Source organism: Lissotriton vulgaris, chromosome 2_1, assembly GCF_964263255.1.
Source record: "Lissotriton vulgaris chromosome 2_1, aLisVul1.2, whole genome shotgun sequence".
In the NCBI taxonomy this organism is placed as follows: Eukaryota; Metazoa; Chordata; class Amphibia; order Caudata; family Salamandridae; genus Lissotriton; species Lissotriton vulgaris.
The window spans coordinates 1,326,384,533-1,327,228,431 of record NC_141687.1 but is presented as its reverse complement, the minus strand read 5'-3'; the positions used below and the strand labels follow the sequence as shown (position 1 = coordinate 1,327,228,431).

Sequence of the window (843,899 nt, the reverse complement as noted above, 5' to 3'; positions counted from 1 at the left end):
GTATTACTTAGTTATTAATTACACCACACTAGATGTAAGCACTAAGAACAGTGAGTGGTGAATTCATGCCCTATATTGTTATCATTGGACAAATGGGTACAACACTTTGTATGTCTAAAAAAGATGTTGCTAATCCTTGTGCCTCAGATTATAGATGGCAAACAAGAAAGTGATGTGTGCAGTGTCTAAGGTATATAGACAAAGTAGAGCCAGAAAACTGGTCAGAACTTGGCTAGAATAGAAATCATAGGCTACCCCATGGTATGTCATCGTTAAGCCCAACACGGTTGGTGCCCAATTTGAACACCCACTTTTGTTCTTTTAACAAGAGGAATCTACCTATGTCAGTGATATGTGCCGGGATGCTGTGTTGTTCAATCACGGTCCACTGGAATGCCGTAGATGGATGGCGTGCCTCCAGGAAGTGATTCGTCAATTTGGTTGCTTGCCTCTTGCACCTGATGGTGCTCTTGTGTTCAGATATTCTCACTCTGATCTTCCGAGTGGTCATCCCCACTTATTTGAGGCCACAGGGGCATGTAATTAGGTACACCAAATTATCACTATTACAATTCGTGAATTTATTTTGAATCCAAGGTCGTGTTGTGCCTATATCTATTTCTGTGGATTTTTTTGTTTGTGGGCAAGAATGACACAAACCGCATGGATGGTGACCTGTCACTGGGGGAAGGTCCCATAATGTACCCAGAGCCCTGGGTTCTTTCATACGTGGTCTAGTGTGAATCAGACGGTCCCTAAGGTTGGGACCTCTTTAGAAGGAAAAAAGAGGCGTCTGTATTATAGACTCGTGAGAGGGTTTTTACAACCTTAGCCCTCCATGAGAAATACAATAGATAACACCATCAATGGTCTTAGAAGGAACCCAAATGATGAAGGGCGGTTCCGTGTGGTGACTGATGGGCATCCTCATATGATCACTTGTTGGGTTTAATATAAGGGTGACCCTTGTCTTTATAATTTCATTTCTAGCATGGTATTGGAAGTCCTCTGTAGATGCACACCCAGCGTTCTTGTTCTTGTTATCCCAGACCCTCTGACACTCTTTGTCTTATAGTACTGTTGGGGTCGTATCAGAGTGTGGTCTTTAAATCCCCTTTGACCCTCCATAAATGTATGTTGTTGTTGCTAGTTGTCTGCATGCCACAGCCACTCCCTCAGAGCTGGTGTACACCCACACCACACCCATCCAGCACACATGTCACAGCACATGTGACCCTGCCAATAAAAAGGGCCGGGCTCACGTGCTCTACGCCATTTCCTACCTCTCTCGGGGTGTATCCGTGTGGTATGCATGTAGGCATGGGGCCCAGGGACCTGCGACCATCGGAAGAATACAGAACCCCCGAAACGCTGCTGGAATAGGAGCAGGGAGGCCGACAGTACACATAAAGTGTGAGGATAATCCCCTACATTATATATGCATCAAGACAGAAAAGCCAAATAAAAAGGCCATCAACACAGCGATTTGCCAGTCGATAAAGTCTGGCTAAGAAACAACTAGACATACAAACCAAATTCGGTGGCTCCTATTACCAGAGCGTGAGCACCATCAATTATTATAGAAGATATCAGAATTCTTCTATCACATTCAGAACCAATTAATATGCAGCTCACCTAACCCGGATCATACAATTGGGCCCCCGTCCTTCCATGATTAATCTGGAGGAAATAAATAACCCCAGAACTGGTCCTGAAGAAGGTTTTTTATTGTTACTTCCAACCGAAATGCAGCGTCGACCCCTGTTCTTGCGAACATTTTAATCAACATTGTATATTTTTTTCTGATTTTCTATGTTTTTAAGTAATTGTGTAAAAAAAAATTTAGGACTGTATGAATAGCACTCTTTTGAATAAACGCACAAATGCATAACTGAAAAACATTTTGCCTGTTTTGCCTAACCTGATCATAAGTGGAATCACATGTGATATGTATGTGTATTAGTCGTATTATCGTGTTGTCCTATAGCTAGCTTTATATCTTTCTACCATTGGCGGTTTTGATTTATTGTGAGATTGGTATTGTTGGAAAAAGGGTTGGGGCACTACCAGATTATTAACAACACCCTGTGTGGTCAGCTAGAGGGACCCTCTGTGTTCCTTATCGTTGTGAGCACAGGACCTGCAAGTATGGCATTTGCAAAATCCACTCAGGATATGGCTAGTGATTGGACCCCTGCTCTGAGATCCTTTGGTTTGATGCGGTGATGCATTTTCTCCCATAATTAAAGATGAAGTTGATCGTGGAGCCTTGAGTAAATTCCAGGTGTATACCAGTAGGTGAAGGAGTAGGATGATATCCCAGATTTACTGAGTTCCAAATGGAGGGTTTGAGTTTCCTATTGAGAGAAATTAGCAAGTGTAGGAATGTGTTCTTTTGTGGGTTGAGAAGGAGGACGTTCCTCACATCCACTACTGCATTTTACCTAAAGTACCAATGGACACAGGGGCATATTCTCAAGGAGCTATCGCAGAGTTAGCGGCATATTATTGCAGCCAAAGTTGCGATAAAGTTATCACCCCATTCACAAGCTGGTGCGAACAGTCCATAGCACCAGTTTACCTGCGATATTAGCTGCAAAAATAAACCGACGACCCCGGCAACTATCACTAATGAGATGCAGAGTAGGCGTTCCTGTGCAAAAAGCCACAGCAACACCACTCCGCCGCATTCTCAACGACCAGCCAGATTGGCGATACGACCACAAAACATGCAATAAGGCGCGCTAGCAGCAGGAAATTAACATCTGTTCTGATCTGGTGCAAAGCCGGATGGCACCCTGCACCGCAAAAAGGAGCCCAGCCCACAGCCACACCTAAAGAACAACAGATGCCATGGAGCTTCTGAGCATGCAGCTCGGAGCCCACACAGACCCACAACACCCACCGCCACCACCCTCAGGCATGCCACCACCCCCGGTTCCCCCCTGCACCCCCCCCCGGACCACCACTGAGGCAGCGCAGCCACAGACCGCGGACCTTCAGAAAACGCACCAGCCTCAAAGACATGACACCAGAGTACGTTATTGCCCACTACAGGCTCAAAAGGATAACCATCCTCCGCATCCTGAAAATTATTACCCACAGGCTGACGGTACCACCACAGCGGACAACCAACATCCCTCCGCAGACAAATCTGCTGGCTGTGCTGCATCTGTTGGCCTCTGGTACCTTCCAACCAACAACAGCCAGAGTCGGAGGAGTCTCACAGCCAGTCCTATCAAAATTCCTCGAAACTGTCCTGGATGCATTTGTAGTGAATGTAGGCCCTGCCTTGTGCACAATGCTAAGTTAGCATAAGCTTATTAGAAGTTTAAACGCCATTTTGCCCTTTTGGCACTTTTGCACACAACACTACATGTAACTGTTGTTGTAAGTTTGACTGCGTGAATATCTTCACATGAAAATGGCTTGTTTTCAACATCCCTAGACTTACACCGCGACCTTGGTCTGCACAGTGAGTGCTAAAACCTCCAAGGTTATCATAACAATGTTAGCTGTTTTTCGGGCTGATCGGCTCACGCTTAGTCACAACATACACGCAGCTGCAGCTAACTGAAATTCTGGCGCCTTTAATATGGCACTGCATGCATGATTTTGGGCACTTGGAGAAATTCTGTTTCCAGAGAGCGAGAGAGGTTTTGCAGACCATGATGTGATTCACCTCTGCTGATTTTGGAGGTATGGGGTCTCCGATTCAAGCCTAAGAGACCTTCTATATTTTATAAAACTTAGGGGTAGATGTAGGTAATTTAAATGTACAGATTCAAAATACCGAATTTTACCGATTCGGTATTTTCAAATCGGTAAATTCTATGTGGGTAAAAAATCGGTAAAAAATACTGAATCGTTAAGATTCGGTATTTACCCAATTGGTAATTACCGATTCGGTATTTGCCATTCATTCCTATGGGCCTGGAGGCCCATAGGAATGAATGTCAATTACCGAATCGGTAATTACCGATTCAGTAAAATTGGGAAAAAGTCAAGGGTGGCAGGGTGGCACTTTGACCCTCTGTTGCACCCCTGATTAGTACTTATGTGCACATGTGGCACACACATATGCCCTAAGGGCATGGATGTCTGTCACATTGCACAGGTGTAAATGCACAGATTTGCATTTACATAGGAATTTGTTATTTACCACCAACTAATAGTTGGTGGTAAATAACGAATCCTTAAAGCCCAGAAGCACTCTTTGAAGTGCTTCCTACATTTCATTTGCCGATTCGGTAAATACCGAATCGGTAAATGATGATTCTGTAAATACCGAACCGCTAAAAAACGATTAATTATTTACCAAATCAGTAAATGTGCCTCCTACATAGGAAAAGTCTATTACCGGTTGGTAACGGCCGATTTCGGCCATTATCGACCGGTAATAGCCTTCCTACATCTGGCCCATAGTTCCTAGCCCAGGAGGGTGGCATACAAGGTACTATAGGACCTTTTTCCACTATCATTATAATATGATTTCTCCTTTTGTGTTTTATGGAATTGTAACAATGGTGCTTGTATTATTTTTAATGATATGTCTGCTTATGTTGGCAAAACTACTGCATCTTAGAACACGCCTTGATCCCCACCATTCCCAAGATTAACCTAAGTTGCATGTTCTGGGTTGTCTAATCATTGGTTCCTTTGCTAGAGGACGAAGAGCTAATGTGACACTGATGCTAGTCGGTTAGGGGTTCTAGGTACTGAGGTGAGATTTTTGGTCCACCACAATTCACTGAAGTCCTGGGTCTCTGTGCACAGTTCTGTGTATTAGCAGAATCCCTGCAACACCATCATAAGCTTGGTACCCCAGTACATATACTTCCCCAGACCATGCAGGAACAGCTGGAGACCAAGCAAGGCTTCTACACCACAGCTGGATTCCTGCATGTTTTGGGGGCAACAGACTGCACACATGTCCTACTTGTGCCCTCTGCCAACACTGCACACAACTACCGCAACAGAAAGCACACGCATTCCATCAATGTGCAGGCAATAGTGGACGACTGGGGACTCTTCACCAATGTCATCGCCAACTACCCAGGCAGTGTGCATGATTCCTTCATCTTCCGACAGTCCATCATCGCCCAGCGCCTCCAGGATGGCACCTATGACAATGCATTGCTCATTGGTAAGTACCAAATGAACACACCACACACCTCAACACCACAATTATGCAACTCACAACTCTGGTAATGTGCATGTTACAAACTCACATACAACATGCCAAACAACATGCCCACCCACCAGACACGACAGCACAACTTACTGTGGGAACCTGGGCTAGCCATGTACACAATCCATCAACGGCATGGCACCTCTGCCACACAATAGCAGATTTTGGGGATAGGTGGGAACCAGACATGCGCGAAGGGGGTAAGTGGCCAATGAATGAGAATGTACACAATGCCAAGTGTGGCGTGGATGTGCTGGGCAGACTGCAGTATGCAGACCGCACACATATCCATGTCGACAAACAATGCTTGTGTTAGGAGTGTAGTTGAAAGTGGATGCAACCATGTCACCCCAGCCAGTGGGGAAGATTGCGGAAATGTAGCTTGTTATGTCACCCCCTGTAAGCATGTGCGGAGTGGGCTGGTCCAGCATACGCCAGACCAGCACAGGGGTGTGAATAAAAAGCATGTAGCTCTGGGCGTGGTTCTCTTCCTGAATGCCCAATGTCTCTGCCAGGGCAGCGCCTCTCACTCCGCCATGAAGCTGAAGCCGTTGCTGTGAGCAGTATTGCCTGCAATCCTGTGCGCCTGCTGCATCCCGTGTCTCTGGTCCCCGAAACCGTCTTGCCCGCCCCTACGCACTCAGGCCACAATGCCCAACTGTCGACACCGGCGTGTGTCGGAGAGGGCCCACCACGTGCCCGTGCAAGCTCCAGGCCCGAGTCCCATGACCTTGGCAGCCTCCTCAGACCATCACGGCCTCCGCGACACAGGCCCGCAGCACTCCATTCTCATTGACGTACTCCACCGGACTGAGTCTTGATTACACCCTGGCAGAGTACATTATTTAAGGCTGAAGTTATGTCACTATACTCTCTTCAATGTGGTGCCACCAAGGCTGTGCATAGGACTCTCACCAAACGTGTCTGTGGGCACTTGCTGACTGTGGGCTTCGTCCTACACTGCGGTCCTGCAGGCCTCACACCAATCCAAAGCAGTCCGTCACCAGCAGGAAACGGCATAGTCGCTGGCTAAACACATGCTCAGCTCTGGTGCCACTACCCATGTCACCCACAAATCTGATACAAATGCCATTCCAACGTTGTGGGTTAGAGATCCAGGAGGGGATGGCTCGATAGGGGTTAACCCACGCTGACCGCAGCCTCTGTCCAACTAAGTAGCATTTTTGTAACTGAGTCTTGATATCTTCATGACAGTGTTCATGTCACAGTAAGCAAGGAGAGGAATAAGAGAAAGACGCGCTTCAGTCCGGAGGAGACAAGGCTCCCCTTTACAGAGGTGATAGAACACTACCAGTAACTGCACTGATGCCACTGACTCTGTGCAGTGCATACCTACCACACGTAGCTGTGGGCCTCTGATGACATCTGGCTCCGGCACGCACTGCGGTGGGGTAGGTCACACATTTTGAACAGAGTCTAGCCCTCTAAATGGCAGAGTCGATGTCTTCATACAGGCCTCTTTCCAGACTGCATCCCCTTCCAGCTCTGGTGCCCCCGAGTGTGTGCCCTGAAAATCATGGTCGATCTCTGTTTGTACGTCGGTGGCATCTGGGCCCATGGGCTGGAGGTTGTCGTCCTCTACATATATCTGATACTGACATGGTGGAAACGTGGAGTCTGTAGCATTAAACTCCGCCATTTGCCTTTTCCTGCTTGCTTCTGCCCTCTGCATCATGCCCTGGAAGGACACTTTCCACTGTCCTCCGCAACCCTCCACGATACTCCCCTTGGACATTGACGAGTACACACACAGCTCGCATGGCCCTGCCTCAGTGCACCGCAAGTCACTGTCCCTTGCCGGCCGCTGTGCATCTGAGGCCACAAACTCTGTGCTGCTCAAGTCAGGGACACATGATGTCCATACCTTGTACTGCTGATTGTCTGCTTACTGCTGTGGTTGTTGCCAGCACCACCTTACGCCTGAGTGGTGGCTTACACTGTAAAAATGTGCGTTTCCATACTAGTATCGATGCCCGGATGGCTGGCGCAAGTCGCCTATTAGTTCCCATTCTGAATAGTTACCAAAATAAAGAGACGGGCGCTGGGAGCAGGAATCACAAGAACAGAATTTATTTCTCATGAGGAGAGCCTGTCATTTCAGACACGAAACAAGGTGTCATCGGGAGGTGCTCTAACAAGTGAGCTGAGACTCCGTCTTTTATACCTTACAAAACACTTGGCATTACAATCACAGCATTGTGAAACAAAGAAAAGACATCCCCATAATCCTCGTGTCAATCCTACCCCACATGTGTTCACAATAGGGACCCTTGACCTGCTGATAAGAGGGGAGGGCAATCACGCAGCTGAGTGTTCCGTCAACTGTTTAGGATGTGTGCGCCTGATCATAGCCCAGGGGGTGGGGTGGCCAGGATCAATAGTGGGTCCTTTGAAGAGGAGTGACTTCATACAAAAAAAGGGCAGTAAATGGTATCTCCTGGCTTTAGGCGAAGGCCTCGGACATGTGTGGTCAGTCGGACTCGGGGGAAGGGGTCATCAAAGGAGTAGTATTCATGCCGCGTGGACAATTGAGTGCGGAGGGAGGGCTTGTCAATAGAGGGGCATTCATGGAAGGAAAGGAGGTGTTGGTCAGGCGCGGCCGTGACTACCAAGGACAGGGTCTTGCAGAAGAAGGTTTATGACTTGCCCGTGTGAGGGAGAAGGGGAAGGGGGAGCCAGGGTGTGCACAGGGACAGAGTCGCACAGAGAGAGAGGTCTTATGACTCATGCATGAGAGAGCGGTGGTAGTCAGGTGCAGCTGGGGAGGGCTATGTCAGCTGAGGCGAAGGATGCCTCTTCAAGAGGGAATGGGGGGTTTGCGTGGGTCAAGCAGAAGGGCTGCCTTTCAGGGCAGGGTCGCGCAGAGGGAGAGGGTTTCATGGTTTATGCATGTGAGAGAGAGGGGGGGGGTTTCAAATACGCGCAGAGAGGAAGCCGGTGTTTCTAATCTTAGGCGGGCAAAAGGCTAGGGTGCCTAAAATGGCTGTCATGTACACATGGGTACAGGCCTTTGCTGACAGAGTGATGCAGTCAATGCTTTACGGTATTCATGGTGCATGCAGGGAGAGGGGTGGGAAAAGGGAAATGAACGTTGCTTATGTACATCAATATTTCTAATTTTCTACAGTCGCCCCTTTTTACATAGCAAAGTTCATTTTCGTAATCGATGAGGGTACATATAAACAGGTGCGGTCGAAGAATTAGCATTTGTCAATACTAACATATGGCATATAATCATGGACAGTTGATGTGTTTGGCAGAATGCAGCACATAGGAGATTACATTTGTCGAGTTCCTGTTATTTCAAAGCACTACATAGCATAAATGTTTCTGACTTAAAAATGTGACCAATGAACATTTTGACCAAGTAGTTGAGGGCGGAATTCAGTTCAATACACAAGATCTCTTCGTCACAGTGTCTTTTTAGTAGTGAGCCATCACTGGTAGGCTCTAGTCCGTGTCCTTTTGTTGGCGCTGTTGAGCACCGGCGGTGGAGCTATAGGTCCAGCTCGGATTTATCCTTACACGTTGCAGGGTGCGGTCAGTCCTCTGCTGTTAGACCACAGTCCTGTTTCCTAAACAATCCGTTTGGCGGCGCCTTATGCTCGGCACCTATATTTCCGTGGCAACACCCTATTCCCATTTGAATGCAGTTCTTCCTTTTGACAACAAGTCACGGGGAAAAGAGGGTGCGTGTGGTTCAAATAGTCGATAGGAGAGAGAGTGGGGTTGGGTCAGAGTTCCTGGGACACACACAAGGGACCAGGGGAGCAAAGGATAACAAGCAGGCAGGTCCATCAATCGGGCCCAAAGAAGGGGGACGGAGACTCCAGGCACACGTGGGTTTAGCAGACGGCATTTTCCACGTTTGAAATTGCTGTCTCGTCCCGTATCTTGTTGCTCTGCAGCTCCACCTTTGGTCGAGGTCGCATGTATCTCAAGATCTGCAGCCAGGCACGTCCGACCCTTCTCCTCCGATGATCGCAAATCTTTGAATAGGTACAAAACAAGTTTTTAGAGAACTGACAGAAGAAGTCATTTATGCAGGTGAATTCCTCCCTCAATCCTGCGCACTTGGGAGATACGCTCTTCGGCCACAGTCAGAGGTCTATTACCAAGCAGTGCATATGTCAACATTCCTACTGTGTTCATGCCAAGGGTATTCATCGTCTATTCATGACATAAATTTATAGAAATAATATTCCCATCAACTGCGCATTTCATCAATTTCAACATTTTGGAACTTCCAGTGTAGACTTGCCTTTCAAACCCAAGCCTTTATCAGTCTAACATTTCCCTTCAAGGCTGGCTAACCCTTCCAAACAGGGCGGGGGCGCTATCATCGAGAGTCAGGAAAAACAGGTTTTTCTCGAGGGACGACAGTTACTCATGGTCATCATGTTTATATCCGGGACAGCAGCTGGGGTCTATCAAATGGGGCGGGGATGCTTCGGGCGCTCGCGCTCGGGTGCAAAAAGAAGGGGGGGGGGTAATCTGGGCGTTGGGGGTCAAGCTGGACGTTGGCGTTCGTCTCTGATGAACAGAAAAATAAGGTGCCATTGACATACAGTTCCCCTATAAAGGCCAGATTGGGGGACCTTAGTCGTCTTACCTGTCCTTTCCTTCTCAGCCAATTCGAGTTCATTCATTTTGCGGAAAGGAGAGGTAGTAATATGGCAATATACAATCATTTTAGTTTTCGGTCAATTTCGCTGAACGCCTTCGCGTTCAATAATTATCCAATCAGACTGGTGCCTGCGAGGCACGATTTTACCATAAAAAGGAAGAGGAAATAAGGAGACTCTCATAGAGTGAGAGTCGTCCGCAATCTAAACGAGCCATTTGGTACACGCATGACATGTAGAGAGAGAGAGAGAGAGAGAGAGAGAGAGAGAGAGAGAGAGAAAGGGAGAGTCGTGTACAAAAATAGGTCATTTAGTGCGTTCATAACACAGAACAGTAGGGGGTCAGGTAACGGAGAGACGTAAACAAAGAAAGAACACAAACCCCTACAGTACACACACACACAAACTCAGACGAAGGAAGACAGTACATGTATTACATATATAAGACATTCACAACAAAACAGAAAGCAATAGTTGGCCAACAAGATCTATATTTTTTATATCCTATTTATCTTTTACTATCCTATTTACCTACGTGCTTAGCTCTTTCTACCTTTCCCTCCTTTTCCCTCCTTTTCCCTCTCGCTTGTTATCTCTTCGAGCGCTCTCAATGGCCAATACTCACACCTTGGTTAGTCGATCAGAAATGAACCTGGTCGCGCTATTTACCCATGGTTGGATTTTAAACCATTCTCCAGTTTCTTCCTTTGGTGGGAAGTTCTTCAGGCTGAGGCAACGGCAAGTATTGATGGGGAGAACAGTCGGACAGCTTGGCTAGGTCTATAAGAGTGTGAGAAGGGGGGGGGCAGTACATTTTGAACATCCGCAACATTTCTAACTTCCCAGATGGGTGCAGTCGTGGTAACCCTTACCCGTGTACCTTTCTTTTGACCTTTCCCTACCTAGTCAAACGTCTAGTTACATTCTCTAACGTGTTATTTCGAGCCAATTTTCGTCATACAGTACCCGTCAAGTCTCTATGTCAGTCCATCCTCCCAGTCGCTATGTTCTAAGGAGGAACAGTCATGTTAAGTCTACGTCTTTTAAAAACTTATCGTCATGAGGCCCATGCTCATATTTCCTTCTTCCCTTTTTCGTCGGTGGTTCGATCATCGTCCTCCCATACTTCAGCCGATGTTCTAACGCGACCTGCAGAAGGGCGGAGAAAGAAGGGGGGGTGGGGGCAGCATTCAAACCACATCAGCATGCAGTAATCCGGAAATGTTTTTACCTACCACATACTCGTCCTATCTCCACGTAGTGCATTTCTTTGCCATCTCGGCGTTTAAGCCTAGAGGGACCAGAAATGTCAGATAGATAATCATTGACGGTCTGCGTATCTACATGAGTTACTTGGTCGTAACCCCTTTCGGTTGGGTGCAAGGGTGGCGGTCAGGTGGCATTTCTGTGGTATCGCTTTAAGGCTTCTAAAACACTTTTCCGGCTGCCTGTGACACATAATGTAGCTGCTAAATATCGGGTCCTTTTTGACCTTCAGCCTTCATCATACTTTCTCGTTGCTCATAGTAGTAATACATTCAAAACTCATTAATGCAACCGCTACAACTATGCTTTCTTTTTCAAAAAATACCTTTAATAAAAAGTGCTGGTGTATAAATACAGGCCTACAACCCAGTGGACCGGCCACGGAGCAGATTGGAACTGTACATAAGAAGAACGAAGTTGGTGGCAGTTCATTGCATAAAGTGCGGCAGTGCAATAAAATCGTATCGAACTTTACTACAGAGCAAGCATGATGCATATCAAGAATTCAGGTTTTCAATTAATTCATTAATTCATTATCCAGATGCTCGTTCACTGTCTAAATTACACCAATTCATTGTTCCCATTCATAATTAGTACCCACCCTAAATCAGTTCATTGTCCAAACACATGATCAATATCTGTATTGCTTTCTTCTCTAAGCACATAATCACTATCCATCTTATCGACTTTCATTGTCCAAAAATGCATACATATCTCAGAGCATCAATATTCGAGCAATCCAGGTGAACAGGGAGTTCGAAAGTTTTTGTTTCGTGTATCGGCGCCATTTTGGGCAAGGTCAGGCAGGTTCCGGTATAGTCAGAATGTCTCCAATGACTCATGGTTGGACCAGAACCCTCCGTTGGCAAATTCAAAAAGTTTTTCGCAATGTGGTAACAGTCTAACAAATGGACCATCAGTCAAAGAGTGGGGAGGGCAACAACAATTTTCCTACCGGGTCATTCTGGTGTTCCACCGGAACTGAACAAGTCTGTACCTTGGCTATGTTTTAGCCATTTCCAAACTGAGGCTGGCGCCGGCAGGAGTGTGTCGATGTCGCGGGTCCCAGTGAGGGGGACGGGGGCACCCATGCAGAGGGGTCGGGGGGCCCCCCCGGCTCTCATAGAATCTTCAAAGTTGAGGAGAGAAGGCATGGGGCGTATGCCCGCCCCAGGCAAAAGACCGTTTTTCGATGTGGACCCTCTTTAAGTAAGAGCGTTGGGGTGTCGCTGGAAGCCTCCACCTGGAGGGAGGTGGGGGAGGCTCGTTCGCGCCACCTCCCCCTTCCAGCGACCCTTCGCGAACCTCGGCTCCGCCGTTTCGATATTGGCCGTGCCGGCTATTGAAGATGGGGGGGGGGTCGGTGGCTGAGGCAAGACAGCCCCCCCCCCTTTTTGACATGTGGCGGGACTACCTCCAACTCTCCAGGGGTGGACATGTGGCGGGACTACTTGCGCTTGTCCAGGCGTCGGCATGTGGCGGGACTACCTGAAACTATCCAGGAATTTGACATGTGGCGGGACTACCTGTAGGCGCCGCCGTCCTCGCTTTGGCTTCGGCCTTCTTTGCGGGCCGGACCAGGCGAGAGACAGAGGGGGGGGGTGGTCGGTGGCTGAGGCAAGACAGCCCCCCCCGTGGCCTGCAGGGCAGCAGAAGAGGAGAGAAGGAGAGGCCATCACGGTTTTCTGGGCCGTCCGCCCCACAGCCTCCCCTTCCGACTGCGGCCAGGCGAGCCCCGCATGCCTCGAGGCCTCGCCTACCGGATGGGCGTAACCGCGGACCTGTTGCACTTCGGGAGTTTCCGGAATGGGGGTAGGTACCTATTGATTTGTATCTATTTCATGTGGCTGTTATTTGGGCGTGGTGGGCAATGAGGCAGACATGTTTAGGGCAGGAATGGGCAACGGAACCTAGCTACCTCGTGGCTTGCCTTGGTGTCAAGCTTGTCTTCCCTCGCCATTTTTATGTTTCTTATTACGGGTTATTTCTAACGTTTCTTATTTTATTTTTAGCGAAGTTGATAACTCCTCAGTGGCCTACTGATTTCGCTCAACTCCTTTTCTTGTATTTTTATGCCATAACCTATTATAAGTTATAGCGACTAGTCCACACTTAATGAACATGTCCTTATTAGGTGTGCCCTCCAGTGGAGCTGGATGGTTCATCTCTAATAAGCGGTCCGGGCTAAACAGGCTACCAATCAGTGGGGAGAAGATAGGCATGACGGATTACAACGGGGACAAAAGTCTGCACTACCTATCTTATCACGGCGGGCAAAGACTAGACAGAATATTTCTATTCTCCGTTGTTTGCAGGCGGTGAATACCTCAAAAGAACCAATACCGAACACTTAATGTACGGTCAATCAAACAATCAGTGGTGAGAATAAGTAGGTACGACGTGTTAAAGGTTTGCGTTACCTACCTTTTCGCTACCTACAAAGAGAGACCTTGTTCTTCCCTGTTTGTAGACAGAGAATCTCCAGACAATAATCCACGAACAATAGTTCGGGAAACAGTGGGGGAGGAAGATAGCCACGACGGATTACAATGGGGACAAAAGTCTGCGTTACCTATCCTTCACTGCTTGCAAAGGGAGAGCCTGTTGTTTCTCCGTTTGCAGACGGTGAATCTCCAGAGGTACCAACAAAAGAGTAATACTAGTATTATCCAAATCAAACAATTATTTCACAATTTGTCGCATTTACGCGACCTTACCCGGACCGGACCGTGTGGGCAGTTCTTCGCCTTCCTCCTTCCAGCGCCCGATCGTTCTCTTACTCCATGATTCTACCGCAGCAGTCCTGTGGGATTCCAGTCAGGACAGTGGGTCACTCAAGAGAGGTCCGTTCAGAATTGGTGAAGTTCGTTCAATCGGCAGCCGGACGAGGGCCCTCTCAAGGCAGGTATACTCCGATCATTTAGATGTTCACCTCATCGTCTGGATCTCTCTTATTGCACCTTATGTCACTGATGGACCCCGCGTTGGGACGCCAATTGTAAAAATGTGCGTTTCCATACTAGTATCGATGCCCAGATGGCTGGCGCAAGTCGCCTATTAGTTCCCATTCTGAATAGTTACCAAAATAAAGAGACGGGCGCTGGGAGCAGGAATCACAAGAACAGAATTTATTTCTCATGAGGAGAGCCTGTCATTTCAGACACGAAACAAGGTGTCATCGGGAGGTGCTCTAACAAGTGAGCTGAGACTCCGTCTTTTATACCTTACAAAACACTTGGCATTACAATCACAGCATTGTGAAACAAAGAAAAGACATCCCCATAATCCTCGTGTCAATCCTACCCCACATGTGTTCACAATAGGGACCCTTGACCTGCTGATAAGAGGGGAGGGCAATCACGCAGCTGAGTGTTCCGTCAACTGTTTAGGATGTGTGCGCCTGATCATAGCCCAGGGGGTGGGGTGGCCAGGATCAATAGTGGGTCCTTTGAAGAGGAGTGACTTCATACAAAAAAAGGGCAGTAAATGGTATCTCCTGGCTTTAGGCGAAGGCCTCGGACATGTGTGGTCAGTCGGACTCGGGGGAAGGGGTCATCAAAGGAGTAGTATTCATGCCGCGTGGACAATTGAGTGCGGAGGGAGGGCTTGTCAATAGAGGTGCATTCATGGAAGGAAAGGAGGTGTTGGTCAGGCGCGGCCGTGACTACCAAGGACAGGGTCTTGCAGAAGAAGGTTTATGACTTGCCCGTGTGAGGGAGAAGGGGAAGGGGGAGCCAGGGTGTGCACAGGGACAGAGTCGCACAGAGAGAGAGGTCTTATGACTCATGCATGAGAGAGCGGTGGTAGTCAGGTGCAGCTGGGGAGGGCTATGTCAGCTGAGGCGAAGGATGCCTCTTCAAGAGGGAATGGGGGGTTTGCGTGGGTCAAGCAGAAGGGCTGCCTTTCAGGGCAGGGTCGCGCAGAGGGAGAGGGTTTCATGGTTTATGCATGTGAGAGAGAGGGGGGGGGTTTCAAATACGCGCAGAGAGGAAGCCGGTGTTTCTAATCTTAGGCGGGCAAAAGGCTAGGGTGCCTAAAATGGCTGTCATGTACACATGGGTACAGGCCTTTGCTGACAGAGTGATGCAGTCAATGCTTTACGGTATTTATGGTGCATGCAGGGAGAGGGGTGGGAAAAGGGAAATGAACGTTGCTTATGTACATCAATATTTCTAATTTTCTACAACACTACCCAACACCCATCCAGCACAGGCGTCACTGGAGATGCGACCGTGGCAATAAAAGGGGCTGGGCGCACGTGCCCGTAGCCAGTCCCACAAAGTCACTCAGTGTGTCCGTGTGGTCATTATGTATGCATGTGGGACCGGGGACCTTCCACATTACATTGTGCTGTGTACAGTGTGTGCAACCATGTCACCGCAGGCAGTGGTGTAGACCTGGGACATGTAACCGTGTCGTATCTTCATGTGTGCGTAAGCAGGGTGGACAGGTGTACAACAGTACTGCGTAGGGGTGTGGCTCCTCCACACGAGGATCTGGGTGTGGTTCAGCATGGGTCTTGCCAAGGATGTGGCTGATGCGTGTGTCTCTGTTGTAGTGTCTGCACTACACGTTCCGCAATAGACAATGTTGCTAAGTAGCATGCCCCCGGTGTGCGTGGTCGGCCGAAAGGGCAGATGGGGAAGGGATCACACATGCCAACTGTTGTGTGTGTCACTATTAGCGCAGCATGAGCCACAGAGGTACCCTCAACTGCATGTCGAGTTCAGCCAGGCAGGTTCTCTACATCTGCGACAGCCCTGTCCTTGCAATGGCCACATTCTGCGCACCATCATCACTGTGTCGAACTCAGGCTTGTAGACATGCGCAGACAGGCATGTCAATGGTGTGCCGTAGGGGTGCATGTGATGTAATCACCTGCGCACACTAGTGAATGTGCTCGGAGGGGAGGTGCAGCAGTGAGGCTACGTTGTACACAGTGATGTAGCTCATGTGCAACACACAGTACATGGCCTTCAGGAATCACTAGGTCACACATATCACACACCAATGAACCAGTGAGCCTGACAACACATCATGCAGTACGTAGTTGTGATTCATATCTCTCTGCACTGTCACAGGTGACCAAGGATAGGCACTCTGCACTTGGATGATGACACCCCTCCGAGCCCCGAACACACAGGGCCAGAGGCAGAATAATGTGGCCCACAAACGCACCAGGGGCATCGTGGAGCGCATATTTGGCGTGTTTAAGTCACGTTTCAGGTGCCTGGTTGTCACAGGTAGTAAGCTCCTGTACAGCCCAGACCTTGTGTGCAAGATGATCGTTGCATGTTGTGTGTTGCACAACATATGTGTACGCAGCAAGGCCCCATGGATACAAGTGCCAGATACACTGGAAGATGATGATGAAGATGAGGCAGGTGGAACACACTCCACTGCAGCTGTAGCAGGAATAGCCCGTAGGGACTACATCATTGTAATTTTTTTTCTCTGGTTGATATCACATTGTGTGGATCCTTAGCAGTCATGGCATAGTACGTTGACTGACCACAAGCCCTGCATGTGCTAATAAAAGCATTCCGATACACATTCCCTGCGTGCATTTCTCTCATCTGTACAGGCACTTCACTCAGACAAGTGTGGGTGCGGCTTGTTGTGCTCACTCATCTCTCCGAGTCGAGTGGTCGCTCCCAGCATCCCCCTGCTGGCTGTGGTATCGTAGCGCTGTTCTGCCTGTGCCTCTGCCGATTAGCTTTGCCTGCCGCTTTGCATAATATCACTGTATTTACTGTTGGTATAACTGTTTTTGGTGATTCATTGTGTTCAGCGCGTCTTAAGCGTAGCGCTCCGCTCTGCTCCCCCCTCCGCCTCCATTTTAGACTTGTTGTTGTTGTCCTCGTGTGCCCGCCCCGCCTCCCAGCTGAGACGCCCTCCCACTGCACTGAAATAGCGCTTCTCCCCCTCAGCGCGCTGTGACTCACTCATCTCTCCGAGTCGAGTGGTCGCTCCCAGCATCCCCCTGCTGGCTGTGGTATCGTAGCGCTGTTCTGCCTGTGCCTCTGCCGATTAGCTTTGCCTGCCGCTTTGCATAATATCACTGTATTTACTGTTGGTATAACTGTTTTTGGTGATTCATTGTGTTCAGCGCGTCTTAAGCGTAGCGCTCCGCTCTGCTCCCCCCTCCGCCTCCATTTTAGACTTGTTGTTGTTGTCCTCGTGTGCCCGCCCCGCCTCCCAGCTGAGACGCCCTCCCACTGCACTGAAATAGCGCTTCTCCCCCTCAGCGCGCTGTGACTCACTCATCTCTCCGAGTCGAGTGGTCGCTCCCAGCATCCCCCTGCTGGCTGTGGTATCGTAGCGCTGTTCTGCCTGTGCCTCTGCCGATTAGCTTTGCCTGCCGCTTTGCATAATATCACTGTATTTACTGTTGGTATAACTGTTTTTGGTGATTCATTGTGTTCAGCGCGTCTTAAGCGTAGCGCTCCGCTCTGCTCCCCCCTCCGCCTCCATTTTAGACTTGTTGTTGTTGTCCTCGTGTGCCCGCCCCGCCTCCCAGCTGAGACGCCCTCCCACTGCACTGAAATAGCGCTTCTCCCCCTCAGCGCGCTGTGACTCACTCATCTCTCCGAGTCGAGTGGTCGCTCCCAGCATCCCCCTGCTGGCTGTGGTATCGTAGCGCTGTTCTGCCTGTGCCTCTGCCGATTAGCTTTGCCTGCCGCTTTGCATAATATCACTGTATTTACTGTTGGTATAACTGTTTTTGGTGATTCATTGTGTTCAGCGCGTCTTAAGCGTAGCGCTCCGCTCTGCTCCCCCCTCCGCCTCCATTTTAGACTTGTTGTTGTTGTCCTCGTGTGCCCGCCCCGCCTCCCAGCTGAGACGCCCTCCCACTGCACTGAAATAGCGCTTCTCCCCCTCAGCGCGCTGTGACTCACTCATCTCTCCGAGTCGAGTGGTCGCTCCCAGCATCCCCCTGCTGGCTGTGGTATCGTAGCGCTGTTCTGCCTGTGCCTCTGCCGATTAGCTTTGCCTGCCGCTTTGCATAATATCACTGTATTTACTGTTGGTATAACTGTTTTTGGTGATTCATTGTGTTCAGCGCGTCTTAAGCGTAGCGCTCCGCTCTGCTCCCCCCTCCGCCTCCATTTTAGACTTGTTGTTGTTGTCCTCGTGTGCCCGCCCCGCCTCCCAGCTGAGACGCCCTCGCCCCTCCCCTTCCACCATCCATATATGACAGCTGTTACCGCGCGCAGCGTCCACGCGCAGCGACCGCGCCCAACCCGCGCCGAAGCTGCGCCAAAGGTAAGCCCGTCTACGCCCGTCCGCGCCTGGACCGCGCCCAGCGCCAGACCCCCTGCCCCTCGCGCCGCCCAGCCCCCCCGCATTACCTACGATGCCGCCACCCTCCTAGCCCTCAACCCCGGTCGCGCCCCCAACTGCATCCAAGCCGCTCCAGGACGCACCCATGGACCGTTCTCCTGCCTCTCCTGCAAATTCATCGGCACCGTCAACATCTCCGCTCCGACAACACCACAGATTCCCGACCCCAACCACCTACAATGCATACTGCTCAACACCCGCTCGGTCCACAGGCACACCATTGAACTTTGGAACCTACTAGACACCATCTCTCCAGACGTCGCCTTCCTAACGGAAACATGGATGAACGCCTCCTCCGCCCCGGACATCGCCATCGCTATCCCTGACGAATATAAGATTACACGCAAAGACCGTACCGACCAAACAGGAGGAGGAATCGCTATCGTCCACAAAAAATCAATCCGCGTCTCAACCAGCTCTGACGCCAACCTCGCCAACTCCGAACACCTCCACTTCCAGATCCACATCGACCCCAAGACCACACTCAGAGGCACCCTCCTCTACAGACCACCAGGACCCCGCGCAAAATTCAGTGAAGACATCACGGACTTCATCACCCCACACGCGCTCCCCTCCAAAGACTACATCCTCCTGGGAGACCTCAACTTCCACCTTGAGAAGATCAACGACCGCAACACCGCCAACCTCTTAGACAACCTCGCCAACCTCGGACTTAAACAACTGGTCACCTCCCCCACCCACATCGCAGGGCACACACTCGACCCCATCTTCACCTCCAGCAACCATGTCTCTTTCAACCACACTACGGAGCTCCTCTGGACTGACCACAGCTGCGTCCACTTCACCTACAACAAGCCGCAACCCATCATCCACCTCCATCCAACTCTACAAAGAAACTGGAACAAAATCTCCACGGAACAGATCTCCTCATCGCTCCTTCAAACCTCCCCAGCCCTCTCTTCCAACGCCAGCGAAGCCGCCTCCAACCTCACCCTTTGGTTATCCAACACCGCAGACACCTTAGCACCACTGAAAAAACGCCAACACAAAATCAAGAAGGCCTCATGGTTCAACGAGGACCTCAAGAAATCCAAGAAACTATGCCGCTCCCTTGAAAAGGCCTGGAAAAAAGACTCATCCACCAGCAACAAGGACGCCTTCAAAAACGCCATCCGTACTCACCACCAACTGATCAGAAAAGCCAAAAAAACAGCATTCAAGGATCGACTCGACAACAACGCCCACAACAGCAAGGAACTTTTCAACATCGTCAAGGAATTTTCCAACCCCTCGACCAACTCCAACGACATCACCCCCTCTCAAGCCCTCTGCGACTCCCTAGCCTCTTTTTTCCACAACAAGATTGCTGACATCCACAACAGCTTTGACAACCAACCCGGAAGCCAACCCACCCTACCATCAGCTGACTATCCTCCCCCCGTTAACACCCTCAACGCCTGGAACCCTATCACCACTGAGGACACCATCCGCCTGATGAATTCCATCCACTCTGGATCCCCCACAGACCCATGCCCTCACCACATCTTCAACAAAGCAGATTCCGTCATAGCACCGCACCTCCGAGACGTCATCAACTGCTCCTTCAACTCCGCTACCTTCCCAGAAGACTGGAAACACGCTGAACTCACCGCCCTTCTGAAAAAACCAACAGCAGACCCCACCGAACTCAAAAACTACCGCCCCATCTCACTTCTTCCATTCCCGGCCAAAGTCATCGAGAAAGCGGTCAACAACCAGCTCGCCGCCTTCCTCGAGGCCAACAAATCCCTCGACTCCTCACAATCTGGCTTCCGTGCAAAGCACAGCACTGAGACCGCCCTCATCGCAGCAACAGACGACATTCGAACTCTACTGGACAATGGAGACACAGTCGCCCTCATCCTCCTCGACCTCTCTGCAGCCTTCGACACAGTCTGCCACAGCACCCTTTTACAGCGCCTCAGAAACATCGGAATCCAAGGAAAGGCACTGGAATGGATCACCTCGTTCCTCTCCGGAAGAACCCAGAGAGTCCGCCTCCCACCATTCAAGTCCGAGGCCTCTGAAATCATCTGCGGCGTACCACAAGGATCCTCTCTCAGCCCCACCCTCTTCAACGTTTACATGAGCCCCCTCGCGACCATCGCCCGCCAACACAACCTCAACATCATCTCTTACGCGGACGACACTCAACTGATCCTTTCTCTCACCAATGACCCCAGCACCGCCAAAACTAACCTACACGAAGGAATGAAAGAAGTCGCCGAATGGATGAAACAAAGCCGTCTGAAACTGAACTCAGACAAAACAGAAGTCCTCATCTTAGGTAAATCCCCCTCTGCATGGGACGACTCCTGGTGGCCGGAAGCCCTCGGAAAAGCACCCATCCCGACAGACCACGCACGGAACCTTGGCGTCATCCTGGACTCTTCACTTTCAATGAACAGACAAGTCAGTGCCGTATCCTCATCCTGCTTCAACATCCTTCGCATGCTCAGAAAAACATTTCGCTGGATCCCCACAGAAACAAGGAAAACAGTCACCCATGCTCTGGTCACGAGCCGACTGGACTACGGAAACACCCTCTACGCAGGTACCACCGCCAAACTACAGAAGAAACTACAACGAATCCAAAACGCCTCAGCCAGGCTAATATTAGACATCCCACGCAACGAACACATCTCTGGTCACCTTAAAGACCTACACTGGCTACCCGTCAATAAGAGGATCACTTTCCGACTGCTTACCCACGCACACAAATCACTCTACGACATCGGACCAGATTGCCTCAACTCTCGACTGTCCTTCTACACCCCCTCCCGCCAACTTCGATCTTCCAGCCAAGCTTTCGCCACTGTCCCTCGCATCAACAAAACCACCATGGGAGGCAGATCCTTCTCATACCTGGCTGCCAAAACATGGAACTCACTCCCCGCCTACCTTCGTCTCACCCAGAATCATCTAGCGTTCAGAAAACAACTTAAAACGTGGATATTTGACAAATAATCCCCCTCCCCTCCCCAAGCGCCCTGCCCTCCCCAAGCGCCTTGAAACCCTCTGGGTATGTAGTGCGCTATATAAATTTTATGACTTGACTTGACTTGACTCAATTGAGGGATTTTTTAATGGATGATGGGTGTGTCACCTCTGTGCAGTGAGGCTGTTAATGGTGTCACATAATCGAACGGCCAGTTCCGTGTGTCACAGTTGTGTAGGTATCCCGCTCTTCGGCATTTCACATGTGTCCCAAATCATTCCATTTTGGCGGTCATATGTGGTCTACAAGTGACAACAGGGATTCTTTTCTGCTCTTGATATGTGCCGCCATGATGCAGGGATGCATCCAGTGTCTCAGGTCCCACGACATTGGCAACATGTACATAAGGAGGAGTCACTGCCCCTACATTAGTCTGTGCTTTCATTCTCGTTTGATCATGGACATAGCACGTCGGTGTGCAGGGGGTGTTGTTTGTCCCTCTGCAATGTGAGGGGGAGATGCGGCTTCACGGTGTGTACCATGTTTGTTTCCGTATTGGCTCAGGTTACATTCTGAATGCATGCCGATTTACATTGTGGCTGTTTGTGGGGAATTGCATATCTGATTTGGACAATGGTCATTTGTTGTGCGTCACAGCTGTGGGGTTGTGCTAGCACATTGTAATTTCACAGTTTATTTACTCTGCTTTTATGGTGCTTTTTCCCACCAGACTTGTGGGATTTGCAGGCTGGTTGCTGGTTTTTGGTGCTTTTCGTACCGCGATTGGCCTCATTGCAAGTTTTTTTGCGTCCTGGTTTCGCATTTTTGCAGAGTGGCATTGATTTTAACAAGGACATTTGAAATGTTATCTGGTGACTATCGCATGGTAGCACCGTGTTGAGAATGCTTGGTTAACACAGAATAATTTTCCCGCAATAGACTGCGATGTTGGAAGTTGCGTTAAGTAACTTTTGCAATGGTTATCACACGTTCTTGAGAATATGCCCCACAGTGTAGTGTGTGCTATATAAATGTACGAAGAAGTGAAATTCCGCTGCACTCCTGGGTTAACCAAAGGTATTCTTTTAAAGTATATAAGAAAGTGAAGTCTTTTAGGGTGCTCAGGGTAATGCTCTTACTGTCCAGGAAGAGCAGAAACGTGAAAATATAGGAAGAACCCTGTAGGCACAGGGTGGTTGACCTGAGCACACCTATTTGCTATAATGAGCCAGTGTACTCCAAAGGTACTGTTCAAAAAAAGTTTTATTCACTTTTTTCTTTGTAAGGTAAATATATTCAAAATTCCGCTCAAAAAACTGTTTTTCAAGTCATTGTCCAATAATGAGCAAATTATCATTCATGAAATGAAGCTTGTCCAAATTATTCTCATTCCATACGGTAGCATCACATATACATATCCTTGCCCCACCTCACCACTGCATTCTGTCCATCAACTGGAGTTTTTGTATTTGTCACCCCGAGTGGGATGGGTATGCTCAGACGCGAGTCCCATGCTCTCCACACCACTGGAGTCAAGCTATCATGGCTGAAGACGGCTGATAGCCAGAAACCGGTCCTAGGATGCTTGATTCTGATCCAGGAAAGACATGGCTTGGCAGTTCGGGCTGGACTGTTCCCATGAGGCACAGAGTCAAGGCTGATTTGCACATGGCCATGTCTGAACTGGGGTGATGTGGAGTGCAAAAAAACTATGGATTTAGGCCCAGATTTCTGTACTGGGGGAATGTATGACATTGTTCTGCATTCTGTCCATCAACTGTGGTATTAGCACTTCTTGAATTGGGAAACAATAAGCAGAGTGGCACAGGCTGAGAGGAGCATACCTGTATGCTTGGTGAGGAGAGATGAGAGAGGACAGCAAGGGATTGAGAGAATTTGATTGAAGAGGTCAGGGATAAGCTGAAATGTAAATTGCAGAAGAGTAGTGTGGACACGCTAGAAGTGAGTGTGAGCCAATGGTGAGGGCTTCTGTTAGAACAAAGGGGAGATGTGAAAGATGAATGGGGGGACCGGAGAGGTGTAAGATACAAATAGACAATAAGTTGAATGGAGAGACGAGGTGAATGAGAAGTGCTGAGGGGAACTGGTGGTGACGGGGCCAGAGAGGCCATGAGATAAATGCGAGAGACTGTTAGAGATGAGGGCAGTAAAAAGACAGAATGGCAAGAGGTGATTAAAGGTGAAGTGAGAGGTTGAATAAGGAGAGTTCAGAATTGTAAAAAGGGGTGAAAGAAAATGGCCTGCAAAGTGAGAGAGGGGTCCAGGGTTGGGAGAGGAGAGAGGGATGGAAGGGAGGGAGTGAGTGGAAAACTGCATTGGAAAACTGTTTACCTCTGCAGAAAACCGCAAGGGTTTTACGGGACCCCTGATTCTACAGGCCAGGGCCAGACGAGCTTCTAATGTGGCAGCATGTATTCCGGCGGAGTGGAGGGCCCTTCACAAAGGTTGACTAGAAATCTTTCTGAGGTTAATTTCAGTATTTTGGTTATAAACAGGTACTGATGGGGTGATATCTTTCCTCAGTGTTACTGTGTGTAAAAAAATAATTTCAAAATAATGAAGCAATGCTATCCCAAAATACGCTGCGTCACGTAACATAATTTACATTTTCTTCCCCCACAATTTAGTCAAGCCTGTTGCGTAATTTGGTCCTCAACTGCCTCATAATTCTAGTAGCCCTGCCTACAGGTTTAGAAATTTTTGTCAGGAGGGGGTCCTTACACCTCAAAATGTTGACGGGGGTCTCGGCATCCAAAAGTTTGAAGACCTCTGCATTAAACAGTCTCACCATTTTGACTCTTTTCTCGTCACTTGCAACAAGCGGCTACTGTCAGCATAACGATTCTCCACGCTGAAACATTTGAAGTGGGCTACTTTCTCATTGTGGCATATACGAGGCTTTCAAAACATGTAAAATGTCGCCCTCTTCTGGATTTTTAGGATGCTGTCTTGATAACCATAATTATAAAAAATCTGGATTAAAGATGCTTATTTTTTCTTCATTATAATAATTACAGTCTTCCAACCCATTCCTGTTTTAAACATTAGCCCTACGTTCCCTTCTACGCCAATGTTACTGCTCTAAGCATTTCAGATGCATCGTTCTAATGGCACGATGGGAGAGAAAGGGGGAGGGAACATTACAGAGAGGTTTGAGGTGGTATGGTTTGGGCAAAGACCTGTGGCGGTGACTGTGTTGGGATTATAACCTCTTGCAATGAAGACATCACCTAACCTTGTGTGACAACAAGCACACAAAGTGGTCCAGGGTGATTGAAATGCTTCTTAAGCAGCAAAGTAATTGTACATGTGGAATCTGGATTTGGTGCTGGTTGAGTTGGCCCTGAAAGCTGAACATTTTATCGTGGCTGGTGATCTCAACTTTCGTTTGGATGATTCATCCGATCCGGCTGCCACCAAACTTTCTGAGGCGCTAACCCCTCTGGGACTTGTCCCTTACCTTCAGGAGCCCACGCATGAGAAGGGGCACACCCTTGACCAAGTGTTCTCGTCTGTCCCTCTTGAGGGTATAGAGGTTGCTCCTGTCCTTTGGTCAGATCACTTCCTTGCCAAATTTGTCATCAAGGGCATAGGTAAGTCAGTGCCTACCCCTGCACATCAACAGGGTCGTGTCCATAGGGCACTCCATCGAGTAACCCCAGAGATGCTGGCTCAAGCAGCTGTGGCCCATCCCTGCCTCCTATCAGGCGACCTAGACAGGGACTTGCAGACCATGCAGGATTGGTTTTTGGACAGGCTAAACGATCTCGCCCCGGAAGTAACATCTCGCCCGACACCGAAACGGGTCTCCGCGCCCTGGTTTACCGCTGCACTGTCGGCTACGCGGCAGCAGTGCAAGGTAGCCGAAAGAGCTTGGCGGGCACGATATGACACTGTTGCCAAGCTGACCTATAAAACGGTGGTCAAGGCTTATCACCGGGACATTCGCCTGGAAAAAAAAGCGTATCTTGCCAGGAGAATTGATGCTGCTTCCAACTCCTGCAAGGAGATATTCTCCATCGTGAGAGAATTCACCTCACCTTGGTCGAACATCTCGGACCAAAAACCATCTGGTACCTGGGCGGCGGATCTTGCTGACTTCTTTACGAGCAAGATCCAACGCATCCAGGAGTCATTCCTGGTACCAATGTCTGTGGGCCAAACTGAATGTGATATCACCACATTGCCGCAGACCGGGCCAAGGGCGACGTTGAGTGTGTTTCCTCCGATCTCTGCTCCGGACTCCCTGGCTCTAATGGGCAATTTAAAATCGGGTTCTCCCCTTGACCCATGCCCGGCTAAATTTCTAGCGAAAGTCGCGGAGGTGATCAACCCGCTGGCTAATCCGCTTTTGAATCTGTCGCTGAGGCTAGGTGTGGTCCCGCAAACCTGGAAGCAGGCGATGGTGATCCCTTTGCTTAAAAAATCTGGCCTAGACCCGAAGGCCCCAGTTAATTATAGGCCCATCTCTTTGCTGCCGGCCCTCACGAAGATTCTGGAAAAGCACGTTCAAGGCGTGCTCTCCAATTTCCTTGAATCTAATGAGATCTTGCACCCCACCCAATCGGGCTTTCGTCCCCATCTTAGCACTGAGACTGCGCTCCTGGAGGTTTCGGAAACCATTAAAGGGGTTCTGGACTCTGGGGGCAAAGTCATGCTGGTGATGCTAGACCTGTCGGCGGCTTTCGACACCGTTCCCCATGATGGTCTCCTCGCAAGACTTCGCGAGATAGGCATACGGGGGACGGTGTTCGACTGGTTTTCTTCCTTTCTTGTCGGCCGCCGGCAAACGATCTGGGCCCCGCCTGATTCCGCCGTGATGCCGCCTCTGGGAGTCGGGGTCCCTCAGGGCTCTATTTTGAGCCCGACCCTCTTTAACATCATCATGACCCCGTTGGCGGCACTGGTGGAGTCGCATGGTGCCCAGATCGTATCCTATGCGGATGACACCCAGCTCCTCTTCTCTTGTTCGAGAGGAGGCTACTTTGATGGGGAGAGTATTCGGGATTGCCTTGGGGCTGTTTTTCATTGGTTCCATCTAAACAGCCTCAAGTGCAATTCCGACAAGTCCGAAGTACTTTTCTTTGGGTGCGACACCGAGCCTGACTGGCAGTCTTGGTGGCCACAGGATATGTTCCCTCCATCCTGCTCCTCTCAGGTTGCAAAGAATCTGGGGGTGAAGCTGGATAACAGGTTAACCTTGAAATCGCAGATCCTGGGGGTGTCTGGCATGTGCTTTGGCATCCTTAGGATGCTGCGGAGGTTTCTTCCTTTGTTATCCGTGGAACATAGGACGCTGACAGTTCAGGCTCTGATTGGGTCCAGGTTGGATTATTCCAACATTCTCTACCTGGGCCTTCCCGAGTACCTGCTGCAGCGCCTTCAAGTGGTGCAGAACGCCGCGGCCAGGGCTATCTTCGGCCTTAGTAGGCGCTCTAGTGCCTCGGGCTTGCTGGTAACGCTACATTGGTTGCCCATTCGCAAGAGGATCGCCTTTAAGGCTTTGACCTTGGTCTATAAAGCTCTTCACAAGGGGGGAGCTAAGTACCTCCAAAAGAGAATGGTCTTTTATCATCCGACCAGGTCTCTGAGGTCGGAATCCCTGCACCTTGCTGTCGTCCCTCGGGTAAAGAAAGCGCGCCTTGGTGGGCGCTCTTTTGGAGTGCTGGCATCTCAGCTATGGAACTCTCTGCCGCTGGCCCTGCGGGGTGCCACTAGCTTATTGGCTTTTAGGAAAGGCCTTAAGACGTGGCTTTTTACTCAGTAGCCGTTCTTTTTGGTTTCTCTGGCTCACTACTCTTTTAGTTTTTCATTTGGTGTTATGTTATTATGCTGCAGTCTTCTTGTCTTTTCCAATAAAAGCGCCGGGACACTCTTTCTGAGTAGCCGTGCGCTATAAAAATGAACCAATAACATAACATAACATAACATAACATCACGTACCCCGAACGTTGTGTCACAGGCATATTGCAAGTCATTGACACGTTCTGGGACCAGATAGAGCAACATGTCGGAAGGACGTTTTCCTTTCCATGCTCACAAAAACTACCAATAAACACATAAATACACAATTTTAAATTTGATTCAAAGACTTTTTAGGCATTGTATTTGTGACCACCTAGGTTAGTTCTGTAGTTCCAAATGTATGGTAAAATGCAGGTACCCTTAGATAACTTGCACTAAACCTCAGCGTTGCAATAAATACACATTTCAAATAATTATGGATTGTCATGCTGAGGAAAAAGAAAAGTAGATGAAAATGAGTGTTACTTTTACCTGTTTAAGAGACTGTTTGATCTTCTGATCATGCAGTTGTTTTTCAGTATCTACTGACACTAGTGGTTGGCATTGTGATGTGACATCCGCTTTATGATACATTTTTACAGTAGTAGAGTGATGTAATTTTAATATTACAGGTGAACACGATTTTAAAGCTAGATTGTAGTATATGGGATAAAGTTCAAGTGATAAAGTTATAGCACATAAAGGCAAGAGACTACTGGTCAAGTGCTATTATAACATCATGATACATTAAGATAACTAACAATATGCATGTTATTGTACATTTGGGGTATTTTATTCCTTAGAATACACAATATTCATGGTTGACAAAATAGTTATGTTTTTTTTATGTGACAAGTTCTACCAGTCTTGACTATTTGAAGAACTAAACTTTGAATTCACAGATTAGGACACTCCTGGTGGTAATGGAAACTTTAAAACTACAAGTCATAGATTACAAAAGATGTTGGATTAGACTCCTGGGGCCATATTACGCATTGTCATTGTTTGCGCCGGGCGCAACTTTTAAAAGGTGCCCTGGGCAAAAACAATGACAATGTGCCCTATTACAATGTATTGAAATAAGCAAACAGGATGTCTGGGGGGGTTATTTTGATTAGAGTTGTGTTAAACCTTAGACCATTAATTCCAAAGATTTTAAACTTTCTTTTTCTTAAAAACTTTTGCTAATCACAAGAAAAACATCAATAACTCAAAAATAAGCGAAATAAAGCTTAAAAACTTTGGAATTAATGGTCTAAGGTTTATCACAACTCTAATCAAAATAACACCCTCTGGCATCCTGTTTGCTTATTTCAATATTGAGGTGGTCCAGTCTGGGGAGTTACAGACCCAAGCCTTGCTTGATCACACTATTACAATGTATGGCATGCCCCCAGGGCAGCCGCTCCGTGTTTTCACAGTGCAGGCGGCAACCCGTCTGCTCTTTTAAAGGGGATCAGAGATCCCCTTGCAGGTGGGTGCAGTCAGTGACTGCACCTGACTGCAAGGGGATGTCTGGGGGGTCCATGGGACCCCCTCCAAAGGGCTGCCTTCAGGGTGCGCACTGACAGTGTGCCACCTTTTAGATGGCATATCGTCAGTGCGCCTCCTGAGGGCTTCTTTGCCTCTGTGCCTGCATATACAATAAGGTGCCGGCGCAGAGAAAAAAGGGGTTACCTCATTTGCATGGGGGCGTACTCCATGCAAATGAGGGGGTGCCTCCTAAAGATAGCGCTAGCGCTTTATGTGCGCCAGCACTATCGGTATTACAGAAGAGAACGCACAAGCATCTGCAGTCCCTTCTGTAAAACCAAAGTGCCTCAGGAATGCATAAATTGGGTGCAAATGCCAGTTCTGCCCTCAGGGCACTTATGTAATATAGCCCCTGGACAGCTTAATGCATCAATAATGGCATAAAGCTTCTTGCATGTTAGTTATTAATTACATGTGCCTTTTTTCCATGTGGGCACCTATACAAAAATATAAATGGGATTTCTTGAGCAACTCATCGATGGAAACACAAAAGAGTGATTTCTGTGCTGACAGACCAACACATTCGGTGTACATTGGGCCTTCTAGGTCTGGAGAGGGAAATGAATGGTGTCTTGTTCCCACTGCTAACAGGCCTAACTGGGCCTTCGTTGCAGCCCTCTCGGTTCTGCTATGTAACCTCGGAAGATGGGAAGGGGAATGAGATTGTCGGAGTGAAGTGTTCTGCACTTTGCTGCGCAGCCCCAGGAGATGGGCTGGTACCATGGTGTCACTTCTCACTTGTCATGAATTAATAAATGTGACTATTGAGATTTTGGCTTATGATAAGCACGTTCTAATATCAGAATGCACTTGTAATAAGACAATTATTGACAGGTTTGGACAGGGAGATTGCTGCCTCATTTTAATCAGAAGACAATTAGATACAGATTTTCTTTGCCTATTGTAGACTCATTAGTATTATACGGTAATTAGTTATCCTAAAAGTTGAAACTTTACTTGTTGCTCAACGCTGGCTTGTTGAATTTATTATACTTTTGGAACTTTGCCCTATCCCAAAAATATAGCTACTGTAAAAAACAGAGTTGAGACCTACCTACCAAAGACTATTTCACAGGTAAGTGAAAGAAAGAAATTTAGCATAATTAGTTGATAAAATGAAAGGACACATTCTAAGGGAAGTCAATTTGTACAAAACAAACATATGAAATGGGAAATAGTAAATTGCAATGACAGCTTTCCACCTGTTATATGTCGTGCAAAACACCAAGTAGGAATAACAGGCAGTGCTGAACGGTTTAGGGCAACTTTTACGTTTATAGATAGCTGCCAACTGGTCAGGTGTCACGACGGTCATCTTATGCCAAATCTTGCCTTTTAGCCAGCAGTACTTTGGATTCAGTGACCTGTTACAATTTTCCTATTGTAAACAGGACCCACACCCTTCAGCACACAGTGTGGCTGCCTAAACAACTATTTAAGTTAAATTATGTAGGATGTGTATGAATTCGCTATATTTGCTCTTCCTGTGGCTAGCACAAAGGTTTGCGAATATGCAAAGTTTCTTCACTGCTGAGTTTGCAATGTTTTTTCCCCAAACCTTTCAAGTTCAAAAAGTACGGAACGCTAATTTCAGGGAAAAAGTCACGCAAAGGTACATTGTGTTGAAAAATCATTTTTATCTGAGAATTCTCTTGCCAACAAGATGCTGTGGGAAACGTTGTTACCTCAGCCCAAAAAAAGGTTTGGAAGAATTTTCATATACAGGTATAGTTTTAAGAGAAATTGAATACATCTTTAACCTTTGCAATGTACAGTGTTTATAACCTTCCCAAAACTGTGTATTTGAACCCAAACGTTGGTCAACTTCAGCCCAGCATGCAACAGGAAACGTAGCAGTTTAGCATGTAGAGATGCAGAATACTGTGCCAATCAAATGTTACTTTTTCAGTTACTCAAGTACAGATACCCTGTGGAGATACACCAGGAACTGAATAATTATTTGAAGTTGTCAGTGAAATAGCCTCGTTTTTACTGCTTCAATCTGAGGTATCTAAGATTTGAACTTATTATAATTAATAAATGTTCGACCTTGTATCTGGGTTTGGGTAACCTCCTGACAGGGTAGACCAGTGTTCCATGTCCAGAGGTCTTGTTGTCCTTCTAACTAATGCTTCAGATTTTTCCCAAGCGAGCTTCAAGTTGTTCTGACACATCTAATAATTGATCTCATGTGGACACGTTTCTAAGTTGGTTGGGTTCAAGTCTATATATTTGCTTAGCCCACAAAAGATCCACGTGCCATATAAACATAAAATCAAAGGATATAACTGTAACGTCTAACAGATGATATTACAAGTGAACACAGGTGCACAGTGTTTAGTGTATCAGTGTCCAGAGACTGTTTCATCGTGGGATTGGGAATGGCCTTTTCAAACATTCCCTGACCCAGTGGAGGAAAAAAGTGTTGCTGTTGAAAAGTTTTTCCTTTATAATTACAGGAAGTTAAAAATAAAGTGCAAGAAAACTGCTGTTAAAACTAGGTTTAGGGGTGAAACACCTGTACAAGACAACATTTTTTGTGAGAAATTTCTCCTTTAGGCAAACTTTATTAAACTTTCAAAACTACTTAAAGCTGGACAATGCCACCCAAACGATGAAACTTAAAACTGTACGCATCACCTTTCTATAATTTCTACCTGTTCAAGACATTCCAGCATGGTCACGTACGTGACAATGTTAGAGATCACTGACGTAATTAACACGATATCAGACATCCTACACTGTCACCATCCACCACTGTTGACATCGCCCAATACAGTAAAATAACTGGTTCAATCCCTCAGGCAGGGAGAAAGTATGCTAGTGTGTAATATAAGATTTTATGAGATGCTATTTGGTCTATTAGTTGTGGTACAATAATCAAACCTAACAAAAGGGCAAAGGACAGTTTCATCAACAGTCAATTGACTCCTTGACAAGGACATTAACTCTAATATTTTGAAAAGTGTAAGGTATTTTTTTCTTGTAATCCCTTAAAGATAGTGGGAGAAAAGCATCCCACAATGAACCAGGACTATTACTTGCAGACAGAAGGCGTCTGGTACTGCTGAGGAGTAATTTAGTTTAGTTTTACTAATGTATGTACGCACATTTCTAAACCACAGGGCTATCTAGAGAGCAATGGAGTGTTAAATAAAGACAAGCGTCCACGGACTCGGTTCAGGAGCATTTACAATGTAATACAATGTTTGAAAGTATTCAGAGTTGTTGGGACCGGTTGTTTCTAAGTGTAGTGTTCTTCGAAGAGGTGAGTTTTCTGAACCATTCTGAATCACAGAAGGGCTGTTGCAAATCACATGTTGACAAAGATGCTGTTCTAGATCCTGGCAGCTTAGATGGAAATTGAGGTCTTTTGGTTTTAATTTTTTGCAGCGTGATGGTTTATGGTTAATGATTTCTGTTTTGCCAGCTTCCCTCTTTGTCTTGACTTTGTGCAGGTTGATTCAATTGATTTCTAAAATTAATTTAACAGTGTGTTTGTTGACTCTATCTAAAATGTATCTTGATGAAATAGTGCTAAGTTTCTCTGAGGTGGGGGTCGCCTGTTTGCCCAATACTCCTGGACTTCTGAACTCTATTCAAACCTATAAAAAAATTTAGGGGGAAAAGTACACAACAAATCCTGCTAACACAATGATTCTTTTTTCTAATTCTTTCATATGATAGAGTCCTAGTGGAAATAGTTTATCACTAAAATGGAGATTGTTGTGGCTAGAGACGGAAACAAGTTTGCCTAATATATCTGGCAGTGTCATAGCAACATGGCTGAAAACATTCACGCCCCCAATAGCTCGCATAGTTGAGACCGATTCTGTTTGCCAATGCTTGTTTGCTTACACCAGACTATGTGCAGATTGAGTCCAAGCCTGGAATGCCTCCATCAAGGGGCTGCACCAGAGACCAGTTGCTCAAATCCAGGGCCACTTGTATTATGCAGCAGGAGAGGGACAACTTATTCGGCAAGGTTGAGTAAATTATGTAACAAGTACAAGCAAACTATGCGGCATAATGCAATACATTTTGAAATAGTATTACTTTGTTATTTCGTATTTTTTTTAACTTGGAAACACGGTCTGCACATTGGTTTCAGCTTATTAGTACCAGTTTAATACACAAATATAGCAATAATAGAACGTGACCAGTCCTGCTTTGTAAAGGGATTTTTGCTGCACAGCAATAAGTGTTACTGCATTTTTAGTAACCTTTTAACCATTTAAGCTAGAAACAATTTTTCTTTGTTAAAATCTGAAGATTATGTGGCAGGTGATAGATTATGTGGCAAATGTGGCAAAACTATAACTATGCAAAAATCACTGCAGGTGCACAATATCATAATTCCAGTGGCCCTGCTCATATCTGATTAAGCAAGTTACCATGCAACCTAAAATCCCTCAACACAACTTTTATAACTTTTGAACCCATTTCAGAGGTTATGCATTATGAGCTAATTTTGCATTTTAAAAAATAGGCCCTAAATTAAAAATGATAAGCCCTCTTAATTGATGGTTCCATCCTTAGATAGCTCCTAGTTTGGTTCAGTTTATTTATTTCTATAACGCAGCAATGCCATGGTTCCCTGCTTCTAGGTGCCAAGCAATACAGAGCATCTCGCAGCAGTTGTTTTTTGCTTTGGGACTCAGTGCTAATCAGGACCCGCATTTCACCGGTACGGACTTGGCAGGACTCAGCAGGACTACAATCATGCCAACGCAGGACTGCGAGGACCAGCAGTCTCAGCTTTTGCCACAGCTGGTGCTTCTTGACGCCCATATCCCGCCTGCTTGCTGTATATATACACGCCCCTACCACGGGACGCGCGGGCGAAGCCCGGGCCAAGGGCGGGCCCGTTTTAGCCAGTTCTAGACCGGAGGAGACCAGACCGGGCTATTCCTCTTTCGTCTGCACTAGAATGCACACCTGTCGTCTGGTTTTATGTAAGTACTCTTGAGAGCGAAGATCTGTATCAGTAGTATGGCTGTACGTGAAAGGAAGACTAACTGCAAGTGGCCAATTAACAGGAACACTGGATAACTTCATAATTAGAGGTAATTCTGTTATTGACCAAGGGATAATTCTAATGGAGCGCCGGGTTTCGCAAGACCTAGCCATGGCCAAACGATCCTCCATGGGTCATTTTGCAAATGCCCGTACACCCGAGCACAATAGATGAGCCAATGCAACTGTCGTCCCAGTGATTCTACATACCTCACCCATTTTACAGGAGCAAGTTTATATTTCCCCAGCTGCCCATTCACAAACACCGGAGGCCATAGAGACCACTGTTGCCTCAATCCCGGTTATTTCTCCTGAAAGATCCAATACCCGACAGCTACGGGAGAGACGTGAGGGCGCGATATCCAAGAGGAAACGGGTTGCTGCCACCGCTGTTGGAGGCAGGAAGCCTAAACTTGCTAAAGGTTCGGGTAACAGTGATATAACATCTAAGCACAAGGGGTCAAACGCACTGAATGATACAAACAGCTGTGCGCCACCGTTATTGACTGTAACGAGCCCAGGACCAGCTTCCGCAGGTGTGGCTAAAACCATCAGCTGAACAATGGTGGCTCTGGGTCCCCTGTTTCTAAAATTGGGTGCTTTATTGAGATCTTCACTTGAACCACTGGAAGAGAGACTCAGGTGCATTGAGCAGCAGCTCTCCCAGATTGAACAAGTCACACGGGGTATTGTGGACAATACAAAGTCAAATAATCCGCATTCGGGTAATGTTCAATTGAATACTGTACTTGATGGGACTATAACACAGAAACCCCTCCTTTCTGCTGTGCCATCTACTTTAGACATATCTACTGTACCAATGGCAAAACCTGATGCAGTCTTGCCAGTATTTACGAATACCTCCAGAATGGGCACTATAGCAACTACAGCAAAATCCAAAGAGAGTGTTTGGGATTTATCTGCAGTGGTGTCTCAGGGGGACTGTAGAATTGATCTGCCCCCTGAAACGAGCCCATATCTGGTAGTATTGACAGGTGTTCCCGAAATAAGCAACCCCAGTCAGGAATCATTTATGTCCTTAAAAAATAAAGTGTCCCACTGCCTCAATAATAACAGACCACTACCTCCTCACATTACCAGTGAAATATTGATGGTACGTAGGCTTTTCTGGGAGGGTCATAGCCCTAAAACTACTAGAGGCGATTGTGTCTTGGTAAACTTTAAGGATCCCCGCACTGTGGAGTATATCTGTAAATGGAGTCGCAACAGTCCTGGGACAACTATGGATTCCTGCCCATTGTCATATTTTTATCCTTCAACCAACTTGTTAGATTGTGGAGGTGATTGGTCCCTGGTGATGCACCATGGGGCGGGTAGGGTGGAGAGGGGATGGTATGGGTGGCCAACTGCACAGAGCCACATATTCACCCAAAACAGGTTCAGCGGCTTGGAAATGGTCTATTGACTACAGCACACCAAGGTGGAAACGTCGGGCATCACTCATAGTAGGTGTAACACCAATTCTGGTGTAGCTGTGGAGTCATTCAGTAGCCAACTATCTAGCGATCCTCCCGATCTTCACCTTTATACCCAGGGGACCACCACGGTAAATAGCGAAGATGGATTGGGGAGCACAGTGTTGTCTCACACACTGGAGTCCCCCCATGTAGCCGCGAGAGAAAGGGCACCACTGGGGTGTGATATTATCATTCCTAATGTTACCAAACTGAAGTGCCTGACAATATTGTCATGGAATGTGGCAGGTCTAACGCACAAACTAAACTGCCCAGATTGGGGGTCCCTGGTAGATAAAAACAACATTTGTCTCTTTCAAGAGACCTGGGCCAGGGATGAACAACACAGAGTGGGATTTGCCTCTTTCCATGTACCTTCTAGATGGGGAGGGAAGGGACGACCGTCAGGGGGCCTTACCATCTGGGTTGGTCTGCACTTGGGCTGCATGGCTGAGACCTTGGTCACACATTCTGATGATGTCCAGTGTATTGTTCTGAAGTGGCCAAATTCCTTTAAACTTGCCATCGTGAATGTCTATTCACGTCCGTTAAATATGGCCACTGAATCCGCCACCATTGATGAGTTATCGCATTTTCTGAGTACTCTTTCTAGTGATTCTCATCTTTTGGTGGCTGGGGATCTGTACTGCCACTATGAGCCCCTTTTGGGGATGAGTGAAGGTGCTCTCTTGGGAGAGGATGACTATTGGGCTATTCCTCCATGTCAATCCCCATGTCCTAAATCATGGTCTCCTTTAGCGATCCAGATTACGGCCCTAACTTTAAACAATTCTATAAGAGCCTGCAACGGACGAACACCGTCTGATACTGCATCGATGTGTACCTTTAACAAGAGGGGTCAAGAATCTCGCCTTGACTACATCATGGTTGAAACACGGATGTGGTCTAAGGTTATTGACCTTAAGGTAATCCCTAGGGTCGACAGTGATCACAATGCACTGAGCCTGGAGATGGTTTTTCCTGGGCCAAAGGAAATTTTAACCCCAGACGTGGCAGACCAAGGTGACAGGATGACAATAACAAACGACAGACGCAGGGTCAAGTGGGGGAAAATAGTGGAATCCCCAGATAAATTTGCTAAATTATACAATACAATCCTTCCTCTGTTTTTGGAGGTTGATGCTCTAAACACCCAACCTCTGTCAACAGATTATAATGAAAAATTAAGGTCCCTACACTCGGACCTGGTCTCTAGCCTAGCTGAGGTTTTTAATCCCCAGGCCCCCAAGAGGAGGAAAAGGCAACCAGTTTCTTCCTGGTACAACTCAGCATGTAGAAAGGCCAAGTCGGAGCTGGTTACAGCTCTCAAGACTGGGAGTAATAAACCTAAAATCCGTGAATTGAGATTGTATTACAAAGAGTGAATGGGGCAAGCAAAGAAGGATTGGGATTTGGAAAGGTGGTCTAATTTAACCACCCCTTTAGACTCGAGGGATGCATGCAGATTCTGGTCAATAGTCACCACAGGTTCTGGAGAACCAAAATCTGCCATAGAACCCAATATTGACGCATTGGTGTGGGAAGATCATTTTAAAGTTTTATATTCAATTGAAGCAGGTATGGAAAGTAGTTTGGCACCCGTAGTTCTAAATGACCAGCAGGAGGAGCTAGAGTTTACCTTGGAGGAGGTGTGTCATGCGATAGGGAAACTGGCAGCGGGAAAGGCCCGGGTCTTGACAAACTCCCGGGAGATCTCTTTAGGCATAAACCCAGGATTTGGGGCCCTTATCTGCGCATTGTTTTTAATGCAGTTTTGAGAGGTATGGAGGTACCGTGTACTTGGCTGGGAGGGATGTATGACGTTACTCCGCATACTTTTACTCCGCATACCGTTACAACGCGACTTTTACAACGCATACCATTACAACGCATAGCGCTTTGAGGTGCTGGATAGTGGTAAGTATAATTTACTATTCTAACTCCAGTCCCCGTGGACCCTAGGGAAGGTGTTGGATAGTAAATTATACTTATTCCCTATCCTAGAGCGCCCCCCAGCGCAATGCGTTGTAATGGTATGCGGAGTAAAAGTCGCGTTATAATGGTAGTGCGGAGTAAAAGATGCGTTGTAACGGGTGTATACCGGCTGGGAGCAGAGATAGTCCCGATCTATAAGAAGGGTTCTCCTCTGTTCCCGGTCAACTACAGTCTCATCAGCCTCATTGACGTTTCGCAAAAAAAATTGCACGGCTCGCCCTGGACCACCAGCTGGCATGGATGGAGGAACACGAAGTCCTTAGCCCGTTTCAGGCGGGGTTCAGGAGGGAAACTTCCACCATGGACCAGATCTTTCGCCTAATACTATTGTATTGGAAAACGGCAAAGATTGAGGGTGGCAGCCTCTACATGGTGTTCGTGGACCTCCGGTCCGCTTTTGATTTAGTGCCCCGGGGGAAACTGTGGCTGTTGCTTCGGGAATTGGGTGTTCCACCCCAAATCCTGAATGTCTTGATGAGGTTACATGAGGGGAACTATGCGCTGGTAAGATGCGGGAGGAATGGGGCGCTGTCACCCAGGTTTCTAGTTGGCAGGGGGGCATTTTGGCACCGACCCTGTTTTGCCTCTATGTAAACGGCGTAATCTCACATCTGGATTGTGTCCCCAATAATGATGCGCCTAGGTTTGCTGGCAGGAGGGTGCCGGCGATCATGTTCGCTGATGACACCCTCCTGCTTTCCAAGTCCCCCATGGGGATCCAACGAATATTGGATGGATTTGGGGATTTTTGTCAATACCGTGGCCTGGAGATAAATGCTGATAAAACAAAATGTATGATATTTAATCCCCCGGCATCCACCCGCCCGAATCCTACCCTGGGTACTGTGAGATTGGAAAGGGTTACGACTTTCCAGTACCTAGGGGTTATACTGCATGAAAATCTGTCCTGGGGACCGCAACAAATAAAATCGCAAATAAAATTGTCCCAGTTGGCGGGGGGTATTCTCAAAGTTTCCAATACATCGACATTTAAGCCAGTGAGCCTCGCACTGGAGATTTATAGGACTCAAGCAAGGGCCGCGGCCCTCTATGGTGGGGAGCTATGGGGGCATTTTTGCAGACCTCAAATTCCCAAAAAGGAAACAAAATTTATTAGACAGCTACTTACACTCCCGCAAAGCACCCCGCTTTTCCCCTTAAGGCTAGATTTGGGGCTGAGACCCATAGAAGATGAACTAGTACTAAAACCCCTCAGGTTCTGGTGTAGGCTCTGGACAGCGCCAGATCTGCTGAATTATAGGCAAGAGCTTAAGCAAATACTAAGCTATAATAATGCAGAAAAAATTCCTTGGCTTGTGTTCATAAAACATGAATTTTTAAGATTGGGATTATCTGCTCTGTGGCAGGATCCAGAAAGGGGCTGCCGCGAGGTCTCGCGCAAGTTCCTTACTAGGATTTTTATGGATAAAAGACTTAATTCTGTTTTGTACGACTCGCATGCTGGTACCTTGACCAATTCCTTTTTAGCATTCAAAGTTTCGTATTTTTTTGGAGGATTTCATGGAACTTGTCTTCCCGATTTTAGCTAGGAAACTTTTTATACAATGGAGATATGGCACTTTACCCTTAAGAGCTTTTACAAGCAAATGGTCAGCCTCTACTAATAAGTCTTGCCCAGGATGTAGCTCTGATGTAGAGGATGAACTTCGTGTGCTCTTCTTCTGTCCAGTTTATAGCAAATCCAGGAAGTATTGCCTAGTACCTCTATGCAAAAATGTGGGTTTTATGCACTGTACACACGCTTTTAGAATTCTAAAAATTGATACTTCTAGACACATCGTATTTGCACTTTCTAAGTACTTGTTAGCTATGTGGTTCAAACGACGATGCTTAACAGACAGTGAATGCTAAGGATTAAATATCTATAAGTTATTGGACTGCAAAAATGTATATTATACGCTGTATTAATTTTATCATTTATTGTGTCTATTCAATTGAATTCTATGCATAATCTCCTTTTAAAATATTTTTATCTTTGTACTCTTTTATGGAAAGAACAGCCGAAATAAAGAATTTAAAGAAAGAAAGAATACAGAGCAAAACCACTGAACTCAGAAGAAGAGAAATGCATCAGTCTTGCCGCAGATCACTCATCATTAAACGCCACTGCCTATGCTAAACCAAATGCCCAAGAAAATCAGCAAATGTATTAAACAACCAAGTATGTTGTCCACTAGAAGCAGTCCCGTCTTTATTTCACCTGTAGTGTATGCAAATCGTCCAAAATGAACAACCAAGGTACTTTTAAAAACACACGCTTCTAGCAACAAAACAGTAGGGCATTTTTACTGGATGGGGTCTAAATTTCATGAAGGGGTTACATATAATCAAAATGATTCTCCCCAAGGATTTCAGGTGATATGTGTAAGAATGTTTTATTTGAAAAACACTTCTGATCATAGCATAATCAAGAAACATTTAATAGAAAATGAAAAGCTGGGACTGAGGTTCTCCACCAAATTTTCAGAAAATGGAATCCATTTAATGGGTTAATATGTTAAAGAGCCTTCACACCAGCAGCTGTCCAGCACGATAAAAATGTTATGTGTAAATTAAGGTTCTAAAAAATAACAGATTTTCTTGTTTTTGTAACTTCATTCTCTTCCTCTGCCTTTGCTGGTCTCTACTTTCTCATATTTTCGTTCGGATCATGCAACAGTTTGACTTCTGAGTGGCAGTTATATTCTCGGAACACTTCATCTTTTACACGAGGTCTAAAACATACTCCACCACAACATGTGAAATTTTGGGGTTGCGTTCCCACCATTCACAAACAAGTGTGAGGGGGAATCTTCTCCTAGAAAATAACCATACTCCTATCTGAGGAACAAGAAGCAGCCATGGTTGAAAAATTATTTCAAGGGAGCATCATGGTCATTATTCATGACTTTCAGGATAAACTTAAATCTCCCATGAAACCAATTTTCATCGATGAATGAAAGAATCCCGCTTAAAAAAAAAGTCCACATATTTTTCATATAGGCTACTCTTCTTGATGCACATTTTTATAGGACAAATGAGGTGAACATTCCAATCATGCCTTCGGAAGGGCTCTGGGGGAAATAATTCATAGCCTCTTTGACAACTGGTACAACTACTAGAATGAACTGTTCAAAGAGGCAGCCTTAAATTCAAAACGACGAATCATAATGTGACCTCACCACTGTCAGTGGTTCCAAACAACCACTTAACAAGGTTTCATACTTGTCTCTGGTGTAGCCTGTCAGGTACATTTTGGCAAACCCTCTTAACACTTTCTCCATTCTGGGGCCATTAAAAGTGGCTAACCAAATGTTTTCTGGTTAAATGCAGTCAATAGAATTTCATGATTTAATTGCAATATTTCAAGATTTAAGATTTATTTGCAATATTAATCCTCTTTGATTGTAGTGCTTGCATGGTTTGGGCTTTTGGACTCACTTTGTAGGGTGGTATTCACCCATTCTAATCTAAATAATCCACCCACTTCAACCTTATGTCGGGTTGGTGTCTACCTTCAAAGGGCAATCTTAGACTCCATGTAGAAAACAAAAACTACCTTGTTGACTTGAGATTTTTTTCTCTCAGGAAATCTAGCAACACTGGGTCTCTTTCTGTAATCGACCTTTTTTTTTTACTGAAGCAGCCTTCAGCTTAGAATTCATTTTCTATATAATTAGACTCACCTGGAGCATTAGCGTGGTGCATTGTTACCACGGCCACACCAGAGAGTAAGTCAGTGCATTGCCAAGTGGCACTCTAGCACTAGGAGATGGTGCACAGCAAGATTTCCATAGCAGATCTCCTCTATAACCTAGGATCCTCTCTGTTTAGGGAAACATCTTCTGAAATCCTAGCATAAAAGAGGACTTCCAAGTAGATAGTGCTCCATTTTCCATGTTTTCCATTGTGGTCTGAATTTAAGTAATTCTTCTGGACTGTACTAAGGGTCACAGACTTCCAAAGCAGGACCTGTGGTCCTCGAGTTGAAGCATTAGCCTCTCATGGCTAGATATTTGGATTATTGCTTTCTCAGAAGAGTTTGCTTTCAGGCGGATGTGTTGTTTTAGTATTGAGACATTTTTCACCATTTAAGTCATATTGCCATAGGTTCTGGATGTGAAGTGGAATCTTGTAGAATTGACAGTTGATGCAGAGGAGTCTGAGGTGGAATTAAGTGAATGTGTTTACCAAACTTACTTTGGTGCAGAGTGGTATGTTTCATTTGGCGATAATTCATGGATCATATTATAGTGCCACCTCCACACTCTGTAAGGTCTGTACCCAGCTGTGCAGCATCAACACTTTCAGTTTTGTCTTCTCTACAGAAGTACTTCAGATCTTCAGAAGTGGTTTAAAACTGGACTTTCTGCAAGGCTATTGCCATTAGAGGGTACATGTTAACCCTCTGCACAGCAGTGTATCCTATTTTCTTCTCAGAGCAGGTGCATTTCTGGGGTGCCAAGTCCGGCCTTTATGCATTTCGGGAGCCTTCAGAGGCCCAGTTAAGCCCAGTCACTGTGTTCCAAGTATCCTGTTGACATCAGAGGGGCCTGATGCTATTGCTTTTACAAGTAACAAGTGGCGGCAGCAGCCTTGGAAACAAATGCAATCGATTTGCATGACAGCCATCTTTTGTGTATGTGTATGTCCATTGAACGAACTGCATCAGGCCCTGGCACGTGCTAGGCTTTATTCATGCAGACTGTTTTGGGGAACCTGTTCTTTAAGACTGAACTGCTTTCTTCAGACATTTTCGAGCTGACGAGTGAATTGATTCCCACTGGATTGGTTACAAGGTTCATTTGCTCAAACTTTGAAATGTGGTGCTCAATATTTGGGGACTATCTGCTTTTCATGCAGAAGTGTGCCACGGAAGAATCTTCACTGTGCAGTGTAACCATACTGTGTTCAATGGTACGTTCTGAGGAAAATCTGGGTTTTGTTTCAAATTACCCCAGTGGTTTATAGCTTGAATCGTACATCACAAAGTGTTTACCAATGGATCGTCCCAATTAAAAAAAAACTGCCTAGGTGGAATCTCATCTGCAACCCCTATTGTTTTGTTTAACTGTACTCCATTATTGTTACATTCATACATGTAGGTTGAGAGCAACGACCACACAAAACATGATCCCTCCTCCGTCGCTCCTCATGCATCCAGGTGAGCCATCAGTAAAATGGGGCAGGTGGAAGGAAACATTTTTAAATTGCACTAGAGTTTGCAGCACTAGTTTAAATGCTGAGAGGAAATTTACACTTTTATTTCACACTCTAGGAGTTGAAGGACCTACCTGAATTGTCACATAAAGACGAACAAGGTTTAAATTAATTCAAAGTTGCAGTGGAAAAACATAGATGTTTAGTCAAAGAGGGAGATCCCTGGAGTCGAATGATCGACTGGTAACTATTGGCCTTTCCTATGTCCAAATTAAGAACATCATCAACCATAATTGGAAGATTTTAAATAGTGGCTCAGATGTTACCCCGCTGGAACGTCCACTATATGCTTACAGGAAGAACAAGAACCTGAGATCAAACCTGGTGTGTACGTACCGAGAGGACAGGATAGAGACCCAAACCACCTTGAGTGGACAGAAAGCAACAGGTAACAACAAGTGCGGAAACTGCTGTATATGTGAGTTATGCATAGTAACCAAAACAGTAGTACACAATGATATCACACATACAATTACCACTCTGAACAATTGCCGGACAAAAAATGTGGTATACATGATTCTATGCCCATGCAATCAGGCATACATAGGTGAAACCGGTAGAGAAGTGAGGCTCAGAATAGGGGAACATAAGTCTGCCATAAACACCAACAAAGAAAATGCCCCACTTGTGTCCCATTGGAAAGAAAATGGACACACGACTAAAGACCTCAGATGGGTCATCCTGGAAAGAGTTAGAGAACTCACAAGATCAGGAGACAGCACTAAAAGACGAAAATTACAAGAACAATGGTACATGGTGAAATTTAACACCATCAGGAAAGGGTTAAATTCCAGGGAAGAGTGGGAGGCCCTCATTTAGGCAGCCTATTACAACGCGGGACCATCTCTCCACTCTCTGTAACAATAGCCCTATATTATAGAATGATAAGCTCCGATAGTAATAGAATCCCTATTAGCGAGGTTCTCCTTCAATTATAAATATATAGGAGACCAGGAATCGATATACCATACAGAGGGAAACTAACCAACACCTCTCTCTGACTGAAAGTGGTCTTATAAAATATAAAATGCAGAGGTGATGGTGCACTTAGCGAGGGAACAGGGCAAAGTGGCCCAATGGTCCAAATAACAACACTAGCCGGGTATTTATATGACACAAACATATGTGACCAGCCGTTTTTCCAACAGACTCAAATATAAACACATGTGTGACTGGGAACACATATACCAAACAGAGGGATAATATTCTTGATTAAATATTGTAATCAGACCGAAAGTAAGCGACCATAACACATAGGACACACCATTCCAAGATGGCGCCCGGAACGAGGAGATATAATAAGCCGGCCCATTGGTCTAAATAGTACCATAAAATGTGTCCGTGCGCAATGCTAAACTATCATTACAGCCGTCCACATGTTCGGACGCTCTGCTGTAATATCATCTGAGCTGTCTATACGCAATACCAGCAAGCGGAAACAAATACGGGGCGCAAAATTTAAAGTCCGAGCGCTGTACTCGCGAAACATAAACATACGCCGCTGAGACGAGTACGGACATTACATTTATGAAAAAGGAGCTCGCAATATGAGGAGAGGCAAATATATATTCAGCATTGAGTGGAGACAAAAATAAGGAATATGCAGGTTGAGCTTATGATCCACAGTGAGGCACCTAACCCCACTCCAAGATGGCGCCCACGCGCACATAGGTCTCGAAATCAATAGACCAGCGCGACCATGGCCAGGTGCAACCACTTTAGCAATTAGGGTGAGATATAAGGGCACACACCAGACACCACACATTAGATCGAGGAGACGAACGAGGCAGAAGCAGACACGCAGCGCTAATCTGGTAAGTGCAGCTAGTGCCTTTGAGAGAGAGGATTCCACTCTAGATATTACTAGTGATGAATAGGGCAGTATACCCTGAAAGTAAGTGTAATATGGGATAACTTTAACCCTATACCCTCTTGTAGCACAAAAGGGGTTAAAAATAATTGGGCACAATCCATTAATGGCCTTTAATAGAGACTGTGAGTCAGTCTTGAACATGAGTAATATGAGGCAAGCAAGCTACCCCCCCCCCCCGAGACTACACAACAGGGGCAACTAATAGGGAACTGTACATCATAGCCACAAATGAAGATAGAGGGGACTCATTAGCATTAAAAAGATGAGAGTATAAAGACATAGAGGAGTTATTTTAATCTCTCAGTGTCTGACTAAGTAAGAACAGAGGAGAGCGCAGAATAGTGTCCCAGTACTTAAAATAAAATGTAACATATGACTATCCAACACTTGTTTTCACTCTGCAGAACATATCCAGTTCATGAAAAGACTAAAGAAATAGTATGCCCGTTCTGTGAAGGTTTTAGAATTTTACCAGGTAAGACACCCCTACAAAAAAGGTACTAGACTTGACTAGACTTTATTATAGATGCAAGAGACTTGAATAAACGCCTGACAATTTCAGAGCGAGGAAACCCAAGACAAGGAACTCCTATCCGGAGAGAGAGGTAAACACATGACCCCGTAGTCTAGTTTATGAATTAGGGCATAGGATATCCCAACTCATTCCTAATACAAGTATGTGGTCACTCGACAGAATTCTTACCACTGATGCAAGAGACTTGAATATACGCCTGTCAAGCTCAAAGTTAGGAAAGCCAAGACAAGGAGCTCCTATCATAGGGGAGAGGTAACTATATAAATCTAGATACCCGTCCAGCAGTCAGGGTAAATATACACCCCAACTTATCCCTAACAAAAGTCTGTGATTCTTTAACAGAAGCCCACACTATTCCAGAAGTCAATGGACACTTAAAGCGGTCTACATCCTGATATGCCCCATACCTGATCTATAAGGTGAGAACACATATCTCATTATCCCCATAGATACCCTGACCCCCGGTGAATGAAATGGTCTTCCACATTGAAATAAAGACTCGGAGGGATTAAGATGGGACCTGGGTAGTGGGCACTATACGGAAAATTAAGTAACTGCATATCCAGGGTAAAATAAAAATAGTACATGGATACTTTGTGAACAAGTGTATGAACGCTCCGGAGTTACAGCAGTGGGCGACAGCTATAATACTGAGCCAAGCCAATGGCACAAGTCTGAATTAAATGTACAAGCGCCAGATTAGAGAGAGGAATGGCATTGATACTCCTGATGGGAAAGCTATATACTAGAGACCCATCCTCTAAAGAGAAGGAGAGAATAGAGTCTTTTGTATGATAATTGATTTTGCATATCTCTCCATATATATCCACAGATATGGTGGACCCATCCATTGCTTGAAACCCCAGAAAATAAGAAGTCCTGAGGAAGGTGCAACCAAATCCAGAGTACAGCACCGAAACGCGTCGACGCACTGTTTGTCTTTTTTGAATAGAATCCAATGAGGGCCGCATAAAACTGTAGATGGGTATTCCATTCCACCACTAGAGTTTTACAACAGCAAAACGGATTTAGGCCATTGGGTCGGGTAAATGATAGTGACCTAGACATCTGGTTGGCCACATAGAAATTCAGGGGTTTTTGTGACTATATGTAGTTTGTTGTCTATTTACAGTGAATATGCTTTGAATGTGTCTTTGTTTATCATTTATAGCTATATTACGTTTGTGAAATATTGTTGAATATTATGGTTTATTTTTAACCCTCCAAAGTATCTTCTTACTTGGATTTTAAATTGTGATGCAAAAAGTATATGAATTTATTCTGTTTTTTATTGTATAATTGATTGTTATTTTAATAAAAATAGACTGTAAACGATTCTATTTCAGTGTGGAAAACCTATTTCTGTGTTAGTTTAATACTCATTGCAGTCTGTGACCTTTTCTTTGCACATAGGAAAGGCCAATAGTTACCAGTCGATCATTCGACTCCAGGGATCTCCCTCTTTGACTAACTGTCTTTCTACCCTGTTCCCTGGTGAAGTGGGGTACCCTCTCCTTTCTGAAACCAGTTAAGTACAGCCCTGTGCTGGAGAGTTTAGGTTTTTTGTGCAGACTATCACGGTTTTTTCCTAATCCAATAAAACAGTATAGTCCTTTTCCAATCATCCAATGGACACACTAAAGACATTTGGCTTTAGTGAAGAGCAACTCAACAAAATATTGAGCTCCAATAGAGGCAGCAATAGTATTACAGTAATCCCCAATGGGGGAGAAAAATGGAATCAACTAATTAACCTAAAAAAGAAGATCATTAGAACGGAACTGCATGCCGATTTTATGACGCAGTATGTGAGGGCAGGGAAGATACCAATAGGTCTCCAAATACGTAATGAGCCAGGGTTATTTGTAGACAATCCAAAGTTCCTGGAAACATGGACTTTCATCTGTAATAGGTGCAGCAGGGACCTAATGCTCCTTATTATCGAAACCGCTCAAACCACGGTCTTGATAGAAATAAAAGAGATGGAGGAATTAGAGAAGGCTCTGTTGGACAGCAATATAGTAGAAGAGGCAAAAAAAAGGTTGGAAGAGATAAACCAAGATATGAAGGGATATTGTGAATACCTAACTAATAAGAAAACTCAAAAACTCAGAAAAGACATAAACAAATTTAGCCAGGAGGTGGTTTATCCATTCTTGAGGAAGGACTACTATACTGAGAAGGCAGAATATAATAGGAATGAGGGACCCAGACCTAGATTCCAACCCAGATTTCAACCTAGGAGACCCAGGCATGTACATTTCTCAGGCACATCTGAAAGCAGTATCGAGGAGGAGGAACTATGCAGAGAAGAGGGAGAATACACAGGACCCAACAGGGAGTATGAAACCCCTTTTTTAGATCAACGCCCACAGAAAAGCAGAGGGAGCTTTCGGGGCAGAGGGAGAGGACAATACCCGAGGAGAACAGCTCCCAGAGAGCAGGACCAGGAATACCAACAGACCCCGGCCCCTCAAGAGTACAAGAGAACCAGAAACAAAGTGTACTGGCACTAGATAGGACACCCATCATAAATCTAAGTAACAGAGCACTTACACAAACAGAACAGCAAGTGCTAGGGATGGGTTTTAACTTTGTACCAACCACGGGCGTAAACAAATTTCAATTGGAAAAGGACCTGAGGGCCTTCTTCCGCAAAATACGCCTACGCCGTTTCTTTGAAAATAGACCTGTGAGAGAGCAACCCCAGGATTCAGGTTTGAGATCGAAATCAACTTTTACCCCAAGTCTAGGAATGGTTGACAAGAACTTAGAGACCTTTGAGTCAATTGTAAAAATAGAAATAGGTATCCTACTGGAGAAAAAGCACTTCCAACAGCACAACATCAGTAAAGCTCAGAGAGAGGCTATTAAATCCCTGTCAGATGACAGTAGTATAACTATAAAACCCGCAGATAAGGGGGGAGGAGTAGTTGTATTTGATACATCAGATTATGATCAAAGAGCACTCGAACTCCTTTCCAACGAATTACACTATTCAAGAGTCTCACAAATGAGACTAAAGAAACTGCAAAAAGATGTAGAGACACTACTACATAAAGCCCTAGAGGAGAATAAAATCACTGAGGAGGAATGGAAATTCCTCAATAATACCAACCCAAAAACCCCGGCGTTCTACGGACTACCCAAGGTCCACAAGAGTCTAAATAACCCTCCGTTGGGACCAATAGTAGCATCAATTGACTCCTTGTTGGAACCCTTGAGCCAGTACGCTGATAGATTCCTCAAGCCCCTAGTAGCAGAACAGAAATCATATATCCGCGATACGGCCGATATGATAGCCAAAGTGGAAGGGATCCCCTTTGATGAAAGAAATGAACTGATGGTGACTCTCGATGTAGAGTCACTCTACACCAACATACCACAAAGGGACACCATTGTGGCAGTCAAGAACCTCCTAGAAGAGACAGAGATACGAGGTGGCAATAAAGAGTTCATTGTCCAATGTGTATCGATGGTCCTACTTAACAACATTTTTCTCTTCAAAAAGGACCTCTATATACAGAAGAAGGGGACCAGTATGGGCGCAACCTGCGCGCCAAGTCTGGCCTGCATATACGTGAGCCTGTTTGAGAACAGACACGTGTACAATGAAGTGAGCCCATTTTTTGAAAATATCCGAAATTGGGCTCGCTTCATTGACGACATATTCTTCATATGGCAGGGACCGGTAGAGCTATTGGAAGAATTCCTCAGCTGGCTCAACCTAGGGGATCCTAACCTTAAATTTACAGCAACACACAGCAGGTCCAAGGTTAATTTCCTGGACATATGTATTAAGAGCCATGACCAACAGCTGAAGGTGGAACTGTACAAGAAAGAGTCCGATAGGAATACAATCTTACACTACTCTAGCTATCACCCCAAGAGCCAGAAAGACTCGATACCTTTTGGTGAGTTTCTCCGTCTTAGGAGAAATTGTACGGACTTAGCAGATTTCCACAAACACGCCCAAGAGATGAAGAAGAAATTTAAGGACCGAGGCTATCCCAAAAAATTGATTAATCATTCACTCAAGAGAGCACAATGCTACAATAGGGACTGCCTTATCAAAAAGGCAGATAATAAAAAGACGCAGGATAAAATAGTGATGGTGAGCCAACATTCAGTTATAGCCAACCAAATTAAGAACATCATCAACCATAATTGGAAGATTTTAAATAGTGGCTCAGATGTTACCCCGCTGGAACGTCCACTATATGCTTACAGGAAGAACAAGAACCTGAGATCAAACCTGGTGTGTACGTACCGAGAGGACAGGATAGAGACCCAAACCACCTTGAGTGGACAGAAAGCAACAGGTAACAACAAGTGCGGAAACTGCTGTATATGTGAGTTATGCATAGTAACCAAAACAGTAGTACACAATGATATCACACATACAATTACCACTCTGAACAATTGCCGGACAAAAAATGTGGTATACATGATTCTATGCCCATGCAATCAGGCATACATAGGTGAAACCGGTAGAGAAGTGAGGCTCAGAATAGGGGAACATAAGTCTGCCATAAACACCAACAAAGAAAATGCCCCACTTGTGTCCCATTGGAAAGAAAATGGACACACGACTAAAGACCTCAGATGGGTCATCCTGGAAAGAGTTAGAGAACTCACAAGATCAGGAGACAGCACTAAAAGACGAAAATTACAAGAACAATGGTACATGGTGAAATTTAACACCATCAGGAAAGGGTTAAATTCCAGGGAAGAGTGGGAGGCCCTCATTTAGGCAGCCTATTACAACGCGGGACCATCTCTCCACTCTCTGTAACAATAGCCCTATATTATAGAATGATAAGCTCCGATAGTAATAGAATCCCTATTAGCGAGGTTCTCCTTCAATTATAAATATATAGGAGACCAGGAATCGATATACCATACAGAGGGAAACTAACCAACACCTCTCTCTGACTGAAAGTGGTCTTATAAAATATAAAATGCAGAGGTGATGGTGCACTTAGCGAGGGAACAGGGCAAAGTGGCCCAATGGTCCAAATAACAACACTAGCCGGGTATTTATATGACACAAACATATGTGACCAGCCGTTTTTCCAACAGACTCAAATATAAACACATGTGTGACTGGGAACACATATACCAAACAGAGGGATAATATTCTTGATTAAATATTGTAATCAGACCGAAAGTAAGCGACCATAACACATAGGACACACCATTCCAAGATGGCGCCCGGAACGAGGAGATATAATAAGCCGGCCCATTGGTCTAAATAGTACCATAAAATGTGTCCGTGCGCAATGCTAAACTATCATTACAGCCGTCCACATGTTCGGACGCTCTGCTGTAATATCATCTGAGCTGTCTATACGCAATACCAGCAAGCGGAAACAAATACGGGGCGCAAAATTTAAAGTCCGAGCGCTGTACTCGCGAAACATAAACATACGCCGCTGAGACGAGTACGGACATTACATTTATGAAAAAGGAGCTCGCAATATGAGGAGAGGCAAATATATATTCAGCATTGAGTGGAGACAAAAATAAGGAATATGCAGGTTGAGCTTATGATCCACAGTGAGGCACCTAACCCCACTCCAAGATGGCGCCCACGCGCACATAGGTCTCGAAATCAATAGACCAGCGCGACCATGGCCAGGTGCAACCACTTTAGCAATTAGGGTGAGATATAAGGGCACACACCAGACACCACACATTAGATCGAGGAGACGAACGAGGCAGAAGCAGACACGCAGCGCTAATCTGGTAAGTGCAGCTAGTGCCTTTGAGAGAGAGGATTCCACTCTAGATATTACTAGTGATGAATAGGGCAGTATACCCTGAAAGTAAGTGTAATATGGGATAACTTTAACCCTATACCCTCTTGTAGCACAAAAGGGGTTAAAAATAATTGGGCACAATCCATTAATGGCCTTTAATAGAGACTGTGAGTCAGTCTTGAACATGAGTAATATGAGGCAAGCAAGCTACCCCCCCCCCCCGAGACTACACAACAGGGGCAACTAATAGGGAACTGTACATCATAGCCACAAATGAAGATAGAGGGGACTCATTAGCATTAAAAAGATGAGAGTATAAAGACATAGAGGAGTTATTTTAATCTCTCAGTGTCTGACTAAGTAAGAACAGAGGAGAGCGCAGAATAGTGTCCCAGTACTTAAAATAAAATGTAACATATGACTATCCAACACTTGTTTTCACTCTGCAGAACATATCCAGTTCATGAAAAGACTAAAGAAATAGTATGCCCGTTCTGTGAAGGTTTTAGAATTTTACCAGGTAAGACACCCCTACAAAAAAGGTACTAGACTTGACCAATGTGATCCTAAGACAAAATAAAGTGAGATTACGTATTTTATTATAGATGCAAGAGACTTGAATAAACGCCTGACAATTTCAGAGCGAGGAAACCCAAGACAAGGAACTCCTATCCGGAGAGAGAGGTAAACACATGACCCCGTAGTCTAGTTTATGAATTAGGGCATAGGATATCCCAACTCATTCCTAATACAAGTATGTGGTCACTCGACAGAATTCTTACCACTGATGCAAGAGACTTGAATATACGCCTGTCAAGCTCAAAGTTAGGAAAGCCAAGACAAGGAGCTCCTATCATAGGGGAGAGGTAACTATATAAATCTAGATACCCGTCCAGCAGTCAGGGTAAATATACACCCCAACTTATCCCTAACAAAAGTCTGTGATTCTTTAACAGAAGCCCACACTATTCCAGAAGTCAATGGACACTTAAAGCGGTCTACATCCTGATATGCCCCATACCTGATCTATAAGGTGAGAACACATATCTCATTATCCCCATAGATACCCTGACCCCCGGTGAATGAAATGGTCTTCCACATTGAAATAAAGACTCGGAGGGATTAAGATGGGACCTGGGTAGTGGGCACTATACGGAAAATTAAGTAACTGCATATCCAGGGTAAAATAAAAATAGTACATGGATACTTTGTGAACAAGTGTATGAACGCTCCGGAGTTACAGCAGTGGGCGACAGCTATAATACTGAGCCAAGCCAATGGCACAAGTCTGAATTAAATGTACAAGCGCCAGATTAGAGAGAGGAATGGCATTGATACTCCTGATGGGAAAGCTATATACTAGAGACCCATCCTCTAAAGAGAAGGAGAGAATAGAGTCTTTTGTATGATAATTGATTTTGCATATCTCTCCATATATATCCACAGATATGGTGGACCCATCCATTGCTTGAAACCCCAGAAAATAAGAAGTCCTGAGGAAGGTGCAACCAAATCCAGAGTACAGCACCGAAACGCGTCGACGCACTGTTTGTCTTTTTTGAATAGAATCCAATGAGGGCCGCATAAAACTGTAGATGGGTATTCCATTCCACCACTAGAGTTTTACAACAGCAAAACGGATTTAGGCCATTGGGTCGGGTAAATGATAGTGACCTAGACATCTGGTTGGCCACATAGAAATTCAGGGGTTTTTGTGACTATATGTAGTTTGTTGTCTATTTACAGTGAATATGCTTTGAATGTGTCTTTGTTTATCATTTATAGCTATATTACGTTTGTGAAATATTGTTGAATATTATGGTTTATTTTTAACCCTCCAAAGTATCTTCTTACTTGGATTTTAAATTGTGATGCAAAAAGTATATGAATTTATTCTGTTTTTTATTGTATAATTGATTGTTATTTTAATAAAAATAGACTGTAAACGATTCTATTTCAGTGTGGAAAACCTATTTCTGTGTTAGTTTAATACTCATTGCAGTCTGTGACCTTTTCTTTGCACATAGGAAAGGCCAATAGTTACCAGTCGATCATTCGACTCCAGGGATCTCCCTCTTTGACTAACTGTCTTTCTACCCTGTTCCCTGGTGAAGTGGGGTACCCTCTCCTTTCTGAAACCAGAAAAACATAGATGTGCCATATATCCCGTGTCTCAGTACCATACTTTAAAGATATCATTTTAGTCCCAGAGTCGAAAAAGATAATGAATTCGTGAGTATGACATCAGTTTAAGGAAATTAACATAGTCTTGTCAATTTGGAGCGTTAATTGAACCTGACCAGCATCCTGAAAGATAGTAGTGCACACCAAGGTAAGTAGGAGTAACACATCCTCTTTATTCCACCTCAGGCAACTCTCCATCAACTGCCATTTCCACAAGGATCCTCTTCACTTTCCAGCATCTCTCACACTGACCTTAACCCCTTCCATGCTGGTGACGAACCCCAGCCGTCATGCACTACGGTGCTCGTGTGCTGATGACGGCTGGGGTTCGTCATGGCCCGCCCGTGTTCGGCCGGCGGCCGCACACGGGAAAAATCGCGGCAGCATCGAAGGGGTTAATGGTGACATCAGAGTATCAGTGCAGATGCCACGCCTTCCCTTTTTTCTTTAAAGAAAAAGTACAAACACCATACGTCAAATTATAAAAATAAAACTTACTACCAAATACTACAAAGATATTTCATACAAATTCTTTCAAAAAATTATAGTGATTCTCTTGGAGAGTAAAGGGCTAGAAGGACTGAACTCATGGGACAAAGCAGTTACCAAATTTCAAATGGGGTTGTTTATTATTGAATGTAGAAGTACTCTTCTCAGTAGTGGAGTTTGATTCATTCAGCTACTTTAATTAGATTCCAGATCCTACCATCCGCCACCTTCACTGCTTTTTTGAAAATCTTAACTAGCCTCTTTGGGTCAGAGAACTTAGACCAATGTTTTGAACCAAGCGGGGCAAGTATTTTCATTCAATCCCAAATACCACCCACCTTTTTATGTCTTTTTTAAACTTTCCTATCATCAAACTAGTACATTTAGTGTTTTCTTCACTCATCATTCACTGACACACTCATCCAAACTTTGTTTCTTTGCACCCTTTCAGCAGCTAACGTAGAGTTTGATTTCCTTCCCCTAAACAACTGAAAAGGTAGTAGCATGCAGAGCTAGTCTATATGCTTCCAAATAGGCTTGAACTTCCCGCTTCTAATCAAGCCCACAAGATTTAGGAATTTAGTTTTCTTCTTTTAAGGTTTTGTTAAATCTCCCTTCCACGACAATAGCTTGTGCGTGACAGAGAGGCAACCTCGTCTGAATAATGCCGTAATAACCCAAGCACGTTTTACTTCATAAGAACAAATTGAACTCTATTGTCTATCATCATATTATTTGGGATGCTTTCTCATTTTAAAAGAATTTCAAGAAAATGTATAACTGTCCCCAGCATTTCTAGACAACAAGACTTGACTGTTTAAAACATTTAATGTATGACATTTTAAGTCATGCTAAGGGAAGGAAACTAATCACAATTAATTTATGTGCAAAATAACAGAATGTTGTAATATTTCTCCCTTCTTTTTTGTCATATTTGTCTTCCATTAGTGTATTGTGTTAGTATTGTTTCTTGTTTTTGCTGTCTCGTTATTTGTGGGTATTTATTTGTGGAATGAATGTATTGAAAGGTGCCAGGGCGTTGAATTTCGGTATTAGTGTGGTGGGCTCCACTGTGCCTAGATGTATAGTAATTCGTCTTTTTGCTACTTAAGGACTTTTGGAATGTGTTGTATTGTGATATATATATATATTTATTTTTTTATACGATGACTACAATAAACAATCTATATTTTTGATAAACTCTGGATGATGACACTGATGATTCTCTACATGTCTGAGTAATCTCATTGTGGTAGATACATATAGGTAGAAACAAGATATCCCTTGGTTATTCCCCAAACAGTGCAAAAAAGCTCTACTTACATTAGAGTAACAAATTCCAACAAATAAAACTCAACAGCCCATGTAATAGAACTAAAGATACAATCTTAAATTCCAAAGGTTTTTTTTATCACCAAAATATATTTTATTTTTAAAAAGCAAGTTCATATATCACAAACATATCATAAAAACAACCACAATAGCTATCTATCTCTAATTCCTATACACTTGCACATGTTGCCTTTGCCAGTGTGTCTGTGACAGGAGAACCGCTTTCGGCTCCGTTAATCTATGCAATTCAGTACGTAGAGGTGCAAGGCATGAGCAGATATCACTATTTTGCAGCTCCTGTCCTTGAATGAAGATGGCGGTAATGTCTTTATATAGAGAGTATCTAAATTCAAACACTGAAATTTGTTGTAAATCAAGATAATAATACACAACTGAGAGGGAGCGACAAAATAATTCTTTATTAAGCTGAGGGGCAAAACGCTTAAGCCACATCAATCGAACTCATCAGATAATCTGGAAGAATGCAATAATTAATTGAGAGAATGGGCTGGAAGAACGTTATGTGGATGAAGTGACTATATGCATTCTCTGATTTTAATAAGGATTCATGTCAAGGGCAACTCTACAGTGCAATAAAAAGAGACTTATACTAATTGTCTTGAAAAAGATGGGACATCAATAGAACCATCGAAACGCGTTGACACACCGCTTACATATTTCGTGGAAGTAATTGGTTTCGTAGACACTGAAAGAATATATTGTATCCAGGCGTAGTTACATCATTGTTCCAACGAATATGTTCTGTCAATGACAAAACATATTGTCTTTTCTTTTCTCTCTTGGGGGGTATGTGATGTACTGTTGTATTAACTATAACATGTATTGATTAAAAACATTTTTTACAAGTGTATAGGAATTAGAGATAGATAAATATTGTGATTATTTTTATGATATGTTTGTGATATATGAACTTGCTTTTTAAAGATAAAATATATTTTGGTGATTAAAAAAAGAAACCTTTGGATTTCAAGATCTTATCTTTAGTTCTATTACATGGGCTGGTTGGGGAATAACCAAGGAATATTTTGTTTCTATCTATCAGTAGCACCCCATTCCCTTGGTGAGGCATAAAGGGTCCCTCTCTTTTTTACATACGTAGATACATATATACACACTATTACTCTATGATGACTTGGTAAGCATCTTTGAAATATGGCGAGATACTCCACCAACTGAATCTTTTTCAGGCAGTTTGTTTGTCTCTTTTGGTATACCCAAAGACAGGTCAGCAACACATCCTAAATCCGGACAGCTTAAAAAAGATACACTACTAAAAATAAATAGGGAGCCGAGATCTCACCTTCTAAATGATGAACCAAACCCATGGCAGGCTCTTGCCAAGGCCCATCAGGTAAATTTCTAAACACCAAAGTAGGAGTTCTTGTTTTCTGAATTTTGTCACTATCCATTTACTGATGACATTATCTAATGTTCCTTTCCACTTCTAAAACAAAAACAGGCTACCAAAAATCAGAGCAAATTCTTGCCCTTTGACTTTACCCGAATGTCCTTCATGACCAATGTCAAAGATTTTTTTATCAAGCTATCTAATCTACCAAATGGTACCAACCTGTCCCACCCCATATAAAAAATTCAAAGATAATTCATCCGTGACAATCCAATACTGCTGGGTCGAATAACACACCATCCTCTGATTCAGCCCGTCCTCACTCTGATATTTACAGTACATAGCTAAAATGTAATCCTGATCAGGTTCCATTTCCACCCAACCTACAATGGAATTCCACTCATAATACAAGACATATTCAGTAGTCCACACATCACCTACACATCTAGCATTATCTTCATCCACCTTCATAAGTATAAAGAGGCAATCTGCTGCACTAGTATCTACATCTGGAATACCCTGTACCGAAAAAATATATTCTTGAAGTTATACAACCCACTTATATGTTCTGGCTGGAACCATATCTAAGGCTTTTTTTCAAACAGTTCCAAGAAAGGCTTGCGATCTATCTCCACAGAAATAGAACCCCTCAAAAAGTATCTGAATTGTTTTGCAGCATAAATCACAGCCAAAACTTCTTTTTCAATTACATGTTAATTCTTCTCTGCTCCTTTTAAAGTTCTAGAGGCATAGGCACCAAGCCTTTCCTCTACTTCACCATCGCTTTGTTCGCCCTAAGTTGACAGGGTATGCCCAGATGTGGGTCCCTTGCTCACTTTGCCACTGGATTCAAGATAGTCTGGCTGATGAGGGTTATGTACCTGAAACCGGTCCCAGAACTTTTGTTTCCGGTCCTGGAAATACATGGCTTGGCAGTTCGGGCTGGACTGTTCCCATGAGGCACAGAGTCAGACTGATTTGAATATGGCCATGCCTGAACTGGGGTGGTGGAGTGAGCTAAAGAATGATGATGGATTAAACCCAGATCAGTTGACTGGGGTGAGTGTTTGATTTGCTCTAACGCTCAGTCCATCATCCCCTTTGGTATCGCTTAGTTTGCTCTAAGTTGGCAGGGTATGCATAGACGTGGGTCCCTTGCTCACTTTGCCACTGGATTCAACCTAGCCAGGCTGATGAGGGTTATGAATCCGAAACCGGTCCCAGGATGCTTGTTTCCGGCCCAGGGAAGACATGGCTTGGCAGTTCGGGCTGGACTGTTCCCATGAGGCACATGGTCAGACTGATTTGCATATGGCCATGTCTGAACTGGGGTGGTGGAGTGAGCTAAAGAATGATGATGGATTAAACCCAGATCAGTTGACTGGGGTGAGTGTTTGATTTGCTCCAACGCTCCATCCATCATCCCCTTTGGTATCGATTTGTTCGCCCTAAGTTGGCAGGGTATGCCCAGACATGGGTCCCTTGCTCACTTTGCCACTGGACTCAAGGTAGCCTAGTTGATGATGGTTATGAACCCAAAACCGGTCCCAGGATGCTTGTTTCCGGTCCAGGGAAGACATGGCTTGGCATTTCGGGCTGGACTCTTCCCATGAGGCACAGGGTCAGACTGATTTGCATATGGCCATGTCTGAACTGGGGTGGTGGAGTGAGTTAAAGAATGATGATGGATTAAACCCAGATCAGTTGACTGGGGGTGAGTGTTTGATTTGCTCTAACGCTCCGTCCATCATCTCCTTTGGTTTATTTTTGTTCACCCTAAGTTGGCAGGGTATGCCCGGACGTGGGTCCCTTGCTCACTTTGCCACTGGCTTCAAGATAGCCTGGCTGATAAGGATTATGAACCCAAAACTGGTCCCAGGAAGCTTGTTTCTGGTCCAGGGAAGACATGGCTTGGTAGTTCGGGCTGGACTGTTCCCATGTGGCACAGGGTCAGACTAATTTGCATATGGCCATGTCTGAACTAGGGTGGTGGAGTGAGCTAAAGAATGATGATGGATTAAACCCAGATCAGTTGACTGGGGGTAAGACCTTTACTGCTTGTATCTGTTATTTTTCTGGTCTATTTTCCTGAAATATATGACTTTAATCCAGAGCACTTCTAATTTTAATTTTACAACTTCAAACTCCAACATACACTCTTGGGCCCACTTTGCTCCCTTATTACATAGTACTCTTATTTGTTTGTTTTTGTCAGAGAGATTGAGCAAGAAACAGCTACAAAATTCAACCATCGCATTAAATGAGAGTACTTTTTCCTGGTTACAAGGTGTAGAACATTGTAAATGGTGTTTACTCAAGCTTGCTTTGGTTTTACTCCCATGATAGATATAGTGTGACCAAAAACTAATATCGCTTCTCTCCCAAACAAACACTTGTCAGCATTCAAAGTAAGACCAAAGATCCAAAAATCAGAGCATCATCCTGAAAACAAAGCATACCATTAATATTATCCGACATAGACTTTATTATTCTTTGAAAAACCAAAGCAGCTGAAGCAAGAACAAACAACATTCTTAGAAATGTGAAATACCTGGTAGGTGTTAAAAAGCTAGCAAGTTCTTTAGAACCATGATGCAATTTCTTTCAATGTTAAGCAGATACCAAATTCAAGGTAGTGAAGAATGTGGCATCTGCTACTGTAGACAACATTTCTATGACATTTGCTAGAGGAAACTGGTCCACTATAATTTCTTTATTTAGTGCCCTTAAATCGACAGTCAGGTTGACCTATTAGCCTTGCTACCTACAACATCAGGAGCCAAACACTCTGTAGGCTCTATGGGCGTTATTACCACCCTTTGCTGCAATCTTTCCAACTTTTGACACACAGCATCATGAACACCTAAAAGCATCCTTCTTACTTTTGCAACCACTGGAACTGCATTTGTCTAAGTTTAATGTGGTGTACATATTTTTCTTCACGCAAACTAATGTGTAGTAATCTGCGTCTTACATAATGCATCTTTATTGACCTTGTTCTCTGTCTGATGCTCTGACCATATGATGTCATTTGGAATGTGGGGAATGTTGGGACTGGTGAGTGAGCAGTTGGAGAAGATGGGCTGAGCAGCCAGGAGGCAGCTCCTGGTGGGGCGTATATTGGAGCTTATTAAGTTGTAACTTGAAGAATAAACTACCAACTACACAAGCTGTCTACTAGACGTCATTGATTATTACACTGGCGACAATTTAAAAAGGAGAAGAACTTACGCCTGGAGAAAAGAAGAATATTTGGCAGCTACTGGAGCTGAAGGTACTAATATTACTAAAGACATTGAACTATTTAGGCTATCTGGCACCCGCCCCACCAGCGACCCTGACAACGGTCGCCCTAAATAATTTTAGGTGCCAGATCCACTTGTGGATCTGCAGGCCTTTTTTAAAACTGTGAAGCCCAATGAAGAGGTATGTGCTAAATCAACCTCAAATTGTCACGAACGCTGAATGGGTGTGGAGCGCTGTTTTGAAATGTACTGTGATGTAGTGATGTCGGGTGCACACACCGAGCCCCGGTAGGGGCGAAGGTCATGCCCCGGTGTTGAATTCTCACAAGGCTCCGGTGTGCCCTGAGAACAAATGTGGAGAAAACTGCAGTCAACACCAATTTACAGTTTCAACTGTGAGCAATGATCTATTAACTGATGACGTCCAGTTAAACTGCAGTAAGCCCCAATGTGTGGTGATTATACTTTCTGAAAGTATGCCATGGGAAAAGGCTAATTAAGACAATAATGAAGTGAGTGCCTCGAATGTGATCACAGAACTTGGGAGTTGCGCAATGGTTTGAAGGAAAATTAAATGCTTGTTAATATTACGTGGAGTGAGTTATGACAGTTATCATTCAAATGCCTCCGGAGCCAACATAAAGGACACATGCTTGTCGCATGCTGCTTACCGAACTTGAGAACCTCCATGCTGTCCAAGCTTCGTGTTATGGAGAGGTGCATGCTGTTGCTGCAAGCCATCCGGCGCACCGTCACAACGCATCACGCCATCTTTGGATTGTAGTCTACGGGCCTTTGCACAGTCTATTGTAACTGTGCAGTGTGTGCCACCCACGACTGATGTCTCCATGGTATTGAAACGGAATTGCAAGAAGGCCCCAGTTTGTTGTCGTGTCTCTGTGCTCTGTAGCTGACCTGGATTGCCATCAAAGTTAATTTCGTGAGTCAAGTACTGGTGCTAAAGATGATTTTAATGTGAGGGTTGCCATGAGAATCGCTGCCTGAAGATCGTCACATGTACTGTTATTTACACTAATTGTAAACTACATAGTACCGAGAATGTCGCTTTGGAAAACTTCGAACTAGTGCAACACCACCATCTTCTGGCTATGGAGCGCAATTGCACCAAGAAAAGAAATTAACTAGTTCACTCAGAGAGAAAGGGGAATTTAAAACTGGAACAGTAATGAAATATTGCTATAAGGAGTTAGAGTGTGGGTCAAATGAAATGAGAAACCCAGAACTGTACTGTGTGAGAGGATTGTTAAGTATTAAGTGACTCACTTGTTTGTTGTGATGCATGTGATGACTGCTAAGTTACTCTGCTTTTTATTTGCAACGTGTTATATTCTATATTGATACTCAATGTGTATTTTCATTTTATAGTATTATTATATGGAGGTGGATTCCCCCTTTACAAATATTTGGGAGGGGACTGCGAGTGTGTTGTTTATAGGGAGGTGGATTCCCCCTTTACCATTATTTGGGAGGTTACTGCGTGTGTGTGGTTTATAGGGAGGTGGATTCCCCCTTTACAAATATTTGGGAGGTTACAAATATTTGGGAGGTTACTGCGAGTGTGTGGTTTATAGGGAGGTGGATTCCCCCTTTACAATTATTTGGGTGGTTACTGCGAGTGTGTGGTTTATAGGGAGGTGGATTCCCTCTTTACAATGATTTGGGAGGTTACTGTGAGTGTGGTTTTTAGGGTGATGTTAAAGTCTGATCTGATATTTAATGTCACAGGGAAGGGTTTTCCTTTATTACAGTGTTTTGTAAAGTTACTGGTAGTGTGTGGGAATGCAGTATGTTAACAGATTAGTATTGTGAGAGTGGGAGTCCCTGAACGTGCTAAAGTAGGGGTAAGTGTATGTTATATCACAGTGCGTGCAGTAGAGGGCATGTGATATTTCCTGGTCCCGCTATTTGTTTACATTTATGATTACTATTTTACTGTTTATTACTTGCATTGTTATTACTGCATTACTATTATTACATTTTACATCATAATCATTATTATTAGTACGGTGTTCTATTACGTTTATTTCTGGAATGTTGACCTATATGTGTATATTATTGGATTTTGTTAATTATTATAAAGGGGAAGATGTGCAGTAATCTGCTTCTTATGTAATGCATCTTCCTTGCCATTGTTCTCTGTCTGATGCTCTGGCCATATGATGTCATTTGGAATGTGGGGAATGTTGGGACTGGTGAGAGAGCAGTTGGAGAAGATGGGGCGAATATAGGAACTTATTAAGCTGTAACTTGAAGAATAAACGACCAACTACAAAAGCGGTCTACCAGACTTCATTGATTATTACATAACTCTTTAGTGAAAACCTCAGGAAACAACGATGAAAAATAAGCACACTCATTCTCCACCTGAGAACACATGCCTGAGGTTGAGCATAAGGATCTAGACAGATTCCAAGATCTTTCTGATGGGGCCACCCTTAAATACTATACTCCTTGACATCCACATAAATCTAACCTAATGCCTGACATTCATCTTATACAATTTAGTTTTGTTAATTAACGTTTTCCAAAATAATGCTCAGATAGGACCAAGAATCCAACAAGATTTCCACCAGCTCATCATTCTACAGCGCCACTTTAGTACGGTAATCTAGGTTTGTGTTGCCAACTCACCCTACAATGTTTTCCATCACTTCCTTCACCATATTATTTTCATATACCTTATTAGAGCTCGTACAACATTTATGAAATTTTCCTGTCCATCGACATCTGTTACAAGTCACTATCATTCCTGAAAACTCATCACTAGTGGCAATTATTTTTGTAATTTGATGTACGGTATTTGTACTTTTTCTTCAAACAAAAAAAGTTAATGATCTGTGGTATCTGCATGATACACTGATGTCCCCATTGAGGTTACATTGTCAAATGTTCTGGAGGGAACCTTGTGGAAATGATAGTTGGAGATGTGGCTGAGGATGGATAAAGTGGACATGCTGCTAATACTACCTTGGTGTGGGGTGCTATCTTTCAGGATGCTGGTCAAAGACAGGATTCATACTCATGGTAAAATACTCTGGAATTAATGATTTTCAAAGCAAGTTCTTTTTCAAGTGTTAACTGATTGAATACTATTCTTGAAATCAACCTAAAAAGATCAAACAATGGTTACAGTAAAAAGGTAAATGTCCTTCTTGCTAACTAATACTAGCAAAGTATAACGTTCTGCATATTACTGCACCATACTCAACACTGTTGAAGCCAACATTGTCCTTCTGGAACATCACCATTAAACAGCGAACTTGTGTGTCTTGCAACTCAGTTTCAGCTCCATCTGGAGGGTGGGCTGAGTAGTGCTAGCAAACCTTTACACCCCCTTAATGAGAAGGGTTAAAAAGTAAGGATCATCGAGACATAACAAAGTTCGAGCCCAGTCTTAGGGAGGGAATCTAGTAATTAAGATGAAGCAGAACCAGTCAAAGACGTTCAACTAACTCCAAGAGCAAGTGTTAGAGGGGTGCATTCTTAATGCTGCTGAGTGACGAACGGGGGGTCATTTTGGATAGGATCTGAATTAGCATCCTAATGGTGAATGGGTTATAGCTATGCCCCTTTCGCTAGCATTGAAAATGTACAGCGTTTCATCTGGCGTTTCAAATATTGTGGGTTTTAAATGACTTACCCTGTGTGTCATATAGGAATTACTAAATGTCTTTGTCTGCTATGGACGACTTATTGACTGATGTATTCATCTGTGAGTTAGCATCAGCTCAAAAGGAGACATGCAGTAAATAAAAAAAACATACATCCATTTTGCCATGGTAAATAACTGCAGACATAGCATGCCTCACATGTAGGAGCTTCTGAAGAATGGGGCATAAAAATGATTTAGTGTGTGGGAGATTTGGGCTCCCAGCTTCTGTTGATGGGACTCCAACTTTGTTTATGGGGATACTCGATAATTAAAGCAGTTACAATACACACTTAGAAAAAAAATTAATCAACGGCTACATGCCTCAACTCTCATCCAGTACCACAGGGTCAAACGTATTCCCAGAGGACTACACATAGCACTAAAACCAATGTTATTCAAATTTAACAAACCCTTTATGATTAAATGGTATGCCATATTGAACAAGTGTTCACTAGATCTGATACTTTTAATTGCAGAGGAACTATCTGATATACTTAAGGAATTAGCCACGGAAATTCAGGATTTAAAAACTAATTTAGGAACAAGGATGACCACAGAGGAATTGGACAAAACTCTCAAGGAGGTTAAACAACTATTAGAACAACATGAGAAGGAGGTGAATGAACGTAAATGACGAAAATTTCGTAAAGACACGATTGATTATAAACTGATGAAGTTTATACATGGGCGGAGGTATATGCGCAAAGACTTCCATACAAAAAAAACACAAGCTTCAACCTCTGAAGAAAGTATTGCAACCGAACAGGACACCTTACCATCTAGGCCTCCTATCACTGTTCAGTTAAGAACTCCAGAGGAAGCAACCACCAGTGGGACATCGAAGCAGGCTTTTTTACAGACGAGCAACCATCCACCGGAAGGAACAGATGGAGAAAAAATAAACGAATCAGAAGGGGACAAGGTTAAAAAAAAAAAAAGGGGGAGCAGACGGAATCGGTAGAAGACTTGGTTATGAATGTTTCAAGTATCACATTATCATCAAGCAAACAACGTATTTTGAACAAAGGCATGTCCTTTGTTCCAACTTACCATACGAAGGCTCTAGAATCAGAAATTGCCCTGTTCAAATTTATGCGAAAGCTTAGACTTCGATGGTCTTTTCACCACATACCTCAAGAACCATTGATTTCAAGACCAAAAAAAGTGTTCAAGCCCAAAAGTACTTTCATATCACCAGTTTCTCATAAAACACTTGACCTGTTTGAATTACTGGTCAAAAAGGACTTGATTCACATACATAAAATAGACCACACGCAATGTAACTTGTCCAAAAAGGAAATAACTATCATACGTGAAATGAGTACCAACAAAGATTTAACGTTCCAACCTGCGGACAAGGGAGGAGCGCTAGTAGTAATGGATACTACTTACTATGATCTGAAGGTTGCACAACATGTCCAAGATACCAACACCTACATCCTTTTGGAGTCTGGTCCCACTCAAATTTTTCAAGCCACACTGCTGCAAATTTTGAAAAAAGCAAAAGATCTAGCTTGGATAGATGACAACACTTTCAAATATCCGATTACGGACTATCCAAAAAGACCACATATGTATATGCTACCTAAAATACATTAGAATTCCATCGATCCACCTTTCCACCTCATTGTGGCAGGATGTGGTTCCCTGCATGAACCAATAGGTAGATTTCTTGATTACCACTTGCAACCGTTAGTACAGCAATGGGTGTCATACATGCAAGATACAACTGACTGTCTAAATAAACTAAACAACATCACTTTGCAGCCAGACACAGAGACTTGGTTAGCTACAATAGATGTTTCAGCATTGTATACTTCGATTCCTCATGGGGAAGGCATTGAGGCCGTAGAATGGATGCTACTGAACCATCATTATGAAGAATCCCTGAATATCTTTTTATTAAAGATTCTACAATTTTGCCTCTATCATAGCTACTTTTCATGGAAACAACAGTTCTACCTTCAAAAGACTGGAACATCTATGGGTTTTACTGGGGCACCGGCGTATGCCAATATCTTCATGGCTAAATTTGAAAACACCCACATTTTGCACAATCACAATTGGTCAGATCACTTGTTACTATACATGCGATATATTGATGATATTCTAATCTTATGGCAAGGTATACGAGATCAATTGGAAGATGCAATCTGCACACTGAATAAATGCCATCCCCAAATCAAGTTCACTCACACGATTGACGCTGCAAGTATCAACTTCTTAGACATCCAAATTGAGAAAACACAGAATATACTGAGAACTAGAGTCTACAAGAAAAAGACAGACCAAAATAATGCTTTGCACTACTCTAGTTTTCACTCAATGAGTCTAAAGAATCATTTACCGCTATCCTAATTTATCAGAATCAGACAAATCAGCAGTGATGCAGAACAAGCACAAATGGACATTGAGGAATTAGCAGGACAATACAAAAGAAGAGGATATCCAACTGAAGTTTTGGAAAAAGCTCAACTAAAGGCCCTAACTTTCGAAAGAGCCAAGCTATTAGCAAAATCTGAGAAACCACCGCAAAAGAGGGAAGTCTGTGTCTTAAAATACTCGACAGCAGCCGCTAATATCAAACGTTGCATCCTCGAGAGGTGGGAACTGATAGAACAAGAGCAGGATTTCAAGGAGATTTTTACGGGCAATCCCATTTTTGCCTACTCACGCTCTAAGAACTTACGTGAGATCTTGAATAGGAACAATGAGGCACAGACATCTACAGCAACTAGAGGAATGCGGCAATGTTATAACTGCAGCCACTGTGGCAATGTGATTGTGGGAAATGTCTTCATGCACCCACATACAGGCAAACCTATTAAGTTGCAACACACCTCGGACTGCAACTCTAGTCTAGTTATATATGCCATCAAGTGCCCTTGCAGACTAGTATATGTCGGCAAAACAACCAGAAAGGTAAAAATCAGGCTAACAGAGCACAAATCCACGATCAGAACAGCAAATGAGAAATCGAGCTTAGCATCACACTGGGCTGAACAAAAACACACTATTCCACAGTTGAGGTACACCATATTAGAGCAGTTGTTGGCTCGACCGCATGTTGACCCACATAAACAGTTGGCACAAAGGGAAACCTTTTGGATAAGGTTTTTAAATACAGTGAAACCCTATGGACTGAATGATAACATTGAATTCATTTGCTTCTTATTGCCAATTTCAATTTAATACTATTAGCCACATGTACACACAACCAGACTGATATGCTTCCAGCAAAGTGATAGTTACCATCTCATACGTAATGTAGATCGGAAATACAAGCCCATCTCACATAGTTTTTGGCACATATTGGTAGCAGGAGCAGTTTTTAAATTACTATTTTTGTTAAATACTGTTTTTGTAATACTGCTCGTTTTTTCACCGTTCTTTTTATGGGTCAGACTGCAAGTATTTTTTAGTAGGTGAATGAAACATGATCTTGAACAATATTAGACAGATAATGTTATGTTGAATTTGCAATGTTTGAATGAAGTTTTAGTCGCACCATTTGCGCTAGTCTCTACAATAACAGAAGTACGTAGCATAGTCCGCTTTCGAGTTTCATTACTCGAATCAAAAACGCGGAAGTAAAATCTAAGAACCGCGCATGAGTTTTGAAACCGGCGTTTGCCAGAGAGCTATCCTAGAGGACGGGTGTCACCGAAACGAGCACAAGCTAGGATGCGTTTTAGGCACTGAGGCACATTTTAACAGTGTATCCGCTTCGGCCAATAGAGCATACGAATAATGTGTTTATCCTCTTGCAGTTTACACAGATAACACGAGACTCTTCAAAATAAAGACCGATCAGGCTGTTTCAAGTCTCGGTTGTAACGCTGAATATACATGTGAGCCTTTTTGACATCAGTACCTTATAAAAGCACAAGTAAATTGGCAATTGTGTATATTGATCAGAATTTCAGGCACTCTCTTTGCAGAATTTTTCTTAGTATACTGGTACAAACTCATCTGGTATTTCCGTCTATGGCAGTAGGTAAGATTTAGGCTAAATCTATTTCCACAATTGGCTTGGGTTCTTACACTTGGGTACCCACTTTAGATTTTTACACTTAGGCACCAGTATCAGTTTTTCACCGGAATCGGATATACCCCACTTTTGTTTAGTTAACTGCACCTATGGTTAAATGGGCAGGAAAGAGGTTCATAGCACCCTGGTTGTGCGCACATTCTGACTGTGTTTTAGTTGTTTATAGAACATGTGGAACGCGTTTGAGCTGGTGAAACCAATTCATGAGAAATAATGTACAATAATGTATATAGAAACACAATTATTCAATATAAATGTCCACAGCAATTTATAAAGATAAAAAAATCTTGTTTTGTTTTTTGTAAAACATTGGTTACATATGTGATTATAATTTTTGCAGTGTTCCCCTGATGAAGGTGCACACACCGAAATGCATTGGGAAGCGATGGACGCATTACTGAAAGATTGGAATTTGTGAATGTTTAAATCTGTAAAATTGAAAACTCAAAAACTTTACTCTTATGAAATTTGAATACAGAGCACCAACTATTGTTTTCTAGTTGTTTTTCTTTGTTTTCTTCTCGTCTCTCAACGTAACTTGCTTTCATGCTGATAACATTACAAATTTTGTCTAAAATGGGCATGACCTGTGAGACTTCACATTGTTTTTCTTTTTCTTGTTGATTGACTATCACGCAAATGATAAACTTTGTGAGGAATTTGGATCACCATAATAGAAAATAGTTTGTTAAGAATTGAATTACTGCACATAGCAGCATACATTCATGTTAATGATTGATAGCACCTAATAGGGCAATTCCTTGAACAGTGCACCCTGGTATTTAAACACATTGTGTTTGAAATTCATAGTGATACTCGAAAGAAGCCATTAAGTGCAAATGGCTGCGGGCGAAAGGAAGTTATATACAGAATCATTTTGTAAGCCCAACAATTCAACATTCGATTACACCCGAGTACTCCCCTGCACCTTTGCCCTATTCATATTTGTACATCATCCATGCAAACTATCAGCTTTTTATACATTTTCTTCAAGCATCTCAGGGGACCCCTGGTAACAAAAAGAAAGCCCAGTCGAGCTGGGCATTCCCCAGACAGCATCTATTTGGCCTAGCATTTCAGAGATGGCATCTTCGTAAAATGTACAGGAGCCAAAATCACAGGGTAATTGCCTGCCAGACAAACAGAGATGAAATGGGCACAAGTCACATAGGGGTGACCTGCTGAACTCCATTGTTTCTCCTCAGTCCTTTTACAAACTCTCTCTCCAACATAGATCTTTGCCACGCTGAATATATGATGGACATGTTAAAGCTGGAATGGGTTGTGATAATCCTATGCAGAAGGACCTAGTTGATGTCTTGGTAGTTCTTTCTTTTAGGTCTGGTCTTAAACAGTGCAGCTGTCAAACAGACCTATTACTTAAAATATACACAGAATGGGCTTTGTTCATGCCACTTTCAACAACTGGCTTTTTTCAAATAGCCACTTACCTGGCATTAATGTGCTTTTGCACATTCAATTCAGATCTAACTGCTTTGCCAATGTGTGGAAATTCAAAGAATGAAGATGTTAAACATCTAGACATACTAAAAAGACATTCTACATCTATTTCTGCAGAAACGCTATCAAGTAATTTTACTAGCCTTTTACTCTGGAAACCTGCCCGAGTTTGTTAACTTCCAGGTGCTTTTTATGATTTTAAATATGTTGTACCAACGTGATATATAGCCATAACCCGTGGTCTGGTTTAATCAAGTAAATAATATTGTTAAAAAGATGCCAAAACATTCAAAGTCAAACAGATTAACTTTTGCTTAAAAGACTCACAAAAAAGCATTAGATAAGAAAAAACATTAATGATTTTTAATAGAACAATTTGATAACAACATCTATAAAAATCTGACAGATTATGACATGCATGAAAGAAGCATCAATCTGCCACGACTGACATTTGGGATTCTTTTGTGGAAAAGTTTATAAATGTAATACTCTGATAAAGGAGCCTGCATTCCTCCTGTTCAGAGAGCTGTGGATGTATTTACCAAAGATGGTAGACAAACAACTCCTCGTCAAAGTTTAATCTATAGTATAGTTGTTGATGCTATGTCAGTCCTTTGGTGAGGTGAAAAAATGGCGATCCCTTACATCTTGTACGCCTTTTCAAAGACAAGGGTCACTCTAGCCTCTTCATAGTGATGATCGCGTCTACTTGCTCCTAATATTGTTCTGAGGGAATATTTACAGAGCATTTTAAAATAGACGAAAGTATTCCACCAATAAAAAAGCCTACGTGGACCGCGCAGATTCTTTCCACTACATGCACTCAGTGGAGTGGATTTTGAGACGTTTGCTTCCATGTGATTGGAGAATGGTATCGTCTCTCGCCAGACACTTGGTTCTTCTCTATCCGTACGCCATCCATACCGAATGACAGCATCTGCAATGGTTACATTCTTGGGTGATGTACATAGCCTACATCTGTTGTACATTTGTTATCAAACAAGGAGTATCTTAAATAATTTAAGAAACCTGCAGGAAATGGAAGATGGGTAAAAATTAGTCCACCTTACTCAAAACATTGGCCAAAGGGAACAGGAGATCAGAGTGAGAAAACTTCCTTGACAGTTCGTTGACTTTTTGGGGTAAAACACAGGAGGAATTAAAATTTGCCAAAATGGATCCAAATTCTTGAGCAAGTATATTTCCTATGTTACAGCCCAGTTGGTCCCTGTTGGCTATCAGAAGAGCTTGAATGCTGCTCCTTTCCTTGACTTTAGGATCCCCAAACCCTTGCAGGAACTATGGAACAAATAGGAAAAGGGTGGGTGGCCCAATAAACCCTTGCGAGCTTGGGCTGAAATATGTTATAAAGAAAATTGCTTACAAGGGAATTGTAATTTGGTTATATTCAGAAACAGGAGGTTGGTCTGAAAAAGGAATATGCTACTTACCAGTATGCATCTGTTCTTGGCATAGAGGGCTGCAGAGTGGTACATTATGAATAGATCGCCATCTGGTGTTGGGCTCGGATGATTGCACTTTGTTTTTCTCTTGGAGAGTCTTTTGTATCTTGGTGACTCCTCCCTTGGTTGGTAGTGCGCATGGGCATCGGCTCCATCCTTAGATTGTTTTGCCATAGTAGGGTTAGATGGAGTAGTGTAGTAGAATACAGATAAGAATGCCCATGTAAGTGTATCTAAATAAGATAATGTTGGAACAGACACAGGTTTCCGGGGAGGCTGGGAGGGCATGTACCACTCTGCAGCCCTCTATGCCAAGAACAGATGCATACTGGTAAGTAGCATATTCCGTTCGAGGCATATGGGCTGCAGATGGTACATTATGAATAGACTATACAGCAGTTCTCTCCCTAGCGGTGGTCGCCCGTGTCTGTTGCAACTGTCTGAAATAAAGTTTTTAATACTGCTTGTCCCACTCTAGCTTGTTGTGTTGTGTGCACATCTACACAATAGTGTTTTGTGAAGGTGTGCGGTGTAACCCAGGTAGCTGCTTTGCATATGTCATCTAGTGGAATGTTTCCCAAAAATGCCATAGATGCTCCTAGTTTACGTGTAGAGTGAGCTCTAGGAGGAACAGTTAATGTTCTCTTTGCTTTTAAGTAGCATATTTGAATGCATTTTACAATCCATCTGGCAATGCCCGCTTTAGAGATGGGATTGCCCTTGTGTGTTGGAGAAAACGCAACAAATAGCTGTTTTGTCTTTCTGAAAGTTTGTGTTCTTTCTATGTAGTACAATATGGCCCTTCTAACATCTAGTGTATGCAGGGCTCTTTCTGCTACTGTTTGTGGTTTTGGAAAGAAAACCGGTAATTCCACTGACTGATTGATGTGGAATGCTGAAATTACCTTTGGTAAGAATTTTGGGTTTGTTCTAAGAACCACCTTATTTTGGTGTAACTGCATAAATGGTTCTTGAATTGTAAAAGCCTGCAACTCACTTACTCTTCTAAGTGACGTGATAGCTATGAGGAAGGCCACCTTCCATGTGAGGAATTGTATTTCACACCTATGCATAGGTTCAAAGGGTGGCCCCATTAGTCTGGTAAGTACTATGTTGAGATTCCAGACTGGGGAATGTGGTCTTCTTGGTGGAATGACTCTTTTGAGTCCTTCCATGAAGGCTTTAATTGCTGGTACTTTAAACAGGGAAAGATGTTGCCTGTTTTGTAGGTACGCCGCTATAGCTGCGAGATGAACTCTTATAGAGGTGTATGCTAAGTTACATTGCTGCAAGTGTAGTAAATAGCAAATGATTTGTTTAGTGGATGCGTCCAGAGGGTTGATGTGCTTACTGTTACAGTGTATAGCAAACCTTTTCCATTTTGCTGCATAGCATGCTCTGGTGGTAGGACGTCTTGCTTGTTTAATGATTTCCATACATTCTGGTGGTAAATCTAAATATCCAAACTCTATGACCTCAGGAGCCAGATCGCTAGGTTCAGTTGTTTGGGATCTGGGTGCATTATTTCTCCATGGTTCTGTGTAAGATGCATGGGTAATAATCTTAGCTTTTGATGTGGTACTTGTGAGAGTTGTAGCAGTGTGGTGAACCACGGCTGCCTTGCCCACGTGGGTGCCACTAGTATCATTGTCATTGAGTGTTGCTGCAGCTTCCGAACCAGTAACGGAATTAGTGGTAGAGGAGGGAACGCGTAAGCAAATTTGTTTGACCAATTTATCCATAGTGCATTGCCCTGGGACCGTTGGTGTGGGTACCTGGATGCGAAGTTTTTGCATTTTGCGTTCTGATGATTGGCAAACAGATCTATCTCTGGTTGCCCCCATTTTTGGAAGAATGGCTGCAGTATTTGGTCGTGCAGCTCCCATTCGTGTACTTGTTCTGACTGTCTGCTTAGGATGTCTGCTATCTGGTTTTGAACTCCTGGTAGGTGTTCTGCTAACAGATAGATCTTTTGAGGAACGGCCCATCTCCAAATGTCCTGTGCTAGTTTGGATAGTTGGAGAGAGTGTGTCCCCCCCTGTTTTTGAATATAATACATTGCAGTCATGTTGTCTGTTCTGATCGGGACTGCCTTGCCTGTAATTTGCATTTGAAAAGCTTTTAGTGCTAGAAATACTGCTAATAGTTCTAGGTAGTTGATGTGCAGTTTCTTTTGCTGCACACTCCACTTCCCCTGCACTGTGTATTTGTCCATATGCGCTCCCCATCCTGAGAGCGATGCGTCCGCTGTTATTATCACTTGTGGAATTGGCTCTGGGAACGACCGTCCCTTGGAAATGTTTTCCGTGTTCCACCACTTCAGAGAGCGATACGTCCGGTCGTTTACCAACACCAGATCTGTAATCTGACCTTGAGCCTGATTCCACTGTGTCGCTAGACACTCCTGTAGTGGACGCATTTGTAGTCTGGCATGTGGTATTAGCAGTATGCAGGAGGACATCATGCCTAATAGTTGCATAAACACTCGTGCTGGTAGTGAGTGTTGTGGTTGAAATCTTTGTATTAACCCGACCATTGTTTGTATCCTGATTGGGTTGGGGTATGCTATTGCCTTTTCTGTGTTTATCGTAGCCCCCAGGTATTGTTGAATCTGATTTGGTTGCAGGTGTGATTTTTTGTAGTTCACCGTGAACCCTAGGTGGTGCAGCAATTGAATTGTCTTCTGTGTGTTGTGAAGACATTCTTCTTTTGACTTGGCCTTTATTAGCCAGTCGTCCAAGTATGGGAAGACATGTATTTGTTGTCTTCTTAGGTGTGCTGCCTCCACAGCTAGGCATTTTGTGAAAACTCTCGGTGCTGTTGTGACACCGAATGGAAGGACTTTGAACTGATAGTGTTGTCCTTCTAATACAAACCTTAGGTATTTTCTGTGGGCTTTGTGAATTGGGATATGAAAGTAAGCGTCTTTTAGATCCAGTGTAGAAAGAAAGTCCCCTTTCTTCAGTAAAGGGAGTACTTGTTGGAGCGTGACCATGTGGAAATGCTCCGAATTTATGTAAGCATTGAGAGGTCTGAGGTCTAATATTGGTCTTAGGGACCCGTCCTTTTTGGGGATCAGGAAGTATAGAGAGTATACTCCTGTTCCTTGTTGATCTTTTGGGACTTTCTCTATTGCATGCTTTTGTAGAAGTGCTAGTACTTCTTCTCTTAACAATGTCAGATGATCTTGACTCATTGGACGCTGTTTGGGGGGGATGTTTGGTAAATGTAAATGTAAATGTAAATGTAAATGTAAATGTAAATGTCAAGGTATTTGTAGAGCGCACTGTCACCAAGCGGTTTCCTGGCGCTATTACTCATACCGCTGTGGAACCCCTCCTGGCTTTCCCTGTGAAGTGTCCACTCCTGGGCACCCCAGGGTGAAGCCAGGCATCCACAGCGCTGTTGGGGCCGGTGGGGTAGCTGTGAGTTCCAGGCAATAACCATGTTGGATAATTTGTCTCACCCACTTGTCTGATGTGATGTTCTCCCAGACAGGTAGGAACTGTGATAGACGTCCCCCGACCGGTGTTATGTGGTCTGGGGGAAGTTCTATGAAGTCACTGTTTTGGGGTTGAGGCGTTGCGGTTGTTATTGTTTCCGCGGCCTCTACCTTTGTTGTTGTTACCTCTGTAACTGCCTCTTGAATTACCTCTGGGTGATGTTGGTGTGAAAGAGGTGGATTGCTGACTTGTTCCTGTATTCTTTGAGCCCCCTCTATAGGTGGATCTACGAAAGGAACCTCTTTGTGTTGGCTGTTGCAATGCTCCCATTGACTTAGCCGTTTCTGTATCTTTTTCCATTTTTTCTAAGGTCTCATCTGTGCTTGAACCAAACAGTGTCTTTTGATCAAATGGTTTATTCAGTAGGGCCGTTTGTACTTCCTGTTTGAATCCTGAGATTCTAAGCCATGCATGTCTCCTTAACATGACACTGGTGTTGATAGATCTTGCTGCAGTGTCTGCTGCGTCTAGGGCACACTTAATGGAAGTATTAGTTATTATTTTACCTTCCTGTAATAACTGATCTGCCTTTTTCTGATGTTCTTTGGGGAGATGTGTGATGAGTTTTTCTAATTCATCATAATGTGCCCTATCATAACGTGCGAGTAGTGCCTGTGTATTGGCTATACGCCAGCTATTTGCCGCCTGTGATGCTACTCTTTTGCCTGATGCATCTATTAATTTTGACTCTTTATCAGGTGGAGGAGCCTCTCCTGTAGATAATGAGTTTGCTCTTTTACGAGCGTTTGAAACCACCAGCGAGTCTAGAGGTACATGCCCTTTAATAAATATTGGATCCTTTGGAGCCGCCTTATATTTTTCATCAATTCTTGGGTTTAACACCCTAGCCCTCACTGGGTCTTTGAATATTTCTTCTGTGTGACTGAGAAGACCCTTCAACATAGGAAGAGTACCTGATGTTCTTTGTGCATTAGGTAGCGTCTCTAACAGGAAATCCTCTATTTGAGGTTCTGTATGTATATCTACTTTATGATATTTTGCTGCCCTATTAATGAGCTGCACAAACCCTGTGTTATCATCAGGTGGTGAAGGCTTTGAGGGATATAACTCTGGGTCGTTGTCCTCATCTGACCCTACGTCATAATTTTCCCATGGGTCATCCTCATCTGGGATGGTTTCTTCATCCCCTTGAGGTTCTCCCTCCCCTAGATCACTGTCTACATCAGACTGAGGTGTAGATGGTCTTGGTGTGGAAGGTGTAGGAATATTTGGCCTAGTGTGAGGAATAGGAGAAGAGGGTGTGACTTTAGGTCGAGGAGAAGCAGGAGGAGTTATGTTTGTCCCCATTGTTCTCTTTTTTGAAGGAAGAGATTTATCTTCTGTCTGTTCATTCTTTCTCTTCTTCGTGACCACTTTGCCAGTTTGCGGATCGATAAACAAGATCTTTTGTTTGGGATCTGTCTGTTGCTCCTGAATCGGTACCGAAGGTCCTGGTTCCGAAAGGTGCTTATGTTTTCGATCGTCAGTGTTTGGTGTTTTCGGCACCGAATGTCTACTCGATTCCGACTTCCTGGGCATCGAGTGAATCTTGGACGACGAATCATATTTATGTTTCGACATGGAATGTTTCGATACCGAGCTTTCCTTTATATGTAGCCTCGGTGCCGAAGTCGATGTCGCCCTTTTCTCGGATCCGACATGGTGGGAGTCCGAGTGTTTTGGTTTCAGTTTCGGTTTCGTTGCCGGGCCCGAGGGCGGGGCGTCGGAAACTTTTTTCTGCGGTTTGACCGGGCCCGAAGGCGGGGTCGTTACCGCACGGGGTCGGTTTTTCGGTAAGGGGACGTCGTCACTCACGGTTTGTTGCTCGATGAGTTCTTCAACCTCCGACTGGTCCCCTTCCGACCCCGACTGATCCTCTTCTTCCTCAATTTGCTCGTCTCCGAACAGCTCCGGGATCGCCTCCGACTGCATTCTGGAAACCTCGTGTCTTCGAGCTCGACGATTTCTAATCGTTAGCTTGGAGGAGAATGCTGCGCAGGCTTCGCAGTCCCTGGATTCGTGTTCAGGCGATAGACAGAGGTTGCACACCTCGTGTAGGTCCTTTTGTGGGAACTTAGCACCACACGTTGGACATTTTTTGAATGGAGTCCTTTCCATGGACTCCGGGCTTGACTGCGTCGAGAAAGGCCTCCTGTTCGTCGACGTAGATCCAAGTTTTTTCTCTTCGATTTTGAATTTGCAACGCGTCGGAATGGAAATGAAACGCGTTCGATAACAATACCGTCGAATTGGAAAGGGAATACGCGCCGATAAATCACTTTTCTCTGAAGTTGATCTGGAGCGTCTCGATCCTCATCCGAACCCGATGGCGGAAAAAAACAATCTAAGGATGGAGCCGATGCCCATGCGCACTACCAACCAAGGGAGGAGTCACGAAGATACAAAAGACTCTCCAAGAGAAAAACAAAGTGCAATCATCCGAGCCCAACACCAGATGGCGATCTATTCATAATGTACCATCTGCAGCCCATATGCCTCGAACATGTAGTACCACCTTAATTCGATTTAAACCTGTTTGTGTCTAATTAAGGACTCATAAATTCCAAAAGAGGTAATAACTCATAATGACAATGACAAATTAAGTAAGTGGTAATAACTCATAATAGAACAAGCTACACGGGAAGTAGAATTTGTAAAATATCACTTTATATCAAAATATCATTTCATAGGGTACAATTTCATTAAAATCTGTGCAAATTAATCAACAAAATACAGGTGGACAAGACATAGATTAGTTGCTCTTAAAATCCACTTGCGTTGTGGCCCACTCTTTATAGTTAAATCACAGCCGATCTTGATCAATGAATACAAAGGTAGCGCTGTGACGACTTGATCAAAACAACAAAAGATGTGGACTCATGTGTCGACGTTTCGGCCTCATAGTTGACCAATCCTCAAGGCCATCCTCAGGACTAACAATCTTGTATAAAATGTGACCCCTTCCTGGGTCTCCACTTGATCGTGGTCGACCACGTAGTTCCTTTGGGACCCTCAGTTCAAGGTTTACCTGTCTGCTTTGTTGAAATGAATTCTCGGAGAAGCTGAAAGGCGTAATAAATCCGCATCCAAAGTTAAGGTTTCCTGGTTCAGCAAAAACTCTAGCAGAATGTCGTTCGTCGTGGCGTAGTCTCAGAAGATCGTTTGGAACTATGGAACATCACATATATTGGAGGTAAAGTTTTCTCGTTAGCAGCACTGTGACTTCTCTTTTCTGAAAGCCATAACATCGAAAGATTAGGATTGAAAAAAAGAAGATAACTTTTATCCTTGGATCCCTGGAAGCTTGGTTTGAGTTTGTTCGATTCCACATTGCTTGTGTTCGACTCTGTAGCAACATGCTTGCTTTGGCTGTTTTGATAAGCATTCATCACCTGCAGCAATGTGAATCTTATTATTGCTACTCAAGCTCTCAGCAGCTTTTGAAAGTGGATTTAGCCTTGGTGTGTGGGTGTAAATCTTAGATTAAAAAAGATAATTTAAAGTTTGGCGATTCAAATGAACCACCACAAACTGGCAGTTCACCTTCCCAAGGAAGGTCATAGAGATTGAAGCCCAACCCTATTTAGGACAGAGCGGGGCAACCCCTTTAAATTTTCAAACCTAAGTCTACCATGTAATATTTGGAGTTCATGGGCAGGAAAATGAAACAATTTCCGCAGCTTGCATGGAGAAAACTCCCTTTACAACAGGGTCTTTGTTTTTGTGTGTTTGTTTCTGAAAAATAAAGGAGGTTGCACAGCAGGACCAAAACAATAAGGCAAACACTCAGTAAACTTCTTCATTCAAAGCAAACCCTGGGGAAGAAGAGGTCAGAACCTCCGATGACTTGGCTGACTAGCATGGCAGCCATCAGCCTCTAAATGACCCTCTAAATGTTCTTATTTTGAATGGGATGTTACCAATAGGTCCCCACTGAAGAAACTTCCTTGAAACCAAAACCAGTGTCCCCTCAGGGCTTTGCTAAACCGATATTCTTGTCCTTGACATTCTGTCATTCAACTGCAAGAGTACTGAACTAGGCTTCAATTACTAAATTAAACTGTAAGACCATTAGCAATGTTGAATAAAACCCAAGATCAAGAAAAGGACAACATATACCAGATACAGAAGATCTGCAATTCGACAACTCAAAGCCTGTTTCTCTCTTAGACCCTCCGCTTCTAACATCCCACAATTGTCAGACTTCAAAGCCCTATCTCTTGAAGACATTGCTGGCAAACTCTACTCCCACAAGGACCGCTCATATGAAAATAGTGTCTCACCTTCATACTTAATCAAAGCCCTCTCTGGAGAAGCTACCACAGGTATGCTCAGACGTAGGTCCAGTGCTCACTGTCCCACTGGAACCAACCTACATCCAACTGAAGAGTCCTAATATGGGCAAACATGGTCTTGGGTTGGTTGAGTTCTGGTTCATGAAGGACCTGGCCTGGGAGTTTGGGCTGCACTGTTCCTATTGGAAAGGTCAGGACTGGTCTTCATATGCCTGAGACCAAATGGAGGCGGCATGATGGGCAAATGAACAATGGGCTGGAATGCTACCAACAGCGACTTGCTGCAAGCATCCTACCATTCTCTTTTGTTTGTTTTTATCTCATGCAAGTCATTTTCCCAGAAGCTCTCCAGAGAGAAAGTTTCCCTCACTCCTGAAGAAACCCAAACTAGACCCTAATGACCATGCCAATTACTAACCCATCACTCAGCTACCCTTCATCAGAAATATAATTGAAAAAGCAGTATACGCTTAACTTTAAGACACATGAATATCAACTATTGCCAGCATGATTGCCAATTTGGTGTATGCTGACTCTGCTGAATATAGGCAGTTAAAGTACGAATCATAGACAACCTCCCCTTGACAACAGATAAAGCCTCCTGATATTGCGGGACCTATCATCCACCTTTAACGCCGTCATCCATCACACCCTCATCAACACAATGAAGTCTTGAATGGGAACATTCTTCACTGGTCCTCCTCCTGCCCATCTAACCAATACCACACCATTCATTTGGAAGTCTCTAGATCACAGAGGATCCCTATAACCTCCAGTTCCCCCAAGGTTTCATCTTGTCCTTCCTCATCTTCAACTTTTACAAGTAGTCCCTTGTATCAAAACTCATCTATATACTGACAATGCGCAGCTGTACTAGAAAGCCTCCTCTCCTACACTGATCCTATGCTGCAAACACTGCTTACACTTCATTCAGACCTGAATGTGCAGGACCTATCTGAAGCTGAACCCCACCAAGACAGACTCCCAGTTATTTTCCAAGGGCAACAAGCAAGAGTTAGTTCACACCTGGTTCAATGACATGGAGCTGGACACATTCAAACCTCAACTTTCACCGGTCACTACATTGGACAACAACCTCACCCTAAAGGAACACATTGCCAAGCAAGCAAAGTCAGCTTGGTAGCATCTTTGACTTCTAAAAAAAATAAAGGTTGGTACCATGCAGAAGTGGTGTGGTTTTGTAAAGATGAGTGCTTTGGTGATGCATAGAAAGCACAACTGAGGACGTTTGGCACTCTGGAGGTGTGCATGGGGAGCTACATCCACCTGCAAATTAGTTGACATGGGGTCTGGAACACAAGCGGACCCGTGCAGTTCAAGCGCTGGGATGGAAGTAGATTTATGGGAACCTGAACCTGAAGAGCCTTTCAGTGGAGTGCTTAATGACTATTATCTGGCACAAACGTGAGTCATATTTGTTGTAAGCTGTTTATATCACTGTGGTCAATCGCAGCTGACTCCACTTATTATTAATTTACCCTTTGTCACAGTTGCAGTTGTCGGTGCACAGAGCAAGTCATTTGGATGAGACAATTTTGTTTTATTATTCTTCATCTTCATTTGAGGCCTTCTAGAAAATTCAACTGTTCAACAACTCAGTAGCAGTTTTAAAATGATGGCGTAAGACGTCCAAAGCCTGCGCGCAGTCTTACCTTCTCTTTGGGTGCCGCGCAGTTTCCAATGTCTCTGTGTGCAGGGTACAACACTTTTCTCCCAGAAAGCAACAAAAAAGCTGCTCTACATGTACTGTGGCATGTAGATGGTGGTACCCCCTTATCCGTCACGTCCTGCGCTCCAAACTGCCCCCCCTTAAAGGCATCCTACTTGCCCCAGCATACCTCTTCAAGGAACTAAAGAAATAAGACCACATCACCCCCAAACTAATAAAGCTCCACTGGCTCCCCTTTCCAGCCTGCACCATTTTCAAAACCAGTCATATTGTTTTCAAAGCAATCACAACTAGTGTTCCTTTATGTTTGGCTGTGAAGCTCATCATCTCTGGTGGCTGTAGGCACACCCACAGTCGGGACACCCTCAAACTGGAGGCACAGAAGTGGAAAAAGAAAAAACATCCTTCTCTATATGTGGACCCAGGATCTGGAACAACATCTCTGTATCCGTCAGGATCACCCCAACCCTAGTTGATTTAGGAAACAGTGGAAGATGCACCTCTTAAAAGGACACCACATCATGATGGCGTGGTATTTCACGTTTGCTCCCAGAACCCAGTTTCCACATGTACCAATTGTTGACTCCATCTTTGCCTTTCACTCTGTACACAGCTCCGCTACCCTTGTGACAATGTTTTGACTATGTTTGTGCTGCAGAATACCGCATACATACATATATTATGAGAGACAGGTTGACTTAGGACCATCAGAAATGTAAGCAACTTTTGTAAAATTCAGAAAAGTTATTCACTTTGTTTTTATTAAAAAAATGCAAAATATCTTGTACCCTAAATGTACACTAAATGTGCCCTGTCCACCTTTCTTGAAGCAACTAACTTTCTTAGAGACATGAAAGAGCAAGTTCGTCCGGAGTTCTGCCTGTTTACTGTCCCCACACGATATGCTTAACGCTGCGGCACAGCACTTCATCACTGAGTTGCAAGTCTTAAAATACAAAAAAATGATGGCTGGAAGTAAAGGTGTCCCTGTCTCCTTCTTCTCATGAATCCCACTATCCTGCTCTGCAAAACGCACACATGCAGGAAGGCAGTCAGCAAGGCTGCAATCCAAGAGCTGTAGACCACGCGGAGGCCAGTAAGTTCTCTTTCATGTGCAAATAGAAGACTGCAGCTCTTGCTTCACGTTATTGTCGATTCAAGCATCCTGTCTTCCATATTTCACAAGCACTCCTACAATCAAGTAATTCTCTGAATGATTCCACTCCTCTTGGACATGATCAGTCGATTGCTCCATTATATGTCTTGTTGAGCATGTTGTAGACCATGTCCACATTGTGCGTCGAGATTGGTTGCCTGTAAAGTGGATTGGTTGCCTGAAAAAGGAAAAACAAATGTATTACCAAAAAGAAAATTAAAATAAAATATTTGAAGTTTACCTAAACAGCCTTTTGTACTGTACTATGGATCCGGTGGTACAATATCCTGACATGAAACCCTGCACTGTTAGGTTTTAAAGATATTTACATACACATAATCTGAATTCCACTTGAATAAATCACATTTTCCTTATGATGGCAAATGTTCACTGGCACAAGTGCATGTATGTTATCAATTAATTTTTTCATTTATATTAAATATTTGCCTCTTTGATTTTTATGTGCTAAACAATGTCAGAAACAATGAACTAGTGGCTCCACTCCTGCACCTTAATATCTATACCTAATCAATCCTGAAATAGCAATATCCATTAGGGGAATCTAAGAGTCAGAGGAGCAGATTCTAGGGCAATGGATATGGTATGCTGAAGGTAGTGGCGTAACACAGGCCCCTGCAGCCCTTGGGGGTCCCCTCAGCACAGAACTCTGGCCGGAGCGCCCCTGATAGGGTCCGGAGGGGGTCCATCCACATACCTTGCGGGGGTCCTTTAAAGTTGTGTTACGCCAGTGACTGAGGCCCCCTGAGACTCTGAGACACTACAGCAGAGGAGGGACTGGGGGCTGCATGGATACCAGGCACTGGTGTTGAACAATGGAGCCAGACCCAGTCTGTTAAACGATAGACTGCTCGCAGACCCCGGTATGCTAGCATTGACAATAGTTCCCAGAAGCAGTGTGGAGGAGGTGAGGGGCACAGAGTGATGGCAGTGGCTGGAATGAGTGTCCACCATTTTGAGATGTGGCTTGTAGCGGAGTGGCAGACCACCCTGTCCAGAGAATATGGAGCAAGGCTGCCAGAATTTGCAGTTGGCGATGCTTGTTGTCTATTAGAGAGAGTGATATCTGGAAGGTCCCCTCTGAATCCTATGAACATTTGAAATTAGGAGGTGAGAGTTTAGCGGCAATATGCATACACATTAAATCATTTGCGGCCGACATGACTCCCGGGTGAGGGCTGGTGGGGGGTAATTTAAAAATAAAATAAACGTACCTTTACGGGTCTCACATTGTCTCCCTGCTCTGCTGCTGTCCTGCCTCCGGCAGGAACCGGAAGCAGGCTGGCAGCCTCCCTCCCCTAAGACAGTCACAACGCTACAATGGCAGTGTTGTAATTGGTCAGGACGCCGACCATCCAGGCGCCTACATGTAGGCTGCATTACAGCCTACATGGAGAAAGGGCAGAGTGCGCATGACCTGGGGCCGACCAAACCGCCAGCGCCCTCAGCAGTGGGCAAGCCACTCCACTCCTGCCCTAGAGCAGACCTGCCCACCTGCCCGCCCCCAACCAAACACTTCTGCTTTCTCGCAGTGTGAGAAGCAGAAACATAAAATGGTAGCTTTACCATTTTAAGTTTCTGCTTTCGCACTGCGAGAAATCAGTAGGGCGACGCTCATCCGCCCTAGAGGAAGACCCGGCCCTGCAGTAAATATTGAGTAACCGGGAGCATGGAGAACATGTGGATGGAAAGGCATGCTTCAAAACAGATCTTGACATGGAATTAAAGGCCAAGCAGATGGCAAATATCACCAGAAAAAGAGAGAGAGAGAAGGTAAAACAATTTTATTTCATTTTCATAATAGTACCATACAAAGATGTATGCAGACGTAATATTATGGCAATGTGTGCATATCCATTTCACACCAGGATCAGTGTGTCATGGCACAAAGAGAGAAATGGTACATAATCGGCTCTCTGGAATGGTTTGGACTGTAGGGAAGTAAATTAGGCTGAGATCATGCCTCTCATTGGACGAAATCCGTATTTCACCGGAAGTATGTCAGTATTATCATCTGTAATCCAAGCTTGAGGGCCAGTCACTAGTATGGAACGCTGCTGTCCTTGGAAATTGGTTTAAATTGTGAGGCGCCAACAAAAGCACATTTAAAAGGGAAATGATGTTGACAATTTGAATCTACTGCCTTTGCAAATTCTACTGCATTCCACGTGGATGCTAATTCAGCTCCCTCCCATTTTAGCTTGCATTCAGACTGGGAGCAGGATTAGACCGCCAAAGGTCTCAAAAAGAGCTTAGAACAGCAAGAAAGATCAGTCTCACTTACTAAGGACTGACCTTTTCTAAGGAAAGGATACATAGGAGCCTGATAGTATTCAGCTAGAGAAGCATTCAATCCCAGGGGTACCAACAGCTCACTCCATCCTGGAATTTGAAACTAAACTACTTACGCCCGAGCTTGAGATTCGGGTGGGTTTAAGGAACCCTGGAAATGTAAGGGAGAAAATACCGGCTTTTGAATCTACAGACTTGAAATGTTAGCTCCAGTAAATCTGCTGTTGTCTAGCATTTGCCTTTGAACACAAAACACTTCTATTATCCTCCCTTCGGCGACTGGTACTCCACAACGGCAAGGACACGAATTCTCATTGTTTTAATTGAACAGACTGTCCACTAATAGGTGGGTTTGTCAAAATGATGAACACAATAACAAACAACCTGAAATACGAGCTCTAAACCATTTAATGTTTTTGTACAACCCACATTATAGCCAATGATGATAATAAAGTACTTGCTACAATTTATTTTTTTAACTTACTCTTTTTTATGTACTATTATGGCTTTCATTAATCATCAAGAATGATACCAGAGTTGTTTGTGGGAAAGAGACCCAAAAGGGAGAAATAAGTGAGGGTGGACACAGCAATGCTAGAGCCTGGTGCACAAGTGGAAAGCCCATATAAGTTGTGGATTCAGGATCTAGAGTGCCGATCCCCTTATCTGCACTGCGCCTCCTTCCCTCTCTAAGCGTCCCATACTTTCAGCACCCTTCACATGCCATTTGGAAGAAGGTGGGGACTCAGCTCCCTCAGTACTCGTCCTGTGAGTCATCAAAAGGTGGCAAGCTGCTCTAAATGCCATCTGAGAAATAATAGAAGGGGGGAGAGAAGGAAAGTGAAGACAGAACGAACAATACACTTACCTCCAGGGAGCAGGGTTTAACATGTAACTGTTGAAGCAGAATAAGAGGGATACACCCTTTATATCATGAGGTACATACATACATACATCTGGGCGTTATGGGCTGTCGGTTTCAACATGGTCATGTTTTACATGAACTAATGTACCCAAAGAGGAGGAGACAACATTAAGAGCCCCTATTAAAATCATATACTTGTTATAACGCAAGACAAAATTGACAATTGAAGGCTGACAACTTATTCTACCCTGAAGTTTAATTTTGCTCTTCGTTGCAGAATGATTCCAGTTGGCAACGTATATGTCTGGGTATTGCCAAGTGTGACTCTGACAATAACCATGCCTAATCTGGCAAGTCATTAGTAAGCCATTGAACAACATTCCTTGTGTATGACCTCTTAAGTAGTCTTTGTGATGTGCATAACACTCCGTGAGAAAGTGCCATCTTTATTGCATTGGTATGCCCCCACTTTTTTCTGAACTGCTGATGTGCTTTGACTGAGTGTGCTCTGGGTTCCTTCCAACCAGGTACCCAGGGCCTGTGTTCCTTCTCTAAAACTGTGTTGAAACTAAAACCCAATTGGCATCCCTGGCCACCTATCAGCCCCTAGTAAATGGTACCCTAGGTACCCAGGGCATGGTGACCAGAGAAGACCCCTGAGAACTGCAGCACTTATTGTGCCACCCTCAGGAGCCCTGTACTCCGACACTCACGCACTGCCTTTGCAGTCTGAGTGTCTAAGTAACAAAACTAAAACAGAGAGTCGACATGGCACACATCCCTGTGTGCCATGCCCACAGAACCCACTGCCCTGGCATACTTTAGTCACCTCTCTAGCTGGGTGCCCTATGCCAGAGGAGTGGGCACAGGTGCATGAGCCCTGTGCCCCTACAGTACCCAGGTCTATTCCTGGGCACTGTAAGTGCAGTGATGCCATTAAGCAGACCCTCCAGGATTTCGCGATTTGCAAAAAAATAGCGAAATCTGCAGTTTTGTAAAAAGGCCGCGCTTTTTACAAAAGTGGCCGCAAAATCGATGGTCGGAGTGTCAGGGTAGAAATACTAACAATGTAAAGGGCACATAAGGTCATGTAACACCTGGCTGTAACCGCAGCCTGTGAAGTCAGCAAATGCATTGATAAAGCTTCCGTCCTTATCGAGACATCGCTGCAGGAACCCTGGGTGGTTGTCTGTTCTGGAGCCTGTAACTCGCTGGGGTCCACAGATGCTGAACCTGCCGCTCGGCCTCTTCTCTGAGTAATGAAGAGAAGCGTGGCCCCACCTTAAAAAGATAAGAACTCAATACTACTGGTACGAAAAAAGCTTTAGAGGAGCAAGATTTAGAAAGGGCTTGCATTACCTGTTGGTTCAGCTAAAGATCACTCTGGCAGGGAAAGTCTGGCTTCTGTTCATTTTCAGACACAGCTTCCTACAATGTAGAAGTGTGCTTGCCTGATTCCGGAGGTAGGGCACTCCAACTTATGAGATGAGCCCGAGTTGACATTCAAAAACGTTAAACTAATTCTACTGCAAGTCAAACTAACTGATAAATGAACAGTAACATCACAATTCCAATTGAAGTAGATCACTCTCAAAAGAACAGCTCGCACTAACTACGCTCGTGTATGGAAGCCCCAGCTAGTGATTTTGACAATTTTTTCTTCTTTTTTTTTAAATCTGTCCCGAGGCTGCACTTTAGAGGGGAAAATGTCCCAAAAACCAACATTTTAAAGCAATGTGGTTTTCTTTGTCTTTTTTCGACCCATTTCACAGGGGAACCAATGAAGGTAAAAAAGAGAGTAAGTGCCGTTTCTTGAACTCAAAAGGGCAGATCTACGAGGAAGTGCCACGGCGTGGCACCGCAAGCCCTTTGGCTGCGCCACACTGCAGCACTTCCAAAGCACAGGGATGCAACATATTTACAAGATTAAGTTGCATCTCTGTGCTTCCCCCTGCGCTGGCGCACAAAATGCAGCCATGCGCCAGCGCAGGCACCCTTGCACCATGGTGCAAGGATGCCTGCGTCATGGGGAGATTGTTTTTGTGCAGGAAGGAGTACCTTGTGCAGGAAGTGGCACCTTCCTGCACAAAAACAATCACTGCAGGCATTTTCCTCCTTCAATGCGTGCTGTAGAATGCAGCACGCATTGAAAGAGGAAAAGAAATGAGGAGAAATGAAAACATTTCTCCTGGTTGCACCGCGCTACGCCACCTCTAGGGTGGCGTAGCATTCACACACATCTCCAGATTTACGATTTCTCGTAAATCTGGAGATGTGTCTTATTCCATGGGGGTTGCGTGGGAACACCCACAGCAACACCCATGAAACGCCCCTTCAATGCAAAGTGCTGCGTGTGAAGGGGCCGGATTTATGAGGAGAGGAAAAGCCACGCAGAATGGCTTTTCCTCTCCTTGTAAATATGGAGGAGCCCCCTGAACCACCAGTACATCACGAAAAGTGACGTACTGGTGGCGCAGGGGGCTTGTAAATCTGCCCCATGGTTTTCAGCAGGTGAGGAAGAGTGAGTTAAAGACAGAATGAGGGGAGAGGGAGAGAGAGCGAGATAGGGGAGCATTTTTTTCTTTTAAAAAGAAATAATTTGGGCGTGCTGTGGTCAATTTTTGTTTTGCTTTTAAAAAGAAACAAACATTATTTGCCGCTAAAATGCAGCAAAATTTCAATTGTTGTGCCGCTAAATTCATGTTTTTGCGCCGCTAAATTTAATAATTTATGCCGCTATAACCTGGGGGGTCTGATTAAGAGTATATGGTGCTGGGAGGTTATCATTACGAACTCCACAGCACCATAATGGCTACACTGAAGACTGACAAGTTTGGTACCAAACTTCTCAGCACATTAAAGCCGCACTAATGCCAGTGAGGTATTTAATGTAAAGTGCACCAGTGGGCATCTTAGAGATCCCCTCTGAAACCTAACCTACAATCCACGTCTGGGTTTAGTGGCTGCAGAGGTTGCCACACAGCAGACATGTTGCTGGACCCCCGGGTGGAGAGCCCCGCTCTCCTGGGCCTGCAACAATGCACATCCTGGGCGAGGTGCTAAGTATCTTCCCCCAGGATCGCCAGGGAGAGCTTCAAAGGCCTGCCGTCTCGGTGAGCTTCTCCAGACCATTTGCTGTACCCAGCAACTGGCCCTCAGCAGTTCTGACCCCCACTCTGGTGGGAAGACTGGCGGGAAAAACTACATCAGGAAGGGGGGGGGGGGTGCCAGCCTGTGCCAACCCCACCCCTCAGGTGGGGGAGACGAGGTGAAGCACAACCCCGGGCTCCGGCCATCTTGAAGATGGTGAGCCCTGCCCAATCCCAGCTAGGCCCCTGCCCCCCTCCCACAGGAGAGGAGCAGGCTAGGGGGTGTACCCACCCCAGGACAGGGACCTATTGGTCCCTGCCCTTGCCCTACCTGTAACTCCCCTAAATTCAGTATTTAGGGGCTCCCTAAACCTTCCTTCCTCAGATCCCGATACAAAAAGAAGAAAGAAGATCAAGAAGAAGAAGATCCGCCGTGCAGCTGCTAACAACAGGACGACAACAACTGACTTGGCCCCAACCCTACCGGCCTGTCGATCCTGGAACCTGCTCTTGCCTAAGTCCGGCAACTCCTGCAGACAGCAACCTTGGGACACCCAGAGGACCTGTCTGCCTAGACCCTTAAATACTGGGACTCCCATAAGCAGAGGCTCTGCTGCAACAACCCCCCTGGTGCCAGCCAGGAAGCTCCGGACCAGCCCACTCTGCACCCGCCGAGCCCAGCCCGTGCCAGAGTGATCCAAGACCACGAGGATGTCCCCCCGGCGACTGGGACCCGAAGTCTAGTGCCCAAAGACCCTCCTTGATGAACCAGACGACGCTTGCAGACTCAGAACCAGGGGCCCCCCAACCGCGAGCAGCTGAGGGTAAGCTTTTCCGACACCCAAAGGCACCCCTGCACCCGGCACCCTACAGCCCCCTGCTCCTACCTTTGAGGTACCTACCTGTGCTCCAAGATCCCAACTTACCTCTCAATGTGCTGGTCGCCCCAGGAGAGTCTCCACCCCGAGCCTGCAGCCTTTGTTCCCTTTTGACCTTTTCCATTGGATAACATTGAGCAACCGACGGCTCAAAAGCACCCTGCACCCGGCCGCCCGAGCACAGCTGACTGTGCCACCTTTGTCCTATCCTGCTTCCCCCATTGCCCTGAGCAAGTGACCAGGAGCCCAGCTCCCACAGCCGCGTTGCCTGCTAGCCAGCAGCCACCAACCAGAGGTCCTCCGTCCCCCATTGGATAACATTGGGCCTAACTACCTCTGCACCCGGCTGCCCCTGCGCCGTTGAGGGTGAACCAACTGTACCTACCTGACCCTGGGGGGACCCCTGAGTCTATGCCCAGAACCACAACTTCACATGTCGAGGACTCACCAGGAAACCAGTAACTCACTTACCTGTTATTGAATAACATTGGCTGGTTTGACTCGAAAAATATTCTGTCTACTTTTGAAAACTTGAAATATTCCTATAAAATCATCCGACTCCCGAATTCCGAAATACTCACCTGTGATCAGGAGAGGAGCCAGTACTGTACCTTATAGCCAAGTGCTGAAACGCAAAAGTAATCCCTAGCGGGTTTACTAGTAACTTGGATTTTCTCCATAGGAATCCATTGTCTGCTTTTCTATGACATTTCTTCTAAGTGTCTACTTTTGAAAACTAGAAATATTCTTTAAAAATCATACGAAATACTGAAACGTAATTACTTACCTGTTTTGAGTTGAGACCCCAGTGCTGGCCCCAGGAGACCAGTACTGGATTACAAAAGTAACAAGATCGTACTTTACCTGCAACCTGAATTTTCTCCCGTTGGATAGCCTTGCCAGATTCCTGTTGAAAAGTTTCCAAGTGTGAACTTTTAAAATAGCTTTTTATTCCTGAAAAATCACTACAATACCTAAAACGTTTTTGCTAAACTGATTTCAGCTTAGACCCCAGGACTGAACCTAGGAGCCAGTCCTGGGATTACTGAAGTAATCTACAAAGTAATCAACTGTGTTTATATAAGGAAATCCTTTGAGCTCAATGCTAAATTGCGTATAGTATTGTGTTGCCTACTGCAACCCCTGCAAAGTACTCATCTGAACCCTCTCATATTGAGAGCAGTATATTATTGATGCCTGTTGGGTCTAGAAATAAAATAACTTTATCTTTTGATATAAAAACAATTGGCCTGGAGTTCAGTCTTTGAGTGTGTGAAACCTTTTGCTGACTGAGTGATTACAACAAATGGTTTACACTGTCCTCTGGTACTGCCTTACTGCTCGACCAAGCTACCACTTTAGAGAGTAAGGTCACACCTGGCTTTAACCTCTGTTATACCTCTGGGGTTTGTGGACTCTATACACACTGTACCTTATTCTGGTCCAGTATATATAGAGCCACTTTCTCACACACTCCCTCTGTCCTGCCTGGCAGGTATACTAAAGATATGTGTATAACATTACCTATAGATGGCTAAGGCCGTATGATGCGTTTCCCGGCGTGACATCCTCCTACAAAAGAGAATTCACTGATGCCATGTGGAATAATTAATTGATGGTCTAGGACATGGTCAATGCAATGCGTGTTTTGTTTTGCTATTACTTTCAGTGGAAATACTCACCATTTCATATCTGGCCCGAGAGCGCTCATTCTGAAATCTTGCGAATTCACGCCTGTCATGAATGGTGACCAGAAGCTTCCAGACAGCAAGAAGAGCCAATCCAATCAAGATAATGCTGCCAACCACGGCCAGCAGGACAATTAGAGCATTTGGAGCAGTGGCACATTCTGTAGGAAAAGAATGGATTATGTCACTAATCTCATTTAAGACAAAAGCAGTTACCGCCCAGCAGTTGCCCATGTCTACCTCCTTTTTTTCTTTTTTTAAACTTTATTTATCATTTTTAATAAAGTGTGCACATAACATATTTTGACAGGTCACACACATCACAAGTGTAGAAAACTTAAACAGTGGACCTTGTACATTGAACAACATGACATACGTCCATGAAGCGCAAACCGATCTTGGTCTTCAACCGGTGCGAGGTCTCTATGAACTGGGTCTACACGCATAGGGGGATAAGGTGGTGAGTAGTCGCGTTAGCTCTGAGGCTCTGCGGAAGAGAGGATGAATAGCAACAGGCGTGCAGCATTGGTATTTGTCAACTATCCCCCCTATACGGTTACCCACTTCCAATACATGTCAGTCGCTGTCAGTTGTATTGGAGTGAAGCAAATGTGTACGTAGGGCTGCCAAATATCTTGTGGGCAGGAGGTTGGTGGTTGTAACTGAGCGTACAGTTCGCTGCCCGTGTCACAAAAAAAGAGGCACTTGAGCCAGCATTTGATAGTGGCGTGTTGTGTGCCTCCCAAATATACAGCGACCTCAGGTTTTGCAAGTAAGATTGTGATTGCGACAAATCAGCGGGTTGCCTTTACCCCCTGTCTACCTCCTTGACCCTAACTGTGTGACTTGTAGAAAGCAGAGCACTTAATTGGCTGGCACATATCTTTCTCAATCTGCTTCATTGCCATGTGCTATACCACAGTGTTGCTTTGTTTTACTGACCACAATACTGCATGTGCCTTAATATGTCATGTGTATCCTAGTGAGAACTATACAAATTGCACGCATTCTCACAATTGCATGGCCTAACTTATAGCTAATCTTAAGATATGTTCATGATCATTCATAAGTTCCAAGACCAGAAGCTCTATGCACTGGAGCTGAAATGATTAAAACCCATGATGAATAGCTAAAGCATATAGTAAGGATAGTCTCCTCTGGCAAACTGATCACGTTGATCTATTCATTCTACATGTGTTTGATAAATGAGTCCTTGCTGAACTATTGCTTTAGGTTCCCTTTGCTTGATGGGTTGGTCTTGTTTTCTATTAGAACCATAAGGACTGAACATATGAATGGACTTAGGGATATATTTACATGCATGCTAGTGATCCACTGTCGTACACACTGTGTAAATACCTATTCTCCCTCTCCTTATTCCTCTTCCCACATCCGCTTTTTTAAAAAGAATGTTTAAAGGAGTGCTTTGAACTTCCACCTTTTACCATCTTTCGACAGCAATGAGAACAGAACGGCATGGCCTGTTTTAAGAATATATACCATTGGGTTAGAATGCCCCTGAATAACAGAACACCATACCCTACCCCTTCAATCAATATCCATTAGAATTTAAATCCATTCCCCCACCCTGCATTGTTTTCTGGTATTATCTGTATTTGATATGCTTTAATTACACAGCTTGACAGATAACATATTCTTATCATCTGCATTATTTACACTTGTTTTGTTACTGGAAAAACCCAATAAAGAATGATTAAAATAGATATTCACAGAAAAAAACCAAAGGTACTGGGATGTTTCAGTTAAAGGCTACAGGGACGTTGAAGTTAAACGCAGTTAAGATGGAGGTCCTAATCCTTGGCAAGCAGACTTCAATGTGGTCCTCAGCCTGATTGCCAGAATCCCTGGGTTCCTTTCCTCAGCCTAACCCTAAGGTTTAAAACTTGTGTGTTTGGTTTGACGATAAAGTCACTTTTGAGAGTCAAATCACAGCCTTAGCAGGCAAGTGTTTTGGCATTATTAGATCTCTCAAACGTTTTATCCATCTCCTAACATTCTCGGTCCAGAAAACTGTGATCCAGGCTTTAGTGGTCTCTCTGGTGGACTATTGTAACATCTTCTATTTGGGAGCCTCTCAGGCTACGATCAAGAGACTCCAATGAGCACAGAATTTGGCGGCTCGCCTGCGGCTAAACTCCCCAAGCGTGCATCTATGCGTAGGGCACTTCAGAAACTGCACTGACTCCCGGTGGAAAACTGCCTTTCTTTTAAGACCCTATGCTACTGTTATAGGATCCATAGGAAGATTGGGTCAACGTATCTACACTCTTCTCGCTCCAACCTCAAAGGGCCTCAGGTCCTCGTGGCACTACTTTTGCATGTTCCTAGAACCAAGAAAGCTTGCACTGGTGGTAGATCTTTTTGCTTTCTTAGTGCTAAACTCTGTAATTCCCTTCCGCTGCAGCTGAGGCAATCCCCGTCAGAGCCATAGTTAACCTCATGGCTGCTAAGGAGATTTTCCTGGTGTGCTGGATCCTTAGTAAATGGGTGTGGTCATAACGGAACGGTTCAGTCATGAGCACAGCTCAACCGATGCTCATGACGGAACCGTTCCGTCATGAGCATCGAAGGGGTTAAACAAAAACCTTAAGACTTGACTTTTTAAGGCTCCCATCTCCTGTTTGTCTCCTCAGCTTGTTTCCAACTGCTCAGTGCTGGGACACTCCTCGCAGGAGTAGCAATGTGCTCTATAAAATGTGTATTATTAGTATTATTATTATTATTTAGTTAGGTTGGCGTTTTACCCACACAAAAACCACAGAAATATAGCAAGTATACTTATACTTATAGCTATACTTATGTAAAGAAACTAAAACTCATGGCCTAAAGTTACTCTATGGCCCAAGTTATAGTTTCTTCAGATAAGTATAACTATAACTGCTGAATTGATATGGTTTTGTGTCAACTTGACTAGAACGTCCTTATAACCTTTCTTTTTTTCTGTGAATTTCTATGGGGTTTTTTTCATGGACAGTAATACATTTATTTATTTGAAGATTTATATAGCACAAAAAGGACACTTTCAGTTGACAGAGCACTTTACAGAGGTGTACAAAAGTATGGGATAGAACGAGAAGACATATAGATTCAATACATAAAAATTCAATATATACAAAAATAAACGTGTAACACTAGGCAGTAATATACTTGCACATAAGGTAAACAGAGCGAAAGGAGTACACAGACTAGCAAAAGTCCAGCCCCAAGCATATTCCGGCATGATAAGGGGCTACGTATACATAATTTCTATACGATAATACAATCACTGATGGTCTGGGGCACGCCGTGTGCTCAACGCCCTCCCCCTCGCATGCACCCAACCCTAAGCTGCGCATGGCCTTTGGTCGTGTGTGGAGGCGGTATGGTTTGTGAGTGGGTGAGGTTTTTTCCCCACTAGGCCTGGGAGCAGAGGGCTTCCTGTCGATCCCCAGGGGGTACTTGTGGGATGCCCTACGAGTACCCACAGGTCCTCGATTCAGGCCCCAAAACTGTTATGGGCACTTTCTTGCACATGAGAGGTCCCTCAGGTGTCCTATGGGGTTAAGATACACCTATCCTGACCCCTTATATGTTTTGACATTTTGTTTTTCCTTCTCCCGGGCCAAGTGACAAACAAAATGGGGACTGCAACTTTCCTGTCAGGTTGTGGCCAACTAGTGCCTTGCTTGCCCCCAGACCCGGAGATCCCCATGAGTAGATCCGCAGAGAATAGGTGTACCTAGATACATATAAATTATTTCTTCAATAACTCCTAAACTACAGATTTACTCCAAATCACAGAAAGCACAATCTGTGGACCAAGAGCTAGCTTTCTGCCAAATTTGGTGTAATTCTGCTCAGAGCTTCAGACTGTAGACGTTTCCAAAACGTGCAAAATCCCCATAGTCATTCCACGGGGAAAAAAAGTTTAAGGGCCCCCCCTCCTTTTTTTTCTCGGCTCCCGCTTCACGAATCACCCTAAAACTTTCCAGACAGCAACTAAAGTAACTTGTACACTACTTTGAAAATGTTGTGAAGATTCGTCACAAGACACCCAAGTTATTGGCAAAACAAAAAACGCAACGTCTATGGGAAATGTTGCTCCTAATTACAACTACCTACTGGCTAGCATCAGTAGAAGATATATATATATATATATATATATATCACAATGCTCGCCTCCTAGTAGAGTGCAACGACTTAAAATGCTTGATTATTAAATAAATTGGTTTTCATAAATGTTTTTAATCCTCACTCCTCTTGTATATAATTGTATAGTGGATGTAAATAGTGATGTATGTGTTGTATGGTTTCTCACCTTTAGCGATTTTTATGACTTTTTCACAGGTCCCTGATTAGTGTCAAACAAAGAGTGGGATGCAAACTGATAAGACTAACGGAGTATGAAAAGTGGAGGTACGAGTGGGCACGTGAAGACTTTGATGACCAAAGGTTGATAGTTGATTTTTAGTTTACCCACTGGGGTTAGACTTGACTGCCCACTGGGCTCAATATGGCAAATAGGATTATCTATAATTACAGCTAATAGGAGATGTCAATCAATCAGGAGTTTGTTAAAGCGCAACTACTCACCCGTAAGGGTCTCAAGGCGCTAGGGGTGGGGGGGGGTGCAGGTTCCATTCCATCAAGGAGGGGGTTTGTCGAAGAGCCAGGTTTTGAGGTTTCTTGCGAAGATGGGGAGCGATGTTGTCTGTCTGAGGTGGAGCGGAAGGGCATTCCATGCTTTGGCCGCGTGGAAGGAGAAGGAGCGGGCTCCCGATCTGGTCTTTCTGGTGCGGGGGACCTTGGCGTAGGAGAGCTGGGCTGATCGAGGGTCCTTTGGGGTGCGTGGAATTTGAGCCAGCTGTTCAGGTATGCTGGTCCGGTGCTGTGGAGGGCCTTGTGTGCGTGGGTGAGCATCTTAAAGGTGATTCTCGCCTCGACAGGTAGCCAGTGGAGTGTGCGCAGATGCTGGGAGATGTGGTAGTGTTTTGGCAGGTTGAGGACCAGTCTTGCAGCGGCGTTCTGGATGTTCTGTAGCTTGCGGATGAGGTCGAGTCGAGTCTGCTGGTGACCAGGGCATGAGTGACTGTCTTTCGGTCTTCGAGTGGGATCAATTTGAAGGTCTTACGAAGGAGGCGGAGATTGTGGAAGCAGGAAGATGAGACTGAGTTGATCTGGCGGTCCATTTTGAGCTCGGAGTCCAGGATGATTCCCAGGTTGCGTGCGTGGTCTGTGGGGGTTGGCGGGTTTCCGAGGGCGGTGGGCCACCAGGTGTCGCTCCAGGCATCGGGGTTTGGGCCCATGATGAGTACTTCTGTTTTGTTGGTGTTTAGTTGTAGGCAGCTGTTTTTCATCCATTTGGCGACGGCTTCCATGCCTTCTCGAAAGTTGCGTCTGGCGGTGTTGGGCTCGTTGGATAGGGGGAGGATGAGCTGGGTGTCGTCTGCGTATGACACGATGTTGAGTCCGTAGGTTCTGACGATGGGGGCAAGTGGAGCCATGTAGACGTTGAAGAGCGTCGGGCTGAGGGAGGAGCCCTGGGGGACTCCGCAGGTGGTAGGTGTGGGGTCTGAGAGGAAAGGGGGGAGTCTGACCTGTTGCGTCCTGCCGGAGAGGAAGGAGCAGATCCAGTCGAGGGCCTTGTCCTGGATTCCTGCATCGTAGAGTGTGCGTATTAGGGTGCGGTGGGAGACTGTGTCGAACGCCGCTGATAGGTCTAGGAGGATGAGGGCTACTGTTTCTCCTTTGTCCAGTAGGGTGCGGATGCCATCTGTTGCGGCGAGGAGGGCGGTTTCCGTACTGTGGTTTTTTCTGAAGCCGGATTGGGAGGAGTCGAGGATGTTGTGTTCTTCAATGAATGTGGCGAGTTGGCTGTTGATGGCTTTCTCGATGACTTTCGCTGGGAAAGGGAGCAGGGAGATGGGTCTGTAGTTTTTGAGGTCGGTGGGGTCCGCTGAGGGTTTCTTCAGGAGGGGGTTGACCTCGGCTTGTTTCCAGTCGTAGGGGAACGAGGCGGTCGCCAGGGAGCGGTTGATGGTGTGGCAGAGCATGGGTGCGATGGTGTCAGCGGCTCTGTTGAAGATGTGGTGGGGGCAGGGGTCCGTGGGGGCCCCTGAGTGGATTGACTTCATTGTCTTCAGTGTGTCTTTGGTGGTGAGGGCTGTCCAGTCTTCAATCGCTGGTTTCCGGGTGTCGGGGGTGGTTGGTGAGGGTTCAGTGTGTTGGTTGTCTTCGTCGAAGTTGTCGTAGATGCTCTTGATTTTGTGGTGGAAAAAGGTGCTGAGTTTGTCGCAGAGGTCTTGTGAGGGAGGGATGTCGGTAGACTCGCTGGTGGGTTGGGCGAACTCCTTGATGATGCTGAAGAGTTCCTTGCTGTTGTGCGCGTGGGTGGAGATTCTGTCTTCAATCGCTTTTTCCTCGTTTCTCTGATGAGTTGATGGTGGCGGCTCTGAAGTTGTTGTGGGCTTTTGTGGATTTGGTGTTTCTCCAGGCCTTTTCGAGGCGGCGGCATGTGCGCCTGGACTCTCGAAGTTCGGTGGTAAACCATCTGGCTTTCTTGGCACGGGTATTGTTGTTTTTCTTGAGGGGGGCATTGGTGTTGGTGCTGTCCGAGATCCATCTATGCAGGGTTCGGGCTGTGGTGTTGGGGTTGTCGTTTTCCGCGATGGTTGGGGTGGAGTTGTTGAGTGAGGAGATGAGCTGGTCATCGGTGATTTTGGTTCAGTTTCTTTGTGGAAGCAGGTGCTGGTGTCTGTGGATGGTGGGTGTTCTGAAGGTGAAGTGGACGCAACGATGGTCGGTCCATGGGAGTTCGGTGGTGTGGCTGAAGGTGATGGAGTTTCCTGTAGTGAAGAGGGGGTCGAGGGTGTGTCCTGCTGAGTGCGTGGGCTCGGTCACAATCTGGCAGAGTCCAATGTTGTGGAGGTTGTCCAGGAGGCATGTGGTGTTGGGGTCCAGTTGATTGTCGAAGTGGAAGTTGAGGTCTCCCAGCAGGGTGTAGTTGGTGGATGCGATGGCCTGCGGGGAGATAATGTCCGTGATGGAGTTGGCGAAGGGTCCGCGGGGTCCAGGGGGCCGGTAGATGAGGGTTCCTCGGAGGGCGGCAGTGGGGCTGGCCAGTATCTTGAAGTGAAGGTGTTCCATCAGTTCTGTGGACTAGTCAGGGAGTGTGCTCAGGCGGAGGATGTATTTGTGGACGATGGCGATTCCTCCTCCTGGGTGGGTGGGGCGGTCCTTCCTGTAGATCTTGTATCCTTGGGGGATGGCGATGGCGATGTCCGGTCCTGAGGTGCGTTGGTCCAGGTTTCGGTGAAGAATGCTACGTCTGGGGTGGTGCTGTCGAGGAGGTCCCAGATTTCTGTGGCGTGTTTGTGGAGGGATCGGACGTTGATAAAGGATGCAGTGCAGGGTCTTCGGTTCGGTTGTGTTCTTGTGGGCGGGTTGTGCTGGATCCGTGTTGTTGGAGGTGCTGCAGGTGTGCCGGCAGCGGTGACAGCTGAAGGGTCCATGGGTGTCGGCTGGTGATGCTAGCTTGCAGTTTTTGTTGCAGCCTGGGTTGAGTGCGTGGAGTGTTGCTGGGTCGTAGCGTTGGCGGGCGGAGGTTCAGGGTTCCTGGTGCTGGTTGCGGACGGGTCGCAGATGGGCGCAGACGTGCTTGCCTTTGACGCGCCTTTGGTGCAAGGGATATTTATCTTAGAAGAATGGGAAATTGCTAACATGGGCTGTATTTTTTCTAAACATTCACCAGCACAATCAATTAGGTTAGCCATTAACCAAACTCATTATTTTGCAATGGGTGGTGCGTAAGTCGCTATCACACATAGCTTTTGGTCGCACAAATAGTACAAAATACTAAAGTGCAATGCATGATCGTGCATGAGCAATGATTCTTGTGACAGCATGTACCAATGACTCTTGCTAAAAATGTTTGGATTTACAACTATAACAAAATATATGATGCATGCATTGCATGTTTATTTCAATGAAATGACTTACGATGTATCTCGTTACACAATTCTGTTGACAAAACAAGTCTGTTTTTCTAGCTCCGTAAACGTTCAGATACCTTGAATCTGTCTTCACTAGCTATCACGCAAAGGTGTGTCCCATGATATGTTATAAACACTGTGATTTGCATTGCATACAAGGAGCTTGTCTACGAAACGCGTTGAGTGACTTGGCTATAAAATAAAAAACACGCTGAAAAGGATTATCCGTGGCACAGGCATCGTTTTTGGGAAACCGGCAAAACGATTGTGGTAGATTTATCGCACAGTGGCAGTCACCACTGGGTAATTATAGTTACGTTAACATTTCCATTGGAAATCTGTTTTATTATGTTGCTCATAACGTTGGCCCAGTTAGATGAATCACCACAAAACTTTCCAAAAAGGTTCTACTTTTTGACTTGTTTGTGTTTTGGTGTGATCCATCGAGTGTGGGCCGAGAATTAAGGGAGGCCCTAAAACGCAAAACATCATGCTTTTTCCATATATTTTTTTAGGCAGGGCTACAGACAAAACTGCTGAACAGAATTACACCAAATTTGGCAGGGAACTGGATCTTGGCCCACAAGGTGTGCTTTCTGTGATTTGGTGCAAATCTGTTCAGTAGTTTTTGAGAAATTAAAGTTAAAACATAATTGTATATCTGGACAGTTGTGTCCACAAGAGGCTCACAAGAGTCTTGCGGGAGCGCCAAATTAAAATAAGAGCATTCTGATTGGCCCTGGGAGCTTTATTTCCCTTGGGCCATCTCACTCCTGCAGGAACGAGCGCTCCGATTGGCTGCCAGCACCATGAGAAAAATGTTGCTGGCTGCCATGACAGGACTTGGAGACTTAGTCCCTTGTCCTGAAGCTAACAAAGAAAACAACATAAGGGGGCAGGGGAGAGATACTCTCCTCCCTAATACGGCATCATCCATGACATGTTCTGGGACATCATTTATGACATCACTGATGACATCATTCAATTAATGTGTTAGTGTGGTTTATAGTTTACCATAGTGGTGGGAGGCTACCACATTATTTTCTATCTTATTTTGTATAGTCTGTGTCCAACTAATGGGTCTAATGGTTTACAAACTGCATGTGCTCCTAATGCATCATATGTGAGTAGAGATATTGAACACATTATAAATCTGTGAATTGAAGAGTAACTTTGTGTGCAGTTGACAGTTAATGTCTTGTGGCCAATATGTTCCACAAAAGTTTTTTGGTTTGGCAGAAAAAGTTTCTACCAGGGCAAACATTCTACATAGTAGATACTAAGTATTGTAAGTATGACAATTTCTACATAAGAAACAAGACTATGTGCACGAACTTATGTGCTTCTTTTGCTTCACAAATGGGCTATATGTAAAGTTTTCATCACAGTATGAAGGCTGCAGGTATTGTGATCTTTAGCACATTTAGACCTTAGTTATTTTAAGCATTCAGCATTTTTTTACAAGTATTTTATAGAGTGCACATTGTTGTTACTAGACACTTTTTGATACTCATTGGTGTATTTATCATGAGAGTTTCACTGTTTGTACACAGTGTGGTACTGAGTAAACTCTCTCCATAGAGTAATCACGGTTTACAGTACCCACGTTTCTACTCCTATCAACTTCATTTTTTCAATGTAGGTCAGTGACTGTCAGGGGTATGACACAGACGAAAGATGTCCATAGTAGGAAACTAATTTTGGAACAGACGTGGAATATTTTGAAGAGCTTGGCTTTCTCTGAACAGTAGTAAATATATTAATTACAGTGTGCAATTAGTGTTTCCCGTGTATCTGTGGTTGACTGTTAATGTGAACAGGGTTACCTGTGTCACTTTTGTACATAACACATGCTTGCTACACCTAAGGAAGATGTATTTGTGATGGCAGTAATGATGCTTCGTATTATTCAGAGTCATTTTGTACTTACTTTCAGGCCTCTAATACTTACTAGTTTATAGTGTAATGTGTACAAAAGAAGCTGCATGATGTCACCAGTAACATCATCAATGATGTAATTTGAGATGTCATCCGCAGTGTCATAAATTATGTCAAAGAACATGTCATGAGTGATGTAATATGTGAGGTAATAAGCAGAGCATGGTGGGGTACAAGTTATAGTTAGCACCGCTAAAGCTAACTGGTGAATTTCTGTGTTTTTTAGTTGAAAACATATTTACCTAACTATAACTTTACTTAAACCTTTGTTTTTTCAGTGAATTATATATACACATACATACATACACATACCCCGCCACTGGAATGATTCGCTAGGTCATCAGTCGGAAAGAAGAAACAGGCTGTGACTGCAGTCAGAGACCGGGTCGGCCCAGGGGTGTAACGCAGGTCCCATCAAGGGGCCCCAGTCCTTCATAGTTTCCCATTCCGCCCATGGTCAAGGTCAGTGTGTGAAGTATAGGAGACAGGGATCCCCCCATTACATTCTGCAGGGAGAGTTATCACTTTGTGTTACACCACTGAGTCAGGCTGGGCTTTAGGGCAAATACACACTGGCCAAAGGGCTGCTCTGACAGGTCAATGTATGGGTAATTTCTTTGGCTGTTTGTGGGCCTGTTTATGTTCTGAGCCAGTTTTTACTTTTAGTTTCCCTGATGTTATCACAAACATTGCCAGCAGCAAGCACAAACTATGCAGTCTTCCATATCTTGCAAAATACCCATCCAGTGTTTCATTACAAGTGTAAATCTGCCTCAATTTGCTAACATGGGCCACTTTTTTAGTTGTCTGATACACTAATGGGGGCCTCTTCTACTTTGGTGCCTGGGCTTGTTTTCTGTTCCAGCCCAACCCTGGTCCAGGATGGAACCTACTTCCTTGTTTGAAAGTCAGTGTACAGTGGTTCCTCACAAGATAAAGTTAGATTGCTCTGATTCTCACACTTAGCCATTGAAAGGCAAACCAATGACGATGAATTTGGGTGGGTTCAAGCAGACAGGGTATTGGACCTAACTAGGCCTAGTATCTGAGGAGGATGTACATCAAAGGTGCTCAGATAATTTTCAGAGCAGGGGTGCTGACATCAAAGTTTCATCATAGAAGTCATGGGGATTGTACAAAATCCAAGCGTCACAAACAGAATAAGTGTAACAAATGAGACACCCTGATTCTGTGGGACTATGGTATGGGTGTAGTATGTGGCCAATGGTGCACTTTGGAGCACACTATTGCAAATGTATTATTAAAGCATAGTGTGAAAGTGCACTGTTATTATAGACAGCACATTTACCTTTGAAGTGGTCATTAAACTTGCACAGAGATGCCGTTTTACCGATAAAAGTATATAGCGCAAAAACGATACTTTGTGGAAACTAAGTTTCAGCAACTATTTATAATTTGTGCATCATCAAGTAGACGGTCTTGATTTGTTTTCATCCTAATAATATCTTTGCTTCCATTACACCTCAGATTTACAAAAAAAAAAGCTTAGTTTGTACTTTCCTAACTGCTGATATTTATAGAAATAAATTACATCCTATCTTACACACTCCCTCTACTCCAGCAAGATTGTCACATTGTTTACTTCACAAAATCCTCTCACTTTGTAGTCCGAGAAATAAAACTAAACACCAATCTCCATGCCAAAAGAATAAGTAGCACATTGTCAGAAAACATAGTCTGACATTTTACCTTTGGCTTTGAACGTGCAGCAAATGTGACAAGCTAAAACTAAATGAACTCCAACTGTGTTATTTTGAAACTGCCACACTACCCCCTTTGCCCATACTTCCAGCATCTACATTTTTCATGGCAAACATATCCATGCATGCATAGATTTATGTAAACAGACATATGGAGCAAAATCTTGTTGAAGCACAGCAAGTTAAGGTGTCAGAATGTATCTTAACTTTTCGCCTTTGATATGATGTATGTTTAACCACATGTTTACCCAGTGTTTTCTCAAGAATTTTGGGGCATTGGTTAAGACCTATTTTGGGGTCACCTGTTAAGAACAACTTTGATTTGTATTACCTACTGCATAATGCTAAACAAACTTTCAAAAATTGGGTCAATGAAAAATAATTGAGATACGCCTTCCCAAGGACCCCCTAAATCATTAGGATGACGTTAGGCAAAGAAAGAAAGAGATAGAAGTAGGCTGAGGGGGCAACTAGACATACAGATATGAATGGAGGTGAGACAGAGAGAATGTTTACTTTTGTAGAGGTCCCTTGCAAGGTGGGGGCCCTTTCAATTGCCCACATGCCTTAAAACCAGTGACGGCTGGTGACATTTGAAAGTAGTGAGGCGTAAAAGTTGGGGGATGAGTGTTGCATTGTGAGGGAGCCAGACTGACTTAAGGCGGGTTTGGGGTGGGGTTGAGGGTCGTCCCCATGAGAAAATGTTGAAAAAGGGGGTGGCAAATGGAGTATTTTAAAGCAAATTTGAGAAAGCAACAAAATCTATTGTGAACATGAAGTCTTCAAATATTAAAATACATTAAAAACTGCCCCATAAGGTCTGGCAGACCAGTTTTTACATTTGATTTCCCGGATTTTAAGAGAAACACTGCATACAGCAAGCATAAATGCATGTTCTCTACCCTACCTTGTAAAAAAAAAAAAAATACTGCCCTGATTTGAAAACCTACAATGGGTTTTTTTCTTAGCTATTTATTCAGTAATGAGTCCACTGTAATTCTAATACCCGCCCCACAGTTTATTATCTGTCCAGGTCCAAACAAGCCTGCTGCAATTAACTTTGAGGAGGTAAGAAGTGAGATGCATGCATTACTAGCAGTCCTCAAGTGTCTAAATTCTGTGACTGTTAGCGGGCATTACTTTCTTGAAGTTACCATCAGTGACATTAGGATTTTATGCAAAGAGGATGAGGCTCTTTTTGTGTCTACAGCACTTCTGTAAGCAGAAATGCTACATCAGCAATTCGTAGGATAAGCTTTGGAGGCTAGTGGGACCAAAAGGGCAGAGAATTTTATGGATAGAAAAAGCCAGAGAGAGAAATTACTTTACCCTGGCGGCTTCCTATCTGTTCCAAATGTGTTTTATATTGCACCAGCCCGCCTTGGGCCATCCTTCATTTACTAACGCACACACTTATTTACCTAAATAAATCATGATGGTTTCTTATTGTGGGCAATGAAATGCCGGTTCTAAAATTCTATAATTACCGGCGAGCAGCATTTGTAGAGTCAGCGCTCCAGTGTTTGGATCGGCGTGATGACGTAGCACGCCGATCCACCATTTTAGGTGAAGCGCGCGAAGGCTTCAGTACGGGTGCCGGAGCCAGAGAAGCAACAGGCTCGGCGCTCTCTGTAAGGTTGTGAGAAATAAACACGGACATACAGTAGACGTTGGTCGTGTCGTCTGTGGGGGGATATCCTGGTACTTTACAATGGCGACGAGGCTCGGATCGTGAGGAAGAAAAAAAAAAAACTGAACCAGGAATAAAACAAAGAAAAACGAACCCACGTGCAGACCGAGCAAAATAGGCAGAGACACCCACAGTACAGCGCACGCTGGACAGGGTGTTGACAACGCTCCACGACCACAGAGAGCGCGGCAGGGCCGTGATTGCACTCCCGGTGCTGCAGAGTGCACGCTACCACCCAAGACTCCAGGTACAAGGGGCCCCAAAACATAGGAAACCTGTGCAAGAAGGGCAGGGGCGGCGGAGCTCCTTTAGTCCACGACAGTAGGGCGGCTGGAGCACACAGCTACACGGCCAGTGGCGGACAGCACAGCACAGACACAGGACCACCGGGACCTGTTGCATACCCAACTGGGGAATAGCACTGGCGACCTCAGGGGGCCATTGAGACCGAAAAGAGAAGGGGAGGATAACGCACCAGGGAGCCCCAAGGGACAAGGTGAGACACCACCAGGAGAGAAGTGCGAAACCATGTGTGCGCAGGCGTCCTCAACAACGGCACCCATACCATTTCTACCCAAACCAGGTGAACCCCTAATGAAGTGGGAGGACTGGAGGGAATATATTTCCAACTACATTGAGGTGCTGGAGGACGAGAATGAGGAACCGTTTACAAGTAAAAGGAAAAGGAGGATACTGCTTCATAATTTGGGCCCGGAGGGGCTGAGGGTGTTCAAGAATCCAGTACCCAAACAGAGACAGGATAATGATGATGATGTATATGCTCATGCGATAGAAGAACTAAATGAACATTACAGGCCGGCCGTCTGTGTCTCAATTGACCGATACAACTTCCAACAACGGAAACAGGAAGAAGGGGAATCGGTCGATGAATATGTTGCGGGACTCAAAAAGTTGGTGTCCACGTGCAGATATGCGAATTTCCATGACTAATTCATAAAGGATCAGATAGTGATGCACACGACGAGTAAAGCGGTGCAGGACAAGTTGTGGGCCAATGGGGACTCCTCCCTGAAGGAGGTAATGGCGATCGTCAATAAAGCAGAATTGGCAGTGATGCGCAAAGGCAGCAAGAAAGGAAACGCTGGCCAGACCCATGGTAAATAGAATTGAAGAGGAGGCCCCCAGAAGAGATAACCGGATCAAGGGAGCACCACAGAGAGGCCCGAACAAATGGCAAGGAAATCCAGGACCGCCCGGGAACCACTCGAAGGCGCCAAGAACAGTGTTATCAGTGCGGCAGCATGACCCACGAAGCGCATGATAGGAAGTGCCCGGCATTCCGCGCCAAGTGCCTGTTCTGCGGGATCGTAGGACACTATGAGAAGGTGTGTCGGGGGAAAGTGACCAGGAATGTAGTGAAATTTGTGGACCATGGGCAAGATGACCAAGAAGGAAGCGGTCATGATGTGGAGGACGCAGTCCTATGTATCTACGACCAGGTGCTGTGTGTGGACACCAAGAGATCAAGGAAACCAGTGCTGGACATGCATATTGGAGGAGTGCCAATCAGCATAGTGGCAGATTCGGGGTCACCTTACACAATAGTGCAACGGGCGGTATGGGATGAAAAGTTCAGGCCACAACTGGGGCCAGAGTTGGAGCGGCTGGACATACGGCCAGTAACGTATAATGGAGACCGCATACCCATGGTGGGTTTCAGACCACTCAAATTTGAATTCAAGGGACGCTGTGCCTACTGCAAACTGTATGTCTCAGAGAAAGGACCGTCGGTGCTGGGGTGGATGGACGAGGGTGACCTAGGCATCAAGTTAGACCCAGGAGGTGCGGTGCAAGTCTTGCTAACGGAGCCGGAACAATGGCCGAACCTGGAGAAATGGAAGAAAGACTACCCAAGAGTATTCGGCGGGAAAGTAGGTAAGCTGGAGAGGTTCACGCATAAAATCATCCTGAAAACAGAAGCGAAGCCGGTAGCACAAAGAGTGAGAAATGTGCCATTGGCGGTGAAAGAAGCAGTGCAAGTCGAACTTCAGGAGCTGGAGAATAAGGGCATAATTGAGCCTATCACGTGCGCGGAGTGGCTGGCGCCATTGGTGGTGGTGATGAAACCAAGCGGCAAGGTCAGGCTCTGTGTGGACCTGCGCGAACTAAACAAGAACATTGTGGTGGAGAAGTTCCCGCTGCCACGCATTGAGGAGATGTTGGCAAACACCAGAGGAATCAAGTGGTACTCCACTATCGACTTAACATCGGCCTACCACCAGATAGCGTGCATCCGGAGAGCAGGAAACTCACCTCGTTCATCACACCCTTTGGGTGCTACCAGTTCTGTAGGATGCCGTTCAGGCTGGCGTGGGCGGCTGTAGTATTTCAAAAATTGATGCACCAACTCTTCAAGAACATGGAAGGCATCCAGTACTTCCAGGACAACATCCTGGTGATGGGCAAGGACAGAATGGATCATGACGCTAAGCTGTCTAAGGTATTGCGAGTGTTGGAAGAAAGAGGATTAATGGCGGAGTGGGAGAAATGCCAGCTAGGAATGGAGAAGGTGACCTATCTAGGACACGAGATTGGGGTACAAGGGATCACCCCGAAGACAGAATATGTGAGGGCCATCTGCGAGGCGCCACCACCGTCCAACAAGGAAGAGGTCAGGTCATTCCTAGGAATGGCCGAATATTTCAGCAAATTTGTCTCCCACTTCGCAACAAAGACCCACCACATGAGGCAGTTAACGCGGGAGAAGATGGTGTTCAGATGGACGGAGGAAGCCCAAGGAGAGTTTGAGAACATAAAGAGAGACGTGCAGGCAATACCGTTGCAGGGATACGATCCTCAGGGGAGAACAATCCTCACCACCGACGCCAGCAACAAAGGACTGGGCGCAGTTCTGATGCAAGACAGGGGGCAAGGAGTGGTGGAGACACTGAGCTTAGCATCCCGAGTGCTGAGTGAAACGGAAAAGAAATTCAGCGTCATGGAAAAAGAGATGCTAGCCGTGGTGTGGGCTGTGACCAGATACAGACAATTTCTATGGGGAACAAGATTCCAGCTGAAAACAGACCACAAGCCCCTGGTAAAGGTACTCACGTCCAGTGGACATGCTAGTGCCACTCCCAGGATTGCAAAGATGACATTGAAGCTCCTAGAATATAGATACGATGTAGAATACATCCCCGGCAACAGCAACAAGGTGACAGATTACTTGAGCCGGGCGGCATCAATGGAAGTTAAAGAAGAGGATCAAGAGGCCATGGAAGAAATGGTAGCGCTGATGGAGGACCATGAAAGGGTCATCAGCAACCAAGAATGGGAGGAAGCCTACAGAGAAGACCAGTATTTACAGGAGGTAATGAAATTGTTGTAATACTTTATTCGATACATGTATCATAAAAGTACAAACGTAAAAAGTAATAACGGATTAATAAAATAAAAAATATATATGTTCTATAAAGAATGATTTGACTGCGGTCTATCTGTTTTCTTGGTCCTGGGTATTCATTGGATACTGCTCCCCCCTAACCAGAACTGGATCCCACGTGGGACCATTTATTATCTTCCTTGGCACGGTGATCTTTTCTATTTGCTTATGTGTTTTCCCCTTCGTTCCTGCCTACATCATTTATTTGCCCTGGGGAACCCCCTTCTATCTCATATGGGGTGGAAATGGGGTCATCGTGTGGGGCATGGGGGGAGGTGGGAGGGGTTTAATTAAAGAAAATAAAACTTACCGTCCCGCACCACCTTGCTTCCAGATGGGTCCTGCTCAGTCGAGGATGGCATTACGGGTGGGTGGAAATGGAGTTGTCGTGCCCCGGAGGGAATGAGGGGGGAGGGGTTTAAGGCAAAGAAAAGATATAAAATAAAGTAAACTTACCGTCCCGGAGACTCCCGACTCCTGCCGTTCTGGTTTTCAATTCCTGCAGTGTACGTCTTCAGGAAGGCTGCAGGCAGCCTCCCTCCCCTCCAACGTAGCGCTGTGATTGGTGAGGCCGCTGCCCCACCCGGGTCATTTTCTCTCTGTATGCAGCAGCATACAGGGAGAGTGGGCGGTGTTGCTCCAGGGTAGGGGGGAGTGGCTTGCCCACTGTTCTTCATACTGACTGTTTGGACGACCTCAGGCTGCCCAGTCAGTATGAAGAACAGTGGGCAAGCCACTCCCCCCTGCCCTCGAGCAGGATCGCACACCCCCAACCAGAATCTTCTGCTTTCTCACAGTGAAAGAAGGCAGAAACAAATGGTAGTTATTACGGTAATAACTACCATTTGTTTCTGCCTTCTCGCACGGCGAGAAAGCAGGGGGGCGGCGCCCAAACGCCCCCATAGAGGAGCCGCCACTGCTTAAAACGTCTCTGGGGTTACCGATGCATAATGCTCCAACCCCAATTACTGAGCAACGTGCGCCCTCTCTCCTCTCCAATTCAATATCAATTTACTGGCATAGCATGGCTCAGTCAGTTTTCCAATTCTTGGATTTCATTGGTTCCATGATCTCTTTCTCTGTCATTGCTTCCTTTGCGCGAAGTCTTTCAGTTGACTGTGCTTCTAGGCGATGAGGTAGTGGATAGAATGTCTGTTTGCTGGGCTTCCAGGACTTATAGCCACTCCTTTACTGACCTGAAGTCAACTTTTTTTTGCCGGACATGAAATTGTAAAGCACATGGAAATATACAGCGACCTCCCATTTTCTACCAGGACTGCACATATGTGACCAGTTGAATGGTTTTTCGCTTCAGTAAGGTGCTAGAGTCGAAGTCTTGCAGAGGGTCAGTTGATCATCTCTGAACAGAATATGGTCCAATTTTCTCGCTTCAATTGTTTCTGTGGATGGAGAGAAAGAATGGCAACAATATTTCTTGGACGTTTATCTCCATTGGCCAGGTAGGGCCAATGTTGTTCTCTCTACACTGTTTATGGTACCCTACTTCGTTTTAACCCCTTCCATGCTCATGACGGAACGGTTCCGTCATGAGCGTCGGTTGAGCTGTGCTCATGACGGAACCGTTCCGTCATGAGCCGATAGGCTCATTAGAACCTTCAGCACAGCGCGAAAATTCACGCTGCGCTAAAGGGGTTAAGAAGCAGTAGGCTTGCAACACTAAACTATGCCTGTCCCTTCCACTTCCGCCATAGCATTCTAAATAAACACATTGTCTCTTGTGCTCAGTTTTGAAAGACGGTAATATTTCAGATGCAGGGTTTTGAATTGTAGATACCATATCCTTGAACTTGTTATCATCCACAGATGCCTCAGCGATCACTTTCTTCACCTTCTTGTCCACCTCAATCACTCTGCTCTTAATCGCGTCCATATCGCAGGCTGAACAAACCTCACAAAAGCTTTTCTTCTCCTTTCATTTCAACTCTTTCTTCTGTTTTATCCAGAACTCATTGAGATAGGCTCAAAGGTCCATTTCCATGCGAAGTCATCATCCCACTTGGAAGGCTTTTCGCACAGCTTCCTGTGTGATGCATTGGTGATGCCTCCTGCTGTCATTTCAAACCTCGAATCGCTGTTTATCCTCTTGTGGCCTATAGGAACGTCCTAGTATCTCTATCACATTTTTGTTTTAGACACTACTTACCATGCAAATGTGTGCGGTTCCCTCAACAATGGAGTGTTTTAATAGCAAAGGGGCCCAACTGGGTATTTCTTCTGTACTTCCATGGACTGCGGACTGTCATATTGCCCATATGGATGTGTGAAGTGATTACAGGATTATGGAGCTCGAGAAATGCCCCATTTGGCACTGTCCAACAATCTTCTCAGTGGTGCCAATCAAAAGGGGAGTCTTGCGGCAAGGTAGCTTTATGGGACTGTGGCAGCTTAGCTTTAAATGTGGGTAGGTTAGTGACAAGTCTTGCTGTGGTAATGTATGTTCTCTGTATCCAAATAAAAAATAAGAGTCGAAATCGGGTGTTACAGGACACAGTGCGTATAAGCGTGAGAGCCTCCTGCCCATGTGTCAACTGCATTTTGCTGCAAATTTCCAACTTTGTATGTGTTGTCACTTGCTGTTTAGTTGTGTTCCTTCTTGTGGCAGTGTGCAGCCTAGGGATATCGCCCATTTAGTAACCTGCTTTAATCAACAACTTACGCATTCCAGTCATTTGTGGGATCTCCTGGATTAAATTAATTAATTAATTAATGTTTGAGCTTGTAAAGTGCACTGCTACCCGTAGGTTTCCTGGCGCTGTATAACGCTGGGGAACCCGTCCTGGCTTTCCCTGTGGGATGGTCCCTGCTGGAAGTCCCCAAGGTGGAGTCAGGCATCCCCGGCCTTGATGGGACCGTTGTGGAGATTAGGCAAGCTAATGCCCAGAGTTGTCGAGTGGGACCCCTGATTAGAGTAGGCACCGAAGCGAGAGAATTATCGAGTCCGCTGACCCAAGTCCACGACCCTGCCGCATCGGGAATTGAACCCTGGTCCCAGCCGACTTCTGCTCCCGGGTCTGCCGCCTCTAACCAGTGAGCCACACCACTGCACCCCTAGATTTTTTTGCTGTTCTTTCCAATGTTTAAGGAAATGCCCTATGTCGAATTGGAAACCTCCACAGCTCTTTCCAGTGATTCTAGTGTTCCACTTCCATGTAGGCCTCCAGCTGCCATGCAGCCTCCTTCCTTCCCGCTGGTCACATATAATCGCTTAGTCAGCGAGTCAAATTCAGATAGAAGCCAAATGGGTACATTCTGTGAGTAGGGTAGCCTACTTCCACATCTTGAATTGTACAATCATTACACCTGCAACATGTAGGCTACTATCAGCAGGCTTTAGAGCCACTTTAGATAAGTATGCTGCAAGCTCTTCATTTGTCACTGATCCACTCAGTAAGTCTTTATCTGTTCCAATATATTTGCCCAAACAGCCTGCTGCAAACTGAAAATGTTCTACCGGATACTAAAGTGTACATTTTAGCTCTGCTCCCTTTTCCCTACAAATGTAGAATAGTTAGGGCTGTTTCAATTGTATGAGGCTTGGTTTTGGGTATCCTGTATGGTGCATTGAAATAAGTACAAGCATCAATGCAGTGCAATCATTTTCTCTATTGGTATTTTCCCAGCCATTGATAATAAGGGGGAGATCTAGAAATCTAAGGATTTATTGACAATTTATGTTCCTAATTAAACTACCCAGATAAAGTTCCTGACACTTAACATGTGTATGTTTGTGTGTGTATGTGTGTGTTCGCATGTGTGCGTGACCATGCTTCTCAGATAGTGGAAAGTTACCATTTCCCATGGCATGTCCGTTTGTGGGAGATTATCTTTAGGGGCATTAACTAGTGCTGTTAATGGGAATAGCAATGATTATCTCGGTTTATGCCTGACTTCTCTAAAAAGGGTCCAATGTTCTCATCAATAATGCCATGAATATAAAAGACATAGTATAGAAAACCAACAGGTCATCTGCATATAGCGACACCACACTTTTACGATTCTGTATTTCTATTGTCCATTTACTCAGTGAGGATCTAAGCTTGCATCCCAACATTTCCATTGCCAAAGCAAATAATAATGGATTCAACGGGCAGCCGTGCCTTGTGGCCATCTCCAATTTTCATCGCTTTTCAGGTTTTATTAGTTCTTCCAATTGGGCTCTGTTTTATTGGATTAGTTGTTTGAGGCCTTGTGTGGTAATGATAGGGTACTCTCCTGGTTCCCCTCATCATATATGATTAATGTATAATCGCTTATAGAATGTAGGAATGACTGTGCTTATTTATTCTTGTGCATTGTGTATATTTCCTAGATTGTCTATCAAGGAGGTAATATTAGTGGGGGCCCTCTCCTTTTTCAATAGCCAGGCCAGCAGTCTCCCTGCCTCATCTCCCCTGTGCAATAACTGCTGGAAACATTTATTCTGCAGTAGCTCCTTCTCCACTATATTCTATAATAGTTGAGACCTTAGTGTTTGCCCCACCTCTTTCTGCGCCCCACTCACTCCTTGTGATCTTTGTAATCTAGATAATTCTTTTATTTGGCATATAATATTCTGTCCAATTGTTTTAACAATGACATTGCATGGGGAAGCACTGTAACTCTTATTAGCACTTAAAAGCATCCCACTCTTTCCCCCTGGTGCTGGCAGTACATTAAAATAATTTTCAATTTCAGTTCTTATTGTCTTTCAGAAAACTGCATCCTTCAGTATTGATGCTGCCAGTTTCCGTATTGGTGCTCTAGCTCTGTAATGGCCCATACTGTACCTGAACAGCACCGGGGAAAGATCAGATAGGACTCTTCCCAGGTACTTTGTGTGACATACTTTATATAGTGCCTGTATCATACAACATGTATTCTAATGTAGGTAGCATATAACTGCATGGTGTGAGTATTCCCTCTCTTTGGGGGTATGTTTTCTCTTTATCTCCACAAAGTCCTGTTCCGACATAACTCGCTTTAATACTGTTGACATCCTTTCTTTGTATGGAGTGTAGCCAATCCATAATACCTTCCTACGGACAAATAAAATGTCCCATCCATATAATCGTTGATCTCAATTATGGCCAGCAGATGTCAGTGCTGCACAAACTTGAGGCTTTTTCCACTGGGTTGCGTATAATATTAAACCACTAACTAAACTCTGTGAAGTCTCCAAGGCTATTGAATACGAATCTGTCACTGGACTGTATCACGCTGTTGTCTTTTACCGCTGAATCATGAAACAAGCTATCCTTTCTTACGGTGGAAAATATATTGCAAATGCTCGGCTGCTAAAGACAAGCAACACATTTTATTATCTTAACCAAAGGAGAACTTGGCTGCTTGCTGCCTTATCTTCGACCCCCCCCCCCCCACCCTCCCTACCGTAGGTTAGTCGACTTCTGTTTACATCCCCGCTTCGCAGCCGCGCATGCGCCACTGACACCCACCTGGCTCCTTCAGAACGGTCAGGACAGACTTCCCACTGGCGTCCTCGGAGTAGGTGAATCTCATTACGCAGTCATTTTCCGTTTTGTAAACGCACTGAACCGCCTCTTCGTCAACGGTGTCTGGAAAAAAAGCAAACATGGACATTCCTTAGGCATCTGCAGTGTAATTGTTGGCAGAACGTGGCTCTGCGCCACTATTCGTAATAAATGAGCAGCCTAAAGTCAAATTACCGAATTTTCATGCTGTGACATAACGCTCTGGCTAATGTTATTGCTGCTCAGCTGTTTTTGACCGGGGGAGGGCGAGGGGGGAGAAGAGACTTTAGGAGAAACTGGATTTGAGCAGGGTATTTATTTCTTGGAACAGTGCTGCTCCAGGGATTTAGAATTCCTCTATATGCGAGAGGTTTTCCTGTTGTTACATATGGAGCGCATTAGGCACCGGGTAAAATGCCTGAAATAGCCGATAATGTTAACTCTCGGAAGGAAAAAACGCAACACTGTAAACCCCTCTACCCGCGCTCCACAAGTAGGCGGGAGGAGAGGAAATGCGTGTTTGTTTAGGTTCCCTGATGCGAAGAGCGGAATAGCTGTTTCTCCTCTGGCCAGCACAGTGCATGTCCTCTGCAAATTCTTTGCGGATTTGGTTACGTTTTGTGCCAGACTCCCCCAATCACTAAGCACAGCAAAATAAATCTATATAATTTTGATACATGCCACTGGAACAATTCGAGTGCTCTCCTGCTTAACATTTATGTATGATCCCTCCAATTATTGGCCACTCTTCCCCACTTCTACAGGAATGCAGATGATACTCAGTTTATCACTCGGCTAAAAAGTTGCTGTCTTCATCAGCATCAATCTAGTTTTCTTGCCAAGGAAGGATGAGTGGCCACTGGCTCAAATTGAATGCTGGTCAGAAAACAGTGGTGGTGGTTGGCAAAGGACTTGAGCCCTAACTGGACAGGTACTGATTCACTCACCTGGGACCCTGGGCTGTCCGTATCTCATTTATAGGCAGGGCCAGTGGAATTATGCGATTGGACGGCTGCAGCGTTTTTCGCATAATTGTAGATTTGACACACTTCCCATTCAATCTATTATCTGCTGCATAATCAGCAGATTTTGACAAAAAAATAGTTTTTAGCGCAAGCGGTCCAAAAGTTACTGAAAACTCAGCAACACATGTTGCTGTGCAGTAGAGGGCCCTTTGTAAAGTTTGTCTGGCCACCTTTCCATAGCTCATTGCTATATTTGGGTGTTAATTTGGTACTAATGAGGTCTAGCCCAAGCCCAGACAGTGTTAACAAGTGTAACAAGCATTGGAAATGCAATAGGTCTCGCATTAGGAAAGTTTGAGCTATTGGTATTGTAAATGACACTTTTTTTATTTATGTGTTGGTTTTGAAAGTAGGAAAATTAATAGCTTTGTCAGTTACAATGTCAATAGTTTTAACTTTTGCAAATGTGACACCTATAGCATTTGTAATGCAATGTGTGTTGTATTTACGTGACTTAGATGTATTGATATTACAAATAACAATGGCTTTTAATTTTGTAAATAATTAATACTTAAATAAAAGTTATTGTAATTTATAATGGCAATAGCTTAAACGTTTGTAAATAACTTTTGTGAAGATTATGTTCAGTGTATTTTATTGTGACGACAATCCAAGAACATTGCATTTGCACCTACACACACAGAGCCACACACATGTAGATGTGGTGGTGGTGGATCTGGGGGATATGGTGGTGGTGGATGTGGTGGTGGTGGTGGATGTGGTGGTGGATGTGGTGGTGGTGGTGGTGGATGTGGTGGTGGTGGTGGATGTGGTGGTGATGGTGGTAGATGTGGGGGTGGATGTGGTGGTGGATGTGGGGGTGGTGGTGGATGTGTGGAGGTGGTGGAGGTGGTGGTGGTGGTGGTGGTGGAGGTGGTGGTGGTGGTGGTGGATGTGGTGGTGGTGGTGGAGGTGCTCGATGTGGTGTTGATGTGGTGGATGTGGTGGTGGTGGATGTGGTGGTTGTGGATGTGGTGAAAGTGGTGGTGGATGTGGTGGTGGAAGTGATGGTGGTGGGTGTGGTGGATGCGGTGGTGGATGCGGTGGTGGATGTGGTGGTGGTGGATGCTGTGGTGGATGAGGTGGTGGATGAGGTGTTGGTGGATGCGGTGATGGATGTGGTGGTGGGGGTGGATGTGGTGGTGGTGGTGGTGGTGGATGTGGTGGTGGTGGTGGATGTGGTGGTGGATGTGGTGGTGGTGGTGGATGTGGTGGTGGATGCGGTGGTGGTGGATGCGGTGGAAGTGGTGTATGTGGTGGTGGATGTCATGGTGGATGTGAAGGTGATGGATGTGATGGTGGATGTGGTGGATGTGGTGGTGGATGTGATGGTGGATGTGGTGGTGTTGTGGTGGATGTGGTGGTGGTGGATGTGGTGGTTGTGGTGGATGCGTTGGTGGATGAGGTGGTGGATGAGGTGGTGGATGTGGTGGTGGTGGATGCGGTGGTGGTGGATGTGGTGGTGGATGTGGTGGTGGATGCGGTGGATGTGGTGGTGGTGGATGTGGTGGTGGTGGATGTGGTGGTGGTGGATGTGGTGGTGGATGTGGCGGTGGATGTGATGGTGGATGTGGTGGTGGATTTGATGGTGGATGTGATGGTGGTGGTGATGGTGGATGTGGTGGTGGTGGATGTGGTGGTGGATGTGGTGGTGGTGGATGTGGTGGATGCGGCGGTGGTTGTAGTGGATGTGGTGGTGGGTGTGGTGGTGGTGGGTGTGGTGGTGGGTGTGGTGGGTGTGGTGGTGGTGGGTGTGGTGGTGGTGCTGGTGGATGCGGTGGTGGTGGATGCGGTGGTGGTGGATGTGTTGGTGGTGGATGTGGTGGTGGCTGTGGCAGTGGATGTCATGGTGGATGTGGAGGTGATGGTGGATGTGTTGGTGGATGTGGTGGTGGTGGTGGTGGATGTGATGGTGGATGTGGTGCTGATGGTGGATGTGGTGGTGGATGTGGTGGTGGATGCGGTGGTGGTGGATGCGGTGGTGGTGGTAGTGGTGGATGGGGTGGTGGTTGTAGTGGATGTGGTGGTGGATGTAGTGGTGGTGGGTGTGGTGGTGGTGGATGCGGTGGTGGTGGATGCGGTGGTGGTGGATGAGGTGGTGGATGTGGTGGTGGATGTGGTGGTGGATGTGGTGGTGGATGTGGTGGTGGTGGATGCAGTGGTGGATGTGGTGGTGGTGGATGTGGTGGTGGTGGATGTGGTGGTGGTGGAAGTGGTGGATGTGGTGGTGGATGTGGTGGTGGTGGTGGATGTGGTGATGGATGCGGTGGTGAAGTGGTGGTGGATGTGGTGGTGGATGCGGCGGTGGATGTCATGGTGGATGTGATGGTGGATGTGGTGGTGGATGTGGTGGTGGATTTGATGGTGGATGTGATGGTGGATGTGGTGGTGATGGTGGATGTGGTGGTGGATGCGGTGGATGTGGTGGATGCGGCGGTGGTGGTGGATGCGGTGGTGGTGGATGCGGTGGTGGTGGTAGTGGTGGATGGGGTGGGGTGGTGGTTGTAGTGGATGTGGTGGTGGATGTAGTGGTGGTGGGTGTGGTGGTGGTGGGTGTGGTGGTGGTGGTGGTGGATGCGGTGGTGGTGGATGTGGTGGTGGTGGATGTGGTGGTGGATGTCATGGTGGATGTGTTGGTGGATGTGGTGGTGGATGTGGTGTTGATGTAAGACTGGTATAATGTAGGCATTTAAGAGAGTAGGGTTACATCATGGTGCCCGCGGAGGCAGCACACACAGCCTGGTGACACGAGAGACAAGGAGAAACACGGCCGTCAAAGTGAAAGTACGGCCGGCCGGCTGAGGGCATTGCTGTGGGAGGGGGGATGAGAAATGCGACACGGCAGGCAGGGGAGGGGGCGGAGCGGGGAGAGCGGCTAAAGTTGGGCACTGTAGTGTGACGGCCTCCCGTCCTGTTTGTCCAGCAGCAATGAGGATTTAGCAGTCTTTCACGGACGCAGACATGAACATGTGCATTAGGAAATGTGTTAATGAAAACTAAAAGTGATAAAGCTAGCCTACTGGAAACGTTCACCCACGCCATTTTGACAATTATTTTTCTTCACGACAAAAACAGAAAGTCTGCAACTTAACTTCTAGGTCAACAAGCACACGTGTGAGTAGTTTCTAGATGCAAAATCACCTTTTTCATTTGCAGACTTAATGCAAACCATGATTCAGGTACAACAGATCATATAGAGTGAGGGGCTTCTTTTCCAATTCAAACGCTTCTTGTCAACTGTGCACGTAAAGCACTGTTTGGGTTACACTGCCAAGACTCCAGCATGATGGCAACATCTTTACTACTGCTGGAGAAAAATTAACTATGAAGAAAAACGATTACCAGATCACATATGTGTCCCGCTGCCAATTTCAAAATGAATCTAAAGTTAGTACCCACTCTGTGACGGGAACATTGTCCCAGTATGAGAGTCTATCTGCCACCATCTGGACATGGTGCTACAAATTATGTTTGGAGCCTCCGATGAGCCATGACTAAACAATGGATTCTTTGTACAACATGAACATCTGCAACCATGGAACTATGGACCTGACCCTTATCTAAATGCAAAGATCAATCATTGCAAAGCGAAAAGGTCTCGTCTTTGTGATCTATTGGTTTCGCCAATTGTTTTAGCAACGCAGTGCAGAGTGGCTAAAGTTGGAAAAAAAATAATAATAAGCTTTTGACATGGCTGCCTGCGTCGTTTTGTAAGCATGCGCACCATAAATGCGTGTAACGACAAAATGGCACAGGCATACAAGCCGGCTGGCTGAGGGCATTGCTGTGGGGAGGGGCGATGAGAAATGCGACACGGCGGGCAGGGGAGGGGGCGGAGCGGGGAGAGCGGCATGAGGGTGTGAAGCAGCAGGGGAGGAGTGCTGCTGGCAATTGACTGGCGATTTGATGATGTGCACGCGCATTTTAGGTCAATGCGCTTGCGCATTGACCTAAAAGCCACGGGCACAGCATCAAATCGCCAGTCAATCGCCAGTCTAGGTAAAGCTTATTTAAGCCCCTATAGAGCTTCGCCAGCTATGCGCATGCGCACAGCAGGCGAGCCCTAAAAATGGGAAAATAATGAAACAATACTATAATAAAATGTGCCACATTACACTGCATAATTTGCCTTTCCTTGCTGCATAATTTACTCCACCCTGCCGCACATTTTGGTCCTCCCCTGCCGCAAATTTCCAGTGTTCCTGCCTATAGGTACTATAAATTCATTTTAAACCTTAATGTGATTCCCTAAGTATCTTAGCCGGTTTCTTTGTGCGAATATCATCTGTGCAATTTACATAAGATTCTACCCAAGCGTAAGCATGATTGCAAGAGATTGGCTCGAATTGTCTCTCTTTTAGACTATTCCAACTTCCTGTACTTGCCAATTCCTAAACTTTGTCTTCAACACTTTCGGGTTACTGAAAACAAAGCAGCTTACATGCTTATTGGTTGCACATGCTTCTGCCACTCAAACCCCCTTTTTCTTAACATCTTTGTTCACTCACTCAGCACTATGAAACTGTTTGGTGTATGAGTGCTAACTTAATTGATATTAAACATACCATATAATTCCATTACATAATTTAACATAATTTCTGCATTACTTTAGATTGAGAGCATTGGAGATCATGGCAGTGGATTCTCCAATACACCTGGAATCACACCGAACCCCTCCCCAGCAGGCCCCATATACCTAACAGTCGGTAAACCCTTGTAAAAACAACTTGGGAGGGCCAAATGTACTTAAATGTTGCCTACATCGTGGAAAAAGGCACTCTCCTTTCTCTGAAAGTATTTTTGGACATGTCCATTTTAACAAAATATAGGTTAAATTGTCTCCCTGCATAAAATTCCAGATGACTAGTTACAAAAGTATAACACTGGGACCCGTCCCATGGGCTTTTGGAAAATGGACTGTATATGTACAACCAACAAACTACAAGGGATAGTCTGATGGCTAAACACAAGAACAACTAAATACAACAGATCCAACCAGATACCAATTGCAAGTTCCAAGATACAACTGGAATTTTTTCACCAGATTTCATTAGAGATCCAAAAATTCACCAGGCTGCAGCTAGATTCAATAAAGCATGGGTGAGTATTGTCCACTGAAAGTTCCACTAGTGCTGCATGAGCATCTATAGATGGTCAGTGTTAAGTCATCATCATATGTCCTTTATCTGGTTGAATAAAACCATAAAAGGCACATTATAAAACATTTGAAACAGAGATACAATAAAAAATGTGTAAATTCATTTTGAGAAATAGTTTCTAGGTAATACTAAATTGTGTGGGAAATTACAGTCCACCAATACAAGTCTAAGCGTGTTTTTAAAAATCCATAATATTATAATAAAATTGATAAAAAGTGTTCAGAAGAAGCATCCCAAAGCTAAAACGATTTAAAAAGAGGTCAAGTAAAATCCTCAATAAAAAGGGTACTAAACGAATCATAAATACATATAGGGACCGACATCGACAGCACATTGGTGTCGGTCCCACCGACATCTGCCCCTGCTGTCCGCCTACAGCATTAATATGCAGCGGGCAGAGGCATCAGGCGAAAGGACCGTCCACTGCTGTTCCGACGGGCTGCTTGAGCCAGTTGGAGCATCGGAAATGCTCATGATCCCTTAATGATGGCGGCTCGGCTGTCGGGATCATGATGTTATTTTACGACAGCCTTTCCATGTCGGCCTTTCCGACATGGAAAGCCCGTCGGAAAATTACTTTGGGGGCCCCTAGCAGGGTCCCCTTACCTCCTGGCCCTCCGCTATGAAGATTGGGGGGAACCTATGGTGCCCCCCTAAACGTTTCTGCATGTGTGGCAGGCAGTGCATTGTGCCTGCCACACGGTGCAGGGATTTCACAAACATCCATTTTTCAATGGAAGCTTGTGCTGCGGGTTTTCCGCCCATCGCACAAGCTTCTTGCTTTCTAATCCTGAGGTCGAAACCGCCGACCTAAGGTCTGGGGGCACCAGACCGATACAGTCCACACAACATCGTATTCAGCCCTTAAGTGTGCACGGAAAATGCTCACTGTTTTAAAAAGCATTCGACCTAATATACCATATTGCCGACAGGTATCTAACAATTTAATGCACCACGCAGTCTCTTGTGTTGGTTTTAAATACTCTAAGAGCTGTGTGGCGGTCCCTAAACCCGAGAATTTTACAAAAGGGAATAATCCAGCATGAGCGTTGTTTAGCATAGCGCTTACAGAAAAAAAACAAATGGGTCAATGTTTTCTGGTTCTTGACAACCCAACGGGCACAGATTTGAAATGTCTCCCTTTTTCATCCAAGAATGGGTAAATCTAAATTTTACATAAAGTGCATGGGCAGCAGGCTTGATAACCACATTCAGGTACTGCTTATACTCAGGTACATATTTGAACAACAGGAGAGAATCTATCAGGGTACCAGGGGATGCAACATAACGTTTTACTCCTAATACAAACTCGGATAGGACATTTCTGCTTATCCCAGGCACCTTAGGGTAATGCAGAAGGCTGCAGCTCAAAAACTTCCAGAAACAACTTGAATAGCCAATTTTTAATCGGACAAGTCAGGGTATGTGCCGCACCAAGGTGATCATCCAGTATGATTCTAATGCAATCCCTATAGGGACCTAGATCCTCATTGGTCCAGAGGCAGAGTAATATCTCGCCTACCAAAATATGTTTGTTTGTGTGGTACTCACCAAGAACCTCCACCGTCACAATTTCATCCTTGCAGAGTTTTTGGCAGGTATGGTTGTCAGCCAGTCTGCCTGAGCTGAACAGGCGGCACTCAATGCAATCCCTACGAGTAGAGAAAAGGCAAAACAAATTGTTAGTCACGATTTGGGCTACAAGGATTATTATATGATAGCCACACAGTAGGTCTATCACTTCAAGCCTCTGATTTAATGGATAAGTCTGGGAGAGTTCTAAGGGCTTGAAATGGTGCCTGTATTCCCATATCCTTGAGGACTGTACGGAGGTGTGATAATCTGGAATTCACTGTGCACTTCGGCCACAAAATTAGCCAAGCTTTGCAGCTCTCCTATCCAATTTGTAGTTATTGAAAAACATTCAAGGAATGTGCAAAAAATAATGCATAACATAAAAATGGAAGGGATATTGACGTTATAATTTTTTCACATAATGGTACACATAGATCAGATCCTAATTCTACCGTGCTGAAAACTAAAAATTGGTCAAGGGACCAGTTTAGAGCTACAGAGATTTGATGCAGATGTAGCAGATCTCATTTTCACAAATATGGTGATCGTTCTATATTTATTTTACAGTTTATTTTGTTAAAAAAAATTGCCCCTGTGCAGTGAATTATCACAAAACCAGTATTTTTTTCTCTATTTTTCTAGGTTAAGATTTTGAATCTCTTTTCTGCCACATATCAAAAACTCAAATAGTACCACTGTAAATTAGCATTGGCAATACAAATATATCTGGATTATCAGTGAAACTGCCTTTCGTGTCTTTGATAGGTTTAGGCACTCATGCATGCCCCCTGTTACTCATAATTTACACTCGTGCACCAACGCATCTATCCATTCATCCATCCACTGACTCATTCTGCAATCACCCTCGGACACAAGTGTGATAAAAACATGAGAGAGCGCAAAACCGAGTTAGAAATTGTAGGGGTGCATCATATTCACAAGTAGTCAGCATCCACATATATAGAGGACTTACTAACTGTGTTCAATTATAATGTAGGGTTAAGAACGAATGTAGTTGGTATAGAATTACACTAAGAGCTAATGTAATGTGCTTTAAAAATCGATAATGCTGTTTTAAACTAGAGATGCCGTTTGCTGTGGAGTATTTCACTAATAAGAGAGTGTTTAATAATTCACCATTGCGCTTTTATTCTTGCTTATTAAACTCACAGTTGTAACGTTAAAAGTGATTAAATGGCTTAGGTAGAGAATTGTACTTTGCATTAAAGAATGGTGTTAAGGAACGTAAATGTATTGCTTATGTTAGCCTGTTGGTGCACATAAATGTGCAGAGGCCCATTTCATGGAAATTGTGTAGGCCTGATTTAAAATGCCTTGTTGCAGTAAATCGTAAAATGTATTTGGAGAAAGCTGCCTCAGCTAAAGTCATTTGCAACATTCAGAATTTGTGAGCCGATTCACATGCTTTCCTTTGCAGGTGCAGAACTAAGTAGATAAGGTAGTAGAAGGGCCCATTGTGTATGAGAGTCAGGATGCTAGGCTCAGACGTGGAGGAGTAACTGAGGAATTCAAGAAAGCAACGTGAAGCGAAGAAGAGCCTGGGACCCATGGACGTTTTAACAGACAAGGATGGAGAGGTGCCATAGTGGAAAATTCTGGAAACCAACACCTTCTCGAGAGGCGTACCTGAAGGCGTGTCGTTCGCATTGTGGGGTTTTGTATTAGGGACAGCACCCCGAGGGTGGAGTTAGAGCAGATGGGCTGAGCAGTCAGAGAGAGAGGTTGGTCAGGCAGAGAGTTAGCTATGACTGAGTAGCCTGAAGATTGAGCTTGGAGGAAAGTGAGTGAACTCTTTAAGAGTCACCACTGCTGACACCTTTTTCTGAATGGGATATTGTTAAGTAGGGATGTCATCTAGAGTAGTGTAGGGACAGACTAACCTGGTTTTTTTTTCCTTTTATAAATGCTTACTAAAACTCAGGTTATTGCAATTCTTGTTAGCCTGATGATTCTTGAACTAATTCTGGTATTATTTCTGAGCCGTCTGAGATTTTTTCGTAGAATTATGTTTGTATTTGTTCCTGTTTATCTTTTGAATCTTTTACTGAGATGTTTATACATTCAGTTGTTTTTGGCTTTATAATAAATTTTTGAACGTAGTTCCTAGTCAGTTGTTCTTGGGGGGTACAAGGGGGAATTTGTTGAAATTGACTAATCATTGTTTACCTAGATTTCCAAATTCGCTCTGTGACAGGTAAAAAGGTCTAGTCGACCTGTGTTCGGGATTCTGGAGACTAGTAAACCAACTCTAGAAATAAAATCCCGCCCTTCCAGTTGGTAGCAGAGTAGGATGGTTTCCTTCTAGAGTGAGGGTGATCTAGATTAAGTTAAGATTTCCCCAAGGCCCATAGAGATCTAGTGATGAGCGTCCAGGAAACCGCGGACGGAGGATGGCGTTCCATGGAAACTGACGGAGAGTGACGGTGCGCCGGAAAGCAGCAGGTCGTAAGAGAGTGAGTATGAAAAGGGTCATGCGTTGCTAGATTGCGGTTACGTTGAATTGTTGTGTTGTGTTGTATTGTCTTGCGGAGTTGAATGCCTGTAGTGTGAAAGGAGAGCAGGTTGTGAGCGCGCGCAACCGGTGAAAATCTAAGGCTCAAGGAGAGTTTAAGGGGTTCGGGTGTATCGAACACTCAGAGTAATTGTCGACCATTGTAAGGGGGTCATGAGGTACCATTGATCGCCCGCAGGACCGAGATAGGGGGAACGTATGTGTGAGTGTGTGGTTAACGGACGCTGGTCGGAAGTTGCCGTGTTTGTAACCTATCAGTTGAGGCGATTGTCCGGTCGTTTCGTGGACAGACATTTGCCAGTTCGGTGACAATTACAGTCAGACTGTGGACGTACAGTCAAGGAAGTGGTTGCTTGGTCGGAAGTGATCATTTCAAGTGTATGATTGGGACGCATGCGTGACCGGGAGACGAGCTGAGAGATGAGGGGAACTGCTGCGAAGCGGAGGCGAGTGACGTCAGAGAGAGCCGCGCTGGGATAGGGCGGTTAGTGTGGAGCCGCGCTGGGATAGGTGGAGTGACGTCAGGGAGAGCCGCGCTGGGATAGGACGGTTAGTGTGAAGCCGCGCTGGGATTGGTGGATTGTCATCGAGAAGTAAAAGAGCGCTGTAAACAAAGAGACGTTGTGGTTTTCATCATGAAATGTTTAAAAGTGTTGCGGAATTGTTTCAAAGGTGAAAAGAAGTTAGAACCTCGGGGTGGGGAAGAGGCTCCACCCGAGGATACTCCAGCCCATTACATGGCTACGAATGTTGGATTGCACACCATATTGTGGCTTGAGAACTGGTGTAAGATGACTAACAGAAGCGAGGAATTGACCTTTCCTAGATACGGAACGTTTAAATTGGAAGTGCTGTATCGGTTAAAAGCGACTATGGCTTCTTTGCGGCCTTTGCCCAGACCAACACAGTTTGAAGCGTTGAATGCGTGGATCAGGGCAGCCCATGAAAAGAACAGAGATAGGAGACAAGAAAGAGTGAAAAGATCAGTTAGGGCGGTCCAGGATGCACAGTGGGATGCACTGGCTAAGAGGTGGAGAGTGCAGACCATCGAAGGGGACAGGTTGTACCCGTTGTTGGTCAATGCAGGGGATGTGCAGAGAAGGAGTACCGAGGATGACGACAGTGAGACAGATGATAGCCTGATAGAGAGACTACTGTCAGAGAGACCACCTCCATATAATCCTGAGATAGAGGGAAGACCAACAGCAGCAATGGACAGGGAAGCTTCTGTCGTGGACGGTGGCGTCCCACTGGTGAGCGGTCTGGGCCCCTTAGGGGGCAGGTCCGGCTCGGTGGAGGGAGAAAGGGCACCTCAAACTTCCCCAGAGGCGAGAGTAGTGGAAAGATTTACGGTACAAAATGTACAAAACAAAGAGGGTGTTGATTCTCAGAGATTGCCAGACGCTCCTACGGTACCAGTTACTATAGGTCCCATAGTATCAGTGTACAATCCAGAACAAAGACAAGGCGAAGGTCTGCCACCGAACGACAGGGAGAGAAGTGTCAGCGAAGGGAGGAGTAATGGGGCAGACGAATGGAGCCAATTACCAAGGCCTGTGGAAAGGAGCACCCCTTTGGCAGCATCGGCAGACTCATCTAGAGAGCAGGGGGGTTTGAGAGGACCGATGGATCTGAGAGGACCACGGCCAAGGTCGCTTAGGGAATTAAGGCCTGATTTGAGAACTTGGGAGACGGTTGTGGATACCCAGAGCAACAGGTCGAGGGATGATTTTGGCCACGGAGGTCAGGGAAATAGGGGGGTGTCTCACTGCACGCCAAGCGGAAGCAGGCAGGAATGGGATCGCGGGAGTGTGGAAAGTAGGGGAATGTCCAACCAAGCACCTAGCGACAACAGGTCGGAGTGGGACCGCGAAGGTTGGGAGAACCGAAGGGTTTCCCATAAGACACCTGAGGAAGAGAGACGAGTGAGTCAGGACTGTGGGAGAGGGGACTCTAATGGAACATTGAATCAGGGCACATTGAGGGTGGCAATAAAGGCAAGAAGGATTGATGAGCTGAGACTCAAGTCAGAAGTGGAGGAAATAGTGGAAGGGACATTACCACTAGAAAGGATCGAACTTTACGAACCAGATGAACTGTTGTTTGTGGCGAAGGATGTTACCCGAAGGGCTAGGACAGCTCATGAGAAATTGTCTGAGTTAGCGAACAAGTATGCTGTGGACTTGACAAGGACGAAAGCATTACAGGGTGGCCATAGGTTGCAGTACTCGGACCAAGATCTTGAGGAAAAGAGGGTGATCGGATTAAAAACCCGCATCAGGGAACTGATTGTGGTACTCCGAACATGGGTCCAATTGGACAAGTGGGAGGAAAGGTGGTCAAAGAAAAAGTGTTAGGCGAAGCGCTACTGAGGCATCTCCGGGAGGAGGGTTGATGCATGTGGAGGCGTACCCCTTGTGGGAGGTGGCTCATGGGGGATATGTACATGTACCCTGGAGTAGGGGAGATTTGGCTGCCTTTACAAACTCATTTCCGAAGTTACGTGAGAGTCCGGTGGAATGGTACAAACAGGTAGAGAGGTTCGTTAAGATCTCGAAAGTATTGTGGATTGATCTTAATACTCTGTTTGACATTGTGGTTCCAGGGGACCTGTGGATAGCATGTAAGGTCAGTGTTGAGTGGCCCACAGTGGAGCCAGACCGAGACCCCGCCACAAATGGACCCTCACCCAGGGTGATGGTAAAGTATGAGCAAGTGATCACGTGGTTGAAAACTAAGGTACCACCACAGGACATCGACTGGGTGAAGATAGATCGAACTAGGCAGGAACCAAAGGAGACAGTTCACGAGTACTATGAGCGATTATTGCAGATATTTAAGCAGTACAGCGGATTGGATGTGATGGATCCAAGGGACATGGGACAGTTTGTATCTAAGTTTGTTCTAGGATTGAGACCCGATATTTGTCTCATGATACAACAACGTTTGATCTATTGGCAGAACAAGCCCCTAGATGAGATCTTGAGGTACGCCAGGTACTGCAGTGACGAGATAGACTCTAAGTCCAAGAAGCTCAAAGATAAGCTGATGCTAGTTCAAATGCAATCGGGAGGACAGGGTCAGTCAGGGGGTGGAACATTAGGAAGAAAATCAGGTGGTCAGAAAAGAGACAATGAAGACGGTACGAGACCGAGGATAGATCTGGCGACTCTGAAGAAGACGACTAAGTGTCATCAGTGTCACGAGATCGGACATTGGAGACGCGAGTGTCCCCATAACCCAGAAAATCAAGGACAAGAAGAGGAAGAGGAGGAGGTTCAGGCCCCTACAGTGCAGAAGGTAGCAATAGCGAAAGTTAAGACGACTAAAGGGGGGACTTCAGCTCCTAAAGTTCCGGTTCCCCAGCCACCGAAGATTCCGGCAGGGAACAAGGTTTACAAGCAGATGCCTTTCATAGTCAAAGGGGACGAGTGTTATTACTTTGACCCAGTGACGGGAAGACGCCTGAGTGGGGGGGAGGATTGTACCCTCGGGGCAGTTCTGGAGGTAGATCAAAGAGGACCATTCGTAGAGGCCGATGTGGATGGCCATCCCACCACCTTTCTGGTTGATACGGGTGCTACCCGGTCTACTGTACGATCTGCAGTGGTCCCTAACCTACCCCTTTCAGGACAGACTATCCAAGTTGTAGGTGTTGCAAACAGGAGAATGACGAATCCACTGACTGAGCCAGTCCCCGTGAAGATAGGAAGTTTTAGGGATAAGCACCAATTTGTAGTGTGTGATTCCAGTCCTGTGTGTCTGTTAGGGAGGGATCTCCTGTGTAAACTAATTGCACTATCTACTGTACCCCTAAGGGAGTGGAGTTGCAGACAAACAATGATGATGCTGCCTTTAAGGTTGCAAATGCGCATGTATGTATAGAACTGTATCCAGCCTTGACTGTGGAGGAACTCCCTTGGGATTTGCGAGAGACAGTTTCACAGGAAGTGTGGGACTTTACAGGAGAAGAGATCGGTCTGATTAAAGGAGTAGAGCCAATTAAGATTCAAGTGAAGCCGAATGTTGAGTTCCCAAGAACACCCCAATACAATCTGACTCCAGAAACGATTGCAGGGATAAAACCCGTGATCGAATCCATGATTAAACAGGGAATTCTGAAGGAAGTTATGGGCAGTCCATGCAACTCCCCGATCATGGGTTTGCAGAAGCCTAGCGGGAAGTTCAGGATTTACGAAAAGTGAACAACATAGTTGTTCCATGCTGTCCAGTGGTACCGAATCCATCAGTGATACTGTTTCAGATACCGTTCCAAGCTGAGTGGTTTACTGTGATTGACCTTTGTCAGGCTTTCTTCTCGATTCCATTGCAGGAGGAGAGCCAATATCTTTTTGCGTTTAAGCTGGAAAATCGAGTATTAACGTGGTGTCGTATTCCTCAGGGGTATACAGAGAGCCCATCAATCTTCAATCAGCTGCTTAAAAAGAATCTTGAAAATCTAGTACTGCCGCAGAGCTCTGTTCTCGTACAGTACATAGACGATCTCCTTGTTGCGTCAGAGACAGAAGATGCTTGTAGGATTGACACCATTGCCTTGTTGAACCATTTAGCAGAAAATGGACACAAGGTGTCCCCCAGCAAGTTACAGTATTGTTTGCCTGAAGTACAGTATCTGGGTCACAGGATAGAGAAGGGAAAGAGGAAAGCGTCGCCTGTCAGGATTGAGGCGATCATGAAAATGATGGTGCCTTCGACCCAGAGAGAGGTTAGGATGTTCTTGGGGATGGTTGGCTACTGTCGCCAGTGGATTGCCAACTTTTCGCTGAAAGAGAAACCATTGCAGAAACTGACGCACAAGGATGTAAGTGATCCGGTACCATGGGTCAAAGACTGTATGATGGCTTTTCTTGAGCTGCAAGAGGACTTGTGTCGCGCTCCGGCTCTGGGAATGCCTGATTACACCAAACCATTTTCATTGTTCTGTTGTGAGCAAGAGGGATGTGCTTTGGCAGTTTTAGCGCAAGATCATGGAGGTGTCCGTAGACCAGTTGCTTATTTTTCGGCTACCTTAGACCCAGTAGCCGCAGCGTTGCCCGGATGTCTCAAATCCGTTGCCGCAACAGGTGTCAGCATTGAAAGGTGTGAAAGCATTGTGATGGGTCATCCACTGACGGTACATGTTCCTCACTCAGTAGAATTGTTGATGACCAGGGCTAAGACACAGCACTTGACAAAGAATAGGCTCACACGCTACGAGCAGGTTATACTTGCTGCGGAGAATGTGACCCTTAAGAGGTGCTCGGTCTTAAATCCTGCTACCTTGATGCCATTACCAAATGTTTTAGACGATGATTGTGAAGACCATGATTGCCTTGATGTGACTGAATTGTGTACCAAGCCCAGACCGGATATTGTCGATGAGCCATTGGTAGACCCTGATGAAATTTTCTTTGTCGATGGTTCATGTGTAAGAGACAGCTGGTTGTGTCAAAGGAGAGTTGGATTTGTGGGTTTCGGCTGATGGGAGAGCTGTGTTGCCGAATGAGCTGGTGAGTCCGATGGCACGACAGATACATGGTCCTGCACATCTGGGAAGAGATGCGATGATGCGAGTGTTCAGACAAACGTGGTATAAGCCAAAATTTAGAACGGCTGCGGAAGCGGTATGTCAGAGGTGTGTTACATGTCAACAAATGAACGTTGGGAAAAGAACACCAGTCACACTGAGTCACATTGGGAGGTCCGGTGGACCCTTCAATAGGATGCAATTGGACTTCATTGAGATGCCGAGGTGTAACCGCCTCAGGTATGTCTTGGTGATCGTGTGTGTGTTTTCCAGGTGGGTTGAGGCATACCCAACATGTAGGTGCGATACGCTCACGGTAGCAAAGTTATTGTTGAGGGAGCTAGTGCCACGTTTCGGGGTTCCGACCTCTTTGGAATCAGACAGAGGGACGCATTTTAATAGCGAAATCGCGAGAATGCTCTGCTCTGCACTGAACATTGACCAGAGACTGCATTGTAGCTATCGACCAGAGGCTTCTGGCATAGTGGAGCAAGTAAATGGAACACTCAAGGCCCGAATGGCGAAAGTGTGCTCATCTACGTCCCTGAAATGGCCAGATGCTTTGCCGTTGGTGCTAATGAGTATGCTCAGTATACCAGACAGGAGAACAGGTCTCTCACCGCACGAAATATTGATGGGGAGGGCTATGAGGCTACCCTCTGTTCCTTCGACAGCCTTGCTGAATATCACAGATGATTTGATTCTTGACTACTGCAAGGGACTTTCTGATGTCATCCATTCTGTGTCTCTTCAGGTGCAGACTGCTGAAATCCCGGCTTCTAGAGACCTTTGTCACGACCTGTGTCCAGGTGACTGGGTCCTGGTGCGGAAGCACGTGAGGAAAAGCTGCCTGGATGTGCGCTGGCGAGGTCCGTTTTAGGTTATCCTGGTGACGAACACTGCTGTGAAGTGTGGAGGATTGCCGAACTGGATCCATGCTTCTCACACCCGACGAGTTCCAGCACCTCTGGAAGAAACAGCTCCTCTCGTAGATGAAAATCCAGCTGTGGAGGAAGATCCACTAGAGGGGACAAGTCAAGCTGTGGGGGTGTCTGAAGAAGCTGGTAGCTCATCTGATCGAGCTGAAGGAAATCACGACGACAGCGACTCTGAGTCTACCACTGAATGGGGAAGTTGCTGTGAAGGTGATTCGATCACAGAGCAAACTGAAAGTAGTGATGAGCAGGGTGTGCGAACGAGAAGCAGAAGAGTGAAAAGCGCAGAGACACGTTGGCCTGAGAGGCGGAAGCGATTGAACCTAAGATTGGCTTCCGAAAGAGATCTTGCCCCTGTTTCTGAAGATTCTGACCAAGGGGAAGGTGAACAGGAAATAGATCAAGGAGGTCCAAGAAGATCAAGGAGAGTGAGAGTGCCTTGTCGAAGATACGCCACTCCTGAGTGGACCTACCCTGTGACAGATGCCCGGTGTGCTGAGATCAGGGAGGGTGAGGGCTGTGACAGTGACTAGTATGAACCCAAATGTCAAGTTGGATGTGGTGTTGTTAGTACCAGGACTTGAGATCGAAGGAATACTAACACTCACAGTTCCTAATCCACCTTATCTAAGCAAGATACGTGATTTAATCCTGAATAGACTGATTTTTCCTACATTTGGCCCAGAAATACCATCTCACGAATCGATTGTGCTTCGCATGGAACTTTTGGAATACGTGCTAAGTGCAGTTGGAGCAAGTGTGATCATCGATTATTAAATACTTTTTGTAAATAGCTGTTGAACTAACCTAGAGCCGAGTGGAAGAAGAAGAAATTTAGGGACTTCCCACAGAGGACGGAGAAGGGTTAGGGTTGTCTGATGTTGATGTAAATAAAAGATCTAAAGACTACAAGTGGATTTCTGCTTCCATGTGTGGTTCGAGAACTTTCAAAAGCCAAGAAAGAGACTTTGTGTTGTTGCTGAGGACGAACTACACTGTTCTGAGACCATGGAGGCTGGAAACCCGACTCGTAGAGCTAAGGGCATTGTAGGCACACTTGTAGGAGGAGTTATACTTTTTATTTTCTTAGTAGTTATAGTTTCAGATTTAGTGCCACACGAGCAGGCAGTGGAGGTTGAGGGAACACCGACACCTACCACTCCTAGCAAGAAAGAGGTTAACGTAGGAGCTGAGAAAGCTTTGCTATTAGAAGAGAGCCGTAGGTTACATGTAGATCTGTCTAAAGGCAATTTTAAGCAGAATGCGTATGCAAAGTTGTTGTAGGAGTACATTGATGCGATGGATGCGAAAGACTGTTATGTGTGTATGCAGTTGCCGGCTTCAGTAGAAGAGGGTATTAAATACCATCACCTTACATTAACATATGGAATTTCATGTAGTTTGCTGCTTAGCATATTTTATGGGCGAAATCATTTTGAGTATTTCTTTTCGAATTATGATGCTGTGCTTCCAGAAGTCCCTGCTTATAAGCACCTGAATAAGTTTGATTATTATAAGTCAGAGGACAGACTTGGATATTTTTTCATTCCAACACAAGAGTTAGACACCACATATGCTCACCGACACAATTTGACATGTTTGTTATCAGAGACAGAGAAAAGGTTCATAGAACAAGTAGAGGACAGGTACGAAAAGCAGAAACGGTTGCGAGATTCAGGACAAGGTAAAGTTGATTGGACGGATGAGGAGAAGTTGCACAAGATAAAAGGGAGTTATGGTCCGATAGCTCTAGATGCGGTACAGAAAGGGAAGTTGTGCCTTCACAGACCACAAACGTATTATGAGAATGTGTATGTGGGTCATGCTACATATGAGCACACTTTCACATTGGAGTATTACACAAAGGATTTCTTGCAGAGCGTGGTGCAGGTGATTCCTACAGTGTATTTTGTCTGCGGAAAGAATGCGTATGTGCGATTGCCGGAGAAATGGCATGGGACTTGTTACCTAGCGATTATTTTTCCCAAGATATACCATACTGAGGATTTTGCTCTCTTGGAGGGAGGACATCAGACAAGAGTAAAGCGAGGGGAAAGTGCTGGTGCGATAATTGGAGATGTGTTTGGAGCAGCGATACCCATGTTGGGAGTGATTCTGAATTACGTGAAGATACGGCGATTGGCAACTGTGGTGGATGAACTGTCAATGAATACAGCTAAGTCATTAGTGCTGGTTGAGGGTGAGATGTTGTCGATAAGGACGATGGTTTTACAAAACCGTCTTGCCTTGGACGTCCTCCTAGCAAAAGAGGGAGGAGTCTGTAAACTTTTGAAGGTCCAGGAATGTTTCACGTATATTCCAGACCATTCTAAGGATCTGGAGAAATATATAAGTAACATTACTGCCATTCATTATGAAATTGAGGATTTGACGCAAGAGAACGTATGGGAGAAGGTTGGCAAAGGATTTGGAAAAGTTGGAAACTGGTTTGCAAACCTGGGAAAGAGTTTCCTTGGATTTGTACTGAAACCCCTCATCATAGTTGTGGCAGGTGTGATTGGGTTGTGGGGTTTGGTAAGAGTGTGCAAGTGGTATAGATCAACTAGGTTGGAGAGATCGATGAGAGCGTAAGAGCAAAGAATGGAGAGACTGCAGGACAGTCAATATCAGAGCTTGAGAGCGATGGAGATGTTCAAGCGAGGGAAAGTGGCGACAGGCTCTGTATAACTCGGTTCTTACCTTTAGGGATGGTGTGGTGATGGTGATGACACAGGTCATCAAAGGGGGGAACTGAGAGAGCGCAAAACCGAGTTAGAAATTGTAGGGGTGCATCATATTCACAAGTAGTCAGCATCCACATATATAGACGACTTACTAACTGTGTTCAATTATAATGTAGGGTTAAGAACTAATGTAGCTGGTATAGAATTACACTAAGAACTAATGTAATGTGCTTTAAAAATCGATAATGCTGTTTTAACCTAGAGATGCCGTTTGCTGTGGAGTATTTCACTAATAAGAGAGTGTTTAATAATTCACCATTGTGCTTTTATTCTTGCTTATTAAACTCACAGTTGTAACGTTAAAAGTGATTAAATGGCTTAGGTAGAGAATTGTACTTTGCATTAATGAATGGTGTTAAGGAACGTAAATGTATTGCTTATGTTAGCCTGTTGGTGCACATAAACGTGCAGAGGCCTATTTCATGGAAATTGTGTAGGCCTGATTTAAAATGCCTTGTTGCAGTAAATCGTAGAAATGTTTTTTGGAGAAAGCTGCCTCAGCTAAAGTCATTTGCAACATTCAGAATTTGTGAGCCGATTCACATGCTTTCCTTTGCAGGTGCAGAACTAAGTAGATTAGGTAGTAGAAGGGCCCATTGTGTATGAGAGTCAGGATGCTAGGCTCAGACGTGGAGGAGTAACTGAGGAATTCAAGAAAGCAACGTGAAGCGAAGAAGAGCCTGGGACCCAAGGACGTTTTAACGGGCAAGGATGGAGAGGTGCCATAGTGGAAAATTCTGGAAACCAACACCTTCTCGAGAGGCATACCTGAAGGCGTGTCGTTCGCATTGTGGGGTTTTGTATTCGGGACAGCACCCCGAGGGTGGAGGTAGAGCAGATGGGCTGAGCAGTCAGAGAGAGAGGTTGGTCAGGCAGAGAGTTAGCTATGACTGAGTAGCCTGAAGATTGAGCTTGGAGGAAAGTGAGTGAACTCTTTAAGAGTCACCACTGCTGACACCTTTTTCTGAATGGGATATTGTTAAGTAGGGATGTCATCTAGAGTACTGTAGGGACAGACTAACCTGGATTTTTTTCTTCCTTTTATAAATGCTTACTAAAACTCAGGTTATTGCAATTCTTGTTAGCCTGATGATTCTTGAACTAATTCTGGTATTATTTCTGAGTCACACTTGAAATAATGGGGCGACCTTTCACCCCATTTCCGGACACACAGCGATAATGGAAGCATTTCAATAATGCAACATTTTGAACCAAGTTCATTCCAATGTTTATTTAAAGTTCATCAAAGTTGTTCACGGTATCTAGGATTAATCCATAGTCACGTGCGAGGCGTTTTACTTTCATCACTGTAACCTCAAAAGCTACAGACATGCCGAGGCCTTAATCAGTAGCTAGGAGTGTATTCAAGTAATCTTCATAATTTCATCACGATAACCCAATGCATTTCGGGCCTTAACATGGCCCTTCGTCAGGGGTATTTCTACAATTAAAAAACAATGTTTTAATACAAGAAGGTGTATCTTTGTACAAGTTTTACCACATTTCAAAGCGCTTATTTCATTACCCATTCAACGTTTTCCCGCTAATCATGACCAAAAAAACGTCACTAAATTATTGATAAATGTCTAGGTTTCCCTCCCTTAATCATCCTCACTCTCGTAATGTATAGTACATCCCTGTGTGATTATCGTTAACATACAAGATACAATATAATACCTCTGTTTAATTTCGAAGCTAATTGTGTCTATTTCTATACAGGTGCACAGTCGGAGACTGTAATTCGGTTGTTTTTTGAGCAAAATCTTTTCCATCGCGTTCTTACCTTTACAAGCATCCATCTCATTCCCTCCCAGGTGGTTGACTAGCTGTGTTTCACCCGCAATTTACTGTTTAAATACCTACGTTCAAACTCCGCCCCAAAGTGGCTCTTCGTAAATCTATGTTTCCCACTGCTCTCAATCTGCGATATCCTGACTCTCTCACCAAATGCCCATCCTCATTTCGTTTGTTTATGTTCAATATTTAATATTTAAACTAGCTGAATACAAACAAAGGAGATCCTGTGTTATACGGTAAACCTGCATTCTTCCTAATGATATTGTACTACTATTCCCACCATGCATTACGTTCACTATCCTGAGTTGTCTGTGTCGTACCTAAACATCAATCTAGATTTCCCCGCCCACCCTGTTGGTCTAAACAACGTTGATTTGAAGGTATCGCATGTAGCGTGTTTTGCGGGTTTACCGTATAACACAGGATCTCCTTTGTTTGTATTCAGCTAGTTTAAATATTAAATATTGAACATAAACAAACGAAATGAGGATGGGCATTTGGTGAGAGAGTCAGGATATCGCAGATTGAGAGCAGTGGGAAACATAGATTTACGAAGAGCCACTTTGGGGCGGAGTTTGAACGTAGGTATTTAAACAGTAAATTGCGGGTGAAACACAGCTAGTCAACCACCTGGGAGGGAATGAGATGGATGCTTGTAAAGGTAAGAACGCGATGGAAAAGATTTTGCTCAAAAAACAACCGAATTACAGTCTCCGACTGTGCGCCTGTATAGAAATAGACACAATTAGCTTCGAAATTAAACAGAGGTATTATATTGTATCTTGTATGTTAACGATAATCGCACAGGGTTGTACTATACATTACGAGAGTGAGGATGATTAAGGGAGGGAAACCTAGACATTTATCAATAATTTAGTGACGGTTTTTTGGTCATGATTAGCGGGAAAACGTTGAATGGGTAATGAAATAAGCGCTTTGAAATGTGGTAAAACTTGTAAAAAAGATACACCTTCTTGTATTAAAACATTGTTTTTTAATTGTAGAAATACCCCTGACGAAGGGCCATGTTAAGGCCCGAAATGCATTGGGTTATCGTGATGAAATTATGAAGATTACTTGAATACACTCCTAGCTACTGATTAAGGCCTCGGCATGTCTGTAGCTTTTGAGGTTACAGTGATGAAAGTAAAACGCCTCGCACGTGACTATGGATTAATCCTAGATACCGTGAACAACTTTGATGAACTTTAAATAAACATTGGAATGAACTTGGTTCAAAATGTTGCATTATTGAAATGCTTCCATTATCGCTGTGCGTCCGGAAATGGGGTGAAAGGTCGCCCCATTATTTCAAGTGTGTTTCACAAGTACGTGGTTTTCGGCAGACCACGATTCTGGGCCAGCACGCAAATAAACACGAAAGCAACGAACTAGTGACTAAACCGGTGTGCACTCTGTCACTCCCCTTTTGGATTATTTCTGAGTCGTCAGAGATTTTTTCGTAGAAATATGTTTGTATTAGTTCCTGTTTATCTTTTGAATCTTTTACTGAGATGTTTATACATTCAGTTGTTTTTGGCTTTATAATAAATTTTTGAACTTAGTTCCTAGTCAGTGGTTCTTTGGGGGTACAAGGGGGAATTTGTTGAAATTGACTAATCATTGTTCACCTAGATTTCCTAATTCGCTCTATGACCGGTAAAAAGGTCGAGTTGACCTGTGTTCGGGATTCTGGAGAATAGTAAACCAACTCTAGAAATAAAATCCCGCCCTTCGAAACACAAACCTCAACAAATGCAAGATCAATTAAAATAATACAAGTAGAAAAAGAAAACATGCTGTCGCCTAAACATGGTAGGCAAAGGCTTGCAATAATGAAATTAAACATAGCAGCAGATATCCATCTTACTGAGGTATTGTAAAAAGTCTATCATTGCATTAAAATTCCAGCATGGCAGCAACATTTAGAACCAACGTGTTGGGACACCTTGGAATTGTAGAAAAATGATACACTATGGCAAAAGCATTCCATAATAGTCTTTGTTTAGAGGAGTAGCCACTTGGGATGCGGCACACTTCAAATGAAATGAGCAGCAAGCAAGTAAACCGTCAGCACTGCCTGGAGAGCTGTAATATCCTCTTGAAAAACATTAGAATGAAAAGATGAGAAGCAAAGAAATGAAAGGGAAACAATGGAAAGAGAAACTGAAGCACACTCATTTTCAGATGGATGAACACACGTGATCAGAAAATGCAGTCCTTCAAACTACCCCGTGCAGTATGCTGTCCTGGATGGAAGCAGAGTGTAAATGACAGATAGAACAATATGGACCTGATCTGACCCAAAGGCCCTCTCTTTATCTATATGGATATATATTTATATACATTGGTGGTCAGCAACATGGCTGAGTAGGACGTGTGCCTGCACAGCTCCGGCATACCTCATTGATCCTACTGATTTCAAGGTGGCCCGTAGTCCTGCAAACCTACGTTTCACCATCCACGGTGGTCCCTGATCCCCCCTGGCAGACTCAGTGGGTGGTCTGAGAGTTGGGAGAACCTGTTTTCTGCAGAGGAGAGGGCGAGCTCGGAGCCCCACCTCGTTGTGGGAGGGCCCCCCCACCCCTGAGAGATAAGGAGAGCGTCGGGGTCCCCGAGAGGCCGGGGTACGTTGGGAGGAGGCCAACATCAGAGCGGCCCAGCGGAAGGAGCGTGTGTGGCCTGCTTCAGCCTCCCTTTCCTGCCCCCGCCTCACTACACCTGAGGGGTGAAAGACTAGGCCAGGAGGAGGCCGCCAATCGACTCTGGGTGGCGGCGGAGGGCACGGCCCGGTCCGGAGTTTAAGCTTGCACCCCCACCAGGATACGGCGCCACAACAGGAGCATTGTGGGTCGCTAGAGGAGGATGGTAACAGCGAGAGGGCACTGGCGCAGCCTCTAGAACCGGGTCTCCAGCCCCTGTGTGGACTTCCTATAGTGGAGGGTGCAGGGCCAGTGCCATAGGATGCAGCTACAGTGAGCTCCGGGGGACCCTATGGAGACTGCCAGCTGAAGAGGCGAGACCCCCACCGGTGTCCAGTTCCACCCTCTGCACCCCTCGGTTGCCTGGCGGGAGATATGACGAGGGGCTTTCCTGGGTGACCAAGAGAGGGGACCGTGTGGTGACTGGTGTGAAGCTGAATTTGGAGGGCTGGCCTTAAGGGGGATTGCGAGGACAGTGAGAGACTGAAAGATCCTGAGGGATCCTTCTACAGGATAAGGGGTTACCTGAGTGTTATCAGAGGATAGAGCACCATGGGCAGGAAAGACAGATCCCAAACCCCCCCGACAGGGTACTTTGGACCGTTACACCACAGCGTCCCTCTCCCAGAGGTTGACTCCTCGGGAGCCCATGCAGACACGGCCCTACTGATCGGGGCCATACAGGCGTCACATGAAGACATACAGGCGTCACGCATAGCCCTGGAGAACAAGATCGTGGAGGTGGGCAGGGAAGTCACGCTCTTGTGGCAGGACTTTCGAAACTTGACGGAGCGAGTGAAGGAGGCTGAAACTAGACTGGGGGAAGCTGAAGACACTATCCAGGACTTGAGGAAGGGTATGGCAGAGCTTCAATCCTCGCATAAGCAGCTCCAGTGGAAGGTGGACGATGCAGAAAACGGAGCCAGGTGCAATACCCTCCGTTTTGTGGGCTTTAGGGAGGGAATTGAAGGGACCAATATGGCGGAGTTCCTGCACTTTCTCAAAGGATAAGTTCTCAACTTGTTTTGTGATAGAGCAGGCCCATCGGGCACTGCTGGCTAAGCCGCCGGTGGGTGCTAGGCCACGGCCAGTCATTGCCCACTTCCTGAATTTTTGGGATAGAGACATGATTTTAAGGGAAGCTAGAAAGATAGGGGAAATCCGCCTGGAGAACGCACAGATCATGATCTTTCTGGACTACAGCCAGGAAGTGAAGAAACAGAGGCGCTCCTTTGATGCGGTGAAGGCTAAATTGAGGGACCTCCACATTCAGTACATGCTCATATTTCCTGCAAAGTTAAAAGTAATCTATAAGGAGAGAACATACTTTTTTCAAAACCCGGAAGAGGCTTGGCAGTGGTTGGAGGAGCGCCCCCCTTTGACGAGGCATGCGTCAGGGGCTCAGAGGGTATCGGATGTGGGGAAACCGATCGCCAAAATCACAGAGACTGGGGCAGAAACGTGGAAGCCGAAACGCGGTGGTAACCACTTATACCGTAGAAGGATCCGTACGAAGGAGGAGGCGGAGCCCTGCCTCCCTTGACTCCAGTCGGCTGACTGGCTCCAGGTTCCACTGCCTTGCCAGGAAAGCACGGTCAGAGGGAGAGGGAGAGCCTGGCGGTACCTCCTCAGAGGGTGAAGACATGAAGGAGCAATCTCTGCATCCCCTAGTAGTGGCGATCAACGACATGGAGCAGGAGACTGCACAAGCGACGGGGACATCTCAGGGGGACCCCCTGGAGTCTAATTTGTGAAGATGGGACAGGTCGGACTGACCGAGTATTGACTCAGTGGCCGGGGAGCACGCAAGTTGGACAACCCCCTACAGTTTGCTTTGTTCTCTGTTCTAAATTCCTTTATTGTTCTTACCTGCTCGCAAGTATACCTGTGCAGGTTCCTTTGTTAAAGGTTTCAGAGTGGGTTTCTTGTCTTTTGGGGGAAAGATTGGGAGGGCGACAGACCTCCTTCACCCGGAAGGCCTAATCCCGGTCTCTGGATGGCGATGGGAATGGAGGGGAGAGGGGGATGGGGAGAGGGTTGTTACGGGGGGAGCCATTCTGTTTCCAGGGTGGGGAGGGGGTAGTTTTGGATGAGTCTACATTTTGGTTGGGGATGTTTGTTCAGTTTTTTAAGCATGTCATGGCTGGGACCGTCGTCCACGCCTGTGATCCCAGTGCCAACTCCTGCTGACATTGAAAGTTCTATGGTCTGAAGTCCTCTATATGGCTAGATCGTCACAGGACAGAGGCCCAGGTTAATAGTGGTGCTAAAATCCTTATTTGGAACGTGAATAGCTTGGGCAACAAGGTTAAGAGGGGGTTAGTACAAGCTTATGTGAAACGGATTTGGCCGGATATTGTCCTGCTGCAGGAGACGCACCTTCAGGGCACCAAGTGCGGCTTCTTGGCAAGGGGATCCTACAGGGTGCTAGCGCACGCGGGGTACACAATGGGCTCCAGGGGGGTTACCATCCTGATTAAGAAGACTCCTCCCTTCGTGGTCACGCAGACTTGGATGGACCCACTGGGGACTTATGTGGGGGTGCGGGGAACATGGGGACGACAGGAGCTTACGGTCATCTCCGTTTATGCACCACCAAAATTACAGGCCAGGACCCTGTCGGCATCACAGACATACTACTGAACACGTTGGATACCTTGCAGGTGGTGGGAGGGGATTTTAATGACGTTATGTCCTCTATACAGGATAGGTCGGGTGCAGACCTAGGGACACTACTCCGACCCTTTTGGCTAGAACCATCTGCACCCTTGGACTAGTGGATGTCTGGAGCTGGCTGCACCCGTATGTCAGCACCTTTTTGTATTTCTCAGGGGCCCATAAGGTGTACTACAGATTAGACTACATTTTTATGCTGAAACGGGCTCTATGTGTGGAGGACGCGGCAAAGTATCAAGCTAGAGGAATCTGGGACCACTCGTCTCTTCTGGTGCAGTTGGGGGGACGACGTGTGTTGGGGCGAGGAGCTGGCGGCTGTCTGCATGAAATCTGCAGAATAAAGATCTAGTGAAGGGTCTCAGAGCGGATGTGAAGGTATACTTAGCTGAAAACGTGGGTTCGTCAAGGGGTAGTCCTTTGGGAAGCCCTGAAGGCGGTTCTACGGGACAGGGTCCAGAATAGGCTAGCCTTTGATAAGAGGAAAGTACAGAAAGAGGTACAGACTTTAGAAACTCAGATATCGGACTTGGAACGAGACCATGTGGCCGACAAAGACCCTCAGACTCTAAGACGGCTTCTGGATAAGCAGCGACAATATAGGGATCTGGTGACGGGCGAGGCTAAAACGCAGGCGCTGGCGACTTTACATAGGCTGTATGATGTAGGGGATAAGGCGGGGAGACTCCTGGCGTGGTTGAGTAGGAAAGAGAGAGATGCCCGATGGGTCGAACAGGTGAGGGACGAGCAGGGGCAATTGCGGCGAACAGATATACAGATAGCTCAAACCTTTGCTGCCTATTATGGGGCTTTCTATGAGGCTAGGGACCTGGGTACACTTGACAACACAATGGGATATATGGCCCAAATTGACATCCCCGTTCTCTCTGATGATGACCAGCGGGACTTAGAGGGAGATACAACTATAGATGAGATTAAGGAGGCCTTGACCAAACTCCGTCCGGGAAAGTCCCCAGGCCCCAACAGGTTTCCTGTTGAATTCTTTAAAAAAACGGCGGATCTTCTTGCACGCCACCTCTTGGCACTGTTTGAGGGAGCAGCCCAGGAGAGCATTTTGCCGCCAGACTTACGTTTGGCCACAATTGTCCCAATTTATAAGTCAGGTAAACCCCCGAGGACTGCGTGTCATACCGCCCTATATCTCTCCTGAATGTGGAGGTTAAACTCCTGGCAACAATCTTAGCCCTCCAACTGCGGCGGGTGATTCCCGACGGGCTTTCTGCCGGATAGGGCAATTAGGTTGAATCTCAGGAGCACCCATAACTGGTTGATGGAGGTGCAAAGGTAGGACTCCCATTTGTTTTTATCCTTAGATGCTGAAAAGGCGTTTGACGCAACAGATTGGCCCTTCCTCGAAGGAGTGCTGTCCAGGTTTGGATATGGACCCAAGTTCAGGCAGTGGGTGCGGTTACTGCATACGGATCCAAGAGCCAGAGTTAAAGTCAACGGGGTGCTATCGGAGGATTTTCCCATAAGAAGGGGGACCAGACAGGGTTGTCCCCTGTCCCCGTAGCTCTTTGCCCTAACCATAGAAGTAGTGGTGTGCGAAATTAGGCAGAACAAGGATATTAGGGGATTCAGAATAGAACAGATGGACCCGCATGAGGAAAAAATATTTCTATATGCGGATGACGTCCTCTTGTATATCACTCATCCTGTTACCACAATCCCGGCGTTGTTCTCTACACTGAGCCGTTATGGCGTACATGCTGGCTATCAGATAAATTGGCTTAAGTCAATTTCATATGATCCCCGGGGGGGGGGGGGGGGGTGTGGGGGGGGTACTGGTCCTATTTGCCTGGGGCACTAAGAACTACAGACGAGGGATTTGTGTATCTGGGGGTGTATATGACCCTGGATAGAAGCCTCTCATACTAGAGGAACGTCAAGCGGGTGGATAATTTTGCCGAGGATGCTGCTAGGTGGAAGGCGCTCCCCCTCACGATCTTAGGCCGCGCTGCCATGTTTAAAATTATTACGCTGCAGAGGTTTGTGTACGCCTTTCAAAATTAATACTTCTCACTTCCTCGTCAGGTTTTCACCGATATAAACGCAGAGCTGAGATCTCTGCTATGGCTGGGGAAACAGTCCAGGGTAGCACTGGGAACTCTGCAAAGGAACTAGTATAACGGAGGGATTTCCCTGCCAAACATCGAAGCCTATTACTCGGCGCAACACCTCACCCCCATTAATGACTGGCTACATACCCCGGCAATACATCCCACGTACTGCCTAGAGAGGAGAACTAGGACGCGGCGCACCTGCCTACACTATGTATATGGGGGCAAGGGGAAAGAGCGACTGCACCCAGCTACTAAGGTTATGCTAGGGATACGGGAGAGGGCGACTAAAGCAATTGGCTGGCCTAATACACCGACGAAACAGACCCCAATATGGCATTGCGCTTGGCTGAAGGAGCCCAACAAGCTGCGTGGGTTCAAGAGATTGGATGAAATCGGTATCTCCGTACTGGGAGATCTGATGAAGAGGGTGGAACTAAAGTCCTTCCAGGTCCTGAGGGCGGAATTTGGGCTGCACCACACACAGTATTTTTAATATGCGCAGCTGCACATGTGTGGCGGGCGGAGGAGGCGCTGGCTGAGCCCTTACCAGAGTATGCACCGCTTGAGGGGCGACTGTTGCAGGAACACATCCCGTGTAAGGCAGTTTCCCTGACCAACAAAACATTGATCAATAATATACCGGATGGGCTGGTAAAGCTCAGAGAATCGTGGGAGCAAGATGTGGGGGAGATGGATACAGTGGATTGGGAGGCTGCCCTGATGCACCCGAGGGAAGTCGCCATCAAGTCCTGCCTGCGGCTTATCCAGTATAAAATCCTGCACAGGGTGCATTATGATAGGGTACGTTTACACCACATGGGGAGGGCTAGTGACACAAATTGCCTCAGATGTGGTCAGGAGAGGGGGACTTTTGACCATACTGTCTGGTTGTGCCCCATCATACAGATGTACTGGGCGGAGGTCCTGGGGGAGTTGGGGGAGGTCCTGGAAGTCACTCTGCCGCTAGATCCCAAATTGTCGCTGCTAAGCATAACAAATTATATTGACCTCAGTCGCCCACTCATGATCTTTATAGTTCTGGCTCTGGTGGTGGCTAAGAGGGATGTGGTGCGGGCGCTGGGGGCCCCTACCCCGCCGAGGTTGGATGAGTGGAGGAGGGGTATGGACCTATACATGGCAGCAGAGAGGGTCATGTTCAAGGCAAGGGGGTGCGCTAAGAAGTTTAATAGAGTATGGGGGAAATGGCGCAGTTACCATGGATTGGACGGGGGATTGTGAACAAGTGAGGGAGGGGTACTCGGCTGCTCTGGTTGGGAGCGGGGCTAACTTGGAATGTGTTTTAGCATCCTGGAGCTCTTGGGGAAGCAATGCACAGCCCGTTCCAGAAAAAGAAAGGGGTATGGTTTTGCGAGAGGGGGTGCGGGGGGATGAATGGTGGTGGCTGATGGTTTTCTGTGACATGCTTGTTGCGTTTATGTACTGTAAAACGCAAATAAAAATATTCCAAAATATATATATATATATTTATATACATTTATCTATGTATTATTTAATGATATTTTTATTACAATATCCTGACAGACAACAAAGAAGAGATTCTAACAAGAATTATTGTGGTGCATCTCCTCTTTCCCTAGAATTTCTCGGAGGCAGTAAACACCACCAAAATCCTTTCCTACAAAGGTAATCTGCGACACTTCATATAAAAAAATACCTATGTGTAGGCTGTATACAGAGAAATACCAACTCAGCTTAAATGGCTTATGGACTGCAAAGTATGCTTTCACAAGTAATATGCCAGACTTACGGTGCATATCATAACTTTTCATAAGAGAAAGATCAGACCTATTGCATCTTAAATATTTTTCCTAATGAACCAATCAGGCTGCCACCTGTTATCCTTGGCGTGTCACTGTGACAAACTGAGGCCTCCTGTAAAGAGTTTAAGCTTTCCCACAAAACATCAATCAGTTACACAGTCATTAACTGCATACATAGCATATAAAATTAGAGTTGGCAAAGCAAAAAACTATCTCTCCCAAGAGGGCCCAACAAGGATTTTGAGAGTGGAAATCTTCTACACCCACAGTTTGTCAGAGGGGGTAACCAACACTAAAACCCTTGCCTACGGCAGTAATCTTTGAGATTCCATGTAATAAAATACCTATCCGAAGGCTTTATTACAGTTTAATAATAATCTACCATTAAATGGTTATTGACTAACATATGCTTTTCACAATCAGTATATAGGGCCTACTGCCTTTATCAAAACTTGCATTATAAACAATGAGACCTGTAACCTTTATCATTGTCTTGTCAAATAAACCAACTCTCCTTGTGTTGATCATAGAGGCCTTCCCACAAGGCAACTATCAGGTATACTGCAATAAAATTACAAACATATATCAAAGACAGTTGTCAAAACAATATAACATTGGTACTGATAGAGCCTAATAAGGATTAATATAGTACAAATCATCTACCTCCTTGGTTTGCACAGGTGGGTCATCAAGACCAAAGCCATGGTCTACTACATGAATCCTTGAGGTCCCAAGTAGCAAAATACCAGCCGACAGCCTTTAGCACAGTGTAAAACAATCCGCCCATAAAGCCTATTGTTTTTAACACATGCTTTTCAGAATAAGTGAGGCCTACTTGCTTTGTCAATACTTTTCATTATAAACAGATTACACCTAAGGAAACTGACAAAACTTTTCCAGTGAACCAATAGTGCTTATCAATGGCTTGACACTACATACAACATAGACCTGCTGAGGTTTGCATACAGTGATAACTATTAAGCATATGAATATATCGAAAATTACAGTTGGCAAAACAATTTAAATCACCTCTAAATAGGACCGGACGAGAATCCTCACAGTAAAGATCTACTCCTGTGCTTAGTCAAAGGGGTTGACTAACACCAAAACCCTTGCCTACAACGGTAATCTGTGAAATTACATGTAACAAAATACCTGCTTCAAGGCTTTGGCGCAGTGTAATACCAATCCATCCTCAAAAGCATTTTGTCGTTAACACATGCATCTCAGAATAATTTGGTCAGGACTCCTGGCTTTGTCATAACGTTTCATAATAAATAGATCAAACCTAGGAAAACTGGAATGGCGTTGCCCAATGAACTAATGAAGCATTTACCATTGGCTTTACATCCCACCCAGCACAGGCTTTATTAAAGAGCAAATAAACTGTAATGTTATAATATGCATGGTAGCTGACAAGCTCATAGAAACAATACAGCTTGCAAAGCAATATACACCCCCTCTTAACAGCGCCTAACAAGAATCATCACAAAGAAAACATCCAGGGCTTGTCAAAGTTGGTGTCCAATGCATACTATGAGATTGATTACATGTAACAAAATACCCGTCCATAGCCTGAAACACAATGTGATAACCACCAACTGGTAAAGGCTTATTGGCTTTAACAAATGCTTTTCACAGTTAATAAGGAAGACTGTCTGCTTAAGTCATAAGGTTTATGAATAAGTCGACTGTACCTATGTCATCAGCCATAATGGTTTCCAGTGCGCAAATCAGGCCTATAGCTTAGAGCCAAAATCCGACAGACGAGCCCCAATTGGGTTCCTTAAGTTCCGGTTCAGGGAGGGTCTGGGTTGGTAGTTCAGGCTAGACTGTTCCTACTGGAGAAGGACCAAGGTTGATTTACAGATAGCTAGGTCTCATCTGAGGTGGCATGGTGAGCAAAATAATGAGGGCCTGGAATGCTCCTCAGGAATAACCAGTGGCTGAGATTAATTCAATCATTCTACCTATTGCTGTTTTATTTACTTTAATGTCACACTCTGGTAAGCTGAAACATTCCCTGTAACAATATACCTGTAATTAGGCTTTACTATAGAGTAATAATGCATACTTAAAATATATTGACTTTTACACACTAAATACGTCAAGCCTAGTGCCTTTGTCCTAACATTTCATAATAAACAGATCAATGCAAAAAGTGCAGTACATGCAGTCTCTCTAGTGGAAGCTCACACATTTGGCCCAATCAGATACTGTACTTGGGAAAAACTAATGTGGATGGAGCCTAAGCACCTCTCGCAGTCGTACTGGGAAGGCTCTATTTTGACAAAAACATAAGGCCAGGTGACAGTTGCACTTCATGACAGACCTAAAATCAATGTAGATTTGTGCTACCCTGAACATCCATACTTCTCTCAAACACAAAGATGCACCCCGAAATCCAAAGTTAATGATGCAAAGGGGAGGGTGTTGGGACTGCAATACGCTCCTCATTACATCCCTTTTATCATTTGTACTGCCAGAAAAAACAGTGTAAATGATTTAGTTATCTAAGACACTTTAACAGCATCACAGTGTCTTGTATGCGTGTGTCCTCCTGAAAGTTCAAGCTCAGGCAGGCTACTGCTGCTGGCTAAGGCAGGTTGATAAATAAGCAAAATAATCACATCTGTGTGGAGAGGAAGCACTTTTTCTATGCAAGGATATACTTTCTGCCCAACCAAAATATGTATTCTTGGCTATCAGCATGTGGACAAAGCCAAAACCACTCTCTGTAGTACTCCTAAAAGGTTTTTTTATTTGATTACATTAGGTCAGGCAACATCTGCGCTGTCAAGACAGACCTAGAAATGATCTGTCCAACAAGTTCTTTGAAATTTTCAGCTGGTCCTTTAAAAAAAAATATAATAATACGTCCGTGATTTTTCTCAGTCACCTACTGAGGCAACAAATGCATATCTTTTGAAACTAGGTGATGCATTTGAACTAAATTATTACCTGACCAAATCCCATGTTAAACTTCTAAATATTATACACCAGTTCAATGTTGTCATTAGTTACTATATATATTTATATATATATATGAAAGGATCTACCTTCTAAACAACACTAATATTTTGATGAAAAAATGAAGGCAATGTAAAAATCTATCAACAAACAGGTTGACCTGTTGTTCATGAAAGTTTAGCAATTTCCATTTTTTACTGTGCTCGCACAACATGTTAAGAGACTTTCATTTCGAAAAGACTATGTCAACACATAATGCTCCAAGTGGGCACAAATCTAACAAACCTTTTGGTGCCACAAGCATCAGGACAAGTGGGGCACTTCTCGCACGTCTCCCCAAAAGCTCCTGGCTCCACACAGTGGCATCTTCCACATACACAGTTGCCCCTGTCACTGCACATCTGTCCATCGACTGACACACAGCTGTCGGTTTCTGTTGAGCAGTTGCAGTTGTCACCAATGTAGCCTGCGTGGCATTTGCACTCCCCACAGTGGCACTCTCCGTGACCTTGAGTCAGGAAGAAACAAAATGCTAGTTCAATCAAAGTATCATTAAAGCATTAAAGTGTTTTCTTACGTTCATTTCACTGTATTTTGGTAATAACTTGGAACTTCAACTTTGCACTGTAGTAATATAGTCTTATATCTCACTGTAGCATGCTATACCGGCCATTAAAGACCCACTCCAGTGTCCAGGCCATTAACATGAGAGCAGGCCTTTAATTGCTGGTATATCCTGCTACGGTAGGCTATACGGCTATTCGTCTTTTCCACCCCAGGAGGGCAGAATGTCCAAAGCCTTTGTTCCACAGCACTTGCTGTGACGGTTCAACAATTACAGCCACGTGCTCAGGGTCACAGCAGTTCACTGTTGAACATACACAGCAAGGTATGTGAAAGGAGCCTGGTGTTAGCCCCTGTTTCTCCCTGGACTTGGCTAAGCTGCTTTTACTTACTTACTTACTTACTTGTTTAGCTGAGCCTGGGAAACTAAGGAACTGACAGGAATTGCCTCCCACCTTCTGAGGCTCTAGTGACACTGTGAGATATGAGAGGGGGAAGGATCAAGTGTGCAATGGTCAACAGCCTCTGCCTCTCATTTTCCCCAACCCAATACACATATCCTGGAGAGGCAGAGGCACAGGCTGTGAATTGGGACATTGTAAGCTTGAGAGCATCTTTTATAGGTTGCTGCAGCTCTATTATCTTCAAAGGAGCTTTCAACATTGCTAAGTTCTAATAAAAGTTTAACCCACATAATGAGCTTTACTGGGCCACATTTACAGGTGTTATGGTGATATCATAAAACACAAAGTCGAAAAATGAGTGGTTTGTAAATGTTACTAGAACCCCAAGATAGTGACATTGGACCATATTAGACAAGTTACTCTCAATGTATTTATTTTATATTTTAGCTTGTGTTTGGGACAGTTAGCTGTAAAGGGATGTTTTTTTTAAACAGGGAATCCTTTATTGGAAACAGTAGGTTAAATACCAGACAAAACTATTTAGTTGAAATTAAAAGAAACGCAAAAAAGAATTAAGTTAAAAGTGTTTAGAAAAAACATCCTTGCTTTGTTAAAACACGTACATTTTGTCAGGGGTGAGATTGATGAAGCTGTTCACTGCAATGTGCCTCTTATAACTTGAACTAGAAATTTCTGGTTTTGTTTTGCTTACATAAATATAATTCTAATTAAACAATGGGCAACTGTAAAGATACAAAGAGTGGTTTGTTGTTATTATAAAGGTGAAACCGATATTTCACTGGGTAATGTTGCAAAATATATATACATATCTATTAATCTACAGATAGGCATATTTAGATATATATGTATATAGAGATATAGATGTAAATTACCTAGTAGTGGTCGCCACTGTGTAGTTATAATTTAGTCACTGTTTTCATAGCAAGAACTTTGTTTGTTTTACTAATAACTTTGGCACCATTTTACGAATCTTCATAAAACGTAACAAAAAAAGGTTCACCCACATCTGCTCTTTCATGGAACATTTTGTGGTGATCCTTCAAGCGGGGGCCGATAAAAACGTTGTTTCCCATAGGAAATTTTGAGAAGTGATTCTGTAATGAACGGCTAAACATAATTTCCTCAAATTTGGCAGACATATAGAACTTTACTCCAAAACCGTGGTCCTCATTATTTGGTGTAAATATATTCAGGAGTTTTTGACACATTTACACTCAAAGAGGTGCTAGTGGGGTTATGAAGGGGCTAAAATTATAGTGACATCTAAATGGTTGGTGCTCTAGCAGTCTTGCAGAATTGCAATTTTAAGAAGTAGATTCCTCTGATTGGCTGAGAAGGATTAAAAAAAATATATATCAGTCATACCGGTACCACGGGACCGAACGATCAGATTGGCTGACTGCAACATGAAGAAAAATGTTGCTGCCACCAACATCTTGAAGCAAAAGTAAAAAAAAAAACCACAAGTGGGCACCATAGGGGTACCATTAACCCAAAACGTTTGTGCTGCCAGAGCCATGGGCCAAAATAATAAGATAAAAACATAAATGTGTGCATATTTATACTGGACGCCTAAAAAGGCATGGAAGTGCCCGCAATAGCTTCAACAAGTGAAGTTTACAAGGTCTCGCGGTACCGCAGGCAGCGCTTAATCTGCAGTACCGTGGGACTCCAGCAGGAGCCATGGTACTGTGAGACCAAGCAAACTTCAACAATTGAAGCTTGCATGGATTCACAGGACTTCAGATAGCGCTTTAGCTGTGGTATTGCAGGGTACTGCGAACAAAAATAAAAAATATATAAACAAGGACAATGGATGGCGGGGGTCATGATGAATAACCTCAGAAAAGCTTAAAGTGATGCTATTGCTAGGTATAGTAACAAGATCTTAGGTTACATTGATAAAACCTCAGAAATTCACTGAAAAAACATAGGTTAAAGTGATGTTATAATTGGCATGGTAGTAAGATTTTAGCTTAAGGTTTAAAAATTCTAGAAGTTCACTGAAAAAACAAAGGTTAAGTGATGTTAGGTGTTGTGATAATATAAAAACTAAGATTTACAAAGCAAAAAAAACCTTACCCAACTATAACTTAACCCTAGTGTTTTTCAGTGAATATATATGTTATGTATTTTTATATTACATGACTTATTAATTAATTTCAGTACTCTTTAGAAAGATTTAGAGCATTTGTGAGCCATACATTAAACATGCTTTGTTTGCCTGAGACTGCGGATATGTTTGTCAATGTTTTGAAAAACTGGTATTTTTGTTGGGGGATAATGTGCCACTTCTTAAAATGTGTTGTGTGCTGCATTGTGCATTATTTTGAATTAAATTTTAAATACAAAGCACATTGTAAGGGAATTCAAAACGTGCATTCCAAAATGTGCTTTTCTTTTGTAGTACATTGACACTATAGAGTAGGTTTAAAAAGACGTATACATTTATTTATTTATTTATTTGCGTGTTTATACCGCGCTAGGATCACCTCCCGAAGGAGTATCTCCGCGCCTTTGGCGACCAAAAAAGAAAAGCAAATAGCGGACCCTAACCATAAACATAGATCAATTTTGAAAAAGGAATGTCTTTAATTGCTTCCTAAAAGGAAGGTGGTCCTTGCACTGTCTCAGAAACAGTGGGAGGCTGTTCCACAAGGTTGGACCAGCAACCGTAAGAGATCTTCCCCCTTGTCTTACTTTTCTAAATTTTGGAATCTGTAACAATGCCTGCTCACTAGATCTCAAAGAGCGTGTCGGTGTGTACCAGGAGAATTTCTTAATCAAATATGCTGGACCATTTCCCTGTAGACACTTATGCATTGTACAGCAGATCTTAAACTTTACCCTCTGTTTGATGGATAACCAATGTAACTTCTCCAGAAGGGGTTTAGAGGGGGTGCGAGAGGGCTGGTTCAGGACCAGACGGGCAGCAGTATTCTGGACCACCTGGAGTCTAGAGATTACCGCTTCATTTGTTGACAGCAGCAACCCATTGCAGTAGTCCAAGCGACTCAATACTAGGGCCTGCACCAAAGTTCTCCTAGTAGAGTCTGGTAGTAGAGGAAATACCTTTCGTAGCATCCCGATGATATGGAAGCAGGAGCCCACCACTTGATTGCTATGATGTTTTAATGAAAGCTCCTGATCAAGTCGGACGCCAAGGTTTTTCACTACCTGCTTGGGCTCTGGAGCCGGGCCAAGATCTTGAGGCCACCAGTCTGGGGTCCACAGAAGTTTGGCCTCACCGAACAGCATCACCTCCGTTTTTGCAACATTACACTGCAGGAGGTTAGATGCCATCCAGTGTGCCACCGCCTTCATCCCCTGAGCAAGGGAGTTCCTGACCTCCACCGTAAGGGTCTCAAAAGGAAAGAGGAGTTGGGTGTCATCTGCATATGACACAGGAATAAATCCATACGATCTCATGATGTTAGCTAGGGGGGCCACATAGATATTAAAAAGAGTAGGGCTCAGACAGGAGCCCTGTGGCACCCCCTTAGAGATCTCCAACTCCTCTGACCGATAATCCCCCAGGGTGACCCTTTGGGTACGACCTGTCAGGAAACTCCTCAGCCATGACAGCGCCTTGCCTTCCAGGCCGATGTTAACTAGCCTGGTTGTCATGATGTCGTATGACACGGTGTCAAACGCCGCAGACAGATCCAGCAGAACCAGGATAACAGAATGACCTTTATCCTGGAACATGCGTAGATCGTCTGCGACTGACAGCAAGGCGGTCTCAGTACTGTGTCTTGGTCTAAAGCCCGACTGGGATGGATCCAGACCGCCTACTAGCTCAATATAGCTGGATAGGTGGCGATTTACATATTTCTCTATAATTTTCCCCAAAAAGGGGAGAAGAGAGATGGGCCTTAAATTCGCCAACTCCGTCCAGGGAATGGCAGTATTTTTCCTCAATGGCCTTACTAACGAAAGAATATAAAGTGCAATGTGGGACAGTAACATTTTTCTGTCAGGGTTCTGTGTTTGCAATATTTATTTTCACACACTGGGGAGGATTCATTGGTAGATGCTTGCATAGGTCAGCTTATCAGGTATTCAGATTAATGTTCTAGGAGCAGCACTGTCATTGTGAAAGCATTTTTAACCAGTAATGAAAGAATGACGAAATGTTATGTTAAATATGTTTATAGGTTTATGGAAGTTAAATATCCTGCAAATAAAGAACTGTGAATTACATAAAATAATTCGCTGTTAGATCTCTTTACTGTGAAAATGAGCTTTGAAGCATACCATAGTAAATACATTATATATATTACCTACTGGCGGTCGCCAGTAGGTATATATAGTTAGGACCTAGTTTCCATAGGAAATCCGCAACATTCTATTTGGAATAACTTTGGCATCGATTGAGGAATTTGCGTGCAATTTTCCAAAATTTTGGCCAGCTCAGTTCTGCTCCTTCCCTAAAAGTTTTGGGGGGATTTGTCCAGCAGGGGCTGAGAAAAAACGGGGGTCCCAAAACGTGTTTTCCCCATGTTAATTTCCATGGGACGTTTAGACATGGCTACAGCCCGAACCGCTGAATGGAATTACATCAAACTTGGCAAAATTGTAGGGACTTGTACGCAGAAGTGCCTTTTGTTTAAATGGTGTAAATCCCTCCAGTAGTTCCTGAGAAAATCAAAAGAGAAAAATATATATCTATAGCAGCTTAATGTAAGCTTACTGTTAGCTTCCTGTACTCTGTACCATTCCGAGCACGAGCTGCATGCTGATTGGCTGCCAATGTCTGTCAACACTCCAAACCAGAAAGTGTTGGCAGCCATCTTGTGCCTCGGTAGACTGAGTCACAGGAAAGCAGAAAAATAAAGGTGCAAAACACGCAAAGGGAGCAGGGTAGAAGCACCCTGACCCCCTAGGCCTGCTCAGGGGGTCCCACAAGGACCCCCCAGGCCCCAATTTTTTATTTTTATTTTTTGAAAAATCGCGGGGTACGAGAAAGTACGCATACGGTGCGCGTACCCCGCGATTTAAAAAAAAAATTAGGGCCTGGGGGGTCCTTGTGGGACGCCCTGAGCAGGCCTAGGGGTTCAGGGTGCTTCTACCCTGCTCCCTATGCGTGTTTTGCACCTTTGTTTCACTGCTTTCTTGTGCCTTGGTTCCACCGAGGCACAAGATGGCTGCCAACACTTCCTGGTTTGGAGTGTTGACAGACAGTGGCAGCCAATCAGCATGCCTTCCCGAGAAAGCTGGATGCTCATTGGCTGTCAACACTTCTAACCAGGAAGTGTTGGCATCCATCTTGTGCTAGTGTTGACAGACAGTGGCAGCCAATCAGCATGCCTTCCTGAGAAAGCTGCATGCTCATTGGCTGTCAACACTTCTAACCAGGAAGTGTTGGCATCCATCTTGTGCTCGATAGACAAAGGCAAAAGAAAGCAAAAAAACAAACGTGAAGAACACAAAAAGGGGGCAGGGTAGATACACCCTGACACCCTAGGCCTGCCCAGGTGGTCCCACAAGGACAAAAAAGGACCTTTTTTTTTTTTTTTAAACGTGATCTGTTTTTTAAAAAATTCTCCCCCGGGGGGACCAAATCGTGGGGGCATAGTGATAAAGAAGTGTGGAGGGTCCACAATCCCCCCACACTTCCCCGGGGACCGCCGCCCCCGAGGCAAAGCATCGCAGCCCCTTGGGGAATACTGCAGGTTCTAGGTGGGCTAGTTGGCCCCCAGGGAACCCCAGTATGCAAGGGGAATTAGTTACCCCTCTGCAAACACGCCCGGGGCTGCGTTGCAGAGAGGTGTAAAAAAGGGTGTGGCCTCATTACACCTCTCTGCAATGCAGCCCACTGGCGCATACTGGAGGTTCCAGGTGGGCTTGTTGGCCCCCAGGGACACCCAGTATGCAAGGGGAATTAGTTTCCCCTCTGCAAACGCGCCAGTTGGCTGCGTTGCAGAGAGGTGTAAAAACAAAAAGGGGGCAGGGTAGAAACACCCTCACCCATCAGGGCTGCTCAGGTGGTCCCACAAGGATATTAACTTATTTAAACGTTAGCCGGTAATAGAATTAGCATTTAGAAAACCTTGGAAAATTATTGAAAAAAAACATAGGTTTCACGCCTGATATAGTTAGGAATTAGCATTTAGAAAACCTAGGAAAATTATTGAAAAAAACCATAGGTTTCAGGCCCTATATAGTTAGGAATTCGCATTTAAAAAGCCTGGCAAATTCACTGAAAAAACCATAGGTTTCAGCCCTTATATAGTTAGGAATTAGCATTTAAAAATCCTTGCAAATTCACTGAAAAAACTATAGGTTTCAGACTTTATATAGTTAGGAATTGGCTTTTAAAAAACCTTTGAAATTCACTCAAAAAACTATACGTTTTAGGGGTGTTCTAGTTAGCTGGACATTTCACTCATACAAAACCATTGAAATTGCTCCTATATAGTTAGTTGTACTAACTATATTTCGCGCACCCGCAATCCACTGCTGACGATGTCACATATTACATCATTTATGACATCGTCAGTGACATCACTGATGACATCTCAAATGACATCAATTTCACTTGCAGTGCAGCAACTTCATTTTCCGTGCTGCGTTGCATGACTCTTTGAAAATATGCGTTCACTATCAAAAAGTGGCTGTCCCTGGATTCACAGCCCGAGAGGGTCAATTTCTTTGCGACCTCACCTACAGTGACCGATTTAATAAATTTGTCACTTTGCTGTGGTGTGTCTAAAAAAGAAAAAGAAACAAACTACCATCCACAGACCTTTCATCCACAGAAAAAATGTGAAAAGGAAAGAAGGCACCTCACGGTAGCAACACCATTAGGGAAAACTGACTGGTACTCGCCAGGAAACCCGCTTATCATCATTGGTTACCTTCTTTCCAGAAAGGAAATGTGCATGTGTGTTTAAGACAAAAGCCTCAACCCAATGAAAACAAAAGGAAGAAACCTAAATGTGTAAAAATAATCCACGTGTTCACGGATCCTGTGAGAACAAAAACAAAATCCTCACCAATAAAAATTGGTAAAGCTTACTTGCTGCTGATACTCTTTATTCCTTGCTGTAAGCTTTTCCACATTAAAAATGACTCCTATCCAGTCATAATCAATAACAACTAGCCAACATGTTTCGTTGCGGTTATCAAATTTAAGCAACTTCGTCAGGGCTAGGGATCCAAAATGACGTTTTTATGAGAGATTTGCATCAAACCTGTGGTGGTAGTAACAAAATTAACAAAAGACAAGAAAGGTAAAAGGGGCTATACCTGCAACTCATTCATACCAATTCCAATGTGCCATAGTGTTCCACATCAATGTTTTAAAATTTCACAAAAGTTTCATACCATCCGGTTGCGTCACTACAGCATACCGGCAACCTCAATGAAACGGAAACAACGCATCACACGATCGCGCATCCGTCGGGTGACTGCCAACGGGTCTTGTCACCTGTAGGAAATTAAAACGGCAGAACAACCCCATGACCATACACTATGGATCTTGTTAATACTTGCACCCCTCGTTTGAGAGATTCTTCACATCACCCATACATCAAAGGAAGTCTTACGACTTCAGTCTGTGCAGCAGTGGAGATATCGGCTTCGTATGCGAGTGAAACCACCTCCGTAATAACCCACTGATGTGTAATTATGGCAACACTTTCATTGTGGCAATTACCCGAAACCTCCCAAATAAACACACCAACGTACTCACTTCCTTAACTACCATTAAAACTCTTACCGCGACCTCGGACTTGTGGCGTTTCGAATCATCCGGCCGCAATGTCTGCAGCTGCGGACAAAATAAACATAATGTGACGTGTCACGTACCGTGGCACGTACTTGGAGGTCACATGGTTGAGGCGCCAGGGCAAGTCATGACGGTCGCCATGATAGAATGGGAAGAAAATGTAGTTAACTAGCTCTAACGGTCTAACGCTCCTCTACTAAGGGAGCAATGCACAGACATACCCCATCACTACAAATGTTACTGATATCGATCGGAATCTGTCAGTTCTATGATCTCAGTGATGTTAAAAGAATATTTAAAAAAAAAATTCGGCAAGACTACATTGATGCCCTGCGTTCATTAATAGTGGTACAACTCTCATTTCTAACACATTCGACTATTATTGAAGGGTAATGGGAACCGAAGGCCATTGCGCTTCAACCATACTTATCTCCACAATTTCGGATAAAGACATTTCTTGGACCTAATTGCCATCCAAAATGCAGGGGTGATAGAGAACTGGGTCGGTGCGTACATCCAAGTTACTCAACGAGTTAGAGGGCACTCCAATGCTGAAAAAGGGCGGTGCACAATGCTCAACACCAATGCCAACAATGACTGCATCGACAGGCTAGAAAGACACTGGATGTGTACTCAAACGGTTCAGCATGCGTTACAGTCATTATGTGCTAGTAACAGACTAGAGTTCTAATGACTGCTGATCTTGTTCCACTCAATAAGGTGATTGAGCCCCACCCTGTCAGTTTTTTCTGAAAATATCCATTTAGCCTCTTTTCTTGCCAGGATCAACTCGATGTTGTGTGTATCCCCAAGAATCCTATCAAGGACAGTCCACCTCAGATCCCTGGGGTCATGCTGCTTCTCAACAAAATGCTGGACCAACCTAGTGGTCAATCTCTTAGCTTTCAAAGTACTGAGAGGCTCCTGTATCCGTACTTTGGTCTTCCTTGATGTCAGACCAATATAATGAAAGCCGCAACTGCATGTGAGTCTATAAATAACATTAGTGGTGTTGCAGTTGCTAAACTTAGTTAGAAACCATTCTTGTCTACCGTAAAGCATCACACTTTTAGTAGCTTTTGTCACAGCACAGACTGAACATCCCCCACATGGGTAATGTCCAGAAGGTAAAGTAGAGGACTCAAAGAGCGAGAATGCACTAGCTTGTCCTTAAGATTCAATGCTCTTTTAAAAGCAAAGCGTGGCGGTGGCCTTTTACTAGTAGGGGTGTCCAAAATGGACCAATGTTTCCTAACTATTTGTCTGACTCTCGTTGCTAGTGGGTCAAACGTTGTCACTACCGGCAAACACTCAGATTTAGTTTTTACATTACGTTGGAGCAACACTTCATGCGGTGTGTTGAGTGCCCGTATGCGTGCCTGTTTAATGATTTTACCAGGGTAACCCCTGGTCTGTAGCTTCTCCACAAGCTCCTCTGATTGCTCAACAAACTTCTCCGTCATTGAGCATTTGCGTCGGTAGCGCAGAAACTGCCCCATGGGGAGATTATCCCGGAGGGATCTGGGGTGGAACGATTAATAATGCAAAAGGGAGTTACTATCACTGGGTTTCTGATGGACGTTGGTAACCAAAACATGGTCCATGGCTACAATATCAACGTCAAGATATACGGCCTCAGAATTGCTGTAGGTCCATGTGAAAAGCAGACTATCATCCGCCTGATTGAGCCAGGAAAAGAATTCTGTGAGCCGCTCCTCTGACCCGGTCCAAATGCAGAGAATGTCATCCATATATCGTCTCCAAAGAGAGATATTCTCTTTGAAGGGATTATCCGGATGGTAAATGACATTCTCCTCAAACTGGCCTACATAAATGCAGGCCAGAGTGGGAGCAGAGGTAGCCCCCATCGAAGTACCAGACACCTGTAGGTATAGCTGGTTCTGATACTCAAAAAAGTTTTTGGTGAGGGCTAACTCAATGCATCTCAAAACAAATGACTGGGGGTGTCATAAAACCAGTCCATACCCCCCAGAGCCCGCACTGCTGCCACCAGCGTGGCATCTTGGGATATGCTAGTATACAGCGACTCGTTGAAAATATGCACTAATCTGTGTGATTACAGTTCATCAATGTATACATCTCCTTGTGCCGTTACTCACATACCTGTCAAAATGGTGCATGCTTAAAAAACAGATACATGTGCAGTTATTATGTGCTCTATCAATATATGTATATTACATATTGATCGACATGTCCGGGTAATGTCTGCCTAAAAATATTTGACTTTCATGGCAACTCAGAAACATTCATAAGAATTAAACACAGTGGGGGAGATTCAGAAAACTTCTAGGGTCTTGTCTGATTAATGCCTCTGAAGAGCTGTAAGTTGTACTTTCAAAAAGTATGTATGATTTACAAGCATACTTTAAACATGCAGATGAGTTGTCTATGTGTGCAGAGTGCACACAATGAATGCACTGGGCATACATAGTTCTGATCTTATATTAGAATAGTAGGGGTTTCAATAGGAGTAGTTGGGACAGTGCATTTGAGGTGTGCACAGTAGCAGCTTTGGGTGTGTTCTCAATATTTCCCAATGCAGTTCTGCACTTACCTGAACAACTAATTCAGACCGGAATCGTCGACTTGTATGTGGTATTTGTGCAGTGCAAGATTGCCCACCCTTTATACGTCACAAATACATCACAAATACTTAACAGATACATAACATGAATGTGAACTTAGAACACATTTCTTCTGTGGTTTAATTAACTAATGTAAGTGTTGTACTTGACATCATTATTAAAGAGTGCATTCACTGTAGGATTAGAGAATTTATTTTTATTATGTGTTTTCCCATAACTGATAGAGCTAATAATTGACGTCTAAATGAATTAAACCATATTCATGTAGTAGCTAATTTACTTACTATAAAGATGAAAATCGACTTTCATAATGAGCGCTTTAATAGTCTGAATGGATTTTTTGTTCATTAGAAAACAAAATAGAAACCAAACTCCTATATGTGGGATGTGATTTCACTTAAAACGATAATATGTTTATGACAATACTATGAGAATGAATGACAGAAGCAAGAAAATAGAGATGTATGAGAAAAGAACTGTCAGAAAACAGCAAACTAGGTAGATAAAGAAAGAGAAAATAGAAATAAGAGATCATATAAAGCAAATATCAAAATTAATAATGAAGAGATTATTATACCCAAATGTAACATACCAAAACCCTAGCGAGAGATATATGTATAATAAGCAATACTAGTAAAATAATTACTAAGACACTAATTATATGAGGTAAATCCGAAACAGTAGATAAATGCAAGGCAGATAATATGCATATTTTAAAAGATAACAACATAATTAAAGAACAAGCTATAACTGTGTATGACAAGAGTATGAAGCTGAGACACAGAAGGAAGAAAGTAGAGATGGAAGGGAAAAGAAATGTAGGAAAATAGGAGAGTAGGCATATAAAGAAAGAGAGAAAATGACCTGTAATATAAAAAGGAATATAAATGTTGAAGAAATACGCAGGAAGAACAGAGAAGGACGACAGATAAGAAATAAAATAGCGAGAATGTGGGTAGGAAGCTCTGAAAAGAGGAGAAACAGGAAGCAAAAACAAGGCATGAGAAATAAAAAAGGAGAGCAAGACAAGTAAAAAACCAGGGAACGGAGTAGAATAGAAGAGTAAGAAAAAACAATGAAAAGACAAAAAAGTGTGCTTCTAGGACAAATACCATGAGTAAAATAGACAAGAACAATGCGAGGAAGAAAGATAAAATCGAGATTAGTATGGATAGAAGAAGAACAGAATTAGCACGTACATTCCAGAAGGAAGACAGGTATAGAACTAACAAACACAATAGAAGCAATATAGAAAACAAGCAACCCACAGAAGAGTAGAGAAAATATTGAGAGAATATCTCAAACGTGGGAACGAGTGAAACAGAAGAAAGGGAGGAAGAGTAGAGAGAGTGAAGGAAGAGAACATATCGCACATTTAAGTGGCAACATCAAACAGAAAACATCAGAACACAGAGAAACATTAAGAACGGTGGACCATCATGCCACCACCCAGATCTAAAAAGACAAACTTAAGAGATCTGAGAGAGAACAAACACATTACAGGCATGGACATCCATCTCAAGTGCCGGGAGTACTAGGAGTACGCGAAGCGTCCATTTGAAGCTCCATCTGAAGCTCCATCTGATTGTCCAAAAAAGAGGCCAGGTCAGCAGGCTCATCGAAAACTCTAGAACGGCCTTTGAAGGTAATTCGAAACTTTGAAGGACCAGAGAAGGAAAAGGGGATATTCATCTCAAATAATCGCTTCCGTAGGTTTAGAAAGCCCTTCCGTCTTATCACCGTGTCTCTGGCAAAGTCTTGAGAAATGGAAATACGATGGCCATTCCAGGAAACATTCTTAACCTTCCTCATGTGCGCCAAAATTTGCTCCGTATGTTGATGACGCAGTGGCTTAAAAATTATAGCCCTTGGTTGTGAGGCCGATTTGGAGCGGAAGGTGGGGACACGATGTGCCCGCTCTATCTCAAAATCTCTTTGGAAAGAAATTTGCAATGTAGCAGGAAGCCAATTGGATATAACCTCAATCATAGAAAGAGCCTCTTTCTCAACTTCCTCAGGAAGGCCAAAAATGCGTAGATTGGATCTACGATTGCGATCCTCTTGCTCAGTGAGGTCTCTCCTCAATGCCGCCATTGAACGCAGTTATAGCTTGTTCCTTAATTAGGTTGTTAGCTTTTAGAATATGTATTGTATTCGCTTCGCAGTTATCTACTGTTTAGGTTTTATCTCACATACTTACTTTGTTCTTATTTATTCTACTAATGTTGCTTATTATAGATATTTCTCTCGCTAGGATGTTGTTATTCTACACTAGAGTGTAGTAATCTTTTCATTATCAGTTTTATTATTTACATTATAATGATGTTTTGCGGTACTATGTGTTCCTTGGTACCAGTTCAGATCTTCCTGCTATTCGCTACTATATTTTAGTATTGGGCTACTGTTATCACCCACGTATGCTCCTAGTACGGGTCCCTTGCTCGCCTTTTCCACGTTCTCCCTTGCATGATGTTGGTCTTTTTTAGGCCTCCCCTCCTGCTTCTTTTCTCTCTTCTTTCTATTCTCTTTTCATCTCTTCTTTCTCTTCTTCTCTCCTGGTCCTCCCACATGGACGCTCCCTCAGTGTTTCTTTTGTTTAATGATTGCTCCCTTGTATTTCTGACGTTGGTTCTTTTTCTGTTATCAGTTCGTCTTCTTTTTACCCCTCTTGTTTTACATGCCGGGTTTAAATGTGTTATCCCTTAATGTTAAGGGTTTGAATCACCCGGTGAAGAGGTCAAAAATTTTGGATTACTGTAAGTCTCTCTCTGCAGATTTGGTTCTTTTTCAAGAGTCCAAGATCACTAATAGAGAAGCGTTGTTTTTGAAGAAGGAATGGGTTTCGGATGTTTCTTGCTCTGATGCCTCTGGCAAACGGAATGGGGTTGTTACTTTAATCTCGAGGAAATCTGGTTTATCAATACTCTCTTCTGATCACGATTCTAATGGTCGGTGGTTGTTATCTAAATTGTCGGATGGACAGCACGATTTATATGTTATGAATATCTATGCCCCGAACGTTGATGATCCAGCTTTTTGGAAATCTATTACCAAAAAGTTAAATAACACCCCACACGCTGGTAATCTCATTGTTGGTGGCGATTTTAATTTACCGATGGACCCTCTCTTAGATAGGAATTCTTCGTTTCAGTTTCGCCCTCCTAAATCCCACAAACAAATGCTTAACATGTGTTCCATCTCTCATCTTCACGATATCTGGCGTCTCCATAATCCCACTGGTAGTGATTTTTCTTTCTTCTCTTCGCCTCATTCCTCCTTCTCTCGTATTGACTATCTCCTAGTTCATTCTTCTCTTGTTTCATCTTCTTCCTCTCCGCTTATACACCCTATTTTGGTCTCTGATCATGCTGCGGTCACTTTTACTCTATCATCCTTTGCCCCTAAATCACGCGCTCGTTCATGGAGATTAAATACTGAAGTCTTGCATGACCCTTCTCAGGTTGATGAATTTTCTACGGCTATAGATACTTTTTTCTGTGAAAACGAGGGTTCTGTCTCTTCCCCAATCGTTCTGTGGGACTCCTTTAAATGCACTTTCCGGGGTCAGGTCATTAAATGTATGTCCAGACGTAATTCAGCTATTAAGAAAGAACTTACAGATTTGTCAACTGAAATCAAGACTCTGGAAGCTTCCTTTCGGCATTCTAAAGATCCGACTTGCTTACAACAAATTAAGCTACTAAAATACAAATATAATACCATTGTCACTAAAAGGGCTCATATTGGTGTCCAAGCACAAAAGTCCAAGAAGTTGCTCTTAAAGAATCGGGCTGGGAAACTTCTGGCTGCTACCTTAAAATTTCAAGATTTCTCTTTTAAGTCCTCGCAAATCTCTTCTATTACGGACCACACCGGCTCTAAACGATTTCAAACAGGGGAAATACTTGAAGTTTTTCGCGACTTTTATAATAACTTATATACCCCTTCTAACCAATCCTCTTTTGTCCAATGTCAAGAGTTTTTGAAATCGGTTCCGACTCAGTCGGTCCCTGAGGAGGATCGTTCTTTTCTAAATAAACCTATTTCCCCCGAAGAAATAGTGTCTGCGATCAAGGCTACTCGTTCTGGTAAAGCTCCTGGCCCTGATGGCTATCCAATATTGTTTTATAAAACTTTTCTCCCTTCGCTTGTCCCTAAGTTGCAATCGGTCTTTGATTCTTTTGTTAAGGATGGATCTGTCTCTGGTACGGCTGCTGAAGCCACCATAGTTGTGCTCCCGAAAGAGGGGAAAGATCATTCGGATCCTAAAAACTACCGACCTATTTCTCTCCTTAACATGGAAGCAAAGATTTTTGCTAAAATCCTGGCTAAAAGATTAGAATCCTTTATTCCCCATCTTGTACATCCTTCCCAAACTGGTTTTGTAAAAGGTCGTCTTGCAAGGGACAATATACGCACATTCTGTCATATTATTGGTGCTGCCAAGCGGTCTCAACTTCCTGCCGCGGCCTTGGCCCTTGATGCGGAAAAGGCCTTCGACAAGGTCTCTTGGCCATTCCTTCGTGCTGTCTTATGCGCGCATAACCTTGGAGACTCTTTCATTAATATGGTAATGTCTTTATATTCCCAACCTAAAGCTAACATTAGAGTCAATGGTGCTATGTCTTCGTTTTTTAATCTTCGCCAAGGCACGAGACAGGGCTGTCCCCTATCCCCACTTTTATTTGTATTATCTATTGATCCTCTTCTTCGTTTGATTGACCTACACCCTAATATTAAAGGTTTTTCTTTTGGTTCTCACTGTCTTAAAACCGCCGCATACGCGGACGATGTTCTTATTTTCTCGGATGATATCGCCTTGGCCATCCCTGCTATTTCTGACACCATCTCCTTGTTTTCAACGGTCTCGGGCTATACCCTAAATAAGGATAAGACAGAGATGTTCCCTCTGAATGCCTATTGTTTTCCTGCTCATATGGGCTCGGCTGGCTTTAAGTGGCAATCTAAACATCTGAAGTACCTAGGAATTTATTTCTGTTCTACTCTTCATGCCACCGTTGCGTATAATGAATCTCAGACTCTCCTCAAAGTGCGTCGTCTTTTGGATTCATGGTCTCCGAAACATATCTCATGGTGGGGTCGCTTACAAACTCTAAAAATGATGATCACGCCGATTATTAATTTTGTTTCCTCCATGCTTCCGCTTAAATTATCCGATTCCTTTTTTCGAGAAATTGATGGTCTGACTTCTAAATTTCTGTGGAATAACAAACGGGCTCGATTAGCATATAAATACTTGCGTCGACCTTGTGATATGGGAGGTTGTAACTTTCCTGATTGGGAAAAATACCAAACTGCCTTCTTGGCCTCTCAGGGTGCTTTTTGGTTTTCTCCTCCAACTCGTCATATTCCCTCTTGGCTGCTCATAGAACAGGAATTAGCATCACCTCTACCTATTGCCTCTTTCTGTACTACATCTACTTTGCATATTCTGTTCTCCCGTTCTATCATTATTGATACAATTGCTGCGGTCAAGAAATTAGATAGGAAGGTGGCTATTCCCCTGCATAAAACTAGGTGGTCATCTATTTGGAGAAACTCCACAATTAAGCTTAATATTTCTCCCACCCTCATGTCATACTGGGCAGAAAAAGGAATCTCTCTTGTTCAGCATCTGTATAATGATTCCGGTGATCCATTACCTTTCTCTACCTTGGCTCACAAACACTCTTTAACAAATCTTGACTTTTATACCTTTCTTAAAATCAAGGTAGCTGTTTCTAAAGTCCGTCTTCACCCCTCCTCCTCCACCATCTCGCTTTTCCACATTTGGCTCAAATCTGGTCATGTTGCCTCCAAAATCTATAAATTTCTGTCCTCTGCTTCGCTTCCTGAGCAGACGGTTGCGCAACAAAAATGGTCACGCCATTTTGATCACAACATCACGGACCATATTTCGTCCGAAGCTTGGCAATCTATTGGTAAATTAGCTCTCCGTAATAAAATAGCTCCTTCCTTAATGCAATCTAAGTTTTTCTCGATCAATCTCCTCCATTGGACGCCTGGGCGTCTTCATTCGCTCAACCTTAAAGACGATGATCTCTGCTGGAGTTGCGGTTTGGTGGCTGGTGATTTTCCTCATATGTTTTATCATTGCTCCTTACTTAAACCTTTTTGGGACCTCATTCAGAAACATTTATCTCTTATTTTTAACATTGAGCTCCAACTTTCCTTTCCTTTAGTTTTATTAGGCCCCTTGGCTGCTCCTATTCCTCTCCCTTTAGACCAGTTGGAATTACAGTTACTAGATCTTCTCTTGACTGTAGCGGTCAAAATCATTCTTATGGAATGGAAATCCTTTTCGTCTGTCTCTTATCATACGTGGTGGGCGTGGGTATCCTTTTTACGCAGTGCCCACACCTCGGTTGACCAAGCACACCTTTCGCCTTCCATTTCTAAAGGGGTTTGGACAGCCTTGGACGATTATATGGAGTTGTCCTCGAATGGGTTGGTCCCTCAGTTCCCTTTTGATTTATCTGTTTAACTGTTGTCTATTTTTTGTTCTACATTGGGCCAGTCCTGTGGGATTCCTTCTTCTTATTATTTCTTCTTTCCTGTCCTCTCTTCCCTTTCATCTTTTCTATTGCTTTTTCTTTTCTTTCCTACTTTCTTTCTTTTCTTCTGTTTCCCTCCCTTGTCCCCATCCTTGAATCAGAAGGTGATACATTTGTTTATTGTTTGCTAAAGGCCTATACTTGATCAGATCATCTACCTGTCTTCGATTGCTTTTTAATTTTAGTTACAGCTATTTTAGTTACTTCCCGAGTCAAGCACATGTTTGTATTTTCTCTTATGTCAAAATGTATCACTTATATTGTATTCGGTTTTTACTATTGATATCATTATCTCTCTTAATAAAATCTTCTTGAAATCAAAAAAAAAATAAAATAAAATAAAAAAAAACAAAAAAAAACGATAATATGTTTATGGAATATGTGTATTCATATTTGATCTATTTGATTTAAATGTAGTGCCTAGTCATACTGGCACATGGGTATTTTGAAAATATTCTTGAATGTTACGTGTAAGGTAAATGTAATGCACTCAAACTTATATTCATTGGCATTTAAATGTGCACACGCATATTAAATGTGCACTACTGAGTTAATGCTTTAAGTTGTCCTCAGTAGGCCTGTATTTCACCATGCTGAATAAATTCAGTTTTCCATTTTCTGCTAGAGTGATGTTTTTTGCAGGTATTCACATGCTTTTTTAGTTGTAGAACCGAGACATTACTACCCTAGAGATAGGGGAGGAGCCTGAGAAGAAGACCTTGATGAAGGAACATGAGGAACACCAGCATCAACTGAAATGCCTATTGAGCACATGCTGTGAACTGAAATATGTGTGAGAAGATGTTGTTCCCATGTACAGTGTGAGACTTTCCTCTGATGTTGCAGTCTGCAACATGAGAAAGGAAGAGAACAATGGACACCGGATGATGTGTACAAAGAGGGTAGTACCTAGAGAACGTTTGTGTTATACTTAGTGTTCACCCCATTTGAGATTGAGATTCTCTCTTGGAGCCTTCTAGCCCTCTCTTTGCAGATCCCTTCAGAAACCCCTTGACCAGAGGTACTATCAGATTATCTCCTGCTGAACCCTTTCTGCAGAACCTATGCAGATCTCTCTAGCTGATATTCTTGCAGACCTCTCACCTGATTCTCCACTGCCTGTAGACTTATAGACATGTTTATCTCTGATTCTTTGCGGAGTGTGTCTTAGGTTAACACCTACTCTCGGACTCTTAGAATACTCTAGATTGAGCTTCTGAGATGCTGACCCCTTTCCTACTTATTTTTTCCTTGCTTTGTTTTAAAAAAAAATGATGGACATTGTTGATTTAAGACTCTTAAGAACCACCACTTTAGCTGGAAATCTACCATCTGTGATTTACATTCATCAATACAGACAACAAAATTTCAACTCTTTTCGGAGCATCAAGTACTGCTTCTAATCTTTTGTATTACTGTGACTGAATTGCTTCTTTGCCTTATATTAGTTTGCCTTAATTTCTTCCGCAGGCTAAGACTTTGCGTTGATATATAGTACTTCTATAGCGTGCTTTTAAGAGTTATGTATCTTAATTTGATATTGAATTTGTAATAAACCTTCTTAACTTTGGCTACCGATTCCTGGTCCTCATTGTGTAGCCAAATGGGTTGCGCTGTGACTTGAATTTGATTGATGCCAATAATAACTCTCATCACCTCTCAGTTGGATAGAAAAGTCCATTGGATGACCAATGGTAAGCAAGTGGGCCCAGAAAATGCTGGATCAGTGTAGAAAGTGTGGAAAAGTACATCAAATGTCCAGATATCTCGGCATATCTGTTAGAGCAGACACGATTGCAATATTGACATCGAGTAGCAGTGGCAGAGCAAGGCACCACTAGGCCTTCATTCAAGCAAGGTAAATGCCATTTCTATCACACCTTACCCCATACACCTCATCAAAACCCAGAAAATGAGGACTCTTAGATTCACGGTTGAAAGTGACTCTGAATACAGCTTTTTAAATTAATTAACATAAAAGAATGGGAAGCACATAGGGGTTAAAAGCACATTGGCTGATATAACTGGTGAAAGACGGAAAGGATTTAGATGTAACTTTCCAAGAGAGTTAAGGGGTTCCGCTCATGATTTTTTTTTCTTCTTAAATCTTATGGCAAAATGGCATTTTTCAGTACACAGCAATCAAAACTGGTCAAACGCCACAGGATGTACAGGCAATTGTACAGGAAAGGGTGGATGGAGAGGCAGGCGTTGTTGGTATTCTCTTCCAGGCTCTAACTGATAATCTCTTACACGTGCATTCTAACACAAAAATATGTGTTTTGCGGTAACCACTGGTCCGCCATCTTGAATTGCTGAGCACACGCAAGAACCTAAAATGTAATTACTGTCTCAAGGGTCAGTGTATAATGTTGTGCACATAGTTTAGATTGCCTACAATATTGTGAAATAATTACATTCTTTCTTCTTGGGAAAGGAAAGAAAAACGAGTATTTCTTTCCTCTAACAGCTGGGGCAGGAGGAAGACAGCATCTGAAAACATTGATTGCACAATGGTAGAAAACAACGTTTCTCACAGTCGAAAGAAAAGGAGTTATTTTCAGAAAAGACATGTCAGGATAAGGGAAATTACAAGATAAATGCAGCGCAGATGTCAGACAGCCCACTGATAACGCATATTGATGTAGATCTGGAATGTTTCAGGAAAAACCCTCATTAACTGCAAGTTCATTCTGATGCAATGTGACTTGATGCATGGTTGGGGGAGTTAAAGGAGAGGATTAGCCCTGTGTAGGTCAAGAGACCTTTGCTTGCACCACATTCCAGAAAACCTCCTTAAAATGATAACAAGGAAGTAGGAAATAAAGTTAGGGCTGATTCATGATACTGAGGTCACACTTTTGTTAGCTGTGGTTTGAAAGCCACCAAGGTAAGGGAGTATCCAGAAACGTAAAATACCCCCTACAGCACCCAGCATGTGATGCAAGTGAGCCTGAACATCCTAGAGGGTTCTTCCATCCAAGCATCTATCCATTGGCTCCTCTATGGGGGCGTTTGGGCGCCGCCCCCTACTTTCTCACCGTGCGAGAAGGCAGAAACATAAATGGTAATAACTACCATTTATGTTTCTGCCTTCTCGCACGGCGAGAAAGCAATAGTTCCTGGTTGAGAGTTGGCGGAGTTACTCGAGGGCAGGGGGGCGTGGCTTGCTCACTGTTGTTAATACTGACTGTTTGGGCGGCCTCAGGCTGCCCAAACAGTCCGTATACACAACAATGGGCATGCCACTCCCCCCTGCCCTCGAGTAACACCGCCCACTCTCCCTGTTCTCTATGTATGCTGCAGCATGGCAGCAAACATAGAGAAAAAAAATGACCCGGGTGGGCCAGCGGCCTCACCAATCCCAAACGCTGCTGCGGTGGAGGGGAGGGAGGCTGCCTGCAGCCTTCCTGGCGACGAGCACCCTGGGAATTCAAAAGAACAGGACGGCGGGAGTCTCGGGACATAAGGAAAAGCGGGGTTCGGAAGGTAAGTTTTACTTGTATTTCATTTATCCCGCCTCCCCCTTCACCCCCGCGGTGCGACAACCCCATTTTAACCCACCCCGACCACCGTAATGCCGGCCGTGGCTGTGCTACTCCCTTGTAGACAAGCAGCAATTTTTGATGGCGATGCGCTAGTTTTCACAACTAAGGTCATGTGCGAGCAACAACTTTTGAAGAGATATTTTTTCACATCAGGACGTTGGTACTTACTGCATCAAAGCATGTCATTCCACTAAATAGCTGACATGTTAAATTCAGGCAGGTTTGAGGTGCTGAAATCAGGAAGGAAGGGTAAGACAGGGGTCTTAGCTACCTACGCGGCAAATTTAGTTTGACAAAATCTAATTATTGTGCCATGTACAGATTATCCAGAAGTCGTGCTAACACCTAACACCTGAAAAACCCTGATTTCACATTCATTTCCATGGCTCTTTCCAGCGAATTTTAGGTTTGACCTAAGACCGTATTGCCATCGACATCAAAAACATTTCTGAATAAAAACAATGCATACGTGAGTACATATTGTGCGGGGCTTTGAGTCAGCCCTCTTCATCCACTAGTTTATTTGTACAGGCATTCTCACTTTGCTCCAACTAACACCAGCGTGCACTTGGATGCAGTAGGACAGTTCATTTCAGCAATTGGCTGTCTTGCACTGTGACTGACGATTTTTTGCTTGACCACATATGCACATCTGCAAAGAACGATACTTCAGTGGCAGTGCTGGTGGCACAATACTTTAATTTGCTATTGTTGTTTCTTTGCCGTTGTAAACCTTTTTTTAATATTTGTGAATTCTCCCTTGTGTATTTAAACTATGTCTTCAGTTAACAGTTATCTAAAGCCAGTGAAATGTACCTGGGTACACCAACTTCATCGCACCAAGTTATTACTGCCTCGGTATGTACCTGGGTACACCAACTTCATCGCACCAAGTCATTACTGCCTCGGTATTTGCATACCCCTTGTAATCCATTCCGATCCCTTCAAAAGCAGCGGACCAGTCCTGATGAGGGACTTCGCAGCCTGACCTCCTGATCACACGCTCCTGAAATGCATTGGCTGTGCAGTCCTCGTGTCCTACATTGCTAGCCCTATGTGGGTCAGATGCCAATCCCATTTCCATTCTAAGCTTCTGTTTGATGGCCCCTGTCTCTGCTGCGGAAGAAGTGTGACACTTCCTGATCTGATTTGCACTTAGGGCAAGCTCTTGGTAAGGGGAGTGGCACTGCAGGCCGGGCGCTCGTTCCCCACAGTGCAGTATTTACGCCCCGCCACTTTCAAATGTCACGAGCCGCCACTGCTTATATCCACCATTTCACCTTTAAGTTCTGTCATTTATTCTTTTTGTATTCATCATTCAGACTTTCACCATTCCATCTGTTCACACATCCATCATCTATGCATGCATGTATGCATCCATATATCCATAAACCGATGGTTCCATAATTTGACTTACCCATCCATCAATAAAGCCTTTCAGACATCGATTGTTCCTTTTGTCAATACATTCATCCATTCATCATCCATCCATCTTGCCAGATTTTCTTTTAGCGGTTAGAATGCTAGGATCTGCTATGCCATCATCACTCCTCCCTGGCACCCACCCATTTGTGTCCTGGATCTCATTTCCCCTTACAAGTATTACAGGCCCTAAGCAGGGGCAAGAAATGGTGTACATTCCTATGACTAAATGAGAAGTGGGAATGTAATCTTGTTGGCCAAAGGCCATGTACAGTGGGGGTTGGCTACCACAGGGGGGTTGGGCATAGGGCCTGGCTGGTTATTTAACAGGTCACGAGTGATGTATATGTGAGGCCATAAGCAGTGCATGTTCGCGACCATGCACATTAATGCTAGTTCAATAAATTATAAAGGGTGTATTTCAGGTTTTGTTTTTAAATGTTAGTTTTTATCTTTTTTCGATACCTAACTATAACGTCATTTTAACCTTTGTTTTTTTCGGTGAATTTCGAGAGTTTCTTTTAACCTAAACTAAGCCCTGTTTTCCATACTTAACTTGCGCATCTCCATCATTCACAGTATTGTCATCGACATATCATTTTATTTGCTACAGTGAAGTTATCAATGAGGTCATAGAACATGTCATGAATGATGTAATATGGGAGGTAATTTGCTATTCATGTCAAGGCTGAGAGTTATAGTTACTTTTGGGCAAGAGTTATAGTTACTTGAGAACTATAGCTGGTGAATTTCAGTGGTTTTGTTATTTAAAACACTACATTTTAACTGACATTTTCACCTAACTAAAACTTTCCTTTAATATTTGTTTCATTAGTGAATTTCTAAGGTTTTATTTTAATACTTAACTATAATTGTCACTTAAACCTTGGCTTATTTTTCAGTGAATTTCCAAGGTTTTATTAACGTAAAGTAAGATGTCCTTCACCATGTGTGGCGTGCGGTTGGGTGCAGAGCCTGTGCCCAACCCTCCCACATTCACCCAACCCCATGCTGTGCACAACCTTTGGCTATATCATGTAACAATATAAAATATGTCATTTAAATTAAGGCAAATCTGGTGGCTTTGTCAAAGGCTGAATAAACAAAATTATAGTGACAGGGTCTACTAGCTTTATCAAGGCGTCAACCGATTAACATATGTAATGTAGAAATGTTGGCTTTGTCAAAAAGTCACTAATAACCATAATAAAATGTACATTTCATTAATTCACACATTGGAATGCATAATAATAGTGATTGTAACAATGTTTTCAATAAAGCTGTTTAACCCCTTGCATGCTCATGATGGCCCCCGGCCATCATGCGTCACAGTGGGCGTGTGCGGAGGTGAAGAAATCAAAACTCCTTCTCAGGGGTCTCAATAATACAAAAAAGAAGTTGGCACAGAAGCTGAAATATAAAAGAACATCTTTATGAAACTCAAATGAGTGAGACTACGTCACACAGAAGCCTTAGCAACGAATGAGGCAGTCTAAAGAGTACAGAACACTGGGGCCTTATATATGCGAGGGTTACATACTCAGCATAAAAGCAAGGGGCAGTCATCGCTCATGCAAGCATGCAAATGCCTAATATGGACATGCAAGATCTGCCAAATATTAGCCAATAGGAAAACATTCAAAACAAGGCATCATGTAACCAGAACGTCCCCCTTGAGTCGTGTTTTTGCCCAACCCCATAAGTCAATCAATGACAGCACCTATAGGTCAATCAGTAATGGCAGGACATGTTTGTGTGCTTCAAAGGACAACTTGCAAAATAGGATAATGCGGGGAAAGAATACCGAAGGCCAACAGATAGTTGTGACAAGGATTAGTCAGTCTAGACAAGGATTAGTCAGTTTGGCTAGTTCCTGAAATTAGCTTCACAACAAGAAAGGGGAGGGTATTTAACACGTGGCAGTACAAAGGGTAAAAACACTCGGTTTACCAAGCTGCCTGAGTGAGGGCAACACAAAATGGCGACGGAATACAAAATGGAGTTGAAACTGAATTACCTCAGAGGATGGCCAGGGGCCGTCCGAATCCCACCCACTATTAAAATCGCCAACACAGTGCGAAAATTTGCGACGCATGAAGGGGTTAAACAAAACATTAATATATGTTTGAGTTTTTTTAAATACATTTTTACAGGCCAAAAAGGGCAACCATAAAACCAACCACTAGAGGTCTCTGCACTCCAGCTGAAAAGCATACAGCTCTGGCTCAAAGTGCTTAAGAAAATATGGTAAGCTCTCCTAGGATCATGGATTCAATAATGAAAGAGACAGAATGTTTATTTATGTTAATGTTGATGGGGGGCTTCTGCAGTCCCTACAGTCACACACATGTTTGGTGGTGCCTCGGGCCCTTATAGGGATCCTACCAGCAACCAAATAGATAATTAAAAAATGTCCTAGGGCACTCGTTGTCTGAGCAGTGAATAATACATTTACAAGAAACTTTAGTTCCCTACACTTTACAGAACCTTGAGACTGGGGATTTTCACATGATTGGACTATGGAACAATGCGTTGAGTCACACAAAATAATTTGACGCGGCAATATTTTTCAGACGACTTATCCTGCAATTAGCCCTAGGCTTGAAATGCTGGCTTTAGTATCCCCTAGCCCAGAGCTTTGACACTGCGAATAAGAATGGGATCTTAATTGATTGTACGGCAAAGTTAGGGACTATCACAAAGAGCAGCTTTTTAATTTGTACATAATCACGTTATGCTCTTCCTTTGCACTGCTCTGTCTGCCCTTTATGCCATCATGCACCAATTGCATGTTCTGTACCTACTTAAAATTGATATGTATATATAAATGACTTATGTTGTATAAAAAAGGCCAATACATTTTTATTAATAACAACCATGAAATTAATGGATTAATTCAGGCTAACACGGAGGTCAAAGACAAGAATAAATAACCGACAGATGATAACATGGCAGAGTTGTTGGGGGGTGGGGGGGGCAAGGAGTGGTAAAGGAATCAAACCTGGTTACAAAGAGAAAGTGGAATGATGAGTAGTGCAAAGAAAACGTAAGTGATGGGCAAAAGCAAGAGCGCTAAAGAAGGGAGAAACAAATGCAAAGTAGGAAAGAAAAACGGAAGGAAAAAGCAAGCAGCATGGAAAGTAAATTGTAAAGAATGGAATGCAATGGAAAGAAGGAACAAAAATAGAAAGAAGGAAAGACATATTGAAAGGAGAGAAGAAGAACGAAGGAAGGTAAGGAAACTTTCATTGGAGGAACAATTCCTGGGTAACTTCGCTCTCAATCACACACTTCATTCACTCAGTGGCAGCTCTATATTTCAAACAAGTGGCGTTATTTTTCCGGCTACTCTGTTGGGTGCATACATAGATGTGTGGATGGAATGTATAGTTGTTGTGTAAAGATCAGAAATCCCTGCTTACACCCTTGACACCAGATGGTATGATTTCACAAAGCTAATACTGCTATTTCCTTTAGCAAGCAAGGTTCTTCAGTGACACGCAGGCTTTTCTTGCTGAACCTTGGACTGAGGCAGACACTCCCTGCTCAGTATCATAACTTCCACTGTCTTTGTCTGAATCACGTCTACTTCAAATGCTGGCGAGCTTCCAGAGGCAAAAAACAGCTTGAAAGCTGCAGTGTTCTTTCTGAAAACAGAGTCCTTCTGTGACCTGGGCTGCTAATATGGTGAATAAATAAGACATGTTTTTCAGTACACTTCTGCTGCCAGGTTCTAAAACCCCTCTATTGTGTAAACTGCTGAGTCATTCCATCCCTTAGGTAGTGCAGTGGGGAGGAAAATGGAATATGTAGAAAGTAAGGATTCTAATAGAGAAGAAACTTAAGTGCCTAACGTGCTCAATTGGTTACAGCTGGTGGGCACTGGCAATCATTTATGGAACACACAGCAAAAGAGGGGAGGAAGGAAGAAAAGATACAGACAGAGGAACAAAGTTATGAAAAGGGTGACAAAGGGAGAAAGCAGGGAATCAAGAAATAAAGAGAAAGGAAGTGTAAGGTGCTGGAAGAGAGGGAGGCATGAGTTGCAATCAAAACTAGGCGGCCATGGCATTTGGCAATGTCTATATTCAGCAGACAATGTAGCAGGCTTCTAAAAAACCCTTCAGGCCCTTTTATATAGATCTCTAAATATAAACATATTTATCTAATTATTGCACAGTGGTCACAACTGTAAAGTTACAGGTAGGTGATATAGATAACAGCATCTTCATTAGAACATCAAGCAAAAAAGACACTGCCGAGATGGACTACGGTTCCCACAATGCTACCCACAAAGGAAGTGATTCCATAAAACACCGCCACTGGAGGCATACAAGCATAGCGGAAAACGAACTGTGGCAAGATCGGCAGAGGCTCATGCAACGGCATACCTTTGAGAAAGTTCCTAGCCAGGAACGAAACTAGTCAGGACAAAGTCGCAAGAACCGGTTTGCAACGCGTCATTAAACTGAGAAAAACCCAAGCTCGCGTGTGACTCATGTTTTACTTTTTTCGTGAAAAGGAGAAGTTGTTGGAATAGAATATCGGCGTGGTTCAGCCGAAGAGAACACACCGCCACAAGAGCGCCACTAGTCTCGACCAAGAACCTCACTGATGGAATCGGAAATGAATTGAGACTAGGTGCCCCCGAGGACTGGACCTCGGTCGTGGATCCATTTCAACCGGAAAAGTCGGCTGAAAATGGGGAACTTGCCAGATATGACGAACAATTGCGGCAACAGATAACTGCATCTTCATTAGAATATCAAGCAAAAAAGACACTGCCGAGATGGACTACGGTTCCCACAATGCTACCCACAAAGGAAGTGATTCCATAAAACACCGCCACTAGAGGCATACAAGCATAGCGGAAAACGAACTGTGGCAAGATCGGCAGAGGCTCAAGCAACGGCGCACCTTTGAGAAAGTTCCTAGCCAGGAACGAAACTAGTCAGGACAAAGTCGCAAGAACCTGTTTGCAACGCGTCATTAAACTGAGGAAAACCCAAGCTCACGTGTGACTCATGTTTTACTTTTCGTGAAAAGGAGAAGTTGTTGGAATATATATATATATATATATATATATATATATATATATACTATTACTCATTGCTCTTTCTGGAACAACTGGACCCTCGGGAGGTGGCACGCAAGCCCAGCAGAGCATACTGGCTTTCAAATAATCCCGAAAGTTCCAGGCGCGCTCTCAGAGTGCAAAGCACGCAAACCACGGTGGATGATAGGAAAACTATTTATTACACAACGCTGCCTTGTTCACGTATATATATATATGACTGAAAAAAATAAAGGTTAAATTGATGTTATAGTTAGGTATGGTAATAAGTTCCTATTATACATTAAAAAAATAGAAATTCACTGGAAAAAAGATTGAAATGTTATATTGAAGCTCTAACTAGGCCTTGCAATAATATAAAACCTATTGTTTTACAGTTAAAAGAAACCTGAAACTCACCAGTTAGTTTACTAAGCTAACTTTGACTATCAACCCCACCGTGCACTGCTTATTACCTCCCATATTACATCTCCCATGGTAAAAGACATCAGTGATGACATCAGTGATGTAATTTGAGGTGTTATCAGTGATAACGTCACTATCACATGCAGCACCGATTTACTAACCATGCATGTCTGGATCCATAACTTGGAAATAGTGTAAGCCTTGAAAGTAAGCATGATTGTGTACTTTGAAAGTTATGTGGCATTAGACCTGGACAAAAGTGACTTTACAGTTGCAAACTTATACATGAGAACCTCTTTACTTAAAAATGCAGATCAAATTACGTATGTAGGTACGCAATTCCATTAAGGTGAATAGAAAACTGTCCATACATGTAGTGTGAAGAAGTATTTCAAGGCCAAAACTCTATCTGACATTGTCACTGTATGGGGTCATCAGGGATTAATTACGTCATTTAGCAAGCTGTGAGTGAAGTAATATCTGAGTTTATCAGTAGTTCATACTGGGGACGAAAGTTATCTCAGTAAACTATAACCGATAAATGTCATTTTTTTATGTTTTAAAATGATAGTTTTTATATTGTTACAAGTCCTAACCTTTGGTTTTTTTTTCAGTTAATGTCTAGTTTTTTTGTAACCATATCGACCTACAATGTGACCGTAAGCTTTGTTTTTTTCAGTGAATTTCTATGGGATTTTTTTAATGTCAAGGAAGATCTTATTACCATACTTACCTACACTGTCACTTTAACCTCTGTTTTTTTTTTTTAAATGAATTTCTGACCATATTCACTCAACTCTCACCGAGCATCCCTTATGACCATGTGCAATAGAGGTTTGGAAGCTGCCTAACCATCACGGACTCCCAACCCTATGTCCGCACAGCTTTTGGCCGTGTGCGGCATGGGGTTGGCCGCTGTGCCAACCTCCCTGTGGGCGGCCAATCCTCCATCATGCACAGCCTTTAACCGTGCACAGCATGGATATGGCAGCATGGCCTGGACAATTGTGGCTTTTTTCACATTAGGACACAGGGACAGAATCCCAGTGTCCTGTAATGGCGGCCACAACAATTTCTGATGTTGCAGCAAGCAGTTCATATTCCTATGCCGTCGGTTTTGTGGTAGTGCAGCAGCCAATTGGGAGAAAAAAAACTCTCAGCCAATCAGAATGCTGTTTTTTGGATTTGGGGGACTGCCGATACAGATACCATTAACATTTGAACCTTAATTTCTAAATAACGGCTGAACAAATTTATACCAAATTACAAAAAGCACACTTTTCACACAAAATATAGGTTTCTGCCAAATTTGGTGTAATTCTGTGCAGCGGTTTCTTCTGCAAAAACACCTTATAATACCTATGGAATTTGCATGGGGAAAATGCATTCTGGTATCCCTTTTTTTTCTCGCCCCCTACTTGACACGACTACAGCAAAACTTTCCAATAAGGAGCTGAGGTGGATTATCTTTTTTGGGGAACGTTTTGTGAAGATGCATCAAACGGTACCAAAGTTGTTAGCAACAACAAAAAAGTGCTCTTCCAATGGAAACTCTGACATGAGTATTCCAAAAAAATATATATATATATATGTGTGTATATATATATATATATATTCACTGAAAAAACCATAGGTTTTACACACGATATAGTTAGGAAGTAGCATTTAAAAAACCTATGAAATTCACTGAAAAAACCATAGGTTTGACACCAGTTATAGTTAGCTGGAAATTTTACTGACATAAAACCAATGAAATTCCACGTTATAGTTAGTTGGACTCACTATAACTTGCGAGTGTAATGCACTGCGGATGACATTACATATTACATCACTCATGACATGGTCAGTGACATCACTAATGACACCATCCAGTGAATGTGTGTCTTTCTAAAAAAATAAATATGTTTTATATATGTATATGTAAAGGTCGAGGGAAGAATAAATGTTTAAATTATTGTCTTAATGAATGTTTTTTTAAAAGAAATGATTGGATAACTGGCTTATTAAGTGTATCTTAGTGAATACATATATTAGCGAGTAATGTTTAAATATTTCAATATATGTATCAGTGTTTCACTTTGTGAATAAGTGGCTGCATGGGTTGGTGAGTACCTACATGTGTGTGTATATGGGTTATTAGATGTTTTTTTAGTATCAGTATGAGTGTCTCTATGGTTTGGTGGGGGTGTTACTTATGATATAGATCCATCAATGACTGACTCACTGTTTCTATGTTTTTTGAAGACAGCATATGTGCAGGACTGTATGGGTGGATGAGTGTGTATATGTTTGTGTTAGTAAGTGAATGGCTGTCCTTCTATTGTCTTTATCAGTAACTACATATGTTTTAATCTAGTATATGTGATTATTGATGTATATAAGTGAGTATATGTGAGAGTGAGAGATTGAAAGAGTTCCTGTTTAAATAAGTATGTGTTTCTATAAGTGATTGTTTAAGAGAGTAAGTATGTATAAGTTTTCTTAGAAGTAACGTGGTAGTGTGTGTATAGTTGTATATGCAAATAAATGGATGTTCAATAGTTTATTTGCATGTGTGAGTATGTGTGTGAGTAACTTTTGGATGACTGTCGGTGTGTAACAACATGTATAGGTGTATCACTACATATGATGAGTGAGTATATGTATGAGTGACTATATAGAACTGTTGGTGAATGAGAGAATGTGTATATAGATGGTGGAATTACTGAATTGGTTGTTGTAACTGGTATGGGTATCTCCATTTTTTGGAAAATGTTAATTTCTATTTTCCAATATGTGTTTTAAGGGTTACATTACACTTTAAGGAGGTCTGTCATCAGTGATGTCATGAGTGATGTCACTGACCATGTCATGAGTGATGTAATATGTAATGTCATCAGCAGTGCATTACACGTGCAAGTTATAGTGAGTCCAACTAACTATAACGTGGAATTTCATTGGTTTTATGTCAGTAAAATTTCCAGCTAACTATAACTGGTGTCAAACCTATGGTTTTTTCAGTGAATTTCATAGGTTTTTTAAATGCTACTTCCTAACTATAACTTGTGTAAAACCTATGGTTTTTTCAGTGAATTTCAAAGGTTTTTTGAATGCTAGTTCCTAAGTATGAAATCACGTTCGTAACTAGATAGTGTCACCGCCTACACGTCCTAAGAAGCACATGTAAAGTCATGTGACTTGAAAACAACACTTGCAATTGGTTCTTAGTAGTTTCTGTTCTGGAATTTACACAAAGCACTCCACCCATTTTCCTCACAATCTTTTCTACTCTGAAGAGACAACAACGTCGAGCATCTTCCGGAAAACTTTGCTGAAATGGCTGCCCTTCCGCATTCATCTTCCGAATCTGAAGGAAATGAGCGACCACCGTTAAGAAGAAAAAAGGAATCTTTCATTTGGCAATTTTTTACTTATCCTGAAGATCAAAAGAAAGTGAATGCGCCAAAAGTAACCTGCACGATATGCAATTCGGAGCTCTCAAGGGGAAATCCAAATAAAAGATATTCCTTTTCTATACACACCATGCAGCGGCATGTTAAACAAAGGCACCCTGAGCATTATGCAAAAGCATCGACAAGAGCCCTGGCCACGCTATTACCATCAGAGGTGGCCAGCACATCTTCTGGTGGACGACCTGTATCTCCATCGAGTGCTGAAATGGACTTGAGACCATATCTTGCGAAGGTGCATATGAAATGCAACGAGTGTGGAGAAATTCTTTTGTATGGAGAGCAGAGCCTCGTTCTTATTAAACTCAAAATTGAAAGTCACAAATGCCCCAAGAAAAGATAAATTTCTTCACTTCATTTTCATAGTATTACATACTGAAAAATGTAGTAGCAACTTTAAGAAATCGAAAGCATCATAACACTTGTTTCCAAAAAAAAAAACTAACTCTTTCTACCAAAACGTGCTCCAAGAGCATATTATGAGATGTTTTTTCGCCGCTTTATTTTAGTGCGAGACCGGGTGCGCGCACCATCCTATCGCGTACAGGACCTGACACTTGCATGTGAAGTCATGTGACTTCAAAACAACACTTCTAATTGGTTCTTGGTAGTTTCTATTCTGGAATTTACACGCAGCACTCCACCCACTTCCATCACTTTCTTTTCTACTCTCAAGAGAGAACAACGTCGAACATCTTCCCGAAGACTTCGCTGCAATGGCTACCGTTCCGCATTCATCTTCCGAATCTGAAGGAAATGAGCGACCACCTTTGACAAGAAAACGGAGGCCACGCTATTACCATCAGAAGTAATCAGCACATCTTCCGGTGGACGACCTGTATCTCCATCGAGTGCTGAAATGGACTTGAAACCATGTCTGGCGAACGTGCACATGAAATGCAACAACTGTGGAAAACTTCTTGTATACGGAGAGCAAAGCTTTACTCTAATTAAACACAAAATTGAGAGTCATAAATGCTCCAAGAAAAGTTAAATTTCTTCACTTTATTTGGATAGTATGACATACTGAAAAATGTCGTAGCAACTTTAAGAAATCAAAAGCATCATAACACTTGTTTCAAAAAAAAAAAAAGTTCTTTTCAGAACTAACTCTTTCTACCAAAACGAGCTCCAAGAGCATATTATGAGATGTTTTTTCGCCGCTTTCATTTAGTGCGCGACCGGGTGCGCGCACCCACATATCGCGTACAGGCTTTGAGACACGCATGTGCAGTCATGTGACTTTAAAACAACACTTCCAATTGGTTCTCACTAGTTTCTATTCTGCAATTTACACGGAACACTCCACCCACTTCCCTAGAAAACCAGTTTATCGAAAAACTTTTAAAGCCTCCTCTTATGAAATATTCGACATCAATCACATAGCAGAGTACTAAATAGCACTATATACACTCCGTCCCTTAATTATAAGAGACTTATTGCTATGTAAGAGCAACTTTTGTTTTCACGCGATAATGTGAAATGCTGAGCCTGTTACACAATTTGCTTTCACATATATGTTACTATTCTCCTTCGAGCACTAACACCGTAGAAAATACCACCAATAGCGGTGATATTTTTTACACCGAGAACGGGCGATTTGTATCGCTTAGAGCCCTTACAATTATAAAGTTTTATTTCCTAAGTCTCTGATCTCCAACTGTGCAACGTGGCTCCCCTGTGTGTCGTAATAAGGTCCATAAACAATAACTACAGGGCCAGCATTATAAACATGCACAGAACCACAAAACGACAAGAGCCACCATGTTGATATATATCCTTAATATAATAAACCTCTGAGAATAAATACATATTTCAGTGGCACCCCATAACAGAAATGTGGCGTCCTCTGACTCTGCTCCATTACCAAACACCCTAACTCCCCGCCCCCCTCACTCTTCACTAAACTCTGCACTCCACCCCACCCGGACCCCCTATTACAAACCCCCAACCTACCCTCCCTGCCCAAACCCACCATGAACCTCAAACCGCCCCTGGAAAACTTATAAGACACAGGATTACTAAAACTCAAAGAATACGCAACAGGCAGATAATGTAAATAGTACATAAAGGCACATATTTTTTCCATAATACTATTTAAAAACATGTTCTATTTTTTATAAATCTATCATGCATCTGACCCTCTAGAACTGCTTTCAAAACGTGAACTATAAACCTCTACTTTTCATTTTCAAACCATACACTTTCAATTACATTATTTTTTTTCACAATTCATGTAATGTTACACACCTTTTCTAAAATACACCAGTCCCTGTTATTTATAAGGATTTATTTTCAGTCTTCATCAGTGACACTTTCTTAACATATAATGGAAATCACTGTAACTTTTTAAACGACAATGCTAACGCGGTAAAAATAACCCTTCATTTGCTTTCCTTTAAGAATGCAGACTATGTACCCCATGCATGCGTTTCTTGATCTTTGTATTTGGCAGCGAATACCGACCTTGAATCGGAAGACATGAACAAGAGCGCCATTGTCACATTTAAAACTGAACGTTGCATCTGCTCACACACATATCTTTCACTTAGCTAACATTCACAGAAAACAGCATTGATGTAAAAAAAGAATTGACCTTGCTTTACAACTCCCTCAAATCACTCCCTTATTTTTTAACGCATCCTCCAGTTCAAGAAAAGCTACTTTTTTGATAACTACTAAGCAATATATAAGTGACTAGACTCCTAGAAAATTTATCAAGTCATTCTGCTCCTCTCCACTGCATAGCCGGCGACCTAATTCTGTGGAGTTGCTATACAACCGGCAGTGCTGCGCCGTTTCCTTTACCATCTTGGGAAATTCAAAATGGATGTCCCTCCTGCCTTCGCAAACGAGCCGGGCCACTTAGAACTATTTCGACAGAGAATGCTTCTGTACTACGGCACCTTACCACTCTCAACTTTGAATACTTCATATCGATTATCATTTCGATATTCGTATTTCACCTGTGTGCAGCCTGTATTTCATTGCCTGAGCTGTGATTTCACGTGGGCCCTGGATTTATGTCTCTGCAATTTGGTACCTCCTGAACCGAATTACAATCACCTCCTGAATCCGTTACTTGATCATGAACAGCTTTGTTACAACGGAGGGTTTATGGCCTTTGCAGCGATACAAGGAGTTCTGGGTCATTGGAATATATTCGCAGCGGCGCAAGATTTCCTAACAGAGAGCTACATCGAAAACCCACCGAGCTGCCCTATGATGGTAAAAGACGCTCCAATAATGACAGATCATGAATGCTCCTTTCATCTTCTCAATTGGATGGCTGACATGTTTTCAGATGATAACAGTGATTTCATGTTAGAAGCACTTGCTGCATACTTTGCCTACACAATGGACGGTTAACTCTTTCCTAACAGCGAGCTACATCGAAAACCCACCGAGCTGCCCTCTGATGGTAAAAGAGGCTCCGATTATAACAGATCATCAGTACTGCTTTACTCTTTTCCATTGGATAGCTGACATACTTTCAAATGATAAAACTGATTTCCTGTTACAAGCAGAAGCTACCTATTTTGCCTAAACAATGCTTCAATAACTCTTATACAAGCCATTGACGTCCTCATTTCCTTTGGGTTCCCTATATTCTTCACGTTCTTTTCCATATTTTCTTTTGAAGAACAGACCTATTGGCTTTACTAACAGTGGACATTATGATTTCGTGTTGTTTGACAGCTGATTCATAAAGTAATGATGTATAACCACTTGCATTTTCATATATCGTTCCTAAACTGAAAGGCCAGAGACCTTCTTCCATTTATTAAAATATAATATACTTCCTTATAAGAGTGTACAATGTTTTTTTCCAACTATATTAATTTTTCTTCAACTATAGCGTTTGTATTCCATGTACTACTGACAATACCAATTACTGTGTTTTTTGCAATTTCTGTACTCATATTACATAATGATTTGCCTTTAAAACAGTACATTTCTAAATAAACATTTCAAATATTCACGGTTTCTCTTTTAATCCATAATCTCAACTGAAATGATTTCATATTGAAAAACTATTCATGGGTTCCACATAACCTTAACTGTCGACACTGAGGACCTTATTTATAAAGACCTTCCGCCGCCAGTGCCTCATTTTTTAAAATGGGAAAAAGTGACGCACCGGTGGCGCAAGGCCTTCATAAATAAAGTCCTGAATGCTTTCTTTTCTCGACCTCACTTACTGATACTAGAACCTGCAAGCCAATTACGGCCCATGAACTCTTTCTTAGTAGGTCGCGCACCGTAAAGACAGTTATACCACTGTTAACATTTTTTTTTTACTGTTACCAAGCACCGACACAGTTCCGCTTCACTCAGAGTTAATCACTGCTCCCACGCTTCTACAGGCCAGACGCTATGTCGTATTTCTCTCCTTATCACCCTTTCATCTCCACAATAACAAACAGTTCTCCGCCTGCCACCACAGAACAGAGTCAGATGCAGAGGCACCAAAGAGTGAACCCATCACCAACTGCCATCTCCGGCTGTTTCCATGGTTACACCTCATTCTGCACCTTGCTGAAGGCACAGGTCAAAAGTTCATGTCTTAACGTTCTACAACAAACTAAGAAGACTATTTTCCCTCCAGAAACACCTGCCAATACACAGCTCTGTTACATGTCTTGTTTTTTCACACCCAATAGTACTTTTCGTTTAACATAAACATTAACATGCAACGTACTGTTCAATCTCCACTTCTTACAATCAACCAATCATTTTTATTTTTTAAACCACACCCAGCCTCTTCCTTTTTCTTTATTTAGAATTTCAACTTCTACCATTCCACTTCCAGAACCGATCGGAGGACGACTACAAATCCCTTGAAAATGAAGGTCTGGCTAATAGGACACAGTTATATTCACTGGAGTGAAAAATATGCAGTAAGCAGACGAATTTGCAACCTCGGCTTACCAAATGTACACATAACATGGATTGCCAAAAGAGGATTGAAATGTCACCAATTGATTCCATTGGTGAAAACTTTTATGCATCTCCCAGAACCAGACCTTATAATTGTGCACTGTGGTGGGAACGATCTAGGCACAACAACTTGCGATACCACATGCAAGACGTCTATAGGAGAGACGGTGTTCATTTCACGAATGAGGGAAACAGAATCTTCCTCTGCAACATCAGGCTCTGTATCGGTACTTACTTATAAATGCAGAAAACACTCAATTAACACAAGGGCTCTTTTCAGAGCCACCTTATATCTAAGCACTCAAACTTCTGATTTATCTCCATTTTCACACTCTTGTGAATAGGTGTGCGCGACCGGGTGCGCGCACCCCGTATTTTTTTTCCGAAAAAAAATATATCTTTTCGCGTTTAAGGGCCTTACTACACACCCCGAGAAAACCTACGCAGCAAGACAATCTCTACCTTCTCCCCTTTCCATGTTTCAACGCTTTGAAATGAACAATATATTTACTCGCAGTGACAAAATGGCGGACAAAACTTCCTGATTTCCTTCGAATCGAACGCTAACAGACGTCACGCAGCAAAAAAAAATTCCGCTCACGCGCAGCCGCTTGGGTGCGCGCACGTGTGCGCGCCTATAGATATATAATTGACTTTAACTTTAATTTTCTCAACAACTACTGAACGGATTTACACCATTCCAAAAAAAAGCGTAATCTGCAAACCGAACTCTACAGTTTTGGCAAATTTCTTATAAATCCATTCAACCGTTCGACCTGTAGCCGAGTCTAAAGGTCCTATGGAAAATAACATGGAGAAAACACGTTTTGGGACCCCCCTTATATCTCAGCCCCCACTTGACCAATCCCCCCCAAACTTTCAGGGAAGGAGCGCAGCGGACCGAGCCATCTTCTTTGAGAAATTCGCAAAGACTCATCCACCAGAGCCAAAGTTATTCCAAATAGAATGTTGAGGATTTCCTATGGAAACTAGGTCCTAACTATAACTACCTACTGGCGACCGCCAGTAGGTTATATATATATATATATATATATATATATATATATATATATATATATATATATATATATATATATATATATATATATATATATGTGTATAGGTGTATAGTAGGATAGTTATAGTTGGAACAACGTTTCAATAGGAAAAGCATTTTTTGTTTTCCTAATAACTTTGGTGTTGTTTAAGGAATCTTCCCAAAAAGTTGTTTTAAAATAAGCCTTGCACCTCAACTCCTTTCTGGAAAGTTCGGGGTGATGTGGGGGGAGCCATCTTAGCACTCACAGACATAAAACATTGAATTGTGTGAAATATACATTTGATTATAGTTATTGATGATATTTGAACAAAGATGATAGCTCTGCTTTATATATGTTGATTTGCTCAACCCTTGATAAAGCTGATCTGCCTACTTCTTATTTTTTGGTGTTGTGACCCTTAGACAAAGTCAGCCTTACTTAAAATAACACCTCATATTGTAACATCACATAGTCAGTCTTTGGAGGTTGGGTGCAGGATCACCATTTATAGTTATCTCAAGTAACTATAAAAACTTGTGCCGTCGGCTGACAATTACCTCCAAAATTACATTATTTGTGTTACAGCACATGTTCTATGACACCATTGATAACAGCACTGCAACATCTGTAATTTCATCATTGATGACAACTCTGTGAATGGCTGGGGCACCGCTCCTGGAATAGTCTTCGACCGGTGTGGGTTGTCGCTTCAAATCTTCGTGACTTCTGGTGTGATAGTCCTAGATCGATGCATCTCCAAATTATAATCAGATATCTGGGTTTTTCTTATATCTTATCACTGATTTTAACTCATATTTATTAAACAAAACAGTAGTTGAAGACACTAAAACTTCAACAACACTAAACAAATACGGTCATAAATGCTTCATCCCTATTTACATGGGAGGGGTAGAACTTAGCTCAGCATTGAAAATGGTGCACCTGCTTAATGCACTGGATTGGAAGACGGATAGTCACTCAATTTGTACTTTCAGGAAGCCTATATAAAGCAAGTGATGCCTCTTTCAACTGAGGATGAGCAATAGTTGGAAATCTGGGGAAGCCAGTAATTGGACAGATTCATCTTGGTACACTTATTGGATGGGATCTGCATCACTATTTGAGATTACATCTTTGATGAGGGATACAGTGCAGTTGGGAGGACGCCAAAGTTGTCCACACCAACAGCAGAGTGAATAAAGCCTACAATATATGTGCTGGGAATTTAGGAATTTCTCTAGTTCAATTGGGAGGGTGCAACCATTATATGCATTTTCCAAATTTTAATTTGATCCCACTCTACACTATTCTATTTTCACATGTGATGATGTATCAAAAACAAATGACTATCTGGGTATTTGAGATCAATGGAATCTTTAAATTCTTAATGACTGTTTGGAAATATATCCCAATATCCAAAAATATGCCGTAAGGGTCGGTATATCAAGAGGGAGAATAGCATGTAGAACCATGCAAAGACCTGGGAATCATCCCTTCTAAGAGATACAGATAGAAGAATTCCAGAGACTGCACTTCCTCGAAGTGTTTCAAGAAATAGACATCCAGTAGAAAGGTAAGACACCGAGTCCAGCAATGCCCTGAAGACACAGGAAATTGTACTTTTTTTCTGCAGTGATGACTTCTGGTTATGGGCCAAAAGGGATCTGTGCTTTTCCATTTCCCTGGTCCACCACGCAAACAAGATCATACAAGAGGCAAAGCTTTACTGTGTGAGTGCTTGAATAAAGAAGTTACAAGATATATGTCAATGAGGGAGAACAACTACCTGACCATGCATCCACTGGTATGGCACCTGGACTTCTAAAATGTCACAGCAGGATAAACTCACAATGTTCAAGGTGGACTTCTGAATGTCAGGGTTGATAATCTTTAGGCTACTCTATAGGATGATAGAAAATAGTTTGGTATGTGCAGAGTTCAAGCACATCTCTAGAAGACCTCTTCAGGTGACAGTGTGCTTTACAAATTACATATAGCATAACGTAACATAAAATAACATACCATAACATAACACTGACCCATGTCCTTGATCTTGGAAAAAATACCACTCAACATCTCTCTCACCTGTATAACATAACAATTTACAGGTTATCATGTACAATTCTGGCCTCTGGAGGGTTGTTTGCCGAACCCTTGCATGTTGCTGAGAGTTACGGCAAGGCTATTGCCACTGCAGGGTGGCCGGAGCCTGCGGGCTTTGCAGGAAGGCAGGCTAGTGCTCTGGCCTCCAAAGGGTGGCAGGTTAATCAAGTGATCTCCCTGTCAAGTAGCTAACCTGATTTTGACTAGATACTGGATGAGTTAATTTATTTAGGTCATACTTTTTGGTGCACTTCAGGCATTTTCAGTGGAAGAGCCCTGCATATGCAGGTACACAATGCGGTAAAAAAAATACATCATGTGTAGGGGGCAATGAAGTGATGCATGTTGGAGCAAACACAGCTAGAGACTGGCTTTGTAATGCTACCTTGGTGGTTGAGTTGGATCTTTTGCTCGAGTGATTTCAGCAGTTTTGGCGATGGGATTGTATGCACTGGACATTTTATTTTTTATTTTAAGTACTGATAGAGCACTTCCGAAGGATGAATTTCTGAACTATTTCATTGTCTCACTGGCTGGAATGTCCGGACCAAGTGCCAACGTGTAACGCTTTGCTTGGTAATATCAATTGTGAGAACTATTTTGCAGTCTTTATTTTCTACCAAGAAACTAAGATCAGTGTGCTACAGATAAGATTCCTATTTCCCATGAATTATATTCTGCCTCTCAGAAGAATGTTGATGCAGCACAGATCACAACCAAAGGTTGTATTATAGGAGAGGAAGTTAATCAGCATCTGGCTTTGCTTTGGCGCTATGATTTGTCATGCCTACTGCATCCCTCGCTGCAGCAACATCAGAAGGAAGTGGTTGTCTTGTTGGTGATCAGGTTTTAGTACATGTGCTCACATCCTTAGTACGCTTCGTGGTTCCCAAGGACTAACCCGGCATGTTAGCGGCATTTTTACACGTGGCTCTGTCTATCTTTAAAGTCCACTCAGTAGGACATCCCTGCACAGGCCCTTCAAATTTCTTTGAACAGTTGAGGCTGAATGATGATCCTCTATTCCTGGGTTGTTGGTTCACACTACAAAGTTTTATCATGGCAACAGCATAAATGAACCCTAGTGCTACAAAATAAACAAAATCTATGGTGCAGAGAAGTCCCTAAACCTATTCTCAGCGATCCAGAATATGTGTGGGTGTGGGTGTGATTTGATGATGTCTAGATGAATCATTATTGACACTTATTAAGTTTACTCTGGCAGTTCAAAAACCTGGTGTTTCAGCTTGAATAAGTCATAGGAGGGCTGTGCCAGAAGTGGTCAAGTCTTGCAAAAGGAGGTGGAGGGAATCCCATAATGCCCAAGCTCCTTTTAGCACTGAGGGTGATGAATGGGTGAAGAATGGTTTCTAGGGACCAACTGCAGGATCTTTCCTATAGAAGATTGTGAAGGATGCAATCAGTCTGCTGTGATGCTCTAAATCTGTTGGGTTTTCTCTTTTAGGTCTGATACAGCTACAGGCCTCATGCTATGAATAAATACACAGAGAGGGGCTTTGGGCCAGCCCCATTAGCATTAACTTTTTTTTGTTAGGCCCCTTCAGCCATTGCTTATTTGAAGAGTCATTCACGTTTTGGGTCAGCCTTTCGCATTTTGCTAATGTGTACTTTTTCCACATTTAAATTTTGGCGTTTGACTATTCAGGCAAAAAACTGTACTGCACATCACTGAAGGAGACTGGCAAACACAACTCACTGAATAAACGGTGAAATCTTGTCAACAAAATGGCTGCCATGTAAATCCAAAAACATGATCTCAGATGAGGAATTTTCCTTACGACTCAATACTCTTCTTTACCTGTGGTGGAAATGCTACCCAGAAGCCACTGGGCATTGCAATCACACACCAAAATAATTAATAACTGCAAAGGGCAAGGGAGAAACGTCTCAAATTCAGGGATTTTCTACCCGGCTGGAGATGTGACATGTTGCTGTGACCTTACAGTGTATTTGACGGACTATCAAACCCGTGGCCTTAAAATGGGGCCATGTCCCTTTGAAGTTTGCCAGGTTTGGGCATGACAGATAAACATTTCGAGAATAAATACATGCTACACTTGCCATATGAAATATTGTGGGACTAAACTGGACAATCATTTGAATGTTTATTAAAAGAGCCCTGATGAAGTTCAAGTGGAAACCGAACGAAATGCATTGGCTGGATGTTGTGTGTTGATGCAAAAACTTGAATTGATTAAATAAAGGAAGAAGTATAAGGAGTACCTGTCTGTACGCATTTCCTTATTGACTTTGGATACGAAGCCTTTTGGTTAACCATTTCAAATGTTCAAGATTTCTGGTCTGCGTTGCAGTTGCACCGAACGATGGCAGGTGCAGGAACTGTTGTGCACTGACTTAAAAGAAACAGAACAGTGAAGTGCGGCTGTGACAGTCCGCCGTCGTTTTGCTTGATTGTTTATTACTAATGGATTATCACTTCCAACTTTTTACCTTTTTTAACCCCTTGCATGCTGATGACGGCCCCAGTCCGTCATGCATCACGGTGCTCGTGTGCTGATGACGGCTGGGGGCCGTTATGAACCCGCCGACTCTCCAAATCGACGTACAGGTGCAGAATCGCGGCCGCATACAAGGGGTTAACAGAAGTTTTGCACGTGTTTCTTTGAAACATGTAAACTGCACTTTAAGCTATTTCTCCACCAGGCCCTCCTACCAATGCCTACAGTAGTCTTTCTGCTCCCTGGATGCCTCCACAGGGAGCAGTGCTTGATCATCCTCCTTGCCACCATTTAGCAGCTGTGATATTTCCTCTCCCATCCTCCAATGTCTCTCCTCGGGTTACATAGGTGTGTGCTCGACATCTAAGAAGCAATCATGGCTGCTCTTCCTCTAAGGCACCCAGTGTTCTCCTCTTCTGCTTTCCTTCTCTTCTCCACCCTCTGGCTTCCAGGTACCTCAGAGCTCAAATTCCCCATGACACCTTCCAACTTGGATTTGCATAGCAAAGATCAGATCATGCTTTCAAAGTTCAAGTATAACTTGATTACACATGCAGACTGGTCTTCTTCTGTACAGCAACCCTTACTTTGGAATACAATCCCACCAGAGATTAAGGTTTGCACCAAGCTATGATCTTCAGGAAGAAAAGATGGGGGATCACTTATCTGGTTAGGTAGTGCGTAAACCTGTGCCAAGAGACCCTGTCAAGGTGGTGCAGGGCTTGCTCCTCCACTAAGGCGGAGGAGGGCGGCCCCACTGCCTTTCAGCACTATCATTTAATTTTCCTGCTGAGGCAGTTTTGTGGGGCGGGCCACGGCTGCTCTGAAGACAGGAGCAAGGGGGGTGGTGAGCACACTTTGTAAGTGTGCATGAATGATTGGCCAGCCAAACATTCATGCCCACTTTGCAAGTTCTCCACCCAGGCTGCATTACAGCCTAGGTGGAGAACATGCCAAGGATCCCATTCCTTGTATTCGAGCCGAGGCACTAAGATCAATCACAACGTTTCATTGCAGCGTTATGATTGGCTTAGGGAGCCTGGGTGCTTCCTGCTAGCAGAGAAGCCAGGAAAACTACAGTCAAATAGCGTGAGCAGCCACCATTAGGGTGTTGGGCACTTTATAATGCTGTGACTCACAAATCACTCACTCTTCAGATTGCTCAGGAACTACCTACTCTTCTCCTGTTGCTGGCTGCCCATGCTGATGCTGGCAACCCTTGACACACTCCTCCAGTTCCTGGTTATACCTATTCATGCATAAAGGCCCGGGCTTGTAAAAGGACCTAAACATTGACTTGTGTCACTGAGATTACTTAAGCAGAGATTGTGCCAATGGATCTAGATCATTTGCTGTCCAGTACTTCATAGAGCTATTCTGGTCTCCAGTAGGGGCACCCATTTACTGTTTCTACTTCCTTTGAGTGGGTGAGTTTATCAATGATTTTTCTTGCTGGGATGTCAAACACATCTCTTACTTTTCTTTCAGGCCTCTAGCCTACCCTGTCCCTGCAGCACCAAGCATGCAGTGTCCTAGGCATGGTTTGTCATCACTCCACCAGCACCAGATGGAAGTGCAAGGTTTCTCCATTGGTTTCCAAAAGTTGCCCACACTTTAACAAAGAGAGTATTTTCTATTCCTGAAACAAGCAATTGCAAGTCAGTAGATCTTGCTTTAACAGGCTAATACAAGAAAACACAGGCATGCACAAGTGCGCAATGTGCACGTCTGTGTTTGCACAAGCTAGATATACCTACTGGCTTTGCCAATGCTTTTTAGATCTGTGTTAGCCAAGACCTTTCAATTTTACTGAATTATGTATTGATTATAATAGAGGCTTTCCTCCCAGTCCTCTTTGTGTATTGGCTACTGTTCTGACATTCACATTTTTTGTTCCATCACACTACAGCATATTGTTTGGGGCAAATGGTCAGCGTACCTGCACCATTAGCTAACTTCACTATAAGTGATGGCTTCTGTACTTTCAAGGGGAGAACGCATGAACACAAACTAGTTCGCTTCAGTGCCAGGGACTAATGTGGCAATGTGTGCTTTTTGAGACCAAAATATATGTTTACTTTTAGCTTTTATTTATACCATTATACCATTATACCATTTTATAAAAACTATTACAAAACAAGCATTTAAAAAGCCAAAATGCTAACAGCCAATGCCAGGCCGACTGCCAATACTTGTATACAGCTTTTCCACCTATTCTTCACTCATGTGAGCCTGACTGCTATGTTTCATTACGCAAAACATGTTTTCACTACGAGTCATAAACCACCAAAATCAGCTTCAGGTGACAAGTTGAAATGATGTAAAAAAATCAATCAGAGATCAAGGGTTCGTAGGGCGCGTACTGTCCCCAAGGGTAATATGTAGAAAACAATGTGGACTAGCCCACTATGTATGTGTGATTCTCTTAGTCACTCGTATAGGTGGCCTAGGAACTGGACCCATTGGGTGTTGTTAAAAGACCCCTCACATACCAACCTGGTTGGTGTCATGCTTCATCATCGGGGTCCCAACCAGGCGGCCGAGTGCCACCTGTTGTGCTTCGACGCCTGACTACAGCGGAGCGGGTGTGGTGCATAAATGTGATGTGAGTAAAGGTGAACTAATAAAAACCGTGAGAGACTGATTGAGGCCGTTCCACGTGAAACCAGATCCACACCTCTTACCTGTGTCACCACCTTCAACACTGTCTCCAATCAAGTCTCAAAAATAATCAAGAAACACTGGAAGATCATAGGGACAGGAAACCTTGACTGGGACCCGCCCCTCATCTCTCACAGGAAGGCAAAATCTATTAAGGATGCAGTAGTCTCCACAAGACCAAAACCCATCCAAAGAACACAGAATAAAATCACCAATGCATGGGGCCTGCCCAAAATTGTAGGCCATTTCGCATGTGGAGATTGCAGCGTATGCCACCTCACAAGCACCACCAAAACACTCGATCTGGAACCAGGAAAGACGTGGGAACTACGTGCCCACATCAATTGTAACAAGGCACACATAATATACAGCATTGTATGTCCTTGCAACCTCACATACATCGGTATGACAAACAGGAGTATTAAAACACGCGTATGCAAACACCGCAGCACCATCAGGTGCAAAAAGAACACTACAAAGATGACCAATCATTTCCTTGAAGTGGGTCACACCACTAACGACATGAAGTGGGTGATCATTGAGGCCCTGGACCCCAACACTCCTAATATCCAACAGCAGCTACTCAATAAGGAACAGAGATGGATCTACCGACTTTCTAGTCACAAGACCGGTCTTAATGACAATATTCCATGGAACAGCCTAAGCAAATGCTAACATGCCCCTAATCACTGTATTCCCATATTTTGGTCATGAGGGGTGTGATTCTCGAGTCTGGTCCCAGCGCCATTTCCCTTGTAGAAACAGCCGAGGCCTCTACACCCTGAGAGCATCCAGGGACATGAACAGCTCCGCTTTTTTGCCCAGCTAGCAGTGTTGATATGTATTTTTTGACATGTATACTCAAGGTCCTGCACACAGACTTCTAACCTAACACCTTGCACTGCACTACTGTGGTGTAATCCGCCACCCTGTGAACAGCCAGGGCCTCGGAAAGCTACCCAGCTGGCAATTTTTGATATGTACTTTTTGATATGTACTTTCTGATACGTACACTTGTAGACAAGTACAATTCTAGCCCAAACAACCAGACTCCTAACTGCCAGTTCTACCTTGACTGCAGAACCCATGCCTTGCACCACGGTGGTGTATTCCGCCACCCATATAGTCGGTCCATACGAGTGCCTGATCCTACTGCCATGCCTAGGGCATTCCCCCCCCCCCCTTCTCCAGGACTATGCGCTGTGCAGGGAATTTTTTTACAATCTTATTATTTTTTTACATTCTTTATAGGTCCCTGGCCATTGTGCCCCCTCCCAACAGCGTCAGTCCCCGTTCTCCCCAGGCGGCCTTTATCTCTGTATCATGGCCGCCACATTCACCCCAAGCTAGGCATGTACCGAGCATGACCGCACATGCGCAATTCCACTCCACAACCCGGAACTGATCGGGTTTCCCGTTTACTTAACCGGCATCTCCCCGACATGACTCCACCAGCTGGCATGCCCCATGCCCGATCTAGGTTCTCCCGCAGAGGACACAGCAATACCAAGTAAGGCCTCGAACCCCGCAGATGCTGTTACTCGAGCACCCATTATCGCTCGGCAACAGATAACGACAGCGCTCCTTTTCTCTCCTTTTCAGATTGGCCAACTGCAGTGCCTCTTCCCCACGCCCCGTATCTGCCAAAAAATCGTTGAAGCATTGTAAATATTGGTGCACTTTTTAAACTTCCTATATCTTGCAAATCCCTAAAACCCTATGTACTACAATCTTCTTATTAGCCTGGTAGCATCACAAAATACCGCACTCCTGCATGCCGTCATGAATTGGCACATATAAGTTTTGCGGGACTCTGCATGCCACTATAATCCGCAGGCAGCGCGCCACGGACCGCTGGGTTTTCTCCCCAATGGACCTCAGCACGCCGTTGTGCCACATATACTAATGAACATCCACGAGCTCGTTTTGAGCTCTTTGATACGTAGCGCTACCATATACCGCTGTCTTTGTTCTGGCCATGGCATGCCACACAGTATCGCTTGCATGGTTTCCTGTCCCTATGATCTTCCAGTGTTTCTTGATTATTTTTGAGACTTGATTGGAGACAGTGTTGAAGGTGGTGACACAGGTAAGAGGTGTGGGTCTGGTTTCACGTGGAACGGCCTCAATCAGTCTCTCACGGTTTTTATTAGTTCACCTTCACTCACATCACATTTATGCACCACACCCGCTCCGCTGTAGTCAGGCGTCGAAGCACAACAGGTGGCACTCGGCCACCTGGTTGGGACCCCGATGATGAAGCATGACACCAACCAGGTTGGTGTGTGAGGGGTCTTTTAACAAAACCCAATGGGTCCAGTTTCTAGGCCACCTATACGAGTGACTAAGAGAATCACACATACATAGTGGGCTAGTCCACATTGTTTTCTACAAGTTGAAATGATGCACAGTTACGGGGACGATAACCATCTCCAACTCTGAGATTTTTAACAAGCACCCAGTTAATGCTTAGAGAAATGCAATCATGGGTGTGGTAAAAGTGTCTGATCTAAAAGGATATTAACCCACTCCCTAGTATGTAGATATTGATTAATTATACAAGATTACAAAGGAGGTTCCTCAGCAACTACAGCTTTGCACCATGGTACAGCATAAACGGTAGCGCTAGAAGGTGGCTTTTACCAACTGTTTTTAGGAGCTGGCAACTCAAATTCCAGTTGTGATGTAAATGGCTTACGCCTTCCTCCAAATTTTTTCTACCGCCAGCCTACCTGTGGAGATTCTGACTTTTCAAAAACTAGTACTCAGGGACCTCAAGATATAACAAACAAAAAATAATTTAACCCAATATAACATCTCATTACAAGAACGTGAATGACTACACACTTTCAAAATGGATTTTACCATTCTTGTCAGACCTGCAGGCAAAGGTGGAGGCATTGTCCTACAGAACATAGAGTCATATAAACTGAAGATTGCTAAATAACCCTGACCATTACGCAAAACTTACTAAAGATCCAACAAGTGAAATACAAAGTGAAATACTCAGACTTGCAAATGAAGCTAAAGAGATGGGCTTTCTCGGCAAAAGTGAGTTCACATTCCGCAATGTTTGCAACCCACATTCTTCCAACAGTACACAAAAAGCAACCCTTAAACTACCCCCACCCCCGCCTTGCCCAGCAGACCCATTGTTTCAGGGAGCAATTGGTCAATACATTGACCTCTTCATCAAACCATTTGTTCCCCTCACAGAATGCTATATATGTGATAGCATGGATTTTATAAATCACATTGAAGACTTTGATCTACTCACACCAATATCGTTATTGGTTACTCTTCACATAGAATCCCTCTATAAGGACATACACCAATTAGAGGGGATCAATGTCATACATAGCATTCTTAGCCGCAGAGCTAGACCACACCAGGTTGCAACATCATTCATTATATGATTGCTGGAACTGCCCCTCACACAAAATGTATTTCAATTTGACAACGATGTCTATTTACAGTTAAAGCGGACTATCATGGGGCAGTTTTTTAAACTGTGTTTTACTAGGGCCTGCGCACTTCGTTTTTTGGCAAGCATAGGGAGTAAAGTTTTATTCAAACAGTATTGTTAAATTTCAAGTTAGTGAGGCCCTTACCTGCTGAAGTCCAAAGTATGGATTTAACCTGTCTATCTCCTAGGAGATTCTGAACAGGAGAAGCAGCTTATAACTTCCTGGCCAGCAAACCTTGTCTGAGGTCGCTGGGACCTTATATGGTCTGCTAGTGGTTGGTACATGTCTACACTGATTGGTGGTTGTATCTGGTGTTTCTATTGGATTAGGTGTAATGTCCTCATTGGTTGGGTATTTGAGGGTTCTGATTGGTTTCTGGGTCTGTGATTCAATCATTGTAGGGTTGGGGCTAGGGTTAGGATTTCTATTAGAAGTAGAGACTAGGGCTTCCCATGTTATTGGTTGTTGGGAGTAGGGTTGGGTAAGGGTTAGACCTTTAATTGGAAGTAACGATTAGGGCTTCTGGTGTGATTGGTTGCTGGACTAGGTGTGGGATTTAGAGTAGCGTTAGGCTTTCTATTGGAAGTAGAGACTAGGACTACCTGTGCCATCGGTTGCATGGACTTGTTTTGGGACTAATGGTAGGGCTAGGGCCTTTATTGGACGTAGAGATCAGGGTTTTTGAACTGATTGGGTGCTTGGAGTAGGGCTAAGATTGGCTGTAAGGTCCTGGTCTCCTATTGATTCCTAGATTTTAGGGCAAGTGTTGTGATTGGATATGGTTAGGGCTAGGGTTCCCATTGGCTGAAGGGGTCACCTGATTACTAGGGCTATAAAAAAGGCCAGGCTCAGAGCGTCTCAGCCCGGGCGTCAAAGCTAAGGGCAGAGAGGACAAGGGCAGTTGCCTGTTTGATCCTGTTCAAGACTGGTCGGGACTAGGGCCAGAAATGTTGCCCTTTTCTCATTTAGCAATACCCAGCCCACACCATCCACATCCACAACCAGAGCAACCCACTCACACCAAATGTAAAACACACAACACACTGCACAGATTAATGTACCAGCCTGCACTACAAACCCAACCAAACCACATCTACACACCCTACTATCCCAACTACCACACATATCCACCATCACCTACAAACAGTACACAACTCTATCCTATACCACTAACCAATACACTCATCACGAACACAACACCAATCAACACCATACATAACTACATCCCATTCAGACACACTCTCCCTGCTGTAATTACACCTAACAGACCTTCCATCAGTTGTCCAACAAACACCCTCCTCTCCCTTCTACCATAATAACTCTAACGCACAACACACACACACTGTACACCACCACACTTTGTAACTCTTGCAACACATATACTTTCAATGTAATTATGGATCTACATATTTATCACTTTCTTCTAATTTAGCATTTCCAATGCACTACCCTATTTCTCAGCCTATACTTTGTTCAATATATCTTCTAACCCAACCTTATGACTCATCTCAAACTTCTTCTACTACTCCTTCCAATGCACTACCCTATCTCTCATCCTATACATCTATCAATATATCCTCTACATCCACTCTCTCATTTATCCCAAACCCCATACCCCTACTATGATTGCCAAAATACCCCTTTCTAGACTCTCTTCTACTCTACCCCTCCTTGTATTATCTGACACCTCTTTTACTATACCGATCCCCTAAAACAAACCTTTCTAAACTCTTTCCTCTGAGTCCTCCCTCCAAAACGTTTTTACTTATCCAAAAGCCTCCTCCTATTGCTAAGACCTAAAAAAAAGAAGAAAAAAACTTACACTTTTTTATCCCTCCACTATCCTTTTCAATCAAAATTAACAGACTAACATGTTCACTTCTCAAATTCCATACTAAACTATACTAATATACTACCCAAATAACTGAATAACATATCCACTACTCAAATTACTTCATTTTTTTTACTATACTATTTTTCAACAGTAATCCTTTATGGTTTCCAGAGTGGCGTGTTACTCACCCGAAAAGCGATTCAACACCCATCAGGGGTAACAAGTGCTATATGAATGCAAATCTTTTATCCCTCCGCTATCCTTCTCACTCCAAGTAACTGACTAATATCCACCACTGAAATTACTTCATATTTCACCATATTAATTCACCACTAATCCTTTGTAGGTTTCCTGAATAGCGTGCGTCAACAACAGGGCTGGACTGGGAACCAAAACCGGCCCTGGCAAAGTGCTCGGCCGCCAACCCCCGGGGGTTGAGGGTGCCGCCGAGCTCTTTGCCAGGGCCGGTTTTCCGCCGATTTTGTTACAGGGCCGATTCGACCCTGGAACAAAATCGGCCCCCAGGGGCCCAAAACCGGCCCCCACCCGTGCGGGGCACCGGGGGATTGACCGGTGACCGCTACGGCCAGTCCGGCCATGGTCAACAAGCTCTATATAAATACAAACCTTTGTCCTCCACTATCCTTCTGCTATCATTCCAAATCAAAATAACTGACTAACCTATCCACCACTTAAAATGCACTTGCACGTTTCACTATACTAATTCAACACTAATCCTCTATGGGTCCCGGAGTAGCATGCTACTCGCTGTAAAAGCGTTTCGACGCCTCGTCAGGGGTAGTAAGCGCTATATAAATGCAATTACAAAACAAAACAATGCAAATATTTCAGTATTGTACATGGATACCCTGGAACAGAAAGTCATTCTCTCCAACTCTCATCCTTTCAGAACACATATTGATCTCTGGAAGAGTTGTATAGATGACATATTCATTATTTGGGTGGCTGACTCTCAGACACTGCAATTATATCAGACAAGGTTAAACCAAAACTGTGATGCCTTTGGATTCACTATGCATTCCCATCAATCAAAAATTCCTTTTCAGGACCTTCCTGTTTGTGCTGAAAATGAGCATCGCTACACCACCCTTTATAGGAAGCCATGGAAGGGAACACACTCTTGGCATACCATCGACGCTTACTAAGGGACTCACTAACAAAGTTAATACTTAAGGTTAAGACGTAATCGCAAACACAAAAGTGATTTCTTCATGGAAGTAGAGATCTTAACCCAAAAATTACTTAACGTGGCTATCCTTAATGCTTGATTAGATGCTCTGCTAAGAGAGCATGGTACTGCCCATGTGAGACTCTACAAACCTCCCTTGCAAAACTGTCATCCACAGACCAGTCTGTGTCACACCTTTCTATCCAAGTTTAAACCTCATCTCTAAAAGCCTTAAAAACACTGGCATATTTTAGCAGCTGGGAACCTTGTGTGACAATCTCACCCTTGCAGTCATAACATTACCCAGACTAGCTTGGACCAGGAAAGGGCACTACAAATACAGCAAGTGTAGTGTGCGCCCTTTTTGCACTGAGATGAAGGAATTTACACATCAGCATTTCACTACATCTTTGAGATTTTTCTCCAATTGCAACACTGCCAATGTAATATATGCGGTTCTATGTCCCTGTAACCTACTGTACACTGGCCAAACCAGCCCAAAAAATAAGGAGTTGCGTATAATAGCACAGGAGTCGCATCAGATGGAAGGTCCTCACTGGACTTCTAGTGTTACATTTTTTTTAGAGTTTGATCATTGCTAAGATAACTTTCGATGGCAAGTGATCAGCACCAACTCCAGCCCTGAGAGAAGAGACAACATCAAATCCCTATTGAACAAGGAAGTATTGCATTGGATTATTCGTTTGGCCACTAGACGCACAGGTCTAACTTGTGAGAAAGATTGGACATCCTTGATTTAAAATGAGCTCTCTTCGTATAGAAACTATATGGACTCTCAAATCATTGCACTTGCCTTTTTTTGTTCTTTTCACAATTTCCATATGATTGTACAGTTCCGAGTATTTTGGTGCAACAATATTTATGCGGTTTTATTTTGAGGTTTGTCAATGCCTTATAAATCATTCCAAAACGGTGCCTATACCCCCTCCCTTTTCTGTCCCTGGGACAGTCGGTCATGGGTTTCCTTAATTTCAGTTCTCGGTTATTCTTCTCTTTCCGTCTCCTACATTAACCAGTATGCTGCCCTCTCACACTCCCTTTTGAGAACTCTTTGCCCCAAAAAGACTACATGCTGCCAGTTAGCTCTGTCAGAGAATCTCCATTTTTGGGTTGATTAAAGCCCAGTGAAGGAATCTGGCACTCAACATTGTAAATGTAAATGTATAGGCATTTATATAGCGCACTACTTACCCGTAGGGTCCCAAGGCGCTTCGGCCGCTGCGAAACCCTTCCTGGCTTCCCTGAGAGATGGTCCCTTAATGGGTATCTCCAGGGTGAGACCAGGCATCCCCGGCGGTCTGGTGGGGCCGTTAGTGAAGATGAGGCAAGCTAATGCCCAGAGTTGCCGAGTGTGATCGCTGATCAGAGTGGGCACCGAGGCGAGAGAATTATCGAGTCCGCTGACCCTGGTCCAGAAACCTGCCGCGCCGGGATTCGAACCCTGGTCCCGGGCCGTCCTCTGCTCTCGGGTCTGCCGCCTCTAACCAGTGAGCCACACTGGTTAGAGGCCTAGACTACACACTTCCCACTATGGGCTGATTGGAGCCCCCTTATGAGTATCCAGCATATTTCTAGCTCAGGCCAGTGCCTCTCATACTACTGCACATGTTCTCTAACACCAATATTACCCATTCTAAAGGTTTTAAGCCTCTAATCTTTCCATTTCTTTTTATGTGGGCCATTCCTGGCAACCCTGTTCCTGAGGCTTGTCACCAGGAACCCCCTCCTTTAGCAACTGCATTACCTTTTTAACCTAAGAATGGTTTCATGAGTATTGACTTTGCCTTGTACTGGCTCACTTTTCTTTTTCTAAGCCTCACTCTGATCACCCTTTCGTCTATTATTGTTTCAGCTATCTCTCAAACTCGTTGTATCCCCCTGAATCCTGATGATGATGCTGCCATTTTTATTGGGATCGAAACGCCGTTGACTTTAAAAACACGGACCCTATATGATTGTTGAGAATTTGCTGTAAAGGGCTGTGCTTTTTTGTGTTTGTTGATTTATCACTTGCATATATCACCTCTAAAGAGAGTATGGAGCATGTTTATTTTGAACCAATATTCACTGTGCCACCATGTGTCTTGGAATTGTTTTTCATAAACCTCTTTGAATAAATTGTATTCGCCATTTGGGATTTTGCATTTAAAGTATTGTTTCAAGGGACCAGTGTGTTTTTGTTACAGTTATTACCCAAGGTCCCCAGTGATCCATCCCATGGGTCTCCCTTGCTGAAGTGTTATTAACAACACAAGGGACAAACAGTAAACAATATATTGTTCCTATATTATACAAATGTTCAAGAAAGGAATGGAACAGAGTTACTTTTATAAAGCTGTGGAAACTTCTAACTCCCTCTGAATGTGCAATCAAGTAACAGAAACTGCTACTGCCACTCATTTAAAAGCAAGAGTTTGATTATAAAGACAATTATAGAGTGCAAAGGCATGAATAAACCCACATTGAAAGAGGTTCCTAATTATGTGGTGAGAAAAAAATAACAAAACAAGCCACATAAACATCACTAGGAAAAGGACGACTACAGATAAGCAAAGTCTACATGTTCTCTGCAGTAAGAGGAGGGAGAAAACAGATGTGCTGATGTTAGGAACCTTTCCTTTGAAAGCAATTAAGAAGCATTCTATTTTTAGGCTCAATCAATCAATCAAGGATTTGTGAAGCACGCTACTCACCCGTCTAGGTCTCAAGGCTCAGGGGTGAAGGGAGGGGGGGTTCATGCAGCTCTGTCTCATCCAAAGAGACAGGTCTTGAGGCTCTTACTGAAAGCTTGCAGAGTGGGGGATCATCTCATGCTGAGGGAGAGTTTGTTCCAGATCTTGCCCACGTATGTTGGAGGACCTCTGCTGTTCTGTAAGGCCATCAAAACCTTCTTATTTTAAATCTTGCCCCGCAGATGTTCCCCTTTTCTGTCTTTGCATCTAGCGGTGTTGTGTTCTACCTTGTCGTGCGCCAGGACGCTCCTTTGCTGGAGCATCTGTGCGCATTATAAGTGCCCATAACATAACATAACATAACGATGCAGGAGTAGGCTCTTCCTCTCATTCTGGCTCTGCGGATGTGTGGGGTTTCGGCCAGGGTGAGGTCGGCGGAGCAGAGGCTTCTCTTGGGTGCGTAGAAGGAGACTCTTTCATTGATGATTTGGGGTCCAGTGAGGTGGAGGGATTTGTAGGCACGAGGAAGCAGCTTGAAAGTCACACTCTTTTTGATGGGGAGCCATCTGGCAGCGGTGTTCTGGATGGTCTGGAGTTTGCTGAGTAGAGCTTTGTTGATCACCGCATAGAAGATGTTTCCGTAGTCCAGTCTGCTGGTTATGAGTGTGTGCTTGAAGGTCTTTGCTGAGGATGCGCAGGGTGATGAAGCACGTGGAGAAGACAGCGTTGATCTGTCCGGTCATGGTGAGGGAGGAGTAGAGTATGATGTCGAGGTTTCAGGCATGGCCCATGGGATTAGGGGGGTTGCAGAGGGCATGGGCCACCAAGTGTTGTCCCATGCGGAGGGGGTAGATCCAAGGACGAGGACTTCTATTTTCTCAGAGTTGAGCTTCAGGCAGCTGCTGCTCATCCAGGATGCAACGTCTTTCATTCCTTCCTGGAAGCTGTGTCTGGTGATGTGGGCTTCCTTGGTGAGGGAGAGGATGAGTTGGATGTCGTAGGCATAGAATACTATGCTGAGTTAATGATTTCTGACGGTGGCGGTGAGGGGGACAATGTAGATGTTGAAGAGGGTGGGGCTGAGCAATGATCCTTGGGGTACTCCGTAGCTGGTCTCTGTGGGATCGAAGAGGAAGGGTGGGAGTCTGATTCTTTGGCTTTGGCCTGTGAGGAATGAGCGGATCCAGTCTTAGACAGTTCCCTGTATGCCGGCATCATGGAGTGTGGAAGTGAGTGTGCAGTGGGAGACAGTCTCGAATGCTGCAGAGAGGTCTAGTAGGATGAGGGCCACCGTGTGGCCTTGGTCGAGGAGAGTGTGGAGGTCGTCTGTGGTGGCTAGGAGGGAGGTCTCGGTGCTGTGGTTGCTGCGGAATCCGGATTGGGATGAGTCGCGGATCGAGTTAGCTTCTATGAACTTTGTGAGCTGGATGTTGACGATCTTCTCAGTGACTTTGGCTACGAATGGGAGGAGAGAGATGGGTCTGTAATTCTTGAGGTCTGCCGGGTCTGAGGTGGGCTTCTTGAGGAGGGGCTTGACTTCTGCGAGTTTCCAGTCATTGGGTAGCATGCCAGTTTCGAAGGTGGAGTTGATAGTGGTTGTCATTCAGGTGCTAAGGCGGAGGTGGCTCTATGGAAGATGTGTAGCGGGCAGGGGTCAATGGGGGTTCCTGAGTGTATCCGCCTCATGGTTTTGTGGGTGTCTTCTGTGGTGACTGGGGTCCAGGTGGTGATGGCAGGCTGGCTGGCATTCAGGAGATAAGTGTAGAGTCGGTGCCTTGTTTCTATTTGTTGAAGTTGTCATAGAGGGACTTGATCTTGTAATAGAAGTAGGAACCAAGCTTGTTGCAGAGGTCCTGGGGGGCATCTGAGGTTTCGCTGGGGAGGGGGGTTGGTGAAATCTTGTATGATGGTGAACAAAAAATATTTGGATTTTACATATTTTATTTAACATTGGCAAGTTCTCACCAACAATTAAGTTTTTCAAAAATCTTGACAAAAGAAGCATTGCCAAAACTGAAAGACTGGCACAGCCAACACTTGACCTACTGGATTTGCAAGTGCTTGTGTCCGTGAAGAAGGTATCAGCAGGTGGGATCAGGACCTCTGACTGGCATTCTGTTATTTTGTGGATGGGCTGAGCCTCCACCTGCATGATATCCCCATTCCAACAAAGTACCCCCAGATGGCATCACAATAGCCACAAAGATTGCCCCATTCAGTAGCCTGCACTTACTGTGGCCTTTGAAGGGGCTTGTGGGATTCATTTAATCAGTGTACGTTCTGCTCCTTTATATCCAACTGAGTTTGAGGCAAGAGGGTTGCATTCCAACAATTCAAATCTATCAACATGCATATGTCCTAATGCGCTTTCACTCAGGTAGAGAGTAGCATTAAATAACAAGCACTGGCAAAGCCAATGGGTCTGGCTTGTATTTAGAGCACCGAGTAAAACATTTAAAAAACCTGCCGCTTTCTGTATACAATGCATCTATGCAATAAATAATTAAATGAGTCATGATTACTATTACTTTTGAGATGTAAAACAATCCCAAATGCATTGCAATGCAAGTGCTTCAAAGTATGCAACAGCATGAGATGAACAAGACATAATAGTCTGGGCAGATCCAAAATCCACAGTGTACATCTTTTAAAGAATTGGTAACAAAAGGTCTTGCAGACAGATGTGCTGTCAAGCCAGACCTACAAAGTTAGTGAGCAGTAGCATTTACAGAATAGAGAATTTAAGGAGCTTCTCGGTGACATTAGCAGTGCATTGATTGTCACATTTTCTGTTGTTAGGGCAGTGTTTCAAGTTCAAGCGTACTCTGGTAGATTTATATATTTTAACACCTTATTTCCTTAGCTGATTCCTGCCAACATACTTTAATCCCCCTCCTCCTGGAAAATCGATAATGTTTTCAGAGATTATAAATGAGAGCATGTCAAACTTTGTTCAGGGGCCACTGGGCAGACAGGGTCTACTGGGTCCCAATTGTGCTATTAGAAGTAGTTTGCCACTGGTGTCCTGTGTTCCGTCCTACTATGGCTCTGCAAACTGAGCCAAGTACAATCCTTTCCATAAAGGACACTCAGGGTAGCTCTGGACTCAAAAGCCAAATAACATCTACAATAATGTGATATCCAGTCTAGTCCTTCTCAGTACGAAAAAGAAAATACTTTTAACCGCTTAACCGAGGCAGCAATTCCGCTGCAGTGCAGAGGTTTAGCACAGTTGGCGGGCCGCGATGGCCAACGGACGTGCGCAGCACTACGGAGGTAGAGCGCACGACGGCCATTGGTCGTCAAAAGCAGCGAAGGGGTTAATCTCACAGCAGAACTAAACACTACAAATTTTAATTAGCATATCACACAGGTTTGGCATAAGTTGTGCATTAACAGTAAGGCACTACAATTCCTGTTCCTTCTTGTATTTTCTTAGGCCTACTGTTACCGTCCCATCTATTCTATGACCATGGGCTAGGATTAGTTTAAACTCTGTTGATGGTTAAATAGTCTGGGGATCCTTCACCACCTTTTATCCTCTGGCTTAGTTATATGTATACAACACAGTACCTAAAAGGCAGGACGCATGTTTCTTCTTGAGGCACTACTACATGCAGCTTTGTGCTTAGTTGTGATACATTTAATGTTCATATCCATGAAAGTTCATTGCTCAACATTTTAATATAAGATTCAAGAATCAATCAGCAAAAGTTTATGTTAATATGTTTTGCAGCTACAGCCTAGGATTATGCTTAGGTGCAGATTGCTCAAAAAGACTCACAAGTTAATGCAACTACTCAGCTTAGTTTCTTTAGTGGCTTTCGAACCAAATGTCTCAAGCGGGTGAAGCAGATTTTACCCATGCAACTCAGGCTCTTTCTTCTCTAGACGCAGTTAGGCCTCGTGTTTACCTGTTGAATGATGTCTGTGCAGCAGGTGTGGGTGGCTAGCTGGGCCCAGGCCCGGTGTGCCAATATTTAGAGGGGCACAGCAGGGAGTTGTCTGACTTAAATTTATGCAAAAAGCAGTTCGTCCAACCCACTTGGTCCCAATCTGGTCCCGTTAAAGACTTTGTAATCAGCCCTTAATGTACCTTTTTTTTTTTTTTTTTTTGATGTAAGAAGTTTATTTGCACTTACCACATTGGAAAATACATTACATGTGATTCGCCTACAACCAGTATTGGCCGGCTTCAGTTGTGCGTGCCCGATCGGGCTCTTTTGGTTATGTACACAGCCCATCAGCCGACATCCATAGGACCGGCGGCGCTTTACATCGGAATCATATTCACACAAAAATTAAGTGCTATAGCCATGTATACTCTTGCCAGTGTTCTTACTTTTTTGGTTACTTTTTCTCCCAACTTTAACTGGATGGTCTCACCCCTAAATTTAACTCGGTGTGTCCATCAGAAACGTATTCTCTGTGTCACAGCATCCTCCCTCCCTTTCCATACCACGTTATCAGCGTACATCTGTTGTTCACCCTGCATGCATCATTCTTAATTATTCGCATTCACCTCTTCTTCTGCCCCCTGTTCCACTAGGTAGGTTCTGAGGTATTCCCAATAGTCTTTGGGCCTTGACCTAGTTGGCAGTTCCTCCTCATAGGTGTTCAGAGTATCACGACAGTACACCATATCTTCTAACCATCTCTTAACCTCTGGCCCTTTTGTACCGTTCCAGTGTAGGGAGACCCTTCTCTTTGCCAGTAACAGCGCCACTGCACAGAACTTTCGCCTCGTCGCCCTTAATGTTGGTTCAATACCCAAGAGACACAGTGTGGGATCGCATATCAAAGAAGAGTCTAACATGACATTCAGCGTTTGCAACACCTGTTCCCAGTAGCCTGCCACCTTACGACAATGCCACGCTAGGTGCATGAAATCTGCCCCCTCCTGTTTACATCGTTTGCACTTTGAATCCTCCTGTAACCCATATCTCTGTAATCTCTGCGGTGTGTAGTACACCTGATGTAGGTATTTGTAGTGTATGATTCGCAGGTTACCGTTTGGCGTCAGCATGTTTGTTAGCATGCATGCTGATGCCCATTCCTCCTCAGTGAGGGGTGTCACTAGTCCCTCGCTCCACCTAACCCTAGCTTTGTCTGTGCCACCCCCTATCGCTCCCTGTAAACTAGTATATAATTTGGACACCAGGTGCGATGCCGTAGGCGTTGTGAGAAGGAGTTGCAGGGGTGCCAGCGGCTTTGGCTCCTCCGGGTGTGTCGGGTAATGCTCCTTAAGTGCCCTCTGGAGCCTATAATAGTTAAACGTGAATAGTAGGGATGGGTTGCTAATGTATTGCATTGTGTTTAACGTTTGGAAGACCCCATTGAGATACAAGTCACCCATTTTATCTATGCCCACCCACCGTAGCTGATCCATGCCTATCCGTTCTTGTGTTACTGAGATATGTGGGTTGTGTGCCAAAGGTAGAGCCGGAGCATACAATGGTAGTGCATTAGCCGCTTTGCCCATCAATCGCCATGCTTCCGTGGTGGTGTCCACAGTGTTTATGTCTCTGTCGTGCAGCCTGGGGCGTTTATGCAGCAATATGTTCGCCAGCGGTATCGGGTCTGCGTCCCCCGCCTCTACCGCCACGTGGGTCAAGAAGGGTACTTCGTGGTGCCAGTAATGCGCGAATTAAGCTTGAGCGCACAAATAATAGAGATAGAAGTCCGGCACCTTGAAGCCCCCCTGGGCATATGGAAGTGTCATGGTGTGTAGTTCCAGTCGTGCTTGCTTTCCGGCCCATATCAGACTAAGAACTAAGGAGTTGATATTGCGGAACACTGCCGCTGGCGGCTTTATTGGGATGTTGTTGAATAGATATAGGAATTTGGGCAGTATCACCATCTTTACGATTGCTGTCCGGTCCGTCAGGGATAATGGGAGTTTATTCCATCTTTTTATTTTATCCTCTAGGGCCGCTATCGCTCGCCCGTAGTTGGTGCGTATAACGATTTCTGGGTCCCTGTGAAACCACACACCTAAATATTTCGTAGGTTCCTCCTGCCATTTGAGCGGGTAGTCTAGGGGTATAGGGCGTGTGCTATCCGTCAGAGCTAGAATGAGCGATTTGTCCCAGTTAATTTGTAATCCGGAGTGGCTCCCAAACCTGATGTACTCCCTCATTAGCGGATTTAGGTTTTGTGCCGGGTTTTTGACATAAAGTACCATGTCATCTGCGTATAATGATATGTGGATGGGGCGTGATGGCATCTGTATGGCTGAATAGTGATGGTGCTGTCTAATTTTACATGCCAATGGCTCCAGGATCAATGCAAAGAGCATCGGCGAAAGCGGGCAGCCCTGCCTCGTCCCTCTGCATATCGGGATGGGTTCTGAGATATGTTTGTTTATTCTGATGCGTGCTGACAGATTGGTATATAGCATAGAAATCCAACCCAAGAACATCAGGGGAAATCCCATGCGCACCAGGACTGCCTGTATGAAGGACCAACCTATTGTGTCAAATGCCTTGGCAGCGTCAAGTAGCACTGCCACTGCTTTCGTGTCTGGGGATAGGTAATGGGCCAATGCAAAGAGTGTGCGGGTGTTATGCGTGGTAGCTCTGTCCGGTATAAATCCAGATTGGTCCGGCCTGATTAGAAGAGGCATGAGTGGTTTCAGTCTGTCTGCCAGTAGACTGGCGATTATTTTTGTGTCTACGTTCAAAAGAGACAATGGGCGGTATGAGTCGCATTTATCTTCCTCCTTACCCGGTTTTAGGAGCGCAATGAGCAAGGCTTCCCTCATGGAGCCTGGTAGGGTTTGAGCTTCGTGTGCCGCCCCATAGAGCCTTACCAAGTGAGGTGCGAGCAGGTCTGCATATTCTTTGTAAAATTCTGTCACGTACCCGTCCGGCCCTGGTGCTTTGTTGTTTGGCAGTCGCTTGATTGTGTCCGTAACCTCCTCGACCGTGACAGGGCGCGCTAGGTATTCTCTGTGCCCGTCTGACAGCCAGGCTAATTCCACATCCTCCATGTAAGCTAGCAATTCTTCCTGCGTGGGTGTGGGGCGAGCTTGGTATAGGGCGCCGTAGTGTGTCCTAAATTCTGTCATAATCCCCTTAATGATAATGTGATTTAGTGAATGCACAGCTTTGATTTTTATAGAATATTGACAAGATTGGGTGCTTCCAAGGGTGGCGACCAACGTCCCTGGGTGCCTGTTAGTAGATACTGAAATAGTGTCACTAATGAGTCATTAGGAACATCCCCTTAGAGCACACCTTTTACTTCCTCCCTTAGAATCAGAGGATTCCACACAAGTTTTATCCTTTTGAAAAAAAGGTTTATTAACTTAGTCTTTTCATTTGTTTGTATACTTTTGCTCTGTTGTTTTAATTATTCACAACATTTCTCAGTGTATATTCACATCAGTGACATAGATAGTTTCTTTATCCAATGCATTTCGGGCGTGCCGAAGCGCCCTTCATCAGGGAATACATACTCTAAAAATAAACATATAATGCCAAAATTAAAATGTGTAATGTTCATATCAGTTCCAACCATTAGGATTTTGTTCAAGACATCGTAACTCACAGTGACTAAACATTCGTGGATGTGCATATGTTAATAAATTGGTTCACTCACGTGTCACTGTTTTCTAAAGAAATTCGGTATCTGTAAAAACGGGGATAGATATAAATACTCGGGTAAATATGCTGCTCGCATATAGACGCTTCTATTCTGCACTAGCGTTTAGCTTATGGCTATCTGAAAACTGACCTCGTTTCAGATGGTTCGGCGTCTCTTCGACGTACGCTGCCCTTCCGAGTAGGATGGTAGTCAAGGAAACTAACAACAACCATTCCTATATGCTATCATTCCGCTCACGTGACCGTGAGGCGGACGGCCTGATGGCGGTTACAACCCGCCGGGTAAACCTATGTTATCACCATGTTATTATGACGAAAAACTATATCAAAATAATAAGGGTAGTCTAATGTTCAATAAAGAAAATTGTAACAACGTGTTCACACAAAAAAATGAGGTCAATAGTATACAAGGCTCGAACCCTGGGATGCTTACGCAACTAGGGGCCAAAACTTAAACGATGGTGCTATACCTCTATTGGGTGTATTGTGAGTGAATAGAAATACCTATAAGTGGATGTTCCTAATGACTCATTAGTGACACTATTTCAGTATAATCCCCTTAATGTCATTCACCTTTTCACCCGTGGCCTTACAGATGGCTGTTATGTTCTGTGGGGCCCTCCCCGAGCATATCTTATCTGCCAGAGCCCTACCCGGTCTACCACCTTCCCCGTAGCGCCTGGCCGTCGCCCGTTTAGTGACGTACTTGAGTTCGTCTGAGGCAAACTGTCTGTGTTCTGTTAGCAGGGTTTGTATGTCTCCTAGTATCTTAGTGTCCCCAGTGTGTGTGTATTTGTGTTCCAGCTCCTGTATTGTTGCTTCGCGCGTGCGTAGTTGTCGCCTGATGTCCTTCAGTATACCCGAGGACGTGCTAATGCATACCCCCCTGATTGTGACCTTAAACGCTTCCCACAGGAGACAGGGGTCGTCCGTTGACGGGCCGTTTATGTCGAAGTAGTCTACTATTGCCGCCTGTATTGTGGTGACATATAGCGGGTCCTTCAGAGCAGTTGCGTTGAAACGCCAAGTGAAGGGCGGCGGTTCATATTTAGGGACCTCTAATTGTAGCAAGACTGGATTGTGATCTGACAGTGTCCTGGGCGGATGTGAGACATGTCGAACCCAGGTTAGTATCTCTCGGGTACCTAGCCAATAATCCAGTCGTGCCCAGCTGTTGTTTGCAGCATTAATGTGAGTCGCAGCGGTGACCCCAGCGTTACTATTCCTCCAAATGTCAGTCAGTTGGAGGTCCTCTATCGCGTCCTGCAACATACGTCTTGCATTGCTATGGTGCTCCGTGGTGTGTGCAGCCCGGTCTAACTGGTCTTGCAGCGTGACATTGAAATCACCTCCCCATAGTATGTGGTCTATATGTTTATCTGCGAGTGTCTGCCAGATTTTCCTGTAAAACCCCGGATCATCCACATTAGGGCCATATGTGTTCAGTAACAGGAGTCTCTGCCCCCTGACCCTCCCCTCTACCATTACACTTCTGCCCTCCGAGTCTCTGTTCACATTAGTAATGTCAAAGTGTGTCCCTTTACGTATGAGGATACTAACCCCTCTGGAGTACGTTGAGTAGTTAGAGCTTGTGACTGATTCAGCCCATCTTGCCCCCAGTGTAGATGTGTGCGTAGCGGCTTGGTGTGTTTCTTGTAGATACACTATATCTGCATGTAATCTGTCAAAATAAGCAAACATCTGCCTGATCTTTTTCGGGTTTCCCAGCCCTCTTACATTCCACGTGAGCAGGGTTAACGTATCAACTCTCGACATTGCCATATGTGTTCATCTTGGCGTCTCTTTCGAGGTGTGGCCGCCGTGTACAGTTCCGAACAGGCAGTAAACATTGGAGTGCGTGATGCGTGATCCCCGCCGGATCGGTGAAACCGTTAATACAATGTGCATGGTTATGTATGGTCATGGAGTTCGCCATGCTTCTCAGACACAGAGGTAATGAATCAAACAAACCCAGTTCCCCCCCATCCCCCCCACCCACTTTAGCGCCCGAACTTTGCCAAAGCCATCCCTGAATTAACTGAATCCGAACTTGAAAACTCAGTGTGGGGCGCACCCGCTTGGGGGTGTCGCCAGGTTCACACATCTCCATCCACGTAGTGGACGTGGACGGACGCCTATGTCGACTTATTATGTCGTGTGTGAAGTCCTTCACCCTCCACCCACCAAACTCCCACCAATAGTAAGAGTACGACAATGAATAATTCCACACATCATAGATTCGATATATCCCAGGGTCACTTGGTAGTGGTAGTACATTACAGTGCTAGCAATGAGGGCTGGTCCTAGGTCTAGTGTCTGTACCCCTGTAGTACATATTGCTGCCAGGGGAGCCACTTAGCCCCCCGGCCATGATGTCTCTCCGTGCGGCTGCCGGTGGCCTCATGTTCCCCCAATACTCACTGCGAGGACATTCATCTCAGGTCCGCCGCCGCCGTGTCCAAAAAAGTTTGTGGTACTGCACCGTCAGTTCCAGCGTCTCGTGGTGAGTCAATGTGTGCCAACCACGTGCTTCTGGAGCCCTGCGAGGTCCCTGAGAGGTTTCATGTGTATCGAAGTTCCATTACTCCCTCTCCGTTCATTCCACATCGCTGGTCGCTTCCGCTCTGTTCTGCTCTTTCCGTCGCTTCCCCTGCTGCTTGAGAAAGTCATGTGCCGCCTGTACTGATTGCAAGATGACCGGTTTGCCCAGGTTCGTGATCTTAAGTTTAGCCGGGTACAGCATGGCATATTCAAGGCCAAGGTCCCGTAGTTTCTTTTTCACCGGCGCAAATTCCTTCCGCGCCTGCTGCACCGCCATAGTATGATCAGGGTAGAATTCCAGCGTGTTACCCTGATGAGTGATTTTTCCCATGTCTCTGGCGAGTCGGAGGACTGTGTCTCTGTCCCTGTAGTTTAGGGTTCGCGCAATGATCATTCGTGGAGCGGCCCCTGGTTTCGGAACTGGCGCCAGGGAGCGGTGCGCTCTCTCGATCAGGAACACTGAGGATAGCTTGTCGGCGCCAAATATTTCTGTTAGGAGATTCTCGACGTACGTTTCCATCCTCCCTGTGTTGGTGGATTCCGGCAGGCCGGAAATTCGGATGTTGTTCCGCCTGGACCTAGCTTCCTGATCCTCCACCTTCGCACGAAGGGTCTCCACAGTTTTCTCCAGTCCTCCGCATACCTTCGACGTGGTTTTATGTTCGTCTTCTACCTTGGAGATCCTCTGTTCTGCCTCATCCAGGCGCTCATCGTGTTTCTCTATTTTAGCCGCCATATTGTCCACCCTCTGTACCACGCTGTCCAGTTTCCCATTCATTTCCTGCAAACTCTGTTGGATTGCGCGTAGCACCGATTCCATGGCAGACCCCTCAGCCATTTCACCTTCACCCTCGGTTTCAGGGGTGGCCGTTACAGTTTTGGGCTGCTTCCTTGTTTCGAAGGGGAGCTTGGACTGTTGTTTGTCCGGCTTCCCCATAGTCCGCTGCGGCAGTGGCGAGATGTGTTCAGCCGTTTTTGGGCTTCCGGCCGTCTGTGTGCTTTTTCCCGCTGGTGCCTGGGCCCCCCACCTCTGGGTGCGTCTGCTCATTTACCCCCGGGTGCGGCAGGAGAGGGACGTTGTAGAGTCTGCTGTTCTATATGGGACTGGTGGCAGTGTCTGTTGTGGGGAGCGTTCAGTGGCGCATTTCGGCCTAGAGCTCACTCGTTGTGGATTTAGGAGCTGGAGCCCGTGGCTTCAAGGGAAACCCCATGCACCTCCTCTGAGCGCGCAGTGCAGTGAGCTCGCTGATCTGGGGGGCCAGCCGTTCTGGTCATGCGGTGCTTTGCGCTGGGCTGGCTCACCTCGGTATGTCTCGATCCAACGTCCGCCGCTATTTCCGCTCTCGCTGGGGTCTCATTTCGCCTGTCCCGGGGGCAGCCGATAGCGCCGGTCTCGTGCGTTCCAGCGCCGCCGCCATCTTGGATTCAGTGGAACGCACCTCGGTCGTCTCCGTTTCTCGCCGCATCTACCGGTCACCGTTGTCCTGCCGCCTCGCTGCCCCTACAGCTGCTCCGACGTGTCTTGGGACCATGATGCGGCCATCCTCAGCGCTCCGTTGGCCAGTTGTTCGCTCCAAAGCGGCAGCCGTCAGGCGCGGCCATCTTGGAAGCGCCCCGGCGGCGTCCCGCTTTTCGGTTGTTTTCCTGCTGTGTGGCTCGCTGCGCGTATTCAAAGTCAGAGCATCTCGTCGGCTTTACCTTCCGACACCCGGAGCTGACTTCTGTTTAGCTGGGTCGGCGGTTTAGAAGGGTGAAAGGGCCGTTATGGTTGCGTCCATCCGGCGGAGCCGACAGTTCAGCCAGCCATTCCGCAGTGCGCCCTCTAGCGCCCCCCCAGCCCTTAATGTACCTTGGCGTAATTGTTAGCACCCACTCAACCTCCTACCCTTCTCCCATCTTCCTTACAAGTCCTTCTGTCACACCGCAACGACTTCCGCCCCCACAACAAACATCAAATGTTCTTTCCACCCAGGACACTGTCCCAGTGGGTGCACCCGCCCTCACGGGGTGGACACCTTTGCAGGATACCGCAGTGGCTGCTGCATGCAGAACAATCTCCCTGGGCTGGCTCAGGAGGTGACTTTATGTAGCCGAACTTTAGTAGTGGCTGCAGTCTGGGGTCAGCTGTTGTCTTTTTGTGGCGTCGGGGAGCACTTGCAACCACTGCATCATTTATAGTCCTGGTCCCTTGACATACCTCTAGAAAAAAATTGCTGTCCAGATATTTCCATTGTTTACTTGTGTTTCTGTATAATAAGAGAAGTAATTTAGCTGGGGTAGCATTGCTAATCTGGGCCACATTTTTGTGGGCAACATTTTTAAAAAATGGCAGATGTGTTGCAGTGATGATGTAATATTTCAAGGACCATGAGAACTAAATACGAATTTGAATCAATGGAAAAGCTGAAACAAAAACAATATTAAAATGAATTACCAATATGATGGCTAAAACACATCATTATAGAGGTGCCATTTTGGAAAATGGCAGAAGGGTTCCTCTGGGGGGTTAATTTCTGTCTCTATAAGACTACTTGACCCCCAAAACCTATGTTTTTACACCAAAGGGAAGTATATAGGTCTCATAGTTCCTGAAATATTATAAACAATGTCATCCAGGAAAATTTAGCCCAGATCAGCAATGTCTACCCAAGCTAAATAACTTCTCTAATGATCCAAAAACACAAATCAAAAATGAAAATATCTGGAGATTTATTTTTTATTTTTACGGAGATATATCAAGGGGCCGGGACTATTAAGGGTTTCCTGCTGGCGGAGAATCAAAATCCTTCCCATCATTGTTAGTAACGGCATCAGTCAGTTGGCCAATGGCAGGCTGCTGGCGATGCAGATTTTATTCTCTGATACAGTCTTACTTCCAGTTCTTAACCCCTCCCCTGCTGATGACGGAACCGCTCCGTCATCAGCCGCGGTGGCGGTGTGCTGATGACGGAGCGGTTCCGTCATGGCCCGCCCGACGCTCCTGCGCGGCGCAAATTCCGCGCCTGCGCTGAGTGTTCTATTGAGCGGGCGGGCCATGACGAAACCGCTCCGTCATAAGCACAGCGCAACCGATGCTGGTGACGGAGCGGTTCTGTCACCAGCATGCGCCCGCCACATTTCCGCCCCGCCCCCTTAGCACTGCGGCCGAATAGCCGCCGCAGTGAAGGGGTTAAAGAACTGCACAGAAAGACTGCGGTGGACGCTTCACAGCCTGGGTCACTCCTTCCTGCATTGCTCACTTGGGGTCGTCGGCTTCCCCTGGGTTCTCCATATGCAATTGTCAAACCAGAGGTTGTTTAGACTGTTCTTGTATTCAGAACAGCCCCCCTACGAGCCATGAGACCAGGTCTTTGGGGGAGAGAATGTGAAGTAATAGCCAGAGAGCCAACTTTAGAGCCGGGGAACCAGGTTTGAGTCTCGGCATCAGCTAAACATCTTGTGATTCTGGGCAAATCTCCCCATGCCTACCAAAACTGAATTGTGTAATGTAACTGGCGCTCATGTAAAGCACTCCAATCAATCAATACCTTCGGGTCGAGTTAGTGCTATATAATACTGCAAAAAAAGACGCTCTCCAAGAGTGTTTCATGAAAATATCAACTTTATCTCTTCAAAGCTTTGTGGCTCAGCCAGACCTTGAAATAAGCGCGTTAACATGTGCGCTGTGAAGCCAGTCCTTTTAAAACTATATGGAGCAATTCAACCGAGGAAACAGGAAATGGCTTCTTAGCCCCATCTGCTTAATTTTTACAGTTGACAATAAAGAACGTATGCCCAAAACATAATAAAACCCGCTTCCTTGGTGGCATTCCAAAAAATCAGCTTTCGCATAGTGGGATTCTTGCTAAGCATAAATGTTTGGTAGAAGAAAGGGCTGGGTTTCTCTGAATGCTTTGGGAAATGTTAGTATTGGAGGCAGTCAGAAACTAAATCTGCTCGTGCAGTTCGTGTGTGTTTTGCCATTAGGCTCTCTCTTTGCAGGAACAAAGTCTCTCTCAGCACTGGGTCCGACTCACAACGGCATGTTTGAATGACTGTCTAGTCATGTACCGCAAAAAGCAGTTAAGTTTATTATCCACTCTTGTTAAAAAGCAAAAACTAAAAAAACACACAAGAAACCCATGAACATTGAAAAACTCGTTCCACGTGTCTGGTCTCCATGTTGCATGCACAAACACTCCATAAATATCAGTATGCTTAAAGGCAACATTTGCATGTTTAAAAAAATACACAATGACTGATGTGTTTTAGGGACCTGCCTATAAGACCGCTTCAGTCTTCTGTTCATATTTACAAACGTGTACCCACTACACTGAGTCCACTTCTACTTGCCACTGCATAAAATACATTACACAAATACAGTAATTTCACTACTGCTCACTACAGGAATCAAGGTAATTAGCATAATAATAGGGCGGGGTGTGGAGCTATTGAAAAAAGTTCAAATCAATTATTTCATGAATTAAAAAAAGAAAGAATAGCGGGGCTCCGGTATTATCTACAAAAAAAAATTTGCAATATTAATTCAAATTATTAGGAAAAAGAGACTATAATAAAAACAAATAATAAATTAAATAGCGCTGAATACTTTTAAATCAAAAAAAGGGATTTGGGAAAACAGCTCAGCTAGCTGACTATTGCCTATTGAGAGCTGTGTCTAATAAGCAGGTAGCAAGTTAAAATACCAACACGGTCAACTTAGATTTTTAGGTCGAACTTGGGCAGCACATACACTGCTCTACGGCATGCTGTATTGGAGTATAAAATAGAAGCCCCGCCCACTCTTTGCCCATATTTGTCATTGGCTTGTGTCATTGCCCTTCGTAAACACTGGCTTCTGATTCGTTAATGGGCTTGTTAGTCCCTCCTTAGTACCACCTTGTCTTCATTTGTAACCTCCCATGTGGACAGGCCCTTTTACTTCGGTTGTTACATGGTACATCTTTTTTTGTCAGCAAGCGCTATTTTCTTTAACAAGTTTCTCCTACTGTAGGCATGATATTCTTTCCCACAACATTCACGCCATGCGTGCTTTCACTTTCCAAGCAGCCCGGGACAATGGCGGCGGCTTCATTGAAAAGGTCTAGCATTTACAGGTTTGAACTATTGGCATTGTAAATGACAATGCCTTTTATTTATGTGTTAATTAGCAAAACAGATAAATTAGCAAAAAAGAAATTTAATAAAATAAAGGAAATTAAATCAAATACAATTAATGACTATATTTTGCATTAGGTTTGGGAATAAAATGAATCAAATTCGACTTTTCAAATGAATAAAATATGTTTAGGCATAGGGTTAGAAATTGTATTAGGGTAAGGATAATTACATGAATTATGTAAAGATGAGTCCAAGAAATAATATAATTGTGGTCTTTATTGACGAGTAAGTACAAGAACCTCCAGCTCATCCACAGCCTGCTTCACAGCTCAGTTTCATCTCTCAAGAGATAACATTCTAAGCTGCTAGGCAACCATTAACATTCTACATTAGTCATCTCTACACATTACATAAACATTTAATAGTCAAGTTAAAACAGATCTGAATTGCATATGCAAAAAAAATACTATACATTCCGAAAATAATTAACAACAAAATGTTATGGTAAAACATATGAAAAACATATTTTCATGATGTAGTGGTAGTTATATATAGTGGCAGAGATGTAGTAGAAGGACCATGTAGTGGTAGTCGATGTAGTAACAGACTACATCGACATGGGGAGAGGATGCAGCCTTACGGTTAGAGCGGTGGACCTCAAAGCTGGAAACCGGGTTTGAGTCTCTGCAACGAAGCTCAACATCCTGTGATTCTGGGCAAATCACATAATCTCCCTGTGCCTAACAAAAATGACCGTGTCCTTCTGTAATGAAACTGGTGTTCATGTAAAGCACTCTGATACCCGGTGTCTCGGGTCTAGGTCGTGCTATATAAAACTCAAAAGAAAATAAAAAAACACTATTTTCAAAGCGCACAAACCTAGGTCTTGTGGTCTATCACCATATCCACTCAATAACAGTATAGAAATACGCCGCACTCCTCTCATTATGACTCCTATATCTATAAATTAAGGTGCACATTAATCAGTTTATATAGACAAAGAAAGCCTCATCGTTTAATCAGACTTCTAAGTCAACAAATGAAAAAGTAACAGAGGCAGCCTAGAATACTTTCTGCACGATGAAGTACATTCTGTGGGCTATTTATAGCCTTTAAAACCTGCACAGATGACATATCCTCTCATAATGCCACTCATTATCTACATCTCAAGACTCCTCTTCTTCTTCTCCTCTCTCAGGATTCCTCTTCTGTCCCACGAAGTCAGACCCACTCTCTCACATTGGATCGCTCCTCTCACATGAAAGCATCTGGTATATACAGGATTTTGTCTCGTCCCACCGTTTTGAGAACAATATCCAAGGTGGAGCTCTTGTGGGAGAGGGATCTTCACCAAGAGTTCTCTTCCCAGACCTGGGGCTCCATATGGGCTAAGATTCATACCTCCTCTCGCTCAGCAAGCACAACACAAATGTTATATTATCTATACTACTATAATAAAGGAAGAACTTTGCACCTTTGAGGCGGGTAAACTCGGGAACCACAGCACCAATCCACACACCCGATACATCATTGTAATCATCAGGGTGTGCAGATGGACATAGGCTATATAAATAAAAAAAATATACGTTATTTAAAAAATTGACAATAAAAAAAAAAGTAGTCCCTTGCAAGTAGCGCCGGCCGCGACCTGCGTGGTGACATCAGGAGCACGGGGAGGAGCGGCGGACATGGCGCAGGGGAGGAGCAGTGACGAATGGTGGAATGGCGGTGAGGACCGGCGGACAGGCGGGAGGAGCGATAAGCGGCGAGGAGCGGCGGAGCGGTGAAATGAGCAGTGCGGGGGAGGAGTGGCGGCTGAGGTAAGGCTCCGGGCAGGCGGGGTCGGGGCAGGCAGGGGACGGGGCGGGCAGGGGCCCGAGCTGCTTGACAATGTCAGAGAGGGCGGGGGGCCGGGCTGCTGCACAATGTCGGGGCAGGCGGGGGCCCGGGAAGCCTGATTGCACGCGGGGGACGGGGCGGGCAGGGGCCTGAGCTGCTTGACAATGTCAGGGTGGGCGGGGGGCCGGGCTGCTGCACAATGTCGGGGCGTGCGGGAGTCTGGGAAGCCTGCTTGCTCCCGGACAAGGTCGGGACGGGCTGCTAGTTTTTATAATAAGGCTATTCCTAACCCCTAAGGACCCTCATAAGTTCCACCTAACTAATAATGCAAAATGCTGGTCTGTTTTCCTGATAAGTGACTTTTTACACATGTTTCTTCTTTGCCCTTTGGTTAAAAAGCTTTGGCTGCTCACATGAGAGAAGATGGACGAAATTTTTTCCACAACTTTCTCTTTTGATATTTTGCAAAATCTTTTAGGAGGCTCTAGCCCCGTATGATGCTCTCAGGATAGGGTAGGAAAGTTTATTGATTTGATAATTGCTATTGCCCTGCAGATTATCACTACAAATTGGAAATATATCACAAAAATCACTTTTACTGGTTGGCGATTCTTTCATGTCATCATCATAGATTGGACCATGCACACTCTACTTCTTTCCTTTAATGATTAAAAAAGATTTATTATGGTCACCACTTACGTCATTCTTATCCAGGAAAGCTGTTCTATCCACATCAAATGTTACCAGTTATGAACCTCCATAAATGTTGAAAGATTTTAATAGGTTAATACCATTATTACTGCAATGCTGTTATTGCTTATCATACGCTTTTCCTCTTTTTTTCTTCCCTTTTCTTCTCTTCCTTATCCTGTTCTCTTTTTATCTTTCGTTTAAAATCTTAAAATGCATATGGTTTTGTAAATGTTTATATTTTTCAATTCAGTTTCTTGTTTATGGAATTGATTTCATTCTTTCATTCACCTTGTTACAATTGAATTGTTTGAGTATTATGTGTATATTTTTTATTTTTGTTATTCATATATCTTAATAAAGCATTTTAAACAAAACTAAACAGCACAGAGATGGCACATAGAAAGTAGGAAACATTACTTTAAAGAACTCTGATCCAGGCTTATTTCAGTGTCATAATGCATTGATATGCACGGTAACACCTGATAGGTTAGGATATATCTGGTGCACGGTAGGGACATCCAACTGCTAGCTTGTGACACAAACATTATTCCCACACCCCCAAGAAGTTCAGCCTGGTACACTCCAGCATTGATTATAAGAATACAATTTCTAAGGTCGAATTTATTCAAAACAACAAGTTTAACTGATCATTAAATACGAAAACATTATGTATAGTAGACATTAGCAAACTGGAAATCAAACAATCGAGCCACCATTATTACAATTAAATACATGAGTCATGGTTGACCACTCAGCAGGCCCTTCGAGCTTCAACTAATTTGACTTGAGGCTCCCTCACATTTTAGGGATCCAGCAGACGTTATTCAACAGGGCAAACTCACCCGCTCCCCAATACCAGGGGACCTGGGCCAAGTAGTGTGCTTAGCCCCAAAGACAACCATGCCAGAGCCAACAATAAAGAAGGATGCCCCATCCTCATGCCGTATCTCCCCTACCTTCCCAGGACAGTGATATAAAATACCCGTAAAAGGGCTACGGACAGTCACTATGGCACCCACCTCCTGCCCCCATGACCACTGCTGTACCATTGTCCTTACGTGGGGTAAAAAAAATGAAGGCAAATTCCGAACTTGACTGACCTTTTAAAAGTGTAACACTGAGATGTCAACCTGCCTAGAGGCCAGCCATGAGTCTACCCCGCAAAATACAATACAATAAAAACCTAGTAAACAGTACAGCTTAAGTAAAGCCTTTAACATTAGGGATGGGAGCGTGGGTGACACATCGGCTCTGTGGGACCCAATGCAGGTGCAATGTTCAGGGGCCAAAGGAAGGTTGCCAGGAAAGTTAAGAGGCCATTAACCCAAAACTCCCAGCATAAATGCTGGCTGGTCTGGTACTGTGCAGCTATCGCCACCAACCCTGCAGTGTCCCACAACCAAACACGGAAGGACCTGGTTTTCAGGGGCCTACAACAACTTCCTAGCTCCCACCAAAAATTCAAAATCAGGCTGCCAATCGCTAAATGTTGCTGTTGAGCTCCCCCACATCCATGCCTGGCTCCACTTAAACACAGGTTGGTTCCAGGTTGGGAGCCCCCTTCGTCCTGACTTTTTACATTTCTTCCAGCGAGATCTGGACCAGGTCGGAGAGATTCCCCTGATGCTGCACCCACTGGAACATCAGGTCCCACTGTAGAGCCCGCATATGCAATGAGCATTTGTTACAAGCAGGATACAGGAGGCCTTGAGGCCCAGCAGCCTCTCACTGATATCCAGGATAGAGGCTGAAACATTGGTATCATGGCCATAATCTAGATTCACCGATCGGGAGGATAGGCCTGAAACTGCACCATGTCCATATCAGCTCCGATGAAAGGGAACATCTGAGAGGGATTTAAGTGTGACTTAGGTACATTCATTGTACACCCCAACAAATGCAGAAGGCCCGCTGTGGTTTGGAGGTGGAAGACGACAGCCTGGGGAGAGCCTGCCTTCAACAGTCAGTCGTCGAGATAGGGGAAGGCTGGCCCCCCTGATCTCCATAGTTGAGCTGCAACCACCACCATCACCTTAGTGAACACCTGCAGGGCGCTAGTGAAGCCAAAGTGGAGCACAGCAAACTGAAAGTGCTCGTGGCCCACCATGAACTGCAAGTAACACCTGTGGGCAGGCATGATGGGACTGTGGAAATACATGTCCTGCAATACTAACGCTACTATCCATTTTCCTGGGTCCAGGGCAGACAGAACCTGAGCCAGAGTGAGCATTTTGAACTTCTCCTTTTAGAGAAAGAAAATGAGCAAGCGTCGGTCTAAGATACAACAAAGGACTCCATGTTTTTGGGGCATTAGAAAGTAGAGGGAATAACGACAGCATCCCACTTCTGGAGTCGGCACTCTCTCTATGGCGCCATTGGCCAAAAGACTAGAGCTGTCACTTCTTGGCAGAGAAGTGGACTGCTAGTGGTGGAGGTGATGGCGAATATTGCTGCCTAATGGGTGCCCATGATGGTAAGCGGGCAGACTAGGAGGATTTGAAGGCTGCCCCTGAATGGGGGTTGTTGGACTGACCCAACTGCTGGCCACCTGATCCACAGGGCTGGTAGGAGCCGCATCCACGGCCACATAGCAGCTGGCAACTTGCGCTCCACCGTGGTTGGACGGGTAAGGATATGGCTGTATGCCCCTTCAGTGGCCACAAAAGGAGCAAAAAGCAGATTGAGGGTGACGAGGGGCCATGGAAAGGCCCAAAGACATGGCTGTAGCCCTGCTGTCCTTAACGGGCTCCAGTGCCAAATCTGCCTTGTCTCCGAGGAGACAAGAGCCATCACAGGGCATGCCCATGAGACTGGACATCCCCAGAAAAACCAGTAGTCCTCAATCAGGCATGGCGTCCCAGAGCCACCGTTGACGAAACTGCTCTTCCTAGCAAATCGTAGGTGTCTAGTCCACTGCAAATGGTGGACTTAGCTGTGTCTCTCCTGTTGGCTACAGCCTGGGAGAGCACGGCTCAAATTTCCTCTGGAACAGTTGGCAGCAGTTGGGCAACTGTACCACAAAGAGCGTGGGAGCAGCAGCCCAAAAGACATGCAGTGTTCACCAATTGCAATGCCAAACTGTCAGAAGAAAACATTTTTTGCTGAAATTATCCAGCTGTTTGGAATCAGGCTCAGCAGGCTGCAGGGAATGCACAAGGATTTATCTGTGAAGTGGAGGCTTGAACCACCAAGTTCTTCAGGGTGCGGTGTTGGGTGAGGAAATTTGGGTCCCCTGGAGTTGGGCAGTGGGTATTAGTCCTGTTTACAGGAGCCACTGTGCTGGGTTTGAACCTGGTCCCAAGGAGGACGTCTGTAATCACTTCATTAAAGGGGAGAAGTGGTTCTGATGGGAACACTCCCCGCTGAAGCACTTCCGTCAAGCCATTAGTCTTGACTGACACTGAAGGCAAACTAAGGTCGAGGACCTCAGCAGCCCTTCCCACCACCATTGCATATGAAGTTACCTTCTCTGTAGTCACGGTAGGGGGAGAAAGCATACCAGTATCTAGAGAGGTGTCCAGTAGACTGGCTTCATCCAGTTCCTCACACCAGTCCAGAGGGTCTTCCTAAGGCTGGCATTATTCAGGGTCCACTGACCCCTTACATTCCTCCCGAGTACAATCCCAATACACTAGGACTCAGGCTCTGGCCTGGGTGGTATTGCACCAGTTAAGTTGGACGATGCCCCTTCGGCTCCGTGTCGGGGTGAGGATGGGGATTAGGGCACGGGACGGCACCGGTGACACCAGGAGCGTATGCCTCGGGCCCAGTGCCGGTCCAGATCCATCAGTTGATCCTTGGGGCTCGACTACCTCCAGAGCTCCAGGGCATGGATCCAGAAGGGGCCACTTCCGAACTCACAGGGCTTAAAGGTGCCCGGCGGGAATGAGTTGGCCAAATATGAAGTGCATGGCCTCATAAAATTCTTGAAGCTGGATGGAGGTCGTTCCGGCTCCCGGAAACTCAGGGAGACGCGGAGCCGACCCAGAACTAGTTCCACCGCAGAGCCAAGCCTCGAGTGGCTACGCTCACTCGTCTCATCAGCCGACTTATGAGAAGAAGTCTAAGCATAAGTCGAAGCACACTTTGACGACTTCTTATATTTGAACTTACCTGAGTGACTCGATGATTTGGAGTGTGACGATGACCTCAGGGTCTGCGACTGCCACCAGGACCTTCCACTCAACCGGGACTTTGATTGTCATGACGTCGCAAGTCAAGCCGCCGGAAGTTTGAGAGTTTGCTCCCTTAAGGACTCCAGTTGCACGGCGTGGCAGTGGGGACAGGTTGTCGGGCCGTAGTCCCACTCGAGGCACCAAAGGCAAACAAGGTGTGGGTCTGTCGCCGACATCTGCAGGTGACAGGTGCCGCATGGCTTGAAGCCCGCCTTCATAGATTATATATTTCTGCCACAGCAGGAGGATTTTCTAAAAAAAAGAGGCAACAAAACGTCAAGAAAATAGTCAAAAGATGAGTAAGGCTCAGCTCTTCCAGAATCTGACCGGAAAGAAAAGAACTGCTGTCAGCACGCCTGGTTGCACCTATATAGGCACTGCAAACATCATTTCTGGCGTGGACGGCGCCAATTAAGCCACGCAGAGCCGAACTATGCCACCTACCGGTACACAGGGTTACTGCTAACAAAACATTTCCGGATCCAGTCTGACACCTGGGGATAATTCAAGGTAAGGAATCTACCGCTAGAAGTCTCTATCAGGTTTGCTGATACAAAATACCTGCCTAATGAAAGTTTGATGGACCACCAGAAAATGTAGCATTCCCTTCTCTTTTCATCACTCAGTAGCAAGGCAATCTAAGAATGAACGAAAGGCCCTGCAACAAATTTTAAAGCAATGTTAACTATTTTTTTCACTTGTAACTCTTCATGAAGCAAAACGTGAAAGATCTTATATAAAGTCCTATTTAAATATCATGTCCCAGCCTTTGAGGACACCTACATGATCAAATGGCTGGTATATATTATAGGGAAGGTGGGCAACTCTAAGCACACCCAAAGCAAAACGAAGGCACACAGCTCAGCTCTTCAAACAAGCCATTTACTTTTTATTGCACGTGCAAGGCGCATGCTGAGAACCTAATCGCCCGCCTATTCGTTAAAATGTCGGCCAAGTTCAAAGTTCACGGCGAAGCGGTTTTCCAGCTCCTGAACCAGTGACCCGTGCACAGCACATCGTGAAAGATTTAACCAGCGGCGCAGGCTAAATTTATAACTGGCCCTGCGTAAACTCCTGCTGCAGCCTGTCGCCTTTCCAAGTGAGAACTCTGGCTTGGGCTAGGCATGTACAGAGTAAAATGATACAAGTCACACGGTAATTAACTTTCCTCTGTTCTGTGGCAGTTACTGCTGAAAGAAAATATTCTGGAGCAATCTGTCTTCTCATAAACGGGGCGGGGCGGCCTCCCTCCTACAGCATTCTTTTCGTGACGTTTGGCTTCCTTTCCACATAGCACTTAACCAAACATATGCAGCCTCCATAAACATGAGTTTAGAGGTGAGCGACCCACTGAAAGCTCGAGCCAGGCTAAAGCCAGATGCCTGGGCTCTATCTCAACTCGAGGTCCTCTTGGACATCCAAGGCCGAAACGAGCCGAGCTGTCGTGTGTCTTCTTTGTGCTAAGCGCCAATCACTCCAACCCAATGCGCCATTAAAAACGAAGCATCAACCTTTGGCCTAAAACGGAGAGCCTTGTACCACCCTCTACCCTCACTCACAATATGAAACCAGAAAACCGGGGATCCATTCCACCTCTCCCGCTTGACCAAACTGTGTGATTCTATGCAAATATTTAATTTCACCTTGTCTCCCTTTTCACATATTGAGAGCACGTTGAAATTCATGAGTTCAGTATATGTGTTGTAGAAAAAACTCCTCCGTTTTTAATTTAATAGTCTATAATGTTCCACTTTGCATAAGAAACTAGGCCCACATGGGGTGCAGGTGACAACTGACTTGCCTTTTCGCCCATCAATAGCACTGTCATCAGAGAAAGGGGAAGGGCATAATTCATGTTTCCAAGTTCACTTTTAGTAAATGCCTCTCAATGCAGCAATATAATCTTGAGTACTCAGCAGAAACGTGTCCACATGTTAAAGAAATGCACTTTTTTGAAGAGACTTTATCATTCTTTTTTTATGATGTCTCATGCCACATATTTCATGGCTCGACGTCTGCACAGGCTCTTAGAGCGAAGCCAGACCCTTGGCTTGACTCAGGCTCAACTCTCACAGTTACATTAATTGGCTCGCACACTTCTACTTGAGTGCAGATAGTAATTCAGATTTGCATTGCAACACCAACATTATTTGACCGCCAAGACTACATGAGGGAATAGATCTACTCATAAAAGCTAGTAAATGCTTGTAAAGATGGAGAACCCAAGGAAAGAACATAGTTGATGCGGATAGGACGCTTCATACTTAAATGTAGAAAACGGCAGGCTGAAAGTAATAGCATGACAGACCTCACCAGAATTACGAAATCTAAAGAATCAGGGATAAGCGCAGCCTAAATGTCTTGGTGAAACTGTGGTTGATAAATCAGCATTACCAGGGGGCTAGGATGTGAGATTTCCAATTCCCTCTTTAGACCTCATTTCTCAGGGGCACAGATTGTCATGGCGTAGAATTGAGTTAAGTGGTGTAGTGTGCAGTGGTATAGAGTGTAGTGGTGTAGAGTAGATTAGAGTGTTGTACAGTGAATTGGAATAGAGTGAAGGAGCGTAGAGTTGAGTGGTACAGAGTAAAGTGAATTGGCATAGAGGACAGTGGCACAGAGAGCAGTGTTGCAGAGTGGCGTAGAGTGGAGTTGTGCAGAGTTGAGTGGCCTAGGCAGGAGTGGTGTAGAGCACTGGGAACCGCTCCAACACCCACCGACCACTCACGCAACCTATGGGTCATCCTCGACTCCACCCTCTCCATGACTAAACAGGTCAACGCCGTCTCCTCCTCCTGCTTCAACACCCTCCACATGCTCCGAAAGATCTACAAGTGGATCTCCACTGAAACGAGAAGAATAGTCACCCAGGCCCTTGTCAGTAGTAGGTTGGACTATGGAAACGCCCTCTACGCAGGAGCCTCGACCAAACTCATGATACGGCTCCAACGCATCCAGAACGCCTCTGCACGCCTGATCCTCGACATCCCTCGCCACAGCCACATCACACCCCACCTGAGAGACCTGCACTGGCTCCGGGTCAACAAGAGGGTAACCTTCAAGCTCCTCACCCACGCACACAAGGCACTCCACAACACCGGACCAACGTACCTCAACAGACGACTCAGCTTCTACACCTCCACCCGCCAGCTCCGCTCCACCGACCTCGCCCTCGCTACAGTCCCCTGCTTCCGAAGAGCAACCTAAGGCGGCAGATCGTTCTCTCACCTCGCCGCAAAGACCTGGAACACCCTCCCCATCCACCTATGGCAGACCCAAGACCTGCTGACCTTCAGAAAACTCCTCAAGACCTGGCTGTTCGAGCAGTAGCAGCATTCCCCACCCCAGCGCCTTGAGATCCTCACGGGTGAGTAGTGTGCTTTACAAATGATATGATTAATTGATTGATTGATTGATTGATTGATTGCAGTTGCGAAGAGTGCATTGTCAGAGTAGAGTGGTGGAGAGTTGAGTAGAGTGGCTTAGAGTGAGTGGCATAGAATAGAGTGGTGCAGAGTGGAGGTGAGTGCAGTGGTGAGAAGTGGTGTGAATTGGAGCGGTGCAAAGTTGAATGCAGTGGTGTGGAGGGGTGCAGAGTGGAGTATGCATGGTGTGGAAGCACACTGCCCTAACAGACCACACATTTTCAAAAAGAAATGACAATTACATTTGCTCAGTCACACAGTTTTACTAATAAAACTATATGGCACACAAACAATAATGTGGCATCACCTGGTGTATTGATTTGTTTTGATCATATTAAGGTATTTGTTCCAACACATGTCAGAATTAACAAAACATGTTGGTTCATTAGTGCATTCCAAACTCGGATATATTTTGTAATAATTTAACAGTTAAATTAAATGCTGTTGTGTGATGGAAAAAACCCTCCACTACCTAGCCAGCAAGATTGTCACATAAATTGTCTCACTTTGGCGTTAGAGAATGAAAGGAAAACACCAAGCTCCCTCTGAAGACAGGGCCTGACATTTGACCTCTGTCTTTGACTGCAAAGCAAATGTGAGGAGAGAAGAACAAGCTTTACAGGCCTACTTACAGAAATGAGCACTCATGAACGAATACAAGGAGAGATAAAGTGAAAAGGCTTTGCTCCTTGGGAGGGAGGAACTCACACTGGACAGCCTAAAACAAATAAAGCCAGAAAATAGAAAGCCAGAAGATGTGCGTTACAAACCACAGAGCCAATGCTATGCAACGGGTTGAATGCATTGCCAAGGAAGCTTTATGAATGTCCCCAAGAGATCTCTTAGGCAAATCAGACAGCTGCATTGTCTGGTAGACTTCAACCTAATGAGCTGCTTTTCTACTTCCATAGAACTTTCAGTTTTAATTAAGAAATAAAGTGAGAATATCTCTAGAGGACAAGCTGTGGGTCTTTCAGTGGCCCATCTCCTGCTTTAGTTCATACGGCCAAGCCAAACACATGGCATGCCTCTTGCTCGGCTCTGCTGATGAATCTGGTGACGTACGCACCTGAAGTCCAATGACAACCGCATGCCACCTAATGAGCCTCCATTTTGTGAAAGACACTGCTTGATGCCAATACTGAAAACGCGCAGAGCCGGTTATAACTGATGTCAGTGTTCAGGGCCATCCTCACACCAAACACGTATGAAATCTAGCTGAACTTTGATCACAATATTCATAAATTAATTGATATACAACTTGTTTTGAATTATCTGTACTGTAGCTGTAAGAAGCCAATGGCTGTGAAAAAACACACAAAGAGGGAACTGGTCTGCTCACGCAGGTAACTTTGATGTAAATTAATAATCGTGCCTTAAGCAATGCATGATGAACAACTCCCTTCCACACAACCGTGTTTTTAAGTTTCACCTCTTCAAAGTTTTTTCTCGGAGGTGCAAGGCTTGCTGCACTGTTAACATTATCTGCCTGCTAGCATAAGAGCGGCGTGACAAACATGGGAATAACAAGTCTGAACGGAAATTCTTTTTAGCAACACATTTTACCATGAAACCGCAATCCAGTAAAGAGCGTGTGCTAACTAGGCTTTATTTTTAAATGTTCTCTTTTTGGACGCCTGCCAAACTCTTGAGTCCGCAGAAGAGCAACACTAATAAAGTCAAGCAAAGAAACGTCTCCCCCTCATAAATCAACTGAGGACCCGGGGAGGTTCCGAATGGACGGCGCGCATGCGTAGAGCGTGTAATCCTTGCTAGATTAAACCGTGCGGTGAATGACGTCACGATACGTGTCAAAACCCAAACAGACCCCTTCAGACATAGGAACATTGATTCTAGAATGCCTATAGGTGGTGTTTGTTGGCTATGTAGGATTGGGTAAAGAAAGCGTTATTTATTTTTTACTGGATGGTCTCTTCAAAGCAGGTTCTAGATCATTTTGCTGACAAAAACAATGCAAATGTAAGTGTATGAAGGTGCATTTTTGACAACACTGCGTGAACAAAAAGAGGCAATACTTTTCAGGCGTGGAGTGTTAAATAGAACGTAATAACAGTACAGTCATGCACGAGGATTCTTACCATTTATCTAGTGTCATAGGTAAAAGCTCCCATCGCTTAGGCTCAACGAAGTTGCCAAGTCTCAAACTAAGAGGGTGTACCTAGAAGTGAAAGAAACCCCACCAATGGAAGCATGTTAAGTGACAAGAAGCGACAGAGACCTATCCCTGGAGGGGCTGCAAGTCACCAGCATTTAATGTATGGCGTCTACTCCAGAACCTATGGAAGCACTAGTATTCCACCTGGAACTGACATACTGTGACAACCCTGACCTGATAGTTAGTTCCCTGCAACTGCAAAATGTGAGACACTTGCAAATTTGAACCTGTAAATCACAGATTATTCCACAGACTGTGCATTGCTGAGTGGAAGATATTTTACTAGGAATGAGCGTAGGTTACACAAATTTCTGTCTAGCATGTGCATTAACCCACTGGTGTATCTCACTATGATTGGAACCTTTGACCAGTACCAAACACACAAATCACTACATTAGGTGCATTTACCCACTGAGCTGTGTCACTGGGATCAGAATCTCTTGACTGCAAGACATACACATAGATCTCAGCTAGGGGTGCTTTTGGCCACTTACATTTTTTGACTAGGACATGAATCTGTGACTTGCAGGTTAGCCCTAGACCCCTGAAGTCAGTGTATTAACCCTTTAAACTATTTCAAAAAGATTGCAGCAAATGACCAGCAGATTACAAATAGACAGCAACACGAGAGCGCTAAATACGTAGCTGTTCCAACTTCCCATCCATATAAACACGTGATGCAGTAGGCAGAATATATAATAATGAATAAAAAAATGGAAAGTAGGTGCATGAGATTACATCTATTCTCACACTGCCACACCTCCTGCTTGTGTGCCGTGATGTTTGCCACAGTATTTGTATTTGAACCTCATGCATCTCACCTAACATTTCCCACATAGGACAACCTACACCCAACATCCTTTCAACCAAACACTCTGAAAATCACCTTGGGATACCAAGCAAATCTGAGACCTTCGGGACCACATCAAGGGTATGGTCCACTGTATTTATATTCTACAATATAAAACAGTGCCTGTGTAGTTTCCTTTAATTTTTAGCTACTTTCCTTTTGCTTTTTCATCTCCTCCACTCAAAAACAGGTACAGTTCAGGGAGCAATCTTGCAGGTTTTCCTCACACACCGAACAGGACAGGCTGCAGTGCAAGATTGATTCAAACAACTAACCTGAGCAGCACTAGTGCAAGATTTTGTCACAACAGTCACATGTGTCTCAACTCACCACTACAGGGACAGGTTAAAGGTGCAAAAGTCAAGTCAAATTTAGCTCCAATGTCAATCCCACCATCATGGACGTCGATCCACCAAAATCCCAGGGGTAGCAGAAGTTACATCATATACCCTTTGATTTTAATGATGTCGCAGGAGGTGACATCATGTGACCTTTGACCCTGAATCATCCCATGAAGTGAAGTCACACGATCCTAATCCTGATGACATCACAATAATTAACATTGGTGAAGTTACATAATAATTACACAATTAATATTCTATATTCTTCTAGGAGAGAACAGCCATAGGCTCAGAAAAAAACTCACTAAACATTCAAGTCCTGTCATGGCGAGCCTAGCTAATGAAACCCGGCAGTCTCCATGAGTTCACCCAATAATGTTTGTAAAATGTCCGATGGGTGCCTCTTTATGTAAAAAATGACCTCCATTGTTAGGACCAGCATTTTGCTATGGTGTATCCTTTTGCCCAAACATTACATACCAGGGCAAGAATGTTCCTAATAATGCTTCTCTTGCACTACAGATGTCCCTCATGTTAAGGGTTATGTTTGACATGTTGTGGACCATATTTTGCCATGGATAGTCCCATGACATTGCCACAGTTATCTTCCCATATGTCAAGAATTTCCTCCAGTGTGCCATCACCAGCAATTTGCCACAGGTGCTACCTAGGCCAAGGATTTCCTCCAGAAGGCCAGCACTGGTATTTCTTTGATCGGCGGAGCAGAGTCCTTGCGGCCACGGAACAGCACCATCTTGCTGTACGCTCGGCTTTGATCATTTCATAGTTTACTACAGGCCCCTATTATCCAGTCAGAAGAGGCGTCTTGAACACTCTGTTATAACCGCTGTTTTCGAACTAGAAGACGTTTTGCTACGTTTAATAAGTAACAAGCTATCAAGCAATTGGGATTACACCAGTCATCTGTAAGGTCACCAGTCTTTCCCCCCCCCCCCTGGTTTCGAATTTACACCTCAATTCAGGAATCTAAGTGATGTGAATTTTGACGCAAATATAAAAAGTGTTTATCTACACTTTTAACTGCTTGAAATAAGCTGTTCTGACCATTTCAACAAACCATTCCCTATATATATATATACAAGATTACCACAAGGACCACAACATAATTTATCAGGAATTAGCCTTTATCAAGTGGCTCCCCTTGTGAATATGAAACTATGAGATGATGCTACTCAATTTCTGATGTACTAAGCAAGAACACAATACTTTTACTAATTTTCACCAGTGACTCCTGAGGAAGGCGTTTTCTCAGCCGAAACTCGCGTCGAGTTTTTTGTCAATTTTTATATTTTGTGTTTGAATTAACTATGGTATATATACACTGTGTATTTAATGTGAATGCAATTTGTTGTGTTTCCTTTATTGTATCATATAGTTTCAACGTGTTGTAGTTACTATATGATTTTTATCTATGCTAATTAAACATATTTTTAATATATATTTATATTTCATTGTTCCTCTCTCTGTATAGTTTAGACCAATTGTTCACTAACTCTTATAGACGACCTAGGTTGTTTTTCTCATATTGGTTTTTACCCTGCCCTAGGAGTCTGCGTACCTTACTACCCAGGGGGTCCTTGTTTAATTCTCACTGGGTATCCTTTTGCCCAAACATTACATACCAGTGCAAGAATGTTCCTAATAATGCTTCTCTTGCACTACAGATGTCCCTCATGTTAAGGGTTATGTTTGACATGTTGTGGACCATATTTTGCCATGGATAGTCCCATGACATTGCCACAGTTATCTTCCCATATGTCAAGAATTTCCTCCAGTGTGCCATCACCAGCAATTTGCCACAGGTGCTACCTAGGCCAAGGATTTCCTCCAGAAGGCCAGCACTGGTATTTTGCTGAGGGTATCACACATGCAAGTATTGTCTCTGGTATGCCAGAGCCAACATTTTGCCAAAGGTGCTGCTTCTATACACCAAAAAGCATGCCAAGTTCATCTGGGGATTTGCAAGCATAACAACACGGGTTCACTTACATTCACTTACTCACACTCATTCTCTCATTAGCACCCAGTTGCCCTCATCCATTTTCACCCTGTGTCTTGCACTCAATGTCTTGCACTCACTCTCCCCCAAACCACTCATGCGCACTCTCTCTGACTTATACTGACTCACTCATTTTGACATTCACTCACATCTCAGATGCAAACATACATGCTCACACATATACATATCCTCTCACACAAACTCACTCTCACCCACATGCATGCACACAACATACATCTAATGTCATAATTTTGTTTTACCTCAGATGCCAATGAATGTTGCTGCTCAACTTTGTATTACACCAATAGTGAATAATAAACTATTATTCACTTTTAATGTAATAAAAATGAGCAGAAACAAGGTTAGGGCCTGACTCTGATAACACAAGACACCCTTGTGTTCTTGGCACTGAATTTGCCACCTCTGAGGTCGGGGATCGCAAAGGCAATGCCAGGGGTAGCAAGGTGCCAACTAGGGGTTACAACTGCGACCCCTGGCTACCCCTAAATGACGTCCATGCCCACTATCACAGGTTAAGATGCATTATGAGCCCATGCCACCCAATTCCCCTTGCTGCTGGCCTACTGGAGGAACTCCTTGGCATAGGTAGCATCTGTGGCAAATTGCTGGTGATGGCACATTGGAGGAAATTCTTGACATATGGGAAGATAACTGTAGCAATGTCATTGAACTATCCATGACAAAATGTGTTCTAATTATGGGTTTCTTACCCAAATAACTGAATTATATGAACTTCGGCAAATCACTGTCGCCCCCACACTCACTAAATAAATAATGGCTGACCTAGATGATTGCTGTCCTATGTTAGAAGTTGCAGATAGCAAAAAATAAAAAAACAACTTTTTATTATTATCTCACAAGAACTCATGTAACTGTGGTGATTCACAGACATTATCACCACTAGAGAGAAAGGGGAGTCCCTAGGACCAACACTAAATTCTTCCTAACTCTATGACACCAAGTGAGTTGTGCTTGGGTGGTATATGCTGCACCTCAACTTTATAAAACCTCCATAATGACACGTACTAACACAGGGCACTCACAGCAAGTGCCCAGAAGCAGCCACCCAGCTGCCTGTAATATTTTACTAACCCAATACCAAACACGTGCTGAAAAACCCCACCAAAGAAGTATGCTTTAATTTACAGCCACTTAGCAGTCTTGCTAACTCTCCCATTTAAGATATTTACCTATCTTGCTAAAAGCAGACGCCCTAGAGACAAAGCGAGAGAGGAGATTCATGGAATTCCTTGCTCCTCCTTAGCTGTCCATTGGCTATGCACAGAGCACACGTGGACCCCCGCTTCAGATTTTGGCAAGTGTAAGCGAGAATCACTATTTTGGATCAGGTATTCTTTCAGGAAATGTGCAAGAACTAATTTATTAAATAATGCTTGAAAACACAGTTCTCTGTAGTTCCTGCCCATGTTAGTTTCTGAGGGGCTGGTGGTTTAGGTAGGAAGAGTGGACTGTGCACACTAAATGCGCATGACTGCTAGACTAGCTGTCTCGAGCCGGCCAAACAGACATGCGTACTGTGCATGTTCCCCGTCCTAGTCTGAGCGCCGATCCAGGGTGCTCAGACCAATCACAACACTGCATTGCAGCATGGTGATTGGCTCAGGGGAGCCTGTGTGCTTCCGGACTCTTTAGCAACGATAGAGAAGAGACGGAGGCAGCTGCCGCGCAAGATGGTGTTTTGTTTTAAAAAAATTATATTTTGTCCCCCCGTTCCCCCCTAACTCCCACCCCTGCTAGCCGCCACTGTCTTAACTTTAAAGTAAAGCACCGTCACCTCGCACACATTAAACAACTGGGTGGGTAAACGCTAACAGATTCCCCAGGAGACATTAATTGTAAGCTCTGTTACTGTCAAACCCTCAATTTACTAGTTTTGACATTGGGGACAGGAAGTGGGATATCGTGTTGAAGTTGGAAGGGTTTTGTAAAGCGCTCTACTACCAGGCGGTTTCTTGGTGCTGCAGAAAGACTATCCTGAGGGGAGCGGGAAAGAAAGTTAAGAAATATAAGCCAGGGAGAAGAGGTGGGTTTTAAGGGCTGTTCGGAACTCAATGTATCGCAGAATGGATCTGATGGCAAGAGGGAGAGAGTTCCAAAAGAGGGGGGCAAGAGTCGAGAATCTGGATCCACCCAGTTTTTTCCTGCGATATCGAGGAACGTTGAGAAGGTGCTGGGTAGAACGAAGGCTTCTACCAGGCGCATAGGCACTGATCTTAGATGTGATATAGGCAGAGGCCGTGCCAGCAAACGACATAAAGATCAGGCAGCCCATCTTAAATAGAGACTGTTCAAAGATAGGGAGCCAATGGAGAGACTTTAACAGAGGGGTAATGTGATGTGACTTCGGAAGCCTATAGATGAGGCGAGCCGCTTGGTTTTGAATGAGCTGTAAGCGGCGGCGCTCGTACGCGGGAATGCCAACGTACAGGGCGTGGCCATAATCTAGGTGGGATAGAATCATCGCCAGAATAATAAGTTTAAGGGCTTCAACTGAGAAATAGCGGGAGATTTTGCGGATAGTTCTGAGGGATAAGAAACAGGATGAGACAACCGAGCTAATCTGGGCGCGCATGGAGAGGTCTTGGCTGATTTTGATACCCAGAGTTTTCACGGAGACAGAGGGGGTGGGTGGTAAACCCAAAGCAGGGGGCCAAAAAGCGTAAGTCCAAGGATTGGAGGGACCGACGATAAGAACCAACTCCGTCTTATCGGGGTTCAACTTTAGTTGATTAAGATTCATCCAGTGGTAAATGAATGTCCAGGTAGAGTGAAACTTAGAGATAGAATCAGAGGAAGAGGAGAGGTCGAAAATCAACTGGAGGTCATCGGCATAATTGAACACTGTGACCTCCATTTCCTGTAAAGAAACAATGAGAGGAAGAATGTAGAGGTTGAAAAGAAGAGGGGAAAGGGATGAGCCTTGGGGCACCCCACAAGAGACTGAACAGGTGGGGGCAGAAAAGCCCTCCAGCCGAACATCCTGGGTGCGACCTTCCAAATAGGAGGTGAGCCAGGCTAGGGCCGATCCCTGCACGCCGACGCCCCCGACACGGTCGAGAAGGATGGAATGGTTGACCGGGTTGAAGGCGGCGGACAAGTCAAGGAGGACCAAGGCCTGTGGGGAATTAGTGTCAGCACTTCTCCTGAGCTCATCCACCACGGAGAGAACAACAGACTCTGTGGAGTGAGCGGGACGAAATCCTGCCTGATGGGCGGCCAAGAGATGGTTAGCCTCAATAAAGGTCGAGAGACAGGAGGTGATATGGCTCTCCAGAATTTTGCTCAGCAGCGGGAGCAAAGAGATGGGCCTGAAGTTAGAGAGGAGAGTGGCATCAGCGCCCAATTTCTTAAGAATAGGGATAACCGTGGCCGATTTAAACGAGTCTGGTACCACTCCCTGAGCGATAGAAGTGTTAAGAAGAGTCATGGGGGGTTCCGGACAGCTGCAGAAAATATCTCTCAGAATATGGGCAGGACAATGATCAGCCGGGGAGCCCGTCTTGACTTCCCCTAGTAAGGTAAGAAAGGCCTCCTTAGAGATTGGAGGGAGTTGGCCATGGATGAAAGGGGTTGGCGGCAATGGAGAACAGGAAAAAGAAAGGGGAGGAGGGGGTATGTTACGCTTGATGGTAGTTATGCAAGTGTGTTCCTTTTAAGCACCCTCTTCCAAGCTACAATGGAATCAGCTTCTCTATTGTGACATAACCATGAGCGTATCAACCAGAAATCAGGATGCCTAGAAAAAACGTATTGTGGAATAAGAATTGGACAGCAACCCAAAATGAGTTAGGCAGTTGGGAAGAAAATTATGAACAAGAACTTTAAAGTAAATGAATACTATACTTGTTTCTGCCTTTATCTTTTCCTTGTCCTTATGCTTACTAGGGGTGGGTGTAAGTTGCATAATTCTGAGTAGAGTAATGAACCGGAATTGCGTATGAATTCAGCAAGAAGCAGCAGCATTATGCGAGAAGAGTAATTCTGCGTTTAGCGCTATTTCTTAGCACAAAAATGCCCACTTGCATGCAAAATGGACGCGTTGATGCATTTTTACGCTAAGAAACATCGCTAAATATAGCAGAAACCTATTAGCTTGCGACCGCTCGGTCTAAATGTGCCCTCGTGGTAGGATTTTTCAACCAAAATTATCTTAGCATGAGTAATTCCGTAAATATTGGTAATTCCCCATCAATGAGTAACACAGAATTACTGAAATTACTCCGATTACTCTGGCGTAATTGAAATTCCTCCCAGGCCTAATGCTTACCTGGTTGGGACCATTTTCTCATTTCCCTTTTGAAAGCATTAAAAAAAATCTCTCTGGATCCAACCGTGTCCATAACCATATGATTTGCGTACCAAAAGCAACAAACAAGCATGAGGTGACTAAGGAATGGACAGAAGCATAATGGGCAAGTGTAACTTTTTTTTAGGTCTCGCCTAGTGTTGCAGCGCATGCGCTGCTCGCTTTGCGAGACATGCTGTATGTATTAGGGTATTTTTTCTAGAAGTGGTGTAGAAGCCCCGTCCATATTTGTCATTGGCTGGCGTCATCGTCCATGGTAAACGCGGGCTTCCGATTGATAATGAGGATTCTTAGTCCCTCCTTGTTACCGCCCTGTCTCCTTTTGGGACCGCCCATCAGGACTGGATCCTTTACTTGTGGCGTTATACTGTCTCCTTCAATTTGTCGATAAGCACTTTATTTTTATCACAATGGGCCAGTTTTTTTTTTGTATTTGATCTGCCTCTCCCCTCTACATGTGTTGTGTTTTTTTATTTCTCTCCCCCCTCCGAGACCTCGGTCTCATTATTATCAAGTGATACAGCCCACACTGAGGCTCGAACCCTGTTCTCCAGGCTCCAAAGTCGGAAGCGTTAAATGTTGAGCCACTTCCTCGCTTCGATTCTCTACACGGTTTTTCAGTTGGTTTCAGATGCTACATTTATTATTGGTAGGCTGCACCGGGGTTGGAGTTAAACCGCTTTTTTTCTATCTATCGGTACTCAAGACGTAAAACCTCACTAGCTAGGACTGGGACGGAAGAACGGGCGAGGAGATAATGAGATTTTCGGCTATTACTGAGTCATTAGATTTTCACTGCATATTTACTACTTTGGTGCCCTTTGCAGCTCAAACAGCAGAATCGCCAACCCTGATGTAGTGGGAGTCTGGAGAGGAGGTGACATCCCTGTGGGCTGAAAAACAGATAAAGGGTTTGTCCTGTTGAGGAGGCTCCTAGCTGTAACATTAATTGACCCTAGGTCAGAGAAGAGAGAATGGAAACCATCCTGTTGTAACTTGGCTCTATCAGTGATGGCAACTGTGGAGAGGTAGCGAGAACCAGGGGCCTATTTTAGTCATTGAGATTGGGGGTCGGGACAGGGAGTTGAGCCTGAGATTCTCCAACAACCATTGTGATGTACTAAATAAAATTAAAAAAGAAACCATGCAACCAAAGAGGAGGTTTAGAGATTGAAAGGGTAATGGCACTTAAGGGGTTGGGAGTTGTTATGGATGTCAGTGTCAGGGAAAACACAACTTTTAAAAGTAAGCAACGTTCTTAAACGCTTCAAATGTATCCAAGTCTAGAGGTGTATCTGTTGCCTAAAGAAGAGCTCGAGAAATGTAAATCTGCCACTAAAATGTTGGCGCCGGTTTTACCCTTGATGGGAAGAGGCAGTCAAGTAGTCTTTACTCCACCAAGGTACCACCACCTAGGCGCTGGTGGAGACAGGGACAGCGCCAATCAGATGGTTGTAGTCCACCTTCCCCAGTGGCACACAAAACCAACCCCATTTAACAGTTACACCCATGGCTCTGGGTTCTTAATAAAGGGTTTTAGGATAATGTCTTAATGTATGTTCTGCAAGGAGCAGAACATCGGATTCTTCCAGCTTTCTGATGTCTAGTGCGTACCTCCAGCCCGGTTTGCCTCACACTTGTGTAATCTGTCTTGGCTGTCACTGTCCTCCCGCTGATATTGTCATTGCCCTCCCGCTCATGCGGTCACCACTCTCCATCTGATACTGTCACTGCCCTCTTCTCATGTTGTCTTCGCCCTCCCACTGTAGGTATCACCACTGTGCATCTGATGCTGTCACCACCCTTCTGTCGATGCTCTCAATTCTCTTCATCTAATAATGGTATTGCTCTCTTTCTGATGCTATTACCAACCTGTTGCTGGTGCGGTCTCTTCCCATCTGATGCTGTCACTGCCCTCATGCTGATGCAGTCATTGTTCTCCATTAGATCTTGTCATTGCTCTCATCTGATGTGGTCAACACTGCCTTTGAAGTTCACACTTCTACTGATGTTGTCACTGCTGATACTGTCGCGGCTCTCCATCTGATGCTGTCACTACTGTGCATCTGATAGTGTCAATATCATATGGCTGACACTGTTTCTGCTCTTGTAAACGACAATGCCTTTTATTTATCTGTTTTAAAAACATCACATAAATAAAAGGCATTGTCATTTACAATGTCAATAGTTCAAACTCTCGTAAATGCGGGACCTATTGCATTGCAAAAGCGTGTTTTCTATTTTATCCTTTAATTAAAAAATACAATACAATCAGGGGTCTAGCAATGCAAGCACCTAAGTGGCCATGGTCCCTATGTGCTCCCAGAAGCCTAATTCACTCCTAATAAACAACTAATGCCTATCCAGCGTTCAACATTGCACCCAGGGACACTAATACAATGTATAACTGTAAAAAATATCCTCTAACAGCGAAAGTTATACCCATCACTTTGACTATTGCTGAAAAGGGACGATGTAAGGATTTTCTGTGCTTCAAGCAAATACATTAAAGAAAATTCTATTCTGCGGAAATTTGTTGTAATTTGCTACCTCCGCTAGGTGGTACACTGAAGATTCTTCCTCACCTTTTCTTAAAGTAGAAATGCCTTTTTCCTGCACGTTTCTGTAACTAGCCAACAGGAGCGACAATGGACAATGCAGCCACCTGATCCGAAGAGGAGAGATAGAAGTGAAGGTATTTAAGTCTTCAAGTTGCAGTGGTAGAGAGAACACGGTAGGTTAGAGAACCGAGTAAGAACTCTCAACTACTTGTGCACCGAACCCCAAAACCTCCAAATGAAGATGCGTTCCATCAGTGAGGGTCACAGCCTGCCTCAGTCACAGGATCGGTCCACACAGTTTTCTGCAACAATGGGATAGCCCAGACAAAATACAGCAACAGTGAAAGTAATTTGTTCACAGCAGGTGGAATGGAAAATGGAGGAATATAAGATGTTTTCACTTGGTGCTGGAAAAGGACCTGAAACTGCAACCTCTGGCGTGAGTCCTCCAGGTGAAGGAGAGGCAGGGGACCAGAGGAAGAACAAAAATAATGTCCTACTTCTGGACCACATTGCTCATTTCTTCTCAACGAACCTCATATATGTCATAATCGCAGGGGGCATGTAGGACATGTCCATGGTGAAGGTATTCAAAGGCGACGAGAAGGCCAGAAGACTCTGACAAGGTTTGTGGCAGCTCTCATAACGGGCAGTCCATATTCGGCCCTTACATACTCTTTAGGAAGACTAAATCAACTGTCAAGCACACAATAGCTCAAAGAGACCCACGTAGGCATAACACATGACAACCTATTGACATCACTGACTGTGGTTATGCACTGGTTAGAACTCTGTTCGATACTGCGAACATTAGAAAGAAGGCAAAGATACAGACATGTAACACCCAGGCTTTGAAAGTACTGATTCCTGGGATAGAGAAATAGATACAAGGGAGCGTTCCACTGGATCATAATCTTGCAGCAACTCTTACAAAAGGACAAAGAGCTCACTCAAAATTATAAACAACTCAAACAATTGTTTGAGAAGAAATTAGTAAAAAGGAGCATGAATCTGGATTCTTGCAAACCCGGCTAACGTGAGGAGGAAATGTGAAACAACCCTTATAATGTGGTATTTACCACACAATGTCTTTACCACGCATATGCCTTTATAACTAAATCGTAAGGTAAGGTAAGTGCATTGCTTAATTTGAAAAATTATAGGTGGCAGGGCCCGGACCAGGAGGCCACTTCAGCTTGCACCACCCATTGCCTCGTCATTGCTGCCAATGACAGAACCAAAACAACTATTAACCATCTCTCTCGTCTGCAAGTGCAACAGATAAGATTATTCCAGGTTCCCAAAGCTAAAGGAATGGCTGGGGAGGCAGGTATTTATAATTTTTTTTATCTATATTGTATTCATAAACAATTTTTCAGTTCCTTCTCTAAATTAGATGAGCCGCGCCACCATGTGGTAGACTGTCATAAAAGTGGTGTTGATAATTAAATGCCGGTGCTGAGTACCGGACACCGCAGGCACAAATTATGCACTGGGTAAGTGTAAAGTGTGTATATATATATATATATATATATATATATATATATATATATATATATATATATATATATATTTATTTGGGTAAGAGCATTTTAGTATTTAGTGTTTAGAGGTAGGTAAGGGTATTGGGTGGTAAGGGTGTTTTTAGGGTTTAGGTGTGGGTGAGAGTATTGGATGGTAAGGGTGTTTTTACGGGTGTGAACGGGAAAAGGCTGGTAAGGGTGTTTTTAGGGTTTAGGGTTGGGTAAGGGAATAAGGTGGCAAGGGTGATTTTAGGGTTTAGGGTGGCTAAGGGTATAGGGTAGTATGGGTAATTTTAGGGTTATGGGGTGGGTAAGGGTATTGGGTGGTAAGGGTGTTTTTTTCAGGGTTTAGGGGTGGGTGAGTTTAGAGGTTAGGGGTTGATAAGGGAAAATATATATATTCATATAAGGGCATTATTTTGACTCAAACTGGGTCTCTCTTGTGACGGGCAAAGCTAAACCTCTCTGAAGAGCTATAATGATAGGGGTTGCTTTTGTTATTTCCAGGGTGGGTTGAAAGGTATTTTACTGGTCCAAAGCTGTAATACCGTGCCTGGAGTGGGAGGAAAAAAGGTTTTGTTATTTTACAGCTTGGCATGGATGGCACTGTGCTAATCCTATGCTTAAAACTTTGCTAGAAGAACAGATATTTGAGATAAGCAGTTTCAGTGAGGCTGGTGTTGTAGAGTACTCTATACAGGAGGTGCTCTACACCTAATCTTAAGACCTACCCAGAGTTCTCTGCTTCTTTGTTGCATAATTTATGCAGCACTCTAAGCCTGAAAGGGTATTGATTTGACTTATATTGGGTACTCCCTTGTGTCTGGACAAAGCTAAACCTCTCTGAAGAGCTATAATGATAACAAAACACGTGTAGGGGTTGCTTTTGTTAATTTCAGATTGGTTTTAATCATGTTTTAACACATGACAGTGGATGCTTTTGTTCATTCCATGTAGGCTTGGATGGTATTTTACTGGTCCAAAGCTGTAACACGGTGCCTGGAGTGGCAAAAGGCTTTTGTCATTTTACAGCGTGCAGTAGAATGCACTTTGTTAATCCTATGCTTAAAGACTTTCCTGTGGAAATGGCAAAAACATTTGTGTGGACAGCACTGTGCTAATCCTATGCTTAAAAACTTTGCTAGAAAAACAGACATTTGAAGTGAGCATATTCAGAGTGTCGCTGGTGTTGTTGGGTGCTCTATACAGGAACTGTTCTCCACCTAGACTTGGGACCTACCCAGCATTCTCTGCTTCTTTTTTGCACATATATACATATATATGTAACAAAATGGGTAAAAAAAAAAATATATATATATATATATATATATGTGTGTTTGTGTGTGTGTGTGTGTGTGTTTCATATATATACTTTCCATTGCGTGGTAAAGGCAGCATATGTATGGTAAAAACAATGTGCTGGTCCAAATGTGATTATAAATCCATTTTTTGCCATCGTTTGAGACTGTACTTCAAAAACCATTAAATACATTTTTTTTTTTTTGCTTTAATTTAATTTGAGAATATTTTCTGTACATATGTTTATTAGGGTTTCACTCATGTTGTGTTACAGTTGTTTTGTCCTATTAGTTTTATTAACCTAATAATTTTTCTACCATTAAGAGGTCATTTTGTTAAATTCGAAACTTCTGTCTGGAGGCCCTTAAACCATAAGGCCATTTTCATGAACAAACAGTAAAAAACGTATAGCAAAACCCAATAAAAGACACAAGGAGTGTGTTAGTGGCTGATATTTTATCTAGGTCAGAGCCACATTTTTCAGCCCCACTGCTCCCTACAAATCAATAAGTTCCTCTGACCTTTTAGAAGAACTGATTGACTTTCGATGCAGCCAGTATACCAGTGCAGTGGCAAAGCAAAGTCCCAAGCGGGATCCTGCGACTGATACACAGTCTGCAGCCTGGAGGCACACTAGGCAATGGGGGATGTACATATAATGATGACAGTCCAGCTAGTGTATGCAAGTAATAGCTTGGAAAACAAGTAACTACCCATATGACTTCAGTGTAAAACCAAATCTGATTTTAATGCATGTCTTGTAGCAAACCAAAGGACATCTGTTTGAAGCTTGTCATGCTACAGTGAATGAGCGTCCCACCAGAAGCCGGCTGGGCATAAATAAGGTTCTTTCCTTGATAGAGCGCACTGAACACTATGGAGAGAACATGAATCCTCTTTATAGCCAACTATTGTACTGAGTATGAATGATTGGCTTGAATTCCATGTACCCTTCCAGACCTTATTATGACAGTAAACAGATACTGAAGAACAATCTGGCTATTTGATTTTAACACCCAGAGTTGTTTATTTTGTGAATTGAGCCTAGAGCTACTTTAGGGTCATTGAGTTTTAAAGTTCAGCTCAGCATTCTACAGCCGGGTTCAGCAAGGACATGTCTTTGTTGTCTTGATATTTAGTATCAACATAATCCTTGGACTGGGTGTATTTTCGCCAACCATTACCACAGAGTCCCAGTAGAGGGTGTCTCAGATGTCTCAGGGTTCATTTCATTACAAGGTTCCTTTCACATCACAGTGACATAGCACAGAAGGCCACTCTTTAGATATACTGGTCATTGAAAAAAATACAGAACAATATGCAGGCTTTACAGCCTCGGCGGCTGGGAGCTGCTTCCACTCCTCTCACTGCGCCTGCTGTCCATGTTGGAAAGTTGCGGGTGTGTATGTGGCCCAGCAGCAGCTCTTCCGCTAAGGCGGAGGAGCGTCGCCCCACTGCTTTAGAGCAGTGCAAAGGTAAAAATGTATGTATAATAACCGAGCGTTATTATCATTTTATTTTTCGGAGTTGCAGCCAGGTTAGTGTGGGGCAACGCTGAGCTCCACGTGTCACAGGGAGGAGGAGTGGCTGATGCTGCACCTAAAGTGCTCATGACTGTTTGGACGGCCAAATAGGCATGTGCACTTTGCATGTTCTCTACCCAGGCTGCATTACTGACTGCGTTTGGAACAGGCCCAGGCTTCCACTCCCTCTCAGAACAACGACCCACGTTGCGCAGACCAATCACAACACTGCAATCAGCATTGTTGCGATTGGTCAAGGGAGTCTGGAAGCCCGAGTGCTTCCTGTTCCTGCTTCAGGAGAGCCAGCGGCTGGCAATGGCAACAGCGAGGCCGATCTGTAGTCATGTTTTATTTTTTGTTTATATCCTAAGCCCCCCCACCTTTCCCTGCCCTCCACCACCGTCCCCTACCAGCCACCACTGATGTGGCCCAGTAAAAACTGGCAAACATGAACAGCAGAAGCAGTGAAAGAAGGCAGAAGGATATGCAGCACCAGGCTCTCCCTCGGAGTTGCAAATGAGCTCTCCCTCATTTTGAAAACATGAGGAACAGGGACTCCAGTGGCTTCCCTCCCTCCACAGGGCTTGCTAAATCTTCACACCGCTCACACTGTAAACAGGGTTGTGGGGAGGGCTGTTGTGGTAAGCGTCGAGGGACTTGCAGCATAAAGCCCCCCATTTTCATCCCACTAAAAGTATGACTTTGTATCTGTGTCAGCCGGCCTGGTGATTCACCAGCAGAGAGGGTTCAGGGAGCCAGCGGAGGATCATGGGGGATGTCTGCAAGGAGAACCAAAAGTGCTGTGCACAAGAAAACCAAAGAACACAAACATAGATTCCTGGAAATCGCAGCTAATCTTGCGTGGGAAATTTGTTATTCATTGCGATGAAAAACGAGAAAAGGGAGAAATGAGGCAGACAATTTGTCTGGCTTCCAGCCGCAAGCACATGCAGTTCATGATCAACATGCAGAGCGTAATGTTCTCAGTATGATCGCTAGCCAATGACAACTGAAATTACAAGGAAGAGGTCCAACGTGTGGTCTAAAGAGAGACCATCCGGGGGGTCAGGGCTCTCTTTCTCATTCTTAGCAGCAAGGGTTGACATCCACCAGTAGCTGGTGTATCGAAGAGTCCTGATATTCAATTTAGCCTTTTTGGAGTGATTCAAATTGTATCCTTTCACCTTAAGCCAGCCCTGGCAAGACCCTCGAGCACTGAGTGTGTGAGAAGCTGTAAACGTGCTGCTGCGCTGAATCTGTTACAGACGCACATATAAACAGTATACATATGGTAAAAGTAGTATTGAAAGTTACAGCATTTATTGTTCATAAGGCCTAGAATGGAAATATTCTTCCTTGAATCCCAGGCGCTAAGAGAAAGACTGACCTCTAAACTAAACTACAGGCCAGGGGACACAATCACATAAAAGGGAAAAAATAGGTTCCTAATGGCTGACCCTGGTCTGGAACATTGGTCCAGCCACCTTAGCCGAAGGTGGTGCTTAATTTGGGCAGGTGTGGGTTACTTACTGACTGACATTTGAGACCAAGACTTATTTTTCATCATCAGATTTTAATCCAAATCAAGCGTGGGAAAAGCAGAAAAGAAAGCTAGCAAAGAAGAAGAACATAGGGATAAAGACAGAAAGAGGGGTTGAAAACGAACCTCTAGAGAGAGATGAAGAGGCAGAAAATGTAGAATAGTAGAAGAAAGAGACACAAGTTGAACTAAAAACTACTTAGTATTTGGCAACCCCAGCATTCAGCAGGTTCCTAAGAAAAGTTTGGGTCCCTGCATCTACTTTATAATTATTTATTATTATTTTTTTTATTTTTTTACAAATTAACAATTGCCAAAGGCAGTCGTCCAAACACAGGAAGCATATGCTTTAACGTGCTGCTTGCATATCAAACTAATCATCACACAGTAAACAGGAAACAGCAGGGGTCTTGCAGAGTCAAACTTGCTATTTAAACTTGAACATGATGCACACTGTGTGACCACCGATGAAATAGATATGCTATTATTATGCCCAGGCGAAATTTTTGCTATGCCTTTTTTATCTCACATAATTGATGGAATATCACATTTTGTTTGTTACACAAAATGCCCCAAATTACACCATTACACCCCGTTGTGTCATTTTTACTTCCATACAGGCAAACATCCTATTGAGGGAGCATGGCAACAACATAAACGTACAGCATACAAGTGGCTGCTGTTAGCATCATGTACAATTTAGAGCAAAAAATTGTCCTTTTGTCCAAAATGGACACAAGAACGCTTTTCCCAATAAATATGGCGCTCAGTACTGGGTTTAAGGTTTGAGTAATTTCACATAATTTTCCTGAAGTTGTGCTCCCTGCGTGTCCTCCACAACATTTGTGACACTCACTCTCTTAGAGACGCCTGGAGCTTTATACACGTTGCCACCCCAGTCTATACATTCTACTCTGCACCACATAACACATGGAGCCGCATAGACTATGGGTTAATTTCTGCAACAGCCCTCCCCTGGCTGCATAAGGTTTACCATTTCCTGCACACTCTTTAGATCATTCCCCAATTCAGATAGTACTTACTGCGCCTTTTGGGGGAATGTGGAGTGCTGTTTGCGCTTCTTGTGCAACGTCCTGCTTTATGATGGTTTCCGGGATTAGCTCAGCGCGTCCATTGTCGACTACTATGAACTAAACATGGGATTGGTTTGTACGCAGGCTACCCTCTGGAAGGCCTCTACTACATTCGAGGGATATGCCTCTCTAGGAATACAGGGGTGCTGCGGGATATATGCAACACCCTTAAGTGGGTTGAAACTGAACTGTGTGATATAGACAGTGCAGACCCACAACAATGCTGTGGTCAACTGCTACGCCGCACATACTTGCTGGACGAATTTCAGCAGATGGCCGAACTAGAGGTGGCACACTTTGGGAAACATGCAATGGCCAGATTCTATGGAGAGGGCGAATTTCCATTCCGCACTCTGGCGCGACTACTCCGTCCACCCAGAGGCAGCTGTTACAACCCTGAACTGCATCTCAATGACGGGACACGCACAACTTATAATAACACTATCCTGGTGGAGCTCCTCCACTACTACATGCAGCTGTATACCTCCCGCTTCTCCGACACAGGAGAGGCCATGGTGGATTACCTATCTGAGGTTGCCACTGTCTGGCTCATGGACGCCAAGTGGCAGTTTCTCAGCTAGCCAATTTACAGTGAGGCGGTGATCCAAGCAATGGACTCCCTCGATTGCTCGAAGGCCCCTGGTTTGGACGGCCTCATGGGTGTTTTCTATAAGACATATAAACACCTCCTCATGCCAAATTTGCTTGTAATGTACATCGACTCCTTGAATGCTGGAGTTCTGCCTTCTACCCCACATGGCCAAACATTGATCAAATTGCTGGTGAAACCCGGCAAGGACCTGTAATGCTGCATGTCATACAGGCCCTTATAGCTGTTCAATTATGATAACAACCTACTTGCTAAAATTCTGGTGACCCCACTTTCGCTGCTGCTGGATAAGATAATTTCCCCCTTAAAATCAGGGTTCGTCCCATGTCGCTCCACCTCCCTCAATCTGCGCACAGTGTTCTAAGTGCTTAATAGAATATCCCCAGCTGTACCAGTGGCGGTGGCCTTCCTCAATGCAGAGAAGGCCTTTGTGTCACAGGAGTGGCCTTCTTTGCGTGCCACGTTACAAAAACTGGAGTTGCCAGGTATGCTCTTCTCTACTCTCAGCCGGTGGCCTGTATACGAGCCAAAGGCTCTCTCACCGCCCCTTTTGAGGTCACTAGAGGGACAAGGCATAGTTCCTCTTCACTCATTACTTTTCATAATAGCCATGGACCCTCTGGTCTGGCACCTCCAGGAGAAGCACCTCCACGAAGCTGGAAATACAAACCAAGACCTCTGCTCTTGTCACTATACGCAGAAGACATTTTGTTATTTGTTCCCCACCCTGCGGACAATCTGGCTCCCATCGTCTGTGCGATTATACAATTTGATCGGTTTTCTGGCCTGAACTTAATTTGGAACAAATCTGAACTATGCCAGCTTACTGACTGGCATGTGAGTCCTCCCTGAAGGGGTGCACTGATTCAGTTAAATACTTGGGCATCGTTATTCACTGAGACAAGGAGCAGGTCATCTGAATGAACTATGGCCCCACCATAGACAAGTTGACGGCTCATACTGAGGGGTAGATTTGGCTCCCGGTCTCCATGGTTGGTCGCATAGTCATTATTAAGATGGTAGTTCCCTCCCATTTTTGGATATTTTTTTTAATATACCAATCTCTCTTACCAATTTTTTTTTTTGCTACACTGAGGAACCTCCTCCTGCGACTGATAAGGGCGGGCCGCAATCCTCGTGAGGGTTGGGGCACCTTGGTGCTTCCTTATGAGAGTGGGGGTTCGGTATGCTGCATCTTCATCTCTATTACCTGGTGCGCAATGTCAATTCGCCTACTATTGGTACCACCGGGATGCACGTTTTCAGAATGACGACTAAAGTGAGATCAGGTGGGAGTGGTGCCATTACATTCCATCTTACCATTGGGAATTCCACTTGACCCCACTGATATTCAAACACTTTCCACAACTACTTGGGCATGGCTCAAAATTCTCAGGCTGCTTGGTGCGGAACTCTTATACTCTCCTTCCTTGTGGATAATAAATGGCTTTCTCCTGTGCAAGAAGCCCTGCAAACTGTCATGACATGCACTGCTCACGTTCAGGGACCTCTTCTCGGATGGCCAAATTCTCTCGCACGCCGACGATGTATGGTCCATCGATTCAAACCCCTTGGAAATTGCTTTGCATTGGGGAAGCAGACGAAGCCCAACTGTCCCAGACTGGCTTAAAAGTCAGACTTTTTGAGATACCAATAGTGAGACATATGCTGCACTGCAATCTCCTACTGCCAGGCTGAAAGACATTTGGCAAACATTTCGAGACTATTTGTTGCAGCATGAACATCAAGAGTCAGATTGGTTTGTAAAATCAAAAACGGCCAGTCATCTGGTCATCATTTTACTGCTGGGTTATACGGTTTCTCTTGCAATGACTAAATAATCTAGCTAATCTGTTGTTATCTTCATCGAGTTGGGTACCATGTATCATGCTGTAATGTGTACGGGTTATCGTTGAATGGTCCTCCCAATACTACTGTTATTCTCTGCCGAACATACTCTTTCGCCTACAGAGTGGGTTGTGTTTTTTATGGTTGTATGTATTCAAAAATTATACATAAAAGATAAAAAAATCCGAAAGTTTCACCTAATTGAGCAAAAGGGGGAATTATGTTAATTTCACACAGCACTAGCATTTATAGCGGCAGGTTCCAGGGAACAGTGGTTGCATACTGGAAATAGTATACCAGTGTGTCAGTGGGCTCTGACAGCAAGTAACATATGACATTATCGCAGCCAGTAGTTTTGCCCACACAGCCTACTCCTTAAATACCCACACCATTTGACCAGTTTCATACCGATTGAAAATCAGAGCATATATCAGCAGTCTCTATCCAAAACTCAAGACAAGGGGTCTCTTTAGAAAGAATACCACTGCCAAGAAGTTGGTGTCTTTAGTTCTTGCCTTCAGGGTAGCAAGGATTAAATCTGTAACTATATATTATAAACAAAATATCCACATGCAGTATTGTATTGTACTACAACATTTATATAGCGCCTATTACTCCTATGCGAAGCGCTGGACCACTTGCATGCATGATCGGGCGAGTGGTCTGAATGGTGGTTTTGGTTTTAGCCTATGTGAGATGGCTAACTTTATGAGTAGTGTAATCAGAGTTTTAGGAGAAGCAGTAGCCAAGGGAGAGCATATGGCCATGACATACGTCACTTGAAACTGCCAAGCCACAGGATACTCCTGGCATTTATGCAGTGTTTAATTTTTGATGGTGGATGCAGGGACTGCACAATGGCAGCCACAACTATCATCTGGGCACCTTATTCCTAGACACATCTGTCTACCGCCACTTATGTCATCTTCAGCTCCATATGAGCACTGTGTCTATTCTCATGCCCCCCAAGTGAACTGTCTCCATTTTTAGGTTCCTTGTCTTTCCTGTACGTCTTGGCGATTGATAGTGGCCTAACTTCCAGGCGCTATGCACACAAAACCATCTGCCATTGCCATCTGTTGCCGCCCCCCCATGAGCAATTCTCTCCTTGATTTTATTTATTTATTTTTACTGACACTTCACCCAGTCCGTGCCTTCCACATTGGTAGAGCTAGTTGCCTTTTGCCATTTTTACCCCCAAGTTACCAAAGGCGAATTCCACCAGAGCCTTTCCCTCGGTGTATACGACGAGCGCCCCTTTCCGCTCAATAAAGTTTTTTTAAACTCAAACACTACACTTAAGATGGCTGCTGACCTTTCACGGTCTAGTGCTACACATAAATACACTCCACACTGAAGTAGCTGGTACGGGCCCTGGAGCTAGGTTAGGAGGACGGCAAGTTGCTCTTCTTCGCCTGTGAGCATCTTGACATGGCGATCCACCGCCCGCACCATCAATAAGCTCGCCTGAGCCGTTTATACTATCCCCGTTTAATCTATCCCTGTTTGCACCGCTTTTTCCTTTCAGGCTACCGAAGCCACGAGGTGCTCCAGCCATCCCTGTGAGCCATTTGACGTGTTGCTAGGGGTGAGTTATGCTAGTGCATGTGATACTGTGTATGTAATGTTGATACCAGTCTGTACTCCATGCGTCAACTTCCCTCCACTAGCGCACTATTCGCTTATGATAGCCGCACCAAGCATGCATTGGCATTTAACCTCGCTGTCCTCACTATGGTCAGTACGCCGACGGGGCCTTTTTACAGCGCCACAATCCACGGATCATTTCCAAGCACTATGGACAGAATGCCACCATTCATAACGTTATGTCTCTACAGTGCCCCGTACCGCGGTACTTACTGGGTACTTTGAATCTGGCTTTGCCACCTTCCGAGCAAGTAGCGGGTCACGCACTGCCGTCTACTTGAGCTCTCACACCAGCCGCGCATGCCACCACGAGTCAAAAATTCAAAATTCTGTGTTTGTTACCGCATGTAGACTTCACGCCCGCCCGGGCATTACTCGAGACTACCTCTGGACCTACCCGCCACTCGCACAACCTCAAGGGGCAGACATCCTTTTCAGACAGTGGTTCTACTTGTTGTTCCTTGTTTTGATTCGAAGTATGTATCGAACTTGAACTCGGCCTCTCTTGCATTACTACTAGTTAGACTGGACTCTTGTGATCCATTGCATGATGTGCATTTACCAATAGTGTTCACCTATGATACACAGTAACTTTAATGCTACCAGCACCCCTTGTGATTGTTTTTAAATAATACTTAAGTTGTTGCGAACACATGCTGTCTACATAGATTAATGGTCATTATCCCCCTCCTGCCTCCCCCCCATTTTTTGTTCCTTTTACACAGGTCTACTATATTGCCCAGTACACGTCAACTAGGGCACATTTCCCACACCTGGTAATTTTTACTAAACAATTGAATACCAGGCGGTAGTGCACTTATCTCACTATTTTCTTTAAATGGTCCTGAAGAAGTGCCAATTGACCCGTTAGGGGCAAGACCAGGCACAAAACATGTCGACCTTTCACATATAGATTGCCCCCTATGAACATCATCTCCCAGACAGGGGTACACACTCGTTTTTAATTAGGCTAGGGCTACATTTTTATTAAAGTTTGACTTAAGAGGACTGCTCCATACCTATTTTATCCATTTTCACCTCACTGTACACTACCCAGCCCACACACCCACACGCATCTTACGTCTGCTTCTTCAAAAGATCCCCGACAAAGAGCCCCGGTTTCGGGAGTCCGTCAGGCATTGCAGCGCTGGCCTGACGAGGGGCAACCGCCCTATGATGAAGCATGACACCTCTCAGGGTGTGCGAGGGCATCATGAAGAAAGACCTGTCTTTCCACCACGTCCACACAGGAACTGCACATCCTCTTTAAACTCTAGCCATTATTAGGGACCAGCACTTTTTAATCATGAGGCTTTGACTCAAAGCAAGAGAGAGAAAGGCAGAAAAGGGAGAAAGAAGTATGAAGTGAAAGATAGGAAAACAGTGACAAACGGAGGCAGAAAGTATGAAAAAGAACCTGCAGGAGTGAGACAAAGAGACGAAGATTGTAGGGAGGAAATCGGTGTGACGTGAAATTTGCATCAGCAAGCCTTGGCATTCACAACACCAGTATTAGGTATCACCAGCACCAGATCTAAAGAAACTGTTTTGGCCCCTACACTTGCTTTTTTTTCGCACTGCTTTCAAAGCCACTACTATTTGAAGGAGAGTTTCTACCAGCTCAGTGTTTCTAAGGGATTCAATCAGTGCCATGAGCATGACAGTGATCTGGTATTCTTAACTCTGAAAATAGAATGATGGAGGACTAATGAAAAGAGTGGACACCCTTTATCAAATTCCAAGTGATAAATACATTTAGAAATGACGTGCACGCAGTGGCGGCTCCTATACCAAGGCAGAGAAGCATCGCCACGCTGCTCAAAAGGAAAAATAAAATTATAATAGCGTATCGTTATTATCATTTTATTTTTCCTATTGCAGTCAGTGGCGGGCGGAGCTGGCCAGAGCAGGGGAGGAGTGGTTTGCACTCTTTAAGTGCCCATGACTGTTTAGCGGGCCCTCTTGGGCCGACCAAACAGTCATGCGCACTTTGCATGTTCCACCCCAGGCTGCATCACACAGCTTGGTGAGGAACATGTACAGGTTCCCTGTCCTCGTCTGAGCTCCGCACCACTCTAAAGAAATGTTCTAAAGAAATAATAAAAAACGCTGTCAAATTTCCATTCGTGTAAATATTCACTAGTTTTTTTATTCGGGGTGAGGTTTCCCTTTAAAGCGAAGTCTGCCTTTTCTCAACATATTCTTCTATTGTTCACAAGCCAAGATTTAAACTGCCTCCTACAAACATTGCACGTCACTATGTTGAATTAATTGAAGGTGTGTAATGTCATTCAATGCTATTCATAAAAGTAAAAAACTAAAGAAAGGATTAGTTCAAAGTTCTAAAAAAAGGATCACCCTCTCTTATTGAATGCTGATCAAAAATAACAGGGCTTTCCCTATTAACCATAATATTGGTTCCCTGGCACACGGAGAAATCAAAGCATCAAACTAAAAGAAAGGGCTCTGGTGGGATTGTGCGATTCCCTTTTTAGGTTTCGCTGGGGGGCGGAGCCGTTAGGCTCCTCCTCCAGAGAAATCTGTAGTTTCTAGTATGGGTGACTTGAACACGCCTCTCTGCTTCATTGGCTAGCTCCATAAATGGAGGCTAGCCATTGGAACAGAGAGGCGTCCGTCAATGCCGGACCAGACACGGGGGCGTTCCCGAGATTCTTTGGCTTTTGCCGACGTCACGCGACGCCGGGAACGCCCCCGTGTCTGGTCCGGCCGGGCCGTGTTTGCTGCTGTCCTGCCTTGTGTCCCTCCTCCCGCCGTCCCCACGTTTCCCTCCTCCCTCCCGACGTCCGTGTCCTCTCCCGCCCCCCTCGTCCTCTCCCGCCCGCCCCCCTCGTCCTCTCCGAGGTTTCTTCAGCCGGCCGGCCGGCCAGCCAATCCTAGCGCGGCCGGCCGGAAGTGCCCGCCCCCCCCGCCGCCCAGGGGAAGAAGGAAGACGGCGGCCGCGGCCTTAAGAGATCCTGCTGTAAAAAGTAAACAACCTGGAGCTCACGAGGATTGGAAGACGAGACAATATCCGAGTACTCTGTTTCCAGACTGGAAGCATAAGCCTCCTAAATTAACAGACAGCTGTATTGATGGGATCCATAAAGGCGATCGATCGACCATATTTAGCCACGGGAAGGAAGCGCGAGGCCACCTGAAATAGACCAGCTAAAGCGCGCGAGGACCGGCCCCTCGGTGAATAATTCACCAGCCGGCAGCAGCGCGCGGCGATATATTCTAATTCCTGCCGCCGTCCTAATGCTTTACAGCGCAACAGCTGCGCTCCGTCCTGATTCTGCAGGGCGACGCGGCCTTCATCGGCGCTTCTATTAATATAAAATATTGGCACAATATCGTTCCCCCGCATTATCAGCCCCGGGCCTGGCATCACTCTCTGGGAAAACCCTGCATTCAGCACATTCTGACCCAGCAGACAATGCGCGTCTCTCGGCATTAGTGTGTCAGCGCGAGGATAATGGGCCTCTGACCTCAGCCTGCCCCGCTGAGACCCTGCACAACTGCAGGCTGCTGTGTCTAAGGACGTCAGTGAAACGGGATGAAGGTAAACAGACCCAGCAGCACACACAAGCTCTGACAGGTGCCAGTGCCTCTTTATTTATTAAACCCCATCCCAGACTGCCATCATAGGGAATTGAACTCCAAATGGGTCTAGCAACGATAAGATACAGAATTATATATGGATAACAGTGAATACATGTTTTTTTACCATGGGGTTCTGAGTAAGATCTAGTAAACAACAATCATTGGCAAAAGCCAATAGGTCTTGCCAGCGGAAGAGCTATTGTCTTTGGCAATGTACTTCAGCCATGTTGTCCAGCAGCGTGGCTGCTGTTCAGCATGGCTAAAAGTTAGTGGTGGAGAGGAGAGTGGCGAGTGCACTGATGTACATGGCATGGAATGTAGTGTTGCGGAGGGGCCTGAAGTATCGTAGAGTGGAGTGTTGTGGATTATAGCAGAGTGTCGTGGATTACAGTGGAATGGTGTAGAGGGGAGTAATGTAGAGTGAGGGCGTGTAGAATGGAGAGGCGTAGAGTAGAGGTACATAGATTGGCGTGGAGGGGCGTAGAGTGGAGTTGAGTAGAGGAGCATAGACTGTTGTGGAGCAGAGTGGAGTGGCACGAAGTCGAGGGTCAGAGTAGAGGGTTCCCCATTGGTGTCGATGTAAGTAACTGTCTGCATAGAACATTGGGGACATCTAATAATTTACTATGGCGAAAATTACAATTGATTCATGTAATATTTTGGATTTGGCATTTGTGACTAACAACGAAATTTTGAAATGTCATTTCACCAGTAGTATTCCCCTTGAAAACTCAGCTGCACGTTGATTCCGCGTTTCCCATAACGCAGACACGTGAAACGGGTGCAGTGAAAACTATCTAGCTAGGTGAAACTGTAAGCAAGACCAACTCAGTTTCATACAGTGGCGCACATAGTGCACAACCCATTTAGGGAATGTTTAACCCGTTCGAATAAGGAGGTGAAAGGCGACATACAGAGCCGTTGTCTCAAACTGCCTCTGCGTCTACGACCCGGGAATGTCATATTTACAGACTGTAGCACATGCGCATCTCGGACAAAGCACTGTCGTGTGTATGAGAGAAAATAAAAGTTGAAATGATGGAGTGTGTGATGCGTTCGCCCACAAACCTTGTGAAGTAAAAGCTATTGTTATTTTAATAACCCACAGAAATGTTATTTAAAATAAGCGCAGCGAAATTACTCTAATTGGTGTAATATTGGGTGCCAGCCTGTGGAATAATTTTGAGAGGGACAAATTTGCTCTTGGTGCAAGAGAGCGGAGTTCTAGTGCCGGTTTTAAAGCATCACGAAATCACGCAACTGTCACCAATCTAGGTGTCTCGGTTGTTGCAGTGTCCTGCACCCGACAACTTCCGGCTACGGAGGTCAGGCCGGTGCCACCCGGACAGGGTCACTCGCCCTTCGGACATGCACCACTGAGAGAATATGAAGGCACTCTGTGGAGGGCACTAATCTTCACCGGAAATATATACCTATGTTATGAGACATATGAGACACGATCTCCTTGTACCGCCGAGTGCCGGACAAAAGGGCCGGTTCTACGCCAGGCGTGAGAAGCTCGCGCAGCCCTGTTGTTTTATTTCCTCGTTGCACCATCTGGAACCCCGCAGACGTGTTTTCTACCTATAAATGCAGGATGACAGAAACTAGAAACGAAATAAACCGTGCCTATTGACGATACCAGTCTCCCCCTGATAATTCCAATCTGGCAACTCAAACACTGTACGTGTTCAAGAAAAAAGACAGCCACAGTTTTTTTTTTCCTAATCAATAATCCCTCCTTGGGCAGCATCCGACTCCATATATGATTCAAAGTATATCTGTACAGCGCAGATACTGGATGCACGTTGTATTTTCTCCATATTATGAGGCTCATCCCCTTTACCAGTTAGAAATGGCCTTCGCTGGATGCTGTGGACAGAAAATTGCTCTTCGGAAATGAGGTAATTTCCGGAAGACCCCTTCGCATCTTGAGCGGTTATGATGTCTAGTCATGTTTACTGGCTGCTTGCAGGTGGTGTTTTATCGGTATTAGAACTTTCTTTGTTACGACCAGATTTTTCGGCAAGGAATGAGCGCGAGGTTGACAAGCTGTGACCAACGTGACAGACGTTTGAATCTCACGAAGGGTAACTCCGCACTTACGCCGTCAGAGTCGATAAACCGGTGGTAGTAGTTCCACCAGTTTGCAGCGCTTTAACGGCAAAACTGAGCTTAAGCGCTTGTGTTTATTGTTGTTTTTCCACTGCACACAAACAGCCTTTTGTGGTAGACACTTCTAAATGCTCATGACCTTAATGCAGGCCCTTGTAATCCGCCCAGCAAAGCCCCGCCCAGGGATGCGAGAAACGTACGGCCTTGGGCCCCCCTGTAGATGCCCCCCATCAATCCCAGGGTCCTCTTCCTGTGCTATGGTCTGTAATTAAAGCCCATGGCGTTGAGCTCCACTCTCAAAGGCCCGGTGCAGGGGTTCTGTTATTGTTATCCTTTCCCAGTCCCTCCACCCCCAGGACTCTGACACCCCGCGCTCAGGGGCCATTTCCTCGAGCCCTTCATATGCAGATGTTCGCACCTCGAGTGGCTGCGGGTGGGGTCCTTCCAGGCCGGACCTTTTCCATGGCCAAGGCCCCCTGCCAGGGAGCTAGCATTGACCGGCGGTTCAGCTGGGAGGTGGAGGAGGGGGCCGGGGTTTTATCAGACGTCCCCGTGCTGGTCTTACCCCTTCTCCTCTCTTCCTTCTTTAGAAGGGGTAAGTGAATCCCCTCCCCCTTTCACTAAATATTTTGAGTTCCGGGTGCGCTGTGAGGAGGAGAACTGCTCAAACAGCTACATCAATCACTCCCGCGGGCACCTGTGCACAGTGCGCTTAGGTACACCTGTCATAAACTGTACAGCGCTTAGAAGCAAACCAGGACAACAGTGGTCCGCACAGCTCAGTTCTGAATAAAGCCTGCAACTTTGCAGAAATAGCGACCTGAGTCACCGTGTGGGACGGCTCAGTCCATAGTGTAATTTGTCATCCGTGCCACTGTGCACCACTTAGGAGACAAGATGGTCGGCGAAGATGAGTGTGGACAACGAAGAAACCCGCAGCTCTGCAGGACAGCGCCCAGGACCGTTGTGTGCACAGGCTCTGTTCAACATGTACCCGAGTATTCGGCTGCAGTACAGTGCTTAGAAGCAGAGCAGAGCCTGCGACTATGAGGCGCTTCTGCAAGCCATATACAGTATTACAGTTTCCAATTCCAAGACACGTAATTGCTTCTCTTTTAAATAATCCCCTTTTTAGGTTCTGTTCCTTCCTTCAACAAATCTCGCACAGGGTGAAACGCCGAAGATGCGCCACTCCGTGCCAGCAGGAATAAGAGGACTTTGCAAACAGCAAAAAAAACTGGAGCACATTAAAACTTGGCTGTGCAGCCAAAGTAGTATATTATAACCAGCCACGTAAGAGGGCCGATCTGCGCTTGCGCAGAGTCCCCATCTCCAGACCTCACACGCGTCACCCAGCATCACAGGCACTGGTCACGCTCGAACCCACGCCATCTTAAACCTTTGCACCTAGGGTCTCCGTGCAAACCAGAGCGCTCCACAGCCCGGGGATGAAGCGCTGTGTAAATGTCACAGTGCAGTACATGGTATAGGCCAATTCTACTACAGTACCTGCTTCAGTGCACACTTGCACTGAGAGCAACTGCTGTGCTGTGAGAGCTGTGTGGGCGGATGGCTGTGAGAGCTGTGTGGGCTGTGAGAGCTGTGAGGGCTGTGTGGGCTGGGAGGGCTGTGTGGGCTGTGAGAGCTGTGTGGGCGGATGGCTGTGTGGGCTGTGAGAGCTGTGTGGGCTGTGTGGGGTGTGAGGGCTGTGAGGCCTGTGAGAGCTGTGAGGCCTGTGAGAGCTGTGAGAGCTGTGTGGGCTGTGAGAGCTGTGTGGGCTGTGAGAGCTGTGTGGGCTGTGCGGGCTGTGAGAGCTGTGTGGGCTGTGTGGGCTGAGAGAGCTGTGTGGGCTGTGTGGGCGGAGAGCTGTGTGGGCTGTGAGAGCTGTTGGCAATGTAAATAACAATGCCATTTATTTATAAGTAAAAAAAAAAAAGAAATGTCATGAGCAATGCCAATAACTCGAACTTTTCCAAAGGCGAAACCATTGCATTGTAAATGCTTGTTGATACTGTGACTAAGTTTGAGCTTAAAGGCTCCAGCCAGGCGCTGACTGGAGGGAGAGTATTCAAAAACATACATGACTCACTGCCTTCAGGTGGTATGCATGTCGAGACACGGGCTCTTACAGTCCTGTGCGCCTCCCTCGTAATGCCAGGCTAAAATTAACTTAACAACTTACTGCTTGTCGAGAGACAGGACTTTGGAGCGTGGAAGGCGCAGAAAGGAGCCCCGAGTGCTTGACTCTTCACTGATGGGCATGATACAGAGAAGGGCCGGGCACTTCGGGCTAATGGCAAGTTGGCCAGATTTTGCTACAAAGATTCTAAAAAGCCGGTATTTCTAGCAGGCATCTGCTCTGAAAAGTCCAACTATTTCGATCGACCCCCACGCCCCTTTCCCGTGCCCCCCAAAATGGCGAATATCTGCTCAAACTAGGATTAGTGGATGTTTTACCAGACAGTTTCCCACCATATTTTTCCGCTTGTCTTAGGGTGACCAGAATTTTAAAGCCAAAAACCGGGACATTTCACAAAAACAGAAGAGCTACCATTTTACTGCAAGCGAGCGCACAGAATGACAGCGCTCATCAGCAGAGAATTACAGATTAGGCATTTACAACATACATAAAATGCAATTTTTAAACCTAGTTGCTTGCCTGTCAATTAAATTGCTTTCTTGAAACAATTGCTTACTATCCCTGCTTCGTAAAACCTAAACAAGCACATCTTGCTGTTTTCAGGCAACCCTCTCTAAAAACCGGGACATGAGCTAAATTTTCTGATATCTGCGGACAGCTGGCGAAAAACCGGGACCGACCTGGCAAATCCGAGACGCCTGGTCACCCTAGCTTGTCTGGGCCTATGGAAGGTGTTTGCGGGAGAGTTGGTGCTGAGGCAAGGGGGTGGCAGCATGGGAGGTTGTACTGAAGGGCCCATTTGTGCCTGTCCGGGGGGGAGCATTATCTATTTCTCCCAGACTGTTGCAGGAGGCAGGCAATCGCCAGGGGAAACTGCTGCCTGCACCCCCTGCCCTGCAGCAAGTGCAATAGACCCAGAATTGATAGGGCCAGAGTTTTCAGTCCCAATAATTTCAGGTTCAGATACATTTGTGGAGGAGACTTGTCTTGCAGCCGCGGCCCGTGCAGGTAAGAGCGGTGAGGCCGGGTGAGGGCGGGGGGTGTTTGACAGACCATGACTTGGGAAAATAATTAGTTATTTAATTTTCCCCCGTCATCGCCTGTCAAAATCCCATCCCCCCCCCACAACCAGCTCCACCGCTCTGACCTGCACGGGCTGCATCTTTTGTCTTGTTATACTCGGAGTTATGCTTTGGGTAAAATCACTTAACTCATAATAAGAGCCTAGGGAAAAATACAACAGGGGGTATGTATCAGGGCTGAACCGAGAACATGACATCAAAGGCATGACACAGGTGAAGAATGGCAAGGTGAAGTGGAAAGAGCTGAGAAAAATGTAGGTATGGCACTTATTAAACTCACAGCTGTGGTAGATGACCCACTGATGTCCTCTGCATTAGGCCATGGTGCAGTAGATGTCAACAGGTCATCTATGAGGGAAAGGGAGTTGGAAGCTATTGCAGCCCACATTGACTTTTATGCAATCACAGTTTTCATCCCTTCTATTTATTGGCACTAGACAAAGCACACAAGGAGGTACTGTTTGTATCAGGAGAAAAATGGGAAAACAGAGGTTGAAATTTTGTGGATCTTCACAAATTCACAAATTTCCTCTCACAGAAAAGTTTGAGATTTGCACAGCATTCTGAGTAAGAGAAAAAATATAGCTGGATCCATGCAAGTCATGCCAACCTGGACTACCCTGGGTGTCCAGTGGCATATCCACAGTGTCATGGACCATAGTGCATGGAAGGAAAAGTGAACCCCTGGCTGCTGTCTGAATTTTGAAATACAGCAATAATCAGGTTTCAGTGGGTCCCTCGGGCCGCTGTGCAGCACCAATTCAAGCTATGCCCCTAAGAGTATCTAGTTTCCAGAAATGTCTGAGTTTAATAGGTTTCCCCTGAGTGGAGGACAAGCCTAGGCCTCAATACCACACCTATCCACATTGTGAAAGTGGGTCTATTTTGAGGGCCACATTTTGATCCATCCACATTGTGTTTTGGGGCCTTTCCTGTCGCCATATCTTCACCCACACCAGTGTGGAGATTTTTTTTTCGTTGGGAGAAGTGTGGGTACACCGAATAGTTGAACACTTCTTATTATCAACTGAATTTCTGTACATTTTTGCTTTCAAATGTAAATCAGTGGGCGTGAAATAACATACTTTGCAAAATGGCTCTGAGTCACAATAGTATGGGTAACCTAAAACGCAGAGTTGTACAAATAACCACTATTTCTAAACTCAGAATTTAGGCTACATTTCAAGGATGTATAGATTTCAACCATACATATTTTTCATTCATTAGTTTTTCCCATATTAATTGTTACATGTCCAGTACATAATGACAAATCCTTAAAGCTGCCGCTAAGTTGTTGGCTGTGGGTATCACCTGTCATTGGACAAACAACCACTATATATCCCTGTGACCAGAAGGGTCTGCCCGGGCAAAAGTATATTGCCTTGGTAAATTTTCTACCTGGGCACAGATGAAAAAGGTGTCAGATAGTTAAGTTTTTTCTTATTGTTTTTTACATTACTTCTGATTTCAATGAATAGAGTCTTTTGCAAAACCATGAGCGACCTACACAAATGACACCTTGGTGAATTCGAATGTTTGTCCAGTTTTATAGGTTTCTGGCTACACCCAGGGGTTTCAGACCTGTTTCCACCACAAACTACACGTAGGTTAAAACTACAAGAAATAGCAAAACTGGACAACCATTTTTTTAAAAAACATTGTCTGTTCTTGTTCGGTTTAGTAGAGTGAACCTTTCATCGATACCCTTTTTAGAAAAAAAAGCCTTTTCTGCACAGTACTTTTTTCCACCAAAAAACAGCTGTAGTTTATCATTTTCTTTGATATTTCCAGGTGAATTCACAAACCCTAGGTACGTTTAGAATACCCAAGATGTGAGGCGGAAGGATGCAAAGCTAACCTGGATGCATTTTTGAGGAAAGTTATGTAGGCTTGAGCGTGAATTGCCCCAAAAGTAAAAAAAAAGGCTTATCACAGTGGGCATCGTAATCCGGTCAATGATGGAAATGAAGCCTACATCAAATACTACATACTGTGGAGTATTCTAAGTTAAAATAATATAAGTCCTAGGAGAGAAGAGTTACAACAATAGGGGGAAATGAGTACTCAGAATTGTAGCTGCCAAACGATTGTGCAGTTCGCCTTGATGCGCACATGGTCCTTGTGCTACTTTGAAGGTTCAAGTTGGACCAGTGGCTCTCCGATGAAAACCTAACAGCTAGGTGTATGTCTGGCTTCTACATATTAACAGAGTTTACACCAGAGAATTGTGGGCTTTCGTGTAAGATTTAAAAAGAAAAAATCTGAGAAAGGTACGAGTAGATTATGCTGTAAAGCTCTTGAAAATTGACAAATAAATTCAGTTTCATTTTACTCACGTGAAACAGGATTGCAATTCCACACCAGGGTCCTAAACCACCCAAAGGGTCACACCTGCTGCCTATGTAGTATGCACAGGCACTTGATTCAAGTATTCAAAGGCACTAGAAGGCTGCTCGACCATACCTGATCGAGCACTGTATTGCTCTTTGGAAGCACTGTTGCTAACCAATATTTGTGTTAACATGCACCACTCGTTACCCCTCAGACTACAATTTTGGTATGCAAAGACAGATTTAGCCACATATATCAGTGGGTTGAATGGGTATCTGTTTTTTTTTTTTAAACAATTTTTTATTAGAAACAAAGCAGCAGTAAGGACATTGCATTGACAACTCTTGTACAGGTGTGCAAAAGAATACAATATCATGTTCCCATTATCAATTCGGCAGAGGTCCAGGAGAGTACATTTCAATAATAACAGAATAAACTACTGGTGGGTCGCTTACACGTTCTTGGGTCAGGAAACTTCAGTTATACACAAATATCTCTGGGTATCTTCTGCTTGTGCTAATAACTCATCGGCGTCTCCTCCTAGTCTCAAGAGTCTTTCCCTCCTCAGTTCTACCGTCGGCAAAACACTTTTCTCCCCTCTATATTTGTTCCAGCGCCCCCACTTGTGGTCCCATTTGCGTGGGCACCCTGTCCTTTATATACTGTTTTTTCAGCAACCATGGCATGGTCCATATCTTTAGCCCAGTCTCTTAGCAGTGGTACGGTATCTACACCCCACTTCTGAGCAATTTGGCGTTTCGCTATACTCCATGCCATCGTGACCCATGACTGTTCGGCTTGTGTGAGGTCTGTTGCTTCCCAGATATTGAGGAGACACAGTGTAGGGGTTGGGAGGATAGTTTTATCACAGGTTCTAATGAACAGTCTGGTGACGTCAGTCCAGTATTATTGTATGTGCGGGCAGTGCCATATGATATGTAAGAACGTTCCTTTGGTTACAGTGCCGGAGGCGATGATCATCAGCTCATCTGCCTAGTTTGTGTAGCAGTGTGGCGTCAAAGTATACTCGGTGGAGAATTTTGAGGTGCCCCAGGCGAAGCCGCATCGGAATGGCCACATTCCGGGGCAAAGATAGCGCCTCCAGACAGTACTCATCGGGTAGCTCCACCAGCTCCACCTCCCAGGACGCCCTCAGTCTCGACATTGGATCGGCACGGTTATTAATCAGCTTCTCGTATGTGAGAGATATGGCCTTGCAGAGCATAGGGTCCAGCAAGAGCCTGTCCTCCAGAGGAGAATAGTCTGGGGGGGGGAGTATCTTTAGGAAGGGCGGAGTCAATGACGTGGCTGATCTGAAGGTAGCGAAATCTCTCTGTCTGCGCTAACTGGTACTTAGTTTGGAGATCGGAGAACAATGCCTTCTTTCCCTTAACCCACAAATCGCCCACCGTGGAAATCCCTATCATATCCCACCTATCAAAACAAGCACAGGTGCTAAGTCGTCCCAGAATGTCTGGTTCCCATAGGGGAGTAGCCTTTGTTAGCCGGCCCTGCCATCCCATACGCCTCTGCGCTCCATGCCACACCTCTACAGTACGCGCCGTAGGACCAGTCGAACACAATTTCTTGTGGTTCGTATACAGTGCTCTGTTGTAGCCTCCTTTCCCCAGTTGCTAGAGGTCTGTGAGAAAGCTGGGGTCATCATGACGCCCAAAGACCCACTGGTTGATGGCTGTCAGTTGTGAGACCTGCTTGGCGAGGTGCACATCCGGCAGACCTATCCCTCCATCATACCATTCCATAGTAAGCTGGCAATGGCAATGCGAGGAGGTCTGTTGTCCCACAATAAATCAAGCACTGTAGCTTCAATCTGCGAAAAGTAGGAATCCGATACCTGGATGGGCGTGTTCTGTAACGCGTACAGAAACTGTGGTAGATCAAGCATTTTAAATAAGGATGCATGCCCTAGCAAAGTAAGGGGGAGCGTTTCCCAATGTGTGACGTCTGAGCAAAACCTCTGCAACGGCTCGAGCAGGTTTCTTTCAAAGAAAAGTGTGGGGTTGGTGGGGATGAAAATTCTGAAGTAACGAAAACCCAGTGAGGCCACCGGAATGTTGTATCCTCTGGGACTCCGTGGTGCTCTCCCCAGAGGAGATACATCTGGGATTTACACCAGTTTATCTGGTACCCGCAGTGCGCACCAAATATGTAAAAAAAATGGAGCACACAGTGCAAGGAGCGCATTGGCGAAGCAAGATCAAGCAAAATATCATCTGCATACAGTGATATGCGGTCTTCATGGTCATCCGTCCATCGAATGCCTCTAATACCCGGGTCACCCCTTATCCATACCACCAGTGGCTCTAGGTCCAGGGCAAACAGGAGTCGGGACAACGGGCATCCCTGCCTTGCGCCCCGACAGAGGGGAATCGGAGCGGACCGGTGATTGTTCACTGAGACGTGGGCCAAGGGCTGTGTGTAGAGCAATTTAACCCATCCCATGAATTTGGGACCGCACCCGAAGCGGCCAAGTGTTGCGAACAAGTATTCCCACGCTATCATATCAAACGCCATTTTGGCGTCGAGCGCCAATAGAATCACTTCCTCTTCCAGTGTGTGTACCCGGCCAGTGCACCATGCACATGACGTAGATTGCAACGCAGTATTCCGTCCTGGCATAAAGCCCAACTGATCCGGATGGATCAAGTCCGTGAGATAGGGGAGTAGGCGATTCGCCAAAAGCTTGGCCAAGATCTTGGCCTCTGCTGTAATCAAGGAAATGGGCCTATATGAGGCACATTCATCTATCGGCTTACCGGGTTTGTGGATGACTACAATGGTAGCCTCGCGGATATCATTCGGGAGGAGGGCATTATCGTAACTTTTATTATATAAATTCAGTAAATGTGGTGCTAGTTTGGAGGCCATGGATTTGAATAGTTTGATTGGGAGGCCATTCGGGCCCATCGCCTTACCCGCCCGAATATCCTGAATTGCCTTACGAATTTCCTCAACTGACAAGTCCATTTCTTATGCCTCCACATCTTGCTCCGAGAGGCCAGTCACTCCAATAGTGGCCAGGAGTTCTGCCGCTAGTGAAGCTTGAGAATCTTGTGGGCAATCATATACTGTCTTATAGTGGCTCGCAAATGCCTTCGCAATGCCCTGAGGGTCCGTAATGAGAATATTTTGGATCCCTTAATAGCACCCACCCACCGCGCCGATTGCTCCTTACACTCCAGCCATGCCAGTAGCTTGCCTGTGCGTTCCCCCTGTTCATATATACGATGTTGGGTGGCCAGAGCACGTCTATTGGCATCCTCTAGGAGCAGTTGTTTGTAATCCTGTCATTTAATGTCACGTCGGTGCTAGGTGTTAGGGCCTGGGGCTCTATAAATATCAGCGTCTAGGCAGAGGATCTCTGCCTCTAATTCTAAGAGTCATCGGCGATGCTTTGCTCTGTGGCCAGCCATCAGTGATAGTGCGCGCCCCTTGATTACTGCATCGTAGGCTCCCCAAAGCGTGATGGCAGACTGGACCAAGCCAATATTTTCTGGGAAATAGTACTCGATATCCTCGCGCAAGGTGTCTTTAATATGCAGGACTTTTAGAGCCCAAGGCTGGATCCGTATCGGACCAGGTTGCAGTGGGCGTTGTACGCAAAGTGTCGCCAGCACTGGAGAGTGATCAGACAGCCCGTGTATCTGTTTTTTTAATCATATCAGATGCAGCTCTCTACAGAGAACATTGGTAGGTAAACAGACCATACACTTTGTTTATGAGACTGTTTCTGGGATTGGATTGTGGATCTGATGCAGCAAAGTCTGAGGCTTTATTATCATTGGTGCAGCAGGTGCAGTAGCACTGGGCCCAGAGCCCTCAGGGGCACATTGAGCCAAGATAATTGCCATATTTTTAAAGGGTAGCAATATGTCATGCATGAGGATTCATGGGAAAATACAATAATTTTGACTAAAGAGCCATGGATGTCTCACACTAAACTCATACTGAGGTACATAGACGATATGTTTATAATATAGACCGGCTCAAAAGGGATGCTCTCAGAAGCCATTACTGAATTGAATACAAGAGATGAACGGATTCAGTTATCAGAGATCAATGACCCCAAGATTACATTTTTGGATGTGGAGATACATAGGAAAGGCACCGTTTTTTAAACTGATATTTATTGCAAATCTACAGATAGTAATAATCTGTTACACGATAACAGCTTCCATCAAGACTCTGAAAAAACATCTCCGGTACTCACAAATGATAAGAGTTAAAAGGATAGTATCGACACCTGAAAAAGCAGAAATCCGAATCAATGAGATGGAAAATAGATTTAAAGATAGAGGATACCCTCAAGATGTATTGAAAGATGTCAGGGCCCGATGTGGACAGAAGAATAGGAAAGACCTATTAACAAAAACAACTAAGAAGGAGAACACAAGGGTAGTGGTGGTGTCAAAGTATTCCACAAAAAGCAGAGCGTTTAAAAACATCATTAAAAGACATTGGGGGACAGAGTAGGCAGCAGCACGTATGGGAGGGGGGGGGGGAGTTGAGGGTGGGCGGACAAGGGCAGAGGGGTTTCTTGTACAACTGGACATTTCTTTGATTACACTTGTCTCCTGATTCACCGCCTATGAAAATGTTTGCATGCTGTATTATTGATCATTTGCTCTAGTGATTGTCTCTGGTGCTCAGAGAATTACGTGATATATTTCTGTCATGCAACTAATAAAATCTGTTTAAAAAAAAAAATGCATTGGGGGATACTATAACAAGAAACAGAATTCAACAACATTTTCTGTGAGATGCTTCTGTTCGCTTATCAAAGGGCGAAGAATCTGGGAAGTTTGCTTAAACCTAGGGAGTTTATACCAACAGGAACATTTCAAGGGACATTGTCCTGTTATAATTACAGTCACTGCAATAGCATCATCAGAGGAAACTTCATCACACATCCCAGTAAGGGATATAAAATCAAACTAAGAGTGTCAGCTACGTGTGACACAATGAATGTCATCTACTTGTTAAAGTGTCCCTGCGGACAAGGTTACGTGGGGAAAACGGAGAGAAAAATCAAGACGAGATTGAATGAGCACAAATCAAACATTCAAAATAAACTGATGAAATCAACAGTTGCTGCTCATTTTAGTGAGGCCTCCCATAACGCAAGCCAGTGGAGATATACCATTTTGGAAATTGGGGTTAAACAAGAAGGTTTGGATAACAACAAAAGTTTGTTACAACGCGAGAACTTTTGGATATATAAACTGGAAACTTTGAAACCGTCTGGAATGAATGATCGGACTGAATATAGCTGTTACCTATGGAGACTTTATAATTGCATTGCATGCGAAATCTCATTGTTTTGGCCTTTTTTTGTGTCTATATTAATGTTACCGACATATTTCACACATGTATCCCTATCAGTTGCACAGGTTTATGTCACACATTAGGAACATTGAATACTTAGAGTCTGTTTAAGCTGTTCACACCACTATTTTTTTTCATTTACTGCACCCGCTTCTAACCTATTTATAGATGGCCGCCATCTCACAGGGTTATGTTTAGTCCTACCTTCATGGTATTCTTAGTGTCAATTTACATTTTTTTAAATTGATTACATATCATGAACATCCAACACTTGAGAGTCTGAGCCCGTTTACGCCTTTTACACCACTAACACTTTTTCGTCTTTCAGCCTGTTTGCATACTTAAAGATTGCTGCCGTTCTTCGAGTGGTTATGTTTAGTCCTACCTTTAGGTTAATTAAAACTATGGCGAGTCAGCATTAGTTCAGACGTTGTTCCCGCAAATGCCATATGCAAGACATTTGGAACCCGTTAAGAAATATTGAGTGGCACCTTTTTTCGAGTAAGTTTATGCCTTTCTATACTTGCAGTGAGACTTTATGGGTTATAGAGGTTGCATAGAGACGGTAATTCCCGAATATTGTTGATATTGCATACCGAGTGGGACGAGGATAACACTCTGATTTTATTAACATAACCTATCTCAGTTTTAAGTAACTTCTTGTATAGCGCACCAGGTGCATCATAACTTTTTTTGTTTAGAGTTACTTCATGTAACAGAAGATTAACACAGTTCTTCTGATTTTCATTTTTTACTGTGCCATATTTCACCTTGTTTTTTATGTCACTTGAGAGAGATATTTAATGAGCACTCGGTTCACCGATGGAGACCCAGTGAACACCAGATAATTATGTTTATTTTCCACTGACTTCCACTTGGTTTTTTCACGCCGCTAAAACAGGAGAATTAATGAGCACCTGGTTCAACGATATAGGCACAATAGAGATATATATAATACAAACTCCTTTCTATGATTAAATTGTATGAATTCTATATGTATTTTCCCATGAATCCTCATGCATGACATATTGTTTTATTTGTAGAACCCAGTTCCCTGATGAAGGCTAGATTATAGCCGAAATGCATTGGATAATGCCCTGGGTATAAGGCTGGATGCCACAATCATGATTTAAATGAAATGGATACAATCAGACACAAATGGTTATACTGATTGAATTGAAGGAATAAAGAAATTCTGAATACGGAATACATTGATATTGAATGCTACTCTTTAAGCTTTATGTTGAGGAATTTTTACAACCCTTTTGGGATCAAGCTGTGACTAGGAGACGTCACCCAATCAAAGGGCACGTTGTTTGGATTATACTTGGTACTCTGCAACGGAGAGTACACCCTAGAGCACGCAACGACAGATCGAAACTTTGATAAATTCAGAGTGCAAGTGTGAGAAAATACATATTTTCAAAGGGGCCATTTTCATTGCTCGCAGCAGTGTTCACGACATTCTTGCTGTGCTACAGAGCAAATTGCAGAACTTCTGATTTATTTGAGGGATCTGTGAAAACCCTTCATCCTGCTCAACTCTAGTAAAGGAGCCCCTGCGTACAGGCCCACCAACTACAAAATTACGTGAGGATCAGGGGCATAACTTCAGAGGGGATTGGGAGATACACCCCGTAATAAATGGATTTTCTTATAAATACTTGGGTACAGGTACTTTCAATCGGGTATGGTGAGATGTCTGTCGGATTTTACCACGACTTTAAATGTACAGAGACAAAAACACACACACACTCTCTCTCCCGCTCTCGGTTTTGAAAGTCTTAAAAAATGTTGGTTATTTTACAAAATGTTGTGATGTCTCTCACTTAGTACCCCTACCAATTTGCAATCCTCTGCTTTTCCACTGTCCCTTAAGCCCCTCTCAAGCGCCAGCCTGTGGCATAATGTATTTAAAGTTATATTGTTGGACAATCTTAAGCTCACAACCCCTCCTTCCCCCCGCCCCCAATCTTACTGATCAAACTAAGCCCCTGTTGGGATCAGTGTACTAGGTGGAAACATGGGACGAATACTGTTACATTTAGCTCCAGTAGTACTTGGAGCTATGCAGGTACTCAGCGAATTATAGAAGAGGGCAGCATACCCTGTATATAGTGGGGGAAGATATATATGTATGAAATAATACAAGAGTGCGTATCTGTACCTAAACATTTTATCTGCCTGCATCAGTAGCGGCTGCTATGGGAAGTAGTGGTAAGGCAGGGATAGGGTGGTTAAAAAAAAGAAAATTTAAAAGAAAAAAAAGAACAATTCACTTACCTGCCGGCCTCCGTCTTTTTCGGTCGACGCAGGAAACAGGAAACACGCAGGCTCCCAGACTCCCCTTGCCAATCACAATGCTGCTGTGACCAGATGGACAGCAGCGTCGTGACTGGTCGGAGCGCCGTGGTTCAGCGCTCAGACAGGGAGTGGGAGCCTGTGCATGTTCTCCACCCAGGCTGTGCAATGCAGCTGGGTGGAGAACATGCTAGATGCGCATGACTCTTTGGCCAGCCCAAGACGTCCGGCCAAACTATCATGAGCACTTAGAAATGCCCACCACTCCTCCCCCTGCTCTGTGGGCAGCCTAGCCCCGCCCGCCCCGCACCTACAGAGCCAGTAGTGAAAAATAAAATTATAACAATGTGTTATTATCATTTTATTTTTCCTGTGGGGCGACGCTCGTCCGCTTTAGCGGAGGAGCCACCGCTGCTCTGCATTACGGTTAGGTCTAAGTAGCAGTGAAAAGTTACAGCCCCCCTATAATTAATGGAGTCTGGTCTATAATGCAGCAAAGAGCAACACAATATTCCTGCTATTCATAAAAAACAAAGACGTTGACCTATAAAACCACTACTGTGAAAACAGACTTCCGAAGGTCTGAATCTCTCCCAATGAAGCAGTAGAGTGAGACAGACTTGGCAGACCTCTGACCAACAGAATGCTGGACAGAATCCCAGACTGAGGAGAAAAGGTCACTGTGCCTGCTTTTACTTGTGAAGCAGCACAGAGTCCTAAAAATAGCACAGCTATGTTATATTTACGAAACCTGTGGATAAATGTTTATGAAATATAGTTTATTAAATTACTTCCACCAGTCATGGAATGAGAAAGGCAAATATTTCAAAGATAAGTTAGGACAGGATTGAGAAGAAGCGCCAATAAACTAAGACCTTCTACACCAGAAGCCTGCCACTTCCACACCCCTACCATTAGGTCATTTCAACATCATCAATAATCACTTTGTAAATCTTTCTGCAGAAATGCTACCCCGGCAACAAATATTAACATACAAAATGTATATGTAATTTGAATTGCTCTCTTTCAAAAAATAAAGGCAACATACATTATACAGTAGTAAAAATACATTAAGTGAGATTGTATGACATAGGGATGAATGTGTGCTTGAAAAGAACTGTGGATCGGTGATAATTTGTGGAGAATGGTAGTAACCTTTTTCATACTGCCAAGGCCACGATATCCAAAGAAAAGACCCCCAAAAAGATGAAATATTACATCACTGCAAAAAACAAAAACAAAAAAATACTCCAAGATTACAAAAGCAATCCACAAGGACAAATTGGTTTTCCAAACTTGTGATTCAATTTATACTTAAATGCTTTAATATCTTAGGAAATGGAATACATTATTAACTGTTATTAGAAAATGATACTGACAAAACTGACAAAAAAACTAATGGAAATGGTAAGGTGATGTATTCCTAATAAAGTAAATCACTTGTGTCTCCTTGAGTACTACTTTATTAGTTACCTCAAATATTTTTGGTGATATTAGCGGAGGAAGATTTTTCCTCCATAATAGTGCCTTCCCTCTTTCTATTTTGGAGGTCGCGTGACAGCTGATCACGGGCACGTCCACTAAACAGTGAGAATTCTTTCGTCATGTATCCCTCCCTTTTGATATTAGCTAGGCCTTTGCTGTATAAAGCTACAGCCAATGGGTGTATTCATTGGCATTGTAGACCATGGTATTTCCTCCTACAAAAAGCACTGGCAAAGCCAATAGGTCCCTCCTATGCAAGAGCTATTGGCTTTGCCAATGTGTTTTACATGTTGTACGCCAGTTTGTTTGCTGTTCCACGTGGCTGAAATATATTGGCATAAAATAGAGTGGAGTGTTGTAGAGTGGAGTTGAGAGGCAAAGAGTGGAGTAGAGTGTCATGGAGTAGAGTGGAGGGGGCTAGAGCGGATAGGCACAAATTGAAATAAAGTGTCGTAGAGGAGAGCATCATAGACTAGAGTGGCGTAGAGTGCTGTAGAGTAGAGTGTCATGGAGTAGTGTAGTGTCAAGCAGAGTCAGAGTGGAATGGCGTAGAGTGAAGTAGAGTCATAAAGTGGAGAGGAGTGACGTAGAGTGGGATAGAGTGGATTAGAGTGCTGTAAAGTGGAGTAGAGTGTCAGAGTGGAGTGTTGTAGAGTGGGGGAGGATGGCGTGGAGTGGAGTAAAGAAGAGTGTCAGAGAGAAAGGGCATATTGTGGTAGGGCGCAGAGTGAAGAGGTGTAGAGTGAAGTGTTGTATTGTGGAGTGGAGTGGGGCAGCATAGAGTAGATTAGAGTGGAGTAAAGTGACATGGAGTGCTGTGGAGTAGCATGGCCTAATGGGAAGTGGCATAGAGTAGCAAAGAGTGGAGTGGAGTATGGTGGAGTGTCGTGTCATAGAATGGATTGGCTTATAGTGGGGGGGGCATGGAGTGGAGTAGAGTGTTGTATAGCGGAAGGGTGCAGTGTGGTGTAGGCCTGGTGTGGTAGCGCACTTCCATTACAGACAACCATTTTCAACCGAAAGGACAATTAAAATGTGCACATACAGAAAAGGAGGGCTTGTGAAGGAATAGAAGTAGCAATGGTGAACAAGGGTCGCTTCTCGGGAGCGACAAAGTCATGCGGGACAGCCTAAAATTAATAAATAGAAAGCTAGAAAATGTGTGTTACAAACCGCAAAGTTCATGGTAGGCTATCATGGAATGCATTCCCAGAGAAGCTTTCAGAATGGTCACAAGAAGTGTTTTGACTAAACTCAATGAATTTGGTGCTTGAAAGCCTGAAGCCTGCTTCCACAACATGTCCCAAATCATACTTGCAACATTTGAATAAATCTTGGCAAAATACAATACATTCTAAATAGACTTTTTCTAGGTCAATGAAAATACTAAAGCGGAGTTTGAGACTTTTTGTACCTTTCACCAAGTCAGCGGATTTTATATACTGTCTTTTATGGGCTGGATTTAATGCTTTTAACAACAATGGAGGAGTACCCCCTAGATGCAAGGTATACAGTGTAGGGATTTCCTCTGTATCTAAAGCATAAGGCTTAGGTTAGCAATAAGTGTCCCAACCTTGAACCAGACAAAAAAATGTCTTTTTGAGAAGACCCCTCACTCACCAACCTAGTTGGTGACATGCTTCATCATCGGGGTCCCACCCCATAAGCCGAATGCCTATGGGGTGTGCTGCGACACCTGGTTACAGTGGAGCGGGTTCTTTGTTTTTTTTATATGTGAGAAAAAATTGTGAAAGGTGTGTTAAAAAGGGACAAAGCTGCTCACTGCAAAGACTTTATTCCTGAGTGATTTGTCCCTATTAAAAATATCGTGTGGCACCAGTGCCTATTTAGGAAGGCTGTGGTGTCTCAAAACGTGTGGTATATATAAAAATAGCGTAGTGTGCTATGTGTGGTTTTAAAATTTAGGTCTACATGTTTCAACCATTTCAAAAAGATTCTATTGGTTTTCTTCAGGACCGTGTTGTTTGAACGGGGTGGTCCGCACACGCTAAGGCGCGTCCAGCCCACGTCCAATATAAAGACCACAAATTATGGTCTTGTGAAAAAAGTGGTGTTTTATCCTGAATCAGGAAAAACCTGTAAAGAAAAAACATATAAAGGGTTGGGTTGTACCGGGTAAGACAATACAAAGGTACACACTTAGTGAATAGGTGAGCTTAGTGGAATCACCAGAGCTGTAGTGGTAGAAAAACCTGAAGTTCAGGTCGTACCAGTGGTCTGTCTCTGATAAACGACAGTAGTGCCCAGGCAGTATTTACCGCGTTTGTGACGTGTTGGGCTAGACTGTTTTATTCATCAACTGGTTTGTGCAAAAACGATCTGTATCGTATGCTGGTGGTAAACATACTGTGGGGGAGGGGAGGCAGGGGGAGAGCGATCACACCCATTCACGCAGCAGACACACAACATGCCGAGGCATACCTATAGGTGAGCGTCCAATATACGGCAGTGCTTTGGAGGTGCCGTATGCGTTTATATAGATTGTACTATGCAATTAGTACTAGCGTTGCTTACACGTGAAGCGTTAAAGTATTGCTTCATGGGCAGCGGGAGTTCCAAGACGGCAAGTGTCCGTCACCTGGAACCATGTGAGAAGTAAAAAACACCGTTAGGATCGTGCCTCGTGTTCGAGGCGTTTCGGGCAGAGAGGCGCGACAGCGTCGTGCTTAGATTCATATCCCACTTACTTGCGGCTTCTGCTCGTCTTGTTTTTAAACCTACTTGGTTTCCTCTCACTCCTGCCCCGTGGATTCGGCCGGAATGGAGACGCCGTGTAGAAGTAAGCAACTTGCTACTTCCTGGTAGGGCGTGGCTGTAGTCAGAAGGGTACCGCGGGCCAATGGGAGCGCGGTTCGTGGGCGGACCAATGGGAGCGCGGTTCGGGGGCGGGTGATAGATGACGCTTTCGGTAGCTTCTGTTTCGACTGGTTGTCAAGGCAACCGGTTAGCTGGAAAGCGAGTGCAAAATAAATACGGAAATGGCAGAGTTAGAGCTATTTCTGGAACATAGGAGTTTAGGAACATTAGGAGTTTTTGGAACGATGCTTGATTTTGGGACAGTATTTTCTCCATAGCAACGGACCCATATGGTTAAATGAGGAGATTGACAAGGTATTCTGGGGTGGCAATGATCAGGGGAATATAATAGGTGCCTGGGACGACACCTAAATCCTGATGTTATTGTAGTGCCTCAAATCGCAAGTAAGGAAAAGCAAAGTTTTCAGTGTGTCTCAAAACAGGGGAAAATTTAACCCATTACAGAGTGCCATGGGATATTGTCATTCAGACCGGTCGTGTGCGTTGCCAGTCTGTAGACCCATCGCTGCTCCTTTTCAAAAAGGCGTTGGCTCAGGTTTATACCTGGTCTTACTTGCTCGATGATTGTCCATTGGATTTCGTCTGGACTATGTCCAACAGACAGATAATGTTCGGTCAGCCTAGTATTGGATTTTTTGCACCTAATGGTGCTTCTGTGCTCTCCTAGGCGTGTTTTTATTTTTCTGCTGGTCATTCCTACATAACGTAGGTTACAGGGGCAAGTTAGTAGATATACCACATTTTCACTATTGCAGTTAGTATGCCCTCTGATCGTCCATACTTTGTTAGGCTCCAGTTGTAAGGTTTTAGTATTTTTTGTGAAGGGGCAAGCACTGCAATTGCCACATTTGTAGTGGCCAGTTACCTTTGGTAATCCCCAGGCATTGAGGACAGATTCATTTTCCATCGTCATTTCTCTTGGTCTTGTGTTAACCACTGCATCTCTGATGCTTCTAGCTCTTTTGTAGGAAAATAGGGGTTTTTCCCATCTCATGTTTCCGGTGTTTAAAATTCCCTAATGTTTTCCTATTATTTTTGTCACATCGTTAGATATTGTGTTATACGTAGTGACACATGTTAGAGGGGTTTGTTCCTCTCTTCTGACTGGGTCCTCCAAGAGAATTTCGCGTTGTTGATTGCGAGCTCTTTTTTGGCTTTTGTTCAAAATCCTCTCAGGGTATCCTCGATTTTTCAGCTTGGTTGTGAGCTCCTGGGCTTGTTGTTTGTAATTATTCAGATCACTGCAGTTTCTGCGCAGCCGTAAGTATTGTCCGTACGGTAGATTTTCCCGTAACGGTCTTGGATGAAAGCTCTCGAAACGGAGTAAGGTATTTTTTGCAGTGGGTTTGTGGTGCGTGACTGTTGACAACTTTCCATCAGCTTTCGTTATAGTAAGGTCTAGGAAGACCAGGGAGTGATGGTCCTTCACACAGGTGAATTTCAGGTGATCATCTAGTGTGTTAATCCAGTTGAAAAATGATGTCAGAGTCTCCTCGCTACCTTTCCAGATTGTTAGCACAATGTATTGTATTGTCTTACCCGGTACAACCCAACCCTTTATATGTTTTTTCTTTACAGGTTTTTCCTGATTCAGGATAAAACACCACTTTTTTCACAAGACCATAATTTGTGGTCTTTATATTGGACGTGGGCTGGACGCGCCTTAGCGTGTGCGGACCACCCCGTTCAAACAACACGGTCCTGAAGAAAACCAATAGAATCTTTTTAAAATGGTTGAAACATGTAGACCTAAATTTTAAAACCACACATAGCACACTGCGCTATTTTTATATATACCACACGTTTTGAGACACCACAGCCTTCCTAAATAGGCACTGGTGCCACACGATATTTTTAATAGGGACAAATCACTCAGGAATAAAGTCTTTGCAGTGAGCAGCTTTGTCCCTTTTTAACACACCTTTCACAATTTTTTCTCACATATAAAAAAAATAAAGAACTCGCTCCACTGTAACCAGGTGTCGCAGCACACCCCATAGGCATTCGGCTTATGGGGTGGGACCCCGATGATGAAGCATGTCACCAACTAGGTTGGTGAGTGAGGGGTCTTCTCAAAAAGACATTTTTTTGTCTGGTTCAAGGTTGGGACACTTATTGCTAACCTAAGCCTTATGCTTTAGATACAGAGGAAATCCCTACACTGTATACCTTGCATCTAGGGGGTACTCCTCCATTGTTGTTAAAATCTTTACTAGGGGACCAGGAGTTCCCACTACACATAGCCTGTGTAATTTCCCTTACTCTCTCCTTTGATTTACACTGGATTTAATGCTCCCAGACCCAGCCAGTCCCACATACATGGGGAGGGAGTGGTCTGTACCACACTAGCTCCGAGTTTGAAGACTACAATGGTGATGTCCTTGATGGAAATCCCCAATACATCATTTCACTACAAAACACCTTATCACGAGGCCTGGAGCTTAGGACACGAGATGTGAACAGAGATTAATTATCTCACAAATAAGTAAGAGTTATTTGACATTCACTGGAGAGGGAAGGGTGTGGAGGGTATTGCAGTTTTCAAAAATAATTTCAGCATCTCTGTAAGTAGTACTAGTGAAAATGTTAATTAGTTTAGCCTGCATTGGGTAATTTTGGTCTAATTTAGGGACTCTGATTGATGGCAGGGCCGGCTTTAGAGCTGGTGGCGCCCGATGCGACAATCACTTTTAGTTCCCCACATCCCTTGACCGCTTCCTCTGATTCTCTCACTACCACCCGCAAAAGTGCCCCTCATTTCTCATTTCATAAGATATTACTAAACACAGCACCCCCCTGAGGTCACAGCAGCCCCCTCCACAGGTCAGAGCCCAGTGCGTCCGCACCAGTCGCACTACCCTAAAGCCGGCCCTGATTGTTGGTGGCTAATAACTACTAACAGCATCAATCATTTGTAGAGATTCATCATGGTACTGTTGTGTGGTTGTGACTTCCTCATGAAGAAACACTCTTCCACAGTCCATGTAAGCAATAAGAAGAAAGCAAGTGACAAGGCTGGCTCATTACCTCAGCTGTGAAACAGATTTCAGCCGACCTTGCAAGGATGGTGGAGCTCTGGATCTAATCTGTTCAATGAAAGCTGGATGGCAGCTTTGGGATCAAGAGATTAGCATCCACATTATGCCACAATGAGCACGATTGGAATCCTCTGTTAAGCCAGGTCTCCAGAGCATCATGAGAGTATAATATGCTGGCTGAAATAATTTACAATGTATGATGCACTGTCTACTGCTCGAGGAGATCATGCCTGTTCATGTGCTACAAAATCTCCACATGTCTCCCAGCAGTTCTAGACCCAATTATCCCTCCCTGCCTCAATGTACAGTCAGTGTGATCAATGGTCATTCCTCCAGTGCTGAAAGGTACAATGTGGATATTAGATATTTGGTGTTTGCAGCTCACAATAAGTTTCCCTGGATCTAGAAGGCTTTTGTTTAAGTAGGGAAGCCCAAGAAGGCATATATAACACATACCCTGCAGCTGATAATATAGAAACACATCCAGGGGTAGGAAAGGACTCATTCCCTTGAATTCTCAAATGTGACAAAGGCAACATCTTTAAAAAAGGTCCCCTCTCGTCATAAGACCAGGTGCAGACAGCTGTGACATTGTCTTTGCTTAGTGTGTGATTAGTAGCACTGGGTGTTAGCTGAAGGGAAGACAAGGCAAGTAAAGAATATTCAAACTCATTTTCTTGCACAGCCTGTCCCATGACATTATTGCACATATAGTGGGGCCTATGTCACTAATATGCCTGGGCGCTCGGAGTGCCAATCAGGGATGGTAGAGGAACAGGTGACGCTCGGTCCTTCTCACTTGTTATATTTCGGAGATAGGGTGACCGCTGGTACCAATATATTTCAAAGTAGGCCTGCACACAGAGATAGTATAATGCCAAATCTGGAGTGTCGAACACCCCCCCTCCTCCGTGAAAAAACTATCTGAGTTTATCCCATCTAACGGCTGCTTGCCTGTCCAGACCAATATGTGTCGTGAAAGCATGAAAGAAGGAAGGAGCATTGACTATTTTTTATAGTAGGCAATGCATGTCAGACAGCCGCTTTGAAATTAATTCTGAACTTCTCTTGTGCTGAATACACATTCGAAATGGTGTGGTCAACTTACATGAAGCGAGTGGCATGTCTGAGCATTTTAGCACCTGCATTCTACACTAGACTGTGTTTCTTCACTCTACTCGTGGAAGTTCTCCTGAGGGGGAATTTCCACATCCAGAACATTGGCTATCAATAACAGATCAATACTTTTAAGTCATAAGTGAGTCAGATAGCGATAAACTGTTTTTTTGATTACTCACTTATAACGTCACGTCTCTCATGCTTAGAATGTTAATCAAACTTTTTAGATTCATTTCAACTCATCTACTGTTAGAGTCTGATGTGAATAAGACATCTGCCCAAATGGTTCAAGAAGGAGGTGCTATCAGAGTCCTCGTAGTGTTTCAGTCCATGCTTCATCATCATAGTCCATCAATCTAAAATGAAAACTAATTAACAGAGGGAATGAGCAGATAATTTCCCATTCATTTGTTCATTTACATGTGGGCAAGTAATATTCATTCACAACAGGGAGGAGGTGGGCCTACCAACTTGAGTTGTTACCTTTGGAACCTGGAGACCCAGGTTTGAATCTCGGCTTCAGAGGTAGACTCAACATTATGTGATCTGGGCAAATCAATTAATCTCCCTATGTCTAAGAGTGTGTAAAATGTATTTGTGTAAACCATGTTAGACTGTCAGCCTTAGGGGGTCTTCCCTCAAACTTTTTGCCCTACACCATCATTTTTGCTGATCACTCTGTGCACCTTACCACTGATAAACAGTACTAAAGTGCATATGTGCACTCCCTAAAACACATTAAATTTGGCTTACACCCAATTAGCACATTTCATTTACTTACAAGTCACTAGTAAAGTGTTACTGTCTGTAAACAGGGCCTGTAAATTAAATGCTACTAGTTGCCCAGCAGCACAAATTGTACCACCCACTTGAGTAGCCAGTCAAACACGTCTCAGGCCTGTCATTGCACACTGCGTGTGCAGTTTTAACTGACACTTCGATCTGACAAAATACATTTTTTACCAAGCCTAAATCTTCCTTTTTAATACATGTAAGTCATTGATAGGGTAGGCCCCGCACAGCCAAAGGGCAGGGTGGAGTGTATTCAGGGCCGGACTGGACGAAGCGGGCACCGGGCAATCTCCCAGTGCGCCGCACGGGTGGGGGCTGGTTCTGGGCCCCTGGGCGCCGATTTTGATACAGGGCCGATTTTGCTATGCTGTAAAATCGGCCCTGTAACAAAATCGGCCAAAAATCAGCCTTGGCAAAGAGCTCGGCGGCACCCCAACCCTTGGGGGGGGGGGGGCCAGAGCTCGGCGGCACCCCAAACCCCTGGTGGCTGGGGGGAGGCGGCCGAGCACTTTGCCAGGTTCCCAGTCCGGCCCTGAGTGTATTTAAGAAGTAGGACAAGTACTTTCAGATTTTACACATCCTGGTAGTGAAAACTGAAAGCTCTTTCAACTATTTTTCACTACTGAAAGGCCTGCCTCTCACATGGAATAACATTAAGTTAGCTCATTACATTTAATAGGAGATCATTTTCAATTGGGAGCGGGTAAGAATGTTGAGATTGTGGTCTAAAGATTTCTAATTTAAAACCCCCTTTAATGGAAAAATGTGATTTTTAGTCACAATTCTGAAAATGCCACTTTTTAGAAAGTTTGCATTTTCTAGCCCCAACCATTAGGTGTTTGCAGCTTGTATCCTGGGTCACATGACTAGATGTAGCTGGCAGTTGGTCTTTGTGTACTGTTCCCATTCAGTGAGATAAAAGAAGAAAACGTATTGGAAGGATGGGCCATCTCTGACTTGGCAGAGGGGCGGAGCAATCCCCTACCACACTTGCACATCACAAAGACTCAGCCTCAGCACAGTCACAAAGGGTTTCAGGTTAGTCTTTTGTTTGTACCTACCAGACAAGCTGGGGCCAGTGCATGGAGGCAGTAAATTTCAAACACCTCTGGTCTGAGGGTGGAAGCCTCCTGAACCTCCTCCTACTTCAAAGCTGGCACCAGGTATAAACACTGGACCCTCAGACCAACTCTTCAATACACAACTGGACCTGTGAAAGACTCAGAAGAAGGACTGCTGTGCTGCTCAGCTGCAGGTAGGACTGCTACTCTGCTGACCTGCGACCTAAGAGAGAAGGACTGGACCTGCATCTTGAACCCAAGTGGAGCTACTCCAGTCCTGGATCCTTGGAAGTGGGCCAGAAGGTGCAATCCTCGCTGTGGTCTTGAGCAGAACTGACACTGCATGATGCATCTCCTTGCAGTATCGCAGCAAAACCACCACTGCAACCAATTCCCAAGGCAGGGCCCCACAGCTCCACTGAACCTCATCTGCGTGATGCATCCTTGATGTAGGACCTCACATCGTTGCCCCGAAGCTCTGCAGGACCAACGCTGCGCAACCCATCCTTGGCACAGAACTTCGCATCGGAACTCCCCGGTACCTCTGCTGCATGATGCATCCTCGACACATGACTCCACATTGCACCCCACAGCTACCTCGAACCACAGCTGCGCTACGCATCCTCGATGCACGACCTTGCAATGCTCTGCAACCAGGATTTAAGATACTTTGTTCAGTGGGCCTAACTTTTCCCCTGTAACCTGCACACTCTTTATCTAGATCAGCCTGAACTCGCGACTTTGTCCAGGTCCGGCATGACGAGATATTCACAGTTTACGTTTTGTGCTTTTAAGGACTCCTTTTACCTACAATTGCATATCTCCCGCTCTACCAATTGGATTTTTCTCATTTTAATGTCAAATAATTTAGTAGATTTTACTCTTTTTTTTATTTTTATTTGGTGTCGAGATTTTTTTGTGTTGTGTTTTCACTTTACTCCCATTTGAAGTGCTGCCCTCAATACTTCACACATTGCCTCTAAGTTAAGCGTGACTGCTTTTGTGCCAAGCTACCACAGGGTTAAGCACAGGTTAATTTAGGGGTTGCTTGTGGTTCACCCTGACAAGAATTGCGGTTGCTACTCAAGTATAGTTTCACCACCCTAAACCAGTAACCCAATTTCCTACTAACCCCACTTAATATATTGACCGTGTTGGTGGTCTCCTGACTCCTCATGTAATGTACAGCACTCCCTTGCTTCACAGCTAGGTTTATGCTATATAAATACCAATACATATATGCAACACAGATGGAGATGCACTGGGGGAAACTTTTCCTTCAAGCAAAGGCCGTTAATTGAACACATACTGAAGCATTACGCTGTGTAAATATTAAAATACTTTATTTGGAGCTGCAAATAGAGAACAATATGTACCAGGACTTGCACTAAAGTAAATCTGAGGAGAATTTTTTTTTAAATTAATAACTACAATGACCGGAGTGGATTGAGACATTAGAATGTTGGGTACTTAAGCCTGTAATAGGAATGTAACACATGGACTATGAAATATGCAATCAAAGTCCACAATGAATAGGAGACCAGGAAGGGCTGCTAAAGTGAAGATCCGCACAGGATTGTCAATAATCACTGCTAGTTGAGTGGGGGCTCTACATAGCTTTATGAATTCAATTGTTTTCCTGACTGTCCGAAGAGGACCACTAAGTGCCTGGACAAAAAGGAACAGAAGACTCCACTATGACAATGGAGTTTGAGACCATTTGGTCTCTAGCCTTAGACTTCTATATATCCAAATACAATTTTAAACACAGCATACAGTGGGAGGTCTACCCATAAGTTCATGCATTCAATTTTAAATTTAAGCAGGAAATATTCTCATAAATATTGCTGAAATATGAAATATGCCTTCCTGTTGACTTTGCTCATTTTTTTTCTTTGACACACACACTATGCACTCTTCCGTGGGAAAGTGACTTAAAATTGCAGAAGTATTTGTTCCTCTCTCTCCAGTCCATGAACACGGAGTTCTTTGGGAGAATGCCTAAGCTCATAAAAAAGTTGTGTTTTTACTTTGCATGTCCCTACAGTAAAAAAACACCTGTCAGCCGACTGAATGACTGATGTGTTTTAATTATGAAACAATGTAGACTGAAAACCCTGTGGGGGATGGACCTGACGAGAACGAAAATGAGGTGCAGATTGGCAAAGAAATCCGCAGCAGCCCTCCTTTTTCAGTATACAACAACATTGTAGGTTATTAGAAGTGGTGCAAAACATGAGATGCAGATATCTGAATGTTGACTGTCTGTAACTGGCCACCTAACTACTGCTCAATGGTATTTAAAGTCCTATTTCACTATCATGGCAGCTGGAGTTTATTCATCCTACAGAAATTCATAGAACTCAACCTTCTTGTTGAACCTGGTGGAAGGTCAGATTTAGGGCTAAACATCTTCTAACTTATTTGATGGATCATTTTGGGGGTAGAGTTCTTATATGGGTCCCGATTACAAGATCTTAAGCAACGATTTAACTTTACCACCAAAATCAAAATCTGTATTCTGGGCATCCTTCACTCCACGGATGTGACAGCTGTGGATTCATAACCTTCGCTGACTTTATCGTGCAGCTTTCTGCATCAGTCAACGCCAGAAAAATTGATTTACCGTACCCAAAAGGAACGTTAAATTAGCTCTCTCTAACAAACCCATGTAAGAAGCTTTAAGAGTTGTGCTCTATTATAATCTCTGACTCATCCGTCAGCTCAGAGAGCAGAGGAAATCCTATAAGACTTTGATAGCTTAAAGCTTAATGCTAGAACCCACGAATTACATCTTACCTTTTAAAAAAGCACCAGGCTATCAAGGCGAATGGAAACTGGTTCAGAGGAAAGCAGTTAGAAAGCAGGGCCAGGAGACTGGACGGGTGTGGAAAGGTTCCAAGTATGACTAAGACAGTGTTAAAGAGATGGGAAGGAAAGGTAACTATCTCAATTACAAAAGAAAAGCAACCATACATGATGGTGGCTCTGTGCAAGGCACAGTAAAGTCACGGGTCTCGCAGCCATAGTTGGGCCATCATATCCCAGAAAAAGTCTAGTCTATAAAAAATGCTTTAAAAGAACAATATATAATGTTTGTTGATACGCAGCAAAAGCATTGGAGCATGGCATAGTCTCTCACCATAGCAGCACTGCATGAATGATTCATCATATAGAGGGTATTTTTATTCATTTCCCTTTCGTACCCAAATTGGCCCTACTGCTTATGGTCCCCTAGAAACAATCGCATGAGTGTGCCTTGCTACACTGTGAAACGGATTCACAGATAATATGCACAGTGCATGAAAGTATTGCAAAGGACAGAAAATACAGGGGTGTAGCTATCACTAGTGAAGCAGGTATTAAGGCACTGACACACATGGGTGTGAGAGCAGGGCCAGACTGGGAATGCAAACCTGCCCTGGCAATTGAGACGGATCGGCTGGTGGAAAACACTGCAGCTGCTTTTGTTACAGGGGCCCTATATAGAAGCTATGCTGCAAAACAATCACCAGTAAAAAAAACTGCCCTTTCGGGGTCCAATACCGGCCCCCACCCTGGCAGCCTGGCCCTATGTAAGAGGCCCCTCCCCAATTATAGCGGTCTTCTGCTTCCTAGCCACAGAGGGCAGGGCCCTCTCTGCATGCTTGCTTACCATCCTTGCTAAGCCATTGTTGGAGTGTGTTACCAAACAGCTGTACGTTACAATATGAAGTATATTGACACTCTTATATTCGTCAAGCCTGACAAATATTTGACTCCACAAAACAATACATCCAGATTCTAAACCTCCAATCTGAATGAAGCTGAAGTGCCTCAGCAGTCTGTCAAACGTTCCAACTTTTTAACATTATTTACTTTCTTATTAATATTTTATTGTATACTGGAGTACTATATAAGACTTTTATATGTTAATAGCGACTGATCTTGCTTCCTTCCTTCGGTACAGCAGCAGGAAGGAGGCACTTGCATTTTTTATTTCGAGAAGTAATCAAGAAATGTTTGCGAAAGTAACTCTAAGAATGTTCATATCCTTCAATAATCTCAAAAGCTCTAGAGTTGCACTTAAAATGACATGTACGTGTTCCCTGTCATGTTGATATCTAGCCCCGGATACAAAAAAGGCACCAATGCAGAAATACTTAAACAATGGATTCCACTTATATGGAAAGCCCTAGCTTCCAGTTGGAGACCCGAAAGTGTCTTGTACTAAGCATACAAGAGGCCTACGGTGTACATCCTTGGCTCAGTATGAGAAGAGCTTCAATACTGATTGTTTTAGACTGAAATTTGGATAAACACTGCTGAATTGATATCAATTAAAGATGTTAATTTTTAATGCTGTATCCCATTGGCATGAATCCTGGAGTACACTATTATGAGTTAGCAGAAAGGCCGGTGCTTCAAACGTTTAGGTGATCTTACTATGACGGGCAAGGCATCAACAATCATTTTCTCAGAGAAAACTCAATTATGATCACTTCAAATAGACACCATGGATCATCATGCTTAAACCCTTGAATATGATGAAACAGTATTAGTAATATAATTGCTTTAACTAGTTGACGATTGAGGCTTTTCACTAAAATCCTTAATCTTCAATCAAAGTCTTGTACAGTTAAGTGCTGGATAAATGTTTTTCCTCCTATCTATTGTACTATATTTTTGTTTAATTCTAAGCAATCACTTTTTTTTGTCAAGGATCTTCAAAGAAACTAAAATCAGGGAAAATGCATTTACGTTTGAAGGAATACAGTGATTGTAAAGGGCTGAAATGCGAGAAAAGATATTACTCTCTGAATACCCATGCTGACAATAATACATTGAAACATGACAATCTCGCCTTCTATGAAGAGGAATAATAAAGAGAAATGAGCACATCTGCAAATTAGAAAGGACTCAATTGCATTGAAAGAGCCAGGGCTAATAAAGATCAGAATCACAAACAAAAGTAATTATTGCACAATTGCCAGAAGTGATTTCTGTATATTTGCAAGATAGGTCGATGTATAACCATGACCCTCTTGACATATCTGGACCAAACTTTCTACCAAACATTCCTTTGCATTACACTACCTAGGGCATTATTCCAAAGTTGGGTTCAGACCAGTCAACAGGTGAAAGAGTTAAAGAAAAACAGCGGGAAAAAACGTTCTCAAATTTGTCCTGCAATTTTGTTTGAATTATAAGTCATATGCTTTTTAGATACCTCAACTGCAGTTCCCTTGGACCTAAAAATCAAGGGGGCACAAAGAGTTAACCGCTAAGGTTTCAACCAATATCTCATTGGCTACCTTTCTTTAAAGGCATGTAGCCTTTGCCTTTATGAACAAATCTGCACCAAATATAGAACAAGCATTAGCACAGCCAATAAGCGTGAAGTTGTCTGCCAGCTGCTTAGGGTTTTCAATGCATGTTTTCTTTTGTCATGGTTTCTATGAAATATTATACCTGGCAGAATGGATTGCCCCTCGACAAAATAAAAAAAATCATTGGTGAAAAGCAAAAATATTTTTTGGGGGGGACAATAAAACACCTTGCCATTGTAGACCTTGTACTGAAGTGAACTCGGAGAATCAGGCAAGGAATATTTATTTGTTTCGAGTATGAGCATATGTGTTGCCCACTCCTTAGAAAAAAAAAGGTTGCAGAGAAGTGCTTCCTATGTTTTTTATTTCACAAGTGTTTCCATTTAATAAATCTTCAATTCCAGTCCTAATATTTTTCCATTAAGATTTTTGCAGATCCACGTTTATTTATATTGTTATAAGTGCTGGAGACCACCTGCACGTTTGGTCTCGCTCATCATTCATATCTGTGTTTTCGAAATTGATGTTGCTAGAATATCATTTTTTACATAAGTAAAAGCTGTTAGCTTCTCAGTCCTGCTCCTTCTGGTAAGCATTTGAACAGGTGCACAAAATTCAGTGAACGGATTTCGTTTTGGTTAAACATAACTGCAGTAATTTTCTACCACTAAAAATCATTTGTCTGTAATTTTACCTTTGTCCTGGCAGCATATATTCCACAGAAGTGAGAATTTATCTGGGGCAATATATCACACCTTAATTCTATAGCTATATTTTAGTGACCATCACCAGTTGCCCTGTTTTTTTAGGGTACTTCCACGCTGACCTGGTGAAGACTCTTTATTAAAGTACCATTCGGTTTGAAACATTGAGAAATTGAAGTTTTTAACTGGATTTTTGGGCAATTATCATTAATGATAAACTTGGCCAAACAATTATTATTACAGCCAATTAATCTGAAATTAAGAGTTGTTCTATTTATCTCCTAGTCCCTTTTTCCACAGCTCACGTGCACTGTGCCGTTTCACCTGGTAGGCGCAACTATTGTATATTTTATCACCTATTTTCTACAAATACTTAAAAATATCATTGAAATTCTTGACTGTGAGTTGTCCTCATCTTTCGAAAAATTGTGGTTTACTTTGGGAATACATTCATGAATCCTTTTAAAATGTTGAAATTTTGAATGACTAAACAAAATAAATTGTTGTCTTTACTGCAGATTTACTCCCAGGTACCCAGTAATACAGGCCTGAACCACGGTATATTGTAAGATCTTGTAAATATCGGTGCAGCTGTAACTCTAACCGCCCACAGCGGGAATTCTAGGGCACTTCTAGTGAGGCCCTACGTTTTCCTGTCAGGTGAGAACTTACCTTACTCAAAAGGTAAAATCCTCGTCACTGCTCTCTTTATTTTCCAGCTAGCAAACAGAGATCCTACAATCCAAGTCAAAGGTGAGGAGTATTCTCATCTTAAATGTTTGTTACATTTATTAATGTCAAGTCATTGCTCCTCAGGTTTCATAGCTCTAATGAAATGCATTGCCAAGAAGGCATTTTAGGAGGGGTAAAACAAGGAGACATAAAAAGTGCCACACTAAAAATCCCAAAGCCATTGAGCTTAAAGGGGAGCCGATGCATAAAGATGTGAGAGTGGGGAGGCAATGCTCATTTTGTGTAACCTGATATTATCAAGTGTTCAGGAGCAACTTCCCTAGATAGATGTTCTAGACTAGTTCTGGACTTTACACAAGGCCTAGCCAAGTAACATTTGAACTTTATTTTCATCATGCGGACACATCCTTTTTCTACACTGAATTTGAATATTGTTTTGTACCAGTAACTTGCCGTGCAAATAATGCAGTGTGATTTTACATTTGAGGATACTGATGCTGAGGCTATTACTGTATGCCGTACCACCCCTTAATAATGCTCCATCCTTGGAGAGCTTGTCATGATTTTGAGACCTGAAATTGGTCATTTGAATGGATTTAATTATTTTCCCTTTTAGATCCAATCACCTCAATATGCTTACAAAGGGAGTATTAACATGCCTCTTCATTAGGTTGTGAAGAATGCTGAATAAGTGGAAATGTAAATATATATTTCAATATGCACCTATTAGTCCTAAAAAACCATGGAAACGTGATGGCCGATACAAACACCGCATTTTGCACAAATTTACATATCCTTTCGAAATTAATTTGGATCCCTTTTCACATTTCTGCCTGCCCTGCATATACAATTTTGGTCACAGTGCCGCTATTGTTGTCAACATTTGACCTGTTAAAAACGCATGTGAAGCTGTTGTAATATCATGCCAAATATATCATGAGTAGCATTAAACGGCAATACATAGATGCCAATGAGCATGTCCCTTCACCTTCTTTTAAGAGATTGTGAGAAAAACCACAGATCTTTCTTAGATTTTCCATCTACACTATAACCCTTTGTAGACAACAAATACACAACTGAAAATTATCCTTAAGTGTGCCTCTCTTCCACCAGCTACGTCGCTTCCGCTTCTCCAGTCGGTCACACTATCTTTAAATGTACACCACTTTTTTTTGTCCCCATGCTAACCCCAACCCCAGCCATATCAATGGGTTGCCAGTTTTAAGAGCATGAGACCTAAAAAAAACATTTACAACGTCAGGAAGGTGGTGTCATTCTTCATTTAGAACTTCATTCATATTCACAGGAGGTAGCAGAAAGTGATACCACAGTAAATTCTGAAGTGTGCGTACATGAAAAAAAATATTCTTCAGGGATACCATATTGATGTACAATGTGGACAAAACGATACAATGCTCCATTTTTAAACATTTTATAATTATAATGATCTAGCTAGTCAAACGTTTAAAGAACAATAGAACTGGTTTTATGGAAATTTAAGTTATAATTCAACTCACCTGAACACAGGACCCCTTTGTACCTTGCACAGGAAAAGTCATCACACTCGCAAAATAATCCGTAGATTTTCCCAAACTCACTCTCGAAGCAGAGGCACTGGTTGCAGCTGCACTCGCCACGGCCGCTGCAGATGGTCTTTCCTTCAGCTTCCCGGCACAGGTTCTGGTACATGTTACCATTGTCTCCCTCGCGACACTCACACTTGGCTCCCAAGTGACCCGCGTTGCATCCACACAGACCACATTGGTATGTCCCATTGCCACTGCACTTCAGACTGTCCAACTCAACCTCTTTGGTACATCCGCAGCTACAGTTATAGGACACCATTACCTCCAATGTGTCCTGGAATCCAACAGGCTTGATGGTGAAAGTATGTGTGGTGTCCTCAGAAGGGCAGTTACGAGCTTCAACAGAAACGTCAAATGATACCTATATGGGGATAGCAACATGTCAGTGCAAAACAAGACAAAGATTCTCAAGCATTCGTAATTTGGAAATCAAATTGTTAAATACATCACATGATTCAAAAAGTGACATGTATAATGAATTGTATATTATCTTGATGATTTTTGGATGAAGAAAATAGCATGGGATTAAATAGTATGACAAAAGTGAAGTTATAAATGGCGAATTTTTGTTGCAATTGAAGTATATCGTTTATGCTGTGCATGCTTGCGTCCAGGTTATTGATCACTTGGCCCCCACTTTATATTTTTATTTTAAAGTGCAAAACAAGACCCCAGCAATGACCAAGAGAGTACATCCTAACAAGGAGCAAGTTATTTAGCTGTAAACCCCTACCAAGTACATCATTACCACATATGGATAGATGAAATGTACACACAAAAGATGATGGCAACAGAATGTCATATAGTGAACACAATAGAGACCGCTCCCAGTTAGAGACCAAATTCGATTCACAGTGAGGCGCCTTGTGAAAGTGAGGCATCTCACAAAAAGTGATAGACTGGCATCACGTGATACACCACCAGGTGTCATGCTTCATCATCTGCCAGAATGTCATATGTCATCCCTAACACAACTCCTTAAAGTGGCAGACCCTGATGCAGAGGTCTAGCCCGGGACCAGGGTTCAATTCCCCGCCTCGGCGGGACTTGGGCTCAAAATTCCACGGACCTGATAATTCTCGCCTTGGTGCCTATTCCAATCATGGAGTCCCACTCTGCAACTCTGGGCAATAGCTTGCTTAATCTCCACAACGGCCCCCACAACGCTAAAAGGATGCCTGGCCTCCACCTTGGGGGTGCCCAGGAGTGGACGCCTCACAGGGAAAGCCAGGATGGGTTCCACAGCGGTATTCGTATAAGCGCCTTGAGACCCTTGCGGGTGAGTAGTGCGCTATACAAATATCAATTTACAATTTTTTTTGCATTTAAACCCTGCAACATGGAAATGACAGACCCAGGTTATAAGGAATTACTTCTGAAGATAAACAAACAGGTTTGGCTGTCTCTGAATGAAATGGTTGTGAGCAGTGGTCATCCAAGAACAGCACTTTGCAAGAGTAAAGAAAGTGCAGCGTTCTCACCTACGAGATGCTCTTCATAATTCTGATGAGAATGGAACATTTACACAAATAGTCAGCGATATCAAATGCCAGATACTCTCGGGGCAAAGGGTTTTCCCAATTGTTTCAGTCCTGACCTGTAGTACATGTAGTTAGGGTGACGTTCGCAAAAACTGTTAAGTGATGACCTTTTGGCTGCTCTGCATATCTCAGTCAGTGGCACCTGTCTGTCTCCAGAAGGGCTTGTCGCACCAAGAAAAAGCCTCGATACCAACTCAAAGCACGTAACATTGCTTGTAAGAAAACAACAGGAGCGAGTGGAAGGAGAAACATTACAGCTCGACTTTGGATCACCTGAAATAAAAAAAGATCACGTACTGATAGAAATAAAATAATTGTAAAACGCCTCCAATAATTTTCCCAGTGAAATTCCAATAAAAAAAACGTGATTTACGAGCAAGAAAATTAACACGCACAATTGTCTCTTTTTTAAAAATTACACATTGCATCACACTTTTACACGTGCACAGCACAATGCTCTCTGATCCACCCGTGCTTCGGTGCAGCACAGAGACAGACACGAGATAAGAGCACCCTTAGGATCATCACTAAAGACACCAAAACAAGTCCCACATCGACCACGAGACAAATCCACTCACTTTCAATCAGTCACAGCCAATGGAAACGTGTGCTACTCTGAGGGTTCGTGAGGAACTTGAGGTACTACGCAAGGGTAACTAGAAGAAAATGCATGGTGGGTTAACATGTTCTGTCTTGAGCATGGTGAGCCAAAACAATGCATGCAATATCTAGGCAATCCTTGACCTATTCATGGCCTTCAATATAAGACTTCTGATTAACAAAAACAGAGTGACTTACATCTGGAATTCAGTAGTGAGCGAAGATTACTAGGAGAATAAGACACAGCTACTCACTGCACAATCTCTGTGAATCCAGGCCTCCAGGCTTCTGTTTACCACATGCAGATACTTCACCATGCACTGGGATTCGCCAGTTCCCAAGAAGTTCACTTCATAAATGTATACAAACCAGAGAGCTCCAAGCATGCTCCAACCGCTTCACACTTATTCATATGCAGTGTCTACAGTGGGGAAAATCCACAGGTGCAGGTATAGAGAAATGACTTCTTCTATGGAGAAAAGCCTTCCCTTTGCCCTGTGCTTTGCGACCCAATTTGCTCACTTGCTCTAGCATTTTTGACACCGACGTTAGGCTTGAAAATTAAGAATAAAAAGCCACTGGCAATGTTTGTAAACAGACATAAAGTTGCAATTTCGCGAATCTTTTCACCTTCCTTAGACACACCCTTATTTCCACCTTTTACTTAATTCTTACGACCACCGGCGGCTCCTCCACAATGGCGGAGAAGTGTCGCCCCACTAGCTGGCTCAGTGCCAGCAAATGAAAAATAAAACTATGTTCGAGCATCGTTTTATTTTTCATTTCCTGTCTCTGAGCCAGCGCGTGCAGGGAGGGCGGGCCCGAGGCATGGAACGGGAAGGCAAGGAGAAGTGCACGTATGTGTTTGGCCGGCCGTCTCAGGCTGACCAAAACACACATGCGCATTTAGGTTTCTCCAGCCTGGCTGCACTGAACAGCCAGTTGAGAAACACCGAAGCACTCACTGGCCTGAGCGGAGTGTCTTTTCAGCCTGCTCAGGCCAATCCCCCAGCAGCTCTCTTAGTTTGAGAGCTGCAGGGGGATTGGATGGGAGCCTGTCCCAGGGGCTGCGGGCCCGGGAAGAGTGCAGGAGGTGCGATGAGACGTGGGAGGCAGCTAGCTTCGAGTAAGTTATTATTTTTTATATATATATTATTGCTACCCCCTTACACGCACTCCTTCCCCCTCCCGCGTTACCTCCACCCACCCCACCAGCCTTTGTTTGTGTCGACCGCCACTGCTTACAACAGCAAAAATACTTGTGTTGGTAAACTTCCGCTACTGGAAATGGCTTTTCGGGTAGGAAAATGAACCAATCCTAAATTTGCCACACAGCATTTGGCAACTCTGGCCCCATTTCTCGCCCTCAATACGTTTTGTGAATCAGGTCGCGAGAGAGCGGACACTGGCAGCTATAATTGTGGTTGGCCCTCTATGACGCCACCAGCTATGGCTGAGTAACCACCAAATGGGATGTTAATTATTGCAGTTCAGCCCATCGAAGTTAGATCAGGTACTGCTCGTCAGTGAGACTCAACCCTCACTTACTATGGGTTTGGAGTCAATTTGTTTATTTCTTTTCCTTTCCTTTCTGGTTTCTGTGGAAGGCAGGGCTGTATTTAGGGAGTTTGGGTTTCAGCGTTCTTCTAAAGAAGTTAAATGTAAAACAACCACTGAGTTAATTGCAATAGTACTGTGCTCTTAAAACGACCTTCAATCCCCGAGAAGAAAAGGTTACAGGCACTTTGCACAAACCTGCTTGTGGGCATGTAAAAATAGGCTTTGCTCTGTTCACAGGCTTTCTGACAGGGAGGAGGGGGGAGTGGGGTGCAGCAACTGATCAAGAAGTGACGTCAGCCTTCTTGTCACCCTCTTTTCGACCCTCCACATCCAATGTTCAAAGGACCCTTACCCTGTGGGAGTTCCAGCTAGTGAAACATACCATAATTTAGGAACACCCAAGAGAGATTTTCAGCAGAAAAAAAGGCACATTTATTTTCTTACTGGATTGCATTGGGTTGAATCATATTTTGGGAGGGTGAAAATAAAAAAACAAAGTTGAGGAATAGCATTTGTAGTTTACAAAAAGGGATTCTTTGTGAGTAATAGGATTGGGAATACGAACATGTTTGTTTTTGAAATATGGCCTGTAAGTTATTATCTGGAAGGCAAGAGTGCCTCACCTCTAAAGAAGTGTAACTTGCTGGTCTCAGTAGAAACCTCTGTAATGTATGGTGGGAGTGTAAATAGCCCAGAAAGACGAAGAATAACCAATAGGGACGTCTTTTTGGCATTTGCTAGAGACAGCCTTAGCTATCTGTTATGAATGTTAATGTGCTCACTTCACTGTACAATTGACTTTATAATATGGCTTTAGTAACGTGGGAAAGTAATTTCTTACTGCACACGCAGCCATGGTGGGGCTGGGACAGAATATAGGCCCAGGCACCAAAACAGTGGCCCCATTTGCAAATCAGAAAGCTAAAAAGAGAAAGTGTCCGTAAAGACAAGCTGTACAAGTATTTTCCATGGAATTGCTGACTGCATGCATTTGTGCTTCCTGTAGGCAATGTTTGTGGTAATATCCGAGAACCCAACAGTATAATAGGCCAACCAGAACCCAAAACAGGTCCATATACAGCCAAAACAAGCTTTGGTAAAGCCAATAGGTCACACCTTTGGGACCTATTGGCTTTGTCAACGGTTCTAGCCATCCTGTACAGCATGGCATAAAAAAAGTGCTGCATCGTGACTGGCCATCATTTTGTAGGCAAACACATAAAGTACACATTCGCCTACAAAATGATGACACAAGCAGTAGTCTTTATTTTGTTTGCCAAGTTAGATCAGTAAACAAATGAAAAAATGTAGGCTCGGTGGGGGAAAGTAACACTGAGAGGAGGGGAAGCACCATGAAGGGGGATGCAGGGCAAAGCAATATGGAGGCTGTGGTGGGCATGGACCACGGAGGATAGGGGACCAAGCAACATGGATGGCGTGGGGAAAAGCGGTACAGGGAATGTGGGGAAATCAACAACAAGGGTGAGGGTGTGGGGGAATCTGGTTGTGTGTGTGTGTGGGGGGGAAGCTACACAGAGGATGCAAGGGAAGAAAACTGAGTGTGCGGGTGAGTCAACGTGCATACGGATAAGAGTGCGCAATTTGGAACTGGGGAGAACCACCTTAAAAAGAATTGCAGAAGGCGGGGGATAAGCACATGAGGCCATCGGAGAGGCCCACGGGCAGGCAGCAGCAATACATGCTTCTGTCTATGACCTTATAATTCATCCATTTCAACCAGACACAAGAAAGCACAAATCACTATGGCCAGCATCATTATCTACTACCATATAACTCTACAAAACATCACCTACTCCCAACAATGCCAGACCTTTTCAAACCACGATCTCTCCTCAGATCTGTGACAAGCCACCAGATTTTCTCTCGGAATCTAAATGCCACACAAACATCGAAACTTTCATATCCCACCTCTACTAAATTCACAGTCTCACAATGTCTGAATATGCGTTAAGTCTACAATAACACATCATTCAACAAAGGCAACTTAGACTCTCACAGCCCTGCATTACACTTCACTAAGACCTCTTTTGACATTGAGGGTTCAGGCACACTTGACCCCTCTACCCGGTCATTGCTTTTTTTTCACATACTCCCCAGTAAAAATGCGGAGATCCTGACAACCACGCCTAATCCCAACAGGCTCCCATTCTCTTTTCAATATCAGAAAACATCAGCTGTTATCATCCTTTAAAATGAATATGTTGCCACTCTACTCTCCTCCAGGTACAAATCGACAGTGCTTTGAGGAACTGGAAGGTCTTGATGCTCCTGCTTCCACCAGCACCACCTTCCTTCTTGGGGAGTTTAGTTTGACACTCAACAACCAACTCTAGCACAACCTCTTTTCACAGCTTCTCTCATATCGCTTGATTATCAACATCAAGCCTCTGGTTAGGCAAAGCGGTCTAATATTCAAAACACTCGCCCATTCCAAACCTATGATTAGACCCCTTCCATCTGACCTCAACATAATACTCCTTCTAATTAAGATTCCTCTGCCTCCTCCTAATAAAACTCCATATGCAACGAAAAACACTTTCCAGTGTTCTTCTGGGCATTCTTTAATGAATTACCCAGCCCCCCCACTCCACCCCAAATCCATCTATTCAATAATATTCTGAAACAAGCCTTTAATGAACACCGTCGGCTACAGGTCTTCTCCCAGACTGTGTCTTGTGAATCCAAAACGAAAATATAAGAACTCCTTTGCAAGTGCCACAAGAATAAGATGGATACAAACTGGAGGCATATGATCTTTGTGCAAGCTATCTCACACCTTTGACAATGTATGGAGCATGGAGGCTCCAGTCCACCAGAAGGCGCATGCTAGTTCATGTAATCCGCACCATCAGACACGTGTAACACGTAGCATCAAAGGTGGATATTTCTCTTTAAGTCCAGATTGTTTCTCATATTTCACAGAAAGCTACACAGAAGCATAGTAATAAGCAGTGTTTTTTTTTTTAACTGCAGACTAGGCTGTTGTCATGTCTGCTGTATCGAGCAAAACCTGTTCGAATATAATTTAAAATATTGGGTTTCTCGTTCTCACAGAATCTTCAACTATTAAAGGACAAAGACTATGAAAGGCCACCGTGGTCTTTCCCCACATGTCGCCGTTGACTGTTCAGAAAATCTCAACTATTGAGGCGGACGCTTAAAGCCGCCATTATGAGGCAGGTCTCTGGCCACTGAACGCAGACGGTGGCAGTCTGAGTGGCAGCTGCTGATGCCAGCGTCATGAAACAAAGAGGGTGGCTGGACTGGCACATGCACGCCCACGTGACCTGGGCCCATTTGGCCCAAAAAAACTAGCTCTATGAAAAGAAACAAAATCACTTCCCAACTCTGACGCATGCTATGGATTTCCACAGGCAGGCTGGGTTCTCACACGCTGCTTCGGGAAGGACAAACAGACGCAGCCTGCGAACAAGCCTGCCTGCCTGCCCTGAGGAAAAAAAGAATCGTTGACAATGCAAGTGCTCAACTGCATATTGAATTCCAAACCCTTCGCGCTCCGTTAAGGATTTTATGGCAGACATATTTATCTAGAACACTGCACCGAACGTTCACTTGCAGGCAGCTGCGTGGAAGAGGAGTTGCTAACCGCTATAAACCGTGAGGGGAAGGCGGGATGATGTTTCCAGACGATACAGCTATGCAAGTAAATGTGTACATAATTTATGTTTCCCTTGTCTTTATTACTTGATTTTGTTCGAGAAAAAGGGTCACTCATTGTGGTTGAAATATCACTCATAATTACACCGAAATTATAAAAATGTCACACATGGCCATCTGAAACTTTGGCAGCTATGACATTATACTTCTGATGCTACTATAACAAAGCGTTGTCAAAGCCAAAAGCTCTAGCCATCAAAAGATGTTGCCGTTTACATTGTTTATTGCAATCACAAGCTACAAAAAGAAACAAAAGAAAACATATTTTCTATTTTATGCAGGGGCGGCTGGTGACATTTGAAAGTGGTATGGCGTAAACTAATTTGCATATTGCACCGCAGCGAGCGAGCCCGAACCACCTTGCATCCATCCATACATCATTCATGCATCCACCCATCCATCCACCCACCCACCCATCCTGCATCCATACATCATTCATTCATGCATGCATGCATCCACCCATCCATCCATCCATCCATCCATCCATCCATCCACCCATCCATCATCCATCATCCATCCTGCATCCATTCATGCATCCACCCATCCATCCATCCATCCATCCATCCTGCATCCATCATTCATTCATGCATCCACCCATCCATCCAGCATCCATCATTCAATCATGCATCCACCCACCCATCCATCCTGCATCCATCCTGCATTCATCATTCATTCATGCATCCACCCATCCATCCATCCATCCATCCATCCACCCATCCATCCACCAATTCTGCATCCATCCTGCATCCATCATTCATTCATGCATCCACCCATCCATCCTGCATCCATCATTCATTCATGCCCATCCATCCATCCACCCATCCATCCATCCACCCATCCATCCATCCATCCTGCATCCATCCTGCATCAATCATTCATTCATGCCCATCCATCCATCCATCCACCCATCCACCCACCCATCCATCCATCCTGCATCCATCATTCATTCATGCACCCATCCATCCATCCATCCTGCATCCATCCATCATTTATTCATGCATCAACCCATCCATCCATCCATCCATCCACCCATCCATCCATCCATCCATCCATCCATCCATCCATCCATCCATCCATCCATCCATCCACGCATCCATCCATCCATCCACCCATCCATCCTGCATCCATCATTCATTCATGCATGAGGGCATACCGATATGTTGTGGGTATTAAATTGCTTAATAAACGACAATATTGGAATTAGAATTAGTAGAGGGGATCTTATGTTATCATTACACCTGTCAAATGACTGCATTGTTACTTCATTCAGTGTGTTTGAGAGTTTAGTGAAAAACGTTTTCTGCACAGGAAAATGTATGTTTATTTCGGTTTTCATACTTTTACAGACTGTCCTCCTCTGTTCTAAGTGAAATCTTTTTGTCATCTGCCTGGGGCTTCTTATCTCTGTGTTCTGGGAAGTGCGGGCGGGTTTTCAACACAGTAATATAAGGCCACAATTGTTATATGGGGCCTCCTCCTGGCATAACTTGTGGATTCGCTTCACAGAGGCTGCTCACTTCCACCTAGCCTTTCAGCTTCTGCTTAGATGTATTTGTACAGTGTATACAAGCGCACAGGCTACCCACAGACAGGCTACCCACACACAATGGAAGCTTGTATTACAATCACAGCTTCCTTTAAAAATTTGCGAAAACTGATAATCACCCGACTCCAGGTTGACTTCAACACACTTTTTTTTAGCAGTGGGTTCCCCATCCTGCGTGAACTCAGGCGAGGTATGCGCTGTTGTGCTCAACGCCGCAGGAGGTCTGAGCTGAGACTAATGGTGCTGTGCTTATTTCTCGGTTTCTATGTAGTGGGCCTCCTGGCGCTGAGACACTAACAGTCAGGATCAGCGCAATGTGTCTGATAGAGACAGTGCTCAGGAGCGCGGACGAAGCTCCCGGACTTGTGTTCCCCTCTCACCCCACCTCGCCGTGGTAATAACTCAATGCCTTTTTTGAACCACCTTTTCAGTATATTTGCCACAAACACATTTCCACATGAAACACGGCACGTGTGCCCTACGCCATTGGCAGCAGAGTGGTTGAAGTGACAGGAGTTGACTGACCAGCCAATCCTGGCGCTATATGCCAGGATTGGCTGGGGGGGCACCATGACTCCTCGCCCAGTCGCCCTGTGTAACCCCGGGGGCTTCGGCCCGCCCCCTGGTCCTCTCTCTAAGGGGGAATTCACAGGAAAACGATCTGCGCATGCGCGGGCATGTTTGTGCCCAAAAATACACTTGCGCAGCTGCAGCAGGCCCATCCTAGCCCCCCCCCCCCCCCCCCCCCCCCCCGCCCCCGCATTCCGGGAAAGTCGGGTGCCTCCCGGTTTCCCGGCCAGCAGATAGCGCGATTTTTTTTTTTATTTGCATTTGGCTTTTAATGACGACGCGGTAGGTCCATGGGGCTTAGTGGGGCTACGCCCCAATGGACGCACCGCGCCTGATTTTATGTGGCAGCTATTTAATCTTGCAATACAGATTTGAAAAAAATAAATGATCACTGCATATAATTTTAACATCAAATAATGGTACATCGTAGCTGGCAGTTGTATTTAGGCAATGTATAGACCCTTTACAGTTGTAATGCATATCACAGGTAAAAAATGCCTTATTGGCATCAAGAAAATGAAGAGATGGTTTAAACACATACAGATGACAAAAAAAAAGTGTAAAGAATGTCAAGAAAAACAAAAAAGCCTATTAGCCCAGCAGCCCTATCCAGGTGCAACACGTGCAGGTAAAAGTTGTTGGGCCGTGTTGGGGAGTGGATTCGACAAACACCAGGGAAAATTAAATAAATAATTATTTTTCCTTCATCGCCGTCTGTCGAAATCGCCCCCCACCCAGCCCCGCTGCTCTTACCTGCACTGGCCGCGTTGGCCATATCACTGTAGTGCGCCTCTATTTAGGTGGGTGTATACGACACCAGGCATAATGCCATCACTACCAGTGCAAGAACGATAACGGTTAGAGTGGCTGACCCATTGCCCTATGTTGACTACTACACTAGTAGGAAGCCAAATGTGAATGACTGTTAAACACAGCAATGGACAGAGGGCAGATCCAACACCCTCTATGAGTGCATTTATGTATGGATTTTTGATTTATGAATGTTTATTGATCACATGAGGCTGGTGCAAACAGACAAAGAGGATTCTAAAGCCGACTTAAACGTTTACAGGAAGACATGATTTCCAGTAGTTGCAAACCTGCCTGATATGGACCCAAATATATGAAACCGGCTTATATTGCCCGTCCGATTCTTCAGCAAGGCACAGAGATTAAAAACCTAAGCCAGAAGGAGTATAACTGGAAGTAAAAGCAAGCCTGGAAGCCCTCAATCGACCAAGTGAGGAGTACAAAAAGGTTAAAACTAATTTTATAATTAGACCTGGCTGATCTGTTTCATAAATTCAACAGTCAGACAATTCAACAGATTTTACTCTGCAACCACTGTCACTCTTCGTGAAATGTGAGATCCTTTTTCTTGGCAAAATTAGCGCCTTTTCTAACGTTTCTCCTTTCCTTCACTATTGTGTTCTTTCTAGGACAGTGTGATATCCAGCCTGCCTTTTTCTGGCCAGTGGTTGGGGCCTGTGACTGTACTAGGAGCTCCAAGTGATGAATGGAAGGAATAACACTGTGTTTAGCAAAGAATGGGTGAGGTTGTAGAAGAAACATTGAGTAGGTGTTTTCTCTGAGCATATGTGACCTTTCTGTTGTTGTGTTTTGCCCTGACGAACACAGGTCACCCCTTCAGTGCACCAACAAGCTTCATTTCAGGCCTGTTTTTTTTTCTGACAGACTCTGATTTCTGTCAGAGCCGGTCTTTGTGGTTGCTCGGAAACTGGGCAGAGTCCCTCTGACATAGCTGGAGCATTAAAAGCCTACCTATGGCTAGCATAGGGAACATATTAATTTCTTTACTCGAACTAGAGTAGAGGGGCACATCCCCCCTCCCCAAAGTCACAGCAAAGAAATATATTCTTCAGTTCGTCCAACACTGTCTTTTGAAAGACTCCTAATCACCAAAGGGCAGAATGTGTAGTGTCTCCAGTTCTAAGGTTTTCGCAGTCACACAACACACTAAGAGCCTGATTACGAGTTTGGCGGTGCAGACTGCCCCGCTGGGGGCCTGCTCCCACACTGCCAATCCTGTGTGCCCACCTCCCGCCAGATTACGAGTTTCCTCATGTCTGGCGGGATTTTTATGGCAGTCCCACAACAGTGTCTCTGAAAATGGTCACTGCAATGGGAACGGCCCAAAAAGTTTCTGCACGGCATGGACTGTAAAGTTTATGCCATGCAGGAACTGCGGTGCATGCTGACAGGGGGGCACATGCTGTGCCCCCTGCATGCATCCCCGTACAAATGGGCAACAGTGGGGCCTGTAGGGCCCCCTATGTTTTAGTACCTCCAGCCTTTGCATGGAGTAAAGACCTGCATGACCCCAATGGTGATTCGGATACTCGTAACCACCAGCATATTACTGAGAACCTGACCGCCGCGCCACCGCCAGGGAACGGCGGCTTCCTGGTGGCTACAGAGGTGCAGTGGTGGTCTGACCGCCAAAGTTGCGTAATGGAAGTCAGACCGCCGGTACGGCAGTGGCTGGACTGCCCCAGCGAGGCAGACGGTCACTCCTAATTTGGCCCTCAGTGTTTTTTCAAAACGGTGCAATAGAAACAACGTTTAAATTGTGAGAAAATATCCTATAAAATTCGTTTTTTTCAGCATAAAGCTCCACAAAACCTGTCTTTTATGGGGAGAAGTTTCTCAGCTGAAGGCCCTTGTAGATAAATTCTTCCATTGACAACAATTTCCATGAACTTTGCTTGATTTCGCCCAACCATATCAAAGTACAGAGCCTTCAGGAAAAGCAAGCTGGTTCCTACTTAAGGGCCAATGTTGTGCCTCAAGTCTATATGAGGTTGATTTAGTTAGACAGATTAAGCTGATTTGTGCCACAGACCGAAAAAGGATTTTGCCAGACAGTGGTGCTTAGTGACATTTTGTCCCATCCTACCCTAGCAATGGGTTTGTTTGTGTTTGTTTGGGAGGGGAGGCTGGGTCCGACCTGTTGGTCATGAACTGGGCATCTGTATAGAACAGCATTACCTTAGAATTGACACTTTTGTCAACCTCTACTTATAGGTCTTAGGTGGGAGTGTTGTGCCAAAAACACACAGGGCATGCACAGCCAATGCCGTAAGGTTAGCCAGTCAAGCGTGGTTCTCACCTGGGGATGGCAGAAATTTCTCAAATGATTGTAGCTATTGCCTATTGGCTGTTGCAACAACACTAATGTCCAGCAGAGAAGTCATTTTGGGACAGTTTTGTGGAGTTAAGGACAATTGGAAGGATCAATAGGGCTGTGTGGTGTTTAGCCTAAAGGATTCTGCATCTGGTACGGGTGTATTGGGACAGTTGTTAAAAAGGTAGCTTGGATGTTGGTAGACAGGGTCAGACTGGTGAATAGGGCAATCAGACTGTGCCAGAAGGGCGGCTCTGTCAGATCAGTGTGTGGGACAGATTTTTACCAGTTTGTGGGCTGGTTTTTACTGGTGATTTCCCCAATATTACCACAAGCATTGCCTACAGGAAACACAAATGTATTTAGTTGTCAATAACTTGCAAAATACCCACAGAGCATGGCTTTATAATTTAGAAACTGGCCTGATTGGCAAATGTGGGCCACTTTTTTTAGCTATCTGGTTTGCTAATGGGGGGCCACTTTTATTTTGTTTCTCAGGCCTATTTTTGTCTTAGTTGGACCATGTTGTTAGGTTATATTATGGAATATTTGGATACTGCTCCATTTTGGAATCATTGTGTACTGCAAACTCATTAGCACAATCAACCTCCTCGTGTTTCAATCAATCAATCAATCAATCAATCAATCAATCAATCAATCGTCTTGTAAAGTGCGACTACTCACCCACCCATAAGGGTCTCAAGGCACAGTGGGGGGGGAGAAGGAAGTGGGGGACTGCTGATCTGTCAAAGGCACTAAGGTTCAGTTGAAGAGCCAGATATTGAGGCCTTTCCTGAATTGAGGCAGTGACGGTGATTGCCTCAGGTGGAGAGGCGGGGTGTTCCGGGTCTTTGCTGTGAGGTAGGAGAAGGTTCTACCTCCAGCTGTGGTCTTGCTAATACGTCGGACGGTGGCACAGCACATCATCTTGCACCATCTTCCTTCTTGAAGCCAACAGCACACCTCCGACACCCTAGAATCCTCTTGTTTGTCTTCAATCCATCTAACACTCCAAATATACTCAAAATCACCCCACCCTTCGGCTTGACTATTCCATTGTGAAGAACAGGAACACCACCTGTGTGGTCAGTGGTACTAAATGAAAAGCAATTATATAAAAAGAAAATAAGATAGGATGTCTAAAAGAGTAATACAGGATAACCTAATCTAACTGAAGAGACTGGTACATGGTTCACCTAAATCCATGGCTATTCGAAAAAATTATACCGCTAATGTGGCATTAAATATTAAAATGTGTTCCTAGTGCGGATGGACGTTTTTGCACCACAGCATCAGGCACTGCTGAGAAGCTGCTGTTTTTGCAAGTGGGACGATTAGTTACAGAACTGAGCGCTATATAAAACTTTTCAAATAAATGTCTTGTTACGAGTTATGTATATGTTAAAATTAAGCAACCCGAACATAGCAAAAGTTAGCATCACGTGGGGAATAGCTCTAGGGTTTAAAAGCAGATGTGGAAGTAATTACTCATCAGGATCCTCTTCTGTTTGTCCAGCAGTGTTGGTGTAGCTGCAGCCTGCAGGAAATGCAGCTTCCTTTCAGTCACTCTGTGATTTAAACAGGCCCACACATTTTTCCGACCTATAAGTTAGGGAAGATTCCGAGTCTGGGATTTCAGACCACAGCTCGCTCCATGTAGCATTTGAAAGTTACTATGCTGGTGTCTGGGAAGTTAAAGAAAAAAACACTACCGACAGGTACTTAAGTTGGAAAAAAGAACACGTCCACGGACTGGATTCAGCTGTTCAGCCAGGAAAATAACATCATGCCCTTCAGTTGGAATGGTGGCTCTTTTTGCTCAGACGCTTTTGATACAGAGAGGGCAAACCTAGCCTGCAGTATTTTAGTGCTGGTCATGCTGGGCGTGTCGGGTTTGTGGTTTTCCAGGGCGATTCTTGATCAAGCCTGTAACATGACACACACTGGCACCACCTGACAAGAAAAACAAGCTCTGATCTTACAGCGCCAGCCTTAGGCATGTGCAAGCTGTGCACCTGCACAGGGCCGCCACGCCAATATATATCCTTAATATAATAATCCTCTGAGGATGGATTCATATTTGCGTGGCGGCCCCAGTGGCAGGGATTTGGCGGCCTCCGTCTCTGTTCCACTTCCAAACACCCTGACCGCCCCTCTTCCCTGGCCTCCGCGCCTCTACCGGGGCCTCCTCTATCCAGGGCCCTCTTCCTGGGCCCCCTACCTATGCTCCCTGCCCAGGGCCTCCATGAGCCTAGGGCCGCCCCTGACCCTTAGATGGAAAAGAGTAAGAGACACGCATTTGCAATGCAATAGGTCTCGCATTTACCAGAGTTTGAGATATTGGCATTGTAAATGACAATGACTTTTATTTATGTTTTGGTTTTAACGTTAATAAAAGGCATTGTCATTTACAATGCCAAGAGCTTAAACTCGCATAAATGCGAGACCTATTTCAGACCTATTGCAGGAGCACATATCTACAAAGATACACTTCCAAGATAAAAGTCAGAATATATGACGTAATCCTGCATACCATCAGTCTGCATACCATCAGTCCGCAAAAATAATCCCGCATGTACTATTACAAAAAACACAGTTGATGGACAGAATGCAGAACAATGTCTTACATTCACCCCAGTACAAAGATCTGGGCCTAAATCCATCGTTTTTTTGCACTCCACACCACCCTAGGTCAGACAATGGCAGTATGCAAATCAGCCTTGACCCTGTGCCTCATGGGAACAGTCCAGCCCGAACTACCAAGCCATGTCTTTCCTAGACCGGAATCAAGCATCCAAGGACCGGTTTCTGGCTATCAGCCTTCTTCAGCCTGGATAGCTTGACTCCAGTGATGTGGAGTCAAGCTGCCAGTGAACAAGCTGCCAGTGACAAAGGGTACGAGGTTACCTGAAACACGTATGGCTTAAAGTTTTCATCATTTGAAGCAAGGCAGGAGCGTGGTGATCAAGGCTGGCTGTGGCTCGTGTGAGGTATTCCCCTTGATGTGTGATGGTTTCAGTGGGGCAACCTTTGGTCTTTTTTGTATAGCGGCGTGTCCAGCCGCGAAGCCGTCCCGCCGCCTGAAACTGCGGAAACACAACGCTCGCAAACTCGAGCTTGGACTGGAATCAAGGGGTCGTAATGTGGCTCTCAAATAATTGGCGTCTTCAGAGTATGTTGTTATTAAGCGGAACTTGTCCTCATTAGTCTTTTTGTTGCTTTCTTTTTTCAGTAGTTGTTCCCTTGGTATTCTAGTTACTTTCTTCAGTGTGTTTTTTAGATGTTTGTGATCATAGCCCCTGGCTACAAATCTCTCTATGCTTTCATCTGCTGCTTTCAGAAAATAACGCTCATGGGAACAATTCTGTTTAAGGCGTAGCAGCTCGCCATAAGGAATGCTTTGTTTTAGTTTCGCTGGATGTCCGCTGGCAGCATGCAAAATGCTATTGCCAGCGGTCGGTTTGCGATATAGGGCGGTGGTAATCTCATTGTCCCTAATTTCGATCTTCAGGTCAAGATAGCTCACTGCCACTGAGCTTATTTCGCCTGAGAACCGTAGATTGATGTTGTTGTCATTAAGATGATCTACATATTGTTTAGCGCTTTCCACCGGCCCCCTCCACACCAGGAAGAGATAGTCGATGTAACGATACCAGGTGACGATATTATTCGTCCATTCTGTGTTTCCCATGGACCAGGCCACCTGCTCCTCCCACCAGCCTACGAATAAATTTGCATAGCTGGGGGTGAAGCAGGTGCCCATCGCGGTCCCTGAGACCTGTCTATAGAGGTCCCCCTGAAAAAGAAAAATGTTATTTAGCAAACAAAACTCAGTCATCTCCAGTAACATTGTGCTGTGTCCTGCACATTTCAGTGGTCTTTTTTTAAGAAAATATTCCACTGCTTTTAGGCTTTGTGAATGTTCTATACACGTATATAAGCTTGTGATATCTAGACCCATTAGTGTATAACAAGGATCCCATGTGAGTTCATCAATATGTGAAATGAAGTCCTTAGTGTCCCTAATATAGGATGACAAAGATAATACCGACTGAAATAGAAAATGATCTATAAAGATAGACAGATTTTCAGTAAGGCTTCCCATGGAAGACACTATAGGTCTACCCGGCGGAGCCTTAGTGTCCTTATGAATTTTGGGTAATTGATAAAATGTCGGAATAATAGGGTTCATAGTTCTTAGAAACAGATATTCCTCAGTGCTTAACATGGTTTTATTATGCCATTTTTGAATCAAAGTGTGATATTCAATGATACTTTCTTGGTATCTCTTCATGGTTGTAAGTTCATAATGGTCTTTATCTGTTAATTGTCTTAGTGCTTCTCCCACATATTGGTCTCTTGTTAGTAAGAAGATATTACCGCCTTTGTCCGTTGGCTTGTATATCACATTGGGATCATCCTGTAGTCCTTTCAAAGCGATGGCTTGAGCTTTAGTAAGATTTTTCATTTTCACTGATCCAGGCTTGACTGTATTACCCTTTGACCGGAATTTCACTAAATCTTTTAGGACTGCCTCCGAAAAGATGTCAATGGCATCCTGTGGTGTTTGGGGCAGGAATTGTGATACAGGTTTGAACGGGCTATGAAGAGCCTCTTGGTCTACTCCAAATTCTCTACTTCTTTGTGTTAGGGTCTCGGTGTTGCAATCTTCCATAGGAGTCCCGTGTCTCATTTCTTCAAGTAATTCCAGGGTTGTTAGGTCGTCAAGTGATAGTAGATCAGTGTCTTTGATTTTCCTTTTTATTAGTCTTGTTTCTTTAATGGTTGGTTTTGTCTTGAAATGTTTGTGCAATTTTAATTTCCTCGTGAATTTGAAAAGATCTATTCTAGTTTGTGTAAACTCCAATTTCGTTTGTGGGCAGAAATAAAGGCCAAGCTTCAAGACCGATTCTTCTGACTGTTAGTTTTTTGGCGCTCAAATTCACGATTGTGAGGGTGTCTGCCTTATTTACCATCTGCCTCTTCTCATGCTTCTGGTCACTCTCGCAGGCATATTTCCTCTGCCTTTTCCTTTTCCGCCCTCCCCTCCTTGTTTGACGGCGTCTTGTTCCGGGGTTTGCTTTTCCCCCCTCAGCCAGGATAGGCGGATTAGATAGAATTCCTTGTGAAAAGGAGTCTTCCTTCGTATCCCAGATGGGCCAGGTACATCTTCCCCCGAGAGTTCATTTTCTATTACTTCAGATTCTGAAGTCTCTACTCTCACGGCGTTTGCGCTGGATTGAGTTTTTTCTTATTCACTTCTTTTCTGGGGACGTCAAATTTTTTTGCGAATGTTATAATCAGACCCATAGAATAGTCTCTCTCATCCCGATCGAATTTTTCTTCTTTTCTGTGACGGATTTTTAGCTCATATTGTTGTAATCTTTTCTTCATTTTGTCTTTTAACTCTTCCTGTTTGTCTTTATCCGTATTGTTTTCACCAAATGAAAGTGGTAGTAGATCAGTGTCTTTGATTTTCGTTTTTATTAGTCTTGTTTCTTTAATGGTTGGTTTTGTCTTGAAATGTTTGTGCAATTTTAATTTCCTCGTGAATTTGAAAAGATCTATTCTAGTTTGTGTAAACTCCAATTTCGTTTGTGGGCAGAAATAAAGGCCAAGCTTCAAGACCGATTCTTCTGACTGTTAGTTTTTTGGCGCTCAAATTCACGATTGTGAGGGTGTCTGCCTTATTTACCATCTGCCTCTTCTCATGCTTCTGGTCACTCTCGCAGGCATATTTCCTCTGCCTTTTCCTTTTCCGCCCTCCCCTCCTTGTTTGACAGCGTCTTGTTCCGGGGTTTGCTTTTCCCCCCTCAGCCAGGATAGGCGGATTAGATAGAATTCCTTGTGAAAAGGAGTCTTCCTTCGTATCCCAGATGGGCCAGGTACATCTTCCCCCGAGAGTTCATTTTCTGTTACTTCAGATTCTGAAGTCTCTACTCTCACGGCGTTTGCGCTGGATTGAGTTTTTTCTTATTCACTTCTTTTCTGGGGACGTCAAATTTTTTTGCGAATGTTATAATCAGACCCATAGAATAGTCTCTCTCATCTCGATCGAATTTTTCTTCTTTTCTGTGACGGATTTTTAGCTCATATTGTTGTAATCTTTTCTTCATTTTGTCTTTTAACTCTTCCTGTTTGTCTTTATCCGTATTGTTTTCACCAAATGAAAGTGGTGATCAGTCCTACCTCGACTTTTGTTACTTCCTGAATGTTAAACTTCTTTAAATAGATGTTTCCTCGGTTCACATATCGTGAACACACTGAGGGAGGGAGTTTCCCGAAACGCGTCTGTGAAGCGTTGCGAATAAACTGCAATTGACGATCACCCCGTGAGTGCCTGTGAGTATCTCGATAACTGTTCTCTATATATATATATATATATATATATATATATATATATATATATATATATTCATATTCATCGGTATACTCACACAGCAAGTCTAGCCATAGTGCAGTCCTCCTGGACCTACGTTGGACATCCCTGGAGTACACTTTGCAAATTGCATTGATCGAACCCACAATAACAGTTCAGTAGGTTTAAGCTACAGTTGTAGAGCTTTCTATGTAACGTGTTGGTTACATGATCTTATTCAGGAGCGTAACACAGGCCCCCCAACTCTTGAAGGGCCCCCCATTCAGCCCAATGTCAATTAACGTCCGTGAGACCGTGCAGACTCGGGCACCTCATCACATTCTACAGGGAAAGGGGGATTTGTTTACAGTCAGTGAGTTGAGTGCCCTTTCATCTCGTATCCAGGCCCCAACAGACCGTTTTCAGTCAGAACAGCTAAGTCAGTGGCAGGAGGTTGTGTTTCCTGTACAACAAAATTGTGTTACATGCAACAAATTGGATGGTTTGTGGCAATAAAGATAGCTGTTTGGTACTTTAGGCAGTCTGTGCTGTGTGAGAATGCAGCCTGGTTTTGCTTTCTTTGTCATTGGCAGGGCAAGTTCTGGAAATTAGGTGTATTTCGCAAGCGCGCACACAGATATGAATACTCCCAAACCTTGGAAACATTAATGGAGGCCTATGCTTCAACACCGAAATACTTTAACAAAGGTATCCATGTTGTGGAGAAAACGGGAAAACCAAGGGCGTGTACTAGACATCGGACAAGTGCATCAACTGTGTTACTGGATTAATACCGTGGGATGCCTGCAAAGGCACACACTTAATCGGAATATGTCAAATAAGACAGGTGGTGAGGGACTACGGCACTTCAATGACTATAAGTGTGTTCCGCGCCGCCAGTGTAGGTTTCCTCATTGCGAGTATTCAGCTGTTTATCGGGTCCTCCCTTTCTGTAGTATAATACTCAACCTGGTATCACCTTTCTTGCTTGAAAGTAGAATCAACAAAAGAAGTGACTGTCACATTGCTATTTTGACTCCATGCTGAAAACCTCATAAAGATCCTCATATGATGTGATAAAATGGAAGTAGGCTTGAACAAATGGCATTGTTTCTGAACACGATGACTGGAGCGCTCTTGTATGCTTTGGGGTATGCAGCATTATAGCTGGTTTAGTTTAGTATAGTCGCTTGTTTCAATAATGTACTCAGAGAACGGTTTAAGTGTGTTGTATGCAAGGGTAGTTGGCCAACGCACTGCTACCTATGAATGCATTTTATTAATGTTAAATAAACAACAGAAGAGTGAAGCTAGAAAGACAGAGAAGCTTTCATCTGGGATAACTCATGATTGTTAGAAGAGCCCTCACTCACAAACCTGGTTGGTCACATGCTTCATCATTGGGCCCCCACCAGAGAGGCCAAGTGCCTCTCCGGTGTGCTACAACGCCCGATTACAGTGGAGCGGGTTTTTTGGGTGACAAGTGCTGGTGCATAAAGTGAAATTAAAATGGGCTTACTGCTTCCCAATTTTTTTTAATTAGGTGGAGAGTAAGGCCAGGTTAAAAAGTTGTGGTGGACGCTGTGGTTGATTAAATTGCTCAAATGCATCCAGGAATTAGAAAGTCAGGTTTACATGTTTCAGCCTTAAAAATGCTAGTTGCTAGGCTTTCTTCAGGACCGGAGACCATGGCGGTGTGCACACGCTAAGGCGCACCCTAACCTATGGTCTACAACAGGGACCGAATTACGTTTTGTAACCATCCAGAGTATTAGACGCCCCCTACGAACCTGTAAGGAGAGTAAAAGGGAGGACAACATAGAAAACCCACAGACATAAGACGTGACAATACACAAACAATTGGGTCTGATAATCCGCACTCAAGCTGAGCGATCCAAATCATGACAAAAGTGGGTCATGGTGGGAGGTTAAAAAGTTGAATTCTAATGCGAGTACTTGCCTGCGGCCATTTCGTGGCACTCATGTGTATTGTGCCTACTGCGGCAAACAGGATCAAGATAGGACTTATTCGTGATCGTGAACAAATGAGTGAAGTGCACTCTATGTGGCGCCAATAGATTCTAAAAACGCATATGTGAATGAGAGTAGTCTTACGAAGGAAACACTGTGTTACTGCCTTGCTGGACAAGCAGTCTGTGCGCTCGTCAGTTAGAGCAATAGATAAAAAAGGCTTACATTTACATATTAATGTTACCATCCATGGCTGCCTGAGTGTAACCTTTTTGGTTTAAGTCAGGCACATTCCACACATATATTATTATATATTCAGGCACATTCCACACATATATCATTATATCACAGAGATATGGCAGTTGTGTGGTATTCAAATGCACCATCTTTTCATGATTTGATACTGTTATTGGTGTGCATTGCATTCATGTTGAATGTTGACAAATTAACTACCAGGGAACTTAAATACACATCTTGGAGTAACACGAAAACAGTATAACTGAAGCTCGTCGCAGAGCAGTGAAAATATTTAAATTCTAAACACTGTGAAATGTGGCCCTGGTCACAGTACAACCAACAGTAAAAAAAGATAACCGAACGTCGATTTTTAAAATAGAAAGTTAAAGGGGAAGCATATTGAGGAAGTGTATGAAGTGGGCGAAAAATCCGTAAAAATATGTGTTATTAAAATAATTTTCTCCCTCATGTAACCACAATCCCAAGCCGATGGCAACAAGAAGGCTGCAGTGTAATGCAGTAATGCATACAGCTCTTCCTTGGCGCCCCCTTTAACTTGAATTTCCCCACATAAGTGTTAACAGCATAGAGCTCATTGCCACTAAAACAACCAAAACATGAATTGGACCCCCAACCTCAGCAGTGAGCGTTCGCATGAAAATATTCAATTTAAAAAAATAAAAAGACAAAAACACAGTCTGAAGTATTCGGAAGAGTTCTTCACAGGGAGGACGACATGGATGAAGTTCCCATTGTTCATTTGCAAAATGAAAACTAGTAAAGGGCAAACAACAATAGAGATAACGATAATTTAGTAGAGGAAACATTCATGAAACACGATTTTTGTAGGGAAAAAAAGAACGATGTAGTGAGTGTCGCTTCATCATTATTGTGAATATACTGGAGATATTCTGCAAAAACGTAACGTTCCCGACACAAGAAAGTGACAATAACAGAAGATAAGAATAGAAGGCAGACTTGTGTCGCGCATGAACGTGAGGAAGCTCACGGGTTACGTCTTGACAATGCACAACAGTATGACGAAATCATGGTATACATTGCATAGTATTATTGCTGGTATGCTTATTTTTTAAATTAAGGCAGGGACAAATGTAGTATTTTAACCTCTTCGATGCTCATGACGAGCTGAGCTCGTCATGAGCCACGGCGCTCCGGTGCTCATGACGAGCTCAGCTCGCCATGAGCCGTGGAACGCTCGCATGCGGGGATAGTTCCCCTGCTGTGCTGAGCGTTCCACGGGAATGGGTGTGGCCGTGACGAGCTGAGCTCGTCATGAGCACAGGAGCGCCGTGCCTCATGACGAGCTCAGCTCGTCATGAGCATGGGGGCTCTGTGCGCGCCCCCTCCCCCCCAGCACAGCGGGGGATTAACCCCCGCAGCGAAGGGGTTAACTATTTGTCCCACACCCCTGCCGTGTACATACATACACGCGTGTGACAAGTCTAGTCCGGATTAGAGTGTTTTACGAACACATGGAGAGCAGATCTAACAGACATGAGTAACAGCTTGTTTTAAGTGCATTAGACTTAGACAAGCTATGGGCAAAAGGGACAATGTTGCATTAACACTAAAACAGCAGGAAAGGATTTCAGAATGCCTACGAAAAGTATGATTATAAATATGTCTATTGCGATTAGCACCTGTGCTACTTCAGCTGTGGTTCTGTGGTTCTCTGATACTAAGGGTCTGTAGTTCGGAGATTCTGAACCCGTTCAATGAAGGTCGTCGGATATAGAAGATTTTGGTGTCAGCAGACCGCAAATGACGAGTGCGGTGTGTACGAGTGTTTTCGTCATAACCGATCAATGAGAACACTACGTATTCATGGATTTCGTTTGAACCCTCGGGTTCCATTTTGTGTGCGGCAGCCATTTTGTGTGGTTGCCCTCACATAGGCCGATGACTATGGCTGAACGAGTCTTTGGGACACGTACACCTTAGCTGACTTCTGTGTGACCTGGCCGAACTGACTCCCTTGCCCGAGGCTGACCTCGCTGAGCCAGTTCCTTGTTAAGCAGCTGGTCAGATAGAGATCAAAGAGCAGGACATTGCTGAGTTTATGGTACATGCACACACCCTTCTATCTTGCTTCTCATCTGCTTCTGTTCCTTCCTTTATGGCTTAATCACTGATTTGGGTTGAGGTCTTTATGATGGGTTTGTCCGGCCTGATCGAACAAGAATATTGGAATTTGCTTTGTCATTTCTGGTGGGCTGGACAACGGAAAGTGGGATTGTCGTCATGCGATATGTTTGAAATGTCATGGTTTCATTGGTCAGTTTGTATGTAATTGATGCTAGCCAGGAATGTGATTTTTGGTATAAAAGACGATGCTCCGCTCCATGAATTTGTGCAGTCTCTAGCGAACCACCTGTGTTGTGCTTCGTAGACCTCTGTTCCTGGTTGCAGCCAATAAATTTGGTCTTTGACGTCATCAAGTAGTGTCCCGTGTCTCTGTTTGCCGAGGCAGGGGAATCCGAAGACATCGGGCGTTATCCCTGGCGCCGCTGGGTTCTAAAATCCGGTTCTTCGCAGCGAGAGCTGCGGCTGGCAGTCCTCACAATAATGTGACTTACGTTTTCAAGCACCCATAAGGAAGCAAGTCAGCGGCCACACATTACAAGGCCTCACTGTGTTTATTTAATAGGTAGTAAGTAGTGCTGGCAAGGAATCAGTATCAAGTATTAAAATTAAACTAGGCTTCATGAACACATTTACATCTTGATTAGAGCGGGTGCGCGTGCCACGTATTAGACACTATCCCAAGCGAAGTGATTGCTAAATTATTATTAAAGTATGGGTAATTGCTATAGCCTCCCCTGGGTGCCCTGGCTCTCAGTGGGAGTGCGTTGAAGACAGGCATCCTCACCTCGTAGCGGGGTCCCTTCTGTGATTATAGCGATGTGCAAATGCAAAGTGAGCAAGGGACCCTTTGTTCGCCATAAGTTGGCAGGGTATGCTCAGACATGAGTCCCTTGCTCACTTTGCCACTGGATTCAAGCAAGCCTGGCTGAAGAAGGCTGTAATGCCAGAAACCGGTCCTAGGAAGCTTGTTTCCGATCCATGGAAGGGATGGCTTGGCAGTTCGGGCTGGACTATTCCCATGAGGCACAGGGTCAGACTGATTTGCATATGGCCATGTCTGAACTGGGGTGGCAGAGTGGGCTAAAGAACGGTGATGGATTAAACCCAGATCTGTTGACGGGTGTGAGTGTTTGATTGGTTCAGATGCTCCGTCCATCACCACCCTTTTTTGTACCGCTTTGTTCGCCATAATTTGGCAGGGTATGCTTAGACGTGAGTCCCTTGCTCACTTGGCCACTGGATTCAAGCAAGCCTGGCTGAAGACCTCTGTAATGCCAGAAACCGGCCCTAGGAAGCTTGTTTCCGGTGCAGGGAAGGCATGGCTTGGCAGTTCGGGCTGGTCTGTTCCCATGAGGCACAGGGTCAGACTGATTTGCATATGGCCATGTCTGAACTGGGGTGGCAGAGTGGGCTAAAGATTGTTGACTGGGTGTGAGTGTTTGATTGTTCTGATGCTCTATCCATCACAACCCCCTTTTGTATAGCTTTATGTTTCAGCACAGCCCCGCTTTCAGGTTTACAACATGGGAGCCACCCATCATGTTTTAGCGTGGCGCCCACTTACATGGTTATTTTTTTAGCACCATGGTGCTCACTTCACGAGCCGCTATGCACATCGTTTTTATGTACACGGGTGCTGCGCTTTATGTTTCAGCACGGCGCTCACTTCCCTGTTTACAAAATGGGCGCTGTGCTTTATGTTTCACCATGGCACCTGCTTTTATGATTACAATGCCAATAGCTCTAAGTCTTGCAAATTCAAGACCTATTGCATTAAAATTCTTGTTTGGACGTACATTCACATTTTGAATCAGACTATAGAAGAGTCATTCAGAGTTTGTGGTGTCACTCAACCTGAAGGATTGCATCTACTTGTTTACTATTGAAGTCTGCATGAGGAGGGGTTGGTGCTGGTAGGCAAAGGAGTCCTTCTTGGGAAACACTGAACAGCAACAAACCTGAGCAGGGACAACAGCTTGAGAAGTTCTGAGTGGCATGCCACCAAACGCCAGACATTGAGAATGCAAGAGGCTCAGCCATGACAATTTTGGGATGATAATAAGTCAACTTAAGCAGAAATCCAGATGTTATACTGTTCCGTAAATGAACTGACGTGTTGACATTTTTTTGTATTTTTTAAAAAATGTACATAAGTTGTGAATCATGTATATTAAATTACCGTGGATCTCTTTGTAGGCCTAAACTTTTAATAATAATCCTGGAAATCTTGGAATCTTAATATTAATATATATATATATATATATATATATATATATATATATATATATATATATATATATATATATATATATATATATATATATATATATATATATATATATATATATATATATATATACTGCTGCAAATGTTATATCCAAAGCTTCCTTGCACCCTCCCTGTATCAGATGCTTACCCCCCCAGGCAGAATGAAGGTGTTCTCTCCATGTATCTGCTACCAGCTACCCGGGCTGTCTTCATAGATGGAGGGGAAATGGACAAGTCTCCTGGCCCTAAGCGTACTGCCTGGATGATCAAAGTATGGTGACATAGTGTGGTCTGCTACAGGTAGTGGGCTGAATGATGGTCTAGCAGTGAGCAACGCAAGCTCTAGGGCTATCTGAGTATATGTGGCAGAGTGTTCAATAAGCAATTTCAAGCCCGATAGGTCTAGCTTTTTGATTTAAAAAAATGAAAATATTTCTTCCTTAAATTGACAGTTTGCAAGTGTGGCTAGTAAATTAATGCATGTAACATAGGCAAGAGAATACATGGATTTTTGGATTTATGGATTGATAAGTGCATGGAAATGCAAGAGCAACCTTCAAAACTTCCTGTGCAGAACTTAAGGTGTTCCACTGTCGTTCAGCAAACTACCTCACATAACTGTTTACATACCAGAAACCTCATGTCTGCCAATAGATGTCACTTTGTTCCTTATGAATAAAGAGATGTGGTGTGCAAACTCATTCTTAGTGCACCTAAGACAGAAAATTACTTTCTCAAAACCATAATATCCCTAAAGACTTGCTAATTCTCCCTGGCATTTGGCTAATATAATCACTCTTCATGATACAATTCCTCAGCTAACCCTTTAGTTTTGATTGGTCAGACGCCTAAGAAGAGTACACTTTCTTCCTCCTTTTCTCTCAGGACTATGCTCTATTTCAAGATTTTTTTCCGGTGTTTACACAGTAGGGTGGCTGAAACCTGGGCATCCTTTGCACACATTCATTATTCATTTTGAAGAGAGCCTCACGAGTGGAGGCCACTGCACTTAGCTGGGCATGTAAACAGATATGTACATGTACCATCCACATGTATGCTTGACAGGATGCAGGATGCCAAAGAGGTCATTCAGTATGCCCTGTGACTGGTAAAGGTACAAATAAACGATTTGCCTCAACTTCAGAGCTTAGTTCTGTGGTTTTCTACTCAGTTAATAATAGAACTCTACATGGGCTCTCATGATTGTCAAGGTCACAGGCCATCTGAAGTAAGACACGGGGGCAATCCTAATGGCTGTCCAGTGCTAATCAGAGGAACATTCCACACAACACGTTTCAGGTTATTTCTAGGTTACACCAGTGCAAGGTACCTGGAAATTGCACATATATATGAAATAAAGGAGAAGGAATAATGAGTCCGACTCAGACAATGAATGTGTGTAGTTGATTAGTAGGAGGAATTACCACAATATGTAGGTGGCAAAGAAAATGCAACTGGATAGGAAAAATGAAAGGAATAGCGGGTGTCAGTCCTGCACAGAAAACTGCATTGCAAAGATGGAGGTCTATGGGCAATCCCTGGTCTCGAACAATCCAAGAAACTTTAAGTTGATGCATCAATGATATGGTGGCAAGTGGTTTTAATTCTTAACTAAGAATTACCTCTCCACACAGTAATTTACAAATATACAGATGTTGGTCAGAGGACAAACATGACCAGTGACTGAATCCGAAATACGCATCATTAGTGAAGCACATAGTCTATGATAATTGTTATGGGTGGAGCATGTTAATAGATTTTCTGTGTGGAGATCATTAAATACATGGAGAAAGCTCTTTAGCTAACTGTTGGTAGAGTGAGATGTTCGCTGTTCAACAGATACATTAAAAAAACTATTGATGAAATCATATGTAGAGGACTGTATTACTGAGGCTTATAATTCCATTTCACCATCAATTGAGTGCTGAGTCATCACAGCCAACTGTGTGGCAGAAAACATAAAGAGGGCCCATCACAGAGCCATGTCTTGAATTCTTCATATAATGAGATCAAACTTCTCTGGGGGAGAGCAGATCCTAAAGAGAGAAACATGTTTCTTCTCCAAGATAGGGAGAATTGAATACTCCCAAGAATCACCTCTGAGGAACCAGCAATCCTAAGCAAAAATAAGTAGGGTGGCTAAGTTCAGAGCACTGAGGAGATTCCAAGAGAGGATGATCTGCGAGCACCCACAGACAGACAGCAGACAAATTACCTCTTCGCACAAGATCTAATCAAACAAGGGCTGGTAACTGCAGTTGCTGAATAAGCGACACCCATTCTTCTCATTCGCTATTTTCCAAAGAGTATCTGCAGGAAGCCAGCCATGGAAAACCCGGCTTCTGTGGTAGAACTCTCTTCCCAAGGACATAGATGACATCCCGCTTGTTTTTGCAATAGCCAGAAGACTATCTGCCGCTTGACCCACAGGATAACATAACAATATGCTTGACAAGAAGTGAACGAAGAAAAAGCAATCCCGAACAACGCTGCAGGTGACCTTGATACATGTCAAGCCTGGTAAAGAAAAATGATGCACTAGAACATCAGTATCAATATTTCACTTCAATTTAAATAGCAGTACTCTCAGCTCAGCTCTAGGCATTGGTTTAACACTTCACAGCTCAATGTTCATGTTTTTTAGTGCTAAGTCAAAGGGAAGGGCATTGACTGCTCACAAAACTTTGATCTATTAAAGCTTTAGGAAAGTGGAACTGCTTTGAAAGCAAGCATCATTAGGCTCTGGTATGGTCCTGGAGTGGGTGAGGAAATCCTCGAATGTTGACATGTAAAATATACTTCTTACTGCGGTGGTCATTTCTAAATGTTGCCTTCAGCTACTTTATCTGCCATATAATAAAGTAGGGAAACAAAGGTCAACAGAATCAATTACACCCTGTGCTACCCTGCCCCCTGAGGATGGGAAACAAATGGGGCATCACATGATATGCTATGCGAGGAATGAATTGAACACTCATTGAGTTTTACACCAGCCCAAGTTAAAGGGTTCACTTAAAGCTTCCTCCAATCGATAAACCATTAGAAATATTTCAACCTTTTTGCTGCATTTTCACTCTTTACTGATGCCCTTGTCAATGGCAAACATTGAAAAACACACCAACCTCTTGTTATTGGTCAGCAAAAATGGGGACATATATTTTGCGAAATTAAGAGCTCACTGCAGGTTCTGGTTTGGGAGATTCAAATGAAAATGCACAGTGTTTGCAGAGGTTGGTCAGGAATTGAAGAGCAGTATTTCCTGCAGCTGATCTGCTGAGTGACTGAAGGCTTCATTTGTAAGGAAACTATGGTATGATGGCTGCCTCTGAAAAAACAACAGCATAAACATCTGCTCACAAATAAAGGCTATCAAAGGGTTGACCTTACATACATATCTCAAGCAGTATAAAATAAAGCTGCTTGTATTAAATGCACAACATTTTTGGGAAAACATATCTATTTTTGTAACGTATCACTCTGATTGGGACTACTCCCAATATAGTAAACTGCTTGATTGCCATTATGCAAAGCAAAAATGTCTATTTTCTTTTTTCAAACACCTCCACATATTGATGACTTGTACATTTGAAATGCTTACGCTTTATTTTTCACTTTCATTGTTTGTAAACACTTTCACTTCTTTTTATAAATTCATAAGCCTAGCTTTTTAGGTCTTGTCTAAGACGGGACATGCACTGTCAGTTACGAGACATATTAATATCTTACAGTGAGCATAGAGCCCGCCCATTGCGCACCATTGATTGGCTTGGTTATCACTCTCATTTGCTTTCTTTTTATTTGTTAACCTCCGTAGGCTCTCCTTCCTCTTCTTGTATTTTCCATGCTTTGGATCATGGATTCATTGCTTGTGCCCATCTACTGCTCATTTTTTCAGGTGATACTTTTTTCTTTTTAGAGAGAGTGTGTGTTTTCCAGCTTTCCCCCTCGTGTACTTCTCTCTTGTCAATGTTCTTCTTTCCCTCTCTCCCTCAGTTGTCATTCTTACTTCCTCATCACCTTCTTTGCATGTTTGCTGCCTCTGGCGCGGTCATCCACCCTTCATTTATGGTGTGCTACCCAACCCTTCCCGCCCACCCTCAGTGTCTCTCACTCATCCTCCATTGCCAACTTGCTGCCTGATCCCCTCCGGCCCGCCCTCCGTTGTCATCTTGCAGCCCCAGACCTCCCGCATACTCCTGTTGTCAACTTGCTTCCACAGCCTCTCCCTTCCAACCTCCATTGCCATCTTGCTTTCCCGAACTCCCTCCTTGTTGACCCGTCCAACAACCCACAACGCACTCCCCCGGTGGTTTGTTTAAACGTGCAATAGTGCTGGGCATACTTTTTTTATGCTATTTAATTCTTATTTAGTCTTGATGCGCAACAGCCGCCAGCGGTACAGTATGGTTACAAATCATGGCCAAAGCCATAGCTCTCTTAGGCGAGACCGATAAGCTTTGCCCATGCTTTCTATCAAATACTTTCCTTCCAGTTTAGACTTAAGGTTGTGTATAAATGAAATTGTTCCCTCAATGCATTTCAAACTATTATCGAATCTTGCTCAGAAGTTATGTAACATTATCTACTTACTCACCTCAAGATTCCTACCTCTTATTATATAAGGTTTGCTGACTCATTCACCAAGGTCTATTCCTGTTATTTCATGGTCCAGCCACCTATTTTAATCATGTTCTTGCTTTTACTTCCCCTGCGGTTCCATTACTGTTTTAACCATTTTTTTCGATGCAGTTCATTCATTCATTAAATTCTTTATTTCGGCTAATATGCCATAAAAGACAGTGCATACATTACATTGCAATTCATTAGTAATTAAAAACATGTTATCACATAAATACATAAAACACAAACTATAAAATACAGTACAAGTTGGATGGTGATTTGAGCGGAAACATACATTCATAAAGGATATAGTGGACCATCATGACAATCCCAGCATCGATACGGTTACAATTGATGCCCAACTTTTTTCCTTTGATAAAAGATAGAGAGCAAAAATCTACTGACACTAAATACTATTTGTTGAGATGTATTTGTTAATAGGATTCTCAGAGCCTGGGAGCATGACCTCAAGCCCAAAAGTAAGCATATTGGTTTAATCCACCTCCTTCTAGCCTGTGCATAGAGGGGACAGAAAAAAAGAATATGCTGTTCATTTTCGGTCTGGTTTTGGTCACACAATGGGCAGAATTCATCCATGACTGGGGACGTTGGGTCGCGATTTCTAGCCCACCGTGCCAGAGTAGTTTTGATCAATAGATTTCCATACCGAAATTTTAAAAATAAAGTTTTGGCAAGTGGCGGCTCGATCTCATCCATAAACATCTCATAGAGTGGTTCATCCTTAAAGTTTAGGAACTTTGCAACTAAGGTACCACTGGTTGTAATATTTACAGTTCTACTTAACATAAAACTCCAAAATGCTCTTTTTAGGATTAGTTTGGGATTAGCGGGTAGTTGCTCGGGATTCTCCCAAAAGTGTTTCAATCCTATATTATTCAACCAAATCTTGATGTGCCTTAGCCATGGAGTGTTACTCTGGCTATCAAGAGTCATAATTTCCTTTAACCCGTCTCGGTAGTCTTGAAGTTCGGGCACTTGCCATAGTCTCACCCACAGCATTAAAGGTCGGATCAATACTTGGTGATCAGTCCTTTTAAAGTTTAGGTCGAGCTCCAGGGGAACTAATGGGGTACCTCTAGGGACTCTTACCAGGCTACGCATAAAATTATTATCCAAAACACTGAAAGACTCCCTGGACCCTGGACCCCATATCTCAGCACCATAAAGAACAGATGCTTGGACCTTAAATTTGAATAATTCCATCACTGGGGATACCGCTTTGCTAGTGCTCATACTTTGCTCCCTAAGTATTGGTTTAACATTTTGCACGTAGGTTAATTTGCTTTTATCAATTTGGGCTTTCCAGGTAAAGTTTGAATCCAAAGTCACCCCTAGATAAGAGAAATGTGGCACTGATTCGAGCGTAACTCCTTTGAGTGTTAAACAGCCCTTATCTGGTTTGATAGGATTTAGGGCCATACATTTGGTCTTCTTACCATTGATCTCCAATCCCTTTTGACTACAGTATTCATTAAATGTATTTAGTAATGTCTGCAACCCATTTTTTGTTTGGGAGATCAGAATGGTGTCATCGGCAAATAGCAAGGATGTCACCTTTACGCCATTCAGTTTTGGAGAATCATTTTTGCATCTCTCTAAGAAGGAGGGGATGTCGTTTACAAAAAGGGAAAATAGCGTCGGGGCCAGAACACAACCCTGGCGTACTCCTCGTTCGATGGGTATTTTTTGAGTTAATTCGCCATTTGGACCCCATCTAACTCTCGCGAAGTTCCCTTCATGTAGTTCTTTGATCTGGACGACAAGATTTTTTGGCATGCCTGCTGCACTCAAGGTTGCCTATAGGAGACTGCGAGGCACCAAATCAAATGCAGCCCTTAAATCTACAAAGGCTACATATAAATGGCACCTCTTAATCACTACGTACTTCCAGTAGAGGCAGCGAAATCTAAAAATTTGGTCTATTGTACTGACCTTGGATCTAAAACCAGCTTGGAATTTAGTTAAAAAAGAATTCTCATCTAGCCAATTACTCACTCGTATTAAAATGTGTCATGAGTATATTTTCTGTAAAATGTCCATTAGACTTATTGGCCGATAATTACATGGGTCCATCCTGTCTCCTTTTTTAAAAATTAAAACAATTTCCGCTCCCTTCCAACTTTCTGGAAATACTGAAGTGCAAGAAAATGTATTGCACAAGTAATTGATATAAGGTGCCCATACTTCAAGGTTGTGCTTATACAGGTCCCCTGGGATTTTATCCAAACCTGGAGCTTTCCCGGATTTGATTTGTGATATTGCCAGCTCTGTTTCCCCTATTGTGAAAACCAGATGTTCAGCTGGAGATTCGAGATTTTCTACACTCGTATTCATGTAAGGGTCATCGTATTTTTTGTATAAATTCGAGAAGTGTGTGACCCATGTTAGCTCATCCAAGAAAACATCTTTGGTTACCCTGCCTGCATGGTTCCCATTAGCGACCAGCCTCCAAAAGGCCACATTATCACGAGACTTTGCCGCTAGTAGCAAATCGGCCCATTTGTCTTCCTCCCAAGCTATCTTTGCGGCCCTTTGAACAGATTTGTAATCACTCCTTGCTTTTTTTACGTCTACTGGAGATTTGGTCTTAATTGCCAGTAGTAATTCCCTCTTTGACTCTCTACAGGATCTGTCATACCATGGCTTACTATGGGACAGATTCTGGGTCTTCTGCTGGATTTTTTTTGCCATCTTGGTGACTAGTAACTTGAGGTCAGCAAAAAATGTTTGATGAATTTGGAGAAATGAAGTGTTTCTTTCATTATCGCCTATTCTTTCTAAGTAAGGACCAAAAGTGTCTGCCAAAAGCGAGTATATTTCTCTTAAAATATCGCTATGATCCAATATAAATGGCCATTTTAGGGACCTTCTGTTATTACTGATATGGATCTCGGAGTTAGCAACTTCATCTTCCCCAGATGTTGATTGTTGGACCATGTCATTTAACAAATAGGCATCCAGCATCAAGTTTAAGGGAAAATGGTCACTTTCAAACTGTTCCATTACTTTGAGGTCTAGAAGATGAGGCCAGAGGGGAATAGAAGCAATCACAAAATCTAAATTGCTTTTATAGTTGTTCCTGGTGAATGTTGGTTTTTTTGAGCTGTCGGAGGGTAACCGTCCGTTACATGCCCTAAGGGAGTGTTCCGTACATAGGTTAATAAGTTGTAAGCCCAGTGTTGTACATTTAACCTGTTTTACATTCTCCAGGATAGGGATATTGTTTGCTTGATCTTCATCATTAAAGATTTCGCTAAGACCCAAGACTGGCTCAAAATTACAATTTAGATCACCAGCCAGGATAACAAAATCCTCCCTGGGATCTAATCTACTCAGAAAACAATCTAATTTGGCAATGGTCGGAGATTCTTTTGAGGAGGGTGAAGGCCTGTTATAGACATTTATAAGAAATAGATTCCTCCCATTGCAAGCTGTGATCTTTAGGGCTAATATATCTACCGAGTCAGTGGGTATCTCCTCTATGTTTACCCTTAGATTTATTTTCACCCATATCAAGAGCCCCCCTGACGGCCTACCACTTCTAGAGGGTATCGCACCAATCCCATAAGTCTTGTAGCCCACCCTATGAGGCGTCTCCACTGCCCAAGTTTCCTGAAAGAGGCAGAGATCAAAGGACTCTATATAAATAGCCCACTCTGGGTCCCTTAAGTTTTTATCAACTCCGGCTATATTCCAACAGATCATTTTTATCGGATTTTCAGGAGTAACTAATCTCTCAGTGAAAAACCTGGGCGTCACTACCTGAGAATTTGGGATGACATCATAGGGTACATTAACATTGTCATTGTCAGTTTTGCCCATACAAGAGGGAGCTGTGTTAACCAATACATCATTCACATCATCGAAAAACACAGTGTTAGCCAATGCATTCTGAGTGGTATTACTCACATCATCACAACTCAATGTATCTAACCCCACACACCCCAACACCTCATGGCATCAATCACAGTCGTCTAGGCCGCTAAAGATGTCATATCTATTAGAGGTTTCTAGCGGTGTGAATGGTTTCAGATTATCCATCCTACCCCTCTGGGTATTATGAGTTTTGGCCGATACATAGTTCCATCCCATTGGATCTGGTGCTATCATGGGGCATGGTATGCAGTGCATATTGTTTACATTCTGCAGAGGGGGGGGATAAGATGCGTAACAATTACTCCCAGCATTCTGTACAATAGGATGGTTAATTGGTGGAGCTGTGGGTAATGTGATGTAATTGCTGATATTGCGGCAAGTGAAGCTGTGACGGAAAAACCACTGACCTCGGGTAGAAGTAGGTCAATGGTTTGGGGATTATTATGTTATTTGTATTTCCAGCCTGCCAGTTCAATATGAACTGGACAGCATTTGGATCCCTAAAATTCACCACCACTATGTCACCATCAATGTCTTTGGGTCTACCCCCCAGCCATTGAAGGCGACGTACATGAACAATTTCTCCATTGACATGATTTGCAATAGGCCTATATAGGCTAAGCCAATGCATAATTTTGTTTTTTAATTGGGCAAAACCTTCCCTCTTGTTTGGTCCAAGCGCAGGCACCCCTGTTAAAACTACCACATAGGGTACTGCCTCTGGTGGAAGTTCGGGCAGAGGTGTCCTTCTAGCTTTCCCCCAAGCATGACTAGTGTCTCCCACCTCCCTTGTTGGTTTCACCAAAGGTGGATTAGATATGTTACCAGTGTTTTTATTTGTAACATTTGATGATGATGTAGGAACAAGGTTTTTTAGGTGTGGAGGATTAGGGGGTGGGTGAGTTTGTACAGTCGTCATCTGCATGTTCCCCGTAGATTTAGAAGTAGATGCAATTGGGGGAGGGATATTAATAGAAGTAGTGGTAGCTTTGGGTGCTTGGGTTTTTGCTGATGTGTTTTGTGGGACATTTGCTACAGTTGTTTTGGTCGCATTATTCAAACCGGTGTTAGTTACATCATCCTTTTTACCCAATACACGCTCAATGTTACACAACCTACATTCCACCTCCATCAACCTCTCCAGTATGCTTGCTGAGTAGGACTTGATCAAACTCTCTATGTCAAATAGGGACACAGGATCCCTGCTCACAGTAGGTCCATTAGCAACCGCAGACGTGTCCATAGAATCTTCGTTGGCTAACGGGGTAGTTGGCATGGCGGAAAATGTTATTGGAGCAGTACCCCCCTCGCTGTCTGTATGTGGAGTACAAAGTTCTTTAACAGCATTGCTTGTTTTCTTGCCAAAATCGCGACAGCTTAGTTTTGGTTGGAGCGGGTCTCCCCTTTTCCGCTGTTTTTTATTCGGTGGTGGACCATAAGTTTTTTGGGCAGGAATCAATTTTTTAACCTTAGTACGAGGTATTTTTACAACAGGCGAGGCTTCTCCTTTTGATGTACTTTGATTATTAGATAGTAGAGATAACCCACTCGCATCTAGGGTAGGTAAGGGGCTTTGTGTGAGCACAGTTACATTAGCTTCCAAGGGCTGACTATCCAATAAAGAGGACGAATCATTTACTGTCAAATCAATGTCAATATTATTAGAACCATTAGCTGGAAGAGAGGACAAAGGAACTAAGCCATTTTTTATGTTTTCCACGGAGCGACGTCGGTCAGCCCTCCTCTCAGCAAGGACAGATTCCCTAGCAATGTCAGGAGATGATTTGGAAAAATAATTGTCTAGGGTACCATTTAGCATCACTCCCTGTTCATCAGGTGCAGGCAGGTCTAAAATTGATGACGCCATTAGCAAAGGCTGAGGAGGGGAACCAGGGCAGGCAAGGTAATAAAGGGAGATGACAGCAAAAAGTACCTTATAGGCCAGGAATTATGGCCAGTCCGGTCTCCTCGGTTCTCGGAGGGTCTCAAAGGGTCCGCCCTTAGTCCGGGCTTTGTCCCGGGCTGAGTCCCGCACACGCGTCCCGCACACGCGCAGCTCCTCTTCCTGTTATATAGGAGGATTGCCAAAGGGGAGGGGTTACGGGAAGAGGCGGCAGGTGTGCCTGATGGTGATTGCACTGCCTGGTGAGCCTCGCAGTCCCGTTTGCTGACCTCCGTTCCGCGGCGTCTCCTCCCTCTGCACAGTCCGTGGGCAGGTCACAGGAATTACAGGCAGCTTCCAGCAGCAGAAAGAAAGAAATCACGGACTTCACACGCCTTAGCGAGCGGCCCCCGCGGAGCGGGGGCCGCGAGGCGTTATGAAGGTAGCGCCCAGAGGGGAGGGGTCACGGGAAGAGGCGGCAGGTGTGCCTGATGGTGATTGCACTGCCTGGTGAGCCTCGCAGTCCCGTTTGCTGACCTCCGTTCCGCGGCGTCTCCTCCCTCTGCACAGTCCGTGGGCAGGTCACAGGAATTACAGGCAGCTTCCAGCAGCAGAAAGAAAGAAATCACGGACTTCACACGCCTTAGCGAGCGGCTCCCGCGGAGCGGGGGCCGCGAGGAGTTATGAAGGTAGCGCCCAGAGGGGAGGGGTCACGGGAAGAGGCGGCAGGTGTGCCTGATGGTGATTGCACTGCCTGGTGAGCCTCGCAGTCCCGTTTGCTGACCTCCGTTCCGCGGCGTCTCCTCCCTCTGCACAGTCCGTGGGCAGGTCACAGGAATTACAGGCAGCTTCCAGCAGCAGAAAGAAAGAAATCACGGGCTTCACACGCCTTAGCGAGCGGCTCCCGCGGAGCGGGGGCCGCGAGGCGTTATGAAGGTAGCGCCCAGAGGGGAGGGGTCACGGGAAGAGGCGGCAGGTGTGCCTGATGGTGATTGCACTGCCTGGTGAGCCTCGCAGTCCCGTTTGCTGACCTCCGTTCCGCGGCGTCTCCTCCCTCTGCACAGTCCGTGGGCAGGTCACAGGAATTACAGGCAGCTTCCAGCAGCAGAAAGAAAGAAATCACGGACTTCACACGCCTTAGCGAGCGGCACAGTTAAATCATGCAACAAATGCTTGAACTGATGCAATTGTTGAAAAATGTATCCTTTTTTGTTCCTTCCATGATTCGGTTTGGATGGGCTTCCCATCCTGTTTTCATCATAATCCAACCCTCCCAAAAAGTCTAACAAGCATTTTCAATGCAACGGTTTCGCCTTTGCAAAAGTTAGAGCTATTGGCATTGTAAATGACAAACGTTTTATTTATGTGTTGTTTTTGAAAACAGATAAATAAATGGCAATGTCATTTACAATGCCAATAGCTTAATCTCTCGCAAATGCATGACCTATTGCATTTGCACCCACACACACACAGAACCACACAGAGCCACACACACTCACACAGAACCATACGCACCCACCCACCACACAGACCCCCTGCTTTTAAATGATATCGACCCCCACTAACATGCTGGACTTGCACCTCAGTCACTGCTGTGACCCGAGGGTTTGCCCATACAGTGCATTGTCCCAGTAAACAGAACTTAAGCTCTCCTTTTGTTAGCGCCACGAGGGCTCTGGCCTGCTTAGCAGAGAGTATGTTTGCTGCAGACAAATAACACACCTGCTTCCTCTCCAATCAGTGACAAAGAGTCAAGACTCGTGCTGCTGTACATTGAAACCTTGAAGGGTCACATTAACGGCCATGCTCCTGCTAACAGTGAAGAGAGGCGCTTTGTGTGAATGTGATCAGGGTTTGATTAAAGTCCCTTGGTTCACTTGCAAACGGCGGCATACGTGAACTGTGGCTGACTTAAAACTTTGTTTACTCATTTTAATTTGGTTCGTGCCTTGAAAATAACATGTCTATAATGAAGCCACTTGCAGCTCTGTCTGAAACCCGTGAATACCAGCCTGGTAGAATTGAACTATTGTATACGGATTATTAGATGGTGAAACCTACAGCTGATCCCATGCCAGGTACTGGTGCGTGTGTGTGCAGTCGCGGCTCCTGGAGGGAGTGCTGCGGGGCAGTGGGGCGGGCTGAGGGAGGGGCAGGATGGGGGGTAGTAAACTCCGGACCGACCGGGGTCATGACTGAAACATGACACCATCGGGTAATGTTCGCGCTATATAAAATCGCATGAAATAAATAAATAGGAGGAGGGGAGGCAAATAAGGAGGGGGGGGAGGCAAATTCAAGCCCAGTCGGAACAAACTCTTCACAGTTCCCTTTGTGATCATAAAGGTCCCCAAATTCAAAGAGCTTTGCGGATAGGAAATTAATTCCAGAGCGCCCTCCCCTCTCCCCATGTCGCTTGCCAAGCATGTGGCTGCTTGGACTTCAGCAAATGCCTGGAAGGGCTCCGAGATTGCTGATGAGAAATCTTCGCAGCAGAAATATGTGTTTCATGTGAAGGGGGACTGGTACGCCCTCCACAGACATGGGTCACATGGCTTATTAAACGTTAGTTTGATCTTTGACATCCTGGAAACAAATGGCCCTGATGATCGCAAAGAGGCGGTTAATTCATGCCCGCCTCACCCCTCCTTGGAAATCTCACGGGGACTCTGTCAGCCTGTGCTTGGGGAGACCGCAGTAATGGGGGATGTATGCAGTCACACCGCGGCTAGAGGGTATTGCTACTGAGATTGCAGTACCACAAGACCTACAGGCACTTAAGGGTGAGCTCCTCGCTGCGCTGACTGTAACACAAGGCACACAGTTGAACTTACATAGTCAGGGGTCAAAGGGCGATTCTGATTCGCAGCTCACAGTAATGCCACAAGACAGACACACAAACAAAGGATTGTAGGGGGAGCCTCTTGCAGATCTTACAGCAACAGAAACAACAAACACAGGGAGATTCCGCCGGAGATTTATAATACGGCACACAGACGAGATCTTCCTGCAGAGTTTACAGCAACTTATGCACACAGAAACAGGGGGAAAGGAGGGACGTCGGGAACGGGCACACGGACAGCGGGAGGGGGGCAGGAACGGACAGCGGGAGGGGGGGCGGGATAGACATACAAAGGGCAAATGCCGCTTACCTGCTAGCAAAGCCAGGAAACTGAAATCGCGCAACCCACCCCTGCAAACGACACTTTCAAAATGGCCAAAATTAAATAAACCACCGCCCACCGTCGCAATGCCGATCGCAAAGGGGCGGAGAGCGGAAAAAAACAGCGGAACGCCCACGAATCTGCTCCAGCGAAGATTGACACATCTCTCTTCCAATGGCTAGCATCCATTTATGGAGCTAGCCAATGGAAGAGAGAGGCGGGACAAAGCCCCGTACTGTCTAACATAAGATTTCGCCTGCGCGAACACTGCTGTGCAGTGGATGCCAGGCGAAACCTAAAAAGGGGCATTTTTTGCTGTGCATGATGGTATTTCAGCAGAAAGCTGAATGCATTAATAGCATGTTATATACATAGCTTCAAACAAAAATACAGTCACACTTTCCTCCCACACATAGCAGAAGTGGATTTAGTATTTTAAGTTTTGTATGAAGATATTTGAGTGCAAGTCTTTGAACGCGAGTTTAGGTTTAGACGCATGTTGGCAGTTTTTGTGTTTTTTGTGTTTTCAGTCCATGTTTTCAGGTACTACCAACAAGGTGAAGATGCAGTTAAAGCTCATTCACTATTTGCCCTGACCTTTGAAACTGCCAGCCAAGTATCCACCCAATGACAAGAAATGTTAAGTCTGTCAGACAGAGCACAAGTCACTCAGCTTGGATCACAGGATGATTTCACAGAAGTCACCAAAGGAACCACCATACATCATCAGAATAACCTAAGTCACAATCAGGCAAATAGATTAGTCAGTCAGATTTGGGGGATGTTGAACAAAGATTTCCCAACCATCACGATCATTAAAATAAAAAAATTATTGCAAATAGTCTTAAATTAAAAAATCTTTTCTGCACCACATAAGAGCTATCCAGTCTTTTCTTTATTCTTGGCCTGTTTTGTGTGAGAGGCCAATGCAAGCAATGCTAATAAATACAGGGCCAAATGTATTACTATAGCAAGCTATGGCTTTGACCTCTGGGGACAAGGAGAAGTTAGGGATATCCAAAAAGTAGAAAATAAATTTCTAAGAAATTTACTATCTGTGCCACAGTCAACATCATCTTACATAATCCACCAAGAAACCGGTTTAGGTTTTATTTCAGACCTAATCAGTATGGCACCTTTACTCTAGTGGATATAGGAATTTGGATAAACCGGGAGCTAGGGATGAACTTTGAAATTATTCGCAATCGCCTAGCACTTGATCATGCAAGCAGTATCCCCTGGTTGATCTATGTGAAAAGGCTTGCCACTTATTTAGGAAGGCCAGAGTTGTTCAACTCTCTAGAGAAGCTTCTAAAGGCGGATTTGATTTGGGCTAAAAACCCGTATCTGCAGGTGTCACAGACAGATAGAGAGGCAGGGAACTGAAAAAGCCACTGGTGTGGACACATCAATTGTTATCCACTTCATGTGTAATAGAACCCTATCAATATAGTAACTAATCAGCACCATTGTTTCCTTCTAGTGAGGTTTAGATTTAATCAATTACATCTACTTCTTGCAGAACCAAAGGGATGGAAAAAGATTGAGGACCGGGGTGTCTGTAGGTGTGATAATTTTTCCACTCAGGACTCATTGCACTTTGTTTTATTCTGTAAACACATGCACATCCGGAACCGGTTCATTTTACCCATTTTAAGGGGCAAAGGATTTTTACAGGCTAGACTTGCTTTTTTATATTTGCAGATGCTGACTAATGTTTGGGAAATTTTTAATATAGCTAGTTTTCTGACAGCAGCGGTCAGAATAAAGAAAAAGAGAGGGATCGCTATGAATTAGATCATTTTTAACTATGGTGAATTTTAATTATTATAACATGAATTGCTTTTTTGTAGATGATCTAGATGCATTTTGTACCCTTTTGGAGCTTGTGTAATTGCAGTAGTTAACATGTTTTATGTATTATGCTTTTATGGTTTTAATTAACCAAATAAAGTGAATTTGACTGGCTGACTGACTGTGTGTGAGGGAAGAGAAGGGGTGGGTGTATACAATCTCTGCAAAGTTTCATAGAGATGTGTTTCTGTTGTATGAGGGGTGCTACTTCGAGTAGAAATCTGACCCCAGACACTTCCAGCCAATTGGAGGCTCCTGCATCCAACTAAACACACCAGAATCCTTTTATTAGGGGTGTGTCACAACTCAAACAACCCCCTGAAGCTAGGTCTCTGGTCACGATGAGGCTACTTCAAATTTGACCAAACACAAACTAGGAAGGGACTAGAGAGTGAGCCTCCCCTCGTCCTCCAACCAGACTATTAAACTCACAAAACCGGGTAAAACAGGAAAAAGAAAAGAAAAAAAAGGAGACATAGGAATTATTCTCAACTACCAATTGCCCGAATCAGACCATTAAAACTGTCAAAGTGGGTGCCCCTCTAAATATTTATTCTGGACCCCCTTGGCAGGAGGAAAACGTTTTATAGAGCGGGTGTATCGGAGAGACTAAATCTCCATCACCCTATTCGCTGGTAACTAATAGGGTGATGGAGATTTAGGTGTACATGCATCAAAAGAGGCAATAGCAATTCTTTAATTGAGATTTTTAAAGAACAGCTATTGCCTATGCATGTAGGAATTGCAAAAATTCCTACACATACCTTAAGTGCTACTCGCAAATAAGGAATTAATTTCCATTCATTCCTATGGGCCTAGAGGACCATAGAAATGAATTGGAATTGCATGCGCAATTTGTGAGTACCCAATAGGTACTCGCAAATTGCGTATGCAATTTCAAGGGTGCAAGGATGCCAAAAGGACACATTGTTGCACCCCTGAAATCACAATTTATCCACATGTTGCACACACACATGCCCCAAGGGCATGTGTGTGTGTAAACATGGCACTTTGAAAAATGCATTTTAGTGCATTTTTGAAAGAAATCACAAATTACCATCAACTTTAGATTGATTGTAATTTGTGTTTCATATTTGCGAACTCACAATTTTTGTTTGTTTAATGCATTGTAGTTAAGGAATCGCAATTTGTGATTCCTAAATGCAATTGCAATTTATGTATTCGCAAATGTTGCGATTCCTTAAATTGCGATTTTTGCATTTGGGATGCATCATCCCAAATGCAAAAATACTGGTCGCAAATAGGCAGATTCTGCTAATTTGCCCGGTTGCAACCAGTTTTTATGTTGATGCATGTGGGCCTTAGGCTATCCGATGCACAAAGTTTTAATATTCTTTCTTTCTGCTTTCGGGATCCCATTTCATGTTAAACTCTTTCTTTAAAAAAATACATATATGCGCTCCACCGCAAGCATTTGTCTGAGCCTTGTGTAGAAGCGGTCCTTTGATGAAGCATGTCACTATTTGGTGGTTGAAGAGAATTTTAATAACCCTAAGGATTTCCCAGTTATTTCTCCCCCTAGACCGTTTGTATATCATAGATTCCCATATCCTGATTCAGGCAACTGGCATTTGAGAATATAATTCCTATTTTCTCATTTTTTCTGTACTTCAAATTTGAGCCAGAGGCAAACAGGTCAACAGTGTTTCTAACCTGCAACGAAATATAGTGGCGTTCAGCTACTAACATGAATAGTGCAAATCATACTAGCTGAATTGATCATTTAATGTATTTTTACAAACATCTATTTCAATGATCCCTCATTTATAGAGCCTCATTATCAAACTTACAGTGTCGCCGATTTTGAGATCCCCACATTTTCTGAGTCCAGGATGTGAGAGTCCATCTTGACACGTGGCTGTGAATGCCAAGCTGATATCATCTGGGCTGTCTCCCACGGTTAGTTCCACCTTAGACCGAATATTCTGCAAAAACACCAGAGGGGAGTAAGAAATATGAAGAACAGAAGGAACTTCAATAGTATTCCTGTTCAACAGTCCAACATCTGGGAAGATCAGTTCTTGGTTTAATTTACAAAGAGCGATGCACCTAGCCGTTTTAATGAAAAGCCATTCGTTACCTGGACAAAGATGTTTGGCAATTTCTAGATTAACCAAGAAGAACTGTTCTCAGAAAGGCAGACCATGTGCCAAGAACCAGTAGAGTGCTTTACACTGAACCTTCTTTATGCAGCTGGAGAAGCACAAACATGAGGTGCTATGCACAGAACAGTATGCTGAGAAAAATTTGCTGCGGTCCAATTACTGTAATTGGAATGTGATGGGATGCGAGAACATGAAAATAAGGTTGTACTAGACAATGTTGTGTAGTTGAGTTTTAACATATTTACATCACAAATATTTACAATGTGATGCAATCCTTAGAAGACCACTTTATCAATGTTCCAAAAGATTTTCTTCATACTTTAGTTCATTATTTTACTGACATTTCTAAATTAATTGTACCAAATGCTGTAAATGTATCATTTATTTTTTTCATTGACCCGTTCCCACATGCCACAATTGGCTGTGCTATTCGTGCAATTTTTTATGTGAATGTGGAAAGCAGTGATCTGGCATTTCCTGGAATACTCACAAAGCCAAATACTTAATAGCGCACTTTTTATTGAAGTAGTTTTGGCTGTTGAGGCTCTATAAATCGTTCACAGTCTGCCATATGTAATAAACCGCAATATGATATATTAGAAATATATTATAGAGATGAGACAGAAGAGCAGTTGTGAATTAGACACAAGGTAAAACACATGATCAATTGCCATGCATATCCTGTTCCAACAATGCATTACATGGAGTTAGGTAGGAAAACTGAGCTAAGTATCCAATTCAGGCCTCCTAACTTGGGAAAAAGACTTACTCAGTAAAGGGTTGCCTGTCGTTTAATTCTAAGACTAAGAGCCTGGTTTAAATCTTGGTAGATTAGGTCCTGCCATTGCTTTTTCAACGGTCTTCCCGTCTGCCGGCTTGGCGGTTCGCCTGCCTTATTTATATGTTGGCTGGTCCAGAGATGAAAGACCGCCAGAGTCCTGTTGACTCCTTAGAAATTTTCAACCGCATCGATGGCGGTAAAGGCAGAAACAGCTGTTGGTGGGACTGAAGCCCAGATTCCTGCAGTCTGATTCCGATGTGTCTTTCTGCCGTGGTAACTGTGGCGGGAATTCCTCCTACTTCTGGTTGGCAGAATTGAAGTGAATGGGGTAAAAAGTACCTTTTTTCCACCTTCCGTTTCCGTCTTGTACCTCATCGTCCAGGTACCTCCTTTGCTGCCCTGACTTCACCAAAGGACTCCGTTGTCCCAGCGATCTATGGTAATCTGCTTATACAATTGTTCCATGTATTGTGTACTGACAACTTCTGTAGCCTTTTGTGCTTCTGCATTGCTTTTACATGCAACATTTTTCTTAGGTGTAATGCAGTAGTGTTCATTTTCCTACTCATCAAGGTAAAATGAACACACCTCTATTAACACTTAACAAAAAATATTGTTGTTGTGGTGTTTTCCGATGTTGTGCTTGTGGTGTCTGTGGGTGTGCTTTCAATAGTGTGTGTATGCTGGTTGTGTGGCATGCTATATGTACAAAAAAGGGGCATAACACATTACCTACATATACATTAAGACACATGCACAATATATATGTGTAGTAAGATAATGATGAGTAGTAATTAGCTAACTCCACACCACCATGGCCTCACTCTGTCAAGACATTGCCAGCAAGAAAGCTCCTGTCTATTGCCGCAACATCTAAATATGTTGGGTCAGACCACTGTCAGCTTGACGGAGTACTTGGGACTGCTGCTATGGCAGGGCGGTGATAGTTCCGCCAAGATCTAAAGCAGCCCCTAAGATAGCCACCTAAAATAGCCACCTATGCCGAGCTCCAGTTTATCCCTACGAGCAGCAAATACGTCTCGTTCCCACTGCTAAAAGAATGTGTACATGACTTTGCAGCATAAATACTTGGCCTGCCCAGGCTGGTCGTCACATTATTAATGATAGGACAGAGAGGAGGAACCAGAAACCTTTTCGGCATGGGAAGCAGAAAAGGACCACTTAAAGGGTTTCTCTTAACATTTTAGATGCTAATTTCCAGCCCTGAAACTAAAAAATAAAAGAGTAAGGCTTCAGGCTGATGTGATGGAGCCTGCTACTAAAAGAATTACCTAAACGGAGATGAACCCATAATAAAGTTCCCAGTTATAAAGATTTCTCATTCCCACAGACAGTTTTTTAGGGCTCGCCTGCTGATGCGCTTCTGCGCATAGCTGGCGAAGCTCTATTGTGGCTTATCCAGAGTTTAACCATCACTGGCTATTCCACTGGCGATTCCATGCAGTGCATGTGCTTTTTAGGTCATTGCGCAAGCGCAAGCCCTAAAAATCACGTGCACAATGCCACCAGCCGCCTGCCTGCCTGCCTCGCATTACCACATCAAAGGCAGCCCTCCCGGCGCATTTCTCACCCCCTAATTATTCACGGCCGGCCTGCCGTACTTTCAGTTTCATGGCCACCAGGCCATGTCTCCTTTTAAAACTTGTTTAACTTGTTTCTTTGAGGTATGCTTCAGGCTTGTTTACATTGTCTACCCCCAGCTGATGCTCAATTTCTGTTCTCTTCCCTAATGCATCGCTCGCTCTAATCTTGTAACCTCAACCCCTCCACTAAGTTTTGTTTCCTCTCTCTGCCTCGCTCTCCTTGAATTTCGTTTCTCCAGCTTTCTAAACTCATTGGGATGGGCACTGTTTATTAATGGTCTAAGACATTCCTCCCTGTTATCCGCCTCCAGGCCCCCCCCCATCCTGCACCCATCCTAGCTCTTCGGCCAGCTCCCAGGGTTACAGTGAACAGGCTCAAACTCTCTCACCATTAACCCTTTAATTCCACTTTAAACATTCCCTTTCGGACTGCATGTTTCACCCGAGGGCTAGAGTAGGAACATTGCAATTATGTGTGTATTCCTGTTTTAAAAATGTTTTGCTACGTACAGTGGTAAAAACGCTTTTGGTTTTCAGGGACACTTGTGAAGTGTTGGAGGAACGCTCCGTCTCTGTCCTTCGTGCCAGATCCAACTTCCCCTACCCAAGTACATCTCTTAGTCTGTAACATAAGGGCCAGGAAAGGGAACTTTCTACTGCTGAACGTAGAGTGCATGTCATTAGGGAGGCGTTTTCAAGGTCTGCATTCAGCAATGATGTAAAAGCTGTCCTTGAAACCAAAAACCTTGAGAATCCTTTTTTCATGCGCCAAATAGAAATGAATGAACCCCCATTTCAGTGGTTAGTTAGCAATGATACCTTTATCGCTGTTCCATCAGATAATGTTTTGTCTTCAGAATTCCAAAAGCTGCATCTTGTTAAATATATGCCTTAGTGACTTAAATCTGGCCTGTTGTAAAATTGAGAATTTGTGAGACCAGTACCGCTGAATATTTTCCTATTAAGTGGACACTGACTGCACGTATTTAATATCTGTGGCGCTTATAAAAGGCTGAGGCTGCCCATGTCGTTTACAGAAATTGCTTCCCGCACTTCACCGACAGCAAAAGCTACGTTCCAAGATAATATTTTTCACTCCTCCTACGTTCTGAGAAAAGTCTCCAAACATCTGGCAGACAAAAATGGAAATGGTAGAAACAAAGCTCAGCCTTGGTGCAAACAGCTGCATACAACAGAATATGAACTCAAGAATTGAAGCTCTAAAATGTGACCGCAAGAGTGACTAGGTAAGATTACAGGGACACCACCACATCACTCAGGGACATCACCATACAGCTCCACCGATGCACCCACCACACAGCTCCACGATGCACCCACCACACAGCTCCACCGAGGCACCCACCACACAGCTCCACCGAGGCACCCACCACACAGCTCCACAGATGCACCCACCACACAGCTCAACAGATGCACCCACCACACAGCTCAACAGATGCACCCACCACACAGCTCCACCTACACAGCTCCACTGATGCACCCACCACACAGCTCCACCGATGTACCCACCACCCAGCTCCACCGATGCACCCAGCACAGCTCCAACGACACAGCTCCACCGATGCACCCACCACACAGCTTCACCGATGCACCCACCACACAGCTCCACTGATGTACCCACCACACAGCTCCACCGATTTACCCACCACACAGCTCCACCGATGTACCCACCACACAGCTCCACCGATGCACCCACCACACAGCTCCACCGATGCTCCAACTAAGCTCCACCAATGCACCCACCACACAGCTCCACCAATGCACCCACCACACAGCTCCACCGATGCACCCACCACACAGCTCCACCGATGCACCCACCACACAGCTCCACAGATGCACCCACCACACAGCTCCACCTACACAGCTCCACCAATGCACCCACCACACAGCTCCACCGAGGCACCCACCACACAGCTCCACCGAACGACCCACCACACAGCTCCACCGATGCACCGACCACACAGCTCCACCGATGCAGCCACCACAGAGCTCCACCGACACAGCTCCACCGATGCACCCACCACCCAGCTCCACCGATGCACCCACCACCCACCTCCACCGACACAGCTCCACCGATACACCCACCACCCAGCTCCACCAATGCACCCACCACACAGCTCCACCGAGGCACCCACCATACAGCTCCACCAAGGCACCCACCACCCAGCTCCACTGATGCACCCACCACACAGCTCCACCGAGGCACCCACCATACAGCTCCACCAAGGCACCCACCACACAGCTCCACTGATGCACCCACCACACCGCTCCACCGAGGCACCCACCACACGGCTCCACCGATGCACCCACCACACAGCTCCACAGATGCACCCACCACCCAGCTCCACCGAAGCACCCTCCACACAGCTCCACCGATGCACCCACCACAAAGCTCCACAGATGCACCCACCACCCAGCTCCACAGATGCACCCACCACCCAGCTCCACAGATGCACCCACCACAGAGCTCCACCGAGGCACCCACCACACAGCTCCACCGATGCACCCACCACACAGCTCCACCGATGAACCCACCACACAGCTCCACCGATGCACCCACCACACAGCTCCATGAGGCACCCACCACACAGCTCCACGAGGCACCCACCACACAGCTCCAGCGAACGACCCACCACACAGTTTCACCGATGCACCCACCACACAGTTTCACCGATGCACCCACCACACAGCTCCACCGATGGAGCCACCACACAGCTCCACCGACACAGCTTCACCGATGCACCCACCACTCAGCTCCACCGATGCACCCACCACCCAGCTCCACCGACACAGCTCCACCGATGCACCCACCACACAGCTCCACCAATGCACCCACCACACAGCTCCACCGAGGCACCCACCACACAGCTCCACCGAGGCACCCACCACACAGCTCCACCGATGCACCCACCACACAGCTCCACCGAGGCACCCACCACCCAGTTCCACCGATGCACCCACCACCCAGTTCCACCGATGCACCCACCACCCAGCTCCACCGATGCACCAGCGACGGCTCGTGGAGGGAGTTACGGTGGGGCAGGAGGGCGGGGAGGGGGAGGGGCAGGGCGGAGGTTGCTAAAAACCGGCATATGGATAATTGCAGGTAAGTAAACAATTTAATTAATAAAACGAATTTCGTAGTGCGCCTTGCATCGCAAAATGCAATGCAGTGCGAGCTACGAAATTCGTTTTATTAATTAAATTGTTTACTTACCTGCAATTATCCATATGCCGGTTTTTAGCAACCTCCGCCCTGCCCCTCCCCCTCCCCGCCCTCCTGCCCCACCATAACTCCCTCCACGAGCCGTCGCTGAGATGCACCCACCACCCAGCTCCACCGACACAGCTCCACCGATGCACCCACCACGCAGCTTCACCGATGCACCCACCACCCAGCTCCACCGATGCACCCACCATCCAGCTCCACCGATGCACCCACCACCCAGCTCCACCGACACAGCTCCACCGATGCACCCACCACACAGCTTCACCGATGCACCCACCACACAGCTCCACCGAGGCACCCACCACACAGCTCCACCAAGGCAGTCCACCACACAGCTCCACCGATGCACCCACCACACAGCTCCACCGAGGCACCCACCACACAGCTCCACCGATGCACCCACCACACAGCTCCACCGAGGCACCCACCACACAGCTCCACCGAGGCACCCACCATACAGCTCCACCAAGGCATTCCACCACACAGCTCCAACGATGCACCCACCACACAGCTCCACCGAGGCACCCACCACACAGCTCCACCGAGGCACCCACCACACAGCTCCACCGAGGCACCCACCACACAGCTCCACAGATGCACCCACCACACAGCTCCACAGATGCACCCACCACACAGCTCCACAGAAGCACCCACCACACAGCTCCACCGAAGCACCCACCACACATCTCCACCGAAGCACCCACCACACAGCTCCACCGATGCACCTACCACACAGCTCCACAGATGCACCCACCACCCAGCTCCACCGATGCACCCACCACACAGCTCCGCCGAGGCACCCACCACACAGCTCCACCGATGCACCCACCACACAGCTTCACCGATGCTCTAACTAAGCTCCACCAATGCACCCACCACACAGCTCCACCAATGCACCCACTAAGCTCCACCGATGCAACCACAGCATCACTCAGCGCAACCACAGCATCACTCAGCGCAACCACAGCATCACTCAGCGCAACCACAGCATCACTCAGCGCAACAACAGCATCACTCAGCGCAACAACAGCATCACTCAGCGCAACAACAGCATCACTCAGCGCAACAACAGCATCACTCAGCGCAACCACAGCATCACTCAGCGCAACCACAGCATCACTCAGCATAACCACAGCATCACTGGTTCAAATATGTTCTTTCAATGTTTCACCTCCACCGACACAGCTCCACCGATGCACCCACCACACAGCTCCACCGATGCACCCACCACACAGCTCCACCGAGGCACCCACCACACAGCTCCACAGAGGCACCCACCACACAGCTCCACAGAGGCACCCACCACACAGCTCCACAGAGGCACCCACCACACAGCTCCACAGAGGCACCCACCACACAGCTCCACCGAAGCACCCACCACACAGCTCCACCTAAGCACCCACCACACAGCTCCACCGAAGCACCCACCACACAGCTCCACCGATGCACCTACCACACAGCTCCACAGATGCACCCACCACCCAGCTCCACCGATGCACCCACCACACAGCTCCGCCAAGGCACCCACCACACAGCTCCACCGATGCTCTAACTAAGCTCCACCAATGCACCCATAACACAGCTCCACCAATGCACCCACTAAGCTCCACCGATGCACACACCACTAAGCGCAACCACAGCATCACTCAGCGCAACCACAGCATCACTCAGCACCACCACAGCATCACTCAGCGCAACAACAGCATCACTCAGCGCAACCACAGCATCACTCAGGGCAACCACAGCATCACTCAGCGTAACCACAGCATCACTGGTTCAAATATGTTCTTTCAATGTTTCAAGCGGTTTTCAAGCTTTCTTGCTTTATTATAAATCACAAAAAGATGTTAACATTTCACTTCTGTTCTTGGATTTTCGTCACAATAAAAAACACTGAACATAATCTTCACAAAAGTTATTTACAAATGTTTAAGCTATTGCCATTACAAATTAAATAAATTATTTAAGTATTAATTATTTAAAAAAATTAAAAGCCATTGTTATTTGTAATATCAATACATCTAAGTCACGTAAAAACAAAACATGTTGCATTACAAATGCTATAGGTGTTTGCGAAAGTTATAACTATTGGCATTGCAAATGACAAAGCTATTAATTTAGCTATTTTAAAAAATAACACATAAATAAAAAAAAATTCATTTATAAGACCAATAGCTCAAACTTTCCTAATGCGAGCCCTATTGCATTTCCAATGCTTGTCTTAACAAGGAATCCCAACCACTGGGGAGTGTGAATTGGAATATTCCTACTAGAACTTTTTTTTTCTTTTTTGTGATTTAGGAAATGGAAGATGCAGATTCATACACATTTAAAGAGAGAAAGTACATCATTAGGAAAACACACTAAATATGTATAAATACATATTTTGATATTACGTGATAGCTGAGCTAAAGATGAACAATCCATTGCTTGAAGCAGCCTCAAATGTTTTGACCCATTGTGCATGCTTCCCTACCCTTACATTGGTAAAGCAAATACTCTAATTGCAAACAGGCTATATAGTGAGCTTGTCATTGCTGGAATGTTGGGACACCAGCGTCTAACCATGCTGAAGCGATACAGGTAAGTACAATTATGATAGCTACAAATATTGCATTTCGAAATATAGAAGTATTGTCTATTTCTAGTATGATTAATATGATTAATTCTGAGGTCGAACAACCTGCTGAAACAATTTGCCCTTAAATAACAAAAATCTAATTTATGAAATTTTGAACAGCTAGCAAACATATGTACAATGCCAGCACAAGGAAGTAAGAATCCAGGGCAGCAATCATGGAAATGGCATCCCAATTCATATAATTTAGCAGGGGTGTCAAAGATTAGAGTCTTATAATGCTGTACTATGAGGTTTGTGGAGAGAATCTTACTAGTTTATACTGAAATTCAGCCAATTATATATCAGTGTTCAGTTTATTGTCCCAGCTCTCTGTCTAAGACTCTTCCACGATCATTTTAGAAACAAAATATATGATAAAACCCAACCATTTGATTTTTACCATCAGATATACAAGATACCAGCTTACAATGTGTCATATTGAAATAATCAATACTTGCGTTTGAATAAAATCTCTGATCTGCAAGTAATATTGGAACTCAACATGAACAATGTTTGAGTGACAAAGCCAAAGGGGGAAGTAAAATCTGGAAAGGTCGCTTTGACAAGGAGGTCTGAAAATCATGTGAAAGCTACACCTTTTATACCCAAGTAAGAAGGCCTGGTCAGAAAAATATTATGAAGGATGACAGAGTCAAATGCCCTTGAAAGATCTAGTAAGATCAAGAAGGAGCAAAACTGTCCACACTCAAGTTGCGATAGACAATCTATTTGTTCCTGGGAAAATAACAGTAGAAACAGGAGATTGAAAATGATGATTTAATAGAGAGGCCAGGATATAAGAGCTGGTATTTACAATAATGCTATAATAAGGTTACACCGATCTACTGAATTCTCAGGGCCCAGCTACTTAGATGGAACCTTCAGTTCCTCAGTTGGCAACTGAAAAAATTGCTGCTGTGAGATTAGGAATGTTAAAGATCTTGAGTAAATAAAACATGATTTTAGCCTCCCTTATCCCACGTTTATAGTCATAGTAGTTTTTTGCCATTTCACTTTGATACTGAATCGTATTCTCTCCACTACTTTTTTTCAATAGCATGAAGAGAGCAATTGTGCACTACTAAGCCTTGGCAAAGCAATCTACAAGAAGGGTTTGTCTGTTTAGTGGGTTTATTGATCTTAACAGTTTACTAAGTACCTTGGCTTCATTTTATCAGTTCTGATTTGTGGGTTATTCTCTAGTCTAACAAAGGGTATCTTCACACCCTCAAGGCCAACACGGCATGAATGAATCAGGATGTGCTCCCTTCATCTCTTCTGTTAAAGATAATCATGTCCAGGTGTCCATGAGCTGAACAAATGTCATTGGTTGCTATGACTTTTGCCAATTGATGAACACTAAGGGCCCGATTCCAATGGCGGAAGCGCCACAATTCCGACAGGTGGTCCTTTTCTGACTGCCTGTCGGAACCGCAACATTACCTAGCATTGCGAGCAACACCGTTGGGATCATGATATCCATTTCTGCCTGCCTGTTCATGGTGGTTAACCAGCAAGCAATAAGTTGGCGGAAAGGGACCTTGGGGGACCGTAGCAGGCTCCCCCTTCATCCTGGACACTTTCTCTTGGAGGTTGGGGGCACCGATGGTGCCCCCCTACATTTCCCTGCACCATGTGGCAGGCACCACATGGTGCCTGCCACATAGTGCAAGGATATGTAAACAGTGCCCTATTTACAATGCTGCGGATGCTGCAGCCAGCAGCACCCGCCGCAATGTAAAGTCACATCGTAATGTGGGAGGTCGGTAGGACGCCTCGTAGGCGATTGGTCCCAATACAGCAGTGATGGCGGTCGGACGATAGTCTGACCACCAACGTAATGCCCTTAAGGGCCTGATTACAACTACAGAGGTCCATTGCACCACTGTAGTCGCGGTGGTTGGACTACCACTGGTCTGCTGCAAACGCCGGGGCTCCCTGATCCCGCAGCTGTGGCACAGCGGTCTCAGAAAGCAATATGCTGGAGTTGCCAATGCAGCACCGCTGAGCATAATATGAGTAGCCTGACTGCGGCCCTATCCATGACGCTGAGCCCGCCATGGACCGCCTCTGCAAGACCGTCCGCACAGGAATAACTCATAATCCGGCAGGTGATCTGACCTCTGGTTCGGTAGTCCTGTAGCAGGGCACTGGTGCGACAGTCCACCAAACTTGTAATAAGACCCTAAATATGTAAGAGGGGACCTGAAACAGAATCTAAGATGGATTTTATTTCTTTTACATACAATGCTGTCTCTAGGTCTTTAAAACAGTGCCTAATAAATTACTAATTAATGTTAGATTAAAATTCCCTGTTTGTATGATCTACAAATACCACTCTAAATACGAGCAATGTTTCAAGTACCTTTTACAGCTGACCTTAATAAAAACTAGGGGCAAAAGGGGCAATAGTTGCTTGGTACTTAACACAGTGTGGCCACACCATCATGAGAACATCTGCAGATCTGACCTAGTAAGTCGAGAAAATAAGGCACATACAGATTGAATTTTTCAGCATTTACCACTGCCCAGTAATTATCCGATCCTCCGTTACAAAGGGTGATACCTGCAGGGTGACCACAGCAAATTAAAAGCGTCAAGCACACTAGGGTTTCTGTCCACGCGGGCCAGCTTCACAGCCAATGACTATTCTTACAATATCCTTGAGTTTTTAAAGCATATTGTAGTTGCTAGATCTGGGATTAAGTGGTGAAAACTTGCACTCAAAGTTCAAGTGTGACAATAAAGCAGGCTTGGTTCTAAATAAATAAATGTGATTGTGGAATGAGACTGGTTTGCTTTCATGTCCTCTGGTTAAGTCGTCTTTTCTTTCCCTCCCTATATATAGCTTTTTCCATTTCCCTCCTTTTTTCCTCTTCCTTAATATATTACAGGTGTATGTTATTTGTCACATACTGATTTATATTTAATATATTGTTTTGTAACCTATGAAATTGCCTATCTTTGAACTCCAATAAAAAAGTATGACAACAATGGAAGCTAAACATATGTTCAATTAACGCCTATCTCAGTCGTTCACCATAAAAAAATAGGGAAGGCAGAACCAAATTGCTTTTTCAGGTCTCAACCTTGACATTTTCTCAGTTGAGGACCAAAGTTCATATTTAGACGCAGTGTGTGGACCCGACCCTCCAATTTAACATCACGGTCATCATCTCTATAAAAATAAAATACAAATTCTGGACACGCACTGCGCATTATAAACATATTAGTAGTCAGCTCGAGCCATAAATGCTCAGAGAAAAACAGCTTTTGTGTTAAGCAATGTTCTGCCAAATTAATTAGGAATTCACTACAGCAGGCAGTGCCCTGTGACGAACGGGTCGAAACAATCCACCCAGAAAGCGACAAAGAAAGAACGCGCCAAAATGAAAAGGGACTGAGGGACCCCTTCCATAGGGGGGTCTGCCCTTCCCGGGTAACCAATGGGCTGCGACTGCCGGCTTCCATGGGGTCATTTGTTGTACACGCTCTGCAGCAAAGAAGGGTTGCACCGCAGTTCAACACATTCCAAAAATAGTACATTCTCGAACACTCTCGAAAACAGAAGCTGGGGTTCAAAATTGAGATGCGTTTAGGGTTGCGACATTTCCCAGAGAAAAATACCGGCCATTTGTTCAGGTGTTAATAGTCTGCATAGGGCCCAGACATGGTACTTAAATACAACTTTATATATAATCTTTGTTTTTATTTTTAACATTGTGTTTATATTTTTGTTAACTCTAGTTATCGGTCGTAGATTCTGAAGACAGCTCTAGAGCAATTTAAAAAAAAAATGTTTTCTTATATTTGCTCTCTTGAAGTATCTCCTGATAAGGGGAAAAACAGTTGTAGGAAAAACAGTTGTAAGTGATTTTTTTCTAGTTTTTGTACCCGCTTGGACGTTAAAATACGGGTCATCTCAGTAATAAACCTGCGAGTCAGATACCCTAGATACACAGCTTTGAAGTCATGAAAATCGCCGATCTTTCTTATACAGTAGGAACATGACAACAAACACAATATCCCTGCCCTGACCCCTGTTGGCAATTAACTAGGATAATAAGAAAAAGACTATAAATAGGATGTGGTGTAACGGGGGACCAGGTTCGACTCTTGGCATCAGCTCAACATCCCATGATTCTGGAAAAATCACTTAATATCCCAGAGCCTACCAAATATGAATGTGTCCTTGTGTAATGCAACTGGTGCTTATTTAAAGCACTCCAATACCTTCGGGTCGAGTTTGAGCTATATAAATCTACACAAAAAAAATCAATTCTCATAAAAATCAATCCTCAATTGCATAACATCCGTCTCAGCCACAAGGCCTCACAGTCAGAACTCGTTACCTCTTGGTCCCACCCCTTCGGACATTACAGTCCCACAAACAGCAGGGTGGGGGTGAACAGAACTTGCCTAACTGTCTCACACACTATCTTCTGTTCCTCCAGGGACATGGAACAGGGGTGAGTAGGGGTGGATGGGCTGAATTCCACATATTGCTTTGGTAATATGCCTTTAGCGCTGATCTAGATCGAAAAACCAATCAAGAATACATTAACATTCCTTTTGTTATAATTGTATTTGTTTATTCCATGTCTGCCTTTGGTAGCCTCTTGGAGCAGTGGTTCTTTGAGTTGGCATGTAGTTCAGGGGAGCCTGAAGTCTTGGTATGGGTGCGTTGTTTGGCATGCAATGTCCATGTTGGTGGTAGATAGACAGTCGTGGCTTGCTCAGAATGGGGTTGGTGAGGCGGGGGATTAAAGAAAAAAAAAAGTACCTTCTCTGCTGCATGCCTCTCGTGCCGCCACACGCCTCTCTTCCTCTGTTGGAAGCACCAGAAGCACTGGGCTTCCGGGCTCTCCCAGCCAATCCTGTTTGAATGTTCAGGAAGTGCCTGGGTAGGCGGAGTAGTTCTCCACGGGGCTGTGCAACACAGCCCAATGGAGAACACGGCAAGTGCGCATGACGATTTGGCCGGTCCTAGAGGGCCGGTCAAACTGACGTGCACTTAGAGAAGGTCAAACTACTATTCCCCTGCTATGGCGTCAGGGAGCCAGCCCGCCCAACTCCCGAAAGCAAAAGAAAATGAGAATAACATCTTGTTATTATAATTTTCTTTTTTTCACTGCTGCAATAGCAGTGGGGTGACGCTACTCCGCCCACTGTTGAGAAGTTGTGTGTGGGTGAGCGAACTGGACTGTGTGGGCAGGGAACCATGGTATTGCGAGTGGCTGTGATGGAATTGTGTTTTAAGTAGAAATTACAGGTACCACTGGCTCACTTCTGAGTGGAGCAGGTTGGTGCATGTGACGGCTGCTAGATCTGTGTTTGTTGTACAAATGTTTGTCCACTGGTATCATTTGCAAGCTTAAGTGTGTTCATATGGAGGACCGGTTCACCTGGTGTAGCCCGAACATTAGTATTAGTGGAATAGGTTTCATGTAACTGTGTGTCAGCCGAGTGAGTTAGGCAGGTGAGATGTTGGTAGGAAGATGAACAACTGTTTTTAGTTTGGTACTTCATTGGTTTTTTACAACACAGTAGTGTTGGTGTTAGTGTGTGCGGTGGGTGGACACCAGCAGAGTGAGGCTTTGCATAAAAAGCACTTAACTAAGTTGTGTTATGGTAGATGTGTTCATGCTAGCATCGATCAGCACACTTTGGCATTGTCTCAGTAGTTGAGTTATTTTGCAAAAAGTGTAATCAGTCTGAGATGTGAGAGTGAGGTAGAGGGTCAGCATAAGACTTATCTGACTTACCCTTGAAATCTTAGGGAAGTCTTTGGGAAGTAGTAAAGTGATGGGCCGGTGAACAAAATGTGTCACTGTCGCAAGAAGATAAGGGATAAACGCAGCACTTGACTATACACCACTATTCACAAAGTCGACTGAACAATCAGTCACCAGAAGTGCTGCTATTTTGTCTGAGCAATGGAAATGATGTTGCTTAAAAGATGAATCTGCTTTATCTGTTTCCACAGATTGCAATGGCGCGATTTTACACAAATATCTCTTTACTACAGATTGCGCTATGGTTGAATTTTTCCATGTTATTTGCACCAAATGACAACTGTGCAGTGACTTTTACATAAACTGACTGACAAAAGTCAATATTCTTCCCTAGTCAGCGTTATTAATACTGGTGCAAATCTGCACCAGTGCCACCTCTGTAATCTGAAAATGCTGATGCAATCTGTGTAATTAAGCTCCGTTCCCGCACGACTCGCCTTTTGCAATAAGAATACAATACCGAGCTCCTCTCATAAGAAATACCGCAGGGGCACAACGGGCATTTGCACCCGCTTTGCACGCCTCCGGGGCACTGTGGTATTATAGAAGGGGGTGCAGACGCTGGTGTGTCCGCTTGTGAGTCTCTGACTGCACCCGCCTGCAAGGGGATCTTTTATCCCGTTTGAAAGTGCAGGCCGGTGCCGGCTGCACTGTGAAAACACGGAACAGCTGCTCCGTGTTTTCACATGAATGCGCACAATATCACTTTTAAAAGGTAAGCCGGGTGCAAACAATGATAATGTGTAATAGGGCCACTGCTGTCTTTTGTAATTTTTCGAATTGATACTATACAGCAGAGCAGAGTGCATGTCATGGCTAGCCATGATACCCCACAGCGCCCAGTTCCAGACATGAAAAAGAGCCAGCGACCTACCCCTGCAGGTGAAGAAACATTACAAAAACATCTTGTAATTTTCAGCACCACATACATCCTGCAGGGAAGGCCAGATGGAGCCACCAAAGGAAACCAAAACATGTAAATAAACAAAGCAGGCGCCTTAAGCCAAGTAAAGGGACCTAAACCTTACGTTGTAGGCGTTAATTATCAGCTGTAGAATATTTTTGGAGTCTTTATCCAGGATTTCCACTGTTGTTCCGGGTATCAGGGACGTAAAATTCTATAAAAAAAAGAGAAGAAAAATAAATATGCATATATGATTTTCGAAACATAATGTACTCGCATACAGCCAGCGGTTGTCTCACAACATGAAAGCAATAGACAAAACAAGAATTGTGAAATAGTGGCGTTATTCTATACAAAAGGACACAGAAATGATGCAGCAATGGACGGTCATCCTATGTGGCTCGGTTTTACAGACGTACGTGCCATATACCTGGTAAAGAAGCCAAATTAGGAATTATATTTTGCTACTTCGACAGATATTAATGCACAAAAAAGGCCACTGCTATAGAAAATACACAGCACTCTTAACACAGAAACCTATGCATATCCAGTAGGCCGTATTCAAAACGTAATTAACTAGCAACTAATAATTTTATTCTACGTGCAAGCCCAGGACTACTTTTGTTAGTGATGACCCTTCTAACTCACACATTAAAATATTGGATATTAAATGTATACAATGGTGCACTACGGAAAGATATGCTTATATCTACACGTTTCTTGTAATAAAATCTGTGCCTCTCTAATTCTGCAAAACCTAGTTATGTTTTTGTTTAATTCACTTTTGGGTTTACGCTGTGCTCAGACTGTATGGCCTCTGTGAGCATTGCTTTTCCAAGAAACAGCAGAGCAGACAATATTATACATTACATATTCATGATGCACACGCCTCTCTAGGAATCACTATATGATTGAATGAATTCATCAGACCTTAGAAAGAGATACAAATTGTTCTGGATTCTTCCACATAAACTCTGAGAGCATCCTGAAGTAGCTCCTGCCTACACAACACTGTCCATCATGTAAACAAGAACTTGAATGACTTTTGCCTCCTCCTGTAAACCATTTGTTAATAGAGATTTATTTTGGTTGCCACTAACGATACATCTAGATAAGTCTGCTAAAACACAATATTCTCATATTTGTTCTGAAAAGTTCAAACCTCTTCGAACGTTTAATTTGCTCTGTTCTTTTCTTCTGTAACTTCCAGTAGTATGCTGACTTCTTCACTTGTTACAAGATAATCTTTAAACCTTTTTACGGTTATAAAAGATAACCGGTTCTTCATTTATAGATGTATCCCCCTCCTACCCTTCTCCCCTCATCCCAGATCCCGGGTTTCAAAGAAAAAATGTAAATATCTCTCTCCCCTGTTTATTAATAGCCAAGTTTGTATTTCTTGTAGCTTATTCATCTACGATGTTCTGCTAGTTCTCTGCAACACATCTTATTATTCAATAAAGCTTTTTTAAACACAAAAAGAACTTGAATGACTAGAAAAACAAAACGTGTCTGTGTCACCCAAACAGCTTCCCATTGGAGCTGCAAACAGTAGTTGTGTTGCCTTGTGTTTCAGCATTCTACAACCAAACGTGGGCTACACTGTAACGCGCTATTACATTCAAGATAGGTCTGCTATTGTTTCCATGGAAAACAAAGGTCGGTGACATGTGTGTCTTCATTGTATGTTCATATTCATTTCTATGTTATAGCAACAAAGGAAGAACTAGTGAATGAAGGTTGCTTTGTCATCTGAACTTCTATTTAGAAAGCAACAAAGCTGAACTGTATGGAAGGCCAGGGGGCTTTCAATACAACCTGCCTTTTCAATTTTCTGTCTGTCATTCATGCAATGATACTGCACGAGTTAGCGCATGCATATTGGCTTTGCTTCATACTTATTAATAACCCTTGATCTATGAGAGGTGGATATCTTGAGTTGAAATATGCAGATTCTGCTGCAGATAGTGGATAATTGGAGTGCAGCAACGCAATAAAGGTGGCAGCTTCACATAGCACTAGTGGCCTTTTCCTTAAGGTAGAAGGGTGCAATGAGAAGCACAAGACGCAGAATTCTCATTGTGGCCAAAAACAGGAGGTATAATATACTCAGTGAAATGTGTGTATTTATTTTGGCTTGTGTAGGTTTGATTTTCCTGACATATATGCGGGGCGAACCAAAACGAGATGAAAAAATTGGCTATGGGGAGGACAATAATAGAAAATGTCTGTCAGAGAAAGACAAATCAAAACAACCCTGCCCGTGCCTCTTCTAGCCTATTCATAATGCGGATAACACCGTCTCTCCTGGACTAGTGGGGGAAGAAGGCAGAGAATCGGTGGGCTGAGAAGTGTTTGAGGTAAAAGTAGACACTCTCTTATCTGGTGACTTCCCCGTCCCACCAAGAGCGGGGGAGGGGGGGGGGGTAAAGAATAGGATTGACAGTGGGATGTGGAAGTGGAGGCAGTTGTAGAGCCCTACTCCACTCCTTTCAACAGAGATTACAGTGTTCATCACACTATCAGACAAAATTGTGACCTATGCATCTCCACTGGTTCCTTCTCCAGTGCAAATGATGGCGGACCGTGCCTTTTGTAAAGCCAATGATAATAGCGCATATCTGGCGCATAATGCGCAACCTCTACACAAGCTATTCTGTTCGATATCACTATCCCACTTCTCCCTTTTTTAGCTCCAGCTCCAGTCAGGCAACAGCTGGCAGTCCCCACAGGCATGTGACACCACAATGCGGTAAAGGTACCAGATTCTGTCAAATTAATATACGTGCAGGAGCAGCATAATTTAGAATCCACCCTCTGCATGTACTCTATTCATGTGTTAGAGTATATAATCCAATGTGTGCCTTAACCCATTAACTTGTGTATTTTTTGTTTATGCCTTTTCATATACAATGTGGCTGTGTTTATTTGGAAACCATAATGTTTTGAAGTGGAGTGAATAATTAACCTATGTATTTATATGTATTTGAATGTTCACGTTATAAAGATGACTGCTTGTTTTCTTATGGTTAACAACAGTATAATGTACATCCATTTTGATTGTCAAGGTAACTTAGCTTGACATAAGGCCTTAGCAGAGTGCTACACATTTTAAGATTGCTAGAATGTTGTGTATTTCTTTCTTTGCAGGCGTGTTATCAAGTCCCTTGTTAGCTAGCAAAATGCTTATTATTTTGTTCTAGATTTATAGTGAGGCCTGGGAGGAGAAACCTGGAAGCAAACATGAAGAGATGATGGTGGATAGAGCCCCCTGTACCCAGTGTACTAGGGATATACAACACTCCAGGACGAGCAGGTGTGCATCTAATTTTGTGAGAGTGAGAATTTGGGGAGTCTAACGGTTCCCAGGAAATGCCACCACAGGAGCGGTTCTGACCTGTGGGAGAAGAACATGGATGTTCTGGGACATTCAATGGTGCTTTAAATTAGTGTCCTTAACATTCAGAGGACAGACTCTTTCCTGACTTCATAGAGGGAAGACCTTCCACAGTGTAAGGCTGCGTGCTAAACACTGAACTTCTAAGGAGGTTTACGTGATGCTAACACGTTCCTTATTTCACTTTTAATTTCTTGATTAAGCTAGAATTAGTTTCTCTATGGAATACACACAACTGTGGATAATTTGCATTCTTTACATACTGATTAATTGCATTCTGTATTTTATAATAAATATCTCGATTTAGAGTGCATGAAAACATTAACAGATTGCCTGTTATGATATCTTTGATTAATCATTGACAAGTTTAATTATTGTAATCAACTAATAATCTGAAAATAAACCTTTACAGCTGCATACAATCATCTTGGTTATTATTGTAGAATTGTGCTGATTTATTGAAATTCATGTCTCCTGAAAGCTAGTTGTCTCTCCACGCTTGAAATCGACTGTCAAAGGTCCATATAACCTGTGGGGGATTCTGTTTGATGACTATACCAAAAGAACGAAGCTTGGAGACCGCTGCTCCTTCAGTGGTTTAAATTATTTTCTGGCTCCCAAGAAGACACAGGTTTTTAAGGGGCCATTTATTGTTGAGAAAAATAAAATTACCTTTACACGGCCCTGCATTTCTGACAGTTAGCAGCTACAGGCATTCCAGAGTGAGCCTGTGTCTCAACAGGATTGCTTAAATCCTATTTTGGCATTATTCACTTGATGGCCCGTTATGCCGCCATTCACCAGAAGTCTTTCTTTATGGGGCAAATAATCGTGCTGCCTGCTTTTGTACTATCAGCAGTCTCTACAACTGTTCCTTGGGTCTGTGTTTAGATTTTCCAATAGTTCAGTGTAAACATCTCCAGTGAGATGATGCATTCTAGTTCATGGTCCAAGTGACCCTATTGGTTCAGGAGCACGAGTACCTAACAGGCCATGTTTATTTTAAAGGTTGCTATTTGCCAGGGGTGGTATAACTGGATAATCTCTTTTTCACACATAATTCTCAAACAAATTATGGGTTTTATGTGAACTACGCATGGAGAGTCTTCTGAGAAAAAACTGCTGCTCAGAAAAGGCACATGAGTTAAAGCTCAATCCATTGCCCATACAGTTTCTAAAGTCACGTGGTGAAAATTGGGAGTGAAGCAGATGCAGTCGCAGCATGCATCCAGTTTCACAGTTCCCAAAAGGCATTTTCTGCTTGAACTAGGTCAAATAAAATACCAGAAACGGACAGCTGGATATGTGCACACAAGCATAGTTGTTAAAACATCTGTATGGAATGCGAGGCACCGCTTATCTGAAGCTACATGGGAATGCACTGGAATTATATGGGAGCCAACATTCTAGTGCTTTTGATATACATTATTCCATTATTTCCAATATACATGTCCAAGCGTCTTTCCTAATTGATCCTTCTAACCCTTCAGCCTTTCTCCGCTCTTCTTTTTTCAGTTCTGTATTGTTCTTCCATCCTGTGTGTTAAATAGGTTTGATTCTCTCTTAGTAGAAAATCAAGTTAATCCAAATTTGTATGTACTTTTTTGATTTTAATGAACACATGTATTATTGTCAAATACTTTACTCATTTAAAGGAAAGGCTTAAATAAAAAAAAAGTAAAACAAAAAATAACCCACTTCATTCTACCAACTAAAGAAGCTCGATTTTACCCTGATGTAAGCCTCGTGACGAGGCACTTAAGCACTTACAAACTATGCCTCTTGCCTACCAGACAGAATGTTCCCCAGCGACACTTTCGACCCTTACATGCTGCTATCTTTAGTCATTTGCCAATCCTATAGTTTCAGTGCCTCTCCAGGTTCTTGAAAGGTAATATGAGTTTTTTAAATGTCGTTCCAAATAGCACCATGAAGCATTGTTGCCTTTCCACGAGGCCCTACTATATTTATTTCTTTTTAGTAACAAAACCTTGCCTAATTTAAGGAACTCGAGCGCCCCCTTTTCTTCATCCTAGGAGTATTTTGAATGTTATTTTACATTTATTAAAGGGGTAGGAGGTCCGTGTTACACACAATCTAGAACTAGTGTAGAATAGTAGGTAGCTGGTATAATTTTGCATGTGACCCAGTAGGTTCTGGCAATGAACAGTCATCAACAGGAGTCCCTCCAGCGCCCTAAAAATGATCAATGAGCCAGCAGTAATTACCTTGTAGAGCATGTAATGGTTTTTTGTGACGGCAAAAATGAGATGAATGTTGCTTTCAGACAGTTTCTCTCCGAGGAGTGCAAGTGATGGATAATCCTAAAAAAAAAAAATTGTTTAACGATTTAGACAATCAAAGGTGAGGGCCTTCTCATAACTTTATTTTCAAGAAACTTAGCAGATTTTGGTCCCCAGTGTCTCAACGCACTGCCTACAGATGAAACGGAAAAAAAAATATGAGGCAAAGACTGTGGGACTAGTTCACAAAGAAAATTTGAAGCAATAAATGTGAAGTTGCATGCAAAATGCACCGACATTGAATTCACAATCGTTCACGTACACAAAAATGCACATCACACAATCTCATTAAACGGTAAGTGAATTTGCAAGGATGCACATTTTTCACTTGGTCAGACGGCTCATGGGCAAGATTCCGGAGGTTTATTGATCACCAGCAAAATGATAAAGGGTACTTGCACCTATCACTATTTTTCAGTGAAAACTGTTCAACTTTATTTTCGTCAGTGATCAGCATGAATCTGGGGTCCTCTGGACATGCTGGAGCCATTTGTCAAGTGAACGTCAATACATTTGTAAGTAACCAGGGCTGTTCAAGATTGGGGAAAATTGAACAAATCGTTTGCTCCATATTTTGGATCAGTAAAATTATTGGAGGAGGGTTTTTTTCCCCTACAGTTGTTTTTTTTGTATGGCCTTTGGTAACTTCAATATTGCATATGCAAATGACATGATTTGGCTGAATCCCAACTCATCTGTAAATATGGCGCAAGTATGTACACAATTCACACATGAACAAGGCAAAATATGTTTCTGTCAATTACTCATTGATTGCCTTCATACCAACAGAAGCATGGTACTTCTTTTGCAAGATCACAATCATTACATACACCTTCATATGAAAAAACAATATCAATTTTCTATACAGAACACAGCCCGCCTTAACTTTCATGGTGTTCTGAGCCAATCTAAGAATGACCCAGCCCCTCTATTGGGGTTTCATCTCGAGCATTTCTGCTACTGAAACCACAGAACAATGCCACAGGTTCATCGAAACGAACTAGAGCCCTACTCTTGGTCTAAAAGTGTCCTGTAAGAAGGTTCCAGCTGTGAGGGAAAATACTTAGGATTTCGGGAAGATAAAGGTCAACAGAAGACAGCATAAGGAGGAAGAAAAGAAATTAGGAGGGGAAAGATGTATTTAAAGATAGAGTATTTATTTATTCCATGCATTGCCTCAAACCTACCCTTATAGTCAATTCAGAAGGGATTCTGAAATAATAAAAAAAATGCGCGCACAGATTTAATCTGGTGTTAACAACTAAACAGAAAATAACATGCAGACAAGTCGTTGTAACGATTTGGTGCCGCCAGGCTAATATGGAAAAACACAGCATCTAAGGGTTTGAAGAGGTTGACAATGATGCTTATTTGCCAAGTAAGGAAGACTTGATTACAAACGAGTCTCCTGTGCTTTCTGTAAAGCAGGTTTTGGTTTGCGCTTTCATGGAGTAATCAAGGGATTCCTTAGTTCTAGGCCAGGCATCAAAAGGACCGGCCATCAAATGTGTTGAGATTTAATATACAACCAGCAGATTGATAGCATGGTTTGTGGTGAGGTAGTAAATGCCCAGTCCAGCACACCGATTTCAGATCTGATCATCAGGCAAAGGAAGTGATGCACGATCATTGCTAAACATTTCGCGAACACTCACTGAGGCTGAACCATACTTTCTCAAGTGCTAAAGCTTTCTGAAGATGTATTTTAAGAGTTCCATTCACATATCAGTCGTGTAGAATAGCACCTGCATCAGTCTTTCACAAAATCCCTCGAAACTGTGCTAATGTTATGATGTTTTAGTGAAAACATCAGCCCAATTCTAAAGCCTGATACTAACTGCTGAGCCCATATTTGTGCGAAATAACTATTGTATTGATTATCCAGTAAAACGTATTTCTGTGGCAAGTGTTGTTTTTTAGGTAGAGCCAACCAGACAGCACAGGCTGTTTGGCTGGAAAAGACCTGCTGTCTGCTTACCCCATCTCACAGTGGGCTTAAAGTCCGCCCATTTTTTACCATTAGTTGGTATTATTGTCATTCTCATTTGCTTGTTTCTTATTTGATGGCTTGCATTGTCCATCATGTGTCTGTTCCTCCCCGGAGCACAGTTTCTTTACCTGTGTCCTTCCACTGCTCACTGTTGGGAATCTTTATAAGTCTCCATTAAGACAGGACACGTGCGCTGACCCGTGCAAACCATTTTGTTAGCTTACAGTGGGATTAGAACCTGCTCATTCCTTACTATTAGTTGACTTCATTGTGACTCTCATTTGCTTGCTTGTCATTGGTTAGCATATGTGTGCTTTCCTTTCCCTTCCTGCAAACTTGTGTTCTTTGAATGCTTTATTTTTCTTTGTGATTAATCATTGATGAGAGTGTATGTGCTCTTTTTAGCTGTCTTCCTAGTGTGTCCTCCACTCCATGTTGTTTGACCCCATTTGTTCTATCCATGTCTGTGTCCTTCATGTTGCTTTTAATATACCTTCCTTTACTTTGTCCTGCTTGCACTCTAATATCGCCTTGTGTACGCTGTCCCCTCCACTGCACTCATATTGCTTCTCCCTTGAACTAATGTGCTTACTCCCCCCAATCCCCTATGTTGCTTTTTCACCAGTGTGGTTCTCCTCCTAGGTCCAAATTGTGCTCATTGCTGCCCTATCCAACCACGCCCTCCATGCTATTCACACCAGCCCTGTCTTTTTGCTCCTACTGCATTTTACATATTGATTTCCCCCACCAATACCCCCTTTGATGCTTCGCGACCCTGACTGCTCTACTTTTTTATTTCTTTTCGTTTACTGATGAAACTCGGATAGGTCCCAAAGGTGAAACCTATTGGCTTGGCCAATGGTTGTTATCTTTTCATCAACCACTTAACAAGAGTTTTGTGTTTTCCAACTGTCTCCCTATTATGCATCTCTCCCGCCCACTCTGTGTTGCTTTCTCTTGGCCATGTCCTTTTCTCCCCTACCACAGGCGGTTTGCGTAAGCACCCAACAAGTGCATGTGTTTTCCATCTGTCTCCCTTGTATGCTTCTCTTCCCCTCCGGTGTTGCTTACTCTCTCACTTATGTGTGCTTCCCTCCCACCCACAATCCACAATGCTCTCTCTCATATATAGGTTTTTCTCCCCCAGACTGTTCTCCGTATTGTTCTCTCCATCCTCCATGAGCTGCTTTTCCCCTTCCTCCTACTCAGCCAATTCCTCTCCTAAACCATATACCCACCCCCAACACGTGGTGCTTTAAAAAAAAAATAGCACAGTGCTTTTTTTAATTAGTACTTTTGTGCTAAAAGCCCCTTTTGTAATTTACCAATCCAAGTTTCGTCTGCTGTCTTAGATTGTCAAATACAAAAATAAAGCAAAAGGCCCTCACGTCATTACGACGTTACGCCCAGTAGTTCTGATGCATGCACTAGTCAGTGGAACGACATGACCGCAGTCTTTTTTTATGTTGTTTTTAGGTCGAGCCTGCGAGGGCTGCGCATGCGCAGTATCGCTGGCGAGATTTTTTGATTTTAAATAAGTTTCAGTATCGGGATTTAATCCCCGCCCCTCTTTCCCATTGACTGTCGTCACCGTTTATGCTAAACGGTGGCCAGCCATTGGGAAAGAGCACTGCATGACGTACACTTTTCTCTTTTTCAGATGGCCCACTTGGATGGGCTCGTCTGACTTCCTCCCGTCATGAAAGCTTTCTTATCTTTGTGGGGACATGTGTTTCAAACACATGGCCCCATAAAGATGAGAAAGCTTTCACAAGGGACGAAAGTGAAAGCAGACCGTGTTTTTCAGCTTATCGCCTCGGGGCTTGTGTGTAATTTAATTTGAGTTTCAAGGCTTCGCTTGTCCCAAGGCTTCAGATACCAGGAACCAGATGTGTGTATGTTGCTTTGAGTGGTGCACGTGAAAAGTTGTGAAGTGTTTACCCACACAGCCTAACTGCTTTTAATTGAAAATGATTTTTTTTCTCGCAGTACTGGTTACAACTTTGAACGAAACCAAACGATACGTGACAGCGCATTGTATTTGATACTCGATAAAAAAAGTATATATAATCTCTCGTGGTCAACTTGTGCGCTATCCTAGCGCCAACCCATGCGCCAATGTCTCTGTACCTGATCCCCTCCACCCCGCCTCCCAGGATGGCATGAACAATGCACCCTTCAGCTTTAACAGCACAGCGCAATTTTTCTGCAGAAGAGAAACACAAAGGGTCCTCGGAAAACGTTTAGCTGCCGCGTAGCAAAGGCCTTTGTGTTTCTCTTCTGCAGAAAAACTGCGCTGTGCTGTTACATAGGAGTTACAACTTTAAAGGTTCTTGAATATTGACATTTGTAAGATGATTTGTCGCGATGCGGACACGGGTTACATTTTTTCTCAGAGATAGTGCAGTTTTCCACGCAGGTGCCTGCTTTCCCGTATGATGGTTCTAATATAGCCACCAGCTAAAAAGAAAAAATAATTTAAGGGTTGTTGGAAATTACCAACATCAAGTGTCTGAATTGAAATCACGATTTGAGTCTGAATATGTTAGAAATTATTAGCCCACCTGGTTACCGTGACCTCATAAAGCACAATCTCTTTGGAGATCTGTGGTTCCTATAAAGCCAGTGGTATAGAAACCGTTGATATTAAAATTTGATGAATTTTTCAAAACATTCTTCATCAATGGAAGCAAAGTCTAACCCACATTCACACCCAGTTATACATTAACCGAGACAAATAACAAGGGAAAGCTCTCCCCTCATTTTCGCCGGACAAGTACTGAAAGTTGAGCAGAATTAAGGTGACACCTAGTAATAATGCTTGACATCAAAGACTAGATCACAAAATTCCTTATTGGACCGCCAGAAAACTAGAATACAGCGGCATATATTTTCAGTTTAAAGCCCTTAAACAGAGCAAAATAAGAAGACAAAAACCTTGGAAGTTAAAACTCAACGCACTATAGTCTCGGACACACGCTTCTTTTCTCATACAAGTGAAAACCATACCACACAATAAGAATTTACTAGCAATTAAAATTGAATATATAACTCACTGAAAATACAAATACGAAGTAAAATATATTTGTTTTACACAATTTAAGATTGAAACTAAATTCGAACAAAATGTCTAATCACCATGAAGAACAACGAATGTGGCATCTGATAACAAAGTACAAGGTCGGTGTTCACAGCCTACTTACTGAAGGAGGGCAGCACATGCACACATGGAAAGGAAAGCAAAAGTGTGCTGGTAAACAGTGGAACCAGTACTTTGTGGAAGATGGGATTCATTTTTTCATACACCTCCCATTATAGAATAAATTGAACTGTAAGGGTTGCTCCTATTAAAACCTACTTATGGTTTTTTTTCCCTTGTAAATTTGTTTCTTGAAAAACGTTCAGAAGTTAACAAAACAAAAAATAATCTATCTGCGCACTTTTCAGAAAACGTTAGCGTAAAACCTTGGCAGGCTTGTACCTGCACTCAGATGATGCATTTCAAACTGGGCTAATCATAGAAGCTTGAGATGGTGGCTCTTGGGTGGCTGAGTAGAGCTTCCCGAAGTGCGGAGACAAGCTCGCCTGCATGTACTTTCATGACTGCAGTAGTTTCTCAGTTGTATTTCCTTTTGCAGTTCCTGGTTTGTGTCATGTCATTGATGAGGTACGCTCAGTCTTTAGAGAGTCCTACAGTGATGCAGTGACCTTGTTTACCTTTCAGTCTTTAACCCCTCCCATGCTGGTGACGAACCCCAGCTGTCACTCCCCTCGGTGGGCGTGTGCTGATGACGGCTGGGGTTCGTCACGGCCCCGCCCTGTTCTTTTGTTTACTGCACAGCGGTAAAATCGTGGCAGCAGCGAAGGGGTTAATATTGGTGAAATTTGTCTTCAGACTAGTCAGGATGAATATGGAAGCAAAGTGTGCATTTAAGCAAAGCTAAATTACAAAGATTTTCAGATCAAAGGGTAGGATTCCCCTAAAGTCTAGATTGAAGAGTAGTGGATTTTTATTATTTTAACTAGGGCTGTAAATGGTTACCACCAGTTTGAAAATTCTGGTAACTTGGCTGACTGCCTACGCTGCATGGTCTCCAGAAGCCTAGACCTCTAAGGATCAGTGGTTTAACTTGGGAAGCACAGTGCTACAAGGGCTTCATAGGTACTTTGACACAGACAACCGTGTTTAAAATGAAAATTCGCAAATGCACTTGATGTGATGAACTGGCCCCTTCACTATTTGTTTGATAAACGTTGTACCCAATTATCTGCCCGTTTCGGTCAAGTTCTGGATGGTTGACTGCACCCAGGAGTCTTCTTTGTGCACCTTTATTGACATTTGGGATTTGGTGTAGTGTGAGGCGGTTTCAAACATAAATAAAAGGCATTGTGATTTGTAATGCCAATAGCTTAAACTTGCATAACTGCAAGAGGTCTTGCATTTGCGAGAATTTTGCGAGAATTTATGCTATTGTATATAACAACGCCATTTATTTATCGGTTTTCAAAAAAAAAAACACTTAAATAAAAGGTTTGTCATTTACAATGCCAAAAGCTCAAACGTTTGCAAATGCGAGACCTATTGCATTGCAAATGCTTGTTTTATGGTGTTGCACAGTGTTCCAACAGTGTACAGCATACGCAACACAAACTTTCCCAAAAGCAGTTGTCAAAGCCCATAGCTCCCAAAGGCAAGATTATATTGGCTTTGCCAAAGAAGGTTAAATAATCTGTCTACCTCCGATGTTTCATTAGACAGCACAGTTTTCCAACACACACTCAACGTCAATCATGGACTACATGAGAGGCAAGTAAGCAGCTTGAAGAACCCATGTAGCAAACTTGATCCCTCTAAAGCAGTGCATTTCAGAATTTTTGAAGCTAGTTTGTCCATCTGTGGCAACCCCAACAAAATTAGCGCTCATCGATTAAGCATCTGTTCGGGCAAAATAGCAACCATTTGGAGGACCCACAAAAACAAATGTAAATCACCCCACACATCATGCTCTGGCCATGAAACGCATCCCACCGTCCAGAAAATCAGGAAGTCACTCATAATAGTGAATGTTTTCCTAATTTGTGGACTGTTCTGGTCCTTTCTGAACGGCGACTCTCTTCTAGTTCTCTGAACGTTGATGGTACCTCTTTGGTCTTCAAGTACTACCACATAAGGACCATAATTTGGAGCGACACACACTTTCCCAAAATATTGAAAAGAAAGGTAAGCAGGAAGCACTGCAAGTTAGTTTGTGACTTGGGACAGAATTGTCAAACATCAGAATAAACAACTAAATCTTAGTCTGAATTAGCCGTAACGTATAGCAGTTCACAGATAGATCTGCATCACTAATTGTTTTAGAACAAATACAAATATGCAATCTCTTTCAAAATATTTGTGCCTTATTGTTTTCTTCCTAAGGTAACGGACAATCCTACTAGTACCATTTCTTTTGTTTTGCCCCCTCCCTGCCAATCAAATGCTACAAGAAAGTAATGGACTTTACAGATGAGACAGCCAGCCGGAATCTGGCATCAATCACCTAAAGAGAAGACTTCCAGTAATTGAAATCTGGATCAATGTTGTTTGTGTACAAATCAATCAGTCACATTTGCTTCTTTACTCTGGGAAGTCTTATTCCACTTCACTGCCCTTGTTTTTCATTCTTGTTAAGGACCCTTAAGTTGTCTCCCTAGTTAATTTTTTCCAGGCTGCTGCACTTCCGACATGATGAAAAAAGTCATATTCTTACATTTGAAGGTTTAGGGACTGAACATATTGAGGCTGATGCAACCTTGAGTTCCAGGCGGGTTGTGCACATGATTAGCTGAAAAAAGTAGAGGAAAGTGGCAGGTAGTGTTTTAATTGAGAGTTTATGATGCTTGCTGTGTAGAAAGTGGTGGATGAGTCTATGGAGGTTAAAGAGGATTCTTGGAAAAAATTGATCACCTAGTTTAGCCAGACATTGGGTTATTATGGGGGTCCAACTGGCAGAGTTTCCAATAGATTTGCTTGCTCAAGAGTGTTGTTTAGAGATTTGTTGGTGTTTGGGGGAAAGGTTGGGAGAGATAAGAAATGTATTAGTAGTTGGACACTGGTTTTGGAGCTGGTGGCTGCAATGAAGACGTCCGTCGTTATTAAAGAGGTGAACGCCAATAATGCGGATCCATACATGTGAGCAAGTGGCAACTTGTGGTGGACACTTGATTCGATTCAGCAGATGGCAACACCCCAGTGCTCTGATAGAGACCTTGCACTGTGCCTACGGTTCCAAGACCTTGTTACAACTGGTTACTTGTATATATAAAATAGTGACATTGAATATTAAGAGAATCGGAAACCCCATCACAAGATGTAAAACACATCTGTGAATTAGATATAGCCTGCATACCGGAAATTCATTATTCTAAACAAGAGGGCAGATGCATGAGAAGTGGAGATGGGCACCTCTTTATAAGAAAGGGGCATTTTAATATGTCTGAAACCCAGAGTGATGTTTGTGGCCACCAAACCCAATCTGAACCATAGGGCACATTTGTGAAAATCAATGGATGGTTAGACCATTAGCGCTGGTCTGTGTATATGCATCTAACACCACTGTAGATGAAAAGATCTTTCTCCACTACCAAATGCCCACATTCTTACAGTATCTGCGACATCCACAAAGTGGCTCCAACACTGGAACTGATGGATATGAGACATGCACTGCACGCAGATGTGGCAGAATACTTTTCGATTTCTCCACACATACTCTGCACTCCAGACTTGATATGTTGCTGCCGCATGTTCATATATAAGGGTCCAGAAACTGATCAGTGTACTTTACTGGCACACGAGATATGCGGCAGGCAGATTACCCATATTCCCATGTGGAGACTGCAAAGAACCTTATTGATAGACACTGCCTAAGTTAAAGACTATTTGGGAACATATCCAACAACAATACCACCACTGATAATGCAGGCTTGAATGACAACTCATTACTGAAATAGCATGCTTCTAAGATGTTTGCATGTGGGATAAGTATCATGACTGTACATGTGGTTGGATCCACCATTAACCAACTCATCACTAGGTTTGAGGAGATTTAAGGAGGATGGAAGTGGAAAATGCAAGAGTAGCCCAAGCAGCAGCGACACTATAGCATGCAGTAGCTACATATGGGAACCGAGAAGAATGTCTCACATTGTTTGAGTACAGAAAATGCACAGCCAGACACCGTACTGAAGGAAGCAGATCAGGTCATATTTTGTTTGACCGACATGTAATAACGATCCACAAAGCCCTACTAATGCAATCAGGGCCTCTTACAGTCTATTGGTAAATATGCAAATCTAGATAAATGAGATGTCAAAATACTACAATCAACTTTATAGTGTTCATAAATAAATAAATAAATAAGTAAACTTTCTCCGCTGCACCTTGAAGATGGCCTTCAGGAAATCTGGCAAGCAATAACACACTAAGTGTCTGGCAAACCTCCTCAGTGCCATGGACGTCCTACAGAATTCCAGACGTCTTTCAGTGCTAGTCTGACCCCCCAGACTGCTGTTCATGTATTCAAAGCCTATGGCAGAACAACCCATCCTAAGTCCACATATGAGGCCATAATCGTGCCATTGCTCAAACCCCACAGAAATCACTGGACGTTATCCTCCTACTGCCCATCTCCATACTCCATTGTAAGATTTTGGGCAAAATAATAGCCAACAGAAAGTCCCCACTGTGTCTAACCTGTTTCAGTGAGATCAATCAGGCTTCAGAACATACAAAAATATGGCAGTGAATATTCAACGTCTCATCCATACCTTGAGGGAATGTCTGTCATCCACAATGCTCGCAGCAGTAGCCTCGCTAGACACGGAGAAGGAGCTCAACCTCCTGAAGTGGTTGTATAGTTTTTTGGTGCTAGAAGAAATATGCTTTGGAGGGAAAGTGCTGCAGTGGATTAGACTACTGTACTCACACCGGACAGCTAGGGTCAAGACAGAGTGGACAGTATCGGAATCAAGGCCCCACGACTGGGGTACATGTCTGACCGTCCCCTCTCCCTTCTCCTTTTTGCTGTGCATAGTTCCACCCAAAAAAGTGTGAGGTGGGGCATTTGATCGGAAACTACACAGTTATGATGTCTTCTCATGGGGCCGATGTCTTGCTGCACCTTAAGGAAGTGGGGCAAGAACTGCATTAAAGAGGTTTGAGGATGTTCCGGGCCTGAGGGTGAGAGTAGCCAAATCTTTTCTGTGCCCCTGAGACTCACGGTCAGTCACATGGACACCTCTCTCCCATAGCTGCCCCTGCCCTAGGAATATACTACATTTCGATATCTGTACATACGGACATATCACTCGTATTGAGATCTTATAGAAGGGTATCTTGCCGGGGTACCAACAAATCTTCAATTGTTATCAGTAGTGATATTGGCGATGGGCAGAACAGTCTTAACCATATTTCTAATCTTGCCACATCATCTATACTTAATTTCTTCCTCTACATTTGCCTAAAGACCTTTGTCAGCAACCTCAACAGCATGCTATCATACCCTGTTTGGGGCGGGTGTAGACACAAAACTTTGCTGCACAAATTGGAGCTTTCCATTTATGAGAGGTGGTCTGAGTGCTCCAGCTCATTAGCTGCCCAGTTGCAGTGTGTAACTCAGTAGCTGAGTGAGCCTGATTGCCTAGAAACATTATATTGACATCATGCCCAGTATCACTGTAGTTCTGCTGCAATGGTTTGTACTGCAGGGTAGGCAGCTGGCGCTGGACTTTTATGATGCAGGACTTTATCACGCACAAATTGGAGAGTGCCCTATGCACCAGACCTGCTGCTATGGTCTCTGCTTACCTTTAGGGGACTGGTCGGGCAGGATGATGTAGGGACTTAGTCACACAAAGGTGTACTTACGCTGAGAGATCTAGTCACCCGCGATAAGTTACATACATTCAGTAGCTTTCTGAAGACACATCCATCTTTAATGGACAGTTATTGACGTTCAACACACTGACAGATACATTCAGAAAGACCTGGGACATCATTCATGGCATTCATGCATGATCACTCATGCTGCTGACTTAGGTGCCTGGCAGAAAACTCAGAACGCTACTGTACTGTACTGAGCATTTTTGGGGGATGACTAAAACAGATCTAACTACATTGATAACTAATTGGATGGAGGACACTGGCCATCACCTAACATAGGGAAGGGTAGTCTGGATTCGGGTACCTACAACCAGTCTCAAGAAACATTATGTTTAAATCGATAAAATACAGAATACTACATCGTACTTACCAGACACTCAAGCAAAATATCCCCTTTGAGTGCCTAAGATGAAAGGCTGTTGATTAAATTCCCATGCATTTGTTCTGCTCTTGTCCCTTGAAACACTCTTTTTAAGAACCGCTGTTTCCTGGTGGTATTGCAGTGGTGTTGAGGCCGCAATATGCTTGGCAGGACCGTCATGGTCCCACCAAGCAAATTACGAGTTTCTTCTCTGCCACAGCTTTCATGGTGGTTCCTGCTCCATGAAAATCGTAGCAGATAGGAAACATGCTGTGCTTCTGGGCCATGGGGTGCATGCAGGGGGCATAACATGTGCCGAGTGCATGCACCTCAGTTTCGTCGTGGGAACGTAAAACAAATAAAAAGCCAGCCAGACGCACGAAACACTTGTAATCTGGCAGGTAGCCTGAGCACGGGTATGGCTGTGCGGAGGAGCGGACCCAGCACAGCACCGCCAAACTCGTAATCAGGCCCCACGTGGGTGGAGGCTGAGGGACCTGCACATGTCAGCACAGCAGGGGAGCAGGTCAGTCTCAAATATTGTAATGGGATTACTCCCTCCTAAAGTTACCAGAAAAAATACAACTCCAGACCCCTTGAGATGCAAGTGCGTCCCAGAAGCGAGCAGGTGGACAGCTAATAGTGGTCCTGTACCGCTTGAAGGTCACCTAGAGCAAGCAATGTAGATGATATATCCTTGGCTGAAATGCCTGTAAGAGGTGTACCATCACTTACGGCTGGGCAGCCACCACGTATATCTGCCCTGCAGGTAGAAGTAAATATGTACTCGAGGGTCACAGCACGCAGGGACACAAGTACATCCTTTCTGTCATCACTCTGCAGTGAACCATTAGAAGTGAACCATGCTTAACAAGCACTTGCAACTGTCTGAATCATTGAATGTGGAAGTGACTCAAGGACAGGATCCATCCTGCTTTTTAGGTCTCGCCTGAGCAAGCGCATGTGCTGCAAGACATTTAGTAGAGGCTTCAAAAAGTGCTACCACAAGCTGCTTTGGCTGGCCTAGTGCTTGTGTGAACGAGCGCAACCGCCAGCTTTCCATCTGTTTTTCCGCTCACTTGAGTGCTTTCTTAACGCTCCTCCACCCCTCTCCACCCCCGCCGCGTCACGCTGCTTTTACTATAGACATTTTGTTTAAAATTCCTAGGCTTGCGCTTTTTGGGGTGCTGCAGTTGTCAAGAAGCTATTCCATCAGTCCAACGTTTTTAGCATCGCAAGGTTGCATTCTGGGACTCGTGGTTTCGATTTAAATTTGCACATTCAGGCAAAAAAAAAAAAACAATACATAAAATACGGTTACACCAAATGCCAGAATTGGGAGATGGTGCCCCGCCCGATACTGGACCATTTTGTATGGACACATAATCCGTCTAATGAATCAACTTGGTTTGTGGAATTCCTGCAACAGCTATTAAAAACACACCTACGAGTGGCCGCCTCATGCAACAAAATCAATTAATAAATGGTGTGGACTTCGCACACTTTAAGCACTGTACCAAAATCAATTAATAAATGGCATGGACTTCGCACACTTTAAGCACCGTCCTCTTTTGGGGAACAGTGTGCCGACTCTTATTACAATCTATGGACCTGCACCAAGTTTCCAAAATCCTTCAACCCACCCCACAACACAATTAACATAAATACCTTTGGCCATGATAGTTTACCGCTAGCAGCACACGTGTGTAACCGGCCAGGGAAGTTGATAAGGAAAGCTGAACAGAAACTAATGTGACGCGGTCCCTTTAAATGTACCAAACGTAGGCCGCCACTCGATTCTTCATTAGACCGATCATCTAGGTTATCATTGGCCGTGTCCCCTGCCTTTCAAGGTTTATTTAAAATTGTATTTGGTTATCGGCAGTGACTAATCTCACCTCTCCATAAGGTTAACCCCCTCCGGGTCACGCTAGCCCTTTAACTCTCCGCGTGCCTTTTCAAATTCCCTTTCCCCTATCTGATTGGTTGTTGGTGATGAACGTAGAACAACAGACTCGGTTGCCATGGTTGAAGAAGGATGCCTCTGAATAGTAAGATGTAGAGCAAATACCTATGCAGCGCGTGGAAATACGGTGCCATGGTTATAACCTTCAACAAAGACATAAATAGGTTGCTCCTTTTGACGCAAGGATCCTTTTATTAGTAAAGACTACCCCAAGTACTGATACGTTTTAAATCCTGACTTTGTGTTTCTTTCGAGCATGCAATCTTAACATATATCCCCTACCTAGAAAGAGATGTGTGAATCCTACACCTTGAAACATCATTGCAATATCTAACATTCTGTACATTTATTTACTCCCCTGTTTGATTTATTGCGAATGTACAATGTGTGCTTGTAATGTAAAGCCCTCAAACACCCAACACGGGACTGAGCAACGCTTTTAGAGAAATAAATACAACAATTAGTAAGAGCTATTTAAATTGTTATTCATGTACATACTCCTACAGACAGGACCGGCCTTGGGCATGGATGAGCTGGGCCTAAGCTCGGTGTGCCAAATCTCAAAAGGGTACACCTGGAAACTGTCTGACTTAATGTTATGCAAACAGCAACTAGTATATCCCACTTGGTGTCAATCAGGTCCCTTTAAAGACCTTGCAATCAACCCTTAACGTACCTCAGCATAACTGTTAGTGCCCCATCAACCCCCTGCCCTCCTCCCATCTTCCTTACACCTCCTGCCGTCACACTGCAACAACCAGGGCGCTGTCCGGTCAATCTGATTTAGGGCCTACAGACAGATACATCTGATATGCTTACAAGGCATGCATGTCTTTTACACACAGGGATTGAACAAAGTCAAATGCTTACCTCCAAATCGTAGTTTCTCTTAAGTACTTGGAACGTGACGTGGCGAACAGCCAGAGCTGCTGACTTTGGAACTGGGGATCCACGTTCCAGTTTTGCTCAACATCCTTTGATTCTGGGCTAATCACTTCATCTTCCTGTGCCTAAAAATGAATGCGATCCTATGTAATGTAACTGGTGCTCAGGTAAAGTGCTCCAATACCTACAGTTCCAATGCGCTCCATGTAAAACATGCATTGCCATAGCCAATAGGTCTCGCTTTTGGGACCTTATAAGTATTTAGTTATGCAGCACAATATCCTTGTTGCAACAACATCAACTGTTGCATGGCTAAACACTTATAAGGTCCAAAAGCGAGACCTATTGGCTATGCCAATGCTTGTTTCATTTTGAAATATGCTCGACCCTGGATTCAATCTTTAAAAGGGAAAAATGGCAATAACAATATTTTATAAATAAAAACAGTTGAATGGCATATTCATTTCCCATTATGATGAGGAGGTGTTGAGGGGGTTCAAGGTGAAGCAACGAGGGGGTAGAGGCTTGTTCGTGCATATGTGGCCGAGAAGCACATCAGTCCAAGATCAACTGAGCATGAGGGCCTGTAGTGGCAACCACAGTCCAAAAACAGAGAGGCAGTGGCCTATTTGGATGCGAAGCTGAGGAGTGATAGAGAAAAAGGAAAGACGACTGGTATGTTGCCTGCATTTAAACAGACCTGGGCTGGTGTTTAATCAACCTGGCATTACCCCGGTGGGCAAAAGCTCATGGAGGCTGGCTTTTAGGGCAGGTGCAGTCTCCTCCGACATCTTGTCCTGTTATCTCAGGAAAATAGAGCAGGCCTTCAAGAAAGAGAGAGATGAGAGCGAGGATGAAGGATAGCAGAGCTGGTTTTAACAGTTTGGCTTCTGGTTCCAAGCTGGGCCCTGACCAAGGCACGTACCTCACGAGTGTCAATGTGAAGTGACTTGGGGAGCCCGGTGATAAAAGGGAGCAACGACAGGTGACATAAAAGTTTCAGATGGAGAAGTAAGAGGGGACCCTTCAAAAGCTACGCCTGCTAAGCCAGTGGTGAATGCCTGCAGAACGTTCCAAGAAGACGAGGGTACAGAAGCCGTGAGTGCAGGGGGTGGAACTAATGCGTGCTAGATACATGGGTGAGGGCAGTCTTGGGGGAGCGGAGCAGAGAGAAGCCAGACTGTAGTGTACTGATGGATAGAAAGTCTAGGAATCTGTCTAAGCTAAACTCTGAAGGATGCTGGACAAGTATGGCGGCTGGGATACAGGGCAGCACTTGCTCATGTATCTTGTGTGTTAAACAAATACAGAAACACCGTTATCCCCGCTTACCATCTCACTGGAGGCGCTGTATTCATTTACTTCGTTCAGGTGACAGAGGCCATCATGTGGCCGAACCAGTCCACCAAGCTTTCCGTCTAGTGCAAGGTGTTGCACATCATCTGTCGTAAATACTAGCAAGTGCAAGGCCTCCTTCCGCCAGCCAATCCTATCCTGGGAAAGAGAAGAGAAATTTGTTATTCAGCTGTTAAGGATCTGAAAGCCAATGGCACATGCAGGTCTCTGAATACTCTGGGGAAATCAGGCCTCTGTGCTGGCCAAGCTTGATTCTGTCACATCATGAGGCTTCTTCAAGAAATTGTACATTCTGCAATAAGAGAACACGTGAAACAGGTTTGAATTTGAAAAGTAAGCCCAACTAAGGACGGAAACAAACTCACATACTATTTAGGGCCAATCTCCTTCCTGTACAGTCAGCAATAGATTAAAAATGTACATATGACGGCAAAAACGAAAGGCTTTTTTGTGACTAGACTCTGTCTTGTAGGGTATATACTCAAAGACTGTTCTTCCTGATAATTATTAAATATATTGGACGAGATCTTGTGTCACTCAGCCCCTGGCCATCAATATTAGAACACACCTAAGGAGAAGGCAATGTATGTGCCTGGTTGAAGATTTTGGTAAGTTGGGGCTTGACTTGTTCACAGAACAAAGTCAGGTTTCATTTTACGTCTGAGGTAATACTCAATAGTTATGCAGATTGTATTTGCTGTGGCTGTGTCACAGGATATATCCAATACCACTGTAATTATGCAATTGAGGGACTGCTACATTTTCAGCATAAATAAAAAAGATTTACCCCACTTTCCGCATAATCCACATTCTACTGCATAATTTGCAGATTTCAATAAAGAAGAATTTGTCTCGCGAGCAAATGGATCAGACGTTACCCAAAAAATTGCACTGTATATGGTGACGCGCCGTAGCTGATATTTGAAGGCATAACTGGTCACTCATCAGCTGCTAACTGCTGAACTGTTACTGATGAGGTGAAACCTTTTCCCACGCAGTATAAATATGTGGCCGAGTAGCAAAATAATAAAGCAATACAATTTGTCGCATTATGCTACATAAATGCGTCCTATCTAGCAGTATAATGTTGTCAACCTTGCCCCATAAATTGGTCCTCTAATAACGCATATTTCCATTGGTCGTGGATATGGCAACAGAATTTCCTATTAACATCTACACAGATTTCCTTCACTGCCTGCAGTCCTGTATTTACAGGGAAGTGACATTAATTCTTGCCTCTCTGTCCCATCCCTCCAAGGACGATAGACTTTGCTGTCCTTGAGGATTCAACTTATCCGTGTGATCGCTCAATAATACGTGCAGTTTTCAAGATTACACCGTAAAGAATTGCTAGGGATTGATCTGTTCATTTCTGCTACCTCTCAACTTTTCCTTTGAGACAAAGTGTGCAGTGAGAGTAGAACAATAGACTGGGACATACCCTAGATACAGCCAAGGTCTTTCAGGATGGACTTAACTGGACAATAACCCAGAAGCTTTGTGTCCGAGCACCATCAGGATTCAAGCAAGCCGGGCCGACGACGGCTGAAATGCCAGAAACCGGTCCCCGGAAGCTTGTTTCCTTCCCAGTACAAGAATTGGCTTGGTAGTTTGGTTTGCCCTGTTCCCATCATGCACTGGGACAGGAACAGACTAATTTGCATGTAGCCAGGTTCTGAGCTGGGATGGTGCAGTGAGCTAAAAAACGGTGATGGATCAAGCCCTGATCTTTGGACTGGGTAAGAGTGGTCTGCTTAATTCAGACACTCTGTTCATCACCACCCCCTTTTCTGAATCATTTTGTCCACCATAAGCGTGGAAGGGTATACTCAGATGTGAGTCCCTTGCTCATTGCACCATCAGGATTCAAGCAAGCCGGGCCGACGACGGCTGAAATGCCAGAAACCGGTCCCCGGAAGCTTGTTTCCTTCCCAGTACAAGAATTGGCTTGGTAGTTTGGTTTGCCCTGCTCCCATCATGCACTGGGACAGGAACAGACTAATTTGCATGTAGCCAGGTTCTGAGCTGGGATGGTGCAGTGAGCTAAAAAACGGTGATGGATCAAGCCCTGATCTTTGGACTGGGTAAGAGTGGTCTGCTTAATTCAGAGACTCTGTTCATCACCACCCCCTTTTCTGAATCATTTGGGGCACTCGGGCACCCCGGATTTGCCAACACACAGACCGCGTCTCTACAGGAAGGATTCAAAAACAGACACAGGGCAGAGCCTCGGGGATACAAGACACCAGGCTACAGTGTTCCCTACACTTCATCATTAGAGCACAGACTAACAAACATTCTGGAAACGTTGGCAAAATGAGGACCTCCGTGTAAGATACATTTTTAGTGAACTTATATGAGTTTATGCCCTCAGTGTCACCACCACGGAGCTACCTTGGACATGCTTGCTTCATGAAGAAGAAAAGCTGCTGAGTCTAGCCTCTTCAGCTTGCAATCAGGGGACAGGCTGAAAAATGAATAATTTATTAATGGGAGGGATTGGCCACCTTCCCAGCTCCTCTCACAGAGCAGAGTCCAGGCAAGAGGGGGGGGGGGGGACCTTAGGACATAGCGCCCTGAGGAGTCCCGACGCCCCCTCAAAGCCCTTTCCTCTCGGAAGAACTGAGCCTGGTGCTGGGACCACTTCCACCAAAGCTTACATTTAGCATTAAGACGAACGAGCTGTTTTCTGCTGGTCAACCAAACTACTGATTTCATTTAAGAAATCCTGCTCCATCATTCTTTGGCCCACTTAGAGATTGCTTGCCCTTTCTCACAATATTAAGGTTGAACCGTGCTGTCAACAACATAATGCAGATTAGTGTCTCAGCCAATCACATTGCAAAGAGCTCTTTTTCCTCGGCTGCAGCGTCTCTAATAATCACTTAGATTGTTACATTGCCCAATTGGGTGCACAATGTTTTGGAAAGAGCAGAGGGCCTACAATGCCTTTTATGAAGGTTTGGAATTTTATAAGCAATAAAACAATTTTATACATACAGTATCTTTCTCCTCGCGACCCTAGCCAAAAGGTCATTATAGTTAATTCAACCTTTGAAGCTGTGAAAGTTACTAGTCTTTATGCAAACTTCCTATTTACCCTAACTGATCTGTCCTCCTTTGTTTCTTGTTCTTTTAACTTCTAGGCACTATAAAGCGGGCTCGTGGTGCTTAATATATCACCATTAAATAAAATAACATGCTTCACCATTCCAATAAGCTTGAAAATGCATGGAATTCGAAAAATTATATATTACTACAATTACTAACTTGTGACATCACCACGTGTGACACATAAAATAAAACGCAGGGAGCTGGAATGTGTTTTCTACATATTTTGCAATCACAGGTTGATTGCTTCTAGGGGATTGGGGTTCGGCAGCTGGTAATTGTGACAGAGTGATTGTGTTGGAGGATGCAGTCCACCATGTGAGTACAAGTTACCTCACGCTGTCGCTGTGTCCCAAACCGGCTAAGGTGAGTAAATGGTACTGTGCTACGTGGAATCTAACAGGTCGAATTGAGTGGGAACCATGTATCTCTCCCATCAGCCCCAGTGCCTCGTTCTTTCAAGAACCGAAAGAGGACTCAAATATGGATCATGATCTTAAATATTCTGTTACCCAGTTAGCTGCGGTAAACTAAACACAGGATCAAATTCAACAACAAACGTTATAAACTTGACCTACCTGAAGTAAAAATAAACTACTGGAGCAAAAGAAGAAATGGTATGCCACACTGTCCCTTGTGGAGAAGGCTAGAGGCTAACCGTAGCGGTTACATGAGTGAAAACGTAAACAGAAAAGCGGAAAACAAGGCTTGGCTCACAAAATGCATACATGCAGATCCTACCCAAACCTTCAACATGTTCCAAGATCTTCATAAATCCTGACCATCTGAGCAACTCCAATGAAGTAATGGAGACTTTTGATGGATGGGAAAGTAGCAAGACAGCCATGCAAATCAAAGCACATAACTTGCCAGTATAATCATTACCGGCAGCATGAATGAAAACAAATGTTCCAACCACTCCCAGCTGATATCATGAATGTATCATTAAAGCTTCTATCCTTAGCATAAGCGTCTCTGAGCCAGTGAAACACAGGGCCAGCACCTCTCTCTTTCACCGCACCCTTCAGAAACCATTCATTGAAACTCGGGTTCTGTTAAACTACCAACCAATCACCAAACTTCCTCCACCAGTGTTGAGCTGCATAAATATGTGAGCATAGCTACATATGTCATGTCCGTCAATCTGGTTTCATCTACAAGGTACTGTATTCGATTAGGTATACATCAGAAAACATGCGAATCACCATTGACAAAGGCCATCATGCTGGCTTAGTACTCATCAACCTCTCAGCAGCCCAACACACTGATCATCACAGCATCCTGTGTAAAGGGCTTCAAAACCAGGCTTTGGGGTGTGTGAGAAGTTGGTCCGATATGCAGCGTTCGCTATTCTAGCGACCACTATGCATCGGTCCAAACGACCCTTATGGTGATTGGTTGTAAGTCAACCTTAGACCAGCTATCCTAGTAGCGTGGATACGAGCAGTCTTCGGGCTAAACTCTAGAGGGCGTGTTAAGCCAGCTGTTATACCATCACATACCCCTTGAACACCAAGTGAAAGGACACCACACAAGTGTTATGAAAATAAACAGTGTATTTATTAGAATCACAACAGCCTTGTACTCTTTATGAGGACAGGGTACTAAGCACAGAACAAAACTCTTAGGAAAATACTTCAAGTGCACAAGTAAAACAAGTGCCCGAGGGCACGGAAAGTTCTAGTGGTCTCGGGCGGACCCGATAAGGCAAGTCGGAAGCGAGGGACTCGGGACCCTTGAGTAAGGAGGCTATGCAGGCACCGTAGTGCCGGAGTTAACTAGCCACGAGGGCTGCGGCTGCACAAGTCTTACAGGCGTCGGGGGACTTCGCTGACGAGCCAGGAGCCGGAAGGAAGGAGTTGCTGGCCGGCGACCAGTGATGAATAGTTCGTAGAGATCCAAGCCTGGATCAGAGATTGATGATACCTGAAAGCAGAGGGGACCAAGTTCGTACTACTAGCCAGTAGTCAGAGGGTACCAGGAAGGCACCGGATGGCCGTCACCTCGACTAGGTGAGTGGGCGACGCTAGGCTCTGCAGTCTCACGGACCAGGAGGCGTTGTCGGCGACCAGGATGGAGGTGCGAGCTGTCCCGCGAAGGTTGATGCTGTCGGCATCGCTGGGCCCAGGATTGGGGCAACAAGCCTTGGCAGATTTCAGGGCCACGTGGTGGGCCTAAAATGGCGTCTTGAGTGGACCAGGAGGGTCCGTGGTGCTCCTCTCGCAGAAGGGAGCAAAGGCCAGTCTGGAGCAACCAGACCAGCAGCGTTAGTTGTCGGGTGTCGTCAAGAAGGGCACAAGCCAGCGGCTAATGACCAGACAACGTGCTGAGCAGCGAGCAGAAGGGCCCCACGCAGATCGTGGAGATGCTGGGAGACTGCACTTCGATGCTGGAGCTGCTCAGGGTCGGGGCTTCTCGGACCCCAGAGCACTCACCAGAGGATTCCTTCGGTGATCGTGCTGGTTTAAGAAAGCCTGCAGGTTTTGATGATGGCCGGTCCCTCGAGGTCTCGTCGCACCCACAGATCTCAGCTGAGCTGACGATGTGGGTAGAGGTCAGAGGTGCCAGGGAGTCGGTTCTCGTCGAGCTGGGTCGTCGGATTCCTGAGGAAGGACTTGCAGCAAACCGCAGAGTTCTTGGATGGTGCCCGCTGGTGCAGGGCGACTACTCCTTAGCCACAAGGGAGAAATCTTGAGAAGGGTCTCGAATGTCCGTTCGTAGAAAGAATTTCTTGATTCAAAGATGATCTAATTTGGAAGGGTCCCCGCTCCAGCCTTTATCCTAAAGAAAGGGGTGGGTACATGACTAGGTCCTGCCCTAGGGGTGGGACCAGGAAGGGGGGTAGTTACACCCCTCTCCCCTGCCGGACTTTCCCCAGGTCAGGGGCTGCGCGCCCCTGGAACTGGTTCTAACCGGCAGATGCGTAGTGAGCACCGGGGTGCCACTCCGCAGTCACCTTCCTGCAAAGCCCTACCTACCCAGAATACACAAACCCTGTCTGGGACGATAACGCTATACCGAAGTTACCGATATGATACGCGTTATCATGGAACAGCTATTGGGTCTTGGTTCCGCAAGCTGCAACCGGGCTCGGCTCGTGCCAGAGCCCAGTTCACACGATTCCACGCACTCTGCCTTCTGGATTGTTAAGGCCTGCCATAGGAGTGGCTGATAGGAACTCGGGTGTCCATTTTGAGTTTAGATATAGGGATACTATACCTACAGCAACGGGCGAGTACGCCACGTTGCCCCAGCTGTCGTGCAGCCAGTTGTGTCAGATTTAGATGGCCAGCCAGGGGTGGCATAATACATGCTGCAGCCCCTGGTAGGCCCTGGGTACACCTATGCCCTGAGTTACAGGGTCTGATAAGGTGGCCCAGTACCAATTGGAAATGTACCTAAGGTACATGGAATCCATTTTAGAGAGAGAGCAGTAGGCCTGGGGTCCTGATTGGCAGGGCCCCAGGTCAACTAAGTCGGAAAACCAGCAAAACACCAGGCAAAAAGTCGGGGGTAACCATAGTCAGGTATCTACCTTCCTACACAACCCCCCCCCAAACGAAAGGAGATAAGGCTATCCTTGTCCAGGTAAGCCTATATTGCCTGAGTGGCCATATGAGGTGGTACATGCACTGGCATGGTTACCCCCTGTATCATGGTCCACTAAGCAACCCCTCACCCTAAGGGTATCTGAGGGTCTCCACCATAGGGAATCACTACCTGTGGTGTGCTTTGGCAAAGTAAAAGGCTGGTGTGGGAATGGAGTACTGAAGTGAGACTCCACTACGGTTGGGCTCAACTTCCTCCAATCACTATCCACCATATGCGCCTTTCTTTCCAGTACTGAGTTGCTATGAGCTCTCAGGGTCAACCTCTGGCTACCTAAAGCTGGACGCTGAGTCCCTCTGTTTGGCTTACTGGAGGGACAGGTCAGGTTTGGGGTTTTTAGGCCCCAGGTTTGGCTGTGCCCAGCAGTGTCCAGCTGTGGGAGGTCCCTAACTAAGTTTAAGGGGGATCCCTCAGGAGTTTGTTTTATTTTCACTTGGCTAGGACTACTAGCTTCAGTGATCCTAATCAGCTGATTGGGAAATTCTTTTGGACAGGGGGCCCTTTGGGGTCCACCACTGGCCTTCCTGACCTCTACTGCCCTGGGCTGACTGAGGCAGGGTAGAGAGGGGCAGGTTACCTGCTCCAGACCGGGTCCCACCTGGGAAGGTTCCACTGTCATCAGGGGCTCTGCCAGGCTAGGCCTGACTACCTCTGGGGCAGTTCCTTCACCAGGGGTAGAGTCAGTTCCCTGAGGAGGCTGGCTCTCACCTAGTGTCTGGGAGGGGGAAGACTTTTCTTCCTCCTCAATGCTCTCTGTCTGAGTGGAGTGATCCATAGTTTCAGGCTTCACAACACTGTTATCGGTCTGAGTTTGAGCTGTGGCCATCACAACTCCACCAACCTTTTCAGGAAGGGAGTCAGTTTGGGTTTGGGCTGTGACCATCACAGCCTTGCCAACCTGTTCAGGAAAGGCATCTTTCTGGGATAGGGCTGCGACTGGCACAGCCCTCGTGACCTGTTCAGGGAGGACATCTTGGACTGGGGCAGTGGCTATCACTGCCCCACTACCCTTACCATGGAGGTTTACCATTTTAAAATGGGTTTCTTGCTCTACCTCAGCCCAGGCTGAGGTCTCCAAATCATTCCCCAGTAGGCAATCTACAGGCAAGTTTGGTGACACTGCCACTCTCTTGTGACCAGTGACACCTCCCCAGCTGAGATATACCACTGCTATGGGATGATCTCTCTGCACTCCATCAATGTTCACTACCTGGTATGTGGCACCAGGCACAAGTTGCCTTGCGGGGACTAGGCTCTCAGCCACCATGGTGATGCTAGCCCCTGTGTCTCTGTAGGCGTCAACTTTTGAACCATTGATGAGGGGCTCCTGTCTGTACCTGCCCAAAGTGTTGGGACAGGTGGTGAAGTTGGCAAACCCCATGCCAGTCTCACAGACAAGAGTATCTAAGTCCGGGGACCTGGTTAGGCCAGAGTCCCCAGGTACTCCCAAAGAAAATTCACCCAGATTCTTGGGGGCACTCCCACCACCCGGGGGATTACTACTAGTAGTAACAGGAGGCTGGGAAGCTTTATTTGGGGGTATGTTCTCCTTATTGTTGTTGGCCTTGGGACAACTGCTGTCAGTTTTGTAATGGCCCACCTGTTTGCAGGTGTGACAATAAGGTTTCTTTTGGGTTTTGGGAGAAGTTGGGGACCCACCCTTTTCAGAGGAATTTTGGGGCCCTGTGGTTTGATCAGAAGATTTATTCCCACCCTTCTCTTGAGGCTTGGTCGATTCCTTCTTTTGGTCACCACCCTGGTTCTTAGGCCTGACCCTGGTTCTGACCCATTTGTCCGCCCTCTTACCCAATTCTTGTGGAGAGGTCAGATCAGAGTCTACCAGGTGCTGGTGTAATAACTGGTTCTGACAATTACTTAAGATTTGCTCTCTCATAATTAGATTGTACAATCCTTTAAAATCAGTAACCTTACTTCCCAGTAGCCAGCCTTCAAAAGCCTTAGTGGCACAATCGACAAAGTCAGACCAGTCCTGAGACTGAGTTTTCTGGGTATCCCTGAACAGCAACCTGTACTGCTCAGTGGTTAAGCCGAACCCATCAATCAGTGTGTCCTTCAGGACCTGGTAATTGTTAGCATCCTCAGCTCTAGTAGTGAGGAGCTTATCTCTCCCTTTACCTTCAAAGGAGAGCCACAAGAGAGCTGCCCACTGACTCTGGGGGACGCACTGTACAGTGCAGGCCCGCTCCAAAGCAGCAATCCATTTGTGGATCTCGTCCCCTTGCTTAAAGGGGGGCACTATCTTATTCAGGTGCTTAGTGTCTAAACTCCTCTTTTCCCGTGGGGGAATGCTGCCACCAGTGGGAATGGTCCCACTCAATTCCTGCTCTCTAGCAAAGGCGAGTCTTTCTTTGGCTAGGGCCAGTTCTTCCCTTTCGATCCGCAGATTGACTTCCCGCTCCTTCGCTTCGTACACTCTTCTCTGAGGGGATGTCATCCCTCTTCGAGCAGAGCCTCGAGAGCCATTGGTTCGAGCGGATCTGTTAGAGCCTCTCGACAGAGACCTAACTCGTCCACTCCCAATGTTAAGCTGGCCTGAGAGGGGCCCCAGGGGTCTCCGAGTACCATTCTCGTGCCGGCTTAAGTTGTCCCTAGTTAGCTGGCTAACCACTACTGGACCTTTGTCTGCCTCGTCCCCAGATGTCTCTGGCTCCTCTTCCCCCTCTTCGCCCTCTGCGGAGAGATGGATAAGGTCAGGGTCACCTCGGCTTCCCTCGAGGGGGGGCATATCCACTTCTGGATGAGAAGGGTCGGTGTTACCCGCCCTCCTTGCATCATAAGTCTCCAAGAGACCAATCAGAAACGGAATGGTAGGGTTTGCACCCTGTTTTAACTTCTCAACCCTTATGGTGATTGGTGGTAAGTCAACCTTAGACCAACTATCCTAGTAGCGTGGATACGAGCAGTCTTCTGGCTAAACTCTAGAGGGCGTGTTAAGCCAGCTGTTATACCATCACATACCCCTTGAACACCAAGTGAAAGGACACCACACAAGTGTTATGAAAATAAACAGTGTATTTATTAGAATCACAACAGCCCTGTACTCTTTATGAGGACAGGGTACTAAGCACAGAACAAAACTCTTAGGAAAATACTTCAAGTGCACAAGTAAAACAAGTGCCCGAGGGCACGGAAAGTTCTAGTGGTCTCGGGCGGACCCGATAAGGCAAGTCGGAAGCGAGGGACTCGGGACCCTTGAGTAAGGAGGCTATGCAGGCACCGTAGTGCCGGAGTTACCTAGCCACGAGGGCTGCGGCTGCACAAGTCTTACAGGCGTCGGGGGTCTTCGCTGACGAGCCAGGAGCCGGAAGGAAGGAGTTGCTGGCCGGCGACCAGTGATGAATAGTTCGTAGAGATCCAAGCCTGGATCAGAGATCGATGATACCTGAAAGCAGAGGGGACAAAGTTCGTACTACTAGCCAGTAGTCAGAGGGTACCAGGAAGGCACCGGATGGCCGTCACCTCGACTAGGTGAGTGGGCGACGCTAGGCTCTGCAGTCTCATGGACCAGGAGGCGTTGTCGGCGACCAGGATGGAGGTGCGAGCTGTCCCGCGAAGGTTGATGCTGTCGGCGTCGCTGGGCCCAGGATTGGGGCAACAAGCCTTGGCAGATTTCAGGGCCACGTGGTGGGCCTAAAATGGCGTCTTGAGTGGACCAGGAGGGTCCGTGGTGCTCCTGTCGCAGAAGGGAGCAAAGGCCAGTCTGGAGCAACCAGACCAGCAGCGTTAGTTGTCGGGTGTCGTCAAGAAGGGCACAAGCCAGCGGCTAATGACCAGACAACGTGCTGAGCAGCGAGCAGAAGGGCCCCACGCAGATCGTGGAGATGCTGGGAGACTGCACTTCGATGCTGGAGCTGCTCAGGGTCGGGGCTTCTCGGACCCCAGAGCACTCACCAGAGGATTCCTTCGGTGATCGTGCTGGTTTAAGAAAGCCTGCAGGTTTTGATGATGGCCGGTCCCTCGAGGTATCGTCGCACCCACAGATCTCAGCTGAGCTGACGATGTGGGTAGAGGTCAGAGGTGCCAGGGAGTCGGTTCTCGTCGAGCTGGGTCGTCGGATTCCTGAGGAAGGACTTGCAGCAAACCGCAGAGTTCTTGGATGGTGCCCGCTGGTGCAGGGTGACTACTCCTTAGCCACAAGGGAGAAATCTTGAGAAGAGTCTCGAATGTCCTTTCGTAGAAAGTAGTTCTTGATTCAAAGATGATCTAATTTGGAAGGGTCCCCGCTCCGGCCTTTATCCTAAAGAAAGGGGTGGGTACATGACTAGGTCCTGCCCTAGGGGTGGGACCAGGAAGGGGGGTAGTTACACCCCTCTCCCCTGCCGGACTTTCCCCAGGTCAGGGGCTGCGCGCCCCTGGAACTGGTTCTAACCGGCAGATGCATAGTGAGTACCGGGGTGCCACTCCGCAGTCACCTTCCTGCAAAGCCCTACCTACCCAGAATACACAAACCCTGTCTGGGACCTGACAGGAAACCCTTTGTCCAAGCTCTCCTCGCTGGAAGGACTCCCAGCAACAGGAGGTCAGACTCGTGTCTGTGGTGGCAGCATCCATTTTGTGGAGCTGAGGCTTCAGTTAACTCTAACCGGGGTTCACAGTTACGTACATGTTGTGTCCCTCTAAGAAGGGTGGAATGCTAACCTCGCCGCCAGAATTGGTGAGGGGGCAGCATCCCGATTCGTATGACACCTTACTCGACATGTCTTGATAACGCTATACCGAAGTTACCGATATGATACGCGTTATCATGGAACAGCTATTGGGTCTTGGTTCCGCAAGCTGCAACCGGGCTCGGCTCGTGCCAGAGCCCAGTTCACACGATTCCACGCACTCTGCCTTCAGGATTGTTAAGGCCTGCCATAGGAGTGGCTGATAGGAACTCGGGTGTCCATTTTGAGTTTAGATATAGGGATACTATACCTACAGCAACGGGCGAGTACGCCACGTTGCCCCAGCTGTCGTGCAGCCAGTTGTGTCAGATTTAGATGGCCAGCCAGGGGTGGCATAATACATGCTGCAGCCCCTGGTAGGCCCTGGGTACACCTATGCCCTGAGTTACAGGGTCTGATAAGGTGGCCCAGTACCAATTGGAAATGTACCTAAGGTACATGGAATTCATTTTCGAGAGAGAGCAGTAGGCCTGGGGTCCTGATTGGCAGGGCCCCAGATCAACTAAGTCGGAAAACCAGCAAAACACCAGGCAAAAAGTCGGGGGTAACCATAGTCAGGTATCTACCTTCCTACAGGGTGGAGGCTTAATCACCCATAATTCATATATTCATATGATGATGTAGTTAATTAATTCAGGCTGTTTGTGAGGGCAGTATGCAAGATGAGTTGAAAGGTAATTCACTTAGGTTTGGAGATCTGTAGGATGGGGGTAGTGTGGATCAGTTTAACGTTGTCAATGTAAGATCTTATTTTGCTGAGTTTTTTGGTGAAGAAATTATTGATTCTGTAGAAATTGTCAACTGGTTGTAGGATCTGGGAGTTGATTGATGCAATGCTTGATAGCTTTGAAGAATGCTTTGTCCCTTTCAATTTCGTGGTTAATAGTAGACTTGTGAAAAGTGCCTTTAGTTGTGCCGAATGAGAAATCTGTATGAAGTGTGGAGTGCTTTGGATTGGGTAAAATCAGCAGTGAGACTTTCTTCAATTCTTTCCTTGTCTGCTTACTGTACGCTTCTCCTCGGAGACTTCTTATATGTACTATGGTGCTGAGGGTTGAAGTTTGAAGAATTATCCTTTATGTTTAGTGTTGGGGTTTATAGTTCTTCGGGCTATTATTGTAGTTATCGAGGAGTGTATTGATGTCGGTTGTAGGGCTGAAGTTAGTTAGGCACAAGAATGAGTACTTTTTGTTGGGACTTTATGGAGCCAGCTCTGTGGGAGTGGAACATTAGTTTTCTCTTTTTGTCCAACCACAGTGCTTGGCTGTGGTGTGATGCATAGAAAAGGGAACATCAGAGTGGCCTGTTCAGACCCGGGGTGTCAGGATAAATGGATAGTGAGTAAGGAGGATAAGATGAGGCCAAGTGTGTTGCCTCTGAAATGGTTTATCAGTGAAATGCTGCTTTATGTCCAGAGTGTCAAGAAGTGTGTATAGAAATTATTTAATTGTCTTTGTGCTGGTGTCACGGTTTTCAAGAAATGTAGGATGGAGATGATAACATCGGAGGTTTCTTCTATAAATTCCTCGTTGGAACCAGGGTGGTCTGCCAATCAAATAGAACAGGTCGTTTAATGTACAAAACTTCTAAAAAAACAACTAATAAAAAAAAACACTGATTTATCACTTCTGTTACTGTTATTCAATATGCACTATGATTTTTGGAAAGCAACAAATTGCCACCTCTTTCTCCTAGTTCACTTTCTTGTTCTCACTTGTTCTCCTGTTAATGCATTAAGGCAACATGATTGCGACTCAGTGCGCTATGGAAATATTAAGCATATGGTCACTTAATTTAAAATGTGCAAATTATTTTCTCGGTGGATAAAGATCACCGATTTTGCCCGCACTAACATTCAAGCTGCATTTCAAAGGCTTATCCAAAATGCCATTTGCAATGAAGGTATCGTGTCTAATGTTAATTAAACAAAAAAATGGAAAAGGAAATCTGCCTGTGGTCCTGTCGTTTGATCCTGCTGAATTTTTGGTCTTTTGGGAAAAGCAGAAGCCAAAATTGCCAGAGGATTAAAAAGCAGCCGCTCAGAAGAGATTAGAAGGTTTAAATGATGGCTCATTAACAGAGAAACTGGGCCTCCCAATGTCATTACTGAGAACTTCAAAGGGGTCTCACAACTTTGCAATGTCATAAAATCACCACATTTCTCAAATCCCAAGAATCAGTTCTCCTTCTGGGGGCTGGAAGTGAGGCAATTCACCTTTCAAGATAACACTGTCTGCAAATACTATTAAAATAAAAAAATAAAAAGGGAGCCCTTTCCAGAACTGATCCAGGTAAAGGTAGAATGTTCAACTGTATGGGATAAACTGGGTGAAGACTTTATTAGATGATGCATCGCTCACATAATGCACAGGGCGCTCGTTCTAGTAATGACATTTTTTAACAACTAGGAATATTGCCATCTAGGACAGGAATAAAAAAAAGTTTGCACTAGTTAAAAAACCAGACAGGGCTAATGCTTCTACAAAATCTTTCTTGTTTATGTGACAGGGAATAGTGCAAACGGTATTTCCATCTTTCAAAGACTTACCATTAAATAAATGAATCCACGGCGGAGTAGGCATTTATTCAGCGGAACAGAAATCCTAAAGCCATAATTCACTAAATGAAACTGAGGAGAGAAGCATCAAAAGCTACACAAGAACATCATTCTTAGGTTTGTGCTGGCTTTAACCGTCTGTTGGTAGACCTAATGTCTACAGTACACTTCATATTACTTAAAGTAGGCTTTGGTCAGCCCCTTCCTCGTGATTGGATGGCTTTGTTGTCTATTGCTCACTTTCCAGTTCCTGATTGGTCTCACTTTTTTCCCCCATCAAGGAGTACTTCAGTTTCACACTGCTCTTTGATTAAGTAATTCTACACTGCTAAGTCACAACCTGTTTTGCAGTGGCGGGGAAGCAGTGCAGGGAGGTCGTCGGGCTACTATTTTCTCTCCCTGCACACCCATCCACCTCTGTTTCCTCCTTCAGTCTCTATCACCCAGCGACCTATTGCCTCCCAGCACACTTGATTTAAAAATAAAAGACTATTTTCAATTCACTTTTTGCTGCCCATTGCGCGATCATGGAGCGGTCATTGTAAACATTTTATTTTGACCATTTCAAGATGTCCTTCCATTAGTTTGTATGCAAACACAAAGGCAGTGGGTACCTATGAATGTGTTCGCTTTAATTTAACAAATCCCATTCAAAGATGGCTGCCGCAAATGCATGCACATCCATGGAGGCCATCTACGATTGGAATTTGTTATAATAAACTAAAAGGACTTCAAAGATGGCAGCTGCAGAAGAACATGCATCTAGAGCAGCCACTTTTTGAGGTGCAATTTAAACTCTTTGGCCGCCCCACATGTATTGCGCCTTGAATTTGGATTAGTCTCGACCTTCATTTTATCCTTGTCAGTGGTTCTTAGGTGGGGTAACTCCCTCTTTTGGGGGGAGGAGGGTACACTCAAGGCTGCCCTGAGAATAGACATTTTTGGCACGCTAAACGAACAATTAACGTTTTTCAGGTCTTTTGTTTGTGCAAGTAAAACATTCGGGCTTAGTCTGAAACCCGCTTCTCCTATGCCTAAATCTGAACTGAAACAGCTTTTAAAGAAGTCTAGATCCCCTATTAGTTTAGGGAGAGACGCTGCCTCAAGACAGTCCAGGTCCAGTAATAAGGCGGTCAGTGGGAGTGCTTTGGGGAAAAAACCACAGCCTTATTTAACTTGGAATATCCCACATTAGAAGGCTGATACTCCGACTGAGATCTAATTTGCTGCCTCTAAGAGAAGTCACTGGTATCTGAGATAAAACAACAACCGGCACAAGCATCAAAGCTTTTTGCGATCGCAAATTACCGGCGATCTTTGAGGCCACGCCCCTTTCCTGAGGCCATGCCCGCCGCCGAGACCACATAAAACTGTAGAACAGTGAAGGTTTTGGATCCTACGTCTGCCCAGCCCGGATCTCAACAATGGGGAAAACAGAACAGGGTGGCTGGACAGGATAATTATCAACAACACCTTTCAGCCAGGTAGTCCAAGAAATACCACGCGGCCTCTGGGAGAGAATCCCAAATCAAATTTATTTTCTACTGAGACTCAAATTTTTAAGGAATCTAAGGCATGAACACAAACAAAACAACTGTTATGACAGTGAATACATGATGGCAATATCTACAAATTTACAGAATTTACAATGCATACAAAAGTGAATGAGGCCACATTAGTGAATGAGACACACAAAAAACAATACAAAATTCAGTGAACAATATTAATTGCAATTATATACAGTGCAAAACTTTGAAGTGTAAAGCAAATGTGAACCAGTCCTACAGACTGTGAAACCATGGGACAGGCGGGGAGGTGGAATGGAATGCCTGCCTGTCAACCAAGCCTGTGGTTAATTTATTTACAGCGGGTTGCACAACTAGGGTCCAACGGAATCGGTGTAATTGTGTCCTAGTGGCACCCTTGGAGGTTTACCACAGGGTGGAGGTGTCGACGCGTTTCGAACCGGGGTTGTTCCAGGTTCTCTTCAGGACAGGGACTGGGGATAATGATTCTGTAACAGATATACAAGGTGGGTGTCAGATATGAGTTTTCAGGACAATATTATACAAGACTCTGACTCCAAAGGTCAAAGGAGGGGGGTAGATTACCTGCTCAATGGCGTAAGAATGGCCGTAATACCGGTAACGCTCAACCGGGCAGGGTTTCTGAAAAAACAAATGGAAAGCTTAGCGCGGTGGCAAGCCAGGGAGGCTGAAAGAGGTGCCATATGGTGTGGGGCCATGGTAGAAACTTTTTAACTGATCCTACCTGTGCTTCAACCAGCTATTGGGCTGGAAATAGGGGTGCCCACGAAGCGGTGCACAAACGGTGCTCACATGTTCAAACGTCTGAGGGTGGGAACTGCAGGACCACAGAAAAACACGGTGCCCAGAGTTACTATCATTAGCCCATATGTCATGGATAATCCCCATCGACCCACAAGGAGAGTTTCCTACCTGAAATCCCAGCCAAAGGAAAGAATATCTGTAGTTTTTTGAAAGGTCCGTGTCAGTAAGGGGTTAATGGTTCGCGCTGACCTAGAAAGAGGGAAGCGCGAGCTTCAATTAATAATTGTCACCAACGGGGCATGCCGTCACCGGGGAGGAGGGGGGGGTAAGGGGGGAGGAAGCGCGAGGCTCGTCCGGAGGGCGCAAGGCACTTACTTTCATTTCGGAATTAATCCGGCGTTCTCGAGCAGCAACACAGGCTCGAAGTAAAGCGCCGCGCTGGGACGCATAGCTAATGAGCTCACCTGATCGAGGTGTTGGGGGGTGTGTCTACGGAGGATTGTCCATGAGAATGCTGGACTTTGTAGTTGTTACGTATCGGTAGCGAGGAGTCTCAATGCGAGTGGGGGCATATGTGTGGAAAGTGCAGCAGTGGATGCGGTGGCATTACGCAATAGTTTTAAAAAAACACCCGGAGTTCCTAAATCGATGAAACACACGCTCGATATAGAATTAAACGAGCCACACAATAGCAGTTGCATTGTTTAAAAGTTCAACCACAACATGAAAATCTTGGCATTTGCTACAGAAACATGCTCAGAGCCAATCACGATATTATCATGTATGCATTAGAAACTTTTTTTACAACAACATCAAAACCTAAGCTGTGTAAATAGGGTTAGAACTCAATGTATTATTCAACAACAATTACAACCGGGAATGTGATTCTCATGAAGGATGCTCTATACAACAGCCCTGGGATTATCAGCAGTACATTATGTAGCCTAGTAAAAAGAAAGTTCTTTTACCACATGAACCAATGTAATGTCATGAGCCCCATGGATGATGTTCTGGGCAGCTAACCCACTAACCAGCTTATCCACGTTTTCACCCAGACCAAAAGCAGACCTCTGTCGACCCACCCTGGGTGCCTCAACGCGCCAAACAGACATAAATGTATGGTTAAGCACAGGTTGAAAGGGGGAATCACTAAGACACAGATCAAAGTAAGCGCACAGCCAGACTCTGCCGAACTCTATATTTAAAGGCTGGTAGATTCAGTCATCTCGTTCAGGCCAGAATTGGATGTATCAAACTTGAGAATGAGGTACGCCTCCTTTTGGGATAGGCGGGCGTCTGGGTCACCATTGCCACCCTTGATGACTGCAAGGACCGTCCATCTCATGTCCTGACTGGAGTGTTTCTGTTGCACAAAATGCGAAACCATGGGGGCCGTCAGGATTTTGTTGTTGATTCTTGACCGATGTTGTATAATTCTCTGGCGGACCTCCTGTGTGGTTTTACCAATGTATAACAGATTGCATGGACACAGTATCGCATACACTGTATATTTGGTTTTGCAATTTGTATGTTCGTTGTGACGCCAAAATTTGTTTCCATCCGTAAAGAGTGAGCCTTCCATCGTAAGGTCACACACCGAGCAAGTCCCGCATTTACGGTGTCCTGTAACTGGGCTTGCTCCAAAGATGGTACTTTGAGAGACCTTCTTTGGAGGTGGTCTGGTAGATGTGATCATTTGGCCAATGCTCCTGTTCTTCTTGAGTGCAAATAGGGGGACGCCTATGTCAGGAAGGATTTCTTGCACCAGATGCCAGCTCTTTCTGATGATTTTCTGGAGTTGGTTGGTGTGGGGGCCAAAGGTGGAGACACACACCATCCTCTCAGTCGTTGGCCTGGGTCTTTTTTCTAGTAGATGTTCCCTCGGCGTCCACCTTGCCCTCTTCATCGAATGCTTCAAAAGTTTCTGGGGGTACCCACGTTCCTGGAGCTTCGACGTGAGGCTCTGACCATGCAGCTCAAACTGTTCGGTGGTGGTACAGTTCCGTCTCACACGGAGATATTGGCCATAAGGGAGATTATCCCTTAGGCTCCGTGGATGGTAGCTCTTGTAATGGAGAGCATTGTTCTTGTCCGTCTTTTTTTGGTACAACGAGCATGACAACACGTTGTCTCTGGCTGAGATTTCAACATCCAGGAATGGAAGAGATCTTTCGTGGTAACTCAAACTGAACTTGATGTCTGGACTCCTATTGTTCAGCCAAACGTGGAATTCTTCCAGTTGTGTAGATGTTCCATTCCACACGCACCAGACGTCATCAATATATCGGAGCCACTGTCCAATGTGGCCTCTGTAGGGGTTGTTGTTCCAAACGTACTTTTCTTCAAATTGTCCCATGTACAGGATAGCCATTTCGGGAGCGAAAGGGCAGCCCATAGCCGAGCCTTTGATCTGAAGAAACATTTCCTCTTCAAAGGTGAAAAAATTCTTTTTCAGAGCCACAGTGGCCATGGAGATTATGAATTCAGTGGGGACTCTGTGGGGGCGTGGTCGGCTGTCCAGATACAGTTCCATTACATCCAGACCATATTGTTGCGGTATTTGTGTGTACAGAGATGACACATCCATGGAAGCGAGAATTTGACTGCAGGAATCAAACGGGAGGCCTTCCACTCTGTTTATGAAATCCATGGTGTCACGCAAGAAAGATGGTACTTGTACCACAAGGGGTTTCAAGAAGACATCCACGAATTTGGAGATGGGCTCGAACACGGAATCACACCCGGACACGATCGGGCGGCCGGGTGGTACTTTGGGATCTTTGTGCACTTTAGGGAGGAAGTACAAGTGGGGGGTTCGTGGGTGTTTTTTGATGAGATATTCTGATTCTTTTGGTCCAAGAAAACCTGATTCCTTTGCGGCGTTGACCAGTTTGCTTACTTCATCTTGAATCTGTGCCGTCGGATCGTGGGTGATTTTGCGATACCACTCCTGGTTGTACACATGGTTGCGCCCTTCAGTACGATAAAGATCTTTCGACCACAGAACCACCGCGCCCCCCTTGTCGGCTTGTCTGATGACGGCCTCCTGCTGGGTTTTGAGTTCTTGAATCGCCTCCCTGTGTTTTTTCGTAATGTTTTTTGGGACGAAGGGACGTTTTTTTTCCAAAATATTCAGTGATGACATGACTGAACGTTCGAAGGCTAGGATATTTTTGGAGACGTTGTGGTTTGGCGGACAGAACGAGGATTTATTTCTCAATCCTGACGCTTCGACGGAGAGTGGTTCGGTGACATCCTTGAAAAACCATCTCAATCGGACCTTTCGGAAAAATTCCATCACTTCCATTTTAATTTTTGTGAAGTCCATGGCGACCCCAGGAACAAAAGAAAGACCTAGTTCTAGAACTAAAAAGACTAAAAGACGCTGATTGCAAGCGCCTTTCCAGAATCACTTAATTCCTGAGGCGGAAGCCGGGAGCGCGACCTGTTCAACTTTTAAAAATTGGAGTGTCACTTATTTGTGTGTTTTTAAACTCACCTGTCATCCTCTCCTGGCATCATTTCAGGGCATTAGCTCGCTCCTGACCAGCCCGCGCAGCGGATCTTAGCGCTGCCGCGGAAACATCACAAACAAACTTCTTGCCGCCATTACCGGCGATCTTTGAGGCCATGCCCCTTTCCTGAGGCCACGCCCCCCGCCGAGATCACATAAAAGACGCTGATTGCAAGCGCCTTTCCAGAATCACTTATCTCCTGAGGCGGAAGCCGGGAGCGCGACCTGTTCAACTTTTTGCCTAAGGCAAGCTCGTCTGCGCCCGTCCGTGACTGAACAGGGCTCGGGGCTGGACCCCTTCGCTCATCTGTACCCTTGGACATGACGGAAACAGGAACTCCCAGGCAAAGGACATACTATACTAGACAAAAACTACCATCTCTACGCCCAAAACTTAAAAACAACTGCTACCACGCCCTGCCGGCTGACTCCTTACCTGTCTTCTGTGAGACCTGCAAGTACACTCCTCCACTCTTGAAGAAAAATAAAAGGGAGACAGCTAAATTAAAAATGTTGCTCCTTAATTGCAGATCCATGAAGAAGCATAAAACAGAGATTCATGATCTTCTAACGGAAAGAAGTCCTGATGTACTATTTCTAACACGAGACGTGGCTAGACGATGCTTCATCGCCTGAAGCTCTCAAAGCCACTCTTCAAGGATACTGCCTACTCAGATTAGATAGACCGAAACAGAGAGGTGGGGGGTTAGCTCTCATCTATAAAACTGAGTTAGAGTGCACCCTACTGAAGGCTACGCTACCTAATAGCGAAAGCGGCATTTTCACTATAAAAGCAGGATCCAAAAACATCATCAACGGACTACTCATATACCGCCTGCCGGGAGGGGCTGCACAGTTCGGCGAACAACTCACCGAACTGATAACCCAACCGGCACTTCGGTACAAAAAATTTCTTATCTTAGGTGACCTAAACCTTCACTTTGATAATACGGATTGTAAGGAGGCTCAGACTGTGGCAGAAGCACTAAAGTCTCTAGAGCTTAACCTTCAATCCAGATCCCCCTCGCACCAACTAGGGCATCTTCTGGACCCCATCTTTGCTAACTGGGAGGGTGTCAACGTCTCCTCCCCGATCAGAACAATCTGGTCTGATCACTTCATCATTCCGTTTCAAATAGAAGGTATTCCTCCTGATAACAGAACTAATAATCCCTTACCCCAGAAACGTAGAGATTGGAAAAAGTTCAAGCAGGAGACATTTAAGCTTGCCCTACTTGAGACACCACCGCCCCCTAGCAACACTTTGCAAGAGGCGTGGAACAATTATGAAAGTTGGATGTCCAATGCTTTAGATAAAATAGCTCCTTGGACGCTCAAACCTCCCGCAAGATTGACCAAAACCGCCCCCTGGTTCTCTCAAGAACTCAAAGAAGCTAAAGCAAAATGCAAAAATTTGGAAAGACAATGGAGGAAAAGTTACAATCTAGAAAGCAAGTCACACTATAGAACAGAACTAAAAAAATATCACAAATTAGTAAGAGCAGCAAAAGGTGCCTACTTTAAGGGTAGAATAGAATCTGCCAACAACCCCACTAGAGAACTCTTTGCCATTTACAAAGAGTTAACGGTCCCGACCAGACTCGAAGCGCAAGACACCTGCTCCAGCGAGCTATGCGATTCCATAGCTGATCACTTTGTCGGCAAGGTCGACAAAATATATGCCACTTTCACTGACGGAGCTGATTCCCCTAGCACACAGATGGCAGTCAAAGAAAACTCCACTGTTAAATCCCGCCTGACATGCTTGAAAGTACCTGAGAGACAGGAACTGCTGAACATTGTTCAAAGCATACAGTCTGGCTCTCCCCGTGACGTGTGCCCCCCCCAACCGCTGTAAGGGAGTCTTGAAGAGTATGATCGATCAGATCACTCATATTATCACTCTTTCTCTCCAAGAATGCCATATTCTTGACACATGGAAAACAGCCCAGGTCATCCCTCTGAAAAAAAACCTAATGTCCACATCTCCCACCTTCAAAATCTTCGTCCCATCTCCCTTCTTCCCTTCTGTGCTAAAATAGTGGAAAAAGTGGTCAACGGGCAGCTCATGAAATACCTGGAAGAGAACCCTCTCCTCCACCCTACTCAATCGGGGTTTAGAGCCAGCTACTCGACTGAGTCAGCCGTCCTCTATTCCACTGAGTGCCTCAGACAGATGGCGGATGAAGGACAGACAGCAGCGTTGGTTTTACTAGACCTCAGTGCAGCATTCGACACTGTGCTGCACACAACGCTGCTGTCTCGCCTCTCTGACATGGGAGTGGCGGGATCTGCCCTTGCCTGGTTAAAATCTTTCCTGGCCAACAGAAGCTTCCAGATGCACTGTCCCCCCTTCACATCCTCCCCCCGGAAGCTGAGACATGGGGTTCCACAGGGCTCAAGCTTAAGCCCTACCCTGTTCAACCTTTATATGGAACCCCTGGCTCACATAGTTGAAGCTTTCGGGGTGGATATTGTTACCTATGCCGATGACACCCAACTGATGATCAAGCTGTCGCTCGACCATACGGAAGATGCCATTAACTTTTCCAAATGCCTGTTATCAGTGGCATTATGGATGAACAATAACTGTCTACGCCTAAACGGCGAAAAAACTGAACTTTTAGTTGTTGGCAAATCCCCCTCTGCCTGGTCGCACATGTGGTGGCCGGCGGAACTGGGCAATTTTCCCTCCCCCGTGGACTCTGTCAGAAATATTGGAGTAATGCTCGACTCGGATCTCTCTTTCAGGTCTCAGGTCAATAAAGTCAGGGGAAGGTGCTTCAGCACATTAAAAAACCCTCCGCAAAGTCCTTGACCTCCTCCCCATCAACGCCAAAAAGACACTTGTCCATGCCCTAGTCACACCCCATCTTGACTACGGCAATGTCCTACTCCTAGGTCTAAGTAAAAAAGGCTTACACCAACTGCAGTGCGTGCAAAACGCTGCCGCCCGCCTGGTACTCAACCTGCCTCGCAGAGCATCTGGGAAGAATGCTCTAGCGAAGCTTCACTGGCTCCCGGTCAAGGATCGCATCAAATTTAAAGCCTTATGCTTTAGGCACCGCATCGCCCAGGGCAAAGGCCCAGGATATTTGCAAAAGCTCCTCACAATTCACCGCCCCACCAAAAACCTGAGGTCAGCCGGAGCTATGCTGTTCAAACTCCCCCGCACCCGCAGAGCCAAGATGGGTGGCCACTCTTTCAGACACCTGGCCCCTAAACACTGGAATGAACTACCACTGGATCTTCGTATGGAACCTTCAGAAACCAGATTCCGTGCTAAACTTAAAACTCATCTGTATCCAGCCACCTAATTCTCCCTCCTTCCTCTGACCCCTGCTTCACTCTCCCTCACTTTCGGTCTCTTGAGATGTAGTAGCATTCTAGTGCGGGGACACACTATTTTTAGTACAGCCAGGCGCTTTAAAAATGGCTTTTTTATTATTATTATTTTTAAATGGTGCAATTCTCAAAAATCTGCCGTTTGCGATCACAAAATTAGCTTTTGCGATGCATCAAGGGTCAAGGCCCGCGCAATTTGAGAATTCGCAATTAATTGCGAGTTCTCAAATTGCGATTGCATTTAAGGAATTGCAAATTGAGATTCCTTAAATGCAATGCATTAAAGTAAAGAAATTAGTAATTTCGCTAATAAGGGGCGCACATTACCATGAAGTTAAACTGCATGGTAATTTGCAAAAACTTTGAAAAATGCACTAAAGTGCATTTTTCAAAGTTCCATTTTACACACACACATGCCCTTGGGGCGTGTGTGTGTGCAAGATGTACTCATATGCAGATTTCAGGGGTGTAACAGGGTGTCCTTTTGACACCCTGGCACCCTTGTAATTGCATTCTCAAATTGCGATTCTCTAATTGAGAATCGCAAATTGAGAATGTCCATAGGAATGAATTGGGAGGTATTCCTTAATTGCGACTCGCAATTTGCTAATCGCAATTAAGGAATGTTTAGAAATCGCAATTTTTTAAGCGATTTCTACATGCATAGGCTTTTGCGATTCCTTAATTGCGATTCCTTAAAAATCGCAATTGAGAAATCGCAAAAGCCAACATTGATGCATGTGCCTGTATGAGAGAAGAGAATTTGCGAATTGTGCCAGTTGCAAATCCAAGATCTGAATCATGTTTTATTTGTATGTCCAAAGTTGCAAAGTGCTAGGCGAGTGTTTTTAAAGCCACTTTTTATTAAATTTAATATTCACTTTGCCCAGGAGGCACGATCTCAGGTTTTGTCCCCTCCAAATGAAATAGTTTGTTTTAAGATATATCAATTTTTTTAAACATTTCTGTCTATTTACTAGGAAATTTTTTAGCAAGTAATTCTATTTTCATGACATTATATGATGGGTTGATTATTTGATCGCTTCATGTATGTATAGCACTATTTGCACATTTCTCAGTATGTTTGATATAAGACCTTTTACAGCAGTGTATAACAAAGAATTTCGTACTGTATGTAAAGTTTGTCTTTTGTTAATCTGTTGGTGTGTTTTTGTGGACCTCCGTAGGAGTTCCATAACAAAATAAATAAATAAATTGATATATCCCTACGGCAACACGTGATTTCCTTGGCCAACTAGGGCATCAGATAAACAAGTGCTCCATTTGAATACATGTATGATCTTTTGGGACTTCCCAAAAATCCTAATGCAACCCCATAGAGAATGACACAGGTTGTACATTTCTGGGCTTATCCAATCCTCCTTTATATTTACTGGTGCTGAATGTCTCTGAGTGATAATTAGCACAAGTAAGCATAAATGTAAATGTGGAAGAAAACTGCATTAGAAAATTTAACTTGTTTCTTTTTCTTTTTCCACCAGAACAATATTTGTTTTACACTTAATTTGCACAAGCATGCCTGATTGTTTTGGAACCAAGTGTATAGGTGCAAATTGAGCTTGAAAAAACAAAGGAGAGCCTCATGAATACCCATGATGTTACAACTTTTATGGTGCTTTTCATCTTCTCAATGATCACATCCCCATCCCCCAGGGAATAGTAAAACTAATAATAACTTAACGGTTTTAAAATGTAACACCGCCTACCACACTTCTACCATTTGTAAGCTGTGCAAATACCAATAGTTGTATTTACCTAATTCTAAATTTCGAAAAGTTGGATCATTCTACTTGCTATAGTATCTAACCTCCAAACTCTACTCCAAAATTTTGCACTATATAAAATCTGCAGTTCTGATTGACGTTATATTACTATTATTAATTTGAGTGTGCAAATGTCCACAGATGTTGATTTCCCTAATAAAAATTGTTGGAAATGGCCTTTCTGCAGGGTCACCCCCAACGGTTTTGGCTTCCTCCTCCCATTTTTGTTGAATTCATTTTTGTTGGCTTTAGAATTCTGGGCACTTTACAACTGAAAACCAGTGCAAAAATGCATATGCTCTGTACTCAAAAGATGGTAACAGTGGCTTAGCCCCAAATGGCATATTTAATTTACTTTTATGCCCCTAGTAAAATTCACTATGTGTGCCCAGGTTCTCTAAATTAATTGCTCCTAGTCAGCCTGGAGCAACGATTATGCTACCCACTTCAGTAGCCCTTTAAACATGGCTCAGGTCTGCCACTGCAGAGCCTATGTGTGCAGCTTAAACTGCCATTTCGACCTGGTAAGTTAACCTACTTGCCAGGCCCACACTTTACATTACATATTAGTCACCCATAAGGTAGGTCCTATGGAGCCCTATGGGCAGGGTGCAATGTATTTAAAAGGTAGGACATGTACGTTGAGTTTTACATGTCCTGGAAGTGAAAAGGTGCTAAACATGTTTTTCACTACTGCTAGGCCTATCGCTCCTATAGGTTAACATTGAGATTGCCTTAAAACATCTTTTAAGTGTAATTTCCAATTGGGAAAAGTTAAAGATTTTGAGTTTTGTGTCTCTGGACTCACAATTTAAAATAACTTATGGTAAAGTAAGATTTCAAATTGTAAGTCTGAAAATGGCACTTTTAGAAAGTTGGCATTTTCTTACTTTAACCATTCTGGCCTCTGCCTGTCTCTGAATATGCATCTGGGTTGGGTGACAGGTGAGCTTTGTGCATTCCTCTATACAGTCACACAAAGGGAGCGGGGTGTGACATTTGCATCCTGATGGTCCATCACCAGACTGATTGGCCTTCCTCAGGTAGATTGGGACAGAGCAGCTGACACGTGCGCCAGAATAGGGCTGCACCTGTCACCACACAAAGAGCTGCATACTCCCCTCTAGTGAGCTTGGAGCTAGGGCAGGAAAGGCAGGGACCTTGAGCTCTTCAAAGGCCTCTTTGAAGGCTTCCCTACTTCAAAGGCACAACTAGGTATGAGTACTAGGCCCATGACACTACCAAATCAGAACATTGCTAGAACCGAGGACATTCTGCCTGGAAGAAGATCTGCTGTGCTGCAGGAGGGACTGCCACTTTGCTAACTGTTTTGCCATGGTGGCCTATTGCTTCTGATTGCTGTGCTGTTGGAGAGACTGCCACTTTTCTCCTTGCCCTGATGTGCTGGCCTGCTGCTTATTGTCTGAGAGTGAGAAGGACTGGACCTGTGTCAACATCCTTGAACCCAAGTTGCTCCAAGGGCTTGCCCCCTGTTCTTGAAGTCTCAGGGCCATCAAATGCTTCTTTCAACTCTACTTCAGCTGATGGACTCTGCCATCTGTGCATCCTCCCTTGACTGAGGTGCTCCTCCAGTCCTGGGCCTTAGACGTGCGTTCAGAAGATGGTTTGCTCCAAAACTGATGCACCGTCACCTCTGCGCCGATTGGAACTGACGCAGCGCCCTTCGACGCGATGCAGTGCTGATCTGGGAACATCCCTGCGTCACTCAACGCGGGACCTGACTGCGAGGTTTGATGATAATGCAGTGCCGATCCGAAGATACGGCTGCGAGATCGACGTAAACGTATCGACCTGGCTGGATGAATTGGAACCGACGCATCGAGTCTTCGATGCCGACGCTTGCTCCATTTAAGGTATTTTTCCAGTGGGCCCTGTGTGGGCCCTGTAGCCGGCCTGCCCTTCATCGGGGTCGGCCTGGAACTTTGGGTTTACCCCAAACTAGTGCAACCTCAAGTAACTTTTCAGCACTATTGACATCTAAGCACTGTTCTGTGATTTAATCTTTAAACATTCATATATCAAGTTCTACTAATTGGATTTTGTCTTTTGGCCTTGTTTTAAATTGGTGTGGAGCATTTTGGTGGTGTTTACGCTATGATTAAAGTGTTGCACAAATACTTTCACATTGCCTCTTAAGTTAAGCCTCACTGCTCTGTGCCAATCAGCCAGAGGGTGAGCACAGGTTAGTGTAGGTTGTGTATCTGATGTACCCGGACTAGGATAGTAGTCCTCACTTGGACAGGGTGCAAACCGCTGCCAACTATAGACCTAATTTCAAACACAAATTCTGCAATTTTTAACTGTACATTGTTTGTCCTGGACACCTTTGATGGACATAGGTACAGAAAAATTCAGAAAAATATAAGTGCTATGTACCATCTACCTAAAACGGTGAAAGAATTGCCTACTCTTGCTGGGATTTAATCTTTGTCACTTCAAACAATAACTATGTAAAACCTCTTTAAAGCAGAAAAATACTTTTGCTGGTTTCATCAGTAATCTGGCAGTCATGAAACAGAGGCAAAACAGGAACAGGCAATTAGTAACCACACTGATACATTAAGGCACTTTATGGGAGACACCAACTAGCCCATAGAACTGCAATCAGGCTATAGATGTATCTCAGATGCAGTGGGAAGCTATCAAACAGATTAACATCAAATGCTAAAGAAGGATTTTCAGTTCTTCCAGGAATGGCAACATGTCTTCCTGTCTTCATCCAATTTCTAAAAAGCATTGGCAAAGCCAATAGCTCTTGCCTGTGCAAGAGCTATTGGCTTTGCCAATGTGTTTTAGTCATGTTGTACCCCAGCGTGGCTGCAGTTCAGCATGATTTAAAGTTAATGGCAGAGAGGAGAGTGGCGTAGAGTGTTGTAGAGTGGAATGGCATAGAGTGTAGTGTATTGGAGTGGGATAGAGTGGAGTAGCATAGAGTGTTGTACAGTAGAGTGGCCTAGATTAGAGTGGGTAGGTGTAGAGTGCATAGGCGTAGATTCTTGAGGCGTTTAGAGGCATAGAGTGCAGTGGCATAGAGTGCAGCGGCAGAGAATTCAGTGGCATATAATGCAGCACCGTAGAGTGCAGTGGCATAGATTAGAGTGCTGCATAGTAGAGTGCAGTGGTGTAGAGTGCAGTAGTGCACAGTAGAGTGCAGTGCTGTAGAGTAGAGTACAGTGGCATATAGTACAGTAGCGTAGAATGCAGTAGCGTAGAATGCAGTAGTGTAGAATGCGGTAGTTTAGAATGCAGTAGCGTAGAGTAGAGTGGCGTACAGTGTTGCAGAGTACACAAAACAGGAACAGACAATCAGTATGCACACTGGTACATTAGGAGGACCCACCAACTAGTCCATACAACTGCAAATAGGCTATAGATGTAGTCCAGATGCAGTGGGAAACTATCAAATAAATTAACATCAAATGTTAAAGAAGGATTTTTAGTTCTTCCCAGAATCGCAATATGTCTTTCCGTCTTCATCCATTTTTTAACAAGCAATGGCAAAGCCAATAGGTCTCGCCTATGCAAGAGCAATTGTCTTTGCCAATGTGCTTTGGCCATGTTGTACACTAGCATGGCTGCTGTTTAGCATGGCTAAATGTTAGTGGCATAGAGGAGAGTGGCATGGAGTTTCGTAGAGTGTTGTAGAGTGTTGTGTATTAGAGTGGAGTAGCATAGAGTGTCATACAGTTGAGTGGTCCAGAGTAAAATGGCATGGAGTGCAGCAGCATAGAATTCAGTGGCATACAATGAAGAATTGTAGAATGCAGTGGCATAGATTAGAGTGGTGCATAGTAGAGTGTAGTGGTACAGAGTGCAATGGTGCAGAGTGGAGTGGCAAAGAGTGTAGCAGTGTAGAGTTGAGTGATGCAGAGTGCAGTGGCCAACAGTGCAGTAGTGCAGAGTAAAGTGGCGTAGATTGCATTGGCATAGAGTGCACTGTTGCAGAGTAGAGTGTAGTAGAGTGCAGTGGTGTAGAGTCGCATAGAGTGCAATGGCGTATAAAGCAGTGGCGTAGAGTACAGGGGAGCAGCATAGAGTACAGTGGAATAGAGTGCAGTGAGGTAGAGCTCATTGATTTATAGAAGAGTGACATGAAGTGCAGTGGCATAGAATGGAGTGGAGGAGAGTGGCATAGAGTGACAGGTTGTAGAGTGAAGTGGTGCAGAGCAAATTGTTACGGAGTGAAGTTGCGTTGAGTGGTGCAGGGTAGAGTGGCATGGAGTAGAGTGGCATGGAGTAGAGTGGCATGGAGTTTAATTGCTTAGAGTAAAGTGCTGTACAGTGCAGTGACAGAGTGTAGTGGTGCAGAGTAGATTAGAGTACAGTGGATTGGCATTGAGTGCAGGGACATACAATTGAGTGTTACAGACAGAGTAAAGTGAATTGACATAGAGGATATTGGCATAGAGTGCGTTGTGTAGAGTGCAGTGTTGCAGAGCGGCATAGAGTGGAGCTGTACAGAGTAGATTGGAGTGGTCTAGATTGGAGTGGTGTAGAGTGTAGTGGTATAGAGTAGAGTGGTGCAGCTTAGAGTAGAGAGGCATAGAGTGAAGTTTTGTAGAGTGCAGTGGTTCAGAGTACAGTGGTGCAGCCTAGAGTGCAGTGGCATAGAGTGGAGTATGCATGGTGTGTTAGTGCACTGATATTACTGACAATACATTTTCCATTGAAATGACAATTTCATTTGCATAGACATGCATTTTACTAATAAAACTATAAAAGCACAAACACATGTGTGGAAATGTCAACTAGGGTATTGAATAGTTTTGATCATATTAAAGTATTTGTTTCCAACACACTTCAGAATGAACAAAAATGTAGTTAATTTGTGTGTTCCTAATTCTGACATTCTGAAAAACTTGCATAGTTCATTTAAATGTTGTTTGGTGCTTAAAACCCCTTTCCTACCCCAGTATTCAGCAAGATTGTCACATAAATCCTCTCAGTTTGAAATCAGAGAAAGAAAAGTAAACCCCATGCTCCCTCAGAAGACAGAGTCTGACATTTGACCTGTCTTTGAATGCACAGCAGATGTGACAAGTTAAGAACAAGGTTTACAGGCCTGTTTACAGAACTGAGCACTGGTGGAAGATTACAAGAGGAGTTGGTGTGAAAAGGCTTTGCTCATTGGGAGGGACAATATCACCCTGGACAACCTAAAACAACTAAAGCCAGCTAATAGAAAGCCAGAAAATGGGATTTACAAACCACAAAACCAATGGTAAGAAACTGGTGGAATGCATACCTACGGAAGCTTTCTGAATGTCACCAAGTTGTCTTTCGCAAACCAGACAGCTGTGCTGTCTTGTAGGCTTCGACCTAAGAAGGGGTATGCTTCAAACAGACGACCTCAAGAGAGAGCCACTGTTGCATGAATGGGATATTTTAATCCTTTCTTTGTTTTTAAAGGGACATTCATTATGATTTTTTCTCTCTTGCAGAGTTCTGCTCTAGTTTTGAGCTCTACCAGGGTTATTTCCTTTTTCCACACATGACCCTATTGTTTTAAGGGTGGCATAGTTGATATGGCCATGTAAGTAGGCACATTTCAAAATGGATAAGGATTCTTCTCATGGGGCTGTGCCTGGCAAAGTAATTCTGAACCGGTGACTAGTATGTTGAGCATCTGAGAATAATGGGCTTCATTCTACCTTATAGAGGCAATGCACAAAACTACAGTGGGAGCGGTTGAAGTAGTGAGTTCCACAATGCATATTTTACAACTAAGCATTTGCACAAGTTGTACGTTTTTGGTGATTTACATACATTTACATGAGTATAAGGAGTAAGCTGTGTATAGAATACTTACGGCAAGTGCACATATGGCACTTATGTAGAATATAGACCTTAAACTCCTTTCCCAATGTAAAAGATACCAACACCGGTACAGGATTTGGAGCCATCATCTTAATTGATTACTTTTTATTTATAAAGGAACCATTCCTCAGCATCCTGTAAATATTATATTGACTGGTGCACTTAATCTGGAAATAAAGGTGCAAGTAGGTGCCCTGTCAACATCCCCTCAAAAATATAAAAACAAGAAACTAATACTTGCGTGGTTGCAGCCACAGTTGCATTGCAAGTCACTGGTCATTCCTGACACCTCCCTTTAATCCTTCGTTTACTTCCATGATCATCACCACACCGTAATGCTTACACATACATAAATGAGTGTGTACGGTAAGCAGTCGCTGTATAAAAGGCTTGGACGCTGTGTGCCTAACCCCCTACTCTGTATGTTTATCTCTGACATATTTTAATTAGTTATGTTTATTTGTAAATAGTGACCTTTTCCCGGAATAAATCTATTGCTCCACAGCAAAAAGCATTGCGAATTCCACCCTCTGCCTGCCATAATTTTACGTCGATTGCTAAATGGAGAAAAACTTAAAAGGAGAAGACTTATCGCTGCTGGCGGAGTCGCAGATATCCTATTATACGAGTGACTGGTTGGTGGCTTGCACTTCTACCATGCACTGACTGGTACTCTGCCTTTCAATGTCTTTCTATTTTGAGGAGCACAACATCTCATTTGATCAGATGGGGGACATCTCTTGCAGCCTACATGGCAACGCAATGACGTGGCAAATCATTGAAGGAGCATTGGTGAAATCACTGTCCCATAACCTTATAATGGAAGAATGTTAATTAAAATAAAGTAAGCAGCTAACTGACACAAAGTTGAAGAAACATCCTGTCCTGCCTCTCCTCTTTCCTCTCCAACGAGGCAGTCAGAAAACATTGCAATACTTTTTGATATGTTGCCACGGCACCTCCTTTGTACTGTGCTGACATGGTGATAATTTGTAGTGGAAAATACAATATAAGGAACTGGAATTGATTGTTCTGTCCAATAAACATAGCTTGTGTTATTACAGTACGCACAATTATGTGGACATTAATCATTGGACCATAAGGAGTAGCACAGACCACCTACTCGCTTCTTGTGTAAAAAAGGCAGCTTCATCACATACATTTTACTCTAGGCCTTCCCCTCTCAAAACTATACCTCACTATACATTACTTCAACTAATTCCCCCAACCACCACCCTTAAATTTACCGCCCCCTTTAACATCTTTATTTTGCAACTGTAACTCCTAACCCGCCATTGAATTGTCAATCTTTACAGCGATAAACACTTTGACTTACATCTATTATCATCTAAATCTCTATGTATCCTAACTCTCAACTTTTCCATCCTCCAGGTTCAACTTTCTTACCACCCCTCAATTATCTTGCTTTCCCCAAGCTCACAACTATCATCTTAATGTATAACCATGTCAATTGAAATGCCTACACCCACTCAGAAAAGACATATCCTCCCTCTTCCCTTTTTCTGACCCCCACCCAACCCCCTTCTAGGAACCTTCCCTATCTCTGCTCCCTGTCAGAACCTTATCCAAAGCCTCTTTTATCTGAATCAAATACAACTATAATCCGTACGGTGACCGATGCACTCCATCCCCTCTGACGAAATATGCAGCCTCAAACCTCATCTCCGGATTTTCTACTCTGCCAAACCTCTTTTCTCTACAAAACATCCTCACATTGCTGATAATCTTACGCTGGGCCTGGTCAATGACAGCCGGCCTGGTCGCCCCTCTCCTGTGCTGCTGCAATACAAATTCCGTCTACACAACAAATGTCCTAGACCACTGCCTCCTTATTTCCAGCATGTCCCTTTTCATCTCTTTCAAGAGGGCAAGGCCTTTACATACCACCAAATCCTTTTCTCCTAAATACAACACCAAATTGTCAGGACATCTGCGCCTCACCAATAGCTGATTCAAGCAATGTAAAAGTTAATACTAAGGCATACCACCTTTTCCATGCCATTTCACTGTAAAAGCTGTTCATCCAGCCCAAGGATACCGCCTCAGCCTTTTTTTGTAGTTTATGTCATTCAGCCCATTTAATAAATGAATATCCCACGATCCATATTGACAAATGACTTACTTCCGGCCCAGCTACCGCACCTGAAAAGAACACAACTGTGAGATACGGAACTGGCGGCATCACAAACCCCAATTGTGTTCCCCGTGGACCCCATGCTGGAAGAAGCCTGACAACCATTGGCACAATGCCGTAGTCCTTTCCCTGTCCCAGCACCTTTGGGCCGCTTCTATGGCCGCACCAATCGTAAAGGAGTGTGCCACAAATACCTTTGGGGTTTCGCCCATGCTTTCCAAGGCACCCGCATGACCCACAGAAGTTGATGAGCTGTCACCGAGACCCATTCATGTGATGGAAAATGTCCCCCCCTTGTCGCCCCACTAACCTCCTCCCCCCCTTTGTTACCCACTGTACTGGACACACCTCCTGGGCTAAAAAAACAAGAAGGCCTACTCTCTTTCTTAGCGCCCTCTGATCGGATTTAGATTGCCAAATGCACAATTCCAGCTCATCCTCCTGCCCTTCAATATCCCCACAATTCAACCCTGGGATACCTTTTCTACCCAGCAGTTCCAAAACGCCCAAAAACCCATCAGTGACATGAGAGTTGAGAAAAGGAACCTTTCTCCCTGTTCTGTGCATATCTGCAGAAGCAAAGCTAAAGTTTGCTGAGCAACTGCCGGATAAAGGCCTCCATCTACAAGACCACCGACCCCTTTCCATGGGCCAACCCTCTAGCATTCTCCTACCCAGCTCACCTGACAAAGGTGTGCATCCCCATAAAAGCTTGCCCATGAATGCAATGCCAGCCAGTTTTCCCGAAATTGTGACCCTTGAAAGGGCTTTCCCTATCAGCGTCAGGATGTACTGTACTACATCCTCTTCCCTGTCCCACTGTTCTGACCTACACTCAGCTCCCCCTGCTTGAAACTCCTTCCAGGCCAGAGCATATGCTTTCCTGGTAGATACGGCCAAGGGCCCAATCACCAACGGCAGCATCCTTTCTCTCCTATGTTCCACATGTTGTCTGGTATCATCCTCCTGTCTTTGTCTGCCAGCCCATGGAACCTGTCTCACTGTGAACAAGACAAAGAATTCTCAATGACATGGTCCACCCTGGCATGTGATTTTCTCTGATGGCAACATCATTCTTCAAACAACACATCATTAATGCTTGCAGCAGCTTAAGTATCTGTTCATCCCTCATGGACTGCCAGTTTACCACGTGTAGGACTGACATGTTGTCCACTCTGATTAATACCTTTCTATGCGCTTGTTCCTGCCCCCACCAAGGCATAGCGACAACGACTGGGAAAAACTCCACGAAAGCTGTACTCCTACCCCCCTGCTGCCGGCCATTCTTCTGCGCACCACCTGCCCTGACAGTAAAGTCCAACTCTGATCCCCCCCAGAGGCATCCGAATACATCTGAACATCCCACTCACATTCCTGTGGACTAACCATAGGAATTCCATTGAATTTGTCCAGGAACCTGCGACTCATGCACAGGTCTTCTCTCATACCCACAGATAAACTTATGTGATGATGAGCCCTGCCAAAAACCTGCCCAGGCACCTACAGAAAGTCCTACCCATCCTGACTACCCTAAACACAAAATCTAAATGTCCAAACAAGACTTGCACCTCTTTGACAGTCACCTTTGGTTTGTCCAGCATTGTTCCCAATAATTGTATTTGCAACTTCTTGTCCACCAGGAGTAGTGCTTCCGTAGACAAGGTATCCAGTTCAAAGCCCAGAGACAAAAGCACAGTCACTGGCCCAATAACTTTTTCCAGAGCCAGCGGTACCCCGATGTCACCCTTGAGCTCTTGAAAACTGACATTGACAGTCTGCAGAACTGGGCAGTTCCACATAGAAAGAAATCATCTAAATAGTGCGTTACTTTCTTCTTCCCATTGTGGGACCTAAAAACCCACTGTAAGAAAGAGATAAACCACTTAAACAGTGCACAGCCCATGGGTAACACCTTCTCCATGAGCCATTGGCTTTCAAACTGTATGCCTAGCAACTGAAAATCCTCCGGATGAACTGGCAACAGCCGGAAGGCTGACTTAATGTCACAGTTCGCTATGAGTGCACCCCTTTCAATCTGTTCCACCAATGCCATCGCCGCATCAAATGAGGAATATGACACGAGTCACCTCTGGCCATGATAAGTGCTGTATAAGCCAGAATTGTCCCTACTCTTTTTTCTGCACCACCCCCATTGGCCAAACGGTCCTGCCATTCTGCCCTCCTGAACCCCTTTTTCCAGTTTCTCCCTCACAACTTGCTTCTGGGTCACTACAGATTTCAGAGTGTCAACCTATCTTGTGACTCTGGGGCCCCATACCCCAAACAAAATTCCTCCAGTTGCTTAACAACTTTGCATCCTGTCCGCTTCGATATTTAGTCAACCACACTTCAAGCCGGTCACCCTTACTTGGCGTATGAGCCTTTGCCCATATCGCTGTGTGTCCCCAGTCCTCCTCTGTTTGCCGCCACTGGGTTACCCTGCGGACCGTTGTACCCCTGTGATACAGGTTGCAATGTCCTGCCTGATTACCCTGTGTGGTCCTTCCCGCCCGTGGCATCGAATGTCACCTTGCACACTACTAGCATTCGTGTTTGAACGTGCAGTAGTCCCTAGAACATGATCCTTTATTAAAGTCCCAGTATGTCCCTATTGTACCACCCTGTGTCCTGGCCAAGGCCCCCTCCCCTCGGTCACAAGCACTTAGGTTCATCCCTGGGAGTGCTGTGACCATAACGCTGGAGTGCTCTCTGGACCCAGTATTTTACCCAAGCCTGCTGGCTTTGGGGTAAAAAACTGCTAGAACTAAACTTACCAAGAAAGTCTAAGCCTTTTACACATGGTGCAATTGAAGAAGGTCAAAGGCTGGGAATATTTCCACTCTACTGTACTCTGAGGGCATGATGATTAGTATGTGTTATTCTGGTTATCATTTTAAACGTAGGACATAGGGCCAGATGCATCAAGCGAAATGCGCTCGCAAAAGGGCCAGATTCTCAGAATCTGGCCCTTTGCGAGTGCAATTTTTGCATTTGGGATGCATCATCCCAAATGCAAAAATCGCAAATAGAGAATTCGCTAAATTGTGATTGTTTGCATTTAAGGAATCTCAAATTGAGATTCCTTAAATGCAATGCATGAAAGTATCAAAAATAGCGAATTCGCTAATAGGGCACGCAAATTACCACGAAGTACAACTTCATGGTAATTTGCAAAAACTTTGAAAAATGCACTTTTGTGCATTTTTCAAAGTTTCATGTTGCGCACACACATGCCCTAAGGGCATGTGTGTGCGCAACATATGTGCACAGATCACATTCAGGGGTGTAACAGGGTGTCCTTTGGACACCCCTGCACCCTTGAACTCGCAATCTCAATTTGCGAATCGCTAATTGCGATTCGCAAATTGAGATTGTCTTCCCATTCATTCCTATGGGCCTCTAGGCCCATAGGAATTAATGGGGAGGTAGTCATTAATTGCGACTCGCAATTTGCGAGTCGCAATTAAGGAATTCTAAGGAATCGCTATTTTTATAGTGATTGCTTGATGCATTCCATTTTGCTATTCCTTATTAGCGATTCCTTATTTTTCGCTAATAAGGAATCGCAAAATGGATGCTTGATGCATCTGGCCCATAATGTTAACTTCTTACAAAATAATGTATATTTTAAAGGGATTTTTATGGAATAATAAATTTTATTCATGATTGCCTGCACTTTTATGCTTTGAAATAATGTGAAATGAAGAAAAGTAAAAAAAAAAAGTAAAGTCAAGATTAGTATTTACATTACAATATAAAACTCGTGCTGCCCTGTTTCCTGTCTTTGCTAGACCGCTAACGTTATTGCACAGTGACAATTTGCGCTTCATGAATCACCTAATTAAAAATATGGATCAGGAACTCACCTCTACAGAAACCTCTGAGTATATATAACTCCACAGGAAGCAAGGCTGCACAAATTTCCATTCACACGGAAGATAAGAACACTGCCCTCAATTTACAAAAAAATTGTAGGCTTATAATTAAAGTAAAATGTTTCTTTTGTATTTACAGAAATCTCTAAAACGATGCTCCAGAATCTATAATGTCTCATATATGCAAACCCTAAACTGACCAATTTCCCATTTGTAGAACATACTCTGCTTTACAGTTTGGACTCAAGGTATTATTAATTCACCCAAACTCTTGTTCTATTTTTCTCCCCATGGAAAATACTTTAGGATTTTTCGGATACCTGGTTTCGAGCTGCTCAGCTAAATGGAATATGTGCAGTAACCCCTGACTTCACATGTCTCAATTTTGGGTTTTATGATGAATATCGGCAGGTCAAACCTGCTATTGTTTATCAGTCGAAACATTTTGGGTATTTACAGGAACATGCATTTTTGGAGCAGTCCCCACCAAAATCTGCATGTTACCCCCCCAAAAAGTCATAAATACGAGGTATTTAAACCACTCCACAAATACGGTCTCATTGGAGTTGGATTTTAATCAGATGCAATTAATATCAAACCAATTACAGGGCCACTCATAATGAGGGCAAATTGCTTGTTATGGTAATCAAGCTTATAAAGCACACTGTTACCCCCAAAAAAGATGTCCTGGTGCTAAAGGGAACCTGAAAGGAAAAGGGTGGACAATTGAAGTGTAAATCACAGTTATAAACCGGTAGCTTCTGACATTCTTCCTGAAAGGTCATGAAGTTGGTTACCTGTCTTAGATGATCTGGAAGTGCACTGCATTTACAGAGCCATGAAAGTAGAAGGCACACCTGCAACAACCATGTTGAATATGTAGGACAACCAAGAGATTGATGGAAGCTGAGCGCCGTGTACTAACGTAAAATTATATGGCGCCCATAAAATGTGAAGCGGGATCATGAGTCTCCCAAATTTCACGGATATTCATTGGCTCTGGCTTATTATTATTATTATTATTATTAATCGGGTTTTGTAAAGCGCAAACAACCCGGAGGCCTCGTAGCGCTGTGTATAGTCAGTGAGGGGAAGAGAGTTAATGAACAGATAAGTGTGAGGGGAAGAGAGTTAAATGAACAGATAAGTTTTCAGATCCTTCCGAAATTTTAGAAGGCTGGGTTCACTACGAAGAAGAGTTGGCAGAGAGTTCCATGCCTTTGCGGCATTCCAAGAGAAGGAACGCCCACCCCATCTGGTGCGTCTGATCTTGTTGACCGTGGCCAGGAAGGCAGTACTAGATCTCAGCGATCTGGGGGGAAGGTAGGGGTTTGCTAGGGAGCAAATCATGGTAGGAGCAGTCTTCCACATGGCTTTGTGCATGATGCACAAGGATTTGAACAACACTCTGGCCCTAATGGGAAGCCAGTGCAGTTTCCTCAGGGCCATTGTGCCTGATTCCCGTTTGTTAAGGCCTAGTAAAAGACGGGCTGCAGCATTTTGTGTCACCTGCAACTTCCTTATAGTGGAGGTGGGAGCGCCTAAATATAGGGAGTTCCCATAATCCAAACGGGATAAAATAATGGCTTGCACCATTATTCTGCGGGCTTCAAAGGGGAGAAGTGGTAGCACCTTTCTCAGCATACGCATGAGGCCAAAACATGTGGCGGACAGAGTAGTAGCTTGTTGCAAGAAGCTGAGGTTAGTGTCCAGCCAGATGCCGAGACTTTTTATGTGGGGCTTTGGTTGGGGAGGAGGGCCCATACACGGGGGCCAGTCCGACATAGGACTGGTGATGGTTGCGTTGCCTAGCATCATGAGCTCCGTTTTCTCGCCATTTAATTTTAAATGCGAGGTGGCCATCCACTGAGCGACCGCTACCAAACAATTACTTAGATTCGATGAGGAAGAGTCAGACTGGTTCATAGATACAACTAATTGTGTATCATCGGCGTAAGTCACTATGTCAAGGCCGAACGAGTGCACTATATCAGCAAGAGGCTGCATGTAAATATTGAAAAGAGTAGGGCTCAACGCTGAGCCCTGGGGCACACCTTGGTCCAGAGGCCAAATTTTTGAATGGGTAGTGCCCTCAACAACCTCAAAGGAGCGGTTCTCCAAAAAAGACTGGAGCCAGTGCATGGCCTTCCCAGTAATTCCCATTTGATCGAGGCGGTGAAGGAGAATGCTGGTGTTAACAGTGTCGAAGGCGGCACTAAGATCGAGCAGCATAATAGCTGTAGTGCCGCCTTGATCCATTTGTTTTCTGGCCAGTTCAGTTACCGCCAAAAGAGCCGCCTCAGTTCCCAATTTGGGACGGAAACCGGCTTGGGAATCATGAAGTAAATGATATTTTTCTAAGAATTGGGTAATGGACATATTAATGTGTTTTTCTAAAAGCTTGCTAACCCACGGAAGGAGGGAAATAGGTCAGTAGTTGGCCATATTCTCCGGGTCCAAGGTAGGCTTTTTCAGTAGCGCCCTAACTTGGGCACGTTTCCAGGCACAGGGCACTGAGCCTGTAGTAATAGAGGCGTTTAAGAATATTAAGAATAACAGGTTTGATGGTGTCCTCAATTTTTACTAGCTGGCAGGGGGGGGGCAGGGTCCGTAGGTGATCCAGATTTAATTTTCAGCATTAGAGCCCCTAGTGCATTCTCATCCAGCAGTGGGAATTCATCTAGTTTTGGAGTCATGGTGTTTAGTAAAGTGGTTCCTGTATCCAGGGAGAGATTGGGTGGGTTAAAAGCAGAGGCAATTTTCTGTATTTTACTGTGAAAGTATTCAGCTTGACTATCACAGCGGGCCTGGGCTTTGCTAGGATCAATGGGAATCGGAGGGGTATCAATCAGGAACTTAGCTATCCGAAAGATTTCTCTGGATGAGTTGGAGGCAGTAGTAATTTTTTCCTCGAAGTATGAGGTTTTAGTACGTCTAATTTCGGTTTTATATTTTTTGATTGACTTCAAGATGATTGGTTTTGTCTACGTTACTGCGAGAGACCCTCCAATTCCTTTCAAATTTCCTACATACCCTTTTTAATTCTTTGAGTTGGGGAGTATACCAAGGCGAATCCTTAGATTTGGTCTTCTCTTTGAGGGCTTTAATGGGTGCAATGGAGTCCAGGGCTGTGCACAACCAGTTGATGTAGTTCTCATACTGCAATGCTGGGTCTGTCTCATTTGGGGGAGCCGAGGAGAGAGAATTGGCCCAGCAGTCTGGGGAAATTTTAGACCAGTCTCTCCCTTGAAGGATAGTGCGAGGGGGGACCTGTAGTGGCATAGCTGGTGTCCACTGTAAAGGTATTAAATAGTGGTCTGTCCATGTGAGGGGCAAAGGAGTCCCTACTTCCACTCTATGATCATTACTAAATACCCCGTCAAGGAGATGGCCCTTTTCATGTGTGGGTTCAAAGCCCTTCTGTGTGATCTGGAGAGCTGCCAGTCTGTCCAGAAATGTCCTGGCCGTAGAGTTGTTGGGGTCATCTAAATGAATATTTATGTCTCCTAATAGCGAAAAGTAGGGTCTGCTAACCACTAAGTCAGCTATCTTAGATTGAAGAGAGTCCATAAATTCACCCAATTGGTTAGGGGACGGTAAATAAGAGCTCCAGAAAATGAGACTGTAGGTGAGAAATCCAGTGTGAAGAGCATACTCTCACAGTTGGAAATTGCGGCCGAAGAGGTCCTACAAAGGTAGTGGTTCTTAAAGAGAATGCCTAGGCCTCCTCCTCTGCCTTCCGGTCTGTCTACCCTCTGCAGGATATAACCCATTTGCATAATGGCAGTAATATCAGGATCAGAGGCATCTTTTAACCACGTCTGTCAGAAATATTGCGTCGGGATTATTCTCCTCTAACAGGAGGGACATTTGCAGAGCGTGTTTGGTTAATGATCGGCAATTTAAAAGAAACATTTTGTAAATTTTGGCAGGGTGCAAATTACCTTCATGGCTGGAGAGTTGGAATTTGCAGTGAGAACAGATACCAGTGGTGGTATTAGGATGAATAGAGTGACAGCAGGTGTCGTTAATTGGCGGCATTAGGTTTTTTAGTGTAATAGAGTCATACCGCCTCAGAGTGTTGCATTCTGTGCTGCTTTGAGCAGGGGGGGTGGCCCCTGGTCCCGTCCGGTCGCGGACGGGCGCAAACGGGCTTGCCTTCGGCGCGCCCGCTGCGCGGACGGGCGGATCTGATGTTTTTATCCACTGTGAGGGGCAGGAGGAGGGTGGGATAGTCGATCATCTGGACCGCGATCCTTCCCCTACCCAAGTTGGCGCCCAAAGTCAGTTCAGCGCCCAGCGCCCGACAATAGCGGCGCTCTGTCAGCTGAGAAGGAGGGGGGGGCCGACCTGGGCGACGCGATTCTCACACCAAGGTAGGGCCAACTGGATAATTAAAATCTATCCAATTAAAATCTATACAATTTTTAAAACGCTGGTTAATAGTAGTCAATAACAGGCAATAGCGTCTAACACAGAATCACTCAAGAGCAAGAGCGCTGAAGAGCCCCCGGCTTCCGCCTCAGGGGTGAAAAGAAGTATGACTGATACCTCGAGGGAGCGGGACTACACCCCTTTAGTAACCTGGGAGGGCGGGATAGTCGATCATCTGGACCGCGATCCTTCCCCTACCCAAGATGGCGCCCAAAGTCAGTTCAGCGCCCAGCGCCCGACAATAGCGGCGCTCTGTCAGCTGAGAAGGAGGGGGGGGCCGACCTGGGCGACGCGATTCTCACACCAAGGTAGGGCCAACTGGATAATTAAAATCTATCCAATTAAAATATATACAATTTTTAAAACGCTGGTTAATAGTAGTCAATAACAGGCAATAGCGTCTAACACAGAATCACTCAAGAGCAAGAGCGCTGAAGAGCCCCCGGCTTCCGCCTCAGGGGTGAAAAGAAGTATGACTGATACCTCGAGGGAGCGGGACTACACCCCTTTAGTAACCTGGGAGGGCGGGATAGTCGATCATCTGGACCGCGATCCTTCCCCTACCCAAGATGGCGCCCAAAGTCAGTTCAGCGCCCGACAATAGCGGTGCTCTGTCAGCTGAGAAGGAGGGGGGGGGCCGACCTGGGCGACGCGATTCTCACACCAAGGTAGGGCCAACTGGATAATTAAAATCTATCCAATTAAAATATATACAATTTTTAAAACGCTGGTTAATAGTAGTCAATAACAGGCAATAGCGTCTAACAGGGGCTTGAATGGTGGAAGACCATCTCCATCTTTGCAATAAAGTGATGGTTCACTTACCTGGCTGTCGAGTGCTTCTTTAAGCTGCAGGAGCAATTTGGGGGAAAAAGTTTACACGACAGCTTCGGTCGTGGAAGAGGCACCACTGGAAACAAAAGGCAGGAGCTGATGGAGTAAGGGGCCGTGAAAGCAGGAACTTTCTTGTTTTAACCGGCGCACCAGGGGCACGACACTAATGGAGGTGTTATCTTTCATCCGGGGCGCTTTTGAATTATTGGGGAGTTGCGGGACCCACTGTGGGAGGTAATGCGGCAGATGGGGACTACAGGTCCCAGTGTACATTGCAGCTACAGCTACTGCAGCTGAAACGGGATTCCGTTCCTACTAAAGGTGAAGCGAACTATGGGACATCATCGATGGCTGCTGACTTCGCATTCTTCAATCGGCCCAAGAAGAAGCAGCCCACAGCTCTGAAACGCGTAGGCTAAAGGATTGAAATAACGGTGGAAGAACATCTCCATCTTTGCAGTTGGTTCACTTACCTGGCTGTCGAGTGCTACTTTAAGCTGCAGGAGCAATTTGGAGGGGAAAAAAAATAAATATATATATATATATATATATATATGTATGTATATGTGTATATTCTAAATGTATTAACACACAAAAGGAGGTCCTAGGGGAGTATTTTAATGACCCAACTGCTAAACCCCCTAACTTTCAATAACACCAACAAAAATTAGCAGTGAGTCAAAGGCTAGAACAGTCATGTATCCAACTGAAAATGAGAAAAGCTAACACTGTGAGCGAGTTCCCATCAGTCCACCATCGAGACCGCCCTTCATCATCTGGGATCTCTTACTCTGGATAACAAATGGTAACCCATAGACTACCGACTGCAGATGTTACATAGCCAGGTAGAAAGGGTCCCAAATACATCAACTCAGATGTGACCAGGGTGTGTCACAATGTGGGAACTGAATAGCAGTGCTAGAATGAAAAAAGTGCAAGTGATGAAAGAAAAGAGAAAGCTCTAAAATTAGGTAGTGAGAGGAGAAACAACTTTAATAGATATCCTTCCACTCCTAAACTAATAAAAAACAGTGCAAGGTGTAGTATGAAATATTGACCACTCCCTGAGATGATAGGTCGACATGTTTCTGCAGTCACCGGAGCCAATAGGTCTCCTGCTGCTTCTTCAGGACCTTGAAAGTGCTACTGCTATATAAAAAAAGTGAAGATATCACCTGATGAGTGCGTCTCCCCAACTGTAAGTCCCAATATTCAGCCGGGAAATGATATGGATACATGAAAGAAAAAGCAAACATAAGGCACAATCAATAAAGATAATCGTAATGACGTGCTCGCATCACAATGTTGTTCTTTAAAGGTAACAACGAGTGTGGACAATTATCCTTTGTCAGAACTTATTTTTAATTATTACTCACCCATTTGCTGGGGAGGAACAGCCCACCTCACCTGGCACCAGCTCAGGTAGTGGGTACACCGCTCTAAAATTAATAATGAAAGGTATAGTTAAAAGCTAGGTGAAACCACCTCATTCTCCAGGCAGACAGCCGACTATCACACGCCACAACTAACGGCCGGATCTCTCAAATTAATTGTTTGCAACCACTTGAGTGTCTAAATGTGTTCAAAAATTGATCTCTCCGTTCACAGGAGTCAACGCAAACAAGTGATAGTTACCGATCTTATAACTCATAGGCTAGCGTTAGTTAGCAGCACACAAGTAATGCCACATAAAGCCACGCTGTTAGTGCATATAATCAGCGACCCCTATTTGTAGCTTGTATCTCTTAAAAACGGCCCACTACGTACTAACAGCGTCCCCACTGTTGTATCAGCCCTTACCTCTCCGTCGATGCACCGGGCGTCCCTCTGAAGCTCTTTCGTAGGGAGGTTCCGACCCGGTGCACCGACGCCAATAAAAGGAGAATCTCCTTCCGTGTTGACGCGCATCGCCGTGCGTGCGTATGACGTCACAGCGCACAACATTGAAACGCTCGTCGTCAATACTATGCGTCGGCACAAATGCGCCTGAGGCCACAGCTATACTGGGAAATGTAGTTTAAAGGCTGTAGATGGCTCGATGTCTGATTATATTATGATAACTATTTAAAATATAGTGAGTCTCTTTATCACACTGGGGCCCTGTCTTGAAAGTATTACAAACCCCTCTAGATTCCCTGATAATCAACAGATAACCTTCCCCATAGTAACCTAAGTCCTATGTATGTGCATTGCCGAGTGGACTTTGAATTATACAGCCATGATTATTATTATTCAATGATGTCAGTGCGAGGACAGTAATGTTATACATACATTATATGTGGCATATAGTCTGGGGGCAAAGATGTAAAGATTTAAGTTAGACCATAGTGGGACACTGTTGTTGTATTTTAGTATGGGGGCACGTGTAGTGGTAATGGCTCTTAAGTAAAAAAGAAGAATTAGGGTCCCAGACTAGGTATTCAGAGCGACATCCAAGGGATGTCCTCGTTTAGCCCGGACTTGTCAGTTTTCAGTCTAAATACCCATTTCTGCTCACATTTGAACAGAAATTTGGAGACATCAGTGACTGTTGACGGGATCCATGGTTGATCCAGCACCGTCCAGAATAAATCAGAGGGTTGATGTCCTGCCTCTCTATTCTAAATGTAGTCAAAAGAAAGACAAAGACATCAACACAGCGTCGTTTTAACTTTTTTATTGAGCCAGACAGCAGCAAACGCGTATGGCATGCAGGAAGGCCGGAGGATATGCTGACGTCCTTCCACCCATGACAGTGAGTGCTGCAACCTCAGCGCGAGTGGTGAATCCACAAGGGCAACCTTTTTTGGAGAGAATACATGCGGCCTGTCCGGTCGCGGATGAGCCCTGCCGCGGACTATGCGGATCCAGTTTGCTCTAACATGCGAGCAATTTCAGGAGCGCTGGGAGCCTAAGCCACGGCTGACATTGGAGGGACAGTCAGCTAATCCCCTTGACATTCCCCCCAACCGGGTAAACATTTTTTAACCCTGTGTGATGAAGCAGCGCACTCGTGCGTAGTAACCAACTACAGCATCCAGAATGCCAGAATGCTCGAGTGCGACGCCCACTTGGGCGGGACCTGATATTTAAATAAAACTGATGGTCAACATTCACCTGCCTCGTTATTCAGGGTGCCAGTGATCAAGAGCGATTAGCCAGCTCGAAACGCGTATGGCATGCAGGAAGGCCGGAGGATATGCTGACGTCCTTCCACCCGTGACAGTGAGTGCTGCAACCTCAGCGCGAGTGGTGAATCCACAAGGGCAAACTTTTTTGGGAGAGAATATATATATATATATATATATATATATATATATATATATATATATATATATATATATATATATATATATATATATATATATATATATATATATATATATATATATATATATATATATATATATATATATATATATATATATATATATATATATATATATATCCTTTCACACAGTTTACGCCTTCACCACACATGGCTTTGCGTTTTAATGGCAAGCGTGGTAAAGACATATGCGGAGTAAATATTTGCGGGGTCATGGTATGTCGGAGTAATAGCACTTGCGTTATGAAAAATGCAGGGTAATTATATGCAGGGTTTTCAAACGCGGGATAACGTCATATATTGGGCTCTGACAGCAGCATCTTGAACTTCTACATTTTTGAGGGGATCTGAGATGCCTAGATAAAGTGTGTTTTAATGGTCCAATTTATATGCAATTAAAGCTTGAACTATGGCGTTGCATAATGAAATTTGAATATAATCTTTGCCATTTTAAGATTGAGAAAGGAAGAGGCTGTAACCAAATTCATCTGAGGGCTCATGGGAAATTCCCGATCAAAAATTACCCCTATGTTTCTGACCAAACTCAAAAGGGAGGGTTCAGGCCAAAAACGTCCGAAGCCTCCAGTCAGAGGAACGAGTATTTGACAGGAAGACTAAGAGAAAAACTCCTAACTTGAGATTCAGAAAACCTGTATGCATCAGGCCGCCATTGCTTGCACACATAGTTGAAATTTAGCCTAAAAATAGTCACTGAGAAAAGGTAGCACATTCTGAGTAATTCTGCATATAGGAGGTTGTCAAAGACGAAAGACCTGACCAAAGCAGCCAGGGGAAGAATAGACCCTTTAAAAAGGTTCAGGCTTAATATAGAGCCCTGAGCGACACCGTATTTGATGGTGTTTATGGTGGCTTCGAAAGAAGTATAGCAGATGGGTTGGGTGCGGTCTGTCAAAGGTGATTTGATCCAGGCTAAAGATAAGCCATTTAATCCAGATACTCGCAAGCCTCTCCAGTATAGTGGCATGACCTTTAATATTAAGTTATCAACAGAGGATACAGGGCCATCTTCATGCTGTGGCTAGAACGAAAACCGGATTGGGTTGGGTACAAAAGTATATTTGATTCCAGAAAGTTAACGAATTGATTGCTGATAAGCCTATCAATACTTTTGGCCAGGAAGGTGAGAAGAGATACAGGTATGTAAATGGCCTGAATCTAATGGTCAGCTGATGGCTTTTTTTAATGGAGGTATCAAATGGGCGCTTCTGGTAATTCCGGTATCACTGCTGAAGGCATACAAGTATTACAAAGAGAGGAGGGGTACGTTGCCACTAAATTGGTGTTATGAGTTAATAGTTTAGGGGGCAAGTGTGACGAGGTGAGTCTGACTTGGTGGAAAGCAATGCTGCTCTTACTTCTATTTGGGACACATCTTGAATCCTTGAAATTGTTCCAAAGGGCTTTACTGGTAGATGAACTTTATTACCCAAAGAGGAGGTAGAAGTCAGTTTGTTACCAAAGGAAGTTAAGATTGTTTTGATCTTATTAATAAAATTGGCAGCTGGGACGCTGCAATTGATTGCGCATCAGAGAGCGGCTGCACCAGGGATTTAGGGCTGTGGGCTGGATAAGGATTTAACTACATTGAACATTTCCTTTTGAGAAAGGACAGCACCCTTAATTTGCTGGGATTAGATAGCATTGTGCTCAGCTCTAATAAGCTTATGATGGCAAAGGAAAATGGGATGACAGTGATTCGACGAGGTAAGAGGTATTGGCTAGCTGCAGGAAGGGAAGCGAAAATGGGATCTAGTAAGTAGGCCGCTTGGTGAGTCGGAACTTCTGAGAGCATTTTTAAGCCACTAAAACACCATGTCATTTGTCAGCTCCTGAGCTCATATGTATATTTTATCTTCGAGACGATACTTCGGAGCTCAAGGCAGCATAAAGTGTGAGGCTTTAAGCATGAGTGGGGCTATCTGGTCAGCCAGCAGAAGAGGGAGCTGGTAGAGAGTTATAAAGAAGGATGCCAGAAAGCAAGAGCTCATGGAAGAACCTACTTTTAGAAACCTTGACATCTGCAGATGGAAAGGGTCAGTCAAAGAGTTACTAGCCTCATACTTAAGGTGATATTTTCAAATAACCTTGACACTGCTGTATCAAAATGGCAGATGATGTAGCTGTTGCAATATCAGGATTAGAGGCGGGTCTTAGGCACATCCTGTAAGGAAAAATACATCAGGCTTAAAAAAATTATTTACCATCCCAGTTCTCAGTAGAGTGTCTGGGTAGAAATCGAACATTGAGCAGTAGGCAGGATATTGTAAGTTGTTGTGGTTTCTCTGAAAGGGAATGGTGTGTGGGGCCTTGATAGTGAGCTGTGTGGCAAGGAATTAAACTTGCACAATTGACACACAAAAAAAGCCATCAACCTCAATGGAGGGGGTAGCATGGAAATGCTTACCTGAGGCCTGAAGGTGGAGAGGGTCTTAAACGAGTAAGTCATTTTGAAGCATTCTTTAACGTAAGGCCAGCAGTGGTCCAGGTACCTGGCGATGTCAGAGCAGGGACTGGCATAGATAAGCTTGCCTTTAGTGTACCCACTGCACATGCACACTAAATTCCCATTTAAATAAGGCACCATTCTGGGCTAGGCAGAAGTCTTCTAGTAGCTAGACTGCTGTGAGGCAGGGAAGAGCAAAGGGGAGGCAAATTAATAGTAAACGGGAGCCTAGCCCCTCCCATGTCTCTCCGCAGGCTTCCATGTGGGGAGAGTAGTACTAGGAAAAGAAAACAAGTTAGATTAAAAATGTTACAGTAAAACACAAACATAAATAAGAAAAAAACAGCCTGCAAGCCTTTGCAGAAATGGTGCCCTTCAGTAATAAAGAGGAGCCAGGCACCTCCCAGCGATTCACAAGGAAATTAAAACAGAAAGGCCGCAGGTCTCAGGTCCAGCTGGGAAACTTCAGGAGGGTCTGTCAGGTCCAGCACCAACAGGGCCATTCAAGGCGGGACAGGAGCCCTGAAGTAGCTACACAGATGTGAGGCCAAAAAGAACAAAGGTGGGGCACATTACAAGTGAACTGGAGCTTAGCCGCTCCTCTCTCTCCCCACAGGCTTCCCCGCGGGAGAGAAGTACTGGAAAAGGAAAACAAGCTAAATTAAAAATGTTAAAGTAAAAAAAGCAAATATAAATAAAAAGGCTACACGCCATTGTCAAGATGGCGCCCTTGTGCTGAAGGGGAGCCAGGCACCTCTGGGTGGTTTACAAAATGAAAGAACATTGGGAATGTTGGTGAATGCCGACAACTTTGTAGACGTTTGACACTTCCCAACTGGTCAACTACCTCTTATCGTGAACATCCCAATTGTCACCCCTGACCCTCTCCTACTAATTACACAAAATCAGGCCTACTGGAAGATTTCACACAGTCCTAAGCTCAGCTTGAGGGCATAAATGGCAGCAGGTTCGGATTCCTAAAATCTTTATGGTGATTAACAATGCTAAATGGCACGTGTACTGAAGGAAAACATAAGGCTGCATAGTATGCTTTACGAATTGAGTCCGCTTGCAATGTGCTTGGAGTGTCATTAGCCTGGTTTGGGGCACGTTGGTGCCATGTCCCCTGAAAGTACTCCATCTGGTACATGGGACATCAGATTACTGCTGAGCTCCAGTTTTCAGAGGATATTGACAAAGCACAAGCAAGAGAGGATGGGCCGTGAGGACGGGGAATGCTTCAAGGAGCCAAACCCATGCCTTTTGGGGACCTCATTTCTGAGTTCTTCAGTGATTACTTTCTTAGCCCCTGTGTCGCTTTCACAGAATGGATAAAGGTGAGCCTATCAGCTGCACTGCACCGGTAGACTTCAATCGAAGCTGGCGAAGTGCAGAAAACACCTCAAGCATCAATACTTCTGATAGTTTTCAGAGGTTTACTTGTGTATGGAACTAACTGAAATTTAACCGACTATCCCTTTGGTCGGCTCCGCCATCTCACATTCAGCTTGGAAACTCTACCGGCTCTAGTTGTGTTTGGAGGTCTGTTCCCGATGCACCAGAGCTGTCGGAAGCTCAGTAGTACCACCAATGTCCTTATAAACACTTAAGAGTCAACGCAAACAGCTCTCAAGCCCACTAAGAAAAACATCATGAGAACATATTTGGAACCTTTAACAAAAGGACCTCTGACCAACTACAGTTTTAAAGAAGATAGGCTTTTTCTTTGCTGAATTAAGGAAATATCATCTGGAGTATTGTGCGCTTCATGTCTTTCTTAAGCGCGGCATTAAATTACGTTCAAACCTTAATTAACAGCACAGAAGGATTTGACTGGGACAGAATTATGCGATGGTGCGCCGACATAGCGGATCATGGGCCCATTTGACTTTGATGTGCTTGTAGACTTTGGGCCTAATTTGGGTTTGGTGGGCGGCCCAACGTCAGTCATGGTGGCAGAGGACATTACGTCCGCCACCCTGATGGACTATTAGTCATTTTTGTTAGGGACCACCAGGTCTTTCAAGGTTCCTACAGTACAAGAAAATACTTGTTAATGTGTTGCTCAATTTTATCACAACTGAGCTTCAGTGTGTGCGCATCTTTCTTTTCTGGCCCTTCAGCTAAATGATGCCATCAATAACGCTATTTTCATTAAAGAAACGCCGATTTCCTAATAAACACGATTTAATGTAAGGGGCAAGCGAGCTAGTCTGTGGCAGTGAGATCTACTCGGATTAGGCATCACACATGGGCACCAGCTGCATTCTTTGCTTGACAATTACAGAGCAGCATTCCTTTTCAACAAACTCGCCTTTGTCAACTAAATGGAGGATAATCACAACCATTTCTTGGCATCATGCAAACGTTCACCCGTCATGCTTTGCAAGTAAACTAGTCAAAAAAATGCATTATCTGCAAATTAAATAAAGGATTATCAAGAAAAAAGGAGACGTAGAGTCAACCAAACATTTTTTCAGAACTCTATTAGTGATTCAATTGGTGACGTACCAGTCAGGACTGCATTTCAAAAGTTAACATGCTTTAAGAAACTGCGGCATTTCTAAAGGTAAAGTCTGCAAGATTCCAAAACAAAAACTCCAAGTTAGAGGCATCCATTCACATTTTGCGTCATCTGGTTCAACGTAATCGGCATTCGTTCCATACATTAACAATTTTTCGAGGTAATGCCAACTGGACCTCACCTAAATTCTGGATTAAGACCAATCTATTAGGAATTCCAAAACACCAGGGGATGTGAAAGTGAAACCACACACAACTTTGACCCCCAAATAAACAGGCTCTATTTCTATTCCTGCCACGGTCATGCCATGACCCTCCGTCCTTACCCCACCCCAGAGACGAAGGTGAGCAAGGGCAGATGAAGTGATCTCAAAGAATAATCCAAAGTAGCATGGATCCCTGGAGCCCTTGTGGCACATTTAATATGCTTGTGCACTTTCAAACACAAATGAATATAACTTGTCAGCAAATTAAATTGATATTGAATGTGGCATACAGTAAATCTTTAAAACATATGCAAGTATGGCTAGAACTTATTTTATATGAAATATACGTGTAACATTAGTGCCATCTTACATAAATCCCATTACTGTTTCTAGAGTAATCACAATCAAAATATGTGAGGATGGTTTATTCATCAAGTCTCCAAAGATTTGCTCATATAGGGGCCGATTGGGATGGCGGACGGATCACCACCGCCATGCAGGCGGTGGCGATCCGTCTGACATCCGTGACTGACCGCCACCTATTTCCCCCCGCCATATTACAATGGCGGGGGGGACCACAGCAGACGGAAACACCGTCCGCCGCTTTCCGCCCTGGTCGCCTTGCGGCCGGGGCGTAAAAGGGTTCATATGGCTGGCGGTGTTCAAGACACCGCCAGCCATATTAGGATGGCCTCCTGCAGATGCCTTCCGCCACGGAAAGGCATGCGGTCTTTACTTAGGGGGCCCCCTGCGGGCCCCCATGGTGAAGGCGAGAGAGGGGGTGGACATGGGGGGTACCTGTGGTACCCCCCTGCATTTGCATACACAAAGCGGCAGGCACCTCGCGGTGCCTGCCGCTTTGTGTTCGCAATGCATGCCTGCATTTTTAACATTGCGGCGGGCGGCGCCGCAATGTTAAAAATGCATGATGCGTCCGCCAGTGTGGCGGGCGCATCATAATTGCCATGGCGGGACCGCCGCTCACGTCGCGGACGGTCCCGTTTACACAGGGATGGCGGAAGGGCAAAGTCTGTCCGCCATCCTAATCGGCCCCTTAATACGGTTAAGGCACACAGTGTTACGTATGAATTCTCTAATTCTACAGTGAATGTGTTTCAATAATGATGTCAACTGCAACACCTTCTTTATATATTGTTGTTATTAGGTCACACAGAAAACATGTGCCAAGTGCACGTTTATATCATGTATTTGTGACATTTAAAGGTGGGGTCTAAATTACGCAGTACCAGATGCAATTACAATGTTGTGATGTTTTATGTTTCTATTGTTCTGCTTTGTAAGGAGAGTTACAGGGCGTACCAAAGAACACTGGTGCAGAAAGCAAACATATCCAAAAGAGAGCTTCATGTCAATATCATCGAAGTCCCTATGGCAGGACCCCGGGATGAAAGCAATGGCATTCTGTTATTCCCATGGGTAGGTGTAATAAGCCTGAGCAACGGAGCTCTTGCCTGGTAACACTCCGCCTCTGCGCGTGAGTTCATTTTCCTGTACAATGGTGTCCAGATGTGGGTGAATCCCAAAGGTTCAGCTTGAGATACTGTATACTGCTGCTGCTTGTTAGCTAATCAGGCAGACAGTTGGCTTAGGTCATATCGTCGCTGGCTGCCCTTGGATTAGCCATACGTTAACCCATTAGAGTACCACATAAACCTGCAACATAATAATCTCTAAAAAAAACTGGTGTGGTGTCAGACATTTTCCTGTGCACTTTTGCATGTACTGCCGATTAGGATGGCGGACGGACTTTGCCCGTCCGCCATCCCCATGGCAATTATGATCCACTGGCGGGCGCATCATGTATTTCTAACATTGCGGCGCCGCCCGCCGCAATGTTAAAAATGCAGGCATGCATTTGCATACACAAAGCGGCAGGCACCGCACAGCCTTAGAGCCCTCCTAGTGGGCTCTACTGGCCTTTACAAGCTCCCTCCCTTGTTAAAGGCCGTCGCTGGAGTGGGCCTTTAATGAAGGTAGAGCCCGCTAGGTCGGGCTCTAAGGATATATTAAAACATGTTAAGGGTCTGCATATTAGCTCATAACCCATGCAGAAGCAGTCTCATAGTCAATTTTATTTTTACTGTGAGACTGTCACACACCACTAAAGATTAATCTGGGTGCTAAAAAGGGCGGGGAAACGAGACTTTAGTTCCTTACAATCTGCCTGAGATCAGCACAGTACAGGTCACTTTGGAGACATCTTGCTTTCTAAAGGATGTTGGAGGATCTTCAGGGATGGCACCAACAGCCATCTGATCTTTGACATTAAAAGTATGTGACAGCCACAAAGGCAAGAGCAGGGTTTCTGGCACACCACTGATATATCAAAAACACGATCATCCAAATTCCATTGCCCAGTACAGGGCTGAATGGAGAAATTGTGTTTTTAGATTCGGAAGGTGTGTTTTTAGATTCGGAAGGTGTGTTTTCACAGCTTCCAAAAGGAAGGGATCAGATTGCTCTACCAAAAGAAGAAAGAAAACAAAATTGGGACAAAAAGACAGCAAAGCAGAAGTCGCCGATTAAGTGTCTTTACATAAACTCCGATGGCGGCAGCCTAGGAACTAGTAAACTCTTATGTTCATATATAAGGGTGACCAGACGTCTCAAATTTGCCGGGACAATACCAGTTTTTCAAGGACTGTACCGGTATCTCAACAGCTTGTGCTGCAAAATAGACATGTCATGGTTTTTGAGAGAGAGTCGGATGAGTGAGCACATTAATCACAATGTGGTGCACTTTCACATTTCCTCCTGCCCTCTCTTCACACCAGGGACAGAATTTGGGCTGTTATAAAAGTCACCTCCTGTGCTGCCATACCTCCCTCACACAACACAGCAGGATTTAATGAGGGTTGAACCAGTGTCCAGTCAGCCAACGTAGCCACCACTAGTAATAGGCTTCTGAGGAACAGGAATGTACATATTTTAATATTACAGAGTGGCAATAGTCACTCTGTAGTTATAGTTGGAGTTACCAGGGATACGTTTCCATATAATTAAAAAGAATGTATGGAGTACTATGGTACTGCTTTGAAGTACCATGGTACCATAAATAAAGGTTAAAAAAATATTTTGAAATACACTATAATAAAACATTTTTTACAAATATAGTGTACTAAAGTGTCTTTACTGTGCTACTAAAAAAATGTGATATTCTCCCTCGACTGCAAAAAAAATATACAGAAAATTATAAATAAATGTATCTAGCTATTACCACTTTAATAGTGAACAACAATGAAACCTAATACTTACCTTTAACTAAGACCCGAACTTGGAAAGCAGCAAAATGCAGACTGCAGAACAAACCAAAACGGTAATGAAAACTACATGGCTGTCTTTTACCTTTCGTAAACACAGCCATTAGCCAATCACACACAGACTTCGCATCCGCATGTACCGCCGTATGATGCAAACTTGCTGCGGTATACCACGGCACAATATATAAAAAATTTTTTAAAGTATAACTTTAACACTACTTACACTATTCACACATACTACCTAAAATTACCATTTACACCGAATTTTGTATATTCCTGCCACATTACATCTATTCGCACACTTTCAACCTAAGTTTGTTCCAATTGACACACACCACTCTACACTATTACACTACACGCCACTAGACTCTACGCTTGTCCACTGTACACCACTCCACTGTGTACCACTGAATGCTGTTATACTGTACCCCACGGCATTCTATGCCATTCCACTGTACGCTGTCCACTGTATGCAACTCCACTCTATGACACTACACTGAGCAAAAAACTTCTGAAACGTGGTATTACGGATAGGTTTAAGGCGCCTCTGGGTAGAATCACATAAAAATATCTGATTTCTATAAATTTGCAAAAACGATGCTGTAAGGTGTAGAGAACCACAAAACTCCACAAATCCAAGCTTAAGCTCTGTAAACAATATACTTCACTCCCCAGCACACGTCAAATTCAAATGGTTTCCCTATTGTTACTAAGAACTGGCCAATAATTATTCATCACACAACATAAATTGTACACAATTCCGTCTTTTTTATTTTTTCCGAGTTTATTATCGTGGTCTTGTACATCAGTAGTCAACGGCCACAGCTAAGGCGTGTTTCGTCGCTTAAGGGCCATGGTCCTGCGACTTCCTCAGGGCTAGATCCTTCCAAACAGTGAAATTTGAAATGTGGTGATACTTCGGACCCACATTGGGGTTTCCGTTTGAGCGGCGTGTTCAACGTGTAATCAATCCAAACGTAAGTTTCCTTTGATAAGAAAAATCCTGGTTTCTCAGTGTGTTTATATTGAACCTCCCGCCACTCGTGTCTCTCACTGTGTGTGGCGAAAAAGCTCACGACACATGAAGCCGGTTGCCTATATCCAAACTTGCCGTGCTCGTGGGTCATACACGTGCATGATCACGTCACCTAGATCCTTCCAAACAGTGAAATTTGAAATGTGGTGATTCTTCCGACCCACATTGGGGTTCCGGTTTGAGCGGCGTTTTTAACGTGTAATCAATCCAAAAGTAAAGTTTCCTTTGATAATCAAAATCCTGGTTTCTCAGTGTGTGTATATTGAACCTCCCACCACTCGTGTCTCTCACCATGTGCGGCGAACAAAAAACCCACAAAAACTGCATGTTATTGTACTTTATGCCACTCCACTTTACAGCACTGCACTATACGGCACTCCACTCTTTCAATCCAGTGTACCCTATTACACTGTACAACACTACAGTCTACACCACTTCAATCTTTGTCACTACATTCTAAGCTATTCCACTGTTCAACACTACACTCTATGCTACTCTTCTCTATGCTAATCCACTATATGCCACTCCCCTTTACGTCACTACACTCTACGCTTTTCCAATGTTCAACACTGCAGTGTACACCACTTCACTGTGTACTACTCCACTATATGCCACTCCTCTTTATGCCAATACACTCTACGCTAATACACAGTACATCACTCCAGTCTACCGCACTACATTCCACCCTGCTCCACTGTAAAACACTCCTCTCTACAGTATTCCACTTTATGTCACTCCAATGTATGGTGCTTCACTGTATGCCACTGCACTCTGTGCTAGTCCATTCTATGCTACTCCACTCTACCCCACCCGTGTATGCTATTCCACTGTATGCCACTCCACAGTAAGCCACTGCACTCTAGACTATTCAACTTTAAGCCACTAAAATGTACCTCATTCTAAAGTACGCCAGTCCACTCTACACCACCCCACTGCACTCTATGCTAACCCACTATATGCTGTAGTGAAAGAGGTACTCTTGTGGTTTGGCATCCTATGATGACCTTCGACTACCATCATTTTAATTGACTTTAGTGTGTTATTTTACCCTAGCCTGGATATATGAGACGGTCCTGCATATGCCTGCTTCTCTTCTTTCTTATAATCTTGTTGTCTTTCAGTGGAAGCTCAACACAGAATAGATATATTGCTGTGGAGGTGACAGAATTAGAGTCCTTCCTGATCTAACTCCTTCCTGGGCTGGTAAAAGGCTCCCCCAGCTTGAGTTGGCAAGGATGTTGCTCGGTGAGGCGTTCCGAACCATTTTGTATATATTTTCTACTCTTTGCTACTTGTATATACTGCACTTTATTGTAATTGTACTTTTTAGTCACTTGACATTTGGGAATCTGCATGTACTGATATATTTGGCCTACCGTTCTAAAATGTTGCATTAATAAACTTGTGTGTGTTATTTTAAGTGCACCTGGATTTGTTTCCTTGCCTCGCCTAAAGGGAGTGCTGCGTCTTTTCCTCGTCTTTAGGGTGTGCTGCTCAAAGTGTATTATGTAAAGGTGCAGTGGTATATGTGCCTCCAAAGTGGGAGTGCAGGGTTTGGCTTATTGGTGAGAAGTCACATTCATTACATATGTCAGTCCACTCTCACTCCACCACACCACATCCTACATCACTACACTGTACACTACTCCACTGTAACCTATTCCAATGTATGCCGCTCCACTGTACAACACTGCAGTGTACGCCAATGCACTGTACACCACTATACTGTACACCAATCCACTATACACTATGACACTGTATGCAACGTCACTGTATGGCACTCCACTCTATGCAATTCCATTCTATGCAATTTAACTGTATGCTACTCTAATGTACGACACACCATTGCACTCTACTGCACTCCACTCTACACCTCTACACTATACGCTATTCCACTCTATGCCCCTATAAGATACACCAATCCACTCTACACTGTCCACTATATACCACTACACTTCCACTCTACCCCACTCCTGTGTATGCCACACCACTCTACAGTATTCCGCTGTATGCCACTCCACTGTTTGGTATTCCACTCTATCCCACTCCACTGTACACCACTCCTGTCTATGCCACTCCACTCTAAGCCACTTGTCTGTATGGTACTCCAGTATGCGCTATTCTACTCTACGCCACTCCACTGTATTCCCACTTCAATCTACACTGTTCCACTGTATGCCACTACACTGTAGCACAGACCAGAGTTCCATTTTCCACTGTATGTCGCACCACTGGATGCTACTCCACTGTAAGCCACTGCAATGTACGCCACTGTAGTGTACAATACTCCTTTCTACGCCACTCATTGTAAGCTACAGCATTGGAAGCCATTCCACTGTACCCACTGTATGGTATTGCACTGTATGCTATTCCACTGTACTACACTATGTCACTGAACCACACACTACTCTATGCCACTCCATTACACTGTACGCAACTCCATTCTAACCCACTCCATTGTATGCTATTTCACTCTACCCAACGGCACTTTATTCCACTGCAGTATACGCCACCCTAGTTTATGCTATTACACTCTACACAACTTCACGCTACGCCACTCTACCCGACTGCATTGTAAGCCACTGCAGTCTATGCCATTCCCCTCTATGCTACTCCACTTACGCCATTCCACTCTGCACCACTCCACTATATACTATTCCACTCAAGCGTACTGTACTGCACGCCATATCACCACTGTACGCCACTCCATTGAATGCTATTCCACGGTATTCCACTGTACACCATTTCACTAAACTACACTCTACACTACTCTACTGTACCCCACTCTATTCTACTACACTCTACACTATTACACTGTATGCAACTTCACTCTACTTCACTCCTCTGTATGTTAGTCCACTCTACCTCACTCCACTATACATCACTGCAGTCTACGCTATTACACTGTAGGTAACTCCACTCTACGCCACTCTATGTTTTCCACTCTACCCCACTCCAATTATGCCACTGCAGTATATGCCACTGCACTGCACGCCACTAGCTTCTACTCGCCCACATGCTAGTCCACTCTATGCCACTGCCATTATGCCACTGCCATTATGCCACTGCACAGAATGCCACTGTATGCTATTCCAGTGTATGCCACTTCACGCTACGACACTCCACTGTTTGCTGTTCCACTGTATGCCACTACACTAGATGGTACTCCATTCTACAACACTCCAGTGTATGCCACTCCATTTTACACCACTCCATTCTACGCTATTTTATTGGACAACAGCCGACGCCTCTACACTGTATTATATTCGAATCTACCCCACCCCACTCCGGTTACAACTATAAGTTTAGAATTTCTAATGTTTGTCTAGTTTAACTTGGGTTTGTATAGAAATAATAAAGTTTTCCTAACTAGAACTTATTTCTAACCTTTGTTTTTTTCATTGATTATATATGTATATCTCTAGCCAAAACACAGTCTAATTTCTATTTCTATGGCAGTCCAGGTTATTCATTCTCAAAATCTGGTTACCCTACTATATATGCCTGGTGGGAAGAAAACAAAACAACAGGATGGGAGGTGGGCGATCAGGGTGAGTGTATGGGTGGTAGAATGAATGGAATTTCAATTCATGTGCTGGCTTAGCTGGTACTCCCAGCTTGACATCATTTTACATGTGTTTCTGCACATCTGGAAGAGGTTAGTGATACATTTAAACAAAGAGGCCATGGTATTCTATCAGGGCTATCTTGAGGAGCTCTCTGAACATAGATGGTATATTTAGGCACAAGTTTGTTATTTATTATTTTTGCACAGCCACGTTATCCGCAGTGATTTTAACTTACAGATATGAATTAAACAAGACTTAAAGTATGCACTTTGTATGGACAGTAAGTTTATACTTTGCGGTTTAACTGTAATGTATACAAGGTCCGCAGAGGAGTGCCAACGTATTTCTAAGTGATATGATTTACTTTGAATTCTTTGCTATATTTGAAAAACAAAATTAGAATGATGTTTATCAAAACAAGACACCCAAAGGGCCGCTAAAACACCATCGAAGAAAATAAGATCTGAAAAACCCGGTCTCTTTATTGGTCGCTACTGGACGAAGCAAAGGGCTGCAGAAGTTGCCAAAAAAATTGTCATTGGTGCAAAGTGTGAAGAGTTGGTGGATGACTCCAACCATAATTTTTGAACATGTAAAAAAAGAAAATGCGGTTATTCTCACTTGATGATGTCAGTGACTGCTGTATACACCCCCACATGCTGTAATCAATTCAGCAATAAAATATCAAGGAAAACAGGTCATTAATATTAATGATCAAAAACATGTTCTTATCTAAAGAAGAATTAAGGTTATTCAAACCAAGCTTTTTATGTATCATACAAACACTTAGCAAGCCCAATCGGTGCAAAAGGCCTTTAGTGAAACGAATGGAAAAGGCCCCATGACAATAACGAGGGTTCAGTGTGAGCAACCAGTCCCACTTCATTTGTTGAACTATTAATAGATAAGCCCCGGGGCTAGCCTTGAAATTTAGAACAATATTTTAATTATCACCATCTAAAAAGGCGAGCAATATGCCTTTCAGGAATGCTAAATCCCTGGGACTTTAGAAAAATAGATTTAAAAAAAAACATATATAGTTAAAAGGCAATCAATTTCATTCACTATAACATTATGTAACATAGCAGCAACGTAAAGACCTCAACAACGGAACTCTGGTATGAAAAAATGATTTAAGGGACTTGTGTTAAACAACTTCCCAATGAATTCTTCCTTAAATGAAGGGCAAAAACTGGATACTAACCGGAAAAGAGCAAGCAGCTAAAATATTCAGATGCCTTTTAGGAAATTTGAACCCCGTTCTCGAACTAAGCTGTCATTACATAATATCCCACAAGTTATTTTGGAGAAATCCACTAGAAAAGGTTAATTCAACAAAGATGTTTTTCTGAAAACCAAGCGCTCATCAATCATATAGGATAGTATAAAGTGGAAATATAAGTAACCTTTTTGCACTGAGTTAAAAAGCAATGAGTACTAACTAGGCTTATCCTTCTCAACTTTATCAATACAAGCCAAGTTCTGAGCAAAACCACCAAGTAAGAAATAAGTCGAGTATTCTAAAGAAAAACATGACTGTTTTTGCTTTCTGAACTTTTTCTCTTTTGCATTGCTAAATCTAAATGTATAACTTTATCAAGGGGTGTAAGGCAAAATGTAGGGTCCACTCTGCAGAATGTGCTTAGGGGCCCCTGAGTCGCCAATATTCCACAGATATACATTAGCCTTGGGTGGAATGAGGACCCCTCAAGGGTTGAGGAACCCTTGACGTGTTGTGGGCCTCACTGCTCCACAGGGGTCTACGTTACCTGGGGCAGCTCCCCGGCTATGGAGGAGGAGCGTCGCCCCACTGCTTTCTCCCAGTGCGAGAAGCCAAAACATAAAATGGTGATAACTTTTAGTTATTACCATTTTATGTTTGCTTTGCAGGTGGGCTGGGCTGCTCTGCTCTCCAAGCAGGGTAGGGGTGGAGTGGCTTGCCCAGACTTGAGTGTGCACAGACTGTTTGGTCGGCCCTCTCGGGCCACCCAAACCAGTCAGCACTTTGCCCTTCTCCATGCAGGCTGCACTGCAGCCATCATGGAGAATATGCACACCCCTCTAGCCCCTCGCTGAGTGCCATGTCATAGCACTCCAGACCAATCACAACGCTGCATGCAGAGTTGTGATTGGCTTAGGGGAGGGAGCCTGGTTGCCTGCTTCCTGTTCCTGTAAGAAGCTGGAGAGCAGGAGAACAGGAGCAGTGATGACAAGGGACCCGTCGGAAAGATAGATTTATATTTTTTGTACATTTTGACCCCTCTCTCCATGCAACTCCCCCGAGCGACCCACTCCTCCCCGCATGGCCCACCCCTCGACCCGCGAGCCACGCCAGCCGCTACTGTACATTACACCCCAGATTTGCAATAGTCGACATTGTCACCTCCACTAAGAAATCAGCATCAGGAAGTAAAAGCTAAAGCAGGAACTAAAACGACAGACAGTTTAGTTTGATAGCAGAAAATTCATTCAACTCTTCAGTGCTCAGAGAAAACATTGAAATAATAAGTTATCATATGTATTTGGTCATGTTGTCACACTTTTCATATTAAAATGAAAGATCTTATCACTGGAAAAACAAAATAATAAGTACAATACTCTCTATGATAATTTGGAAAAATTAAGGTGCTCATGTGAGAGAGTTGTGTTGTGTTTTTTTTCCAATTTGAATCCTGCGACATTTTGCGGGAAAGGTGTGTTACCAGCTGTGAAAGGGGAGATGATTCTATGTGGTCTTACACACTTGGTTCCCTTCTCTGTAAAACGTAAAGAGAACACAAGAAAGAACTATGTTTTCACCCAGGTGTCAAATGTTAGAGCCTTGGCCATCCCACTGGTCTCAGTTGGTGAATGCTCCTTATTTTTGAAGTAATGTTCGGGTGGGTTGCAGAGCGGGTAAGGGCTCGGAACAACTATCTCGGATAAACACCTCTGGAGAGGATGAGGTAAGGGAATATTTGTGACTAATTGTGTTAATTCTAAAAATTATTGGCTACCTATGGTATCTCCACCTTCTTCTTCTTCCACAGACATATCTTGAATGACAGTGTTTTTGAACTGTGGTCTGTTGCAAAAAGTTGATATTAATAAACCAAGGTTAAGTACTAAAACTACTGTTATGTGGGGATTAATATCGATTTGAAATGCTCTATTGAGATTTTACTGAAAGACAATATAAGAAAGTACCAACTTTTGCCACTAAACAGAAAGAAAAAAACATATTGTTTGCCTGCAGCATCCAAGTACAAAGGAATACAGCTATATAATATAGTGATAGTATTCGTGTAAGCCGTGAAATACCAAACTTGACTATCTATGTCTCCATGAAATGTTCAAGGGGTTGTATAGTCCTTTCCTTAGAAACTCTTGAATGCCTGATCAAATAAGAACTACAAGAAATCCAAGCCATTAAAGAAGAAATCTAAGCACACTGAACAATTAGCAACAGCAAGAACCTCCTGAAAAAACAGCAATGAACAGATTAAAAAATGAAAATGTATAATGAACACATAAACACACAAAATCTGAAAATTACAAAAGCGCATCCCTAACTTCTCAAGTGAAAAAGCATAGTCATGTCTAAAAAGAGAATACTACGATAAACCAGCGAGCACATATGTACTATACCATTACAAAGGGAGATCTGGAAACTGAATTGGTAATTTTTCGGAGACTTACTCTAGGTACTGAAAGTAAGAGACTGTTGTGGAAGAAGGATAGCCATGAAACCAGCCAAGATATCAAGCTTTTCTAGGAAAAGGCCATGGCAGAGGAAAAGGATGACAAACTGAGCAGAACCTGTACATAATCCAAACAAAGAAGCAAATCTAAAGAAGATGTCAAGAGAAACGAAGCCTATGATAACTACTATCAATATAAACAATATGCAGATGATAAAACTACAACAAAAGAAAATACAAAATACGATCAGATGACACAAGAGACAGAAGCGACAATTACTGACAATCACAAATATTCAGATAATAAGACTGCAACAAAAGGACAATCCAATTACATTCTATTAAGCAAAGAACTCCTCCAAAAGACCGCCATTGGTTCCCCTTAGACCAGAGGTCATCAAACAAGGGGGAAAAACCCCGGGGTGGGCACGTTTCTATTTCTAAGGAGTCCCTCAGGAAATGTGGTGCAGTCTAAAGGTATTGGGAGAGTCAGTTGATCACTGCTTGTAAAGATAATCCTGGAAGCACGATCTTGTGTGGTGCATTTCCAGGTTGTCTTTAATCACACCTCATTCATAGTGATGGGAGGAAGGGAAGGGGGTTGCGAAATCCTGCTGTCCCCCTGGCGTTTTACTGATGCCCATCAAGAGCGCAGCTGTACAGAGCCCAGTCTCCTGGTGGCCTCCGAGTCATGGCCAAAGAGGGACGGGGAGAGCAGACTCACTGTAAAATGTTTACACAACAGATTGCTGCCGTTGGCCTAAATGCAAAAGGAAATGGCCCATTGGGCAGGATGCGTAGGGGCCGCTGGGATGATTTACAAATATGTAGAGGGCAGTGCCCGGTAGGGCCTCAGATCAATGGCTCAGGGGAAAGGAGAGGGCAGCATTCAATGAGCATTAATAGAAGTATGGGAACTGGGATGCTGCATGCAATGAGGGCGGAGTCAGGGAGAGTGGTTAAAGGTGTGACAAAAAAATATATATATTATGAACATTGTTTTGGTCTTTCACCGACAGTTAGCTACATATAAAATAACGCGCAGCTTAAATTAGAATTGTAAAAAATTGTTCATCAGTTGGAAATGCACTAAAGTACATTATGAAAACGTTATTAGTTAATGCACTGCAGAGGTCTGTGTGTAACATGTGAGCCACAGAATTTAATCTAGGTTGGTGCAGTGGAAAATAGTGATTGGTAGTATTTTTAGGGCTATGAAGTCACAACCTGCGACAGAAAGAACTGCGTATATTTAAGTCATTATTTCAAACTTGCATTACACAAAGTACAAGATAGACAGTTACAAAAAGCACAAAACGTTTTAAGATAAAATGGTGCTTCAAAAATTTTAGTAATAACCAGACTGTAAGTAATGCAATTGTTTTACATAACAGTCCCTTCAACACCTCGTCGGGGGTAGTAAGCACTATATAAATACAATTACAATTAAAAGCACACACTTCACAGCTCAGTTAACTCTTTCCACCACCACTCAAAAGGAACAAATCTTTCTCAACACAAAGCTTCGAGTGACTCAATCAACTAAAGCCACTACAGGCTCCCAAGCGCCCTTTGAATTTGCAGATTAACTCGCGCGTGCATTTACATTTCTTTCAGGCAAGCAGGCATCCCAGCAGGAAGGCATGTTTAGCTGTCCACCCAGGTTCACAGCACAAGAGGATCAATGAATGACACATCAGCTGAAGGATTTAAACTATCACAATTAACCGTCCCAGGATGGTCTGTCTTTTTACAAAAAGTAGGGGCACTGTTTCTCATAAATCAAAAAAGTATGGGCACGTCGTGCCCCTCCACTCCCGCCCACTTCGTCCTCTGGGAGAGGGGCAGTGTGTGTGCCTGCTGCAGCATATCAGCTCACCTTGTCTAAGCAGAGGGCGACATGTCCTACTGGGGTCAAACTTTCTAATAAAAGACTGAAGCAACAGGTCCCAGATCAGTTGGTTTAACATACAGATGAAAGAAGCACCTCTTTCAGCTGCTGCAGCATGAACGGATTGGAGCAATATGTCTCAGGGGTTTGTTTCTTTACCAAGTGCTGTGTTTGTAGTACTCTGTTGAGTGATGTGTTGAAAACATAGTGAATGAGCTACAAATCAGACAACTAAAGAGAAGCACCTCTGAGGTATGCTTTTTCTGTCCATTGATGGACGCAGCAACTGTTGCTATGGGGTTGTGCATAAACATGCATATGTTACAGTGAAGAAGGCACTGGTCTTTAAATGTCATGTTGAAAACAAGTTTAGTGTTCAGTACCTGAAGTGTTCATAGAGGAGCTCATGAGGAGAGAAACATGTGTCCGGGACTAAGCACATGAAAGATTGACCAGAATGTACTAGGAAGGCTACGGAGTCATGTTTCTCTTGAAATCCTCCGCTGAAGGCTATTGGTGAGCATCAGTCCTGTTTGGAACGATGCTTAATGGAGGTTTCTGCTTTATGCATACATTTCACTTCACCTTATCACCCTCGAAACAAAGGCTATCCCTCCCATTGACTTTATTGGGTTCACCTGCACGGAAAACATTCCTCACTTTTCCCAAAAATGTTAATTTCCATTTCAACAGGATCACCATCAAGAGCCACTGAATTTTACCGTCTCTGAAGGTTGGGAGATCTGCATCATGCATTAACTTTGAAAATATGTACCTTTTGTGCAAGTACTGCCTTTGTTTTCCTTATTAGACATTTAAGGATAGCTTAAATGCACTGCCATAGAAGAACAAATCACTTCAGAAGTATTTCTTGTTATAGGTTTATATTTCAAATGTAAAAGACACACTGGCTATTAAACTTTTCTCCAATTTCTGTACCATTTGTAACATAATTTAATAAACCTCATCCCATTGTTCCCCACCACCGTTCCGGCCGTAATGTTTTGAAGGTGGGCCTGCCTGACTTTGAAATACTTTGTTTAAGCTGAGCATGGCAAGTCTACACACCTCTGTGCTAGATGCACATATCTTGAAGTTGGAATTAATAGAATTAATTTCAAAAATCAGACTTAAGGTCTTTCACAATGCACAGATGAGAGAGGAATGTAAGAATAATTTTTCCGGTCTCCTTAACATTTGCTACCTTCAGAAATCACAGTATAGGAAAAAGCAGTCATACAGAAAATCGCAGTATTTCAATACACCTCTCAGCACATCCAACACAATAGCTCCAAAGAAGAACAAAAATCATTGTAAGATTTAAAACCAGACAAAATGTCCTGCCATTGGTCTGATTATCATGAAATGCGATATAGGCAGTCACTTGCCTTAATGAGGGAACCCACCAGATGCAGATTGACTCCGAAGAACAGACTACTGTGCAAAGCCTGAAGATTTAGCATATAAGAAATGTGGATGCCCCCAGAAACTTCAAAAGATTTGGGCACACTGGTGGATTTCCAGGCCATGCAACTAACAGTTCCATAGTATCCATGAATGTGAAATACAAGCAATGCACTTTGGGCAGTAGATGAGTTGCTGACGTGTATTTTGATTGCAACCTCTGTGTGATTTGGTGCTATGTTTCATATGTTATCTTCAAGCAATAAAAACAAGTATATAAAAATGAAATTAGCTTCTTCAAAAGAGTTTACACTTTTGATTCAATTATAGTACAAGATATGGCAAAATGCAACGAAGAAGTATGGCACCAATGGAACAAACGAAAACACCACAGACCGATACTTTCAACCCTACTAAAGAAATCCAGTGGATTATTAAAGGCAGTATTGATGATGGCATCTATAAAGGGCGATTATCCTAAGCAGTACGTGCATTTCAGAATAAATACATAATAGAAAGAAAATCTTCTATGTACTTGCAGAAATCCAAAAAACATAAATGTAACTGCATTCAGCTAATAGGGAGTCCTCTCATATATGTAAGATCTGGGTAGACCAAGAGGAAAGGGAGTTAGTTAATGGCCATATTATTAATTGATAATCACCATTATAGAGACTCTTTCTCCTTCATACCAAAGATTTCAGCCCGCGCTCCTCGTCAGAGGGTGGGTGCAGCTCAATGCCTGAAGTTGCCTGGTATAGTACACAGGAAAGACTGAAGGGGGCGTCACCTTTACAGCCCACTTTGCTGACATGGAGGGGCTAGCTATGTAGAAAACACTTGGACAATGGGATGTCTGGCTTTGGAGTTGGGTGTACCCATTCATTTATACAACTGTTAGATGAGAAGGGGCATATAGGAGCAATGAAGGCTCGAGGTAAGTTACCTCAAGTCCTCCTTTCTTTGTTGTAGTTTAAGTAAAGGTGTACACACCCTGCAAGAAAGCAGTCTTGTAAAAAAAACACACAAAAAATGCTCTTCACCCATCGAAATGCTTTTCAATGAGGCCATGCTTGGTTAATTGAAATAAACGTATGTCTAAAATCATTGTCAAAAAGTGTTCTGAATCAATAAAATATTAGCACATTTATTTTTTCTACTTCCTATGACGTGAACGTAAGATTTTGTCTGAAGCTTTTTATCACGTGCATAGCGACAAAATTATGTTTACTGTCAACTTTAACTTCTGTTTAAAAAGATCAGCAGGCAATATAGTTCAAGGTCTGAGATGTGTGTGGTGTAAATATGACTTGGAGGCACTTAAATGAAGAGCTACTTACTTGGCAGACAGCAGCCTGTAGGATGGCATCAAATCCTCCTTCTGGTGCATCTCTGTTCCGGGATACCTTCTGCTTCTGTACCTCTTCGTTGAATCGGTCCACCTTATCTGTAAGGGACAGCGAGTGACGGAAACCAAAGGAAGGAACACAGCTTGGCGAGAGCTTGTACCTACAAACAAATATTGAGAAACTTAGATCATGATGGTCTCTCAACCTTTAATACACATTTGAAGAAAGGCAACCCATAGCTATGCAAAATTCATATCTTATAATATAGGAAAACAACCTCACTCAGGACTCTGTGGGAGAAAGGAGGTGTGTGAACATTGGTTCAGCTATACATCCCATATCAAAGAGGAAACACTAAGTGCAACAGTACATACATTATGTATTTCATGACCTATCCAACCGAGATCAATAAGAGGGAATGTCCACCAGAAAATTTTTAAAAAATGCAGGTATTGGAGCACAGTGGTTTTCTTAGATACTTCCATATCCTGACAAAATTAGTCAACCACTTTAGGAAGAAAACACGAAAGTGATGGCGGAATGCTTAAACTATTCTCAGCCACTGGTAATTATTCAAGGTTCAATCCCAGCCTATCGTTTTTTTTAATCACTGTGCCATCTCAATAAGGAATCCGACACCTTCAAATCAGTCTTGGTTTTGCTTAAATAGGAGCAGTCCGCCCAAAACTGCCAGGCCAGGTCCCCCCTAAACAGGAGCACAAGGGGACAGTATGCAGGCTAATGGCTAGGGCGGTCAATCTCAAATCTGGGGAAACGGGGTCAAGTCTCGGCAATGACGCTCAACATCCTGTGATTCTGGGAAAATCACTTTATCTCCCTGTGCCTAACAAAAAAATGAATGTGTCCTTGTGTAACACAACTGGTGCTCATGTAAAGCGCTCTGATACCGAATACCTTCCAGTCTATATAGAACTCTGGGAGGGGGGAAAATAAACTAGAATGAATCTGGCCTACTGGGAATTCCCAGAGCTAGGTCCTGTGGTCACTGTGACATAAGACTCAAGTGCACCCTACTGACGAGGCACAACATGGACCACAACATGGGCAGAGGCTGCTTGTGTGATTAAAAGCATACAATCCAGAACGTTTACCAGATCCTGCTTTGATTGAAGCAGAATGGGACAGTGAAGGGAATTTTCAAGAAACTCACTATGCAAATCATTGACCTTTAGATCGATTCTACGTAAGTATATCTAATACTGATATTGGGAAAATCTGGCATTTAACTTAGACTGCTGGACCTAAGCAGGACACCCCTGCTTTAGATTGTCTTGTAGCTTGATCTTGGGACAGAAAACAGTGCTTGTAAAACATCAAAGTATTCCGCAGAAATATATAGTCAGACTGACGATTTTGTTTCAATCTGCAATTGCACAGATTGGTATTAAATGTGTTGTGCAGGTACAAATCAATTCACAAAAGAAACATAATTGTACACAATGTGCTACATGTGCATTAACACAATTGCAAACATGCATGTAGTTATAGTGTAACACTTCTGATCTTGGATGGGGCCAGGAATGAATTATGCATTCTTTATGTTCAGAGGAATACACTGGACTGCAACTCCTTTCCTCTAAGTGAACAAGAAGAAAACTATGAGAGTGCAGAGGTCTCATGGCCAATGAATAAGGCACATGCCAGAGACAGCCATTTGTGTGGCGGTGGTATATGGCCCAAGAGAAACTTTTAATGTCACAGGACCAGATATGCTTTAAATCAGTTATGGTGGAGGTTGGGTGTCATGAAAGCTGGTTTATTGATCTGGGTTAGGATAATGAACCATGGGAAGCTTCTCTTGGGTGGAGTAAAACCTTTTGGGTTCACAATGAGGGCACAAAGCTTGTTTGAGGTCAAGTTGGGGTTGAAAAGTGAGCGAAGCTGCTTTGGGATCAAATTGTGGGTGGCAGTGCATATGGAGGCTTTTGGTGTCAGATAGTGTTTTAGGGCTAGATGGGCTTTTGTAATGGTGCAGAAGGGTTGTGGGTGTGTGGCACTGCCCACACTAAACAAACTCTACCCAACACCGAAAGAGTCATCCATGAGGCTCAAAGGGCCAATGTTACCACTTAGAGGGCACAGGTCATCGACTGGCATATGGAAGAAGATGAATTATATGGTATTAATGCCATAGGCTGCCTTGGCATTTGTTCCCCAAATCGGATTTCTAAAAGGGCATGTGTAGCATAACAGCCGGTTGTTGTAAAGATGCTAATCTTGGGACTCTTAAGAAAAATACAGTGAACACCAGGAAGTGTACCCAGTTCCAGTACCAGCCTGGTTTATGTAAGGCAGACTATGGTTTATCGATTAGAATAATAAACGCCAATCAATGGGGCGATCCCAAGAAGACTGGCTGTTGTACTTTACAATGCTTATTGACAGAATATCACCAGGCAACCAGGAGAAGGGTTTAGTCCTGGTGAGACCAGCACCTGATACAAGAGCCTTTTTAGGTTTCGCCTGGGGCACGGAGCGTTAGCTCCGCCCCCAGGAGAATTCTCTAGTTTTCAGTAAGAGACACTTGAATACGCCCCTCTGTTCCATTGGCTAGCTCCATAAATGGAGGCTAGCCATTGGAACAGAGATCTGTCCGTCAAGGCCGGACCAGATTCGGGGGCGTTCCCGAGATTTTTTCCATGGGCGTTCCCTCTGTGTAGTCATGCGGCAGTGGGCGGGGTTATTTTTTTTGTTTCCTCAAGTCATGTTTTTGTCATTGCGCCGAAGATGGCGCCGGGGCCCGTCGACTTCTCGTTGCTCCAAGAAGTCCAGGTGAGTGCTCTGCCTTTTGATTACCCTTTCCCGCCCCCCTGTCCCCGTGTGTCCGTTCCCGCCCCCCCTCTCCTGCTGTCGGTGTGCCCTTTCCCGCCCCCCCTCTCCGTTCCCGCCCCCCCCTCCGTTCCCGCCCCCCCCCTCTCGGTGTGCCCGTTCCCGCCCCCCCCCCGCGGTCTGTGTCTCCGGCCCCTTGTAATTGCGATTAACATTGCGCCGAAGATGGCGCCGGGGCCCGTCGACTTCTCGTAGCTCAAAGAAGTCCAGGTGAGTGCTCTGCCTTTTGATTACCCTTTCCTGCCCCCCTCTCCCCGTGTGTCCGTTCCCGCCCCCCCTCTCCCGCTGTCGGTGTGCCCGTTCCTGCCCCCCTCTCCGTTCCCGCTCCCCCCTCTCGGTGTGCCCGTTCCTGCCCCCCCTCCCGCGGTCTGTGTCTCCGGCCCCTTGTAAATGCGATTAAGCTTCACACGTGACTGTTATCTGTAAATAGTGTGTCCCAAAGTTGCACTCTATTCCACAAGCCTCTGCTTTCTAATAAAGTGGCACTGTTTAACTTATGCTAAAGCGTCCTCTGTACTCTGTAATATAGTTATTTTGTTGAACCTTGTGTGCTGTATGATAAAGCTACACCCAGGACTGCTGGCCATTGTACATTCTGTACTGCTCACCCATTTGCAAGTTGCTGTCAGTGACGGTGACTTGCTTGTGTTGTGTAATAAAATTGTACTCTGTACTTCTGAAGTCTGTATTTTGTCGCACTTGGTATGGCTTTTGTGTTTTCTGACCATATTATAATAATAGTTAAATTACTTCTTTATATGCCTTATAAATTAAGATTCTATATCTTCTGCACTTAACGAAGCTCGTCATCTTATGAGGTAGGTGAACGTAAGAACCGAGTGTGTTAGTCATACATTGTTTACCTGGTTCACGCAGAATTTGGAGCTATTTGAGCAGTTATTCTACAACTATCGAGAGGAAATTGTTCTTGTTGGTACAGCTAGATGGCTTCCAGTCAATGGCAAATGCCATATCTATTGTTAGTTCTTACTTCGGAAACAGACATTTCTTCACGTTTGTAATAAATGCAAAGCCTGAAGCTCCCTAGCGTCTGAGCGGTAGTTTGCATGTTGCCAGTTTCTGCTCCCAAAGAACTGCACGTTAATTAGTAACTCCTGGTGTTCGGATGGGATCGATAAACGCTTCGCTGTCTCAGCATGGAGTCTCCAAAATGTCTTGTGCGGGTTTCCCAACCTTTCTTTGCAAACTGCCTGCTCACCAGCGCAACGGGTCGTGCTCTCGGACTGTGATCCTCGGCATGTGTGTGGAGCAGGCCTACTTAATCCTCCTCAGTCGGGCTTTAATAGCTGTTGCGGTCCTTCTGATACTTTTCATCTACAGTGCCCGATAGTTGGGATCGCAGCTTGTAGAGAGAGGCGAGAGTCTAAACGTTCGCTCTTCATTTTAAGAGAGGTGATTTTCGGATGTTTAGTCTCGTCAAATAAGTGTAAGCCCTACGCTTATAACTCTTGCGACCTGCGTGGCATGTGGGTACATTTGCTACGTCACTCCAAGATGAACTTTTGTCTCGGTTATTTGCCAGTCATCCTCCAAGGGAGGCACTCGGTCTGGATGAACGATCGCCATCTTCGGTGGGTGTCTAGCTGCTGTTCTCCATTGCCATCATGCCCCTTTCAAACGCTTTTCCTCTGTAGGTTGTTTACTTGGTAATGCCATTATTTCAGGCCAGCAGTTATTAGATATGCATTTTCTAAGTGCAAGTATACGTAGTTAATAGTCGGAACTGAACTTTACATTTGCTCTATTTTACGAGATTCACTGAACGAGTGCCTGATGACTTGCAGGGGCGCCGCTAGATGTTTTTTAAAAGGAGTCATACGAGGAGGCGCATATAAAACTGGCATTCAAGCTATAACGGGGGATCATAAAGTATGTATGTTCCGCTTAAGTTCAAGTCAGAATCTGCTCGATGTCCTCTTGCACCCTCGAAACATGCTTTCATGTGGCTTCTGTGTGCCATACACACTCTAACCTCAAGTGCCAAGAATGAGACAGTCCATCATTGATGTAAAACAGGATTACAATATATCCAGCTAGTGGATGAAATACACAACTAGAAAACATGACCCAGCTTCCCTGCTTGTTTTTGTGAGCCTAGGTGACTATTTGATTTCCCTGATCCTCCTTTTCAGGTCTCGCCTGCGACAACTCGTGTTCTCTCGCTTGCAAAATATATTATTGTATGCAACAAGGGGCTTGCAGCCCACCTATCGGTTAACATTCATTGCCTTCGTTGTTGCTCTTATCTGCTGCCTTTTAATTGGCCATCAGGTGCTGGCTTCACTTCTTTAGGCTAGAGCATGGGCCACATACACTCCCTGCACCTCGCAGCCCTCCCTGCACCTCGCAGCCCTCCCTACTGGAGCTCACAGCACCTTACATCCCTCATTGCACCTCACATCCCTAATTGCACCTCACAGCCCTCCCTGCAGGAGCTCAATGCACCTCACCGCCCTCCCTGCAGGAGCTCAATGCACCTCACCACCCTCCCTGCAACTCACAGCCCTCCTTCCACCTCACAGCCCTCCTTCCACCTCACAGCCCTCCTTCCACCTCACAGCCCTCCCTGCAGGAGCTCACTGCACCTCACAATCCTTCCTGCAGGAACTCGCTGCACCCCACAGCCCTCCCTGCAGGAGTTCACTGCAACTCACAGCCCTCCCTGCAGGAGCTCACTGCACCCCCCAGGTGGTTAAGCTGATCTCGCGAGGATAGCTCTGGTTGGTTCCGGAAGTGGGGGTCTACGACTTTGAGACCGCCTTCTCCGTGTTTATTCCACCTGGCTTTGCTGTGGCAGAGACTTGTTTGATAATAGACAAGGTGAGAGCAACTCGACGTGACAGCTTCTTGCATTTCCACCAGAATTTCCATCCTGTCCTCTCCCTGCCTGTTGTCGTGTCCGGGCGGCAGCAGGCAGGAGCGTGCACTGAGTCCCCGAAGTAACAGCCTTAAAGCAAGCAAGAAGTACGCCCCCCTCCCACCAATCCCTGTTAGGTAGTGGAAACTGTCCAAACTGGGGTGCAGACAGCCCCTCTCACCTTTCGGCTTGGTACCACTGCACCAGCCGCACTACTGACCGTTCTCCACTTCAGCCCCGTCTAAATTACAATTCCTGCTTGTGACCCTTTTGCCTGCTTGTGCTTGTTTTCCTGCCCCTGTTGCCTGCTTGTGCCTCCGTGTGCCCCTGTTGCCTGCTTGTGCCTCCGTGTGCCCCTGTTGCCTGCTTGTGCCTCAGTTTTCGTGCCCCTGTCGCCTGCTTGTGCCTTAGTTTTCGTGCCTCTGTTGCCGGCTTGTGCCTCCGTGTGCCCCTGTTGCCTGCTTGTGCCCCTGTTGCCTGCTTGTGCCTCCGTGTGCCCCTGTTGCCTGCTTGTGCCTCCGTGTGCCCCTGTTGCCTGCTTGTGCCATGTGGGTGTGTGTGGAGGGCTCTGTGTGGCTGTGTGTGTGGGGAGCTTTGTGTGGCTGTGTGTGTCGGGAGCTTTGTGTGGCTGTGTGTGTGTGGGGAGCTTTGTGTGGCTGTGTGTGGGGAGCTTTGTGTGGCTGTGTGTGTGGAGGGCTTTGTGTGGCTGTGTGTGGGGAGCTTTGTGTGGCTGTGTGTGGGTAGCTTTGTGTGGCTGTGTGGCTGTGTGTGTGGAGGGCTTTGTGTGGCTGTGTGTGTGGGGGGCTCTGTGTGGCTGTGTGTGTGGGGGGCTCTGTGTGGGTGGGCTCTGTGTGGGTGTATGTGTGGGGGGGCTCTGTGTGTGTCATTTGCGAGAGATAAAGCTAGTGGCATTGTAAATGACAATGCCATTTATTTATGTTAAAAAACATAAATAAAAATAATGTCAAGAGCAATGCCAATAGCTCTAACTTTAACAAAGGCGAAACCATTGCATTGTAAATGCTTGTTTCCTAATACATCCACCACATGGGATGGACTAAGCTGAGGACACCTCTGTCTCTGATATCTGCTCACTAAGCCAACAGTCTATATTAATCTCTCCCTCGCCAGTCAAATCAACGCACTGAAATTCCCACACACGGAAAGAGGCAGAGTTGCCCCTTGGTCTCTAGCTATCCCACCCAACTACCAGGGGTGCTTGGGCTCAGACCTAAAAGAGAAGCAGCCCTCCGCAACCCGCTCGGAAAGTGAATTATGTACCCCTACGAAGGAAATTCCTGTCACTGCCCCATTCTTTCACTGCTGTCAGGACTAGAACCAAGACTACTACACTACTGGCAGCAGTGGGGTATGTTGGGAGCATTGAGACGTCAATCATCGCAATGCCCCAGTGGGATATTTGTGCTCATTCCACTGGATAGGCGGGGTACCACAACAGATGATACAAAGGTATAGAGCAATTTAGCAATTTAGCAAGTGATAATAGAAACAGGTTAAACAAGCATTAGAAATGCAATAGGTCTCGCAGCATTAGAGTTAGTGCTTTTAGAATTGTTTATGGGTTTTTTTTGTAAATCTTTAGCATGAGGGTGAGTGAGGGTGAGGGGTTGAGTGTGAGTGAGGGTGAGGCTGAGGGGTTGAGGGTGAGTGAGGGGTTGAGGGTGAGTGAGGGGTTGAGGGTGAGTGAGGGTGAGTGAGGGGTTGAGGGTGAGTGAGGGTGAGTGAGGGGTTGAGGGTGAGTGAGGGTGAGGGGTTGAGGGTGGGTGAGGGGTTGAGGGTGGGTGAGGGGTTGAGGGTGAGTGAGGGTGAGTGAGGGTGAGTGAGGGGTTGAGGGTGAGGGTGAGTGAGGGTGAGTGAGGGTGAGTGAGGGTGAGTGAGGGGTTGAGGGTGAGTGAGGATGAGTGAGGGGTTGAGGGTGAGTGAGGGTGAGTGAGGGGTTGAGGGTGAGTGAGGGGTTGAGGGTGAGTGAGGGGTTGAGGGGTTGAGGGTGGGTGAGGGTGAGGGGTTGAGGGTGAGGGTGAGTGAGGGTGAGTGAGGGTGAGTGAGGGTGAGTGAGGGTGGGTGAGTGTGAGTGAGGGTGAGTGGGGGTGAGTGTGAGTGAGGGTGGGTGAGTGTGAGTGAGGGTGAGTGGGGGTGAGTGTGGGTGAGTGAGGGTGAGGGGTTCAGGGTGAGGGGTTGAGGGTGAGGGGTTGACGGTGAGGGGTTGAGGGTGAGTGAGGGTGAGGGGTTGAGGGTGAGTGAGGGTGAGGGGTTGAGGGTGAGTGAGGGTGAGGGAGGGTGAGGGGTTGAGGGTGAGGGGGGGTGAGTGAGGGTGAGGGGTTGAGGGTGAAGGTGAGTGAGGGTGAGGGTGAGTGAGTGTGAGTGTTACAAAGAGACCCTACCAGTATACAACTTGATGAATTTTGGTGTACAATTTAAAATATACTGCTGCCAGAGAATCCTGTGCATTTCTTTAAGAGACCCCATTAATAGTTTCAGTCAGATCAAAGAGAGATGGGAGCGATGGCTGAGGGAGGAGGGGGAGGGCGAGGGGAAAACGAGAAGAGGTGGGGTGAGCCGCGGGGGAGGAGAGGGGAGGGGAAGGCACACGTTAGAGGACATGGTGGGGAAGCAAAGCAAATGAGAGGAGCAAGTGAGAGAGTGGGGTGACAAGGGAAGAGTGAGGCGAGTGATGGAATGGGGTTACTGTACAGTTTAAAACCTTTTGCAAAGGACGCCCTGCTGCCCCCACCCCCTCCTCAGCCCTGTAGAAAGGTCGGTCTGTGGCGGGTCACACGAAAAGAATGACGTTGGTGTGCAGGAGAGCGCTGAGGGAGGAGGGGGAGGGCGAGGGGAAAACGAGAAGAGGTGGGGTGAGCCGCGGGGGAGGGGAGGGGAGGGGAAGGCACACGTTAGAGGACATGGTGGGGAAGCAAAGCAAATGAGAGGAGCAAGTGAGAGAGTGGGGTGACAAGGGAAGAGTGAGGCGAGTGATGGAATGGGGTTACTGTACAGTTTAAAACCTTTTGCAAAGGACGCCCTGCTGCCCCCACCCCCTCCTCAGCCCTGTAGAAAGGTCGGTCTGTGGCGGGTCACACGAAAAGAATGACGTTGGTGTGCAGGAGAGCCTGCGTGTGGATGGAAGCTTGCAGTAGTCTGGCACCTGGTTTTTAGACATGCAGCTGTTGAGCACCGGCAGAACCCGGCCCACTTAAAGCCCCTGGGTTCGCCAATGTTACCACGTCTCTGTCAGTCTCTGACATACAAAGACTCACTCTCGCACCAGGCATTGCAAGGGAGACATTTTTGAATGGTTTGATCGGCGCTGAAAGTTTACATTTCTATTTCAGCATGAATCTCGTTGGTATGCTCCCTTCCCGTATCTTCAGATCCAGCACCCGTGTGACGTCTTAATGTTTAGCCTCTTCGCGTCATCTCTGTCGCAATCATACACATCTGGGTCTGGAGTGTGTGGGGAGCTTCATGCACTCATGGCTGCTAGAGGATCCCCTTGTTACCCGCCTCTGTGTTTCCCAGACTAGACTATGTTTTCCTTTTGTTAATAAAAACGCTTGCTAACAGTTGGCGCATGCGCAGAGCGGGGGCAAGCAAGAGAAGGAGTAGACACAGGAGAGAGGGAAGAAAGGAGTTATGTCACGTTGGCTGCTTATACGGCACGGAAGTTGCCCTACATTTTTAGTGCACCGTAGTACTTTAAGGAAGCAGTAGGGGTGAGGAGAAACAAGTGGAATGAGAGAAGAAATTGGAGAGAGGGAACAGGAGAACCCGATGTAATATGTCAGCAGTTTGCATAGATAGTGCTTATGCCGCATGTAGATAGGGTCAAAGCGCTGCATCTGAAGGGAAAAGGTACACAGAAGCGGCGCGGGGAAGATGTCACTTTATGTAATGTATTGGCTTGCATAGTGCTTATTGCGTTTAAGACATGTTTAAATCGCTGCGACACAACTGAAGAGGGAATGACAGGGCATGGGGGAGAGGGAATACTATAGGGAATTGGAGCGAGGGAAACAGGGAACACGATGCTACGTCACACTGCTTGCTTGAATGGTGTTTAACCCTAAACATTATGCTTTGTTATACTGCTTCCTAAAATGTGCAGCGCTTATGCCAACCCTATGCATGGGAAGAAAGGCACGAACATTAAATAAAAGAAAGTGGCACGAGTTACAGAAAGATCTCGGAAACAGGAGCTGTAACCCGAGGAGTTGTTTTACATGACTACAGGATGGGTGAAAGGCGGGGTACAGTTACAGAGACTCACAAGACAAGACGGAGGGAAGAGAGGGGAGGGGGGAGGAGAAATGCGACACGGCGGGAAGGGGAGGGTACTACAAGGGCGGCGCAGCGGTGGGCACACGCTCCGAGAGGCTCGGGCGCGCTGGAAGTCCACAGGGAACTGGATTTATCGTATATCCGTCTGTGATTACATTGAAGGAGACGCATCTCCGGCAGATTTATAATATCGAATCAAGAGGGACCGATTGCCCCATGCACGGTCTGAGAAGACAATAAAGTGGAAATATGGGCAACAATAAAAGGCGGGAAGCTGCAGAATGCGCGGCTGCCTTTGATAAATATTGATGAGCCGGGCAGGCTGCGGCTGCGGGCGAACGAGGCAGCGGGAGACAGGCCTTCAAGAGGGTCGTTCCGAGGAGGCAGATTGTGATGAAGTGCAGCAGAGGGACGGGAAGCTTGCTTCGAAAACAGGAAGACGGAAGGAAGAGAGGGGAGGGGGAGGAGAAATGCGACACGGCGGGAGGGGGCGGGCAGGGGAGGGGGCGGAGAGGGGAGAGGTGCGACACGGCAGGAAGACGGAAGGAAGAGAGGGGAGGGGGAGGAGAAATGCGACACGGCGGGAGGGGGCGGAGGGGTAAACAAAGACGGACGTGCACGCGCACGCGCTTTTAAGGTCAATGCGCATGCGCATAAGCTCAATGCGCATGCGCATTGACCTTAAAAGTCACGGGCACTGCAAGGAATCGCCACGATTCCTTGCAGTGTGGATAAAGAGTAGATAACTCGCAATAGTCTCGCTTGCTCGATGCGCATGCGCATCGACAGGCGAGACCTAAAAAATTGTGCAAAACTAGAGGTAATAGGGGCGTTTCATAAAGTGGGGGCAGAAACACATTGACCCAGAGAGGGGACTGAGTGAGGTGTATCACCAGCGACTTAGATAAAATGGCCAGCTTGGAGAATGGAAAAAAAGCACAAAAATATAAGAACATCCTCTGCAAACTACAAACAAAACCTACTTAAAGCCAAGGAAGGTTTTTAAAAACACCGATGCCCGCATTATTCCTTGTCAATTTACAGCACAGGAGGCCTTCAGCATGTCAATGTCCTTATGATTTGTGTCTTTTGGGGCTTCTGTGGAAATCAAGGACTCATCACATGTAGTATAAAGGAGAAAGTGTAGTCCTGATTTTTGCCAATATAAATAAAGTGTAGGTTTGTTTTAAAAACAACAATCGTAGTGAGCAGAATGCTAACTCCTTTCGGTTTTTCAGCCCTACTTTGCGTCACAAGCGTAGGCCATCTCCTGCATACTGTTAAACATTTTTTAAAACCTCAGTAACTATCAGTTCATTTTTAAGGTTAAGTTAGCAAACAGCCTGCGCGTTTACAAGAAGTAATACATCTGCGTCTAGCAAAGAGTGCTGGGTTTTTATTGCAGACAACATAATCAAAGTAAGAACTCCAAGCGGCTGCAAATTATTGGACCCCTAAATCTGCAAGCTCGGGGAAAAAACCTCTAGCTTTAAACAAACCACGTGAGCTGCTCATGTGTTAAGTCAGGCAGAGCCCAGTATAATGCTTCAATGACATCTTTCTGCGAGCAGTCGACGGAGGAACCGCAGGGACTGCGTCATCGTGTCCCCTCGTGGACTACGGTAACATTATCAAACAGTTCAAAGCTAGAATTACATCACAGACTGCTTTATCCACCATAATACCTCAAAAGGACCTGCTGTGTTTATAATAATATACAAACTATACTTAAGGGTGCAAGGTTGCCCCGCTCCTGATGTCGGTGAAGCAACAAAGGGAACACCTGAGTAGGAAAAAAGTGCATCAAAGTACCAACGCCATCCGCAATTTAAAAGCCATGTTTCGACACAATTACCAACATCAAACACTGACTCGCTAGAACACTGGTCTGATATGGTGCACATATTTCTGAAGGTATTATTTGATATAAAAAAAAATCACGCACACTTTAAGAGCCATTATTATAATGTTAATACGCACATTCCTTTTTTTCCGGATGGCGCTTGTTCAGGATCTTGCACATTTCTAATTGTTATTAATTTAAACTGCCCTGTGGGCGTCACAGTGACGATCAACAAGAGAATTTAGAAGCCTAAACAGAGGAAGGGACAGACGTGGTCTGGGGGACCACTGTAAGCTCCTCCTGTTCTCTTCCCAAATGGCATTTTTTTTGTTTAACCAGCATCTGTTCTTTTAAGGGAGATAAGCTTCTTTTTAAAAACATATATTTTTTTGTTACAGAATGCATACATGATAGGGATGGAGGTCTTCTTTCTCATTCAGGCCACTCTTCTTGCGTTTGTTGTAATTTGCACAGGATTGCAAACAGCGACCTGGCGAATTACTATTAAGTAGGCAGGTCATTTTGCGTCTCCGCGCAACCTCCCTGCACCTAGATCACATCACAAATTGCATCCCTGTTGCAAACCAATGAGAGTACGATTTGCTAATCCTGGTTTCACAACATGAAGGAATAGAGGTATTACTGACTAACTACAACAATAACTAGACATCTCATCTAAAAGTATTATCAGACTACAAGGAATCATGTACATTAACAAACACGTTACTTTCCTACCCGAACGCTCTTTCTGGTAGAGACGCTATCTGGCTGCAGATTCCTCACCTTTTGAATATTCCCCCAGGCGTTCGTTACACTGGATTCATAATCTTATCAGCAATTCCTCTCCACGCTAATAGGTGGCGCCATGCAGCTCTGAACTGTCACCGTTCCACTCCGGAAATGATGTGTAGAGCCTATATAGACACCACGTCAGTTGCGTTCGAGACTGTCCAAGCCCACTCCGCAGACGCAGAGCACTAAAACACAAATTGGTGTGACCAGAAGGCAGGTCAACCACAGACCAGCGAGAAAGGGAGGATCAGTAAGGAATTTGCTGGTAGATCATCTCTGCAGAGAAAGAGTGTTACAGAAGGTAAGTAGCTTGTTCCCATGGAGACTTCTAGCCACAGATTCCTTAACATTTTAACAGATACCAAAGTAGTATCTATTTGGAGGTGGGTCTGTGGATGGACTCAAACCACAAAGTCCTGTAGGATAGCGGGCAAAATGTCCCCTCTGCAATCCTTACTGTCAAGACAAAAGTGGGACACCCACGTACCTGCCTAGGGCAAGGACTCTGCGTGCTAATGCATTTGTAACAGCTTTTGCCCTGGTAGAATGAGCATGCAATCCTTCCAGAGGCTACATTTCAGCCAGTGTATAGCAGATCTTAATGCAGAGCAGGATTGAGCGGGGGAAGGTTCTCTTCTGCATAGCTTTGCCTTTATGTTCACAACAGAGAACCCTACAAAGAGCTGATCATCCACTTTTTGTTCTTCAGTATGATCTATGTAGAAGCTCAGTGCTCGCCTGGGGTCTAAGCAATGTAGTCTTTCCTCCACCTTAGAGAGTTGAGGCAGAGCGCAGAACGCCGGAAGGGTAATGTTTTGACGGTAATGAAACAGCATCACAACTTTAGGCAAAAACGATTCCATAGTCCGCAAAACCGGTTTGCCTAGGAATAAGTTGTCACATGGCATGTTAACTTAAAGAGTTTGAAGCTCACCCACTCCGCTATGTGATGGCAACAAGGAACACTGCCTTGAGGGTGAGGAGCCGCAAGGAACAGTTGTGAAGCAGTTCAAGTGGAGTGCACATTAGAAAGGTGAGGACCAAGTTAAAGTCTCACTGTGGCATAACAAAGGGAGAGGCAGGAAACATATGTTGTAAACCTTTCAAAAAAGCGTATAACAACTGGAGTGTTGAAAAAACAGGGCTGATCTGGCAATCACCATTCGGAAAGGACTGAAGGATTAGAAGGGTGAACCTCTGTACACAGTGGAGTAGGTTGCATTATATGTTGCTTTTTTATCAGATGGGGTTTCCTGCCCATTCTCCCTGGATGAATTATATGGTATTAACACTGGCTTCACAAAAAAGTGGCTGTGATCGATTCCAGCCCTCACAAAGGGGAGGGAAGAACAGCTCTACTGTGTCTCTCCCTGATGTTCTGAGTGGAGTGGCATCATCTTACCTGCACCATGTTAGGGGAGGGATAGCTCTTGTTACCAAGCTGGTTTCTCTAGCTTCATAAATTGCACCATCTTTAGAGATTATTGAACGACCTCAGAAGAGCAGTTCACAGCACCTGGATTATCAGGAAGTAAATGTCCCCTTCCTACAGAAACAAATCTCCACCTTGAAATACTGCTCTCTTCATACTTGTCTTCAGTATTCCTGGACCATTCCTGAACGGACTGTGGTTATATCACTGAAAGTTGAAGAAGGATTGTTATTCCGGAAATAGCCTTTTAAGTTTAGGGTGTTGTCTAAATAAACTTTGCTTCACATTATCTGGGCTACTTTACTTGGGTGAATGGTGGGCTGATGGGCCACTTATAAGAACAAAGGTTAACATGTTATTGTTTCAGGCCTTCCATTTCAGAAGGAACATGGGATGGGGAGGTCCGTCATGCTATGTGCTCTAACCCTATGACCTCTAACTCCCCCGGAGTCAGTGAGACCCAGTGGTTAAATGGTTCTTTTAGACTGGAGGCTGGGATGACAGGATATCCCTTTATGTTAGTTATATTCTTCTAAATGTGGAGATGCTATTCAACACTCACTTCTCTGTAGTGGGGGACTTGTCCAAAATATGTTTTGAAATGCTCCAATGGAATATCAATGTGTGGAGGTGCTGAGAAAATGTGAGGGAGGAAGGAACTCCCTCACAGTCACAGTTATGTTTGGGGTTCTCGACTATCCAGGAGAAGTGTGGCTCACTGGTTAGAGGAGGCAGACCTGGAAGCAGAGATCAGCCCTGGACCAGTGTTCAATTCCCGGCTCGGCGGGGTCTTGAGTCCTAAAAAAATGTCCACGGACTCGACAATTCTCGCTCCGGTGCCTACTCGATTCATGGGTTCACACTCTGCGACTCTGGGCAATAGCTTGCTTAATCTCCACAACGGCCCCTCGCAGCAGGATGCCTGGCTTTCACCTTGTAGATACCCTGCCGGGGTTATCTCACAGGGGAATACCAGGACGGGTTCCCTAAGCAAGCGCTTTGATACCGGGTTGGTGATTTGCGCTATATAAATACATGTACATACATACATACATCCACTGTTAATGACTGGGCAATTGCCACAAAGCAGGAACATTCATGAGTATTGATAGTCAGGCAACAAGGGACAAGGATGACCTATGTCTGTTATGTTGAGGTAAGGTTGCAGCCACCTCGGCAGACCCTACAGCCTAGGTCATGTGAGAGTGGAATGCTGCCACATCAATGACTGGGTGGAGGAACAGACTGACCAGCAAGACACCCCTCTGGTGGGGCTACACAATTAAGAATCTGACAAATGTGGGCTAATGTACGCTATTTGGCCTAATTGGACTGTCTTACTGCAAAATAATTGCTGGAGTACATCTGACAGGAACAAGGTATAAGTGTTTTTATTGTTTAACATATTTCTATAGTGTAAATGCTCCAAGTGGTATTTGTGAGCTTAACATGTAACAAAACTAAATACATTAGAAACCAGTAGAATAGCACAAGTAACACAGCTTAGAGGTGGAAATACAGTTTGTAAGAAACTACATATAGTCGGTCACCACTGAACTCCGAACAGAAGTGAGGATAGTGTTAGACTTGAAATACTTGGTGGGGTCTTACCGCAACCCTTTTGCCGTCATATCGCCAGTTTTCGGAATTTCCTTTTTGTTTACATTAGGACTTAGTGAACTTTACTCTGCTAACCAGTGCAAACGTGCTTGTGCTATCTACTTAAAACATGGTGAGATTGGCCTACACCTGATTGGCACATTTCATTCATTTATAACTTCCTAGTATATGGTACTACAAGTACCCAAGTCCTGTAAATTAAATGCTACTAGTCAACCTGCAGCACTGATTGGGCCACCCACCAAGTTAGCCCTTTAAAACAAGTCTCAGGGCTGCCTTTAAAGCTTGTAGTCCACTTTTAAACTGCCAATTCGACCTGGCAAAGAAAACCTTTTGCCAGGGCTAAACTTTCTTAATACATACAAATCACTCATAAGGTAGGTTCTAAACATCCCACAGGTTAAGGTGCACTGCATAAAAAAATTGGGACATGTGTTTTTAAGCTTTACATGTCTTGGTGTCAAAAACTCCTAAATGTATTGTTCACCACTCTAAGTCATTCCCCTTTCATAGGATAGCATTGGGTTAAGTCATTACATATAATAAGTGTGAACGTTTGATTGGAAACAGGTAGAAATGTCATGTTTGGTCTCAAATTAATTATAATTTAAAATCCTCTTTAATGGTAAAGTTAGATATTAAGTCACTATTCTGAAAATGCCACTTTTAGAGAGCTGGCATTTTCTTTTCGTAACCTTTTGATGTTTGCTGCCAGTGACAAAGGACACTCCTGTCAGTCTTTGTGTATTACTCCCAGACAGTGAGACTATAAGGCATTGGTGTGGGCAGGATAGGCCATCCTGACAGGATGGGTGGGGTGGAGCTGTTCCCTACCCCAATTGCACTTCAGGCAAACTGTATTGGAGCACATGCAAAATCAATCTCGCATCAGTCTTTTGTCACCCTAGACTTCTTGGAACCTTGGAAGGGGAAGGCAGGAATCTTCTAAGCTGGCCCCGGGTATAAATATTGATCCACAGAGCAACGTTTCAGTACACTTCCGGATCTGCTAAGGATATTAGAAGGACTGCCTTGGATCCCTAGAGGACTACCTTGCTGCTTGAGGCCTCATTCTATCAGAGGACTGGCCTGTTGCTCAGGAATGAGTTGTAACCCAGCGGACAGCCCTGATGCTTGAGGCTTGCCTTGCTGCTTGAACCCAGGACTACCAAAGTGACTCCAAAGGCTAGTTGTTTGGCCTCCAAAGTGAGATACAGGGACTTAGCAAGCTTAAGAGACCTTGAACCCTGCACCTGGCCTCTGCTGTAGTGAGTCTGGACTTACCCCCACAAGTGAGTCCTAGATCCTTGGAAGTGGTGTAGAAGGTGCTGCTCCTGACTACCCCAAAAAGTTGGGATATAGAAAACTTTTCACCAAAAAGTGGCCAGAGAACCGTTGGAAGATCGGGACCAACCTACCTGCCTGTCGATCAGCCTAAGGTGCATCGCAGGTTGGCCTGGCCCCACAGTAGCTATCTCTATGTCCTTCTCTGCAGCAGCACACCCTGTTCAGCACGCCTCTCAGTGTAGGCATCTGGCCTCATGGGCTCCTGTCCTGCAAGCTTCGTCCTGCTAGAGATTTTCAACTTCCAAATAATTGAGAAATTTACCCTGACCCTATTGAAGGCTCCCCTGCGTCCACGCCTCCTCTTTAGACACCAGTGGCTGCCTTGCCTCACTGAACTTTACCTTCGCAGGAACTTTTCTTTTAAACTTCAGAAGGTAAGTCAAGACCAGTCCCAAACCATCTTGTGTAAACTACTCACGCTCCATTGCAGTCAGCCTTAACCTTTGACTTTGCCCCGACTAGATACCTGTGGCTACCACTTTGATCTTTTAGGTGCTTTTTTCCTCTAAAAACATTAAGAAGTAGAGGTTTGACTGAGCTGCATGAGAAGAGATATGCTTTCAATAACATTCTAACAAAGATAAGAGGGCTCAGTTCTCATAAGAGTGATGGTTGGTGGCAAATCCAGAAAAAAAATGAGCCCAGAGAAGAATTATGGGTCCGATTTCGGTGTCACAGAGTTGGTTGCACCCCGGCATGACTTTTGAAAACATATCAATATTTCTCAGGTTGCTTGATATACTCTCCTCTGAAACCTAGGGCACTGGCAGAGATTATGATAAAACCGGTGACCTCAATGGTTTAAAGGTGATCACGAATAATTCCCCAGTCAGTCTGATTTGATTTAAAGCAGATGGGGACCAATTATGGGATGACTAGATGATCCTGATTGGGAGGAGGCACAGATTCTCCCCGAGAGGTATTTGTTAAAACATGTTTTAGGATGGTACAACAGCATTCATCTGGAAGGAGCACAATGCTTGAATTTCTTATGTGTTTCTAAGAAGCTAAACTTCCTCACCATTTAGGGCAGTCTCCCTGGATTGCAACTTCTGGAAAGGAAACACTGCAATGTTGTTTATGGCATTGAGCAGGATTGTGGCTGAGCCAGTTAATAGCTCTGCTGAGGATCTGATGTGGCCAGGAACTAACCATATTTCAAACATGTTTGATAAGCTGAGGTTGAGCGTCACATTGAGGGATTTGGTGCAGAAATTGTGAATCCCCACCCCCACGTTCTACAACTCTGGAGTCATTGTGTATAAATATGGATTAGGGCATGGCAGCAAAAAAAACAGTGTACATTTGAAGGAGCCACCAAAGAAGCTGGAAAAAGTAGGAGGACCAGCGATTCCCCACTTTGGATAAGTTTCTTCGAATGTGTGAAATGGTGCTTGCAACAAGTTAGGGAAAAGATGGTGACACAGATTGTTTGGCAACTTATTATAGCTGATGTTTTTGTTTTATCAGACTTGAAAAAAGATTTTTAAAAAAGTTTTAAAGGAATATTAATACCCTGTACTTGAAGTACTGGTATCACCTCTACACCTCTACAAGACCATTACAGAAAAATCCTTTGTAATTTCCATGTCAAGGGCATATTTAAACAGTGCCTTTAATATCAGCCAAAAACATTGATTCTCATGCCTTGAAACTAGAAAGCATTCTCACAGTCTGTCTCGAATAGAATATTCCGAAAATGCAAATCCCATTTTCGCTCTGGTATGGAACTATTGACAGATCAGAATATCCAGTAAAGAGGGCACCTTTCTCACCAAATCAGTCTTTATGCAAACTCTTGGGACTATGATGAGGCTCTGAGAAGGCTTGCCTTGCTACGGGTAGAACAAATATCTAGAGTTCTCACTTCAGTATCAGGACACCATTGAAGATCAATAGTACTGTTTCTCATTGGGATTTTCTTATCACATGCTATAAGAACATTTGTATTAGAGCCAACTCTAAGTGGTTTTTATTTGTCTTAAATTTACCACATTGGCCTAACGTTTGTACCCATATTCGTTTGCATTTGGTTTAAGTGGACTATAACTTAATGTCTTTGATAATTGCTGAAGCTATTCCGCTTTCATAATACAAAAATCTCTCTTTTTTAGTGTAAGTATCATTAATGGCATATATGCTGTACACATGAAAGGCTTTAATGGTGCATATTATAATGTAATATACTCAACATTAACACCTACGGATGGATTTGTCTCTCAAGACCTAGCGATTTCCCCACCTCCTCCAGTCCGACAAAATTGCCAGGGCTGCTTTGGGTTCTGGAGGCTGGAGTGGGTCAGGGAATGTAGAGTTGCATCAGAGCTTCTGCGTCTCTTGACAGCACACTACTTGCGCCTCCATGCTACATCTGCGGAATCTCCTTTCAGAGCCCTACAGTCGCATGGCTTCCGAGAGACAGAGTGCCACGCACGACCAGTAACACCGCAACCCTTTACAGAGTGCCAGTCTAACACAACTGACCTCTACCTAACACCCTTCTTACACTGACCAGCAGACACTATTGGAAGCAGTATCACATCCACAACAAACTCTCAACGCTTGGCTGATAACTGAAAGTACCTTTTCATTCATTTGTAAATGTATGTGGGTGGTACTGTGGAAGGGTGAGTGAGTGAAGACATAAACGAGTCCCTGAATTTGAATTTGAATTTTAAAATATTTATAGAGCGCTCTTATACCAGAATCGGTTTCATGGCGCTAGATGGCAGAAGACCAGTGGGTGCAGAGGAAAGGGTTATACGACTACAGATCTGGAGAACAAGAGGGTTTTAAGATGTTTGCGAAATTCCAGGTAGGAAGATGACGACCTAAGAGAAAAAGGGAGTGAGTTCCAGAAGGAAGGAGCCAGCACTGCAAATCTGGCCCCACCAGACTTCTGTTTTCTGAAACGAGGGACTGACAAAAAGGCCAAGTGAGTGGAACGGAGTTCTCGGGAAGGAAGGTAAGGGGAAATGGCTTCACACAGGAAAACGGGAGCGGTCCCTGATCTGGCCTGGTAGGTGATACATCCAAGCTTAAAGAGGGCCCTCTCCCTCACTGGGAGCCAATGGAGAGACTGCAACAAAGGGGTCGTATGGTTGAACCTGGGGAGTCCGTAGATCAGGCGAGCCGCCTGATTCTGAATCTGTTGGAGCCGGCGGAGCAGATAAGCCGGCGCACCATTGTAGATGACGTTCCCATAGTGGATTGATTGATGCCGGAGTACAAACAGGAGTGAGTGACTGAGTGCATTGATGTTGTGTGGATGAGTGCATAAAAGGATGTATGAATGACTGCATAGATGAAAGTACCCAGGCAGTTTCAGTTAGAGCCTGATCTATTTATTTTGCTGCTTCTTTTACGCTTTCAATCATGGTCTTCATTACTGACTTACCCGACCGCCCTAGACCCCTCTAATTATTAAAGTTTCTGACTTTCAGATGAAGCAGCTGAACTTAATGAAACAGTGACAAACATATCAAGGGCTGAAGTGAGTATTGCGGAAAGGAAACCGAGGAAACTAGTGTTCCACTGTTCAAGCAAGCAAACTTCATTCATTTAGCTGTCTTCGTGTGTAGTTGACAGGAGATTACTTTTTGGATGATGTCCTAGTATCATTCTATGATACCAAACAACTGAGTTTTCAAAACTTGGAAAACTCATCCCAGGGCTGGGCATTTCCTTCCTGGTGTAGCGCGCACAGCATGAAATCTTTAAAAACAGGATATAAAAGTGTAGGCAGGAAGTAATTGTAGTGAAACTGATTCCGCTAAGTCGTTTGTGCGGTAGTAACTGAACATACAATATGTGCTATGTAAACAATTTGGATAAAACAATGTATAGAAACATTAGTTTTGTAGCAAGTCTTATGTGCTGAGCAAGACTAATATCCAACTAAAGCGTATGAAACCACTTCCTGAATTTTCTCAACATCTGACTTAATGTACATACCATTTTTTGGGCTTTTGAAATTGTTGGAACAGTCCAGTAATGAATCCAAAGAAGCGCCTTGAGAGAACCAACTCTTTGACAACAAGGTTCCAAGTAGGAAAATGGGTGCTTTTGCCTCAGTATTCTATGTATGTGCTTCTTGATGGATATGGGAGTACTTTTTTTCTTTTTAGGTCTCGGTACTATCCGGTTCGTCAGAACCAGAAGTAGCGAGATCTTATGTCTCTTAGAGGGGCTCTTCATCCCGCCTCTAATTTTGGCTCTCTCCCATTGGCTGGCTTCCTAAATGGAGGCCAGCCATTGGAGGAGAGAGCCGTTGCTCCAAATAGGCTCTGTCCTTTTCGGATTTGGGGGTGTGTTCAGTGTTCTTCTTTCCACTTTTTGGCCATGCCCACCGAACACGCCCCCAAATCCGAAAAAAAAGACGGAGCTTGCCTCAGTGTAATTTCTTCTGCCCCGTTCGCTTTTATAAGAGTCTAGCTTGATGGCGGCCATGGGCTTCTGGCACATTCCGCTGCAGATGTTCCTGCCAGTGGTGGGGAAGGCTTATACCAGAGCCGTGGGTTCGTCTATCATGAGAGGTGGTGTATTAAAGCGGCCGGCAAGTTCCTCATCCACCCGTACTCTTCTTTCAGGTAGATTTCCGAGGGGCGGGTAAACAACCTCATCCTTATATCAGTAAGCCAAATGGCGTTCATGTAACTCCTATACTCCCCGACTGCATTGACACCTTTTAAGACCAGGCTGCGCACGATTTTTGGTGGGTGAAGTGCCATTATGGCAATAAATAATCTATGCGGTGCCAGCTAGTTTAACGTTACCCCACATAATAGCTTTGACCTGCTTATAGGTGATGAAGACTTGGGTTCGCGTTTCTTTTTTCGTGTGTGCGACGGCCATGTTTGTTGAAGGTGTATCAATTTAAGACTACGAACATGGCGTTCTACTCGTACGGCCATTTGGAGATCGCTTTTTAGAAACGAGCTTCAAGACAGTCGGCAAAAGATTCTAGTTATGTTAAAATTAATTTTTAAAGTACAATAGCATATAGGCAGTTTCGCAGGCAGCAGCATTGTCCTAAAATAACGAATACCAGACATAGATCGATTACCCCTCATCTAATTTTACACTTTTGTGCTTTGAGAGACCAGGTTTAGGTAAATATTTAAATGCACCCTGTAATCTATGGCAATATATAACAACATTTAAATGTCCCTTTTTATTGCTGATGGAAATCGACCTCGTTAACTTGATCCTCTAGTCTGGATCGAGTATTTTGGAGTGATGGTTTTTGAATTTGACAGAGTAAAGGGTGTAAGCATGTATTGTGTACTTTTAAACCACGTCCTTTTTAATTTATTCCCAAATGGTTATTTTACTTGTTGCGGGCCTACGACAGAGTTGAGCGGGATACGCAGTGTGATTACGTCTGTAATTATGCTGAAAGTTAGGCCACGCTTACAGGGGAAAACCACTTCTGTGTTTTGCCATCTTTGTTTTTTATGTGAATCATGTCTGACTCCCAATAAATGACCGACCCATGCACCGCACACTATAGAACAGATCTCTACTCTCTGAAGCCTACGCCATTGGTTAGTCACTTGCCCAGTTAGCTCAACGCTTGAGGATGAGTCTGTACCAAGGACCCTATTAAGCAAAGGATACATTAACCTGAAACTTTCAGAAGTTATGAATTCCTGAATTTGGTCTCGGCCTGCATAGGCAGGAGCCATGAGGCCGTCTATCGTGAGAGGTGGCATATTAAAGCGTCTGGCAAGTTCCTCATCCACCTGTACTCTTCTTTCAGGTAGATTTCCGAGGGGCGGGTGCAGCTTCTTCCCAAATAGCTAGAGAAAAGTAAGAGTCGCTATTGACAGGCTCTAGTGCAGGAAGACACCCTCACTCAGTGTGTGGGAGGCATGGCAGTGGTTATGAAAAAGCATACACACGCTACAGATGTGATTACAAGAATGATTGTCAATGGCACAATTACTTATGTACTATTTTAAAGAGTATTTGCACAGAACCATTACTTTAATTGTGAGTAAACAGTTCAAGGTTCACGAGTATGGATTTTTTTGGCTTTAAACCTAAAAAAACTTACTGCAGATGCGATCACGTCTTTTGTGCTTGATCATGAAAAATAAAACGTTTAGGCTGGTATGTTATTCGCTTGCCAGATGTTATAGTAGGGTTGCTCGTGCTCACAGTGTTAAATTCTGCTAAAAACATGGGTGGCTCATTTGACTGTGGATCTGTGTGTGTGGATCTGTGTGTGTGGATCTGTGTGTGTGGATCTGTGTGTGTGGAATTGCTACTTGCCAAGTAATGTCACTCATGGTGTCAGGTGTGCAGCGACCGACTGTCAGGTATGGTGTGTGCACAGCAGAGGCTGTCGGAGGCACGCATGTACTGAAAATGTCTCTGACTGCCAGAGCATAAACATTGCACTCTGAGGCGCTCTTAGCACTGAGCTGGACTCCGAGCGCAGAGCCGCAGTGTTCCTGAGGGCGGGGCCGCAGAGGGTGACACGTACTGGCCGGGTGGCTATCGGTGGCGGACAGCACCACGGGAGCTCCTCCGTGGGGGAGTCCACTCATACTAACGTCGCCACTCCGCAGCGTCTACTCACCGGCACTGGCCCTGCGTGTCCCCGGCCGTCCCCGTTGCATTAGACCTAGATGTCCTCTGGCAGAGACGGACAGGCATGATCACCCAATCCAAACCAGCCCACTGACGGAAGTGGAAGCGCTGTAGGTAATTTCTGCTCAAGGGCACATGCTACTTCTTACATCCAATCAACGTTCTCCTATCCAGCCGCTCACAAGCCGTGGTTCGGCTTCGTGATACCCCTACAGCCAATTGTTAACTGACAGGAACTCTCTTAGCCAATGACAGTTTTCAGGCCTGCAACCAACCCAGTATTTTTACCACGATTCGTCATGTGTAGATCATGTCTCCTTGTCTCCGATTGGTTATCAATATTTTGGGATTCCGTAAACTCTTGCTCGCTCACCATGCGATTCACGGAACTGAACGCGTGTTTAGGGGGAATACATGATAACAGGTTTCAAGCTCAAAGAACGAGCTGTCCACATGTCGTCGTCCTAATTTGAGCGCAGCGGTTTAAAACAGAGGTACAGCGGGGTATGGTCGAGTACATTTGTGTCTAGTAATGTAGACATGCATGTGGTGAGTGGGGGTTAGCAACGTATGCATTCTTGCAGTTGCAGTCCTTGCTCACTTCAGTTGTAATTGAACGAACACTTCCAATTATTATGTGTAAAGGAAATGGCCACGAACGTAGAATTGTCTTTTAGCAATTTATGACGGAGTCGTCCAGTCGTTTTACGTTTAGTGAGATATATTGGGCTCGATTTTGTGCTATTAGAAGTTGTATAGCGCATAGACTGCAATGAGTATGACGTTGCACTGTAATGCTGTAGGTAAGCATGGTGTAAGTGAGACCCAAGATGATTCAGAGTGTCGAGGGGTACGATGAGGCACGTTTTCATACAGTCGATGCAGTGAGGTGTGAGCGAGAGGATACCGGGTCTTGGATACAAGGGTACTTGGATATTTCGGGCTATAGTTTTACTCTTATTTATGTGAGTGGATTATTAAGCGCCAAAAACCATGAGCAGGTACCTTCGTGGCGCCAAGACAAGGAGAAGAGGATAAGTAAGGATAGGCAAGGGTGGAAGTGGGGGTCTGTGACAGCCTGGTTCTAGATCGCTTCAGGTGGGCGGGGGCCTGTGGCCTGCCTATTTCTAGATCGCTTCAGTTGGCCTATGGAGGGTGTGTGTGCTTCAGCTGGCCTTTGGGGCGGGGGTCAGCTTGGTTCTGGATCGCTTCAGGTGGGTGGGAGCCTGTGTGCTGCCTAGTTCTAGATCGCTTCAGGTGGCGGGGGCCTGGTTCTAGATCGCTTCAGGTGGCCTATGGAGGGTGTGTGTGGGCTGCCTGGTTCTTTCACTCATTCATCCATCCACCCTTCACCCAGCCTTCCATCCTTTCACTCTTCATTCCGCCGAACACCCTTTCACTCATCCTTTCATTCACCCATCCATTCTTTCACTTGTCAATAAATCCCGCCTTTCATCCATACATCCTCCCTTTCATTCATCCATCGACTCTCTCACTCATCCATTCTTACAGCCATTCTTTCACTCATCTATCTTTACACTAATCCTTTTAATCATCCATACATCGATACTTTCAATCATCCACCCTTTCACTCAGTCCATCCATCCACCCATTCATTCTATCCATCAGTCCATCTATCTGTCCATCTGCCGCTTCACTCATCCATCAATCCTTCAACACATCCATTCTTACGTTCTTCCTCCCACCCTTTCATGCAGTCCATCCAGCCACCCTTTTACTCATCCAACAATTCCATCACAGTGAGTGCCGAGTAGTGAGTGCCGAGTAGTGAGTGCCGAGTAGTGAGTGCAGAGTGCAGAGCAGTGAGTGCAGAGTGCAGAGTAGTGAGTGCAGAGTAGTGAGTGCTTTTGAGTGCAGAATGCTGTGTGCTTTTGAGTGCAGAGTGCTGTGTGCTGTTGAGTGCAGAGTGCTGTGTGCTGTAGAGTGCAGAGTGTTGTGTGCTGTTGAGTGCAGAGTGCTGTGTGCTGTTGAGTGCAGAGTGCTGTGTGCTGTTGAGTGCAGAGTGCTGTGTGCTGGCAATGTAAATGACAATGCCATTTATTTATGATTTAAAGAAAAAAAAGAAATGTCATGAGCAATGCCAATAGCTCTACCTTTAATGATGCCGAGACCATTGCATTGTAAATGCTTGTTTAGTTATCCATTGCTGCTTCCTTTTATCTTCTTTTCTCCGCTTTTTTTCATCCTATTTTCTCACTTGGCTGTGTGTGGATTCATTGTAGCGCTTTCCTTGGGTTCATCAATCTTTTTAATTTTAGCCTCCCCGTATCGTTGAACCTTTTAGGATGTGGGTGTGATGTCAGGATATATGTATGGCCCATCAATAGCTGGATTATGTAGAGGTTATGAAAGAAGCAGAGGACTGTGGGCTCAACAGCAGGAACTGTTGGTGCCTGTGATGCTTTTATTTACTAGCGTAGAACTTATTTTTGAGTTTTGTTACAGAAATATGGCAGGACGGCAACTATTCATAGATGTGCACGTTTTTGTGGTCTGGATTTCTTTGTAAATGTATTAATGGAGTGTTTCCAATATTACACAAGACTGTCAGTAGGACATTTTGCGGTCTATATACCATGTTTTCACTCTTCAACGAAATGTATGGTTTCCAATCGTACACCAGTACAAATGTATTAATAACAATCAGACAACCCATCTCCGAACTTTCTCTTTCAAGCTACTATATAGGGGACCTGATGTTGATTTAGCAAGTTTAATATACAATAAATTTAATAAATGAATCAACTTGTGTCCCAACATCGATGACTGTGTAAACTGGGAAGAGTTGTCGAAAACCATTTTACCTTTGTTGCTGCGGGAGGACACAGCGTTGATTGCTTGCTTTGACTTTCTGGTATATCAACAACAACCCATCAATATCCACATTGGGACAATGGCACCCATGCACAGAGATGCCCCTCAGAGTGATTCGAGCGCGTTACAAATTAAATTAACATAGCATAGCGTGGCGTCGATCATTTCTCTTGAATGGTGCTTCAATTTATAGGGTGCACCGTGGCAAAAATCCATACGCATCCTACACACCCCGCAGAGCAATATGCTTCAATGTTACCATATATAAGTGTGGTAGATTTACATCACCCTGAATGTCGATTATATCTGTCTGCATCTCAGAACAGTTTCCAAAGGTTTGTCCTCATACAACCATCGTCATAATTGTTTAATGTAAATGTATTGCAGGTTTGATGGTAGACCGCCTTCAATGGATACAAAGAAGAGCCCCCGTGCTGTGTGCTATTGGCTGTCTCTGAGTTTCCAGGCAGGCCAGCCTACAGGTCTCCATAGTACTTAATCTGAGGGACAAATATTGCATCTGGCTGGCTCTGTGCATTTTACAAATACAAGCTATCTCCAATTACATGGTCTGCCATTTTCAGAGGATGTCTGAGGTTTTCAGGAATTTCACCCTTCACTCGTTTTTCTCAAAAATACGGAGGCACTTGAAGCCATAGTAAAGAAAGTAACAAGCTAGGAAAATTACAGCTCACGCCCAAGGATAATTGGTCACTAAGCAGAATAAATATTTTGTGGTATCTATAGAATATATTTAGTCCCTTAATGCCCACTTTTGTCGTATTAAACCTATCTGGGCAGCTATTTAGAATATTTGCTGACACATGTTCCACCATTGGGTCCATATTTTTGCGAGCATCCCTTTCCTCTGCGGCGTTTCAGAAGACCATTGCTATTGTTCATTCGGTCACAGCAGGGGAAGCCGGACTCATACATAAATGGGCTATTTCCAATAATTAAGCCAGTGCAACTAGTCTCTTCCCTGCCAAAATTTCAACCCATCCTGACAAGATTCCTAGAAGTGCCACCAAAGGTGCACCCGTGTGGCTCACCCCAACCATCCCGGTCAACACTGCATAAATTCTACACCAGTATCTATGGACCACTGTGCATTCCCATACCATGTGAATAAAGGTACCCACACATCATCCACACATCTTGTGCAGGCTCGGTTAGGGCTTCTCACTAACTTGTGCAGGCGTCCAGCTGTAAAATAAACTGTGGAAATATTTGAATTCAATAAGGCGGTAGCTAGCTGGTATCACCAATTCCCAGTCTGCAATTTTTGCTTCAGCCCAATCTTCAACATCTTAGGGGCCCCCAGATCCCACTCCAATCTATCCCTGAGAGTCTGCGTCGTGTCTGGTATATCAACAATTAATGCTGTGAATATTCTATAAATGGTTGTTGTCCCCCTTTGTTCCTGCATCAACTTAGACTCCAATGGGCTGAAGTCCAGGACATCCTGCAGATGCTTTTTTGAACCCTTAAATGTATGCCTCAGCTGGAGATATCAAAAGAATTGAAATCTATGGAGGTCAAACTCTGACTGTATTTGGCTAAATGTGTTGATGCTTGAGGCCTCCCAAACATCTCCCACTGGGTTAACCCTAATTTGTCACAACTGAAAAATCCACACTATCGGGAAACCTCTGGCAGCCACTTGTCGTGCCAAAGGTGGGTTTCTTTTCTGATCCGGCCATGTCACTTGATATCTCTGAGCACCTGGTGCCAGCATTCAAGAGTAATCCTGGTAACCGTGGGCATCTCCCTCGTTAGACTGCAACTATATAATTGCATTAGCAGAAGGAGCACTCCCGCAACCACAACCTCCAGTTGTTTTGTGGAGTCTGTCCTGTCTGCAAATGACAACCTATTATTGGCAATAGTCGGGCGGCTTGATAGTAATGCCTTATGTAAACTCAACCTCCACATCATATTGTGGCTGTATGAATTTGTTAAAAGAAAGCTACCCTCTATGTCTTCCCTGACTATATGAAGTTTGTATTAATGGACGGCAAAGAAATGAAGAAATCTCCTGAAAGGAAATATGGGTAGATTTGGAGAAAGTATAAAAGCTGGGGTAGCGTGATCATTTTAAATAAGGCACCAAAGCCCATCATCGAGAGTGGCAATTTACTCCAGGCCTCAAGTTGTGACTTTAACTGGCATATTCGAGGGACCATATTAAGTTTCAAGCCCCTCATCAGATCCAGTGAAACATGTAGCCCCAGGTATTTAAAGTTAGGAGCGCTCTTCAAAGGGTCTCTAGCATCAATACTGAAAGCAGCTGGGGAGCTGGTAATTGAGAGGACCACCGGTTTTTCCCCAATTGATCTTGAAGCCAGTGTCTCCTCCATAAATCCTGAATACATGAATAAGGTGGTGGATAGTGAGGTCGGGCATCACACATACAGCAGGGCATTGTCAGGGGACACAACTACGCAGTCCTCATGTTCTGGGTGCCTATGCAGGCCCCACACCTGAGCATCAGGTCGCACCCATTCTGCACAAAGCTTCATCACTACGGCAAACAAGTGAGGGGAAAGGGGCAGCTCTGCCTTCTGCCGTGCTGCATCGGAAAGAGAGGCAACATCACACTATTTATCCAAACTGCAGGCCTTAGCGCCTCATACAGAAGCCTTAGGTATGCCCGGAATAGTGGACCAATATTCATTTCCAAAAGTACCGTGAACAAGGAGGGCCATTCCACCAAGTTTAACGCCTGTTCAAAGTCAATCAAGAGTTCCTTCTGCGACTCAGTGGATCATTGTGCAAAAGCTTGAACCACCTGTAACCATAAAATATAGTCCCTATATTGAACATAAATTCAGTTTGGTCTGAAAGTACAAATGTTTGGATCGCACCCACCAGGCAATTAGGAAGCACTTTAGCCAGGATCTTTGTTTTGATTGGGAATAAACCATTTTTACGTCACAATCTATCTTTTTGACAAATAAACATTTCGTTTTTGTCATCACTTTTACTTTTTCCATGTCTTATTATTCACTTTACCATAATTCAAACAAGATCACCTTTAGATCATAAATTATCAACCAGTTAGTCTTTTCTTCAAATAACTTGTTTGGTTTTCAATTTGATACTGGCCAACGCATCTTGAGGTGGATCTTAGCCTTTGGCACAATTTCAAACTTGAATAATGCATTTAATAGAAATAGACGTAACTACTTACCCAATGCAGGGATTGTTTTGATATCTTGGTGCCGCATATGAGAAAGGTGAGATGTTCTTATCGACAAAAGAGCCAAATCCCAAACGGAAGTTGCTGGTGAGTTTCTTCATTTCCTCAGTGAGTTTGGTACCAAGATTTCGAATGTTGTGCAAGTCATCCTTCATGGAGAGGGAGAGATCCATCAGGTAATAGAGATCTACCGGGTAGTCTTCCACCTGCCGTACCTGAACTTGAAAAGAAGCCGGGGCACCTTAAAAAAATAAACATAAATATTACTTTTTTATTGAATTTCATTTTCCCAAATCAAAATAATACATGGGAGGGGGATAAATAATGGCTTTCAGAAAACTTACAATGTACCTATTCAGAAAGGCTAATAAATTTCAGCCTGGTTGTCTGATCCTGCACCCGATAGGCTCTTTTATGAACTCTTAAGGAGACTGTGATATAAACTGTAGTGCAATAGTAATGTTGTGCCAGCAACAATAAACCACTAAAAGAAAACTTCACAAAATTGAAGATTTTTTTTCTGAGCACGAATAGATATCGGAATCTTTGTTTTCAATGAACACACACAAGCTTTCTTCAGCTCATGTGGGCCAATTTTTCAAATTTGTCAATCACATCTTTAATGAGGGGATGGTGGATTGTACATATGTTTGCATGCATAGTGAGGAACAGGGTCAAGTCTGATTTGCATATAGTTGGGTCTGAACTGAGGTGGCGAAGTGAGCTAAAGAATGATGATGGATTCAACCCAGATCTGTGACTGGGGGTGAGTGTCTGAAAAGTTTCAGCGCTCCATCCCTCACCTCCTTGTGTTTGCTTTGTTTGCCATATGTTGGCAGGGTATACCCAGATGTGGGTCCCTTGCTCACTTTGCCACTGGATTCAAGCTAGCCTGGCTGATTAAGGGTGTTACTCAGAAACCGTTCCCAGGATGCTTGCTTTCGGTTCAGGGAAGACCTGGCTTGGTAGTTCGGGCTGGACTGCTCCCATGAGGCACAGGGCCAAGACTGATTTGCAGATAGCTGGGTCTGAACTGAGGTGGCGAAGTGAGCTAAAGAATGATGATGGATTCAACCCAGATCTGTGACCGGGGGTGAGTGTCTGAAAAGTTTCAGCACTCCGTCCATCATCTCTTTGTGTTTGCTTTGCATGCATAATTTGCCAACTTGTGTAAATGTCATGAGTGTAAATTTTATCCAAGGAGTACTTAAGGAAATCCGTAACTATCATAGATCTAGTTCAGTATCCTGGGATCATTTTTGAGTGCCATGAAATCCCATATTTGCGTAAAATATAAGAGAAATCCAAAGGGAGGAAATTTCAAACTTACAGTGCCAGGCCTTTGTGATGGTGATGCACTACTAGTGAATCGTATGCAGAATTTCCACATTTAAAAGTGTATTGTGTTCACATGAAAACTATAGCAATCCTAATTCCTTGAACCTGGACTGTGAATATACAGACAACTTACGGTTGTACTGTACAGCTAAATTCTACGTCGATGTATACATTTATAGTTAATTTAACACTTAGAGTTTTTGTAGTCATTGACAAACTACATGAATGTGTGACAGGAGTTGAAAATCAACGGAATACGTTTTAAAATAAACAAATGAACATTTATTTCCCTAATTGCAACTTATTGAAAACAAGGCTACTATATGTCTTTTTTAGGTCTCGACTATTCTATCCCATTAGGGATTGAATAGGCGAGATTATAGTCAGTAGTTAGAAAAGTCTACCTAGCCTGCGGATCCCGTACAGTTCATGTGAGGCAGGCGTGTGAGGCCCGCGCGTGCACATCAAACACCATTGGCCTCGGCATCAGACTTCAAAGGAAGCCGCTCCCACACCACCATTTGTCTTAGCCTCGGCCTCAGACTTCAAAGGAATCCGCTCCCAAACCGCTCCCCCGCCCCCCCCTCAGACTTCAAAGGAATGCGCTCCAGCTCCCCCGCCCCCTTTCACAACAATGCCGAGAGCGTGGTTTTTTTTGCATCCATTTCGCGGGGAAGCGTTTTGTTTGGCGTTCTCTGCACCTTTCTCGTTTTTTTTCCTGGACGAAAGTGAAAGCCTACTGTGCTTGTTTACAGTAGCCTTGCTCCTCAAATGCTGTTGCTGTGTTGCCATCTCTCTAGGGACACTCAGCTTGAAAACACACGACTTGCTAGCTGCAATGCTACATCCACTATGCTTTGCCTCTAGACCCGTTGATCCCTCGCAGAGTGTGCTGACTCTGCCCCTTCTGATTCTGAAACTGACCAACGCAGTCACCACGCAGTCTCTTCTCTCTGTCTTATGATGTCTGCCCTGCCACCATTTACTTCGGATCCTCACCTTCACACCTCCTCACCCTCACACACCCTCACTCGCCCTCACCCACCCTCACTCACCCTCACATCCTCACAACCCTCTCACCCTCACAACCCACTCACACTCTCACTCACCCTCTCACTCACCCTCACACCCCATCACCCTCACACCCTCACCCTCAAACACCTTCACCCTTACTCACCCTCTCACCCTCACACACCCTCACATCCCCTCACCCTCCCTCACACCCTCACCCTAACACCCCCTCACACCCTCACCCTAACACCCCCTCACCCTCACACACCCTCTCACCTACTCTCACCCACCCTTTCACCCTCACCCACCCTCACCCTCACACACCCTCACCCTCACACACCCCCTCCCCCTCACACCCTCAAACACCCTCACCCACCCTCAGCCTCACAACCCTCTCACCCTCACACACTCACACCCCCTCACCCTCACACCCCCTCACCCTCACCCTCACACCCCCTCACCCTCACACCCCCTCACCCTCACACCCCCTCACCCTCACACCCTTCCACCCTCACATCCCCTCACCCTCATATCCCCTGTTAGACCCGGCCTCTTGGCGTGGTCCTCCCTGACCCGTAGCAACTCCCGTCCGAGCTTCTACCACAACAGACCCCTGAGTCCCCCGTCCTAACCAAACCTTCCCTCCATGTTAAGTCATGATCCTTTCCGGACTTCCCAGCCCGTGCCTCCATCTTACCGGCCCGTAGGCCCCGTGTGCCCACTTTTCGGCACCCAAGATGGCTGCCTGAGCCAGCGCGGCCTAGGCCGAGAGGCGCCACCCTGGGGGAAGGACAGAGCGCTCCCCGCGAGTGAGAAAGGGAGGAGCAGTATCCTTCACACCACCGACCTCTCCTCGAGAAGTGGGTTTCGATCGCCCCTCCGGCCGCACGGAGGGCTGGCTCCACGCCTGCTGTGTGTCTGGGACTCCTCCCGAAACCAACCTGAATGGATCAAAGGGCCGCGTGGCAGGAAACCCCAACAAGCGGCCCCCAGGTGCCAAGTCCCCTGCCGACCAGACTCCGGAGATCAAAGAGGAGCAGTCCTATAACTGGGGATGCTCCGGGACTATCGGCAGATTAGATTCTGGAACAACGAGAGCCCTGCTGACGTGGTCGCGGCTTGTTTGGCAGAGAAGGACTCCTGCTGGAACCACCTGAGCCCTGCTGAGTGACTCGCGGCTCCCCCGCAACCTTGAACCATCGGAGCCCTGCTGAGTGACTCGCGGCTCCCCTGAAGATTGTACGACCTCCGACATCTTGCTTGAGCCCTGCTGAGTGACTCGCGGCTCCCTGACTCTCCTGGTCCGGCTGGACCCTGAAAGATCGCCCGTATCCCCCGGCTCGAGGATTGAGAGCTGTGCGCCGGATACGCAACGTCATTGACACTGATCTTATAAGACTGTCCCGCTACCCCTACCCTGACAGAGACTCTTGAGCCCTTGTGCTACTTGTAACTACCAGCTTTCTCTGATCATAAAGATCCCTTGAATCACGAGATAAAGAAAACGTTCTTAAGAAGCTACGGTGTGGTGTCTCTTTGTCGTGTGGTGCGTGTGTAGTGTGTACGATCCTAGATTCGAGATTCTGCCCCTGAGAAGTCTTCCTCCAGTGCTCGTCTTCGTACCTAGGGAGGTGGGTCCCAGGGTGGTCAGGTACACTTCCTGCCCTCCCCTGAGGTCGCCTTCTAACATTGGTGGCAAGCGACGGGATACGAGCCGCAATCTAGAGATCGTACAGTACACGACTAACGCACTACCGAGCAAAGACAACGGAAGAAACCACCATGAGTATCATCGAACAAATGAAGGTACAAGGGGAACTAGAGGAAAAGAAACTCCAGCGGGAGCATGAAGGAAGGAGACTTCAGCTGGAACACGAGCGAAGCTTGAAGGAGCTCGAAATCAAGGCAAGGAACGAGGAGAACCGGCCCCTGGGGAACCGAGAGACCGTCCCCCCTGCCGAGCCGAAGGTCCACATCCCCAAGGATGTGGTCAAAGAGTATTACAAAAATGACGACATCTAGCAATGGTTTAAGGCCTACGAAGTCGCCATGACCTCCCAACCTGTTGACTGACTCCTGGGGAATGACCTGGAAAGTTCTCCATGGAAGCAGGTCGAGCGCCGCACCCACCTCGGGATGATGGGTCTTCCAGAGTGGGTGTGCGCCACCACCCGATCCATGGCAGCCCGACTGCCCCCCAACAGAGAAATAGAGGACGGCCCGGCCAGCCTTCCCCCTGTGAATGGCGACCGAGCCCATCCAGCCGAGACCTCCGACCTTGTCCCACGAGGAGAGGAGGACACTAACGGCGAAGCCATACACCCAGACCCCGCACAGATCACCGAGCTGGGTGATCTGCCCGAATTGGCGTAATGGCGCCACGAGGGGGGCCCTCCCGAGAGGAGTTCTGCCGAGAACAAGCTACCTGTCCTTCCCTGGTCGGGCTCCGGCGACAGGCCGAAGCCCAGGCGGCGGGCGACCAATCGGATCGCACTGGCTGTACTGGGAGAATGACCTCCTTTACAGTGAACAGAAGTCAGCGGAGCTAGGGTCAGCCAGAGTGCTGCTGGTACCCCTACGCTTCTGCGACTTCCTCCTGAACTTGGCCCACGATGTACCCCTAGCAGGCCACTTGGGCCAAGACAAGACCTCTAGCCGCCTGGTTACGCACTTCTATTGGCCCAAGATGAAAACAGACGTAGAGGCCCACTGCAAGTCCTGTCCCACGTGCCAGGCTAGTGGAAAAAGTGGAAGAAAGCGCAAGGCTCCCCTCCAACCATTCCCCGTCATCAGTACCCCCTTTGAACGTGTCGGAATTGACATTGTGGGGCCGCTGGACCCCAAGACTACTCAAGGTCACCGCTTCATCCTCATCCTAGTGGACCATGCCACTCGATACCCAGAAGCCATACCCCTACGCACCGTCACGGCCCCGTGGTGGGCCGGGCGCTGATGGGAATCTTTTCCCGTGTAGGATTTTCCCGCGAAGTCGTGAGCGACCGCGGGACGAACTTTATCTCCCGGTACATGACGCCCCTTTGGCAGCAATGTGGAGTGTCCTATAGGTTCACCACTCCGTACCACCCCCAAGGAAATGGCCTAGTAGAGCGGTTCAACCGGACTCTAAAGGGGATGATCATGGGCCTAGAGGAGCCCCTCCGGCGTAAGTGGGACGTCCTACTCCCCTGCCTCTTGTTCGCCTACCGGGAAAGTTCCTCAGAAATACTTGGGGTTCAGCCCGTTCGAACTACTGTACGGACACCCTGTACGGGGACCCCTCAGCCTGGTCCGAGAGGGTTGGGAGACGGCCCCCCGCGACCCTCCTCAGGAGGTGTTCCGGTAAATTCTGACCCTCCGAAATCAGACTAGGAAGTTCCGATAACTGGCCGAAGCCAACCTGGAGGTGAGGTAATTGAAATTTTTATGGTCAAGTATGTCCCCTAACGTGTACCCCATCGTCTCCATGTACGAGTTTAAAGTGCATGTAACTTCCCTCCGCAACCGAATTTGAAGACGCAAATACATTTGCGTCCAACGTTAACATGTCCTCAATCAGATCCACCATGAATGGATTGATAATTCCGTTCCTAACTATGCCTTGCCAACGTCTTTACATGGTGCACTTTCCCGTTTTACTGGCTCTGCAGAGCTAGGCCCTGATTTCTGCCATTGAACCACTTTCTGTCTCTGTCTCCGAAAGCTGTAACGTGAAGATGCATCCCTGACCTCTGCCTTACTTCCTGCCAAGCGAAGCGGTGCCTGGCTCGGCATGGCCTGCCTGCCAAGCAGTATTTTGCCTTCAAGTTATCAGTATAGCCAGTTCAGCCTCCTCGAAAACACATTCCTGTCTAGTGAAATAGGTAAACAGCTCCCCGGCTGCAGAGCAAAGGGCCAAGCCTCCCTGTCTCCCTCATGTAATTCATAGCTCCCGTTACCATGGTAGGCCCATGGCCCGCGCATTGCACTTAAACACATATGCATCCAGTATAGAATAGCCTCTGCCCGAGAGACCTTTTACTTCAGATTACACCTACCCCAAATACCAGATATCAGACATGTTATAGGAACAGGTCGATCTGACATGCCAGACGTCTGTCTCTTCTACTAGTGCTAAAAGTCAGACCCTTAGCTTTCTCCAGATACACGTCAATCACGCGTCATACCAGCTGCGCGCGCACCCAGGTGACAGGTCTTAGCTGACTCTGCAGAATTTTCTATGTAACCACCCACTTATGACACTTTTCTGTGACGTTTCCAGCACACACCTTCGTGCACGCCTTTGTACACGCCTTTTTGCTACGCACATTCACTTGTCACGCCTACTGTATTCATTGCTATTGCACCGTTATACTATATATGTCATGTACTGTTAATAAATCGTTGACATCTTTTTTGCCATCATTGCATATACCCCCGAACCCTTGTATTGATGGAATTGATTTCCATGGCTCGAGCCATTCTGAATTAAAGCCCTTAAGACTCAGACACCCCGGACTCTGCCTCTCATTTGATTGAGCTATTCTTTTACTTGTCATTATACGGAAAAATAGTATACGGTAAATTATATTTACCACATAATTTGGCGCCCGAATAGGGACCCCTCCCCCACCCCACGCGCCGGCGATGTGTCGCAGGCCTTGCCCCCTGCCACAGCCGTGACGGACTTCTATGCGCATCTGCAGGTTTTCCTGTATCTCCTTCAGGCCTACGGAGGTGACGAAGACTGCGATCGACATCCAGACGAGGCGGTGAGGAGTGCGGAGGATCCCGACCAGAGCCCAGCCGAGAGAACAGTGTCCGAGGTGTCCAGAGGCCCACCTGTCCGAAGCGTCGAGGCGCATGCATAGTGCGCAGCAGCAGTGACGTCGTAGCGGTCCAGTCCAGTCGATTTTCCGAGGCCTTCCGTTCCGTGCTTCCCGGTGAGTACCGTTGCTGGGGACGCATCAAGACGGGTGCATTAATTTGTATCCGGTCAAGACGGGTTTGGGTACACAGATCCGGTCTGCACTGTTTTAGCAGTGTATCTGTGCTGTTTAGCAGTACATCTAGTAATTCAGTTATTCAGCGATTCAGTTTCGTTTTCGTTATAGAACTCGTTGGTAGTCAATATCTGTTCGAAATGTTTCAATGTGTTAAATGTCGTGGTATGAGTGATTGTTTGCATAATTTACTGTGTTCGTTGTGTTTGCGTTCAACATAGAGGTAGCAATGCCTTTGTTCTCGAAATTACGACAGATAGGAACTAGGAAAGGGATACTTGAAGAAGCAGTTCCCATCCCACCTAGGGACACTCCAGGACATTTTATGTACCACAAGCATGGCTTAGATGCCATACTGTACTTAGACCTATGGGTGGATTATACTAAAGACCTGGCAGAGAATCAGAGATGGCCCGTTACAGGGACATGGGATGCAGAGTGCATCATGAGAGTAGAAGAAGCATTATGGAAAAAGAAAGCCAGACAATCACAGAAAGACGCCATTGAATTGTGGCGCAAGGAATCACATAGACGGACAGAGAAAGCACTCAGAAAATCAGAGAAGAGTAGAGAAGATTCCGAAAAAGCCAAAGAAAAAGAACTACTAGAAGAGGGACAGCGAGTCAAAATCGAACAACATGAAAGACAGAGTAATGCCCTTATAACAGGATTGTATCCAGTTCTGGCCGAGGGCCGAGGGCCCAAAGCAACCCCGGAAATACCCAATGATCTGCCCCCTCCACTAGTTCCGATCAAAGTACGTCATAAACAGACCGCAGCAGATAGTTTCCTTTCTTCCTATTTAGATGATGAAGCTCCCGCATACGCCAATGTACCCCGACAACTGCCACTGCTGATTCCTGCTGATCAATCCACGACCCCTCCACGTCATCAACTTCCTGCACCTGTTGTCACTTCCCCTGCTGGTCCCTTTACTCTTGGTCCTAATAACCCTTTTGGTACAGATGCGACTCGGAGTCAGTCGTCCCCGATAAACATACCTTACTCACACCCATTAACGACAAGTCAGGCTCACGGTTCTGCCTCAGGAGGTGCTTCAGGAAGTTCCCATCACACTCCGCCACCCTTACACCGAGTGACAATGAGAGAAATAGCCATGTCGCGTACACCTAAAGCAAGCCCAGCCGAAAAACTCAAAGAATACCTGACAGATTGTAGATACGATCCAGTACCTGGCAAGACAAAACCCATGATGTTAGCCTCACTACATCTACGCCGTGTTACAGACTATCTACTGTTATTACCAGACATGCCAGAACATCTAGACAACATATATCATTTTGTTAGAACAGGAGAAAGGCCAAAATGTGTTTGCGAAGCCATGGCACACGAGAAAGTTGAGACACAGGGTATGATCTTGCGATTTCTGATTAATAGTTTGATAAGGGTACTGGACAAGCCAGGCTTTTCGCAAGAAGAGATGGAGGGTTTGTCGAGGTGGAGTCAGAATATTGCCGAATGTAAGCATGATAAAGAGAAATGTATAGCGGCCATGACTAGAAAGATCCGTAAAGAAATAATAGCAATACATGCCAGACAAGCTACTGATAAGCCTCTCGAGTCAGACGATAAAGAATCCTCAGAGGAGGACGAACCAGAAGATTCAGCAGCGACCCAAGTGCCTCCAGGCACGATAGCTTACGTAGGTAGAGCGAAACTCCCTAAACAGTATTCTCTTGATAGGCCCTTTGACAGACCCATTCGTCACCTTTCCCCGATTCCAGAGAAATGTTCCCTTGAACATGTTTTCCAAGTTACTGATAGAATCCTGAAAGAAAGAGTAGGTTATCATGAACTCACTACCTTGCGTGATCAGGAACTAGCCCGGTCCGCAGTTCAATGGGCCGGGGATGACAGTATATATAAAGATGACTTAGTAGTGCAAACATTTATAAGTCTAACTCCAGAAGAACAGCGACTAGCTGGTATATACATGACTCAACATCATATTATACAGTACGAGAATCAACAATCTGATCCAGGTCCGTTGTATAATTTATTGCAAGACTTACTCCTGCATAGATGGAGAGGCCTAGGTACTGATTTGATTAATGTAATTCTCGAACAACGCCATAAATACAGAACGTTCTTGACCCCACGTTCTGTGCCTGTTCCACCCCCAGTAAACAATCCTTTTCACCTAGACAGACAGAACCCTTTACGAGAAGTACACCCCATCCGGAAACCAGATAATACATTTGAACCCGTATATGTATATACGCCCATAACTAAAATGGAATTATTGGAAATGAAGAAAATAGTGCCTAGTCATGATAAAGATCCTGCAGGTTTTCACCGTGAAATAAAAGATATGCTACTCATGGGAGATTACACATATTCTGATATTATGAAAATACTGAAAGTGTTATTACCTGCTGGTGTTTACGAGAAACTCAAAGAAAAAGAATGGGAGGTGGGAGACAAAAAGATTAATTGGACTGAGTTGGAAGACGAAGACAAGGGTCGGGCCCCAGGTTTAGGTCTTGGGGATAAGACTAAAGCGTTACCAGGATTATTAGTACAGATTTTGCCACGATTGTTGACAACTAAAAAGGAGGACTGGGATGCAATCTCAGCCTGCAAACAGAAACACGATGAAGACACTAGCGATTTTTATTCCAGATTCGAGAAATGTTTTATCATTAACAGTGGCCTGAAAACAAGTAGCGAGTCATACCCACATCTATTTGTAACCAAATTGGTTGAGAATTCATTGCCCCAGGTTAAGAACCGTGTATTGAAGGTCGAGAGCACATGGCAAGCAAATACGCCTTCCCAAATGTTACAAATGTTACAGTACCACCAGAACAGAATTAGGGAGGAACATGATCATGAACAAAGACGAATGAAAGACACGAAAATGAAAATGCTAGTTGCTCAGTCAGTTCCAGCTGATAGTCAGAAAAAGGGTACGACACAGTCCAATAATTCGGCGGCTCCCGTTAAAGGGACATGCAACTATTGTAAACAGCCAGGTCACTATGTAAACGAGTGTACAGTTCTGAAACACAATATCGCCACAGGTAAAACTAAAGAGAGACCACGTCCGCCTAGACAGGACCAGGTCCAACAACATGTTCTGCAGAATGTACAACCTATGCATGTTCCACAACAGACCGTAGCGGTACCACAGCCCCAACCCATTGCCGCAACACAGCATGTCACACAACAGATGTACCAGTATGCACAATCTGATTACCCCGATTATCAGCAGTACACATGAAACAGCCTAGAGAGGGAGGTTGGCTTGCCTCTTATTGAAGTTCCTGTAGATCAAGAGGGTCCTTATGTACATAGTCAGGTATTAGGGAAGGATAGAAAATTTTTGATTGACACAGGGGCAAGCAGAACTACCATCAGTCATGACGAGGTACCAGGGGCACCCCTCTCAGGCTCACAGAATGTTTCCCTTGGATTTTCAGGAAAGCCTATTGTTAATGAAGTATCAAAACCCGTTCCCCTTGCAGTTGGTCCATTATCCCGTACTACTGATTTATTGCTTACGAAATCATGTCCAGAAAACTTGCTTGGTATAAAAACTCTGAAAGCTCTAGGAGCTGTAATTTGTTGTTCTCCGGAAGGAGTAAGGCTGTTTCTTCGTGATTTCAAGGGCCATTATGTGTTGAGAGATTTTGATCCCAGGTTACAGAATGTTCCTGCGCATTTATGGGCACAAGGCCCCACTGATGTAGGTTGTATGCACATTACACCTTATCGTGTCACACTCAAGCCAGGAGTAGTACTGCCCCGAATCCGACAATACAAGTTACCACCTGATGCTGTAGTGGCTTTACTGAAAATCATTGACAAGCTCATTGCACAAGGAGTGGTTGTAGAAACCGACTCCAATGTTTGTAATTCCCCTATCATTCCGATTCTTAAACGCATTGATCCAAATGTGCCTCCAGTTTATCGACTGGTGATTGATTTACGAGAATTGAATAAATGCATTGTACCACAGTATCCTGTGGTCCCAGATATCTCTTCTTTATTGACAGCTATTGATTCAGAGGCGACGTTCTTTACTGTAATCGATCTCAAGAACGCCTTCTTTAGTGTCCCCATCGATCCGGAAAGCCAGTATCTTTTCGGATTCTGTTTAAATGGCCGTAGCTTCAAATTTGCACGCGCCCCTCAAGGATTCACAGAAAGCCCCAGCATCTACAGCCAAGCATTGAAACGACAACTTGACAATATACACATGCCTCCTAATACTGCCCTGCTCCAATACGTCGATGATCTATTGATCACCGCCCGAAGTGAACCAGAATGTGAACAAGCATCACTGACAGTTTTGTTTTTCCTGGCGGACAAGGGACACAAGGTGTCTCCTTCGAAGCTACAATTCTGTGCCCAGCAAGTGGTGTACCTTGGGCACTTGCTATCCAAAGAGGGGAGACAGTTGACACCAGATCGTATACAGTTAATAGCACATCTTACACAACCCAAGACACAGAAAGAAGTACGAGCCTTTATTGGACTCACTTCTTATTGCAGACAATGGATTCCCCAATATGCATTTCTAGCTAAACCACTTATACAGTTGACGACACAAGAGGCAGCGTCTTCGGCTGTCCTCCCATGGACTCAGGAACATACTCAAGCTTTTGATAAATTGAAGAAAGCCTTATGTCAAGCACCTGTTTTAGCGACACCATGTTACAGCAAACCTTTTACACTTTTTGTCACAGAACGCGATGGCACAGCATTGTCGGTTCTCACTCAGGTTCAAGCAGACAAATACAGACCGTGTGCTTATTTTTCGAGCACATTAGATCCAGTAGCCCAGGCCTTGCCTGCGTGCTTAAAATCAGTTGCAGCAACAGCACTAGCAATCAGACAAAGTGATTTGATTGTATTGGGACATCAATTGACAGTACAGGTTCCACACTCTGTGGAAGTCCTCCTAAACAGAACACAGACTCAGCACTTGACTATAGCACGACTGACAGGTTATGAATTGACATTATTCCAACCACACATAGAAATCCGACGTTGCAATACACTGAATCCTGCTACACTTTTACCATCGAGCACTACAGATCCTACTCCACATGACTGCGTGGAGGTCATTGATACAATCACGAAACCCAGACAAGACTTGACAGATGTTGCATTACCCGATCCAAACCTGACACTTTATGTGGATGGGTCATGTATGAGAACAAGTACAGGAGAGCTAGTGGCCGCGTATGCAGTGACCACGGAAACTGAAGTCTTAGAAACACATCGCATTGACACCCTGTCAGCCCAAGCAGCAGAGCTCATTGCTCTGACCCAAGCCTGTATACGAGCCAAGAACCTTAAAGTAAACATATACACAGATTCACGTTATGCATTTGGAGTCGTACACGACTTCGGTGTCCTCTGGCAAGAAAGAGGTTTTCTGACCTCTCACTGAGCCAAAATCCAGCATGGTCCCCTCATTCAAGCTCTGTTAGAAGCAATACATCTGCCTACAGCCATAGCCATCATGAAGTGCAAGGCACATACAAAGGTCACAGACACAATTTCCCAGGGTAACGACTTTGCAGATCGAACAGCGAAACATACAGCCCAGACTCATACTCAAACGACTGATATGACCAAGACTGACGTATCATCACTGACACATTGCATGACAGTTAGGGACCCCACACAAGATGTCATTGACATACAGACACATGCTACTCCAGACGAAATCAAGAAATGGGCTGAACAAGGAGGGGTCCAGACTGAACAGGGATGGATGACGAGGGGAAAGACCACATGGTTTCTCCCCGACTCTATGGTCCAAGTAATTATCAACACTGCACATAGCCCAGCACATTTAGGTGAAAAAGCCATGTTAGACAGTTTACAGAACCTCTGGTTTAACAAACATTTACGAGCAGCAGCAAAACAGAAAGTTCGTACCTGCATGATCTGTTGTCAGTTCAATCCAGGAAAAGGTATTCCCGTGGAGCGAGGTGGATTTCATCCTCCCGACCATCCTTTTGAAGTCCTCCAGATGGATTATATCCAGATGGACAGATGCAGAGGTTTTAAATATGTCCTTGTAGTTGTATGTGCCCTATCCCGATGGACCGAAGCATATCCCGTCCCAGATTACACTGCTCCGACCACTGCCAAGCAGTTGGTTCGTGAATTCTTCCCGCGGTACGGTTTGCCCCGTGTCGTGTATTCGGACAATGGTCAGCCATTCTCGTCCGAACTCATGAAGCAGGTTTCCCTTCTATTAGGTTATCAGTGGAAATTCCACTGTGTCCGACATCCCGAGGCAGCAGGTCTCGTGGAGCGACATAATCAGACTCTGAAAACTCGTCTTGCCAAGGTGTGTAAAGAGAAAGGAGTAGATTGGATAGTAGCTTTACCAGTTGCCCTCTTTTACATGAGAATGGTAGCCCATTCTAGGACAGGGCTATCCCCGTATGAGGTGGTCTTCGGTAGACCTCGTAATATGTGGGGGACGCCTATGCCGAGGAAAATTACTGATGTTGAAAGTACTATGCTGACAGATTACCTTGCTTCCTTGATGTCTGCACTACAATCATGTCGTTCACAGGTTGCAGCAGCTTTTCCAGACAACACCGAGGTGAAACCGCATGAGCTGGTCCCCGGCGATGTAGTCGTCGTGCGCAACTTCGACAGGTCAAGCCCTTTGGAGCCCCGTTGGAAGGATCCGAAGATCGTCTTGTTAACCACCAGGACTGCGGTGAAACTCGAAGGCAGAAAAACCTGGCTCCACTCGAGTCATGTAAAATGCTTTTATGGACTTCCGCCAAAGACTGATTCACAGCCTTGTCACATTCCAGAGACTGATACTAAACTCCCCCTGGTAGAGAAAACTCCTCAGCAGGAGTTCCGCATGAAGTTGAGGTCTAGTAAGTCAGACAGTTTAATTGTTTAAGTCTCCCTCGGGTGAAGCGGTTAGACAGTTTATTGACATGTACAAGTTAGACCCCAATAGAGAGAGAGATAGACAGGAGATCCAGAAAAGAAATCATTATTGTAAAAATCTCCGTAGTCGGTGCATCTGCACCCTGATTATTATGTTTTTTCTGAGTCTTACGTTAATTTGCATCAGTTGGATGTTATATATGTATTTTCCGATTGCACATTCTTTTTCTAATGACACTGCAGAGCACACGTTTAGTGAACTACCCCCACACGAATTGTCTTATCGACTTGCGCTGCGCAACAATACATTCATTCGTATGTTACACCATTCACACCAGATCAACAATGCTACTAATTGTTGGATATGTGGCCGACTCCCTCCCTATCAGAACTACAAGGGAGCTCTGCCCCTCTTTCCTTACCCGTTTATAGATAATGGTTGCTGTGGTGCATGGTTTAGTTTAATATCCTCTTTAAACACTGAATCAAGGGTTTCCCAAGGCAAGTGGATATGGGGGAACCTGAACACAGTCATGAACAAAGCATGTTTCCCAGATGAAGAAGGTCTTCCACAAATGACAGGGACCGATCTAGAAAATGAAGTGTATGGATTAGGCAATTTTACACTCAACCTCATGATTCTAAATGTTCAGTCAGAAACTAGTCCAGACTTGCCATCTATATCAGTTTTACCAGCAAAAGGTGCATTATGCGTCAGAAAGAATGGTTCAGTACATCTAGGCCATAGTGATTGTACTACTGTGGTCGAATTTAGTGATGAAGGCAAGTCTACATTCAAAGCTTCCTGACATTCCTATTTCATTTGTGGTCATACAGCTTATGTACGTTTACCTCTAGACTGGGATGGTACTTGTTTCATTGCATTCCTATTGCCACCAGTTTTTCTAGCCCCATCTGACTATCACAGGAATTCCCGCCTCAATCTTGTTAGGCACAAGAGAGATCTCCCATTAGTTGATCAGACTGAAACTGCATGGGAACAATATACAGACTTCAATAAAGGATTCTTTCCCTATTTAGGCACTGTCTCCAATAGTAAACTGATACGCAAATTAACCAGAATTCTCGAAGCAGTAGTGAATGAGACTACTTCAGCTTTGGGCAACTTAACAGAGGAGCAGTCTGCTATGAGACTTGTTGTTCTTCAGAACCGCCTTGTCCTTGACGTCATCCTGGCCGATAGGGGCGGAGCTTGTAGAGTCATCGGATCCAGTTGTTGCGTGTTTATTCCTAATAACGCGCCATCAGTCTATAAGGCCATCACCAGACTTCACGAAATTGCCCATCAGATACATCAGAACCCAGGCTCTTGGACTTGGTCCGGTTGGCTCTGGAGTGTAATAACAGCCTGGGGATGGAAGCTACTGTCATTCCTAGGGATTATATTGGCCATAGTATTCAGTTGTTGTTTATGTCTTCAATGTGGGCCAGCGATTTGCGGCTTGTGCGCCACAGCTTGTATTCCCCACCCAAGTTCACGTTCCCATTCCCGTTTAAAGAAAGAAGAACAGATGATGTTATATGAACAGATAGATGGTCTCATGAAAATAGATATATCCTAATGGGTCCGTAGGGGACAAGGAGGGAATGAGGTAATTGAAATTTTTATGGTCAAGTATGTCCCCTAACGTGTACCCCATCGTCTCTATGTACGAGTTTAAAGTGCATGTAACTTCCCTCCGCAACCGAATCTGAAGACGCAAATACATTTGCGTCCAACGTTAACATGTCCTCTATCAGATCCACCATGAATGGATTGATAATTCCGTTCCTAACTATGCCTTGCCAACGTCTTTACATGGTGCACTTTCCCGTTTTCCTGGCTCTGCAGAGCTAGGCCCTGATTTCTGCCATTGAACCACTTTCTGTCTCTGTCTCTGTCTCCGAAAGCTGTAACGTGAAGATGCATCCCTGACCTCTGCCTTACTTCCTGCCAAGCGAAGCGGTGCCTGGCTCGGCCTGGCCTGCCTGCCAAGCAGTATTTTGCCTTCAAGTTATCAGTATAGCCAGCTCAGCCTCCTCGAAAACACATTCCTGTCTAGTGAAATAGGTAAACAGCTCCCCGGCTGCAGAGCAAAGGGCCAAGCCTCCCTGTCTCCCTCATGTAATTCATAGCTCCCGTTACCATGGTAGGCCCATGGCCCGCGCATTGCACTTAAACACATATGCATCCAGTATAGAATAGCCTCTGCCCGAGAGACCTTTTACTTCAGATTACACCTACCCCAAATACCAGATATCAGACATGTTATAGGAACAGGTCGATCTGACATGCCAGACGTCTGTCTCTTCTACTAGTGCTAAAAGTCAGACCCTTAGCTTTCTCCAGATACACGTCAATCACGCGTCATACCAGCTGCGCGCGCACCCAGGTGACAGGTCTTAGCTGACTCTGCAGAATTTTCTATGTAACCACCCACTTATGACACTTTTCTGTGACGTTTCCAGCACACACCTTCGTGCACGCCTTTGTACACGCCTTTTTGCTACGCACATTCACTTGTCACGCCTACTGTATTCATTGCTATTGCACCGTTATACTATATATGTCATGTACTGTTAATAAATCGTTGACATCTTTTTTGCCATCATTGCATATACCCCCGAACCCTTGTATTGATGGAATTGATTTCCATGGCTCGAGCCATTCTGAATTAAAGCCCTTAAGACTCAGACACCCCGGACTCTGCCTCTCATTTGATTGAGCTATTCTTTTACTTGTCATTATACGGAAAAATAGTATACGGTAAATTATATTTACCACAGAGGCGAGCCAGGAAGAAATGAAGCGCTGGTACGACCAGAATGCTACTCTGGTCGAGTTCCAGCCTGGTCAGCAGGTATGGGTCATGGCCCCAGTAAAACCGTGTGCCCTTCAAGATAAGTGGACAGGGCCCTTCAAGGTGATCGAGCGGAAAAGCCAAGTCACATACTTGGGGGACGTCCAGTCCCCCAGGAATCCCCTGCGGGTCCTGCACGTGAACCGCCTCAAGCCTCACTTCGTGCGTACAGAGTTGAGCCTGCTTCTGGCCACAGATGACGGGGCAAGAGAGGAAACGGAGCCTCTCCCTGACCTCCTGTGCGCCAAAGAGAAAGATGGCTCCGTGGAAGGAGTGAACCTCTCTCCCTCCTTCACTCCCCAGCAACGTGAGGACTGCCGCCAGCTCCTGGGGCAGTTCTCAGACCTGTTCTCTCTCGTCCCCAAGGTCACCGACTGGTGTGTCCATGACGTGGACACCGGAGACAGCCCGTCGGTGCGACACAGAGCCTACAGAGTCACCGATCGAGTATGGTCCTGCATCCAGGCAGAGGTCTCGAAGATGTTGTCCTTGGGGGTGGTTGATCCCTCGGACAGCCCCTGGGCCAGCCCAGTGGTGCTGGTCCCGAAAGCCGCTGTTTCTGGTGTCGCCCCTGAACTGAGGTTCTGCGTGGACTACCGGGGGCTCAATGCAGTCACCAGAGCCGACGCCCACCCCATTCCCCGCGAAGATGAGCTCATTGACCGTCTCGGTTCTGCTCATTTCCTCAGCACCTTTGACTTGACCTGCGGATACTGGCAAATTGCGCTCACAGACAGAGCCAAGAAGTGGTCCGCCTTCTCCACCACGAACGGGCATTATGGCTTTTGCGTGATGCCCTTCGGGATGAAAAACGCCCCGGCCACTTTTCAGAGACTCGTAAACAAGGTCCTGGCCGGGCTGGAAGAGTTCAGTGCCGCATATCTGGACGATATTGCGGTTTTCAGTTCAGAATGGAGCGAGCACCTCCGGAGAGTGCTAATGGCCCTGCGGCAGGCAGGCCTCACAGTAAAAGCCAACAAATGCCAAATCGAGCAAGGATCGGTGGTCTACCTGGGGCACCAGGTCGTAAGTGGGCATGTCGCCCCTCTGCAGCCTAAAATCGACACCATCCAAGCCTGGGAACCCCCCACCACCCAAACAGAGGTTCGGGCCTTCCTGGGCCTCACCGGTTACTACCAGAGGTTCATCCGAGGGTACAGCAGCCTCGTAGGTCCCCTCACGGAGTTAACGTCCAAAAAGCAACCCCAGAAAGTGCAGTGGACCCCCGCCTGCCAAGAGGCATTTGACGCCCTCAAGAGAGCCATGTGTACTGCCCCTGTGCTACAAGCCCCTGACTACTCCAAGGAATTTGTGGTACAAACTGATGCCTCGGAGCACGGCATTGGGGCCATACTATCCCAACTGAATGAGGAAGGTCTAGACCAGCCCGTAGCTTTCATTAGCCAAAGGCTACTCCCCAGAGAGCAGAGGTGGAGCACCATCTAGCGAGAAGCGTTCGCTGTAGTCTGGGCCCTCAAGAAGTTACGGCCCTACCTGTTCGGAACCCATTTCCGAGTCCAGACGGATCATCGACCATTGCGGTGGCTGGTGCAGATGCGGGGCGAGAACCCCAAACTGAGGCGAGAACCCCAAACTGCTGCGATGGTCGATCTCCCTCCAGGGAATGGATTTCATCGTAGAGCATCGCCCTGGTACCAACCACGCCAACGCTGACGGCCTCTCCAAGTTCTTCCGCCTCAGCGTAGAGAATCCCCAAGAGGATGGGTAGTTCTCCCCGACTTTCAGCTGGGGGTGGACGCATGTTAACCCGGCCTCGTGGCGTGGTCCTCCCTGACCCGTAGCAACTCCCGTCCGAGCTTCCACCACAACAGACCCCTGAGTCCCCCGTCCTAACCAACCCTTCCCTCCACGTTAAGTCCTGACCCTTCCCGGACTTCCCAGCCCGTGCCTCCATCTTCCCGGCCCGTAGGCCCTGTGTGCCCACTTTTCGGCACCTAAGATGGCCGCCCGAGCCAGCACGGCCTAGGCCGAGAGGCGCCACCCTGGCGGGAGGACAGAGCGCTCCCCGCGAGTGAGAAAGGGAGGAGCAGTATCCTTCACACCTCCGACCTCTCCTCGAGAAGTGGGTTTCAATCGCCCCTCCGGCCGCCTGGAGGGCTGGCTCCACGCCTGCTGTGTGTCTGGGACTCCTCCCGAAACCAACCTGAATGGATCAAAGGGCCGCGTGGCAGGAAACCCCAACAAGCGGCCCCCAGGTGCCAAGTCCCCTGCCGACCAGACTCCGGAGACCAAAGAGGAGCAGTCCTATAACTGGGGATGCTCCGGGACTATCGGCAGATTCGATTCTGGAACAACGAGAGCCCTGCTGACGTGGTCGCGGCTCATTTGGCAGAGAAGGACTTCTGCTGGAACCACCTGCGCCTGCTGAGTGACTCGCGGCTCCCCTGCAACCTTGGGACATCTGAGCCCTGCTGAGTGACTCGCGGACCCCCTGAAGATCGTAAGAACTCCGACATCGTGCTTGAGCCCTGCTGAGTGACTCGCGGCTCCCCTGCAACCTTGGGACATCTGAGCCCTGCTGAGTGACTCGCGGACCCCCTGAAGATCGTAAGAACTCCGACATCGTGCTTGAGCCCTGCCGAGTGACTCGCGGACCCCCTGAAGATCGTACAACCTCCGACATCTTGCTTGAGCCCTGCTGAGTGACTCGCAGCTCCCTGACTCTCCTGGTCCGGCTGGACCCTGAAAGATCGCCCGTATCCCCCAGTTCGAGGATTGAGAGCTGTGCGCCGGATACGCAACGTCATTGACACTGATCTTATAAGACTGTCCCGCTACCCCTACCCTGACCGAGACTCTTGAATCACGAGATAAAGAAAACATTCTTAAGAAGCTATGGTGTGGTGTCTCCGTCGTGTGGTGCGTGTGTAGTGTGTACGATCCTAGATTCGAGATTCTCCCCCTGAGAAGTCTCCCTCCAGTGCCCGTCTTCGTACCTATGGAGGTGGGTCCCAGGTTGGTCAGGTACACTTCCTGCCCTCCCCTGAGGTCGCCTTCTAACATCCCCTCACCCTCATATCCCCTCACCCTCATATCCACTCACCCTCCCTCACACCCTCATACCCCTCACCCTCCCTCACACCCTCATACCCCTCACCCACCCTCCCCCACACCCTCACACCCCCTCACCCACCCTCTCACCGTCACACACCCTCACACACCCCCTCACCCTCACACCCCCTCACCCCCTCACCCTCACACCCCCTCACACTCCCTCACACCCCCACACACTCTCACCCTCACACACCCCCTCACTTGCACAAACCCTCACACACCCTCACCCTAACACACCCTCTCACCCTCACATCCCCTCACCCTCCCTCACACCCTCATCCTCACACACCCCCTCACCCACCCTCACCCAACCTACACACCCACTCACCCTCACACACCTTCACACACACCCTCACCCTCACACCCCCTCACCCTCACACACCCCCTCACCCTCACACACCCTCACCCTCCCTCACACACCCTCACACACCCCCTCACTTGCACACCCCTTCACCCTTACCTCTCACCCTCACACCCCCTCTCATCATCTCACACCCTCACACCCCCTCTCACCCTCATCCTCTCACACCTCACACCCCCTCTCACCCTCACACCCCTCTCACCCTCACACCCCCCTCACCCTCACACCCCCCTCACCCTCACACCCCCTCACTCACACCCCACCCCCTCACCCTCTCACACCCACACCATCACCCTCACACACCCTCACCCTCACACACCCTCTCGCCCTCACACACCCTCTCACCCTCACACTCCCTCACCCTCACACCCCGTCACCCTCATCCTCACACCCCCTCACCCTCACACCCCCTCACCCTCACGCCCTCACACCCCCTCACCCTCACACCCCCTAACCCTCACACCCCTTCACCCTCACACCCCCTCACTCACCCTCACACACACACAACCTCACCAGCATAGCATAACAAAACATAGCACAGCAGAACAAAAAAAGCATAGGACAGCAAAACATAGCATAGCATAACAAAACAAAGCATAGGATAGCAAAACACAACAAAGCATAGCATAGCATAACAAAACATAGCATAACAAAACAAATCATAGCATAACATAACAAAGCATAGCCAAACAAAATATAGCATAGTATAACAAAACATAGCATAACAAAACACAACAAAACATAGCAGAACAAAACATAGCAGAACAAAACATAGCATAACATAACAAAGCATAGCATAACATAACAAAACATAGCATAACATAACAAAACATAGCATAACATAACAAAACATAACATAACATAAAACATAGCATAGCATAACAAAACATAGCATAACAAAACATAGTAAAACACAACATAGCATAACAAAACAAAACATAGCATAGCATAACAAAACACAACAAAACATGGCATACATAACAAAAGATAGCATTGCAAAGCATAGCAAAACATAGCATAACAAAACACAACAAAACATAGCATAGCATAACAAAACTTAGCATAGCACAACAAAACAAAGCTTAGCATAGCAAAACAAAACATAGCATTACAAAACACAACAAAACATAGCATAGCATAGCATAACAAAACAAAGCATAGGATAGCAAAACTAAACATAGCATAGCATAAAAAAACAAAGCATAGGATAGCATAACAAAACATAGCAAAACACAACAAAAGATAGCATATCTTAACACAACTCAACAAAACATAGCAAAACAAAACATAATAGCATAGCAAAAGATAGCATACCAAACACAACAAAACATAGCATAGCATAACAAAACATAGCATAGAAAAACAAAGCATAGCATAACAAAACACAGCATAGCATAACAATTCAAAGCGTAGGATAGCAAAACATAGCATAGCATAACAAAACAAAACATAGGATAGCAAATCAAAACATAGCATACAGCATCACTCCGCACCACCACAGCATCACTCAGGAGCACCACAACATCACTATGCGCAACCACAGCATCACTGAACACCACAACATCACTCGTGCGCCATCACAACATCACTTAGCGCCACCACAGCATCAATCTGTGCAACCATTCAACAACACCTGGTTCAAATATGTTCCCTCAATGTTTCAAGCTTTATTACAAATGTAACAAAAAGATGTTACTATTTCACTTCTGTTCTTGGATTTTCGTCACAATAAAAGACACTGAACATAATCTTCACAACAGTTATTTACAAAACTTTAAGCTATTGCCATTATAAATTACAATAACTTTTATTTAAGTATTAATTATTTAAAAAAAATTAAAAGCCATTATTTGTAATATCAATACACGTAAGTCACGTAAATACAACACATATTGCATTACAAATGCTATAGGTGTCACATTTGCGAAAGTTATAACTATTGGCATTGTAAATGACAAAGCTATTATTTTCGCTATTTTCAAAAAGTAAACATAAATACAAAATTTGTCATTTACAATACCAATAGGTCAAACTTTCCTAATGCGAGACCTATTGCATTGCAAATGCTTGTTTATACTTGCAATGGCAATATTTAAAAAAAAATGTATCTTGGTAGAAACTAAATGCAGAGCTCACTTTATCTAGGAGATAAAGTCAAACCGTACAAATAAAAGTAGCGCACATACAAACGGGGCACACGTGTGTGCAGTACAGTGGGATGGAAAAGCATCGAATGTTTCCTGTGCTGCTATATGCTTCAACCATGCTGTTTTTCCGTTATTTCTCTACCTCCACGCTATGAGGGCAGGCAACGACGTGGCAATACTTTTTCCAGGGTTTGGGGTCGGTGCGGGTCACGAGCAGGACAGGCTTTTACTGCGGCCAGCACAGTAAACTAATAGTCTCACAGTGGGGCACATGGCGGTGAATTCAGCGCGAGACAAGGAAAGAACTGGGAGGTCTGACAATGAAAAGCGCACACAGAGGAGTCCCACATGCCGCATTTGTTGTTCATGCTAAGCGTGCGGTCAAGCAAGAGCAGAAACGGCCAGAAATTTCCAAAGCAGCCCTCACGCGGCAGGGAAGTTTCAAATCTGTCAACCCATGCCGGAGCGAGAGAAGATTTAAACAGTCAACTCGGCACGTGGAAAGGATGTACCAAGGATAACACAGGTCAATGACGTACACTAAATTAACATGGATAAATAAAAAAAGTTATATTCAAGTTTTTCTCTTGTCACAAAAGCTTTTATCTATTAAATTCGTTATGGTTATGTCTAGTAAAATGTTCGATCCCCACCGAAGTGGCCTTTTGGCCCAAGGACAGGAGATTTCAGCAGAGCAGACTGAGGTAGAATAATCCATAACCGCCACACTGGGCCCACTCCCAAACTGCCATGTATGTCATTCTTCACATATATTTTCCAATAAAGTTTGCCAACACGTGTGTGGCTTGTTTCTTGTAGTATATGTTGGAAGGGAGGAAGGAAAGAAGGAAAGAAGGAAGGGAGGGAGTCCAATATTGCTGTCAAGGGATTCCTGGTGAAATTATAAACCATGAACTCACAAGGCTGAGTTGTTAAGGCTGCATATGACCATATTACACATGGTATGTATTAATATATTTATTAATTGTTTATTGTAGGGCAGTTAGCTTGAAAACCTTTTTCTTTCAAAGTGCAGCTAACAATTAGTGCAGATTGTAACCAGAATGTTTCGGCTTTCTTTAACTTTCATGAATACATTTTTAATAAAACAATAGGCAATGGTGAGGATCAGTGGATTTAGCGGTTTTGCGGCTAGAGTGATAACTATACAATTATGAATTTACTGCATTTGGCACATAATTTAAAACATAAATTGAAAACTTTGCAGAGTTCACCAAAAATGTTGCTTCCATCTCAAATGAATGAAAACAATACCGACAGAGATTGTGTAGTATAATTGCAATTCTTAGCCTTATAATTTATACAAATCGAGCTGCTTAATTTGATCATCCAGGTCATATATTCCTAGTTGCCTTAACAACATTGAAGCTCTAATTCGGGGGCTCAGCAGAGCAACATTTATAGAGCAGCCCTATTGGCTTTGTAAAAATGTCATCACTAACTATAATCAAATGTATATTTTATAAAGTCACACATTGCAATGTTTAATTGTGATTGCCACAAAATGTGGGCAGTAAAGCATTTTTTAAATACAACCATTACATTTGTCTGAGTCTTTTTAAAACATTTTTCAGGCCATAAAGTACAGCCATAAAGCCAACCACAAGCGGCACCTGCACTCCAGCTGGAGAGCCTATATCCCTGGCTCAGAGTGCTTTAAAATATGGTAAACTCTCCCTGGGTGGTGGATTCAATGATAAAGGAGAACTACAGCTTTTGATATCTTGGGGGCTGCTGAGCTCCCTGCAGCTCTCTAGAACATTAAACACATGCTTGGTTGTGCCCCTTCCACTTCTAAGGTCACCATCAGGATCAAAAATTATGATAGAAAAGATTTGCAAGGCATTATTTGGCATTCCTTGATGAAGCAGTGTATAATAAATGAGCGGCTCCTGCCTTATTCTTTAAAAAAAATGTTATTTCTTACATTTTTTGGGTTTCCCAATGCCCACCCAGGGCACCCACACTTTAAAAAAAAATGTATACGTCGGAGGCTAGAGGGGGAGCCCCAAGGCTACCGCTGGTGCCCTATCAGTACCCTTACCAATGCCAGCAGGAGCCAGTGTGTGTCCTGGTGCCTACCCAGGGCATCTACAATTGCCACCAGTGTTGGGGGATGCAGGGGGAGCCCTAGGGCTGCCGCATTCTGAGCCGGCTCTTCAAAATTTAGGTCTTTGCCCTTGCGCAGCGGTTTTAGGGGGCTCTAAGAGGCTAGAGGAGGCGGGCTGCACTATTCTTCTTAACTATTATCCACGATTCTTTCATACAATCAGTGTTGTCGACATTGTTTATTATATTATCAGTATGTTGCTGAGACTTGGTTTTGTATTGAGCAGACACATTTAGGCGAGAAACAGCTGCTTAAATTACACACCTGTGATATTAGAGGCTATGACTAACACAAGATATTGAATTGCCATTCATATAGCGCTTAATATCCCTGATGAGGTATTGAAGCACATTTATATCATTGGCATTTGGTAACAACTTCATAAGGTTGTTGGAGGGAATGGCTACCAGAGCTGACTTATAGAATGCACCTGCTTTTCTAATTAGCGCCTCTGCAGGGGGTTTGACATGAAGCGCGTTATGGAGGGTAGAAAGGGTTTTAGTGCAGGCTCCATCGAACGAGCCACATGGCTTTCAAGGAGGAGGTTGGCTCTCATGTGTTAGAGACTGCTGGTTGTTAACTGTGATATCTATAAAAGCCAACCAAATATCCATGGGATCAGCTTGGGTATCCAGTCAGGTAGCAACCTCTGAATGACTATGTTGAATGACACCACCATCTGAACAGTAATTATAAAGATTGATTACGAGCAAATCCCACTTTTCCAACACATCGAGCACAAGTAAATGAAAGAGTGAAAAATCATTTATGAAGTTAACCACTCTACGAGGGAAAGTGTTTGTAATATATGTCGCTAAACCACAATTTTCTCTACCTGAGCCTGAAGGCTGTGCCAGTGAGCTGTACACCAAATACCCATCAGTAGACTTTTCCTGGAGCTCCTATTTTCTTGGAAACACGATAAGGTATTTAGACATAAACTCCCTCTAATCTGCCATTTCCAACTTTTTCTTTACCCCTGCTACGCTCCATGATAGGAACCCAACTTTCTTCAAGTCACTGGTGTTACTCATATTGATTGCGGGGATGCGAATCCTAGGCGTATGTAGATCGGCTTTATGCAAGGATGTTTGGAATCATGTTGCGAATTAGTTCGGATAAGTCACTCCTGACCATTCATATCGCTCAAGCAGTCAAACCAATTGCCCATCTCCAATCGTTATCAGGTTGTAAGGGAAATCTATCATTGGGCAGGCAGTAATGGCAATTAGCATGCAATGTGCGGTCTCCAGCCACATCCTGGGTTGGGTGTTGATATCTCTATATAAGTGGCCAGCCTGGGCAGTCTGTAAAAATACCCCAATGGAACGGTTTAATAGACCTAGGCTGGGTATGGGGAGTGGAGCAGGTGTGCAGGTTCTTCTCACCCAGTGTAGGCTCATAAACGTTAATCACAATACAATCCTCATCACCTCTGCCCGCCCAATTCACCCGTCTAATCATAATAACGTTTTGGAAGAGTACATTTGTCAGACCCACCCTAGTACACATTGTTCTTAAGCTCCCTCCATGTTTTGGACTTCTGTTCTGGGAGGGGGTCACCCCTACCAGCACCAAAACCTAAGGTGCTGACACCCAGCCGGGTAATCTACATTGCTGTTATAGGAGCACTACACTGATCATTGCACTCCGCAACGCAATTGTCCACCACTCCAGTGGTGCTCTGTTTGCGCAGTAGATTAAATTAAGCAGTTGCGGAATTCATAACGGTTTGTTCAATTGAACTCCTACCGCCTGTGGTTAATGTCTCTTCTTGGGGAAAGTGGGGCCAGGGCCTGAGTGGGCGAAATCCATATTACTTGATCTGTGTAAACTACAGCACAGCCATTGGCATTTACATTACCCCTTCTGGGCTCAACCTCCTTGGAAGGTTCCTCTATTAGTACTCCTGTACATGAGGAATCAAAGGTCAACCAATGCAGCAACTGATTTTATGGTTGTCTCAGTTTAGTCTCTGTGCTACTAACTTGCTTCTTCAGTGCATCCATAGTACCTGAAAGGAATTTTTCCAGAGACCCGGCACCTCCTGTGGAAGTAGTGTTATGTTTCTTTTTACCATTGGTGTTCGTACGAGAATTATAAAACACACTGATATGGCAGAATCCTGTATTCACACTAAAAAGGGTGACTCGGCCAAATTCAAAACTGCCTCGTGATCCTGAGGCCCACCGGAGAACTATAAAGCATACGCAAGACCCTCCTACTCACAGAACAGGAGTAAAAGCAGATTCCAGTCAAACCAGCAGTCGAGGAGGAGTCGCGGAATGGAGGATCCTAAATCAGATTCCGAGGTGGCCCAGCCTAGCCTCGTCCGTCTGCGGCTGGTCCGGGCACTCCAGAAATGGAATGAGTTGGTGCACTGCAAGTGGGGCATGTCGCTGTGACATCCTACGCCTCTAGGAAAGCTGGAGCCCGTGATCCTGGGCAGTGGTGCTGCCTTTTCTACACTGCAGGTCTTGTGCGCTCCTCAAATGCACAGAGTTGAGGAGAGGTGTTGGCCTAACGGTAAGGGCGGTCCACCTCGAATCTGGGGAACTGGGTTCGAGTCTTGGCAATGACTCTGAACATACTGTGCATCTGGGCAATTCACTTAATTTCCCTGTGCCTAACAAAAATGAATGTGTCCTCATGTAATGCAACTGGTGCTATGTAAAGCGCTCTGAAACCCGATTCAGGTGAAGTTTGCGCTACATAAAACTCTGTACTCTGGCATGCTGGAAGTGTGGGCATGTTGCTGCAGCTTCCACCACCTCTAGGGAAGCTGGAGCCCATAGTCCTAGGTTGTACTGCTAGCTTGACAGTTATAAACTTGGAGGTAGTCCCATCACTGGTATTAGAATGTTTAGATATACCTTCAGTAACATAGGTGGGTTATATGAGAATCAAGATGGCCTTTTTTTTAGCAAGAAAAGTTCTATAGAGTTTCTATGTGACTGCTGACTTCCATTATGATTAAATTCTCTTAAAACCCATAGTCGGTACAAGTTCAGCTTGAAGTAAATCGGCATCTCGTGTGTAGGTATAAGACTGCTGCAAAAAGCTTAATATAGGTGTCATGAATTCCAAAGTCAGATGAATGTGCAATATCCTATTTATAGCTGACTGAATACTTTCCAACGACAGGGGAACTTATTTGTACAGACAGAGCATTTGACAAAGAGCTTAGATAATATTAATCCTAATCTATAAAGTCTGTGGAGTGTCCATCATGCTCTGTGCATTGACCAGAGTCTGCACTGTTCTAAAGCAGGAGTGATTTTAAGACCCCCAAACCTGATCCCAGCTGACCTGCGATAATGGGCTCATATTTAAATGAGTGTGGGCTGATTTCCTTTTCTCAAGAACGTTGACAATTAGTTTTGGGTTTTAGGGGGCTAGAATTGCATAAACATTGTTAGCAATATGGCAGAACATAGTTCAGTAATATAGTACATCAGAAGGAGGAGGGAGTAATAAAATGTTTATATCTCGTGATGACACATGCTGTGTGTGCTAATACTGCTCTCACTCACACAAATGTGTGACGTGCTTCATCATAGGGTTGCTTACAATACACCCTGGCGTAGCCACGCATGGGGTGGAGCAATAGGGTGGGGGAAGACAATACAACACAGAGAGAAACAACTAATTTCACAGTAGCTGGGAACGACGGTAGTGAAAGTGCAGTGTTGTATGAGTTAAAACTAGCTCGGAAGTATCGCTGTGCCTAAGACTTTATTCCTGAATCCTCCGGCCAGGGTTAAAAACTTGAAGAATGGTCGTGATTGGGAGATGCTATGTGCTCCTAACAGCCCTCCTTTGCTGCCAGGTGGTCGACATGTTTCGGCCGTGTGTGTGTGCCCTAAGTGCAGGGTCACGCTGGCCTTCCTCAGGAATCTACCTGTCCCGGTGTATTGATACTCTCAACTCTAGTTGAGATAAGAGGGTGTATTAAAAACCAGTTCTTCCGTTTCGAGGAATTTCCTCTAGCAAGTAGTGGAATTACTAAAAAAGGGAATAAAAAGGAACACTAGAATAATGGGAGAGAAAATAGAAGAAACAAGCAGTCGGGAGTAATCTTTTCCTCAATACATCATAAGCTATGTGTATAGTGATTTGTCTACACATGAATGCACTCTAGTGTATCAATCATTCCCCATGAGAGATCAATTTTGCCTCTCCCCCTCCTAGTTTCAAGTGTGTGTGAAAAACTGGAGGTGCAATTACCTAAACAGGTATATAATCTTATCTACAATTAAAATATCAGCGACCGCATACATCCAGCCATAATCCCAACAATCACATCCACTGCCCAATGGGGATTCGGTGCATGTCTACTCACCGGGTTTACCCCTATTTCGAGTCAGAACTGTCGGCGGGCAAGGAGAGATAACCTCACTTATAGTACTGGAGAGATACTCTAGTGAGGAGGTGAAAAACTCCCATTTACCACTATAGTTATCTGTGGGCATTTCAAGGAGATGTTTGTTACATAGCTGAGTTTTGCCACAGAGAATATTTGACAAACCTATACCTGTTCAGATTAATCTCCAGACATTAATATTACTACTTGATATATTATGTAGATATGACCAGTGGCTAGGTTAAAGGCCTGATGCCAACTGGGCTGTGCGTCTGCCAAAGTTTCTTCAGTGATGAATCAACTACAAAAGACTCAACACACTTTGCCGTGTAGCTTTCCGTTTCTCCTGAATCACAAAAATACATAGTTCAATGTTCAAATAAAAACAAGCACAGTTAAAAAAATTAAAGATTAATAACATTGTTTTAAAAATAATAAATTACTGCTATTGTTTTAGTTAAGTAAAAACCTTTCAGGAAAGAAAAGTTTACCAAAATAGACAATTCAAAGCAACGTTGTAGTCTACAAAGGGGGATTAAAAACAGGTGTAGGACACTTGAATGGAATGTTACAGCAGCTTTTTAGTACGCCCCTTGAAGAGCACTCCTATTCTTAATAATAGGCGCATGTGAAACTGTCTTTTTTTCAGCAGCAAAGTTATACAAAAATATTAATTTTAATCCTTCACGATATACTTACGATTGGTTTACTTCATGTTCGCACTGTAACGTTTTTCTGCTCACTGATATATCACTTTTACAGCATTATGAGCAGGAGTGGCCTGTGCAGGTAAGATCAGTGGGGCAGAGATGGGGGGGGGGGGAATAGATTTGACATACGACGACGACGAAAACACACATTTAAAGAAAAGGAAAACCATGGTTTTCTTTTTTTTTATTTAAGTTTCCCTCGTCTTTGTATGTTGAATCCCCCCCTACCCCACCCCACCGCTCTTACCTGTACAGGCCGCGCCTGATTTTGAGATAATTGTGTCTCTCATCAACCACAGTCAAGATGAAAATGATATGAAAAACTTTTTTCATCTAAGTTCACCTTCATCAGAATTTTCTATGTACGATAAGAAATATATGTAGAGAATTTCTGCAAGTTCTCCTTTTGAGGCAAACTGTAAAAAGATTTTCACATATATACAATAAAACAATTAAACTTCGCGGTGGTTCTATAGATATGTGAGACTCTGCACACCCCTAGTATATACATGTAATATAAATAGTGGGGGACCGTATTTCCCAAACCATTCTTCCCATCACTAATCCCACCCAGAGACCAATTCATTTTTGTTGATGTTGAATGCGGTCAATTCAAAATGTTGCTACCTGCATTTTGTTTTGGTTACATCATGATGTTAATACTGTATTTGAAATGAGTACCCAATAGAATACTTCCCTAAACGAAACTAACGGCAGTACATAGTTGCAATTTAAATCACCGGTAAACTGGACTACAACAATGCACTTTATGAGGAATCAACCCTCAACTGACCAGAAGACTGCAGACCATACAAACTCAGCGGCCAGGCTCACTCTCAACCTCCCACCCCGCACTCATCACCCGCACCTCAAAGAACTCCACCAACCCCCATTCTAAAAACAAGCCCTCTAATACAAAGTGATGCACAACACTGGCCCAGCGCACCTCAACAACTCCATTAAATTCCACAAATCTACCAGAAACCTTCGCTCAGCAGGACTCCTATGTCACGTGCACACATTTCCTGCATATGCAGAACCAGATTGGGGAGTGTGTGCCTTGTCCTACGCCGCTCCAAAGCCTGGACATCTGAGCCGTCTTCTCAGTTTTTGAATTCTGCAAGAAACAGAAGACCTGGCTCTTCATCTAGCTCAAGCCCTGGCTTGGTCCATACGGCGATTGCTTCAATGCCAGGATACCCTCCCTGGTGAGTGGTGCACTATACCAGTACAAACCTATCAACATAACATAAATTTACTTCTATTTGAAGCTCAATAACATAGTTTGGCTTGAGAGATGTTCAAGTAATGGAGTTAAACTGTTAATACTTTTCTGGTAAATTAAGAATATGTTGGCATATCAAAACTTAATTATTAATAAATGATGAATTATAATGAATATATAGATTAATGGATTGTTGAACAAACAAGCAACATTATAAGGGGTGCTCTTTTCCGGCCTGTTAATGAAAGCACTAGCAAAAGATCACTTTCAATTACTGTAATTTGTTTTTTGTTTCAATAAGCGCTAGATATGCTTTTCAGGCATTTGTGTCAGGATCTTTCTCCATATTTTTGATAAAGATCCTAAATTGAGCCTGTGACCAGATTTGCTAGAAACAACCTAGGCTTTCAGCAGGCGCACAGAGGTGGGAAGGTCTTGGGAGCATTGTGAACAATGAGCTTTAGAATTAAAATCTAGCTTTACTGACTAGCATGGCATAGTTGGTCAGTGGGAGGACCTTATGTTGTATTTTACATTTACTTTAGAACAGGCAAATGCCTTTAAGCATCAGAGCTGGGCCCAGCTGGAGTTTGACAAATCCACATATCAAGAAGATTATTATTATTATTATCCTTATCATTATTATTACTTTTTTTATTGAGGGAAGGGAGGGAGCTTTAGCTGGGCACACATGATACGAATGCAAACATCACCAGATAACCTACTCGTGTTAAAACAGAGAGATGAAGTGGGTGTAGGTATTTTTCTGGTGGTCCTGTGGCAGCCATTGCTTATGAGGTAGAATCCCTTGTGCGTACAGTCGTTTATTAATAGTGTCGGATGGCCACAAACACTGCTGCATTTTGACTGGCTAACCAAGTTACTCCCTTTGGTTATTTGATTCTCTCCGCGGCTTGCAAAGTAAAACAGTGAAGCCTTACCCTATTTGATGGTAGAGTTAAGACTGCTAACTCGTCTACAGCATGGCACAGTAAAAAACCTGGAAATAAATTGGTAGCTAGGGCTAGAACATAGAGCCATTTATTCACAAATAAAAGACAAAACTTTTAAAATGCAAATTCATGAAGAAAAGCAAGAATTTACAAATTCTTCTCAAATAGAACCAACATGGCTACAGATATTGCAACTATATACACACGAGAAATGCACTGATGCACTTGGAGGCCTTGGGGTTATGAGGTTAACTATGATGTGTCACCCAAATGCAGTCTATGGTGTAGATGAGTTAAAGAAGAGGCAACGTTGTAACTTTGATATGAAACATTTGGGCCTCCTAATTAAGAGCTCATTGGTGACTACAAGCAACTGAGTGCATTTGAGATCTTGCTGCTAAGTTTCAACTAGAACCACCTACTGTCTACCACTCAAAGGCCCATCACTCACAACGAGACCAAGCCCCACTCAATACTCAGTGGCCCAGCGTGGTTGTCACCAAGGGTCGGTAACTGGCACCTGAAGGTTATCATCACTGAATGGGTTGAGAGACAGGTTGAAGAAACTTAAAAGCCATCATAACATTTTTAAGACTCTCCAAATATTCTAGCAGAGGGAAAATGCTGTGGGTCAGTGCCCACAAGACAATCCACAGGATACCCTATTTAGGAGCTTGTGCCTTGAGTTTAGCAGTTGGAAATTACTCAAGTAGAGGCTTCACACAAGATGCATGAAAGCCAATGTTTCCACAAGTTGAAAGGCCCAGACTCCTGAAGTTAGAATGGATCCCTTGGGGCAACTGGTCAAGATAACCTCAAAGCCAGGAAAGATTACACCACCAAAGCTCTTTGGCTTTATATACAGAGAAATGGTGAAGGTTCACAAAAATGCAGACAAAAATGAATCAGGAAATAACTGAAGACAGTCAATTGGTTACGATCAGAAGGTTCTTTAGTTTTGAAAACCTACAGTCAAACCAGCTGCACTTATACAATCAATGCCTAAACATCTATGGTCGGATCCTCAGGCCAAACTAAATATTGCCTGATTTTCATCAGTACACATTCAGCAATATGATGGCATGAGCAAAATGCATGAACAGCAAAATGGATAAACAGTCTTTCCATTCTACATTATCTCTTGGCCTACAAACTCAAAACAATCAAACCAGCCAAACATTCCATGCTTAAGCACCATGTCTTGTGATGGAGTTTCTTAAGTTTATTTAACATTTCAGGTAAAGATGGCTGCAATGCATATGGATACATATATGATGGCCATCATGTAATGTAAGTTCAAAGGGTCAGGGTGCTTCTACTCTGCTCCCTTATAAACAATTTTTAGTTATCGCCTGAGAGGAGCTCTAAGGTGTAACAATAGGTAGGGGAAGACAAGGATCAATTGTGATCCAGTAGGGCATTGATTACCATTCACAAGACAAGGGAATGGAAGGTCCGGCCACATTCGTAGCCCCAGATATGAAGACAACAAAAGAGATGACTGGGCTGTTCCTTAGGGAAGGAAGAAGGAAAGAGTCACTAGGGAAAAAGGGTTAGTGCTCAATCGAGGACAACCCCTGGGTATCCAATTTGTTGGATATAATGGCCTCACACACCCTTGCGATTGTCATGCTTCATCATCAGCAATGCTCCTCGTTGGGCAGGCAGTGTAATGCCCAACCGGCTCACCTCAAAGAGGGGCTCTTTATCATAGATCTTTTATCCAACTGCCTATGGGTGAAGTGGGGGTGAGGGGCCAGGACAGAGTAGATAGTGTGGGTGAGGATAAAATGTGGCACAAGGTACCGGAAAGCTATTTTATTCTGGTGGTCCTCTGCCACAAGTAAAATCAAGGATAACCGGTGCTCATGGGGACTATGGTTTCCCAGAGTGGACCAGGGCTAAAGTGCAAATGGTGTGGTCAACATGTTTCTCGCTTCTAGTACATTGACTGCGATTCTTCAGGACCTAGTAAAAAACTACAATCTACAAAACATGACCTAATGATTAGTATCAGTTTAAATACAGCACATAAGTTGTACTACCTGTATGGAGACTCAGGGAGACGATGCTTCAGAGGCAGGAGGTGGTGAGGTAGATTAAAAGACCTACTATTTACTATTATAATCTCATTTACACCTCCAACACACGTTTCAATTGTTTGGGATGCCCTGAAGACAGTCATCAGAGGGGAGTTTATAGTGCTTTCTGCTGCAGAAAACAAGCTGCGAAGGGCCAAGAGGACAGAACTTCAGAGGCAGGTCTGTGAACTGGAACATATCCATCACCTCACAGGGGCTCAGAGGATTTGGCGTCAGCTAGAGGCCGCCATGAAGCAGCTGACGGGGATAGACTTAGGGCAGAATATTCCCTTCTGCGCCTAAAACATTCCTTCTACGTGAATGGGACCAAATGCAGGAGGATCCTGGCCAGTAAGCTCCGAGCCCAAAGATAGTTTATGAGAGCGGACTCTCTGCTCTCCGGAGGAGGGGAGCTGATTGAAGGGGACGCTCCAATACTAGCCCAGTTCAGGGACTTCTACACAACTCTGTGTTCGGAGCCGTACCTTCCCCTGACAAATCCATCTTGTTACCGCCGCACCGTGGCTACAACCTTACTGATTGACGCCCAGGCGGCTTCTCTTGACAGTCCGACATGAACAGAAGAGGTTATTTCTGTCATATCTAGACAGAAACCTCTTAAGTCTCCTGACCCTGATGGCTTCTCATCAGGATTTTATAAAGCCTTCTGCCCTGAACTAGCCCTGGTCCTCACAAGCCTCTTCAACACCATCTCAAACGTGGCCACCCTTCCTCCCTCGATGCAGGAGGTGAACATTGCCTTCATCCCCAAGCCCAGTAAAGACAGACGTTCATGTGCGAATTACTGCCCCATTTCACTGGTGAACGTGGACGCAAACTTATTTATGGGAATTTTGGCAGCTTGCTTCCTCTCCTTCAAGCAGAGCCATGTCGCCCCCGATCAGGCGGGCTTTATCCCTCAGAGACAGTGCACAGATAATACCAAACGGCTCCTCCACGTCATAGATAATGCCAATCGCAGGGATGGTACCCTGGTCACTTCAGTGAAAGTGAATGAATGGGGCTCTGAGCATTTTCTGTTATGCTGGGGCACCCGACAGGGTTGCCCACTGTCCCCCCTCCTCTTCACACCATACATGGAGCCCTTTGCGCAAAGAGTGAGAGACCACCCCGGGAATCAGGGGAGTCCCCTTTGGCGGAGAGGAACATCTGATCAGTTTATATGCAGATGATGTCTTGGTGATGCTAGATGATCCTCGAGAGACTCTACCCCATTTCTTAGAGAAGCTGGGGTAATTGGGTGAGGCGTCTGGGATCCTCATGGACCTCCACAAGTCAAAAGCCCTCAATATCTCGGTCCCGCCTGTTACACTATCCGCTTTAAAGCAGATCTATCTGATACACTGGGCAACGGACTCCATCCCATATTTGGGAGTACAGCTGTCCTCGACCCCGGAGAGATGACAGAGCGAGTGCAGGCTGAGCTGGACCCCTGGCGGCATTACTTTGAGGCATGTGCCCAATTCCCAAAACATACATTTCGGCTGCCTGTTGCTTCTATTGATAAGGAAGCTGTAAATATACTCCCTTCTTTTAAAACTGTTGCCATATAGCAAGTATTATGAATGAACTTTGCTGCTTTGTCACATTTACTTGTTGGTTACCTCTTTTTAATTTAGAGAATTTTTTATTCACGAAAGACGCAGTGATTTCAAAAGGTTAATGATTAACCCTTACCTTTACCCACCCTAATTCCCAAAATCACCCTTACCTAGCTTTACATCTACCCAACTCCTGAAACCTAAAATCACCCATACCTCTACCCACCCCTCAAGGCACCCTTACTTCCCTTTACTTATTGCCACCCGAGCCCTCAACTCACCTCCCTTTTCCTACTGTACAACAGGTCTAAAAGAAATTGCCAAAGCCAAGAGGTCTCCCATTGGCACAGCCTAGTTTTCTATGCTGTAGGGTATGGGGACCGTGCACCAAGTTGTGTAATAGCTGCAGCAAAATATTCTGTTTTCTTGCAGCAGCCAATCCGATCTCGTAGATCTATATTACCAGCCGAAAGGTACAATGAGAGGAAAGGCTCCCTTACCACTCAGATTTATTTTAGATTTTTTAATCACGCACTTGTGAATTATTTATGAGTCCCAGTTGGCAGGGATATACAAGCGTTACCTCCTTAAAACCTGCCCAGCAACTTTTTTTAATACAATAATATCTCAAAGCTACTGAACTTAAATAAACCAAATAAATGAAAGCGTGCTTTCTGAGTAAAGTTTTACTTTCATGCCATCTTTGGTGTAAATCGTTTTAGTGGTTCAATCTGTAGATGTGAGCAACATTTCTTATGTCAGCTAAGATGGGCAAACACCTCAATTGTTTAACCCTCCCTTGACTTTTTCCGATAGATGGATGATATATATATATATATATATATATATATATATATCGCGCTCACAATGTGACCCTTCAGACCTTGTTTGCGCTCAGCTACTGGTGCTCTGCATAGGGGCCCGATCATGGCCCAAACAACAATTTTACACCAAGGATTCTGCACTTCAGACTTGGGTGATGTTCAGCTTAGTTTATTAAGCAACAACTCAAATACAGCTATGGATGTTTGTAGGCAAGACCTAAACAAAAACGTCAGGTCCAGCACAAAGAACTGCCAAACAATGCAATAAGTCTAAATCTTAAACTACCCCATTACCTTTAAGATATACAAATGCTATGAAGCAGAGGCCTGGTATGAGCTACTTATAGACTGCAGCTGTTTGACTCACCAACCAATTTCAAAGTGAGAATCTGGAAAATCCTTTCTCTGGAGAATAACAGTAGCAAAAAGGAAAACTGAACCGTAGTGTATGGAGCAGGGAACAGAAACCATTTACCTGATTATAATCGAATGTATTAATCTATCCCTGGCTTCCGAGTACGTTTCCCAGAAATGGAAGCATGCTTTGGTGGAACCTCACAAGCATTGACCTAGCCAATAGGTCTCGCCTTTGGGAACTTATAAGTGTTTAGTTATGCAGCACAATATCCTTGGTGCAACAACATCAACCGTTGCATGGCTAAGCACTTATAAGGTCCCAAAGGCGAGACCTATTGGCTATGCCAATGCTTGTTTATTCCGGGGGGTGGGGTAGGGACGTGGGGGGGGGATGTTCCTAAATACAGTAACAAGTAACTGTGCTGATGTGCTAAAAGGCAGTGGGGCAGGCAGGCTGGTTGTAATGTAATTATCTCAGCCCTCCCTCTGGGGCATGGGGCTCGGAGCTCGTGGTGATGAGCTCAAAGGTGGCTGTTTTTACAGTTTTAGCACAAAGCTGTTTTTGAAATACTGTGAAATTCTTTTTTCTGTTACAACTTTAATACAACAGCAACACAGACACAGGCACTGTCTCTTTAGGCAGTGGGATCCTGGGGACGTTTTTAGAGTTTTAGCCCAATGCAGCTTTTCACGGCCTATGAATAGCAACATTTATGTTTTCTTTCTTGCATTTTTAATAAGCGTGAACTCGACTCGAAGGTATTGGAGCGATTTACATTTCACAGAATCCTAAGCAGACGGGTGTGTAGTACACATATTATTATGTCATGGTTTGCCACCTTTTCACTCGTACTACCTTTCTGCAACACACCTTATTACAATGTGTGAGCAAGCACCGTGTAATTACTTTTCTCATTCTTCTCCATAGAAACGCAGTGTTCTCCCCCTTTCAAAATGATTGATCCTTGCAACATCTGCGGTGCCCTTGCCTCAGTTCAGTGCTTTATGCACAGATTTGTCAGGTTAATCGTGGTCTAAACTCCGTATGCGTTCCAATAATTAAATGAAATGTTCCTTCTGTGGCTCGAAGGCGAGGGGAGAGTGTGTGGGCAAAAATATGACAGCTTTATATTAAGCACAATCCTCTATCCAACTATTAGGTGGGACCAGGACAACATGCTTATGCCCGCACCACCTTCTCTATAGCTTCGAAGAATGTTGTTGTTATTGAATTCTCCTTTATTAGAATAACACACGCGGGGTAGCTGTCACAAAAGTGTTTTTAGCACCCGGACCACAGAGCCAAGGTGAAAGGCAAACATGTTGAAGTAACAAATTATAAACAAGCACAAAAGAAACAAGCAATGTTAAGTTCACAGTTTTCAGCATCTGTCACATAGGGACGACGATTTTTATCCAAAACTAAAGTTAGAGAGAAATACGAACTATCCAGAGCAAAGAAAAACGATGTAGCCAGTGAAAATACAAAGGCAAAAAAGTGTAGATAAACAACCTATTTACCTTGAACCTTTGGTCACGGATAAAGTGCTACTCGCTGCAAAGCGCTTTAACGCCTCATCATGGGTAATAAGCTCTACTTCAATATAATTTACGTTTACAACCTACAATAGACAAGACTAACTTGCTAGTATGTGCAATGGCAAAATAACCAGAGATGACGGAAGGGAAGTTTGACAGGTAAACCATCATAGTTAAGCTAAGGAACCAAAGAAACACAAATAAACCATAGTGTGCAAAAGTAAACTACCATTTAATTACACTGTGTGCAAAGCAATCTCCTTGCACACTCATAAGTAGCTGTGACAGGGAAATTATAACTTTCCTTGATAAACGCAAACTGTTAAGACAAAACGTGCACCAGGACAGTGGTTCGGCATCTCACTGCATATATGAAGAATATTTCTGTGCCACTAAGGAGACCAACTATTAGAAAAATTATCTGAGACATAATTTAAAAGGTCCCATACATTCAGCGGACTCTCCAGGGGCACAGACATTCTAAAAGCATACGAGTGGTGCGCGCGCGACAGAGCAAGTGATCTGTTCTCAATTATCCCGCCTGTGTCTGGGCATGATAATTCAAAACAGATGTCTCCCATGCGGGTAACCGCAAGCATTATGCAGTGGGCGGAGCAAAGGGGGCACATATACCTGCCTTTGCCCAATTGCGTGCTGTCTTTCCTAGAAAGATGCACGCAAAGGCCAATAGCCTGTGACAAAAACACACGTACGAGCATGTGGTCAAATTTTTGAAGCCCCTTACAGAAAGTCTCGCAAGGCAGCACATGCGCGTTGGCTCAGGCGAGACCTAAAAACAACTACTTGCTCCGTCCAAAGCAGAGAATTATCAACCCATTTCACTGTTACTTCTATTTTCAAAACTCACTGAGACGCATGTAAATAGGCAGTTGTCTAGCTATCTGGAGGCCAATAACCTATTGCATGGGACCAAATCGGCTTCCGTCCTCTACATAGCACCAAGTCCAAAGTCTGCCCTGCTGCTGGCTTATGAATCAGCTTTTAGATTATGGATGAGGGGGACACTGAAAATTTTCTGATGTTGGACCTTAGTGCCGCCTTTGATACAGTGTCACATAATATTCTGTTGAAGAGGCTTTGGAACTGTGGAATCGGCAGCACTGCGCTGTCTGTCTGATGTAACATTTACTGTACACTGATTTACACAGGTGTGATTGATTGTCTCTAGATGTGTGTGTGATGTAAAGTGCTCTGACACCCTACACTGGTATGAGTGGCGATATAAAGCTAATTAAATGCATTTCAGTGAGTGAGTTGTAATGGAGAAGTGAGGGGCACTGGTAAAGGGTGGTAGCGAGGGAATCCATGGTGATGGTGATCGTTGGGGTAGGGCCCTGCCTGGCGGTTCCTACCAGCTACGGAAGAGGAGGGAGTCTTATACCAGAGAGTGCATATCAAAATTTCAAAACTTTACTCCCTCTGGCATCGGTCAGTCACTATTCCTAAAGTGCACAGGGCACCAGGCACAAGAGGAGGTTGTTGGGGAAGGGGTGTTTATCAAGGGAGAAAGGAGGCACAGGAAGGTGTGACAGTGTGAGGAAAAAGAGGTGTTGTTACGACCAAAGCTGCCGACTTTGCAGCTGGGAAACCACATTTGAGTCCCAGCATCAGCTCAACATCCTGTGATTCTGCACAAAAAACATTCATACTAGTGCCTAAAAAAAGACATTTGTTAATGTACCTGGAGCTCACGTAAAGCGCTCCAAATCTCTGTAAATCGTGCTGTCTAAAGCTGTAAAAATGAATAAAGAATCTGTGACTCTATTTATTTTTTGAGGCTCTATATAGCGCAGGGAGGGAGGGCGAGGGTCTATCTGCACAGACGGAGGGCCATGTGCAGTTTTAAAGAAGGCGACAGAGGAACTGAACACCTCTGCTGCCTGTTAACCTGTTACTCACCCTCCTTCAGTACAATGTAGAGTAAATAAAAAGAGGATCTCCCTCATTAGATCGCAAGATTTTTACAAAAGTGCCAATTTAGTATTTTATTGCTAATTACGAAATTGCATTATCCTGGAGGGTCTGCTTTCCTGCATAAAGCACCAGCTCTGTGTGGACGCCAGTTGTGAAGAAGATTGATAGTTCAGAATTTGCTTTTTGTGTCTGGGCAAGACAATACAATCAAAGATATTCAATTTGGTCATAGCCCATAAAACATAAAATTATACTAGTTAAAGAAGTAATACATAACAATAAAATGGAAGCAATTTACACACGCGGCTAACAGGTGCTTATTTGTATTACAGATGGAATAATATACAGCGAAGAACCCCATTACCAGTGTGCAGGAAAAAGGCCTAGAATTTATCACCGGACAACTAAAGATACAGCCAGTGGTGTCTCCTCCACTAGGGCGGAGAAGAGGCGCCGCACTGCTTTCTTGCAAAACATAAAATGGTAATAACTTTTGGTTATTACGATATTTTTCTTCCCGCATTGTGGGAGGGCGAGACGCCGGAGCTGCCTGGGCAGGGAAGGACAGGGCAGGAGTGGTTTGCCCACTCCTGAGCACGCATGACTGGTTTGGGCGGCAGGAGACCAGTCATGCGTACTCTGCACTTTTCCACGCAGGCTTCATTGCAGCCTACATCGGAATATGATAACCCCCTATAGCCTGGGATGACATCCTGGCTGGGTGGCATCCCAACCAATCACAACGTTCCACTGGAGAATTGTGATTGGCTTAGGGGAGGGAGGCTCCCCGCTTCCTGTTCCTTCCGGAGCAGCCTGAGCAGTGAAGACGCAGGACCCTGGCCAGCAGAAAGGTAGATTTTAATTTTTTTTATATATTCAAACCCCTCACTCCCTTGTTACCCCTCGCTAGTCCTGTTCGACCCCTCGCCCCCCCCCACCCACGAGCCTTGCCGGCCATGACTGGATACAGTAAACATTCATACTTCGAAGGAGTGATGGGAATGAGTTGAATGAATTAAAAACATTTGTAAAGCGCAATAACAGCTGCTCCGACATGAAAGTTCCTGCGCTTGTAGGCTGTAGGGCGCATACAAGAGGATTAGATAAAGGAAGACTAGCTGAGATTAGTTCTCTCTGAAAAGATAGGTCTTCAGAATTCTCTTAAATGCATTCTCTGAAGTAGCGCGTATAATATGATCCGGTAGCTGGTTCCAGAGTTTCGGGGACAAAAATGAGAAGGAGCTCTGGTGTTTTTAATCTTGAGGCTACAAAGCAGATTATGGTTGGCTGAGCGTAAGCCTCTGCAAGGGGAGTATCTTTTGATTTTGTTGCTGACATATGTAGGGCCTTTCAGTTGAGTAGCCCTGAAGGATATTGTCAGGGCTTTGAATTTGATTCTTTGCTTGATAGGAAGCCAGTGTAGACTTTTCAAACCATTTCGATTAGATTGTCTTTTAGGAATGTTCAGCACCAATCGGGCTGTCGTCTTCTGAACCCATTGCAATCTATATTACAAAGCTTGCGGACATCCCAAGAGCAGTACGTTGTCAAAATCCAGCCTAGGTGTGATATATGTGTGAACAATGATTTTTCTGGTATGTTCCGGCAGGAATTTGAGAATGTTTCTTAGAGTTCTGGATAGGGAGAAACATTCTCCTGTGGCAGCATTAATGAAAAGGCTTAAATGAAAGGGCATTGTCTAGCTTGACCCCAGAATTGTTGGTAGAGGAAGTTAGCACCGAGGGAGATCCATTGTAGAGGGTCACAGATGAATCGGGTCCGATATGGAAGAGGATCCATAAATCAGGATTTCAGGTTTTTCTGAGTTTGAGCGAAGACATCTTTTATGCACCCGGTCTGCCACTGCAAAGAGACAGCCCTGAAAGTTAGCTGAGACCCAGGCATGGGGGTGTTTAAAGGGAAACAGCAGCAGGGTGTCATTGGCTTAAGACACTACATCAAAACCACACTCTTAGGCATTCGCAGCACGAGGAGCCATATAGGTATTAAATAGACATAGGTTTAAGGCAGATCTTTAGGGAAAACACCACAGATCTTGCGAAATCCCAATGTAAATGGGGGAAGTTAGACTGCTTGCTTGCGATTAAAGAGCAAGGATGCAATCAAATTCCACACAGTGCCAGCAATTCCTGCTTTTTCCAATCTTTGCAGGAGAATGTCATGTCATGAATGTCATGTTGAAAGTCGCCGATAAGTCTAACAAGATTACAATGGTATTTGAACCCAAGTCTAGGCAGGTTTTGATAAACTCAGTTATTTTTTAAGAGTGCCGTCTCTGTGCTAAAACCGGATCTGAACCCAGATTGTGAGGGATGAAGCACAATATTTGCCTCGATAAAGTTAGCAATCTGGAGATTGATTGCAGATTGCAACATCTTTCGGCAGGCACGAAGAAGTGAGATAGGTCTGTAACTGTCAGGGTGCAACAGATCCAGATTGGATTCCTTTAACAGTGGAAGGACCAATGCCTCCTTCCAACATGTGGGAACTAATCCTATTCAAAAGAAAGGTTAACAAGCATTAGAAATGCAATAGGTCTCGCAGCATTAGAGTTAGTGCTTTTAGAATTGTTTATGGGTTTTTTTGTAAATCTTTAGCATGAGGTTGAGGGTGAGTGAGGGTGAGTGAGGGTGAGGGGTTGAGGGTGAGTGAGGGTGAGGCTGAGGGGTTGAGGGTGAGGGTGAGTGAGGGGTTGAGGGTGAGGGTGAGGGGTTGAGGGTGAGTGAGGGTGAGGGGTTGAGGGTGGGTGAGGGGTTGAGGGTGAGTGAGGGTGAGGGGTTGAGGGTGAGGGGTTGAGGGTGAGGGGTTGAGGGTGAGTGAGGGTGAGGGGTTGAGGGTGAGTGAGGGTGAGGGGTTGAGGGTGAGTGAGGATGAGGGGTTGAGGGTGAGTGAGGATGAGGGGTTGAGGGTGGGTGAGGGTGAGTGAGGGTGAGTGTGAGTGAGGGTGAGTGAGGGTGAGGGTGAGTGAAGGTGGGTGAGGGTGAGGGGTTGAGGGTGATTGAGGGTGAGGCGTTGAGGGTGAGTGAGGGTGAGGGGTTGAGGGTGAGGGTGAGTGAGGGTGAGGGGTTGAGGGTGAGTGAGGGTGAGTGAGGGTGAGGGGTTGAGGGTGAGTGAGGATGAGTGAGGGTGAGTGAGGGGTTGAGGGTGAGGGAGTGAGGGTGAGGGGTTGAGGGTGAGTGAGGGTGAGGTGTTGAGGGTGAGTGAGGGTGAGGTGTTGAGGGTGAGTGAGGGTGAGGGGTTGAGGGTGAGTGAGGGTGAGGGTAGGTGAGGGGTTGAGGGTGAGTGAGGGTGAGGGTGAGTGAGGGTGAGTGAGTGGTTGAGAACTGAGACAGCACCCTATAAAAACACAGGTCATATGGTCCCATACGTGCAAATGGAAATCTCACATGTCAGAAGAGTGTGCAGGCACCCAGGCCATTTTGGAAAGGGGTGGTGGGGAAACAAACCACTATTTACAAACGGGGAGCAATGTGCGTGCTCAACACACCCACCCCATCGGCCAAGGGTGCAGGATTCGCTGTCAGCCTGGAAGCAGGAGGGAGGTGGCGCCTTTAAATCTCCTGCAGCCTCCATGTTGTCAGATTCCAACTCAATTGACATTTTTCCTGCGTCAGAAGAAAGGTGGGGAATGGGGGATGGAGGGAGTGTTTCATGAGACCAGCCTTTGGCCACTAGGCTGCGGCCGCACACATTATCCCGGACATAAAGGACATAATGAAAATGAGAAAGGTGTTGACGATTAATTGAAAAGAACAGAGGAGAGGAGAGGGCGCCATAGGTAGAAGATACGAGGGAGTGAAGCGAATTGGATGTACAAAGAGAGAAGCTGGAGGAGAGGGGAGGAGGAGGGAAATTGAGTAGGTGGGTACGAGCTGTGAGAAGACGTAGGTAGGCGAAGAGAAGAAGATGGACTGATCATGGATTTATTATACAAGGAGGCATAGCAGAATATGAAGGGGAGAGCAGGCAACAATGAAAGAGAGGAAGGGAGATGTGTAGTGATCGCATAATGGCTGCTATGAAAAGGGTACCTGGGAAGAAATAAACAAGAGTGAATGGATCAGGAAGGGAGAGGATGAGAGCCAGGGGGAGGGACATTGGTGTAGCTTCCATTGGTGCAGCGGCACCGGAGCCCAGAAGCAATAACGGTCCAGTAGACCATCATTATTGCTGCACTTCGCAGTTCATACTGCGACCAGGGTCCCGTTTTTTTCTTGCACGAGGGCACATGACACACCTGCTACGCCACTGTGGAGAGGAAGAGAGGCTGGCTGGTAGAATGGCGGGAGAAGGCTTGGTGTAGCACTGTAGAAGCGAGCGGATGTGTGGCTGGCGCGAGACGGAGGCACGGCGCACAGGATGAACGAGAGGGCAGGTTATGCGTGGGGGAGGCTTTGGAGCAGTAGTGTGGGTGAACAGCGGGGGTGGGTGTGCGGGAATATCGAGTGCGTGTGTATGTGTGCCTGTGGAGGAGGGGATAGTGGTGATGGAATTCAGTGTGTGTGCGTGCCTGCTTGCGCACACACACCTACAGACCCGTGCGCCACAAAGAAGAGTTGGGGACCGAGACAAGAAATGCTGAGAAGTGCCAGAAGGGGGCAGTTTCAAAGTCCACGACGAGGACAGACATGGCGGAGGCCGGCTCCCCCCTCAGTAGATGAGGCCAGGACTCGGAAATAAAGAAACACCTCGGTCTATGTGCGCCTTCTTCCTTCCGCAGAGCGCAGCACTGCAAGACAAATATGTACCGAGAACGGGGAGACTAGATGCCTCTAAGCACCTATTGCAACCAACAAAGATGATCCAGCCATCACCGTAGCCAGAAGAACAACCACATGTCCGGCGACAGCAGCGGCCTGGATGGCAAAGTGGTGCCACACAAGCTGGGACATTAAACGACCCCACCAAGCCACAGTCTTGCCAGACTAAAATTACAGACCTCAATTCTCCCCTCCAAGATGGCGCGTTCAAAACGCCAGGGAACACATACATAATACGAAGGCGCGGACTTGTGGCAAAGCTGATGCCAATTATCCAATTGAATCCCCTTTAAAAACAGCGCGTCCTGCCGAAGACCTCTGAGAGAGGAAAAAGACGAGTGCAACCGGAGCTAAAAGGTAAGCTGGGAACATCAACTAGCAGTCTATGGGAGTTACGAAGGACCTACTTACCGAGAGGGTAAAGCAGGATGGGAGAGAGAGATGGGAGAGAGGGTGAGTACAAGACGGAGGGGAGGGGGAGGAGAAATGCGACACGGCGGGAGGGGGCGGAGCGGGTAAACAAACACGGACGGTATCTTCTACGCGGGCAGTGAAGGCGGGAGGCTGTCAGAGGGAGCCTGGCTGACGAGCTGGGAGAGAGGGTGAGAGAGACGGCAGGATGAGAGAGAGGGTGAGAGAGACGGGAAGATGGTAGGGGGGTGAGGGAGACGGCAGGGTGGGAGGAGAAAGGGTGAGAGAGAGATACCAGGATGGGAGAGAGAGATGGGAGAGAGGGTGAGTACAAGACGGAGGGGAGGGGGAGGAGAAATGCGACACGGCGGGAGGGGGCGGAGCGGGTAAACAAACACGGACGTGCACGCGCCCGTGACTTTTAAGGTCAATGCGCATGCGCATAAGCTTAATGCGCATGCGCATTGACCTTAAAAGTTACGGGCACTGCAAGGAATCGCCACGATTCCTTGCAGTGTTGCCAAAGAGTGGATAACTCGCAATAGTCTCGCCTTGCTCGATGCGCATGCGCATCGACAGGCGAGACCTAAAAAGAGTGTGCATCTTATAATCAGCGACTGAAGAGCCTTTTTGAGAATGGAAGGTGAACAGAGATTCAGCGGTGAGCCAGAGTGAGATTTTAACATCAGGCTCTGCGAAGCCTCACAAGAGATCTTTCTGTAGAGGACTTTAGACTGTTCAGCATCTGAAATGTTTGTCAGGGGATGACCAACACACTGTCCTTGGTATCAGAACATTTTGAATAGAAGTTAAGCACCTTCTCAGGAAAAAAGGCTGATAAATTATCAGAAAATTCCTGTGAATCAGGTTTGGATTGATTTTGAAAAAATGTGCGAGGTGCGCTTTCTGCATCATTGATTTGCTTAGTCAAGATGAAGGCTTTGGGTTGCCATTTCCTCCCTAGGGCTTTGCACTTCTGTTTTTCAGCTTTGAGTGAAGCTGAAAACCAGGGCAGAGCAGTAGCAGTCCTTCTGTTTTTACTCACTCTCAGAGGTAATAAATCATCAAGAGCTGCCTTGAGATTAGAGTTGGAGTGAACAGCCGACTCATTGTCAGTCCAATGGTTAACCACTATTTGAGGTGCAATCAGTAATAAAGTGCCATGGGCGATAGAGAGATGGCCTCAGTTGTTTAGGAGCCCAAGTGGTAGGTAACTAAACTAAAAAGGACTAGAAAGTTTAGCCCACACTAAAGGGACTATAGGACCAATTTCAAGAGTGGGAATCTTTGAAATATTAACAAAGTGTGTGTATCCCCTTATGAGTAGGGCTCTTAACTCTCTTCTCTGCACCAGGTCAAGGTCAAGCGGAGTTTCAATGAGCTGTTCTGCAGCTTTACATCTATAACCACCAACGTGTAGGTTACAGTCACCTAAAATCACAAAGTTATCATGTTGAAGACAAAGGGGAATGACTGCCGTAGAAAGTAAATCACCAAACCTAGTGTCAGGATTTGAGGGATGGTAAATGAGAACACCCGAAAAGGAGAAGGTGTCTGAGATTTTAATAGTAAACGAAAGAGCCCAGCACTTTGTGCTAAGTGCAGGGGTTGACTGGCACAGAGGAAATTGGACCTATAGATTATAGCTATCCCACTTTGTCTACAATATCTAAATGGGAGACAGACTATTCATCAAGCATAGCAATGTCGAGATCAGGCCCTCAGCAGAGCTTGAGCCAAGTTTCAGAAAGAAAATCAACTTCCCAATAATAGTCCTGTCGGATGCTCCAGATCTCTAAGTTATGTTTAGGGAGGGATCTTACGCTGATTAAGCAGGCTGTTAAAGATTTATGTTTGAGTTCCTTTGGATAAGGATTTGGAGAATGGCCAGGATTTAAATCTCTGCTGTGTATAGAGGAAATCGAGGAGTTGATAGAGAAGGAAAAAACACAGGAGGGGGCAGGAGAAAGGAGCATACTGATGCAGGAGTCCAGGCAGTAGAGTGTAGGCACCTGGATGGCGGTCTGCCTAGAAGGGTTTCTTTGCTGTAGGAAATTAGTCTTATCAAGTCAGGAGGTGAACAGGCAGTGGTGGACGGCCTGGACAGGCACAGACCAGCTTGTCTTTGGGATACCTTCAGACTCAAAGTGCCTAGTTGGAAAATGTTCCTATAGATCCTTTAACTCCCTATGGGTTCAGGAACTCCAGTTAACAGTCCCATCTGGAACTAAAGGACATGTATATGTGCCCCTTAAGGTGTACAGTAGAATAAAATAAAAGCATTGACCTATTGAACAATCAGAGTTCAACCGGTCAATGTAACAGGTTTGCAATTAAGAAAACTGTATATCCAGTCTTAGAACCCCCCCCCCCCCCCCCAAGCATCCGTAACGACTGAAAAAATGCACGGCTCCAAGGTCAGAAGACGCACTCCCTTTTGCAAGCCATTAGTGTCCTCTCACATGGCTCAGAGGAATTGGCAGTGTTTAACTATGGTAGAAGGCACAGATCATTTTGGCTGGTCACCTTCAAGAGAACGAGAGATGCATACTGGCTTTTCCTGATAAAAGGTTGGTCTAGTCTCCGCAGCTATGTCCTTGGCTTTCTCTTTGTTGGATCTTTGTGGGACATGGGTGGGTGTGGAGAATACCTGATGCTCAGTTTTGGCTTCATAGGTAAAGTGGCCTCAGGATTTTGAAGATAAAAGAGCTCCGACTGTCATAAATGGAGTCCAGTCGCCACTGATTGTCCATTAACTCACCCTAGAAAACTGTTCCCACACTTACTGTTAATCTTCATTACTCCACGTTCTAGTGTTCCTTGTCCTAGTATTACTCTATGAGGGTTAATTCTCACCTTGGTGATGGGCATTTGCCTTGCTTACCCAACAGAAGTTTTTTTTCTTAGAACACTTAAGGGAATTACATTTTGCGGCTCTTCTCCTTTGGCTATAAAAGGATGCTCTCACTTTATACCTTTTCCTCTCCCCTTGATATACCAAACCTATTCTAAAGAGCATTGTTATATATATCTCCATGACTTACTTACAGCATACAAGATCAACAGGAATGGGGCGAGGAACCCTTTAGCAGCCATATGGGGCTGCGTCCTGAAAAATGTATATTCTTAAGAATTTCTATGGGGCAACTCACTTTGGAGAAGGTAGGGAGTTTGTCAGTCTCTAGAGTGAAGGCTCACACTTGAAGCAAGACCAGTGCTTAATTTGTAAAAGAATAAGTTCCACTACCCAATGTTTCTCAGAGAAGCCTGCCACCACAGCTGCCAAATGTCATAGTTGTGGAACACCACAGCTGTCTAGTCTATATTCAAACTCTTCACACTTTCATCCACAACCCTACACTCCCTGCCCTTTATTACACACTTGCAGCTTCTTTCTCGTCCCTGTTCCTTTTGCCACTGTTTTTCCATCTTCCTCTTCCAACATATTTCCCTCTTTTCTGCCTTTCTCTCTTGTTTTGGACCTAAGTTTGATGATGAATATAAACGTTGATCTCCAAAAGTAAGTGTGGTGGACAACCATCAGCTAAAATTAAGCACTAAGAGTTAGTACTATGGCAAAGAAAAAGGGCATGGAAGTAATGTGTTGCAAATCTACTCAGAGGCTGTGGATGGTAATTCATGGCTCCAGGTTAAGGATGCACACTGGCTTGACTTGATAGGCACAACTTGCCTAGGAGAGTGGCTAAACGCAAGTATGTGCTCAGTGGTCCAAGAAAGCAGGGTTGTCATGTGCATCCATTTTGATCAAGTATTCTGTTGTAAGGTTTTTCTTTTCTTCTCTCTTTACACCTTTACCATACCTTCTGTTCAGCCTGCATAACTGGAGAATTCAATATATGGAATTTTGGAGTATGGACCTGTTTAGAGGGTCAGTTGGGGTTACCATTACAAATTATTACTACCATCTTACTACAATTTACCATCTATCCACTACTTGGAACTTATTACAATAAAGTACATCTTTGAACCTACCACCTTGTTTACAAATTGGACTTCCTTACTTCGAGACTGAGAGCCTGCTGCCTGGAACCGACAGAACATGAGGGTGCCCTTTTCCAGCGCCTGTTAGTTTAAGCTCGCGCCCTCCCGGCATGATGTGCACACTACTTGTTGCACAAACTGCTCACTGTGATTGGATCAGTCCTGCAAAATAAAAACCTCTCTTACCATTTTTAAATACACATTCCTAAGAGGGCGGATAAAGAATTCCAGCTTGGCCCATCTGAATATTTTGGAGAGAAACACGTTTGTATCACTGAACCTTTGTGCACCGGTTCAGAGAAGGCATTCGAGTGGAGCTGCTCCAGCAAAGGCCCGAGAGAATTCTTTCAGTCTGATTTGGCGCCAAAATGTCAATCCTTTCTCATTACGTACATCCATTCTTCCACACGTGCCGCACGCTGCACGCATCATTGCTCTGTTTAGCTTTCTGGACGCGCGGACGGGAATGTGATAAACCCACATGTGCTGAAATGATTTGGCCGCAAAGCCAACATTTATGAACAAAACCGTCCGAGGACGCATCCTGCTGACCTCTGTACCACTGCTTCTGTCGTAGGCTATGACAAGGCATCAGCTAAGCACATGGCGAGGACATTAGCACCATATTTGGAAAACATCGGAGGTTGTAAGTAGGGTCGGTGCCAAATAGCCAAGCTCAACAGTTGAAACCTATTCGGATATTCTAAGATTTGAATCGCACAGGTTCCTGCAGGCTAGTCTGCTCAGAAGCAGGTTTGCAGTTTGAGGAAATGCACAAAAAACAAGCCATTGCCCCCATAAGGCAATATAAGGTAATATCTGAAGGCAGCACCAAGAGATTAATCTAAATTAAAGCAAAGAGCCAAAGTAGATGCAGGAGGCAAACTTTTAGGGGTTTAGAAGACCTAGACCGTTTCTGGCAAAACACCATGCAGCAGTTCTAAACAAACAAAGAGTCATTCTGTGTAGATCTAAGTTACAATATGAAACCAACTTCTGATGCTAAAACTGCAGAGCAGGGATGTCCAGTGGAGGTCCTATAGGGTCTTTTGCCAAACTTTCAGGATAATCACATTGTATGGAGCTGATATCCGTTTGGACCAAAGGTACATTTTTATGTACATATCCTCAAAATTAGCAGAGATCCACTCCTCTTGGCCATATATTGGCCATCCCTAATGTAGAGGACATCTTTAATGTTTAACTCAAGGTTTACTATGGCAGTGCAGAAGGTATGACTATTTAATTAAATTAAATTAAATCCTATTTAATGTGTAGAGCACCGCTCAGTTGTTTTGCGGCTGCTTCACAGAGTCAGCCCATTTGGTTAATGTTAGCAGTCTTCTGAGTTCGTGTAGACCAGCAGAGTTTACTCCAACCTGGGGATCCAAACTGGGACGAAAGTGGTGTCAGTGGGGAAAGGCGGGTGGGGAAGAGGAGCTTATTTCCTATCAGTCGAATTGGATGGGTTTCCTAATGTGCACAAGTGGGAGTGCTTGCAGGCAGGCTTAGCTGTCAATATTAGGCATGCTACCAGGATACAGGCCATAACAAATTCCTGCGATCGTACACCATTGAATAGTGTTGGTTGTGCTCACAAGTCATGCATCCAGACTTTCCACGAGCCTCATGCCAAGAAGTGATAAACACCCCCTTAGCTTTGACATTGCATTGATGCAGACTGGACAAGTAGGGAATCTAACTTCACAAAGCTGACTTTAGATCTGAGTATCATTGCAAACCTCCACTCTTTCATAATAGGTTCCATAATCTAGGTCTGACCTAGAGACAGCATTACTTGTTTTGAGATATATAATCCGGAAAGCTGCTTTTTACTGCTCCACAGATAGTCATACAGCAAGCAGACACGGACCCAACGTAGTAGTGCTTTAGAATAGCGTTTTAATGTCGGCCATAACGCGTTTCACCCCACAGAGTGGTTTGATCACATGATGTCATCAGTGATGTCATTTGAGATGCCATCAGTGATGTCATGAGTGATTTTACAGACCATGTCATGAGTGATGTAATATGTGACGTCATCAGCAGTGCATTGCGGGCGCGTGAGTTATAGTTAGCTGAACTAACTATAACGGGGGAATTTCAATGGTTTTGTAGGAGTGAAATGTCCAGCTAACTATAACATGTGTGAAACCTATGGTTTTTTCAGTGAATTTCTAAGGATTTTTAAATGCTAATTCCTAACTATAAAGTGGTTGAAACCTATGGTTTTTTCAGTGAATTTTTAAGTTTTTTTAAATGCGAATTCCCAACTATAACGTGGCTGAAACCTGTTTTTTTCAGTGAATTTCAAAGGTTTTGTAAATGATAATTTTTAAATTTATTAATTGTTATATTCTTTTTATACTGATTTACTACATTGTTTTAAAGTATTTATTTTTAGACATTTTATTTTTTAAATTACATTACATATTTTAATATAAATTGAAAAAAAATGTTTTAAAAAATATTGAAATGTAATATTTTTTATTTTATACTTTTTTTAATTTATATATATTTTATATAGCAGGCAATTATATCCTATGGAAGGAAATGCAGGTTACTGGTAAGTACGGTTAAAATTACGTTTCAGGATCAGTACTGGGCTGAAAAATGCAGCACTGAGGTCTCTCCTGATAACAGGTGAGTAAATCGGAATTCGTAGTTCGGCTGATTTTAGAGGAATTTTTTAAAGTTCCAAAATTCCACACTTAGAAGAATTTCCAAGTGAAACCAGTCAATGTTAGCCTATGGAAGAAAATTCAAGTTACTGCAAGTATAATTAGAATTACTTTTCAGGATGAGTATTGGGCTGAAAGATGCAGCTCTGTGGTCTCTCCTGATAACAGGTGAGTAAATTGGAATTCGTAGCTCGGCTGATTTTAGAGGAATTTTTCTGAAGTTCCCAAACTCCACATGAGGCATCGCCCCTTTTTACACCTCTCTGCAATGCAGCCCCTGGCGCATACTTGAGGTTCCTGGTGGGCTACTTCAAATCAAATCAAATCAGCTTTATTCGATTTTTAAATTAAAAATCATGAAAGCATCAACAATACAAAAATACTAACAAAAAAACCATAGACATTTCATTTCATAGTCACGATATTTCATAGACACAATAAAAAACCATCATTCAACAATTATTGTGCGAAATTCAGTTACCATTAAAAATGTTAAGAATTTGTCCTATGTAATGTGAGGGGAGCTCGGGTAAAAATCATATAAATCCCAAATGCGAATTGTGCCTTGTCTTTCACTTTCATTGGGGGTACAAACTCGTAAAAAGGGGGCAACATTGGTGTTTTTAAATTTAATAAGTACCAGATCCCCAGCAATACATTTGGGCAGCGTCCCTAACCATCCCACCCTCCTGACACTCAAGATACCCCCGTCTAGCCCCGGCGGCAACGGTCTATTCCTATTTAGCCAATAGATGGCCTTATTTAGCAAATCCTGCTGGGATTCGCGTGTTCCCTGGGTGAGGGCAGGGACCCCAGAGAGGACAGACACATACGGGGCGGCCTCAGGGGGCAAATTAATATGTGGCATTCTTGCCAAGGCGGATCTAGCCACTGTATGGGTTTTAGGCGCAGGTTTGACAAATACTTTGGGGCCTATTTGAATAGGTGTGCGTGATGGCTGTATTTGGATGGCCCCATTGCCAGATTTATACGTTTCGGGGGTGGTGGTAGGGTTAGGACAGACGCATGTGGCCATAATAGTAGCTGGAGGCGGGAGCTTTCTTATTACTGACTCAATATTGGTCAGCCTTTCCCCTAAATCATTCATTTTTGTAACCAAGGGAGAGATGGTAGCAACTAGCAGTTGCTCTATTTTGGCCAATAAAGTCGTGTTGAGAGACAGAAGGGGGTCCTCTGGTTTGTCCACGGCCGGGTCCTCAATGAATGCTATTGGGTTAGCAAGTGATGGTATGTTTGTATTGTTTCCAAAGTTAGTTTCGATGTCATGCTTCCATCTATTGTAGGAACCCAGGGGCGCGGCATTTACTTGGATATGACCTTTATCGTCGGGGCCAGTTGCCTTAAGACAAAAAGAATCCACAGTTGGGGAGGTTATACGATCAGGGGCGTACTTAGTACCGCACAGGGCGTTGAGGTCCTCCCATATGGACATCGTATTTGTAATAGTTTAGAGAAATGCCAAACAAAATAACGAAAAGTATTAAAGCACGATACCTCCCTCTGTGATGGATCCAAGTGGGGTGGCCCGTCCCGGCCTCCTCAGGCCTCGGAGGGCCACAGAGGGCCCGCCCTTTGCCCGGGCTTCGCCCGGGCTATATCCCGCGCGCGTCCCGCGTCGCGGGATGTGCATCGCGATTTATTCACTGCAGGCGGGGGGCGGAGCGCCGAGGGAAGAGGCAGCAGCTGTGGAGCAAAGAGCCTGCTGGACCTCGCAGTCCCTCGGCGCCTGGTGCAAATCACGTCCTTTTCCCCACCACAGTAGAGCCCACACAGAGTGACAAGCGCTATCAGAGCGCAGGCGGAGCACAGGAATCCCACGTCGTTCTCCCAGGGACAGCAGCAGACCGTGAGCGGCACCCGCGGAGCGGGGGCCGCGATAAGTTTATCTATTGTCCAGGCGGGGGGCGGAGCGCCGAGGGAAGAGGCAGCAGCTGTGGAGCAAAGAGCCTGCTGGACCTCGCAGTCCCTCGGCGCCTGGTGCAAATCACGTCCTTTTCCCCACCACAGTAGAGCCCACACAGAGTGACAAGCGCTATCAGAGCGCAGGCGGAGCACAGGAATCCCACGTCGTTCTCCCAGGGACAGCAGCAGACCGTGAGCTACTTGGCCCCAGGGACCCCCAGTATTCAAGGGGAATTACTTCCCCCTCTGCAAATGCGCCAGGGGCGCGTTTGCAGAGTGGTGCAGGGAGGGGGCGTGGCCTCCTCTATCCCGTTTTTATTTTTTTTGTTTTTAAGAAGGGGGGCTGTGTAGCCCTCCTTTTTCTTTATTTTGGGCCCTGGGAACCCCATCACCCAGGGCCTCACCCCCAAAAAGTTTTTTTTTGATTTTAACTAATCAACTCCCCGGGGACCCCCTACATCTTTTTTTATTTTTTTTTATTATTTGCGGAGGGGGGCCGCGTGGCCCCCTTCCCTGGCCACTTCTGTCCCCGGGGACCCCATCCCCGGGGCCTGGCCCTCCTCGTTGGGGGCTGTGGGGGGGTCCCCAAGCCCCCCACGGTCCCTGACAGCTCCCTGCATCCTGCGGGAGCCGGCATTGCTTTTCTGCTTGGGGAGCAGCCAACATGCTGCTCCCCATGCAGAAAAACAATCCACTTTGATTTTTGAAAGAGAGAGCAGGTTTCCTGCTCTCTCTTTCAAAAACCAAAGCAGTTTGCTATGGTAGGGTGGGAGCCGCAAGGCTCCCGCCCTACCATAGCAAACAGCAGTGTCCCGGGGGTAGGCACCCTGGGACACTGCAGGAGCCGGCCCTGGTGAGTGGCGGTCCCCAGGGCCATCAAGGGCTCCAGGAGGGGGGCTGCGTGCCCCCTCCCAACAGTTAAAAGCCCTGAGGGGTGGTGGACCCCGGGCATGTGGGGGGGCTTGAGCCCCCCCACACAAGTTTTTTTTAAATTGTTTTTTTTTAAAAGAATCCCCGGGGGGGCCTCAGAGCCCCCTGCCCATAATTTAGTAAAGCCCCAGGGTGGCGGTCCCTGGGGCTGGGGGGGCCTCGGAACCCCCCTGCCCATAATTTAGTAAAGCGGTCCCCTTTACAAAGAGTCTAATGCCCCCGGGATATGTTTTTTTCAGTGAATTTCTAAGTATTGTTAAATGCTCATTTCTAATTATAACATGCCTGAAACCTATGTTTGTTTCAGTGAATTTCAATGGTTTTTAAATGCTAATTTCTAACTATAACGTGCCTGAAACCTATTTTTTTCAGTGAATTTCAAAGGTTTTTTTAATGCTAATTTATTACTATAACATAGCAGTCACATTTGCAGAGTGGTGGAGAAAGGTAAGCGTGGCTTCCAAACACCTCTGTTCCTGTTCTAGGTGAAGGAAGCTTCCACTGCTGTCAGGCTATACCTGTTCTAGGTGAAGGAAGCTTGCACTGTTGCAGCCAGGCTGTACCTGTTCTAGGTGAAGGAAGCTTGCTCATCTATTGCCAGGCTGGACCTGTTCTAGGTGAAGGAAGCTTGTACTTCTGCCGGGCTGTACCTGTTCTAGGTAAAGGAAGCTTGCACTGCTGCTGCCAGGCTCTACCTGTTCTAGGTGAAGGAAGCTTGCGCTGCTGCTGCCGGGCTGTACCTGTTCTAGGTGAAGGAAGCTTGCACTGCTGCTGCTGGGCTGTACCTGTTCTAGGTGAAGGAAGCTTGCACTGCTGCCAGGCTGTACCTGTTCTAGGTGAAGTAAGCTTGCACTGCTACAAGGCTGTCCCTGTTCTAGGTGAAGGAAGCTTGCACTGCTGCCACGCTGCACCTGTTCTAGGTGAAGGAAGCTTGCACTGTTGCAGCCAGTCTGTACCTGTTCTAGGTGAAGGAAGCTTGCTCATCTACTGCCAGGCTGGACCTGTTCTAGGTGAAGGAAGCTTGTACTTCTGCCGGGCTGTACCTGTTCTAGGTAAAGGAAGCTTGCACTGCTGCTGCCAGGCTCTACCTGTTCTAGGTGAAGGAAGCTTGCGCTGCTGCCACGCTGCACCTGTTCTAGGTGAAGGAAGCTTGCACTGCTGCTGCCAGGCTGTACCTGTTCTAGGTGAAGGAAGCTTGCACTGCTGCTGCTGGGCTGTACCTGTTCTAGGTGAAGGAGCTTGCACTGTTGCCAGGATGTACCTGTTCTAGGTGAAGTAAGCTTGCACTGCTGCTGCCAGGCTCTACCTGTTCTAGGTGAAGGAAGCTTGCGCTGCTGCCACGCTGCACCTGTTCTAGGTGAAGGAAGCTTGCACTGCTGCTGCCAGGCTGTACCTGTTCTAGGTGAAGGAAGCTTGCACTGCTGCTGCCAGGCTGTACCTGTTCTAGGTGAAGGAAGCTTGCACTGCTGCCAGGCTGTACCTGTTCTAGGTGAAGGAAGCTTGCACTGCTACAAGGTTGTCCCTGTTCTAGGTGAAGGAAGCTTGCACTGCTGCCACGCTGCACCTGTTCTAGGTGAAGGAAGCTTGCACTGCTCCTGCCAGGCTGTGCTTGTTCTAGATGCAGGAAGCTTGCACTGCTACTGCTAGACTGTACCTATTGTAGGTGAAGCAAGCTAGCATTGCACACTTGTCACATCACTCCCGCCCGCGTTGCAGAGAGGTGTAAAAAGGAGCGTGGCCTCGGAGCACCTCTTTGCAACGCAGTCCTGTGGCGCTTACTGGAGGTACCTGGTGGGCTAGTTGGCCCCCAGGGACCCTCAGGATTCAAGGGGACTTAATCCCCCAACTTTAAACGTGCCACAGGCGCGTTTGCACAGTTGTCACATCAGGCCCGCCCCCTCCCTGGACCACTGTGCAAGCATGCCCTGTGTCGCATTTAAAGTTGGGGGTTAAGTCCCCTTGAATCCTGAGGGTCCCTGGGGGCCAACTAGCCCACCAGGTACCTCCAGTAAGCGCCACAGTAAAGTGTTGCAGAGAGGTGGTCCGAGACCACACCCTTTTTTACACCTCTCTGCAACGCAGCTGTGTTGCGCTTACTGGAGGTACCTGGTGGGCTAGTTGGACCCCAGGGACCCTCAGAATTCTAGTGGACTTAATCCCCCAATTTACAAGGCACCAAGGGGAGCATTTGCACACTTGTTACATCAAACAAAATTCTGGCTACTCCATAAAACTTTCTGGATCCCAGCCAGACTACATACACCAGGCCTCAGGAAGTACCCCCTCTGCTGGAACTGCAACATTGAGAGGAGGACCTAGCACACCTTATTTTCCAATGCCCAGCACTCAAGGTATTCTGGGTTATGGTATTTGATTTCATAGACAAGGTGTTTAAATGCAAACTAGCAAGGGAATTCTCCACCCTCACCACAGCGTTTATGCGCACTGATCTCTCCTCTGAGTGAGATAAGGAACTAATGAACCTATTACTAACAGCTGCGGTTAAACTAGTGCTAACCAACTGGAAAGACACAAGCAAAACTAACTACAAAGGATGGATCAACTGGGTCACACACCTCTGAGGAGCAGACCGAATGGCACTGCAGTACTCGCCCTGAAAAGCGTCCTCAAGGGATCTGTGGGAAGCTCTGGACATGTTTCTAGACCCTTAATAGCCCTCACTCCTAGTGTACCGACCCACGGACCAAAGGCACAGCACAAGGCAGAGCCTGGGTGGGCTCGAAGACGGACTCAAGAACCCTGATTTGCTGTAAGCCGAAATGCAGTTGTTTTAACTGACGCTACTGTAAAGCCAAGAAAATGTACCTCTCTATATGCCTGTCCTATCCCCCTTGTTCTTTCATCTCTAACTTTTCTGTCCTTTCCTCCTTACATCTCCTTTACTGTCAAAAAAGAACAAACTAGAGGGTAACCACATATACAGGATTGTATGAAGGTTCTATGCCAGTTGTGGCTAACCCCAGAACAGTATTTCTGATTGTATACAGTATATAAAAATAAATAATTTTTTAAAAAAAAGGATGAATAGATTCCAAAGTGCAAATGCACATTTTTTTCTTATTTTATTTCCTTGGTAGGAAAAAAAAATATGGTTTTCCTCAAGAAACACATTCCCCTACATCGCCACTAAATTTGGGGGTGATCATTTCCCTTCCCACCCTGGAAGCGGTATTCACGGCAGCTTGTATAAGAAGTAAATACAATCCCTTTCCAGGCTGGAAAAGCAGAAGCAAAGCAGTTTATGAACATCCACAGATGTACTGGAGTGTGAGCATTCACAAGCTCGCAAGACTACCGACGACTTGAAACACCCAGGAATGCCTTAAATTCCACCCTACAACTGGAATTTGGAGTGTGGCGAGCTCTGTACTCATGGCAGCCATCTCTGCACCCTTAAGGGTTTGTTCCTGCCAGGAATCCCTTTGTAACCTACTGGCAAGGGTAATCAAAGTTAATTTGGTCATAACTTATTTTCAAAGACAAATGTACTTTTAGTGAATAGACTCCTTTATTTTTACAAATTAAGCAGTGCGCCACACACAGGTTAATACCTATTCAGCGTCATCCTTCTTTAAAAGAGTTTACGATGGGCGGGCCCACTGAAATTATGCGATTCTGCAGCTGCTGAGATTTCAGCTTAATGATCTTTTTGTCACAAAATTCAATATCCGCTGCATAATTTGCAGACCTTAAAAAATATATTGTTTCTAGCTAAAACGTATTAAAAAAGTTACTTAAAACATGACACTTGTTGCCATGCGGGGTTAGGCCCTTCACAAAGGTTGACTGGTCACCTTTCAGTTGCTTATTGTTGTATTTGGGTGTTAAATTGGTACTCATTAAGTGAAATTGTTACACAGATGGTTTTATTGTGTAAAAATGTCAAAATAATTTAGTAATACTAGCTCAAAATGTGCAGTATTGTCCCGCATAATTTACTCAACCAGCTAATTTGGTCATCGCCTGTCGCATAATTCCTGTGGCCAGGACAATAGTCCAAGAAGTGTTGCTTTTCTACTTGATTAAATGTGGAGAAAGAGTCCACAAGCTTGTGGACAGCGATGCTAGAGAGTCAGGTCTATCACTGGTTCGGGGAACAGCCTTTACAACGCGGGTATTACCACGCGCTACCATTACAACGCTGCTATTACAATGCAAGTCGTTACAACGACTTGCGTTGGAGGGCGCTGTTTGATAGGGAATAGTTTAATTTTCTATTCCAACACCTTCCCTACTGTAACGTGGGCTGGAGTTGGAATAGAACATTAAACGATTCCACTATCCAGCGCAAGTCGTTGTAACGACTTGCGTTGTAATGGCACGAGTGGTAAAAGTCCGCGTTGTAATGCCATACAACCACTGGTTCTAAGGAGCAAAACTCACCAGGCCGCAGGCTCAGGGAGATCTTCTGAGGTATCATCTGGGTCACAGCAGAGTGAGTGGCGCCGGATCCCTTGCTGCTCAGGGAAACATTTCTCATAATGTTTACCCTGCTGGCAGGATTTTCAATGTACTCCTTAGTGCAACCTTTCTTCATCAGGTTTTCGACATAGTCACATCTTGAAACAATGGTTCGGGCGCTGCCCAGCTCCTTAAAAAAAAAAAAAGATAAAAAGCAATCAATCAGAATATTGCACTTTTGGGGGAATCTCATTTATACTTTAATAGCAATGTCCCAATATTTATAACAGTATTTGCAATTCAACAAATCAGGAGCAATAATTTATGGTGACAGAGAAGGAGCAGTATAAGTAAATAAGAATTTTCGTATGTATTAAGAAATGGTGCGGCTCTTACAATGTTTAAGATTTGGATAAAGTATGATCATTATTAGCCATTGATTGGAACATAAAATACAACTGAATATTTGTGCTCGTTTTAAATCAATGTGATATCAGAGAAGAGCACTTTTGTGTAAAGATGCTATATGGAATCTAAATAAAAAAAGTTTAAAAGTTGAAATAATATAGTTAAGTTACACTTCAAAAATATGATAGTTCACGCAGGAACATTATCCAGCTTTAGCAAACTATTTCGCATGTATAGTTCCTGTACCCATTAGACCAAGATTTATGTATGTTCTGACCAGACGAGGACAAAGATGATTTATAACATTAGTACTCGTCAATTGAAATAAACTGAGACTCATCCTCAATAGATTGTAATCCAAAATATTTTATACATTTTAGGAAACTCATTAGGCGGGTGTCAGGATTTTGCCATGCAGAACAATCTGTATTTTATGTTATATTCAGCAATTCCAAACAAACAAAAGCGATTAAATGTACTCGCGGGACATTGTATAAAGAAATGTTTAGTAGCTGCGACACACAAGATTCACAGATTCATCTAGACATTGACTTCTTAAACCAGTCTCCTTTTGTAAAAAAGTTGAACCTTAAAAAAGAATACATGAAACTTCGCAATAGGGGGGGTTGTGAAAACACTAGTCTAATAAACATTGTGCTCCAGCCTACTCACAGATCTAATGCTTGAGGACGGCCGCCAGGCCATAGTCATTCCATTTGCATGGACACATCAAGGCCCTCTTTAAGCCTAATGAAATTAAGGAAACACATTCCCGCCTTTGAGGTTATGAAAGAAACAGGGGAAGGAGGACGTATTTCAGATCATGGCCAAGTCATATCGAAGTACTCGAGGTGAATGGATACGTTAAAAGGAGTTTCTAAAAAGCCGAAATAAACTGTGGCAAATAGTTAACTTGACGAAAAAGAAATGCATAACTTCTTATTTTTGTCCATCCATGTGCATAGCGGCCATGTGCCCTACGTCACGTGCAACACACTTCTGACTTTTTTCAGCTAACTTAATTATGCATTCTTGGTTTTGTCGTTTCAGTTTTCATTAATAGAGCGTGTTTAAAACCCAAACATAAAAAACCCTCCTAGCCAAAAAAACGTGGACGAACTAATCGAGTCACACATGATTTGGGGTGCATCAAATTCATTCCTCTATTGTGCGTCACCGTGTCCCCCATGTGTCCCCAGAAAGCTCTCAGCCCAATGCTTCTTAACTGGACACTCAGTGCTCAAGGATGCACAAACTCCAGGGCTCCAGGGGTAACTTCACGCAAACAGCCAGTTGTGCTGGAAACAAGCTTCCTGCAAATCACTTCGCTGCAAACAGGCTAAAGCCCGCCATTTTCAAATACGCAGCCAGATGGTTATAGCTTTTGACGAGTCTCTTCCACTTAGCGACCTTGACATCAAATGCTGTGACCCAGGGCCAACCTGCGGGAGGTGTCCAGTCGGAGATTCGCTGACCTGTAGAGTGGAAGGGACCCCATTTACGCCCCTCGCCATGCTGTGGTGCATGAACCATGACTATTAGAACTCATTAGTGAATAAGGGTTTGGTCTAAAGAAGGGGTCTCCAACCTTTTCTGTAAAAAGAACTACTTATGCTCAATGAAAGTCCTCCAGAGCTGCTAATATAATGAGAGATGTCATAGTAACCACGTAAAACAGGATTACATTAGTGGCCTTTAAATGCAGCATTACCAGCAGTGATTACTTCAGCCAGCAGTGATTTAAAAATTCTTTGTCAATGTGGAATGCCTCTACATCAAAAACACATAGCAGCCATAGCTGCAATGCCCCTAGGACCAAGTTAATAATATTAGAAATAAATCTCCCCAACACCATTTGATTTTTATAACTCAAAAATCAGCTTTCAATGTGGAAATTGAATCATTTTTACCCAAATGCCAACTTATGGGTTTTGAAAATACACATTTTCATCCTGAATATGCTTTTCAGTTTTGGTATACATATATTAATTCAACCAATCAAAAGGGTCTACATTAATTCACAAGGCTGTGCACAGGAGAGCTACGTGCAGGCGCTGGAGCTACCAGTAACTCACGAGCTACTCGTCGGAGAAGCCTGGAGCCATGTAATGATGAGCCTCCAACCATCTTGCAACAAGGCAGTCCCTGTAGTTTACTAATTGGAAGCCTTGAATGTATTTCCCAGAAACAGAAAATACATTCTTTCTCGTTCCAAACCATAATAGCTCGTATCAATATCCATTCCCATAAATATAGGAGTTCTTGCCATTTATGCATTCTTACATGTCAAGATAAAATATTCTCAATTAAGATCATTTTTGAGCTTGCAAAGCATTGGGAATGGCCAGCGACAACTGTACTCTTGAACCCAAAAATAGTGATGCAAATGGAGTCCTACTTCTCTGAACGAAAAAAAAGTGCGAGGATATAAAGTAACGCGTGCCTTTGATTCGGTGATAAAAGTTCTGTGATCCAATATAACCATCAGTTTATAGACAACAGAGCACCTCACAATGTGGACAATAATCTCTACAAAATAATACAAAGAATACGGACAAGATTATGACATATACACTTCAATGTCGGCTTGACATGGGATGAATTATGAACAGAGGAGCGCATAAGGTCTGACAGCTATCATAATTAAATCTTCTAGATGTTTCTTATTTTTTTGCTTTTATTGTGGTTGATTTATCATTTTCAAAGAACAAGATATACAGCAGAGGTTCTGCAATGAGCGAGCCATCACCTTGACATAGCAATACAACATACAATGAAACATCTGATTATGCAAGCATTTCAACTGCACTTATTCATTTGGTGAGCACTATTAGAAGCATAGAGTCCTGATAAGCCTAGCATCCATCCACATGTTCCAATTCAACATCTAATCAACACCAGTGTCCACACAGTGAATGTGAAAGAAGCTATTGTTATATGACTTGAAGGTGATTTTCGGGACATGACCCAGCGACAAGAGTTTGCAGCACCTTCCAGAATACCTGCAACCAGTGGGGTCCAGCAAACCAGCTGCGCCATCTGGGAGGCGGCCAAGATGGCAGTCGCAGTGTGAAAACGCTCACGGCCTCCTTCACCATTCTCCACAATCCTGGCTAGCTGAAGTGCTACTGCATGGACCCACCATGGTCCCTCGCTACCCCGACATGACTGCTGCTAATCCTGGCCACAGGACCCACCCAGGAGGTGCCATAGCTGATGGGCGCTGCAGGCCCTGGAGGTGCAAAATGGGTGCTTGGGCTTTGCAGTGGCTGGCAGAGACCTGTTGAGGACTGCAGGTGTGCCTCCCGACGAGTTGCAGGATGAGGTAGCTTCTTTTGCAGACAGTAAGGAAGCGGTACAGACCACTGCTGGGTCAAAGAAACTACCTTTCTCTCTTCCTTCCCTCACCTCTCAAACCTTGGAAAGGCCTGGCCGCTGGAGGATGGGCCTAGCCCGTAAGTTCGGCCTGCCTCCAGGCCCCAACAGAAGAATTTGGCCACCTGTCCTGCCTCCTGCGGTGAAACACACCCCTCCCTCCACCTTAACTCAGCAGGCATGATTGCGGAGGTACGACGGCCGGAATCTCGCCCGAGTCACTCCAGACGGCTGGGTTAGGGGCCTGAGCACTGGCCAGAAAGTGCTGTCTGTCGGTGAGAGGCCGGCTGTGACCATGCCAGGCTGCCAGTGACCCCACTTGGGCTTACCTTGGCAGTGGGGTAAAGGCCTCACCCCCTGCACAATACCTTGAGCGGTTTGTTGGCGCTGGCAAACTGACCTCTGAGCCAACCTGGCAAGCTACCACCTCCGGCTGCAACCCAGCGGCCAGTCCTCCAGTGCAAAATGAAAAGTGCAAAGTAAACATGAGAAGCAGATAGGGCACAGTAACAAATAAAAGTGACATACTCTGCAGCAGGACTGGTGAGATGGAATTGCAGTGTGGACTGCAACAAAGAAGCCCCCCCACCGCCCTTCTGGTCCAGCAATCCGGAGACATCTATTGCCCTCCCCTCATCCCTGATGGTGAGTTGCTGTGGGGTTTGCACCCTTGGAGAGGAGACTGTGCTGGTGCTCGAGTCTGGCTCTGTTCTCCAGCTCTGAGATCCCAGGGCAGAGGCTATGGAAAAAAATCAACATTGGTTCACAGGCTACTCTGCTGTGCTGGAGTGACTGGGGTAGGTACTCTGGACTGCTTTCGCACTGAGATTGGAGGGGTCCACATACATTACCTACACTCTTGTTTGATTTCTTCTTTTTATAGTTTGTGTTGATGTTCAGTTTTGGGGACAGATGCTATAGGGTGGAAGTATGGGGTAAGGGCAGTTAGGGGGTCATGAGGAGTTGTTTGTTGAAATGTGTTTCTTTGTACACCGCGCCCACAGATGTCCTCATTAGTTGCCTTGTTGCACAACACACACAGTCTTTACCAGAAGCAGCCATCGGGGGCACTCTTCTCGCCCCCAGCTGGTTGGGAGTATTGATCCCTTGCTACTACACTAACGGCCCTCATGCCTCACTTTAAGCTGCTGCCCTGGGACGTGAACAACTTACAGGACCTCATTAAGCACTCCACTCTTTTGCTTTATGCCAAGCATTTCCAGCTGGCTGTTCTCATTTTGCAGGAAGCCCACCAGTTGGGCACTAACTGTCCCTTCCTATACACTTTTCAGAACTTTCCAGTGATTTCACAGTCTCAATTCCATCATTCGTTCATTTCTGTGGTCGGGTGTTCACGCCGGCATAACTTTTGCCAACGGCCGACAACCCCCGTACGAGGGAGGCCTAGGGATGGTCGGTCTCCACTGCTATTATCAGGCCTCACAGCTGATTGATATTAGATATTAACTAGGTGGCAGTTGGGCCTATCCGACCTATGGAGGTGAACTATTCCTGTTGGGCCTTGACAATCTCTCCGGAGTAGTCAGCAATCTACTGGTATTATTTGGTTCACGCCTATCATCAAATTCTCAGATTTCGGGGTGCCAACAGTTTGTTTCTTGCATTGGAGAGCTTGGAGACACGTAGCACTTTCCTGAATTTCTCAAAGAACTAATGGTAGTTTGCTGTCTCCAGGTCAACCTCCAGTAAGTTTTCTATTTGGGGTGACCAACAAAACCCAAGCCCAGATTGCAATACAGTTAGCAGGCTGCAGTTACTTGGTCTGAATAAGGTTAGTTCACATGTTGGTACAAATAGGGAGACACTGTTCCTTGTAGAGGATGAAAGATCTAGAACATTTTTCGTGTGCTCCTCTATCTGTGGGGGACAGTGTGTCCTCCTCATAATGCCCTGAAACCCCCCGAAGGATGTCATGCTTCATCATTTGGGCTTTGCTCCTCATCGGGCAGGCACTGCAATTCCCTACGGGTCCCCCGAAGGGTCTCTTTATCGGAGATCTTTGATGAAAAGCCGTTTGGGTGTGTGGGTGTAAGTGGCAGTGAAGTCTAAAGTGGTGTGTTAAAAAATGACTGGAGGGAGAGTGGGTACTATTTATTAGGGTGATCCCTCTGTCTTTGTTAAAACAAAGTGTGTAGTGCTGCTCTAGGGATATTATGTCCTTCTGTAGCTGGGTATATGTCCTTAATGAACATATATAACGGTCAACATGTTTCGCGCTGTATGTGGCCTCAGAAGGAGATCCAAAGTGCTTCTTCAGGACCAAAGGAAGGTCAATTTTAGTATCAGTGGCAGCATGAACTAACCAGTGTCACCAAGTTTGTAGGAGGGAGTAGTGTTTCCCTTAATATTAGAGTCAGGACCTCATGAGATTAGTGAGGGCACTCAGGAAGGTTCTCCCGTAGTAGCAGGGAAGATCCACCTGCATGCCTCTCCCTGTCTCCGCCAGCTACTCCCTTTAACAAGGAACAGTGACTCCCTTTGTGTACTAGTTACTTTTCAGGAGCAAGGTTCACTGGACCTAATAATCAGCTCATAGTGTTACCCCTCTCTATAAAATAGGATAGTTTACATGTTGGCCAGTTGAGGGAGCTGCAATGGCTACCTGCGCACCAGAATATCTCTTTCAAAGCAGCTGTTTTTATGCAATGGACTGGTCATTCTTTCTATCTTTTGTTTCAGGCATAAACCTTTTAACAAATGCACCACCTTTCAGGCTATGTTCTCCTAACATGCTGCTTTTGTCCGCATTTAAGCATTGATGGGTGAGGTGGGTAGAATGAAGATCTGAAGTTGAAGGCTCTATGCTTTGGTACTCTTTGTACGTGAGGCAAAATAATACTTCCGTTGCCTTCTAGGTAAAAGAAAAATTTAAGATGTGGCTGTTCAATGCTTAGTGCCTTAATTAAACAGAATAACTACTGTATACTCATATTATGGCCGTTTTCTGTATAAATTGAAACCTAATGTATGTCAGAAATTGTCACTCTTTTAAAATGTAGGTTCATAGTTAATTTGGGAAACGGAGCACCTTTTTTTGATGAACTTTAATATATTTACATTAGCAGCAAATGTTTGCAACTTCTAGATGTGTGTAATTTTGATTCTCTCACCTTTACTGTTGAATATTGCCATTGAGCGTAGCTATGATTGTATATTTTATACATTGTCTACAGGAACCACTGTTCCGTGTTATATATTTATTTAAACAGGAAGTACATTATTGCACACTTTGGGGTTTTCAAGGTCACCCACAGGGTGTATGATTTATTCATTTATAGCATTTGTAGAGCGCGCTCTGGCCAGATTGGTATTCCAGTGCTCTCAAATTAGCCTCTTAGGTAACAGTTGTATTTTTCTTATTACATGTTTTTTTGCAGCAGTTTGCATGAAAATGTAGCTTTTTTTAACAATGGAAATATTTATCGAGAACAGGATGTAAAATGCTGGACAACACTGCATGGCTGTCTACAGTAAGCAGAAGAGAACATGTCTAACTATGCAGTTTAAAATTAGGCCTGGGTGGTGAACTCCGCTCCGTTCACAGAGTTTTCTGCACTCTGCGCTCCACGGAGCTTGCAGAGTACAGAAAACTCCACTCTGCGTTGTGCAGCGGAGTTTCCCACTCGCGAAAGGTAAGTTACCGCTCTGTAGAATTTCTACAAGAGCGGCAGGAAGACTGCCACTCCGCCACTTGCGGCTCTCCGCAGAGTTTTTTGGGTCACTTTGCAGAGTTTCACGTAACTTCAACTGCGAACTACGCCCAGGCCAGTTTAAAAGATGGACACAATGCATAAACCTGCCGTGGAGAGTCCTTTCAATGGATAAAGATGATAAAATACATCACACATTCCTTAAATTTTTGCAATGTATGATACGGTTGCCCACACTATTCTGCTGAACAGGCTATGAAATACTTGGGAAATTGCCCTATTCTGCCATGGTTCAATACTTCCTTTCCAGTGACGGTCATCAAAAAATTAGGATCAACAAGTTTAATCTGCTGCACATTAGGTATCCTGAAATGTTCCTAAAAGGTAATCCCTGTCTTGGCTTTTATTTAACATCTGTCTAAGGTTCCTGGCACAACTTCTCAAGCAGCAAAAAGTAAACTTCCAAGCAAACGGTGATAATTCACAACTTAATTTCCTGTTATATATGACAACCCAAATATTACCACCAACACGATCTGATGCATTGTCCATATCCTCCATTAGGAAAAGGAGAACATCCAATGCATGAACAGAACCAAGAATTAGATAATGGCAAAAGGAAAAAGTAGACTTGTCTTGTACCCCTTTGACTCGCCAGAGGCCCAAGGCCCACTCCATCAACCAACAGAAGAGCAAGTATCCTAGGGATACTGTATGATTCCAAAGTGTTACTCAGTCCACATGTCAATGCAGTGATGAAAGTAATTATCTCAAGCATTAAAAACCTCCCAGTACTGAAAACTGACCAACGGATTGAACGTCCAAGAGTCCACATCATGTCTCAATGGGACTGCTGCCATGACGTTTACACAGGCCTCCCCATAACACATGTTGCCTGGTGAGACAGGCTATTAAACCAAGCAGCCAGAATGGGCATTAGTCTTCAAATAGGACTATATCAAGCCAGCTCTGAAAACTCTTGCTTGTCTACCAGTAAAAGTCATGATCAAATTCTGGATTATCAGTACTGGTAACAAAGCCTTCATAGAAAAAACCCATGAAGAAAGTACCACCTTTCTTACTCTATTTTGAAACCTCCAGTCACTGGCTGCTTCCATGGTTCATTGATGTTTATTCAAACAGAGGAATAACAGAACCCCGTGCGTGCAAGGCATGTGAAATGTCTTCACCCTTCCTTGAGATCTGAACACAACCACACAAGTTTCAAGAAAGTCCTGAACACTGAATTTTCAGACTTTCATTCTAATGAACTCGCAACCTATCTGCGGCGGCAATCACAGAACATCAGCTATGAGCACCCACTTCATTAGTCTGGAGGCATTCTCCCTCTCCATCCCTTCTTGCTATGATGAAACCATTTAGCATTCCGGATCTTGTACTTGAAGTAAGTGAAAGGTTACACACAATGCACTACAAAACTGGTCAAGACTGATTTGCATATGGCTGGGTCCAAACTGGAATGGCATGGTGAGCAAAAAAACGATGGATTTAGGCCCAGATCTCTGTACTGGGGTGAATGTATGACATTGTTCTGCATTCTGACCATCAATTGTTCTTTTTGCACAAAACTAAACAAGCATTTGCAATGCAAGAGGTCTCGCATTTACGCGAGTTTGAGCTATTGTTATTGTAAATGACAATGCCTTTTATTTATGTTTTAGTTTTTGAAACATAAATAAAATGCATTATCGTTTACAATGCCAATAGCTTAAACTCGCGTAAATGCGAGATCTATTGCATTGCAAATGCTTGTTTAACAATATGGTCTAAAGCTTTAAAATGCCCATTAATTATGTTTCCTCTGCCCTTAGGGCAAGATGGACAGTAAGCAAGATTGACTGTCATTTGATTATGTTGAAGCCAAGTGGGGAGAGGCTGATAGCCCAGAGACCAGTGTAAGGGTTGGTTCTGTCAGTAGAGTGCTTGCCATGTTCAGGGCCACTGGATTTATGCAACCGGAGAGGAACAAATTAGTGGCAGGGCTTACTAATTTATACAGGAAGAAAAGTTACGTTACTCAGCATAATGCGACAAATTCTTTGGCAGTATATTTTAATATTTCTTCCTTTTAACACAAATTGAAACTGTCTGGGCAAGGACTTCACATCATAAGTAACACTCTTTACATTACTTCTATATCCTCCAGATCGATACTGCAGCCAGCGACTCATTTAATGCTTAAAAGTGCCTTCTTGGTTTTACCGGGGCGTTGAGAGGCAACTGCAGGTTTTAAAAGCACTTACCGTCACAGGCTCAGGAGGGATTCAATAGACGACAGTATAAGGCGGAAAAATATAGGAATATGGAATATAGCCATGGGCGTCCACAGAAATTTAACCAGGGGGGGGGGCAAAATGTGAATGTCCTCACCATCTTCCGACATGATGTGTGCCAGGTGGGGCACAAGAAACACTGGGGCGCAGGAGGAGCCATGGGGGACAGGAAGCAGGCTGCATATGATCTCATACACCATAGCAATCTCTTTCATTAATAAAGTAAGATTTCTCTGGAGGTTAATGCAAAGATCTGTGTTTTGTCTACACCCAGTTAAGAATCATGAAGTTTAACATGCACATTTAAAAAAAAATATTTTCTGTATCAAGGTAAGTGGGTTACTGCTTTTGACAACCTCTTGTTACTTGCTGTTCATAACTTGCAATCATTCTTATATATCACAGAGAGCTATGGATTGGCATCAAGGAGCTACATGCAAGTGTCAAGGCATGGGTTTAGAACCTTATTGTTATTTTCAGAATCTGTCTGTTAGCAAGATTGCTAAAAGAGGTCATTCAGAAGTGAGAGAGTCTAACAGGGTTTTAAATCATGACTTTGTGTTTCTCCCGATCAGGCACTCATGACAATTTGTAATCCTCATTGTTTTATGTAACATACTGTAGATTGATTTGAACACTTATGATTTATTGTCTTTTTTTAACATGTGAGTGTGATGTAACATACTCTGACACCCTACACTGGGATGAGAAATGCTATGAAACAAATAAAAAAATGAGAACATTTTAAAAATCATAATTTGTGTAATTACCCAGATCTGACATATTTACGGTGTGTGCTCATCTCTTATACACAGAGGTTGAACAACGTCAAAAACCTGCCTCTAAATCATATTTTCCTTGTACAGATCACAAGCTGTGGGTCTTCGTTTCCCTTGATTGCATTGGCATTTAGGTGTTAAGCTCCAGGTAGTTCCCACCATGGTGATACTCAAACAAAAGAAGAGCTGATGTCCCTTTAAATTAGGCCCTTGTTTTGGGGTTCCACCAGGTGATACTCGAACAAAAGGATGGCTGATGGCCATTTAAAGTAGTCCATTGTTTTGGGTCCACCTGGAAGTGAAAATAAAAAAAGCCCTTTCACCGCCTGAAGGTTGGTGCTCAGAATAAAGAGCTGCCAGTGGCTTGTGCTGCAGAATGTGTCATGGTGTTGGCAAAATACACCAGGCCAAAATCAGCATTACCTCAGGGAGGACACCCTGGATCCTGGACCATGCTTAATAACAGCCCCAGTATCTGGCAGGAGCACCCCTATGTTCTGCACTGTACTGAGCACATGTATTACCCCACATGAGGTCATTCTCAATATACTGTAAAGGTGTGTGGTAAATCACCTGTTTAAAAGTGCACCAATCTCTGAAGGGTGAGAAGGCACATGAGGGCGGGGGTAGGTGGAGAAGGCACGGTCAACGGGAGGGAGGGCGGCAGGGTGTGGTGGGGAGAAGGCATGGACAACGGGAGGGAGCCTGGTGGGCGGGGGGGGACGGCACCAAAGCACGTCTTGCCTGCAGTAGGAGAACCTCATTAACGGAAATAGTGCTCACAGTGTAAATAGCAGTACCGTGTAACAACCGAAGTAAAGGGGCCAGTCACCATGGGAGGTGACAAATGAAGAGGAGGCGGTACTAAGGAGGGATTAACAAGTATAGTGACTAATCAGAAGCCGGCATTTAAGACAGACAATGACACAAGCCAATCACAAATATGGGTGGAGCTTCTATTCACCTACTCCTCTACAATAAGCCTCGCAGAGCAGCGCATGCACGCTGGCTCTAGGCTCGACATAAAAATAAATAAAAGTTTGCAGTGCTCGAGTCCTCACCCTGGCGGGTCCTACTGCCACACCTCCAACATGGAAAAATCGAACAAGCTTCCTTGATCATGAACATCAAACAAAACAAATCACTTAATTTGACAACACACACCTCCAAAAGTTACGTTCGGTTTTAAAGTCAAATATTCTCCAAGAACAATAGGAAATTCATTCCTTTGGACTGGGTGGAGTCCGCAAATGCACTACTCTTGAAGAACCCACTTACATATATAGCTGTGCAGGAGGGCTTATCTCAGCAGAGTAACAGCACCTCCAATAAGAAGTATCAAAGAGCTTTGTTTGTGGTTTGGCAGTTTCACAGTATCTACTGGCTACAGACACTCAACACCACATACTTCAATGTTCGTGAACATCACACAAAACACATCAACCATGATGGTGCAGGTGTAGCCCTTGTCCTGCAGTCTTAACTGCCACACATACCACTTATGCACACAAGCCACAATTTGCGTTAGCTTAAAAAAATCAATCATTCTCCAATATTTGCAGACAAGGCAAATCAAACCAAGCATAACCAGTATTTTGCAAACATTGAATACAAAACAGCGGGCTTTCAAAATATATACTCCTAACTTTGTTGCCCAAAATTCAAATAACAATCAGAGAGCCACATACTACTATGAGATTTTCACAAATTTTTGGGTGTGCCAAAAAAATTAATGCCATTTTAAAATGATGCTTGCCTCAGTCCAGAGAACACCAAAACACAATTAAATGTACTGAAAAAACTAACATTAAAAGAAAAACGAATTTGGGTGTCATGAGTGGCGACAGCAAAATCTCAAGGTAGCCTTTTTTTGACATCTGAACCAGCCTTAGTTTACATTTAACTTTCGTTTTATCAGAATGTATCCTCATGACAAATTATGACATCTCTAGGGGCACTTTAAGTACATATATCCTTTGTTGTATTATGTGTTTTCTTACGTCAGCGTACTGAATTCTGCACGATACTCTGTTGTGACGGCTTCCCGCTGCATAAGTTCTTCCTGTCTAACACGTGCTATGTTCCTGCTCTGTAGAGTAGCAAGGGTGCGATATACCCTTGTGCAAGCAAGGAAAATGTACCCTCGACTGCCGTTGGGGTAGTAAAATTCTGCAATTATCAGGATTAAGGGTTAAGGTGCTGCTACACCTGCACGCCAATGGTAGCTACGCCCCTCGCTCTGCTATGCTCTTCCTTCTCTGATACCCCAGATCGGATCCCTTCTCTCAGACCTGACCACACTACCACTGGTGCAACAGTTCTGGGCCAAAGAATTACGATTCCAGACATAAGCGATAATAAAAGTAAATATAAATATATATATATATATATATATATATATATATATATATATACATACACACATATATATACATATACACACATACACACAACACCAGTTAAAACATGAGATACTAAAATATAGCACTATACGTATATAAAAAGTCTCCTGTCTGACTTCAGCACCACTCCCACAAACAAATCTTTCATTCAACCTGGTATGACCCCACCAGAGAAAATTCTTTATTGTTAACAAAAATATAGCTATAAATCAGTCAGTCACAGGGTGGGGGTGAACAACTTTTACATAGAACATTAGAGAAATACGGAGAACTCAGGGGGTCAATAGTCGTGTTTCACAGCAAGTGCAGCCCACTGCCTCTAAATAATAACCCACTGTCGGCTTTGAATGAGTGGGCTGATTCAGCACGGATAATTTCCCAAATGCTCGCGTGCAGATCACGCCTTGTAACCTTTTAAACAACGCACAGTTCCCACAATGCAACTCAGAACAGCTCATTACACAATCTCTTGTTGGCGGGACATAAAGGGATAGCGGTGAGATCGACAACCACCGGGCAAGATAATTTACTCGGTCCTCGTGCTCTAAAAGGAAATATCAACCAACTGTTTTTACTAACTATTTTTTTTATCAACTACAACAGAGGCGCTTAGAGTTCCATCGTGCTTTTAAGGTCACAAACTTGGTAAGAAGTAAGTTGTGGGGACTGGAGGCCAGACTCAAGGAACAGCTCTCAATCCTTGTCAGGGTGAAGCTCAAGTGTCCCTAAATTATCCTGTGCTTAACCCTTTCATAGCTTGGCACAAACAAAAGCGAGCAGGCTTAACTTAGAAACAACGCGTAAAGTATTTACATATCACACAAACAATAATAAAGTGAAAACATATAATAAGAAAAATCCGAAACCAATTTAGAAAAACAGAGAAAACTATAATAAATAAAATGGTACCAGAACGACAAAAATCCAATCAGGAGAATGCCAAGAATTAGAAAGTGCCAACTATAAGTATCTAGTCGCATTGGACTTGGGACACAGTCACAAGTGTAGGCTGACCTCAATGGAGCAAATGCCAGGTTCGGCCTGCTAGGAGTTGTACCTTATGTCCTTGATGCAATGTGTGTGGTGGGTTGCTTTTCAAGGCTTCCCATTGCTCAGTGTTGGTTCCAAATAAGCTTGCAGGTGAGGCTTTGCAGGGCTTGGCGTCGCTCAGCATCAGTTCTGTTCAGGGCACAAGTCGTAAAAAAAGAAGTGGGGGGACGCTGTCACCGGAAGTGACGTCACAATAGGAAGTGACGTCACGAAAGGTGCCGAGCTCCTCGTCCCAGCGAGGCCAAAGAGTGAAGTCCAGCTGTTTGGCAGGGGGGATGGGGTCCCCCGGTAAAATAAGTGGGGGGACGCCGTCCACCCGCGTGGTACCCCGACTCGAGCCCTGGTTCTGTTGAAGTTTTCAGGTGTGCGTCAAGGCTTTGTGGGGATTTGCATAGGTCGGTGTTGGTTACGATGAATGAGTTAGCTGTGCCGCAAGGCTTTGCAGGGATGCTCGCCAGTCTGTGTTGGAGCCGGTGTAGCTTTCAGGTGGGCTCTCCATAATGAGGCCCTATGAAACTTTGTGTCCGCTCAGCGTTGATTCCGGTAAAGGCTTCAGTATGGAGCTGCACGGCTTTGCGGGCCCCATCCTGCATCAGACTGGATCTGATGGCTCCTTCAGTTAGACAGAGAAGAGTGCTCTCTGATGTCAGACAAGGGTGCAGGAATTGTGGGGCACCTCTTAGGGTTCAGACCTCACTCCAGTAAATGCCAGAAGCAGGACTCAAGGAAATACTAGACGTGAGTCAGAGTAGCCTTGTGCACAGCGTAATCACTCAAAGGAGTGTAAATCACAAAACTTCTGGAATCTTGTCCAGTTCATTAATTTATACACAAAACATGTTCGTAATGTAGAGATGAAAGAAACTGACCAAATAGAACATTGGTTTTAGTTCATTATCAGATTTGTATTGAAATCATGATGCAAAAGGTTTATATCCAAGGACAATGTTGAAGTTCACAGAATCCAGGACATATGATAACAATCTTCAAATTCCATGAAATTACAAATCCCAATGCATTTCGGGCTTATGGAAAAAGCCCTTCATCAGGGGATCTAGAAAAATGACATAAACCATTGTCCTTGGATATAAACCTTTTGCATCATGATTTCAATACAAATCTGATAATGAACTAAAACCAATGTTCTATTTGGTCAGTTTCTTTCATCTCTACATTACGAACATGTTTTGTGTATAAATTAATTTTCACCTCAGGCCTAGATGCCTTTCCTGACAGGAATACCCTTGGAGTCACAAAATGGTGGCTACCAACTGCCACAACTGTCATACCTGAGAACTGACCCATAGGATTGTGTAGGGCATTCCAGAACCTTCTGGTCCCTTCTGGACCGCTGAGGGTCAGCCTATATAAGGCGGAATGCTGGTCAGCCATTTTGTCTTGCTAGTGAGGAGCAGCTGGAGTATAGGTTAAGGGTCTGGTAAGGGGTAGGATCTTCACTGGGTAGCTTACCTCTCAAGGGTTGCCCCTTTTAGGATTCACCCCCCGTCCACCTCTTTAGGTCTGACCCAGTTAGCTTCATCCTGCTGACCCTGGACAGGGGGACTCTAGCCCAGGAGGGTGTGAGGTGTAAAATCAAGTCTTTACCCACCCTTGTCCAGTAGGAAGGGATAGAGCAATTTGCAGGAGTTAGAGGATTGGTGCCTTGGAGTGTGGAACTTTACCCCTGATCAGTTCCTCCTTGGTGTAAAACCGGGACCCCATTGCTTGTGGGAGAGAGCGCAGCCAGAGTCACCTCTTCTCACCTGTGGAATCTGAGGTGGGAGAACAGGCGCTGCCGCGAAGTTGGTGTCTAGCGGTGGGATGTTGACTGTGGTTGCGACTACTCTGCAGTAATTGGGTGTAATCCACTAACCTACATCTGGAGTTTTCTCCTAGCGGCCCTCCTAATTTTTACTTTTGTTTTTTCCAAATTTGTTCCTGGTGGTGGGGTGGAGGTAGCTTCAGGTTGCCCTTGTAGCTCTATTCTTCCTGTGTGTATAGCCTTTAATTGCCTGGAAAAAAAATGGAATTTGCGCTGGAAGAGCTGGATACCTACTCTGTGGCCCAACTAAAAGATTTCTGCCAACAAATGGGGGTGTTTTTTAAGCGTGGTGCCAAGAAGGGGGAACTCCAGACCAGCTTAAGGGCTTGGGTGAAAGCACACAGAGAAGGGAAGGAGGAGGATGAAGGGACAGAACGGGACACGGTTGTAGAGGTAGATGGATTATTCCACTCAGAGGTGGAAAACCTACTCCCAGGACCAGTGTCCTACTCCAGGAGGGGCAGTAGTGCCTCCGGGAGAAGCTTGACCGAAGCAGAGCTCACTGACAGGAGGGAAATGAGGCAAATAAAATGGGAGTTGGCTAAGCTGGAGCAGGAGAAGGAAGAGCGGAGGATGGCTCATGAATTCAAGTTGAAAGAGTTAGAACTCCAGGCCCTGCAACGGGGATCCTCTCCTGTTATGAATGGTGGCAGCGAATCCAGAGAAACAGCCAGGGAGTCCAGACCCTATTTGCCTAAAGACCTCATTGCTAGCTATAGTCAAGGGGATGATATAGCCAAATGGTTGGCTGCCTATGAGATCTCCTTAAGAGCCCATGGGGTGCAGGAGAAGCACTGGGGGGGGTGGTTTGTATAAGTACATGCCTCCGATTGGTCGGGACACCTTGCTGGCCCTGGAACCAGAGGAGCAGACCAACTACCCCACCATGAAGCTAGCGTTGATCAGGAAGTTTGGGTTAACCCCAGAGAAATATCGCCAGAAGTTCAGGGGGAGCCACAAGTTAAGCACCCAGAACTGGGTGAACTTCCTTGATTATGCAAGCAAGGCATTGGAGGGCTGGGTAAAGGGCAGTGAGGTGAAGGATTATGAGGGGTTGTATGATCTATTTTTGAAAGAGCACCTACTCGAGAAATGCTTTCCCGAGCTGCGCCAACACCTGGTGGACAGCAAGCTGACCAACCCTCGGAAGCTTGCAGAGGAGGCGGACATCTGGGCAAGTACCCGGGTGTCCTCAAAGGGGACTGGAGGGGATTCCCAAAAGGCCGGACAGGGTGCCCCCCAGAAGAAGGAGGGGGGAGATAAAAAGCAGGAGTTCTCTAAAGGCCCCCAAAACAATTTTCAGGGAAAGGGAACAGGTTCCACCCCCAAGGCTAACCTGCCCAGAAACCCTAATCCTGGCCAAAGCCAGCAGCCAAGGGTTCTCCACTGCTTCGAGTGTGGTGGTGTTGGACATTATAAGGGAGAATCCCACCGCTGCCACCAACTTGTTGGAACCTAATGTTGTCAGGTCACCTAGGGTAGCCTGGCCTAGGGTAAGACAATATCAATAGAGGCACATGTGTAAAGGTTGCAAACCACCCAGCAGTAATTCAAGGCAATATCACTCAAAAATGACGCTACACCAATTTTTGTGTAAAAATACGAGCTGCTTTATAAAAATATTCTTTGCTCTTTTGTCTATTATTTATCTTTAGATAGTACAGTTCAATACATTACATTCAAACAGTAGAATTATAAATTTCTTCAAAGTTGCTAAGATATTTCACTATTCAACTTCCCAGCTTATCAACACATCACATTGGTCTCTAGGGAGCAGTGTCTAAATCTTCAGCATTGAAACATTCATAGGAATTACTTCCTTTTCAGTCACCAGGTACCTTAGTTATGGGGTCTCAAGGTTACCAAAGCCAACTCTTACAGCAACACTGCAATTCCCTCCTTCCCCCTCAATGGATTCTCTGTCAGGCGGTTTCCTGTGGTCAAACTCTCTCCAAATAGAAGTAAACAGATTTGTTAGGACCACTTTCCCATATCAGATTTTTAGCAGGTGAACACAATATCTACTGAGTGAGCCTTAGGTTTAACAAGTTCGATTTAACAATTCTCTAAGGAACCACAGGCATTCTACCCAGGCTGCTCCCCTGTAAAGTTAACAGTGTTCATCAGTTGACCTTTCTCAGTTCTGAAACTTCCTCTTACTCTGCCACTTTTGAACTCTGTAAAGGGAATCCTTTGGGATACCAGAACCGAACTTTTACCCCGCGTTCCAGTGCTTCTAGACACTTTGCTGAATGAAAAAGGGGGGAAAGTCTAGGCACATCGCAATTTTCCCCCACTCTTCTTACTTGAAACAGTAAACGTGCCCCTCTCTCTCTCCGGCCTACGCTCCAACTTCTGGGGCCTCCGCTGATCTCTATCACTCACTCAGTTCCTATGAATGTTTCAATGCTGAAGATTTAGACACTGCTCCCTAGAGACCAATGTGATGTGTTGATAAGCTGGGAAGTTGAATAGTGAAATATCTTAGCAACTTTGAAGAAATTCATAATTCTACTGTTTGAATGTAATGTATTGAACTGTACTATCTAAAGATAAATAATAGACAAAAGAGCAAAGAATATTTTTATAAAGCAGCTCGTATTTTTACACAAAAATTGGTGTAGCGTCATTTTTGAGTGATATTGCCTTGAATTACTGCTGGGTGGTTTGCAACCTTTACACATGTGCCTCTATTGATATTGTCTTACCCTGGGCCAGGCTACCCTAAGTGACCTGACAACATTAGGTTCCAACAGGGGTGGTATCAGGAGTCTCACTGATCCTATATCGCTCTGTGACGAGTGAAGGACTGCTACCTTTCCTCATTGGCTGACCTTAGGTCTGCAGTCCCTAGGTCAGATGATGAGGGAAGGCAGCAGTCCCAACCCTCCTGGGATCTGTTGAGGAAAAGCTGCGCAGGTAAGAATGATTTTATTTTTTATAGTTTTGTGCATCAAGGTGTGTGTGTGTGAGGTGTGTGTCAGTGAGTGAGGTGTGTGAGGTGTGTGTGAGAGTGAGGTGTGTGAGTGAGTGAGGTGTGTGTGAGTGAGTGAGTGAGTGAGTGAGTGAGTGAGTGAGTGAGTGAGTGAGTGAGTGAGTGAGTGAGTGAGTGTTTTTTGTGTGCATTTGTATCCCGATCTCCGACCTCCCTGCTGAAATTACAGGCCACCACTGGTAGTCTTTTGGTCTTTTTGACCTACTTTATAAAGACATGGTAATAATCCCATTGAATGGCATCAGAAAGGACTTTAGAATCGAAACTGCTTTGCGAATTGACATAAAGAGTGCATACCCTTGCTAGGAATTTGTGCTGCATAAGTTGCAATGAATGCTACGCATACATGCGCAAATAGCAAATGTTTTTGCATGTTTAAAATTGCAGGAAAAAAATCGGGTCAGTCATATAGACCAAGCAAAAACATAAAAATGACATGTAAACGCCATCAGGGATGTGCCCGCTCCTATGATTTTATGTTTACTTGCTTATACACTCAATCACAAATGGAAAAAAAACCCTATGGCCACATTGAGACCTTAGGGCAAGAAATAAAGCCACCTGTAGTGACCTCTTCGTAAATAAGACGAGCTCCTTGAAGTGGTATTAAAGTATTTATTTGACACAAAGTTCAGTAGATAAAAGTGCATGCAGTAAGACAAGCAGGAAACAGTATAATGCATCATAACATTCCTACTAAGCACAGTACAGCACACCAGATTCCATTACATATAACAATTCTAAAAGCCCTTAAAGCAACAAGCCATCACCACACATCCCCCTTCCTTAAAACACAAAAGAAAGAAAAGAAATAATAATTTACTGACAAACAAAATCATCAAATTTGCTAGGAGTGCGAATAGGTCTACCAAAACTGCTAGACTTAGTAACACCAGCATTATGTGTGTCCTCTGCAGAAGGAAGATCGGAAACAACATCTGCAGGATTTTCATGATCAGGACATGGACCAATAATAGTGTTCGCATCAGGACAGAGAGGTACGAGGGAACCATCGAGACACTCAGGAACGGAAGAGCTAGTTCCAGGCAAGACTGCATCATCAAGAGGTTCAGCAACATCCCGCACATCCCCTCCTTTAAATTTGAAAAGACATTTAACCACCAACACACCAGATTCCATTACATATAACAATTCTAAAAGCCCTTAAAGCAACAAGCCATCACCACACCACCCTTCCAGTAAAGCAACAAAAATAAACTAAAATAAATAAATAGCATGGTGACCACAAGATTGTTAAAAAGTGGGAGCGAGGAATGAACAAAACAAAATGAACTTTGGGGATAATGACTGTCCCTGCAATCTCTTTCCAACCACGTTCCACAACAGAAGGAATTTAAACTGCTGGTCCCACAGATGCGTGAGGGCGGCATAGCTTATTTTGGCTTGCAGTAACAATTTTATATAATGAAGAACTTTCATAACCTCCGCCCGATGTCGCTGCCATGGAATTAAACGTGTCATTGTAACACTGATGATGGGGTGGGAACTGGGGCAGGAGGGCAGCACAGTAGTGGTAGGAATTAGTCTCAGTGTAAGCACAAAGCCCATTAAAAAGCAGTGCACTCGTGTGCCTCTGCTGAGCAGCCAACAGAAGAGCTTGCAACTTCATGAGCACCCCTGGGGATATTTAGCAATGGTTCACTCGTCTTTGCATGCCTTAAATGGCGCCAACGACATCGCATGAAACTGCTACTGGCATTTGCACCGTTCTTCTGTAGCGTTTCTTATACCTCCTCAGGTAGGTTGTGCACCAGTGCACGTGCGCATGATTAGAAGAGGGCGTGGTTAGTTGAGCGTGTTTGATTCCATGCAAGAGGCTCCTCCAACGACCAAGAGCAAGGGAGCCAGGATGATAAAGTGACTGGTGAGGCTCGAACCAAACCTAATGAAGTACACTGAGGCCAAGTATTTTTTGAAGCCACGTGCTGCTATGACCCAGTCAGTGGCGTAGCTGGGGGGGGGGGGGGGGGGAGGGGGTTGTAGCACACCTTTTGGGGGCGGCAGAGGTGAGCAAGTCATATCTGTCGACTACCGCCGCCCATACCAGAGAACAAGTTGTCTGACGGCAACAACCCCCCCCCCCCCCCAATGAACACGACGTCTGTCGGCCGCCCCACCCCCATCTTTCCTGTACTGAGCGGCAAACTCAGGGGCCACCCCGGGTGGCAGTAGGTCTAGCTACGCCACTGCTATGACCCACCCACGTGGCACGCGTCCGATCGTCAATTGGAAAACAGGCGGGATCAAACACACTCCCTAGTACTAGGTTCAATAAATATACCACTCATGTCTTCACTTACATCAGAGCCAGGCACACAACCTGCCGTACCTTGAACCCTGTGAACCCATACAGCAGGGCACAAGCCATAGAATAAGCGGAGGACAAATCATAGACAATGTGCAATGACATCATTTGATCGCAGGAAGAGGTGTCACAACTCTGGCCATTATTCACTGGAATCGAATTGATCTATTTTTCAGCCTCATCTGAGGTACTTTGGTGGATACATATTCATAAATGTTTGCTATACAACACACATGTTCACAGTGCTTATTATTATTATTATTTTTAAGTGCCGGAGTCCACAAAACACAGCTTGAGAGGCTAGGGAATGACCATGACTTGCCCAGGGAAGCTTGAGCCCAAACCAGCGCCTCCCTCCAGCCGGTGACTCGATGCCTGCGTTTTCCAGATCCTCCATGTCCCTGCTGCCTGCAACGGGGCAGCCACTGCCAGTTTCATGGGGCGCAACATGAATACTACAAACCAACAAATAATTGTGTCCAGCCGAGGATCATGCAGGTAAGAGCGGTGAGGCCGGGTGGGGGGGGGGGGGGGGGGGGATTTTGAAAGAAGACCACAGGAGAAATTAAATAAATAATGATTTTTACCTTGTGGTCGTCTGCTGTCGAAATCGCCCCACTGCTCTTACCTGCTCGAACTCCGGCTGATTGCATCTTGTAGTAACACTCTCCCTTATAAAGCCCAAAGTAAAGTGACCCTGCTTAAGTAAAGTTGCATTTGAATGCCTCAGGATTCTTTTTAAGCTGCAGACAAAACCCTTCCTAAGCTCACTAACTGGGGCCTTCAGACTCAATGGGTAAAAGTTCACTTTATGAGTAATAGTTTAATACCTGAATACATCAGTTAACAACTGAAACGGGACCAGATACACTTTGCCAAGTGTCTGCCATTGAGTTGTACAATGCGTAAAATATTTCCTTTACTAAGCGTCGATCAATGTGAGGTAAAAATATATTTTGATGACTTTTTAACTTATTCAGAGTTGTCGATCAGCCCTTATGTGTCAACCACTGCCACAAGCTTTACAAAAATATTATTGTGGTGAAGAACTGTGTACTGAATTGTGTGCACTCTAGGAAGGATTCCGAATGTGAGGCCAGGGAATCATGCAGCTTTGAAGTAGCTTCTTCCTGATTTTGATTTCCAAATTTCGGTCTCTGAACTTTGCCTTCTTGTATCTGTTTGAAGAACAAGGAACATACAAACTGTATGGTAATGAAGAAAGGGAATTTTCAAGTCAACCCCGCCAAACAACACTTTCATAATAAGACGAATCAGTGCCCGAAGGGATTCTAACAAAAACTCATAGTTGTGCTTTAAAGAAACTTTTTTAACTGGTGCAAAAACCAGAGGAAATCCATTTTGCGCTATATTTAGGTCCTGGCTATTGAGATTTTTGAATCTAGCTCTTTGCAAAAGATTTTTCAGGGACCATACCAAAAACCAGTAATGGGCTTACCGTCTGTCCATTGATGGCCATTGGCTGGCTTTATTGTCACTCTCATTTGCTTGCTTCTTATTTGATGGTTTGCCTTCCTCTTCTTGTGTGTATCCCTCCCCTGAAGCATGCCCACTTTATCATGATTTTGATTGGCAGACTTGTTTCCATTCACTTCTCACAATTAGGGAACCAATTTTTTTCTTGAGGGCAGGGCATGTGTTTTCTTGCTCTCTCTTCAATGCGGCTCCCCCCTCAAATACCTGCCCTACCCATGCGCTCCACATTGCGCCTTCATTTCACCACTTGGCTTCTTCCTCAAGTACTGCTTCTCCCTTTCAATGCCTGCCCCCAGCCCACGCGCTCTGTGTTGCCTCTCCGCCTCCTACCCTGTCCATTCTTTCCTCTTCCTCAGATGTTTCATTTTTGTTTGCACTGGTAGCCCTCATGGGGCAGCACCCACAGCATGTGCTGCATTTGTTCTAGCAGATGTTACACGTGTCGTTACAGGTGTTGCAGGCACGGGCAAATTACTATGGTGTTGCAAGCACTTCACCTCAATCACACCAACCTCTTGCCTGTGAATGAGACCAGGAGGAGGGCCACCAGCACACAGGTTTTCCTTCCTCAGTGTCTTTTAGGCCCAGCTGCTCACATGATTCTAGTAAATAACATATTTTAACATGCAGTGTATTTTTCCAAGGAGGAAAGTGTTAGCATATTAGCAGGGAGATGCTTGCATTTGAAAGCTGTCTCTACCCTCTCACCCACAGAGCTTTTTGACCATTAATTGCCTACAAGTTAAAAAAAAAAAACTTCTTATTTTGCATTTTACAAGTCGGCCAAGGGGCTCAATGGCATACAATACCATCAGCATTTTGCATTGTGGGACTTGTAGTTTTGCTTTTAACACTTTCACTATGGGTTCAAAACCCGTAATGCAGAGTGATGTTGGCTAAAATGCCAGAACTGGCAAAAGCTGTTACACATGGTTTACATTTTTACTAAGACTAGTAGTCCTTTTCAAAACGTGCTGGATTCAAATGTAAAAACCAAAAGTAAACCATTCTTACATATTTTGTGAGGAATTACTATCACATCCTGCATAAAACTGGCATTAGCAACGCAAATCATTTTGTCTTTTGTGTGGTGGAAAAGTTTATACCAAGCTTAACACAACAAAGGTGGACAGCAGACAACCTTCCCTAAAAAAGGAAGGTGATAGTAGCAGGAGGAACAGCGAAGGAGTCTCCCACATATAGGACAGATACAACACAAATAGCTAACACATGAAAAAGCGAGAGACAGCTGTATGCACTCTGTAATCTGATATAAACATAGAAGAAGTACAAAACTCCTGGAAGAAACCGTCAAACCTCTTATCAAATTACCATACATTCATTTTCTCATATAGGAGGATGAATCGAGCCCCTACCTAGCATAGTATGCTTTATAATTGGAACTGGAACTGGGAAGCATACAACAGTACTACTGCTCACTGGTTATACAGTCTCTTAATTCTGGGCTCCCTGGTTTGGGTGAGTTTAGGTCTCCCTCAGGCTGACATATATGTTCCCCTTTTTTAAATGGTTAGGATTATATTAAAATTATGTGAGTGAGCTATTAATGGTTTTACTGGTGCCCCTCTACCACAAAATAACAAGCGGGAGGATCGGGCAACTAACTCTACTTATCTTTTCTGAAACATCTTTCAGCACTCGAATGTTACACCTGCTGAGTCCGGTGCCTTCCTCCGGACTATCTGTACCTCTCATCAAGTATTGCGAAAGTCCCTGGTTCATAAGGCATGTTATGTAAGTGAATTAACTATATCCTTTGTTTTTTTCATAAGATGGGGCAACGGCATTGGAAACACCCTTCTTCATGGAGCAGGTACACCTTGGACAGAAAGAGTTCAAGCTTCCCTCCTCCAGAGGGCAGGTATGGCTAGGGAAGCAGCAGTGCAAGCTTTCCCCAGCGCAAGACACATTCAGATCAGAGAGAAGTAGTGGAAGCTTTCCTTCCCTATGGAACAGGTACAGCATGGCAGTAGCAACGCAAGCTTCCCTTTCTCGATGAAGGCAGCAAGCGCAATCTTTCATTACAGACAGAACAGATCCAGCAGGGCAGACTAGCAGAATACTTCTTTGCTCACAGAACATGTACACTCAAGTTACGAGTGACATGTAGGTTAAAGATTTCTGGAATAGGTGCTTAACTCATTGAGGGAAATGTATAGGTGGATGAGTGTGTGTATATGCGACTTCTGACACCATTCTCACTTAAGCGATGGTTCATGTCAACATCCTGCCAGTTTTACTGCTGTCACCAAGAGACCTGATGTATGTGTTGATTCTTTGGTTCATGTATACTCGTTACCTAGTAGGTCATTGTTATTTCGAGCATCCCAGCCACCTAACTAGCTTAAATAACTATGCTCTTTAAAAGTAGCGGCTACTACCGGACAGGGGAAGTGGGGCAGGGGGAGTGAATGAAACAAAACAGACTTACCTGCAACTGCTGGCCACCGCCTCTTCTCCGTCCTCATCCTCTTCATCTTCCTGTCCCGGCTGGCAGCAGGAAGCACCCAGGCTACAGGTTCCCCTGAGCCAATCACAATGCAGCAATGCAGCATTGTGATTGGTCTGAGCACCATGGTTCGGCGCTCAGATGGGAACAGGGAGCCTGTGCATGTTCCTCACCAGGCTGTGTAATGAGCACTTAGGGCGTGCAAACCACTCCTCCCCTGCTCTGGTCAGCCCCGCCCGCCACGGACTGCAATAGGAAAAACAAAATGATAATAATGTTATGTTATTATCATTTTGTTTTTCCTTTTGAGCAGTGCGTCGAGGCTCCTCCGCCTTACAAGAGGAGCCGCCACTGCTCTGTATAATATCACACAGGTGCCAACCTCTTTGAAAAGCTTTTCAATGCGCAGGCGCCAGTCGCTATGCAGTCTCGACCTAGGTGCTGCACCTGTTCGAGATATTGAGGGCCGCCACTGATTTATTTTTCATTCCCTCAACCTAAAGCTCTTCTGTTGCTTCCACCCCCTGCTCCTCCACAATCCTTGCGATCTTTTTTTGATGCTGTACAGCTTCTGCTGTTCAACACGACGACACCTATTGCCTTTGCAAACACATTTTGTCCTTGCCCATATAATAGAAACTTTTTTGTACCTGCAAAAAGGAAGAAACTGGATTGCAAAACCACTATTAAATATGTGATGTACTTTTTTGCTTACCATATCTTTTTGTGTTCAAAAGATATTTAGGGGGGGAATCAAAAGAAAAGTAATCTTGCACTCTTTTCGTAACTTCGTAATAAAAATAAGACTATGTTAGTTTGCCTCGAGCTTAGTCAGGTCTTTTTGGCCTGTAGTTTGGAAAAAATAGAATGAAGTCTGTATGGTCTAAATTTAGAAAATGCCATTTGCCATATCCTCTTTTTCATAAGCAATCCAACGTTTCTGTGCCATGGCGTTTACGCTGCACTTTCCACGTTTGCCCCACTGGAGACTGCACAAGTGGAAAAATGGTGCATAAGATCAAGATCGCGGAGGCGGTCGAAACGCGTCTGAGGCGGACACTTGTCTGTATTAATATGGGTGAAGAATAAACTACACGATGGAACCTTGAAAACCTACTCACGTACCTTTTTGAAGTATATTCTGCTGTGGTCTGTGCCTGCCAGTAATCCCTCCTCTGATTTGGAGGATAGATAGATAGATAGATAGATAGATAGATAGATAGATAGATAGATAGATAGATAGACAGACAGATAGATAGATAGATAGATAGATAGATAGATAGATTTTGTTTCCATACTAAGATTCGGTAAAATGCCCCACAGCAAAGTGTGTTTTTAAAAAAAAAAAATTAAAAGGAATCTGGAATATAATGCACCTCATTTCTTTAGCTCCCTCTAACTTTGACTTTCCACATTTTGTTTCAGGCACAACTATTGCTGTATGAAAGCAACAAAAAACACGTTAGTTAATGCTGAGGCACAGCACTGCAGCTCAGCCCACCCACCCGCAGGCCAGACTAGCAGCACGGCCCTGTCTATAAAACTACAGGAGGATGCATAAGGGAACTCTGTCTCCTGACCACCGAGGCTTCAACTGCGGCAAATCACAGGGCCCAATAAACAAGAACTTTGGACAAAATATAGCATTTCATCTTCGTGGAATGAGCTGGTATCATGCAGGTCTATTTTCCTTTCTCTCCAATCAATTGACGTCAGATGCCGCAGCTGAGAGGAGCTTCTAGTTGAATGAGTCCGCAAGTAATTTGGCACAGATTACTGTTATTATGGGACATAACCAATAGTTCATAATTCCTACCTTAGCATTTTGTTTTTTTTATTTAAAGATTTCTGGCTCGGGGGCTGGAGCGCTTCTGTGTCCGAGGAGGAGAAAAAGCCACGTGGAAACTCGGAAGCAGCAATTCTCCCAAGACAAGGAGCATGAAAACCTGGTTTGAGCTTCCCTTACTCTACACGTTTAGCCATTTCTTTCTTCGATAAATTGGTTAGCGTGAAGCTCCATTGGGTTTGCAGTAGGCGAAAATGTTAGTACCTCGAATAAGGTATCATGCCTAACAGAAGAGCTAGGAGAGGAGAAATAAAGTCTGCATGCCACCTTAGCCAGGGCTGTTTCTGAGGGCAGCGACAGCAGTCTTCACAGCAGTAAGACTTTACTAGGTTAAAACCTTACAAAAGCTAACAATGCTTTGCCGCAGGGGCTTGATGCAGTCAAAGATGTATCAAAAAGGGATTACTGGAGGCCTAACACAGGCATCCATTTATAAGTGGTGTTTTCAGGTAATCCTTCATAGTAAATATAAGTGCAGGGGTATGGAACGGGGAAGCTGGAACACAGTCAAAGATTCATCAGATGTATAACAGACTGGCTACAAGATATTAGATAAGTAAGCCAGGGATACTCCAATGACAATGTAACTTACAAGTGGTGTCCAAGGCCTTTCTTTGGAACCACTGCATTGCTCGCTGAATGCAAAGTATGGCTGTTTAATGCTTGACTCTCAAAGGATCTAAGGGGTCAAGACACCACAGCTTACTTTAGAAAGTAAAGCGAAGTTGGAAGTCGCTCACCTGATGATGCTAAGTAATGCTCAACATTGGCCATGGTCCGAATGGAGCCATTTTGAAAGGGTGTGTGGGGATTGCTTGGCCCAAATAACCAGGTTTTCTAGAGGTTAGTGCACAACTATTTCCACTGGATATATGGAAAGAAGCCACCCCTCAGAGATACCTGAAGATATTCTACATCTTAGGCCTTATGGTGGGAAGATAAAATATAGCTAGGGCATGTTTGGTGCAATGGTCGCTTTCGAAATAGAGGCAAGGTAGAAAATATACTGATGTATGACCCCCAAAAATGTATTTATAAATGGAGAGAGTGTCTAATGGAAAGGGGCGACCACTCGGTCCCCCCGAACGTATGGTAGGGGGCCCGGATCCCCCCGGGAAACTATTTTGGGCGGGGGGCGTGTCTCGGCTGGTATGCCCGAAGCGGCGTAGCCGGGGCGCGCCTTTTCCCGCCCAAGAAGGGCTGTCCTAGACACCTACACAGTTGGCCACGCCCCGTAGGCGTACCGGGGGAGGAGGGTACACGCCCTCCCGAAGAGGAATAAAAGGAGCAACAATCCGAAGAAGCATCCTCTTGTTCCTGTGCTTGGAAGCTGCACCCTCTCGTTGCACGTGAGCCCTCGACGGAACAAGGAGCAATTTTGAGAACTTGTAATTTTGTTTTTCTCTTTCAGCGTCTCCCACCTTTGGATCCAGGACCTCGTTGCGCAGCAAGGACGAATATCCCACAACGATGCCTGGCAAGAGGCCCGGAAAGAAGGCAGGGACTGAACAGATGCTTCGCATGTTGATGAAGGATATGGCGAGCATGAAAAAACAGATGGCGGCAATGAATAATACGGGCAGACCGAAGGAAGTCATCGGGCCAGCATTGCCGGGAGTAGTCCCCGCGGGGAGAGGTAAAAGGGCTAGGAATAGGGCGGCAGGGGGTGAGGCCCCGGTTCCCGAGTCACCCCCGACGAGCCCCGTTAGTCCGATGGAGGCCCCGGTCCCGATGCCGGACGCGGGCCAACCGATCCCTGTTGTAGTTACGCCCACTAATGGGGAGGACATGCCTCCAGAATTGGCCGCCCAGTTAGCCGCATGGCTCGGCAAAAGTACCGAGGGTACGACAGCGCCAGGAGACACGGCCGAGGAGGCCAGGCTACTAATGAAGCAGTTGCGGCAATCGCGAGATGCCGCAAAGGCGAATCTCCCTCTTGTCCCCTCACAGGTTCCTCCAGAACGACCGGCGTCTGGCGTTGGAAAAACAGCAGGACCAGCGGTGGATTCGGGTAAGCAGCCATTGCCAATGGCAGGGGAAGGGGTGTTGCCTTCAAGAAGGGAAAAAGTGGTCCAACATATTCCGCTGGCCACGAAGGAATTGATTTGGGCTGATAAGTATGTGAATATGTTTTCTCTCCTGACTGATCATCACGAGGTGGAGTATGTTAAATCTCAGAAGGATTTATGGCACCCGAGTGTGTGGCGTGCGAAAATGGCGGGTTTCAGGGTTGATGAGACAATCTCAAATTGGGCCAGGGCATTTGCAATGTTTACTGCGGTCATGGGGGAAGTAAGGCCCGAGGTTTTGTCGGAATTAGCCTGCTATCAGACACGTATAATGGAGTTCTATGACACGTATGAGGGTGATGTATGGATGGGTTATGATAGTAAATTTCGTAAGGCCAAGGAGCACGATTCATCTCTGACGTGGGATTGTCTCGACTCCATATCTTGGCAGAAGCAGCTCATGCCGGGCGCAACTAAGTCGTCCTCGCTTGGCGAGAATGGGTCGGCGCCCTCCCGCCATCAATCAGCGGCGCCCTTTCGGACAGGCCCCGCAGTTGACCACCAACCGAGGAACGGTGGGAATGGGGGTAGAAAAGGGGTTTGTTGGAACTTTAATAGAGGCAAGTGCACGAGGCCACAAGGGACATGTAAGTTCAGGCATGAGTGTGCGGGGTGCGGACACTTCACACCCCGAGACTTCGTGTAGAACCAAAAATGGTGACACAGGGGGTAAGGGAGGGGCCAAACAGGTCTAATGTCGACCACGGGGCTTCGCTACCTACCCCCGTAGATATCATGGCAATGATCCCCTGACTAAATGAATACCCTGATCATGTCTCCGCCGGGGTGTTGCGGGACGGTTTCTCGTATGGTTTCCACATCCCGGTGGGGGATTTTCGGGGGGAAGCACTGTGTAAAAACCAACTGTCGGTCCAGCAGAATACGGCCGTGGTGGAAACTAAGATTGCAAAGGAGGTTGCCCGTGGCCGGGTGGCCGGCCCATATAGGCAACCACCAGTTGCTAATTTTGTATGTTCACCGTTGGGAGTAGTCCCCAAGAAGGACCCGGGTGAGTTTAGGTTAATTCACAACTTGTCGGCTCCTAGGGGTCTATCGGTGAACGAGGCGATTGACCCAGGAGTTTGTTCGGTGCGGTACGCATCCTTTGATGAGGCCGTCGCCATGTTGAATCGCCTGGGGCCCGGAGCGCTGATGGCTAAGTCAGATATTGAATCAGCGTTCCGGTTGCTCCCGGTACACCCTCAGGATCAGCGTCTGTTAGGTTTTATGTTCCAAGGACGCTACTATATGGATAGATGTATGCCAATGGGTTGCTCCATCTCTTGTGCGTATTTTGAGAAATTCAGTTGTTTTCTGCAATGGGCGTTTACCAGAGCTACGGGCTATACACAGATTATGCATTACCTAGATGATTTTTTGTTCTTGGGGCCAGCCGGTGACACGGAATGTGCACAGGCTTTGTTGGAATTTTGCAATCTCATGAAACGGTTCGGCGTGCCATTGGCACCAGGGAAAACGGTGGGACCATCTACCTCACTCGAGTTTCTTGGAATTGAGCTCGATTCAGTGGAGGGATGCTTCCGTTTGCCCAGGGACAAAGTAATGAAATTCAGGGCTTCTCTGGAATTGTGCATTAGCAAAGGAAAAGTAACTCTCCATCAGTTGCAACAAGCAGTGGGCCAGCTTAACTTTGCCCTTAGAGTAATACCAATGGCCCGCCCTTTTTCCCGCTCTATTGCCCAAGCCATGGTCGGTCTCAAGGAAGGACACCATCGCACGAGACTGTCTGCAGAGGTTCGCCAGGATATGCGCATATGGTTGGCATTTCTGGCGGATTTCAACGGTCGAGTGGTGTGGAGCAAGCCACCAGCATCCTCGGACGAGCTGGGTTTGTGGACCGATTCGGCGGGGAGCGTTGGATTTGGCGCCATTTTTGGTAATCGATGGTCGTGTCAAACATGGCCGGCGTGGTGGCACACCAGTGGGCTCACAGGTAACATTGGGTTTCTTGAGTTGTTCCCCATTTTTGTGGCTTTGAAGGCATGGCCGGATGAGTTTCGTGATCGCTCAGTGGTGTTTTGGTCCGACAACATGACCGTAGTTGAATGCATAAATAACCAGGCAGCACGCTGCAAGTGGATATTGAGATTATTGAAGGAAATTGTACTACTTTGCATGAGACTGAACGTGCAGTTTAGGGCGAGGCACGTGCCGGGTGTGCTGAATCATGCGGCTGATGTGCTCTCTCGTTCCCACATGCAGGCCTTCAAGGGTTATCTACCCTCCGCGGACCTAGTGGCGGCACCATTCCCCGAAGCTCTCTGGTTGCTCGGTGCCCCGGATTACAGGACCTCGTGGGAGCAAGCCTAGCCCCCAGGACAAGGAAAGCGTACGAAGGAGCGTTTCGTTCCTATTGTGCATTTTTGGGTCCAGCAGGAGGGGATAACTGGGGTCAGGAGGAGTATGTCCTGAAGTTTTTAGTAGCACTCCATAAGGCGGGCCGATCAGCAGCGACGGCTAATACGCACCGGGCCGCCATTGCATTCATGGCGCAGGCGCATGGCATCAAGGACCCCACATCGTCCTTTTTAGTAAAAAAGGCACTGCGTGGGTGGCAACGCCTCGAGGGTCATAGAGTAGACGAGAGGCGCCCTATTGGGTTCAAAATGTTGTCCCTGTTGATGTTGGTACTCCCCGCGATATGTTCCTCCCAGTCCGAGGCAGTGCTATTTCGGGCCGCTTTCGCATTAGCATTCCATGGGGCTATGCGGGTGAGCGAGCTGGTAGCAAAAAATGAGAAGGATATGGGGGGAGGTCTGTGTTGAGAACACATCCTGATCAAGGGTGATTCAATGGTGATCACGATAGCCAGGTCTAAAACCGATCAGGGTGCGATGGGGGACAGTATTGTTGTTCAGCGCATGCGAGGGTCCCCCATGTGCCCAGTACAATGCGTTGAGGAATATTTAGCACAATGGGCGGTAGCATGGGGGGGAAGCTTGCTGAGACACACTGACGCCACCCCACTGACAAGGTTTCAGTTTCAGCGGGTGTTAACTATGGCAATCGCGGCAGCGGGTTTGGACCCGGGCGATTTTGGGACCCATTCCTTTAGGATAGGGGCTGCTACAGAAGCTACAGCCAGGGGTCAGAGTGTGGAAATGGTGAAACAATTGGGACGATGGTCCTCGAACTGTTATAAAAGGTATGTGCGGTTGCACATGTTGTGAAGCCAATGTCATGCACTCACGCTTCTTGTTTTTGTTTGGTTTACAGTTTCGCGAGCATGCGATGCGGGGCGGACTGTGCAGTCGACCCGACACCTGGGGATCAGCGGTCAAAGACCAACGGCTGAGGAGAGAGTGGTGTGGGTCGTGGGCCACTCATACGTGAGGCGTGCCGGGGACGTATTCAAAGCAGGTGACATGATTCACGCAGCTGGGGAATACGGGTACAGGGTGACCTTCCACGGAAGGGGCGGGCTCTGTTTTGACCAGTTTCAATGTTTTGTGGAGGGACTGTTAGGGCGGACAAGGTCACCACCGTCTTTAATCATACACCTGGGAGGCAATGATTTGGTGACGCTCGGTCGGCGGGTACTCCTCGAGCAGGTTCTATCCACTGTTAGCTGGTTGGTGAGAAGGATCCCGGGGTGCACGATAGCATGGTCGCACATTATTCCCAGAAAGGTGTGGCGGGGGGCCCTCTCTGTGTCAGCTTTGAATCATTCAGTAAAGAAAGTCAATAACAAGCTTGGTAGGTTGTTTCGTTCGGAACAGCTGCACAGTATTCCGCATGGATGTATTCGGGGGGATCACATGTATCTCGAAGATGGGGTCCATTTGTCCCGGGAGGGGAATGTCTTACTCATAGGAGACTTCGTAGCATGGTTAAGGGGTTTGTAAAGCATGACCTTTAGTAAGAGTTTGTGGGGGGGCCGGATAGCCGGTCAACTATCCAGCCTGTGGCGGTAAGGTCATGATCGGTGAGCAGTAATTTCAAGGTCCCTAGAGGAGGGGCGCCACCCATTATGGATGGGAGCGCCCGGGGGGAGGCGGCCATTGGCCCCTCACACGGGGAGGCGGCACCCACTAAGTATGGGGTCGCCGAAGGGAAGGCGGTCATAGGCCCCTCCCAGGGGAGGAGGCGGCTCGATGCCCCTCCTAGGAATTTCCCGGGGCCAGGATATCCGCGACGGCGGATGTGATGAACAGTGTGGGGTGGGAGGGGGGTCCACGCTACCTTCTAGACACCTCACACGAGTCCTCGGACGACCACTAAGATGGCGTCGAGTTAAATAAAGGGCCCCCGCTAAGACAAGGGAAATTGGAAGTTGGCACAGAGGTACAGTCCTCTGTGCGCCCGCCCCTCACACCGTGAGGGGTGAGTTCTGGTAGTAGGGATCTGACACCGGTTAAGACCTTGCTGTTGGCCCGTAATGTTAGGATGTACAATTTTTATTTAGAAAGTATGCATTTGCAGGATGTTTAGACTCGGCTAGGAGAACCTTTGTATTAGAGATTTGTTAAGGTTAGCCAATAAACGTGTCTGCATCGGAATGTTATAAATGAAAAATTGTACATGATATGAAACGTTTATTTTAATGTTTTAATTTTGTTTCATATTTTAATAAATACGGCCGGGAGGGTAACTCCCTCCCGCCTTCCAAAAGTTCAGAACTGCGTCCTTCTTCCCATCCTTGAGGATTGTGTTGGGAGGGGGTGACAGGCATCCCGGCCATATGGAAAGGGGCGACCACTCGGTCCCCCCGAACGTATGGTAGGGGGCCCGGATCCCCCCGGGAAACCATTTTGGGCGGGGGGCGTGTCTCGGCTGGTATGCCCGAAGCGGCGTAGCCGGGGCGCGCCTTTTCCTGCCCAAGAAGGTTTGTCCTAGACACCTACACCGTTGGCCACGCCCCGTAGGCGTACCGGAGGAGGGTACACACCCTCCCGAAGAGGAATAAAAGGAGCAACAATCCGAAGAAGCATCCTCTTGTTCCTGTGCTTGGAAGCTGCACCCTCTCGTTGCACGTGAGCCCTCGACGGAACAAGGAGCAATTTTGACCCACCCACCAGCCCCTTATGGCAACGTTAGTAGTGCAATAAAAAATTGATTTGCTGTGATAGTACCCTTTTTGGTTGTAGTGGTTATTAAAGATGTTGCTGTTTTATTGCAATAAAATGATTTGCTTCATAACATTTTCTCCCCCAGTGCAGCGGAGTATCATAGTCTAATTGAGAAATGTGTTGAACAAGTATTAGAATGTTAAGTTATTCGCTTTTCTTCAATAGGTTCATAAAACGTCGTATTTATTTTGGTCGGGCGGTAAGGTCATGATCGGTGAGCAGTAATTTCAAGGTCCCTAGAGGAGGGGCGCCACCCATTATGGATGGGAGCGCCCGGGGGGGGGGGGCGGCCATTGGCCCCTCACACGGGGAGGCGGCACCCACTAAGTATGGGGTCGCCGAAGGGAAGGCGGTCATAGGCCCCTCCCAGGGGAGGAGGCGGCTCAATGCCCCTCCTAGGAATTTCCCGGGGCCAGGATATCCGTGACGGCGAATGTGATGAACAGTGTGGGGTGGGAGGGGGGTCCACGCTACCTTCTAGACACCTCACACGAGTCCTCGGACGACCACTAAGATGGCGTCGAGTTAAATAAAGGGCCCCCGCTAAGACAAGGGAAATTGGAAGTTGGCACAGAGGTACAGTCCTCTGTGCGCCCGCCCCTCACACCGTGAGGGGGGAGTTCTGGTAGTAGGGATCTGACACCGGTTAAGACCTTGCCGTTGGCCCGTAATGTTAGGATGTACAATTTTTATTTAGAAAGTATGCATTTGCAGGATGTTTAGACTCGGCTAGGAGAACCTTTGTATTAGAGATTTGTTAAGGTTAGCCAATAAACGTGTCTGCATCAGAATGTTATAAATGAAAAATTGTACATGATATGAAACGTTTATTTTAATGTTTTAATTTTGTTTCATATTTTAATAAATACGGCCGGGAGGGTAACTCCCTCCCGCCTTCCAAAAGTTCAGAACTGCGCCCGTCTTCCCATCCTTGGGGATTGTGTTGGGAGGGGGTGACAGGCATCCCGGCCATAAAAGAATTAGGAAATAAAGGATGCAAGGAATTTTTATAGATGTATATCATGAGATTTACAGGGAAAGAATTGAGCTATGTTGATGAGAGAAGGTGGTTATAAAGTACAGCACTCCCATTCTAGCTAGAATAATGCATGAACATTGAAAGTCCAAAACGTGGTGATCTTTTCTGTGCTTATTGAATACAAAGATGTGTAAAAAACATATTGGCGACTGGGCAGTCAGAGATTTATCTTTTGGTTGAAGAGCAAATCACAAAAGAAGCGAAGGAAGGGCTCAGAAAGAATTTACTTGAAGAGAATGTTAAGAATTCAGCTGAGAAGAATATAGAACAAGTGGCTCCTTGGCGCCTTGGTCAATCTGAAGACTGAAATGTGCTGGAAGAACCAGAGCCGAAACCAGTACAGAACCTTAGCATATGCCATGAAGAGGGTGAATAAAATATTTAAGATTAAAAGTCACTCTGACCACTTCAATATTTCACCAGAACATCACGGCCGTCTAACAGAAAATTGGTGTCCTAAATATCCTTAAACATAACATTGCCCAATTGGATTTAATGGAAAATCTACACCCAACAGAGCAGCAAAACGTTTGTAAATGATATTCAGGCCATGGTATTTATGTTAGACTATATTTTTGTTATTGATATTCAGACAAATCTTTACTTTACTTTACTTGTGGACTTGTATAGCGCAACGAATCATCCCCAAAGGGATCTCTCGGCGCTTCGAAGAGAAGGTCATACTGGGCAGATGTAATTAATAGAGCCATGTCTTTAAAAGTTTTTTGAACATAGTGATCTTGTTACAGGCTCTGATGTTCTGTGGTAGTTTGTTCCAGTGACTAGCTGCCAGATGGGAAAAGGCTCTACCACCCATCCTTACTGTATGTATTCTGTGGGAGCACAGAAGGTTCGCAAATAAGTTTGGGTCCTTAAAAATGAATGCCGGTTGCCGCCACCTGGAACCCAGGCCATGCTGAGCAGTCTCTCTGTCTTCCTTGCTTACAGCAAAAACAAGCGTGACAACACTAAACAATTCATCTTCCAATAAGATACATACCTAATTATGACAACCTTGCAGGAGTGTGTTGCACTGCAGCACTTTTCTGCCTCACAGGTGAACGCCACTTACTATTCATGGTTATTCCTCGCCGACCCTCTGAAAAGAAGGGGATAAGTAACCAAAGATTTTAATTCACTTGAAGCGGGTGAGAAGTTGAGATACTTGGAAACCTTGGTAAACACTGCTTTGCCTCTAAACAATCTAAAACATTGATGATCAAAAAAGTTATCATCAAATGCAAATGCAATTATAGATGGGGTGTAATGACTGACTGAATTTTCCTCTTCCAATTCTGCAGTGCTCGTTCCCGCCCACCCGTGCTCATAGTCGCCCAATGAGGACCTGTTGAGGACTGACAAGAGTCCAGCATGATTCCAGCAGCATTTATAGCCGACACCATTTGTGCCGCGGAGAGCTTAAGTTATGGTGCTTAGGCCAGAGCTTTGGCTGTCTTTTTCTTCTACAGATTTTTCTGTTAGTCGGACTTTAAAGAGAGGCTCAGCAGTTTGAGCAATGCCGTCTGTCCTGGTTGGTCCTGCGCTGGTTTGCTCGTACCATGTCTGGCTCCCTTGGGGAGCAAGGGGAGTCAGACATGTGGGGGGCAGACTTACCAGGAGCAGTGGCTGGAAAAGGTACACAGACCTTTTTGGGAGCATGTTTCTCTTGCTCCTATCTTACACTATGGCCAACAATCAGGAGCACTCTTCAGTTTAACAGAAACATCACAGTGGTGGTGGAGGCGACGGCAGCGTGGAGCAAGAGGTAAGTTTGGGAGCACTGTCTCTCTTTCCCTTCATTTTCGTCAAGCAGCGTCTGCTTCGTGGCCTCTTGTCCATTGGAGAAACTATTAGAACTTTAGCTTGATTTTGATCCTCAATGACCCCAGACTCACGTATGGTATTGCTGGGATATTTATAATTCCAGACTTTAACCTGAGACACTCCTCGACCCACGCCTGGTGGTGAATAGTACCTGCATTAGACACTTGGCACTCTGCTGTGAGCAGAGGCGGCCGGCGTTAAGCTGGTTTGGTGTGTTCTCACAGAGGAGCCTAGGGGAGTCTACCTGCTTCCTAGGCCTAAAAGAGGTACCTTCTTAAGCGAGTTGTGGGGATTATAAAGCCTGGAAAAAGACTACCCTGGAAGATCTAGAACACCATTGACTTAGCCCTCAGTATTTCAGAAAGGGAATATGACAGCTCAGAAACTTCAATCAGACAGGCTGATCAATCTAAGAGCCTGTAAAAAGAACAAATTGAATCACCTTGGCAATAAGGCTGCACATGTCAATCTAATGAAGAGCTCCATATCTATCTTTTCTTTTTTCCAAAAGGAGGTGGCCGACGGCAGGGTTGTTAATATAGGGCCAGGGACTTCCTCTGGCAAACCAGAACTAATAGCCATTACAAATCCTATCCGTCTGACCTTGCTACGCCCATAATTGATACAAATCTCATCAAAGCAGTGGTTGGGGAGGCCTCTATCCACCTGGGTAAAGATTATAAATATCACAATGAGGACTTCACTCTTCCAGACATAGATGTATTCGTGAGCCATCACTCTCTGAAAGCTCCCCTTGAACTCCCCCAGCCAGCCTCACCTCCAGGGCAGAAGCTGTTTAGTAGTACCTCATCAAAATTTTCTCAGCAGACTTCGGATCTTCTGACCCTCCCAACTTGGAGGCACTCGTGAATTAATCTTAAAATCTCCTGGGCCAATATGTGCAAGTCTCTGAATCTTTCAAATGCCTGGAAATAATTTTTTCCTCCATCCTAGCCCTGCTGGAAACAACAGATAATAACACTGATCACATTCAAGAAACGTTAGCTATGATTTTGAAAGCTCTGTAGGATTATGAGTGATGATACCCTTTTACATTGTGCTTTGCAATTAATGAGTAATGAGAAAGGAAGTCACCAGCCACTTGATCATACACCGCAGGCAAAGCTTGGAATTATAAATTGTGAGGTAGAAAAAGATACATCGTCGTCTGTAGGAGGTGAGACTCTCTTACAGCTCTTAGAGGTGAAAGATAAGTATAACAGCTGTGGTCCCTACGCGAGTAAACCTCAAACGATAAACACTTTGAGGAGCCCCAGGTCACTGAATAGGGAGGAGAATCCAATGAGTTTTAATCCAGGCTCCTCAAATCTTGTAGCGATCTTGTAGCAACACGTTCTGTGGATAAATCTGCTTGAGTGATGTCCAATGCTTTCCCAATTTTGAGGTTTAAAGAGCTGGCAAAACCTTTGTGGGTGAAGTCCAGAGCCAACGCAGGACGCAGGAAAATCTAAAGGTATGTCTGTGCAGACATAAAGAAAATTAACTAAGGGTTTCAAAAAGGGCCCAAAAAAACATAATTTTCAAGATACCAGTAGGATCGCTTTAGTAGGATCTTGGAGATTTGATGGTTCAAAGTCTCAGTTTAATAAGAATACAGAGAGAAAGCAATGGTCTCCTCCTAGGATATCGAACTTAAAAGGGTTATTGGAAAGGACAGTTAATGTTACAGGCCTTTGGAAAGATATAGCTCGCTAGTGATCTCTGTCCAGTATGTCTGTATGAGGGGGCAGCCCCATACAGTGTGTGTATAAAGGAGCATGTTTTCCCCGTACAATGTAGGCTTGTAGGTGTAGAGGACTTACCCATTGCCTGTAATTTCTGGGGGTCGTAGAAAACCCTGAGCAGGTATCTTGAACTGGATAAGGCATAGATGTGCTTTAATAGCCACATCCCTGGGATGCCTCAAGGTTGCCTCCCATACAACATTCAGTAGTGCACATACATCCCGTGCCATCTCTCCCGCAGATGTATCAGTGTGTTGGGCATATTATTTATAGTCCTGTATGTTTATGATATGGCTCCCCTGTCTAGTGCCTCCATTAGGATAAGTCCTTCAAGAGGAGCGTATTCCGGATACCCTCCTTATCTATTCCTTCTGACTGCCAAGCATGTCGTAGCTGTGCATATTTTAAAAATTGGGTGTGCTGCAGTTGATATTCCAACTGCAATGAAGGGAAGAACATTAGTGTTCCATTTTCTAGTATATCTCATGTTATGGAGATGCCAATTCCATCCCATGTCCTAAAACCACATAGTCCCGAAACTTCAACGAGCCATTCACCCTTCCAAAGGGGTGTCTCACGGGTTACCTTACGTGTCCACCCTAATGTTCTAGTGGCCGCGTGACACACCTGTAAGAACAACCTGTGATACAGGAGCCAAAGCATGGGCACCTGCACTCCATACAGATAATATAGGTGTGTACTCTTCTGCAACCCCGTCCTTTCAAGATGAAATGTCAGGTGATCCTGTGGGGAGTAGATCCAACCATTGATGGCAATTAAATGAAACACCCAATAGTAGCCCTCAATATTGGGCAGCACTATGCCTCCATTGTTTTGGGACCCTTGTAAGGTGAGGTGCGACAAACAGTGGTGGCTACAATCTTATAGTAGCGTCCGCAGCCCTCTGTTGACTGTATTAAACACAGATAGATCTATAGCGTAGTATGTATTTTGTAGTGTGTACAGCAATTTAGGAAGGGTAATCATTTTGAATAAGGCAGCACGACCCATCAGTTTCTGCGTCCATCAAGAAATTAATGAGAACCAATATTGCGCTTAGCACAAAGCTCCTTGTGGGCAGTCATGAAAATTCAGAAATACTGAAAACCTTCTGTCAATAGCCAGAGTCCCTGGGGCAGTGGCAGAACCGGCATAGGGTTCTGTGGGACATGTGACACAAACTTGGCCCTATGGGTGTATCCAGAGAGGGTCCAATATTTCTCTAACACCTAAGAGGACTGGGATGGCAACATCAAGTTCTGACACAGAGGAGCATATCGTCTGTGTAGAGAAACAGCTTTTCCTCCGTTGTGTCCTCTTGTGATATACAGAGCCCATGTATATGTGGGTGTTATCTAATCATAAAGGCCAGTGATTAAATTGTGAGGGAAAATAATCGGGGGGAGAGAGGGAACCCTGCCTAGTTCCTCTTCCTATGGGGAATTCATTTGACGCCATCCCATTCACTCTGACCTCGGCTATCAGATTCTTGTATAGCAGAGGTACCCAACCCCTAAATTGTGGACCAAATCCAAATAATAAAAGAGTCTGCCTAGGAAAGGCCAATGAACTGCGACATGGGGGACTGGCGGGTCTGTACTGTGGTCATCCATTTGTGTGTTCAACAGAAGCTGTGGCTAGTCGATTTGCCGGGCATATATCCTGATTGGCCGTGATGCACCAGGGGCGTAATGACCTGAAGGAGCCTTGTCGCTAGAAAAGTGGCCAGTATTTTCTCTATGTTCAGTAGGGAGATGGGGCAATATGAGTCGCACCTATTTTTGGGTTTACCCTCTTTAGGGAGGACCACTATTGCTGCTTTCCGTGTGTCCAACAGTAGTTCCACTTTTTCCTTCCCCTAATAAAACAGGCTCAAGAGGTGAGACCCAATTAGGTTCGAGTTTCGTTTATAGAACCTTGCCGGGATGCTATTTGGACCCAGCAATTTCCGTCTGCAATCTGGCTATTGCCTCCTGTACTTCAGTTAGCATCAAGTGTGCCTTGAAGTGCTTATAATCCTCGTCTCTCAGAACTGGCATAGTGATCGTAGCCAGATACGTGACAATAGCCTGAGGATCATGAAGCAATCTAGCGGCATAGAACTGTTGATAGTACAGAGGTATTGGCTTCAAGAAGTTCCCCTGACTGGCTGCTAATGGTATGGACTCATCTGGCATCTCTTTCCCTGCGGGGAAGCCATGCGAGCAGCTTGCCAGACTTATTACCTGTTTTGCATAGATGGTGCAGGGAAGCCATCATTTGTTGTTTTGCTTTCTCCTGCGCCAGGTCTCTGTATTCTGGTTGGTATGCAGATATTTGCCTTCTCTTTAAGGGATCCGTGACCGATATTGGGGTTCTTTCAAGTTGTAAGATCTTATCCTCTAATGCTTCTTGTTTGTCCCTTTACCTCCTTCTTTGGGTGACCAAATTTGGGCTCTATCTCTAGGTACAGTTTGAAGGCCTCCCACAACATTATTCAGGAGTCTACTCTATGTTCGTTCTCATTTTCGTAGAGCTTTGTGTCAACCCGGAGACCCTTTACTACCTCAGTATCTTTTAAATCACATGCAGTAAGTTTCCAGCCTGTTGCTGTCCCTTGTCGCAGCCATCCCATACGGACAAGTAAGGGTGAGTGGTTCGAGAGGCCCCTCGCCAGGTATTCAGCCTTGGAAATTTCCCCCACCTCACCCTTGGGTACGAAGACGTAGTCCAATCCGGAGTACACTTTATGTGCACCTGAAAAGTAAGAGTATGCCCTTGTGGCAGGGTGTTACTAACACAACAAATCTTGTAGGCCCAATCCAGACATGAATTGTGCTACGCCAGACGGGTGGGGCACCTGTTGTGAACTGGAGCGATCGAGAGTTGAGTTCAGCCCAACACATTTTATTGGTTCAAACTACTCTGACCATTCAACCTTATTTGACATTTAAATTGAATGGATGTGATAGGTTTGTCCTAATTCGTTTCAGAATGAATACATTCCATCGACTGCTTACATTCCCCAAGATCAATGACTGGTCAAATTCACTGTTTCCTTGCCCTTGTGACGACGTTTCTCCCCAGTCCACATTTCATGTAGTCATGTTTTGGAAATTTTACAAGGAAGCTAGGACGAAGTGGGTTACACCACTACTAAAGAATCTGGGGCTGCGACAATGTCGTCCAGCTTTTTTGGCAATTCAATATCTGGAAACAGAGTGCTTTGCAAAGAGTGTGGCTAGATTTTTAAAACTCTGTATAAAACATAGACCAAACCTAGAATTGACGTATTGAAGTGATTGCATACCACATAAAGCAGGATATTCTCTGTGTATCTTTTTTATTCTCACTATGTCTGACTTAACCACAAACCTGGATTTCTTGTATATTTCCACGCTTGTGATATGAAATGGTCCCTTTAGCAATTGGTAAATATTAATCATGTTCCTTTTTTTTAAAAACATGTTTATTATAGTACTAATGTAAAAGGCTTATTGTTTTTATATAACTGTTTTTTTTATCATTGAACTTTTATGGTTTTTCTATATTTTAAAAACCGAATAAAGAAAATTTGAATTGAATTGAGTTGGGGTCATCACAACATTAAAGTCTCTCCGCACAATATGCAATTTTGAAGTGGATTCCACCAGTATGTCTGTAACCTTGGTGAGAGTAGGAGCTTGCAACCGGGGAGAGGCATACACAGTTACTCACATCATGGCGGTCCTCCCTCTAGTACCCTGCACTCCAACATAGCGTTCCACAGGGTCTACCCATTTTTTAAGACACCGTGAAGGGGAGTTCTTCCTTATCAGTATTGCCACTACACTTGCTTCGCTTGAGAAGCCGGCATGGGCCACTGTAGTGTACCCTCCTCTACTCAGAAACTTACAATGAGTCCCTTTTAAATGGGTCTCCTGTAATAGAATCATGTCCGGCTGTAGCCGTCTAATATACTGGGCAACCAAAACCCTTTTGACTTTGCTGCCAAGCACATTTGCATGCCATTAGAGCACAGTGATGGGGTGCTGCATTAACTCTCCCGTACTAGGCATCTGGTATGGCACATATTAGTGATACCACTGTAAGAGCTACAATGGCTGCGCAGTGTAAGTTGAATTTTGCTGTACATCACTGTCAGTGATGCATAATGAAATGTTAAAAATCAAATAACAAAAACAAGAAAAAAGCCCGTCCCCTCAATGTATCCCCCTCCCCACCCCCATGTCACACACCAGGGCCGGACTGGCAACAGCAACCAGCCCTGGCAGGTTGCTTCTCCACCGGCCCAGGGAATGGGAGGGGAGGGGTTTGTTAGCTGCTAATCACTGCTCCCGCTTTTCTTACAGAAGGCCGATTTTGCAGCACTGCTACAAAACTGGCACCCTGTACGAAGAAAACGGCCCCTGCGGCTACAAAACCGGCCCCACCCTCCAGCCCACCGGGGAAATGCCCGGTGCCCTATACGGCCAGTCCGGCCCTGTCACACACTACACCTCATCCAAAGTATCGAATCCGAGCAAAGGGAGAATCTGAGAGGCCTGTAGCCCCTAAACTGGTATAACTTACTACCCCTAAATAACTTTTCTCAACGTAACGAGCCACATTGAGGTTAGAGAAAAGGAAAGAAAGAAAAAAGAGAAGGGAAACAAACCAGGAAAAAAGAACAACAGTTTGGAGGGTGTGGGGGAGCACTCTAGTCGCATAAGGGAGTCTTGGTGTCTCTATGGAAGGCTAACCACAAGAAAAAACAGTCTTCTCCCTTACTGTCTCTCGTGGCAAGTCCGCTTGTGAACTTCATATCTTCAACTGCCTTGGTACTCAGGTGGAGATCCACCTCTGGCCTCCAGGGGGTCCCGGTCCCAGCTATCTTGCTCCATGTTCGTGATCTCCTGCAGTACTGGCAGGTTGGATTCTGAACCCGATGCGCGGGCCCTCTCTGAAAAGCTGGCGTATTGGCTCAGATTGTTTCAGTAGCACTTGTTACCTTCGATGTCTGAGCAGGTTCGTAGTATGTGTACAATGACCTGTCAGATCTGGAGCCATTTGTTCGAGCAGGCCACAGGCTCATTGTGCTGTTTCTACCCATGAGGCCTCCATATCAATGTCTCTGAGGGCATTGGCTCTTTGATCTTGCCTCTTCCCGTTCAGCTGCATTTCTGTCACCATTTTCAGGGGTGGGTGCTCCTCCAACCATCTCCATGCCTCTTCCAGTGTCTGAAAGAAGAGAGCCCTCCCATCATACAGGACTTTTAGTTTTGCAGGAAATAGTAGCATATACTGAAGGTGGAGATTCCTGGGTTTTCGTTTGACAGATTCAAATGTGTGCTACTGCTTCTGTACCTCTCTGGAATAGTCTGGGAACACTATTAGCTTAGTATTTTCATGGCGAATTTCCCCCTTATGTCGCACCTCATACAATATCAAGTCTCTGTTCTTAAAATTCAGAAAGCAGTCAATTATTGGTTGGGGGGCCTTACAGGAGGTTTCACATTCAGTACACAATGCACATGCTCTACAATAAACAAGTGGAGAAGTTCTCTAGGGGAATGGAAGCTTTCAACCAGGTCTCCAGGAAGGCCCCCATATTTTATCCCTTGACCCCTTCTGGGAGGCCCATAAAGCAGAGATTGTTCCGCCTTGCACGTTTTTTTCTGTGCCGTCCACCTTCCAGAGCAGTTTCTTCACCATGGCCTGGAGGTCAGTGACCTCACCACGGAGGGTATTTGTAGTGTCTTCCACCTCCGATATCCCTGTTTCAGCCTCAGTCACACTACTAGAGACCTTAAGCAGGTCTTGTCTGTGCAGTGTGACTTCAGAGCGAACTTCACCAATTCTACCCTCCAGTGAGTCTCTTGAGGATTGGATGGCTTGGAGAAGCAATGCATTGTCCGACAGACTGGAGGGGGTAAAACCCAGTCTAGGCTTGGGTGGGCATCCCCTTGGTGCAATGGTCGATCTTACCCCGTTTAAGCTGCTTGTGGTCCATCTCTTTATCCATGGCAAGGCGTGAGGAGTGGCAGCACTACCCAGGGCATCCAACCTCTGCCTGGTAAGGTAATGAGCTGTAGAGGCATTGGGACTTCCGCAACAATCCAATCTCTCTGGAGCATTACTGACCTGTGTCAGTTGTGGGACCGGCCTCTCTTGGTATGTGGCTTGCTTTATTGTATGGTTTCCTAAGGTTTGTGAAGCCAAGGCCGAGATGTTGCAGTAGTTAGTATGGTTTCCCCAATAGTTCAATTTACTAGTAGCGTGATGGAATAAGGTATTAGGGTCAGGGAAAAGTTGCACATAATGACCAGCGGGTCGGTAATTCCCTGTATGATGTTGGAGTGGGGCCCTGTGTGAAGCAGGAGCCCCTCTTTCGATTATCAGACCCTTTTAGTGTAGTCCTCTCTATCATGCAGCTAAGCCGGGCTGCTAGGGATGATTCCACTGCATCACCATGGATGCCCGTGTGTGGCAGTGCTTAATGACTACTGAGCATCAATTTGACAATCCTTTTTACATCTCAGCCCAATGAAGAGAGTCTTAAGCAGAAGGCACTGAGGCTGCCAAAAGATGGGCAGGCCTATGGGTCATAAAGAGACAATATTTCTGCCACTTCCAAAAGGACAGAGGATAAAGCATCAAAAACCGCTCTACTTCACCCTCCTGTATCAAACAACAGGAGCGTAAACCCGTCAACCGTGTTGGGATTGGGGTAAAATGTGGCAACAAGAGGTATCCCAACTGGTGGTATTAGTAGGCAGTTAATCAGGATATGTATACACTATTATCCACAAGGAAACAAGGAGACTCAAATTGTTTGTAGCATGTGCTCATAGCAACATTTATCTAATTCTTCAGAGATCAAAAGTGGAAAACAAATTAAGCCATATACAGTTGTAGCAGCACTGTAATAACATAATTTAAAAAGCGATTCGTGACAACCCAAATTGCACGTGGTGCTCGTGGTACGCGAGTGAAGAACTGAAGTAGCAGCTCAAGTGAATGTGAACAGCGTGGGCGGCGCGAATAGATAAGTGCAATAATATATATAGTGAACAACAGGTACAGTATGGTTCTGTTTGACTTCAGGAGTTAGTTTATAGTTGAATGTATTTTTTCATGAACCATTCTGTTAGAGGCGCCTATGGTTGCGCTGGTGTGTCGACGACGTTTCGATCTGTATCATTCGGAATCATCATCAGGACTGGGTTGGGTAGGTAAGGAAGCAGTGCAGAAGCTCCGCGTAGTCAGCTAAGGGCCAGTAGAAGGATCGTCCAGGGCGGGTTCCTCGTAGGATCCGGAACCGGCGTGCTGGAATCAGGCGAAATACGATCTTGGTGGGTCCTCGGAGTGGATCCGGGTGGGATCGTGGTCAGGGGAATGAATCTCCGTCACGCGAAGGGTCAGCAGAAAGTTCGAGTTAGGCTGTCGTAGTCATATCACCCTCCAGCATCAAAGTAGTTCACTGCATCAGAGTAGTGGGTGGAAATTTTTTTCAGCCTTCTTCCTCTGCTCCCAGCAGGACTGTGGGTAAAATAAATTGTAAACTAGAATGAGGATTGTTTCTAACCTATTTATTTATTTATTTATTTATAGTGTTTTATATAGCGCGGACAAGATTATGAGATTACAGATTGACATTATATAAGCAATTATAACAGCAAACATATATGGAGGTAGAAGGCGATATACTATCTAGGATGGTTACAAACTGACATATGAAGTTAATAACTTGACATTATAGTAGCAATTAAAACAACAAAAACAAATATGGAATGTAGGAGGCAATATGCTATCTAGGGTGATTGAGTAAATATATTCTTAACGCCTGATCACTTAGCGATAAGTGGTGCATATGGTTTAGGTTGTGCCATAATCGTACAGTCAAGTTCGATGAGGTAGGATTGTAAATTATTATCAGAGCAGTGTCAGAGTAATTACCAAAGGGTAAAATGGGTATAGCTAGTTGTAACGATCATAAATATTCACATGACAAGGTAGGGGTAGTAACTTTGGTGTGATACTTAGTGCAGATAACACCTAAATATGAGGTTGCGATAGGGTGTACAGCCGAAGCTTGAGTTATAGTCATAGTCATAACTAGAGTGTTTAGACATTTGTCTTCCAATTGATTATGATGGCTCCCGTCATCTTTGGCATAAAAAATGTTTGCGCCACTGGTCTGTGGTCATCTCTATGTAGGGTATTTACTCATCATATGGCTTTTCAGTTCCCTTTTAAATGTTGCAGTATTTTGAATCTTCCCGATATAGGGTGGGAGTGAATTCCAGACTCTGGGGGCGGCTCCCGAAAAAGCTCGGTCATAGGTCTTTTTTTTCCGGAAGAAGGCCGGCCGTAGGTTGATCTGTTACCTCCCGATAGCTTGATTTTCTTGGCTAGATATCTTGGCGTGTTGTAGTGGACCGCTTTGTGTGTAATACAGGCCATCTTCATTTTAATTCTAGCATCATAGGGTAACCAGTTTAGTGCCTTCAGGTGGGGAGATATGTGATCAAATTTCCTTGTTCCTGTGATAAGTCTTGCCGCTGCATTGAGACAGGCTTTTAGCGGGGCAGTGGATGTTTTTGGTAGTCCAGCTAACGTAGTGCAGCCATATTCGATACTTGAGATAACTAGCGATTGGATCGCAAGTTTTAGATCTGCTTCTGAGAGTTTTAGATCTGCTTCTGAGATAAAGGGTTTCAGTTTCCTTAGATAGTTCAAATGGAAACGGGCGCTCTTAGCCATTGCATTGATGTGTTCTTTCATGTCTAGGTTCTCGTCTAGTGTAATTCCTAGAGATTTGGCTGAATTAACAAGTGTCGGAGTGCAGTTAAGCGCAGTTATCATTTTAGCCCATTCCTTTACCTCTGGTTGACTTCTTGTCGGTGAGATTAACAGGAATTCTGTTTTGTTGGCGTTAAGTTTCAAATGGTTGGCTGTTAGCCAATGCAACGCTTTCTTTAGAGTTTCATTCATAAGGTCAATGTCATCACTGCAGGCAATCTTCATGTATATTTGTGTGTCGTCTGCGTACATGTGGTAGGAGATCTGTGTATTCCGAAGGATCTCTGTGAGAGGTTCTACATATAAGTTGAAGAGATCTGGGGATAGCGTTGAACCTTGAGGGACCCCTATTGTGTTAGGGCAAGGGGAGGAGATTGCTTGGTCGACCAGGAATAGCTGAGTCCTGTTCTGCAGGAAGGAGTTAAACCACTTCCAAACATTTCCAGATAGACCCATCCTGTCATGTAATCTGGTCATCAGTATCTCATGGTTTACCGTGTCAAATGCTGATGACAAGTCTAGTAGAATCAGTAGGCATGCATGATTTTGGTCAAGGGCTTGTAGGGCGTCATCAACAATATGTAATATCGCAGTTTCAGTACTGTGTCCTGTTCTGAAACCTGATTGGCAGTCATCTAATAGTGAGAACTTAGCGATGTGTTGACTCAGTTGGCCTTGCACGCATTTCTCAATAAGTTTGGCCAGTAAAGGGATGTTGGTCACTGGTCGATAATTATTTGGGTCAGTTGCATCCGCTGTCGGTTTTTTGATGATGGGAACTACCTGCCCCATTTTTAGGCAGTCAGGTAGGGTCCCTTGTGATAGTGAGGCATTTATTATCTCGGTCCAGATTGGAACTAGAGTGTGGCTGATTTCTCTTACACATTTAGCCGGTAGCGGGTCTTGGTAGTGGTTGTTGGGTCTAAGTTCCGCTAGAGTTTTGGCGATCTTTTCCTGGTTGTATAGTTCGAATGTATCCCAGCTTGCCTTATTTTTTGTTGGGGGATCTTCCGTTGTCGCGTTCGCCTTATTTTTGGTAACGGGCTGGGTCGTGAGGTTAGCCGCTGCATTTGTGAGCTCAGCTTCTAGCAGTTTAGTTTTATCCATGAAAAATGAGGAGAATTTTTCACAACTTATGGGATTCTTTGGGTTCTCTTGGGCCGTTTTGGTTAATTTGTTTGACTGTTGTTTTAAGATCTCGAAGAGTTTTTTTTTTGTTTGTCCTTGAGGCTGTGTCATATGCCAGTAGAGCGGCATGCTTTACACACTCTACTAGAAGGAGACACATATGAAGAAGCTGGAGTTGGTAGTGCCGAGAGTGCTAGAGCGGGAGCAGCAAACATGATGTGGTAGACCTAAATTGAACCCATGGGCCAATAGCTTTTATGAATCCCTTCCTTCCTGAACCTTCACATTAACAGCCACAAGCAACATCCAATATCCCTCTGCCATTGTTAAATCTTCTATTTCACATGCATCCATGTTCAAAGCCACCAACATCCTATACATCTGAACACCAGCCCGGACTCTGCACTATCGCCAGTGGAATAGATGTATTTCAAATCATTTGCATCGGACTGTATTGACTAGTCGAATAGGAATAAGTGAAAGGTGGTTGTTCACAGACTTCCACTTGCTCCCTAAATTTGAAACAAAATGGTTGGAAGGCGATTCCCCTTTGGCGCCAATGAAGTCAAATGCATAAGATGGGAGAAAGTGGTAATTAGTAATCAACAGTGAAGAAAGGAAGACACTTGGTTGCATAAATGAATAAGAAAATACATTTGTCTGTATTTAAACCAACCTAGCTATCAATGTAGGTTTAAAGGTCAACACTTGCTTAGTCATCGTTGTGCATTTGTTCCAGCACAACACACTCAAAGGCTTCACAAGAGCGAAAGGGCGTGGGAGTGAAAAGGGGTGTGGTGATGCAGAAGCTTACTGTCTGTGCTTCATAACTCAGACAAACCTGACCATGCACATAGGGAGCCTTACAGCATTCCGAGGTGCATCTAAAGGGCACTCCCTCTCTGCAAACCCAGTAAACCAGCCATGCAACATCCACCCATTTCTGTGTAATGCAACTATTTGTAGGTATGTCACCCATGGGAGGATATCTTCTTAAATGAACTTCGGCAGAACTTTACTCAGCAAAGTTACCTTTAGGAGCTGCTACAAGTTAGTACCGCACAATTCACACCAAAATAAAATATGTTCATGAAAAGTCAAAAAATAGCTAGCAAAGGCATGTTTTATTAAAATCAGTAACCTTTGAATAATGTTTAAATTAGCTATATAATTCAATGCCAAAATAAACGGTTAAATATGCCCGTATTTTTTTTTTTAACGAGATTCAATTTTTCTAACTGCTGCAAAAGTAATTAAATACAAAAACAAATCATATACGGTCTCAGAACAACAGAGTTATAAAAAAATTGCTACAGAATTGCTCCTATCTCTCATCATATCCTACATCTACAGTGCATAGGAAATGACCAACGGCAGAACGTTTGCTTTTCAAATTTAGATTAGTTGCTTTGTCTGTATAATTCTTCCAAATCCTATTTTAGACATATGCCGCCACATATCATTTTCAGTGGGTAGATGACTCATCAGCAAAGGTCCAGTCATGTGCTGGCCTTACATCAGCCCCACATTCTCCAACTAGGTCTGCAAATCGTATAGGTTTCAACAATTGTAACACAACTATCCAATAAGACACCTCCTGCTCTTAGAGAGGGTATGGCACAACCTTTGCATTAAACAGAGCCACCTGCATTCTATATCTTCACGCCTTCTCCACTACACACATCAGCATCTAACCGACTGTTATGCTGCAAGAGTTTTGGAAGAATTTGGAATCATTCTTTGAGAGTCTAAGGTTCCAGCTCTGTCACTTCACATAAACTGCGACTTTTCTCTGGTACATTAACAGATCTAAAGGCATCTTTTTTGAATGGCCTGCGAGGAGTCTTGTGCACTTCAGACTCTATTAAAAGAGAGGGACCCAATAACCCAAAGGAGTAGGGTACCAAGCGACACATGTCAGAAAATAAGTTCCCCTTTGGTAACTATAAACCTAGGCATTCATTCATCTCAATGATATCAGCACAAAACATTAGTGCAACATTTGTATACAACACATAAGGAAATGCAGAATCAGTCAATGTAAAAAATATAGTAAAAGTTACAGTTTATTTAAACAAGTTAAGACCAGCTCAGGCTTGTATTAAGCATATCCGTTAAAAATTACATTTGAAATTGCATATACATTAACATTGTACACATACACAATACATAATAAATCCAAGCAACAAGAGACCCACAATTGGTAAGTGCAGGTCTTTCAATGTGTTCCTTTACAGTGTGCCATGAAGACTACTCAAAGTGCTTGTCAAACAAAAGTGTATCACGTCTGAGTCTGTGTTCAACCCCAGAGCAACTTACATGATCTTAGGAGCAAATATTTCATAGCAAAATGGGAACACAAATAATGTGGCCGGAAGGTGGTTTTCTATTAGACGGAGTGTGGTAGGTGAACGTATTCTGCACCCGAAGCATCATTTGCTTGTAGAGAACAAATATTTTAGAAAACCCAATGCCTCTTGGATCAGTGTTCCTTTACTCGTGTGGGCTTGGGAACGCCAGATGCCTGTCAGAGACCAATCATGACATCAAAATAATTGTCAGTATATTTATTAGGGTGAACATGTGCTCAATACCACCTTCAGCTCTGCATAAATGACATTATTTTGGGTATATTTATAGCAGGGCATTCTGCGAACCAGGAATCTTCAAATTTCATAGAGAGTGAGCTGCGTGGCATTAGGGGTGTGTTATTAAAGTTGTCCGCTATATCGCTTAGAACTTTCGTGATTGATTTAGAATAGAACAACAAAAACAAAAAAAAACTCATTTAATAATAGCTCGAATATGCGGTGATTACAATTAATTACACCTACAGTATAATTCACAAAAACATTATTTTTAAATCCAGAAGGTACCCAATTGCCTGAATGAAAGATACTGGGAGAAATAGGTTCTGGACTGTAAGTATTGTGTTGATTTAATGTAATACATTATAATTATAATAAATGCTATTGGTACTTAGTTTTCAAATAGAACAGTGTTGGATAAAACGATTTGTATCAACTTACCTTTGCATTTTACTGCATAACTATGTTATGTGGATTCCCTCAGAGACCTGAACCCAGTATGGATGAATACCAGAGATAATGGAGTTGTCTCCCCATCCTGCTTAGTTCAATGCCTTGGACTCCATCCCACTCCTATGACCATCCCCTAGTTCTCCTCTGTGACCACATTTCCATCTGTATTCATTAGTGGGTGGTATGTTACCAATAACAGGAACCCATATGATCCTATTTAGCTCATTTGCAGGTTAACCGGGGAAGGCAGTTGAAAACATCAATCACCTCCAACCAACCACATACTTAAGCATTTCAGAGATTGACTTCAATGCATCTAGGAAATGCTTCAGGACAAAATTTGAGGGAAGTGTCACCACACCAAAACTGAATCTTAAGTAAAGTCTATTTTGTATAAATAATAATCCGTTTAAGAGACCCACCAAAAGTAGGACTTGTTGAAATCTTGCTTAAAATTGCAAGTTGAAGAGGGACCAAGATCTAGGCAGGATGAATAGTCACGAGCAAGTTTATGACAATGTACCCTAAGATATTAGACAGAAATGAGATCACAGCTAAACCCCTCAAGACTAGGATCAAGGACACATGATCTGAGGTTGGCCCTCAGGACTAATATGCTGAAGTACTGGAGAAAGTTCAAGGCAGCACTTTCATAAGATTACATCAGTGAGAGATCTCCACACTAGCATGGGCCACAGGCTAGTTGGATGAAAATATAATGTTAAAGGCAGCAGTCCAACATGGTTTCACCAGAAAAGACTATACATTTTTTCTTCTTTAAATGAATTGGTGTCCTCATATAACGTAACTGGTGCTATGTAAAGCGCTCTGATACCAGATTCGGGTCAAGTTCGCGCTATATAAAACTGCAATAAAATAATTCTGCAGTTTCTACCAACAGCTCTGGTAAGATAGCAGCTGTATGTGTTCCCAAATGCCAGACTCTGAAGTGAAACAGATATTCACAGTAGGCAATATATAGATAGCGCCTGTGAACAAAAAAAACTGGAAGCTTCCCACTGAACATGATTAATAGCATCATAGAGCAACTGAAACACCACAAGTCCAAGCTTGCCACAGAACCACAACACTGTCTTCATAACTGGATATCATGGGAACTAAACATCAATTGTCAACTTCATGTAGGAAGACCAGAATGTGTTTTTTTGTAATGATATTGCATCTCATGGACAAGTGAACATCAATGTTGGTTCCATGGCACTGCTCACCAGCAGTCTCTTGCAGGGCCTACTGAACAAGGAGACTAGATAGCACATACAGTCGTTAAGCTTCCCCATGGGCAAGACTGACACGGAGAAAGCAACAAGTCACTTCATCTAAGGGGCCAAGAATCCTTGCACTGGGCATGGGTGGTCTGTTTCTTAACGTGTTGCCAGTACGAGGTTGGTGCGCACTTCGAAGTCTGGTGAAGATGGACTCTTACGCAATTCATGTAACTACTGCTGGCAACCGTGTTGTACTAGGTCATCTTTTTCTTCTAAAATGTAGCCCCCTTCCCTTCTCCTTGGGCCACAACATTGCTGAAGGTGTAACCCTCGTAAGTAAATTTGTGGTTTTATAAACCCACTCAATAGGTAGAATTCGTATTCTTAAAAAAAAAAAAATAAGACTCACAGCCAAATGATCTTGAATGAATTATCATTTTATTCAGCTAATGTCTACTCAGGACTGTCCATGTTTAAAGTTGTACACTGCTACCAACTACTTTTCATTGATGTAATCAATGAAAAAAACGTTCATTAAAAAAAACTGCTCTTAGTCTAGCTACCCCGGTCTGGTCCAGTCAGAGAAACCTCTTCATGGATCAATCAGTATCTTTCACCATACCGCTGGAGGTTCTGTCAAAATGGTTTCCGATATTACTTATAGTTTTTTTAATTAATCTATGCTCAAAAATATTTATCATAATATATGTAAAACTTGATGTAACGAAAACAGATTCTCACAGACCCTCTGAACATTCATTTTAAAACTATCATAATGTAAACACGTTATATTTTCAGAATATATGCACTCTAAAAACATAATTATACATGTCACAGAAGCCTACCACAATTAACTACTGACGATTAAATACTGCTTCTGTTTTCTAGCACTAAACAACATCTTGTATGCGGCTGTGAAAAGTGAATCTCAGCCAAATGTTTGTGGTCTGATTCACAATCAAAGAAAGCTCGCTAGCAAAACATTCTTTGATTCAATGGTGCTATTTTCTGAAGTCTCATGCTTTTAAACCACTTGTGTGACTGCTTTTGTTTGTGACAATGCTAATACTGTATGAACTCAAATAGTTGGAAGGTCTATAAAAATGTGTACAGTCACATTACACAAGTGGTACTTTGTTACTTAAAATGTACTGTATAATTTGCTCCAGAATCATATGGCTTCACTCATAACAAGGACATGGCAACTTAGAAGTACTAATAGAAAGTAAACAAAACAGACTCGCACCATGATTTAACCATCTACGAACTCAGTCAAGCTACTAAAGACATTTGAAGTACTTTGGTATCACTTCAAAATGTAAGTAATGGCTGGACAGACTACTCCAATCAAACTGTGTCTGCTACTTCCTTTGTATAATAATCCTAATATTCATGCTCATCATATAAAAATGAGTGCAGGGGCCCAATGTTCTTCTTGTGAGTCAGTGCTATCGCCAGTGCTGCCGAATGCCAAGGGAATAACAAAGCTACTTGGACTTGATTCCGCCTCGCACTTCTTTCCTCCACCACCCCTCACTTCCTGTCCCTCTGTCGGACTAAATGAAGACTTTATTGCATCTCTGCTTTCATCTTTTGTCTCTGTTTTTCTGTCTTTATCTTCTTCCTTCTTACTGCTCTTCTTCACTTTTCTCTCGGCTCTTGGTCAAAGTCTGTTCATGAAAAATAAGTTCTGGTTCTCTAAAATGAGTGTCAATCCCCACCACTGGCACACTTGGCACTGACTGCACCAACGATTTTACACAAGGACCCCTACGACTATAAATTACTAGGCATGAGCGGGAAATCCGTTACGCCCGCGGATTTTGCGGATTTTTGGGAAATCCGCAATCCGCGAATTTTGCGGATTTCCCGCAAAATCCGCAAAAAAAAATCAGCGGACATAACGGGTTCAAAAGTTGAACCCCCACTCATGTAACTATTTTACAATGGCGCCAGCAAGCTGCCAGCGCCGTTGTAAAATAGTTACAAAGTTAGCTTGCACAGGAACCACTAGATTAAACGAAGCAGGTGCTGCTTTATTTTATCTAAGTGCTTCTTGTGCAAGCTAACTTTGTAACTATTTTACAACGGCGCTGGCAGCTTGCTGGCGCCATTGTAAAATAGTTACATCATACATGCCAACATTTCAGAAGAGCAAAGTGGGAGATTTAAAAAAAAAAATCGGGAGAATGGGGCCTTGAATCGGGTTACTGGCATGTTTGCACGGGTTTCTGCAAGTTCGCGAGGGTTTTGTACAATTTCGCAATTTGCGAAATTGTACAAAACCCTCGCGAACTTGCAGAAACCCGGGCGAACACAAAAAAAATAAAAAAATCCGCAAAAACATTTCAGAAGAGCAAAGTGGGAGATTTAAAAAAAAAAAAAATCGGGAGAATGGGGCCTTGAATCGGGTTACTGGCATGTTTGCACGGGTTTCTGCAAGTTCGCGAGGGTTTTGTACAATTTCGCAATTTGCGAAATTGTACAAAACCCTCGCGAACTTGCAGAAACCCGGGCGAACACAAAAAAAATAAAAAAATCCGCAAAAACATTTCAGAAGAGCAAAGTGGGAGATTTAAAAAAAAAAAAAATCGGGAGAATGGGGCCTTGAATCGGGTTACTGGCATGTTTGCACGGGTTTCTGCAAGTTCGCCAGGGTTTTGTACAATTTCGCAATTTGCGAAATTGTACAAAACCCTCGCGAACTTGCAGAAACCCGTGCGAACACAAAAAAAATAAAAAATCCGCAAATCCGCGAGAATTCGCGGATTTTGCGGATTTTCGCAATCCGCAAATTCGCAAATCCGCAAATTCGCGGATTGCCAATCCGCAAAATCCGCCCATGCCTATAAATTACCAACCTCTAAAGGCAATGCAAGGAAATTGTCCTATTATGTAATTGTCACCATAAAGTCGGTGACATAGGGCCAAGAGTTATGAAAAACTATAGCTTTCTCTATCGACCACTCAATGGGCGTCTAATTACTACGTGCTAAAATGTCTGTGTTTAGAAAACACTACATTGAAATGCTCACAATGTTACAAAAATCATGTTCTTAGTTAATGGTAAAGCAGTACTTGTTTTTGTTCTAAAATTCTTCACTGAAATCTTCAATTAAAAGTGAAACAACAGCATCAGTGGAATTTTGTTTTGTGGCAAATAAACACAGCCGTGCTAAAAAGTTAAAACCTCTGAAGGCACACACCAAACTTACATTCTGTGCGTGGACTGCCTCCTCAGAAGTGGGCAACCAAGACACATCATACGGTCAAGAATACAGTGCAATAAAATACACCATAACACAAACTGAACAATGATCATTTTATCACCCTCAGATGGATTAAAGCCAACTAAGGATTACATCCTGCAACTTCCTGATCCTTATGCTGTTGCCACTCCCTGAGACATATTATTGTTTGATCGTGGATTTATTTGTAGGACTAGATATTGGGATATTTAAGAAGAAAGAATGTGGGTTGAGTTACTTTCCTCTTAAAGAAAATTAAGTTTAAGGAAATCTTACTAGAACCAAGTCTTCTGATAAAAATGCAAACTAGTAAGGTTGATGGTGAGTTAACATTCGTTTTTTCCCATGGTAAATAACAGCTACTGTATAGATTCCTTGGAACTAGTCTAGCTGGTCTTTTGAGGGCTTCTGCATCACAAAGAGGATGCCCCAGTGAGGTGATGCTGCCACTGTTTCGTAATTCGAGCTAGTGGCCTTCCGAGACCTTTGAAAACATACTCAGGTACTCCAAGTGCTTTAATAGTAATAAATAAAAGAACAAAAAATAGGATGGTGGATATTAAGTTTTCTGCTGAAACAGACTTCTGGCACTGAGTATACAAGTGTTAAACACCAAGTCTGAATTGTACTCTTCCTCATGCCCTTTTCATCTACAATCTTACAACTCCTAATTTTCTCTCACTCTTGTAGGTTTTTCTTCATCTCCTCAATTTCCCCTTTTTCTCCGCGGTCTCTTCTGCATCATTAAGGTTTCACTTTTTTAAAGGTACTTTTTATGATAGTTTTTGAGTGACATAAATTAACGGGTTAAACGACATACGAATATACATACAAGTGTGATTGACCATAAATACACTTTTCTGACCTCAGGTAACAAAGTTCAGGTAATTTCACTCATCTAGTTCTAGTTTCCCTTTTTGTGACCTTCAGTGGTTATTAGTCAAACAAGGATAAAAGATTTACCCAAAATTTTAAAAGTGAAGCTTGTTTTTGGACCTTTTCCAATGTGGCACGTTGTCCTAATTCCTTTGTCCAGCTATTGATGTTTAAATAGCTTTCTCCTTTCAATTTAACAAGATTACTTTCTTTCCTAGTGTCACAATTTAGATGGAGACCTCTGCACATGTAGATGTTCGTACAATATAATGCATTTTGTCTATTGTCAATGGTTCAGGGTATCAGTGATCGTTTGTTAGGAAAACATTTTGGACATTTGAGAAACAGGTGTTTAAGATTGCTGATTTTTGTACAGCACTTCAAACATAAGTATGATCTTGTGATGTTTTTTTTCTTCATTTTTGAGGGCAATCAGGGCCGGACAAGCCTATTTTCCACCAGGCATGTTCCGGGTGGGCTGCAGCCCTCAGAGGCTTATTTTGAAAGTCACACCTGATACCTCTGTCAACTTCCTCAGCTCCCTAAGATTAGCTGAAGGAGACACATGGGAGGCTTACAAAAAACGAGAGAGCGAGAGAATGAAAGCAATCAAAGATGGAGAAGAAAGAAGAAGATAGAGAGCGAATAGGTGGATCACAAGAGAGACTGTGTGAGTAAATGAAGGGAGATGGGCTGGTTTGAGCATTTTTGCTACAGCTTTTTTGGCTCCACAGTCCAGCCCTAAGGGAAACCAATAGGTATGTAGTAGACTTTGAGTTTGATATGTGTACTGCACACATGTAGGTACATGTCCCATTCTGAAGTTGTAATTTTACAATCAAGTTATTCAGACTAGTAGTTACTGCAGTTTTACAATATCTCTATGTTGGCTTAACTGATTTAAATAAATAAAGCTTAAGTAGACTAAATAAATATTTGCTTTCAATATTCTCCTCAGAAATTAGCTATATATATTTATTTGTGTCTGAATCATTCACTTTATCCTGAAATTCTCAATCTGTTGCATAAATTGTTAGTAATCTGAACTGTCCGATTCCCATAATCTAAAGTTACTGCACATTTTGGAGGAGGTCATGAACTGATTTCCTCCAACAATAAAAAAACTATGTCAGATAAGACTTTCTGTTCTACAGTTTGTCCAATACACAAATTTGCGATACAGTTTAATTTCGGACTAGTGATGTAATTTTATTTCCCTTTCAACTTGTTTACAATCACACTAGGCACAAGCAGTCAGTGCTAAAGCAAATTGAGAAGCAAATACTCTGCTATCTGATGTTAGATTTCAAACAGCAGATGAGAGAGCAAAAGGGGTCTTGAAAATGCTGATTTAGTTGTGACTGCTGGCGAAAGAGCAAAAATGAAGGAATTAATCACATAATGTTTTTTCCCCGTCTCAATATTTTAATTTATTTCGGACTGGTCCTTCATGGTGCAGGGTCTACAACTCTGGAACGTAGGAAAAACTATTGAAAACTATGGTATTCAAAAAACCTTTCAATATACAACATACATCTAGGGGCTCAATCTCCTTGAAATGTCAATCTTGCTGTTTAACTACATTCGCTAACTGGATGTTTTACTGTAGTAGGTAATGTATGGATTAGCTTTTGCCTTTGTTGGTTTTTTCCACTTATATGTAGCTGCATAACTTTTCACCATGATGGTTTGATTTTGGAATCTCCTCGTCGGTTGTGGAGTGTTTTTAGCATTCTGCTTTTGGCAGTTGCGTTAACACTCAAGACTTGGACAGAGTCTTTCCAAGTCGGTGGCTTCTTTTACTGTATTGAAGAATTTTACTACAATTCATGACTTTTCATTCTGCATTACTTAACATAACATCTTGGTGACGAGTGCGGAGTATTCTTTAAAGTCCACCGACATATACAAAATTAAATTTTGCCTTACAGTCTTGACCACTCCCTGTGTGCATCTCTGTAATAGAATGTGAATGAAATGTTAATGGGTTTTTATATGATGTATCTTTAAGAGCGTGTATTTCTTTGAATGACTTGGAGTGTTCTCGGCTAGAGGTTTGCTCGGTGACTGCAGTTACTGAGCGAACTCCGGCCTGTCAAGACACACTTGTATCGTGGGTGAATAACTTGGAATAAACTTTCTTTATAAGAAGTCTTCAGACCCCTCCACTTATTACAGATTGGCGACGATTGGGATAATTTTTATTCACCCACCGACCCACGCAAGGATTATTATTATTATTATTATTTATTTTTCCTCTACGAGTCGCAAATTGTTTTTGGAGATAAGCAAGCATAAGTCACCAGTTGCCTATGTCAGTATCGACTATTCATTTGCTTCATTTATTGAAGTTCGTCGGATTACGGTAGGATCGAATTAATTTTTTTTGGTGTGGCTGCTTTTGGAACAACTCGAAATAGAGTAAACTTGGGGTTTCCTGTGGCAGGTCTATTTCCAAGGAAAGCACTCTTGCTAAGCTCCGGGACGTTTATTGGATTTATGTCCTGACTGGACTTGTGGAGAGTCTTTTTTTTCATTGAGTTCCTTATTTTGATAAACGACGGTGGAGAAATGGGCATCTTTTGAAGACAGTCAACAATTCCAATTACTGGCACGTTCTTTCTGTAATCGTCTCTGCTTCCAGAATCTGCTGCTACAAAGGGATTCCAGGCTGACAAGGAGCGTGACGTAGGACTCCCTCAAGCTTCAAGGAATTCTGGGGCAGCTGAGAGTGTGACGTAGCACGTTTCCAGGAATTCCCGTAAGACGTTCTCAGCTCTGGTGTTTCTATACGTGCTGTGAGCCACTCGGCTGCGCGTTCACGCGTGCCTCCATTTTCAGGAAATCGGATTGGAGTTGGTTTTCAGCTTTTTTCAGCTTTTAATCTTTTTTTTTATTTTAAAGGAAATTACGATTCCGAATTTGCGAGCGATTTTTATCTTTAAGCAATTTCTTGGGAAACAATAGTCTTACCCCTATTCCACCTCCTGCGGGCCAATCTGGAGATAGACAATGGAATGTTTATCTTGAGGCATAAGCGAGGTTAAAAAAACAATTTGATGAGTCTCCCAATATTATGCTGGAAAGGCATACTTTTTTACAAACGCAAACAAAAGGATGACGAGAAAATAGAGGAATATGTGGCTGCATTAAGGGTTTTAGCTATTTCCTGTGTTTTTGGTCCACTTTTAGATAATTATATAGGGGACCAACTAGTATTTAATTGCGCTTCTTCTAAAATCAAAGAAAGAATCCATCGCTGTAAAAACCCTTCTTTATCAGAAGTGATTGATCTAGCCTTGAGTATTGAAAGGTCAGTTTTATCAACTAAAGCTATGATGGCTGACTCAACTGCTAAAATTAGTCTAGTTTCAGATGGGGTGATGAGGAAGGGTTGTACGCTGTGGGTACTAAAGATAAGGGAAAAACTCTTCAAAACAAAAGTCAAAACTTTTGTTTCAGATGTGGATCGAAATTCCATATTGGTAATTTTAAAGGCTGTCCTGCCTTGGGTAAGCGGTGTTCAGTTTGTAAGAGAGTAAGTCATTTTCAGAAAGTGTGTAGATTTAAAAAAAAAAAAAAAGAGTGTTAAAATTAACAATGTGGATTGGGAGGATTGTTCTGTCTACAATCTACTGTTAACTTTGGACACAGGTGAAGAAGAAATTAAGGGTCCTTTATGTTCTTCAACTATCAACGGGGTTCAGTTGCAGGTGATGACAGATTCTGGGTCGCCCATCATGATCCTTCGTGATTCTACATTCTACGAGAAATGGGGCAAAGAAATGGTACTTTTGGAATCTGATGTTAACCCTAAAGTTTTCGGTGAAAAAGATATTGATATGCTTGGCTTCTTCATGGGAAATTTAGAAATTCTGGAAAGATCCATATGTACAAAAATATATGTGGCGATAAAAGGGAATAATATTGTGGGGTGGAAGGACCTTGCCAGAATGGGGTTGTATTTGGTGCCGGGAGAAGAAAATACCATAAGAGCAAGGGACTTACCTATTTGTTGTATTGAAAATATGATGATTGATCGTGGAGACCTGATAAAGGAGTTCAAGGAGGTTTTTAGCAATAAGATGGGTCTGGTAAAAGGAGTGGAACATAAGATCAGGCTTCTTCCTAATGCTTCACCTATAGCTCACAAGGTTTGTAATGTACCTTTTAGTGTAAGGTCTGAACTTAAGAAAATGTTGGAAGATTTGTGTGAACAGGGTGCTGGTATTAAACCAACATTTTTAGTGATTAAGGCTTTGAAAGAGGCAAAGGCTCCCACTGACAAGAATTCTCTTCGCTCTTTCCTAGGGCTAGCCAAATACTATGCTAGGTTTGTCAGTAATTACGCTCAGGTGGTTGAACCCCTTAGAATTTCATTAAAGAAGGGCCAAAACTGTGTGTGGTCGAATGATGTGGAAGAGATTTTTAATAAGGTGAAGGAGTTAATTGTTGCAGCTCACCCTTTGCATGCATTCCGCGATGACTGTATTTCTACTATTGCAGTGGATGCAAGTATGAGTGGGTTAGGCGCTGTGTTAAGTCAGGAAGTGAATGGTGTTGAAAAAACAATAGCGTTTGTTTCTAGGTCACTAAAGGAGTTTGAGAAGCGTTACAGCACTATTGAGCGGAAAGCTTTAGCCTGTGTGTGGGCAGCTCAGAAGTTCAAAATGTACGTCTGGGGTCGTACATTTATAATGTTATCAGATCACAAGCCGCTCTCTTTTATTTTTAGTAAGGTATCTGGAAACAATAATTTATCTCCTAGGTTGACAAGATTAGTTTTGAAATTGCAGGAGTACAATTTTGATTTGAGACACATTCCTGGGGGAAGAAATTTCCGGGCGAATTGCCTATCTAGGATGTCACTGGATAAAGAAGAAGGAGATGATTTAGTGGAAGCTGATGTGGAATGTGTGACTTTGGTAGATGCCATTGATGAGTTAAAACTTTCAGATTCAGAAAATGATTGGATAAGAGCTAGAAGATGGACTTAATTTTATCCAAGGCTATGGAGTTTGCATCAGGGAGGTGTGGCCTTATGTAAGAAATTTATCAGGGGATCTAAGAACTATGGCTCAAGTTGCGGAAGAGTTGTCAGTAAAGGATAATATTTTACTTCACAGTGATAAGGTTGTTCCACCATCTGAGCTAAGAAATACATTTCAAAGACATGCACAAGGATAAAATTGCATTATTGGCGGCCTGGTTTGGATTCACAAATTAAGTCAGTTGTGGACAATTGTGAAGAGTGTTTACTCTCAGATAAACACTGGAAATTGCCTAGTGTGCCTTTACATCCCACTGTTTTTCCAAGTTCAGCTTGGGAAAAGGTGGGTTTAGACTTCTCAGGCCCTTATAATGTCTTGCCAGAAAGTATGAGGTTTATGATCTTGGCAGTGGACTACTTTTTTAAGTGGTTATATTACAAATTTGTGGATGCTCCTAATTCAGACAACACTAACGTTTTTAAAGAAGCTTTTCATGTTTGAAGGGGCTCCCAAATTTTTGGTGACGGATAATGGTACACACTTTGTGTCTGAGAAGATGTGTACGTTCTTGAGCTCTCAGGATGTGAAACAACTCAGAGTAGCTCTTCATTCTCCCGCCTCGAATGGTTTAGTTGAGCGCGGTAATAAAGTGGTGAAAGAGGGTATCGAAATGGCTGGGGCTTCAGGTTTGGACGTGGGGACCTTTATTGAAGAAAAGGTTTGGAGTTCTAACACCCCTCCACATTGCACTACAGAAGTTACGCCTTATGAGTTGCTTAGAGGAAGGCAGGTGCATTCCGCTTTGTTTCCAGCTTGGTTGGATAAGAAATGTCCGGAGATTGGCAGTGAAAGTGCAAATAAAAATTTAGCAGAGGTGGTCAGAAAAAATCAGGAAGTCATGAAAAAGAATTTTGACGGAAAGAAATGCACGGATTCCTAAGGTATTATGGTAGGAGGCTGGGTAATGATTAAAAAGCCTTTCAAAATTGCAAAAAGAAATTCTGTCTTTTCTAATCCAGTGCAAGTAGGTAAAGTTAGTAAAGGCGCAGTTTTTTTTAGGTGAAAAGGGTTGGTGGAATGGGAGACAACTGGTGAAAATGTCCAAAAGTCAAGCCATGGGGGTCAATAGGGCCAAGAATAAAAGGGTTGCGGATAATTGTGGATGGTCTCACTGGTTACTGCCTAATGTGGAGGAAAAGGGGGGTAATCAGTGTAATTTTAATTTGAATGCTTCTACTGCCTGTTTGCATTCCACTTCTTTCAGCAGGAATGGTAGGCTGATAAAAGCTTCCGCAAGGTTTAACGATTTTGTTATATATTAGTTGCAATTTATAATTAATTTGTTTTGCTATTTGTTTGTTCTGATAAGGGGGAAGGTGATGTGACTAGAATGTTAATGAAATGTTAATGGGTTGTTATATGATGTATCTTTAAGAGCGTGTATTTCTTTGAAAGACACACTTGTATCGTGGGTGAATAATTTGTAATAAACTTCTTCTTTCTTTATAAGAAATCTTCAAACCCCTCCACTTATTACAATCTCTCACCTACCACATCACCAATCTTGTATAAGTGTGGCCATAATACAAACAGAAAGAATACATATATCTTTGATGGCCCAGTTCTTGCGACATGGGAGTTCATTACCAGAAATAGATTAATGATCAACAATGTAAGAAATAAATGTTTTTTTCAAGACCTACATTTATTGTTCTTGATTAAGGGGCAAAATAATGAATACTGTAATCCCCAGATCATCAGATGAATCTGAAAATTTGATAACAAGCTATTCATAACGGGTGTAATTATTGATGTGGTCATTGAAGGTCAAACCCAGTGGGGGCATGGCAGGTCTACAAGATGACAGACAGGTTCGTATCTCCTGAGGCGGAAAGCCGGGAGAAGCTTTTTTTAAAAAACTGTGATTACTGTGTTTTTAACCCTTACCTGCTGCTACTTGCATCTTGCACTTAGACGGCTCCGTGTAGCTAATCAATCGCTCACGTGACCCCCTCCTACCGGCTGGCCACGCCCACCTTCAGGCCACGCCCCCTTCCCGCCCTCCTTAAGCGCCAGCTCTCGAGCGCTCACTTGGTTCGTATCTCCTGAGGCGGAAAGCCGGGAGAAGCTTTTTTAAAAAACTGTGATTACTGTGTTTTTAACCCTTACCTGCTGCTACTTGCATCTTGCACTTAGAGGGCTCCGTGTAGCGGATCAATCGCTCACGTGACCCCCTCCTACCGGCTGGCCACGCCCACCTTCAGGCCACGCCCCCTTCCCGCCCTCCTTAAGCGCCAGCTCTCGAGCGCTCACTTGGTTCGTATCTCCTGAGGCGGAAAGCCGGGAGAAGCTTTTTTTAAAAACTGTGATTACTGTGTTTTTAACCCTTACCTGCTGCTACTTGCATCTTGCACTTAGAGGGCTCCGTGTAGCGGATCAATCGCTCACGTGACCCCCTCCTACCGGCTGGCCACGCCCACCTTCAGGCCACGCCCCCTTCCCGCCCTCCTTAAGCGCCAGCTCTCGAGCGCTCACTTGGTTCGTATCTCCTGAGGCGGAAAGCCGGGAGAAGCTTTTTTTAAAAACTGTGATTACTGTGTTTTTAACCCTTACCTGCTGCTACTTGCATCTTGCACTTAGAGGGCTCCGTGTAGCGGATCAATCGCTCACGTGACCCCCTCCTACCGGCTGGCCACGCCCACCTTCAGGCCACGCCCCCTTCCCGCCATTGAGGCCGCCTACATCAATGTGCCACTTTAGAACGTGCAGCGGACGAGCGCAGCGGGAGCGCCGTTTGCGCGCCTAAGGCGCGCCTAAGGCAAGCCCGTCTGCGCCCGTCCGCGGCCGGACGGGGCTAGGGGCACGACTCCATGCTAAAAGTTTGTCCTATTCTTCCAAGGAACTTGTCGCCCTCCAAGGCCACTGGCCACTCCCGGATTCCGTCCGCAGACTCGTCTCCTCACTAGGCCTTGCTCCTTCTTCCCCCACACCACCTCACTCCCCGTTACGTACTCCCCAGTCACCCTGCCCCCCCCTTCCCGACCCTCACCCCATCACTCCAGCACTGTCTGTTATCCTACTCAACACCAGGTCAGCGGTCAAGCACCACCATGAGCTGTTTGTCCTACTCGACTCAGAGAAACCGGACCTACTGCTCCTGACCGAAACCTGGTACAGTGTTTCCTCCCTCCCAGCTCTCTTGGCTACCCTACCCCCTTCCTACGTGGCCCTACGCGCCGACCGTCCGGCAGGCAGGGCTGGTGGTGGGGTCGCCTTAATCGCTCGGTCGGAATTGAATTTTCAATCACTTCCCTTTCCCCCCATGCCCCCTGCTGACTTCCTGGTAGTCCGCTCTCTTTCATCTTCCCCCCCATCACTTGCCTCTTAATGTACCGCCCTCCCCAGCCCTCGTCTTCATTCCTACCGGCATTTCAAGACTTACTAGCCAACTTGGTGGTCAACTACGCCTTGGTCCTGGTGCTAGGGGATTTCAATTACTGGCCCTCAGACCCACATGAGTGCTCAGCTTCAAAAGAATTCACAGAATCCCTTTCGTCCCTCAACTTTGTGCCACATATAACTGTCCCCACTCACTCTCACGGGCACACACTTGACCAGGTCTGGTCCCTTAACCTCCCAGTGGCCTCGGTGGCTGTTTCTCCGTGCCCATGGTCTGACCATGCCCTCATCTCCTTCTCCATTCTCCGTAACCCGCTATCCAAAACTCCGCATGCCAAAAACACCTGGGCGCGGAGTTGGAACAGACTGGATTTTCCCTCCTTGACCTCCCTGCTTCGCAACTCCATTCCCATCCTTTCTGGCTTATCATCTGCCTCTCAAGCCAAGGCCATTAACACCTGGCTGGCTGAAGGTTGCGACTCAGTGGCTCCCCTACGTCGCATTTCCATCCGTCGACCTAAGGATTCCAACAGATGGTTTAACGACCACCTAAAAGATCTTAAACTGAGCGCCCGACGGGCGGAGAGGCAATGGAGGAAAAATTACAGTCCCTTATCAAAAACCCACTTTCTCACATCACTGGCCAAATACAAAACAGCAATCCTTGCTGCAAAAACCACTTACTTCTCAACTAAAATAACGTCTGCCGACAACAAACCCAGGGAAATCTTTGGCATAGTGAATGACCTGGCATTCTCAGACCGAACCTCGCCCCAAATCCCTCCCCCCAGCCTCTCTGTGATTAACTCAACAGCTATTTTTTGGACAAAATTGCAATCATCAAGACTAACATCCCACCACCCTCGTCTGCTTTTGTCGATCCCTCCCCCCCCACCGTTCAAAGTCTTCTCACCTCCATTCCCCCCTTCACTCAGGAATCTTTTCTGGAGATACTCCCCAAAGTGAAGTCAGGGTCTCCGGCGGACGTCTGCCCGGCACGTATCTTGCAGCAAATTTACTCTGGCTGCCCTGAACCCCCCATCGCCTTCCTTAACAGCTCCTTGGCACAGGGGGTAGTGACCCCCGCGCTAAAGGCAGCCACCATAGTGCCCATCTTGAAGAAACCTGGCGCGGACCTTTCCATCTCGGCTAACTATCGCCCCATCTCCCTGCTGCCCTTTCTGGGCAAGGTGATGGAACGCCACGTCACCGTGGCACTCAGCGCCCATATTGAGGCGAATGGGGGATTGGCATCCCGCCAGGCCGGATTCCGCCCCAGGCATTCGACCGAATCGGTCGTGGTCTCAGTCTTAGACAACCTCAGAAAGGGTATGGATGATAACAAACACCAGGCACTGGTCCTCCTTGATCTCTCCGCCGCCTTTGACACGGTGGACCATACCATCTTACTTGCCCGTGTCAAGGCGGCCGGAATTGGGGGTTCAGCTCTGGTTTGGCTCTCCTCCTTTCTGAGGGACCGCACCCAGGCGGTCCGGCTAGGCGACTTCACTACCACCCCTCTCCCTGTCACTTGTGGTGTTCCTCAGGGTTCCTCTCTCTCTCCCTTACTTTTCAATCTTTATATCTTTCCTCTTATCTTCGCACTCCAGCAGCTGGAGGTCACCGTCTACAACTACGCGGATGACCTCCAGCTCATCTTTGATCTGTCCCCTTCTTCTCTCTCGGTCTCTAATTTCCAGTCAACAATGACATTCATCAGGGACTGGATGAACCACAACCATCTTAAGCTGAACCCGGATAAAACCGAGCTGGTTCTCACCGGTGGTTCATCCAGCCCCTGGAACTCTCTTTTCTGGCCCCCCTCTCTCGGTCCCGCACCCTCCCCCTCAACCACGGTCAAAACACTGGGTGTCAAAATGAATAATCAGCTCACCCTCCACCCACAAATCAGTTCCGTGGTCTCCTCCTGTTTCCTCACTCTCCGAACTATCCGCTCTGTCTCCCGCTTTTTCTCCCCCCAGGCACTAAAGATTATCATGGCCGCCCTGGTGATATCGCGACTGAACTACGCTAACGCTCTCTATCATGGCATCCCTGCGTACAGCCTGCGTAGACTCCAAACTATTCAGAACCAGGCGGCCCGGCTGGTATACGGCCTCCCACGTTACCACCATTCCACCCCCCTTCTCAAGGAGCTCCACTGGCTCCCCGTAAAACAACGCTCCCTTTTTAAGACCGGTTGCATGGTCTTTCAGGCCCGCCAGGGCACTGCCCCCACCTTCATCTCTTCATTAATTAAACCTTATGTCCCCGCAAGAGAACTTCGGTCTTCCTCCAAGTCCCTTCTTCAGATCCCACGCTTCACACGCAAAAAGTGGGGTGGGTCCAACTTTTCCACCCTGGCTCCAACTTTCTGGAACTCACTCCCTGATCATCTCCGTTCTGCAACCCAGTATCTCTTTTCGCAGAGATCTGAAAACTTTCCTCTTCAGCCAGGCCTTCCCCGCTTAAATTCTTCTTATCCTTTCCCCCTGGTCTTTTCCCTCAGTTGCCGAGCCCCCTAGCGCCAAGAAACCGCAAGGTGTACGCTGCGCTTTAGAAATGTTTTAAATTAGAAATTAGAATTACATACAGCTCCAGGCGTCCTTCTTGATCTCTATTGGGTCGCCAACCATATGACACCAGGTGGTCTCCACAAGTCAATGCCAGAGGGGACAAAGAATCCTGAGGCCAACATTTTGAAAGGAGAGCCATAGTTGTGGTGTACATTCCTAGTGCAGCATACCAGCCACATTAACATGGCAGATTTCAGGGAATGGGGAATATGCCAGGACACCGGAGTGTCATATGGATACTTCATTACATATATGGCGTTAAGTTAGCATGAGTGTATTACATGTTTAAACAGCCGGTTTGCCTTCGGCTTCAGTTTTGCACACGACACATACTTGTTGTTGTAGCTTTCACCCTAGAAGCGGTGAGGTGGTTTATTTGAGAATAATATGTTATTTCTATGCTATCAGCTTTGCCTGGTACACTTGGTACAACTGTCTGCACGCTGAGAGCTGCACACTCCAAGATTAACCTAACACAAGGTTGCTGAGAGGCCTGATCCTCGCACCACATTAGACATAACACAAATAATGTTGATGCCAACATTTTGGGCTCTACGCGGGTTTAAGATAGAGTTACACGGAATGAACATAGACACTTGGTGCTGCGCATGGAGAGAGCTGGTAGCTGTTGATGTGAACTGCTCCTACTGACATTGAGAGGTATGGGGCCGCCCTGCTAAAGCCCGAATGAGACCTTCTTAGATATAAAATAATATACTAGATAGGGTGCGCGAAATATAGGTGATATCGATTCTATAGGTTTTGCATTATAACATGCTAGCACCTTTTGCTTACTATGGATTAGTGACTATGCTGCTAACTCTGATTTTTATAATCTGCATTTTGGTATTATACAAGATACTGCGTTTGAGAACTTTGCATTGAATAATAAATATTTCAAACTTGCATTTGTGTTCTTTGACTCCCAGTTTTGGTTTGAAATGATTATATAATGAAAGAGTGTTCATGTGTTCCACGATTCCTGAGGTATTCTAAAGATCATGTTCTGGTTTGTCTAAGACATGGTTCATTCCATAATGATCCATGAGACACTGTAGCTAGCTAGGTAAGGAGATTTCTGACACTGAGATGAGTTTTGGATCATCCTAACTCACTGAGGTTCTAGATCTCTATGCACAGTTCTGTGGGAGAACGGAAACCCTGCTACATGGCGCCCAACGGATTGGTTGGCCGTATTTCATGACACTCGAGTAGTATATCATTCAAACCTTAACACCTTCATTCCCGTTTCCGGTAAACGGTGGTGTCGGAAAAACCTACCTATTTTTGAAATAGGTCTTTTCAAGCTTGAATTCTACTTTAAACGGTTTCTTTGAATTACTACCCAGTTGTGCTACAAAGTGTTCTTTGTCCTTTTTTCACTTCCGGTGCTACCATGGCCGTGGAAATAGCGCAGCATAGCCGCGTCGCGGTTCGTGACCACTTGAGGGCATATAATGTCCCTGCGGAAGGTTTGGCTGTGGTTCTAGTGGTGAGTGCGGAACATGCGTACCCGTACGAATTGTTTTATTCCTGGGTGACGTTTCCGGAAGTAAACGCTAATTCGGGCGTCTACCACTCGTACACTGCCTCGGCTGTTCCGGCGGCTTATGCTCCGTACAGAGCACTGGAAGTACCTATCGATGCTTGGCAGCACGGAGTTTGGTTTGGTGGCGTCCTACCCCACTCTTTAACGGCTCCAAGGTTAGGTCCGTTGTCCATTCCGGGCACAGCCTGGCCCGCCTTGGGCGGATTTACTCCTCATCCTAATCGCGCCACTTGTAATGTGGGTGATTTGCGACGTCTGCATGATGTCGCGGTTGACGTGATTAGAGCGCTTGTTCATTACATTGGTCGTAATATACATGGCGCTGCCCCCGCAGGTGCGCAGCTTCGAGCGGAACAGGCTGGTTTGAAAATCAGTCCTGTCATGGTGAATTCCGTTATGGGCAGAAAGCCAGAAAATAAGGATGATTTTCCTTACTGGCTTGCCGAGAAATTCGACCAGCTGGAGGCTGTGTTTCCTAATACGACTCCGGGTGAAAAACACCGGATTCTTACGCTTAGTTTACCGAAGGATTTAGCCCCTGAACTTGCTGACTGTGAAACATGGGGTAAGACATTTGCAGCGGTTTACTCGAGGTGCTTTGGCACACCGACAGTGTCGAACCTGTCTGCGATCCTCAAACGTGTTCAAGATGATCACGGACCTGAGTCGGCGGTTGAGTTGGGTATGCGCCTGAACGGTTCATTTGAGACAGTTTGCGGTATTATCCTTGCCAATGTAAAAGGGGATGCTGTGAACTTTCAGGTGGCCAATGGTCTGGCGTTAATTCCCGATGCCGAGAAACCCCGTCAGCTGGCAAAAATTATTGTGGCGGCTTATAAAACGGTTGGCCGCAATTCTAAGGGTGCAAAGGTTTTTCTTGAAAAAGAAAAGAAGCAGCCCCAGGGACAGTCTTCGGAAACAGGTGGACAGCCCAAGTCCAAAAAACAAAATTGGCCTAAAAAGCAGAATCAGGGTAAGCAACAACAACAACAGACACAGGTTTCGAGTCCGGCGCCTTCACAACCTGCGCAGTCAGAGCGAGTTTATGAATTGCGCGATCGCGCTACGATTAAATCGCCTGAAAGATATCAGGCATCTGACCAACGCTCTCCTCGTTCCTTTCAGGACTCATCGGCTCCGTCAACCGGTGGTGGAGGGGGCGGCAGGGGCAGGGGTGGCCAGCAAGGACGTGGCCAGCCCCGCACACGAAGTGAAGGGGATCAGCGGGACGACTCTACGCCAAAGAGACCGCAGTTTGCCAAGAAGAAAGTCGCTGCCTTAACGGCGCATCGATATGCCCCAGATAGTGAGAACGCGGCTTCGGAATCTGACGTGGGCTCTGACCTTGCTGGACAGCGCGGCGGAGATTACCATAGTGAGAGAGGCCCTCCGTCCACTGTTGAAGGTGACAGCGACTGAGACTTTTATTGTGATTGAAACAGCTGATACACATGTTGCTCCCCCTGAAAGACTTTTTGAAATTGTCCTGTTAATTGAAGGTGACATGCAGCGAACTGTAAAAGGGGTATTTTGGGAAAATCTTTCGGATACGTATGACATTTTGCTTTCGGAGGCTGACTGGCCCCCACCTTTTGTTCTCGCAGCTCCGAGAGGGGAGGAGGTAATCCTCCCCAGTTTCGCGCACACTGTGCCGAGAGTGGAAGCGCTGCATTTTGCAGAAGAGTGGGCTCTGGCGCTTGCGCCGGCTGTGTACCGGAATCAGTGTGGCTGGGATAAATTGTCCCCTAGCCATGAGATTCCGTTACGGTCACAGCCGCAGCCACAACCCCAATATCCCATACGGCGTGAAGCTAAAGCTTCGGTCGCGGCTATCCTTGAAAATTGGAATATCAAGGTGTAATTGAAACGTGTGTGTCACCGATGAATAATCCCCTTTTTACTGTTAACAAGCCGGACGGATCATATCGTCTGGTTTTGGATTACCGGCATTTGAACTCGCATTGCCGTAACTGTGCAGTACAGAATACTCACGGCTCTGCCCTAGTGAATAGTCTTGAGCGTAAACGGTTCAAAACCACGCTTGACATTTCCAATGGTTTTTATGCACATAGATTAGATGGTCTAAGTTCCCAATGGACCAGTTTTACGTGCGGCGGCGTACAAAAAAAGTTTAATCGACTCCCAATGGGATATAAAAATAGTCCTGGAGTGTTTTCCGCCCGCATAGTCTCTCTTTTAGAGAGTTTCGATCCAGTTGCATGTTCATATGTGGATGATATTTATCTCACAGACGACGAGCTTTGGGTGCATCTGTGTCGAGTAAACAGCATAATTTGTAACTTTGCAGACATGGGTTACAAGTTTAACTTTGCAAAATCGCACATTGCGGAGTACACAGTGTTGTTTCTAGGTTATGAACTTAACCATGAAGGAAAGGGATTGGCTCCTCAGTTCCTGGAGAAGTGCGCGCAGTTGCGCTCTCCGACAACGCTGAAAAAATTACAGTCTTTGCTGGGTTTTTTAAATTTCGGGAGGACATACATTCCGGAATATGCCCAGCGTATCAAGCCTTTATATGCCTTGGTACAACCATCTTTTTCCAAATCATGCTGGCTGCCTGAGCATTCAGCCATTCTGCAGTCCTTGCAGGCTGATATGCTAGCTTCTGACTACTTACAGACTTGTGATAACCAGACCAACCTGGTGATAAGAATTATCCCTGGGACGGTGGGTTTCACGTACCTGACTTTTAATGAAGGGGATACTGTACCTATTGCTTACAAGTCACACTTGTACACTTCAGCTGAACTGCGTTTTTCCACTGTGGAGAAAGTTTTAACGGCTGTGCAGATGGCAATTCTTAAGGAACGTGCCCTGTCGCAGGGAAAGCGCATGTTGGTTGTCACCCCGTGTCCAGCCTTGGAGGCGGTCACGAAAGCCAGTGTACCGAATTCTAAAGCTTTGCACCCTCGGTGGATTCAGTGGGCTACATCCTTGACATCTCAGGATGTCACGTTTATTTTTGACGCCGCTTTACGGTCGCAGGAGTATTTACAGTATGAATTTGTTCATCCTGCTCCTTTAGCAATGCGGCCGTTGGAGGATTTCCATTGTATCATTTACACGGATGGTTCGGCGCAGGTTGCGCATGGCTCTAAACACGCCTACGTTTCCGCTTGCGCCATTGTGGTCGGTGCCATGGTGAACGATGAGTTCAAGTCCAGTGTTGTGCACACGCAAACGCTAGGGGACTGCACCGCACAGTTGGCAGAGCTTCGTGCTCTTATGCTTGCATTGGAGTACGCTGATCCTTGTGTGACGACTTTAATCGTAAGTGATTCTTACTACTGTGTCCAGTCTTACAATGAGAACTTGTTCTTTTGGATTCAGAATGATTTTCGTGATTCCAAGGGTAGCACAATAAAACATAAAATGATCTGGGTCCGAGTGGCGGAACTTAAAGAGAAACTGCCACTCGTGTTTGTGATTCATACTCTCGGCCACCAGCGCGTGGGAGTCCACGCTGTTGGCAACTCGCTTGCTGATGAAGCAGCGAAGTCAGCGGTATCAAAATACTTGGTTGCAGCGGTCACGAGGTCCAAAAGCAAAATAGATGATGACATCTTGGCGGCTGTTGCTGCCACGGCGAAGGGAGGTAAATATCCTGCGGGGTTCCCTTCGAAGTACACATACCACTTAAGTCCCGATAAGGTTCCTTATGTGAAAATTCCTGAAGTTGGAGAGCGTTTAGTTCCCAACTCGGATCGCAGAGCTTCTCTGATTACAGCGGCTCATGAAGGTGTGGCGTCTGCGCATGCGGGCGTCTCAGCCACTGTATCTCAGCTACAACAGAGGTTCTGGTGGCGGGGACTGTACAAACAGACGCGCGATTATGTCCTTATGTGTGACATTTGTCAGCAGATTAAGCCTTCTACTGCTGCGCGTCCGCCTCAGACACAGTTGTGCATCTCTAATAAACCGCTTGGTTGCGTTTATTTGGATCACTGCGGTCCTTTTTCTTCTGATACTGCTTATAAATACATCTTAGTAGCAGTTGACTCATGCACACGCTTTGTATGGGTATGGCCGCATCGAAGCGCTAAATCGCGAACTGTCATTAAGGTTTTGCGTGTCTTTGTGGGAATCTTTGCTTGTGGTACTTTCCATTCGGACCAGGGTCCGGCTTTCGCCTCTAAGGCGTATAAGGATGCTATGGTTTCGTTGGGAGTACAGGTGAAGTTTTCAAGCCCCTACAGGCCTGAGGGCAATTCTGTAGTAGAAAGAATGAACCGCGACTTAAAGCAATCTTTGACAGCCCGTGTTATAGGCACTGGTAGAAACTGGCTGACCCACCTCTATGGCGTGCAGCGTGCGCTTAATAATCTCCCTAGAAGGTCTCTGGGTGGGCGGACCCCATACGAAATGCTCTTTGGTATCAAGATGTACGTCCCTGACCTTGATGGTGCAGACTGCCAGGCCCAGGCCGCGGCCTTTGACGTAGATGAACATTGCAATGTTTTACAGGATCTACAAAAGACCAGAGACAGTCTTGCAAAGGAACACTTGCCCTCCACATCGGATGATGCGTTGCAGATCCCGGTAGTTGGCTGGCTACCCCAAGTTGGAGAACTGGTTCGAGAGAAGATCGATAACAAGAAAGAGTTTGGTCCCTCATATCGACCGCCGGTTCGAGTCCTTGGAGTGAAGGGCACAAGAACAGTCATTTTACCACCACTTCCAGGTCGTAAAGAAAACAGATTTATTTCTATTGGCAATGTCAAGACACACAGGGTGGCCGATTCTTCATAGCATGACACCGGCTGCATCCTGTCCTTCCATGGTGAGGAACTCTGTGCTGGCTATTACATCTGGTACAGATCAGGAGGTGTCCCTCGAGATGCCTGCTTTATCCAGTCCTTTATTAAATACTATTCCTCTTGCTAACATTGATGAGCTGACCTATGCAGATCCTGCTGATTTATCCATGTCCGATTTACAAGCTCGTTTGGCTAACCAATCCAGATTCTCTTTTGACTCTGATTCGGAACTTTCAAAGAAACCATCGACTATTGCAAAATATGCCACGTTGTTTAAAAAACATTTTCTAATTCCACCTTGGACATATGTTTGGCTGATACTATTTTCATTTTATCTTTTTATGTCAATTGGTTTTGTGTTTTATTTTTTCCGCTTCATCGATGGCCATTATGTGATAGAAAGAACAGGAATTCGGTACCTTAATGGAACATTGGCCCCTCTGTCCTCCTCACATTCAGTACACAGACTAAAGAGAGACTTACATTCAGTACAGATTACTGCTTGGCCAGTCCTTGATGGGATTGTGTGGGATGCGGTTAGGTTTCAGATACATGGCCCCACAGAAGTTATTAATGTTCCTAATGTGCTTAGAGTAAACATGGGAGATGTGATTAAGCAAAATGTCCGTTCTGATGACTGGGATCTTCAGGCTGTAGAAGCATTGTTCTCTGATTTGAAATATTATGCGGCCTTTGATGCTGAGGATTTGTACTTAGATTCTGTCAATTATGGTGATTTGTTTTGTTATCAACATTATGGGAATCATTTCTTACACAAGACAAGTTCCAGGAGGGTTCCTGTGAATTACACTCAGTGGGAACATTGCCCTACTCCCTTACAGGGGAGTTCAAGTACATTTCTGGGAAAATACTCTTATTTTACAGATTTTAATCAATCAAATCCTGAATCGTTTTATTTTAAAGTGAACCAGAAATTCATACCCAAAGTTAGACTTACAGATACAAAATTGCTGTATTCAAAGTCCTTTTTAGATAGGTTATCTGTGGATGGCTATGAGTTATGGAAGGATGCTATTGACCTTAAATCGGTTTGGGGTACCAAAGATTGGCAGGTACAAGGCACTGAGGCTTTGCATCGTGCATGTCTCATCCCGAATCACATGTTGTTTTTAAATTCTACTGTTTCTCAAACAACGTGTTTTGGATTGGCTACATCTAAAAAATTAAATACCCCTACTATCCCTGACTTAGAAGAATATTCGGGTTGGAGTAATTTCACTACAATATCCATCAATGGGATACAAGCACTTTTGCAGAATTCCTCCTTTAATATTTCCCATTTTGATCCGGAGGGGTGGCTTTTGTGGCAAAAAAGCACTGATGCTTGCCAACGTAGATTTTTGGGTTTGTCTGAAGGTTTTACACACATCAGGCCAGATCCCCGGTTTGAAACAGATCACACTGTTACTACTTATTCAGTAGGCAAATTGTGTCAGACATGGTTACAACATTCCACTTTGGCTGCAGTTAAACTGCATCTGTCCCAGTTGAATGAAGATATAGATCTAAATGATTTTATAAAAGGCCCAGTTAGGGGTAGATCTAAACGCTTTCTTTATGCTATATACAATGAGATTTGGAAATTTTCACAAGTTGAGGCAGCAAAACGCCTGAGAGCTATTGATCAAGCAAATTTGGAAAAAGTGCTTGCAGTGGTCGATAACAGTATTAACATGCTTTCTTCCAGAATTTACACATTGGATAATATTGTTTCTTCTGTTGTTGACATTGTACATGATGAAGTGTCCACGTTATACCATGGACAAAATCAATTGCGTTCTGTAATGCAGTTTGCATGGACGCTACAGACTCTTAAGGCTGGTCGAGTTCCCTGGACCTCATTGAACGTTTCATCCCTCTTTGCTCCTTTTAATCTTACTGAGAAACAACGCATGCTTTCAATGCGTGATGCTTCATTTTCTATGCTACATATTGAAAAGCTAGAGTCCTTGCCTTTCTCTGTTGCTGAAACCACTACTGCCACATGGCTTATTCATGGATTAATTACATTACCATTCCCTTTATATAAATTTACTAACTGTATGCGTTATATTGCTATAGGACGATATGAACCGCTAGGCGATGCATTCCTACATGAGGCATGGTCATTACCATACACATACAGATGTCTGAAAGATGGACAAGAAGTGAATCTTAATGGTGAGGAATGCACACAGTCACCTGACCATTCATTAATATGTAGACACATTCAGTTACACGGGTCTTGTAATCAGGACCGCCCAAATTTAGCTTGTGTTTTAAAAGGCACACCGGTTCCAGCAGTAGTTCCCACATTTACATTATTAGCTAATGGTAGTTATTTGCTTTTAAACAACGAATTATGTTGTGGTTTATTAATTGGTGTGGCTTATATAGTTACTGTATCAGAGCGTGTAGTGTGCTGCAAGAACGTTCTATACCCACCCACGCATGGCTCTTCAGATGTATCCATCTGGCCACGAATCCCAACCTTGGAAGCGAAATTCAATGGTTTAAGCAGAATAAGGGCCCTTTTGTCTCAAAAACAAGTGACCCTGAGTTCGGCCCGGGAAACTTATGTCCTTCACATAGCCAACACCCGCACAGAGGTGCAGGCGCTCTTAAACACTGATTTGCCATTTCATTTCTGCGAGCTGGTACACCAGATTTTTAATGCTTCTTCAACGACTGGCCTTGCACATTTTTTTAAACTGGTAAGCAGTGGCCTCGTGACTACGTTTGAAAAAGTTTTTGGTATCATTCCCACGTTTTTCCACACTATTTTTTCGAGTTTGTTTGGTGGAATACCTGTTTTGCTGGCTGTGGCCGCGGGCTTTCTGTTGGTGTTTTTCTTCATAAAACATGGATGCCCATCCTGCGCAAGACGCCATTCAACGCCTCCTGACCCTGTGTCGTAATCGGATGCTCAATTACTATGGAACATTGCCGCTTGCAGCATTAAGCACGGCCTATAGATTGTCATTTCGGTTCACCGACTTCACGTGTGTCCAACCTGTGTTTCATTGCCTGAGCTGCGAGTTCGATTGGGCCATTGATTTGTGCCTATGCTTGAGGACTGCTCCTGACGTCGATTTTGATCAGCTAATGCGTCCCGTGGTGGCTCACGAGCTGATCTGTTCTGGCGAGAGAGTTATGGCCTTGGCAGCGATAAATGGAGTTCTGGGCCAATGGGAGATCTCTGCCGCGGCGGATGCCTTTCTGACACACAGCGATCTGGTGAACCCACCGAGTTGTCCTCTGACGTTACAGGAGGATCCGATGCTGGAGGAGCACGTATGTTCTTTCCCATTGCTAAATTGGATTGCTGAACTATTTTCGGATGATGGCAGTGATTTCATGCTGGAGGCTGTGGCAACTTTCTTTGCATATACTTTCCAATCGTGAGATGCCTGGGAGGAATGCTTTGTTGTGAAATATGACTTTCCCCTCGCTGGATTGGAGGGATGGACTATGTTCAGCTGATGGAGAGTACAATCATGTGATGTCGCTGGGGATAACGTCAATGTGGCACATGACTTTGGAAATCGGATACGTGCCCTGTTTTTTCTCTTACAAACATTTGAATTGATGAAACCTGGTCCTACGTTTCATATTTTTGAGACCTGGTGGATGACTTTTGGTTCAAAAGTTTTGTTTTTTATTTTTAGATTTGAGGCCACTGTAGGCATTCATACATATTCATTCATACATGATTTTAGCTTATTTTAGCTCAAGATCATTGAACTTTGCTTTCAATTGTTGTGTCTGATTTAGTATTGCCTTTTCCCTTATGTTTGACGGTGCTCGGACCAATGGGGGGGTGTCATATGGATACTTCATTACATATATGGCGTTAAGTTAGCATGAGTGTATTACATGTTTAAACAGCCGGTTTGCCTTCGGCTTCAGTTTTGCACACGACACATACTTGTTGTTGTAGCTTTCACCCTAGAAGCGGTGAGGTGGTTTATTTGAGAATAATATGTTATTTCTATGCTATCAGCTTTGCCTGGTACACTTGGTACAACTGTCTGCACGCTGAGAGCTGCACACTCCAAGATTAACCTAACACAAGGTTGCTGAGAGGCCTGATCCTCGCACCACATTAGACATAACACAAATAATGTTGATGCCAACATTTTGGGCTCTACGCGGGTTTAAGATAGAGTTACACGGAATGAACATAGACACTTGGTGCTGCGCATGGAGAGAGCTGGTAGCTGTTGATGTGAACTGCTCCTACTGACATTGAGAGGTATGGGGCCGCCCTGCTAAAGCCCGAATGAGACCTTCTTAGATATAAAATAATATACTAGATAGGGTGCGCGAAATATAGGTGATATCGATTCTATAGGTTTTGCATTATAACATGCTAGCACCTTTTGCTTACTATGGATTAGTGACTATGCTGCTAACTCTGATTTTTATAATCTGCATTTTGGTATTATACAAGATACTGCGTTTGAGAACTTTGCATTGAATAATAAATATTTCAAACTTGCATTTGTGTTCTTTGACTCCCAGTTTTGGTTTGAAATGATTATATAATGAAAGAGTGTTCATGTGTTCCACGATTCCTGAGGTATTCTAAAGATCATGTTCTGGTTTGTCTAAGACATGGTTCATTCCATAATGATCCATGAGACACTGTAGCTAGCTAGGTAAGGAGATTTCTGACACTGAGATGAGTTTTGGATCATTCTAACTCACTGAGGTTCTAGATCTCTATGCACAGTTCTGTGGGAGAACGGAAACCCTGCTACAGGAGCATAGATGAAGTAGCTAAGGTAACATTGCTAGGACCCTTAAACTTCAAAAGACTGGAACAGCTGCCCCAATGCACAAGTGCCGCTGCATTAGATAAAAGACCCTGTAACAAATGAGAGCCTGTTTAGATATGCCAAATCTAATTCCAGTGGAAACAACAAACTATGAGTAATCTGCTCCATTATGACGCTACTGTAGCCTTTACCAAGACTAATGTGGCTGATCAGAGGTAAAGCCCCTTGTCATTTCATCCCTGGGCAGCAAATGAGGAGGCAGGTGAGGTGGTGGAGAAACTGTAGGCTCTGAGGGTGGGGGTAGGTCTCTGCCGGCACCTGGTGGTGAAAACGCAGGTTACACAAGCAGCTAAGCAAATCTCACTATTCAGAGGTGCCTTTTAGTTAGATAGTTGACCCTTCCCCCTGGTTGTTTCCTTTGAAGCAAGGGAACCCACTTGCTGAGATTTTTCAGCCCTCTTAGATTGGACTCATGGACTAGAATCTATCGAGCCATGAGTTCTAGGGGTCCTCATAACACTACTGGCCCTGAGCCTACACAAAATTGAACACCTCTATGCGCTGAGCACAGAGTTGAGTAGCAAGCTAGGATAATTTGTGAGGTAGCATATGGTAACGCTGACCTAGAGGCTGGACAAAATAGCCTACACTGCTCTGCCAACATGACTGATGACTGGGGGACTCAGCATCTCAGTGGAACCCATGCTACCAGAATCCGACACCAAGGCAGTTGTGGAGACAGTGAACATCCCTACTTTGGAAGGTTGATCGCAGAGAGAAGGGATTTCTCCCTGAGCCCTTGAGGAGGAAGCCCATCCATATCCAGAGCCATCAATGGAGTGAGAAATTAGGAAGGCTACAAAAGTGAAAACTCAAGTATCAAGGAACTACTTTAAAAGGGATAGTAAAAAAAGCTGGGGTTGAAAAAACAAGAGACTAAGCAAAATGGGCTCCAGCTACTACATCAACACGCAAGGATAATAATCACAGCCCATCGGAAACTTTACTCTAAAGGCCATCTGGGAGAGTAAGAAAGAGTAATAAGCATACAAAATGGAGATTCTGTGATACATGAAGAAAATCCAGGGTGTGAATGTTGTGGGAGATGGCGTACACATTCTTGTAGAGAATCTAGATGAACAAGCGGAAGACTGTGAATATCTTCAAGTTTGTAGACAGTGACTAGAACAACAACACATCCATTTACAAGTGATTTGGAAAGGCCTGGACAATCGCTCTAGTTGAAAAACTAGTTGCACACAGAGTGAACAATGTGAGATCAACCGAGGGTATCAGCAAATATCTGGCCAACCTCTTGGTCAACATACATGACAGAGGGTGTGATCACCTGATCACGATGAAGAGATCACAGTGGGTGGCTTCCTGAAGGAAACCAAAGCATATTGGGTCTAAGTTTAGAAAAAGTTACAGACCCCTCTCAGTTGAGTGGGCACCCTTGCCTCATCTCCCAAGAACATTGGTGCACAGTGGCCCAAACGACAGAAGCAGCCACCCAGATGTGGTATCAGTCACAGCAAGTAAAGAAGGGGTAGTCAGCTACCTTTGGAAGGTAGGCAGCTACACAGATAAAGACGTGCACTTGCTGAGACTGGCAAACAAGCTGCGGTTAGACAACTAATTGGGGCCAGTATGGGGGTCTTTCAGGTGTATTGGTAAAGCCAGGGGAAGGCAGTCGCTGGGCTGAGACAAGAGATTGATTAGAAGGTAGTCAAAGGGGGAATACCAAATGCAAATATTTGTCAGCAGGAACATTGCAAACTGGTTTTGACAGGGCTGCCAAAGTGAGATCTGCAGATTGCTAGGGATTTTCTTTTGAACCCTGCTGTTTATATTGGTTCTTGATTTCAATCATAGGTATGTTGAGGACATGGGGAAGGCAGGAGGTAAAAGCAGGAGGGGTGGGGCTATACAAAGCACAATATCCCACCCTTATATGGGTCAACACATGCACAGACTGTTCATATCCAGTCAGTTATACATCTGATACAATCGAACACCATGCATGACACAGTAACACCAAGATGTACCACATACAGTGTTCAAGGGCTTAATAATCCAAACAAGCGGTTAAGCATACAATAGGATCTGGTAAGCCCGAGGGGGATATCTGCTTCATTGATATCCTCCTACACATGAATAAAAAGGCATCCATCAAGACAACATGGATAACAGAACTCTTGAAGTCTGACACTGCCTTTACTGAATTTTCAGTTAAGAAAGGAGGACAGGAGTGTTGGATAATGTTAAACAAGATGTTGGCAGGTCACCCAGTGCCTTTAGCTGTATGTCTGGCACCATAGTCGCCCATTGACACCATCAAACTGCAGACTAAGAAGTGTAAAATAATAAAAGCAAGGATGTAGGCCTTCTGCTGTTTGCACCCAGGATCTGGAGCAACATCCCCATGTCCACGTCCATCAGAACTACCCCAATGGTGCTTCAAATTAGGGGAGAGTTGAAGATGCACCTCTTTAAAGGACACTACATTGCAATACATTAACAGCCCACATACTAGCTATCATATCACTTATTGACTGCATGTTTGGCTTTGACTCTGTACAGTGTTTCACTGCCTTTTGGCTAGGTTTGTGCAATAGAAATACTAAATTCATAGAGTAGACTAATCCCAGGTCTTGGACATATGCCCGAGCTGATTATCTATTTATAGACAAACTTCTTTGGACACGCTAGACATAGTTGGCCAGAGCCTGCAAACACGGTCTTACTATGGTCCATTAACAGTGGCACTATCCGGGCACACATTGGGGAATCTAGCCCTTGGGAAACATGGGAGTTAAATGAGATGACTCTGTGACCATCAATGCAATCAGACATCGGATCACAGAATATATATGAATGTATACATCTCAGAACAATACAGCAGAGGTGAGCAAGGGACACCAGTGGGACACCCTGGAGGCAGTAATTCATTCACGTTCATCCATTCAAGAGGCCACTTACCTCAAAGCAATAAGGATTGCACTCTTATCTAAATTTACATTCGAGCATCAGGACTAGTAGACAAGACCTAAAATTAACCCATCAGAAAGTACATCCTGAGGACAGATACGTTCAACTGAAAAGGACAATTCCAATCATGCATTGGCAGGGCCTGGCACACATGTTTATGAGGGAGGTAACAGAGCTGACAGATTCTTAGACACAAGGTTAAGGGCAAGCCAAGTATGAAACTATACAGCAGAGTTTCAAGACAAGAGTTGAGCAGCAGAAGATGGCAAACTCTGGGCCTCATAAAGTTTCTATCAAGGCCCTATACACGGTGGACCTTTCTAGCCCACAGGGCATGTAAGGACTTAGGCATCAAGTTAGATCCTAATAGTAGTGAACCATTTATGGCAATGGAACAAGAGGAGCAAAGTAGCAGAATTTCAGAAGAATTCCTAGAGGTATTCACTAAGAAATTAAGTCACCTAAGAAAAATTTCGACACAAGATAATATTAAAGGAGAATTCTGTACCAGTGGTGCATAAGGTCCGATCTATTCCAAATTTAATGCATTAACCATTAAAAATGGAATTAAATAAGTTAATAAGTCAAGGGGTTATAGAACCTATTGTAAGCTCACTCGGGTTAGCTTCCATTGTGGTTGCCCAGAAGTCAGGAGGTGGAGGGATATGCTTATGCGTGTACCTGAGGGATTTGAGCAACATCATTTGGGTCGACAGGTTTATCCCGGCAAAAATAAATGATATGATCAGTATGCTAGGGAATGCTCGTTTCTTCAGTGCTATTTATTTATTTATTTATTTATAAAGCCCCTGAATCACCCCCGAAGTAGTATCTCCGCGATGTGGGGAACATAGACGGTGCAGACCAGAAGATCAGGACTCAGAAGAGCTCTGTTTTAAGAAGTTTTCAAAAAAGACGATATTCTGAACATTTTCGAAGATGAATCAGGAGTTGATTCCAGTAATGAGGGGCTAAATAGAAGAAGTATTTGCCACCTGTACGTGCTTTCCTAAAACGGGGAGTCACAAGCAGGGATTTTTCTCCTGATCGAAGGGATCTATTTGGCTCGTATGGAATGTTTTTCAGTTAAATAACTGGGTTTTCTGCCTTTCAAAGTTTAGTGTACAATGAAACATATCTTTAATTTGGCTCTCTTGCGTATCGGTAGCCAACCGAGTTGTCGCAAGGTGGGGGGGGCTGTTCTAGCTGGTAGGTTCCTAACAAGACGGGTAGCAGTATTTTGCACCACCTGGAGTTTTAGTGAAGAGTCGCAAGCAGCAGTCAGGAGGGCATTACAATAGTCCAGATAGTTCCTCACTAGTGCCTGAAGGAACATTTTTTTACACGGAGAGAGGAAGGAGAGAAAAAACTCTGAACAAAAGGCTCAACATATGGAAACAGGAACCAGCGGTGGCCACCTCCTGATCTTTCATGGTAAATTTCTGGTCTAGACAGACACCCAATTTCTAAACTGTCTTTGGGGCAGGGGCAATGCCCAACCCAGGGGGCCACCATTCTGGAGACCAGAGTCACAGGGCATTTCCAAAGAGCATAATCTCTGTTTTCCCAGCATTCAGCTGGAGAAAGTTCTCCGTCATCCAAGAACGATTCTCATACCTTCTGAGAAACGAGACTGGGAGTTCAGGGTATTTCTGTCAAAGGAAAGTAGGAGCGGAGTATCATCTGCATATGAGATCAGGATAAAGCCGAATTCTCAGAGTATTTTAGCAAGGGGGCCACATAAATGTTAAATAGAGTAGGGCTAAGACAGGATCTCTGTGGCCCGCCCTTGTAAAGCTCCATTGTTCGAGAGCGAAAGGATCCAAGATTAATAGTATGTGTACGTTGGGATAAGAAGTTCGAGAACCATGGCCGCGCTTGTCCCCAGATTCCCAATCTCTATAAGTTCCTGAAGCAAAATGAGATTGGATACAGTATCAAAGGCGGCCGATAAATCTAACTGCACCAGCAGAATTGCCTGACCATTATCGAGGAAGTGTCTTATATTGTCTGTAACATTAATCAGTGCTGATTCTGTGCTGTGCCTTGGTCTTAAGCCAGATTGTGCGGGATCAAGGCATCCCATGAACTCAATATGTTCCGAGAGTAAATTGTTGATGTGTTTTTCCAGAAGTTTACTCATAAGAGGCAGAAGGGAAATAGAGCAGTAGTTGGATAAATCCGCCACAGGGGTATTCGCCTTTTTCCGAAACTGGATTATATGAGCAGCTTTCCTCTCTGGTGGATGTTGGCCTGCCCTCATGGAGAGATTGAGTATAGGACAGATGGAGGGAACCAGTTGTATATGCAGCAGGGAGGAAATTCTGTCTGGAATTAAATCCATGGGTGACACAGATCTGGCTGCTTTCAACATTGCCTCAACAGTGTCTACTGTAAGCAGAGTAAAACTATCCAGAAAATGGACAATATACGAAGTAGGTAGATTGAAACTAAATTGATTTGTGTTCAAAATGATTGTCGATCTCATCGCAAAGGTCTTGCGACGAAGGGATTTCATTGGAGCAAGCCCTCTGATTAGCAATAGATTTAAGTATTCAATATAAATCTTTAGTAGAATTTCCTGCCAGATTAAGCTGTAAGGCAATAAAAGCTCTACGGGCCTTTTTTTAATTCTTATGATAAAGAGCTAAGGAAGCCTTATAGATTTCCTTATCATTCTGGTCGTGAGAATGACGCCAGCATTTCTCTAGGTTTTTGCAAAGAGTTTTCTCCTTACGAACTTCCTTAGAGTACCATGCTGCATGTGGGCGTCGCGCATTATTAAGTTGCTGTTCCAGAGCGGCCAACCTACCTATAGCCGATTTTATTGCTTTGTGACAGTCATTTAAGCAGTTATTGATATTCCTCGACTCCCAATTCATATACGCCAAAAAATCATTCCCAAAGGTGCCTAGGGTAATTTTACGCCACTATCTCCTATAACTATAGGAGACATTAGAGAGGGTAAACTTCACCTTGGCCTCTAGAATTTGAAAGCCAATCAGGGAGTGATCTGACCATACCAGAGGGTGGGGAGCCTCAATATCAATGTGGGGAGAGATAGAAAGGAAAAGACCTATTGTGCGTCCTGCCGAATGGGTTGGACCCTTGTTAATCTTATCCAGTCCTAAAGCAGCCAGATCAGCAAAGAACAGAGAGGCGTCCACATTGGAGGCCATTTTACTATGTATATTAAAATCTCCTAGTAAAATAAAGTGTTTGGTGGAACCTCTCTTCGGCATATCACGAAATTGAATTGCATCCAAAATCGAAATCTCTATCTTCATTCATCACACCTTTTTTTGCTTTTAAGCTACGCAGAAAACTGTTCAGTCCGGCATTACTGGCTGCTGTATTTCAGAGGGTGATGCACCAATTATTGAAGAACAGAAATAATGTGCTTGACTTTCAGGATAATTGTTTGACCTATGGTGATTTGGTACACATTCACAATATTACACTGAATAATGTCCTCACTACTCTTAAAAATGCTGGCCTAAACATCAAACTTGACAAATGCAAGTTTTGTGTGGAGTCTGTAAATTACTTGGGTCATCACATTTCCAAAAATGGTATAAAACATAACCTTGACCTAGTGGTGGCAGACAAAGAGGCACCTCCAACTATGTCCAAGGACAAACCTAAATCCTTCTCGGGTCTGGTGAAATACGAGTCCAAATTTGAGAAGAATTTTACAAATCACACTGTAGCTTTGAGACACCTATTAAAAAAGGGATTCACTTTGATTGTGATGTAGCCCTCGTAGGTATCAAATAAGTCATAGTGGAAGCACCGTCATTAGGAAATTTCTACCCCTCACGTAGAACTTTACTACAGGGGTGTAACACAGGCCCCCGCATCCCCCGCGGTGCGGGGGGGCCCCAAGCTCCAGGAGGCCCCCTCGGCACTTCCTTCTGGCCGGAGAGCTCCTGATTGAGCTCGGAGGGGGCCCCTCTAAGTTCCGTTCAGGGAGGCCCCCTCAGTTTTCGTTATGCCAGTGCTTTACTATACACTGATGATAGTAGATGGGAAGGAGAAAATTGTGGCATTCATTTTAAGAATGCTAAAGGATGCTGATGCTAATTATTCCATGATCGAAAGGGAAGCATTAGCCTGTTATTGGGCTATTACTCATTTAACATTCTTTCTGTGGGTTCCACCTTTTACATTAAAGACAGACCATAAACCTCTATGTACATTTTCACAACCAAAGGGAGAGAACGCTATTGGGAAAACTTGAATTGTACATAAACAAGGACATGGTTATGAGAGGTGGGAAAATTGTGCCTTCTAAAGACCTCTGGGAGAGATTTGCAGACTTGGCACACGAAGGACATTTGGGGCAAAGCATCGCCAAATCCAAAGTCAGAGCTACGTACTGGTTCCCTGGTAAGGACAGTCTGGTGGAAAATAAGGTCAAGGGGTGTCTCACATGCTTGATCAGTGATAAAAATAAACATCTTAAGGAAAGCATCTTTGTCCCTGGTAAGTGTGCCATCTAAGCCGTGGGAAAAACCGGGGTTAAACATAATGGGCCCTCTCAACAGTTCCATGTGGTCAGGCAAGTTCATTATAGTTTTAGTGGATTACTACTTGCATTTGATTGTGGTAGAGTAGTCAATTGCACTATTACTCAAGACATGAAGGATTTTTGTATCTGATATTTTCATGACAGAAGGAATACCTAGTTCTATCATAACAGATAATGGTGTCCAGTTCACTTCGAATAAAATGAATGATTTTTAAAAGAATTTTTCCATTGTACATCTTAAAACCACCTTGTATTGTCCTAAAGCTAATGGGCTGTTGGAAAGGGCTGCATGTTAAAAGAATGCACTCAATCAGCACACATCTATTGAGTAACTGCATATCTTGCTGTAAAGAAGCTGCTGTGAGGTAGCATACTGCCCCCAATTCTGTTATGGAAATTCTACCTTTTTAAATACTTAAAGTTCGACTTCCATGAGCTAAATTGATTCCCACTTGGATTAGAGATGGGGAAACTAGATGGGTTCATCAAGACAGTGTGAGTGAGTGTATCAAGAGTCATCAAAATGGCTACAAAAGGAGATATGACAATAAACACAGAGTTGAAAATGGAAAGTGAGAGATTGGGTTGTGGTCAGAGCCCAAGACTCATAGAAAAGTAGGGCCAGTTCGTTTTCTAAACCACTGAGGGTAACGAAAGTCAGTACTAATGTGGTGTCGCTAGAGGATGGAAGACTGCGAAGTATAGACAGAATTTCCAAGCTCTACCACAGTGAGAAATCCTGGTGCTGAGATGCCTTTATCAACTTCTCAGGAGCAGGCTGAGTCAGCCCGCAGGTCTCGTCAACATCACGCTCCTGAGTGGCACAAAGATTTCGTTTTTCAGTAATCATTTATAGGAAGGAGATGTGTTGTGATTATACTTTCCAATGTATGTGATGTCACATAGTTGGGCACTTGTATCTGTGCTGTCATTAATTAACTATATTCTGAGCTGCGTTATAGTATATATGTTTTGTAATACAACTTGGTCCATGCTCTTATTCCCATGTCCCCCAGTGGACTTAGAACATTTCACTGCCATTATTCATTCCATTTGGCAGTCATGGTAGTTACTGTGACTCTGAGGCTGTGGCGACTAAAAGCAAATAAATCTTCAGCTTGTTTACATGTGCTGCTTCGTCTTATTTGCAACAAGCACATGTTTGGGTACCGTGTCACTGCTCAATTTGAAGTGCCTGAGGCAGAGATGAGCTAATAGCCAAGAAGACGTGCTGATAGGAAGCTTAAAGATGTTGAAAACCCAGTTGGGTTTTCAGAAGCCTTCTACAAAACCTTTGATGTACAAGTGCACGTTTTTAATGTGTTTGGTAATGCATCCTATATCAGAAGCATCAATTCTTAGTAGCCAAGTACAAAATAGATTCAACATCATGCACTTCACATCGACCAATATCATTGCTGAACATCATTGTAGAAATCTTTATGAAGGTTTCAGCAACCAAGCTAGATATGGTTATGCTCTTTTTACGACATGCAGATCAGGGCGACTTCATCCATGGATGCAATACCAGTGAAATAACACAAAAGCCATAGCCAGGAAGATAGGTTGAGATAAGTTCTTTCTCTGCATCCAAGGAGAGAAGGGCCCTATCTGCGCGAACTGGAAGATATTTATTTTATTTATTTATTTTCGAGATTTTTATTGCGCATACGAATACCCTAGGGTGTCTCGGCGCATGAAGAGCTAATAGAGATCAGTCATCAATTTAGTGGTTAAACAGCCACGTTTTTAAGAGCCTGCGGAAACTCATCAGGTTAGGGGCAGTTTTAATCGCCAGTGGCAACAGATTCCAAAGTTTCGGAGTAGCCACCAGAAAGCGCCTATCTCCCCAGGTGGCAGTTCTCGTGCGCGGTACTGAAAGGAGACAGGTATTAGCAGATCTAAGTTGCCTCTTGGGGGTATACAGCTGAAAGGCTTCTGTGAGAAACCTGGGTCCGACGCCATGCACTGCCTTATAGGCAATACAGAGGGCCTTAAATTTAATTCGGCTCTCTACTCTCAGCCAGTGAAGGTGACGAATGGCGGGAGTAGTAGGCTGGCGGCGGGGGATATCAAGAAGAATCCTTGCAGCCGCATTCTGAATAGACTGCAGCTTCGTTAAGACGCGCTTCTGAGTGTTTAAGAAGAGGGCGTTCCCGTAGTCTATTTTTGAGAATACTAAAGTGGAGACCAAAGTCTTCCCAGCTGAAATAGGGAGGTAAGGCAGTAACTTCTTGATTTTTTTTAAGATAAAGAATGCTGATGACACAACCTTGTTGACATGAAGGCCAAATGATAGTTTGATAATGGATGATATTCTGCTGGTGCTGGATGCTGCCTAACTATAAGCCTCCCTGGACTAGAATCAAAATGAATAGCCTAGTCTCAAGACAAATTAACATCAGACAAGGAACTCGCTGCTCCCTGTCCCCTTTACGGTATTGCTCTTGCAAAAGATTAACGACAATCCCTTAATCTGAAGCATTAGACTGAGGATTGATACCTTCAAGTTTACAGGCTTCACAAAGGGTATATTTGTGTCTCTAAAGGAACAACAATCGCTGAAATAGTTGCTGCTTGAGTTGGAGCTATTACAGGTAATAGAGGGTCTCTATATAAATCTTACTACATTTGAAGGACTGGCACTAGCCATGGGGACCTGGTTAATGAACGTGCATCAAGCCAATAGGCCTTTAAGTGGTCAACAGTGTACACAATATTGGCATATCAGGCTGACACCTACTTTATGTATCTGTGCAGCTGAAAAGTTAATGGCCTTGTTGAGATGTGAATGTTGTTGTTAAGGTGTGAATCATTCCATGGCAGATTTACACACTCTCATGGGTGAGATGGCTTGCAGCCTTTAAGAGGATGTTCTAATCCAAAATGTTGTTTCAAGCTCTGCCCTTCAAGTGTCATGATGTAACCTGCCTCAAGGAGGTTTGCAATCATTTTATTTAGGTTGGTAACAACCTAGATTAAGGTGGAAGGAATGAACCAACATAAACAGGGAGGATTGAGGGTTCCTTACCTTCTCCGTTACCAAAAGGCCTCTCAGCTTCGTTACATGACTGGATGGTTAATGGAGAGACAGATGGCCTATGGTGCTTCATAAACATAAATGTGGCTAAGTTTGGAGGTCCCTTGGGTATCAAATGCATAAAAGGTTGGAAATTATACCTCTTGCTATTCACCAGACCCATGCTGGAGGCGTGGCATGCTTGACCTTTGATACCTGCCTGATTTCCCTCCCGCGCCCATTTACTCAACTGTTTGTCAGCACTGACTTCACACCACGCTAAAGTAAGTATTCATGGCATTCCGAGAGTGACAAGAGATTTCTTTTTAGGCATTGCAATCTCTTTAATGAAAGAATAATCACACCCTTCAATGCAGGAAAACACGAGTATGGAAGTCTGGAATCGTAACGCTAACATATCCTTCAAATTAGACACTGAGCTCTACAACCAGAGGGAACGCAGGAAGCTACGGAGGATCTCACACCATGTGAGCGATCAATGCAGTAAATCTCCTCAACTATAAATTTTTAGCCAAAATATACAAGATCTTTACCTCACACTAGTTGGAAGCTAATCTCCCCTACCAACTACAATGGGAAAAATAGCTTAACATCACCTTAGATTCCAAAGCTGTTTGGGCAAATCTTTCAGGGGGCTAATAATTATGTAAGACAAGCTGAAGGGAAGAGGCAATAAACAAACTATATGATGGTGGCACTAAACACCAGTTATGCTATACACGTGGAACCCAACAAAATCCGACAAATGCTGGAGAAACTATGGGGGAACTGTCACTATTTTACATATCCTATTGAACTGGCCGAAGCTGGAAACATTCTAAGCAGAGTTCTTCATCAATACTGCTCAGGAAATTGGGAAGGAGGTTGAATGGTCTTGTAAAATGATACATTTGGGAGGCCATCTCAATATGTTTAACCACTCTAATCAGTGAGGGGCAACCTATCTTTTGCTAACAGTGAAACAGGTAATCCTATCCCTGTGGGGGAAAGGCTAAACAGACTGGTCGATACAGAGAGTATACACATTTTTGAACCATGAAAACCTAGCCAACAGCTTATCATGCAGGGAACAAAAGTCCAATAAATTGTGGGATTAGGTGCTTGTCTACATCAATCAAGATTACAGAGGCCTAACATGCATAAAGAGACTTGGGTATTGGCTAGGGACAGATAGATCATTGAGAAGAGAGTTAAGTGAATCTAGAAAATAATGGAAATATTGAGTTTGAATAGCGGTGGTCTGGCAGGAGGCCTATGGGTGGTTCTTCTTTAAGGTGGTGTGGAAGGGCGAGGGTTAGGCTTTGGGGACTGTTAGGTTGGTAGGCCCGCCTTGTGCAATAGGAATGATGGCAAAAGGTTCACTGAAAAACTATTGAAACTAATGTTCAAATCCACAGAAAGAAATAATTTGCCATGGTTCCAAAATAACTACAAATCTTTAACCTCAACACTAATGCTTTGATTGCTATGAGGTCGGCTGCTTGTTCACAAGAAGCAAAGATCCTTAAGGATGCAGTGTAAAAGTATATAAACATCATCATAATTCTCAAGAAGTATTTATACCCCCAAAATAGCTACAGATACAGACAGAAGCTTAACAGAAAATATTTTGCTTGAGTTCTGTTTTCTAATGACCTAAGTACAGATTTATAGTTAAACGGACGGTTCTCCATACATCAAGGTAGCGGAGGACATTTCATCTATCATCCATCAAATTGAGAGATGACCACCGGCCCGAGAGTCATTTCTCTACACTGAAAGTAACCACCATTATGACGGTTCTTTTCAAAGAGCAAAAGCTTTGGTGAACAGCCACTGTCATGTTTGATGGTCATTCACCAAACATTTTGGGAGAAGTCAGATGGGGCCCCACTGTAAGAAAACGTAAGAGCCGCCTGTCTCTAAATGAGGCAGGCAGACCGAAGGTTTGTTAGGCAGGGTACTCAGTCGCATTTGGAACTATAATGCTTACCTCCTTTGCACACCAGGCACATTGGGGATGAATGAAGAGGCAGTCTTCACAGGAAGTGGCACTGCCACTAGTACAAATATTGACACCTGCAACAAAAACCACAGGTAAGGGTTAATTCAATGAAGAAACAACTAACCATGAAGGCTTGTGTATTATAATTATGAGAGTATCACTGACAAATAATGCTTACAAATCTGCCACAGAACATTACAGATTTTACGCTGGCTGCTGGCCTACATGCAGACACATCATTTCTTTAACAAAACTACTGCACATTTCACTTCAGGTGATCCATAGATTGTTTTATGTAGATATATTCCAAGATGTAGAATTGAATTTGGAAATTAAGTTTTGTCACAGCACATCATACAATTTGCATGTACTGGCACACAATCAATTTATACTAGATACAATAAAATGAAAACGTAAACATGCAGTAATATGTGTTGCAATAAAAAGATTTACAGTTAAAAGTGAACAGGAAAAGAAATACGACGAAGCAATATAGTAAGTGTGATCACTAATGTAAAATGATTGTGTGCCATTACTTGCAAATCCTAAAGAGTTCGCCCATTTTTCATAATAAGTCAAATAACACAACAAAATGCAAAGAATGCTCTAAATATTCATCTCAGTAGTTCAGTTAGTCCGTGAGTAACTGAACAATATAAAGTGGAGAGTAGTAGAATTACTTTCCAATAAAAAAAATAGTTTAGTGTGATTGAAACCCTGTTAAAGGATCCCATATATGAAATTTTAAACATCCATTGCAATGACAGAGAAAATTTCAGTTAATTCTCCCATCTGACGTCTAGCTTCTTATCTTCAAGACGCATTTTGTATTTATCATTGTAACGAGGTGGGGGCGCCTACCTCGCGTGACTGGTGGAACCCTCACCCTGCTGACCATCCACCGACTCCTTCTTTTCAGTCAGGACGATGGGACGAAGGACGACGCGATCCGGACGACGACAACAGTGGCTCCTTTAACTGGGCGTTCTCGGCAGATGAGGAGACCACTCCCACGACGGACGTCAGAGCGACTGGATTGGTGAAAAGCCGGGAAGTGATGTTCGTTGGGTGTGCGAGCACCGCGGAGGAGGAGAGACAGGCGGAAGCAAGCGGAACGGAGGACGGAGGCGAAACCGAAGAGAACGTGGAGAGAGCCAGCCCGGAGGAACATCTCGGAGGAGACGGAGAGACGGAAGCCGGAGGGAAGCCAGGAGGCCAACGACCCTGCGGACCGCCGTGCCACGCTCCAGAGGGAGGAGTGTGGCTGTCACAGGTACGGCGGCGTTGGGCAGCTTGGTTGGGGAGGCGAAGCGAAAGCGTGTGAATAGTGCAAATAGACCCTGTTCGTTCCTACCCTGTGTTGTTCTACCGTCCCATCCGCTCTACCATTCCCTTCCCTGTTCCTACCTTACTTTCCCCACCTCACTTGCACACCAAGCACTGTAATTATACGGAGGCACGAAAACACTGGGTTTCCCTCACTTACCCCGGACCCCCTGGTGCAACCCCATTGCGGACTGAACACTAACGGCTCCCTTTCTGTTGGTTTCTTGCATGCACCCGAGCCTGAGGCAGCGGAGAGAACACCTTATACAGGAGACACCTGAGAGACCAACCGTTCGACACCCAATTAAAGGAAAGAGAAGACCACCGCCACGGACCCCAGCAGGTTCGCCCGAGAGAGACTGACACTTAGAAACAGAAAGACGTTGATGTCTAAACCTGCTAGAGCCATAAAAATAAAACCGTCTTTAACCCCGCTACTTGGTGTCACGGTCGTCCCTACTCCCACGCCCACAATCATGTAGAATTTCCATTGTGTTTTTCTTCTGTTTGCATGTACATATCAACTTTCAAAACACCTTCATGTATCTATTGGATCAGGTGGAAATTATTTGTAAGTGATCAAGTGGAACTTCTACCATCATTAATACTTCAAGATACAAATGATTAAAAAAATAGTTGCATACATCCACCATTCCACCTACTATCAGTTACCTTTGAAACACTGTACTGAAACAAAGTAGTAACAAACAATAACATGGACATATGTTTTTCTCCTTGTGTTCCACTTTATCTCAGAACAACAACATTAACTTTAAGTACCACACTTAGCTGCAGCACACTAAATATTCAGTTGTTTTGCTTTGGTTTCACTGAACAAGGGGCAAGATGCTTGCCCAAATGATAAGCACCCATCCTTCAATAAACAAGCCTTTAGAAAATATATATTTTTAGGAGAGAGCACTAATAGCATGACAAAGGCGCATCTGGTTGGTTCACCAATCGAATGACCTTCCTGGTCCATTATGAACCTACTTTTGACGCTACACAATTGCTTAATGACAGAGCCCTTTACTACAAAATAGCACAACAGGTGAAGGTGCTATGACATAGCATTGTGCCCGAATTCCAAATGCTAGGCTGAAAACTAATCTCGGCCACAGCTCTTTGTAGGGCATCTTCCGTGGTAGAGAAATCTTTTATGGGCCTTCGCTATATTTTCATTATAAGTGCTCTTCCGTTTTGCATTCCTCTTGAATATTTTAAACATTAAAAGATCTATGACTGTGTCAGAACGCAGAACCTGCCCACCACAAATGTCATTATGTGCACCCATCAACTTATGCTTTTTCTTGTGTTTCTCTTTTTCTGAAATGAAATATAACGGAGCTAGTGGCTGGAACTCTGATTTGTGCCTATAAGTAACTGTATCTCAGCCCACAATCCTTTTAATGATTGTTTTGCCCGTGTATGGATCAGTGTCTGCAAAATTCCCACATCAAATATAGATTTCCATTGAAATTGTTCGCTTTCAGATCCACCTGGTCCTACCCACGAAAAGCTAGGTTGACAGAAGAAAGTTGCTATTGTTGCATTTCTCATAAGTTTAAGGATATTGAAAAAATGTCACACTAACGCAAACAATACTGTAAGTATTCCAGGGAAAATACATGGATCCTTGGTTGCTATGAGTACTTGTATGCATAACATTTGCACATGTGGTGTATCCTACCGATGAAAATGTATGTGTGCTCAAATTTAAAGCAAAAGTGCTCTCGTAATTATAACTTTTTTTTTCTCAACAGGGAACATATGTTCTTTGTGAAACAGGAGCTTCCAAAACACCCCTATGAAAAAGGGGTGTAGCCTGCCTACTCCCAGACTAGGAAATTATTTAACCGTGAGCGCGACACTAATAAAGTTGAAAGCCTTTCCAGGAAGGGGAACCCAGTTAAACCTTTGGTGAATAACACGGTGTTCACAAACTCTTACAGGTAGACTCACTCAGGTACGTCCCCAAATCAACCCTACAAGGAAATGTGAATGCAGAAACACCACAATAATTGTCATGTTCCCTTATTTGCAACTGCACTTAGCATATATGGCATTTTGCTCATTCTTACTTCGTAAACGAGTGGTGGGAAATTCCACACACAAAATGAAAATGTAAGTGACTTCAAATGTGCGAAATCATTTGGGAATCTGTCCCACTCTTCTGGGTTGTACCTCGAAGGCGTCTCAGCACCACACTTTAGAAAAATCATAACCTAAAATGAATACTGTAAAGATGAGTCCAAGAAATATTAAGATTGTAGACTTTATTGTAGAGTTGGTACAGGTACCTCCAGCTCATCCACAGCCTGCTTCACAGCTCCAGTGTATCTCTCCAAAGATAACATTCCAAACTGCTAGGCAACTCATTTACATTCTACATGAGTCATCTCTACACACCTCCCCCCTTACATATCACAAAAGCAAAACATAAGTGAAACCATAAAACAGAGAACATTCAGTGAAAAAACTATTTAAACACATGGAGAAAAGCACTTAGAAACATTACCTAAACTCCAAGTAGACCCATCACCCAAAATCACGACACATTTCCTCACTTCTCTCACTTGAACTGGTTTAGAAAATTTGCTGTCGCCTTTGGCAACAAAACCTCCACGTTTTACTACCACCCAATCCCCTAGTTTTATGTTAGGAGATTTGACTCTTTTTACATGATCGTATTGTTTGGCAGCCATGGTTTGTTTATTGGCAACTTGTTCACCAATCACATCACGATTCACCCAAATACATTCCCTGTCTTTTAACCACCCAGGCATCTCTTTCAAACCGGGTTCCCTTCCTTTAAGAGAAATAAAAGGTGACACCCCAGTCAAGGAATGCGGTGTTACCCTATAAGACCACATTAGTTTTTTCAGCTCTTCAGACCATGATAAACCATTGCACAAAGAAAGTTGAATATTGTCCAAGATCAAGCGATTAATCCTCTCAACTAAGCCATTGGCTTGTGGCCTGAACAGGGCAACTCTTTCATGCTTAATACCTTTTCCACAAAGGTAGTCCTCCATTTTCCTAGAAATCAATTGAGGACCATTGTCCGACACCAATACTTTAGGAAACCCTTCATTTAAAAAAAACTTTGTCAAGAAACCTAATTACTTTCTCAGATGTAATACTCTCAGATGTTTCAACCACAAACCACTTGGAGTGATAATCCACCAAAACCATTAGGAATCTGCAATATGTCCCTAACTTGGAAATAGGACCCACGAAATCCAAACCCAACCTTTCCCAAGGACGCTCAGGAAACTTCACAGAAGAAAGAGGAGGTTGACGTAAAACTTTGGTCTTGTCGCTAGCTGCACAAGCATAACAATCTTTGACAACTGCTTCAACCTCATTATCTAAACCAGGCCACCAGAATGACTGCCGTACACGCCGCTTAGTCATATTTCTTCCCAAGTGACCTTCGTGTGCCATAGTGACAATCTTAGATCTAAGACTCTCCGGTACTACTAATTTATCTCTCCTCCACAATTTTCCTTCTCTTACACTCAACTCTTCCGAACATTGATGAAACCTTTAAACCGTGAATCATTACACAATTCTGTATCCCAACCATTAGAAATGGAAAACATAACTTTTTTCAATACTTCATCTTCCAACATTGCAGCATCCCATTGCTCCAACCCAAAAGCTTGTTCTTCCGTATAACTCACATCCTCAACATCAACTTCAAACTCAATATCACTCACTACAACAGGTATTCTCGACAAGCAATCCGCTATTATATTCTTCAAACCCTTCACATACTCTACCTCAAAATTATACTCTAACACTGATAAAATCCATCTAGATATCCTTGGAGTAACACTTCCTTCCAATCCTTTTCCACCCTTAAACAAATGAACCAAAGGCTTGTGATCAGTGCGAAGTCTAAATGGTAAACCCCACACAAAGTACTTGAAGTGTTTAATGCCCCAACAACACCCCAAGGCCTCCTTTTCAATTACTGAATATGATCTCTCAGCACCTTGTAAACTTCTTAATGCAAATCCAATAATTCTTTCTTCTCCATTACATACTTGCGTTAAAACAGCACCAATACCTATGGCGCTCGCATCAGTGGTGATAAAGGTTTTAGACGTAACATCAAAGTGTCCAGGGCTGGGTGCAGACAATATTCCATCTTTAACGTCTTGGAATGCTTTTCCACAATCATCATTCCACATAAACTCAACACCACTTTTCATCAACAATCGCAATGGCTCCACAATATTAGTAAAATTTATCACAAACTTGGAGCAATACTCCGCTAAACCAAGAAAACTCCTCAGCTGATCTTTAGTACTAGGAATAGGAGCATCTCTAATGGCAGAGAGAATACTTTTCTTTGGTCCGATTCCTTCTTTGGAAATTTCATGACCTAGGTAATTAACTACATCCTTCCTTAATTGACATTTCTCTTTCTGAATAGTTAACCCATGTTCTCTCATTCTACACAAGACATTTTCCATCACTTGATCATGATGATCAAAATCTCTACCAACAATTAACACATCGTCTTGGAAGCAGAGCACATCATTAATACCATGAAGAACTTTTCCCATAACCCTTTGGAACACCGCTGAGGCAGAAGCTAATCCAAATGGCATCCTGCGATAGCGAAAAGCACCCAGCGGTGTTACAAATGATGTTAAGTGTCTAGACTCCACATCAAGATAGATCTGGTGATATGCTGATGACATATCAATCACACTGAAGATACGCCCTCCACCCATTGCTGTTAACATCTCTGAAATGTTCGGTAGGGGTTGGCGATCAACCCAAATGTTCTTGTTAAGAACGCGAAGATCAATACATTAACAAATCTTCTTTCCCCCATCCTTAGGAGCGACGACAATGGGTGCGAGCCACTCAGAAGCCTCAATAGGCTCAATTATGCCTAATTTCAGTAACCTGTCAAGTTCAACTCGTAAAGGACCTTTCATCAGGTGGGGAACAGATCTAACTTTGTCAACTACCGGAGTAGCACTACTCTTGAGAATAATCTTATGAGAACATTTTTTCAACATTCCCAACTCATCACAAAAACATCAGAGTACTTTCCCATAATCAACGAATCATAGGTGTTACTATTTACTAAACATATAGATTGCACTGGAATAGTGGCATTGGGATTTAAAACTATACCTAAATCTCTTTGGTGACCCCACCCTAATAAATTTGAGCCTTGTTCTGTAAGATACACTCTACCATAAAGTTTCTTGTTGTCAAATTCAATTACCATCCATTTTAATCCTAAAATATCAATGTTCTTCCCCCCATAACCTACAGCTCTAATATCTGAGGGATCCCAATTATTCACATTAGCAGATGCACCCCATGACTTAATGTACATTTCTTTTGACATCAAGGTATATAAGCTTCCGGAGTCAATTAACATGTTTACCCCCACAGCATCAAACTTAATAACATAATGAGGCTTATCCAGTTTGTCAGTGCTCTCCCTAGGAATAATTGACAAATCAATGTTGTCAATCTCAATCTTAGCACTACTATCACCATCAATAACTTGTAAGCCTTAACATTATCAATAGATGGAATAAATTCACAAACATCTTCACAAGAATCATCAATTTCATGAACAGCAGGAACTTTAGTTCTACAAACCTTAGCAAGATGGCCCCTCATACCACATGTTCTACAAATTGCGTTCCTGGCCATACATTTCATACTGGAAGCAATATGTCCGGGAGTACCACATCTGTAACATTTGATAGGTCGCATATTAACAGAACCACTGCTTTGGCGAAATTCCTTATTATTATCAAAGACTTTAGTACTAGATTTTTCGTGAACTTTACCTAAAGGCTTAGCAATTTTGGTTTCATCGATATTAGCATGAATTTCTGAATCTTTAGAACTAGAAAACTTTGCTGCACTCTCCTTATTAGCAATAGAATTGGTGCATTTATCCATCTCTTTAATCCAAATATCAGTATGCTCTAACCCCTTTGCTATTTGAATAGCCTCTTCCAGTCCAGAATCTTTTATTAACAACTTTTCTCGCACTCTTTTATTATTTGTACACCTAACTATCTGATCACGAATAAGTGAATCAGTCAAGGTGCTAAATTGGCAAGTTAGTGATAACCCTCTCAAGGCAGCAACATAAGAGGCTATATCTTCATCAACTTTTTGTACTCTACAGAAGAACTTATGTCTTTCAAGAACTAAATGTACCTTTGTAGTAAACCTTATTTCAAGCATTTGCAAACTCATTTCATAAACATTTGCGGCTTGTCCATCTCCACTACCGAGGGAAACTTCAGGGAGATTTTCATATAACCTACGACCCTCTACACCTAAATTGTGCAGTAAAATAGAGCTTGTCTACGTATTGGACCATATTTATCAGCTCCCGTAGCAAGAATGTAGGTAAGAAATAATTTCTTCCATTCTTTCCATGGAATTATCGGCTCACCAGGAGTTGGTAAAAAGGCAGGTGGAGTGGACAAATCCTGATCAGACATATTGAAATAAATAACAGTTTTTCTTTTAAACACCTAGCACCTGTAATGAAGGAAAAGTTATTTTAAAATAAGAAACTAACACAATAAATTAAAATAATAACCTTCATGTCCAGAAACGATGGTTCCAAGTTACAAATATCGACTTCCAATAATTGTATTCTCTTGAAGGACAAATCCAAAGTTTCTATTCCGAAGCGACATGTAAACTCCGACTTTCAACCTCTTTTGTTTTCCCTTGAGGACAAATCCAAAGTCTTTGTTGCCAAGCGACGTGTAAATGTGGATATCCGGATCGAAATACAACGCGCAAAATGTGAAAATGAAGGAAAACCGTCCCAACCTTCTAAAATGGCCGCCGAACGTCAAGATCACGCTGTAGAAGTGACGTAGCAGGAGGCGCGACGTTTAAGAAGAAGTCCAATGATGCGTGCGAGGCAACGCGAAGACGCATCCAAGCAACAGAAGAAATGACCGGTAAGCTGTTGCTGTTTACATTCAAGTTATTCAAGTTAGAAAGCGCAACAGTCACTTTGTTGAGATTTCCCAGCCAAATCGAAAACAAGCAAAATTAGATTTTACTAGCGCTGAGATTGACCCAATAATTATGCCAAAGTACAGTAATTTCAGCGCGGTGCTTGCACAGATATTTGAACGAGGAACTTGAATCAGTCAGGCAGAAAAGAAGGCAGGAAAATATTAATGGGACATAAATATTGGAATATGTACCATTCCAGCCAGTAAGAGGTTAGAATAAGTTCAAAACGCTGACCATGAATGTCACACGAAGACTAGGTTTCAGACGTCAATCCAAGAATCGATTTCCAATTTTACAGAATAAGAAGTAGAGTTATGCAGTTGAATCTGAGTTCTTTCATAAAATAAGATGAACTTCAGCGGATCCCTAGGAGTGGCGTATTCTAAGGAGAACCTTTCCTGTCCTGAAAGTCAAAGCCAGTGGAGACAGAGACGAGCTACTCTGTGACGTCCTATCCTGTGGAAGTCAGGCGACTAATGTAAAGAGTCCCTGTCCCCAAGTGACAAAACCCTGTGCATGTGGCAGCTTGTCACTTTATACAGCATTCGGGAATTATTTTAAAAGGTGGTATTTAACTAGCCTCATTTTCAGGCCTCTAAAGAAAACTGGAGGAGAAAAAGGGGAGAGGGCAGAGTAAGAGAGAGGGAGGAGGTGGAGAGGAGAGGGAGGAGGAGTGACTGGGGAGGAAAGGCGAGATGGAGGAGAGGAAGAGACTAGAGGGAAGAGATTGAGGAGGAGGGAAGAGGGTGGAGGACAGAGAGAGAGAAGGGAGGAGCAATGGAGGATACATGAGGAAGAGTTGCAGGAGGACGAGGGGAGCAAGAGGAATCTTGATTTTATTTAGTGCTTCCTACCACACTTATGCCATTTCTAAGCACTGTAAATGCATGCAGTTTGCTGGCGGTCATAGGTTCAAATCTCAGCCAGGTCAACTCGCCTTTCATCCTTCCCATTAAAAGAGCACCATAAATTGGGAAACAGTGACATCTGTTAATCTTTTATTTGCAGTGATTAACACGTCACCATTTTCCAATGTATGGTGCAAGCCAAATACCCATGCCAGGAAGCGTACAAACTGGTTTCTGATGGTATTTTGTAGAAATGTAGAAAACTAACCAGGTGTATCGAGCTTTCAACCAGCTGGAAGGGGATATAATTGTACATTACAAAACCTATGTGATAACGGGATAAATAATAACAGGATCAATAATAAAGTGACACAGTCAGGATGTCTTTTGAGTGAGATTCATATGAAAAGGTTTCAGAACGATTGTATCCTCGGGACAGGCTGGCGTTGTATTTAGGCCACTGTAGGAAGCTGCCCGAAGATTCCCCAGGAAAGGGTTCAGACGACACTAGATTGAAGCATATGGCTTGAAAAATTGACTTGTTGGTGAAAGGATGGGGTAGCGCCTAAAAAGCACATTTCCATTCCGCCTGGGAAGTGAAAACACTGCACCCGGACGGTATACGGATGGGAATAGGAAACTATCTTACCCGTGTGGTGAGCAACTGAGGTCAAAAGTTTGGTTTTGTTGTTTTTTTTATAACACAGACTTGACATAGACCCTAAAATACCATGTTATTTGAACGCTGTTACTCGGGACAGGAGCATTTCAGGCCACGTGGCATCTCTGCAGTGACCCATTTAATATTCATTGGAAAATACAGACAATGAAAAACAAGCATTTGCAATGCAATAGGTCTCGCATTATTTAAGTTTGAGCTATTAGTAATGTAAATGGCAATGTTTTTATTTATGCGCTATTTTAATTTTCCTTGCATAAAAAGGTACATATAAAATATGTGTTGTAGAAAAGTCATTTATGCAGTATTTAAATTTTCTTTGCATAAAAAAGAACATATACAATATTTCTTGTAGAAAAGTTAAACATTTTAATGATGTGCTGCATAATTTAACCAAACATGTTCTATAATTTGATTCTCCGCTGCCGCCTAATTCCACTGGCCCTGGCTACAGTCCATGCCAAGATGCACCTGGACAGGAAACGAATATTATTCAGCAAGTTTTTTTAGTTGTTGTGCAAATGCTGTTCTCGCCCGCCCATAAAATCCCCAACTGACAAATATCTAAACCACACCAAGGATGGCATTATGCCCACTGGACAGCTCATCACTTTCACTTTCGCAGAAGCTCGAGTCAAATCCGAGCTCATGAAAACAGAACAAAGCACCCACTCTAAATGTTTAAAAGACAAATAAAACGAAAAGCAGCAGACGTTTCGCTCTAGGACCAACTGTTTAGACACTGAAGGACATATTTCCAAACTTGCTAAAATCTTACTGTCAATTTCCTGCAGTGATCCACCGGCCAGAACCATTCACCATACCAGCACTATTGATGGTACAATGCATGTTAGAAGTGTTAAAAGATGGTACTCCCCACCCCCTGTAAAGTGCGACCCCAACCCAGTGTAGCCTCCCTTCCCCTCTCTACTCCCCTTGCTGGTTTCTTTTTCTCCCTCTCCATTCTCGCCTTTCCAATATTCCTAGCCCCCTTCCCCTATGAGCCGCTTAATTTGCAATGTTACACACTCCTGTCGACCCAGCCCCTTTTATTCCACTCTGATTGCAGTTATCGAAGTATCTTATTAGGTTTCCCACCTTACTTATTTAAGACTGCTAATTCATGCGGGTTCTCCCTCCAGATGTATTGTTACAGCCTTACAGGGGTCTATGGTATACTGTTGTTACTTGCTTTACCTTTTTATATGAAAATGAAAATGAATTGAACCCAAACAAAGATGTTCAAGGCTGATTTTGGAAGCATGCTTAAATTAAATAAGAAAATATAAGAAGATAATAGAATAACGCACACACAATAAAAAAAAACTGTGATCTATGTAATTTGAGTAACGCTCACAGTAAAAAAAAAAAAAACCCCTATGAGAATCAGTGCTGGGAACGTTTAAGGGGATACTGACCGACAGTGGTAAAATACAATGGATCGTGTTTCAGGTCTTCTGCTGCAGGAGTGACAGAATAATATGGGAAATGTATGTATGCATTGTACTTCTGACAGCGTGCCAGGCCTACGAGCGCCTCGGTTGTGCTAACTGCACATCTATACCCGCATGATATAACCGGATGGGAGTTAAATAAAAAGTAACATGGATAGAATCATGTGTGTGCATCGCTTCACTCCCTAACCATCAGAAGAAGTGCAGAGATAAAATATTTATCATCTTCTGGCGAATTACACAGCTGACAAAAGACCAAGATATGTAAGAGTACTTGAGAGACGTCATTTAGCTATTCATTCTTTTTCAGGGGATTATAAAAATGTATTTCAAAGAAAAACGGAAACGGCATGCGAAACTGTTAAGACAAAGTAAAAGACATTGCAGTTTCTTACCCTTCAGTGATGAAGCGCTGCATCGCGCTTGGACGCCTGCGATCAAATGCCCCTGCAGTCCGCCGCCGGCCTGCGACCAGGAAGTCAGGCAGGCCGGGCGGGACAACCGGAAACAGGAAGTAGGAGGGCGGAAGCCTACCCCGCCTCCCACGGGAGAGCCGCGATTGCTTGGAGCACCGGAGCAGGCAGGAGCCTACCCTGCGCCCCGGTGCTGAAGAAGGGAGGAAGAGTCCTGCTGCCGGTGAGAGCCGCTGCACCAAGGAAGCCGGTGAGTGGAGCTTCTTCTTGTTGCTGGGCTTCGAGGGCGGGGGGCATGTGTGTGCGCGCGCGTGCGGCGGCGGGCTGTGTATGTGTGTGAGCGTGCGTGTGTGTGTGTCTTGGAGTCTGTGTGCATGCGTGTGACTGTGGGGGGGGGTTGCCTGTCTGGGTGCCTGCGTGTCCGTGTAAGTGTACATGCGTGTGCATGCATGTGCGTTAGGCTGGCTTGCTGGGAGTATGGGAGGGAAGTGCACGGCACGGCCCAGGACGGAACGTGCGCGTTCGCGCACCCAAATCTGCCTTCTAAAGCTCTAAAGCTCGTGACAGTTTCTTGTCCTCCCATTCCCCCATGTCAGATAGCTATACGTCTCCGCCCTGGACGCATCCTTCGGATGCGAATTCCAGGGCGAGACCTAAAAAATGACTTTTACCATTATTCGCTATTACGGGTCAGGAAGGATTCGATAGGGTGAATTTAAAAGAATGTGTGGCCCGTCCAAGAGAATTATAAATTGGCCATGAACTCAATACGTACAAAATTTGAAACCAGAAAACAATGAATAGGTGAAAACGATAATGAACTTTACTCTGGGATTTACATAGCCAAAAAGGCACAAGCTTGAACCTGAAATCCTGAAAAGCTATGTCCAGCTTTAAAGTGCAAACTGCGCAAAGTGATCTTACCTTCTAAAATAGGCGTCAGTACTTTCATTTAGCTATGCAGAAAGCCTTAATTTCAATGTTCATTACAAGGTCAGTCGCACCAGTCCTTAATTTGTGGTGGTGGTTGAAAGAGGTGGGCACCAGGACTTATCTTTCAACACCAGACTGTAGCCCACAGCAACAAAGCATATGGCAGGAATTGCCCTAGCTCTTAATTTTCAGGATGGCAAGGCAAGCGGGGAGGTATAGACATAAGAGGTGTGTATTTAGCACTTAATCCTAAACTTTAAAGCTTGAAGGAGGAGAGTCACCAGCAAAAACACTGAAGAATGTCCACTGAAAAAACTTCTTGAACCTGCTCAAGCTAAGTGCCAACGAAGACTGATTAGGCTGAGGATAATTTCCCGATGGACAAATAAAATCACACCAGACCCACACTGGCTACTCAACCACGCCTAATGTGGGGAGCACTAAAAACGGGACACATGGCATCTGAGGCATGTTCTTGTGATCAAAAGCTCCTATGCACAGAGATTAATTTGTGGAAGAAACATCCCACGGCCCAATTGTTCGTTGAGAAACCCATGGCCAGCTCTACTGAATCATGGCGTCCAGTATGCCAAAGCTGCATAGGTTTGGTTTGCACGTTCCTGGTTTCTCCCTTGGTCATGTTTGTTCTGTCGTTTGCTTATGAACTCTGTCCCAGTAGTACGTTTTTCCCTCTATTGCTCCGGTTCAAAGACTTGGGAGCAAATATAGGTGCCAACCCCCAGGAATGAGTGGTGGAAGGCCCCACCTGCATCCACTGGTTCAAATTAAGCACTGGCATTATCAAGGAACTAAGAAGGCAGAAGGGATGTATGTCGGCAAAATGTACATTTTGGAAAAACCAGTAATGGTGTTGCACATTTTTCCTTCATAGAGTCCTTTTGCTCCCTCAGCAAAGAAACAATAAGTCTGCATATGGCATACAAAACTTAATTTTTGGAAAAAGGCAAGTGGAGGTTCCCAACGTCTTACTTAGGAGCCCGGGTTGCTGAATATCACGTTTGTGTAGTCTTGATTCCACCACCCTAAATACTTCCTGGCTGTCTCTAGCTTGCAGGTTCTTTTTACCCTTTTGTTTCCCTTTCCTGCCTTTCTCCATCTTCTTCTGGATCACAGTCAGGTGATAAAAAATAAGTGCCACTGTCCATTACCTGCGCAAAGTAAAAACTCCTTGACATACCAATTAAAAGATACAGCTTCTCCTTGTGAATTGATACAATACGGATAGCCTTTCATACAATGCTCAGGAGGTGATAAGCAGAAGGTTGGCCTTTAAATGAAGCGTAACTACTTCCATCAATGTTTCTTCCTTTTCTTTATGAGCACATGCATCATTGAGGTTGTATGGGTTTTCCCTAAAATAACTTATGAGGAACTATTGTTTAGCAGTGAAACGCAGGAAAGACAAAAGTACCACAAAATAAAAGTACCACAAAATAAAAGATCCACATATATATTCAGCTGCAAGAGTTCAGTTTATTAAAAACCATATATTCATTCATAAAATGTATTAGAAAAGCGTCCAATACAGCATCAGATCACCAAAGGTGCAGTGCCACTAAGATTCTACTTGCTCGTTGGCACATAACTGAAACTCCCAATTGTGCACTAACCACTGTACCCTAAAGACTTGGCTGCAACATACTGAGCACAGAACTTCTTAATATGTTCTACGTTTGTATATGTTAACTTCTTTCAGAGCCTTCCCCAATTTTTCAAGACATATTTTTATTAAATCCCACAACGAGTAGGAAATTCCCAACTGGGTTCCATTTAAGGGTGCAAAAACTGCTACAGAAGATAGTCTTAGAAATAATGGAGTACAGAGTGTTTTAGCCACTGGACTGTACATTGATGTAGCCCAAGAATTTTGAAAGTAATATTCACACCTGTGACAAGCATGTACAAGCCTCCTACTACCACCCAAGTGTAATGGGACCAACAGAGTTTCTTGGTTGTGTATTACATTTTTGCGACACAATATTCTTACCATCACACATGCTGTGCACCTTGAAGGCAACTCGAGGTACTACAAATCCGACAACAAGAGTACAGTGCAATAAGGCGTTTTACCACAGCTAAACAACCACTGGACATGTATATAGTATTAGTTTGGAATATACCAAAGGGTGCATGGCTTGCACGCTTGTGTTTCACATAAAAATCAAAGTTTCACTTTCGTGTTACATTCTAAACCAGTCGAAAGTGTGGCCTGAACGATGTATTTGTCTGTGAATTGTAGACACATAAATAAAAAGAATTACAAATATCTGAAATCTTATAAATGTTACATGACATTTTGGTTGAAAATGGTATCACTGTATCCCTGTGTGGTCTGAGGCTCCACGACAGTTTTACAAGCTGCTTTGTAACCATCTTCTCAAAGAATGCAGGACAGACCATTTTGAAAAGGGAATTATTGTGCAGAGTAACCTCTGTACAGGAAGTTATGCCTTTTGCAGATGGTGCCATTCAACTGAGTTGAAGGTTAAGGATTGCATAGAAACATTGTACCCAAACACAGGATATAATAGGCGATATAAAGGAGTTCTTTTATTTCTTTCGACCACAGCGAAGCAAGCCGGAAAGTAACAAGCTAAATATGAGGATATAGTGCAGATAATGCTTGTCAGGTTTCCCTTGATTCCCACTATATACTCCGTGAACCATGTCACTTAGATTACATTATAATGAAACATCGGAGCACAGGGCTAGGGAAGTAGCTTTAGGAACATCTATGTTCCTGTCTTCTTGCCTATTTTTTTTATTTTTTATTATTTGCAGTTTTATATAGCGCATAGTCGACCCGAAGGCTACATAGTGCTTTACCTGAGCACCAGTTGCATTAAAGACTGACTCATTCATTTTTAGGTCGAGCCTAGAGGTAGCGCACGTACACTGCTCGCTCTGCGAGGCATGCTGTAATAGAGTAAGTAGTGTAAGCCCAGTCCACTCTCCACCCATATTTTTAATTGTGTTGTTGTCATTGTCCTTCGTTAACCCCTTCGCTGCTGATGACGAGCTCAGCTCGTCATCAGCCACGGTGGTCGTGTGTTGATGACGAGCTGAGCTCGTCATGTAACGCGGGTTTTTGTAAATTGCCGCACAGCGGAAAAATTACCGCAGCAGCAATGTGGTTAAAGCTGAATTCCGATTCATTATGAGGCGGTTAGTCCCTCCTGGGTACCGCCTTGTCTCCATTTGTTTCCTCCCATAACGACCGGAGTTTTTACTTGGCTCATTACACAGTGTCAGTTATTAAGTGGCTGAGCAGTGAGCACTATTTTCTTTAATGGTCTTTCCTTATTTCAGTGCGGTCCGCTTTCACTTTAGTGGCCGCGCTGCTTTATTTAAATAATTTGCCGTGCGGTCCGCATCAGTTCAGAGTAGCGCATGGAGACAAGCATTTGCAATGCAACAGGTCTCGAATTTAAGCGACTTTGAGCTATTGGCATTGTAAATGACAATGCCTTTTATTTATGTTTTAGTTTTTGAAACGTAAATAAAATGCATTGTCATTTACAATGCCAAAGCTTAAACTTGCGTAAATGCAAGGCCTATTGCATTGCAAATGCTTGTTTTTTTATTTCTTAGATTAAGTGATTTGCCCAGAATCACAGGATGTTTGAGCCTCCCGCCAGGTTCGAGCCTAGTTCCCCAGCTTAAAGGTCGTCTGCTCTAGCCGTTAAGCCACATCCTCTCTCCTTGGCCAATATATATTATGTCAACTGACTATTACAATACTTGCCTTTTCTCACATCACCTGAGTGCCCTTCATTCAATGATTATTCATTTTAAATAACTTTGTAGCATTGGTGGCAACAGGACCACACTCACAGATCATAGTAAAATACAGCTGCCGAGAGGCTACACTGCAACCAGCCCAGACAGAGATCAGGTCTTGTGTGACTGTCTTTATGATGCTCCACTGGCCGCCCCAGTTTTGCACGTTTACATTTGCCTTATTACATGTCCTTTAGGCAGTGCTTAGGTTGTGCTAACGGTTGCAGGTGGGGGGCACTGGCACTCATCTTTGTGGACTTGGGACTTATTTTTTTGGTCATCAGACTTTGACAAATAACAAGAAAAAGGCTCAAAAGGGAGAAAGAAAGAATAGAAGGCTAGGAAAACAGTGACGAATGTAGAAAGCAGGGATCATAAAGAATCTGCAAGAGTGAGATGAAGGAACAGGATGTTTAGGCTTGTGGAATTAGGAGTAGGCAGCCCTGGCAGTCAGAAAAAAACCTTTGGACCCCTGCACTTTGGTTTGTAACTAAGTAGGTGCTTTCTTTAGGGTGGGAGAGAAATTAAATGCCCTCATTCCTAAACAAAAATACTAGTCTACGAAAAGAAAGAGGTGTCCCAACCCTCTACTTTAATCACTGTACTTGAAAAACTGTTGTCCGTCTGAGGGTCTCCACAGCATGTGGTAACAGGGGCCACTGGACGCTCTTAAAGAAAGGAAGCTCAAAGAGCTTAGCTGTTGTGTGGATGAAAAAAAGGTAATTAAGGAGGCTTTGATGTGGTTTAGAAGAGGAGTTTAATATCCAGGCAAAAAGCCCACGCCTCACATGTTCGGTCTCCACAGAGTCCAAGCTGCAACTGCTGGAGTTGTAGCTGGACACCATTGAGAAGGAATGCTGAGCGTGAGAGCAATCAAAAGTAAACATTGAAATCATAAACACAGAGTGAGGCAAAGAACTATAAGAATGCAGTTAAGTACAAGGACATAAACAAAGGACAAATGTCCATGTCTGTCATTACACCAGCAAATAGAGCACAGTGGCGGCCAGCACGGACCTGGGGAGGTGAGGCGGGGCAAGGGAGGAAAGGAGGCATAAAACTTAAAAAAAAGACAAATTAATTTACCTCCTTGCTGCTCTGCCCCACGTCGTCTCGCCTCCTCTGAACAGGGAGTATCCTGGCTACTCTGAGCCAATCAAAATGCTGCACTGAGGCGTTGTGATTGGCTCCCTTAAACCAATCACAACGCTGCAATGCACCACGTGGACTGAGGGTCTGGGCATGTTCTCCGTGCAGGCTGTAATGCAGCCTAACTGGATGAACATGCTAAAGCGTGCATGACTGTTTGGCCGGCCCGGTAGGGCCGGTCAAAGCATCATGTGCACTTTAGTGTGCCCACCACTGTTCCCCTGCTCTGTCAGCAGAGCAACTCTGCTCTCATGCTGCCGCAGCAGGGAAAAATAAAAGGACAATAACATTGCGTTATTATGCAAGTAAGTGCATCATAGCCTTTGCACCTGTGACATAATGCATATTTGATGCAGAAGCAAAAAGGCCATCAGGAGGTGCACTGCACCTGGGGCGTGGCTTGGATGGCAGTGGCGATGGCAGCCTAATCGAGTCGCTCCGCAGAACAAGGAGGCGACTTCTAGCAGATCCAGGCAATAATCCGGCTCGATCGCCGTATGCCAATCGGATCCTGATCCCCCATGATGTGCTGCACTTAATGATCAGCAAGTCGAGGTGGGAAAAACGCGCATTTGCCGATAATTTAAGGAGCTTTTCTGCGCCTGGTGAGCCGGCGTGGGCGACCTGAAATGGCTCCGCGAGCCCGCTACGGACCTGTCTGATGCCGGGAAGTGTCTGCGGCCGCCGATCCTTAACGTACCCCCTAAGGCTGCAGAGATCGAGAAACAGAGGCTACGAAATGCCTTCAGGCGATTTCAGGAGGTGAGCGCCTTGCCTGCTGCCTCGTATGCTGCTGCATTGCCCCGGTTATATCACGCTTCGCCTGACCCTAAAATGGCGGCTGTCGGGACACTTTTACCAGCGCAGCCCCGGAGTAAGGAGCTTCGACAAGGGGAGAGCCTGCTTGTGATCGTTGTTTGTCTGGATGTAAGCTATTGGGGGCAAACAATACTTCCCTCCACCCAAAGGCGCTTAACTACTTTCCCTTGCCCATGTGTCCCACACCATCGAAGCCTGTGCTATGACACCGCCTGTGAGATAGCAGTTCCAACAATACTGAGCACCAGTTACCCAAGCACCCCAGCCCTCGTCTGACACCTTACCATCAACAACAGGGGGAATTAAACCACCCAACGATGTGCCGCAAGGACTGACACTGCAATTGATGTGATGTGCGTGAGCTGGCAGGCTGTTGTTGGCCCTCTTTCGTCTTAATCTACTGAAGTAGCTGACTGCTACCTGCGTATTGTACATCTGACCTTCGGCCTTCGCACGACAGTCCAAAACCTCCGTCTATGCCGGGGGACACCCAAGAGCTGCCTGTCTCTCTCTCTTTTTCATCTGTGCTACAGCACACATCACCACTGTACGAACCGACACCTGAACCACGCTAGCAGCCAGGTCTCTGTGCAGCTCCATCGCCCATTTGCGCCCTACGCCTATCCATATCTGGTGCTACAACGAGCTGTTAGTGCAGGGGCAAATACTTTGCAATAAAAGGCTGTCTCCAGACGTACTTCAAGCGATATCTCTTCCCTTCATCCTAATACCAGCTCTATTGATCTGATCTGCAATGGCAGAAAGAGAAGGCAGGGGCAATAACGAAAAAGTGCGTCTAGAGCCAACGACCTCAGACTCTCCCATTAAAGCCAGGGTGGACATGGCAGCCACCATGGACATGATACTTAAAAAAGTAGCCAGGGCGGCCACCATGGACATGATACTTAAAAAAGTAGCTGATCTCCACGATCTGTCTAAATCCACCAAAAGCAATACGGACTCCATGCAACTCAATCTCCCGGCAAAAAGAGCAGATATGAGCACTATGAATAAGAACTTGGGCGAAGCGGAACAACGCCTGAGTGACATGGAAGACATGTCCCTACAATCATCGAAAGCAATAAAACGCCTTGAATCTACCACCAACGCCCTTAGGAGACACAACGCCGAGTTGGAGGACCGCAACAGACGGGGGAACATCTGCATCTTTGGTGTGCCAGAAAACTCCGAAAAGGACGCAGAATCATGCATAGCATTCTTAGAAACATGGATCCCGATGATAACCAAGATCAACTTCCTACACAGCTTCGAGCTGGACAGGGCGCATAGAATTCCCACCTTCATCGATAAACAAAAGAAAGGGCCACGTCCTTTGATTTGCAAGCCCCTCAGATTCCAACATGTTGAGGCTATCCTCCAGTTCGCAAGGAAGAATCATCATATCTCTTGGTAGGGACAATGCATAATCTTTACTCAAGATTTCTCTAAAGACACGGTTGAGCTGCGAAAAGGATTCCTCCAACTGCGTGACAAGCTCAGAGCAAAGAACATTCCCTTCTCCTTTGCAGGCCCATCGAGATTTAAAATCATAGAGCATGGAAGACCACACTTCTACACAGATCCCAGGGACTTAGTGTGCCACCTGGAGGACTGCAAGGCACAGAGAATGGATCAGTCGAGCGGCACTTCAAACAAGAGAAAGACGAACACCCACGACTCCCATGACTCTGACCCAGCCTGAAGACTGTTGTTTGTGATACACTTGGTTTGATTGCAGTGTCTACGCCTGCTGCTCTGCTTGACAGGCTCATCTTAAGCAGGCCTTCATCGAGAAGTTGGCTACGACAGTGTCTGCATCCTAGTGTCTTCTAATTTGACCCACCAGTACCGTCAGTGATGCCCTAGGTATCTGCTTAGGGCATCTCAGTTCTTCGCTACTAACTCTTAACAATAAGTTCTACACTCATTAAATTTGTTAACTCACTGTTGTCCTACTACGGCTGGCCTTGGAAGGGCTATTGGGTACACATGCTATATTGATATTATATGATACAATTAGCTGTGCTCTGATTACTGTTTGCAATAAGTTGATAATTATTTTCCCAAACTGAACTTGTGATAGATACATTAAGGCCACGGACCCCTGGTGGAGGAGATGGGGTATATGTGCCTCTAAAAGGTCTCTGATTGCCCTGTTGTGTACTATATGTGATACGTGTTTACCATAACGCTTCACAGATGGCTCTCAGTTCTCCCTTTAAGAAACCTTACCATTAACGCTCTCTATCAAACGACAGTTGTTCACAACTCCTGTCTCGGAACCTACAGTGTACCGTTCTTGTCCCATTTACGGATGTTTTGATTATCCTACAACTGTCCCAAATGAGTTATCGCTGTTGTCATTATGCTGTTTATTATCCGTGTTCTGCCTAGTGACGGTACTGCCGTCGTTCTCCCTACGTACGTATGTTGAGGGGGGAGGGGAGGGAGGGGGTTGAGAGTGAGGATGGAGGGATGGGGAGGGAGGGGAGGAGGGAGGGGAGGAGGGAGGGGATGAAAAGGGAGTTGACATGTATAGCATTTGTTTCTTTTTGTTATGATTCATATTATTTTCAAGATGCAGTATCCCACACCGATGTTAGGCCACATGATTCACAAGCCACTCAGAGACCTTGGTTGGGTCTATTTTTCAGACCTTCCCTGCGGATCCTAGTAGGTTGTACACCCTATTACACTGCCCTGATGCTCCAATCAGCGACACCGGCTGATACCGATGGTCGACACTAAGTCCCTATCAGAAAACCTCAATATAGTTTCCCTGAATGTTAAGGGCCTTAACCACCCGGTAAAGAGACAGAAAGTCTTTGAGTACCTCGCTAAATCAAAAGGGGATATCCTCTTACTACAGGAAACCAAACTTTCAGAAGAGGACACACGATTCATTAATCTCAACTGGATCTCGCACACACTCTGCTCTCCCGCTGCACACAAGAAAGGTGGAGTGATCACTCTGATTGCAAAAAAATCTAACCTATCTGTTGTTTCACACACGGATGACACGGAGGGCAGGCTGCTCGTCACACATCTTCTAAGGGATGACGACCCTATACACGTTGTGAATATATACGGCCCCAACTCGGACGTTCCGGAATTCTGGGATTCGGTCTCCCAGTCCCGGGCCATAGAAAATATCCCACAAGATGACCTGTTAGTGGAAGGGGGTGATTTTAACCTCCCTCTGGACCCAATACTTGATTGCCAGTCTAAATGCATGTTTCATCCTTCTCGGTCACATGAGGCACTCACGCGCCTCTGCAACCGATATCTATTAAAAGATTCTTGGCGCCTCCAAAACCCTAATGGAAGGTATTATACCTTTTACTCTGCCCCACATAACTCATATTCTAGAATTGATTTTATCCTTATCTCGAGCACCTTTACCCACCTCATTGAAGAAACAGATATTGCCCCGAAACTAGTCTCCGAGCACGCATGTATTAGTACCAAACTTGCTGGCTCCCGTTCGATCCTACCCCCTAGAAGATGGCGCTTCAACGAAGAAACCCTAGCCGACCCTGACAACAAACAGCAAATAGCTGATACCATAGAGGAATATATCTCATTGAATGCCTCTCCTGCAACAGCTCCCTCTACTATGTGGGACGCGCTTAAAGCCACAATTCGGGGAGTTATCATTAACATCAGAGCCAGAACCAACAAGAAGCTAAATAAGGATCTGGAAAACCTCGAAAAAGATATTAAGAACCTAGAAGCCGTTCAAAAGTCTAACCCTGACAACACAACAGCCCTTGATCTCTTGGTCAATAAAAAGTATGAATACAACACCATCACTAGCAAATGAGCCGGGTCTGGATCAATAGATTCAAAGATCTAAAGTTATGTGATGGGAACAGGGCTGGAAAGCTCCTCGCTTCTTATCTTAAACACAAACAGAGGCTGACTACTATAGCCTCAATCAAAGATCCCGCAAATACTATTCATACAAAGCAGGCCAAAATTGTAGACATCTTCAAATCCTTTTAAGAGGACCTGTACAAAAACGATCTGACCCTCGACAAAGATGCCTGTGTTAGCTACCTGGAATCCTTGAATCTCCCTAAACTATCGGAGGAGGATAGTACCCACATAGGCTCCCCCATCACAAGCATAGAGATCTTCTCTTCCATCAAAACCCTTAAAAGTAATAAGGCACCTAGCCCTGATGGGTTCTCCGCGGCCTTCTACAAGGCCTTTGACAAACAACTTAACCCCAACCTCAAGACACTCTTTAACTCAGTGGCAGCGTCTCCCGTTCCATGAGTTAGGCTACCATTATCATGATCCCCAAAGACGGCAAAGACCCACTTTTAACCAAGAATTATCGCCCCATTTCATTGATAAATCTAGATTGCAAAATTTATGCTAAGATCCTGGCAGCTAGACTCAATGACTTGCTCCCCAAAGTGATCAGCACCTCACAGGTAGGGTTCTTAAAACATCGAATGTCAAACGATAATACCAGGCTATTGTGTCATATCCTAGAAAAAGCCAAGACTTTCCCCGCGCCAACGGTTGCCATAACTTTGGACGCCGAAAAAGCCTTCAACAAGGTTTCTTGGGCCTTTTTACAACACTGCATGCAATCCTTCAACTTAGGTCACTCATATATTAAAATGGTAATGGCCCTCTACTCTTCACCATCCGCCAGAATCGGCATTAATGGCACCCTTTCTAATCCATTCCCCCTGTACCAGGGCACTAGACAAGGTTGCCCTCTCTCCCCTGCATTGTTCCTCCTGGCCCTTGAACCCCTTCTGACATACATCAAGCGCAATAGGGAAATCACGGGTGTGAATTTTGGGGAATCTCAGGTGAAACTAGCGGCATATGCCGATGACATTTTAATCACGACAGAAGACCCTGAGAACTCCTTAAAAGCCCTTATGGCTTCAATTGACAGATACTCAGCCCTCCCTGGTTACAAGTTGAACTGGGACAAATCGGAGGTCAAACCCCTTAATGTGCACACCACCAGAGAAGTCCTAGGTGACTCTGGCCTGACATGGCAAAGTGGTGTTATCAAATATTTAGGAATCGAATTTGCGGATTAGCTTCTTGAAACGCTTCGCCACAATGAGACCACTACCCTAGACAAAATCAAACGACTGCTGGATGGTTGGTCCCTTGCTTTATCACCTGGTGGGGACGGGTTGAAACCATCAAAATGATGATTTCCCCCTTGGTCAATTACCTCATCACCATGCTGCCCCTCACACTTTCCGGGGACTTTCACCACAGATTGGACACGCTGATATCCACCTTCTTATGGCAGGGGAAAAGAGCCAGAATCAGCCTAAAATAACTGCGCCTTGACAAGACCCAAGGTGGGGTTAACCTAGCGAACTTCAAAATTTACCAGACTGCTTTCCTTGCCAAGCAGGGCTCACACTGGCTGACGCCACAATCAGGATACACCCCAGTTTGGCTCATGGTAGAAAGGGCCCTCCTCCAGTTCCTTGACCCCACTTCCTTCCTTACCATTGCGCTGCGCCCCTCCATCTGTTCAGGACCCATTTTTAAGAATACAAAAGCAGCCCTCCTACAAGTAAGCAAGCACCTACCACACCAGTTCAAAAAGTCAAAATGGGAATCTCTATGGCACAATCCTACATTGACATACAAAGGGAAACCACTACATAACAAAACCTGGGTTGAAAAAGGGATATTCTTTCCACACCAACTTTTTAACGATTCCGGACTACTCTCCTTTGCTGAAGTGCGAGATTGATTTGGGCCTTAGGGAAATAGAGTTTTACAACTTCTTGAACGTCAAGGTGGCACAAAGCGAAACTTAACAACAGAACTCCATCCCTTCCTGGCTATCTAGCTACCCTCAATAGGCTAGGCCACCAAGTCTCTAAACTATACAAGCTGATGTGTCCGTAACAGTCCAACCTCACTGAACCTCTACAACTTTTTTGGGAATCATACTCCTCTACACCAATCTCGGAGGTGGAGTGGGCCAGAACGTGGGAATCCACCACACGACACAAAGTCAGCCCTACTCTCTCCCAGACTAAACTCTGGCTCCTCCACAAAGCCTTTTGGACCCCCAAACGGCTCTTCTTTCATAACATTAGGGACGATGATACATGCTGGAACTGCACAGAGGAGGGAGGCGACCTTGAGCACTTAGTGTTTAAATGCGCTTGCTTACAAACTATTGGGATAGAATTTTTGAGTTCATTAACAAGGTGCTCTCCATCTCTCTACCACGAGCATTTTCCAACCTTGTATTGGGCTTTGCTAAGGCTGCAATACTTAATGATAACGATAAGGCCTTGCTTGACCTCCTACTCACTGCTGCTGTTAAGATAATCCTGAACAATTGGAAAGACACCCGAAAGGCTTCCTTTCCGCAATGGCTTAATTGGGTCTCCAACTTCAGAGGCGCCGACAACATATCGCTCATGAACATACCTTGGCGTCCCCCCACAGAAAAATGTTGACCTTGCTAGACGACTACTTAAACCTTCACAAACCCCCATGATCACCCGCGCTGCCCCCTTAGTTCTTTTGCGCACCTTCACCCCTTTCTCAAGTGGTAGTATGTGTCGATTACCATACCTGTAACGATGCCTCCATACACCGATGTCTATCTGCATCAATATGCCTGATTTACCTTATTACTATTATTATTATTATATGCTTTAATTGTGATTTCTGTGTCTCGAGATGTCAGTATATCATGGTCTTGTATTTTCTTATGATTCACAGTCTGATTTCAGTCTTCCTTTGTTATAAGTTATGTTTTTCTTTTGTCAATACTCCCAATAAAAACTTTTGTGAAATAATTTTTTTTTTTTAAATTACAAAAAAAAAAAAAGGAGGTGCACTGCACTGGTCGTGTGTCACAAGACGGTGTACAGTGAGTATGTGTCTATTTACACCGGCCTGCAAGGGAATCTCTGTCCCCTTTGACAGTCTGGTCGATTGCCACCCGCACAGTGAACAGCAGACAGACCACCAGCTTCAAACCGCTGGTCGGTCTTTCACTGATGGGCTGCTTCCAACGCTGGCACGCATTCTGCCTACACTGGGACCAGCACATTTGCTGCGATACAGGGCACCGTACCAGTCCGCACCTGTCACACAGACATAATTTTACACCGCAGTGCGGAGTTTGACAGTGCACTGTATCCATAATTCAAGAAAGGCAATTTTCCTGAATGACTACCTGCACTACTGTATATCACCTGCAAATAGAATCTATATCAACTTCACCTTTTATTCGGTGCTAGGGGAAGTCACTGAATATGCTCCTGGTTTGTAATGTTACGTGCAACGTTAACTTGCTCATGTAAAGTGCTCTGACACTTTTGTTTCAAATATGTGTACTTAAAAAAGCAATATAAAGCCCATAACAAGGTGTTGAGGAAGTTGTGAGAATATCTGGTTCATAAAGAATCAAGTTTTTTTTTTTTAATAAAACATTTTTCATGGAATTCGCAGTAAATCAATCGGGCAGTGTTGAAGGTATGTTTTTCATGATAAACAATCACATTTTATAACCTCAAAAAAATCTAAATGAATAAACTGCTGTTTTTAAATGAAAAGTCATCTTGAATAAATTACAGTAATGAGGGATAAAATATAATACTCCCCATATAGAACTGAAATCAAGAAGCATGGCTAAACTCTCTATATATAATGTTCTCAAACATGTAATGTTTAGGACACTCTGAAAAACACGTAGAACGTAAGAGCACACAACCAATACAACACGGTATGGGTTTTGTGAACTAACAACAGAATGTTCAAAAAGGGCTAATGTTGGAGGATCCTAGCGACGAACGAAGATGGCCGCATAAGCTCTTGGCTCCGTCGACCTCCGCCTGTTGCTTGAAGATCCAGACATATATCCTGCTTTCTCGCCTCACCCCCGTGCGGGGTAATCTTTGCTGACACTGGCTGTGTGGTCCCGAGAACTTTCCCACCCGGATTGGCGGAGCTGTGCCGTGTGAAAGATCTTGGCCCAGAGTTGCCTTTAAGCCGGGACCTCGATTACTGACCCAGCCGGGTTACTGGGCAGCAGCGGTGGTTGGGTGCCCCAGACATGGTCCGGATGATTAACCTGGAGTGTTTTTTATCCCTATATTGGTGAGGTGCCTGCGGTCCTGTACACACTGCGGAAGTGTGCGTATCCTGAAGGTGGCTGAGAGGTCGGGGTCCCCTTCCCGGCGGCTGGCCCCCTCGCCGGGCTGGTGCCCCTGCCAGAGAGGCCCGTCGCAGTCCGGAAGGGAGCCTCCAATCCCCGCCTGCCCGACCCGCACTTCGGTCCCCGGGGGAATCGGGTGCCCCGAAGTGCAGTCAAATGTCTGGAGTTGACCGTGTGGAGGCGGTGCGGGGTAATGAAGAGCCGTCTTTGAGGACCGTGATGGCCGCCATTAGGGAGCTGCGATCCTTCATGGCCTCTACCCTCCAGAAGACGATTGCGGATGTCACCGAAACTGCCCGATCGTGCGAGGATCCTGACCTGCCTGGTGCCCTTGAGCTGGCTGTTATGTCTACGCTATTCCCGGTACTTGCCAAACGAGACTCCCTTCATGTCGAAACCTCGCACTTATCGCCTGGAACACTATGTACTAGTGGACCTGTTGTCTCAGAGAGACGCCCGCCATTATCGGCGCATCCGTCCACTGACGTGTTTGTAGTCTTCTCTTCTCCTGAGCCTACAGCTAATACGACCCGGCGGATGCTGCGAACAAAAAGTGCTAATGTTTGTGAACAAAAACAGATACTGTATCAAAATGGAGGATCATCATCTTTTCAATAAAACATATTTACGTTGTAGCACCCAGTAACAGTTTGGGTTTGCTACTCAATCAGTATGAGACAAAGAACCCACAATAGCAATTGAAAATACAGTACTTTATCACCAGCAAAACAACGGTACCATGTACGGTAGCTTATATTTGTAATGGGAAGCACCAGTTCAATACACTGACTTTCGGTTGTGGAGCAGGACAACATAGGCAAAATCGCAAGGGCCCCACAATAGAAGGAAAATATTTCTGGCTCTGGATAGCTTAAGGGGTGCTGCACCGCAGCAGAAGACTTAACCCCTTCCATGCTGATGACGGCCCCCAGCCGTCATGCATCACGGTGCTCGAGTGCTGATGACGGCTGGGGGCCGTCATGAACCCGCCTACTCTTCAGAAGTGCCACACAGGCGCAGAATCGCGGCCGCACCCAAGGGGTTAAACATCAAAATGTGTTGAACATGAAAATCGGTGCAGGAAGAGGTCTGCTCCCCAAACAGAGTCACCATCTTCTCTCCTACACATAAAGCACACCTCCTCCATGTCTGGTGAGTGAATTGACGGACTCAGCAAATTAATGTGAACATTAACTTGTCTTGCTGGCCTCCTGTCACAGTGGGGGTAGACCATGCATTGCTTTCTTCTAAAATTGTCTGCCAGGCTGCCACCTCCTTGAAGTGAGCGGTACAAGTAGTCTCCTCCAACTCCAGGAAGGTGACCAAGTATGGATCTCCCCTCTCGGGGTCCACCCAAAGGTAACCCTGAGGATGTAGAAGCTCCAGTTATTATGGATTAGAAGCCACACATCATATGCTCACATAACATACAGGGGGATTTTCAGGGATAAAACAAAATGTCAGGTACTTTCATCCTTACAAAAATTTAAAATGGCTTATGCCATTTGTATGTTTAAAAATTAACATGCCCTTGCTGGGCACAGCAATGAAAGTCAGAGGTAGAAGAGCTGGGCACTGCAACAAACCCTCACATTTGGTGCCTCCAAACCGATTGTGGCATCAGGAGAACCAAAGGAGGCAAATCAAAGTCTCACTTCACAAGAAGGCCATGACTGACAAGACAAAGATTCCAACAATCCAATGCAAATAACCCACATCTCGAGGCTGGACTAACCACTTTTGCATCTCTATCCCCCTGCTCAGCCCCCTACCTATAAACAAAGGTCAACCCAAAATAGATCCTTCAAAACCATTTTGATAGACAACCTAAAGATTGAACTCATCTCTCACCCAATCAGTCCCACATCTGATGCCAACACATTTCTAAATAACTTCAACACTTTTTTGAAAACTATGTCAACATTCATGTCCGAATTAAAACATGCAAGTGCAAGCCAAAGCCTTCAGCATCCTGGCAGTCTAACGACCTTAGTGGCAATGAACTCTCAAACCACAGAAAGAAATTTGTAGAAAACAGAACTCCAGATGACCTTTTGATATTGAAGTCTCTCTGCAGAACACGCAGGTAGCTAATCACCTCAGCCACAGCAAACTACTCTCCCAACACTATCAATGACTCCACCAACAGAAGCAGAATGCTTTCAAGAAAATCAAACACTGAATCAATCCCTTGCTGGGCACAGCTATTCCTCACTCCACAGAAACATGCAATGCCATCAACCTCTTCTGTAGTGGATACAAAAATACTGAAGATCCAACAGCACATGGACAGGATCAAGCCTGCTTCATCTCTTACACTTACCCTTCCTGTAGATTTGCACAATGGTTATCATTGAAATCCTTTTTTGAAGATCTCCCTGACATGCTCAACTCAATCAAAGCCATTTTTCATGAAGAGGATGTCACAGCCTTGTCCTTCATTAAAGCTCTCTCTGTGAATCATTGAAGCTGCTACAGGGAATTATCAAATGCTCTTGCATCCCTACTCACCATTGTCAATGCCTCCCTCCCTCAAGGCATCTTTAATGCTGTCCAGACAGGCGAGTTCCTCCCACTCCTAAAGAAACCTGCACTAGACCCTGATCACCTCACCAACTACCGGCCCATCAACCGATCATTCATCGGTAACATCATTGAAATTGAGTCTGTGGTCAACTTCAAGATCATAATAATGGTAACCATCTCCAGCCCGACTACAATCTGGCTGCAGCACGGAGATCGCCACCTTGCACATCATAGACGATGCCCTCCCGATCACAGATTGAGTAGACCCCTGGATTCTGATATTGCTGGACCTCTCAGCTGTCTTGGACACTGTTGATCACTCTTCTCTCTTTCACACACTGGAATCTCAAATGAGATTTACTGGCAATGTTCTTCAATGATTCTCCACCTACAGTTCCACCTAAAACCAGTTTGTTCAATTGTGCACCTCTAGGTCCCAAACAAAACCTATTACTGGTGTAGTTCCCTAAGGTTCCATAATGTCCTCTTTCATCTACAGCCTCTATAATGATGTCACCTGGTGCACTACTTACCAATTACAGCATTAGGATTCACCAAAATGATGATCATACACAACTCTGCTTGAATATTTCCACTGTTTGAGACATCCAATGCCTCAAACACTTCCTGCAAGTCAACCAGACGTGGATTTCCACCTACTTGAAGCTGAACCCAACCAAGGCAGAATTCCGGTTATTTGCCAGGATGAACATACAATAAACAGTACAAACTTGGTAAAATACTTTAAACCCCAACTTCTACTAAATGCCCAGACACCTGGATCCACCCTGGACTCTAATATTACCCTCAGGATGACATTGACAAAACCACAAAGATGGCCTGGTGCCAGCTCTCTCTTCTGAAAAGGTGAAACAGTTTCCTCCAGAAAATGACTTCCGAGCTCCTGTTCAATCCCTCATACTCTTGCAGCTTGATGGTGGTAACCATCTGCTCCATGACCTAAAAGATTCCACACTAACACCCCTTCAGAGAATCCTACACCCCACAGCATGTCTCATCCAGGGCCTGAAGGAACATGATCACATCACCATATCCTGATTGAATGCCACTGGCTTTGCTTGCTGGCCGACACCATGGTCAAAATGAGCTGCCTCATTTACAAAGCCATCATGCCCAGCACCCAAGCTGATCTTCAAGGCAAGCCCACCTTCTCTGGTGGGTTTCATCCCACCCACAGCCAGAACACCATCAGACTCCAGATTAAGAAATGTAAAAAAGAAAACAAAATTCAACAAGCCTTTTTGAGGTTTTCACCCAATATCTAGAACAACATCCTTGTATCCACCATCACTGTACCACTGCTGCTCCACTTTAGGAAAGGGTTGAAGATGCATCTCTTTCAAGAAAACTACATCACAATGCATTAACAATCTGCAAACCAATAACCTCACTTACCACTCATTGACTTGATGCTTCTTTTAGAGCCTATACAGTGCTATGCAGCCTTTTGGCTAGGATTTGTGCTATAGAAATTAAACATTCATACTTACTAACAATAACCTACATCACCTCCTTGTCCCCTTTCTTGCTCCTCACATTACAAAATTAGGCATCTATGTCTCCATAGACAAGTCTCACAACCCAAATATTCCCTAAAATGTTAGTTTTAATGTACCCCTAACTCCCCATAAGAGCATATATGCTCACTCCTTACTTGAATCTGCCAGTTCATTTTTGTCCCCAAAGGCTCAGATGAATAATGGGCACAGGCTGTGGTGATATCCCATGACCTCTCCACAGCTTGGGTGAGGTCATGGCTGTTGAATGATGTAGGCGGAGGACCTGTGGTGGTGCAATGCCCCCAGCACACACACAATAAGACCAGTGCTTACTTTGAGCCAGGGATCTACCTGGCTCGGCACCGGCACTTAATTGTCAACACCGGCGCTTATGACACAAATTCATTCCACAGGTATTGGAGCGTTTTTCATGAGCATCAGTTAAGGACACATCCGTTTTTTGAAGGCACAGGGAGATTAAGTGTTTTCTCCAGAATTACAGTATGTTGATCCTATGCCAAGACTCGAACCTGGTACTCCAGCTTCAAAGTCGGCAGCTCTGGACATTACACCACATCCTCTCTCCACCTGTAGGGTTTAATGGTTAGTAGTTAGTTCTGTTATAGGCAGCGCTAATAGATGCAATGGGCTGGGTCAAGCTGCCTCCTAACAAGAGCCCTGGCACTTGTCAGGAGGCGTGTGATTTTAGGAAAACTACACTGTAAGTGGTAGTGAGGATTATGCAATTACCCACTCAAGGTATGAGGGCCATGCTAGTCATGTCTGTGTGCCTGGGGGGAGGAAACTAGTTCTTTTTAATTACCCTCACACACCCTAGTGGTGTCATGCTTCATCATCGGGTCACCTCGACCCCTAAAAGTCGGGGTGGGCACGACCACAGTGTTGGGTAGCTCTTCAGATAGATGAAAGAAGGGGGACTTAAAGATAAAAAACCTCAGTCACACCCATGGTGTCCCTTTATTCTTGGGTCTGGCTGGGTCAATAAAATTCTAAAAAACTGGCCTCTTTTGGATTTTAATGGTCCTAAGACCCTAGTGCCGACATGTTTCAGTCCAAAAGGGGCCGTAAAGGTCCAGGACTTTCTTCAGGGCTGGAGATGGACCCCCTTCTATGTGTAGGGAATTATAGGAAGGAGGATCCCTATCCTATTAGTCTGGGGAGGGAAGAGTAGCTTCTCCTCGTGTGTGTGTGTGTGAACAGTGTCTCTGTGTTGCCAGGGTCCGTCTGTTGGGCAAAATCACAAAAGGACAACATTATCAATATAGACCTATAGACATATTGTGGTTGTTACAGTAAGTGCTTAATCCAAGGTGATGCATGCCAAATCCTGTGGGCATGCCGTAATTGTGGAGAGGAATGGAACCCAACTCGGTCAAAAACACACCATAGGGTACTTACTCAGTTTGAGATCTCACCCGACTTCTTTACCCTCGCCGAGCCGGGGACCGAGACCGCAATAGGTAAAGAAGTCGGTGAGATCTCAAACTGAGTAAGTACCTGATGGAGTGTTTTTGACCGAGTTGGGTTCCATTCCTCTAGGCTAATCATGAATGCTTCCTAAATTAAAAACGTATTTAAAAACGACGATATTCCACTCTTTGGGGATACAACTTCCCGCTATGGTATAAGGACTACCGCTGCACCTTTAGTTTTTTACAACATCATTAGGACCACATAACTGCATTGCTCGGTCCTGTGAGAAACACGAGGCCCCCATAATTTGGGTAAGTGCTGATGTGAATACTAACGTGCATTTGGTATGTATGTATGAGTGCTTTGTTGAATGTATGGAACACCGATTGTGTAAATACTTTGAAAACTGTCAACACCTTTGCAATTGAGACTACATTTACTGGTTTTTAATGCTTGCCTCTTACTATTCTAATACTGAGTTGGCATTGGAATATACATAGCGACCTAGCAGGCATGTCGCATTATATTGGCCTGTCACATCACGTTCTGTATGAATGGCACTTAGTGGGGTAATTCTCCACAATTACGGCATGCCCACAGGATTTGGCATGCATCACCTTGGATTAAGCACTTACTGTCACAGACACAATATGTCTATATTGATAATGTTGTCCTTTTGTGATTTTGCCCAACAGACAGAGCCTGGCAACACAGAGACACTGTTCACACCCACGAGGAGAAGCTACTCTTCCCTTGCCAGATGAATAGGATAGGGATCCTCCTTCCTTTAATTCCCTACACATTGAAGGGGATCCATCTCCAACCCCGAAGAAAGTCCTGGACCTTTACTGCCCCTTTTGGACTGAAACATGTTGGCACTAGGGTCTTAGGACCATTAAAATCCAAAAGAGACCCGTTTTTTAGAATTTTATTGACCCAGCCAGACCCAAGAATAAAGGGAAACCAGGGGTCTGACTGAGGTTTTTTATCTTTAAGTCCTCCTTCTTCCATCTATCTGAAGAGCTACCCAACACTGTGGTCGAGCCCACCCCGACTTTTAGGGGTCGGGTTGACCCGATGATAAAGCATGACGCCACTAGGGTGTGTGAGGGTAATTGAAAAGAACTAGTTTCCTCCCCCCAGGCACACGGAAATGACTAGCATGGTCCTCATACCTTGAGTGGGTAATTGCATAATCCTCACTACCACGTACAGTGTAGTTTTCCTAAAATCACACACCACCAGACATTTTGTCCTGGTAGTGATATTGGAGTATTTTTTGTGCAGTATATTCCCCAGGGAGGACATACTCCGGTTAATCGTCTCTCCAACCCCCTGACCACTGGAAGTGATACCAGTAGCCTTTTGTGTTAACGACTTGTCAGGAGGCTTCAGAGAATACTGTAAATATTTCCTTCATGTGCTCTGATCTTGCGGCTTTTAGTCAAAGTAAGGACAGAGAAGACATTTTTTATTTCGGATTGCTCCAGATTGGGTCCACACTAGCTGGTTTCCCATAATAATTAAGATAAGGGTGAGTCAGGAATTGTTACTACCAACTCTTCCTTCAACCATGACCTTCCCTTAATTTTCATCATTGTCACTTCAGCTGCAGATAACGGCTCAGAGGTTGAAAGGGTAGGGTTGAAAAGCCTTAGGGGCCCATTACCATGGTGGGTGGACTTTGTCTGCCTGCCACCGTATCTGGAAACGGGGCCGCTCGCCATTGTCGCCGCGGTCCCGCAAAAGGCATTAGGATGCGCCCGCCAGATTGGCGGGCACATCCCGCATTTTAAACATTGCGGTGGCCAGAGCTGCAAGCAGCACCCACCACAGTGTGTAAAATGCATGTTTTGCATTTGAATGCACAACGTGACAGGCACTGCGCGGTGCCTGCCACCGTGTGCATGCAAATGCAATGGGGTACCATAGGTACCCCCGATGTGCACCCCCCTCCCCCACGAACACCCTGACAAAATCTCATGCCTTTCCATGGCGGAGTCTCCACCATGGAAAGGCATTTCACCTCCATGATGATAATATGGATGGTGGTGCCTGCAAGGCACCGCAACCATATTCCTGTGCTTTTCCGCCCGGTAGGCAATCGGGCGGATTGCCTACTGGCAGAAAACCAGCAGACGGTCTTCCCGTACACCGGGGACTCCCCGCCATCGTAATGTGGCGGGGGAAAAGTTATGCAGTGGTAGGTTTTGGCACGCGGATCGCCACCACCATACGGGCGGTGGTGATCTGCCCACTGTCATAATGACCCCTTAGTCTCCCAAATGAACTGTCTGAAACAATTCAAGCTTTAAGAAGAGAATCTATTCTGAGATCATATTACCATTGTAGGTCATCTTTCAGGAGACGGAGCACAGACACACAGTTAGAATCTTTGTATGGGGCTAATGTTCGCTTTCTTCAATTTCCTCAGGATGGGTTTGGGTTATGTCTTAAGCTCTTGTCAATAAAACTCCACTGGGAAACTATGAAGGTCTTGAAAAGAAGTAGGCAGATGAATCAGCATTTGAAGCCAAGGCAGCTAGCTGGTTTAAGGGATTTTGTATTATCAGACAGGATATTATAAAAATGTTAACTTCTTGGGATTTGAGAATGATTTTAAAAGACATAAAAACCCTCAATTTGAGTTTCTAGAATCATTGTATTTGATGTTTTAACAATGATGGGCTTTTTCTCTTGTAGCAATTACAACAATTAAGAGAGTAGGATAACTTGGATGTGTCCTGTCAAGCACCCTTCTCTTAGAATATTCTCACTAAGTATGACATTAAAGATTGAGACTTTTGTTTATTCCTAAGGTCTCACTGAGATCAAGCTTCGAACACGAGGGTATTCTTCAAGACCTTTTTTTCTCCAAATCTTTCATTCCAGCAACAAACAGAACTAAACAAATTAAATGGCAAAATAGCACTCTCTATTTATATAAACAGAGAAGCTCAATTTAGACAATCAGAAGCACTGTTTGTAAATGTTGGTTCAACATACAAAAGTGACCACCCTTATCCTCAAAATTTAAGTACATGGCTCAAATATGTAATTGTTTTGGCCTAACAAAATTTTGGGTTTTTTCCACTGGCAGGTGTTCAGGTGAAATCTGCTAGAAACATGGCAGTACTATCTGCAGACTTTCAGGGGGCTTCTTTGAAAGAGACTAGCAACAAATCCTTCAAAATTTGTTAGACATTTAAGGATTGATCATTTTAAAAATCAAGAGGAGAACTCGTACACCACTGTCATTCTGGGTATCCAGCCCACAACACTTACTGTGATGACCCATGCTGATTGGCAACTTATAGCACAGATACTAGGTGCGGCTAAACAATTGCTTGCCCTCCATAGGAAGAAACTTACTGCACTGCCTATCGCCTTGTAGTTCACACGGCTCTGGCACGTCATGGCAATGGAACTTTTATCATGCAAGATAAAGCACACCGAATCCAAGTTTGCCCATATCGGACAGCCACTAGTTGACTATTTTGCACAATTGGATTACTCCTGTTTTACACCACCGGGCCCTTCAACTCTTTCAACACACCTCTCCAGAATATAGAGCTGATACTCCTCAGGTGGAATGACCAGCCCTCTACAGCAGGGACGCCGACCCCCTCCCCTTAGCTCCCCTGCAGGGGTCACACTTTGACCTGATCCGGGCGCCCTCCCCTTTTCCCTCTACCCATTCCTAGCTTGCACATGACCCAGACTGTTTTAGCTCTGGTTCCCTCTTTTCCTTCCCCTTCGTATCTATACGTTCTTGACATTTATTTTGATGCCCCTTGAGGGTTCTTCTCTTCCACAGTTGCCTGGCTACTGGTTGAATGCTGCTTTTGCCTACACTCCTCCTGCTGCAGGCATGTGGTACATAACAGCGACTGCCTCTATTGTATGGCCTTACATGATGCAGTGGTATCTTGCATTGTTGACTGTCCATCATATGCCTTGTACTGTGGTTCATTTTCATGTCCCTTGTTTTTTTCTTTTTTGCATTTCCTTAATAAAACATATTTAAAAATTAAACAAATAATAAATCAAGAGGGTAGTTTTGTTGTTTAAGTTTTATCTGCTATGAAGTGAGCAGTAGAAAAATAGATTAGTACATTTGCACAAATATGTATTGCAGATTCATTTATTTTACAATGTAATCATTTGTATGTACAGTTGATGTTGTTGCACCAAGGATATTGTGCTGGATAACTAAACACGTATAAGGTCCCAAAGGCCAGACCTATTGCCTATGCCAATGCGTGTTTAGATTACTGCTCGGAACTCCATCTGATACACTGAGGTGATCACTGCTAGTACTCTAGCATATAGTGACCAATTGTGTAATCTTCCCTGAGGTGGTAACTTTTACAATACAAATAATATTAGTAGCTCACAATGATTTTCATTGAATATAAGTAGCTCTTATTACACAAAAGGTTGGAGACCCCTGTCATAGAGCAAAGATCGATACTTTTTTTTGTATGGGTCATTATATTAGACCATGGCTACTCGTAAACATTCTCCCTGAGGCCGTAAAGTGTGGCCGCATTGAAGCCAGCAATGGTGAGAGTGAGACTTCATGGGTGAGGCTTTAAAAGGGGAGGTGTTATGGTGGGCGCTATCACTAGCAACCTTCTCTTGTGTTTGATTTAAAAACTGTAATGGGTGCTCATGCATAAACCCATCCCAGACCACCCAGAAGGTTGTGTGTGATAATTGACTTGCCTTTTAATTCACTATTTGCATCGCTGCCAGTGCGGGCAGAGACATGAATGTGTTTCTACATTCATTTTTTTTAACTGGCTCTTTAAAAAATACTGCTGAATGCAGTGATATAATTTAATGTCCAAATTGAAACACATCTGCATGTTGGTGAAGGAATATGCTACTTACCAGTATGCATCTGTTCTTGGCATGAAGGGCTGCTGACATTCATATCTGTGCATAGATCGCCACCTAGTGTTGGGTCCGGAGGATTGCACATTGTTGTCCTGGAAGAGTCTTCGAAGTATCACGAGATAGGTGGCTCCTCCCCTGGACTACAGTGCGCATGGGCATCCTCTCCATCCCCAGATTGTTTTTCGCCATTGTGGCAGAGATGGAGTGTAATACTGAAAGTGATGACCATGCCTGAAAATGCTTCTGAGAGCTGCAGCTGCGACAGGCACCGGGGAGGAGGGCGGGCGATATGAATGTCAGCAGCCCTTCATGCCAAGAACAGATGCATACTGGTAAGTAGCATATTCCGTTCGAGGCATGAGGGCTGCTGAATTCATATCTGTGCATAGAATAAATAGCAGTTTCCTCCTTACTTGCGGGTGCCCGTGCCAGCTGCAGCAGTCTGAAAGAGAGTCCTGAGAACAGCCTGACCTACAGCAGCTTGCTGTTTGGAGTGTACATCTACGCAGTAGTGTTTGGTAAATGTATGTATAGTGGTCCATGTGGCTGCTCTACATATGTCCTCTAGAGGAATATTACCCAGGAAAGCCATGGAGGCCCCCAATTTGCGTGTGGAATGCGCCCTAGGGGGAACTGTTAGTGTGCGTTTAGCTTTCTGATAACAGATCTGGATACATTTAACAATCCACCTGGCTATACCTGATTTGGAGATAGGGTTGCCTTTATGTTGTGAAGAGAATGCAACGAATAGCTGTTTAGTCTTTCGAAAGTCTTTTGTCCTGTCGATGTAATACAGGAGAGCTCTTTTGACATCTAAGGTGTGCAGTGCTCTGTCTGCCACCGAATTTGGGTTAGGAAAGAAAACGGGCAGTTCTATGTTTTGATTGATGTGGAACTGTGAAACCACCTTTGGCATGAATTTAGGGTTGGTGCGAAGCACCACTCTATTCGCATGGATTTGCAGGTAGGGTTCCTGAATTGTGAGGGCTTGCAGCTCACTGACCCTCCGCAGGGATGTAATAGCTATCAGGAAGGCCACCTTCCAGGTGAGGAACTGTATGTCACAGGAATGGAGTGGCTCAAAGGGTGGCCCCATGAGTCTGGTGAGAACGATATTTAAGTTCCAGACTGGTGAAGGGGGGTGTCTGGGAGGGATCACTCTTTTAAGGCCTTCCAAAAAGGCTTTAATGGCAGGTACCCTAAAAACGGAAAGGTGTTGCCTGTTTTGAAGGTAAGCGGCTATGGCCGCCAGATGGATCCTGATGGAACTGTACGCCAGGTTGCATCGGTACAGATGCAACAAGTAACATATGATGTTTTGCGTAGAGGCGTCCAACGGGTTAACGTTATTGTTGGAGCAGTAAATAACAAACCGCTTCCATTTGGCCGCATAGCAGGCCCTGGTAGTTGGTCGCCTTGCCTCCTTGATGATGTCCATACACTCAGGAGGCAAGTTCAGGTATCCTAACTCTATGGCCTCAGGAGCCAAATCGCAAGGTTCAGCTGTTGTGGATCTGGGTGCTGAATGTCGCCATGGCTCTGCGTGAGGAGGCTGGGGGTGAGGTGCAGCCGCTGGTGAGGCACCACTGAAAGTTCCAGGAACGTGGTGTACCAAGCTTGCCGTGCCCACGTTGGAGCAACTAGGATGAGTGTCATGGAGTGCTGTTGCAGTTTGCGCACCACCAGAGGTATGAGGGGGGCTGGCGGAAAAGCGTACGCAAATCTGCCTGACCAGTTCATCCATATCGCATTGCCCTGAGACTGCGGGTGTGGGAACCTGGCGGCGAAGTTTGGGCATTTTGCGTTCTCGCTTGTGGCGAACAGGTCGATGTCTGGATGACCCCACTGTTGGAAGTACGGATGGAGAACCGACGGGTGGATCTCCCACTCGTGCATTTGATGACTGTGCCTGCTGAGCAGGTCCGCCATCTGGTTGTCGACACCCGGGAGATGCTTCGCCATGAGGAAGATGTTCCTCTGAATGGCCCACTTCCACATGCTCTGGGCTAGGTGAGACAGCTGCGGGGAGTGCGTGCCTCCCTGTTTCTGGATGTAATACATGGCGGTCATGTTGTCCGTCCGGACTAACACGACCTTGTTGCACAGGTGCAACTTGAATGCCTTCATTGCCATGAAGATCGCCATGAGTTCCAACACATTGATATGCATCCGTTGCTGTTGTGCTGTCCATAGTCCCTGCACTGTGTAGTGGAGGACATGCGCCCCCCAACCCTGGAGAGATGAGTCCGTCGTTAGCACTATTTGTGGGACAGGCTCCTGGAACGGTCGTCCCCTGCAAAGGTTTTGTGGGTTCCACCAATGCAGAGAGTTGTAAGCACGACCGGTCACCAACACTAGGACTTTTAGATGTCCATGAGCCTGGTTCCACTGACGGGCTAAGCATTCTTGGAGGGGTCGCATGTGCAGCCTCGGGTGCGGGACTATGAATATGCAGGATGCCATCATGCCGATCAGTTGCATGAAAACCTGTGCTGGAAGGGATTGCCGAGGTCGGAACCTCCGGATGAGTGCTTGCATGCTGTTGACCCTGGCTGCGGCCGGCTACGCCGTGGCCGACTGGGTGTTTATTGACGCCCCCAGGTACTGTTGCACATGGGCTGGCTGCAGGTGAGATTTTGCGTAGTTGAGAGAGAACCCTAGACTGTGAAGGAGGTGAATGGTCCGCAACATGTCGTGGCCGCACTGTATGGCAGACCTTGCCTGGACGAGCCAGTCGTCCGGTAGGGATACACGTGAATACCTTCCCTGCGCAAGTGCGCTGCCACAGTTGCCAAGCACTTGGTGAAAACCCTCGGAGCGGTAGTGACCCCGAATGGCAGGACTTTGAATTGGTAATGCTGACCGTTGACTGTGAACCTGAGATACTTTTTGTGACTTGGGTGAATGGGAATGTGGAAATACGCATCCTTGAGGTCCAGGGTGGCTAGGAAGTCGCCCTGACGGAGCAGCAGCAGGACTTGTTGTAAAGTTAGCATGTGAAAGTGCTCTGAGAGGATGTATTGGTTGAGGGGTCTGAGGTCTAGAATGGGCCTTAGGGACCCGTCCTTTTTTGGAATCAAGAAGTACAGGTAGTACACCCCTGCACCCCTTTCTTCGGCAGGCACCAGTTCTATGGCTCCTTTTTGCAGCATGGAGAGGACTTCTTGCTGCAATAAGTGCGAGTGCTCTGCGGACATAGGACGGTTTCTTGGGGGTATGTTGGGGGGGTGGAGGTTAGTTCTAGACAATAGCCGTAATGGATAAGTTGCCTCACCCACCTGTCTGTTGTGATGTCTTCCCAGAGTGGCAGGAACTGCTGAAGTCTCCCCCCGACAGGTGTTAGATGGTCGGGGGGCAGTGACAAGAAGTCACTGTTTGTTGGGAGTGGAGGACCTGGCGTTGTTATTGCCGCGGCCTCTCCCTTTGGCGCTGTTCCCACGGTATCCACCTCTGGTGTTTTTAGTGTATGCAGACTGCGTGTTGCCCTTGGCGTACTGGGAGTGCTGTAGAGCTTGTCCTCTTGTTGCTCCCCTGTTACCGGAGCGACGAAAGGAACCGCTCCGAAACTGCTGTGACTGGAGAGCCCCCATGGACTTTGCCGTCTCAGTGTCTTTTTTTCATTTTTTCGAGTGTTGTGTCAACATCGGGTCCAAACAGGAAGTCCGGATTAACCGGCTGATTGAGAAGAGTAGTTTGGATCTCTGGTTTAAACCCAGAGATGCGCAGCCATGCGTGGCGTCGCAGCATCACGCTAGTATTGATTGCCCTTGCTGCAGTGTCCGCTGCGTCCAGTGCGCACTTGATGGACGCATTGGAGATCAGTTTACCCTCCTGTATAACCATTTCCGCAGCCTCTCTGTACATATCAGGCATGTGCTGCATTAATTGTTCTAGGGTGTCGTAGTGCGCCCTGTCGTACCTAGCCAACAGGGCCTGTGTATTGGCTATTCTCCATGTGTTAGCGGCCTGCGCAGCCACCTGCTTCCCAGACGCCTCAAAGATTTTGGACTCTTTGTCCGGAGGGGGAGCGTCTCCCGTTGATTGAGAGTTAGCCCTTTTGCGCGCGTTAGCCACCACAAAGGAGTCCAAGGGGAGCTGTCCTTTGATGTAGGTGAGGTCCCCTGGAGCAGGCCTGTATTTCTTGTCGATCCGTGGATTGATAACCCTGGCTTTTGTTGGCTCCTTGAAAATGGCTGTGGCATGTTTGAGGACCCCCTTAAGCATGGGCAGAGTCTTGGTGGAGCGTTCAGATGTGGAGAAGGTGTCGAATAAGAAGTCTTCATCCACTTTGCTCAGCATGCATTTCGACGTCATGATTGAGGGCTGCGCGCTCTATCAAAGCATTGTCCTCAGTTGGAGATTGTTTGACATTGTAGGACTGAGAGTCTGGGGCGGTATGGGGGTCATCAGGGTCATCGCCTTGATCCGCTGCCCCTGACCATTGATTTGAGACATCCTGATCAGTGTCAGTATTGTAAGAGAAGCCCATTTGGCTATAGTCCGCAGTTAAGTCTTCCTCACTTTGATTTGGAGAATGAACAGTGTGGTGCGAGTACTCCTGAAGAGGTTCAACAAGAACCGGAGAGGTGGCGGAGGCCATCTTCTTTTTGAGGGGAATTTTGTAACCCTCCAAAGGATTTTCAGGCGTGATCTTCCGCTTGTGGACGGTAAGCCTGCCCGACTCTGAGTCAATAAACAGTTTCGTTTGATTGTCGTAAGAAGGCTCATGATAGACGACCTGTGCATGCGAGGACACCTTTGCCACCTTGGAGGCCTCTTGAGTCTTTGGACGGGCAGTGGGCGGAAGGCCAAACTTAAGTGGCGTCGATTCAGCCTGCTTCGAACCGGAAGCGCCGGCTTCGTGTTTCTTCGACGCCTGAGTAGGCCGCTCGCTTGAGCGCGTTGAATCGACCTCCTTGCGCGGTGCGCCTCCGTCCTTGGGCGTCGACGAAAATTTTGGGGCGTCCTTGGTCGTGGCTTCGACCCTCTTCGCCAGCCCAGCCTTGAGTCCCGAGAGGGGTGGCTGGAGACCTTTCCCGAACGGAAGCCCCTTGCCCTTCTCGCTATGCTTGGTAGTGGACGCAGGCACCGGAGCTGAGGCCTTCGAGGCGACGGTCTTGGTGGCAGAGCCCTGCTTCAGAGTCCCAGTCTTGGCGCCGACGGGCATCTTCGGCGTCGAAGGATCGATGACAACCTTCGAGGCATGCGTCGACGTCGAACCGACCACCATTTTGAGTAGTTTCGGTTTCGATTTCGTCTCCGTCTGTTTCGGTTTCGATTTCACGGAATCGACCAATGGCTCCTTTGAAAGGGTCTGAGCCTGGCTATGTCGCGGGCTGTAGACCGAAAGGATGGATCTTGGCTAAGGCCTTTCGGCGATGCCTCGACCGGAGCCGGAGAGGGCTGAATGTCAATGATAGGCCCTGGAACTGCGGGCGGACTCGGTTCACCACCGGAGTCGTCATCAACGGCCGCAAGGGCCTGATCGTCGTCCCCTACCTCGACGACATCCTGGTCGTGGGCGAACTCCTCGTCTGGCTCGTCCACTTCGAAATTGGAGTCTTGCTCCGACGCCGGTTCCGACATTTCTTCGGGAACGTCATCTTTTGCCTCATCCTCATCTTGGAAGAGTTCCTCGTCCCCGGCATCGAAGATGTTTGCAGGTGCTGGAGCCGACTGTTGGGCCGACTGCCTCGCCACACGTCGAAGTTTAATAGTCTTCTTTGATCGGAACCTCGAGCAGGCGAAACATTTTGACTCGTCGTGGTCGGGGGACAAACAGGTGTTGCACACTGGGTGCACATCTAAGCTCGAATATTTCAAATTACACACAGGACACCGCTTAAACGGGGTCCGTTCCATCGTCGATGTAGTCTGGGCCTGAGTCGTCGAGAGAATCTTATTTCGACGCCGATCGAAGAACCGAAAGGGCCAGGCACCGAACGATACAATACCGACGCTAAGAAGGCCTTTTGGCCTTAGGAACAGAAAGAGTACAAGTTAAGTAACTGGAGTAAGAGATTAGACATCCGAACCCAATGGCGGAAAAAAACAATCTGGGGATGGAGAGGATGCCCATGCGCACTGTAGTCCAGGGGAGGAGCCACCTATCTCGTGATACTTCGAAGACTCTTCCAGGACAACAATGTGCAATCATCCGGACCCAACACTAGGCGGCGATCTATGCACAGATATGAATTCAGCAGCCCTCATGCCTCGAACATATACATTTGTGAATTCTAAAGAGCCTTTATCATATTTTTACAGTTTTTGTTGCAAAATGTTTTTTAAAAAATGAATAGTTCCCTGAAGTTAAATGGTGCAGGACATGTTATTTGCTTATTTCGTTTTACTCCAATTAGTGTAAATAAATGCTGGCCTGTTTATTGAACATCTCTCTGAATGTTACTGCTTGATCAAGTGACCAGCAGCCCAGTGCAGTGGTTCTACTGGGGCCCGCAAGTAAAGGTCAGGAGGGCCACATAGGGCTCCGGGGCAGTACTTTGAGTAGTCTGTGTGTGACCATTTGATGCTCTGCTGCTAGTTTGGAATTGTACAAGACAATTGCTGCTGAGATGTGTATTGATTTGCAGTCACAAGTCTGCATGCTGAAAATCGCCAACTGAGCAGTCTGTCTTTGCGGTAAACGGAGTTCCATCAAATTGGGCAATGGTATCACTTGTTAATTACAGCGCCTAGAAACGGCATAAGCGGGGCATAAAGTGCTACATCTGAGAATGCATTATGAAACTGGCAATGTCCTATTCTAAACTGGCAACTAACCAGGACGCCCAGTCACCCACTGGACTGATTTTCGGTATACAGCAGCGCATTACTAAATGAATACATTGAATAAATGTGTATTTCCCAAGCCAATCGGTGTGGCTTGAAAACCACGCAGTGCAGCCTGCAGCGTTTTGGGCGCCAGGGATGTGCCCGTAATTTCTGCTTCCATTCCGAAGAACTGTGGGTGGCAGCAAGCCTTGGAAGAAGATCTGAGACTTTCGCCAGCCCGACCTAAAGGGGTGATAAGAAAGAGCAGTGTACGGGGGCTCGCCTGGCCTGCAGGTAAAAGCCACAATTCGAAGACTAGCCAAGAAGAGCGGGGATGCAAGCCTTTTATGACCAGCGTGTGTTTTTGAAGCATTTTGAAAAGCTTTCTTTCATATGGATAAGTCAGTGTGTGCACGCTTAACATAAATACAGAAAAGAAAAGTCAAACAACCCTTATTTCAACAATTACATTAAATAAAAACATTTTAAACACGCACTATACATTATCACTAGAAAACAAAGCTTTGTTAAAACAGTTCGGGAAGCATGTGCGCGGTTTAGAAACAGATTTGTTTATTTTTCAAACACGCACACACACTCCCTGAAGCCGTTTAAACAAGCAACGTGAGAGTCGAGGGTGGAATGTTGGTGGTAATTAAAGCAGGATAGAGGATGGGATGGTGTGGCAGAGGGTGTGAGCGGGGGTGGAGGCCAGCAGTGTGACGCGATCTGTGGTGGGAGAGGGGGAAGGGAATTGAAGTGCGGAGAGAGGCACGCAAGGCTTAATGAGCCTTGACAGAAACCCACATGGCGGCTGCGCGCGTGCACGTGCATGCAAGCTTGAGCCAGGAAAAGCCTCTGGTAGCACTTATAAAAGTCTGTTTACAAAATTTCTCGCAGAGCAGCGCATGCGCTGGCTCAGCGAGACCTAAAAAAGAGGATATGGTTAAAATACTTACTTGTAATTCCATACCTCTGAGCACTACTGAACTAAGTGATAGTAAAATATATTATTTAGAGTGGTATGTAAAAAAATCCTTAAGAGGCGTAAGTTCATTAGAGAAAGAATAATGTTTGTTAGAGAAAGACAAGAGTCTCCTAAAGGGGGAGTTTAGTAGAGTTAAATTTTAGATTTTCCTTTAAGCAAATATGGCAGACCTCGTACGGATTAATTACACTGTGATTTGATCAGAATAATGCGGGGTGTTCTTGTGAAAAGTTGTTGAGTTTTTTGTTGTTGTATTTTTAGAGGTCAGGGTGTGTGATCTCAATGACCAGAATAATGAAACTAAGTTTGCAATTTCTTACTGACATTTAGAAGGTTTCGAAGGATATCTGGCTGACGGACAGTCCATTCACTTGCCATTTCCAAGGAGGCAGCAGGGCAAATTGTTTCTTTCCCTTAATTTTGAAGAGGTTACTGAAACTGAAAAACCTGACCGACACTGGTTACCTACATTTGTAAACCAAGGAGTCACAGTAAATGTCCCCGGCATTTACGGAAGGCACTGGCGACCAGCCTCTGGCTTGCTCCCGCCCTGCAATTGTGATAAACTATGATGTCCTCAACGGTCTCAAAAGAGAAGAGAAATGTAAAGGAAATGCTGGTGGTAACGCCTCTAAAGAACCGTGAATACCTCAAGCCAGCATTATCATCATTTAATGAGCTAGCCTGTGCCACTGCATAAGTGGACTAATTTTATGTAAACCTCACCCTGAACGAATATTCTGACCTGAACAGGTATGCCACATCAGATTCACACAAAATACCGAGCAACCTCATGTGCATGCTGCCCTTCTGTTACTTTTAGTAAAACCAAATAATTTGGCAGGGGTTGGGAAAGAAGCGTGTTCGGATGGGGTAATGGGAGGTCTGGGGAGGTGCCGGCTCACCCTACATTACTGGCCTTTGCTACTACATTTTTTATCCCTTTTTGGCCGGCACCCCTATCCATGTCCGCACACCTTGCACCCAGTGTTGGGATTCCATTACACAACATAGTGCATTCTGGTAGCTGCAGTCTTCGTTTCATTATATTAAACAAACTTAACAGACATGTTCACAATGATCTTTGAGAGAAAACCCATGACAACAATGGGCTAGCCTAGCGTGGGCTAACATAGTGTGAAGCTGCAATTTAATTTCCATGCTTACGATTTTGCTTATCACAAAAGTGGTGAAGAGCTGGCCAAGTTCATTAAATCAATTAGAGTATCACACTTGTAGACGATTGTGCGTAAAAACAAATATCTGGACAATTTCTTCATGATTTGGTTTCATTTGCAATTCTCAACTAAAAAATAATGATTTCTCAGACCTAGCCAGGCCTCACAGACGATCAACTATCACCATTGCACTACACAAAATTGTTTTGAGTTTGAATCAGATTTCGCATTTTTACTTGTTATTTCTTCAAAGTTTTAGATCAAAATCCAGATTTTGCGTTGAATAAATAAGTTAGTCCCAGGATAGTGTTAATTATACTGCGGTTTGATAACATTAGGGCAGGAGGTTCTTGGGGAAGTGGTGTTACCAAATTGGTAGAGAACAATACTTTAAAGAGGGGTGTCTAATTTCTTAATGAAACTGTGCCTAGATTTTAAAATGTAATTTGGTTGGCTGAATAGTTTTTGACTCATCAATGCTTCCAAACAAACCTAATCCAAAACCGGTGAAGGACAATTAGAGAGCTAATGGTGTAGAGTGCTCTGTGCAAATCACTTGCAGCAGGCTAAGCTTACACTTTTTAAATACACAGTTACTAATGTGATTTATACAGAGTACACTGTGAACTCGATTGCCCTGCAGCAAGACCCAGAAATAGATGGTAGTGTGAAGCTGCTCAGTCAGAGCTGCAGGTTAGTGGAACTCGGCGGGAGGCGGTTTGTGGGGGGACTTTAATGGCAGGCCCTGGCGAATCCAGCAGAGGCGAGGGTATATGCGGAGAGGAAACATGTTATAGTGTGTTAGTGACAGTGGCGTAACGAAACATGAGGGGGCCCCCCTGCAAACTACATGGAGGGGGCCCCCCTCCCATCCTCCATGCCTGTCTAGAGCTCTCAGGCCAGCGACCCGCCACACTGCAGGGGACGCGGGCGATTGTTACGCCACTGTCACCAATGCAGCCGTTAATAGTAACAGTGGATGGTGGAGTTAAAGGTTGGGCGTAGTCTGCCAGCAGGCTATCATAGGTGGTGGACCATTCATTACAGGGTCCCTGCCATCAGTAGGCCGGGGAAGTTTGCCCAATTTTAGGTGGGTTTCCTGATGCAGACTCCTGTCATGATATACAACATCGGGCCCACTCATCGTTTAGTTTTGACAAAAGTGCATTCACTGCTCCTTCCTGTTTCCATTTTAAAACATTGGACAAAGCGACAATGCAGTATTTCAAAAGCAGATATAACTACAAAGAGCACATTTTGATAATACATTTTTATTTTTATTAGACAATAGCAATCTTAAGAGGCGTTGCATAGCTTCATACACACTTTGACCCCAATTCCATCACAGTCTCTCTCTCTCTGTCAGTCAGTATCTCTCTTTCAGTCAGTCAGTCTATCTCTCTCTGCCATTCAGTCTCTCTTAGTCAGTCACTCTCAGTCAGTCAGTCTCTCTCTCTCTCTCTCTCTCTCTCTCTCTCTGTCTCTCTCTGTCAGTCTGTCAGTCAGTCCCTCTCTGTCAGTCAGTCTCTCTCTCTGTCAGTCAATCTATCACTCTCTGTCATTCAGTCTCTCTCAGTCAGTCTCTCTCAGTCAGTCAGTCAGTCTCTCGCTCGCTATCTGTCTGTCAGTCAGTCTCTCTCTGTCAGTCTCTCTCTGTCAGTCTCTCTCTGTCAGTCTCTCTCAGTCAGTCTCTCTTAGTCAGTCTCTCTCTCTGTCAGTCAGTCTCTCTCTCTGTCAGTCAGTCTCTCTCTCTCTGTCAGTCTCAGTCTCTCTCTCTCAGTCAGTCTCTCTCAATCAGTCTCTCTCAGTCTGTCAGTTTCTCTCTCTTAGTCAGTCTCTCTCTCTGTCAGTCAGTCTCTCTCTCTGTCAGTCAGTCTCTCTCTCTCTCTGTTAGTCAGTCTCTCTTTCTCTGTCAGTCTCTCAGTCTCTTTCTCTCTCTGTCAGTCTCCCTCTCTGTCAGTCAATCTCTCTCTCAGTCAGCCAGTCTCTCTCTCTCCCAGTCAGTCTCTCTCTCTCCCAGTCAGTCTCTCTCTCTGTCAGTCATTCTCTCTTTACCCCAGTCAGTCAGTCTCTCTCTCGCTCTGTCAGTCAGTCTCTGTCAGTCAGACTCTCTCACTCAGTCAGTCTCTCTCTCAGTCAGTCTCTCTCTGTCAGTCTCTCTCTGTCAGTCTCTCTCTGTCAGTCTCTCTCTGTCAGTCTCTCTCTGTCAGTCTCTCTCTGTCAGTCTCTCTCCAAGTCAGTCTCTCTCTGTCAGTCTCTCTCTGTCAGTCTCTCTGACAGTCAATCAGTCTATCTCCCTGTCAGTCAGTCTCTGCCTCTCTCTCTTAGTCTCTCTTTCTCAGTCAGTTTCTCTCTACCTTAGTCAGTCTCTGTCAGTCAGTCAGTCTCACTCTCAATCAGTCTCTCTCTCTCTGTCAGTCAGTCACTCTCTCTCTGTCAGTTTCTCAGTCAGTCAGTCTCTACTCTCTCTCCATTCTCTCTCTCAACTCTGTCCACTCTATCTCTACTGTCTCTCTCTCCACGGTCTCTCCTCTGTCTCTCTCTCCACTTTCTCTCTCCACTCTCTCACTATCTCTCTCTCCACTGTCTCCCTCCACTGTCTCCCTCCACTGTCTCCTTCCACTGTCTCCCTCTACTCCCTTTCTCTCCACCCTCTCCCCCTTCTCTCTCTCTACTTTCTCTCCACTCTCTCTCCACTCTCTCTCCACTCTCTCTCTCCACTCACTCTCTCCACTCACTCTCTCTCCACTCACTCTCTCTCCACTCACTCTCTCTCCACTCACTCTCTCTCCACTCACTCTCTCTCCACTCACTCTCTCTCCACCCACTCTCTCTCTGCTGTCTCCCTCCACTGTCTCTCTCTCCACTGTCTCTCTCTCTCCACTGTCTCTCTCTCTCCACTGTCTCTCTCTACTCTCCACTGTCTCTCCCCTCTCTGTCTCTCTCTCCACTCTCTCTCTCTCTCTCTCCACTCTCTCTCTCTCTCTCTCTCCACTCTCTCTCTCTCTCTCTCTCTCTCTCTCCACACTCTCTCTCTCTCCACACTCTCTCTCTCTCTCTCCACTCTCTCTCTCTCTCTCCACTCTCCACTCTATCTCTCTTCACTCTCTCTCTCCCCTCTCTCTCTCTCTCCACTCTCTCTCTCCACTCGCTCTCTCCACTCGCTCTCTCCACTCGCTCTCTCCACTCGCTCTCTCCACTCGCTCCCTCCACTCGCTCTCTCCACTCGCTCTCTCCACTCGCTCCCTCCACTCGCTCTCTCCACTCGCTCTCTCCACTCGCTCTCTCCACTGTCTCTCTCCATTGTCTCTCTCTCCACTCTCTCTCCACTCTCTCTCTCTCTCCACTCTATCTTTCTCTCCACTCTTTCTTTCTCTCCACTCTCTCTCTCTCCACTCTCTCTCTCCACTCTCTCTCTCTCCACTCTCTCTCTCTCTCCACTCTCTCTCTCTCTCTCCACTCTCTCTCTCCACTCTCTTTCTCCACTCTCTCCAGTGTCTCTCCATGCTCTCCCCATTCTCTCTCCACTCTCTTTCTCTCCACTGTCTATCTCCACTCTCTCTCCACTGTCTACTCTCTCTCCACTGTCTCTCTCCACTCTCTCTCTCTCTCTCTCTAGCCACTCTCTCTCTCCACTGTTTCTCTCCACTGTTTCTCTCCACTGTTTCTCTCCACTCTCTCTCTCTCCACTCTCTCCCACTCTCCCTCACAAAGTAGTGTGCGTTCCATGGGTGTCCGCAGAAATGTTTCCAGGGGGGGCACATTTTTAACTTCATCACCATCCCCCTTGCACCCTTCTCTCCTCTGCCTTGCACCCTTCTTGCCCTCCCTCTTGCACCTTTTCCCCCTCCCCCTTGTATCCTTCTCCCCCTCCCCTTGTACCCTAGTCCACCTCCACCTTGAACCCTTTTCTACCTTGCACCATTCTCCCTCTGCCTTGCACCCTTCTCCCCTCTGCCTTGCACCCTTCTCCCCCTCCACCTTGCACCCTTCTCCCCCTCCGCCTCGCACCCTTCTCTACCTTGCATCCTTTTCCTCTCTGCCTTGCACCCTTCTCCCCCTCCGCTTTGCACCCTTCTCCTCTCTGCCTTGCACCCTTCTCCCCTCTGTCTTGCACCCTTCTCCCCTTTGCCTTGCACCCTTCTCCCCTTTGCCTTGCACCCTTCTCCCCTTTGCCTTGCACCCTTCTCCCCTTTGCCTTGCACCCTTCTCCCCTCTGCCTTGCACCCGTCTCCCCTCTGCCTTGCACCCGTCTCACCCTCCGCCTTGCACCCTTCTCTACCTTGCACCCTTCTCCTCTCTTCCTTGCACCCTTCTCCCCTCTGCCTTGCACCCTTCTCCCCTCTGCCATGCACTCTTCTCCCCCTCCGCCTTGCACCCTTCTCTACCTTGCACCCTTCTCCTCTCTTCCTTGCACCCTTCTCCTCTCTGCCGTGCACCCTTCTCCCCTCTGCCTTGCACCCTTCTCCCCTCTGCCTTGCACCCTTCTCCTCTCTGCCTTGCACACTTCTCTCCCTCCACCTTGCACCCTTCTCCCCCTCCGCCTTGCACCCTTCTCTATCTTGCACCCTTCTCCTCTCTTCCTGGCACCCTTCTCCGCTCTGCCTTGCACCCTTCTCCCCTCTGCCTTGCACCCTTCTCCCCTCCGCCTTGCACCCTTCTCCCCTCCGCCTTGCACCCTTCTTGCCCTCCCTCTTGCACCTTTTCCCCCTCCCCCTTGTATCCTTCTCCCCCTCCCCTTGTACCCTAGTCCACCTCCACCTTGAACCCTTTTCTACCTTGCACCATTCTCCCTCTGCCTTGCACCCTTCTCCCCTCTGCCTTGCACCCTTCTCCCCTCCACCTTGCACCCTTCTCCCCCTCCACCTTGCACCCTTCTCCCCCTCCGCCTCGCACCCTTCTCTACCTTGCATCCTTTTCCTCTCTGCCTTGCACCCTTCTCCCCCTCCGCTTTGCACCCTTCTCCTCTCTGCCTTGCACCCTTCTCCCCTCTGTCTTGCACCCTTCTCCCCTTTGCCTTGCACCCTTCTCCCCTTTGCCTTGCACCCTTCTCCCCTTTGCCTTGCACCCTTCTCCCCTTTGCCTTGCACCCTTCTCCCCTCTGCCTTGCACCCGTCTCCCCTCTGCCTTGCACCCGTCTCCCCTCTGCCTTGCACCCGTCTCCCCTCTGCCTTGCACCCGTCTCACCCTCCGCCTTGCACCCTTCTCTACCTTGCACGCTTCTCCTCTCTTCCTTGCACCCTTCTCCCCTCTGCCTTGCACCCTTCTCCCCTCTGCCATGCACTCTTCTCCCCCTCCGCCTTGCACCCTTCTCTACCTTGCACCCTTCTCCTCTCTTCCTTGCACCCTTCTCCTCTCTGCCGTGCACCCTTCTCCCCTCTGCCTTGCACCCTTCTCCTCTCTGCCTTGCACCCTTCTCCTCTCTGCCTTGCACACTTCTCCCCCTCCACCTTGCACCCTTCTCCCCCTCCGCCTTGCACCCTTCTCTATCTTGCACCCTTCTCCTCTCTTCCTGGCACCCTTCTCCGCTCTGCCTGGCACCCTTCTCCGCTCTGCCTTGCACCCTTCTCCCCTCTGCCTTGCACCCTTCTCCCCTCCGCCTTGCACCCTTCTCCCCTCCGCCTTGCACCCTTCTCCCCTCTACCCTGCACCCTTCTCCCCCTCGCACCCTTCTCTACCTTGCACCCTTCTCCTCTCTTCCTTGCACCCTTCTCCTCTTTGCCTTGCACCCTTCTCTTCTCTGCCTTGCCCACTTCACCCCTCTGCCTTGCACCCTTCTCCCCTCCACCTTGCACCCTTCTCCCCTCCACCTTGCACCCTTCTCCCCTCTGCCTTACACCCTTCTCCCCTCTGCCTTACACCCTTCTCCCCTCCACCTTGCACCCTTCTCCCCTCTACCCTGCACCCTTCTCCCCCTTGCACCCTTCTCTACCTTGCACCCTTCTCCCCTCCACCTTGCACCCTTCTCCCCTCCGCCTTGCACCCTTCTCCCCTCTGCCTTGCACCCTTCTCCCCTCTGCCTTGCACCCTTCTCCCCTCTGCCTTACACCCTTCTCCCCTCCGCCTTGCACCCTTCTCTACCTTGCATCCCTCTCCCCCTCTGCCTTGCACCCTTCTCCCCTCTGCCTTGCACCCTTCTCCCCTCTGCCTTGCACCCATATCCTTTCCGCCTTGCACCCATCTCCTCTCTGCCTTGCACCCTTCTCCTCTCCGCCTTGCACCCTTCTCCTCTCCGCCTTGCACCCTTCTCCTCTTTACTCTGCACCCTTCTCTTCTCTACCTTGCACCCTTCTCCCCTCTGCCTTACACCCTTCTCCCCTCTGCGTTGCACCCTTCTCTTCTCTACGTTGCACCCTTCTCTTCTCTACCTTGCACCCTTCTCCCCTCTGCCTTGCACCCTTCTTGGCCCCCCTTAACTTCCCCTGCGGACGCCCACATGGTGCTTCTAACAACAGTGCTTACCTGAGGGCACCATTTTGCTGCCTCGTCCCTTCTCATGTGAGCTTTGCCCTGGAGAATACTCTGTCTGGGGGCTCCCACTCCCACCCTTGTCAGGGTCCCGAGCACTGCTCTGTGCTGCCTCCTGCTCTTGCTCTCTGAGGCCCCCACCTCAGCCTTGTCCCTGTCTCTTCTCTTCTCTTGTGGGGTGGGCTTTGCTTATGGAGAGGAGAGCGTTGGGGCCGGGCTCCGAGCTGCCTCAGAGGGGAAGTGGAGAGTGCTGTCTCTGGGGCCCCCACCCCACCCCATCCTTGTCCCTGTCTCTTCTCTTCTCTTGTGGGGTGGGGCCCCCAGCCCATCCTTGTCCCTGTCTCTTCTCTTGTGGGGTGGGGCCCCCACCTTCTCTTGTGGGGTGGGGCCCCCACCCAATCCTTGTCCCTGTCTCTTCTCGGTGGGGGCCTGTCCCTGTCTCTTCTCTTGTGGGATGGGGCACCCACCCCATCCTTGTCCCTGTCTCTTCTCTTCTCTTGTGGGGTGGGGCCCCCACCCAATCCTTGTCCCTGTCTCTTCTCGGTGGGGGCCTGTCCCTGTCTCTTCTCTTGTGGGGTGGGGCCCCCACCCCACCCCATCCTTGTCCCTGTCTCTTCTCGGTGGGGGCCTGTCCCTGTCTCTTCTCTTGTGGGATGGGGCACCCACCCCATCTTGTCCCTGTCTCTTCTCTTGTGGGATGGGCCGGGCCCCCACCCAATCCTTGTCCTTGTCACTTCTCTTCTCTTGTGGGATGGGGCCCCCACCCCCTCCGTGTCCCTGTCTCTTCTCTTGTGGGGTGGGCTTTGCTTATCAAGAGGAGAGAGTGGGGGCCGGGCTCTGTGCTGCCTCAGAGGAGCAGTGGAGACTGCTGTCTCTGGGGCCCGTCCTTGTCCCGGGCCTGCCTCCGGCTCTGACTGAAGAGAAACAATGTTGATACTTTGTTTCTCTTTAGTCAGAGGGAGGGGGTGAGGGGAACGGAGCAGGCTGTCCCTGCTTCAGACACAGAGGGAGAGAGGCTTGCTTCAGCGCAGGCCTCTCTCACAGCCCTCAGAAGAGCTGAGGGGGCCGGGCCCCCTGGGGGCCCCCTTCATTAACTGTAGAGAGTGAGGCCCCCCGCACTGCGGGGTCTGCGGGGGTGTTTGTTACGCCCCTGGTTAGTGAACAGATGGCGAAAGCTCGGCGTCTGTACCTCAGAAACCCATTGACAAGGATGGAAACCAGGAATATTTTAGCAGATGGAAGGTATCTGGGGGTGGGTTGTACAGAGCCTAAAAAAAAACAAATTGCCACAACAAGACCCACAAATGAAGTACTCTATCTTATCAGTCCTCCGCGATTCCCGTTCGAACAGACAAGTGAGAGAGTTTGGTCCACATCTTCAGGCTTTTCAGAGACAAACCTTACAAGTGACAGCCCCGTCCATACCAATTTTGTGGTTATGGCATATGACTGGACTATTTTATTCCACATGCATTGCAACATTTGTTGTAAATATCCCTCTTTCCAAAAAGGCCGGCCTCTTGTTTTCAGTCAAGAACATTTATGGTATGGAAGGGCTACCTGAGAGGTGGACGAATAGAGGGTTAAACTGCTTTATTCTATTTACAGACTCCATTGGCGTAACTACAACAAACAAACAAGCACACACACACACACACCTCACCCCTCCCACCCCCACTCCTCTCTCCTCTCTCCGCAGAATCACTTATAAGAACAATATAACTCTGGCGACGAAGTAAGATAGCCCTGAAATGCATTTGATTATGGCGAGTTAAAATCAAAAATAAATGTGCTTATTTGATTAAAAATGATGTTAGGTGGAATAAGATTATTGTTCAGATGCAAATGTCCTGAGAAACAAGTGCGATACTTACCCAGCTGTCAGTGGTACAGGCGAGAGATTAAGAATAGTGGACAAGGCTTAAGTCCATATACCCTCACAGCAAAATAACTGTTGAAAATAATAAATAAGAGTGCTGAAAATAACGGAAAAGTAGAAAGACAGCAAAACAGCGAAAGGAGTACCAAAATAAACTGGGTCGAATGCCAAAAGGTCTCTTCAATCCAGAAGGTCCATGAAGGCAAAAGGCAGGTGAAATGGCAGGGAACTCAAGGAACAAAATCAGGATCAACCATGTGTCTACGAGAGTGACAATACTGCTGGCGAGGAACTTAAATTGTTTGCTGCACATGGCTTAGGTTTGGGCAAGACCTTAAATAGGGAGGCAACAGGAAGCAGCTGCCCACAAGTATGGACCATCTTGGAACTGTGGTGCCGTCTCAGATTGACTTTGCTGACTCAGAGGCTTTCCGCCCACTGCACACATCCTGGATCGGAAGATACTGGCCACAGTCATGGTCCACCCACACAACCACAAGTGACCACCAGCAACGATGAAGCTCAGCAAATAAGGGGGCAGGGAGCCGGGCACCCTGAGCACCCAGCTCAAGACTGCAAGACAAGCAGGGTTGATGGAAATAAATCATTATTTGCACACTCAAGTGTGATAGCAAGTGTTGGTAAGAAGGCATGTCAGATAGGTCGGGCATGTATTTCAAGCCTGTTGAATAATTTTATGTTTAAACAAATCCTGCAATATCTCAAGCCCAATTAGAAAAAACTCTTACAATGAATACGCCAACCCCTTAAGTAGGAGTTCACCTACAAATGTCAGCACATATATCACACAATATCGGATCACCTTACAATGAAAGCAAAGGCATGAAAGAATAAGCCAGGATGGACAAATATACTGCAAGCATTCAACACCAAACATACAGCTGTTAATTAATCATTGATCACAGAGAGAGAAGATGTAGTGGATCCCAGTGAAGTTTTGGTTAGTTGGAAATGTGTGGGGAGATGAATCTCACAGGAAATAGCCTTTTAGCTGACTTCTGAGGAAGAGAAATGCAGGAGATAGGTGGCTCTCTGGAGGAACGAAGGGGACTGCTCGATATAATCTCTTGGAGTCTATCAAAGTGCAGTAAATGCCACAAATTATTTCTCACTCGTGTGCAAAGGAAATAATGGACGATTTAAAATGGAGGAAATGTATGAGAACTACTGAAAAAGAAGTCACTTGCCACATTTCTTAGCTCTCCAGGAGTCGGTAACAAATGTCCAGACAGGTCTTTAATTTATTAAAGGATTCAAAGTCAATCGCAGGAGCGCCTGCTACTTAATCTAAAAAAGTCAGAGACAATTAAGGTTATACATGACATGCAGCAGATAAGTAGAGTTAAAACCAGGATGTAGATGGGAGGCTTTTGTTGGGCATTCATAAAATGTGTTGTGATTCATTCTGGGGTGTAACTTTCATTAGTGCAGTGCATGCAGAGGCACGAGGGCCCATGATGGGAGGGGTGAGCATTATATATCAATGATAGCTGTCTTTCACTAATTAGCCATAGGGGTGGGGTGCCATGTATTCCATGCAATAAGGCCTGTGCCATACTTGCAAAGTACCAAGATCTATTTGGACCTTACTGACTTGGTTATACCATGACAGTTGCAGGTCTCAAAGGCAGATGAAACTCATGCAACATAGACTTTAAATATATTCATAAACATATCCGAATTGTTTTATGAAAGTGGGGTGTCCAATGACATTTTTAGGAATCTATAATCAAAAGAGCTTTGAAGATCTGCATGTCACGAACCAGTGGTCAATCAATAAATCATGAATGAGCTATAAGCATCTGAATTGTGGCACATTTTGGTTTGCAGGTCACATTTCCTAATGTTTTGCAAGAAAGAACAGGACGCAGCTCAGAACACGAACATGAATAAAGTCTATGAACGGTCAGTAAACTAATATAAAATTGTGTGTTCCAATTTTAAGTAAAACAAACAAAAATAAAAGAATAAATCAAATATTTGACCAAGCAAAAAACACAATCAACCAAGCAAGATTTACAGGATAATAGAACATAACTGAAGAGTTATTGTAACCAGATGATCTTCAGAGCTTCCTTTGGACAGGATTGCAAACCGAGGGCCTGATTCACACAAGTCTCCCCTGTAAACATGGACATTCCTCTTTGCTCTCTGAGAGCCTGAAAGTGCAGCACTGGCTCTCTGCTGCAAAAGAGAGCAAAGAGCATAGCTTCTATAATGGAGAGGAGGAGAGGCACAGAAGGGATTTTTTTTTCTTACGTTTGAGACATGGATGTGAGGCCATTGTTATCTATGACTCCCGCATTACTCTTCTGCCTTTTGTAGAAGGGCATCCATTTTGGGGGGGACATACATAACATAACATTTTAGCTCTTGTTGAGAATTTGAAGTCACTTAGCACCCCTCAGTGAAAACAATAGCTGTTATTTACTGTTTCCCATCTAGGCTTATGTATATTAGAATTCAGATCTTTACATGATTATTCTTGAGTTGCAAAAACGTAAACTACAGTTTAACATTGTGTATGTGAAGTCAATGTTTAAAACTTCACAAGAGACTGATTTAGGCCAAGAGGCGGCCATGCATCAACAACCAACTCCAGTAAGAAAAGGAGGATGAAGTACAATATGCTACAGCCTGGATCTTTGTCTTTAAGTGATTCCATGAGCCCTTGCCAATTTGCATTTGCTTCAGGTTGCTAGATGAGACACACACAAAGCTCTCTTTGTATTCCAACAATCTCAAATCTAGTAGTATTCCTCACCAAAAGACTGTGTCCTTCTTCCCAGTTTCTCCTTAAGGTACTCGTCATCTGCAGAATGCGACTGGGCGAGCGAGCTTTCTCCTACCTGCCTCCAAACGCCTGAAAAACACACTACCATTTTTCGTAAGAAGTTCTCCTGTTCCTTAATCATGCACAGTTATCTCTTGTCGCCAAATACTCAGCTTTTTACATCGAGAAACGCTCAAGTTAGCCATTGTGGGGTATTAAACCTAATCATCGTCATCATCAGGCAGGGCTTCATCCAGCTGGGATTTGTATGCTCACGCTGGGACTCAACAAAATGCTCTTTTAACACCCCCGCAGCAATAATATACCATTTGAACGGAGAACAATTCTGCTGGAAACGTGTATACCGCCCTAGGTCAAATAAAATTGCCACTCTCAACCGGTCCGGGAACCTATCCTTCTCTAGGTGTTAACGTGGAAATCCCCTGCTGGAGACACCCTTGGTAGCTGTGTGGTCTTGAGAAGAGGCAAAGAAGGGGTGTTATGAAGAAAACACTTTTACTGGAACTATTTATGAATACTCCGTTACATTACAGTTAATCGTGTTCAATTTACAGACCTTCTTTAAGGCATATGCAGCACACTCAATTGAGCAAAACTCACAGCCATTAAGTGGCCCACTTCAGACGGACTGCATAACTGAATATTTGAACGGGTGGTGATGACAGACCACCACTTGAAAGACTCAAACAGAATGGAATTTATGTAAAGGATACTTGACTTGAGCAGTGGGACACCTAAGCCAAGTCATGATAATCTTTAGGATATCGTTCCACTTGGCGCGGATTCTGTGAAGGGCACCTACTTGAGTTTAGTGGACTGCCAGTGTTAAAAGCAGACAAAGTCTTATCCGGTACCGCAGAAAGTGGGAAGGCTAAGAGAGGGGTACAAAAAAGTGAATCTAAAAAGAAACCACGTCAACTAGGAGTTGCTCTTTATGAACAAGTGCTAGCAAATACTGTTTATTTTTGCAATCTGAGATGCTAAGGTTTCATAAATAACCCACTTTTGCTGCTCCTGTTAGCCACACTAAAAAAATGCAGCCATTTTATTTTAAATGCTTAGCCCCCACGTCACCTCATGTTCCCTTTTATATGGAGCACTATTGCACCTTTACCATATACCTAAAGCATCCAATGACGCCTTTCTCATTCACAGCTGCCCTTTGTAGTCACTCTCTTCTCTCTGGTACTCAGATCTCCACTTTTTATTCTCTTTGATCGTCTCTCTCTCTCTTGCTTACAAATCAAGTCCCATCTCAAAGGCATCTCTTCTTAAGTTCTCCCTTTCTTCGGTCTAGTCGTTTTTCACTTCTGTCCAATCTTACAGACACCCTTCTGAAGGCAAAGAGCCTTGTTTCCGCAGTTGGCTGGGTCGCACGTAGTGCGGATTGCTTACATTCAAACTTCTCACAAATCTTTCTGGAGATCTTCAGAATATAGGAAAATGTTGATTCAGCTCACAGCCTGTCCAGTTACATTTGCACACACTCAAAATGGTGGGCATCTGTCTGAACTAGACATTGATACGTTCCATTCAAATACAGAGCATACAGTTTATATTGACCCGGATCCTAACCTAAAGGTGATATTCCCACCCACTTTCTCAGTCCAGTCATTCTATATCCACTCGCTTCTTGTTACTATTTACAGGTGTCATGGTGGAATTTGTCTTTCTAGAATTCAGAACCTCTTCTAGCTCTCAAAGTACTCACTTTGCTCCCCTTCCCAGAAGCACCTGCGCCAATCTGCCCTCCCTATTCCTACTCTGAAGCGGTTTTGGACAGTTTAACTGTTGGCATGCATGAGGGAAGGCCTGTAAGTGACTCTGTAAAAGTGACAACCTCAGCACAAGTATGGTACTAAACATTGTACTACTGATAGGTTAAAACAAGCACTGGCGTTGCCAATAGGTCTCGCAGTAGGAAAGTTGGAGCTATTGGTTTTGTAAATGACATTTTATATTTATATATTGTTATTGACAATGCCAATAACGATATATAAATATAAAATGTCATTTACAAAACCAATAGCTCAAACTTTCCAAATGCGAAACCTATTGGTAACGCCAGTGCTTGTTTTAACCCTGATTGAAATGATGAACGAGCTCTGCTGAGCAGCGGTGTCTGCCCTGATCAGCTTGCCACTACATGTTACTCAGCCGCATCAGATTACACCAGCAGTCTGCAGCCGCCACGGAGCCACCACGAACACCAGCCGGACGCCCAAGTGATGCCGCTGCCCTGGTGCATCGAAAACCGGCGGCATTAGTATAGTCACCGCACTTGTGGAGAAGCGTGGCTCAGTGGTTAGGATAATGGTGATGGATCAAGCCCTGATCTTTGGACTGGGTAAGAGTGGTCTGCTCAATTCAGACACTCTGTTCATCACCACCCCCTTTTGTAAATCGATTTTGGCCACTATAGGTGTGGCAGGGTATACTCAGACATGAGTCCCTTTCTCACTGCTCCATCAGGATTCAAGCAAGCCGGGCCGAAGAGGCTGAAATGCCAGAAACCGGTCCCCGGTAGCTTGGCTCCTTTCTGGTAAAGAATTGGCTTGGTAGTTTAGTCTGCCCTGTTCCCATGATGCACTGGGCCAGGGACAGACTGATTTGCATATAGCCAGGTTCTGAGCTGGGATGGGGCAGGGAGATAAATAACGGTGATGGATCAAGCCCTGATCTTTGGACTGGGTAAGAGTGGTCTGCTCAATTCAGACACTCTGTTCATCACCACCCCCTTTTGTAAATCGATTTTGGCCACTATAGGTGTGGCAGGGTATACTCAGACATGAGTCCCTTTCTCACTGCTCCATCAGGATTCAAGCAAGCCGGGCCGAAGAGGCTGAAATGCCAGAAACCGGTCCCCGGTAGCTTGGCTCCTTTCTGGTAAAGAATTGGCTTGGTAGTTTAGTCTGCCCTGTTCCCATGATGCACTGGGCCAGGGACAGACTGATTTGCATATAGCCAGGTTCTGAGCTGGGATGGGGCAGTGAGATAAATAACGGTGATGGATCAAGCCCTGATCTTTGGACTGGGTAAGAGTGGTCTGCTCAATTCAGACACTCTGTTCATCACCACCCCCTTTTGTAAATCGATTTTGGCCACTATAGGTGTGGCAGGGTATACTCAGACATGAGTCCCTTTCTCACTGCTCCATCAGGATTCAAGCAAGCCGGGCCGAAGAGGCTGAAATGCCAGAAACCGGTCCCCGGTAGCTTGGCTCCTTTCTGGTAAAGAATTGGCTTGGTAGTTTAGTCTGCCCTGTTCCCATGATGCACTGGGCCAGGGACAGACTGATTTGCATATAGCCAGGTTCTGAGCTGGGATGGGGCAGTGAGATAAATAACGGTGATGGATCAAGCCCTGATCTTTGGACTGGGTAAGAGTGGTCTGCTCAATTCAGACACTCTGTTCATCACCACCCCCTTTTGTAAATCGATTTTGGCCACTATAGGTGTGGCAGGGTATACTCAGACATGAGTCCCTTTCTCACTGCTCCATCAGGATTCAAGCAAGCCGGGCCGAAGAGGCTGAAATGCCAGAAACCGGTCCCCGGTAGCTTGGCTCCTTTCTGGTAAAGAATTGGCTTGGTAGTTTAGTCTGCCCTGTTCCCATGATGCACTGGGCCAGGGACAGACTGATTTGCATATAGCCAGGTTCTGAGCTGGGATGGGGCAGTGAGATAAATAACGGTGATGGATCAAGCCCTGATCTTTGGACTGGGTAAGAGTGGTCTGCTCAATTCAGACACTCTGTTCATCACCACCCCCTTTTGTAAATCAGTGGTTAGGGGCGGCAGACCCGGAAGCTGAGATCGGCCGTGGACCAGGGTTCGATTCCCCGCCTCGGCGGGTCTCAGGCGCAAAAATTCCACGGAGTCGACAATTCTCGCTCTGGTGCCTACTCGACTCACGGGGTCACACTCTGCGACTCTGGGCAATAGCTTGCTTAATCTCCTCTACGGCCCCTCGCGGCGGGATGCCTGGCTTTCACCTTGTGGATACCCGGCCGGGGTATCTCACAGGGGAATACCAGGACGGGTTCCCTAAGCAAGCGCCCTGAGACCTTCGGGTGATTTGTGCGCTATATAAATCGAAATACATTACATTTTACATTACATTACATTGTGGAAAAAGTCATTGCGGAAAAGGGATTCACTTCCGGGAAATAAACTGTGCTGCGGCAAAGGAAGTAAAAAGCTGCACTTGGAGATAGCTAATTGACCATGCAGGGCATGCTACAAAACTATCACAAATCGGGGAACTAAATTACTTATATAGCTTTGTTGATTCAATACTTTCTCACAACCCACATAAATCATCGTTGAAGAGCAGGCTGCGCTGACGCTCTGCCAAGCTTGTTGAAGCAAACTGCGTAGAAGCAAATGACTACACCCAGAACAAGAGCAAGGCGTCCCCGGGGAGGGGGGAGGGCGGCGGAAGGAGGCTGGCGGGGGGGAGGGGGCGAGAGGCAAGAAGGATGGATGAAAGAAGAGAGTGGTTAAGGGAGAGTGATTAGAGAACAAAGAGAGAGAAGGCAAGGGGGAGGGGGAGCGGTGACAGAGGCCAGTCGGGTAATGGAATTAGAGGAGGGTGAGGGGGTTTGAAGGGGTGGGATGGGGGGATGGGGGGAGGGGGGCGGGTGGAGAGAGGAGGAGAGAAAGGAGTCGGTGAAAGAGGTGCATTTGGAGACAGAGGGGATGGTACGAAGCAGGGGAGTAACCGAAGCCCCTTCAAGTAAGGCTGTGTGCCAGGAGAGAGAGGGGAGGTGCTGGAGCTGGGGAACAGATGGCCGTGTGCGAAGCACTTGGAGAGTGTATGCTGGCAAATGGTGGGGGGGGGCGGGAATGCGAGCGAGCGGAGGCAGGCTGGTGTGGGAGGGGGAGGTGCTGGTGTGGGAGGAGTGCTGCTAGGGGAGGGGAAGCCTGATGCCGGATGGGGGCGGGAGAGCCTGGGAATGCGAGAGGCTGGGCTGGGTTTGCATGCGATGCGCGTGCATGTTCACGTGAACTTCATGAAAACCGCGGGGCTGAAAGCCCTTTGGTTTGAAGACGTTTTCGCCACATGAATTCTCGCTCCGCTCGATGCGCTTGCGCACATCGATAGGTCGCGAGACCTAAAAAGGAGGGATATTTTATCAGTGCAAGTGAACTGTGCTGACTGAGCAGAGATTACTGCTGCTTTTGTACCTTTACAGCTGTGGCAGGACACAAATGGCCAGGCTCCTCCTGCAAATAGCAGAGGGCGCCATTAGTCTCTCCACAGGCATGAGCAAAGTTCGGAGACCCTCATCAGTGTCGCCACGAACGAGGGTTCCCTGCGACATCATATGGGGGCACCGCCTGGGACCGCAGCATATAAGGCATCGCAGGGCAAAGACTTGACCTTTTATCCCTCCACTGCGCACCGGTATCCATCTTACCGCAGTCTCACACCCACCCACTCCTGGATGAAGGCAGGATTTCTTGCAGCAGAAAAGGGGGCTACCCCAAATGTGGACTGATTTACTGAACTTTTCCAGTGGAGGGGTGTTGATTTGTGTGGGCACAGAGCAGGCAGGAAGGGGGATTGACCTGATGGTGCACCTGGACCTTACTGCACTACCCTGGGATGCCTTGACTGATGACACGTGGGCTTACCACCCATAAAAGGCCACCACAAATGCGGTACGTGTATAAACTGTCCATCAACAATGGAAGGATTACTGTTCCAACACGACTGGATTTTTTGGAAACATGACAGTTTCACTAACTGTAAGACGCGCAATGTGGTTTATGGAATAGTGTGTCCATGCGACAAATTGTACATCGGAAAAACAAATCAAGCGGTACGACAAAGGATCTCACAACATAAATCAAGATTGAAAAATAAGGTATTCACAGCACCATTAGTACAACATTGGATAGAAAAGGGACACAAGGATAACGATTTGAAATGAACGGTCATTTCCAAAATTGACCCAGATGCAAGAGGTGGCGACCAAGAAGCAAAACTAAGACAGAGAGAAGCCATGCTCATACTCAAATTCAATACTGCGACTAGTGGGCTGAATGAAATGTCGGAACTTTATAATTTATAAGACCTACTGCAAAGTCTAATCTATATAAATAGAAGTAAGTTGACCCAGCTCATTTTCTACATCGCATATTTTGATAACCACGGGATTCATTTCTTTTAAAGGAAAATGATATAGTTCGAATACCTTGCCAAATACTTCGATTCGGATATTTACCAAACATATATAGGTACTCCGTTATCAGGTCCTTATATACATGCTCTGTTTTAGGACAAAAACACTTGGATCACGTTTCACCCCCCGCAAAACTACAACTCCCATCACACCGTGCGATAATCGCCACTCCGCTATTAAGCGCCGAAAAAATGACGTGTAGGAACGGCGCCAAAGTCAATTGCCAAACGAGTTGACGGGAGACGAAGCAGACCGACGGTAAGAGCTCTCCAAGAACCCCGGTACCCCTCTGTGTTTAATATCCGTGTTTAAACTTCTGCTACAGACTAACAGCGAAACTTAACTTAGAGACGCTTCTCTGTCTACACCATCCGTGTTTGACACTCGTTATCAGCGAGTCGTGAAACTAAACTTAGAAGAATTCGCCTCGTATATCAGACCCAGTTGCGCCGCACCCCAAAGTCGAGCAACACGCTGCGACACACAGCCCCCCTCCTTCCTGTTTGTCAACCATTCACATGCAAATGTGAGAAGTAGGCATATAATAACACCGCCAAGCCATGCACCTTACGAGGGGTTACGAGGATCCAAGCATGCGTTCATTTTCCAGCAATAAATTTTACGGGAAGCCAAAAAAAAAAAACCACCCGATGGTCACACCAATGCGATTTTTTTATGAGTCAGTAGGTTGTCTAACCGCTCCCTATAATCTTTTTTTATTTTCCTCTTTCACCAGGATACTTATACAAAATATCAAGAATGAGCACATCACTTCCTCACATCTAACTGAGGTTGATTAACAGATGCTACTAATAAAGGAGATACATGCGACTTTACACCAGTGAGTAAAATCAACAACTATGGTCATGAGTTCCACACATTTAAGGTTCAGCAAGTGACATAAATCCACAATTTTTTGCCCACAGTTTTTACCAAATAAATTCAGAAGAAACCCCTACAGGCACTACGTGAGTGAGTGTTGTTCTGAATGTTAAGTAGAGAGTCTCTTTTGTCTGCTGATATTGACTGAGTGTTTTGTTGAATTTTATGTTTTCCAGATTTTTTCTGTTTTGGTCCTGAGGAGAGTCCCATGAACTAACGGGATTCGAAACGCGTCGACCTACTTGTATTGACAGACCTGTGTTTATTGACTTTATGACTTCATGTTTTGTATTGGATTCATTTAATTGCATTCAAACTTGACTACTATTTGTTTTTCAAAAGAGAAATTTAGTTCCCTAGGCCCATCCTAGTTGTAAATATTTTGAGAGGGCCATATTAATGAGGGTGGTATGGGAAAAATATCCTATATTTCCCTTATGATTCTGGATTGTTAAAATATTTAATTCAGATCTTTTTACGTCTTTTGACTTCCATTCACTCGCACATACTTTCCCTTCCCCTCACCACTCTGTATGTGTTATATATTGTTTCGAATATTTGTGGTATGAATGATGCTTTGTAAGTTTGACGAATAAGTGCTTGAAATATATGTAGTTTGACCCCTTCTTGTGTTTTCGTCTACACAATCCTTTATACACCACACTGTATATATCCACCATTTTCCTCTATAGATTCGATTTTCCTTCTTAGCATTGATTCAAGAACAAATAGAATTACTTTAATTGTGATCCATGAACGCTTGATGTTAAAAAGCAAAAGAAAAAACCCCCCAAAAATGTTGTTGAATAGAAATAAATTTATATTTTTTGATACACATTGCTAGACTGAAAAAGTGGTCTTTCAAGTTGAGAATTATGAACTCAACTCATTGATTCTTTGATAAAAATGTTTGAGCAGTATTGGCAATTGTTTTGTTATTTATAGATGTGGCGCAGCCTTACTGCACTTAAGCCAAAACCCTTCCTTGTTCTTAGGTTGCCTGATGACAGGGCCCGACAAGGACAGAGCGCTATGCGGTACTCTGGTGTATCTGTTGTCATGGAATGGCGGGCATTGCCTGACCATCCATCTTAGAGATGATGGGACGTTCCTACTAAGGTATGTATGCTCTAGATGGCCTTGAGGGAGGGCATGGGTGATGGATAAGGAGAGGGGCCTTCTGGTACTTGCCATCCTGAAGTGTTCAGCTGTGATGAAGGTGAAGACAAATTTGTATTGCCTGCACAATCTTTGAACTGTTTTGCTGACCTTTATGTCCGGCATTCCCAAAACAATAATGCATGTCTTTAAAAGGTTGCTCACTTGGTGAAACCACACTAATTGCTTTTGTCTCTCTCCTTGGGAGTTGTTGCAGTAAAGGGTGGGCAGAGAACTGCATGTTGTGACCGCACTATTGAGGGGGTGCTCTCAAAAAAGGAAGATCATAATTGAGTGGCCGTGCCTATCACCATCGCCCATCAGAACACACCGAGCACTCTACAGTGGAAAGTGGACTTTCCTATTGCAATGCGACAATTCAATGTCTTTTCTGCGATCAGCTGTTCACGGCTCTGAACCTGAATCACGAAGAACTGACTGCCTGATTGAACTATGCAAGTAAACACATGGCAGTCAGCTGGTGTCACAACGCTGAACTTGGTTTGCGGTCGGTTTCATGGCCCCATCAACAAAACCACAACCGACAATCATTCACACCCACAGGGCCGGGCCAAATAAAGAGCTGTGAATGAAAAGGCAGCGACCCGGAAACAGCATCGGGCAGTAGTGCAGTGCTGTCTACCAGGCCTGTGTGTTTCCCACACAAAACTGGGACAGTAAGGTATGTAAAATTATGCAAAAGAAAAGGGTTACGCTGTCGAAGGACACTGCTTTAGGGGTTTTGTTAACCATGCATCCGACGGCGCTCAGAAAAAAACAGACTAACATAATGATTGCAAGGAAACAACATGTACGTTCATCCTTTGCCGCACATGGGTGCAATACTCAATTTTTAACAAATAATTGCAGGGGCCCATAATATTTCTTAGAAGTCCACCTCTATGCGGCTTAATGCTGCCTCGTCTTTACTTCCACCTCATAATTCTACCACCATTCCTCTAATTATTACTCTTGCAGGTTCTTTATCATCTCCCTTTCTCGCTTTGTTACTGGTTCCTAGCTTTCATTTCCTCCTCCTTTCTCCTTTTCCTGCTTTTCTCACTCTTGTTCTGGGTCAGACTAGTCTAAGGATAAAAAATAAGTCCTTTAGTTGTACATTTGATGAGTTTTTGCCCCAGCACATGAAGTATAATAGTCAGATTCCTATTTTGTATTTATTTACTATTATAACCACTTTTTAGAAGAATAGCTAATTTGTATTTATATGTAATCAAAAGAAAAATATAGGGGTTGTACATAATAAAAAATAAAAAGTACCATTAAAAAAAGCACTGGCAAAACCAATGGATCGTATTTTTAAATGACCAAGCTGTTAGGTTAGAGAAGGATTGTTTTCAGAGGCATAAAGTATAGAAAACATTTATTTTCATACTTTAGGATGGCTGCCTTTTCGGTGGTCATCTTTAAAGTCTAGAATATATAGAAGGCGTGAAGGAAGCAATATGGAGAGTGAAGAGCAAGGAGGCGGTGGAAGTGAAGGGGAAAGAAGCACTGAGGAAAGGAGCACTTGGGATAGAGAGCAAGAAAGCAGTACACTCCATTGAATTGCCAAAAGAAAAAGGAGCAAGCATTAGCAAAGCCAACAGCTCTCGCCCACGTGAGAGCTATTGGCTTTGCCAATGTCTTTTAGCAATGCTGTACAGCAGCGTGGCTGTCCAGTGTGGCTAAAGGTAACGTTTGAAAAAAAATGCTATGACGTTATAGCATTTTTTTTTCTAACTTTACTTTCAGGCATGCTGCACAGTCACACTCCCGTACAACAGGGCCAAAAGACATTGGCAAAGCCAAAAGCTCTCGACTAGGAGCGACCTTTTGCCTTTGCCAATGCTGGTTACATTATGCTTAAACATTTACATGCCAATTAACCCTTAACATAAACAAGTATGCAGTAAATAGGTTTTAAAAACACATATTCAACTTTTTGGAAAAATTAAAATGACAAAACACCCGATTGTGTGTAATAAAACGTTATCAAAACATTATCCATGACATAAAAGTAAGAATTGGAAGAAAGCATCCAGTGTAGCAAAAATGCCCTGGTGCAAGAAAGGAAATGTTCCCTTTGACTGCTGTATGGGGTAGTGAACTACAGCAATTATCAGAGTTCAAAGGGAAGGCCCCGGTGCCACTGTACCCATGGTAGCTATGGCCCTACTGAGGCCGAGGACAAGTGAACGTCTGAGAAATATATATGCCTGTTGCTGATTTTCATACATATCCTTCTGAACATCTTGCTGCTTTCTCCAACACACAGCAAGGTGCATTTCATGCAGTGTTGTTACTCATTGTAAGTGGTGCTGTCTTTGTTTATTCCACTGCTGGGGAAGGAAAGATGCAGATTACCGTGGTGTGGATTTCTGTGGTTTCTTCATTGCCGCTGTTGAGCTTAGTGTCAGAAATTCAGTCAGCACAGTAAATTGCGGGATTGAAAAGCAACATGGAGAACAAGAAATACTACCTCAATCGCAGCGTGTGCGGTGGACGTACACTGATTCATCTTAATTAATGTGTGCTCGGTCCATGCTCTAGAGAAAGTTAAGGAAATTAAATCAAGCACGCGCTGGCGAATTAGGAGGCTACAAAAGGGAGTGACAATGTAGCCAATGAAAAGTAAACAGTGGGTGCGCTCAATGCCCTTTATTGCAAACAATACCCCCCACAGCAACAGCGCATGCACTGTTGGCAGGTGAGACCTAAAAAGTAAATCAATGAATGCAAGCAATATAGGGAGTGAAAAGATATAAGTAAACCAATCAGAACAAAGCGATACTGACATGGTCCGAGGCAGAAGTGCGGGGAAGGGGAGAGGAGAAGAAGGACAGACACAGGAATGGGGAGGAAACCCATCAAATCAAGAGGTGACAGCCAAGCTAGGCAACAAAGCCATGCATTCATAAACAAGGGGCTGACCAAAGCCCACAAAAGGTGTTCTGCAAAGTGTAACTGTACAAAACGTTTACTTCCAAATATGCTAATAAGAAAGTGGGTGAACACCTATAGTGAAAAGGTGCTGAAACAAAAGGGAGTGCCTCCAAAATCTTTAACGCCCTTGGCAAATCAAAGATTAACAGCATTGAATTAATGGTCAGTCCATCCCGTGCCAGCCTTCATTGGTCAAATCCCAGTCTATTTCTAGGAAGGAAGTTCTGGTGCAAGGTTAACGAAAGGGAAACAGTTGTCTGTATACACAAGAAGGGATGACCCAGTTGTAGGTCATATAAAGACAAAATCACGTAGAAACACATGCACCCACAAGCCACAAATTTTTACAGAAAGTCTTCGGAGGCAGTGACACTGAACAGAGTGAACAGATACTAGGAAAAATTGTGACACTCAGACCACAAATTCCTCCCACACCACAAGCCTTGCATCAAAGGTACTGTATTCCAAACAGCGGTTCATAAGCTAAAATAACAAACTACAATAAAATATAGACAGAGAGAAGTTGAGCAAATGAAAGAGAAAAACCAGTGCTGACTAAATTTCACAATAACCTTGTACAAAAATTATCTCAAAGGATAATATTTAATATAGGTTCAATTAAACAAAAAGAGAACAAAATATTGAAGGCGCTCATACAGTTACACAAACAATGATAAAAGTGTGAACACTGACAAGTGTAAACTGAACAAACAATGGCAGAGAAAAAACATAACAAAACAACAAATATAAAAATACACAATATAACAATTGTGTCCTCTCTTATTTTGGCCACGTTTCGACCCGCGGGTACTTTAGGGGTCATCTTCAGGACAGAGCCTTCAAATATAAGAGCGTCCACTTTCTTTTCTACAAAAATTAAATATATACATGGGTTTGCAATAGATAATTTTAAAATTATGCTCAGCAAATGAGTGACAAGAAGGTCGGAAATGGAGATTAGAAAAGAAAACTGTGAAAGAAAACTAAATACCCAAGAATTCCAAAGATGGTGAAATAATTCAGAAAACTGAATAGAAAGGCTGTATGACAAAAGAAGCTAAACAATCACCTCAATGGATCTCCGTAGTGTACACGAAGGAGGAACGCCAAGCCTCGTGTATCGGACAAAAGAGCCGGAATTTAAGGGGAGACCCAAACTGTCAAGAAATAAAATACTTATATAAATGCATAAGTTGCAAAAAGCTTTGGATGGATTCTCGCCTCAATTTAGGATTATAAAATTGTGAAACCCTCATACCTGCCAGTATGCGAAAAGCGGTCCCAAGACATTACTTAAACCTTAGTCAATAAGGGGATGAGCCGGCTAGGGCTATGGGATCCGAAAGAGAGTCCGGATGATGGTATAACAGACTATCTGGTGGCAGAATCACAGTTGAGGGGAACCATTCAATTACTGCAGAAAAATCAATAACAAAACAATCAAAAGAAAAATTCTCTTAAGAAATTCACTCCCAATCAATAAACATTAAACCAACTGAAATCTCGTATTGGAATGGCACCCTTTACTCCTGTCTCAAGAACTACCTCCAAGGTATCGTGATCTTGGTCAAATATTCGTAGTAAAACCAAGCACAAGGGCAAGTATTCTCAACCCTAATTTTAGAATAAGCAAAAACAAACGTAAAATACGAGGGCTCATGAATAGTGGACTTGGAGCGGAGTGTCCTTAAGCTAACTGTGCCTTCTACACGATCTCGAGTTCCTGCTTACTACACAACCGTGAGCTTCAGATAAGTGCACTGAATAACATCCAGCACGAGAATGAGACATTACACCCATTGGTCCAACTCAGTAGCAAAAGTAGTCTGAACCGGGGTGGAGAAAATCTTTTCAACTAAGCATGTAAGAAAATGAATGTTTTGACATATCATAAACAAATCATTTAATGGGACCTTGTCTCCCTGATGTAACAATCTTGGCCATAATCCATTAGAGAGCCAAGAGAAACGTTGGGCGTTATATTAAAAGCAGTAGCAGAATCAAACACTTAAATATACAAAGACCAGTTAGTTAATCAAGGGCTCATGACAGAGTCTTAAGACCTCTTAATGCCATTTCCTTACATGGTTCTGTAGTTTCACGCCGCACAATGGTTTTTCAAATTGTGAACTCTTCATTTTTATTTATTTTTTCTTTTGCTTTGATCCTTTTTGAAAAATTACACAATGGACTGGGTCTCAAGGTTATGATCAGTCGTCTTTTCATCTCTATGAACGGCACGCTTTAAAAACGACATGCGTTCGGACTTTCTGTATCAGCCGTGATTCTTTCGGGAGCCAAGATGCTGACTGGACGCGGTGTACGAGGATACAAACTTTGGAAGTAAGTGAGATCTCAAAATTGTCCAGGAGGCACGATTCGTTTTTAGAGCACTCTGCCCTAAGCCCTTGATTAACAAACTGGTCTTGTATATTTAAGTATTTGATTTTGCTACTGCATTCAATATAACGCCCGACGTTTCTCTTGGCTCTGTAAAGGATTATGGCCAAGATTGTTACATCAGGGAGACATGGTCCCATTAAATTATTCATTTATGATATGTCAAAACATGCATTTTCTTACATATTTAGTGTAAAAGGTTTTTCACCACCCGGTTCAGACTACTTTTGCTACTGAGTTGGACCAATGGGTGTAACGTCTCATCCTCGTGCTGGATGTTATCTGAGGCTCACGGTTGTGTAGTAAGCAGGAACTCTAGATCGTGTAGAAGGCACAGTTAGCTTAAGGACACTAAGCTCCAAGTCCATTATTCATGAGCCCTCGTTTTTAACGTTTGTTTTGCTTATTCCAATATTGGGGTTAGGAATATTTTCCCTTGCGCTTGGTTTTACTACGAATCTTTGACCAAGATCACAAAACCTTGGAGGTAGTTCTTGAGACAGGAGTAAAGGGTGCCATTCCGATATGAGATTTCAGTGGGTTTATTGCTTATTGATTGGGAGTGAATTTCCTAAGAGAATTTTTTTTTATTGTTTTGTTTTTGATTTTTCTGCAGTAATTGAATTGTTTCCCCCCCGACTGTGATTCTGCCACCAGATAGTCTGTTATACCATCATCCGGACACTCTTTCGGATCCCATAGCCCTAGCCGGCTCATCACCTTATTGACTAAGGTTTATGTAACGTATTGGGACCGCTTTTGGCATACCGACTGGTATGAGGGTTTCACAATTTTATAATCCTAAATTGAGGCGAGGATCCATGCAAAGCTTGTTGAAACTTGTGCATTAATACAAGTATTTTATTTCTTGACAGTTTGGGTCTCCCCTTAAATTCCGGCTCTTTTGTCCGATACACGAGGCTTGACGTTCCTCCTTCGTGTACACTACGGAGATCCATTGAGGCCATTGTTTAGCCTCTTTTGTCATACAGCCTTTCTATTCACAGTTTTCTGATTCATTTCACCATCTTTGGAATTCTTGGGTATTTGGTTTCCTTTCACAGTTTTCTTTTCTAATCACCATTTCCGACCTTCTTGTCACTCATTTGCTGAGCATAATTTCAAAATTATCTATTGCAAACCCATGTATATATTTAATTTTTGTAGAAAAGAAAGTGGACGCTCTTATATTTGAAGGCTCTGTCCTGAAGATGACCCCTAGAGTACCCGCGGGTCGAAACGTGGCCTAAATAAGAGAGGACACAATTGTTATATTATGTTTTTTTATATTTGTTGTTTTGTTATGTTTCTTCTCTGCCACTGTTCGTTCAGTTTACACTTGTCAGTGTTCACACTTTTATCATTGTTTGTGTAACTGTATGAGCGCCTTCAATATTTTGTTCTCCTTTTGTGTTTAATTGAACCCATATTAAATATTATCCTTTGAGATAATTTTTGTACATGGTTATTGTGAAATTTAGTCAGCACTGGTTTTTCTCTTTCTTTTGCTCAACTTCTCTCTGTCTATATTTTATTGTAGCCTATTATTTTAGCTCATGAACCGCTGTTTGGAATACAGTACATATTGCCCCAGATTCCTGTTCTGGGGTTGCCTCAAAGGTAAGCATTCACTGCACTGGATCTTTCAATTGTATTACTGCTTCTGTCCCCTTTTTATAGGAAAATATATGAACTGCACAAACCAATAACAGGTTGTTGCAATTCTCAGCACAGAATGCATAGATTGAACTTTGATAACAGATCCAACACTGCCCAAAAATGCAACACTGGCAAGCAGCAAAGCCAACACACATACTTAATCTGGCTATCTATGGCACATTTAGATCTTCTAGGCAATGGGTGCACATACTGATTTAGAATGTACGTAAAGTAACTTGGGACAGCCCTATTGCCCAATGCTGCTTGCCCGCAACGTACTAGGTCTGACACAGTAACTTAGAAAAACAAATCCTCCTCCTCCTGCAGTACATCTCTACTAATCTACTCAGACTTCGGCCCACATTGGAAACCTAAAAACATTCAAAGTGGCTTCCCTGGACAACTAAAAGCAGCACTGTGCATAGTGATCACGGTATGTGCATTATATAAATGCCAATAACAAAATAAACAATAGGTGCAGACAACAGAAAACCTTTGTTAAGTAAAGAAGGGTTAAACATGCTCCTTCCATAGTCAATGGTACTGCTACACGTTGATATAGGCATACAAGAGCATGAAGAACATATAGTGTATTTGTTTTCAAGACTGCGATGTCCCATTGGCAGAAGGGCACAGCTTCTACATTGTGGTGTAGGGTTATCCGAGGTGTCTCTTGAACGCTTTCATAAATCGGAATACAGTTTGGAGGTCCTAATGAATACTGAGGCGGTGTTCCCAATCTTGGGGAACAGACTGAAAAAGCCTGTTACTTAATTTTTTTGTGTAACATTTCTTTCTCTCCAGTCTGATAGTGTCCTGGCTGTGGGTGTGACAAGAACCAACAGAGATGGTGAGCTTGCCAGTCAAATAGTTGAGGGTGCTGGGTGTGATGTTTTTAAATGATGGGAGTTTATACGTTAGAGCCATACCTTATAAACAGAATTAGCCTCATCCTGAAAGCCAGATTATCTGCAATGGAAATATCACTCTTGGCATCTAATTTGCAAAAGTAATTAAAAACGTAAGTGTCAAGACCCAAAGATGTTCTTACATGGTCATTATCAGTACCACCAACCTCTTACACTACCCAGGGAGAGGTGTGGCGCCGCAGCCAGGGCGACTGATCGTGGACGCTGGGGATCATGGTTTGATCCCCGGCTCTGGCGGCAGGGGTCTGCCCAGCACCATGTGACTCTGGGAAATAGCTCGCTTAATCTTCCCAACGGCCCCCAGCACTGAGAGAACCTTTCGGGGGTGATTCGTGCGCTATACAAGTACAAGTACTGGATTTACCCCAGGCCTATGACAGTGCTGCTTCTATTCATCTGCCTCTCTCTGCCATACACCCTAAGAAAACCCTATGGCATTGTACAGTGCTCAGCTGATTCCGAACTACATTTATGCAACAGTATAGAACTACCAATAGATACATTATGGTTGCCATATGTTTTAAACCAATAGATACATTATGTTTGCCATATGAGAGACTGATTCATCCTGAGCTGTTCCATGTCTAGTACCAGTATCTTGTCTGGGTCGGTTTTTATTAATATAAATTCCGATTTCTGTACTCCACCACTTACAATTCAGGTTTCAAGTGTTCTGTTTTTGCTGACTGTTGCCAGGGCTGGACTAGTTGTAGAGGGCATAGGGCGTTTTCCCGGCTGGCTGGAAGGAATGGGGCCATTTCTTTTACTGAGGGCTGGTTGTGCAGCAGTGCTGCAATATCAGCTCCCCAGTGACAAAAGCAGCAAAAGTGCTTCGCACTTGCATCCCTCCACTCGCCCATTCCCCAACAACCACCGCCCCCAGGGCCGGCCTAGCTGAATTGCCAGGGCTGGTTTGTGTTGCCAGCCTGGCCCTGACTTTTGCCCATAAATGCCGACGTAAAACAAGGCGTTGCCATGCCTGTTTTTATTATAAAAATGAAAAACTACGGTAAGTAGGTCTTCTTTTCAAGTACTTTCTATGGTGTTAATCATGACCGAAACAATCATGGCCAAATGTGTTCAGATTGTTGGTATTGAGCAGTGCGATTTTGACTCAATTTTTACACGTCACAAATACATAACATAAACGTGCACTTAGCACATGTTTACTGAGTGACCAAACAATTTAACGAGTTCCATTTTACATCATTATTGAAGTGCATTCTTAGTAATTAGATTATTCATACATAACACTATGTGCTTTTAACAGTATTAAATGAGATATTCTTTGGAGACTTGATGAATAAACCATCTTCACTTATTTAGAATGTGTTTACTTTATTCTTACCAGGGCTGGACTGGCAGTAGCGGGCACCGGGCGTTTCCCTAGTGGGCTGCCATGGTGAGGGCCAGTTTTGAGCCCCAGGGGACCGTTTTTGTTACCGGAGGCCAGCAATATCGGCCCCCTGTAACAAACTCGGCTGAAACCGGCCCTTGCAAACAGCTCGGCCGCATCCTCCCTACCTCCCCCACGGGGAGCCAGACGAGCAGTTTGCCAGGGATGGCTTCAGTTCCCTGATTCTTACTGGGGAAGGGAGGGGGGTAAAGCCCTTCTTCTTGTAAGCCACACCAGGAATTTACTGACCAAGCAAGCATACAGGAGGCGGGAATCACACCTTAGAATTCTAAGAATAGTGCTATGGCTTCGTGTCGTTTACCCAACTGCTTGAAAAGGGTTTTAGTCATGTCTGTCAATGTCCAACTAAAGCTGGACAGGCAAATAAAACATGGGCTACAGATTCATCCGTGATATTACAAGTGAACCCCAAAACAGAGTCAGCGGCCGTCCATTTACCGGTGAATGCTTTCAAAGGCAAGGCGCCAAGCCTGAATTGAAAATTAAACTACCTGTCTACTGGAACTGCTATAAAGTCCCAATATTGCTCGAGGAAACAAGTGCATTTAAAATCAAGGAAGTCCCTGACAGACTAGCTCTAGCATCCTTATGGACATCATTCTGGATTGTCCAAGACCATTAATGTTGTTTAGCAGCTCCTTGGAAGAAATGAGGAAACTGAACGTAGTTTGCCATAGCTCAATCATTCCCAAAGAGGTCAGCAGCTTTTTAATATTTGAAAATATTAAAAAGCCAGGTGACCTTATTGAAACTGTCTGCTTGCATGACATCCTGGAGGGCAGCAGTATAGTGAGCGAGCTCGGGGGTAGACCATAGCCTCCTCCAGAATAGTAGTCGGCCATGTCTGGCTTTGTCATCTATTGATTTCCTGCCCATGTCGAGCAGCAATGGATGTAACAGGGTACTAAACGCAGGTAGGCTCAATTCCGAAGAAACCTGTTCTCTGATCTGGACAATCCATTGACCTTGGGAAAACCCCAGAGTTCAGCTCCTTACAGGGTGGATCCCAAAGCTTAGACTTCGTAAATCTGAAGGAGATGAACTATGGGTTTGCCAAAGGATACCTAATGCTCTTTTAGACTAACGCCTGTGATTTGCTTGTGTTTTTTACAGACACAGAACTTCCAAGACATTGTAGAAGACAATGGTATACCAAGGTAATCAGATGAGTCTACCATCTATAGAGTTAGACCCCCTAATGTTAGCCTCCCTTTGTAGGTATTGTAAATTATATAAATTTAGTTTTTGCTAAATTAATTTCCAAGCCTCCGGAGCTGCAAAACTCCATAAAGTGGTTCAACGATTGATCAAGCCAGCTAGGGGTTTTGGAGATTAGTAGTAGGCCGTCAGCAGCAAAAAGGAGGATAGGTGTCACTTTGGCTAGGGAGGTGGCATCGGTAGGGTACTGGGAGAGAAAGTGGACGATATTGTATAAAAATAAAGAAAACTATGTGGGAGCTATAACACAACCCTGACTGATGACTTTGCTAACTGGGATGTGATCAGTAAGAAGGCCTCACAGAATTCTGGCATAATTACCTTCATGCAAACGAATAACTAATGATAAAATATCAAAAGGCATGCCCATATCACAAAGTACCTGCCATAGTTTCGGTGAAGCTGATTTAAGGTCAACAAAGGTACCATACAAACATACAAAGGTAACATACAAGTTGCTTCTGTCGATTAGTACAGTCTTCCAAAATAGGAGCAGAAAGCAAAAGACTATCAATAGTGTTGGTTTTCTTTCAAAATCCTGCTTGGAAAGGAGTCATTATATCTTTTTCGTCAATCGAGTCCTGGATTTTAATCAATACTAGGCGGCAGAAGATCTTTTGAGAGCAATCTATCAAACTAGTTGGTCTGCAGTTGGCTGAGGAACTTCTATCGGCCTTTTTGAAGATTGGTATAACTTACTAACCCTTCCATGAATCCGGAATCGGGGCACCCTTTGCAACATCATTGGCGAGAACAAGAATATATTTTGTCTAGTTATCTTTGTCATAAATAAATATGAATGCAGGTTTGCCATCGGGACCAGGAGCCTGTCTACTAGTAATAGCATTAAGATTGGTGATTATATCACATGGCTCAGACATTGAGGCCGGGTGCCTAGGGGGGCTTACACTGGAAGAGGCAGTCCCTCAATAGAGGCTAAGATTTCCTCTGCATACAGATTTGTATAAAGGCCAGACCAATCTAGTGGGCATATCGTTTTTTTCTAGGTAGGGGTGCAGAACCATTGCCACCCTAAGTAACCAAGGGCCAAAACTTGGTGGAGTCATTAACCAAGCATGCTTATTTTAAGTCCTGCCACCTCTGTTCATTCCAATCTTTTTAGGTTTTGCCTGGCGAAAAGATGCGCTCTGCGCATCTTTTTCGCGCAGGCGAAAACCTATTGAGATGTATACGGGAGACAGGAACGGCCTCCGTCTTTCATTGGCTAGCTCCATAAATGGAGGCTAGCCATTGGAAGACGGACCTGTCCGTCAATGCCGGACCAGATTCGGGGGCGTTCCCGAGAATTTTTGGCTTTTGGCTACGTCACGCGACGTCAGCCAAAAGCCGGGAACGCCCCCGAATCTGGTCCGGCATTGCCGGCACCTGCCTCTGCTATTTGTCAGCGTGGGAGAAACTCAAAGGCCGGTCCTCACACTTTTTGAGGTAGAAGTGACATTTGTATCTTATTCTACTGCTTGTTTTTCCCTTTATGTTCGTGCGCCGTGATCCTCCCCCCTTCCCCCCCTCCCGCTATCCGTGCGCCGTTCCCGCCCCCCTCCCTCCATGTCATTAACATTTACTTTTCGTCACTTTGAAACCAAAGCTCCCTTTAATCGTTTGGAATATTGGCTTTTTTGGGGGCTATGTGCCATCCGCCAGCTAGCTGCTTTTTCGACATCGTGAAATTGCGTGGAAAATAAGAAACAGTGGTATTTCTGCTCTGGTCCCGGATTCTGATAGCCATTGCTCCCTGACGGCATCAGAGTGTGCCTGCGCCCACAGGATGCCCGCTACCCGCAAACGGAGCTCTGTCGGAGCAGGAACAAGCACCACAGGGTTTTAAAGGTTCAAGGCCATTGCTGTCCGCAGGGTCTCGGATATGCCTTCTCTGCAGCCTCCTCCGTTCGGACTGTTCCTGACCACCCTGGCCTTGTTCAGCACTGCGGCTGGTAAGTGCCCCTTGCAACAATGCGACACAGTGAGAATTAATCCCTAGCCGTTCTCTTCCCATTCACTGTCCCTCAGGCATCTGCGCTGTAATCTCACACCAACCTCTGGCTAACTTCCCATAGCCACTGGACCTCAGTGGCCCTTTCTCCCGCCGCTTCCAATTGGCCTCCTTAATGCAGTTAAGACGGCCCTGTTTAAGTCATGATAGTTGAGCTAGTAACAAGGCGACTATGTAAGAACATTTACAGTGGGGTACTAAGGATATATATCCGTGGCCTTGATAGAGGATTGTGAGAGGTGTAGCCTTCGGCGGGGCAAACAATACAACTTGTGTGGCCTTCTATACACGTCCAAATTTAAACACGAGTTCAAATATCCGTGGATAAGGAGTGGTGTGGAGGAACATCATTTTTTTCATGATGTAGTAGCTGACATCTGTGGGTGCACTTAAATCCCACAACTAAAATTGAAATAGGTGGAGTATTCCCGAACAGCGTTGCTAGTAGGTTAAAGGAAAACCTCTCGAGTGTGTTTGGTGAGCACTACCCAGTGAACACGGGGGCGTATTGATATTTCTCGCTTGCGATGGTAGACATCCCGGTGTGATATATATAATTTTATTTTTTAATTCACCGTCCTGAAGAGTTTGTGTGTTACTAGTGTGTAGCAGAAAACGTTTCTACTTGCTTACTAGTGCGTAGCAGACAATGTTTATACTTGCGAAGTCAATTGGCCCATGTGGTACAGCGAAAAGTAGCTCAAACACTTTAGTCTTCCGCTGTACCACATGGCCTACTAATCCTTGAGTCAAATTACTGCTCCTGTTTTCTGTTGATAACTGGTCAAAGAAAAGTTTGTTTTATTTTTGTAATACACACCAAATTGTCAGAATTGCCCTTTTCCCGCCTCATTCACCATTTAACCCCTTTGTTAATAGTTATGCCACTACTCCTGTCCTCCCTAACCTATGCATATAGTATAGACCACCGGGTGATTTTGTGTCCGTGATTACCACGCAGGTATAAACGACCGTGTCGGTGTCTGGCATGAGATAGGAGAGTGTCTAAGGGTGCTGGACAAGACAAAACTCATAATCTTGCCTAGGCGTGGACGGGTTGAGGGTGGAGAGGCACAGTTAATGCTGAGGAAGACACACAAATAGGCTTTCGCAGTATTCGAGTTTGCTCAATTTAAAAGTGCACACGATATTTTCTGTCTCGAATGACAGGTTGCTACCGTCTTATACCGTCGCAGGGAAAATCAAAACAATGGAATGGAAACCTGCGGAATCGACTGATTCAATATTGATTCAAGAATTTGAGTCCATCCCTTTTTACTAAATCATCTGTACTTAGACCAATTATACCATATTTAAGAAAGTAATACAACGTGTCCTTTTAATTAATGGTAGGACTTATCGCAGTGTCGGATCCACCAACAACAGATGTGACACTTCATTCTAACGTTTTATTATTTGCAGAACTCTAGAAAGTGCATTTTATGGTGTTGATGTGTAAAGATTATATACTATATTGATGAATTTCGAAAAGTACATGTAAGCATATAAAATCCATATGTGCCCTATTACAATGTTACCTTTTAGAAAAAACAAAACGAATTTGTTTTAATTGCAAACGTCTATATAAAGTGGTCTAGGAAAATTACATTGCATATTAATCTGGCTACACCAGAAGCTGGTATCTGTTAAACCGATTATTTGGTTTAAGAGAACTTTGCGCATACTTGGCTCGCTTGTGATGCAAAAAAACCTCCATTGTCAAGCAAAGCATGACAGGCTGCAGTGAAACGTGTATTTCAATAATTAATGTCTACCCCTGCCTTTCAGTAATTACACAGGAAGGGTGTCATTATAGTCATAAACACAACAAGTGCAAGGTGGCTGCAGGGGGAGGGGTGGAGTAGTTTGGGAGTGGAACTGTAGGATCTAGTCAATAAATTAGATATGCAGTGCAAATGTAGCACAAAATACTTTATTGTTTGAACGCTAACTCAGTGAAATACGTCTGTGTTGTCTGCATCCACACCACTTCAATGAAAACCCGTGTTCTTTCTGTGTTGGGTATAATGTAAAACTTCAGCAAGATATTTTGATTCTGGATGTTGCTTTGCTAGCCGAATGATGTTTTTTTAACTGAATAATTTGTGCACATTTATTATCATTCTTGTTGAAGTGATGAGCAGACATAGCGCATGTTTGTGTTGCTTTAAAGTCTGAACAGCTAAAACAATGTATCTGTTTTTTAAAATTCAGTTATAGTATGTAGGAGTTAAAGGAAATGCCCCCTAACAATCCTCCAATTTTAGAGACTTATTTTAGAGAATCTGGTCCGGCATTGCCGGTGTTCCTGCCTTCCTGCTTATTGGTGGAATTTTGATCCTGGCGTGACGTGTCGGGTCTCCTTCAACAAGCTAAACAATGTGAATGAGATACATCATTCATCCTACCACATTTTCACACATCCATACATCATTCATCCATGCAACATTTTATCCATCCATACATCCACCTTTTCTTCCATCCGTCCTTCTTCCATCCACCCTTTCATCCTTCCACGCATCCTTTCATCCATTCATCCACACTTTCAGCAATCCATCCTGCATCCATCCACCCTTTCATCCTTCCATCCATACATCCATCCATCCTTTAGACATCCACATTTCTATCCATCCACCCATCAATCATCCACCCACATTTTCACACATCCATCATTCATCCCTGCAACCTTTTATACATCAATCTTCATATTCTTCAGAAGTTATGGGGTTATTTAAACTAGTAAAGTCACTGTGCAATATTGTGCCTATGAATGGTTCTGTGTGTCATCCTCATGTGCCTTATTCATGTTTTACAACAGTACGTGCACTCGCATTCTAAGACCTTGACCTCATTGTGTATGTTGTTTAAAAAAGTTTCTAAGCAGCTGCCTGCGTCCATCTGAGAGTGGCTTGAATAAGATATATTGTCCACCATTGTATAGTTAGAAACTAATATATTCTTTATAATGAACAGTTGCAAATAACTCTCTCCAAAGCTTTATAAAACTCTAAGGGCTTAGTGTACATTGCCAGACAAGGGGAGGGCTTTCAGTGTGTGGGCGGGGGGCTCTGTGTGTGGGGGGGGGCTTTCAGTGTGTAGGGGAGGGGCTTTCAGTGTGTGGAAGAGGCTCTTGGTGTGTGCGGGCTCTCTGTGTAGGGGGTGGCTCGCAGTGTATAGGGGAGGCTCACAGTGTGTGGAGGGAGCTCGCAGTGTGTGTGGGGGGCTCGCAGTGTGTGTGGGGGGCTCGCAGTGTATGGTGGGGCTCGCAGTGTGTGGGGGGGCTCTGTGTGGGTATGTGTTGGGGGACATTTGCGAAAGATAAAGCTAGTGGCATTGCAAATAAAAATGCCATTTATTTATGTTTTTAAAAAAATGGTCACAAGCTTTGCCAATAGCTCAAACTTTAACAAAGGCAAAACCATTGCATTGTAAATGCTTGTTTTTAGCTCTGGTCAATCTCAAGGTGTAGGCCTTTCTAGATGAACGGATACAAGCATTGTCCTTTGATTTCATAGCCAAGGCCAAGAGACTTCTACTGAGTGCTCATTGAAGATCTGAACGAGTGGCAGGTAAGATGTCTGGGTGGGCAGCTATTTGGTGCCATTTAAGACGGCCCCAGTAAAAGTAGGTGGATGGGGGTCAGATGGATACCTACCATAAAGAGCTGTCATGCTGAGGCACAGTGGTTTGTGGTCACTTTACGTTCTTTCCGTGACAACCATACTATCGGCAAGTGTCCAGAGCCCCGGGTCGACTACAATGTAGTTGATATGGCTCAGATGATAGGGTTTGTTGAATGTATAGGTGCACTTTATGTCTGATTTTGTCGTGTCGCTAGTAGGCCTGACTCATGGTTCTAGAGATAGAGCTTTACACTGTAAAGCGGCCTGGGACCCAATTTTTAAGGGAATCAAGTCCAACTGGGGAATACTCCATATCTCAACCTCCTCACAAGATAATCTAACATAGACGCTGTCCAGGGACTCAAATGTAGTATTAAAATCCCCCGACAGAAACAGATGGGACTGGTGCTGGCACCTTTCTAGGTAATCCTCAAGGAATTGTACGGTTTGCGAAGCTAGACCATCCTTGACCCCTCTTGCATAAATATTTAAAATTTCTACACTAAGTGATTTGTCATTTGTTACATGAATGGCTAGGATGTACGGACAGTCGATATAGAGCTGGTGGATTTTGCAAGTTAAAGAGGCTCTGGACCAGATCGTTAGCCCTCCTGAGGGTCACCCAAAAGAACTAGGTTTTGTTGAAACAAAATACTTTGGATAACCTGGTTTAAAAATTGGGGCAGTGCACCATGTTTTTGGAACAGACAAATGTCATATTGATTTATTAATTCCTTTCAGTTGGGTAGGGCTACTTTTAACTTGAGACCAGCCACATTCCAAGAAACAAGTGTTATCAGTGAGTGTTTATTCGTTGTTGTAGTCATATTAGGAGGACTAGAGTGAGCCAAGGAGCTCTTGGATGGATAAAGGTGAACTAACAACCAGTGAACATGAAGAAAGAATGTATTGTTGAACATTTGCTGGGCAGCAATTTGTGCTATGGGATGGAAGAGTAGGGAAGGCTGGTGGCTTAGAACAGAAGCTCCTTCAGCAAGCTTTTATCTAGTCTAGCCGGAATTGGACTAGGAAGTTACTAAATGGGCACTAGAAGAAAGCAATCTACTTCGTTCGCAGGAGACCATCTGGAGGCTGGGTGTAAGGGGATACACAAAGCACTCAGGGGGCTAACATCTGCCCTCTGGTATTTGAACCGAATATTAATTATGGGAAGGGGAGGACCGAATATCAAAAGCCACAAAACTAACAACTATTTCCCCATCTCTGAGAAGTAAGTTGATGCTATCAAGGCTCTGACTTCTTGAGGAGTGTCTTTTAGTGCAGAGGATGTCATCACGAATAACTGAACGGCATCCCCTTGTATACTGAATTCAGTCAATGGCTTTGTTTATTAAGGAATACCACCCTTCTTGCCATAAATGAAATAGGAGTTTCGGGACATTGACCATGATAATTGGACTGGCATGAGGGAAGAGTCCACTTCAAGCACAAGTTGCGGGTGGATGTCGTACATTGCGCAGAAGCCCATTGGGATATGTGATGCCTAAAGGCTCAACACTGTACTGGGTCTATCTTGCTTCAGGAGTTGGGGATGCCTAAATGTCTCATAGGCCTGTCATCTCTTGGAGGCTTGGGCCTCATGGACCCCCGAGCAAGGTCTATATCTCGCCTGGCAAAAATAGATTTAGTTGAACCTAAGTTGGGATGGCCTAGAATAGGCATAGGTCTGGGTGAAAGACCTGGCTTCCTGGGTGGCATCTAAGGTTTTGGTAATATTCATGTCCTTAGGCATTACTAATTGGTTCATCATACTAGCTAGACAATTAATCAAAAGTTTTAGTTCCCCCATCTCTGCCCTCAATTTCTTAATTTGGGATATAAAGAAAGTTGTGTCTCCAGGGGGTGGATGTGGCTAGGTTATTGCACCTATAGGCCCACAGAGAATTGCGGGGGTTGCTTGCTCCCCTATCAAGGGCAAGAAGCGATTACTCCGAAGTAAGGCATCTACAGTGGAAGATAAGCTTTGAGGCTGTGGGGTTTCGTGCTGTTCAGTATGAGCGGAGTCTACATCAGCAGGTAGCGGGGGTGGGTCTGGGCAGAAGTTTTCCTTGTCATTTTCCATTTAAAATAACCAGGAAGGGTTTGCGGTTGTTTTTTGTGGTCTCCAAGTAAATCTTTATGGGGAGCAGGATCAGCACTTATAATGGATTCGACCGCTTCTATTAAGAGGTCTATTTCATTGAATGTACAATTGTTTGGATATTTAGACCCCTTACTATGCTTCGCAATGTCCTGCACGAGGTTGGATGCTGTGTATTTTCCCATTTGTAATAGATCTAAATGAGTAGGAGGGTACTATAAGGTCACATAAAGGGTAAAACAAAAACCAATGAAGAGGGGGAACGGATCTTTGAAGATCAGCCAGGTTTTGGACAGTAGTCATGTGTAGTAATCTATAACAAAGGGGAGGGGGGAATAGACCAATGAAGGGGGGTGGGGGGGGGGGGGGGGGGTACTAGACCTGCAAAATTAAAAACATAAAACCAAAAGGAAAACAATTAAATTTGGCCAGCAAGAAACCCAGTAACAGTTCATCAACGTAGCCAAACCATAAGGGTTTATTAAAACCCACAAAAAGAGAAGAACAACACTATCTGAACATTGGGTGCTAGATTGCACAGTGGCTGAGGGGGTCACACCACAGAAGAGTTCAGTAAATATCACTTCTAAGAGTCAAAGGTCCAGGAAAGAGAGGGCCCAGTGAACATAAGTGACAGTCAAACAAAACTGGAAAACACAGTACCTTCGGGATCATAAAAAAAAGAAAATCCAGGAGGGATGGCCCAGCCCAGACACTTGAAAGCTCTGACAGGTGCAGGAAGACCCGCCCGTGGCCCGGGCTTTGCCCGGTGCATACCATGCAGTGGGTCTGCAGCTAAGGAATTGCAACATTCTGGCCCGCCCCCTTCCTCACAGCTCTTAGCACAGGCGCCTCCTGATGCGAAGAGCAATGGGAGATGTAGTTCCCTTGGCAGTCTGGGGGGGGAGGTGGAACCACTTTCGAAGATCTGAAGTGTCCCACAGAACTGGGCTGCAGAACCCGCCACCTTCCTCGCCTCTGTTAGCACAAGCGCCCCCTGGCGCAAAAAATTATAGGGGGTGGAGTCCTCTTGATTCAGGGCAGTCTGTTGGGGCCAAGAAACCCCTTTCCAAGATCTGCTGTGTCCCAAAGAAGGAGACTGCAGATAGGGCTTTGTAGAGTTCTGGCCCGCCCACTTCCTTGCAGCTGTTAGCACAAGCGCCACCTGGCACGGAAAACAATGGGAGATGGAGTCCCCTTGATTCAGGGCAGTCTGTGGGTGCAGAGAACCCCCTTTCCAAGATCTGCTGTGTCCCACAGAATGGAACTGCAGATAGGCCTTTGTAGGGTTCTGGCCTGCCCACTTCCTTGCAGCTGTGAGTACAAGCGCCTCCTGGCACAAAGAGGGAGGGGGGATGGAATCCCCTTTATTCAGGGCAGTCTGCGGGCCGAGAAACCACTTCCCAAGATCTGACGTGTCCCACAGAACAGGACTGCAGTGAGGGCTTTGTAGCGTTCTGGTCCCGTCCCCTTCCTTGCAACTGTTAGCGCAAGCGCCTCCTGGCACAAAGAGCAGTGGGGGATGGAGTCACCTGGATTAAGGGCAGTCATCTTGAGACCAAGAAACCCCTTTCCAAGATCTGAAGTGTCATTTAAAATGTAGTTTTTGGCCATATACTTACACGTTTGGTACTGTACGTCACATGCAATATGAATCTAATATACTGTGTAAGGGTACATGTATATTAAATGTGCATACTTTAAAGTTGACCTAACTAGTCCTGTTTTGCATTTTGCCTACAGTGCAGTTTTCCATTTCTGTTTATATTACTTTTTTTCTTGCAGGTACATTCACCTACATTGTTAGTTTGAGAATAGATACAAAACTGTACTAGGTATAGAGAGAGAGCCTGAGAAGAAGACTTTGGCAAAAGAACATGGAGAGCCAGAGCGTTAACTGAAGAGTCCTATTCAGCATTATTGCAACATGACTTGGTTGAACAAGGACAATGTTCTTCCTATGTTTAGTGTGGGACATTTCGTGAGTGTTGCAGCTTACAACATGAGAATAGGAAAAGACAATGAAACTCCTGATGATGGGAACAGAGTGGTGTTACCCGAGTGGTTCTGGTGCAAATAACTGGAGGCTACACTGTTGGAGATTGCTTCCACTTTTTCTTGGACTTTGAGAGTTTTAGACCTCTATGCTTATACCCTTTGATTCTTTGCTGGATGTGGCTTAGGCTAACAGTTATTCCCATGACCCAGGAAGACTCTAGACCAAGCTTCTGAGTTGCTGATACCTTCCCTTACTTCTGAACTTCCCCATATTTTCCATTTTTCCTACATTTCCCTGAATTCTGATATCTCTTAAGTCTATTGAACCATTCTCTTAGTTTGGACTTTAACCCAGATGATTTTAGCTCTTACTCCTGTATAGAAGAGAGAATCAGACACTTTTCTGAGCACCAAATCTTATTATCGATCTTTTGTATTGCTGCGACTGAACTTCTTGCTCGTCTCATACTGGTATGCCTAAACTTCTTCAGGAGGATGGGTTTCCCAGTTGTTATTCTGTATCTTTATAGCATGGTGCTAAGGTTTGCAAATCGTTACTTGACTGCTAATTTGTAATAAACCTTTTTAAACAATAGTCACTGATTCTTGGTCCTTATTGTGTAACAAAAAGGCTTGCACTGTTAATTGAAAATGATTGAGGTAATGTTAAATCCCATCACCTCTTAAGCGGGAAAGATAAGATCCATCGGAGGACGAATGGTAAGAGGGTTGGCCCAGAGCGCTGGATCAGGTAAAAGTAGTTAAAAAACAGATTTGATTATTTGAAGTAACTGCAAGTGCGGAAGTGGGGAGTGCACTGCAAAGCTAATATTGCGATATCAGGGTATTGTTGTACAGGGTTGTCAAGAGTGAGTGCCCTATTATTGGTTAAATATATGTGGAAATACACCACTTGCTACTTCATTTTTTAACAGAACCCAAAACAAATCTAAATTAACATTATAACATGAACAAGATATAAATAAAGATTAATACAGAAGGAGATGTTTAAGAAATAAAAATGAAACAGCATGGCTTGATGGCTTACTTCTCTGTCGTGGATCGTTTGAGAGAGAGAGAGAGAGAGAGAGAGAGAGAGAGAGAGAGACTGCTGAACTATGAACTACAGCCATCCATTCATGCTCAATTACCTCACCTGCTCAGTCACTCCAATCATTAATAGAAGGACTTACCTTCAGGCGCTCTAAAATGAGTTCTTGAGCTGTCCTCTGTCAAACACATGCCCAACGTAAGCAATGACTGAACCCAGTAAATACCAGGCTGCAATATTTACGAGGTGCAGTTTTACCTTTCCATTTGGGGTGCCCTCTCTCGGGATGCTGGATAAAATGGTAAAGTTACAGGGTATCCCCGTTTTGAGCTACTAAACTCTGAATATAGCAGTAGTTCCTCACACAACTTCTGGAAGGTTTTTCATTATGGAATTTGTGCAAGGAAAAAAGTGCACATTTTGTGCACAAGCTGTAATCCTGATTTGGGTACAAACTACCGTTTGTGCCAGATTCAAGATTGCAGCATTAGGAGGCCCCACACCCTGACTGGGTGATCACCCATAGGGAAAGAGTATCAGTCATTCAAATTTGCTGTCAATCAATAAATCACAACACTTTTTGCTCGCTGCAGTCTGGATCGACTGTCTCCTTAACTTTCACCATTTCTACATGCCACAAAAAATGTCGGTTTTCCTGTTTCATATTCATTAATTCCAGATGTTCGTGTCACACAAAAAAAGCCGACAACTCAACACTTGGCACCACTGGGCAACATTTGCTTTGGCATCATCGCTAAACCATGCGAAATCGGTGGAAGAGGAGGCATACACATGACTAGTGCCAACATAATGAGACACTATGCTCAGGAAATATAGCCACATATTTTTAAATTACACGTTCAGCTTGAGGGGCAGGACCCGCAGAGCAGAAGCAGAAGGCCCGCATAGAAAGGCACTTCCCAGAAAGCAAAATGGTTGCCATTTTAAAAACCTCACATTCTTGAGTCTCTATGAAATACAAAGGCTGGCCTGGCATGATTTTCTCGGCCGGGTTGTTACTGGGAATGTGTAATAAAAGTGATGTTGCTTTAATGCAAAGTTCGCCTGCAGATCTCCTGTTTATGTATGGATGCCTATGGATTGAGGTTTGAAGTCAAGTAGGATGCAAGACAGGCGGGAAGGAAAAAAGATGGTGCAATCAAAGCTGCCCCAACTACCAACCACAGAACAAAAACAGCTGGTCTGTGAGAAGCCAGCTGCATCTGAGCTACATCCTGGCATCAGTGGGAACAAGCATTGGCAAAGCCAATGGGTCTCGCTTTTGCAAGAGTTAAAGCTAATGGCATTGCAAATAGGGTGAACAACTGGCATGGGTGAAATTCAGGATGGTGAGTGTAAAAACTCAGGACAAAGGGTCAAAAATCAGGACGAAAATTCAGGACAGGAAGTCAAGATTCAGGACAAAAATTCGGGATAAAAGGTACGTTTTACAGGCGCAATAGTATATAAGCAAGTAAAGAGACAACCACTTAAGTACAAGTCAAAATAACTTTATATTAGGTTGAGACAATTGTGGACTTCACAGTTTTTGTGTATGCGTGCAGCTTCGAGCAACTGTGCAGGTCTTTTTGTGGTATTACATATGATAATAATCTATTCATATGGTTACTGCACTCGGTTGCCCAGTCTGATATTTTGTTTACAGTTCATGGCCCTGAGCAGGCATGTTTGGTGAGAAAAATGGTTGGGAAGATCTGCACGGATAGACACTGTAAGATGTAAAGTGGCATGCATAGGATGCAGCTAATTGGGACCTGCAACACTGGACTAGAGTGCAGTCCTAGAGTGACAAGCTTTATGTGTCAGATAACTTCAGGTATTCCATGTCTTTTCACTGGTAATGAGTGGTTTAGGGGCTGCTACAGTACAGAGTGATGGATAAGAACCATAGCTAAGAGGTCTTGTCTGAGGGTAAGAGCATTACGCAGGAAAAGGGAGTTATTAAACAGACTGCATGAGCTATAATTGGCTGCACACTGCTGAGTATAATGGTATTATTGTGGGTCCGAGCATTAGATAGGAGTTGACATTGCTATATCATGCCATGGCTAGCCATATAGCAGCCCTCCTTATTTTAGCTGTATATTGGAAACAGCAAACTGATTGGGCGGTTTAATTTCTGTGAACTTTAAACAGCAGATTCTCATTGATGCACAGAAGTGAGCTACAGACTAGAAACGGTATACGCTTTTGAAGCATTATTGTAGGGCAGAAGGAGGCACTGTCTTTTACATACAGAAAATGTTCTCTTGAAATGGAAGCAGAATGCAATCAAAGTTTTACTGATACATCTATTTAGTGCACAAATAATAATGTGTGGAAATGTGGTTTCAGCAAATATGTATCATTTGAACATCTCGAAGTAAAATGTTTTGATCCCATTCAAACTGTTTCCAGCACACTTGGAATTACAAGCAAGTGGTCCATTTGTGGTTTCTTAACTGCTGATATGTTTTGAAACATTTGAACAGTTTAGTTACAGATATTTAAAAGTTGTTGTGTGTTACAAACAAACTGACAGCTCACAGCCTATGTTTTCGCACCCCCAAGAACATGTGGGAAAGCATAGAGCATTCTACAACACATTTGTCATTATATATCAATTGTATTAGTTTCTAAAGCACAGTAAATAATTGTATTTATGTATTTATTTTATTTGCAGAGTTTTATATAGCACTGGTAGACTCGGAGGTATCAGAGCGCTTTACATGAGGATCAGCTAGTTACAAGTTACAAAATTACATCAGTTACAGGAGCTTAGTAACAAAAAGGATAGCATAACAAGGACAACATAATAAACAGTTTGACACAGTAAAATGAGTAACTAGAGCATAGCATAACAAAGACACACGTCCAATGGGGCAAAGAAGGTAGAGGGGGAAAAGTAGAAAGGGGAAAGGAACGCATAAATCGGGTAATGCAGTAACTCCACCAGGCATCGGCCGTGCTGAATTTGGCTCCGCCGTCGACAGATCTTCGGAGATTCGTCAGGAAGGCGAGGGAGGATGGAGACACAACGGAGAGACAAGGAAAACTGTGCAAAATGTCCGACTGGGTAGGTGACAGCCGAGGGAGTAAACCAAAGCCAATCTCCTCTACAGCTATCTGGTAGCTCCACCGGGCATCAACCATGTTGCTTCGGCTCCTCGGTCGGCACACTATTAACGGTTCGTCAGAAGATTTAAAAACTCAATTGAGGGAGTTAGAGTCTCAAAGGACCACAATCCAAGTAACCCTAGGTGTGAAAAAAAAGTCTGAGGGGGGATAGATTCCAGGTGATAAGAACCAAAAGGCAATACCTAACCATCTTTGGATCCAATCAAATAGGTCATCACGCAGCTCCTTCTTAAGCTCTCTCAGCGAGATCAGCAGGTCTTCACTTGTGAGTGCAATGCATCAAATAGACTGGGCTGTTCCTTCTTTGTCTGCCCCAATGATCGCTGGGATGAAGGAGCTGAGACTTTAGGGGACTGTACCTTTTTAGGTGGCATAAAGATCCAAGCGTGACTTTAGCCTGGGGCCCCTCTGATGGCAAAAATGGCTGTGAGCTTTGTGGTGCCCCACCATTGAAGGAAGTGGCCCTTAGGAGCCACCCGGGTTATTTACAACCTCCTACTCGCCTTCTACCAAATGAAGTGGGTCAGACAGTGGAGAAAATACAAATAGCTGTTTATTAGCAATACTCTGCAGAGAAGTCCAATCTGATCTGCACCCTAAGATGTCTGCCAAGGGACTGGCCCCCCAACAGCCTGCAAAACATAACCACACCTCCAGGAAACCCAACCACGCCCACAGTGGAAAGTTACCTGCTTAGGCCAAACGTGAACAAAGTGGGTACAGAGGGATGAGCTACCATTTGCTAGATGGGTACACACTATCATACTTTCAAGGTTGCCATGCCGGGTCTCAGAGTCTCCTAACATGGGAGCAGAGCTACAAACTTAGGTAGGTATGCAAGGGCAGAATGGCCTATTCATTAGTAAGTCAGAAGGCAACCTTGAACACAAGAGAAAATAATAACTAAATACAGTCTTCGGCTGAGGCAAGCAAAATGAAAAACAGAGCCTAGTTCAGACACAGCCTAATGGGGATTACAAAATACAAAATGGAGTCATGCACGCTCACTAAGGCTTACACATTACAGGGATAACTAAGTGGATTGCGTAACATAAACGCACATGAGATGTCATTTAGCTGCACACTGCTAACCTACTATGGTACGAAATATGTATATGTTAAGAATGGGGTTTCTCAAACCTAACACTGTGGGGGCATTCAGATCTGATCTGGAGGATTGCGTCAGGGATTTCACTGTTCGGTGCATGAGACAGGCAGAGCTCCCAATGACCAGCGAGGAGCGGAGGCATGCATAGAGGCGGAGACCACGTCATTGGACATTCTTGGACCAAAGGGTTCTTCTGCCCTCTCCCTCCTATGGGGCCATTTCGACCTCATCTTAGGGCGTAAAGGATCTAGCCATTCTAAAGTGGAACCCTCTTGCCATAGTAGGGTAAGAGTGGAGCCCGTTCTTTCATGGTCCTGATGAATGCCGCTGACCCAGTTGGGCCTTTAGGCAGAAACATGTTGACCTCATTCACGGCGGTGGGGGGACATCGATATCCCCATTATACTGAGCACCTTATTTCAAACCACCATATGGATGCTAGCACCATTAAAATGTAAGCTGACACACATAATGACCTTTTAAATTCACTTTTTTCATGGGCCCCCACTTAGTTTAGAAGTGCATCCCTGTCGTCAGGTGTATGCCCGTCCTCTATCAAACCAAGTTTTTGAGAGGGCAAGGAGTAGTCTATGATGACGCATGACACCAGGTGGTGTGCGAGACCAGTCCTTCACTTTTTGTGAGATGCCTGCACTCACAAATTTAAAACTGCACTTACACTAGCGACACTAAACTGGGAGCTGCTTATTGTGATACATAGTTTATGTTGGAGGCTGCCGTCCCCCAGCACCCCGTGCCTCTGGTTCCCTCACCCCAGATTTTATCTGGTCTTTGTGGTTACACAGAGCTCCCACTGCCCAGACTGTGCCTGCTTTAGTGTTCCCCCAGGTTTAGAGGCCCAGCACGTGGGTAAATGAACAGCATGGGGCCCTTGGCCGGAGGCCTTGTCTCAAGGCTGCAGTCACTGAAGTAGATGCCTGACCGGCACCATTTTAAGGTCAGGCATCGCATTCCCGGGGGCTTTGCTAGAGCAGTTGCAAGACGTGTCCTCCAGTACCCTCCCGCTTAGAGGGCAACAGTTGGCTTCTACCAGTGCTCACCTGTGTACAGTGTGGAAACGCCACTCCTCACCTGGGGTCCACACAAGGATCACAGTCCTATCAACCAGAGCGCTGGGGCGGTTGGTCGTGGTTCGCAGTCGGGGGAGTCAGGCGCTCAGGCTGTTGCAGGGATACAGAGAGGACCCAAAATCGTCAGCCGATATTAGAGTGTTTGAAGCCCGTCAGAACCGCCAAGCGCCACCGGCAATATCGCAGTTCACCGGGTTCCTGCTGGCCGACATTTTGCTGCAGTGCCTCGCGGCTCCTCTGGCAGAAGCTCCGCTGGGCGCTCTTCTGTCACAGGCAGGGGCGAGACGAGTCACAGTCCAGGCGACGCGCTACCGAAGGCTTCAGCCGTGGTAGGAAAACTGCCCCCACTCACCCTTTATCCCTCTGCAGTGGCTGCCGCCATCTTGGTTCATAATGAGTTCATAATGATTCAATGATGACTTTACTGTGCACCAGGATACGAAAATCTTTGATGGGCTCTTCAATTCTTCCCTCACTATCACCAACAGTGTCTCTCATCTCTCCACAGCCACTCTCTTGCATGTATTTCATTTGTTTTATTGCCCTTCTCATACTAGTAGAAGATGTTGGAGGACTTTACATCACGCACACATACAGAGACAATGTATCATCTGTGTGTAAATCAGTGTGTAGAACATGTTACATAAGGTAAAGGGCACTACAAGGTGCAGGATGCACATGTCACCTATACTGGTATGCATTATGTAAGAGTGCTTGGTCTAAAGAAGCACAACTCAGGATTCAGAACATAACAACATCAGGATAATGTAAGACTGGGAAGAATACATAACTTTGTAACCTGTACCATGCAGCTTACAGGCAGCTCTTTGATAGCAGTTCATAGCTCACTGTGCTAGATTATGTATGTAACTTATGAACTGCACAGGACCAAAAGTAGTAACCCATGGAGATCTGCGTATAAAATACTATTCTTTGATATGCATGGTACACATTCTTTGCATAAGGCATATTTACCCTCTGTACTACCTTAGAGGATTAAAAACTCCCATCTCACTCCTGCAGGTACATGAGTCACCAGACACTGGTGAACCACACCTGAATATAAGTGAGGCCACTTTTATTGTTGCCTGAAAACTGCTGGGTATACAAGGAACTTTGCAGTGCCAGCCCCCAGTAAGAAAACTGCCCTCCTCCCCACCCGTCCAGCCTCCAAGGGAAATGCCTGATGCCAGTTCAGCCAGTCCGCCCCCTCCAATGGTGCCCCTCATCTTCACATAGATCCTCCCTCATGTGTATTTAATTTCTTTTATAGTGCTACTCATCCTAATTATGTAGGGCATGGTGTCAGAGTGTGTTACATCACACACATATTATATAGAGACAATGACTAATATAAATGTGAAAATCAATATATAGGAAATGTTACTTAAGATAATGGGGGTTTCAAGGTGTAATCATACTTTCACCCATCATTCAGTCTTTCACCATTCATTCTGTCCTTCAATCAGTGTGCCCATACATAAAAATATTCAACCATTTACAAACCGATCCATCATGTATCCTTCCATCCATCATTTGACTCATCCATCCCTCCATCCACATTTCATCACTCATCCATTCATTATCCAGCCATCCGCCTTTCACCCTAACCGTCTGTACACTCATCCATCCACTCTTCCACCCATCCAGCCAATTACCCTTTCACCCATCCACCCATCCTTTCACTTACTCATTCATCCACCCATTCACCCTTTCAGTCCTCGATCCATCCATCCAGCCATCCAGCCATCCATCCAGCCATTCAGCCATCCAGCCATCCAGCCATCCACTCATGAATCCATCCATTGACCCAATCATTCATCCATCCTTTCACTCTTCCTTCCATCGATCCACTCCTTCACTCATCTATCTATCCTTTTGTCCATCTACCCTCCCTTCCACTCACTCATCAGCCTTACATCCACCCTTTCACTCATCCGTCCATCCATTCACCCTTTCACTTATCAATTCATCAATCACCCATCATTTCACTCATCCATCCACCCATTCACTTGCCCTTCATCCACCCTTTCACTTATCCATCCATCCTTTCACTCATCCATCCATCTTTTTATCCATCCATTCACCTTTTCTCTAATTCATCCATCCTTGCACTCACTCATTCATACATCCATCCATCCATCCGCTCATGATCCATCCATCCATCCACCCTTTCATTCATCCAGCCATCCCTTCCCCTACTTACTCACCCACCTTTTCACATTAGTTATGAGCTGAGCCTTTGTCTGCAGAGATACAGACAGAAGAGACCCACCAAGAACTCCACCATTGCTGTAGTTCCTAAAGCAAGGGGTGGTGTGGGGGAGGGTTCACTATACCCCAGCACATAGGCAATCTGAAAAAGTGGAAGCAATGAGTCATGCATGGTGGTCAGTGCCAGATGTGAGGCAACGGTGACATGGTGTTATTTCCAGAGATGTAAGTGGGATGAAAAACCTGAGGAGGTCTCTCCAAAAGGGGTTGTTTGATGTAATTAAGGGCATGGCTTAAAACACCTAAGCTAAAAATATGTGCTTAGCATAGCATGCCGCCCGACTGTTTTTTTTGCTGCTTCCGTCATTGCATCTAGATATATAATACAACAAGTAACGTTACACCTACAACAAGCAAAACTATTGAAAAAGCGTCAGTTACTCAAATGATGACACTGTGAAAGAACTAGAACCCCTTCTTTTTAACTTGTTTCATCACCTTCTTTTCATGAACTGGATTCTCATGTAGCAGCATGGGCATTTTTGTACATTTCTTCCATCTGACAGAATGAACTGCCCTAGACCATGGCAGGAGGAGGCCCGCCACATGCTGTAACAGCCCAGACCGGCCCATTGTAATTCTGTATGTGGCAATCAGACACATACAGATTAATGACAATGGTCAGGGTGGGGCTGCTCTTGAGCACAGAAAAATGCAAGGCGGCCCCATAGGGAGCTGAGGCTTCTTGCAAGGGAACAGACCTGCTCCCTTCAAACTCCAAAATTACGGACAAAAGACGTCTGTAAAAGGGATCATCACGGACAACGGTCGTGAGGTCCAAATTACGGATGGTCCATGAAATTTACGGATTGTTGGTCACCCTAATGGTTAATGACACTGAGCTTTATTATGATAGCGGTTGGACCACACAACAACAGGCCATCAGTGGCGGGCCGACAGCTCTTAGGTCCGACCACCGGATTACAATGCCAGAGGTCCAACCTACAGCGGTCGGGCAGAAGACCGCCACCTCTGCCGGGATGAGACACCACCTTCAGGAATACAATATCCCTTTCGGACAGCCTTTTCATGTCAAAAAGATGGCTAAGAAAAGGCTGTCGGAAATGGAATTTGGGGGCCCAAACAGGTCCCCGGTCTATCGTAGACCACTCTGAAGTGTCCCTGGGGGGTACATGCTGTGTCCCCACTTACCTCCATGTGTCTTGCACGAAATGGTGCATGGATGTGCAGGAGGTGCTCCATACCATGGCAGTTTGTGCTGCAGCCATTTTCCTTGGCCACAGCAAAAGCCGGCATGGAATGGAGCACTTTCCATCCGCCAGCACAGCAGTCAAATCACATTGTGGTGGTCGGACCACCACATGCTTGTCAGGCAGTCTGCTGACCGCCGCAATAGCGGTCGGCGGTCCAACCGACCGCCATCATAGTAAGGCCCAATGTCTTTTACCCATGTGTTGTGGTGTGGATGTATGTGATGTGGAGTGGAATTATGTGGGTTGACTGGAATTAATAGTTGTGGAACTGTGGGCATGAAATAGTGTGGGGTGGATTTGTGTAGTGGAATTATGTGGCATGGTGTGCAGTGGAATTATGTGGCATGGTGTGCAGTAGAATTACGTGGATATTAATTATGTAGTATTGAGTGTGCTTGAATTATGTGGAGTGGTATTCGGTGTTATGGACTGTAATTATGTGGATTTGTATTTTGTGTTGTGGAGTGCTATCTAGTGGAGTTTAAATATGTAGTGTGCTATTCAATTTTGTGGCATGATGTGGAATTCTGTGGTGTGGATTGGATGTATGTGGTGTGCTATGTAATTGTGTTGTTGAGTTGAATTATGGGGTTTGTTGTCAAATATGTGGTGTGGATTGGAAATGGGTGGAATTGAATTGTGTGGCAAGGAACTGTGTGGTGTTGAGCAAAATTATGCTGACTGGAATTATGTGGCATGGTGTGGAATACATTTATGTTGCTATGTGGTATAGAGTGGTTTAAAGTGGAATGTATTTATGTGGTATTGAGTAGAGTGTATTTATGTGGAGTTGAATCACGTTGCATTGAGTGGTATTATGAGGAGTGTAATTAGGTTGGGTGGTGTTGAACTGTGTGGCAGTGAGTTGTGTGGTGTGGAATTGTGTGGTGTTGTATGTCACACTAAACATCCAGGTATGCCAATAGGGTACCCAGGGGAGTGGAGCGGTTCTCTTTATTCCGCTTCTTCTTTAGACTATTCAGATATGATTCATATTAATGAGGATTACTGGATTTGCCCAAGAATACACAATGCAGTGAAGTGAGAGTCAGGATTAAAACCCAAGCCTACTGGTTCCACAGTCACCAATTTCAGTTCCAGATCTTTTCTGAGAAATCAAATGCATATATGGCTAATGATGTGTGTCCTTGTGTGCACCTACGTTGTTATGCAGTGGCTGCCATTTTGGCATAATATTTGAACACTTTTATTTACATTTACACAATGGCTGATTGGTACTGAAGAACAAAAATTAAAATTAAAAAGCATGCACGATTGGTCCATCGAGCATAAAAGACCAACATGCTTAACATGTAGATTAAGGCACTTCAGTGAGTTGAAAACTACAGCGGAAACATTTGGTGAGCTGCACAACATAAGCTTGACCCCCGCAAGGCTGGCTCAGTCTTTCATCCTTCTGAAGTAAGTGAAATGATTACTCTTCAACTGTACAACAGCAAGTTATTCATGATTGTATAGATGTGTGCTGTGAAGCGCTGTATATAAGATAGCTCCTTGTCACCTCGGTGTAGAGTGAAATTATTGTGAGTAACGAGAGCAGCTCTGTAAAGTTGGGCTTGTGTGTGAAGCGCCACTATTTCATACTTAAAGACACTACACCTAGGTGATCATTTCATCTACATCATAGCTACCTAGAATATAATTAAGCTATCAGTTAGAAGTCAGAGAAGTGTGTGTATGTTTGTGCCCTGCGCTGTGTAAGAAAGCATTGCTTACCTTTCTGAAGCCAGGGTTTTTTTAAATCTGTCATTGGCAGAAGGCCGAATCTCCACTGAGCTGGTTCTAGCTGAGGTGAGAACGTGTGCTTTGCCCCCTTCCGAAATGTAAATTGTTTAAATGTCTTTTGTGTGTTTTAACCCTTTCGATGCTGATGACGAGCTCAGCTCGTCATGATGCACAGTTGAGCTGTGCTGATGACGAGCTGAGCTCGTCATGAATGCAGCCTAAGCGCAGTTTCCAGCACAGGGGGGGAAAACACCTAGCAGCCAAGGTGTTAAACAAAGCTGGGAATTTCTGGTTCGAAGCCCCCGTGGAACGCCGGAGCTATAAGTCAAAAGCGGCCTTCCCAAGTTCACACAATGTGGTGAAGATGAAAAGCTAGTATCAGAACTTTGGTCTTGTGCCCCTGGAATGGCCAACGTAGCCTCTGGACAAGATCTCGCTCATGCTGAAAACAGCAGTATTTTAACACTGAGTCTCTGTTAAAAGGCTGAGCACAGGAAGTGTAACATAATAGCCTGAGCAAGAAGCATGGCCTGAGTAGTGGTAAGACATAAGGACACAAACACATTGCTAGAAAGCGATAGGAGAAGTCTAACGATATGTCTAGGTTACTCAGTCTGCCCAAAGGGACCTGCGGTGCTTGGAGGAACTTCTCCTGGGAGATTCCACACTAGAAGAGGCACCCATCTGCTAAGATCACATAGTGTGTGATCTAGAAAGCAGGACTCCAAAATCAAATCTCTGAAAACGAACCAGGAATTTAGCCCACTGGGTGGATCTTCCTAGTCCTTCCCAAATGTTATAATTGTCTTTTCCTTCCACTCAGAAGCACATTCCACCAGTGCCAGCCATTGGGAGGTCACAAACTCTCTTCTACATCTCCTGTTTTATGACTGTAAAGTACTCAAGGACGTGATATTGAAGGGAGTAGACCTGCGCAAGCAGAACACAATAATGCCTAGGGACCTCACCACGACTACAGGGCAGTAATCGAGCTCCAGGACACAGGCCCTGGTTCCAGAGCACAGAGGCACACAATGGCTGGCACATTCTACTATTTGTCTCTTCGCCTCTCTGTGGTTCATGAAGGAGGAACTGGATTGTGCTATGCAACAGTAACAAGGCAAGCACACTGAGAGATAGCTCTGATATCTACTACCAAGTGAACTCTTTCAATAAGTCACATGTGTTAAAGGCACACATAATTCTGCCAACTCCTTGTTTTGGATGCTCTTAACAGGCCATACGTCATACTCCAAGATGTAAAGTATTATAATAAATAAATAAATAATAAAACATTACGTGACCGCAAGAAAGTCTTGCTGGGGGGTAAGTGGGGACACGCAGTAGCTCCCATTGTGTGGACATGTTGGGATGAGATTGGAAACAGAAAAAGGCTGTCATTTGAGTATGTTTAGAAACACAACATTTAGAAAAGAGGAGCCGAGACCATAAAATAGAAAATTGTTCTCCGAAGGTAACTCAAATAGACAGAAGGGAAATACTACATGTAGTAGGGCCAGTCGCCATGGGAGGGAACAAAACACCAAAAGGAGGCACAAATAAAACCAATGCACTACTGAAAACCAAGGATTTCTGAACAGCACACCAAAGAACAAATGAAAAACGATGGGCGTGCTCAATACCCATAGAGTAGATATAGCATGTCTAGGCAAGAACACAGTTATCAAATCAATTTTTCTGTGTTTTGCTCTACACAAATCTTCCAAAAACATAAATACTAGGCGCATGGAAAAAGACAGGAATGGCAGCCAAGGGTAGGAAAATGGAGGTCACTCAAACCTGAAGTATGCTAAAATAAAAGTAAACATAAACGCACCAATATGGAATTAAGAATTCATTGAGGATTTATTTAGGTTTAAGGTTTAAATATGTACGTTTAATTTGTTAATTGGTCTGCCAGTTTGTGATTGAAGATTGGAAATAACTACAGCTCCTGGTTTCATGGTATTTATCTTTTTGATGTTTCAGTCTGTAGTAATTCATTTTAAATTTTCATCCATTTTATTGGTATTCATCCAAATTTATTTGTGAAATATTAAGAAATGAATTTGGCCCTAGCATATGTCCCCCTTTACTGAACCAGTAAAAGTTCACTTGCATTGTTTTGTTCTACAAACACTCTCAGTTGAAACCAGTAGCAGTTTAGTAAAACCATATAAGAACATCTATGGATGTGCAACCTTCCATATGAAATATGAAATGACCTTCTCCATTAATGTTAATTCTCATTGTTGTTCAATATGCAGTCGATATTGACAGCTTTCGAGTCTCTCAAAAGAAAATGTACTTTCCTTTTTCCAGGTTTAAAAAATAAATGCAGACAAGGAAACATGTTGGCGTATATCTGCATTTAATTGCCTTCTAAAATAATGAGGGCAGCAAAACAAAATAACACGTAGGACTGGTCTTAACTAATAATATTGATGTCAATACATAATATTCAAGGGAATCATGGGTTGGAATACTACTCAGAATGATTGCCAGTGGTGTAGATTATTTGCAAGCATTTCTCAGATCAACTTTTGTGTGTTTGTTTAATGCCCTAAGTGGGCATAGATAGGGCCAGACAAAGGTCCCTTGCTTGCTGGGCCACAGGATCCAAGCTATACCTCACTGACAATGCCCAATAGCGCTGTAATCGGTCTCCAGTTGCATTCCCTTCTGGAGGGGTTGAGGAACCGGAATCGATTTCTCGTCATACAACACTTATAACTGATACCTTGTGATTAGCATGATGTATTTAAATAATATAGCATACGCATGCAACATTAGCATAGACTCACATTGCAGTATTTTAGCTTTTCAACTTGCACCGCTTTTTGCATTTACACTCGATTGACTCGACAGACGCCATTTTGTGGCCTCGGTCGAAGTCTTGCATTAGCAGACCCCATTCATTCCCTGCACCAAAGTCGTTCTCCTGAGAAATAACCCAACTGTTGCAGAACTGCTGTTTCAGCTCGTTAGGCCCGTCAAGGTTGTAGGTAGCAGGAGAAGGCCCGATAAGCACATTCCGGGAGGTGTGCGGGGAGGACTGTCTCTGAGCTGGCAGAAGAGAGTCACCCGTCCGACCTTGCTAATCTAGGATGAGCTAAAACAAGAGCGCTTTGTCTGCCATATATGGCCTTTCCTTTCTGTACCAACCTGTACCAGTTTGTATTTTTCCATCTTGGGCAATGATTCTGTAAACGCAACTGTATATATGTGATGTTCTGACTGTGTGCCAGCAGTCTTCTTGGCGGACCTCTTGGGGTTAGGTCGCAAGGAGCTTCTCTGGCAGAGTTTGTTCATTATAATAAATGCTTGGACCTTCTACACTGCCAACTGACTGATTATTGGGAATGGGATTGGTTGCGAATATAATTATAATTGGAAGGTGGTAACTAATTTTCGGTACTTCAGGGTGTTGTCTGGAAAGAGGAGTGTTGCCATGAGGAGCAGTGTCAGTACTGATTTGTATAAAGTAGGCCTTTTTCTAGTGTCACAATGGGCGAAAAACAGTGGGGTGGAATGCTCCCCAGCGCATTTGACAGTAGTTTAGACTATTTGCAAACATTTGTCTCTCCACCTTTTGTGTGTTTGACCATTCCATAGGATGGTGCACACCAAATAGAGACCATGTGAATCCCATGAATTGCATAAAACAGTTCAATCCGTTGATCAGGATGTATGTTTACCATCTGTGTAGCAAAGCAGGTTGCCTATCAACGGAGTCCTCTTCCTTCCTTGCATCACTTAGCTCTCTGACCATATGGAGCTCTGCAGCCAATAAGCACTCAAACACATCCACTAGGGGACCAACCACCTCCCTGACTTTTGACACCACTCTTCTCCAGTACATTACATGCTCGCCAGATCAATTAAAGCTCCTTTAATAGACCCAAGTACACAGGCGATCCTTGTAATAATAGAATGCTCGTCCTACCAGCTGAAAGATGGCTGCCTGCAGTTCGTAAAGATCTGGAAAACTGAACTTTTCTAACAAGCTTTCAAATGAGCTCAACATCCGCACTGGAATAACCAAAGAATTCCACCTCTAGGTCCATCCTGTGCATCCAACAAGACTGCACACTCATTCCTTAGAACTTTTGGCATCTTTTTAACCCCTTCGCTGCTCATGACGAGCTCAGCTCGTCATGCAGTACACTGGTCGTGTGCTCATGACGAGCTGAGCTCGTCATGAACAATGGGGATCCTGGAGTAACAGCACTCCAGGGGAATTCCCTTAGCACTGATGTGGTTAAGTTAATGTTCAGTAATGTTAAGTGTCCTATAGGTGATTTAATGTATCATTCCACCTTCTGCAGACTGCTTGCATAGCAATGCCTGAGAGCCTATTTTACATCTCAAAAGTACACTGAATCATCACACATCGATTTTGTTGGTCATATATGCAGGCTTAGAGAAAGCGATAATTTTTTTTTTTCTCTGCTGCAGGTTTTTTTTTTTACTGTTTTATTCAGGGCTTCAAATGCAGGCCAGACGTATTAGCTTCGCCGGGCATGTTAATACTTTATGCAGTTTGTACTTCTTGTCCTACTCCTAAGAAATCAGAAGGAAACAGGAGACAGTACAGGGGCGGACGATCAGATATGGACTGTGTATAATAACAGTTATTGTCAATGGAAGTAAGAGCCAGTGCTTAATTTGTGCCGGTGGATGCAGGTGATTGGCATTGACACTAATTTTCAACAGAAAGTGAGGTAGAAAGGGAGACGGAAGGAGGAAATGAACAATGGGAAACAGTGGCAAAGGGAGAACAGCACAAAAGTGACAGATAGAGACAGCAGATGTAGGGTGGTGGAAAAAAGAGGCATGAGATTTAATCAAGATAAGGCAGCCTTGGTATTCAGCAACCTAGCATTCAGAAACACCTGCTGCCGACTCCTCAGAAATGTTTTGGGCTCCAGCATTTTTTTTTTATTTAAATCAAGCACTTGGCCCAGGTGCAGCTAAGGGGGACTAGCATCTTTTAAGGATAAAATTGCATATTAGTAGAGGCTAGTCTCAAAAGACAGTAGCCCCTTACATCCAAGGAGATAAGGTGAAAGAACCATAAACCAATGCAAACCCACTGGTAATTTCAGTCAATCAATACAAGTGATATTAATTTATTGATCGACCAATAGCATGATCATGAGCAGTTTAAAATCTCACATACAAACTTTATCACATAGAACTTCAAAAAACATTTAATAAAACTATGACTTAAGACCTTGCTTGAAGCTAATGTCAGTTATATGCTCAAAAAGGTTACTATTTACAATCTATAATGGATGTACAGTATAAAAAGACATTGTGTTCAATCAACAAACCCAAGCACTTATTACAATAAGATTTTCGATCGTTGCCACCAGGCATATAATAGGTATCTCGTCATTGCCAAGACAAGCCACTGCGTTGTGTCTGACCGAAATATACGTAGTGCCTCAAGGGGGCGTGAAAAGAAAAGCAGACGACATGCTGGAATAATCCATGCTTTCCTTATATTTCTGTATGCAGGATACAAGAAGAAAAAGTGCTCTACTGTCTCTGGCACAGTCAAACAAGATGGGCACATAGAGGAGATTGTAGCTTTTGTCCAACTGTTGTTCCATGCATCTAATGGAAGATTCCATAGCCTGAATTGAAAATATAGTGCTCGTGCCTGGGGTGGTTTAATTTCGTCCATGTACATATCAAAGTTAAAACAGCTTTTAACATTTAAAAATTGCATGGTTAAAGTGCCCTATGCTACAGTATCGTTACAAGAGGAGTTTATAAAATCCCAATACCTCTTCTTTAATAGAGGATCCATTTTCTTAGTAATAGAATGGAGGGGCCTACCACATCATATCTATACCCAGCCGATACAACCACTTCCTTACCCTACTAAACCACAGCAACTCGCCTTCCTGTCTTTGGAGAGCTAGTAATTCCGCCACTGCCTCTTTTACGGGAATCTCTGTATTGTTAGTCAAAAATCTGATTCAAAACAGCAATGCTTTGAGGACAGTGAAGTGTGTGATGGATTTAATACCTAAATCAAGGGGTAGTGGCAATATTGGGGTGTTAATTGGGACATTAAGTATTGCCCTTAAAAAAAAATTCCACTACCTCTAACTTTTTCGTATTCTCTAAACCCCACAATTCGGCTTCATATTAGGCTGCACCTAGGCCTTTGGCCCTGTGGATCTCAAGTGTGGGGGAAATTGGGTGAAAGGTAGAGCGTCTTAACCTCCTTGCAATTGCGCAGTCCACTTGTTGTAATGACATCTCACTCTTCTGAATTTGGGGAGTCCATATAAGATAGTCACCGATTCTGACTCCCCAAATAATCGAAGACCTTGACCTGCTCTAAGTGCTGAGTACCCAGCATCAGGTTACCCTTAGATAGTTTGAAGGGATTAAAAAACATATTTTGTTTTAGAGCCATTAATCTTAAGGCCCCGTCTGTGCAGGCTTTATTAAACTTGTTCAGAGTATTTTGAATACCCATCTGGGCCTTAGAGAGGAGTAGTGTGTCATTTGCGAACAGTAAGGAGGGTAAGGGGCTGCCTGCTAGTCTAGGAGGTTCACCCGCACAATAATAAAGCTCACTTATTAATCCATTGATGTACAGGGTAAATAGCGTTGGAGCTAGCACACCGCCCTGGCCAACGCTTTTAGAAATTGCAATACTATTAGAAAGGTTGCCATCTGACTTCCACCTGATTCTGACGTAATTATTATCATGTAAGCGACTCAGTAGCTGAAGTAAGTCACTTGGTAGCCTTAATTTCCCCAGCGTGGCCCACAGCTTATTACAATTAATGTAGTCAAATGCTGTTTTGAGGTCCACGAATACACAACGTATAGATGGCCCTTCCCGATCTTCACTTCCTTCCAGATTAATATTAAAATTCTAAACACTTGGTCTAGGGTACTTGTAGATGACATGAAGCCGGCCTGCAAGTGGGAAATGATGTTATTCTCCTCCATCCAGTTTTGAAGACGTGACAAAATTACTATGCAGAAGACTTTTTGGGATACATATATAAAACTTATCGGTTTATAGTTTGAGGGTTCCCCTTTCTCCTCTTTTTAAAAATGGGAATTATTTCAGCCCTTTCCAGGTTGGGGGAATATCCCCACCACGTCGAATGGTATTAAAAACCTTGTGAAAAAGAGGGTCCCAAATATTTGGCTCAGCTTTATACAAGTTTCCTGGGAGTTTGTCTAAGCCTGGGGCTTTTCCATCCTGGAGTTGATTAATTGCCACTATAATTTCCTTCAGGGAGAATCCTTCTAAATATTCCAAGGTGTCTTCCCCTACAGATACCATGGTTCCCTCCACCGTATTAGGGGACCATTCCAGTGTAAAGATTTTTAAAGTAATCTTCCCAGACCTGTAGCTGTATATAATAGTCATCTTCGCTGACCTGCTTAGTTGAGCCTTTAGTAAGTAGGTGCCAGAATAATTAATTATCTTTTTGTCTAGAGGCCCCAGCCAGTGCGCGCCAGTTATCGGCCTCCCATCACTTTTTTGCTCCCGCCTGGGCGCTCTTGTACAACGCTCTCTTGTTTACGATGGCCACCTTTAAGAGCCTCATGGCGCGAAGTGTCGTTACAGAGCTTCCCCGGCGCAAAGAATTCTGGGGATTGAAGTCCCCCGTCAGGAGCAACAGCAGCGGTGGCAGGAAGAAATGACAGTGTGGGCGTCCCGCGCTGCGGGAGCCCCTTGCTGCCTTTAAGCACCTCCTGCCACGAAGTGTCGTTGCGGCACCTCCCCGGCGCAAAAATTCTGGAGATTGAAGTCTCCTGTCAGGACCAACAGTAGCGGTGACAGGAAGAAATGACCAGCATAGGCGTCCCAAGACCCAATAAATCAATACAAGTAATTTCACTCAGGAAATCAAAATGACTGCATAATGTCATGCACAACACTATCTTCATAGCACATATAAAAAATATATAAATGCAATTATAAATATTTTTTATAAATATACAATTCAAAGACTTATTACAGGTCACAAAACATAATCGGAAGAATAAAACCAGACATTTTCAGCAGTCTTTAAAAATCATTTTCCCTGGCCAATAATCATTGTACAATTATGGGTCAGTGTTCCATACACACTTGCTCATCTTAGTAGAGAGGGGGATGGGCTATTGGTGACACCTTGAAGAAACTCCAACATAATATTTGCCTAAATACCACATGCACCTATTGTCATCCAGCATAGCTGCCCCAGCAACGGGGCATCCCAGTGCTACCCAAAGAACAAGTGCCTAGAGACCATTTCAAACAAACTGGAAAATGATGCCGGAAAGAGCCAGGTCTTTATAGCCTTTCGAAAAGCCAGATGATTCTGAAGCCCTCTAATGGAGATTGGGAGGGAGTTCCATAGGTGGGCCGCTTGAACCTTAAAAGAGTGACCCTGAGCTCTAGCTGTTTAAAATGCGGGGGTACAAACCAACCCCGAGTTGGCAGAGCGCAGAGGGCGATTCGGGACATAATGGACTAACAAATCCACTAAGATCGGAAGGCTTTGTTGAGTCAAAATTTTGTGGGCCACACACAAAGACTTAAACTGAATTCTTTTAACTACTGGAAGCCAATGAAGCCTAGGCAAAAACTTAGACGCCGAACATAACTTGGGAAGTGCCAACAAAGCACGTGCTGCAGCATTCTGAATTCTTTGGAGGTGTAAGATACAAGATTTATTGGCGCCTAGCTAGAGAGAGTTGAAATCAAGGCCGGACTGGCCATAGTGGGCACCGGGCAATCCCCCGGTGCGCCGCACGGGTGGGGGCGGTTTTGCTCCCCTTTGGGCAGTTTTTGTTACAGGGCCGTTTTTGCAGCATAGCGGCAAAATCAGCCCTGTAACAAAATCGGCCAAAAACCGGCCCTGGCAAAGAGCTCAGTGGCACCCCCCCACCCAGAGTGGGGTGGGGGGGCTGGCCGAGCACTTTGCCAGGGCCGGTTGTGGTTCCCAGTCCGGCCCTGGTTGACATAATCTAACCTGGCTAAAACTGTAGCCTGAAGAATGGTCTGCCGGATTTTTGGTTCAAAATATCCAAGCAGAGGTTTCAACACCCTTAAGAGCCCAAAACAGGACCCTGCTAAAACTTTGGATTGGATATCAAAAGAAAGATCCCCATCTATCCAAAAACCTAAATTCTTGACCGCCTCTTTAGGCAGCAGCACTGGTTTTAGTTTATCAGGCCACCACTGTTCTGACCAAAGAACCCTATCTCTCCCCAGCACAAGAATTTCTGACTTGGCAGCATCAAACTGCAAGCAATTTGCTGTTATCCAGTCAGCAATTGCTAACAAGTCCTCTTTAAAATTTGAGGAGGTTGTTTTTGCACTTTTTAGAGAAAGCAATGACTAGCTGGGTGTCATCGGCATAGGATACCAATGACAACCCTCTACTTTTTGCTACCATTGCTGGGGTTTGACATAGATGTTAACACTTTCGATGCTGATGGCAAGCTCAGCTCGTCATCACCCACGGGTGTCGTGTGCTGATGACGAGCTGAGCTCGTCATGGTGCCACTAAAATGGCATTTTCCAGCACAGGGGGGGGAAAACGCCCAGCAGCCATGTGGTTAAAGAGCGCAGAGCTCAATATCGAACCCTGTGGAACCCATGCTTGATGGCATACACCTGCGAATGGTAAGGTGGCACAACAACTTGAAAGGTTCTACCTTCCAAAAAAGAACGGACCAGGCCAAGGCCGTCCCCCTAACCCCGATCTCCTGCAGCCTATATAAAAGGATGCCATGGGAAACCGTGTCGAAAGCTGCACCTAAATCCAAAAGAATTAATGCCGCAGAGTTCCCAACATCAAGACTGCTACGGATATCCCTGGTCACAGCCAACAGCGCCGAGTCGGTGCTGTGGCGGGGGCTCATATCCATATATTCCCGCCTGTTGTCTACGGCAAAGGGAAGATGCTCTTGATGGTTCGCCATTAGGAAGACAGGTGTCAGTGGGGTCGAATGGGCGACACTGGCAGTCTTTGCAAGCCTCCAACTGGAGTCACAGAGGACAGAGCCACACTCTGTACCGATCTCTGGTCTTTATCTGGGTGTTAACATTCAACAGCGTAGAAAGCAATGCCGTTCGCCAATGGGGGAGCGAGTTGGCAGTATATAAAACTGCAAAAAGAAAAAAAATCGTGAACAAGTTGCAGTGGCTCTAGTGTTAAGGGCCCACTGCACCAAAATGATGGTTGCATTTTACTGTTTAACCAGTGAACAGGGGTGGGGGCCTGTCTCCTTCCTTGATCCAAGACCAGAGCACCCATCATTCTGCAAGATGACAAAGTGTTAATTTCTAGAAATCAGAATACGGGAGAGGTGATGAATATCTAATTTGAAACACATTCGCCAGAAAAGGCTTAGATTAAAGTTACTATGGGCCAGATGCATCAAAGCGTTTTGCCCATTCTGTGTCTATGGCAAAATGTGTTGATGCATATGGCCCTAGATGCAGAGAACCATCTTGGGAAATGCATCGGTAGGGAGGGGGGAGGCACAGTTCCCGGAAAGAAGGACGCCTCCTGAAACGAGGCAGGCTGGGCTAGCACCACCTACAAACAGAGCTGCCTCTGTTAAGAAGCACGTTGGGCTTGTTAGTATTAGGCTTAAAAACCAATGTCGTCATTTCCATACAAGCAAAGCCATTACTGACGGAATCAGCGAGCCTGAACAGTAACTGGGTGTCAACAGCATAAGCGTACACGTCCAGGCCAAAGGGATGTCGGAGCCGGGGGTTCATATCAAGATTATACAGACAGGGCGAAAAATGTTATATTTAAAAATCTATGTTGCCCTCAGGAAGAGACTAACATTTCCGCATGAATGACTGCTGCTTTAAAATAGTTTTTGTCGGGTACAAAAAAACGGAAAAAAGCAAAACGGTGATTAACACCTGCCCAGATCAGCGAGTAGGAGACAGGGGGCAGAAACCCTCAAAAAGGCATAAACTTAGAATACGTGGAAGAGGAGCGTATTCTTCAAAACAAAAAGGTTAAATAATATGTGAATGACAAACGTTGCTCTTCTAGAAATTAATACCTCAGTGTTCATGAGTTTGAATGCTACTCACTACATCGACTTCGGAAGGATGACATGCAAAGTTGGCCTTGCAGAGAGTCCAACTTTTGAAAAGGGTTATAGGAGGTGTCAGCAGTGAGCTTAACTCGCTGAACCATCTAGTTCATTAAAAGGGGCCATCCAGTAAGTGTCACAGTATGTCTCCGAGCTGAGTGCAGAACTGAAAAATTCTAGACTGATTACTGTTGAATGTTAGAGACCAGGGCCATTTAAATTATGCAACTCTGTGGCTGCAGCATTTCTGCATCATTATAGCTCTGCTGCATTTGCCACATAAGCCCTCATCTGCTACATAATCTGCTGAGGACAACAAAAATAATGGTTATAGGTAAAATAGATCAAAAGTTACTAAAAATGCAGCAATGCATGTTGCTGCACAGCGAAAGCCCTTCACAAATGCTTACTAATAACTTTTCAATTAATTATTGATGAGGTTGGATTTATGTTGAGATGGAAAAATCCTCTGCATGGTAAAAGATGGGTAACACAGCCCTGAGTACCCAACTGTACTGTTGTCTGGATCCCAAATGCTGATTTTTTTGTCATAGGCAAACATGTTTCCTACGTGTGCGCCAACGCTTAGGCCTCTCACATGGATTGCAGTTTTGTTGGACCAAGAGGGGCGCCCAAGAGCTACCCTTACCAAGAGTTAAGCAGCACATGCACTGTGATGGCAGCATACCGTGTAGTGATTAGTAGCAGTAAATAGCTCCTTTTGAGGTCGAAGCCTCACAGAGAGCGCAGCTGGTTTGCTAAAGACATCTACGGGACATTCGTAAAGCTTACCCAGGAATGTATTCCGCCCATTGTTCATCATTGGCTTTCTGGTTTGTAAGTCAAATTTGCTTGCTTTGTATATAATGTACCTTTATTTAATTTAGGCTGTCCGTCTTACAGTAGTGCATCCCATAGAGCATAGACTGTTTACCAGCGATCCATGAATTCTTCCACGAGTGCTTGTTTTGTGTAAACATGCCTCATCATTTTGTGCTGATCTTGCAACATTAGCTGTACATTCAAAGACCGAGGTCAATTATCAAGCTTTGTCTTCCAAGGGAGCTTTGTGTTAACTTTTCTTTCTCGGACTTAAAAGTAAGAGGATTTATGTGACAACCCGGCTGGGTACCCATGTGTGAGGTAAGACTGAAGGATGTTACTTTCTTTTCTAGCACACAACATTTAAATGTCAGTACATGAACTGCACAAATATATCAGAATTATGAAATCATAAATGAAGCACTTTTTGTAATTCTGAAGTGTGCTGGAAATAACTATTTTAATACAATCAAAACAAATCTGTACATTTGGTGATGTTGTTCCCCACACATTATCATGTGTACACTGTATAATTTTATCAGGAAAACTGTATGTCTGTGTAAATGTAATGGCAATTTCAATAGAACATGTGTTTTTCTGTAATGGCAGTTCGCGATTAACCATGCATACTTCACTTATGACACTCTACTACAAAACATACCACAACACAATATGACACACTATGACACTCTACTCCCCTCTACGCTACACCACTTCAGAAGGGGTCTCTTTGACTCAGTGATAGACCACAAAGAATGGGCTTGGACACATCTTGGGAATTTTATGGGGCTGAGAGGTATTCATAAAGTGAAGCCTGATTTACCTTTTGATGCACACATCACTGTGGCCGACAACCAGGTGCGAAATCTGGTCACTCCCATGAATTGTGTTGTGTGACAATCCAGAGTCTTTCCTGCTGTGACATACAGCCTTTCAGGAGGAAAGAAGGAAAGGGAAAATGTACACTTCAAAAGAAGCAGAACCCTAACATAAAACTTCAAAGACTCAGACCCTAAATCACATTTGGTGTCTGGAAATGGACTAAAAGAAGTGGAGGTTGAGACCCAACAGTTGTCATCTGCCAAGGAGCCACACGAGGTATGTGAGAAGTAGAAGGTCTGCAAGACTTCTGACTGTGACCAGGACTGGGGAAAAGGCATTCTAGTCTTCATTTTGAGTGAGGGGACATCGCCCAGGGATAACCTAGCCTGGAGCATGAGCACCTGTCTGCTTGCCAAGACCAGTGTGGCCTGTGAGGAAGAGGAGAGCATTGGAGTGAGCGAGGTTCAGTGGGGAGCCCTACCAAACAGACTCCCTGAGCGAGGTGTGAGGGAATGGATGTGCACTGATCAGCTCATTGCCTGGGTGCAGAAGAGATCCGTTAACCCCCATATGCCAGGAGCAGGTCGCTGTGATCTGAACAGTGTTGGAGCGCCGGGCGGGAAGCACCTGGGCTGCACCACCTCGTTGCTGTGACCCCGTATGCCAGAAAAGGGCCACCACTGAACCATTGAAATATTTGTTGCCAGAGTGTCAAGACTTGTGTCTGCCTTAATTGGCGCCCCTGTATTCCAGGAGTGGTTGCCTTGGTGAGGATGTGTGCGCCAAAGGAGTCTGCACCTCAACTGGATGTGCCACAGCACTCCAAATGCAAAAATGGGTTACTGGTTACTACACTGCCAGATGTTCGGGTCATTAACTGGACAGAAGATGGCGATTTGACCAGCAGGTCAAGCATGCACACCAAGACCTGCATCTGACTGGTTACCCCAAGGACCGTGAAGGACACCACAGGAGACATCACACTCTGGAGGATCAAATTCCACTCATTCCCTCATGAAAGGGGAAAAGTGGCTTACATCATCTTCGTGGAGTGGGAGCAACTCGGATAAGCCAGAAGCGCTGCTCGAGGGAGAAAGCCTGCACCTGCCGGGTGCTGCGGCATGTACCACAAACAGCCCAACTTCGCCAAATAGGATCAGGACTTGTAATCGCCTGCGGAGAGGGCACTCAGTGCACCACTGACGCTTCCATACTGCCGAAGTGTGTAAGACTAAAATTGGGCCTGTGGTGCCCCAGGAGATTCACTGCTGACAGTGCTGCTGGACAGCCACTTTTGACAAATTCCTAAAGAGCCAAAGGGGAAGTCTTGAACAGGACCTATTAGTTAGCATTCCCTGCTTGCTGCCACTAGCAAATGGTGAATAATCCAGACCACCCTATAAGGAAGAGGGTAGGACTGGGATTTGCGTAGCAACTCCTAGATCCCCAACCTGAAGGAGATTGCATTGTTGCTATAAATGCCACTGTTCCTCTGAATGTGTAGATCTAGAAATAAAGACTTATTTTTCTTACATAAGTACGTATTTGACGAGCCATTGATTTATTGTTAGAGCTGTGGGAACTTGGAGTTATGTGTTGTGTTAACTCACGTGTATGTACATTTCCCCCCCCCCCCACAGGAGCCTTTGACTGCTTGTCCACAGCTACCACTGAGAGTCAATTGCCGAAGGGGTACCTGACCCATTTGCTCAGGATCCATAGTAAGTCGGGCATCAAGATATCAGGAGTAAAATGCCTCAACCACCACGGTTGTGCCCAGTTGCCTCTGCCTGTCCCATGGCCTCTGAAAGAGGTTCTGACAGGGTGTTTAACTCCTACTAATGAGGTGAAACATTTGCCCACAGGGTGTTAACATGAGTAAAAATAATAAAATAAGGATGTAATAGTATCACAAAATTTGCTGCATCGTGTCTCATCATTTACATTTTCTTGACGCATTATAAAGTCAACCGTGACATACTTTGGTCCACCCCAGCTGCATAATTCCAGGGGCCTTTTTGGAGATTCAACACTTTGTTGAGAATTTTTTCTTCCCCCTACACTTGATTTCCTCTTTAACCCCTTCCATGCTGATGACGGCCAGGAGCCGTCATGGCACACAGTGCTCGTGTGCTGATGACGGCTCCCAGCTGTCATGACCGCACCCGCGATCGGAATGTGCCGCACAGGCGCAGAATCGCGGCCGCGCCCAAGGGGTTAAGGCACCATTTCATTATTCTAGAAGAAGCCTTCAGAGGTATGGGGCAACCTCACAGAAATATGAAGGTGGGATGGCAGTGGAGGCCAGCACAAAGGCACAATTTAAACTGGTGTGAGACTGACAGAATTTGTTTGTGTGTAAAGGCAGTCAGGCCACTGAAAGCTTGCACCAGGATTGAGCCAGATACCTGGCTCAGCTTGAGGTCCTTTTAGACCCTCAAGCCCACAATGAGCCAATCTTTCAGTTGGCTCTGCCTGCCGCCAATGCTCTAACATCATGGACAAGGAATTAAAAAACAAAGAAGTGACATTTAATTTACAAAAAGGAGAGGGAGTCAATATAGTGGCTGAATTGCACAATGTTAAACTAGAAAACCTGGGATCAATCCCAACTTCCGCACTTGAACAAATTGTTTGATTCTAGGCAATATTTCATTTCACAAAGTCTCCTTTTGCTTCCTTATCACACGACAACACCTTTAAATATGTGAGTTGAGGATGCATGTGGTACAAAAATCTCTTGTGTTTGTTCAATAGACTATAATGTTGTTCCATGATAAGAATCAAGGCCACATATATGATACACGTGACAATTGACTTCTCACTAAGTTAACTAGTAATATTGTTTTGGGGGGGGTGAATGTTTAAGGTAACACTTAAAAACTATCACTTTTAATAAATGCCTCTCAATGTGATGATATAATAGGATGCACTAAAGTGAACTTTCCTCATATTAAAGAATTACACTTTTTAAAATTATATTTTTATATAACTGTAGCTTGATTTACAGGCCAAATATTTTCAAAGTTCGGCTTAATAGAGGTGTTCGAGCCACAGATAGCTCAAGCCAGATGCCTGGCTCTGGCTCAACTCTAGGCCCTCTTGGAACCCAGAGCCCAAAACGAGCCAAACTTTAATTGGAGGCCATGTGACCTAGTGGCTACAGCTGCTGACCATGCAACATTGGGAACGAGTTTTGAAACCCAGACTCCCAGCAAATGTCTCTGTGCCAACAAAAAAAAGGTGCAACACACACTGAAATGCTCTTATGCCCTTGGGCAAGGTTAAAAATATGTAAAACTGACAAAAATAAAATGTGGATTTTGTCTATTACTGTTCAGGACAACGCCTTAACTTTTGATGTTAGAACGAGATGCCGATTAAGCTGCAGACCAGCATGGCCGAAACTGTAGCACACTGGGGAACCACACCATTTTGGATCTCGCGGTAAACTGCACCAAAATTGTACATGATGGTCTTGGGCCCAAGAAACACATGCTCGAAAACATTTAAGGTGGGTTCGCACACACTAACTAAAGTTCCAGCTTTCTCGAAATTGGGGTATTTGTTTGATTGACATACTAACTGGAAACACCTGGTTGTATCTAAAAAATTTAACACAGCAGTTACAGTATCGCCGACCACAGTACCCTAAATAAGGTGTACAAGGCAAAATGTGTATCTAAGGCATTATATGGCAGTGAGGTTAGGGGGGTATTCGAGCTGATAGCATTCAGTCTGTCGAAATTTTGTTTTTAAGAAGGGTTTTCCAGGTTCCTCAATGCACATCGGCATGCTCTGTACACAATGAATTAGTTCAGTATATAGTTGATACGATTGCTTGTAGGCCTAATATGATGGATCAAGATATGGAGAAGCAGGGAATCTCAGTTGAATAGGCTTATTTTGAAGGACTGTCTATCCAGTGCTCATTTTCTTAAACAGAAGGAACCAGGAGCTTTTTTAAATCAGGTCCTGCACAAACACTCCCAAATACGATACAAAAATTGTCAATGTGCAGTTCCTATTTGTGAAGGAGTGTTAAGGCCTGTTATGGATTGCCCTCACACACCCCGAAGGATGTCATGCTTCATCATTGGGCCTGCTCCTCATCGGGCCGGCGCTGTAATGCCCGACGGGCACCCGCGAATGGGTTTTTATAGCAGAGATCTTTTTTTGATGAAGCCGTTGGGTGTGTGAGGGTATGTGGACAGGGTAGTGTAGTTTAAAATAGGTCTAGTACTGCCCTTAGCAATAATTTTATTCTGAGGGTGCACTAACCTAGCTAAAAACTGCGAGTCCTGCCTGAACGTAATGGTCCTGCAGATCTATCTGGTGCAAGTCGTCGACATGTTTCTTGCCTAAGAAAGGCCCCAGCGGGTCTGGTGGTAATTCTTCAGGACCGTTGTAAAAAAGAGAAGGTGATCTCAACTCTTACACTACCGCAATGCTGGTTCTGAACGTCATGGGGTAACCAGCGTTGCTGTGTTTCACCGGGTCATTTGGCCTGGAGTTCTGTGACCCCCCTGAACTCTGCCAGGGTTAAAAAAAAATGGTAATGTGAAAAGGCTGTCACAGGTGTGTAATGGACCGCGACAGTTTCCACATGTGAAGTGTACTGAAAAGCTTGACGTTTGTCACGCCTATTAATGCAGGAGGGATCCGTGGCATTTCTTCAGGACCAGGAAAAGATAGTGACTTCAACCCTGCTCCAGTGCGGCTTTGTATTTAATGATATACGAAGGGAAGAGCCCCGGAAAGAGTAAAGCCCACTGATGAAGCATGACACCCATCTGGGTGGGTGAACGCTCTATCTTCCATTTAGGAAGACCCTTCCCTTAACTACCTAGTCTCCACCTACACGTCACAGCAGACACCCTCCTTCCTTCATATTTGTGTGTCATCAGTTTTTAGGTGTAATCCACAAGTGTTTTGGTTTACTGACTTAATTCCACAATCAGTCTAAGGAAAGAATACAAGTTCATATGGCACTGTGGAATGACCTTGGCGACATTCTTAGGCCAATATAAAGTCAAAAGGAATCTCTCTGTGTTCTCTTACTTACACACATCCTGTTCCCCTTTACGTACACAATAAACCTGTTGTTGAATTACTTTTCAAAGAGGCAGACCGAGTTCATCACAAAGGACCAGTGAAAGTATTTGAGTTTTGAACTCCTAACAAAACAAATATTTTGAAGAGCATTTTGCAAGAACAGGGGTCTTCCACCGGCTTATATTATGCACATGCTACTTTGCTCCTGGTGCACATTCCTAAAAGTTTAGATCCATGCTGGCGTTTCGAAGTACCAGAAGAGTATTGAACTTCTGTCAGACAAGTAATTTGATCCACGTTATGCATAAGAATCTCTTTCAGTCCTGTCTTTCTTTGCATTCTGGGACTTGTGGTAGAGTTTCAGTTTCAAAAACTTTATTTGGTTATATTTCAAATAACCATAAAAGTACATCAAATCACATGAAATATGTTATATCATCATAGCTAATAAGTTTTAGAAACAATATACACAATACACCAAAAGATAAAAAATTACACAATTCATATGATCATTGTCTTACGTAAGTAATAAATACTTTTAAGAAATGCCGCAACAGAAGCAACTGAGAAAATGTCCTCCAAAAGTAGTATAGCAAGAAATGCTGGCCGGCACTGTCTCATATTCATATATTTTAAAATAGGCATATGCCATCTTTTCCTAGGTATCACATAAAATCTGCAGAAAAATAGAATATGTATGTCCGATTGGATGGAGATATTGTCATACGGACATTTGCAGATTACCCTGGACCAGTCATTTACAACAGGAAAGCTCAGCAGTCTATACAAAATACCGAACCTTAATCTAGTCAACAGAAACCTTTCTTGTTCTTTCATTTGAAGGTTTAGATAAGGCTGGATAATCCCTGGTTTAACAATCATCTGATGGGGACTTACAGTCTTATTTAACAATTCCATTTGTTCCCTCTGATTCTCAAGGAAGTTTAAGCTTAAGAGTTTCAATGCTTTCCTGGTGATGTCGGACATAGATGTGGGGTCAGTAAAAAATTCAGGGTGCTTGATATTGTTACAAAAAGTTTTTATGTAGCACAACCATTTTATCCTTTTCCCCTGATCTAGTTTCAATACATCCTCCAAAATTACCCGGTTTAGATGGCATTTCTCGTTGGTCCAAACTCGATGCCATAAAAGGATCGGTTGCAACTTAATTAGGTCTTCCAAGTAAGGAATGCCCAATTCCGAGTGTCAGTTGTAACTGGACGTACTCTTTGGCAAGGCTAAAAGATATCGTAGAAAGATGTTTTCTGTGACCTGTAAGCTACTAACATTTGAGTCCCCCCATATTCCTGCCCCATATAGTGCCACTGAAACACAGCTGGCTTTATATATGTATAAGAGCTCTTTAAGTGGCTTGTTACCCATCTTTTTACTAAAAGACCTAAGGGCCATTATAGATTTGGAAAAAAGCAAATTCCTAGCATGGATCGCACAGCTCCATTTCCCAGGTAAACAAAGGTTGGTGTATGCTGTAAAGGGATTGATCCTATATACATATTTTTTTTCTTTTCTTTTTGTACACGTTGCTGCCACAATTCATTGCAAAGGTCTTAGTACAGTTTATTTGTAGCTCAAGTTTAGTCATGAAAGTACTAAAAGAGGAAATCATAGTCTGCATGGCTGTGGGAGTTCTTGCCATGAGAACGGCATCATCTGCGTAGATGAGAGCGGTATGCGCCTGGCTGAGGCAATGGGCATGTCCTTGCAATCCTGTAATAATCTATCCTCCAGATTATTTATATAGATAGAAAATAAAAATGGGGCATGGACAAACCCTTGCCTCACACCCCTCGCAATACTAAAATCCCTGGTGCATTCTCCATACTTTCCATATCTGACCATTGCACTTGCCCCGTTGTACAAATCTCTCAGGAATTTAATAATAATATTCACATCCACTCTTAATTTAGTCAAAATAATCCATAGTTTCCCGTGATTAACAAAATCAAAAGCAGATGTCAAGTCTAAAAAGGTTAGGAACAGTCTTCCCTCCTTGGCCGTAGTATACTTCTCTATCAATATTGATAGATTAAGTGCTTGTTCGATAGTACCGACTCCTTCGCGAAAACCATATTGGAGGTCGTTAATGATGTGGTGTTCCTCTGCCCATGAATGCAATCTATCTAAAATGACTCTGCCAATTATTTTTATGGTAGAGTCGAGCAGGGATATGGGCCGATAGCAAGCACAGTTTGTTCTATCACCCTTTTTAAAAATGGGTACAATAATTGATTTATACCAAGTGCCAAGCATACCTATTGAACATGCGGCATTAAAAACTCTGGTGAGCAAAGGTGCCCAGAGCGGTATGTTTTTCTTAAAAATATCCACAGGGACGCCGTCAGGGCCGGGTGCCTTACCTCCTAAGCTAGAGTTAATACCCCTGATTACTTTATCCAGTAAGAAGTTAAGTTGCAGCCCTTCGGTGCTCTTACATGTAGACATGACTTCGCTCCCTGTTTCATTAGTAATTACTGCTGGATTATAAATTGCTTCAAAGTGCTTAACCCAATCTTCCTCTGTGACTGCTATTTCCATACGGGCCTTTGTATTATCTTTAAAAAGGGAGCATTCACTGCTCTCCAAAAGGCCGTCATATCCTTAGATTCAGAAGCTTCCATGATGGCTGTCCATGCTTCCTTTCTCATCAATTGTCTCTGATTTTTTAGAGCGAGTTTGTACTCCTTACGTAGGGACCTTGTCAGAGGCTGATTTCTAATTTGCTTATGCAGAGCCAATTTTAATAGTTTATGGGCTTTACTACAAGCTGTATTGAACCAACCTCTAGGTTCCATTTGGGTCTTTTTTCCCTTTACGTTTACCCAAAGACCTCTTTTTATACAGGAAGTTATTTCACTGAAATTACTTACAATATCTACGTCATTAGATACCAAATCCAAACAGACAGAGAAATTTTTACTGCAAGCGCTAATTAGGTTACTAAGGAACTCCTCAGGGACCACCCTAGTCCATTTTAATGCATATCCATTCTGTCTGGTGATTTTTAAGTTCTCAGAAAAGACCTCAGCTCTTTTATGCACTCTTAATTGTGGGTCCATTAAATCAATCCTAATTGGGAAACGATCACTTAACGGGGATTTTAAAACTTTATAACTAGTAATACAATCCCTGTAGCCTAAAGAAATGAGGATAAAATCAATAGTGGACAGCAAACCTCTCCCATTAAAGGTTGGTGAAAATTGGGTCTCGGTGCGACATAATTCATTTGAAAACCCTAAATTGTTGTTAAACATGATCTCGTTTAGGGCATTTCCGGTTAATGTGTGTTCAAATTGTGTCGGCCTATTGTCCCTAGAAATTGCTAATCCACAGTTGCCTGTTCCTGATCTTTTAAATAAAGAACAATTAAAATCACCGCCCCAAATGGTGATGAACTGTTTATGGGAACTGTTATTTATGCTATTGAGTTTCATGTTTAGGGTTTTGAGCACCGCAGTTATATCTGCTACAGGAATGTTATTGCAAAAGTTGACTATTAATATACAGACAAAGTTATTAAAGTGTAACCCAACGATATGATAAAAACAATTGTAGGAATACAGCTCAATTTTTTTACAAATAAGGCAGTTGGAAATGTACATACATAGTCCCCCTTTTGCTCGACCATGCGCTGAACCTACGGCAGAGATAGTTATAGTTTTAAAGCCGCACATATGGTATTCTTTCTCAGCCCATGTTTCTTGTAAACATATAACATCACAACTATTAGTGAAATGTTTCCAACTTGGGTTATCTAATTTTATTTTTGCCTTAAGTCCGGCTATGTTCCAGAATGTGATGGACCATTTTTCACAAGACCTTCTAATCACCCCTAAATTATCACGCACCATACTATCTTCCAAAGTTTCCGCAATACCCCCCCTCCCCCCTCGTCGTTTACCTTGTCTGCCACAATTTCATAGAGCTTCTTAGATAGACCGTTCTCATTAGGTGACCTGCCAGAGGTGACTTGCCCTTGTACAGAAGTTTTTATGGCATTTCCCCAATTTAGAATCAATTTCCTTGCTGTTTCGTCTCCCAAATTAGTTGGATGTAGTATCTCTGTTACTTTATTGTCACAAACAGATCCCACATTGACAGTAGCTGGAATAAGTCATTCATTTGCGTCCAAACCAGATAAGGGATGAAATAAATTATGTATTGGAATGCTCCAATACTCCTTTGGATCAATAGGGTGATAGTTGTTGTCAGGTGGGTAAGGATACCTGCTTGTATGTGTCAGTGGAAAAAAAGGAGTAAGATTATTATTGTGATATCTGGGGACGACAAAGTTCTTGTTGTGATATCTAGGGACAACAAAATTTGGGATTTGATTTGTTCGATAGGGGACATCCAAGCTATGCAAGGTAGGAGGTTTATTTCGGGGCATCATCAGCGCTTCTGGGTAGAAGTAGCTCAAGTTTCGTGATGATACCCCTCCCTCACTTCTCCCTGGGAACCAGTCACTAATATAAGTGACTACTCTATGGTCCCTAAAGTTAACTATTATTACGTCCCCATCAATGTCTTTTGGACGTCGGCCCACCCAGTTACAACGTCTTACAGAAACTATGTCACCATTTAGGTGTGATGGTAACGGTCTGTTATTACGCAGCCAGTGGATAACTTTATTTTTGAGACGGATGTTAGATTCTACGTTTCCTGCTGGCGCAGAAGGAACACCTGTTAAGATAATGACATAGTTGGACGAATCCGGGGGCAGGTCTTCTATATTTCTATAATTAGACTTTACTCTAGGCGTATGGATTGCCTTATTAGGGAGATCATTTCCGGTGTGTACAGTTTACAGGGTAGCTGGTTGGGTCTTTTTAGTACTTGTAGCTTTAGTAGCTGTTATGCCTGTTGACGCTGTGGAATTTATATCAGCAGGCATATTTGTAGGTATAGGGGTAACTGTAAGCGGCCCAGTTGATTTATTAGAATAATTTTTTATTGTCGGGCGTGCCTCATTTCGATTAATTGGATTAGGATTTTCTGTCGATTTGGGGTCTGACAGAAATTGGTCCAATTTGTCCCCCAACCTTCTTACTCTCTCCGTAAGTGGAAGTATAAGAGCTTTTAGAAGGCATTCAATAGCCTCCAATAGCCCTTTATTAGGCATGGGTTTCAAGTTAACAGATGATAGCCCCGATATATCATCCTTCCCTACTACATTGGGGGACTTAAGTAAAGATTCAGTTTCATGTGAAGCTAGGCATGAGGTTCTATTCCCCTTTTTTACTCCCCCCCCCTTTCTTACCCCACCCTTTCTCCTTCTTTTCCTTGGTGGTGAACGGAGTACACGTCTATCCTCCTTAGTTGGTGATTTATCGTGTAACGTACCAACTACAACAGACGGTTGGGAATCTAATATCTCGACTGCATCGAGTTGGGATTTTAACACGGGAGAAGGAATATTACTATTAGGGTGAGGGTCCTCAACTACTGGTAAAGGTGTATTTAAATCTATAAGCGAATTAGATATAGCTGTTGTATTGGAGTCTGAGATTACTTCCATGTCAGCTAATACTGGCGGGGAGTCTTGAAATATTAGTGGAATATTATCGGTGCTAAACAGCTCAGGGTCTGTGTCTAAAGGTGTGGTATTCTGTGATGGTACATTCATTACAGCCTTATGTGGTTTAAGGAGTGGTTGTTTTTTAAGGAGTTCAATGGAGAGACGGCGCTCTGCCCGTTTCTCTGCTAGCAATATCTCCCTATCAATATCTCTTGTTGCTCGGGTGAAGTATTTGTCTAATGGCCCAAGTATAGATATACCTACGCTACTAGGCAGAGAGTTCGGCAGGGAGGTAGACATCTTTATAAAGTAGGGAGCAAGTATTTAAATATTTTAAATCCGTCCTATGAAATATAAAATATTAAAATAAGAGATAACCAGGTCAGTTATACTCACAGTCAAAAATGCATCTACAAAGTGACTTACTATCAAACAGTTCTAAGAGGAGGAGTGGATACACAGCAGTACAATACAAAAGGCGTCAGAGGGGTGGCCCAGCCCAGCCTCCTGCAGCCCCTGACGGCCACAGATGGTCCCGCCCTTGTCCCAGGCTTCTCCCGGGACGCTCCCGCGCAGCGGGGATAACAGAATGGTAATATAGGGACTCTCGTTGGTGGGGGCGGGGCAGGCAGGGAGAGCGGCCCAGATGATTGCAATTAGGGCTGGCGGGGACTCCTGGGAGAGGTAGTCCCGGTCCCGCAGCTCGCAGCCCTGCCCACACACACCCACTGCAGACTCCGCCTGGGCAATCAAACAACTTCAGGGGTCCAAAGGTCCACGACAGCACACCCCTCAAAGCGGGACCCGCGAGGCGCTGCACGGAAGAACAGCAGTCAGGGCAGAGATTCTCCACACGCACTAACAGGTAGTGTTTATAATGGGGGAAAAGCAAAATCAAAGCAACCACAAGAGAGAAGTAGTCACACACTTTATATAATACAGTGTAAGGGGGGGGTGTCAAGCAAAGGGCTTTAACTGGAACGGGTCCCGCCAGACTTCAGACCCAGTAGTAATTAAAAACAAAATTTGAAATGGGTCCTTGCGAAGAGCTATGTTCATGACCCTCATTTTACAGAAAATTAACACTGATCATTTTCTGAACAATTAATGTAAAATACATTAAGGTAATCAAGGTCAGCTACTTAGTTTATTTTTATGTTTCAGATGGTTTACTTAATCTTGCATTTTCTTTTTAAAACAATTTGTATTCTATTTCATCAGGTAACATAACAATCAAGTACATAATCTTGCATTTTCTAAGCATGTTAGCTATTTGCAGGATGTTGGGTTTCTGTATTTTTTTCATGGAGCATATTTCTCTTGTATAGTGCATACTTTGAACTGAGACGCCTCTAGGGACCAAATTACGCACAGTGTATGTTTGTGCCAAGGTGCACCTTTAAGCAGGTATACCGGGCTCAAACATAGACAATGTGACATATTACAATTACTGTGCTGTCCCTAGGGCAGATGCGAACTTTTGGCTACCCTGGGGCAAGAGCATTAGTGAAATACGGAGCGGCTGCTTTATTCAGCCACTCCATGTTCCTCAGTGCAGGCGGCACCCAACCTGGACTAAAAGTGGTGACAGAGATTCCACCATAGCCGGGTGGAGTTAAGTGACTGCATCGCCTGCAGGGGAATGTCACTTGCCACCTCCAGGTGGCTACTCTGCAGCGGCAGACTTAGGTTGAGCCACTGTTTTGTGGTGCACTATCAGTGTGCCTCCCAAAGGCCTGTGTGCTTATGGGCTTAAATCTATAATAGGGCAGGGGTGCAAAGGCAAAACGATTCCCTCATCTTCATGGGGCTACGCCCCCAAGCAAGTGAGGGAATGTCTTCTCAAGATAGCACTGGTCCTAATTGTGCATCAGCACTATCTGTGTTACAGAAGGGGATTCACGAGCATCTATGGCCCCTTCTGCAAAACTACAATGCCATGGGGTGCAGAAAACGAACGCAGATGGCTGCTTTGCCCAAAAACATGTTTGTTTATAAATGCCCAAGATTAAGAGCTCTAGAGTTGAAACTGAAGGCAGTGCGAGTTTCTGACAGAGCCTGATGGTAGGCCAGAAAGGTGTTCAGAATACATGGTCATCCAACCCTTGGCCTCTCTGCAGAACACAGAAAAATGGTCATGTATTCAAGTTGCAACTGTGATTCTGCGCAAATCTGTCTCAAGGAGCTATCACAGTTGTCAAAATAGTGGCAAGCAAAAGTAAAAAAGAAACAAATACAGCTCTTATAGGGGAGTCGTGCGTTATGTGTTTGTGGGTCGTAAAGGGAAAACAAAGCGAGGAAGTGCATTCGGAAAGAGAGGAGGTGTAGGATATGCAAGATGGCCAAGAATTGGAGAGAAAAAGGCGCACTTGTCTAACGTAAAGTGAACATACCTAAAGCAACTGAGGCACTCTGAGGACCACGACCCCTTCCACAGACCCAGTCATGTTTAATGCACAGTCTCACGATTTCAGAATATTATATTACAACAAAATAATTGTTGTCACTCATTTACCTTAAACAGTTAGCAACCATTGACAAAGCCAGTAGTCCTGGATTGTTCTCAGTGGCGTAGCAGGGTAAGGTGGTATAAGGTGCGGAAAATTTCTAGTCACCCCCGGCTTGACAAAATGGCAAAAATATGTGTTCAAAACACATTTTTTTGCCATTTTGTCACCCCCCCCCCCCCCCCCCCCCCCTCAGTGATGACACCCGGGGCGGCCCACACCAACCACACCTGTGCCACCGATTGTTCTAGGTGTATATAAGTTGTTGTATTATATATCTGGAAGCAAGAACAATACTCCCAGTGAAGCCAAAATATAGATTGGGGGTACATTATGGGAATCAGTGAAATTAAGTTTATGTGTTTAAGCCACGCCCTTAATCACTTAGGCTGCACCCCTTTTAAAGACCCCACACTTTTTGCATCCCACTTAAAGCCCTGGTCATGCTGCTCATACAGCCGAAATGGAACAGTTGTGGTTTCAGTGCTGAGAACTCCCACACTGCCCCATCCCTGGTCACCCCCATTCCCCAGCTCTCATTTGCCCTGGAAGGTTCCCTCCAGGTCCGGGACCTGACAGCTTCATTACAGAAATGCTCTGCAGTCTACGCATAAACCCTCTTCTCTCCTCTGAAAAACAAACCGAGCCCCGCAACGCTCTGACCCGTCTATGGCTCGCTTTCTGATCTCTGCACTTCCTTTAAAGAAATGTGTTTCCATTACACTTTTCTCTACAGCTGAAAGATATAGCCACGCCCCCTCGGTGGGGGTGGTTTGCTCTGAAAACAATGCAAATACCCACATTTAAAAAATAAAAAGGAGGCACGCTGGGTCAGGCAGGGCAGAGGCCCGGGTCGCTGAAAGCTGTGGGCACCGTGGTATGTGCGCAACGCTCCCCGCTTCCTGGAGTCTGCCAGTTTACAGTACCAGCCGTCCCAGACTTGCCCACACTGCCTTGTTTCCGTGGTTAATAAACGGCCGCTGGCCAGTGGCTGCTCCTGCGAGTGAAGCTCTGTGTTCCGGGCTAAGTCTGGCCAAAGCCCCGTGTAACTTTGGAACGCGTTCAGCAGCAGCAGCCTGGCGTCTCCGTGCGGAGACCAGTGCGCATTAATGAAGGCTCGCAGATTTGTTCCTTTATTGATGCAGCCAGAAAAACATCCAATCACCCGTCTGTAATTACTTTTAAATAAAGATGGAAACAGAAAGCAGATTTTACTTTCACCGATGTGAATGGATATATCAGGTGTGGCTAAAATTCATCGAAGTAAGACTGGACGTTTATTGTAATTAGATACCGAAAAAAACGAGTATTAGCTTCATTTTTCAAAATACAAATAAATCATAAAAAGGGCAAACTGCTGAAAAGAGCAAAAATAACTTAGGATACATACAGGCATATCGGTCAAAAATACATTCCACCATTACCTTAACTGCACTTTCTACCAGTTACGGTGAGCTCTTTTTAGGGGAGATATTCTTGTATGTTTAGAGAGAACATTAGCTCAGACAAATCAATCAATTGATTCAATACAATCCCACATGGCTGAGCCCCCTTTAATAACTCGGCCCGAGCACGGGTAGTAATGGCCTGATGCAAATATACTATGTACACGTCAAGTCCTCTCTAAACACTCCTAGGCGCGCTTACCTTTGACAGGAGGCAGCAGCGAGTCCAGCAGCAGGAGGGCGGTCACAAGGTGCAGGGGCAGCCTGCTGCCCCGCTGCATGGTGACCGAGGTGGGGGGACAGGCGCAGTAGGTTGCCGGGAGGCCGCCTCAGAGAGATCCCAGATGGAAGGAGGTTGGAGGCAGCATCGGGCTTCCAGCTATTGAGTAATGCGCCGCCGTGGTACCTTGTTGCAGAGGGTCACACAAGTCGCAGAGGGTCACACAAGTCGCAGAGGGTCACACAAGTCGCAGAGGGTCAAACAAGCTGCAGAGGGTCACCCAAGTTGCAGAGGGGTAACCCAAGTTGCAGAGGGGACACCCAAGTTGCAGAGGGGTCACCCAAGTTGCAGAGGGGTCACCCAAGTTGCAGAGGGGTCACCCAAGTTGCAGAGGGGTCACCCAAGGTGCAGAGGGTCACACAAGGTGCAGAGGGCCACACAAGGTGCAGCAGAGGGCCCACAAGGTGCAGGGCCCACAAGGTGCAGCAGAGGGCCCACAAGGTGCAGAGGGCCACAAGTCACGCGACTCCAAGAAAGACAGAGCTCCAGATCCCCATGAGAGTAGTCATACCCTGTCAATCCTTGTACAATTCCTATACTGCCTACCACAAGGCCGACAGAGGGGCAACAATGACAGACCTGTCCGGTCCGGTATAGGGTGATCCCGCAGGGCAGGGATGTACTATCCCACCCTTGCCGTCCCGTCAACGCCTGGGCAGTGTGGGAAGATCCAGAGCCGGCGTTGCCGTGATGCCCAGTCCTGAACCGTGTGATCCTCTGCAGAGTTGGGGTGGCTTGTTTCCACAATGTATCCGATGCTGATGCGCAGTTCTCAAGGCCGGGCTCCGTGCCCGCGGCTCCCGATGCTGTGCAGCGTGGGGCAGGGCGTGGGTGCCAGCTCCCGGTGCAGGGCACAGGAGAGGACTCGGGTTTCCCGTGCTGCGGGGCAGAGCGTGCAGTGCGGTGGGGGCACCCTGTTCCAGTGGTCAGGGATCGGGGTGCACGGTCCTCCCCAGGCCGAGGAAGTGTCCCCGATGAACCCCTCTGTGTCTCAGCATTCCTGGCTGACAGGTTAAGAGGATTACTGCCCGGCGCGCAGACTCGCCCTGCCCGTGGGTCCGCGGAGGGTGTGCCAGGCTCGGGGCTTCCTGGGTGACCCTGTCACAGCTCCAGAGCCCCCTCCGTGGCTCCTCTGTGCTCCCCCAGCGCCCCCGGCTCCTTCTCCTCCTTTCACTCCGTCCCGCGGGCTTCTCCAAGAAACTTTCAGCTCCTCCTGGGAAAGCGCAGGGTCTGAATCTGAAGTCTCCGCCCCCAGCCGCCAATCAGGGCTGCCGGCCTGTTAACTCTTCCCCTCCCGCGGCGGAGCAGCTAGAGATGCAGGGGGTCCAAGAAAAGCCCCCGAGAGAGCATCGCAAGGCTTTGAAAGCCACATTTCTGCTCCCAAGAGGACCTGTCCGAAATCCACACCGGGGTGCGTGAGGCGGGAGCAGTTTCAGAGGAAAACCACTAGAATATCCCACATCGGACGGGTCCAACTCTCAGCATGGGGGTGTCTGCTAAAGAAGGAATTAATTTATTTATTTATGCGTTTTTATATAGCGCGGACTTTACCCGAAGGCGTCAGAGCGCTTCACAATAGGAACAGAACTGATACATGAGAACATTACAAGTGAACAAATTACAAAAGCAAACGTTACATTACATGAGGCAAAAGTGACAATCGTGAGCAAACAAAATGCAAGAGGTAGCAAACGGTGCATTACAAGAGAAAAAAGTGACGTGTGCAGGTTACAAAAGCATACAAAGTACAAGTAGAGGTATAATACTGCAATAAATGGAGGACACTCAAACACAAGAACAAACGTTACATAGGCAATGGTGGCACTTGTGCAAGTATCAAAAGCAAACAAAATGTAAGAGGTAGCAAACAGTGTGTTACAGAGAAAGTGACGTGTGCAGGTTACAAAAGAGTACCAAACACAAGTAAAAGGGTAATACTGCAAAACATGGCAGACTCTCAAACCACAAGAACACACTGGGAAGGCACTTCCATAGTCATGGAGAATAGAACTTTTCTTTTTTTTTTTTTTTAGTTCAGTAATTTTTTATTGAAAAAGCTCTCTGCACTCTCTATATCTCTACACCTCTCCTTTCTCCTTTCTCTTCGCGCCACCAGGGGGTAGGAAGACAATCAGATCAGACAGCGCGCAAGGGATGTGGGAGAAGCCTAAAGGATTACGAGAAGAGGATGTAGCCAGCGTGAGAACATGGACTATGAACTTACAGGCACAGGCCAATAGAGACAGTGTTTACATGGCTTCCCCCCATACTAAAAGGTCTTCCTTCAGATAATAGAGAGGGCATGAATTAACTTTGGAGGTGTCTTTGAAGGAGGAGAACTTTGAGGTCAGTTTTGAAGGCCTCGGAGGAGGTGGTGGTCCGGAGCTGAGGCGGAAGTGAGTTCCAGATTCTCACTGCGTTGCCTGAAAAGGATTGGGCCATCGATCTTTCCTTCTTGAAAGTGGGTGGTTCAAGCAGTAGATTTTCTGCATTTCGTGAAGGTCTAGAGCCTCCAGAGAGTTTCAGTTTATTCTCCAGGTAGCGAGGAGAGGAGGAGTGCAAGGCTTTGTGGGTGATGCAGGCAGTCTTGTAGGTAGTATATGGAACAACAGGAGAGTAAGGGTATAATTAAGAACACTCTTTTACCCCTTCCGAAATGTACAATAATCAACAGAAGAGTGCTTTTAATTTGGAAAGGATCAGAAGAGAGCCTTTTAGCTTTCTTTGACTGGGTGAACACGTGTGATCCCCACCTGAGATTCACCCATCAATATGATTCCAAATCAATCGTCTTTTTAGACGTGACCCTCTCCAGAGTTGACAACCGCCTTGTTAGTAAAACCTACTACAAACCTACCAGCACCAACAACCTCCTCCATTTTACTAGTTTCCATCCACGTCCCTTAAGGGAAAACCTCCCTTTCGGCCAATATCTACGGATTCGTAGAAATTGTAGTAATCTCAAAGATTTCAACATCCAGGCTGATGACCTCACTGTAAAATTGTCAAATAGAGGATATCCAAAGAAAGTACTACAAAAGAGCCGCAAGAGGGCCAGGAATAACAACAGAGAGGCCCTGTTGGAGGACCATGAAAAGGAAGCGGAACCTGTTGTCCCCCTAACATGTGTGACCACTTTCAGTAACATATCAAACTCTGTGAGTCGCTGTATCAATAAGCATTGGAGAATACTCACGAGTAATGGTCGCAATTGGCAAAAACCTTTGTTCTCCTACAAGAGAGAAAGGAGTTTACATGATGCACTTGTACATACTCGCCCCAAAACCAATCAGACCCCTCCACCTCAAACTGTGCTTAATGTCTGGGGTCTACCACCCGTCACAGGCCATTTCCCCTGTGGGGGATGCAGTGTATGTCACCTCACCACTACTACCAAGACTTTACAACTGGAAGAAGGCAAAGAATGGCATTTGAGAAACCACACCAACTGTAACTCGAGTAATGTAATCTACTTGATCACTTGCCCTTGCCAGCTGAGGTATGTAGGTATGACCACCAGGCGGATAAAGACACGCATTGGGGAACATCGTAGTAATATCAGATGCGGTAGGAGCACTACCAAACTAACTACCCACTTTTTGGAGAATGGTCACAGCCCCAACGATGTGAAATGGGTCGTGATAGAGCAAATCCACTCCAACAATGAGGGCACCCTCTTCGAAAAGGAACAGAGGTGGATCTATCGTTTGGCCACTCACCTACATGGCCTTAACGATGAAATACCGTGGGGTACGGTAATGCGGCGATAATTACAATAATTGGTGTCTCCTGGTTAACATTTTTTCCTGAATACTAGTGCAATATAAATGTCTGTAGGGTGACTCATAATGTCCCTTTTTCCAACAGTACCCCCTCCTCCTCTTGAGATAGCTCTCACTTGGTGCATAGCAATAGGTTAAGTAGTGTTGTGGCGCAGGACCACACAATTACGAATTCTGACGGGGTTAGGCTGATATTGCGCTATACAGGTGAATTATTTAAATAGGGCGTTAGTCATTAGCCACCTTTTTCTGTGCCCCTCTACTGCCAATACACTTCTGACCCTTCCCTAACGTAATAGGTCCTTTGTTTACCTGTCATGCACTAACACTTGCTACATGGTACGTGGCCCCTTTAAATTACTCTAGACCGAGTAAGAACACGTGACCTATGACCAACGCGAGTCGCACCCCTCTGGCGCTTCCGCGTTTTTCACTTACAAAACTAACCGACGTCTCCATTGCCGCTTGTTGTTACGGGCGGCGGTCGCGGTCTAATTAGGTCTAAACGGCGGGGAGTCGCATCGGAGAAAGTAGGTGCACGTAGCGATATTATTTCACTGCCATTATGTGTTTTAACCTTGCTTTACAGTAATACGGGTGCCTTCTAAAACCCTTGCTGCACCATGTTATTATTTCTGCAGATGGACCGAGCGTGAAGGTTTCCCCCCACCGCCAACCCATGAGGTCCCACTGAGGGCTTACTAGTGTGAGTTTTCTCTGCTTCTGTCAGTATGCTATACGACTGGCTAGTTTCTCATGCCCCATTCAAAAAATGTTTTGGTGATTTATTCAACTGCTAACCTTCTGGTTGGATTTACAACTATGACGAGCACTTTTTAAATTATATATTCACCCCGTGACCGCAGATTAAAATACCTGCGTGTTATTTAAATTAGACTCCTAAGTTGAGGAGCCCTGTTTGAACATTCATATGTCTATATGTCTCTTATGGGCTTATTGTTCCAAGTTACGGTGACTGTATACCTTAGGAACAACTATTCCCAGTCATAACAATGGTGCATGTGTTGATATAAGTGCATGTTTGATGTAAGTACATGGCTTCAGAAAAATGTTATAATAGTCACATTTTTAAACATACTTGTTTTTCTTATTACTTTTCAGACTTTTTGTCTCCCCCTTGGGGTGAGACTGCGGGGACAATTACCCAATATAGAAAGTCCACACTAATCAGGTTGTATTAGTTTTTTATTTTTATTTCTTCTTTCTCTACACCTTAGCTTTGGACATCTTAGCGTATGTCCATCTAGGGGTTTGATAGAGTCCTGTGGTCCTGACGAATGCTGAGCTGAATTTTAGCTCTTAAGCAGAAACATGTTGACCATCTTTGATTTCTTCTCACTTCAGTAAGGACTTTTTGGTTCAAACTAACTCAACCATTCACCAGTCCTTTAATTTGCACTGTTTTTACCAGAGTTAGAGCTACCCTCTTAATAAAGTTATTTTGTGATGAGTAGCCAATGCTCTTTTTAAAGCACTTCTTTATCACTACCTCACATCTTTTTCAACCTTTGGGAACCCAATGAAGACAATTGGCTACCGACCTTCACAGGCGGTGCCTGAGGGTTCTTTTTCATCACCGAGCACATGCACCTAATTCTTTTACTTCATTCTTGTTTCTCTAGACGGTGGTAATTTTCTTTCTGTCTATGGACACTTATTGGTCCATAATCCTGTTATTTTCATTTTAGTTCACTTTGACACTCTTCTGTTGATTATTGTACATTTCGGAAGGGGTAAAAGAGTGTTCTTAATTATACCCTTACTCTCCTGTTGTTCCATATGAGTTTGCAGCGTGCAGCTGCGAGAGTACCTTTTTAACCTATTTTCCGGGTGACATAATTCCATAAAGTGCTACGTCTTAATTAATTTTTTTTGAAATGGAGGCATCTGGTCTGTCGTTTACTAGAGAGGAGGCGGATGCCATACTGAGTGATCCCTCCCTGTTTGCGGATCCCTTGATGGCCCAGACAATCTCACAGACCTCTGACTGGGAAAAACTGGGGGAACAAAAGAAAAGTAGGATTAGAGCGATCCTTCATGGAACAATGATGAAGGAGTACCTTACAAATAAAATGGCCCCTAAGGGTTTATTGGTATCTAATGCCCCACGAATATTCCTTGAGGACAGTGTGTTCAGGAAGGAGTGGGCACAGATTGCGTGGCATTGCACGCATGATTGGGCCCTCCTAATTATAAAAACAGCAATGCGCTTATCAGAAGCACTACTAATCGAGATACAGGTCACAGAGAGCCAGATGAAGACCACAATTACAGGCTTCAAAAAGAAACTAGAGGAGTTTAATAAGGAACTCAATGAGTATAAGGATAATCTTGCTCAATCCAAAATCACTAAGTTTCAAAAAGATCTGAAAAGGTGGTCTTACGACAAAACCTACCCATACGCCAGTGATGATTATATTCCACCAGATCGAACTAACCAAGATCTTAATACCACTGATGATTCAGACTCTAGTAACTCGAGTAATGGCAGCCGAGGGAATAAACCACGTGGTAGGGGCAGAGGTAACCAACAACGTAATCAATACAACCCCCATTGGTTCCCCTACCCAAATCAGGGACTGGGTGCATATCAGCATAACCCCTACAACCAGCCACCTTTTCCACCAAACTTTGGTTGGAACCCACACTTTGTTCCCCCCCCTCCACAGCATTTCCAACAAAACATGTATCCACAACCTTTTTTAGGGTTTGGCCGGAGAGGCAGGGGGAAGAGGAGAGCAGGGAACCAGGTCCATTGGGGACCAACAGAATCCGTAGGGGACAACACTCGGAGCAAAACTCAGGACCAGAGGGCGGGCCCGAGCAACCAAAGAGTCTAGTAACTAATCTATCAAGCGTGGTCTTGACTCCTGATGAAACCTCTGTCTTGGAAAAGGGTTTGGGTTTCATACCCACCCCCCGCCTGGACCGTTTCAAATTGAGATGTGAACTGGGGGAGTTCTTTAGAAAACTTAGGCTTAAGACTTTCTTTGAACAACATGAACATACCACCCAGACACCTCCGAGTGACACTAATTTCAAAAACAAATCCAATTTCACTCCTCCGCCTCATCTAGTACCTGCAGATATTATTGCATTTGAAAACGCGGTATCTCTCGAAGTGGAAGCATTAACAGAACCGACCCCATTTAAAAACCTAACAGCTGGGGAATATAAAGCTATAGAACGCTTACAAAAGAACACTGAAATAGTGATCAAAAGTGCGGACAAGGGTGGTGGTATTGTCATCCAGGATACCATCGCCTATGACAATGAGTGTAAACGCCTCCTGGGTGACACCAACAGCTACACCATCCTCCAGCAGGATCCCTCTCCCTACCTTAGGGATGAAATTATAGACCTAGTTGGCACTGCAGAAAGGGATGGGTACATCAGCAAACAAGAGGCTGATTTTCTCACTGGTTCAGAAGGGAAAATACCATACTTCTACACTCTCCCAAAAACCCATAAAAATCGGGTTCCACCTCCGGGAAGACCCATTGTATCAGGGATCGGCTCCCAATTAGAGCCCCTCTCGAAATATTGCGATTTCTTTTTCAAACCTTTGGTACAATCCACCAGTACCTACATCAAGGATACCAAAAGTCTTCTTTCGATGCTTCTCACTGTGGAACTGCCTGAAGAACCGTGCTATCTGGTTTCCTTAGACATCGAAAGTCTATATACCTGCATTCCGCAGGATGCAACCTTAAAGGTCCTTGCGGATGTTTTGGAACAGACCACCTGGACATATAACACTTCTAAGACTTTTATCATCGACTGTGCTACTTTAGCACTGAAACGCAATTTTTTCCAGTACCAAGATACTATCTATTTACAGAAGACTGGTACTTCAATGGGTAGTACCTTTGCCCCGAGTATTGCGGGGCTGTATGTCTACAATTTTGAGAAGACACACATCTTGAATGCCAGTAACCCTTACACACTCAATGTTATCCTGTGGCAGAGGTACATTGATGATGTGCTTTTAATTTGGAAAGGATCAGAAGAGAGCCTTTTAGCTTTCTTTGACTGGGTGAACACGTGTGATCCCCACCTGAGATTCACCCATCAATATGATTCCAAATCAATCGTCTTTTTAGACGTGACCCTCTCCAGAGTTGACAACCGCCTTGTTAGTAAAACCTACTACAAACCTACCAGCACCAACAACCTCCTCCATTTTACTAGTTTCCATCCACGTCCCTTAAGGGAAAACCTCCCTTTCGGCCAATATCTACGGATTCGTAGAAATTGTAGTAATCTCAAAGATTTCAACATCCAGGCTGATGACCTCACTGTAAAATTGTCAAATAGAGGATATCCAAAGAAAGTACTACAAAAGAGCCGCAAGAGGGCCAGGAATAACAACAGAGAGGCCCTGTTGGAGGACCATGAAAAGGAAGCGGAACCTGTTGTCCCCCTAACATGTGTGACCACTTTCAGTAACATATCAAACTCTGTGAGTCGCTGTATCAATAAGCATTGGAGAATACTCACGAGTAATGGTCGCAATTGGCAAAAACCTTTGTTCTCCTACAAGAGAGAAAGGAGTTTACATGATGCACTTGTACATACTCGCCCCAAAACCAATCAGACCCCTCCACCTCAAACTGTGCTTAATGTCTGGGGTCTACCACCCGTCACAGGCCATTTCCCCTGTGGGGGATGCAGTGTATGTCACCTCACCACTACTACCAAGACTTTACAACTGGAAGAAGGCAAAGAATGGCATTTGAGAAACCACACCAACTGTAACTCGAGTAATGTAATCTACTTGATCACTTGCCCTTGCCAGCTGAGGTATGTAGGTATGACCACCAGGCGGATAAAGACACGCATTGGGGAACATCGTAGTAATATCAGATGCGGTAGGAGCACTACCAAACTAACTACCCACTTTTTGGAGAATGGTCACAGCCCCAACGATGTGAAATGGGTCGTGATAGAGCAAATCCACTCCAACAATGAGGGCACCCTCTTCGAAAAGGAACAGAGGTGGATCTATCGTTTGGCCACTCACCTACATGGCCTTAACGATGAAATACCGTGGGGTACGGTAATGCGGCGATAATTACAATAATTGGTGTCTCCTGGTTAACATTTTTTCCTGAATACTAGTGCAATATAAATGTCTGTAGGGTGACTCATAATGTCCCTTTTTCCAACAGTACCCCCTCCTCCTCTTGAGATAGCTCTCACTTGGTGCATAGCAATAGGTTAAGTAGTGTTGTGGCGCAGGACCACACAATTACGAATTCTGACGGGGTTAGGCTGATATTGCGCTATACAGGTGAATTATTTAAATAGGGCGTTAGTCATTAGCCACCTTTTTCTGTGCCCCTCTACTGCCAATACACTTCTGACCCTTCCCTAACGTAATAGGTCCTTTGTTTACCTGTCATGCACTAACACTTGCTACATGGTACGTGGCCCCTTTAAATTACTCTAGACCGAGTAAGAACACGTGACCTATGACCAACGCGAGTCGCACCCCTCTGGCGCTTCCGCGTTTTTCACTTACAAAACTAACCGACGTCTCCATTGCCGCTTGTTGTTACGGGCGGCGGTCGCGGTCTAATTAGGTCTAAACGGCGGGGAGTCGCATCGGAGAAAGTAGGTGCACGTAGCGATATTATTTCACTGCCATTATGTGTTTTAACCTTGCTTTACAGTAATACGGGTGCCTTCTAAAACCCTTGCTGCACCATGTTATTATTTCTGCAGATGGACCGAGCGTGAAGGTTTCCCCCCACCGCCAACCCATGAGGTCCCACTGAGGGCTTACTAGTGTGAGTTTTCTCTGCTTCTGTCAGTATGCTATACGACTGGCTAGTTTCTCATGCCCCATTCAAAAAATGTTTTGGTGATTTATTCAACTGCTAACCTTCTGGTTGGATTTACAACTATGACGAGCACTTTTTAAATTATATATTCACCCCGTGACCGCAGATTAAAATACCTGCGTGTTATTTAAATTAGACTCCTAAGTTGAGGAGCCCTGTTTGAACATTCATATGTCTATATGTCTCTTATGGGCTTATTGTTCCAAGTTACGGTGACTGTATACCTTAGGAACAACTATTCCCAGTCATAACAATGGTGCATGTGTTGATATAAGTGCATGTTTGATGTAAGTACATGGCTTCAGAAAAATGTTATAATAGTCACATTTTTAAACATACTTGTTTTTCTTATTACTTTTCAGACTTTTTGTCTCCCCCTTGGGGTGAGACTGCGGGGACAATTACCCAATATAGAAAGTCCACACTAATCAGGTTGTATTAGTTTTTTATTTTTATTTCTTCTTTCTCTACACCTTAGCTTTGGACATCTTAGCGTATGTCCATCTAGGGGTTTGATAGAGTCCTGTGGTCCTGACGAATGCTGAGCTGAATTTTAGCTCTTAAGCAGAAACATGTTGACCATCTTTGATTTCTTCTCACTTCAGTAAGGACTTTTTGGTTCAAACTAACTCAACCATTCACCAGTCCTTTAATTTGCACTGTTTTTACCAGAGTTAGAGCTACCCTCTTAATAAAGTTATTTTGTGATGAGTAGCCAATGCTCTTTTTAAAGCACTTCTTTATCACTACCTCACATCTTTTTCAACCTTTGGGAACCCAATGAAGACAATTGGCTACCGACCTTCACAGGCGGTGCCTGAGGGTTCTTTTTCATCACCGAGCACATGCACCTAATTCTTTTACTTCATTCTTGTTTCTCTAGACGGTGGTAATTTTCTTTCTGTCTATGGACACTTATTGGTCCATAATCCTGTTATTTTCATTTTAGTTCACTTTGACACTCTTCTGTTGATTAGTGTAGTCTTGTAGGTAGATCTTGCCTCGATGGGAAGCCAGCGGAGGGTGGATAACATGGGTGTGATGTGGTCGCTTCTTTTGGCCCCATAAATGAAACGAGCTGCTGAATGGAGAACAGACTTAAGGGAGGACAGGTGGGATTTGGGGAGGCCAGTAAGAAGAGAATTGCAGTGGTCCAGTCTGGAGAAGACCAGCGATTGGACCAGGGTTTTAAGGTCATGCTCCGGGAAGAAGCGACAAAACCCCCAAAGAAGGCTCAGTTGGTATCGAGAAGACTTTGCAGTTGAATTAATGTGGGAGAGTAGATTGAGTCTTGTGTCGAGAATGACACCAAGGGATTTTGCGCTGTCGACAATGATGGGTTTATTGTTCAGTAGATTCATCTGGTCCATCCATAATTGAACCGGGGGAGGAGAAAGTGAGGAGGAGAGGGGGAGGAATTCAGTTTTGGATGGATTCAGAATCAGTTGATGTGTTGACATCCAGTTTTGAATGGAGTCCAAAGTAGAGCTTATGACGGAGAGATCGCAAGTGGAGGCAGCCTTGAGATAGATTTGGGTGTCGTCTTCGTAGAGATGATAGTGGACCCCGGATTTACTTAGGAGATTTCCCAGTGGTTCCAAATAGAGATTGAACAATGTGGGTGCAAGTATAGAGCTTTGAGGAACACCTTGACCACAACAACTGCAACTGCTACTAGAAGACTGAAGAATCTCCCTTGTGGTCAAGGAGTGACCACCATGTGCAAACAGGCACCACCTAGTGAATTGCCGGTTTGCTTTGTCGATGCTCCCGAAGGATCCCGATGACTCTGCTTCACAGGACTGGACTTCCAGACTTCTTCGACCCTGACCAACACCTCCAGCAAAGCTTCGACCTGTGGCAGACACGAGAGACGTGGGACGGACACCTGGCCATTTTGCTCTTTGCTAAACTGTGCAGCTTCTGAGGCGTCCTCGAAGTTGTGCATTGGGACTTGAGAAGCCCCAACACCAAGTCTTTAGTGCACCGAAGCTCAGCCCTCCACACTCCACGAGTGCTGCGTGGGGCTTGCTCTTGCATTTCCTCTCAACGCGTCTTTGCGGTTGCTAGTGGATATCTTGAAAATTCCATTTTGAAACAACGCTGCTTGCCTGGTTGCTCTGGGCTTGCTCTTGCTTTCCTGTAAAGGGGAAGATCCATAAACCTTGCTGGTCTATACAAGAAGCCGATCTTTACTTCCTGCGTGGGTTTCCTTTGCCAAGGCTTGTTGACTCCGATGAGGAAGCCGACACGCCAACAGCGAGAGCCTTCGTGGGACAGTCTGTATCCAGATCCTTGGTGTCGTCGATGCCTCCTGGTCCACGTGGCTGCAGAGACAAGCTTCACTTCTTCACCTGTTTGCAGCTCGACATCGCCTGGTCCCTTCCTGGTTCCTTCCTGGTCCCTGGCTAGTGACCCAGACTCTGTCCCCTCTGCTTTCAGGTTCTTCACTTCTCCGATCCACCCTTGGATCCATCAGGACATCTTCCTCCTGGTCGCCTGCAGCATCTTCTTGCATCTCTTCATAGGAATCGACAACGAAAGGGCCCGGGGCCCCTGTATGGAACACATTTTAAATTTATTACCCAATTTCCTGATAATACACGCCCTTCACGACGAGAAAACAATGCTAAATTATATGTTAAACTTTCAGAAAGTCACAGAACAGTTGAAACATATCTTGCCCGGGACCCCAAAAATGATTAAGCTGACATTGGGCCAGAGAGAAGAGAGTCAGGGGTGACGGTAGACAGGGAGGTCTAGCGACAGAGAAATGGAATAGACAGGTCAATTAAAGAGAAAGTTCACATTTACAGGGGCTCCTTGGAAGGTGGGCGCCCTGGGCAATTGCCTACTTTACCCATGCCTTAAAACGTCTCTGACTGCACACTATGCTGCAGGCAAGAGTGCACCATGGTACCGCCACCCCCATGCTCAGCGGATAACTCACTGGGTGAGGGATACAGGATCCTTCGGAGTCCTGTAGATATCTCAGATTAGTGGGTATCACGGAGCATCAAGGTATGTAATCATCCAGCGGACTGCACCCGTTACATTAACAAAGTGATGTTTACTTCACTCAGCATGCACAAAGTAACTCAAGGCTTATGTGTACTGCAGGTAACTCAGAAGGTTTAGGAAGTACAGTATAGCACCTACGATGTTTCTCCTGTACCCCAACCCCCCCTGCAGCCTACTGGCACAGTGCTTGAGTAGCTACTCCTCTTCCCCGAGGGGAATGACTCCCCTGCACCGCCTACTCACAGATCGACCCATCTTCTCTGACGTTGCCCCACTTTAAAGGCACGCCAATTAGATGCCATTCCACTGAGTTAGTCTTGAGTGCCATCAAGACCCTGATCCCCTTGAAAGCCCATATTTCTGCAGCATCCCTCAACAGTGGCCCCTCAGCCAGAACTGACTGCTCTTGTTCAAGCATCAACAACAGCTACATTTGAGTCCAGCATTTGTTACTACAAAGTGAAAGAGGGTCTGCTCAGCTCAGCGGACGGCTACAACGTGACTGTGTGTTTTAACAAATGTTGCAGCAGTGTTCTGCACAAGGTGCTCCAACAAAATGTGCTTCTAGACAGCTATTGCCCACAACATCTGGTCAGAAGTCTGCGAGAGTATGACCGCCCATCATTCACAAAACCTGCCCTACGAATTGCGAAAATACCAAATCGGAATGTGCAGTTATTTTAATCATTTCATTTTGCCCTATTATTGGCACAGCTGGGATGTTACCACAGCCACATGGACAACATAAAACAATCGTGAGGCTTTCTTAAATAATATGACAGCTAGGCCTCATGATAACTATGCACAGCTCAAAAAACAGGCTAACATGCATATACAATTTACTAAAACTCATCATGATCTGATCACCATGTACGTCTCCGGCTAGGGAGCTGAGGACAGAAATGAAGGTGCAAAAAGCAAACAACTTCAGCAGAAGGGGTCTCTCCACTCACAGAGATAAGACGACGAAATGTCGAATGTCCTGTGCACGTGTGTATGTGTGTGGCATTGTTGTGTGAACCTAACAGAAAGACAGCATCAGAGAAAGGCTGTCAGTATTTTAGAGGTAAGTTGGTTTTAAAAGCGTAAGTGGACTGTTACTGCACCAAGAACTTGTTTAGAAAAAAAGTCCTCTGGGAAGTCTCAAAATGATAACTCTCAACTATAATTCACTCTCCTATTCCCGATCACATACATATAAATTCATTCATACATACCAACCCCATCCAGCCTATTGAGTCCACTAAGTATTGGCACAAAAACCTGTAATAAGTGTAAGTGATGATTAACATTTATTAAAACAATGTATTTCAAAGAACATTACATAATAAAAAAAATTATCAAGAAAATCACAATAAGACAATTGCAGTACAAACAATCTAAGAACTGTTAGGTCCTTGTTTAAAACAAAGGAAATATATAAGATGATTTTATATATTGCACAAGAGTATAGAACAGACAATACCCTTTGTCATCAGTTGACACAGTCAAAAAACATCATGATTCTATCATATACAGCCGGTTGCCTTACACATATGCATCTAAGGTAATATTCAGACAATTGGATTTGTGGCTATAATAAATGCGTCAACGCGTTTCGAAGGTATATTCGTATATCACCTTCTTTTTCAAGACTGAAGCATTATTACTCCCGTTCTTTTAAAATCTGAGGGGATATAAAGTAAATCTGCCCCAGCATTAGGCAGACACAATCAACCCTGAAACATTTCTTGTGATCACATCCCGGTTTTTCGAGTCTTAAATTTGCCACCTTATCGCGTGAACGAACATCAGATTTACTGTGTTGGACTAGCTTTAATTTGCTAATCTCTGCAGCCGCATCAGTTTAAATATTGGCTCGTTTGAAACCGTATCCTACGGCCTCTCATGTGGATATTCTTTGCTCTTTGCCGATTAAAAGGTGTGAGACGCAACCGTTTTTCTACACGTAACTTTCTTGACGGAGAGCCTTCCAGAATTTGCAGCTCTTCTTAATGTCCAGAAAAAAACGTCAGCGTGTCGGTACGTCCGTCCTGAAATAGTTTAAACACAAAAGAAAAACAAGCACTGGCAAAGCCGATAGGTCCGGCTTTGGCAATGTGTTTTGCCATGTTGTACACCAGTGTGGCTGCTGTTAAGCATGGCTAAAAGTTAGTGGTAAGGAATGTCCTAGAGTGGGGGAGGGGTGGAGTAGGCGGAGTAGAGTGTCATAGAGTTGAGTAGAGGGGAGTAAAGTTCAGTGGTTCAGTGGCAGAGAGTGCAATATCATAGAGTGGAGTGATGTAGAGTGGAGTGGGGTGGAATAGAGTGGAATGGGTTGGAGTGGATTGAGGTAGTGGGGTGGACTGGAGTAGATTAGGGTGGATTGGTTTGGGATAGAATGAGTTGGATTGAGTGAAATGGAGTGGATTGGAGTGAGAGGACTGGATGGGATGGATTGGATTGGAGTGAGGTGAATTGAAATGGGGTGAGGTGGACTGGAGTGGGTGTGGAGTGGATTGTGGTGGATTCGATTGGTTTGGGGTGGAGTGTATTGGATTGAGGTGGGGTGGATTGGATTACAGTAGTGGGGTTTTGAGTGGGATGAATTAGAGTGGAGGGGGTGGATTGGCTTGGACTGGAGGGGGTGGATTGGAGTGTTGTTGATTGGATCCGAGTGGGGTGGATTAGACTGGAGTGGGGTGGATTTTATTGGAGTGGAGTAGATTGGAGATGGGTGGGCTGGGTGGGTTTGATTGAGGGGGTGGACTGAAGTGGGTTGGAATGGGTTGGGGTGGACTGGATGTAGACTGGAATGGATTGGACTGCAGTGAATTAAGGTGGATTAAGGTTGGGTGGACTAGATGGGGTGGATTAAATTGGAGTGGGTGTATTGAAATGGGGTTGGGGTGGATTGGATTGGAGTGGAGTGGGGTGGAGTGGGAAGGACTAGAGTGTGGTGGATTGGACTGGAGTGGGGTGGATTAGATTGGAGTGGGGGTGGACTTGAGTGAGGTGGGGTGAATTGGAGGGGAGGTGAATGGGATTTGCATGGGGGATTGGGTGGAGGAGATTGGATTGTACGGGGGTGGCTTGGATTGGAGTAAGGCGGATTGGATTGAGTGTGGTGGATTGGATTGGGGTGAACTGGATTTGGGTGGATTGGATTGAGGTGGATTGGTTTGGGGTGGGGTGGATTGGGGTGGGGTGGATTGAAGTGGGGTAGATTGGATTTGGCTGGATTAGGGTATATTGGATTGGGGATGGGAGGACTGGATGGGGTGGAATTAATACAATTGGATTGGGATGAGGTGGTTCGGATTGGGGTGATGTGGATTGGGCTGGAGTGGGGCAGACTGTTTTGGTTTGGAGTGCAGCAGATTTGAGTAGGGACGATTGTTTTGGATTGGAGCGTGGTCGATTGGAGTGGGGCTGATTGTTTTAGATTGAATGCAAAAAGAACTTTCATGTGGCAAGGATATTGAATGTGCAAACTGTGTTTATCCATTTGTAAATCCTAGCCTATCTCTGGGTGCCCCAAGGAAGAGAAATGAAAAAACAACAGTTAATGGACAGAATGCAGAACAATGTCATACATTCACCCCAGTACGGAGATCTGGACCTAAATCTATTGTTTTTTTGCTCACCATGCCATTCCAGTTTGAACCCAGCCATATGCAAATCAGTCTTGACCCTGTGCCCCATGGGAACAATCCAGCCCGAACTGCCAAGTCAGGTCCTCCCTGGACTGGAAACAAGCATCCTAGGACCGGTTTCAGGCTTTCAGCCCTCATCAGCCAGGATAGCTTGATTCCAGTGGCATGGAGAGCACAGGACTCGCGTCTGAGCATACCTGCCCCACTCGGGGTGACAAATGCATAAACAACAGTTGATGGACAGAATGCAGAACAATGTCATACATTCACGCCATTACAGATATCTGGGCCTAAATCCATTGTTATGATGGATTTAACCCAGATCTTTTGACTGGGGGAGAATGTTTGCATTGTCAGCATTCTGTCCATCATTTGTTTGCTGTAACCCAAGGAAGAGAAGCGGCCACTATCATTCCTAAAATTGGAGACAAATTACCCCCACAGTAAAAAATAAGAAAATCTCCTGAGCAAACCCCGTTATTCAAAAAATATATCTCAAAAGTCAGATCAAGGTAAAACATTTTCTTCTTGTATTCACATGTATTCCATTATCTTCGACAAAAGAACTAGTAGCCAACATGTGTTTTGTCACAAAGTTCATCAACCTTTGACTTAATCAGGGCTACTAAAAGTAATAAAGAGGTTTCTTATTGTTTTGTATTGGAGAAGGGTAGATTGTTTTAAATTGGAGTGGGGCACATTGTTTTAGATTGGAGTGGGGCAGATTGTTTTGAATTGAGTGGGGCATATTGTTTTGGGCTGGACTGGGGCAGATTGGTGTGGGCTGACTGGAGTGGGGCAGATTGTTTTGGATTGGAGTGGGATGGATTGGGGAGGGCGTGGGGTGGATTGGATTGGTTTAGGTGTATTGTGTTGGAGTGGGGTAGCTTGGACTGGGGTGGATTGGTGTGGGATGGATTATGGTGGATTGGAGTGGGGTGGTTTGAGATGGAGTAGGTGGATTGTGTCAGGTTTCGCGAGCATGAGCGCCTACCTGACGTTTAAGACTACATCTCCCATGACCCTTTGCAGTAGGGAGGTACTTCAAGGTGAAACGCCCTGAGGCGGATGCGCGTAATTCTGTTTTCCTGTTTGTAGTTCCTGCGTCCTGGATTGCCTTGCCTCGCTGTCTTCTTGATCTTCCCTGCCGGCGGCTAATGGCGAGGAGTCCTGTTTTCAGCCCGGTGCCTTCGGAGCGGTGAGTTCGGTAAAGCGCGGCTGCGCTTGCCGTAGAACGGAACACTGTGTGTTGGCTGACCACACGGTACTGTTCCGAACTCTATCCGCATGGTTTATTAATGCATGAGCATAGTAGTTTGTTTGCTACATGTTACCGTGGCGGGATTGGATTTCCATTTTTTATAGTAGCGGAGCGCAGTGTGTGATCTGGCCACGCGCTACCGTTCACCAGTGCTGTTCTACTTACGTTTCATAACGCGGAGCTATGTGAGTCTGGAGGCCACTTGCTACCGTGTAATTTCTTTGCTCATTTCCTGTGTGTTAATACAGCGATGTTCAGTGGTGTTACTACAGGGTACCGTGTTTATAGAAAGACATTTGAACATTGAATGGGATATACTTACCATGACTCTGAAGGATTATGACGATACAATACTCCTGAAGCTAACAGAGTCTTGTGACGTTTAGTATATAAAGAAGTTGATTAACACTCTTTTTTTCCTTTTGATGGTGCTGGGAGTTCCTACCCAGTAGATAAAGCCTTGTTCCTTCATTCTTTGATTTGGGGCTAATGCCAGAGTATTGTCTGATACATTCTAAGGAACTGCATTTACGTATTGGCTATACTGAAAGAGGTTTGCTTCTGGTTATTTTCAGGTATGCCAACATCTTAGTGAGACCATATGAGAGTAGCGATTTTAGTTGTATGTGGTGTATAACTGAGTTTTATGCTTATGTCTTTCAGAGCCTATTATCCTCGCAGTTCCTTCTCCTTTCTTTTATATCCCTCGCCTGATGGTTCGAACTCCCTGTTACTAAAGTCAGGGAGTTGGTAACAGCTGGAGGTGGACCCCTATATAGCAACGATCGGATCCTGTGGAGCGTAATCCTGACAGAATTACGCGCCCACGAATTGTGCTCCACCCGATCTGGTGGTTGAAGGGGTCATGGCCACTATGGATGATGTTCTCCAGGCGCTGGTTTTAGTGCAGCAGGAATTGATTTCCTCCAAAGCTGAAACAGCTGCCTTGAGGAAAAAAGTGGATAAGTTAGCTAGGAATCCTTTTGATGCCTCCACCGCAGCTCCACAAATACAAGTCACGGTGCCCCCTCCCATCCCCTTGGCGAGTCCTGAAAGATACTCAGGTGATCTGTCTAAGACCCAAGTATTCTTAATGCAGATCATGTTGCATTTTTCGTGCAAACCATCATCCTTCTCCACCAATCATTCACGAGTGGCGTTTGCAATTTCTTATTTGAGTGGTGATGCAGCCAACTGGGCGGTACCTCTAGTACGAAATGATGATACCATACTATCCGACTGGGTGGCATTTCGTGCAGAGTTTGAGAAAGTGTTTGATAGAAGGGCCACCACCTTTAGCGCAGACAAAGAACTGTTGCAGTTGAAACAAGGGAGACAGGACTTGGTATCATACCTTACGAACTTTAATAGGTTGGTAGCCGAAACTGCATGGCCAGAGGAGAAGCAAATGTCGCTGTATTACCAAGGTCTAAGAGAAGGGTTAAAAGACATTATTGCCCAAATAGACCAACAACCCCTCACTTGTGTGGACATGATAAATCTTTCCCTAATGATGGCAGGCTCACAGAGAGGGGAGGAGAACGTCGTAAGGCAGAGAGGGGCTACTACCGGTCCGAGTACTCCCCACGGAAAGGTGGGAACCCTACAGAGACAGGCAGCGAACCTATGGAGATAAGAGCAGTTAGAGCACCGTTATCCAGGGGGGAAGGAGAGAGCCAAAGAACCCTGGGATTATGTATGTATTGTGGAAAAAAGAGGCATTTCGTAAAAGAATGTCCTGTGAAACCCAAGAACACAGGGGGCTGGTCTAGAAATAAAAGAGCGGCCGTGTCATCCACTTCTGCTGAGGACACACCACCGATACTGGGGGAAGAAACAAAGTGGAAACTCCCTTCACTCACAGCATCCACCATTCAGGACCATGAATCCCACATAGTGCTTCCTATGACCTTAGAAAACCAGGACCAGGTCCATCAGGTGATGGTGATGGTCGATTCAGGAGCCACACGGAACTTTGTGGATAGCGGTTTGGCTTCTTCCTTTCGTAGGGTACGTAGGGAGAACACCGAAGAAGTGTGGGCAGTGGATGGGAAACCATTGAAGTCAGGTCTCATAAGAGAACAAACAGAACGTCTTGTCTTATATGTGCCAGTAAGTGGAGGTATACATCGGGAAGAGCTAAGATTAAACATCATAGAAGCTCCCATGTATGAGGTTATTCTGGGTATAATATATAATAGCAAGGGGAGCTTAGAGGGAAAAATGGGTACTATTAGGGCAAGCCCTCCACTCAATGAAATTCAATCCAAAAAATTCCCTGTACCCAGGACTCAAGTTAGCAATTATCTACCGGGCATGAGAACATTCTCCACTAGAATTTTCAATAGTAAAATTCTGGATATACCTCTTCTTGATTCTATGTTTAGGTATCTATTGTCTCTAATGCCCCACTGTCCCAATCAAACGCCTGGTTTGTGAATACTACTAAAAAAGGGGGGGTTCACTGTGTATTCAACTCGGCGCAACCTATAATGTCAGCCCTAAATAGGACCATACATACACCCACACATACACAATTAATACAGAAAAAATGTGTGGCGGAGAGGAAGGCACCTCACGGGCGAACACCCTCGGGGCAATTTGGTCAGATGTTTACCAACTACTTTGCCCCTGTCTCATCATAGGTGGCCGTTCCTTTACCTGAATTTGTGAACAAGTGAAGAAAAAGGATTAAAGAAAAAAGAAAAAGGTGCAGAGCAAGGAGCTTAGAGCATGGCTCCTCACAAAAACAATACAGAGTGAAAGTAAAATCAACAGTTAAAACCTCCTGAACCACTTTATTACTAACTGAGGTATGCACTGCTGAGTTAAAAAGGCTGGTAGCTTATTGTCGCACACCACTACCTGTAACCGACATGTTTCACTGCCCAGTAGATATTATGGCAGATTCATCAGGGTTAACACTCCGTTGCTGCACCCGCTTCAGACATCTTTAAAACAGGAAGCTGGCGAGTTGAAAAAACAATTTAAAAATGTAATTAGAACCCATTCTGAACCAAAAACTTATTACATTTTTGAATTTTTAACCCAAAAAATTGTCCTCCACCAGTTTACCATAATTATTAAAAGCCAATAAAGGGGAGCTTTACCCTGGATCAGCTATGCTCACTCGTACCAGCTGAAAAGGCAATTCTCCGCCTTGCTGTCGGTTGTAGTATGAACCTGTAGATCATTCAGGTGCAATAAGTACAGGAATAACATGCCCATATTATCATATTTCAGTGATGAGCTATCATTACTCATCAGAATCAGAATCACTCCAAATTACAAATTGTACCCAGAGGAAACAAAAGAAGGAACCATGTTTCATTTCCACAGTATATATCCTATTGATGTCAGACCTATTTGTACCCAGAAAAGATGTCTGACTTAACCAGACCTTAGCCGTGGCTGATGTTTGTAACTCAGGTCCCAGAATGTTCCAGTCTATAGAGGTGTAATATTAAGGAATGGCACCCTTTCTAGATTGTTCAATACCCCACTAGAATCCCTCATAGTTCAAAACGCCGTAAAATTGTGAACCCATCGCCCTTGACAAAATTTTCAGACTATCCCTCGAGTAAGAAGGTGATAAACCGAGGGACCGGCAACAGGAAAAACAACCTCCAGGGGCCCCCTCCTTACTGTGCAGCCTTTGTTCAGGAACCTTAAATCATCCCAGGAACAATGCCGGGAGAGCGTTTGCGCGATTTAAACTCTAAGCGCGATCGCCCAAACAGTAAACTCCCCGATCATGTGATCGGAATACCCCGTCACGTGATCTGGACGAGCGTAGCGGCAGTCCTGAAAGAACAAGTAACAGGCTAATGCGGGGGCCATTTTGAAGTGGCGAGTTAGTTAAACGATCGCATAAGTATTGCCATGATCGTTTAAATTCGGAATATCCTAAATCATTCAGGGTCGTTTTTCAAAAGGTATCTCACTAATCACTAACAAAATGTTACAGGATTTGAAGTGGCAAGTTAGTTAAACAATCGCATAAGTATTGCCATGATTGTTTAAATTCGGAATATCCTAAATCATTCAGGGTCGTTTTTCAAAACGTATCTCACTAATCACTAACAAAATGTTGCAGGGACCATTATTGGAATGGGCATATATTTGAGAGTTACCTAAACCTTGCCACACTTATTGGTATTAAAAAGTTTCCTTGTTATTGAGATATAAACAGGGGGTTACCCAAGTTACTGCCACCATCCAATTTTAGGAATTAACGTGATGGGAGAACAAAGTCAGCAAAGGCGGTTAGTTTTTTGGGATTTGATATGCTATCACAAATGAATGTTTATATTCAAAGGGGAGTCTCAAATCACAATGGTGGGGAGCCATTTATATTTTTATTTTATTTTCCATCTATATATACCCATATTGCAAGACAAAAATGTGATTCCCAGACAAAATAGGTGCCAAGATTCACAGTATTTTGTTACCAATATTTCTCATATTAGAGCCCTATGGTAGAGCAAGATATGATTGTTTGTACCTTTCAGTATTGCAACTAAGGAGGGGAAAAGAACAGATTAGAGTCAGACTTATTAGGGTGGTAAGTGGGCTATTTAACTTTGTTCCACTCAATAATTTCATTCAAGCCCCGCTTGTCACTGCCCTCTCTAAAAATCCATTTAGCTTCCTTAGTGATCAAGATTGATTCGGCATTGGTCGGGTTGCCCTTCACTGTCTCTAACACTGTCCATGTAAAGCTGTGTTTTTCTTGATGGCAATGTTGAACCAATTTGGTCGTAAGTTTTCCTGCCCTGATGGTGCTAAGGTGTTCCTTTTTTTTCTTTAGTACTATGCTCAAGCAGGGCACTACGGGGGGTATTGAGTGCCCTCTTTCTTGCGTTCTTGACTACCTTGTGGGGATAATTGCGTTTTTCTAATCTCTTAGTAAGGTCACAAGACTGTACAACGAACGTGTCAGTTTCAGAACAGTTTCTTTGGTATCTGAGGAATGACCCACCGGGAGGTTATCCCGAAGGGCCCTCGGATGGTATGAATTATACAGTAAGAGAAATTTTCTACTTGTAAGTTTTTGATGTACTCGTGTGCTCAAGGTTCCATCTCCACTTGCCTCTATATCTAGATCTAGATAAGTGGCATTGGTGCGACTATAGGACCAAGTAAATTTCAAAATCTGATCTTGTGAGTTTAACCAGGTAAAAAACTCAAGTAATGACTCCTCTGAGCCGGACCAAATGCAGAGCACATCGTCTATATATCTCTTCCAGAGACAAATCTGACTCTGGAAGGGGTTGGTATCAGGATAGACGATGTGCTCCTCAAACTGGCCGACGTATATACAAGCCAGGCTGGGGGCCATAGTGGCCCCCATAGAAGTGCCAGAGGTCTGCAGGTAGAGCTGATTTTTGTACATGAAATAGTTGCGGGTCAAAGCCACTTCAACACATTCCGTGACAAATGATTGTGGAACATCATAGAACCCTTCGAGTTCCCCCAGGGCGCGCGCAGCTGCCACCAGCGTGGCGTCCTGGGGGATACTCGTGTACAGGGACTCAACGTCAATGGTTGCCAGCCATTGTACGTCTGGATCATTAGGGACATTCTCCAAGATGTTTAAGACATCAGTGGTATCCTTTACAAAGGATTTATTTATTTATTTAAGAAGCTTATAAAGCGCGTAGCTACCCCCGACGGGGGTGTCCCGGCGCTGAGAATACAAGTTAATCACGGGAGGGGGCTACCAGGTTCAAAACCCTCCTAACCTGAAGTTACAGAGGTCACAGGCTCGCTTAATCAGTGTTTGGTGAACAGCCAGGTTATTAGTTTACGTCGGAAGACATGCTCTGACTCGATGAACCTAAGGTCCAGAGGAAGGCTATTCCAGTATTTGGCCGCCGTCACTCCGAACGTTCTGCCACCACTCCTGGTGAGCCTACATCTGGGAGCCACCAATAGGCGGAGGCTGTTAGATCTCAGATGTCTTGCTGATATAGATAATTTAAGTCTTTTACTCAGGTAAGCCGGGCCAATTCCATGAATAGCCCGAAAGGCAAGGATCAAGATTTTGAATTGAATGCGTCGGGCGATGGGAAGCCAGTGTAGGTCGTTCCGGTATGCTGTGACCGAGTTGCGGGTAGGGATGTTTCCTATAAGTCTAGCTGCAGCATTCTGAACAATTTGCAATCGGTCAATGAGATAGAGGGGGGCACCGGCGTACAAGCTGTTGGCATAGTCCAGGTGTGCCGTAATAAGAGCATGGACAATCGTTTTGCGGGACATCTGGGGGAGATAGGGAAAGATCTTCCTAATCATGCGCAGCTTACCAAAGCAGGCCGCGGTAACTCTGTTGACCTGAGCTTTGCAGGACATAGCGTTGTCGAAAAGGAAGCCGAGATTGCGGGCTGACTGTACAGGACTGGGGGGGGTTCAAGACAGTAGGCCACCACAAGGTGGCGGGGGGCTGATTTCTGGCTAAAAAAGAGCACCTCCGTTTTATCCGTATTGAGGGCCAAATGATTAGAAGCCATCCATGCGCAGATGTTGCCAAGGCAGTTGCGAAAGTTGGAAAAATGGGAGTCTGAGTGGTCTCTAAAGGAAAAGACAAGCTGAGTATCATCAGCGTATGAGACCACCCTGACCCCCCATGACTCAACTACCCTGGCAAGCGGGCCTAGATACACGTTAAACAAAAGAGGGCTTAAGGCCGAGCCCTGAGGCACACCGCACATAAGGGGTTTATCCTCTGATTCAAAGGGATGAAGAAGTACCCTTTGAGATCTCCCTGAGAGGAAAGATTTAATACATGCCAGGGCCGTGCCACCAATTCCCAACTGCTGAAGGCGAGTCGCAAGTATGTCATGTGACACAGTATCGAATGCAGCAGACAGGTCGAGGAGGACCAGCATGGCCTCCTCGCCCCTGTCCACTGATTCCCGGATTGTCTCAGATACCTCCAACAGCGCAGTCTCGGTGCTGTATCCGGATCTAAATCCGGACTGGGTGGTTGGTTAACCACTGCTTCACGCAGAAAATAATCCGCATATTGCGAGAGGGGCTCAAGAATTGATTGTATCCCCGACACTATGGGCCTGCCGGGTGGTGGACGGGTAGGTTTGTGTATCTTTGGTAAGATATATAGTGCAGGAGTCCTGGGGGTATCATTCACCAGAAACTCCGCTTCTTTCACAGAGATCCATCTGTTAGTCTTGGCTCTGCTTACCATTTCCTGAATCATTTTTGATAACTCATCAACAGGGTCCTTGTTTAGAGGGCGGTAATTAGCACGTACACTCAGCAACCGTTGTACCTCTGCGTCATAATTAGCCCTGGGCTTAGTGTGCGGAGTGGGGCTACGCGGAGCTACGCGAAGTGGGCACAAAACTACGCCCACCCGCGCACTCCGCGTAGCCCCACTACGCGCTGCCCGCCTCCCTCCCGCCCTCCCTAAATACTGCAATAAACGGCTAAAAAGCTTTTAAAAACACTTACCTTGTCCGCCGCGTCCCCGGGGCTCCCTCTTGCCGTCCCTGGATCCGCGCCGTCATTTCGAATACTGATGCGCATGCGCGGGCGCCCGCGCATGCGCATTAGTATTTGAAATGGCGGCGCGAATCCAGGGACGGCGAGAGGGAGCCCCGGGGACGCGGCCGACAAGGTAAGTGTTTTTAAAAGCTTTTTAGCCGTTTATTGAAGTATTTAGGGAGGGCGGGAGGGAGGCGGGTGGCGGCCGGCTACGCACCGTCTGCGGAGCGTGCGTAGTGCCGCCTGGCTACGCCCGCTACGCAAAATGCGGAGTAGACGGCACTACGCACACTCCGTGCACGGAGCGTAGCTGGCCGCCCACCCCTAGTCATAATCCCTGGTATTTAATACAACGACCGCGCCCCCTTTGTCTGCTGATTTTATAGTTAGCAGACTGTTCTGTTCCAGTGACCCTACTGCCTTCCAATCGTCTGTAGTCATATTGGTTTGTCTGAAATGTTCCTGGGATTTTTCAAACGTTTCAATGTCACGGACGACCCTTTCCTCAAAAACAGCCACTTCCGGGCCAATTGTGGCCATGGGAGGACAAAATGTCGAAGGTCTTTTTAGGTTGGTCCCTCGAAACGAGTCAGTGTTTTTTTCTTTATTCGCAAAGAATGTCTTCAATTTGATCTTATGCATCGTTTCATGAAATTCAATGCGGCATATAAAAGCATTGTGTCTAGGAGTCGGGACGAACCCCAACCCTTTGTTCAGAACTCTCTCCTCCTCAGATGTTAAAATGTGATCTGACGGATTTACAACAATACTTTCATTTAATTCAGTGTGCGGCCTCGGCTGCGAGTCACCCTGGGTGAGTGGGTTTGCCATTGGGGTACTGAGTTGCCTCTCCCTCTGCCTCATCCTGAGGTCCCCCTTCCCCTGTTGTGGTTGGTTCCCTGACCTTGCCCTAAAAAAGAGCGTAATAAGGTGCTCAAATCTTCGTTTTGGCGGTCTTGTTGGTTGAACCTCACCCTATTACCCTGCTGGGGGTCTTCTTCCTCTTCACTCGAGGTATTATCAAACGTCCAGTTGTTAGGGGTCCGTCAGCAGACAAAGGGGGCGCGGTCGTTGTATTAAATACCAGGGATTATGACGCAGAGGTACAACGGTTGCTGAGTGTACATGCTAATTACCGCCCTCTAAGCAAGGACCCTGTTGATGAGTTATCAAAAATGATTTAGGAAATGGTAAGCAGAGCCAAGACTAACAGATGGATCTCTGTGAAAGAAGCGGAGTTTCTGGTGAATGATACCCCCAGTACTCCTGCACTGTATATTTTACCAAAGATACACAAACCTACCCGTCCACCACCTGGCAGGCCCATAGTGTCGGGATACAATCAATTCTTGAGCCCCTCTCGCAATATGCAGATTATTTTCTGCGTGAAGCAGTGGTTAACCAACCATCCTTTGTAAAGGATACCACTGATGTCTTAAACATCTTGGAGAATGTCCCTTATGATCCCGACGTACAATGGCTGGCAACCATTGACGTTGAGTCCCTGTACACGAGTATCCCCCAGGACGCCACGCTGGTGGCAGCAGTGTGTGCCCTGGGGGAACTCGAGTGGTTCTATGATGTTCCACAACCATTTGTCATGGAACATGTTGAAGTGGCTTTGACCCGCAACTATTTCATGTACAAAAATCAGCTTTACCTGCAGACCTCTGGCACTTCTATGGGGGCCACTATGGCCCCCAGCCTGGCTTGTATATACGTCGGCCAGTTTGAGGAGCACATCGTCTATCCTGATACCAACCCCTTCCAGAGTCAGATTTGTCTCTGGAAGAGATATATAGACGATGTGCTCTGCATTTGGTCCGGCTCAGAGGAGTCATTACTTGAGTTTTTTACCTGGTTAAACTCACAAGATCAGATTTTGAAATTTACTTGGTCCTATAGTCGCACCAATGCCACTTATCTAGATCTAGATATAGAGGCAAGTGGAGATGGAACCTTGAGCACACGAGTACATCAAAAACTTACAGATAGAAACTCTCTCTTACTGTATAATTCATACCATCCGAGGGCCCTTCGGGATAACCTCCCGGTGGGTCATTCCTCAGATACCGAAGAAACTGTTCTGAAACTGAAACGTTCGCTGCACAGTCTTGTGACCTTACTAAGAGATTAGAACAGCGCAATTATCCCCACAAGGTAGTCAAGAACGCAAAAAAAGATGGCACTCAATACCCCCCGTAGTGCCCTGCTTGAGCATAGTACTAAAGAAAAAAAGGACTGCCTACCAGTAGTTATGACTTATGAAGCTATGGCCACCAAGATTAGACAGTCAATCAGAAAACATTGGGATCTATTAAGCAATAAAGACTTCTCCATCCCCCCCCCCTAGATTTGTTTTTAAACGGTCAGGCAATCTTAAGGACAGGCTTGTCCATACCCGGGACCGGGTACCTTTGAGAAATGACTCCACAACGGTACCGAAGGGACACTACACTTGTGGTACATGTTCAGTGTGCCCACTGACCAAAAGATGTAGCAGTGTCATGTTATCCACAGGAAAAGAATGGTTTTTAAACCAATTCAGTAACTGTAACACCACCAATGTGGTCTATAAGTTACTGTTCATTTGCGGCCTACAATACATTGGTCTCACTACGAGGAAAATAAAGGTCTGCATACAGGAACACCTTAGCACCATCAGGGCAGGAAAACCTACGACCAAATTGGTTCAACATTGCCATCAAGAAAAACACAGCTTTACATGGACAGTGTTAGAGACAGTGAAGGGCAACCCGACCAATGCCGAATCAATCTTGATCACTAAGGAAGCTAAATGGACTTTTAGAGAGGGCAGTGACAAGCGGGGCTTGAATGAAATTATTGAGTGGAACAAAGTTAAATAGCCCACTTACCACCCTAATAAGCCTGACTCTAATCTGTTCTTTTCCCCTCCTTAGTTGCAATACTGAAAGGTAAAAACAAGCATATCTTGCTCTACCATAGGGCTCTAATATGAGAAATATTGGTAACAAAATACTGTGAATCTTGGCACCTATTTTGTCTGGGAATCACATTTTTGTCTTGCAATATGGGTATATATAGGTGGAAAATAAAATAAAAATATAAATGGCTCCCCACCATTGTGATTTGAGGCTCCCCTTTGAACATAAACAATCATTTGTGATAGCATATCAAATCCCAAAAAACTAACCGCCTTTGCTGTCTTTGTTCTCCCATCACGTTAATTCCTAAAATTGGATGGTGGCAGTAACTTGGGTAACCCCCTGTTTATATCTCAATAACAAGGAAACTTTTTAATACCAATAAGTGTGGCAAGGTTTAGGTAACTCTCAAATATATGCCCATTCCAATAATGGTCCCTGGAACATTTTGTTAGTGATTAGTGAGATACGTTTTGAAAAACGACCCTGAATGATTTAGGATATTCAGAATTTAAACGATCATTCAAATACTTATGCGATCGTTTAACTAACTCGCCACTTCAACTCCTGTAACATTTTGTTAGTGATTAGTGAGATACCTTTTGAAAAACGACCCTGAATGATTTAGGATATTCCGAATTTAAACGATCATGGCAATACTTATGCGATCGCTTAACTAACTCGCCACGTCAAAATGGCCCCCGCATTAGCCTGTTACTTGTTCTCTCTGGACTACCGCTACGCTCGTCCAGATCACGTGACGGGAGTCTCCCGATCACATGATCGGGGAGTTTACTGTTTGGGCAATCGCGCTTAGAGTTTAAATCGCGCGAACGCTCTCCCGGCATTGTTCCTGGGATGATTTAAGGTTCCTGAACAAAGGCTGCACGGTAAGGAGGGGGCTCCTGGAGGTTGTTTTTCCTGTTGCCGGTCCCTCTGTTTATCACCTTCTTACTCGAGGGATAGTCTGAAAATGTCGGCAAGGGCGATGGGTTCACAATTTTACGACGTTTTGAACTATAAGGGGTTCTAGTGGGGTATTGAACAATCTAGAAAGGGTGCCATTACTTAATATTACACCTCTATAGACTGGAACATTCTGGGATCTGAGTTACAAACGTCAGCCACGGCTAAGGTCAGGTTAAGTCAGACATCTTTTCTGGGTACAAATAGGTCTGACATCAATAGGATATATACTGTGGAAATGAAACATGGTTCCTTCTTTTGTTTCCTCTGGGTACAATTTGTAATTTGAGGGTGAATATGATTCTGATGAGTAATGATAGTTCATCACTGAAATATGATAATATGGGCATGTTATTCCTGTACTTATTGCACCTGAATGATCTACAGGTTGATACTACAACCGACAGCAAGGCGGAGAATTGCCTTTTCAGCTGGTACGAGTGAGCGTAGCTGATCCAGGGTAAAGCTCCCCTTTATTCGCTTTTAATACTTATGGTAAACTGGTGGAGGACAATTTTTTGGGTTCAAAATTCAAAAATGTAATACATTTTTGGTTCAGAATGGGTTCTAATTACATTTTTAAATTGTTTTTTCAACTCAGCAGCTTCCTGTTTTAAAGATGTCTGAAGCGGGTGCAGCAACAGAGTGTTAACCCTGATGAATCTGCCATAGTATCTACTGGGCAGTGAAACATGTCGGTTACAGGTAGTGGTGTGCGACAATAAGCTACCAGCCTTTTTAACTCAGCAGTGCATACCTCAGTTAGTAATAAAGTGGTTCAGGAGGTTTTGACTGTTGATTTTACTTTCACTCTGTATTGTTTTTGTTAGGAGCTCTAAGCTACTTGCTCTGCACCTTTTTCTTTAATCCTTTTTCTTCACTTGTTCACAAATTCTGGGAAAGGAATGGCCACCTATGATGAGAAAGGGGCAAAGTGTTTGGTAAACATCTGACCAAATTGCCCCGAGGGTGTTCGCCCGTGAGGTGCCTTCCTCTCCGCCACACATTTTTCGTGTATTAATTGTGTATGTGTGGGTGTATGTATGGTCCTATTTAGGGCTGACATTATAGGTTGCGCCGAGTTGAATATACAGTGAACCCCCCCTTTTTTAGTAGTATTCACAAACCAGGTGTTTGATTGGGACAGTGGGGCATTAGAGACAATAGATACCTAAACATAGAATCAAGAAGAGGTATATCCAGAATTTTACTATAGAAAATTCTAGTGGAGAATGTTCTCATGCCCGGTAGATAATTGCTAACTTGAGTCCTGGGTACAGGGAATTTTTTGGATTGTTATTCTGGGTATGCCTTGGCTAAGCTATCATAATTCCACCGTACAATGGAGAAATAAAACCATACAGTTTCTAGAACCCAACAGTCGGGATCATATCATACAAGACCTAGACACACAAGTGGTTGCTTTGTTAAACTCATACATTATAGCTACTGCTGCAGAAAAGGTGGTGGTCGTACCTCAGTGTTATCAGGAATACAGCGATGTATTCAGCGAAATCATGGTGGAACAGCTACCTCCGCATAGACTATGACTGTCGTGTTGATTTGGTAGACGGAGCTATTGTACCATCTTGTAGAGTATATGCTTTATCCGTCCCTGAAGCGAAACACTTTAAAGACTATCTGGAACACTGTGCAAACATAGGCTTCATTAAACCCTCCGGTTCTCCCGCAGCCTCATCTTTGTTTTTTATCTCAAAGGCCAATGGTGAGTTGAGGGCGTGCGTGGATTATCGCAGGTTGAATAAGATTACCATTCGTTATAGGTATCCCTTACCCCTTATTACTGTGTTGCTGGACCAGGTCCTCAACGCCAAGATCTACACGAGACTCGATCTACGAGGGGCTTACCATTTGGTTCGCATCAGGGCCGGGGATGAGTGGAAGACTGCATTTAAGACCCATTATGGCTTGTACGAATACCTGGTGATGCCGTTTGGGCTTTGCAATGCCCCTGCTGCGTTCCATTTTTTCCTGAACGATGTTTTAAGAGAGTATATAGATGTCTGTGTAGTGGTGTACATTGATGACATCTTGATATATACAGAGGAGGTAGACAGACACACATCTCAGGTCAATCTTGTGCTCCAGAAGTTGAGAGAGGATAAATTGTACTGTAAGCTGAGGAAGTGTGAGTTTGGGGTGTCAGCCGTTGAGTTCCTGAGGGTTATGCTTCACTCGGATGGGTTGCGTATGTCTGATTGAAATGTCTTAGCATTGTAGAAGTGGCCCATACCCAAGTCCCTGAAAGAAGTACAGAGCTTCTTAGGGTTTGCTAACTATTATAGACGATTTATTTTGCGTTTCTCACAGTTAGCAGTACCTTTGACACGTTTGCTCCGGGAAGGGAGCAGTTTTTCTTTGGTCACAAGAAGCAAACAACGCCTTTGAGTATCTGAAAGAGGGTTTTATCTCTGCTCCTGTTCTCGCTCAACCTAGACCTGAGATACCCGTTGTAGTGGAAGCTGATTCTTCTGATGAAGCAATAGGAGCCATTCTATCGCAAAGAGACCCAAGTACTGGACAACTGCATCCAGTGGCCTACCTGTCCAGGAAGTTGAATTCTGCCGAAAAGAACTACACCATCTCAGAAAAAGAACTGCTAGCTGTTAAAAGGGCCTTCCAGGAATGGAGACAGTATCTTTGGGAGGCTGTGTACCCTATCACAGTATACTTAGATCCTCGTAAGCTTCAGTTCATGAAGACAGCCAGACACCTGACCCAACGTCAAATGAGATGGATGTTGTTCTTTGCAGAGTACGACTTTGTGATAACCTTCAGGCCAGGGAGTGAGAACAGGAAGGCGGATGCATTGTCCAGGCAAAAGGAGGAGAACCCCTCAGCTGTACCCGTTCTGGAATCAATCATAGAACCCTCTAAAGTGGGTTGTGTTTTACGCGCTGAGACTTTCCTAGACAAGATAAAGAACGCAAAATCTACATTACACTGGGAAGCTTGGGCTGCTAAGGAAGGAACACGAACCATTAAACAGGGTTTGCCTTTTGTGAACAATCAGCTGTTCTTGCCCTCGATTGTGTTACAGAAGGAGGCTTTCCAATGGTGTCATGTGTCTCCATTGGCAGGGCATCAGGGTGCACTTAAGACAATACACTTGGCACTAAGACACTTTTGGTGGAAAACGCTAAAAAATGATGTCAACTCTTGGGTAGCGCAATGCGAGGTTTGCGCCCGATCCAAGAATGATAGCGGATGAAAGAGAGGGAAGTTGATAACAATGCCAACCCCTCGTAAACCATGGCAGAACATTAGTCTAGACTTTGTTACCGGTCTCCCACCTGATCAAGGGAAGACCGCTATATTAGTGGTAATTGACAGTCTAACCAAACTAGGGCATTTCATACCATGCATAAACCTTCCTACGGCAGGGCAAACAGTGCAACTGCTTCTCTCTGAGGTCATTCGGCTGCATGGAGTGCCTGAAGTGATTGTGTCCGACAGGGGCCCCCGTTCATTGCTACATTCTGGAAGCATTGGTGCCAAGCCTTGCAGATAAAGTCCTCTCTGTTCACGAGCTTCCATCCGCAGACGGATGGCCAAACCGAAAGGTTAAATCAGACACTAAAGAAATACCTCCGTTGCTATGCAGCCTCAGCACAGGACTCCTTGGTATCCTTGTTATAGATGGCCGAATTAGTCTACAACAACGCCTGGCATTGTTCTGTGGGAGTATCCCCTTTCTATGCAACATATGGGATTGATGCTAATATCCTTCCAGTGCGTATACCGGAGAGCGTGTCAGAGCAGCCCACTGTGTACAGTAGAATGAAGACGTTGCACGCCGTACAGCGGCAACTTACCAAACATTTGATCAAACCCAAGAGAGTATACAAACGATGGGCAGATGCGCACCGTCGTGCTGGTCCTGATTACTAGGTGGGGGATAAGGTATGGCTCTCAACCAAGAACATCAGGTTCAAATTGCGTATGTCGGGCGCATAGAGTATCCAGGCAGTAATCAAATAACCCAAGGAGCGAAGCCAATGCCTCAACTTTTCCCAAAGGTGTTTCCCTCTCTGTGTTACAGAGAACACAACAGCGAGGGAAGAACCCCTCCAGAAAATGAAGAGACCAAGGACAATATGTCCGCAGCTGGAGAACCACAGGCAGGAAGGGCGGATAGACTCAGGCAGGAAGGGTGTATAATAACTGCAGTGGAGGAAAGAACAGAACAAAAACAATGAGGTTATTTAACAGGGAAGTAGATATACTATATTCTTTATCAAATCCACTCCCTATAGTGTGCTATCCCACACTTACCAGCGAACAAGTGGCAGAAGACTTTATACTTAACGTCTTGTTCTCTTACCAAAAAGGCTTCTGGTTAATTTCACCAGCATGGAAAGATCCAGTTCTTCCACAATATAAGCACAAAACAAAAGGAAGAATTTCCCCAAAAAGATCCGAGTAGTTTAGGCTCCTAGAGCCCTTGTAATATTTCCACAATTGCCCGAATGTACTTCTCCTTAAGAATGCTATTGTTGCTTGTATGCTTGACTTGAAGCAGCAACAACGTAGCTGGGCTGTCCACACACGCTATGAAGCGTTTCGTGATTCCAGGCATGGCAGTAATTTAAATGCGCTGTGAAGACACTGAGAAGAGGCGCGGGGAATGCGCTGAATAAAGAGTGTCCGCGTAAAGTGTTCAACAAACCAAAAAATAAAAAAAGGCGCGTCAGCCCATTACACCACGGGGATGCCAAGGAGCTTGTCTATTCAACGATGTTAGAAGCACGCTGTTTGAAGAGTGAAGACGGCGTGTGCACTTAAGCCGAGTCTCGATGTGGGTGACCACGGAGCTCAGGGAGTCTTGGCACTCATGGGAGTGATGGGAGATTTCCAAAACGGGGATGCAGCGAAGAAGCTACTCACAAGGAAATGTAGCTGTCCGTAATTGCTCACAGACGAGGGAGCCAACGCTGGGAAGGGTGGAGCTTGACTCGAAGGCAGCAGGAGAATCAGCGCGGAGAACCAAGAAACAGGGAATCCAGAACGGCACAAATCAGGTCAGGGAATGAAAGCCAAGCGCCGCCATTACCTCTCAGGAAGCTTAAGAACCTCCCTTCGTACCAGGTGACCTATCGCAAGGCAGTATGGGACAGCACACCTTCCATCCCCCTTATGATGCATTATGGTCCTTGTAGTGCATTTGCGGTATTCGTGATTCGAGTTCTAACAGCGTAGTATATTTCATCCTCGTTTTATTGGACCCTATGTCATTGTGAAGAAAGTGAACCCTGTGGCTTTCAAACTGAGGTTGCCTGCTTCGCTTCGGATCCACCCTGTCTTTCATTGCAGTCTTCTGAAACCTGCCTTGTCATCTGTACGGAGGGCTCCTCCTCCGGTCCTCATTGATGGAGGTTATGAGTACGTCGTGAGGTGCATTCGGGACTCGAAGTAGAGGCCTGGTGCTCTGTGGTACCTGGTGGCTTGGAAAGGGTTTTCGGCTGAGGATGACTCATGAGAGCCGTGTGACAATGTGCATGCTCCTGCTGCTGTGCGCCACTTTCATGCGAGGTTCCCGGCAAGCCTGGGCCTAGGAGGCGCTGAGGTGGGAGGTCTACTGTCAGGTTTCGCGAGCATGAGCGCCTACCTAACGTTTAAGACTACATCTCCCATGATCCTTTGCAGTAGGGAGGTACTTCAAGGTGAAATGCCCCGAGGCGGATGCGCGTAATTCTGTTTTCCTGTTTGTAGTTCCTGCCTCCTGGATTGCCTTGCCTCGCTGTCTTCTTGATCTTCCCTGCCGGCGGCTAATGGCGAGGAGACCACACGTTACCGTTCCGAACTCTATCCTGCATGGTTTATTAGTGCTGCGGAGCATAGTAGTTTGTTTGCTACATGTTACCGTGGCGGGATTGGATTTCCATTTTGTATAGTAGCGGAGCGCAGTGTGTGATCTGGCCACGCGCTACCGTTTACCAGTGCTGTTCTACTTACGTTTCATAACGCGGAGCTATGTGAGTCTGGAGGCCAATTGCTGCCGTGTAATTTATTTGCTCATTTCCTGTGTGTTAATACAGCGGAGTTCAGTGGTGTTACTACGGGCTACCGTGTGTATAGAAAGACATTTGAATATTGAATGGGATATACTTACCATGACTCTGAAGGATTATGACGATACAATACTCCTGAAGCTAACAGAGTCTTGTGACGTTTAGTATATAAAGAAGTTGATTAACACTCTTTTTCTCCTTTTTTTTTTTTGTAAAATTTTTATTTTGCATTCAGAGAAAAAGTAACAATTAACAAAAGACATCACAGTGGGCGCATGGAAGGTCCCACACAGTGGGAAAGCTGAAAAGGAAGATGAGGCAGGGCATTAAAGCAAAAAAGTCTTCAGTGCTGGTAATGTCGGCAGTCCCGCAGCAATCCCCCGCCAAGGGGTAGCTCAAATAGTGCAGCCAGCAACTAGTCCAGGAGTTCTCCAGCGATCAAGTATGCCTCATCTCGGTGAAGTAACTGTCCCAATGCGATACCCTACCCTCCCCCCAAAAACAAAACTCCCCCCTCCCCCCCCCCGTGACGGCGCCGCTCGCAAATCTCATTCATACACCAAGCACACTCTAGAGTTGAAACAAGTGCAAGTTCCTCAATGACGCCGGGCAAACAGCCGAAGGCAAGCCAGCAGAAAGAAAGGACACCAAGGGGCCCCACACGTGCTTGAAGTTTTTATATTTGCCTATAAATATATCCGCCATTCTCTCGAGACTCAGAAGTCTCCACAGTCTGGAGTGCCAAAGGGAAACCGCCGGGGCCTCCTTACGTTTCCAGGCCGAGGCCAGCGTGAGCTTGGCCGCGCCGAGGCACAGCCATAAGATCTTTTTGTCGGCTCGCGATTGGTGTTCCAGGCCGGGATCTCTCAAACCCAGCAAAACGAATTCGGGAGAGTCATCGATAGGGTACTGCAAAATGTCTTTAATATGCGATAGGATCTCGGCCCAGAAGGGCTTAATGACCGGGCAATCCCACCAAACGTGGCGGAAATCCCCCAAAAGGCCACAACCCCTCCAACACCTGTCCGTGGCCGCCGGGAAAATGCGATGAAGTCAAGCCGGAACCATGTACCATTGCGTTAGGGTTTTGTAATGTGCTTCCCTCAAGAGTATGGAGTGGTTAAACTGCGTCATGTCCTTCCAAAGCGCCGACCATTCTCCGTCAGTGATATCCCTCCCCACCATCTCCTCCCATTGCTCCATGTAGCGCGGTCTAGGGGAAAGGGCCGAGCGGAGCAGCAGCCGATATAAAAAGGAGATAGCCCCCTTCATGGCCGAGGTCTTCAGGAGAAAGGCCTCAAAGTCGGATAAAGGTCTCGTCGCCGCTTCTCGCACCGCGGGTAAAGTGGCCCAGTGTAGCAGTTGTAAATGCCGGTACCTTTCCCCCGGCGGCACTTGATAGTCCCGCATGCAATTCTCGAACGTCAAGGGTTCGGGGCCATGGAACAAGTGAAGTAATGCCCGGCATCCCCCCTCCCTCCAAACGTCAAAGGGGCCCTCAGTGAGCGCCGGGGAAAACTCTGGATTAAAATGCAAAGGGGTGAACGGGGATGGGAAGGTCGTCCATCTCTCGTCACTGGCCAGTGTGTCCCAAACTTTCAGCGTAGTCCCCGTGGGAGTACTAATGTACGCGTTTACCGGGCGGTCTCGCTTCGGCTTCCACGCTAGGTCCCAGATGGACCGGCCTGCCACACTCCGGTCCATGTGCAGCCAGTGTTTGTCAGAAAACTGCTGCGACCACTCCACCATAACTCTAAGTTGGGCCGCCTTGTAGTAGAGGTGGAAGTCCGGAAGGCCTACCCCTCCGTCATTTCGCAGGCGCCGCAGGAGTGTAAATGAAAGCCGCGCCCGACCACCTTGCCAGACAAATTTCAACATCATCGATTTGAGGTGGCTAAAAAAGGTAGAGGGCAGTGGAATAGGCAAGGCTTGGAACAGGTATAGATATTTGGGGAGAAGGACCATTTTGATAGCATGTACCCGTCCCAGCCAGGACAGGAATCTAGGCTTCCATTTCTCCAGTTCCACGCGTGATCTGGCCATGAGGGGCGGGAAATTGGCCGCAAAGAGACCGCCCACTGTCGGGGTGAGGTGTACCCCGAGATATAGCAGGGACCCCGAGGCCCAGGCCAACGGCGTCGTCGCCTTCACCCGTGCCACCTCGGCCTGAGATAGGGTCAGGTTCAGGACATACGATTTGCCATAGTTGACCTTGAAGCCGGCCACCGCCTCAAATTCCAGCAAGATATCACGTACACACGGAAGGGAGTTAGCGGGGTCGGCCAATGACAAGAGGACATCATCTGCAAACAGGGTGATCTTGTGCTGTTCCCCAGTGAACGGGATGCCCTTCACCCCCTCATGCTCCCGGACTGCCAGCGCCAGAGGTTCAATGCTGAGTGCAAACAGCAAGGGCGAGAGGGGACATCCCTGCCTAGTGCCCCGCGAGTGTTGGAAGAAGGCCGACAAGTGGCTGTTCACCGCCACCCGTGAACGCGGGCTGCAGAAGTTAGCTCTTACCATCGCGATGAAGCGATCGGAAAACCCAAACGCCCGTAACGTGTGGAAGAGAAAGCCCCAGTCCACGCGGTCGAAAGCCTTCTCCGCATCCAGCCCCACCAAGACCGCCGGGATGCGGAACCTGTCCGCCTTCTCTATAAGGTGGATGACCCTCCGGGTGTTATCATGCGTCTGGCGGCCTTTGATGAAGCCCGATTGGTCCGCATGGATAATCGACGGCAGCAGGTCTTGCAAGCGGCTCGCTAATATAGCCGAGTAGAGCTTGGCGTCGATGTTGAGTAAAGCTATAGGGCGGTATGAGGCACACCACTCCGGGTCCTTCCCCGGCTTCGGCAGGACCGTGATCACTGCTTCCGCCAGGGTCCCAGAATTCACCCCAGGTCCAGCCATGTCGTTAAAGAGGGCGACCAGGAAGTCACACACCTCAGTCGCATAGGTCTGGTAAAAGACAGCGGTGAACCCGTCGGGGCCGGGGGCTTTGTGTAGTTTCAGGTTTTTAATAGCCGCGAGAACCTCCTCCCTTGTGATCGGAGCCTCAAGTAAATCATTCCAGGCCCCTGGCACCTGCGGAAGCGATAAGCGCTGCAAAAATGCACGTTGATTGGCCGCGTCCAACTCTTCCCCCGCGTACAACGCGGCGTAGAAGCGGCCAAAGACATCAGCCTTCGCCTCGTCATCGTGTTGGAGCACTCCTGCCAAGTCTCTAATCCCACCTACGTATTCCCGCTCCCTCTTATCCTTCAATTGCCGGGCAAGGTGTCTACCAATCTTGTTGCCCCCAGAGTAGGAGAGCCGGCCCAGCCGCAACAGTGTGAGTTCAGCCCTATTCGTGTAGTGAGACTTCAACTTGCCCCGTACTGCCGTTAGGGGACGTAGGGTCACCCTCGAGGGATTAGCTTTGTGTTCCCTCTCAAGCGCGAGCACCTCTGCCTCCAGCGCTTCCCTCTCCTTCCTACGTAAGGTGTTCAATTGCGAGTTGAGGCCCAGGCATGTCCCCCTGATCGTCGCCTTAAAGGCGTCCCAGGTAGTCATTAGGGACGTGTCCGAGGGAGGGTTGCTATCAAAAAAGTCCCGGATGGCCTGACGCAAGGCCTGATGGGTTACATCGTCTCGGACCACCGAGGCCGGGAAGTACCATTTCCGGTTCGCGGTGTCCGGCGGCGACCACCGAAGCGTGAGCACTAGAAGACTGTGATCCGAGACAGAAATCGGGAGAATGGCGGCATCTAAGATGTTCCCTCTAAGGGACTGGCTGAGGAAGACGTAGTCCAGGCGGGAGTAGGAGTGGTGCACATGGGAAAAGAACGTATAGTCCTTCACAGCAGGGTGAAAAAACCTCCAACCATCCACCAGCCCCATCTCCTCCACCCCCCTCTGTGTACTCCCCGAGAAAACCCCCGTGTCCGCCCTCCGACCCCCCGAGCTGTCCATCTCCCCATCCCAGACCAAGTTATAATCACCCAACATGAATACCAGTCCTTCCGCAAAGTCCCCCACCTTCTCCAGCAGCTCCTGCAAGTACTTATTTTGGCCCGAATTAGGCAAGTAGAGCACCACAAACGTACACAACCTGCCCTGGATGTGTCCCTTGACCATCAACCACCGTCCTTCCCTATCGGTGCGGACTCCCACAGGCTGAAAATGCAACGCTGCCTTAAACATTAACGCCACCCCCCGATGCTTCGTGACAGCTGAGGACCTGTACACAATGGGGTACGCCCTGTGTCGGAGCCGCATTTCATCCTTTCGAGCTAAATGGGTTTCCTGAAGCCCCACCACATCAAGGTGATGGTCTACAAGGTATTTCAGGACCTTCTGTCTCTTCTGAGGGGAATTCAAGCCCTTGACATTCCAAGTGCCTATACTAATCGGCATAAGAAACACCTCCCAAAGATCTTGCTATCAGAAATACAAATGGCGCCCAACCCTCCTTCCACCCCTCCCCCCAACCACGTGCTCCCAAACGTTCCCAGAACAGTCGGAGGCTCAGCCCCTCTACAGCATGGCGCGCAGTCCACCACTCACTCTCTACATTCATCCCCAAAGGCCTGCCGTCACGGCCCCCCCTCCCCCTTCCCAACAGTCCCCCAACCAAAACCCCCCCGAACCAACACAGAACATTGTACAGAAATGGAAAAAAAAGTGCAAAAACCATACTCAACAGGATCAGTAGGCCGAAGTCCGTAGGAAGCCCCCAATCGAGTGACAGGCCAGAGGAATGAAGCCACTATTCCCCTTGGCCGTAATCAAGGTCGTCTCCACCAGAGTACTTGCACACCCTCGATCAGAAGGCCCGAGCCTTCCCGGCGCCAATCCGCCATATGGGGATCACGCCGCCCCAGAGCTGAGCTGTGAAGCAGCCAACGTGGCAGAGGCCACCGAAGCGACCGCTGCCCCTCGTTCCTGCAGGCTGGTAGAGAGGTCCGGACGTTGTCTTGCAGGGGATCCGGCGGGGGAGCGCCCTACCCTGTGCCAAGAGTTCGATCGGCGGCGCCGCCGAGATGGGGAGGCCGCCGTGGCCTGCGATGATGGAACATCCGCCAATCCTAGAAGTTCTTTTGCCGCCTGAAGTGTGCGTACTTGGGCCAGGCGATTCTGCCATCTGAAAATTATTCTGAAAGGGTGCCCCCAAGAGTAGGCGATCCCCCTCTCTTTCAGGAATGCTGTGATAGGACGGAAGTCCCTTCGTTTTTGTAAGGTAGAGGCCGCCAAGTCCTGGAACAGCTGGGGTCTATGGCCACGGAATTGCAATGAGTCGATGGTCCTGGCCTTCCGTAGTATCCTCTCCTTGAGTTGAAAATCGTGGATGCACACCAGTATGTCGGGGGGAGGACCCCCCCCTCGCCGCAGCAAGCCCACCCGGTGCACTCTGTCCATCCGTATCTCCGTCGTGTCCACCTCATCTAGGACCTGGAGGAACAGCTCCTGTACGTATCCCCGGAGGTCTCCCGCCTCACCGTCCCAGGGCACCGCCCGTATACGGATGTTGTTCCTACGGGAGCGGTTTTCAAGGTCTTCCGTATGCAGTTGGAGGTCCAAATTCTGCTCGGTGAGGCGGATAATGTCTTGCTGGAGCATATGAACATCTGTGGCCACGCTCAGGTCCCTGTCCTCCAGGGTCGCCACCCTCTCACCTATGCCGTCCACGTCCCTCCGCACCTCCCGCAGGTCGGAGGCGAGCTGCGACCTGAGTTCCGATATGTCCTCCTTGATGGAGGCAAACAGCTCCGACATGAAGGCCTTCGTCACCGGAGCGTCTTCATCAGATTGCCTTGATGACCCACTAGCTCCAGGGGAGGCCGGTTGTTGGGAGGCCTTGTCCTTCCCCTGGTTTCGTTTGCGTTGCACTGTAGACATGACGCCCTGTGTCGGCTCCACGTGGCCAAGGAAGCAGCGGGGTCTGCCGGCGGGCCGAGCATTCGGTTCCTTCCTTCGCCTCCAGTCGTTTCCAGGCTCCCCGCCCTCAGGCACTCGACTGTGAGCGTCTCCCGTATCCCAGACGGGAGTTCCAGGGGGCCAGCGATCTGCCGCCTCGGTCCTCCGAGCCTCCGCCACCAATGAGCGATAGAGTCACTCCCGTGCCCCGTCGTCGTCCGGTTCCGTGCAGCGACCCGGCCCTAGGCTCGGACAGTTCAAGCAGGCCGCAGGCGCCACCCCCGTGGGGAGGCCAGTCGATGGCGTTAGCAAGGGGCCACCGGTTGTGCAAGTGGCGCTACCTGGCCAGGGGTCCTCTCCCAGGCGTGGCGGGGTATGAGCCGGGTCTCGCCGATAGAGCCTCCCTCGTCCAGACTCCGGTCTGCTCAGCCGACCGTCTGCTCCAGTGCCTGCAGGCGGATCTAGGGCCCCGCCCCTCGACCACGCCGGGCCGCGATGGTTGGAAAGCCCGGGGTCGCACAGGCCGTAGGCTGCGAACGTCCTCGCAGGTGCTCTGGGGGTCACACCGCTCCGGGGACCCCGCCAACGTCCGCCGCTCTGCTAGGCGAACGTCTCCGCCACCGTAGGGGCTCGTGGGTGCCCCCAAAAAACGTGCTATTAGTTGCTATGTTGGATCAGCGCCGGAGCGGCACGAAAAGGCGTCCTACTCCGCCGCCATCTTGGCCACGCCCCCTCTTTTTCTCCTTTTGATGGTGCTGGGAGTTCCTACCCAGTAGATAAAGCCTTGTTCCCTTATTCCTTGATTTGGGGCTAATGCCAGAGTATTGTCTGATACGTTCTAAGGAACTGCATTTACGTATTGGCTATACTTAAAGAGGTTTGCTTCTGGTTATTTTCAGGTGTGCCAACATCTTAGTGAGACCATATGAGAGTAGCGATTATAGTTGTATGTGGTGTATAACTGAGTTTTATGCTTACGTCTTTCAGAGCCTATTATCCTCGCAGTTCCTTCCACTTCTCTTATATCCCTCGCCTGATGGTTCGAACTCCCTGTTACTAAAGTCAGGGAGTTGGTAACATCTGGAGGTGGACCCCTATATAGCAACGATCGGATCCTATGGAGCGTAATCCTGACAGATTGGATTGGAGTGGGGCAGATTGGATTGGAGCAGATTGTTTTGGATTGGAGTGGGGCAGATTGGTGTGGGTCAGATTGGAGTGGGTAGGAGTTAGGAAGATTGGAGTGGGATGGTTTGGAGTGGGGCTGATTGTTTTAGATTGGAACGGGCCGGATTGGAGTGGGGCGGATTAGAGTGGGATAGACTGTTTTGGATTAGACGGGGTGGATTGGAGTAGGTTACATTGGATTGGGGCAGATTAGAGTGGGACAGATTGTTGTGGGTTGGAGTGGAGCAGATTAGAGAGGGCAGATTGTTTTGGATTGAAGTGGGGCGAACTGGAATGGGGTGGATGAGAGTGGGGCAGGTTGGAATGATGCAGATTTTTTTGAATAGGGGTGGGGTGGATTGGATTGAGGCAGATTGGAGTGGGGCAGATTGTATTAGTTTGAATGGGGCAGATTGTTTAGGATTTGGAGTGGGTAGATTGTTTTGAATTGGAGTAAGGCAGATTGGAGTGGGGAAGATCGTTTTGAATTGAAGTGGGGCAGACTGGAGTGGGGTAGATGGTATAGATTGGATTAGGGCAGATTGGAGTGAGGAAGATTGGAATGGATTGGAGTGGGGCAAATTGGAGTGGGTCAGATTAGTTTGATTGGAGCGGGGCATACTGGAGTGGGCAGATTGAAGTGGAGCAGATTGTTTTAGATTGGAGTGGGGCAGATTGGTTTGGAGTGGAGTCGGGCAGATTGGTATGGATTGGAGTGGGGAAGATTGTTTTGGGTTGGTGTGAGACAGATTTAGAGTGGGGCAGATTGTTTTGGATTGGAGTGGGGCAGATTGGAGTGTGGAAGACTGGAGTGGGGCAGATTGTTCTTAATTGGAGTGGGCAGATGGAGTGGGGCATATTAAAGTGGTGTGGGTTAGGAGGACTGGAGTGGAGTGGATTGGTTTGGTCTGGGGTGGACTGGATTGAGTGGGGCCTTTTGGTTTGCGGTGAGGTGGAATTGGAGTGGGGTGGATTGGGGTGAACTGCACGATTATTTGTTAAAGCATAATTTTAGAAATTACACATCAGAAAGAAACAATGTTGCTTTGTAATAAGATAATTTTCATCTGTTGAGAACAGTGGCAACAAGCAAAAGCAGCAGAAAACATGAGGGCAAAGTGAGAAAAGAATACTTGGAAAAATAAGAGAAATTTAACTATAGAAAATAAAATCTGTGCAATTTTGTTTTGCTGCTGGGCTCGTTTTTGCCAGTCACATTGCCTTCTGTTTGCAGAGCACTAAAAGTAAAACAGAACACAATAGTACCTTATTGTCGGGAGCAGTGGACGGGCACTGATTATGTTGTATCAATCAATGCTGGGTCCCTGCTTTACAGAAAGGAACAGAAATTATGTTAGGCCTGCCTTGATGAATTACAAGGCTGTAAAGAAGAGTGCCAGGCATGGCAACAAATAGTAAGCAATGGGAGGGCTCCAAGCCCTTTTTGTTAACAACAGTGTCTCCCAAGTAAGACATGTGCACTAGTGCCTGATCTCGCAGGTTTAAACCTAATTAAAAGTCTGTGAATCCCTTGATTTAGTTGGCCATAGGGTCCCAACCAAACTGTGTTGGAGTAAGTTCGACAAGCAAAGGCAAAGCACAAATCTATAGAATTGCATATACGTGTTTACAATGGGTAACGCATGATAGATTCAAACAGCAGGGGCATACAAGTCTCTGTTGGTTTGGACCCTGAGAAATGCATAGAAATACTTTCAGATTACAATTAGCATGTACACGAAATTGGACTTTTACTTGATGTGGGGTGACTCTCCACCTGAAGGAATAATCACAAAACTTGTCAAGGTTCACCCTCAAAGTTACTAAATTAACCAGAGCTCAACTGTCTTGTAGCAATTGCACAGAGCAGATAAACTTAATTTAGGGCAGTGTGTAAATATTTATGCAGTACAAAGACAGTAATCAAAATGCAAATTAATAACATTTCCAAGCCAAATTAGACAAATAGGGTAACATTAAGTAAACATAATGACATCAAAATGACAAAAATTCAATAAAGGGAACCAGAGACATGATTTAAAAAATGTTTTAAGCATCAATAGTGGCAAAAAGCATAAAGAGCCAATGACAGTCAATGGTCGCGGTAGACCAGGATGTAGGAGCAATTTGAGGTTGACTGCGATGGAGTGTGGGTTGGATACATTCTTTAGTTGGTTAAAGATTTTACCTTCTGATTTAGAGCTTTAAGTCGTTAATCCACCAGAGGATAGCCCATCAGGACCTCAGGGGATACATTTAGAGACTCACAGAGTGTCAGGCAGAGGCCAACAGCAGGGTCCAGTCCAAGTCCATTTGGTAATGGTCAATTGGTAGTTGTAGGAAAAGGCCTGTGCTTCTTTTATATTCCTGTAGCTTGCACAGGAGGTGAGCCTTATGACCCTTGGAGTCCAAGTCTTTGTCCTGGGTACAAAAGGTAGCAGGGCCAGTACTTTAGGGTTCCTGTCAGGTTGCCAAGTTTGGCCCTTTTCTGGTCTTAGTCAGGTACAGGCGTGTTCTCAAGTGGCTGCTTAAAGATGCCGCATTTATGGTCACCCCACATGCCGCCCCACCTCCCAGCTGCTCCTCCCTCCCACTTGTCCTCTTATGGAGGAAGCCGCGCAGCAGTGGCTGTGACCTGACCTCTGGTCACCCCACACGCCGCATGCCTCCCCCTGTGCCTCCATGACCCCCTCCTGCTGCCCGGAGCCCGCCGCTGGTGTGCCCCTGCCCCTGGGACTGGTATTGTAGTGATCGTAATTGTGCTGCTGTAATTGTGTTTCTGTCGCTGTATTTTATATTTTGTATTTTTGTGATTTCTGGCTTCCCCTTGCACCCCTTGACCCCCCGCCCCACGCTCCCCGCCGCTGCTCCCCCGCCCGTTTTTTCCTTCTGTAATCCCTTCCCTTCCCTCGCCCATTGGCCGCCCCGCCTCCCAGCTGCTCCTCCCTCCCACTTGTCCTCTTATGGAGGAAGCCGCGCAGCAGTGGCTGTGACCTGACGTTCTGGTCACCCCACACGCCGCATGCCTCCCCCTGTGCCTCCGTGCCCCCCTCCTGCTGCCCAGAGCCCGCCGCTGGTGTGCCCCTGCCCCTGGGACTGGTATTGTCGTGATCGTAATTGTGCTGCTGTAATTGTGTTTCTGTCGCCGTATTTTATATTTTGTATTTTTGTGATTTCTGACTTCCCCTTGCGCCCTTGACCCCCACGCTCCCCGCCGCTGCTCCCCCGCCCATTTTTCCTTCCGTAATCCCTTCCGTTCCCTTTCCCATTGGCCGCCCGCTCCCGCCTCCCAGCTGCTCTTCCCTCCCACTTGTCCTCTTATGGAGGAAGCCACGCGGAAGCGCAGCGGACGTGCGCAGCGGGCGCCGCTGGCACGCCGAAGGCGCGCCAAAGGCAAGCACGTCTACGCCCGTCTGTGCCTGGACGCGTTTTGTACAATTTCGCAATTTGCAAAATTGTACAAAACCCTCGCGAACTTGCAGAAACCCGTGCGAACAAAAAAAAAGTAAAAATCCGAGCGGATTCGCGGATTTTGAGGATTTTCGCAATCCGCAAATTCGCAAATCCGCAAATTCGCGGATTGCCAATCTGCAAAATCCGCTCATGCCTACACCTTAAGTGCATCCTGCTCAACACCCGCTCTGTCCACAGGCACGCCGTCGAACTCTGGAACCTCCTCGACACAAATTCACCAGACGTCGCCTTCCTCACAGGAACCTGGATGAACGCCTCCTCAGCCCCTGACATCAGCATAGCCATCCCGGATGGCTACAAGATCACCCGGAGGGACCGCATCAACCAAACCGGAGGAGGCATCGCCATCATCAACAGAAACACCATCCGCATCACGACCAACTCCGACGACACCCTCACCGCCGCCGAGCAACTTCACTTCCAGATACACACCGACCCCAAGACCACCCTCAGAGGCACTCTCATCTACAGACCCCCGGGACCATGCACACAATTCAGCGAATCCATCGCAGACTTCGTCAGCCAGCCTGCCCTCACCTCCTGACTACATCCTCCTAGGGGACCTCAACTTCCACCTGGAGAACAACAATGACAGCAATACCGCTACCCTGCTGGAAAACCACGCCAACCTCAGACTCAAGCAACTGGTGAACACCCCCACCCACTACGCCGGCCACACGCTCGACCCCATCTTCTCCTCCAGCAAGCACATCTCCTTCAGCCACTCCAACGGACTACACTGGACCGATCACAGCTGCGTCCACTTCAACTTCATCAAAACCACGACCCTCCACCACCCACAACAGGCTCCCCGCAGAAGCTGGAGCAAGATCACCGCCCACCAGCTCACCACCTCCCTCAGCCAGAACCCTCCCACCAACATGACGGACCCCAACGAAGCAGCCCGTAACCTCACACAGTGGCTCACCAACTGCGCCAATGACCTTGCACCACTGAAGAAACCTCCCAGCAGACCCGGCAGAATGAAAACCTCGTGGTCCACCAACGACCTCAAAAACTCCAAGAAAACCTGCCGCACCCTCGAGAAAGCCTGGCGCCGCGACCAGACAGCAGAAAACATGACAGCCCCCAAGTTCGCCACCCGCAAACACCACCAGCTGATCCGCACCACCAAAAGGACAACATTCAAAGAACCACTGGACAAAAACACCCACAACAGCAAGGAATTCTTCAGCATCGTTAAAGAGCTCTCCAACCCCAGCGCCTGCAACAACGACATCACACCCTTGCAAGAAGTCTGCGACTCATTCGCCTCGTTCTTTCACCGCAAGATCGTCGACATACACAACAGCTTCGGCGAACAGACCACGCACCCTACCTCTGAACCAGTGCCCCCCACCACCACCCTCTGCACCTGGACCCCAGTCAGCACCGAAGACACCACTCGCATGATGAACACCATCCACTCCGGCTCCCCAACCGACCCATGTCCACACCACATCTTCAACAAAGACAAACTCCATCATTGCACCCCAACTCCCGGGACATCATTAACAGCTCCTTCGCATCCGCCACCTTCCCAGAGAGCTGGAAACATGCAGAGCTCAGCGCCCTCCTGAAGAAACTCACCGCGGACCCCACGGACCTCAAGAACTTCCGCCCCATCTCGCTCCTCCTTTTTCCTGCCAAAGTCATCGAGAAGACTGTCAACAAACAACTCTCTGCTTCCTCGAGACTAACGGATCCCTTAACCCCTCGTAGTCCGGCTTCCGAGCAAACCACAGCACCGAAACCGCCCTCATCGCAGCTACCGACGACATCAGGTCCCTGCTCGACAACGGGGATACTGCTGCCCTCATCCTCCTGGACCTCTCAGCAGCCTTCGACACCGTATGCCACCGTACCCTGATACGGCGCCTCAGCAACACCGGAATCCAAGGAGCGGCCTTGGAATGGATCGTCTCGCTCCTCGCCGGAAGAACCCAGAGAGTCCGCCTCCCCCTTTCCGATCTGCGGACACCGAAGTCATCTGCGGCGTTCCTCAAGGATCCTCACTCAGCCCCACCCTCTTCAACGTCTACATGAGCCCTCTCGCAGCCATCGCACGCCAACATAACCTTAACATCATCTCCTTGACGACACCCAGCTGATCCTCTCCCGCACCAACGACCCCGCCACCGCCAGAGCCAGCCTCCAGGAAGGAATGAAAGACGTCGCGGAATGGATGAAGCTCAGCCGTCTGAAATTGAACTCAGACAAGACAGAAGTCCTTATCCTGAGACCATCCCCCTCTGCCTGGGACGACTCCTGGTGGCCCTCTGCGCTGGGCACCGCCCCCAAGTCCACGGACCATGCATGCAACCTGGGCTTCATCTTGGACTCATCCCTCACGATGACCAAGCAAGTCAACGCCGTCTCATCATCCTGTTTCAACACCCTGTGCATGCTCCGAAAGATCTTTCGGTGGATCCCCACCGACACCAGGAAGACAGTCACCCAGGCCCTCGTCACCAGACGACTGGACAACGGGAACACCCTCTATGCTGGAACCACAGCCAAACCCCAGAAAAGACTCCAGCGCATACAGAACGCCTCTGCAAGACTCATCCTGGCCATCCCCCGTCACAGCCACATCTCTGCCCATCTGAAAGACCTGCACTGGCTCCCCGTCAGCAAGAGGATCACGTTCAGACTCCTCATCCACGCACACAAGGCTCTCCACGACATGGGCCCCAAATACCTCAACAGCCGCCTCACATTCTACACACCCACCCGCCAGCTCCGATCCGCCAGCCTAGCTCTCGCCGCCGTCCCACAAATTCGCAAAGCCACCACCGAAGGAAGATCTTTCTCCTACCAATACACAAAGGGGGCCCCCTGTAAGCGATATGGGCAGACGTCAGGGGAAAAGTACTCTACTAAAGGGGAAAAGTCTACCCTAATGAATCAAAAGGTGGCCCAAAAAGAGTCCAAAATAAATAAGCAAAAAGCAACAAGTAACTCACCGAGGGGTCACAGGGAGGTCACACGGTACACCACAGGTTATATAAGAAAGTATAAAATCTTTATTTTCTTTTTTCCATTTTTTTCATATTTAGTCAATACAAACGTAATCCATAATGTGTTATATCCTGATACATCGATTAATTAAATCATAAAACATGTTCCAATAAATATTAAACACTATTACCCCACAAAACCTCTCAACAACCACATCCTCTCAGATCTTTCAGTCACACTCAGACATTCACCAACAAAGATAACACATTCCTCAACGTTAACCCCAGAATGACACAAATAATAATGGGATCCCGCAAGATCTTCGTAGCAAATTGCCAAGTTGGTGGGCACAGGATCCAGAACACACGTAAAGCCAACGCGCGTTTCGGTGCTCAGTCTAGATGAACAGGCGCACCTTCATCAGGGCTCTCACGCCGAGGTAGTGGGGTACACAACACATGAGAAAAATATAGTCCGTAGCCAATCTCTCGTCCTATTTCTCCAAATCTGTAAATCTCAACAGTCTATGTAGATAAGACAAAAACACGCTCGATGACGATAGCAGGTTTCAAAGAATTGGTCAGATGGCACCCGCTATGAGTGAATCTGAAGGGACGCGTGTTTCAAATTTCAAGTCTGTGCTTAGGATTAAGCAGACGCTCCCGATTTCACCAACGAATTGCCTGCACGGCAAATTCCGCTCCTTTTATGACCGTCCAAAACAGCGGCTCCGCAGAATTTTCGTACGTGCTCTAGTGCCGCAGGATGATCAAAGCATACGGGGCTCCTCTCGGCGGTTACGGTGCTAGCAGCTATCAAGCAACCTAGCGAAAAGAAAATAAAGATTTTATACTTTCTTATATAACCTGTGGTGTACCGTGTGACCTCCCTGTGACCCCTCGGTGAGTTCCTTGTTGCTGTTTGCTTATTTATTTTTGGACTCTTTTTGGGCCACCTTTTGATTCATTAGGGTAGACTTTTCCCCTTTAGTAGAGAAGATCCTTCCCCTACCTGGCCGCCAAGACATGGAACTCCCTCCCCACCCCCCAACGGCTGACCCAGGACCATCTCTCCTTCAGGAAACAACTCAAGACCGGGCTGTTCGAGCAGTAGCAACTCCCCTCCCTCCCAGCGCCTTGAGACCCTAACGGGTGAGTAGCGTGCTCTACAAATTTGATTGATTGATTGATTGATTGATTGATTGATGTCTGACACAAGATAGTTGGTGGGAATGCGCCTGGGCACATAATAACCAAAGGGATACATTATCCCAGGGCCAACAATACCCACTTTGGGCACAAGTCTTAGGCCACACTCAGTTTGGGCTCTGGTGTCTGGGTATATGTGGTGGAATTGTACTATGGTAATACTAGTGTCCTCCCACATTTTTCACTAAAATGCAGTATGGGGCAGTCATTGTACCTACAATCAACCCAGAGACAGAAGTCTAGTAGAACACATTTGACAGAAGTCAAGTAGGACAATGCAGGGTCCATCAGCAACCAGACAGTGTATATACAAGAAATGTCTTGCCACCCTATTCTCTGCCTTCAAGTGCACCATAAAGTGTTATATGTAAACCCAATAGACAGTACATTCAAGCAGACCTTGTCACGCAAGCAGGATTTGACACTAATGTCAAAAAGGATGCTCACAGCCCCCACTCTGCATATTTGGTGATGTTCAGCTATATCATCTCTGCCCATTCAGGTGAGCCGATTGATGCAACTGGGAGGCATTTCATCCATTTTTCACACTTATTCAAATTCTAATCCCTGGTGGGGAAAAGTTGAGAGTAAATGCAAATTAGCCTTCATGAACTTCAGGCAGAGAAAATGACACTTTCTAAATGTTACTTTCCTCAATATTTATTAAAATCTGACTCCACCATTGAATTGGATTTTTACAAGCTGTTAAAATTGTTGTTTAAATATTTTTCTAGCTAGCCATTACCAAGAAACAGTAATAGGATTTTAATTTGTATTCTGGTTTTCTAACACAACAGCTGGGCCTCCAAGAGCGAAACCTTGCTTTTGGGTCACTAGTCATTGTAAGGGCCTGTTATTATTATTTTCTACGTCTCCTACTTTTAAAAACCATGCACTCTGCCTTGTGAACTACAGGGCCTACATAAAGGTTACTTATTACTATTTAAAAGGGAGGGTTTGACCTGTGAAAAAGGCTGATTTTGACAGGTCAAATGGTAGTTTTTAGATTGCTATAGTCAGATTATGCTGGTAGGCCTTAGGCTATGTTTTACACTGTTACTGTAGTGGATTGCACAATCGGTGCTGCATTTCATTAGTGGCATATAACGTACATGTGTTGGGTACTAGGGACTTACAGGTGAAGTAAAATATGCCAAATGGGAATATGTTCATTTAACCATGTTAAAAGGTGGAGACACATGCACTTTAGCACTGGTTTAGCAAAAGGCAACACAAAAAAAATCATGGTCATCATGCAGGAAAGGTGCGGGGGTTTAACTCAAAAACCACAGTTGATGGACAGAATGCAGAACAATGTCATACATTCACCCCAGTACAGAGATCTGGGCCTAAATCCATCTTTTTTTTCACTCCACACCACCCCAGTTCAGACATGGCCATATGCAAATCAGTCTGACCCTGTGCCTCATGGGAACAGTCCAGCCCGAACTGCCAAGCCATGCCTTCCCTGGACCGGAAACAAGCTTCCGAGGACCGGATTCTGGCATTCCAGCCGTCTTCATCCCGGCTTGCTTGAATCCAGTGGTGTGGAGAGCATGGGACTCACGTCTGAGCATACCCATCCCACTCGGGGTGACAAATGCAAAAACCACAGTTGATGGACAGAATGCAGAACAATGTCATACATTGATATTATCAAGGTTTATCTCAAAAGCGGTAAAAATCCTGCGAAATGCATGAATATCGCTGAAAAATCTGCGATATTCATGCATTAGCGTGACAATGCTCTTAGCCATGTTATCCACCTTCCATTGGATAACATGGCTAAGAACTGCTTTTGACAGGCGTTAGCTTTTGGAGATATCGGCGCTTAGCGCGAATATTTCCAAAAGTAGATAATAGGAGATATCGATGTTAGCGACTGTTTCCAGTCGCTAACATCTTGGCACGCCCACTTTGCATGTCATTTGCGATAATTATCGCTGACATGCAAAGTGGGCCCCAATATGATCGCTATCTCCTTAAAGCTGTCGCTAACTGGTGTTAGCGACAGCTAGGTAATAGGGCGATACAATTATCGCCGCTTTAGCGGGAAAAATTCCCGCTAAAGTGGCGATAAGGCCCTTGGTAATATGCCCCCTAATTCTTTATTGTTGGCTATTGTTGTGATGCATCTCTACGTTTCATTTTTCCATTTGTAACCGTTTTCTGGTTCATGCACATAGGCAGCAGGTGCTTGTAGTGTGTGCACACATTTGTGCTTAAGTATGTTTAACAATATGATTTGGAACAATGGATCAGGTGCAGCATTTTTGGTCCGCTGCCTTTGCTTTATTTTATACTAGCAAGCTTAGTATGGTTGACTGCCTAATGCCCAATGTCTGCCTCCTCAAGACACAGCTACACCGTGAGCCAACCAACAGACTCGCAGCAAAGAGGACCAACCAATGACATCAAGGGATGAGGTAGGTGGGAAGCTTCATACTACTAGGGTCGCAGGTTATAGCCCTTGGTGTCAGGATGAGCTGCATCTTGATGGCATTGGCATAGTGCAGTGGCAGAAAGAAGAAACCTGAGTCCAGTTTCTACACAAATTCTAGATATTCTGCTTTTCAATATCCCATTAAGTCTCTACAGTTTCCCCAAGGATTCTGAGTACTCTACACTCATTGGTCCCATATAAAGTCAATCATGAGAGTGGGGGGATGGTCCTGGGTGAAGCCCAGGACCATCCAGTTATATCCTGGTTTTTCAAAACACAAGAGCAACCTATATGCCCATGCAAACTGGGTATTAAGTATTTACCCTATGACAAGTATTCACATGGAACTCATTTTGCAAACGGTTTCTTATTACCACAGTTTCATTCTGTGTTGATGTAATTTGGAGAAAATGATAATGGGACAGAACATGTCTGCCAAGCGTTAATTTATACATAGATTAAGTGGCCAGAGCAAATTCTTTCTGTCAACTTAATTCAACCAAATCAAGTTTTTTTAATCGATTGTGATGCACACACAAATCGTAAAAAAAGAGGGTTTAAACATATATTTGTTACGATGTGAAGGAAGTGACCTGCTTGGGGTCACCCGCATCACTAGTAGACCACCACTCAGCCTTCCATACCAAATGAAGAGTCGTGGAGACAGTGTAGAATATACACCAATAACTGTTTATTCATCTACACTCAGAGCGGAGCCCCGGCTGCACAGTCTCTAAGAGTGGTACAGAGGGAACTGAAGCTCAGCAAGCATAGAGATACATTATGTACCTTTCATGATTAGTTAAAAATATGACCATAGTGGGATTTTCTAGGCAGATGCAGCTAGACAGTAAAATTAAAAAAAAGGCTTCTGCTCTCAAAACCCAGCACAGTCCAAGGCCGTTGCACCCGGTACTGCAGTAAGGCTACCAGACAAGTGGGGGAGGGCCTCTATCTAGTTGGGAAGCTATGGCTGGCAATAACAGTTCTTCATTGCCGAAAAGAAACTCAGCAAAGGACATTTCTCAGAAAAAACAAAGATTAGTTCCGATTGTCTTTAAAACGGCGTCCAAACATAAAATGGTGCAGCGAATGCTAACTTATACAAGAAAAAAGAAGGGGTGTTTTGCCCGTGTTGAAATATTGCTTCAAATGAGAGAAGCTTATCTAATCTTCAAATACTATCGTGTTACGGATGGCTTGAACGAAATGTCTGAATTGCATCAAATTCTGCGCTGACTCCTCTGTAAATAATCCAACTGTTTGCTGATTGAGATACACACTGAAAATCTTCATGTAAAGTGTCCTTCAGCCTAAACATGTCTTTTTGAAAAAACTTTATAGATCCTTCTGTAAAGAATACAACTGAATGCTGTTTGAAATACACACTAAGGATCATCAGCTCAAACATGTTTTTTGAAAAAACGTCCTAGATCCCACACTTACCAACAAAAATGTTAATGCCGTCTGGGTAGGAGACTGTGGTGTAGAATACGCTTATTAAATGAACAAACAGTAATCAGTTTGCATGGAGTACCAATGATATAATACATGAAGAACCAGTCTAACAATGCCCTCTACACCCATTTAAAAATACATCCTCATATCGTGGTTCCACTTCACCATTTGGCATTCAGTTGCCATCTTCATAATTTATGCAAGTTGCTCTCCATTTTGAATAGTAAAAGATACACAATTAACAGTGGGTCAATGCACAAGCTTTTCGAACTCAGAACGAAATGTGGATTAATAACACGACTACAAAAAGTGGTAAAGGGAACTACAAATCCCATAATCCAGCCCAAAAAACTTTCTTGCACTCCCAGTTGAACAGGATGTAGACAAATCCGGTGTGTTGAGTCACTTACCGATTGACTCAAGCAGTTGGAGGATTGTGTTGAAAATCAGCCTGCAGAAGTGCTTCAAGTGAGTGGCCCATTTTGTGTATCTCCCTTCTGTTGTTAGAATCTGTCTCTGATAAAGACAACAGACAATGGACTTCATTGTAGTTTAATTATTGTTACAGAGAAACGACTCGAAAAACCCGAAAGCTGATCACCGGCTGCCGCGAGTGCACGCGCTTTTAAGTAAGTGCATTAAGTTTGTTTGTGCTAATGGTGTAAGCTATTTAAACAAATAGACACAAAAATAAAACCCTTTATTTATTAATATTTCCTTATTGCAGTCAGCGCTGTAACTGCTCCGCGATAATGAAAGTTTCACTGAATGACTCATGATAAAAATAAATTTGAATGTTCATTGTTCCAGCCTCCTCCCGTCGATATAATTGTAAGTCGCACTCCAACAAACTTGGGCTCTTGTGGGATACAATGTTAAAATATGCTACATTGACATTAAATGTCCTGGTTCTTTTAGGTCCTGAAAACGTGACATCAATGTTATTTGAAAAACACAACGAGTGCACCATAAAAGCTTCAGGTACTTTAAAAATCCATGTAAATATGGTTAGTACACACTACATAAAAGAAAGGGGTGTCCAGTTTTAGGTAACTCATTTTCATTTTAACTTGCAGGTTACACCGTGCCTTAGCACTGATGAAAATCCTGTGGTTTCCCTTCGGGATTGGAAACACGTCTGCATTTTCCACCTGTCTTTGCCACAAAGGGCACTTTTGACCTCTGAAGAGGGTTTTCAAATTGAAATATACCCCACAGAGTAGTATTTATCCCTAGTTGCAGCAGTCCCATAAAAGTTTGCCAAGTTGTAGGGTCCTATGGAACGGCTCTATATGATTTGTACTAACAATCAGATGGTATAATTTTGTATACTGTTTAAGGATTTGTATATTATTTATGTTTGCACAGTTTTTGTCACACATTGGTTTAATTACGTATGCACTTTATATATATCACAGCTTTTGTGTAATAGATGTGTATTTGACCCAGACATGAGTAAAATGTTTTTTAAAGGTGTCTAACATTATAAATAATTGTGATTGAGACACTGTAAGCGCAAGAACCTATGGTCTTAGCTTTTGCCTGCTTAAATAAAGAACAACTTGATGAATTGACAGCCAGATTTCCCATTTACTTCTTTATTGAATTTATACAAGGTACTGCGTAAGCATTAACGGCCTAATCTAACAGACCTTCCTTTTAGCATGAGTTAAAAACATTTTCAAAGGTGCAAAGAATAAAAATAGAGCTGAGGTTTTGTAATTCTCGAGTCTAACTCCATTTTGTTCTGTGCCACCATTTTGTGTTGCCCTCACGTAGGCCTGTAAAGGTAGCCTGGCGAAAAAAGTGGCCTGGCCTTCTTAGTTTATGTATACATTAACTAGGTTTCTTTTTGACTCTGAAATGAACTGTAAGAAACAGACCTCTCCATCTGAAACTGACCTTGCAAAGCCAATTTCCCTGATCGACCTTTGTCTGAGATTGCCAATCAATGTTCAGGACATCGTTAACTTTTAGTTTCCTTGCACATGCCTTATCTTGTTCAGCATCTGTTACTGTTTCTTTTTTATGTTTCTTCATTACATGGGTTATGCTTTCAATTATAGGTTTGTCCGGCTTGTGGAGATTGAATTTGGGACATTCCTAATAATTAACTTTTGGGTTGGGATACTGTAAATTGAGTTTTTGTTATGTGATACTTTGTTTGAAAATGTACCTTATTGCCTAGAATTCTGTGCAGTGGGTGTACATTTATAATGTATATATTGGATATAAAAGGAGACGTCTCGCCTTAGTAAAATGAGCAGTCTCCTGAGAATTTACACCGTGATGTATTTCTAGGATCACTGTTACTAGCTGCAGCTAATAAACTTGGTGTCTGATGCCATCCAGAAGTATTCCGCGTCTCTGTATACCAAGACAGGTGAACTCGAAGATCTTAGGCGTGCCCCTGACGCCGCTGGGTTAAACCCCGGTTCTTCAGTCGGAACATTCTGTTGGTCAAAATAATTCATAGAATTCTGAGGGGAAAGGGAACATTCATTCTGGGGAAACGTACCACGTCCCCTACCGCTAGGTACTTGTTGGAAACCACCACCACCTCTCAGACCAGACATACTATTCACACGCTGTAGCAAGATCGGGCAACTATTCTTGAAGTGACCTTCTTCTTTACAATAAGCACACTGATTAGGGCTTAGCGGGAGTCGCGAAGCAAAAGACTCAGGCTTCTGCAACAGTTTCTGAAACTGTGGGGGTTGCTAAAACTGACGCTTATTAGGGCGAGGCGGATAAGCCTGCTGCAGAAGAACTTTCGTTTTTAATTCTCTAGTCTTCTACTTTATCCTTCTCATCTTTATCTCTATTTTCATAGTATTGTGCAGTAGCCAATATCTGGGTCGAAGAAGAAACAGCCCATGAACTCTCAGAGTCCTTTAACTTATTAGAAAGTTCAGGAAGTAAATTAAGAACATACTTATCTACAAACAACCTCTGACCCCCTTCTGTACTCATGTCCTGACCACTGTGATCAATGAATGTTTCCTCAAACCTAGTGAAGAAATCAGACACACTCTCGTCTTTCTTTTGTTTGCATGCTGCTTACTTGTCCCAATTCACCCACAGAGGAGGCATAATAGTTTTCATTAAATAAATAATCCTACCAGGTAGTTCTGCAACTAAGGGTTCAGGTTTGGCACCTCCTACCTGCCGACCTTCTGCAGCAGTAATATTAACCCACGTATCTCCTAACTCTGGTGCGTGATCCTCGTGAAGGATCTTCGCCCACAAGGGTTGAGGAACTACATTATCCATCAACATATCTATGTCAGCTAAATTCATAACACACGCATCAACTGTCTGAGACAACTCCTTGTAATAACCAGCAGGATTTTTACAGGGGTCAGGCAAGGTCTGCTTAAGAGCCAGGGACCTCAGCTCTCTTCCAAGGGACATGAACCCACACTCGCTGAAAATGAGCCGGTGCAGCCGCAATACCATGAGCGGCATCAGCCACAACTGCCTCTCTCCATACAGGGGGAACCTCTCTCATAGGATACTGCTTCACTTTTCTCCTAACAGAAGGGTCAGGTTCGAACAATGACTGAGGTGGAAGTCTAGACCTAAAAGTGAGTAGTGTCTCTACCGCTTCCTCAACATCGGAACCCACTATCGTTCCTTTAGCAAATTCAGACTGAAAGTTAAGCAATTCCAGTGGAATTGAACCCAACTCATTATCTTCCTACTTCTGGCGAAGGAAGGGACACATGACATCAAAAACATAAATTCTCAGGAGACTGCTTATTTTACTAAGGCGAGACGTCCCCTTTTATACCCAATATTCACATTATAAATGTACACCCACTGCACAAAATTCTAGCCAATAAGGTACATTTTCAAACAAAGTATCTCATAACAAAAACTCAATTTACAGTATCCCAACCCAAAAGTTAATTATTTGGAATGTCCGAAATTCAATCTCCACAAGCTGGACAAACCTATAATTTCAAGCATAACCCATGTAATGAAGAAACATAAAAAAGAAACAGTAACAGATGCTGAACAAGATAAGGCATGTGCAAGGAAACTAAAAGTTAACGATGTCCTGAACATTGATTGGCAATCTCAGACAAAGATCGATCAGGGAAATTGGCTTTGCGAGGTCAGTATCAGGTGAAGAGGTCAGTTTCTTACAGTTAATTTCAGAGTCAAAAAGAAACCTAGTTAATGTATACATGAACTAAGAAGGCCAGGCCACTTTGTTCGCCAGGCTACCTTCACAGGCCTACGTGAGGGCAACACAAAATGGTGACACAGAACAAAATGGAGTCAGACTCGAGAATTACAAAACCTCAGACCCTCCTTTTGCCATTACATAGGCAATAACCTAAGACACATGTTAATCTGAATCTAGGTCTATATCGATATTTATTAGGTCATCAAGGTGTTGCTGTAGCATCATCTTCTTATTCTCTACTTCTCTCCGGACAGGTCTCCGAACACACATAGTAGCACAAAGACTACAAATGGCGGGACCACACTGGATGCAAAGACAACAAGAGAAAAGGATGGTTAAAGCCATGCCAAGGAATGTCAAAGTCTTCCATCCCCATTTGGACAGCAGTCCCCAAAACCATCCCGTCAATGACCAGTCTCCTTCATCTACATGGATAGACTCAGAGATTTTATACAACCTAGAGATGGCTTGGTACACTGTAGGACATTATCTGGTATGTAAACACAGCAACTGGATCCAATCAATTTACATACTCCTCCTCGATCTGCAAGTATGATGTCTAATACCATACGGTTCTGCAAAGTCATAAGGCGGTCCGCTTGAAGCTCAGCTGTAACATTATTAAGAGCACCTGCTGTCTCATTAATAGTAGCTTCAACAACGTGGACAAGCTGTCGAATATGCCTTCTATTGATCATAGGACCCCCAAAAGGGCAGGAAGCCCTTGAAGAAATCTCCTACTTCGTGTGCTGCAGTATCTTCCTGATTGAAGACAACTCTACCATATCTCGTTCTATGATAGTCTGAAGCAGTAGTGTATGTAGGGGGAAGCAGAAACGCCACATAACACGTTCCTGAAAAATCAGGTGGCAACCATGTGTGGGCTCTGTCATGACAAACAAAATATGTGCCTTTAGCTGGCACAAACGGTGGAGAAGTCCGAGATGAATAGACATAGGTTTGAGCACACACACACTCTTACCTAGCTGAGGTTTCGGATTCCGACCATTACCTTGCAATAAAAAATGGCCTCGGTGGGGTACAATCCAAAAAGGGGGAGACCTTTTTCGTCTCTCCTTCACTGTCAAGCTGGTACTATATCCAGTCACGTTCCAACTAACGTAAGCCTGCACCTCATCCTTAGGGATAGCATTATATGCATCAATATCTCGGATCAAAACTACTATTTCCCTTATCAAGGCACTATTGCTCGAGTTATCTTTAAGGGAACGTAAGAGGTTACCTCATTTGCATGGATAAAGATGGTCTGAAAAGCCCACACAGACCCCATAAAAAAAAGGCAAAACCAAATATGGCATACATTACTGGTGCAAAGAAACAGTAGTGAAAGAAAGCATAGGTTGGGAGGTGGGTGCAGATGTCTGTTGTGCAGCATAGACAGTCCAACCCACACAAGCTAATGTGATCCTTAAAAACGTCAAAAAGCACAATATTATAAAACATTTGCTATGTGTCAATGTACAAAATCTTGTCTTAAGATCTATTCTCTCAACATCTCTTTCAGTTACAATAGACTCCATCCTCTAACGTGCTGCTCGCGGCAAATTTCCTTCTTCACTCAAGTGTGCGTCCAGGTGTCCTAGACGTCCCTAGAACCGCAGACCTTTCGTCAATACGCGGGCCACCCCTTAAGTCTTATGCCGCGACCCTGCAGCTGAACCCGGATGGTGGTTCGAAAAAGAAAAATAGTCTCTTGTCTGAAAGAGTGTAATTCACAAAAAAAATCAGATTTTATTCGTCCTTTTTAGACCTTAAGTTGTAGCGTTCTTTACCAGGCACAGTTTGATCTTGAAAGAGTGTCTCTGGGTGGTTAGTATCAAGTCTCAAACACGGGGGCACAGCTTCTTGCAAGACTTCATCATCCGCACGTTCTGACTGAGTCCATTCCAGATGTGCATCGCTTAAAGGTACAAATCTCGGAAGCCTTTCACTCTCTGAATCGGCAACACCTTCCCGGACCCACTTATCGTATGGTAAATGCAAAGGTATCTTCTTGCAATGGGTACCATGTGCCCAGTTTTTCTTGCCGAACACCTTAATAGCAGTCCGAGTTGATAACAGGACTTGGTATGGACCGGTCCATCTAGGTTCCAAGTTCTTTGACCTCTCGAAATTCCTGGTTAGAATCCAGTCGCCAGGTTGAATCGTGTGGCCTGTGTCTACAGAAACTGAAGGCAAAGTGTCATGGACCTGTTGGTGAAGAACACGCAATTAGCAGTCAAATCATGTAAGTAGTCAACCAACATAGGGTACTCAATATCACTGTACTTCTTAGGCCTCGGCACACCCAGACATTCACCGGACGTCCAAAAACAATCTCGTATGGGCTAAGTCCCATGCGAGAATGTACTGTCATTCTCGTGGACAAAAGTGCCAATGGTAAGGCATCGGGCCATGTAAGACCAGAGCTCGTTTGCGCCTTGGCCAACTTCAGCTTCAGAGTGCCATTATAGCACTCGACCAGGCCTGCTGACTGGGGGTGATTCGCAGCGCGAAATGTCTGTTTAATACCAAGACCAGCACATACTTTCTTCATAATCTGACCCACAAATTCACTTCCATTATCACTCCATACCATCCTCAGCAAGCAATATCTGGGAAAGAATTCTTTGAGCAAACCCTTGGCTATAGACAAGGCAGTATTATCCTTTAGGGGGTAGGCCTCTATCCATCTGGAAAAGGCAAGAACAACCACAAGGACATACTTCAAGTTATTGCATCTTTCCATATGAATGTAGTCTATCTGCAGCACCTCGAACGGATACGTTGGAGGAGCAAAATGACCCGCTGGAGTTGGGGTTCCCTTTCCAGAATTATGCATCAAGCAAATCATGCAGTGTTTAACCAAATTCTCAGCACACCTAGGAATTCCACCATTCTGCCATACCGGAGCCAACAACTTACATATCCCTTTTGAACTAATGTGAGCCAACCCATGAGCCATAGTATCCACTGGAAGCACATATGCATCCGGCAACAACCATCGCTGGTGCTCTGACAACTCAACCCAACAGCCTGTTGAATCCAACATTCCCGTACCCTCTCTCCACATACTCAATTCTTTCTCAGTAGCTTCTGCCTGAATCATCTTCACACTTTCTGTTGTATCTTCACACATTCCTCCTTCCACAACCCATCTGGCAGGACCTGCAACATACATCCGACTCGTAACATCTTTCGCCGTTTCTCTCGCTACTTCATCTGCAAATGCATTCCCTCGACTCACATCATCCGTAACCTTCTTATGCGCACTACACTTCACTATCACAATTTGGGTCGGCAAAGTAAGTGATTCAAGAAGTTCACTCACTAATTGTCCATGCTGAATTTTCGTACTATGGGAAGTAAGAAATCCTCTCTCTTTCCACATGCGACCAAAACTGTGAGCCACGCCAAATGAGTATTGGCTATCAGTATAAACATTCACTCTCTTTCCTTTTGACAACACACACGCTCTAGTCATTGCTATCAACTCCGCTGCTTCCGCTGAATTCTGTGCAATACGTGCTGTTTCAACAATCGTGTGCAAAGTTGTGACAGCATATGCTGCAGTCGTCTCTCCATTCGGAAGCTTAAAGCACGAACCATCTACCCATAGGGTACCATCAGAATTCGAAAGAGGAGTATCTTTCAGGTCAACTCTACCCTTCGTTTCCGCCTCTCTCCAGGGAAAACAGTCATGCTGTTCCAGAGCATCTATCTCTACAAAAATCGGCAACACTGTAGCTGGATTCAATGTGTTGCACCCTTGATGTGCACATGGCTAGCCAAAAGCATCAACTCATAACCTGACAAACGCGCACTGGTAAGATGTTGAGTCTTCGTTCTATTCAATAGGGTATCCACTGCTTGTCGGACCATCACAATCACTGTATTATCCAATACCAAACCAGCAGACTGTCAGATAGAAACAGCCGCTGTCGCTGTAGCTCTTAAACAACTAGGCAACGCCCTAGCTACCGGATCTAAAGTAGCTGAAAAATACGTACATGGGCGCTGGTTGTCTCCAAATTGTTGCGTTAACACTGACAACGCACAACCTTCTCTCTCGTGTACATAAAGTGTAAAAGGTTTACTGTAGTCGGGGGTACCCAATACCGGAGCAGAACACAATGTATCACGCAATTCAGAAAAACTCTTCTGACATTCGTCAGACCAAAGAAGAGGGTGTGGTGTGTCCTTAAGAGTAAGTGCCAACAAAGGTTTCGCTAGCAAAGAAAAATTCGGAATTCACTGTCTACAATACAAGGTGATACCTAAGAAGGCACGCACCTCTCTCTGTGTGCATGGCACAGTCATTTGGGCAATCGCTTGAATACGCTCTGGGGTCAATCGTCTGCCCTCCTTCGACAAGAGAGGACCTAAGTAGGTCACTTCTTGGCGGCAATACTGCAACTTCGAAGGTGACACTGTATGAAGAAGGTCAGACAGGTGTCGCAACAAAGAAAGAGTAACATCTTTACAAATCTCTTCATCATCATCAGCAGCAACCAACAGATCATCAACATACAGATCATCAACATACTGGATAAGAGTAGCACCAGAAGGCAATGCAAGAGTATCAAGCTGAGTTTTCAAAGCCTGACTATAAATGGAGGGACTCTCACAATAACCTTGAGGAGCGCGCTTAAACCGGAATCTGCGGCCTCCTAAAGAGAAGCCAAAAATATCCCTACTTTCCTCAGCAATCGGAATACTGAAGAAAGTGTTCTTCAGATCAATAACAGAAAACCAAGCAGCTGAGGCAGGGATCATAGTCATTAAAGCAGTAATGTCCGGGACAACAAGAAACTGTGGCACAACGATCTTATTGACCACTCGAAGGCCGATCACAAACCGATACACAGGTGGCTTAGAAGAGTCAGTTCGCTTAAGGACAGGCAGAACAGGACTGTTACACACATTACCTCTCGTTGCTTCATCAACCACACCTTTCTCAACCAAATTATAGATAACCGCTAAGAGAGCTCTTTCGCCATCACTGGAAATTTTGTACTGAGGAATGCGAGGTAGCTTAGCATTCGACTTAAGGGTAACAACGTAGGGTGGAATCTGCAAGAGACCAACATCATTGGGACCTGTAGCCCAAAGTGTATCAGGGAGAGAACGCAGTTCCAGTGGAAGGCGATCCTTAGACAGATACAACGGGGAAATCACTTTCTTACCCACCGTAAGATGTACTCCCGAAGGAGAACAATGTAATGTCACATGCAGTCTTTTCAACAAGTCCAAACCCAACAGATTCTCGCCACAGCCAGTCGTTAGAATAAGGGAGCCTCCAATTCACAGGGACCAATAGAAAGGGGCAGAGGACAAGAAAACTGGTTACAAACTGGGGCGCCAGAAAATCCTACTGAAACATTGGTCAAGCCAGACAAAGGTGCACCAGGGAGTTTACAGGCACATGCATCAAGCGATTTAGGAATCGCAATTGGTGCGAATCGCAAAATTCGGCCGTTTGCGATTCCCAAATCACTCTTTGGGATGCATTATCCAAAAAGTGAAGAAATCGCTATTTTAGCGATTTTAAAGGGCGATTGCTTTTAAGGAATCACAATTTTGCGATTCCTTAAAAGCAATGCATGAAACTGAAAAAAATTGCGATTTCGCAATTAGAGAGAAAAAATTACCATGAGGTTGGACCTCATGGTAATTTTGCGTAATGTTAGAAAAATGCATTTTTGTGCATTTTTTTAACTTTCATGTTGTGCACACACATGCCCTTAGGGCATGTGTGTACACAACATATGTGCATTGTTTGATTTCAGGGGTGCAACAGGGTGTCCTTTGGACACCCCTGCACCCTTGAAATCGCAATCTCAATTTGCGATTAGCTAATTGCGAATCGCAAATTGAGATTGTCTTCCCATTCATTCCTATGGGCCTCTAGGCCCATAGGAATGAATGGGAAGGGATTCCTTAATTGCGATTCGCAAAATGCTAATCGCAAATAAGGAATGCTAAGAAATCGCAATTTATTTAGCGATTTCTTAATGCATAGGCATTTTCAATTCCTTAATTGCGATTCCTTAAAAATCGCAATTAAGGAATCGCAAATGCCGAGATTGATGCATGTACCTGTTAGAGTGCACAATAGAACTCTTTGCTGCACCAGTATCCAAAAGAAAAGGTTCTGCCACACCTGATGTAATCACTTCAACATAAGGTCCACTCTGGTCTACTGGAACTGACACTACTCCCTCCCTTTGTCCATGGCTGTCCTAACTATCATTAAATCCAGCACTCTCACTTCCAACATAATAATCATCAGTGTAGTACTGAGCGGACGGGACGGTCGGAACATTCTGTTGGTCAAAATAATTCATGGAATTCTGAGGGGAAAAGGAACGTTCATTCTGGGGAAACCTACCACGTCCCCTACCACTAGGTACTTGTTGGAAACCACCACAATCTCTCAGACCAGACATACTATTCACAAGCTGTAGCAAGATCGGGCAACTATTCTTGAAGTGACCTTCTTCTTTACAATAAGCACACTGATTAGCGCCTAGCGGGAGTCGCGAAGCAAAAGACTCAGACTTCTGCAACAGTTTCTGAAACTGTGGGGGTTGCTGAAACTGGGAAGGTTGCTGAAACTGATGCTGATTAGGGCGAGGCGGATAAGCCTGATGCAGAAGAACTTTCGTTTTTAATTCTCTAGTCTTCTTCTCTATTTTATCCTTCTCATCTTTATCTCTATTCTCATAGTATTGTGTAGTAGCCAATATCTGGGCTGAAGAAGAAACAGCCCATGAACTCTCAGAGTCCTTTAACTTATTAGAAAGTTCAGGAAGTAAATTAAAAACAAACTTATCTACAAACAACCTCTGACCACCTTCTGTACTCATGTACTGACCACTATGATCAATGAATGTTTCCTCAAACCTAGTGAAGAAATCAGACACACTCTTGTCTTTCTTTTGTTTGCATGCTGCTAACTTGTCCCAATTCACCCGCAGAGGAGGCATCATAGTTTTCATTAAATTAATAATCCTACCAGGTAGTTCTGCAACTAAGGGTTCAGGTTTGGCACCTCCTACCTGCCGACCATCTGCAGCAGTAATATTAACCCACGTATCTCCTAACTCTGGTGCCTGATCCTCGTGACGGATCTTCGCCCACAAGGGTTGAGGTACTACATTACCCATCAACATATCTATGTCAGCTAAATTCATAACAAACGCATCAACTGTCTGAGACAACTCCTTGTAATAAACAGCAGGATTTTTACGGGGGTCAGGCAAGGTCTGCTAAAGAGCCAGGACCTCAGCTCTCTTCCAAGGGACATGCACCCACACTCGCTGAAAATGAGCCGGTGCAGCGCAATACCATGAGCGGCATCAGCCACAACTGCCTCTCTCCATACAGGGGGAACCTCTCTCATAGGATACTGCTTCACTTTTCTCCTAACAGAAGGGTCAGGTTCGAAACTTGACTGGGGTGGAAGTCTAGACTTAAAAGTGAGTAGTGTCTCTACCGCTTCCTCAACATCGGAACGCACTATCGTCCCTTTAGCAAATTCAGACTGAATATTAAGCAATTCCAGTAGAATTGAACCCAACTCATTATCTTCCCACTCCTGGCGAAGGAAGGTACACATGACCTCAAAAACATACCTTTGTTTTGGTGCCTCCCACTGTAGGAAGATATCCATAACCACTTGTGGACTGTACTTGGAGGTATTCTAAACCCATCTACGAGCAAGGAGATCTAACACTGCCCGCTCTTCGGGACCAGGGAGCTGACTACGTCTCTGCTTAAGTTCAGAAACAGGGGTCCTATTTAGTGACCCAAAGAAAGGAGACAAAAGACTAGTGACAGTCTCAGTCATTCGTTGCCAAGCAGAAGGAGAAGAAGTTGACATGAGGACAGGAGACAAAGTGTTTTGAGGCAACAGAGACGTAGGGACAGAAATAAGAGAAGTCGAAAATAAAGGAGTGTAAGGCAAAGGAGTTTGAGGCGAGGCTGGTGGCAAGGCTGGCGGCCCTGGAGGGGGCTGCGCTGGAGAGGAAGAACCATCTGTGAAGGGTGGCTGAACAACAACAGGGGGTTGAACGACAACAAGGGGTGCAACAACTGGAGGTAACGGAGGTGCAGTAGCACCCTGCACATAAGGGGGTGGCAATCTCAGTAAATGTGACATCAAAGGACCCTTTTCAGGTTCTTCAGTCACATTTGAAAGAGGGGGTGGCAATGCCGGGTAACATTTGTCAATGGCCATGCAATGTTGTCTATCTGACACTTCAATCGCACGATCTTCTTCATCTTCGTTAAACTGCCTAGCAGCTTGCATTCCCGATATATTCCTTTCCTTCCTATCTCTCTTAGCTTGCTTAATTTCTCGCTGTTTGGCTTCCTTATGCCAAAGGCGGAAAGAGTCAAACATCGCCACCGGGCTTTCTTCTTAAATAGCGCAACTTCTAGGTTATCTAAAACATCTGATTCAAAACTACCATGTTGGGGCCATCGTAAAACACCATCTTTTCTTGTATAACGGACCCATACATCATTAAAGGTAATGGGACCTACACTATGCTTTGAATAGAGCTCATAAATTGGAGTTCGAACCGGAGGTATCCGACAGGAGTCCTCCAATCGGGAATCCCGATTACAAGTACAACAGAACCATTTCCTAAATTTGCTAAAACCAGGCATCTTTTAGCTCACTAGTCTTGCTTCAAACTTCAAAGGGTTATCAAAAATGATACACTCGCAAATATACGAACCCCTCGGCTTCGACTATTGCAATGACCGAATCAAAACCAAGAAACAAAACAAAGTCGTGGGAGTGACCCACTTATACTTAACCAAAATGTCTGTCACACCACCAGAAGACCGTCTACTGTCTCGCCTTACAAATCATCACAAGAGGGTCCAAGACAGGGCGACAGTCAGGGCAGCAGTCCTTCGCAGCCGTCGGAAAGGGGAAGCCTTGCAGAAAAAACCTTCGGTCCACGTCGACATGCAGGGGTCGATGAAGTGGCGGCCGTCCTCCAGAATTTCCTCACGGGGCTCCTCACAATCTTCGGGCTTGGACCAGTACCGCTGAAGTCGCCCCACGTTGGGTGCCAGTTGAAGAACCGGGGTTTAACCCAGCGGCATTAGGGGCACGCCTAAGATCTTCGAGTTCGCCTGTCTTGGTATACAGAGACACGGAATACTTCTGGATGGCATCAGAGACCAAGTTTATTAGCTGCAGCTAGTAACAGTGATCCTAGAAATACATCACGGTGTAAATTCACAGGAGACTGCTCATTTTACTAAGGCGAGATGTCTCCTTTTATATCCAATATTCATCTTATAAATGTACACCCACTGCACAAAATTCTAGCCAATAAGGTACCTTTTCAAACAAAGTATCACATAACAGAAACTCAATTTACAGTATCCCAACCCAAAAGTTAATTATTAGGAATGTCCCAAATTCAATCTCCACAAGCCGGACAAACCTATAATTGAAAGCATAACCCATGTAATGAAGAAACATAAAAAAGAAACAGTAACAGATGCTGAACAAGATAAGGCATGTGCAAGGAAACTAAAAGTTAACGATGTCCTGAACATTGATTGGCAATCTCAGACAAAGATCGATCAGGGAAATTGGCTTTGCGAGGTCAGTTTCAGGTGAAGAGGTCAGTTTCTTACAGTTCATTTCAGAGTCAAAAAGAAACCTAGTTAATGTATACATGAATTAAGAAGGCCAGGCCACTTTGTTCGCCAGGCTACCTTCACAGGCCTACGTGAGGGCAACACAAAATGGTGCAACAGAACAAAATGGAGTCAGACTGGAGAATTACAAAACCTCTCGACCGTCCAGTCCGCTCAGTACTACACTGATGATTATTATGTTGGAAGTGAGAGTGCTGGTTTTAATGATAGTTAGGACAGCCATGGACAAAGGGAGGGAGTAGTGTCAGCTCCAGTAGACCAGAGTGGACCTTATGTTGAAGTGATTACATCAGGTGTGGCAGAACCTTTTCTTTTGGATACTGGTGCAGCAAAGAGTTCTATCATGCACTCTAAACTCCCTGGCGCACCTTTGTCTGGCTTGACCAATATTTCAGTAGGATTTTCTGGCGCCCCAGTTCGTAACTCGGTTTCTTGTCCTTTGCCCCTTTCTATTGGTCCCTGTGAATTGGAGGCTCCCCTTATTCTAACGACTGGCTGTGGCGAGAATCTGTTGGGTTTGGACTTGTTGAAAAGTTTGCATGCAGCATTACATTGTTCTCCTTCGGGAGTACATCTTACGGTGGGTAAGAAAGTGATTTCCCCGATATATCTGTCTAAGGATCGCCTTCTACTGGAACTGCGTTCTCTCCCTGATACACTTTGGGCTACAGGTAATAATGATGTTGGTCACTTGCAGATTCCACCCTACGTTGTTACCCTTAAGTCGAATGCTAAATTACCTCGCATTCCTCAGTACAAAATTTCCAGTGATGGCGAAAGAGCTCTTTTGGCGATTATATATGATTTGGTTGAGAAAGGTGTGGTTGAAGAATCGAGAGGTAATGTGTGTAACAGTCCTGTTCTGCCTGTCCTTAAGTGTACTGACTCTTCTCAGCCACCTGTGTATCGGTTTGTGATCGACCTTCGAGAAGTCAATAAGATCGTTGCGCCACAGTTTCCGTTGTCCCGGACATTACTGATTTATTGACTATGATCCCTGCCTCAGCTGCTTGGTTTTCTGATATTGATCTGAAGAACGCTTTCTTCAGTATTCTGATTGCTGAGGAAGTAGGGATATTTTTGGCTTCTCTTTAGGAGGCCGCAGTTTCCGGTTTAAGCGCGCTCCTCAAGGTTATTGTGAGAGTCCCTCCATTTATAGTCAGGCTTTGAAAACTCAGCTTAATACTCTTGCATTGCCTTCTGGTGCTACTCTTATCTAGTATGTTGATGATCTGTTGGTTGCTGCTGATGATGAAGAGATTTGTAAAGAAGTTACTCTTTCTTTGTTGCGACACCTGTCTGACCTTCATCATAAAGTGTCACCTTTGAAGTTGCAGTATTGCCACCAAGAAGTGACCTACTTAGGCAATCTCTTGTCGAAGGAGGGAAGACGATTGACCCCAGAGCGTATTCAAGCGATTGCCCAAATGACTGTGCCATGCACAGAGAGAGAGGTGCGTGCCTTCTTATGTATCACCTCGTATTGTAGACAGTGGATTCCAAATTTTTCTTTGCTAGCGAAACCTTTGTTGGCACTTACTCTTAAGGACACACCACACCCTCTTCCTTGGTCTGACGAATGTCAGAAGAGTTTTTCTGAATTGCGTGATGCATTGTGTTCCGCTCCAGAGTTGGGTACCCCCGACTACAGTAAACCTTTTACACTTTATGTACATGAGAGAGAAGGTTGTGTGTTGTCAGTGTTTTTTTTTTTTTTTTTTTTTTTAAATTTTTGGAAAACCTTTATTGTGCATTTGCAGAAGTACATATACGGGCCTACAACCCACGGGCCGGCCACGAAAGAGACTGTAGCAGCACTGTCGCAAACAATACAAGGACACGGTAGCACGTAATGAACACAGGCTGACATCAAAAAGTTACACCATTAATTAACGTGATACCGCGCCACAGGAGCTGTGAGGTTAATTTTCAAAGGTTTTTGTCCGCAGCAATTAAAGTCCAACAATACTGTTTCAATGTAAAACACAAGATAAAATAAGGAAATAAGAAGGCAGGGCCCGTGCAGGAATAAATCACAACGGTGGCGACATGTCCACCAGACTGATAGTGACATAGAAATCAAGGTTCCGCAGGTAGCACAGGGGTCAAGTACGGCCAACAGGGGTATCAGGATCAGTAAACCATCTGGTATGCACCCCCGGCCACCCGCCCCCAGTCCCGACACTGGCCCAAGGCAGGAAGAAAGAGAGAAAACATAAAAAGGAAAAACAAGGCACCATAGAAACCGAAAATAAGAAAACCCATCCCCCAACCCACCACCCTACACGCATGCAGAGGCTACGGCCTACCCCCCCCCCAGCAGTGTGTCTGTCGCCCAATAAACCCGAAATTTAGATTAAGAAAGAAAAAGGGAGGAAAAAGGAAACACGATAGTGACTGAAGTATGAGAGTAAGAGAGGAAAATCCAATCCCACTCCCATAGTACAGGAGCCCGGAGGAGGGCCAAAACATTATTACCCGGGCTCCCAGCCCACACCTAATCTCCCACTCGACAACCACGACCCGCCAGAGACCATATCTGAATATCTGATGCAACACAAAACAAGCAACCCAGTAACCTCCCATTACATCAAAGAATGACACGATCCAAAATGCAACCAATCAAGTGAAGAAAACCACAGCAGGGACCCCCCTTTCTGCACCTACACCAGGCCCGCCCGCACGCCGAACCCCATCCTTCAAGCAGAAATCATCAGCTGTGCCCACCAAGTACAACCCCATGCCGGTCAGAACAAAGCGCCGTCAAAAGTTCCAAAATAGAACGAGGGTCCCGATATCTGGCAGCCAGGCAAACAAAGTCAGCACAGAGATACATCACCCCTGGCCTGAGCGTTGCAGTCCCTCCAAAAATGGCCACCGCGGGAACCATGCCGAAAGCAGAACAAAGGGACAAGATGGCTGTCCCCGACGAGGAGAAAATCTGGAAGAAAGAAGTACAGGATCCCGGTCTACAAGGGGATGACTGATACGAAGGGGGGGCCGCTCAACACATTCGGGAAGGAGTACCACAGACTGGGGATAGGATGAAGTTCCAGATGCAGGAGCGGCAAGGGAGTCCATCAGCCGGGACGACAAAAGACCAGATGGAAACAGCAATGGCGGAGGCTGAGCATCAGCATACAGGGCGGAGAGAAACAAAGTATCTCCCTTCGCGGCGATAGGCGAGGCAGCAACACTGTCTCCAAGAACCATCAGCTCCGTGGCGGGCAACTGCTGACACATAGTAACCGGACCAGGGATAGTTTCAGGCAGCTGGCGTCCAGGTACAGATATCGCCTCCTCAAACTTGCGGCTCAACTCACAGGTTACCCGCCGACATGCGGAGCCAAGAGCCTCGAGAGCAACCAGAACATCCATACGTGTCGGGGCCCGCTGCGGAGCCACACAATATGGCATTTGGGTCGGTGTCCCCGGTGGACAGGAGCAGGGTAGTGCAGGCAAGGCAGGATAACCCGGGGATAAAGATGCGGTCGTCTCCCCTGCTCTCGGGTCCGCCATCTTCACTGCCGCAGTCCAGAAGCAAGGGGTGGGGGGAAAGAACGGTCAAAATTCTAGTTGCAGCAGGCGAGGGCGCCGGCATGGGAGCTGATCACAGGGCAGAGAGGCAAAACGCAGGCGACCCCTCGCCGCTAGTCAGAAGGCTGCCCCCGGCGCGGGCGGCGCCGCCAGCCGGAGCCGAGTCAGCCCTCCAGCCGAGTCACTCCAGAGAACAAAGGGGGTAGGGGTCCCGTCTCGCCAGCGCCCACCGCATCCAAGTCTGGAGAGCCCCCGAGGAAGTAGCAATGACCTCGTCGATCCACCCCACCAGCAACAATCCTGGCGGGAGTTGCAGTGTCTCCCGTGTCAGTCCACCGGGGCACCGTCGTCTTGCTGCGGCCAGCAAAGCGGAGCCCAGGAGGATACCAATGGCGGGCGGCTCTCGCTGCCGTATCTTCGTCCACACGGCCAGTAGAGACCTCGGAGGAACGCGGTCGAGATCTGCGCGCTCATGCGGTCGTGGCGCCGCGGCAGTTTTCAGGATTGGTGGCAGGATATCGGCGTGGGAAGAAGAGGCTCACGGAGCTGGGAGCCTACACGTCCGTCCTGTCGGCCATCTTGGCTCCTCCTCCTGTGTTGTCAGTGTTGATGCAACAATTTGGAGACAAGCAGCACCCGTGTGCGTATTTTTCAGCTACTTTAGATCCGGTAGCTAGGGCGTTGCCTAGTTGCTTAAGAGCTACAGCGGCAGCGGCTGTTTCTATCCAACAGTCTGCTGGTTTGGTATTGGATTGATTGTGATGGTCCCACATGCAGCGAATACCCTATTGAATAGAACGAAGACTCAAAATCTTACCAGTGCGCGTTTGTCAGGTTATGAGTTGATGCTTTTTGTAGAGACAGATGCTCAGGAACAGCATGATTGTTTTCTCCTGACGGAGGAGGAAACGAAGGGTAGAGTTGATCTGAAAGATACTCCTCTTTCGAATCCTGATGGTACCCTATGGGTAGATGGTTCGTGCTTTAAGCTTCCGAATGGAGAGACGACTGCAGCATATGCTGCACAACTTTGCACACCATTGTTGAAACAGCACATATTGCACAGAATTCAGCGCAAGCAGAGGAGTTGATAGCATTGACTAGAGCGTGTGTGTTGTCAAAAGGAAAGAGAGTGAATGTTTATACTGATAGCCAATACGCATTTGGCGTGGCTCACAGTTTTGGTCGCTTGTGGAAAGAGAGAGGATTTCTTACTTCCCATGGTACGAAAATTCAGCATGGACAATTAGTGAGTGAACTTCTTGAATCACTTACTTTGCCGACCCAAATTGCGATAGTGAAGTGTAGTGCTCATAAGAAGGTTACGGATGATGTGGGTCGAGGGAATGCGATTGCAGATGAAGTAGCGAGAGAAGCAGGGAAAGATGTGACGAGTCGGATATATGTTGCAGGTCCTGCCAGATGGGTTGTGGAAGGAGGAATATGTGAAGATACAACAGAAAGTGTGAAGATGATTCAGGCAGAAGCTACTGAGAAAGAATTGAGTATGTGGAGAGAAAGTACGGGAATGTTGGATTCAACAGGCTGTTGGGTTGAGTTGTCAGAGCACCAGCGATGGTTGTTGCCTGATGCATTTGTGCTTCCGGTAGTTACTATGGCTCATGGGTTGGCTCATTAGTTCAAAAGGGATATGTAAGTTGTTGGCTCTGGTATGGCAGAATGGTGGAATTCCTAGGTGTGCTGAGAATTTGGTTAAACACTGCATGATTTGCTTGATGCATAAACCTGGAAAGGGAACCTCAACTCCAGCGGGCCATTTTGCTCCTCCAACGTATTCGTTCGAGGTGCTGCAGATAGACTACATTCATATGGAAAGATGCAATAACTTGAAGAATGTCCTTGTGGTTGTTTGCACCTTTTCCAGATGGATAGAGGCCTACCCCTTAAAGGATAATACTGCCTTGTCTACAGCCAAGGTTTTGCTCAAGAATTCTTTCCCAGATATGGCTTGCCAAGGATGGTATGGAGTGATAATGGACGTGAATTTGTGGGTCAGATTATGAAGAACGTATGTGCGGGTCTGGGTATCAAACAGACATTTCACGCTGCGAATCACCCCCAGTCAGCAGACCTGGTCGAGTGCTATAATGGCACTCTGAAGCTGAAGTTGGCCAAGGTGCAAGCGAGCTCTGGTCTTACATGGCCCGATGCCTTACCATTGGCACTTTTGTCCTCGAGAACAACAGTACATTCTCGCATGGGACTTAGCCCATAGGAGATTGTTTTTGGACGTCCGGCGAATGTCTGGGGTGTGCCGAGGTCTAAGAAGTACAGTGATATCAAGTACCCTATGTTGGTTGACTACTTACATGATTTGACTGCTAAATTGCGTGTTCTTCACCAACAGGTCCATGACACTTTGCCTTCAGTTTCTGTAGACGCAGGCCACACGATTCGACCTGGTGACTGGATTCTAACCAGGAATTTCCAGAGGTCAAAGAACTTGGAACCAAGATGGACCGGTCCATACCAAGTCCTGCTATCAACTCGGACTGCTATTAAGTATCACGTTAGCTTGTGTGGGTTGGACTGTCTATCCTACACAACAGACATCTACACCCACCTCCCAGCCTATGCTTTCTTTCACTACTGTTTCTTTGCAGCAGTTTTATACGTTGACTGAACATGAACAGACAAGGAGATCAGAATTTGTCAACAACTCGTTCATACAGTTGTTGCATCAGCATCAGTTAGTAGTAAATATCACTAATTGTTGGTTTTGTGGTCTTATGCCTCATACGACAGATAAAGGTATGCCATATTTGGTTTTGCCTTTTTCTTTTAATGGCTCTGTGTGGGCTTTTCAGATCATGTTTAACTATGCAAATGAGGTACGCCCCTTACGTTCCCTTAAAGATAACTCGAGCAATAGTGCCTTGATAAGGGGAATAGTAGCTATCATCTGAGATATTGATGCATATAATGCTATCCCTAAGGATGAGGTGCAGGCTTACATTGGTTGGAACGTGTCTGGATATAGTACCAGCTTGACAGAGAAGGAGAGACGAAAAAGGTCTCCCCCTATTTGGATTGTACCCCACGAGGCCATTTTTGTTTGCAAGGTAATGGTCGGAATCCGAAAGCTCAGCTAGGTAAGAGTGTGTGTGCTCAAACCTATGTCTATTCATCTCGGACTTCTCCACTGTTTGTGCCAGCTAAAGGCACATATTTTGTTTGTCATGACAGAGCCTACACATGGTTGACACCTGATTTTTCAGGAACGTGTTATGTGGCGTTTCTGCTTCCCCCTACATCAGAGGTCTTCAAACTGTGGGGCGCGACCCACAGGGGGGCCATGGAACGATGCAAAGGGGGTCACGCCTTCACAGTGTCACTTCTGCCTCCAGGGCTTCAGCCCCCCTCCTCCCCCATCCTGTGTCTCAGCCCGGGCTGCTGCAGTGCAGCTCGCGCTCCTGGGGCCTCGGCTGGGCAGTGTCTGGAGTCTAATCTCCAGCCGAGTTTTCACAGGTCTTTGAAGACCATTAGCATATTTACATGCATTTGTTAACCGATTACCACAAGATTCGTTTTTTTATGGTTCCAGTACCCCCTGGGCCCCCACTCTGCCTATTTCTTACATTTGTATTTTTACACTCACTGCTGTAGTGTGAGAATGCATTTAATGAAAAGAAATATAAAGTTGGGTTGCCAAAAGAAACATGCCTGCTATGTGTTGTTTAAAGATCCTGCAGAGGCCTACTCTTGACACTAAATTGAGTTATAAATAAAAAAGTATGTATTAATTAGGTAGGTGACTTTTCTGTCTTTATTCTCTTTAATTATTAGTCATGGATCATTAAGGCATCCATAGAACACAATTAAAAGTACTTTCTATTTATATTTGCTGTTCTAAGAATTCACAGATAAGTGCAAAAAATACAGCTGTAGGTGACTGCTTATTTCTGGGCCATCAAAATAATGAGCTGGTAACCCTAATCATTAGACTGGAAGTTTGTTGCAGGATCAACACATTATTTATTTCCTCCACCCTCGAACCCTGATTAATGCCATTATAGCAATAATTTAACTTATATCTGAAACCCTACACTTCAAGTTTTTGGGAATGCACCCTGCTTTCAGACTACTCACTTCTCATTCTCGCCTTCACTTTCACGTTCACCCTGCACTCCCAGCGATCACAATGCACTCACAGATCACAATGCACTCACACTGATCACCATGCACTCACACTGATCACCATGCACTCACACCAATCACCATGTACTCACACAATTCACCCGCTCACCCTGCACTCACACTTATCACCATGCACTCACACCAATCACCATGCACTCACACCACTCACACCAATCACCATGCACTCACACTGATCACCATGCACTCACACTGATCACCATGCACTCACCCTTGCTGCTTCCGGCCATGGCCAGGTGAGCTTCTAATGTGGCAGCGCATATTCCTGCGGATTGGGAGGCCCTTCACAGAGGTTGACTAGACATCTTTCTGATGTTAATTGCTGTATTTTGGTTATAAACTGGTACTGATGGGGTGAAATCGTTCCTCAGTATTACTGTGTTTAAAAAAATTCTAAATAATAAAGCAATGCTACCCCAAAATACGCAGCATCACAGAACATTTAGATTTTCTACTCACACAATTTAGTGAAGCCTGTCGCATAATTTGGTCCTCACCTTCCTCATAACCTAGAGGTTTAGAAATGTTTGTAGGAGGGGGTCCTTACGCTTGAAAATGTTGACAAGGGGGTCTCAGCATCCAAAAGTTTGAAGACCTCTGCCCTACATACACTACTGCTTCAGACTATCATAGAACGAGATATGGTAGAGGTGTCTTCAATCAGAAAGATACTGCAGCACACGAAGCAGGAGATTTCTTCAAGGGCTTCCTGCCTTTTTGGGGTCCTATGATCAAAAGTAGGCATATTCGACAGCTTGTCCGCGTTGTTGAAGCTACTATTAATGAGACAACAGGTGTTCTTAGTAATGTTACAGCTGAGCTTCAAGCGGACCGCCTTATGACTTTGCAGAACTGTATGGTATTAGACATCATACTTGCAGATCGAGGAGGAGTATGTAAATTGATTGGATCCAGTTGCTGTGTTTACATACCAGATAATGCCCCTACAGTGTACCAAGCCATCTCTAGGTTGTATAAAACCTCTGAGTCTATCAATGTAGACTAAGGAGACTGGTCATTGACGGGAGGGTTTTGGGGACTGCTGTCCAAATGGGGATGGAAGACTCTGACATTCCTTGGTATGGTTTTAACCATCCTTTTCTCTTGTTGTCTTTGCATCCAGTGTGGGCGAGCCATTTGTAGTCTTTGTGCTACTATTTGTGTTCGGAGACCTGTCCCGAGAGAAGTAGAGAATAATAAGATGATGCTACAGCAACACCTTGATGACCTAATGAATATCGACATAGACCTAGATTTAGATTAACATGAGTCTTAGGTTATTGCTTACGTAATGGCAAAAGGAGGGTCTGAGGTTTTGTAATTCTCGAGTCTGACTCCATTTTGTTCTGTGCCACCATTTTGTGTTGCCCTCACGTAGGCCTGTGATGGTAGCCTGGCGGACAAAGTGGCCTGGCCTTCTTAGTTCATGTATACATTAACTAGGTTTCTTTTTGACTCTGAAATGAACTGTAAGAAACTGACCTCTTCACCTGAAACTGACCTCGCAAAGCCAATTTCCCTGATCGATCTTTGTCTGAGATTGCCAATCAATGTTCAGGACATCATTAACTTTTAGTTTCCTTGCACATGCCTTATCTTGTTCAGCATCTGTTACTGTTTCTTTTTTATGTTTCTTCATTACATGGGTTATGCTTTCAATTATAGGTTTGTCTGGCTTGTGGAGATTGAATTTGGGACATTCCTAATAATTAACTTTTGGGTTGGGATACTGTAAATTGAGTTTTTGTTATGTGATACGTTGTTTGAAAATGTACCATATTGGCTAGAATTTTGTGCATTGGGTGTACATTTATAATGTGAATATTGGGTATAAAAGGAGACGTCTCGCCTTAGTAAAATGAGCAGTCTCCTGAGAATTTACACTGTGATGTATTTCTAGGATCACTGTTACTAGCTGCAGCTAATAAACTTGGTGTCTGATGCCATCCAGAAGTATTCCGCGTCTCTGTATACCAAGACAGGTGAACTCGAAGATCTTAGGCGTGCCCCTGATGCTGCTGGGTTAAACCCCGGTTCTTCACACTCTTGAGCATCGGCGGTGGTGCCTAGTCTGTCCTAATCTCGTTTCCTAATCTATCCCATATTGATAAAGGTGGTATACGCTCAGAGTATGCTTTTTGTTTCCCTAACTAATGTTCAAACAACATAAACATGGCAAATCCAGCATTTTCATTTGTTCCAATTCCTCGTTGATACTGCTACTCAGTACTGCCTATCTTGTACAGTCCATCTCTAATCTTTTTTCTCCTTAGATTCAGTAGCCCTAGGCCGGGGACGCAAATTGTACCTGGCAGCCCCAGGCACTGTCTGATCACTGAACAGAGGCTCCTGGATAGCTAGTATTTCTGGTGGGACAGCCTTGTTCAAAACGTTGGTGTTCTCCTTCTTTGTTTATTTCCAGATCAGTTGCGCATCACTGAAGGGGACAAATCTGGGCACTTGCTCACATTCAACATCTCCTATTCCCTCCTTGACCCACTGGTTGTATGTCAGGGGTAAAGGTACTCTCCCGTGGTGAATGGTGTGCACCCAGATCTTTCGACCAGTAACCTTCACAGCAGTTGCGTCACCAAATGAACTTGCTCAGGACTTTTCCATCGGGGCTCCAAACTTTTCTTCTTCTGAAAATTCCGTACTAAGACTTAATCACCTGACTGGATGTTGTGGCCAGGTCCCTTTGGTTTAGGAGGTAGGGACTCTTGCACCTGTTGGTGAATAGCATGCAAATTTTCTGTCAATTGTGCAAGATAATCAAGCTACAGGTTATTCAATGTCAGAAAATCGCTTCGGACGAGGGACGCCCCAGACATTTGCTCGGCGCCCGAACACTATTTCAAAAGAAGATAAACCTGGTCTAGAATGTGCTGTATTTCTAGTTGACAAAAGAGCTAGCTGGAGAGCATCAGGCCATTTCAACCCTGCCATCTCTAGAATTTTTGCCAATTTCAGTTTGAGAGTACCATTGTACTTCTCAACCAAACCTGCTGACTGTGATTGATTATTAGCATTCAATTTCTGTTTGATGTGCAAACCTTCTCACACTAATCAAATACTTTCCCATTAAAATGAGATCTGTTATTACTCTAGATAATTCGGGGCATACCAAAAATGAGGAAAATACTCTTTAAGGAGTACCTTCGCAGTTGTGGTGGCTGTTTTGTCTATAGTAGGGTGCCCCTCAACCAATTTACTGAACGTGAATATAACCACTAGGACATACTTGAGATTATTGCAATGTTCCAACTCAAAAAAGTTAATTTAAAGGACTTCAAAGGGGAATGTAGGTGGTGCAAAATTGCCAGATGGTATAGGAGTACCCTTCCCTGGAGTGTGTATCATACAAATCATACAATTCTTAACTAAATGTGTAGCCGTTCTAGAAGTATTATCATTGCACCAAACCGGAGCCAATAATTTAGAAATTCATTTTGCACTAATATGAGCTTCGCCATGAGCCATAGTAACCACAGGAAGCACATAGGCCTCAGGTAACATCCATTTCTGTTCTCCAGACTTCAGATAATAATAATAATGACTTTATTGCATGATTAATTAAAACCTTCGTAAACAAGTAAAACATTAATTCACAAGATGCAGCTTCACCTTTAAAAGATGCTAAAAGATTACAGATATGTTGTAATTCAATAAAATTATAGAGGAATAAAAACTTGTAGGTAAGATAGTTCTTCACAGTTAATAAGATAGATCAACATAAGGCTTGTTCTCGTGGATGAATGCACCCCATGAAGTGATGTTTGTGGAGAATACAAGGTCAATGAACTCGAAGCCAGCCCGTGCTGACTGCTGACAGCTTGGCTACCAAGGAAGTATTCGTAGGTCTTAATCAGAGCACTAATAGAGAGGGTTGTTATACTTGTCTCATAAGCCCACTGGCATTGCATAAAGACCGATAACTTGTGGATCTTCCAGACTTAACTTTGCATTTGCTTCCCTCATAAACCGAACAAGGCTGCAAGACAGGCGGATGTTACTGCCCTCGAAACAGGCCTTTACCGCCTCCCTGCAAGATCGAACCTGACTTGCAATCAGGAGCTGTTTTAGAAACAGTCTCCTTTCCGCTCTCAAGCCATTGCAGATGCATAGTAGATGTATTATGTCTTCGTTTAGATCTCCACACAGTCTGCAGCACTTAGAGGAGATTGTACGTTTCCATGGAGGAAGGTGGGGCTTTGCTGGAAAGATTCCCAGCCTCAGATGAAGGAACTGTTCTTTTGTTATTCTTGCAAAACCTGTTCCTAAGTATAGTTGGGACTTTGTTGACATGTAGCTCTGGATTACGAACCAGCTGTGGGTCCTCCTGCTAAGGGCAGCTTTATCTTCTGCGAGAGATACAATCTTTACTGATTTGTTTACCAGGACCTTGAAGCTTTTCTGAGATAAGCAAGAGTCCCATAGGTCCTGTAAAGCTAGCAGCTTGATTGCTGAATGAAGGTAACTCATCGCTGGGCTATCATTTCTCCTTGAGATTTCCAACCACAGGTATGAATTCAATGTGCCCGGCTCGGCCCCCTTTATTTTGAACCAGCATTTGGCGTAGGCCCCTTTCCGTGAGATTTGCTGCTTTAGCAGTCCGAATTCTAATCTTATTTGCGCTGGTGAGGTAAATTGCGGAAGATTGAATATTATTCTTAGGGCCTTAGCAACCACTATGTCCAAGGTAGCCTCATCTCTCCCTCGCATTGCTTTACTTCTGTAAGTGATGGAGGATAGCAGCCGCACTCGAAGCACTTCTAGCAAAGGGAGAAGGCTCAGGCCAGTTATTTTTTTGCTTGATGTTTTTTAAAGCAACTGCCAATACAGTCCCTCTGCCTTTGATGGATACTTTCTGTTTGGAAAATGAGCCATTTCTCTCAAATATGATTCCCAAATACTTGTATTCCTCTGTTGGGACCAGCAGCCGATTGTTCATTGACCATCGTGGATAGGGTTTTTTGGGACCTTGGTTTGATACCACTACTTTAGATTTGTCCAGATTTATGGTCAGCCCATTTTTTTCAGTGAAGGTACTTGTGATGTTTATCAGATGTTGGAGGCTGATTGGAGTACGGCTGATTAGTAGCAGGTCATCTGCGTACAAGAGGTTCGATAAAGTTAAGCCCCCCAGGTTCGGGGCATGATGGTTGCAGTTGTCCAGCTCGGTGGAAAGGTCAGAGACAAAGAGGTTGAACAAGGTTGGGGCCAAGACACAACCCTGCTTCAACCCTTTGGTAGTAGGAATTTTTCTAGACAGGGTTTCTCCCGCTCCAATTTTAATCTGGATCCAAGTTTCAGAGTGAAGCAGGATTAGTTGGTTTAGAAGATTTGTGGGAATTCCCCATCTCGCTAGTTTGGCCCAAAGTATCCCCCTATTGATGCTGTCAAAAGCTGCCTTGTAATCGATAAAGCAGACGAATAGCGGTTTGTTTATTTTTTTGGAGGCGTCAGACAGAAGAGAAAGGGCGAGAATCTTGTTGAAGTCCCCAGACCTTCCTGAAAACCAGTTTGATTGATGGGAATTAGGTTTTTTTCCTGAGCCCAAGCTGTAAGTTCATTTAGTAAGAGCCCTGCATATAATTTGGCTTCAATGTCGATTAAAGCGATGAGCCTATAGTTTTTTGGGTCTGAAATGGCGCCCTTTTTGTGGATAGGAGAAGTAATTGATCCTTTCCAGGAGTCAGGAATTCTCTAACTTTCTATGGTTATAAAGGGGAAAGAGTACTTCAACCCAGTAGATCGAATCCTGTTTAAATATGATTGGCGGAATACCGTTGGGGCCTGGAGCTCCGTCTTTGCGTCCTTTCTTGATTCTGCCCCCAAGCTGCTTAGTTCTGAAGACGATGGGAAGGACCAGTCCTTCAAATCTGGATTGTTGTTGGTCACTTTGGAGCTCCGGTAAGGCTTCGGCGGATTCGCCAGCTTCTGAGTTGAAGTGATTCAGTAGGAACTTTGCCCAAATGTCCTCAGTTATATATGAGCTGATTCCTAGAGCAGATGGATTCTCTAGGATTCGGATGGTCTGCCAAAACCTGGCACTGTTGTTGTTTTTTGCATCATATGTCAGTTTAGCCCATATTGATTCGTCCCTTTCTTTTTTGGTGAGCCAAATTATTTTCTTCTTGCGTGCTATAAGACTCCTTAATTCGGACTGAATGTTATCAACTGGGCCGTGTATACGAAGACTACGCATTGCCCTGTTGATGTTGGTTTTTAACTCCCTTAGTTCGGCATCCTGATGTCGTGAGAGGAAGAGTATTTCGCTTTGTGCCTGGTTGCATGAGGCGACCCCGTTATTTTTTGGTCTTACTGATCCTTCTCTTGACTTGTTTTTTGACTTGGATTGATTGAAGCTGTCCATGAAGTTTTCCCATGCTATTAAGTGGCTGGTACTTAACTGCTTACTTTCCTCCCATCTTTTTTTCGCGAGGGCCTGGAGTTGTTCTGGATCGCTGGTGTTACATTTGATTCTCCGGTGATTTGCTGTTATCATTAAATTTGTGACCTCCATTGGGTAAGTGGTTGCTGTTCCATGAACATCAAGGGTAAACTCTTGGGGCTGGTGGTCACTGTGATCCTGATTTCCGATCATAAACCCTTTTATTAGGCCGAAAGTCGATAAAGACGTGAAGGTGTAGTCAATTGCGGTATTACATTGGGCAGTGTGGAAGGTGGCAGCAGGTGGGCAGTCTCCTGCGAAACGCCCATTTAATGCAACCAAAGACAAATTCATCAGCTCAGTTAGAAGGCCCCTTGAGATTTTGGATGACTTGCCCCATCTGCAGGCTTCCTGGTTTGGGATACCCCATGCTGCATGGCGTTCTGCTGTGGGACTGTCCGGGTCAATCCCTCCTGTAAGGAACATGTTGAAGTCCCCCGAGACGATATATTTTGAAGATGGTTCCGCAGTGATGAGATTTGTCAATTCAGTTACTAAGGTATTTACACTGGTTTTTTTATTATGGGGATGAATGTAGGAATTAACAATTGTTAAGACTTCTTTATTTCTGCGGCTTAATATTTAATACTGTATTGTTTTTATTCCATTTGTTGCGATATTTATGCTTGGTAGCTCCTTCACTGAGTTTATCGATTTAATTGAAGCATAGGTTGTGAGCCCGGCTTTCAAATGTCCAAATTTTGAGTTTCTAGTCCCTGAGAGATGGTATGTTTTGAAGCCTTGTAAGTGAAAAGGCTCTTCCAGCCATGTTTCCTGTAATAGGAGTATATCAAATTGCTGAAGATACAATAATAATCCTTTATCGGACGTTTTTGCACCAAAGCCGTTTATGTTCCAGGAGCAAAATTTTAACATCGAGGAGTTTATTGTATTTTTTCCCATCTGTCAATGAGCCTCAGGTCTGCTGTTTATTGTTCTCGAGATCCAAGACCAGTCGATTGAAAGTTCTGTTCCTCTTTCGTCCCGACCCTTCGGAGCGGTTGCTCTGCTGTTTTGTGTAACCTCAACGGAGAAACTTCGTGCTCCTTTGAGCACGGAGTTGCAGGGACCGGGATCGACTTTGTTTTTTGTCTTGTCAACCTTAGATTTATGAACCTGTCCAAGAAGGGGTTCTGGATAACCCACTTCATGATGAGCATATAATCGAATCCCCCAAGCTTGCATTTGGGGCTTCTCCTTAAGAATTTTTGCTGTTATTTCCTGATTGACCCAGATAGTTTTGGTTACTTCCTGGTCCGAGAGATTTCTCCAGACTTCAATCCAACACCCTACATCATTTAATTATCCCGTACTTTCCTTCCATATCGCTTATTCTTCTACCGTTGCCTCACTTTGTATCTCTTTCACACTCTTAACAGTATTTTCCAACATGGTGTTCTTAGGAACCCATCTAGCTGAACCTGCAACAAACATTCTCTTCCTCTTTCTTCAAGCAGTTTCCTTAGCTGTCTGATCTGCAAACCCATTCCCTCTACCTACATCAGCTGTTACTTTCCTATGTGCGCTGCATTTAATGATCACCATCTTCTTGGGAGCGTTAAAGCAGATGTAAACCGCAGTATAAGATGGCCATGCTGTATCTTGGTGCCATGAGAAGTAAGGAACCCTCTCTCTGCCCACAATCACCCAAAATTAAGTACAACCCTAAATGTGTACTGGCTATCTGTGTAGATATTGACAACCAAGCCCTCACTCAATTCACAGGCTCGTATAAGAGCCTCAAGATCTGCCGCCTGGGCAGACTTATAAGGGACTTGTGATGTTTCCACTACTGTGCGCAAAGTAGAAATAGCATAAGCTGCAATAGTTGCGCCATTTGATCATTTAAAACAAGAGCCATCGACATAGTTATCCTTTGGGGTCAGATAAGGGAACATCAGTCAGGTCTACCTGTCCCTTTGTCTCTTCCTCTTTCCGAAAATACAGTCATGCTTGTCGACTGCATCGCTTTCCGAAGGGAGGGTAAGTAACGTGACTGAATTCAAAGAAGCACATCTTTTAAGCGTAATATGCTTAGCAAGCAATGTCAGTTATTAACCAGTAAGATGTGCACTGGTGAGGTGCTATGTCCTTGTTTTGTTCAAAAGTGTATCCACAGCATGAGGTACCATAACTGTAAGAACAGTATCAAGTACAAGTTCAGCTGATTGTCTGATCGAAGTTGCCACAGCCGCGACTGCTCGCAGACCGCTCGGGAGGGCTCTTGCGATAGGGTCATGCACAGCAAAAAAAGGAGCGCATGGTCTCTATCAGCAAACCTTGAGTCAAGAGAGAAAGGGCACAACCAGCCATCTCGTGGACATAAAGCTCAAAAGGTTTCTTATAGTCAGGTGTACCGTGCACTGGAGCAGAGCAAAGCACAGTTTTTAGTTGCTTAAAAGAATGCTGACAATCAGGCGTCTAAGGCAAAGGCTCATGCATTTCTTTCATTGTTAATGCAAGCAAAGTTTTGTTTAAATAATTATTTTTATTAGTCATAACAAAACAACAATTCCCTTTGCATTTTGAGGAGATAGGTCAATCACATACCAATAATCCTTAGCACTAATCATTACAGCGCAGGCATGCAGGAGTACTTTAGGAGCTCATGGTGAGGGGAGATCATCAAGCAAGGGAACTTTAGGATGATTACTAATGTCACCTCGATATGGGTTCCAATCACTCCAGATACTGGACCACTTTTTGGGGCATCCCCGCACTACATATACAGTTTTTTCCCGGAACATACACCAGTCCAAGTTTGCTTTCCAGGCTTCCACCTTGGGTGCGTGTGCGGCCCCCCACATTTGCACGGTATTGCGCTTTGCTATCATCAGAGCTAGTGTGACCCAGAGTTTGTGTTTTCTGGTCAGGTCTGTAGGCTCCCACACATTCAGTAGGCATCTTTTAGCTTCAGGGTGAATAGTAGGTGCGAGTACTTCACTAAGGACATTGTGAATTTTGCAATACTGCTGTATGTGCTCACATTCCCACAGCGTATGCATTATGGTGCCTTCACGACCGCACTGCCTCCTGCAAGCCCCTCTCTCCGCCGCCCCATTCGCACCAGACCAGGCCTGTGATGTAAACCCTGTGTAGTATTTTAAGTTAGACGAGCCGCAGTTTGGCCAAGATTGCTACTTCTCTTGGAGAGGCCACTGCTTCTTGCCATTCCTCATCTACTAATTCTAGGCCGTCTCTTTCCCATTTCGCTCTCGTTTTTTGGAGGGGATCACCGGTATTATTGATTAGTTTCTTGTAGGTCAGGGAAATAGCTTTCTTCGGCAGGTGGCCAACAAGGAACCTGTCATCGAGGGGCGGGGATTCCGTAGGGGAGCAGCCTTTTTGGAGGTGTGCCAGTAATTAGTGGCGAACTTGTAAGTACCTGAAACATTCAGAGTCAGCAAGGTCGTAATCCTGTGTATAGAAGCAAACATTATCATACCGCCTTTTACCCACAGGTCCCCTACTTCTGAGATCCCAATTAGGTCCCTTTGTCAATCCCTCTGGTGGTCCTCAGGTGTCTAGCTGCTCAGCATCCCTTAGGGGAGTCCCCAGTGTCACTCCCCAGGCTTTTGTTCGCTACATGCCATATCTGCTTAGTCGGCCCCGTCAGAGAGAGTCGCCGGGGTTTAGTGTATAGTGCCTTATTATAATCCCCCCCGGTAGTATCCATCTGTCCATGGCATATCCCGGGTCATCTGGGCGATGGTAAATGCCATGGTTAATGGCGGCTAGGTGGGCAACTCAGTAATATTTCTTGAGGTCAGGGAGACTGATCCCTCCATCATACCAATTTAGGGCAAGTTTAGTCAGAGCTATTCAGGGCCTTCTGTCCCAGAGCAAGTCCCTCTGCAGGCCCTCTATCTCCCTGAAATAGCTTGCTGGAACTCCGTCAGGGAAGTTCTGCAATGCGTCGAGGGGGCAGGGCAGTGAAATCATCTTGAAAGGCGCTGACCTGCCTAACAGTAACAGCGGGAGCTTCTTCCAATTTGCAATATCTTGCTTCAGAGCAAGCAAAGGTTTGATTAATAGAGAGTAGTTAGGTATCCACTGGTCACACCCCAGGCTTCTGTTCGCTGCATGCCATATCTGAACAGAGTGCTTAGTCGGCCCCGTCAGAGAGAGTCGCCAGGGTTTAGTGTATAGTGCCCTATTATAATTCCCCCCTGGTAGTTGAGGAACCGGAATCGATTTTCGGTTACGCAACACTTATAATCGATATCTTAAGATTAGCATGATGTATCTAAATGATTTAGCATACGCACGCAAACATTAGCATAGATTCGTAGTGCAGTATTTTAGATTTCTAGCTTGCACCGCTTTCTACATTTTACACTCACTTGACTCGACCGACGCCATTTTGTGGCCTCGCTCGAAGTCTTACATTAGCAGACTCCATTCATTCCTTGCACCAAAGTCGTTCTCCTGAGAAATAGTCCAACTGTTGCAGAACTGCTGTTTCAGCTTGTTAGACCCGTCAAGGTTGTAGGTAGCAGGAGAAGGCCTGATAAGCACATTCCGGGAGGGGTGCGGGCGGACTGTCTCGGAGCTGGCAGAGGGGAGTCACCCGTCCGACCTTGCTAATCTAGGATGAGCTAAACCAAGAGCGCTTTGTCTGCCATATATGGCCTTTCCTTTTGCACCAACCTGTACCAACTGGTATTTTTCCATCTTGGGCAACGGTTTTCCAAATGCAACTGTATATATGTGATGTTCTGACAGTGTGCCAGCAGTCTTCTTGGCGAACCTCGTGGGGTTAGGTCGCAAGGAGCTCCTCTGGCAGAGTTTGTTTGTTATAATAAATGCTTGGACCTTCTACACTGTCAACTGACTGATTATTGGTAATGGGAACGGGATTGGTTGTGGATATAACTATAATTGGGAGGTGGTGAATAATTTCCGGTACTTCAGTTGGCGACTCCGCCGGGACTCCGCGTTGGGGTCGTCCCTCTGTATTTCAGATGACAATCGGGGGTGCTCCCGATCGGGGGGGGTTGCAGAATAGACCAATGAGAATTCGGGGTTTGCTCCACCCTCCCGATCTCGAAAACCTCAGCTGCTAGTGGCCCCATGCCGGAGTCCTTGGGGTGTGACCCGAGAACCAGCCACATTGGCCTTAACAAGAGTTGGCAGTGGAGAACGTGCAATCTGACCTGCGTGCACCAGGTGAGTGTTTTGTCTCGTTTTGTGTTGGATTACGTTTTCAATTCCGGATTTGGTACTTGGCATTTGGTGACCTGTGGTCACAGAGAAACTCTGAATAGGGGGTCTGACGGGGCAACATTGAAATTGCACGTGCAGATGCCTCTTGTTTGATTTGTGTGGAAACACTGGAGATAGAGACTATACGCCTTTTGTGGGAACTGCGGTTCTCACTCGGCCGGACTGTTCTCGGGAACGCCGACGGTTGAGATTGGGTAGCACTCGGACAGATCTGGAGCGGCGCTTGGAAAAGCGGGCTTATCCAGCAAAGTCCGGGAGGTGAACCATGAATACTGTCGGATGGCCTGTAGGTTGGTCTGTGGTTTAAAACCTGTGTAGCTATCTCCAGGCAGTCTAAGGACAAGACTGTTGTCAGAAGGTGTTCTTTGTAGCTTTGGATATTTGGAAAAAAAGGGTTCTCCATAGGTGGGAGTCGACGGGCTCCACCTTCTGTTTGCAAAATATTGGTGTTTTCGTTTTGTCGTTTACAAAATCTCTGTGTTTCCGTTTTATGTCAAATTGAAGGGTTATTTTTGCAACGTGAGTATGACTTTGAATGAAAACATGGTCGTATGTATGAGAGGGTTGTGATTAATGAAACTTGATTCTGTTATTTTTGTGAATAATAATACTCGATTCCTTTTCAGCTCGAGTAGAATAGAGAAAGGGACATGCCGTGCCTTAGTAAATTATGCTTTGGCTGTGTTCACCGAGAGAGCGCGAGGTTAGATGAGTCAGCCAGCCCCTCCGGAAGGAACACCCAGTCACGATCTGTATTGCAAGCATGGCATTGGCCCCCTTCTTTTTAATTCCTTGTGGCACAAGTATACAAAGGATAATGTGGAACTACAGTGGCCAAAAACTGGATCTTTTGATGAGAAAAAGATCCAGTATTTACAAGAACGTCTCTTTGCTAAACGCAGCCGACAGGCCATGTTTGACACTCTTAACAAATGGCAGAAAGAAGCAAAGAGAAGGCGTATCCGGTCAGAGAAACTCCTTAAGATACAGCAAGGGCAAACTGTAACTCAGAAAGCCATTGCACATGACAAAAATAGAACAGAGAAGAATATCGAATATGCAGATAGACAATTTAGGTTACAGGTAGATAAGAGCTATGTAACACGAAATGAAGCTGAGGATGAGATAGAGGATCTGCTAGATAAAAGACCTCCCCCGCCATACGTCACGCAGCGCATATATCCTGCGGTACCTGTTGAAACGGTGGCGACGCCCCAAGCCTCCACACCGGAGGAACGAGGTTCTGTCACCCCCAAACGAGACGCCAGCGCTCCATCCCCCTCTGTAGGGGACCTGGCCACCCTTGTCCCTGATTCTAGGCAGGCTCTAACATCACCTCGCACGCAATTAAGTGTCCCGAGTCCCGTATGGACGTCTCAATCAGCCAGCACCACACCCGGTGTGTCGAAACAGACTCCAAAAGGGGAATCAGGAGGGCTGGATGGTAAACGACTATTCACTAGATCATCTGTGGCATATGGTGAGAAGGAAGCATTAGCAGATCAAGCCGTCAGATGGATGCGAAGTGACGTGTATACCGTGGCTGACATATGGAGCACGGTAAAAGATTTAGAACCGGTAATGCAGCAACATGTGTTATTCCAGATGTCCAATTCCCTCATTGGGTCTTGGGAGGTCAGCTTCGATAATGGGAGCACTCCTCAGATACTATATAACATTCGAGACTGGACCCATAGATTTAATATGACACCAGAGGAGGTATACAAAAACGTAGTCACCCTGGTTCAATATCGAGGCAGGATGTTCTTGAAAAGCCCTCTTTGGACTTCGCAGCATCCCATGCGAGAGGTGCATCCTATTTATCATCCCGAAGTTCCCGAACTACGCGATGATAACCAACAGATCACGCGGGCCCGGATAGACGCCCGGTTCCAGGAGCAATGGGTCTACACTCCGTGGAAAAGAAGTGAGGTCCTTGCTCTGAAATCCCAATTGCCCGACCCCCAAAAGAATCCTACTGCCTACTATAAAGAACTGACCGAAGCTGCGGCGTCTGCCGTAATGACATTGGCAGACGTCGAACTATTCTTTGGGTTACTTGTGCCTGTTGATATATGGCGGCAGGTGCACGGCTCTGATCACGCTGAACTAGGGGGGACCTGGGATGAGTTAAGGGGTTGGGACCAGGATCGCAAACCGGGAGATAAACCTAAGGGTGAAATAACATCTTTGCGGGCAAAAATTATAGCCTTTATGCACACTTTGATACCGCCGACAAAGGTTGACTGGGATAAACTGACTGCTTGCCGACAGAAAAAGGATGAAAGCGTGTCCGACTTCTTCACTAGGTTCGAAGGGGTCTTCATTGACTTTAGCGGACAGGATTTGGCCACGGAAGGCGGAACTAGGTTGTTCGTGAACAGATTTGTTACGAATCTGGCTTCGGAAATTTCTGCACGATTACAGGCGGCAGAAAGTACCTGGACTACCTCCACCCCTTCTGTAATTTTGAGCATGGCCCCGTACTATGAACATAGGGAGAATGAGAGTAAGGAAAAGGTGGAAAAGAAGGACAAAGACCTTAAAACACGGGTATTGCTTCAGCAGGTAGTCCGGGGACAAGGAGGGGGGATAGGAGTCAGAGGGCCCATGTCCCGAGGGGCGGGTGCAGGCCGAGGCACGGGCGGGGCTCCAACTGTGGGTCTAAACCAGTGTTCCTATTGCTGAGAGGAGGGACATTGGAAGGCACAGTGTCCGTTGTTGCTTGCCCAGAACGGAGCGGTCCAGATCGGAGTGATATGCGCAGAGAGGAAGGATCAGTCAAGTCTGAGCGAAATCATTTCGATAACCACCAAGGCAAGCAGTACTATCACGACGATTACGCATACGAAGATCAAGATGCATACGAACACACATAGGACAGCCAGGGACAGAGTAGGGGCCAAGTGTCTATCCCGGTCAATCAAAAGGGACCTTATGTAAAAGGGGAAGTGATGGGGACTTCTGAGAATTTCCTAATTGACACGGGAGCAATGAATAGTTCTGTTGCTCGATCATTGGTTCCAGGGGCGGCTCTGTCCGGGCTCAGTGGGATTCTCGGGAGTCCCAGTTGTCAGTCCCATCTCCAAACCTCTCCCCTTCACGATTGGTCCCGCCACTATTGACACTCCTCTTTTGCTAACTGTTAGAAACGGGACCCTGGCTGGCCAAGGCTCACGCCAAAGTCAGTCAGAGACAACCATGCCTAAGTCAGGGCAAGGGAGTTACACGCCAAGATAACCCCTGCTCACCCTCTAGGTAACGTGGCGCGAGCAGCAAGGCTAAACTTGGAGGCGGTATGAGTTAAGTATTTGCGCACGCACCCCAGCAACAACACCCAAGGCCCACCACAAAGGAAACTCCACACAAGGTTATATAAAAAATAGCCTTTGTATTATAGTAAAAACACATTAGATAACACACAAACTTTACAATGTGCCAACAGGCACGGGCAGAATTTACAAGGGATTATGTACAGGACAGGGCCACATGGACCACTGTCAGGGGTAGGCACTTGTTAGAAATAATACTTGTAGGTATACACTTAGCACATAAACATATAATGATTAGCACCAAAATAGTACATGTAGCACACAACCAGTAATCACTGGTAAAGAGTAAATACCTCCTACGCAACCCTAAAACACTGTAGGAAAATCACGCAGGTAACTAGGACCTTATCAGCAGGACCTAAGGAAGGAATACCATCACCTAAGCATGTCACTCTTAGCAAAGGGAAGGAAACCTAAACATAAAATGAGACATCAACAATCCTCTATGCAGGTCATCAAAAGGGGATAAACATAAAGTGAGACATCAACAATCCTCTAAGCAGGACACCTCTAGCAAAGGGGATAAACATAAAGTGGAACATCAACAATTGCACATAAGGCATTAAACACATTCAGAGGTGCAGGTTAGAACTTTTGCGCAAGAATCACATAGCAAAGAAATCACAATGCGCAGGGTGCACATAGCACAACACTCAAACTTGTCCCTCAGGCCAACTGGCCTCGAAAGGGGCGGAATGCCCTGAGTCTCAGTGTCAGGGGGTCTGCGCAAGCAGCACAGAACCACAAGCCTAAACGTAGCAACTGTCCACAAAGTGTTGGACAGTTGTAAATCAGAACTGGGCAAATGTTGGAGCCAGGTGGGCTCAAGAACACCGGTGGGCAAGGAGCCTCTCAGGGGCTCGCAAAGCAACTGTGCAAATTAGAGCTTCAGCGCTCTCAAAATAATGAAATGCCCCAGAGCCTCGCTCAGGGCTCTCAATCAATGTGGCCGGGAGCCTCGTGGGCTCAAAGAATAAATGTGGCCAAGGAGCCTCTCAGGGCTCGTAACACAATTGCCCCCTCGAGCCTCGCAGGCTCGTCAACAAATGCGGCCGTTGTTGGAGCCTCGCCGGGCTCAGAACACCTCTTGCCCCTCGAGCCTCTCAAGGCTCGTGAACAGAAATGCTGCAACGTTGGAGCGGCCCTCTGCCAACTGGGGCCGCTCGAAGAATCCCAAAGGACCCGCCCCCGCACTCACCGGGTCCTCGCTGGAGTTGCGAGGGCAGGGACACTGCTGGCTCACCTCCACTGGGCAGCGCGGAGCTCCTCTTCACTCGGGGAGCATCGCGGACGCGGCAGCCGGCTTCCTTGGTCTCCCGCCTGGCCTCGTCACGGCGCACTCTGCCTGACTTCCGCCGGGGCCGCCAATGGCAGCGCGGCCATGGGGGTCAGGAGGTGGGACTTCCGGGTCACGGTAGGCAGCGGCCCGGCAACGGTTTTCAGTGCTCCTGGGCTGCGGCGGTGATCTCGGGGTAATGCCGGGTGGGCACCGGCTTTCGAGAAAAAGGCAATGCGAGGTGGGCACTCGCTCTATCAAAAATCGGCAAATCCAAGCAGGCAAACGCCGAGTGGGCACCGGCTGCACACAAAGCGCTCTCAAGCGCTTAGGGGCTGAAGAAAGCGCTCCTAGCGCTAGAAATATAAGCAGAGCGCTCTCAGGCAGGGAAAAGCGCTCACAGCGCTAAGAGGCAGACGCAAAGCGCTCCCAGCGCTGGGACATGGGAGAGAGCTCCCCAAGCACAAAGTCAAGCTCCAGCAGGGTCTGGAGGCAGGCAGGGGGGCAAGGCAGGGCCAGAGCCAGCACACTGGGTCTCCAGGCAGGGAGACAGTACGAGTGGCGGTCCTCCTGGCCCCAGCAGCAGCAACAGCCCCCTCTGGCAGGATCCTGGAAGAGAACCAAAAGACAACTTGTATGGGGACACAGCCCCTTCTTATACAGTAAAATCCCTTTGTCTCAGGGGTGCAGGGTGGGGGAAAACCAGTCGCAGCTGGTTTTGAAGTACTCTGTTTACCTCAACCACCCTCTCTATTCACTGGCAAGGCTAGGGACATCAGTCGCACTACAGGGGGTGGAGCCAGCATTGTGTGGGGAAAGTCCAGGCCCATCAGGGACCAGGTGCACTCCTCCCAAGCCATCAACATGCTCATCTCACACTCACCACCGGGCAGACCCATCCAGCTTTCCTGGAGCCAGGCTCACCAGCCAGCTCCAGCCAATCACACGGCAGGCATATTTTACATTAATATGCCAAGTCCTAGAAGTGGCATTTCTACACATGACACACTCATGCCACATACACCGTTGCGAAGCATTCATTCTCCCGAGCTTGCACATACCAAATTCGAGCATGCACTCCCCACGCATCAGGAACTACAAGGGACACAGACATTCCCCATGCATCCCTATGGGAGAGCAGGCCAGCCTAACTACATGCACGCACTTTACTCTGGGACACAGAGAAAAAGGGCACACAGACCAGAAAATCATCCACACAGATCACAGATCTAAAGCAAAAAGATTAGGGGTGAACCTGCCTTAAGGGCCAAGTCCAACACTAACCTCACATTGTGGGGAGAACCTGCTGGGTTTGGATATGTCAAAGAACTTAAACGTGACAATACATTGCTCTGCTGACGGGGTTTATTTAACAATACAACCCTACGCTGACCACATGAAACAATGTTGTGCTAAAAATGAACCTCTTCCCCCAGAGTTTGATGGCATTCCCGCAACGCTTTGGGCAACAGGGGATGCTGACGTGGGTAAGTTGGATATTCCCCCGGTTCACATTACACTGAAACAAGGCGCGAAAATGCCACGCATCCCGCAGTACAAAATAGCACCAGCGGGAGAACGGGCCTTGCTGTCCATTATTCAAGATCTGATCGACAAAGGGGTGGTGGAAGAAACGGCTGCTAATATTTGCAATGGCCCGATTCTCCCAATTTAAAAAAAGAATTCTGATTCCGGTGAACAGGGGCATAGTGCTGCTTACCGTTTTGTGATTGACCTTAGAGCTGTTAACAAGATTGTGGTACCACAGTATTCTGTGGTGACAGACATCATCACGATCTTCACGATGATTCTGCCGACTGCCCGGTACTTTTCGGTCATAGACCTGAAAAATGCCTTCTTCAGCATCCCTATCCATCCTGATAGCAGACAGATCTTCGGATTCTCGTTATCTGGACGAAGCTTCCGCTTCTGGCGCGCACCTCAAGGCTATACTGAAAGTCCGAGCATATATAGCCAAGCCTTTAAGGCGTTACTGGACGATCTGGACTTGCCGGAAGTCAATGTCCTTTTGCAGTATGTGGATGACTTCCTCATTGCCTCGGACACGAATGATGGCTGCAAAACAGCCACTGTTAAATTGTTGCATCATTTGGCTGCTAAGGGGAACAAGGTATCCTTGTTTAATTCCAATACTGTCGACAGGAGGTAACCTACCTCGGTCATCTACTGTCGAAGGAGGGTAGACGACTAACACCTGAACGTATTACTACTATTTCTAAAATGTCTGTTCCTTGCACGCAGCGCGAAGTTCGTGCTTTTCTTGGCATCACCTCTTACTGTCGTCAATGGATACCTAATTTTTCTCTTCTTGCTAAACCTCTGTTGCATCTGACTACTAAGGAAGTGCATGAACCCCTCCCCTGGACGGATGAATGTCAGCACTCTTTTGACTCTTTAAAAACTGCTTTATGTTCTGCTCCTGTCTTGGGCACTCCTGACTACCGTAAACCTTTTGTACTGTACGTGCACGAGGTCGACGGTTGCTCACTTTCAGTGTTAACGCAGGACTTTGGTGGTAAGCAAAGACCTTGCACTTATCTGTCAGCCACACTGGATAATGTCGCCAGAGCACTTCCTAGCTGTCTGAGGGCCACAGCAGCTGTTGCGGTAGCAATCCGGCAGTCGGAAGGACTCGTTCTAAATTCCAATCTGACAGTGATGGTGCCCTCGTTTGGACACATTACTAAATAAAACAAAAACACAGCATCTTACAAGTGCACGCCTCACTGGATATGAATTGACACTGTTTGCACCACACATCACGATCACTCGATGTGCAACACTAAACCCGGCTACCCTGTTACCACTCCCTCCGAGTGAACTTACCAATGACACACATGATTGCATTTATCGCACTGAAGAAGAAACTAAGGGCAGAATTGACCTTACTGACACGCCTCTATCTGACCCTCAAGGGGAAGTATATGTGTGAGAGTATTACAGAAGGAAGCTACTCCCGCTGAATTAGAGAAATGGGAAAAGGAGGTAGAAAGACTGGATGAAAACAATTGTTGGGTTGATCTGACAGAAAAACAAAGGTGGTTACTGCCCAATGCGCTAGTACAGGCCGTTGTGACTATGGCACACGGCCCTGCACACATAGGAGCAAAAGGTATCTGCGGGCTCCTGGACCCAGTTTGGAACAACACTAATATCCAAAGGACGGCTGTCCGGTTGGTCCAATACTGCATGGTCTGTCTGCAACACAATCCGGGGAAGGGAGAAAGTGTCCTGAGTGGAAATTTTGCACCTCCAACGCTGCCTTTTTAAGTGCTCGAGATGGATTACATTCACATGGAGCGTGTTAACAACTTGAAGTAGGTCCTGGTGGTGGTTTGTGCTTTTAGCAAATGGGTTGAGGCCTACCCTACTAAGGAGAATACTGCGATGGCCACAGCAAAGGCCCTTCTCAAGGAGTTTGTGCCCCGCTTTGGTTTGCCCCGCTTGATCTGGTCCGACAATGGGGGGCACTTCCATGGGGCCCTTGTTAAGCATATCTGTGAGGGCCTACAGATTAAACAAAAATTCCACGCTGCCCGAAATCCACAATCAGCAGGGCTCGTGGAGAAATATAATGGTATACTTAAACTTAAAATGGCCAAGATTCAGGAAAGCACAGGGTTGAAATGGCCTGACACCTTGCCTTTAGCCCTTATGTCACTACGCGTTACCCCACACTCTTGCTCTGGCCTTTCTCCGTATGAGATTATCTTTGGCAGACCCGCAAATGTATGGGGGGTACCCAGGCCATGATCCTTTTCTGATATTGAATATCCTATGTTGATTGATTACCTATATGCTTTGACTAAAGATCTTCGTTCTATTCATCAGCAGGTAGCCTCTGTACTGCAGCCTCTGCCAGAGGGCCCCGGACATCGACTACAACCCGGCCAGTGGGTTCTAGTCAAGAAGTTTGAGCCTGACACCAGTTTGGCTCCAAGGTGGTCTGAGCCACGGCAGATTCTGCTTGCCACCCGGACGGCGGTTAAAATGGATGGGAGAAAACATTGGATCCACGTCTCCCATCTAAAGAAGCTGCCGCTTCCACTTCCCTATGATCAGCAACGCCCAGGGGGAATTCTGACGCAGGAAACTGAGAGAGCTGCTGCATTCATACCCTTCTCCAACGCCTGTGAGATTGAGCAAAGGCTAGAGGAGGGAGTGACGAGATCAGATGAATTGGTCTCTGCTGAATCTGCAATTGCTTTGAATCCTGTTTTGAGTACCCCGGCAAGCGAAAGTTCTCATGCTCGAAAAGTACCTGCTGTACTATTTTCTGATCAGGAAGTTCCGGGTCATGTGCGGTATAACCTGCGGCCAAGGAAAACAAACAATGGTGCCTCAGACCCCACCACTAGGAGATAAGGAAAGACTCGATTGAATAGATAGGGTTTGCTAGTTTGTTGGTCTGAGGTGCTGAGCGAGACACTGGACTGAACACGTTGAGAGCTGGAACTTTGCCCACTGTGCTCTGTTCAGAAAGAAGACCAGCTATTGTAAACGGCCAGGTTGCACAACAGAATAAAGTTTGACCACCACTCTTTTGTTTGCTTGAGATGAACGATAGGAGTCTACCTGTGAGACTCTGACGGACACAGGGAGAAGAACCCTCTGGCAGGACGGACTGCTTGGCCCGAGCTTATTTTTGGACTTTTAGCTAGGAATGTACCCTTTTGGCCGTATTGTCTTAGAAGAAGAATTTCCAATTGCGCCACGACACGTACCATTCTATGAGCCAATGTTCTCAACATGGACCACGAGAGTCAAAGTAGCCTTTGTAGTGGTTAAAACTGTTATAATTGCTGTTTTTATGGGATTATTTGTATACCTGGAACATAAATATCCTTTGCAGAATTTTTTACCGTCCACTGCTGCACCATCTGAGCATTTGCTGTACACTTTAGCCCCCCACAAAGAAAGACATCGCCAGACTTATGCAAAAAATGTATTTGTTGAAATGCTTCATCAGACACACAGTGTTACCAACACTACTGATTGCTGGGTTTGTGTGCTTCTGCCATCCTTGGTGCACAATCATGATCTGTTTCTCTCACTACCCTTGTCCTACCTAGGGAGCTGTGAAGCCTGGTTCAAACTGTTTTCTGCCATGTACCATCACTGGATAGATAATCGCAAACATTATGATGTGAACAAATATAATATGATTTTAGCATATGTCAAGGACCATCGGGGTTTTGACCAAAAAGGAAATGGGGGACGGAGGTCGATAGACCCGCAGGCATGCATGAACAGGTACATGGTGGCCAGAAACGATACCTGGTTGCAGGAAGAACTTTAGGATTTTAGCCATTTTAATGCTTCTCAATATTTTCAGCTTTTTGTTGAAAGAAATGTTACAAGTGACCGTATTGTACCCATTTCTATTTTGAATGCTTCTTCCTATTTCTGTGTACAAGGGATAGGCCGTGTACAGGTTGGTGACAGTATCTGCAATTATCCCTACCGTATGAAGAAACTTAGCAGCCCCCCGTTATTAACGCCACCCAATGTGTATTTTGTATGTGGAGAAAATGCGTATACCTGGTTACCATGTGATTGGGCTGGGCACTGTTATTTGTCCTTCCTATACCCACCTGTAGACATAGTACCGTATGACTATCACAGGACACACCAGTTACACCCTGTAAGCGCAGTACCTAATGCGATACCCAATAGACAACGTAGGCAGCTCGTCACGTCAGAAGTTGATCAGACCGACACCTCTTTGCAACAATTCACAGATTTTAGCAAAGGTTTAGTGCCATTCTGGGGACCCATATTTAATAGCCGAGAAATAAGAAGATTGTCCAGGATAGTGGAAAATGTCATTAACATAACTACTGACATTCTAGCCAACCTAACTGTTGAGCTTCAGGCGACCAGGCTTGTTGCGCTCCAAAACCGTATGGTTTTAGACGTTATCTCGGCTGATCGGGGCGTGATTGGTAGCTCTTGTTGCTTGTATATTCCAGACTCCGCCCCCTCCGTTCATCTAGCCATTCAAAAGCTACATCGCATTGCATCTGAAATGCATACTGACAATGGGTCCTGGTCACAATCATGTTGGTTCTGGGGGCTCCTGTCCACGTGGGGATGGAAGTTGTTGTTGATTTTGGGCGGAGCAGCCAGTGTTATTTTTACCTGCTGCTCCTATTGTGCTTCCAGAGTTACAACACTGTGCGTGCCTGCCCCAGTCCCCGCCAAACTTCAGATGCTGCAAAAGGAGATTCATGAATTGATGGCCATTAATGAGGAGGTTTTTAGAGATTAATGCCTGCCTTCGTATTTAGCTACACCACGCTAAAAGGAGGGTTTGAGGAACCGGAATCGATTTTCGGTTACGCAACACTTATAATCGATATCTTAAGATTAGCATAATGTATCTAAATGATTTAGCATACGCAGGCAAACATTAGCATAGATTCGTAGTGCAGTATTTTAGATTTCTAGCTTGCACCACTTTCTACATTTTACACTGACTTGACTCGACCAACGCCATTTTGTGGCCTCGCTCGAAGTCTTACATTAGCAGACTCCATTCATTCCTTGCACCAAAGTCGTTCTCCTGAGAAATAGTCCAACTGTTGCAGAACTGCTGTTTCAGCTCGTTAGACCCGTCAAGGTTGTAGGTAGCAGGAGAAGGCCTGATAAGCACATTCCGGGAGGGGTGCGGGCGGACTGTCTCGGAGCTGGCAGAGGAGAGTCACCCGTCCGACCTTGCTAATCTAGGATGAGCTAAACCATGAGCGCTTTGTCTGCCATATATGGCCTTTCCTTTTGCACCAACCTGTACCAACCTGTATTTTTCCATCTTGGGCAATGGTTTTCCAAATGCAACTGTATATATGTGATGTTCTGACAGTGTGCCAGCAGTCATCTTGGCGAACCTCGTGGGGGTAGGTCGCAAGGAGCTCCTCTGGCAGAGTTTGTTTGTTATAATAAATGCTTGGACCTGGATGTACCATGTTACAACGCATACCATTACAACGCATTGCGCTGGGGGGCGCTCACGGTTCGATCCCCGGCGCCGGCGGCAGAAAAGCCCAGCACCATGTGACTCTGAGGAATAGCTGACGCCGCGGCTAGGGCGGCTGACTCGGAAATCTGGAGATCACGGTTCGATCCCCGGCGCCGGCGGCAGAAAAGCCCAGCACCATGTGACTCTGAGAAATAGCTGACGCCGCGGCTAGGGCGGCTGACTCGGAAATCTGGAGATCACGGTTCGATCCCCGGCGCCGGCGGCAGAAAAGCCCAGCACCATGTGACTCTGAGGAATAGCTGACGCCGCGGCTAGGGCGGCTGACTCGGAAATCTGGAGATCACGGTTCGATCCCCGGAGCCGGCGGCAGAAAAGCCCAGCACCATGTGACTCTGAGAAATAGCTGACGCCACGGCTAGGGCGGCTGACTCGGAAATCTGGAGATCACGGTTCGATCCCCGGCGCCGGCGGCAGAAAAGCCCAGCACCATGTGACTCTGAGGAATAGCTGACGCCGCGGCTAGGGCGGCTGACTCGGAAATCTGGAGATCACGGTTCGATCCCCGGCGCCGGCGGCAGAAAAGCCCAGCACCATGTGACTCTGAGAAATAGCTGACGCCGCGGCTAGGGCGGCTGACTCGGAAATCTGGAGATCACGGTTCGATCCCCGGCGCCGGCGGCAGAAAAGCCCAGCACCATGTGACTCTGAGGAATAGCTGACGCCGCGGCTAGGGCGGCTGACTCGGAAATCTGGAGATCACGGTTCGATCCCCGGAGCCGGCGGCAGAAAAGCCCAGCACCATGTGACTCTGAGGAATAGCTGACGCCGCGGCTAGGGCGGCTGACTCGGAAATCTGGAGATCACGGTTCGATCCCCGGCGCCGGCGGCAGAAAAGCCCAGCACCATGTGACTCTGAGGAATAGCTGACGCCGCGGCTAGGGCGGCTGACTCCGAAATCTGGAGAGCACGGTTCGATCCCCGGCGCCGGCGGCAGAAAAGCCCAGCACCATGTGACTCTGAGGAATAGCTGACGCCGCGGCTAGGGCGGCTGACTCTGAAATCTGGAGATCACGGTTCGATCCCCGGCGCCGGCGGCAGATTAGCCCAGCACCATGTGACTCTGGGCAATAGCTTGCTTAATCTTCCCGACGGCCCCTAGCGACCCTTACGGGTGATTGTGCGCTTTACAAATGTGGATTATTATTATTATTTGGCCCGATTCCGATCCGGTTCGTAAAAGCACATCCGCCCGAATCTGTCGGACGACCACGTACGCCCGGGGGAGGTCTGCCCGGGACCCGTGGAGCCCTTCCCGGGTACTTTGCAATGCAGTTGGCCTCCTGGAGATGGGTGCCCCGGACGCCCGGGGGAGGTCTGATCGGGACCCGTGGAGCCCTTCCCGGGTACTTTGCAATGCCGTTGGCCTCCTGGAGATGGGTGCCCCGGACGCCCGGGGGAGGTCTGCCCGGGACCCGTGGAGCCCTTCCCGGGTACTTTGCAATGCCGTTGGCCTCCTGGAGATGGGTGCCCCGGACGCCCGGGGGAGGTCTGCCCGGGACCCGTGGAGCCTTCCCGGGTACTTTGCCATGCCGTTGGCCTCCTGGAGAAGGGAGCCCCGGCTGCCTAGGTAGGTGTTTTCCAGGCACATCTGATCTGGTCCCCCCCCAGGCAGAGAACTGCAAGAAGTGTCTGGGCATACCTTGTCCTTAGTAATCCGGAGGAAGGCTACCCCTCTTTCTTGGAATCCGTGCGCCCCGAGTGACAGAGGAGACCCAAGGCGCGAAAGTACCCGAGCTCCTGGAGCCCTCGCTGGGATCCGGGAGGCAAATGGCACCTCATCGGGACTTCCAGGGAAGTTCGGCCATCTGGTCCCCCCCATAGGAAAGCATTGCAGGAGACCAGATGGCCGAGGCGATCCTGGAGACCAGATGCCCGAGGGGATCCGGGAGACCAGATGGCCGAGGGGATCCCGGAGACCAGATGGCCGAGGGGATCCCGGAGAACAGATGGCCGGGCACGAGAGTCAAGCCAGCCGGTGCCACTCTGCACCCCGACGAAAAAGGGAGCTGGCGCCAGGGAACGGCAAGGTGGGGACCGGAGGCCCAGGGCCGTGGCACCCGACCTGGGGCCCGGACGGGCCCCTGGACCCAGCCTAGGCTCCGATGCACGGAGACGCAGGGGACGCCTTCCCGGGCCCTCCGGACCACCGTCCCGGGCACCCTGCCACGCAGCAGGACTAAGGACAGAGCCCGGGAGGTGGAGGCCGCCCTCCCCGGGCCCTCGGGGGCCCCGGCCGGAGCTGCTGAACTCAGCCGAGCGAGGGGAGGCTCCCCGGGCTCGAAGGAACCCCCGTCCTGGTTCTTTGGCAGTGCGGCAGGCCGGGGGACCGGGCCCAGGGCCGTGGCACCCGACCCGGGGCCCGGCCAGGCCCCCCCGGACCCCATCCAGGGCTTCATGCCACGCGGCAGGCCCAGGGATGGATCCGGGGCTGGGGGGGCATCCTGGCATGTCCAGCTGCCGGCTGAGGACGGCTAGGCCGAGGGGGGTCCCAGAATACCTTGTCCCTACCAATCCGGAGGAAAATTACCCTCCTTTCTCGTAATCCGTGCACGCGAGGTGACAGAGGGGACCCAGGGCGCAAACGTGCCCGACCTCCTGGAGCCCTCGCTGGGGTACGGGAGGCGAATGGCACCTCATCGGGACTTCCAGGGAAGTCCGGCCATCTAGTCGCCCCCATTGGAAAGCATTGCGGGGGACCAGATGGCCGAGGCGATCCTGGAGACCAGATGGCCGGGGACCGAAATGACGCCCAATCTGCCTGCCCCGGGCCTGTAGGGCTCGGGGGGCCACAGAGCTCGACGGCTCCGGGGCTCCGGGTCTCCGGGGCTGTAGGGCTGCAGGGCTCCAGGGCTGCTGGGCTCCAGGGCTCCAGGGCTCGGGGGCTGCAGGGCAGCAGGGCTCTGGGGCTCCGGGGCTGCTGGGCTCCGGGGTTGCAGGGCCCGGGACCCATGGAGCCCGTCCCGGGCTCTTCCCCACGCCGCGGGTCGGAGGAGGGAGCCCCGGACACCTGGGAGGTGTTGCCCGGGGCACATCCCATCTGGTCCCCGGCAGGGAACCACCAGCCCCGGGAGGGTGCCTGGGCATACCCTTGCACCTACTAATCCGGAGGAAAGTTACCCCCCTTTCTTGTAATCCGTGCACTCGAGGTGACAGAGGGGACCCAGGGCGCAAACGTGCCCGACCTCCTGGAGCCCTGGCTGGGATCCGGGAGGCAAATGGCACCCCATCGGGACTTCCAGGGAAGCCCGGCCATCTAGTCGGCCCCATAGGAAAGCTTTGCGGGCGACCAGATGGCCGAGGCGAGAGGGGCGACCAGATGGCCGGGACCGAAATGACGCCCAATCTGCCTGCCCCGGGCCTGTAGGGCTCAGGAGCTGCAGGGCTCTGGGGCTCCGGGGCCTCGGGGCTCCGGGCCTCCGGGCCTCAGGGGCTCTGGGGCTGCAGGGGCTCGGGGACTGCAGGGCTCCACGGCTCGGGGTCTGCAGGGCTCCGGGGCTCCGGGGCTCCGGGGCTCCAGGGCTCCGGGGCTGCTGGGCTTCAGGCCTCAGGGGCTCCAGGGCAGCAGGGCTCCGGGGCTCCAGTGCCCGAGACCCATGGAGCCCGTCCCGGGTACTTTGCCCCTCTGTGGACCGGGGAAGGGAGCCCCGGATGCCTGGGAGGTGTTACCCAGGCATAGCCCATCTGGTCCCCCTGGCAGAGAACCACCAGCCCTGGAGGGGTGTCCGGGCGTACCCTGCCCCTAGTAATCCGGAGGAAAATTACCCCCATTTCTTGTAATCCGTGCACGCGAGGTGACAGAGGGGACCCAGGGCGCAAACGTGCCCGACCTCCTGGAGCCCTTGCTAGGGTCCGGGAGGCGAATGGCACCTCATCGGGACTTCCAGGGAAGTCCGGCCATCTAGTCACCCCCATAGGAAAGCATTGCGGGCGACCAGATGGCCGAGGCGAGAGGGGCGACCAGATGGCCGGGACCGAAATGACGCCCAATCTGCCTGCCCCGGGCCTGTAGGGCTCAGGAGCTGCAGGGCTCTGGGGCTCCGGGGCCTCGGGGCCTCGGGGCCTCGGGGCTCCGGGCCCCCGGGCCTCAGGGGCTCTGGGGCTCTGGGGCTGCAGGGGCTCGGGGACTGCAGGGCTCCACGGCTCGGGGGCTGCAGGGCTCCGGGGCTCCGGGGCTCCAGGGCTCCGGGGCTCCAGGGCTCCAGGGCTCCAGGGCTCCGGGGCTGCTGGGCTTCAGGGCTCGGGGGCTCCAGGGCAGCAGGGCTCCGGGGCTCCAGGGCCCGGGACCCATGGAGCCCGTCCCGGGTACTTTGCCCCTCTGTGGCCCGGAGAAGGGAGCCCCGGATGCCTGGGAGGTGTTACCCAGGCATAGCCCATCTGGTCCCCCTGGCAGAGAACCACCAGCCTTGGAGGGGTGTCCGGGCGTACCCTGCCCCTAGTAATCCGGAGGAAAATTACCCCCATTTCTTGTAATCCGTGCACTCGAGGTGACAGAGGGGACCCAGGGCGCAAACGTGCCCGACCTCCTGGAGCCCTTGCTAGGGTCCGGGAGGCGAATGGCACCTCATCGGGACTTCCAGGGAAGTCCGGCCATCTAGTCACCCCCATAGGAAAGCATTGCGGGCGACCAGATGGCCGAGGCGAGAGGGGCGACCAGATGGCCGGGACCGAAATGACGCCCAATCTGCCTGCCCCGGGCCTGTAGGGCTCAGGAGCTGCAGGGCTCTGGGGCTCCGGGGCCTCGGGGCCTCGGGGCTCCGGGCCCCCAGGCCTCAGGGGCTCTGGGGCTCTGGGGCTGCAGGGGCTCGGGGACTGCAGGGCTCCACGGCTCGGGGGCTGCAGGGCTCCGGGGCTCCGGGGCTACGGGGCTCCAGGGCTCCGGGGCTCCGGGGCTCCAGGGCTCCAGGGCTCCGGGGCTGCTGGGCTTCAGGGCTCGGGGGCTCCAGGGCAGCAGGGCTCCGGGGCTCCAGGGCCCGGGACCCATGGAGCCCGTCCCGGGTACTTTGCCCCTCTGTGGCCCGGAGAAGGGAGCCCCGGATGCCTGGGAGGTGTTACCCAGGCATAGCCCATCTGGTCCCCCTGGCAGAGAACCACCAGCCTTGGAGGGGTGTCCGGGCGTACCCTGCCCCTAGTAATCCGGAGGAAAATTACCCCCATTTCTTGTAATCCGTGCACTCGAGGTGACAGAGGGGACCCAGGGCGCAAACGTGCCCGACCTCCTGGAGCCCTCTCTGGGATCCGGGAGGCGAATGGCACCCCATCGGGACTTCCAGGGAAGTCCGGCCATCTGGTCACACCATAGGAAAGCATTGCGGGCGACCAGATGGCCGAGGCGAGAGGGGCATCCAGATGGCCGGGACCGAACTGACACCAATCTGCCTGCCCTAGGACTGTAGGGCTCAGGAGCTGCGGGACTGCAGGGCTCGGGGACTGCAGGGCTCCACGGCTGCGGGGCTCCGGGGCTCCAGGGCTCCAGGGCTCCAGGGCTCCAGGGCTCCAGGGCTCCAGGGCTCCAGGGCTCCAGGGCTCCAGGGCTCCGGGGCTCCGGGGCTCCGGGGCTTCGGGGCTGCAGGGCTGCAGGGATCCGGGGCTCCGGGGCTGCTGGGCTCCAGGGCTGCTGGGCAGCAGGGCTCCGGGTTTGCAGGGCACATGAGCCATGTAGCCCGTCCCGGGCTCTTCCCAACGCAGCGGGCCGGAGGAGGGAGCCACAAACGCCTGGGAGGTTTTGCCCGGGGCACATCCCATCCGGTCCCGGGGAAGGTTTCTGGGCACACTCTTGCCCCTAGTAATCCGGAGGAAAATTACCCTCCTTTCTTGTAATCCGTGCACGCGAGGTGACAGAGGGGACCCAGGGCGCAAACGTGCCCGACCTCCTGGAGCCCTTGCTGGGGTCCGGGAGGCGAATGGCACCTCATCGGGACTTCCAGGGAAGTGCGGCCATCTAGTCGCCGCCATAGGAAAGCATTGCGGGCGACCAGATGGCCGAGGCGAGAGGGGCGACCAGATGGCCGGGACCGAAATGACGCCCAATCTGCCTGCCCCGGGCCTGTAGGGCTCAGGAGCTGCAGGGCTCTGGGGCTCCGGGGCCTCGGGGCCTCGGGGCCTCGGGGCTCCGGGCCTCCGGGCCTCAGGGGCTCTGGGGCTGCAGGGGCTCGGGGACTGCAGGGCTCCACGGCTCGGGGTCTGCAGGGCTCCGGGGCTCCGGGGCTCCGGGGCTCCAGGGCTCCGGGGCTGCTGGGCTTCAGGCCTCAGGGGCTCCAGGGCTCCAGGGCAGCAGGGCTCCGGGGCTCCAGGGCCCGGGACCCATGGAGCCCGTCCCGGGTACTTTGCCCCTCTGTGGCCCGGGGAAGGGAGACCCGGATGCCTAGGAGGTGTTACCCAGGCATAGCCCATCTGGTCCCCCTGGCAGAGAACCACCAGCCATGGAGGGGTGTCCGGGCGTACCCTGCCCCTAGTAATCCGGAGGAAAATTACCCCCATTTCTTGTAATCCGTGCACGCGAGGTGACAGAGGGGACCCAGGGCGCAAACGTGCCCGACCTCCTGGAGCCCTTGCTAGGGTCCGGGAGGCGAATGGCACCTCATCGGGACTTCCAGGGAAGTCCGGCCATCTAGTCACCCCCATAGGAAAGCATTGAGGGCGACCAGATGGCCGAGGCGAGAGGGGCGACCAGATGGCCGGGACCGAAATGACGCCCAATCTGCCTGCCCCGGGCCTGTAGGGCTCAGGAGCTGCAGGGCTCTGGGGCTCCGGGGCCTCGGGGCTCCGGGCCTCCGGGCCTCAGGGGCTCTGGGGCTGCAGGGGCTCGGGGACTGCAGGGCTCCACGGCTCGGGTCTGCAGGGCTCCGGGGCTCCGGGGCTCCGGGGCTCCAGGGCTCCGGGGCTGCTGGGCTTCAGGCCTCAGGGGCTCCAGGGCAGCAGGGCTCCGGGGCTCCAGTGCCCGAGACCCATGGAGCCCGTCCCGGGTACTTTGCCCCTCTGTGGACCGGGGAAGGGAGCCCCGGATGCCTGGGAGGTGTTACCCAGGCATAGCCCATCTGGTCCCCCTGGCAGAGAACCACCAGCCCTGGAGGGGTGTCCGGGCGTACCCTGCCCCTAGTAATCCGGAGGAAAATGACCCCCATTTCTTGTAATCCGTGCACGCGAGGTGACAGAGGGGACCCAGGGCGCAAACGTGCCCGACCTCCTGGAGCCCTTGCTAGGGTCCGGGAGGCGAATGGCACCTCATCTGGACTTCCAGGGAAGTCCGGCCATCTAGTCACCCCCATAGGAAAGCATTGCGGGCGACCAGATGGCCGAGGCGAGAGGGGCGACCAGATGGCCGGGACCGAAATGACGCCCAATCTGCCTGCCCCGGGCCTGTAGGGCTCAGGAGCTGCAGGGCTCTGGGGCTCCGGGGCCTCGGGGCTCCGGGCCTCCGGGCCTCAGGGGCTCTGGGGCTGCAGGGGCTCGGGGACTGCAGGGCTCCACGGCTCGGGGTCTGCAGGGCTCCGGGGCTCCGGGGCTCCGGGGCTCCAGGGCTCCGGGGCTGCTGGGCTTCAGGCCTCAGGGGCTCCAGGGCAGCAGGGCTCCGGGGCTCCAGTGCCCGAGACCCATGGAGCCCGTCCCGGGTACTTTGCCCCTCTGTGGACCGGGGAAGGGAGCCCCGGATGCCTGGGAGGTGTTACCCAGGCATAGCCCATCTGGTCCCCCTGGCAGAGAACCACCAGCCCTGGAGGGGTGTCCGGGCGTACCCTGCCCCTAGTAATCCGGAGGAAAATTACCCCCATTTCTTGTAATCCGTGCACACGAGGTGACAGAGGGGACCCAGGGCGCAAACGTGCCCGACCTCCTGGAGCCCTTGCTAGGGTCCGGGAGGCGAATGGCACCTCATCGGGACTTCCAGGGAAGTCCGGCCATCTAGTCACCCCCATAGGAAAGCATTGCGGGCGACCAGATGGCCGAGGCGAGAGGGGCGACCAGATGGCCGGGACCGAAATGACGCCCAATCTGCCTGCCCCGGGCCTGTAGGGCTCAGGAGCTGCAGGGCTCTGGGGCTCCAGGGCCTCGGGGCCTCGGGGCTCCGGGCCCCCGGGCCTCAGGGGCTCTGGGGCTGCAGGGGCTCGGGGACTGCAGGGCTCCACGGCTCGGGGG

The 843,899-nt window shown here is 45.2% G+C and overlaps 1 protein-coding gene across 1 annotated transcript; it reads right to left on the bottom strand.

Annotated features, from left to right (window-relative positions):
* Positions 1-80,078: 80,078 nt before the first annotated feature.
* ITGB5 (integrin subunit beta 5) lies at positions 80,079-738,449 on the bottom strand. The gene is made up of 15 exons (XM_086957094.1): positions 737,167-738,449; positions 612,393-612,478; positions 520,783-520,990; positions 461,290-461,539; positions 431,598-431,766; positions 364,838-364,999; positions 349,309-349,404; positions 343,808-343,897; positions 328,418-328,552; positions 285,520-285,949; positions 145,363-145,585; positions 119,308-119,408; positions 111,537-111,656; positions 89,335-89,501; positions 80,079-80,688 (listed from the first exon to the last, which is right to left on the bottom strand). Exons 1-15 carry the CDS (start codon positions 737,243-737,245, stop codon positions 80,593-80,595), a joined length of 2,412 nt encoding a protein of 803 aa, XP_086813220.1. The 5' UTR covers positions 737,246-738,449; the 3' UTR covers positions 80,079-80,592.
* Between the last annotated feature and the right edge of the window lie 105,450 nt (positions 738,450-843,899).

Coding starts and splice junctions, on each gene's coding strand:
- ITGB5 (XM_086957094.1), bottom strand. CDS start 737,245: ATGCAGCGGGGCAGCAGGCTGCCCCTGCACCTTGTGACCGCCCTCCTG. Junction 612,479..737,166: donor GCTGCTGCCTCCTGTCAAAG/GTAAGCGCGCCT, acceptor TTTTTGTTGCAG/GTGTCAATATTTGTACTAGT. Junction 111,657..119,307: donor TGTGACGGTGGAGGTTCTTG/GTGAGTACCACA, acceptor CTTTTTTTCCAG/ACACCGTTGACGAAGAGGCG.